The 1098971-nt window shown below is 47.8% G+C and overlaps 4 protein-coding genes across 11 annotated transcripts; 3 read left to right on the forward strand and 1 right to left on the reverse strand.

Moving 5' to 3' along the window:
- Positions 1-9101: 9101 nt before the first annotated feature.
- Positions 9102-156196, forward strand: DRC11 (dynein regulatory complex subunit 11; the record flags this gene model as incomplete). Its single annotated transcript, XM_080799646.1, has 19 exons — positions 9102-9219; positions 18525-18849; positions 22135-22254; positions 25560-25751; positions 27544-27615; positions 43051-43256; positions 75527-75611; positions 83698-83829; positions 92015-92090; positions 98772-98878; positions 99042-99143; positions 106718-106785; positions 109252-109334; positions 116505-116612; positions 119872-120071; positions 133970-134056; positions 144208-144385; positions 150454-150692; positions 156068-156196. Exons 1-19 carry the CDS (start codon positions 9209-9211, stop codon positions 156194-156196), a joined length of 2520 nt encoding a protein of 839 aa, XP_080655772.1. The 5' UTR covers positions 9102-9208.
- Positions 156197-188186: 31990 nt separating this feature from the next.
- On the forward strand, positions 188187-250704 carry ASB18 (ankyrin repeat and SOCS box containing 18; the record flags this gene model as incomplete). Of its 3 annotated transcripts, XM_080799172.1 has the most annotated exons (6): positions 188218-188422; positions 207804-207926; positions 211279-211546; positions 231219-231723; positions 248532-248645; positions 249363-250704. In XM_080799172.1, 6 exons carry the CDS (start codon positions 188218-188220, stop codon positions 249546-249548), a joined length of 1401 nt encoding a protein of 466 aa, XP_080655298.1. In that variant the 3' UTR covers positions 249549-250704. The 3 variants fall into 3 exon arrangements, with proteins under 3 accessions (XP_080655296.1, XP_080655297.1, XP_080655298.1); XM_080799170.1 differs by lacking the exon at positions 207804-207926 and having other exon boundaries at positions 188187-188422; XM_080799171.1 differs by lacking the exon at positions 207804-207926 and having other exon boundaries at positions 188187-188422; positions 249969-250704.
- Positions 250705-268163: 17459 nt separating this feature from the next.
- On the forward strand, positions 268164-270256 carry GBX2 (gastrulation brain homeobox 2; the record flags this gene model as incomplete). Of its 2 annotated transcripts, none has more annotated exons than XM_080799600.1 (2): positions 268164-268686; positions 269733-270256. In XM_080799600.1, the coding sequence occupies 2 exons, from the start codon at positions 268164-268166 to the stop codon at positions 270254-270256; spliced, it is 1047 nt and encodes a 348-aa protein (XP_080655726.1). The 2 variants fall into 2 exon arrangements, with proteins under 2 accessions (XP_080655726.1, XP_080655727.1); XM_080799601.1 differs by having other exon boundaries at positions 268164-268694; positions 269692-269820.
- Positions 270257-302436: 32180 nt separating this feature from the next.
- AGAP1 (ArfGAP with GTPase domain, ankyrin repeat and PH domain 1) lies at positions 302437-809817 on the reverse strand (the record flags this gene model as incomplete). 5 transcript variants are annotated; one of them, XM_080798888.1, is made up of 19 exons in its annotated part: positions 302437-304610; positions 306180-306435; positions 361036-361258; positions 369667-369757; positions 372881-373035; positions 390310-390387; positions 424060-424221; positions 454263-454421; positions 473232-473400; positions 493214-493318; positions 554566-554658; positions 561051-561206; positions 562581-562708; positions 603065-603199; positions 608150-608291; positions 611107-611192; positions 632738-632825; positions 639836-639894; positions 809655-809817. In XM_080798888.1, the coding sequence occupies 19 exons, from the start codon at positions 809815-809817 to the stop codon at positions 304407-304409; spliced, it is 2652 nt and encodes an 883-aa protein (XP_080655014.1). In that variant the 3' UTR covers positions 302437-304406. The 5 variants fall into 5 exon arrangements, with proteins under 5 accessions (XP_080655014.1, XP_080655015.1, XP_080655011.1 ...); XM_080798889.1 differs by lacking the exon at positions 454263-454421; XM_080798885.1 differs by lacking the exon at positions 390310-390387.
- Positions 809818-1098971: the final 289154 nt, after the last annotated feature.

Consider the following 1098971-nt stretch of genomic DNA (forward strand, 5'->3'; position numbering starts at 1 on the left):
TTCACTCAAAATGTATACAGGAAATTTTCCTTTATAAGGGAAAAAGTAATCTTTGGGGATCAGACAGGCAGTGGTTGGGAGAAAGACACAGGATCGGATTAGGAAGGTCACAAAGGAGCTCCCAGGAGTCTGCTCCTCGATATCTTGATCTCCGTACTTATTACATGAGTATTTCCAGATGGAGAAAATTCACTGAGCTGTGTGCTTAAGAGCCGCACCCTCGTCTGCACTTGCTATAATAAAAAGTATTTTAAAGGTTGTAGCTCTTACTATGTTTATCCGCATTTCACGTGTTAGGAGAGCTAAAAAGTTTGAAAGAGTGTCCTTAGCTTAGAAAAGCAGATATAAACAACTTCCGGGATGGCTTTAATGTTGCAGCTCAGCACATGGCATCAACAGGAGACACTGGGTATGGTTGGGACAGATGACACCATCCTGGTGTCCTGCCCAGGTACAGGGCAAAACCTCTTCTCAGAAGTAGTGCACTTCCAGGGAGAAGATATAAATAGACAAGGACAAGCCGAGAGACAGCCAGAAGACCAAGAGAGGATGAAATGTGCATGTAAAAATCGTACTAGCCTTCTGCCTGATTTTTTTAAAACAGCGATTCTATTTCTATTAAGTCTAGCAGTGAACTGCGATAAATGAAGAGATTGACTAAATATTTTCTCTTCTGTTCAACCACATCTTACTGATGCAGTTGGGGCCACTGGCAATTTGAGATTCTAAATGCCTCTCATTAACGTATCACTTTGTTTTACGAACAATGCAGCTGTTACTTGCAATTAGCTTTCCACCCTGGGCACCGAGAACTATTGTTTTATTAGAAGCATTGTGAAAATCACACAAGAGGAGGGAAACGGTTTGAGAGTTAAACAGAAGCAAAACAAAACAAAACAAAACCAATTGCACAGACACGTGCTACTTATTTAGAAGGATTATCAAAATACAGGGAGACAGTCCTTTCGGAGGCAGTTTTAAGACCAAATTTATCAATGGCCTGTGGAAATCATGTTCATTTTAAAAGACAGCAGGTGTTCAAACAATGAGAAGTGACCTCCTTTGCACCTGGGTTACAAAAGCTGCCTCAGTGTTTGTGAGAAAAAAAACAGGATAATAATAATAATAATATAAAAAAAAAACATCCTGTCTTTGGCTAGTTCCTTTCTATTTTTTTCTCACACTGGACAGTCTTATTTATAGATAATAAAATAGCTTATAAGAAACACACGCACACACACTCATTTCCCAGTGGAAGTGATGTTTATTTGACGTAAAAGAGCTTTGCTATTTGTATCGTCTATTATCTTCGGAATTCCATCCAGAATATAATGCTTGGATTACTAATATCCATTTTAAATCTGTTTACTAGCATGGGCTCAACACAATCCATCCAATAAGACTCATTTCCAGTCTGATATCCTTTGCTATGTTATTGTAATATACTGGAGAGAAGCCAAGATTCACAGTCCACGGTTTTGCTGTTTGGGCAAGCGGACTTCAGCCGTTGGAGCCGGGTTTGTAACTAATACTATCACGAAGCCAATATCTATGCTATGAGCGCTCCACCAGGCAACCACAGATCTTTGACATCTGGGATTTCTCCCAAGATCACTGAATAACTGCTAATTGAGATGTGGATTTCGACCAGACACCTTGGCAACCCCAGGGGCTTAAGGGATTAGCTGCTACATAACAGCAGGTGGGTTCTAACTTGTGCCAAGTGCCCTACATCCATTATTCATTTAATTCTTACCGTCATCCTTTGAGGCAGATAGAACTGTCCCTGCTATAGATTATAATACGTCACCAACACTGGAGCCTGGTCAGGAGGAGTCAAGAGTCTGAATGTTGGGTCTTGGGACACCAAGGGTCTGCCAGTGGTACTGTCATAACTACAAATGAATGAAATGAATATTCTATTCATTTCCAGTATACACGTGTGAATGTGACAAGCTTAGCACGTCAGCATTTGCTTTCGTGCAGACGGAACATCGGACATAAAAGATGGTATGTCACAGCAGAAGTTTTCATAACTGACATTTAAAAATACACCTCTTGAGCAGAATGACATTTTATACATAGAAGCATCAGAAAGATTTATTACATCGAAGGGGAGAGAAGGCCTGCAAATTCGACTTGAACCTGACTCCTTCCCCTTTTAGCTGTGTTGCCTTCACATTCTGCAGTCCTGGGGGCTTACCTGGACACCTATGGGAGCAGAGTCAGACTCTGGGGGGTCCTGTCCCAGAGCTGGGAAGTCCCATCGAACGGCAGCGGGCTCAGTCAAGTCAGACAGCCTCACTGGCAGCCTCCTCACAAGCCAGGTAAACTCATCTTTGGAGGACTCGACTCCTCTATGGCATCACGGAGGAAGTGAGAAATGCCAACAATGCTCAAGCACTGAGTTTCCAGAAACATGTTTCATGAACTGGATCTCCTGAACGCTGAGTACACGACAACGTACCACCCAGGTGTCTGGCACATGGCAATTGCATACCATTCCAGGAGTCACACCGTATGCTCTGAGTGATGGGCAGGGGGGAGGGAGGGTTGTGAAAAGCCTGATTCTGCAAATGGTCGAAGGCAAGAAGAGACACCCGTGACCCTGGACATGTGTGCTGGGCAGGAAGCCAGGGATGGGCTGTCTTCCCTCGGACACTTGCCAAGACTTACCAAGAGTGTGCACTGTGCCAACTCCACCTGATCTGGTAAAGGCCAAATGCCACCATCCTGAGTCGCAGGTAGGGTCCCAATTGCCGTGAGAGCAGAGGGAGAGGACTGGAACCAGGAAGGGAAAGCAGGATGGGGCTTTGAAGGGCTATCCATGCACAATGGGGGATGGGGGACAGCCACTTCTAGACCAGGGTTTAACAGTCAAGAGCATTTGGCTAAGGAGTACAACTCGCAGTTCTTTCTTTTCATGTACCCTAAAAATGAGCTCATCCCCCCTAACTCACAGCAGCTTCTGTGTCCCGGTTATCTCTTTTGAGCTGCTCTCCTGTCTCCTCTTCCTCACGCAGCTTCACCAGCCGTCCAACATATATGCCATTTGAAGTGTGCAGTTTGGTAGCACTAACTGTATTCACAATGCTCTGTGACCATCAGCACAATTTCCAAAATTTTTCATCACCCCAACTAGAAACTCCACAACCATTCAGCAATAACACCCCATGCCCTCCTTCCCCTAGCCCCCAGTAACCTCTCAAATCCACTGCCATCTCTATAAATTTGCCTCAAGACATAGTTCATACTAAGTGACACCACACAGTATTTGTCCTTTGTTATCTGGTCTATTTCACTCAGCCTAAGGCCTTTCTGGTTTCCACTGTGTTGTAGCAGGGGTCGGCATGTCGTTCCTTCACATGCCTGAGAGTTATTCCACAATCCACAATATGCTCACTCCCCGTTCTGTGTATCCACACCCCTGTACTCCCTGACTTTTAGGGTCTCTGTGTCCCATGATCATGTCAGCTCTCCTGCTCAGCCAAACCTCGGCAGCTCTGGTTGAGGGTGGGGGAGCACGTACCCCTAGCCCCAGTCTGGGATGACAAACCTGTTCCCAGGTCAGACAAAAGCATTGATTCTCGAATGAGTGTATCCCCACACTTTTGCTCTTATGCCTCTCCCCATGTTGATTCCTTTGCCTGGAATGTTCTCCTTCTATTTCCTCAGGCCACAGCCCCACTCATTCTCAGCATGGCCAGCTCAGATGCCATCTGCTGTGTAATACGTTCCCCTTTCCCAAGAGCCCTTCAGCCCTCACAGTTCCAAACTCACAGACAACTTGACGCTGTGGCATTGGGCCACCTCTGACCTTGCTCTCCTCTGCTCTACTCTTTGAAGACAGAATTCATATCAGAATCATCTTTTTCTATTGCACAGTGTCGAGTGCTGGGCTTTGTATAGAACCAGCACCAATAAGCCTTCGCCCAAATGATTTCATACGTATCAAGACTGGTGGGAAGATGGACTTCCCCAGAGACCCGGCAGTCGGATTAGGAGACTGTGTAAAAAGACATTTACATCTAAAGTGGAATAAAACATCAATTACTAGGACAAAACACAGTAACTATGCAAAAGGTACTGATCAGTCTAGAGGAAATTACTGGAAAGTGAGTTTGAATAATGATTTGGGCCTCAGATGTCTAGCAGAACACGGAGTGTGGTCACTAAACAAAATGAACGTAGTATTTTCAGAGTGGCCGGTGACTCTGGGAAGAAAAGAAGGTCAGGTACTGGTCCAGCAAACCTCACATGGATCCAGAACAGACCGTTAAAATGATTTGTGAGTTCTCAGAAAAGGAAGCAGAGACAAGGGTCATTCTGGGTTCTCTAAAAAACAAGGCAGAGTAGATGAGCCTAATCTTAAATTCTGTCACTAGCCTCGTACCTGGGGACAACGCTGTCCGTACCACAGAGCCTCCTACCAGCAACGAGCTTGACCAAACCCTCGTCCCACGGGATTGCTGAGACACACCGGCCAGATGGCAGCAGAGTGGGGCAGGTGTCTAACTTGTCAGCTGATGGAAATTCAGACACACTTCCCATGCTGTGCTAGGGCTCCCAGGCTTTCTTGTAGAGAACATTCCGTCCGGGAACTGGTTGGCTCCGGGGTCTCAGCAGAAGACAGTGGAGGAAGAAAGAGAGTTCTGGTCGACCCACCTCAGCCAACAGTGTGATGCTGATGAAGGGGAGGTTCTGTTTCATGGGGTTATGGCGGAAGGACACTGAGGACAGTGTGACAGAGACCATGATGGCAGGGGAGCCTAAAGAACTTGAGGGAGATTGCCCTGTAATCAGAGAGACCAGGCCAGGGGTGCGGAGGCTTAAACATTTATGAGGCTGCTCTGCTAAAAGAAGGTTGTTCTGCTTGGCCTAGAGCCTTGATGCAAAAGAGTAACAGTGATCTCTACAGAACCAGAATGGACTTTTGAGAGGGGGCATGTGGTCCCAATCCTTGCCGGTGTGTGGGCAGCGAAGAGGAGCTCAAGGGATAGGAATGTCCTGGGGCTGAAGCACCTGACCCGGTCGCGTGGATGGTGTCTGGGGGCTCTTGCAGACCTCCCATTCCTCCAAGAAATGAGCCTGTGATAAGGAAGCCTGAGCTCCTCTGGATGGTTATCGCCCCTATTCCTTGCAGGCAGAATGCAGCGAGATCCATCATCTTTTTCGGCCGCACCATGGGGACACTTGTGCTTTGCTCAGAACAAACATCAGCAAATATTTGCCTGAGTGACTGCATATGGGACAAGATACATTTTCCCAGAGACCTGGCAGTCCAATCATGAAGCTGCATAAATTATCGAATACCGAGGACAAAGTCACTTTCTATCTCCCTGTTTGGACAACATTGATTTTTTTTTTTTTTCTTAAAGGAGAAATGATTTGAGAACCACTGTTTTTAATAGCATTCGTCTCATAGAATGCAATTTTTTAAAAAGATATTAAGATAGTTTTTACTCCCAACAAAATGATAATAGTCCCAGGTATAGTCTTCAAAGTGAGATAATCGGGTGGTTTGAATGCCAACTCCACTGTCTCCTGGAGTGTGGCCTTAGACATAGCCTCCCTCAGTCTCAGCTTCCACATGTGTAAAATAGGGATGAAAATATTGCCCACCTCATAATGTTAATAGGCCAGCTTTGTGTATGAATATGGGTCCAGTCACACAGAGTCCCTGGCACAGAGTAAGTAGCCAATAAGTAGATCACCTTAGCACCTGCAAAGCTCATGGGACATAATCGGAGAAATCTCTATTTGTTCTCCTGTTCTGTAGACTTTGGGAGACCTTGCTGCACTGTCTTCCCACAACTGAGCACTTGTTCATCCTTTGAACGTGACTTAACATCTTTTGATTGCTGGATTGCACCTTCAATTGATTTATTTTCTTTTTTTTAAAGATTTTATTTATTTATTTGACAGAGATCACAAGTAGGTAGAGAGGCAGGCAGCGAGAGAGGGGTCGAAGCAGGCTCCCCACCCAGCAGGGAGCCCGATGCGGGGCTCAATCCCAGGACCCTGAGATCATGACCTGAGCCAAAGGCAAAGGCTTAACCCAGTGAGCCACTCAGGTGCCCCTGATTTATTTTCTAGAAGAGCTCGAGTTACGGCTTTTCCTGAATGTCCCCTACACAACTGGCCATATTGCCTGATTCCAGGCTGGTGGAGCCCTGTTTTGGTTCTTTTATCCACTTCTCTCTCTCTCTCATAATGCAGGTAAACCCTGATTTCTCGAAGACGATAATAATGTTCACATTTCCCAGCTGGTCTTGTGCTATCTTGAGATGTCCCAGAGCGAGGTTGTAATGTCTGGCATCACTGCAGACATTTTATGACCATGAGGGAAATCATCCAACATCTTAAGGATGACAACACCAAAAGACCAAACGACCACCAAAGAAGGATGATGTCACTGAGCCTTTGGAATAACCAGTCCAAAATTGTCTCACCTCTATTCTTGGAAGGGAGATTCTAAATCCTTATTGTTCAAGCCATCAGACATTGGGTTACTTGTGTTTGAAAACATGCCAATTTATGCATGAGTGCTGTATTTCCAGAGGGCTTTCATATTTGGGAATATTAACTTCAGTGAGTAGAAATATCTTGGGTCACATTTTTCTCCAAAATCTTTGCAAATGTTGCTATCATTTCATCTGATGTTGAAAGCTACCATGCAGATATCTGAGGCCACCAGATCCCCCTACCACTTCTCCCTGAAGTTCAATCACACATCCAGGAGATCTTTGGTGTTGGTTGCTCTATACCAGTTTTTCCTGGAACACAGTGAGAACTTTTGATCTGCAGATTTGGTTCTCTTCTTTCAGAGGCATTTCCTTACAGCTTTGAAAAAAAAATAATATTAGAGGACTCTTTTTTTTTTTTTTTTTTTTTAGGAATATCAACTAACCCCTTTCTAATTGCTCAAATGATGGAGTCTTTTTCCTCTACATTCACTGTAGTTGATCCAAGCTTTTCCTGTAAGTCAGTAATTCAGGTGAATTGCGCCCCAGTCTGCTTTTTGGTCTTTCTACTTTGGTTTCTCTATTGGCTATTTTTTATTTTCATTTGCTTGCCTTAGCTGTATCATCTCCCTCTTCTCATTGTGCTGTTTTATCTTTTTTCCCAACACTTAGTCTATTAGGTTGGTGTTCTTATTAATTTATTCTATAACATGGGACAAAAGTGAAGAATTTTCTTTTATTTGGTTACGTTTTCTTGGAGACTAAGTTCTTCAATTGTCTCACCCATGCCATAATTCTTTTTTTTAATGTTATTTTATTTGATAGAGAGAGTGTGCACGAGCGAGCTGGGATAGGGAGAGGCAGAAGCAGAGGGAGAAGCAGATTCCCCATGGGAGCCCAACTTGAGGCTCAATCTCAGGACCCTGAGATCATGACCTGAGCTGAAGGCAGATGCTTACCTGACTGAGCCACCCAGGCATCCCTCTTTTGTTCTTGTTATTTGGTTTTTCCCCCCTTGCGTTGTTACTAATGTCTTAGATAATGGATTTGTTGCTTCTATCTTATTTATATTTAACATGGGTTGCTCTTTGTGAATCTTCTGTTCAAATATAATGTGAGCAAATTCTCCTTGACTGCTTTCTCACTATATCTGAATTCGTTTGAAAGTTGGAAGATGACATTTTTATCTACTTTCCTGTGACCTGGATACACACTGAGGATTAGGACTGAGCCCCTGGATGTGTGCAGGTCCTGGGCTCTGCTTGCTCCAGAGGTTCTGCTCAACTTCCCGACCCTTATTAGGAGCCCACCCTGCCTCTGTGACAACTGTCCTTGGACTTTGAACCTTTGCCTCTGTACAGTGCAAAGTCCTAGAAAGTGGCAAGCCCTAGTGATTTTTCCTAGCTCTGGTTATGTCCTGTAGGCAGCAGGGGCTGTTTTCTCTAGAGATAGTTTTGTCTCACCTGGATTTCCCCAGGTAGCTTGCTTCTGTGCCCGCATTCTCATCTCACTTTGCAGATTCATGTCTTCTTTGTATCAAAAAGCGTTAGTGAGAAATCTTAGTATTTTTGTCTACTTGGTTTTCTTCCCTTATGGGGATTTTTGGGCAACAGGGATGAGATTCAGATTCCATTCTCCATGGCAGACATCTATTTCACTGAGTACAGTTTTTTGAAGTTGATGGCGCTAAGTTGTACTTAATTTTTTTGTTTAGTTGTTCTTTTCTTTTGTTGTTGTTATTCCCAATTTTTGCTCTTCTTTTGTTCATTTCATGTGTGAGAGAGGTTCTGTCATCCAGATCACCCTGCCATTTTTATGTGGATGCCTTTTCCATGCTCTTTCAACTGTATTGGTCCTGAATGTATTCCTGTAGGAATTGAAGGTTATAAAATTTGCAAATAAATCTCAATAGTTACAAAAGACGAAGAAAGAAGGGCAGTGAAAGCAGACACTCATAGCGACCTGCTAATAACTAGCATCCACATGGCATTTTTCCATTTACAACTCTCTAGCTCCTCATTTCACTTTCACTTCGCCCCAGAAGGGCAGGATTGCTTCTACCCTGTATCACCAGACCCTAAGCCTGCGCTTTCCCCGGAGAGAAGCCCAGTCAAGTTCTGAACAAATGAATGACTGCTATCCCATGCTACAGATGGGAAGACAGAGGCTACAATCAAGGCCCTTGTCCAAGACCACATTTTGAAAGGCACTTGACAAGGGGGCAAACAGGGAAGCGGGAATACGGTGTGGAGGACGGCGAGCCGGCGGAAAGGACCCGGGCTGGATCCCGGGGACTGGCGTCCGGGAGGGTCCACAGAGAGATCAGCCCCTCATCCTGGGAGCTCCCGTCCGCTGGAAGCAGCTCCTTTCCGCAAGACCTGCATCCCGCCGCGCCGCTCTTCGGTTACCACGGAAACCAGCCCAGAGCGCAAGCGCGTGGAGCTCAGGAGGGCGTGTCCCCTGCTAGGGGAGAGCCGGCACTGCGCAGGCGTAGCGTCTCGGTTGCTAGGTTCCGCCTCGCGTCCCGCCGAGGAAGGTTCCCGAACCTATCTGTGCTAGCGCGCTATCGCATTTTCCTGCCCAAAGTGGAGGATAGCCCCCACCGCGACCCCGTCCTCCAGAAGGACCTCTCCGTGGACGCCCGTGGCTGTGTCCCTGTGTCCCGACGCCTCCTGCCGGCCGCCCTTCGGAGAGAGACGGAAGAGCTTCCAGGCGGGCAAGGGAAAGAGAGAAAGTAGTCAGCCATGTCGAACGCGTAAGTGATGGGCGGCGGGCTTATAGACCTGGGCCGGACGTCTTCAGGCGGAAAGATGGCTTGCTCTGCTTCTCTCCCTTCTTTTCTTCTCTCCTCTCCCCTCCTTTTCATGTGTTAGCAAATGAAGACGGGCCCAGGGTAGAGTATTAGGTTCTTGTGGACAAGGAACGCCATACGTCTGGGTCTCCCTCCCCCCGTCGCACTGCCTTCTCGCTCCGTGGAGATAAGGTCCAGAGAGCCCGTGGCTTATGCCCTGGCTGCTGTCATTTTGAAACAGTAGCACCTTCAAGACATTCTGTACATCGCCTGCTTTTTTGTTCGCCTTTCTCAGTTATCCGTGGATTGCTTGGTAGAAACACCCAGGTCCCATATTAAATCAAGAAGGAGCTTGAGGAAGCTTTATGGTACCACTCTGCTTTTCGCAAGGAATCACAGTCGGGTGGTAGGGGTACCGGGAAGAGTATGTACCCAGCCCTGAGCTGCTCCCCCAGCACTTGTGCAGCGGCGTATTTCTCTGGTCTTCATCGGGACCATTTCGGACGTGTTACGGTGCTGAGTCTGCCGGCACTGTGCTGAGTGTGTGAAATATGGCAGCACATGTGATCCTCACAACACCCAATAACGCAGGACCTGTATATGGTGTTATTCCCATTGCAGAGCAGAGGAATCAGGAACAGAGAGGCTAAAGGGTTCATTCCGGGCAAGCAGAGGGTGCCCTCCCAGGCATTCTACCTCCAGCTGCAGGCATGCTCTTACTAACCATATTTATAGGTGAGGAAATGAGGGTAGAGAGATCGAGGGCTTGCAGAGATGTTGCAGGTGGAGAAGATCGGGATTTCAGTTTGGGGCATATTGAGTTTGACGTGCCTGTTGGAGATCAAGTAGGTGGTTGAATATTCAAGCCTTGAGGTCAGAAGAGAGATCTGTGTATGAAATATAAACTCAACAGGTGTTGGTATGTAGATGGGCTTTATTAACAGGGCATGAGTGTAGACAGAGAAGGGGTCATCCAGTGGTAAGAGCAGACACCAGCAAAAGGATTGAAGGTGGGATCCCTGAGGAGGAAGCAAAATCGAGGTGTTTAGGTGAACAGGAAATAATGTTTCTGGGAGGAGGGAGTGACAGACTCAAACGCTGCTGAGACAGGTCAGAAGAGAACCGAAGTGGGCCATCCATTTAGCAAGGAAGGGTCCCATGGTTCCCTTGACCCTCGTGGGGGATGGAGTAAGAAGGTTGCCGAGAATGGGAGGGAACGGGAGGACAGTGAGCATAGCCAAGTTTTTAAAGGAGTTTTGCTATACCTGATGGAGGGAAGCAGGGCCAGGAGACAGATTTTTTTTTTTTTTTTTAAGACAGGAGGCGATGGCATGTTACTTTGCTAAAGGAAGGTGTGAGGAAGAGGAGGGAGTAGTGGGGTGATGTTGCCAGTGGGGGCATGAGCCCCAGCAGGTAGCTGGAGGTCTTGGCTTCAAGGAAGGAGCTGAGTTGTTTATCACAGGGAACTGGGGAGGGAGGAGTCTGTCCGTAAATAGTATTCATGGGTAGACACCTTGTGGGGTCCTGGAAAAGTAGTGCAGGGGGTAGACGATGGTGACAGTGAGGGGCAGTGGTGATGCCACCTGATTAAATGAGGTAAAAGGTGGGGGAGGGGCAGGGAGAATGATCTAGAAGTGGCAGTGAGGAGCAAGGATCTTGACCCCCCCTCCAATCCCCACAGCGGTCGGAGGTTTCTGGCAGAAAAGGAGCCTCTCCTGTGAGGGCTGCAGGGAAGGACAGCTGGGCCTCTCCCTTAAGCAAGAAGGCCAAGGGAATATTCTGGAAAGAGGACAAACAGCCACATAGTATTGGAAGAATCTGAAGATTTATCCTGTATAAAATATCTAGGGGAGAATTCCCATTTTGCAAGATTTAGATTTTTCGTCCAAGCACGTTGTATGTCTGAATGCTCCAGTCTTCCCTTCCCCCACCCTCCCAGCTACAGAAATCTGCCAAGCTATGTAAATAACAGTCTGGCCATTTTCAGCTGTCATATTCCGTCTTCTCCACCCACAATCCTCCTGACTTCAAAATCTGTAACACTTTTTGGTCATATGCCCAAGTCTGAAATCAATCCTGTGCTTAAAAAAATATATTCTAAGTAGTCCCATGGATAAAATACCACCTTCTCTTTACAAGGTATATTTAAAATTTCAAGAACACTTTCACATCGGTTATCCCATCCCATAGTAACCCCTTCAGGTGTCCAGAGGGGTGTCCCTGTGCAGATTTTCCCTGTGCGGAAGTGGAAGGTGCAGGGAGGCTGTGGCCAGCCTGAGACCCACTAGGTCAGGAGACAGCTTCTGATTCTAACCTTACGGCCCTTTGCCTTTAAAACCCTCCTGGCCAGACGAAAGGGAAATAAAAATAAAAACGCATGGATACTGGGGTCTCATTCACAATGGCCAGGAGGTAGAAGCGGCCCCCATGCCCGTCAGGGGCGTGCCTGGACCACTTCAAGAAGCAGCGAGGTCCGGGTGCCAGCCTCCGCACATGCGCACTTTGCAAACATTGTGCAAGCGCCACCCACTGTGTGGGTCCATTTATGTGAAATGCCTGCGGCAGTTACAGTAATGGTGACCGGGGGCTGGGGGGAAAGGGGACAGGGGTTCCTCTCGGGAAGATGAAAGTGTCTTCGAGTTAGATGCGGTCGTTGTGAATATACTAAAACCCATTGATGGGTGCCCTTTGAAAGTATAAACTTGAACATGAATTATATCTCAGTGATGTTCTTATTTGGAAAGAAAAAAAAAAAAAAACATCCTGTGGCATCCCAGGTCTCACTTAACGTTCCTGGGCACCATCTCCGCGGAAAGATGCAGGGACCGTGGGGCAGCATGGCGGGGGGGGGGGGGGGCGGTGGTGGTGGGAGGGAGAGTGGTTCCAGGCTGGCCAGTGGCTGCTGGCAGTGAAGAGAGTGGTGGGACTGTGGCCAGTGGGTGCCCAGGACAGCAGGGAACGTGGAAGGCAGGGACACCGAGGTCAGTGTCCAGAGGACAGGGCGATGATGCTAGTGGGTCGGCTCACGTGGCTGCCTCATGCTTCCTATCACCCAATGACCAGTGCCTGGTCGCTCCAGCAACGCTCTCCAGAAAAGCACCAGGTGAGGAAGGAAGAGGCTGCCGCCCAAAGGCAGGACATGGAAGGCTCAGGCTGCCAGGAGAATCCTCAGCCCAGAGTTCCAGGGGTGGGTCAGCTCAGCCATGGCCCTGGAGGGGTTTCTGCTTCTTTGACCCTGGGTGGAAGCCAATGAGTGCACTGAGGTAGGGCAGCAAGGCTTCCCTGGGCTGGGTCTGTCCCAGAGTGGAGTCTGGGCATTCCTAAATTCTGGGCATGTGGAGTCTGGGCATTCCTAAATTCTGGGCATGCTCCATCCATCAGTGTGGGTGTGGTCACCCCTGGTGGAAGCATCCTCTACCCAACATCCCTTGCTCACAATGGGTGTGGGTCTTTGTAAGATTCAGGTCACCCCACCTGCACCCCAAGGGGCAGCCTCCCCGGGGTCTTGCACAACCTTAGTGCTTACTGGTGTATTCAGTGCTTTGAAGTCTGATAAATGCCCCTTATTTTTCATTACTGATCCCACCCCCTCATTTGGAAGTTATGACTAGATTTATTTATTTGGGAATATTTTATATTCCCAAATTCTCAGTGGTGTTAAATCTGCATGTCAATCCAAGAGTCTGCTTTCTTTTCATCTTGTGTTTCCAGCCTTCTGCCTGGTCCTATCCTCCACAGCTAGCCTTCTAGAATTTTCTTCAGTTACCTCTTGTGTGGCTCCCACCATATTCATTCTTAGATGTTTAATCAGTACTGGGAAAGGGAATTTGTTTTTCCTTTTTCTTATTTTTCTCTGCATTCAATATTTGTGGCTTTTATCGATGGCTTGCAACTTTGCTGCCCAGCTGACTTCTTATATTTTGTTTTATCAAGTTCCTTGGATATTGCAACTGTGTCATTTACAAGCAGTTTCTTAAATCTTTTGTATGAATCCCTTTTCTGTCTGCTTCATCTTTTTTCACTCCTGTCTTTTAGATTTCTAGTGTGTCTCCTGAAAATATTTTTGGTCTCTGGCATTCAGCGTTTTTGAAGGGCTGACGACATCTGTTTTTTGGGGTATCTGGATGGTCTTCTTAATCAGGCATATGCCATAAATTAAATTTATTGAGAATTTTCTTGGCATCCTGTGGAAATAATCTTCGGCTTTGTACTGTTCTGTTGCTGTATTTAGCTCAGCTTGTCTCCATGCTGAACTCTCGCAGATTCCTGGGATGACCCCTCCCTGGTCAGAGGGAACCATGCTTTTGATCTGGCGCTGAGTCCTGTTTGCTAAGTGGAATTTCAGATCCCAGTTCTAAACAAAATTAGCCTATAATTTTCTTCTGTAATGCTGTCCTGACAGGTTTCGGCCACAAAACAAACCACATGGTTTGCTGTTTTATGTAACATTGGTTGGGCAGCTGGTCAGGTCAGGGGACCCCTGGGTGTGCCGCCCCCCTCCGCTGCTCCAAGTCTGGGCTTTGGTCATCTAGGAACGTGTTCCGCGTCTCGACACCCTTCCCAGCTTTACCTCCCCCAGAGCAGGTGCTTGATAAGGCAGCCTTCATCGTCCGCTCAGTTTCTGCCTCCACCTCTCCTATCCTGTTTGCCTCATTTTTTAAGGCCACCTGATGCTGGGACCAGGCAGAAGCTGCTACTATTACTATTCTAGGATGGGGTTGTTTCTAATAAATTGTCATTTATTCTGCAAGGAGGGGCAAGTCCTGTGCTAAGTGGAATCAAACTGCCCCTGAAAACGTTCTCGCTTCATAAAACCATCTGGCAGAACGTTCTTTCGTTAGCAATGGTTTTTAAAGATGTCCAAGTTTGGAGATATCTGACTCTCGCACCTCCAGGGGGGGCATGCCTGAGGCAGTATTCAGTATCCAAACTCAGGGGCGGGCTGCAGGGAAAAAGTGTATTTCCAACCGTAAATCTTGGCCCATCACAACTTTGCCACCTGCTTCATCACCCTCATTTGCATTCATCCTGAATAATGGGGACCACAGAGGGACTCAGACTATGAGCTCTGGACGTGGGTCAGCTTTGCTGTGCCTCCGTTGGCTCGTCTGTAAACTGCAGTGATGGAAGCACCTGCCTGATGGGGGCTGTTAGGTTTATGTGAGCTGAGGCCTGTAAAGCATTTAGGACAGTGACCAGCATTATGAACTTCTGAGCTCTTTTACATCATCATCGTCGTCATCATCATCATCGTTGTCATCATCTGAACCTGAAAGACTCTTCACACACCAAGAGAAGCTTCTACCTTTTGGCCAAGAAGATGAGTCTCTCATCTCTGTTCCAGGAACATAGAAATGAGACATGTAAAAAAATTATTTTTTAATGTTTTATTTAAAAATTTTATTTTTAGGGGCTCCTGGGTGGCTCAGTAGGTTAAGCATCCAACTCTGGATTTTGGCTCAGGTCATGATCTCAGTGTGCTGGGGTGGAGCCCTGTGTGGGGCTCTGAGCTCAGTGGGGAGTCTGCTTGACTCCCTCTCCCACTGTCCCTCCCCCTGCTGGAACACACACTCGCTGAAATAAATCTCTCTCTTTCTCTGAAATACATAAATAAATCTTTTTTAAAGTTTTTATTTGTTCTTTTAAGTTTGTATTAATTGACAACATACTACTATGTATTTGTTATACTTAATAGTGGAATAGTACATTTTAAAATAAAATGAAAATATTTTAAATTTAAAAACTAAAGAATCAGAAAATTTTTAATGCAAGTTGAAACTCTCTGGACCAGGAACAGCGTGGGAGCACACAGCAGTGAGCAGGCATGAGAAGGAGGCCTCGTCAGGCACTGGCACAGTGCTCTGGGATCACTGCTCCTACGGGGCCTGGCTCCAAACCAGCCTGGAGGGCTGCACTGGACCTCCATGAATCCGGGTGGGATTGCCCTTCCCAGCAGGACAGAGGTGGAGGGCACATGCCTACAGCCTGCCCTAGGCTGTGGGTGATAAGACAGCAGCTTCTCAGCTAGAAGGCAAGTTAAGGAACTCATAGACACTCAGTGTATTTAAAGAACCCCCATAAATTAATAGAAAAACAATCCAGTGGGAAAATAAGCAAAATAAATGGATAAATAACTTGAGAACAGAACTTACGCACAACCCATATGCAGGTGGTTCACCTCATTTGCAACCAGGCAAACGGACATTCAAATATTCACATTAAATTTCTCACCCATCATCTTTTTTTTCTTCTATTTCTTTTCAGTGTTCCAGAATTCATTGTTTTGCACCACACCCAGGGTTCCATGCAATACGTGCCCTCCATAATACCCACCACCAGGCTCACCCAACCTCCCACCCCCCCTTACCTCCAAAACCCTCAGTTTATTTCTCAGAGTCCACAGTCTCTCATAGTTTGTCTCCCCCTCCGATTTTCCCCAATTCACTTCTCTCCATCTCCCAATGTCCTCCGTGCTATTCCTTATGCTCCACAAGTAAGTGAAACCATATGATAATTGACTCTTTTTTTTACTTATTTCACTCAGCATAATCTGCTCCAGTCCCATCCATGCTGATACAAAAGTTGGGTGTTTATCCTTTCTGATGGAGGCATAATACTCCATAGTATATACGGACCATATCTTCTTTATCCATTCGTCCGTTGAAGGGCATCTTGGTTCTTTCCACAAGTTGGCGACTATGGCCATTGCTGCTATAAACATTGGGGTACAGATGGCCCTTCTTTTCACTATATCTATATCTTTGGGGTAAATACCCAGTAGTGCAATTGCAGGGTCATAGGGAAGCTCTATTTTTAATTTCTTAAGGACTCTCCACACTGTTTTCCAAAGTGGCTGCACCAACTTGCATTCCCACCAACAGTGTAAGAGGGTTCCCCCTTCTCCACATCCTCTCCGACACGTTGTTTCCTGTCTTGTTAGTTTTGGCCATTCTAACTGGTATAAGGTGGTATCTCAATGTGGTTTCGATTTAAATCTCCCTGATGACTAATGAATGAACATTTTTTCATGTGTCTGTTAGCCATTTGTATGTCTTCATTGGAGAAGTGTCTGTTCTTGTCTTCTGCCCATTTTTTGACACGATTATCTGTTTTGTGTGTGTTGAGTTTGAGGAGGTCTTTATAGATCTTGGATATCAGCCCTTTGTCTGTACTGTCATTTCTGAATATCTTCTCCCATTCCAAGGGTTGCTCTTTGTTTTCTTGACTGTTTCCTTGGCTGTGCAGAAGCTTTTGATCCCATTGTATTGGCAAGAGTTACAATTAAGTATTTTCTGGTCATGGTGGTGTTCTTTTATTTTTGTTCAAGGAAGAGGTGGTGGTACAGTGCTGAATAATGGTTCCGAGCTTAGAATCCCATAGACTGGGTTCAGACACTAGGGAGCAGACCACCTCCTCCCACCTCAGTGAGAGTGACGGGAGCCCCATTCATGGAGCGCGGCCAGGGTCACAGTGTGTGGTCAGCTGCAGGAAGTGATGTTGGCCATTTCTCAGAGGGAAGTGCGGAGCATGAGTAAGGAAGGGCAGGTAGTGGGACCAGAGCAAAGAACCTAGCAGAGATGCCTGCTAATGACGTTGGGAAGGTCAGTGAGGGACTCCCAGTAAAACATGGTGGATTGAATGAGCAATTTTCTTCCCTGCTCTTCCTGAATCACCTCCAACATGGCAACAGGAGATGTCAAAGGCTATAAACACATGAGGGCTAAGGGAACATTAGAGCATTTTCCAGAAGATACCATGAAAACATAGAAGGAGGGAAAGCAGGTGAGATGAGGGCGAGGAGGCAGGCCAGAGAATGTGGGACCTGAGGGCCAGCAGAGGGGGAGCGAGGAAAAGCCCACCTTCTAGCAGAACCCTGGGAAGAGAGGAGGCAAGGTCTGGTCCTTCTGAGGTGGGGCTAAAGGTGGTAGGTAGACCGCAGAGAGCAGGTGCCCCTGTGCTGGCAGAAGAGGCTCGTGCAGGCAGCCTGGCCCTGGGGATGCCACACACAGCTGAGCATGGGGTTGGGAGGTCAGGGTGACAGCAAAGAGGAAGGGAGAGCCCTCACTCCTGACTCACTGGCTCCATTCAGGCAGAGAATGAGCCCCCTGGCCAGCACGGGAAAGACCTAATGGGTTGTGGGTTTCCCCCTCATCCCAGGGTAAGGGCCAGGTTCTTGCCCACCGTCTCACCCCTGGGAGAGATAACAAGCCTCTTTCCGGACACACTGAGCTTTCCATTAGCTTTTCATCTGGTTCTTGGATATAAAGAGAGCAAAAAATTACCCAAAATGTCAACCAAAAAAAAGTCTGCCTTGGATGTGTTGGTCAGGGTCCAGTCTGGAAAAGGATGGCACACTCAGCAGGATGGTTAAGAAAGGGACTGGCAGAAGAGATGGGGACAGAGTCTCGAGGAACCAATAAGGGTCCTGAGGCAAGCAACACAGAGCGGCCACTACCTTGAGCCTTTGGTAGAAGGAGGCTCCCAACCATGTGCTAACTGGCCAGGGAGCAGTGGGGTAGGACATACCTGCATCCCATTCTCCTCCCGCCCTCCAGCTCCCTGTCTGCTGCTTCCACTGACTCAGATGAGGACAAGGAGCCTGCTCAGGCAGTCTTGAGTCCCAGGCCAGCCGCCTCTCACTTCTTATGTCCCTCATTATGGGTCTCAAGTTCATGGTTGTTGCTTAGAGCTGTTAGTCATTCGCTCTCCATCACAGGGACTAGTCCGCTGTGAATACACTGCAGTTTATCTATTCATTCTTTCATTCATAAACAGTTGGGTTATCTCCTTGTTTGGACTCTTATAAAGAAACACTATTGTGTTCATTCTCAATACAGATTTACAAGAGTTTCTCTGGGGAATGATTGTTCGTTCATAGGGGCTGCCTGTGTTTGACTTTACGAGGTGGTGCAGAATTCCTTTCCAACGTGGTCTTTCCACCTCTTAGCCCACCAGCTGTATGTATGGATAGGTCAGTGGGAAATTCGGACTCACAGCTTCTTAGTCTCTGCAATGGGTGTAATAATGCTGGTTTTGCAGGTACAGTGAGGAATTAGTCTTATCATTGAGGTGAAAGGATTTTTAAGTTATGCATTTGATAATGGTAACAGTGGTCTTGTCTGAAAATCACTTGCACCTCGAAACAGGACATAAATGGTCTGAAGGGAACTACACACCATGTTCCTGGTTCACATTTGTTTTGTTATTCCGGATGCCCATTTCATATGGCTCACAAAAGAATTTTCACTTATTCTCTTGTCTTCCACCAGAATGTATAACAAGATGTGGCATCAGACCCAAGAAACCCTCAATTCTTTGCTTGATAAAGAGTCTCAGCACATGATGGAATCCCAAAGCAATCAAATTTTCATCTTCCAAATGTTAGCCACCTTCTACATAAAATACGTGCAGATCTTCAGAAACTTGGAGGATGTTTATGACCAGATTGTCCACCCGCAGAAGCGAATACTGATCCGAAAAATCCTGGATGGAGTGATGGGTCGCCTCCTGGAACTGAAGAATGAAATGGTTGAATTGGAATTAACAGAGTTTCATTATTTTGATGACATCCTACAGGACCTAAAGTTGGCTCCTGTAAGTACTCAGCTTCTTCTCTTATCTGTTTCTTGTTGCTTTAAATCAGCCATGTAGGCCTGTAACCAATTTTCTACAGACTTTCTAGACATCTATGCTGGTTGTTGTATGAAAAGTTGAAGCATTGCCCTTCAGCTGGGCCATACCACCCTGGACAAGGACTGGGTTCCTGTAGCTTTGGGTACAGACAAATCTTCACACCACCCTTGGGTCCACTGGACACTGAAGTTGTTGTCTTCCTTGTCTCCATGGGTCTGCCCGGGTCTGTTAACTGGAGTGGGCCAACTCTTCCATAAATATCCTGAGACACAAACCCTCCCAATTTCCAGTCCCGCTGCCCCTACTTCTGTTTCCAAAGGAGATCTCCCTCTGGCCTCTGTTTCTCATCATCTTCTTCAGGATGAGCAGCCGATGGGTGGCCATTTCCTTCTTCCCAGGTGCTTGTGTCTCCTCCTGTGCTTTGGGTCTTTGGTGATGCGGGGATTTTTGGCAATAGGCCTTCGAGCCTCAGACAAGAAAGAAGGGCATCCTCCCTGTCTCTGATGCCCTGGAGCCATGAGCATTCTGCCTCACTGCTGTCCTCCCAACCTTCACCACCAAACACCCGCTGCCAGACTCCTTGGGCAAGTCTGCCAGCAGCCAGTGGACAGACAGCTCACTTCAGGGCCACGGTCCTGTGAGCTCAGTCTTCATTTTGAAAGGAACATTTCCCTAAAATAAAATTGAAAGGAGACAGTGTTCAATTTTCTACCTGGCATTTAACACCTCTTTCTTTTGAAAATAGTCAAGAGTCTATAAAGGTTATGTTTGTTTCTGAAATAGACTTTCCTAGCATTATTACGGCCCTTCGTTGGAATGGACTCTAAAGAATAACTAGAAGGACTGGAAATGTTGAAGATCCCTCTGAAACTTTAATGTTTATTGCCATTCATTTATAAGGGTGTGGATTAAAGCACCAGGATTTTTCAGTTAGGTGTATTTGACTCACCCGGGTGAGTCTACCATGAACACCTGAGGATAAACATGAAATCAAGTCATTAAATCATATCCCTAAATTGAATTAATAAATCAGTATTAAATGTGTTAACTTAATACCAAGAATATTAAATAATCTCGAAGCTGGGGAATAAGAAATTTATGAAACTTCTGTGGTGGGCTCCTTCAGATTGTCTGGTTCACCTGGTTCATCTTTTCAAAGACCGTGAACACTGAAAGGGGTGACGAATGAGGGATATTGTCCAGGAAGCCTTCCCGGTAGGAGACTCTCAACTGTGTTTCCCCCCATTTCTGGAGGGTGCATGGTGAGCCACATGACGACACGGGGGTCCAGGTGGTTAGGGGGCACGTCCAACAGCAACAGCTTGGACCCCAGGAGCTAGTGCCGGGCCAGGGAGACACGTGTGCCATCTCTGGGAGTTCCTACGTGGCTTAGCTCTGCACCCCTGTGTCTCAGCCCCCATGCCCGCCACCTGCACAGTGCACAGCTCTCTGTGCAACATGGCTCCCGAGTCCAGCCACAGCTGGTCAGCTCAGGAATGGGTACTGGTGGCGGCACCAGGCGAGCCTTCCTTCTGAGGTTCTGAAACCGAGACAGACCAGTTTCTGCCTCAGAGTCTGAACCGTGGGCTCCCAGATTTGTGAGTAGTTGGAGCCTTCGTTCTCAGATGCTCGGAAGAATGAAAAAGGCTGCTCCTGAGAGTGAAAGAGGGAGAGAGACAGAACAAAACAGATTCACCGAGAGGAGCAGAAGGAAATGCCGAGTCCTGGAGGTTTCTTCATCCCTGGACACATCCCTGCTGCTGACGGACTCTCCGCTGTGCTCCTGCCCTGGGTCCAAGAAGTCATCATTGTCCCCTGTGGCCAAACTAACCGGAAGAGTGTTTCTGCAGCCTGCCACATGAGGAGCCTCCCTAACAGGTCCCTGATGTGGAGAGACGTGTCAGGGAGAGAGGGAGTTTCTCGCCACAAGAAGTGTCCTTGATTCCGCCCTATAGAGGATGGGAAATCCCAGGATATCTGAGGTGGACGTACAGGGTGGCGTGGACGGAGGCCACTGATATGTGTCTGCGCTCTCTTCATTCTCAATGGCTGTATTTCCTGCCCCTCAAAATCTTAACTAGTGCATCAGGGGGAGCCGTGGCACGAAAATGTTGTCTTAAAAGTTGGAAAAGTACAGCACGTTAACATACTTGGTAATAAATGAAATCTCAACCTGAATAAAAGTGGAATCTTTCTCTTCTGACTGCCCTCCATTCACAGGTCTCTCTCACTCAGTGAACCACGGGAACTCACCCCAAAACTCCATTAGTCTAAAAGGTTTGGTTTTCAAAAACAGTTGCCACCTGGTATGGATACCATCTCACCAAGTCCTAAAAAAGACACCCCTTTATGTTATAATGCTTCTTTAAGGGAAGGCCTGTTCAAAATCCCCTGGATGAGGAGAAGGTGTGGAGAGTCACCCCCAAATGGGAAGAAGGGAGCTGAACCTGAGGACCAGAACCTTAGCTTTGCTGGGCCAGTTAGTCTACCAGAAGGCACCCAGGAGTGTCTGAGAGTCTAGGGCAGTGTTTCTCGATGGGGATGGCCACAGGCCCATCCCATACCCCTGAAAAACTCTTCTGCACTCCTGATTGTTGAACTTGGGCTGGGAAATATTCGTGTGACCTCCACTAACTGAAATATTTGGTAATATGCATAAATGAGAAACAGGAGTTTATATTGATTGCATGAAAATACAAGTTTCCTAGTAAAGCAAATGAACTTTACCAGTAATTTTTATAATCTCAGGTAATGTAGACAAAAATAAAAACACATTATTAGGAAAATAATTGTGATCACTTACATGCAAATAATGATGCTAATGATAAATTATGAAGTTGAATTCAAAGGCCTCTGCATCACAATGCTTTGCTATCTTAATTTGCGTTATTATTTTAGGTAGGCTGAGATGATATTATATTTCTTTAAAGGCCTTCATTAAGTTATCATTAGTTAATTGAGGATTAACTGATGTGAGTTCTCAAGTTTTACTGTAATGATTAAAATAAGGGCCATGGTGATGGTTTTTCCATGTGGTTCTGTGTCTCCTTAACAGTGATGAATTCTCTTGATGCCACTGGCCTCATCACCTCTTAAATCAGGATGGGAGGTAAAGCGTGTCCCTTTAGTGTGCAGTCCTTACTGTAGAGTTTAGACAGATCTGAGTTCTGGAATTGTGACAAAGGTGACAGTTGTGACCCACTGTGACAAAATTGTGCCCTTTGGCTTATTCTTTCTCTCCTCTAGCAACAATTAGATATTCCCATTCCCAAGTATTTTTTGAAAGAGAAGCTGGAAGTCATCAAAGGAAGAGAGAAAATCCTTGCTCAGATATTAGCCGACATTGGACTAGATATTCCCGATAAGGTTTGTACATCATTTTTATAAACATCCTTCCATAATTGATAAAACCTTTTTCTATGCATCCTGATTGTGTGGGAGACAGATTATTTCCAGTGGGAGGAAAGCGGCACCCGCCCCTCTTGCTATTCCATATGTGTAGGAAGTTGCTTCCCTTGGGGGTATATTTTTGATGACGCACGACCATTATATTTCTAGAACTTAGAAACAGAGATTGAAACCTAACGCTTTGTTGGTTCAGTCAGCATCTCTGAGACAGAGTTGATTTATCAGTTCAGCTTGAGTTCTCATCTCACACCCCTAACCTAAAGTCAGAAGTGGAATGTTATCTCGTGAAATCATTAAGTGTTAAGATAACCTACCCGTCAGTCATTCCCTTCCAGACTTTTCTGCACAACACTGCTGCACCCACCTTGTGGCAAGTCCGCTTGAGCATTTCGGTGGTCCTCGCTGCCTCCCGCACATCAGTGCTCCACGGCCCTGGCTGGTCGTGGCCCATGCAGGGAGGTGGCAGTTGCCATCCAAGCTGGGACGATTCCGAGTGAAGCGGTCACTGTAACTCCCCAGTAACTCCCCAGTGCCCAGGGCAAAGCAGCACATGTGAGCTTCCTACAGACAGGTCCCACTGAGTGTTGTCAACCTGGATCCTAGTGCCAAGGAAAATTACAAGCGCAACCAGAAGGGCAGTGGGGCAGGAACAGGATGTGCCCTGTCTGCCCGCCTTGGGACACACGAGGGTGGGCACACGGTACGCAGCGCTCTGCGCTCTCTCAGCTGTGGGCATGCTTCATGCTGCATAGAGGGCTCGCTCTTCTCCCTACAGCCCAGCCTGTCAAAATGGTACTCATTCTGCAGAGCGCGACTTGATGCAGCGTCCCTCCAGCAACCTGCACTGACCCAGCTAACTTAGGACAGTCTCTCCCTCCTCTACCTCTCCCCTAACTGACTGAGCCTCCCGCTGTATTCCATTCCTGAAGTCAGTCCAGGGCTGTTTCGAGTAGGGGTCATCTCACTGTCCCCCACCTGCTGGTGACTTCAGTCCATGCATCATTCGGAAGGAGGCACTCAGCCCTTCACCCAGCTCCCCCAAGGAATCCCCTGGCACAGAACGTTGACAAGCAGGGCAGAATTTACAGAGAATTTTATTGGGGAAGTGGAGGGTGGAGATGACATTGTACACACTATGGTCAAACCCTAAAAATTCCTCTTGGCCGTTTCTCCTTTCTGCTGTCCCTCTTTGCTGGGGCAGGGTCAGCGGCGAGAAACCTTCTTTCTCAGCAGCCAGCCCTAGCTGGCTCCGCTAAGTAGAGCCGTCCATCTCCCTCCCAGCCCCGACTTCTGGTGGGCCCAATGTTGGCAACACACCGGGCTCTGGGCAATAGCCCTTGACATCTATGTGCCTTTCTCATACCCTTCAGTGCCTCATGACACCCCATTTTCACCTCAAGCTGCTTATTTCTTGAAGACATATGCAATATATAGCCCAAAAAGAATTTTGAGAGGCAACTATTATCGTCTAGTCCTACAACTCTAGTGTTAGTGTTTACTCTTGGGTCTTCCATAAATGTTCAAAAATCTTTGTTGTATTAAGCAGACCACTCAAACCCTCAGAAGTCTTCAGTAAGGGCTGTAATGATTTTCAGAGTGACCTTGTCCGGTTCAATGCCGCCATGATATTCGTTCTGCTCTAACCTGCTCAGTGCATTCTTGGAAATGTGCGTTCACTGCAAATTTGAGGTGATGAGATCTCACCGAAAACCGAACTCTGAAGAACTGTTATGTGAAACAGCCCCCTCGAAGGGAACCAGGGTTCCACACCGAGGATTAGCGGATGCTCTTTTGGGAAGAGGGTCAGTCTTGGCACAGATTGGCTCCACCCCTTACTAACTGTGGCAGCTCATGTCAATTCTATTTCTTCGGTTAGCCTCAGTCTTCTTAACTCTTGACTGGTCAGAAGAATACCGACCTTGGGGTTGCTTTGTGCATTTGCCAAGATTATCTATGAAAAGCCTTTGGCTTCTGTAGGGTTTCAGTAAATGCCCCTTCCCTCTCCCTGCTCCTTCCTGGACACTATCCCCCCACACCCACCCCCACAGACAAGAGATCATCGTGGCAAACAGGGGCTTTGGGGATGAACCGGAGCACCCCACACTTGGGACTTCAGTGTCTGGCACCATGGCCTGATAAAGGGGCTACCCCGCCCTCTGAGACCTTGGCAAGGATTCAGCCCATGATCAGGAGTTTTCTGATTCTGAAGGCCTCTCTCTTCTGCCTCTGTCCCTGTATGAGGCTGCACCCAAGCCAAGCCATATCCCCAGCTTCTCCCTCACTCCAAAGGCCATAGAGGGCCCCCTGAATCCACTCAGAGCTCTCACAGGGCTCCAGATGCCCCAGCAACCTTGCTCTTGGCTCTCCTCAGGAAACCACACAGTCTCACACCTGGCTTTGTCTCCCCCTAGACCACCTGATTCCCCCAAGGCAGCATTTTACCACCCGAGCCCTGGTGTTTCTCCAATTATAATCTTCCCATCCCATTTGGATGTTTTGAAATGCAAATTCGTAAGGACTAGAAGACATTTCACACATAATTGAATACTCCTAGAATGATTTTAACCTCACTCGTGATTACTAGATCATCCTGTAACGGATTTTGATGTCAGCATTTTACTTCATATGATTTTTAAATTTTAAGTTCTCGTATTAAAGATATGCTTTTAATTTATATGTTTCTACTACTAAGTTAATAAAACATGAAGAGCAATTTTGAGGTTTATTGAATTCATTTTATTGGCATTCCTGGTATAATTTCCTGCCAACCTAAAATATTATGGAACTAATTGGTATTTTGTTCGGAATGGAAGAGGAATGCTTATGGGGTTTCTTAAATAGGGAACCAGAGCCTGAGCACGGCAGGTTATCAAAATTCACATAATTGGGGGCTCCTGGGTGGCTCAGTGGGTTAAAGCCTCTGCCTTCAGCTTAGGTCATGATCCCAGGGTCCTGGGATTGAGCCCCACATTGGGCTCTCCACTCAGTGGGGAGCCTGCTTCCTCCTCTCTCTCTCTCTCTGCCTGCCTCTCTGCCTACTTGTGATCTCTGTCTGTCAAATAAATAAAACCTTTAAAAAAGAAAAAAGAAAAATTCACATAATTGATAAGTGAGATAGTTAGTATTAAACCCCCATCAGACTCTCAATCAACAGCTTGGGAACTCTTAGCAAGCTTGTGTTAGAAGTAAGCACATGATGTATCTGGGACCAACTGACAGAGTTAACCTGTTTAAACATTGATTTAACTTTAAAGTTTTCACAGAAATACACTGCAAAGAGTATCCCCCTAGAAGAGGCTGTTAAACTAATCCAGATCGCTGAGCGAGCACGGCAAGGTCGCCTAAGAGCGATGTTCATGAAGCAGATCTTCCTCCAAGAATACAGAGCTAAGCAAGGCAGGATACTTGGCGAGAAAGTCATCGACACGGGAGCCGCTGCACTGCAGATTCAGAAGGTGTGCGTGGTGCTCGGGGAGCTGGGGACAGGTGTCTTGACACAGCCAGAGACACACCCCAGGGTCAGGGGGGAGCTCAGAAAGCCCAAGTCACAAAATCCTACCTTTAATAGAGCTGGATTTTAAATTCCAGAGAGATTTTTTTTTATCTTGCCCTGGAGAGACCATTAACTAAGCTTGGTCATGTTTTTTTAGATTTTATTATAAATTGGTATAAAATGCAGGGCATCTCGTTCAAATATTTTTAAAGGTCATTGATAATTGTAGGAAAGAATGTGGCAGAAAATTCATTGAGGGTTTATATCCTCAATGTGCATTCACACATAGACGTAATCACAGAAAGGGAGCAAGGGTCCACACTTGCTGGCCGGAGCTGGTGTGTGCTATTCATAATGCCAGTGACCGTCACTAAGCACCAGGATATCGATGTTGCCTTTAGAAGTGGGCCTGAGGTTTCCTCCCCAGATGAGCACCATGGGTTTGCACCTTATCTCGTCCCAAATGGAGGCTAAGGTCGCTTGCAGGAAAATGTAGAAGCTGGCATGTAGGACAAATGAGAATGAGAAGAGAGAGAAGGAAGTCACCAGGAGGACACAGACCCCAGCGAGAGAGTCAGGACCCCATCCCTGCTGGGGTCTGAATGGGGGTGGAGGGCAGAGAATGGAGGGACCCATAACAGACTGTTTCCTTTCAAGTTTCTATGAAGATAGGAAGTTGTAAACAAGCATCTGAGTTCAGAGCTGAGCTGTTATCAGTCTTGGACATGACCATGTTCTATTTCCCCACATTTGAGTGAAAATTTTTCTTTTAAAACTATAAAGTGCCCCCCTTAGATCTAACCCTACACTCCTGAAATCTGGAAGTTTCTCTTGAAGAAACCCAGGTAGGGGACTGTCCCTAATCAAAATTACAAGTCAGGGGCGCCTGGGTGGCTCAGTGGGTTAAGCCTCTGCCTTCGGCTCGGGTCATGATCTCAGGGTCCTAGGATGGAGCCCCGCGTCGGGCTCTCTGCTCAGCAGGGAGCCTGCTTCCTCCTCTCTCTCTGCCTGCCTCTCTGCCTACTTGTGATCTCTGTCTGTCAAATAAATAAATAAAATCTTTAAAAAAAAAATTACAAGTCATTTCTTCTCTCACAGCCTCATCCACCATTACTGACATAAAACATTGCGCACATTTGAGATGGATGACATCATGATTCGATAGACATATATATTACAAAGTAATGATCACCGTAAGCATAATTAAAACATCTCACATCACATAATTACCCGTTTCTATAGTGAGAACACTCAAGACCAGCTGTCTTAGCAGCTTTCAAGGACACAACATTGTGTTGGTTACAGTCACCCTGCTGTACGTAGGGAACTCATTCATCTGAAAACTGAAAGTTTATATCTTTTGGCCACTTTCACACGTTTTCCTCACCCTCCAGCCCCTGGTGATCCCGAATCTACTCTGTTTATAGAATTCGGTATTTTAGATTCCATAGCTAAGGGAGATGATGTAGTAGTTGTCATTCTCTATGACTTTTTTCACTTAGCACGCTGCCCTCCAAATTCATGCATGTTGTCACAAATGTCAGGATTTCCTTCTTTTTTTTTTTGGCTGAATGATATTCTGCTTTGTTTATATACCACATTTATTATCCATCAACTGACCGGTTGTTCCCATGTCATCTCTGTTGTCAGTAATGCTGGGATGAACGTAAAGGTGTAGATTATCTCTTCAAGACAGTGATTATACCATTTATTTCTTTGATGTATTGGACAAGTAACCATTTCTTTCCTTTTAGGTTTGGCGAGGTTTTAATCAATGCCAGAAAACCAAGAAACAGAGAGAAGAGGAGATGATATTCCTGGGGATGGTAAGTCCTCCTGCAGACAGGATATGCATAGAGGTTTCTTTTTTTTTTTTTTTTTTGATTTTTTTTTATTTATTTATTTGACAGACAGAGATTACAAGTAGGCAGAGAGGCAGGCAGAGAGAGAGGAGGAAGCAGGCTCTCCAGTGAGCAGAGAGCCCGATGCGGGGCTCAATCCCAGAACCCTGGGATCATGACCTGAGCCGAAGGCAGAGGCTTTAACCCACTGAGCCACCCAGGCGCCCCGCATAGAGGTTTCTTTAAGACGTGTGTCTTCCTCAGCATCTGTAGCCAAGAGCATGGGTTTGCCCTGAGATGGGTGTTTTCACGGGATCTCCATGGTGATTGCCAAATCAGAGCTGAAAGGGTCCGTATTAGTCATTTGTTGCCTTGTGACAATATTACCACCATTTACCAGCTCACACACACTCATCACCTCAGCTGCTGTGGGTCGGGGTCTGGGCTTAGCAGAATGGTCTGCTCAGGATCTCGCAAGTCTGAGGGCCGGGTGTCACTGGGGGCCCAGCAGGGCAGAAGCCACTTCCAGGCTTGTGTGCTTGTTGGCAGGACTTAGCTCTTCGTGGGCTGCAGATTGAAGGCCTGTTTCTTGCTAGTTGCTCGCTGGAGACGGACCCCAGCTCCATGTCGGGTGGGCCTTTCCATGTGGTCACTTGCTTCACCAGAGCTAGCAAGGGAGAGAGGGGACACCTACAATCTCATGCAATGACCACAGAAGTGGCATGCATCACCACTGGGTGATGGGTTAGAAGCAAGCGTGATGCACACCAGGAGGTGGGGGTCATTAGGGGACCAGTTTAGAGTCCCCATCTGTGCAAAAGACTTTTCTACATTATCTGCATCATCAAGCCAAAGACCTCTGAGGAGGTCTCGTTTGTCCTCTGCCTGAGCCCCTCCTGCAGGTAGAGCCCCTGCTTCCCAGGCCTGCCCATTCTGTTCCATTCTAGAAGCGTCTTCCTTTCATTCAGCACCCAAGGCTGCTGGCCGATGGGTGCCACAGCTTGGCTGTGGTTCTGTCCCCTGTGGCAACTCAGAACGTGTCTGCTTCCCCTGTCACCTGATGAGCCTTCAAGGATTTGAAGGCAGCTCTCAAACCCTCCATGCCAGCTCTTCTCAGAGCCAGTTACCACCACAGACAGTGACCAATCTGGCGAGTTTTGCTTCCTGACCTGCTCGCTGTCCTTGAAAGGATATTACAACTGAAAGCCTGTTAACAGCATTGAGTTGGTGCACTGGAATGATCTACATTATTCGGGGCTCCCTGTTTCATGCCAGGAGAAAAACACTGCCCTGATAATATTGGTAAACACTGTGACCTAGTCTTTGAAAATGCTGATCAGGAACCAAGCTCTGGTGAGGTTAAAAGAAGAAATAAAAACACAAATATACTCTATATAACCACAGATACCAATACATTAAAAAAAAAACAAAAACTTGTTAGTATCATGAGTGACCATGGTCACAAATTAGAAAATACTGAACAGAGAAGATTATCTAGGGAAGTCTAAATATCAAAACAGATCAAAGAGATAAAATATCTCAATAAAACGATCACCACAGCGAACGATGGAAAGGTCTCCCGAGTGCCGGGGTTTGTTTCAGTCCGGTGAGAGCCAGAGGCCAGGAGGAGTTGGACGCACAGGACAGTTACTGGGACAGAGAGGCCGGGGGAGTTCCGCGGGGACACGGGTGACCAGGCAGGGGTGAGGGAGAAGGGTGAGTGGGAAGAGCCAGCACAGCAACACATTTCCAAAACAGAGGCCAACACCATCCAAAACAGAGGCCAACAACCATCTTTAAGTACCTATGCTAATGAAAGAAAAATAAACCAGGCATGGGGATGCCCAGTCTGGGAAAGGACCCAGGGATGAAGGTTGCATGGGGACCACTCACAGGGTTTAAGTGCGCACCCACCCACTGGAGACAGTTTGTCTCATCACACACGTTAAAACACTTATACCTGTTTGCTCAGAAATCCCCACCCTTTGCAACTTCTTTGCTGAAAAAAAAAGAAGAAGAAAGTGAGCAAAGTTTACAATATATAAATATTCACATTAGGGTAGTTTTACAGTCATAGACTGGTGTCCAGAAACAGTTCACACAGTTAAAACAGCCCATTGGGTATGTTCAGGAGTGATGTTTAAGGTTTCTCTGTGTGGCGCAAAGTGTATGAGTGTGAACACGTGATCCTAAAGTTATGCTTTTACTTATTTTTACATTTCTCTGTCTTCAACATATATCTTATGTCTAAAAAATTACAGATAAAATATGTGTTCAGAATTTTGTCAGAGGGGAAAAAAGATAGGAATCATGGTTTAAGCAATTTGTAGCACTTTTCACTGAAACTTTGTGTAAGAGACGCTGAGCTCTAGGGAACAAACTGAGGGCCGCTGGGGCGGGGGTCCCTGGGTGACCGGCATTCAGGAGGGCACGGGAAGGAATGAGCACTGGGTGTTAGACGCAACTGATGAATCACGAAATTCTTCCCCAGAAACTAACTTTTAAAAAAACTTTAAAATTAAATAATATCAATTCGTAATACCTTTTCCCAATTCTGTGTAGTTCTTATCAAATGTATATCTCAATAGGACAAAAATCAGGATTTAAGATTTTCCTTTCTATTTGTAAGTTAATATGCAGAGAATACTGTAAGTGAAAAAAAATGTGATTTGTACTTTTTTAACCAGTGTAGGGTTGTGGGTGTCGTTATATTAGTCTTTTCTTCCTCTGTGGGAGTTATATTTGCTCACATTGCACTCCCACATCTCACTGTTAGAGGAGAGAAATCGAGTGGTCACCGGGGTGTGACTGAGCAGGAGCAGGGAGGCAGGCAGCTCCGCTGATCTGTGATCAGTCATAAACACGTCCGCTGACGCTGTGTTTCCATCAGGTCTTCGGGTATGAAAATATTTAGATTTTCTGTCCTGAGATTTTAGATTTAAATACATTAGAAGATCTTCTCAGTGATATTGTTAAATATAGAAAAACTATAATTCAGTCCCGCATTCAGGATGTAACTGTGTAACTTGCGTCAATTTGATGACGGCACGTTCTAAATAACAAATGGCGTGGTGAGTACACTTCGTCTGGGAATGTCTTATGTCTCCCTCCGGCCCCACATCCTGGACCGCCCCACCTCCAGCTGTGGCCTCTGTGCACCACCTCTGTTGTCAGCACAGAATTAAAAATGTGAATTATTTTGCTCGAGGAAGGAATTCAGCTCTGGGTTCCAGACACTCGGAAGAGCATAGTCTCCCCGTGAAGGGGTGTGGGACCACTGCACGTGCTTAGAAAGTCTCAGTTGTGACGTCCCGCCTTTATTGTCCAAAAAACTATGGTAAATCGTACCTGAGTATGCCTTACATGATTTGAGAAACACCTTGATCTTGATCACCTACGTTCTTGATTTCCCTTTGATCTTTGAATTTAAAAGATAAGTCAACGTTTATTTTTGGAATTGAGACCCCTGGGGACCAGAACCCATCCTGCACCGTGTTTGTTGCTGGGTCACGCTGCAAGAGCCACGTGGGCAAGCAGTCTCTGCCTGCTGTCGCAGATTTTATCTTTATATTTATATTTACTTATTTATAAATACATATAAATATAATAAATATTATACATATAAATGTAATTATATATATTTATATAGTACATATAAATATAAATGTATATGTATAAATAAATATATATGTAAATATATACATACTTTTTTTTTTTTTAAGTAGGCTCCAAGCCCAGTGCAAAGCCTAATGCAGGGTTTGAACTCATGACCTTCATGAGATCAAGACCTGAGCTGAAATCAAGAGTCGGACGCTTAACTGACTGAACCATCCAGGCGCCCTGGAGATTTTTAGGATTTAACACATTCGCTGGATGGAATATTATTTAGTCATAAAAAGAAGGAAATGCTGGGGAGTCAGTTAAGTGTCTGCCTTCGGCTCAGGTCATAATCCCAGGGTCCTGGGATTGAGCCCAACGTTGGGCTACCTGCTCATCGGGAAGTTTGCTTCTCCCTCACCCTCTGCATCTCCCTCCTGCTTCTGTACTCTCTCTCTGTCAAATAAGTAAAATCTTAAGAAAAGAAAGAAAGAAAGAAAGAAATCCTGCTGCATGTTGTAGCAGGGACGAACTTTGAGGACATTATGTTAAGTAAAATAAGCACTCACAAAAAGAGAAGTACTGTGTGATTCACTTATCTGAGGCACCTAGTGTCATCAGACTCAGGAACAGAATAGAACAGTGGCTGCCAGGGGCTGAGGGAGGGAGAGGAAGCAAATGCCGCCCAGTGGGCATGGAGTTTCAGTTTTGTAAAATTTCAGAGTTTTAGAGATCTGTGTCCCAACAAGGTGAATGAATACCCTTAACACTACAGAACTGTATCTCCAAAAATGGCTACAGTGATAAAATTTCGTTATGGCCTTTTTAACCACGATTTTAAAAATTGTTTTAATTGTCCGGGACATTGAAATGTATACTGAAATGGTTCTATAAGAATCATGAATCACTAGTGGTCATAAAATAACAAGTTAAAAATTAAATGAGATACTGCATTTCCTTGAATCCTGATGTTATCAGTTGTAAGATGCATCATGATTTTTACGTGCTTTTAAAGAAAGCAAATATTGTCGAATAAGCCAAAACACAACCTTGATGATAAGACACATCCATCCCTGATTTCAGTTACGTTTAACCAGGAAAACTAGTTTACTATGCAAAACTATGCATCTTAGAATTGGTGAGATAGGGTAAGTTCTTTCTATCTTATAAGCAAACAAAAAAAGTTTTTTCAAATTGTAATTATTGACAAGAGTAGGAGGAGACACTCTTTCTCCTACACCATGAGTTAAAACAACTCAGCCTTTCTAAAAGACCCTGAGCACGGTGCCCCAAGTTCATTAACATATTTAAATCCCTTTGCCCCCATGCTCTATTTCTGTATTAAGGAAATCATCAGAAGTAGAGATTTATGTGCATGGAAATCTCCTTAAAAAGTGTTCTTTTTAAGAATAATTTTTAATTAAATATAAATTTAATTTAAAATTTAATTTAAAATTTAAAATTTTAATTTATTTTTAAAATATTAAATATTAAATTTTAAATATTAATTAAATTTTTTATTTTAATTTAATTAATAATAATGTATAATATAATTATAACAATAATTAATATAATAAATAAATTAAATAATAAAATAAATTTAATGATTTGATTTAATTAAAATTTGATTAAAATTAAATATTAAAAAGTGCCTTTTTAATAATGAAAAATTGGGAATAAAACCCATCGGAGTAGGGATGTAAGTCCCCAACTTCTGGTGGACCTACATTGATGCCACAGTATGTCACCATGGAAAAGCATGTTCGTGACTAATTTTTTATGACATGAAAATGCGCTAAGTGAAAATTCAAGGTGTAGAATTATACATAGAATATGATTTCAACTAAATATATTCACACATCTATGCACATGCTAAAGAAAGAAAAGATACCACATTCGAATAGCGCTCTTTTTTAATGTGGGGACTTCAGAAGATTTTTTCTGTATTTGTATATTCCAATATGCGTAAATTTTACTGCATTAACTGGGAGAACATATACATTTAAAATGAAAGCAAATGGCTGTAGAATCATATCATTTTTTTTTTCCTCCTGAGATCTCCAGACCATTTGGTGCCTACGGATGGGGAGATAGACAATGACACAAATGTGTTTCTCTGTCCCACCCTTTGGGGCACACAGGCGCAAGATGTCATGATCAACACAATGATTAACTCCACCTTTCTATTTTCAACACTAAACTAGCAGTCAGAAGATTCAATCTAAGATCATCTAAGTTTGACACGTAATTTTACATTAGTAGTTTGATTTAAAAATTTCCTTTCCGGGACATCTGGGTGGCTCAGTGGGTTGGGCCTCTGCCTTCGGCTCAGGTCGTGGTCTTGGGCTCCTGGGATTGAGCCCCACATCAGGCTCTCTGCTAGGCAGGGAGCCTGCTTCCCTTTCTCTCTCTGCCTGCTTGTGATCTCTCTCTCTCTGTCAAATAAATAAAATCTTTTAAAAAAAAATTCCTTTCCATCTAATTCAGCATGCATTTACTGAACATCTCCTGAGTGTAGCATTCCAGAAACCTGGGAATGGCCCAGCACTCTTTTTCATCCTGAAGTCTTAATTGCTTACACTGATAGCACACAAAGATAGAATTACACGTTTATTACTATAATTTTTCTGTTTTACTTTGGAGTTTGCATCTGCTCAGCTCAAATCAAAGAAGTCTGTATTAATTTTTCAGCATTATAGGGTTTTGGATACTATAAAGAGACCAACTTGTCTGTTTCATGTTAAATGTGACTTTCTTCAGTTTGCCTTTCTTTTCAAGTACATCTCCTCCTGCTAGTGTGTGTTCTACTGAAACTTTACACCATTGAGAAATATATGGATTCAATTCTTAGAAGAATGGTATCTTCTGTTCTCTGGCTGATAACCATGAAAATCCATTATCCCAACTCCAAGAAATGTTTTCAATTGAATCTATTTCCCACTCTGTCACTAATGAAGATATTGTCCACTCATTTTAAAATTTCACTTTTCCATTATTTCATTTTGTTACATCATGCCAATGAATAAACCATTGACTTATCTGATCAAAACAGTATTTGTATGTTTTGGGAAGCTTGGCCTGTTTCCAGGTATTTAGTAACTGAAACCAGAATTAGAACAAGAGATATCATTATGTCTTCCATTCCTGACCAAACGTTTTCTTTCCCATTGTCATACAAATTATTTTTTTGATATTGCCGTTTGAAATATTTATATTCTGAAATCTACAGAGAAAATAAATAGCGCTCTAAAAATTCATGTGCAGTTATTTTAATTGGCAGAGCCAATGGAGTGGATCGAGTGGAAGGAAACTTAATGAATGTAATACATTTCCTTCTGTGGATCTCTTTGAAATAATTTGTCCTATGGTCATGCCCATCATATATTTTGTGTTACCCTGGAGCTAGCAGTGTTTTCATTATAAGAAAGAACACTGGGGGACACTTATTAAAGAGGAGGAACTGTCACTTTGAAATGAGTCAATGAAAGCCTCGAAGCACCATAAAACCCTGCTTACCTTCAGATTCTAAAATCAAACAAGCTATATTATCGATTATTTTGGTCAGTATGGTCTTTCTGATTAACAAATAACCCAAAGTTGGAGCTTGGGCACCCACAGAATTCTCAAAAGGCAGGTCCATCAAAGGATCCCCTTGGGAAGGCGGTGCTTCCGGCGCCCTCTGCAGTCATGGGCTCTTTGGGAACTATTGTCAAAGCCAAAATGCATCAAGAACCAAAGTGAAGGGCCCCTCACAGTCACACTTTAGTTTCAACTGAAACCCATGTCATCCCACATGGTCGTGTGTATCATTCATTATAGTTGGCTTCAAATGATGTTTGTTTCTAGAAATAAATTTATTCCCCAAAACACGGATTTGCCATTCTATCTGGGGTTCTCTTTTACTTTGTTTTAGTTTTATTTTACTTTCTAAAGGCAAAAGAGCTGTTCCCTGTCTCTGGGGGAGGCATCCTCTTAGAAATGAGTGCAAGTCTTCAGGCACCAGCTCTGAAGGGTTTCGTCCACCATGATGATGAAGACCCAGGCATATGGCATCGCCAGCTGGGAATGGGCACCCAGGTTTACAACGGGGCACATGGCGGGGGGGCAGGTAGAGCAACATACTTACCCTCCCTCCGAGCCTCACTTTCTTCTTCTGTAAGAGCAGGATGCTGCTATCTATTTCACAAAGCTATTAGAAGGGCTTCAAGAGAGTTTAGAGGTAAAGGGCCTATCCAGGAGCTTGGAATACCATATGCCTTTAGGGAATCGTGGCCAACATTGATCCTTTTGGAAAACTGTAGTACAGTGTCATAGTAACTGAATCACGAAAAAGTGTGATAACTCTCATCTGGAATGAAACACAATGTGTTCCAAAATAAGTCATTTCATAAAAGACACATGCCACCAATTCCCAAATATAAACTCTCTTGCCTTTGTTATTTGCTGCTCAGATTTATGAAGTTGAAATTAGTCTGTTAAAAGTAGGATCTCAAAAAGCAGTGGATTTGGGGCAGCCCACAGGGTCTGGGTCTAATCCGCAGCCACCTGAGATAGCTGCGGGGGGAGAATTCTGAGGATCCCAAAGACAGCATGTGCCGCCCACATGCCACCCACACTATGTGTGTTGCCCCAGAAAAAAGTTAGGAAACCAGGAAAGGCAGTGACTTTAGTAGAGGGGTGCATGAAGGGCTCTTAGGCTGAGCAGGGTGATCAGAGCTTGAGGGAGGACACCATTTTCTATTAAATGGGATTTTACAGTCTAGCTACTTGGGCACTTTTAGTTTGATGTTGTTACTATTGTGATTCTGCTTTACTCTTGGCCTGGGTCCCCAGATTATCAGAAGTTACATGACAAAAAGAATTCTCTTCTTACCCTCCCTTTGTCGTCTGATCCCAGGGTTTCTTTACCTACATCCTGGGGTAGGACATTCGTCCTCATCTATCTTAGATTAGGGCCCATTACGCAGTCTGTTAATGCAGCAGGTAGAGCAGTTAGGACCATGAACGCTGGAGCCCTCCTGCCCGTGTTCAGATCCTGCTTCTCCTCTTTCCTAGCTGGGGGAATTTGGGTGGTGACTTGACTTCTGGGCGCCGCAGTTTCCACATGCGTAAAACGGAGATGGTTGTGGCACCTGACTCCTAGATACGTGTTCATTCCTAAAGAAATTGCTATCTGTCAAGCATTTAAAATAGCCTCTGGCACATTCACAATGAGTGCCAGGGGACCGTTAGCGGTTGCTTTTCTTCAAATGGTTTAATATCATGGGTTTAGAGGTTCACATCATTCATGATTCAAAAATGCTTACAAATTGCCAATTTTTTTTAACTTATTTAAGTTAGCTAAGACCGAAAGAGTTAATGTCACCATGTTGGCAAAAGATGGAAAGACAGGCTCTGTCCTACACTGTTGCGGGTAGAGAAAAACCTCTAACACCTCTGCAGGGCACATGAGCAATATATCTATCAAAATTACAAATGCACGGTTTCTAAACTATATGGTCTATATTACCCCTAAAAAAACCATTTTCAGACAAAAGTGGGTTAAGGCAGAAGAAACCTATCAGTGGAGAGACACAGCCGAGCTTAGAGGGTCAGAGCAGAGATGCCAGAAATAGACCCGGTGAGCCAAAGCCCCAGTCTGCCCTGCAGGGCTGTGTGACACAGGCAAGGTCACGGGGCTGTGTGACCCTCCAGTACTTCCACTTCCTTCCCTATAAAATGAAGATAAGAATGCCACCTACTAAACACACACACACACACACACACACACAAAACACACACACAAAAACAAGGCCATTAGGAGGAATAAATTAGTTAATATTTGTCAATCACTTAAAATCGGGCCTCCTGACCTAGAAGGGCCATCATCCAAGTTTACTTAAAAATAAGTTTATTTTAAAAAAATATTTCAAGAGAGTAAGACACCAAAGTAGCCGATGAGGGTGCTATCACTAATCAATAATAAACTCAACTTACCCATTCTGGCCCTGCTCCTCGCTTAGCAGATCTTCAAATGACTAAATTTTTAGAAGCTAGGCTTGTGGGCTAAATATATATATATATATATATATATATATATATATAAAATTTAATAGTTTTGCACCAACTTAAATTGTGACATCCTAAAATGAGGACCCACCGTCATCACCAGGAGCAGAGAGCCCAAAAAAACCACTGGCTGGGGCTCTGCGTAGTTTTTTCCCACTTCTCCTGCCAGGTTCATCTTTATAAGTAGGTGTGTTTGTATAAATGCAGACACATAAATATAGATGTGTTCCTCTAAACGAAATGATGTAACAAAATGGCTTATTTTCATGCACTGAGGAACACCACACGCACCATCTTGCAATGGACCAGCCGAAGAGCAGCCCCCCTCCGCTGCGTGAGGCGTGCATTCCATGAGCAAAATTAGAGCAGGAAGCATGTGGCGGGAGTGGGGGGCCCCCTGAGCCTGCCTCTCGCGGCTTCCTAATGAACAGCGGCACACGCTGTGTTCGGGAGATGCTGGAGCTAATCAATCTGTGCATAGATTTCCCGGGACGGCCACTTGCTTGGAATAGACTCTTTCCCTTCCTCTCCCTGCTCCAACTTGGCCACCATGAGGAAGCAAAAGCTACCAAGACAATGAGCTTCTGGAGAACGATGCCAGCCTTAAATCCCTCTTCTGCAAGTGTATCTGTGACTGATAAATCGAACGGATTTTCATGTGGACAAATGTCCATTTTATCTGACTAATTTGAACAAGGATTTTTAAAGACAAAGCCCATCAAACATTAGATAAGCATTTTAAGGTAATGGACCGTGGAGTCCTATTTCCCCACAAACCGGGAAGCATCATCAGACGTCCTATTTTTACAGCAACATCAATTATTAATATGTATATTTTTGCTGACAGAGGACCTTGCTATAAACATAGGTTTCGCTATCCCGTTCCGGGTCATTAACCGTGGAAAGCTTGTAAATATAATGGTTTATTCACATGGGAAGCCTTCATTAAGATGCATTATTCTACAGCTGATGTATTTCAATGTATAGTGTATTATCATGTTCTCTATTTCCCTTTAATATTCGTAATTTATTTTTAAATGAGTTGCTGTTTACGCGGTGAGTTAACAAATTTGAATTCCATATGACCAAAGTTGCTAACGAGGAAAAGATGTTTTAGCCCAAAGGAAAAGCTGCTCATTAACATAGGACCTAAATATATTATAACCTTTAAATTCAGAAGCAACTAGAGAAAGAAGCTACAAATGACCCCAAATGTATTTTTGTCAGAGACAGTCTATATCAAGAAACACGCATGAATACACACATATTAACAGCACAGCGTGGTGTAATAGGAGAAACACAGAACGGAAGGACTCAGGGAACCTTACTGCCAGCTTCTTCATTAACGTAGAATGACTTGGGAGAGCCACTTAGGCACGAACCTCAGTGTCCTCATCTGTTCAATGGGATAGTCGTGGTCCTCATTTCTACTTCCAAAATGGATGGAACATCAGTAAGGAAATGCAGAGGAAGAATGCAGAGGACAGAGCATGCACCACGAGAGTTCTTAAAAAAATCTAGTGAGAGCTGAGAGATTTCTCTGCTCCCCTTGCTAGGTGTTAGGAAGCACTAAGAAGTGCTAGGAAGTTGGTAGGATGCTCCATCGTGTTATAGAGCTATTGCCAAGACCCAAATCAGGGTCACCTACACATTGCTTCATTTTCAGGGGACAAAAGGGAGAAAGACCAGCTACAATGTAGTTTGTACGTGTCCATCTATGAAAGAAATCTGCTGTAAATTACCATAAAAACAATGCTATTAGGGGTAAAGCAATACCATATGATTGATTGATAGAGTAGAGAATCAACATTAATGCAAGACTCCAAAACAATTTTGCACATTCATTACAGACAAAGAAATTTGGATCATTTGTAGTAGAGAGCCATTTTAATATCTTCATGAAAACAATGAACTTTAAAATAGTCATTGCAGAGATCAGATAAAAATTCATCCGTGATTAAAAACTCCCATTCCGTAAGGTTAAAATGTAAACACTAGGAATAAAAAAAATGACCTGAAACATATCAGAATTGGTACTTTTTAAAATGATTAAATAAAGGAAATTTCTATTTTGGCACAAGATATATAATACAGTCATGCCTTGAGCAACTGCATAGAGAGTGAATTTAGATCACTTGTTGTGAACGTTGTTCTTTAAAGTCATTCTGTTATTTTCATTCTAGATTCACTTCTGAAGCAGTTTTAACATTTTTTTCTGCCATAAAAGTTGTATATCTTCGTTATATTAAACTCAGACAACTGGATTAGTTCTTTAGACTTTCTAATGCATATTTTTAAATAGTATATATATAATTTTTTTCATCTTTTTCACAGACTTCGTGTTGTTAAGTGGGTGCTATGTTCTAATGGCATCTCGATTGCAGTTTCTAGTTGAGAAATCACTCCCAGAGGGTCATAGGTATCTCTTCGAGATTGTGCCGGGGTGTGGGGCTGTACATGCATACTTGTTAGAATTACCCATTTCATCCATTTTGAATTTATTTTAGTATATGGTGTCAATTGAGTCTTTAACAATATCTTTTTTCCTGCTAATTTGTTTAAATGTATGATTTTGTTAATGTCCTTTGTAAATGAGGCAAAATTTTGTCCTATACTTGAATTTTGTCTTGGATTTGTTTCAGAGCTTTTGAGATGAACTTTAAAGTTCTTCTCTTATCCCTGAAATTTTCCTGGAACAGTCACTCCTAGCGCTTCTGGGTTCACATGCTTAGACGTTGGTGCACCTGACGTTATGGTGACAGTCGCCGTAACAGCAGGAAATGCACAGATGGGTCACTCAGTGCCAGGCTCTGTAGCAGGACCACACAGAGAGGGTTCCCCTCAGTCTTCACAGTCTGCTGCTGTACTCATTAAAGAGGAGGAAACTGAGCCTCACCAGTGTCGATGTCTTTTACAAAATCACCCAAAATTGTAAAATCCGGTGACTTTACAGAATCACCTGAGCCCCAGCTCGCACCCAGGCTGTTGTCCCAAACCCTGGAGCAGCGTGGCTTTGAGTCAGATAAAGCTGGGGTTGTTTCCTGCCTCTTCCATTTTCCAGCTGTGTGAATTTGGGAAAGCTAATTAGCCTCTCTGGTTAATTTCTTTGTCTTCTACAAATGCCTGCCTGGCCGGATTATTGTAAAGATTGAGGGATTACTTCCATAGAGTGAGAGTGCACTCAGAAGCAAGGGATTCCTGCATCTTCTGCGATTTTTCTATGAAACAGCCCCTCCTCCTCTGTCTCCTCCTCTCCGCTCTCCCTCTCCGGCTCCTCTCCCCTCTCCCCTCCTCCCTCTCCCCCTTCTCCTTCGTTGTCAATCTCTGCCACAACTATTCAACATTGTCCTTGGAGTGTGAAAGCAGCCACAGAAAGTATGCAAATGAATCGGCTTGGCCATGATCCAGTATAACTTTATTTACAAAAACATGCATGTGGGTCAGGTTTGACCTGTGGGCTACAGGTTACTAAACCCTACCCTGGATAATTACCAGAATCACCTAAAGGAAATTCCAAAACTACTAGTTTCTTCCTGCTTCCTCACTGCCAGGATGAAACTGGGAATCTGTTTTTTAAGCCCTCCAGAATTTTGAAGGGGGGCAGAATTTGGAAAAAATTACTCACCAGTGTACTTGAGGGTACGTTACCTCTTAAAAAAAAAAAAAAAATTCCCCAAACAAAATGACTACTAAAAACAAGAAGAGAGCAAAAATAAAATAAGAAAGAATTCTGGGAAAATAAAAAGCATGCCCCCAAAGGCAAAACAATAACCCCCCATAAAATGTTAAATAAATGCAAATAATAAGTGGACATCACTGAAAACCAAATGAGTTCTGGAAGATAAAGTTCAAGAACCTCCTATAACAGTGCAAATAGATCAAGGGGAGAAGGACCATAGATGAGGAAAGTCAGAGCTGTGGGAGATTAATCCGGTGGCTTGCCGTTTTAGCTAATATTTGTTGCAGAGAGAGAAATGGGGGGAAAAGAAATAACAGAAGGGACATTTTCAGAGTGGAAGACATAATCTTCAATATTGAGTGGACCCGCCAAAGGGGGACTAGGGTGAGTGAGGACCTGCCCACAGCTAGTCGGATTTCAATAAACGTTCAGAGCTCAGAGTATAAAGCAGAAGGGAGAAGAGCTTATCCACAAGGAACAACAGTGTCCAACAAACCGGTCACTGCGGGCTCTGCTTCCTAAAGTCCCCTCCAGGGAAGCTGCCATACGCCATTCAGGTGGGAGGGGCCCAAGGAAACATCTCTGAAGGGCAAGTACTTGGAAGGTTTACGGCTGCATGTGTCCACCCTGAAGGTTACCCTCATGGGCATGCTTCAGCAAAAGGAAAATGGAACACAAGAAAGACAAAGAGTAAACAGAAATCAGAACAACTTAGAGTTAAATTTAAAAAGCATTTGCTAATTTCCATGGTGTAAATATTCCCATCGTAGCCCATTCAAGCTACTAACGGGAATAACACAGTTGGGAAGATACACATTCTAGCATACCATTATATAGTATTTTCACCATAGAGATACAACGGACATCAATAATGTCAAGAACATAGATGATACAGTACTACCCAGCAAAATAATTAGGAAGCGATGAGTTTTGAGTATTGGGAACTTTGTATTATAATTTGCTTCATAAGTTACTATGATTAAGCATTTTAGAATGGCTATATTTAACAACCAGCTTGCCATATTCCAGAAAATGTGTCAGTTGGCTCTCATGAGCTATCATGGGCTGGTTGCAGCAGTGACTATGCCCTTTATTTGCCGGATGGCCTAGGCTAACTTTGAACTGCTCAGAGCTCAAATCCTTTATCCGTGAAGGAAACAGACCTTCATCTTGCTGAGGGAGGATACCAGGTACCTCTGTCCCGTACATGTTTTCCTTCTCCAAGTCTGTTTTAGTTTGAAATTTCCATCCAAACCCATGCTGGAAGGTCTAGGTTATCTGACATTGTTTGCCACTATGTTTTATGTTACTCTTCTCTTGCCAACTCCAGTTCTTTAGAAATTCTAGAGAACAAGAATTATGTCTCAAAATGATTAGGGTGGTTTTGTTTTGTTTTGTTGTTTTTTGTTTTTGTTTTTGTTTTTTAAGTAGGCCCTCCACCCAATGTGGGGTTTGAACTCACGACCCTGAGATCAGGAATCGTGATTTTGTATTTCTCTTAAGATGGTAGGTGACATAGACCAGCACTGAGCATTTGATTGGTGCTTAATAGCCAGACATCTGTTGACTTGCTAATCAGCAGATTTTGAAGTAGAACAGTCTAAAAAAAGGATGTAATATTGGGGTGAATGTCTGGAGTCAGCTGAGAATTTCCTACTTGGGAGGTTTTTAACAATAGAACAGATGTTTGCAGAGTCGATTTGGGGATAGTTTTTCTTGAAATCAGAGCACCCAAACTTTTCACCGGTCTTGCTTCATGTTCTTTCTTCCTCTATATGCTTTGTTTTCCCGTGAACCAAGAAGATTTGGAAACACTTTCAGGAGTTTGAACTGTATTTTCTTAGTTATGCCTTTTTCAAGCTAACTTCAACCCCCCAGATTCTGGGAATTGGTATGACGCGATCCCCATCTTTCCTTTCCATAGTGGTGAATCATTTCTTCAGATTTTCCTGCCACACCTGATTCTTTCGTTCCGTGTATTTCTCGCAGGCCTTGATAAGATAGCATCAAAGATATTGGCATACTTCGTTAGCATCTGATGCCCTTCACCAGCACAATAATCTTTATGATCTCAACCTTTTTGCTTGTGTTTTCAGAATCCACCTCCTCTGTTTAACGAAGTCAGTGCTACAATAATCCAGGCTGAGAAGGTGAGCTCCCTGAGGAATGAGACTCAGGTAAAGCATGAGGAGAACTACAGGAAAGCCTTGGTTACAATCAAGAATGACCTGAAATTAATAGAGGGTCCAGACATCAAGGAGAACCTTCAAGACCAGATCCGACATTGGTTCATTGAATGCAGGTAAACGTGAGCCACACAGACATATATCCTGATGGCTCTTCTGCAGGGGTTGAGGCTCTGGGATGTTTTCAAGTACAAAAACACGTCCATATAGATTCATGGAATTTTGGGCTTCCTTTTGAAGAGTGAAATGTCAAGGCTAAGAATTCAGGAGCTAATTTTTTTTTTTTAATGAGATTGCTTTTTGTGCTGGTGCTTGGTTTTTTAAAATAAGGTCCTTATAATGGGGCACCTGGGTGGCTCAGTCATTTAAGCATCTGACTCTTGATTTCAGCTAAGTTCATGATGTTGGGGTCATGGGATTGAGCTCTGTGTTGGGCTTCACACTGGGCATGGCCTGCTCTAGATACCCTCTCTTCCTCTCCCTCTACCCCTCCCACCCCCACTTGCACATGTGTGCTCTCTCTCTCATATATATATATATATATATGTGTGTATATATATATATATATGATTGAAAATATTCATTTAAATAAATGAACAAATAATAAGGTCCACATAATGCTCCTATAATCACATGGACTTGAACATCACAGGTGGATTTCATGGGCCAGATCTGTCGGGAAGCCAAGGGGTCCAGGCACAAGTAGTTTCTGCTGCCCTGCCCTCCAGGGTCTGGCCAACCTCTCTACTTGGGTGACCCTTGAGATTCTCAATCACAGCTCCACTCTGTCAGAATTCTCTGAGACAGCTGCTTAACCTGTGACCTGACAGGGAGGCCCTGGGCCTCCTTGAAATGGGTGGATGGGTGGGTGGTTGGGTAGCAGTTCTGGGGACAAGGCCCCAGGCCTCCCCACAGAAGTGTCTTCTTGATTGAAATGTTATATGATTTAAAGGTATAGGTTTTAAGAGAAGCACACACAGCAGCACAGACACCTGGGGAACACAGAAATCTTCACACAGTGGAACAAACACTTTGTAGAAAACCTAGTTAGAGCAGTTTTAAAATCTATTTTATTTCGAGAGGGGGAGAAAATGAGGGCAGGTTGTAGTGATCAGTCCTGGGAGCCATGGAGGCCAGACTTGGCCATCTGTTTCCTTTAATGGGCACCACGCTGCTTCCCATTGGGTCCAAGATGCTCAGACCCCTGCTTTGATTAGCTCATCAGAACCAGAGAATTGATCTGTCTGCAGCAGAAAATCAAACTTCATCTCAAAAAATGACATTAAAAGATATTCATATCCATGGTAAGCAGCCTCAGAGATGACCTCTGGTAACTTCACCCTTTGCTCCTCATAATGTCCTCCCCTTGAGTGGAATCTGGACCTAAAATTTTCCTTCTGAAGGAAAAGCAATGGCAGAAGGGATAGGGATGGAGTGTCACTGCCTTCTGGCCCCCCTCTCTAGCCCTCTCTCTTGCTCTGTCTCTCACTGCTCTGAGAAAAGCCAGTTGTGAGCTGACCAGGGGAGAGGCCCATGAAGGAAGGAAACAAAGGCCTCGCTCCAGGGAAGAACTAACTTCTGCTCACAGCCATGGGATGACCTTGGACGTAGATTCTCCCCCAGGCGAGCCTTCAGATGAGACTGGAACCCCGGCTGATGCTTGGTCTGCAGCCTGCTGGGAGATCTTGAGGCAGGGACCCCCAGCACAGCCACACCTGGTCCCTCCCCACAGAAACAGTGACTACATAAACATTTGCTGTTTCCATCATGAAGTTCTGAGGTAATGTGTTAGGCAGCGATAGATAGTATGTATCAGTTACTTTTATAATGATTTAGAGACATTTCAGCCATCATAAATCCTCTTGTAGTAACCTTGTATGGGATCCCAATAACACTGAAGTTTTATAACAAACTTGATGAATGTTTGATATAGCAATTAATTGCTTTCAATTGGGGATTTCTGTCCTTTGTTGTACAAATACAATTTTAAAATACTGATGATTTTTAAAAATTCAAAATTGCTTAAACTGCTAAGCTTTTCTTCTGATATCTTATTTGTCAAGGATATGTTATAGTAAAACGGGACGTTTTCAGTGAAAAGATACTTATAGTGAAAAGTGAATTAAGCTATTAACAGAAAGGGAGGCATATATGTCCACATACATCCTCCTTTTTCCATCACGTTCCTTCCTCTCCCCATTCTGGTGGTGGTTTCATGGGTATAGGGAGTCAGAACTTACCAATCTGTATACTTCATGTGTCTATATATCAATTATACATCAATAAAGCTGTTAAAAATGTAATGGTGTTGTATCAGCAAGGATATCAGTATTTTTAGCTCTTAAAAGGAGCATGTTTTTCTGTTATCCAAATGTCAAAACCCAGTCTTCCCTTCGCTAACCTTGTCCTTGGACTACCCAGTCTCCTGCTCACAATCTAAGGAAAACTTAGCTTTGTCCGTTGTAGGTAACTCAGTGTCTTCTGATTTGAAATAGTCTCTTTCAGGTGACCTATTTTGAGTATATTCGGAGTCCATTCAAATGCCTATCAGGAATGTTGGACCACTTTTCTTCCCCTATGGCATCTGACGACAAAGGGAGGTTAAATCCTAACCTCACCAGTTGGGGGCTGGACCAAGAGTGAATGACGTCTGGGCACATGCTGTTGTCCCTGCCTTGGCCAGTCGCGCAGGCGTGAAAGTGTAGTTATCTGGTCCAACACAGGGTGGCCAGCCTCCCTGGTCCTTGGAGGGCTTCCTTCCACAGCCTGTGATTTCTGCCACATGCCCCAGTCACTGTGTACCCACAATCCTGGCCTCTTATTTCCAAGCACACACACCTTCACTGAGATGCCAGTTCCCTCAGAAACCCCACATCCCCCAGGAACTCCACATCCCCCAGGAGCACAGCCTCAGGGCATGGACAGGCTCCTTCCAACCCTCATCCACCAATACGCCCCCTCCTCACCACCATCCGAACCCTACCATCCCCGTCCAGCAAGCTGCACGCCCAGGAAGACAAGCACAACCCAGATGTCCCTAGATTTTCTTCAGCCACTCTGGGGGTTCAACTGGGATCTCAGCATTCACCCCCTCCTTCATCAAAATCCCTAGAGGGTGAGGCTCAAGGACACCATCGGTGTCCGCACTCATCCACCTTCTCTGACGTCCTCCCACCCCTTTCTGCCTCACTAACTTCTTGTTCAAGTTGAGACTCTTTAGGGTCCCTGAGGAGTCTCCCTCCGGAATTCCTCCCTGTCTCGTGCTTGAGTTCTGACTAGCCCTGAGCCCACCATTCCTGCCCCTGGAAGTTTGCATAATGATTAAGAGCAGAGGCTGGAGATCGCTGTGTAGCCTTGGGCAAGTCGTGTGGCTTCTCTGGGGGTCAGTTTCCTCATCTGTGCTATGAGGACCAGACTCACCCCTACTCCATGGGGTTGCTAAGAAACGCAGGACACTTAGACTTGTACACCAGGCCATGACTGTTTCTACCGGGCAGTAGCCACCTGCTCGCTCAAATGCCCCTCCCCCAGTCACGCAGCAAGCCCCAGGGATGAGCCTGGTGCTGAGAAGTGTTGTGCATTCCACAAGTAAGCAGTTATTCATGCAAGCCACGGTTCTGCAGCATTCCACTCTTATCCAATTACATGATTGTGTCCAGAGGAAATATACCTGGGGTGATTTTGTACAATCGTGGACATTTAGGTAGAAAGGCATAGTTTCAAAAGAATAGAGTCTTCTGATGAAATCACATAGGTTTATAATAAAATTCATTTTTACAGTGAGAAGGCTATGCCCCACGTTCAGCACCCTCAGTTGCCAGGACCTTCCCTCCCCTCCTCTCAGGACTGTGGGGAATACGTTTACACAAATACGTCTACTATAAATGAAACGATGCTTTATGTTTTAAGGTCCGATTTAGTGCTAGGCGGCAAAACCAAGTTGAAAGCACTGTGTACAATTATAACCCCAAATAAGCTGAAATCTATAAAATATATGTACATACGCACATACATTCATACACATATTTAACTTATTAAATGTATGTTTGTATATGCATGGAAAATTTCTGGAATGATAACACTGGAAACTGTTAGCATGGCTACGTCTAGGGGCTCGTGTGGTAATGTTACTTTTTATTTTATATTCTGTGCTATTGGAAGTCCTTTTTAATAAGTATTATTTTTATAATAAAAAGCCTCATGAAAAATATACTAAAAAGCAAAGAAAGAGAGCAATCAATTTGGGATAATTCAAAATAAATATTGAGAATTTTAAAACCCTAATTTTCAAAAGTAGGTTAATGCAATGCTTGCATAATACTCTTGGAAATCATCCTTTGATAAAAGAATTGGGAGACATGAGGCTGGCAGGAAATGTGAGTTGTGTTCCAGAAGGTTCACGGAGGACTTGGCGGGCCCTGGTGTCATCCTAGGAGGGGAACTTCCATTGTTCCAGGAGTTGTGGGCTCCTTTGGAGACCCAGCCCTCACTGGCTGGTCCCTTGAGAATTTTTCATCCTGATGCCACTGACCTGATGGTTTGGAGGCTGAGTTAGAGCAGCTCCCACGGGCGTGCTGGGCATCATTCACAAAAACATAAAGATTCCTCTTTTTTTAAGTGATGTAAGATCAAGAGCAAATTTATTTTCATAATTGGGTTACACTTACCCGATTTCCTTTGATAAAAATCCTTTTCCTGGCTTTTTTAAATCAAAGACAAATAAAAAGCAAATACTGTCTTTTGAAACCTGAAACATGATCAGTCCTCGGGCTAAATTCCAATAGGACACATGATGACAACTCGGAAAAGTTGCCAGAAGTAACAATTAATATAGGCTCCCACAATTTAGAATACGTATGCTGAGCTTGTTTAATCAGTACTTACAGCTGCCAAATTATACTCGTTTTGTATAATTTATACAAATGTATAATGTATAATTAATGTATAATGTATAATTAATGTATAATGTTTTGTAAGTCAATTTTTAAATTACTTTAAAGGAATCCTGGTTTGCCAACGTTAAAAGTAGCACTTGCTTATATAGAAAATGCACGAAACAGGGAAGAGTGTGGAGAGGAAAATTAAAATCATTCCTGACCTCAGCACGCTGAAGTCGCTACTGTAGAAGATCTTGGTAAATTTCCTCCTGTCTTTTTTCTCTCACATATGTATTTCATTTCACTTTTATGACTTTTTTAAATTTTTCTAAAGTTAACCCTGGGTTCTCCCATGTCCTTAAAATATTTTCCAGAAGGTGTTTTTAATGATTGCTTAGCATTCTACAGCATGGGTTTACTAGTGACTGAGTTACTTACTTTTTAACCTTTTGTCAAGTTGATAAAAGAAAAATGTTCTTGGTAATCTTTCCATTTGCACCTGTCTTATTATTGGGGGAGGGGGCGTTGTGGGGAGTGTGAAACTCTTTTGGGTTTTGCCAGTCTGGCATCTCCTCTGTGAACCACCCTGTCCTCTATGTTTCACTCTGTGATGTCATCTTTTTAAGTGATTTCTAAAATGGAGTCATCTATGTTACTGAGACTAAAGCTGTTTTGGACACATTATTATAATTATGACTTCTCAGTTATCATTTGCCTTTGATTTTTTAGCTGGCCGCTAAGAAAACTAGAAAGAGAAAGGAAGAAAGACACAGAAGGAGAGAAATCACATAGCCGTTAAGAACCCATTGCCCACTTTCTGTGCCCTGGGAGCCTCTGAGCCCCACCCTGGCCACCTGGACCAGGAAGTCACCACACCTGCCACCTGCGGTTGTTGAGAGTGGCTAATGAGATGGCGCAGATGAAACACCTGGGCCCCATCAGTTTCTCTTTGAGGTTATGAATTGCATATGTATTTTCCTATTTTAAATGAGATTTTTCTCCAAATATCATTTCCTGTTATTATTTGTTGTATATTTTACTTACTTATATATTTTTTTATTATAGAGGTACAGTTGACATAAAATGTCATATCAGTTTCAGTTGTTCAACATAGGGACTCAACAAGTTGGTACATTACACAACACTCATCATGACTGTAGTCCCCACCCGTCCCCACCCATCCCCACCTGACGTTATTACAATATTACTGTGTTCTCCGGGCTGTGAGTTCTAATCTTAATTTTTTTTTTACTTTTGTATTTTATATATATATATATATATATATATATATATATATATATTTGCACCATCAGCTATGTGAACTCTCAGGTAATTTCTAATAGTCCTTTAGTTGATTCCTTTGGATTTTCTTGAATATGCAGTCATGGTAAAAATGTGGCTGATTCTCTCTCCCTGTTCCTGGAGTTACTCTTCCGGCTCCTTCCATCTGGGGAGGCTCCAGGCTGACATTCCCTCCTGTGGTGTGTTTCCCTTCACTTCACACTTCATTCACACCAGTTGCCAAGAATCTTCTGGATAATGAGGCAGTTGCGTTTCTTGGTCCTTTGTAAAAGCTGAACTATTCAGAATAGCTGTTTTTGTCAAATATTGCAAACATGATTTCAGCTGGTGGGCGCTTCACTTGTTCATCAAGGAAGCACCAGCTCCATCCACCCAACCTTCAGTACCTCCTCACACCCCTGGGACCCTGCTCAAATGCGGTCTCCCGCTGCCCTAGCTCACCACTGGCCTCCATTGTAGTTAGAAACACTTGCTGACTGGATACATTCGGTGTGTATTCATCTAAAATCATAATAATAATGGAGACTAACATTTATTGAGTGTTCATTCAGTCCCAGAAATTCCAAGTGCTTTACACATTAATTTAAACTGTGCATTAATTTGCTATTGCTCCTGTAACAAATGACACAAACTTGGTGGTTTCAACCAATAGAAATTTATTTTCCCCCAGTTCTGGAAGTTGGAAATGTGCAGTCAAGGGTGTCATCAGGGCGGTTTGCCCCCCACCCCACCCCCCCCACACCGTCTCCCAGCAGCTCTAAGGGAGAGTCTGCTTCTCTCCTCTTGCAGCTTCCAGAAGGGGCTGGCATCCCTTGGCTCGTGGTTGCATCCCTTCAGTCTCCGCTCTTCTGTGTGTCCCTAATCTCTCTGTGCTCCTCTCTTGGGGGGACTCCTATGATTGCTTTTAGTGCCCACCCAGATAACCCATGATAATCCCCCTGTCTCGTGATCCTTAATTTAACCCCATTTACAAAGACCCTATTTCCATATAAGAGAACATTTACAGGCTCCAGGGGTTAGGACCCAGCACTTCGGGGAGCCACTATTCAGCAGACCCCACCACTCAACAGCTCTGAGACAACGCACTCTTCTCCTTTCCACGGTAGCATTCTCGATGAAGGACAGAACCACACAAGTTTGTTCTAGAACAGTGCTTTACTCTAGACCTGCGCTGTCCCGTCAGCCTTTCTGTTCTGTCCAGCGGAGTAACCTAAGCCACATGTGGCTTTTGAACACTTGCAAGGTAATTAGGGAGGGTCTGAATGGTTAATCTTATTTTATTCTAATAAATTTAGATTGAAGTTGAGATAGCCACATGTCACAAGTGACTACCATGTTGGAGAGCACTATCATGGGGACACTTGTCTTCAGAAAATATCTTGCTACAATTGCTATGTCTCCTGGCTTGGGATCCGTCATAAACTGTCATTGATGTTTCAAAATCCATCAGTAAGCTTTATTTTAAAGTGTCATCAAGGGTCTCAGAAGAGCCCCCCTCCAGCCCCTCAGGGTTGTGAGAACCCTGAACCTCAGGGAAGCTGCCTGCTCACAGCCAGCCCTCAAGGGGGACTGTGGGCTCCGACCACCAAAGAACCGGCCTTCACGGGCATCAGGCCACCTGAAAACCAGGGCTGACCCCAGCCTTCAGTCCTTGCAAATTACAAATTGTCCTGTGACGGAGCATTGCCACTTCTCGATATGTGGCAACTAGGTCCAAAGTGCAGCTCACCCTTCAGTACAGAGTGTAACACCCCAGATAGAGGGCTAGCTCTAGGATCGGCCCAGTGGCACTTCTCGGATTTTAGCCAACTCCTTTTAATCCACATACCCTTAAGGAATCTGCAAGAGATGTAAATTACGTAGCCTTATTCCATTTTTTAAGCCAACACACAGTCCAGAGGGATGATCAAGAGGAAAGGCTTGGGATGATTTTGGTCCTCAGTGGGGTGGACATGGCTGGGAATGTAGTGGACAGAGCCACTGTCTCTAATCTTACTGTGTGATCATATTCATGATGAATATATACTTTATAAATCAAACACACAGAAGGGAGTAGAGGTTGTAGACCCAGGCAACGTGGTTTCAGCTCCCAGCTCTGGGACTTATAGACAGTGTGACCTTGAGCCAGTTACGTAACCTCTCTGGGTCTCCATTTCCTCATCTTAAAAAGAGAATCTTAATAACATCTAACTCACAGGTAGGATAAAATCGATTAATTCATATAAAATCCTTGGAGACATGTGTGTGTCACGTGTTACACCCTCCATAATTATATCAAGCATAGAGAAAGGCCATCATTTTCTAGACACAAAATTTGCAGTTTCCATTCCCGGGTGTGGGAAATTTATAATCCCAGCTGTGAGCATCTTTTTGAAATGCTGCATTGGAAATCTCCATAAAGAGGGACTGGCTGGTGGTGGAGCAGGGAGAGGCAGGGCTGCCAGGGCTGGGGGTGGGGAAAAAAGTTGAGGGGATAATAACAGGGCAGGCAAGCAAGAATTAGACAGCACGGAATGTGCTTCAGATCCCCAGGGCAGAGCAGTGACATGTCTACAGATCACCAGCAAATGTGCATTCTTTCTGGAAGAGGTCTTGGAATGCTTTGTTTGGGTGGCGGGAGCTTTGTTTGTTTGCTTGTTTCATTTTTAAAGTTAAGATATCATTGAAATGCAGAAAAATTTGTCCTTTTGTGCACCGTTTTGCAAGTTAAGCTTTGTCGCTTTAAGGTGTGTGGACCCAAGGAGACTCTTCTCTTGCTCTCCCAGTTTATGGCAATCCGGGCTCCAGGAACTCAAACTGGAGGAGATTCTAAAACTGGGATGACCATGCTCACTGGCCAGCAGAGCCCTGGGCCATGAGCAGAAATTCACTGAGGGTGAGTGGTTTGGATGGAGGCAGAACGCCCATTCCCTGCTGGCATGGGAAAGTGGAGGGCTGTCCAGGTCTCGCCCCGATCTGGTCTTTAGTGGTCCCCTTCTGGATGTCCTAAGCCCTCGGGGCCATACCAGCTTCCACCAAGATTCATTCCTTCAGACGAGGTCTGTTTGTCTCAGCCTCTGTGGCCCTCCACTCTCCTACAGAAGAAACTGCCCCAGGAGCTTCCCACGGGTGCTCTTCTGGGATCCCAGGGCTCCCAGGGCTTAGAAAGTCTGCACCAGTGGTGCTCTCAGGGCCCGTGGTTCAGGAGAGGCAGGGCTGGAAATCATATTCAGGTCTCTGGATTTCAAAAACCATGATGATCCCACACCCCTAAGTGTGTTTCCTTGTTCTGAGCCTTCCAGAAGCAGAAACCTTGTCCTGCATGCAGTGTCATCCTGCAGGAAAAGCTGGCAGTTATGGGAGTCCACGGGGCTCATTCCATACCACCTGGAAACCCAGGGCTTTCCTTTCTGATGCCTTCTCTTTCCCCTCCTCCTAGACATCTGCACAGTGAGCATGGCAATGGTCCTGTGTAGGGAGAAGGCGGGAGAGGCGCCGTGGGATTCTGGGGACCTGGCGTGCCCCACTTATCTTACAGATTTCAGAGTGGGTTCAGAGAAGCGAGAAATTGGTTAAAACCTAAGTATTTACTTACAGAACTGAAACCCGGCGGCGTGAAGACTTGCAAAAACACAAACGTCTTATAAAACCAGAACTGGTTTCAGGGCAGGGTTCAGAACTGGGGTTTCCAAGGATTTTTCAAGACATCAAGAAGAAATCACTAGAAAGTACATGGCAGACACCGTCTGGGTAGTAGGGCCCACAGCTGGTTCTTTCCTTTATACTTATAACCCTCCCCGGAGTTTCCTGCATAGAGCAGGAATAACTTCCAGAATGGACTATAGAAGGGAAAGGGTTTGTCACACCCAGGGAGGTGAGTGAGGAGCTCTTTATTTCAAATTCTATCATCAGAAAATCAGCACAGCTGAGGTCTGGAGAGGAGACGTGAACACATGTAGGTTGCTCAGACCAGGAGGTGAGTAACATTTCTGCCATCTGTTTTGGTGGAAAATACATCCGGGTGAGCTCAGGACTTAAGAAGAAGTGGGACGAGAAATTAAGTGCCCGGCACTACCAAGCGAGGCCTCGGGGACAGGTGCACCCCCTGCGTGAAATCACGTGCACTGTGCCAGCCGTCACGCTAAATCAGCCAGGTGCCAAGTCCTGCTAAAAGACAGGCCCTGAGGCTCTTTTGCGAATGCAGTGGACAGACACCCTTTCTGTGGGCTGGGGATGACTCCGGTTTATAGCCCCAGCTCCCACTGCACCCTCCGCTCCGCCGTGCTTCTGTGTCTGTCCCACGAGACCACAAGCTTTTGAGGGGTTGGGACAGTGATGTCTTGCTCTGGTCCTTTCCCAGCCAAGCACAGGGCCTGGGATTTAGCAGATGGAATACGTGAGTCGAGCTGAGCTCATGGGCAGGGAATACCCGAAGGTCTAACTAAATATTGTCACTAATATCGGGCCATACTGCGGGGGGGCTCATACTGGAGGCTGCGTCAGAATTAGCTGGAAAGCCTTTTGAAACACAGGTTGCTGGACCTCATCCTCAGAAGGACTTGGGTGGGAACTGAGAGCCTGCATTTTTTTTTTTAAGTTTTAATCACCTCCTAGTCTTTTTACTTTATTACTCTGTGTGTGTGTGTGCATGCGCGTGCGTGCGCACGCTAAAAACCCTTAAGATAGGATCTACCCTCTTCGCTAACGTTTAAGTATACAATGCAGCATTGTTAACTGTAAGCATACAGCTAGACCTACAAGAAGTGCTGGTCCATAGACCCGAACTTTGTACACTTTGACTAATAGCCACCCCATTCCTCCCTACTCCCCTCCCCTGACAACCACCATTCAACGCTCACAGGAGTTCCCTTCACCTGTGACACCAGCTGTGTGCGTTTTCCACACGTGGAGCACTTTTTCTCACCACCAGCCAGGTCCCCCATAGCTCAGCACAGCTTAGACGTGACCCGAAGACCACACCGGACCCCAAAGACCGAGGGCCGGGTCCTACAAGACCACTTCTGCTGCAGATGTCCGTCATGGGTCTCGGGCTGTCCCTTGTACTTCTAATTGATTTGCTATAAGTTGGGGTTCCCAGGATTCCTGCCTTGGGTTCAATGATCTGCTAAAAGGAGTCACAGAACTCAGGGAAACACATGTACCGGTCTACAATGAAAGGAGACAGGTGACCATCTGAATGGAAGAGATGCGGAGGGCAAGGTGTGGGGGAGGGGAGGCCCCCAGCCCCCAAGCGTGTTCACCAACCTGGAATATCTCCAAACCCCATGCTTTGGGGATGTTCACGGAGGCTTCATCATGTAGGCATGACTGATCATTAACTCAGTTTCCATCCTTTCTCTGCTTTCTGGGGAGCAGAGAGTGGGACTGAAATTTCCAAGCTTTGCATGGCCGTCTTCCTCAGGGCGAGCCCCCTATTCAGCCACCCACCAGACATCGTTTCAGTGGAACAAAAGACGCTCCTATCACCCAGGATTTACAAGCCCCTGTGTGAGGAAGTGGGGTCAAAGAATAATTACTAGAACAAAGGATGGTCCTGGTGCTCTGATCACTCAGGAAATGACAAGGGTTTTAGGAGTCTGTACAAGGAACTAAGGGCAGAGACATTTTATATATATATAATATAGATATATATATATATATACACACACACACACACATATATATATTTCTATTATTTTAGCGTGCCCCACACACACATTGGACCTTAGTATATCCTTTTTGAGAAATGTCTTTTCAGTTCCTTTGCCCATTTTTTAATCAGTTTTTTTTTTATATTGGGTTTTTGGAGTTCCTCATTTATTTTAGATGTCAACCCTTTGTCAGATATATGGCTCGCAAATATTTTCTCCCATTTTATCGGTTGCATTTTCATGTTGTTGACCGTTTCCTTTGCTGTACAAAAGCTTTTTAGTTTAATACGATCCCACTTGTCTAGTTTTGCTTTTGTTGCCTGTGTTTTTGCTGTAGACTTTGAGTTTCTAACGAGCTCCGGGTGATGTTGAAGTCCCTGCCCCAGGACTGTACTTAGACTAGCCCTGGGCCCAAGTTATGGCCACACTGGTCACCCCGTCTAGAGAAGGGGACTATATAGGAAATCACCTGAAGGAGGGGCAGAGCACTACTGAAAAAATTAAAACCAATATTATCCCTGGAAAGTGAAAGCCCACAAGTCTACAGACTGAGGTCACTAACTTCGAAAGCCAGATGACTTTGGAGCCATCCACTTTCCAGGCTGAGTGTTCCTTGGATAGAGAGCCCTTTGGTTTGATTTAGCTCACTCTTACTTTCTATGTCCTATGGTGACATGTGTCAACATGCATGTGTTGTTTCGGATAGAAATCATCCTGACTTCGTGCTTCACAAATCCGTATTTGCCACTTAACCAAGCAAGGTCAGAGAATCTTCAGAATTAACCTTTATGCCCTAAAGCTGCCCTTTTCTAGAATTCATTCTGCTGCTGTCTGTAACCGATTATTTATTTTTAAAAGTGGCACCTAAGAAATGAGTTGAGAGCATATGCATCTGTTTTGCTAACTTACACTTTTGCTCCTATGACTACCCTCTGAGGCTTCCTGGAGTCTTGGGATAGACAAGAGAATGCCTGACTCATTAAATGAGGAAGGGTTGGCAGGTGAACAACGCTGGGGTTTTGAAGTAGGAGTGCGTGGACAGAAACGGGTGGCTGCCTATTTGAATGGGAAATCTCGGCTTTCCTTCCTAGAGTGCTTTGCTCTTGCCTAGGTATCCATTTCTCTTTACAAAAAAATATTTAAGCCAGGAAAGTGAAAGTAAGCTGTATATGTCATCTTCTCAACTGAAGAGTAATCAAAATAGTAAATTACGTGATCACTAATAAATTGTTTCTTTTGCTCAAATAAGAATGGGCAGAGGGGGACGCATGGGTGGCTCAGTTGGTTAAGCGGCTGCCTTCGGCTCAGGTCGTGATCCCAGGGTCCTGGGATTGAGCCCCGCACCGGGCTCCTTGCTCAGCAGGGAGCCTGCTTCTCTCTCTGCCTCTGCCTGCCACTCTGCCTGCTTGTGCGCTCGTGCTCTCTCTCTCTCTCTCTGACAAATAAATAAATTTAAAAAAAAAATGGGCAGAGGGTGGGGCAGGGAGCTTCCCATAGGATTCAAGCATGAGCAAAGGTATTACTTTCGAATCAAGAAGGAAGTTTCCATCTTGAGTGATAACTACTTATAATATCCACTAATAAGTGGAAACATCAATGAGTAAATCAGATTCTGATGTGCCACTATGAAACTGCCTTGCTTTGCACACTCCTTTTTCCTCCTCTCCTTTGAGAAATGGTGAACCCCTCAGTTTCCTAAGGAGGGCGATGGTAATTAAGTCCATGTGCAGCCAATTGCCTTTATTGAGTGTAAGTGAATTTATAGGCAGCAAGTGACACTTCTGGAGGCTTCTGTGCAGTGGCACAAGCTGCTTTCTTTAGAACATGGGAGAAATTTATGAGCCTGCTGACATTAATGGAGGTAGCCGGATGACTTGGGGGGGGTGGGCGGCCGGAAGCCCCTCCATCCATATATTTTTCATACTTGATGAAACACAGATAAATCTCTGTCCTGGGAGTCTGAAATGGTGGGACCCATTGAAGCCCAGTGTCAGACCTCAAGGGAAATATTTATCATTTTAGTAGTTCTGCTTTCTAAATCACTGCAAACTCTGGGGCTGGTCATTTTTGTGTTTGTGCAAGACTTTTTGACAATATGCATAAATTTTTAATAGGCCTTCACTTTACCAAGGGTTCTGTACCTCACATTCGCTAACTGAAAGATATAATAAGGCACGGGTGTTTTTCTCCTTAAGCTTCCTCCATAAAAGCATATAAAGTCAGATGGCTACATCAAATATATTTTTATAAGAAAGTAACATTAATCATGGAGTAGATTCTGTAAGAAACTAACATTGCCTTTCCCTTCCCACTTCCGTCACATATAAATCATAGAGTTTCTAAAGCTGAAAGGAACTTTAGAAATGGTCTAAGAGGCACACCATACTTATTTTATAACAACTGAAGGCATAAACCTAGTTCAGCTACACCGAGTGGCTGAGGAAAGAGAAGAGGTCCCACTGTGATGGAGTACGTTGCTGGGCCACACAGCTAACCGGTGCAACAGCCTGGCTTCCTTCATTTCCAGGAAACTACTATCTTTGCGATGCCTCTAGCCACCAGATGCTGCTTTACTGCGTCTAAAGCTTTATTTTACGTTTTTATTACTGGAACCTCAACTGACCGTTGCTTCCCGTCACCATCAGCTCAGTCCGCGTGGGTCCCGAAGGTTCTGGAGTTGCTCTGGGTCAGGTTCTGCGTGGACAAGTCCCTGAAACTTGCCAAGCCTCGGTTTTCTCTGAAAACCACTGACAACAATAAGAGTACCTACCTCGCAGGACTGTTGGAAGCAGTACACAAGACGATGGTATCAAGTTCCAGGCACATAGGTGTTAATGACTACACTACTGTGGAAGGTTCTTTACAACTCATTTTGCTACTTTTACCAGATCTGGTTATCCAGAAATAACACTGCATTTTCCATGACTAGAGGTTGTCACCTATAGTGAAAGATTAGGGTACGGGAAAGATTAGCAGCAGCCAACATGGGGAACAAACCTGTCAGCTGGGGGCCGAGGACATCGCCCTTTCCCGCTGGAAAGGCCATCAGACTTGAAGTAGTCTCCCCTGGTTCCGTGAAATCATCATCTTTGTCCAGCACATGCCCCATCTTGAGGCTGACTTTTACATCATAGAGTGCAATCATCTGAAACAAGAGGGAAAAAAAATCCTGGACAGGAAGAGCTGATAGAAGCTACCCCAGCGGGCTCCCTGCCCCCCTGTTCTATCCCACCTTCGACAGCCAGAGGCACAGGACCCAGGCCTGCCTTTCCGAACCTTCTCTGTCTCCCTGACAATCTCATCTGGGCACATGGTTTCCATCCCATCCAGGCTTCATTGACTCGCAAATGTGAGTCCTCAGCCCCAAGAGACATGGAGATACGGGTATCCAGGGGACCTCCTAGGCTCCACATGTCCAGACACTTGTTCCCTCAAAGCTGCGCCCACACAGCCTTCCCCATCCCAGCAGATGGAGAACCCACCCTGCCAGTTTCTTAGCTGTGACCGTGACACCTCTCCTCTCTGCCCAGCTTCTAGTCCATCAGAAAATTCCATTGGCTTTGCTTTCAGAATATGCCCCAAACCCACCCCCTTTTCAGGCCTCCATCTTCACTGCCACTGAGTCTGGTGTGTGCCACACCAGCCCCAACCTAGACTGCATGGCCTCCTAACTCATCCCTGAAATCCCCCTTGCCCCCCCCAGATCTGTTTCAGCATGACAGCATTCACCGTCTACTGCTGCTAATGGATCACTCCTGCTCACAAACTTAGAGGCTGGAAACCACACCCACTGAGGGTCTCACCACCACAGTGGATCAGGAGTCTAGGCTTGGCTGGATCCTCTGTGCAGGGGCCCACAAGGCTGCAGACAGGGTCTCATCAGCGTTCAAGCCCTGTGGCTGCCAGCAGCGCGCATTTCCTCGTGGGCTGCCGTTCTAGGAGCCTCGGTGCTTCCTGGCCGTTGGCTAGAGTCACCCCCAGGTCCTGGCTAGGTGGGTCTCCTGATCTGGCAGCGGGCCCCGTCAGTGCAAGCAAGGGAGAGAGTCTGGGAGCAAGGTGGCAATTACAACCTCATAGAACAATCAGAGAAGTGACATCCGGTCGCCATGCTTGCTGTGTTCTGTTGGTTACAAGCCAGCCACCAAGTCGCACCCACACTCAAGGGGAAGGAAACACACAGTGGCATGAACACAGGCACTGCGTACAGTCTGTTCACCACAGAGAGGAAGAAACATCCTTTAAAAGCCTCAGGCGGGTCATGACCCAGCAGCAGCTTCCTTTGCACTCCTGGCCTCACTATCCTGCGGCATTGACCCCAACCCACAGCTCCCAGATGCCCAGATCAGACCACAGACACCTCCCTCCCCAGAGCAGGTGCTGTGAGGACTCTACCGGAGCCCCCGCCCCAGGAATTCTCACTCCCAGACCTGTCCCAGCAGGATCTGGAAGAAAGGAAGTTAGAGGCATGCAATTATGGTGCTGATTCCTCATTCTGTAGGATTTTTTTAAAAATCACATGTGATTTTCTTCTTGTTGTCCATCTCCAACCTGTTTGTGTTTTGTCTTTTGTCTCTGGCTCAGTTGTTATTTCAAAGAGTACTTTTAGATTTCCAAGTGGCTTGAAATCAGACCGCAAGTGTCTGTTCCCACAAACATAAACAATTAAATGATAGGAAAATTCAATATTATGTATACCCATAAAAGCAATATGATCATCTCAGTTCATTCAGAGAAACCATTTCATAGCATCAATACCTACTTCTTATTTTAAAATTTTAAAATGGAAAGAAGGATTAATTCCTGGCATAATGAAGTGTGGGCTGAATAAAAACAAAGACCTTTGTATCTTCTGTTTATTGTCTTCTCCCAGTGCCTAGAACAGTGTCTGGCACATAGTAGATCCTCAATAAATAAGCTCCAAATCAGTGAATAAATAAGTAAATGAATGAATGAACCATCCAGTATTCTTTAAAACAAAAGAAAGCCCTGCACTTAATGAAGAAACACTGTAGGCGTTCCCATGAAAGGAAAGGACCATATGGATGACTTTTGCCCCTAATAATAATCTGTGCCATCATAGAAATTGTTTTCAGTAGGATGACATGAGAAAGAAATGAGAATAAATATTTTAAAGAAAGTAACAAAATGTATTTTTTTAAATCGGTGATAGACTAAAGAGGAAAGAAAAATCTGTGAAAATTTAAGAAGTCCATAAATGTTAAAAGGATGGAACGAAATGAGACTTGAATAAATGGCCAAAGAGGCCCCATTCCTGGTTAAATGAAAGAAAGAGGACACGTCTGCTCTAGGTGATTTATAGAGAGACCGCTATTCCAATTAAAATCCAACAGGATTATTTATTGAACTTGAAAACATAATCATTGAAACCATTAGGATTAACACACAAAGAGAAGAACAACGGGAAGGACAAACGACGTTGTGTTTCCAAGTACATTATAAAGAAAAATAAGATAAATCTATTATACTGATACAAAAGCATAAAAACTTAGATTAGTAGAGCCAAGCAGAGAGCCCAGGCACTGACAAAGAGATGGAGATAAATAGTGTATGATAAGTTAAATAAAAAGTCATAGGAATACAAACAACATAGTTTGGATAACATAATTGGATAACATAATTGGATTGATTTAATTATTAAGGTCAAGAAGGAATAGAAAGCGGGATGGAGAATTTAGCCCTCCTAGAGACAGGTCACAATTTTCTAACAGAAACAAAAATAGTGTCAAAAGTGGACTGATTCTACTGTACAATTCACAAAGTCTGTATAAATCCACCCCCAAAATGAGACAGAAAAGGAAACCAACCAAATACGACATTTGTTTTTATTGGAATTTATTTTAGCTTATTGTTTTATTTAATTATCAACGTAATTCCCATATGCTATAGCAAGGAGAACAATACTAAAACATACAGGGAAGAGCTTCTTGGCCTTCCTCCCTCCAACCCCACAGCTGTGCATGACCCCAGCTGCACTGCGCTGTGTCCCTGTTCACTGGTCTCCACACACCTGCAGACAGAAACACACACCCGTGAGGCTCTCTTCCTCCCTCTTCCCTCTATAACATGTATCACTTCCCAGCCTGTTCTTTCTCCTTGATATTCTACCATTAACATCCCCGCTATTCCTATAGAGCAGATTAGTCTTTGTGAGGGCTGAATTTATTCATCCATGCAAGTGTTTACGAAGTGCCCGCAGTGAACAGGTAAAGAAGAACAGATGAAGTCGGGTCCAGAAGCTGAGTCCCACCACGAGGCTTTACCATAGTTATAGAACCATTCCCCAGTGGGCGATTATTTGTGGGATTTTATTACAGATTTCATTATTTACAGTTTTTGCTAGTACAAATGGCACATTACAGAGTACCTCTGCTTTCATTTCTGAGAAGAGTCATAACAGAGGAACTGTTGGGGCAAACAACGTGGGAAGTGTTTAGAGCACACACGACAGCAATAGTAGTAGGAATCCCTTACCTAAGGGATCATGCAAACATAGCGAGTGATTGTGATGAGCAGGGGCGCCCTGGGCATCCAGGCAGAAGTCCAAGCTGGAACTCAGGCTCTTCCCATAAGGAACCATTTGCCTTAGGATAAGTCACTTAAACCCTCGAGTTTCCAAATGTCCTCCTTTGCAAAATGGAGAGAAATGCTCATCTCACAGAATTTCTGTAAGGATGAAGTGAGAAAGTACCTTGGGAAAGGCATGTGTGAAAATGCATTGTAAACATTCGTGCAACAAGCGTATGAGCTGTTAGAATTTCTGCTACATGAGTGGATCCAAGAAATGAGGAGACACACATGCATAAGCAAAGTGTCAACCTCACTAGCAGCCAAAGAAACTCAAATTCACATCTGGCTTCCGTTTTACACTCAAACGGGTCACAACCCATCAAGGCAATATGATGAAGGCATCAGAGGAAGGAGAGAGCTAACCTATTGGTGCAACCGGTGAACGATTCACCAGAGAAGCCAGTTGGAGAGGGGGGTTCCCCATGGGAGGAGCGGCCAGAGTCAGGGTCGGGTCTCTTTTCTCGGCTCTTTACCCAGGGCTTTCTATCAGCAGCAGGTCTCTGGAGATCTTCAGGAGAACCAACATACAGCCAGGAGGGGAGCGCGCCCCATGCCCTGGGGTAATCTCATGGATAAAATTTAGCATGTGGAAATATTTAAAAGAATATTTGTAAGATCTGTCAGTACACATCCTGTGGTTATTTCAGGTATGGAAATAATCACCCAAATGTCCTGGAACAGAACAGAAGCTGAGACAATAGCTCATTGATCACATTTTCTCAATACACTGGGCTCCCGGCGGACAGATCTTTTTTCATTTCCTGGTGCGGGAAGATGGAGGCACGTGGCATGTTTGGGTGTGAATTCTCTTCTTTTGGGGTGTGACCAAGGGGCTTTTCCCAGTGCATTGCCATCACCCCTGTCCTCCCCACTGCCATCACACTGCTTGCCCGCCAGGGGTGGGGGGTTATACCGAATTGTAACTCTTCCATTGAAGATAAGGAAACACGGGCATCCTGTGGGAAGCCTCTGACTTGGTTGGTCAGAGTTGGTGCTAACTGCACCAACAGGGTTGGTGCATTTAGCAGGAGATGCCCAAGTGAAACGTGAACTTGGGTGACCTGAACTTGGTTGGATCAGGGCATGGGAGCTCCAGATGGGCCAGGTCGGCCCTTCGGCATCCAAAAGGCAGTTCTGTGCCCCAGTTCCAGCCCCTTGCCTCCAGACTCTGGCACCCTGGTGGAAACAAATTTCAGGCACAATAAGGAAAGGACAATACCATTGCCTGAGCAATCCAGATACCAGGAAAACGCTATTTGTACAAAGTGAGATATAGGATACTTCCCACCTCCCACTGTGGAAATGGAGAGTGGGCAGGAAGGGCCACTGGTCTCTGGGCAGAATGGCAGCTTGGGTCTCATGTGCCTCAGGCTGGAGCTCCTCTTAGCCATATCTGTAGGGCCCCAGACAGAGACTGGAAGAGAAATCACCAACAAGGATTTGGGTGGGGGTGGGGGAGAACCAAGTGAGAACAAGTTAGGACCAAACAGTGGGATCGTTTGACACCTATGAAACCTACACGGAAGCTCAGTCAGGGGAGAGCAGGCGTGATGGGTGCAGACCTCACTTAGTAGCCGAGAGGTTGGAGGCCGTTTCCCTAAATAACTGATCGTGCAATACAGAGTCAAGAACCAGACTGACAGAAGAAGCTGGAAGGAAGGTCAGACCACCACAGCTGTCCAACTCTGGAACAACTAGAATGTATCATCCCCTAGAAGATTAATTCTCTGGCAGGGATGGTGACCTGGTGGCTCCTCAGCTTCCTTCTTTTGTACTATTCCTGGAGTAGTCCAGATTGAGAGCTATGCAGGTGTCATTTGTTTTTGAAAACTGTAAGACAGTCCTTAGAGCTTGATCCATAATATATTCACCTCCAATGTTGGTGTTCAAATCTTTCTAAGTACTTTTAAGGAGAGGATTCAATGTATCACCTAAAAAAAAGACTGTCTTTTGGAAATCAGATTTAATTTAATACAAATTAAATTTTGTCCCAAGAAGCTGAATTCTTGCTTTAAAATAAATGTGACCCCCATGGAATGTGCCAGCATTTGCGTGCGGGTGACTCGATGCTAAGATTCAGAAATACCTGACGAATCCAATCTTCTCAAGCTCCGTATCCAGTTCTCAAGCTTCATGTTCTCAGACAGTTTCCCCCTTTCTTGCTCCTCCTTTTCCGTCTTGTTCTGTAGACTTGGTGAACCGAGGGAGACATCCCATGCACCGTCCAGGCCATCCTTCATGCCGCCACGGGCCGAGTTCCATTTTCTGCATCACTTGCTCCATTAGGTGGTCTGGCGCCGGTTGGAAGCCCCCACTTTTACCTTGCCTGTTGCAGCAACTGGAGGACAAATGTTGGGGTGGGTGTGGGGTGTCTGGGAAGGGCGGTGCAGGGCAAGCCATGCATTAACTTGGCATGTCATCATTCTGAAATGATGAAATTTCAGAACAATCAAATGCCTTTGGGATCAAGGTTCAAAGTATAATTGAGGGAAAGCCATGATTTCCATAATGATGCACAGAGGCAGCGTGTCTAACACAATCCTTTTGCAGAGACTGTTGTGTTAACATTTAAGGAGAGAAGATCCCCGCGTCTATTAAAGGAATTTCCAAACTGCAAAGAGAAACCAAAGTAATTACCCAAAAAATCACTGTTCTTCTCCACCCCACATAGACCTACCTCAGCAAGGCCTTCGGCTATCAGATGGGAGAACACATATTTTATTTAGCCGAAAACTTTATTTTATGCAAGAAAGTCAGGAAAGGGGCACTTGGGTGGCTCAGTGGGTTAAAGCCTCTGCTTTCGGCTCGGGTCATGATCCCAGGATCCTGGATCGAGCCCCGCATCAGGCTTTCTGCTCAGCAGTGAGCCTGCTTCCCCCTCTCTCTCTACCTGCCTCTCTGCCTACTTGTGATCTCTCTCTGTCAAATAAATAAATAAAATATTTTTAAAAAGAGAGAGAGAGAGTCAGGAAAGACCTTAGATAGGATGACGTGGGAGCGTGTGCTGTCTCTGCTGGTGAGCATGTCTCTGAGGAGGGAGAATCCAGGTAGACCGAGGAGCGGCTAAAAGTGGGAGAAAGGTGCTGGAGGTCCAGCCAGGGAGATGGCAGGGGACTCTTACAGAGGCCATTGCAGGTGGAGGAACGATGTCATTTAATGTCCAAAACAGGCTACTTAAGAAGGCAAGGGGGTGCATTGTTAATTGCATAATGAATGAGGCCTGTAAGCAGGGACAGAGGATAACCTAGTTATACGGACATTGGTTTCACTTGTAGCGGGAGAGTTGGCAGACTTGTGAGCAGGAACAGAGCATGATAGGGCTTCTGTTTTCAAAGGATCGCTCTGGCTGCTTTGAGGAGTATGTTAGGAACTGGAGCTGTGGGGGCTTCTTACTGGGATCCAGTACTTTGTAGGAAGGCATTAGAGATGGTGGTGGAGGGACCAGCACAAGCAGTAAGACGTGGTCAGACGGCAGGTGTGATCAGAAGGTGGAGCCAGCAGGATGGGCAGATGGATTGGACAGAGATATGAAAGAGGAGAGCATGTGAGCAGGAGTCTAGGCTTTTGCCTCTGGAACGACTAGAAGAGTTCCCATTTTCTTAAACAGGGAAATGTGAGAGGAGGAGGAGATTGGGGGGACAAAATGAGAACAAGGGTTGAGTCTGGGCCATCGGAGCCTGAAGAACTCACTGCATTTTGGAGGGGGTACTGGGCAGGCAGCTGAATGTAGGTCTGTGGCCCAGGGGACAGACAAGCAGGAGACTGGGCATTGGGAGAGGTGAAGCCCGCAGTGCTGTTTGAAGCCACAAAACCAGATGAGACCCTGATGGGTGTGCACAGAAAAGAACCTAAGGATGGAGTCCTGGGTCTCACAACACCTACAAGTGGGAAGACGAGGAGGCCCTGGTCCAGCAGGCTAAGCAGGTGGTCAGTGGAGGCAGGAGAGCATGGAGGGAATCCAATTAGCACTTCATTTCAGAAAGAAGGGACAATGGAGGGCTCAAATATTGATTATAGGCCATCCAATCTAAGCTCCTTCTATGTGAGGCAGAGGAGGGGTTGCCTAAAAAGCCAGAGGAGAGATGAGAGAGGTAGGAGGAAGCCAAGAAAGAAAACCTTCCAGAAAAGAGAATTAGGCCATCTAAGAGATCCAGAGAGAGTGGAATGGAATTGTAAAACATCTGCAGAAATCATCAACAGCAAACTCATTGCCAAACTCATGGATTAGCTTCCTAGGGTGACGGTAACAAGGACCACAGCCTGGGCTGCTGAAACAGTGGGAATTCCCTCCCTCCCAAGATGGGGCTCCAAGTCCAAGAGCTCCATGGTGACAGCTGGGTTATTCCTTGCACGAGCTATGAGGGAAAACTGTTCCAGGCCTCTCTCCTTGGTGTATGGACAGCTGTCTTCTCCCTGTGTCCTCACATGGTCCTCCCTCTGTATGTGTCTGCCCTGGGGTCCGAATTTCTCCATTTTATAAAGACACTAGTCATACTGGATTTGAGCCCACCCTACTCCATCCAGTATGACCTCCTCTTAACCAATGCTATGCACAATGGCCTGATTTCCAAGTAAGACCACATTCTGAGGTCCTGGGAGTTAGGACCAGTTTGGCCCATCTTGGAGAGCAATGGTCCTATCCCCCAGTGAAGAGAGGGGACCAGCCGTCTCTGCCTGATTGCAGCTCCCCACTCTCCTCTGCTCAGGACACATTTAGGCAATCAGGAACAGAGTCCTGGGGAGGGGTGGGCAGGAGAATTTTCCATCATTTTGCAATTCCACTTGTTTGAATAGCCAGTGTTCCCACCCTGTGTCAACCCTAAACACAGCGGCAGGATTTCCCGACAGGGACCTGGATGGGCACTAGTGGTGTCCAGACCCTGTGGGTGGTGGGAGTACACCATGTCTGTGCCCAACTGAATGGACTGCTGCCACCCCTGGTGATGCAGGGACCATGAAGAAGGTGAAGACAGGAATGACATGCCCGTAGGGGGAGCAGAGTCCAGCAGAAACCAGATATGTTGTTTCCACTTGTAATCTTTCCTGACACCGTGTCATTGGAGCTCCTCAGTTACTCCCCGAGAAGTTCCCAGATGGGCCTGTCACCTGCAGCTGATGCTGTCAGCCCCCAGCTGTTTCTGCCAGGAACACGGTGGGAGCCAAAATGATATTCTCTCCCATCGTCCCCAAGTCGAAGCCATCTGTCTGCCGCAGGGCTTACAGCTCACAGAGCGCTGAGCCCAGAATGCTAAAACACTCCTCACCTCACAACTTTCCTGATGGTGAGCAGTGGGACAGAGCGAGCATGTCCAGCTCTGAGCACCCTGACTCGGGTGCCATTGCCATTGCACATAACCAAAAATGTGAAACCCAGCAGCCAAGGAAACATAAAACAAAACTCAAGACCTGTGTTCTCATGGCATGCTCTAGGTGACCAGGTCACAGGAACAGGGCTAAGGAGAGAAGCCCAGTCAGGGCAAACCTGGGGTGCACTTGGGATCTCCCAAAGCAGGGAAGCAACAACAGCTCTGGGGACAGAGGTCTTCTCACTGAGGGAGGGAGAACATGGGGTGGAGTGAGCACAGGGAAGCACATATGTGTGTGTGTGCATGTGTGCATGTATATGTGTGTGCGTGCATACCTGTGTGTGTGTGTGCAAGTATGCATGCACGCATGTGTGTGCACATGTGGGGGAGTGAAACAAATCTATCAGGCTACACAGTCATTTCTAGACATAAATTTCAAATCTCTTTAAATACATATAAATATATCTCTTAAATGTGTGCCCTACAACACTTTTTGTGTTATTTAAGGTCAAGACATTCCATTTCAGATTATCAGGAACTATTTAATGTGACTTAAAAAACTAAATATGTTCTTTTATCTGTTAAGAATAAATATAGGGGCGCCTGGGTGGCTCAGTGGGTTAAGCCGCTGCCTTTGGCTCAGGTCATGATCCCAGGGTCCTGGGATCGAGTGCCACATTGGGCTCCTTGCTCAGTGGGGAGCCTGCTTCTCTCTCTGCCTCTCCCTGCCACTCTTACTGCTTGTGTGCGTGCTCTCTCTCTCTCTCTGACAAATAAAAATATTTTTTAAAAATTTTTAAAAAGAATAAATATATTTAATATTATTTTTGCAAAAAAAGTACTATGAACAATGTAATATTTTTAAATCTTACTATGACAATGGATGTGTAATCTGATTAAGAATTCTACTTTAGGGAACTTAAGCATACAGGATGGAGAAGCATCTTTCATGCCAGTGGGCCTCAAAAAAGAGCTGGGGTAGCAATTCTCATATCAGACAAATTAGATTTTAAACTAAAGACTGTAGTCAGAGATAAAGAAGGACACTGCATCATTCTTAAAGGGTCTATCCACCAAGAAGATTTAACAATTATAAATATTTATGCCCCCAATACGGGAGCAGCCAACTACATAAGACAATTGTTAATCAAGATAAAGAGTCATATTGATATGAAGACATTAATAGTAGGGGATCTTAACACGCCACTCTCAGTAATAGATCATCCAAGCAGAAAATCAATAAAGAAGAGCATTGAATGACACATTGGACCAGATGGACCTCATAGATATATACAGAACAATCCACCCTAAAATGACAGAATACTCATTCTTCTTGAGTGCACATGGAACTTTCTCCAGAATAGACCACATACTGGGTCATAAATCAGGGCTGATCTAATACCAAAACATTGAGATTATTCCCTGCATATTCTCAGACCACAATGGTTTGAAACTGGAACTCAACCACAAGAAAAAGTTTGGAAGAATTCAAACACCTGAAAACTAAAGACCACCTTGCTTAAGAATGTTTGGATCAACCAGGGAATCAAAGAGGAACTTAAACAATTCATGGAAACCAATGAGAATGAATACACTTTGGTCCAAAACCTATGGTATACAGCAAAGGCGGTCCTAAGGGGGAAATACATAGCCATCCAAGCCTCCCTCAAAAAAAACCCCTGAAAAATCCAGAATACACCAGCTCTCTTTACACCTTAAAGAACTGGAGAATCAACAACAAATTAAGCTAACCCCACACACAAGAAGGGAAATAATCAAGATTAGAGCAGAGATCAATGAGATAGAAATGAGCTACAGTAGAACACATCAATGAAACTGGAAGCTGGTTTTTTGAAACAATCAATAAGATCGATAAACCACTGGCCAAACTAATCCAAAAGAAAAGAGAGAGGACCCAAATTAATAAAATAATGAATGAAAAAGGAGAGATCATGACTAACACCAAGAAAATAGGAACAATAATCAGAAATTATTTTCAACAGTTATAAGCCAATAAGTTAAGCAACCTAGACAAAATGGATGCATTCCTGGAAACCTATAAACTTCCAAAACTGAATCAGGAAGAAATTGACAACCTGAATATACCAGTATCTAGTAACGAGATTGAAGCAGTGATCAAAAACCTCCCAAAAGACAAGAGCCCAGGACCTGATGGATTCCCTGGAAAATTCTACTAAACATTCAAAGAAGAAATAATACCTATTCTCCTGAAGCTGTTTCAAAAAATAAAAACAGAAGGAAAACTTCCAGACTCTTTATAGGAAGCCGACATTATCTGATCCCCAAACTAGGGGCTCCTTGGCAAAGGAGCACCACCAAACTAGGCAAAGACCCCACCAAAAAGGAGAATTTCCAACCAATATCCCTGATGAATATGGATGCTAAGATTCTCAACAAGATCCTAGCTAATAGGATCCAACAGTTCGTTAAAAAGTTTATCCACCATGACCAGGTGGGATTTATCCATGGGATGCAAGGGTGGTTCAACATTCGCAAATCAATCAATGTGATAGAACAAATCAATAAGAGAAGAGAGAAGAATCACATGGTCTTCTCAATTGATGCAGAAAAAGCATTTGACAAGATACAGCATCTGTTCCTGATTAAAACGATTCAAAGTATAAGGATAGAGGAAACATTCCTCAACTTCATAAAATCTAACTATGAAAAACCCACAGCGAATATCATCCTCAATGGGGAAAAGCTAACAGCCTTCCCTTTGAGATCAGGAACATGACAAGGATGCCCACTCCTGCCACTATGTTCAACATAGTACTAGAAGTCCTAGCAACAGCAATCAGACAACAAAAAGAAATAAAAAGTATTCAATAGTATTTGCAATGAAGAAGTCAAATGCTCTGTCTTCACAGATGACATGATACTTTATAAGGAAAACCCAAAGTCTCCACCCCCAAACTACTAGAACTCATACAGCAATTCTAGTAATGTGGCAGGATACAAAATCAGTGTACAGAAATCAGTTGCTTTCTTATACACTAACAATGAAAATATAGAAAGGGAAATTAGAGAATCGATTCCATTTACTATAGCACCAGGAACCATAAGAAACCTGGGAATAAACCTAACCAAAGACGCAAAGGATCCATACTCGAGGAACTACAGAACACTTATGAAAGAAATTGAAGAAGACACAAAAATATGGAAGACCATTCTGTGATCATGGATCGGAAGAATAAACCTTGTTAAAATTTCTATCCTGCCTAGAGCAATCTATACTTTCAATGCCATCCTGATCAAAATTCCACTGGCGTTTTTCAAAGAGCTGGAACAAACAATCCTAAAATTTGTATAGAACCAGAAGAGACCCCACATTGCTAAGGAAGTGTTGAAAAAGAAAAACAAAACTGGGGACATCACCTTGCCTATTTCAAGCTTTAATACAAAGCTATGATCACCAACACAGCATGGTACTGGCAGAAAAACCGACACATAGATCAGTGGAACAGAGTAGAGGGCCCAGATATGGACCCTCAACTCTATGGCAAATAAACTGCAACAAAGCAGGAAAAAATATACAGTGGAAAAAAGACAGTCTCTTCAATAAATGGTGCTGGGAAAATTGGACAGCTCCATGTAGAAGAATGAAACTCGACCATTCTCTTACGCCATACACAAAGACAAACTCGAAATGAATAAAAGACCTCAATGTGAGGCAGGAATCTATCAAAATCCTAGAGGAGAACATAGGCAGTAATCTTTTTGACATTGGCCACAGCAATTTCTTTCAAGATATGTCTCCAAAGGCAAAGGAAACAAAAGCAAAAATGAACTTTTGGGACTTCATCAAGATCAAAAGCTTCTGCACAGCAAAGGAAACAGTCAACAAAACAAAGAGGCAACCCGTGGAATGGGAGAAGATATTCGCAAGTGACACTACAGACAAAGGCCTGATCTCCAAGATCTATAAAGACCTCCTCAAACTCAACACACACAAAACAGATAATCATGTCAAAAAATGGGCAGAAGACATGAACAGACACCTCTCCAATGAAGACATGCAAATGGCTAACAGACACATGAAAAAGTGTTCATCATCATTAGCCATCAGGGAAATTCAAATCAAAACCACAATGAGATAACACCTTACACCTGTTAGAATGGCAAAAATTAACAAGACAGGAAACAACATGTGTTGGAGAGGATGTAGAGAAAGGGGAACCCTCTTACACTGTTGGTGGGAATGCAAGTTGGTGCAGCCACTTTGGAAAACAGTGTGGAGATTCCTTGAGAAATTAAAAGTAGAGCTTCCCTATGACCCTGCAATTGCACTACTGGGTATTTACGCCAAAGATACTGATGTAGTGAAAAGAAGGGCCACCTGTACCCCAGTGTTCATAGCAGCAATGGCCACAGTCGCCAAACTGTGGAAGGAACCAAGATGCCCTTCAACAGATGAATGGATAAGGAAGATGTGGTCCATATATACTGTAGAGTATTATGCCTCCATCAGAAAGGATGAATACCCAACTTTTGTATCAACATGGATGGGACTGGAAGAGATTATGCTGAGTGAAATAAGTCAAGAAGAGAGTCAATTATCATATGGTTTCGCTTATTTGTGGAGCATAAGAAATAACACAGAGGACATGGGGAGCTGGAGAGGAGAAGGGAGTTGGGGGAAATAGGAGGGGGAGATGAACCATGAGAGACTGTGGACTCTGAGAAACAATCTGAGGGTTTTGGAGGAGAGAGGGGTGGGAGGTTGGGTGAGCCTGGTTGTGGTATTATGGAGGGCATGTATTGCATGGAGCCCTGGGTGTGGTGCATAAAACAATGAGTGCTGGAACACTAAAAAGAAATAAAATTAAATTAAGTGAAAAAAAAAAAAAAGAATTCTACTTTAGGGGCGCTCAGTCATTAAGTGTCTGCCTTCAGCTCAGGTCATAATGCCAGGGTCCTGGGATCAAGTCCCACATCAGGCTCTCTGCTCAGCAGGGAGTCTGCTTCTCCCTCTCCCACTCCCCCTGCTTGTGTTCTCTCTCTTGCTGTGTCTCTCTGTCAAATAAATAAATAAAATCTTTTTTTTTAACGTTTAAAAAATTTTTTTAGATATAAAAAATTTTTAAAAAGAATTCTACTTTAGAAATGGCACATGTAAATTCTTTTGGGCTCTAGTTTATATAAGTTTCCAGGTTTGTTCTGTGTCCTCAAGAACACTCAAGCTTTAAAGTGTAGAAATAAAATTAGTGGAGCTGCCTGTAAAGGTGACCATCAGGGGAATGATCAAGTGGGTGCACAGAACAGAGAATGCTAGAGCTTTTAGTCCAGGTGTATTCACAGTTCTTATCCAAGACCCATCAAGGCCAAGTGACACACAGAACAAGACAGATGGTGGTCAGGCAGTTTAATAGGCATTGAAATTAGAGTCTTATGGACAAGAAGTGTCTGAGGTCACCTACACATACCAGCCATGTGATGGTGGAAGGTGAGGGCATCCAGGCAAGGGCTGACATTTTAATACCTTCAGATGACTCTTTCCCATCACTGCATCCAGAATCTAGTTGGTACTAATTGGGTGTTTGTTGATTGACTATATGAAGGGAGGAAGCATGGATGGATGGATGGGTGGGTGGATGGGTGGATGGGTGGATGGACAGAGGTAGATGGTAAATGAGTGTAGGAGGCCACCGAAGTACCTCCAATGATGGCAACTCCATTGACAGAATTACACATTTAGTGTGTGATCTCCTCTGTCGTCCTTGTCCTTACATTTCTCCACACATGCCCCATTGTGTTCAGTTCCTTTCAAAGCAAAGCTGAGGTGCTGAGTCATGTTCCTACTGAATGAGCCCACAGGAAAGGTCAAGAGACCTGAGATATTTTGTCCAGACAATGATGTGACTATTTTAAAATGTTTTCAGAGTAATCCCACAGGAACAATGGGGCCCCAGCAAGCAGAGCATGCTTCTCAGCAAGCTGTGACCCCTACTTAGAATCATTATGGTCCTCACTACTAGGCATCTTCTTTAAAAAACAGTTTCATTTAACAATATCCTTGAGGACACAGTAAAAAATAATTGTAGTAAGACTTGAACCTTGACTACACAGCTTTTCATATGCTATGTGACGAAATCAGGGGTGCAGCCTTGGGAAGCTCATGGAAATATGGTGGCCATGAAGAAGCCAACCTGTGAGGTCATTTGCCTGCAGCTGAACCAGCCACTATCCACTGAACATCATTTTTAATCTAGAAAACAACTGACAAACTTTGACTTTTGAGAGACTTTTTCTCAAAAATGAACCAAATGAGCCTGAAAAAAAGCTCTGACCTAACAAAAATTAAAATTTTGGAAATCTCGTAATCACCTCTGTGAGCCTGAGAGCTTCCCATTACTTAGAGTTTCGGTTTTGAGACCAGTGGAGTTATGGATGAGTGTGATTTTGATATGAGGAGATGTGTCAAATGTGAGGACAGATTTTCTTCCCAAACTTCAACCGAAACAGAACAGGTGGCAGAATGGATACAAAAGCACGTATGAGCACACGCCTACCCTCCATCAAACCAGACATTGAAAAGATTTCAAAGATGCAGAACAGGAACACTCTTCTCACTATTTTTTTGTTGTTGTTGTTTTGGAACATATACTAAAAATGTCACTTATGTGAACATATAATGAGTTTATTATTGTTATTGTTAAGTGAATGTAAAATGTGTATTTTAGAATTTCCTGGTTTTAATATTTATTACAGTAAATAGCAATAACTATAACTCATATAAACAAAAGTTCCTTGAGATATTCAAAAATTGTCAAGAATATAAAGGGCTCCAAAGGTCAAAAGTTTGAGAACTTATAATCTAATCCTTAGATTTTCTACCTCAGTGGATTTGCGGAACTTAGAAATTGTAACTACACATGCCTCCTGAAATTCCTCAATATTAAATTGCAAAGTCTGCTTTTTAAAATGTAGAAATTGTACGGTGACACACACAAAAAATTACTATTTGGAACTCATACAAAATGGAGCCTTAGCCTTATGGAAACCTAAAGCTAGTCTGTGTATTTCATGCATTATTACTAAATTTGTCTTCCGAACAACCCCATCCTTCTGTTTAGTTTCAAAATTCTGTGTTTATCCTAAATTTTAAACAGGAAGAAGTGATTTGTGCTTCTGTCTTCATTCCTAATTCAAGCACAGAGTACCTTAATAATTTAAAAAAAAGAAGAAGAAGAAAAGTACAATCTGTTCTAAAGAGAGGTGTGTCAAAGATAAACTCAAAATAGATAAAAGATCTCAACCTGAGGCAGGAATCCATCAGAATCCTAGAGGAGAACATAGGCAGTAACCTCTTCGACATCAGCCACAGCAACTTCTTTCAAGATATGTCTCCAAAGGCAAAGGAAACAAAAGCAAAAATGAACTTTTGGGACTTCATCAAGATCAAAAGCTTCTGCACAGCAAAGGAAACAGTCAACAAAACAAAGAGGCAACCCGTGGAATGGGAGAAGATATTCGCAAGTGACACTACAGACAAAGGCCTGATCTCCAAGATCTATAAAGACCTCCTCAAACTCAACACACACAAAACAGATAATCATGTCAAAAAATGGGCAGAAGACATGAACAGACACCTCTCCAATGAAGGCATGCAAATGGCTAACAGACACATGAAAAAGTGTTCATCATCATTAGCCATCAGGGAAATTCAAATCAAAACCACAATGAGATAACACCTTACACCTGTTAGAATGGCAAAAATTAACAAGACAGGAAACAACATGTGTTGGAGAGGATGTAGAGAAAGGGGAACCCTCTTACACTGTTGGTGGGAATGCAAGTTGGTGCAGCCACTTTGGAAAACAGTGTGGAGATTCCTTGAGAAATTAAAAGTAGAGCTTCCCTATGACCCTGCAATTGCACTACTGGGTATTTACGCCAAAGATACTGATGTAGTGAAAAGAAGGGCCACCTGTACCCCAGTGTTCATAGCAGCAATGGCCACAGTCGCCAAACTGTGGAAGGAACCAAGATGCCCTTCAACAGATGAATGGATAAAGATGTGGTCTATGTATACAAGGAATATTACTCAGCCATCAGAAAGGATGAATACCCAACTTTTGTATCAACATGGATGAGATTAGAAGAGATTATGCTGAGTGAAATAAGTCAAGCAGAGAGAGTCAATTATCATATGGTTTCACTTATTTGTGGAATAACACGGAGGACATGGGGAGCTGGAGAGGAGAAGGGAGTTGGGGGAAATTGGAGGGGGAGAGGAACCATGAGAGACTGTGGACTCTGAGAAACAATCTGAGGGTTTTGGAGGGAAGGGGGAGTGGGAGGTTGGGTGAGCCTGGTGGTGGGTATTATGGAGGGCATGTATTGCATGGAGTCCTGGGTATGGTGCATAAACAATGAATTCTGGAACACTGAAAAGAAATTTTTTAAAAATCTAAAAAAAAAAAAAAAAAGGGAGAGAGAGGTGTGCCTATTTTGGAACAAAAATCACCCGGAGGAAGCAGACCTCCAGGGATATGGCCGGGTCTGCTGTTCCTTCAAGGCAGAGTATCTGGCTGCAAGGGGTAGGGAGCTTCCATCCTAAGAACTGTCCCCCATTTCAGTGAGCAGAGCCAGCCAGTGGGAAGTATAACAGAGAGGATGGGGTTCATTCCTACTTAATTTCCCTCTTTTTCTTCCTCAGGAACTTAACTGGCACATTTCCTGAATACCCTAATGTGGAAGAAGGAGGGTCGACCATTATCTTTTCCAACAAGACCCCACAACAGGTATAGAGATGCTTGAGAAAGAAAACACAAATCCATTGTAACCCCATTTCTTTAAACTGTAACCTGAATGGGTTCATAGTGTCATTAGGTTTGGGTTATTTTCCTGCAAATATTTACATGGAAATATCTCAATGTTTCATCAATTGTGGACTTCTAAATGTATTTCAAAGTGAAATCACTCTTCCTACTATCTTACCTTTGAAAGAGACATGACAACACACCGGGCTTACTTTCTTGGTAAGTTCTGAGCAGCTTGATTTCAAGGGCCCTTTATGTTCTGGTCCCTGCTTGCCTCCTGGTGTCATCTGCTGTTCCCTCATCCCCATCTTCCTGCCATGAGCCCCAGTGGTCCACTGGCCCACCCTCCCTGTGCCCTGTCACTACACCTTCAGTGCCTTTGTGCACGTCATGCTCTCTCCTCATCCCAGGTTGGCCTTCTGCCATTTGTCCCCCGCTTCACTCCTGCTCACTTGTCAAGAGTCAACTCTTTACCATATTGATGCTCTTTCAGAGAAACATCTCTGCAGATGCATTAGTGGCATGAAATTGACATGTAACTCTGCTTTAGAAGAGCCTCAATAAACTAGAAATAGAAAAACTGATCCTAACCTCAGGGTACTTATCATAGAAACCAAAAGAAAGTTGGCATCGTGCTCAACAGCAGAGTGCTAGAAGCATTGCTGTTAAAAGTGAAACTCACTCATATACTCAAGCTAATATACTGGACCACATAAAACTCAAATGGCAAAAAATATCATAACTGGAATTAAAATCATATGATAAACTGGAGAAAATATTTGCAATATAGATGATAATGGCTATCTTTCATATATAAAGAGTTCTTATGAAATAAGAAAAATCTAAACACTTCAATAGAAAAGAAGGCAAAAAAATGTGAACTTATTTTTCAAAACTTGAAAACTCACAATCAAAGAAACTCAAATATAAAATAATGTTACTATATCTCTTTTCACCTATAGGATTGGTAAAAATTTTAAATCATGATAATCGTAGGAGTTGGTGAGCATGTGGAAAAAAGTCACTCCCATACATTGTGGCTGGATACATAAATACATAAATTAGCATGACCTATTTGAAGGACATGGACCAAGTATCCTTCATCAGATGTTTAATGTGTCTACTCTTTGACCCATAAATGCTATTTAAGGAATTTATAGGAAGCAAATAATAAGACAAGTTGCCATAGACCGGAGACAATAAATTTTTTCCATAGGGGGCCAAATACTAAGTATTTGAGGCAGTGGAACACACATTCTCTGGCACAACTACTCAACTCTGCTATTCTAGCATGAAAGTGGACACAGGCAGGAGGTAATTAATGGATATGGCTGTGTTCCCATAAAGCTTTATTTAGAAATTGTCCAACAGGCCAGATTTGGCCCATGCAATATGATTTGCTGACCTGTGCCATAAACTGAAACAGCTGTTTGTGGCCACACCGTTCATCACACAGACGCAGAGAGCAGCTACTGTTCATGAGGAGGGAACTAGTTAGGGGGCATAAAGCATTCCACAATCAGAGTTTCTCCACCTCAGCACTACTGTCCCCACAGTCAGCCTCCCATCCCCCTGTGCTCCCCCGAGGGATCCGTTAGTGTCAGAGGGTCATGCTCTTCCCCCACCTCCTGTCAGAAGCTGACACCAGCTCCTCAGCCCTCGTTCCAGCCTCTGACAGACTCCTGTCCTCCTCAGAAGTCAAGTGACCACACACTCTACACCCTACTGTTTGGGGGTTCATCAAGTCCTGCCTTGAGTAACTAACCTTTTGACCTGGTGTTATTTCCCTTTGTTACCTGGTGAGGTCTTGTCCCTGTAGCTAAATTGTCAGGCCCAAATTGTGTCTTGAAATCCCACAGCCAGGGACCAAATGTGTTTCGTGTCAGTTTAGAAAGGTAATGATTACAGGATTAAACATATTGATCCAATGTCTACATTGTATACAAGAAACATTCAAAAGGAGGGTTCATGTAGACTAAAAACAAAAGAAGATGAAGACATCTGGTTAATATGTTAAAATAAGGCAAATAAGGCCAAAAAGCATGACTTGTAAAGACAGGAGAAGAAGAGTTGAGACAGGGTAGAGGTGATGGACTATAGTCCCGCCACCTGCTGGGTCTGCAGCCTCAGGGGGCTCCTCCCCCATGCGCCTCCTCCCTGGGCTGATGTAACAATTAGGTGGGGTCACCCGTGGAGTGTACCTGCAGCCGGACACATAGACATCTCCACAGGAGCTCATGATAATTATCACTGAGCAGAGACAGAGGATGAAGAGACAGACAAAGCATAATCATTAGAGCATGTGCATGAAGAGTCCACTTTGTATTTGTGAAAAAACAAGCAATACAAACACTTTCTGCAAAGTGAGCATAATCACATTGACACCAATGCTCCCAAAGAAGACCGAATACAAATAGAGTCGCAGATGAGTCTTCCTTACAAGTATTCATGCAAAAATTCAAACTGAAATATTAGCACACCGCAACCAGCAGCACATTAAGGAAGCAGAACACCACAATCAAGCGGCATCTATTCCAGAATGCAAGAATGGCTGCTGTTGAGGATTTCTGTGAATACAATGCATCCTATAAAGAGATTCAAAAGGGAAAACCCTGAGTGCATCTCTGTGGAGGCTGATGGAGCCTTTTGCAGATTCAACATCCATTCTTGATTTTAAAAAGTAAAGCAAAAAAAATTAGAATATAGGGATACTTCTTCAATTCGATAAAGTAGTTCTTAGTTCAAGATCTAATATTATGCTTAATGAAATGCACTAGAAGCAATTCCACCAATGTCATGAAAGTCACAAGGATGGCCATGAAAAGTCCACCAATGTCATGAAAAGTGCAAGGATTTCCCTAGGAGCTATTGAACACCACTGAACATGAAAAAGAATGTAGAGGTATAGAAATTGGAACAGAAGAGGTAAAATGATCACTTTTCAGGTATGCCCTACACTTAGAAAAGCAAAGAGAATAAATTGAAAATTAAACAGTGTGAGAAGGAATACAGGGAGTTACAGAGAGCAAAAGCTTTGGTGTGTACAAACAGCGGCTCAATAGAAAATACCACAAAACTGTCCATTTACAACAGCACTAACAACACAAAGATAAAGCAGCCAGGAGCAAGCTTAACAATAAAGGTGTGTTCTCTGTGAAGAAAAGTTTTAAAAAGTATGAGGGATGCAAATGGAAAGAGGGAAAGGCATACTGTGTCCTTGGGTAGGGATCCTCCACATTGTAATACATCACCTCTCCCAAACATCATCACACGTGTGATATGATCTAAACAAAAATACCAATGGCATTATGTTGAGGGCAGGGGCAGGCCACATAGAAGGTGAGCAGCCTAATTCTAAACTTGAAGTGAAAGTAAATAGCCAAGAATAACCAGTAAAATTCTGAATGTAATTACACAGTGTAAGGAGAAGCGAGTAGTATGGAGCCTTGCTATTAAGATCCCATTGTCTCAGGCAAGTAAATAGAAAGACACATTAGTGGAAAAGAATAGAAAGTCAAGAAATATACCCAAATACATAGGCCAGTTTAGTACATAATAAAGATGGCATCACGCCTTTCTTGAGTAAGGGGGAAATTTTAACAAATGAGATTAGAAAAACCAGGTTCTCGTCTGGAAAAAAGAAAATTAAATCTCCATTTCTTTATCCTTCACCCGAGAATGATTCCAGATGGACCAAAGATTTAAATGCCAAACAAAATAAAAACACAAAAGTATTCGAAGAGGTCAAGGAAGAAATGTTATCACCTCAAGAGTGGGAAAGATGTTTCTACCTCTGTTGCACAACCCAGGGATCATAGAAGAAAAAAAAATGAAAGTTTAAATGACACACACAAAAATTTTCTAACCTGCATGGCAAAACAGACCCCAAGTGAAGTCAAATGACAGATGACACAGTAGGATAATTACTTGTAATGAGGACCACACATAAGAGATCATTTTTCTCATATATAAAGAGCCCCTACAGCTCTATTAAAAAAAGATCAGTAACCCAATATTTTAAAAAGCCAAAGGATATGAACAGACGTTTCTTGGAAAAGAAAATGTAAATGGATTTGAAACATAATAAAGGGTGTTCAACATATAAAGAGATGATCAACCCCACACATATAACAGAAATGCAACAGACAAAATTGATAAATTGAACCTCATCAAAATTAAAAACTTTTGCACTTCAAAAGATGCTGTCAAGAAAATGCAAAGACAAAAGCATATTGGGGGAAGATATTGGAAAACAAATACCCGATAAGGGGTTTGTATCCAGGATAAACAAAAAACTCTTGCATCTCAATAAGAAGACAATTCAATCAAAAAATGAGCAAAAGTCTTGAATAGATAATTCACAAAGGATCATATATGAATAGCTAATTAGCACATGAAAAGATGCTTGACATCATTAGTCTTAGGAAGATAAAACTTAAAACTGCAGTAAGACCATTTCATTCCCACTAGGATGGCCATAATCAAGAAGACAGACAGTAACAAAGTTTGAGGGTGTAGAGGAAAAGGAACACTCCTGTGGTGCTGGGAGGAATGCAAAATGGTACAGCTGCTTTGGGAAATGCTTGTCCATTTCTTAAAAGTTAAATATGAACGTACCAAATGAGCCATCAGTCCACTATTGATACTCTATCCAGGAGAAATGAAAATAGGTCCACACGAAGAAGTTTGTATGAGAATATAGGAGCATTGTTCATAATAGCCAAAAATTTGGAACAGCCTAAATATCAGGTGATGACTGGATAGGCAAACTGTGGTGCGTCTGGCAATAGAATGTTATTTAGATTTCCTACAAAAAAAGGAAACACCAATCGAGATTCGCTACAACATAGGTAGACTCAACCGTGATGCAGAGGGAAAGGAACCAGACCTAAGAGACCACACATTATACAATTCCATTCACAGGAAACGTCCAAACAAAATGAATAGAGGTGGGGAGGAGATTAGCAGGGGCCTGGCAAAGGAGGAAGGAAAAGGAAAGAGACTGACAGTGGACATGAGAAGTCATCCTAGGGTGATGGAGATGTTCCAAAACTGACTATGGTGATGGTTGCACGACTAGGTAAGTGTACTTAAAATGATTGACTCGGACCCTTGGAATGGATGGACGTAGGCCATGTAAAATATGTCTCAATAAAATTGTAATATATTATATTATTATAAAACAAAATGGATCTGGCCTTCAGACCCCACAGTTTGCCAAAAATATGGTGGCTTACTTAATAGAGCAATAAGTGCTCTTCTCACTTTGGGAGATTTTGCTGTAGCTAAAGTACATGAGCAAAACAAATTCAGCACTGGCATCTTAAAAAAAAAAAAAACCAAAACAATGACAACGACAGACCATTTCTTCAGCCATTCAGTTGGCAAACATAACATACTGTGTCACACTGTGTCAGAGCATATGGGGAAACTGGCACCCACCCGCATGGCTGGCAGAGGTGTGAATTGGCACAGCCCGATGGAGGCAGTTGGACAGTATTACAAATATACATACATATCCTTGATCCAGCACTTCTGCTTTTAGCAATTTATCCTGCCAATATGCTCATACACCTGCAAAATGGTATTTCCAGGCATTTATGTATGCAGCATTACTAGTAACAGCAGACGATTGGAAACAACCTAATTCCATCGGCAGGGGAAGGGCCAGATCGTCTACAGAACACCAGTAAAAACAGAGCAAGGAAGCTCTTTATGTACCACTAAGAAAGCCAGGGACATGAATAGGAGGAAAACGCACAACAGGGGCTGTGTGTACGAGACACTGACATTGGAACAAAATGACCCATCTATATTTACAGTGTGTATCTGGGTGTATATATGTACATATTTGTGTACTTTGGAAGATTTTGCTGGAGTTGAAAATCAAGAGCAAAACAAATTCAACATTGGCTAAAAAAGAGACAAATTCCAATCACATACCATTTTCAAACGTGTGATGGGGAACATAATACAGCAGTGTGTGTGTGTGTGTGTGTGTGTGTGCATGTGTATTTGCATATAGCTGTATAAAATGTCTCTGGAAGCAGATCCCGCTGGCTGGCTCACAGGATGGGAATGGAAGGTTTCCGGACTTGATCTTTTGTAAGTTTTGAATTGTGGACCATGTGAATGTATTTATCAAAGTATTAAATTAATAAACTAAGTGAGGAGATAGAGGAAGTAAATATACAATGGAGAAGGATTTACAAGATGCACTGAATTGTGTGTTCCACAAATAAGGATTCCTCCTCCTTGTAGCTGCTCAGTTTATACATCAGGTCCTTTTTCAAAAACTGTCTGTACATTTTCTGAAAGCTTCCAAACTTCCAAGGACCAAAAATATGCTCACGCTTCCTAAGTGCTCCAAACATAAAAGTTCTGAGCAACCACGATTTGGCTCCATGCGTTAACGTGAGCCTGATCCCCAAGGATAACAATGCCACTTGGACAAAGGACTTTTAATTCCACCTAAAGACACGCTTTTTATTACCAAATAATGTGCACAACACATACATCACCTCTTATGCTCCCCAGCACCATTATCCTGAGCCTCACCCCACCAAGAGCTTCATGGGAGCCTAGGGGATAGGTTGGCCTCTGGATAGTGGGAAGGGGGCACATGTCCAATGACTGTAGTGGTGGTGTTTTTTTTAAGTCCAGGTGGGACCAGAATATCCTGATTTGTTCATGGTAAATTGTCTTTTATACTCTTTAAAGTGTGAACTAAACTCCTAAGAATAGCATAGGTATAAATATCAAAAACATAATACTATAAAATAAACTTCAGCACTGTAGTAAATCATTAATAAGGCATAAACAAGTAGACTGGATCCCAGGAGGATGGTTTAGTACAATCTAGTAGACGTGAGTGATACTAGCCCTTTTGTTTAATTGCATACCTTGCTCTCCAGAGGTAACCACTGCACTGAATTTGGTGTTTGTCATTCCCTCGTATTTCTTTGTACTTTGCCTATGTGCATATATGTCCTGAAACTGTAGAGTGTTATTCTTTTATTTAACCATGTGCATTTTGTACAATAGAATAAACTTATGTATGTTGTTCAGCATCTTGCCTCTTTTCTTTCTACGTTGTGAAATTCATCCTGGTTAGCCCCTGTTTTAATCCCAGCTCAGCACTCACCTGCTGCATGTCCTTGGCCATGAGACTGACCTCTTTGTGCCCTGTTCTCTTATCGATAAAACAGACTGGTAACAGCTCGCATCCCTAGGCTGCATTTAGCAGTAAATGAGTTCATCTTTGTGCAGCTCTTAGAACCGTGCTTGGCTTATCATAAGACCAATGGTTGGAAGTACTGACCTGATTTTAAAAAATGAAACTAGGATACTAAGTCCCAGAGATGTTACGCCACTTACCTTGGTCACATGGCCAGCAACGTGTCCTAGGGTCTACACAGCCTCATGTCTCCCAGAAGTCGCTCTCTGCCACAGCAAGCGGGACCTCAGCAAACATCTGTTGTATAGAACAGATTATATCATTTTTTACAAACCCTTACTAATTCTCCAATCCGAGGTGAACTGAAAAGTGGGATTTTTGTCACTGTAGGAAATACAAATTAAATCACAGAGGAAAGAAACCAACTCTGAGAAGAGAGGCATGATCATTTATGGGAAGGCAAAGTAACTGCAAGAGCAATTATCAGGCAGAGTTCGGACAGGAAACTCAGGGCGTCCTGAACTCAGGGGAAGAGGTGTGGGGGTGGGGCCTGGCCCCCTGGCTGCAGCAGAGACCCTGAGGAAGCCGTGAGCTCCCTCATGTTCATGGGATCCCTGGTGACCAGAGCAGCTCTGAATTGGGGGGTGGGGGACTGGGTTCAGAAAGGTCCATCCTCCCACTCATCTGCCCCCTGCCCCAAGATCCGACTGCTGTCTCACTGATGAATCCAACCAGAGGCAGGCAGCAGCCAGTGATGTCCCCACAAAGGTCGACCTCAGACCCAGAGCAAGACAGAGAAGGAGCACAAATACTTCTTCCAGACAGGGAAAGCAGTCCTTGTCTTGATGGGGCTCCATGAAATCATGATGCTTATTTTTTGTTGCTTGCCAGGTTACTGAAGATATTATTGCAAACCAAAAAGAAGAGGAGAAAAACAAAAAGAAGAAAAAGAATAAGAAGGCCAAGAAACCCAAGAAACCTAAAAAAGAAAAGGAAAAGAAAGGAACAAAGGAAAAAAACAAGGTAAGGAATTTGGAATTTTAAAAGAAATTTTCTTTAAAGTGGCTTTTTTGCTTTGAACCAGTGACATGATCTCCAATCTCCTGAGACTGCAGTAGTTCATTTCCTAGGAAACTGTTCTACCAACTGTTTTTCAATTTTTTTTATGTTGTTTGATCACCAGTCATCATCCTCTCTATGACTTATAATAAATACCTATTAAGATAAAGGTGGTTTCAGTGTCTTTGATACTTTGTGTTATTCACATAAGTTATAGCTTTGAATTTTTATTCCTCAAAATAAATGATTCCCCCTCGTCTTTCCTCAAGGTAGAAACCAGGCGACCACTGCAAAGTCAAAATAATCCCTACTTTAACCAAAGTGTGTTTGTTCAAACTTTTTACTTCAGGTTGACATAGTGGTTGCATTTTATTGGAAGTTTTCATTTCTTACTACCCAAAAGAAATCAGATTTCAAACAGTGTCACTTTGGCCCATTCCTCGTGTTCCGGGAGGTGAGTTCAGGACGGAAATAGGATAGGCTGCTTTGTCAAGGACAAGTGATTGGACCAAGGAGTCAGAAATTGTGAGGAGGGGGAAAAGGAGGATGGTGGATACACAATGACAATACCCAAACTCCAGACCTTACAGGAAAAGAGAGTGATATTAATTGTGGACTTTTCATAGATGGCTTTTATGATATTGAGGTATATTCCCTCTATCTCTACCCTGTGGAGAGTTTTAATCAAGAAAGGATGCTGTACTTTCTCAAATGCTTTTTCTGCATCTGTTGAGAGGATCATATGGTTCTTGTCCTTTGTTTTATTTATGTGATGTATCACAATGATTGGTCTACAAATGTTGAAATCCCACTTGGTCGTGGTGAATAATCCTTCTAATGTACAATTGTATCCTATTGGCCAGTAGCTTGGTGAGAATTTTGGCATCCATGTTCATCAGGGATATTGGTCTGTAATTCTCCTTTTTGGTGGGCTCTTTGTCTGGTGTTGGGATCAAAGTAATGCTGGCCTCACAGAACAAGTTTGGAAGTTTTCCTTCCATTTCTGTTTTTTGAAATAACTTCAGAAAAATAAGTATTATTTCTCTAAATGTTTGGTAGAATTCCCCCTGGGAAGCCATCTGGCCCTGGTCTCTTGCCTGTTGGGAGATTTTTTTTTTTAATATTTTATTTATTCTTTTTTTTTTTAAGATCTTATGTATTTATTTGACAGACAAGTAGGCCGAGAAGCAGGCAGAGAGAGAGAGGAGGAGGCAGGCTCCCCGTTGAGCAGAAAGCCTGATTCGGGCTCGATCCTAGGACCCTGGGATCATGACCTGAGCCAAAGGCAGAGGCTTTGACCCACTGAGCCACCCAGCGCCCCTCGTTGGGAGATTTTTGATGACTGCTTCAGTTTCCTTGTTGGTTATGTGTCTGTACAGGTTTTCCATTTCTTTCTGTTTCAGTTTTGGTCATTTACAAGTTTCTGGGAATGCATCCATTTCTTCCAGATTGCCTCATCTTTTGGCATATAGTTGATCATAATATGTTCTTAAAATTGTTTGTGTTTCCTTGGTGTTGGTTGGTTGTGATCTCTCTTCTTTCATTCATAATTTTATTAATTTGGGTCTTTTCTCTTTTGTTTTTGGTAAGTCTGGCTGGAAGTTTATTGATATTGTTAGTTCTTTCAAAGAACCAGCTCCTAGTTTCATTAATCTGTTCTATTGTCCTTTTGGTTTCTATTTCATTGATTTCTGCTCTAATCGTTATTTCTCTTTTCCTGCTTGGTTTAGGCTTTATTTGCTGTTCTTTCTCCAGCTCCTTTAGGTGTAACCTTAGTTTGTGTATTTGAGACTTTTCTAATTTTTTGAGAAAGGCTTATATTGCTATGTGCTTCCTTCCTTTGCTGCATCCCAATGGTATTGAACAGCTGTGTCTTCATTTTCATTTGTTTTGATGGATTTTTTAGTTCTTTAATTTCCTTGTTGATCCATTCATTCCTTAAGAAGATGCTCTTTATCTTCCAAGTATTTGAGTTCCTTCCAAATTTCCCCTTGTGACTGAGTTCAAGTTTCAAAGCCTTGTAGTCTGAAAATATGCATGGAATAATCCCAGTCTTTTGGTACTAGTTGAGGCCTAATTTGTGCCAGTATGTGATCAATTCTGGAGAATGTTCCATGTGCACTTGAGAAGAATGTGTATTCTATTGCTTTAGGATGGAATGCTCTGTATATATCTGAAGTCTATCTGGTCCAGTGTGTCATTCAAAGCCCTTGTTGCCTTGTTGATCTTCTGCTTAGATGATCTATCCATTGCTGTGAGCAAGGTGTTAAAGTCCCCTATTATTATTGTGTTATTATCAATATGTTTCTTTAATTTTGTTATTAATTGGTTTATATATTTGGCTGCTCCCAAGTTAGGAGCATAAATATTTATAATTGTTAGATCTTCTTGTTGAATAGACTCTTTAAGTATGATATAGTGTGTCCCTCTATATCCCTTACTAAATTCTTTGATTTAAAGTCTAATTTTCTGATATAAGGATTGCTACCCCAGCTTTCTTTTGATGTCCATTAACAAGATAAATGGTTCTCCACCCCCTCATTTTCAATCTGGAGGTGTGTTTGGGTCTAAAATGAGTCACTTATCCATCGACAGATGAATGGATAAAGAAGATGTGGTATATATATATACAATGGAATATTACTCAGCTATCAGAAAGGATGAATACGTACCATTTACATCAATGCGGATGGATCTAGAGAGTATTATGCTAAGCAAAATAAGTCAATCAGAGAAAGACAATTATCATATAGTTTCACTTATATGTGGAATATGAGAAACACTGCAGAGGATCATAGGGGAAGGAAGGGAAAACTGAATGCGAAGTCAGCAGGCAGGGAGAAAAACCATGAGAGACTCTTAACTATAGGAAACAAACTGAGGGTTGCTGGAGGGAAGGGTTAAGGGGGATGAGGTCAGTGGGTGATGGGCATTGAGGAGAGCATGTGATGTGATGAGCACTGGGTGTTACAGGCAACTGATGAATTATTGAACTCTACACCTAAAACTTATGTTGTACTATAGGTTGGCTAATTGAATTTAAATTTTAAAAAATACCTGAACTCCACACAAATGCAACATTTTTCATTTATGAAAGACAACATTTTGTTAAAAATTCCTTGCATGACTGCAGCCACCCAGCTGGAGGCAAGTTGCCCCTTTTGCAAGGCTCATATTCTGCACCATGATCAGCAGAAATCATCCAACTGCCCCCATCTGTCTTTGTCCCTCTCCTTCACCGTGTTCCGTTGCTGTGAACAAAAGAAGAGAGACCTCTCACGACTCACAACCCACTCCACTGTAGTCCCCAACTCAGTCCCCCGCCGCTCATTATTTTGTGCTGACTCCTCACCTAATTCCTCCACAGGAATTGTTCCGAGTCTAAAGGAGCTGCTCCATGCAAAGTCACACCACCCACCCAGGCAGCTGCATCCAAGGATAGCCATGTTTGGGTACAAATACCCAGCCCCCACACTGGGACATCTCTGAAGCATTCTCCTAGCTCCTGGGCTCCCTGTGGGGTCAGCTGACATCTCACATCCAGTTGCATCACAACTCACTTGCATCAGCTTCTCTGCCCATTGCTGCTTCTCTCCCTCCATCCCTGTGGGTGGTGTTCCCAGTAAACCACCTGCACAGCCTCCATCTTAGTGTTTCCATGGAACCCATCCTACAAGACCACCTGTTGCCCTATTGCTCTGCTTGTGCCCCAAATCTTCTAACTTGTTGCAGGAAAAAATAAGAAGAGAGCTTACTTCTTAGTTAATTTTTAAAGCCCTCCTCTCACTCTGCAAGATAATTTTGAAGCTGTGCCAAAGAATAAGGACAATTGGAAGAATTTCAATTTTATTCTAAGCCTTCTCTTCCTCTAAATATGCATTAGGGAGTTTGACACTTGCTAATTAAAAATTCACTGTTAATGAAGCTTGTTCCATAAAAATTCTGAAATTATCGGCTATACAATCTGGTCTTTGTTGAGTGAAGGTATTTTATTAACTAGCTATTAAAGAGTCATTTAATGATGAACAGTTTAAGACAAAAAGAGAAGTTTGAGTACATCAGCATTTATGAAGTAGTTGCAAATGAAGGGCAAAATCCTTCACAGTTACTTAGAACTGAATTTATTCTTGATAGGTACACATCCACACAGTAACAACATGATCATAAATGGTAATCTTTAATGAAATCGATATATTTACATTATATTGCTACTCATATTTGAGGTCAGATTATCTCTTTTATTAACTCTTAAAAATCTTATTTTGGAATCAATCCCAAGGCGTCTAGGAGCATTCTCGAGACAAGCTATTCAAAATCTTTGTATGAGAATTGAAAAAGCATCTATTATTCATCCTGGGAAAGGGTAAGGTGGAGGAGAGAGGAAACTAATTTTGTTTAGCTTGCGTAACTGACTCACCCCTACTGTTTCACTGCAGCACAGCTGTGGGATTATCCGTCAGGTATTTTTATAAATTTGGTCATTTCTCAATCACTAGTCCATATATAGTCAGAAAACTTGGTAAAGACCTCCTATTAAAAACAAAAAACTGAGGATTATCTGAATATTTCCACTCACCTCCATAAATGGAAAATAGACTCTTTTCAAAATATCATAGGAGTACAACTTTCGTCAGTCCACAAGATGGCTACAAATGAGCCTAAGTGGCCCCAGAGGGGCTGTTGACATGGGTCTGGTGGTAGGTAGATCTGAAGACTGGACAGGGACCAGGAACTACAGGAAGGATTCCAGGCAATTGCTGAACCAGAGAACCAGAAAGCAACTTCAGAGCAAGGATGACAGACTCTAGGGAGGGAGTGTGATATGGGGCTGGGAAAGCTTGGAACAGCCATGGTTGTTATGGAAGAACCTGCTGGAGGAGACAAGAGTCATCCCAGGGGTAGTGACTTGAGCAAACCTGAGTTGTGTGAGTTGTAGTCTAAGGTTTGTGGTTTGTGGCTATGGTTGGGATGGCCTGTGGGTGAGGGAGTAACCAAGACAGGGAAACCATTAGGTCCAGGCTTAGATGGGAAGCAGGGTTAGTACAAGTCTATGTCTCACCCAAGGACAAGTGTGGGCCAGCGGCCAAAGCCCCTCAGAAGTTTGCATCCACGCATATGGGAGGATGCATTTAAAGCCAAACATCATTCATGAGGTTGAGAGCAAAGCAAGTGAGTTCTGTTCACCTTGTTGATTTTTTCTGAAAATAATGAAGAAGGAAAGGTACATCCAGCTAGTGGTATGAACATCTGGGCTCATAGGGAACAGCAGAGTAACACTCTTCTCTAGTCACAAAGACCCATGGTCATGCTTTTATGACTTCACCTCCCACCTCAACCCCTTCCTAGGGTCACCTCCATCTGAATAAATGTGTCTTGGAGTGATCTGCCCAAAACCTCTCTCCCTCTGACCCTAGTGCAGCAGGAGAGAGCTCCCCTTAGACACTCTGTTATTCAGGACTCAGGATTAATGAGTGTCCCTATAGAATCTTGAGACATTTGAGCCTGAAGGTAACTGGAAGGAAGTTTAAGGGTGAGAACTTGTAGGTTTCAGTGTCCCTGCTTTGATTTACAATTTACTGTGGGGCTGACAGTAGGAGAAAAGAGAGGGTCAAAGTAAAATAAAATAAAGTATAGTAAAATAACTATGGGGTGCCTGGGTGGCTCAGTCAGTTGGGCATCTGACTCTTGATTTCAGCTCAGGTCATAATCTCAAGGTCACAAAATTGAGCCCCGGGTCAGGCTCTGCACTCAGGGAAGTCTGCTTAAGATCCTCTCTCTCCCTCTCTCACTGCCCCCCTTCCCTTCCACCCAGCTCACATGCATTTGCTCTCTCTGTACAAAAATTAAAATAAAATCAAATAAAATAACAGTGGCTGGTAGTCTTACATTCATTTGACCATTTCAACAAAAAACTTTGCGAGCAATTTAACATTGGAAGCATGAAAGTCTTCAGTTTCATGTCCAGATCCATCCAATGACCCTGTATACAGAGATGCTGAAGGACAGAAGCCAAGAGATTGGTCTAGGGGTTTTCATCTTCAGAGCTAATAAAGGGAAAACATAAAAGCACCGTAAACACCTTCAACGATGGGCTTTACAAGAATTAATCTTTTCACCCCTAGACAAGAAAAGGAATGTCTATCTTGTACCTTATACAAAAATTAACTCAACAAGGATCATAGACTCACATGTAAAACCATAAAACCTTCAGGTAGAAAAAGGAGGAAAAATATCTTCAGGATGTAGGGCTCTGCACACAGTTCTTCAACTTGACAACCAAAAGTGTAAATAGAAGTGAAAGATTGATAAATTGGACATCATTGTAATAAAAGAAAACTTTAGCTCTGGGAAGAGGATGAAAAGACAATCTACAAACTGGGAGAAAATGTTTGCAAGCTATAGATCTAGCAAAGGGACTTGCATCCAGAATATATAAAGAATTCTCAAAATTCAACAACAACAAAAAATTGTCTTTCTTTTGGATCTTTAGTTTGCTAACCATCTCTAAAACTGTTAAGGATCGCAGGTAAGGAGATCTGTGTTAAGACTATGTGATAGAGGGGAATGCTAGTGTCAGGAGGACATTCTCTGCAAACCAATAGCCATCTTTGCAAATGTGCTTTCAGTATCAAAGTTAACGCCTAACAAGTCAGCTATGTGGACCTCTCGTTGGCTTCAGGAGCCAGAAAAGGAGCACTGTGCAATCCACCCTTACAATCCGTTTCTCTTTGTTATTTTTCAAGCCATATGTTAAACCATTTGGAACTATTTTAAATGAATTTTACCTGGCCAGAACATAAGATCATGTGAATACGGAAGAGTCCTCTACATTCTAACTTCATACTGAATCCTGGGAAGAGCCTAGCACCCACATATAGCATCGTTAGCTTTAAAAGCTTCTGTTTGTCCATGGGGCCACCCAGCCTTTCTGTGATCCCAGTGCCCCTTCTCCAGCAGCCTGGCCCAAGGAGGTGCTCCACACTGAACCACTGAGCCAACCACGCTCTTATAGTATTTTAGGGGACTTCAAACGAAACTTTGTACTACTTCACAAAGATGGAGATGTGAGTGTTGTAAATTTCCAGATGCTGTTATCAGGAATAAGGATGTCATCATGGAAACATCCGTACTGAGCATCTTCTGTGTCCACTGAGGGGCAGCGAGAGGGGAAGATAAGAGGAAGTGAGAAGCTGCTGATCTCCAGAGGAGACAGACACCCTTAACCTAGGAAACAGAGAACCCAAGGATAGACTGCCTGAAATTGTATGTAAAGTTTTATGTGCAAATGCATTCCTCTGGGAAGAAAGTATGTGAGTTTTCTTTACGTTTCCTTCTATCTGAAATGTTCGAAAACCACTACTTCCAGAAAGGAGCAGCACTCCAAATTCCGAAAAGGCATGAGTAACTTTTTTTTGTTTTTAGTAGCTTTGATTCTTAATCTCAATGAATGGAGAGAAAAGTGTGAGCAGAGAAGTAAAATGACATTCTAAATGCAAGCTTGAAAACAGGAGGCTTTGTTTGTTTTTTGCAACGAGCTATCACTTTTTTTGATGCATTTTTATTTTAAAATATAGTTAATAGTAATGAGAGCTCCTGGGCCGATTTCACTTCTGGATCTGGAAATGAAGTATAATTTCACTCCTAGTTGAGTGGGAGATGATCAGCCTCTTCCAAATCACAGTAATCCCACCCCCACCCCAAGGACACAGACCCTAAGGGAACCATCAGATTATCTGAAAGCCACTGAGTGACCAATCTGACATTTGAACTTACAAGCTGCTGGAGGGCAGCGGGAGGACTCAAGCTGGGAATCAGCTTTCAGAGCAAAGAAAGAACCAGAACATCAGACAACAGACCAGACTCAGGGCTTGGGGTACCCTGGGAGAGGTGACTGAAATAGGGGCACCTCAGTGAGCCTGCAGGCGGAGTTAAGTTTCTAGAACCATCAATGCCCTGGTTGGTGGACACCACACTCCCTGCTCAGACTGGCCAGCAGGGAAACTGCCCAGGGGGTGGGCAAGTTCATAAACCAGGAAAGAGCCTGTGTGTCTTACGATAGCCCTGTCGTCAGGATGTTCGCCGTGTACTGTCTCGTCCGAACAGATGCGGTAGCCCTGTAATTAACAGAAATCTCATTCTTCTTCAACAGGAAGAAGATGAGGGCTGGAAAATGTCACCAAGTGTTTTCCTTCCCACGATGGAGGAAGGAAATAACGTGTACAAAGGTTGGTTTAGAAGACCATGCAGGCCCCCCGGGGAGTTGCCCCGCCCGCCCAGCATGACCCCTGGCCCCACACCCAACCCGTGAGGGCCAGAATTAGGTGCTCAGTAGGGAGAGGCTGAAAACACGAAGCTCATGGCCCAGACCTTCTGTCCATCTCTATTTTAAAATTCCTTTGAGTCGCCTAAAGGCATAGGGTTGGTAAAAGGACCAGATATGAATAGTACGAGAACACAATCGAACCCTCCATTCTGTTTTCAAACTGTAGGACTTCAGCTGAACATTCTCTTGCTGGGAATGAAAGGAGTTGGCCTAGATTGTTTAAATTAAGAAAATCAATACCAGATGTACAATAAGATATTCTAATCCTGTCAGACAAAGACAGGTGCCCGCAGACTACACAGAGTTCTTTTGTCCATTGTTCAGCGTAATTAGCATAGTAGCTAGGATGTGAGGGGAGCTGCAAGTGTAGGAATTGGTCTTTCAGACATTTCTATTACAGTTTACAGCTCCTCTGACTTCACTCCACCCTCAGGATGAATCTCAACACTGAATGACGGGCCACGATGACCCCGGGCATTGGTCTTCTTTGGTAATTGCTAAAAAATGCAATAGGAACATGGAGTAGAATATTTCCAAACGTCAGTCACACATGGGCTTCCTCCCTGACTCTGGTCTTATCTGGACAGCACTGGTACTGTTAATTACTTAACATATTTTTTCATTGACTCATGGTTTTTACCCCAATAAACTGAGCTTCACCCTTAGCCACAAGATCCATGTCGTTTCAGGTCTGAGATGCTAGTTGTATGAAAGAAAAACATCCATGCTCCACCTGAAATTCTTTCACTTTCCACTAATGGCGAGTGTCCCACCCCGCACGCGGTGGGGGGTGTGGGGGAACAGGGGACATCACCAGGACTGGCAGCTGTTTTAACTGGGGAGGAAGGAGGTCAAAGCAGTAACCTCACGTTATTAGATACCCAAAGCTTTGTGTTTTCCATGCTCATCTCATTTGATCTTCACGACAATGGCAAGAACTGACCCAGTGACCCCTCTATTGGCAGGTACTGTTAGAACACATGCTGCCACTCAAGTCTGAAAAGTCGAATCTTTTTTTAACATTTTATTTAAATTCAAGTTAGTTAGCATATAGTGTATTATTAATTTCGGGGATAGAGTTTAGGGATTCATCAGTTGCACCCTTGCTCATCACATCACGTGTCCTCCTTAATACCCAACCCCCAGTGACTCCATCCCCCCACCCACCTCCCCTCTAGCCACCCTCAGTTTGTTCTCTGTGGTTAAGAGTCTCTTATAGTTCTTCTCCTTCTCTGGTTTCGTCTTATTTTATTTTTCCCTCCTTTCCCCTATGTTCATCTGTTTTGTTTCTTAAATTCCACATGTGAGTGAGATCATGTGGTATTTGTCTTTCTCCAACTGACTTATTCTGCTCAGCATAACACCCTCTAATTCCATCCACATTACTGCCAATGGTAAGAGTTCATCCTTTTTGATGGCTGAGTAATACTCCATCATATATCTATACTACATCTTCTTTATCCATTTGATGGACATTGGGCTCTTTCTATAGCTTAGCAACTGTGGACCTTGCTGCTATGAACATTGGGGTACAGGGGCCTCAAATCATTATAAAGCAATCACTATCAGACATATTCACACCCTTATGTCTTCGTCTTCATTCAACAACCTCTGTGTCCAGTGTGCCAGGTGCAAGGCAACCATGGAGATACAAAGATGGCGCCCACCATCAACCTATCACAACATACAGGGTATGGCAGATGTGGATGGGATGGGACAGGGGCACAAGTTGAGTGGCTTGTGCAAATTAGGCTGGCAGCAACAACACCCAAGGGTCAGCTAGGAGCCACATGCATCCCGCGGCAAGGTCACCGGTATGCCATGGATGCCACCAGAACCCAGGTGTGTTTGCAACATGACCAACCTCTTGTTCACACGCTTTATGCCACATTTCTTTTGCTCCTTACCAACACCCTCATAGCTCCATATGCTACACATCAATCACCAACTTCCAAGGTCGTTGTTTGCACCTTCTAACACATCAGGTCACTGGCCTGTTCATGTTCTGTTGAAGTCCTCCCTCGGGCAACAGTTTTGCTCAGTGTGTGGAGGGCCTGGCTCCCTCTGAGATAACTATCAGGAGAGAATAAGGGGAAAGACAGGAAGGTGAGAGACAGCCAGGCCTTCCTCTGCCATTATAGGAAGTCAGGGGCTCCCATCTCAAACTCATAAATCAAGAAGTAGCAGTGTGAGCACGTGACAAGGGTATAACAACAGAGACACAGCTCAGAGAGTTCTCAGAAAGCTAGACTGCTTCACACTGCCCTCCCACCCTCTTCTTGTGGGCTCCATGCTCTTCCACCAGCAAGCTAGTCAGTCCCACCTCAGAGACCTGGTGCTGTCCATTCCCCTTGCCTGGAATGCTAGTCCCTGCAGGCCTTCCCCAAGACCTTTGTGGGCTGTCTCCAGCCTCACCCTGTGCCCACCCTGCTTTACTCACCTCCATCTGATGGGGATGGGGGTGTTCCTTGCTTCCCCATGGGGAGGGACGTGGTCCCAGACAACAAGGCCCCCCACTGTCTGCCTACTCTGCGAACAGTGCCTGCTCCACAATCAGACTCCATCAAGTCATGAATTAAACTTATGCATACATCAGATTTGCAGATAAATCTGAAATTATTCCTCACAATTTTAAATGAATAAATGAATGAAAACAGGAATGAATGCCTTTGGGCAATTTCTCTGGAAGGTTGAATTAGACAGTTTTTTGTTATAATCCCTTCCATATTATCAGACTCAGTCTAAAACAATGTGCGTGTATTATTTTGATAAAAGCAAAAATTAACTTGGGGGAAATCTGACGTTCCCGTGGGAAACCAAGGCTTGCGACCTGCTGACCCACTCGGGAAAGCTCTTGAGACTTTCCACACCGTTTGTGTAATATGTTTCCATTACGCTGTTTGTAGAATATCTGTTTCCATTAAGGCTTTAAAAAAAGACAGGCTGTGGTCACTTGGGAGCAGGAAGCGTGAAGGACCATTTTCCTAGTTGGGTTTGTGGCGTTTCCTGTGCTATCTGCCAGGTCTCTGGTCTTTTAAAGAAATTAAATGTCTTCATCTAGAAATCTTTTCTCAAAAATCAAAGGTTTTCCTTTTCAAACAAGACATTAGCATTTTAATCACCCCCCTACGTGAGAAACTGCCCTGGCCAGCTTTTCACACTCTGGGGATGAAAGCTCCTGGGGCAGTTGTTAGTGCTTTGAGGACCCTGAAAAGCTTCCTGCATTTGTAAATGTCCATGAAATTCTTGAAGGGATTGAGAGGTGCCCTGTGCCGAAGTGTCATGAGAAAAGCAAAATTTCCGCGCAAAACCAGGACCATTCCAAAGGGCGGTCGAGGTAAAATCAGCAAAGGCCACTAAGTACCTCTTTATTCGCAAGACACAGTTACAACCGCAGAATGAGAATTTGCTGCGAGGTGCTTTTACATAAATAATTGCCTCGTGTTCCTTCCTGTTCAATAGTCTGCGTCCCTTTCTTTAGGAAATGCACCACTTCCAGATTTTAGCAAGTCTGTCTAGTGAGAAATCAAAGTAGCTTCCTCGCCTCAGCAAAGCAATCTTGCTTTAAAAATATCTTAATAGAAACAGGTGAGCTTTGCTGTGGGAGATTTAATGATCGTGTAAGGGGGACATCTGGGAAACAAGAGTTACTGGTAAATAGCATGTTTTAACACGTTTAAACCCTTCATAGTGTTTTCAAGGGGGAAGAGCTTACAATTTCAAACACAGAAGAAAAATCATAGTTTTCATACATTTTAAAGTTTTCCACAATTTAAGTTCATGTGCATTTCAGAAAAGGCACTCTGAAAGGACAGTTACCTTCAAATAAGGGAAACGTAAACTACTTAGTTCTTCATTAAGTGAACACGCACCTTACCGACCAACCACAAAATCCACCTGCTAGGGGATTCAGAGCCAAGAATAAACTGAATTAATGACTTAAAACATATTTTACATCAATGGGCTGACATAGGCAATTTATGCAATGCAGTATTTTTCATTACCTGACTGTAAAACACGGGATGGGCTTCTCTAGCTGGCACTCAGTCACAGGAGTGATTATTTAAAATAATAAAAATTCAGCTCCTAGCTTTCTAGCAATTTCCTGTGTGCCCACTCCTGTCAGAAGTGGCCTCCATCCCGTCTGTTTTGGGTCTTCTCCCTCTTGGTCTTCATGGAGATGTGAACTCTCTTCCAGGCTGGTCACCTGCCCCTCCCAGGTGATGACATCCTCACCTCTGGGGTCATCCACAGAGGCAGCCATCTAGGAGACAGGTGCCAAACCCAGTCCCAGCCCCATCATCCCTTGCCATCATCTCTGCCACAAAGACAGGGCCACCTGTCACGTGGCCACCCCAATGGGGAAAGACACATGGGTGAATAGACTTTATGAAAATTGTACCATGTTTGTCACTTAGTTCCTGTCTATTTCTTGTAAGTCTACAGTAGCCACCCCAGAAGAAACTGGGTCCTTTCATCATCCTCATTTTCCAAAATCTGTCCCCCTAGATTTGCATCACCATAGGCTGTGACGATGGCAGAGACCCTGACTAGTGCAGCAACTGGCAGAGCACTGCCCAGCCACTACCCCCACCCCGCCCTTGATTCTCTGACAGGAAGCCGAGGGAGGCTGAGAGCCCTCACTGGACCCGAATTCCAAATAGGCTCCTTTCTGGCCAACACTCTGTTCCACAGGACGGCTGGGAGTGAGGTGGGCCTGCCTGACCTGTGTGTGGTAACACCTTGTGGTGACCATTTCCATTTCTGGAAATTTCCATGCCAGCCACCAGGAACATTATAGGGTCTTCAGCCTGGGGCTTCCACACTTTTGGAGAACTGGAGCTGCATTTCAACGGCCCATCATCCTATAGTTTTCCGGTCCACAGGGTCCTGACTGATGACCTTGAGATGGCACATTCACTGGTCCTCAGGTACCCATTACCTCCTTTTTGTTGACAAGAAAATGTCTGCTCTGGGCACAGCTGTCCTGCAGAGCCCCCTCCCCCTCAGGAAGTAGGAATTGTCAATCAGGGGGATGAAGACCATAAGACCAAAGCAGATAACCAGTAGGACAGGGGTTCCACCTGACCCCAAGCGTGGGCTGCATCCCTGGGCAGGTATCAGATAGCCAAAGCCCTTGGGACAATTTTTTGTGCCCATTGGCCAACCTTGAGTCATGCATCAGAATCTATGCTGACCATCTCTCCAGGATCTGCAACTTTTCCTGGGTCACGCCACATCTTGTCCTTTCTTTGGTCTCTGGTCTCTTTTGCTGACCCCAGACCCCTGTGATTGATTTGCAGATTTGACCCTCCCTACTCATTTGTTTGCCCAGGTGTCTCTCTAAGTACCTTCTCCATTCTGTCTTCATGGTTGACACCACTTGCTCTCCAGAGCACCCAGACATATGTTTCTGTCTGTGACTATGACTGTCCCTCCCTTCTCAGTCAGCTGCATCGGGGGACACACTCCCGGCCAGTCTCAGGATCACTCTGCTATGCCCATAGGGAAGGTCCTGGTTGAGAAACCTTTGCCTATTCATTCACATGCTCAATGCCATCCAGCCCTGCACTGTCCCCCTTCTTCCCAAGTGGAGCCATCATCAGACAGGTGGGGGGAGGCCTCTGTCCGGTCCCTGTGACCCTCCATTGCCTCCCCAACTTGAAGAGCATCATTGTCCTAAGGATGAGCTCCCAGTGGTGTAGCCAAGCTGGGTGGTGATTGCAGGTTGAGTTCTGGCAAGTTTCCATCACATTCTGAACACACATTCTGGGAAAAGATCTCATTTCCCAGACTGACAAGTCTCTTTTTCCATAGGACACCACCCCATGTCCCAGTGCCAGGATCCAGCTGAGCTGTACCTTGGCACACATTTGGAATTCCCCCCCTGAGAAATGAGCTATAGTTCAATTTTTTCCAGTGATACAAAATTATCCTTATTTCCTCTAAGGTCATATTTGTCTAACCATCCTCTTCACTGCCAGGGCCAGGCAAAAGGGAAATGCAAAACATGTATGATTTCAAACACATCCAAAAAGTAATTTAAAAATATAGCTGTCCGGGGGAAGTCATGGGTGCTTGTATGTTCAGTGTTGTCTTTTAACAAGGGGCTGGGGTCAGTTGCTGAGGGATTCAGCTAGCAATAAAACCTTCCACATTTAGTGAATTGTTTGAAAACTGAAAGTAATATGAAACATATTACAAAAATAGTCATCCCACATCTGTCTAATTATATAATCCCACGATTAATGTATTATTTTTTACATGGCTATAATCATTAGAAGAATACTACTTGTATCATACTTTTTATTTCATGTTTATTTTCATGTTAGCAGTTTTGTTCTTCATTTTTTTAGATATTATACAAGTACATTTTCCCATTTGGGAAGTTGGTGGGGGGAGGAAGCACATGGGTGTCATCACTCTGCCATCAATAATCGCTTGAGTATTTAATCTGAACTTACATTCTGTGCAATAGAATAGAATATTAGACTTGTGTTTTTTATTGCAATCATAGTTTTTGTTCATCCTCATCTTGAAAAAAAATAATCATTTTCCTTTTCCTGATCCTTCCGGACCACAGACCTGTGGAAGAATAAAGATGAGTCGTGGAATTTCCCCCAGAACTATGACCCGGAACTGATCAAACAGGAGAAACGGAAGGAACTGGAGTCAGAGATCAGAGTGCAGGTAACACCACACTTTGCACAGACAGTCATCAGCAGCCACCATTGGGCTTCTTCACCATTTCCCATCCACGACCGACCCAGAGCTTCAGCTATTTTTAAGCTTCACAAAGAAAACACGAGACACACAAAGTCACTCAAAAGTGGTGTGTTTTGTACTCATCTAGGTGGATGAGCTAATGCGACAGGAACTAAAAAACTTGAAACTGGCTGTGGACAGAGAAAAGGAGTATCCCGTCAAAGCAGGAAAGAAGAAAGGAGGTAAAAAGGTGAGTAGCAAGTAAGCATGGGAGGGATGAGGGAGATGCAGATTTGAATCACGAGCAGGAGCGCCACCCGGGCGCCTGGTGCTGAGTCCGGGGTGCTGCCTGGCACACCGGCCCGACCCAGGCTGCTGCGCAGGGAAACACCTTCCTTGGAGGGACGTGCATTGTTCCACCATGCAGTCCTCAGGGACATGGGTTTATAAACGGGAGACATCCAACAGTCTGAGAGTAACCTGCCCCACGCGTCCTCACTGCAGATTCGCATTACCCAGGTCCCGCAGATCGGATGAGGACCATCAGGGGAGCCAGTGATGTGCCCGAATGTCTGCCCCTCTCTCCCTGTGGGAAGATCTGTAAGGGCCGCCCATGGCAATGAGCCAGTTCTTTGTGAGTAATGGTTCAGATGAATTGAATTTTAAATTGCCACCAATCTCTCTCACAGTGTTTTGGAGTAGCCAATTAGATCCCAATATTCAAAGTTCATTTACTGGGCTCTGTGAGAGAATAGAAAATATATAGATCCCTGCCTCCAGTTCCTGGCACAGAGCTCCCGAATCTCTTGTAAATCCTTACATCATGAGAGCACTTGGAGCATATCTGGGTGGGCTCCTGGATGGCTCTTGTCTAGGGCCCAGTCACCAGGAAGACGAAAGCATGATTATTAGAAGCTTAGAATTTTCAGCCCTACTCCCCATCCTCCAGCAAGGGGAGAAGGGCTGGAAAGGGGGTTAATAACTGATTGTGCCTGTGTGAGGAAGCCTCCATGAAATCCTGATAATGTCAGGAGGGTGAACACATGCATGAACAAGGAAGCAGATTGTCCCGACTCCACGGGGACAGAAGCTCCTGCACTCAGGACTCTCCCAGAACTCGCCCAAAGTACCACTCTGTCTGGCTGTTGTCTGTAACCTTTATCACATCCTTTAATAAACTGGTAAACATGAAGTGTTTCCCTCAGTTCTGTGAAACACTGTAACAAAGTAATTGAACTCAAAGAAGGGGTCATGGGAACCTCAGGTTTACAACCACTGGGTCAGAAACACGGGTGACAACACGGACTTGTGATTGGCACCTGACATGGGGGATGAGGGAGTAGTCATGTGGGATGGGCCCTCAGCCTGTGGGATCTGGTGCTATTTTCTAAGTAGGTAGTATCAGAATGGAGTCAAATTGTAGGACAGCCGATGTTGCTTGGTAGGGGAAACCCACCCATGCACATCTGGTGTCAGAAGTATTGTGTATGTGGTAGTCACATGGGAGCAAAGGAGACACACAGGAGGAAAGAACTACTTTTCCTACCCTAGACCCCTACTTCCACTTTCATTCCAGAGCCAGCCCTGCCATTGAGGCCAGAATCCTCCAAGGAGAGGCCAGACTTCTCTTCTCTGGCAGTGTCAGCATGTGGATAGGCAATCTTTGCCCCTTTGATGGCTTTCTTGCAGATCCATGGCTGATCAACCCTTCTTGCAGTTCTGTACTCTCTTAGAGCTTTTCATACATCCAACTACGTGAGTGTCTATTCAGCCAGTCCCCTTAGGATGATGCTATCCTGATCCATTTTATATTGAGTTTAACTCTGACTTTTCAGTTCAACACCTGAGTGTCCTTGATAGCCCTCCTTGAGGATACATCACTGAAGCCTAATGAGAGTGGTCTGCAGGTTATTCTCTCACCAGTAGGTGAGGACACTTATGGATGACACCATTGACTCTATTAATGTCTGCACAGGTACATGAAAACATGATGTTTTGATGATTGAACATGGCAGTTAAGCCAAACAAAAGGGGAAATGAAGGCAGGAAGTGGATGTACCCCTCTGGCTGAAAATAGTTTTTCTCCTTTTACCCAGCAAGTATCATTGTGCAGGCCTAACATCAGACTGGGCTTCCTCACCCTCTTACATGACTGCCACTTCTCATTCCTTACAGTCTGGTGTGTGCCTGTTCCATGTCATAACTCAGGATGTCACAGGGAGGAGTCACTGTGAATTTCCCTCTTAGAATTAAGCTGGTTTAACATGCAGTGGGTATGCCTGAGCACACCCCAATAGATTGATGGTAATTGTGTAACTATGGAGTTTTGAGTGTCCCAAATTCCAATCCAATAACATAAACTTTGGAGACATAATGTGGTTTATTTTGTTAACTGAAATGTAATTAACTATACCAAATCCCATCCTCAGAAAGACCGTTAGCAGAAGGGGAGTAGTTTACCTTGTACGTAGAAAAGGAGGGAAAGGACTCAGAGGGATAGAGTTAGGCGGTATTAAGCCATCATCTTCCAGAGAAACTGACTTGATCAGAGATTTTACAGCAGCCTGAGTTTTCCTTTCAAAATACAAATCTGATCTTATCATTCCATGCTAAACCTGTTCCATGGCATTTTAATCCTCTGAGAACAAAGATGACCATCTTCAGCCAGGCTTACAAGGGCATGTCTGACCTGGCCAGTGCCTTCTTCCCCAAGCTCTTCACCCACTCTCCCTTCCCAGCTACACTTCAGCACCCTGACCTTCCTCTTTGTTCTCCAAACCCACTGTGCTCCTTCCCACCACAGGGCCTTTGCACATACTGTTCTCCCTCAAGAACTATCTTTACTCCCATGCCCCCAATCCCTAGCCTTGTTAACTCCTACTCATCCCTCAGGTCTCAGGGGAGCCTTCTGAGCCATCCATAGTAGGTCTGCTTTCTTTGTATATACATGGCATGTGTACTAGGTCTTCCTGATGCTTTATCAGAGTTTTAATGTTATATTTACTAGTGAGATCATTTTATTGGTATCTTCTTTCCTGAACCTACTGGAGGACTATAAGTGCAGGCACTGTATGATTGTCTTTTTTGCTTGTTCACCATTGTACCCCTTTCTGGCCCAAAGCAAGTCCTTAATACATATATCAAATAAATTAGTCAAATCTAGTTCCCATGAAGATTGATCCCTATAAGCTAACTATGTGCCTCAGGATATCACATTATAGCATCAGCAGCAATCCACAATATCCAGCCACCTCCCTTGTTGATTCCTTATTCACCAGGCAACCTTCATATGAGTTATTATAGTTTCATGTTGATTTTTCTATGAGATGGAGGTGTCCAGAGTCTGATTCTCTTAGCAATTGTATGTCTCATTCTAAATTCATATATTTACATCGCAGTCTATCCCACATTCTTCTGCTATTTGTAGATCCAAAATTAGGCTTGGGGGACAGACTATCTGTATTATTTTTTTTTCATTCAATAAATATTTATTGAGCACTGTATGCCAGGTATATTTCAAGGCATTCAGAGTACAGAAGAGAACAAGACAAGTCAAAGCTTCTGTACTGGCAAAGGCAAGTTTCCAGATCTGCAGGGCTGGATCACTCTGGATGTGCTGTCGTCTCCATGATGACATCACTGGGTGAGGTCCTACCTCTCAGAGGCCCTCTGTTTCCTAAGTTCCTCTCCTGCCATAATCACAGAAGTTTTAAGGATATTGGAGTTCTTGGAAAAGCTAGGAAGTTCCTTAAGGGTAAAATCCTTGGCTGACTCTATTTTTTGCATTCCCAAGTGTAGCATTTATAAGTAGAAAAGGGAGGAATGCCATATTTAGAAATAAATTGAAAATCTACTTTTAAAAGAAACAAATGAACATTCTACAACTGAAAATTCTAGCAGAAATTAAAAACTCCCTGAACTGGTTAACAATAGCATGGATATAGCAGAATACAGGTTGAGTTTAAAGACCAACCAATAGGAAATCTAAACTGAAGCATAAAAAGAAGAAGAATCTAAACAACAGAAGGAGAATAAGAGACATTTGAGACATGGTCAGTAGTTGCACTATATGTCTACTTGCAGTCCCCCAGAAAAGAAGAATGGGAAAAGAGCAATATATGAAAAAGTAATGTCCATGAATTTTCCCAATCAGATGAAATGCATGAAGCCACAAATTCAGGAGCCTTAATGAGGTCCAATATGACAAAACAAAGAAAATCACATCTCAACACATCATAGTCAAAATGCTGAAAGTCGAAGATAAGAGGCAAAATCTTACTAGCTTTTGTTCTGTTTTGTTTTGTTTTGTTTTGTTTTAAGACACATTTCCGGGACGCCTGGGTGGCTGTCAGTTAGGCCACTGCCTTCAGCTCAGGTCATGATCCCAGGATCCTGGGATCGAGTCCTGCATCGATCTCCTTGCTCAGCAGGGAGCCTGCTTCCCTTCCTCTCTCTCTTCCTGCCTCTCTGCCTACTTGTGCACTCACTCACTCTCTCTCTCTGACAAATAAATAAATAAATAAAATCTAAAAAAAAAAAACAAAACAAAACACATTTCCTTCAAGGAAACAAAAATAAAAATAAGAATTACTGCTGACTTTCCCAACAGAAACTATGGAGCCAAAAGGCAATGAATGGCTTCTTAAGAGATTGGAAAAAATTAGCTATCAACCTAGAACTCTGGACCCAGAGAAAATATCCTCCAAAAATGGAATGAAATAGAGATGCTCCCAGACAAACAAAATCTTAGAGAACTTATCAGTGGCAGATCCACAATATGAAAATAGTAAAAGGATATTTTTCAGGTTAAAGGAAAATGATCCCAAATGGAAACAAAGAAGCGTAAGAAGGAATGATCAGCTGTTGAAAATATAAAAGACTACTTTTAGAATATTCTGTTTTTTAAGGCAGAAATAGTAACAAAGTCTTAGGTATTTATAATGTAAAAATAAAATATGTGACAACAGCAATCGATAAGGTAAGTAGGGGTGAATGGACTTGTAAGGTTATTGTGTCATTTGGGGCACCATAAAGTGCTAACTTAAGATAAGTTGTAATAAGTTAGTAATATATTTTGTAATTCTCTAAATGGTACTAAAATATATAACAAAAAGTAATAGTGAACATAAAGTGAGAAAAAAAAAATACTTGATTGATTAGAAAGAATACAGGAAAGGAAAAGGAAAAGAAAAAAAGAACAGATTGCACAAACAGAAAAAAGATATGGCAATGATAGAATTAAACTTAACTATTGGTGCAGGATTAGATGCAGAGATCAAAAGAACAGAGAACACACAACCGAGAAGTAAGCCAACACGAATATTCCTGACTGACTTTTGATAGAAGTACAAAAATTCAAGGAAGAATAACCTTTACAATACATGGGGTTGGAACAATTAGATATCCCCAGACAGAAAAATGAACTTTTACCTAAGTCTCGTACATTGTACAAAAACTAACTCAAACTGGATCATACACTTAAATGGAAAATGTATTATTAAAATATAGGAGAACATCTTTGGGATCTAAGACAAGGCAAAGTTCTTAGGAAAAAAACACCAAAAGCAGAATTCATAGAAGGAAAATTTGGACTTGATCAAAATTAGAAACTTCTCCATGAAAGATTCTATTGAGAGCATAAGAAGACAAACTAAAGACTAGGAGAAAATATTTGCAAACAACATTATCTGAGGAAGAGCTAGTAACACAGAGCATACAAAGAACTCTCAAAACTCTGTAGTTAAAAAAACAATTGATTAGAAAATGAGCAAAAGCCCAGCATCAGGCTCTCTGCTCAGCAGGGAGCCTGCCTCCCCCGCCCCCCGCCGCCCCGCCTCTCTCTGCCTGCCTCTCTGCCTACTTGTGATCTCTGTCTGTCAAATAAATAAATAAAATCTTTTTTAAAAAAAGAAAGAAAGAAAATGAGCAAAAGACACAAGGAGGCACTTCCCTGAGTGGCTATGCAGAGGGTAAATGAGCACAGGAAACGATGCCCCTAGCCATGAGGGAAATGCAAATTAAAATCACAATGAGAACTTTAAAAAAAAAAAAAAATCACAATGAGAAATCACCACACACTTATTAGGGTGGCAATACCGATTGCTTGAGAGGGTGGGGAGGAACTAGATCGCCCATGCTTTACTGGTGGGAATGTGGAATGCTATGGGCACTCTGAAAAGCAATTTCACCCTTTGATTGCAAACCAAATATGCAACTACTATACAGCCCAGCAATTGCACTCATGGGCATTTATCCCAGAAAACCAGACATCCTCTCTCTCTCTCTCTCTCACCCTCCCCCTTAATTCATAACTCAAAACTGAATTCATGGCACCTTAACTCATAATAACTCAAAACTGAAAACAGCAATAAAAAAGAACAACCATTAATACATACAATGACTGGTCAAATTTCCCAAGAATTACGAAGAGTGAGAAGCTAAAAGATACATACTTGGTGATTTTTGTTGACACACCATTCTCAAAAGCACAACATTACAGAAATGGAAGGGAGATTCATGGTTTCTGGGAGTTAAAGATGGGGTGTCCATGGCAGGGAAGTGAGTCGATCAAGAAAGGGCCACCTGAGGAATCCTGGTGGAAAAAAATGTTCTGTATCTTGACAGTTCCAATGTCCTTATAAGGATAGTTCTAAGATATTACCATTGAGAGAAACCTGGTAAAAGTTATGCAAGATCTCTGTATTATTTCTTATGACTACACGTGAATCTACCATTTTCTCAAAATAAAAATTTTAATGTGTAAAAACCTGAAAATCATGATGTATCGCTATGTGCAACCACATAAGTGACCCTTGTAATCATAACATTGGCTGAAAGGAGCCAGATATAGGGAGTTTGCATTGCATGATTCCATGTAGACCAACAGGCAGTGTGACTCCACTGTGAAGTCAGAGGAACCGCTACCCACAGACTGGAGAGCAGCATGAGAGATAGGCCAGGGGTGAAGGGACCATGTTCTAGATATTTGAACTGGGCACTGGTTATATGGTTATATGTAAAAATTAAATGCAAAAGTCAATCATCCCAGATATAAGTATATTCACTGAGCATAAATTATACTGAAATGAAATTAATGAGTGAGCGAGGACATGGACATGGAGGAATGAAAGATGCTGAGATAGTAAGAAAGTGCCTAAGAGTCAGTTTACGTGATGGAGAGCAGGGTTGGCCTGAGGAAGTCCGAGAAAGAAGATGAGCCAGGAAAGGAAGAGCACCAGGCTGGAAAAATACCATCCACCATGGTGAACTTTAATGTCATCCTGGGTGCAAAGGGGAGGTACTGATGGATGCTTTAAACAGAGTGGTGAAGCGATCAGCAGCAGTGTTTTTTAGAAAGATTGCATTCCAAGCACTTTCCTCCGGCTGTCACAGTGATCAGAATGCAGATCCCTCTGGGAACCAGATCTGGGCTGGATGCTAACAGGGCATACGATTGGGTGTCAAAGACCAGCACAGCCTGATGGCCTGGGCACATGGTGCTCTCATCCTTTGTAGATGAGAGTCCACAAGAAGAGAGCCAGGATGCTCAGTGCCTGTTGGCAGCCAGGCCCCATGCAGGCTTCACAGGGATGACCTCACTCTCTACTCACTCAGGGACATGCCCACATAAGCAACCTGCTGTTTCCCAGGCCAAGCCCTCCATCCAAGAAAATGCAGCCATCACATGCCCAGTGTGCACAATGGACATTCCCATCCCATTCCTTAACACCATTACCAAAAACAGCCGCCCTACCTAAATTCTAGAGCTTATTTGCTCACTTGTTTTTACTAAATTGCTGGCTATTGCCATTTTTTTTTTTCCAGAAAAAGAAAGGGAAGAAAGGCAAAAAAGGGAAAAGAGGAAAGAAGGACAAAGACCTGACAGCAGACAGGTGAGGTGTGCTCTAGACTTGTGCTGCACATGGAGGGCTCCCCCCACCCCCAGAGCAGAGGGTAGGTCACAGCCAAAGTCCTCGGCCCCAGTCTGGGAATAGCACCCCTCTCTGCCCACCACACCTCCTCCACCCTGGGAGTGCTGGGCAGCTCTGCCGTCCTATATAAAGAGTGGCCTCCTATCCTGCAAAGATGCATGCCAAAGGATGAACACAGGAGTCACCTCTGAAATCATGTGACATTTTTTTAAGTTTTAAAGTTCATGGGGTTCTTTTTTTAAAGATTTTATTTATTTATTGAGAGAAAGAGAAAGAGAATGCTTAAGCACAGGGAGGGGAGGGGGAGAGAGAGAGAGAATCCCAAGCAGACTCTGTGCCAAGTGTGGAGCCCAATGTGGGTCTCAATCCCATGACCCTGAGATCATAATCTGAACTGAAATCAAGAAGTGGATGTTTACCTGACCGTACCACCCAAGCACCCCAAAATTTGTGGAGGGTCTTAAGAAGTTGTTCAAAAAGCAGCAACCTGATCCAACTTTGGAGGAGTACGGACCCTCCTGGAGGGCAGAGATAGTCCCCATTTTCTGCCCTGTCCTGGGCCCGGCCCCCTGAGGCACTTCACAAGTGCTCATTGACGGGAAGGATGGTGTCTTTGCTCTTTGAGGGGCATTTCCATTGCCTTGAGCTCCACTGGCCAAACTCTGATACTCATGAATCATTTTCAGTGCTTGTTCTTTAAGCTAAAGTGGCCCTTCCATGCTTTAACATTGGAAATAAATAGGACCCGGGTCTTCAAATATTTTCAAGGAATGTATTAGAATCTAAAAAGCAAAATAAACAAAATAAAACAGGTGCAGGAAACAAGCTAGTGGTCACCAGCTGGGGGAGGCCTGGGGAAGAGGTGAAATAGGGGAAGGGGATCAAAACACACAAACTTCTTATAAAATAAATAAGTCATGGGGATGTAATATACAGCATAGGGAATATAGTCAATAATATTGTAATAACTTCATATTGTGACAGAGGGGACTAGACATCATGGGGATCAGTCTGTAATGTATAAAAATATTGAATCATTATGATACACATCTGAAACTGATAGGATATTGTATGTCAATTATACTTCAATTAAATAAGTAAATAAGAATAAAATAAAATACAGTCTCTAATAAGTGAATGTCAGAAATCATTCTGAAGGTATACCTTTCTTCCCATGGGTTTTGTTAATGGAGACCACGTATTGTGCCCCAGTTCGGGAGTATTTCCTAGTCATCCCCTGGCTAGCAGGGGTACATTCCCAAACTCTGCTTGAGAGTTGTATGCATATATTGTATGTTTATATTAAATCAGTATTCTAGTTAGAAACCTACAGTTGGTACTTTCTTGCCGGTCAGATACTGTTATCCCAAATCCCATTACAATTAAAACCTCCTTAATTTGCTGCAGAATTTTAAATGCTATTTTAATTTAAACACTATTTTAAACATATTTGAAAGAATACAATTCCAGTCAATCAAAGACTGGGGTCATTTAATTAACATTTATCTCAATGGTATTTGGCTTAAATATAACTGATATTCTTGATCCTACTAATCTGGATCATAGAACAAAGAACTGGTTAAATATAGTTATTTTTACAATCCTTCATTCTAAAGACTGGGTAGAACTAAAGCATAAGGCCCCTAGAAATGAAAAGGGAATAGACAAAACATCTCAAAGGATTAAACTCAATATTTGAGCTTGACCTATCTAAATTCCTACAAGCCAAGCCCCAGTTAATTTCACTGGGAGTTTCATTCATTAAGCGGGATACTGTCTTGATTTTTTCCTCAATTAGTATAAATTACCAGTGTGCTGGCTGTATGCCCAAGGCCCCCTTAGGGGAGTGGTTTGGACATCTGTAAACACTATGGAGAAGTATAACATCCTCCAGAAAAATCATCACACTCACTGCATTAGACATTTTGTCTTTCGTAGTAGAATTAGTTCCCCTGTAAGACTTTGTTCTTTATAGATATTTCTTCTGAACTACTATGCTATTGGGTTAAAAGGAAACATCAATTCACAAAGGATTAATGATCTACTACGGCTTGCAGATGCTAACTGAATATATAATCGTGGGCCCATTGCGCTGCTATTACTGGGCAATTTCTAATTCATATCAGTGCCATCACAAGGACTAATGACAGGGCAGGCTGTAGGAGCTATACCTGGTCTCAGATGCCCACGGATATAATTCTTATTAATGGGAAACGTCAGACGTACACGTGGATGAGCAAAAGTATTGTTTTTAAAGCCTAGAATGTCCCCCAAATGGTAGAAACGCTTCCAAAAATCGACTTATTTGCATACATACCAATGTGCTTAGAAATAGATCTGGTGGAAGTTCTCTGCATATGTGGCGATTAACGGAAATGCTGGTTTTATGTGTCTGCTCATGGAATAGCTGGTCTGCTTTATCACCAGGACCATTGAGTCTCTATATAAGGAACTGGTGGAAGAAGGGCTGCTGATCCAGGCTCTGAAAGTTAACCTCTCTGATTACATCGGTAAGGCTCAGCAAAATTAACACATGTACGTCCCGCCTATGTCATTCCTTGGGTTTTGAAGTCCCAACAGCTGGAAAGAGGTTTCATTTGTGTTGTTGTCCAAAGCAGAACCTGGCCCATAGTGGCTCGTAGTAGATTTTTGTTGGACTGAATGGATTTGAATTCAGTCTGTGCTGTGAACTCACAGGTCCAGCTCTCTCCCCAAATGTGGTAGAGGCAGGGTTTTGAGCCTATTAGCCATGTTCCTTGGGGCATTCTGTCTAGCATAAGCTAAATTGAGGAAATGAAGAAGTGTTCATACTTTCAGGTTTGAACAAATGCCCCAAGGGAGCAGCCCCTGGAACTTGAACAACACACAGTTCTCACAAGAGGAATTCCCTCCAGAAAGGGTCACCACAGAAGTAGCTGGGAAGAAGGAGGGGGGGACATCTGCTATCATTATCTCCAACAAATGTTTTCTCTCAATTTTTAAAAAACAAACGATGACCTGAAAACACACTCAAAGCTTAAAACTCTTCTTAATCCCAGCACCCCAATGCAGGTATAATGTTCACTTTCTCACATCTGCCATGAGCCAAGACATTCTCCCGCATAACCGCAAAAGAATAATCACACACATTACTACAATGTTCTTACTTAATACCTAGTAAGCAATCAACTGCCCCAATTGTCCTAATAATATTCTTTATACAATTTTGTCTTTCTGAATCCAAAATCCAATCAAGGACCTTGGCTGTAGTGTTCAAATCTGTTTAGTCATCTTTCATGCCTTTAATCTAGAACAACTTCCAACCCAACGTCTCTCACCCCATCACATTGTCAGAGCCCGAGCTGTCGCACAGACTGTCCTTCTCAGAAGTGGTTTGACAGTTTGCTCTTAACTTGATTCGGGTTAAATGTTTCTGGAAAGTAGACTATGTAGCTGATGTTATGTCCTTCTCAGTATTTAACACTGGGGGCACGTGTGTCCCATCACTGGGGATGTTAAGTATCATCACTGGCTAAGGTGCTGTTCCCCAGACTTCTCCACTGTTAAGCTTCACTCTCTGCTTCCTAGTTAATGAAAAACCGGGGGTTGAGGGGAATTATTCCAGGCTCTGGAGATTCCGTTCCCAGCCGGCTTAAAGGTTTTATCCTCCACTGAGGCTCTTTGCCTGCATCGATTCCTACTAGGGTAGCTGTAAAATGGGAGGATCTATTTCTATCATCCCTTCTATGTCTAGTAGGTACCATTTTTCTAGAAAGAAGTGTCCTCCCCACCCTCTTTTTTAATGTGCTGTGGTATCAGTGTAGAAACATGGAATCTTTCTTTATCATTGTATTATATTACACACTGACCTAATTTTGGCCTGTAGGAACAAGAAGGCATTTCCCTCTGATCAAAAAATAGTTATTTTAACGCCTTTGAAATAGATCCATAGTTCCTTAGGGCCTTGGGAACATTTGTATTTCCTAACAGTATAAGAATTTTACCAGGACATATACTGGAATGTATATTGGGTTTCTATTTATTTAATGTGCTTCTTGTTCAACTACCAAAGAGTTTTCTCCTGGATTCCCTTGATTTGGCTCTGTTAATTCTGTTCTTATGGAAACATGACATTGTTAACAGAACACTGCTCCTTTCCTTGTGGTTGGGATCTCTGACTTCTCCTTGTCTCTCTTTTCCTTTGACATCCTGTATTTTTGCTCATCACTGAATTTCTAGTGTTTAGACGTGCCTGGCACAAGGTGGAGTCTCCAAAAATAAACTGATGGATATATTTCTCATCTTCTGTTTGATTTCTTACCTATCTTGGACTTTGCATTGATCTGTCAGTTTCCAGGCAGCATCTTTATGACACCTAAGGCCAAAGTGAATGCAGTCAGACCTCACATGAAAATAACCCAGTCGTGGGGTGCCTGGGTGGCTCAGTGGGTTAAAAGCCTCTGCCTTCAGCTCGTTTCATGATCCCAGGGTCCTGGGATCGAGCCCCGCATCGGGCTTTCTGCTCATCAGGGAGCCTGCTTCCCCCTCTCTCTCTGCCTGCCTCTCTGTCTACTTGTGATCTCTCTCTCTGTCAAATAAATAAATAAAATCTTTTAAAAAATAAAGAAAAGAAAATGACCCAGTCGAATGAATAGACATTTCTCCAAAGAAGACATCCAGATGGCCAACAGACACATGAAAAGATGTTCAACATCACTTATCATCAGGGAAATGCAAATCACAGCCATGATGAGATACCACCTCACACCTGTCAGAATAGCTAAAATTAACAACACAAGAAACAACAGATGGTGATGAAGATGTGAAGAAAGGGAAAACCTCTTGCACTGTGGGTGGGAATGCAAACTGGTACAGCCACTCTGGAAAACAGTATGGGGTTTCCTCTAAAGTTAAAAATAGAACTACCCTACAACCCAGCAATTACACTACTAGGTGTTTACCCAAAGGCTACAAAAATACAGATCTGGAGGGTCTGTATACATGCACCCTGATGTTTATAACAGCTTATCAACATTAGCCAAACTATAGAAAGAGCCCAAGTTCCATTAACTGATGAATGGACAAAGATGTAGTCTATATACAGTGGAATGTAACTTAGCCATCAAAAAGAATGAAATCTTGCCATTTGCAATGACATGGATAGAGCTAGAGAGTATTATGCTAAGTGAAATAAGTCAGAGAAAGACAAATACTGTATGATTTCACTCATATGTGGAATTTAAAAAGCAGAACAGATGAACAGATGGAAGTGGGGAGAAAAGGAAAAAAAGAGAAACCGTAAGAGACTCTCAAAGATACAGAACAAACAGGGTTGCTGGAGGAGAGGCGGGTGAGGGAAGGGCTAGATGGGAGATGGGAGAGCATTTGATGTAATGAGAGCTGGGTCTTGTATGTAAGCGAGGAATCACCAAATTCTACTCCAGAAACCAACATTGCCCTGCGTGTTAACTAACTAGAACTTAAATTTAAAAATCGAAAGAAAAAAGAAAAAGAAAAAGAAAACGACCTAGTCTAAAACAAAATCAGTCAAACTGCCATGAGGGCGTTTCCGTGTTTTCCTTATTTTTTTCCCAGTTAAGTTCCTTAGCTTGAAAGATGACAGTGGATCATCCCAAATCCCTACATAAAAATTGGCAGAGCAGCCAGATAGCAAAAACAGAAACCTACGGACAACATTTACACCAAAACTAAATGATAGGGTCTCCCCTGAAATCCCAAAGTACAAGCCACTGGGGACACAAAGCAGAGGAACACCAAAACGACCAGCAGGCATTCACAGGGAGGTAGACTGGACCAAGACAGCAGCTGCAGCCAGAACCAGGAGAGGCGTGACCACCTCAGAAAAGCACACCACTGTGCTTTTAGTTCTTCTGGAAACGGCAGAAGAGGGGGCTCTGTGACATTTAAAAAGCTACCCTGTGCCAAACTTTCTTCTAAAAGTAGAGAAATACTGTCTCACATGAAATGAAGCAATGGAAACATCCAAGATCAAAGCCCACGCAACGTTTCTATCAAAAAGAAAGAATAAGGGGCGCCTGGGTGGCTCAGTGGGTTAAGCCTCTGCCTTCGGCTCAGGTCATGATCTCAGGGTCCTGGGATCGAGTCCCGCATCGGGCTCTCTGCTTGGCAGGGAGCCTGCTTCCTCCTCTCTCTCTCTGCCTGCCTCTCTGCCTACTTGTGATCTCGCTCTGTCAAATAAATAAATAAAATCTTTAAAAAAAAAAAAAAGAAAGAATAAGGAACAAATTAACATCACAAAAAGACATATAAATGGAACCTACTCATTCAAGCAAGCTAACATAACGCACGAGAATTATAGAAGAAATGAAAGAATACATAGAATGGAAATTAGAAAAACTCAGAAATGAGTGGACAAAACTCAAGGAATATTAGAAATAAAGAGAAAAATCACTTTGGAAAATAAATTATAATGAATCAAAGAATGAATAAATAATACCTTAAGAGAAATAAAATGTGAAAGGCAGAATGTCCCCTCCCCCACCCCTCGCCTTCTGAAGGAGGCTTGTCCTTTATGTGATCCTTCTGTGCCTCAGTTTCCACAATTAGGGGAACAGTCACAGCACCCGCCTCATTAAATCACTGGAAATAGTGAGGTAGGAGATGGGTCATCCAGAACATGTACCGCCATTGCTGCTGGTGGCATTCTGCCCCGGCTTTGGCACGCTGGAAGGTGGGGGGAGGGAGAGGGGCTGCAAATCAGAGGGCTTGTGACTTCGTGGTGTCTCTAGGGGCCTCCCCCCCACCAATCCACATTACAGAAGCATGAGTGCAGGGCTACTGCCTAAGGCCAAAATACAGAGAGAACAGACACAAATTAATATTCTGCTAAACTATCCTGCCCCACCCATGTTTCAGTCCCCGTGCCTTTGGGGGAACACTGACCCGAGGCCAGAGCTGGTGTTTCCCACACTCCCCTTGGTGTTCAGAGCCTGCTCTACAGAGGAGAAAACTCAATATCTTAGTATGACTTACACGTCTGCACACATGAAACCCCCTGAGCTTCGGAATAGCTGATACCCGCCATGTCCTGCACAATCTTGGCTGAGCTCTCCCAACATGGAGTCGACCTAGAGCGGTTTCTCTGCTGACCTCGTCCTGGAAGCCAGGCAGCCAGTGTCCAACATACAGTTTATGAACCAGTCCTTACTCCTGACCCATCACCATGTAACACGCATGACCATCCTCACCGCTGGGAGACGGTGCGTGTGCAGCCCTGGTGGAGTAGGGGTGGCAGGGCATCCCTGCACTTCGGGGGAAGGGGTCAGGAGAAGCAAACACTGACAGCAACGTCTGCCCTTAGACCTCCCCCCTGGTCCCCGAGGAACGTGTTTGAGAAGTTAGGACTTACTATACAGTGCTCTCCATACTCTCTTTAATGCTGTGTCGGGGGTAGACTGGAACATTAGAGGCTGATCCCATCCTTATTTCTCGAATTTTTTTTTATTTCTCATTTTTTTTAACTGCTTTCATGTCCCCGTGGTCTTCCATTATTTTACTCCTTCTGTACCAGTTTGCTAGCGCTGCTGGAACAGGTGTCACAAACACTCCCTCACAGTCCGGAGGCCAGAAGTCCAAGATCGGAGTGTCGGCAAGGTGGTCTCTTCTGAGGGCCTGAAGGAGAAGCTGTTGCTTTGCCCTAGCCTCTCTGCACACCCCCCTCCCCTGCCACAGCCCCGAGTCTCTCTTGCTTGACTGCCAGCCCTCCTGCTTGGCTACCCTGCTGTCCCTGCGCTCCTATGACCTCATCATATCACCCCTCATCTTGTCCCCTGGAGGTTTGTTGCAGCCTCTGGTATTCTGCTGCATCTCCTTGTCCCTGTGTCCATCTTCACACCTGTGTGCACATGGCCCTTTTTATAAAGGACACTAGTCAGATTGCACTGGGACCTACCCTAATGACCTCAACTTCACTAGTCATATCTGCAACGGCCCTATTTCCAAACAAGGTCACATACTGCGATATTGGGGATCTGCCTTTCACATAAGCATTGTAAGGAAACCCAGTCCGACCGGTAAGACGTTCCTTGTTCCTTTTCCATCCACTGTTACAGGCTTTCTTGCCCGTGTTCATGCTTTGTACTTAAATGCCTTTTCATCCACCATCTCCTTCCCTCTCTGGCAGAAGACCTGGGATCTGTGCAGTGAATCCTGAAGTTTCTAAGCTCTGCCTGAGCAGGTGGGAAGAGTTTAGGGCATCCACGCCAGGAACAGCAAAACACAGAAGCATGCTTTCAGGATGAGTCCCAAAGCCTGGCAAGCAGCAGGGGCTGGTGGTGTCCTTCGTTCCATCAGAAGCAACACCCACTAATTCAACTTAATATGATGTGTCTAAATGAAATCTGTTAGGTTCTAGAAAATATGGTGCATCTGGGTATTAATATGGATTTATTTAAGCAGGAAAATTGGGGTCACTTTCAGATCACCTCTAATGTCATGTTTATAGCAATAAGCACTGGATTTAATGGTGGCTACAAGATCTCTTCCTGCTCTAGTGAAGGCGAAATTAACCACTCTCCTATTTATGACCTGCTCATTAAAAAGCGCGGGGATCGGAAGCCGCAATGGAAGCTTTCACTATCACTCACTCTCTCCACCAATACCCATTGTCCTTGCCAAGGACTTTTTATTTTCACATGGAAGCTTTGAAAGCCTGCCCTCCACAACAAAACAGCGAGCATTATCTGGTCTCTAATTCTAATTTTCTTAGCATTCGAAAATGCTTTAAAGCTTTTCTCAGTTCACGTACACGTAAGGGCATTCTGTCAGACATATGTATAGAACATCGAAACTCTGCAAGACCCATACTTCTTATAGAAAGAAAAAGTAAAAAAAAAAAAAAAATGATCAAGATTCCGTGACTCAGGCATTGAATATTTTCCCTTCAGATTCCGGTACAAATCAAGAGAGAACTGTCTGAGCATATAAAAGGTCCGTCCTCGTGACAAATGGAGACAGGCAAACTAATTTTCTTGGTGACCTTATCTAAATTAGTTAGAAAATAACATTTCAGATTTATGACTAGTTACAATTAAGACCTTTGATGCCTTCTAATTAAACCTGTAAAGATTTATTTCTATATTATTCCTTTGGTAATCCTTTGAAAATGATAAAAATGTAAATGAATATGACCCGCAAAAGGAGATGTTTCTATTTATCCTAAATTAGACTCATATCCTTCCTTTCAAATGATTGCATTTTAGGTTCAGATTTACCCTGCTCCAGTACAAATTCCACATTGATCTTACATAATTTGTGTTTAAAGTTTATGCTCATGTTAGACATCATCACTTGGAATAGAAATATAAACGAAATAAAGCCTAGCATATTTTAGTCTACTATATACGTCCTTCATTTTAGAACTTTGTTCCGCTTCGTGTATTTGAGAGTCCAAGGTCAGTTTGGGAAATCCTAGGAGGTTAGTGTCCTACTCAACGAATGCCCCATCACAGTACCCTGGAGAGCAGCATGTTCAGGAATGGGTGGGTTTTCTCAGGCCTTGGTCTGAGAGAAGAGGTGTTCTCCATGACTCCCAGCAACACCATTGTATTTGCTCAGACATGTTGACCGTGTATTCTGTGTTAGTTTCGCAGGTACCCAGATCACGCCACTCAGACCAGCACAGTCTGCATTGACTTACCCTCTGGTTCTGTTCCCCCCAGGAGAGTACAGTTACCTGGGGACCACACTTCGCCAGGTATCCATAGAGCCCATGCCTTCCCTCCTGGACGTCAGACAGCTTATCGCCCTCTACGGGATCTTGCCACTAGGTAAAGACTCCACACACCCTGTTGTGCATTTCCTTTTGTTTTTTTTTTTTTTTTTTTGGATTTTATTTATTTGACAGAGAGAGACACAGCAAGAGGGAACCCAAGCAGGAGGAGTGAAGAGGGAGAAGCAGGAAGCCCCATGCAGAGCTCAATCCCAGGACCCTGGGATCATGATCTGAGCTGAAGGCAGACACTTAAGGACTGAGCCACCCAGGCGCCCCCGTTGCACATCTCCTAGAGGCAGCAGTGAACTGCTTGCTGCCTTGGCAGCATCTTCCTGGTTGAACTCTTCATGCTGACCACTCTGAGGGAGAGTAGTTCTATTGTGACCTTGATCCCGGAGAGCACAGGAAGGACCTACACGGGGGGCACGTGTGCGCCACTTCTGAGCGCCTGCTTAACATTCTGGGCTGAAGGTCCCGTCAGCAATCAAGCACCTGCGATTAAAATTAATCAAATTAGACAAAGGGCTAATGTTAGGCTTGCCTTTTACACACAGGTTTCTGTTACTAGGTCCTTAACAAAGCCGGCCTTTCATGAACCAGTGAAAGTGTGTTTCATGAATCTAAAGGATCAAGGCTCTGCCGGTTTTCACTGATATCCACTCTTAACTGCTAAGTGAGATGCGATCGTGGTTGTTCAGGCCAACGGACCAGAGTTCTGCAGTGTGGCGACAGGTGCAGGAAGGGCGGGGCCCTCTGTCGCAGAGCTCTCTGCTGCTCTCCTTCTCTCTTATCATTTTAACAACCTTTTTATGGGTATGACTTCAGTCATCTGGGCTGGACTCTGATGACAATTCTGAAAGAGAAATCGTGTTTTGTTTGCTTAACTGGCTTTAAAATTATATGAGAATAGTTTGGGCACTTACAATATTGTTCCACTTTGACTTAGACCTACGGGCCAAAAATGGTCCCTTCCTCTTTTAATTTCATGTCGGAAGTAGTAAGTGCAATTGGGGGTCAATATCAATTTTATATATACAAAACATATCATAAATATAAGTGTATGATACTTCGGGGGTCAACAAAATAAATATGCAATATTTATGAGGCCCATGCAAATGAAACAATGAGCCCTCAACGCTCATCACAGTGAGATGGAAAACAGTCGAGCTGAGAGCACCAAGACCCAGCATGTTGTTAATGGAACTCCTAAGACATCATCGAGGGGGCAGTATGTTTGATCCTTGACTCCAGGATACAAAACGATGGATGTCATTTCCAAGCTGGCTTAAAAGCCTCAGAAGAAGGATACTCGGGGAGCATCCCACCTGAATCCTTCTCTTGTCGATGAGGAACCTGAAGTCCCTCCAGGCTGCTGACCTCCCTGGGTCCCAGAACCAGCAGGCATTTCTTCTCGGGACCTGTGTGTGTGTGTGTGTGTGTGTGTGTGCAAGGCACAAACCAGCCAGACAGACAAGGACATTCACAGATCTGCCTTCAGGTGCTTCCTTTAAATTTCATAAATCTAAAATCATATCCAATGACAACAGGAACTGAGTTTGCTGGCACTGTGTTCGGGTCCCAGCCAACTTGGCCACTCCGCAGAGGGCCTCAAGGACACGCCGTGAGACCATTCTGTACCCTGGCCAGGCAGCAGAAGCATCCACTGGCCTCCAGAACCCCAAGAACCTCAGCTGGGGCTCCCAGGACAAGGCGTGAGCTTTCCGAGCCCCCCGGGCAGATAAGGGAGCACCCAGGACGCATCTGGTCAGCGTTCACCCGCACATGCTCCCAGAAATGTGACCGCCCCCCACCGAATGTGGAGGGAGAAGAGGGAGGAGGGCGCTCAGCCAGCACCCTTGGCAAATCTGCAACGTCAGCTGCCTTCCAGGGACCCCTAAAGCTGGCACCAGTCTACCTCCCCAGCCCCTTGCTGTCCCCCTGCTATATCACTAGCAAGAATTACCTGCCACTCCCCAGCACCTGTCTGACCTCCCTCTCCAGGCCCACAGTCACTGTGCCCCCTCGCCCAGCATCTTCTAAGGATCCCTGTGTCTACAGGGTCCAGTTCTGCTGCTCCCAACTCTCCCAGAAGTCCAGTCTGAGGCCCCCATCCCCCTCCATGGCTCGCACAGATCTCAGCACTATTTGTCTCCCGTTCTGGTCACGTCTGCTCAGGTTCAGCTCCCGTCCCAGCCATAAACTCTCGACAGTAAGTCCTGAGTCTTCCCCACCCACCCCCCGCCAGGGCCATGAATGCACCAGCCCCCAATACCAGGTGCTGCACGGACCACCCGGTGAATGGCGTCCCTCTCCGATCGTGAGCAACAGAATCACCTTTACCGTATTACATTACTGTACTCCTCACTGACCACAAATAAAGCACGTCTGTGTCATTGCATTTTAAACAGAACTTGCTCAAAACCGGCTTCCAAGATTATGTTAGGTAACCATAAAAATTATTCCTGATTATTTGATAAATTCTTTGTATCTTTTCACTTACACAAGAAGAAAAAGCACAATAATAATCGGAATTTGGATATATATATTCCAGTTAATCAAAAAGTGCCCAGTGGCTGCCCAAAGCAAAGTCACATGATAGGAGATGTTTTGATCACAGCACTTTCCAGGATTTCATTTCATAATTACTTCATGCCGGCGTGCACTCCACTTGTGTTCAGGATGACGGAAGATGCTGGAGGCCAAGTCCCGCTCAGGCCTGAGAAAATGGACAGTGTGGCCGACCTCCGAGTGTCCACATGGTAACTCCAGGCCCTTCATCAACAGGCTGGAACCAAGAACAGATCAAGGAAGTCTGGCCCCTACACCTGCCTCTTGCTTCTCCCTTTTCCCTCCTGAGAACCACTAAGGAACATTCCCAGCCCCCCTCCCCGGCTGTGGCTGCGTGTCCACATTCCTTTTCCTAAGCTTTGAAAGACTGTAGCGCCACTGCCGACAAGCAGAGAAACCACCCCCGCCCGGAAAAAAAAAAAACGCCAGAAGTAAGTTATTGCAGAAATGCTCTTTAGAATGATAAGTTTGGGGGAAAATCTAGGGAAAGGGGCAGCAGGGAAGGCATGTGCAGAATAAGCAGAGTGGTTTGTGGCCCCCACCTCTAGCCCTGACATACAAAATCAAAGGTGTCACTGGCCAACTCAGACTGGGGATGTGCCTCCAGTTAGAAATGCTTTGGACACATTCATCACTGTTGCAGAAACTGGGGTCACACGCTGGAGGAACAGCCTTGAGGGATGCTCTTTTCAGTGCCACTTAGCTTCTCCGCACAATTTTAGAGCCTCTGCCTCTACGTCTTACAGGTTCTGCAACGGTGCACGAGAAGGCTCCTTTGGTGAAATCCCTGCTGCTGGCGGGGCCATCAGGGGTAGGGAAGAAAATGCTGGTCCACGCCATCTGCACCGAAACAGGAGCCAACCTCTTCAACCTGTCCGCAGCCAACATTGCGGGGAAGTACCCTGGCAAAAACGGCCTGCAGATGATGCTGCACGTGGTGGTCAAGGTACTGGTTGCATTTCTTGTTCAGATTACATGTTCAGATCCTGCCATTAACCTCCCCATGCCCATGAGCGCGGACCCTTGCGGATGATTTCCGTAGGCTGACACGCCCATCTCTCTTATACTCCCCCATCGCATCCTGCTATAAATCACTTCAACTTTGCAGCTGGCTGAGCATCCAACAGGTAGAAACAGCATCTTCCTTTAACATAAATAACCCCTATTGTCCTGTCCAGATCAGCCTCCTCCTGCCGCAGGAATCCTCCCTGAAATGCCCCCACATGTCCCTGAAATCGAAAGCCACAATTTCTACCTCCAGCCCCCCTTCCTTTGGTAACAGTGTCAGCCACTTGCTTTGGGGGGGGGGGAACAGTTGTTCTTTCACACATGGCATGAGTTGCCAAGGTATATGGTTCCTTGGGCATGTCTGCTCCTCACACAGATGATCCCGAGGAGCCTGCGGGAAGCTAAGCTGACCACAGGGGGTTCCATGCTCCATGATCTCTGGGCTGGAGGACAGGATACCCTAAAAGATCCATACACCACGCAGTCCCAAGATCTTAGAAGAGTTCTTCACCTCCCTGTGTCTCTGTCTTATACCAGCAAAATGAAGCAGTCAGACCAAATGATACTGTCATCCCTAAAAGCAAAGGTTCTCTGATATCGTTTAGAAATGGGTAATGACGGTAATAGACAGGCGTTGATAGGTAGATGGGGAGATGATAGATGGGGAGATGATATATTCACAAATGGATTACCAAGTTTTCAAGCATTTTATTACAGAATATTCATATTTAATATTAAAACTGGACAGATTTGATTTTTATTTCATTGAGTACCTGAAGGTTGTCTTTATGCTGTTCAATTCACTTTTAGTTACTAGAATGCCGGATCAACCAGCTTTTACCGCCTAGCGAGGACACCCCCACACCTGGGGTGCGGTGTCACTTGTGCATCCACTCTCGGGGGGCTCTGGGGCTTATATGCAAGCAATTGCCCATAGAAATGGTTCTTTTTCCACATGACGTTGACCGCTGGAGTGATTTTGTTCTCTTAGCCTCCTGGTCCCTACCCTTGTGGCGGGTCGGGACATTTCCCATTCTCCTTTCCCCCGCTGCTCGCCCTGCAGGAATCCCTAGAGAGAGAATCTTGAAGACCTGGGAGGTGGGAGGGGAGGAAGGTGGGCGGGGAGTAAAGACCACCGGGCTGTTTAATAGAGCCCTCCCCTCGTAGGGACCACCTGTGTCACCTCTTTACGGGGCTGTTGCATGGTCGCAGCGGCCCTGTGAAGAGCCCATCCTCATCCCATTTACAGATAAAGACAATGCGGCTCTGACAAGTTCAGTAACTTGCCCAAGGCCACGAAGAGCATATGGCTGAGCTGGGGTTCAAACCCAGCTCCTTCTCCTCTTCACCCTCCTGCACCATTTTTATCAAGGCAAACCTTGTAAAGGTGAAATGCATAGATCTTGAGGATGCATCTAAAGTGCAAGCTTTGAAAAATGTACACAACCATGTGGCCACGACTTTCATGGGTTTTTTGGTCCTCGTTTAACTTCTTTGAAATATCTGTTCAAGTCATTTGCCTACTTTTTACTGCATGGTTGGTCTTGTGATTTGCAAGCGTTCTTTGTATATTTTGGTTACAAGATCTTTGCCAGACGTACGTATTGCAAATATTGTCTCTTGTTCTATGACCTGCTTGTTCATTTTCTAATTTTTTTAAGTTTCAGTAATTTTTTATTATGTTATGAGTCACCATACAGCACATCATTAGTTTTTGATGTAGTGTTCCATGATTCAATGTTTGCGTACAACACCCAGTGCTCCATGCAATCCATGCCCTCCTTAATACTCACCACCAGGCTCACCCATCACCCCATCACCCTCCCCTCTAAAACCCTCAGTTTGTTAACCGGAGTCCACAGTCTCTCAGGAGAAGGAAGGAAAAAGATGAAGGTGCGGGGGTGGAATCAGAGGGCGAGATGAACCATTTTCTAATTTTTTTGTCATTTACTTGTCCCATCTCTTAGTGCCACAAGGTGTGGAAACCTCCCACCGTAATCATAGAATTCCGAATTTCTCCCTTTCATTCTGTCAGTTTGTACCTCACAGATGTCGAAGCACCGTTAGGAGATGTGTCCACATTTTGGATTGGTGCGACCTCCTGTTTGGTTATTTTATTGTTAAGAAATGTCCCTTTTTGGCTCTGGCAATACTTCTTGTCCTGAGGTCCACCTCACTTAATACTCATGGAGCTCTCTTGATAACTCTTCTATTTTCAATGTCTTTAGAGTTAAAATGCATTTCTTGTGGGCAGCACGTAGTTGAGTCCTGCTTTCTTCTTCACCCTGACAACACAGGCCATTCAATTGGAGCCTTTGCTCCATTTACACTAAATGCAGTCATCGTCCGGCGGTGTTAGGTCCGCCATTTTGCTGTTTGTTCTCCGTTGTCCCATCTCTTCTTTTATTCTTCTGTTTGTCCTTTCCTGTCTTCTGTTGGGTTAACTCAGCACTTTTTATTACTTTATTTGGATTCCTTTATTGTCTTTTTAGCAGTGCCTCTTTCTTCCTTTCCAGGGATTGCTCTACGGACTACAATAGTCATTTTTAACTTAGCACCGTGTATGCAGAGTTTGTATTGTACTATTTTACATAAAATGTGAGAACAATATAATCCATTTGTTATCCCGTGTCCTTCATGTTTTTATCATACATTTTACATCTAGAAATGTTATAAACACAATAGAGTGGTACCATTTTTGCATTATTTATATTAAATAGTCATGTGTCTTTTAAAGAAATTAAATGGTGGAGGGGGGTGGGGATTTAGCATTTTACACTCATCTCCATATTCACTCTTTTTAGTGATCTCCGTTCCCTTCCACCCATCCAGGTTCCCACGTGGTATCATTTCCCTTGTAGCCGAAGGACTTCTTCAGCATTTTTTTCAGTGCTGGTCTGGTGGCAACAAGTATTTTTTAGCTTTGTTTTGATTTATTTTTAAATGCCTTTATAGCACTTCCATTTTTAAAGGCATGTTTCGCTGGATATAGAATTCCAGGTTATATTTTTCTTTAAGCACTTTAAAGATGTGATTCCATCTATCTTCTTACCTCCGTATTTCTGATAAAAAGTTATCAGAAATTTGAACTGTTGATCTTGTGTGTGCATGTGTCATTACTCTCTGAATGTTGCAAGTATTTTTCTTTATTTTGTTTTTCCTCAGCTTGACTATGAGGTACTGGGTGTTTTTTGTTTTTTCTCTGGACTTAAACTGCTTGTGGCTCACTGTGACCATCAAATCCATAAATACATGTTTTATACCAAATTTTGGAAACTTGGGCCACCACTTCCTCAAATATTCTTTCTGCCCCATTCTCTGTCCTCTCCTTTGGGTGCTCTCGTCGCACATGTATTTGACTGCTTGATGTTGTCCCATGAGTCCTTCACGTCTTGTTCTCTCTAGTTGCCACATCAGATAATTACTGTTAGTCTGTACTCAAGTCTGTACTCTGTATTTTCTTCTTTCTACCGTTGCCAATCTGATATTAAGCCTACCTCGTGGATTTCTTTTGTATTTCTGACATTTTGCTTTTCAGTTATGGGATTTGACTTTGCTTATTTTTATAGATTTTTATTTCTCTCTTGCAGTTCTCCATCTATTCATTCAATATGACTATCTTTTCCTTTAAGTCAACTTAAGAGTTGCTTTACAGTTCTAGTCTGCAAATTCCAACACTGGGTCATCTTGGAGTCACTCTCTATTTGATTGTTTTCCTTGACTGTGGGTCACATTTTCCTGTTTATTCATATCGTTAATTACTCTTATTTGCATATTAGACATTGTGGATGATATGTTGTTGATATTCCAGGCATGCTGGGCTTTGTTCTGACAGGCAGTTATATTACTGGCTGATCAGCTTGAGCTTTTGCAAAGGTTTTGTTTTCTGTTTTGTTATTGTGGGTCTATTTTGGTTTTGCCCTTAGTCTAAGGTGAATCTCTAAGTCCTAGAACATCATCTTCACTTTAATGAAACTTAAATGGAAAGCCTGAGGAGTTTAACAAGAGCCTTTAACTTGGCAAAGGCTAAGGTGTGTGCTTAGTTCTAATTTTCTGGCTATTGCTCTCCACTGAGCTTCTCGGAATCTTCCAGCACGCAAGCACATTTCTGAGGCTAGCCAAGGATTTGAACACGAGTTGGAATTTAAAGCCCAGTAGCCTGGCTTGTGGCCTCAGGGGCTCACCCACCAAGCCCCAAGCACTAAGTGCTTCAGAGGAAAAGTAAAAAAAACCTACCCTCTTGCTTCCCCCTGCCACCCCGAATAAACACCTAATTTTGTTGACATTGTCAAGTAACAGACAGAAGCACATAAATATTGGCATTTCATAAGCATCCATATATACCAGATCCTTTTCTAGCACGTCTCTGTGTAAATTAACTCATTCCGTCCTCACAACAACCTTAGGAGGGAAGCACTGTCATTATCCCCATTTTACTGATGAGGAAACTGAGGCATTAAAGAAGTTTTCCCTGGGAGAGGTGCTGCCGTGTGAGCCCACACAGTCTGGGTCCAGAGCCACCGGGTGTCATCACTACACTATTCTGCCTCTGATTGAAATAGGACTAGTTGAAGTGAGCCTCTTCTCCCTCCTACCACATGGCTCCCTTGCTCCTGGTATGACCCCAGGAGAGAGCCAATGGCATGAGCATGATGTGCTCTCTCTCAAGAAGTTATTGTTTCCACTGCTGAGAGTTTATCTTGATATCAAGTAAGCTATCTTTGCATTTATTAGAATCATTGCATTCTGACATCATGTGGGCCCCAAAATGCTGAACATCCAATTTTCAAAATGTGGAAGAGTGTCTTTATCCACTGAGGCCCCTCCATGTCTGAGTGCCTGACACCTGCCTCATTAAGCCTCACGTTCACCGTGTGTATAACCGATGAATGAAAGACGTAAAGGTCTCGGGAGGGGGCGTCATTCAATTAGAAGCCACGTGCGGTGGGCCACTGTGTCCTGGCATGATTGACAGAGCCGCTATCTGCATTGCAAAGAAGTATTTGCTTTCAATTAACCAGAGAAAAGCAGGAAGTGATGCCTGTGCCGGAAAATCAAGGGCAGGAAGCCATAGTGCATTCCTGTGTTACGTGAGCCGTGGAGCGGGCTGCGCCTGGCACGCGGCAGAATCCGATCTTCGGCATTTGCAGGAGAAGGTGAACTATAACAGAAGGGCCTGTTACTCATCACATCTCCTTATAAAGAATTCCTATCTCTGAATTAATCTCCAGGAAGACAAGAATGCAACTCTTAGGAAACCGCTCCTAACCACCCTTCTGGTGGGTGGCACCGCAGGCTTCACCTGGCGCACTCTGCTCACCGGGAAACACCGCAGAAACGAGCCTTGGATTTGTTTCCATGGCCTCCAATTCCAGTCCATTCTCTGATCGTTATTTTTGGTGGGTTCCTTTGCTTTACACACAATAATGCTAATAGATTAACAGTTTGGGTAAGGGAGTTCCCTGAAGAAACAAGTTTACTGTACAAATAAGCAACTGTTGTCTCAAATTCCCTCTTATACTAAAAGTGTACGTGGAAAAGAATACACATCTATCTAGCGGGGAAATATTAGAAATATATCTAACAATTAAGAAATGTGATAAACGATTAGTATTGAATACATATTTTGTAGAAAGTTATTGAGAAGGGGGCGCCTGAGTGGCACCATTTGTTAAGCATCTGACTCTTGGTTTCAGTTCAGGTCGAAGATCTCACGACTTCAGGGTCATGAGATCAAGCCCTGCACTGGGTTCCACGCTCAATGTAGGCTCTGCTTAAGATTCACTCTCCCGGAACACCTCAGTGGCTCAGTCGGTTAAGCATCAGCCTCCAGCTCAGGTCATGGTCCCAGAGTCTTGGGATGGAGTCCCACATTGAGCTTCTTTCTTGCAAGGAGCCTGCTTCTTCCTCATCCCTCCCTCTCTCCTTCTCCCTGCTTGTGTGCTTGCTCGCTCGCTCTCTGTCAAATAAATAAATAAAATCTTTAAAAAAAAAATTCACTCTTCCTCTCCCTCTGCCCCTCTCCTCCCCCGCACTCTTGTTCTCCCTCTAAAAGAAATAAATCTCAAAAAGAAAGAAAAAAAGGAAGGAAGGAAGAAAAAAAGAAAGGAAGGAGTTATCAAGGCAAGGCACCAGCCTCCTTGGGTCTTCATGACAGTAAATCAGGATGGAAAAGCAGGAAGGATTCTCATCTTGCCTGGAGTCTGACACGTGAGAAGGAGTTTTATACACACTTTCCTTTTCAACCGCACCAGTCCCAGATGAGGCGGGAATTAAAGTCTCCATTCTGCAGACAAGAAAAGTGAGGCTCAGAGTGCTTAATTTGACCAAAACTACAAAAAAACAAAGAGGCTGGCATCTGGACTTTAGCCCATATCTGACCCCAGAGATGTCACGTGGCTCCAGACAGGCTGCTGGGGAAAGGAAGCCTCCGTCATGCCCAGCCTGTGGCTGCCGTGCCCTCACAGTGAGTGACCCAAGGGCAAGGACATTCTTGGGTCAAAGTGTCAGCTGGGGACACTTCAGCATGAGTAGGTGAGGAACTGGAAGCTACCACATGCTGTTGGCCCCCTGGTGGATTTCCACGACTTCTGGATTCCCTCTTGTGCAGGAAACTGTTCTCCTGAACCTTTAGTCCTCCCACAAGAAGGCCGAGAGGAGGCCCGCAGAGCCAGGAAGGCAGACCAGGCAGAGAACTCCTGTCTCATGCTCTGGGTCTTGAGAGAGATGTTTTCTTCTCCCTGTGGTCCTTGAGCCCTCCCTCTCCTCCAGCAAGAGCCAGACCTGGAGGGAGGATGCCCCCCCACACCCAGTGGGGATGGGTCTAGACCATGTGGCCCATACTGGCCTACACGTCTGGACAAAAAGAAGTTATGATGCTGTTGGTGCCTTGGCATCACCCGCCAGGGTCTTCTCGTTGGGCTCAGAGCCAACAGCCTTCGGGCCACGTGCCAATAGATCTTGCCCAGATGTGCTGGTACAAACAGCTGGTCCAGGAGTCAGGTGATGGAGAGCCCAGCCAATTATGTTTCTATAGCTCATGGAAATCTATACTCTCAGTTAATAACCCAAACAGAGACATTGTGGTTGTTTGTGGGTGGTTTTTTGCAAACACACAGATGTGTAATAAATATAATAATTATGGGAGTCACCTTTACAAGATGGAATTCAATCAGGATAAAGCAAACACATACCACATCTGACCCCCAAACCACAGAGCTACTCCCGTGAAAGAAGGGAGGAGTGGGGAAGACGGGATGGACACAGAATTTAGGAGCTCTGGTGAAGCACCAGGGATGAAAATAAGAGAAGAGAGGGACTGGTGACCCTAAGTCCCAAATGGGTTTGCCATCTGAGGCCAGGTCACTGTTCACTGTGTCATGGAGATGGTTTCGGGTTGAGGAAGGGAACACCCATGGACTTCAGAATGGGTTTTTTTTTTTATTTGGGGGGCGGGGTGTGGGGTTTTGTTTTGGGTTTTTTTCATCTTTTTTTAGCACGGACTTTATATTTTAGAGCACTGTTAGGTTCACAGCCAAAATGAGCGGAAGCTACAGAACATCTCCACATGCCCATGGAAGGCTGAGTGGACTCCGCAGGGAGGGCGGGCCCTGGACCGTGGGTGCCCCAAGCGTTGTCTGTCAGCAAGGATGTGCAGACATTCTGTGGGCTATAAATCACCGTAAATACCATGTCCATCCGCTCTTGTTCCCTGGAACGCTAATGGGGGTGGGCTAGGACCAGGGTCAATCCACAGGTATTAAAGGATTGTTAACCAATTTGAAAACACCTAAAGCAGGGAAGGCCTTGGGTGTGGCTAGATTGTGCCATGGGAAGTTGAGGATGGCCGTGCACGCAGGCATTAACCCCTTTGCTGCTCAGAGTCGGCTCAGAGGGCAGTTTTGTGTGACGCCATTAGCCCTAGTATGGCTGAGAGCGAGCTGGGGAGGAGAAGGGCTCCATAGGGAAGTCCAGGTGATTTGTAAGCCTGGTGCCTGCCAGCATGCAGACACCTACCCCTTGAATACAGCCTAGCAATCAGCAATGACGTCAATGTCTTTCTGTGGCCAGCACAGACCCAATTCCCCTTATGGCATCTGCCACAGTCTATCAATTGGACCTGTATGTTGGCTCCCTCCTGGTCCTCTCCTCTGCCTCAGTTTACCTTCCTTTCCATACAGGGTCAGCCCACCTGGGCTCCTGACCCTTTAGCACACCTCTGTGCTTCTTTTGAGTATCATTTATGGTTTTCCCAGCTAATACCCAGTGAGGACTTGAAGTAATTTCTGCAATCTCATAAAAGTTAATGCAGGGAAATTGAAATTTTAAATATTTTTAAATAGTGGAAATACAGAACAAAATGTGCTCACATTTTAAGTACTTAAATGGAATCCAAGTGACTCCAGTCTGGGAACATGAGCCTCCCCTCTCCCCAAGTAACCCACACCTCTCCAACTCCTCCCCAGCATGGTAGCAGCTCACCACTGGCTGCCTCCTTTTGTCCAGCACCACCCATTCAGACAGAGAAACTACTACACATTCTATGCAGGCAGGGACCATGTCTCTCAGTCCCCAGACACTCCTGTCTCCCAACACTGAGCTTGATACATCACAGCTTGATCTCACCACAGCAAATGGTTGGATGGATGGATGGATGGATGGATAAGTAGGTAGATGTGTGGATGGTACAGGGGTAGATAAATGTATGAATAGACAAAGGAAGGATAAATAGAAGGATGGGTGGGTAGATGGATGGTTGGACAGTGGATGGATGTTGGTTGGATGGATGAAAGGAAGGATCGGTGGGTAGATGTGTGGTTGGGTGGTTGAGCAGGTGGTCCTTTTCTGTTTGGTAAACTGAGACTCAACGATTGGGGGGAAAAATAGCTCGTTTTTCATCAGTTTCTCTAAGGCAAGCAAAGTAGGACATTTTCAGAGAGAACTTTCAAAGCTTCCAGGAGTCATTTGGACAAATCATATTGGTAATTCAAGCACGCCAAACACAAACAATTTTCATTGTGGAACCATCATATCGTAACCCAAGAGAATCTCATTCTGACGGTGAATGTTTGACAGTGTTTCTTTAGAGATTGCAAAAGATCAAAGCCATCAAACTCACGTAGAAGATGCCTTTAATTGATCACTAGAGCTCCCCAAAATTTGAAAAAACACTCGGTGGTGGAAGTCCCATCTTCATTCCAGAACGGACCAAAAACTGAAACCCTGAAGTTAAATGTGATAGGACTAAAGAGCCCTCTACTGGCAGCTGAAGCAAACTGCCCGGCGGAACTTCTGAAAAGTTCAATTATGAATTAATTACATCTAATTGCCCAGGACCTCAAACTATCTGTGGGTAATTTAAATGAAGGCTTTTCATTGCTAAATGAAAAACAAAAGAGCAGAGGATACCATTTTTCATTAACAAATTGGCAGAGTTTTTTATTGTTAATACTTGTTAAGGAGAGGCGTGTAGAAAAACAGATCCTCTTCTCCACGGCTGGAGAGGGTGTAAGCAGAGACTCTCCAGGAAGACAGGTTGACAATGCGGGTGAAAACGTGAACAACACAAGCCTTGAGACCCAGCAGCTATGGGTGTGGCCTCGTTCTAAGGAAAGCACCTGTCATGTGTCCTCCAAACTCATCGAACCACTGTTTAATTTCGTAAGAAGGCAGAAACCTCCCAAAGGTTCAAAAACAGTAGGGTCGATCAATAAATTATGGAACTTCATGTTAAAATGATGTTGGAGAAATAAATTTCACACTGGGTAAGCCAGAAGGTATTGTAGGAACAATGTGAGGAACAATCTGATTTGATTGAGGAACGATCTCATTTTGGCAAATACGCACATCGAAGATGGTCTGTAAAGACAGGAAATGTTTGATGAGTGACTTGAATGGAGGAGGCAAAGAGTGTTGTCTCTGTGTCTGAATATGTATTCCAAAAATTTTGTTAATGAATACTGCTCTTGCAATAACAATAAGAACCAAAATTCCAATAATTTCCATGTTTTCAAAGCTTAGTCTATCTGCCCTTTGTGTTTCTAACTATCTGTTGTCTCATAGACGTGTAGCCTGCTCCCTGGAGGAGGACAGCCCTTCTCCTTCTGAGGTCATCCTCTCCTGACTCCCCTCCCATTCCGTGCCACCCCTGGTCTCCGTGTACCCCCCCCATCCTTCTGAAAGAATGTTCCCTGTCTCAGTCTCTGACCATTCACATCTCAGCCCCAGTCACTCGGCTTACTGTCCCTTCCATGCCATGCCAATGCCAGCAGTGACCTCCAGAATGCCAGACCTTCAGGCCAGTGCTGGCCATGGTTGCCCATGCTGCCTGCCTGGATCTCTGACCTCCCTGGGCTTAGGGGACAGCTCTCTCTTCTGTGCCCTTTGTTCTCTCTGGTGCTGCTCTTACCCCCATAGCCTGAGCCCTCCTGCTCCATCGGCGTCTTCACCCCGACCCCATTCCATAGTCCACACTGGGCTCCTCCACTCTCTTCCTTCACTGTGAGCCCCTGCCATCCAGTCCCACATGCCCACCAAACACATTCCCAGTTCCCCAGGAACAGCTGTCCAGCCTGTCATGCCTTACACACCCGCCAGAGGGATTTTTCTAGAACACAACTAGGATCAAAGTTCTTGATTCAAGTCCCTTACAGACCCTCCACAGCTTCCAGGATAAAAGCAAGCTCCGTAGCATGGTGACAGCCTCCATGGTGCCTTTGTGACCCCCATGCATCCCCATGAGGGCACACTTAGCCCTGTGCGCTGGCTCCTGTCCCCAGCATGGCCAGTGCGTCCCCCTCTTCAGCTCTGTGATCTTCTAGAGACCACTAGAAGTTCAGTCTGCTCTAAACTTTGTCTGCAATCGCCATTCCTGGTGGCCTGCCTGACCCACTTTTCCCTCCTTCTGTCATTAGTGGTCCTTGCTGACACCCCATTTTCCTTGGGACCCCCTCACAAGCTTCCCTCCCTGCCCATGGACAGGGCCTTGAGGGCAGGGACCCCAGCACCAAGCACAGTACCTAGCACATCAGAGTTCCTCCAGAGGCACTAATGAAGGAACACGTGAGAACAGCTCTCCTTCCACATTCAGAGCCAAAAACAGTAAAGCCAATCTATCCCTCCCACGGCAACCCATCGACTATTTGAAAACAGCTCCCTTGCCGCCTTGAATCTTCTTTTCTCCAAGGAAAAGTCTCATCCCCTAGATGGTTCCTGGTGGGAGAGGCTGTCGGCATGGGAGGACCCAGGTTCCATTCTCCCTTCACTGTCCAGAGCTGAGCGCCGTCACCAGGTGTCCTCGGGCTAGATCGCCACTGTGGAAGGTCAGGAAAATGGAAAATGCACACCCGGCAGGACAAGACAGTAACGGTTTTAGAGTTCTTCTGTCTAGAATGGCAGGGGACAGAGAAGGAAATGTGTTAATGAGATGCTTTTGACCAGACATCTTGTCTACCATGGTGACATGGCAATGTGACCCCTGGTTAATAGAAGGGCCTGGGGGCGTCAGGCAGAGCCAGGTCTGACTCCAGGTTCCAACATTTCTCCAGTGCTGATGGGCATGTTACCCTCCACTCAGTGACCTCGTGTATAAAGCGGGGGAAGCTGGGACATGCTTGGCACAGGATGGGTCACATGGCCAGTGAGGATAGCAGTGAAGTCGTGGAGATCAAGGATCTTTGCCCACAATTATTCCTTGTATTGTTATTGTCAAACACTCGCTGGGGAAATGTCTTCTTCATTTGATAAGTACTGAGCCCTACCAAACCATGTCGCCACCAAGGTCCTCAATGCAGCCCCGTGGGCCCCCAAAGCAGGTGAACGGTCCAGTCAAAGCCATTCCTTCACAGATGCAGGTGCACGCTTACAGGAAGCGTGGAATTCCCCCACCAGCCCAACGGCGCAGATAAGTTCACAGGACAATTGTGGGCGGGCATGTTCAATGCAATGCCACAAACAAAACAATTTTAAACCAGGTACTGGAAGTGAAACTGCTGGTCTCGAAATTGTCCCAGCTAAGAAGACTCCTGCATTTCGGGACCATTGAGGTGGCTTACTTCGTTAGAAGCAGAAGGAGAAAAGTCCCACAGCAATTCTCGGTGCTCGCATCTGTAGTTCCCATTAAGAAAAGTGGGCTGTGGAAAAGCTGCTGCTTGCCTAGTGGACACGGGAGGGGGGAGGCCCGCTGCCCCAGCGAGCACACGATTTAGCCAAAGACGGGAGTCGACGGTTTATGTGGAAACTGTTCCGCTGCAGCTTTCTGTTCCAAAGCTACGATTTTTCCAAGGGAGTAAAAAGAATAAGGTTTTGCCTTTGTCATTATAAAGTGTCTCTTTTCTAAGAAGCTTAAAACCCAGCATCTCATTTTCTTATTTTCTTTGGGGGCTGGAAGTAGGGAAGCTTTGGACTTAAAATAGCTTTTAGCAGAACAATGCTCCCGTGGGCCCCGCCCTCTGCAGCAGGCCAGGGGCATTGTAAAGTAGAGGGGCGACAAGGAGCTCAGAGAATGGACAGCTGGGGAGGGGGCCCCAGGGTCTGGCTTGGGTACAGGAGGGAACCCATGGACATGGCCGTGCTTCCAGCCAACTCTGCAGCCTGCTTCTACCACTCTCCAGCTGTGTGAACTTGGACAAGGTCCCCTTGCTCTTTCAGCTAAGTTTCGCCATTTGTAAAATCTGGATGAGCAGAGAGGCACCTGCCTTCTAGGGCCATGGCATGAACGAGTTGTCCTCTAGCGGCCAGAGTGTGGACACCATGCCGCGTCAGCGTTGGCCCCAATGGTGCGTGTGCTGCCATGGGTGATGCGTGTGGCCCCGGCCAGGCCCACGGCTGCTCACTGACTCACCATGAAGGTCACACCCACCACACCCCCCAGGAGCTGGGATGACAATGTACAATTCTGGATTCTTAAACTCTATGGCTCTGTGTGTAAAAATTAAGGCCTACCAAACAGGGGTCGGCTGGTCTGCTTCTGTCCAAAAGTGCTGGTGAGCGTGGGGCTGTGAAGGCTCACGGCCCGGGACTCAGACTGGCACCAGGATCAGGTTCCTGTCTTTATGCAGGCGTGATCTGCTCGCCGTGGCTCCTGATGCTGCAGGAACAGACACGGCCACGTGCGCCTCGTGACTTTTCCGTCATTTACTACATGCCTGTCTTGGTTAAAACTCACGCCAGCTGCCTTAATGATGTTTTAAGATATATAAAAATAGGAGTACATAAGGCTCTATTTGCCATGGCTGGAGACAGCTTTTATCTGGTCACGGTTTTGCACAAAGCACAGATTGTTGCAAAAATACCCAAACTTTGCTATCGTGGGGGCGCTTTGAAGAGATTGTTCAGTGAGTGGCAATTATTCCCAGGCCCACGGTAAGTAAGGCCCAGCGCTGGCGCAAAGCCCTGCCCGCCATGGAGGGGCTCAGAGCCACCTTCCAGGCAAAACCTCGGGCACAAAGGCACAGCCGCGCAGCGGCGAACAAATGGCCTCACGGGGGCCCCTTGTGCTGAAACAGCTTTTCTCACGATGAGCGAGTCTGAATGAACCTGGGAGCAGCAAGTAGGCTGTCATTAAACCCGAGGCCCAAATGCCCATTGGTTTGCCGCAGAATACAGCTGGTTTATTTCAAGCCGAACCGATTCAAGGCTCCAGGTCCTAGGGAAGAACGGCCAGTGCCGGCGTGTGGTGCCCCCATCCTGCTGTGCAGGAGGGGTGCGGTCCTGCCCTGGAGCCTTTCTGGGCACCCCCACCCCTGAGAGCCATCTTGGGGAGCCATCGGGTCCTGCTGTCTGTCAGGGTCCAAGAGAGAAATGCATTTACAGCCCAGGCTCTGCTTCTCCTTGCAGGTGGCCCGAGAGCTCCAGCCCTCCGTGGTGTGGATAGGAGACACAGAAAAAACCTTCTACAAGAAAGTCCCCAGCGCAGAAAAGATGGTGAGGGATTCTCGATCTTTCTCCATTTGGCCTTTTCTTTCCCCTCCCCTCAGGGGACCCTTACCAAGGACTGTCTCCACTTTTCAAGAACGTCTTCTTTAAGGGAGGAAGGGAATGAAGGGGCAGCTGTCTTTCTCTGCCCTCTGCATGTCTGTATTTGAAAAACTTCAGTGGACTGATTTTATGAGGAATAATTAGGGAAAAAAATGAAAGAAAGTATGGAAGGAAGGGGGAGGAGGAGCTTTGGACCCAAACATGTGACTCAGAGGTAAGAAACAATTCAGAGAATTTTCCTTGGTTAAAGCAAATGGTACACACAGGAGTTATTATTAGGATTTCCTATTGTTCATAATAATAAATAGCAAAGGCTTGAAATTTATGAACAAAGACCTTCGACAGAACTGCTAAGTGCCAGCGTTTGGGGCCCCCGGGGAGCGCGCTCTCAACTGCTTCCTTCCTTCGTTTCTCTCCTTTAGAAGGCCCCCCTCCCCCGAACTTCCCCCCACAAATCACCAGCGAATTTCCCACAAGTTAAAAAAAATTTGCAGATACACATGATTGTTATTCCACATCAATTTGCACCAAAGCAAATAGTGGTTAACTGTGAATTTCTGATTAAATTCATAAGGATTTTAATCACTTTCAATCCTTATGTATTATACATCATTTTCAGCAGGTAGAGATGATTTGGATAAAGAATGAAAGCTCCATCTTTTCTTCCCCAAATGAGCCTTGATTGCCCTGTCATTTCAGAAACTCTTAAGAGGACTCATTCATTATTAAATCCGGGAATCTGAGATTTCACTCCCTCTGCTGGCCGAGTCGCTACATTGACGAAAGTCCCTCCCCCCCCACCCCATAGGAACACATGAAGGCGGGTGTTACTATGAGCCCGATCAGAAATCTAAAGAGACAAAGAGACGTGCGGGCGTGTGTAATCCAAGGTGCCCCACACCCAACGTCATCAGAAACCTTGCCTGGGGAGTAGGAGACGTGGTTTCGGGGCTCATTGTGCCGTTCACCTGAGCTGGCTGTGTATCTGAGCGAGTAACTTAACCTCTCTGAGCATCCACTTCCTTAATGACTTAATTAACGGTTTCCAGAGAGCACAGCCTCCAGCTCAGCCCCCCCCCCACCCCGCATTCTCTGCTATGCCTGCCCTCAGGCTCTGGCTGCTCATCTGCACTCCCCGCCCCAAGTCTGTGGGGAACAAGGTGAATCCAAAATGCTCATTTGTAAGAGAGCCAGAGAAGCCCTGGGGGAGGGCTGATGGTGGGGAATGAAACGCCTGCAGGTCGGCAGACATCTCCCACAGAGGGAGCTCTGGTGCAGAGCAGGCAGCTGGCAAAGGAGAGACACGCAGGGTGTCTCCAGGCCTCCTGCCTAAACTGGCCCCACTGTTGCTGATCCCAAGAGACTCAGCCCAAGCTCGGATTCCCAAAAAAATAGCCACAGACTATTGTTATTCCGGTAAGAAATGAAGGCCTTTGGTGGCAGAGTCTTTGCAGGGGAGCAGTCGGACCTTTATTCTCTCCAGCTCTGCATTGCAGCAGTCTGCCATCCCTCAGGGGAATGAACGGTGCTGAACCACGTGAATCACACCCCTAGGTAATTCCAGGACGCCTGAGGGGCAACAAACAGAAGTGGTCCTTGGGTTCCCAAACGTCCTGAGCCATCCCAGGCACAGACAGAGCTGTAGGAGGCATGAATACCCCATCTGGCAGGAGAGCATGGCAGCGGGGGTAGTGGGGTGGGGAGGGGATCACTGTGTGTGTTCTCCAGCTGTACATGGGAGCAGGTGTCCCCACTCAGCCCCAAGTCCTGGGCCTGCCCCTCAGGCTGCCCCTGCTTCCTTCCTAGAGAGCTGGGGCCAGGCCTGGATCACCTCAGCCCTTTGTCCCCACACCCAGCCTCTGACTTAGGCTGTTACCAAGTCCCCCAGCCACCAGGGCCCGAGCTGCTGGAGCATTCTCCACCTGCCTTCTGAAGCTGGCCACCAAAAGCCAAGGGCATCCACAGGTGACAGGAACCCGGGAGGCATCACAACCAGCTTCTCATTGCTCACTCGACCATCCCTGGGCAAAGCCTACAGCCTTCCTTCTGCCATGGTCCATCCTCTGTCCCAAAGGCTCCACGATCCCAAAGACACTGAGGCACAGAGAAGGAAGTCCACCTGCAAAGAAACCAGGAGGCTGCCAAGCTCACCACCGACAGCTACAATAGACAGCCCCCTCATGACTGCCGCCCGGATCAGAGGGATTCCAGAATCTCCCCTTGAAAAAAAAAGTCTCGCTCACAGTGACTCACTGCCCCTTTGATGCCTCAACATTTAGGTTAAGTCTCCCAAGGTCGTGAAATGTATGAGGAGCACCCCGTCACGAGCAGCAAAGCAGGGAAGAAGTCCAGCCTGGGCATGATGGCTACTGAGCCTGGCTCAGCCTGGGAAGCTGAACTCTCTGGGGCAGGGACCGCAGGCCCAACACCTAGGACAGCTGTGAACAAGAGGAAGAGGGTCCCAGGGGCACAACTCTTATGTCAGGGAGGCTTCCAGCAACTCTGGGAAGGAAGCGGTCTTCCCCTGTTTTGCATAAGATGACAAAGGCTCCAACGGAGCCACAGCATGTTGGGGATAGTGCTGGCACCCAGAAACACGTTTGTCTGAACACAGAGGCCAGGCCTTTCTCCCCATCTGGACGGTGCTCCCAGCTGGGATGCCACTGAGTGCCAGGCATTCTCCCCTCCCTCGAGCTTCCCCCCACCATGTGGACACCCAGGTCCCTCCTCCACATCTCCCCAGCCCACATGCCACTCCAGACCACAGCCTGAAAACTGCCTGTGGGGTCCTCTGGTCTTAGAGACGAGGTGCCCTGCTCCAGAATTCCAGCACTCCTGCCCACACCTTCGTCCTCCCCCGTTGTCCTCAACAGCCCGGAAAATCCTTCACCTCTAGACTTTTGGGAATGTCTGAGCTCCCAGCAAGCCCCTCCCTCCCTGCCACGAGCAGCCCCCTTCTCTCCTCCTCCTCCTGGGAGCAGAGCCCTCCTCTCCACTGGGTGCAGCTCACACTGCCAGGCAGTTGTTTGTGGACAAGGGGAAGGCAGTAAAGAATGAGACCAGACAGGCTGCAGCTGCATTTTCCGCACCATTACCCTTCGTCCCCCATCTAGCAGGAGCCTTCCCGACATCGCGGTGGGCCTCCGTGAGGGAAGCTTGTGCTTTGTTGGAGCCGGCCGCAGCAGGGTTTTGGGGAGCTGACTACAGAACGGCAAATGGAAATTGCCGTGTGGATACTAAGCAATAATTTGAAACTGCCCATGGGAATGCGGCCATGCGGGGGCTGGCAGGACCGGACATCGAGGCCGTGGCTGTGGATGTTGCCAGGTGACTGTGGGGACGTTGGCTGGCATGATGGATAGGCGCCAGGGTCTCGTGCATAATGGACAGGCCTCTGAACTGGAACAGGGGTGGCCCGGGTGCAGGGGAGTGCTGATTGAATGGACTTACCTTTCATTTTCGCCCCCTCCTAATGGGACTACACCACACTGTCAGCAAGGGTGTCACTCTTGCTGCGGCCCGGGATCAACATTTGCTATCAGAAACAGGCTAATGAAGTTCAGGGGTGCCTGCCATTTCCAGATGTGCATGTAGCAAGATCATCTGCCTTGGAACAGGCAGCCAGCCCCACCGTCACCATGGCAACCAGGCTGCTGGGGATGGGCTCAGACCACACAAGCAAGTCTCTCACCCCACAAAGTGGCAGTTTCCAGCTTCACTGGGGCCCTGGGATCTGTCCTCCTTCCACCAGCCTCTGGGCAGCTGCCACATCCTGTACCTGGCACGTCCCAGTCACCCCTGCCACCTGCTTTATTCTCCATCAAGCTTCTTAAAAGACCAGTCTATTCTCATTGTCCCCACTCACTCCTCAACCCACCACCGTCTGTTTTTTGCTTTCCAACTCCATAGAAACTGCTCTCAGAAAGTTTTTCTTTGACATCCATTTTGCCAACAAACACTTCGGTTCCATTGTTCTTTATGCCATGTTCCAGGTGGTTAAATTCCACATTTTGTAAAACTCTGTCTCCCCTTAACTTCCACAGCCCTGGCCTCCTAATACCCCACCAACACTTTTTTCTGTGTCTCCTCCTTCTGTGTCTTCTGTCTCCTCGAGTTTCCATCCCAGGCCCCTGGCCTATTTCTCTCATCTTGCCTTTCTTGGGCACCATCTCATGGCTTGAAAAATCATGCCCAAACCAATGACAGCCCCACCCCATCCCTAGCCCGGTGCTCTCCCCTGAGGCTCAGATCCAAGCATCCATGGGAAACCTCCCATGGAGTCTGCAAAGCCTGCCCAATCCCTCCTCCCTCATGACCCACTACCCAAAGTGCTGCTGCTCCTGCATTTTCAAAAGATTGGTTTTATTTAAAACAACCATGCTTCAGGGGCGCCTGAGTGGCTCAGGGGATTAAAATAAACATGCTTCATAAGAGGGCTTTGGATTCGCTCTGGTAAAATGAACCCTGAATATCACCAAACTCTCCGAGCCTCAGAGAAGTGCAGTGGTTTATTTCCTGGCACAGGTATAGATATTCTTATGAGGTCTCTTCCTCCAGAATCTCAGCAGAGGGCTTTCTTCATCAATATGGGGCCCAAAGGCAGTTTCTCAGAACTAAGTAGATGAAAAATCATCATTTAATATAACAGAAACTGATGGGAGCTTGTTACACAGTCATTTTGCACTCTGTTGGCAAATTGCTAGTTTCCGCCACATTGCAAAGTCTCCAGTTTGTCTGTCTCTGCCCTTTAAACACCTTGCTCTCCAGTAGAGCTGACTTGGCACTGGTTCCACCCACACTTGTATTTCAAAATAAGACACCAATTATCCCTTAATAAGCACTTTGTCAGACAGACACATTAGGCCATGCAATCCTCACAGCATCCCTATAAGTTGGGCTCTGTGATTATCCCCATTTCTCAGATTTAGGGACTAAGGCTCAGAGAAGTTGAGCCATCTGCTCAAGGTCACGAAGCTGTTAAGAGCAGAGCCAAGACTGTGATCAAATACGTCTGAATCAAAAGCTGTGCATTTAGCTATTTGCCATGTCATCTGCCTATTATGATGGAGTTTCTTCCTTGGGTGTTTGTTTGTTTCTTTGTTTGTTTGTTTTTGGTGGAGAGGGGAGGGAGTTTGCACATAGCCTGGCCCCCAGGTTAAGTTCAGCATCAAAGTTAAGCCCCAACAAACACCCCTCCCTGTCCCAGGACAGCCCAGAGGCTAGGTATGAACTTTGTCGGCAGGTTTCTGCAGAGACCTGGGGTGGGGATTAAGGAGCAGCCCCTTCGTGAGCAGATCCTGATTCTCATTGTCAGAGCTGTCCATTTCTAGGATTCCAGGAAGTCTCATTCCATCATCCCTGTCCTGTGCTTTCCCCTTTTAAGCTCTTCTGTTCTCCTGGGTGGAATCATGCAGGGCCATTGCTTCCTCCTGGAGGGGCTGGAGCAGGCTCTGGATTCCTGTGGGTGCAGGCAGAGATGATAGGAAGATGCCTGGTGGTCTGGCCTCAGGCCCAGCCTCTAGGATTTATTTTGCTGTAAAAATTCCATCTCTTTCTCTGCTATGTATTACATTATAAAAAGTCTCCTCTAAACTGAATCCAACAACATAAAAAAAAAGATTATGCACCATGACCAAGTGGGATTTACCCTAGGTTTAACATCCAAAAATCAATTAATGTAATATACTATTATATCATTGGAAGAAAAGACAAAAACCATATCATCTCAATACATGCAGAAAAAGATTTGACAAAATCCAGCACCCCTTCATAATAGAAAATCAATGACATAGGGAAAAAAAAGAACTTCCTCCACGCGATAAAGAGCAACTACAAAAAATCCACAGCTAACATCATATTTAATGGCAAAAGAATGTATGCTTTTCCCTTAACATCACCTTTTCTCCCCAGTATTATATTGGAGGGTCTCACCCGGGCAATTAGGGGGAAAAAATGAAATAAAAGGTATCCACATTAGAAAAGAAGAGGTAAAACTATCTCTATTTGTAGATGGCATGATCTTATATATAGAAAATCCTAAGGAATCCACTAAAAACCATTAGGACTAATAAACAAGTTCAGCAAGTTTGCAAGACATAAGATCAATACATAAAAAGCAATGTATTTCTATACACATGCAATGAAAAATCAAAAATTAAAATTAAGAAATCACAGGGCACCTGGGTGGCTCAGGCATTAAGCCTTCGGCTCAGGTCATGATCTCAGGGTCCTGGGATCGAGTCCCGCATCAGGCTCCCTGCTCGGCGGGGAGCCTGCTTCTCCCACTCCTACTCCCCCTGCTTGTGTTCCCTCTCCCTCTCTCTCTCTCTCTCTCTTTAAAAAAAAAAAAAATTTAAGAAATCATTTATAATAACATCAAAAAATAAAATATTAGGAATAAATTTAACAAAGGAAGTACAAGATTTCGACCCTGAAAACTACAAAAATGTTGAAAAATTAAGGACGACCTAGATAAATGGAAAGATATATCAAGTTTATGGACTGAAAACCTTAATATTGTTAAGACAACAAGAATTCCCAAACTGACCTGCAGATTCAATGCAATTCCCATCACAGTGCCATCTGACTTACTGGAAGAAGTTGACAAGCTGATCCTAAAATCCATATGGGAATTCAAGGGACCTTCAAAAGCCAAAACAATCTTGAAGAAGAAGAACAGAGTTAAAGTGCTGACACTTCCCAGTGTCAAAACTTACCATAAAGCTGTACCAAGCAGGACAGTGTGGTGCTGGCATTAGAAGAGACATATAGACTAGCAGGATAGAATTCAGAGTCCAAAAAGAAACCCTTACATTTACAATCAATTGACTTTTTGAACAAGGTGCCAAGACAATTCAATGGAGGGAGTATAGTTTTTCAAGAAATGGTGCTGGGACAATTCCATAGCCATGTGCAAAAGAATAAAGTTGGATCCCTACCTCACACAGTATTCAAAAACCAAACCCCAATACATCAAAGACCTACAAGGAAGAGCTAAAACTCTAAAACTTGTAGAAGAATATAGAAGCATAAATCTCTGTGACCTTTAAGCAATGATACCTTAGATATGACACTGAAAATATGAACAACAAAAGAAAAAATAAGTTACACCTCATCAAAGCTAAAAACTTTTTTGCAGTAAAGGATAGCATCAAGAAAGTGGAAAGGCGACCCACAGCATGGAAGAAAGTACTTGCAAATCATTGATCTGACAAGGGACTTGTGTCTAGAACATATAAAGAACTCTTACAACTCAATAATAAAAAGACAAATGACCCGATTTTAAAAAGTGGACAAAGGAGTTGAAGAAGTTAAGAAATGGCTGATAAACGCATGAAAAGATGCTCAATGTCATCAACCATCAGAAAGACACAAATTGAAACCCCAATGAGATACCCCTTTACATCCATAAGGGTAGTTAAATTTTTTTAAAAAAGGAAAGAGAAAGAGAACAGAAGAACACATAATAACAAGTGTTCACAGGATGTAGGGAGATGTAAACCTCAGCCACTTAGGAAAGAAGTCTGACATTTCCTCAAAAGGTTAAACATAAAATAACTATATGATCTAACAACTCAATTCCTGTGTTTGTGCGCCCAAGTAAAACGTTCATAGCAGCATGATTCACAAGAGCCCAAAGGTAGAAAAAACCCAGACACCCATCAACAGATGGTGGGATGCATAAAATATGGCCTATCGGACAATGGCTGTCACGTGGCAAGTAATGAAGGCTGCAAGTATGAATGCTTCCACAACATAGGCAAATCCCAAAGATACTATACAAAGTGAAGGAAACCACAGACACACACGCACACCATATATCGGATGGTCTCATTTCTCTGAAATATCCAGAATATACAAATCTGTAGAGACACAGAGTGAATAACTGGCTGTCTCAGTCTGGAGGAAGGGGGTTAGGGTGGGAGCATTCAGTGACTGCTACAGGGAGGTCTTTTGGGAATGATGAAAATGATGGCAACGTTTGCACAACTCTGTGAATATACTGAAAACCACTCAATTATACAGTTTAAATAGATGAATCATATAGTATGTGAATTCTACCTCAATAAAGCTGATATGGATACATCATATCTATATATATATCTACATATCTATATATATATAATAATAAAATATAACAATACAATAATAATAAATACATATTTTAGTTCTCCTTTGTAAACCTCCACTGAGATAGGCCCTTACCCAGGAAGGGGAATGGGGGTGGGGGGGGACATGCAAGCCCCTGGCAATCCCCTCTGAGAGGGAGGGGACCCCAGCAGAGCAGAGGGAGGAGTGTGAGTCTGGGAGTCATCTTGCTCATCGACTCTGGGACTCAAGACATCACTCAGCCTCTCTGGGCCCAAGGTTCTCATGTCTGAGTGAGGGGAGGACTGTTCCCTCCCGGGGAGGTCCTGAGAACTCCGTGGGAAGTCCATGTCATGGAGAGAGAATTACCTGGAATCCAGTAGGCTCTCACCAGCTCCTACTTACTAGGATTATTCAGCTGGAAGATGCATAACCAGCCTGGACATAAGAAGTGGCAAGTGCATGGTCGACATCGGAGAGATCCAGCTTCCTGCCTTGTCCTCGGACAGCAACCGAAGCCCCCGGCCTTGTGCCTTGCTGGGGCCAGACCTCCCCATGTTTCTGCAGCTTCCGATTAGGCTTTCCTCCTAACATCCCTGCGGCCTCCAGGCGCCTGTTCTTTCCCACCCAGCCTGCCTCCTGCACCTTGTCAATGCAGACGTGGAATGGGGCCTTCTCACTGGTCAAAAGGAAGGAAAAAGAAGAATGCCAACCACTGCTGCGAGCAGGCACCGCCAACAGCCTCATGATGCGGAACAGTCACCCCCGGGCTGTGCAGCTCCCCTGGGGCGCCCCTGCCCTCCAGGGTGCTTGGTCACACCTGACTTCCCCCTCCACTATGCAGGACAGTTGGTGGGCCCATCTCTGACTCCCAGGTCTGCTGGGCCCACCCAGGGCCTCCCACGGAACAGGGTTTCACAGCAAGTGAGCATCCCTGTCCCAGGGGCCCCGAAAACCATCCCCAGCACTGTCACTGCACCGGCCAGCTGTGGCCCCAATACCCTGCCATTCACTGTTATTCCTGAGCACAGGCTTATCAAACACCCGCTTTCCCCCCAGGGTCACAGGCCCTTCCTGCCTGCAGGGCTGTCCCTGGGCTGGGTTGTGCAGGGACACACAGGGACACCCGGACCAGGCAACAGGGGCCAGTCCCTGCAGGGTGGTCACAGCAAAATCAGGCCTGCTCTGCTCTGTGAAAGCCATGCGCTGGCTTCTGTCACTCCTGCTCAACACTCAGATTCTAATTGGCTCAATCACCCCGGAGCCAAGTGGGAGCAAAAACAGCCGAACCTGCTCGGGGCTCCTCTGCGGAGGCTCTCTCCATCACCCCAACCGTCCTCCTCCTCCCCACGCTTCCTCCTCATGCGGCTGTGCCAGTGGAGGCTAATTGAAAGCTGGTGCGTCGCCATGGCAACGTGGCCAAATCTGACCCCCATGGGCTGGAAGTCATCCTCCCTGGGGTCCCTCGCATCTTGCTCCTCTCCCTCATTAGTGTTGAGACTTTACTAAAATAATACAGGTTCAAACTCTTCCCAAACTGCTTCAGAGACAGAAGCGTCACTCTCTTTTGTAACCAGGTACTTTCCAGACAGGAGATCCAGACCTTCGGAGGCTCGCAGTCAGGGCTGGCAGCAAAGGCAGCTTTGGGGTCACCCTCAGAACGGTTCAGAGGAACGCGGATCGCCACGGCCGAGCGCCTCGCTCCAGCCAGCTTCCTTCCACTGGGAAACCTGCCCTGCTTCCCATTCCGAGGGCAAAGGTGCTAGAAAGATCAGTCAGGTGCTTCCTCCTTCCTTCCCCTTTACCAAATCCGAGTGCTGGAGGTGGAAGAAAGGAAGAGACTGCAACCACCCAGAACAGGATGAACTCTGAGAATCGTGTCTGTCGGGGCTTTGAGGTTCACTCGGACAAATGCGTGCCCCGGGGCATTCCGAGAGTAAGTGTTCTTCCGTCCTGAAATCTTTTTTCTGCATGTGAGTTCATGTTCCCCTTCTCCCTCTTTCTCCCAGATGGAACCTAAACGCCTCAAAAAACAGCTTCCAAAAATCCTGAAACTCCTGAAACCGGATGACAGGATTCTGATTGTGGGGACAACACAGCGCCCTTTCGATGCTGAGCTTCAATCTTTTTGCAAAGTTTACCAAAAAATTATTTTGGTTCCCAGACCAGACTATGCTTCAAGATTCGGCAAGTACCCCAGCCCCTTCCTGTGTGGGGTGGTGGAGGGTGGGCCGGGTGGTGTCAGGCATGTGGCGCCGGCGCTGGAACCCCGGGAACACAGCCATGACCGGACAGTGGTGGAGGAAGACCCTGTGTGCTGGAGGAGGCTCCCAGATGGGGGCAGAACCTGGGCCGTAAATACAAACGACCAGGTCGTGAGAGCAAAGAGTGTCTGTCTGTCCTGTTGTCACATCGTTCTTGTTACAGGACAGAAGGACAGAAGGACAGAAGGAAACTGGACAGGGATTATTATTTGGGGCCCTGAAGGTGACGAGAGTTGTTGCAGGTGCTGATTTTTCTTGCAACAGGTGGATTAGGGTGAGTTGCCTTAGACCCACGGTGATGGTGTCTCCCTCAGAGAGCACCCCTCTTTCCACAGGATGATTTGTTTTAGTTTCCCAGTCTCAAAGTATTCGTCCAGGAGAGCGTTGACTTACTTAAAATAACCATGAACAGTAACAGCGCGCCTCTGGAGTTTTTGCCCCTTGAACAGACAAATTCAAAATCTCCTTCTTTTGAAATGTATTTTTAAGTGGAACTGACACTAAAAAAGTGATTTTGGAGGTGGTGCAATGAAACTGTAGAGAGCCACAAGGTACAAGCCCTGAGGAGACGTGGTTCTGAATCCAGGCTCTGCCCCGGATAGCTGGACGACCTGGACAGCTCAGAGGACCTTCTGAGCCTCCACTGTTTGCTCTGTATAGAGGACCCTTTAGTCCCCAGGGCTGTCGTGACCCTTATGTGAGGTGGGCAGCAGAACCCTCAGCGCTGTACCAGGCCCTGGGAGAGCCCAGGGGTGCGCACAAGATGGCAGCCATGGTTATGGAGGAGAGTGTGACCAGGCCATGAGTGGCCACGGTGGTATGGGAGTAGTTTCTATTATCTGTGTCTGTCGAGCAAACCACCCCAGTGGCTTCAAACAACTGATTATTCCATCTCATGATTCAGAGGGTTCACGGGCTCAACCGGCAAGTTCTCTTTCAAGTTCCTCAGGATGTTGCTGTCAGGGGTCTGTTTGGGCTTCATCTGAAGACTCGACAGGGCCAGACATACGTGGTTGTTCACGCCCACGACTGGAGTTGATGCTAGATGCTCAGCTGGGACTGCCAGCCAGACAGCCTACACCTGGCCTCTCCACGTGTCTTTGCCCTGCACAGTGGTTGGGTCTCACAAGAGAGCATCCCGAGAGCAAACGTTTCAAAAGGTCCAGGCAGAAGCTGGAGAGATTCCTGTGGCCCAGCCTCAGACATCACATAAAGTCCCTTTCACCAAACTCCACGGGTCAAGAGCAAGTCCCAGGCCAGCCCAGATTCAAGGGCAGTGGACCAAACAAGGATCTGAATACCACAGGGCAGCTCAGGGAGGGGTCATCTTTACCTCTTGTGGTGGTGATGGCAGATTTGGTATAGAGACGGTGATGGTGGATTCAGTGTGGCAAAGGGCAGTGATGGTGGTGGCAGCCTGGTGCCAGGGAACAGGAAGGTGGTCGCATGAGCAGCGGTGGGGGCAGCAATGCTGGTATGGACAGGAAGGTGCTCCCGGTGCAGTAGGGGTGGAGGTGAGACAGCCTATGGTAGCAGTTAACATGAATAAGATAATGAAAATGACCAGGTCAGACTTGGTTTCTAGGCAGCCTTCTCCAGTCACAACAGCACCCCCAAAACCCTTTCTGCTTCATCTTATCTTCATCTTAAGCTCCTGGCCCATGTTATCTGCTAGAGAACCACCAGCCACTCCATGTGCAGTGCAAGCTCCTTTCTGTCTTGATAAGCTGTGATCCTGGCTTCACAAATCCATGTCATACACAAAGTACGGGAGGACGTCATTCCCAATTATTCCTCCTCCATTCTAGGGGCTTCTTCATCCCCTGGAGCCTCTGGGACATCCACTGGGTCCTTTGTAATCAGCCAGCATCAAAGGAAAAGAGAGAAGACAGGAGAGAGTATCTTCCTCACAGGAGATTTCAGGGGCAAGACCCAGAAGGGCCAACTGTTGTTTCACTCCCGTTGCCTTGGCCAGAATGACTCCCATGGCCTCACTGGAGTTCAAGGCAGCAGGGCTGCGCAGTCCCACCAAGGAAGGGCTCGGCACGGGGCTCAGTGGATGCCAGCCATCTCCCCCTCCTCCTGGAGTCCACACAGAGCATCCCCCTCTCCCGGCTTTCTCTCTCTCATTTCTGTTGGTAGATTTCCTCTCACGATCCCAGGGTTTAATTTTGTTTGGGGTTTTTTGTGGTAGATATGTATTTTGAGCTCTCTTAATGGAATAAGTTATGGTGTTATTAATTTTGCGGGAACAGAGCATCATTCTTGACTTTGGATTGAATAGTTTCTATTATTTGACAAAACCACAGGCCCTTTAAAAATGAAGCTATTGATGTATAACAAGGACAGTTGTGTTGTTTTGCTAAAATGACAGGCATCTGTAAAGACACAGATCACATTACAGATTCCAACCTGAATCTCCCTATGGCGGCATCACAGGGGAGGAAGGAGAAAGCATCCCCTCACCTGTGGGCAGATGATAAACCTGCAGGCAGGGGTTTGCTTGGGCCCAGGGCTCTGTCCACTACACCACATGCTTCTCACATATGTCTTCCATGGTGGCGGATTTGTTCAGGTCGCCATTCTTGCTGACGTCACAATGCTGTCCAGCATTTCCTCCAGTGACCTTGAAGTTGTCATAGCCACGGTAGCTGGGACATCCGTCTTAAAGAAAGACTGTTCCTGTCTTTGCAGTGATCAAAAATGGTCTCTTCCAGCCTATAAAGCATGGGATGCAAATCCATAACCTGGGCCTCTGCCTGGCCATCTATCTACCAGCAGCAGAGTGAGGGAGGTGTTGGGGAACGTTTACCTTCCCACGTCTCAAATCCCTCCAGGCAGGGTGGGGGAGTAACAGCTGTGAAGGGAAGGGTGGGTCAGCCTGAGGAAGCACAATCCTTAAGGTTTACCAAATAGAATTCAATATCTACCTTCTTTCCCCAAATCAAGCTGTTTCCTTCAAAATGTCTGCAAAAAAAATCCACCCGCAAGGTTGATTAATGCCTCATCTAGTCCCCAGAAATCCCTCTGGGCCTCCTCTCCCCACATTCCTAATGCTTCCTGCTCTCGCTTCTCTTCCTAGGGGTCTGTTTCACTAATAACCCAATTTATCATAGACCTCCACCTCAGACCCAGTGTCTGGTCGGATGAGTTCAGTCCACATCTTCTGATTTTTCTAGAATTCTAGACTTCAGAGGCCAGAAGCTCATCCAAATCCTATTATCACTTCCTGGGCTTTTGTAAAATCACAAATAACAAATGAATTTTAAGATACTATGTCATCTCAAGAACACAGTTGGGAGCCAGGACAGAATCCATTTGGAACATCAAAAGCAGGAAAGGAGATTCAAAGACCATGTTCTTTTCAGTCTAAAGAAGGGAAAGAGAATGCAGATTAGTCTGAAGAAGTGAGGAGTCTGTGCATCCGAGTAAAACACAGCACTCGGTCTGGAGAGCCCCTCAGCTCCCTTCACCACACTCCATTCACTGATCCCGTCCTCCCCCACACACCCACAGCCAGCCCCTATTCTGTTGTGCTCTCGTCCTCTCCACCTGCACTGCTGGGCCAAAGACTGGGAAGCTTGGGCTCCAGAGCTCACGGTGGGCTTCCCACCTCCATGGCCCCCACCCCAGGCTGTGACTCACTCTGCTCCTGACCCCCGTCCTAACCCCACCACGGGTGGATTTGTAGAAGCAGTAGAAGCTGTTCTTTTAAATGCAAGTCTAGTTCATCAAATACGAGAAGTCAAAGTGATTCTCTTTCTCATTCTCTGGATCTTGAGGAAACTGTGGGCAAGTGGCCAAGCCCCGCTGTAGCTGTGGCTGCCTCCACAGCTTCCCTTACTGTGCCTCTATTAACAAACAGTGAGCTTTGGGGGGAAATCAATGATGTGTGTATTATGAGGACCCTTGGCCAAAACTCTACTTAAGTGTCAAGTACCATACATTTTAAAGAATCAACAGCGTGTTCCCACATACTTGCTAAACCAGAATAATTGTAGTTTTTTGCTCTGTTTCTAAAGAATCTTTACTTATAGAGAGACCTCTTGTGTTGGGAGGCTGGGTGGCTGTGACTGTTGCAGTTTAGCAGAGAGGCAGGGATGGGAGCTGGGCATTGGTTTCTGGGAGCCCTCGCCCTCCCTGTTTGCTTACCCACTGGTTCACGTCCACACCGTGGGGAAGAAGTTTGCCTGGGAAAACAATTGGGTCCTCAGCTGGGGGACCTGTGCCCTGTGCTTCAGCATTAAGCGAGCTCCCTTCTCAGCTTCCAGAGTGACCATGCAGACCTGGACATACTGTCTTACGGGGTTATAAATCTGGGCTGGGGCACATTAGATCCCAAGGGATAATGTTGCCTGGTCATTGTTCTTATTTCTCCCGTGGGTTATATTTTCTAATTTCTAATTCGACCTCAGTTATGTCCAGGTTGTACAGATATATTCTTAGACATATTCTGTATTTGTGCTTTAATGAGAATTAAGAAACTTTGATACAAAATGGAATTACTAATGATAATTACAAGAACAACAGTGACACAGCTACAAGAAAGTAAACTGTCCGCCATATGCTAGATCAGTGCTCTTCTGACCCCTTTCTCTACATTCTTGTATTTGTCACAGCAGCCTGAGAAGCAGATCTTTCTACTCGCATTTTATAGGTAACCCTAAGGTGAATTCAAGCTCAAACACACCCACCAAGAAAGTAGCGGAGTAGATGTGGGGGGTTAGATGTTGCTTTAGTTCTGTTTGGTGGCCCACGTGGCCCTTGATACATAACCTTACACAGAGACACAGTATGGCCCAGGGTAATATGCCTGCCAGGAACTCGGCTCACCACAAGGCCAAGGACCACTCCCTCCCATCACTCTGGTGGAGGTGGATTGTTAAAATGACTCATGACACCAAAATCTCACTCTGTGATGTGGCTCATAGACACATGGGGGTCATCCTATTCCTTTTCATTTTATCAAGTATTTGTGGATCAATGTATTTGGATGAGCTAGTCATTTAACAGATCCAACAGTGCCAGATTATATAATAATGGTCATTTTAAAAAAAATGTTTCAAATAACCCTCGAAGAAGGTCAAAATGTTTGAGAAACATTTGGCCAGATCCTCCCGGCACTCCAGCACTGAGAAGAGCTAGGAGACAGGTGGCCTTGGCAAACTCTCACCTTTCTCACTGTCTAGTTACAACGAAACAAGCCACTGTGACTCTCACGTACTTCCCTCTCTGTGGAATGCATGCAATTCCCTGAATTTAGTATTATTACAAATGCTGTGTGAGAGTCTATTCTCTCTTAAGTTCAGTAATTCCGTAATTCATTTTCACAACATCCCTGTGTTCTAAGAGAAATCTCTCTGTCACCCCAGGTCCCACTAACCCGGAGAACCACCGAGCACCCACCCAAGGGATTTCAGTAAACCGCTGCCTATTTACAATTGTTGGGGGGCAAGGGGAGAATAAGGGTCAAACTGCACCTGAAGGGAACTGAGCCTGCTGAGGATGAATGGAAATTAGAATCTGAATTCCAATTCCACATATAAAAATAATGCACAAAATCTTTATAAGTTAAAAAAAAGTCAAACTCCTACTCAAAAATACTTTGCAAAATATAATTTTGGAGAGTATTTGAGAACTTTGCAGAGATTCCATATGTACCCTATCTGAATTTCCAATTTTGAAAGATTTTGAACATCTTTGAAGATACCACACTAAAACTATATTGAATGTGGTTTCATTTTTTCTTGTTTTGTGGGTCTAGGACCTCAGGTCCAACAATATGCAAGTCTTAGGGTTGAAATCATTCAGAGGGAAAAAAGTATTGAGTTCTGTGGCTTTCGATCATTTGAATTACAATTAAAATGGAGTGTTCCTCCTGCCCATTGCTTTCTTGATGACATGCAACTTTGTACCAAGAACAAGATAATATTGCTTTCCCTGTGGTGACCCTTGTTCTCTGTGTCTTTTCCACCATCTTGGATGCAACAGTTTTGTGGAAACAGATCATTCAACGCAACGGAGGCATCATTACCAATGCCTTGAATATAAGTTGCCTGGCAAAGATCACCGATGGTTTCACCCAGGGACACATAGTCGAGGTGGTTAAAGGTGTGCTCACAGACCGCAGAATCCGGCAGCAAACATACAAACCGCTCACGGCAGTGGAGTTTATCGCAATGCTAACCAGCATGAGTCCCGTGTACCAGGAGGAAGAGGAGAGCTTTAAGGTAAACAGAACACCTATATGGTCAGGTCTTCGCCACAGACACTTGTCACATAACCTCCTCCCTCTGGTTCCTGAGTTTCATGAATTTGTCATATACAATGAATTTTGGAAACCTGAAATTTTTAGATCACAAATTCTTTCCAGCCTTGCTGGTAAAACATGTCTTCCAAGATTTAGGAAAAATTGTGGCCTGTGATCTTATAAATTAACAGCCAAATTGCAGAATTAAATAGTAGTTTTGAGGGGTGCCTGGGTGGCTCAGTGGGTTAAAGCCTCTGCCTTCAGCTCAGGTCATGATCCCAGAGTCCTGGGATGGAGCCCCACATCGGGCTCTCTGCTCAGCAGGAAGCCTGCTTCCCCCCACCCTCTGCCTGCCTCTCTGCCTACTTGTGATCTCTGTCTGTCAAATAAATAAATAAAATCCTTAAAATAAATAAATAGTAGTTTTGAAACCACTGGATTCAAACACACACATCCACACACACACAAGCACACACGCACACACACACACACACACACCATACATACACATATGCACACCTTCCCCTTGGGTCACTGGATTTTACTTGATATTTCATGTCATGGAACAAGTTGTGCAGAAAGAAAACCATTCTCTAAATAGCGCATTTCAAGCCCGTGATGGTTTTGTCCCAGATTTGCTGTGGCATGCTTCATTTTTCAGTGCATTTGCAGTAGGGAATCACAAGAGGACTCACCAAAGTTTTATTTTCTAATTTTTCTATTACAATCTGTGATATTCATAGAATTTTTTAGATCTAGAGGAAACTGAGAACCAGCTCTTCCAAATCCCTCTCTTACAGGAGGAAAAGAAGTTGCAGAAAGCTATGTGCCTTATCCAAGCAAATCACCATGAAAACCTAGATGCCCAGGCCAACAGGCACACCTCACACTCCTTTTAATCAAAATGAATATGGCGGTGTTCACTTTCTGGACCTGGAGGCAGTTTCCTTGTCCAACTGAGAAAACGAGAGGAAAATTATATCCATGCAATTATACCCACCACAACATTGGCCATGCAATCATCAGAAAAAGTATCAGAATTCTCATCTAAGCCTTGTGCATCTGGAAGCCTGCTTAAGATTAGGAAAGTTTCCCTCTGCAATGTATCACTTTCCACCAACTCTAAAAACCATGTTTCCCTCCTGCTTTGCTGCTGATATTTCAGTACAAGTTGGAAAAGAGTCACAATACTGATCTCCCACAAAAATTAGCATAAAGACTGGCAAACTTTTCCATAAAGGGCCAGAGAGCAAATATTTTCTGCTTTGAGAGCTCCGCAGTCTCTGTCACAACTATTCAATGTTGTATCATAGTACAAAGGCATTCATACACAGTATGTAAATGAATGGGCGTGGCTGGGTTCTAATAAAACTTTATTTGCAAAAACAGCCAGCAGGCCAGATTTGGACCATCAGCTATAGTTTTGCTTAAAAGGGTCTAACAAAACAGCAAAGAAATATTTCCAACTCCAAGCTGGAGTTTTTGCCAAGGATTTGAATTAATGTTCTTGCTAGCTGTTTAAACCTTGTTGGAATTAATTGCAAATATTTACCCTCTTCTTGTGATATAACCTATTCTTTTCCTATTTTTCTTCCTTTTGTAAAATAATCATTTTCCTCCTCATTCTGAGGAGCTAGGTTTGGGGTAGTAAAACCTATGCTTTCTCTTAGCTGGGTTTTTAACTTTCCGAAGTGATTTGTGTAAGCTTTTCTGTTCTAGGTACTGGAGGTCTAGTAACTAACTGATCACGCTATTCAAGAGAAGGAAATGCTACCATTGTATAACCTGAGATGAAAACACATATGCTTCTCACTTCCATTCTTGGCCTATTTGATCACTTTATTCTTTTTTTTTCTTTTTTTTTTTTTTAGCAAACTAAATCATTTTTCCACCATCACTGCCAGCCCCCTCCCCCATCAATTTCTGCTTCTTATTGTAGCTGAAGAGCTTGGTACAGCACTCGGCCCCAAATAGATGTTCAATAAACATTTTTAGTGGCAAATTTATAGAGCAGATGGATAGATGGGCTGACACTTGACGCTGGTGAATAATGTGATACTGCGGCTGAAGTTGCTTGTGCTCATTCCATTCATTTCTGCTCTGAGAAATTGGACCTAACTGTGCTCTGACAATGTGCAGACTAGGATCTTGCAGATTCTCCAAACACATAGTACCCTGCTTCGTGGACATGATGGAGAAAATATTTAAGGATAATGGTAATAATCATAATGATGTTAGCTAATACTTAGTGACTACTTCTCTGCCAGGTGCTGTTGTAACTCATTTAGACCTTATAGTCTCCCTATTTTACAAATGGAAATGGAGTCATAGACAGGTATGGTAGGCAGAATAATGGCCCTCCAATGATGTCTACATCCCAGTCCCTAGAATCTATAAATATGTTTGGTCACACGGCAAAAGGAGTTAAGGTTACAGATGGAGTAAATTTGTTAATCTACTGAACCTAAAACAGATTATCCTTATTTATACTGGTGAGTCCAACATAACGATAAAAAGTAGAAGAGGGAATCAGAAGAGAGAACCAGAAAGTTAGCACATGGGAAGGACCCATTGTTACCCCAAGTAGCCCCGTGTTGCTAGCTTGAAGGTGAAGGAGGGGCCGCAAGCCAGGAGAGCTGGTGGTCTCAGGAAAGTGCAAAAGATGAGGGAGTGGATTCTCCCCTGGAGTTCCAGAAAGGATGACAACCTGCAGACACCAAGATTTTAGCCCAATGAGATCCATTTTGGACTTTCGAACTTCAGGACCAAAGGACAATGAATTTTTTTTTTTTTTACGTCACTAAGTTCATGGTAATTTGCTACAGCCGAAAAAAAAGGGGGGAGAGGCAAAGTGACTTGCTCCTAGTCACACAGCTAAAAGAAAACAGAGCTGAAATTCAAACCATAGTCTTGAGGCAATTTTATTACCCATATTCTATACTGTGTCTCAGTAAATTAGGAGTTCATCACCTTGCACTGAAAACAGAGCCAAAGTGAAAAGAAAGATGAGAATAATCCCCAAGTGCCAGAAACAAAGATAAATCTCAAACACAGGGACAACCATGTGCCTGGCATGCAGCATAGAGAAAAGTCAAGACTAGGAAACAAGAAAGAGACTGGGGCCATAGAGGATGAAGAGGCAATACCTGCTGCCTCTGTGATGAGTTCTGTGGTATGTCAACATCACCAAGGAGCATTCACTTCAAAGCATCACTACAAGATGTGCTTCTGCATCTGGCTTTAAAGGACTGTGTAGAAGCAGTACCAAGGAACAGAGAAATAATGAGAGAGATAAAGAACAAAACAGAGCCTCCTACTTAAAAGGAACCTGAAAATAAAAATTCCAAAACATGTTAGGAAACCGAGTGCCTAGTACAAACTGAAAAAGGTGTTTAAATTAATATAATTCATTCAGATGTTGGAAGAAATAAATGAAGGTGTCCTTTCGATAGAGATGTACACTAAGTGTTGAAACAAAGACAGCCAGAAATGGAATAAGAAGAAATAATTATGGGAAAAATCACAAAAGAAAGCTTAGAAACTAAAAATACAATAATTTGAAATGGCAAAAATAAAAGCGTTATGAACTCTAGACTAGGCATTGTCGAAGAGCAGATTTATGGACTGGAGGATACTCCCTCTGGAGACAGCACAGAAAAACCAAAAAGATAAAATCCATAAACTGCAATTAAGAACCTTTGAAGACATTGACACCTAACTTATAGAAGCTCTAGAAGAAAAGAACTGAAGAAATATCAGAGGAGCAATTATTTGAAGAAATATTTGCTGAAAATTTTCTTGAATTAAAGACATGAGTTCTTAGATTAAAAATGAACACCAAGTGACCAGCAGAAAAAATTTTAAAAATCCACACAAACATACATTACTGTGAGTCTTGGAATAAGATAACAAGCCAGTCTTCAAACATGCCAGATGGCCTACAAAGAAACAATGGGGAGGTACTGCAGTTCTTTGACAGAAATCTGTTCCAGAAGACAGCGCAATCATTTCTGCAAAGTGCTGAGGAACAGTAACTGTGTGCCTAACATTTATCCCCAGCTAAACTAGCACCCAAGAGACAGGAGACAGTAAAGACACTTTAAGACTTAAAAGACTGAGATAGCCTTCCACTCAGAGCAATTTAGAAATAACCAGTAAAACTGAAGAAGCTCAGGGCGCCTGGGTGGCTCAGTGGGTTAAAGCCTCTGCCTTCCACTCAGGTCATGATCCCAGCATCCTGGGATCGAGCCCCGCATTGGGCTCTCTGCTCGGCAGGGAGCCTGCTTTCCCCTCTCTCTCTGCCTGCCTCTCTACCTACTTGTGATCTCTGTCTGTCAAATAAATAAATAAAATCTTAAAAAAAAAAAAAAACACTGAAGAAGCTCATGTCCTACCCCACCTCCAGGAATTCTACTTCTATGTATATGTCCTAGAGAAGTTGCTTCATAAGTATACAAGGAGATACATACAAATTCCCAACAAAAAGTTGGAAATGACCTATATGTCCATTAGTAGGAGAATTGATAAACAACTTGTAGTGCAGTCATTCAGTGAAATATTTTACTACTATAAAGTTTATAAACTAAAATGTTTCTCAACTTTCATATGAAAAGTGAAGGTTGAGGAAAATGCATTCACAGGGCCAGCTGGAACCACGAGGTGCTCTGTTGGTATATCAGCTCCAGTATTTCTGCTATGTTTTCAACAGTCTCCCTCCCAGTGTTTGTGTGGTCTCCCATGGCTCCCACGTGGCCACCAGTCCAACTTCTGATGCCCACGTGTGAACCACAGAGGGTCATTCACATTACCAAGAAAGCCCACGCCCTCGGGATAGAGTAGGATCCCCAGAATGATAGGTGATGTTGAAAGGAAGAGCTGCTGGTTAGATTTGGTCTGTGATTCTCTGAAACTGTTAACTCCTTGAGGTGGAAATTTCAAGTTGTGTCAAAATACAGGTTGGAAAACTCCCTGAAAAAAGAATTTGTATTAAATATACATTAAATGTCCAAAGTTTGATGGCTGTTTGCCCCTTCCTTCTTAGCAAGCTTTCCTTTATTTTTAAGAATATTCTAGTGAATGCATGCCATTTTTTAAATTTTATTTTTTCAGTGTTCCAAGATTCATTGTTTATGTACCACACCCAGTGCCCCATGCAATACATGCCCTCCTTAATACCCACCACCAGTCTCACCTAACCCCCCACCCTCTCTCCCCTCCAAAACACTGTTTGTTTCTCAGTATCCACAGTCTCTCATGGTTCATCTCTCCTCCTGATTTCCCCCCAATTCACTTTTCCTTTCCTTCTCCTGAATGTGTGCCATTTTGATATTTTCCTAAACATCTGTTCTGTTTCAGGACTGGTATGCCAAAACCCCCATGGGTAAAAAGCGAGCCTTGGCACTAATGGGAGGGAACACTGAAAAAGAAAAGGACAAAGGGAAAAAGAAGGAAAAGAAAGGAAAAAAGGAGAAGAAGAAAAAGTAATGCCTTTCTGATGAACCATCCTTGAGTGTCTCAGGGATGGAGGTGGACCTGACCCGCCAGGGAGAAGGCTCAACATTGCCTGTCTAAAGAAGACCCTGGCTGATGCCCCGAGCTCATCTGCCCCTGCATTCACTCACGTCTGTAGGAGGCTGCACACCAAGTTTGATGTCCATCACTTTTGTTTCTAGAGCTCTTAATTGTTTCTCAGTTTGTGTGAAGTTTGTGTGTAACCAAAATCCACTCTGCACACAGTCTTTCCACTTCAACAGTACTAGTTGACAAATTCACAATGTGATAGTTAGAAAATACTCTAATTTGACAACTAGTAAGTAATTTGAGTCTGTCACCAGCACTCCGGCTTTTTATTAATCCATATATACTGTGTATTATCTTACACATATTTTAATACATTAATTCTTTGCTCTATTAATCTATTTTATATAATGGAATAAAAACTGTTGTCTTTGAACCAACTCAGTAATTTGGTTGCTGGAGCCAAAAAAGATGTTTAAAATTGGTGAGTTTAGGGGCACCTGGGTGGCTTTGTCAGTTGAGCATCCAACACTTGATCTCAGTTCAGGTTCTGACCTCAAGGTTGTGAGTTCAAGCTCCATGTTGGGCTCCACGTTGGGCGTAATGAATGACTGACTTTGAAGATGGAGGAACCTAAGCCCAGGGTCACACAGTGGACATCTGGGACAGCAGGACTAAAATCATCCTCCCTCCCAGACTGGTGCTCTTGAGAAGTGTAGGAACATGAGCAGGCCGATGGCTAGAGGAAAAGTACTACATAAACATATGGTAGGTGTGGAAATGAGGAAGCCTGAATGAAGAAGCAAGAAAAGTTAAATAAGAACAAGACTAAAGAACAGAAAAATAATGCTCAAAAGATAAATTTAAATTTTGTATGAAGATGAAAGTTTGTTTGGTGGAAGACGGTAAGTAACCTGTTTCTAAGTTGCAGTGGGAATGCCAGCAGAAGAAGCAGACTGAATTTATTTGAAATTTAATTTATTTAAAGATTTATTTATTCATTTTAGAGAGAAAGCAAGTTGGCACAAGCAGGGAGAGGGGGAGAGGGAGAGGGAGAATCTCAAGCGGACTCCGCACTGAGCTCGGAGTCTGACATGGGGCTGATCCCATGACCTTGAGATCATGACCTGAGCTGAAACCAAGAGTCAGAGGCTCAACCGACTATAGCACCTAGGTGCCCCAGATTTTAACTGAATTTCATCTGGAATTTAGGAATACCCTATCTGACAGTTTTGGTCACAGAATAGAAGGTTGGAGAATCTCCCTCTCTGAAGACCAAGCTATCTCTCTGGGTTTTTCTGGGTTCCTGGTAGGTTACCTCTTCAATGCCCTGTATTTCTGGGAGTCTTCTGGTCCCCAGCATGCCCCCCCGCAACCCCACAGCTGGTGTCTGCATGGGAGACAGGCCCAGATTAGGACAGAGACAGCCACAGGTCTGTGTGTTGGGGACTGCTTTGCATACACCATAAGGCAGTCTCCTAAGTCTGCATTCATAAATGACCTCAGCTTTCCAACTGGCCTGCTGCAGACTTGCCTCCTCTTCCCGAAGGAACTATTGTTTCCGCAGACGGCGGGCCTGCCCCACACTACCCACTTCAGACTGCATCTGGCCAAGGCCCAAAGTGGCTTGACAGATGGGCAGACTTCCCACCCCGACCTCAGAGAGCAGTTCAACTTCCATGTGTCCTAGACGGTGGCACCAAGACCCTTCCAGTCACCTAGCATGGGAACCAGATTGTTGGTTATGACCCAAGAAGGGACTTGAAGGCTCTAGCATTTGATGCTCATTACAAAAGAGTAGAATCTGTCTGCACCATCACAAAGGGAAAATCATGAGAATGGTAAAGAAATAGTGTTAACATTTTATGAGTAGACAAGACCACAAACTTGGTCTTTGACAAGCCCACTTGGCCAGAACTCCTACAAATTTGTGTTGATAAGGCTTAATACACAATAATTAAATGGCAAAAGCGTAACACATACACGTGCGTTCCAGCAGCGCCCATCCAGGAGGACAGCCCACAAGAACCAAAATGGGGGTCCAGGTCTGTGCTCTCCCACAGCAGTAGCCAACAGGCTTACGCAGCTACAAAACACTCAAAATGTAGCTGGTCCAACTGAGGAACCGGATTTCTTTCACGCTGATTTAAAAAGCCTCGTGTGGCTAGGGTGACTATGTATTCAACAGTCCAGCTTCAGAGTAATTGGTAAGGATAGCCCAACTACCTCCCCGATGTCCCCTGCTCTTTCTCATGGCACACTCACACTGAGATGGGATCTTTTGTGGTCACACGGTCTCCTCCTAAACTATGGCCTCCTGCCTCTCACAGCACTAGATTTTCCCTTGATTTCCCCATGGTTTGATCCAGGCAGCTCCGCCTCCAGGTTCCCGAGAACAACGCTATCTCCCACCCCAGCAAGGTCCACCCCCTCGTAGGAGTCCCCCGGCTCTGCACAAGTGGCCCCCCGTGGGAGCCTGGCGTGCCGTAGCCCAGCACAGGTGGTATTCATACCACGCCTCCTGCTTCGGATGCGTGGCAAGAGATGTGTACATTTGTGTGGCATGCTCACGCATACGTATACTGCACTGTTTTTACCCACACAATTATATAATCACAGACTTATTGTTTTACCCCCTCCTGGCTCCTTTCACTGAATAATATGCCTTGGGTATTGTTTTATATCTGCACATGCAGACTGGCCTCATTTTATGTCAGTTACATACTGCCCCACTTTATGGACACAGCAAAATTTAGATGGATGGATAGATCAAATATAGCATAATTACTTATTCATACAGCATCACCAGTCTCCTACAGACATTTAGGTTATGTCCACCCTTTTGCTGTTCCATCAGTGCCTAATGAATACCTTTATACATTCTTCTTTCTCGATGTGTATGGGAGAAGAAAATCCATGGGATAAATTTTTAGAAGAGATATTACCAAATCAAATTAGCTGCACGTTTATATTTGAGTCGCTCTCGCCAGATTGCCCTTGGAAGAGGTGCCCAGGGGTGCCTGGGTGGCTCAGTTGGTTAAGCATCTACCTTCAGCTCAGGTCATGATCAAGCCCCATGTCAGGCTCCCTGCTCAGCAGGGACCTGCTTCTCACTCTGCTTCTGTCCCTCCCCCGCCCCCGCTCCTGCTTGTTCTCTCTCTCTCTCTCTCTCTGTGTGTGTCTTTCTCTCAAATAAATAAAATCGAAAGGAAGGAATGGAGGGAGGGAGGGGAGAGGGGAAGGAGGAAGGGAGAAAGATAAAAAGAAAAAGAAAAAGGTACCTAGCGCACCTGTCCCACGGGATGGTGCCCATTATGTTATCATCCACCGGGCAGGTTACAAAACTGGGCACCTGCCCAGTGGATAACAAGCTATGATCCTGCCAGTGGTCAGTGTAAAACTCCCAAGTCCCTGGGAAAGGTGATGCAGCAATGAGCAACCTCCTATTTCTAACCAACAGAGACGTGGGAGAAACGACGTGAGGAAAGAGAAATGGGAGGTGTGTGCAGTGGAGGGCGGAGGGGCTGGCGGAAAGAAGAGCCATAGGCTCTTCTAGGGAGTTCTGCTGGGGCCTGAGCTATTCCTGGGCCATTATGTGACATTTAGCTCCTCTTCAGTGTGTTCTTAAGTGAAGGGGACAGTAATTAATGTCATTAACCCTCATTACAGGAGCGTTCTATGGAATGGGATCTGATTAAAGTGGAATGAAATCTCTTGGTGGCTCTGCACTCAGCCTGCCCTGAGGAATGAGCGGGTTTCAGGTTCAGAAGCCTGATTACATGGCATTCCCTAAAAGGCGTCCCCAAGACCATTGGGGCTTACACAAACACCTCCGTCTGGAACTAGCAAGTTTAGAACCCTCTCGTGCTTTGGGGAGGCTCTTAAGCCCACGTCCACATGGAACACAAGAGCAGTCACGGAGGTAGGCGTCACAGGGCTATTTCACAAAAGTGACACTATTTTCAGCCACTAATGACACTAGGGGACCCAAACCTCTGAGAGAAGTGGCTTCCGATGTCCTTGAAGTCCAGACTTGAAGAGACACATGGGGTGATTCTAAAGACAGCGGAGGAAGTAAGAGATGGTGGACTTGGAACGAAGCGAGCAGCCACCTGGGCAGTGAGATTTGGAAAACCACAAGGATCTTGGCCCAGAGCAGTGGCTCCCAGCCCCCGAAATCCCTCCATTAGAATCACCTGTGGATGCACAGTCCTGGAACAATTCCATTTCATTAGAATTCACAGCCACAGCAAAGCAGCGCTTCTTTGCTCATCTTTCAAGTCTTGCACTAAGCGCCTGCTATGTGCAGCACCAGGATACAACCTGAGCGAGCTGCTTTGCAGTTGAGTGGGGGAAGAGACTGAGTAAAATGGATGTGCAATGAACGTGCAAGGCCAGAAAGCACAATGCGGGTGCGTGACCGAGAACCTGGGCACATCTCCAGGATTGGGCTTGCCGCTGTCTGGCCTCATCCCTGCAGGGACCCCTCTCACATGGAGAATCTGAGACTCCAGGTGGAAGTGGAAGGTCTGTCTGATGCTTTAGCTCTTCCCAGTAGCTGCTCTCTGTGGCTATGTAATTACCTAAGACAGTGTGTTTCGGGGTATTGGCACATGGGATGCACTCAGTAGGGTTTGCTGCCCTGTGGCTGTTCAGGAGTCTGCTTCTCCCAACGGACTTTGGGAAGGGAAATGGGAGTCCAGGGGTCGGGATGGGGGAGTGCATTCTGGCCTCCCCCACACTCTGATTTGTTGTCAGATTGCCGTCTTCTTGCCTGAAGCAACAAGCCTAGTTCCTCCATGTGGCAGCCAGGCGCAGTCCCACTCTTTCTTTTGGCCTGGGGATTACAGTCTTGGAAGTCAAATCCTTGCAGTCAATTCTAGTGGTTTAGAGCAAAGGCCCTGGCAGACCCCAGGGCAGAGTCTCATCCCAGCTCTCTACCGGCCATGCACTCTCCGAGTGCCCCGTGGGCATGCATTCAGTTTCTGCCTCACTGGGCTGCCGAGAGAGGAAACCCAGCTGTGCCCGATGCACCTGCCACGGGGCCCGGCACCACTGGTGTTCTCGGTGAACATCGCTTGCTTTTTGGTTGCTTCAGATGCCCCAGATAGATCCCGCCCAGCAGAGCAGATGCTCTAACGGAGATCTCTACCTTTGTGAGATGATAGTGCTGTGCTGTGACAAAAGAGGGCTAGGGAAGGGAAGCTCCTACCTTCTCAGGGCCGGGGTGAAATAAAGGGTCAGGTGAGAAGCCTGGGACTCTCTGCAGGGTCCCCCCACCACCCTCCATCTCCAAGCCTTTCATGCAACCCTGTTTTCCTTATTGGGGGCCGGTTTGGGGGTCTGGTAGACCTCCGTGCTTTGCCTCCTGGATACCCCAGCTCCATCTCCAGAGTCCTTGGCCGGCCTTGCTCTATCCAACCTTTCCTGAGGCTCCCCACAGCCTGCCGGGGAAGGGGTGTGGCTTCTTGGGAAGCAGCACAGGCCGGGCTGGGCTGGGCTGGGTCCAAATTCACAAACCAGCTGAGTGACCTTGGGCCAGGCCAGCCACACACATACCTACATATACACAGCACATGTACACACTACATGCAAACACACGACACACAAACACACACAGCTCATGACACACAGACATTTGAACACAAACGCACATAGAGACATAAACACACATATCAACACATACACACAAACATGCACGTACCCCCCACAAACCACATACACCACCCACGCACATGCACATACACACTACACACACACCTCCCGCAAGCGTGCATTTCCTCCACAGGGCTGAGGGCACCACACCTCCCAGATCCTCACGCTTCACCCTGGGCTGCAGCAGGGACCGGAAGCAGCAAATGGGGAGATCCCCAGGCAGGTAGTCCTGGCCCCAGAGGGGTGGGGGTGGTGAGCTTACACGGAGTGAGTCTGCCATGAAAACATCCGCTTCCTACTCTTCACAACAGGAAAGGCTGAGCAGACCCCCCACAGCTCCCACTCAGCTGCACCTGGAGCAGGGAGTGGCAGGAAGGTCCCTCGGCTGCAGGCATGGACGGTCACCTGCCGGAAGTGTATCTCCACCGAAAACCAGAACCAGTCGTCCCCACTTCACCAGCAGGGCTCAGAGAGGTTAATAGTCTTCCCAAAGTCACAGTGCTCCTCCCCAATACCACAAGACCAAGCTTGTGACTCAGAAGTAGGATGGTAACTGCATACAGGGTGATCTGGGACCCATCCTGTGGGACCCTGGGTGCCATGTGTGTTTCCTTATGCATAAAAGACAGGGATGAGCTCCATAAGAGATAAGGATCCTTCTAGCTCTAAGTTCCTACTGCCCTTAGGACAGAAGCAGCCCAGAGACAGGGATCTGTAAAACCTTCACCTGTGATAGTGATCAGGGACACCTGTGATAAGAGGCCCATGGCCCAGTTCACCACACCTCCTCCAGATGCACCCTGGAGAAGGCACCCAAAATATCACAACATAATGTCCTTGGCATATATACAGTAAATGGCACCAGAGAGCCAAGGTTTTTATCCTAAAGATGCAAGACCCAGTGCTTATGAATTAGGTAAACAGTTAGAGCTCAGAGCTGCTCGCCCCAAAGCATCCTCAGGTGTAGAAAGCCGTCTTGATCTCCCCATGCCGCTCCACAACCTTCCCAAACATGGTGTGGCCAGTCCTTTGGGTCGTCACCCCTCTGGAGTGGGTGTCATGGCACCAAACAGTGGCTTTATCTTCCTTATCCCTGCTCACTGCCAAGGTTGCTCACCTTCTTATGTGTTTAGGGACCCATCTGGATCTACTCTTTTGTGCAATGCCTGATAAGTCTCTTGCCTGTTTCTCTGCTGAGTTGTCTATCTTTTCTTTAACCAGCTTTAGAGTTCTTTCTACGTTCTAGAAAGAAGCCGTTTGCAGGTACGTGGGCTGCAAATATCATCTTCCACTCTCCTTCTTACCCTTTCACTGCCTTCATGGGGTCTTGATGAACAGTTCTTAATGTGAATGTAACTAAACGTATCAATTTTTTCTTTGTGGCTACACATTTTTGTGTCCTATGCAACAGCTAGTTGATTCTATGTGTTCTTTGCAATAGCTAGTTGATTCTTTGTGTCTTATGCAACACCTAGTCGATTCTTCGCATACATTGCTACAGTCTTTCTGTCCCATTTATGTCTCATTGCCACCATATTATAATTTACTTGTTCTGACACACGTGTAGTAACTCACGTTTTGAGAGTTAAACCAGCCTTTCATTGTCAAGTAAAAGGTTGCATTTGAAGTGTGTTTTTATAATAATTGTATTATCTTTGTTAATATTTTTGCATAGAATATTTCCAGCTATGTTCTTAAATAAAACTGCTCTATAATTTTCTTCTCTCACAATGTTCTTATTGGCTTTTCATATCAAGACCTCTTTAAATCAGTAGGAAAGGATTCTTTCTTTTTCGATCTGTAAGAATTTGTGCAAAATTACCTTTCAATCTTCTTTAAAAAGTTTTGGTAGCATTACAGGCAAACTGAGTTTCCTCGTGGGAAGGATTTCAGTTTCCAACTTAACTTCTTAAAGTATTATAAAGCAATTCAGAATCTCTTTCTTCTTGTGTCAGTTTGGTAAGTTGTATATTTTAAGGAATTCACTTAATTTATCTAAACATTCACATTTATTGGCATAGAGTTGTTCCCAGTACCCTCTAACAATCCTTAAAATCTGTAGGACCTGATGTAGAATACTGATGTTGGTTATTTATGCCTTTTCTCCTTTTCCTTGGCTTATCTCTGCAGGGCTTCATCATTTTCAAGGAGTCGGCTTCTGTAATGTTTTAATTATATTAATTTCTGAGTCTATCTTTACCACTTCTTCCTTTCCACACTTCTTAGGGGTTAATTTGCTCTTCTTTTTCTAATGAAGACAGTTATCTCATTGATTTTTAGCCTTTTTTCCTTTAAGTATAAACTTGTAGAGCTACAAATTTCCCTCTGAAAATCTCCCTTGGTATTTGCCATGTTTAAAAAAACAACAACAACAACAACAACAAAAAAAAAAAAACAGCTCCAAGGATGAACTATGATCAGGGTGATGCATTTTAGGGTGCCTGCACATACATACAGAATGAGAAAAGCAGGGGCCTCCAGGAAGTGGGGTACACGAATGCTTATTTTCCTTGTCATTTGCAGTTTTTCCCAGACTTTTCCCATGTAGTGCATACCACAATTAATTAACTAATGCATTTGCAGTTAATTAACTAATGCACTTGCAATTAGTATAAAATATTTTTTAAAACATTAGGATGAGCAAGTGTAAATTAAAATAAATGAGATCAAAATCTAAAAATGGAGGCTCAGACCTCTATCTTGCTCTACATTTAAAAGATTTAGTAAAGCAGATTCTATACCATCTCTACCCTGTTGTCAACTTGAATTACAATTTTTGTGCTAAAAACCTTATTTCTGTGTATGTCCTTAGGGAGCTCATCTGGAATCCTATGGTATGTTTTTAAAAAGCAGATGACAGGGACGTCTGGGTGGCACAGCTGGTTCAGCATTAGACTCTTGGTTTCTGCTCAGGTCTGACACAGGGTCTTAGGATCAAGCCCCACATCGAGCCCCATACAGGGCTCCAAGCTCAGTGGGGAGTCTGCTTGGGTATTCTCTCTCTCCCTCTCCCTTTACCCCTCCTCCTGCACTCTCTCTTGTTCCTAAATAAATTAGTTAATCTCTTAAAATAAATAAAAATCAGATCACATTGAACAACACAAAGTGTGAGTTTTAAGGAGTTGACTGATGATGAAAAATAAAATGGGAAATAAGCATGGTTTACCCAGCTACTTAGAGGCCCAGGAAGTAAGGGGCAGAAGCACCTTACAGTATCCACAGAGTAGAAATTCTAGAAGAGAAGAAATAGACACAGGGAGGCTACATAGTTTACTGGTGACCCTCACCTGCATCCCCACTGTCCCCTCCAGGCCTGGCTTGGCATTATGTCGCACTCCAAGACCTGTGGTTGGGTGTCCAAGCATGAATTGGCCTCAAAAAAGAGACCCAGGCGGCCAAAGGGGAGCATCAGTAACCATCCCCATACACACATCTCTACCCACCTGCCAACCCTGCAGTCCCGCTGGTCTTCCTCATTCCTTTTCTCCTCTGTGCTCTCTTGACTCTGAGTCCAGTAGCCTTATATCTGCTAAACTGTGGCCACTGTCACCTGACACAGCAGCCCTTGGGCCTCGGGGACCCCTAGGAAAGTGGCAATATTGGATCAAAGCAGAACGAGCTCTGCTCTGGTCTGGAGAAATGTGAATGATGTGGGAAAGATGGATAACAAGCTCATCCTTGACAAGAAGGCTGGGAGGGAGGGCCAGCCAGGAAGCCCGTGCAAGGCACCTACTCTGAGCGCTCTGACCTGGGACAGGGAGAAACTGAGGAGCAACACTTCACCCTAGGTAGGAAGTAGCATGCACCACTTCCAACCCATCCTCCGTGGGATGTGGCGCTTCACCCCACCAGCCAGGCTCCAGTGTTTATGAGGCTCAGAGGGTGGGGAGCTCTCATTATGCTTCAGTCCGGCAGCTCCAGGCCTGTGCAGAAGCTGATACCAGCCCAACACCTAGATCTCCCCGCGGTACACAGCATGTAGGGGTAGGGGACCATGCTCAGCAGCCCGACCCACAGGAGTCCTGGGGGACTCCCAGGGCCCTCTGAACACAGTACATCATCCTCACAGGTGAGTCAGTGCTTAATTAAACATCCAAAGAAAGGATGACATCCTCCTTCTTGAAAGGCAGATTTTACTCCACATGGGAATTAATTGATCCCGCATGAATTCTGCAACTGGTAGATCAGCTGATGGGGAACGTTACCTTTATATAAAACAGTCAGTCTCCCACTTCAAAGTGTTCTGTAAGGTAAATGCAATTACATCCTCCCCAACAAGACATCCAAAATACCCACGTTTAGCTTTTGTGTGTGTATTTATTCTAAGCACAATGCCCACGTCCTGTGACATTAGTATTTCTCCTCACATCATTGAAAATATGAGTACCTTGGAACTAGTTGGAGCAAATTATAATGCACCCAGCCAGGGCCTTTTGTTACACAGCTCTTCAAAGGGGGGTTTGCATGCACCTCTGAAAGCTGTGGGTCCACTGGAGTTCATTTGAGAACACTCTTACCCAAGTCGGCCTTGCAAATTATTTCTGCCCTATGCAGAGTTTTTATGTTCCTCGTGGCATCAAGTGACTTTGGATCTTGCATAATACATATGCACACATACACAAGGGAAGGCTTATGGTGCCATCGGATGAAATAATGCTTATGGAAATGAGCTGATGGAAAATGGAATGACTGAGGTTTTGTGTTTGTCCCTGGAGTGTGGTGGTGCCATGTTCAGTGGGTAGAGAACTTCGGGACTGTCGGGGCACAGTTTGCTCCTAGAGAGGCTGACCTATGCCATCTTCCAAATGCTCACAATCTGAAGATGGTCTTGGTGAAGCCTATCCCTAGTTTTTCTCCTTTTTCCAGGAAGGGAAGGAATAATAGGTCTTCTTGAGCTCAAATGATACAGAGATGACCCCAGGAAGACAGGATTCTGCTGCTACTTTGGGCCTGGCTTCCTAGGCTGGGCTCTCCACCCAGGCCCTCAGTCCTGTAAGGAAGATGACACAGGCTCTCTCCCACCAATCACAGATTAACCTGGAACAGCCACCCCTGCACTGGCAGCACCAGAGAGCTGACCACCCCTGCAGAGATGGGACCAACTCTTCTCACTCACATGGCTCCCCAATGACCAAGGACATCCAATGTTGTCTCTATGCAGAGACAATGGGCATTCCAGTCACCTGCCTCAGGGCCTCCATGTTTGAGGAAAATGGAAATGTTCTCATTTCTCAACCAGCACACTGAGAGTTTGATGAAGAGGTAGACCAGTTGGTCACCAGCCCAAGGGCCCAGCTGAAGGGGACCCTGAAGCAATACTGTGATCACAGTGCCCTCAAGTGGAGATTTGTAAGCACTGCCCTAGCTCAAGGGGCAAGAGGCTTGCACTAACCAGCCTCCTCCTTTACCCCTCCCCGGATGGTGCTCTACCTTCCCACAAGCAGTTATGACTGGCGCAGCATAGGGTAGAGAGGGGATGCCAGAGATGGGTGCTCAGAGTGGCTCTTCTTGGGATAGATGAAGCAGGAAATCCTTAGCACCAAGAATCCAGGAAGAGATGAATCATCTTAATGTCCCCTCTTGAGTCCTGAACACCTTAAGGGACCACATGCTTCATGTAAGCAGTACTGCATGCCCAAGGCAGGAGGAGGACAAGACTCACCTCTGAAAACCAACACTTCTGATGGTCAAGGTCAGTCCCCCATCTCCACAAAGATGGGCCACTTTATTAGAGGGGCATGTGTCATAATGGTGGAGAGAATGGGGTGCGGGTTGAGATGGGGTTATGCTGTGAAGAAGGGGGTATTACTATTTCAACATCTATGATAATTTACACACAGAGTCACAGTCCCAAGTTAAGTTAAGTTAATATCTCCCAATATTTCAAGAGATGAATATTAACCGGACAGGCTTAATATTCAAACAGATTTAGAAGGAATACCGAAGAATAGAAAACTTGGCATCTGCTCCTTCTCCTCTCTCCTTATCAAACCTAGGATTGGATGGCACTTCTTCAGAGCCAAATAACTGTGTTCGCCCATGATTTTCTTTTTGTCTGGGCCATTACGTTGGAATACGACCCAGGCATTTACCTTCTCACACCACCGTCATTGCCAAATGCAGACACATGTGCACACATCTCAGCTGACATATATAGTTCGGAAGTGCTAAATCCTAGTGATTTCCATCAGGTGTGGAGGGAAGAGCTAAGGCCCCTATAACAGGAGCATTTGTCAAAGCCTTCCTCCAGGTTGCCTCGATGAATCCCTACAAAATGGATGTTGTCTTGGTGATAAGAAGGGAGCCAAACCAGGAGAGTGGGAAAGATATTAGTACATTGGGACGAATAAACCTTCTTAAAAGTCGGCTACTTGGAGACACATTGGGGACCCCACAGTGCTTTCACCCACCATGTGACACCCAGTGTCATGCTGGCATTATTAGGTTAATAAACTCTCCTAAGATTTCTACCCGCACATCATCCCTGGAGCCCAGGGCCTGCCTTCTGTGAAGGGAGACCTGTGGGGTGTTGGCAGCTGAAACTAGAGGCTGGTGTCTTATGGCTGCCTCCAGGGTTCCTTAGGGTGGCTAGAGGTCAAAAAAATGTCCTCAGATCCTCCCCACCAGATCCCATCTCTTCCTAGCATCCCTGGGATTTTAGGGAACACAGATAGTAAGGTGGGGAGAAGGCCCATTGCACAAAACAGATGCCTGTTAAGTAGGGAGAGTTCATAGCTGACTATGTTTATGCAATAGCAAGCAGACCACCCGGGAGGGGAAGGGAAGGGAAGGATGGCGGGTTATCGAAGTCACCCAAAAGGTAGAGGAGGAATGATCCAGGTTGGTCTTAAGGGACTTGCACAGCATCAGTGCATGAGAGGGCTCCCAGTGTAATCCAGTGCAGCTGCTGTCTGTACATGGTCACCAGCAGCCAGGGCCTCCTACAATGGCCTGCACCACTGCGTCCCTGAGCGGAACCTATTCATGCTGAATGCGCACTTGAGTCTCCCATGAATCTGGTGGATACGCAGATTCTTTACCCGCAGGTCAGGAATGGGGTCCAAGATTCTGCATCTATGATGAGCTCTCAGATGATGCCGATACCGCTTGTCTCCAAAAATGGTATTAGAAATACATCATCTTGGGCTCCACCCCAGACCTACTAAATCAGAATCTGCAGTTTTTTACAACCCAGGTGACTCAAAGGCACATGAAGTTTTCAGCGTTAGTAGATATTGCCAGTTTTCCAAAGTGGTGATTCAAATTTACACTTGACCAGCAAAGTATCTGAGTTTCGTGCACTCCCTACTCTTACCCCCACTAGGATTGTGTGTGTGTTTGTGTGTGTGTGTGTGTTGTTGTTGTTGTTGTTGTTGTCATTGTTTTGAGCCATTCTGATGCCTTGCTATTTGCCGTATTCTTTTTTTTTTAACCTTGTATTCGTCCATCTGGGCTGTTACAACAAAGATACCATAGATTCAGTGGCTTATAAACAACACCCTTATGAACAAAGGCCCCACCTCCCAATACCATCACATTGCAGGGGTGGGGGCGGGTGTAGATTTCAACATAGGAATTCTGGGGGGGACACAGACTTACAGTCTATGGCCAACCCCAGTTGGTAGATTATTATAAACAACTTCACCAAGAACGCAAAAGGATTGCCAAGGTTCTCCAAGATCTTCTTCTGCATTAATTGAGGCCATCACAGGGCCTTCTAAGGAAGTGGACAAAAGGGCTCCAGCCCCTGCAGGACTGATAAATACACAGCCCTCATAAACCTCTGCTCTTGCTCCAAGTCTGTCTAAGGACAGTTTCCCCGCTTTTCAGAGAACAACAGTGAGGACGACACCCACACTACCGTATCATATTCTTTCTCTAATGTATTCTCCACCTTATGTGTCCTCCTTCTGCAATCTCTCTTTTGCTCAGGTAACCAGATACGTGTTAGAGCTTTGACTGCAAACACATTTGCATGGCTCCACTTTCAAATTAAAATATGTTCGAGACCCTACACACCATGCTTGCAGACAGTTGTGTTTTTCCCTTTCTCCCTAAACATCTGCAAATCTCAGAGAGAAAAGACCCAGTTCCTAGAAGGTTCCCCCATTGGTGCAACCTGCCCAGAAGTGTTTCCTCATCTACTAAGTCAAATGCTGATGCTGGCCAGGTTTGTCGCAGGTCCTTGGTGACTTTACAGGCACCATGAGCATCAGGATGGGTGGGAGCCACCCTTGGATGGACCAAATGCCCATCTTAAAAGGAGTAGGAGTAAAGTCTGACAGCTCAGCCCTCTCTTTTATTTTATTAGCCTTTTTACTTTGAGATAATTGTAGATTCACGTGCAGTTGTAATAAACAATAGGGACAGATCCTGTAGAACCTCCACCAGGTCCTCCCCCCCGTGGCAACGTCCTGTAAAATGACAGTACAATGCACCATGTCACAATAAGAACACTGACAAAGGCACAGTCTACTGTTCTGATTCAGATTTCTCCCGCTTCACTTGTAGTCGTCCGTGTGTGTAGTTCTATGCAATTTTTTTTCACATTCATGTTGCTGCACCCATCACCACACTCAGGACCCAGAGCTTTTCCATCGCGACCAACCCTCGGGTTGCCCCAGCCCTCTCCCCACTGCCCCTTCCATCCCTCAACCCTGGCAACAAAGAATCAACAACTACGTTACTACTTGTGTCAACAGTTCATTCCTTTTTATTGCTGAGTAGTGCTCCGTGGTGCGGATGTGACACAGCTTGCTTACCACGCACCTGTTTAAGGACACTGGGGTTATTCTATTTGGAGTTATTACCTCACACACACACCCCAAAAAAGTGCTGCCATGAATATTTGTGCACAGGTCTTGGTGTGAACATAAGTTTTCACTTCTCTGGGATAAACGCCCCAGGAATGACACCTCTGGGTCTGTGAAAATGTCATGTTTAGGTTTTTTTTTTTAAGATTTTATTTATTTATTTGACAGACTGATCCCAAGTAGGCAGAGTCAGGCACAAAGAGAGGAGGAAGCAGGCTCCCTGCTGCACAGAGAGCCCAATGCGGGGTTCGATCCCAAGACCCTGGAATCATGACCTGAGCCGAAGGCAGAGGCTTTAACCCACTGAGCCACCCAGGTGCCCCTCATGTTTAGTTTTATAGGAAATTGTCATTCTGTTTCCCAGAGTGGCTGCATCGTATTAAATTCTCAGCAGCGATGGCCGAGGGATCCAGCTTCTTTGCAACCCCGCCAGCATTTGGTGTTGTCACTATTTCTTACTTGAGCCCTCCTGATACACAAGCAGCGATATTGCGTGGTCATTATAATTTGCGTTTCCCTGATGGCTAACGATGTTGAGCCTCTTTTCCTGGGCTTATTGGCCATCTGCATCTCCTCTTCAGGGAAATGTCTGTTCGCGTCTTTTGCCCGCTTTCCCTCCTTTTAACTAAATTTAATTAACTAAAAAACTCAGTGCTGCTTTTAGAGGAATAGAAATCACGCATCTCTGCCAGGAAAAAAAAAAAATCGGGAGATGTGCATCCTCAAACATTCACAGAAAGACCTGCAGAAACAGCCTTTAGAATAAGCTGCACTTATTGGAAAACTATTGTCAAGAAGAGCATCCAAACACACAGGCCAAAACCTCAGTTGTTTCTGCCCGATTTCTGAAGGCTCTGAAAGACTGTTTCTATACAATGCTCTTCAACAGATTAACGTCTGTACTTATCTGTAGGGGGGCGGGTGTGTGCATAACATGACTAATGTGTCCTGGTGGCTCCATTAGGATGTGGTCCTAATCCTAATACCCAGTGCTGACTCCAACACACGGTGCTATCAGCAGCTATTAAGACTCTATTTTGGTAGAAATGGACATTCAGGAATTCCTGGCTTACAATTTCCCAGACTACACTCATTTCTTCTCTGCTCTATGTTGCAGCATTTTAGAAGACACCTGGGTGTTTGAGAAAGTAAACAGATTGGAATTTCTTTGTTTGAGAGAAGCCCCAGCTCCGGGGAAAGGAACTTCTGCAGCTGCTCTGAGCAGGGGTAAGAGCCCACGGTGAAAAGAAGAAACAAGACGGGCTTCTGGCATGTCCACACCCGTGTTCACAATATTCATGAGATACTCATGATATTCATGAGAGCTGAGTGACGGAAGTAACCCAAGTGTCCGCCAACAGATAAGTGGATAAACAAAATGCAGTCTATCTATACAGCGGAATATTATTCAGCCTTACAAAGGAAGGAAATTCTGTCCCGTGCTACAATATGGATGAGGCTTGGGGACCTTATACTAAGTGAAATAAGCCAATCACAAACAAGCAAATACGATTCCACTCATATGAGATCCTAGCGTAGTCAAAGTCACATAGGCAGCAAGTAGGAAGGTGGTCACCAGGGGCTGGGGATGGGGGGCAGAGGGAGCTAGGGTTTACTGGGTACAGAGCTTCTGTCTAGCAGGATGTAAGAAGTTCTGGAAAGGGATGGTGGGGGGGTGTTGCAGAACAGTGAGAATATACTGAAACCCACTGAACCATACACTTCAAATTAGTTAAAATGGCAAATTTTATACTATGTATATTTTACCATATTTTTTTAATGGGCTATTTCCTTTCAGACACACTTTAATCTGCTCTTCTTGGTCACAGCCTTATGTCGATTCCCCAAACCTCCAGGAAAGAGCGAAGTGTAACCATCTGGCAACGATGTCTCATTACCTTGCGAAGCAAAGACTGTCATCCTATTTGCCAGCACCTGGGTCCAGCTCGATTAGATCCACTTGGCAACACTCCTCTGGCCTCCAGAGCAGCAGGAAACGCTGGTTTTGGAGCAGGGACTTAACAGAAATTCAGGGCTTATTGGCAGAGTAGATGTTCGCTGATTGTTTTATCTTAACCAGACCTGGTGGACACTGTGTTGGGGGGTGGGAGGTAGGAACCTTGCTCAGACATCAAGGGGCTTCCAAACTACATTGGACCCTAGAGATGATTTCAACCAAGCCCACCTGGGGAAGCAGACCACACATCACACCAGGAAGGGACGGACCCAGGCCACCACCCCATGTCCTACAGCCAAACTTGGATATTTTGGGCAGTTTGATACACTGTCCCCCCCCAACCCCAGTGAGGTTGTCACTACAGTCCAAGAACTCTGGGAAGACAGCACCTGGATCTCTTACCTACGGCCGCCCAAGGATAAGTACAGAGCACTGTCATGCACATGAGCTATGAGCTAAGTAGATCCCCTCTCCCCTGCAAGGAAGGGGAGAGGCTCCTGTGCTCCCAAAGGTCCCGATACGCCCACTGTACACAGACGGCGCCACCTTCATGCCTCACTGAACAAAGTTCACAGAACCATAAAGGAACATTCGCTGAGCCCTTGTCATGGGCCAGTGTTGTTCACGTATCAGAACCAGAAAGTACTACATTCCTCCCATTTTATGGAGGAGACAACGAAGGCACAGAAAAATCAGTTAACTGCCCAAGGCACGTGGCTGGTAAACTGTGAACCTGGACTGGCTCCAAAGACTAAGATGGCAAGGGGGTCCGACCCCGTCTCAAGCTGATTTAAATCCCAGGTCCTTGGGGTTCCAGCTTTATAGCCAACCCCACTCCTCCCTCAGACAGACAGACAGCATCCTCCTGGCTGTGCCCCATCACCACCCCAAAAGCCTCTCCTGCCAGGCTTTGGTGCTGAACGTTCTGAGCCTGGGTGTTAGCAGCCATCGGCCAGTAACAGGCCAGTTAGAAGACTGACCGCTGGCCACTGCTGCCCCCTGCTGGGAAGCCTGGACTCAGCAGCTACGTCCCTGCAGCTGTGGGCAGGTGGGCGGGTGGCAGGGGATAGAGGGTCATCTGTCCCCACTGTTGGCCCAAGGCCTGCCAGGGAATGGGTGAAGGAGCTGTGAGTGGATCACAAAGCACCCTGAAGACATTTTCCCCAGCTCCCCACTGAGGCCTGCCCCTCTCTAGGACCCTGGACGGGAACTCTCATTCATCTTAGAGAAGGGTTTCTACCCCACGTACCCTCCATCTTCCACATCTACCCAGACCCCCAGTTCCTGCCATCTCCTCCACAGCCAATGCTCCGGTCCACGCCATCAACTCCCCCCTGAAATGCTGCAGTGAGTTCCCACCTGTGCCCTGGGTTCTACCCTTGTCCCTACAGCCGGCCCTGTGCTCAGCTGGGAGGCAGGGAGTCACCGCCCTGCGCCAGACCCTCCAGGCACCTCCCATCCCTCTCAGCAGAGCAGCCCACAGTCTTACAATGACCATCAAGCCCTTCCGGGACTTAGCCCCCATTCTCTCTCTCCTGACACTGCTCCTCGCACACACTTAGCATGTTCCTTGCTCAAGGACCTTCGCACCTGCTGTTTCACTGCCCTGGGACGCTCTCCCCTCCGCTGTCTGCAAGACTCTTTCTCCCCCACGCTCCCTCTGCATTGCTCAATGTCACCTCATCAGAGGAGCTCTCCTAACCACCCACAGCAAACAGAAACCAACCTTGACACCCACGCTTCCTGCCCTGTGATTTTCCTCCAGGGCACTCTGCACCCTCGGTCTCCCGGACGGTGGACACTCAGCGAGGGTCAGGACCTTGCTGCTTTGGTTGGTGGCTATGCCCCCATGCCCAGGGCTGGACCAGAAGATCCCTGGTGGAGTTAATGAATTGATCAGTCAGTCCTGATCACTTCTTTACCCTCCATCCTGGCCCTGCTGCTACCCCAGTATCCCGACCACAAAGCCCTCCCCTCCCTCTCTCCGAACCATGCTCTGCTCACTCACACCTCCTCCAGGAAGTCCTCAGAATAAATCCAAAAATCACATGAAGCTTTCTTCCTATGAATTCCTTCAATTACATATCATCTCTTCCCACTTTCCCTTTGGCATAGTCCACTAAAAACATTCTCTAGATTTAGGACTAGTTGTCTAACTGTCCTGCCAACATGTTGTAAGACCCAGGGAGGAGAAACTGTGTGGTTTTATGGTCCCCACCCTCTTCCAGGATCAGGAACAGAGAAGGCATTGAGCGTAGACTCTTGCAAGCTGACAACTCTTTATTTTGCCCTGACCTCCACACGTGGGTGGTCCCAAACTCAGGGGTGATGGACTCCCACTCAGGGAGAGCTATCCTCAGCAACCAGTGGTCCAGATCCCTGCAACCCCAGACCATCTGGCAAGACACCCAGGGAGAGAGCGCCCTCTTCTTTCCCGGCACACACTTCTCCCCGCAGTGGTAGAACTGGTGAGACAATGGGATTCCCCCTGCATGACGGATTAACCCCCTGGCCCATCAGTCTGCAGGGAAAAGCAACAAATGGGCGGAACCGCAAGTTCTCGCATGCACCTTTATATGAAACCAATGTCCCCTCCTTTCTGTGTTCGCTCTCTGATTCCACCCAACTTTCCCTTCAGGGAGTCTTAAGCATCCATAGAAGTTCAATGGTACTGCTCATCAAACCCCACCCCTCACCCCTCCACCCCCGCCAAGCTGGGTGTGGACGTCCCCTCCCTGATGGAAAGATGTCCTAGATGAGCTTCACTGGTGCCTGAAAATTCTTCTTGATGATCCCGGGCTTTTAATTTCCTCTGGACATGGAGGCCCCAGACCCTTCTGTACCACACTCTGGCTGGACCCTGCCATGCTCTCCTCCAGCGCCCTCGCCAGCTGCAGATGTTGGAGGAGTGGAGAGAGGGCCGCTAAGAACACAGTCGGTATCCTAGAATGGCAACCTTTCAGAGAAGGTCAAAATCAGCCAAGATGGCAAAGGGCAAGCCCAATTTAGAAGATAAGATACCTGGGGAATGGCTGTAAACCTTCAGGACTCTATGATGGGAAGTACAGATAATTCTGGATTGTTGACTTGTGCTCACTTCCCCTCCGCCCTCCTCCCCTCTCGCCACCAACGGAGAGGGGGCTTCAAGCCAGAATACATTTGAATGGCAAAATAATTTATGCTTAATTAGGGTGCTGGATTTAAAATTAGAAGTTTAAATGCATAATCACATGGATTGTTTAATCTCATTGTTTTGCCACTCATTAGCTACTCTTTTTAGATGTCTCTGACACCGGGGCCTGCCCCCTATTCCGAGGCTCCCCTTCATCTCCTTCCTACAAACTATGCCAAATTAACCTGCCCAAAGCCCCACTCTGGTCATTTAAATACTTAAAGAGCTGCTCATTAACAGCCAATCCTTGGCACTTAAGGCCCTGCATGCTGACTGATGTCCTTTTCCTGTGACACCATACCCACACACACTTCCACCCCTGCCGGCCTGGTCTACACACCTAGTCGTCCCTCCACATCCCTTTGCTCACTCTCCTCCTCCATAGATCTGGCTATCTACCAAAAGCCTCCCCATTTCATAAGAATCCATTCAAATGCCACCTGCCTGTATGTTCTGATGATTACAGCAAAAAGTCATCTCCCCACCATTACCGGTCAGGCTGATCAAGTTCCATATCATGCCTTCTATCTAGCTGGTCCCAGAACCAGGATCCTTGCTCTACAAGCCTTTCTGTAGCCTAAAATAGGGGTTCCCTGAGCCAATGATCTTGGACTAAAGATTACCGAGGGAGAGACCATGTCCCTCCTTAAACCATCCTGACAGATGAGAGAAGTATAAGACATGATGAGCTCAAGCAGTCTGTTTCCTTCTCTGGTGCAGCCACTTTGGAAAACAGTGTGGAGATTCCTTAAGAAATTAAAAATAGAGGGGCACCTGGGTGGCTCAGTGGGTTAAAGCCTCTGCTTTCGGCTCAGTTCATGATCCCAGGGTCCTGGGATCGAGCCCCACATCGGGCTCTCTGCTCAGCAGGGAGTCTGCTTCCTCCTCTCTCTCTGCCTGCCTCTCTGCCTACTTGTGATCTCTGTCTGTCAAATAAATAAATAAAATCCTTAAAAAAAAAAAGAAAGAAATTAAAAATAGAGCTTCCCTATGACCCTGCAATTGCACTACTGGGTATTTACCCCAAAGATACAGATATAGTGAAAAGAAGGGCCATCTGTACCTCAATGTTCATGGCAGCAATGGCCATGGTCGCCAAACTGTGGAAAGAACCAAGATGCCCTTCAACGGACAAATGGATAAGGAAGATATGGTCCACATACACTATGGAGTATTATGCCTCCATCGGAAAGGATGAATACCCAACTTTTGTATCAACATGGACGGGACTGGAAGAGATTATGCTGAGTGAAATAAGTCAAGCAGAGAGAGTCAATTATCATATGATTTCACTTATTGGTGGAGCCTAAGAAATAACACAGAGGACATGGGGAGATGGAGAGGAGAAGGGAGTTGAGGGAAATCGGAGGGGGAGATGAACTATGAGAGACTGTGGACTCTGAAAAAACTAGCTGAGGGTTTTGAAGGGGCGGGGTTGTGGGAAGGTGGGTGAGCCTGGCGGTGGGTATTATGGAGGGCACGTATTACATGGAGCACTGGGTGTGGTGCATAAACAATGAATTCTGTTACACGGAAAAGAAATTTTAAAAATTAAAAATTAAAAAAAGAAAAGAAAAAACTAAAAGACAACCTAAAAAAAAAAATCACGGGCAATGCCATCCACCAACTTTCCCTTTGCACCTGATCAACCTCTTCCATTAACCACAACAGATATTTCTAATTTCCACTGCTGTGTCCACACTCCCTCCCCCATCTCTCACCCCTCTCTCAGGCACAGACTCTCACTCTTAATTCACCCAAAGACAAGACACCATTAGACCTCTTCCCATAAAAATCTGGACTCTGGGCACAAACCTACTTGTCTCTGGGGCATCTATCCCATCCTCCCTCCCCAGCATCAGGAATTTCCTGTCCTTCTGCAGCAGAGTCTTATATCACTTCTGTCACCAGCCCCAACTCAGGCCCCTCACCAGCCCCTCCGCTCTGTCACCAGCCCTAACTCTATCAATTACTTCCCCTTCCCAGAGAATTTTCGACATTTCTCTATATATAATGTTTTACCTGCTAGAATATAAAATGCTCAAGTCTCTGCATCTCACAATTACAGGTCCATCCCTAGGAAGGTTAATTTTACGTGTCAGCTGGTTTGGGCCCAGATATCTAGTGAAATATCACTCCCGGGTGTGTCTCTGATGGTGTTTTCAGAGAAGATCAGCACTGGAATCCAAAGACTGGGGAAAGACTGCACTCCACAGTGTGAGTGGGCTTCACCCACTCCGTTGAAGACCTCATAAAGCACAAAGGCACCGAAGGGAGAAGCTATTGTCTTTGGCAGAGTGGCTGAGCTGGGATGTTGACCTTCCCCCACCATCAATCTGTAATTTGCCACAACGGTTCTCCTGGCTCTTGGGACTTCAAACAGACCAGAAACACACCACCAGCCTTCCTGGGTCTCCAGTTTGCCAACCACAGATTGTGGGTCTTTTCAGTCTCCATAATCATGCAAGTCAATGCAAGCCAATTCCCTGCACCAAATCTAGAGGGCTAATGGGATAACTGGAATGTGTCATGGTACGAGGCTAGGGTGCCCTCAAGCTTCCATCTTGAAAAGTAGATGGACTGGCCTGTGGGTCTTTCTATTTGGGGTCCAGGGGCCAGAGGTCTTCTCCCCTGAGCAGGACTTGGTGGTAGCATTTTCCTCTTGTCTTCTGTTGATCAACCCCCTTCTAACTGATTCCTTCTTGGATGTATGGATTCATCCAGTCATTTCAGAGCTGAATCTTGCTGGCCGGAAAACCATTCTTCCTCTTTACATTTTTATACAAACTCTATCTATTATGTATTCTCTTCTGAAAGAAATAGATACTCATTATACAAAAAAAAAAAAAAGGAATTAAGTGAGCAGAATAAAATACGTTCTTTAACTAAATGCGTGTTTTTGTAAATATTGGTCCACCATGTGCATTGTTTTGAAACAAGATTTTCACTAACAATAAACTGTAAACAAATTTCCGTGCCATTGAATATCCTACCACCACAGCATTGTTCTGGCTTCGTACAATGCCACTGAATCAACGTGCCATAATTTACTTAGCAAATTCCCTATTGCTGGATATTTGGGTTGTTTCCAATTTGCAGAGGTTCACCAAGTAGACCTTCCCAAAGAAAAATCCCACTGCAGAAATGGCTCACAATCCTCCCAGTGACAGTATTTCAGCTTCAACAATTTTGAGATCTAATATCCACGGAGGACCGTTTCTCCACCATTTCCCCTGCTCCGTTGGTCTGTTAATTCCCACACTGTCCCACACTTCTAATCACTGTCCCTGGGTACCTTCTAGGGAAGCTCTTGTCTTTCACTTGCTCCTCAAAGTGTCCTAAACTAGCACACATGTGTATTCTTTCCTTTTAAAAAAAATAGCTTTTTCAGCATGATTACAAAAGTAATCGTTTCATTGCGGAAAACAGAAAATACAGATAAAAATCTAAAATACTCATTTAGAGATAACCACTGTTAGTATTTGAAATCTGTCCTTCCACTCTTTCCCTAAGCATAATATCATACAGACTTTAGCAAAAACAGAATCACACTATACATTCTGACCTCCAGAAATTTTATACTAACCAGAAGTGTTTGTAAATGCCCCTTTTCTTATATTCACCTCAACACACAAATAAACGTTTTTGAAACTTTGTCAGTTTAATGTCTTGTTTTAATTTGCATTGTTCTGAATGTTTGTGAAGTTTAACATTACTTTAAGCAATTTATTGGCATGTTAACTGATTTTTTATGAAAAATCTGTAAATATTCTTGGCCCTTTTTTTTTGCCATTGGAGATTTGGAGTTGTGTTTATTGACTACTAAGAAGTCCTTTACATACGAAGGTTTGATCATCTTTCATATTTCTCACAAGTGCTCTGCCGATTTGCTTTTAGGGCTTTTGATACTTGAAAGTTTAAACTTGTTTGGGCAAATCTGTCTTCTTTCAGATTCTGCCCTTATTTTAATATTTAAAGAGATCTTTTTCATCCCAAAGTAATGGAAGTATGCATCTATAGTCTCCTTTAATGGTTAGATGGTTTTATTTTCCTTATTTAAATTTTAGGAGCACCTGGGTGGCCCAATCAGTAAAGCATCTGCCTTTGGCTCAGGTCATGATCCTGGGGTCCTGGGATCAAGCTCCATGTTGGGTTCCCTGCTCAGCAGGGATTCTGCTTCTCCCTCTCCTCCCTGTTCATGCACTCTCTCTCTCTCTCTCTCATGGTCTTTCTCTCTCTCAAATAAACAAATAAATAAAATCTTTTTAAAAATAAATAAATAAAGTTTTAAATCATCTGGGATTTCTTTTGGTGTATAATATGACAAATTTGATATTTTATTTTTCCAATTATCTCAGCTCTATTTATTGAAACCCTTCCTTGCCGGTGACTTAAATGCCTGATTGCATATTCTAAACCTTTCTGGTTCTGTTTCTGAACTTTCTAGTCTCTTCCATTGATTTTCCTTCCTTCTTCTGCCACAACCACGCTTTACAAATCACTGTAGTTTCTTGGACATTGGAATGAATTTATTTTTCCAGGATTCCCTCCTCCACACCTTGCCCAATTTTCTAACTTTGCCAGAATATATAAATAAGCTATTAATTTCTTAAATTTCTTTTCAGTGTTCCAGAATTCATTGTTTATGCACCACACCCAGTGCTCCATGCAATACGTGCCCTCCTTGATACCCACCACCAGGCTCACCCAACTTCCCACCCCCCCCTTCAAAACCCTCAGATTATTAATTTTTTCATTTGGGAAGGGAAATTGGCCAGCTTACTGAACACTTTTGGAAGTTCAAATGAATATTTTTGTCAGTTGGTTCACTTGGGTTTTCCAAAGAGCTGCATCATGTGCAGATAATAATTGATCATTCTGATTTATCTAAAGATACTTATTGCTCTTATTCCTTTTTCTGCTCATCACACTGGCTAAAATGTCACGAGGAGTACAGAATACAGTCAAAGGTCCCCTTGGCTTCATGCTTCCATATGCAAAACTTGATCTTCTATCTCGCTCCTGGCCTCCCTCTCATCTCCTGTCTTTTCCCTTGGGAACACTTTATTATATCTTTAGGAAAAAGATGGCTCTATGGCTCAGCCCCTTCTGGATTCTCTATGGGTCTGCCTATCTGAGAGGGTTCGCTCTGATCTCTCTGCTTCCTGGGAAGGGTCAGTCCTAGTCGGGTGTGGGTGGGGAAAGGAGTGTCAGAGCTGCCAGTGACTGTGCATCTCGCCTAATTCATGGATTGCTAGCCAGCTTCTCTGGCTTCAGATCTGAAGCCACCTTCTTCAGTTGGCTTTATCGTAATGAAGCTGACATTTTGAGCTGCATCTGTTTGATGCCTCCTTTCGATTGATCCCAAACTGAGACAGGGAAGAAGGGATGATAGTGAGCTTTCCTGTTTTGTTCTTGATCTTAGTAAAAATATCTCTGTTTCAGCATTAAATATGAAGTTAGTTGTTACTTTTAGAAAGATAACCTCTATCATGTAAGAGAACATCCTTTAATTCTAGCTTACTAGATGTTTTAATAAGAAATAAGAAATAAATATGTGGTGCCTGGCTGTCTCAGTCGATAGAGCATGTGACTCTTGATGTCAGGGTCCTGAGTTCAAGCCCCACACTGGGTGTAGAAATTACTTAAAATAAATAAATAAATAAATAAATAAATAAATAAATAAGGTGTGGTTTTTTTTTAAGAAATGGGTGTTAGATGCCATTGAATGTTATTTTAGCATCTAGTGAGATAACTATATTGTTTCTCCTTCTCACTATATTGTGAGATAAAACATACTAGTAGGTTATTTAAAGTTAAATTTTGCAATCCTACAATAAACACTACGTGGTCACATGTATTATTCTTTCAGCAGACTGGTGGATTTGATTTGTCAATATTTTATATGGCTTTTTATAATTGTATTTGTAATTGATGTTGGTCTACCTCTGTTTGTTGTTCCTGCTATGATTGCTATTATGTTTGTTGTGTTTTATTGGAGCCTTTTATGAATATTTCTTTGACAGAATTTTTTAGTTTCATCAACAAAATTGATGTATTTTGGTTTTCTGCCTTTTCCTTATTTCATTTTTATTTCTTTTCTTTTTCCTGAAAAATCACTCATTTCATTAAGACTTTCAGATGAGTTAAAATATATTTTTCCTGAAGATTGAAAACTATGTCCTTTATTTAGAGATAGCTTTTTTTCCCTAAGATTATGTATTTGTGCTTGTTCTCTTAGTATTTTATTAATCTTGCTAGAGGTTTTTTTTATATTTTCTTTTCAAAATATTGAGTTCTTAAATTATCTTGACTATTTTTCTATCCATTCTGTGTCATTCTTATCTAAATCTATTAGTCCTACATTCTTGCTTTCTTGGTTTTACCTTTATATTGCTGTTTAGGTGAATGCCTAGTTCCTCTATTTCCCCTCTTTCTTGTTTCATAATAAAAACACTGAAGGCTATGAATGTTCTTCTGAGGATGGCTTTGGCCATCTCTGGTAAATTTTGCTATACCTTGCCCTTGTTGTCATTCCTCTGAAACAATTTCTTATCACTGATTTATCTTAACCTCTAAGCTCCTCATTAAAAAAATGTTTTCATTTGTTTTTATACCCAAGTGCTTTGATGATCTTTGCTTGTCCAAAAGATATTGTTAAATTCTCAATTTATACATTTGTGGTCAGAGAATATAAATATATTTCTCTGGAAATTTATTAATACTTTCCGTATGGCTTTGGATATAAACAAATGTCTATGTATCAATAAACATTGCAGGGACATCTGAAAAGACTATGTGTTGTCCATTTGCATACTGCAAAGTGCAACATGTATTTATTTGTTATATAATAGTGGACCACCCAGGACATTGGGCAGTGTTCTACTGGTTACTGTCCAGTCTCATCTTGGATTAGAAGTGTTTATTTTCACACCACAATTCCATCACAAGTCTCTTCTCCACTTTTCCACTAGGCTGCCTACATTTTTCTAATTGATTTACAGGGGCTCTCTTTTCAGTAGGATTTTGAGCATTCAGACTAGTAAGAGTGAGTTTCCCACAAGTGTTAAGTCAATGAGAGGGAGAGGAAACAACTGGACAATCTTGGAAACACCAAAAATCATCCAAACCAGATGTTGATTACCTGACAAGTTGACCTTTGAAACACTGTGTCTAGAAGATGAACTAAGGAACCCTCAGCCCTGAATCAGTCTCCATGGAGCTTCCTGGTATTTGAAATGGAAAGTCCAGTTCTTCATCTGTCTTGGGGCAGTGGGGGTTGGATACTGTCAACCATACTCCACCTCTCCTAGACCATTCATATTTTCATTTCAAAATATGAAGAAACTCTCACCAAAAGCTCTTCAGAATATTTGTCTTGTATCTATTTCAGCTGCCCTTTTCTTTGAAACATTCTATGACTATCTTTTTTATATTATGAAGTACAAGATGCATACGGAAAAGTTCACATACAGACAACATAACAGTCCAAAGAATTATCCCAAACACCCCTGTAACCATCAAGCAGTTCAAGAAGTAAAACACTGCCTGAAATTCCTCTATGTCCCTTCCTGCTCACTACCTCCTCTTTCTCTTGAAAAAGTCATCAGTGTCTTGACTTCCATCCCTATAGTTTACCTTTGCCTATTTTTAAATTTTAGGCAAATTGTGTCCTATGGCATTTATTCTTTTGTGTCTGGCAACTTTCATTTATTCAACATTGTATTTGTGAGAGTCAAGCCCTTATTGCAAGTAACTGTGGTATATTCCTCCTTGTTGCTCTATCTTTACCCCCTGTGGGAATATACCACAGTTTATCTAACCATTCTACTGTTGATGACATTTGGATTGTTCCTAGTTTGAAATGGCCAATATGGGGCCCCTTTCTGAAACACACATGACTGTCCTACTGAGAAGCCAATGGGTCCCCTGCCTGCATCAGGAATGGAATGTGACATGAGATGCTGGTGTTCTGGACACATGTGATTCTCAGGGCCCCTCTCTGAACCTGCTGAGGAGGCAATATCAGTCCCATATTCATTCCAGGGCTCCTCTCTGCATTTCCTTTCAGTCATGCCCACAGTGAGCTGGTCGGCTCTTTCTCAATCTTGCCTGCTCTATTTCTCAGAGGAATTGCTCAGAATTTTTGTCATGGTGATGCAGTCTGCTCTAAGTTCAACCACTGACATAGATTTTCTCCATTTTTCTCCTTTTCCTTTATTGCTAAGATTATCTGAATTAGGAGGAGTTAAAATTTGAAAGCAGATTGCTGCCCTCAAACTGTTCTTCTGCACCCGCAAAGTGACTGCACTGTCTGCTTTCCATCAGGTTGATTTCCACATTTACTTTTCAGAAGGCAAACTTCTCACCTCCCATCACCGTGCTTGATGGATGCATCACTGTCATTTGGTCAATGACAGTGATACACGTAATTAGCTGTTAATACGCTTAAGAAGCCATGACCCTGGTGGTCCAGTCTCAACACAATGTCTGGCTTAAGGGAACACCATCCACAAACCAAAGATTCCTTCTTTCTTTGTCCACTTCCTGCATACGTGACAGTTGCTCATAGACCTTTTTCTCCCAAAGTTCCCCAAATACTCTCGGTGCATGCCTTGCCCTTGTGTCTTTCTCCTTCCTCCCATTGTTTCCTCATCTTTTCTCACAAGACTCCATCTCAAAAAAGACAAAATAAATGAAAGGAAGGATGAGGAAGAAACAGACTACAGGAGAGCAGAATGGGATCTGCAGGGAGGAGTCAGACAACTGAGAAGCTCGACCTGGAGTTTTAAGGAGCACACTTAGACTGTACTTATTTGCATCTTATCTTTGCCACTTAGCAATAGTGTGACTTTGTCACTTAGCAGCTTTGCCACTTAAAAAGCAAATTGTCTCACTTACTCAGTTTCTCCCTCTGCCCAGTGGCAATAATGATAGCACCACTTTGCAAGATTGTTACCAGGAGAAAACGAGTTTATGTATGCAATACCTTTAGAAGAGTGCCTGGTGTGTGTCACGAACCATATAATCAATATGTAGTATATCATATCTTATGCTCCCAGCACATGGAGAAGAGCCTGCCATACACTAGGGCTCAAAACGTATTCATTGAATGAAACTCATTTGTTATTTTGTCTTTGAGGGTTTCATTAATGGAAATGTCTGCATCTCCAGTTGTACAACTCCATCCTTGTGCCATCACAAATCATGCCCCAATAGAAGAAAAAAAAGAAAAAGAAAAACCTTGCAAAAGTTGTAAATGGCTTTCATCACATTTCATTTGTGCCCACATCCCATTGCGTTGTTTCAAGCCTCCAAAAATATAAAAGGAATGAAAGGGGCTTCTGTTTTCTCCTTGCACAAAGAGCTGCCTATAAAGACCACATCACAATGCCACTTCACAAAGTGGTTCCCCATGGCCTAGGAGGTTGATGGGCAAGTCAGTCCAGCCACACAACGGTAAATACATTCACACAAATGTCCTGGTTGAAACCATCAGGGCTGAAAGCCTATGAGAGACCCATTAAAAAGGGATTTAGAGGAAACTTCAGCCAAATTAAAAAGCTTCTGACCACAGGGAGAAGCATCTGTGTTGCTGGAGTGGGGTAGTGGTAGACTCTGGAAACCAGGCTGCAGGATCCAGAGAGAGGACAGAATGGTGAGAGAGAGGAGTACGGCCTGGGAAGGGAACCCCAGGGCAACCCTGAGCTGGGAAGGTCCAAGACTGGATTCAAAGGTGAGGTATGAACCACTGGGGCCTCCTAGTGGGAACCTATAGGTCAAAGGAGTAGTTCTCTAGAACCTCAGGAAATAGCAGGGGCATTTCAGGCTCAAAGAAGAAATCAGAAGTGGATTCACTTCATGGTCACTTCGAGTTAATCTGGATATGCCCAGTGCTTATCCCTTACCCTGAGGTCACAATGCGGTCTGAGTATTTGGGACTGGCCATTTCTCCCAGATCATGACCCTCTGCTGGCAACTGACTCTCACTGATGGTGCTGAGACTAAATTAGAACCACACTGGACCCTTTTATTCAATAAGCATTGTTATTTTGCTCCAAAATAATTCAAAACCAAAAATACTGATTCTTTTTTTCTTTAAAGCTCTGTGTCTGGCAGTGTCTGAAGGCATGCCAGTGGGCTCTGCACAGCTCCACCAACTTCTGTACCAGCCTGACCTAATTTGGATGCAAGCTCAAATGACATAAAAAAAAAAAAACCTCTAGATAATGTTTGTGCTTTTCCGTGAGGATCTGTGTTATTAGTTCTCAACTAAACACATTTGTAAACAAATTGACATAAGTCACATACAATATATCACTGAAAATATGTGAATTATGGTACCCTCTGATGATTATTTAAACATTAAGATAGAACAGTGAAACAACCTTTATCTCATTCAGAGAAAGCCAGTATCTGTCTACCGTTGATTGCTTAAATACGTTCTGCACCTTTCAAGGACAATCACTGAAGGAGGTAGTCATATATAAGATTTCCAAGAAGTTGGGGGGAGTGTTAGTGCTGGGCTCTCCTTTCTCTTCAAATAACAGTCAGGTTGTTGGGCACTGAGGCAGGGTGGACAGTAGAGGGGGTGGTTCACATGGGCTAATCAAAAAAAGGAAAGATAAAGAAATAGAGATTAAAAGATTTCACATTGAAATAAAGAAATTCATGTTGCCTTAAATATAATTTGTGTTAGTTACATTTCAATTCCTAATTTATACATAGCAGGGTTGATAAAGAATTACATTATAACAAAATTAGCCAGAATAATTAGCATAGTATATGTGCTACTGATTAAACACCCAGCAGATAGCTTGGTAATTAAGATCAGTGAGTGCCATATTTTGAGGCTTTGTCATCTTATTATCTGCCTAACAAGTGCTTCATCTTTACCTCCCTTCTGATTTAAAGTTTGATAGCAATCTCAATAATTCTTGGGTTTTTTCTTCAAATTACCTTACCCAAATTCCAATAATTTTCCTTTGGCCACTACCCTCCCTCTCTTTGCATTTACACAAATGGTGCTTGTGCTGTTATGTTTCCTTCTAAACATAAGACATTTGATACTGCCAAGCATTTGGACCTGGAAATTCAGGTTCAAAAATCTCTCCTGTCAAAATTCATAATTCTTTGGCCGAAGGAAGAATCAGAGGGCAACTACCCTCTCGACAAGTTGGTCAGACATCTGAACTGAAGACTGATCCATTGAGTTAAGATCTCAAAAACCTATTTCCAGGGCACCTGGGTGGCTCAGTGGATTAAGCCTCTGCCTTTGGTTCAGGTCGTGATCTCAGGGTCCTGGGATTGAGGCCCGCATCGGACTCTCTGCTCAGCAGGGAGCCTGCTTTCCCATCTCTCTCTGCCTGCCTCTCTGCCTACTTGCGATCTCTCTCTGTCAAATGAATAAATTAAAGTCTTTAATAAAATTTTTTTTTTTAAAAAACCCATTTCCAAGATTCCCAGAATGTTTCCAGCAAGGTCCATTTTCAGTTCCTGTGACACTGGAAGGCAGTCCATTAAGGGGTACTGGCCACTTGCTCATTGATGACCCCAGCCCACCATGCCACTGCTCCTTCTTCAAAGACTCTGGGGTGGCTGCTGTCCAAGCAACATAGAGTGGGATTTTATCATGGAAGGCAAGAGTTCAAGGGCCAAAGACCAGAAGGCTTGGGGAGATCATCCACATTATTTATGACATTCTTGTGCTGCGTCTCTAGACTAAACCAGGACATTGCCATGATTTTAAAGGTAGACTGAATACATCAACCAGGAACACGATGAGCTGCAGGTCAACAAAAACTCGTGAGCAGTGCTTCAGGAATAAAGACAGGAAGTCTGGTGGTTGGCCGCCCAGAGCTAAAGCAAAGGTCCAGAAATGTCATTGAGAAGCCATCTCTCCCCCTCCTTCTATTCCATTCTCCTCAGTATGTTGATCCTTCACTCTTGACTGTCACCTCATGGCTATAATATGGTTGCCACATCTCCACACATCATGTCAATGTTCAAGAAAAGAAGGAAAGTGGACCACTGGGTAATACTTCCCCTTTCAATCACTTTCACGAAAAAAATCTCACTTTTGCTGAAAGAGGGCATTGCTCAACAGTACCTATGAGAGTTCTCTTTTAAAATGCTGTCCCCTTATCTCCTTCCTCCACTTACCAACATGTCTACTGCCCCATCCCTAGAATAATCTTAATTGGCGACCTTCAGGAAGCTTGATTCTCATGGCCCTTTGAAGAAAAGGGCCGCCAGCCAATGGCCCTCCCCAGCAGCTGAAAGACGAGCCGGGTTTGTTCTATTTAAAGCAACGCCCACAGTGCCCTGCGCGCCACAGCTGCTACCTTTGGACTCAGTTGAGAAGTTTGGTCGATGCACAAACAGCATGACGATGTCCAACTCTGATCGCCTTCCGGATTACCCGCTCCACTCAGATTTAGTGAGGAGATTAAAGTCTGCCCTGGACGCCAAGGATGAGGAGAGGGTGACCCACTTGATCTGCACGGAAGTGGGGCACGTGGACGCCGTGATAGAACTGGACAATGATGACTGGATGAAGGACCCTGCGGCTCAGCTGCCAGTTGGTGCTCTCGTAGGTAACCAGCGTGTGTCTGACACCGAATTCCCCATGATGAGGGGTGGGCCGTTCCTGGAGGTGGAAGGGTGAATGGGTGAAAACGGCACATGCTGGAGGCTTGCCCGTCTGGTTCTTGTTTATATATGTACACACTTGGCTGCATGCACCATGTGTGTTGCTATGCAACCCCTGGTACCTGCTACAAACAATTTAAACAGAGGACAAGCACTCCTGGGGTCGCCGTCCTCCCACACACCTGTTTCCATTTCTCCACTTTTTCTGCATGTGTAGATTTCCCCCCTCCCTTATAGCCATGCCTGCAATGTAATTTTGTGTTCTGCTCTGTTGAGTTAATATATCTAAAGTATTTTCCATGATGCTACATAGTCTTCTTAATTTCAATCACCTATTGAGGTGATTAATCACAAAATACTTAAACCGAATGCCAACAAGAAAGGAATATTTGTTTACATTTTTACTACCATAATTAATGCCATAATTAGCATCTTTATCAGCCTTCGTATGGTGTTTTTTTTTCCTATTCAGGTAATATCCTTTTTTTAATAATTTATTTTTTTATTGTGTTATGTTAGTCACCATACATCATTAGAGTTTGATGTAGTGTTCCATGATTCATTGTTTACCTGTAACACATCAAGTAATAGCCTTAAAATAAATTCCTAGGAGCAGAATTACAAGGGCAAGAAAACAAGGACAGAAAAGTTAACAAACTGCTTTCTAAAAGGGTTTCTGTTTCCTCCGACAGTGAGAGTGTGTGTCTCACCACATCCTGAACATTGCTGGTGGTGAATATATTTATCCTTGAGCCAGCAACTGAAAAAGCGTGCAGGTCCTTGTCCTCTGCCTGCCCACCCGTCCTTCTGGTACAGCTCAGGACAAAGTCTTAGCCACAGGGCTTTCTTTTTCTTTGTAGACCTGTACACATGGGACGTGTCTATTCAGGGACGCAATCTCTTCCCATTTCTTTTCTTTTCTTTTTTTTTTTTTTTTGGTCATTTTGCAGAACTTCTTTGTATAAAAAATGGAACTATTTGCCCTGGTGCAAGATTTCCTTTCTTTTTTTATTGTGTTATGTTAGTCACCATACAGTACGTCATTAGTTTTTGATGTAGTGTTCCATAATTCATTGTTTGCATATAATACCCAGGGCTCCCTGCAGTCTGTGCCCTCCTTAATACCCACCACTAGGCTCACCCATCATTCCACCCCTCTCCCCTCGAAAACCCTCAGTTTGTTTCTCGGAGTCCACAGTCCCTCATGGTTTGTTTCCCCCTCTGATTCCCCCACTTCAGTTTTCCCTTCATTCTCCTAATGTCCTCCGTGCTATTCCTTATGCTGCACATATGAGGCCTGTGTTCTAGCTTGTCAGAGGTGCTAGGGCCCTACAAGGTGTACAGAGGGCTCAGTCAACCCACTAGACTGAGTCCTGTCATACATGCCTGCATGCACACACATGTACACCTGCACACACACACACACATGCACACACTCACACATACACACATGCTCCCACAAGCAGAAAATATATCAAAAAGGAGTGTGCACGGGACATTGGTACTAGCCAGTGGGGCTTTCATGTGATGAAGAGGGAGAATCCAGATCAGTCTGGATGGGGGTGACAATCCCTCTGCTCCCCCATGGCATGGGTGTACCCCCTTGGCTGCCTTTCACTGGGGAGTTAAATGAGCTGCATTAGGCTATAGGGAGAAAACATCTCCCGCTTCTTCTTTTCCTTGGTTTTCCTAATATCTGTGGCCATAATCAGGGTGAGGGCCCAGGAGCCACAAGCCCAAAGAACAACACGCCTCTGTTCTGATCTTAGCTTCACGTAGACAGGCACTGCGGTCTCACCAAGCCAGTACCCGGGATGCTGCCCAGTGCAGGAGATTGCCCTGGCGTGTGAGGAGGAAACTCGGTCATCATAAACTGCAATTTCGCCTGCAGCACTGAGCTCTATATTTTGCATTTGCCACCCTCCCTACCTCACCCTGCCTGCCTTGTGCCCATCTATGAAGCTGACCTTCTGACCTGCGTCACCTGCCTTATGCACTCTGACCCCTGTTGGATGCAGCAAATGAAATGACTTCATCCTTGTGCCTAAAGCTCAGCTCCTGGCTGACAGCTCTCACCTCCCATCTTGCCCCTTCAGACACAGGGATGAGGGTTCCTGCTTTGTCTATGCCATGCCTGGTTGCCGTCCCTGAACCCCGCCTACATTTGTTACACCCCGTGGTCATGCCCTCTGTTTTCTGCTATGCTTAAAAGCAAGTCCCCCCTCAACATCCCCTTTTACAAAGCCATCGATGCTGGTTGGGGATGTGTGTATTTGGAACCCGCAATTTAAAATATCATTCTTTTCATATTACTAATTGCCCTGCCCCATCTTCACTGTCCCCCAACCACCACAACTCTGCTGGACACTTGAAAGCAGTGACATTTGTTTTAAGAGAGTTTCGTTCCTTCCCACGATGAACCCATCACATCCTAAATCATATATGTATATACTTCTCCCTGCCGAAGTGCACCATTTAGAAAGGAAAGAACAATTCGTTGATGATGACATGTTTTAAGGGCTTGGGTTACTTCAGGGTTATTTTCATGTTAGGGTGATCATACCCTGAATGATTAAGGCACATCTTATTACCAGTGACTCTATTATAGGGAAAGAGGGCTGGCCTTGAATCCAAGGCAGAGCATGCAGTGTGCTCAGTCTTGTGTTCTAGGCATGCTGCTCCGGGCATGATGTGAAAGCAGTATTTGAAGGAAACAAGAAAGGGGAGGAGAGCCTAATTAGAAGGTGACTAGAGACAGTTTCTAGGTGAGAGATGACAAGGGTCTCAACCAAGAGAGCAGGATAAACACAAAGATCAGTGACAAAGAGGAGAACTGCATGAGTTGGTCCATGGGAAGGTCTTGGTGACAAGTAGAGGCTGGTGCTACCCATGGAGACCGAAAACAGAGGGACCTAACTGTGACAGTGTTCTGAGCCCCTACTGTGTGCCTGGCAACATGGAGAGTGGAGAACACAAACAAGAGTGATATGAGGGATGACTCCCAGGCTCACAGCCCAGGCACATCAGCCCCAAGCGGTCATCAGGGGTCTGGAGAAGCTCCCGCCGTGGAGCGGGATATTCAAGAAGGGAACTTGGGCTCTGACACCAATGAGCTGTGTGACCTTAGGAAAGTCTCTTTCCCTTTCTGGGCCAGTGACCTGAGATTCAGTGAGGGCTTCCCAAACAGAGGTCCATAATGGAATGAACTTGGGAGATGATTCCTGCAGAATCATACACTTGGAGTTTGGCACAATGGCATATTAAAGGCTTGGTGTGGTTTTGTCACCAGGGGAATTGGTAGTTTGTAGGTGGGTGCTTTTTGGGAAACACCGGCTTGGATCAATGTTGAGGTCCCATCCATGTCTGTGCTTCTCTGAGGCGATGATCCCAAAGATTCATTGCCACAGCCTGCAGTGAAGCATGAGTTCCTTTCTGCTGAGTGTGAGAGCAAATGAGCTCTTTCTCAAGGCAACTTTGAGTCCTTGAGGACTATCCTTGGCAGGAACAAGAGCTGTTTGGATTTAAATATACATGTGAGGCCTTTAGAAGGCTTGAAGAGTGGTCAGAACTTATGGCAATATGCTGAAATATAGCCCATACTGAAAATGGATACTGTGAAGAACTTACTCTCCTCCAGGGGAGAAATGTGAAGATGGGGAATGGGGCTGGGCCAGCGAGGACCAGCACTTGGAATGTCCACTCAGGCCAGGAGAGGCAGGAGCCAAGATGCATGTTGGTAAATGCATTTAGGGGAGAGGAAGAAAGTTTCCATCCCAAGAACAACCCTGGTTGACAGGTTTTTTTTTTTTTTTAATTTTATTTATTTGACAGAGAGAAATCAGAGCTAGGCAGAGAGGCAGACAGAGAGAGGGGGAAGCAGGCTCCCGCTGAGCAGAGAGCCCGATGCGGGGCTCGATCCCAGGACCCTGAGACCATGACCTGAGCCGAAGGCAGAGGCCTAAACCACTGAGCCACCCAGGCGCCCCTGGTTGACAGGTTTTTGAGTCTAGTTCCAAAGACAATGATTTTCAAAAATAAGAAAAAGAAAAGTCACCATTCTCTCTCATGTGCTTGTCACTATGAACACACAAGGACCTTATCTGTCAGTGAAATCCCCATGTTCATCGCACTAGGAACTTACTATTCCACCAAAGGGAACACAAAACAATAATAATAATTTATTCCAATGCATCATGTCAGCATCACAATAAAAGCATAAAGAAAAGGAGGCACCAGCTAAGAAAATGGTGGGAGGAGCTTTTTCTGGAGAAATCTCCCCAGGTGTAGATGCCCCCCCTTGATGAGGACTGAGGTCAGAGGAACTTGAAATTTTAGCCCTAACAGAACATGGGACAAAGCGCAGCATGTGTCCTCCATACACAGTTGGCAGACAGGCAGGGGAAAGGTCATTGGCTGGGATTTCCCTAAAGATACTATTCACATGTCCCCTGCAAGGATGGACTGGGATGGGCCAGGAATGGGGCATTCCCCCGACCTGTGTGTGTGTGTGTGTGTGTGTGTATGATAAGGTGGACAGGACCAAGCACACAGCTGTCCAATAATCAACTCCCCCATCTATGCCATCCACCCCATTCCAATAGGAACCTCCCCACCAGGGCTGCACCCAAATTCTGAGGCACGTGAGGACCTCCTCTGCTCACCTAGGCCACCCCTTCCTTCCAGACCCTGCTCAGTGGATGGCCTCCACTAGAGGACTGTCCCTGTTCACCTGGCCCACAGACTCTCCTCCTCCATAAAGACATAATGGCCTCAGCCTCCATTAGTTACTGAAACACATGGCCTTGCTGGGCTAATTGCCATACCCACCAGATATTTAAAACTTAAAAACAACTCCTTGAAGGTGAGATCCTTATTGAACACTTATTGGTACCCAGAGCCTAGCACAGGGTCTTTGCCCTGAGAAGGAGCTCAAAGTCTGTGTGTGCTGCCTGGCACGGATAGTCTAAGCTCCTTTGCTGACATGACAGATTGCCTTCCCATGGATACTACTGGAGTTAGCCTTTCTGTAAAGAAATATTTAATTCTACTTTTGGCTAATATTTTAATATTAGTGATGATTGCATCATTTGTCCTCGCATCTTTCAATGCCTATCAGCTCACTAACCACCAAGAACATGGAAAGGGAGAAAGGATGGCTGGGGGAGGGGTGGTGAGACCCTTCTTGCCCCCAAATGCATCAACTGTACAATTTGGTAACTGGTGTAATCAAACTACTTAAGAAACAACTGATTACTAATTGCTATTATTAAGGATGTCAGCATTCCATGATTTTGCTGCTGATATATTATATACAAGTCAAGATGCTACTTGAATTCTTGATTGAAACAGAAAACTAGAGACATTATGTTGTGTTTGGGGTAATGGTATTTAAGCATCTGGAGGCAAGTTAAAGAAATACTAATTGGGTTTTTATTAAGAGATCGCACCCAGCAGCATGTATACACTTGGGGAGTGATTGTGGGGAGTGTGTGATAGGCATATGCATAAACGTCAAAACGGGGTCTGTTTGTGCAATGCAACTTCTCACCCAGCTAGCACCCCTGTAGGCTTGACACTGAGTCCACCATCACTTTGGGTCACACCTGCCACCCCTTCCCTGTGCATGGAGGAGAACATCACCCAGGACAAACCCAACAGTCAAATGTCAGTGAAATGAGCACAGCTCCTCCCTTGTAGGACTCAGATTTGAACTAATGACAGAAGCACGTATGTTGCTGGTGGCTCTGAGAATGGTGTATTGGGGACGGCAAGAAACTAACAGTGAGATGACCCAGTTCTTGCCTTGGCTCCACCACTGTCTCCATGGCCTTGAACTTGTCAGTCCATCTCTCTGAATCTTAATATCCTCACTTTAAGAACATGGGGTTGGTTGGCTCATCTCTCAGGGTCTTTATAAATTGTGCTAACTAAGGTTTTGAGACCAATGACTTGTGTTTATGGAGGCCATTAACAAAACCCCGTTGCCTTCGGAAGTCTGGAGCATCCTAACAGAGCCCTGTGTAGACCCCGTCCCACATGCAAAAGAATGGCTAACTCCACAATGGGAGAAAGAAGGTATCTCCTGGAGGGCGCTGGGAGACTGATTTATGAACTTGAATGCACCAAATAAGCAGTGGCTTGGCACAAGTCCAGCCTGTTCTAATCTTTAGGGCTAATACGTCCCCAAACCAGAACATGTTAGAACTGGAACCAACCCTAAGTGGAGGCAAAGAGAGAGCAATCACAGGTATCAAGGACCTTCATTAAGTACGTATTTCCCAAGGGCTATTGACTTTCCTGCTTACCCAGCTGAGGAAAAAGGGGCTCTAAGAGGGTATGTTACTCACCCGAGGCCTCACAGCCGATGAAAAGTATAAATCCAACACTCTTCCCAGCATTCCATGATGCCTGTAGTTCACCCATCTTACAGCTGCATTTTACAGATGGAGACACTGAGGCTCACATCTGTTTCTCCACTGGTCAACAACCAGTTAGCAGCAGTGTGTAAACAAGGTATGTTTCCTGAGTTTTAGTCAAGGGCTCTTGATACGTACCCACCGAGACGCATTTTTCAGCAAGATCCATGAACAAATTTCCCCACTGAAGCTGCATACAGCCCTTTTACTTTACCTTACACACACATATACTCATGCCCACACACATCAATAGCATGGAGTCTCTGGCTTCAAATAATTCAAGTAAGAGTATTAAGAAAAAACATGGATGAATAAATGGGGTCCTTGGCTGCCAAATAAAACAGAAATGGAAAGCAGGAGGTCAGCAGTGACAGGGAAGGATAGAGAGGGAAGCACTCCGCCATCTCGGCTGTACACCCTGAGCAGACGATGTGGGGGCAGGGAGACCCTGCTCGAAGCAAAATGAAATTAAACCTTTCTAAGTACTTATAAATCAGCACCTAATGACACTATCCCACCACCAGCCGGAGCATTGCTCTTATTACTTTGATTCACAAGCCAGGAAAAGATCCGGAATTATGCACAAATTATTGTCCCATCTTCTTAATTAACACTGATTGCAAAATTCTTGCTAAAGTCCTTGCTAACAGACTCAATTATGCGCTGCCTGAATTGATTCACCCAGATCAAGTGGAATTTATTAGAAATACACTTTCCTACAATAACATCAGATTATCTTTGAATATAGTTAAATTATTTAGGAATAAAATGGCTCTAGCCTTTGCTTTAGATACAGAAAAATATCTCCCACCACCTAGAATAAAGATATTTCTTTTCTTTCAACCAGATACACACCCTAGGCTCTCTTCTTCCCCAGAAGCAGGTTGAGTCACTGTGATGAGATGAGATGCATGCCTTAGAGCTAATGGTCCAGCTTCAGAGCATATGGGGCAGGAAGAAAAATCCTACAGGGTCACATCTCAGCTCCCCCCAGTATGAATTGTCACTGCCTGTGGAACACGGTAAAATTGCAATTAGACTAAATCAAGATATTTTCAGAATCAAAATTGAGAAACAGGCTAATAAAGAAATAATGTATGCTGATGACATACTTCTATTAGCATCACTCCCAAGCACACTGGAGAGTTTTGAAAGAACAAAAAGAAATGAGGATGATAGGAAAGAGGCTTTTCTCCTTCCCAGGAGGATGGCGGTTCCTGCAATGGTGAGCTCTGTTCAGGAAAAACATTCCTAAGGCACTAATTGGAAGTGGCAAATGACTACCTGTAGCTTGGTTCTACTTCTCCATCTCATTGCCTATTATCTTCCAGTACTGAATTCAGCAACTGGATATGAACGGGGACTGGGTTTGTCCTATTCACCATATCGTGGCACACAGTAGGTACATAATAAATATTAACAGACCACATAACATATGGGGGACACTAAAATTCTCTTGGGCTGGTCCTTGATAGATGGATATGTTCTCAACAAGCTGTAATCAAAAGCAAGGGAATCCAAATAGAGGGAGCAGATTGAGAAAAAGTGAAGCATGCTGGGGCACAACACCCTGTGCAATGAAGAGTGACCTGCCTGAAAATGAGACTGTGTAAATCAGAGTAGGGGGAGAAAATTGAGGCAAGTAAGTTGGGATAGATAGCACAAAGTGAGACCACAAATTCTAGACGAGGGTTTACACTTATCTTGGAAAGGCAGTGAGGATCCATTCAGCAATAGAATGAGATCTTCTAATAGGAAAGATGGCAGTGGAGAGACTGGGGCCAAGGAGGTGCCTCCTTCTCTATTAATTGAATCCCTAAAACAATAAAACTCACCCACCACCCTTGAAGTTAGAATTGGCTTTGTTGTAGTCAACAATGGGCTTAACAGAAGAGGGTCTATGAATTTGAAAATAGATCAACAGAAAGTATCCAACCTGAAGAACAGCAAGTAAAACGATAGAAAAGAAAATGAACAGAGACTGTGGGACAATTTAGAAGATCTAATATCCAAATGGAGTCCAAGAAAGAGAGAAGGAAGATAATGGAGCAGAAGAAATATTTAGAAATAGATTCCAAGCATTTCCCAAATTTGATGAAAGACATAAATTTACAGATTCAAGAAGTTCAGCAAACCAGAAGAGAGATGTAAGTGAGGAAAATATGTCAAATGTGTGCCAGGGTACCTGGATGCTCTGCTGAGTGTTGTTGAGTTGAGCTTGCCTTGAGAATAGAGAGCAGGTTCACTCGAGTGAGGAGTGGGAAAGGCACACAGAGAGAAGGGTGCAATGACAGTTTCCTATTTGAAGGTGCCTGTCTCTCCCCTCCCACAAACCTGCAGTGGCTCCCTACTGCCTACAGCAAAGGTCAAGAAATTATGGCCCCAGTCCTGGCTGCTAGTTTTTACAAGTAAGGTTTGATTGGCCATGCTCATTCATTTACATATTATCAATGACTACTTTCATTCTATCATGGCATAGCTGAATTTGCCACAGGGACCATATGACCTACAAAACCTAAAATGTTTGCTCTCTGGCACTTTGCAGAAAAAGTCTAGTGACCTCTGTCCAATACCTTCTAGTTCAAATTTTATAGCAAGTGTTCAAGGGCCTGAAAGATGTGCCAGGAGCTAACTTACCCTTAAGCACTTCTGCCAGCATCCTTTCACCTGACCTGTACCCCGGTGAGTGATGGAAAATAGCACTAGTCAGAGCACAGTGAGAGGCAGATGACACTCTGCTAAGTGTTTGCCATGGAAATTGACAGTGAGTTTTAAAAATATTGACAGCAACTTGACAATTAATACGACAGTGTGTGATTACCAGACTTTTTTCCATTATATTTTTTCTTGTAATTAATTTTAATTGTACTTTAAAAAAGAATCAACCCATGGCAAATTGAGACCAAAAAAAAAAAAAAAAATCCCAGGTGCTTAACTAGTGGCTAGAAACTCTGGTTAAAACCATTCCCTAGGGGAGCCTGGGTGGCTCAGCCGATGAAGTGCCCACCTTTGGTTCAGGTCATGATCCTGGGGGCCTGGGATCGAACCCACATCAGGCTCCTTGCATAGCAGGAAGCCTGTTCTTCCTCTGCCTGCTGTTCCCCCTGCTGGTGCTTGCTCTCTGTCTCTCTCACTCGCTTGCTCTCTCTGTGTCAAATAAATAAAATCTTTTTTAAAAATACCCCAATGACACTATCAATCCCTTACACCCTTCTTGGCTCTTGAGCAGGCCATCTCTCTGCTCTCCTGTCTTCACCTGCTCTAATAACACATCACTCCCCGATCCTTCCAGGTGGTCCAAGAGACTCGGGCTCACAGTCTGATGCTGAGGGGAGTTTGCCTCACAGGATATTTGCAGGGCATGAACACCTGTGAAAAGAGGGAGAAAATCAGACTGGCAGAGGAGAAGTTGATCTATGACACAGGAGGCACAGTGCCATGTGTGGCCAACCCTAGGGGACCTCTGGAGCGGAGACCCTTCTCACAGTTTTCCCACATCAGGTCAAGATGTCAGGACCTCTCCACACACCTAAGAGGTCATGGGATCTGGCTCCCTTGAGAGGTGTATTCTGGAGTAAGGCAGCTCTCTACAGCTGAGACAAACCCCGAAGGAGTTGCATCAGGGTAACAAGTCCTCCCTAAGAGTAGGGTCTGGGCAGCCCCTCTCCATGTCCACCAAAGGTCTAGTCCCTGCCACTCACCTATGTTCTGACTTCCTGGGCCTGCTGGATGCTGCTTTTCTTTACTACCTACAAGCTTTCCTCTGCCTGACCCCCCTTCCAGACGGCACTCATGGCCCCATGCAATGCAGCTCTGAGGCTACACCTTGCCTCTTGCTCAGCCAAAAATAATAGGGTACAGTTGCTCATCCCCACTATAGGTCAAGGAAAGGAAACAGACACCCTCCAAGGGACATGAGCTAGCCTTGTACCTCAACCCCCTCTGTGCTTTGCTCAGATGCCTCCTGTGGAGAAAGTCTGTCCCATCCCTACTTCCCATCACTATAATGCTCTGTTTGTTGCATTCTCCCCATCGGACCTGCACCTGTCATTGGCAGTGATCTCATCCCACTCACTAGTTACTGGTTGCCTCATCTATCTCTCCCACAAAGTGCAACACTTCCTACAGGCAAGGGCTTCTACTCTTTGCCTCTGTAGGCTGCTAGGCTGCTAGCACCTGAAAAATCCCCCATATGTATCAGCTCAACATGGAATATTTCCAAATTGCACAGAAATGTACCCTTCTATCTGCAAATTAAGAAGCAACAGTTTCACCAAAGTTTTCCAAAATTTGACTTTTAAAAAAATCTTATTTTAACTCGCCTTTGAAATTAGTAAAATTATATATTATATATGTCTGTAATAGTCATTTTCATTTCTTTTAATGCCTTTTTCCTATCTTTCTGTTGGAAGCCCAAAGTTCTCATTTTTTACCAACTAAAACATGAGTGAAGCCAACTTTAAATCCATCAGACAAAACTGGCCCCACTCTGCTCCATGCCGAGCTGCAAAGCAACCGAGCAAGCCCACCAGGAGCCCCCCTTCTTCAACCGCAGGATCAGCCAAGTTCTCGTATCTAGAAGGGATATGAAGGGTGACAGGACATAACGATCAGATCAAAGCAACTTCAAGAGAGAAGTATTTCGCTCTCAGTGTGAGATTCATAGAAAACAATCAGTCTTAACATGCAATTTGTCTCAAGAGGCAGGAGCTGCAATTTTATCATGTAATTAAATCCCCATGACAGTCGTAAAGAAACGTTGTCACCTTTATCAGGGAAAGCTTCGATAATATGTTTTCCAGCAATGTCCCCTGAGTCTATAAATGTCCTTCCAGGGCTATTTACTCTTGGCTGTGCGTGTTCAGGATCTGGCGGCCCTGTTTCACACTCTACCACAGTGGATATGCAGCCCTCAAGGGCACCTTTGGTTCAGAGCTTCCAAAAAAGCTCTCTTAGGCTCTGGATGAAAGCAGCACTTGACCTTTGGATAAGATTGCATTCATAATGAGAAGGGACTCTGTTGTTTTGCATGATCTGAGTTGGGCTGGGTAGCCATGTCGGCAAAATAGGTTAGCGAGGTGTTCCCACTGCAAACTGCCCCCCCCGCCATATTGTGTTCTTCCACATGATGGGAATGAGATTTCTTAATAATGTGAAATCAGTACAGACAATTTAAGTCATTATTAATAGATACACTTGATCTGAGGAAGTAAAATGTTTTAATGTTTTGTTAAATGAGGTGTGCTGTGCTAACATTGTTATTCAGAGAAAAGGTTGAGATATTTTAACATTTTTTATATTAATGTCTGTGTGACTAACTCTGGTACATGGGTGAATGTGTCCTGGAGCTCTGGAAAGCAGAGCCTTACACACCCGCCTAGCTTATTATTCTAAAAACTTTTTTTTTATTATTTGAAAAAGCTACGGGGAGTGGGGATGAAGGAGGAGTGACCCTTAGAAATTAAATGGGACAGTGGGGACCAAAACAAGATAAAATGATTTACAGTGAAAGTGCTTTCACAGTAAGATCTTAGCACTTGGCCAAGCGGTAGTAATGTGAACATCTAGGGTCTGATCGAATTTCATACACGGCCATTTAGAGAAACAATTCGTGTAGGAAGTATGAACCAACCAGGCTAACGATACATATTCACATATTTGAGAAAGTGCTCAGAATCTCACAATGTCCACCTGGGGAATGACTTGCTGTCTTAACTTATCCATTTACTTGGACACTTGACCCCAGAAGGAAGCAGACATTTGCCCAATGGCCCAGGAAAAAATCCACACATTTGGCTCTCTCCAAGAACACAAAGAAATAGCAGGGAGTGAAAATCTACTTCGTGGCCTGAACACATGGAAAGTCTCTGTCCTGAAGAAAAAACAGTCTGACCCTGTAATAAAACCCACATTTCAAGCTCAACTAGATTTTTCCACTGAGTACCGGCAGAGCTCATCCTCAGACGCTTCTGAGCAAAAGAGCATCATTCATCAGTTCAATGGCGGAATACAAAGATCCTGACATCACTCGAGAAGAAGAACTACCATTCATCCAAACGGTACCATTTGTATATCTCATAATTTTAAGGCGGATTTTTACTTTTCCATCTTATCTGATTCCGAGGCCAAAACTCCCTCTCATGAGCTACTGGCCCTTCAGTTTTTGTGTCTCCTATGGATAAAACGTGTTTATGATTCAAATCCAAAAAATAGTCTTTGCAAAGTTATATTCAAGACCAGTTGACTACGTGGGCAATTGTTAGAGAGATTTAGTTCATTCACTGAGTTGTCCGGATAGAAGCTGGGTATCCATCCCTATTTGGATTTTTGTCCTTCTTTTCCCAAGATTACTCCAATAAAAGGCCACCACAGTCAAATCTGTGTAGTTCTCTGAAATGGTCCACAGATACAAACGAAGTTCTTCCATCAGATAGGTACCATTTGATAGTTCCTCTAAAGAACCAAAACTATTAAGCATACTGATTTGGAGAAGGTTCTTTTCATCAGAGTCCCCTTCTTTCAAGAAGGACACGGTATTTGTTCAGACGAATTTCCTGGACCATGTCTCTGGAGGAGAAGCTGGAACTGGCCGGGCCTGAGAATGCATGGAACCACAATGAAGGAGAAAGGAGGGGAGGAGGGACTTCAGTGGTTGCACCAGAGACAGAGGAAGTGCAGATGGAGGAGAGAGGTGGGGTAAGACTGCACATGGTGCCGAACCCTTCATACCTTCAGGATAGTCGCCAAACTCCCTACGTGATGTTGGTAGTGGATATAAAAGCAAACACACCAGACCAAAAAACTCAGGAACCAATGTTGTGCCCCAGTGTGGGGGCAGGGCAGAGCATACACAGTCTGAGCAGACAGGAAGTCAAGAAAAACATGAGGAGGCAAAGCAGAGGTGCTGCCAGCGTCCCAGGGAGGAAGGGAACTCAAACTGACACCTGAATGACACAAGTTACTCTGGACCAAGACGCTCTCTGAATGGTTTAAAATACCGTCAGATAATCTGCAGTGTTTATGTCACCTAGCACCATTAACCTCTGGCCCTAAAATCGAGAAAAAAAATTCTGGTACCACAAACGGGAGCCCCCAGCAGCATGCAACGGTCTCAGCCATGTGACCCAGAGGACAGTGGGATCCTATGTGGCTAGGGTTTTAAGGTCACCTTGGGGCATCAGTTGAATCAGCCCATTGCTCTGGCCTGTTGAGATCTTTTGCGATTGTGATTGTCATGATCCATGTCACTCATCAACTGGATATCCACCTTTCCATATGCCATGTAAATCATCCATAAGCATATATTGTACAGGATCAGAGGAAAACCTTGTCTACACATTAGAAGCCCCTGTGGTGGTGGTGAGGGTATCTAACAGACCTGATGCCCACGCTGCATTCCCCACCCCGTGACACCAGGACCTCTCAGGTGAGATCCAGACATCTGTATCTTTTTAATGTCCCCAGGTGGTTCCATTTGACAGCCAAGATTTGAACCCCTGCTCGGCATATGCCATGTGTATTACTTCTCAAGTTGCAGTTTTTTAGCAAGACTTTCCTAAAAGAAGACCCATATTTTTTTTTCCACCTTCTCTAAAAGGTTTCCAGGAAACTTACCACTGCAGGTGACTATACCCCATGCCTACATCCCCCTACATATTAATGAATGACTCCATGTCACAAAGAAAAATTCTTTTATCCACCATGACTTGTTCTAGTGACCCACAGAGCTCCAAGTATCCCCACTCCCTTTTCTAAATGTTCCCAAACCATCCTTTTCATCCTTCTTAGGGATCTCGCCCAGCACTGATGTCAATTTAGACTTTGAGGGATCAAATTCTTTATTTATTTGAAAACTAAAACTCTGGTCTTTCTGGTCCTTCTGTTTTATCACAATTCTTCAAGGATTTTAATAATTGCTCAGCAACATTATATACAAATTCACTCTTGGAAGGAATTGAGTTTTCACATGGACTAAAATAGGCAGAGAAGATAAGGTCTGAGTTGTATCTTAAAGCTTACGCATTGGCTCTGACTAAGCTGAGAAGGGTGAAGACAATAAAAATAAAATTAAAATAGCCCAACCCACGCAAGGTATGGATGGAGAGAACTGTTGTACCATGGGCAAGAAGGAGCCCAGTGTTGGATCAGGAAACAGTGCTGTTCACCTGTCACCAAAGGACATCATTCAGCTGGTGGGAAGGAGGACTAAAAAACTCCTCTATGTTAGGGTCCTGTGGTCACTGCTCTTTCTTGTGTGATCCTTGGGGGCAGGATTCTTGTATTTTTTGTCTCTGTATCCCCAAAACCTAACCACACACCCTAGAGCATAATAACCCATGAATGCTTATTGAATGAATAGAGGAACGACTGAATTGGTTTTTAAGTGTTTGTAGAGTTTTTTGTTTTTTGTTTTATTTTGTTTTTTAACGTAATGACCACATATGGCTATTATTGCTCTTTAAAAAAACAAAAACAAAAACAAGACGCCTCCGTCATGCTCCTGAAGTAATCTACATGTCCTACTTGTAAAATCAATGCTGTCTCCCGTGGGCTATTTTTAAAGCTCTCACAAAGAACCGTGTCTGAAGTCAGGCTTGGATACTTAGGGCGCTGTTGACAAATATAATGCATGGAAAGCTAAATTTAACTCGGAACACAGGCCAGAATGGCTCTTATCCCAGGCCTCACCTCCAGTTTTCCCACCCCTTCTAAAAATAACCCACGACAAAATACATCAGGAACAAAGGAATTCTCTGGTTTAAAGTGAAGTCCGAGTTGGATCATATTATAGTTGTGTATGAGTAAGTCCTTCCGAAATGAACCTAATCACAATCAGTCTGAGAAAAATAACATGGCAAAATGGCTAAGCTTATAGAAATGAAAAATCCAAAGAACAAATAGAGTAACTGCCTAGTGTATGAATGAAGTGGGGAGAGTGGTTGGCTTTATGCTAGTGTACAACTGATACGGGATATGGTCTATGTAGTGTTGCCTTTTGTCATTTTCTGTACGCACAAGCCTCTTACGGCCGATAGAGGCTGTGCGTCCCTTGCAAACGTGGTTATATTCTTTACCACTACCCTGTCCATAGCACCCAGCAGTGTTTCAGGCACACGGGAGGGGTCTTGAAAAAAATCTTGGCTGTTCCACTGATGACACTGATTCTCTCTTTGCCACTGCTGATGGAGACAAGGGAGGTAAAATTTAAAATATGTGAAACGACTTTTTAAAGGACCCTCATGGATCCATTTTCATGGATTGGGAGAACCAATATTGTTAAAAATGTCCATACCACCCAAAGCAATCTACAGATTGAATGCAATTCCTATACCAACATTATTTACAGAACTAAAAGAAAAAAATAGCCAAAGCCATCTTAAAAAGAAGAACAAAGCTGAAGTGGAGGTACCACAATCCCAGATTTCAAGATACACTAGAAAACTGTAGTAATCAAAACAGTATGGTAGTGGCACAAAGATAGACACATAGTTCAATAGGATGGAATAGAGTCCAAAAATAAACCCATATTTATATGGTTGATTAATCTGTGAATATCCAGTGGGAAAGAGACATTCTCCACCAAATGGTGCTGGTAAAACTGGACAGCAACATGCAGAAGAAGGAAACTGGACCACCTTCTTATACCATACACAAAAATAAACTCAAAATGAAATAAAGACCTAAATGTGAGACCTGAAACCATAAAATTCCAAGAAGAAAACATAAGCAGTAATTTCTCTGATATCAACCGTAGAAACATTTTTCTAGTTATGTCTCTTTTGGCAAGGGAAACAAAAGCAAGATTAAACTATTGAGATTACACCAAAATAAAAAGCTTCTGCACAGCAAAGGAAACCATCAACAGGCGAAAGGGCAGCCTACTGAATGGGAGAAGATATTTGCAAATGATATATCCGATAAGGGATAAATATCCAAAATATATAAAGAACTTCTATAACTCAACACCAAAATGACCATAATAATAATCCAACTAAAAATGAGCAGAGGACCTCAATAGACATTTTTTCAAAGATGACATACAGATGGCCACCAAACACATGAAAAGATGCTCAACAAGCACGCTTACCATGATGAGCACTGAGAAATTCATAGAATTATTGAATCATTCTATTGTGCCCTGGAAACTAATATAATGTCATGTGTTAATTATACTGGAATATGAAAATAAAGAGCCTCCATGAAGCATTCAATAGACAGACCTATGAAATTTGGTAAAGCATTTTGACATGTGGGGAAAGGTAGGGTGTACACTGAAGCTCACAGATCTGAGGCAGAACAACAGCTCCAGCATCTGAGTCCCTGTCCTTGGCCAGCCATGGGGCTAGTTTACCACCTAAATTCCCTAAGGGAAAAAGGTAGCAGATGGCCAAGAACAAGAGGAATTTCAGTGCACTTGAGCAAATTTCAAAGAGATCAATCCATTCGTTCTTTCACCATCTCCACTGAAGACCAGTTGAGGACCACAGTGACAACACTGTGCTAGGTACTAAGAACCCCCATGCAGATGAAGAAGCAGATGTTCATGGTCCAGTGGGGGGGCAGAGACAAGAGCAGCAATCAACAGTGAGCCAGGTACCATGGACAGAGTGCCAGAACAGACAACAGGACTAGCCATGGAAGTGAAGGGAATCTAAGCTGAGCATTGAAGAATGGCCAGCCAGGTGGCAAGGGGACCACCAGAATGCCAGGTACAGGGGACAGCATGTACATACACTTGGAGGCCTGAGACACCATACACCATCAGAGAACTACCAATCCCCGTGCTAAAATGTGTCATGGGCAACGGCAGTAGTGAGGGCTAGGTAGGAAGTCCTTGTGCTCACAGTCAGGTGTTTGAGTGCTGACAATCTCAGGATTGAGAAGCCTTGAGCAAGTTACCTGGACCTCAGAGTCCTGGTTTTCTCTTCTGCAAATGGCATCAAGGCTGCCCACCTATGGGGGCCCCGGACAGAAAGCCATGTGCTGGGGACATTTGGGTAGAAAGAGCCTCCTCCTGCAACTCACCTTGAGCCCTGAGAGCTAAACTCCGTGGACCCTTCGGCACCCTCTGTACTGAGCCTCGGCCCAGACATCAGACAACCACAGTGAGGACCATTAACCTGCAGCCCCATGGCAGCTGGCTCAGGCTGTGACCAAGTCTCTCCTACCTGCACACTGTGTGTCACCAGCTTTGGGGACACCGTCAACACTGTTTATCTGCCTGCATGAAGGCATCACAGTGACCAGACAGATGAGCACATCTCCCTCTTCTCAGCAACCCCACAGCCCTCTTCAGCAGAGGAGATCTGAGTTCTACCACGTGAGGGAAACTCCAGGCCTTGGGTCAGTCCATGCATGTACATTTATGCCTGCAAATCAGCTCTATAACCAGGGTAGAACCATATCTGTATTAAATGATTAATGCAGGTGATTTCACCTTCACCCTTTACCTCTTCTAAGGAAGATCAAGGGTACTCTGCTGGGCCTGCTGTTGTTGTGGAAAGTCTTGGTGAATTACTGTTCAAAACAAAGAGTGGGAGTGGGCGTGCTTAGAAGAACAGAAGGAGTCAAGGGGCGCTTTGAGGTACAAAGATCAAGAGACAGGAACATGGGGGAAGAGGGTGCTTAAGAAGTTTGGCTGTGACCAAGCCTGCGTTTCCCCTATGACCCCTATTCCTTGAGTTCAAGTCTTTCTTCCTGTCGTCTCTGTCATTTCTTTGACTGCAACACCATAAAGCAACAGGATCCCACGGGGGTGTGTCCGATCCCACGGATGCGTGTCCAACACTGGAGCTGCGTGGATGGTGGCTGCTGTTCTTTCCCCTCCCTCAGCATCTCTGTGCATCACTGTCCCAGGCACGTGCTCCACCATGTCCCCTTTGGACCATCCAAGCAGCCCCTTCCCTGGGCCTCCGTCTGCCCTCTAGCCTCCAGCCACACATCTTTTATCATCATTGACACGGACATAGCAAAGAATGCTATAGCCCAACCACGGTGGCCCATCCCAACTTCCTAGTGGGAGAAAAACAAGAACTGGGAAAAAAAGATGTAAGAATGTGTATTACCCACATTATGAGAAAAAAATGATTTTATTAATTTTTAGACAATAAAATAAAGCCCTGCACTAAACTGTAGCAAATAACTAGTAAGTTGCTAATAAAAAGCTGCTCCCATTCATTTCAGAAACAGAGACTGTGGCATTTCTATGGGCCTTTGGAGATGAGTTCTCAACAACTGAAAGAAATTCACAAGCCACCAGGGGTCCAAGATGATGCCTTTGGGAATCCGTGGTCTACCTTATGGAGCCTCCCACCCAGGGACACTTGGGGACAGCCTGGTCATTTGCAGCATCCAGCTGGGGCTCCTTATACATGCTCAGGGCTCACACAGCCTTCAGAACACACGTCCGCCCACCCTTGTCCACAGCAGCAAAGAAAGCGATAGGCCAACAACAAGAAGACAACCTACAGAGCAGGAAAAGGAGCTCCGCCCATCATCGGGTGCCTGCCCTCCTGTGGAGAGCTGTTTTGGAGATAAACAGATGTATCTGTCTCTGGAAGTCAAATCTATATAATCACAAGGGGGTGGCTGAGCACTCGGGCATGTCAGTGGTCACACGACGCTGGTCATATCAAGTAACCATGATCACATCGGAGCCCGCAGGAGTTATAAATACACCAGCACCGAGCCCCGGCTGGATGACAATTGAGTAATGACAATAGAAATAGCTCACGCTCCATAAGACCATCTTTCGCCTTCCTGGAGAGCTTTTCTGAAACCAAGGGCATTGCAATGGAGAGATGGCCAGAGCCAGTTAGAGGAGAACTTCAAATCTTTCAGAAGATGGAAAAAGAGCCTCAAGCGAGAGCTGGGTCCCCAGTGCTCCAGTACCATGCTGCCTTGGTCACAGGAGATCTGAGCCGTCTGCAGCAGCTCATGAACCGCTCCTTCCAGGATGCCAACGTGGTGTTTGAGATCAAGAAGGATGAGATGGAGTGGCAGGTGGCATCCCCAGCCACATTTGGACTGTCAGGTATGCTTTCTCCTTTAAAGCTCAGCTGTGTACATTTAAGGAGCTACTAACTCTCCTCCAGACGAGGAACTCTAGGGTGCAGACTGCTCACTTTGGCGCTGCATTTAACACACGCAAGTGAGGGACGTCTATAAATGAAATTTGGTTGGCACAATGTCTTAGATGATGAGATGTAAGAAATCAAATTGGAAAGGCCAAAATGTGGGTGAGAAGTACCCATCTGATGCTGGAAGGTGCCTCTCATCTTTAAAAGACAGTCTTGGTTTGGGAGCTGATCTGCCAGTGCCTGGGTCTGGCAGCCAGGGAGGCAGGTCCCCTGGCACACAGCTCTGCTCCAGGTCCTTCTATGAACCTGTGAACACCACAGCTACAGCGGGGTGGCTGGGGCACAGCCAGCAACAACAGAGGGAGAGCCCTCAGCAGGTGCTCCTCCCAGAACCCAGGAGAGCCTGAGAATGGGGGAGGGAGGGGAAGAAATCAGAGGTCCCTAAGTCATATATCTGAGGGCATTCTTGCAGCCTGAACACCACTATGTGCTGGGTCTGCACGAGACCCTCCCATGGAGAGAGACACTCTCCATTTGCCCACCCGGGCTGAGGAGACTTGCTGATCAGCAGGCTTCAGCCAGGGTATTCTCAGCTGGCACTCTGCTTTGAGCATCCTTCCCCCTCCGCCCGGGGTCTCCAGACACAAGACATTTCCAAAAGGGTTCATGTGTTGGAAGCCACTGCAGCCCAGCCAGACCAAAAGGATGTGAGACTCTATGGTCAGTGGGTCAGTGGCCACTGTCCCATGTCCCATGTGCCTTACTTGTGGGTTCAGGCAGGCAGAGAATGCAGAAGATCAGCTTCCAAAGAACAGACACCATCCCGTTTATACCCCACCCAGGGAGAAGGAAATAAACCCCAAATTGTCAAAGGGCTAAGCAGCTCAGTGCAAACAGTGAGGCAGCATGGGCTTCAGGGAAGGCAAGGGCAGCCGCAGTCTGGGTCACACCACCCCCCAGCTCAGGGGGGTCCTGGAGCCCTTCCGGGCCTCCCCTCCTTCATCTGCCCCAGACAGGGGCATGCATTCCTCCCAGGAGCTGGGTGGTGATTCGGCCAAGAATGCCAACTGCTTGCACACTCAATCAATGTCATTTTTTTTTAATCCCATGCCTCCCAGCCCTGGACACACCCACCCACCCTCAAATGTTGCGGTTTCAAATAAGCATTCGTGTTAACCCGTGGTCTGAGTCGAAGGGCTCCTTCCTTTCTTCTGCCTTACTCTTTCCACCCCGTGCCTTCTGCTGGTTTTCCACGGCACACCCGAGCCACAGAAACTTAGGGCATCCCAGCCACCAAGGCGATAAACTGTTGCCGTGGAAGGGGCCACCCTGAGAGCCGGGGCTGGTCTCTGGCCTCATGTGGACTGCGAAGAGAGGGCGGGTGGCCCTGGGGACGGCCGCATCCCCTGCTCTTTTCCGCTTACCCACTCCGCTTACCCACTCTGCAGCTCACCCAAGCCGCAGAAATGACCAAACATGGCTTGGGAACAGCGCCCTCTCCCATATGAGGACTTGCTGGTAGCCAGTTACTGCTCCCCCTGAAGGGGGCCATGGGGAAGGGGGTAACACTAGCCTGCTCACAGTGCTTGTCCCCCAGCACCTCAGTACATCCAGGAATGCTGGCTTCCTCTAGTTCGCAATCCAAGGAGAGCGTTGGCTTGAGGAGGGATGAACTACATGGGGAGAATCCTATGTCCTTGTTCCTCCTGGTGCCAGAACCTGGACCAGGGAGTGGGAGTGGAGATTACAGGCACCGGATGCAAGCTTTCTGATCCACACAGCTGCCCCAGAAGTCAGGTTTTCCTGAAAGCCTTGTGGAAGCTTATCACCATCTCCCAGGACCTGGACAGGGGTGCTGACCCCACACCGAGCCAAAGGTCCACACGAGATCCCTTCCATCAGTCCACAGGAAGTCTCAGGAATCCAGGGTGGGTGAACAGGGCTGCCAGGGTGGGCAGAGTTGGGCTGGGAACTTGGTGTGACCTGGAGAATGGAGTACCCCCTTCCTAGACGCCCACCAGCCCACCCAGTGAGTAGACTTCCTAGCTCAGGAAAATGAGTACAATCAAAACCAGGAGCTGGCCTCTGGCCACCATCACCCACTGCCAGGACAATAGGCCCCACATCCCCCAGTGAGTGGGCAACAGCCCGCAGGCTTGGCCTTGGGGACCCAGAGAAGGCTGGAACTCCGCACTACATACAGGTAGGTAATTATGAGTGGTCTTTCAAAACTGGCTCAGCATGGGTCCCAGGAAGGAGGTGGCCTCTGAAAAGGGTCTCCTCTGCAGCTCATTACAGCCATGATATCGATTCTTCCATCATTATCAGAAGGCATCCCTGCCATGTGAAATCCTGTCCCTTGAAGTGCATTCACCGGGGACCGCTTCCCCCATTTCCACGAGCGCTCCTGGCCGCTAACAACCTTCCACGGGCCTTTTGAAAGCCCAAAGTTTTCAGACAAGTACAATGTATAGCACCCGCTTCATTCATCCACCAAGAAAGAGCAACCCTATACACACGCACACACACACACAACCCTAAAGAGCGCAAAGAAACAAACCAGAATTGTGCTGAATGTGGACACCACATCAAAGGGAGCCTCTGAAACCCAGCACTTCCAAGAGGACTAAACTTTGTAAGGCCTTTCCTTAAGCAACCTTGGCTCCGCAGGTCAGTTTGTTCTGTCTGCTGTCTTCTCCTGTTAATGACAAAGGGGTAAGTTTGGGGTTCAGTGAGAGAGAGCTGGATTCCAGAAAAATCCACAGCTCACTCTCCTGCTTCAAGCTGTCCCAAATTCAGAGCCTGGAAAATGTGAATTCCTGGCTTACATCCTCCCACCAGCCACCCACTGGGTCAGCCCTTCACTCCTCAAATCCTAGCCCAGGCCCCCGTCACCCCCGTATTTGGCAAGACCCTCTTGCTTCTCGATACCCTCCATTCCCTCTGGCTCGGTTGTGGCCCTATCCTGGCCCTATCCGTCTCTATTTTAATCCACCTTCCTCCGCACCACCTCTCCTGGGCCTCGCGACTCTCCTTCCAACTTCCCTGCGCTGGTTTTCCCTCAAGAGCTCTCTCTGCCCCTGTCTGCCTTTGTCCTCCCACCTCCGTTTCCCTAAGGTAGGAAATATCCACCCCATCCCAGCCCTCTGGGTCTTTATATGCCTCTCTTTGGTCTATATGTATCTTTATTTATCTACACGCCTGCCTGGTGGCTAATTCTAAGAAATGGTTTCACCCTACATCGTCCACAGTGGACACTGCCCCCTCCCCACTCCCCCCATTCACTTTACCTCTCCTCTCCCACAGGCCTCTGGACCCTAGAGTACAAGCGCGAGCTCACCACCCCCCTGTGCATCGCGGCGGCCCGCGGCCACACCGCCTGCGTGCGCCACCTGCTCAGCCGCGGTGCAGACCCCGACGCCAGCCCGGGCGGCCAGGGAGCCCTGCACGAGGCCTGCCTAGGAGGCCACACGGCCTGCGCCCAGCTGCTGCTGCAGCACGGCGCCGACCCCGACCTGCTCAGCGCCGAGGGCCTAACGCCCCTGCACCTCTGCCTCACCGCCGCCTCGCTCGGGTAAGGACGCGCGGCCGGGCAGGGCCCCAGACCGCGGCTGCAGACCCGGAGCCGACCTGGGCCGGGCCTCCAGAAGCCGGCCACGCCCCTCCGTCCCCGGCCCCGCCTCCGAGCTCCCACCGCCCCTAGATCCGGCCCCAGCCCCAAGCCTGGACCCTGCACCTAGCCTCAGCCTATGCCCCAGGACCCGGGCACACCCCGCGTCCTCACCCTACCTGGAATCCGGACCCGGGCCGCTGTCCCCGCTCCGGGGCCCAGCCAGCCACCCCCACCTCCGGACTCCGCCCCCAGACCCTGTGCCCCCCTTCCCCCACACCGCAGCAGAACCTAACTGATCCCGGGCCCGGCCACGGGCCTCAGACACCCCCTGCGCCCTGACCCCAGACCGCGACCCGCCCTTGGTCCCTACCCTTGCACCCACCACCCTACCCAGACCCTGAACCCCAGACCCCAGACCCCTCACCGACCTGAGCTCCTACCCCAGCTCCTGACTCGCGACTCAGACGGAACCCCTAAGACCCCAGACCCAGACCCTGCCACGCCCCAGAGAGTACTGGGTTCTCCTCCGGGCCCAGAGCCCGGGACCCCGGACCCCGGACCCCTATGCCCCGGCCCCCTGAACCCAGATCCCCCGGCCCCCGGCCCCCGGCCCCCGGGCGGGTATAATTAGCGCTTGATTGCGAGCGCGAGGCGGGAGGCCCCACACCGAGGTAATGAGCGCCGTGATCACAGGCCTGCAGACGCCGGCGCTGAAGAATGCTAAAAGGCCACTGGCGGGGTTGGAGGCTGAAAAATTAGGGTTTTTAATGATAATTTTATGCAGAATAATTGTCACAGTGTGACATAAATGGTTAGCTCCTCGGGCGGGGCTTCGGAGTCCCACAGGAAGCCGAGCTGTGCTCCGCATTTGCAGGGGCACCTCGGCCCGGAGCCCACCGCCCGCCCAGGCGCCGGGGTTCGGCGAGTCCCGCAGCTGCCCGTCGGGCCCCGCGGCTGAGCCTGCAGGGCGTCGGTCCCCGCGGGGCCCGCGAGGGCCCGGGAGAGGCCGCGGGGGGCCACGGCGTCGGAGCGCAGGAATTAGGCTTGGGTTTCTGAGCTTGCATTTTGTCATCTTGACACTTCTTTAGTCAAAATGTTCTCGTCCCTGCCCTCGGGCTTATCATTTCTTCTCTCATTTCTTCTCTCGCCGGGGTGAGGATTGAATAAAATCACCGCGGTCAGAGCAGGCGCGGAGGGCTATGACCGAAGCAGGGGCACCACCTCCCAGGATCACTGGAGAGGAGAACAGGGACAGAGAGGTACCAGGACCGCCGGGTCTTCGGAGCGGCTGAAGGAAGCCGGATTCCAACAACACATTTTTTTAAGTAGCTTGACTCAGGTGTGGTCAGAATACAGTAAACTGCGCGTTTTAAATGTGCGATCTGCTTCATGCGGACCTACATATGCATCCATGGAACTGTCCCCACAATCAAGATAGCGCACGCACCGGTCCCCATCCCAAGGTTCCCTGCCCCCTGCTCTCTTCCATCCCCCCACTGATCTGCTTTCGGTCACTATATTTTAGTCTGAATTTGCCAGACTTTTGTATTTTGTCCCATCTCTTTCATGCAACCTAATTACCTCGAGATTCATCATGCGGTTTCATGGATCCATGATTCACTCCTGTTCCTAGCTCAGTTGGTGTTCCGCGGTATGGGAACACCACCACGTGTTTATCCATTCCTACACTGAAAGACACTGGATTGTTTCCAGTCTGGGGCTATTATAAATACAGCCGCTATGAACACTTGTATGCCAGCCTTTGTACAGGCGTATGCTTTCCTTTCTTCTGGCTGTAGACTTGGGATTGGAACGGCTGGCCCCTATGCTATGATGTAATTAAAAGAGAACCTTTTAAGAAACGGCCAAACTGGTTTCCAAAATGGCTGTGCCACATTACATTCCCACCAACGGTGTCCTGGTTGTTTCATACCCTCACTAGTCCTTGGCATGGTCACCCTTTAATTGTGGACATCCTAAAAGGTGTGTTGAAGTATACTATTGTAGTTTTGATTTGAAATTCCCTAATGACAAGTGATTTGAGCATCTTTTCATGTGCCTATTTGAGTTCCATAGATCTGCTTTAATGAGGCACCTCTTGACCCCTTGTGCCCATGTTTTTAAATTGGGTTGTCTTCTTAAATTTTGAGATTTCTTTGTATATGCTGGCTGCAAGTTCCTCACCAGACATGTAATTGGTTAATCTTATCTTCTGATCCATGGGTTATATTTTCTTCTCTTAAAAGTGTGTTTTGAAGAACAGCAGTTCATAATGTTGGTGGAATCCAGCTTATCAATTTTTTTCTTTTAGGGATTATCTTAGGTTATTACATCAAAAAAAAAAATCTTTCCCTAACCCAGGATCACAAACATTTCCTCTTGCATTTTCCTCTACAAATGTAATTATTGTATATTTTACATTTAAGTCTGTGACCCATGTTTAGTTAATTTCTGGATATGATGTGAGGTATGGATTGAAGCTTTTTTCTCTGCATGTGGATGTCCGATTGTTCCAGCACCATTTGGCAAAAAGCCTTTCCTTTCCCCACTGAATTGCCTTTGTACTTTCATCTAAAAGCAACTGGCTATACATACCTGTGGGTTTCTTCCTGGACTCTCTTCTCATGTGCACACAGGACAGGACGAGGTCTGACTGTTTCAGTTGGTAAAGACCCAAAGAGTCACCCTTAAATCCAGATCATTTATCACTTATAGAAACAGTGAAGAGAGGAATAGCCAAAGGTGCCAGTGCCTCCTCCCACATATCAGGAGGGACAACACCTAAAGGAAAGGAGCCAGATAATTAGCAGTGTGAGTTATAGGATATCCAGTTGCTGAGCAGCCAACTGTAGACTTCAGCTGAATGGTGCTATAGCCTGAAGCTTTGTTCTCAGGAGGCAAGGCAGGAAGTCCCAAACCTCACCAGAACCCAAAAGATAATGAAAAACTCTCGTGATAGTGAAGCAAGTGGACACTGGCCCTACAGCAGCACTTTACAAGCTTCCCATCCATAAAGATCACCGAGTGTCCTGCCAAGACTTACATCAGCAGTGGGTCAAGACTTTTGCTTCCATGGACTGTATGGATACATGCAAGGTTTCCAGGACTCCACGGCAGAGCCTTCCTTATATTTATATTATATTTCATTGATCTACTTGTCAGTGTCAACACCGATACCCCATTGTATTGACTATTATAGCTCTAGATCTTGAGGTCACGTAGTAGAAGTTCTCAGACACTTTTCATTTTCAAAGTTGTTTGGCTATCATAGCTCTTTGCATTTCCATACAAATTTTATTTTATTTTATTTAAGTTATTTATTTATTTGACAGAGTGAGAGAGGGAACACAGCAGGGGGAGTAGGAGAGGGAGAAACAGGCTCCCCCAACCTCCCCATTCCACCCACCCCCCCCAACCCTCCAGGCAGAGAGCCAGATGCTGAGCTCATTCCCAGGACCCTGGGATCATGACCTGAGCCCAAGGCAGACGCTGAGCCACCCAGGTGCCCCTCCATATACATTTTAAAACCAGTTTGTCAATTTGTATAAAAAAGGCTGCAGAGTTTTCACTGGGATTGTTATGAATCTATGGATCAATCTATGAATTTGGGGAGAATTGATATAACAAACATAATAAATCTCCCCATTTCCTTTTCTAAGATTTTATTTATTTATTTGACAGACAGAAATCACAAGTAGGCAGAGAGGCAGGCAGAGAAGGGGTGGGGGGAAGCAGGCTCCCTGCTGAGCAGAGAGCCCAATGCAGGGCTTGATCCCGGGACCCTGAGATCATGACCTGAGGTTCAACCCACTGAGCTACCCAGGTGCCCCAAGCTCTCCATTTCTTTAGTTCTTTAATTTCTCTCTGCTGCTTCTTAGTTTTCAGCATATGAAGCTGCCACATTTTTGTCAGATTTCTCCTTAAATTTTTTTTTAATTTTTTGGTGCTTCATAAATGGTATTTTTTAATTTAAATTTTTATCATACATAGCTATCATATAAAATAATAATTTATTTTTTGCATATTGATCTTGTATCTTGCAACCTTGCTAAACTCACTAATTGTTCTTGTAACTTGTTGGAAATTCCTTAAGATTTCTATGTGGGCGGCCATGTAATCTTTGAATGAACAGAGTTTTATTTCTTTTTCTGTTGATGCATTTTATTCCTTTTTCTGGTTTTATCGCATTGTCTAAAACCTCCAGTGCAATGATGAATAGAAGTGGTAAAGAGCAGAAAATTTTTCTTATTCCTGATCTTAGAGGAAAGCATTAAGTCTTTCCCCATTAAGTATGATATTAGATGTTGGATTTTGTAGATGAACTTCTTCAGATGACAGAGTTCCCTTCTATTTCTAGCTTCCTGAGCATTTCTATTATGAATGGATATTGGATTTTTTAAATGCCTTTTCTGCACATTTAGAGATGATTATATGGTGTGTTTTTTCAGTCTGTTAATAGAATGATTCACAGTGATTGTTTTCCAAATGTTAAACCAACCTTGCCTTCTTGAGATAAACTACACTCAATCATGAGCGTTATCCTTTTTAATAAATTCTTGGGTTTGATTAAATGGAAAAAAAAAACTTAATCTGTATCTATGTTCATGAAAGATATTTGTCCATAATTTTGTGGTAATCTCTTTATCTGGTCTTGATGTCAGAGTGACGCTGGCCTCAAAAATGAGTTGAAAAGTGTCTCTTCCTTATCTTTTTTCTGGTATAAAATTGTTAACTTCTTTCTTTTTTTTTTTTTTAAGATTTTATTTATTTATTTGACAGACAGAGATCACAAGTGGGCAGAGAGGCAGGGGGGAGGTGGGGCGGAAGCAGGCTCCCCGCGGAGCAGAGAGCCCTATGCGGGGCTGGATCCCAGGACCCTGAGATCATGACCTGAGCTGATGGCAGAGGCTTTAACCCACTGAGCCACCCAGGTGCCCCTTGTTACTTCTTTCTTAAATGTTTAGTAGAATTCATCAGTGAAGCTACCTGGGCCTGGAGTTTTCTTTGTAAGTTTTCTTTTTAACTATTAATTCAATTTCTTTAATAGCTTTACTGTTACTCAAAATATTTCTTGCCTTTTGAGTGAGCTTTGATAGTTTGTATCTTTCAAGAGATTTAACCCTTTCATCAACATTGCTGAATTTATTGGCATAAGTTGTTCCTTATTATCCTCTTAATCTATAGAATCTATAGTAATATCATCACTCTCATTAATGATATTGGAATTCATTATATTGTTTCTTTTATTTTCTACCCTGATCAGTCTTGCTTTTGATTTCATTGGTTGGTTGGTTGGTTTTACTGTGTTCTATATCACTACCTTTTCCTATGGTCTTTGTTACCCTCCATTCTTTAATTATCTTGAATTTCATTTGCTCTCCTTTTTCTAATTTCTGAAAATAGAAACTAATGTCATTGATATGACAATTTTTTTAATTTTCTAATATAGGCTTTTGGTGCTGTACATGTCCCATATGTATTACTTTAGCTAAATCCCACAAATTTTAATGTCGTATTTTCACTTTCAATTAGTCTTAAATTCTTTCTAATTTCTCCTTTTTTTCTTTGAATCATAATTATTTAGAAGTGCATTATTTAGTTTTCAAATACTTGGTTATTTTCCAGATATCTATAGTATTGATTTCTAATTTAATTCCATGTGATTAAAGAACTTACTTTATATCACTTTAGTACTTTTAAATTTGAGTCTTCTTTTATTATCCAAAATATATTTGGTCTTAGCAAATGTTCCATGTACACCAGAAAGGAATTTGTATTCCGCAGTTTGGGGGGAAGTATTCTACAAATGTCAACTGAGTCAAGTTGCCTAATAGTGTTAAGTCTTCCTTATCCTTACTGATATTCTGCTCACTTTATTTTACAAGATATGGAAAAAGAGGTGTTGAAATCTCTGACTACAATCATGGATTTGTCTATTTCTCTCTACAGTTCTATCAGCTTTTGCTTCAAATCTTTTGAAACTTTGTTATTAGGTTCATAGATATTTAGCAGTTATGCACTCTTAAAGAAATGACCTCTATCATTATGAAACGATACCCTTTTTTTTAGATTTTATTTAAATTTAAGTTAGTTAACATATAGTGTATTATTGGGTTCAGGTGATTCATCAGTTGCATATGGCACGTAATATTCTTTGCTCTAAAATCTACTTAGTCTTGGGGTGCCTGGGTGGCTCAGTGGGTTAAGCATCCAATTCTGCTCAGTTCTGATCTCAGGACTGTGAAATCAAGCCCCATGTTGGGTTCTGCCCTTGGTGTGGACTCTGCTTGAGATTCTCTCTCCTTCTCCCTTTGTCTCTCCCCACCCTGTGCTCTCTCACTTTCTCTCTCTCAAATAAATAACCTTTTAAAAATAAAATAAAGTAACTAAAAAATAAAGTCTGCTTTGTTTCATATTAAAATATCTAGTTTGATGTTAATATAGATTGCTTCTGAACAGTGTTTTCATTAGTATATCTTTTAACATTTAGCATTCTCTACTGCTCCATAACAGATCACCACAGGGGCACCTGTGTGGTTCAAACATTTAAGCCCCCAACTCTGGATTTCAGCTCAGGTCTTAATCTCAGGGTCATGAGGTCAAGCCCCATGTTGGGCTTGGATTCTAATTAAAAAAAAAAAAAAATCACCACAAACTTAGAGACTTGAAGCAACACACATTTATTATCTCAAAATTTCTATGGCTGAAAAGTTTGGGAATGGCTGAGTTGGGTTCTGTACTTCAGAGTCACTCACAAGACTCCAATCAAGATGTCATCAAGGCCTAGGGTCTCATCTGGAGAATCAACCGGAAAAGAATCTGCTACCGAACTCATAAGGTCATCAGCAGAATTCAGTTCCTCAGGGACTGTGGAATGAAGGCCTCAGGGTTTTTTTTAAAGGGTTTTACTTATTTATTTTAGAGAATGCTTGGGATGGGGGATAGAGGGAGAGAGAGAAAGAAATTGAAGCAGATTCCACATTGAGCAAGGAGCCCAACACCGGGCTCCATCTCACAATCCCCATCAGAACCTGAGAAGAAACCCAAAGTCCAGTGCTTAACCGACTGTGCCCCCCCAGGTGCCCCTGAAGGTCTTAGTTTCTTGCTGAGAGTTGATTGGAGGCCAACCTCAGTTTGTGTCTTTATTTTTAAAGTGGATTTCTTGTAGGCAGCTTATAGTTGGATCTTTCTTTAAATCTAGTCTGATAGTCTCTGCCTTTTAATTGGATGCTTAAATCATTTACATCTAATGTGATTTTGACATGGCTAGGTTCAAATCAAACATCTTGCTATTTTTTTCTTTGTTCCTTTTATCTTCTTTTTTTCTATCTTCTTCCATATTAATTGAGGATTTGGGGGGTGGGGGCACCTGAGTGTCTCAGTGAGTTTAACATCTGTCTTTGTCTCAGGTCATCATCCTGGGGTCCTGGGATTGAGTTCCACATTGGACTCCCTGCTTAGTGGGGAGTCTGCTTCTCCCTCTGCCTTCTGTCTCTCTTTCCTGCTCATGCTCTCTCTCTTTCTCTCTCTCAAATAAATAAATAAATAAAATCTTTTTTTTTTTTTAAAGGTGAGGATTTTTTGTGATTCCAATTTATCTCCAGTTTTGGCTTATCCTATACAACATTTTGTTGTGTTATTTTAGTAGTTGCTTTGGTTTATAGGATACATCTTTGCTTTATCAGTCTGCTAACAAGTAATACCATACTACTTCACATATAGTACAAAGTATACTTCCATTTCTCTCCTCCTAGCCTTTGTGCTATTGGTATCACACATTTTACTTCTACATACAGCTCCCACAATAAGTTGCTAGTTTTTGTTCGACTAGTCAACAATTTTTAAATATATTGAAATAATAAGAAAAAAGTGTTTATGCTTACCCAGGGAGTTCCTATTTCCAGCTTCCTTCATCCTTTTGTATAGATCAAAGATTTCATCTAGTATCATTTTCTTTCTGCCTGAAGGACTTTTTTTTTTTTTTAATATTTTATTTATTTATTTATTTGACAGACAGAGATCACAAGCAGGCAGAGAGGCAGGCAGAGAGGCAGGCAGAGAGAGAGGAGGAAGCAGGCTCCCTGCTGAGCAGAGAGCCCGATGCGGGACTCGATCCCAGGACCCTGGGATCATGACCTGAGCCGAAAGCAGAGGCTTTAACCCACTGAGCCACCCAGGTTCCCATGCCTGAAGGACTTTTAAAAATTTTTTTAGAGTGAAGATATGCTGGTGATGAATCCTTTCAGTGTCTGTGTGTTTGAAAACATCTTTATTTCACCTGAGTGTTTGAAAGATACTTTCTTAGGTAGAGAACTCTGAGTTGGCAGAGTTTTTTTTTTCTTTCAGTGTTTTAGACAGCTCCATTATCTTTAAACTTGCATTTTTCAATGAGAAATCTGTCTTCTTTATCTTTGTTCTTCTGTAATAATGTCCTTTTTCCTAGCTTAAATCTTTTCTCCTTATCATTGATTTAAGCAATTTGATAATAATGTGTTTTGAAGTTCATGTTTCTTATCCTTAAGATTCAGTGAGTTTCTTGGATCTATGGGCTTATACTTTTCATCAAATTTGGGAAAATTTTGTCAATTATTTCTTCACATTTTTTCTGTACGATCCCCTCCTCCCTTTCAGGGACTCCAATTACAGGTATGTGACACCATTTGAGGTTGCACAGCTTACCCATGCTTTGTTCACTTTTTTTCTTCTGTACTTATCTTTTGTTCTAAAATACCTGATCTACCATTATTCCCATCCAGTATATTTTTCATCTCAGTCATGGTTTTCAACTTTAGAAGTCCAATGTTAGGTTTCTTTTATTATCTTCCCCCACATTTACTTAATATGCTCTGTCCTTCCTCTACCTTCTCAAATATATGGAAACCATTGTAGTAACTGTTTTACCTATCTACTAAGTCTATCATCTAGGTCAGTTTTAATTGACTGAGGGGTTTTTTTTCCTTTTTTTTTTCTTTCTTTCCTTTCCTTTTTTTTTTTTTTCCTTTTATTTCACTAGGTGCTGGATATTTTTGTATCCCTATCAATATTCTTGATCTCTGCTCTGGAATGTAAAGTTACTTGGAAATACTTTATAATCTTTTTGGGTCTTGATCAGAGCAGTATTTAATCTAAGGTTAATTTTTCCCCACTACTGAGACAACACCCTTCTTCGTACTCCAATCCATGCCCCATTATTTATGAGATTTTATGCTCCAGTTGTTGAGAACAGGCACTATTCCTGAACCCGTACATGCTATGGGCACAATTTCCTCTAACCCTTTCGGGGTGGGGGTGCTATTTCCCCAGTCATGAGCAGTTCCCTCACACACATACACTAACCAGTAATTGAACGCATATTCAAGGGGACCCTCTGCAAAGTTTTTTTCTCTGTGAAGACACCCCTGCCCAGTACTTTGCCTTGCAAATGCCACCTGCCTTGGCCTCCCCAGACTCCTAGGTCCCGCTCCTCAATTCAGAGAGTCCCCTGAACTCTGTCTAGGATCTCTTCATGGAGCCCCCGTCTGGGAGCCCAGAGGTCCTTTGAGAGGTCAAGCAGTTCCATGTTTGCCAATCACGTTGGTAAGTTCAAACCTTGTGATCCATTTCTGTCCTCAGCTGTAGGCATTCTCCACTTTCTAGTTCAACTTTAGGGGAAGCTGGGTGAGAGGCATTTGGAAATTCTCTTTGCTATCTTTGCAACTCTTCTATAAATCTAAAATAGTTTTAAACTAAAAAGAGTTTTTAAAACCAAGTTGGCTTCACACTCTAGGCTCCAACCTCCCATTTTACAATATTAGAAAAATACTGCTCTTTACTAAGAAAGGAGATAGAAACATCTACTCAGAGTACAAATTATTGTGAATCCCTTCAACAGCTCTTCCAATAAGCCAACAAGCTCACATTTGGATATCATAAAGAGCTGAGATGTACGCAGACCACCAGAGCTATACACTGTGTGATAGAAACTAATTTCCTTTCTTGAGTTGGTTTTTCAGGAATCATACAGGTCCAGAACATGGTTTAATAAGGACTTTTTTAAATGCTTTTGAATTAATGGGGAGCTTTTTAAATCTCCTTTCTTTTGTCTTCATTTCTCCTCCTTTTCTTCTTCTCATTTGTCTTCTGCCTCTACGTGTCTCTCAATGTGAATCTTTCCCCCTGGTGCTTTCATTTGACAGTCCTGACTTATTTAAATCCTGGTTAGTGGGGGAAAGTTTGAGATAAGTGATGAATATCCCAGAAGTTCAGGCTGAACTATGCAACAGCTGACTTAGAATCCCTTCAATATCCATGATTATAATGGGAAATGCTGGTGGATTCCATTGAACACCTCTACAATAACATAACCAACTACCTTGAAGGATAAAAAGGTAATAGATGTCGGAAAGGGCTTGGGGTTTCGACCACAGCTTTTCAGCTCTAAAGAGTTCCCCTAAAGTTAGACTCCGAGGAGGTCTGTCTTCAGGTAGTATAAACATATTATCACTTTGACAAGAAAGAGCTACTTTCTCCAGAATCTTTTATACATAGTAGATTTTAGGTCATCCTTAATTTTTTTACCTTACAGTAGAGAGGGGGTCGTTGACCTACATACAGAGCCATTTCATTTTCTTACTCTTGATGACAATGGTCTCCACACCTAGGGACCCACTTCTGCTCCAACCCCTTTTAGTCAGCAATTCACCATGGGTGCAAGACTTTAAAACCTTTGAGTCTCTGAGTTCCTGGGATTAAAAAAGAAAAATTATCTGTGCTTCCTTCCAACCAGCAAGCTTCAGAATTCAGAATTCAACACACAAAAAGGGATATCGAAGCTTTAATCTAGGAGCCTTTTGAAGAGATTTTCCCAAAAAGAAAAGTTCCAGTAAAGTTACTCTCTTCACGTTAGTAGCCTGCATGTCAGCCTCGCCCTATTTATTATCAGGCTCTTCTCCTTGACCCTTTTTAAAATTCTGAAATAATTAAAATGAGAAAAGAATTAGTGGAGTCCTGATTCTTTTTTTCATGTAAAGTTATCTGGACTTAAATAGAAGTGAGGAGGACTCTCTTCCTGCATGAACATACTAGTAAAAAGCATGCATGTTAACTTTTTCTGTCCCAGCTGGATTAATTTGACTTAATAAAATATAATTAATAAGCCAGAGTTAGACCTCTGGAAGCAGCTAATTACCTTAAAAATCACTGAGGAAAATCACTGGACAATGCTTTTCTGGTTCAGACCAGACAGGCTGAAATCCGAGCAGAGAAAAAAAGGGTATTAGGTTTCCTGAGACAAGAAAGGCACTCTCTGGTCAGGTTCAAGCATGGATAACTGTTCAAAGTCCCCACAACAACCCCAAAGTCTCCACCGAATAACAGAAGAGTTACCTGCCTAAGGAGCCAGGCTTTCAGGCACTGATACATAATCCAGAAAACTGTCCACACTTCCCACACCCTAAATGAGTGAGTGATTTTTTTTGAGGGGAGAAAACATGGCCTGATCCAACAGGTGTTTGAGGCATCAGAAGGGTATTAAAGAGTAAGGTGTCAGGAAGGGGTTGCCCCCATCAGGTGATTTGATTATTTGCAGAACTTCACACATTCCTGAGCACTTGCAAGGGTCTTAATTCCCATAGTCCTCCAGCAGACCTGAAGGCATGGTTATCCCCAGTCTGCAGATCAGGAAACTGAGCCTCTTCAAGGACCCATGTTTTGCTAGTAAGGTGGCACACGGTGGAAACTGCCAAAAGCCAAGTGTTGTAAGATAGGCCAATGCTGAAAGATCACCTCTCCCTTGTTCACCTAAGTTCTTTTCAAAAAACTCTGTATCTAGTCACCACCTCTCAGACACGATCTATCCCAGGTTTACACCCCTTCCCACCAACCCGGGATGGCCTCTCAGGCAGATTTGTCAGCTTTCTGGTCACTTGCCAAGTCCTATTTGAACATCTATAACTCATCGTCAGGAAGGAAAAGAGGCAATGCAGGCCAAACCAAACCTTTACCCTCGGGGTACAAGCCTTGATCAGACACTTCCAAAAAGTTGTATAAATGGCCAATAAGCCAATGAAAAGGTGCTCAACATCATTAGCCATCTGGGAAATGCAAATTGAGGCCACGAGGAAAAATTCACTGTTTCACACCCATTAGAATGGCTAAGATCAAAAACACGGAGAAATACTGAACATCAGGAAAAATTCAGAACGACCACAACTCATGTACACTGTTGTTGGGAGTGTGTAATAACATAATCTCTTCCAAAAATGTTGGCCATTTCTATACATTAAATATACATTAAATATTAACTACACACCTGCCAGCAATTCTACTTCTAGATATTTCTCCAAGAGAAATCAGAAAATATGCCCTCAAGAAGACTTACACAAAGATGTTTATAGCAGGGCGTTGGTTAGGCATCTGCCTTCAGCTCAGGTCATGATCCCGAGGTCCTGGGATCGAGTCCTACATTGGGCTCCCTGCTCCGTGGGGATCCTGCTTCCCCCTCTCCCTCTGCTACTCCCCCTGCTCAAGCTCTCTCTCTCTCAAATAAATAAATTAAATCTTTAAAAAATAAATGTCCATAGCAGCTTGATTCATAATAGCCAAAAAACAGAAAAACCCAAATGTCCATCACTCTCAATAGAAGAAGGAATTTGAAAAGTGTGGCATATCCATACAATTAAATATGACTCTGAAATAAAAATGGATGTTACTCATGCATGCAACAATAGGGATGAAGGTCACAGACATTACGCTGAGCAAAAGACGTCAGACACCAAAAAGGAGAAAATTCTAGAAAAGACAAAACTAAATCATGAGAGAAACCAGAAGAGTGGTTGTCTATGGGGGTGATGACTGACACGTAACAAACACAAGGGAACTTCTTGGATGATAGAAACATTCGACATCTTGATTTGGATGTTACTTACACAAGTGTATTCCTTTGTCAAAATTTATACAACAGTAGTCTTTTTTTTAAATATTTTATTTATTTATTTGACAGAGAGAGAGATCACAAGTAGGCAGAAAGGCAGGCAGGAAGCAAGCTCCCTGCTGAACAGAGAGCCCGATGCGGGGCCTGATCCCAGAACCCTGAGATCATGACCTGGGCCGAAGGCAGAGGCCTTAACCCACTGAGCCACCCAGGCGCCCCTATACAACAGTAGTCTTAAGACCAGTGCATTCCTCTGTCTGCAAAGTTTCCCTCACCTTAAAAATCCATACATACATGCATTCAAGCATGCATACATACATAAAACTTTTCTCTCATCCAATTCAAAGCCCCCCCACCTTATCCCTATACCTGCTTTAAAAGGGAGTCAAGTCTTGTTTTCTTCTTTTGTTCATTCTTCATTTTGTTCATCATTCTGATGATTCTGGGTCTTCCTCTTCATCCAGTGTATTGGGAGTAGAGAGGGGCTGACTATTTCTTGTTGAGGAAGGGACACTAGTGAAGCTTCTAGAAAGTCAGGTACTACTTCAGGGGCAAGTGAAGCAGAATTCTCAGTTTGTCCCTTAAGTCATTTCCCAGTTCGCCAAAATGCAGGGTTTCACTTGCAATCTGGGGAGACTCTGCCCAAAATATCATCACCAGCCACAACCATCGATCACTTCAGGAAAAATGTAAGTGATGGCCATTGCTCCGAGAGAAACCATAAGGATGGAAATGGCCGGCCGATTTCTCTCTCAATCTTCCCCCTACCCTGACGGATTTGTCCATGCCCATCAGCCATTTCAATTGTAAACACGTATGCTTGTTTAGTCTTCACAGCTTAGCATCCCTGAAGAAAGAGAAAGAGAAGAAACCACAGAACAGAAAGGGGCGGGTGGCAGGTCCCCAAAGGAGAGCCTCAGCAGAAGGTCCAGGGAAATAAAGTGGAACTGCTCCTCCATCAAAGTCTTAAGGCAGTGACTTCCCCGTCCTTCATTCAGAGCCAGCTGGGGAGTCTATCCACAGGAGGGAAACTTCTTGCAATGGCTTCATTAGAAAACACGGCTGTATTTTCCTCTCAGTCACTCCCCCATGCCCCCTGCCTCCCATAGGCTGGCACTTGCCCAGGGCTCAGATGGTGGCTTCCAGCCCCCACCTGGGGACCCAGCCTTGGGGCTCCAGCCACCTTGCCCCAGGGACCCGTCCCCAGCCCATCACTGGGCATGTCAGCTCTGAAAAGGAAACATAGTAGCAACGATGATCCAACAAGACTGGTTCATAACACTCACTGTGCACATCAACCAGTGTGAAACCCCCTCTGCCTGTCAGGGGGACTGGACAACAGTCATGGCAGGAGAACAGGGAAGGGCAGTCAGGCTTGTCCAAGGACCCTGGCGACCTCCGGCCATAGGAAACACTGCTCAGGAGACAGATGATTAACATGCGAACAAAAGAGCTGTATCTGTTTCCCCGAGAGAAAGATTAAGTGAGGTTTCTGGATCTTGAGTTTCACCTGGTTTTGAACAGTTCCTTCTCCCTGTTTGTTGCATTGTTCTCTCAGTACCAGTTTTGGGTGGTTGCTGGGTCATGCTATTATCCAGGGAGAGCTGGGGTTCCCTTCCCAAGCACGATGTGCTGGCTGTGGGCTCGCCGCCATCTCCCACGTAACCCTTGAGATCCTTGCCCAAACCTCGAAAACTGAGTCCAGCTGGGAAGAATGAGTTCTTGCGTGCAGAGTTGCTGGCACGACTGGGTGAGAAGAAGGCTGCTGTCACCTGCCCCGTAGCACCAAGTCCCCAAGGCTGGTGACCTCCCCTGCTTTGTCCTGTCTTCTGGGTCCTGCCACGAGTCTTTCCAGAAATGCTTGGATGTGCTTAGACAAGACACACTTCTCCCTGTGTGTTCAGTTGCAGTACTGAACACAGCACAGACGGTGTTCCCGCTTACTGAGTGAATGAGCGAACGCACGAAACACTGGCAGAAAAGTCCAGAAATAACTTATGGAAAATGCCTTGCACTCCTGGCTCGGAGTAACAGACAATACCAGTGGGAAGAGGCAGCAGGTGGGTGACATGACTGAGAGCTTTGGAGCCAGAGGAGGAAGTCCTTGGCTGTATGGCCTTATGCAAGTCACTGGTCTTTTAAGCCTCAATTTTCCCACCTGCAAATTCCGCCCACGGTGTAGATTTGTTGCAAAACCGCAGACAACATTTTTTAAAAATAAATTTAAAAATCAAGTACTGGGGACCTCTCCGCTCGGGTCCAGAAGCTGTATCCCACTGCTGAGGACTTTGTGGAAACCAAGTAATGAGGAGGAGGGAGGATGAAAGAAGGAAAGCCTTGAGCAGGCATCGTCTCACGGGGTGCAGGGAGGCTTGGCAGGTGGTGTCAAGGGAATGAGGAAACAGCAGAAAAGCCCGGGGTGAAGGATTGGTGTGGGCTTCCACACCTGGAAGGGAACCAGGCGGGGCCTCGGGAAGATGCGGGAAAGTAGATGGGAGCCATGTGTGGGATGTGGGCTCAGAGCCCTACTTCCCCACTTAGAAATAAGTTAAAATGACACTGATTCAATAGCCCTTGATGGGCTCATCTCTATTAACTCCTGCTTTTTGGCTCAAGTAACTTTTTCTGTGTACTATGAACCTCGGGCCCTTGTAACAGCCTGTCACCACGATCATTATCAAGGATGGCGAAGAGGGATGGGGGTTGTTAGTGTTTGCCCCAGCTGCTTTGGATCAGAGGCTGCTCAGACGCACAGTGTCTCCTTAATCCCTGTAAGACAGAGACAAGTCGTTCTGACATGTTTCCATGGAAATGTAGCCTTGGTCCTGACAGTGACCGTTGGACACTGACCCCAGGCCTTCCTGACTTGCCTGCCTATCAGGATAGCAGGAAACCTACTCACAAAACCTGCCTCCAAGGAAAGGACTTGGCCAAAGCTGAGTTGCCCACACAGTTGTGCAAAAGCTTGGGTGGGGCTTTCCTCCCTGGGCTATTTCTTCTTCTGCTGGAGAACTTGACACCTACAAGGTCAGGTCTAGGAGGTCCCCAAGACAGTTATCACTTACCACTCTGCTTATCACCACCCCTGCCTGCCTTCAGGCTCGCCTTCTCGTGAGTACTTCCATACATACTCTCTATGAAGCACAGCTTGGACCTGGACAGAGCCATGGAAACTTTGAGCTCATTCTGGGAACCTGGAAAGCTCAGCTGACATTCTTAGAATCTAGGAACTGTTGCAACAGCCGGCAGGGGACGGGTCTGTTATTATCAGCCTCTCTTGCTCCCTTCTCAAACTGTAACTCTGATTCATTATGGAAATTTTGAAAATATAGGCAAACAAGAAGGAAATCAGAATACCCCTCACCCCATCAGCCATAGGTAAACACACATCAGCCTACTTCCAGGCTTGCTTGCTATCGATGCCTATACATCTCTGCTTTAAAAAAACAAACAAACAAACAAAAAAAAAACCACAAGACTGCGCAGTGCTGTTTTGTACCTAATCTTTTCACATAACCACTGCAAATAGCTTTCCGTGTCATTAAACAGGCTCCCACACCTTCAGTTTTGATGACTGCCCAGTGTGCGCCAGCTAGATCTGCCTCAGTCAATTGTTTGTGTTGTTTCTCTCGTGCCTGTGGTCTGCAAGTTACATCATTACCTGTTCGAAGGAAGTGCCAAGGTTTAGCCAATTAGAAGCTCTTCATTAAAAACGAAAAAGGGCACCTGCAGCCCTCCAGAGGGTGGGCCAGTGCCCTCGTTCTTCAGGGTACCCTTGTTGCAAATAGCAAGCTGGCCCTCCGCCAGGGAAGCCCTGGATGGGGGAAACAGGCCCCGCTGTATTTCCCAGCGGACCTCTTTGGAGAAGCTAGGCTGCTTTAAAAAAAAAAAAAAATAGTAAAAGAAAATGTTTTGTGATTGTTTGTGAGCACACACAGGCTCAGCGACAAAATGAGACAGAACCCTTGATTTCTCACCTCCTGCTGCACTGTTCAAAATGTTCAAAATGCCTCCCAGAGAGGCAAGGAGGAAGCAAATGTGAAACACTGATTGTGAAATTTGCATCCTCTCTTAGCTGGTTATTGTCCCAAAGGACATTTCACATCAAACTGTACTTGCTTGTAAAGATTTTTTCCCCCAAGACAAACCACTTCTCCAGATACTGCTGTCGGGAGGCTAGAGAACTAGAGAGACAGAATTAAAAATTACTCAGGGACCCGGGGTAGAGACATGAATGGGATGGAAGGACAGAAGCCACTTCCAGCCTGGAAACCCTCGATGGGGGATCTCGTTCGGAGCCCCAGCCAGGTAAATAACAGGAAAAAGAGCCACCACAGAAAGGAGAGCTGAAAGACGGTCATTAAGCAGATGCATTGGTGCGATGTGTTGAATTTCAGGGAATACCCACGGCGGGTTAGCTCTGCTGTGGGCACTGAGGCACAGACACCAATAAAACCCCATTTCTACACTCAGGGAGCCACCCGTCTTAAGAGAGGAGTCAGACGTTGAAACGTGGTGTGATAAATGCAATTCCCCGGGCATTTCACGTATGTGGTATATGATGACAACACAGGGGGGTAACCCTCTGCCGGTCGCACTGGGAAGGCATCGCAGATGAAGAGGAGGGGAAGTGAGGAATGTGTGCACCACCCCCAGGAAGGAGCGCATGCAGAAGGCATGAGGGCACGACACAGCAGGTGTGTTCTAAGAACCGCACCTGGCCAGGCAGGGTTGAGACACAGGCTGGAGCTCCAGGAATTAAAGCCGCAAGGCCAGCGGAAGCTGGGTCAGACCGCGTCCTGTGTCTGAGGGGGAAACGAGCATGGGCTCCATGCAGCGGGCAGGAGGAGCCCTCGGGGTTTCAGCTGGCACATGGCTGAGTCACACTGGAGAGGCTCTTTCTGGGTGGTATGGAGCTTGTTCTATTAGAGCAGGGGGCAGAGTAGGAGTCCGCGGCTAAAGCTCAGGCTAGAAATGATGTGGGCCTCCACACAGGGCGGTGACAGTAGGAGCGGAAGGAGGAAGCGTTTCCGGTGATGATGAATGAGTAGGAGTCCATGAGGCTAAGTGACCAGGTGAAATGCGGGGCAGCCAGGTGACAAGGAAAAGGCAAAGAGCCAGTAACTTCCAGACCAAGACAGGGAGGCAGAAGAGGGTTAAATCTGGGGGCAGACGATGGAGAGGGAACTCCCTTCCCCAGGCATATGCGGAAAGGACAGAACAATCGTTGCAGAAACAGATCCCAGTGGCAGTCAGGATGGACTCGTGGACAGAAAGCAGGATGGGTGGCCACTCCTGAGAGAGCCAGAGCTCAGAATAAAGCAGGAACAGAGGGCGGACGGAGAGGACACAAGAAACAGAGAGGGAGCAGAGGCTCACGAGCCACATTTGGCGTGGGGGATGGCCACGTCCCCTCAGTTCCAGGGGCTGGGATGCTGAGAAGAGTGACCACAGTGCCCCCGAGGAAAGAAGGAGGCCAGGAAGGGCTGAGAGATGAGGGGCCTACAACCCAAGTCTGAGCAGGGAGGAGATGAGAAGGGGACTGACAGGCATGGACGAGCTAGAGAGGCCGAAAGCTCCATGGGCAAGGCAAACACATTCACGGCTTGTCCAGACGGTGACCCAGGAGCATGGGTTTACAGTGGGACTGGTGTTTTAGGAGTGCCCACAGAGGACAAGGGCCAGCCCCATGGTGGAGGGGCTGTGCGACTGGCCTCCTGCTTTCAGCCGATAGTTTCCCACCGGGGTCCGAGGCCCAAGGCCCAGCATGACCCTGGCCCAGTCAGCAGCCTGCCATCTGCCCTTAGGTAGGTGTGTGGCCTTCTCCCAGGTGCCAAGAGGCTCTGAGGAAGCCGCTGTCCCAAGAGGCACTGGTGTTTGAGGAAGAGGACACTTTGGGATCAGCTGATGGACTGGGAGGCAGCAGAGGGCTCCCACCTCTGGGGGAGACCACAGTGTCCCAAAGGAATCTAGGACCCCCTCCCCCTCAGGAGACCACTGGGGTCTGTACCCAGATGGGCCCAGCCAAGATTCACAGTCTCCAAGGAAAGTCCGATTGAAACAAAGGGATCCCCCCAGTTAGGGTTGGCTACGTGCTCTACTCCTTTTTCCAGTACTGTCTGAGGACACCCCAAAACCAATCCGTGTCAGTGCCTTGAAGGATGCATAGAGTCCCTCTGTGGGAGCAAGGCAAGCCTTGCCTCACACGATCACCAAAGACGAACAGTTTACAGCAGAGGCTGAGAAAGAGCCTGATGGTCTAAAGGACCCTCGTTAGAACCAGGACTCCCAGGCCCTCTGTGATTGGCAGCTATGACAAAGAGCCCAGGTAACTAGTGCTTCGAGCACTGCCATTTGAACCACATTACCTTCCCAAGCAGCACCAAGCAGTTACAAATTCCTCATAAGGTCCTACTCTGCACATGGCTTCTTAGGAAACCTTCCAGCTACCTCCACCACTTGTAAGCCCCAGGGTCGGCCAGACTCTCACTTCCTCCCCTCAGCTCAGTCTGACCTCCCAGAGCCTGGGTAGGGAAATGCTGAGCTCAGAGCCGCCCCTGCTTTCCACGGAGCCAACCTGCCCCAGGAGTAGAGGAGTGGAGGAGTGAAAGGGCAGCGGCGATCAGGGAGCATCGGGCCGCGGGGGTGGGGGTCCGCCGGCTGGGGCCCTAGAGGGGGTCGCGCGCCCTGGCCTCGCGGTGACCCGCCTTGGCCTCCCCACAGGTGCGCGCAGGCGCTGCTGGAGCACGGCGCCTCGGTGCACAGCCCGGGCGGCGCGGGCGGGGACACGCCGCTGCACGTGGCGGCGCAGCGCGGCCTGGACGAGCACGCGTGCCTCTACCTGCGCTGCGGCGCGCGCGTGGACACGAGGAACGGGCGAGGCGAGACGCCCCTGAGCGCGGCGTGCGGCGCGGCGAGGCGGCCCGACGAGCACGCGCGCCGCCTGCGCCTGTGCGCGCTCCTGCTGCGGCGCGGGGCGGCGGCGGACGCGCGCGACGAGGACGAGCGCAGCCCGCTGCACAAGGCCTGCGGCCACGCGTGCCCGGGGCTGGCGCGCCTCCTGCTGCGACACGGCGCTGACGCGGGCGCGCTCGACTACGGCGGGGCCTCGCCGCTGGCCCGCGCGCTGCAGACTGCCGCCTGCGCTCCTGAGCCCGGCCCGCAGCGCACGGTGCAGACGCTGCTCAACCACGGCTCCCCAGCGGTGTGGCCCGACGCCTTCCCCAAGGTAAGAGGGCCCCGGCCTGCAGCTGAGGGCTCGCTGCGCCTGCGAACTTGTCGGGATTGCAGCTTCTGATTCCCCGGGTGCGGGAGGTAGGGGAATGCAGCTCTCCCTGGTTCCCCGGTGAGGCGGGGGCTGCTGGACTTGGGGCCACACTTGGAAGGGCAGGTGTCCCTAGGCCAGTCCCTAGAAAATTAAGTTGCCTGGGCGCCTGGCTGGCTCCTTGGGTGGAGCCTGCAACTCTTAATCCCCAGGTTGTGAATAAGCTTCACGTTGGGTGCAGAGCCAACTTAAATATAATTGTTTTTAAATAAACTGGGGACGCAGGACACTTAGTTGGACGGCGCCCTCGTGGCTCAAAATGTTTTGGCAACTTATCTAATTGGTAAACAATGAAAGTCCGTCCAGTGTTTGATATAAAACGAAAGACCCAATCTGGCTACCTACCTTAGTAATGACTTGAATGAAAGCACTTGACACGTCCGCAAATATCTGACATTCAGTCCACACCACACTCCTGCGAAATACGCCAGGCACGTGACCCAGGCCCATGAAGTTCTCCCACCTGGGTTTCAGCCAGGTGACATGCCCTGTTCAGGGTTAGGGCTGTGTTGGGGTCTCAGCCCCAAGTTGCAGACTTGACTCTGAAGCAGCCTGTCACTTTTTCCACCTATCAGATCTACCCTGAAATGACAAAGATAAAGGGTAAGGATTGCCCATTAGAGAAAGCACTTAGAAGATGGAAAATATTTCCGAAAGGAAGGTCCCCCAAATATTGGTTGGAATAAGGGTTTGTCCTCCTAAAAAGACTCCATTGAAAGGAAGTCATTCCATTAGGTATAAATTGAGAGTGTTCGACTTAAAAATTATCCCCAGACTCACTGATCACATGCAGGAGACATACTTTGGCTGGGTATGTTTTGAACAAATAGCTGAAAAGCTTCTACTTTAAAAGGACAGCACTCTGGATGGTCTGAAATAGTGAAATCCACACATCTCTCTCAAATGCCAACTTTGCCTTGTAGATGCATTCAGAGTAACGCTTGTGTCTATTAAAACATAGGTGAAAGGAGGGAAAATCCACCCACACAACTCCCCTGCTGTGTCCTTACCTCATCAGCACTGTGACAAGGTTCTTCCACTACCTCTCACAGTATCTTTGAATTGTTCTCCATGGCACTCCACTAATGTAGAATTTCAATATGGCAGGCTCTTGAAAGGGAGCACCAGCATTTCCATATTCTGTACCATTTACCTTTCATAGTCATCATTTACATTGCAATGTGTCCCCGTATTAGCGATCTTAGTTCATCAGCCGATGCAATGGGAACAGAACATCCCTGCTGCCCCTCCGGCTCACACCATGTTTGCATTAAACCAAGAAGCTCACTTCACCCTTCCTGGCATGAAACTGCATAAAGAAGGAATGAGAAACAAACAGAACAAAATAAATATCCTTACGCATAGGCCAAAAGTGAAAAATATTTGGGGCAAGTTCTTTAAAAGAGAAAAAAGTCAATATAGTTCAGTAGTGACGAGTCATAATCCTTTGTTAGCCTGGGAGTCATGCGATCTGAGTGATCTCTGTAGGTTTCCAAGTCCTGGGCGCAGCCTCACGGACATCATCCCTGGGGACAGGACCTCCAGCACCTGAACTCTGTCTTCAGAGCTCTAAGAACTACCCTGCCTTCACTTCGAGATGCAGGAGAAGGCACAATGTCTCCCACCTGGGACCCCAAGGGCCCCCTCCTGGGATTCCCCCATGCTTCACCAGCCACACGAGACTAGTGCATGGCCACTGGGGGGGGGGGGCGTGGGGGGCAAGCTGCAGGCAGTGTTGAACTCAGAGGCCGTTATACAGCATCAACCAAGAAGCCATGAAAAGCACTTGGCTCCTAAAAGTGACAATGGATCTCTCAGCCATTTCACACCACCTGGGAAGGGACTGGAGCTTTCCTGAGAAAGCTTAACACTTGGAGGTGTTCACAAAAAAGCATTGCCACCTTGTCTCCCCCCACCCCCACCCCCCAGTGAGCACAGTGGCACAGGGCAATTCCTCCATCAGTGTTTGTGGAATGAATGAAGTGAACTCCAGCAACTCCAGGGCCAGTACCCCACGGGTTAGATCTTTGGAAAGGGCGATGTGACTTCTTTGCACCGAGATCCCCCACACCTCTAGGGTGCACCCCACGGAGGAATGCCGATGGGGTCCACAGCCATCGGCCCCTGGCGCTCAGGTCTGGAGCGGGTTTCAAAGGGGAACACACTGACCGCCACACTGGGAATCCTGTAAACAGATGCAGGTGGCCGCGTTTGTTCTTGCCTTGCCCAGGACAAACACGGCAAAGTCTGGAAATCAGGCAGCAGCCCGTCCCTCCCCCCAGGCCCCTGCAAGTGGTCCACCAGGGAAGGGGTCTAATCACCATGCAGGGCATCAAAGGGACAGACCCGACTGCTCAGCAGACTCGTGGAGTGCGCAGCAAACACTGAACCGAGCCACAAAGACGCTCTGCCGGCAAGACTCAGCGCCGTGGCGGGGCGTACACAGAGGCACCGGGGAATGTCACAGAGCACGCCGTCCGTGGGCAACAGCCGTGCTTTAAATAGATGTAAAGAGACACCCACGGAGCTCAGAATTACTGAGGCAAAGGTTTCACAGCGAGCTTATGACATAAATCACAGCTCCCCCATGCCCAGACAAAGGCACCGTCGCCGCGGCGGGCGGACTCGGAGCATCCATCGGAGCCGTGCGCAGTGCTCTGCCCCGAAAATCAAAGTGGTGTCACAGCTTGGGAAGCAAGCATGTTGACAGTGCCAGGCCTTTCTGCCCGGCTGCCCGCTAGTTAACACTGGAGTCAGACGTTGGGGCGCGAGGGCAGGCGCAGGCGCGGTGGCAGGTTGCTGCCGGGTTTGAATCCTGGAAGCTGTCCGCATAGGTGGGGGCTGGCCTGCAGGAGAGCAGGCGGGAGGGTGGGGTGACACACACCTGCGGATCCAAATTTGTTTTGCAACTGTCACTGGTGGATAGTGGGTCAGATGCTTGGTCTGGAATGTGGGTTTTGCTCACATCTCTTGCCCCTTGTGCCCCTGTGCTGGGCCGTCTAAATCATCCAGACTCGGCCCAGGAGTGCCGGCTGTGCAGGGACAGCAGCAGCAATAAGCCATCTCCACCAAGCCGCACACACAGGCTGTTTCCCCCCGGCACTTGCTTACTCGTTCAGCAGACGCTTCTCAGAATGCCTGTGCTCAGTGCTGGAGTTCGTGTTGGATGGCAGTTCACGTGTGTCCCGCCCTAGTGGAGCTGCCAGTCACCTGAGTGGAGAACAGCCTTGACTCAGACCACCACGTGCTCAGTGTGAAGTTGCCATGGCCAGAGAACTTGCTCAAACAAGACTCTGTGTGCCAAATGGGGGCCTGAGCTGGCTGACGCAGAGGGCAGGGTGAGAGGATCCCCTGGGCATGTGTAGAGTGAGCCCAGACCTGAAGGCTGAAGACTCAGCTGTGTGAAGAAAGGAAGGGCCATTCCCGGCAGCATATGCAAGAGTCCTGGGGCAGAAAGAGCACTGTAGTAGGGGCAGTTGAAAGATGACCCAGGAGCTAGAAGGAAGCGGTAAGAGGGGGCGAGAGGCAGGGGTTTCAGGGATTAAGAGTTTTAGCCTTTGTCTTAAGAGCAGTGGGAATGTATTACATCATTTGAAGCAGAAGTGACATAATCAAATGAGCATGGGGTTGATTTTTCTGCAGAAGTATAGAGAACATGGGGCGGCAGGGGATGGGTGGGAAAGCACACGCTGCTGTGGCAATCCAGGTGAGGCCTGCAGATAGCTTCCGCAAGGGGAAACAAAGGTTGGCGGTGAGAAGGACAGATTCTAGAAACATCTGCAGAGCTCTGGCCTTGCCTCACCTTCCCAGCGCTGACCATGCTGGAAGGATGGACCCCAAGTTTTTGCGTTTGCGTTTTACCTAAGTACAGAACAAGGTGAAGTGACTTCACGGTTCTCCAACCTCCCAAGCTTTTCAGGGGGTAGAATCCCGGGGTGGTAGTAGTCACAAACCAGACTCCATTTCTGTTCTCCAGCGAGCAAGCAGCCTATGCGCCCCTCCCCCTGGGAGGAGGGAGGTGAGCTCCCGTAAATGGCGCACCTCTGTTTCTCTTGCTCTTGTTTTATTTCTCCATCTGCATATAGAGCAAGGCGCCTGTGTGGTTTTTTTCCCCTTAATTTTCTTTCTGCCGCCTCATTAGCCGAGGAGAGTGCGCGTGGACCCTAATGACACCAAGATGTCAGAGGAGTGTAACTGCCGCGTCTCTGCAGACAGCACAGAGGCGGCGGCGGAGATCTTTAAACTGTGTTGGCATAAAAATAATGGAAGCAGCCAGCTGCCTGGCAAACGTGAGGGGGCACAGTGCCGGGGGATGGGGGAGGGCCTGGGAGCCCCAGAGAGGTGGAACTGAGGAGAGACAGGAAATGAATTCCCAGAGACAGGCAATAAGACTTGGTCACAGTCTGTGACCCAGGGAGGAGGGGCCCCAGGGAGGGGGGCATGTCTGCTGAGGGAGGGCAGCTCTTGGGGGGGGGGGCAGTGTGGGAGAGGCCTTTCCTGTCACGTGCAATCACTGGGGACCATTTAATAGTTTGCAGAGACAAGGGAGAGGGCCAAGGGCAGGGACAGTGGCCGGGTAAGGCAATCAGGGGAAGGTCCGAAGAAGCAGGAATGGCTTGGGAGACTAGATCTGGAGGGATCCAATGTGAACTGTTCCTCTTCATGGTGTGGTTTCCTCCCAGTGCAGAAGGGGGACAATTGAAATCAGAGGCTGCCGCACCCCAGAAAATAGCACGTTAGTGGTGACTCGTGGAAGCCGGAAATAGCCACACGTTGGGGGCATCCTGTGCGGTGGCGAAGGGATAAGGCTGGGCGAGGCTCGGGTGGGGAGATGCTTGCCTGGTTGGCTCTCCCTCTGTCTCTCTTCTACTCTAAAGCCCGCTTATGTCTGACTTTGAAACAGTAGGGGATTGGGACAAAAAAACAAGTTTCAAGCAGGGAAGGGCCCAGAGATGCTCATTCTTCCAGCAGTAAGGTGATTACGGGCTTTTGAAGGGCAGCCGTTCCTGTCTTCGTACTGACATAGCTGCAAAGACAGGCAAGAGGAGGGAAGGAAGACGGGAAGGGAGGGGGCCGCAAAGCAGATCCTCGGCCTCAACACGATGACCTCATGTCTGAGTCAGGGAGCTCCCGCTCCTGTGCTGCACCACCCCGAGTTTTCAGGCAATCAGGCAGTCGCAGCAAAAATATTCTGGAAGTCGAACAGGCATTAGGGGATGTCTTTGGAGATACAGTGCATTCTAGGAGATGCAGCGAAGTGCAGAGGTAGAAACTGAGGAACCCGGGTTGTATAGCAATCTGAGAGCTCTGCTGGGAAGAGGGTAGGAGAAGAGGCCTCCCGGTGGGCGTGGGGCGCAGTCACCAGGTGAATGTAGAAGCAGAAGGAGGCTGGGCACCGTCCTCGTGAACCTACCTCTGCTCAGGCCCTCCACAGGCCCCCATGGTGGAATGAGAATGGCACCACGGACTTCCCCTGCATGTTAACAGACCTCGTGTCTGATCTTGCCTTAATCGAAGATGAATAGGGAGATAAATAAATGGATCCATGATGGGGAAAGGGAGCAGAAAAACAAAAAATGGGGACAGCATCCACAGAATAGAAAGGAGACCCATACCCCTTATCAGAAGATCCAGAAGAAAGTCTGAGAAACTGTGCGCCGTGGGTGCTCTCATCTACAGAGTGCAAGAAGACATAGCCTCTACGTCCCTAAAAACAGAGCCTGTGATGGGGACAAGGCAGAGGAATAACATGAAAAGGAAGATGGAGGAGACAAGGTCATATGGGGGAGGGTGGCGAGTATATGAAGGGAAGCAGAAAACAGAACAGAGGGGCACCTGGGTGACTCACGGGGTTAAAGCCTCTGCCTTCGGCTCAGGTCATGATCCCAGGGTCCTGGGATCGAGCCCCGCATTGGGCTCTCTGCTCAAGCGGGGAGCCTGCTTCCTCCTCTCTCTCTCTGCCTGCCTCTGCCTACTTGTGATCTCTGTCTGTCAAATAAATAAACAAAATCTTTAAAAAAAAAAAAAGAAAGAAAGAAAAGAAAAGAAAACAGTACAGATTCATAAAAGAAACAGAGCCTGTGATTTAAGTGAGGGAGCTGGGCTGGTGGCACATGTGGCTTCAGATCCCTTCCCTGGTGTCCCCTGGGGTCTACTCGACTTGTTGAGGGGGTGAGGGCAGCACAGCTAGAACTTTTAAGCTGAGCTCAGAGTCCCAGGCCAGCTGGCTTCTGACCGGCTTCAGCAAAAGATGACACCATGGAAAACTAGGCGTGGAGGGAAAAAGAAGCTAAGGTGTTTCTCCTCTTTCTCTGCCTTGGTAGCTTTGCCAGCAGCACCTGCGTCCCCAAGGTTCTGGTACCCCAACGGCTCCTCCTCATGGTCACAGCCCCCACTGGGCAGCCCCTGACTTGGTTCCAGACTCCACTGTATCTCATATAACAAGAAATGTAGAAGCAAGGCAGGCTTGGGGACTGGTTATTTCTGTGTCCCTGCGAAGCCATCAAGGAATCAGATTTGTCCAACCTCAGTGAGTCAGCTTTGTCCTCAAAATAGCTTTTGTGATAAGATGGCATCCAGCAACAACTGGGCCAGCCAGCTTCATATCCAGTTGCTTTTCTCTGGAAGCCCTGAGGAGGTCTTCCCATGTTTCACTGGTCCAGGCTGACTTAAACATGCACTTTCCCAAACCAGTGATGACAAGGAGAATGGAGTTACTGAGACTGAATCATACTAATCCTTTGGACTGTTGGAAAATCAACCACTGTGTGTTCACTACTAATATTAAAACCTCTTCCTAAGTGCAAAGGAAAAAAACAAAATGAAGAAATAGAAGAAAAAGTGGTCATGAAGAGCGGAGTGTAGAGAGCCAACCTACAGAAAAGTGATATTACTGAAGAAGAGCCTAGAGCAAATGGATCAGAAATAGTAATCAAAGACATAATAGAAGAAAACTTAGCTGCACTAGAAGTCTTAAGTCCTAGAAGTTGAATGGATACTCTCTGCAAATCAGTGATGGGAGACACTCTCCTTTTATTTTTAATTTCTTTTCTTTAGGATTTTAATTTTAAGTACTCTCTATGCCCAACATGGGGCTTGAATTTACAACCCTGAGATCAAGGGTCTCATGCTCTACTGGCAGAGCCAGCAAGGCATCCTTGGAGACACATTCCTATATACATTCTAACAGAAGTAGTCTTAAAAAGCATGGAAAATATCTTGCCAAGTATGTGAGCAGAAAACAGTTACTCATAAAGGAATAAAACTCAGGCTGGACTCTGATTTCTCTGCTGCTGTAGTATCATGAGACAAGAAAATATCATTTTCAGGCTTTTAAAGAAAAAGTTTGGATGCATACCCCTGGGGATGAAAATACATTATATGTTTATGAAAATTAATAAATTAATTTAAAAATTTGATTATGTTAATATGGATAAGTAGTAGTAATGAAGGTTTCAGTATACTTGTAATTAGATTTTAATCCTATGGATTCATTTTACTTGCTCTCCAAATAAATCCTCTAATGGAAAAAAAAAGTTTGGATGCTAGAATTTTAGACTCATCCAAGATGGTTTTCATTTTGATGGCAAAAGTAAAACGCTTTTAGATATCAGGGGCTCATAAGATATGCCTTCCTAATGCATCAAAAAAATACTTCTATTTATTTGATTATTTAGCCAACAAATATTTATTGAGTACCAGCCATGTGTCAGCAACATATAAGGTGCTTTGGATATATGAGTAGACAGTTCAAGGGGGAAGACGTATTCTTGCCTTCGTGGGGCTAACAGTCTAATGGGAAGACAGTCTTTAAACCACAAGCATAATGAACGGGCCAATAAAATGACAAGGACTAGAGAGAGAGAAAGCAAGGGAAAAGGTGAGCAGTTGCAGTTGTACGTGCAGTAGCTAGGGTGGGTGGCTTTGAGTCAAGACTTGAGAGAGGTGAGGATATGGGCGTTGCAAGTATTACAGGGGAAGGGGCCAGCCGACCAGCAGCCAAAATGCAGTCTGAGATTAGAGTGGGCCTGACCTGAGAATGAGGTGACCAGTGTGGCTGATGGTGGAGAGAACCAGTGACAGTAGGAGATGAGACCAGAGGGAGAGGAGAGGCTCAGATTGTATGGGGCACTTATAGGGCACTGTCATGACTTTGGCCATGGAGGGCTTTGAGCAGAGTGGCAGGACCTGATAACATTTGATGGGGACCCTCTGCCCTCTGTGCTGAGGAAATACGTCAGGAGGAGGAGTGCAGAAAGTGGAGGGACAAGTTAGGGGACTGTTGCCAGGATCCATGTGAGGGGTGCTGGCGGCACGTGGGAGGGAGGCACTCTGATTCTGGCTGTATTTTGGAGGCGAAGCCACCAGGATATCTTGGTGGATTGAATGTGCAATGTGAGAGAAAGAGAGGGGTCAAAGATGACTCTAAGGCATTCAGCCCGAGAGACTGGTTAGATGGGTTTGCCATCAGCTGAAGTGGGAAGATTGTGGGTAGAGTAATTAACAGAATTCGGGTTGTTTTGATACCAAGGAAGCAGTTGGCTGTTCCAGTCCAGAGTTTGAGGGAAGGATTTGACTGACCTAGAGATACAACTTTTGAGCGCCAATGGCATGTGGGTGGAATTTATTTATTTCTAGTCAAGTATAATCAACACCTAGTGTTATATCAGTCTCAGATATACGATACAGTGATTCCACAATTCTGTACATTCCTCAGTGCTCATCATGATGAATGAGTCCCCTTCACCTACTTCACCCATCCCCCTTCACAGCCCCTATGGTAACCACCAGTTTGTTCTCTATAGTTAAGAGTCTGGGGTTTTTTGGTTTGTTTCTTTTCTTCTTTCTTTCTTTCTTTGTTTCTTCAGTTCCACATGTAAGTGGGATCATAGGGCATGTGTCCTTCTCTGACTGACTTGTTTCACTTAGCATCATACTCTCTAGCCCCATGTCGTTGCAAAGGGCAAGACTTCAGTCTTTTTTATGGCTGAGCGACATTCCATTATGTGTACGTACTACACCTTCTTTACATATGGATGGGATTTAAAGCCAGGAAACTGGATGGGATCACCAGGAAGTGAGAATGCACAGAAGAAGAAGAGGAACAAGGGCTGAATGCAGAGACATTCCAACATTAAGAAGAAGGAGAGATGAGAAGACAGCCAAGGAAACAGGAGGGGCCAATGAGGGAGGTGGAATGAGAGCAAGGCTTCCTGGAAACCAGGTAAAGAATGTATCATAGAGGAGGACCTGACTGACCGTGTCAGACGTGGTCAACACAGCACAAGGCGAGGTAGAGCACTGGCCACAGGATGCAGCAGCCCCAGCCCGTCAATACGCTTAACAAGGGCAGGTTGTCTCAAGTGCCCAGGGCTGAAGGCCCGTGGGGTGAAAGTACACCAATTGCCAAAGAGATGAGGTTACAGGGAGTGCCTGAGTGGCTCAATTGTTAAGCATCTGCCTTCAGCTCGGGTCGTGATCCCAGGGTCCTGGGATCGAGTCCCATATCGGGATCTCAGCTCTAGGGGGAGTCTGCTTCTCCTTCTGCTCCTCCACTCATTCTCTCAATCCCTCTCTCTCTCAAATAAATAACTAAAATCTTTAAAAAATTGTTGTCCTATTTTAAAAAAGAGAGACAGATGAGGTGAAAGACTATCTCAGGGTTGGGAAACTCAAGTTCGTAGATTCCCACAACTCCACCTCCTAACCGTCTCTCAGGATCATCCTCTTCTCTCCATCCTGACTGCTACCAACTGAGTTTTGGCCACCACCATCTCTCCTAGCCTGTGGAAATGTCCCCTAAGCTGCACTCCGACCCTCCAATATGGCCCCGGGAAACTGTTCTCTACATTGTAGCCATGGTGATGCTTGTGAAATTAAAATCTCTTCCTGTTACTCCCCAACTCGCAGTCCCCCAGGGCTCCCTTGTGTCCTTAGGGTCATGTCCAGCCTCATCACAGTGGTTGGCGCTACTCCTGCCCATGCCCTGCCTTCATCCCCAGACTCTGGTTCACGCTCCCCACATCAAGCTCCTCACCCGGCCAACATTTCAGCTCCCCCTCACCTCCCAGGTTTGGTCACTGTTTTCTCTACCTGGAACACTCTTGTCCTCAGAACTCTCCATACTTTTGTAACTCCTCCTCCTTAGCAGGTCTTAACTGACCAACCAACTCACCACCCACAGCAAATCCAGGTCTCACCTAGGTACCATGTCTAGTACCTTGTGATTCCCCTCTATGGTACTGTGGCACCTGTTTTCTATTGTTGCTGTGTTTTTTCTTTTATTTGAGATTATAAAAGTCTGTGAGGGCAGAGCTTGCCTCTGTATCATGCAGACATAACACAATCCCCAGCTTCTAGCAGGAGTTTGGTAAGTATCTAGAACGAATGGCTTCATGGACAGGAGGTGAACATACAACCCAGTGAAATAGAAACACCTTCAGTAATTGAAACGCAGGGTGTAAAACTAAACACTAATATCAAAAATTATTTCTGGAAGATATACGTAACATAAAATATCTTGTAATAATCATAATCTGGGACTAAAACTCCAGATCTTATTAAGAAAGGAGAAGAATTGGGGCGCCTGGATGGCTCAGTCAGTTAAGTGTCTGCCTTCGGCTCAGGTCCTGATCTCAGGGTCTTGAGATGGAGCCCTACATCAGGCTCCCTGCTCAGCGGTGAGTCTGCTTCTCCCTCTCCCTCTTCTTCTCCCCACCCCTTGCTCTCTCTGTCTCTGTCTCAAATAAATGAATAATTTTTTTAAAAAAAAGGAGAATTGGTTATGAGAGGAATGAGAGAGTAGGGATAATGGCACATCTAGAACACAAAAGATACAATTTTGATGTTTAGAAAATATAGGCCATTATTTATTTTGAAGGTAACACTAGTAGAATTTTAAATAGGATACATACTTCCAAAATATAAAAATAAACACAAGCGAAATATAAATCTGTATAAAAGAAAATCAGACAACAAGAGAAGCAAGCATAAAAAATCATAAAGAATAAAATGAGGGGAACCTGGGTGGCTCAGTCGGTTGACTGTGTGCCTTCGGCTCAGGTCATGATCCCAGAATCCTGGGATTGAGCCCCGTGTTGGGCTCCCTGCTCAGGGAAGTCTGCCGCTCCCTCTCTCTCTGCCTCTCCCCCAGCTCATGCTCTCTCTCTCTCAAATAAATAAAATCTTTTAAACATGTTTTTAAAAAGAATAAAGTGAAACAGAAGTAAACCCAAATAGATTATTTATAACAATAAATATAAATTTCTTAAACTGCCCTATTACCAATACAGGGACTCTCAAACACTTTCAAACAAAATGAATTTTAAAAAGGCTAAAATTAAAGAGCGGGCAGAGGTACTTTGTAGCAAAAAATAAAAGAAAAAGAAAATGACGGATCGATATCAATATGCAACATAGAATTCCTGGGAGAGACACAGATATATATATGGTTCACAGTGAAGATGTAACCATTAGGAACCTATCTACCAAAGAAACATTATGTTAAAATGGAGAAACTAAATGAAAAATAATAATCCGAGATGATTTTTAGTTCGCATCTGTCTTTCACGCATCAAGTGGGCAAAGTAGAAGCTTCAAATGGTAAATGAGAAAAGTGCATGTTGAATTTTGAATGCTGCAAACAGAATACAACTTCTGGTACTCCAAAAGCAGGCATTGTTTAAAGCCATAATACAATAGGCCAGAAAATTAATACCAAACAGCTAATTTTTAAAAAATAACCTTTTGAAAATTGCATGGCAAACCTCTAAATAACTACCACATCAATAGTTACATCATTGCAGAATATTTAAGAAAGATAGAACACTGTGCCTCCAAAGGTATGGCTATGACCACACCTATGTTCAAAGGAAAATCCGCACCATTTTGAAAGTTGCTTATATTATGACTCAAGGGGGAAAATGTTACTAAACTAGCTGAGCGGTCAATCCAAGGAGTCAGAAAGAAACAGACAAAGGAATTAATAACAATAAACACAATAATTGATGGGTTAGAGTATTTTAAAAGAGAATGGGTCAACAAAAGCCAATAGGGGATTCCCTGAAAAAAAAACAAATTAGCAAAATTCCAGTAAGACTAAATAAGGAATAACACTGGAAATACAATTATTTCATCACTATATGAATATATATATATTCATTTCAAATGAAGAAGGATGCTTATTTCTAGAGGTAGTGGGGTTATCTCCCATCCAGATTTGCTCCCCACCTGCACGGACACATTGACAAGGCTCTGGGCCCTCTGCCTTCCTGGGTTTCACCAGTACAGTCTCCCAGCAGACAGACAGAGGAGGGTGAGGTCAGAGGATATCTCCGATTGGACCCCCCTCTGCCGTAGGCTGGATGCATGTCCCCAATCTAAGACCACTACTCCTTTTTTTTTTTTTTAAGATTTTTTTGTTTATTTATTTGACAAGAGAGAGAGAGATCACAAGTAGGCAGGCAGAGAGAGGGGGGGAAGCAGGCTCCCTGCCACGCAGAGAGCCCCATGCGGGGCTCAATCCCAGGACCCTGAGATCATGACTTGAGCTGAAGGCAGAGGCTTAACCCTCTGAGCCACCCAGGCGCCCGAGGACCATTACTCCTGATACACAGCCCACCCGACTCTCTACCCTTCAGGCCCAGAGGCAGAAAGGGCTGTGTTTCCAACTCCATATTAGTGAGCTGTCCCTTGACTTCCCCTGTACTCACACGGAGCTAAATAGCCGCTGTACTGATAAAATTAAATAATAAAATAAAAAATCAATAAAAAATTTTAAAATTCCTCCCAGAAAGATACTGTATCAACATGTCATCTATTTCCTATACACGTGCAATGCTAAATTTCTTTAAAATGAAGATTGTTGAGCACCTGGGTGGCTCAGTTGGTTAAGCAACTGCCTTCGGCTCAGGTCATGATCCCAGAGTCCCGGGATCAAGTCTGGCATTGGGCTCCCAGCTCCATGGGGAGTCTGCTTCTCCCTCTGACCTTCTTCTCTCTCATGTTCTCTCTCACTCTCTCTCAAATAAATAAAATCTTTAAAAAAAAACAAATAAAATAAAATGAAGATTGTTCCATTTGCAACAACACGGATGGAGCTAGAGAGTAAAATGCTAAGGGAAATAAGTCAGAGAAAGACATACCATATGATCTCACTCATATGTGGACTTTAAGAAACAAGACAAATGAGCAAAGAAGAAAAGAGACAGAAACAAACTCTTAACTATAGAGAGCGAACTGCTGGTTACTAGAAGGGAGGTGGGGGGGATGGGTGAAGTAGGTGAAGGGGACCAAGAGTGCACTCATCGTGATGAGCATTGAGCATAGAATTGTTGACTCATCACACTATATACCTGAAGCTAATATAACACTGTATGTTAACTACACTGGAATTAATTTTTTAAAAAATAAATAAAATGAAATGATTGTTTCCCGGGAAAGTGTACATTAACAAACTTGATTCAAGAAAAAAGCAAGGAGCACCTGGCTGGCTCAGTCCAGTGGAGCATGCAACTGTTGATCTTGGGATTGTGAGTTCAAACCCCATGTTGAGTGCAGAGATTACTTAAAAATCAAATCTTTGAAAAAGAAAAAGAAGAAGAGGAAGAAGAAGAAATCAAAACAATGTATACCAATAGCCATGGAAGAGAAAGTGATAATATTTTGATACTACCTGCAGCTTAAGGCTAGGCTTAGACAATGTTAAATACAAGATCTGTTATGTCTTCTCAATTCCAATAAGTATGTACTTTTAAAATCTTCCAGGAGTTAAAAAGATAGGAATTTTCTAAATTGACTAAGTTGGCATAAACTCACATCAAAATCTGACAAAAGAAGCTAAAAAAGCTGAAATGACAAACCATATTTAGTTCTTAAATACAGAAATCTTAGCAAATTGAATCTGCCATTTTATGCAGAATAGCCAAACAGGGTCTGTTCCATGAAGACAAAAATGGGTCAGTATTGGAAAATCTTGTATCAACTTCGTTAGAAAAAGGCAAAAAATACATCCTTAAATGTGTAGTAATTTAGAAATAGAGAGCTACTTCCTTCACTGAGAACAGATTATCTATCTGATACTAATATCCAAGGTTATTATAGTGAAACTTTAGAGATAATCTTGTTAAAATTAGGAATAAGATAATGATGCCTCAGTATTGTTATTTAACATTGAACTTTAGGGGTGCCTACGTGGTTCATTTGGTTAAGCATCTGACTCTTGGTTTTGGCTCAGATCATGATCTCAGGGTTGTGAGATGGAACCCTTGGTCAGGCTCTAAGCTCAGCGGGGAATCTGTTTAAAGATTCTCTCCCACTACCCCTCTCCCTGCCCACACATGTGTTTAACCTCTCTCTCTCTTTCATAAATAAATAAATCTTTAACATTGAACTTTAAAGCTCTGGTCAATGTAATAAGACAAGAAAAATAAATGTGAAATATTTATACCGAGAGGAGAAAATACTATTATTTGCAAAAATGAATGACTAAGATATAACCTTAATAAAGCGTATATGCAAATCAATGGGGAAAATGAACTTACTATAGAAAAACTGAGCAAAAGACGTAACTTAGCAATTTATAAAGGAAGAGAAATGGTCAACCAAAATGTAAATATTCCATACTTTATTTATCAAATTTAAATAATTAATGAGATGACTTGGATAGGGGAGAAAGAGACACTCTCATACTCATTTCTTCAAAAAGTGTGATAATTTACACACTTACAATTAGACAGTATGTGCTAAAACCTCTAAAATGTGCATACTCCTTGACCCTACATTTCTACTTCTAGGAATTCAGTGTCAGAAGGGGACAGACTTATCTTGTGATCTAAATAAGAATGGTTGGAGGCAGAAAGAGAAAAAATGATACTCAAGAGTGTTCATTGTTTATAACATCCATTTACAATAATCACCTCATTGAATATATTACAATATATTCATAAAATATATGGCCCCTGAAATGATGTTGAAGTGCTTATTTATAATTTCTGAATTGATCACAATTGACGTTGAGTAGACAAAAATCAAGTTTCAAAATAATAGGCACAGTATTACTCCACTTTTACTGTATATATTCATTTTTTGTCTAAATGCATAAAACATTAGTATATACAAAATGCTAATAGTGCTTATCTCTAAACAAAAAGATATTAATTTCCTGTTTTGTTTTAATATATTTAAAAGGGGTTTCATATGTGAAGGAAGCTCGGCAAGTTGTGAATGGAGCAACCATACTGAGTGATTCAGGTCTGTCTTCTATTTGACCTTGTTCACAGAGCCCCAGTGAGCTCAGCTGTTGGTCCTGCCTGTTAATTGTCTGCTGTAGATATTTGGTGCCTGATTGTAAGAAAATTGCTTAACTTCAGTTTTCTCAGTGAAGAAATACTAATTTTACAACACTTGGTAAATCGTAAACCTCAAAAACAGAGGAGTATGAAGTTGTCCTACCCCTTCCCAAAATCAAATCTGAATTTGATCAATCTTCCCAATCCAACTACGAATTTACAAAAAGCAGACGAAGAGCGTCATGTTCCCAAACCCTACATGAATACCAGGAACAAAATTCGAGCACCGAGAAACTCTTCTAGACAGATAACCCAGTTTCTTCAACAAATAAATAACATGACACAAAAATGGGAGATCTGATAATACATCATATCAACCAGTCTCAATCCTGTTGGGTTCTTTATTTATTCTTTATTTATTTGGGTTCTTATTCAAACAATTTTTTTTCATACAATGGCATTTAAGAGAAATTTGTGAATTTAAACACTGGCCATATATCTGAAGATGCTAAGAAACTTGTTAATTTCTCAGGTCTTATAATGATGTCGTATTTCTCCTACAGTGTCCTATAGGAGTCACACTGAAATATTTACAGACGAAAATACAGGATCCATTGCAATGGCTTTAAAATAATACTAGGGGAGATGACGGGCACGTGGATGGGGTGGGACGAGGCATGGGTTGATGGTGGGTACATGGAGGTCATCATACCACTGGGTCTACTTTTGTGCTCACTGACATTCACCATCACAAGAAATGTATTTTTTAAAAAAGCAAACAGTGTTCTCATCTTTATGATAAAACTGATGAACCTGAATTGTAAAAAAGCAAACAGTGTTCTCATCTTTATGATAAAACTGATGAACCTGAATTGTAAAATTTACTAATAAGAAAAAAGGAATCCTTTGCCAGTGGGGACGAAAAATAAAATAGAAAGGCCAAGTCAGGAGGAAATTCAACAACAAAGACGTTCTTCTCCCTCATTGTCCTGATATATAAGAAAGTTGAGATAAGAAATCACGAACATCATCCTTGGACCAAACTCCTCCCACCACCCCCAGCAGAACCTCCCTCCTTTGCTCTGAGCAACAATGTAGAGGTCAGGAGAGCCCACGGAGCCATGGGCATGCCACTCCTGGGCACAAGGATGAGCAAGCCATTCCCAAGCCCAGACTTGGGACATGCAGCTCTCCTAGCGCTAAGACAGCACCCCCACCAGAACGCTGCCTTGGGCTTGTTGGGAACCCTGCTGTCCTCTTACCATGAGGGCTCTTGTTTCCCATGTGGCTAAGGCATAGTGAGGTCCCACAGCCAGGAAGTGACAGAAGGGAGACCCAAACACACTGCCCTGTCAGCTAGCCCTGTCCCCCACCTGGACCCAAAACCCAGTCAACGTGAACTTGGTCTCCCACCACTTCCAACAGGTGCTGAAGACCTGTGCACCGGCCCCCACGGTTATTGAGACTCTTTTCAACGCCTACCCTCAGCTCCGTGTGTCAGAGTCCTGGAGGGAAGTGATTCCTGAGGAAGTATTTCAGGTAAGGGAGCGGCCCTTCCTTCCCCCTCAGTACAAGAGCCCTGAACTTCTGCTCCCTCCCCCCACCATGTGCACTTGGGCACTTAACCAGTGAAGCATAAGGCATCTGAAGAAGGATGGAGAAAGGGAGAGTGTGGAAGCGTAGCTGAGCATTGCTGGTTTTCTTTGGGAGGAATCACGAAGCCAAGAGCTCTTATTTCATTTGGGGTGCTGTTGGCTGCAAGGAACGGAAACCCAACACACCCAGCTGGACTTGAGTAACCCCCCCAGTGAAGGGGGGCACACAGAGCCACCTGAATCCACAGGCTCTACTCTGTGTGTCCTCCTTCTCCCTGTGAGAGCTTAGATGTGGCCTAGGCAGCGGCAGGCACCACATATGTACCCAACAGAGTCCACCGTCACTGTCGCTAAAGAAAGAGTGAGGGTGTTTTTCCCCAGAAGCCTCTAGAAGATATCCCTTCATGTCTCATTGACTTGAGTTCCGTGCACATGGCTCAACAGCAAATGCACTATGCAGGGGGCAGAGATGGGGGGAGCAGAGCAGGATGTGAGGAGATTATCTGTGTTACCCATCCTACCACCCAAAACAGACTTTCCCCTCAGGAACTGCACCACCAAAAAGTGCATACACCTCGTGGTGGAGGGCATGGCTCCCGTGGGGTCTTCTGGCTGTCAGGTCCGTGTACTTGGGTTTATGTTCCATCTGCCTTCCTTCCAGATGCACCAGGCCTTCTACCAGTCCCTCTTGGCCTTGGCCCACACCCCACGTTGTCTGCAGCATCTTTGCCGCTGTGCCATTCGGAAATTATTCGGCAAAAAGTGCTTTCACCTCGTGCCCCTGTTACCCTTGCCAAAGTCCCTGCAAAATTACCTCCTTCTGGAACCAGAGGGTGTTTTGCACTGAAAAGCAGAGTGTTGGGACTGAGGCTGTAGTTCGCACTGCTGCCCTCAGTGGAGGTGGTATGTTGAGGAGAGCACCACGGGGAAGGGGGCAGACCCGGGTGGCACTACCCACATCCCCCCTGTGGATGCACCGGCCTCCCTGAGCTTCATGCTCACTTGGAAATGGAATGGGTCCTAAAAGGCCTTTCTGCCTCTCAGGGTTGCTTTTGGGGATCAAGTCTGCAAATATCATTGTATTTGTATCGGAAAGTACTTCTCAACAGAAGCTGAACTAAAAAGTATACACACATCCCCAGCAGTGCATTAACAGACTGCCTGCCTCACAGGGGCGTCCCACCTGGAGCCTGACCACCTAGAAAGGCCCTGTCCCCAACACATGACAGGTGTATCTATTGAGAGAGGACACCTGTTTCCGCAACAGGAGTGCCCTTCTGGAGCCCACTGGTGCTTCCCAGCACATTACAGCCCAGAACTCCCTAAAGGACGTCGGAGGGGTGGCAAGCCCAGCTTTGTGATCGCATGTGAGTCTTCTGATGCCCTCGCCAAACCCCAGTGGCCAGCAGCCCAGGAAGCCAGATGCCAGGGACAGACGGGTTGCTAGAGGTTGCCATCAGCCCAGCCTGAGCATCACATAGCAAGAGAGATGTTCTAAGGGTCAAGGGCTATATGAACCATCTCTTTCGTTTTCTGTATTCTGGTGCTTTGATATCCGGGGCCTGGCTGACCTTGGAGGGACTGCTCCTCCCAGAGTCCGCCAGTTCCAGAGACAGCATACAACTTACCCCAAGCGTGCTTTCCAAATGCAAACCGACCACTCCAGAGCTCACATACACACCCCCAACCACCCCTTCTACTGGGCTGTCACACTCTGGGCTACCTTCCACCTGTCCTAACTGTCCCAGGGCCAGGTGCCAGAGAGATAGGGACAGCCCTTATTTATATCCCAGAGCCTGCTGAAGCTATTCAGACCTGCTGGTCCCAAGCCTGTCTATCCTGCCTGGCCCATTCCATCCATGAAAACCACGACAAAGGCTTCTGTCCACATCCCCTCCCCCAACTGCCTGAGCAACCCTAGTGTGTCCCCATGTGACCCCCCCCATGGTATGATGTGCCCCTTCTCTTGGGAATGATGAGTAATAAACTGTCTTTTCAATGGCAATTGTCTCTTGATCTCTTGGCCTTACTAGATCTCAAATTTTCTATTAATATGCCATATTTTTTTAGAGAGAGCATGAGTAGGGGAGGGGAAGAGGGAGAGAGAGAATCTTAACCAGGCCCCACCTTCAGTGCAGAGCCCAGCACAAGGCTCGATCGCATGACCCTGAAACTATGACCTAAGCTGAAACCAAGAGTTGGATTCTTAACTGCCTGAGCCACCCAGGCGCCCCACTCACATCCCTAAGACAGACACTCACTGAACCCAGAAAAGGCCTGTGTGTGCCTGACTTCAGGACTCCTCACACAGCACCCCCCCCAACCCAGGCAGGTGGCAGCGTGCAGGAAGGTATGGGGCATGAAGGAGGACCAGAGATCCGTCCTCCTCCTGGAGGGGAAGGTCCCCACGCTTCAACAACTAGAAGAAGAAAGAGCTGGACAGCATGGGGGCAGACCGGGAGGACCTTGGCTTCCAGACCAGGGATTCTGAACTAGAGAAGCCACAAGGATCCATGGAGCAGGTGAGCAGATGTGGTCACAGTGGGACTCCGGGGAGATGGCTTTGCCCTGGAAAGGCAGGCAGCACACTGTGGGACAGGTGGGAGCCCACAGTGACCACCCCAGAACTGGGGCTGTCCCACCGGAGCAAGAATAGTTACTTAACCGAAACCAGATGTGATTTGCTCAGCTGGAAGGTGTATCTGCATCCTTCTTGCTGGGTCGGGATTCTGTGAGAGATCTGCAGGAAGGCAGGGCTTCTCCAGCTCTGAAAGGATGTTGTCGAATTGCAGATCTTGATGATGGAGGTCTGGGCAGTGGGGGGAGAGGGGGGATTAGGGGGAGGTGGTGGGGAGTGTGGATCACCATCGTGGGTGACACCCCTGCTCCTGGTGGCTGTCCCCACTGAGTGCAGAGAGCACAAAGCCCCAGGTCCAGAGCCGGCTCAGAGTAGAAATTCGATAAATGGTTCCTTCTGTTATTATGATTGCATTATTTTTAGCAGAAAATGGCCCGAGAAAGGGATAAAAAGGGAAAAGGCGAAGTCATGTTATTTATAAGAACAAGCAGGAAGGACAAGAGTACAGGGTAAGAAACACAACCACTGCGCCGCCCCACCCCCCAAGCCCTGTCCTCATCAGATTTGCAAATGAGAAGCCGAGCAAACAGGCTGTCCTTACCGGACAGGATCTCCAGCCGCCCTCTCCATACCACCCACTGTAGAAAACAATCCGGTCGTATTTCTGAAATGCACTAACATTTACAGAGTTTTAGAGTCCTGAAACAAAGCAGAACCCCTTCAAACATACTGACCTTACATTTCTAAACTGATAAATGATGATCAGTTATTAGGTTTCCCCACATTACAGCTTAAAATGACAACAGGATTCACAGAAGGAACCCCGGATGGCTCCCCAGAGCTGCCTGGAGGAAATTCTTCCTTCTTCACTGTTTTCTCCTCCAAGAACTTCTTTGAACATGTAGATGTTCCCAAAAGAGCTAATCCCTAAAGTTCCTGGGGTTTAATTTTTGAGGGGTGGGGGGGCACCTGGGTGGCTCGGTCATTTAAGTGTCTGCGGTTGGCTCAGATCATGATCCCAGGGTCCTGGGATTGAGCCCTGCATGGGGCTCCCTGCTCAGCGGGGAGCCTGCTTCTCCCTGTCCCTCTGCCTGCTGCTCCCCCTGCTCATGCTCTCTCTCTCTCAATAAATAAATACAATCTTTAAAGAAAAAAAAGTCCTTGGGTTTAATTACTCACCGATTGAGTCCTTTGCTCATTGCTTTAACCCATCCTGACTGAGCCTGCCCACCTTGGGGCTGAGGGCCCATCCTCAACAAGACAGGCTCACAGGATCCTCCTCCTCCTTGGACAGCTCAGAGCCAAGCAAAGAAGACCCACTCGTCAGCCAGGCTGCTGGACAGAACTGGCACGTGGTGGGGTGGGCTGTGGAGAGGAAGGGTCCCCTTCTCGGCCACCCTCCCTCTGGCTTCGGCTCTACAGCATATGAGAGATGCTGATTTATTCCCAGGGCAGGTGGGAGTTCAGGCATCTCCCCATCCCTCCCTCTCCCCACTGTGCCCTACACACCATCATGGAACTTCCACGATAAGCACCCTAACCCCACTCCACCAGCCAGTCCCATACTCAGTCAACCCACACCCATGCAAAACAGGAACCTAGCGACGCTCTCCCGAGTTCTCCAGCTCATCAGGAACCCGACATCACGAGAAAAGGCAGAAAATCAACTGGCCCTAGAAATTCATTCAAATCCCTGGCCATCCACAAGTGCTAAATACCACTCCCGAATGATGGTCATGGCTGTATGGGACAAAGACGGCTTGTGTGATTGGGGCTACCTTAATCATCAGATGGCATGAAAGTCACTCACAGTTTTGCAGAATGCAATTACTGCTAGCAATTTGCTTTGTTTGGCCAAAAATAAAATACCTGTCAAAAATGTGTTGTTTGCAGACACCTGGGTGGCTCAGTCAGTTAAGTGTCTGTCTTCGGCTCCAGTCATGATCCCTGGGGACTGAGTCCCGCATCCCATCCCTGCTCATCATTCAGGAGGGAGCAAGCCTGCTTCCCCCTCTGCCTGCTGCTCCCCCTGCTTGTGCTCTCTCTCTCTCTGACAAATAAATAAAACCTGCATTTAAAAAAAAAAAAAACTTGTTTTGATGACTCTCTAGTGTGAGCTACAGGTATTCGGAAGTTGTGGAATCAAGGAGACTTGCATAATTCTACATAGAAAAGAAAGAGAGAAATGGAGGAGAGGGAGGACAGGACTAAGAGGAGGGAGGGTGGGAGAGAGGTAAGCTAGGTGAAATAAATATCCAAAAAGACATTCTACTTTACTTTTTTAAGTTTTTTTTTAAGTAATCTCTACACCCAACAATGGGGCTCAAATGCATGACCCCAAGATCAAGAGTCGCATGCTCTCCTGACTGAGCCAGCCAGGCGCCCCAAGACATTCTACTTTAAAGCTAGAATTATCCTGGCTGACTTCTCTTCCAGTGAACAAAATGTACCCTGGTATTTTTTTTTTTATTAAAGGATCTAAAAATGTTTTCCATTCTTAAGCGGTTCCTATGGACATCATTACTTTTCTCTTTGAGTATATTACATAAACTCAATTCCATAAGACCTAAATTGTTTTTTTTAACTTCATATTTAGCTTTTAATGATGGATTCACATGGTTCAAAAATCAGATGGTAACAAAAGACTAAATGCTGTTTCCACTAAAAAAAGATAACAGAGGAATAGTTTCCTTCCGCTTTTATTGAGTGTCTTTGGTGGTACTACTTGTCATCCAACCCCTGAGAATTCAAAAATACACAAGTGAGGTTCTCCAGCAGCAGTGGTCCTGATGAGGTCCGCCTCCCTGCACCCCTGGCCATGTCCTACCCAGGGCAAACCATCCACAGCACAGCGGGTTGGTTAGACGTCATCCACAGTCCATGGGCAGTCAGTACTTGGACACAGCACCCTGGGACGTGTTATGCCTAAAATTCTGAACATGACATTGGGTTGGTCTTTGACTATCTTTGTGTCTGCTTAATGTTAAGTTACATGATAATCACCAATGCAGCATGTTTTCAAGAAAATCAACACCACTGACTCCTTAGGAAGAAGCATTTGCTAATCCCAGTAACTATATATAATTGCCACATTTCTAATCTCTGAAATAACCCTTTAGACACACATTGATGGAGCAGGCTGTTGAACTTTTGCAAAGGACACTTAACCCTCTACAAAAATGGTGTAAAATATAGGCTTGGAGAATGAGCTGGTCTGCTCCAGTGACCGGTCCTGATGCGGGCCAGCTGAGGGGAAGCTTAATCACTGTAATCGCAGATATTATTAGCTTGCCAAGTGCTTTTCATCTCTTAAGGGCTGCCCAAGGACCAAGTGATAAACCAGGAATATTGCACCTTTTATCCCATTATTTCAAGAATGAATCATTCCTTACTCAAATTTTTGATGTGCCCTTGGGGATAGTCAGAAACCCCAAATTATCAACTGTGATCAATACCGCATCTTACTTGTGGATTTAAGTCTACTTTTCAGACCCCAGGATTTTGTCTTCAAACTGTCAACATCGTTCTATTTTAAAACAAAAACTAATTTCACTGAATTGCTAAAACAAGCCTGGGGTTACTACTAGAGCCCTGCAGAGGGTTCCAAGGATTGAAACGCATTCTCATAGAATCCTGCAGGTGGCGCCATAAGCAAACGGTCTTACCCACGTCCACCAACCCGCTCTCCCCAGAATTAAAAACAAGAAAACGAGATTTTAGTTCACAGGAAAAAGGGGAGGAGAATATAGAAAAGCTACAGAATTGTGACGTATCATATAGAATTGCGCTACCATCATAAAAAATTCAGTAATTAAAATATTGATTATGGAATTGCCTACTTCCTTTGTATTAAATATGCACGTTTTATAGGCACTGTGTTTATAAATAAATATATTTTAAGATGACTCTTTTATGATGCCGTAATGACAGACAGTCCTCATTTGTGTGTTAAACGTGTTCTTTAACAAAATTATACATTCACCATGGCAATGGGACTAGCCCGGCTTCCAGCCTCCATCTAATCTAACAGAATGGTATTTCTGCAGTCCTAACACTCTGCTTAATCACGCCAATAAAAAGAGTAGATTTCTTTGTAATGCAATTTGTAAGCAATAAACATGATTGAGAATGCAGTATTTGCTGTCGACTATGTTTAATGCAGGGTTTTAATTTGGTGTGTAATTATTCATTTAGTAGGCACTTTTTCCATTCACATGTCTTTGCCCTGTTCTAGAGAAAGTTGGTAAGTTTGCAGAACATTGGGGATGCAGGGTTTCCACGTACACTATGCAAACCAGAGTTGGATGCAGATGTTATAGAAAAAGAATAATTTTTTTTTATCTGCTAAAGACAGGAGGTCACATTAACTGGTAATACAGACACATAAAAATGTGATTATGGGTTCTAAACAGAACGCAGTAGGCTCCTAGTTAACACAATGAGATTTCTAGGAAGTGATGCATAAATTCTTCAAAAATGACACATTTCTCACGTTTCATTCCAATTAAATTACTGAGGCAGCTAACAGCGATGAGCGCAAAGTACGGGGGTAAAATGAGGGTTTCTTCTTGTAACTGTATCACTGTGGAAGTATATTTTTATGAGAAGCAGTTAATATTAAGCTATTATTTTTCAACTGTGCTGGAAGGGATGTCTCGAGCCTTCCTTGCCGAGCTCTCCCCAGAAGAGTCTGCTCCTTTGTTTCTTGGGTGCACTAATAGGAAGAGAGAATTGCTGGGGCCCGCCCCCGCCCTCCTCTCTGGAGTCAAAGGGGCCAGCCAGGAAAGGGGTCCCGGGTGTCCGTCCCCAGGGTCGGGCCCAACCGCCGCCCAGAGGCCTGTGGCCGCGAGACTCCAAGGTGCACAGCGCCCCACTCGCTCCCGGTGGCGCCGGGCTGGGGGCGAGCAGCAGGGCCGGGCACCCCACCCGAGATCCGCCAGCGCTTGGGGCTTTACCCCCGGAGGGCTCCTCATGCCTCCGGGGTCCTGAGCGTCCCGCGGCCGCGCGGGGGGTTGTCGCCCAATATTGGGGGTCTCGAAGGCGGGCCAGGGAGCGCGGAGGGCCAGGGAGCGCGGAGGTCCAGCTCACCGGGCGGTGGGGTTCGGAACTGCTCCCCGGTGAAGGAGAACAGAGGGGCGCGGGGCCGCCCAGGGGAGGAGGAGGCGGGAGGGGACGTCGGAAGACAAAAGGATGTGCAGCTTTGAATTCAAAAAGATGTTTTTGAAAGCCTAGTCCTGGGGTTTGAAAGGCGCACCGAGGACAGCCGCGGAGCGATCCCAATCAGAAATGCGATTTGAAGTCCTAATGAACTTGATTGCGTGAACATTTATAATCCCCCATGGCCCTAAATGAAATCAGATATAATCAGAAGATACAGGGAAGGGAGTGTTTACAGCCGACGCCGGGCGGCTGCGGGACGGGGAGATGCGGCCCCGGTATTGATGTCGAAAATGATGGATAACGCGGGAATGGCAAATATACTATTTGTCTAATGGCTCGGCAATTAAATTCCCCTGTAAATGACCCATGCCTCATTTCATCCTAATCTATGGAATTTTGATTGAATTCGTCAGCTCTAATTGAAAAATACTGCACTTTAATGTCTGCATTGCAGTTTCAGGACGAGAGTGGTTTTAATGAGACAGTGCCCCCCTGACCCGGGAATATTTGAGACTTTTATTCGGAATTTAAAGCCAGAAGATTGCTCAACTGAGCGCTGCGATTTCCTTTCCTGTATCCACGTCCATCTATCTCCAGACGCGATTTAATAAACGCACTTGGGGATAAATGCGCCCGCGACCTTCGCGCCCCTGTGGCATCCAAGGAGAGGCCCCTCCCTGGGACGGGAGCGAGCGGGGACCCGGGGGCGATACAGAGGCCGCAGGCGCAAACGGGGGCGCTCAGAGGAGCTGCTGCTCTCTGGGGGTTGGGGGGCAGGTACCCCGCCCCTGCTCTGGTCCCCGGGCCCAATCGCGGACCCAGGCCTCCGCCTTCCTGGGCCAAACCCAGGCGTCACCCCCGGAGGAGGTGGCCCAGCTGCCTGCGACCTGAGCACCCCAAGAGGGGGCCGGCCCCCCGACACGCTTTATATGCAAATAGCGAGGCGAAGCCATCCCTGAGAAATTAGCTACTTGCTGAAGCATATTTACTAGATTGAAATGAGTTAAAGAGAAACATTTTAAGTCGTTTAAAGGAGATAATTGGGCCACATTAAAACTGGAGATGTTTGTTCCTTCCCAAAAAAAAAAAAAAAAAAGGCGGGGGGGGCGGTAAAAGCGCCCCCAGCACACACACCCGAAACGAGGACTCGGGGCCCCTGCTGCTCAGAGACCAGAAGTGCGGGAGTGCGCGGGACCCCAGCCTGCGGGGACCTTGCCCGGACTCCCCTCCAGACCGAGAAGCCACAGCAGGCCTCCCTGGCTCCGAGGGACCGATCCCGACCGCGGCCCGCAGGGGGCGCCCTCGAGCCAGGGTCCTGCGGCGAAAACGGAGCCCGGCAGAGGAAAGGGGAGGTCAGACCTTGGTCCTGGTCGCGCACCCGCGTCGGTCCCCCAGCTTCGTCCACCCTAGTACCCCAGCCACGTTCAAAACTCTCACAGTGGGATCGCGATGGGAGCCCTGGGGACATGGAGTTTGGGGGGAAGCAAGAGGGCAAAGTGCAAGGGTTGCCTATCCCCTCCCCCAAAGAGTTGGGGATCTAAGGTTGGTTTGTTAAGTTAACAGAATTTACAGAGCTTTTATTTAAAATAAAATAATCTAAAATGACATAGAGGCCATCTTCCCAGAAAGATAGTGCCGTATGCCCTTCTGATGCTCAATTTGGTAACGAGGGCCCACTGCCAGGAAAGCTCCCAGGGCCAGGAACTGCCTCTGCGCCTGTCGCAGTGCATGTTGCAGTGCATGCAGAGGGTCTGACACTGAACCGACCTGGGAGCGGTGCTTTGGAACCTCCAACCCACCCCCCACCCCCAGTAGTCGCGCATGTTCAATACTACCCTGCAGCCTGTTCCATGGGTGGCCTATGGTTTGTCTTTAAATGCTCGAGAATCTTGTGCTCAGAGGCTGCCCTCAAACCATACTCTCCCTCTGAGCGCGCAGGCCTGCGCCCCAGGCTGCCTCACATCCACACAGCACTCTGCGAGGCCTCTGGCGCAATGCAGCTACCCTACTACGCCACCATTCCGGGCCAGGCCCCCTGCCAAGGAATGCCACGCGATCTAATTCGGTTCCGCGACAAACCGTGGCGGAAGCACTATATTAATGACCCCCGTTTTAGAAACGCAGTCCGGCCGCTGGTGGGAGAGAGCCGGGGTCCCCCGCCCATTACGCAGGTGGGGCAACAGAGGCCGCGGTGTGCTGGGCCGTGGACGCGTCCATGCGGGTCAGGCCCAGATGTCAGAGGGCTTCTTATCCAGCCACTTCCTGGATGAGGCTGCTCAGGATGAGTCAGAGTCAGGAAAACTGGGGTTGTAAAGACAGCCGGGGTGGGGTTCCTATTATCACATCCAAAATCGGATCATATTTCCTAGCACTTTGTGTGTCTAAATTTTTCCCCTCGTTTGTGACAAAGGCTTATCTTGTGCTCTAGATGTTTATAATGAAAAGAAAAGAAAGAAAAATGCATTTTTTCTTATGCAGTTGTAGGCATGGGGAAAAAAAATAGACGTATCAGCCCTTCTTATCCCCCGAGAAGGGGAGCCTGGGATCCACCAACTCCCCCTGCACAGCGAAACCCAGGTTCCAAAGCAGATGCCATTACTTCCATGGCCCATAGGGGGCGATGTGGATCCCTGAGCGCTCTGCACACCCACGTCGCTTTTCAGGCTGTTACTCCTTTGGAAACTGTGAAGCCTCAAATAAAAATGTTTCCTGCCATTCCCTCATTAATTTATTAAAATACATAATAACACATTTGAGCTCTGTTTACAGATAGGAAATAGCCCTGTTACTTCATTAAATTGAAAATGTGTAATATGAAATTTGTGTTGCAAAATACAAGTATTCAGTTCATTACATTTTAAAGTATAAATTTCCAAATAACATTCAATAATACGAATAACTGAATTGGAATGTTTTTTGGGTTAGAATGAAGCTGAACTTTTAAGTCTCTCATTTCTTAAGTCTCCTAAGGTTTTTCTTGGGTTTTGGTGGTGGTGGTGGTGGGTGTTTGTTGCAATCTATTTTTTTAAAGGTTTTATTTATTTACTAGACAGAGATCACAAGTAGGCAGAGAGGCAGGCAGAGAGAGAGAGAGAGGAGGCAGCAGGCTCCCCATGGAGCAGAGAGCCCGATGTGGGGCTCCATCCCAGGCCCCTGGGATCATGACCTGAGCCAAAGACAGAGGCTTTAACCCACTGAGCCACACAGGTGCCCCTGTTTGTTGCAATTTAAGTGGGTCTGAGAGAAACTCAGAACAGGGGAAAATTATAAGAAGCAAAAGATAAGCTAGGAGTATCACATCACAATAACAAACAGATTCTAAAATAGTCATCTCAAAAACAAAATATAATGACTAGAAGGAGCGGGCATGGTGAGCAAGGGCGGGGGAGGGGAAGTCCCTGAATTCAGTGGATGCATCAAATTGGTCACATGATGTCAATCACCCTCCCTCTCTGAGCTACCATGATCAATTTCTGCTGGTTCTGAAGCTTACCGTTTATTATTGTCCCAGATTTTGGAGAACAGAAGGTTTGTCCAGGTGGAGACGAGCAGGATTGCTTCTGGCTTTGGCTCTCATTTCCCAGCAGAACCTAGTTTTTCACCCATTCCCCAGGGGAAGGAGAGCCTGAGGCAGAGGGCTGCAGGAGGCCCGCTCCCCACACCCTGTCCCTGCCCCACTGTCATTTCTGTCACCACTCTGGACGGCTGCTCTGCTGTGGGCTGGTTTGAACAGGCATCAGACACCCATAAGGGCCCCTAGAAGCAGCCTCCGAAGCCCTCTCTTGGTGGTCGGTGGAAATATCCTTGCAGGCAGCCGTCACCCTCAGTGTGGACATTCACGTGAATAACTTCCCTTCGAAGCGTGTTTCAAAATCGCTGTGCAGAATAAACACTAGATAGTAAGGTATGAACAACAGGCTTTCTTTAACTCCCTGCTGGAAGGAAGGAGGAAAGGAGGGGAGGAAGGAAAGAGGGAGGAAAGAAAGGAGGAAGGAAAGAAGGAGGGAGGGAAAGAAAGAAAGAGGGAGGCAAGGAAAGAGGGAGGGATGGAAGGAAGGAGGGAGGGAGGGAGGGAACGGAAGGCAGGCACCCTCAACACACACACACACACACACACAGGCAACATGCCCCACAAAAAGAAATATTTTCATTTCCTGCAAAACCCAGAAGTGTCCCCTAGGACAGTATGGAGACAGCATTCGAGTTTTTCTTGATTTTTCCTTCTGGGCCTGAAGGCACTCCTCTCTCCTCATTTCCCTTTTCTCCTGTGGGATGTACACGTGCTCTAGCAGGTTGGGCCCTGGCAGAAAATCCTTCAGGAGGTTGCCGTTTGCTCTCTATCCTTGCTCTTGGCTCCTTCTTTCCCTAAAGTTCCGGGACTTCAGGATACACCCACAGGGGAGATCACTGCCGGCAGCAAAGTCAGGCAATTCAGTTCCCCTGTATTTTTTCAGATGACAAGTGGGGGAAATTCCAAGATTCTTCTGTTTCCAAGGTCTGGCAGGTGAGTATCTCCAATTATTTCTGCAATCACCACCACCAAGGGGCTGTATATTTAGGGAACCCGAGGCAGCAGGGACAATTGAGAGGCCTGCAAACAAGGGTGCTCTCGCTCCTCTACCACTGCAAGCTTCTCCGGGCAGTAGCAGAGGGAAGAAAGACAGTGAGTGTGTATATGTAACTAGAGAACGGTGTTGGTTTGTCCTGGCCTGGCAAATACAGGTGCCTGCTGACATTTTCACTTCTCAAGCCTCACTGAAGGAAATCGGCTCTCTCTCTTTTGGCCAGTGGCCTACAGCTAACCTCAGGTCAGCGAGCAAAGGGGATAGATAGGTGAGTCAAAGAGGGTGGAGAGGAGTGTTAAGTCCTGTGGCCAGTCTCCACTGACTGCCCTCCTCACTGACTCTGGTGCTCAACATCTTTTTCACCCCTCAAATGAGAGTCAAAGATCTACACTGGGCTCTTCGTCCAATGTGGAATGTAATGATCCCAGTCGCTTTGGAGCAAGCACGTTTTTTTTCCCTGGTTCTGTAAGCTGGATGTTCTCTTGTTAGTCAAGTGCCCCTGTCTGCTTTTTTAGAAGGGACTGGCATCTATTGTGAGCTCCCTCCAATTGTGGGCTAATAGAAGGGCTCTTCCCAGCCCCCAAGAGCACAGGTCCCTTCCACCCTCTCCTTGGGAAAGCCTGACATTTAAGGTGGCACTCCTTGAGTTGCTGTCCCTACTAGTCACAACTGTCCTTCTGGGAAACCTTAGCAGAGCTAGGTTGGTCAGGTACACATGCAGTCACCTGGAGTTTTTCCAGATGAGGTTAAAGCTAAGTGCAATTTTACAAAGACATCCCCCCCCCACCTCCCGCAGAAATCCACAAGAGGAACAGAAGCCATTCTCATGCTCCCTCCCCAGTTAGCCAACTACTCTCCCCTGCGTTTACACCCAAGGCCTCGCCCCTGTCTGGTGACCTCCTCTCTAGGTGCTGTTTTCCAATCGGAAGGGGCGGGAACGCAAGCAAGCGCGGGCTCCGCTTTGCAAGTAGTTCTCGAAGGAGGGGAAACGGAGTTCCGCCTCCCAGCGATGGCCGCTTTTTGTTCGGTGCCCGCAGAAGTTAGAGTTGCAGCACCGCCCCTGATGTGCGTAACTGTTGACCCAAACATTCTGGTTCCCTCCAGGGTGGTTTCGAAAGGGTTAAGTGGATGAAGTAGAGGTAAACCGCGTCTTTTTTAAAAGACATACCACCTCCGGGGTGCGGGGGGGAGGTCTGGGCTGTCGAGGGGAGGCGGCAGGGGCCCTGCTTCGCGAGGACCTGGGGTTCTCCCCATCGCCAGCCATTGGGGGACGCGCGCGAGTCCTTGGCCGGCTTCTCCCCGACACGCGGTCCCCTCTCCCGAGCTGGGAGCTCGCGGGGTGCACCGCTGAGCCCGACGCTTCCGACTTCAGCCATCCATCGTACACCAGCTGTGTCCAGCCCCGGACCTTCCAAGGGAAAGCGGACGGGCCGGGCCGCGGGCACCGAAGCTGCCCCTGGCGTCCCAGGGGGCCTGCTCGCCAGGCGGTCCCCGAAGCCCCCGTCCCGCCTGCGCCCCTCCTCACCCCTCTGTGCCCTCTGCCCGCCTCCCAGGCCGCCCGGTTCGCGGCCCCGGGATTAGCATATCTGTGAAGTCCCGCAAACAATGCCCGCTGTGCGGGGAGATGAAAGTCGGGCGCCCGGTGGCTGGGGGTCGTTTGAAGTCCCCGAAAGGTGGGGCCGCGGGAATCCGAGGGGGCAGATGGGAGGAGATAGAGCCAGGTGAGAAACGCCGTGCGGCCATGCGCCTCCCTCCCCAGCGACCCAGGGCCAGGGTTTCGCAGACCGCACGGCCTCCCGGGCCCCCGGAGCAGCCAGCCCCGGACCCCACCCAAGTGGACGCTCGTCCTGTGCGGCCCCGCACGAGCCCTCGCAGTCCTTGTCGTCCGCGCCTCAGTTTCCGTGCCCCAACTGCAGCCCTGGGACACGGTTCGCCCCGGCCTCCGCCGGACGCTGGGAACCCCGGAGCGGCCGGCCTCAATCCCTGCCGAGGATCCCCCTTCCCCCACCCTCCCCAGGACTGTGTGCTCCCGGGGCGATTAGCGTTGTGCGCGGGCGCGGGGCTTCCCGGGCCATCCAGTACCCCCAGTGGTCACTCACTCCCCACTCCAACCTGTGGGGCTATTCCCAAAAGCAACTAGGACCCCCGCCTGCGCCCTCGGACGCCTAGGCCCGGGGTCTGAAGCCGAGCCCAGGATGGAGTGACAGGTCAGCGCGTCCAGGCCCGCAGATCCCAGGCTTCCCGGCGGTGCAGAACCCTCACCCGGCCGCTAGATCCTACGAGGGCAGGGCACGGCTCGCAGATCACGAGCTCGTGGCTCCGTCTGTTACTGCGCACCGGGGTGGGGAGGGCGGCACAGGTGTTAAGGGTCAGGTTCCCCAGCCTTCGGGCCTGCGGGGAACACTTTCCAACTCCCCCAAGAAAACACACACACACACACACACACACACACACACACACACACAGTCTCCCCCCTTTTACGTTTCTGGTTTGCAGGTTTGTTTCTGCTACTCTGAGGGTGGGGGACAAAAAGCAAAACTTTCTACATAAGAATGTCGCAGCACACACAGTCCCGCAAAGTGTTTCTTCTTCAGGGCGCTTTAGAAAAACCCCCTGTCCTGCTTTCTGCATGGTCAAGGAGGAGAATAATGAAACCAAAGACTTTCATTTTATAAACCACTTGATCTTTGCTTGGGAAACTCTATTAATTGAATGGGTTTGCCTTTTTTGCCAGTCCCCTTTATCATTATTTATGGGCTTTAAATTGTTTAAAGTTCCCTTGACGTTCAATTTACAAGTTTGGGGACTTTTTTTGTTCTGCCTTTTGTCCTGGAGAAAGACATCGTGTTGGAAGCGCTTTGAAAAGCCAAACAGGAGAGGTTGGCAATGAAAGGGAAGCAGGCGAGATCCCTTTTAATTCCGTCCTGTTAGTGAATGGCTCTTTTACATAATTGCAGGAGCTATTTCAAAGCCAGCCAAGGGCTGACTTCACTTAGAACCACATGGAGTCTATTTTGGGCTTTCAGATTTAAAAAAAAAAAAAAAAAAGGGCTGAATAAAATAGTTAAAAAAGATGAGGCTTCAATGCTTTCTGCTACTTGCAAATTGGTGTGTCTGATGGGGAATTTTACACAAGCACCCCTTTGTAAGTGCGTCTTGGGCTTGGGAGGGACTGTTGTGGGTTTGCTGGGTGTGAATCCCAATTGCCCTTCCATAAATAAAACCCATCCCAAGCTATTTCCCAACGATTGCCAGGAGCAAGAGCCGCTGCCATGACCGAATGATCAGGCCACTCAAAGTCTCTATAAATAAAAACAACACGGTTGCCAGAGAAACCAGCCTCTCTCCCGGGACTGGGTGGCGGGCGGGAGCACCCGGCCCGCTGGGTCTGCGGGTGTCTCCGCACCCACGGAGACCTGGGGCGCCCACGGAGCCCCTTCTCCTCCACCGCCCGCGACCTCCACCCTGGCGGCGGTTTGTAAAAGGCGCGGTTCGCCGTGCTTCCTCCTCCGGGCTGGACTCCACCGGCCGACGCAAGTTTGCTACATGAATATTCATTTACTTGTGCGTTTAGCATTTTATGCTCAGCCTCCATACACCTGCACGCGAACGTTGACTGGGACAGCCCCGAAGCGTGGAGACAACTTAATTACCATCACTTTTACTGACGTCTGAGGTTTTAAGTGGCTTAATACGGTCTTGACACCAGCTTGGCATCGGCCGAGGAAAGTGCGTAAGGGGTGGGCCAGCTTCATCCCGGCGGGAGTCTTCCTGAGAGGGGAAAAAAAAAAAAGTTCGCGGAAGTTAACTAGAGTTGGAGCACCCAGATGTGCTTGCGGTTGTGTCCTTCCTTTTTCCGAATCCGAGGGAGCGCGCGCGGGGGGTGGGGGGTGGGGGGGTACCTCTGAAGGCAAAGTTGCAAAGATCTGTGCTAGGTGGTTTTCCTGCGCAGCTTGGGCCGAGCCGAGTCACCCCAAGGGTTCTGCAGTTTGAGGCAGGTCCGAGGCAAGCAGGTAGGAATCCGAAGGATGGATAAGCCCTGTACCTGTCGCTCGCTACCCATAAATCTCTCGGAGGAGAGGAGGAAGAACTCTAGGGGCTTTTATTTTCCGCAGTCCCCGCGCTCTGAACGCTTTGCAGGTAGCTGAGGTGCCCCGAATGAATCTTGTTAATCATCGGCGAAACACAAGAATCCTTTTATGATGCGAACAGTCGTTTTCTGAGCAGTTAAGCATTAGATGAGAAAATATGACCGCATTGCATTCGAGAAAAAGCACACTAGTAAATAAAATTCATATTGATGAGAATTCTCTGAACTCACTAATAAAAGAAGATTAGTATTATAACCCCCGCAGTCAATACTTTCCACAGCAATTTATGGATGCAAATAATATGCCATCAAATTATTTCAAGTGTAGCTATAATTCAGCGCACCTAAATCTTCTTGCTGAACTTTAAATGTAGAATTATCACCAAAATAATCAAAGGAATCCCTGTCTCTCCGAGGGTAATCAGGCGACGGAAGTCCCTAGAACAATATTTTTACTGCGAAATAGTAAAGTGGATGGCAAATCTGCTCGGGTAAAATGAGTAACAGCTTACACACACGCCAGTGTCAAGCCGCGAAGAGACCCGGCTGTAGCAACGTAAATCAAGCAAGAAGTCGAACATTTTTTCTTAGTATTCAAAAAACAAGGTAACCATACCAGAGACTCTGTGCCTGTAACTATCCCATAATGAGAGGGAGTATTTATTATGCTCATAAAGAAATCAGCCTTTTGCCCTGGGCTTCGATCCCCCCCCCTTCCTTTGCTTCTTTTGTAGGAGTGGAGAAAGAGGGATAGAGCTTAGAGACCCCACAGACACCTCCTGCCCCGCGGATTCCACCGATTCCCCCTCACGCCGCCTAAGCCACCTCGGGGTCTGGGCGTGTAGGGAGTGCAGGCGGTACAGTCAGCGGCGTCCTAATGAATTCCTTTCAAACCGCCTGCCGCCGGAGCCATCTATTACTGCCGCCTGGAGTGGGGAAACGCGCTCGAGACGTCTTTGTCCGGGTGGCGGTGGGGCGCGAGGGGGGGGGGAGGAGGCGAGCGGGAGGAGGGCGGCTGGCTGCGGGGCGGGCGAGTTTTCCCAGCGCTCAGGGGCGCCGGGATGCACCCTCCTTTCTTTCCTCCAGGGCCCTTTGGGTGGGCAGTGGGTTCCTGGCCAGACCCATGGCTGAAGAGGTGCTCTCGAATTAAGACGTCCCCCTGGGGGCCTTGGAGTTAGAGCGGGAGAAAGAAGAGCGAGAAAGAAGAGCTTCAAGGAATAGGGTCGATAAATTCATAAAGATCGATTTATCTTTATCTCCCAATTAAATGTGCTTGTAAGTGATACATAACACACGTCCAACACGGGCCAACTCCCCAACCACTAGCTCCTCGGCGTGAGCTGATTTTTAATGACTGGAATAACAATGCCCTTCTCTCCTCTCCTCGCGAGCCAGGTGCTCCTCGGCCGCTCCGGGCGAGCGTCTAAACCCGGGAAGTTGGAGCCGAGGCCCTGGAGGCGCGTGGAAGCCCCGCGCGCACTGGCGCGCACTGCACGGGCAGCCCTGGCCACGAATTCCGTTTTTTAAGAGAAATTCGAGCACTGCAAGTTTCTGGTTTTGTCATAGAGAAGGGGATAAGCACCTCCCTAGCCCCCACTTTCTCCCCGCCTGTTCCCTTGTTCCCAAATTCTGGGATTTTACCATTGTCGAGGCAGGGGAAACATCTTGAGGGAATCCGCTCCATCCTGCAGTAGGCAAAGGGGAACCGCGCGCCCTCGAGTCCTCGCTCAGGAAACCGGGTGGCGGCGCCGGGGTGAGCGCTCCCTCGGTTCTCAACGTGCTTAATTAGCGCCTATTTACAAAACGCAGCTTTTATTTGAGCAAACATCATAAAGCTTTCATCAGGATAATCTCACGTTATACAATCTGGAGGCACAGCAACTCCCCCTTCCTCCCCGAGGATGGAGCAGATAAAGGACTCGCTTTATTATCATAATTATCGTGGCTGTTATTTTGGTGCGCGCAGGCAAAGTGTGTAAATAGGTGCGATGATTAAGAATGTCATGAAAAATGAGAAGGGATCGCTCACAGGAGGGCCCAGGACGGGATGGGGGGACCAGCAACCTCCCCGCCCCGCCCGGGAGCGCGGGGGGCGCAGCGAGGAACCCGGCCCGCTCCAGCCGGTGGCGGGGGCCTTCCAGCTCCCGACCAGCGCCCTGGGGGCGGATGTGAAGGGGCAAGATCTTGCTCCCAACTCTGGGAACCTCTTCTGGAGCACGGGCGCAGCAGCGGCACCCAACACTAGGGAGAGCCGCGGACAGGTTTGTTCCAGGGCATTTGAGGAAGAAATAGAACGCCCCTGGCCCAGCCGCAGTAGGTCCCAACCGCGGAAGCTGCCCTGGGAGGCGGCCTCGACAAGGCTGTCGGGCCGCGGGGTTCGAGCTTTGGAGCTTTGGAGCCCACAGTCCTTTTCAAGTTTGCGCGGCGCCGGCCGGGCGCGCAGGTCCCGGCTCTAGGGCCCGCGCGCTTAGCCGGTGGCGCCCGCAGCCGGCTACCGGCCAGCCCTGGTGGAAGGGGCGGAGCCCCGTTTTCGCTCCGCCCCCTCCCGGCGCAGCCAATAGGCGGTGGCGCCTGGCCCCACGTGAGGTAAGCCCGGCCGGGCAGCAGGCAAAATGTGAATGAGAAAGAGGAGCGCGATTTAAAGGTGCTGGCGGCGCCCGCGGAAGACAAGTGCGCCAGCTTCGCGCGCTCCCCAGCGGCCCGCGGGAGGCGACGGACTGCGGATCCGACAGACGGACGCACCGACGGCTGAGAGCCGGGGCCAAGGGTGGCAGACGAGACTCGCGCGGGCTCCGAAGGGCAAGCGGCGGGCAGCGGCTCCAGCGAGCCCGCGGAGCCCGGGTGCCCTCTCCACTCCGGGGCGCACGGCCTCACCCCGCGTACCGCCCGCACGCGCTCCCGCCGGGCATGCAACCCGCTCAGGACTGAGGGTCGGCGGCGCCTGCTTTCAGGGTTCCGCTCGGCCCCTGCCCAGCGCACCCGGCTGTGCTCCCAGCGCCCGGGGGGCTTCCTGGCGGCGGCGCGGCGCGGGGACTTTTCGCCTCTCGCTGGCCTCTCCCGAGCGCGTCTATGAGCGCAGCGTTCCCGCCGTCGCTGATGATGATGCAGCGCCCGCTGGGGAGTAGTACCGCCTTCAGCATAGACTCGCTGATCGGCAGCCCGCCGCAGCCCAGCCCCGGCCATTTCGTCTACACCGGCTACCCCATGTTTATGCCCTACCGGCCGGTGGTGCTGCCGCCGCCGCCGCCGCCGCCACCCGCGCTGCCCCAGGCCGCGCTGCAGCCCGCGCTGCCGCCCGCGCACCCTCACCACCAGATCCCCAGCCTGCCCACCGGTTTCTGCTCCAGCTTGGCGCAGGGCATGGCGCTCACCTCCACGCTCATGGCTACGCTGCCTGGAGGCTTCTCTGCGTCTCCCCAGCACCAGGAGGCGGCGGCCGCCCGCAAGTTCGCGCCGCAGCCGCTGCCGGGTGGCGGCAACTTCGACAAGGCGGAGGCGCTGCAAGCCGACACTGAGGACGGCAAAGGCTTCCTGGCCAAGGAGGGCTCGTTGCTTGCCTTCTCCGCGGCCGAAGCTGTGCAGGCGTCGCTCGGTGAGTCGGCGGCGCGCGCGACCCCGGCGCGGGGGCGGGAGGGGGCGGGGGCGGGGGCGAGCCAGCTCCGGGTTCCCGCTGGGGCCGAGGGGGCGAGGCCGAGCCCCCTCCCGACACCCCGCCCCGGCTTCCCCCTCCCGAGCTGCAGGAGGACGCGGCTGAGCTGTGCTGCGAGGCCTCCGGGGGGCATTTAGAGCCGAGCAACAAGCTAGGGGGTGGGGTGGCATTTAGCTCCCGGGGCCAGCTACTGCGCGGGGCGGCTGACCTGGCTGGCGGCGAGTTTAGAGGAGTCTAACCACCTCCTCCTGCGAGCCGTGACCTGGGGTCCGGGATAGGTTTCAGCCTTTAGGGGTGGCGGGTTGGGCTATGTGTCTCAGTAGTGCGTGTGCGGAGGGGGGCGCCGTTAGGGGGGACTCCCCCAGACCTATTAAACCCCTTTACTGGGCTTGCCCGGGAGAAGCAGATTCCTGGGAGGCTGTGCGTCTGCCGGTGTGTTGTGGTGTCTGGTGGGAAGTTCTCCTAAGGCTTCAAAACTTCCCTTTTGCCAACATTATCTGTCAAAAAAACAAACAAACAAACAAAAAAAACAACACAGGGATCTATACCTCCCTGTGTCCCCACTTGGAGTGCGATGTAATTGAGGCTCACTAAATTTTCACTGCTGGGGGGGGCAAGATGGATCATGAATTTCCTCTTCCGTCCTCACCCAGCCCCCACCCTAGGGACAAAGAGGATGCTCTCTTGGGCCTCAGGCCTCCTGTTACTTCTGCCTTAAGCTGCCGGAGGCTGGGAGGGTGCAGACGTGGCCTGGGGCCCCTTGAGTGATGGTTCTGGGCAAAGGGCCGTCGTCTGTCCTGTCTTCTTTCCTCCTTTGAGCTTTCTCACGCCCCCCCCTCCTCTGCCCCTCAAAGGCCAGGAAATCACAATGTGTTAATGTCATAGAAAGACAATCCGCTAAGGGGGGAAAAGGCCCAAGTGACGGTGGGAAGGGGAAAGGAAGGCCAGTGTGCGAAATGTAATAAAACGCCGTTTGGTTTTGCTTTCAGTCGGGGCTGTCAGAGGGCAAGGGAAAGACGAGTCAAAGCTGGAAGACGACCCGAAGGGCAAGGAGGAGAGTTTCTCGCTGGAGAGTGATCTGGACTACAGCTCGGATGACAATCTGACTGGCCAGGCGGCTCACAAGGAAGAAGACCCCGGCCACGCGCTGGAGGAGACCCCGCCAAGCGGCGGCGCGGCGGGCAGCACCACGTCCACGGGCAAGAACCGGCGGCGGCGGACTGCCTTCACCAGTGAGCAGCTGCTCGAGCTGGAGAAGGAGTTCCACTGCAAAAAGTACCTCTCGTTGACCGAGCGCTCGCAGATCGCCCATGCCCTCAAACTCAGCGAGGTGCAAGTGAAAATCTGGTTCCAGAACCGCCGGGCCAAGTGGAAACGCGTCAAGGCCGGCAATGCCAATTCCAAGACAGGGGAGCCCTCCAGGAACCCCAAGATCGTCGTCCCCATCCCCGTCCACGTCAGCAGGTTCGCCATAAGAAGTCAGCATCAGCAGCTGGAGCAGGCCCGGCCCTGAGGATCCAGGGAGAACCCGGGGCCTGGACCACCGCAGAGAAGCCACAGCTCTGGAGGGAACCGCGGTGGCCTCTGCCATGTTTGAAGCAAAACTCAAAGTCACCCCCACCCAACTTTGGACACCCCAAGCACATTGAGAGTATATTCATTAAAAAGGCTTAAAAGACTGCTTTTGAAGGGGCTACAGCTACACCTGAAGACACACTAAATATTTATTATACTATCCTACTTTGTACATAGATATCTATATAAACTGGATCTCAGCTGCAGTATTTTGAAAGTTATAGGACCAAACTACCCAGTAATATTCTCCACTCACATTCCAGAAGAAAACAAACCCTCTGCTGTAATCTTCCACGCATAGCAGCCTCCTTTCCATACTTTTCCAAAGGTAAACACGACACTCCAGAACAAACCATGGGGTTTACGCTCATTTTTGGTTCTATCTTGGTTTTCGGGTTTTTTTGTTTATTTGTTTTTTTGTGGGTTTTTTTTTTTTTTTTTAGTTGACTGAAAAGCAGATGTTTTGGGGGCAGCCGGGAGATTTGCTTTGCTTTGGTTTTGCCTGGCTTTCTTTCCTGGGGTTGCACATCCTATCTGAGCCATGTTTGAAGCACGTCTCCGTTGTGTTTAATTTATTTCAATGTAGCTTCTTTTCTTATAAGTTATGACATTTAAACAATCGCAGTCTTGTGAATAATAAAAAGGAGAGAGAGAAGGGGGAAAAAAAGACCAATCTCTGGGTCTCATAAGTGTGTCCAGATGTGACTGTTTCGAGGGCACTGCCAGGCTATGGCCAGGTGGCTGGTCTGGGGCCAGTACTGGATAAAAGTCCCCTGTCCTGGTCTCTGCAGGCTGGCTGGACACGAGCCACCTTGCACCTTACTACCAGGTTTTTAAGTGGAGAGCGAGAGCTCTAGTTGGGTTTTAAATTTAAGGGAGCCTCCTTTTCATCCTAGAAAGCTGACTTCTTCCCTTTTGCCTGCTCTAATCAATACCTAGGAGGCTGGCAAACTTCGGCCAGAGGAGGCGGCGGGCTCCCGGAGGAGGGAAAGCGAACGCGGGTATTGGTGGCTTTTCACAGACTCCTGATGCTCTAAACCGACCACTGCCAGGGAGGAAACGCGTTTTCTTACCAACATCCCCGGTCGGAAAAGGAGCGGTGCTCGCGCCCCAAACTGGGGCAGGCGCCCATAAATCAGGCTCCGGGCGTTATCTGGTGACGGGAGCAGAAATCCACCCAACCGAGCTGGGCTTCCCGGCAGCGCTCAGCTCCGGGAAGTGCGGTGAGCGTCCGCAGGCCGCGCACCTCCCTCTCCAGGCGGGGTCGGAGGGGCGGGCCCGGACTACCGCCCCACCCCGAGGGCTCTGGGGCGGTCGGCTGCACAAAAAGGGTCCCGGAGAGGAGCGCAGACGGGGTGGCGGCTGGGTCCGCAGGGGTACTTGAGAGCTGGGCAGCTCCCCGCCTGGGCCGGACGGCTCACAGGGCGCGGGAAGGGCGCACCCCGGCCCCCCCAGGCCCACCGCCCCCAGCCCCGGGCACCGCGCCCCCGAGCCCAGCCCTGGACGCCCGCTCCCTTCCCGACCCCGAAGCGCCAGGACAGGCCCCCCGGAGATTGTCGCGAACGGGCCCGGGGCTCTCCAGGGGCTTGGATAGGGCGAGCGAGACGGAGCGCGGCCCGCTGACCTGCGGCCTCAAGGGCGAAGAGAAAGAAGCCAGAGGCTTCGCCAACCTCGGCCTTCGGCGTGGGGAGCAGGCTCCCAAGCAACCGCGCGCGGTACCCACCACTGATCGCAACCCTGGGAGGGGAGAAACGGCGCCCTCGGTCAATACTAGTATTGACCTAAAGTACTCCGCTTACAACCCGTCACCTCCCCGCCGAGGAGGGCCGTGGGGTGCGGCCTCCGTCGACACTTCAGGCACAAGGTGAGGGACGGAGGCGACCGAGTCAGCGTTTCCCGCCGTGTTCCCAAGATTTCCAGCCGCGGAAAATGGCCCAGACTTGGTTTTCGAGCACAATACAGCGGAGCGGCCGGTCCTCGGAGGACCTCAGCCGGCTCTGCGGAGCGCGGAGAGTTTAGGGGATCCTTGCAGTCCCCCCCCCACCCCGCCCCGCCAAGAGCCCTGGGGCCCGCGGTGGAGGCTGCGCCGGGGTCCTTCCCTGCCCTCGCGCCGGGTCAGCTAGGCCCGGCCGCTCCCCCTGATCCTGCCAGCGGCCAGCTGGTGCGCGCACCCTGATCACCCGCTGGCGTCACCTGCTCAGGCAGGTTTCCCCCCGCCACTCGCCTCCCCGCACATTCGAGGCCAGCGGAGACGCCGCCCCCACCATGACCCATTCCCCCACCCCCACCCCGCACACCTGAGCCAGTCAGTCCGGGGGCGGGATGGATAGGCGCCCCCGACGAACGGTGGCTGGTGGTGTAGAGTCCCAGCCGAAGGAGCGGCGGCCTCCCGGGCGGGGGCGCCCCCACTCGGCACTCCGGGCCTGCGGGAAGAACCCTGGGTATCGAGAGCGGGGTACCCGAGTCAGATTCTGGAGCGCCCCCGCTTCCCGTGTACCTTTACACCCTAACAGGTGTAACTCCCACCCATCTTCTCTGAAAGCCCGTGGTAGGTACAGAAAGCACAGAGGGACCCAGAGCCTTGGCTACGCGAACCTCTCGGGAAAACGAAGCTCCCTAGAAACTGGGGGCCACCTCCGGGAATCCCCACCCCGGTGGGGCAGGGGAACAAAGCTGCCTGGCCCTTCCCAGCTGTGAGATCCTCGCCCTTCTGAAGCACGAGAAGAGGGGCCGGAGCTCCCCCAGCCTGGGGACGTGGAGCCCCTCTGCTCTCTCGGGAAGCTGCGGCCCCGCCTCCCAACCCCCAATGCCGGGGCGCCCCCGAGAGCCTGGTGCGGAGGCCGAGGCCCGAGAGACAGGCCGAGGGGAGGAAGATAAACAAGCAGCGCTTGATGGCCGCTGTCATCATGGCCGTCATCATGGCTTTCATTTGGCTGCCTAATGAGTCACATCACAGGCAGAGAGAAAAATTGTCAATCGCCCGGGCCCTAATGAATTTTTTTGCAAATTGTAATCAAGCCAGGCCGTCTCAGCTGGCTGATTAATGAGACCCACGAGGCTCGGCCAGCACCTCAGCTTTTTATTCCATCCCGTCCTCCCTGCACTAAATTAACAGCAACTTGTCTGAGCTTCAAATTAACTCCCAATGATTAATTCTGATGGGGGGGCCTGAAGAATAGCTTGTTCTAATAGGCTCTGGCCTGAGATGCTGTTGGAAATTAATACACTTCCCCTTTGGCTGCCGGCTTTAATCCAAGGTTGGGTTTTGACATCACTATATTTGTTGTTACAATAAATTCCACTTACATCTGCAGATCAAATAATTACGCTTGGGAGCTCCCGGCCCAGCGCCCCCAGCCATCCGCTAGAGCCCCCGGGGGCTGCCAGCACCCCTTGTGCACCAAGCTGGGCAAGGGTCTGTAGTGGGGAGGGTGAGGGAACATCAACCCTACCGGGGACCCTCTGCCCTAGATCCCAGGGGAGTTGGGCAACCCTCCCCCGCCTTTTGGAGAACCAAGCGTCCTTTGAAAACACATCTACACTTCCTTGAGCAGAGCCCTCATGGGACTGGTCTTGCCCCCAGGCAACCTCTCCCACTCTCCCTGCGGGGCTGGGGATATCCTTGGGGCGGCCTGGGCCACGAGTGCTTGGATCCTCCCCAACCCCGTCCACGAGGGAATTCTTGAGAGTTAGCACGTGCCTCCACATTCAGCTTTTGCCTCCTAGTCTTCAGCCCCCTGGGTCATCCTTTCACAGGAGATTTGCAACTAACTGAGGGTGGGGGCCCTCCAGGTCTGGTGTGCCTTCCAAGATCATCCAGAGTCTCTGGCTGAGCCTGTGGCCGGCCTGAGCACCTGCATTCCAAGACCGAGGTTTCTCTCAGGGTCAAAGCCCGTTTAGCCCCGTGTCTGTTTGAGCTTAATTGGCTTAATCATTTCAGCTGTGCCTGCCTAACCTAGCAGAGGGCTCCTGCAACTGCTCCCTCTCCCCAGTCCTGTCCCAAATGGAGTTGTCCACTGTCCCCCTCCTGGCAGGGGCATCTGCATACGCTGGAAGTCAGGAGGGTCACTCCGGTGGACCTCAGGATCTGGTCACCACCTTCACTGATCCTGGGCCTTCTCAGATCTCATCCGCTGCCTGGGGAAAGCTGGAGGTGGCTTCCTGAGGCCCAGCCGTGGAATCTACCTCGACTGGCTCTCCTCTTGCCTGCAGGATACTGGAGTGACCACGCAGCCAAGTGGCCTGCCCACACCCAGCCTCCCTGGGAAGGAGGCTTCTGTAGGCGCATGCCTGTTTCTGTCCCCGGAGACCCCCGCCTCCGCTCCAGCGGGCGGTACGAGCAGGCGGCCTGCTTGGGACCTCTGCAAGGCATGGCTTCCTGGAAGGCCCTGACGCCAGGGACAGAGCCTCTTTCTCCCGAAGCTCGGCACCTGGGCTATCGGGGAGCCAGGCTCTGGGGTCGAGGGGGAAGCTGCGGTCTGGGGTCTACCAGAAGCGGCCCGGGCGAAGGGAGGAGGCATTAATCTTCATTTTGGGCCCTTATGGTGTAAACAGGAGAAATATGATCCTGGCAACCTAACATGAATGCAAATCACACCGTCAGAGTAATAAAGCACCTGAAACCCCGACACACAAAAGCAACACCATATGTATGAAGACAACCTGCATAAATTATAAATTACATCATAAAATTGATTGCCTATTTGAATAGTTCAGAAGTGAGAGACCTAAGCTGACTTCCGCCCTCCGTGGCTTTGGAGGAAGGTCAGGGAGAGCACTCCCCCCGACTGGCCTCAGACCGGGGTCACTGCGCCCAGAGTCTCCTGCCAGCGCTGTGGCCCAGCCTAGTGGCGCCAGGGGTGGGAAGCACACTTTACACCCTGTGCCCTGTGCGCACTGCCAGCTCCGGGCCACAAGGAGGGGACAGGCCCACAACCATGGACGCCCTGCTAGGGGCGGGTCACCGGCCAGTCTGGGTCCCAGAAACCCGGGGCACGTGCTGCTGCTGCTACCTTCCCTGACGCTGCTCAGATTTCTAGCTCGGACCCAAAGGTCCCTGCAAAGGCCTCCCTCCCCACAGAGTGGGCTCTGGGGCAAGCACGGGTGTGAGTGCTTGGAGTTGTGGGACTCCCTGCTAGGTCTCAACCTGCCTTGCCATGATTTTCTGTCTTTCTGGATCCCCAACGGCCAAGAGACCCCAGCGCACTGGAGGAACCAAAAACACCATTCAGAGGTGCCCATGGAAGTTGAGAGCCCACTGTGCACTCAAGTCTGGCCTCGGCGCTTCTCCAACTCGCCAACCCTACCTTCCACCGCCAGAAGCCCTTTCGAGGGCCTGGGCCTCTGTGCTCCAACCTGTTTCTACCCCACTGCCTGGAGGCCCAGAGTCTGGTCTCTGGCCCCCACCCTGCACCCCCATACTCCGTGTCCCCACATCGCCTTTGGCCTCTGAGATCTCCCCACACAGCCCAGACCTCCACGATAGGCATCACCCCCACTTCGTCTCTGGGATGACCCACCCCCCTCCCCAGATCCATGTCCAGCCCCGCCGGACCTCATCTGGCCTTTGAGCTATCCCCGAGTATGGACTCTGGGCTGTTCCCTCCTTTCCGATCCCACAGTCCACCACCAACACTCCCACCTCCACCAGTGCGCGGGCCCTGGCCTACCCGTGCCCACCGCGCTCTTCCTGGAACAGGCCCCCATCGACATCCCCGTGTCCACCACGGAGCTGCGCAATGCGCTGGGGTAGGGAAGGGAAAGCGGAGGCCGGGGCTCAGGGCAAGGTCGTCAGACCGCGAGGAAAGCCTGTTCTCCCCGAAACCATCGAGCGCCCCCTGGGCCCCAAAGGGGAGAGGAGCAGATCTGGGCGCCCCGGGGCTCCCGCAGCTCAGAACTCCATGGAGGCAAGGAGGCCGTTGGTTGGTGCGGCAGCCCATCCGGGGCGCGATTCTCACTCTCGACCCTTGCTGGGGTAACTCTCCCGGGCCCTGCGCCCAGTATTGCGAGCCCTGCCTAAAGGCCCCCCAACCCCCCCAAGGCTAGAGGCAGCGGCCTGGTGTCCAGGCCAAGGCCTGCAGCAGGGCCTGGCCTTGGAAGCGGACGTCACGCCGGGTGCCCACCCTCCCTCCTCCACCCGCCTCCATCCCCTGATTTCCCGCCACCGGATCCCTTGGGGCCTTTGTCGTGCTGGTCTGTCTCTGGTGTGGCCGCGCGTCCTCTTAAAGGGCCCGGCCCCCCAGCTCGGTCTCCGCGGCCGCCGAACGACAAAGGATGAAATGGGATTACACCAACCCAATCCCATTAAGCCTCCCTCCCCCACCCTCACCCCTCCACCCCCCAACCCGGCCCTCCCGCGGGACTCCTGCCGGCTCAGATCCCCTGCCCGTTCCTTCTCTCCCCGCCCCCAGCCCGACTTCTACCCAAGCACCTGGACTGGCAACCCAAGTGGGCTGAGTGCCTGGGGGTTTGGAAGCGGCCGCTTGACCCCAGGGTGGGAGCGCGGTCCTCTCTTTGAATGACAAAAACTGAGCCCTGCCACACCTCGGAAGGAAACAAGCGGTGGAGGGGGGTGACCCCATCAGGCCTTGGACTGGCCTCCCTCAAGCAGGGTCAGTCCAGCGCAGGCATCTGAACCCAAGCTGGGTGGTTCAGCCTGGAAGCTTCCAGGACACCCCTCCCACCGCGCCAGCCAAGGTCGCTGGGGCCTGGAGTGCATGTAGAATCAGAAGGGCAGGAGCTTCCTGCTGCTGCTTAAGGCTTTCCGGGGCGCTCTCGGATCTCACAGTCACTGGGGGAGGCAGCCCTGGCTGCAGAGGTAGTGGCGAGACCACTAGAAGAGCCTCCAGCTGGGTGGTCTATCCTGGACCACTGCCACACCTGATCTCTGTGTCTGCACAAGACTTGGGTGCCGAGGACCGGACCACTGGCCCCCCGGTCCTGGGGAGGTAGAGCCATGGGCCTGCTGGGGAAGAGGTGAGAGACGGAGGGCGCTGGAGGGAGAGGGATTCCGGACAGCACTCCTGCTGGTGGATCTGGGGTGGCGGGGCGGGTTCTGGGGGCGCTTTGGGCCTGTTTCAAGTTTTCCTTTCTCTTCACAGAGTCCAGCATCTGGAATTGGCTAGATCTTGGGGGGAGAGGGAGCACAGAACATGGCAAAGGGCCCAGGAAGGGGTGGGGAGGGGCTGATCCTTGTAGAGACTCCCCTTAGCTAGACTCGAACAAACCAGTCCAGCCATCTGAACCACTTTTTCTTCGCGGGATGACCAGCACAGGGTGGAAGCTTCAAGATGTCTTGCTTTCTGGGAGGTTGATGATGTAACACAGAGGAGGGGAACAGTAACGTCTGGCCATGGTAGCAGCCCACAGAGGGCCTGGAACACAGCCTCAAACTCAGACTGCCTTGGGCTCCAGTCCTTGGGCAGTGAACTCTCAGACCTCAGCAGGCTGCCTCCTCTGTTAACCCGTGAAGACCATCTCAACCCCTTGTGGGGATACCTTAGCGCCCCCCCTCAAGTCGGGAGCCCTCTAGGGAGGGGGCAGTGTGGCTGTCCACGGGAGTCCTGCTCTGTCTCGTTCTTAGTCTTCAGCAGGACGCTGGCAGGGGAGGTCTCAGTGGTTTGTAAATCAAGACTAATGACGTGAAGTCTGGTTTCAGAAGGGCCTTCATCATTCCTAATATGTGCAGTTACTCATTTGCACAGATACCCATCTCCCTCCAGAGGTGTCTGGAGGGATTATTTAGAAAGCTGGTAGGAGCCCAAGCATTGACAAAGGCAGAACGCAAACGCGGAGGTGTCACCATCCTAGGTCAGCAAATCTCCGGGTTGTGTACCCTCTGGCTAGACTCTGTTTCCAGTAACGTGGGGCTCTGTGCAGTCCAGAGTGCCGACCTTCATGGGATCATCTGAAACATGCGAAGCAGTGCTTCCACATGTAGGCTTGTGATTTTTGCTCTTAGACTTTAGAGGATCAATCATTTTTTAAAATGTTTATCCGTAGTTTTGAAGTGAGTTCCTATTTTCCACGAACATGGCTGGAATTTGCTTGCCAATAATTTCCATATTTCAGCATTTTGAAAGCTACAAATTTGCCAGAAAAGAATGATAATCGCCCATCTTTAAACGAGAAATTGTTAATTTGGGATTTATAAAGGACTTTCCTTAATGAATAATAGTGAAGACAGATTTGTCTTCCTGCCTCATTTTGCAAAGTCACATTTGTAAAGTCAGGAGATTTCCATTCTTTCCACTAATTACTCTCTCCCTCCAGAAGGCAGTTCTGCCGTGAAGAGGAGGCCGTCTGGGGATGAGATGAGGGGACCATAGTAGTGGCCCGGGTTCCTGAGAGCGGGAGGCTTCCCTCTCCCTGCGCTGGCAACACCTGTATGCAGAACCCCTCCCCCACCAATGGTCTGTCGTTGGTGGCATGCCAGTCCTTGTGGTGGTGTAGGACTGTCCCACAAACGTCAAAGGTGTGACCCATCATGTGACCTCTGAAAGTGCCCTCAAGGAGAGGGGAACTGTCCCTGGTTGAGAACATTTCTGTTGGCACCGGGCTAGGCATGGGAGACGGGACAGGACACTGCCAGACACACCCTTGGGCCCTCAGAGCCAGGGTAAGACAGCAACTTTGATCGTGGGAGACCAGTGGGCCCTGAGGCTAAAGGCAGGCCCTCATCCCCAGTGAGCACAGATAAGAAGGGGACATAGGCTCGGGGAGCCTGAGCAGAGGCCATGGGGAGAGAGGCCACTCACCCCAGCCCCTCTCCCAGCTCCCCGGGCAGTGAGTCTGTGCAGGGCAGCTCCGGGCACCCCCGGAATCCGCGCAGCAGGGCTTGTGTCCAAGCCTCTCCCAGACTCACTGCCTAGAATTCAGTGCCCTCAGGGGTCACCCAGTTCCTCCACACAGATGTCCCCTGGGCTCCAGCGTCCTTGCTCCGGATAAGTCATGTCCTACTTGGGAAGCTGTAGCAGTGATGTCACCCCCCTGAGCTGAGTGGCTGGGCTGGCTACCGTGGAAACACAGTTCTCAGGGCCCCTGGGCTATGAGCTGACAATGAACCCACCTAGGGGGCAGTCTCTCTCTTTTCAGAGACAACTCCCGCTCTGCCAAGGTTGAGATGCACCTCATCCGTTCAGCATCCCACTTCCTTGGGCTTAGGACCACAAGGCCCTCGGTGTGTCTTGGGGACACGAGGGCCTCCGTGGTGTCCTGCCCTGGGCATCCTGGAGCTCTTGGGGGCTGTGCTGGCCCAGGTCCCCACCTGGTCACTTGGGTCTTTGGAAAGCTTTCTCAGGATGAATGAACAATACCAAGACCAACGGTAATACTGATGACAATGGTCCTTCCACCGCACGCTACCCTGCTCCAGCCACCTGACAGCCAGGTAAATGGTGGCGTTTACAGCCTAAGTTGGAGACGTTTAACCAAGTCCTTGGTGAGGTCACAGCCCACAGATTCGGAGCAATTCAGCCCATGAGACCTGGAGTTGGCCAACCTCCCCCGGCATCTCCACAGCCTCCACTGGAGGAATTGGGTGATGCTTTCAGGAAATGTTCTCATTGACATGATTTCTTCCTGACAGGGTTGCCTTGGTCTTGAAATAAAGATTTAGTAAAAGATGACCCCATGTGTCCCCCACCCCAGCCCTTAGGTCAGATCTACCCTCCCCCACCCCCAGACTCTCCCTCCAGGCAGGAGAATCCCCAGATGCTTCACCCTGCTCCTCCCTCAACTCTGTGCAGAAAACATGGGAGGACGCTGGAGTCAGCTGGAGACCAGCCTGTGGCTGGGGAGAGGACGGAATTTCAAAGCTGCCAGGGCTCCCCAGGTGAATTGATTACCTCGGTACAGTCCCAACCAGAGTCCCAGAAGACTTATCTGAAAGTGAGCCAATGATTCCAACATACATCTGGAAAAAGAAAAAGACGAATGTGGCTGGGGAATTTTTAAAGAGAAGCGTAATGAGGAGGTCACTTGCTCTAATAAGAGCCAACAACTGACGTCCATGGGTGATGGGCCCTCCTCTGAGCACCTGAAATTCGTTAATTACTTGAATCCTCACAGCAACCCGATGAGGTAGGTATTATGTTTAACCATAAGAAATGGCATGTAGGGTCGCCTGGGTGGCTCAGTGGGTTAAAGCCTCTGCCTTCGGCTCGGGTCGTGATCTCAGGGTCCTAGGATCGAGCCCCGTGTCGGGCTCCCTGCTCACTGGGGAGCCTGCTTCCCTTCCTCTCTCTCTCTGCCTGCCTCTCTGCCTACTTGTGATCTCTGTCAAATAAATAAATAAAATCTTAAAAAAAAATGTCTGGTAACGTCCAGCCTCTTGGACCTCCAAAGGGGCAATTTTGTATTATTGTCACCCACATTTTGAAGATGGCAAAACCATGGCACAGAGAGGTGAAGTATGGTCCCAAGTTCACGCAGCTAGCCATCAGTAGATTGAGAAATTATATCCAGTCAGACGGGATGCAGGGTTAGTGCTCCTGGGATTACATTATATAATTGACAGACTAGCTACTCAGAAATAGACTCGAATATATGAAGATTGAATCTGCGATAAAGAAAGCTCCACAAATCTGTGGAAATGAAGAATTATTGCATATGTAGTATTTGCTAAAACTGGCTAATTGGGGAAAAAGACAGAAAAGGTCCTCACCTCCCACCTTACTGTGGATCAATTACAGATGGATTACAGAATTCAGTGTATAAAAGAAAACCTTCAGAACCTAGAAAAGAGGATTAGCTAAATAATTATCTGCTGAGTGGGGAGGACACAAGGAAAGAAGAGCAAAGCTGTCTACGTAAAAAACGGAAGCTCCTGTTCATTAAAAAGATCATAAAAAAATTAAAAATATCAGGAGCAACTGGGAAGAATACTTGTCAAAAACATGTTTCCACATGAATGACTAGAATAAAAGGGAAAGGAAGGTGGGAAGGGGCGTGGATGGGCCTTTCATAGAAGGTGAAAAGCAAACTCATTGATCCCACAAATATTTATGGGGACACGTTACTTGTCAGACACTGTTCTGGTCTTGGGATGTAGCTGGCATTCCAGGGGGTGAGAGTGACATTAAACAAACCAATGAATGAATGTCATATAATACCAGGCATTACACAGACAAGTAGGTGATAGGAAGGGAAACAAGGCTAGATAAAGAGGCAGGGGTGAGAGGTGCTATTGTAGAGAAGAAGGTCAGGACAACCTTGTTGATAAGGTGACAGTGGGTAGCTCCCTGAAAGCAGAAGGGAGCAAGAAATGCACAGATCTGGGGGAAGAACATTCCAGGCAGAGGGACCAGCAATGAGACAACTGTGCCTGGAGCAGACTGGCGAGGAGGAGAGTGGTGGGTGGGACCCTGGGGTCACAGAGGTAGTAGTCTAGCATCCTGATCATGGAAGGCTTTGGAGATTCTGGAAAGAAGTTTGGATTTTCTGTCAAGTGATGCAGGAAGCCACTGGAGGGGTTTGGGCAGAGCAATGCATACTTTTTTTCTTTAATTGCTAATAAATGTATAAAATTGGCCAAAATCAAGCATGTCTGGGTGGCTCTGTTGGTTAAGCATCTGCCTTTGGCTCAGGTCATGATCTCAGGGTTCTGGGATCAAGCCCCACACTGGGTTCCCTGCTCAACAGGTAGTCTGCTTCTCCCTCTCCCTCTGCCTCTAGCCTCCACCCACAGCTTGTGTTGTCTCTCTCAAATAAATAAATAAATAAATAAAATCTTAAAAAAAATAAAATTGGTCAAACTCAAGGAGATATAAAATAAGACTAAAGTGAAATAACACTTTAATCCTTTAACAAAGTTTATAATATAAAAATAATATAAGAATTTATGATATAAAAAGTTAGTAAGACCAGACACTGATACATGGGGTGTATCAGACACTGATACAGTGAAGTGGCCCTCATTCATGGCTGGAGGAAGCACATCCATTCAATAACTAATGACTGAGTAGCCACCATAAACCAGTCTTCAAGGAGCCAGAGAGGTGGTTGTGGACAAGAGGGACAAGGGATCCAGGTTCAGGAGGCAGGGCAAATTTTTCTCTCAGTCTATTTTAAATTTGTTAAGCAATAAACTTTGCTATCAAAAAATGAATAAGAAAACCACTATTACTACTTTTAGTCAGCATTGTAACTAGAGGTCCTAACCAAAGCAGTAAGATAAGAAAAATTAAAAGGCATAAGAATGAAGAGGGGCAAATGAAAGTATACATTTAAAAACAAAATATAAGGTAATTGGGAAAATTACAAAATTTTCTTGAGAGACATTAAAGAATATAAAAATAAATGGAGAGAGGCACGATGATTGTGGATGGAAAGATTCAGTGTCATAAATGTGTTAATTATTCCCAAACCAGTTCATAAGATTCAAAATAATTCCTATCAAAACTGTAGGACTGGGGTGCCTGGGTGGCTGAGTGGGTTAAAGCCTCTGCTTTTGGCTCAGGTCATGATCCCAGGGTCCTGGGATCGAGCCCCACATTGGGATCTCTGCTCAGCAGGGAGCCTCGCCCCACCCCCACCGCGTGCCTCTCTGCCTACTTGTGATCTCTGTCAAATAAATAAATAAAATCTTAAAAAAAAAAACAAAACAAAGAAACGAAAAAAATGTAGGAGGATTTTTTTAAGAACTTGGGTTAAGAATAGCTATGATACACCCGAAGAAGAAAATGGGCAGAGTGGAGAGGTGTATCCTCTAAGATATCAAGTCTTATAGGGGCACTTGTGTGGCTCAGTGGGTTAAGCCTCTTCCTTTGGCTCAGGTCATGATCCTGGGATTGAGTCCGGTATCTGGCTCTCTGCTCAGCGGGAAGCCTGCTTCCCCCTCTCTCTCTGCTTGCCACTCCGCCTACTTGTGATCTCTCTCTCTGTCAAATGAATAAATAAAATCTTTTTTTAAAAAGTCTTATAAAGTTCTGGTAATTAAGAAAATGTAAGTATTACCACAGGAATAGACCAGTTGAATAGCGAAACAGAACTGAAAGCCCAGTGCATATAATACCCTATGTATTCATGAAAACTTGATTTATCACAGTTTTATTTTGTTATTTTTATTTTTTCTAAGATTTTTAAATTTATTTGACAGAGGGAGATAGCCAGAGAGGGAAGACAAGCAGAGGGAGTGAGAGAGGGAGTCGCAAACTCCCTGCTGAGCACGGAGGCTGATGTGGGGCTCAATCCCAGGACCCAGGGTCATGACCTGAGCCAAAGGCAGATGCTTAACTGACTGAGCCATGCAGGCACCCCATCACAGATTTTTAAATAAATAGTGTTGAAGCAATTGATTATCTCTCCAGAAAAAAAGTTCCCTCATACACCACACACGCAAATTAAAAATAGTGTGAAGATACTGATGTAAAAGACAAAATTTAAAAAAAAAATTAGAATAGGGGCACCTAAGTGGCTCAGTCAGTTAAGCATCTGACTCTTGATCTCCGCTCAGGTCTTGTCTCAGAGTCATGAGTTCAAGTACCACTTTATTTATTTTTCTGAGATTTTATTTATATGTCAGAGAGAGAGAGAGAGAGAGACAGAGAGCACAAGCAGGGGGAGCAGAAGGCAGAAGGAGAGGGGGAAGCAGGCTCCCCACTGAGCAAGGACCCCAATGTGGGCCTTGATTCCCGGACCCTGGGATCATGACCTGAGCTGAAGGCAGCCACTTAATGGACAGAGCCACCCAGGTGTCCCTCAGGCTCCACTTAAAAAAAAAAAAAAAAAAAAAAAAGCAAATATGGGAGAATTGCTGTTTTCTAAAAGATTTCTTCAACAGGTTTCAAAATGCACTGCTCATCAAATGAGAGCATTTTTTAAAAGCCATTAACTAGAAGAAAATCTTTGTAAGGAACTGGTATAAAGAACAATAAAAGAGTTGCTACTAGTGAAAAAGGAACAGATTAATCAGTAAGAAATAAGAAAAGTACATATTTCATAGATGAGAAATATGATTGGCAAGTACATTTATGAGTATATGCTCAATCTAATTTGTAACCAGAGAAATTTAATTAAGGCCACTATGAAATATCATTTGACATCTATCTAATTGCAAAAATTTAAAAACCTGATGATACCAAGTGGTAGCAAAGGTGTGGAGACCTGGAACCCTCATATACAGATGGTGGGAATGTAAATTCATACAACCATGTTGGAAAATGATTTGTCTCTCATACTGTGAAGTCAAACACGCACACAGCCACATGGTGATTTTACTTTAAGGTATTTATTCTAGTACACTGGTGCATATGAAGACTTTCTAAGGAGTAATGAGAAACTGACGGTTTTGAGGAAACCTATTTAAGCAAATTTCCAAATGTCCTCCTTTCTACCCATTCTGCTCTCACCACAACACCCTCTTCCATTCTCCCTCCACTATGTCTAATCTTAGGTGCATCACCCCAGGTTGTAAAGAATATTCTAGACTGTCAGCCAAAGGTGCAATGAGAGATTCTGTTGTCAACGTTGTAAAAGAGAATGACTAGTGATTGTCTATAAAGTTCCTGCCAGTTGTTTCAATTTATTGTCTTCAAAGACACAGAGGAGAACCAATCCAGTGATTAGCTGGTACATTATTAAAAATAATGTTTAACAAGTAGAGAAATAGGGTCATGGGAAGTTAAAATAAGTTAAAAATTCGTGTTATAAACATATATGCATGGCAGAGAAGTGCAGTAAGGTGACCAGTGAATTATCTTTTAGGATATAAGTATTAGGATTACATTTTGTGGGGCGGACGACTAGAAGGACAACTTCAAGGGATAAAAGGGGGAGCAAGAAGAGATTTCTGAGCTTCAAAGACCTTAGTCATGTAATTTTAAATGGGATGGTGAGTGATGGAAAACTGCTATGGTGTTTGCACTCTACTGGACACAGTTCTAGTTTAACCTATTTTTTTGTTGAAGTATAATTAACATACACTGTTATATTAGTTTCCAATGTATAATACAGCAGTTCTACTCCACAGTTCTATGCATTCCTCAGTTATCGCCAACATAGTCACCACTTGCATCGGGAATAACTTTTTTTTTTTTGGACAGATTTTTTTTTTAAGTGGTTTAGCTTGAAAAGCTGTAAGAGCTAACTCCAAAATGAGACAAAGAACAATGTATTTGTTAGCCATTCACCATCGGATTAGATATATTCCTTCTTTGTCTCTTTGACAAAATTCCTTATTTTTGCTATTTTCCTTATAAAATAGGAATGATGTTCAGGATAATGCACTTGGAACACAATGAAATAAAACTGCTTTATCTAAAAAATACTGCCATTATTATTTTAAAATGTTAATATTTGAGATGTACCAAAGTTATATCCTTTCCAACTCTGAAATTTACGATAAAAAGTTGGCATTTCAACTTTAAAAAGTGGAAGAGGCAGAGTGCCTGGGTGGCTTCGTGGGCTAAGCATCTGCCTTTGGCTCAGGTTATGATCTCAGGGGCCTGTGATTGAGCCCTGAGTCAGGCTCCCCGCTGGGCCAGGAGTCTGCTTCTCCTTTTCCCTCTGTCCCTCCCCACCACTCGTGCTCACTCTTTCTCTCTCCCCCAAATAAATAAAACCTTAAAAAAGAAATGGAAAAGGATACGTAATTCTTCAAATTCTTTTAGAGAGTAAGGGAGGGAAAACTTGGAGACCACAGACCTGCAGGAACTCCCAAACATCTGTGCTGGAGAAGTGCATGAAAACATTCTATTTTTTAAAAAGATACTATTTATTTAATTGACAGACAGAGATCACAAGTAGGCAGAGAGGCAGGCAGCGAGAGAGGAGGAAGTAGGCTCCCTGCTGAGCAGAGAGCCCGATGCGATGTGGGGATCGATCCCAGGACCCTGGGATCATGACCTGCCTGCATGAAAACATTCTTGGCAGCCTGCTTGGTGACTGGAAAAACCGGAACCTCAAATCAGGAAGAGAATGAATAAACAAAGTGTGGTCCATTCACATGCTGGAACAGTACAAATGGATGAACTGCAGTGACACACAGCCTAGATAAATCCTAGAAAATCAGTTGAGTGGAAAAAATTAGGATTTCAGATTTATAAATCTCAGAAATGAACAAAACCAACGTGCTATATGACTTAAAGTATTTTTTTAAAGCAAGGGAAAGATTGGCACAAAATTCAAGAGAGTGGTTATCTCCGTTGGAGGCCCTGGGATGGTGGGTTTCTTTATTACTCGCTTTTATAACTGATTAACATCTACTCCATTTCACTATCACACCTTGTCTAACTACAAATGTTCCCCAACTTTTACTTTGAAAATCTTCAAACATAGAGAAAAGTGAAAAGAACAGCGAGTGAAGATCTGTACACCCTTTGCCTACACTATATAATGGTCAATTTATTTTTATTATTTATGGCAGTTGAATCACTCTAAACCTCTGGGCATCTTCTGAGAATAAAGACACTGGCCCCCTTGACTCAAACCATCACTAGCCTGAGAAGACTAACAGGAATTCTCCAACAGTATCTAATGTCCAGCCTGCGTTTGGATTTCCTCAACCATCTCACTCTCTCTCTTTTTTTTTTTTTCTAAGATTTTGTTTATTTGAGAGAGAGCACCAGGACCCTTGACCATGACCTGAGCCAAAAGCAGACACCCCATCAACGGATCCACCCGGGCGCCCCCTTCTCACATTAGATAGCTTCGTGAAAGACCAGCATCTGGTCAATTTCATAAACTGCACCTGGTTGTTATAGATTTTGGTCTCTCTTACCCTACAATTACACACCTGACACTGACTTTTTTTTGGAAAAGATTTATTTGTTTACTTGAGAGAGAGACAGAGAGCACAAATGTGAGGGGCAGAGGGAGAAGGAGGGAGAATCTCAAGCAGGTTCCATGCAAGCACAGAACCCGACATGGGGCTTGATCTCACCACCCTGATCACAGCCTGAGCCAAAATCCAGTCAGATGCTCGACTGACTGAGCCACCCAGGCACACCCTGACGTTGACTTTTTGAAAGCCTTCAGGTAAATATTGTTGCAAAATGCCTTCCTAACTAGAGCTGTCCAAATAGTGTTTCTTTCTCTGTCCTATGTGTTTCCTCTAGGTAATTAAAGTCCTTAGGGCATGGGATGGCCCTAAGAAAAGAAAAACAATGCATTTTACTATATAAGAGTTTTTCATTTTTATGTATCAAATCTGTCCATTTTTCTAAGCTTTTGGTTTCTATATCCCAGTGAGACAAGGCTTTTCCAGGATTATAAAAATATTCCATACATTTCTAGTATTCTTGTACCTTCTGTGTTTACATTTTGCTTCAGTCTATTTGGAATTTATTTTTGCATTTAGGGGGGTAAGAGTTGAAGTATACTTGCCCCTAAAAGCATAGCCAGTTGTCCCTCCTCATTTGTTAAATGGTTCATCTTTTCCACTGATGCAAAGTGCTACTTTTATCATATTCTAAATTCCCATCTGCTTCTGATCCATTTCCTAGAACCTGGATATAACTCTGATCTCTTTGTTACAGGACAAGGAACAGAACAGGAGAGGGAACAGCACGTGCAAAGATGGGAAAGCCATCAGATGGCATATTCGAGAAAGAGCGAGGCTGTGGGAGGGCAGCTTGTGGAGGACAGGTCGGAGGAGGAGAGGGGCAAGATCACATGGGACTTTTGCAGGACAAGGTGAGCAACCAGATTTTTATCCTAGGGATGCTAGAAGCTGTCAGCATTGAGAGCACAAGTTTCAGGAACTGACTTTCATTTTAAAAGGGTTGTTTTGGCTTCCGATGGAGATTCAACAAAGGGAGCAGCACAAGAAGCAAGAAGAGCAGCTTGGGGCTATGGGAGTAACCTGGCGCTTGGATTCCGGTGCCGGGCTGGAGAGAGTGAGAGGTAGTCAGTGCTAGGGTGTACCTTTGGAGATGACAGATCAGACTGATATATAGAGAGGTCGCTGATGGTTCCTGTACATGTGGGCAAGAGGTACTGGCAAAAATGAGATGGTACTTATTCAGACAGGGCAGATGCAGGAGGGCTCTATTGGGAAGGAATAATGTTTTGTTTGGGGAAGTGTACTTGAGGTGACTGTTGGGTATCAGAGGCACTATTGTTGCCCAGCCCAACACCTATTCCTCTATTTTCTCATTCCCACCCACAGAACAGAGGCTGGGAAAGAGAGGTACCATATTTGCTCTTGCAATGTCTCTGCATATGGCCAATGAGACTGTCATAAAGGGAAAATTAGCTGGAGGATGGTGGAAAATCTGGAAATGTCTTTGTTTTCCTGATCAAAAGGATAGATGTGGATTTTGCCATCTCTTTATCCCATGGATGTGAATGCAATGTCTGGAGTTGTGGCAGCCATGTTGCTAACAATAATAGCATGAAAGAACCTGATTTTTTTCCCAAGAATTTATTTATTGATTTGACAGAGTGAGAGAGGGAACACAAGCAGGGGGAGAGGGAGAGGGAGAAGCAGGCTTCCTGGTGAGCAGGGAGCCTGGTACGGGGCTCGATTCCTGGACCCTGGGATCATGACCTGATCCGAAGGCAGACGCTTAACGACTGAGCCACCCAGGTGCCCCCTGATTTTTTTTTTATAACATTGCTGAGCCTCAGCACCAGCCCTAGACTGTCTGCCTCAAAATATTTTATGTGATACAGTTAAACCTCTGTAATGTTTAAGGGGTAGTGTCCTTAAGCCTCTGTTACTATTGTTTGTAGCCTAAAGCATTCCTAACTATACACCATCGAAGTATCTACTTAGCATTGGATAGACAAGTCTAGAACTCAGGAGAGAGGGAAGGCTAGAGGTAAATTTGGAAGTCAGGGGCAAATATTGAAAACCTTGGGCCTAGATGAGATCATTTAGGGAGGTCGTGTAGGTACAGAATAGCTCAAGGCCTGAATCCTGGGATTCCCAATATTTGGAAGTGAAAAAAGGAGGAGGAGCAGGCAGCAAAGATGACCAAGAGGGACCAGAGAGTGTGTTGTGTGTGTGTATGTGTGCACACACACGCACACACCTCTGCTTCGGGAGTCACATGTTGCACGTATGTGCACTGCTCTGTAGCATGAATTTTTGCTCAGCATATATCCTAGAGATCTTCCCTTGTCAGGACCTGTCTTATTCTTTTTTTAAAAAAATATTTTATTTATTTATTTAACAGAGAGAGACAGAGAGACAGAGAGAGAGATCACAAGTAGGCAGAGAGACAGGCAGAGAGAGGGGGAAGCAGGCTCCCTGCTGAGCAGAGAGCCCGATGTGGGGCTCAATCCCAGGACCCGGGAATCATGACCTGAGCTGAAGGCAGAGGTTTAACCCACTGAGCCACCCAGGCGTCCCTACCTTATTCTTTTAACGGCCAGTTATTAGTCTATCACATGGAAATTCCGTAATTGACATGTCATTCATTTAATAAGGATCCCTCCTATTGCTTATACATGTAATTGGTAAAAGAAAAAATAATGGAATTGCTATGATTAGCTAACCAATTGGAGAAAAATATAACTTTCACAAACGGAAGAGGGATGAAAAGTTGAACTGTAACGAAGTACCAGAAAACAACAGGAGTGTACTAGGGAAATGCCCTCCACGTTCACATGTCATTAGGAGAAAGATAAATGCTCCAAAAGAAAAGTGAGGAGAGAGCACGCAGAGGGAACACCACCAAAATACCAGGGGTCATTAAACATAAAAAAATCGCAACCCAGTAGTCTTGAAATGCAGAAAAACCAAGAGATCCTCATTTTTGCCTTTAAAACAGAAAAAACTTAAATAAAGTGTTAGTCCTGGTGTTGGTGAAGTGCCAGGAACCAGGCAGCCTCCTTCCTGGCTGGTGAGTGTTTAAATCATATTAGCTATTTTTTTTTTGACATGAAAAGTTGTTCATGCTCATTTAAGTTTAAAGAAGTAGGTTATCGTGACAATTAAGGGCTCTGTGTGATTATTGATTGGATCTTGGATGAGAGGAAAATCAGCTATAAAAGACATTATTGGGACAATTGAAGAGATTTGAATATGGACTGCATATTATATCATATCAATGGTAACTATCTGGGGAGTGATAATGGTCTTGTAGTTACGACAGGGAAAGTCCTTGTGCTTATTTATTTAAGGGTGAAAAATCATGATGTTGGTAATTTACTTTCAAATGGCTCCGCCTAGTGTGTGTGCTCATTGTCATCTGTATGTCGTCTGTATCGTCTGTGTATCATCGATCTGAAGATCCCCACGATGTGAAAATGTGAGTAACTGGTGACTGCAGATGAGGTTTCTCAGAGTGTTTCCTGGAATACTCCATTGTTTCACTTTTCTGTTGGCTTGAAACCTTCAAAACCAATATTTGAAGGCAGAAGGGAAGAGTAGGCTACGGAATAGTTTGAAGAACGTTATTTTATGTTTTGGAGATTTATTTGTTTGAGAGAGGTGGGGAGAGGCAGAATCTTAAGTGGGCTCCACACACAGCACGGAGTCTGACGTGGGACTGGATCTCATGACCCTGAGATCATGACCTGAGTCGAAATCCAGAGTCGGATGCTCAACTGACTGAGCCACCCAGCCGCCCATATTTTATGTGTTTTTTTTTTTTAAGGTTTTATTTATTTATTTGACAGAGAGAGAGAGAGAGATCACAAGTAGGCAGAGAGGCAGGGGGGAGAGAGGGGGGAAGCAGGCTCCCTGCTGAGCAGAGAGCCCGATGCGGGGCTCGATCCCAGGACCCTGAGATCATGACCTGAGCAGAAGGCAGAGGCTTAACCCCCTGAGCCACCCAGGTGCCCCCCTATTTTATGTTTTAAATAAAAGGACACATATATATGAATTTAGAAGGCTGAAAGATACACGTTCAAGTGGGGAGTGACTATCCGGAGTGGGCGGGTCCTAATTGTTCATTTCATTTTCTTTATTTTAAAAATAGCTAAAGGAATCATCAGTGTTCAGATGAATCAGAAAATTCGAACAGGCAGAGAACAAGTTAAAATCAAGATTAATCTCCACGAGAACTCCTGGCAGCACTTGCTGCATGTTCTTCTGGAGGGTCTCTGTGTATATATGTTTATTTTGTTTATTTCTTTTTTTCCCTTTGTTTTTTTGTTTTTTTCTTTTATTATTTTTTTGTTTTTTTAAATATATATGTTTACATATATGTAATTCTACATATTTTCCTGCCAAGAAAGGACTCACACTATCTGTCTGATAACTGTCAGATAACTTGCTTCTCCCTCTGCTGTATAAACATCTTTCCATCTCAGATAACATTTTTTTGCCTGCATATGGATTAGGGGGAATTTTAACGTTATGTCCAATGTTGCTTATTTGGATGTTCCAAATTTTCTGTGACAATAATGATGAGTTTTAATACTTACTATGAGCTTCTTTTTTTTTTTTAAAGATTTTATTTATTTTTTTGACAGACAGAGATCACAAGTAGACAGAGAGGCAGGCAGAGAGAGAGGAAGAAGCAGGCTCCCCACTGAGCAGAGAGCCCGATGCGGGGCTCGATCCCAGGACACTGGGATCATGACCTGAGCCGAAGGCAGAGGCTTTAACCCACTGAGCCACCCAGGTGCCCCTTACTATGAGCTTCTTGAGGACCAAGCATGGTTCTCAGTTCTTTCCATGTATTATTAACTCATTAAGTCTTCACAAATGACACCCATTTTACAGATGAGCGCTCGGAGGGCCTTGAAGCCCAGGTTGTCTGGGAGCACAGCCCCCACCTTCACTAGCCCAGTACTTGGCCGTGGCAATGAGCGTGGCATTCTCCCGTTCAAAGGTCTCGTTATCTCTTCTACACCCAGTGGCTCAGGTGCTGGAAGGAGCTGCAGCCCCGATCTCTGGGGAACTCTGTGTCCAGCCAATTGTTTGTTTTCGGGAAGTCGTTTTCCTGAGCGATGTTGGGTAAAGTCAAGGTGAATGCCACAGAACGAAAGTGACCAAATCTCTGTGCATTTTGAAAGTCCACATAACCAGGGCACAGGTCCCGGGCCAGTTGCCCCAGCCTGGTGCAGAGTCACCTGGACAAACCGCCAGGAGCGGGCAGCTGCTCTGGGGCCTGATCTGTTGAGTGTTTCATGAGAGAAGGCCCTGCACATACACGCATCACCCACTTCCTCAGCCAACAGCAGGGCGATGCCAAGTTCCCATCGTCCCTGCTAGTGTGTGTATGTGTGTGCGTGTGTGCGTGTGAATGTCTGTGTTCTCTGTACGTATGTGGGTCTCTGGTGTGCATGTGGGGGTGTATAGTGTATGGTGTGTGTGGCGTATGTGTGTGCGTGGTGTGTATGTGTGAAGGTATGTATGTCTGATATGTGTGTGGTATGTATATGCGGTATATGCAGTTGCGGTGTGTGTAGTGTGTGCATGTGATGTGTGTGTGGTGTGTGTGGTATGTGGTGTGTGTGTCAAGATGTGTGTGTATCTGTGATATGTTGTGTGTCTGGGATGTGTGTGTGTCTGGTGTGTGTCTGTGGTCTGTGTGGTATGTGTGTATATGTGTGTCTGGGGTGTGTGTGTCTGTGGAATGTGTGTGGGTCTGTGTCTGGTGTATAGTGTGTGTTTCTACAATGTGTGTGGAGTGTGTGTGTGTTTGTCATGTGTGTGTAGTGTGTGTAGTGTGTGTGTGTCTTGAGCATGTGTGCATGTCTGGTGTGTATGTGTCTGTGGTATGTCTGGTGTGTATGTGTGTGTGTGGGGTGTGTCTTGAAGGTGTGTGTGTGTGTGTATCTGGTGTGTGTCTGTTCGTCTGTGCGGTGTGTTTGTGTGTCTGGGCTGTGTGTGTGTGTGTGTGTGTGTCTGGTGTGTGTCCACCTGTCTGTGGGGTGTTGTGTGTGTGTCTGGGGTGTGTGTGTGTGTGTCTGGTGTGTGTCTATCCGTATGTGGGGTGTGTTTGTGTGTCTGGGGTGTATGTGTGTGTTGGGTGTGGTGTGTGTCTGGTGTGTGTCCATCTGTCTGTGGGGTGTGTTTGTGTGTCTGGTGTGTGTCTGTCCACTTGTAGGGTGTGGTGGTGTATGTGTGTGTGTGTCTGTCTGTGGGGTGTGTTTGTGTGTCCAGTGTGTGTGTGTGTGTGTGTGTGTGTGTGTCTGGGGTGTGTGGCAAATGGGTGTGTGTGGGTACTGTGCTGTCTCGTGCAGTAATGAGGTTCGTGTCCCTCCAGCTTTGCAAATAAACAGATCGTGAACGTGTGCGGAGCTAGCGAGTGGCCAGTGCCACATGCAGATAAATAAGGGCTAATTGCCCACAGTGTCTCTGGGTGTCAGGCACGGTTATTGGGCCACATTTATGGGCCAATTAGGCGCCTTACTGGACACGTGCGGTGATAAATTGTGGCTCAGCGGCTTCTGGGAACATGCTGGGGACATGGGGCCACTGGAGCTCTGTCTCACTACTGGCATGCCTGGCAAGTGAGGTTTTTGTCCCCATTCAGGCCATGGCAGGGGACAGGCTGGGACCCATCGGGGCGTCTCTGGGGGAGTGAGCTCTGGATATTGACCCCCAGATCAGGCCCACCTGCCATGACGGGGTCCCACCCGAGGGCCTTGGGACGGCTGTGGGGCTGCGACAGGCCTGGTAGGGATGGTCCCGACGGGCCCCGGGCGTCCAGCGAGGACACTCCTCAGACATTTCACGGTGACGACGAGGCTTGGTTTCCCAAAAGGAACACTGTTGGTGCAAGTGGACCCTGGGTGACCCAGTGTCCTGGGCCGTGCAGGCCATGGAGGGGCTGGAGTTTGTTCTTTTCCTCACACATGCCTTGGGTCAGTGGTATGTGGTGGGGCCGATATCCCAGACCCAGGCAGACCCAGGGCCCTGGAACCGAGGGAGGCACAGAAGGGGGCTGACCTTTCCCACAGAGAAATGCACTGTGAAGGTCAGGGAGGGTCCCAAGAGCCAGTGCAGGGAGGCCTGACTGAGCTGGGGTTAGGGTGGGGAGACGTCTCTCAGAGGGACGTTTCATCTGAGACCCCAAAGATGAGAAGGAGCTAGCCACAAACAGCGGGGTCTTCCCAGGGGGAGGCAAAAGTAGATAAAGGTCTGGAGCAGGAGAGGCCAGGACACGGGGCGTGGCTGGAGCTGACCACGAGGGGCAGAGGGGCAGGAGAAGCAGGGGAGGGACAGGAGAGCAGAGCAAGCGGACGGCCAGGACCACCTTTAGGACTGCGGACTTGCTGTCAGAAGTGGGGAGCCGGGGGACACCTGGATGGCTCAGGTGGTTAAGCATTGAACTCTTAATTTTGGCTTGGGTGATGATCTCAAGGTCATGGGATCCAGTGCCACATAGGGCTCCGTGCTCAGGCATATATTTAATCAATTAACCAACCATTTCTCCGATTTTAGTATGAACAAGAAATACGGAGAAAATGTGGACAGGAACTCCCCAGGGAGGCAGCACTGCAAACATTTTGGATTTTTTCCCCCTCAATATGAAATAAGGATAAAAAATAACTTTTAAGACAGCTTATAGAAATTCTTTATTAATAGAATCTTATGTATATTCTGTATCCTAATTTTTAATTTCCATGCTATCACTTTCCTATGTGATAAACACATTTGAAATGACTCCGCTTTCCGTTTATGGAGGTACCTGGATTTATTTCACTATTACTCTCCTGTTAGACTTTGGGCTTGTTCCCCAAACTTTGTTGTTATAAATACCGTAGTTGTGAACATCTCTCACACAAATGTTCAAGTAGCCACGTTACTCCTCAGGCAGATTCCGAGGCATCAAATTCATTCAAGTCACCAACGTATGTTTACGGGATGGAGGTGTTGTTTAGGCCCTGGGCTCCTGGGCCAAAGGGAAGGTTCTCAGGGCATTCTCCACGATTCCACAGGGCTTTGCAGAAACGCTGGTTGACTTCGTTTCCCCCAGTGGCGCGTTCTTGTCAGTCCCCCTAGGGCTGGGCCAGCACTGAGTACGGTCGCTTTCCAAGATCTCAGCTGTAAACCCTGAAGCTTCCGTCTTGCCTTTGTTACCTGGCCGGTCTGACAGAATGCCTCAGGGCCTGGATGGACCCTCTGAGGTCGACTGGGGAGCGCTGGACGGAAGGTGGGGGCAGTCATGGGTGGGGCTGACAGCCCACTGGACATGTCTCTGGGGGAGCCGCTGTTCTGGGTTATTGACGGAGGGCGTTTTGGGGACCCACATGGTGGATGGGCTGAGACCGCATCCTGCCTGACACCCGCTCTCCCCCTCTTCCTTACCACCAGACCCTCCCTGCCCTGAGCTGCCACGTTCTCCAGTCTCCTTCGCAGCCCCGAGTGACCTCATCCAGTGTGGCCAAGGATGGGGGCGGTCAGTGGAGCCGCAAGTGGGGCTTCGGGCAACACTGAATGGGAGAGGCCTGCCCGCTGCCTCTCCCCTTGCCTTTCCTCTCCTTCCTGCGTGGGATGCTGAAGCCGGCGGTGGAGAACCTCACATGGGTGCCCGGAGGTAACACACCCACGGACCGAGGTTGACCAGCTGGCTGGAGGAGGCTGGGCCCGGGAGGCCCTCCAGGTGTCCGTGCCTGCCCTGGCTTGCTGCCCAGTCCCTTACGTCATTTAAGGCACACGTGACCAGATCCAAGAGAACCAACATGCGTGTAAGTGGAACGGATTCCTCCTCAAGTACTTTCTTTGTCCTCCTTTTGCTCTGAGTCCCCTGTAAGACAAGGAGCCTTCGTCACATTTTGCTCATGGCCTGCTGGCTGCTGTGGGAGCACGTTGCTGAGGCCTGTGTGACCTCGTGTGGCCGGTGGGATGCTGTGGCCCCCCGGGCCGTGAGACAATCTCTGCAGCAAATGTCAGTACGGATGTGTCGTGGGATCGTAGGGCTTTATGTTTACTGCCCTGCAAGAGTGATGAGGGAGCAGACATCTGCCCGTCTGCAGAGAGAAGCATCTGGAAGGTGTCACCAAACTGCTGACTGGTGATGTCTCGGTGGTGGCAGTTGGGTGCTTTAATTTTCTGAGTTTGGGGGTAAAGATACGGTGTATTTTGTGTGAGAAAAATGTGATGCTACTCATAATGAGAGAGTATTGATAAAGGCATTCTGGAAGGGTTTTCTTTCCTATTCCTTATCACACATCTGGGGCAGTGTGGTCCAGCGCAAAGACACTTGACAAGCCTCTGTAACTTCCGGGCCTCGCCAATCCCTGCCTGGAGCCACGGCCCCTTGCAGTGGCTTGGGGATGAACAAGTGGGGAGATGCTCCTCATGGTCCCGATGCCGTGACCACAGCACGTGTGTGCCCGTTTCCTTCCACACGTGAGAGGTGGTGGGAGCCCAGTGCCTCTCTTCTCTATGCACCTCTCCTCTCTGACTGACCTCGCCTGAGCACACACATCCAATTAGTCGTGACGAATGGCCAACACGCCCCACCCCCAAGCCCCCACAAAACCTCCACAGAAGCAGTGTAGACATATTTTCATTTCTTTATTAGAAAGAGGCCTCTACACCATAGCCACCTCTCTCCTTTACTTTACACATTTTTCTTTTTCTCTTTTTTCCCCCCTTAGAATACTGTACAGCTGACACAAAAAATCCCAATGCAGGAAAATACAAACTGGCATATTTAATCAAAACAAAATCATATGAGATAACAAGCAAAGTGAAATGTCTGTCAATGGTTTTAATTACAGTACAAACAACATAAATAAAGCATCATTGAGTCATTGTGAAACGAACTTGCTGAATGAGGTAATAGAAAGACAACCAAAAAAAAAAAAAAAACCCAAAAAACAAAAAAAACCCAAAGAAACCAAACCCATCTCTGGATAAACCCCGGGCCGCTCTTCCATCTTCTATACATCACTATTTACAGAAACAGAAAAATGTGCGGAGAGGTGGGCAGAGACTCGGCCTTCCCTGTTCCCTGCAAGAGATGCCTCTTGGTTGCCACCTTTGACCCGCTCAGGCTCCTGTTCAGAAACACATGCGTGGCCCTATAAGAACCCCATTCAAGGTCATGGGCAGGAGTGAGGGGCTGTCTGGGAGCAGGAAGCACTCTCAGAACCCAAGTGGCCGTGCCTGGGCCTGGAGTGGCCAACTCCTCCAGTCCTTCCTGGGGCAGCCAGCTCAGGGGTCCCAAGGCTTTGTGCAGTGCCCTTGGTCAGGGCCACACGGCATCCTCCCCAGCACATGGGTCCTCAGACCGGGACAGGGGTTGCAACCTCAAGAGTTTGATATGTTTTAGACAAAAGCCCAGCTGGAGGAGGGAAACTGTGATGTTTTTCAGGGTTTGGAGAAGGCAGGACTTCTAACCTCGAGATGTATGTGCCATAAAGCAGTTTCTAAACATACCCATCACCCATGCACTGTGGAACAGCCCGATCCCCACTCAGGTCCACCCCTGCGCCCTGGGGCAGGACGGGGAGGGCGTGCTGTGCTCCTATGAGTGGTCAGTGAGGACTCACTCCCCGCTCTGGCTCCAGCTCATGCACCCTTGGTCCCCTCTGTCCTCCGACCCTCGAGGAGCCCAGGTGGGATGACCCTTTCCCCCAGGCCACTCAGTGGAATGTCAGCTGATGAGCTGGGTGCAGTGGTCATCAGCTGGGCTGCCCCAGGGTCTTTGAAAGAGGCCTGTCACTCAGGCTTTCTACATCTGGATGCTAGACCAGGGGTGGAAAGCCCGGCGACATCCTCCAACAAGCCTGGACGCTCCCCATCTTACTCGTGGGACCACCGACGGTGTGGGCTTCTGGGGGTTGGTGCCACAGCCTGTTACTCGTGTTTGGGCCAGCTCAGATATTTGCTTCCCAGGCCATCGTGGACACTGCCTGGCACGGGGAGATCAGGGCACACTCTGGTTTGGGGGCAGCTGCTCCCAACACCTGGTTGTTCGTTTGGAAGATCCCCCAAAGCTCTTACGTGTAGTATCGCTGTCCTTCACCTGTGTCTCAAGATGGACAGACACGGGATCCCCACTGACCGTGAATTCTAGACTAGACCTCACTTGACTTTGACAGGCAAGTCTCTGTCGTATGGCTCCATCCTGACCCTCAGGGGGCGTTCTCTGTAGAAGCCACACACCAGGTCCAAATAAAACACAAGCCCTGAGCTGACCTCGTGCACCCCGACGAAGGCAGCTTGCCCTGCACAGACCCCGCAGCTGCCAGGAGCCGGGGGACACCTGGACAAACCCTAGTTTGTCTGCTTGGCAGGGACGGCTCATGGCGGGTTGCTGCTGGGCACACCTTCCGCACCCTATCTGCCTCTGGGCACCACGGGGTCTTTAGGTGGGACGAGGGCCTCGGACGAGGGCGTTTTTACCAAGCAGGAGCAAGCCCCAGCACCAGATGCTACCATCCAGGAGCAGAAACAGCCGCCCAGAAATGAAATGCAGGAAGAAGAGGCTTTCAAATCTGCCATCCTCAGCCCTGGCCCTGGGAGGCTGTTACCCACACTGGTGAAACGGAATGATTTCTAGAACTTGGGTGCTTTAAAAATCGCAAACTGAAAACCAGACTTTATGGTCTTATGGAATCCCATGCTGAGGAAACGTTCTCCACTTTCCACTCCTGACCCACACTGAGAAGCTGGAACTGTAAAGAAGTGTCAGTCTGTGCTCAAAAAGCAGCAGACATCCAAAATCAAATGGGGAATCCATTAATATTACTCAAAAAAATCTCCATAAGGACAACCTTTCTTCTAGAAGGGGAAGAACACCCATGTTTTTGAAATAGGAGTTCTAAGCTGTCACCTGTCCCTTCTTCCTGTAGAGGGTCCTGTGCGGGCCTGCTGACCCCGAGCGGCAGGGAGGCACTCTCCTCTCCAGTGGCCTGGCCCATCCAGCTTCCAAGGGTCACTTCGGGTCGCAGTGGAAATAAAAGCTTGACGCCATTCCTGTCTGCTCGAGGGACTAACCCACTCCCCCTTATCTCTCCTGCGTAAATGGAAGCAATTCAACGTTTTGACTGAAAGGTGACCTGAGATGCTTGAACCATGAAGGGCCCACCAGGGTGCAGGGTACAGAGTGGGGTGGGGGCCAAGCCCCCCACCTTGGGCCAGGCGGGGAGCCAGACCCCTGCTCCTGTGAGCCACACACCTGGGGGGCCTGGCCAGGCCGCAGCATGGGCGGGGCCCACACCGAAGCCTCAATGACCCCAGGGCTTCCAGAAGAAAGCCACTTAGGAATCCAAGAAAAAGCAACATTGTCGATAATGGCCCAAAGTGAAAAATCTAAGTCTGGATGCGAAAGGCCCTTATTTAGCTTTTTGGTGAAGGATGAGGGTGAAAATCACTTGAAGACAGGACTTCACAATGTGTGAAGCCCACGTTTGAGGAGGCAGTTAGAAATAAATTATATTTCCTGGGAAAGAAAGATGTGTATCTTCAGCACATTTCTATTTGAATTCCTTCCTGACTGCTTTTCAATTTGTTTGCTTGAAGGACATAAATACAATCCAGGGGAGTTCTAAAAAGTCATGCCGACCTTGTGGGGCGCATGAGGGATGGAAATAGAGCAGGGGGGGGAGGGGCAAACAGCCCATGGAGGGGTAATGGATTTGCTTTCCAATTATCTTTGCCTTTTGAGAAGTTCTGGAGCCCGGATCATACTTATTCGTAGAGGCTCTACATTGCTACAAGGCTTCTGAACCTCCCTAGATGGGAATGTGGATTTCTTATTTCCAGAACATTCTAAATGCCAGGAGAAAACGATGGCAGAGCTGGAGTCGTGGTGACCTGGGTCACCCTGGAGCACAGTTCGGGCTGGGGTCCGGGTAGGACCCAAGGCCCCCCTCGAGGGGAAGTTACGTTCACCAGCTGCAGGCACAAGATCAGCTGAACGCCAGCCTCAAGAGGGAGAGCAGCTCCGGTGAGGTGCCCGCTCACCGTGCAAGTGTCCAAGTGACACACGAGAGGCCCCAGGGCCTTGACCTCTGCCAGCCAGGGTGCTCTTCGGCAAGATCTGAGGGCCAAGTGTGGACAGCAGCCTCCTGGTGGCTTCTGAAGGGAAGCCTGGAGGCCTGTCTGAGCCAACAACACAGCACGGCGTCAGAGAGAAGGGGTCACCTTGGGCCTCAAGGGATCTTGGTGAATGCGTGAGGGTAAGACTCAACCTTTACTTTGCCTCTGGAAAAGCAAAATCAGACCACGAAGCCAGGAGGATAAACATCAGGAAGTGAGCACTGGAGCTCACCCTTTGGGGCAGGGGCTCACAGAGAGCCTCGCTCATCCTCTGGCTCGGCCTAGGGGAGGGGGACTGGCGAACATGCTATCATGGGCTCCTCAGGGCATGGCTGGAGAAAGCGAGCACCTCCAACCTGGGAGCCGCTCTCTATGTGGGTGAGCAGGCTTTGATGCCATCAGCATCTCTGTTCTTCCCGAACACTCCCATTTCCTGAGCTTCCAACCCCTGGCCGGGTGTCTGGCCGGCAGTGATCACATTGCTTGGAAACCAACGGGTCACCGGATCCTGAAGGCCACCCCCCACCCAGTTTCACCGCTAAGCAAAGAGCGCCCCAAAGCTGGGGACCTGGCCAGGGTCACCCAGGACGGGCAGCGAAGCCGGGTGAAGCCGGGTCTGCTCAGCCCTACGGCTGTCCTTCTCATCACTGGGCCCTGTTCTCCCCTCATGAAGTCAGTGACTGCTCCCTTGCAGATGGAGAGGATGACTCTGGAAGGGTGCAGAGGTTACAAAACTGGGGAAGACTGATCCCGAGGCCAGATGGCAGAGGCTGGGTAGATGGCTTCAGGCCAGACAAAACTTCAGAAGACAGGCAGAAGAGCAAGGCCCTGCCTCGGTGCCTGGGGTCACGGGTAGAGAATGGGTTCCTTTTAGGGTTCCGGTCAAGAGTAATCTGCAAGAGCCCTCGAGAGCCCTGGGAGCAGCAAGGACCCCCTGCCTTCCCCTGCTCTCCGGGATAATCACACACAGCGTGCTCTTCCTGGGAGACATAGAACTGTGCCGGCTCATGGGGCCAAAGACTTATGAACATGTCACTCACCCTTGACCTGCTCATCTCCTGGGACAACAGGGGACAGAGGGGCCGGGGCCCCATGACTAGGGCTCTGGCCTTGGCAGGCCATCCTCCTACCCAGTTCTGGAAGTCTGCTCTCAAGGGACCAGAATCGAGGCTCCTTCCTCTGCAGAGTTTCTGGCCAGATGGGGAAGCTACCCTTCCCGGTGACCACGTGCACCTGTGCCTACCCCGGCAGGTGGTTTCAAGTTCGGGGAAATTTACTTCTGGATAGAACAGGCTATGGGGATGATGTGGTACTGTCTTCTCATCACTGTCACTTCACAAAACTTCCATGGGAATAGAAAGTGACAACTCGATCCCCTTCCTGAACTGGTCATTTCTAACACCAGCCCTTGTGGCTTTTTGCCTCCCCGCCTCAGTGTTAGCAAGGTTTTGAGATGGGCATGAGAGCACTGTCAGTGAAGAAAGGCCTTTTGGTGTGACGCTGAAATACAAGATTAGCCACCAGCCACCTTTTTTTTCGAGGAAAACCCTTGAAACCCACCACTGCCTCCCCTCTGCTGCCAAAACTCAGGCTCAGGAAAGCTGGCTGCCTCCCAGCGCAGATCAACAAAATAGCAGAAGAGGGGTCAAGTTTTCTGAGAAGGGATCAGTGAAGTCCCTGTGCCTGAGAGAGGGAAGGGAGGAAAAAACAAACAAAACAAAACAAACCAATCTGGCATTCAGGTCGTGAAAGGCTAAGTGAAAAAAAGAAGTCATTTGGGAAAATATTATATTATAAACACATATAATAATATGTACACACTCATATATACCTCAAAGGGAAGCCTGACAAGGAATTCCGTTTCTTTTCAAAACAAGGCTTCGCTATATGAATAGAGCATTCCTATAGTGGGAGTTAACTACAATGAAATAATTTAAGAATTTCATTTATGCTGTATCTGCGTTCACTACATAAAGTCTATGCTAGAAGCTAGGCTGTGCAGAGGCGAACGCGTACAGCTGCATCAGAACAGTGACGCGTTCTTCAAAAATAGGCAACGACATTTTTTTTTCTATTCACATTTAAAATAACTACACAGTGATGAAACACAGAATTAAAAATTGTGGGGGGTGGGGTGGGGTGGGGGGTAGAATTAGGGACCTGTTGTCAAGGCTCCCAGCCTCTTGGCTTCCACACCTGCTGTTTGCGGAGCCCGCTGGCTTCCACGCAATGGAATCAAGGTTACACATGTCCATGAAACACTGACCCACATATAAATTCTGTGTAAAGCTTTATTTTTTCCCCACCTACTTAAATTTTTTTTCTTAAAAAGTGAAAGAAGAGAAAAAACTCTTACAAAATAGGTTTATCACAGAAGAGCAAGAGACCTGCCTGGAGGCTGTGGGCAGATGTGGCTGGGTGGACGTGGCCCTGCTCCTGGGCAACACCGGACCCAGGGTCACCTGCCAGGGGGACAGCCCTCTTCTCACTCACTCGGACTTGCTAAAGGGTTCCAGGCACAGCCACCCCTTCGCTTTTAACCTAAGGTGTGGTGATCTGATTTTTTACTGTTTGGCCATCACGCTGAAGGCAGCTAAGTCGGAAGTCGCCCCACACCTTGGGGATGGCAGGTTAGGTGCCAAAGTAAAGGAAACGGAGGGTCTAGCCACCCAGTGAAGTGCCAGCAATGCCCGCCAGTCAGCCGGTCATGGCCTGCCTCTGCCCAGCACCCGGGGCCGGGACTCAGAAACTCATCCCTGGCTTCCCCACGGCCCCCTCCTCTGGGTTGGCAGAAGTGGTATCAGATCTAAACAATGAGAAATCACACGCCTCCCCTCCCTTTCTCTCATAGGCATCTAAGTGTCTTCTTTTTTTCTTTCTCGATTTTAATAAACAAATTTTACCACCATCGTCTTCTGATAGTTTCCTTTTTAAAAGCTGTCGATCACATTAATGGAAGTGTTTGCTGCTGGGAGTGCTTTCCGTGTACAACGATCTGTAACCCTCTTATCTCAACTAGTTGCACGTTATTAGTTCACATCCAGTTCAATTTATAAATTAACAGAGGTGCCATTTGTCTGAACAAAAATCAATGCATATTTATGAACTTCTTTTATTCAAATAGATTTTCACAATCTTAGCTACAGACATGACACAGAAGCCTGTGTGACACTCAGGAGTGGCCCGGCAGTGACTGAGACCCAAGACATCCACCTTGGCAAAAGGAAGTAAAATCTCTTAGATTTATAGAAAGAAGCCTTTTGTGCCTTTACCGAGTTTACTACATGGCCTCGAAATGTTATTATTAGCTTGAATTCGTGATTTCCTTTCGAATTTCCAACTTACTCTTATTTATTTTTTCCATTTTGTTTTTGCACCAAGGAGACTCCAGTCAAATAATACTCAGCAACTGATTTCCTCTCTTTGGACTGAAAAATTAAACAGATACTAAATTATGACAGTGAATTTAGAAAGGAGGGCTCCAAGGGCTCGAAAGAACATGTCTGGGATAATACGATGCTTCTGAGAAGTATTGCAATCACATCGTGGCAATCATCGAAGCGTGCTGCGTAACTACCTCCCCAGCTAATATGCTTTCTTCTCGGTGATGACTAATCATGTTCTATTAAACAGCGGTAATGCTGGAAGAACCCAACTATGCAAGTGTAATGAAGCCAGTATTCTCCCTGGACAGATTAGCTACAACTGATTTGACACATACCATCATAGGGGCTTCAAACCTGACAAACTCTGCTTGCTTCTGATTTATGCCGTCAAGCTCCTCGGAGAGGAGATGAAATCCGAGTGTTCCGTTTGGTAGAGGTGAAGTGTACTGATGTGCTTAACTGCCGGTTAAGGAGAGTTACCCTTCTCCTTTCTCCTCGCCTCCCCTCCCCCTCTCGTCCCTGTCCCTTGTGCTGCGCTCTGGGTCTCCAGGCCGCCAGACAGGGGTTGGGGGGGGGGTCCCTTGCTGTGTGCTACTGTCAATAAACCGAGGCCCGCCGGTAGCTCCTGCTTGTCGCTAGGGGAGTTTATGAAAAGGACTCCGTTCGGCAGCCTCCTGGCCTCCTCTTCGCCCCGCAAGGACGGTCAGGTTTTGTGATTTTGCGTGGGGTGAGGGCAGGTGGGCAGGTGGCAGGCGACCAGCGGGAACAGAGTGGGGACGCGACGGGACTCACATGTCGTGACTTCTGAGAGAGGGCGCAAGGCTGCAGGCGCCCGGGTGCGGCGGGCAGGGGGCGCGCGGTCCTCAGATGATGGTGGGCACCCTCCCGCTGCTGCTGTTCCGGTTATTGTTCTTCCGGGACAGGTTGGGGGTGGCCATGAGCACGAAGCGCTCGTCAGGACAGCCGTACTGCAGCAGCACGTCGATGCACTCCTGGCTGGAGGCCTGGCGCGCGTAGGCCAGTGCTGTGTTCCCGTGGGCATCCCGGGCCATGACGTCCACCCCGTACTGTAGAGGCAACAGAGGGCCGTTAGGTCATGGGGGGGAGCTCAGCTGGTGCAGGGACACAGACCCCTGGGATGGGCTACACATGAGCTGGAGGGGAGCCGCATGGCCAGGTGCCACACCTCGCCCCTCTGCGTGCTCTTTGAAAGAAGGTACTTTTTGGGGCGCCTGGGGGCTCAGTAGGTGAAGCATCAGCCTTTGGCTCAGGTAATGATCCCAGGGTCCTAGGATCCAGCCCCGAGTCAGGCTCCCTGCTCAGCGGGGAGTCTGCTTCTCCCTCTCCCTCTGCCTGCTGCTCCCCCTTGCTTGTGCGCATACTCTCTCTCTAATAAATAAAATCTTTAAAAAAAATGTGCTTTTTATTTTTAAGGTTTTATTTGTCAGAGAGCGAGGAAGAGCGAATGAGCACAAACAGGGAGAGAGCAGCAGGCAGAGGGAAACGCAGGCTTCCCACTGAGCAGGGAACCTGATGTGGGACTCGAACCCAGGACCCTGGGATCATGAACCGAGCTGAAGGCTCAGAGGCTTCACCAACTGAGCCACCCAGGCGCCCTAATAATGTGCTTTTTACAAGGAAAAGCCCCTCCTTTGTGTGGCAGACCAAGGATCATTCTCATGTTGCTATTTCTATTCTGACTTTGCAACTGTAAAAACAAAAAATAATCACTTCTTAATCTTGGAGATGATTCCTTTCCATTGTAGGAAACACATATGTAATACACAAGAGCACAGAAAGTCAGCTCGTACCGCACTGCACTATTTAGTCTGACCGTGGGCAAGTGTTTTCCTCCACGCCGGCCAGGGACCTCTTGGTAGCAGTTTTCCTCCACCTTCCACGGGACCCGCAATGGCCAAGCCCCGAAGCAAGCTGCCCCCGTAGGGTGTGGGCTTCTTTGAAGCAGCCCCCCACCCCATGGCCCAGGCAGTGCCCTGCTCTGCATGTTGTCCCATCCCTGTCCCCATTCAGACTTTATGGCAAATGCTTCCATTGATATTTAAAAAATAATAGATATTTTAAAAATATTTAGATATTTAAAAATAAAATATAAATGAATATAAATAAAATAAAATAAAATAAAAATTTAGATATTTAAAAAAATAGTAGAAGTTAGCCAGAACAGTCCAGAAGAAGCCCTTTGCTAAAGTCCTACTGTATTAAACACCAAACTTTGGGTCCAGTATTTTTGTGTCTGGAAAAGGGAAAGCCACCTAAACTAGCTGTGTCCTTGCTTTCCACCCTGCTCTGAAGTAAAGATGCTAGGAGTCTGTCATAAAAGGAACAAGAGGGACACCTCCAGCCACACTCCACCCAGAGGGGTCACGAGAAATGCGAACTCTGCAGACACCCTGACCCATGGCAGGTGGAGTGTGTCCTGCTCACCTCCTCCCTTTGCTCCCTCAGTCCTCCAGGGGTGTCCTCAGGCAAGGGAGCCTGAGAGCTGCGGGCCTCCACACCGAAATCCCCCATGCCTTGTCCACACTGCTTCCCACCTTGAGACCTGTAACGTTCTGCCCCAACCATGCCTGCAGAGCAGAACATGGTGCCCCCTGCGCGGCACCCGGGCGACCTACCCAAATCAGGAGCTGTGCCAGGACCACGTTCCCCTTCCGGCACGCCAGGTGCAGTGCTGTGCGGCCATCCCCCTCTCCGCAGGTCTCATTCACCTCCTCCCGGGAGCCGTGGGCCAGCAGCAGGATGACGGCCCGCAGGTCCTCGTCGGCGGTGGCCCGCAGCAGGTGCTGGCCCAGGGACAGCTCCGTGCAGGGTAGCGGCGCCAGGAAGAGCTTCTGCTCGTACTTGGCTCGGATCCACCGTTCTTTCTCTTCCCTGCAAGAGCCACCACACGGGCGCGGTCACTGCCAGGAAGGACAACCAAGGCTGAAACGCCTCTCTGCTCCAGCACCTAGGTGGTCTGGTGGCCTCAGGGTGGAAATGCAATAGCAGGAGACAGGTGCCTCCACAGAGCCACAAGGAAGCCCCTGGAGGGACAGGCCCCTGTTTCCCAGACAGCATCAGCACCACCTGGAAATGTGCTAGAAACGCAGATCCCCAGGCTCCGCCCCAGGCCTCCTTGAATCAGAACCTCTGGGGAGGGGAGTTCTGATGCCTGCAGGTGCGCACAGAGGCCCATGGTCTTGAGCTCTCACGTGGTTTCTTTTGGTTTTAGCCCAGAAGCCTGAGGAACCACCTTCCTGCCCAAGACTCCATGCATGCCAGGGCAGCCTGGAGGCCCCCTCTACTGTAAGCAATGACAGCTTTTAGTTGGGATTAGAGGATCCTGCTGGAATTGAGGGCCAGGGAACAGGATGGCCAGGGGGCTCCCCAACCTGGGTGTGACCTTGAACTCTTAGCCCCTAACTTGGAGCCTGGGAAGGGAGTGTGTGAACTCCCCCGGGGTCTCCCAGTGCTTCGGTTAAGGAACATCTTGTTACAGACCCACGTGTGAAACCACAGAGACCCCAATGGAGAGGTCTGGCAAAGACAAGCAAACTAATGCAGTAACGATTTGATTTTGTAACCTCTCTGGAGACCTGGGGAAGGCTGAAGTGGAGAGTGTCAAGGTGTTAGAGGGCCCAGCCCGGGAGACAAGGCAGGGGGCCCAAGGCCAGAGCTGAGCTAGGGGTGCAGGAGGGGATGATACAAGGAGGAGAGGGGAAGGGCCTGGGGTCACAGATGCAACGAGCTGCAGTGGGAGTCCCTCCTCCAGGAGCTCTGGCCCTCTGGGAACTTGGCTGGGCGGGGGGGTCGGGACCCAAGCAGGACAGGATGCTGCCTATGACATCTGGAAGGAGGGCTGAGCGTAAGAGGGCAGGGGGAGAATGGGAAGAGAAAGTAGAGAGAAAAAGGAAGAAACCAACTGCAAGGTGTGTTCATGGGTTTTGGTTTCTCAAAACGGGGTGCAAGAGACACTTTTCAGTGTCACGGCCCTGCAGCCTTGCCTGGGGCGAAGAGGAAAGGCTGGAGACTGAAGGGGGATTTCACAAATAGCTCTGGAGGTTGGCGAGTGGGGGGGGGGCGCCAGTCTTCGGGGGTGGCGAGCATGTGGGGTGGGCGCAGACAGGGTGCGGCTAGCCAGACAGAGGCTTTTCCACGAGGACGATGAGAGGTGAAAGGACAGCCCTGCAGAGCAGAGTGACTGTCGTTCCTGAGACTTAACACACTGCTTCACCGCTGCCCCCTCCTACAACCCAGCATTTCCTCCCAGAGAAGGATCAGGGTACATAGCTACACACCACACAGAGAATCACTTAGGACCTCCGTGATACTCTAGAAAGAAAACTCATTAACCATGACATTTTTTCTTCCGAAGTACAGAAGAAAGGCCTTGTTTACACCTTTTACCCATGTTTACATTGCTCCTAGTGATCTAGTGTCGGGTTAGCCCTAATCTGTTTTTAAATACTTAGGCAAACAAATTCTTCCAGGAGTAAATCTGGATTAGTTTTGCTTCACTTCCTGGTACATGCGAGTGACCCCAGAGTGACCCCCGACCCTTTTCATGCAGAGATTTCCAGGACAAACACTTGGCTACAGCTGAGAACCCACCACACACCCCACCCGGGATGCAGCCGGGTACCCAGTCCCCACTTGGGACAAAATACAAGCACAAAAGCTCTAGGCAGGAGAAAGAAAGAACACTGCAAACAAATCATGTCTCTCATGGTATTAAAAAAACCCTTATTTAAAATGTATTTAACATACGTTGATGCATTTCATAAATCACCAAAGAGAAGAAGCAAAACGTGAATGCAATGAAAAGGGACAGTGGTGAAGGATGTGTCCAGATTTTCAAGCTCCAATTTGCTAACTCTCGTTTTTGGGGGTAGGCATTAAAATCAGAGCTGTTTTATTCTGCTCTGGTGGATTTTAATGCGCATTGCCAAATCACCCAGGGATAAAACAGAGAACTGAACACGGTAACTATCATCCTCACTATAATTATCCAATTCTCTTTTTAATATTCGGATGCCCCAGGCGAAGGATTGAGGACAGCCTGCAGCTTCTGAGTCCTGTCTGGCGGCTGGCGCGTTCTCCCAGGGAAGTGAGGGTGACTTTCCGGCTGGGGGTTGGGTCACCCCCACAAACAAGTTTGTCTGGGTTCACGGCAATCGACACATGTGTCAATGACTGTCCTGTTTATTAAACTGTTCCTTACTTTTCAAAGTCGGTGCTGTTTATGTCACAAAGGCGGGTCCAGATTTTAGGGGGCTGAACACTATTTTGGGAGCTTCTTCAGGAGAAAGACTGTAATGTTAGGTATGTGAAATTAGGAACAAGGTCTTGGAGAGGGTTCCTGCAAGGGAAGGCCCAAGGCCTGAGCTCTTCTCAGCTGGTCCACCTGCAACCCTGCAGAGCTGGAGGGAGGTGACTGATCCCAACAGGGATTCTGAACCTCCACCAACTCAGAGACAGAAAACAGGCTTGCTATGGGGGCTGTCCCCAAAGGACTACTGCAAGGACTTGGTGGGGACTGCCTCTTCTAGCAACATTCCACCTGGTGCCCCTAGAGCTGTCTTAACATGTGGCTTTTGTCGTGGGGGGAACTAGGGCTCTTCACCAAGACTTCTTTGCTGTTTATAAACAGAAGCTTCCCATGCTGGCTCCCACACCCTGAAGGACCTCAGGGTGTCAGTGTTCTAGTACCAGGAGGGGACAGAAAGCTAAGGGAGGCCACTGGGCTTCATGCCTGCCCCAGGTGCACGCACTCCAGCTGGTAGGAGCAGAGAGCACTGACAAGGGCACGTGGGTCTTGCTAATTCAAGAAGCCCTATTCATGCGCAAGCACTTGCCTTTATCCTGAACCCATGTCCCCTGGTCACCACGCACCCTGGCAACCGAGGGGGTAACCTTCACCCTTTGTGCTTTCCACAGTGGCCAAGGGCAGGAGAAAAGAACCGCCAGGGGCTACAAGGCCTGGTTTTTGGCCATGGAGACACGGCATCTGAGTGCCTGCTTGGTTTCTCCTCCTTGTGGTGTTGACTGCCACACCTTCAGGGACACCTTGGGCCCTGTCTTCCTCATCTTTAAAGTGGGCACAGTGATGTCTGCAGCAGGCAGGGCGGTCTCGGGGCCAAGGTCACCATGTTTGGAGGGCGAGCTGGCCATTGGCGCTGTCATGATGGAATCGAATGACGTCTCTAATGACGCACCACCGCTCTCGAGCACCTGTGACCTCACCTGGAGGGGTGACGTGTGGGACAAAGAGCAGTCCATGGCACAGGGGTCCGTGGGGGTCAAACGCCTGCTGGATGCTTTAGGTTTCTAAGTCCGGGCTGTCAATGCACTGGGGAGGGCAAAGCGAGGGCCCCAGGCCAGGGGCCCTGACAAACCCAATGGCACCCTGTGGTTTCCCCCCCACACCCTAACTTGGGGCAGAGGGGCTTGGGACACTGGGCGAGGGGTGCCCGGCTAATATGAAGGACGCTGTGGCTGTCATGGTATCTGGGGCCAAGTGAGGTTAGCCCCAGCCCACAGCCCTGAGATGTCTGACGTCTTCCTGGGTGCTACGGCCTGAACTGCATGCCCCCAAATGCATATACCGAAGTCCTAACCCAGATGTGTCTGCATTTGGAGACCAGGCCTCTAAGGAGGTCACTGGGGTTCAGTGAATCATACTCCCCTACTCCAGTGGGGCTGGTGTCCTTTAAGGACGAGGAAGAGACACAGGGATCTCTGTCCATGTGATGGCACCGTCTGCAAGCCAGGAAGAGCTCTCACCGGAAAACAACCCTGGGATCTTGACCTTGACCTTGCGGCCCCCCGAGCTGTGAGAAAATACATCTCTGTTGTTATAGCCACCTGCTCTGTGGCCTTCTGTTCAGGCAGCCCAGGCCGACTAACATCCTGGATGACCATGGCCTCCATCACTGTCATCTGGTTCCTGTGCCCACAGTTACCACGTGAAAGATGGACACTCTGCTAATGACTCCTTTGCTACAAGAATATTCTGTCTAAAACCATTTATCCCAAGAAACCAGGACGCCAAAGCACAAATACGCTAATTGTTACTCTGATGTCCCAATCTTACTTCTGGGATCCCCCGCTTGTCTTGGCCGAGCCTTTCATTCTCCCCAAGGAAGGCCAGTTCAAGAGCGGCGTAGCTGGCAGTAGATCACTTCACCTCATTCCAATCCCCCGGAGGCCCGCAGCTCACAGTCTCCGTTAGCTAATGAGCTAAAAAATGACTTATTGGCATGGCCGGCCGTCAGCAGAAAGAAGGAGGCCCAGCTCCTCATTTGAGCCCCGTGCTGACACACCTTTAAATAAATCAACTGCACAGGAGTGAGAGAAAATGAGAGAACGGGCAACTCATCAGAAGAGAGACACTAACCCGATCCCCAAAAATAAAAAGAAAAGATACAACTGGAGGTGCAGCAGTCAACACCTTCCTCTCTTCTTGCCTGAAATGAAACCCCTTTCTGAGGGGGCCTGCTACGTCCTCCTGTCTGGGGGCCAGGAAACCGCCCAGTGTGTGAGCCCAGCTGTGGGCTGGCCAGGTACTGAGCCCAGGATCTGGGGATCAGAGGCTAGGATGGGATGGGCTCTGGTCCAGTGGCCCGACAGACAAGGTATTGCCACACTTGACCTTGACGTGGCCAAGGCTCCAGGTGCCCCCACAAAGACATCCCCAGGACACGTTGCCCCTGCAGCCTGCCTCTGTAGTGCCTGGCGGATGGAAACAGCCGACCGCACCAGTGAGGGCCACCGGGCGCGACAGAAAATGGATGGCCCCCAAGTCCCGGGAGCACTGGTTGTGGTGAGGGTAAGGGTGAGGATGAGGATGACGATGACAACGATGACGACAGAAACCGGCTTTCTGGAGAATTCCCAGTCATGCCGGGCTCGTGTTACATGTTTTCACAAAAGAGCTACATATCAAACACTGAGCAAAACGCACGTGTGATGGCAGAGTCATTTTGAGAAATCATGACAAAAAGGAAAGGCTGTTTCCTGAAAAGCTTCGGGGAAAAAAGAGATGGGTCGGTTTTGTCCCAAGTTTCAGAAGGGGGGGGAAGGGCGGCTGGGCTGCGAAGACCCAGGGAGCCCAGACTCATCCGGGCAGGACGGGCCGTGGCAAGGCTCCCACACCAGGCCAGGCCTTCAAGATGGGCTTGAGGCACCCGCTCGGGCCGGGACCTGGGTTGGGCCATAGCCAATCTCTGTGGCCTGGACAGGGACCGGGTGGAGCAGGCAGAAGGGCTTTCCAGCCTGCGCGGACCCTGTGAACAAGCCGGACGCTGGCGCCATCTCACCAGTGTGGCACCAGTCACTCCTGGGGCCTGTGAATAAGTGCTGGGTAACGTACAGGCGGCCACGGGGGCAGCTACCTCGGTGGATGACAGAATCCAGGCCAGAGTCAAGAAAAGATGGCCAAGAAGGGGGTGGGGCAGGGACAGAAATAAGCACTTAGGCTTGCGGAACAAAACGCGCAGGGTCAGGGCAGTAGGAAGTAGGGCTTTATTGCGGGGTCTGTGGCCAGGACCCAGGGCTGGGGACACTCAACATGTGTGGGCTACACTGGGCTCCGTCTGGGGTTATGGGGTCCAGTCGTGGAGTGAGGGCCACCGTGCCGGGTGCTGGCAGACCCCTGCATTGTTCAGCTCTGGGGCTGACATGAAGGTCACTGATAAGCCAGAGGAGAGTGGGATGGAAGTGTCTAGAAGCGAAGAAGGCCGGCAGGGCAAGACACGGATGGTGCTGATGAGTATGATGGCAAAGACATCGACTGTGAAGGTCACCTGTCCTCGGCAACGGCAGGGGTGTCCTTGGAAGGGCTGGGTATCCCCAGCACCTGGAGTCGCCCAGTACCGGGCTGGCGCCTTTCCAGCCCCGTGAGTAGAAGCGCAGCTGCGGGGGGCGTCCTGTCTGAATCCGCTGGGGTGCCGCCCTCCACTGCTGTGCAACAGGCCCTGAGCCCCTCACCGTCTCTCCACCATTGTTTACAAGTCTGCATGAGCCAGGCTTTCAGTGATTGGCCTGTGTACACGTGCTTATACACTAGGCAAGAGTCACAACTCAAATGGCTTGACTCTGTCACCCAGACCAGGAGTGTGACCGTGCAGGTCACAGCTGCTGTGTGCTAAGTACCTCTGATGTGTCAGCCATTGGGCTGAGCTTTTCATAAATTATCTGATTTCACTCTGACGACACCTGATGACGTATGTGGGTCTTACCCTGTTTTGAAAGGGAAAAAGGTGAGCCACAGAGCAGTGAAGACAGCTGCTCTGGGTCCCCCCACCTGTGAGAGCCAAGCAGCTGACCCAGGGGTCACTGCCTGAGCGCCTCCTCCGGGCCCCGATGCCTCCCAAATGAGGGTCAGTGCCTGGGCAGCGGGCTTCCGGCTGGGCCTCTCTTTGGCCATCTCAACACCCGCTTCCTCTCCTCAGGGAAGGGGTAGGTAACGAGTCATGTCACCCAACAGGGCAGCGTGAGCCACATGCTGGTGTCTAAGTGTCATCGAAGTAAAACAGTGAGTTCTGCTCAGCTTCTCTAGACGCCCCACACCCAGGCCCAGTGTGCAGCTGCCACACGCAGCGGGTGGCTGCGGCCCTGGACGGTGCACATGATCTAGAACATTCCCTCTGCTGCTTGCAAAGTGCCCTTCTAGACAAGCTGTCCTTTCTTCCCTCCCATTTTTTTCCTGTACCAAAACTATTTGCCATTAAAAATATAGAATGAAGAGAAAGGAAACCACAGAGAGGTGAGAAGAGTGAGTGCAAAGCCAACACCACAGATGCCAGGACCCGCGAGAGGAGTGCGGTGAGGTGAGCAACACTGGGCGGCAGGGCGCCCAGCAGCTGTGTCCCAGAGGGGCCATCGGTCACTGTCAGCGAACAGCAGAGTGCAGGGCAGGTCTCACGGGCCTGTGGGGGGACCCGGAGAGTGAGGAAGAGCCAAGCTAGCCACCGTCCTCAGAGAGTGTCCTCTTGAGGCAGTGCCCCTGTCTCTGATCCTGACACAGCCACATGTAACTGCCATCGGCTGCACTTTAAGTCTGGCAGGAGGGGCTCAGCAGGCTGCCAAGGGGGAATGAGGTTAATGGGTTGGATTCCCAGAAAAAGCAGTTTTTAGCAAATAACCTCAAAGCTTCTGATTGGCTCTTGGCACTGTTCTGTGGCACTCCAGGAGGCGAGTCACGTGGGGCACAGACACTGGCACGGTGACCAGCTTACTCAGCTGGGTCCTCGAGGACCCGTGACCCTTGGAGGATCTGGCCCCAGCCTTCCACTCCATATGAGCGAGACTTTCCCTGGGCGCCTCTATGCGACGCAGAGCAGCAGTGGCCTTTCCCTAAAGCCCCCTCCATGTCAAGTCTAATGTGTTCATTTTTATGGGACCCCCTCCCCCCCAACGTTAAAAGGCCAAGAACTTTTTTGGGGGGCCTGTCACTTGTCACATTGTTCTTTTCGGAAACATCTCTCTTCCGCCTTCATGGGCTGGGAGAGGATTTGTCAACACTGATTTTAAAGAAGATTCTGGAGCAGAGAATATGGGAGTGAAGGGCTATCCTTAGCGGCGAGGAGGAGACGCGCTCGGCTTCCACAGAGTCGGTGACAGTGACGGGAGAGGGAAGACAGGGCTAGCTAGCAGCAAGGAATTTCCAAAGTGTTTTTCTGCCTCAAGCAAAGCAGGAACTGGGAGGGAGGCACGGAAGGGGGGCTGGAACAATATGTTAGGAAAACAGGGGGCTTCCTCTCTCTGCAGGGGCAGACCCCGGCCCGCTGCAGGCCGAGCACTGAGCACTTGGCTGCCCCTGGCATGCATGCCTTCTCCCCCGGCCGCGTTGCTAAGGGAGGGCGGCCAACAAAGACCGATGGATATTTATTCCTTAATTACCGAAAGCTTTTAAGAAACTGGCCACTGTAAATCCCGCATGCAGAGAGCAGGAGGCAATGGACAAGGATTTATGCTCATGGGGCAAAGACAAAATAAATATCCCGCCTGACTTCTGATCAATATTATGAGTGTTTTTGCCAACCTGCAGGGTGTTTTATGAGCTTGGAGGTACAGAACAGAATCATTATTAATTAAATAAAGTCAACTGTATTAGGCTTATTACTTCTGTGAGTCCTAGGTAAGTGTGCCCAGCTGCAGGTGTTGGAGGCGGGTGGCTGGGCAGGCGGCGGGGGGGCGGGGGGGCAGGTGCAACCCTGGGCAGCCCAGGAGGTGGGAGCACGTGCTCAGGGGCACTGCCTGCCTGGTGCACACTGGCTCCCGCCCCCTTCCACCCAGAAGGCAGTGGATGAGAGCTCTAGTCACCACAAGCAGAGCGGAGTCCCACACCCACATCTCAGTACAGGGTTCAGGCTGAGTCCTGGGGCCCTGGTGGCTTTGCTGTCATTAGCACTGGGCACCTCCCAGCACCTGGCCAGGCTGAGCAGAAGTATGCTCTGGGCTACAAGCAACAGAGCAGATACAACACCATTCCTCTCAAGTTTTGGGACGACCTGCAGGGATCCTCCTTGAAAATTTCAAAGTAGACATAAAGGAGATGTCAGGCCGGGTCACAAGCTCAGGTTGACCTGGGGAGGGGAAAACATTCACCTGATTCTGGACCAGACCCAGGTCAATCCTTACAACCTACTGGTTGTCTACGACAGGCCAGACAGTCACAAAGAACAGACCTGGGCGTCTCTGGGAGGGCGTCCTTCACCAGGCAGCTACCCTCTCCTGGGCCTCCATTCCCTCTCTGGAGAGGCTGGGTGATTTAAAGACCTACCGACTCTGAAGCTGAAGTTCCCATGAGACCATGGGAACATTGGCTTGAGAAGATAAAGGCGGGTATTAACCTCACTGTGCTGGGAGAGCCCTGCACGGCTGGGCCAGACGTTCACCCAGGGCTTCCTCCTCCCCCTGGGTCCACTGGAAGGCAGGCCTCACCTGGCTTCCCATTTGGACAACACATGGCACCCCTGGCAGCCACTCCCCTGGAGCTTTTAACCATCCATCTGGGGCCCAGCACACTCCCACTCCCTTGCAGCAGCCGCTTTGAGGCCTCTCTGGGTCCACAACCTGCAGATGCCATATTGCTGGCAGTGAAGGTGGGATCCCTGGCCCAGGCTGCGGCCCTCCAAGAGTGGCCTGAACTGCCTTCTCAGGCTTCATTCGTGGGAAATTAATCCCAGAATGGGAGAATCTGCTCATGTTTACTTTCTGGGCCCTGGAATCACAGCATGGACCCCAGGGCCCACCCCTCTCCAACCTTTAAGTGCCTACTTAAAAGGCGACCAGTTAGAGAGGTGGGTGTGACTGGAAGGGGAGGTGGGCCTGTCTTCCCAGAGCCCTGGACAGAGCTGGGCCAGTTGGCTGGGGCTGGTCCTGGAGAGGGGAGAGCAGGCACGAGGGCAGGTAGTCGGGGGCGGGGGGGAGACACTGAGGGCAGCTCAGAGCACATCTGACTTTCAAGAAAATCCTTCTGAAAACCTGGAATATTATGAGAGAAAGTCAGAATGCCCAGACTGTTCCAGAAGTAGTCACACTATTTTTATTTTCAGGATTTCCCTCCATTTTCTCATCTATTATAAAACAACCCATCAAAACATGGGAAGTTAAAGGAAAAACCACCTCAACTCGCAAATTCTTACTATCTCTGTGCTCCTGTGCCATGTTCCACTCCCAGACATATTCTCTTGTTGGAGTTTTAGCAGACACCTTTATTATTCTGTGCAAAGCTAGTTTGACAAATTCAGTTTGTGAATTAATTTGCACATTGAGTGCGTGTTTTCACATTGTAATCATGGCTCAGCAACGGTAGCCATGCACACAATGGACGTTTTCCGTACTTCAACATGAGAAAAAATGTGAACAACTGTTTTAGAGCATAAATCCCGATAAATCTGTGCCAAGTGAGAGGGAGCCTGAGCCAGTCAGGTGAGGCGGTCCTCGATCCTGCATAATGTGGCATGAAACGGGATGCGCCTCGGCAGCCCTTGCGGTAGCCCTGGTGGTAGGACCCCCATCACAGCGAATTAAGTTCACCATAACAGTGGCTGATGGGATCCGCTTTGGAACATATCGCATCATAAACAGATAAGGGAAGAGAAATGGCCCTTTTCCTCCGCTTGGAATACTGTGAAATGGATAGAAGCCTCTGCTGTGTGTGCCCCAGTGCCCTTTAAACACCAGGGAGCAGAAATTCCGGGGCTGTTCGTAAATGCAAAGCCAAGGGACAGGATTGAGTAATTGCACAGGGCCAAGCATGACCTGGTGGCTTCTCCAAGACCTGTCCGCTAAGTGGTCGTTAACCACAGAGAGAGACAGGCAGGCCGCAGGTTACAGGCTGGAGACACACTGGCCACATGTGCCGAGCTCTGAGCAGGTTTCCAGTAAAAATGGCCAAGTGGCTTTAAGAACGGCAGCCTCTTAAAGACCTAAGACTAATGATTTTGAACAATGAAAAGTCTTCTTAATGTAGTTTTCCTCTTAATTTGGGCGCAGCGGGGGGGGGGAGGGGGGAGGTGGGGATTGTAATAGTCATGTGTTTTCTCAATGGCCACACAAACAAAACAATAATAACAAGAACAGAACAGATTTTACAAGGGAAAATGCACTCCAGAGGGTATGCAAATGGAAAAGGCATGCAAGATGAGTTTGCATGTTAATTTTCTTCAAAATACGAAAACATAAAAACGTGCCGAAAGATCCAAACCGGATCAGCTGCCGGCTTGACTGACACAGTCAGGACAGCGGGGCTGGTCTGCCCGAGACCCTTCACACCAGCCAACATGGACTCCATGCCAGTGTCACTGGCAACTCAAAATCTGTTGAAGACTAGATGTCCCTCTCAGAGAAAACCCAACAGATAGGTAATGGCTGTTTTTTCTTTTTCAACTGATCTTAAATACTGCAAATATTAGACCCAATCTACATCCCCACTGGGTACTATTTTTTTCCGAGTTTGGTCACGTGTGAGTGTAGAGGTGATCTTGGGAATGAATCACTGCAGCGTATACGTGAATTCTCTAATGTAAGGAAAACATGATCCTTTAACAAGCTAAAGTTAATTCTTTCATAAAAATCACCAAACATCTATCTACCTAATTGGATCAGGAAGCAGAAACTGGTCAGATGTTTTATTTTCCACAACTGACACAGTGTTTAACACGCCCAATGTCATTGTCTTTGATGATGCAACATGAAAATTCTGCCTGCTTTTTCTTGGAAAGCGAATCCTGGAACAGTGGTACAGAGAAGATGCCAGGGCTTTCCTACCCAGGCTGACTTCGTGGGGGTGCAAATCTGTAGACACACGGGCCCTTGTCCCAGAAGGGGTCCATGCTTGGTTTAACATTACGCCGTTTTGAAATTTCTGACGGTTCCTGAACAAAGGCCCTGCAAATTCTCTAGTTGCTCCTGGATAGTCTAGTTGCTTTAGATTGATTGATTGATTGATTTCAGAGAGCGCGAGAGAGAATGAGTGTGTGAACAGGGAGAGGGAGAGAGAATCTGAAGCAAACTATGCTCAGAGCAGAACCAGCATGGGACTCGATCCCACGACCATGAGATCATGACCTGAGTAGAAACCAAGAGCTGGACACTTAACTGACTGAGCCACCAGGGTGCCCCCTGGATAGTCCAGTTGCCTTAAAGTATCAGCTGGTGAGGCAGCTGGGTGGCTCAGTTGGTTAAGTGTCTGCCTTCAGCTCATGGTCCCAGGGTCCCTGCTCACTGGGGAGTCTGCTTCTCCCTCTCCCTCTGCCCCTCGCCCTGCTCGTATGCTCTCTATCTCAAGTAAATAAATAAAGCCTTAAAAAAAAATAAAGTATCAGTTGGCGGCAAAGCCATCTCCAGTCCACTGAGAAGTGACAAGACGTGAACCATGTAAAATGGAGCTTGCATAAAGCTAAACTCATGCATTTGTAGGGCACTTCCTTTTCTGAGGTTACGTCCTTCCTATCTTCTGGATGTTAACATCCTCTTACGAAATGATGGTGACAACAACCAATTTATTATGTGTCTTTAATATGACAAAGGTAGGAACCAGATACCCTGCATCTTAACTGGAGAGCCCTGGTCCACCAGCCTCTCTGCAGAGAGCCTTGGCCAAGGAGGGCCTGCTCACTGACGCCACGGTGGAGAATGGGGAGCCCTGTGCTCCTGTGAGCATGCCCTCTCCCTCTGTCCTCATGCAGTAGGATGTCGGAGGCCTCTAGGAAAAAGAAGTTCTATGAGACAGCCAACCCTCACTATTTAAATGAGTCAACAATCCAGAATCTGGGAAAATAGCAAGGCAGTTCTTCAAAAGGTTAAAGACAGTGTTACCACATGACCCAGCAAGGCCACTTCTGGGTATATTGGCAGAAAAACTGAAAGAGGAACACTGAAGAGTCATTTGAACACCCATGTTCACAACAGCATTGTTCACAACAGTCAAAATATGGAAGCAACCTGAGTGTCCATCAGCAGACGAATGACTAAGCATGATGGGGTCTATCTGTACAATGGAATATAATTCAGCCATAAAAGGGGATGGAATTCTGTCCCACACTACAGCACGGATGAATGCGGAGCTGAGCAAAAGAAGCCCGTCACAGAAAGACAAAGACCACACGAGTCCTGGAGGAGTCTCAAACTCAGAGACAAAAGGTGGAATGGTGGCACCGGGGTAGGGGGAGGGGGACGGGGAGTTCGTGTTTAATGGGGTCAGAGTTTCAGTTTGGGAAGTTTGTGAAACTTCTGGAGATGATGGGGATGACGGCTGTGCAACAACGTGGACATGCTTAATGCCACCGAAGTGGACACTAAAAATTGATTAAATGGTAAATTTTATATCTATTTTGTTTCACTTAAAAAATATTCCAGAACCTGAGTGCTGTCTTGTGTCCCCCAGACACCACTGTGTGAGACTCAGCTTGTGTCCCTTTATCATGACGGCCCCCCATTCGACCCAAGCACTTCATATCCACGTAACATTACCGACAGTAATCGGTCCATACTCCGTTTCCCCCAGTGATCCCCAACACCCGCGAGAGCTGAATGTTTCCTCCAGCCAGAAGTCATTTCGTGAGGCCACATCTGATCCCTATCCTCCATCTCCTTTACTCTGTCCTCCTGAACTCTGCACCCCCTTCTGGTCTTTAATTACATGGGGATTCTTGAGGAGTCCAAGCAGTCTGGACTGTACACTGTTCCCCAATCTCGTTTTGTCTGATTCGATTCGGGTCACTTATTTGTGATGAGGACACTAGACACGTGCCCACTGCTCCCCCCATCACATCAGGAGGTAAAGACTGGGGGGTGCTCCAACTACCGAGTCTGGGCACAGGTGAAACAGTGGTTCCCAGACCTGTCCTCTATCCAGAACCTTCCCCCCTTTATAACTAACAAGTGGCCTGGCCTGACCCCTCAAGACGCTGCCCCTCTGGTTCCTCAAGATGTTTCCCCAAAGCTCTGATGCCCGTAGAGTCCGCTGGTACATCCTTGAAGGCAAGACAGAGACTTTCTAGCTCTGTCTCTAATTATTAGTTGGCATTTTCTGTAAAGAAGAGCTGCCCCCCAAACATCTCCTTTTGGGGGTATCACAGACCCACAGGCTTTAAAAAAGTCCCTGTGTCCTAGGATTTCCGACTGCCATTCTCCTGACGCTTACGCGCTGCTCCAGGGCTGGCCACAGGGAACCTCCTGGAGCTATCCCTGTTCTGTACGACAAGCCCCCCTCAGACCCTGACAACGTCGTGCTTCCTGGCACGGCAGTGTGTCCCAGACCGACTTGTACTCTCCCACATCTGGGATGAGCCATTTCCCTAAGGAATCCTCATCCTGTTACTGAAGCTGCCATTTATTTTGCTGTATTTACTTTACTTACATGTTGAGATTCATACGTAGTTTAAGGACATAATGTGGGGAGACCCCATATGTCTGAGCTAGCAACCCCCCACGGTACCATCTTGGGAAACTACAGTCCAGTCTAACAACAGGACACACTTTGACAGTGATACCATCCAGCCATCTGGTTGGGGTTGCCCCAGTTTTATGTGGTGTCATCTGTGTCTGTGGTGTGTCTGCTTAGTTCCAGGCCATCCTATCCGATTCCTGTGACACGTTGCTGCACCCCTCACGGTCAAGACAGACAACATTCCCACTGCTGGGGTTCCTCTCGCAGACCCTTCTAAAACCACACCCCCCTCCCCATTCTCTCCCTTCCTCCCCATCGGCAACCACTAATCTGTTCTCTAACTCCATCATTTCCAGAATGCTCCATAAATGGACTCATACAGTATGTGATCTCTGGGGATGTGCTGTTTTTACTCAACGTAACTCTGGAGTCTCCTCTGGGCTCTTGTGTGCATTAATGGTCCACAACTTCCTGCGGCTGAACTGCGTTCCGTGGTGTGGATGGACCACAGTGTGTACAACCATCCCACTGAGGGACATCTGCGCCATGACAAATAAAGCTGCCATGGGTATTAGGAAAAGGTTTTTGTGTGAACTTAAGTCAAACTGTTTTCCAGAGTAGGAGCTACGAGTTTTTTGCTTTGTTTTTTTGTTTTTTAAAATATTTTATTTATTTATTTGTTAGAGAGAGAGAGATTGGGAGCATGAGCAGGGGGAGTAGCAGGCAGAGGCAGAGGGGGAGAAGCAGGCTCCCCACCGAGCAAGGAGCCCGATGTAAGGCTTGATCCCAGGACCCTGGAACCACAACCTGAGCTAAAGGCAGACCGAGCCACTCAGGTGTCCCACAGAAGCTATAGGTTTTTAAAAACATTATTTGATAAAACTAAATTCCATTATGAGAAAGGAATGGAGAGAGCCCTTGTGACTGAGAGGAATGCAGCATTGCCTGCGTGTGAACGAGAGCACGGCCTGCTGGGTGATCTGGGGCCACTGCCACCTCGGTCCTCATTCCTCCAAAATTCCTGGACACAAAGGCACAGACAATTCCAGGCTTCTTTCTGAAAGCAGATAAGACCTAAGACCAAGTGCAGGTATGCAACTGTGTGTGTGTGGAAGGCGTGGCTAAAGACACAGGGTACGGGGTGGGAACTGTGTTTACAACACACTTACACGTGAGGACTGCCGTTTACAAGTCAGGCTGGCACAGACGAGGGCAGCCCCATCGCTGCTGGGTTTTGACAGGAAAAAAAGTGATGAACACAAAATCTGGACAACTGAAAACAGAAGGGCCTCCCACACCTCACTGTCCTGCGGTCGTGGCCAAAACAGGGGCCTCGCGCCGGACTGCCAAAGCCGTGTTTGCTTTTCTACACCTTTCTTCCGTTCCTTCCCCCGTCTCTTCAGGGCACATTTGGAAATTATTTAAAAAGATAAAATGCCTCTAATCTGTTACCAATTAGAAGACACATGTGAATATTATTTTCTAATTTGTGACTCTCGAGTGTGTGTCTGAAACACCAGAGAGAAGTAATTGAAATAATTATGTCTGCTCCTGAATATTTCTATTATGTTCCTGAAATAAGAGGGTAGATGTGTCCTCTTTGCATGATGTGCCCGAGGGTTGAATGTATCAATAAGAACATCAAAGCCCTGGTTGTGAACGACCACAAAACTGCCATTTCCAGCCAACCCATCGGTGGCCTGAGCAGCTGGAGCGGCGGAGGGGGCAGAGGGGGACTGGCAAACAGGTCAGCAGACAGCTCCAGCCAGCGGTCTTTGTGGACAGCTCGAGAGGAGCGCAAGTATGCAGAGAGGCGGTGGGCTTCCTTGTGAGCACGGGCTCTTCCCTGCAACTCCACTGGTCCCAAACTTCCCTATCCCAGTGATAATTGGCAGCCGGAGGGCTGTGCTGTACGAGGCATAAGCCTGATTTATAACATGAGCGGTGTGCACTTTTTTTTTTTAAACCTAGTTAGAGTGCGACTTGAGTGACTAACTCCTGAAAATTGGTAATTTCTTGGTGGTTAACAGTAGAAAGTCCACCAATGACAGGCGAGGCCTGCTAATAAATTTATAGGGCGTTCTATGCCAATTAGACCTCGTCAGCCATTCAAAAGGCAGGGATGCCAATCAGGTCATCATTCCACAAATGCACTCTTTATTGCTGACATTCTTGCAATTCAATCCCCCATTTATATGTTTGAAAAGCGGCATATTAATGCTGACTGTACAGGAATCTGTAATTTCCAGAGAGCTTTTCTGGTTAAACCACCTCCCTCTTCTTCTGTGTAACTTCTCTTTGTTCTAGAGGGGTAAACAGGGACCTGAGAGGGCCACAAGATCCAAACAGAACAAGATTCCACACTTTGGGTTTCCTCATCAGGCACCGGCCAGCAAGGAACCTTCTGGATTACTGGTACAGCTACCTTCAGTGAGGCACCATGTCCTCCTCTGCCAGGCCCCGAGTCCCGGGATGTGCTCATCTCCGTCACAGAGCCGGAAGAAAGCATCTCGGCCTGAGCAGAGCCGGCGTCCTGGCAGCGGTGAGACCCAGAGGCGCAGAGGTAGTATCGCCCTTTCTGGAGGAGATGCACAGACCTGCCCAGTGAAAGAGTGGTCATTTGCTCTCTGCATTAAAGCAACTGACTAGAGGAAATTTAATTTTATATGTTTTCTTTGGGGGAAAAAAAATCACAAAAGAAGTACATGATCTTTAAGAAAAAGTCAACTGTGAAGACATGGGACAATGTGGACTTGGGCGTTACCACCCATGTGAGTGGTCTGCCTTCCACCCTTGCCTCCTGGTGTTTCCAGCTCTGTACCGTACCCCGAGTGCGGTCCCCATCCCCCTGCTTTGCAGCCATTTCTCCAACTGACGGATGTCGACATCCCTTCCACCTCTGTACTTCGAAACATGTAATTCTTTTTTTCTCTTAGTTGGGAGTTCTTTGAATTTGATTTGATTACCACCATCATCCAATGCCCTATTAAGCATTCATTCTTTCAAGAAATATCAATTGAACGCTCACTAGGAGTTAGGTTCTGGGCTACAGGGTGAACAGAGGCCGATGGATAAGTAAATACAGCACAATGGGGAGAGAGCTGTCCTTGCCGTAGCTGCTGCTCTCATTTCATGGGAACAAAACAAACGGAGTGAGACAGAGAATCCTTCTCCTCTGGGTTTTTATTACACAGACAGCCCTGGACCTAGTTTACAAAATTTCAAGTGTAGCTAACCCAGATGAGAAAAATATACTATTTCCTGTAGATTAAGAACACATAATGGGAGTGCCTGGCTGGCTCAGTCGGTGGAGTGTGCGACTCCTGATTTCAGGGTTGTGAGTTCGAGCCCCAGCCTGGGTGTAGAGATTACTTAAAACTAAAGCCTTAAACACACACACACACACACACACACACACACACACACACTGCACTGGTCAGTGCTGGCGCATCTCCAATTTGCAGGCAGAGTGACTACAACAAATATTTAAGTTCACAGAGGCATCAACCTCAAGATACACTGACCATCCACTAACTTAATAGCACCAGGCAGACTTTATGGAAATGCCAGCCAACCGACAGGGGTACCAGAGCGTCTCATGTTTCAGGATGGTGGTCATAAGGAGGCGGTACCAGACCCAAACCCCACAAGTAGGCCCTTGCATTTGCTAGCAGAGCTGGAGTCTTGTACTTTTTCTTCAGGGTGCACAGAAACTCCTTCAGAGCATGGCAGGAGAAAACTCCCTTCTTTGCTAATTCAAAGGGAAAGTGCTTAAGGACTCCCGACAAGGTTAATAAAGGACACCACCATCCAAGGACAGCTGATACCCTGTGTGGGAACCAAGATGGGCAACACAGACACAAGGACCATTCTGAGAACCCACAAATGCAGGAAGACTTCTCTGACCCTAAACTCTTACCTGCCTACAAATAGGTCTTCCATCACAGAGAACTCAGCTGTGGGAGATCTCTGTCCCAAGAGACATATCCACCAGGGAAGGTGAAACCCTTAGCCCCTGAGAGGCCGGAAGTTGGCCCTGCACCCAAACTCTGTCCCGGGCTCTCAGGTCTCCCACTATTTTCCCAAGGGTCCCTTGATCCTTTCTACACATCAGCGGCTCTCCTAGGAGCGGCCTTTCTCCCCTTCCCTTCCCCTGTGAGGATAGCATATAACCTCTCAAACCTCCCCATCCCTTTGGTATTCAGTTCTCTCTCTGATGCCCCCCCCATGCATTAAAATTAAAAATCAATAAACTTGTGGGGTGCCTGGATGGGCTTGGTCAGTTAAGCGCCTGATTCTTTTTTTTTTTTTTTCACAGACAAGTTTTTATTACTTTGTCCTGCATATAGAACCCATGAGGCGTCTGATTCTTGATTTTAGCTCAGGTGGTGATCTCAGGGTCCTGAGATCAAGCTCCGTGTCTGGCTTTGCAATGGGCATGGAGTCTGCTAAGGATTCTCTCCCCCTCCCTCTGTCTCTCGGAAAAAAAAAATCAGTAAACTTGTATGGTTTTTCTCCTCTTTATCTGTTGTCAATCTAATTCACAGCACTCCTTCACCTCCCCCACCCCCTAGCCACTGGACCTAGGAGAGTGGAAAAGTACCCCCACCCCCCACCCTTGGTCCCATGTTTAGTGGAGCAGCGCTCTCAGAGACCTGGCAAGGTTGGGACTGGGACCCAGGAGAGGGAACACTGCTAGAGGTCCACGAGTGACCGACAGGGGTGAGGTTCAAAATGAAAGGACAGTAGCAGCGCTCCCCAGCTTTCTGGAAATGACCGTCATGGAGTCTCTCCTGCCCCAGCAGGGAGTCTTGTCAGCCCAGTACATCAACAAACTGGACAACCAGGACTTTGTGACCTGTCCCTCAGGCCAGGGACACTAGGCATGTCTCGTTTGCCTTCCCTAAGCGTGGCCTGTGCTTGCTGCTGACATTGAATCTGACTTGCTGTGTCTGGTGACCTTCCTTATGGGAATGCTGACCAGCTCAAGGTCTCCCCACGCTTCTGAGCACGCAGGGGTCTTGAGCACAGAAGATGGTTGTCATGCCCTCCCCGGCACGGGTGGCTGGCCTCTCACCTCCCAGGGCCCGTTCTAGAGTCCTAGATAACGATTAATCCATCTCACTTAACTGAGGCCAACTTGCCCTCAGTGTGGCCCAGTGGGGGCAAAGAAAACGACCGTCTCTGGTGATCTAACAGGTCTGCCCCTGTAACCGGCCTTCACCAACTAGCCACAGCAACACACACACACACACACACACACACACACAGAAAAAGGCTTTTTAAAAAGCCCGTGATCATGTTATCAACAACCTCCAGGAGGATCCTTGTCCCTAACATCAAACCGGCCCAGGTGGGTGCAGGCCATAAGGCGGCCAATCCTGGAGACCCATGCTCTGCCATCTTGCCTGGTACTGCAACCATCGCTTGCAGCAGGCTCTCTCAGGAAAGACTCGAAGGAAGATTCTGGTAGATTCCTGATGGTGGCAAGCAGGATGTGCTAAGACAGGAAAGGGGCGAGCTCCTGAAAGATGAGGTTCTCTTTCCTTGGGGAGGGGGTGGGGGTGTAGGGCTCTTTCAGTGAACACAGGACGACCCCCACCTGGGGCTCGGGCTCCCTGGCTCCCACCCCGGCCCCTCACAGCACTGAATGCCCCGCCCCCTGATGGGTTCCATAATGAGAAGTGCTGTCAATCACAGCTCCATTAGCCTGGACAGACTTTCACTTCCTGAAACAATTTATTGGATCCCCAGAAGCAAACGGGCCTTCTTCCTTTTCAGCTCTGCTTTTAGGGAGCTATTCAGAGGGGGTGTGTGTCCCTTCTGTTCCTGCTGAGCGGCCTTTGTTTTCCTTCATTTACTCATGAAAACAGTTTCCTGACTTTACCCAGCCTCCTCTCTCCCGGTTTCCGAGTGTTTGCCAAAACTGTGTCCCCCACTGCTCGGCTGCTGCACAAAACCCACCAGCTGTTTCCAGCTACTGAACCAGGGAGGGAGCTGCGGATTTTATTTGCAGATGTTTGCAGGGAGGCAGGGTGGGAGGCGGAGGAGGGGAGGGGAGAAGCACACCCTTGAAGAAATTGAATTCAGGTGAAGAAATACAGAAGTGGGGCAGAAGGGGGATAGGCCAAGATGCCCTCTTTGGAGCAAGTCCTGGGTCTGGCCTTTCCTGCAGTCCCACCTTTCCGGCCAAGAATTTAATCAGCTCTACAGAAAATCCTTAAAGATGCCCCAGCTAAAAGGCATTTTCAGCTTCTCTAAGATTTTTTGGACGGTCTTCACATTTATAAGATCTATGGAATGAGCTCATGGTTTAACTGTGATACATTCTCAACTATTTGGAAAACCCCATGCAACTTATAAGAGATGTGCAGGCCAACACGCTTTAGGGTCTGTATATCTCTTAGTCGCTGAATAGAAAAAGATTATCCAAAATTACATAAAATAATATTTTCCTCTCCAGCTCTTCTTAGAGAATAACACACACCATGCAACCACACTTGAGCAATAAGGCAATACCCTTTAAGCATAAATCAGCTTAACTCTTAACCTGGGGAAACAGACTGAAGAAGGCAGAGTTATGTCTCGCCTTCTGAGAATTTCACGTCAATAGCAAATGGGGGCTGGGGGGGGGACAGACTTTAGGGCCTCAGAGATCTGAGCAGGGTAAAATTATGCAGCCACGTAAGAAATAATATCTATTAGGCTAATTGAATCACCGAATACTTTACAGATGAATTAGAATTTAGAATCCAATTATTTCCAACATTCAGACTGTCAGAGCCTGTTTTTAAGCAGGAGGGAGAAAGGGGAAGATTAGGGCAGGTTTTCAAGACTCAGCGAATGGAATGGACTCTCTCCGGCTCCGAGGCTGCAATGAGAGCAGAGAAATGACAACAGTGATCAGGGTTTTTGCCATCACCCCGCCCCACCGGGCGCAGTGAACCCAAGGGCAGGACATGGGATTTGTTACCCCTGACGGACAGCCATTGTCCAGGCCAGGAGCCCTCCTTGAGGGCTGGCAGGCCTTCACAAAGGAAGGCGGCTAGGCTACATCCTACGGTGGCCCATGGAGCTGGGCCACTCCGAGTCCTGGAAAACCACAGGGTGCCCTCAGGGGCCACGGCAGGAGCCTGGTCACGGCCTGGGTCTGCCTACCCCTCCTCCAGCTGCTTCCCCTTGGCTCTCTTTATGGGAGCATTTCTCTTCAGGGGCAGTAAAGGCTGCCAGGGTAGAAGGCCCTCCGAGATAAGAAGGAAACAGTCAATGCAAAGCCTTTCAGGCCTCTGGGCTCTACAAGAGCTGGTTCTCCCACCTGGGATGGGGTCTGCTGTTCCATGTGTGGGGAAACTGAGGCCCGAGGTGAGCATTACAGACCCTGCAGCTAGTGTGTGTAAGCAGCCCTGTATAGCATTCCTCTGCAAACAGATCCACCTACCAGCTTGGAGGTGGTGGCAGGAGTTCCTAGAGGAATACAAGAGTTCTGATTTGTACTTCAGTGTTCCGAAAGGAAAGAATCAGATACTTCTGCCTTCCTTCCATTCCTAGGGCTGGTTCAGGCAGTAGTGGAATTGGACAAACAACAATTCTTACGATGGATATCTGAAGTTATTGCTGGGACTGAGACAGATTTGGTCCAGGGTTTGCAATTACTTGAATCCAAAGAGGTTCCTCTAGAAAAAAATGAATCAAAAATAATTTTTTTTTTGAAGAGAGAAATTTGCAGAAGACCTTTGCATTATGGCTGTTTTGCAATTCTCAAGAATTGCAAAATTCACCCATGTTCCCAGTAGCAGAGTGGGAACGTTAGGGAGGAACCTCCGCTTGTAATTCATTCCAGAACAATCTTTACAGCGTGAAATGAATGCATGTACTGTGCATTTAAATTTTAATATGCCAGCGGGTCACGGGGCTTGCCGTCAGGACGGAACACACTTGTTTAAGGACTGTGTGGACCCCGCCTACTCAGGAAGGCACGACTAAAGCCTCTGTTGGAGCCATTACCCGCTGGGGCCTCCCCAGCCCCATTCCCTGGCAGGAGGGAAATTTGGTGTTTACAGGCCATGGGGGTTTTATGATGGGGGTGCTTCCTGTCCGGCTGAACAGACAGGTCCAACCCTACAGACTTTGTGAGTTCTCCTGCACATTTTCTTCCACCTGGCACACAATAGGTCCTTATTATCCCTTTAATTACTAAGCTGGACCGCCCTGCTCCCTCCCGACTAGAACCTTTGTGTGTGGTGTGTGTGTGTGTGCGTGCACGCATTCACATTTGTCTCTTTGATTCATTTAATTGAGGGCAGGGCATTGGATAGGATCTCAGAAGAGGCATTCCTTGTTCTAGGATGATTTATTACAGCTCTTGAAAACACCTGTTCATCAATTTATCCTTTTGTACAAAACTCAGACTTACTAACCAGTTGCTTAAAAAAGATCTTCCTACGTAATATATTAAGTTAAAAAAACCTCACATGATTATTAGAAAAGGAAGTCTATTAAAGAATAAGCATAAAAAAGCCTCCCACATCTGGGGGATTGTTTCTCTATATATGTACACAAACACACACACACGATTATGTGGAATTCCAGCGACTATTTCTTAGTAATGGGTATTCTTACGTAGGAAAAGTTAAGCTGGAAACTGCTTGAAAATTAACAGGCTCTCCAAAGCAATGGGAGAATCACCTGCATCACGGAGGCATCCATTTCGATGGGTACAGACCAAAAAAGTCACTTCCTTAGGATATAACCAAAATAACCCTTTCCTCTTGCTTCCAGGGCAAAAGTCAGCCATATCGAAACACTGGAGACCAGAAGTGATCATCAGTGCTGCCTTCCTCCCCAGGCCGGTCTAAGCGGAAGGTGAGGCCCAGGTTGCTTTCACTCTGAGAGCTTCCCAAGCCAGTCACCACTGCGGGTCAGCTCTCTGCCCCGACAGGTCCTTTAGGAGATGTCTTCTTTTTGGGAGGAGATAGAGCAATGTTTTTCCCACCCCTAATCCTGCCTGGGTGCTTAGGAAGAGCTCTCCCTCCCGGAGAGATCACATGGGCAGCAGCCTGGAAGCAGGACCTGGTCGGTGAGCTACCGCCACACGCCTAATTAATGACCCTGCTGGTCGCAGCTGGAAGAGCTGAGCTGGGGGTGATTAATTAAATTAGCTGGCAGAGGAAATTACAGTGGAAAAGCCAAAGTTTGATTGCTCCATAATTAACCGCAGTGCAAATAATATCTGCATCTATAACTTCCAGCGATGAGATCAGAAGCCAATTGAATTTGGCACTGATTGAAGCTGTAAATATCCTGTGGCGAGAAATGATAGGTTTGTTCTAGAGGGAAAACTTACAGAAATGGACATCTAGCAAATGTGATCAGGGGAAAAGGGCACTAGCAGAAACTGCAGGAAGGAAGCCTTACCTTTCAAGCTGCCTCTTTCCAACATGAAAACAACCCACTTTTTCTGTATCTCTTTTGGATTAGTGACGAGGTGTGCTACCCTATACATCCTGTCTCTACATTTCAGATTTGACTTCCCATGCGTGGAACCCAGCTTAGGGTTCCATTTCCCTGCCTTCTTCCAGGGATTAAAACACAATTCTATAGTAATTTCATAGGCCGATATATGGGGACCACTTTCATCTCCCCTAGAAAAGGAATATTCTATGTAGACCATCGAATATGAGAGCTAATGCTGCTTTTCTGGATAATGACATTTTTTTCTTCTTTGTAAAAATTTCGTGTTCAAAATATGGTTTCATTAGCAATAGAATTCTACTTAAAAAAAAAAAAAGTATTTTATACAGATAATTGCCTGGTAAAACCCTGCAGAACTTCAGGCAGATGGAAACACTGTATTTTCTACTAATCACATATTTTTAAGTAAGTTATTCCAAAGTGGAAGGCATGCATCTCTACTAAAGAGGCTTTGACTAATGGCTTGGTGGCTTTTGACCAAGAGCTGTGGCATCTGCCTGGCGACTGGTCAACATTTTATCCCACTCTAGACACCCAAAAGCTTGCAGTTAAATGGAGGGAACAGAGCAAGTGGCAACATTTTAAATACAGTATAGTTCAGAGATCTATCCCTGGGCATTTTTCATTTGAGCTTCATAACCATCTAGTAGGTAAATAGGTCAAGTAGTGTTGTTGTTGTTGTTGCTATTATTTTCTTAAGAGACCACACATGCACGAGCACGGGAGAGGCAGAGGGAGAGAGAATCTTAAGCAGGCTCCACGAATAGCCTGACGGGATAGATCTTACAATTCTGACATCGTGACCTGAGCCAAAATCAAGAGTCAGACCCTTAACCAACTGAGCCACCCAGGTGTCCCTCTCTCTCTCTCTCTCTTTTTTTTTTTTAAGAAGAAAGTCAAGGTAGTCAACAGTATGGAAGAATTTGACCCAGCTCTCCTGCCTGATGCCCTTGTTCTAGCCTAAGATGCTCCTTGTCCTGATTCTGCATGGTCTTCCCTGCAACAGATGGCTCCCTCTGTACCCCAGACTGAGATATGTCCACAAGCACCATATCTCGGTGGAGAAAAACCTGCAGAAGGCCGTGTCTGTGGTGGGGGACTGATGATGTGGGCTCCACTACCTCGAGAGGACAGGAGAATGTGGCAGACAGACGAAGTCTCCCCAAAGATGTCCATATCTTCATTCCCACGAATACACCAGCCCACATGGTGATCCCACTGGGAGGCAGGGGGATCACAGAGGACAGGGGGATCAGGGCCACAAGGCAGGGGGCTGGGGTGGCCTCCACAAGCAAATGGACTCCCTGGGAGCCTCTACAAGGAACAGAGCCATGTCGACCCATGGACTTCTGGCTTCCAGACTTGCAAGATAATAAAGCTGTTACTTTAAGCCACTGAGCTTGTGGTAATTTATCCCAGCAGTGGTGGGAATCTGATTCTCATGCTGTTAGGAGGAGAGGGCATGGATGAACCATGTAGAGAGTGTAGGCTGGCTGGCCTCGGCAAGCTCGCTCAGAGTGCGGCCCATTGGACTTGACATTGGGCAGCAGGAGGCCTCGTGAAACCCTCTGCCTTTGACCTGGGGATTCCACAGGCCCCCAGTCTTGTCTGGCCACAAGCTGCCCTCATTTGCCCCCTGCTGCCCCTACTGCCCGAGTAAGAAGGGTTCTGGACCCTCACAGAGTCTAGACTGGAGACGTGATGAGAGAGGTGGTGCGACCCTGTCTCCCTGCCTCTTGTCGGGAAACCGGTCTTCAGAAGTGGCTCTCGTCTCTGCTCATCTTCCCAGCAGAGGCTCAACTGTCTTTGTTTCCAATTCTCCTTCCAAGAATGTTTGCAGAGGGAGCTCCTTGCACCACAGAGAGTCTCCCTCAGAGCCTAGGCCAGTGTGCTCTCTGTCCATCACTGGGTTCTTTGAGATCAGGGCTCAGCTCTGGCATGCCCAGATGTCCCTCGCCCCGTCCCATCACCCTATGGGGACCAGGCAGGGAGGGCTGGGGAACCACACAAGTGCTGATATTTTAGCTACAGATTTTGCTAAGCTTTTGTCTCGGACGCAAGAGTTTTATGTGTTTGATGGGCTCTATGGAGTGGACTTGCCCTAGTTCGAACAATTTCAGACCCAAAGCACTCTATCTCCAGCTACTCCCTGCCCTGGAAGCCAGTCTTCAGGAACCGGGAAACCCATGTTCGTGTGTCCCACTCGGCCTCTCTTCCATACCGCTGCACAGCCGCTCCCTGTCCCACCAGCTTTCTGTCTGCCGTTCCCTGCTCTCCTCGGTGAGGCCTCCCTGGACTTTTCCATTCCCCTCTGCCTGCTTCAGTGTTTCCATGCATCACATCATCAAACAATGGTTTTAAGGAGGAAGATGCAGAAGGAGAGGGAGAGAAAGAATCTTTAGTTGGCTTGACATCCGGTGCAGAGCCGCATGTGGGGCTCGATCCCACCACCCTGAGACCATGACCTGAGCCGAAACTGATTTGGATGCTCAGCTGACTGAGCACCCGCTGTGCCCCTCATCAAACAATTTTGAGTGCGTCTGTCTCCCTTCTGGGCTGTCAGACTCTGGAGGACTGGCATGGTGTCCCTGGGTGGGGGGTACAGATCAGGCTGCTGCCGTGTCATCCCCTCATGAGGACAGGACTGGAACCTCACTGCTCAAGCCCTGGGGTCACCATATGCAGCCAGACCTCCCACTGGAAAGAAGTGCAGGGCTGGGGGTGAGGAAGGAAAGGCGGGGGGTGTTGTCACTCATTTGAGCACACAGGATGAGGAGTGCCCCAGGTGGAGAGAAGGACATAATCAGGCCAAGGGCAGGAGATGGGGCCAGAGCCTCTACAGAGCCTGGCTAAGTACACAGCTCCACAGCGACAAGGGGGGCTGGCGGGCTGAATGCATCTAGTCCATAAAAGCACCAAGTCACAGGAACCAAAATGTAGGTACCTGTCTGGTATCAGGCGAGGCCATGAAGTTGTTCAAGGTGTCATGTAGTGGTCACACTTCTCCAGGGAGGTTATCCTTGGAAAGGTGAAAGGGCCCAATAAAATGCACTGCCCCAGGATACAGAGTGGGTGGCTTCTGCTGGAATGGAATCCTCTGGCCAGCTGGAGCCATGGCAAGTCTCATGGTCAACTTCATGTATCAAGGTGTCCACGCTGTGGCACCCACGATTTCATCGACCACCTGCCTACGAGTTGCCTTGAACAGTTAACATCATCTCTAACCAGCTGCTGTTAAGTAGTGGAGATGATCCTCGACAGGCGCCCCATCCACCGGGCCTCAGGCTTGGGGGCAAACACCTGCAGTTTTCTGGAGAGACAACTATGCCCCATGCCCTGGGCATTAATGTGTGCTTGAGTTTCCAGCCTGTGGGCCTGCCCTATGGCTTTGCCAGCTCTCCTAACTGTAGGAGCCAACTTCTTAAAACAGAGCTTTCTTTCTGTTTCTCTTTCTCTCTGCACAGGCATGTGCACTGGGAGCTCCGTGTCTGGCTGACCGACAGAGCAGGTCAGTGAGCCCATGAGCGGCCTGGCCAGGGTGCAGCTATAGAATCACGAGCCTGGAGGCAGTATGTGGAACGGCTTCAGGAGACGAGCGGCATCAGGTGAATGGGTGGCAAGGATGGGTGCTTGGTGCCCAGGCACCCAACAGGGCGAAGCAGTGACCCTGTTCCATCCCCCGACAGGTGCACAGCCTGGGTCCAGACTCCTCCTAGATGGGTCCTCCTAGGAAGCCATAGGGGAGGACCAGTCATAAGCCTCGGAGGTGCAGACACAGGGCGCGCCCCAAGCCAAGTGATAGGGTCCTCCTTTTCTCCGAATACACATCAAATTCTTTTTTTTTTTTTAAGTTCATTTATTTTTTTAGTAATCCCAGCATGGGGCTCATACTCATGACCCCAAAATCAAGAGTCGCGTGTTCCGACGGTGCCAGCCAGGTGCCCCGATAAATTTCGGATCCTGAACCACTCACCCCGATATAAGCTTTCAAGCCTAAAGCCCACGGTGGCATCTTCATGATGCTTCGGACATTTGCACGGCTGCTCCTGGGGGTCAAGGCCCTGCCAGGAGCTGTCAGAAATAGAGGTGCTTCTGAGAGGCTGGGGAGAGCCTGTGACAGGCCTGCCGCAGGGCCCAAGGACAGGACCTCAGGCCATTTCCAGTCCTGGAGAGGCCCCCAGCAGATTCCACATTTACCCGAAAGGCTTTGAAAACCAGGGATAAGAGGTCCTGCCGCCTCCTTGCCTCCTCGCAGGTGGGAATACGAATACGGGTCACTGTTATGACTGCAGCAGGGGACCCCTTTGTGGCCTCACCCTCATTGATGCTGCCTCTTTGTCTTGTGTTTTCTTAATAAGCCGGTGCCCCCTGGGGTGGGGGCGGGTATTAAGTCTTTTGTTTCCCTCACAGCTTTATTGAGGTATAGTTTACATACCATTACATTCACCTGTTTTAAAGATACAATTCAACTATTGTTAGTAAACCTAGAGAGCTGTGTGACTAGCCCTGCTCTTCGGTTTGAGAACATCTCTGTTTCCCCCAGAAGATGCTTCACGTCCCCCTGCAGCCAGTCCTCCATCCCATACCCTGGACCCACGCCACCTCTCATCCGCCTTCTGTCTCCGCAGCCTTGCCTCTTTTGGGTGTCTCACAGAAATGGAATCATGTGCTACATGGGTCTTTTCTCTCTGGCTCCTTCCATGAGGACTCGTCTTTATGTTCATGCCACAGAGGACAGTAAATAAAAATAGGAATTGTAAATGGAAAACACAGCTGAGAAATGGGTTGCATCAAAGTCATTTGTGGTCACTGCTCAACTAATTTACGTTTCATAAACCTTATACAGGTGTATTTTGGCTTAGTGTGTTTCAGAAACACCTACTGCATTTAGGGGCTGGGTCTGGTGTAGGCTGTTGTTTAGTAAGAGCAAATGGACTCTTTTGATATTTAAAATGAATCCCCAAGTTTATGCTTTTGGAAATTAGGAATAGCCTGTGTGGTGCCAGAAAGAAACTGATCGTGAACATTCCAGAGTGCAGGATGGGAAGGAACACCTCAGTGTCTTTACATGTGAACTCCCTGAGGCAGTTGCCCCATTCCGAGGTATTAGTGGATTCCATGGAGAATTAGGAAGTCATTCCTGTACCGCATCTTAGTCTACACTAACTCACACCAGAGAAATGTCCAAGTCTTCTGTAGCTGATTACAAATGGGGAGAGGGAGAAGACAGGTTCACAGACTCTCCAAGCTACAGGGGCTCCTTGGTGGTCTTCTCCTCAACACCCCCCTTTGCAAAGTGACACAGAATGAACTGACCTGCACTGATTTGTGCCCAAGCGGGCCAAGAATCTGCAGATTCTCACCAGAAATCTGGGGTTTCCACGCCGTCCAGCTGCTCCCTCTCATCAGCTGGTATGGGAGTACTGGTTTGGAAGGACTTACTATCAAGGACATCAGGGCAAACCTCTAATGAAAACTGTCACTAGATCTTTAATGAGAAGGAGGATCGTCCATTCTAAAGGACTGTCTGGAAGTCAAAAATCATGGGCTCTCTGTTCCCAGGGAAGTCTATAACCTTCTCCACAATCTCTCTCTGCCTTTCTCGAGCACGGCCCTGAGTTACTCTGGGAAGCTGGTGGCTTTGATTTTCCTGGAATTGAGTCATTAGGTACTTGCAACACCAAGTGTGTGTTTGGGAAAAGGGCCGGGGTTTGGCGGTGATGGTCCTCAGGGGCAAACAGGAGGGAGGGAGGCTCTGCTGGCCCAGGAGAGCTGTGGCCACATAGGCTTCACATCTGGGCAGGTGGCGTTGACACAGGTCTTGAAAGAAGCTGCGGTGTTGACATACATACACACTGCTTACTGGCCCAGGTCATATGAAGGGGTTTCACACACTCCTAGAGCACAGACATTCTCCTCCCTGGAGTATATTCAAGGACACGAGGTTGGGGAAGGCTGACAGACTTGTCCAAAGCCACACAGCTCCTGAGCGAGGAGGCAGCATTCTGATCCAGGCACTTTGCAGAGGAAGAATTCTGGCTAACCCTTGCCCTCATTGCACTGCTCCCATCGATTTATCCAGAGAGAGCAGTTACAGCTGCTAGGAAATTTCAAATGTGACGGAACTCACATTGTACATCTGGATTGTGCTGGCAGAGATGTGGTGATGGTGAGAAATTTGAGGGGAAAACGATGAGACGGTTCTTGGAGAGAAGAAACCAGTTTTTGGGCAATGGAAATTGTCAGGTTATAGATTTTTTTTCCTCTTGTGGGTCGGTATTCATTCCCTCCTAGAGATGGCCAAGGACACCCATGTGAAGAAAAATCATCATGGCCATGAGCACCGACATTTAGGGACAATTCTCAGCTCTCAACAACAATGGAGAATTCCAAACTGTGGCTTGGCTTTTTGAGCTGAGAACTCCGACTGTGTGCCCGCCTCACAGAGCTGTAACCCCCAGGCCTTCTCTGTGGAGAGCTTGGGGTAGACCCCACCGGGCCAGCAGCAAAGAGCTCTGCTGTGACGTTCAGAACCACGGCCCCCATCCCGTGTCAGTTTTTCTTCCTAATTTTGTTATTAACACTCTCACCTTTAATTGATCTCTTTCAGACTAATAAGCTGGTGTGGCCTCATGAGGCCATTAGAAGTCAGTCAGCAGCAGGCAAGGGGGCGTGTCCTGTTTTGTGCACACTGGCTCACAAGCTCCCTGGCCCACTGCAGAGCCCCATGTGTTTGCTGAGCTGGTGTTCCCCATGCAAACAGAACTCACGCTGGGGTTTGGATTACACGACTCCAGTGCAGGTCTGGAAGGCCACTGCTAAACCACCCTGGGACGTACACACCCACGTGGTCAGGCCTGGCCATCCCAGCCTTACCCATGGCTGGGCCAGCAAAGTCCCGCAGGCAGCCTCAGCCTGACCTTGTGCAGGGACAGTCCCTCCTGCAGAGGCCAGGGTGGGAGGGTCTCAGCGAGCAGCCATATGGACCCATGTTTGGGTTCTGACTAGTGCATGCCTGTGTGGGGAAGCACAGGCCCCTCCTGCAGTCCCAAGGCAAACCCTGGGGGATACTTGAGAAATCCCGCATGTTGACCTTGAGTGACTCTCTCATCTTCTGGACACATTCTGTGGGGAGAAGGCCATTGAGGTCAAAGGAGGAAGCCATGCTGCCTCGAGCCAGATGGCTGGGGTGACCCTGCCTGGTCTTCCCCGTGCGGGCAACGCCTTGTGCTCTGCAAACGCTTACTATTTGCCGTGGAAACGTGATTTTTTTCAAGCTTCACTTAAAACTTGAGAGCCTGCTGCCTTTTCTTCTTCTTGCCACTTAAAATGGATGGCGTATTTTTTTTTTTTTAAATCTCACAGCTTTATTGAGATGCAGTCCCTATACCACATGATTCACCCATTAAAAGTGTACAATTCAATGTTTTTCACATTTTCACAGTTATGTGACCACCAGCACAATCAAGTTTGGCCCACTGTCATCACCCCAAAAAGTGATCGCACTCCTGTCAGCAGGACTGCCCATCTCCCTCTGCATTCCCTTGGACCTGGCCCTGGCCACCAGCAGCCCACTGTCTGTCTCTACAGAGCTGCCCTATTCTGGGTGTTCCATACAAACAGAAGCTGACAATATTCCGCTTAGCATAGTGTTTTCAAGGTCATTTGTGTTGTAGTGAGAATCAGTACATTGCTCTTTTTAGGGCTGAGAAACAGCCCATTGTGTGGACAGTCCACACGGTTCCTAGGCTGATGGATGTTTGGTTCGTGTCCACTTCTGGACCACTGTGAACAATGCTGCTATGAACACTGGCGAACAAGTTTTTGTGTGGATGCATGTTTTCGTTTCTCTTGTGTATATGCCTAGGGGTGGAAGTCCTGGGTCCTGTGGGAACTCCGTGTTTACACTGAACCTTTTGAGGCACTCATAATGCTACTGACACTCCTCACCTGCCAACAGTCCTTCAGAATCAGTCTATGTAAATATGGCTCATTCTCATGATTAATCATGCGGGTGGCAGACTTGGTGCTCTGGATACCACCCCTCACCATCCGCTCTGCCCCCCAAATGCAGCCCATGGCAACAAAAAGAGAACAGCCAGGTTCTCCTATAAGAACGGAAACGAACAGGGCACCTGGGTGGCTCAGTGGGTTAAGCCTCTGCCTTCGGCTCAGGTCGTGATCTCGGGGTCCTGGGATCGAGCCCCACATCGGGCTCTCTGCTCTGCGGGGAGCCTCTCTCTCTGCCTGCCTCTCTGCCTACTCATGATCTCTATCAAGTGAATAAATAATAAAAATCTTTAAAAAAAAAAAAAAGAACGGAAACGAAGACCTAGGGAGGGCCCACTTCATGGCTGCGCAGCTCAAATCCAAGTATCACACCCCCTGCCCCCAAGTTTCACGCTCCCCAGCTTTACCACTCCTAGCATTGAGCACAGCCAGGGATGCCAGGGCCCCATGGGCAGGGGAGACAGCTATCTGAGGTGCTGCCTAGACAGCTGATAGCATGACACCCTGCTCACACCCAGAACCTGGACATTTAGAGAAGGACCTGAGCTTAGGATGCCCGTCCCACGTTCCCGCCTGGCTCTTCCCCCGCACCTTTTAAAATAACCACTTAGAGTTGACCATGAGCAAAGTTAGCGAGCTTAGCCCCAAACAACTTTCATAACAGGTGCTTGCTACCCTGCTGTCTATCTCCCGCTGCCTTGTGACCTGGGTCAGAAAACTGTCCTTCCCCACCGCCCCCCCCCATTCCTGGGCTCTATAAGTAAGAATACATCCTAGGCTCTACTTCCTTTGTTGGGGTACACTGGAACTGTGCCTTCAATCAAAATGACCTAAGGTTTTCATTTCCCCAAAATGGAAGCTGGGATGCTGAGGGAGCCACCAACCAATTCTGTGTGAGGGTCTCATGCCTCCTCACTCAGCAAGCCATAATCTGCACATTCCTAATTTAGTACGCCAGCTACGGGCCTTTGGACAGAGCAGGCAAGTGCACCCTTGGGTAGTACCAATCTCACACTGTCTGAGAAGCATGGTCATCTACATGATGCCCATGCTAATAATATAACCCCAGTCCTTCTAATAAGGCTTCGGTCTTTTACAAGAAAGTCAAAATTAGCAATCTGGGGTACATTCTAATCTGTAAGATGCTTTTAATTTAACATAGTGTGACTACCCCTCTGTGTGACTATATTTTTAGTGGCATCATTTTTAAAGGCTTCAAAATGCTTCACGGTATATACTCTGTACTATAATCATGTATGCATTTTATATAATTGATACCTTATTTGTATACTAAATAAATAATGTAATCACCTATTTGGAATCCTGCTTTATTTAAAATTTTTAACTTTGCAACAATGATGCAATGAATACCTTTGCAATGAAATCTTTTCTTAGAGCCTCATCATTTAGAATAAATGCTAGAAGTACTGCTAGGTCAAAAAGCATGTCGTTTTGAAGGCTGTTTATACACATTGCTAAGTTCCTTCCAGGAAGATTCTGGTAATTTTGCCAATTTTTACTGCCACCAGTGTGTGTGTGGGGGTAATGGACATGGGCACATTTCCAGGAAACCCTGGGTAACATTAAGCACTATTATTTTAAAAAACATAAGTATCTTTTTTACCTGTTAAGTTGTCACACGTTGATTTGAAGCTAATTATTTGATTTCGGTGAGAGCCACCCATCTTAGAGGACCGCATGCAACCTGCCCTTCCCTTTGCTGGCCCAGACAGCCTTAGACCAGTGACAATGATCTGGAACATCCATGCCCCGGGGGTGGTCCCTGCTTCTCTGGCTTCTGTGACCACACCGGAACATCTCTCGAAGTTCCTGAGTCTCGTCTCAAAGGTTCGGAACACTCAGGCTGCAAAGGATGAGGAGGACGTCTCTCTCTAAGGGACAGGAGGACGTCTCTCTAAGGGACAAGGCTGACTCCCCAGAACCAAAGAGGAAATGTCACTTTATTCTCTTCTTCAGATATGTGGCCACTTGTAGTCTTAGCCACAGAACTGAGCACACAGTAACATTATGTCATAATAACTGAATTGTCTTTTCAGAAATATTCTTCTTGTCTGTCCCAAAGTGGTTGGGTCAGTACTGGGTATTATAATAGTTGCAGATGTAATGTGTTTATGACTCATTCAGGATGCTGCAGTAAACAGGAAGTGTGTATTACTATCATTTTTAAATAAGCTTGTTGAACCAGATCCCAACATATCTGAACTCCTAGAATTTTTTCCCCCTTTCCTAACGAGAGCTAGTAGGTAATAATTACCTAGAATTCTGACCTTTATTTACAAGTTTTGGTATTACATATATTTCTGCACTACTTCTATTTCTCACTTACTTCTCAAAATCTTCCCTTGTGGCAGGTATTGTAATTATCCCCACTTTGCAGACAGGGTGACTGAGACACAAACAGCCCAGGATACACGACAAATCAGTATAAACTAAGAGTCTGACCTGAGTCTGTCCTTGAACCTCAGCACCAGAACCAGATCCACTTACAGTGCACCTGACATACACTTAGCTCTTAGGTCATAGTGATTCAAAATTCATAAAATGGGAAAAACAATGGCTGATGAGAAACTATATTCTAGATATTTCTTTGAAAAAAACAAGGAGTGCAAAAAAATATACCTGTGATAGAACCTTAACACTTTTCAATACTTTTGAGGGACAGAAGTCAGTCAGAAAAACAGTACATACCATATAATACTATTTATGTAAATTTCTAGAAGAGGCAAAACTAATCTGTCCTGATAGAGATCAAACCCATGACTGCCTAACACAGAGATTAGCTGGAAGGGGAACGAGAGTGAACTTCCTGGGATGACAGAGGGGTACTGACAGGAGTGTGAGTTACACAGGTGTGTGTGCTTGTTAAAACTGGTGGAATGGCATTTATGTTCAGCAGAGATACTGGCCTGTCCTCTCCCTGTGGTGTCTTTATCTGGTTTGGGGATCAGGGTGATATTGGCCTCATGAAACGAATTTGGAAGTTTCCTTCCTCTTTTACTTTTTGGAATAGTTTGAGAAGAACAGGTACTGACTTGTCTTTAAATGTCTGGTCGAATTTGCCTGTGAAGCCATCTGGTCCTGGACTTTTGTTTGTTGGGGGTTTTTGATTACCGATTCAATCTCCTTGCCGGTTATGGGTCTGTTCAAATTTTCTACTTCTTCCTGCTTCAGTTTTGGTAGTTTATGTGTCTAGGAATTTAACCATTTCTTCTAGGTTGTTCCAATTTGTTGGTAACATAATAGGTTTAGAGAGAATATACCTCAACATCCTGAAGATCATATATGAAAAACCCACAGTGAACATCATACTCAATGGGGAGAAATGGAGAGCTTTTCCCTCTAAGGTCAGAAACAAGACAAACATGTTCACGTTCACCACTTCTATTCAACAGTACTGGAAGTCCTAGTCACAGCAATCAGACAACAACAAGAAATAAAAGGCATTCAAATTGGTAAAGAAAAAGTAAAGCTCTATTTGCAGACGACATGGTATTAGATATATAGAAAGCCATAAGGACTCCACCAAAAAACTATTAGAATTGGTAAGTCAATTCAGTAAAGCTGAAGAATACAAAATCAATATGCAGACATCTGTTGCATTCCTATCCACTGATAACAAAGCTGCAGAAAGTAAATTAAGAAAACAATCCTATCTGTAATTGTATCAAACCAAAAATATCTAGGAATCAGCTTAACCAGAGAGGTGAAAGATCCATACTCTGAAAACTATAAAACACTGATGAAATAAATTCAAGATGATGTAAAGAAATGGAAAGATATTCCATGCTCATTGGTTGGAAGAACAAGTATTATTAAAATGTCTATACTACCCAAAGCAATCTATAGATTTAATGCAATCCCTATCAAAACACTAAGAGCATTTTTCACAGAACTAGAACAAACAATCCTAAAACTTCCACGGAACCACAAAAGATCCCGAATAGCCAAAGCAATCTTGAAAAAGAAAAACAAAGCTGAAGGCATCAAGATTCTGGACTTCAAGTGGTATTACAAAGCTGTAGAGATCAAGACAGTATGGTACTGGTAAAAACAGACACAGATCAATGGAACAGAACAGAAAGCCCAGAAATAAACTCACAATTATATGATTAATTATCTTTGACAAAGCAGGGAAGAATATCGAAGAGAAAAATGTTTCTTCAACAAACGGTTTGGGAAAACTGGACAGCTACATGCAGAAGATGAAACTGGGCCATTTCCTTACACCATATACAAAAATAAATTCAAAATGGATTAAATCTAAAGGTGAGACCTGAAACCATAAAAATCCTAGAAGAGAGCACAGGCAGAAATGTCTCTGACATTGGCTATAGCAACATTTTTCTACATATGTTTCCTGACGCAAGGGACACAAAAGCAAAAACAAACTATTATGATTTCATCAAAATAAAAAGCTTCTGCACAGCAAAGGAAACAATCAACACAACTAAAAGGCAACCTACTGAATGTTTGTATTCAGTAGTTTGTATTGCAGGAGAAAATATTTGCAAATACCTTAACAGATTAAAGGGTTAATATCCAAAATATATAAAGAACTTACACAACACAATAAAACCAAATAACCTAATTAAGAATGAACAGACAGTTCTCCAAAGAAGACATCCAGATGATCAACAGACACATGAGAAGATGCTCATTCATCATTAGAGAAATGCAAATCACAGCCATGATGAGCTATCACCTCATACTTGTCAGCATGGTTAAAATCCTCAACACAAAAAACAAGTGTTGGCAAAGATGTATAGAAAAAAGAACTCTTTCTTGTGCACTGTTGGTGGGAATGTAAATGGGTGCAGACTCAGTGGAAAAGGACCCTCCAGGTCCTCAAAATGTTAGAATTAGAGCTACCCTATGATCCAGTAATGGCATTATTGGGTGTTTACCACAAAAATACAGAAACACTAATTCAAAGGGATACACGCACCCCCATGTTTACTACAGCATTATTTACAATAGCCAAGGTATGAAGGCAGACCAAGTGTCCACTGATAGACGAATGGGGATAAAAAAGATGTTGTAGGTACGTGTGTACACACACACACACACGCATACACACCCCCCAGGAATAGTATTCAGCCATGAAAAAGAATAAAATTTTGCCATTTGCTATAACATGGATGGAGCTAAAGTATATTATGCTAAGTAAAATGAATTAGAGAAAGAAATCTATCAGATGATTTCACTCATGTGGAATTAAAGAAATAGAAGCACATAGGAAAAAAAGAGAGAGAAAGAGGAGCAGATCAAGAAACAGACTCTTAACTCTAGAGAACACACTGATGGGGACCAGAGTGGAGGGGGGAAAACAGGTGATGGGGATGAAGCAGGACACCTGTCCTGATGAGCACCGGGTGATGTATGGAGGGGCCAAATCGCTCTATCGCACACCTAAAACTAATCTAGCACTGTATGGAATTTAAATTAATTTTACAAATGAAAAAAACCCAGTGGGACTGATCACATACCCAAAATGTGTCCAATGCACTGTGTGTAAAGTTTACCTCAAAATAAATTTTTAAAAATTACCCCTCCCCTGTCTTACTAAATAAATAATCTAACAATTCCAGGAGTTCATAATTCACCTCAACAACTGCCAAAGGAGTCTTCTGGGGGAGTCTCTGGTTTCTACTTGGACTTTTAGAATAAGGCACTCATAATTCTGGCCTTTGCATGCTCGCATCAGCCCACACGTCAAAGCTTCTTGTAGTCCCTACTTTGGTGAATGGATCTGCACTGTGGTCGGCCTCCATGAGCTTGGGAGGGTGGTCATTCAATGGTGCTGAAGAAGGCAGAGAGAACCCCCTGCCCCAGGGGAGAATGCAACCCTGAGACCTCAAGTCCTTCCTTGGATCAGGGAAACAACCTAGGAGAGTGGGGTTTTTCAGGACACACAGCCAAGCCATGCCCCCCCACCCCGACCCGAGGTGCTGAACAGTGACATGGACGTTGCTGGACACACACCCACCACAGGTCAGCCATTCCACAGAATCTCAGCAGAAGACACACGGGGAAAAGCCCCAGCAACTTGAAAGTTCATATTTAAGGGCAAAAAGAGTATTGCCGCTGATGAGTTCGAGGGACAGTTTCAGGGCTTTGGAGGGCTAGTCCCACTGCTGGGACGGGAGCCCCAGGGCTCTCGATAAACAGGCAACCCAGCTGCTCATGGCAGGGCTCTCAAACTCAACCTGAGGCAACTGTCAAAGATCCCCGTTCTAGAAGGATTAGTGAGACGAACCGTTCCAGCAACAATTGGACCCACTGCCTGCCCTGGGGAACAGGACTTCACTGTCAATATGGACGTTAAAAGGGCTCCTTTTCCACTCACTCTGCAGCCCCTGCGGGCCTCCCTTCGCTCACCACCTAGCTGCCCATGGGCTGGCCAGACACCGTTCCCATTCTTGAGAGCCCGCCCGTGCATGAGCAACATGTCAGCAAAGGTTTCCAGGCTGTCGGCGAACAGAACATTTAGGGTAGTTTCCTTTGATGGCTGCTTCACAGTCAGATGAAAACCAGCCGCAAGGGGAGTGCACTTCAGAAATAAAGCGCAGCCAGTGGATGGCAGGGTAACAAGCAGGCGCAACAATAGGGTGGCCGGCGCCGGAGGCAGCGAGCCGAGGCTCCTAACTCAAAGCCCACTCGTGTGCTCCCTGCGCCCAGATGAGTGATTCAGCCTCACCCAGCTCGACAGTTTCCAAACCACACGTGCAGACATCAGGACAGAGCCTTTCCAACACCGCCAAAGCCAGGAGCTTTTCCAGAAGCCTGTGATTAAGTTGGAATGTCTGTGTCTGTCTCACCTGCACGTTACCCACCTGGATGGGGTAGACCGCCTGATGGTGGGTCTGCAAAGGACGCCACTGAGGCAAAGCAAAGCGCTGCTGGCTTTACCTGTGGGCCTCTGGATGAGGGTTGGTGCTCGGGCCGGAGCCGCTGTCTGCTCCCTGTGTTGAGTGAGCTCCCTGGCCACCCCGAGGGACACATGGGGTCACCGCTTGGCTGGCTCTCAGGCCCTCCCCACGGGGACCCGCTCAGTGGGTTTTAGGTGAGGGTAAGTGTCTGAAGGGATGCTGGGAGTTTTAGGAACAGGTGTAATTAGCATTCACAGACGAGGGCAGGCAAGGCCCAGGACTGGGGTCCAGCTGTCCTGTTCTGTAGCTGCACAGCACACCCCTTCACCCACATGAGCTTCCCCAGGGCTTGGGGAGAGCCAGGAAAAGCAGCCCAGCAGCCCTCCACCAGCAGCTGCCTCTCAGGGCTCTGCACGGGCCAAGCTCACAGCAACATGGAAGATGGGTCAGGGCCTCTGTGCTCCGCTGGCATCTTCCTGCTCCAGGAAGCCGCGACGAAGTTCCCAGCTCACAGACGCCAAGCCTGAGCTTTTCACAAAGCTACGTACTGCCCCCATCCCCTTTCAAGCTGCTGATGAAAGCTTCCACAACAGAGGAGAAAAGCCATTATGCTTGTTATCTTGGTATTATCTTTAAAATAAAATTCAGAAAGCACCTTTCCTGATCAAGAGACACTGAGAGACTGCCCTGTCGGGAATTGGTGCTCCTTAAAGCACAGCAACAATACTGTCTGGGTCCTGGGAGTAGACGTATCGCCTTCCAGAAGCTTCTCCTGGCAGCTGACGTATCACCTTCCAGAAATTTCTCCTGGCATCCAGAAGGGCCTCCCAGCCTTCCCTTAACTCCAACCCTCCAGGCGGCTTTTTCACATAAGGACCTGCTGCCCAGAAGACAGTCATGCATGCTGGGGTGCGCATCAGAGCAAAATCACTATTTTCAATAAGCATCACAAAATATTCCTCTTTTCTTCTCTTTGCTCCTACAAAGTGCTCAACAGACCGGTACCCCTGCCCTAAAGCAGACATGGCATCCAAGCAACAGGAAGGCTGTAAGCTTCCTAAAGCTGACCTGTGGTTCTTCACCCTGAGGAAGGTGGGTACAACCCACCATGCCTCGGGGGGAATCAAAACCCAGTGTATTGAGATGCCGACTTTCGAGAGAAACTGGCTGCGTCTCAGTGTTTGCTACGCCTGAAAAATGAAATATAAATTTCAGACACTGTGTTTCTGGCCCCGCATTCTCCATGGCACTCAGATGGCATTACGGTCACCAAGCCCAGAAAAGCTGTGCCATATGGCAGTGCAGGCTTGGGAAGTGACGAGCCCCCTGGCCCGAGCTGCCTGCTCGGTACGGGTGGGGCGAGAGGCACAGGCACCGATACGCTGCCTCTGATGTCCCATGTCCTGCAGACCCCGGCGGCTGCTGTGCCACATCTCACTGCTGTCCGGCATTACACGCAGCAGCCTTCAGTTGCCGGCCCAGGAGCCTAGCAGCAAAGCACTGAGGTGTAGAGCACAGGCTGTAGGTTCCCGGCCCTGGACTCCATGTCACCGAGTACCTGCTGTGTGACCTTCATGTCCTCAGCCGTACCATGGGGACAGAGCCTGCCCGCCTTCCAAGAGCTGCTAGAGACCTCAGTAGCAGGGGCCCCCAAAGTGTGCAGGCTGTGGGTGGCCTGTACATGTGGCCTTTTTAGCCTCAATGGATCTCCCTATTCCTGGAGGCTGCAGGTCGTGTAGGGAATGCCTGGCTTGCCCACCTACTTGGGCAAGTTCTCTTGGCGGCCCCAGGCCTTTGGGACTTGTTCGGCTTATTTCTGGCCTTGATGTCTTCGGTGTGCTGGACATAAGAGGGGTGGTGTCAGAGGCCAAGGGGGAATCAAGCCCACCCTTGAAGTCACCTTGCTTTGGGTCACAGGATATTCCATTGGGAAGACCTCACATAAACCCAGTGACCATGGAAGAAGCAGTGGCCTTCATGAATCACCGCACTTCCATGGCCATTGCCAAACATGTGGGCTGACAGGGGGCACTTTAGATCTTCTTCCAACTGTAGGACATCATATGACTTCACAGAACATTCTGGACCTTCCTGACTTGTGCTTTTCTGCTCAGCTCTTGGTGCCTTGCCATCTTGGAAACCATTTTCTCAGTATAACCATGATTACATTTCAATCCCTTACTGCTCCCTTCCTGGTGGCAGAGATGTGTGTCCCCTTGGCAATGATGTCACCTGGAAAGGGTGCTCTGCTTTGTCCCAACTGAGTCTAAGAAGAGGCACCCTCACTTCGTATGGGCGCAGCCGTCACCTTTACCATGATGGCTGGTGACGTCATCCTCAGATGCTGCCTCACAACATGGCCCAGCCACTGGCTTTTGTCGCACTTTGGAAAACAGGGTCAATCCCAGGAGATGAAGAAAAACTCGCACATGCTTTGTCAAGATGAAACATGATTGTTAAAGAACAGTCTTGGACAGGAACGTAACAAGGAAATGAGAACTTTGAAATCAAGAGTAAGTTTTTGGAACTATACGGTTACTTATGACAGAAAATGACATAACATCCCACCTTTCTTCCTGATGCAAAGTTTACTCTTGATTATGCATTTAGGCAACTGTACTGTTTATCTGTACTCATACTGCAGTACCCTTCAGTCTTGCGTTATGGTAGCCCCATGGGGTGCTGTTCCCACTAGATTAGAGCCCCTGGATAGGACCTGGATCCCAGTCCCAGAAACACTGCTTCATACGCAAGTCTCAAGATACCCTATGCCTTACACCTCTCTAAGCTGTCTCCTAGCTTTTAAATGAGTTTGCATTCTACACAGCTCTAAGTCGCTGGGGCACATGACTCTGCTTCATCACCTTCTCCAAGGACTGGTGTTCACACTATTTTGCATATATCTTCCATCAGACAGATACTCCCTGGGGCCACTGGCCAGCCATTTACTTCCAGTTCCTTTTTAGTGATCATGCATCATAGTCCTAACTTTAGTTTTTTGGGGAAGAAAACCCATAGGCTCTCAAATATTTATTGAGCATCTACTGTGGTTCCTTTGGAACTTTATGGAGTATACAATTATCCTCGTTTCACCTAATGCATTTACAAAGGTACAGTTTGGCATTCTAGAATGAAAACGCGTTCCTCTTTTTGAGTTCATCCACTGCCCACACCAAGAAGCAACCTCCTGCGAGAGGTCCTGGCTCCCCAGAGGCTTCTGCTGGAGTCTGTGGAAGTGTGTAGGCAGCCTGTGAGGGGAGGGCTGGTTCTGTTCATCAGAGCAGCACGTGTTTACTTCATGGTTGGCTCTACTGTGTTCCTCCGTCAGGGCGCTGTAGTAACTCTGGGCAAAGTGACTCCTCCTACCCGGGCACTGGCATCGCAGGGCCCCAGTCCCATAACCTACCCCACAGTCTATTCCAAATGTCTCCCAGCTGAAAACCACTGGAGTGGTGGGAAGGCATGGCTCACGGCTGTGGTCCTTTGTTGACAGAATTCCACACTTGCAAGTCATGCACCCAACTTTTCTTAGGGGCCCTGGATGGTTAAGTCCATGAGCTAACTCTGCTCCAAGTCTGGGTTAGATTACATGCAAGACATTTTGCCTGCCTGGGGGTCCTCTTCTCTGATTCCAAACAAGTATCTTCCAAGCTCATTGAGATCATGAGGATCCATGTGAAAACACACAGGGTGGCACTTGGGGGTTGTCAAGGAGAAAGTCATGAGTAAGTAACCATGATTATGTATTTGCCCCCCAGGGTCATTTGTATTAGATCATGCACATTAGAGATGCTTTCCATATGAGCGAGTCCCTAAGACTGAGTGCTGTGTATTCCAGAAATGTTCGTCTTCTGGATCTCAGGTCGATGAAAGTTTGTAGAAATTACAAATGACATTTAATTATTTGAGGCTTTACTAGCACTGCCCCTGCTGTTCCTACTCCCTGGGACCACAGCCAGTTTCTTGGGGAAATCAGGGCTCTGCAGAAGGGGAGGCTCGCTCTGTCTGCTGGTTTTGGAGGTGTGGCCCAGAGATCCTGCTCTGAAGCCACAACAGGACGGCCACGGCTGGGCCAGGGCCGTGCTGGGCAGGCTGTGGCACTACCCTGCCCTCTTCCTGTGCAACTTTTACCTTTACTATCATGACATCGATCCATCAGGGGCTTGTGACTTGTTACCTTGTTTGTTCTGCTTGTTAGTTAATGGCCTTGGCCATTGTCCCATGGCCCAGGGAAGGACACTCTGAAGGACGTCGGTGTGTTGTGTGGATTCCGTGCCACAATGGCAGGCTGTGCCTGGGGCCTCGCACAGGTCCTCCGAAGGCCCTGGTAGGGATGATCACCAATTCAGACTCGATTGGCATGTCCTTCTTCCTGGTCTCATCCTCGTCTGGTCTATCCTTCCAAGTACAGGGAGCTCTGGCTAGAGTGGAACCACCGGTCAAAGCATCACACTGGAAAAACTCCTCCACTGTCTCCCCACACCGGACGAGGGGCAGACGGGCTGGCCGGGCCAACCTTTCCCCACCACACATGCCTCTGCACCTTTGCCCAGAATGTTCTCTCTTTGCAGAATGTCTTGCCTCACCTTTCTCCTTGGAAATTCCTCGGTTTTTTTAAGTTGACATCATTTGTATGTCATAAAATCCACCCTTTAAATGTGTACAATTCAGTGGTGTTTAGGATATTTACAAAGTTGTACAACCATTCCCACCACGGAAATCCAGGTCATTTTCAGTATCCCCAAAAGAAAGCCAGTCCCTAGGCCTCACTGCCCTGCCTCGCCCAGCCCCCAGCAGGCACTTGTCTACTTTGTCTCCATGGATTTGCCTATTCTGGACATTCTGTATAAACAGAATTGTATAACATGTGGTCTCTTGTGTCTGGCTCCTTCCACTCAGCATTTTGTTCTCCAGGTTCACACAAATTGCAGCATACATGGTACTTTATTCCTTTTTTATGTCTGAATAACATTCCATTGTATGGATAGACCCTATTTTACGTATTGATTAATCAGTTGATGGGCGTTTTGTTTTCACTTTTTGGCTATTATGAATAGTGCTTCTGTGAACACGTAAGTGTAAATTTTTGTATGGGCATGTGTTTTCATTTCTCTTAAGTATATACCTAGGAGGAGAATTGCTTGGTCACATGGTAACTCTATGTTTCACTTTTTGAGAAAATGCCAGGCTGTTTTCCAAGGCGCTCTGTGATCTACTATTTCCACCAACAGTGTAGGAACGTTCTAGTTTCTCCACATCCTTGCCAACACCCACCACTGTCCATCTTCTGGATTACAGCCATGCTAGTGGGTGTAAAGTAGTCTCTCAATATGGGCTTCATTTCCATTTCCCTAGTACGTAATGATGCTTGGCATCTTTTTATGTGTTTGCATCTTGCTTAGAAAAATGTCTTTTCAGAGTCTGCACATTTAAAACCTGGATTATTTGTCTTCTTATTGTTGAGCTGTGAACATTGTTTATATGATCTGGACACTAGATCATTAAATATACAGTTTTTATATATTATCACCCATTCTGTGTGTTGTTTTTTTTTCATAGTTTTTTTTTTTTTTTTTTTAAGATTTTATTTGTCAGAGAGAGAAAGAGCGCATGCATGCACAAGCAGGGGGAGTGGCAGGCAGAGGGAGAAGCAGGCTCTTTGCTCAGCAGGACTTGATCCCAGGGCCCTGGGATCATGACCTGAGCCAAAGGCAGATGCTTAACCAACTGAGCCACCCAGTGTTGCCTTTGCACTTGCTTGGTATTGTCCTTTGAAGCAATGAGATTTTTAATTTCCATGAAGTCCAATCTCTTTTTCTTTATGTTCCTTGTGCTCTAGATGTCGTATCTAGGAAGCCATTGCCAAATTTAAGGTCACAAATATTTACCCATGTTTTCTTCTAAAAGTATTATAATAAAGTTTCAGTCTTTATACTTAAGGTCTTTGATTCCTTTGGAGCTAACTTTTATATATGGCATATAAAGAGAGGGGTCCAACTTCATTCTTTTGCATCTGGATACCTGTTGAAAAGACTGTTCCCCCCACACCCACTGAATTGTTTTGTCATCATTGTTGAAAATCAATTGACCATAGATGTATGGGGTATTACATAACTCTCAACTCTGTTCTATTGATCTCTAAGTCTATTCTTATGCCAATATCACACAGCCTTAGATTATTATACTCTTGTAGTTAGTTTTATGTGTGGGTCCTCCAACTTAGTTATTCTTTTTCAAGATTGTTTTGCCTATCTGGGGATGGGGGTCTCTTACATTTCCATATAAGATTTCCATATAAGATCAGCTTGTCCATTTCTGTAAAACAAGAAAAAAAGCAGCTGAGATTGTGAAAGACCAACTTTGTGTTGAATCTGCATGTCAATTTGAGAAGTACTGATATCTTTACAATATTAAGTCTTCCAGTCCATGAACACGGGATGTCCTGTCAATTATTTAGGTCTTCTTTAATCTCTTCCAATGATGTTTTGTGACTGTCAGTACACAGGTTAATGTATTTCTAAGTATATTATTTTTGATGCTATACTAAATGGAATTTTGTTCTTAAATTTTATTTTGGATTGTTCACTGCAAGTATATAGAAATACAATTGAGTTTTGTACCTGATTCTGTACCCTTCAATTTTGTTGAACTCACTTATTAGCTCTAATAATTCATTGTGGATTCTGGCAGACTTCTGATATACAGATCATCTCATCTGCCAAGAGAGATACTTTAACTTCTAATTTGGATGATTTTCGTTTCTTTTTCTGGCCTAATTCCTTGGCTTGAACCTCCAGTACAATGTTGAATAGAAGTGATGACAGCAGACATCCTTGCTTTGTTCCTGATCTTAGAGGGAGAGCCTTTGGTATGTTACCATTCAGCAGGTGTTAGCTGTGGGCTTTTTACAGATGCAGGCTGACTATCCTTTTATTCCCAGTTTGCTGAGTGTTTGTATCATGAAAGGGTGCTGAATTTTGTCAGATTTATTTTCTGCATTTCCTGAGATGATTGTGTACTGTCCTTTATTCTATTAATGTAGTGTTTTACATGGACTGATTTTTGGGTGTTGAGCCAACCTTGCATTCCTGGGGACAATGACATTTGATCATAGCGTATAAACCTCTTGTACTGGGGCAAGACAAAGAGATGTACTCTGTGGATGGCAGCAGCTGCTGGGTTGGCATCCTGGATATGTCAGGCCATACAACTGTCTGGTAAACAAAGAGGACAGACACCTGCGTCTCAAGAAATGAGGGATGAAGTCCAGGGACTTAGGCTGAGATAGGGAGTGGACTCCAGGAAGGGCTGTGAACACTTGTCTATGCAGCCTGGTGTGAACCAGTGCTTCTCAAATTCTAATAAGCATAAGAATCATGTAGAAGGTTAAAGCATATTGCTGGGCCCCTCCCTAGAAATGCCAACTGGGTAGGTGTGGGGTAGGGCCAAAAACATACACCTCTAGGTGATGCTGATGCTCAGTAAAACCACTTTACAGGTATAAAGTGAAATAAACAAAACCACATCATCCACATCAGTAGACCCTTGCCAGCATCTGAGATGGCACAGACCACTTGTCTCTCTCACTGTTAGCCTGAAGGACCCATGTACACAGCTGATTTTGTCTTCCAGATAAAAAGGAGCCCAGGACGGGTGCCTGAATGGCTCAGTCAGTTGACAGTCTGGATCTTGATTTTTGGCTCAGGTCATGATCTCAGGGTCCTCAGATTGAGCATCATGTTGGGGTCCGTGCTCAGTGGGGCATCTGCTTGAGATCTCCCTCTTACCCTCTCCATCTGCCTGTCCCCCCCACTCTCTCTCTCTCCAATAAATAAATCTTAAAAAAAAAAAAAAAGAACACAGGAAACTTCATAAATATTGTTTCAACATTAAATCTACATGATCAAGTGGGTGGAAATAATGGGTAGTTTCCTATTAAAAAAGAGAACATACCCTGTTTTTTGTTTTAAATAAAAAATCTCAGAAAATGCTGGTCATGGAACCCAAACTAGAAATCTTCTAGCCTGCCTGTGCATTTCATCATGCAGATAATAAATGCACAGGCAGGCTAGAAGATTGTAAGGCTTTCTGGAAATGGAAGCTGAATGTTCTCAACACACAATGCTGTGTCAGGGTCATGGACAGAGGGAGCCCCAGGCAGAAGGATGTAGTTACATGAAATGTCGGGGCTCGATCCACACATCTGTGGTGGCTGATCCAGATACTTAGAGCTTTCAAGATTAGCACCGACTACAGAAAATGAAGACTTTAGAATCATGACTAAATGACTTAAAAGATCAGGTTTGCCCCATGAATGCAAACAGAAATGAATGATGCTTTATCATACTTCAGTTACTATGAGTGAGGCCACTGGATTTCATGAGTGGAGAGATATGGTGGCTATGTGATCTTACATATTATCACTTTACACTGGTAATATATATACACAGAGACACCATGCTAACGAGAGAGCTGGGGCCTTGGGGAGGAGGGGGAGGGGACACTGCATCTCTAAATGCCACAGGATTTAGCCACATGGATTTAGCTACTGGATTTAGCCACATGAGGCTGAGTGACCAAGGACAGGAGCAACAGAAGGACCAAGAGTGGGTTCCAGGAGTGTGATCCTGAATTCACGTGATCCAGCCCATAGTCCTGTGTGGGATCCCAGAGAAACGACACAAGAACCTTAGGTTCACACTCTTCTTGCTTGGAAAATGGGGATCGTCCTGTGTCATAGGACAGCTCCGTGCTAAGGAAAAGCTCACAGCACCGAGCAGAAAGTTCCCCAGAAGAGAGAAAGTTTCTGGTGCAAAAGACTCAAAACAACACTGGAAGAAAAGACGCTTTGGAAAATGTTCTACCATCATAGGAATAAAAACAGAGGCAGCTATTGTAGAAAGAATTCATGGGCCCATTGTTTGGAATGTCTTCCATGATAGGTACTTCAAGCCCCAAGAGGTTAATCTTAGCGTGACATTCCCTTATATACACTCAAAACGAGCCAGAGGCCCAGGCGTGCGCAGGACCCCCAGAGGCTGCCAGCGCTGGCCACTGGCTTGCATTTACATCTACCGGTGGCAATAAAAATTCTTAGAAATAAAAAAAACTCCTTAATTGTCTCCATCGCTCCATTTCAGAGAGTAAACGAGAGGGATTTTCAACTCAAGACAGCTTCCCGGTAGCCACACTGGCTCCCAGGACACATTCAGTCTCCTGCAGGATCAAACAAACCCTGGGGTTTGCGGGCAGCGGGCGGCCACAATACACCAGAGCACTACATTGTCCGTCTGGTTCAAAGGCAAATGGAAGGTACAGTTCTCTTGTAAAAAGCAGATCCCATTTTACTGAACCGTAAGGAGAGAATCTTCTTAAATCCGCTTTCTTACAATTGGAGCGAGTCTGTTAACGAGCGCTTAATCGGAGACCACTACAGCTGAACAGAAATTCCCGCCAAGCTCCCTGACCGCGGTTTATCAGATGAACCACCGAATCTGTTGTCAACTGTAATCTACAGGCATTATTTCTGAGCCAGTGTTAACGTACTTCTCATTTGCACATTTTTCTAATTGGCTTCATATTTATAGTGGGATATTTCTGATCCGGGAAGAGCCCCGGTAAACCAAGCATATTTCACCATGTACTGGGGAGGACGAGCCGGTCATGGGGGGGCGCTCAGTGAGTTATGGTTCCTGCAGTCTGGTTCCAAGCCAGCCTGCAAGGAGACGTCGCTGAAATATCTGAAGTAGAATTTGAGGTCCCCAAGCAGCTGTTGGGTCTGCAGGGCCGCAGCCGTGTAAACTTTATCGGCAGTAAACGTCAGTTCTCCACGCAGACGGCGTGCATATAAGCCAGTTCTGCCTCTGTCCCCATGCGCTCGGGAGCCAGTCCCCGACTGGACGGGGAGGGTGGCCGCTGTGCCGGCTAGGGCCGGGGCACGCCCGCTGACAGGCACACCACGATGACAGAAATTCACTTTGAGTTGCAATTAGTGGCACTGTCATTTTCGGGGGCTCCTGCCAATTAATTAAGCCTGTCAAACAGAAAAACCACAGTGCTCACATGATAATTTATATTGGAAGAGACCAGCGGCTTCCTCCACACACAGGATTCTCCCTCAGAGCGCTAAAATAAACGACAGAAAATAAATAAAATAAAACAACAATAAAGCATGTGTGCGTGGGGGGGGGGGTGGGTGTGGGTGCTCTGCACGGGGAAGAAGAAAGTTAAGCTGTCCTTGTTGTAATTGTTAACTCTGATCGCCGGAGTAGGAGACAGGCTGATTAAAACTCCAAGCGAGCCCCCAGCTCCTGAACCCTCTGCGTCCGTCCGGGATGATAGAATCAGAGGAGTTTATTCATACCATTAAGCCCCAGAGAACTTAATTGAAAGAAGAGCACAGCCCGGACCTTGACAAGCGGGAGGTCACAGTAATTGCTGCCGGACATATTTAACATTAAGATAATCAGGCCATTAATTACCCTTTGGATCATTAAATCAGCCAGTTGCAAAATGAAATTTCTGCCTCTATTACTCACTTGAGAGACCACAGGGGTGGCCTTTAATTTATCAGTGAGCTTGAGATACAAAGGCTGGGGCTGGGGGAGGGCAGGCGGGGAGGGGGCTGCGAGGTGGCGGCGGCGGCGGGGGCAGGGCATCAATCCGCCATGCTTGGTGATCGTGGCAAATTAACTAGGTAAGATAACCTCCGCTTCCAAAGGCAGAAGCTGGGGGTATGTAAATAGATGAGGGCAGACAGGGAGATCAGAGTCTGCACACCACTTAGCAGGATAATAAAGGAAATCATCCTTGATTATCAGTGCTAATTTGGACACTGCCGGTAGCTTGTTATGCGTGTTCTGAGTAGCATTTAATTAATTCAATTGCTTGTTAATGAGGGAAGTGACATGTGGGGAGCAGATGCCACCCAACTGCAGATGGGTTCTGGTCATCAGTGCAAAGTCCTTCCCCATCCCCCCCACCCGATTCCTCCCCCTGCCCATTTTTTTTTTTTAAAGAAAGAAAATAGGAAAAGGTGTCAAGCATAGAGGAACACTCAAAAGAGACAAAACACTGACCTCAGCGGGCCAAGAACTGTTGAAAAATAATAAGATGAGATAATCCTGGGGCTGTGTGGGTACTCATGTTCCCTGAGGCCACATTTGGAACAGTGCATCTTTATGCCAGAAATTTGAGCCCGAGATTACTATATTGTGATCTTATGATCAAACCTAACGAGACAAAGACGTGGCCAAGTGGTACTGCTTTTAATATCTCAGAGTTAGCGGTAGGGATCCAATTATTTTCAGTTTGGATACATTTCCCCTTTATCAATATCTCCATGTGCATAAATAAGATGAAAGTGGCGATCCCAAATCAAAAAGGACCGGAACTCGTGTCACTGGGCAGACTTGCTCCATCTGGAAGTACGCGGCCAGTCTCTCCCACGCAGATTTCTGACGTCCGGCCCCAAATCTTCCTCTCGAAGGTGGCATCTTTTTATAGGTTAAAGACAAGAGAGGAGTTTGGACGTGCAGGTGACAATGACAGAAAGAAAAAGAACGCTTAAAGAGGCAGAAGAGTGTATCCTAAATCAGCAACTCGGCTCCCTTCCAAGTGGGATCAGAAGGAAGGGGGATTTCGGTGGGGTTTAGAGCTTCTCCCAAGGGCTCTCTGACAGAATGGAAAACACACGTCCAGGCTCCTTTGATTTCTGAGACCAAATCGGCTGGCTCCCAGACCACCGTGGAAATAGGCTACCTGCCCTGAAACGCCAGCAGTGAGGGATCCCTGCAGACCCTTACGGACCCGACGCCTATACATGGAGACCTAAAGGTGGGAGAGGGGAAGACGAAGTAGGTGGCCAAGTACAGTCTGACTTCTGCCAAGAGGAACATGGACTGGAGGGCTCCTCTTGGTCCTGGGAGGAAATGAGGGTCACCGCAGGCAATCCTAAAAGATTCTAAAGTGAAACAGCGACAGGAATGGAGAACAATGCACCACAGTGACACAGAGAGTAGCCCTCCAAACACCCCCACGGGGCCGAGGAGGGAAAGAGGTCTGAGGTTTGCCCAGACGACTTCACGGTGCAAATGTGCAGCCCCGATTTCATGCACGAATAAGCGAGCAACCCCCGGCCCTGAGGCAGCAGGAGCACCTGGCATGTGGGTTCCACGCGGCCCCATTCCCGTGTCCCCCCATCCGCTCACTCATTTGTTCATTTGATCAAGAAACATGCTCTTCCCAATTTGGGTGCCTCTGCCTCCGACTGCACTACTCCTTGATGTGAAAGGGGCCACAACGAGCTCCGGGACTTGGCCTGACGGTTCCATGTGTCCTAATGTGGGAGCCAGGGCCCTGCCTGGTTGCTCCAGGCCCCACGTCCAAGTGCACACAACACATTGCACGGAGCGACCCGCACACTCGCGTACTACGTGTCATGAAGCCCTTGCACACTCATGTGCTATGTATCATGAAGCCCTCACACCCCAGCCCACTGCTCCTGCGTTAGTTCCTAGGATCTAGCAAATCCCATCCGCTGTCACCACGGCTCTCCTGCTTCAGCATCCCCATTTAAAATCAATATTTTAAGTGTGTGCTTAAATGGCATCAATAGCAATTAGAGAGGGGGATTCTGATTCCACCCCAACTGTAGTTAACTGTTGTACCATCGATATCCTCTACCGGGCTCCTTTCTCTGAATTAAACCTCCATCACTGTAAGGGGATGAAGGGCATCCTCTCCCCTCCTGCGACAATAAATTTAATATCGAATGCACTGGAAAAAAATGGCAGTTGTTGCAGAATCCATCCAAAAAGATTTTTTTTCTTCCTGGGAGTAATTAAAAGATGCTTTTCTTGACTAATGATTCCCCGGTTTAGGAATGGGAAGTCAATATTGCTTCACTGCCGTCAGCTTCGATTGATCATGACGCTGCTCAAGTTTGAACGGCAGTTCTCAGGGCAGCTGAGAATCACTGGAACCAATTATGAGCCGTCCGAAGCTGCCCTAATCAGGGGTGCAGGGACAACAAGCAGAAGGCCAGCCAGCTGGTCAAAGGCGCCTGTTTTCCTAACTCACCCGCGGGCCTGGGTGACACCAATGAGAGGTGGTTTCAGGGGACTGGATGTTTCTTTGGAGGAAGACCGCTGTGCTGCACCTCTCTACGGTCGTGTGTGTGTGTTTGGGGGAGGAACGGCGCATTTCTAATTATATTCCACTGTCAGAATGAATCTCCTGCACAAGATGGAATGGACCGAGCTTCTCGGGAAAACAGCTGGGCCCTTTTCCAAAGAATTAGCCTGGATATATTGCACTTGGCCCTTCCTTGGATAGAAATAAAAATTTATTAAAATATTTCCTTTTAGTATTACCTTAGGGCCACATTAAAAGACCCCTCCAGCTGTTTGTACTAACAATCCTAGATTCTGCAGAGAGACCAGAGGGAGTGGTTGGGAGTGGGGGCATCTGTCCTTGTCTCAGAGAGGCAGGATCCAGGCTGCCTGTCCATTCTCACGTTGCAGACTGAATTCCACGTGGAAATTCTAGCCCAAACTTTGGAGTTCTTCATTTCTGTTCGAGGAGACTGCATGAGGTAGTGAAGACGGTGGGTGTCTGAATTATTGCTGTGCTATTATGCTGAGTTGTTTCTTTTTATTTTTGACAGAGCATTTATGGCTTTCATAGGATCCACCAGGACCACAGCCTTCCAACGGGCCTCCCTGCCTCATCTTATCCCTTCCAGCAATGCCGCTGGCTGCCTCTAGTCCTCTTGGGAACAGGCGGATCACACGTGAACACACAAACCCCAGAGTCACTATTATAATACACCCCTGGCTCAAAGGCTCAGCCAGGCCTTTGCTCTCTTTTGGCCTTACCAGCCCCTACCCCTCCTCATTTACCTGAAGGTCCCACCCCATGGCTGGTGACTCCCCAGTTTCCACACTCTCCTGTGGGCCGGACTTGGCCTGGGCCACGCCCACCCCTGCACGCCACAACACCCAGGCCTGGACATCACCCCACATTTTCAAGTCCAGCTCAGACATTGTATGGCCAGTGACACCTCCCCAGAGCACAGTGGTTTTAAGAACTTCCCATGCGTGAATTCTCCAGAGTCCTAGCACCCTCAGCTGTGGCCCGGAGAACATTCATCAACATTCATCAATCGCTGTGGGGCAATAATCACCATGTATCACTTCTTATCTACGAGAAAGTGCTCAGTGACTGTTTGCTGAATATTAATTTAAAAACGAAACTGCCAGACAGAATAACTAAAGGCACAAGGAAACATTCAGTTCTCAAAGACGTTCATGTTCTTTGGAACTGCCGTGTAACCCAGCATCACCGTCACCACAGCCTTTGCGGGGGGAGGTGGTGGGGTGGGGGGAGGGGAGAGCACTGCCACTTGGGACAGCCCCTTAGGACAGCGAATGGGACCCACAGAGAGCTGGGACTTCGCTGCGATCACCCCATTTGTGGGAAAGGAAGCCCCTGATAATGCTGGAGAGAAGAGAAAGTCATGCACTCAAGAACTCAGATCAAATACACAGGTTAGAAGAGTCAAGTGCCTGCACGTACAAAACCCTCACTTAGGAATGAAGATGAGATTCTTATAAAATATTTACCAGTTAAAAATATCAACCCCTGTCTTGGTTGCCTAAACACTCTAAATGGTGGCTAATTATGACAGATGGAAAAACAAACTTTTGTCCAATTCTGGAAACTAAAAATAATATATATGCTTCTTTTACACATAAAACAGTAAGACGCAGGAGTAATTGTTTTTCCTAACAATTTCAAAGTTCTCTGCACTCCTATGTGAAACTCGATCCAATTTCTAATCTTATTTCATTGTTAGGCCTACATGTCCTCCGAGGAAACTACATCTATGAAAAAACAGATATTAATATGCAAATTCGTCTTTTAAGAATGCTCCTCACTGATGGTCTGTTAATTCCTACGTTCTTGATCAAGATCCAGAGTTTAAAGGAGCCTATCATTCCTTCAGTTTGCAGGAAAGCTGCCTACATGGGTACTGCGTGGTTGAGCTTGCCCAGTAAATGGAGGCGACGACGCCAGGCTGGCTCTGGACGCTCCTGCTCCCCTTGCCCCTGCCCCACAGGACACTGTACGAGAAGAGTAGGTTCCTAACACACCAACTTCATTCTCTAAAGTGAACCGAAGGTGGCACCACAAATTCATTTTTCAGCATTCATGAAAAAAAAAAATCCACCGACTCCTCATACAGGATCATGGCTTAGAGGCCGAAACCAACTTCTTAGGCATCACATGGGGCCCGAATGCAGATGGCTGTGTGGACTCTCACGCTGTCTCATCACCAGCAAAACAAGCCAGAGGAATTTAAAAAGTGCTAATGACCCTTTCTCCCTTCACCTCTAGACACACACACACACACACACACACACACACACACACACGAAGTCAAAGCGTAAAGTGAGTACTGCCCCCCACAAAGGAAGTGGGGGATGTGACCATGAGTGCCTCCTCCTGGGGGCAGCTGCAGAGACCCGATGGCCCACTCTGCCTCTGTGAAGCAGGCTTTCTCGGAAGACATGCCATTTTATCACCTCTTAGGTACATTAAATATGTATGTGTACTCAAAAACGGTTTATAATAGCTGTAAATGAAAAATGAGAAAATAAATGGGCTCAAAATAAATGCGTTTTTTACACTGGGTAACAATTAACGTTAATGAGGAGTCACCATACATTACGCCATACTTGGCTGATTAACTGTGTTGGAAATATATTTTAGAAAATAAAATATATTGTGTTACTGTAAACTGGCTTGCTGTGGGTCTGTGGGGGTGGGGAGGGAAACCAACTGAGGAGATGCTTATCAAAGACAGAAGAATCACAAAATTAAAGAATCAAAAATTCATAATTAGTGTTCACAGCACAGCTTACTCCTATTAGAAATGTATTAATTAAAGTGATATATTCATAAGGTTGGAAGCTTAATACATTTCTAAGAGGGGGAGAGGAATCCCCAAGGTCTAAAAACAAACATAAAAAATTAAGGAGTCTGAATTATCCATGCCTGCTGAAAACCAATTTTAAAAACAGACGTTTCTGTGGCCCGGCCCCTCAGCATTCCTAACAGGTCGCCAGGGGGCTGTGGGAGGGCTGTCATGAAGGTCGCTTCCCGAGGTTGAACTGCCGGCAGAAGGACCCAGAGCCACACAGCTGCCCATGTCCCTACCTTGTGGAATCCAGTGAGGGCTTCGTCCGCCCCTGGCTGCTCTCTTCCCAGACGCTGTTGGCCAGCTCGTTCCCAATGGATGACATCACCTTAATAAGCTCGATGGGCCAGTCGTCGAGGTCCAGAGACCGGACTCGAGAAAGGTGGGTGCCCAGGTTCCGGTGGATCCCTGAGCACTCGATGCACATGAGGGCTCCCAAGTTCAAACTGGCCCAGTTCGGATCTGTGGGAAGAGGACCATCAGACCATCATCACTCATTCAAACTGCCCTCAGCATCTCAGGAACAAAAAGGCCTGTTACCGGACTTCACATCCGGTGTGAAGGGATGTTCACATCCCTCCCTAGAATCATGGGGTCCATGCCAGTCCTCCATGCTGATTCAGGCATTTTGAAAGGTTTGACATGTTGGGGATGCCTTTAAAAAAACCTGGCTTCAGCCAAAGCGCAGGATTTCCCACATGACGAAGAGGTGCAGGCACTGGGTTGGACACAGAGATGTACATTTTAACACCTCCAGAGCAACCCCCTCGAGAGCACCAATGCACATGGGAAAGAACTGTATGTGACCTGGCATCCACGGGGGACGGCTGCTCACAGAGGGAGAGTGAGGGAATGCTCAAGAGGACTTCCAAAGCTACAGTGTCCTTCGTAACCAGCCATTCCTGCAACTCTAGGCACATCCGAGTTTTCATTAGTCATAGGATGGACATGTTTGCAAATTTCAAAGACAAAGGCAGGCATGCTACCATGAAGACACGGTTTTCAGTGATCTTATGTAAGGGCAACCATTGGAAGAACTCCCACCATCTATCACGGCTGGCAAGATGGCGGGCAGGGTCTGCTGGTTAGGTCATGACCCAGCTGGATCAACCCTGACCTGAAGAATGAATGGTGATGCTTTAGGCTGTGATAACACACCAAGGAGAACAAATGAGTTTAGAGAACACCACTGGATCCCTTGAGCTGGATCATTCCCTGTATGAAAGTGGCTGGCAGCTCTGAAGATGTTGGACTCAAGCCCAAGGTTGGCTTCGTGCTAGAATCTGCAGCTGATTTGTGAAGACAGGGCTCACCTGGACAGTCAATGGCTTTAACTACCAACAGATGCAAGGAAGGCTTAAATCATCCAGGGACAATCAAGATTTACTCCAGGTACACCTGAGTCAACAAAAAACCAGGAATGGCCTTGTGCTAATTCATCAGAAATCAGCCAGCCATTTCTTTCATATCTAATACAAACTCTGGGAGGTGGGAATGGATACCATGGGGGGATACGGGAGAAGAGAGGTCTATGCCTCAGAGATGTTCTGGCTGGGAAAAGGAGACATATGTCCCAAATAATAATAATAATGAAATAAACGGAATAAGGAAACGCAGACTACATGCTGAAGAGTAGAGTCGGAGGAATAAACGCACAGGCGGCGTGGAAGGAAGAGGTCAGCCGTAGCAGGTGCCGGAGGGTAGGCTACATGGTGGAGGGCTGGCCTGGGCCCTGTGGGGTGATGAGAGAAGAGGGTGGGGTGGTGAACAGTTTGTGGAACACCCCCGCTGTGCCCCTTCATAGCCCAACTCCTGCAATGGCCACCTCTGAGTCTGCACCTCTCAATCCCAGCCTGGCCCACCACCCCCAACTTCCCCTTGGAGCCGGGCAGCCAATGTCATCAGGTCGGGCAAGATCAGGACGGTGTTCAGCCATCATTTTACTTGACCTCTGGAAACTTCTTCTTAGAACACTGCCTTTAGATGGCTTTTTGGTCAATGCCATCTCTGGATTTTTCTAGCACCTGTCTGGCTCCCCAACTTGATTTCCTTCCCAATTCTTCCACCTGTACCTGCCCCTTATTTCAGGAGGCTCTGCAGGCTCATCTCTTGATTCTATACGCTCTTCCAAGCAAACTCTACCTAACCTGTGGATCCCAGTACGATCCAACTGCTAACAACTATCCACAGACACCACCTACCTCAGGAGTGAACACGGATATGCTTCTCCTGTAATGCCCACCATACATTTGCACTTGGAAATCTTGCAAGTACCTCCCTGTTGACATTTTGCCCTTGAACATCGTCTCCTCCAAGGAACAGCTCCATCCCAGCCAATGGCACAGGTTCACCCAGTTATTCAAGCCGGAATTCTGGGAATCGAGCCTGATCCTTCCATCACCCCCCAGCCCATCACCAAGTACTTCAGTCTTGATGTTCATCTCCTCCTTGTCTCCAGCGCTCCTGCCCTGGTGCATGCCACCATCACCACCAGGACGCAGCGGCCTCCCATCTGCGTTCCTCCCAGCCTGTGTTCCACATGTTGGCCTGCGGCCTCCTCAGTGCATCTGACCATATCCTGCCCCTTCTCAACTGGCCTTCTGGCCTTCAGATCCGACCCACAGTCCCGACCAGCAGGATCAGAAATGAGCCTGTCTTTGTGCGCATGTCTCTCAGGAGCCCTTCAGTTGCCTGCCCCCCACGCATTGCGCCCCTATGTGCGGCCACTGTCTCTTCCTGCTGGCCTCAGCACACAGCTTGCTTCCTCATGGGAGCCTTCCAGCTGCTCCTGGGAGACCTTCACACACATGTGCCTCATGTTGCAAAACCCATCCTGTGTCAGGCAGAGCCGGGGGCACCAAACTCTTTGTGTTCACGACTCTGCAGAGCCCGCCTCAGGGAGCCAGTTTCAGGCAAAGGAGGGAATGGCCCAACTAGAGCAGAGGCCCCCTCCCCAGGGCTGGCGGGAGGTGGGGCCCATGCACTAGGATGCCACGTGGCCCAGGTGCCCACCTCCACCCATCATGGTGCACAGCGGGTGAAAGCTCTACATGCTGTCCCCGCTGCCCCTGTGCCACTCACTTGGACTGTGGAAAGATCCCCTCAGTAGGCGCCAAGCTCCACCCACCTCTGCAACCATTCTGAGTTACCCCATGGGCATAGGACCCCAATGACCCCAACCCCTGGTTTGGAACTCCATATAGTGCCGCCTTGGCCCCTCCTTCTCCAAGCTTCCGAAACCAGCCTGGTGTGGTATCCCCTGGAGGAGGATGGCACATGCAGGACACATTTCAAAGACTGCATGCAGATCTCCATGGAAATCAGAAATACTGAGAGCGGTCGGGGGAGCTGGTGTGGGGAGGTGAAGCGTTGCTGTGACCTTCCATCACCTCAGGAAGACCAGTGGCTACAGGGACATGGCCACTGGGGCCGCAAGGCGTCGTGGGGGTGATAGCCTCACCTCTGCCCCAACAGGTGAGAAGGTGTTGACAGCTGTCAGCATCCCCACATTGCCAGGGACACTGCTGAGTCACACACCTCACTCCCACCAGGATGCTTCGGGGCGCTGCAGCCTGGGCTGCCACATCAGGCCTACAGGCGAGTCCAGCACGGCCTTAAAGCTCTGGATTATCTGCAGTGTCTCAGGTCAGTGACCCCACCAGCCTGGCGGCACAAGCCCTCCTGCCCATCTGCCCCTTGAAGTGTCTTCTGTGCTGTAGGCCTCGCTTGGGAAACGAAGCTAATGATGCCCATTCCCCGAGGGGCCTGTCCTGAGGGTTAAGCAGAGGGCTTCGATTCCATGGGGCAGACCAACAGGGAACAGACAGGAAAAACATACCAGGTGTCAGGGAGTGTGTGTTATGAGAAAACCCGGCTAGGGAAAGAGTGAGATGGACCCATGTGTGTCATTTCAACCCAGTGGTGGTTGAGGGAGGCTTCTCTGAGGGAACATGTGGGCAAAGCCCCAAGGATGTCTTTACACATATAACTGCATAATTTGTTTGTAATTTAAAAATATATAGTTTTATAATTTGCAGTTTCTTTTTATGCCTATTGGAAAAAGCAAGCAACAGAAGTGAGAGGCTGATGTGCTCCCACTACGGGTTTTGCTGGGATGTCTAGAGACTGGGGAAGGGAGAGGGGAGTAGAGTCCCCTCCTGTGTGCAGGTCCGGGGTCCATAAAGATACATAAGACAGGGTCCCAGACGTCCAGTGGGACACCGGCAAAGCTGCTCCCAACATCACTACAACACGGCGGGAGGAGTTCATGCCCCTAATTTCCATCGAGGGCAGCGGGGACCAGCTAGGAGACAGGGATCAGCTCTGCCCAGGAAGAGGAGGAGGGCATCGTGGACAAGGGGTCTTGGAGTGGTGGAAAGTCCGCATCGCCTCTACGGGTCTGTCCATGCAGGTCAGGCCCACTGGCAACCACCATGCCAGGGCTCCAAGCTCTTGGGTTCTCAAGGGCTCTGGAGGATGGACTTTCCCGAACATGTTCCTGGTGGAGAGTTGGCAACAGGTGCCCTGAACGAAGACTCCCACCGTCTGATTGGTCTGGGCCATGTTCCTTATCTTTATGGTAGGATTTCCCAGAAGCATGGATGTCTGAAGGCTGCAGCTCCTCGAGGGACAGCTGTTATGGTTCTCCAAACTCACTGCAGCACTGCCTCCCTCCACCGATGGGCCCCCTGAACTAAGGAAGCTCACAGCCTGGTCTGGGGTTTACCAGGTGTAGACAGGCGGCTCCCAGCAGTCTGGCACATTCTCAGGAAGAACGATGGGTGGGTGGGTGGGTGGGGGGGTCCAACAGCTCCAAATCCCACACGTCATGGAAATGGTCAAGCCCTACTCCCCCCAGCCCCAGGGGGACACAACTGAACTGGGAAGGGGGTGTTCACAAGCCAGTGGAATCATCCAGAGAGGCGTCTGTGGCACCTGGAGCCCAGGGTTCCTCCCATATGATCCCTGGACACAGGACCATGAAGCAAAGGGCCTTGCTCTCAGGTGGACAGAAAGCCAATGGGGGGGGGGGCACACCTTCAAGTCCCCCTCAAGCCTCTCTAAAGATCCCTTTAAAATGATAACAGTAATGGGCTCATTTAAAGACAGGTGTCAAGTACAAAGGACAAGGAAAGAAAATCTTTGGAACTACCACCCACTTCAATCACAGTCAACTTTTTTTTTTATCTGTGCATATTTACGTGGAAGAAATGCACCACAAGACTCTGTCTTGCTTCTGTTCATTGAGTAATCTACCTACACACTTTCTATGAAAAATAACTCTTGGGGTTGGAACTCTTCCTTTATCAGCTAATTCCATCATGGCTGAGAGAGCAGCCACTCTCCCCTAACTTGATCCTCTCTCCGCAGAGAACACCAAGCTATCTGGGACCCCAAAAAGTCATTTTTTTATTCCCAATGTCTCCTTTCTCAAAAAACCAAACCAAACCAAACCAAAACCAGAAAACAAATAAAAAGAGAAAGACCTTTAATCAGTAAGAAGGACCAAAAACTGGACCCAGTTCCCAGGACCTGCAGGCAGAGGGCAGGACACGGTTTCCTGTGTTTTGGCTTCAACAGCAAAGCAGGGAAGCCTCGATCTCACTGGAACCCAAGGAAGCATCCCCCATGTTTGTGGCCTGGCAAGCCACCCCCTCCTGCCAGAACCCTCTAGAAGCATGAGGGATGACCTCCCAGCTGGGATGCTCGGGGCTGCAGAGATGTCCTGTGCCCTCCCTGGGAAGATGCAGGCAGGACCAGGTCCCTGGGTAAAACCAGGCTCTCTGGAGCCCTGCAGAAAGCAGCAACCTCTTCTTGACCCCGTTTTTTCTTCAACACCCAGAAACCAGAGCCTCTCCTCACATTTAATGTTTGACCATTTCATGTTTGACCAATGTAAATGACCTTACATTTAAAGTTTGACACACTGACAAATGTGTGCGTGTACTTGCACACACCGAAATATAGGCTACTCAACATCCAATTTCCTAAGACACAGGTGCCCACTCTACAACAATTAGACGACCCACATCACCACATCCTACCACTTCCAGAAAGAGGTGGGGTCCGCGTCCTGGAGTGCATCCTTACAGATCTTTTCTGCCTAAATTCCTGAAATGATTCACTACGGTCTCCTTGACTTACTGCCTAAGTTCTTTGTCATTTCCAATGCATTATAAAGTTTCTCCATCTCAATTAATGTGTATTTTTTTACATAACTTTATTAATTCTTACCATCACTCTTTAAGGTTGCACATGTTACTTCACTGAGCAGACGTCACCATGAATGGTTCTTCAAGTTTTGCACATTGGGGGTGCTCTGGTTCTTTACTCTGCCAACAGCACAGTGATTTACACCTGTGAAGCGACATTTCTACGCCCTTTTGCGAATTTGCATGGGCTTGGTCACCGGAGGACACGGCTGGAGTGTAGGGTGTCCACCTGCCTGAGGCTTGTTAGGTACACTGCCAAAGTGCTCAGGGAGCTTTTACAGGTCACCATCAGTGTGTGGGTGGGACCCTTCCCAGCACTTTCTCCAAAACTGGGTATCTTGATTTAAAAACAAAAAGCCTTTGCTAAAGTGTCCCCTTCTGGTGTCCTTGATCTCTGTGCCCCCATCTTATTCTCTGAAAAATACAGTAGGGAGGCAAGGAGCTCCGCTTACTCTTTCTGTGGCCCAGGATATAGAACTCGATACATAACTCCCCCCTCAGACTCCCGTCTCCTCCCCTGTAACTGGGGCTGACCGCAGCACCAACATTCACAGTCATGAGAACTGAAAGAGACAGCGCACTGGTGGGTTTGGCACAGGCCTCAAGGAGACAGAGTGTTTAAGGAATGGGAGCTCGTGATCTCTTTTTTCTCTGGACTTGTCACCCTTGGCCCTTTCCCGCTCCCTTCATCCCTGCTTATCTGCTTAGGAGCCTCCCTTCCCCACTGCTCCACGCCCCCGAACCCACACCTCAGCACTCGAGCAACCCACCTGCTCCCAGAAGGGACTCTTGACCTCCAGTGTGGCTCGTACCACGAAGCGTGTGAGCCACGGAATCGTCCCTAAGGGACTCCAGCTTTATGGTGGAAACAGTCGTAGGTGCTTCTCCTGACGGCTTTAAAAATTCTTACTTTAACAACTTTCTGATAAAAACACACTTAATAAGTACTCTCTTATAACTTCTTTCACGACACATTTTGAAAGTAAAATTTAAAACTTTAAACAAAAGAAGATACTTTAGAGAAGTTTGTCAAGACACCTGAAGAAGAGACCCATTCCCTCCCCTGGGGACCACAGACATGGGCCTGGTGACCCTTCCTGTTCCTGCCCTGCAGCACAGTGGCTGCTCAGAGGGTTTCCCCACTTCCCTTTCATCTAACAACCTGAGTTAGTGCCTACCTCCTCCTGTTTACGTGACCATCCCTGAGGGCAGCCTCCTCCTCCCTTTACCGCTCTATTCCAGTCTACAGGAGATGGGATGGCCAGGCACAGCTCAGAATTCATCTCACTCCTGCTCTAAAGGAGTCCCAGTGTTTACAGATGAAGATAAAGGCTCTAACGTTCTCCACTTAGCATCCTCACCTCCCCCTACTCCAGCGTCCTCACCTCCCCCAACTCCAGCATCCTCACTTCCCCCCACTCCACTGTCCTCACCTCCCCACCACTTAGCACCTACACCTACCCCCACTCCAGCATCCTTATCTCCCTGCCACTTAGCATCCTCAACTCCAACCCACTTAGCATCCTCACCTCCCCCAACTTAACATCCTCACTTCCAACCTACTTAGCATCCTCACCTCCCACATTCCAGCATCCTCACCTCCCCCCACTTGGCATCATCACCTCCAACCCACTTAGCATCCTTACCTTCAACACACTTAGCATCCTCACCCTCCACCCACTCCATTATGCTCACCTCCCCCCATTTAGCATCCTCACATGCCCCCACTCCAGCATCCTCACCTTTCCTCACTTAGCATCTTCACCTTCCTTGGCTCCAACCAGCCTCCAACCTGAGCAGCAGGTGCATGTCCTACTGCTTCCCTGACGCCATGACCCCTCCAGCCACCTGTTCAGATCCCATGAGCTTCCAATGCCCTTCGAAACACTAACTTCTGCAGAAAGTCTGCCTGAGTTGCTGTGTGCCCTGTAACAGCCCTTCTCCATGGTGGCAGGTTCTGTGGTCTCTGGGTCCTGCCTCGCCCACTGGGCTCGGGCTCCAGGACGTCCAGGACCACATCACATGCCTCTGATTCCCAGGTGACACTGAGCCTGGGGCCAGTGACTTTCACCTGGTCTCAACTGGATCTCCCTCTTGTCAAAACCTTGTATTCTGTGCTGGACAGCAGGAAGCACAAAGTAAAACTGGGTCACTCCAAGGCACGAAGCAATCAAAATGAAGTCTATCAGTTCAATCAGAGGCTTTAGAGTACAGTAACTTTCACATTAAAAAAAAAAAAGAAACACCTTTTGATGCCAAAATCTAGAACATATTATTTTGAAATTAAAAAAAACCAACCCCAGAAATCTCTGGGCAAGAATTAACAATTGTGCTGCATTTTTATGAAAAAGAAACAAGCATATGATCACTGATGGAGCAAAAGGTTAATTTCTGGATATGGCACCGAATCTGGGCACACAGCCGAACCCCTGGCTGGCCTGACCATTGCTCATCAGGAAGCCTGAGGCAGAAGGCAAACCTAGGCTTGAGTGCAGGTACCGTGTTCAAATAAAATCCAAACACGAGTATTTCAGTTCTTTAAAAGTCATCACGTCACATCATAAACTTTATACGCCAAAGGACTGACGTGGGTCCACTGTGCCCTGGGTGTCACCAGACCGCCCCGCCTCCTGTGTGCCTTCCCCCGCCCAGACTTACTCTGGGTCTCGCAGTCCACGCAGTGGGAGTTCCCGCGGATGTTTCGTATCGACTGCAAGGCCATGGCCTCACTCTGGCTCGTCAGTCGGGACTGGGCATAGAGGAAAAAAAGGCAAGAGGTGAGAAGCCCGGGATACACTGGCACAGCCCCTGGCAACATCGGGGCAAAGCCAAATTGTGTGTCAGCAGATTTAGGATGAGGACGGTCTGAAGCAGCAGCTCTTCTTCTGAGGTCTTTGGGGAAAAGCATGACCGCCAGAGAACGCTGTGTGCCCTGCGTTAAGACCTGTCAGACGAGGGGACTCTGCTAGGAATGAGGACAGAGGTAAGTTCTGGATCATTCGTGAGTGAACACAGACCAACCACCACCTGGGGGATGGAAGTGGTTAGCATGCCCTGTTGGGTCTGCTTGCTCTGAAGATGGAAGAAGGGGAAAGAATCTGCTTATGAGCCATGGGTCAGGGCTTAATCAGCACCACGAGACACATCTCATGATTCCTCAGCAGGAAACCACGTCCACACCACACTTCATGCCTTAGAGATGCACTTTTCACATTAACAGTATCTCAGTTGCTCTAGCAACAAAGTCACTAAGGAGGGTGGAGGGCAAGGAGGGGCACTGGTTCTTAAACTGATACTTAACCCTCTTCTCTCTACAAGTTAAAGAAATACCCAAGGGAGACAAGCACAACTTAAGAATTTATAAGCTTTGATGTGATCATCCATGCTTCAGTTTTAGCAACACTATGATATCTATTCTTCTAACCTGTTTTCAAAAGCACACCTGTATGCATACATGTACTTTAAAAAAAAGGCCAGCCTGTATTGCTTTGGAACCTGTGCTTTTAGCCTAAAGACACGGGGTCACTTCTCAGTGCCACCCTGCGTTCTCCCACGTCATCATTTTGAGTGGCTGCATCTCATGCCACTTATAAGAATTTCTTTCTGAAGTTTTCTTTGGTGGACATTTAGGTGGTTTCCAATTTTTCTCCACTGTAAATAGTGCTGTAAAGAACTCACTTATTGCTAAAATTTTGCCTGCATTCGTCATTACTTACTGATGGCAAATTTTTGGAAGCAGAGGTGCTAGGTACAAGGGTATGTACTATTTTTAAGCTAACTTTATTATTATTATTTTTTAAGTAAACCCATGCCCAATATGGGGCTCGAACTCATGACCCCAAGATCAAAAGTTGCAGGCTCTACTGACTGAGCCAGCTGGGCACCCCAGGACAGGTACTGTTTCTAAAGGCTAACAATGTGTATATTTAATAATGGTTAAACACAACAAGTATCAGAGGATACTTAAAATAAGCTGGATTTTTATGTCAGAATTCACAAATTGAATCATCTCATGTCAAACTGATGTGGAACAACCGACTGCTTACTAACATAAATTATAATTTATTTGTATCTATTATCTAATCAGCATAACTGCATTATTAAGATTTTTTTCCCTTTGGTTGGATACCCCAGTATCCAAAGTGTACTTAACAATTTATGTTGGCTTCTGGAGTATGTGCATACAAAGGGATGTGTCTGTCTGTCTGTCTACCTGTCTGACTTTTATAGCATATGTATGTCCATGCCTGCATTATCCACAAGCAGCCAAAATTCCTTAGACCTCATACTCATTTGAGTCTGTATTTTTCCTGCAGCTTTTCCTTGGATAGGACTTCCATGCTGTAGACTTTGACACCTACTCAGCAAACACCCAGGGGAACAGGTATGAGTCTGTCTTCCCTGGTGCTCATGAGTCCTCCTAGGGAGAGCGCTGGTAGACAGAGTGAAAGGGACAGCATTGTAGGCAGGTGTTTGTGTCATGCCCAGAGTGATGCTGTCTGTTCTCCCAAAGAGCTGGGAAGAGTCTGGCAAGGGCGTGACATGGAAACAGGAGACAGGAGATGTAGATCTTCCTGAATCTGGAGGGGGTGGCATGGATTCAAGTCTGATGTAAAATACCGTGATCATGTACAAGATTTGGAGGATGTGTTTGTCTGTTTGACCACATGCTCTCCCCACTCCTGTTCTGAAACTAGAGTCTCATGCGTTGTGTGTGATATGTGTCGTCAATCTCCGTCCATGAGGAGATCCAGAAGCTTCCTTGCATTTGCTTCAGAAGCCCCATCTGTGGATGTGAGTCATAAAGCCAAGGTTCTCGGAAAGGAAAGGCAGTGATCCTCCCCACCCTGCTATAAAACATCTTTAAAGAAGAGAAGCAAATTACATTATAATAACAATGGCTGTGGTCTGGTTTATCCTAGTTAAAGAGGGTAATAAGGTAAGACACTCCACCTTTCTGAAAGACAGACTCCCTTCTTAAGCTGAGCAGGGATCTGCTGGCAGAGGTTTCTTCAAATGGTCACAAATGGAGGGGGCAGGTCGGTGGGCAATGCTCTTTCTCTCCTTTTCTGGTTGATCACAGTTTAAAAAATCAAAATGTTCTTCGAGACTTTACAATGTCCCAGAAAAGGGGTTGAGAACATCTACCCTACTGAAGCAATGACTGAGAAAAAAGCCATAATGGGAACATCCCCGGCAATGGTCTAGAAAACGCAACTTACAGTTTTTTCTTTTGTTTTGTTTTTTCTGGCTAAACAACTGCAAAGAATCACCTCTGATGACTGAATAAAGCACACAGCGGGCTTCATCAGCAGAGTTTACAGAATGGACGCTGTCCACCACCCCCCACCTCCCGCCTGATGCCCTGCAGACTCATCTATGTACCTCTCGTTTTCCTTTACTTCCGTAGCAAGAGTCAGTGTTCTAACTTGACATGGGTTTGAATTTTGTGCATTTGTGAGAAGAGAACAGTGCATCTTTTAAGTCTCCCTCTCCTCTCCTGAGTATATTCTGCCTAAAACAAAGTAAATGTCGATGCATAAGCCACAAGAGTTTAAAAGATCTCATCACCCACCACGAAAAGGTCAATGCTTTCTTTTTGGGATTAGTTGAGAGAGTCAAGATGTAAAATGGGATGTTCTGCCACAGGAACATGGCCAGGCTAGGATACTCATACTTGATACGTATCGACACAAAGTGTTTTTTCATTCTTTTCAATTATTTAGCTTTTCACTCAGGAAGAATAAGTGGCTTCTGTCAATCACACACATCATATGATGCTTCCCCTCCCTTGGGCATTCCTCCAGGCCTCCACTTCCCTTTAACGATCAGTGGCTCTTGATTTCGGGGGGCAGCCTGCTAAGGGTCTTACCTTATTCTTGCTGCTCTCACATGACTGTAAGCTGGCTAGGATCTGGCTCTCGATGGCTTGGACCCACGCATCTCGCTCTTCATATGTGGTGGCTTCAAAGTGCCACGTCTGGCCAGTGAGGGACACAATGATAAACTCAAAGTTTTCTTCTTGTTCTGAAACACAGAGTGGTGGGGATGAAGAGTTTAGCTTTCATGAGATCGCAGCCCCTCTGCCCGTCCTCGGTCATAAAAGTGCCTTTGGGTTCAATCGCGCCTGCATGGGGCTGGCGGCACACACAGGACGGCCCGACTACACAGCGGAGATCTGAATCCACAGACCTCCAAACACGCAAGATTTGGTTCCTAAAGCCAGCATGGTTTAGCTGGGTTTCAATCAGTGCTCGGGGGATGAGGAAAAATGAAAATCAGTGTGTGATGTCCGTGTCTCTGTGTTGGGCACAGAGGAAGCCACTCAGGAAAATAACACGGTCACTCACTGCACCATTGAGAGATCTGTGGGGGTGAAAATTCAGTTAATGTCATTAATCTCAGGGTAGAGTCTTGATTTCTCTCAGGCACCGGCGTGAAGATCCACAGACTGACCAACGGCAAACAGGGACACCTGGGGGTTTCTGCTTTTTATCAGCAGGAGACCCGTTTCAGTGAGGAAGGCTTTCATTCCATTGTCTTCCGCCTGGAAATTGAGTGGGACTCTAGGTGATTTAAGGTGACATCACGGCTGCGACTGGGGTGACCATCTGCACAGGGAAGGGTGGGACCTGCAATCAAATCATGCTCTACCACTTGCCATGGTGGACGGATTCTTGACTCCTCCGAGGCTCACTTCCATACCCTTAACCTGGGGGGAAAGGCCGCCCACTCCACAGTGTTACATATTGGCTCAGTGACATGCGCCATTGAGGCTGACACAGCCTGGGCCACGGGAGACCCTCTGTTCCTGTCTAGCCCTGCTACTGCCACAGAGACAGAAGGGGCACCACATAAAAGCAGCATGATGAGTTACCAACAACCATGGAGAGATCTCAAGCTCGAGTTTTAGTCACAACGTCTCATATGAGCTGTAGTTTGCAGGCACTGGACTGTGAAGCAGCTCTGTTACAATCGCCCCGTGAGCAGCTGTTAGTCATACTGAGAACCACTGAGACCTGCCGAGCAGATCACTGCCTAGGTGACCACTGTCACCTGCATGTAGGCACATCTACCACACCAAGCCCAGATCTTCCACACTCCCGGCTCCGGAGCAGCCCTCCCAGCCCCTGACCTCCAGCCCCTGACCTTCGCCCAGCTCCCTGCTGCGCAGGTTAGTCCTGCCCTTCTCGAGGCTGTTCTCCCAGAGCCCTGCCTCCCCGGAATCCCTCAGCCCCGAGACGAGGAGGCTATCCTGCACATCATGTCCTTGCCTGCTTCCCTGTCTCAGGAGAGGAGCAGCCTCGGCCACTGTGGTGGACGGACCCCTCCCATCCGATCCCAGAAACTGCAACGTTCTTAACGCACAGCCAGCTCTGGGCAACCACTCTCCTAAAGGAGCTCGACCTGTCTTGGAAACAAGGCTACGCCACAGCGTCTCTACCATTCTGATGATAACAGTATTGTGCTCCATGTAAAGTCACTATTTTAGAACTTAGTCCCCCGAGGAGCTGGAACCAACTCTGAATAGCACTGGAAGGAGGGCAGGTGGGTATGTCCACGGGCCAAACCACTGCTGAAGGCCTTCTACAAATGCACCTGGTCTCAGGTAACACGACTGACATCTGTCTGACAAGAGGGTCCAGTGCTCCCACCGGCTTCTCAAAGACTTCTCAAAGACTCAAAGGTCTATGACAATCCTGGCATTGTTCAAAGCTCCTGTGATGCAGTGCATTGTGGGATGCAGGTGCCGAGTGCAGGTCAGGCATGGCCCTGGCTGAACTGAAGGCCCTCCCACCAAAAGGGGCCAAAAGATGGGCTTCCTGTGGAGAAGACTGGCAGAGCTCGGGGAAAGGGCTGAAGGGTATGCCCCTTCGGGGGCAAGGGCAAGGGCAGGGCCTCTGGAAGGCACCGAGGGACGCAGGGGTCTGGGTTGGGGGTGTCTTATGCTTGCCTGCTGGGTATGTGAGCATGCCACACTTCCTAACTCTCTATGACTTGAGTTCTGGAGACGGTGATTAAAGAGTTCAGAAGTGAGGGGGCATCAGAAATTCTACCCCAATCTACCGTGCTCTTGAGCTGGAGAACAAATGACCCCTGTGTTTACACAGAAGAGAGAAGTGCATCTGCTATGGAACAGGGTGGAGTGGGGAGGAAGGCAGGGGGTCTGTTCCCCCTCCACCCCGGGATGCCCTTGGACACTTACAGCCTTGTTGGGATTTTCATCTTAAAAACTAGTTGTGGGGGCGCCTGGGTGGCTCAGTCGGCTGAGTGTCCAACTCTTCATTTGGGCTGGGGTCATGATCTTGGGGTCCTGGGATCGAGCCCCTTGTCAGGCCTGGCTCAGTGTGGAGTCTGTTTGGGATTCTCTCTCTGCCTCTCCCTCTCTCTAAATGAGTAACTAAAATCTTAAAACAACAACAACAAAAACAAACCCAAAACCTCGCTGTGACTTTCAAATAGGTCTCCCATGACTGACCCATAACTGTATCTTGCAATTACTGGCTGAGATACTACATCTGTGGATTCTTAAAGGTCTAGCTTTTTGATCCACAGGGTTTAATGTCCTAACACTACAAATTGCAATCTCTTCTACACTGAATTCTGTAAGATAGTACTCTGAATTCATGTACTTTATGCAAAACCACCCCAGTGAACTGGTAGGCGAGATAAGAAAGAACAACTTAAGTCATAGTCAGGCCACTGGGAAAAACTTGCTAATTCACGGTGCAATGTGACAACTGTTGATTACATCTACCCAATAGGCTCACACTTGTCTTAATCTGTGAAATTCAAATGCACCTCAAAAGATCCCCCTGATTAGGATTTTTTGAACCTATCAGGGGAAAAATATTATAACCATTAGTTTCTCAGTTAAATTTATCCATCACTGGTCTGCCATAAAGCTTTCTAGCCAGAATCACTGGCTACCTCCACTGGAACTAAGGGAAAGAACTGAACTTGCTTTCCACTGATGACAGCTCAGGTGTGTGACTGCCGGGCTCCGCGAGGGGGACAAGGGTTCAGGCACACAGGAGACATCATCTAGGGGGCACCAGTGTATGCATAACCTCAGATGATTCAGCACAAAGCAGTGAGAACACTGATGGGTGTCTGTGGTGCAGGGGCACGCACTGATGGGGTCTGTGGAGCAGGGGCACACACTGATGGGGGCCTGTGGTGCTGGGACACACACTACTGATGGGGGTCTGTGGTGCAGGGACACTAATACTTTTTGTTTTGTTCTAGCTGTTATGGAGATTTCTCCACTGAAACACTCGTCATAGCTTGCGTAAAGACCAGACTTTCAGATTCAACTGCTGGAGTAGAGTCTGGCTTTGTCCCATTAATTATGTAAACAGAACTTACCTGTGTATGCCAAATCTACTTGTGGGAATAAACATAGTTAAGCGTTTACAGGAATGTCAGACTTCATTTCTTGCAAATCTCCAAATGGAACTCTTGCTACATCTCCTCTGGGGCTCTTCCATCACTTCCAAAGTCAATCCCACCACTTGTCTTCCCCAGCTACTTACACTGGACACAAGTTTCCTTTTCTAGCATATTCTATACCACCCAACATTCCTGTTTGTACTTGCAGAAGATTCTCTCCTTGTCGGAGCTATCTGCAGATGAACAGCCAACTTTGGGACGTCATACCCTTGAGAAGTTAATCCCCTGTTGTGTGTCTTCTTCAGAGGGAGCCTGGAGGAAATTCAGCTCTCAGAGATGACCTGTAGGCCCTTTCTACTTGCTACGGGAGGGACGCAGGACAGTTTTTCAACTTTTTTGTAACAGATGGCTTTGAGCAGTAGCCAGGCCTCTGTCTGGAGACTCCCAAGGCTGGCGTCAGGCTTCTGGAGAATGAGTGTTACACTCAACTAGCAATGTCTGCCCTAGAGGAAGGGGGGGCTGCCGCTCAGCACGCTGGCCATTGCTTTGCCAGGCTCAGGATTTTCTTTCTAGCTTATAAATCACAGCTTCTTCTCCTCCTCCCCGGCCCTCCTTTGCCGACCACCGGTGAATATATACCCCAGGTTTAGTTCATGGCTTCCCCACCCCCTCACCACTTCTGAGGGTTCATTTCCTTCCAAAACGTAGACAGTCACTTCTGATATATGTGGACAATTCTCAGATCTGTAGCTCCGACCCCCAGATCCAATCATTTGTGGAATTTAAAAAATGCCCACAGATACTCTTTAAATATTTTCTCCTCACATCAAATTACCATGCATGAAACCAAGCTGCCATAACCCTTCAAAATCACCCAGATTCCACCTTCTCCTCTCTTCCCATGGCCATCTCATTAGTTACAGCATTGTTTACCGAACTCCCTGCTCTGTAGGGTTCTCTGCATCCCCTACTTCTGGCCCTCAGCTGACTGCTTCTCTGGCTCTGGCTTGGAGTTTACCATGTGACGACTGTATGCCACGCTCCTCCCAGGGGAGCACCAGCCTGGGCATGGTTTCCACACACTCTCCTAACCATACTGCCCTGAAATATGGTGGACAGACATGTGCAGTGCTTCTCCACAAAACGTACTTGTTATCGTACCGACGGCCCAATCTCCTAGCCTATCCTCTCTCCCCCTCCCCAAAGCCCCAGGAATTCAGACACCAGAACAGTGAGCACTGACAGCTAAATGCTATAAGTAAGCACCACCCTAAGGGGCAAACACCTTTGGTGGCATGACAAACAAGGTGGTCATAATAAGGTGGGAGAGAGAACCTCGAGTGACTCCCCCCGACCTGACCAAGCAATCAGGATGGGAAGGGGACATGGGCCCTGTCTTTGTAGAGCCTCCTTGGCTCCTGGCATCTCCTTGCAAGGAAAGCATTCTACAAAGATTGACCACATGTGAACTCAATACCAAAGACACTAAACACAAAGGAAACAGGACAGTAAATTTAGATCCAAAGGATTACAGATACCTAATTTAAAGTAACTATGCTTGAAATGTATAAACACAAAAAATGGAACCCTAAATTTTCAGGCAAAAGGAGACCACGAAAATTGATCAGGCAGATCAGAAAAAAGGAGAGTTTTTTTTGGAAATTCAAATAATAACTGTTAACAACCCCCCCCCCCCCAGGACAGGATGAAGGAGGAGCTGCAAGGGGATGGGGTGGGGGAGTGAAGAGCCGGACGACAGAGGGACTAACAGAGGACACAGTGAGGCCGCTGTGAAACAGAAATGACGGGGCATGTGGAAGGTGGGATGCGTATCTGACCACCGGGTAAATGGTGGGTGCCTCATGGGACTGTGAATGATAGGGGGCTCTAAACCTGGGAAAACAGCATCAACCAGGAAGGATCGCAGCCATGAAAAACCACACCAGAAGCTTATGAAACCATGGAAAACTAAAGACAAAAAAGGGTCCATAATAACACAAAGCAAGAAAAGGCAGACTGCTCTTAAAAAAATGGCAGCGGAATGGATGACGGATTATCTCAAGAGCAACAACCAAAACTGCAAGACAGAGGGATAATACCCTTGAGTCCTGGAAGAAAATAACGTCGGTTAAGGCGTGGGAGCCCGGAAAACCTTCTCTGAAGAAGAGTGGAACATATTTTATGTGGAAAAAAGAAAAACAGTAGAAAGAGTCTATTACCAAGACTCGCTGAAGGAGCTGCTAACAAATACGCTTTAGAAGTGTCTAGAAAACAAGCCAGCGCCAGGGAAGGACTGGTGAGCAGCTGAACAGATAGAGATGTAGATGCATCTAAGCAAAAACTGTGTCAGATACTACTTCTGAGAATAAAGTCTCATTTCAAAGTACCCGAGACAGGCTGGCAGGGAGAGGACACTGGAACCAATGTGTTATCGGGTGGCGCACTCATCTGTAAGGGCGTGAAGGACGAGCATTAGGCACACATGATAGAGTACCAGGGTCAGTCTCTACAAAAAAAAAGAAGTAAAAGATGCACCTTCCAAATCAGAAGGGGGAAACACTTAAATAAGAAAAAGATATATGACCAAAATCTATAATCGAACCAGGACTAGAAGGGAACCCCGTTAGTTGGACAAAAAGTACCTATCAAACCCATAGCATCATTATTCTTAATGACGAACAGAAGCAATCACTTCCTATAGTTAAAGGGTACTCAAAGCAAAGATGCTCACTGTAACAGCAATGGTTCAACCCTGGGGCCAAGATATACCAGAGAATAGAAGACCTAAACACTGGAAAGAAAAAAAATCATGGATTGCAGGACTGTTTACATAGGAAACCACAAGTAATTTAGATTTATGAAAAATAAGAACAACCGTTAGTAAATGGACGGTATGTAAGACCAATACGAAGAAATATCAGTTGCATTTCTGTACATTAGAAAAAACCAAATCATATGTAAATATATCTGTTTACAAATATGTATTTCCTTCCATCTGTGATAGGGAAAGATACAAAGAACCGTGAATAAGCCGATTTGACTTTGTTGTTAAAGTAACTACACAAAGGATCACTGGAACCTGTGGTCATTGCTAACAGGTGGTGAAGGGCAGAGCCCACCCTGCATTTCGAGGTGATGGACAAACCAGAGTATGCAAGCGGCCAGAGAGGGTTTCACGCCTCGTCTCCTGGGAGCTGAGACCCTCGCTGGGTCTGCTAATTGTAATGAAACACCAATAAGAATCAGCAAAGCACAGAGCAAATGGATGCACGACATCCTCTGACCCAGCCTGGCAGACACGGGCTCTTGAGGAGAGGTGTGAGACTGGCAAGGTTACCAGAAGTGTCTAGAAAACAAGGGTCGCCCCAACAACCCTGGAAAGCACAAGTTTCATGACCCAACAAAGAACCACCGGTGCAAATGCTCGAGACTCCAATTTTTCTGGGACACTGTGCTTTACCCAGGGGAAGGCCTGGGCATGACTGCCAACCTGGAAAGGCACACAGTCACAGAAATAATGAAGCCACGAATGAGGACAAAGTGTGGTGTCATGGTAAGTGTGGTCACTGTGACATCTGTGTGTATGTGCTGTTTCTAAGGTGTCTGGAAGCGCGCACTGAGGCCCAGCGGTCACAGGACAGGTGGGAGCGTCAGGACTGGTCCCCGACGGGACTCACTCTAAGCCGAAGCTCAATATGCTGTCAAATACTGACAAAGCTTCTTTGGGGGAAGTTTTCTCTTTTACCCCAACTGCTGGGCCTTGATGTGGCAGAAGATGGGCCCTCCAGTCTCACCCATACAGTCCCAGCAACAGCTCTCAACAGATGCTGCTGCCTTTGGCGCTGGGCTGGCCTTTGCCAGGTGGGCCACACTGATGGGGCTCCTTGCTGGACTGCCAACAGAAACCTTGGGGCTAGCTGCAGGAGAGGGGTCCAGCTCGTGTGGAGAAGGTGGATGGAACTCTGGCACTGTCCCAGGAAAGAGGCACCCCCAGTGGGGGTGACACTCTGAGCCTTCTTTTGGATTCTGGGCCCTGGTGAAGATGTCTTTATAAGGAGCTGGGCAGCGGGGATGCCTTGCTCCCCAAATAAGGGGTCTACTTGCTGTCCTCACAGGGGTCCCAGCTGATGCTTACGGCATCACATGCTTCCCCAGATACTAATGTCTTTATGTGGCTTTATTTTTGGTGGTGGTGGTGGGGTAATATGTTAACAGAGATAGTTAGAATTTCAGAAATGAATTATATCTGCCATATGGCTTTTCTCTGCCTCCCTAGATTAAAACAAAATAAGAACAAGGATTACAGAGCAATTGCATTTTTAATCACACTACATATAATTTCTATGAAGGGATACTTTGTTTCTTTGCAACGAAACTGCACGGAATAATAAATACAAAATGCGGTACTGTCGGGCTCTAGTTCTGTGTCAGGAAAAATACCAAGACCTTATCGCCATCATCTCATTACCTTTAATTATCTTTCTTTCTTTAAAGTGGCTAGTAGTGCTCTTTGTTTTTTGAAAACAAACATTTAAAGGAAAGGAACTCTCGGTGTGTGTCCAGTGGGAGCTGGAAGGGTCTCCCCTCTTCCCAGTGACCTTTCTGCTCCTTTTCCTTGTTACCTATGTCAGACAAGCAAGGTGTGCCAACTTTTAAAAGGAGTTTCCCCAAAATCTCTACCCAGCTTGTCACTAGCGTCGATTCTTTTAAGCTCGTCCCGTCGGAGAATGCCAGGGGACAGGATGACACACATCCGCCCAGCTGTTGTCACGGCTCCTGGGACGTGATGCCGTGGGTGTGTCAGTCATAAGCTGGAGACTGTCCAGCTGCCATCGTCAGTGATCAGTTAGCACCAGGAGGAGGGACAGTCCCATCTATACCAGGATTATCAGAGCATGTGACAGTCTAGGCTGCTGTGCTCTGTTCTGGGGGTGGGTGGCACGTGTGTCAAGTTTCCTTCTCCAGGTTTTCATAACTGGGCTGGGGCCACAGATCTCCTTCTTCTCTTACTGGGGACCTGTCGAGATATGTCCCACAGATGCAGGTGCCTTGGCCCCTCCAAGCCGAGGCCCACCCCCACCCCACCCGGGGGAGGTAAGACGGCTGCCGACCAGCAAAGTGGAGTGATGGGATGCGCCGGATGCCCTCCAGGTTCCCCTCTAGCCAGCTGTAGCCACCTGTTTCCAAACTCAATCCTGATTCATCCTGGGGACAGAAGACTTGGCTCTGGTGGGAGACACCAGCACACTAACCAGCCATCCTACTAGGATCAACGCCTAGTAAATCTCTCGATTTAATCCTTGCTTAATAGCAGTGACTGTTTACACTCATTAATAGCAGATTTTTGGACATTTTCCCTTCTTCTGTATGGATGAACATGAATTTCTATCTGGCAATACGGCCTTATTCAAATCACCGATGGATGAGCAGGATTCCATCCCATAATGAAGTGGCACGGTGATATTTTAGTTATACGCAACTAGATAAAAAATGATAAAAACAGTAATTGGCAGCGTGAGGCCAATCAGTCAGAAAGACAGACTGAACATTACTCTTCACTGTCACCCTCATTTAAAATGTGAAGAGTGTGCACGTGGATCCCAGGAACATACACTTGCTATTATTCCTTTCACTAATACAAACTGACTCCTCGTGACAACTACAGCGGCTTATATTTAATTCATCCTGTAGAAATAGAACTCAGGTTGCCAGAAGGCCTGCTGGTGCGGACGTCACGAGTGGGCTTCTCTGTGTCAGACACACGTGTCACCAGTAATCTTTGGTCCGCGGCCCCTGGGCGGGGATATCAGAGTGGCGCATATCCGCTGCTGGGGATGAAGAACTGTGTTGTCTCGCGACGAGACATTCCAGGGCTGAGCTGCTAAATAAAGTTTTGTGATTGGGCTCGCAGGGATTTGAACAGTTTTCCGTGTTTAACAGTTAGCTGCGGAGAGGTCCACTATAATAGTATTTTAGCGCCATGAACCTGTCGAAATCAACCTGCCCAATTATTCCAAACGACATTAATAACACCGGATATTACACTAATTGCGTCCAGTTTCTATGCAGACGAGGCCCCGTGGGGCTAATTTTGCCTCCTCAGGGGCAAGCAACTCAGCCATCAGACTGATTTCACGAGGAATCCCTCCTCATTACACAAGTCTAGGCTGTCAAACTTTTTTTTTTTTTAAAGGTTAATGGGCCAATCAGTCATCAATTATTTTTGCGGACTCCTAGCAGACAAAGGGTTAAAGGACTTAAAGCAGCTGCAACTGTTCTACATTTGGAAGCTGTTTCCAACAGGAGACCGCCTGGACCAGGGGTACATTTTGGGTGATCGGGTAGAAGGGGAGAAGAGCCAGACAGATGCGAGCCTGTCTCCAGGGGTAGGTCTGAGCAACAGAGCAACTGCACTGTATTCTTGCAAAGGCCCAGGTGACCTGGTTCCCTATGCCCAGGGGACACACAACTGCTTGAAACTGTGAGATGCAGGTTTGACACGAGCAAGGACATCTCTTCTGAGTTTAGAAGGGCTCAGCGTGTCTGTCGCTGTCTTCACTGGCAGGATGGGGCACCTGAGTCCATTCTCCTGAGCACCTCTAATAAGCTGGAACCCAGCCCCCCAAGCTCAGCGCTATCCGTGAGGCTAAGCGTCCTTCCTGACATAGGTCATGACAAACCCGTGATGAGAATGTGTTCTCTCTACTCTGCAGGGATGAGCTGCTCTGCACCAAGGGACAGGTCTCCTTGAAGAGGTGGCCAAGGGAGGAGTCCAGGATCCACAGAACCCGAGGGTTCCCAGCTGCTCACCATTTAAAAGTGATCTGACTGTGAAATAGCCAAGACCTGCAGTCAAACAGCGGTCTTCTCCACTCCAGTCTTCTGTTGATCAAGAATTAGGACTTTTGTTTTAGGATCTATCACAGTACCCGGATTAACAGGTTAATAGTCACTTCAACGTTTGGCTCAGTCATTTTATTTTTTCTCATTACCAAGTGAGCATAGCAATCAGTTTCTCCCAGTTTCTGCCTGAAACTCTACATCGTCTTTTCTTCACGTCCTTCCAATTTTGTGGTCCTCTCTGGGAACGAGCTTCCCTCTCCTGCCCTTCCTGCTCTGCCACCTGCCAACTGGGAGCCCATCCCACCCTTTGATCTCAGCTTCAAGCATGAGGGAGGCACGAGGCTGGCCTGGGATGACAGAGGCGTGCTGTCCCTCCCTTTCTTTTGCCAGAAAAGACATCCATAATGGATCCTGAAGAGCCTGATGCAGCCTCAGAATCCTTCCTAACGCAACTTTGCACACAGCCATTGTCAGCTGGTCCAAGTTGGAAACAGGGAGGGGATGCATTTGCCGTTCTGCCCCCTCTTCGGGTCTACCACAATCTACACACGGCGAGATCACTCGTGGTTATGTCGTACGCAGCCCCAGGCTTTTATGTTAATTTTTTGAGCCATGCATTTTGTAAAATACTAAGATATTTCTGCTTTCAAAGCATATATCATATAGGCACATGTTCTAGATCTTTTACTTCATTACGAAAACCGCATGTGTTTAAGGTTTCAGCCAAACCCACCATAATATAAAAAGTCAGTTTCTATTTATTTTCATTATTTCTCCCATTTTCATAGGACACAATAAATGTGAAGGAAAGCCTAAAGAATATGGTCTAGGGTTGTGCAGAACCAAGACCTATGGCCACTAAATAATACATAGAAAAACACTCCCTCCTCCTGCTCCAGAAGTTAATTTTAAGCAGAAAAGAAAAAAAAAAAAAAACCACCATTATTTCTGCTCATTATGAACACACTCAGTTTGTGGTATTTAGGTAAATATTTTTGCAAACTCTGAATTAGGTAAATATCTTTGTTTAGCCCAGAGTCCAACAGAGGTGTTGTACTGTGGCTTAATTTAGGACATGAGCAGAATTAATTCTTCGAAGAAGCGAGTCTCCAGGGGGAGGTCACAAAGTTAGGGATGTTAACCGCTGTTGTCATGGGAAGATTCTCTTATTTTCCAAACACATTAGAGGGAGCCGGGAGCAGTCTGAGAGCTGGGCACCATGAAACTCTGTTCTATCAGCTTTGGCTTCCAAAGCCATGGGGTGCCAGGCATTTCTTAAATTAGGGAAAGTACCTAAGACAAAGCTCCTGAAAAAATATAAACAGATCCCAAACTGCGACACTTCAGGATGGAGAAGACAGATGTTTGGGCATCTTCCTGGCACCTGCTTATGGCCGAGGCACTGCAGGAAAGGCTGAGCCCCAAGCTCTTGGTTTAGAAAGAGAAAGGGAGCCCAGAGGTATCTGTTTTGATTTATGTGGTTCCTAAGCAGTGCTCTGCGCATTTATCATTTGTTACTCATTCTAGTTGATGTTTGTCACTTTCCAGGGTCCCCAATCTCCTGGTGGAAGGCGTGTGTGGGCTCTGCTGTGCTGGGCGGGCCCTGTAATTGCCCCTGGGGCTGCCCCTAGCTACTGCTGGCTGTGGGGCTGGTTGACAGTGTCTTGGTCACCCTTTGAAAAGCCGATGGCTGGAAAACAAGTACCCTCACTTCTCTCCCCTAAAAGTCAATTCTGGAGTTACTCTCTATGAAAGGGTCTCCAATCTTAATTTATCTGCAGGAGTTCTTAATCTGTGCCATTCATCACTGACCAGCGTCTACCTTGGCCGATTCTGCCCTCAACTAATACACTCAACAGGCCTAGAAAATGGTGCCATGGATACTCTCCATGGACTGTGTTCTTGGAGTGATCTGCCTATTAAATAAATCTAAGAATTTTACCATGACCCCTGTGGTCACCCCGACCGTGGGCCCAGCTCTGCAGTCAAGTCATTTCTTCTCCAGTCATCCTTCCAAGTAGGTTTCATTTTGTTCATTCTGGGGGAAGAAAACAAGGCAGGGGGAGGACAGACCCAGAAAGTCATCGTAACCCACACAGTTGGGAAGTGGCAGAACTGGGATCTGCTCAGGCGTGTCTGTTCCCAAAGCCAAATTTCTGTGTTTGATGACTGCTCTGAGGATGACCGTGAAGGGGGAGGGGTAGTTTTCAAGGTCTGGAAAAAACGAGGTTTGATTTTAAATCCCCCCTCACACTTTCAGGGACACATCTCTTGCTGAATCTCTGCTCCTTGCCATTTCCATGTTTCTCAAGCTCTGAGTTTTCCTTGATGACGGGACCGGCAGTGCTCTGGCACAAGGCATGGACAATAGCAGCAGGTGTGGACGCTGAGCGACCTTCCTCTGGATATGTTAGTGTGCCGTCTCCACAGCCTGCAGACGGGGGACCGAGGTGCCGTGGAGACTCCGGAACTGGACCCCATCTGGCTCAGGAGTTGGAGCTGAATAAGCACCGTCTACACCACTGCTCACAAATACGCAGTGTGCGGAACCTCCAATAGAGCATCACCGTGGCGCTGCAGGCGTCCGAAGGACTCACAGTGGCAAGCCCTATGTCCGGGTGTTGAAGGCAGCCTCAGGCGATGAGCCCGGAGATCAGGGCTGAATGCAGACACCAAAGGACACAACAGGTCACAACCGCAGCAGCAGAGCAGCCTCGTTCCCCTCCCTGTGGTGAGGGCCGTCCATGGAGGTCACAGCCCGAGCAGGGAGTCTGTGCCTCTCTGCTCGAGCCTCTACCTGCCCAACACCTGTAATGGAGCCCACGGGTTCAGGCTGTGGCTCTGATCTCAGGGCCCAGCCCAGTGGCCACCTGCCAGGGTGCTTTCTGGGGGCACATGACTGTCCCTCCCCACACCTCGTTTCTCCTTTTGGGAAATGTGGAGGATATGAGCCTCCCCCTTGGGCTTCCTGGGAATCCCAGGGCAGGATGCCAGGAAAATGCTCAGTGCTGCAGTCCGTTGTGGCTCCTGTTGAATCCCGGAGACAGTGAAGCCTTTCCTGATCCCCTCCACCGTGTCCAGCTTCACTCTCCACTAACCTGCAGGGCACCCCATGCCTCCTCTGGAATGAATATTCCCTCACTCCATGCCAGAGTCTTTGTCCAACATCCCTTGTCTGACTGCAAGCCCTTCCCCCTTCCCTCTGCCCCAGACCTGCACAGGACAGGGACCTGAGACCCGGCAAGCTCGTCACTATCTCAGCCGCGAGTGCATAAGCATGAGCTGGTCATCTGTTTGCCTCGACCTGAAGGAGACAGATATTTCAGCACCACAACCGGGGGCATCAGGTGCTAGAGAGGGACTGTCCTGGCTGTCTGGTGCAGGAGGGACACAGATGGAGGTCCGAGGCAAGTTGCCGTGCTGGCTGGTGCTCTCCAAATGGCTTGTATCCCTCTATGTGGGGCCCGTTCGTGACCACGTGCCAGAGACCTCAGGGTCCCTCTGTTTGGCCCGCTGTGGTGCGGGGAGGCCGTGCAAACAGGTTTCACAGACCCGTCTCTGTGCAAGTCCCAGATCCACAGAAATGTACCCTGAGATGGGATTGAACAGAGACTCAGGCTAATATTGAACCTGGCTGGGACCTGGGTGTGAGCATCACCTACACTACAAAGTGGCTTGTTCAGCTCACAAAATGAGGGTGGGCCTGGCACCCCAAGAAACACCCCTTGTGCCCCAGCACATCTCTCCTTTACCCATTTATGCTTTATCACGTCCTGGAAGAGTCCTTCTGTTCCATCTTACAGGGGATGATAATCCCACCTGTCTCTGGGTGGGCAGAGGAAGACAGCGCAGGGACCCTGTGTGGCCCTACTCTGGGGTGCTGCTGCTCACACAGATCCCACAGGCCTTCCTTCTACATCCCCTTGACACAGCACCCACTTTCTGCTCAGCCCTCTCTATTCTTCCTCCGAAAGACGCCGACCTCGGACCTGAACATTCCCGAGTCTGGCTTCAGCTGCCTGATGTGGATGTGGTTCTCCCTTGGGCTCGGAGGCAGTGACGAACTGGAGAATCCCATCATCAACAGATCTTCCATCCCATTTCACAAACCTCTGAGATGGCAAAATGAAAGTTCGTTCTTGTTGAAGGAACTGAAATTTCACCAACCTTGGCAGAGTTGAATTTTTATAAAGTAACAGAGATGTAAAAATGAGTCTAATATACATATACAGAAACATCAGGTTTCCATTTCGGTTTCTGAGTTAACTAACCCTGATGGACAGAAAAAAGTAGAAAAGAGCACATTTTTGTTTGTTTTCTAGTCTTGGGTATTTCCGTCATCGGTTCTGGGTAATCTGTCTTATCTGCTCCCATCATCTATTTATTGACCTGTTCCATGAGGATCCAGGAGTAGGTCCTGGAGTTGAGGTGTCTGGGCATGCATTCTGCCTCTAGAACTCCAATTTCCCGTCCCCAACAGGATACGTACCGGCAGGGTACCATGTAGATTTGCTGAAATAATGCAGGCCAGGGGTCAGGAATGAGTGGACACAGGAGAAAAAGGGTTTTAGAATGAGATTACCAGGTCCAAATTCCAGTCCTGCCTGTCTCCCGCCAACCTGAGTCTCCAGGCAAGCCCAAAACACCTGAGCTGCACTCCCTGAATCTGGAAAGGGGGATGCAGGTGCCCCATCCCAGGTCATGCTGAGGCCTGCTCAGAGGTGTGGATGTGCTCCTCGTATGGTGCCTGGCTCACAGTGCGTGCCCTTCCCTAACTCCCAAAACTCAGTTTCCAACTCTCTCCCCGGGGATCTTGGGAGTCAACTCTCCTTCTGGTGTTTTGGAGGGTACCTCTGAATACATTATACAAAGAGACCAGTTTAAAAAATACTCCATCTGGGAAGGGTACACTTAGCAGATCACTCAAGGCCTCAGGTGATAACCAACCTTAGAATGTTCAGGGTATGAATTTTCATAAAGGATCATCTTACAGAGAGAGAATATATGATGACATCACACAGCAAAAGACTGGAGGTCAGAAAGGCATTTTGAGAATTTATATAATTACACGAATTCAGGAAAACATGACTAAAAGTGGTATGAAATGAGATGGTGTGCTTACAGAATTAATCTTAAACCCAAACAAAGTAAAGGAAGAACAGTCATGTCACTTAATTGAAGATTCACAGATGTAACTCCACGCCAAATGGAAATGAGAGAAAATGGGAGGGAGGATTGGTTTGGTGGTCATTATTTACTCCAGTACCCCTGGGAATGCCTGCAGCGGCTGCTGGCAGTTGACCGAGGGCCTGGAGATGCAGCCTCATCTGGTGTTTGGACTCCTGGGAGCTGCACACATCACTGTCTGTCCCCAGCCAGGACAGCCAGGCAGGGCAGACGCCACAGATTACCTGGTCTGTCAACGTGAGAAGCTCCCACTTCTGCACATCATCACACCTGTTGGGGGCTACAGCCCACCAGTGTCTCCAGGAAGGGCCGACAGCAAGTCCCAGGGGGAACTGTCTGTCCACCTCCTCGCTGTCCCCCCAACTTTATATATGACCACATGGAAAACCAGACGTGCCTTTTTTTTTTTTTTTAAAGGCCAGGAGTCAATAAACAAATTTGTCATGACAAATGCATACACACACAAAAGAAAAACAAATCTGAAAAGGACACAGGGAAAAGAAATGATATGCAGCCTAAGTTGAAAAACTAACACTAAAAAAATAGTGAACGAGTATATTTAACACCCTTAAAAATAAGACAAAAAATCATACTGCGTGTGACTGCTCGTAAAATTCTATTATTTTTCCCTCTCATTTCGTCTTTCTTGAATGAATGCTTTGAAAGAAGATACCAAGGGGGGGTCAAGCCCCACTGGTACCCTAACAGACGACAATTTCCCCTTGAGGAATGAAAAAAAAATTATGATTAAAAAAATAGGTCTTTAACAAGCCATCGTGAAAATGTAGTTTTGTTTTCCAGATTCATTTTTTTTTTTTTCTGGCTGAGAGCAGGGCTTTCAGCAGCAAGACAGGAGTAATTGTGGAAGGAAGAAAAAGAGGATGGTGATATAAATCAGCAAAGGTTAATGATCGGGATGTGAAGAGAGGGACTTGTTTACAGAAATAGCGTGCAATTTAAAATTTACAAGAGATTTAATGCCACTGCTTGGCAATCGCTAAAATCAACAGCCCAGAAAACAGTGACATTAAGAAAAATATTACAGTTATAATCATCCCCAAATAAGTCAATTAGTGTTAGGGCACGAGCTTACGATTACTTGACCCATTTGGCTTGCACTTAAGTGAAAAAAAATGTCCCCCTATTATACCAAGATCGCTGGATTGTGACCTATTTTGCATCGTACGCATCGTACACCACCCTCCCGCACAAGTGCTTGGGCGGACGGTGGTTTTCCTTTGCCTGGCATCAAAATAATCCTGACCCTTGACATTTGTAATCATAAAAAAAAAGGCAATTTATAATTGTGTTGTTCAAATGAAGGTGGGAAAAATTCAATCTGCTATTATACAAAAGCAGTGGCGGCTGTCTCCAGTGGAGAAAGCAACGCAAGTCAATTTGTGAACTTTGGCACCAGACGACCTTTAGAAACACAACAATATACTGAATTTACAAGCAATAGCAGCCCATGCAAATGACCCGGGCCGGGCCGCCTCTGGATTAGAGCCGCACAGAGCATTATGGAGTATGCGTCCACAAAACAAATTAAGACTGTGACTTAAATGTCACGGCACACTATTGTATTTGGCTACAGATCATTACACCTGATACTCACACTTTTAAAAACTGTAATAACTTGGGAAATATTACATTGAGTGCCCGCATGTATAAAGGGAAAGAAAAAAGAGGAGAAAATAGGTTTCTGAAGTAATTTAAACATCGCTACTCTAGGACTGAAGCGAAAGGTCAAAATTTAAGTAAGCTGAAAGGAACACGAATGGCAAAACCAGGCACACGGACGGGAGATGGAGAGACGGCGGGGATGAGTCCGCGAACACAACGAGGGGGCATGCGGCTCCGGGCGGCGCGCGGTGTTACCTTCAGTGTTGGTGCTGCTGCTGCTGTAAATATTTCGCAGGCTACCAACACGGTTTAGTTTCCAAGCCTTGCGTTTGGCTGCATCCCGAGAGCAAGGGGAGGGAGGGGGGAAAGAGAGGAAACAAAAAGGAAAAGAAAACAAATGAAAAGGGGAGAAAAGAAATGTCAAAGCAGCTTGTGACGTCAGCCCTGGGCTGGCGCATCCTGGGAGGCAGGCGGGCGTTGGGCCTCACACCCGCCACTCACCCCTGCTGCCCCCCCCTCCCCTGCAGAGCTCAGGAGCAGGCAGGGGTGGGCTAGCCAGTGTCATTAGGTTTGTACAAAATCAAACAACCAGGCAAGGAAGTCCGTGCATCCTTTTCACCCTGCTGGGCTGGACACGTGGCTCCTCCAAACGATGCCACGCTGGCCTTCTCCTTGGCGACGAATGGCGTCTCTTGAAGGAGCTATGATGCCAGCAGCCATTAGCCCTTTCATCTGGCAAAACACTGGGAGCATGTCAAACCAAGAGCCCCTAGCGGTTAGCAGTTCGCATGTATGCTGCAGAAGGGAGGTCTACAGCACCCAGAGCTACCCACAGAGAAGCTGTCTCTCCCCACACCTATTTTGATCTGGACAGTAGCCTGCACCAGCAAAACCACTAGCATCTTGCGGTCATCAAAGGGTGAAGTCTCTTCTCCTTCCTATGGGGGCTGCTGGAGGCTCTGAATGGAGCTCCAAGGAACCCAAAAAAGCATGCGCCTCAAGCTCTCAGCTCGCCCACAAAAGCATCCCAGGTTAAAAAAAAAAAAAGACAAATAGTGAGTTACCCACAGAAAAATCCTGGTTTGGGAGGGAAATGCAGAACGAATTTAACAGTGTGTGCGGTGTCCTGGGAGGTAGGTGGGAGGGGGCCCCAGCCTTCTCAGACACTTTTCCGGGGACACATTCTCAACTCACCAACCCCCTGGCCCACCAACCATATACTCGGGCCAGCAGACACCTGTGGCAGAGGGGCTGGTTCCCACCAGCCCTTCAGAGGAGACAGCCACAAACTGCGAGGAGTTCCCAAAGTAGGACACACCGGACCGGCCCTCTCTCTCCACCACCACAGCCAGGAAAAGAAAGTGGTCCAACCTGCTGGTAGGGCCTCTTCTGGAAAACCGTTCACTGTGGGTAGGGAAGAAGCGCTCGCTCATCTGGGAAGGCAGGTGTTTGCATTGCCACAGGGTGTCTGCAGCACACTGTGGGAACCAGGCCAACCCTGAGACCAGGGCAGGCTGGCCGGGAGTCCCTCACACCCCACTGCATTCCTGACTTAGGACAGGTGGGCTCTTCTGGCCCGCTGTCAGGTCCAAGGCTCAATCTCAAAGGGTGCATGCAGTTCTGGTGGCCAGCATGTGACCCATGGTGATGACCAGGTCCTCACGAGTAGCTGCACCGTGGACCTGAATCTCCAGCACTTCTGTGGTACTGGACTTATTTGGAGAGCGCAAAGTAAGCTATGTGTAAGAAATAGGGATGTTTCAGGAAGCAAGTGTAACTCTGAAACACATACTGTATGTTCAGGACGCAAATTCTGTGTTCCTGATGAAAACAAAAACCGAGCTGTAACTTAGCTGTCACCCGATCTAAAACGAGAAAAGAGTAAGCCATAACTAAACCTCAGAATGACTTCGCAGCTTGAAAACCGACAATTAACAAGAACTGTAATCTCCAAAGTCATGGTGACCCAGACTACCTCCTGCAATAGATGGTCTGGATGTAATCTTGTGTGCCTGGAGGAGCTCCCTTTGTCTCCACACCCCCAAGGCTATCAACTACCTACAAGGGGTCTGTCCCAGGGGTGAGCACACCCGGCAAAGAGAGTTAGCCACTGCCACCTGGCAGCACAAATGCCCCGACTTCTGGACCAAGCCAGTCAGTTTTCCGATGTTTACTTTAGAAATGTTCATGGGGATATGGACATTGGGGAGGGTATGTGCTATGATGAGTGCTGTGAAATGTGTAAACCTGGCGATTCACAGACCTGTACCCCTGGGGATAAAAATATATTATATGTTTATTAAAATAAATAAAAAATAAAAAATTAAAATAAATAAATAAATAAATAAATAAAATTAAAAAAAAAAAAAAAAGAAATGTTCAATGAATGTTTATCCGCGTCCTCAGGTAGAACAGGTGCTTTCGTAGAATTAATTGTCTGTTTAATTATTTCAACAGACGAAGTTGTGGTGTCTTGGCCCATGTTTCACAAGTTCCAGAAAGTAGTAATTGCAAAAGAGGCTACACTCCTCAGTGTAAAACCTACCTCTTTCTCAAACATTTACATATAAATAGGCCTAGTCTGGGCTGGGCACCCCTCTGGAGGGGAGGGATGCTCAGCACAAACCTCTTCCCTTGCCTGCTTTATACCCTGCATTTTTCATGCTCCCATCTTCCATTATCATACGGATGTAGAAGCAGGAAGTGAGCTCGCAGTCTGGTTTTCTATTAACCTATTGATGAAATAATCAATTTTAATGTGTAAAATGTCATGCCTTTTTCTTCCCCTTAAACAAATGGACTTTTTCTGGAGGATACCAAGGTCCTGATCCGTGCATTTGTCTCCTGGGGCATTGATTGCTCTGGGTCCACTTGTTTCGAAGCTTCTCAAAGAGAAAATACAATCATATTATCATTGATAAAAATCTCCAGGTGTGCACACTGCTGCTGCCTGGACGTCTTTCTAAAGGAAATGGAGACACTGCCCTGAGCAGACGCAGGAGCATGGCAGCGCACCTGCTGCTGGCTGGGCACCCTGTACCATGCCACCCCATGCCGTGCCACTGCACACCATGCCACCCCATGCCATGCTACAACCACACCCTCTGGGGATACTTGAGGGCTTCCCGTGGACTAGTTCAAATCTCTAAATGTTCTGGGTTATCTTTATTTTAATGAGGAAATTTATTTATTTATTTTTTTAATTTTCAGGGGTACAGCTTCTTCCACTTAAACACAGGCTAACTTACTTTAATTTTGTCACTTGTGTTCCTTCTCACAAAACTACTGTTTTAGTGTCAGAGTCTCACATTACTGGACAGAAGGGTGGCAGGGTGTGAGCTGCTGTGGGTATTTCCATTCTGCTGCTGGGTTCACTGGATATGCAAGCCTCTTCTCTAAAGGGTTTTCAGTGCCTTTCGTGGCTGTTTAAACGGCACGATGTCCCCGCACAGTCTTAAATGTCGAGAACACAAATGCAAACCTCAAAGGACACACAACCCTCCAACATGTAATTTCAGAAGCAATGCAAACTAAAGGTCAGCCTGAATGTAGATAGTAAGATTGACCTCTTCTCAGTTTAGCCTGCAAATTAAATGGGACGTTCTGAACCCCAGCTTGGGTCAGCAGGAAGAGTCAGCAGGGCCTGGGGAAAGGACGCCAATGGCAGGGCAGCATTCTCCCCACAATGGCATCAAAACGTGAACTATGAGCTCACGGCGAATACCAGATTGTTACATGAATGCCCCATCAAGAGGCGGTACGTGGGACACATGGCTGATGGTTAAGAATTATGACAGAGAAGGTCATAGAACTCATCATTATACGGGTTGGAAAGTGTTTCCTAAGGTTGAAAAGATCAAAATTTTTAAAAAGACATGGTAAGAGAGTAGGGACTCATCCTCTGAACTCTAAGACAGAAAGCTTCCTGCCTTTTAGTAACAGTGGCATTGTCATCTTCACCCTACGATGAACGAAGAGCCCCCTGGCATAGGAGCACTGAAGAAGCACTGATTCACATTAGCAGAGTGAGTTTATAAGGTAATCTTCGAATTACAAAGAAAGACAAAGAGGGGTGACTGCAGGATCTATGGTACCCAAGTCCTAAGGCTGACAAGTGTATGAGCGTATGCGCCCTGGACGTTGAGGAACATGGCCCTTCCAGAAAGCTGCCCCACAGAGATCCACATTCAGAGCGACTGGTCTTCTTCAGTAGCATGTGCCACATTGCCAGGTGGGGTGGCTGTGACCCAGCTCATCTGGGTCTCAAATGCTCCTTATCCTGAGTCCTACATCTAAAGAAGGGAGGCGGGCATTAACTTCAGTTCACAGAATATTCCTTTAAGGTAAGGTCTGATAGTTATAAATGATGAATTCTGTGTCCAGGAGTCCGAAATGAGATATGACACAATACACTCAACTCATAATTACTAACAGACAGTCACAATCTTTTCAAAGGAGAGCGAGCGAGGGCGAAAATGTGCAAATTAGGGCTTTCTACTAAGTTAGAGTTGCTGGAATCATTTAGAGTTAACAACTCCCAGTTATGACACATCTCCCGATTTTTGCAAGCTATACCTTTTCATAGGAGTTCACACGATGATCACGAGGGACTTACAAATTTTATTTTAAAGAAAAATTTGTTATTTTGTTTCTGTAAGCAAAGAAAAAAAAATTCCTGTTTTTTTTTTTTTTTTTTTAACTACAGCATGTGAACAAAAAGCTGAGAACTGATAACACGCAGATTTCCAGCAGGAGAATTTCGGACTGACTCTTTACACGGGGAATAAAAATACTCCTTAGTCTGTTGGCATGCTCAAACGAGCAGGGTTTTCTCCTAAAGTCTTCCTCCATCATTGTACCAGGACACCACAGACTTATATTAATGTCACCTATGGTCTCCTTCTGACAGCGCTCTTTGCTGATTAGATAAATATTCCTCAGATAGCTGATTAAAAAATGATGCAGCCGTGAGCTTGTATGTCCAAGCCCTGTCAGCCATGTTGGATGTCCAAGTGCACATGAATTACATCCCTGGCGTGAACCGAAGAGGGCCGGTTAAATGAGGCACGCTGTAGCCCTCAGAATCAATTATGAGAACGAATAGGATCTTTTTACCTACATGGAGGAAGGGGCTGGGACGGAGAAGGTGTGTCACTCATTTCTAAGAATGTCTTGTCTCCAAACGAAACAAATAACCCCCTGCATTCATACGAGGGACTGTAAGCTTGTAGTACTCACAGAAGCCAAATGATAACCTTGTCAGACAGCACCGCTCCCAGTCCACACCAGACGTGTATTTATTTATTTTTAAAGAGGCCATTGGTATAAATGCCACTTGTGCAGAGGGGAGTGCCTCTGCTGCTCAGAGCCTTCTGGGACCGGGACGCTGGATAAAGAGCCCCCCCCAGGAGCCCCCGCGGGCAGCCGTGGGTCTGGCTGGGGTTCTGTGCCACTTCCAGTTTCACACGCCCAGCACCCTGTGATCTTTTGTTGGTGGCGATTTCATTGTGAGGTTAGAGATCGTAGATTTCTTTTGTCCTGGCCATTTAAATGTTCATTTGCTCAACAAGACTGCAAATGTTCTGTTCTCCTATAAAAAGGCAGCGTTTTTTTTTTTTTTTTTTTTTCCTACAAGATGCAACCCCGAAGATTCCTACGCGCTGGGAACTCACTCCTTGAGCTGCGAACGGGCTTGACATAACGGTTGCTTCCTAGAGGCTGCCACACAGAGAAGTAGTCATGTTGAAACGTCCATTAAAAGGGCCTTTGAGAGGATTAAACAAAACCAGAGGCCAAGCAAATATAGGACGTCCATTCAGGAAGCAAAAGAACTTCATCGTTGCCAGTTTCTAGCAAGATGGGAGCTAGCTAATCAGGAGCTTCAGAACGCAGAAGATAAAACACCCAACTAAAGAAAACCCTGAAATTAAGTCACTGACCCTTAATTATAAAATTTTAATTCAATTTCCAATAACTCCTAATGGCTTTCTTTACAGCAAATACAATTTCCGTAGCGGTGGCTTCTTTAACGCTGCTAGGAGAGGCAAGCCGCCGAGGGCTTCTGCATAGTGGTTAATGCAGATGCACACAGAAAATACCATTAACCCCAGAAAACAGCGAAAATAAAAACTAAGCGAAAGCTCCGGGATACACCATAAAACCAGAAGTTCCAATTAGGTGGAGAGCTGGCTTTCCTCATGGCCTAGAAACACACTGCGTTACAGGGCAAGGGTTCAAGGGCACCCAAAATTAATTGGGTATTTCAGTACGATGCCAAGAGGATGACTTTTAACAGGGACTAGAATTAAATAAGAGCCGAAGTTGAGCACAATTTCGTGATAAATCTGGCTGTAGATCTTGGGTTTGGCACGGTCTCAGAGGGAGAGTGGAAACATGTCAGTGCATGGTATTAACTTCTTTCCCTGTCTTCATGGAGCAGCTATTCATTTTGAGGAGGAAAGGCTTTTTTGGGGGGGGAGAGTGGGGGTGACTTGTAAGGATCATATGGACAAGGAGGCCCCGCTTCACTCTCCTCTGGATGATTGTCGAGTTAATGCGCAGTGCTGGGTCTCCAGCTTTCTCTAGGTCTAGTTACTCTGGGAATGGCACTTCATGTTACAGGGCTGGATACTTGGCATTCCAAACAGGAACAAGAAGCAAACCAGATTCTCACTTAGGACAAAATGAGGTGCAAATGAGTTTTTGCCAAGATCAATGATGTGTGTGCGGAATACACCTTTTGTGAGATGGGTTCAACTGTGTTCATGTAGTCAAGTGTGATGGGGCAAGGGTTCTGTCCCAGCTGCATCTCCCGGCCCCTCTCCGAGGGCCAGCCCCAGACGGCCAGCTCAGGGCTTGGGGAAGTGGGTGGCATGAGAAGGGCCAGCCACACTGGGAGGGAGGGGGAGGCTGGGCAGCGGGCTGCCTGAGAGGCTTACCAAGGGAAGGAGTGATAATGGGAAACATTCATCCCCCCCACCTCCTACCCCTGCTTTCCTTTCTTCTTCATTTTTTCATCCCAATCTCCTCCAAGAGAATGTACCACAGGCTTTTCTTTGGATTTTTTTTTTTAACATAAATTCTTTCTCAACAATTCCAGAAAAAATAGTTTTTTAATAAAACCTTGAATTGCGCTATCATATTTCAAAGGCGATGACCAGTTAAAGCAACTAATCAAAGGCGTAATTATTTGATGACGGCTGCCTGCGCCCCTTGCAGGGCTGTAATTGAGGGGCTGTGATCACTGGACCACCAGCTTCCACCATGGCGGATGCCGCATTTGATCTGCCATCTTTGTAGCTGACTTCCTACACCTGCCTGAGTGAAACAGGACACTTCTTCAGGGCTATTTCGCCCGTCACAGTCCCCACAGGCATGGCTATGTGAATCTGAGAAGACTAGCAAAAATATCTTCTAGGAAACATTTGTAACCTTTGGCATTTCAGGAGAATTTCCCCGGAAATTCCTAACAGAATTCTGATCTGTAGCTTCAGAAACCACGGAAGCTGTGAGATAGGCGGGTATGTGTTTAGTCGATGGGGTACAAAGAGCAGAGTGACAGACAGAAGAATTCTAAACTTTTGATTCTTCTTGCTACCATGGACATGCATGTCTCGAAACACTAACACGTTGCTTTCTGCAAAACTGCTTTGGCCGCACAGAACTCTGTGGCTCTGCAGCTTGCCCCCTGGCTACTGTGAGTGAACAAACAAGGTCACGATTATCTCAGGAGGGCCCAGGAGAGAGCTGTACTCACACAGCAGAGTAACAATAAAGGTCTCATTGCTTTCTCTAAGAATGATCTAAATACATCCACTTTACTCAGCCTCAAGCAAGAACATACGGGAACACTGCTTCAATATTATTGCAGGAGCAAAGTTAGCTTCACAGCAGTTTTAATAATAAGAATAAACCATGAGCCATCCCATTGTCCTCTTCAAAGTTCTTACCCATATGTGTGCATAATTACCCCACTTACAGGTATGACTTCTACAGAGACCTGTATTACTTTCAAATGCAAGGTGTTAGGTTACCATAGTTTTCAAAATCATTCTTTTTAACAGCTGCATCATGGAGTCAGCGTGGCATAGTCACAACTGTTCCTTATCGTTAAGTATTTAGTTACTTCCAGCTTCGTGTTACTAAAAACACTATTTTCTCTTTGACTTAATATGGATAGAGATGGTCACATATAGAATTATTTACAGATATGGGTACAGACATGGTAGGACACACACACTGGTCTCTCTTCTCTGCCATGCCTGAGGACAGAGCCAAAGAGAAATGACACCAGTCACAACAAGCAAATCTAGCCCACGGATCTCGGTCTCCAATGCTATTCTCCAACAAAAAGAACCAGGGCTCCTCGGGGAAGTGGCTCATTCTAGCACTGGGTCAGGAAATGCACAAATGAGCCCAGGGCATTATATGGTCCTAGGAAGTTAAGGAAGTGCTAAGGCAAACAAGCGTAATTGCTGGGGCATGGGGCAGGTGACAAGAGGGACAGGAGCCAACAGGAAGGACTTCCAGTAGCCAGAGCTGGAACAATTTGAGCACAAAATAAGCAAAGTGGTACTGGATTATAACCTAAAGTATAGAAGAAATAGCCAAGAGTCGATGCAAATGTAAAGAAGTAATTGAATAAATAAATGGGGAGAAGAGACAAAGCTTCCATGTAGAAGAATCCCAAATAATTTATGTTGTTACCAAACCCTAGAGGAAGAAGAGCCTAACTCCCCAATTCTCAGGGATGTCTGACCAAGAGGCTTCCTCCCCAGGAGCACAGTGTGGAAGTGGGAGGGTGGGGCGGGTAACTTCACAGAGTGGCAGCCGACAAACACAACCTCAAGCCAGCGATCAAGGTCATATACGCCAGTGGGAGTATGACCCTTGAGAAGGGCGTGACAAATACAGCACACACACACACACACACACACAAAGATCCTATTTACTTATTTTGAGAGAGAGAGAGGAAGAGGAAAAGAGAGGGAGGGAGAGGGACAAGGAGAATTTGTACCAAGTACAGAGCCTGATGTAGGGCTCGGTCTCATGACCAGAGATCACAACCTGAGCAAAAATCAAGAGTGGGATGCTTAACCAACTGAGTCACCCAGGTGCCACCCCCACCAAACAGCACTTTACCTCTGTGTTCTTCCTCCTCAAAACCACAGCCCCAGACTAATCCTAAGAAAGACATTAGATGAATTCCAGCAGTAGGGGATCCTACAGTATGCCTGACCAGCACGCCTCAAAACTGTCAAGGTCATCCACAACAAGAAAAGTCTGAGAAAATGTCGCAGCCCCATGTGTCATGTGGTATCCTGGCAGGCATCTTGGAGCAGAGATAGCACGTAAAAACCTTGGAAATCCAAAAAAAGTACAGACTTCAGTTAATAAGAATGTACCAATGTTGGCTCATGAATATGCCATACTAATTAAAGATGTGAATAACGAGGGAACTCATGTGTGCACATGTGCATGTGTGGAGGTCATTTGGGAATTACTTGCAGTAGCTCCTCAATTTTTCTAAAAGTCTTCTCTAGAAACTAAAACTTTTCTAGAAAATAAAGTCTATTAAAAATTCTATAATAAGCATCTTTGGGCAGGAGTATGGATATTTTTCTCCTGATCATTTTAATTGTTTCTTCAGAAGGAAAGGCCAAGAGTAACATTAGCCAGGGAAAGGATTACTCTACTGCTTGGAGTGTGTACAGAGGAAACTATTATCTCATTGTCAGGTATCACTTATTCTCACTAAACCAACGTTTACAAATTAAAGACAATTTGAAATCTTCATGTGGCATGAGCAGTACATGTCACACATGCTCTGGAAATTATTATTCTTCTTCTTTTTTTAAAGATTTTATTTATTTGAGGAGGGGGGAGAGAGAGTACAAGCAGGGGGAGCAGCAGAGGGAGAAGCAGGCTTCCTGCTGAGCAGGGAGCCCAACTCCGGGTTCGATCCCAGGACCCCAGGATCATGACCTGAGCTAAAGGCAGTGCTTAACACACTGAGCCACCCAGGAGCCCCCACTCTGGAAACTCTTAACTTGAAATCCTGCTCCACCCAGTGGTTGTGCTGAGATGGGCTGTTTAATTTCTGATCATGAACATGAGTTTCAGGGTACGTTTGTGAACTAATGCTCTCAGAGGCAGCAATTCAATTAAGGCCAGCTCTTACGGATACTAAAATCTCCTTGTACGTCATCTGACATTATAGACCTTGAAATTATGTTTTTTCCCCTTTAGTGAATTACAACATATATTTAACAAAGGTGTACCAAGTCTGAACAATCCTCCAGTCAATCTTCAGAATTAACTTGTAAGAGTCAGAAAATGAGTTCGACCCACTGAGAGAAAATGTTTGCTCCCATGCTGAATTTAGATCTTTGCTTGTAATCAGCACAAGAAACTCACCTTTTTAACTAAAAGTGGAAGAGCTTAATAAAATTAAAGACCAGAGTCATGCTAAGCTGGTTTTGTGAAATTCAGAAAGGCATAGCTGTGGGAAGTTATCTGCTCTGAAAGGTCTGAGCTCAGAGTCCCAAGTGTCAGGGGACCAAACCAGCACCTTTTCTTACACAGAGAAATACTGATAAAGTTATGTAGGCAAAACAGTGTGTAATCACAAGTGCATCTACAAAATATTGTCCCAAATGATATATTTTACTTGGGTACAAGATATGAGGCACAACTGGTCCTTCTCACTGAGGCGCATTTCATATAGAAAAACCCTAAACTGCAAGATAAAGGAATCCTAGGGTGGCTCATTCCATACAAGTACTAAGCTCGTGGCCTTATCGTTTTTAACCATCAGTTTCATGAATGCGTACGGAACACAGGAATCTGTACCACATACGCATTATTTGGGGGTTTTCTTTTATTATTTATTTTTTTCTAATTCTTTCTGGGAAGAAAAGTGGTATTTTACAGAGCATGCAGGACATGCAAACTGCTAAGAAAATAGTATCAGGATGGCAACGGACTGTTCCCTTCATAGAGATGCAGTCACAGGCTGTGGTAGGATTCACTGGGTCAGTGGCCCAACTAGCTGGCATAGTGAATGTGTGCCCCTCCTCAGGGGTGCAGGGACAAGGCAAGGTAATGTACAAGAGAGAATGGGAGTGAGGCAGGAACGCTGATGCTCAGGCCACCCCATGTGGCAGAGGCACAGGGTGGCCAAGGGGTGATTCAGAGCAGAGTGCCACAGTACCCTTCCTCCTCCATCCCAGGGCTGCCACAAGACATGAAGGGGACCTGGCACCAAGAGGGGCACAAAGTCTGCCTCGGTGCATGCCGCCGTCCTCCCCTTACTGCGTGCACAAGATCGAGACCACGCAAAGTGTAAGATGCACAGAAAGAAAAGCTCAAACAGCATGACAGACACGAGGGAGGGAAATACTGGTTGGAGTGTTATCTGAATAATTCCTGGTGACCTTCTGTATTAGTTCTCAGAGCCTCCACTATTTTCTCCCAGTGAGCCACTCATCCAGGGAGGATGGGAGGATGCATGGAGTTCTGCTCTCAAAGGTGAAGGAGAAAAAGATGAAATTCTTTTTCTCCAAGAAACTCTTTAACAAGAGCAAGGAACTCCCTCGTGGCGGTGGGGGTGGGTGTGCACACACCGTGTCTCACACACACGTTGAGGAAGGTGGCAAGGAAGGGCGGCAGAGAGGGATCTCAGCAGATGGGACAGGACTGCTACAATCCACGGGGAGACCAGAACCTTCTGACTGAGTGGGCTGGGAGTGTTCCAGTTACAAAGTACAGAGGTTTTTACTAGTTATCTTGGAAAATGACTACACTGGGGAAGCTGGAGAAGTTCTCCAAATTACTTCTTCTTAAACAATAAATTGGACAACTTAATGGTATCAGCAGGTGACAAACCACTAACCACATATTGGTTATCTTGATGTTGATATTGACGTTATCTTGATGTTGATGCTACAGGAACTGAAGGAACAAGACGCAGTCACATCCCTCACAAAAATGTACCACCAAGGAAAAAAATACAGATTCGTCTTAAGATGGTATGGAAGTATTTTTGAAAGTTGTAGAAATACAATTCAGAATGATTTCTAAAATTATAGTATTTTTAAAAGTCTTGGGGCACCTGTGTGGCTCAACTGGTTAAACACCCAACTCTTGGTTTTGGCTCAGGTCCCAATCTCAGGGCTGTGAGACTGAGTCCCATGTCAGGCTCTGTGCTCAGCGTGGAGTCTGCTTAAGATTCTCTCTCTGTCCCTCTGCCCTTCTCGCTTGTGCTCTCTAACATAAATAAATAAATAAATCTTAAAAAAAAATGTCTTCACTAGGAGCACCTGGGTGGCTCAGTCAGTTCAGGGTCCAACTGTTGATATTGGCTCAGGTCTTTATCTCAGGGTTGTGGGCTTGAGCCCAGCATCAGGCTCTGCACCGGGTGTGGAACCTGCTTGGGGCTCTTTGTACCCCTCCCTCTGCCCCACCCCCCAACTCATGCTCTTTTCCTCTCTTAAAAAAAAAAAAAGTCTTCTCTAAAGTCTTCACACATACGTGCATATGTGTACACACACACACACACACACACACTCCTCCACTCCTGGCTGAGGAGAGCTCCAACAGAATAACCAAGTAGGGTCTTGATGATACATAAATAAACTAAGTGATTTTTCCCTCTTCCACATTTAGCTAGTGGTAGAAATATATTTTCTGATAGACTAAACTTGAATGAAAAAGCAAAAAAAAAAAAAAAAGGCAAAGATCTCTCTTAGTAGCCCCCATTTTACAAACTTTGCAGGCCTTTTCTGATGGCCATGATCTGTCAACATTCTAGAACGACTCTGCTTTCCATGAACCACAGTATCAGCATCTACTGCCTTCTGCCTGGGCAGGCACACACGTGGACCAAAGGCACTGGCATCTCCAGAGGGTCAGTTACCTGCCGGCCTGGGGCTGTGGTGCCATCCTCCGTCCTCCCTCTGGATGAACTGGGCTCTGGAGCGGGCAGCCAAAGGGCTCCATCACCCATTCACCCTGACATCAAGGACTTAGGTGTGAGCAAGAATACTGCCATCTCACTTCTCTAATCAAGATGGCAGACATTTAAATTAAAAGGTAACAATATTTTAAATAAAACACCCACTGGGAGGCAAAAGAAAAATGCCCCCCACCCCGCCCCGACCAATCTCACAGCTGCAGCAGAAAGGAACCGTGTGTCAAAGCCTAGCTTTGGGAAATCAGGAGAGGAACATCGGAAACCTAGCTACCGCTTGTCTATCTAGTGACGGGGACCAGCAAGAGGACAGGTGGGAGGAAGGGGCCCGTGAGCTGCTCAGCTGGCAGCAGCCGGAGCTGTGCGCAGTGGATGACTGAGCGAGGACGGCTGGCTGCTAATCGTTGATTGAATAATGAAACTGAAACAACTGATAAAAGGTTTCAATCTTGAGAAAAATGATTTATCGTTTTTCAGTTTACTGGCACCGCTATTTGTGTGACAAACGGCTGGAAAGCCCCCAGTTAATCTCCGCACCCCGCCAGGCCCGTGCGGCAGCAGCTTCAGCTCGCGCAGCCAGATAATCAGCAAGAGCTAATGACACCGCCACGCGGAGGCTGTGAGGGCGACACGCCAGTGTTTTATCAAGGCCCATCTCTGAGTCCATTTGCAGAATGGAGTTTTTGGGCGAGGGGCAAGAGAGAGAAGAGAACAGGGAGAGAAAGAGTGAAGCACAACGAGAACAAAGATGAATAAGCCAAGCGGGGAGAGCAGGGTCCTGACACAGAGACACAGAATCCTGGGCAGCAGGAGAGCAGAAGGGCTTCCCATTGGCTTGGGACAGCTTACAGTTTTGCTCAACAGTGACATCTGACCAGCAGCATCCAAGCGTCCTGTGGAGGCTTGTGCCCTCCTATGGTGCGGGGCTGCGGCACAGGCCTCCCGTCCAAGATGCACAGAGCCTGCAGCTTCTTGAAGCAGATCTTCTGTCCTTGGCCCCCAACCCTGCCCCACCGTGGGAGGGTGGTAGTTAGCATGGCTTTTAGGTAAATTAAAGATTTTACTGAGAAACAACACTGAAAATAATATACTTCTTTCTATGGCATCATATGCTGAGTATAATTTTGATTCTGAGTATCATTTAGTTTTGATTAAAATCAAATCCATTCAATATACTCTCTCTCCCTGAGAAATTCACAGAACATGGAAACCAACACAACTTGGTCTTTTGAACCCTCTACTCTCGCTTAATGCCTGTCTCATCAGGTCGCGGGGGTGGGGGGAGTCGGGATTAAAGAAGATAATGCACAGAGTGCAATTAGTGCATAGTTTGGCAAAGAGTAAATAATAAATATTAAATGTAATGAAGATGATTTATTTTTCAAGTTTCAACATGGAAAGAAGCAAGCCTCCATGGAGTATATGCATCTGTCCATCAGCAAGTTCCAGAAGAACATGAGCAGCAGCACAGAAAGACGACATTATCTCCTTCCACTATCACACAGCAATGAAAAAGTTGGGAACATCCCTGTGTGTAACTAGCTTGCAGGAACACATATAAACACATGTGTGGAAATATGCTAAATGCAAAGGATTCAAGCAGGGGTAAGCATTCTCTAAGAAGCCTTGAAAGGATAAAATGAAAGCACACAGTTACCAAAAAAAGACACATAAGGAAAGTGTGCTGTCTGATTTCAGGTGATCTGTAATGTGAGCTGTAATTCTGGCCTGGAGCTCTTTGGGAATTAGGGGCCAGGGACCATGAGGCAGATGTCTGCCCCAGAGCAGTCCCAGGACTGCAGCTTTCCAGAGCTGAACAAACACTCAAGACCTCTGTGACCCTAGGAATGTTCTGGGTTTTCACATGGGTGAAATTCCACATGCTCACTCAGTCTTTTCCAAATTAGCAGTGAGGAGGTTTCAGGACATCCCACACACTGTCGGATAAGCAATTAAAACGCTGTACTCCCAAGGTGCCTGGCTGGCTCAGTTGGTGGAGCGAGACTCTTGATCTCGGGGTTGTGAGTTCAAGCCCCATGGTGGGTGCAGAGATTATTTAAAAAGATCTTAAAACAACAACAACAACAACAACAACAACAAACCCAACACTATCTTCTTTGGTTTGAACATTTCCCAAAATGTGTTCCAGAACAGAATAATGGTCCTGAGGACTAACTACGGTTTAGATGGGTATGGCCACACCCACCTGGTATCACCATTTAAATAAAGACTTTGTTTTCCTTCTTTTAAATGGAGGGTTTCCGAGCACATCTGCCGACTAAAACTCCCAACAGGGAAACAGACTATGCGATGTTCTCCCAACTTTTTCCTTCAGAGCATCTTGCTGGATTCATTATCCAAAACACAAACTTTTGGGTTTATATCACATAAAACCAACTTGTACGGAAGAAATACTTTGGAAAACCCTCCAGTATGTCCATGTGGGCCCACGGAGGTACCCTTCCTCCTCTTCCACTGTATCAACATACATCAGTGCACAGTGCCAGGCTTTCGGGGACACCAGCAAATATGCAGGGGCACAGGACACAGGACAAGCGGCCCCAGTCAATCCAGCAGTATAGCAAAAGGAGGAAAAAGCAATGTGTTGCCCTGTCCTCGCCACAAAGGGTCGGCCTTCTCAGTTGCACAGCTCTGACGTGGGGGCGTCCTAGACCCCCTGCTGCCAGTGCTGAGGGAAAACAACCCCACTGGGGTCTCGAAGGTGCAGAGTCCGTGTTCAAGTCATTGATAGGCCGTACATATAAAAACCCACGCCTCAATATTAAGTTGTTTTTCTTCACCTTTAATGCACTTTTACCACTATTTTAATTAGGGAATTTCCAATTTTTTTTTTCAATTTGTTTTTTGTGGGTTCTTTTTTGGGGGGGGGTGGTTTCCAATGTTAATGGCAGTCACGACAGTGCAGAGTCTCCAGTTCACCTCTGTGGCTGGGTAGGCTCCCTGGAGGAGGCAGAGGAAGGCATATGGCCTTCATTTGGAGATCAACTGTGAGAGGCTGGGAGGAGTCGGTGCAGTGGGGTCCTGTGGCAACATGCCTCTTCTGCCTGGAAACCATTTCTGTCCCGCTCATGGGGCAGCAAGAGGGGCCGCTCTCTTTCGCTGCCCACCACTCGAGGGGAGAATGGTAGCAGGCAGGAGGTCTGGGTGTTGAAGAAGCAGCTTCAACATTTTGGTCAATGCTCTTTCAAGGATGATCTCTGATTGCTACTGTCCATGACACTGAAAGTAGCACAATTTAACGAATGACCCCTTAAGTCAGAACAACAGGGCCCCTTGGCCCTTTCTCGGGTGAGTCAGCATCATCTTCAGACACACGGGAGTACTCTGGCTCCCGAGAGTAATACTGTGGTATGCACAAACCGGCTCCCGAGAAGGAATGGGGGGAGGGTTCTGTCCTGTGGACTCAGGATAGAGCTCTGTGACTCGGACAGCAGGGGCATGGCACGGTCCCCTCATTTCACAGCTAAGAGCACTGCCGTGGGAGGGACAAGGAGCTCACCCAGGCCATCCCGCCAGCAAGAGGTAGAGCCGAATTCAAACCCAGCACGCATGGTTCCTGAGCCCGAATTCCTAAGTGGCTTCTATCTGCCTGGTCCCACGACTTTCACCCTCCCCAGCCTCTCTTCATGCACAGCCACCTGCCTGCCCGGATCCACCATGTCCTTGGCAAAAAAACCAAATGCCACAGGTGAGCAGAGTGTAGCTATAGCCGAAGAAGAGAAGGATCTGGATGCTTGCCATGACGCGTTTTGCTTTCGTGGACAGTGAGAGTCTAAGCATATTTTTAAAGTTTGATTCTGTGGAGAATATTTACTTTTTTTCCCCCCTGACTCACAGTCTAGTAAGACATTATAGGGGACAATCACAAGTAAAAGGAACACTTTGCAAAATCGGGGCGATGAGCAGAAATAAAGCCCTTGTAAGAAATAATTCAGCAAAAGAGAAATTTCTTCTTCTTCATTAGAATAAGGGATCACAGAGTGAAATGCCTTAATTACTCATGAAGCAAGATAACCTTATGTGATTGCCTTCATCTTAAGAGCACTAGAAAGGAGAATATTCACTATTAAGGGCTCATGTCTTCCTCCCACTGTTGGAAAACTCCCAATGCCATTCTCCCAACTCTGAAAATAATTCTACACAGAATAAAATACTCAAGAACTTCTTCTGTATTTCTTCTTCTTTAGCATGCAGAAAAATGATCATTTTTCTCAAGCATCCCTTTGTATTCAGTGGGTCTCTGGAGCACCCTTAAAGGCGGTACAAGTTCTGGATGCCCAGTGCTGCTCGGAAAGGGTAAATCCCATAATATTGGAATACAAATGTATGTGGGGAAGAGGCTAGAGGATACTGAAATATTTTTATATTGACTCTTCTACTAAGAAATGGAGAAATAAACATATAACAACTCTAAAAATAAAATGAAATTATTTTTCCTGTTATTTTACCACTAAAAAAATCACGATACTGAAATCAAGGTAAAAGTCAGCAATACAGCAGAACATAAATATGTGCAGAGGTCACTAGACTGACTAGGGACAAGTGCTGAGTTTGTTGAGGCCCCTGTAACTCCAGCGGGAATATGACCCCTCTGCCAGGAACACACGGACCCTACCTGCTCCCAGCCTCGCCTCCTCTGTCAGGTCTCTGCTCCTAGGTCTCCTCAGGGAGCCTTCCCGGCCCCTTCGCCCACCTCAGAAAATAACCTTGCCCTCCCCCGGGGGTTGTGAGTCCTCCTGCTCTGCGTCATCTCATTCCACTGCACTGACCACAACCTGACATAGCATGTATTTATTTACTACCCGTGGCGATTTTTCCATAATGGGAGCAGCAATGTTTGAGGTTCACACACTCTTCTAGAACCTTGCCACACTCCAAGCAAGAGACAGAGTCTACTTCCCTATCTGGAACCTAGGTGGGACTCTGTGACCATGTTGACAGTTTACAGGAGAAGTAACACTGTGTCCCCTGAGGCTCGGGCGCAGAGGGAGACATGGCTTCCTCTTGGCTACATGGCTCTCCTATGGTACTTGGCCATTGTGTCAGGAGGAAGCCCCGGCCATGTGGAGAGCTCATGTGCACATGTTTTGGCCGACAGACCTGTGAAGGTCCTCATAGGAACCAATAAGTAGCTGACAACCATTCCAGAGATTTCCAGCCTCTGGACTTGGTCTTCTAAGTGAGGCCCTAGACACTGGAGCAGAGACAAGCCATCCTAGTGGGCCCTTGTCCTAATACCTGAGCCACAGAGGCTGCCCTGGAGGGCTGGCACTGCACCTGCTGGCCTGGGTGGCTGGAAGGAGGGGCAGGCAGAGTGGAGAGGGAGGGACGAGGGCTTTCCAAGGGGGCTGACTTGTCCTGAAAACAGCAGCTTCTATTCTAATACTTTGGTTCACAGAACAGATAGCAGTATTTGAGCTTTTACAGAGAGAAACATACAACCATGGAGCCCATAGCAACCGGCCGCATTCCTTCGTCAGCCTGGCCGGAAGTTTTTAACGACGCACAGGCAAAATGCACAGGAACTAGGAGGGCGCCAGTGCCCAGACCCACGTTGTCTTGAAAATGAAGTGACGGGTACCAGAGACCAGAACTTGAGTCCTGGGAAGTGCTGTGAGGAGGACAGGGCAGTGGTGGCCGGGACACCTGACCCAGCACATGGGTTCTGCTGCAGCGAGATGATTGGCAAAGGCGAATGGCTGTGGTCACTAATTCGGAAGGGAAGTGGAAAAGCTCATCTTGGTCAAAGTAGAGTCAGAAGAAGTGAGGAATAATCATCTCTTGTCTTTAAGGTTTCATGAACCCACCAGGTCGCTCACTACTGGGAAGTTGCAGAGGGCACGCTGGTGTCTGAGCGACCACAGTGAGCAATGCCTGTGCCCAGGACAGGCAGGTGTGTGGATACAGGAGCACACACCCTGGAGACGCCGGCCTACAGCTCTGAGTCTGTGTGGTCAGGGGGAGCCCGTGGGCTCAGGATGGTGGGTGGTGTGACCCACCCAAGCAGATGTGGGGAGTCCATCAACACTCCCAAACCAATGAAAGGAGCTTTGAACTAAAAAACATTTAGAGCTTTTTAAAAAGGAAAACGGAAAAGATTCAAACACATCTTTAAGTCATATATATTTAGCTTTGTAATTAAGAGGGAGACAAAAATTGATTCATTCAACTGTGGGAGGTCCTTCAAGTCCATAGTACAGATGAGGAAAGAAAGGAAAGGCAGCGAGCAATGTAAGGAAAGAGGGAATCCGGACACTCTTCAAAAAGCTAAATGCACTCTTCCATAAACGCTATAAAAAAAGCGAGAAGAGGGGCACCTGGGTGGCTCAGTGGGTTAAAGCCTCTGCTTTTGGCTCGGGTCATGATACCAGGGTCCTGGGATCGAGCCCCACATCGGGCTCTCTGCTCAGCGGGGAGCCTGCTTCTCCCTCTCTCTCTGCCTGCCTCTCTGCCTACTTGTGATCTCTGTCTGTCAAATAAATAAATAAAATCATAAAAAAAAAAAAGCGAGAAGAGGGACCAGCTATTTTATGCCAATGTTCACTGCGACATTACACGATAGCCTAAAGTGGAAACAGTTCAAGTGTCCATCAGCAGGTTACCATGTAAGCCAAACGTGGTCTGTGCACACAGTGGAATATGACTCGATATTAAAAAGGAAGGGAGCACTGACACATGTGTGCATGGTGAGCCCTGGAGACAGGCAAAGTGTGAGGAGCCTGTCACGAAGGACAAATGCTAAATGATCCCATTTACAGACCGTGTCCAGCACGGGCAGATCCACAGAGCCGAAAAGTAGGCTAGAGGTCACCCTGGGCCAGAGAAAGGGGTGACAATAAAGATCTGAAAATCAGCAGCGGTGATGGTTGGGCAACACTATGAAAGTGACCGATGTCAATGAACCCTAAGCTTATAGGAGCAAATTTTGTGATATGTATTTCCTCATGATACACAGAAAGTTAAAAAATTAACAAAACACAAGGCAAGAAAATAAGAAAGTAAAGGAGAAAAAGATGCCTACTGAGGTATAGATCAGAAAAAATGGAAAGAAAAAATGAGAAAAAAAGCAAGAAAAATCCCAGATAAAGGAAGTTCGAGAAAGAAAGAGTAAAATGAGAACAGAAGCAAGAATGAGGAAAATGGGAGGAGGAGCTGGAAGCAAAGGACGGAGCCCAACCTCACCTGCCCATGGAGTAGCCCTGACTGGATGGAGCCCCTTCCAGCCCTGGTCCCCTGGCAGCATCTCAGCTGTGGGTCCAGCTTCCCCCCTGTGGCCCCTAGGTCCCACCCCCGTGTGGCCCCAGCATCCCCAGAGCCCCAAGTCTCTCCTAATGCATGCTTCCTTTCCCAGCTTGCTTCCCTGGAAATTGCCTGCAAATGGCCTTGCAGGGGTAAATGCCCTTCCTTGATGCAGACCTTGATTGCTTATGGAATGTTCCATCCCAGTCACACAATGTACTCATTGATTTTGACAGTGTGGAGGGGGGAATCAGAATACTTTGAGGTTTGGGAAAAAAGTGACACCAAGAACTAGATTTGGCTTATAAATGAATGGCTTCAAATCATGTCTTAGAGTTCTTTAAGAAAGGAACTTGGGACAAAGAATCCTCTTGGGTGAACTAATCTGATCGGTTGTGATCAGAAATAGAAGGTGACAAGTTACTGACACCAGCAACATATTCATCTTCAAATGTTCAAAATTTAAGAAGACCAATGGCTCTTTACCACCATTCTGGAACCATGCATGGTTTGGAGGAGATGATGGCTAGGGCTGGCTTCATTTCCTCCCCTCCATGAGTGCTCATGGTGGCAGGGTGGGGGTGGGGGTTCTATGCCGCTCGAAACAAAACAGCCAAACCATGTCCATGTCCCTTCCCATTCCCGCTGGCAGAACTGGGAAGGATGCTGTCAACACCTGTCTTCAGCACTCCCTGAGAGCCAATGACAGACAGTACAACTTACATTCACTGTTATGAGTTGTTTAAGAAAATGGTCCCAAACCACCAACCACTAGATGAATCCTTCCCTCCCTCCTTCTGGTATCCTAGCTTTAAGAGACTGATCTCCCAACACTGTGAGGAACCAATGTTTGTCAGGAGGGTGGGGCAGATTTCAAGAAAGCAGTTGGTCTTTAATTGTTTACATCAATTGATTGGCCTGTTCAGGGTAAATCACATATTAATTACAAGAGCTATTCTGCATTCACAGATGAAACTGTATGAGTTTATTGACTCTTTTTCTTTAAATGCAAACACTAGACTCACTTTTTCAGGTAAAATTACAGGCTGAAAGGAGATCATCATACCGTATGCCGTGCTCTTCTAAAGTTATGGTCTTTAAAACTTGCATTATTTGCTAACTGCGGATTTGGCACTTTCCAGTTGTTATAAAAACACATTTTATCAACCTGTTGAAATGTAGCAATGGGTAAGATGACAAAAGTCTTTAAGGGCTTGAATAGTAACTTATCAAAATCAAGGAATATCCTTTTGAAAGCCTATTATAAAATCCTTTATTTTACATGAACTTATGCCTTAGGAAAGGTCCTAGATAAGCCACAGTTTGGAGTGTGGATGTGAATAAGAGATTCCCATGGGGGCTGAGAGGCTACAAACAAGGCTGAATTGCCCACACCATGCAAAGGTCAACAGTCGGGGGCAATTCTGGCTATCAGTGATGGTCAACTTTGGTTTTCTGTTTTGAGGTTTTCTCTTTTCAAGAATCATCACTCAATGTGCACTGAGAGAAAATATTTTATTTTCACGAAACTGAGAAAGGAAAAAACCCTCTATTTGTGCACGTGCACAGAGAACAAGGAGTTAGGGATTCTGGTAAGTTCTCCTAGGGCTGTTTAGTAACCTTGCTACAGAGATGCATGGCTTCTGCAGAGAGCCACTGAAGAGGAAAATTATTCCCACCTGCAGAAAGCAAGAAAGCTCTAAATGAAAACCAAGAAAAAGAACAAAGCTACCTATTTACCCAATTAAGAAGAGTCAAGTCAGGTTACTGAGGGACCCCGTGGCAAAATGGCATAGTTCCCATTTCCAGTGTCAGTTATGTGAATGGCTAGAGGTAGGCTCAGGACTGATTTCTAGAAACATCTACTAACAACTCCCCCCTTCCCCTCCACTGGGCTTTGGTATGTCCAACTCCTCGGTCTCACACACATGTTTAAAAAGAACTTTGACGTTTTCCTATCTGATGATTCTGAGACCATCTACAAACTAAGAACCTGAATTCAGAGGATAACACAGGGAAGCAAAAATCCTGGTTCATAACCGTGGTCTCTTAGGCATATTATCATTTGCTTAACTGTGTTAGCTTCATAATGGACAATATCAAGTGATCATTCTGGTAGGAAAAATCCCATCCTTTCAAATATCACTAGGCTTCGAGATCAATAATGGGAAGTACACAACTGCATAAACCCCGAGCTAACAGCTCTCTTGGGCATCAAGCAGCAGAGCGTGCCTAAGCCGACTGTGGCGCCACGGGTGCCACAGTGACCTACGACGAGGTGGTCAACTGCAGGACAAACCCACCATCTATTTTCCTGCGGACACAGATCTCTCTAGGTAATTAATGCCTTCTGACCAGGACGGAAGCTCACTGGCGGAGACCCCCTCAGAGCCGGGAGCCGCATCCCCCGGACTGTCCTGGGAGCCCACACACGGTGGCCATGCACTCTAACCCACCCTCCACGCTCAACATGTGTGCTTGGCGGCAAAGGACGTGGAATATCTTAAATATTATCAAACGTCGTATCATTAAACAGAAATTAGACAGAAACAAGGGAAGCCCAAGGATTGCCTGGGAGTTCAGATGCTCTAAATGGCTAATACGTCCATTTTTCACCTGAAGCCCTCTCCAAATGCAGTTTTGCTATTAAGCAAAACCCAAAGAAAGGTAATCAATTCCAACTAAAAAGCACTTATCCTGGGATGATGGTGTGCAAGGCACTTCAAACCCCTGGCTGCCTGCCAAAACCCAGACAACAGCCATCAATGTTTCTGACTCTCCGAGAGCGCAGGGGCCATGCATAATTGACTAGAAGATGGGCTAAAACTGTGCCCAATCAGTGTGTGATCAAAAACGCGTGGAATATTCAGCACCACTTGATTACACGGAGGCCTGTCCTTTCTCTCTCCTCATGAAATCTCTTCAAGGTCCAGAGTACTGTAATAAGATCATTACTGTCAAGCGCTACGAATCGCAGGCAATGAGTCTTGGGATAGGAAGTCATACTTCACAAGCTCCCCTGGTCTCCCTCTCTCTCTCTTTTTGTATTTTCCTGCGCGCAGGGACGGCACGGCGACGAGGTGGCGGATAATGATCACATCACTGTGTGGCAACTAGAAAGGCACTTTTAAGGCAAAAGCAGAGAGAAATCAGCTTAAGAGAAACTAAAACATTTTCCCTTTTGCTTTTTCCCCCTTAAAAAAATTAAATAGAATTAAACTGTGTGCAGCTGTCGCTCTTCATGAACTCTGATGTAATGTCATTGAATTTAACCATTTGAGAGATTTTCATATTGCAGCCGAGCCCATTACCCCACAGACATATGGCCAATTTCCTCCATGTCCTGAGTACAAAGGAAGCCCTTGGTAAGTTGTGTGTGTGTGAGTGGCGGTGCCTGCCGTGGGGCTCATGGGGTCTCCCTCTTTCATGGGTGATGACACCCTGAGCTTGGAGCCTGGAGCCTACCGCATGGCTCCGATGGAAAGGGATGCCACTGGAAAGCAGAAGGGCACTGGCGAAGCTTCCTCAGGCAATAGTTTATCTCAAGACCACACCTGCTCTGGAGCTTCTCTAACATGACCCAATGACACGGGAGCGTGCCGCGATCACCCCGCAAGCATGTGAGGCAGACATCTGATGAATACCTGAATCCAGCAAGGTGGGGTTCAAGCAAATGGTGGGGGGGCTTCGTCCAGGGTTTCTCTCTGCCCTCCATCTTCAAACTTATCCTTATCCCCTTATCCCCCCCCAAAAGGTATCATCTTCAGAAAAAACATAAAAACAGGGATTTGTTGTGTCCGTGTTAGGGAGTTAAACATCCCTAAGTTTTAGAAAGTTTCAAGACTGATCTCCCCTTGTCACAGACAGGAGACAGCCTGTCTTCGAGTCCTGCATGTTCCAACTATTTGCAGAGCAGCTGAAGCAGTGATTCCCAAATTTCCCTGGAAGGTACCAGAGTGTGCATGCACACATGAGAGAGTGTTTGCCAAGAAGCTGTGCCACCACAGGGTCCTGAGGAAAGATGCTGAGGTCAAGAGTGGCAAAGGAATCACTGCTTCCGAGTTTTTTAAAAGATTTATTTTTTATTTTAGAGAAAGTGTATGCACACGAGTAGGAGGAGGGGCAGAATGAGTGGGGGTGGGGGGAAGCCGACCCCCCAGTGAATGCAGAGCCCAACGTGGAGCTTGATCCCAGGACCCTAAGATCTCAATCTGAGCTGAAACCAAGAGTCAGGCTTAACTGACTGAGCCACCAGGCACCCCGCTGCTTCTGAGTTCTTAAAAGGCCACAGTGGGGAGTGGCAGGCATGGCCCTGCCCTGTGCTCCTCCTCACGCCAAGCCCCTGAGATCATTGCCAGGTGGACAGTGCAGGTGGACAGCACGAAGCCTGGAGGCCAGAGGCAGACCTCAGATTCACATCATCTGCACATCTTGGCCAATTAGTTCACTGAACCTCGTCCTTCACCTGTGAAAACGGGAGACAACCTTCTACTACCCACTCCCCCCAAGACCACCAGGTTGTCTACAGGCTGCAATGGGGGCACACATTCAAGAGTGGGCACTGAATCAATCCTGGCTTCCTTCCCTTACGCTTCATGACATATCCTAGCAAGGGACCCAAGGCCCTGGGGAGGAAGATGTGGGGAAAACAGGCTTGGTTTGCGTGATTGAGTCCACAGAGTGTCTTCTTCCTTTAGTGGCACAGGAGGGCACACTGCAGCCCACAGAAATAGGAATTTACCAGGTTGTATGACCTTAATGTTTATGTCCTTCCAAAATTCATCCGTTGAAGCCTATGGTGCTGGAGATGGAGATAGCAGGAGGTGACCAGGGTTGGTGTGGAGAGGGCGGGCCCTCACGGTGCACTTAGTGGCCTCACAAGAAGCGGGAGTGAGCACATGGAGGAAAGGCCATGCGGACACGTGGGAAGGCGGCTTCTGCAAGCTGGGAATCTAATTCTTGCTGAGAACCAGACAGACCTCGCCCTGCTCTTAGACTCGCAGCCCCCAGAACTGGGAGAAATGGATTTCCGCCATCTAAACTGCCCATCTGTGGGTCTGTCATGGCCCCAGCCGCCTGAGACATAAGGTGTATGCGGATTTGATTTTACTTCCCATTTATCAAGTTGTTTCTACACAGACCCGGTTCTGCATCCGGTCACCATCTTTATTATGTTGTTTTACATCCTTAGGAACGAAGGTCCCTCGACCTGCGTGTTTCATGCCTGCCGGCGCTGCAAGGGAGCTGCGGCATCCTCAGCTAGAACCTCCCAGGGGCCAGTCTGCCCTGGAATCACCCAGGTGGAAGCATCTGAGGCCCCTGTGAGGCCGAGGCAGATTCAGACACATCACATGTTTCTTCAGAGCATTACAGTGTCAACTTGCCTCTGGTACCTTTTGTGACAAAAGTCATGTAGCAAATTAGAAGTATAAAAAGTGGCCACGCAAGCGGAATGGCCAGGAAGGCCCCAGCGGAACTGCACTGGCTCTGCCCCTCCCAGCTTGGGGGCCGTGGTCAAGCACAATGCTCACAGTGGGGGGGTCTCTGTGTCGTCGCAGAGTTAAGCGATAACTGAGGATCCTAACAGCTTTGACTTTCTGAGAACGTCAAGAAAAGGACTCTGAGGGATAAACTTCAGGTGACTCAGTGTCCCAGATGAGGCAGCATTCCAGGAGGAAATGTGCCGCCTCATAGTCTGTCGATGAACCCTGGAGGCTGTGGGCAGCTCTTGCCAACCAAGCCCCACTGCAGAGCAGTACCCCTAACTTGAGGGAAAACAAGGGCCACTGAGGTCTGTCCCATCCCCGTCCTTTGGGAAAGGCACCTTCAAAGGAGTCCACATTTCTCACAGGTGAGCCCATGCCTGCTTGTGGACGGCAGGAAACCCTGGGGCCCCCAAGCTGACTTAGAACAAGATTACCACCATTCCCTTCTTGTACTCCCCGACTTTCTGCAGCACCAGAGACTTCCTTCTCCACGTAACAGGCCACGAACGAGCAGCTCACTTCCTCTGCAGAGCCTCCTGTGGGGACCCCAAGGGGCCGAGGGGCCTTGCTTGGTGGCCGCGGCCCGTTTACGGATGTGGGCGCTGCATCAGATGGTGGGCATCCTGAAGGCAGGGGTTGCCTCCGTCACTGTGACAGCCAAGCAGGTGACCAATGCACTTCCAGGGAACTCAATCTAACTCTCTAGTTTGTGTGTACTTGAAAAAAAGATAATATCAAAAACCCTTCTGTTGTTGTCGGTGCCTCATGACTGGGAGCCTCTGTTCTGGCTCCTCCTGCTGTGTTCGACTCATCTTTGTTTATTTCTGACCCGCCGATTCCCACAAAGGAGCTGTGGGCGCCTGCAGCTCGAGCACGCTGGGAGGATGGGACCCTGCAGGAGAGCTTTGGAGTCCACGGTGCCCCATCTATCATGTCCACGTCTAGAGTAAACCCTGAGCTGCACAAATCCAGCAAGTCTGTTCTCGTGGGAGCTGGGGTTACGATCTGAGAACTCTCTTTGGAAAAAAGACCTGGTTGGTGGGGAGTAGTGAGTCCATCCGAAAACGTGGTGTCTCCTCTGACTTCTAGATCAAGGGTGAAGAAACCCAGCCCCCTGGCTCCCTTCTCTGAGTGGCTATACTTGAGGAGTATCTTCCAGGAAAAGCTTGAATTACTGGTTTTCCAATTCACTCTGATTAACTGCTCAAAGATTCAGATGCACTAACTAGTTTAATAACAAGGGAGTTCAATTATGAAGTCCTTATTGTTACAAAACATGGCTGGTGATTATGGAGGCTTCTTGTTTCCTCTCTTTTGACGCAAGGCAGCTGCCAAAATTAGAACAAGGAGCAGACCCGAGGGATGCTGCTGGAATGTTCTTGAAGATTAAAAGGAGGGAATCCAAGGTGATGTGTGCTAGTAATGCCTGCACGGGTTTCATAAACCTTCCCCCCTCCCTCTCCAGCCACCTCCAAATATGAAATTAAACGAGAAAACCACACAGACGGGAAACAAACCGTGAAGGCAGTTCCTTGGCCCTGACCCCATGCTGGCCTCATACGTCATCATGAGCAACATGGCGTGTTACCTGGTGTGTCGGCTGTGGCCAAGGAGAGAGGAAGGACAAGAACATCATGGTGGTATGACACTTCCATAACAAACGAAACAAACTGCCCCTCCCCCGCCCAATCTTCATATGGAAAATCCCCCAATGACCCAGTGATGCCCAAACTGCAGGACAGTCAACACAACCCAATGGATGCCGAGGAACGGAGCTTCAATGCTCCCAGGTCTCGCCTTCTTGTAACCCTAAGTGCAGGAACAAGACTGGACGATGCATGTGTAGGGTTATTTCCTCTCCAGACTGCCTTCCCAAACCTCACCTCATGTATAAAACATTTTTTTCCTGAGGTAAAAGATTCACTAATGGATTGGGCATAGCAACCGCTGTTGTGTCAGTCGGAGCTAAGTGAAGGTGAAGACGAAACTCCATTTTCGCCAAATTCAGTCCCCCGCGCTGGTGTTTTAAGGTGTAAATGGAGGTCATCTCTTGTGTATGTCTTGGCTCCAAGTTAAGGCTCTAACAGCCTCTCGGGGGAGAGAGAAGCGGAGCCTTAACTTCTCGTGTCTCCCCTGGAGCCAAACGAGTGGTCCTTCCTTTGTGCAGGATACTTGATACTTGAGAGGATAAAATGATGCGCCATGTCAGGTTCTTCGGGGCGAGAGGGGAGGAAAGCTCCATCCAAGCTGACCTCTGCAATTTGGACTTAATGGAATTTGGAAACAGGCTGAGCCCTTGCCTCTGATTGCTTACTGAGTGCAGCTGGGTTGGGCAATTCTTTTCTTTTTCTCTTATCCTAATGGAGAGAGGCCGTTTGTGACTTTCCTCCACAAGATAATATTTCAATATCCATCCAGGATCAACCATTCGATGGTTCTATAAAGACCCAGAGTGAACAACCAAGGGATCAGAATGAGAAGGATAAAACAAATTCCCTTCTGAGACCTTTGGAACAAAGCACTGTGAACCCAAGGTGGCGGGGGGTGGGGGGAACACAACAGGATTTCTGCATACCCTCTCCTATAATAAGACTCGGTAAATCCAGACTGGCTCTGCATTTTTAAAGAAAGATCTTTGCTACACAACTTCTAGATGTTATGATCCATATAAAAGTCAGTATCTTTACATAGAATCTGAGAAATATCAAGGAAGCTACTCTGTCTGCCCCACTCCTAGATTCAAAAGCCGCTCCACATACCTCAAAGACTTGCTTTTTGCCTGGTGGAAAGAGTTTGAGGCAGAGAATCAAGAGAAAGTTCTGTCACCTACCAGCAACCTGACCCTGGACAAGAAAGCCACTTAACCTCTCTCTACTTCCACCTTTTCACTGGGGAAACAGGGAAATTAACACTCGATGCAAACTTGCATGAATGTTGTCGAACTAACGAGAACCACCAGAGTTAGGACCACAGAGAATGCAGGGCTCTTTGTTTCATTTCTGCAGCAGTAAGCTCACTACTGGACCCTGGGTAAGAAGATGCCCAGAGAGTATGGCAATTCAGAGACAATGCCAAAATACGGCAAGTCCTGAAAGACCTGCATCATTCCCACTGCCCAGGGGTTTCCAGGCACACGCCCCTCAACTCGGTTCTGGAAACAAATCCAGGGCCCTGAGTGTCAGCACCTTTCCAGAGCTGAACTCCCCTCCAGCCAGTGCTGTGGCCACCACAGGGGGCAAGGTGCCCTGCCTCTTACAAAGTTTGCCTTCTAATATCTGAACCCAAACCCATCTCCTTGAAGCGTCCACCCATTGGTCCCAAAGAAACCCACCTGGGCCACCCAGGACAGGCTGAGTTCACACGCCCCCAGGCTCCTCCTGTCCTTCCCTACAGCTCTTCTAGGTACTTCAAAGATTCCCTCCATGTCATGGGCTTCAGTTCTCATGCCTGTGCTTCTTGCCCACATCTGAATTGATCTTCACTGGTCTATCATCATCATAGTGTACAGAGCCCAGATCTGAACACATGACATTTTCCTAGATGCAATTCATCCTGAACAAATCAAATCCAATTTAAAATCAAGATCACCAATATTTTAATATCCAATATTCTCAAGAGTCTATTAAGTAGGAGTACAAGTAGAAATGGGATACGCAAATTTCTTTTTTTTAAAAACGTAATGACCACCTGCACCTTTTTTATGGTACGGCTAGAAGACGTTGGCTTCTACGAGGCTTGTTCTTCTCAAAGTTAAACTCAGTGAGAAAGTGTCCTACTCTTGCCCAAAGTTAGCAGCCTCAGATCTGAGCCCTGGGAGCAACGAGGCATCCACTACCTTGCTGGGGCACTCTGCTTTCAACGGTACATGAGGTCACTCTCACAAAGTCAGAGCTCATGGCCCCGGCTTGCATCTCATACCTCTCCACAGCACAAGGACAGGGTTGGATTATTTTTAATTTCCGACTGGTTTTTCTCCCCCCCTACAGGTTCTTTTTTTATTTTAGACAGAGAGAGAGAGAGAGAGAGAGAGAGAGAGAGAGAATATGCAAGCAAGTGGGGGGAGAGGCAGAGGGAGAGAGAGAATCCTGAAGCAGACTCCCCACTAAGCGTAGAGCCCAACTCAGGGCTCGATCTGAGGACTCTCAGATCATGACCTGAGCTGCAATCAAGAGTTGGCTGCTTAACCAACTGAGCCACCCAGGAGCCCCTAGTTTTTGACTCTGTAAGTGATACTAATAGTTCTAGATAAGTCCAGTGACTGGCTTGATCATCCAAACACCTCCAGCGCTCACACATAAATGCACACACCTGATCAAGTTATGACATCAGAACTCAAAATGTTTATAAATTTAAGGAATTATTTTATGTTATATGTATAAAGATCACAGTCTCTGCTTCTATAATTTACTAGTTTCACTCCATTCATTTAAAGTTATACATATAAGCAAATGACTGTCCAGCTTAAGTTAGGCCATAGAGCATTCTGCCATTGGGTGTAGAGTTTATCACCGCTCTGCAGCGTCAGAGAACTAGGACAATGACTGTGACTACTGGTCCAGCGAGAAACTGGCTGGTTGGGATGTCCTTATTTCTGTCAGGTACACCAAGAGCCCCCATGTGGACAGTGTTTCTGGCTTTTGAAGCAGCGCAGATACTGAGAATGTTATACTGTTAGCTCATACTTTCTGGACAAACATGGCACCAAGGTAAGAAATATCTGCCACCAGAATCTTGGTGCTTGGCTGAGCATCTAGGGCTCCTGTGTGGGGCTTGGCTGAGCGTTTTTAGGGCTCCTGTGTGGGGCACCTGGCTGAGGAATGGTTCGGAGGTGCACTCAGGAAGCTCTGGCTCTGACCATGCCCCTCAGCTGGGCTTGGGCCAGGCACCCAGAAAACAATGGTGGCTAGCACACACCTCTGCCCTCTTGCAGGGCTTCTGGCCCAGTGCACTTAGTCAAGGGTCAGAGGCACAGACTTCCCCAGGGATTTCTCAGAGACATGGTCAAAGGCATGAGCACTGCTTTGCTTCTGCTGCTTTATCTCTACCTTCTTGCTGTCTCTGCCTTGGAGGTTGACCCGTGTGGCTGGTGCCCTTTGGCTTCTGCTTGGATTTAGTCAAAGAAGGGGTCAGGCAGAATCACAGTCAGGGAATGGGATGAAGTTAGGGCGGTCTCCCTGGGTCCCTCACCCTCCGGGGCACCACAGGCTAGATAGGTCCCTCTGTTGAAGGTCATAGCTCCTAACCTTGCCCAAACAGCTCTCTGTCTGGGTCTTGATAACTGACCCCTCTGTTGCCTGTTACACTCTTGGGGTTCTGCACCATCCCATAGCTCTTCCCACACCTCTGCAGACAGTCCCATGGTAAACTCCCCTCAATGACCCAGCTTGAGGGTGCTATGTTTTCTCCCAGAACCCTGACTAAAGTAGCTTTCAATGGAATTTTATTTGTCTTATACTCTGAAGACGTTTGAATCTAGTCATTTGTTCCAGCAGGTCATGTCAAAAACGATATAACTCAACTACTTTTCAAACACCTTCTAGAGAACGTTTGATATCTACAATTTCAACTTTTCACTATGAGGTCAGTCAACAAAGAATACAGTGGAAACAACCAGTCACAGAACTGGTTGATGAACATATAGAAGAGGAAAATATAGAACAGGAAAGAGAAACATAAAAATTTTCTTACAATTAAAATTAAACAATATCCTCTAAAAATAAAACAACTAGCTTTAATTTCAAGAACAGATGTTTAGACAGTTTATGCTCTTTACTTAAAGGAGCTAATAGCTATCAAGACTATTACAAAATATTTTGTATCATTAAATCTAAAATGACCTCAATTCTCAATTGTAGGTTGCCTTATGACTTGAGATGTTAAAACATGAAAAAAAAAGTGTACTTTAGAAATAATGAAATATAGGGCCTCTCACAAAAATGACTCATTTACCATCTTGTACGTAACCTTTCCTAGGAAAAATGATACCTTTTCTTTTTTTCTTTTTATAGAGAATCTGTTGCCTTATTTCCTACTGGAAAGATGTCATGGCCGTTGGTATTACAGACACAATAATCTGTGAACTAGGAAGTGAGGGGCAGCTTCCCTTCTGATCACTGGTGTTGAATTTCTGAACACACGTCAACCATTACTCATCATCCACGCTTGAGGTACTGTGGCAATTTCTAATCTGGGTGTTTCTATGGTGCCTGGGAGTCCATCTTTCCGTCTGCGTCACCACCGCAGCAGTTAGGCCCTTTAATGAAAGGGTCCAAGGTTGTTTTTACATTGAGGATCTGTCTCAGCCTCATTATACACTATTGCTCAGCATAGGATACGATCCCAGTAACTCAGGAAATGGGCTGGGAGCTTCTCAGGTGTCCACCAAACTCATGGACACGTCTCAAACCTCTCTTGAGTCATGCCTGGCTGACTGGGATGCTAGTTTGAAGCCGCAGTCCTATTACACACGCAACCACTGATTTACCTGAAGGCTGTATCTTACTGACACAGTTGTCACTCTGTCAGGAGGTGGGTAGGATATAAGCAGAAAGTGTGAAATATGTGTAATGGTGTAATGTACTTATAGGTGGACCTGATCATCGGTTTCTACCAAGTGGTGTTTCTGAAAAAAGTTGTCCAATAGAAACACGACATACCCAGTAAGATGATTATCTGTGACATGGACAGGAAGACTTTTCCTACAGCAAACCGTCCTCTCCCCTGGGGTACATGGGGTGAATGTCACCCAGACTGATGAGGCTCCAGGCTTCTTCTTGGTTTTACCCCCAACCTCCCGTTCCGGCAGGGCATGGCCACCGGTGCACCTCTACAGCCGGATGCTCTTTGTTAAAGCGGTGTTTGAAAGTCTCAGCAATGCTGGGCATCTGTAGCTCATTCCTTTCAACTGGGAAGGTCAGAAATGTCTAGGTGGGTGCTCTGATCCATAATCATGATTTTTCACCACTCCTGATATAATAGAATCATCCTTATTTATCATAATGGGAGAAAATCAGTTTTTACTGACTACACCTGTTAACAGGCAGCCTATGGGAGGCAATAGGGCAAGAGATGTGAAGAAGAAGCGCTCTCAGACTCTTCCCTGCTCGGCCACCATGAGAACCCCGGCAAGCCACTGGAAACTCTGAACTCCGAGTTCTCAGATGCATAAAAACATGCCACAACTCAACTCACAGAATCACGTGAACAACAAACCCCCTACACACACCATCAACTCTGTTCCTTCCTTGCTAATGTATGCATTGTGGGCTTCCAGGCTCATGGCCGGATACTAGGAGGGAAGAAGGCACTTTTTCCAACACTGCAAACTGTAGTTCTGAACAATCAAGTAGAGGATTCGGGAAAAGCATGGCAGAAACAGAGGAAGAGAAAGCATATAAAGTTATAAAAGTATTTCCGACGCCCGTGTGGAACGCGTGTCGAAAACAGACTCTTACTACTGATGGTGTCACAGACAACAATTCATGTTAAACAATGACGCTACGAAATTTTTATCTTCCTTTGACGTATTTCTTCAGTTTGTTGACTACAACTGCATTAATTTCACTCTCATAACGCGGGTGTGTGTGTGTGTGTGTGTGTGTGTGTGTGTACACATGGCACATCTCCACTTTGCATCTGTGAAATAAAAAAATGTAAATCCATCTGAAGGAGTGACTTCAGAAAGATCACATCTGGCCATCACTGAGAATAAAAACTAAGGGCTCAACAAGTAAAAGGAGAACCAAGACAAACCATGACAAACTGTGACAACTGGAATATTAATAGAGCACACAAAACAAAAAGAACGGACAGACACTCATAGAAGAAGCATTTATCATAATGTGTTGCTGAAAGCCAGGATTGGAGTAGCCGTCTTATAAGAATTAAGACCAGCCAATACTAGAAAACACTTCTGGAGTAGGAAAGGGAACTGTCTTTGTTAGAATAAAATAATATGGCACCCCTCCCAGTTGGAGTACAGGGTGCAGAGGCTGGGCCAGACCCAGAACCTGACCAGGCGGGTGACAGGGAAACCAGGTTTACCGTCTACCAGATGATGACTGCCAGAGAGCAAGAGAGTTGATCTGGTGGAATGATCTCGAGACTCAGTCAGTGACGAGGCAGCTCCAAGGGCCCCTCTGGGGCAGCCTGGCACACAGAATGCACGTGTGGTGACCAGCATCGCTGTGCATGTGCGGTCCAAAGGGTATGGGACTTCCCCAGCTTGAGAAATAAAAACTAATTTCCAGGAATGCAGACTCTCACCCTGAGCTCCCCGGGAAACCTTACCTTCAGCGGTGCCAGAGAGCCCATCAGCTTTGAAGTTGCTGGTACTTTTCTTCCTTCGGTGCTTCTTTCTGTTCGCGTGAGGGGAGGGGGGTGGGTCGAGCTTGGGGCTGGTGGTGCTGGAGATACTTGGACTGGAGCACACGGAGTCACCCAGCCCTGTGTCTGCCATGGGACCGGAAAAGGCAAAAGAATGCAAAAGTTAACACTTATAAAGCCAGCTTAGCAGAAATACAAAAGCAATATTCCTCCAACATCCTACCAGGTCCCACAAGTACTATGTTAGGTGAGCTCACTGGACTGGAGGCCCCAAAGCATGCAGTATTAAAAGTTCATGGGGCTGTTTCCTCTAATGTGCCACCTCCCATTAAAAAAAAAAAGACTTTATTTCTGGATCACTGTAGGCTATGAATTTAAAATCCTCCACTTTGCATGGCTGAGGTTCTGGAAAAAGCAAAGTGAGAAGTCCATGCTTTTTACTAGTTTATTTCTCTTGTCCCATAATTACTCTGATCCATTAGGAGAGAAATCAAGATGTCTGCGGACGCATACGAAAGTGTCCTGGGGGTGGCTCGGCCTCTGTGCATGCACACAGGGGAGAGGGAGTTCCGATTAGCTCACTCCCACCCTCAATGTCACGTACAACCGCAGCATGGGTTTATTATTAGTGAAAAACGGCATGCCATCTCTCTCGCCACAGCAGACCTGCCAATTTTTGATTCTCTGACTCTTCGGGACCTACCCTGTGTCAGGCACATTGACAGATAATGGAACTGTCCCAATGTCCCAATGACCGTTCCCCCATCCCTACCCTTGAGGAGCTGAAGCCTCACCATGGAGGCAGATGAGAACGGGCAAGGACGACCGGCCTCTGCGATGGCAGGGCTGGCCTTTTGCTCCTTCACTCTGCCCCTTGGGCAACCACTCAATTCAATGCACCATTTTCATTCCCAACTGTGCATCCTAATTCTTTGGTCACTCCACAGCTGTAATGCTCTCTCCCAGATGAATGTTTCTCATCCCTGCACTCGGAGGTCTGCCAGTTGTCTGGCTCTAACCAGCATGCCTGTCCCCCAGCACAGCTGTAGATGCCCTTTCCCCTGTTTGATGCTGAGCATGGAGTATCGGCACCATTCCCAGCAAGCTTCCCCGGGTCCCTCCCATCACCTGGTACTTCTTTCTTAAGGCACACACCCATGTTTCTTTGCAAGATGTTAAGAACATACACTTGAGTTACATGTGGTCAAGTAACAGCTGCCACCACATGGGGTGGCTCTATGTCTGCGCCCTCTAGTCCTTTCTGAGACTCTTTCCCTCTGTCTGCCCTGTAACAGCACACGGCCTTGAATGCAACGGCCAAGGCGTCCTGGTGCCTCATGTGGCTGTCACGTCCCCCTGCACGTCATTGATCCTTCACCACTGCCTTGCCCGCTCGTGCTGAGCACACAACCTGGTACCTCCACCTACACGTCACCAGGGAAGACATTAACCTGGGAGGAGTCCAAACAAAGCTCCAGCTTGCAGACGCAGCAACACTGAGCTGGAAGCGCTGGTGAGCACCGGCACGACAAGACCCGGGGACATCACGTCGTGTGCACGTCCCGCTCACAGATCCTTGGACTCGCCCAGGAAGAAAGTGCCGAATGCTCTTGTCAAACACCTCACTGAAGGCCTACACGGCCGCCCCACTGACACACATTTTTGACAATTTTTGAATAATAAAGGGAAATCCACTTCATGTTTTCTCTCCTTAATGAGCTACCCTGTTTAGTCTACACACACACACAAAGCAATTCTCCAACAGCCTAATTTAGGATCCAACTGGGAGGTCACTTCAACTCCCTGAAATACTAGTCATAATTCACCCTCCTGGGGAACAAAATGACATGTGTTGGTGTCCAGGAATCTCCCTCCATTCCAGATGCAGAAAACTGTTACTAAAGTCACTAACAGGGACTTGGTGATTTCATTCCCAAGTTTTCTGGGCATCTTGGAATATTTGTAATTCGGGGAGAAATCTCTGATTCACCTAAAGAAGTGGCTGAGGGGCATCCTGGGGCAGCAGTGACACCCGCCTTCCCCTGAGGGACCCTGAGCAGTCTCTCCAGCCTTCTTTTCCATGGACACCTTCCACACCAGCACATCCTTTCTTTCACCTGTGGCTCCAGCGTTCCACTGAGCCACTGGCTCCCAACTGGAAACCCCTGCCCAGGGACACCTGGTCATATCCACAGATGTTTCTGGTTATCAGACTGAGACAGGTGAAGGTGTATAGGCATAGAGCAGGTAGAAGCCAGAGATGCTAAAAAATGTCCCAGGACACACAGGACAGCTCCCACCACTGAAAACTGACTGGTCTAAAATGGCAACAGGGAGAGACCCGCAGGATCTGAATTGCTCTGTTCCTCGTCACCGGCTCAGTCTCCTGGTCTGTCCGTGCAAACCCCCTCACAACAATGAAACTCTTGGAACACTCGCTTTACCTGCTTTGAGTTGGCTCCCCCACCCAGGTGATGGCACTGGCATCCCACCCCCAGGAAGCACACAGGTGGGGACAGGTTTTCTTCCTCACTAGGCACTGCTTGCAGACCAGTCCCCCTCCAGCCCCACCCCGTGAAGCAATCCCCCCATCCCCCCGAGCCTGCTCACACCCACTGACCCCTGGCATCTGCTCCTTCTTCGCTCCCTGTTTTAGCAGCAGCTCACCCCACCCTCACTCAGGAGTCACAACGTCCAGCTCCTCCTAGGTGCTCACTTCAGCATCCTGGCTTCTTAGGCCTCTGCCTCGCTATGCTCCCTCCTTCCCTCTGGCCCTCATGGTCCTGACTCAGGCCCGCCACGGGAAGCCAGCTTCACTGGGTCTCATTTTTTGTCTCCCAGGTCACTTACACCAGGACCCACACTCTGAGGGTTAATCTAGCAGAACTCTTCGCCTTCTACCCTTCCTGATCACTCATCCAACTTGACTGCTAACTTCCACCCCCCACCTGCTTGGCGCCTGCGCTCAGGCCCTGCTGGAGGGACACCCTCATTCCCACTGGGGCTGGACCACTGGCCTGCCCTTCCATCTATTACGTTCCCAGAGTAAAGCTGCTCCCCGCTCTCCAACAGGCTGTATCACACTCCCTCCATTCTCCCCAAATGCCCCACACCTCACTCCATCCCCCACAAAGACATCACCTTTCATTTTGCTGAAGACAAAAACAAAACAAAACAAACAAACCAAAAAACCCAACCAAACCGAAAAAGCAGCCATCAGAAGAGAGCATCCTCCTTCCTGTCCTTGGTTCTCATAGACTCGGGGCCTCCTCGCTCTGGGAGCTGGCTCCCATCCACTTCTGCTCCTGGAGTGACTTTGCCCCAGCCTTTCATACCCTCTCTGGCCTGCATCAAACGTCCTGTATCACTGCACTGCCTCCTGTTTCTAACAAAAACCTCCGTGACCCCGTGCCCTTCCCCAGCCACCACCTGATTTCTGATCCTCTTTGAAACAGAGCCCCCAGAGCCTCTCCCCTCTTTGCTGCTTGTGTCTGGTCAAGGCTGACCCCACTCCCATCAAGCTTGCCCCAAGGCAGCCGCTGCCCTGCCTTCACGGTGGCCACCAGCGCTATCACAGCCCCCTCAGTGAACAAGCCCCAGTGGGCTTGCGCAGGTCTTGGCAGCACCCCACACAGCTCATAGCCCCCACCTTTGTGGACAACCCGGAGTGAACTGGATGCCCATCAGATCACAGGGAAACTAGGAAGGTGTGGGTTTTAGAACCCAAAGGAGAGGCCCCCAGAGAGGCCTTCCCCACTCTGGCCGCTGTCCACGGCTGCCTGGCATCCAGTCCCACTGCCTCGCTTGGCAGGTGGTGTTCCCTACGTGGAATGTTCCGTTACCCAGTTGTTTGTGTCCTGGCGACGAACGCCTTCCTGGCAAGATGTGAGCCTTACGGAGGCAGGGACTTGCTTCGGCCTCTTCACCAGGATGCAGCCTGGCACAGATTTGGGATGAAAATGGGAATTGCGTGCATATTTGTGGAATTAAGTTTTATAAGGAGCTGAGGTCCCTTTGAGGGGCACTCACACAGGTGGATGGTGCTTTCTGCTAAATAACAGAGAAGCACTTGGTGACTTCCTGGTAAAATACGGGCACGCAAGTTTCCAGCCATCTGGGTCCTGTTTCAAGGTAAGCTTCTAACTCTGTGAATGAGTCTACTCACACTGAGAGTAAGAAAGCCTTACATACGCCACGTACGCTGCATGAGCATGGCGTGCTGCATGAGCCAGCTCTGGCCAGGCACCTGAGGTTCAGCACCAAGAAAAGGGCAAAATCCCTGCATCACAGAGCCGATTTCTATGAGTGAAGGAATGCCTATCTAATTTCTTGCTCAATGTCTTCATGAAGAACTCTTTTTCTAGGGCCATGTTATTGGAACAGAGAGGGAAGGGGGGGGGCAGAGAGGGCACACCTGCTGCACGCAGGTCACTGTATGCTCACGCAAGCGCCCCCACACGTAGACGGAAGTAAGGTGAGGCGCCATCTGTATGCCACCTTCCTGGGTAGAGCAGGCCAACCGGCTAGCCCTGTAGGCCCCCTTGAGAAACAGAAATGTGACTTGGGACAACTGGTTGGGCCATGAGGACTCAGAGAATGAGTGTGTGAGGGTGACAGGAAGACAAAGTACCACTGAGTTAGAAGGCCCTGGGGTGGGGTGGGGTTGGGGAGAAATAGAACACAGGAGCCCTCACCTGGCCACTGGAGGGAGGGAAGGAGACAAGCTTTAAGATGACACAGGGTTGTCATAATGAAAAGAGAAAAGCAGGATCAGCATTTGTAAGCCCCATAAATTCTATTTCAGACAAGAAGGAAGATGAATAAAGTAACTGATGGGCACAAAACACTTTGGAATCCATGAGTACTTCCCACCTGCTGCCTGATTGGTAGTGTACCAGGTAGTGGGCCCAGGTCCCACAGAGAGGACCATCCTTGCCCAGGTTTAGAGGTGACGAGCTGGGGCGGTGACTCTCGAGATCACTCTGCAGGTGAAAGTGGAGCCCATCTTTCTTGTCTCCTCCCGGTCCCATGTCTATGTGTCTGTGCCCCCACACCTCTGCCTCCCCCCAGCAATTTACTTCCACAGGCAGCAGCACTGTGGCCACCTAGAGGCTGGAAGTCTACAGCAGAGGGGCTAAGGCTGGGGAGGGAGTGGGACGGGAACATAAGTATCTGGAAACACCAGATGCTCCAGGCCACCCACGGTCAGTGGGAGCAGGGAGAGCTCAGGAGTGCATGGCGGGGCGAGGGGGCTGTGTGTACGGGGACCGGGCAGCCTGGCTGTGGGAGGGGCCTGCTATGGCATAGGGGAACCCACCTCTCGAGGGAGCCTTGGGACCCTTGGTCAGGGGTCGGTCAGGGGGGCTGTGGCAGGAGACACGACTCTGGCCAGCAGGGCTATTCTGGAGGCTAGGGGTTGGTGGGGCAGAGAGAGCCACATTTGGAGTTAGCTGGGTCCTGAGCTGCTGTATTAATGTCCCTGGCTTCCAGATCTTGAGAACCCCCTTTTCAGAGGAGTTGTTTAAATTCCCCTGGTTTAAAATATGAGCAATCAAAATGTACTAGGCTTCCATTCTGTGCTTTTCCATTTCCGATGACTCCTCTTGCCTGACAAGGTATCCCTCAAAGTGAAGAGGCCCGGAAAGCCCAGCCCCAGACACAGTAAATGAGCTCCAGCCGCAGCCCACGGGACGCAATCCGCTCCTCCTGACTGAATACAAATAATGCATTTTATTTTGTATCAATTACGGGGCGCTGGGATAGCCGGCGACCATCGACAGAGCTAAGTACGGGAGGGTGGACGCGAAGAGAAGAAAGGCATGCCAAATTAAAAAAGCAAGTGCCTCATTACTCCACATCGAACCCGACTTTGACGGAGGGACTTGGAGTCCCCTGGGTGTGCGACGCCGAGCCGGCATGGGCTGGTCCGCTGCCGTCCCGTGCGCTCAGTGTCAGCCATTAGTTCTTCCCAATCGGGCATCAATGTTCAACGCACACCCCAAAAAATATATAATATGAGCAATAATGATAACAATCTGCAGTCTCTCCAGGCTCCGGTACGTGAAGTATGAGTCAAAGACGCGCCTCACTTTTCACTCGGAGAGCTGACAAGCATGACCAGAGGGGAATAAAATAACATTCCGCTCGCATAAATATCAAGCAGCCTGCTTGAGACGGATGGCCAGGAATGTATTCTTAGCTATCATTCCGGCAGACAGGCCCAAGGACACTCATAACTTATTTTACAATCATTTAGTTTCAGCTCAAGTGGAAAACGTGACAACTTATCTCTGCTGACAAGATGCCATATCGAAACCTTACAATTAACTCTCCTCCGATTATCTGCCCAGCCGATCATTAGCTGGGCCATTTCTGATGAACTGTTGCAGGGAGCTTGCCTTGGCGGGAGCCGTCACTGCCAGGTGTGTAGATAGGTTTTTGATATCCCGGCTGATATTCAAATACTTGGGGCTCTATGCATGTGACTCTCACGGCTCGGCTGCTCCCAAGTCTCTGGAAACACATCTGCTGGGGGAGACATCCTTCAGCTCCACGCTGGAAAGGGGTGGTGACCCCCGCCCTGCCCCCCGCAACCGTATGTACTGCTCTTCCTGCGGCGGCGGCTGGGCTGGCCGTCCCTGCACACATCCCCAGTCCCCACCAGGTCAGAGGTCAGGCCCTTCCCAGGCACTGGAGGGAGCTTGACCTCCCACCACTCTTCTTTAGTGGGCCTGGTTTGGAGAGAGGGGACATCAAGAAGTTGCTGCTGGAAGCCACCCACATGACCAGAGGAGCTGCTAATGGTCCCCAGGGCTGGCTGGCTGTTAATTTCCAGTGTGTCAAAGACAGATACGAAAACCTTCAAATGCATGCTCATAGGAAGTACACATCTATACAAAAACAAAGGAAGCAGGAAAAAGGAGAAGGACAGGTGTGTGCACACCAACCCTCCCTGTCTCTTTTCACATACTCCCTATCTCACTCATTTGGCAGTATGAAGTAGCATATATTCCTAAAAATCCTTTTTTGGGGGGGTATTGAAAGAATACAAAATGATCAAAGACAGGGCTATTTGTCCGTGCTGGGTTGGGGGCAGGGGGCATCAGGTGAGAGCTAAGACCTTCTAAAAACCCAAGATGAGGTCACGTAGGAGCCAGTGAATTAAAACACATTTCCTTCGAGACAAGGCCAACCATATAAAGCTCATTTGGATCTTTAAGAAGGGCTCTGTTCTTTCTGAAGCTCAGAGAGATGTGCGGGCTGGTAAATAAAGAACAGGCCACCTCTGCCATCCAAGGAAATCACAACATCCCGGCCTCTGTTAAAAGGTGAGTGTGAAGTGAAGTTCAAAACCTCGCCCCTTCTCATAGTCCTTTTGACGGGAGCTTTCAACAGGAGGAGGTTTACTTGAATCCCAATCTCTGAAGATGTTTCAGAGACTGGTATATTGTCCGGTTCCCTTTGCCGCTCACGGCGCTCACACAGAGGTACACGGTGTCAGAAGAAGGGGCAGCAGGGACACGATGGGGGTTCGAGGAAGATGACAGGTGTTGGGGGAAGGAAGAGACACCACAGTGTTAGACTGAGTTACAAAGTGGGGAGGAAAGGAATACAATAGGAGGGGCCAGAATGGAGAGAAAATGTAGGGGAGAACCATCTCCTACCCGGGCCATGTTCAGTCGCACCAAGATGTCTCTGTAAATAAACTAAAGTATTGGAATTGATCTTCATTTATGTGAAGCCCTTACTGAAACACGTCTGTGACAGCCTTAAAAATAGTGGCACGAATGCTGATCAGTAATCAGGGTGCAGGATTTTTTTTTTTTTTTTTGAGGTGATGGAAATGTTCTAAAGAGGACTGTGGTGATGGTTGCACATCTCTGTGAATCCACTAAAACTTCCGAATTGTATACTTTGAGTGAATGAAGCATATTGCTATGTGAGTTTTATCTCAATAAAGCTGTTAAAAAGAAAAAAGAGAGAGAGAGAAAAAGGGGGGATGGTCATTGTGTTAAATGCTACGAAGCAATCAAATAAGGAAGATCAAGTCAACATCATAGTCTAGCAAGATGCAGGGAGGGTATCAGAGTGAGGGTAAGGAAGGGGCCTAGGGATCCATGGGACTGACGGTCTGGTCCTCCAGCCATGTGCCAGGACCTGGCTGTATGCTTCGGGTGAATGGCAGACCCCGGAATGTTTCATCCTTCTCCAAGGGAGCTGTCCCAATCTCCCCTACCTCCTGCAGAGCACAGCATATGACTGCAGCCAGAACGGCCTTGTTCCTCTCAGGTCTCTCTAGTTTTCCCTCAAGCTGGATGGCCAGCTTCCATTGAATACCATGACCTGATCTCAGGGGATGAAAAGTAGAACGTGTTGTAGTCCAGTGAGGCCAACAGCCTGAGAAAGTCAATGTGGGAATATGCTGGGAAGGAACATATTAGGGAATGCAAGTCAGTATTTTACACTTGAGGATCAAAAATCAAATTGTTCTCTAGTTGATTTTTAGCTGAATTAATCCAGCATACTCGGAAAAATGCAAAGGTGCTTGGAGCAAGGCTGTTAAGTAGAAATGAAATCATTTCAAGAGATGTCTGTTTCTTTCCAGCCTTCTCTATTTTTACATAATCAGCCACAACCATTTCTCAAGTTTGGTGCTTATAAGTAAGCAGTAACTGACAAAGAGACCCTGGTTCACATGCGAGGCTCCACTGGCTGGGCAGACTGGGGAAGAACTGGGCATGTCTGAGAAGAAAACTCAATTAGAGAAGTTAATTAAATGTCTGTTCCCTCTCTGATAATGTAAATTTCCCATTTTAGGAATTTAGCTGTTTCTATTAAAAGTCACATGGAGTCAAATTACCAACTGCTGCACAAGAAAGCATCCTGTCTGATGCAGGAATAGCTGGCTTTCTAGGTAGGCGGAGCGCCTCTGTCCAGGGTCCTAAACACATTCAACCAGAGCATTCTGGTTCAAGGAAATACACCACAATAAGGCTGCTTCTTCATGACACATCCTTGTTCTTAACCTGCTGACATCATGTGATTTGAAGAAATAGGGAGCTAGTGTCCTCAGCTTTAAGAAAACCTGATACACAGACACCCAGACTGAAAAAAGAGGTCATTTGGTTGTGACATATCCTACTGCTCCAGGGTCAATTACAGGTTACAAACAAACAAACAAAAAACATCAGAAAGAACAGAATATGTCTCTCACTTTGCTTAATTATTTCTCCTGCTAGGATGGACTTCAAAATCTTGACCAATGCCAACACTTCTGCATATATTTTTGAATATTTAGAATTATGGCTTTAGGATAATTTTCGAGGTGTTGGCTAAAGAAAATAAGCATTTGTGGGGCTCTGGATACATGCTGCTCAACCATTTTTGGAAGCTCTGTGCCTGTCTCGCCAGCAGAGTGTGAGGTCATCCAACTAACCAAGTCCTTGAAGCCACTTACTGACCGCTGGCCAATTTGCACTTCAGCTCCTCCCCTGCCCATTTCCATGAAACAGCCCCTGGTCCTCTGAATGGCCTACATCACTTGGCGTAAGATGGAAACATTGAGGGCAGGGAGAGAACCACGATGTGTTCCACAAAGAGGAACCAGCCCAGCTGTACAATCAGAAAGGCCGTTCAAAATCCTAGCTGTCCACTTGGGGGAATTCATGTCCATTAGCCTCAATTTCTTCACAGGATAACTGGGCAAAACAGCCGTCCTGAACATCCGCTCTTGGCCTGCCATGCCTCAACGTGCTCCCCATCTTGGCCGACAGCAACGGCACCCTCCTGCTGCTCAGGCCTGTGGCCCTGGGCTGCCTGACTCCCCCCTTCCTCTCACATCTACCCCTATCCATGAGGACAGAACCATATACGGCTTCAGCCATATGCTCAGTGTGGTGGCAGGCCAGCTGCCAGACAGACACGCAGAATGGCTCACCAGCATCCAGCTCTCTTCTAGAGTTGGAACAATGCAAGTACACAAAACACAGCTCCTGTCCTAAACAGCTTACATTCTAATGCAAAAATATTACCAGCAGACATACAGAACACACAGGCATTCACAGCACTGGAGGAAGGACGGTGCAAGCTATAGACAGACACGAAGCACTAAGGGCGGAGTGTGGATCTTGAACACTGTGCACACAAGGCCACAAAGGGTGGTGGAGTTTTCTAAGACAATAATCATCCAGTAAGTCAAAACTGAGGACTCTCAACACCAAAATTCTCACATGACTGATACCATAACATTAGAAACATAGGGGGAAATGCTGGTAACTATTAGAATGGATCCTGGGAGATTGACTTTGAGATATGCCTCGACTACAGCTAGACAGACCACAGCGCTGTTGACAGGCTGCTCGAGGGCTCCTCAGTAGTGGGACTGCATGCACCAGATGACCTTCACCATGACCTCCCAGCCCCTCTTTGCACTTCCTCTCAACACAGGGCTCCTATCACCGCCTTCCTTCCCAGTGCTGTGATTTTGTCTGTGGGTGTTTCTCGTACATGGTAGTGTCCCTCCAGTAGGCACCAACCAGCAAAAATCGGTGCTCAATAAAAAGGTCTTTGAAAAACAGAGGGATTCAAGACTTAACTGGCAGCACAAAGAACATAAACATGAGTAATTTTTTTTTTTAAATGCCAGGGGAAACAAACATCCAGTATATCTAGAATTGTACATTTAAGACCCAGAGACTTTAAATATTATTTAAACGCCAACTGAAAAACCTGTAGTAAATATCTGCACAGTTTTGAGCATTTTGCAAAATAAATTATTACCACACAAAGATAATAAATTATATTTTTTAAAAAAGATCTCAATTTCCTCCAGGCATCCCATGTAACATTCATTTTGTTGTTTCAAGTCAATCGTGGTTATTTTTGTTTTGAATGAAATTAAATGCTAATTTGCAGTCAGAGAAATTACGTCATTAAAAATAGTATTTGAAAAACTTACTGTTCCATGTGATTTCACTATTCTCTCCTAAGCTGCGGGACAGGCAGCTTGATTATGAAAAGGGACCCTTGAGCTTCCCAAGTCTTTATTGCTGGTGGGTGGCATGCCCCCATCACAGGAGCCAGAGAGAGTGCTGTGGTGTCAGGTGCCTCAAACAAAAGCCGGGCCACTTGAAAGAGGCCCTGCCAGCCTCTGAAACTCCATTCCCTTCCGCCACACCTGGGCCCTAACAATAGCCCCAGTCAGTGGGCTTGAGGTTGCTGAGTGGGACTCCCTCGCTCCCTGAGCCACTTGGCCAGTGAGGGAAACTCCAAACGGTTGGGTTCCATGGGTAACCCACCCATAGAAAACCCTGGAGCTGATGGAGGGCAACCTGCAACCACTGGGGACACAGGTGACGCGGCTCAGTGCGGAGAGAAGCAAGACCTTGACTACCTATTCAGGGAGCATGTGCATGGATGTGTGCAGACCCCAGATAGTCACCGATTCAACAAACTACTACCCAGTGCCTGCTTCGCGGGGTGTACTGTTCCAGGCCCTGGGGAAAGAGCAGTGAAGGAAACAGAAAAGTATGGTGGTGCAGTTAACAGTGCAGAGCCCTAACAGACTAATCCAACTGTAATCCCATGTGGCTATGGACTGATTCGTGCGGATGCTGAAGATACCTAAATTTGCATCACGAGCTGCCTTGGGTACCTGCTCTGTAACTGAATAACCTTTTAACAAAATAAACATTTGGGGGAAAAATATAGAAACACCCCTCCCCTAATATTCAAATGTGAAGATCTGGGCCATGAATTTTTTTTTTTTTTTTTTTTTTTTTGTTGATAAGGGTAAAATGAGTCCTTTAACAGCTACTGAAAAGAGAATATTTCTCTTTCCTGCTGTTCTAGAATTTTGCTAACCTGCTGCTAATGACTAATGACTGCGCTACATATTTTATGTAGATTCCAAGGCTGGGGTTGATCTCTAACTCTTCTGCCGGCAAACTAGATATTATCAACCCACTCATGTTTCTAACTAGTGGCAGGTGAGCAGTGGCCACACACTCATTTAAATAAGGAAGTTGAGACAGTAAGGTCATCTGTTCATTGAGCACTGGAATCAATCGGGTGTGACATTAATGAGAAGATTAGGTTAATGACTTCTTACTTTTGACACACTATTAAAACACTGTATTTAAAATATTTACTGGGTCACAAATAGGCAGCAGGTCCAGATGGCAAACAAGTAGATCAGAGTGGGCTCTCTGGTTTTCATTCAAGATTAGAAGTCAGGATTCCTCCTTGTTGCAAAGGAGCCTGATGGTTTCCTGCATTTGGCAAGCTTTAAGTTCTAGGGATGCAAACACAGCCCAGTCCACGAAGGGGCTAGTGTGCTGGTGAAGTGTGATGCATCTCCAGGCCAAGATTCTGATCATGTAACAGAAGAGGATACCATGGATTTGGGGCTAGCATAAAACCAGTGATTCCCATGGGTACTACTCGTGAGAAATCAAGGCTGCCCCAAGCTTAACTAGGGTGACATTCATCCTGCTTTGCTTGGGACAATCCCCGTTTATGCCAGTTTCCCACCATAAGTATTAACACATGGGCACCTCAACCTTTTTACAGATTTTATGTATTTATTTATTTATTTGAGCTCGCGTGCGAGAGAGCACACACACGCATGAGCAGGGGAAGAGCAGGGGGGTGGTGAAGAACCTCAAGTGGACTCTGTGCTTTGTCTGGAGCGTGATGTGGGGGCTCGATCCCATGACCCTGAGATCGTGACCTGAGCCGTCCATGGGCACCCCAATCTTTTTTTTTTTTTTTAAAGATTTTATTTATTTATTTGATAGACAGAGATCACAAGTAGGCAGAGAGGCAGGCAGAGAGATCGGGGAAGCAGGCTCCCTGCTGAGCAGAGCGCCCGATGTGGGGCTTGATCCCAGGATGCTGGGATCGTGACCTGAGCCAAAGGCAGAGGCTTTAACCCACTGAGCCACCCAGGCGCCCCTGGGCACCCCAATCTTAATCCCACTCTGCGATCCTTTCCAAGAATGAGAAAAAGAACAAAGCTCAAGAAAATCTAATGATTATGATGATTAAGAATTGGGTACCTAAGAGGTTGTGTGAAAATGGGACAGCACCTCTGCAAACCTGCCCTTTATTTCTGTGTTCCATGCAGCTGGGAGTCATGACAACCTTGCGTCAATCTCAAATCAAGAATCCCCCCGGACTGCTAAGTATAGGAAAAGTTTGTAACATGACAGATAATTTTAACCTGACTGAAAATCTGTCAAATTTTATACTCAGGATAACTGTCTCTGCCAATAACCCCATGGATAAAGATACCACGAGTAATATCTTCGTTCAGAACCGCAGCCAAGACATCATTTCATTTCTGAAGCACAGTTTAAAGTACAGCCTTTTTCAATAGATGATAATATTGGTCAAGTGAGTGGCTCTTATTTTGTCTTCTCCACAAAAATGACAAATCGCTGTCATCTCTAAAATTAATGATGGTGTGTAAAAACTAAGATTAAGCTTGCTTCTGACAAGAAGCAGTTAATAATGCAGCATTAAGCCTAGAACATTCTTTCGAAGAAAAGAACAGATGTCACTGATACTACAATGGTTTTATCATGTTACTTCCAGCACTGTCTTAGAACTTGGGCTTTCTCCTGGCAAAAATAAAATAAAATGCAACACGATAAAATAAAGTGTTTAGACATTCTGAGTAGGATCTGCTCTGAGTTTAAAGCATTTTCTTTATTGTGGCTAAAAATTTTGTCAATATGGTTCAATCAGACACTATGGTTGATCTTTGGGGAAATTGCTGTAAAATAAAATGAAAGATAAGATTGTGTTCCCAAACATAATAACTGACATTTTTCTCCTTTTCCTTAAGCAGAAGGCCAGCCCCCTGTGGCCGATGGAAGGGTCAGTGGAGGGTGCAGCAGCCCCAGCTCGAGAAGTGGAATCTGCCGCCAGCTATTCATCAAAGAATCGCTCATTCCCATTCTTCCCTACTGCTGCCTTTTATCCCCTGGGGTGAGGTTAAAAGAAGCAACTACCCACCAGCCTCCCCAACCAGGATGTGGGCCTCCTCCCTGCCTCCAAGGCTCTACCCGCCCCTTTCCTGAGGAATACATTTCTTTTCCTCTTCTCCCCCCACTTCTGCAGAAGGTTCCGGGAGATCCACAATTTTCTCCTGAATACACTCTTGCCAGTTGCCCCTGCCCACACACCCTGGCACAGCCCGCCGTCCAGAAGTGGCTGGGACCAGCTGTCTCTAGTCTTTGAGATTCTATGGCTCACAGGCTTCGGGAGACTCTGAGTGGCCCCCAGGAAGTGGGGACTTCCAGGTTGTCTGGGCATGAAATGGAAAGGGTCTCTCAATCCCCATGTATGCAGACCCCAGCATCCGCCCCACTTCCACAGTCTCAAACTCTGGCTCCCACTGGCTTTTATCAGTAAACACTCCCCTCTCCATTCACAGTGGCCAAGGGCTCTCAGGAGTGGCCCCATTGCTACTTCTAGTGCCTCTCTGACTCCCTGGTTCCAGCCATAGAAAAGGAAGAATGGATCTATGTATTTTCTTCTTTGAAATTCGAGTTCATTTGCTCATTCTAGATCCAGGGGCACTTCTTCACAGGGGAAATGGTCTCCCTCTTTCCAGCACACCTTGTCATTCAGCTCCAGCTGAGGCCCTGACCTTTGGAGGTGTGGCTACCTGAAGGACAAGGATACTCCACAGGCTTGGAGGGATAGCCTGGCTGGGGCTGTGCATGCAGCTAGGGTGACTACAGAGATTTTGCTCTTATTTTATGAGACTGAGAGGGAAACAGAAAAAAGGAGATGCTGGTATTAGTGAAGAGAGCACGCACGTACAAGCTTCATGCAAAATGGGCACAAAAATGGAATTCACTAGGCACGCTCAAAGTAACAAGTCTAGATAGCCTTGGCTACATGGGGGATTTAAGAGGAGCTGCTCAATTGTGAAGAAAGAGAACAAAATGATGACATGGAGACAGCATGCAGAAGAAGAGGCTGAGATGAGGTGTAATTAGGACTCTCACAGTATTTTCTAGCTCCTCTGGGAAAGCATGGCCCTTTGTGAAGTGTTACAGCTATGACTCTTACAAATCCAACTTCAGTACACATTTGCAGGAAGAAATTGAAAAGTGAGATCACACACAGAAGTAGGAGTCTGATTCTATCTGACTTCACATCTGGTACTTCTCAGAACAGGCCTACTTGTTCAAGGCGTGCTTTCTGGCCGAGACAGGACGAGGCTGGCAAGAGCACGATTCAGAGCCTTGCCCTCTGTCTAGGCAGACAAGGACATTCACGGACTATGAAACCCTGTAATTTCTTCAATATAATTAAACTCGAGGCTGAGGCACATCCTACTGAAGCCAATCCATGTTTGCAAACAATTCTGCTTACTGCTGGAACTACATCTGCCCTCCAGGGTATGGGGCAGGCTCTGCAGAGCGTCACCAGGATTGGACCAGTTGCTCTGCATTCGGTTGGGTCTTTCTGTATCTCTAATTTTCTTCACTGTGCGGCAAGGGGCAGGATGGGGGCAAGGACGCAGGTGTCTTGGCTCTCCCACGACTGCCACCCAGTGCCCCAAATGCCTACCTCCAGCTCTTCTGCCCTCCATAGCCAGGCAAGGACCACTTTCTATGACCACAGAGAAAGACTCGCTGCTCTTGGTTTTTGGATAAATTATGGTTTCGAACTGACTATACCTACTGACAAGTAGAAAGATTTGCAAATGTTTACCTCCTACTTTGTGTTTTCTAACTGTAGAATTCCTAGTTGAGATAATTTTATTTAACATATTTTTCCATAAATAGTATGTATTTATTGCTGAAGGATGAAAAGAGAAAAGGGAAAAACATTTATGATCTTGGAGATATCTGTAGTCTTCCCATCCAGCTGGTTTTTTTACACACATGCATGCAGGTGGGCATGCAGTCGGCCTGGCCCCACCCACAGCTCGGGTTTCCACCTGTGTGTCACATCTGCATTACACATGATCCCTCCCAGCTATGTGACCCTGGGAAAATTATTCAAACTCTCTAAGACTCTGTTTTTTCATTTAAAAACGGGGATAACAATACCACCTCACAGAGCTGTACAGTAAATTTAATGAGCAATATAAAAAAATCACCCAATCCAGGACAACCACATGGCAAATAATAACATTTGGCTGTTCATTCCATTACATAAAACCTGAGTGGAAGTTCACTGGGCGGATACTGACTGAGGCGGCAGACCCTGTTTGAGGCCTGGGAAACAGACCTGTGAACTTGGCAGAGTCCTTCCCCTCACATTCTGGTGGTGGAAGATAACAAATTAAGCAGTAAAGGAAGAAATCACAAAGGTGATTAGGGGTACAGAGAAAGTAAGGCAGGGAAGAGGAGTGGGGGCACTTTTAGGTGGGGGTCACCAGGGTCTCATGGATAAAATGGTCTCTGGTGGGACATGAAGGGTACAGCTGGGGTAGACTGCATGAGAGCAAGGCTCAACCACCTCCATAGGACAAGGACACGTAGGAATGTCTGTCCAGAGACAGTGACCTTTTCATGGCCGTGCACTGTCTCCTCGCAGGGGTTTACCATGATTTCTTTATCCAGTCCCTCACTGCTGGTCATAGAGGTTGTTTCAAATTTATGAACTGTTCTTAGACAGAATGGAAAGTTAACGTATTTACAGCTAAAGTCACTTACAATATAATCCAACTTTGGAAATGAAGAACACAGACACAGCTAGAAGGGTGTATACCCTCAAATTGAAAACTTACTGTAGGGAGTTTGTTCTTAAAGCAAAAAGCTTCTCTGCCTTTTCAACTTTTCTCAACTATGATTGTTTTATATTGAAGGAAAAATACAGTTATTATTGTAAAAATTAATGAAGGGAAATGGTAGTTAGCCACTTGCCAGAATGAAGGGATGTGGTAGTTAGCCACGTGCCAGAGGGAAGGCAGCAGGCTTCCCAGGATGGGGTGACAGGTGCATAACTGACACCAGCGTGACACCATGTTCTAGCCACAGGACAGATGTCACATCCATTTACTGGTAGCGCTTTCATACTAGTGCATCTACTATCCATTTATCTAGAAATCAAAGAATCTTTTAAACATGAAATAGACTATTGGTAACACAATTTTAAGGGAAAAAAGGACTAGCGTATGAAATAATTTCTTTTTTTAAACAATTACTTGTTTAGGAACTGGTATTAACGTGATCTGATTGCTAACACTGTGGATTACAGCTTGCCTGTGACCCCAGAAGAAAGCCGTGTATAAAAACCAGGTGCTGGCTCAGGTAATAACCCACACCTTGACTTCTGTAGATGGTATCATACGATGATAATTTTTCTAGAATGCGTGCTCTGGATGGATGTTGTTGCCGTACAAATCTCATCTGGGGGCCTGACCCGCGTGTCTGGTGGGCGCTGCCACTGTCTTCTGATTGATTGGGGCTGACGTGCCCCCAGACTTCAATTTCCCTCTGCACCCCCACCATAAAGGCATCTTGCGTGGAGATGCTGAGGTGCTGAGGTAGTGCTTCTGGACACAGGATTTCCTGGACATTTTGATGTCAAAGGAAAGCAGTTACGAGATTTCTGTGGGCTGGTTTTGGGGAGCAGAGATGCTTAGTTGACTTTTCACACCAATGCAAAGCTGGATATGAAATGAGAGTCAACAGCTGGTTGAATGCTGAATTTCTGATCTTGGAAAAACAAGCTCGACGTTTTGAAGCACATTAGGTAATTCTGTTTCTCATTACACTATACAAAGAAAATACTTCTAAAGTAGTAATGCTTATCTCAGTTACAATTCGAGATTTGATTATGAGTTCAGCTGGGGACTACTTATTTACAAACACTGTGAGAAAGGGAGGGCCCATCTGAAAACTGACAAGGCTGTGGCAGACCAGCCAGCACATGAGAGGAGAACTCCTGAACCATGCCAGATGGCAAGCCGGGGTGGGGTAACCGCATGCCACGTTCACTGACGATGTCTGTCCCCACAATGGATCTCAAATGCAATTACAATTATTTTCCTGTAAATAAGATACATTTTAAGAAACTCTGCAATAAACATAGAAACATTTCCCTGCAACTGTAGTAAGATTTTTAAAACCCCACTGCAGAAATAATGTAGCAATTAAAATAACATTTATAACTACGTATGTTTAAAATGTTTCTTCATATAAAAGAATAAAATTTTAGGTCATTTAAAATAACCATCTGTTTCCTCACGATATAAAATTTTTAGTATCATTGTATAATTAATATTAATATCACTTTCTGTTAATAATCTTTTCTGTCAGATAATAAAGCAAAGATGTAACAAAAGATATATATTCATTGAAAAGAAGTTTAAGAATGAAAACCACAGCAATATACAAAACCTAAAGGTGGAAATACAGAGGGTTTGAGGATGGCACTGATCAACCACTACACAGCGGCCAACTGTATCTATCATCTACCTATCTACCATCTATCTCCCTACTTACTACCTACTCATCTCATCCTTCCACCTTTCCACTCAGTCTATCCTCTATCTATCTATCTCTCTATGCCTCTATCTATCTATCATCACCCTGTCTACCTATCTCAACCATCTACCCACCCACTTGCCCACCAGTCCATCTGTCCATCCGTCTGTCCGTCCGTCCGTCCATCCATCCATCCAGCCATCCACTCTATCTACCTGATCCATCTCCTTCCAAACAACTCACAATTACTTATATTTTTGTAGTCACTCCTCCACTCTTACTTCCACTCCTTTTTTTCTTCTTGGTACCTAAAATGTTTAAAGCCCTTTTAGGTCTTTCCATTTTTGCATGTCCTTATACATTCTACAGTAAGGAACATGGAAGACACTGAAAAAGATCTGATCAAATTTTATTCTAATAATGAACAAAGTCACCAGGAAGACAGTATCACTGACGTTTCTTAAACTAACTGATTCATAGGATGAGAACCTGAGCAAAACACAGAAATACAAAATAAATATTTTCCTGGCTCAAGGGTGATAAAAAAAACCATGAAAAACAGTCCTAGACTGCTTAAAAATATACAGTGTTAGAAAATCAGATGTTTTAATGTGGCAAACAAAAGATCACTGAAAGTTTTCTTTCTATTTGGAGTAACAGCATATATATTTGACTAATCTTTTTATACTGCTCTATCTATAGATGATTGGATACTGGGGTAGTAAATGATTCTATCTTTAAAAACAAAACCCTAAAACTGAAAGTTGGCAACTAAAACAGCAGGGACCAATCAACAAAAATATTAAAACACTAAATAATTTCACAGAAATTTTAGGAAGCTTTAAAATTTTAACAACACATTGTTACAGAGTTGAGGCCAATGTGAAATGATGTTACTAAAAATACCCAGGGGATGAGAAGTGCAAGTCTCAGTGTCAATTCCGGCAGAGACTTCTAGACTTCCTGGAGAATCGTGACCTGCCTGGACTTGGGTGTCCCCTCTCCTAGCACACCTCTGCCCAACCTCTCCATATGTGAGATGAGGACCCATGCTGGCTAGACAGGCAGCTTGTAAAGTCACATCACTCTCCTCCTGAAAACCACAGGGGCGCCCAGCTGCTCAGGGTCAATGCCAAACCTTCTAGGATTCTTGACTTATCCTTCATGACAGAACTTGAACTCTCCTTCCAACCTCAATGCCTCATACCCCGCTCTTCCCCTTTGTCATTCAACAGTGCTCCATGATGCCTTGTACCGCTTTTGCCTTTGCACACACTCTTCCTTCTGCACTGGGTGCACACACGTCCTCCAGCCTACTGGTTCTTACCAGCATTTAAGGTCCAATGAATCAATCTGCCTTCCTTGGGGCCACCTCCAAATACAAATAGGGCACTGCCCCACATGGTAAAGTGCTTGTTGTGTATTTGCTGAAAGAATGAATGAACGAATGCGTAATTTGCTTTCACAGTTTCTGTTGGAAAAATACTTAATAATTTACATATTTACTGCAGACCTGATTTCGGAACCAAACATGCATGTCTTAGCCACCCTCTACCCCCAATCTACTTCTCACCACTTGACAAAGCCTATTTCAATGTGTTCACTCAACGATACCCCATCTCTTTTCCCTTCCCCTCCACAGACCAGGAATTTTGTGTGGATCCCTGATCTCCCACCAGGGGAGGGGAAGCAGCTGGAGCAATGTAAGTGGTCAATAAGTATTTGTGAAATACATGAAATTAAATAGAAAATTTAATAATTGCTGTGAAGTACACCTAATCTAGATTATTCCTCCTTAATTTAGTACTGACTCTGCTTGTGATTCCAGAAAGGGTTGAGATAATTAAAGGCAGGAAACTCAGTTGTAAACTCTAACCGGTAACTAACTCTGAAAACATGCACAACGTGCTTCCGACAGCCCGCTGTGAACGTCCCCTGCTGGCACATGGCTAAGTCCTGGCAATATACTCTGTCCTAGCTGAGGGGCACCAGTTCTGCTAGTAAATAGTTTTTGGAGCACCATGCCAAGCATTTTGTTTAAGAAGAGAAATCTTTAAAACTCAATGAATTTTATCATGGGATGGGCAGAGGCCTTAACCAGCCAGCCCATCATGCTGCCGCATTGCATGGGGCGTGTTCTTTCCTGGCGTGTTCTGGTGCCTGTCCACGTGTGCTCATTCAAGGATCATGAGCGAGACCAGCAGTCTGGGGAGAAGACACTGGGACGGCATGCAGGGCATGGCCTCTGGCACTCAAGGATGGAGACAGTAAGACTCTGAAGACTCTCTCCTTGTGTAGTTACTTTCTTGCAAGAGAAGACAAACAAGAAAACAAGAAGGGATGACTTCACACAATCCCACACAGTGACTGGCCAGAAAGTGGCTGGGGCAGGGAGACAAAGAGGCAGGCACACGGTGTAAGCTAGGTCCCAAGAAAGCCAAGAGGAGAAGGCAGTCTGGGCAGGCTTGGAGGGGAAACAGAGGAGCCACTGGGGGTGATGCGGACACACAGAAGCTCACCCAGCTCTGAGCAGAGCAGCGGACAGGAGCCAAGGACAAGGAGACGGGAGGGGCAGGTGGGACATGGGATAAAGAAACATCAGGGGCCAGACCAGCTGGGGCCTTGTCAGCCAGAAATAAAACATCAGGAACACAGCCCATGCGCAGAGGGGAAGCCACCGCAGTGTCATGTGGGGGGCGTGGCAAGCTGATTCATGTTTGTTTTTTTAGAAGATGAGTCTGGCCAACCTCTTGGAATCAACAACACACGGTGGGGGAAGAAACAGGGCTGACAAGGCAGAGCTGTAGTGGGAACCATGGGCAAGAGAGGCAGCTTGGCGGGCAGCCAGGTGTGCACTCAGGAGGAGAGTGCAAAGAACCAGCCATACGAGTTGATTCAGTGAGGTAAGGGTACGAGAAACTGTGTGTGGCCTGAGCTCCTGGGAGGATGAGATGGTGGACGGCAGACTGAAGTCTCCTTTGGAAATGCTAAGTGTGATCGGGTCAACAGCCCTTCAAGTAGGTGGCTGATTACACGTGCTCAATGGAAGAGAGCGTGGTCCAGCGGGGTGTAAGAACTCGGGTGCCTCCGTGTCTAGAGAGATGGACAGGACCACTCGGGGGACGGGGGGGGGGCATAAGGTGAGGAGAGAAGACTATGTTTGGAGCAACATCAAGGATCTGAGGTCTGAAAGAGAAGGTGATGATTCTGAGACACAGCCAAGAAAACAGCAGGAAAACGCAGAGAATGCGTCATGGGGGAAGCCAAGAAAAGAGCTTCCAGCAAGGAGATTATGAAGGGAACCAAGGAGTTGGCAGGGGGAAGGTCTGGCCACGGGTGAGAACAGTGTTTCAGAAGGGCTGGGACAGAGGACGACCGGGACAGGTCAGAGAGAAAGTGGCCGGGGAGTAACTGGGGACAGGGAGTATGGAAAGCTGTCCTGGGCAAGTGTGCTCAGAAGGAGAGCAGACCAAGGTCTGGGAGCTGCTGAGGGCCGTGGCCAGCACCAGGAGGAGAGCTGTCAGGGCAGGTGTGCAGGCTCCTAGGCAGGATCTGATGACTGGGGAGAGCCGGGGGCACAGGAAGGAGACAGGATGAACCTAGGAACAGAGTCATTTGGACGTGCAGAACTGATGGGTACAGAGGTGGAAGGGAGGACGCTGGCCAAGGACAGGGACAGCTCGTCCCTTGTGCAAGCAGGAAGCAGAGCAGCCGTGGGCACTGTAGGTAAAGCGGGGATGGGCCTGAGCATGGAGCTGCGGCAGGTGCAGCAGGGGTGAGTCTGAGCATGGGGAGTGAGTGAGCACCTCCCCCTATTTCCTTGGTAAAAGTAAAAGAGAGTCATCAGGTGAATAAGAAAGTAGAAGATGCAAGAAGAAAAAGTTGGAGCCAATCATTTCGAAGTATGCTGTGTCGGGTTACCTGATGCTATTTGTGTCAAAACTGTCACAACAATCCTTCCCGCACTGTGGAGTCAGTGCCCCGAGATCAACAGGCTCATCTACAGAATAAGGCTCATGTTTCTCATCAGAGCCATGGTTCATGCACACTGTTCACAACCCCCTTGAGGAGTGGATCTCAACCTTGGATGCACGTTCGAAACACCTGGGGAACATTCTGGTGCTCAGGTTCAGCCCTGGCCAGAGGAACCGTGGTGCCAGCCCTCAAACCTGGGAACTGGGATTTCTAAAAAGCATCCTGAAGCCTAAGATGTGCAGCCAGGTTTGTGAGGTTCCCATTCTCCCATTTCTCAGTCCCTATCTAATGTAGGTTTCTGGAAAGGGGGCCCCACGACAGAACCTGAGGGGAGGTGAGCACAGAACGTGGTCCAAGGCCTCCCATTCTCTCAGGACAAAGCTATGTCAGTGAGCACCATCTAGGGCTGATCGCCCCACTGCAGCCCTGTACAGTCGGCTCACTGAACCTGAATTTGGGCCATCAGCCCTGTTTCATTTTGTGGTTTCTAGATCGGAGGGGTACCAGTGTGATGCCTGCGATGTTGTCCACACATCCTCACACAGGCGGCACACAGGACTGCCAACAGCCAAGGCCATCCTATGCTTGCTGGGGCCTTCCCTTCCCCGCAGTCCAGCCCAGCTGCGTGGGGATCATTCTAGGTCCTCATCTTGGGGGGCCCTTATGCCCAGCAAGCAGCAAGTGTTTGCTGGATGCCAGGGAACATCAGAGCTGGTGAGGGCAGCAAGACTGAGTAGAAGTGACAACCTCCGTCTTCTGCCTGGAGGTAAGCTCAAAGTCTCAAAGTTAAAGGGACGAGACACTTCCTGGGGCTGGCTGCAGGAATTCCCTCCAGAAAGGAGGCAGGCAAGCTTCCATCTCTCCAGGGAGGATTATTTAATTCACGAGGGACTGATGGCTGGAAGAAAGGACCAGAGACCTGAAGTTGTCTTGTCTAGATTAGGATTTGTCAACCTTGGTATTAATGACATTTTTGGGTGGGATCACTTCTTGGGATGGGGGGGCTATCCTGTGGTGCTGAATTTAGCAGCTTCTCTGCTACTAGAAATCAGAAGCACACCCCTCTGACCCTTAGCTGTGACAACCCCAAATGTCTCCAGACATGGCCAAATATCCCCAGGGTATGGGGAGAGGGGAAAAATTACCCCTCGTTGAGAACCAGTGGTCCAGAAGAAGATACTGAGGGCCAGAGAGGGCTAAGAGACTCGCGGCAGGTATTAACAGCAACTGACAACAGTATCCCTCTCTGCCATCCGTTTAAAATGATTTCTAGACTTCTGCTAGGCAAAATGAGAGCTGCTGGCCTTCAAGCATGAAATCCACGGCTCCCTGTTCTGATATTGGGGGCAGTGTTTTCTCTGGTCAGCACCTGCTGCTAGAAATAGCTGGCAGGAAGGAACTAAGGAGATAAAGTACAAAGTAACAGCGTTTTGATTGAGAGGAGAAAAAAAAATACACCTTTCCCCCCCTGTGGCCAGTTACCCCAGGAAGCTTCTGCTTTCTCCTTGGCCACATGCAGAGAAAGGAAAGCAGGCTCTGAGCACAGAGGGAACTGGGGTCATCCCTTTAATTAGGCCGACCAGCCCAATGAGGGGAGCAGACCTCAGCCGCTGAGACGGGGTGTCCAGCTTTGAGAGATGAGAGCCCACGGGCCCTTTAACACTGCGCTGAGCTGAAGGTTGATGACAAACCCCAGGGAATGGTTTTTGAATGCCAGCCAGGATCGGGGAGGAACTGATGATAAAGGGAAAAGTTCAGGAGAAACCAGAGAAGGGAAAACGTTATTTTCTTTAAAAGCAAGCTTTATAAAGATAAACAACTTTCACGATACAATGTTTTAATATTAAGCATTCATGTTCCCTTTAAAAAAATGGGAAAGGGGGAAACTGTAAGCTTCTGCATCAGAAAGACCTGGGTTTGAATTTTGGCTAATTATTAAGAGTCTTGGGTTTCTCAGCCTTTTTGAACCTCAGTTATCAAATAGCAACAGTGATTCTCAGAAAATGAACATTAGATGTCAAGCTCTGGATACAGAGAGGCCGCTGACTACAAAGGCAGTCCCCACCTTAACCTTCTCCTTTCCTCCCTCACAAAAATCCTCCTACAAATGAAGTCTCGTGGTTGGAGCGGCTGTGTCACACTACCACCACCTGCTGGCGACACGCCAAAATTGTCAGCATACTATCCAAGGAGAGGAAAAAAGTGCTCAGACTGTAAACATCCCGGCACCCAGTCCCAGCACCCTCTCTGACCATCCCTGGACCAGCCCCCTGGGAAGGGAAAGACAGAGGGAAGTGTGGGACACACAACCAGCAGGGCTGAAATGTGTGTGTCTAGCCTCTATCATTAAAACAGCCATGCAAAAAAAAAACAAAACAGTTCAAACTATTTAAAGGTTTAAAAAGCTTAAAGGCTTCAGATTCAGGATCAGTGGTCCAATAGCAGATTCTGGTAGATTCCAATAGGAGGACGCAGGATTAAACTGTTGGAAGGAGATGCACAAGCGCACATGCACACACATATGCACTTTCACGAAGAAAGCTGAGTGCAGTGTGTGCACAATGACGAGGCTGCCTGCTGGCCGGGCGTAGAGGCAGGCTGACGAAGGGTCGAAGAGAAATGCTTTAGAGTCACTGAAAGCAATGCAGTATTCACAGTGATGGCCAGCCAGGGCAGCAAAGATGAACTGTTGGAACGGAGCAATCGGAGTGGGGGGAGGGGTACAGCCAGCAGAACAACCTGACAGCCGAGGGGTGGGAGGCAGGGCTGCCGCGGCGACACCAACAGTTGAGACCCAAGGCTGGCACTGGTGAGAGACGGGGTGGCAGGCCTGCCTGGCTTGCTGCCAAACTCAGGAACACACTCAGACACACACGCGGGGGGTCCACTGGCATAGGTGTGTGATGCATCTCGAAATGCATTTAGCCTCAGAGCAAGATATGACAAGAAAGTGTGTACAAACGACCCCCTGGTGTCCCCTGCTACACCCTCAGTAATGCAAACTCTAGGATAAGGCTTCTAGAGAAAATGACCTATAAAGAAAATGATTAATAAAAAAAAAAATCACAGGCTCCTGATAAGACTCACGAAAACTCTCAGCCAATAGTTGTTGCAGAGATAATTGTCCTGAATCTATCAATAAAGCTAAGCTGCCCCTTCATTGACTGCAAACAACAATTTCTTTCACCCAGGATTATAAGTTGGTGTTCACAGGCTCACTGCTGCCATTACGGTGATAAACAGTTTAAACCACAACAGGGTCTGACATGTAGATCAATTCTGGGTCCATAAAGAATCTACACAAGAGGTTGCAGGACAGGAATTTACAGCCACCAGTTTTTATTCCCTCTTGCTGCAAAAATTACTTCTGTCAAACACTTAGGAGAGTGAGGAAAAATGTAAAAAAATTAATTTTTCATGTACTACGGGAACAGCCTCTTCCAATGCCGAAGCTGAAGATGAATATGTTTCTGCATTTAAAAAATTATGCCAAGCAGCATGTGGCGCTTCGCCGAAGAGGGACCCAATCCTCTGTGCTGCTCGAGAGCCAGCAGACAGCAATTTGAAACCCCGAACTGAGCTGTCTGGATTTCCTCTAAGGGCAGATGCGGGTCTCATGTTAGCAACGCCAAATTATATTAGACATTTAATTTTAAACCTCAGGTACTTAATGTAAAACCTTACAACAGTAATAGTCATAAAGCAGTGGGGCATTCCATTTCACAGAATGGATTCTTCTTCTCCTCCCCCCTTAATTTAACCAGAACCTCCTGTTTTGTAGTTTTGCACACTACAAAGTAATCTATCTAATTAGGAGTTGCTCACAGCTGCTTAAAAGAGAGAAACCCCTCAGGGTACCTGTGCATACAGAGGGGGAGCCTTTCAGAAGTTATCTGGAGCCAAAGTCTTAATTTAGTTGTGGACGAGGGGGCAGAGAAAAATTGAGTCCTGATGTTGTTATTATTACGTTTTATAATAAAGTGTATGACAATGGGAAGGCAAATTCACCAATTCAGGGGCATTTGGATTCAAAAGCAGCTTAGCTTCCCCTGTCCCTGCTGCTAGCACTGTGTAAGCTTTTATGATTCTGACATCCAAACCAGATACCTGGCCCGGGCAGGGGGGAATAAAATGATTAAAAAAAAGAGAGTGGGATTTGTATCAACTGCAACTTGAAAAGAAAAAAGCATGTCAGAAAGCTCTTAATCATGTTTGTTTCTTTGGTGATTATTTTCCAACACGGCAGGGAATGTTGATGCTCAAGTTGAGGTCTGGAAATCCATTCATAAACACGTTTTCTTGGAAGTTGCCTGTCAGACCTGATGCCCTGATGTTCATTAAAAATTGCTCTGGGTTTGGGGACCTGATGGATCATGGACGGCAGGGGTGGTGCTAAGCAGCAAGAAGCCAGGATGTTACTCTCACCGCAGGTGGGGACAGGGCTTTTTAATGCCCAGGTGGACCAGAGTACCCAGGGATCCCAGGAACATGAGGCTCCCACCGGGCAGGTCTTGGCGGAGCCTGGGTGGCTGCATTTCTAGCGAACTCCCAGGCACTGCCTGATCCCAGAGCCATGGTTCTCAAACGTCAGCATGCGACACCGTTCCATGTAGGGTTTGTTAACACACAGGTTGCTGGGGCTCAGCCCTGAGCCTCGGAGTCAGTGGGTCTGGGAAGAGACTAGGAATGTGCACCTGTAACCAACTTCCAGGGGCGGTGACTGCTGCTGTTCGTCTGGGAAGTACATCTCAAGAATACCGACATGTTCTCAGGTTTGCACCCCAGCCCCTCCCAGAGGGTGACTTTGGACAAGCAATATGGTCCCACATCTCCCTACCCACCAAGTGGAGCTAACATCAGTGTCTACTTCCTGAAGATCAAATGAGATCAGCCACATGAAGACCTCCATAAATATCAGCTCTCATTATCATTACCACTGTTGTTTCCCTTTTCAACTGTATGTTGGTTGTGACATGCCATCAACCCTCAGAAAATAAAAGAATCAGGAAGGATCGAGGAAAACTGCAAGAATCCTCCTTCTGTGCAGTGCTCTGCTGCCTTTCCAGATCTTTGCTATATAAGTGATGCCAGCTCTAAGCCTTAAAATTAAGATGCTAATTAATGATGCCATTCTGACCTCTTCTTGTCCAGTCTGCACCCATCTCCCCTTGCACGCTCCCAATAGCCCCTTCATGTCACGTCCACTCCCTGGTGGTTGCATTTCCCTTTTTCCTTCTCCCTGAGCCCTTGTCCAAATTGCCCCTACGCTTATAATAACTTCCTCTTGTGGTTTGGCACCAAAAAACCCCCCATTCGAGTCTGTAAGCATTGCTCAAGTTGGATTCTCTTTCAGTTTTCCTTGATGGACTGTCCATCCTTCAACTACCTGCACAATCTCAGCCCAGGCTTTCCCACAGGTTCTCTGTGTCCCATGGCACAGGGCTGACAAAGGGCGGGACTGGAGCTCCTCGTGTGTCATGTTCGGGGCTCAGGCCCTGTGGCGTCAGGGAGTCTAATGAGTTTTACCGAGCGTGCTACACGAAGAATGGACACTCAAGGGTGTCAACAGATGAGAAATCACTTTGTAAATATAAAAACACCATTTGTATGTAGGCAAGCACCATCTCTTACAGGAACTTTATAAATGTGTGTGTAGAGACCAATGCCATCTCTTTCTGTGCAATGCCACTTCCAACCAAACTGATGGTCTGGAAATAAGAGAGTCCCAAACTCTGGTGCTGGGGAGTGCCTGTGGCACACATGCCTAGCTGGGCGCAAAGAGGGGTGGGGTGGGGGGTCGGTCAGTCTTTATCAAAGAGATAAGTGTGCAGCAGGAAGGCTTACACAGAACAGATTTAGACGAATATGCCACTTCCCATGCCTTTTCTAGAAAATATTCTTTTTTTTAAAGTAGACTCCACCCCCAGCATGGAGCCCAATGCAGGGCTGGCACTCATGAGCCTGAGAACAAGACCTAAGATGAGATCAAAAGTCAGACGCTTAACCCACTGAGCCACCCAGGCGCCCCTATAAAACATTCTGAGTAGAGGGGAGGCAAAGATTGGGGGTAAGGTCTTTCTTAAGAACCTGCTCTTTTGTTCCCCCCTTCTTCCCAAATATAATTCCCATAGCACATAAGGAGAACTCCAATGCTGTTGCCCTCCTCAGGCCATGGTGGTGGATCCACAGTGCAGTGGGAGGAGGAAAGTTCTAGAAGGCCCCCGCTTGACCAGGAGGGACCAAGGCAGTGTGCACAGCAGGCTCCGGAAACATCTGCGCAGAAAGGCGGCCACAGGCCAACCGTGGCTGGCCAGCGATACTGAAAGAGCACCTTGATGATGCAGTAATTATGTGAACTGCTTGCTCACCGTAATGACAGCAGCAGACACTCGGCGACAGAGGCCACCCCGGACCAGGTGCTGTGTTCACACCCAAACCACACAAGGAGGGAAGCACACCCATGCTTTGGACCAGACAGGCTTGTGGCCGCTGCGCGGGGGGTTCAGGTGCTGACCCAGCACAGGCCCTTCCAGGGCAGGCGACAGAGGTGAATACTCAGATGTCATTTTCCAAGGGACTAAACTCCAGGTGCTTTGTCTCAGTGAGTCAGAACCTGCTTTCCTGGGGTCCTTGGGCATCGCAGGACCTGAGACAATGGGCGTAAAGCCCTAACGAGGCGGAAGGGGACACCGGTTGCCAAAGCATCCACCTCTGGGTGGGGAAGGGGCCCCAGAGGCGGGTGCGTGCCGGGCACAGGGGCCATGCTCTGTTCACACACGCCATGCCACCCGCCCTTCCAGACACGCACTGTCATGGCATCCCTGGGTGCGGCCTTGATGGACTCCACTTCTCTGCAACCAGTCCGGAGCTGTCCTTACTGCAAGCCCTCACTTGGCAGGGTCAGCCAGAGAGATGGAAGCAACTAGAAATAAGGACGATGTTTACCCACACCAAACGTCCTGCTGCAGCAGCTGGTGGGTCTACAGGGAAGACCTGATGCTGAATCTTTTAATTAGAACAAATTATGCTAAAATTACTTTAAACCCCTGTCTGATAGACGACATACAACAGTGGGAATTCCGTTAAATACCGGTGAGCGGGCTGTAGACAGAACGCCACAGGCAAAGCGCACTGCTGCAAAGCCAGGCGGCCTTGATAGCACATCAGTCACGATTCCGCCCAGACATCAGGGCGGCTTCTGACGTCCACATGCATCTCCCAAAAGGCTGCCCACACTCATCAGAAAAAAAGAGGTGACAGGGAACTCTCCAAATTTAGAAGGTGCATCAGGAATTTTGGAAAACTAATAAGGAGAATGAATTCTGTGTTTTCCTTTGATGAAAAAAGCAAACACACCCCACGCCTGACAATGGAACATGAGGAGCGCTACTCGAAGTATGGGTGTGGGGTCTCACGGGAAACTGTGACTGGGACACTGGCTATGATTATTTCTCGCCTCCTTGTCACGGGACCGTGTGTGTGCAGCCTCGCTTTCCAAACCTGGCAGGCAATCTGCTCCTCCCTGATAGGACCACATGGGAGGATGTGAATGAAACCTTTGTCAAGGACCAAATGCTCTGCAGATGAAAGGTGACACGCGCCCGGCTCAAGAAGCTGCCCCATAGGGCCTGCACACAGAGTGAGCGCGGACGGCCAGGGAGCCACATCCGGCCCCTGGCTCACACCGAGGACCGTGAGGGGGGCGCAGGTCCGGGGGGCTGCGCCCTCTCTTACCACTGCTGATGGCTGAGTTTGCAATGACCGTAGCCTCACTCCACTGGTCGGCACTGGAGACAGAGTAGGAGCGCTGCTGCATGCCGTCCGGCCGGCTGCCGAAGGAGCCCAGGCTGATGCCGCTGGCCATCTGAGACCCAGATGCACTAGTGACATTCCCTAGGAATAAACAAGTCAGGTGAACACCACCTCGGACTGCAGACCCCAGAAGCCAGCACGAGTCAGTCGAGATGCCCATGTGGTTGCTTGGTACCGAGAGCAGCTGGCGTCCTGCCTACATGAAAGATGGACGCATCCTACAGAACAATATTCAAGAGGAAAACAAGGGTGGAGCAGATCGTAGGGAGCCTGCTGGCGCACTGCCAAGGAACCTAACCACGCAACACAATCCTAAACACAAAGATGCCGACGCGACATATCTCTAGGTGGGGCAGAGGTGAAGACAGAAGACCCACTTTTGGGGAAAGCCTCAGTCCCAGCAAGACGAACCCTACAGGAGCCCCCACTGTGTCCACGTATTGATGGAAGGGAAAGTGACCACAAATGGCAGCCAACTTTCACAGTGAAGCTCTATTTTATGGTCAACATGAATCGAAGTTCCTAGACAAGACATTGGAGGACATGCACTCTTAACCCAGGTTAGCTCACTCTTACCCCGAAGAGGCCCAGCAGAGGAAAGAAAGACAGCCTTCGCCGCTGCTCAGCACATGGGGCGGTGATGGAACGGTCCCATTGTGTGTGGGATGATAGCAATCAGGAGCTCAACATCAGAACGAGTGATCCCCTGGTCATATCAACTATAAACTCAAAATCATGACTCAGTGCCTTTCTCTAAAGTGCGGCCATCCTACCGTCTGTGAGTAAATTCATGTGTTGGATGCAGATCTTCAGAGAGATCAGGTTTGTTTTGTTTTAGACTTTCCTGCTTATTTTAGTTTAGAACCAATCAAGTTCAAATTGTTTTAATAGAAGGCTCTCATAGCACAAGATTTTAAGTGCATAGACCAGGTTCGTAGTTCCCAAATCTGGCCAATTACCAGAACTGCCCATGGAACTTTTAAAAAACAGAGGCTTCAAAATATTTGTATTTTGATTCCGAAGGCCTAGGGCTGGGGCTGGAGAGAAGGCACATTTCCTACAGAACTCTGGTGGTCCCGGTGAGCCATCAAGAGGTGGGAACTGGGGCTCTGCTACCGACAACCGACTGGACTGTGATCCCAAGATCATTTACTGAAATGCCTACGTGAGCCATGCAACAAACAAGTGGTCCACAGAGATGAGATGCTTCAAAAAATATATTTCTACCTTAAAATGGGATACCGATTTCATGCTATTATCTGAACCGGGCACACTCTGAATGTCACAGAGGAAAACTATTCCCAGGCTGCTCTACCCACTTCCAGAAGAAAGCTGAAAGCAACATCTCAGGACCTGGAGCATGGGCGGACCCAGACCCTCCTGAGTGCGGTTCTCAGACCAGTGCTCGGCCAGGAGCTGGTTAGGAATGCAGACTCCCAGGCCCTGCCCTACCTCCTGCTGTTTCAGACGCTCCTCTGGAAACGTGGGCGCACATGACATCCTGGGGGCACCTGCTGAAGCTCAGATACCCAGAAATCACTATGAACACGATACCAACAACTGGAGCTCTTTGCCACCTCAGACGCCTGCTGTCAAAGGTGCTCTCAGGCAGCACGCAGGACTGTAGGTCAGGAGCCCGCTCTTGGGTCCCTGTCTGGCTGCAGGGTCTGAGCCAGTTTAGCCATTTCCCTCCTACCATGGAGGTGCTGATTTTTGGGCCAACTCAGGCCCTCCAATCCTGTAAGCACACATCGTGATTGACGCTGCTGGCTAGGATTCCTGCACCCACTCGGGGGCCAATCCCCATGGCAGACTGGGGAGAAGGGCCGGGCGTCTGGCAGCTCAGACACAGAGGAGCAGCTCATGGTCAGTGGGGGTGGCAATCAGGGACAGACCACATGCTCCTTCGGGGCTCAGACCCACAGCAGGGCACCATCTGGGGGGGCGGATGAGGTGTTCCCATTGGGCAGCGCAGTGTGGGTCTCCCCCTGCAGCCTATGTCCATATAGGTCTCTGCTGGCCACCTTCCCACAATCCCTTTTTTCTGCCCTGCTCTCCTAGGAGGGCACCCATTTAGGCTGCAACCACTAGCTTCCTATTGGGCTCAACCAGTGGGGAGCAGATATGGGAGAGGGATGAGATGGACAGTCACCTGGGGCTGTCTGTCCCTGAGACTTGCTGGGGCACCCCTCCCCTTGCCCCACTGATATCTGTGTCACTTCCACCCGCCCTGGTGCCCATACCTTCAGACCCTGGGCCTGCTCTTTCCTGGGAGGATCCTCATCTCACACACCTACACTCAGAACCACGTTCAGGACAAACCCCACCCACCCTAAGACCTCAAAAACATTTCTACTTTCATCACATGAATTCTCGGCAGATAGGGGCCTGAGGACACTGCTAATACTTTTATGGTAGGGCAAAGAAAAAGCTGGAAAGAGGACAGAGAGGACCATGAGAAGATCCACACAAGTTGTGACCTCACCGCTGAGCCAGCAACCCCCTGACCCAAAGCCTAACTGCCCGTGGGCACACCTACCGTTTGGCAAAAACGTTGAGGAGATGATTCTTTCCTCCCTGTGCGGCCCAATCACACCAGTGACAAGTCGTGATCAAGTGTGCACTCTGTCCATAAAACCTCTTCTTACACCAGCCCGAGGCACACAAGGTCAAGGCTCACAAGTACCCAAACACCTTCACTGTCTGTCTTTGAGCCAATGATGCCAGGATGGCACTTAAGCCCGCAGTGTGGCTTCCCTTCCGGGGAGTGGCTCCCAGATGACAACCAGCCTAAAAACCTCCTGACACGCTTCCCTTGAAAGGCAGAGTTTCCCAAGTGCACCTGTCCCTGCCTACACACAGCGGAAGCCCTAGGGTATCCACTCGCAACAGTGCAGCCCGCTTGGTCTCAACTTGGACAGGAACATGTGCAGTGTCCTAACGGGGGTATCCGACAAAGAGCTCGTCTTAGGTTAACAAACTCTTCGTGTCCAGGCCAAATAGCCACTGTGGAAGGAGAAGAGTAAGTTCCCTGAAATGTACACACTGTAGGAAACCCATGTGACGGAGCTGGCCACGTGTCTGCAGTGGGTCCCCCGGTCCTCAAGCTTCCAGCTGTTTGTCAAGCGAACTTTGAAGCATAGCAAGTTCAACGTATAAAGCTGCTGGGGAGCAGCTCTGGGGTTTGGCTCCTGAGGGGATCCTCAAGGAATCCCACTGGGACCTGTGAAGAACCTTCCGGCAAGACTGTGTGCTCCTGGTGTGTGACTGCTGACTCAGTGCAAGACCCAAAGCAGGTGGGCAGAGCTCTTCAGGAAGCCCGACCTCAGGGCCCTGCAGTGTGTGAGGCTCTCCTCGCAACCACACCAACCCCCCCACTGTGGATTCAAGAGACACTACGTGACCGAGTTCTGGCCACATGAATGTGGGTAAGACTTGTGGCCTGGAGTCTGGGTTGAGCTCATAGATGCATTTTTCCTGAGTACACGACGACTTCTTTTTTAAGGCAGAATCTGGGAGAGATCTTCTAAAAATCTGTGGTTTCTGGCATTAATTGAAAAAATGAAGAGCATCTGGCAGCATTTGGCTTGTGCCTGTGCTCTCCAAATGGCCAGTGCGGCAGCCAGAGAACACACCTGCCTGCCCAGTCCTCATCTTTGCTAACCGCGAGTCACAAAATCTTTCAAAAATTGACTGAAGAACAATCTTGTTTCAGAAGTAAAACGTTTCTGATTTTCTCCCAAGAGAGCAAATCTCTCGTATATACTCAATTTTAAATGTCAGTTAAAATTTTTCTAAATATCGGGACGCCTGGGTGGCTCAGTTGGTTAAGCAGCTGCCTTCGGCTCAGGTCATGATCCCAGCGTCCTGGGATCGAGTCCCACATCGGGCTCCTTGCTCGGCAGGGAACCTGCTTCTCCCTCTGCCTCTGCCTGCCACTCTGTCTACTTGTGCTCACTCTCGCTCCTCTCTGTCTCTCTGACAAATAAATAAATAAAAAAAAAAAATTTTTTTCTAAATATCAAACAATAAAAGATCAACTAACTATGATGTAAGAAAAAAATTACGAAGGGCTAAAAATCCTGTTTTTGCCATATAGCTTGGGGACCAACACAGACATGCCCTTGCCTTTAAAGGTAAACACATAAAGACACAGGTTTTGACTTTGAGGCAAAACAGTGCTCCATGGCCCCATGGAAGTAGTCTCAGTGGCTCGCTGTGGCCCGTGGAGCATCTCACTCCCCGCGGGAGCAGTCCTGGGCCAGTGGTTACCCTCTGAGGCATTTCGACGTGCTCTGAGTGAAACCATTAGTCAAAGAAACCAGTTACCCCAAATGTTTCATGAATATCTTAAATAACTCTACAGATCTAATTATGGTATTTTATGTCAATTTCTGATGCTTACTTTTACACACACACACACACACACACACACACACACACACACACCCCATCCAAAAAAGGCTAATGCATAATTTCATCTGTATTTCTGAAAAAAATGTCACGAATTGGCACCAGTCAAGCAACACCAGCCCCTACTTCTAGACTGTACGCATGCACACCCAGCAGAGTCTGCCCTACGTGTGACCACACTGCGATCTTCTCACCACTTCCGAAAATACCTCTAAAGCAAGTAAGAGAGGTGCTAAGCTTAAACTCACTTTATTTCCTAAGTTCTCTAGGCCTACATCTTCAAGTGAATGGTAATTCATTTCACATTAACATATTATTAATTAAGGCTGAGGATCTGGGGTTCTCATCTGTGAAAGAAGCCCACAGCTGATCTATTCCTGGTAGTCAAGGATGGAAGACCAAGACCATAGAGATACATGGAGGGGACCCGGACACTATTCTCAACGTAGTTGGGGTCAGCCTCAAATGCAGAGCAGCTCTGAGCGGCTGTGCTTAGGCAGAGGGGCCTCTCTGGGCGTCAGACTGAATGGCTCCAGCAGGTACTCATCCTAACACACATCTGTCTTGCTGCAGAATTTCATTCGTGTGGCTGAGAACCAAGATATGACACTCAGGTCTATCTGACTGGACAAGCCCATGTGTGTCCAAAACACAAGGCCGAGGAATACAGGAGCCATAGAAAGGTCTGAGGGGCAGGAAGAACAGCCCCTGGAAGGGTGTGGGAGAGACTTTACAGAACGCTGCAGATTTATTTTAGATTTTGGAAATGGAGACCCCCCCTCTCCAAAAAAGTGTGGAAAGAGGGATCTCACGCAATCCCAGGACTACCCAAACTCTCTTCTGACTCACCTGGTGTCCAATATGAGCCTCTCTCCCCAGATTCCTGTTTTCCTTTTCACCTCAGTCCGATGGAAGTCACACAGATGTGCCTAACACTTGTGCCAGAAATCCTGTACAAGAATGCTCGCAGTGGTGTTCTCGGAACAGCCCCGAACCAGCAAAGACGGACATCTCCCCACCACAGGCGCCCCATGGTATGTCCATACGGTGGAACACCACAAGCAGGAAGGACAGATGCTGACATGGCCACAACAGGACGAACTTCACAGACAGGATGTGTGGAGAAGACCAACCCGAGCACCAATGGCTGTGACCCCACCCAACAGTTCACCATCCACAAGCAACCGGTCCTAGGAGTGAGCGATGGGATAGCAACCACCCTCAGGCGCGTGTGTATACGGACAGTGGGGACAGGCGGGGGCTGGCGGCCACCTGCTGCTTCCCAATCTGAGGACGGGCCACCTGCACCCTTAGCACTTTCTCTGTGTGTGTTCTATGGATATAACGTATCTCACCCCCCAAAAAAGCTAAAAATGGGTCATCTGAAGAGTTTGTGGATACAGAGGTCAGGTCAGCAAGTGTGAGAGACAGAGTTGGGGATGGGGGAGAGGAGATGGAGGCACTAATATGAAGTCTCAAAGAGGGGCCCAGCCCTTCACAGTGAGAGCTGCTGCTTCCATAGCAAGGGAGTCACGAAAAGACCTATTTGTTGTTTGTCTCAGTATCTTTTCCCCAAATATCGGGGTATACACAGTCGACTACCTGGCCCGTTCTGAACTCAGACAGAGTGCTTCCTCCAACACCCCATCGCCGGATCAGCTGGCTGCTGGCCTTGATTAGCAGGGGGCGGCTACATTACCATGCTAATCCATAGAGTCTCAGCGCCATCTCCTTGATATGGATATGTGTATGCTTACGGGCCGCCCTGATTAGCCCAGCTTCTATGTGTCAAAAGCGCCAGATTCTTCCCAAAGAATAATTTTAGCTTTACTTATATCCCTAAAGTGTAAGAGTTGATTTGAAAAGGTACTTACCTCCACCATATGCTATTTTTCTTAAAACAATTTGCATTTCAAAGCGACTATGGCATTTATATCTGAATGAATATCAGTATGTTGCCTGAACTGATCTCAAACGAGCATGAAAAAGATGCTGGTTTTCTATTGAACACGACTGTTTTCATCCACCAAATGCCATCAAAGACAGAATGCCTCTTTTAAGCTATAGGCTTATTACATAAAAAATAGCTTGCTCTGATTTTTAAAAATACACTCTGAAATAAGGCTTTTCATAGCATTCAAATAAAGGTTCATCAACAATTATTTCTTGTAAAATACAAAATTTTGCTCACTGCACTTTCCGTTTTAGTTCATCTTCACAAACACAGCTTGGCCTTCTCAAAGGCTTAAAGTGGAAAAGGAATATTTGGCATTTGAATTACTGGTAAAGTAGCTTGTAAAAGAGCAGCAGTGCTTGCCAGTGGGTTAGAGACCCCAAAGTTTCCTGTGCCTTGAGTGAGGGGGGCATGACGCAGAGAGGGGTCTACAAGGGTCCCAGTACAACGCAGACATTGGTATCTACCGTGGGATTTTATACCTTTTTAAAAACAAATCGTAATTACAGCATAGGATTCATAGGAGCTTTCCCTGACCCTCGGAGGCCTCACACTGAGAAACAGAGATCGGTTTTGGGGGTCGATTCTCATTCCTACCTGGCCTCCGATGTGAGAGGAGTCTGGGGTGTGAGGCCGCCTTGCAGACCTCCGGAGCACAGCCCCCGCTGAGCACAAGCAAGAGGGCCAGTTTGCTGGAATCGGAGCAGGGCGACCGAGGCTACTGTAATGGCCACACCACTTCAAAATAGGCCTTTGCCATCTGTTCGTCCTCCAATTATAAACCCAAAAAGAAATATAATTCACAACACTACCATAAAAAGTGAGATACGGATGATTTAAGTGCCTATGAGCAGGGCCGTTCGCTGCACTATTTGCATTGGAAATCTGCCCTCCTTTTTGGCATCCAGGACTTGAGGCTAAGAGGATTTTTTCCAAGGACACATTCAGTATCTTAAAGACGTAGGCGTCTGGGATTCTGCATTGTTATAAACTGACACTTGTTTTGTTAGAGTGCATTCAACACATCCACTACTGAGATGGGAATCGCGGTGCACCTCGCCCATATGTGCTAACCAGAGAGGAGAGAACGTGTGGAGCCCAGACCCGGCGGTCACAGTGGATGTGTCTGCTACTACCTACAACAGTGTGGCCACAACCAGGACTACAGTCCTGGGACCAGTTCCCACCTATTTCCTAAAACGCAGAAATAGCTCATTTTGTTTGGATTTCTCCTTGTTCTGATTATGATGTCCAAGGAAAAAAACACTGAATCGTTCTTGTTGTACAAATGTCTTTAAAACTTACCTTGCACGAATGCTGTCAATTAGAAGACTTCCAGAATCTCATGTAACAGATCAACTCATTATTGAACATGAGCATCGATTCTTCTTTGTGATGGCCACAGGAATGATGTAATTTTATATTACACTTCTTTCTTATGGCTTCTAACCCTCTTCACGTGTTGTTCCATTATCTTCATAATAACTTTAGATATATGACGTCTTGCTGATTTAAGGCAGACAATTCATACTGCTATTTTCTTACTTCTGGATAACTTCATTTCCAATTTCTCATTAGAGTAAACAAAACTGCAAAGGACATCTTCTATTAAGACTCTTCCTTAGGATAAAATCTCGGGAGAATCATTACTCAGTCCAATAGTATTAACATCTTTCTGACTTGTGGCATATATTGCTGATTTTCTGAGGCCATTGGCCAAAAGATGATGGAACCTGGGCATCTTGAAAACAATTCAGTTCATGATTTGTAAAATGGATATAACATTAATGATGATGACAATAATATGCCCCATGTGGCTGATTAATATAAACATCAAATTGCATAAAGCACTTTGTAAACCGCAAAGCCTCTGCGGATATAAGCTGTTGTTAATTTCACCAATGGTGAGTTTTCCTTTTCTCTCTAGTTTATTTTTTACTAAAAGCTTAAAATGCCAATAATGCTAATTTTGTTTGCCTTTAAAATCTAAAAGGTCTGAATGTCATCCTTACGTCTTTCTTGTGCCGGGGTCTCCTCGTGTGTCCCTTGCTCACATCTGCATTTGGCTATTACAGTTGTCCTCACAATGCATGAGCCGACATGCATGCTCTCGAAGGGATCCTGAGCAGCTGCTGTACGGACCTGGGCAGTGCTTAGTGCTGGGACAGCGTGACGACACTCCTACCACTCCAGGTCTTCCAGAGTTTCTAAAGGATTACGACCAGGTCCGCCCAAGCCGTCAGAGGCACAATTTATAAAGGGAAAGAAGAAATGAAACCATGGGCCTGGGACATGGTGCTAACAGTGGATGAATGGTACAACCAGATGTGCAGAAAGGAAGAGGAGCTAGAGAAGCTCACGTGCCACGGCCAGGCCACCACTGCATCCTGGAGATGGATATAAATCTGGTGTTCGGGACAATTCAAGATGAAAATATTAAGCATATGAGAAGGGAGGCGCTCACTTTAAGGGATTATATTTAGCAATCAGTCCAAATATATTTACTCCAAAGACAAAGTCCATGTCTTCCCAGTTCTCTGGCGCCACACTCATCACTGTGAAAACAATGCCCGCGTTTTCTTGCCCACTTTTATCGGAGGCAGGAACACCTGCTACTACAGACTCTGAGGTGTTTACTCACATAGTACATACATCGGGCTCGCCTGCCTACTGCCCATTACTCGTATGGACTACGTGAACGAGTTTATAGCAATGCAGTGATAACAAAGTATAAGTAACATTGCACAAAAGGAAAATAAAACTAAGGATTTTCTTTTAAGGGATGCCTACGGGGCTCAGTCGGTGAAGCATCTGCCTTTGGCTCAGGTCATGATCTCAAGGTCTTGGGATCGAGTCCTGTGTTGGGCTCCCTGCTCAGTAAGGAGTCTGCTTCTCCCTCTCCCTCTACAGCTCCCCAGGCTTGTGCCCTCTCTCTCCTCCTCTGACCAATAAATAAATAATATCTAAGCAACAAAATATGATTACAGTATTCACACAGTCATGTTTTGTAACACATAAAGCCCAAGATGTCTGTCTTCTCCTCTATTTTTTGTAATTTGGTACTATACTCCTAACAACTACATCGAACATTGAGTTTCTTCTTCTGCATTTGATGACAGTTCTGTCTTGAAAATGTTCTTTCTCCTTTATATGATATACACAATAGGTGTTTTGCCCAAAATCCATTTTGAGAGCAGGTTTCTCTGGCTGTCAGTACATTCATTATCCCCTTCAGGGAGGAGACTGCGGCGGTCATGTGGGCCTATGCTCAGAAGTGCTCACTTCTTTCCCTCTGTTCTGGTCCTACGAGGTCAGCTCTTATAGAGAAATCATGGCTGTGGTGTGGATGTGGGCCTTTTACCACTCCCCAGAATATTCCAGAAAGACAAATGTTCTCTTAACAAGTGGTAACTACCAAACACCAGGCCACAAGGTTCGGATATGGTGAACGTCATGACTACTCTGAAAACACCCCTGCCTGAGTGGGAGTGGGCACGCAGCAAAGAAGCCAATCATGGGCTTGGCTCGATCACAGAATGGCTCTTTCCCCAAACCCCAGACAGCACTCAGCCACCCTCCTGAAGGTTGAGGTCCTTCTCAGGGCCCCTCTCTCCTCCAGCTCTTCCCATGCCGACCATTTGCTGGTCCTGAAAGCATCACAGGAGCAGCTAAAACACTACTCTTCACCAAGCATGCACATTTCTGAAAGGGGGAACAAAGTTTCTAAAGCAACTTTTATTTACTTATGGGAATATCTGTCCCCATAGTGAAAGATAGCTCAGTATCCTGAGTGTTTTAAATGAAAATCTTCAAGATCAAGGTGTTTTTGTCAGTCCTCACAGAAAAGAACACCCCACTTAGGGTTCAAATAATTGAAGGAGGTTTCCTTAAACTGGAAAGCATGCTTCTGATTTATCCCTGAATTCCTCCCCAATGGTCCTGCCCATGGAGTGCTGCATCGAAAGAAAGCAAACAGTGCTTAGCCTCAATGGTCATCCCTTATACTTCTCCTGGGCAGCGATGCTCAGTAGTATTACTTAATGATAAAATAATTGTGAGGTCACGAAACTAGGAGAGGGTAACAAAGAAAAGGAAGTAATGGTCTCCACCTCAAAGAGCTTACAGTTTCAGGATGGAAACAACAGAACAGAAATCTGCCTAAACCTCAGTGGTAGAAACATCTAAACACAGAAACAGCTATAAGAATGTGTTTCTCACAAAAGCTGAAGATGTCGCAACTCTTCTGAAGAGTAGTAACTTTAGTGTCTCTTTTAGTTACAGAGGTATCACACTTCTTGATGTTTTGGGTCTGAAAGAAATGCCCCAAAATGTTTCTTCCTTTCCCTAAAAATAATGAGTTATTAAAAAGCCATCAAATCTACTCCAAGTAAACCCTGGTTTGTGGAAGCAGATTATCATGGGATACTGATTTTTGGATTATTTTTTAGCAAAATAATTCTCAACCAGTAAGGCTTTTATTTGCAAGCGTTCTACCGAGTGGCTAGATCAGTGTTTAGCAAAAGGACCTGATTTATGAATCAGATTAATGTGGCAAACAAAGTCCAAAGTGTGCGAGAGAAAGGGGTGACTGAGGCAGAAACACAGCAAAAAGCAAAGTCGGGGTAGGGGGGAGGTCCCCTCCCTCGTGGGAGGCCCACGACCCAGGAGACACACATGAGCCGTGCGGTTCCCTCTGTGCCCAGAGCAGACTCTGGAGTTATTAAAATGTTTTCTAGACCATTTGAAACTAAACAAAGAAAAACTTTGTTTCTAGGAGACAACGGATCTAGTTCTGATGTTGCGTTATTTATTTATTTATTTTTTCATAGCTATTACGACTGTAACAGCAGCTTAGCGGCTCGGCGTCTGCAGTGTGAGCAGTTTTGATAAACAGCCTCTGCGGGCCACACAACGGGGATAATGTATCCTTAAGTACCGCCAATGAGCTGCCATTCTGCACAGCCAATTACTTCTGTGCGTCTGTCACTCAAAGGAAAAATGGCTGAGCCCATTAGATCAAACCTTTGTCACTGTTCCTAATGCACTCTTAGGCCTCATTAATCTCCGGGAGCAGCAACAGAGCCGCCGGTGTCTCATTGCCTCCCCCGAACAGGCCCACGTGAAGCCTCTCATCTCTCCCCCAAGTGCACCGCGTTAATCAAGCTCTCCTTATTACCCCAGTCCCTGTCACGGCGGAGAGCGCGCTCCCTCTTAAATGCTCTCATTATGACCCATCTTTAGAGCCGGCTAAGTGGAAAAAAAGAGAGAGGGAGAGAGGGAGAAAGAGGACGGGAGAGAAAGAGGAGAGGAAAAAGCAAGTCCGATCACATTAATATTCATGACAATAATTAGTATTCTAGGTCACTGAATATTCATGCTATTAGTTTGGTTTTTTATGGGTTTGCTGGATGTCCTGATTACTGAAGTGTGGAGGAAAACAGCATGGTTGAGACTTTAGATGTCAACGGCAGTTCAATACTCAAAACACATCGAGATCCCCGCCCCCACCCCCGAAAAATCAGCCTCAACCCTCCCGGAGGCTTTAATATTTTGAAACCGCTGGGGGCCTGAAGCGCAGAGAGGGAGGGAGAGGAGGGGGCAAGGTTTCCTGCTACAAAGGCCTACACATTGCTCTGCTGAGGATAAAAACACAGTCACCGTTCCAAATACCCAACAAAGACACACTTTTGGGACAGGGAGGTATCTGGCATCTCAGACCAAAACGGGGCAGTGTGGGAATAAAGAGTCGGGGGGACATGGCCTAGGAGCCCGGTGCCCACGGAGATCCGTCTGGTCCCGCAGAGCTCGGCTCCCACCACAACAGAGGGAATGCTGTTGGGGGTGGGGCATGGGTTTAGTGTGTCTGACCCATGAGGGCTGCGCACAGGAGACAGAAACAACAGTGCCCGGCATGGGAAAAATCCATGCAAAATTTCTGTCCCCTTGTTTCCTTTTCTTCACCAGTGACAAGCACAACAAATACGATGGATTCCTGATGGAATCTGGAGACTGGCCCTGGGCTGCTGGACTTTGCAAAGGCGCACTCCCAAGAGTGAGGTAGGTACGTTGGCCCACGGCAGCAATGAAAAAACCGGTGTTCATCTGCATAAGGTCCTAAGAAGGGGAAGGTGGGATTCAAGGTAGGGTTTCTGCCTCTCAAGGCCCTTTTGTGGACCACTACGTTTTCCTGTTGTTACTTCAGTGTCAGAATAATGTTCAGACCTGACACAACTCAGTATTCCACTGTGGGTGGATACGATTCTACCAAACCAGCCTGGCTGACAACTCCTGTCAGAAGATACTGTGAGACATCTGACTGTCTTCTCTGGAAGTATGCCTGAAATTACAGTCGGATGGATTCTCTAAAACATGGCTTCTGAATGGAATGGTGATGTGGGTTCCAAGCCAAAAAGCACCAGGAAAGGCAGATACTGCCATGGACATCCTGAGTAAGTGACCTTGGAAGAAGAGGGAGATGTGATCAGGAAGGGGGAATTTAACCAGGCCTGAATAAATATCTCCTGGATTCCTCTTCTTCCTCCTCTTTCTTACTGGAGTAGATGCTTAAGTAAATTTTTCAAAAAGTAATTTGTTTCTGTATCCTTGTATATCATCTAAAAATTTTTTTCTTCCTCCATACTTGATTGATAGTAGTTTGGCCCTGCATAGACTTCTAGGTTCAAAATGACTTGTCCTTAGAAAGGCATTCTTCCATTGCCTTTTAGCATGTGGTGTTTGCTCTGAAGTCCACAGGCCGGAAGAATTCCCTCTCGGTAGGTAAGCATGCTCTCTTCCTGCCTGGGATGCTTTCTGGGAATCTGTCTGTGTTTGCAGAGTCTCCTCTCCCCTGAACTTGACACTCAGCTCTTCAGATGGAAGACACTAACATGTCCTTCAACACCTCTAGTGTGCTTTCTGCTGTCACAGATACAATCACCAACAGTATCCTTGGCTGTGGTCTTCACAGCACTGAACCTATCTACTGAATTTAAAATATAAAATTTTTTTTTCTTTTTGTAATCAATTTTTCTTTAATTTTCAAGGACTCTTTATCCCCAGGTTTTTCATGTAAACTTTGTTTCATTTTATGAAGACAATAATAATTAGCATCTTAAGTCTTCCTTCTTCCCCACCTCTCACTCTCTTGTAGAATCAGTTGCAGTTTATCTTGGTTCCTCTCATTTTTAGTGTTGGTTTCCACAAATGTCTTGGCAGTGTATTTGTGAACATGTGCCCACCAGTCCATCAGGCAGAGGCAGGGGCTGGCCCTGCAGCCTTTGGAAGGCGTGTGGCCCAAGCTGACTGGGAGGTTCACTTTAGATCAACCGTGCAGGGCTCGTGGGCAGGCTGGTGTGCGTCAGTGACGTCCCTCATGGCAAGACTGCCTTTCCTTGTCAGTTCTTTCTGTCTCTGTGTGTGGATGTCTGAGCTCCCCAAGCCATTCCCTTCTCTTTGAAGCATCAGTGTCCCCATCGGATTGGAGGTGGGGACACTGATGGCAGGCTCCTCTTGAATGTGTCCCTCTGCCCGCCATGCCTGCCCTCCCCAGCTGCCCCATGGAGTGTGGGGCCTCCCCACCTTCACTGCGGCTCTTCTGCTCTGTGTAACTTGTGGGCCCCAAAGGGAGACCCAGGCTCAGTTATCAGTACACAAGGCAGCTACTTGGATGTGTTTTTCCTCCCCTTCCCTAAGCCCTGGTCAAAATGTGACATGAAGATCATCACATTTCCAGCATTTTGATGTTTGAAATGCAGCCAACATTCCAAGACTGGTGAAGCATTTCCCAATACTAGGAATAACATAAGACCACCCCACAACCAGTGATTTTCTATCCAGTTGCCCCCTCATCCCTTGAGCATTGATCATCAACTTCAATGGTCTTATCTGTTTATTTTCTGACTCCTCCGCTCCCACCAGAGTGCAAGGCCTCTGAAGGGAGGATCTCGTACTGCCCATGAAACTCCAAAGCACTATTCAGGGCTGGGCATACATGCAGCTGACCCAGTAATGACGGTACACGAGCAGTACAGGAAGGAAAGCAGTAAGGTATCCCGAAGTCAACACAGACATACAATTAGGCATTATCATATCTGAAATGTGAGATGCATTAGGATCATATACTAGAAAATCAAGAGAAACATTGGAATAAATACTCCCACTAACATAGAGTTCAATACAATGACTGGATATAAAAAACATAATGACTATGAGCTTTCTTATTTCTATTTTTTTTTAAAGATTTTATTTATTTATTTGACAGACAGAGATCACAAGTAGGCAGAGAGGCAGGCAGAGAGAGGTGGGGGGGAAGCAGGCTCCCTGTTTAAGCAGAGAGCCCAATGCGGGACTCGATCCCAGAACCCTGGGATCATGACCTGAGCTGAAAGCAGAGGCTTTAACCCACTGAGCTACCCAGGCACCCCAAGCTTTCTTATTTCTTGCAAAGTAGATGAGATAACAGACAGCCCCCTTCTCTTCCAGCCCCTCTCCGCAAAAAAATTAGCTTCACGTTTCATCAAAAATTATAAACTAACAGAACGGATCAACATGATACATCTAAATGAAGAAAAGTGTTAACATTTTACTGAGGGATATATATTAGGTTCGAATAAATTGGGCAAGACTTGTGTTCCATGACAAGAAACTCAATATAGTAGAGATGTCAGTTCCTCCCCAATTAACTGATAGATTAAAAGCACTGTCAATGAGTCACAATGCGATTATTTTTCAAGGAAAGGAGAAGGTTTCAAGTTACTCTTAAGTTTATTGGAAAAAATAAATGAGTGGCAACAGCCAAGAACACCAGTAAAATCAAAGAGTAATATACTGCCAGATATAAATTGAATCATAAATCTAAGAAACTGTGGTAAATCCATACATGGTAACACAATGGTAACAGTAGGTCAACTGAAAGATTCCCAAGCCCAGAAGCACAGTGATTTTGATTAAATGAGTTCGTTGTATAATAAAGGTGACACACAGAGTCATAAGTAAACATTTCGACAGAGAAAAGACAATTAGTTATCTATTTGAAAAAGCAGTTTAATTAGATTTCCTATTGTGTATAATTGATGCAAGCAAATTAAAGGTGGATTCAAGTCTAAATATTCTTAAGAAAGAAACAATAATAAAACTGCAAAACTCAAATATATATTCATGAATTGTGATCTGTTTTCAGGATTATTATTAAAGGGTTTCTAAGTATCTAAAGCAGAAATTGCAGAACTTAGACTCATAATTTGATTATATGTATATATTCTTGATTATATTAAAAAGGGGAAAACCTCTATATGTAAATAAGACCATAAAATTTAAAAAGCAAATAATAAACTGAAGAAATACCTACAGAACATATTATACAGCATAAATAACCTTAACATGTAAAGAATTCTTATATACTAGTAAGAAAAAGATAAACACCAAATACAAAAACGGGAAAAGATACATCTAAACAATTGTGACGTAAGAAATACCTGTGATCATCAAGCATGCGATGGTCAACTTTAGTGTTAACTGAAGAAATCCAAATAAACAAAGCATGAGGTATTTTTAGTATAGATTCCAAAAATGATAACAGCAATGCTAGCAAGCATGTGTGGGTGAAATGGATACTCGCTTTAGAGATGGAAGGGTACTTGTGTAACAAAACCTTTCTAGAAATTACTTTGGAAATGCATACCAAGATCTTGGTATATAACCACTGACTGAGTCACTTCACTTACGGACATTTGTCCTAAGACAGTAACAAATGGTATACACAAGGATTTGGGTACATGCATGTTATCACGTCTACACAAGTGAAAAAGTTACAAGAAGGGAAGGCACAAAACATTGCTCTAGTCCAGTAATTGAGATAAGAAAACAAATAAAAAGGAAAAGCATAAAAAGAAACAAACATCTCCATGTTAACTTGGACCTCTAGAACAAAACAGCAGAAATCAAATGACCTGAGAAAGAAGAATACAGTTAAGTAGCATGCTAAGTTCTTTGGCAAACAGCCCTAAAATAGCTGAAATAATACCTATTTTTAGGTCAAAGTCTGCCACTTAAAATAACATCAACATACTTCAAGTTACAATTGTTCTTCACGTGAGAAAGCACCTGTGAACAAGGGGACAGAGGGCCACCAGCTGATGAGGTCACCTGCATGCAGAGACAAGGAAGCCACGTCCCTGAGCACCGCTGTGACCACGAGGCACTTTCTTTCCCCAAAGTGGTACTGTGCTCCTGTGACGTCACAGCCCCACTTCCATGTCCCTACTTGTGATCTGAGGAAGAGTAAACATCAAGCAGGCTCCCTTTAAGAGGAATTAACTTGGCTAAGGGTTGGAAGAACATGCCGTCATCAGCTGGATGTGGGAGCAGGGAAAGGGATTCTGTGCACCGCCCCAAACCCTCCTATCCACCCAATGCCAGGGCATTCGAGAGAAAGAAACAGGTGCTAAAGGAATGCTCCTTTAGCCGAGGCACAGGACATGAGCCACTCCACGCATATGATAAGGTTACAAGGCATTTTGTATTTTCTGTTTACCAAACATTACATTTTCCTGAGGAAAACAAGGGGCAGTTCAGCACCAAAGTCTTGAGTTCAAGTCAAAGTTCAAAGTCAAAGTTCAAGTCAAAGACTTGAACACAAGTCTCAAGATTAAAAAAACTCTAAATTCCAAACATTATGTATCTAAAACTCCTTCAAATCACTGAGGCTCTTCCCTCATCCTTGTGCCTGGTAGATTCCCATCCTTTTTTTACACTCTGCACAGGCGCCCCCCAAGCCCTGAGCCTTGGTCCACCTCCTCGGGTAAACTGAACCCATCACCCCAGACCTTCAGGCCCCTGTGTACTTGCACCGTGGCCTGCCTCAGAGCCCTGCCTTTACCTGTCTGCTGGTCTTTCTTCCCCACCAGAGCCCAAGATTCTCAACAGCAGAAATGAGTCTTAATCTTCTGTGTTCCCAGAGCCCGGCACCATGCCTGGCATCCATAGATATGCCATAAATGTTTGTTCACGTGACTAAAATGGGTGGGTTTGGCATGGTGGGTTAGAAGAAGTGGAAAATGAGCTCATTTTAAGGTGATGGCCTCAGGTGTAAGTTCTGGAGATCGATGTCTCCACATGCACAGCATACACAGTTCCTGGCGTAGGACAGGCGCTCACTAAATATTTTTTGAAAAAGCTAATAAACGCAAAGTAGTGAAGACATCATCTTTTCATTTAATACAGAATCCCTCCTTCCACCATGGGTACTTATTTCCTCTCTTCTCATCCCAGAGTTAGCACACCATCTGGAAAAGGGAAACTTCAGGTATGTCTTGGAAGGAAGGTCAGCAGGTCCTAAGAGACCTTACCACCATTTTGGAATGAACTGATGTCTCCCTAGCAGAAAGCCCTATTTCTTTGGATTTTTAATAACAGCTGATGTTTGAATTGTACTTTATGAGTTTCCCAAAACTTTCATATGTATTATCTTACCTGCCATCACATTTCTGTGATGCAGACAGGCCAGGCGAGATCGACCTAATATGGTGGTAAAACTTTACCGAGTTAGCGGTCCAGCGCCACTTGGTATCACACAGTAGAGGCCCAATGGACCCCAGTTCTGGCCCCTTTCTACTACCTTGCTTTCACCAACCAACGCCGTGTATACCACAGAACTGTGGGGTCAGCATGATCCGTCTTTCAAAGCCCCTGACACCTCAGAAGGAGAAAAATGCAGCGAAGACATATGCCAGAAAGTCCCAAAGAACAGTTAATTTATTTTGAAAAGACTGGATGTATGTCAAAGAGAAAAAAGGGACTTTTTGCTGGAGAAAACAAACCCATGTGTTAAAGTGTGTTAGAAGGAGGACTCAGGCCTTTTCTCTGATAAGTAATCACTGGAAGGTCAAAGCCAGAAGGCAACCATTTGCAAAGACTCACAAAAATGAACCATGACATTCTGAATGGCCTGCAACTGCACATAATGGCCAGGAATCTCTAAACACATCTAGATTTGAGAAACACTTCCTCTGATCCTGAATTAAAGACCAAATCTCCTTTCAAAAGAGAATAAAGAAAATTAAAGTTGTGTAAAAGAATGACATAAAACTTACAATATAAAGCCGAGAGAATCGAAAGTTGAGGTCCAATAGTTCCCTTTCAATCTTGTTCCAAACAGCTCTTCCACTTTCTTCCACTTAGTCACTACAAATACACACCAGCCCTTCATACTTTCACAGCTCATTTACATACTTTAGAAGGCCCTTAAATCCTCAACCATATGCAAAACTCTACTTCCAACTAGACATCTCTGGGAAAACCTCGTGGTTTGGTTTGTGAGACTGTGACTCAAGATGGTGCCATGTGCTGGCTGGCAATCCGGAACCACAGGCGTAGGGAAGATGACCATCCACAGAAGAGAAGAGGTTTCTAAACCTTAAAGTACAATGTTCATGGTTCTAACCTCACGTCACCTCTAAGCCTCCACACTGTCCCGCGACCAGCGGCACCTACCACTGGGTTCTTGTGCAGGTCTGCCACGAGCTTACCTGAATTTGGTGAGATGTGTAAACTGCTCATGTCCTTGGACAAGCCGTTGGTTTTAGGGCTGGAGATGGGCGCGCAGGCCGACGTGGCTCGGGGTGGCCTCTTCCCTGGGACTTTCACAGTGGTTCTCAGAAGATCAATCTCTTTACCATGAACATTCTGCATGTAATCCTGTTCAAAATGTTAAACATCCAAGAGAGATTAAAAAGAAGACCTCGTACAATCTAGGACACAAGGTTCTATCAGACACCATAAGTTATAATCCTATGACCCCTTCCACTGTGGCAAGCACTTTAAAAATAATGAGGTTTTGATCTGTCTAGTATGGTGGCATCATCATTATACTGAAATCACAGCCTCTGTGTCCTGAACTAACCCAGACCCTGGAAATACAAGGAGACACAGGAAATGCTTCTACTCGGGGGATGACAGACCAGCTGGAGAAAATAAGTATCCATACGAAATCATGTTTTTTAAACTGCTGCTTATTACATGGCACACTAGGACCCCAGACTCTTTGACTAAGTTTCAGGTAAAATTCCATGCAGTAGGAAACTATTTTGTAACAACTGTTCAGTCTCAGATGGCAACACCACTAAACGCCTAGACAAGAATGAAGCTCTCTGGTGGGAGCTCAGGAGAAAACTAAGTAAAAGGTCAAGGATTTCACTAAGGACCAGGACAATGTCTGAGAGGTTGGTGGTATGGTGCTGAGAAAACACAGAGCTCATGGATGGATGTGTAATAGCTGGATGTTGAAAAAGAAAGAACATTGAGTTAAGTCTGGTACTCAAGCATTTTGTTTCTCCAAGTGATTCGATGTATCCAGAAAAAGTTATCTTGCCATTCTTTCCATGCTGGAGGTGAATGACCAGGAGCTAACAGGGAAACAGAGGGAAGTCTAGGTGGATAGTGATGGTCTCTGTGAAGGTCACCTGACAACATTTCAGTGTGGAGTAAAGTACCACCCAAGAACTGGTTGCTGGGTGGGGGAATGGGAGCGGAAAATGAGAGCCAGGGAGAGAGGCTTACTGGTGAATTAGCAATTACTGGACCTCCACGTGCAAAGAATGTTCAAAAGGCTACACAAGGCTGGAGCCAGGAGGAATACGGGAGCAAAGACCAGCAGAGAAAGGATCCAGAGTTGCACCAAAGGGGGTCAGAAACAGACCAGCTCTTCAGTGGGAGTGGGGAGGCTAGGCCTCTGTCAGCAGTCACCACCCAGAGAGATACAGTGGGACCCACAGATTTGCTGTCAGCCATGGGAGCCAGGAGCAGAGGCCCTGAGGCAACCTGACCCTGCAGGACAGGCTGGCTGGCATTCGCCTCCGCCATCTTGACAGACCCAAGACTCCACCTGGAAGTCAAGCTGCTTGGGAAACTCCCCAAAATATAATTAACCATGAGAGAGCTATGTTTTGAAAAAACACATGGAACCTCATGAACGAGCTCAGGGTGTCGAGGGTGGTGAACAAAAAGCAGAAAGGAAGTGATCCGTGGTTAGTCTAGGGCTGAGGGTCAAGGTCATCCACCAAAAAAAAAAAAAAAGGTTGTTCTTAAACATCTTTAACTTACTTCCATTAATATCCACTGAAAATAGGCCAACCTAAGCTTCAACACCGAAGTTAAAGGCTTGTACATAATGAATTCATTCTCGCACAGTTACTCTTTCAAAAATATCAACTTGCTATAACTTTCTTCTTTAATGCCAATTCTTAACAAATTAAAATACAATAACAGGAGTGTAATTGAGCATTTATTGCTTATGGGCTCTAAAATGAGGCTAATCAGATAGTGACTAAAGCCTCAGCATGGGCTCTTTTAATAGGCATGTTTTAACATACAATAACCAGGATATTTTATTTAAAATTATTATAGAAATGTACCAAGTGTCTGCTTTTTGGATTACAATGCAGCAAGGGAACACATTTATCTTTGGCTCAGCATGGGCCAGGGAATCTGTTTTCTCGCTTGAGTTAGGCACCGAAACTTCAGAGGAGCTAGATGTAAAAAAAAAAACACAAACCAGGATATAAACTTGGCAATTCTTACAGTGCAAGCCACTAACATTTTTACAAACCTTACAAAACGCATTTCCTAATCCACAGAAGCCCTTCAATGTGGTGCTTCGGAAACAGTGGAATGCAAAGGCGCGCGTCTGTGGCTTCAAGTTTCCCCCAAGAGAAACGATGCTGAGTTTTCTGTTTTTGAAAGAACCCAGCCTTTTCATCTCGCCCCAGCTTGGTACTTGAGGAATTAAAGCTAGAACCACTAACCAATGTCGCCTCCTCAGAAGTGGGACATCCGGCCCTACGGGTCTGAGGTAGGGGCCTCACTGAGTGAAGCAAAGACAGCAAGCTTGATTTTGATATGCAAATGTTACAGATACTACCCTTCTCCTGTTCCTTGTAGAAAATGCTGATCGATGATAAAAGGGGAAAAAACCCTTTAACAAGGCATGAGGGTAATTCAAAGCCAAGTAGTTTTAAACAGCACTTAACAAGTCCCCGGGGCCCACTCAAGAGCCAGGCCCCCCAGAGGTGCTATCTCCTGCCCCTCAACAGCTTGAAAAAGTAGTAATTGCAAACCTATTTGCATTTTTCTTCTCAAGTTGTCCATGCTCATCGCGCGGATTATTTTCTCCAAGCAGGCGCTGGAGCAAAGGGACCCGTTGCCGAACGTGCGGTGAGCTCAGGAACGGAGCACTGCGGCCCCCCGCAAGCCCACTCCTGCACCTTTGCCATCCCTTGTTTTTTACCTCTCGCTCCTAATTATGTTGCATCTATTGCCGTACACTTAATTAGCTGCATTAATGTGATTTCTTTTCACATAGTCAAGCAATTAAGAGCTATGATTGAGTTTCATTCAATTAGCCTCAACAAACATGCTAATTGATGTCCCAGATGCAAATGAGGTGCAATGAGAGAAACCTGCTAGCAATTGAGAGCCGTGTCAGAGACCCACAGCTTCCAGCTTGCTGACAGAAGCATGGTTTAACGCGGCTCCAGCCTTCTGGGGGGCTGCCTTCAGAGAGGGCCGTGGAGTCATTAGTGCCGTGGTGGACGGCATCTCTCCGGACTCGGAGAATTAATTGATTTGCGGCTGACAATCTTGTCCTCCAATCTCATGGTCATGCGTTACCAGGACCTGGAGGTCATCGACTGGCTAATGCGGTGCTCCGGCGGGGAGAGTAAGCCCTCATCCAAACACGGCATGAGGCTGCCGGAACCCAGGTGTTTTCCCCAAAACCGCAGGGGGAAAGGTGTGGAGGTCTTGGCCTGGCGATCTCAGAGCCCTCTCCGTGCGTGATGGACTATACAGTTCTCAGTAAATGGTGAGTTCATCTTAGTCAGCTCTGGGGCATCTGGCGTTGGACTTAAGCTCAAAATACAGCAATCCATCAATAGTCCCTAAAAATACTCTTACTATATTGATTCTCACTGCCTCCCATCCCGACGTTACCTTTGGCTGTCTGCTGAAAGATGGGTTTGCTTGATGTGTTCATGGGGTTACCAAAAGCAGTTAACAAGATCTTAAAGCCAACTCCAAATGTAGAAATGGTATGGTTGGCATCTCGGAATGAGAGCATCTGAATCAAACACATGGCTTTGAGACTATCTTCAAGGACAGATAATGCAATTAACACCACTGTGATTTTAACACAGATTTTTTTATACAGTATGGAGACCCTTCATCTTCATAATTAAATGATGGAAAAAAATCACAAATTTTGTTCCCATTATGTTTTCCCAGTAAGTTCTGGTTTCTAATTGTACATAAATGCCTAGAAATTTAATATATTAACATGTAATATAGCTTGTCTCGGTGAGATAATTGTTAGCACAAACTATTCCTTACTGTGGCCAATATACTGAATTTTTCCTCTTTGCATGACCTAGCTTGGCAGTCCTCAAAGTGTGGTCCCTGATACACTATCCGGGGGTTCACAGGTTCAGGACTATCTTTAAAATATCCCAAGACACTGTTCGCCTCTTCTAGAGCTGAAATTTGTTTTTCTGGTGACTAAAACTGCTGGTTCTGGACCATAAACCCAGGCAGCAGAACCAAACTGCACTAGTCCCTCTTGTCAGTATTCATTGCCATGTTCTCTAAATAAAAACAAACAGAAAGTTTCACTTAAGAATGTTCTTGAGGCACCTGGGTGGCTCAGTGGGTTAAGCATCTGCCTCTGGCTCAGGTCATAATCCTGGGGTCCTGGGATCAAGCCCAGTGTCAGTCTCCCTCTCCCTGCCGCTTCCCCTGCTGCTGCTGCTTCTCTCTCTGTGTCAAATTAAAAAAAAAAAAAAAAAAAAAAAGCAGCTATTGATTCTTAAACATTTCAACCCTGAGGTACATACACATCTTAATTTTCTGGGTAATGACAGGGCAAGTGCGCCTGAGCATTGGTGCCACACATGGAAGGGGACGGGTGTCCCACAGAAATATACTTCTGCAGTTGTCTGAGGTTCGAGCTGAACTAGCCGCTTTTTTGGTGGGACCTATTTTTACTTGAAAGAATGACTATGTCAGACATTATATGACTATTCAACCTTGGGCTTTTGGCAGCTATTTTCTTGAAATGAACAGCATGACCACTGCAGGGAAAAGAGTGGACAGTATCTGTGGCTGGTGTATAACCCGAGTTTCCAGTGAGGATGAGAATCTTGGCAACTTGCATCTCTCACCGTGAGCTTGACACTTTCCAAATACTGACGCTCTTTCCCGACAAGACGGGCGGTGATATACATCCAAACAGTTTCTGGATATTATATGATGAAAAGTGTCTCCATTTGGAAAGCTGCATATCTCAGTTAAACAATTTTTTTTCAATTAGTTATTTGAGAGAGAGAGAGAGAGAGAGACCACGCACACACACATACACACACACAGCCAGAGATGCAGAGGGAGAGGGTGAGGGAGAAGGAAAGGAGAGAATCTCAAGCACACTCCCTGCTGAGCATGGGACTCTCGATCTCACAAACCTGAGATCAAGACCTAAGGTGAAATCAAGAGTCAGATGCTTAACTGAATGAGCCACCCAGGCATCCCTAAGCAATGTTTTTGAAATGACCCATGCACAGTGTCACACAGAAGGTCATTCAACCAGCAAGACAGTTCAATGGATCTTCACTGAGCAGAGAAGGAAACAGTGAGTGATACTGTTTTGGATTCCCTGTTGCATTCCTCAGCAACTGTCACATGTTGCATATGGATGGATTATCCTAGAAGAACATCGACAATGTTCTGAATGGCTATGAAAGTACCTCCCTCTATAAGGTGAGGTTCTTGATACACTTTAATTAAAACAACGTATCGTAGCTGACTGAAGGCAAAAGGCAGGTATAACAATCCAGCTCTCTTTCATTAAGCCAGCTACCAACGAAATTTGGAAACAGTAAGACTGTCCTACTGTTCTCAAGATTTCCTTTTGTTGTGGAAAATGTGTTTTCCATAAAAATGTTATTTATGTAATAATATCACAGATGGGTGGTTTATTATTCTTTTAAATAAATTATGTGAGTATTTAAACATTTTCTTAGTTTTGATTTCTAACGTGCTTAGTATCAATTAGGTATAATCCAAAGATATGGTGCCTGGCTGGTTCAGTGGGAGGACTGTGTGACTCTTGATCTCATGATCGTGAGTTTGAGCCCTCACTCTGGGTGTAGAGTTGACTTAAATAAAAAAAACTTGAAAAAAAAAAAAGATATAACCCTCAGAAACAAAAGGCCTTTGGGATTCCTCAGTTATTTTTAATAAAGTAAAGGAGTCTTGAGGCCCAAAGGTTAAGAACCACTTGCCCAGTTCAATATTCACAAAACAGCCAAGAGCTACGAGTGTGCAAGAGCTTCACACACACAACTGGGGGAAGGGAATGAGAGCCGGGCTTCTGCAGAGATGCCAGAAATGTTCTTCAGATTTGTTTGTCTTTTCCTGAAGGAAAGGATTGACTCATTCTTCCGATTTTCACTGTACTTCATGAATGTCCAGGTTCAAAGAGGAACTGTAGTTTGTATAAGTTCTATTTTTAAAAAATCCTTACTTCAGGGTTCAGAAAAAAAAAAAATGTAAGAGAAGCCATTGTTAAATGCACTGCTATTCCCAACTCCATTTAATACTATTTTCAAAGGAAACTAATCTATAAAGACACACATAATACCATCCATTCAAAGAGACCTAAGCAAATGTTCAAGTCCAACATTTCTGAATAATAAACAATAGGCTCATATACAGTCACAGGAGCGGACGAAACCGATAGCCTAAAAATACTATGAAAATATCGTAAAACTAGGAGGAATCTTCTGGCCATGTCCTTTCAGATCATATAACTCAAAGAAGACAATTTCTCCTTCTCTCCAAAGGGCCAGTCACAATAGCAAGGTAGGAGGCAGCTTCAAAGTGGAAAACCCTAGGAGAGATGATTTTTGTTTCCCCAGACAGCCAACAGAATTGCAGGGTTTCGCTTTTGGACCTGCCTTTGAAAGGACCATTCGACCAACGTTGGCTTGTAAGTACACGCCAACGTGACGCGTGGCCACCCCAGGAAGAAGGTACCTGGTGCCCGGGACAAATGCAACAGTTATGACAGCAGATTCTTTAGTGGGCCCTGTGATCATGGAAGACCCAGCAGAAGGGAAGGCTGGGGAAGCGTCACGGGGGCTCAGGGGCAGCGTGCTTCATGCACCATGGACAGCTCCCACACACAGCCAGGGCCAACCTCTAGAGGCCCCTCCGTCAGCTAGCATCTGACACGTGTGGGCTGAAGTCCAACATCAGCCCTGGGGGATAGGTTATTATAATATAAATCAAAACAGCAGAAAACTCCAAATTGAATTATGAATATACCTATTGCTTCCTGATTGTATCTGTCTTGATTGACCTAGTATATTGAGCTTTACACTGCAAGAAAGATTTTCCTCATTTTAGGTTCAAATTGAATATTACCCAGTTGTAACCCATGCGTGCTCAAACCCAGCCTACACAAAATGAATGTGTCGGGTATGAAAATGGCTTCCTGTCTTCCCAGTCACTGTAGGCCTCTTCCGAAGGCAAGCATGAGTGAAATTTCACTGCAATGAACTTCAAGGAGCCGGCACCGTTCCTTGGCTATGAGTACTTTAATAATTAATTATGGCTTGAAACAACTGGACCAGCAGTTATATCTGGGAAGTTTTGAGTGAGATAGGAATGTTCAGCCTAGCGGTATTAGATCTGAAGCTCTTTAAAACTTCAGATTTCTTGGGGTGAATTTGCTAGAACACATAGCTCTTCAAAAAGCAGATTTTTAAGACAGAGAGCACACACAGTCTGTCCTCGGGGGGGCGCTAATGATCACTACACCTTTTCTTCTGCCATTTAACCCAGTGCAGGACAGAAATCTCCCACATTCACTGTTGTCCACCAGAACACTGAAGGATTTCTCCCTATACTGAACGCTCACCACACCTGTGTTTTTTTCTGACACATTGCTTTTCTAGGAGTAATTCTGTTCCCCTGATGCCACTGCTTCATGTCCGTTAGCATTCTAATTTCCTCAACTAAAGAAGTCTGCAGGGGACAAAGTCAGCTTCCTTCAGGCCAGAGAATGGCCTCTGGGACAATGCCTGGGATCCAGCCTTGGGGTCTGGGGAGTTGTACACTCGGGGCACACTACTTAATCATTCCTGGTCCCCATTTCCACATCTTTAAGATAGGGAGATGAACAGTTCCCGCCTCATGGGACAGTTCTGAGGATGGACGGAGATCATTGGCGAACTATTTAAGAGAATGCTACAGCCCTCCCCAAACGACACCTCTCCTTACTGCTGTCCAGTCAACATACTGAAATCTTTGGCCTCCGATCTGACGTGATCATTCCCTGAGCTCAAGGTGTTGTTACCACTTGAGGTAATAATCCTGACATGATAAGGCATGAGGGGTGACCTGTGAAGCGACTTTTCATTTCCCAGCTCAGGAAAAAAGAAACTCTGTCCTCTGCAGACATCTGCTATGTTTCACTTTTTATTTTTCTCCCCCTCCACTTTCCTTTCTTTCTTTTCTCTCTCTCTCTCTCTCTTTTTTTTTTTTTTTTTGGTGGGGGAGGCATGTATATGGTAGTCAGACATTTTTATTGCAAAATGCCGTCTGGAAAAGATGCAAAACAAAACTGCTAAAATGCAAGGGAGAAAAATACGGGGGGAAAAACAAAAGGCCCCCTTCCCTTTGCTTATTGAGTTCAAAGGCATAACATGCAGCACCCTGCAGCAAATGGGAAGCTACACTAATTTTAAAGCCATAAAACGCTACCCAGTGCCCCGCGGGGCAGGCCTACGCTGGAGCTAGTGGCACCTAAATAAGACACGGTTCATTTACTCCGCAGCTTAGCCTAATGTAATCATCAGCGGATTTTCGCCTAGAGTTGTAACAGGCAGAGAGCCGATGCGGCCGAGGTGGCACTCCCAGCCATCGAGGGGGCTGCCGCTAGATTGCTGTTGATTAGAAAATTTTTCAGTTTTGACAAGCACTTAATGAACATAAATCGCCACCTTGATTGGTTTCCATTTGGGGCCACAGGCACACCTGAGAAGAGGCAGGCCCTCCACCCCTCTCTTCCTTGCAAGACCTTCGCAACAAGCCAGTAACCGGGTTATGAGCTACAGAAGAAAATATTTATAAAATATCATAATGGAATTCAATCTCTTGGTAGAAGAGAAAGAATATTTCTCGTGACCCCCCACGTCCATCCTCTACCGCAGAGAGTTCTCCTCTGTAGTGACTTACTGTCAGAGAAGAAAACCAATGGGTTTGATTTATTTACCTTTTTGCAAGAATTCTGGCTACAGTTAGGAACACTAAAAAGACCAAAAATGGAAAACAAAATGATACAGACTGGGTCAAAGGATGAACTACCATGCTGTGTCCCAATAAGACAATGTCCTATTGACTCTAAAAGCTTGAAGACTCAAATCTGCAAGCTACACAGTTAAATCTGCATATTTACAGAAACACACGAATACACATATATTATTATTTCTTTAATTTAGAAAAGGCGGCAGATGGATTTTTCTCAATGTAGAAAAAAATAGGTTAGGTAGAATCTAGGATATTTGGTGGTTTAGTTTTTACAGAAACATGAAGACTTCTCTTGGTCTGGTCACGCCCTACTTACACACTGTGTGATCAACGTGAAGATAACTTGTACCACAGCGAGCAGGCATTCTGGTCATTTTATTTGAAAATCTAAACACTTTACAAACCCTGAGCGTTCTATAAAATAAGTAAGAGTTTCCTCAGGCAGAAATAAGACTTTGAAAAAGCATCTAACTTTTTTTGTGTATGTGTAAACAGTATGAGTTTTTCAGTAGTCATTTTTTCTAACAAAAATTGTAATTATTTCCCCAAAAGTATTTATACTTATTTTGGCAGGATCATTCCATGGGTCTGACAGCACTGATATTCACCACACTGTCTGAAACTGGGTGAATGTCAGAGACAGCTCCTGGGCTGCCCCAAGCACAGACAGGGCAGCCTACCCAGCGCTCCCAGGGCTTCTGACAAGGCTAGGGGCAGCCCACAGGAACAGGGCTGGGTGGCTGCTCTCATACCACCTGGGTTCCTCCATGACTGGTTCTGCTCAGGACTGCGCCCAGCCAATTCCCCAGTGGGCCCTGGTTAAGGTTGGGTATCTCTATATTTCTTGCATGTTGTAGCTTGGACAATAAAGCTTCCAAGCAGCATCTGCACGCCCACATCTGCAGTAGCATGAGTCACAGCAGCCAAGAGGAGGAAGCGATTCAAATGTCCATCCACAGGGGAATGGATAAACTAACTGTGGTAAAGACACAGAACAGAGTATGATTCAACCCATGCTACAACATGGCCGGACCTCAAGGACATTACGCTGAATGAAATAAGTAAGTCACAAAAAGACAAATACTATGTGACTCCACTAATATGAGGAACTTAGAGTAGACAAATTCACAGGGACAGAAAGTACAATGATGCTGCCCAGGGGTTGCAGGGAATGGGATGGGGACTTAGTGTTTAATGGGACAATCCCAGTTCTGCCAGATGAAAAGCTTCTGGAGAGTGGCTGCCAACAGTGAGAATACACTTCATGTCACTGAAATGTACACTTAAAAATGGTTAAGATGTTCAGTCTTATATTGTGTGTGTTTTACCACAGTTAAAAAGACAAAAACGAAATCCTGTGCTCCTCTCCCACCCTGGACTTTTCCTGCAGTCTCCTCTTTGAGTGGAACCTTAATACAGCTGGGACATATTTCAGTGTTAAAGCGTAAGGAGGTGGCTTCCTCTGCTTATGATTTTGGGAACTGCAGGCCTGCTGGTATGAGGACAGCCCAAGAACATGGACAAATCATGCCTCACTCTTTGTTCGGCAAGACCACGCTGATGGGAAGGACATGCAGCTGACAGGACCCTGGAGGTCTCTGCCCAAGCCCGTGGGAGATGCAGGCTGCAGGATACACTCGAACAGAGCATCAGTGGACACAGCAAGGGAAGGGCATGCACGGCAGGTACACCCCAAGAGGCCAGGCAGAGGAAACCCCACAGAGACATGCCGTTCTCAAGACTGCAGGGGAAGGACGAGCAGAGTTGGTGTGGCAAGGAGGAGGAATAGGAGAGGGTGTTCCTGGTGGAAGCAATTGCATGTGTTTGGGCCTGGAGGCCAGAGAACACGGCAGGTGCGAGCAGCTGGAAGGAAAGTCCGGCCTGGAGGGACGCGGTGGGTCAGAGGCAGTGTGTGCTGCGACACCCAGAAAGACTTGGCGGGTCCTGTGAAGGGGTGAGGGCTCCATCTTAAGCAGAGTGGGGATCTTCTTCATCACTGACGCATTTAAAAGAGTCAAGTGGAGAGAAGTAACAAGAGTATAAGAAGTACATGGTGAAGGGGAGAACTGCCCTTCTCCGCACCACAGACAGCGGCTGAATTTTGAAAAACCTGCGGCAGGGTGCTCCGGTGGCTAAACGGAGCAAACAGGCCTGAGGTCCGGGAGAGGGGGGTTTGGGGATATCACTTCTTGCCAATGGGACTTCCATTGTGAGGCCCTGCTGGATGAATTCCCAGGGACCACAGAAGGTGGAGACCAATGCTAGGGCAGAAGACAAGAAGCCCACAGAGCAACCAGAATCACGGACCTGAAAGGGGCTCGGTGATCCCCAAAGTGGGCCGCCAAGTCCTGGTATACACGGGGCTCCATTCCAGCCACCATGGTGCAGAAGGGCCCCGCCAGGCCCAAAGTCATGAGTGCGGGTCCCCCCTGTGCATCAGAAGCAATCAGCACAGGATGCTGATGGAATCTGTCAGAAATGAAGGAAGGAAGGAATTTTAAGGACAGAGGTAAGGATGTGCGGGAGACCACAGAGATCCACAGTGACTTCTTTCTCTACCTAAGACAACGGAGATGGGAGTTCTGTACATGTGTGCACAGATGGCCTATGTTCTCACATGACTATGCAGGGGCATGTTCTTAATTTACTCTCACATCCATGGTTTGTGGCAAGCTGTCTGAATGCCTCTCCTGGGAAGGGGCAGAGCATCAAGTGTGACTAGAAGCAAGCAAGATCTGGATGTGGGGATCCTGGAGGGGCTGCTCCCACCATGGACCTGGGAAACCACTCTGGTGGGACAACCGGACAGCGGTTATTCCCGGGGCAGGCCGAGGAGACGCTCAGACTCAGGAATACAATTTCTACCCCAACCTCGGCAAAGCCCCCCATATTCCCCTACACAGTCCCCATCCCAACAAACTCGGGGTTCTTCTGCTGCCCCATGATAAAGAGTGATAAAGCCGGCCACTCTAGGAACTCCCATGGTTTTCAAACCCATTCTCCCATCTGAAACAGAACAGAAAGGTTCACTTGTAGCCAGAGTTCCAGATCTCTGCTCCTCAGTATTGACTTATTTTCCTGATCTACTTTAAAAGGGATTATTTGTGGGTTTCAGCAGTGTTTTAAGATTTTATGGCCTTTGTATAAGACTGTGTACGTGTGTGTTCTCCCCCACCCAACACAAGTGGATCTGCACTCAGGGAGGTCTAGATGTGCAACGTGGTTCATTTCTTCCACCCCAATCCCACTGGAATTCTCAGAGTAGAGGCAGGATCGTCCCCTGTGAGGATCCCAGCCCAGACAGGAGCCCATGACTTGACTGCATGTGACCCACAGGAGCTGGCCAGGGTGCCTAGCCTACGCTAGTCCTGGGCAAACAGTGGGAAACAGGGCAAGGTCCTTGCTAGATAGGGCGGTACAGAGATACTGGAAGGCACCAGGAGAAGAGCTGGTCTGCCATGCGATCAGGGAGGACTTCTCGTGGAAGAAGGCCATGCAGGTCTACCAGCAGGATGGACTGCAGACTGGAATTAGAAGCAGCCAGGCTGGAAAAGAACCTACAGACCAGAGGAGGAGAGTCTGCAACACTGTGGCTTATAAAGGGGAAGCAAGATCAAATAACTGTTCATCATAAAACTAATTATGCTCCTGCAGTAGCATGTCAGACAGGACACGTCTGACATTATTCTGCTCAGTAAGAAGGGGGTCCTGAAATCTCAGGGTCCTCTGTCATCCCATGACTCAAAACATTCGACATCTAGAAATCTGGGCTTTGAAGTTACCTGCGTAGTCATCTAGATTCAAGCTAGTCCGACTTCTGCAATGTTTTAGGGAAACCAATGAAGAGTTTCTCTGGGTATAACTCAGTAATCACTACCTGAAGAAATCTGAGGTCTATCTTAGCAGGTGTGCAAAACTCACTGAAGGGACTGATCACGGATTCACAGTGAATCATCACCGAAAAGGTCCTGATCTTATGTGAGGATTGTGTGTACCTTAAATGATGATTACCAGCAGTGGTTATGGGCAAGAGTTGTTCTCCCAACAGAAGTATCTTCCTTTCTTCCCGATGTTATTGTTTTTTTTTAGATAAATAGCCACTCAGGGCATCATCCCAGATCTTTTCTTCATTTTTGCATTGGTAGAGGGGTGGATTTTCTGATTTTGCACCTGAAAATTGACTGAAATCAGCATTCTGATAGGACGGTTCAGAGAGTCCAAGTTTGACTCTACCAGCTTGGGAAAAAACAAGCAAATGCCAGTGGCACCCAGAGCAGAGCTGCTCTGCATCAGGAGCTTCTCCGCCACCCAGGAAGGAGGTGCCGTGGGAAGGAGGAGTCCAGCTCTGCAGGTCAGGGAAGGACAGAGCCACGGCTGCTTTCAAGTTGGGCCATGTGCACTGAAAGGGAAAGAAATCCAAGAACGAGGTTTTCTACAGTGTGAGCAATCTGAGCCCATGCCAGGCAGGTGGGCTGTGCCCAACCGCCCCACGTCCTCACGAGGACGCCAGGAAAGGTCTCCTGGCCAGGGCCCCATGAAGTCGCAGGCCCAACCATGCGGCCACGAGCTCCAGCTCAGGAAGCCCAGCACACACACCTCTTTTAGCCATGCCCTTGATGGTGCTCTCTCGACACAAAGATGAATTGGTGGGGACACTGGACTGTGAAGCCCCCAGGTCCGAGTTCTTTCTCATTATCCCCTCCCTTTTTCCATCAAGGTGCTCCCTGCGGCTCAGAGTTAAGTCCAAAGAACACACCACCCTCCATCCCCTGACAGTGACCCAGTGAGGTGTCATCAATGAGACACTCAGACCTACCTCCCCCAAGAACGTGACACAGGGAGGGCTTTTTAAAGGTCATCTAGACGTACAAATTCTCTGAGAAACAGAAACCCGGACCACAGAGCAGCCTCAGAAGTCTGCCCACATACTTTGATCATGCTAGGGCTGTGCTTACAGAATGCCAAGTGGAGAGGGAGGAGAGGCTCAGCTGGTCAGCACCAGAGTGCGGGTGACTCGCTTATCCCTGGAGCCCTGGGCCTTGCGGGTGTTGGCACTGAGAGGTCCTGTGTCCTGGGCTAACCAGTGCGACCAGCCCACCAGAGCAGCCCCAAACCCAAAGCAGCTTCATTATGTTGCCTGAGCCTGCCACCTGTTACCTAAATTGGGTTACAGGTTTACCTTCCTTATAAACAGCATCTTGAGAAAGAGGCAGCAAGTGAACTGGGTGACCCTGGACCCCAGGTTTCACCGTCCCATGTGACTAATGACCCTGCCCAGCAGCCCCAATCTGAGGAGAGGCTTTTCCTCACAAGTCCAATGGACTCCATCAGCCTCTGTTTTACAGAGGTGCAAGAGAAGCCTCTGAAGTGAACACATGATCCTCAGACCTCCCACCCGAAGGATTCTCTCAGATTTCCAGAGTGGACACCGTCCAGCCCATTGCTCAGTGTCCACTGTTAAGATGCATTCCCCAGAAGGAATGCTGCAGACTGCGGATGTGTGCCGATGCCTGGGTTCCAGCTTGTGTTTAAAAGGCGGTACGGCCCCCAGGCCTATGGTGGGGCAGCTGCTGCCATGCTCGGGAAGCGTGCATCCTCTCAGCTGCTCCCACATCCTGGCCGGTGCCTCTCCACCACTACCCAGCTGCCCTGCTGGCAGCCAGTGTGGTGACCACCCATCCTGAGGAACAGCTAGGGCTGAGACTGTCACTTCTTCCTCCTGTTCCGCTGCGACAGTGCAGGGGGCTGGGACCTGTCTGCTGGAGGCCGGCCCTGCTGGCATCTCCTGAGCCTCTAGAGCTGGGCTGACACGGGCAAGGAGCACATGGGGAGTACATCTGGGGTCGGGAGGCACTGCCACCATCAACGTTCAGGAAACCTTCTCAGTCTGGGTTAGGGTGGTCAGTCTCTTCGCTCTTTCCTCCTGGTTTCCAGAGAGACTGTCTCTTCCTATGATCTGCCACACATGGCAGTTCCACCCCTGCTTACAGACAGCCACTCTCTCCTCCATGAGAAAAACGTGTAAGGGTTCCAGTAGTAGGAGACATGGCCAGGGTAACAGGCTTCCTTCCACAACTTCTCTCTAGTGCAGGGAGAGCCTGCATCTATTGACGACAGAGCAAGGCCAAGCTGCGTGTCACAGCCATCGAGGACGGCTGGTCCCTAACTCATCTGCGCCTGTGCTTGGTGCTCAGGATGAACTACGGATGCTGGTGGGGATGAAGCCACCAACCTGGGAAGAATGAAGCCTCAGAAGAAGACAGGGCTGGGAAAGGATGGGAGGGAAGGAAGAGGGATCGGGAGCAATAGGACCAGTGGGAACTGACACGCTGGGGCTATCATCCAGCGGAGGTCCTCCAAGTTCTGAGAGGCAGGCTGTCCTTGGAGGCCAGCTTTGGGAGTGTCCCTGGTAGCCAACCCATTCCAAGCATGTGGCGAGCCTGCCGGCCTCAGGCCAACCCTACTGTGTGCTGCAAAGCCGGGTCCCTCAGCTCACGCCTAGCAGCCTGCTTCTGAAGCCGCCATTTCAAAGTGCGTGGCACTCCGCTGGGAGCCCGGAGCCCGGAGCCCGGAGCCCGGCCCGCCGCTGCGGCCACAAACCGACGGTCTGGGTTGTCGAGAGGCTGTTTTCAATCACAGCAATGTACACAAAACGTATGCTTGGGATTGAAATTTGGGGTTTGTGTCTGAAGGACGATCATTTACACAAACATGGCCACAGACACCTGTGTAATAAGAAAAACGTACTGTTCTCTCAAAGGATCACAATTCATCTCTCCGGGAGACCTTCTTTACTTTGAGTGCATCCAAGGAAGACATTTAAAAACTTCCAAGATTTTTTTTTGGTGGCAAATTTAGGAAATGGTCAGTCTTCTGCTTCCATAGCGCCCAAGGTAAGCTAAAGCCGGAATCTGCTGCTGCTCCAGCATCTTTTCCAAGCAAAGGTCTCAGGAGATCTGCATTGCCAGGGGGCTGCAGGAGCCAAGGCATCGATTCAGCAAGAGCGGGGAAGGGAGAGGCTTTTGGGGGCAGCACGCTCTATACCTGTTCTGACACACTCTTGCCCTGGCCTGTCTGTCCAGGAGTGCTTGCTGGGGAGCTCAGCTGGGAATCCCATTTGGCTAATGAACACCGGAGGCATCTGGATCAGCCTCCTGGACGGGGCCCTCCGATACTGGTGGCATTCTGCTAGTGGCCGATACTCCCAGGCAATCTTAACTTTGAATGAAATAATTAAGGGCCCTCGTAATGCCAGCCTATTTCCTTCTAAACTTGACTCGATCCCTTACTCTGCCCTATGTGCAAGAACCGGGCTGAGCTCCCTGGGTTCAGTATGATCACCAAGCTGAAGGTGGCTGGTGGAGGAATCAGGGTCCAGCCTGAGGGGGACCATGAGCAGCACATACATGCACAAGAAATTCACGTTTGTGCTCATGATGAGAGCCACATGACAACACTGGTTTCGAAGGGGCTGCTCTGTGGCTCTGCCTAGTATCTGTTCCAATCCTACATGTTTTGTGCCTTCTCAAGCACTGCATGCTCAATCCTGCAGTGCTCACCCCGTTACAGAATCATTACATTATTAGACTCCCATCCTCAGAAAAGTACACCAGGTTCCTTTTTGGTAAATACACTATCTAATCATTGAAAATTAGTGGTAGGCACCAGCAGCTGGCCCCGTTACTCCACTACTGAGATACAGTTAGTCTTTGTGGAAAACTATCTACAAATACCAGATTATTTAGCCAGGTTTATTTCCCTTCACTCCCTGGAGAGACACGGGCTGTGGGCTATGCTATTTCGGATCACTGCAGATGGCCATTAAAAGTGATGACCAACAGTAATGAAACCCAAAGCCACTAACCTGGGCGGATTTCCCCAGTATTTAAGCACTCACAACAAATGCACCCTCATGGACTTCCAGCCATAACACAGCCCAGAGACCACCAGGAAGTGGGTGTCACAGTGCAATCAGTTTAACTGATATCACTGGGTTCTATCACCATTTGAAATTTCCTGGACTAAAACAACTGGGACAGTCTTCATGGTATAGAATTTTAAGACATAAATTTGCAACACATTTGCATGCTTCTGGATTTATCATTAAAACAAATCTGGACTCTGCCCATGGGCATCCCTTTGACAAGTCTTCCCATTTGAGCCAAAGAATGCCAGACTAACTCTGTGGCTGGGGATCTGCAGCTCTCTATCTTGGAAGAGAACATGTACCTGGACCTCACTTCTTCTCCAAAATTCCATCCAAAGCTTGGTTGTGGAAATAAAGTCAAAGGAAGATTATAGTGAAGGCCACGCCACCTCTCAGTGCTCTGGTAATTAAAATCTATCCCTAGACCACACTACTCCTTTGCAGGGGGAGGGGGGGTACCTGCTTCAGTAATTTCAGTTCCCAGGAGACTGGCATTCACTGAACTGCACTTTACAATGATATTGGCTGTTGCCTGCCATATAATTATATAGCAAAGCCCCGCTGTGCTCCTTTTTCTGTGCTCTGACAATGTCCATGCATGTGTGTGCAAATGCACGTGTGTGTGTAAAGGAACTGGGAAGCACTGAGGGGCATCACAAGAAGAAACTCATGTGGGAGAATTTTTGAATTTTAAATTAAATTTTTTAGATTTTATTTGTTTATTTGACAGAGAGAGAGAGATATCACAAGTAGGCAGAGAGGCAGGCAGAGAGAGGGGGAAGCAGGCTCCCTGCTAAGCAGAGAGCCCGATGCGGGGCTCGATCCCAGGACCCTGAGATCATGACCTGAGCTGTAGGCAGAGGCTTAACCCACTGAGCCACTCAGGTGCCCCGTGGGAGAATTTTTGAAGAACTGATTGTGATTCTATTAATTGAGGGGCTGGAACAGGAAGTAAGTAGGCATTATCTTTCCTACAGGAACTTTCTGGGACATACTGACGTTCATGCCTTTTCCCCTTGGCAAGAAGAAGCAGAAGTCTCTCCGATCAAGCCTGGGCTTCACAGATGAGCGTAAGGTGGCCCGAAATGCTCATCAGTCGGACCCCACTTCTTCCTGGTCAGTGAGTTTTAGAGCATGAAGAGTATTTTGATTACACTTCTCTCTCTAAATAACACAAAGCAACTGGGTCAATAATCCGAACTGTGCTCCCTGACATGGTCTTAAGAAGAAGAGGAAGAGGACATGAGCCAGTGAGACAGCAGCGACAGGGCAGCACTGGGAAGAGAACACAGCGATGAGCCCACACTGCTTTGGTGTTCTGACGGAGGCTCAGAGTGGGCTGCAGGTGACGCAGGAATGGCCACACGCAGGCTTCTTAGAGAAGCGACCTGACTCTATTCCCAAATCAGCCAAAATAAATCAAGCACAGAGGAGTTTCCTCAGTACAATAAGTACTGACATCTCAGGAGTCTACTTACTGGTAAAGCATGGGAGGCATTCCCATCAACGTGAGAATAAGTCAGGGACACTTAACAAAACGCCTGTTTCATAACATGGTTCTGAAGGGGAAAGCCACTGCTGGAGGACTCGGAGAAGAAGGGTGATAATTCACCCCAGGAAGCAAACGAAACAGTAAGGGTACCACTTGTTACCTATTATATTGGAAAATGACAGATATGTTATTCTGAAGGTGAATGTTCATGGCAATACAGGTATAAGCCCTCTGGTATGTTGCTGGTGGAGAAAAACTGATACACTCTTTCCAAGAATCCGGCAACATACACCCAAAGCCATGAGAGCATCAGCACTCTTCAACTCCGGAAGTGACTGCTAGGAAATGGTCCCAGGGAAATGGATAAGGGCACAGGGATGTCAACAGAGGACACTGATTAGTTACTTAAAACATTAAAAATAATTCAAAGTAAATTTATTTGCCAAATGTCCATTTTGGAGACATCGTTACACCAATCAGGGCATATCTGCACCATGACTGTCATGCTACTGTCAATAATGGTAGCACACAAGCATATTCACGGGCACAGGCACGGCACGTGATCTGTCATCATCTACGGAAATGGGCACAGACAAAGCGTATGGGGTGACCACATGCTCGTGGGAGGAAAAAGCACCGATGCTCAGAAATGGCTGGGAGCACATGCCCCAAAATGCCAGCAGTCCTGTTCCCCAGGAGGTATTGTGGGAACGATTTTAATTTTCTTTAGTATTCTTGTGTGTAACTTCTTGTTCGTAACTGTAATTTTTGAAGTATTTAGACATCTTTAGGGGCGCCTGGGTGGCTCAGTGGGTTAAAGCCTCTGCCTTCGGCTCGGGTAATGATGCCAGGATCTTGGGATCGAGCCCCGCATTGGGCTCTCTGCTCAGCAGGAAGCCTGCTTCCTCCTCTCTCTCTGCCTACTTGTGATCTCTGTCAAATAAATAAATAAAATCTTTAAAAAAATATTTAGACATCTTTAAATTAAAAGTTTACCATAGTGATACAATCAGCTGAGCAGCTACCACTATATATTCTGATCTACACATCTATCTACATCAAGATCTATAAATACCTAGCAAGACTCACGGAATATGTTGTTAGAGAACTGTCATTACACCCCATTTTCAGATTTTATCAGGCTTCCTAAGACAACTCAGGATGAGTAGAATGTCCTCCACATTTTCCCCCCAAAATAAAATTAAGTCTGCCTTTTAATCTTTCTTCTATAAATCACCAACATATCTCATTTTATTATCACATGCAGAAAAGCTCTTACCTTACAAACAGATTTGTGTTCTTATCTGACGATAAAACCTGAGTCATGAACTACATTTAACTTTCCTGTTTTTCTCAGCTGCTCAGAGCAGAGTGCTGGGTTCTGATGCAATTGTTCAGATTTTGTTCTAGATTCTCAGGTATATGCTCACTTTTTTCTCTCTCCTGCTACCTGCTCTTATCTTTTCATTTTCACTGAAATTTTTACTTTATCTGTCCCCTTTATTGTTAAGTCCTTGCAGAATTAGAGAACCAGACAGGGAGGGGAAGGGAGAGACACATTGTCTGATGGAGAGTGAGGAGCGAATGAGTTACCTCATGATGGAGCAGGAGACCCAAGACTACTTTAACTTCAGAGACAAGAGTCCTGATGCTTAGGACCCCCACCCCCGCCACACACACAGTGTGCGAGCTGAACTCCAGGCCTGCCACCTGCACCAAGGGGCCACACTCACATGTAAACTTGGATGGTAGGTCAGCACGCCGTTGTCACACAGGGTGACGTATTTCTTTTTCCACTCCTTGTTCAGCGATTTGCCGCTCCGCTTCAGCAACATGCCCTAGAAGGAAAAAGGAGCCAAATATTCATTCATAAACACAAATTATAAAGTCTGACGTAAGTTTTCTTAAAAAGTAGGCACTAATTTAAGAAATTTTAAACATTCATTTTTCTCTTGTCATCATAAAATGGAAATGACACTTATTTTTAGCTTGGTAATTCAGCTTTTCTCCTCTACTTTGTGAATGACACGTATGTTCAACCAATTTCCCTGTGTGTGTGTAGATCTTAACTGTGTGACGCTACTGGGGGCTGATGTGCCGCTGGTTCAACAAATGCAATTCACCAGCTGCCACGATGCACTGTGCACCTTTCCTTTACCCGAGCAAGCACCCTGGAACCAAAGGTATAATGCTTTAAAAAAGGAAACCCAAATTTCTCTTTCTAAAAATCACATATTAATTGAATTCTGAAATTTCTGGTATTTACAAATAAGAGCATTTTACTTTACAGTTTTTCATTCCAGATTTTTAATTTACTAAACATGAAATTCCATTTGTAAATTTAGTACAGCATCTAATAGACAAACCATGGCTAACATAATCCGTCTTGAATGGAACCATATTTGGGCCTCTTGAAAACCACCCAGCATTTGAAGCCAGGCCTCCCTTGACAACTGATGGGAGCTCACTCCTGCCTGAACTCCCCATTCCCAGCAAACCTCCCACGTGGTCTCCAGGCTTTTCTGGGGTGAAAACCCATGGCCAGCACTGAGCTCAGCCTTGACTTGGGGGGTTCTTTCCCTGGGGCAGCTCCACACCCTCTCAGGTCAGATGATCTCAACTTGAGCTTCTACCTCTGAAATCTTCAGCCCCTGACCTCGTGGAACAAGGGAAAGTGAAGCATCTCCTGGCTTGCTCTTACTCTCACTGCCCATTTAGAAACTCACAGCATGGTAAGGATGACTGAGAAGGCACAAGAAGAATGCTAGTTGGTGTACCCAGGCCGAGGCCAAAGCGAAATTCTGAGCGTGAGAAAGAGTCTTCCAGAAGAAGAGGTGCCCATGAGTGTCCTTGCAAATTTGTACCAGCTTTGCCCGACCTCCTAATTCTGCTGTCCCCCATGAACCACAATATAAGGTAAGATCAAGGAAGCACTTTTATGGGATAATTAGGTTCAAGTTCCAACAATACTGCTTTCTACACCAATTTTCACAAGTATAATGGATGACGAGCCAGCTGGGAAGCCTGACTACCCCTAAAACATTGTTTCTGGGGGAAAATATTTCTAAGTTTGAAGAAACTCACAAGTGAACCTTCAGAAGGTCATCCCTCTGCACGTTCTTATTATTTGAAGAAAACACACAGCATCGCTCCACTCAGCATACCTTGATTTCCTAGAATCTAAGAAAAACCAATCTAAACCAAATATGGTGCAGAGACCAACAAAGAGAGGCAGGCCCTAAGGAAAATGCTGGTTACAAACCCAGGTGATTCGAGGCCCCCCTGCAGAGTAAGAATTAGGGAGAGGGGCAGTCACTGCTGGTGATTCGACAGTAAATAAGCATTCACTTAAAATCATTACATTTCCCTCTCTGGCAGATTTCTAAGATTTTTAAACTTAGCTTAACAAAACTTCACAGACGTTCTCCTGTGGGTTCCCATTTTTCCACCATCCGTTTCAGATGGAATTCCAACAATACCAGGGGCCGGGGGTCACCTCAGTGTCACTGGTAGCAGGAAGCTGCTCCAGGCTTCAGAAAGCTTTGTCCATCTGCACTCAGACAAAAATGCAGGCTGCACACCCCCACCCCCCCAAGCCCCAGGGCTCCGTGCAGATGATCGACACAGCTCCTGGTTAGATTACGGGTACTTTCACGAGCAAATCCTATATGTACAATTATCCTCTCCCCAGTGGGGGCTGCCAGGACTTACTCCTAAGGGGATAGAGGGGAACAGTCCAACTAGGAGGCAACGAGAGGAGATGACATTGTCAGGGAACTAAATTTGGCTGACTTATCTTGATGCTGGGAAAGCTGAATGTCCAAATCTTTACAATCTTAAATAAATCCTATGGTTCACCTTACAGGATAATCTCTGATAACAACCAATGCTGTACAAGTCAGCAGGTCTGAAGAACACCCCGGTGTCCTAGGGGCCATGCCTCTGCCCTCTGGGCCAGGCCCCTGCTGGGTTCATTACCCGACCCCCAAGATTTCTGTGCTGTTAGAGCTGCTCGGCCGCCCTGGTCCCTGCCTCAGCGCAGCACCCAAGTTGGGGCCCGCCAGCCGCACCCGCCACTCTGTGACTGATAGCAAGAGCCCACTCTGAGAGGCGTCATGAGGAGACGCGTGCTGCCCTGATGAGCAGCCGAGGCAGCTGCAAGGTGAAGTTCTGTAATCAGAAGCTCAATCAGATGACGAACGACAAGACTCAGCAAATAGCTTCTGCGGACTGAAAACGTGTTCTTTTTTAGTTTCTTTTTCTTTTTTTGCTGAAGTTCACTCCAAACACTGATTTTTCATAGTATTTGTATGAAGTGGGAATCAGGGAGTTTCAGAGTCTAAAAAGACCCCAGAGCTTAAACCACTCAGCCCCGAATCTGTGAGACCAGTATTTATTTTACGATTTGTGCCCAGAGTCCCCTAGTCCTGCCTGGGCAGCCGTGTGCCAGGGAGCCCATGGGTCCAGATGGTCAGAGCTATGGGAGCAGTGCTCTGCTGTCTGAGGGGGGATGGATAATCCTGGTTCGTAATTCTGGAGTCACACAGAAAGAGGAGGCCCCCTCCAATGTGCCTTCACTTGGAGGAACCGTAGAGCCACTGCAAAGCCCCAGGGAGACATCCCGTCACATGGCTACATATCAGGAGCCCCTTCTTAGTCCCAGACTCTTCCAGAAGCATAATGTTCCAATTGCTCTGCCACGGTGGGCCCCCCCCCATGAACAGAGTGTCCCCCAACATGCCCAAGAAGGAGAGCGAACCCACGGTGCCCCTTTGGGACAGACTTTGATCACTGCAGTGAGAAGCCTAGGGTCCTGGCAGCCCCTCCCTGCATCAGACCGAGCCCCTGTACTTCAACTACAATGCTTCTGGCATCCCGAACTTATACATTGTCTACTTAAGTACCAAGAAAATGGAAAATCTAAAACCAGTTCATATTCAACTTTTAAAGGACATGAAGTCATGGTCCCACACGCCAGAGGATAAAGAGGCCAGAAGGCTCTCTGCTAGAGACACACATGGGCGGGCAGTTCCCATCAGCGGGTGCAAATGGCCCTTATGATTCTAAGTCTCTTTGATTCTGTGTTACCCAGGGCAAAACTGTACGGGAGGATGTCACAGCACATACTTGGTCTATCTTTCAGATGCCACTTCTGTATACTCGAAAACAATCTATTGCGTAAGACTGCTTCTCACTGACCCGCTATCAGTGTGGACATCACTGCAGTTAGTGTTTTCTTTAACTCTTATGTGGCTTATGCATCTATTTACAAAATATACTATTTCAAAACAATATTGCTCTAAAACAATATTGTCACTGCTCTAAGAGCGTGACACATACTAACCCAGAGAAAGCTCACAACCCAATGTAAGCAGTTACTATGATTATCCCCATTCTACAGATGAGGCCACTGAGGCAGAGAGTTTATGTAACTCTCTACATGCTGCACCGCCAGCATGGCAGCTGGTCTCTAGGGATGGCTCCCCGTGCACCCTGGCTCTGGGGATTCATGCCCCTGTGGAAATTATTCCACGTGGACTTGGAGATACCTGCGGCTCACTTGAACCAACAGAAGCAGTGGAAGGGATGTGAGCTACACAGGGTTTAAATGTTAAGAAATCTTGGCAGGTTCTGTGCTTTGGGGAGGTCTGAAAGAGAAGCCACGCTGTGCTCTGTGGTCCTGAAATCAGTAAGTCTTGTGGTAGGTTGTATGCAATGATAGGTAAGAAACAGAATCAACACGCTATGCCGCTGTAGTAAAATCCATAAACATGTGCCCGTGGCTCGGCACCAGGCAGCTGGCCGAGGCTGCAGGGCTGCAGGAATGGAACAGTTGTGGATGCAGGCAAGAAGGACACGGAGGAAGACGCTACCTGAGTATGGACAAAGGGTGGCCCAGCCGGGCAGCGGCACAGCCATCAACCAACACGCGGTCTGCAGGAACGTGAGGCAGAGCCAGTTGGCCTGGGAAGCCCGGGACCTGGAGGGGAGATTTTCGAGCAGAAGGCTCACCATGCTACTGGCTCTGATGAGCTGAGGGGGGAGGGAGAGTCAAGGGTGTTCAGTCTTCAGCAGGATTAGAGAAAATATTGCCAATTTAAACACCAACATGAGAAAAATCGTTTCTCATTCCTCGCTTCTCCTGCCAGCAGAAAACTCAGGGTAAGAACTGGCCTCAGAACAAAGATCTAATCCAGGGAGGCCAGGGGATGTGATCTCAGAATGAAGACCCAGCAAGGTTGTGGCAGTTGGACCCTCATCTTGAGAACACAAAGATTTAAGGCAGGGCCTCACAGACCCTTCCAATTAGAGAGCACGTGTGGACCACAGACAAGGACCTGTGGGGTGGCTTTTGTCTAACGGAATAAATTACAATCTGATACAAAGGATACCCACAAGGGTTTTAAAGGAATTGTACCGTGCTGGACTAAAAGGCACAGCGCAAGTCTAAAATGAAAAGAGGCCCCTGACCCTCCAACTACGACCAGCAGGAAGCAGGAAGAGAGCCACACAGTTGCAAAACCAGGCCATTTCTTAAGGAAAAGGAAGGTTGGCTGAGACAGCAGAGCTCCGGGCCCAGGAAGGTGTCCCTGGGGAGAGAACACCCCCTCCCACCGTGCCCTGGGCAGGGTGAGTAGCAACAGGTGCCTGGCTGGGTTCGGAGCTGCTATGGACCACTATCTGTTACAGGCCCCCTCTTTCTCCTCCTTTTGGGCTGAAGGGTTTTGCCCCATGTGTGCAAGTGTGTGTGTTAGGTGAATTGTCTCCTCCTGGTCTTCAGATGGCAAGGATCACACCCAAGGAGACACATCCACACGTACCCAATACAGATGACAGTCTCGGACTTCAAGCCTGAACTAGATGCCACCAGGGCATGAGATTTTGAGAATCTGAGGGCAGGGGGAGGGTGCTTTGCACGTGGGAGGGCAGATCAAAGTAGCTAGTCTCCTAAGATTACCCTCAAAAAAATCTCCTGTGTGGTCCTCAGGGGACTTCTGACTTGATTTGCCCGCAGAATGTGGCAGAAATGATGCCGGGCCTACTCTAGCTGAGGCCTCAAGAGTCTGGCCACTCCTGTTTTTATGCCACTGGGAGCCCTGAGTGGCCTCGTGAGAATTCCACCTCTCCATCTGGGGAGAGGGTGAAGAGGGACACCCCAAGGCTATGTGGAGGACAGCCCCGGTGCCAGCTACAGGATGGCCACTGAGCTGCTGGCTCGATGCCCAGGCATCTGAGCCACGTCTGTTGAGGCACCAAAGATGGTAGTGAAGGAAGGATCCCGGCTGCCCCAGCCCTAGAAGGTCTCTGTGGGGCAGAGATGTCCCCATGATGCCTGGCCGAAATGCCTGACCCTCAGACCTAAGAGAAATAATACAATGTTTATGGTTTTAAACCACTGTGATTTGGGGTAATTGCCAGCAACAGGTAAGCCACGCAGCAGGAAGAGCCAGGGCGACAGTCTATACCTGTAACCCCAACACCAGGCCGCCTCCCCGTGAATCAGTTTGCCCTCCAGACTGATTTGAAAGCTTTGATGTCTGTCACCTGTTTGCATAGTAAGAAACGGAAGGGCTTTGTGACCTCTCCAGTGTTCCTCTGATCTTACTTGGAAATGGCACATGTTGATCTAATTGCTACCACCTAGTTAATTTACTGGCGCATCAGAAAGACTGTGATTTTAATGATCTACAACCAGAAGACCAGAATTTCAAGCAGGCACTTCCTGCTTTTTTTGCTCAAGGAACTTTCACTGTGGTGGAGCAAAGGGTAGAATTGTCTTTTGGCTGCAATCTCTTTATTAGTCGTGTGCATTCGTGTGCCGAGTCCCAAGAGGTCATGGAAAGCCAAAAGCAATGTTAAGTGTACAAGCTTTAAATAACTCACAAAGTTAATGTAACAAATGTAAGTGCTATCTGAACTTCATCATTCAGCGCTTGCTGCAGCCCCGAGCTGTGATGAAACACCACTCATAAATTTATATTAAAACTCTGCTCGATCGCAATTATTTACCAACAAAGATTTACTGACTGCATTAGAGACTGGGGGTCTTAACCAGGCCCATCAGTCTTTGTTTTGGGTTTGAGGGACGGAAGGCGATGTTGCCTGTCAGCACGGAGTTCACTGCAACACAGGGGGACGTTTAATGGCCAGGGCCTCTGCAGCAAGGGGGCACCAGCCAGTGGCAGGCTGCTCCATGTGAAGATCAGACCACCTTGGCTCCCAAGGGAGCATTTCTCATCAGCTCGGACGGCGGCTGGGGGCTGTGCATACATGGGACTGGACGGAAGGGGGAGCACTGGACGGAAGGGGGAGCACACACCAGATCTCACGGTGACAGTAACTGAATGGCCCCGCTGCCCTGGCAGTGGTGCCAACAGCTTCCTCATTACCAAGTTTAAGAACACAAGTTTAAACATATCCACACAAGCTCAGAAAGGTTCAATGTGTCTAAACTTTTTTTTTTTTTTTAAAGTGAAGTCTGAGTACTTCTTTGGTTCCTGTAATAAAACACCTGCTACGGTTCCTCCGTGTTTTATGATTCACATTCTTCAGTTTGTAACAAATTCTCATTATAGCAGTTAAAGATTTCTATGTTTCTCTAAAGCATTGTAGAGAAATGCTGGCATCTTTTTTTTTTTAATTTTAAAGATTTTATTTATTTATTTGACAGACAGAGATCACAAGTAGGCAGAGAGGCAGGCAGAGAGATAGAGGGGGAAGCAGGCTTCCCACCGAGCAGAGAGCCCAATGCGGGGCTCGATCCCAGGACCCCGGGATCATGACCCGAGCCAAAGGCAGGAGCTTTAACCCACTAAGCCATCCACGCACCATGCCCCTTTGAAAAGATTTTATTTATTTAAATGCTGGCATCTTTAACAGAGATCCAAAGAGTATAAACTCCAATCAGTCTTCACATTTATATTTATTATTTTTATTCTAATCAAGATTTTTCCTAGGACATGTATTAAACTTGTGGTTTACTTAAAATAATCGTAATCAGCATCATCATCCACCTAGAGGGGTGCCTGGCTGGCTTGGCTGGTAGAGCATGCAACTCTAGATCTTGGGGTCATGAGATCAAGCGCTCCATGAGGATGTTGACAAAAACAAACAAACAAACAAAAACCCCAAAACAAAAAAGCACCTAAAAAAACATGTTTATGTGGGTGTTAGGTGACAGAATCTCATCATCAGAAATTGGGGAACGCAAAGGGGTGGTACCAGGAGCAGGGACAATCTTTTCCCATGTCACAGGCTCCCTGCCATCCCTAACGATATTCAGCTCTTCTAAAATGAAAACTTACCCATCCTGCCCCTGCTCTCCCCTCATGCTAAGCCCTCCCCTGCAAATAACAAATGCACGCTTCCCAAGAGTGCACCTGGACTCAGATGAGCGGTAAGCAACACACTGCAACACCTCCTATGGGGGTCAAATCTGCACAGGCCTCACCCCCACGGTCCTCCATTACTGACACATAATGTCCCATCCAGTGCACTTGAATCTGGACTTTTGGTGCTGGGAATCCCACCAGACCGGGGCTGGCCAAGTCTGGTCTAAGGGCCAAATCTAACCTTTGGCCCTTTTGCCTCTTGTAAGTAAGGTCTAATGGGAGCACAGCTACTCTTGCACATCAGTGCTGCTGCCTTCACCCTGCACTGGCCAAGCTCAGTTGTTGCTGGAAAGCTCAAAGCACTTGCTATCTGGCCCTTTACAGAAAACGGGTGTGGAGCCAGCTCCAGGATACGGAATTGTGCAAAAACAGCCAGCAGCCATCAGTTTTACTTGAAAGTGCAAATTCTATTCTTTCTCCCTGGAATGTCCTCCTCACATCCTCCCCTTCCTCCCTGCCATCCTGGTGAACAGCCCCTACCCTTTAGCCCTGAGCCTCAGGGTCATGGGCTCTGGGCTTCCATAACCTCTCCTGAAACAAGCATCATCCAGACCTTTAGATACTGGCTGTCAGGAGCTGAATTATGTCCTCCTCAAATTCGAATGTGGAAATCCTAACCCCCATGCCTCACAATATGACTGCATGTGCAGACACATCTTTAAAGAGGGAAGTAAGGTTAAATGGGGCTGTGAGACAGGCCCTCTTCCAATCTGACTGGGTATCCTTGTGAGAAGAGGGAATGAGGACATAGGCAAGCACAGAGACAAGGCTACGGGGAGACAAAGAGAAGGCACCATCCCCACGCCAAGGAGACAGACCTCCAAAGAAAACCGCCCTAAGGACACCTTGATCTTGGATTCTGGCCTCCAGAACTGTGAGGAAATAAAGCTGCTGTCTGAGGCACCCGGGCTGTGGCACCTTGTCTTGGCAGCCCTGGTAGGTGAATACCGTGGCATGTGAGCACACACCCAGGCTGGGAGCTGCTGCAGGACAGAGAATTGCTCTTCTCCGTCAGCAGAAGGCACAGTGCCCCGCAGGTCCCTGGTCACACCTGTCCCTACAGCGGTTACCTCCCCACTCAGGGAGTCTTGCTTCTCAGTCCCAACTGGATGTCCTTCCCTGAGAATCTATATCAGGCACCTCAAATGCCCAGTCCCCAAGTGGTCACATGGGTTATCTCCCTCTGTGACTGGGAAATTCTGTGGGGGGCTGGGTTATCCATGCTGGCGTGGGCTCCCAGATTCTCTTGTCAGTACCTTGTGCACGGTTAGTCCCGATAATAATTACTCCATTACTCCGTTCCTCATTCTAAAATATCTCCAGATATGCAAGCAATCCATCAAAAACCTAAAACCAAAAACTAAAACATGGGGAAAGAGTAACATCTTGCACTCAATTAAAATGCCATTGAGTCAAATCTGGATGCGTGAACCCCATGTTACACGGTTTAAGAGAAAAAAAAAGTGACAAAAATGACAAGACTACAGACACACCGTGGGGTCAGAGCAGCTTGTCGTTCAAGGTTCACAAAACACTCTTAAGTGAAAGCAGTAAATCAATAACATAAACATTCACCATGTGCAAGAAAATAATCCCAATTAACTGGTTTCCCCAGATCCTCCTCAAACGGAAAACTTGCAGCAAATTCACCAACATGATGCTTGGATGTAAGCTTCGGCAGAAGGAGCTGGACCAATTTGAGCTCAGCACATGTGAGCTCGGCCGCAATTATACCATCTTAACTTTCTTCCCAGTTTAAAGTGTTTCCATAGAAACAACAGGGAGCCCGCACGTGCCCCCCCCAGTTAACTGAATTCTTTTTTTTTTTTTTTTAAAGTAATATTTGTCTCCGTCTCCCTCCTCCAGAGGATCTATTATACCACAAATGGAGGCTTTTCTCCCAGCTTGTTCTGTGCCGGGAGGGAGTGGGGGAGGGGGTTGAGGAGCCAATTCTGGATCTTTAACCAGCTCCCTCGTGGCCCCCTCCCCTTGCTGGTTAGTAATATTTCTGTTATTCTGCCAGGCTGTAGGGTACAAAGGGTTACACTTTAATTGAGCTGTCAGCATCTCCAACAATCCTAGAAAGCCCCGATTATGCACGGCAGGGTTAGTGCCACACTTGTTATTGTGGATGCCCTATTTGCGAAACCCAAACCTGCGCCACACACAGGTCAGCTCACCCGCGCGACCTTGCTGTCATTAGCCGCGTCTATTCCTACCTCACTGCTGAGAAAATCACACGGCGCGGGCTTCAAAGCGCCGGCCGGGACTGGATTCGACCAGGAGCTAATCACCCACAAATCCAGCTCAAATGGCAATAATTGGCTAAACCGGTCCCCTCTCCAGAGCTCAGCAGTAATTTGGGATAATAAAGAAAGGAATTATTCAGCTAACTGCCCCGAAATGTATGCTTTGTGACCGACACACTTCACATTTTAATAATGATGGACACAGAATCCGATTTAACACCGTGTCCACTGAGTAACAAGACCAAGAACAATGACGGCGAAGGGAGAAAAGTTTGTTGGGTTTCTCTCCCCTTTAGGCACCATGTTGGCAGGGAGGAAGGCTGCGGAGATTTCCACTTCATGTTGGGTCTGGCTGGAATTATTAAGTCCCAACGAGAATGGATGATTTCTAAACCTGCGTGGAAAAAACCCACTGAAGCCTCTCTGTGTTGCGCCACTTATGAGAAAACACTTCCTTTGGCCAAACACAAGCAGAGGACGCTAAGAAAGAAATGTTTTCCACCTGGACCAACAGATCTCATCTTGATTTTTCCAGTTAATAATATCTCTTGATCACCTCGTTTTTTTCTTGCCTTTCGTTCTACCCCTTCCTGTCACTGGGTTTTCAGCAGCAGGGGTGACAATATCTGTACTTAACAGCTGTGGGGTGACACCCCTGCAGGCGAGCCCTGACACAGACTGGGGTGCGGGCTCCTCCTTGGCGGTGGCCTCTCCTCCTGCCCTGGCCAGCCCTGGGGGCCAGCATGCCACCATCTGCAAAGGGCTCTGCGCAGCTGGGAGGGTCCTCCTTTAGCTTTAGCTACATGAAATGAACCTGAACTCAATTGCTTGCCCAGGGAGCCAGTGTGTCCCAGTGTCCAGGCGGTCAGAGAGAGGCCAGGGGTGGAGGGGTCCCATCCCCTCCTGCCAGGGTGGGCAGGCATTGCACAAAACCGGGCCCCTACACTGTGACACAGGGACAAAGCAGAGAGGAACTCCTGTACAAGCAATAATAAGAAACCTGCGGCTGCTTCTTTGTTCAGGTAAATGACCCCTGAGCCCACAGTCACTGCAAACACCACACAGCCCCCCCCCCCCCCACTGTTCACTAAAGTGCCTCCGGGCACCATGCTTGTGCACTCAAGTGGGATCGAGTAAGAGTCCAAAGCTCAAGTAAGCTATGGAGAAGATTTCATGTCTACAGAAGCTATTTGGAAGTCCTCTGCACGGGAGCCCTGTCTTTTCTCCTCCACCAACACCTGGAAATATGTTCTCCTTGGGAATGCACCTGTTCTCACTCCTGTTTCTGGCCCTTGCTCACCCACTTGACTCTCTAAGGCTGCCACTCTTGGAGCTCATTTCTCTACCGGTTATACTCCTGCCCTAGAAAATCTCACCACACTGCAGACAGCACTGGTTGGTGCCCCACAGGGAGACTGATCTCAACCTGCTGACACCTTGAGCCCAGAACTCCCCACCAGCACACTCTCCCATGTGCCCGAGTGCCCCCTGAGCCCAGAGCACCTGCCTCATGCTGCCTCCCCACCTCCTCCTTGGTGCTGCCCCAGCCACTTTTGTGCCCCCACAAGCCCCATATGACACCTGCAGATTCCACCGGGGGTCAGTTCTGACATGTGCTGCCCTGAGGGTAACTATACGCCCACTTCGGAAAGCTCAGTTAGAGGAGGAGTTCTTATATTGGTTACATGTTGAGATGAATATATTTTGCATACTTGCTGACATAACAAATTAAAATTAATTTCACTTCTTTTCTTCCCCTAATGTGGCTACCAAAAGAAAATTAGAGTTGAAACTGGACCGGTGGATCCCATTCTGTTTCTGTCTGATGATGCTGTGCAGGCTGTACCAAGCCCCTGCCCCATCTGGCTCCCCAGCCTCCGCCTCACCAGCTGAGCAACGGCAGAGACCATTCTTATCTTGCCTGTTTCTGTTTCCTATAACCTGGCAAAGAATAAATGATCCCCAAATGCCTGCTCAATGAATGAACGAAGCAGCGGAGCAGTTACAACCACGGCCATGAATGAGAAAGGCTTCCAGGGAGAGTAAGTAACTGAGCTGGGCAACAAGATCAGTGGGGAGCGAAACCCAACTCTGATCTGTGTCATCTGGAGGGCTCCAGTCCTATTGTTGTAACCACACGTGTGTGCCTCATGCTACGTGTTAAAACTGATTTGAATGATGCTCATACAGAGATCTCAGCAGAGACCAAATCAACACAAACAGTCTTACTGCACATATTGTAAATGCAAACCGCTACTCTGGATATGGGGGGACATTTACAGAGAAACGCTACCCAGGACCTGGCCCTCAGGATTGCTCTATCTCTTACAGAAATGAAGGTGTGGGCAGAGGAAGGCAGTTCAAGCCTGGAATAGTTTCTACTAGAGAAATCCAAGGAGGGAACGATCACTCACCTTCTCCCTGGTTAGGACAAGAAAAAGGTTGGTGCAAACAGCCAAGTTTCAACGTGAGGCCAGTATTTAAACAAGCATGGCAAACACCTGGCAGATGGGCTCCCACTCCCCTCCCCTGAACTGACAGCAGAGAGTACTTGCTGTGAAGAGCCTCAGAAGCTTTCTCAACACAGCCCACAGCTAGCCTCTACTATACGTGAGAGCCGGCACAGAAAATGAGTCCCACGGCAGTCCCTGATCTACAAACATACCACAGGCATCTGACCAGCATAAAGCCTTCCGTCTGCTGGCACTACTGACCCAGGGATGATAGCGATGACTACCACTACTGCCACTTCATTTCTTGGAAATTGAATACCATCACACTCATTAAAAAAAAAAGAGAGACTGTGTTTCTGGAAAAACAAAGCAGATCTAGTCAGTGTCCTGTTTTGGGGCTGTGTGTACATAGGGGGCTGTCACTGAACACCCAGGACACCAGGGTCTCTGGTGGTCTAAAGACACTACAATCATTTCTTTATTTTCTCTCTCTTTAAAGATTTTATTTATTTATTTATTTAATTTTTTTTTTGAGAGAGTATGTGCAAGCGGTGGGGAGGGGCAAAGGGAGAGAGAGAATCTCAAGTGACTCCCCGCTGAGAGCAGAGGCCAATGCAGGGCTCGATCTCAATCATGACCTGAGCCAAAGTCAAGAGTCAGATGCTTAACTGACTGAGTCACCCAGGTGCTCTGTAGTCTGGGCTGAAGGGGGAACCCGTGCTTTTGGTCTTTTTACCTGAAGGGCTAAGTTCAAACAAAGATTAGGGCAAGGTTCCCAACGGTCCTGTGCCTTGCAAAAGGTACGTTTTAAGTTGTGTTATGGCAAAGATGTCAGGTAGAAGTTTTCTATGGATTCCAGCATCTTCCCCCACCATTTTCATTTGAGGAAATGTCAGGTTACTGGAAATTGTGATAAAATGGATATGGACACATGTGCTTATGAATACAGATATGCATAAAGAAGGTAAAGGGTCATCCTTAGAATCATTCCCTTGGCGAATAAGAACTGGTGTTCCTACCAGTCCACCAGCTGCCCCCAGGGGACAGCAGTGGGTCTTTTCACAGATAACAACCAGCTGGCATGTCCGCATATATCTGGAACCAAGGAGAGAGAAGACAGCCATCAGCTTGCATGCCCCAAGTCATAGGCAGAGGTTACCCTGCCGATTATACGCAGTATATGTGGGTGACAGATGTGATGCTAAATGTGGGGCAGCTTAGATGTGTTTTCTAGCTAACATCCTCCACGACTGTCTTCTCTTCAACTTAGAGACCCTGAGAAAGACAGGATTGTTGTTGCCATCAACAAGGAACGCATTCCCAGATTATGGAGTAACATCAAATGATGCCTAGGACATCTTATCGCTATAAAATGTCTGGATAAAATTTCTCAGCAGTGGTCAAAAACGCAGCTATGGAAATGAGCACAAAAAACGAATGACACCTTATTTCACTCAAGTCCACAAATGGGAAAATTTAAAATAAAAAAGGGGATGAAGTTGTGTTCAACAAATCTGATTCATCACATTAAAAAAAATTACTGGTCCCACTATAGAAGTTGATTGTTAATCAGGACAATTTAATGATGAAACACTGCAAACATTGTGTCAGCAAGTTAAAAATGGCCTTGTTGTTTCAATATAAGAATCACTTAGTATATACTATATACAAAGTGTTGTATTTCATGCCCCATTTACTGTAACATATTAGTGGGTTCAGTCATCAAGTAACAATTGTTTCCTTGAGGGGTTCAGATATTGGGGAGGGGGTCTGCAGTGGGAGAAGAGCCCTTGGAGCTGCAGATAGCTACACACATGGACAGAGATTTGGTACTGTTCCTTTTGTAGGCCCATCAACAATATTAAATAACCGCATATCTACATTTTAGCAAATAATACAATCTTTAGTAAATACTTTTTTTTAAGTGCAACTAATTGAAATGCTATCAGACATGTTGATTTTCATTTAATTTTTAAGACTATTCAAAAAAAAGACTGGCTAGCCGAGCCTTCCTGCAATTACCTGATTGATTCGCTTCACTATTAAAATGTTGCAAATATTTATTAGAAAAAAACAGACTGCAACAAGCACCACCTCTCTGCAAAGCTAAAACACGTCCAGTCTTTAATTATAAACTGTCTGGACTCTCAGTCACTTCTTAGGTTAAAAAAGAAAATTCAAAATCGGGAATAAGACAGATACTTTGCCTGTTGGGATTCTCATTTATTTAACACTATCCTACATATTGCTAATATTTATCAATGGTGGGAGATAAGGTACAAGGAGACAGTAGGGACTAGACACCTGTACAATCAGAAAATGCTAAGGGTAAGGGGTAAGGGGAAATAAAGTAATTGCACTCCATGCTTTCAAGTCAGTTAAGACGAGGTTATGGGAACGTGTCTACATAGGCAATGACTTCCAGCAGAGCTCAGAACTATGCTTTCCTTCTTGCCTCCAGTGCCAGGATGCTCAGAGATCAGATGTTAGTTTCTGAGTGCAGGTTTTCTGGCATAATGCCTTTTCCTTTGTTGCCTGGCACTTAACTCTCCATTGTTTTAATGAGTATCTGGGTTTCTTTCAGCATAAGGGACCAGTTGAAAGGAGGAGAAGGAGGAGGAGAAGAAAAACAATGCAGAGGCAGGCTGAGCCCCTCAGCTGAGCATGACTCAGGGCCTGAGAAAGCAATTAGGACGCTGGTTGGAGAGGGGAAGCTGACCTGTGTGGCTGGTGATTCCAGCCCAGTGCCTTCCCAAGAGCCGTCCACAGCAGCCACACGACCTCTGCTCAGTGGTGGTGGACGGCGTCAGTGCGCAGGCAAGACCTGCGCTGTCCTAGAACCTGAGCTGTTTGTGACTTCTTGCTGCCCAAAGAGGCGACGCTCCGGGGCGGAGGCATTTCAGGCCTTTGAACTGCTTACAGGGCTGTGAAGGGCAGCAACAGCTTTTCAGACAATAGTTGAGAACTTGTTCAGCAAAGCTTGGGTTTTTTTCCTTCAAAGGTTGAAATTTGTTCTACAGATAAAAGTAATGCCTTTGGGGAAAATAACTCTAAGGCATTTGTGACAAATGCAAGTCTCTCCAAGCGTCAACCTACTATTGTGTCAGGGTACAGTCAGCTATGGAAATAGAGTGGAAACGGGAAGCCAGAACTTAAAAAAAAAAAAAAAAATACTGCTCAGAAAAAAAAAAAAATCAGAAACTAGAATAGGCTGTTCCTATCTGAAAGCTTGGCAGACCCCAAGAAGTTTGTATTTCCAGGTCATGTGCTCCCACTTTGAAAGAGGGGAGAACAAAAAAGAGGGGGTTTGTAGATTTCAGGATGCAGGCTCTAATAGAAAAGGTAACAGCCATTCTTCCCCAGGAACACAGAATGGTTCCCTGGCCTTGGCAAATAATTCCTCCTGTTTAACTTCTTTTAAAACTTCTCATGGGTGGACAGGGAGTTAATAAAAGAAACAATATGTATAAGAAAATGCAAGGTGCCCAGAGTACGGCTAATGGAATTTGATACTGGCTTTAATTTTAATGAAGAAAGTTGCCAGTAGCAACAAAACTGTCAGCAGCCGCCGAGCACCATTAATAAAGACGGAGACGACATTAGTGCCCGGCATCAGTACAAAAGGTTCCCCTCGCTTCATGCTGTGCTAAATTGGCTGCCCAATTTTTCTTAAGTGTCCATTCTATTTAGAAGACAATTTATTAATTTTTGCCATTCATTGTCAGTTGACAGGCCATCATTTTGTAGCCCGAATTTTAGATGAAAACTAATTGAAAAGACTGGCAGTATTTATGAGGGGTATTATTTGTCAATTACAGCGGCAAATACTCCTTGCTACCACCAACTTTGATGCCCCTGTTCTCTGGGTGTGAGCACTGTTGCTGTTGGCATTAAAATATGAGTGAGTCTCTCCCGGCTCATCAGCTCATCAATTTCATAGGCATGGAAGGAAACCACCTTCCATGTTATATGGACCTTTCATGGTAGATGGATACATTATAACATTTGACAAAGGGGAAGTACACATCGTGTAATGAGCACATATAATTGTGAACACAAAATATAATTCATTGTGAAATAATTTCTATTCATTACTTGGTAGCATCTCTGGGGTACGAGTCTTAAGAACTCCTTGAAAGGCCCATTTTCTAAATTTTGTATAGTTTTAAAATAATTTCCTTCTAAATTACTCTATCTTAAATAAAATCAAGTAGATGGATATATTCTGAGTGTCATTCTACCAACTTGAGGGCTCGATGTTTTCTGAAAAAGACACAACAAGCCTTATCTTTTAGAAGGAAAAACACTTTTTGTTGCTGAAAAGCCCTCTAGAACTTTGCAGCTATGAAGTTAGATAAACAGGTTTCACCAAAAATGTTATGTTCATATTCTACAGCAGTATCTTTCCATTTCTGAACTGCTACCAAAATGCTGGATGACATGTGTTTGAGCCAGTGAACAATTACGTGCTTACCAGCTGAAGAAAGAGTCAATGAATTATAATCTTTTCTGCCCTACTAAGTTTCCTTTCCATAGTCATGTTGATGATAGAATTTATTTAAAGTTTCAATGTATACAAAGTTAAAGGTCTTAGCAATGAAGAGACACACTTGTCCAAAATGGCAAAGCTAAAAGAAATGCCTGGACAGCCATGGTGCCTTGTCAGTGAAGATTCCGAGATCACTCAGGCAGCAGTGGCAACCGCAGCTACACTCACCTAATGCATTCAAACAGTCTAACAAAAAACATGCACAGGGGCACAGATCAAAAGGCGTGTTTTAGGAGTAACTTCGGCACTTCTGGGTTTTTCAGTGCTTTTAACTGGAAAACCTGTCTTTATACTCAATTGATTCCCAAATGACTTCTGTGCTGAATTCCTGGAAATCAGTTACAGACATACATAGAAAACGCTTGTCTATTCATCTTTCCTTATCACTAACTGACCTTGTGTTTGCTACTATCTGAAAGCTGGCTGGCAAACCGACATTGTGCTCTTCTGTGTCCTTCGTGTGTGGTGCACACATGGAGAAACGCAAGGTCTGTATGTGATGTGTAACACACTCAAGTGTTTGTTTGTGTCTACTCTTGTTGTTTCTGGTTTAAAAGAAATGTCTGTAAGGAGGATGCATGGTCCTCAGTGAATGTACTCTGGGCAACCTAGGAGGGTGGGGGACAGATGGGAGAAGGACACTGTGTCTTAAGGTCTCCTTGTGATGTTCGGGAAGGCTCCAAAGAGCAGCAACCCAGGAATGTAGCACCTCTCCCGTGAGCTACTGAGTGCTGAGTCAGAATCTGGGGAGCTCCCAATGAGGGCATGCCACTGCGAATACCTGGCTCCTATATACATCTGGGCCCATTAAATAAGGTACAGCTAAGCTTGGGTATCTCTCTGTTTACCTACAGCCATGTCCTCTCAGGCACTGCCATCTCTGAGGATATGCCCCACCAGACTGCAGAAACCAAGTGGATTCTCAGATGTCAGAGCTCACGGCATGAGCCGACCCTTTGCAAACGGTCTTTAGGGTTCAGGTGTAAGCAAGCAGCATTACCTGATGATTTGAGGTTTTAATGGTAACTCTGGGCAAGGGACATTTTTTGGTGGCTGTCCTGCACCCTACCCTGAATTCACATGGCTGTAGGTATCCAACTTTGCATGTGAACTTAACCTTTTCTTATCTTGGCCTCTGTACTCTGGGCCAACATGAGGCCTTACATCAAGGTCTTCACCTTGCCACTGCCCATCTCATCCCCAAAGTCATAGAGACTGGGTCAGCATTAGACTGCAAGGTAGTCCACGTGGGGCTGTTCACAACTAGAGAGTCATTTCTGGAACTTCTGCTTGGGTCTACTGCTGGCTTAGATGTGGAAAGGGTATAAAACCACAGGTACCCGGGTTTCGCACACGGAGCATGTGCAGGGCCCAAATCAAAAAAGATCAGAGAGCCAAGAGGTGCCTCGTGTTGCCATTATTTGGGGTTGGCCTTCCACATCATTGAGTCAGTAAACCCCTTCCTTGTGGACACCAGGTAAGATGCATTTTCTTAGACACACAATCCAAATAATTCTGGGTGAGCCAATGGGGAGCCAAACAAACCTAAGAGGAGCTACAGCCTCAGGAAGGCTAAATTAAGATGAAAATTTTCAATGTCTGGTACTTCTGATATAAGGACGACTTCCTGGGAACAAGCAGCCTCTAACCATCGAGAGACCCCCAAAGGGTAAAGAACTCCATGTCTCTCTCTATGGCATGATGATCAAGAAGTCTCCTCCCTACCCAGATGCCTGATCGCCCATTTACAACACCACATCTCCAGTTCAACTGGGCATCCTGAGACCTGAATTGAGAGAGGAGGCTCAACTCTCCCGGTGGCCCCAGCACTTTGGAGGCAAGAGAATGGGGTACAAGTAGACATGTACTCACAAATACAGAAACTCGCAGTTCAGGGCAATGAATCTAAAGGAAAAGAAGACTGAGACTCTATTTATATCTAAATCCGGAATCACTCTATTTTTAATTTAGTATAACTCAACTTAAAGGCTTCAAAAACATACCTAAGATAAAATAAGCTTAGAATTAGGTTTGAAAACTGATGAATCCATAACTGATTTAATAACTATGTCTAAAAAATACTGTGCTATTTAAATAAAGAGTAGGAAAGAGAATTTAGAATTTCAGGTGATATCTACTTTTGAATCAAACATATTAACGACTGAATCTGAAATGCCTGCCACACTACCCTTAATTCCTTGACACATCCAAGCCACTGTTTTGCCGGAAGACCTTTTGCAACCTGTCTGCAAGCTGGCCAGACCTCCCATCACCCCTCCCTTGTGCCATCCCAACAAAGAGCCACATGAGCGTCAAGCATGTCAACTATCCACGTGGCTGGCCTGAGAACATCGCAAAGGACAACCTTCATCTTTTTTTCCTTTAAAGACCTTTCTGCTTTTCCTTCACATGGTTGGAAAGGTTCCATTAGTCACCCTAGTTTAAAAAAAGGAAGGTTGAGATTTTGGAAGTGATGACCATGGAAAGCAAAGATCGAAAGTCAGGACCTCCTCTGAGCCACCCAATCCCACTGAGCACATCCCAAAGGGAGAACTGACCACCAGGGCTCCTGCCTTGGAAGTGACCTATACTCTCAGGGATGCTTCACAGAATACTGGCTCCAAAAATAAGGATGTCTGAAGACTTGTTTCTTGTCATTTGTTTCATTAACTTATAGATGGGGAAAAAAAGGGGAAAAAGTAGAGCAGGGGGGAAACCAGCCATTTTTGAGACCCTACCACGAGACTGCCCATCATTCCACCAGGTCAACGGAGGACGCAGATGAAGCTCGGACAGGGGATGGGACTTCCCTAAATCATGGCCACCAGGTGGAAGCGGCAGGACCAGGTGCCAGGCTGGCGGGTTCAAAGCCCTTGTTGCCACCAGTCCCTAGGCCACACTACATCCCAGTTGGCTGGCCAAGGAGCCTGTCACCCTGCACAGACTACAGCAGTTTAAGGCAGAAGAAGGAGTCAGTTGGTTCGTCTCTGTGAGGATGGGCAGAGCAGCTAGCTGGGAGGTGACATCCCTAGGGCGGCCCAGCTGACCCCACTGGGAACAGGCCTCACGTGCCATGAGGGGATGCGAGCGGGGCAAGACGTGCAGGAGCTCTCTGCTTTGCACCGTGCAGTCTGCATGGGGCCAACAGAAGGACCATGGCTTGGCCCCTATACACAGTGCTCTTGATCTGTTGGACAGGAGCAAGGAACTGGGTCTACACTGTCCCAGCGGTGATAGCAGGTGACAGGGCTGGCCACTGTTTTACACACCGGGTGTCCTGGAGGGGACCCTAAGAACTCTGGTCAACAAGGCAGCGCCACTTTCTCCAGCAGAGCAATCTGGATTCCACATCTTGGTTTTCATCATTCCACAAGTACACACCAAATGCCTTTTGCTTCTTCCACAGAATGCCCAGAACTGACAAATTCACTGTTACCTGCTTCACTTAAAAGATGGGTCATGAGGTGTGACTCCAGGAGAGCAGCCAGCATCTCTATACCAGGAGCTGATGAACAGAGTCTGTGTTTACCAGGAAACATCTGCTGAGAATGGTCTTTCCCAAACGAATTCTGAGGAAAGTGTATTTCTAACCAAACCCAACAGGAACCACCTACCATCTTTTCCCCGTTGAATTAACCATGCATCAGTCTGCGGGTTTCTCGTCTTCCTTCCCACAAAAGGGAACTCGTTTGTTCTATAAATTTCAGCACTTGTAAATGCACTTATCATACTTTACTCCCTAAATGAGGTTGAATAATATATTCAATCTGATTAAATTTTCATTAACGTTCAAAATCATTACTCAGTCATATTGTCTGGTAAAACATTCTGGCTTCTCAGTCCCCAAATAACTGCCACATGGTCTCAAGAAGTGATACCTGGTTCTGCTAACAGGTAAAAACAGCCTTGTCGCCTTCATCATCTACAAGGGACAGCAAGTGCACATGGAAAGAAAGGTCATACCCTCTCACCTGCCACATCCCTGGGGTGTCAGGGGACTTATCTGTATCTGTCTGGGGATCAATCAGAAAGAAACTATAATCACAAGAAAGCTGGTACTGTAAGCCCTGAGTTTATCCAACTCAGTTTATCATCAGCAGTAAGGGGGTCACAGTCTTGTTGCATGAAAAATTCCTCACTTAACCTGTCCAAACCCAAGATTTCTAATCTTCAAACAGAGGAGGCAGAGGTATCCTTCTCTGTGCAATCTGCAGAATGCAGTGAAGACAAGACAGATCCCCTTCCAGTCTCTGATTTGAATGCCTTCCGTGTTTACCGCTGCTCGTAAGCCAAACGCACAAAGTTCCAATAAATGGGATTAAAAAAAAAGGGCTCCTCAAAGAAAGAGGGCAAATTCTCATTGATTTCCTTCCTTTGTGGCATGAATTGCCAGGCTATAGAAATTAAGGGGTCTTTTGTAAGTTGCCCAACTTTCTGGCGAGCACTCCATTCTTCCAGCTCTACCTTCTTTAACCTCTTTGTTGGGAGGTGTCAAAGGTCTATCAGAGATGTGCCCAAGTCGGCAGAGCGGCGGCAGCCTGCGAGCTATCAGCCGATCTGGAGGCCACCTCCGCCGGCCTCCCCCCACTAATTCATCATGGCCGGGACAGCTGGGCTGATTGCGGCCCCGCCAGCACAATGCAGCCCGCTGGCCACCCGCGGCCCCGGCCGGGGGAGGGCGGGCGGCACGGGCGGCCGCGGCCCGAGATAAGTGCGGGCTGTCAGTGCAAGGACAAAGAAGGGCAGGCCCTGGGGAGAGAAAGGAGATTAAAAAAAATATTCCTCGCAACTGCTTTATCTGATGAGGGTTATGGCTAATTAATTATAAACTCAATTACCTAACCCTTACTTCAGCAGTCTCTACTCATTAAGAGATAAAACTTGACTGACGGCTAACTTCGGCTTGCACACAGTTGTGCCCGGCAGCCCTGCGCCCGTGGGCACCCCCGCCAGCGCCCCACTCCCCACCAGCACCGCCCAAGGCACCCACCCCTGCCCCTGCGTGTGGGCGGCTGCCCCAATGTGGGGGGGTCCCTTTCTGGCACTGCACCCTGGCAGGACACAGCGGCCCCACACACACAGACAAGACCCAGCGGAGGTGAGGCGCGTGCCTTGTCGCAGCTCCCCCCAGCCCCACGGCATTTTGAGCGGATCCTTCCATGTGGATGCAAACACCAGGGAACAGGCTGCAGGGGGGCCCGCCTCTTCCTGGCGCCAGCTCCCCACGGGAGGAGGGGAGGAAGGAGCACGCAGGCAGGGAATATTTTTAAATACAAATTTCCATTTCCCCTCGAAATTCTGGACAGGCCTGACCTCCTTTCTCAGTTCCTAGCACCTTGTTGCAGAGCCAGCGGCAGCCCACAGGACTGTCTCATCAATAGGCTCTATTCAGCGAAGGCTGTTAATCTCTCTCGCCCTCTCCGCTTTGCCCCTTTAATGTATTTTCATGTCTATAAGTTCTTTTAATAAGCTGGGAGGGTCCGGGAGAGAAATACTCCAGGTTTCCTTACTGCTCGTCGCCAAAACTGCCTCTGGCGTAGTACGGGCGAGATGCGCCGGGTGTGCGTCCAAACACCCGGCTTCCTCCTCGTCCAACCAGGAGGCCGCCGGGACCCCCAGCTTGCATCTCAGTACAATTATTTTTATGCAGCACTCGGGAAGCGCCTCCCATCCCCGCCCTCCTCTGGTCACGTGCTCCTACACTTGGCCTTCTCTGGGCAGCCTCCCAGGTGGCTCCTGGCACAGGCATTGGCATGGACTGTCTGGGTTCAGAGCCCCATGCACGGAGAAGAACCAGGGCCCATCTGGCCAACACAGCCCAGGAGCCCCTGGGTCAGCTGTGTCAGGGAGGAGAGGGACACAGAGCCCAGTGAAGGAGGCTGTGTGGAGCAGAAGACCCCGGGTCAGGGTCCAGCACCACCAGCAAGCCGCTAAACACCCCCAGGCAGGTCAGTCACCCCTGCCCACAGCAGACCACGAGCCCCCACATGGACGCAGACCTGCAAGGCTCATGGAGCCTCAGGAATGGGCTTGACAGGAGTGGCTGGGGAGGGCCCGACCTGGCAGTACATCGGAGTGTGCCCAGTGCAGGATGGTGTGGGGCCCACCGTGCAAGGAGAGCGAGGTGAGGGTGGTCACGGACAAGCGTACTCAGCCACGCTGTCACGAGTACACGGTGGCTATCCTGACCTACCCCAAAGGGCTTCTTTGCCAAACCCTCCCTGCCCACAGCCTCCAGTAAAGGAAAACCTCACCATCATTTTTCAAATGAGGTCTCTGGAATGAAAGCTGCCGGAACGAGTCCCCTACCCGTGTGCTGATGTGTAACGTGGGGAGGTGTACACAGAGCCCACGAAGCACAGGTGCTAGGGGCCCACGGAAGCAGGTCACTGCTCCCAGGCAGGTGATTACTTTTAGAACATGAGAAATGTCACTCTATTTTAAGTGTGATTATAAGACAGGCAGCAGTGAACAACTCATGGCTGTTGATGTTTCTATAGTACTTAAATAAAACGCAGAATTTCTCACGTCTGTGTCTGAATTGCTTTCTGTGCAGGTGAGAAGGCGTGGCTCTTCCTCTGTTGAGTCTCCACTCCTTTGGCTCATGTGCAGCCACCGGTGTTTTCCCCGGGGTCATTATACTCCCACCATGCTTGTGTCCTCCGTGTCCCGATTAGGGGCAGCAGATGGCAGGGGTCCCTACAGGCCAGGGCTGTGGTGGCAGGGAAGCCTGGGTGTTCTCAGGGCATTAGCTTGTCTTCCTTTCTCCTCCAAGCCCTCTACTGAAGGGGACCATAAGGGAGAAGTGAAGGCAGGGCAGGAAAGGTGCACACTAGCAGGTGACTGGGTACACTGGGTGCCAAGAACACATCTTCTCCCCCCACCTGAGGGGCAGGGAGTGGGCTGGAGCGAGAGGCAGGAAAGACCACCTGTCCAGGAGGAGAGTGGTGGGTAGGGATCAGGTAGGGATGGACGCTCCAAGCCCAAGAGGTAACAAGCTACAGCCGTTGGTCCCCTATCCCCACCCCCCCAGCCTGGAACAGAACACGCAAAGGAAGGCTTCATTTCAGTATATTCACGGAAATATCCACCGCCATGTGCTGAAAACCTGCTGCCCACGGGTGATGGCATGTGCAGACCTACGTCACAGGAGGAAAGCCCATTAATGCAAAACGTAATGTCAGCTTGTTTACATCATCGATGCCACTTCAATGGAGGAATCACTTTTAAATCTGATTGGAAACGATGAATACTTAGAGAGACATTCAGAAAAAAATCGGTTAATTATAGTCGTGTGTGTGGTCATAATTGGCCCTTGTTGGCCAATAGAAGGAAGACATTTGCAACTTTTCCCAGGAAATTATATTCTAAATCCTTCACGAGGTGGACCTCGTCCTTTTTCTGAGAAAACTTGATGGCAGTCTTTAGTATTCACTGGCATAATTAGGACTGCAGTTAATTTCATTAAATTCTCTTGCTGCTAAATGAAGCAGATTATGAGACATCTTTTACTGCAAGGCGTGAAATTATGGCCTGTCAGCTGCCAATGGTGGGGTGAAACTAATGAATTACAGGGTAAATAACACCAGAATTAACCAGCCAATTTAACATAGCACCATGGAACAAAGTCATTTTTACTTAGAGCTTTAAGGAACAACATGGCCAGGGTACCCCTAAACCACACACATGAAGGAGGGGTTTCGGTCCATGAAGACCCCAAGCCCTAAGGGGCAGTTGGGGGACGAGGAGAAATCAACCACCCACACTACTAAAAACCCTCTCCAAAACCGGAAAAGCATTAAGAGAGAAATGTTTCCAAATATTTACAAGAAGGGACGAAAAGTGCAATCAATTACCGAGATGCGACTGTGAGTTCCTACTCTGTTTGTCAGAAGACCGGTGAAACTTTATCTGCTCTCGGTGTGTGATCGTGCGTCTGTACACACAGTTGGGGCAGAGGTGTAAGAGCTTTGAGAAGAGCACCTTAGAAGTGGACTACATTATCAGTATTACGATCTCATCATGGTCATCACAATCAATGGACAATTATGTCCACTATGAATGACTTTTCCCTTTTGCTAAATCCAAATCTTTTTTGAGACAATGATTATTTTCCTCCTTTTCTTAACCACGTTCTGATATGGCACAGACAGGGTACCAGCTTCAGGATAAGAATGCAGCTATGTACCCATGAGTCGGACTTTGCCCACCATTCATCTACCAAGTGCAGACTCTGTCCCTGGTGCGGTGCTGGGGGGACGGGGTGGACATACAGCAACAGCCACTCTGAGAGGTGAACACACAGTGCTGATCTTACAGGACTGACGAGAAATTGTTTTAGGTCAAAGGTTTTAACACTCCCTCCCCACTGCACTGACCATACTATGAAACTGTAAGACCTTACTATCCTGGGATGAGAACTAGCTTTTGAGGCTCCTGGTGAAGTCCAACTTCTTATACTGACCAGTAAAACATATGCTGGGACCAAAGTGACTTTGCGGGATTTTGCCCTACTTGGTAGAAGAAACACAAGACAGAGCCCCAGGGAGGCATGGCTCAGGCTGCCCTCTGAGATGAGGTGCCATGGGGCAGTCACAGTGTTCCAGGGTCATCCGTCTTGGCCAACAACACAGAATGGCACATCTCAGGATCTGGAAACAGAACTGCAATGGTAGAAATGGTTCCTTTAATGGGCTAGCTGTGCTACTTCAGTTCGGAGTATTCAAAAATATTGAAAATGTTTTTTGTTTGATAAAATAACAAATTAAAGCTGCTATGGTTAGAATAGTTTTACAGTAAATCTGATTCACTTAAACCCTGCCGTATCTCTTCACAGATGCAAGGTGCCATGGAGAGTGGACTTTAAGCTAATGTATGAAGAGGCTCATGCCGCGTATGAGCTTAATACAGCAACGCGCACAGTGTAACCCCACCTCCACTGTGACTCATTGTCCTTCTGGACAAAACTGAAAGCCTGAGTTGTGTGAATGGAAAGACAGCTCTGAATTTTGGGATTGTGTAAAAAACCAGAACGGCACCCCTGTGAGCAAACAAAAGATGATCATGTTTTTTGGTTCCAGCTTCCTTTGAAAAGCACTTATTTTTTTTCTGAATGGAATCCTCTTTTCACTCGATCTCAGCCAAAACCAAAAGGCCGAGAAACTATCTGAACTCTTTTCTTCTTTGGTTTCCAATTCTGTGAACAGAACCACATCACCCTTCTGGGCACCTGGTCTCACAAGATGCTCCTTATTTCCACACAAGACTCACGGTGCCACTGAGGTCTGGGGCACTGATCGGCCTGATGGGTTTGCCGCCTGCAGGATAGTCTCCTCTCATTTGGCTCCACATGGTCAGCTTGGGGAATACCAACTGGTCTGTGGTTCTCGGGTTCTGGGGAGGCTAGAGCCCACTGGGAAGCAGTGGGATTCCTTCTAAGAAAGAGATACATCAACTCCTATGTTCCATCTGGGTTTCAGGGGGTCTATGCACTTCAGGCTAAGAACCTACAAATGGCTGCCTTCAAAACCTTTTCCCTCTGAGTTCTAGACCCAAATCTCCAACCATCCAATAAAGTGTTTAAGACGATGCCTCTTTAAACTCAGCCAGAAACTCGTCTATCTATCTATCTATGCTCAATAAAACATGGTTAAGTGTGAAGGAAAGTTGAGGTTGAGCATATAGTAAAATGAAGGTTTCTGGCAAAGAGGAGGGGACATCTAGTCTCGACAGAGCTAGTGTGGTGGGGTTGCCCCAGGGGGTTGACGGCTCACTAAGAGGACTGCCAGGACTGTGGCTGTGGTTTATTACAGGGCAAAGATGCAGAGCAGTCAGCAAAGGGAGAAGGAGCACAGGGAGACATCCAAGGGAAACAGGCACAAGCTTCCAGGCATCCTGGAGCACCCTGAATTTTCCCAGCAACGGTCTGTGAGGACATGTATGAAATCTGTCTACCAGGGACGCTTGTCAGACACTCAGCGCCAGGGACCTTGCTGGGGGCTGGTCCTGTAGGCACCCTCTGCCTGGCACGTACCCGAATTCCAGCTTCCCAGGAGGAGAGCAGAAGTTCAGCCTCAACCATGCTGTGTGCACATGGTGTAGGCACAGCAAGCCACTCTTGTCAGTCCTGAGGATGCTGGGAAGCCGCCAAAGCGCCCAGACTATAGCCAAGGGCCACCTCCCAAGCAGGCTTTCCCAAGGGTTAGCAGTCAGATTGAAAAGTGGGCCGGACATGCTGACCGTCCAGGAATGAGTGGGGAAGGACAACACGAAACTCCAAGATCCCAGGTTCCTGACTTGGGCAACTCCATGGATGTTGCTGATAGGAAAGATACAAAGACGAGCAAGCTCAGGAACAGAGGCATGAGAAGAGAAGGTCCATGGTAGATCAGCAGGGCCAGAGGTAACCCACGGCTAAGAACAGGGCATCCTTGGCAAGCTCCCCAAGCTTTTCCCACATGCCATTTTCCTGTTCACAAGTGTCAGGCATAGCCTGATTTTCTGCATCTAAGACTGTAAACACGTGCATTCAGAAGTGGGCACCGAGCCTGTTTTGGCTTCAGGTGAACACATCCTAAATGTGGTCTGAACTACACTGATGACAGAATTAGCCTCATGGCCTGATCTGACTCAGGATGTGGCTGGGGTCTGGGGGAAGGATCTTCCTGCTGGCCCCCTTCCCAAGATCTGGGGACAGCCTCACTCTTAATCCCAAACATGCCTGGTTCTTGGGCTGAAGCTCCAGCCTGATGCACATTTTCTTTCCTGGTCTGGTAGCCTGCCTGGCCTAAAGCAGGGCCCATGGCGTGCAAGTTTCTTGTCAATCATTCAGTAACAGCAGCTAGGCTAGGTCCCCACTAGGTCCTGGGGATACCCCAAACAATATGCTGTAATTGGTGTCCAAACAAGAAGCACAGTCTGGAGGTAGACGCAGGAAGACCAGGAGCTGTCAACACGCAGTGTGACAAGTGCTATGGTATTTGTGTGCAGAGGGCCACCTAGGGAATTGAGGGATGGGGCACAAAAAAGGGCTTCTCCCGGCCATGGAGAAGCAGGCTGGGTGGAGGAGTGGTGGTCAGCACTGAGGCAGCACACAGGATGGGACGGAGCCGGGGCCAGAAGGCAGAGACAGGGCAAGCGATCTCATGCTGTGTTAGACACCAGATCCTTGGGAAGGTGGGGAGGACCTGCAGGTGAGAAAGCTTGGGGGCTGTTTCCACCCTACAGCAGTGTTTCCATTAGCCCCTACAAGTGCTTACCATCTCTTGGAATAGTTGCCAACATTTGAAAAGGGCAAGATTTAATATGCCAACCCAGATTCCTGGCTTCCCTTAAACACTAGGGCCATCTGGAAAAATGGATCACAAAATAGGGGGTATGAGAGTGACTGCTGCTCCCACAGTAGGAGCTGCCCTCCCTGTGAACCAAACGCCCAAGCCTACCCCCAGAATGTACTCAACCAAAGTGCATCTATCCGGCCCCTATAACGTACTGTGTTTGCAACTCCCACATTAAATATTTTTATTTGTTGGACCACAGACAACCCAAGTCCAAGCTGTCCACTGACATCCTGGGGTCAAGTGGAAAAGTCGTGTAGGAAATAGAATTTATGGGATCAGGAAGAGCTCCAAAGGCTGTGGATCCTGGAGCAGGCAGGCTTAAAACAGAGGTATCCAATTCAGGGCAGACAGCTGCCAAGGGCTGGGAGGCCAGCGATGATGGGGTGCACTGGGAAGACAGAGCACCCAGAGATGGGCAGCACAGGCTCTGGGAGGGATTTGGACAGGGAGGAGGAGCAACACCAGGGCAGAGAGTCACAGGAGGAGGAGAGCTGATGCCGCTGTCACATGCTGGAGAGGTCGGGCCTCAGGAGGAAGGAGAACAAGCATCCTTTTCTGGTAAGGGGACTGTCACCCACTGGCCCCGGCAATACCGCTTCCACGTAGGAGAGTGGGGAGTGAACAGCATTTCTGAAATGTTCTCAAGGAGAGGTCAGGAGAGACAATCTGGGGAGGGATGGGAGATAAGGGGCAGGGAGAGGCTGGGAGGGGTGGGCAAACGCTGGACCCACCACTTGGACTCTGAAGGGCTCCACGGGGAAAAGTGAGAAAGGGCAGAACAGGACAGCGAACACCTCCATTTAGCTTTGAACACCCACATCCCTGATTTTACATGAAACTTCATATGTAAGATGAAAACATTTTCAGTTTACTGAATTGACAGTGTAGGAAAACCCTGACCCACTGGGAGGCGTGCACCCAGAAGACTGAGTCTTCATAGATTCCTCCCAAAGGATCTCTTTTAAAAAGAGCATCTTTGAATCCACTGGAATACAAAAGGACCAACTAAACTGAAACACAGTAACCCAAATATAAAAACGTACCTGTGATAGGTAAACAATACAGCCCTTCAATAACACTTTCAGAGCTGGCGGCTGACCTGCCAATCTGCCAAAGACTGAGAGTACAAGGGACCCAGTCAAACTATCTGTGACAGCTATATGTCCGTGGGGACCAAGTCATAGGCTCTGCTCTCACTACCGTGGGTCGCCGCCAACATCTGAGTGAAATGCTAATTTCCTCAGAGCCTGGCAGACATAACGATGAACCCTCCCTTTCCCCGACCCACACTGTTGGGTCCCCGAAAACTACCTGCAGAGCACTCATTAAGAACTCGGGCTGCTGAGCACCTAGTGTGTGCTCTGCAACTAAGCAATCATTCCAAGCACTATTGGGCTGCAGCAGCCGGTGAGGAGGCAGACCTCCTTGCTCTCCCATAGGCAGGCTCCGCTCTTGAACTCTGACGTAAAGAACAGAAAGGAAGGGCCACCTTGGTGGCTCAGGCTATACATCCAACTCCTGGGTTCCTGCTCAGGTCATGACCTTGGTGCCGTGGCATCAGGGCTCATGTCAGAGTCCACACTCAGCAAAGAGTCTGCTTGAGATTCTCTCTCTCTCTGCCCCATTCCCTGCCTGTGTGGGTGGTCTACAAACAAACAAAACCTTAAAAAACAAAAAATCCAGAAGGAAAGCCAAAACCTGGAGACCGTGGAGGAGGCCCAACCATCAGGCAGGCTCCCGCTTCCAGAGAGAGGAACCCCTCCCCGTGAGGGGTAACTTGTAGAAGGAGATACACCTTGTCCGCCATCCTTGTGGAATGGGGACTGCAAGATTTCCTTTAAATACGGAGACGCTTCCTAACGCGGGGCTCGGAGTTCTTCGTCTCACTGATGGGAGCACAGGTGAGACCACAGGTAAGGGCACCTGGGGCTCTGGGGGGAAGGGAGAGGGCCGCGGGTATACGAATGGGGATGGGACACAGCGAGGGGCGAGGAATGACCAGGGTGAGGCTGGGAGAAGGGATGCATGCCTGAAATAATTTATTCTTCCAGCAATGAGGGAAGTCAACAGAAATTCACAGCTGTGAGGGAGACACTGGCCGCCATACCCCGACGCCTCACACGTGGTACGTGCTTCATACACACTGGTAATTATTCATCAACCGCTAAACGGTATGCGAGGAACTACTTAAAGACCCGTGCATGTCTATTCAAGAGGTTCAGAACGAGACCCCTGGTAACTCTTCTGAGCAGAAATGCACGACAGTTCAATACTGCATTACTGTCACACTTTCATCAAGAACTTCTAGACTCCTTTTCCTCTTCTTCACCAGTCAGGCGGCTTTAAAGTATTGTCTACACTTGCTGTCCTGCACCTTCCCTCCTGCTCACTATTCAACAGCCTGTAAACTAGCTTCCTCTCATCGCGTCATGGATGGCACTGATGACCTTGTCACCCCCCTCAACAGACAGCTTCCTGTCCCCGCCCTATCCTCCCTGTCTGCAAAAGCCGAGTTCTGTTTTCCTTTGACCACACAGCTGCTTAGATTTTCTCCCACTTCTCTGCTCCTGTTTCCCAGTTTGGGCTCTCCCTCACTTGCCCATTCTTACAACCCTCGTGTTTCTCAGATGCTACCCCAGCCCTCTGCTCTCGTTCTGTGCAATCCCTCCAAATGGTATCCTCTCACGTCTACACTAATGGTCCCCAAACATGAACCTTCAGCCCAGGATTCCCCCGGCTGTAAGAACATCCACCAGAAGGCTTGCTAGGCTGTTCTGTAGGCCCTTCAGACCCAGGATGTCTAAACCACGCGACACTCGTGACTTCTTCTGGGGTCCCATCTCTCAGTCTTCTCTCATATGGTGACTGGACCATCTTCTCTGATGCGAATCAAGCCAGAAATCTCAACACCATCCTTCTCCCTCTTTCTCTCTCATCTTCACACCTATCAACCGCTGCCATAAAATCTCCCAGATTCGTCCCCTTCCCTCTACACCTGTAGCCACCGCCTTTAGGAGCCCTCTCTAGGCTCCACCAGACTTACCTGGATCACTGCTCTGCCTGCTTTCTACCTGGGCTCCTGCTCCCTCTGATCAGCCTTCAACCTGCAGCTAGAAGGGCACTGCTGAAGGACATCATACTGGAATATGGCTAATGAAACCCAGGCCCATGAATGCTGAGTTGTGACCCATCATTTGCAAGACTTCTAAAGGGAGGAGTTAAAAAAGGAGTCAAGAGGGAGACCAGAAAAGAGAGGGGGAGGCTTCCAACTCTTTCTGGGCCAAGGGGAAAGGAGGGTGGAGGACCAGCATTGTTTTCTCCCTCCCTGCATAAATGTCACTGTGCTTACGTCTCTAAACCATTTCTTTTCTTAAATGGATGCACAATGGCTGAAGCCAGTGGACAGTGGCGATTCATCATAGAAGACTGACCATCAACAGGTGAGTCACCCTACTCTCAGGGGAGTACGGGGAGTCTGCTCCATGCTTCTCTAACTGTAAATCCACAAGGAGAGAGACTGACCCCAAGGGCTGCAGGGAGATCACGAATTCCCCAGAGATCACAATGTGGTCTGATTCTAAATATTCCTCTCAAATGTTTTGAGTAAACAGCTAATATACTCTTAGCTGGAAAATTATTTTGCTCATAAATTATTTCAGATTTTAATTTTCCCCTTTTCTGGTTATGCTGCCTCCCTTCATTGACTTTCTCATTTTAAAAAGAAGTTCATAATTCTTTCTAAGTTTCTCTCATCCTGTGTTGGTGACATCTATTTCCGAGTGGAAATCAAGCTACAAAAATGTCTTTCAAATGATGATAATCTGCAAATAAGGAACGATTTCATGTGTGAAAGCACAAATACCCCTTTTGCTAGGAATCCCAGACAGGAGGCAACAAGCAGCCTTCAGGTTTCCCTGAAGTGGTTCTTAATGGGGTAGGATGGCTGTGAAAACTGATTAGCAACGAACCTCCTCCCCACAAGCCCCCTCACAAAGCCCGGGCATCGCACTGATGGAGTGTACCGTGTGTCTGTATGTACAAAGAGCCGCACACAGATACATCTCCAAGATCGAAAACCACCGGTCCAAGCACTTTTCCAAGTCCCTTGTGCACTATTTAAATGGAAAAGAACTACGGTGTGTTCTCACTTTATTCCAAACTCATCCTATTGTTTGTAAGCTTTTTCTACACAAGATTGCTTCATGCTAAGTGTAGATTAAGGTCCCTGGGGAGAGGAATACCCATGTGGACATCCTCTGGAACCCAGACCGGTATCATGTTCAATACCCAGCACCGGGAATTTCTTCATTAAGAACCGTCAACAATGTGGCGTGTTGTTGTGGGTAAATCCCATATTCACCAGAGGCAGCTTCAAGACCCCTTTCTATTTCAAACGTACATTCCTAGGTTGCAAAATGTATCCAGAAAGTCTTAGAAACTGGATTTCTACTATAAATCCAAAAAATGGTATCTATTTCAATTTATGCTTTAAAAACCAAGTCTTTAATCAATTAAGTTCCGAGAGAAAAGGCTTTCTGTTCATCATCTGCAGTGAACACTGGAAAGCTAAGGACAGTGCGTGTCAAATACAGAAGCAAAGTGAATGTTCCCTTCTGGGTTCCCCGGGACTTCCTGTTATAGCAGCAGGGAGAGTGACCAAGACAAGCGTCTTTCCTGCTAGGTTGTGAGTTCGAGTCCCTTTTTTGGTAACTAGTGATGGTAGCTAACACACACAGCCAGCAAATGCCACCTGAAATTATCTGTAATTTATGCAATCATTTTGTAATATTTTGGAGCCAACTATTGTGAATTAAGTTTTCTAAGCTTAACTTCTCCATGGGAAAACTCCATGGGAAGAAATGCAAGAATGACTACTTCAGAAAGCATGACTCCCATTCTTCCTCCTAATATACTGAAAGGTTGCAGCAAATAGTTTTTCACTTTTAACAAAATTACTTTGTAGGTGTAATCGTTACCAGCGGCGGCCTATTCTTTTGTCAGTGGTACCATTTAAAGACACTCATCAAATGTCTTGGCTGTCCGTGAAACATGTTTACAGCTTTGTAAAATAACTTTGCCCCTCTATCCTACCCCTCCCCTGAAGCTTGTACTCTTCAGCTTCCATCTTTATGCTCGCTTAAAGTTTTTTCATTTCAAATTAAAAGTAATAAATTCACTGTGTAGAAAGAAGACTCTCCTCCCCCACGTAATTACTATACTCTAATAAAGTTGAGTATATGGTGTTTACACGTATTTACTTTTATATGAATGCAGAGATGACAAGGATGGCTACCTGTTCTTTCCAGATCTATCACTTGGGCCACCTGCTGTACACAGATTACCTATTCTCTTTCTAACATACCCAATAACCCTGCAAGGGGGAGGTATCCTGTCATTCCCATTCTACAGAGGAGTTAACTCTGTAGGTTCAGAGAGGGTGGGGGTTGTCTGCCTGAGGAGCTGGGGTACGGGGTCTCCCTGCAAGCCTGGATCTTGGCACCTCCAGAGCAACAGTGTCAAGGCTCATGCCAGCACTGTGTACTTTAATTCTTTGTACTGAACATTCTCACTCTGCAAACCCTTACTAGGGCTGCTGCTCCCTCTTCTTCTTCTTTTTTAATGTAATGCTGTTACCGTATTTAACTTGAGCTATTCTCAAAACCCTTGAACCCACTTTCCATCCACCTGCCTGGTTCATGACCTCCAGCTTTACACCAGCATTCTGAAATACTGGCAGAGGTAACCTTAAAAATAAATGGTCACTGGTACAACACATTTCTTCCCTTGTTTTTCTGTTTACAACTCTCTTGCCTTGGTTCTATTTTTCTGTCCCTTAACTCTAACCAAGGAGGTAACTGCAGAGAAAACCCCAAGGGGCTAGATTCTTCTGGAGCTGTTAGGATGCAAACAGGCCCGACATCCCAGCGAGGCAGGGGGCTGCCTTCATCCTCTCCCTGTAAAGTCGATGAGCCCTGAACTGCTGGAGTCAGCCATCTAAACTGGTTAATTTTAAATGCCTGCTCTTAAAAACATGCTGTGCATCCGTGGAGTCTGAAACTGGGAAAAATGCAAGGAAGGGGGAAAAACGTGATGGACAACAGATTTCAAATTTCTGGCCAGGCACCTTGCTGCCTGTGGGCTACATGTTTACTCTGCTACTCTGACACGAAGTATCACCGGTTTTGATACGAGTTTTCTGAGGGACCACTTCCGTGGGACTCCTCCCCTGTTGCATCCCCACTGGCATCCCCCGAGTCCCTGTCCCTTGGGGCCCCTCTGCTGTGTAGCTCCAATGTACCAATGACTCAAGAAGTGCACTTTTGATCAGCATCCCTTTACCAAAGAATTAAGGTAACAGGAAATTTACAATCAAATCTGTAGCATCAAAAGTTTGCTTTGTTGGGAAAGCGGCTGAAGGGCTTTAGAGGCTTGCTGTTCAGTTTACTCTTTTGATGGCTTTGCCGCTATGTAAATCAATTTGTTAATGTTCCTTACAAAATGCATGAGCCAGTTATACTGACAAACACACAAAGCTCATTCGTAATTAGCAGTTAATTAGTAAGAAGGAACAGATGCTGTTAGAGTTTCAGCAGGCGAACAGGTTCTGTAAACAATGCTTATAAATCTAAATGAATTTATTAACCACAATACAACTGTCAACATTTTGTTGGCAACCATACAAAATATGGCGGAATCCCCAAAATGTCTTTACAATGTATTCATAATCGCGGTGACAGCCAGGGCCTCTCCAGTCACCGGCTGGCTCTTCTCAGCCACTCTTCCTTTGTCTCCCTGAAATGTGGTGGCTCAGTCATTCCTTTCCACCTTAATTGTCTATACGCGCTGATGAGTAAACCACATGAACACTGTATGTGGTGTAAACTTTCTGCATTTTCGACATGCCAGCAGCAGCAGAAGCCAAGGACCCACAGTCCTCGGGGAACTCCCTGTCTGTCAGGAGAGCCTGATACGCACTCTCCACTGTCTCCCCAAGAGAAAGTTGATCCAATGCGCCAGGCAACTTAATAAAGGAACAAAGTGCTAAGAGGGATGGGGTGGGAGTGGGTGGGGGTATCCACGCTTCAGATAAACACGGAAGTTTTCAAAGGAGAGGGGCTTTATGCGAGGCATCTTACAGATGCCAAGTTTAGGCGATGGAGAAAGGCAAAGGAGGAGCCATGCTAGGAGCTCAAGACCCTCTCTGTGGAAGGTGGAGAGGCCTGCCTAAAACCAGATCAGGGCTGGGTGGAGGAGAGGGGCTCTGGACACCTTGGAGCAGGCAGGGAGGAGACATGGAAGATTCTAAGCTAAATGGTGACAGGATCAAATTGGCATTTTCTGAAAGCAAGCTCTGGCTTCAGTGTGGGACTCCAGTGCAGGGGGGGCCATGGCAGTCAGGCTGTCTCCCCAGGGAGTCTGTCCTGTAAGCCGGGAGGACAGAGCAGAGTGAATGGGGAGAAGGTAGGGAGGCCACATGAAGCATTCCCTGTTGATGTGTTAAGAATGGTCACGGCTGGCTGGGGCAAGGGGGTGGGGCCACGGTGACACCAAGATCTTAAGTGATCTTCTCCATGGAGCTTCTGGGAGTTTGGCCACAGTGAATGAATCAAAGGCTCTCATGCAATTATGTAAACGGTTTTGAAAGTGTCGTGACTCAGGAGTCTGTCCTGCTTGCTTCAAGTGATTTCCATGGGGCGCCTTATAGAGACACGGCACCCTGTCCTGTGGCAGAACCTCAGCTCCTGCTAAGGAGCTCCTTCCCTAAGAGTGACGCCTCCCCCACCAGCCTGTTTGCTCGGCCGGTGGCTGTCTGATTTCAGAGACTTCCCTTCTCAGGGGACCTTTCCTTTACATTTTCTTTCCTATCCTCTCATGGAGACCTCTTTCTTAATAGTCTGCTAAAGGCATAACTGGTGAAAATGAATTCCAACCCCAGTAGACAGTGCCCTCCCGAACTGACACTCCACATAAGGCAGGTGTGGAATTAAGAGTTGTTGTGATGGGGGCACCTGGGTGGCTCAGTGGGTTAGGCCTCTGCCCTCGGCTCAGGTCATGGTCTCAGTGTCCTGGGATCGAGCCCCACATCGGGCTCCCTGCTCAGTGGGGAGCCTGCTTCCCCCTCTCTCTCTGCCTGCCTACCTCTCTGCCTGCTTGTGATCTCTGTCTGTCAAATAAAAAAAAAAAAAAAAAAAGAGTTGTTTTGATGGTGTGACCTGGGAGAAATGTGGGAACTCCGCGGTGCTCCCTGTCTGGGTGCCGCTCAGCTAGGTCAACCAGCCCTGCAATTAGGAGGGTGAAATCGGAAGTCAACACCAAGTGTGGATCCAACATGCAAAGACCTTACCACGCTTACCAGGCCATTAGGATGGTGTTTGCAAAAAAATGTGAGTTATGCCAACAGAGGGCCATGAAACCACTGTTGTGAGCTGCTACCAGTCCTTTTCATAAAGCAGGACAGAAGGGAACAAACACGAGTACAATGCACCTAAAACCATTATTTCACAAAACTTTCACTTATACATACATGTGTGCATATATATCCTGATACAGTCACACAGAAGAACTGTTTCTTTTTTTTTTTTTTTAAGATTTTATTTATTTATTTGACAGAGAGTGAGAGAGATCACAAGTAGGCAGAGAGGCAGGCAGAGAGAGAGGAGGAAGCAGGCTCCCTGCCAAGCAGAGAGCCCAATACGGGGCTCAATCCCAGGTCCCTGGGATCATGACCTGAGCGCAAGGCAGAGGCTTTAACCCACTGAGCCACTCAGGCGCCTCCAGAAGAACTGTTTCTTAGTAGGTATTGTGGTCAACGAAGTCTGAAACATCTGGTAAAAAGAGGGCTAGCTTTGTGGTGGCTTTTGTAACTATAAGAACGTAGGAACATGGCCAAAATGAGCTTATACAGTTACCTGCTCTAATTATATTCTGGAATGTTGAATGCACATAAAAATGTGATGTGAGAATCAAGTCACAAATTCCCTCTGAGAGGGAACTCATTTGACAATGTAAAGGGATGTGGTGCCAGCAGGGCCCCTTCCATAGCTCCTCCAGCACCTGCCTTCCCAGGAAACCTGGCCATCAATCAGCTCCAGCGCACCGTGGTGCTCGGCCTTCAGGGCTGTGGCCCTAGCTCTTGAGACCACAGGCCTTTCTGCCTAGCCCCTGAGACAAGGCCTTCATGGGACCATGGGGCACAGGTAGTCACCTCCCTATGCAAGGCCAATCTCCCCTCTGCCTAGACACTCCTATGTTTGTTCAGCCACCAGACTCCTAGAGACCAGGTTTCTGCGGACTCTGCCCAAATATCACTTCAGCCAAGGTGTGGAGACTCTGGAAGGCCAAAGCCACAGGGGCTGTGTCCGGATCATGGCCCCAAGAGGGACCCAGAAGACCCCAGCTTCACACATCTCTGTCATCTTGGCCACTTCGCACAGCATGAGCCCACAATGCTGGTCCCCCGGGTGCCTGACCCGGCACTTATGACCTGGGGGACCTTGGGCAAGTGACATCGCCTCATACAGGTACCTCGGGGCTCTATAAGACCACATGACAGAAATAAACTGGCTCCAGCACCAGGGCTACAGCAAGTTCTCCATAAGCACTGGTGAGGAGTGCGACCTCTAGCTCTCTCACTTTCTCCTCATTTTAGCCCCTTGCAAACTGACCGCCTTCCTCATCACTGGCACCTCCCAGTCCTTGGGGACAGAAGGAAGGGATGGGGCAGCACTGGCTTCACTCCCCAAGGTCACCCACAAACCGTTCCTCCTCCATTCCCCTAGAAGAGCCGTGCTCCTGCCAGATTTTGAAGCTTAGTTCAAAACCTGCAGAAGTAACCTGAGGGAGTACGGCACGGATCCCGCCAAAGGGACAGAAGACAAAGTTCCCGAGGCACTGAAAGTTTACAGAACATGAAAACGGTGACATTCGGATCAGCAGAAAATGGCTCAACTTCTCAATCGATGAAAGCTTAAGTAGCTGAAAGCATCAAGCAGCCCAACAGTAAAAGGATGCAGTTCTAGAACTTGGGGGGACAGAAGACCTTTAAAACCTAATTAATAAAGGAGGAAAAAAAGATTAAGAAGGTCTGACTCTAAAATTTTGGAAAAACTTGTCCATGTCAAAAATTATTGTAAATAAAACTGAAGCCAAAAGGTAAATGAGGAAAATGTGTAATGTATCTAGAGCAAATGGCTAATGTGCCTACTGAATAGTGAATTAACAGGCCAATGATGAGAACACCAGTAGAAAAATGAGCTAACAATTGAACACGTACTTCACACACAAACAATACAAGTAGCCAATAAAAATAATTTTTAGAACTGATAATAAAGGAAGTGTGTATTTTTTAAACAGGAAAACATAATTCTAAAAAGCTCCATAAAACTCGTTAAGATTTAAAAACACATACATAAAATACCCAAATGTAGAAAAGAGTATGTAGAAACATTGCTTGTAAAAGAGCGAATTTTTTTTTCTTCTGGAGAACAATTTGGAAATGTATCTAAAAGATTTAAAATTCTTATGCCCTTTGGCTAAGCAAGACTATGGTTGGAGATTTATGCTAGGGAAGTTGGAGAGAAAGTGGGAACGGGATCTGGCTGGCTGCCTGATGTCCTTGCATTCCATCTGCTGTCCCATAACAGGAACCAGGGGTGTGAATGGATCTACGGAGAATGTGCCTCAAAGATGCCTCCGAGGCTCAAAGGCTGGAAACCAGAAGCAGGTTCCAAATGGCCCATACAGCGTGCTCTCATTTTATAAATATACTTAAAGACACATCAGTTACTCTTCCAACTATTCATTCAAGAAATGTTTACTGAGCATCTACTATGGTATTAACCATCACCAAGAGTCAAGATTCCTTCCCTCATGGGGCCCAGAGCAGATGGGACCAACTAGGGTGACATAGGTGCTCTGTGGGGGTCAGGTGATAGGAAGGAATCTGCAGAAGCATGGGGGATGGGGAGCAAGGGGACGTTTGGGGATTGGGGTGGGCAGGATGGAAAAAGGTTCCAGAGACCATGAACTAGATAGAACAGGAGTCCGAAATAATGTGGTAATCACTCTCAGCACAAGACTTAGCATCATGGGTGACTGTTTTTTCTTTTTGTCCACGTATATTTTCTAATTTTGATACAATGAGCATGTATTACTTTCGGGGTTTTTTGTAGTTTGCTAAACAATTCCATCCAGCCCCTCCAGAGCCACCCCATCCTAGCCATCTGTGGCTCCTCCCCATGCTCAGGGGAGCCTCTTCTCCACCTCCCTCCCCAGGTATCAAGTCTTCCTTGTAGCTCCAAGTCCTGACCTGCAACCCCCCGACACTTCCTGGTCTCCCTCAGTCTTGCAGGCTCACACAGAGCTCCTGCTGACACCCCCACCCTGGCTGCAGGCCAAGGGTCCTTCTACAGTGCTGCCCTAGCTGAGACTCCCTGTACTCAGCAGCCTGCCTACTAAATGCAGCAATTCTTCCACCCACTCTCCAAAGACACCTGCTCTTAGCTCTCTTGTTCCTTTCCACTCAGTTCCCCAGCCCGCTGGCACCCCAGCCTCATGACCTTGCAACCACATCCATGCCTCAAGAATTGGATGTAACACTGTCTCAGCCCAAGAAGATCCTCCCTTTTGGGGAGGGGCAACTCCCCATACTACACTCATGAGAAAGTGGGGAGAGCCAGCTTCCCCAAGGCTCAGATAGACTTGGTCTGCACATGGTTACTCTGGACAATGAACACAGAAGCCAAGTGGCAACTGGTTACTCCCCCAGCTGTTAGTTACCAATGTTGACAATAACACGAGACAGGGAGAATTATTACTCATAAGAACTTCTGCACATTCCTAAATGCTTATTAATTAGAATTAAGTTTAGAATGCCTACAATATATAACTTATAAAATGTTTCATCTATTCTAAACATAACACGATAAAGTACTTGTAAGAATTACCCATGCTTCTGAGCAATTATGTAATCAAGAGTTGATGATTTTGAGGGTGCATTTACATACAGTGTATACTGGCTGAAATGTATGCAAGAATTCTAACCTCTAAAGAAAAGACTAACAAAACGCTACCGGCAAACCAAACAAGTCCAACATCCCAGTGAAAGGGGCACCTCGATACTGACGGCCAGGAACACTACAGGCTAATTATTAGAAAGGAGAGTAGAAGTGATCAAGAGAATGAGAAGGCAAGCCACAGGCTGGGAGAAAGTACTCTATGTCAGACACTTCTGGTAAAGGAATGTCATCTAAAATGTAAAAAAAAAATTTTTTTTACAAAAAAAATTACCCTGGTGGGGCTGCAGCATGGTACGGGCATGTGGGAAGGCCGGCTGGAAGTTTCTAACTAAACTAAAATTATTCATACTATGCAATCTATCAACCACACCCTGGTATTGACTCAAATGAGTGATAACTTACATCCACACCCCAGGCTGCACACAAATGCTTATCAAAGCAGCTTTACTCAAGGTTCCAAAACTTGGAAGCAACCACAATGTCCTTCAATAGATGAATAGATAAACAGACTGTGTTATGTCCAGGCAAAGCAATAGTATTTGGCACTAAAAAGAAATGAGCTTTCAAGCCATAAAGACCTAGAGGAACCTTAAATGCATATTACTAAGTGAAAGAAGCAACTTTGAAAAAGCAACGTGCTTTATGATTCCAACTATATGACACATAGTTCTGGAAAAGGCAAGAAGTATAGTTAGTCACTATAAAAAGGTCAGTGGTTTCCAGCAGTGGGGAAGGAGAGATGAGCAGACAGAGCACAGAGGATTTTCAGGGCAGTGAAACCATTCAGTAGGATCCTGTAACAACAGACACATGTCACCGTACACTTGTCCAAACTCAAAGAACGTGCACACGAAGGGAGACCCTAAAAGAAACTGTGAGCTGTGGGTGGTAACGGTGGGCCAGCCAGTACAGGCGTGTACTGCTGTGGCAGGACTTTCTGTCCTTTCTGCTTATCTTGCTGCGAATCTAAAACCATCCTAGGAAGCGGAGGAGGAGGAAGGAAAGGAGGCCAGGGCCAATCAAGTTAAAGCCGGGCTGTGAGCCCCCACCAGGTCGAATCAGCACGAGGAGCATCCAAGAGGTACCAGCACCCCCATGAGTCCTGCGGCAGGTCCCTGGGCCTCGACACATCCTGTCATTGGATGCGACGCCAGCCTCATACGAATGCCTTGGGACTCACCTGCTGGGGACACCTGGTGCCATTATCACTTCCCACTGACATCTCATCAAGTCCCCAGCCCTTTGGGGTTGTGGTTGGGACTGAGAGTAAGAGCTGCCCACTGGATTCACAGAGGGGTGTGTCTGGAATCTGACAGCTGGCAAACGATGAAAACGCCCAAGGAAGAAATGATCTGTGGGCACACTGCTGAACTGCTGTGAGATGACTGGTACAGGACAGCTTGTGAAGACAGGGGAAACACCCGCAGGCTTGCCTGGGACCTCACCCTGGCCCAACACAGTTCCCCAGAAGGAAGCCTTAGTCCCCCTGACTTCCAAAGCATCTGGGGAGGAATGTCCATCTTTCTGAACAGTCACCTTCCCTGTTCTGCGCTACCCTGAGGAGAGGAGACTATTGTAGGCTTTCCAAATTACGGGACGTTCACTGAAAGGAATCCTTCGAGAGGAAGACAACAAGCATGTCTGCTGTCTTGATGCCCTTCCAGGCAGAGGTCTCCTGGCCTCGCTCTGACTGGGCCTGATGGCATGTGTTTCCCCACAAGGATTACTCACGTGCAGAGAAAAGTCAATGCACTAAAGAACTAAGCGGCCTGGCTCGATACAACTCGTTTACTGAGCAAACCAAACCGCCCAGGCCACCAAAATGGCCCAAGTCCAGTCCCACCCACCGGACATCATAACGGAAAGCTCCAGAGCCGAGGTCTCTTCCGTCCGCATCTTCCATGGGCCTCCCCACTCGGTTCTCTCTGCTCTCTCCTGGGTGGAGCCATGACGTCCCTTCTTTGCAAATTCCTGCCTCGGCTCCCTGCCTCTGTCTTCAGCAATGGTGCTCTGCCTGCCGTCCAGACTGTGCATTACCCACTCTGAGCCCTTCCTGCTGTTTCCAGAGAGTGTCCAGGTAGCAGTCTGTCACCATAAACTTGTCATTTCCCACAGCCCCTTCCTCCTCCCCCAGCACACAATTCCTCTCCACTACATGATGTTCACGCTGCCCCTCCCTCCACTCCCCTCCCAGCAGAGCGGGTCCCAGCCCTCTTGTCACATGTCCCACACCCTCAGGTCCTCCTACCCACTGCACTGCAAACTCTGGAGGCCCAAAGGAGCCTCCTGTCCTTCCTGCACCTGCCGTACAGCCCAGCACACAGCAGCTACCCAGCAAGGCAAGGACAGAAGTCATCATCATGCTTCAGCACCAAACCCTCATGTGGTTGGATTTCCCCCCAAAGAAAAGGAGGCCCAAATTACATACAGGGTCTGAAAATTAAAAAGCATTTATCAACATTAAAAAAAAAAATCTCTTTATGATAAAAAAGCTAATGTCATGATTCATCTTTGAGGAAGGGTAGGAAAACCACCGTGCTGGCCCACCTGGAACATGAACAAGTTCTCACGGGCAATCAAGCACTTGCTCGGCTAACAAGAGATCAGATGTCCAGTCATGGCCCTTTCCTGCTCAGAGTTCTTACGCGAGTTAGAACTTGGTTAAACACAGCACAGTATGTCCATCCTAAAAGACTTCTGCCTTTCGAAATCAAGGTGACAGACTGCCCATGCTGCCTGTGATATAAAGGACATGAAGAAAATTAATCCTTGACCAATAAAATGGAATTCTGATGAAGGTCACAAGTGGCCCAGCTCCCCCGCTTCAGGAAATAAAATGCACAATAACCAGGCTAGGAACAGGGGTGACAGACGGTGGTCCTCCCCAGGCCCTACAGACAATACTGGCCAAGGATGGCCAGGCTCTGGGGAGCAAGCCCTGTGGCACAATGAGCTCAGGCTCCAGAGAATGTCCTGACGCCATTCCCCACGCCCCACTCCCTGTCCCAGACATTGAAACACTATGGGAACAAAAGAAAGACTGCCTTACAGTGGCCTCTTCACACCAGTCCATGAGACTGCCTCTGGACACACTGACACCTGATCTCAAAACTGAGGATCAGGGCCTTGGAGTAATGGAGTCCCAAGAGATGTGTCTTGCAAACGAGGACACATGCTCCACCATTTCTTGGAGGCTCCAGTGCCAGGAAGAACAGCAAAGCTATTGAGTCCTGAAAAAAGGTACCTGTTATCCTGGCCTGGCCCAGCCCTGGTCAGCTGTTCCTCACCCGGTTACACCCGTGAAACACGTGGACCTGACAGTCCTGGGATGCTCTTTGGGAAACCTGCTTAGGGTGAGCAGAAGCTCCCAGAATTCTCTCCTTGACCTTTCACCACTCCACTCTTAAGGCAACACATGCCAAAAGAAACTCACCCCCGAATCCTACCATGAACCAAACCCACCAGCTCCAGACGTATTATCAGCTAAGGCACACACTCCACTGAGCCTCCCGGGTCCTTCCAGAACAAACCTGACTCCTGGGAAGTCACACAATGCCTAAGCCCAAGTAACACCATTTCCAAACTATATGACACTGAGTAAGTGGCTTCACTCCTCTGAGCACTCATTCTGTTTATAAAATGGGAATTATGCTATCATTCTTATAAGGTGGTTGTAAGAATGGAGACCTTTTTCCCACTCAATAAATATTTACCAAGTGCCTACTGGTCTAGAGACGTGGAAATCCTGACCATGTGATGCCAATGTTGCACTTGGCCAGCCCACCGATGGGTAAGCCCCAGGGCCTGGCATAGGGAACAGCACCGGCGGGTTCTTATCTCATCATTCTCGAAGTGTTTCCACTTCTGGCAAATCTGGTGCCTGAGAAGGTACCTGAGTTATGCCCATTGCTTTCCAGAACCCCAAGAGCAAACCAGAAAACGCTTGTCTCCCAAAAAGCAAAACTCAGGAAGGTTATCCGCACTGACCTTTCTTTGGGATATTTGTCACAATCCTGCCAAAACGCCCCACACCCTACCATCGGGACCCACAGCGGCCCAGGCAAGCATTGGTCCTGGGGAAGCCTCCTGCCCTCAGCAGGAATCTCCCAGAGCCTACCTGCTCCAAACCTCCAGCATTTTCAACTCCTGCAGCTTCTCTTTATGGCCTCTCCTTCCACACACACTAGCAGTCCCCCAGCTGGCCCTCTCCTGGCACGGGACACAGACACTGCTGAATACCGCCCAACCATTCCTGAGACTTACTCTTTGCAAGGATTCGGACATATCTTTTAGTACACAGGCAAATGATCTTTAAGGGAAATCCTCCATGACAAACCTTGGAAGGGTAATTCAGAGCCTCTGACAGAATATAGTGACGGACTTATTCTCAAAGCCGGCAGCTGGTATGACACCCACTCTTTATAGCTCACAGAGAGCAGGACAGGGGGTCATGACTCTGGATACTCCATTCTCACCCTTCCTTTGAGGGGCTGTGGCAAAGCATCATGGCAAACTAGAGAACTTTTAAAAGTCATTGATAAGGTTCATTAATGTATCAAAATGTCACTTACTCAGTGTGAACCATTAAAAATTATTAGTACAAGTATTAGTAGAAACAGTCATTAAAGTGCAGAAATATCATGGAGAAATATTCATCACCTTGGAGCTTCACTGCCAGCCCTCACTTCCTGCTTCCAAACTCTCAGTCCTGCATGGCAGGAGATGCAGCCTATGGTCTACACCCAGGGTGCTCAGGTGAGAGCCCCAGTAAACAAGCAAGGCGAGCTTCAGTGGAACACCAACTTGGCTCAAATATTTGGAGACAATCAGCAATTTAACTAACAGAAAACATATTCCAGCATAAGATACCCTTACAAAGCAGAAAATAAATAAAAAAATACAAAATAAAATATTTAGAGCTATGTCCTTCCAACCTCTCAAGGGGATGCATTTCCTCTCCTCTACAATTTGGGGAGAAGCACAACTCAAGACTACAAAATTGCCCAAGGTTGTGAAACCCCCCCAATGGCCCACTTTAGGATCAGTGATAGGACCTGGTACTGAATTCTCCAACAAGGGAACCAACCATCCATACCACCTGAAAACTGAAAGCAGGCTGATCTAACTCCATCAAGGCTGGGGGCATTGGGGAAGGAGGGTTAGAAAACCATTGCTTCTGGGGTTAAGCTAAATTTGGGTCATTTTTAAATAATCAGTGGAGGAAAGTGACACAGACAGGTACCTTCCCAGGAGCCTTTGTGAAGTAACTTGCAAGACAGCTAGTTCTATGAGAAAAACCTTTAAAATAAGGCAGAGGGGAGTGAAGCAATGGGTAGGGAATTAGAACTAAAACCGCAGTGTATGAGGATGAGGCTGGGAATGTACCTGTTAGCCTTGGTCAAGTACCATGTGTGCCCAAGCAGCATCTGCTGGCAGAGATAGCACTGCGTCTTATGGGCTCTGACTAAACCATGAGAATGAGGAAAATGCCAGCCACCCCATTTTGGGCACCGAGAAGGAATGTGTCTAGAGCACAGAGCACACAGAGTATTCCTTCTCTGTCCACTGAAGTCAACAACTAGCCAGATAGCTCTTTCATCAAAGGGCCTGCTCGACGGGAGCCCCATTTCGCATGTGTCTTCTGTTCCTGTGTGAAGCTAAATTTGGGATGCCTTTTATTTCAGGATAAACACGGCTTTTTACTGCCATAACTTTGTACTTTTTAATAGAGATAAGGCTAAATGCAAACATTTTCCACTTTTCCTAACTGAATATAAATTTTTACTGTACATTTTTAAGAGCAGACACCGAAATGAACCAACTACTTTGAATTTAACAAGAGCATAATGATATTTATACAGGTAGGAGATGGCGGGAGGAGGGCAACAGAAAATATAAGAGACTGGCCTAAAACTGAGGTCATGACGTTTCCAAAAAGTCTTCGAGGTTCCCGCTTGGGCCACACACACAGCCGAAAGATGAGAAATGTGTTCTTCACGAAAATGGGGCCAGCGTGCTGGTAGCTGCCCAAATGGGAGTCAGTTTCTTCTTTCAAAAATCCAAAAGGACAACAGTTTCTGCCTACTCACAGAAGCAGCAGAAATATGTGTGTGAATCCCAATGTTCTTTCCTGTCCGTCAGCCAGCAGCAGGGGAGGGGCCGACCCCACGCAGGGAGCGGTCCCCGAAGCTCCCCCTGCCAGCCTGGGGTTCACAGTGCTCCTTTCGGACCCACACTCAGTCTCGACAGGAGAAACAGGTCTCATTCTCTTCTAATATCATTTCCAGGAGCAATCTGTCCTTCTCTACAAATGGTCTTTTGTATGGCTATTCTTGCTGAATTGCAAACAATAAGACTTTCATAAATCAAGCCTGCCAAATCTGCTCCACTGTTGATAATAAAATGAGGGCTTCCATTAGGAAAAAGAAAAAAAAATCAGAGAAACCTCCTCAAACACAAGACATAAAAACACACTTCCTTGTTGCTGAAATTATCCAGTCCCACGAACGCACGCACTGGCTACCTTGATGAGTGCACATAAAACAACAATATGCTGGTTGTAGTTAAGGCAGATATTTTTTGGTTCTGCAAATATGAATGTTAGCAGTCTGATGTAAGGACGTATCTAATCTAAGTGTGAAAAATATTTTTATTGCTCTGGGAACAGTCACTGTTAACTGAATGCAACAACAAAAAGGAGGAAAAAAAGAGCATGCAGACCCAAGGGAATTACCAAATCAATTAACAAGTAATTCAGGAACTAATTTCTATATTGCCTCTTAGCACAAAATTGTATCTTTAATTTCTCCTGCAATAAGCATCTCTATGATGGTCCTAACACACACTGCCGCTGTAAATGAGTTTACAAGGATCTCTTTTTGATTGGCTATACAACATTATTTCTTCACAGTTCAATGCTACTGTAGCCAAGTGCTCTGAAATATTTAATTATACTGGTAGCTACCAGTTACCAATTTGCGAGACCCACAGTGAGTACAGTACATTTTAAAGAACTAGTAATCAACTAATTAAAACCACAGTGAATTCCAGATACTCCAATTACAAACAACTGCTGTGGAATACACTTAGAGGGTTTCTGAAATGGGGGAAGGAGCTCTGGAGGGGGAGGCCTGGCTGTGCCGTAGAGCACGGGTGCCACCAACCGAAGACCTCTCAGCGTGGGCGTTGTTTGCAGCAGTGTCTGGGTGTTGCCCGTGCCTGAATTTTTACTATAACCAGGAAGTCATGCTGGAGGCTCAGCGGCAGCATGTTCTGGAAAGAGGCAAACATGGGTTTGAATCCTGTCTTTGCTTGTTCCTGGCTTTATGAAATCGTGTGCCTGAGCCCTAGCTTTCTCATCTGTAAAATGTAAAAGAGAGCACACAGAGTCTCAGGGGGTTGATGGGGCCTCAGTGAGGCCATGGGGTAGAGAAATGTCCCCCAAATGATTTATCCACCCCTAGGAACCAGATCCTTCCAAATTCAGTAATTTTTATTTATTTTCTTCCTCACTTTCATAATAGCTGGATCAAATAGTACGAAGCTTAGAGGTTCCACTTGGGAAAAAATGGCCACTCACTTTACAACCAAGATAGATGTATACATTATTTATTTCTATGTATTTTTTTAAGCCCAAGGGAGAAGAAAACGCCCAGGATATGGGTGTGAATAGTGGAAGGAGCAATGGAGTGAGCATCAGAGAAGATGGGACCTGGATCCCATCACATCAGGTGCAACCCTGGGCAAGTCACATCACCTTTCCGGGGTTCAGTTTCTCCATGTGCAAAATGCGATCTCCAGCTTTAGAAACAGCGCGTTTGCTATGCCAGGGCTGCCTCAAGTTCAGCCCAAGCACCAGCAGAGCATGGTGTTTGGGCAAAAACGGGACGCTCAGAGGGAAAAACAACAAAACAAAACCCTCTTAGGGTTGATTCATGGAATTTCTATATATTAACGTATCACATACACATATAAGTATATAATACATACGTACAGGTGTACCCATGTACACATTCTCCATTCTCTAAGATAAATTATTTAAGAAAAACGGGTGAAATCTTAAGCAGAACTTTAATTTTCATTAAAAAAAAAAAAAATCTGAGACCAAACCCAAGAGACCCTGGTTTGCAAACGAATCTCTGTGAAGCTTCCCTCCTGCTTTACACCAACCTGACACAGCACCCAGGCCACAGCAGTGCTCTGAGCATTCATTGCTCTTAGGGTCTGCCAAGAACCTACAATGTGCCCACCCTTCAAGGCTCACAGCCTCTGGTTCCCCCTGAGTTTGCAAACTGCCTCTCCCTTCTCACCAGGTCCACTCACACTCCCAATGCTCCAGCTACTCTGTAGCCCTGGGGCTCCTCCTCAAATCTCCCATCCCTGCCTCAGGGCTCCTCCTCACCCCACCCCCCCTTTAGACTCTGCCTCATCTCCAACCCCCTCTAACACCCCTCAGGCCTCCTCCCCACACCCCATCCAGGCTCCTCCTCCCTTCCTCCACCTACCCCACCCAGGACCCTTCAGCTCCTCCTCAAAGGCCCAATAAGTTTCAAAATTATCTTCACTTGCCCCTTCCCTCCAACACTGGAGGGAGGAAAGAAGCACTCACTTGACTGTTCTTAGATGGTAAATCAATGTAAGATTAAAAAAAGAAATACAATTGCTAAAGGGGAGGGGGGTTGGGGGATGGGGTGACTGGGCATTAAGGAGGGCACTTGATGCAATGAGCACAGGGTGTTGTATGAAACTGATGAACCACAGCATTCTGCCCCTGAGACTAATAATATACTATATGTTAGTTAAATCCAATTTAAATAAAAATTTTAAAAATAGAAATTAAGAAAGAAAAAAGAACACTGGGACAATCTTAGTGGTCCTTTCAGGCTGTAAAATATTTTTGCATTGTAGATACTACTAAAAGGCCAGTAAGTATTTAAAAGTACTAGTGCACATGTAACTACTGCTCTTGAAATTTCCTTGAATAGGAGAGGCATTTCGTGGTATTTAGACTTCTAATTCACTCAGTATAAAGGAAGGGAAATTCAGCTTTGCTCTACCTACACACACACACACACACACACACACACACACACACAGATGCGCACACGGCACCCAGGGCATTTTATTCAAGACAATGCAACAATTTTATTCAAGACAATTTATCAGAAGGAAATTGTCTTCATTTTTTAAAACCTACTTACTGAATACAACTTATATCATTAAAAATATTTTTACAGACTATCAGCATAGTTTCTAAGTATTTCCCCCAAGATATTCATCAATTCATTGTCATCAAAGGGAAAAATAATCCCTTCCAACAGAGAAACCAAGCAGATCCCACTTGAACCAAATGGCCACAGTCAAAGCTACCAACGGTAAGATACACCACTACCATGTGCCCCCTGCTGAGGGCACCAAGAAGAACAGAACAGCCCTGTGGTTCTCCAGCCCCAAATGCATCACCTCAACCCGGGCACCAACAGCAGGCAGTGTACACCAAGGGGCACCCCGTTCTGCAGGGTTCCTGCAGCATTCCTCAAACATCATCAAAGTCACAGGGGGTAAGACAGACCACAGAGCAGTCTCAGGGTGGAGGTGACCAAGGGGACGAAGTGACCCCCATGCATGCAGGGACCCTGGGCTGCACTGGGAGATGGAGTTGGAATGAGGTTTATGGCTGAGGTATTGTGGCTGCCATCGCTGCGCCGATCTCGAGGGAGCAGCTGGTGTTGCGGGGGAGCTGGGCATGGGGCACTGGAGCTCTCGCTGGCTCTGCAGCTTTTGCAAAATTATTTCACAAGAAATATTAAAGAGAGTCAAAAATACTAAAGCTCTTCTTTAAGCCCCACCTCATGTCTTGTGTTCCTGTTCATCCAATTTTAAGCTAAATATACAATTATTTTCATGTCCTGATTATAAATAGTTTTATGCTTTCATTTCCTGTTTTATAAACACTTTTCACACCTCTAAATAGTCTCCAGAATGAAAGTTTTAGAGGTTACCTATCCTAGCACTATTTAATGGTAACTATTGAGAGATATGAATTGAGTGCCATTGTATTGCCTGTAAGATGATTGTTACTGTATATTGTTTCTGTTTCTTTCTGATCTACTACTTTTAGGGTCTCTCTTTGCTTAGAGGACCCCTTTCAATATTTCCTGTAGAGCTGGTTTGGTGTTTGCAAATTCTTTCAGCTTTTGTTTGTCCTGGAAGCTCTTTATCTCTCCTTCTATTTTCAATGCCTAGCACTATTTAATGACCATCACTAATTTAATTCCTTGCTTGTTGGACATCAGTAGTTCTCAGGATTTTGATATTATAAATAATTCTGCTATGAACATTTCTGTATACTTAAAAAATTTTCCCCTTTGTCTTGGTTAATTATTCCTTTGGGGTAAATTTATAGCAGAGAGATTAATGGGGAAAAGTGAGTAAAATTTTTTATACCCTCCAAGAACACCAGGCCAACTTTTAGTGACATAGCGATTCATTTCTAGAACTTTCTTTTTAAACTAACTTTTGCCAAAAGGATTTTATCATGCTTTGTTAGTTACAAACCTAAGTATAAAATGGTTTCTAATTGTTTTAAGTTTCCAATACTTTTTAGACATCCAGAAGAAAAACCAAATATCCACCCATGTTTATTTGCTTCCTGTATTTTTTCATTTCCAAACCACCTCTTCTAGGTCACTTATAGCCCCAGCAGTATATCTATGCAGCAGATATATTTATATATTTCCATAAAACTTAATGTATATTAAAAACAATATGAATCATTTTTCCAAAATAACTTTGAGAACACATATACTCCTGTTTTTAGCACTAATCACAATCACAAAGGCTCTGGCTGATACAGAATGAAGAATGGGGTAAAAATCTGGCAATTATAAAAACAGCCCACTGTTTTCTAAAATTTGCAGGTTTGACATGAAACAATTCTTATAAACAAAGTTACACAGTGAAGATATTTACTTAAATGGAACTTCTAATATACGAATATTGAAAAGTAGCAGAGAAGTTTTAGAAGAAACCAGTTTTCACAAATGATTTTGGTCACGGACGATGGTTTGATTCTTTGGCGGTTAAAAAATGTACCTCTTCTCTTTTACCTAAATACAGTATTCTAAGTACATGAAATAGAGTTCAGTGTAAAGAACACCAAATTAAAATTTATTCCATTTTTCAAAATATAACACTACTCCATCTATGACCACTGCTTGCCTCCCTACTTGACATGGCAGGGGAGGAGCTCTGCCAGGGAGCACCCCTCCGGGAGCGTGAGAGCACATGGCAGTGGGTGGGGGGATATGGATGCATGAAGGAAGCACGTGCTGATGAGCGTCAGACAAAATGGCAGTAGGATCCCAAGACTTGATGGAATGTCCCGGGAAGGGGGAAGGGGAAAGACACCACACCTATTTGAGGACAAGGTAAGATTTTTCTGGAACAGAAGGCATTTGACTTGGGCCCCAAAGACAGGAAGATTATGACAAGCACAGATTAAAGGGACCAGTATCAGCCAGAGCTAGGAGCCACGCATGCCCCATGTGGCCAGATCAGGTCAAAATCTCTCATGAGACAGCCCTGGCCATCTGGCCAACCTCCGGGCTGTGAGGCACACTGCCACGTGGGTACCACGGTCAGTTCGGGTGCCAGACAGCACAGGGTTGTTGAGGATGACCCCACAGGACACCTGGAACCCCATGAGGAGAGGACACCATTTACATGATTTTTGATCTGGTGTGGAAAAGATGGCCATTGTAAGCACGGATAAAATCGGGGAATGGGGCATGGAAGACTTTTCTAGAAACACACTAAGACTCTTCCATTTGAATCCCAGCTCTGACACTGGTTAGTGTGGGAACCTCATCTCCTGGAGGACTTAATCCCACTGAACCCTGGATTTCCCATCTCCCATTGGCAGAAGCTGTGCCCTAGCTTGACAGGTCGTTGGATTGAAGCATATAATAGTAACCGATGCACAACAGGCACCGAGGAAAGGGGGACCAGCACTGCTATGATAAATATAACACAATCACCATCTGGTTCATTGTGCAGACTTTTTAAGCAGACGGAAATGTGAGCAAGTAAGTACAGTGGGGTGTAGGTCTCCCTGAATTGGGGAAGACAAGGTTTGGGAAGGCCCTGAGGAGTTAGTAGTATTTTTTTTTTTTTAATGTGTCTCTTTTGCCAGTCTACAAACATACTTATGCTATTAGGTACTTCATAAAAGGGTCTAACTAGGAACATATTTCCCATGCCCGAGCCCTTCCCATGCCCGTTTTATACAATTTCACTAAATATCTACACATGTTATTATAGCATCAGCTTTGATACCAAGGGTTTAAAGACCTGGCCATCAGTAAGTCAGTTGGAAATAAGTCCCCTTGTGAGATGCAGGAAAGGAAAGGATGTTTTTCTACTCAAAATTATCTGATAAAAGCATCACTGCCTGGGGGCACCTGGGTGGCTCAGTTGGTTAAACGTCTGCCTTCAGCTCACGTCATGATCCCAGGGTCCTGGGATCAAGTCCTGCATCAGGCTCTCTGTTCATCAGGGAGCCTGCTTCTCCCTTTGCTGCTCCCCCTGCTTGTGCTCTCTCTCTCTCTCAAATAAAATCTTAAAAAAAAAAAAAAAAAAAAGACCCAAAGCATCATGGTCTGACGTCTTTCCTGAGACAGGGACTGGAAAGACTCACAAGGTCACCTTCTCTAGAATTTCGGGCTAAAGGCTCTGGAGCAAGCACCAGGTACGAGCCCGCTGAGGGCAGAGGGCCTGCACAGGGGCCACGGAGCACCCGGGATGCCCGGGGCACAAGTAAAGCTGGTAAAGCTGGGGGCCCATCTCCGTTTTTTGGAAATGGGTCTGGTCCAGCAGCCAAACGCCCCAGAGTTCCACTGTTGCTGTTTTTATGTAGAACATAGATTTCTAACAGCCAGTGTGATTCTTCCTGCAGGAGGAGAGGCACTCACTTTCCTCCATTGGGAACAGCTTGATGGAGCAGAAGTGAAATGAGGTTGTGATATGCTATGATTTTCTCAGGCGTCTTGGTAGACTTTGGTTTGCAGGTAGTATCTGCAAAGTTGTGGCCCATGACTGCAGCCTTATGGCCCCTCATCACCTTCACGGTGAGGTCTCTGTGCTCCTGCCACACCTCTCCTTCAATAATGACATGTGTTCTCTGGATGTCTTCTCCTCTACCTGCAATAAACTGATAAAACACTGCACTGTGCCTTTACCGCAGTGACAGGTTAGGTAATTTGTGGACACAATGGATTTTTTTTTTTTTTTTTGCTTTTGCTTTTCTGGAAGGCCAGAAGGGAAGACGTGTGCAGGATGAACCCCAGGACTGTAGGCACTTGCTGAATAAACACGCTTTTCCCGGCCATTCCAGCCACAGGCCTGACATGTGCCCACAGTCCTGAGGAGCCACCTTTGCATGGGAAAGGGCCCACTGAAATCATAGATTATTACAGCTTTTCATTTTAGAACGGACCTGAAGGGTCTCCATTGCCTTAACTTATAAAATGTGCTGCACAGAGACGGCACTTCAGGCTTCGTGAAAGGATGTGTTCCCACAAGGCTTACTTCAAATTCTCACTTTATTGCAACTTAGGAGGATTTAGGTCAAAACCTTCAAATCACAATATTTTGACTACTGTATGTGTATTAACCAGTACATGGAGTTCTTTCGAACTCCCAAAGTAGGTTCTTTCAATTCTCAAACATGTGCACAGGAACACAGTGGCCTTAACTTGTAAGGTCCGGAAGGCCTAAGGCAGAAGACTGTCACAGGAGAGACGGCTGCGGGTGTCCCTTATGGTCACACACACACTCGACCTTGTGCCCCAGCTCTGTTATTAATCAGTACCACGTTACAGGCTGAATTACGTGCCCCTCAAATCCAGATGCTGGAGCCCTCACTCCCAGTGTGACCATACTTGGAGACAGGGCCTGTAAAGAAGTAATTAAGGTGAACTGAGGTCAGAAGGGCAGGGCCCTCCTCCAAGATGACTGGTGGTGGGGAAGAGAGGAACAGACGCCAGGACCCATTCCACCGAGAAGCCATGTAAGGGCTGAGTGGGAAGGCAGCCACACCAAGCCAGGGGGAGTCCTCATCGGAAACTGCTCCTGCTAACGCCTTGAGCCTAGACTTCCAGTCTCTAGAAACCAGTGTTGCTGAAGGCCCTGGTCTGCGATTCTGTTAGGGCAGCTCTTGCCGATGGATGTGCTGTGTGACGCTGGGCAAGCTACCTTTTCCTTGAACCCTCCCTTCCTCATCTGCTAAATGGGAGACAGTCTCTGGGCGCATAAACAGGAAGTGTTGGCAACTGCTGATACTCTGAGGGATTGTAATTACCCCTAGGGGATAAAGCAGCAGGAGGGAAGAAACCCTCGGATTAGGGAGAACAGTGGCCAAGGGCTGCTCTCCAAAGGAAAGGCTGCTCTGGTCCTCAGAAACACTGCCCTGCAGGCGCTGTCACTTGGGGTGGGGGAGCCCTGAGCTCTAGACTGTCCTCAGTCTCATACCCCCAAACTGCCACGTTGTGGAGAAATGGCACGGCGCCCCTCGCCGCCCCCGCCCCGCCCCCGGCTGACTCTGGGAAACCAACAACCCTCCCGACACCCCCTCAAGGCCGGCCAGACCCTTTGGCCACGGGACACCCCACCCTTTCCAGGCTGCCCTCCTCACACCCTCTTTCAGCACCAGTCCTTCCCACCACTCTTCTCATTCTGTCCCCCTTCTGCCTCGGACAGCCGCCTCAGTCTGTCCCCCACCTCCACTTCCCTCTCCCTGCTCACCCCACACCTTTCCAGCTCAGGAGAATATACCGTTCCTCAGCTCCTGGGGCTCCCAGGATCCCTGCCACACAGCTCCATTCCAACATTTGTCCCCCCCAGTCCTGGAGGACACAAGGTGGGGTCTGGGTCCTGGCTAGCTCATAGACTCTTCTGAGCTCTAGCAGGGTACCCAGAGCACTTCTGTGCAGGAAGAGCACATGACCGTTCCAAGCTGATCGTGTCTGATAGGAAATAACACCCGGGAAAAAAACCATCTTGATTCATCTGGACAAAAATAAACTCTGGTGATTCATGCCAGTGCTGGCTTTGGGGAACTTTCCTCTATTTGTGCATCAGCTTGCGCTGCTGAGCTCGTGGGGAATTGGGCTTCACCATCACTGCTGAACTTTTCAAGAAAATAAACAACATTTTGCTGAAATGAATCACTTAGTCAGTTATTATCCCAGCTCCTGGATTATGGATCCACAGAGGACACATCATGTCTGCACGGCAGTTTACCGTGTACCAAGCACCTGAGTGCACACACCGCTCTGTGTCACCGCCCTGCAGCCCCGGGGACCAAGGGGAGTCGCATTTTAAATTAATTCGCAGATTTATATTTAAATGATGGGTTCTGTATTTCAGTTAACATAATCTTTTTAGGCATTTTTGTTTAGACCACCCTGTCGTCCACCCATGCAGCCAAAGGGGTCTGGGGGTGGCGGGGTGTGTGTCCTCTTTCGTCCAAGATGGACAGCGGTCAATTCCTACCCAGGCATCCAGAGAGTCTGAGTGGTTTTTCCAATGACAGTCTGATATTTGAGGAGTCAAATTAAAAGCATGTGATGCACCCACCTGACCCATTAAATTAATAATTGTAATTGGCTGAGTCTGTCGTGAACCAGGCCAGATGCAACACTCTCAGGGAGTTGTTCACCCAAGTGAGGTAAATTAGCTTTCAGGGCACTGGGGTCCACGTTAGTAAATTATCTGCTTCTGGGGAACTAAATGGGCCCCCGATGCCCGGGCAGAGCTGATTTGCCACATGGGTGAACAGCGGATTCTCAGGGCCGCCTCTCGCTCACCTTGGTCCCTCTGTGGTCAGGCCTGACAGGAGCCGCCGTGCTGACGCCTTGCAGACACCACGCACATGGCGGGATGGACCTGGGTGGCTTCTGCTGCGCTCCCGGGAGGAAGAGTGGGGCCACTCTCTCTCTCTCTTCCAAACCCCCCAGAAGTTTCAGCCCACTCTTCAATTCTGCTTCCTGCACAAGAGCACTGGCCGGCAGCTGACCGACCAACTGTGACCGGTGTCAAACTTGGAGATGTTAAAGTAAGCGTCATTAGGTGGCTTTTATTCTGCCAGCGCCACACAATCCACCCCCTCAGGCCGATCCCAGGTACCAGACAACATGGGTCAGTGGCGCAGCAGGCTGGCCAAAAGGATTAACTCCAGAGGTGCCTTTCACTTAATTGACAATTGCTTCTTTCTACTCAGCTGAGAATCAAAACCGCGCACGGCTTCAAACGGTTCCTAGGCCTGGTGGTGGAGTGCTACCGGAAAGTTCCATGCAGGTTGCCCCTTCCACTGAGAGCTTGGGGAGGATTTCCTGGTGGCTTCAGGTGGCTGTTGAAAAGTGCTCTCCTCCCGAGGAGACCATGATATCCAGCTTCAAGGTCAAAATTAAGACTTAAAGTCAGGTGTTTGGAGGACATTTCATGGCTTTGATGTATCCCTGGGGCACCCATCCCAAACCTGTGTTGACCTCGGCCTGCGGCGCTACCTCGCACACCCACACACCGGGAAAGTGCTCAGCTGGACACACAGTGCGAGGACCAATGGCCTGGCAACTCCTGTGTGAGCAGGACAGCGGCTGCCAGGCACAGGCTGCCCACACATGCCTCTCTGCCTGCCTCTCCTCAAAGTCCACAGAGACCAGTTTCTCTCAAAATATCCAGTTGATGAAACAGATTTAAAACACACACACACACACACAACTTCTGAAAGCAGGAAGTAGATGTTTTGCCCATAAATCTCTAAAAGTTCATGTTGAGGCCTGATGGCACTTGGAGCTTGAAAACGCAAACCAGCAGGCAAGGGATCCCGAGAGATGACTGAGACAGGCCCAAGGGGGCCCGCCTGAGGGGTCTGCACTGACGGACAGGGGTCTCTGCCGCAGACTGACCTTAAGGGTGCCCATCCACCTCCAGAGCCTCTCGTTCCTGACCAGCCCCAGGAGGCCCACCGCCCCCCCCAGGGCCACGGCGCACGCGCGAAGGTGGGTAATGCTGGGTAGACACCGCTGGCCTGTCTCAAGGGGGAACACCAGACTCCCACATGGAAGTATGATGAAGCAAAAACACTGTTTCTTACTCTCTTTCACTCTTCAAAGTCCTGCAGGAGACAACATACTCTCTCCAAGTATTTAGTGAGCAGCTCGCATGTTTGCCTCACCAAGTGAAACATGTATTCTCAATGACGGAAGCGTGATAAGACAAGCCAACCAAGATTTCAAAGATTCAAAAACACCCCAGTGCTTGTTAGGAAGCGGGAGGCGAGGTGAGGCCATCAGGTCTGTTTCTGCAGTGTGAGCGCGGCAGGGGCGGGAGGAGGCCGGGCTCTGGCCGGGAGTCTGCCGGGAAGGGGAGAGGCCAGGGCTGAGGCTGTGTATCCGTACTATAATATAGAGATTAAAAAATGCCAAAGGGAAAGAAAGAAAGGAGAGCACACAGCTGCCGTCCCCCAAACAGACCTCCCATCTGCCACCCACGATTTGCATGTCACCTTCTCCGGGCTCATTTGTACTTCATTAACTGCCATTGACTTAACAAGATTTATGCAAATGACACCATAGGAGCTCCCTAACTCCCACTGCAATCAAGTGATTATGTATGTACAACTCTCCACAGCAATGAAAAATTAATACGTGACAAGCCCACTCGCCGCTGAGCTGGGCCTCTGGCTTTTTATTTTTCTTGCTTTGCTTTTTAATTTTTATTCGAACAGACCTTATCTTATTAGTTAAAAAAAAAAAAAAGAAGGAAAAATAGAACCCTCTGACCCAATTCTCCTCTAAGGTCCCAGAAAGGACAAAAAAAGAAATGGGTGCAGGTCCGAAAAATGAAGTTATTTTGCAGAAAATCAGTCATACTCTTGATGAGGAATCTTTAACTGGGGGGAAAGGGGAAGAGATGAAACCCTTGTCTAGCATGCTCCAGCTAGCTCCCACACTGGGGGAAGAGGCCTCTGTTCTCAAAATGAACGAGCTGCAGAATGTGAGCAAAGTGTGGTTAAAATAATCCACTGGAACACATTCAATCTGGACAAATGTGAGTCTAGTGGCAGAGCGTGGTGAAGACCACCTTACTCGTACCCTAAACCAGCTGCTACAAGATTCCTATGTGGAGTGGGAAGAAAGAGTCTGCGATGATCAAAAATACTGACTAGTCCTAAACCCGTCACCATCACCAGCCCCATGGGGTCACTGAGATTCCAGGACGGTTTCTTTGCTGTGGGGTGACTGGCCTAGGAGCCGGGATATGGGGCTCCCATGCCCAGACCAAGTCTTGAACATGGCTGTGTGGCAAGGCCAAGGGCCTGCACTGGGGAGAAGGGTGGGGTAGCAAATGAAACCATGGCAGGGCAAAGGAAGACCTTCCACGCCTGGAGCATGTGAGCGTGGTGGCGTGGTCCCCAGACAAACGTGGGGACTGTCTTGGAAGTTTCTTCTACATAGGTGGAAGGTATCTGTCTGAGGTCAGGGCTCACCTGTTTTACTTAAAACACGTAACTTTGCTTTCTGAGCTTTCCGAAGGCTTTCCCCCAACCAGCCGTGGAGAAAGCACAGACAATGGGGCGAGGGGCTGGCGTCTGGATCCTGGCTCCATCACTTCCCTAAGTGGCCTGGTCGGGAGTGCTCACCCTGCCCGGGGTTTCATTTAAAGCAAGGATAGTACACCCACAACTGTGGCGGTGTAGGGGGTTCAAGGGGACGCTATATGAGCACTTAACCAGTATTAAGGACTCATCTAACTGTTCGTTCCCTCGATAAGAGGTCTGGCGAACATCTAGAAAGAACATGCCAGCCCCTGGCTCCTTCCTCTGCAGTCCTGCTCATTTCCGCTGGCTGAAGTCACTGTGCGGGAAGGGTTAGGAATTCAGATGGTCTCTAATGATCTCGGATCCTTTACAAACACAGCACACACAGGCATGTGAGATAAATCTGTAGGACCGGCTATAAACCCACATCAGTCCCTGTGACCCAAAGACAGGCTCCAACAAAGGTGCCCTGAGCATGACTAACTGGAAAATCCAGTTTTGCTGGAATTTTAAAAAATTCTCTTTGGAATCTCCATATCCCGGTGTTTCAAGGGGCTCTGATTATCATCCAGGGCCCATTTCACAGATGAGGAATCTGAGGCCTGGAAGGTTCTACCACAGGGGGACTCTGATCTGACAGGTGTGTACTTCTAGGAAGGAGCTGCCCTGGGCAGCCATGAGGGACAAGGATCTGAGCACGCTCTTGAACCATGACTCATCAGGAAATCAGACCATGATTTAGATTTCGACGACATTATTTAGAACATTCACAACTGAAAGGCTTCCAAAGACTGGATAATACTCATTTTACGCTTGGTGGTCAACTCCAATTGGCACACAGATTGAAAACCTAGTCTGTACGGCGGGCCCCCTCTGCAGATGAGCAGGGTACAAATTGAGTGAAGGTTCCAATTACGCCAGGGGCCTGCCCAGCCCGTGTGGAGGGTGGCACCCCCCAATAGACAAGAAGCGTGAATCAAGGAAATGGTCGAGAGTTAAGTTTTAATATTCCCCAAAGGAAAAGTCCCAGGACCCATTTTTTGAATGAGAGAAAAGGAGTTAAATGATATGAAAAGGAGTTTCATAATTCTACGTGGAACAGAATCAACAGAAAAATCACACATTAAAATCACCTCCCGTAGAGAGCTCAATGTCTAAATAAAAGCATACAAAGAAAAGAATAAGCAACGACGTGTGTGGACCTTGACAGTAACAAAACCATTTTAGAGCGTGAAGACACTGCCCGCCAGCAAAGGGGAGGGAAGAGGATTTTTCTCAATGGCGCCTGGAGCCTGACTACACATTTGTAGCCTGGGAACAGAATGTTTCCAGAGTCCCTGCTCAGGCCCTATCCGACCTGTTCCCACCCGTCTACGCTGAGGATGCCTGGCCCCCAGCTAACACGGCCTTCCTGCTTGTTTCAGAAGGTGAAGTTGTATTTGTGCACTGACTTCCGCACTCTGGAGGGGTGGCCGGAGCCAACCGGAGCTGCAGAAGGGCATAGGAAATGGGGTGCCCGCGGAAGAGGCTGGCAAAGAGCAATCCCCCAGAGGAACAAAGTGGTTACAGCCATGTTCATAAGAGGAAGAGCTATTCTCCTGCCTGCAGATTTTTTTTTCCCCTCTCTCAAGCAGAATGCACTCTAAATCAATTGGACTTCTTTCACAAAGTAAAAGATGCTATTACCAGGAGCCACAGTGCTGGGTCGAAGTCTTTATTTTTATTTTCTCTGGAACTATAATAGCAAAATATGTCACATGAATTTCCATTTTACTTGAGACATAAAGTAATTTGGTACCCGGTTTCTGGGCTAATGAAAACCTATTCCAGGCTAGCGACATAGGCCAAAACAAATGCTTGAATTCAAGTCCTGTTGTGTAATGAGGAAGTTTAATTAAGGCCCCACATTACAGCTGTAAATGTTCCTTTATATAATAAGGTCTAAATGAAACTGAACCTAATCAAAGTTACAATTCCTTCATTAGCAAATTACAAACAAGAGCGCGCAGCTGACACACCGGCTATGATTATCACAACTAATTGCCTCGTTGTTACAAACCAGCCTGAAACAGTGTTCAGATGTCCGTCTGCGAGAGCAAATTAGGGCCACATCGGGCTATTCCTGTGATCACAAGGGGCTCTTGTACGGCGATCTGATTTACCCCTGTCGACTGGCGGCCCGCGGCCCAATCAAAGCCGAGCTACAAAGGCAGCCTTTGAAGCCAGCTCAGCCTCGAAACACACTCCATATGCAGCGGGCAGACTGCACTTCATTAGATCTGTTGTCACATTTTCCCTCTTCTTATTCTAATGATCCTATTTTAATACACACAGGAACCTCTTCTAATTGATGTCAAGTGAGTGACTTCTACATTCATCAACAGAACACATCAAACAAACCTTGGCGCACGAGCCGGCATCATAGCAAGGAGAGCCGAGGTGTGTCTCCAGCTCCAGGAAGGGAAAAAAGGGGGAAGCGGCGTACCTGTTTAATTGGGATGGCTCGACCGCTCCCGATGCTGTCCGCGCGGCTCTCCAGGCCTTTTTTCTCTTTGTCTGGGTCACTCCCTTTCCGAGACTGCAAAGCAAAAATAAAGTTAGCATCTGGGTAAGGGCTGTGGCTCGCGGATCTGCAGGCCTGCCCTTCCCCGGACGGTTTCTTCGCTCCCGCACCCAGAAGCCATGGACAACGCAGGCGCAAGCACACACACGCCCAAGAAGCAGGCTGTTGAGTATTTCGCTTCCACCAACCCATCATTTTACAGAGAATTCTCCAAACTTTGCCCCTTACTTTTCCTCCACAAAATTCTCTTTTAATTCTTTTTTACAGAGCTCAAAATTCAATCAGTAGAAACCAATGGACCGTATAGGAAAGTAACGCCCAACAGGAAAGTGCTTTCTGGGGCTGCAGCTAATGCAGCTGAGGAGAAAAGGCCTCTTTGCGGCTTGTTGGGGGAACCTACCACATGAACGTGTATGTTGAGTTAATGTCTGAAGGAGGATTTTGAAATTCTACGAACGACGGAGTGGAGCAATTTAATAGTGCACTCTTCATTCATATCAAGGTGCCGTGAACTTTTATTTTTTTTTTTTTAACTGCTTCTGGACGGTTAGAAAGCAGCAAAGTCCAACTAGTGTTACCACCACACCACAAAAAATAACAAAGGGGAAACAAAGTTGAAGACCTCTTTTTTGACAACACATCAGTACTTGGGGAAAAATGAGTAGCTCTGTCTAAGTTTGCAGAACCGTCTCCTGGGCGGCATTGTTGACACTGTGTGACCTGCTTGGGAGTGGGCAGGTGGCCCCGTGCCGCTCAGGGAAGCCACAACCCTGAGCGCAGGCGACTTCGGGAAGTGGAAGGAGCACCACAGCTCAGTCTCCATCTCTGGATGGCATGAGGAAGTGTGAGCACAATGATTTTCTGACAGATTTATTTTATTATGAGAGAAAGATCTGAAACTCGTCCTCCTTAATAACTGTGCTGACAAGTGACAACTTCACTCCATTACTTTTCAATGGGAACATTACTCACGCAATATTGAAAATGGAGAAATATTTTCACGTGCTTTTCAAATCTGAGATGATATATGAAATGAACAGACTTCGTGGTGTCCGGTGCTGCAGCGAAGAGCTAATGAAATCCAGCTTCAAAGGGGTGTGAGAGCAGCCAGTTATTTTTTCTAATATTAAAAGGGGCAGTGTCACCGGGTGTGAGAAAACTCCCTAGGATGTAAACTCAGATGTGGCACTTTGAAGAGCAAGTGTGCTCATTAGGAAACAGGCCTCTTTGATGACTGTGGAAGCCGACATTTACTGAACACCTACTATGTGCTAGGCACTGTGTGCTTTTTTTCTTTAAGGTGGTAGAAAAGCCTGGAATGAAGTAACAGGAAGTGAAAAAGCAACAAACTGAAAGTTGCAGAAAAACGTAAGGCGGAGTTTGTCCATTTGGGCTGGGAGGAAATAGGAAATACTGATTCCTTGTCATGAATTTCAGCTACAGGCTAGGGGCTCACTCTTCTCTTTAATTAATTCTTTAATTAGTAATGTTCAGTTAGAGCTATGAAATGGCCCTCAAGTCTCCTTTTGCTGTGCACTTGAGGTTCCCATTTGTAAAAGAAGATTCAAAGCTCCTGATGATAATATTAAAAAAAAAATTTTTTTTTTAAATCAACAGAGCTCATTAATGGGACTCCGGGAGTTTGATGAATTCCAAATTTCCAAATTTGAAAATCCACCTTCATTATTCTCTGTTAACCAGAATAATTAACAAAACAAACATAAAAAAAATTAACATCTTCCTCAAGGCAGCACATCTGCCCCCCCCTAGTCCCTCTGTGCTCCAAGCCGGATGCCCGGATTCCAGGGGAGCAGGCTGCCAGAGAACCCATCTCTGTCCGATCACACACGCTGCTGTGAATGACCCCGGAAATTAGGAAGACTTCACCACCAAAGTGGTACAGAGATTCCCGATGACTCTAAGGCTCTGACCAGCTGCTGGGCAGAAGGGTCTGCTGCAGCCCCGCCCCACGATTACTCCCCCCGCCCCAAGCTGCGTGGCTGCCAAAGCAACGGGCACCCAACAACTGTGCCGAGACGGATCCCTGGGCGCACAAGCATCTGCAGGGAGCTCTCCCGAGTCTGCTGCTGGCCCAGAGATTGCGTGGCCACAGCACACGCTTCTGCTCGCATTGAAACGGCTCCGTGAAATCCTCCCGTATAAAGAGGTTCTGGGCTCCAGCTGCGCGTATCACAAGTGACAGTGTGCAGGGACCAGCCAGACACGCACAAGTGGAAGCTAAGAAGGGTCGACCATGCTCGGCACAGGGGTCAGCGGCGAGCCCGTGGAGAGACCGTCACCCTCGCCAGCTCCGAATGTGAAGAAAGAAAGGCTAAAGATAGTCTCGTCATCACCTCCTTCTTTGCACAAATATTTACCTTTCCTCATGTGACGCAAGAAGCCATGGAGGGACAACCCATCAACTACCTGCGTCCAGGGACAGGAAGCAATGTTGCCAGGAGCCCGCGCTATCACACAGAAGCCTGCTTTCCCCCTTCAACCCAGTGAGCCTTTGACTAGGACACACTGTGACAAGACCCACGCTCCCCTCCACAGCAGACAAAACACACACGCTGCTGTTTGCACCATCAACTTCGCTGCCCCGTTTTTATAGTGGGTTTCTAGGGATCTTTTCACAGTGTGCTTCCTGGGTATGCTGGGCACCGTTTACTGGTGTCAGTGGGCAGGATGGGGAGCTTTTAGAAGGATCAGGTGAGGACACTGTTATTTTAAAGTATGAAAAGCAGCAAGGCAGTGCCGGTGATGGACATGTACTAGAGCGAGTTTCAGATGTGCAGATGGATGATAAACACCAAATTCAAGATGATGCTGATCCTCCAGCAGGGAGCTGGGCAGGCGTATATCTAGGAGGCACATCTGCAAGGCTTCAACTTTTACCCAAGATGTGCCATTTCTTAGTCATGGCAGGCGCGGCAAAATGTGTGCGTTTGATGAGCCCCATGTAAGTATGTGCCTATGTTTTTTATTCCTGCCTCTGCATAAAAATATTTTCTAATAAAACATTTTAACCACATGTACATTAGGACAACTAAATTAATTGTCCTAAGAACCCACTTTGGTTTTGGTTACAAAACCAAAAACGGAATGGACATAGCCTTTTAAAATTTTTCTCAAAACAATGATTTTTTTCAAAGAAATGAGCAAAATAAGATATAACTAAGCTTTTGATTAATTCCTACTACAAATATAACAATTTGCTACTAGGGGAGCAATCTGAAGTTTACTGTAATTTGTTAAGAGTGCATATGATTTTTGTCTAAAAACGTGTGTATATGCAAATAAACATCTGGGACTGCAAAATGTGAGCCCAGAGTGGTACATTACAGGTCTACTTTATAAAATTTATAAGCGTGGTATTTGAAAAATGATGTGTGTACTACTTAATTAACTCTGGCCTCTTTATGATGGTCTAATAAATAAGGTGGCTAGCGCTCCTTCATCTGGGTGGTACAGCCGCAGTCTACATGGAATTTTACTCACTAAGATTGTTCAGCCGAGGGCACATGTGTCCTCCTACTAGATGCTTTTGAATAAATACACGTTTCCCCAATTTAAGCCAATAATTACCAACAACTGCCAAGGATGAAGAGTCTATGAATTTTACATATTTAAGAGTAGGTGCAAACTGGTAATAACAAGAATTTAGTTTCTTAATTGCTACAATTTCAAAACTAATTTGCCTCTTCTCATTCCTTGAATGACACTGACATCTAGTGGAGTTCCTATTTCTAAGATCTTGAACTTAAAAATACCCACAAGTCACCATCACTACCACCACCGTTTTGTTCAACATCAACACTTGGGTCATGCCCTGGGATTTTAACCTTTTTCCTTAAATGCCATGGTATAAATCCACTGCAGTGTTTGCTTCCTTCATAACCCCAAATTTCTATTCCCTTTAAGAACTGCTGTACGGCTGGACTCAATTTCTAAAATGGTTTACTCTCCAGCTGTTTTCCAACATTGAAAGGGAAAGAGAGTAAGGAGTGATCATGTACAGGTTTACAGGGAGGCTTTTCCACTATTAGACACATTAATTATGACATAATTAATGGAGATTTTCAGTAACTGTAAGGATGAGTTTTTACTGTCTCCGCACCTGCCCAGCCCAGTCTGGGCTGCTGGAGGCCCTGGCCTCTTCTTGGATGTCTGCGCACTGCATGCACACTCGTGCTTGGCCTGGAGAAGGAGGGGAAGGCCTTATGCCTCACTTCTGTTCTCCTCCGGCCCCTCCTTCTTCTCCAAAAACACTTTGTCTTGAATGTGGGTTGACTCTGGCAAGAAATATTCCTGACAGACAGGAAAACCAGTCTCCGCAGACAGTAGTGGGGAAGGAAATATTTATTAACAGAGTTCTTAATATTTTTGATTCTTCCTGGCTTAAAGTTTCTCCTTTGTATGCAACCTGGGTTGTCATGGTTACCTAGTGGGCAGGGTCCATGATAATGTTTTCTGGCACATTCCAATTCCAGAGGCACTCTTTAAAGAGTAGGAATGGGTATATGCTACAGCTGTCTTTCCAAACAGCCCTATTTTTAAAGAGACTTCCTGGCTTCTCACCTCTTCCTTAGAATGGAAACCAAAGCTGATGACCAGTACACGCAGCCCCTGGAAAGTGTGGTGAGCCTACATGTTCTTTCTTCCCCGGCCTGGGTGTTGCCAAGTGCTGCCAGTGTTGGGCGCACTGGGAACTGCTGTTAATTCTTGGTGTGTGAAACATTTCACAAGAAAGCCTCTTATATCACAGAGGAGTTTATAACCAAATCACGCATTCCCCTGCATCTTGTAGAAGGCTGAACACCTCCCTCCCAGTGGGTCACACAGTCCTACTACTGCTTTTGCTTATTAGCACTGTCATAATTCTTTTCACAGCTGCAAGGGTGGAGACACAAAATTGAAATCCATGCCACTAAGACCCCTCACCCCACGGGAGATTCTTCCAGCAGCACTACTCGCAGAGAATGCTGCCATTCCCGGCCCAGGGAGGCTAAGCAGGGACCCTAGGAGGCTGGGGTCTGGGTCTGGTCTGTCTGCTCCTTACTCTGCACCCACAGCAACAGCGTCCATCAGAACCGACGTGGCAGAGGGCAGGCAGCAAAGGAAAGGGGACGGTCTGTCGGCAGCAGATCTTGGCAATTACAACTCTCCAATAGGAAGACTGCCTCAAACATGGTAGGAAAGGCATGGGTGTCTACCAGGCTTGGCAGCCGCATGCAACATCAGAAATGCTGTTTCTGAATAAGGCAACAGGTCAGCTGAGGCTCCCAGTCACCCCTGCAGAGCTCCCCTTAGTTCAAGACAGGAAATCCTGGACTCATCTGCATCTAAGTCAGTGGTAATCACCCAAAAGGAGAAGTCCAATGGTTTAAAACAGGGCACCACATGACTCTGTGCTGTACTACTGACCTGGGCTTGTACGATACTTAGCAGCCACCTCAGGTGCTACCCATGACTCTACCTGGTTCCCAGTTTTAACAACTAAGAATTTCTCCAGAAACTGCCAGGTGTCCCCAGGGAGCAAAAGCACTGGTTGAAAGGATATACTTGTGATGCACACGCCTGATCTCGGGAGGGAAAACGTTCTTCTGAGGTCAAACGACTCCAGTCACAGGCCAGCAGTTCTGCCTGCAGCTCTGGGCTCAGCTGCGGAGCCTCTCATGATTGATTGGTTATGTCTGCTGAGTGCATGGGAAGGGATGTAGTGGGAGTGCTTTTGCCTCCTCGCTAGTTTAGGGGTTTTCTCTGTGTCCCCATTGCCCAAGGGAGCTTTTAAAAACTGCACATGCCTGGGGCCCACCTACAGATTCTGAGTTCATAAACCTAAGCCCACGGAGATGATCCTCAGGCTTACAATGCTCCACAAATGACTCTGAGGAAAAGTCCAGTGGAGAGCCTCCTGTCGAGGAGCCTCTGAGAAACACTGAAGCCTCCTGGTGACGAAGCCACCCCCACCTCCCCACCCCGTGATAAATCCTCAGAAGCCCCAGCCCGAGAAGGAGGGGTTCCATACACCGAAGTTGCTGATGCATCCCACAGGGAAGGTTAGAGGCCCACGTCTGGGGATTCTGGTGCAGTTTTGTCATCTCATACCCAGAGTGACAAGTCTGTCCCTAGAGACCGGGACAACCACGAGATAATAAATACCTTCGTACAGCCCCTCACTCTTCATTTTGACACATGTATCTGAACTCCTTGCACACAGAGAAATTCACGTTTTCCTCAGTGCCCAAACCCTTGCTTCTTGTAATTTTGTTAGACCTCCAAAGAAATCAGTGGTAGTCTTGTTAACTGAGTCTGGATTCTACAAGTAACACTAAACCATCCAGCAACTAATTGATGCATAGTGATTGAAGTTCTTCACTCAAGCTTCTGGGGCAGACACTCACGGTGAAGAGATTGGAGCGGCGCTTGGACTGCTTCCGGACAGGTGTTGGTGTGTTGGCAGTGGGAGGGACATCGATTCGAAGTTCCTTCTGGCTGGTGCTTGGCGTCGACGGGACGGAGGAGGAGTAGTCGCTTAAGCTCCCGCCTCCATTACTTGTCTGAAACAATGGAAAATGAAGGTTTTACTAATGACATGCTCCAGGAACCTAATGTCACCACCTTTGCAGGGTCGTACGCCACAAGTTAGCAAGTTACACTGAAGAGAGGCCTGCATGACAGGTGGGGTAGCTTCTCTGACTCAGCTAGTTGTTTAGCATCGAGTAGAACATGGCCTCATTGTAGACTATACCAATCATCTCATAAAGTACTTTTTCCTTAGAAAAGTGACTTGAGAAAGAGAGGTCTCTGTTATTTGATTCGAAAATGGGAAGGGGGATTAAAATGTAAAATTATGTTCTATTTCCTCTGAAAGATGCAGGGATTGGCTGAACTAAATGGGCCCTAAGACTCCATGGCTCTAGACCAGATGCAGAAAAAGTGCTCTTTGTCTTGACAGAACCCAATGCACACTCTGAAAATCTGAATACTTTCAAAGACATTTAAAGATTCACAGAAAATGAGATGCCTACAGTGGAGACATCCACATCCTTGAGTCTACCTTCATAGGCCCCTACTGTAAATCCATCACTTACTGACTTCCCCAGGGAAAATGGAAGTGGCATACCAAACCCACTCACTGTAGCCTTTTAAAAAAGTCCAAATATAACGCCTGCCCAAGAAATATTAGTTAAAAACACACACAGGCAAACCAAGTCAATGGTTTCCTTAGCAGATTATGGGTTTGGTTCTTCAAAGTGAAAATTACTTTGTTTGCTTCCAAATAATTAATTTTTTTAAAAGATTTTATTTATTTATTTGACAGAGATCACAAGTAGGCAGAGGCAGGCATAGAGAAAGGGGAGGAAGCAGGCTCCCCACGGAGCAGAGAGCCTGACGCAGGGCTTGATCCCAGGACTCTGGGATCATGACCTGAGCTGAAGGCAGAGGCTTTAGCCCACTGAGCCACCCAGGCGCCCCCCAAGTAACTGATTTGCCAGAATGTTACTCTGGAAAGATGTAACCTAAGGGAGATGGTAATTATAGTTGAGGTGTGCTACCAAATTTAAGCATATGGTGAGATTAGCCACTGAGGTTTACCCGCAATTGTTCAACCCATGAGCAGGCCAGAACCAGGACCAACGCAGGGTAATTTAAATCAAAAGCAAAAAGCGCAACGCACACCTGGAGCCTCTGCCCAAACCAGCATGCCTCACAACACAGGCAGCATGAAGATGGAAACACTGAAGAATGATTCCCATAAAATCCACTTGGCCACAGCAGTTTCTCAAGGAAATGTGCAGTCAATTACCAACATGCTGTTATTTATAAAGTGGAAAAGGAAAAAAAAAAAGAAATCCAGCTCAGAACTGGCTAACAGTACCCTTGGGACTGGCCCACTCCCCGGTTCTGCTGTGCCTTTCCACCCCACGTACCTGGCTTATGTGCACAGCGGACACCTGTGCCGAACAGACGGATGAGTGGCTGGGGGAGTTGGGCAGCGACTTGCAGGGCCCGATGGACAGCTGCTGCTTCTTCCTCGTGGCCACAATCTTCTGGGCAACTAGTGGATGGGAGACAAAAGGAATTCATGTGAGGCTGGTTTCCAAATACAGGGAATGTGGCAGAGACCACCAGCTGTCCCCCACGATCCACTACTTCCTTCCTCTGCAGTAACAGAGCTCCCACCTCTGGGCTGGGCACAGGACCACTAGAATAAAGATAGCATTTCCCAGAGCCTCCTCCTCCTTGTTCTCCTGCAACCTGGCTAAGTGCAGCCACATAGGCAAGCGCTGGCCAGGGGGATGACCGTCGAGAGGGCTCATGCGGCAGCTTCCAGGAATTTTCCTTGAGAGGACTGCCCTTGGCTCATTTTTTCCTTCCACCTTTTCCCTTCTTGCTGCTGAAAATGTACAGATGTAAGCTGTAGCCTCTGCAGCCGTATTAGGGACAGAAGCCACACGTAGTGGGGCACAAGACAGAAAGAGCTGGCCCTCCGGCTCCAGCCTCGGCAGCCCTGCCTAGACCACCTAAGCAGCCTTGACCATCAAACAAAACAATCAAAAATACACACCTGTCCTGTTCAAATTATTCTAATGTTATGATTTTTTTTCCTGTTACTTGCAGCAAAAATAATCCTAAATGAGACAAGGTAACTTAACTAACCTCTCCCCCTTGAAAATCAAAAATCTATTTTTTGCATAGCCTAAAGAATCACTCTTAACTTTATAAGCTACTGCATAGAATTATAGCCAAGGACATGTAATTATATCAAAGACTTTATTTAAATACATTACTACACACATTGGAAGTTTATCTTAATCAATACAAATCTAAATTCAACCAGCCATAACTTCTCTTGGCAAATGGGCTCGCTGATAAAGCATGCTGCCTTTAATTGGAAAGGAAGTCCACAATAAGAAAACTCTTCCCACACCAATAGGTGTCACTGCAGAAGAACTGCAGCTTTTGTTTGAATAGATGTGTGTCTTTGGGGACAAGCTGTAATGAAGTTCAATGGTGTTCAATCCTTGTCTCAGTCCCGAGAGCTGCTATTTTTAAAGATGCCTGTGCCAAGGAACACACCGTCATCCCCAGCGACAGGCTGTTAACACTAAAGAGGCACACACAGTATCCATAGTTCCTTTTCCAAATGAACAAAATTTTAATAGGGAACTGGTTTGTCCACAGCTTATGGCTTTCCTATAAATGAATGATCGTGTAAATATGATGAAGCGAAAATGCAGGGTGTAAAAAATGGCTCTCAGAGATGAAGCAGCAGCTTCATTAGTTACATCCCGCCTCCAATGGGCCTCTTATCCCGAAAGGATGATATCAATTAATTTATCTTCCCGCAGTGTATTGATCACAAGCTTCATCAGCTAATCATGTTTAAATTACAGAGGAATATCGCAGCATTCTGTCATTTCAAAACCATTGGCGTATCGATCTGGGGTCTTTGAAGACGTATATCAGAACATTTTAAAAATCATTATGTGAACTCAGAAATAAAATCTAAGCTCAGCTTCCAAAAGCTGCACAACATGGGTCATGCAGGTGAAGTGAATTCCAAAGACCAAAAGTCACAACTGTCAGGGTGACTGCCAATGTACTTCTTTTTTTTTCTGAGGAGGTAGCGAAAGGGGGTTTTGATGAGCAGTGCAGGGGCATTTTTGTTTTACTCCCAGCCTCAGAGCCGCTATTCCACAGGATGACCACGCAGGCTAGAATCTTCAAGCTTGCAGAGAACACACAGAGCCCGAACGGAATGCAGCTAGGCTGTCCAGAGAGCTCTCTAAGTGTTTTCTACATGAAGGGAAGATCTGAGAAACTTTCCAGGACAAGCCAAATGTGTTATAAAATCCTCATTTTGGGGTGCCTGGATGGCTCAGTCGGCTAAGTGTCTGCTTTTGACTCAGGTCATGATCTCAGGGTCCTAGGATCAAGCCCTGCATCAGGCTCTTTGCTCAGCGGGGAGCCTGCTCCCCCCTCTCTCTCTGCCTGCCTCTCTGCCTACGTGAGATCTCTCTGTGTCAAATAAATAAAATCTTTTAAAAAATAAAATAAAATCCTCATTTTATGAAACTCCAAGTGCAAATGAGCATTCCGTTCCACCTCTTCTGGTTGGAGGCTGGAGGGAGTGAGCTCATGGCCAAAAAGAACGTTTTTACACCGAGGCTTCTCCCCAAGCGATAGACAGCTGTACGAAGCATGTGGTGCCTGTTAAGTACTAAAATTCTTCTAATTGTTCTACCACATTATTTACATACACCAAAGTGACAACTTCTGTAGCATCTTATTTTTACTTTACTAGAACTTTTATTCATATTCATTCCATTTTCCCATCTCCCCCATAACTTTTGTCTTCCTGCCTCGATAAACAATTGGCAAAAGGAAATGATTTATAGATATTGTGTTCTAAAATATATAGACTGCTAGGCTCTGTGCTGGGCATGGAGTCTGCTTAAGATGCTCTCCCTCTCCCTCTGCCACTCACCCTGGTCACATTCCCTCTCTCAAATAAAAGATATAAATAATCTTCAAAACAAATGAACAAAAAAATTAGACTGCTTTAGAGCCGTAGGATAACCCATAAAAGTTGGGGAAAACTTAATGATGAGCAATGAAAGCATGTGACTCAAGAATAAGAATAGAAAGACAGGAAGGAGAAGGCAAAGTGACTATCTAGGAATGTGTGGCCATCCTCCCCGCCAGAGTGAAAACCAGTGTCTCCCCTCCAGTTAAGTGCCACCGCTGCTACTTGCTGAATGCCCCAACAACGTGACCTGAGAGGTGGAGTCTCTGTGTACCTCACTTCAACACCTTCCAAGGTGAATTGTTCAGGTGTGCAAAGGCTAGTGTGACCACTGTCTGCTGAGATACTGCCATGGTCCATGCTAAAGCAAGTGAACTTATAGGAGCCAGACCCAGGGTAGCTAGGATGGAGGGAGGGAGGGAAGGAAAGGAGAAAGAGATGGAAGAAGGGAGGGAAGGAGGAAGGGAGGGAGGGAGGGAGGGATGGAGGGATGGAGGGAGAGAGGGATGGACAGATAGTGGGACAGATGGATGAGTCTCCCTCCCCAACAAGTCACAGGCAGTGGGATGCCAGAGGGAGGAACTGTTCTCCTGAGCTACAATCATTAACTACTCATGATGTTTACAACACTGGAATGTTAACAGACTTAAAACATCAGTATTACCCCAGATTATAGGAGCTGGGCAGTTTTTAACTATCAAGTTTTTGTCTACATTTGCTCATTCAACAAGTGAAGCATCTTACATGTCTTTTTTTTTTTTTTTTAAAGATTATTTCTTTATTTGACAGAGATCACAAGTAGGCAGAGAGGCAGGCAGAAAGAGAGGGGGAAGCAGACTCCCTGCGGAGCAGAGAGCCCAATACGGGGCTCGATCCCAGCACCCTGGGATCATGACCTGAGCCGAAGGCAGAGGCTTTAACCCACTGAGCCACCCAGGAGCCCCTCTTACATGTCTTAAATAAATACATGGATGTGAATAAATGAATAACACAAACACAATCACTTGAGCTAAGAATCTGGAATCATTATCATCGGGAGGTGCTGTTTTCTCAGTTTTGGTGACATGAACTATACCGAAGTCTTAAATGCTGTCATCACCATATACGGAAATGTTTGCTCTTCTACCCAACACTGCTAACCAATTTCATTAGTGTCCATATATTTTGTACTAATGCTCCATGCTGTTTTAAAAGGCACTTCCTCCATAATTGGGAAATTTTATTTGGATAACAGATAAAAGATCTATCTATAATCAGGGCATAAGGGACTTCTAGGCGGCTGGTGGTGGCCCCTACTTGATGTAAGTGATGACTCTGAGATGATTTTTTAAACCACACTCAATTATACTTTCATATACTTATTTACATCCTTTCATTAAAAAGAAGTTTATTATTTACTTATTTATTTTTAAAGATCTTATTTATTTATTTGACAGAGAGAAAAGAAGACAGTGAGAGAGGGAACACAAATGGGAATGAGAGAGGGAGAAGCAGGCTTCCCACTGAGCAGGAAGACTGACGCGGGGGCTCAATCCTAGGACCCTGGGATCATGACCTGAGCCAAAGGCAGATGCTTAAAATCTGAGCCCCCCAGGTATCCCTAAAAAGAAGTTTATTCAAAAACTTCAGCAACAAGGGAAGTGAGTTGTACATTTCCTTGCTCCACAAACAAGATTTCCTACTGTAAACAGCCCCCTTTAATTAGTGATAAAAATAAGATTCTCTGATCATTCCCAAATAAGACTTCATTAAACCCTGGCGTGATGCCCAATTTCTGCTCTGACCTTATTTTTTAAATCATTTGCACTGAACAAGGGAAAGAACACGTCTGGTTACAGTGGGAGTCAGGCCTGCCTCTCCTGCCTCCCCCGGGTCTGCACCCTCCTTGTTGTTGTGGCTTACATCTGGGCCACACAGTCCCATCTAGTAAGTCACTTCACCCGCACAGCTCCCAGTGCCACAGACGAGGTCGACAGAGCAGACATGGCACTGGGGGCAGAAGTAGGATTCAAGTGCCATCAGTGTTGCTCTGCCACGGGGGCAACAATGTCACGTGGCAACAGAACAGATTTCCCCACCAGCCTCCCCATAAGATTCTACCTCTTCCAGAACAGAGACTATGTATCCTTTTTGCTTTGTACCCTCACTTTCTCCATGATCTTCACATTCTATCTGGGTAACAGGTAAGAGAGGCAGCTTGGTGACTGGCGCCCAGGAGATGCTCAGCCAACACTGGTACCGTCCATCTGTTGGCCAACCTCCGTTTCCAGTCAGCCCTCTACCAGCAGGGGACTCTCTGGACTGTTCCTCTGTTCTCCTGACCACTGCAACCTGACTCCATCTCCACCCCCTGGGTGGAGCCTGCCACTGCCAAGGCCACTGGTGACTGACTAGAGGCCACCATCTCACTTGACCTCTGGGCAGCATTTGGCATGGTTGATGGTTCCCTCCTTTCCTGATTCATTTGTGCTTCCCTGACACTGACTTCCAGTTGCCTCCTCTAGCCAAAACGTCTGGTGCTCAGTCTCCTGCACTGGCTCTTTATGTCTGGGTGCTTCCAAACAGCCCTCCTCAGCTTCCCTTTACCTCCGTGCCCTCCACCTAGGCAGTCTCCTCCACCTCGACGCCAATGGCTCCCAGATCTATAGGACAGCCTTGCTCTGAACCCTTCTGCATTCCAGAACCACATACCTCCCCTGGGATGTACTTCAGAGTCTATGTGGTCCAAGTGAGCCTCAACCTCCTGCCACCTAACTCCATGACGGGACACCCCCCACCCCCAACAGCGATGGACACAGGGGATATAGGTGACTGATCCTATGACCAGAATCTCAAATTTCTCTGCATGGCCACTGCCTTGGTCCAAGACCTCACCCTCCGTGGCTGGTTCCTGAACTGGCTTCCAAAGCAGTCCTGTCCACCACAGCCCCCAAAGCCCATTCCGCTGCAGGCCAGTTCCCCCACAGCGCCATTCTGTTCACAGTTCTTTCGCGGCTCCCAGCAGACACACATCACACCTGCAGCTCCACAGTGAAACGGACCATCCACTCCTAGAATCTCCTTCCACAAAGAGACTCCCACCGCCCAAGCACTCCTGGCCTCTTTACCAGCGCCCCCATAAAGGCACCGGACCACACGGGGAGACCTGTCCTGCAACAGGCTGTCCCTTCTCAACCCTGCAGTGGGACCCTGCATGCTCGGAGCTCTGGGGGCAGGGGGCGGGGAGGGGGCAGCGCACTGCCTAGAACCTGGGAGCGAGGCTGTCTGACTCTGGTTTCCGAAGGGGAAGCCCAGACAAGCTTCAGTTCGCAGCACAGCTTTACCGACAGAAAGCAGGAGTTCGGTCTTCCAGGGGCCCGAGTCCCTCGTCTTATTTTTGAATTGGTTCAGAACCCCGGAGAGGGCAGGGATCCCTTCCGAACCCCACGCTGCGGCCCCCCCCAGCCTCGGGGCCCGGCCACGGCCAGCCTGCCACACAGGTCAGCGGCGCGGTCGTTCTGAAGCCCGGAGTGCGGGGTCACCGAGGACCAGAGCGCAGCCCTGTCACCCTCCCACCCTGTCCCGGAAGCCACGCCCGGAGCCCCACCTCCGCTCACCGCCCGGATCCTCAGGGGAGGCCCCACACCCTGGTTCCCTCAGCTGCCAGGGTGGCTTACCGCGGAGCCGCCTCACGCCGCACTGGCACGCCGCGGCGCGCGCAGGGGGCAACATGCACGCACGCGCTCGGGGCAGCGTGGAAAGGCTGCGGTTCTGCGTTCCTACAGCGCCCGGCGTGCAGTCACTCAAGAGATGACGACGTACTCAACACCCCCAAGCCCGACGTGTGACGGTTCATGGGGGCCCGGCCTCCTGCCAGGGGCGGGGGGCTGCCTCTAAGCGGCTGTTCGCAAGGCGCCGCCTGGCTTCCGCAACATCTGAAATTAAGCTTTTTGGTTTCATTAAGGATTATGACATTTTTGGCATAGTCCAATAAACAATAGTAAATTTAATCAGCGAAGTATCTTCTCTGGTTTAAATGATTTGCTTGAATTAATCAGTTAGCGAGAACTTTTGACGTGGCACCTGTGAGGCAGCAGAGGCAGAGCCAGAAGCAGGAGAGGAGAGAAGGATGACCTGGTCAACGAGCTCGCACCCCAAGAGCGCCAGCTTGTCCACCAGAGACCACTGGGCCGCTGCTGGAACTGCTCAAAGGCTCCCTGGGCAGCCCTCCTCCCCTCGTGATTTGCTCAGATGCCCCGCATGGGTCCTGGGAGACCAGGCTCCAAGGTGGCCTGTCCCTTCACCTCTCCTCACCCCCACCCCCTGCACAGTGCAAGAGAGGTAACTAACGGACAGATTGTGCAATGTCTTGCTATTCAGTATTCCATATTATTACATCCTTTACAATGTCAACTTCTACCTTAGCACAACTGTGTACACGGACAGCCTCTTCCAGGGTAAGTGGGGCTCTGGGGTGAGCCCCGCACACTCAGGCTGTGCTGGGGAGCAGAGGACTGGCAGGGAGCAGGGAGAAGCCAAGGACAGCACTCTGAGAGCACATCGATCTGACACTGAAGAGCCACAATTAGATGCCAAGTGGTCATTTAGTGTGAACTGAGCCAAATCTGAGGAAGATGATTTTTTAGCTACTGCAGAAAACTGTATGCAGCACGTGGAGGCCAAGAATGTGGGGTCGGGGAGGAATGAAAGGATGGAAAGCCCAGCCCGTTAAGTAATGTGAGACAGGAATGTAAGTATGAATAAATCTAATAAAATAGTATTTAAAATGTTTATAACAGACACACTTGTAAAAATCAACTAGCGTGAGACTCTAATTTTACTCCACGGAAGTATGTTAAAAGTACCAACAGAGGACAAGGCCATGCATGCATCACCTGTCTTGGGTGTTGCCCCTGAAGGTGCTGTCTGGGGCACCTCTCACCCAACGGCTCCTCCACTGGAACCATGGGGAGAACTCCCATAAATAACGGAAGCCACCAGGGGTTGTAAATCTTCCAGTAACAAATAAAAGATCTTCTAATGTCTCAACTCAGTTTTAAATTACAGTTCAGTGATCATTAAACTATCTTATTAAGAAGAAATTAATTACCAAATTATCTATGTAGTTCTGAATTTGTGACTTCGTTAGGAATGACAAGCAATCTGAGGTGGGATTTTCCTCACCACGAGTATCTTAGTGAGCCAATGTGAAAGGAGGCATATTCGGCACTGCTGGAACCCCAAGCCCCATCTATTAGATTTGTTTTTATACTATCAGTTTTGGATATAGAGGGAACAATGCCAGAAAAACAGGTAAAATAAAGAGAGAGAGTGAGTGAGGACAGATGTGTTCATAAAGGTCTCTCAGGTTGTCTGATGCTTGGTGACATTAGTGAACCAGAGGGATCCATGGCCTGGCCTGGGACCTACACACCTGTGGAGATCCCGCCAACTGGAAAGTATGGTTTGCTCACCTTCTGGGACAATGGGTCAATTCCGCAGAGTTCTAAACCATTCTGGAAGTACTGGATGCCAAGCTTCATTTACCTTCCTAGGACTGCTGTGTGCCTGACATGCAGCGAGTCCTGGGCAGGTGGGCACACGAGTGAACAGATGAAGCCGCAGAGCAGATAGGGAGGTCAGGAGAGGAGGAAATGGGAGAGGCAGCTTAAAATGGCAACTGGAAACACATTTTTAAGGCTCTCGTATGCAAAGAGGGGCGGCCAGTGTGGGCTTGATCCTTGAGGCAATGGGGGCCGACAAAACCACTCACAGACTGGTGTGAGGACCTCGGCTTTGGAAGGACACCTGGTGTGGAATGGGAGCTGCAGGTCCTCTCCATCTGGATGGGGAGAGAGTGTGGGGTGGGGGTGCAGGCGGCAAGGGGCTATACTGGAGCCGCTGTGGCCTTGATGCCGGAGCCAGGCTCTCACAGCTTGGAGAAGCACCTGGACCTTCTGTTTTGAGACTTGTCTCTAGAACTGCCGCTCTTCCTTTGTGCTTGATAAATACTCCCACAGGGGATAGAATTCTGGGCTGACCATTCATCATTTTACAGTTCAAAGCTACCAGAAGGCGTTCTTCTGAAGAGATCGAGCCTCAGTGATGGGATTCAGGTAAACTTCCACAGTTTAAAAATGTTCCAAGCAGATTTGGATACTTGAACCAGGCTAAGCTATGGTTCCCAAAACCAGAGTATGTTGATTCTCTTGAGAGAGACAGTCTGGACCCGGTTCCTATTCTCTGAAATACATTAGATCTTCCCAGGAGCACAGTGACTCACAAGGGGAAGCTCCTTATCCTGGATCTAGTGAGGTTCTCGCCTTCTCTGCCACAACCTGTGACCTCACCCCGCTGCTGTCCGAAGTGGACATCCCAGCCCCACCGTTGCCACCAATGCTACGTTTATCATTCTATAAACAGGCCTGGCTCATTTTCACATTTCTACAAAACAAACCATAAACCACCAGTACAGTTTCCTAATTATGACAAATATTAATAAAAAAGGAAAGGTACCCTGTAACTTAACATCATAAAGATAACTTAGGGGTGAGTACAAAGGCAATGTTCTTCTATGCATCTGCTTTCTGCAGAAAACCAGACAAACTTTGGACAAAAATCGAGGGAGTCCTCTGAAGAGAGGGTGGGGGGGGGGGCGCAGCGAGATCCTCTGATGACTTACCTTATGCGTACCTAAGCACAAACCATAATATTTCTATTATATTAAAACAACAACAACAACAACAAAAACCACCTCAAATCCAAAACAGGCCCTGGTTGAAAAGCCAAGCTAGCTTTTGTCTCTTCTGGGGACGCTCTCAAGTTTTCCACAAACTAATGAAGTCTGAATTCTTAATCTGAGATTCAGTGCTTGTCTGTATTCTTTTTATCTCGTTGTATTAAAACAAATTTATCTTCATTTATGTCGCAATTACCTATTAGGGTTGTTAATTTGCTGGAAATGAAGCTATTGTTTAATTGCTCCTATTAATCGGGGGATTTAAATGCCGACTGTAATAAACAGTTACCTTCAGGACGGAGCAAAGTCATGGCTGCCGACATTAATTTCAGAACGAGGGGAAATTTCTACCATGTCCAAGGCAGCTGGATTTCCCATTTCACAGAAAGTGAAAGAACATAAAATTTAGAGAAACCCATGCTGAAATAAATGTGGTCTATTTGGTGTTTTTTATACACACTCCTAATTTTCACATAAAGTTAGTATCTGTGACCAAGGGGGGACATTAAATTCCCCTGCAGGAAATGCACGCTCTACCCTTGTCTCGTCACAATTGCCCCTTAAAGTCGAGTCCCAACTGCAGTTGCCAACAGGAACATGGGTCCCACAGTCGCTGCGGACACTGGGTTAGTGGTTGATGGGAACCACAGTGCTGACCACTTGCTGGTTCTAGGCTCCGAAGGGCACAAGGTCCCCAGGTCCACAGAACCACATACATACATGTCTCTGAAAAATAAGGGTCAATATATCCCAACACCGTATCGTCAAGTGTTTTTTGGCTGGTACTGCCCACAGCCTGTGTGAGTGTGGGGCTGCTGGGGCTCAAAGCTGCTGCTATCAGCATCTCTCCCACAGGAGAAAAGGCAGGCACTGCAAACAGCACGGCCTGGTGTCCCCCGCAGGACTGCATCTCAGGCTCCAGTCTGCCCCCTGCGCCAACAGGACAGGAGGTCACTCCCTGACCTTCTGGGGGACCCTCCAGCTGCTCTGCCTTCCCCTCGCCATGCACCGTCTGGTCTTCCCTTGGCTCCACACTCGCAGCCACGTTCTCTCCAACTGGCAGACCCTACCAGCACCCTGTTGGAGACCTTCACCGCGTTATCCCTCCTGACTGTGCCGGCCGCTGGCTGGTTTTCCTCGTTGTGTACGTTCCCAGTTTAAGTATTCTCCAGGTCTGCACTAAGCTTAGGGATACAATGTGTATACATCCAAGTCCCTCTCCAGTTGGAAGGATCTCCTCTGTGTCTCTGACTGCTGGCCAGGACATAAGGTTTAGAAAGGACACCATCACACCCAGCATTAGTGCATGCCCAGAGAAGCAGGGCACCAGGCTGGGCCAGGCTCGGGCTCCTGAAAGCCCCAACCACCCACAGTATACTTGTGCCTGCCAAGCCACTTAGCTCGTAAGGGCCCCCTGGCTCTCCAAACAGGAATGGGCACCAAGAACCTGAGTGGGGACTTTCACGAGGAAACGGGAGGAAGGAGGCATCCCAGCTCTGCCCCCCACTTTCCCCACCACAGGTGAGGGTGGAATAAAACCCACAAGGTATGTGTGACCCAGAGGGTGCAACATGGACACCAAGGGCCCCCGAAACACTCCTGGTCATGCCCGAGTGCTGCTCACTCTATGTCCACTACATGGGGTTGGCCGCTTTTACTGTCCCTGTGTTGGGGAAGCGTCCTCATCAGGCACCCCTACTCACTCCCTGCTTATTCTTTCATGACGTCATGGAGTGGCTGGTGTGGGCCAGGCAAGCCACTGGACAAGAGGAGAGCATGAGAAGCTGCTGTCCCCACCACTGCAAGTGGTGAGCAAGCAGCCAGGATGTCCAGCACAGCTTCTGCCCTCTGTCAGAGCGTCCCGTGGAGGAGACAAGTCAGGCCACTTCCCATGACATTTTATTAGGGTGTCAAGAAGCCATGCTCATCAGTCTTGGCCTAGAACCCCCAAGCTCCTCACTCCTCATCAGAACCCAGCAAGATGTCTGGGAACTGGTACACCAGGTCCGTGACCAGCTGTGGGAGCATGAATAGCTTCAAAGAAAGGCACGTGTTTATGGTGGAAACGTAAGTTGGGATAATTCTCAAAGGGAAATACTGAGAAATTACAAATCTTGAGGGAACACTGAAGAAGCCTTAAAAATGGGAAGCACTTGGAAAAGATGGCAAGGGAGGCATGAAACATGAGCAGTGTCGTGCCCGAGGAGTGGGCGGTCAACAGCACACAACGAGCACACCTTCCAACGCACCCGAGTCCGGCTGCGTTGGTCTCCAGGGTCTCCGCTCTGCTCCGAGCCAGGAGAAGGTGGGCGGTCCGAGTGTGTATAAGCCGGGGGCAGCGGGATGCTGGGTAGCAGGAGCTGGTCCCTCTGGCAGGGGTGGGGGCTGGGATGCCAGCTGGTCCCCTAGACCTGGGCACAGAGGACGTCTTGTTCAGGAGCTCGCTGGCTCAGAAGTCAGAACACCGCTCTTGTCTTAACAGGCTGCCATACACTGACAAGGCCGGGCAGCACTGTACTTGGGGTCCACCTAGCATTCAGTACCATTATTCCACATAACTGAATAAATACTCAGTAGCTGGGAGAGCTAAAAAGGAGCTACTGCGGCTTACGTTAATCTGAAAGGGAGACAAGATGTGCGGAAAGCAGAAATTAAAGACCTTACAAAGAGGGACACTTTCTGTACTGGGTCCCTAGGCTATTCCCACCAAGACCTGGGTTAACATGGAGCTAGATACAGATCCTGAGTAGCAAACGGTCCAAATGCTGCAATTAAACCCCGGGCACATCCGTTCAAAAGGCCAAGAGATGATTAACTTTCTCCCTCACTTCTTCTCAAGTTGGATGCAAATCAGCGTCTTTCAAGACGAGGCACGTGACTATCCCAATAAATGGGCAACACAACTAGGATGGCAGGCGGGATCTGCAAGATGAATGGCTTAAACAAAGAGGGGAAAAATGAGCCTGTCACTTCTTCTCAACTCATCAAGCTGTCTTGCGGAGAAAGTTGATGATTCCAGAGAAGAAATGTCTCTGACACCCCCTGAAGGTGAAAGCTCATCCTGCCTGGATTCTTCCCCATGCCTGGCGAGGCTCTGCGCCCTTTCTGCCATGCCCTGGGACTCGACCTCTGCATTGCTTTTGCTTGGAAGGTGAATCACGGATGGTGGAACCTACTAACCGGGCTCATGAGTGGGGTGACAGACACGCTCCAGGTGAGTGCGCGGATGCACGGGGACACCACAGGATGCATGGACCCACAAACACAGAACTGACGAAGGATCTTCAAACATGGAAATGGGGAAGGCACCTCAAAGAAATGACAGATGCATAAAACTGATTATGCTAAGTTATTCAGACCAAAGAAATTGCACAAAAATTTAAAGTAGGATGAGATAGGATCAGCGAGGAACAGACAGAAAGGGCCCCAAACAAGAAGATGGGTGAGCTGTCAGGTTCTGAAACCAGGGCACCCGACACAGATAAGGTGAGGGGTCATCACTGGGTTTCCTTTTTTTTTTTTTTTTAATAGACTTTGATTAATAACTGGTTGAGCCCAATTCACTGGGTCTAATTTGCTTCCTATTTGAAGATATACGTTTAAGGAAAAAAGGAGCTTAGACATTTCTCTAATCTCCCCGTTTGCCACAAGCACATTCTCCTTCAGAGATCTTTTAACTTTTGAGAAAAATGGACTTATCTATCACAACTGAAGCTGTTTTCCTATTTCCAGAAATAATTATCCTTACAACAATCTCCATAAAAAAGACATTTCCCTCTTAAAGTGGGAGAGAAGATGTCTTGGCTGGGACCGGAGAAAATTATTCCTCTCCCCTGGCTCCGTTAATAATGAGCCAGCGGTGGTGGCCCCAGTGCGAGAGGCCTTCAAACAAGTGACAGTGACACACAGGCTGAATTATACAATGTAGTGTGATGCAATTAGGAAGAAGGATGACATGACAAAACAGATTTCCACTTGGTCTTCAATGGGGCTCCGTGCATTAAGTCATTGTAACGCTCTCCCCGCCGCCCATCAATTATTATTATGTAACCAGTAACATCCAGAAACCCACCCTTTCAAACGTGCAAGGTTCCTCTGGGCAGGTCTTGCCTTGTGGGATATTATGGCACTACAAGACATTGTGGTTCTGTGCACTCAAGGGCCCGAGTGAAGAAATGATGTAATAATTCCATTTCATCAACACCGAACTCTGGAGAATTTTTTCCCATAGACCGTGGTTACTGAAGAGTTAAGTATATTGTGTAGAGAAACTTTCTGTAAGCTTTTTTTTTTCTTTAACAAGAAATGAAGTTTATCAATTGCCATTGTAATTACTCACAGCACCTCAGGTAATTAAAAAGGATCTAAATCTAATTTTATTTACATTTAGAATACCGGAGGTCATCGCCAATCAAGATTTCACGTTTGTGACTAATAACGTTTAAGTGTTAATTAGAGTCCAGTGGAGAATACGGATTGATTTTGAATTTGTAATCTGCTGTGATTTAGTGACGGTGGGGAAGTCAAGCTCCCCGATCTGTTATCGCCAGTTTCTACGAATTATGGAAATTATTAAAAGAATCATGAGTGCATTTTAATTCAAGAAAGCCTCATCTAAAAAAAAAAAAATTAGAGCTCCCAATAATAGTGCACACTTCCACCTGTGAGTGGGAAAGTACTTGACGTGAGATTTTAGTTTCCCGGTATCCATTTTAATGTAAAATATCCACAATAAGATTTTAAATGGAAGAACTGTTTTGATTTTTCCTCCTAAATTTTTATAATGGACATTTTTAAACCTGTGCAAAAAGTTGCAAGAATGAGTCAGTACCCGCTGACACACCACTAGGTTTCTTGACAACATGTTGTTGTTAGAGCGGCTTTATCACATACCCATCCATCCACCTATCCATCTTATCTTCTGATCCATTTCTAATCCACTGAAGACATCAGTTCCCTTCACCTGATACATTTCAGCATGTGCATAATTAACTCATTAACTGTTCAAGGTTCTTTTCCAGATTAAATGTACACACCATAAAATGCAAAAGTCTTAGCTGTACCGTTCTGCTGGGAGTTTTGACTGGAACTGTCATGGAACCTGTATCACCATGAAGATTCTGAAGTTTCCAGCCCCACAAGGGAGCTCCCTTGTGCCCCTCACCTTAAGCAGTCCTTCACTCTTCTCTGAATCCACCCTTCCGGGTTTTTTGGCCATCAGTTAGTTCTGCCTTTCGTAGAACTTGATGTAAATGGAATCCTCGACTTCCTGGCTCTTCACTCAGTCCTGTCTTGTAGATACGTCCACAATCACAAGTCTGCAAACTAACTTCATCACGGATGCACCACAATCCTAGAGTCCTAAGGGAGGGACATTACCAAGTCTTCTTCTCATCCTAGTGGAACACAACAGACCTTCACTGCCTTCCACAGATCCCCAGAGAAGATGGGGATCTCCTAACACAGAGAACATGACACCAAATTATCATCAACTTCTCTGGTCCTGCTAGGGATGAGAAAGGGACTCAGTACCCATTATTTTTAGAAAAGCCAATCTATTTCTAAATCTGTTTGACCCGGGGTATATGCATTAGCTATAGACAAAAGGTTATAAAATGACCCTTTAGATCGTAAGTTCAAAGCCCTTTCTGCTTTACTCAAAAGTACTGTGTTAGCTCACCCTCAGAACACATCATCTTTCCCTCACAAAAACGAGAGGCGTGCTGTCCTGGATACATCACGGCTCAAACTCACAAAGGAAAATGGCATCAGAAAAACCCACGGTGGACACATCGGAAGACAAGTCAGAGAATCACAGACTCAGCTCTCAGCAACCAGCAGGTCACAAAAAGTTACCATCTGTATCCCAAAAGTCTAAGAGAGAGATTACCAACTCACACGAGTGACGGCAGTCCCGGCTGAGCACAGTCCCCTCCCATCTGTTTGACGGCAGAGGGAGGCACGGAACCCACCCTGAAGAACGGAAGCAAAAGGCTCCCCTACTTCGTAGCCCGGCACCAGTTTATCTTAGGGTCAAAAAACTATGAAAATGCAATCTGCAACACTGCTGCTTCCATACCATTTAAAGAGAAAGGAAGCGACTGTGACTTCTACTTATTAAAGAAGGTCGATTCTCCTCTGGGGTCTCAAGTTCCTCCACTGATCTGCTACACCTCACATTTTATCTGATAACAAGAAATCTGTTTACAGACAAGCTTTTCGAGTGAAGCTCTTGGGAATTCAGTCTAAGGGGGAAAAAAAACCCAACATGGATAGATAAAAAGAACTCAAATGTGTACAAGTTAATAAATCATTAATATCTATCTCAGGAATTAAGGACACTAATTTAAAAGGAATGTTCTCTCTTCACTGCAGACACTCAAAATACACCTGTGTAAGAGACGCCTGGTAAAAGACAAATTTCTGCCCAGGAGATTTACTATGCTAAATTAACACGTGAAAGGAAGTTGAGAAAATCTGGGTATTCAGTACCTTCCTCCCAAAAACATATAATGCAAATGAGAAAATATATTAGTATTGTCTTTAAAACAGATTTGTCTTTTGACGTGCAAAAATACATCAAAAAAGAGGAGGGGAAATATAAGATGTATAGTAGCTAAAAAAAGCTACCCTGCCAACGTATCACAGGTGCACCCAGCAGCGGCTTTGATTCATGTGCACATGAATCAGAAGGGGACACTCTCACGGCTCTGCACCTTGACCTGGTGTCTGTCCACGAGGCCACCCTGCCCATCCCCGGGGCTCTCCTGGGCTTCAGCTGGGCCCTCAAGAGACAGCCAGTCCTGCCATCCAGTCACGTGCCTTCCAACGTCAAATCCACACATGACAGCTGGACAGCTGACAGTCCAAGGAATCTCATCGCATCCCTGGGTCTAGAAAGTAAGGAGAGCATTGCAGTGGCTACGATTCATGAACAGGTAGCTGGCGGCCTCCTTGATTGTGCAAAAGAAAGGCCAGAACGCGTCATAAATTAAAGGCATTCTGTCAGAGAAAGAGACATCTGATAAGATTAATTTGCATCCCATGAGCAAACTGGTGACGGGAACAGTAATTTGCTGTTCTTTTATTTTCAAAGCCGCTGCCATTGGCTGTGCAGTGGACTCTAAGGGGCACTGTGTGCTACCTGTCCTAAGCAAGCTGGCAGGTGCCTGAGCACCACTAACGCAGGAACTAACAAGTGTCCACCGGAAAGATGTCTGCATTCAGAAAGCATGATTTAGTCTCCTGTAAAGACTCAACTCTGCATTTGAGACTTTCTGGCCTTTCTACGCATTTAGCTGTCATAACATCTATAACTCAGCCCAGAAAAGGCATCATAGAGCGTTTATTATAAATCTTACAGAACATATAAGGCCCCTTTGCACTTTAATCATTTGCTAACAGTTACAATAAGATTGTATTAAAAATTTAAACTGCCCTACTTAAGCAATTTACCTTCAAATGGCCATTTCCAGGGAATGAATCCAAGGGATATGAATGTCAAACCCTTGGTCAGATTTATTGCGCCAAAGAATATTTCTCCTGATACAGCTCTGATGAGTGAAGGCTAATGACTTTAGTTTTATTACTTTTTAAGCACTTAATGGGAAAATTTAGACATTTTCACAAGACTGAGCTTAAACAAGAATGGTGCATTTAAAAGTGGCAGGCAGGGAAGCTCTGTGAGATTACTTTGGACATCCCCCGATTTAATACAATCAGAGGAAATTTTAAGGCAATGACTAATAGCACAGACTTGCCTCTACCGTTATTAGTATGGGCCTTTTTTTTTCCCTCCCTACCATCTTAAATATTTCAGAGAATATTTAGCAAAGAGTTAGCCATAGAGAATTTTATTATTATACATGTAAAATTTTAAAGCCATTTAAAAAACTCCACGGTATTTAATTTTTTTTTCCACACTTATAACCACTTACACCATAGGGAGGTCACAAAGGAAATGCCATAATTATCTCTGTGTAATTACCCACGCCCTGGCAAGGAGCAACTGTTTCTACCACCAACCATACTGTCAGCAGGAAAATTATCTTTAAAATGTTCAGATGCATAGCTAAAAGTTTTCCTTTACTTGAAGTAATTTTTCCTCCTAACTTAAGCCCACAGCTGTGATCCCTCAGATTTCAATTAATGCCGAAGCAGTAATCCTATCAATCACCAAGGACTATAAATTTCTTATCTTTCTCATTAGCTACACCGTTGCACAGCTTAAATATAAACATACCTTGCCACAGGACTGTAAATTATTCGGCGCGAGCAACTCTCCCCACCGTCAGAAGGGGTAGGAATGATTTGAGCAAATCCGCGGTGTACTTGCTATACTAAAGCTGATTTACACTTCTCAAAAAAAATAAAAAACCACCAAGAGTCACACCGACAGCGGATCTCTTTGAGTTTGCTTATTTGGCTTAAAACTGGTAATGACCTGTCTTTATTAGTATTACTAAGTTTTATGTGCAAAATCCAATTTTCTGTGGAAATATATTTTTTGCTGCATCTGCCAATAATATCTTTTGCGGTTACCTGTAGCTATTAATTTTTGTAGGCCTAAATTCTTCAACTTACTTTGAAAGCTGTTAAAACACACACACACACACCACCACCACCACCACCACCACCACCACCATCTTCTTGAAATAAAATCGAGCACAACTGTACCAAGAAACGGCAGGCGAGGGGGTTGGGACAGACAGCCCCCAGAGGCACCTGCTACCTTCTTTCTCTCAACACCTTTATTCTGAGCCTCACGGAACAGCCGTATCAAGTTTTCCCTAATGAGACTGCGCAGTTCAATCCTTAATGAAATACCGACGATGCAAGTATTTTTCCATAACGGTGGGAACTTTATGAACCATACGCTCAGAGAAGAGTTGGTGAGGATTTCGCTCCAGAGGCGAAGCTGGGTGGAGGTCGACACTCCAGTAGCTGACTGCGCCTTGGCCCTGGGCTTCCAGCTTCCTATCACGTCCACTTTATGCCTAATCGAATTAATTGTATCTTTCAAACTAAAATTGACGTGGCACATTAACTCCGCACCTTCCGCCTGCAAGGCTCCCAGGCAGATCGCCTCACCTGGAGGAAGCCCCCGGCGGGCGCTCTGGCCGGGCCAGTGCTGCCACCTAGCGGCCCCCGAGCAGCTCCGGCTCAGGCGCGCTTGAAAACCACAGGGAAGCCAGAGTTCTGACAGGGTCAAGGGCAGCCGGTAATGCTCCTTAAAGAGCTTCAGGAGAACAAGCTAGGACGAGGAATATTTATCTCATGCGGCACAAAGAGTAAACCGTATTAATCAGCTTTCGGATTACAAACACCCCAAAGGAAGCTGTGGCAAAAAGCCAAGCCAAAAACGAAAACCCCAACTCTGACAGGTAGCTCTGCCGGCGGGTGAATTACATTTCAGCTAAGCCCTTACTCAAAAAACCCCAGCTGCTCGATGTTTCTGTAAGGATTTCCTCTCCCGAGTTCTCTCGCGACAATTTACCAAGTTCCTGAGGACTCTTTGCTAATGACTCCATTCGGATTCTCGAATTTATTGACCCCTTAACAAAGGTGTTGAGAGCAACAGGGAGGGACACGGGTGTCCAGATACCTCAGTCCCCAACTCCGCTCTGCAACTGATGGCCTGGACCTCTGGAGACAGACTGAGCCATTCTGTGACTCAGTTTCCTCATCTGTATATGCCACATCAGAAAGACCACCATGGTGTCAGGGGAGACAGTGTGGGGCTGGGGCCATGGGTTCCAGTCTGGACACGGTTCCCACTCCCATGGGGATGCCACTCAGATCATGATCATCACTAAGCTTGCTGAGCCCCTAATTCCGTTGTCAGGACCTGCTCTAGGCATAACCAACTCACGGCAGGTGCCCTGTTGTCCCCTCATTTACTGAGGACACAGCACCTTGCCCAGTTCCAGGGTGGAGAGGTGGGGCAGCAGTGGGCAGGCCGCCCTGTGTTTGGGGTTTCCAGCTAAGAGCTAAACGAGGGAGGAAAGAGCCCTTTCTGAGAAAATGGCACTGGAGCTGAGGGAAAGCAAGGGCCCCAGGGAAGGAGAGGAGCCCGGATGCAGATTCCACACAGACTGGGGTCTCCACGCCCAGCACAACGGGGAGTCTGAAAAGACACCAGGAGGGCCTCTAATTACACATGAATTTAAAAAGCCCCTCTGCGGGCACCTGGGTGGCTCAGTCGGTGAAGCAACTGCCTTTGGTTCAGGTCATGATCCTGGAGTCCCAGGATCAAGTCCCCTATCAGGCTCCCTGCTCAGTGGGGAGTCTGCTTCTCTTTTTGACCCTCCCCCGCTCATGCTCTTTCTCTCTCTCAAAAAAAAAAAAAAAAAAAATTTTTTAAAAATCCCCCTGGCCACACTGGGAGGACTGGGGGACAGACACCTGCAAAGTATACAGACTGGTGGGAGCCCTGGTGCAGGGTGGATGGGGCCACTCGAGACATGTGACCACACAGCCACGCAGTTACACCAACACACTTTGATGACCAGAGGGCACAGGGAGGAAGGCAGAGAGGGGAGTCAGAACGTGCCTCAGCTGTCTGAGTATCGGGTACATGGAAGGGCCACATGCTGAGCCAGAAGCGCCTCAGATACCCACGGGATGCCAAGTGGACAGTGGACGAGTCAGTGTCAAGCTCAGCTGGCGGGGACCCAGACGCCTGTCACACAGCCACGCGATGCTGGCTGGGTCAGCGCGGACAGAGGACAGAGCCAGGAGGATCCGTGGAAAGCCCTGCCCCCAAGCCCCTGCTGCGTTAGGAACATTTTTAACCATAGGGTAAAATGTAGTAATACGACTGAACAGCCAAGCTACATGCCCACCATCGACATCCGACACACGCAAGTATTTCGCCTTATTTGTTTTAACTGAATGAACTAAGTCAGAGATGTCATTACCCCCAGCCCTGAACATTCCAACATGGACCTTCTCAAAAGGACGGGTGTCTACACAGCCATGACGCCGCTGGCGACCTTCGGGAAGGGTCTGTGTCTGCCGTTGCATGTGGAAGCGTCTCGGGCCAGCGAGGTGACCTGCGGCGGAGGAGCACTGCTGGGCAGCTACGGAAGGGGAGTCAGGAAACAGCAGCCACGGCAGGGCAGCCATGGAAGGGGAACTACAGAGCGACCACGGCAGGGCAGCCACAGCAGGGGAAAAAAAACGACAGAGCAGCCACGGCAGGGTGCGGTCAGGGGTCGGAGCCAGCGGCTGAGGAATCACCAGCTCAGGGCACAGTGGAGCTGGAGGAGGACACTGGGGAGTGTCCCGTCTGAAACAGCGGCTTCTGCGTGTCCCCAAAGATGGGAGCAAGGGTATCTGCTGATGAGGAAGAGGGGGCTGGGGGCTCAAGGATGGGCAGAACTCTCACAGCAGTGTTTCTGGATTGTTCCACATCTGCCTTCTCCCATGTGAAGAGCTCAGGAAATCTGTCTTCACTTCCTTGTTTCTCTGCAGGGTCCGGGCCATCCTCCCCTCCCAGAGAGCAGCTCACCATCACAACCAGTCACAACCAGGCGTGGAGACCACTGTAGGAGGCGCCAGCAACTCGCCTAGGCCTCTAAGCAGGAAAGGCATTATGTGAGTGCTGATCTAGGCCACAGAGAGACTGGGGGTAGGACGCCCTGCCTGGATTCAGAAGGCGGGTTGGAAGCAAGACCATCACCGCCACGGGGTTTACAAACCAGCCCCCCGTTAGTCCCCTTCTTCTCCAATCATATCTGTGCAGAAGTCCCCATATGCCAAACGCTGTGACCCAGATTTCAAAACAGATCCACTCCCTGCTCCTGCAGAGCTCATGAAAGTGAAATCAGCTCTCAGGAGGATCTCGAGTCCAGTATGTGCTCAAAACAAAACGAAACTCAGTCTCCTGAGGGTCCAGAGCCCCATGTTCATACTTTTCCAAGTAACTCAGAAAACACTGTAGGAGAACCTTTAATGGACCAGAGTTAGCAGACGCACGCAGCAATCCCAGGCACTGGGAAACCTGAAAGCCTGAAGAGAATCCAGAGGCGGTCTTCAAATTGGGTCGTATGTCTGTATGACATGCAAGGACAGACAGCACCTCCTTGAAGAAAATTAATGTCCCAAATTCCTAAATTCATTTCTAAAAGTTTTCTGTCTTTGAGATACTTCTAGGAGACTAATTTCTTGATTGATCACACCCATGTACAATTTCAGCCCAAACCGTGGCTCACCCATCATCCCAGGTCCCCAGGGAAATCCAGGATGCACCAAGTACAGCCAGTGGGTTGAAGATCTGGCTGGAGCAGACCACCTTGAACTCTTGTTCTTAGAAAGCAGGGTGACAAAGCCCTGCTGGCTCGGGAACTAGGAAGTATTTGCCCCTTGGAGGACGGAGGAACCCGGGTGCTGGTGGCGGATGGAGGACAGCCTTCCTGAACTTTCCATGGTGGCTTATCCTGTCCTGAAGATGCTGCTTTTCTTGTTCCAGAGTAAAGAACGTCATGACACCCATGGTTTTTAAAGAATGGTCTTTACTCTTCTCCCAGTAAAACTGTATCTTTGTTGGTTTAAAATGCACTCATGACTGTTAATGTCAGGCATCAGGACACCAAACAAAGGGGACATGGATGCCAGTCTCCTCCCACTGAGGGGGACCGGGCAGCTCCATGCCTGGTGGTGGAGGAGGACAACTGGGGCGGGGCTATCTGTGTGTGGGCTCCCACACCCTGACCTCCCTCGTTTGTCCCACGAGGCTGCTGGCAGAGGACACAGCCTTCTCTGCCCCCACCCCCCCCAAAGCACTAACATAGGACCATCGCATCCCCACTACCTGAACCTCCCCTCTGCCTTTCCCAGAATTAAATTTAATTCCTTTAATGAAAGGAATCCTTTCCATGAGAAAACCAGTCGGGCTCTCGGAAGCTCTGCGTCTTCCCACACATGAACCGTGGCCTCCTCCGGGTGCTGGTGGCTTTGCTCCCAGGGCCCAAGGACCAGCCGGGAGACATGAGGAAGGGGCGCGAAGGACTGTCCCACGGCTCCGTCACCTCCCAGGTTTCTCTCCCTCGGCACCCACATCTCACGAGTCTTGCTTTTCCACAGGATGAAAAGTGGTTATAATTACTTTCGAGCTACACCTGTTTTCTACGGTGAAACTGTACTGAAAACACCAGCAGAAGCGCACAACTGGAATGAAAGCACCGCCATAAAGATAAAGGCGGCCGTTGCAGCGAAGGGAACTGGGAGCAGCCTAGCAGCTACTTTAATTACTGCATTTAAAGCGGCTCTATCTCAGAGCAGTGGCGTTATTTCCACTTTCAATGCTTCGTTTCTCAGTCCTCGGTGGCTCCACCATCAGCGGCTCTCAGGCTGCACACCTCACGGCTCTGGGTTGGGTTCCTATGTTCCCACTGGCCTACCTGCCATGCGCGGACCGGGAGCGGGCGCTGGAGCAACACGCGGCTGGGGGGGGGGGCGCCCACCCTGCACACGCTGCCCCTGTCTGCAGCACCACTCACCCTGGACCAGCCTGTCCCCATCTCCACAAGCACTCCGGCCCTCTCCCCGGTTGGTGGTGGTGGCGGTGGGCAGGGGGAGGGAGGAATGGGGTAACACCACAGACTCTCAGGACGGCTGCATTTCTGTTCTACAGGTTTTTCAGACGTGGGTTCCTCATTAGACATATGCCATATTCTGCTGGGGGGTGGGAGGGACACACGTGCATAGTATCTCCAGAAAAGCTAGCTATGCTTTGAATGTTCTTCTTGAGACTTAACGCAGTAAGTTCACGGACCTGGATACTTCATGGCAAGGTCGCCTATCAGCGTGAGCCAGACTAAGGACGCCAGGTTTTGCTCGAGGACTAACAGGTTAACTAGTCTGTCAACGCTGCTTATTTTTGCTAAGAGCCCCCAGAAACAGAGCTTGGTGGAACTGACCAGCAGGTGAGATAAATATTTACCTTCAAGCGGGAAAAAAAAACACCTCTCTGCGGCATTTTGGTAATATTTCCAGGACATTTTGGCGGGGGGGGGTGGGTGTGGAGATACAAGAAAAGAAACCAGGGTCAGTACTCATTTAGTACCCGGCCATCTCAGGGAATGGCACTGGGGAGAACGGGATTCGCCATCCACTTTACGGGTCCTGGGGAGCCATTCCGAATGCGGCAGTCAGGCTGGAATTGATACTGAGTTAACCTGCTTCCGGAACACGCGGGGGGAAAGCTGGTTACAAACAGTGCTTTCTGTCCTACCTCCGCCCTCGGTGCGGAGCTGACCGAGGGCGGCCTCTGCCCGTCTGCTCCCGGCTCCTCCTTCAGTCTATGCCAAGCGGATGGATCTCCTGATGGACAGCTTCTGCTCAGAATCATGCCACCTTTCCAGGCCTTCCGCTACTTTATGACAAGCAGGCATTTTCTTTCCAAGTCCTTGAAGCAAGGGACAGCTGTATTTCGGTTATTATGGGCATCCCTAGAAGAAGTGGAAAGGGGAAGGCATCCCGATTTCACAGCTGGGAAAACCGAGGAAGTGAGCTGCTGACCCGTCACGCAAGCAAAGCTCCAGATGGAGCCTGGCTCTGCCGCTGCCCCTACCTTTGTCCAGGGGCACCCAGGGCGATAGCTTCTCGGGGACTGACTCAGCAAAAAATGAGATTTCGTTCCCACATCCGCTGACTTCACGTGCCTCGGGGCAGACGGCTACTCCGTCACAGCTGTCTCTCCAGAATTAAAATAGGAAGTTCATTAAGAGGAACTGAAGGGTCTCAGTGAGTCACGTGCTTAGCAATGGCTCAGCTTGTCTTGTCACTGGCAAAGTTACAAGAAACATCTGGGCCTTGGGATGGTCTCTGACTTCAACTACCTTCTCAATACAACAGCTAAATAATCCCGCCTGAGCTTTGTGGTTTGTCTTTAACACCTTGGATATGGGCTTCATCTCCCATGGCCCTGGTTTTGAAACCGGGAAGGCTGAATGATAAAATACAAGACAGAGTAAAGCTCAAATGGGAACGTGTTCTGACTCTAAGACTCATATGCGGATGTTTTCCTAATGGTCCACAGAGCCTGCCACACCAGCTGCACTAATTTAAACATGTATTTTCTGATCTGAAAAGGCTAGCTGGGGCAGAGTCTGGGGCTAGGCGCTGGGGAGGCTGCTGGGCAGCGTATGGCTGGTCCTTGCTCCAGCTGGTCAGTGCCGGGTGGACCTGGGCACTGGACAGGAGTCCGGTATCATGCGGCAAGCAGGCTGATGGACACACTGTACTCAGCAAACACCTGCCTTGGGGCTCAGCCTGATCCCCGCTACTTGCTGCTGCAAGGCAGAAACCCCACAGTTTCTTGCCCCTTAATTACATCTCCCATGTCACTGACATGAGTCTGGATCCGTCTGGAGCTGCTGCCAAGGGACACGTGGCGGCCTGGGACCAGGTCTCAGTGAAGGGCATCACGGAGAGGCTGCACAGAGAAGAAACCCAGGGAACAGCAGGCGCCCTGAGTCATGAAATGAAACAGGTGGGTCCAGAGTCACAGAATGAAAGGGTGCGTGTGAGTCCAGGCCACTAGGTGAAGGCAGCATGGGAACTGAACTTGGCCTCTGGATTCAGAAAGAAAGGTCACCGATGAGCATGGCGAGATGGGAGGGTGGAGTGGCATGAGGAGTGGGGAGCAGGAACCACGGAGACCCCTGGCCACACGAGGGGTGACAGACCCAGATGAGGGTACTGGAGCTGCAGTAAACAGCCAGCGGGTGGGCTGCCCACGTCCCTGGCCTGAGCTCCCTGGGGCGGGGACCAGATGCAGGCTTTCCCCCCACCTCCCTGTTGTCAGTGAGCACACAGCCATCCACTCCCCTGGGTCGAGGGCAGCTGCCTTGGAAAGCCGCTCATGTGGTCCTGTGACTGTGGTCACCAAGGCTGCAGTCACAGGGCCGGCCCGTGGGCTCCTGGTGATGCACCTGCTACAGGTGTGCACAGGTACAGCTGGGGGGTCAGCTCCTGGAGCCCAGGGCAGCCATGCAGCCCCTCAAGCCCACACCTTGGGCAGAGCTGAGATGCATTTCTCCCCCTGAGCTTTCACCCGTTCCCTCCTGGGTCACCTTGCCTCCTTCCATCTGTGGTAGCTTCAGGGGGCTGCTGGAGCCAGGTCCCACAGGCTGGAGGAGACATTCTGGTCCAGGGCTGAGGACCAAGTCCAGACCTGGATCGCCGGCTGAAATTGAGGTGCTGGCAAGGCTGTGCTCCCTCCAGACGCTTGAGGCAAGAACCTACTGCCTGTCTCACCCGGTTTCCGGGGGCCAGGACACCCCAATCCTCATGTCCCCACCTTCACAGGGTGCTCTCTCTGTAGGCAGCCACATCTCTGCCTCCCTCCTGCAAGGCCCAGCCCGGTAACCCAGGGCCACCCCCTCATCGGAAGACCCTTAACCACATCTGCAAGTCCCTGGTTCTTGCTTCAGGACCGTTCGCAGGCTCCAGGGACGAGGCTGTGCTAGTTGCAAGGGGGCGGGGTGGGGGGACACACGGCTTATTCAGCCCCCAACACCGCTTCAGGCCACGGCTCCAACACTAATATCCTCACACTAGCTGATGACCTACCAAAGCTGTTCTTTTAAACCAAATCTACCAGCTTTTCTAAGTAGTTTTAATACAAATCTGAAATGATTCTGAGTGTTTTAAGATTTGCCCTTCAATTTAAGCCTCAATTTTATTTTTAAATCTTGTATTTTAAAGGACTTTATATTTGGACAAATGAATACATGAGATTTAGAAATGGATCTTTACAGAATCTGGCCTAGTTCTGTTCATCTACCAGAAAAGGGCGTGGGGCAAAAAGGGCCTATCTGGTCCATTGTAAATTTTGTCTAACATACATATTTAATGGTATCAATTCTTTCTTTCCCATGAGGAATCTACACCAAAGAGATGGACCCTGAGGTCTTCAGGCCAGTGACTTCCGGTGGTCAAGTCTACCCAGAGCCGGCCTGTAGCCCCCAGGTCACTGGTGACGAGGGATAGGAGAGGTGGCCCATGCACACGGTGGGGAGAGGCAGAGGCCTACCCAGGAGTATGTCCCTGTGCACCCGGGACTCTGGGTGGGAAGGTCCCAGCAGACCACACCCAATCCAAAAGGTATGAATCTAAGACGCTCTCAGCAGCTAGAGGGCATTTCTGCCACCCCACAGGCACTCAAGGGTTAGAACCGATCTGGGGAAGGGGAGTCTCGGGACCAGCCTTCCGGCTCTGGGACTGGTAAATCCAGGCTAGCACATGCAAGTTTCCAAAAGGAATGCAGTGAGGTCATAAAAACGGAGGCTTTAGCGGAAATGAAATAACACAGTAACTATTCTTAGGTCTTTTTAAAGCAGGCTATTTAAAAGGACATAGAATAAAGTCCCAGTTCCATTTGAAAAGTATTGAAAGTCGACTCAACATTCAATAAAATGTTTATTCCTAGGCAGTGGGATCACGGATGATTTTAATTGGCTCCTTTATGGTTTTCTGTATTTTTTTAAAGATTTTATTTATTTTAAAGAAAAAAAGAAAGCACGCTCATATGTGTGCAAGTGGAGGGAGGGGCAGAGGGAGAGAGGATCCCGGGCAGACTTCCTGCTGAGCTCGCAGAGCCCAACGCAGGGCTCCATCTCAGGACCCTGAGATCACACATGACCCAAGCCAAAATCAAGAGTCGGACACTTAACCCACTGTGCCACCAAGGTGCCCTAGTTTTCTGTATTTTAATAAACAGGTGTTATTCTGATGAGAAAAACTAAACACCTTTAAGTACACGTAAATAGATAACGTATAAAATATACATCAATGTGTATTTTAACAGAAACAGACATGAACCATAATTCTGAAAAGCAAAATCCATTCCAAGGATGTGATGCTATTTTAGCGGCTGAGGGCAATGCCCTCCTGCCTCTCCGGGCTGGTCCCCTGCCGCAGCAAACAAGCTCCCTCCCCACCTCCGTCCCTGACCAGCTCGGGAAGCCTGGGAACAGACCTTCTGCTTGGGCTTCCGCACCGTCACCTGACCCGGGGAGCAGTGGCACGTGGAGCTGCCCGTATTCATCTGATCGGTCTTTTTCAACTGTCCCTCCCTCCGGAGCCATCGGATTTTACAGCAGTCATGTTCACTGTGTATTATGCTGAAAGATTTCCTTTACATATCAGTTCATTTCAAGGGCTTCCTAATTGTTTCCATGCTGCACAGGCTCATGAGCTGGGAGAGCTACCTGCTTGCGTTTCTTTAATCACCATTTGGGAACACAGCCTGTCTAGGACAAAGCACAAAACAAAGGCATGGAGCTCCCCGGCTCTCCCCCTAACACCAACCCTAAGGGACCAGCAGGAGCAGCCCAAGGAGCCTGGGGAAGGGGAAGGCCCAGCAACAGACCCATCACCAGCAAGTTTTTATTTCCTGGGAATTTTCCCTCACCCTTCTGACTGACTAGATTCGTGGGGCTATGTGCTGAGGTCTGTGATCAGGGACATATTTAGGAAAGCAATGGTTTTCAAACTGGACTGCAGGAGCAGGCTTTCCCTGTTCTTAAAAAAAGAAAAATTCATCCTGCAGCCCTGGTGAGTAAGGGCTCCCCCACAGCGGTGGGCAGCCACCTCACTTCGGGGCTGGGGTCCCTTCCCGCGGGTCCTGAGCACCCACTGCCGTGGAAGGGCTGAATGCAGACCACTAAGCGCAGCCGAAGCACCCAGAACCCGGGCCAGTGCTCCACCTACGTGTGCCCCCAGCATTTGCATCTTCAGGGGCTGGGCAAACACCTTTCTCACAGTCTGTGAGAGCCACCCCCCAACGGCGGACGCTGCTCTTCACCCGATGGATGGAATTGCCCTGCGCGCCTCAGTCCTCCTGGTGCTCACGGGGTTCTGCCCGTGCTGACACCATTCCCGGGGCTGGAAACTGTAGCGCTCCTGAACTAGATGTTACTTCCTTGCTGATTCTGAATGCTCCAGCTGTACGTAATCCAAAAAAAAAGAAACCATCTGTACGGAAAGACTGTGACTTGACAGGTTCCTCACCTGAGGCACCGGAAGTAGAGTAAGGCCCCCTGGCCACATCAAGAAACTGAAAATGTCACGATCTGAGGCTCAGTCAGTGGCACATGTGACTCTCGATCTCGGGGGTGTAAGTTTCAGCCCTGTGTTAGGTGTAGAAATTACTTAAAATCTTTAAAAAAAAAAAAAGTCATGATCTGAAATGTTGTAATTTCTACTGGAATTTATGTAGTGGGAGAAAATAAAGGGTAAAAGCAAAAAAAATAAATCAATGGAAAACAGTAGAAAAGCCCTCAACCTTAGGAAAACAGAGAAGGAGAAAAAAAATCCAAACTCCAGAAACGGGACTCTTCTCTCTATGTGCCCCTAGCCCAGTGCTGGGAGCCCGGAGACACCACAGATGCGAGCCTTCTGAAGGGTCCTCTGCGCCTTCACCTCCGCACCCTCCACAGGGCAGCACTCCCAGGGCCACAGCTCGCCTCTATGAGAATTGTACATTTCCTCAAACTGTTCAACTCCCTTCCCTCTGCCCAGGGGCAACAGCCTGATTCCACCACTGACCTCCACATCAACACCGGACTACAGGAAGAACCCTCAGTGTCCCTGCAGGGAGAGGTGAGGGCCAGGCAGAGAGGCTGATGGCAGAGGCTCCACCCCAGCCCTGAATGGCCACCTGCTCAGCCCCGGCGTCGGAGACACCTTGGCTGTCATCAGACCAGCAAAACTTGGTGAATTCTAAGAGTATGATGTACTACATAATAAGTCTGTTTATTACTATATGCCAGCTTAAAAAAGCATACCTTTTGTTACTTTTTCTTTGAATCTTCTCTAAAGTTACACACAAGGCAAAAAGCAAGAAGGGATGTGAGTCCCTGTCACCACAGAATGTATCATTTCATCTTTATTTTGTCCTCCTCCCCATCCCCATGACGAAACTTTACTTCTGTGTTCTTGTACTGCTGATCCAGTAACTTCGCACACTTTATGGAGTGTATCTTATTACAGGTCTAAATGATCTCTTAAACTACTATGTTAGTTTTATTATGTCTGTATTCTCCATAGTGACAGCAAAAGGGAAAAATGCGCCGGCCAGAATCATCCTCACACGCTCTTTTGATGCCCCCTAGTGGCTTCTCACTAAATTACAAAACCAAGTGGTTGAAAGCAAAGGTTTCCTTTATGCCGTATTTCCAAAGAATCTCAGAGACCTCGTTAGAGATCCAACATTCCAACATTCCACCATTCTCCTGGAAGAAGAGCAGGTGCGCAGATGAGCGTTGAGTCCACAGCTAATCAGAAATGATTCATATGTTGAATACAGCGTCACGTTTAACCCCAAACCCCTCAGTGGCAGCCTGGCTTAATTTTATTAAGAGAATTCTAACTTACAGGAGCATTTTCATTCACTACTGGATTTTAAAACGCAGTCCATGGCTTTCAACATTTCCAGACAAAGGTACGACCGTGCAGCTCCTGCTCTGTGACCAAGCGTGCTCTCTGGCGGGCTGGCCTGGGCTGGGCTGGAAAGCAAACCCCGAGCTAGCCGGGGTCTCACACCCTTCCAGACTCGACATTCCACAAGTCTGTAGTTCAGGCGAGAAAGGAATTTAAATGCAAGAGACACCCCGGTATGTCATTTAATAGAGATCTTTGTGCAGGAACGGGAGTTAACTTCCTAAGCATCCAAGTGACTGCAACACCGCTTTTCTTATGGTTTACGCACAAAGTAAAATGGGAGGAAGCTTCCTGAAATTCCAAAAATCACCTACAGAAATGCTCCTCGAACTGCGGCCGCTCCGGCAGCTCGGCGGGCGATGAATCACAGCGCCCCCTGCAGGCGCATCGCGCACAAGGGAGAGCTGCAGCGCGCCTCAAGGGGGCGCCACCTCCCAGCTGGGGGGAAGGGACGCTGGGGTGCTGTCCACCCAGCGCCACTCGCGGCACCAGGCCTGATCGCGCAGCAGCCAGCCAGCCGTCCCCCACCGAACTCTTTTCCAGTTCTCTCTTCCTTTAGACAGGTCTGCCCCCCGCTCCCCCCCGGCATCCGGAGCTGTGGCTGAACACAGCCTGGAAAAACGTGGCCACCACGCCGTTACTGACACTGGGGCTCCCCCTTCCTGGGCAGAGACCCCTGTGCCTGAGAGCCCACTCAGGACATGCGGGTGGGGGGGTGGGGAAAATGCACGCCTGTGCTTTAGGTCTTTGATTTTCAGAGACTTTGTGCGCTTCCCAGATTTTGACATTCCTAACAGGAAATAAATGCAATAGGATTTTTACATCCACCAAAGGGGAGACGTGCGTTGAGCGTCAGGACCCCACTGCGGAGGGACTGTCCCCAGCCGCAGCAGAGGCCCCGTGACCAGGGCGGAGAGCAGGGGTGGGGGGGGGTGTGTGGGGCATGGCCCCTCTCTGGAACTGCTTCTGTTTCCAGGGTCCCTTGAGCCCTCCAGAGCACCGACATGACCTGGAGCTCTGGGGAGGTCCAAAAGCCAGGAGCCACCGCTTCCCAACCACTGCAGGGGTCTGCCTCGGAGGCGACACAAGGCAGCACGCTGGTGGCACCATGAGTCAGAAGGGATGGATGAAGTGCAAGGAAACCCCACTTCAAGGTCATGGCTACACACGGAACTGGGGACGGTCTCTGGGCCGTTGCCCTATGGCGAGCTGGGGTGCTCCAGCTGTGCAGAATCTACCAGAAGCACCAAGGCCACATCTGCAAGAGCAGCCAGGCCCACCTGCTCCCACGTGCCACCCAACACACCAGACCTTGGCCCACCCGAGGCACTGACTGCCATCTCTTAACAAAATGCCTGACTATGGACGACGAGCTTATTTTTATATTAACAGGTAGAAAATAATACTTGAAACAAATTAAAGAATTATTATTTTCTCTTTATACATGATGAAGTTTTTAAACTGAAAATATCCAGTGTGACCAGGATACAGAAAAAGGACACCCACTGGAGAACTGAGGGCAGGAATGACCCCAAAGAATGCCTACAGGTCGAGGACCAAAAGCCATGAGGTCACGCGAGCCATGGAGCCTTCAGTCTCCCCTCCAGGGCTGTCTCCTAAAGAAAGAATTAAGGATGGAGACAAATATTTAGGTAAAGAGCCATCCACTCAGGCACTGATCCTAAAACAAACACATAACTGGGGGGATCCCCTCAATGTCTAATAGAGGATTGAGCCAAAAAAGTATTTCTAGTCACTCAAGGGGATGCAATGCAAAAATGAGGAAATACATGGTAGAGAAAGTACTGATGTGAAAAAGTGGTTGTGCCATGTCACAGGGCCGGATAATGGACACAGCCACACAGCCCACACCTTAACAGTAACAGCCAGTGGGGGGTGGTGTGATGGGTGGTTTCTACGTTTGTATTTCACATCCATCCTTTAAAAATCATCTCTTTAGGGGCGCCTGGCTGGCTCCTTTGGTTATGTGTCCAACTCCTGGTTTCAGCTCAGGTTGTGATCTCAGGGTCCTGGGATCGAGCCCTGCATCAGGCTCTGTACTCAGCAGGGACTCTGCTTGGGATTCTCTCTCCATCTCTCTCCACCCTTCCCACCCCCAGGCGCACTCTCTCTCTCTCAAATTAGCAAACTTCTTTACTTCTTTAAACTTCTTTAGCCTATCTCACACAATCCCATTTCGTCATCAGCAGTTTCTACAGTCTCTTTCTTTAGACAAACAAGTGTGTGATCCACACCCCTCACAGCTGCCTTCTCCCTAAATCAGGGAAGATCCATCCAGCCGTTCAGGGGGTCATCTTCTCTTCAGAGAACTTCCAGTGACTCTGCACTAACCCTACAAGCCAATGCCAGATCTCAGAGCCTGTCTCCAGGGATGCCCAGTGTCTGCTCCGAGCTGGACCCCCACACGCTCCTGGCCAGCCCCCCACTGCTGAGAAGCGCTCAAAAACATCAGTTTCCATAGGGGAAAGCTATACTTTCTGGTGTTAACGACTTTCACGACTTCCCTCCTTGGAGGGTTACTCCTCCTTGTCTCTGACGAACTGACCTTAATAGTGCTGCTAACCCCTGTCAACGGTGGACAGTATTCGGTGAGGGGGAGGCCATAAGAATCTGGCTATGTCTGTATTCTCTAGGGGGAAAATGTTATAAACAGAAGACTTCAAACTGGGTTGAAAACACCAGCCATGAAGTATAACAATTTCTGACTATCCTACTTAAGGAATATTTTCATATTGTGTTGATCAGAGGCTGGGGAGGGTTAAGTAGGTCAAAAAGGACATCACCATTTAATCATTTTAAAAACATTAAGAAGAGCAGAATGGCGTGGCATTATGAACAGATTATGAACAAAAATAAAAGCCATTTGTCTGCATTAATGATACATCAAGCTAATTCAAGCTGGCTCAAGTCATTAACAGAATCCTGGGGCAGGCCCAGCTACAATGCCACGGCACAGGGAAGTATGAGCACACCGTCTTCTGTGTCGCTGATAACATTAATTCTATGAGCAGAAGACAGGAGTCTTCACATGAAAATCAGAACAGAGCATAGTGTGTTTACTGATCTCATGTCGGTGGGGTGGGCATTAGAGCAGCTTCTATAGGAACAGGCCAGCCGTGGTGCCCACCCACGGTCGCAGTAAGGGAAGCGCGTCAGGAAACCTTTCCGACTCGGGGTAAGAAACTTACATAGACGGTCACAGTCTCTCCTAACAGAACAGTCTACAAAACTGTGAAACAGAAGACTATTCAATGTCCCCTGTTGTTTGTGATAACAGCAACCTTGGTATCAGGATTTTAAGATGACTTCTTTGGATATTATTCTGGAAAGAGTAAAAAATGTCAGGGTCCTCTCTGCCCCACCAGACACTAGTTTAAGAACTACCCATTTTCACACCTGACTCTGAGTTGTCAGGGCCGGGAGCTGCAGTCTCAAAGTCTGAATCACACCCACCACTGAGATATTCCCCTAGCTGAATGCTTTCACCTGTGTCGGTGACAGCAAGCAGATCGGCTCACATCCAAAGGACTTAGACCCTCATAAATGTCCAGATTTGGGGGCCACTGAACAGTTCAATGGAGAGAGAAACTCTCAAAAGGGGAAATTTCTACACAGAGAGACTCCAAACAAGAAACAAGCTGATTTCATGCTTGTGTCCAATTCATATTAATATCTTAAGAAAAACTTGGATTATGTCAGGGTCATCACTTTCAACAAATTCTCACATGAATCCTGACAATGTTCATGTACAGCCTGGCTGTCAGTCCCACCTCAACACGTCCCCCATTTGTCAACTGTGCTTCGAACACTGGGCGGCAGGGCGGCCACCAGAGGGCCGGCTCATCTGTAACACGCTTTCAACTCCAACCAACTTTTTTTTTCCCCCCTAAAAAATATCAACTCAAGAGGGCTTTTTTTTTTTTTTCTTTTGGTTTTGGTTTTGGTTTTGAGCCTCTGAAAATATGGCTTACTACAGCTAATGCTGATATTTTAGCTTTGGTATTAATTCACTATTTCATTTTGTGATCTAACCCTGCTCATAGAGAAAGTTTCTCCGGTTTAAGAAGTTCACTGAATTTAAAGATGCACACACAAAGGGCACCAACAACATCATGTTTTATTAAAAACAACCAAGGTGAACCATGCATGCACTCTCCCATCCACACACAAACCAGACTACAGGGCACAGAAAGACCCGCCCAGACCCCCACCTTCTTGCTCCCTGCACGCACTCCCTCCCTCCCCACCCACGGGCTCAACCCAGTCTACTTACTGTCAACACCGGATAGGTATCTTTTCAATTTAATGAGAGGCAACAAACAATGGTTCTTTCATGGTTCTCTCGGAGGCAACGTGCAAATTCTAATTTCTGCAGGAACCGACCAGGTTAGAAGCTGCCCAGTGGTGACAGCCACTGACACTGGTGTTTAATGACAACCACAGAGTGGCCGCCAAACCGGGGCCAAGCCCATCTTACACGACTCACCAACAGCGGTCAAAGGAGCCTTTCTCCTACTTCTGCCACACGGAGGCAACTTGCTTGTGTCATCCTTGTTCTTAGAAGTTTTAAAATATTAACCAAATAAAGTGTAATTTAAGCATAATGAAGTCTGTTTGCCCCGTCATAACATAAAGTATCCATCTGCCCATGAAATCTTGAATGTACAACCTTTCAGTGCAAAGAGGAGCGGGGAGTGAGCACACACCACGCCAAGGGCAGTGGGGGGGGGGTGGGGACATGGGGATGGTGATGGGCACAGGCATATGGAGAAAACCGTGCACAGAAAGGACACGCAGGCTGGATGCTGGCTGTAAAAAGGGCCTATTAAGATCTACCATCGTCCATTAGAAACCCGTAAACTGTGACATAAATATTAGTCATTATTACAAATGATAAAAAAAATAAATTGATACTAAATGACTCCACTGGCTATATATACATATATATATGCATATATATGAGATGCCCAATGTACACATATATATGGCTTGCTTTTCAATGCGGAAAATCTTATTTTTGAAAGAACTCCTTTGAAAAAAGAATTACACAAACATAAAAACAAATGACAGGCTCCAGTCTCCTCCCTAACACAATAAAGAGAAAAACAGCAGCAACAAAACAAATAATAAAATAGGCCACCCCAACAATGAAAATTAAGCTGGTTTCGAGAAAGCACAGAAGAGGCCTAATTGCTGTATCCTTTAACAGCACAAACAAAGACCGCGGCGTCAGCAAAACGGAAAGGAATAGGGTGACGCAGCACTCAGGGCCAAAACCCCTGGAGACTGCTCCCATTTAATGATGCTCTAACACAAGCAATTAGGTTGTACAAACCGGGCTCATTAATACAGCTACTCTTGTGCGGGACGTGGTCGTAATTAGGACCAAGCAGCTGCAGAATTTCATGTGAAATGGGATGCTTTGTACATTAGGATATCAGTCCTTGCAAGTGAAGGACAGAAAGCAAACTGAGGCTCCCCCACATACCACAGAGCTCTGGGGCACTCACACAGCCTCTCCAGGCTCAGCCCTGACAGCACAGGGCATCCACATGTGGGTGAGCCATCGCAGGTTGGGGGACACTAGGCATGGCTTCTATGCAGGTGCTTTCCAGAATGTGAACCACAGCACACATGTAAAGAGCTGGCATGGCCATGCTAAGAGACTGCCGCGGATCCTCCTCGAATAGGCCCACACCCGCACTGCAGGACACTGCACCAAGTATATGATCACCAGGAAGCCCAGACAGCAGCCACCAGTGCACAGAACCCTGCTGAGGCGACCGGCCAGCCTCCCCACCCTCAAGCACCTCAAACCGAACGGTCTCTTTTTAATGGAAGTAATGTAGAACATCTATCTTAGGGTGAGCGGTCTTCCACGGGAGATCAATCAACCACCCAGGTACTCTCAACAACACAGAACAGACCCAGCCATCTCGGGGAGGGTCAGGGAGACAGACAGTGTCATGTAATTGATTTACATCTTGCTTATACGGATCCCAACCGGGTCTGAACAATTACTGTCAGAGCGAAATGCTGTATACAGTTTTCCTACCATCCTATGAAAACAAGCTTAAGACAAGAAATTAAAGCTTGCTCTAATGCCTAATAGGATGTTTTCAGTTCGGATTTAACAAGTGATGACAGTTTTAGAGTTTATGTGTAAGAGTATTACATTCTGTAAAAAAACAGCTGGTGTCAGGATGCATAACAGGAATGACCTGTATATAAAACACTGCTGTTTTACAATACAAGTATTTATCCGCTCATTTTAGGAGAGGGAGGGAGGGAGAGAGAAAAAAGTCATAAAGGAGCTTGGATAAGGGAAAATTAAATATTTTGTACCACCATCAGGTTTTACTCATTCCACATGAAAGGGAAACCGCTTTTCTTTATATATCAGATATCTTTAAAACATCACACACCAGTCAGATAACGTAATTTTTAAAAATTATAAAATATACCTCCCCAAACACTTAGGGGGTCTATTGGTTCTACTTCACAAAACGTCAAAATACACCAAAAAACTGCTTCTACATCATGCTGAGTTTGAAAAAGAGAACTGCACTATGACCCAAATCACTACGCTCCTCGTATACCCATTGTACAATCACTGCCATCAAAACAAAATAGGCCATAAACAGGGACACTCCGTGTAGGCTGAGAAATCTAAGCGTGTTTGGAAAGAGAGGAGAATTCATCATTTTCAGAACCCAACCTCAAGGAACTAAAACTCCAAATGTCCCTTCAGGAACATGGGGAGTCAGTGTCCCCTTTCCTCTCAAGATAGCACACACAAACGGTCCAAGGGGCCCTCCAACCACTTCCACACGTGGCTCTTCACTACCCTTCAGCATGGGTTGGCCTAGGGGAAGGATTTATTCCTGTCACTAAGTTATATTCATTTTAGGTTGTCCCTACCTCGGCTGAAACATCCCATCACCAATACGACCCCCCTTTCCCTACCCAGACACTCAACTAAAGTGGCAGGAAACATGTGCTCACCGCAAGAGATTCTCCCACTTGGCTGGTTCCTTCAGAGAGCGAGAGGACCTTCTCTTGAATAAAAATCTTAGCACCAGACAAACAATATCTGCAGAGAGTGAACATCATTTTTCTGTAATCCTGGCCTTCAGGAATCCAGGCCAAGAGAACAAATAACCAGGGACTTTTGAAAAATTTCATGCCAACCACGGACATCACCGTTATAATGTTAAAACTACAAAAGCCTGAAGCTAATCTCGTAGACATGACCGGCGGTGACCAGAGCTGCACAGAACTGGACAGACGGAGAAACATGGCAGGTGGGGGGCCATACGCAGCCCTGGCTGCCTCAATCCCCTGGTCCAGCCTGTGGGGCCCGGAGCTCCCTGCAGGGCTCTTCTGCGAATCCAGCCAGAGAGACAGACAGACAAACAGATGGGTAACCACGCCCATATGAGGCCCGGTAGCCCAGATGCAGAACTGGGGAGTATGTGATTTCTCAGCAGGTGAATCTTATTTATAGGAACACCCTCGTGGAGGCCAGACATTCTGCTTCATGAGCCACACGGACTCAGCTAGGAACAGGATCAACGATGATCCAGCACCACTGTGAGCAGGTGACAGAAGGCAGCCTGGTCCTTCACAACCTGCCCTCCACCCTTGGGGAAGGGGCAAGCTTCCATCTCTGGGCACTAGCCCTCCACTTCGCCGAGGCAGGGGCCCTCCCCCTGTACCATCCCCTCTTCTCGACCCCAAACCAGAGACTCAGTGTAAGCAAGGCCACTGCTTGGGTGAGGGCATCCACCCACCGAACAGCCTCTGGACACCCCCGGGGCTGACGGAGACCCTGTGTCCTGGACTCCTTCCCAAGAGCCGTGTGAGAACTACACCCTGGAAAGAAAAGTAAGCATTCTCTTTCTCCATTAATTTCACAATTTGTCTTCCAGTTTCAGGATACTAAGAACTCCAAGTTAAAGAACAAAGACTATAGTCCCTGGCATCTTAAAAAATAAACTCAGGGAGCCAGTCGACCAGTAAGCCTGGTGGGTGGGGGCAGGGGCAAGGGTGGGGCATCTGGCTGGTCTAAGAGCCAGGCCTATGTCCTCCTTTCAGGAGTAAGTTAAATGTTACGTAGAAACCACATGCTCATTCTTTGTCTTTCTATAATGCGAAGATACAAAAAGCACATAAACAAAAGCAAGTCCTAAGGCATAAAGGAAGCCAGAAAAGTCCACTGAGAAATCTGAATGACCTGAGTCTGTGAGCGGGTGGGGAGCCCGCTGTGCACCCTTGTCCAGGCTCCCCCAGGGGACCAGGCAGGACCCACATCACCGCGGCTTTAATGACAGAACGGTTAAGGCTCTGGGCTCCTGGTCCCAAGACAGGCACGCCATCCAGACCCGATGCCTCTGGTTAAGTTCCGTAATTTTTCTGAGCCTTGATTTCTTTAAACTCTAAACATTATGAGGTTTCTTTTCTCCTTAAGGATTTAAATGGATTGTTACTGTTCATGGCTTCTAAATACTGAGCATAGTCCCCACTTGGTCAGCAATGACTTTTATCACAGATAAAACAATTACAGAGCTCATGATTTCACAAAATGATATAATCCTCCTACGGAACATGCAGAGTAAGCCCTAATTTTATTTTTAAAACTTATCTTCATATAAATAGAAATATTTTAAAGACAAAATCATAATAGTCACAGAAACCGTAGTACCATGAGTATTATTTCCTTTTCTGACTTTGTACAGTTCAAATATTTAACAGCAATGCAGTATTTCTAAAATAAGAAGTAACAAAATGTATTGGAAATCTCCTGGCCCTGTGAAAACTCAGGTGCTTTGTCAAACCGCAGCAGGAGAAGCCCTGGGAGAGGATACAGTAACGCTGTTTGGAAAGGTCCTCCCTCTTCTCCCCTCGCTGGTGCTTTCCCTCATACACAGCGGGGGCAGGGCAGGGAAGCACGGGACCTGGGCATCCCCTACTGTGGACCAACTCTTACGATTATTACACGTATGAGCTCATTTATTGATGAACAGTTCATGCCTGCGATAAATGCACACGTAAAGCAATCACTGTGGAGAATCAGCTCATTCACGAGATAAAATTCCTAAAACCGCCAGCAGGGGTGGGCAAGCTGCTGCAGAGGGCCAGGGAGGAACTATTTTGGGCCTGGTGGGGCGACATGCACCGGCCTCTGCGGCAACCAGAGCAGCCCACCCACGCGCCCGAGGGGACACAGACACAGGTGGTTGGCCAGCAGCGGCCTGTGCGCCCCCGTCTGGCGGCCGTCATCTGCGGTAACCCCATAAGGTTTGGGCTGCCTGCCCCGCGGGGCGCCCCCTCCCCACCCCCGGAAACCCCTGAGCCTCCGCGCACGGCTCTTCACAGGTGAACACGCAAGCTGCCCTAAGCACGAGAGGTGCCGTAAGTACGGCCCGCACGGGCCATCACGGGCTCCAGCAGGGAGGGGGATGGCGAGGAGGGTTGTAAATGCGTGCCAAAAGAGGAAGGCCCTCGTGCTGTTCCTCAGCAGGACACCGCTGCTTCAGAACAGGCGCTGGGGAGGCGGGGAGGACCCAGAGGGCACATGGGCTGAGAAGGGGGGGGAGGACGGGCCACTGTGCAGGGAAGGAGGCTGTGAGCTGAGAATGGGACCAGCTCTTGTGGAAAAGGGAAGAAAATGCAAGGTTTGGAGAGGACCCAATCTATGAAATGTCCTAAAAATGGTCCAAGTATGGGATTTCTCCAATTCCATCTGAAAACTCATCTGGACATTTAGAAGAAGGGCATATATTGCCTGGTTTGGGGAGGTCGGAGATGCAGGCATGTAATTACTGCTTGCCCTGGCAGAAACATGTCTTTGTCGGGGTCTGGGCCAGCAAGACCGGGATGATCGGCAGCTCGGGTGGTCTGCTCTGCCACCACAGAGGTCAGCCAGATGGGGGGCCAGGGGGACGGCCTGGCAGTGACTCCCCACAACTCCCCGTGGACATCAGGACCCTCTGAAGGGAGTACTGTCCCTTCAGGCCTAGGGACTCACCTTCCCCCAGACCTTCCCGACCCCTCCAGACCAGAGACCATTCCTCCCTCCCAACACTTCCCTCTCTCCCACCACCTCCCCCATGTCCTCATCCATCCCCTCCCTCTTCCCAGCCCGCCACTTTGATCTTGTACAAGACTGTCTCTGCCCTGTAAAAGCCCTGTGCTTCTCCAGGAGGGCTTCCACTCTGCTGCCTGGCCGTTCTGGGGGTGGGTGATCACTAATGAATTCAGCAACAAAGAAACAATTCCTAAATTGTGGTGCTGGCTCTCAGCCATGAGTCTTAAATGTGGCGTTAGTGTTGGGTTTTTTTTGGCCCAAACTGGACTGTCTTTTGGTTTATTCTCCCCAAAGCCTAACAGCAAATATTTTAGACTGTTTTTAGAGATGTGCTGGGGTTAAGAATGAGCAGGTATGGTGGAGAAGAAATGGCAAATGCGTACATGTGACCCACCACGTGCAGAAGTAAGCGTGGGCGGTGTCGCACCCCGTGCACAGAAAGTCCCATCATGAGCATGCCACATAAGATTCCCTGTGGACCACCACATGCCGCTGAGCACTACCTCGGCACAGAGGGGCCCCCGGATTTGCACCAAGGCCCGCGTGCCCGCCGATGGGACCCCGCACCGTGGGAAGGGGACTCGGCTGTGCCGGGAGCACTCACCATCCTGAAAGACCCGCTCCACATTCAGCCCGTACGTGGCGCACGTCTCATAGTAGGTACAGCGCTTCAGGTCGCTGGACAGCTTCCGCGCCCTGGCGTCGTCAATGACCCGTGGGTTAGTGGAACTTATGGCATCTGGAACAGACAGCAACACGGTGACCGTAAGCAGCCCCGCTTACTTCCTGCCACTTCAAGTCTCCAAGTAGCTCAAAACCTGTGCCCTGCTTCCAGGGAGGTAATGTGTTTAAGAACCGGAGTTTTCAGAACCTGGTTTATCCTCCAGGTAATGATCTCAAACATTCAGCAGAGTCATCATTTGTAAACACGTATTTCAGAGGATCCCGCTTCTGAAACGGAGATAAACAGATGCCCGGAAAGGAGGAGTTAGGAGTTAAACGTGGCTCTGGAGGAGAATACTTTAAAAAGGAGAAAAGAACACCTATGCTCGCTCTTGGCAGGTGGCGTCTGGTGCACACAGCACCCTGCTCACTGCCTTCCAGCAGCACCACTCTGCAGGTGTAAACACATACCCGTTCAGTCCGTGCCCACAGAGCTGCCCTTGGGCATCTGGTCCTGTTCCAGGCTCAGGGATGCCCAGCGAGCGAGACAAAACTCGGCACTCCCACAGAGGGGCTACCAGGTTGGCCGGGGGAGAGTCAGAGAACAAGACAGGGACGTGAATAGCTGTGAATGCAGTGTGGCCGCAAGACCCGAGTCAGGCAGGCAGGACACGGATGGTCAGTGGGCTCAGTGTGGATGTTCAGGGCAGCCTGCAGGAAGGAGGTAAAGGCCAACCAGCCACTACTGGGGGCAGGGTGGGGGGGAGAAGGGGGAGAGCCTGGGGCAGGGGGCAACCAAGCACCTGGTGTGTTTACGGGAGGCTGAGGCAGGAGTGGAAGTGAAGAGGCTGGTGGAGGGCCCCAAGCACTGGGCTGCGAACCACCTGAGGTCTTAACAGAGCCAGTCCTGGGTGTACCCATTTCCTGCAGGATCTGTACACAGATGGGGACGTTTTGAGTAGCAAACAGGTGTGGGGCATCTGCCACCAGTTCCCTAAACAAAGAAAAACCAGCCTTCTTTAGCTCAAGTGTCCGAGATGCCTCGACCCCATCCCATCATGCTTTCTCGTGCTTGGCACACGCCAACAGAGAAAGGCCAAGCTGTTAGGAGCGAGGTGTGAGACAACAGTCACTTTTCAGGGACTTTTTTGTCCTGTGACGTTTTCTTCATAGGCTTGAGGGTCCTGCACAACGGAAAATGCCAACGGCTCTTGAAACAAAGATCCACCGACAGGCTTTTCTCCACTGGTCAAAGGAAGAGCAGCAGCACAGCAGAAATCAGGGAGATGGCAACCACTTTTTAAATTGTGTTTGGGGCGCCTGGGTGGCTCAGTGGGTTAAGCCTCTGCCTTCGGCTCAGATCATGATCCCAGGGTCCTGGGATCGAGCCCCGCATCAGGCTCTGCTCAGCAGGGAGCCTGCTCCCCCCGCCCTCTCTGCCTGCCTCTTTGCCTGCTTGTGATCTCTGTCTATCAAATAAATAAATAAGATCTTTAAAAATAAATAAATAAATAAATAAATAAATAGTGTTTGTTTTTGGGCTCAGGACATGCATGTGACATTTACTTTTGTAAGTATGAAAAAGTGGCATCTTGAGGGAATAATTTATTCATTTTTCCCCCATTTTTCTCTTGCTTCCTGTTTTATTTTTATCTCATGGTATATGCCTGACCTGACAGTTTCCCATAGAGAAATCAAGACTAACTCTGATTCAGGCCTCTTTCTCTGACAATGGCCTGTGCCACCTCAATAAATGTTCTAGAACACTCCCTGGTAAGGTCCCCTACAGGGATTTCTTCAAACACCACCCCATCCTGTCTTCTTGTCTTCCAGACTAATAAATCTGACCTGGATTTCACAACACTTAAGGAAAAGAAGTATTTTTTAAAGGTGCATGCATCTTTTAAGAAAACGGTAGTTTTCAGGTCAAAATCTGTAATTTTTCAATGCTCTGGTGTAATGTGGAAAACACATGCCATAGAGTCAATCCAGCTTATCCTGACCTGGGGTCCCCAATAGTCCCGCAGCCCAGCTTCCTCAGCAAGAGGCCTGCCCCACTGTCTCATCTGGACTTCCCAGGGGCAGCAACACATCTCCTCCGTGGCCATGTTGCACCCGTACCACACATCAGTCAGGGCTATACCAGCCCCATCTCTCATACCACCTGTAACCCTGCACCTGTTCACAGCTTGGGCCCCTCCCTTAAATCGGTATCATCTGCAGCCTTTAAAACAGAATGAGCTTAACAAACATCACGTAACCGCCTCATTCACAAGTGTCCTGTCCACTTGTGGACCCTCACGCAGCTCCCTGACTGTACCCGGAGAGAACACACAGTCTCGCAGAGACACTCCTCCCGCCCTTAGATAAGGCCTCCAACTCCAAACACCTAGCGTGGGGGAAAGCTCAGGGTCCCCCATCTATGACCTGACCCACCTTTCACCTCCAGCATCCCACGAAGCCCACACAAAAGTACCAGGCAGGGGTGCCTGGGTGGCTCAGTGGGTTAAAGCCTCTGCCTTCGGCTCGGGTCATGATCCCAGGGTCTTGGGATCGAGCCCCATGTCGGGCTCTCTGCTCGGCAGGGAGCCTGCTTCCTCCTCTCTCTCTCTCTCTGACTGCTTCTCTGCCTACTTGTGATTTCTGACTGTCAAATAAATAAATAAAATCTTAAAAAAAAAAAAAAAGTACCAGGCATACGCAGGCTTCACAGAAAGCAAGGCTGCAAGCAGTGAACAAATACCTAAGAGCAGAACCCTCTAGAAGCCTACAGTCACTCTACCCTCTTGCCACAGGGGTTTCTAGGGCACTCTGGAAATGAGAGGTCTGACCAAGAGGACCCCTCAGGTGAGGAATGTCCCTACTTGGTAACATGTCCTGTTCATTCGGGATGGGGCAGTGCTGACATATGAACAAAGCCCCACAGACAAATGTGAACGTGAGGAGACTGCCAGCATCCACCCTCCACCCACGCTCCCTGGCTCAGGTGCTCACTCGCCTGAGGCCTTTCCACACAAATGCTGAGGAGACCAGTAGGAAGAAAAAGGGGTGGGTTCTTCCCCTCGGGGACCACACTGGGGCTTCCCCGGAGTCTTATGGAGCCTTCCACAGGCTTCCTCTATAAACACGTGGGCCATCCTGGGGGGAGGCATGGTTCTGCCTTCCCACAGCTGTGGTAGGACACGGAGAGCAACGCTCATCTCCAGGGAAGGGAACAGAGAGGCGCGCTTCTAGAACCCCAGCCAGGACCTAGTAAAGCTGTCTGTCGGGATCTAACAAAGAGAACGAAGTGACCGCTTGTAGTACATTCATTCACGTGCCCTCGGGTGCCTCAGGGGCCTCACAGGAGCTCCTGCACTGCACCCCAGCCAGAGCCCGGGCAGGCAGCAGTCCAGGTCACGGAGACAGGACGCTCTGATGCCAGGGCTGGCCAGCCCCCACCCCCAGGACCAGACACTCCACCCTCTACTACCGAAACCACAGTTGTCTAAGACGACAAGACCCCAAGTGGATCACGTATCGCCTCCCTGCTCAGACCGAGGAAGTCCCTGCACCCAGCACAGTAAGTCCACAGAAAAAAGGCCTTGTGAGTCTAAGATTCAAAGCCCTGAACTCAGCCGCCGAGGGGACTGTTGCACCCCGTGTCTGACTTTGCTCAGAAATGCCCTGGGCTGGCCCGCAGGACTCGCTCCAGCCTCAGGGCAGCTCTCAGCAGACCTGCTGGAGATCCTGCCACCCACCACAAAACACAGATTTTTCAAGAGGCCCCATTCCAATAGGCCGGTTCGGTGAATTAGAGCAAGAACCCAGGGCTTCCCAAGGGCCCGCCCTGGTTTCCCGGGGGCCACTAGAGGGCGCCCTGGGCATAAAGAACCTCTTTCCCATCTGGTTGTAGGTGGAATCCACCTGCCACTAGCTCCCAGGCTTCAGTCCTGAGACCCCTGGCCATTACACGTTCCCTAAAAGAGGGTGGGGGTGCTCCCCACGACAACCCGACTCGAACATTTTATATCTAGCACACGGAGATGATGCTTTCCGTGGATCACATGCCACTTCCGTTCTCATGAGACACACCGGCCCACGCTGGGGCTGGTCCACGCGGCTCCGTGGCAGGGCAGCTGCTTCCTCACCTGAGCTCCCTTTTGGCACAGGAGACCCCGCACCATGCACACAGCTGGCCGTCTGTCCCTGTTGCCCCATAGCCAGTTTCTCGTTTAGAAAAGTCTCACATCAGGGCATGGAAAGGCAGACCAGATGTGGACGCTCTAAAGGAATTGACAGACATAGCACATGAACAGCGACAACAACAAAATGAAGGCATAATCCAGTTTGTCTTGACATGATCATTTTTAAGTTACCCGTGCTGCTGACCAAGCAGCTTTAAAGTCAACCTGCATCTGATTTTTAAAAACATTCTATGTGGCCTTAAGATCCAGACGGTGGACATCAGTCCATCAGTAAATCTGATCGAGAACAAGGACACTTCAGGGCTGTCACTTTGCAAGAGACCAAGTGTTAAGTGGCCTAGCGGAAGACAAGAAATGCACTCTTACAGGTAATTCCAGACACTGAGGTACCTGCCAGGTGAAAAATTACACAAAGATCATAACACATTAACAAAGAGAGCAAAATAAAACAAAACTCTGCTGCGTATAAGAAATCAGTAGTATTTTAAAGATGTACCAAAAGTTAAAATCAATACGCTTTTAAATTGCTTATCCACTATCTGACATACCCAAAAGAATTAAGAGATCCCACGACAAGAAAATAGATTTTGTTTTCTTGAGAGCACTTGGAGAGGATTTTGCTCTGAAGGTGCTGACTGAGTGATTTCTCCATAGAATCAAATCAGGAAATGGGACAATTTCAGTTTCCTGGATTCTCACAGAAAAAGCCTTCAGGAGGAAATTATTTCTTCTTTACACCATTTTCAAATTCCTCCACGCCAAAACCACAGGCCCTGAGTCCACTCACTGTTCAACTGCCGGGGTCCTTCACCCCCAAGCTGCACGCGGGCGGCACTCACCCTGGGTCCCCACCAGAACCAGAGGGATCTCGCTCGTGTTCCGATAGTTGGCCATCCGACTGTAGTAGTGGTAAACGGTCTGGAAGCTTATCTCATCCTCTAAGCTGAAGACAAATATCACAGCGTCCACCCACATGGCAAACTAGGGAGAAAAGAGGGCAGAGAGAAGGGAAGCTGAGTGACAAGGCTGTCTGTCGGAGAGGAAGGGTGGGGACGGCGTCTTTGTGAGGACAGGGTGCGTGGCGAGCACTCCCCTCACGCGGGCCAAGTCCAATGGATGCCTGACTTCGGCTGTAACACATGGCTGTGGTGTCACTAACATCCTCCTCGTGACACATCTGGAAGGGGACCTTCGCCCCCTTCCCACCCAGGCCACCCTGGGCTCCCAGAAACACAACCTGCACGTGCTTGCCATTGGGCACGTCTACCCTCTGCCCCCGATCCAGCCAGCCACATCCCACAAACACAAGGCAAACCCAGGCTCACAGAAGAGCCTCCCCAAATCGGAAGACAGGTGCTGACAGTGATGCTGGAGCTTTGTTTCATACCAACTCCCTTCCGCAGGACCCCCAGGAGCCTGGCTGGACCCCTCTGAAATGGGGGGGGTTCCTCTCCGGGCTCCCGTGGCCTCTCAGAAATCCTCTACCCAGGCTGTGGCCCACTCCTTCTCACAAGAAGAGGTCTTTCTACTGAAAATATCAGCTGCCACTGAATCCTTTTTTTTTTTTTTTTTAAGTAATCTCTACACCCAACGTGGGGCTCAAACTCACAACTCCAAGATCAATAGTCGTGTGTTCCACCAAATGAGCCAGCCAGGCGCCCCTGCCAGTGAATTCTGAAAGCCCCCTCTGAGGATATGATAAACCATGGTTAGAGAAATACACAAAGCTAATCAAGAAAATGAGCAAAAATCAGGGAAAAACATTAAAATCCCCTAACAGCCTGACTCTTGCCATTTTGTTCCTGTTTTACCTGCATCCAGGTGAAGCCTCCATCACATCTACTTAGGGCAAGTGATTACAGCCAGGCATGTACTGGCCCACTCAGTACTTAAACCACTCGTAAGGTTGGAGCCTAGTGAACAGGGGCCCTGGATGCTCAGCCCCCCAGCGTCACACATGGTTGCAACAGCAGAATCCAGAGCAGGCCAATTTGCCACCTAAGATCCTCCTCTTTCCACATGAAAATGAAAAATAATATTAATCCTGTTTACTTTCTCTGTGAAGCCACAGTTCCTAGGTAAGCTTTTACCGGCCTAGGCATCAGCTCTGATACATCTGGGGGAATTTTTTTGTGGGGTAAGCTCTGACTTGCAACAGAAAAGTGATTCCGTTGTAAGTGAAAATTCTACATGATAAAATTTAAATAAAGACGAAGTCCAAAAGATAACAGCAGAATTAAATGAGACCAGGATCTTGTTAAGAATGAATCCTGGGACAGGCCTGATGCCCCTGCAAAGGGCCCAGGACCCAGGGGGCCAGGGGCTTCTCCTTTTCCCTTTCTCCACCTCGAGGTATGCTTTCCCTTTCTCTTCTGAGAGTGCAGTGAAGCTTCCCTACACGCACGAGCACAAGCGCCCGGAGAGCTCTCGTGGTCCTCCAGGACCGGAGCAAGGCTGTGTGAGCCCCCATGCAGAGGAAAAGCAAGCCACATCCCACTCTCCCGTGGTCATGGCCGGGCTGCCCCAGCACCTAGGAGGTGGTGAGCACTCCATAACCAGCCCTCACCCATCCCAGTGGCTGCTCCCACCAACTGCTACACACAAAAAGCCGGTGAACCAGCAGGTTTTCCACAAACCTAAGAGGACACTAGTAGCCACAAAGAAGCCTTACAATCCTGTTCATGAAGCTGTTCTCTTAGGTGAGGTGCATGAACTATTCTGGAACAATGAAAACAAAGATCAGGCTTCCACGTGCCTGAGAAGGGTAACGGGAAAACAGATATGCCCCGCAGCCCCAGATATTCAAACACACTCTGCCTAATTTTGTACAAAATCCTGTCCCTAATTTTGAAAGGCTTTTTGCTGATATCCCCCCATGGCAGAAATCTTTAACTAGGGCACGCTCCTGGGCTAAAGAAGGCTTCTGAGCTAAAGAAGGCTCCTGAACAAAGTACAGCTAGAAGAAAGGACTGGTCAACACAGTCTCATGGCCAGAGGCCAAGACAGAGATCTCCGGGGGGTCCTGGTTCCATCCCCCGGTCTGTGCCCCTCCAGCACGTCCACCCCGGCCAAGATGTCATGGCATCAGGGTCCTCCGTGAAGACAGGACTCCTAAGAGCATGCTCCCTGGGGTCGTCTCAAGGATGACAGAAGCGAACCCACACAGGGCAGGCGTTTGCTCGCTGCTGACTGGATTCAGGTCGTAATATGTGCTTGGCTAGTAAATTATTACATAAGTAAAATAATAAACTGGAGATTGAGTAAACACCAAGGAAAAGTTTTCCACATCAAAGCTTTTTGATTTCCAGGACGCCCAGCCTCGAGGGAACCTCCAAGGAAACCACACCATACCGCACACTGGTTTTCAGTAGGGTTAACCTGCACCAAGAAGGCCGGAAAGCAGCATGGCAGCCCCCACTGGATTTCCAGACTTTAGACCAGCAACTTTCTCAATCATCCTGCTGCTCTAGGGAATAAACCACAGACAGAGAATGGTAGAGGACTATGGACATTTCCAGATGTCACATCAACAGTCGACAAATCAGTGCAAATTCTGCTGTTCCTTCCATCTTAAAAACACAAAGTGAAAACCAGCCACACAGACCTAACCTCCCTCCAGGATTGCGTCTGAAGGAGCAACAGAATTAGTTTATTAGACAGAACGTGTTCATGGGGTCTCTAGTCACCTTTCTTGCACACACCTGACGGATTTCTAGAGCCACCTGTTGAACCAGAACCTTAAACAAGGGAGCAAAGGAGAGAGGCTGCTTACCATTTTTTTGCTTGTAGTACTCACCTGCGCCTCTGGGGGGCCCCCTTCATCTCTAATCAGCAGCAGGTAGCTCTGTCCATCAACAACGATCTCTTTCTTGAACCTGCCACCTGCCACACACAAAACATCTCGTTACAGAGGAAAGACAGGGTGTGAGGACGGCAAACAGACGTGGGCTTCGCTTGTGGAAAAATACACCCTAGGCTGTCGCTCGGGAGGCAACTCTCAGTATTTAGGACCAGCAACCACTGGATTTTAAAAGTACTGAACTCAGATTTTAAGTATTTGTCATTAAGGACCCATGTCCACAGCCTCCCAGGCAATGCCGGGGTCACCCGTGGCTGAGAAGGGAAGCATTTGATTGTTGGCTTTGTTTGTAAATTCGGGAATTCGCTCTCCCTGGGAACACATTGATGCAGAGTTCAGAAACAGCACAGGAATTAGCATTCTCTTGTTGGGTTCGCAAAACTGAAACGAATTTTTCATGTTCAACAGGTACCTAATCTACAACATTTTGATAAATTCAAGGGCTGAGAACCTGTATTCTCCTCAAGAGAAACCCAGTTTTTTGAAAGGAAAACACAGAACATCATGGGAATGGTGTTTCCGTATTCACGGGGCACGAGCACGGGGAGGACGCTCGACTAGCACACACGTGTTAGACAGAACTACGGATGGCCTCTCGTACAAGTCGAGACAGAGTGGGGCAGCTGGCTGGCGAGGGGGGGGTTAGAGAGCACACCGTGTTAGCAAGAAACCACCAGGGACCCTGCTGGGATGCTGTGTGTGTCTGTGTGTGCGCGCGCACGCGCGCGCACACAGGAAGGGGGGCTGGCCCTCCTCATCTCGGCCCTGCACACGCCTAGCTGGGGAGGGACATGCAACTGTCCTGTGCACCTCCTCGTAGCACCCCGGACCACCCCACCAGGCTTCTCCTGGACGTGGGAAGGATGTCCACTTCTGGTTCCCTCGGCCACCTCCAAAGACAAAGCACTTTCAAGATTCTGGGCTTTGAGTCCTCACCAGGGTTCTGAATTGTTTCTGAGAAAGGAATGCATCAGCACCTGCTCTCATTCTGTCCTCGGCACAGATGCCTTCCAGAAACACCACCTGAGCCCCAGACGACCACTCCCCAGAGAACCACGAGGGCAGAGCGTCCCCACCAGCGCCGGAGGATGCAAGTGGGCCCTCTGTCTCCCGGGGCCTCCCCAACAGCTCCGGACAGGCACCTGCTATGCGCACGGTGGCAGGCCAGCCGGGGGACCAACCTTTTGAAGCGGGCCCGCATCTGTACACACGCAGATGCACGCCCCTGCTCTCCTCTCCTTCCTGGGCCCGCAAAACACACGCGCTCTATCTGCTGTTCAGTCTGCTCAATAACAAAAACCGAAGACAACTCTCCAACATTCCAACAGCACAGACCAATGCTCCTTCTGCACCCCCCCGACCCCCGCAAGGCCACCATCAAAGACTGCGGGCAGAGCACAGAGACCGGCATGTTTGCTTGCTGGATCCAGACAAGCTCGGCCCACTTTCTGCACTAGTAGGAAGATGGGCAGATGATCTATGGTCCCTGAATCACGGACTCCGTGTAAGGAGAAAAGTACAGCACCCTGTCCCTGCTGGGCTGCCATGATTGTAAAATGAGCTAGGAAACCCTGGGCGCCCAGCAGAGTCCCCATGCCCCCATGGGGACACAGCCACAAGACGCCAAGGCCAGGCCGGCACTCTGTGCGGATCCCGGGGCCACAACACGCCACCACAGGGACTTCGCTGTCCTTATTCAACTCTCTCTACCCCAGTGTTCCCTGCTATAAAATGGGGCCCCTGCCCCACCCAAAGGGCAGCAACCACTCGCAAGGATTACTAGTGCTATTCAAAATTTCTGCCAAAAGTTATCACTTGCTTTTACAAAAGATACACTTAGTGTATAAGCCTCCTTATATTGCTATTGCAACAGCAATCAGGATCACTTCCGAATTTTTTAAAACCTTTAAAAAAGAGAGATGCTTGGGGCGCCTGGGTGGCTCAGTGGGTTAAGCCTCTGCCTTCAGCTCACGTCATGGTCCCGGGGTCCTGGGATCGAGCCCCGCATGGGGCTATCTGCTCAGCAGGGAGCCTGCTCCCTTCCCCGCTCTCTGCCAGCCTCTCTGCCTACTTGTGATCTCTCTGTCAAATAAATAAATAAAATCTTTAAAAAAAAGAGAGAGAGATATGCTGGAAACCTTCTATGTCTTGGCGAGAATGAATCGAATTCAACTTCTCATGAAAAACCAATGTCAGATGGGAAATCTATTCTTTACTTGGGGAAAAACCTTTCCCCTCACATCCTGTTTGTAGAGATCTGATGGGTCACACTGAGGGGGACAAGGGAAAAGCCACGGGAATCTGTGTACAAGCTCACGATTCCTCCCCGTGGGTCGATCTCAGCACTGAGTGAGGGTGACAGCCACTACAGAGAAGCCGAGGGAGCACAGTACTTCAGATCACGTCCGTCGAGAGATCTGATGTGGAACTTAGAGCTCTCACGTTGCAAGAAATACTGGTGCTGAGTGATTTCAAGGCAGTTCACATGTCACATCCGCTGTGCCCTCCGGTGGCAGGGACCGGTCTGGGCAGCACCTCACAAATGTCCTTTCAGCAACACAGTCCTGCCTGTGCTCAGGAGAACGGAGGGAAGGGCTGAGGTCTGGGGCCCTCTGAGGCTGTGGGAACCCTGCTGGTCCAGCAGGTATTTTAAAAACCCCAGTAATCATTAAGTGCTCCTCAATCTGTTAAGTTGCTAATTATCACATCCTAAAAGAGCAATGTTAATTTCGTGCAGTGGCCCACCATTACCTCTGTTATGGGCGGAACTGGGTCCCTTCCACCCCAAATTCATGTGCTGAGGTTTTCATGCCCAATACATCAGAAAAGGATCTTATGTGCTAATAAATTCACTGCAGATGTGATTAGTTAAGATGAGCTCATACTAGCGTAGGATGGGCCCCTTATCCAGGGACTGGAGTCCCTGGACAAGGGAAATTTTGATGAAGATGGATGCAGGAGCTTTATACGCCAAGAAACACCGAAGATGCCCCCAAACCATGAGAAGCCTGAGAGAGGCCTGGAAAAGATCCTCCCCCACAGGCTCAGGGGGAATCAGCCCTACCCACGCCGAGACCTCTGACTTCTGGCCTCGGGAATGGTGGGAGAATCAATCTGCATTGTTTGGAGCGCCCCCTGTTGGTAGCCCTCAGTTACAGCAGCCCGAGCAAACTAATACACTGGTACCCAGTCTGGGTCCTCAAGACCCTCCTAGAACGAGCTCACATGCGCGCGCACACACACACACACACGCATGCACTTTCTCTCTCTCCACCTAGCTTATCCCCAGAACATTTCGAAACCTCCTTTACTCTCTCCATCCTGACTGTCTGTATCTGTTAAATCATCCAGGCTTCTGCAGGAGTTTCCTGGCTGCCTCACACCAGCCCTCGGCCGCAGGCCCGCCCCCATGGCAATCCACAATCTGCAAGATCCGCACCACGGTGCAGGTCTGACCCAGAGCCCCCGCCCTTCTTCGTCGCCCTGGGACCCTGAGTCCCTGCCAGCTGGCCCAGGAGCTCCCTGATGCGCCAGCACCAGAGGGCACACAAGCCTGCCCTGGGCACAATGGCCACACACACCCGATTCCTCACCAGTCCGGGTGGCCTCCAAGCAGGAGGTGAGCGAGCAATGGAGCCTGTCCCTGGGGCCACCCGAGCTCCCAAACCAGCATCATTGCTCCCCTCCCCGTCCAGAGAGCAAAAGCCCGGTGGGCAGGCGTCAGCACCCAGCCCTCCAGGAAAAGGATGGTGTAGGGCTGAGCACCTCCACCTCGCATGTCTTACCCACAGACTGTTGGATGAATTTAACCACCATTCTTTCACTTTCTTCCTTTCCAGCATATTTGTGGAGTCTTACTGGCAAGTTCTGCTTCCAGATGGTTCAATCACAGTATTCAACTCAAGGAAGGTTAGCAATGACCTCTTTTCTTACTCCTCTACAATCTCCAGCTCTGTAACCTCAGCAAAGGATCCAGACCTAATTTACATCACCTCTAAAAGGAGGGGTAAGCCTTTCTCCCACCGCTGAACGCCTCTCCCAATTCTAAAATCACTTTACATTTCCCCTCAAGGTATATAATTACCATGTCTTTTCAATATCTTACAATTACTAATATTAGACACCTGTAATTGGCTTATGTGATTTTTCTGGTACTATACACATAACAGGTAAAAAATTAAATACACCTATGGATTTGCCAAGAACCCCAAAGATTTAATAATTAGATAAAATTTGGCCAGGTACTGAAGCATCCAGGGTGTGACAAGAAAGAAATTAAGAAGAGTTATATCTAAATTAACTCCACTGACCACCAGCAGGCTCCACTGGAATGGGGCTGCTGGGTCCTGAAGAAACATGGTCTGGCACGTAAATAAAATACGACTTTAAAACTCGTTTTCTGCAGTTTAGAAATGCAAAGGGGAGAGCCTCAGGAGGACAGCCTGTGAAGCGCCAAGCTGGCCTGGCTTCAGTGGGGGCCATGGCTCATGACTTCAAAGCAAGCGTCCAGTCCATCTTGAGCATTAGGTCTTTGCATACCTGAGATTTAAGAGGACACCACCAAACTCTGCATCCAACCACACTTTTCATGTAGGGTTTTTTTGATGCCTATTTTATAATCCAATTTCCAATGGTTTTCCTGCAGGTCTATTCTCCCCGACTTTGTGTTCCTAGCACACAGTGCCCAGTCTTCACCGTGGCCAACATGTAAATTTGTTACATGAATGGCATTCAACCTTCTGTGCCAGCTATTATTACATAATATTAAATTACTTCTGGAATGATTTTACTTTTAGAAAGTGTCCCCACACCTGACCTCGTCTTGGAAACCGTCAGCACTGGCTGGCCCAGCACACCTGTGTACAGGGGTGCGGTGGGCACAGCAGGCAGGGCTGTGCCGACCCCAGGGCCATAGGGCCCACATGCAGCTGCAGGCCCGCTGGCTCGACCCTAGCACCAGGGCCCAGAATGACATCCCTGTGGGAATGGAAAATGGATGTCCCTCTCAGCTTATGTCAGTTCCTTCCAAAGACACGCTGAGGCCAGCAGAGGGGAACAGCATCACACTCGGCGCTCAGCAGACAGACAGATAGGCTGCTCTGCTGCCTGAACTCAGCCTCACGTGCAACTTCTAGTTCAGCCAAAGGCAAGTTTTCCAGCTTCCCAGGAAACTCCCCTATTGACCTTTGTGTGCACTTGAGCTTGCATTCTGAAGGGAGTCAAAGTCTCCATTTCTCCCCCAAAACGGGTAAAAGGCGGACCTGGGTGCGCCTAACAAGGACAGGGATGCTGACATGCAGGTGTTGTGAACGGCACACCAGGAAGGATAAGGCAGTTCTGGTTTCTAAAGAGCTTCCAGAAAGACTGGAGAATGTCTCTGACCATCCAACCGTAATCAGACCCTCTAAAGGTGCCGAGGTTACTATCCTGAGTCTCGGTCTCATTCTTGGGAACCAGTTCTAAAGTCGGGATGCTGGGTTAAGTAGAATAAGTGCGTTCCTTGTCATAGCTCACAGTCGGTGGGATCAACCCGCTGTGGACGGCGATCCTCACACAGAGGGCTAAGCATTCATCTGTGTTGTCATTCTGCTTTAAGGGGGAAAAAAAGCAAATTAATTTTCCTTTTAAAAAAAAGCATTCTTGGGAGTGAGCACTGCAACAGATGTTTGACATTTCTGTTTCTATCGTTTTGGCGAATAGGACTGAAAGCTACTAATATGTCGTTAACATTTCTCTGAGCAAGAGAAGGCAAGGCCAATAACAGACCTAGAACCCTCAAGAGCTCACAAAGCGCTGTCCTCCCCACGTGCTCTCTGCTGTTGCTCACGACACCGGGTGAGGCAAACATCGTCACCGACATCCCCATCTCCTGGGGAGGAAGAGAAGGTCAGGCGCTGACCGAAACCCCCTTGCCAGCACGCCGCAGGAAGGAGACCCAAACCCAGATGTGCCCACGGATCCCTGCCCGCCTTTCTCTCTGCTGGGACAGGTGCACGCAACGCCGCCCTGTCCACAGATGAGCCTCACAGCCTTCGGGGAAGTTCCCAGCACCCACGGGGCTGACTGAGAACCCAGCCTCTTCCTTGCTCTGCTCACAGCTCCAAAATCATCACTAAAAAGAAACCTGCTTATCATTTTGTTTCCTTTTTTTTTTTAACTGTGGATTTTCATCTTTACTTTTTCATGCTCTGACAAAGGATGAAAATTATATTTGAGTTTCAATTTGGATTTGTACAGCATATTATTTCCTTTTTCTGTAAGAGGGGAGGGGCACTGTCCTAGCAGCTGATGAAGCTGTGGCTGGGCCCGCTGCTTCCCTTGGGGGCAAGCTGGCCATGGGACTGGGCAGCGATCACGAGCCGTGGCTCAGGTGAGGACACGCATCAGGGACTGAGCCTCCTACGCTCCCTGCACAATGCTGGCCATGAGAACCCTTCTAACATTTGCCCAAAATGTTCTTCTCCACATAACCACTAGATAAAACGGAGTATCTGCAAATGTTATTGTTTCCTATTTAAGGCAAGTGGAATGAGAGGGATACATTGAAAAAAAACTATGAATTCATTTCTCCCTAGGAGAATATAAAAAAATTAATTGTGAATGTGCCAGAAACTTTTGAATTTTGCCCTTTTGAGTCTGACAAAAATACCAAAGTCGGTAACTTATTAATAAGGAGGTTTTGGAGAAGTTCTGTATTGTGACATTTAAAAGGAATTTTGGACCACATACTATTTTTTTCACTGGGAAAAAAGTCCCATCGGTAATGTATTAGTTTACAAATTTAACAGAGTCAGATTTCATCTCCTTTGCCAATTTTTTTAAAAACTTACATTGTTTAAAAAAAAAGAAAAAAACCACCCAACCGGAACAGTAACAACTGTAAGACTGTACCAGCAAAGAGGATTAATGTGCAGCAACCTCGAAGTGCTCCCACGGGTGAAGCACTCAGGGTTACGACTCGGTGAGATGAGGGTTCAACATGCTATTTTCTCCAGCAGCCCGAGAACTCTAATGAGTTCACTTCACCCAGATCTAAGTAAAATAACAAAGATCGGGAGAGAAGTCAAAGTTCCAGGTTAAGATGGCAGATATGAACTTCACTATAATTCAATTTCCTTTCCTTTATTCCTAATAAAACAAAGGAGGGAAAGTAAACAGCAGGAGGAAGAAAATTGATCATCCACTGAGAAAAGGAATTAAGCTTCACAGACTAAATCCTCAAACACAGTGGGCTTTGGATAAAAAGAAGACTCCAGGACTGGACGGGGCCCCTAATCGCACCCCCTGGGGTTAACAACGGCCCCCAAAGGGCGAAGGGAAAGAGGGTAAAGGCAGCAGAGCCTTATCCTCGACCCTCTGGAAGCAAAGAAAATGCCAGACTGGGGAATGACAGTCTGTATTCCAACCCCCACCCCATAAGTGAAGGGAACCCCATACTTGGGCATTCGCAAATTCACAGGAGAAACAGAGCCCAGCCTGTGACAAAAAGCAGATCCCTGTGGTTTGGAGGCAGTTCCCTCAGAGGGCAGAGGACAGGGATGGGTAGGGCATGATGATGCATTTGGACTGTCATTCTCCAGGAAAAGAACATCCAGCCTCAGGTCCTGTGGCCCAAGCACGTCCCTGCAGGGAATCTGCATGCATGACTGGGGGCTGGAGAACGGCAGTGTGAGCGGAGCAGTCCAGCCCTCTGCTCCAGGACACTCAAGACCGGGGTTATCGCCTGCTGCAGGAAACCAGATGGCAGGGGGCTCTCCACACCCTGTACCGGACTTGGGATGAGTGAGAGGAGCCTCCTTGGTGGCCCCAGCCAGTGTTGGTGGCCGACCCCGGAGGGACCCCAGAGCAGAGTCAAGACAGCAGCAGTCTTATCAGAGAGAAGGTGTGGGCAAATGCCCAAAGAGGAGGTGTGCTGCAGAGAAATGGTGAGGACACCGCGTGCTGATGCGGCGGCAAGAGGCAAGAAGGGAGAGAGGAAGGGAGCACAAAGAATACAGGAGCCAACGGAGAAGAAAACAAAACTCAAAAAGCAGAAGGAAATCCCTTACAAGCGCTTCCATCTCTAATGCAATTTAAGAACAGGCTTTCCAAACAACAAGAATGCCAGCGATGAGAATCTCAAATAGGAGATGAAGTGCAAACCCCGAAAAAGGAGAACCACGGCGACCTTCTGGAACAAATGAGTAAAATCTGAAAAACAGGAACAGAAGAGACAGTGCTCCAAGCTGAGAGTCTGACACAGAGGGACGGCTTGAAACAAACAGCGGGTGAGATCAGAAACATGGAGACAAACCCGAGGCAGGAGTGAGTGGACAGGACGACAGGTGAGCCTGATGGGGCGGGGGGTAAACAGGGTCGCTGACAACAAACTCCCCTGAAAAACGACAAGCCTTTTGAGAGAGAAAATACAAAGGAATTTTCCAGAAATGCAGAGAGATCTGAATCTGCAGATCAAAAGACTACACGATGTGCCAGGGAACAGTGACACACACTCTCAACCACTTTAAAGGAGAGAAAACACAGGCCCTGGTGGAAACTGCTCCCACCAGCAACGGTGGGGTTTCTTATCAGGCAGGAGGGTTTCGAAGCTACTCAAAAGAACTTTCCTCCAGTGAGGCTTAAGGCTTTTAAAAATAGTTGATTCGAGCATTTTTAATACAGATAATTGGTTTGGTGAGTGAATCATAGGTGACAATGAACCAAGTAAGTGATGCACTAAATGAGACCAAGAACCCGTGGATTTGGCCACGTCGGGTAAACTCCTACATAAACGCAGAAACCCACCTTTTGGAATGTTAGCAGAGTGGCGGCTTTGAACTTGACTTTTGAAAACCCTTGTCCTGTGAGTGTCTGCACCTGAAATCCAGCCACAGTCTATGCAGACAAGTACCTGGCTACAGGACGTGCCCCACGTTCTCAAGGCCGACAAGCCGGGCACGTGTATGGGGGCAGCTTTCTGTGTGATGTCGGTCAGTGGGGCAACAGTAATCGGTTCACACGCTGCCTTGGGGATGTCATGGTGCGTTTAGGGCTTACCACGACTCGGGGGGCCCCTGTCTGAACAATTCCATGGAAGGAGAGCAGCTCTTTGATTAATGCAACATGAAGTTATGAAAGTCCGGCCATTCCTTTTACTTCCACACTTGTGGACCTATTTCGTGGAAGGGTACCTTGAAATAGCAAACAGGCTGATACATACATATATATATATATATGTTTTGTTTCTTTTTTTTAAGTGTCACTCATGCAGTTCAGGTTTCCTGACATCCAGCCAACAAAACCAAAGCCAGCTGGACAGAAAGGCAGACATAACACTGGAACCCAAGAGCCTCAGGCCCTGTTCCCAAAAGAGCTTTGGGGCTGCCTCTCCGGAGCACTGACCATGGCCCGTGGAGAGCACTGTGATGTCCCAGACGACTGCCGGAGGAAACGGCTGCTCAAACAGAAGCTGGAAAACGAAACATCCGAGGAAGTGGCTTGTTGCTCAATAGTCAGGATTTCTTCACATCTTAGTGAGGAATATGCAAACCAGCAGTTTAATACATAAATCCTACTGGAAGTTCTCTCCTCCAAATCATTTTTTTTCTATTAAATATTTTATTTGTTTGAGAGACAGAGAGAGAGAGAGAGCACGCGTGCACAAGCAGGCAGAGCGGCAGGCAGAGTGGAAAGTGGCTCCCCGCTGAGCAGGGAGCCCAATGCGGGACTTGATCCCAGGATTCTGGGATCATGACCTGAGCCCAAGGAAGATGCTTAACCTTCTGAGCCACCCAGGTGCCCCCAAATCATCTCTTTTTAAAAACTAAAATAAACCAAGCAACTCTGGGCAGGTATGTAGGCTGATTTATCCAAGCCAATCTCCAATTTTCAACGTCCACTGATAGACCCAATATCACACTCATTAAGTTTCGTGAGTGTCCCCCACCCCCCAAAAATTGCTTCAAATACTATTATCCCCCCCAAAATTATCTCTAATAGAGCAACTGCAAAGAATAACATATCCTCTGTGTTGTCATCAATGCCAGCAGGCAGGCAGGCAGGGAGGCCACAGAGCCCAAAGGTATCCAGGGGTCCCCCCTGAAATAAGGGGAATGCCGTCCAGAAAGAGACCTCTGCATGCGAATGGCTTCCCATCCAGGCCTCTCAGTGTGGGTCCCACCTCTGGGATCAGGAGCCAAGGCTTCCTCATGCTTCTATACACTCAGGATTTTCCTGTTAACACTGTTCTGCAAAGCTAGAACCCAAAGCCTCAAAGCTCACTTAAACTCTCCCACAGAACTCAGTATTCTCCCTAATAACTTGGCAGCTGTTCCAGGGCTCAAGACCCCTGTAGTCAGCAGCAGAGCCCAGCACTCAGACCGCATGACCGCCCAAGGTCCTCCCAAGTGCCTGGAGCCCAGCTGATGATCTGTCAAGTTATGATTCTGAGTGGTGGTGCTTCCAGGCAGCAGTGAAGGGAAAGAGACACAGCCCCGCCTGCCAAGGGTCAATCCTGGGCTCACACCCACCAACATCAACCCTGGGTTCACACCCACCAATGTCAATCCTGGGCTCACACCCACCAACGTAAATCCTGGGCTCACACCCACCAACATCAACCCCGGGCCCAAACCTCAATGGTATCTGTGCCTCCTGGTGCATTCATTTCCTCATGTGAAAACTCAGGTAATCACAGCACCTGACTCAAGTGACCAAGGTGAGCAGGCAGGAGCTGGCCCACATCAGCTCCCCGTCAGGTTCTGAAACGTCACAAGCGCCTGGCAGAAATCAGCTAGAGACTGCTACGTTATAAGGATGATTTTGCAATTTCCAAATGCAAATTCACACTTAGCGGGAGAGTCTCCACCTGCAAAGGCAGTGACATGGGAGCACATCCAGGAGGACACAACAAGAAAGCAAAAAATACTGCCCCCATTCCTACACAAAAACCAAGAGTTTGCCTAATATTCGGTCCTAATTCCCCATGTTCTGGAAGATCCAGGAGACCAAGTCAAAACAGCTCATGGAAAAAAAAAAAAAAAACCAGCTCATGAAATAGTAAGGCTTCCACAGTGCTTCTGAAACCGCTCCACGGAGAAGGTTCTCTAAGTCTCTGCTAACAGCCTCTCCATACTTACCCAAGCCCGAGGTGTGCGCCTCATCACCAGCCAGGCTTCCACACCAGTAAAGGGGTAGAGTGCATCTGATCTGCACTCCGGTGACACCATCTGGCTCTTCCCAGCACAGGCAAGAGAGCTGCTACCTGTGAGCCTTTCCCAAGTGTTTCCTGCCAATTCGGCACTGAGGGTCTGCCTAACCGTGGCCTTCCGAACCACCATTCACGTGTTTGGCAAGCCCTGCCCCGTACCACGCAGAGTGCTGGTGCTGGCAACAGAGGGAACAGAGGGAAGCTCTGCCCGAATGCAGCTTGTTTTCAAGGGCAGCGGACAGGACAAGAAGAGCCAGGCCTGGTGTCGAACGGGGCGGCAGGGATGGGGAGGGTACCGAGAGTAGGTGCAGAACCTGCCCCCAGAACCCACTGAGCAGATTGGGGGGGGGGCAGTTCCAGAACTGCATTCTTGAGGAAACAGTCATATAACGCTGGCCCCCCTCAGTAAAATCTGATTCACAGGCAAATCAGTGAACTGTTTATTGAAAACATTCCAGTGCCCACGGCGGTTGCTGGACTTGAACATTCCAGCACCTACTGCTGTCCCTGAAATAACTTGTGTGGTGAACTTAATGAAATATACTTAGTCTCGGACTAGTTTATTTGGGGGAAAAGAATACACTTATGGTTGTTTTATTTAGTATTCTGCACATTTATTTTAAGCACCAAAAAAGGTAAACTTACAAAGAGCTTTACAAACTGGGGTCCAAGAACCTGGCTCGCCCAGAATACTGAAACAAGGCTTCCCTGACCAGTGACACTACCTGCGCCTGACCCGGGTGTTGGGGCCAGAGCACCAGAATGGTAGTGGGCGTGCGACCACAAGCTCCAAACAGAAGCCGGACGCTGGGTTACTCAATTACTGGCACACTGGCGAGTGGTCCCTCAGTCCCCAGATTCATGGTTCTCAACTAGCGCAATCCACATGAAAGTAAATTTCCATTAAAAAAATAATCTGTTGCACAAACTCTATTTTTAAATACGCAAACTTAGAATCAAATATGGAAAAAGTAATGGCTTTCAGAAATGCTCACTCATGGGGCGCCTGGGTGGCTCAGGCCAGCTAAGTGACCAGCTCTTGATTTCAGCGCAGTCATGAACTCAGTGTCACCGGATAGAGCCCCACATCGGGCTCCAAGCTGAGTGGGTAGCCCTGCTTGAGGTTCTCTCTCTCCCTCTGTTTCTCTACCCCAACTCACTCCCACTCTCTCTCTCTCTCAAAAAATAAATAAATAAAACAACTGCTCACTCACTATTCCCTGAGTGTAAATCAGGTATCTGCTTCAAGAAATTAAAAAAGGCTGCTCACTGTTAGATCCAACCCTATGGAGAAACCAAAAAATCCTATCCATTTTAACGAGCTGATGTTGTTTCTACACACTGTAGTGTGGGGTCTGCGAACTGTCACTAAAGGACCAAGTAATGAGTAGTTTAGGCACCATGGGCCATATTCTTCTTTCTCCCTGGGTGCCTCTTGGTCGGTTTATTTACTTTTACAAATGTTTAAAAATGCAGTGACTCTTCCAGCTTGTGGGCAGTCACAGCCCGAGCGGGGCAGGCGCTGCTGGACCCAGTCTCCCCTTTGACATTTCTCATGCCAATGCCTGCACATTACGGTTTTCCACCTTCCCTCTGGAGACTCGCTGTAACTGTTTCAGTCCTGTGGAAACAGTGTATTTACTTTACTGGAAGGAATCCAGGTTTTGTCTCCAGGTCTCTATCCCCATCCTAAAGGGAGCTTTGGTCAGTGAGCACACCTGAGGGGAGCAGAGAGCGTGAGCTGCACAGCTCCAAGCCTGCAAAGTGCTGGCAGGAGACAGGACTGCCCCTGGGGTGTCCTCACGGGTGTGTGTGTGTGTGTGTGTGTGTGTATGTGTGGTGTGTGTGTGCGCACATGAGCATGCATGCCTGTGTGTCACTGCCTCTCCAGCTAAACCTGACCCTGCACACGGCGCAGGAAGCTCCTGCATCTGGAACATTCTGGAACTAGATCAGCTTGCATTGCTCCCTAGTGCATGGCGGGCGCCTGCCCAAGCTGGAGGGCACGCCAGGGCACAGGGCCCGGACAGCCCAAACACACTCTGCGGCCAGGGTTTCTCAGAACTAAAGAGCAGCCAGCACCCCTGACGGGGCTGTAGAGGGCGTGGAGGTCAACAGGTTCCTGCAGTTCCTTCTGTCGGGATGTGAATCCATTCCAACCTCCAGAGGTTGTCCGAGGACTCCTCCCTGTCCCCATCCTGTCAGAGGCCGGACCCCCCCCCAACTCCTGTCAGAGCATGTCTACATTAGCCATCCCCCTGCCCCAACAAAGCCTCTTTCTTCCCTGGACTGCAAGGAAGACGCACGGAGCAGCTGGCCCGCACCCCTGCCACGCTACGTGGTTACACGACACGTGGTTTTGCACAGTTCGTCCACATGTCCCCCATGTCCCCCCACACCAGTCCAGGCCCACTCCCCACCCCCCCAACCCCGGGGACAGAGACAAGAGCACGCTGCAAGCCGGTCAAGTCTGTGCGCCAAGCCCCCCAACCCCGCTCTCTCCACGCCATCCACTTCTCAAGCAGCCCTCAAAGAGCAAGTGCTGTTTTCTTCTTTTGTCCCTGATGTTATTTTTTAAAAATAAGCAAAACAGCTTTGGAAAAAATGGGTCTCAGGAAAAGGGTAACAAATGCCAGCCACACATGCTGCTCCACGGGGCTGTGTGAGCAGAAGACAGGCCTCTGCTGCCTACTCATCACACTTCATATTCCGCCCAGACTAGACCCTTCCTCAGAGTCTCTCAACACACTGCCTCCAGGAAGCCACCCAGGATGCACGAAACACGATACTGAGGTTGACTCTGGCTTTTACTTCTGGCCTGGGTCAGTCACCAGAGAATTCACATGAACGCTATGAAACCGTCATCTGTAGGATCAGTGGTAGATCTGCACGGTCCACACGTGTGCAAGCATGCTCACACACATAGAGGATTGGGCGAGCCTTCTCATCCGGTGAGACTGGTGCGGCTACTACCTGTGGACGTCCTGCCCCCAGGCTGGAGACAGGGGACTCCCACACGGTCACATGACCTCTGCCCCTAGGCTGGAGAGACAGGGGACTCCTGCACAGTCACAGACCCGGGCACTCTCATTTGACCACAGGTTCTCCCATGTAGTTTTACCACTTGGCCTATTTCACTTCTACTAACTTTGACCTCCCTCATCACCAAGTCCTGGTCCTCGAAGTCCATGACCCCAAAGGGGAGTTGGCACTTGGAGTTCTTGGTCCAGTAAGCATGGTGTCCCAGGAGGTAACATTTTCTGCAGACGATGTCAACCGCTGCATCTCTTACCAGCCATACCTGCCAGGTAAGCTCCATCATTCAAATGATACCCAGCTTCCTCCAGAATGTCAGTCTCTCCACCTTGACCCACAGCCACGCAGAGAGTTTCTCCTAACCCCTGCCTTCCTCCCTGCACCCTCCCCTCTGCACCAGGCATGGCGTGACCCTCACCCTCTCCTCTCTTCACCCCAAGGCTGGCTTCAACCCAGTATTTCTTCCTTTCTGTGCTGCCTTCCACAGAAAACCTCTCACCTAGCGAAGGCATGGTCACATGTATCTGAGGTCTCCCACGTCCTAGAACCAGTAAAACAGCCTGAGCAGGAGGAAGGGGTGGTGAGTTAAGACAACAGTGAGGAGGGGGATGCAGAAAAAGTTTTGTGAACTGATACTTTAAGATCCAAACAAATGCATAACATTCCGAAGTTTGCTGTCCTTCAAGAAGGAAAACATGCCTGAGAAGCCCAAGGTCCACAGCCAAAGCAGGGCCGTGGAAGTCAGAGCCACTTGGCAGCAGCAGCACAGGGGCGAGTTCAAATGGTACCCAGGGCACTGCCAGGGCGGGTCCTCAGGGCGCAAGGCCAGACAGCGGGTCTGCATGTCACGGAACAGCTCTGCATTACGAGCCCCCATCAGTGACGATATAGAAGAGCATGAGACTCCAGCCAGGCAACCAGACGGATGTCTGATCTTCTGCTGGAGCTACAGAAACGGCCAACTCTCCTCCCCATCTCCCGGGAACACGAAGGATCACCAATGAAATGCCTGCCACCAAGTGGGGAGACCTCGATGAGCACAAAGCCCACTGTGGTAAGAAATGGGACAGACCATTCCTCGGGAGCTTACGTGGATGAGCAGGGTTTCCTAGAGTGGAATCCCTCCTCTTAGCTGCTCCCCACACACGAGTTACATAAATCCTTGCTTTTCTATGTAAACTCCTTGAAGGTGGTCACCTAGAGTCTAGGCTGACACAATGCATGTGTACCCTGTGGTTTCCAGATCAGAGCAGGCCGCTGCAGGGCCAGTGGTGGATGGCTCTACTGCCATTCAGACTGCCTGAGATGGGAGCCAGGTGCCAGCAAGATGACAGAATCAAGGCCAGAGACAGGGACAGATGCAGCAACAGACCAGGGGACTCTCCAATGACCACTTTTCCATTTGCAATACAGAGGTCGCGCATTTGAAGCTCTAAAACACACCTTTGGTATTAAAATTTCTCCAGGAAAAAATGACCTATAATTCCAAAGGTGAAACTTTCGGGACCCTCATCTCCTTTTTCCTATTAAAGAAATGGTTTTGTAGCAACGTGTGATGTCCGAAGAGGTCTTGGGAAAGCAACAGCTGTGTCAACAGCATGCACCGTGCTATTTGGGGGCTCTGTGTCACGTGGCCAGAGTGGGCATTTGTGGGCTGCAGGGGGAAACTGGCACTCTTCCTGGTAGAAGCCAGCAAGCCCTCCTCCGAGTGCTCACAGAGCCTCCTTCGGCCAGGTGTAAATCACGGCCTTGAACTAGAGTTATCTCAACAGAAGGTTCTTCTCTTTTCTGGAAGGTACCCGGCTCTCAGTACGCCCTCGGTTTCTTGTTGACCTAATTGCAACAACATGGGAAGATGCGTTCTGAGTTCCAAACGACCAACTCAAAAACACATTCTGTCCTGCCAGCTCTATCAATGCCAAAAACATGACGACCTCCTCATTCTTACTTTACAGCCTTCTTTTCCTTGTTCAAAACAAAGTAGAACGTGCTCTTTCATGGTTTCTTTGTGGCTCTAGGGATAATTTCAGGATCGCTCCCCTATTCTGGGCAGTATCACCTGGCCCTCTACGTGGCTTACGTAGGAGAGGACAGAGTGAAGGGCAGGGGAGGAAGCGAGAAGTCAGTGATGTCTCCATGGCCAGAGGCGGATTTGAAAGGATTTGAGAATGTGAAAAAGACCGGACTTGTGCCTGATCTATTAAACCAAACTACCAGCAGGCTGCTCGTAATCTCAAGGTTTGCAGATAATCCTCATTAAAAAATTATCATGTACTCATAATCACCCAGTTACAAGTAACATGGCAAAATTATGTTAAAACACTTAAAAGGCTGGATTTCAAAACTACTCAACTTTTATTAGAGTTTACAGATTTTTTTTCATCGGGACTTTAAACAGCACAAGAGGACGTGTTTAGAAATAAGCCCTAACATCTGTTGAGCAGTGGTAGCTGACAAAAAATTTTTTTAAGTTTATTTGATTTGGAAAGGGTTTCAGGGGCTGACAGCTCAAATGCACTTCATGTGTCCCAAAAAATATGGCTGAGTGTTTACCACATGGTTTGTTTCTAAGCAACTAAGCAAACATTCATTAAAAAAAAATATTTCAGACCCATGTGCTCCTGAGAACCACCTCCCACCCCAAGACAGACGTATTTGCTGGGAAACAGCTGCTGGCGGTGCCGACGGCAAGACCAGGGGAGGGATAGCCAGCCTGCAGGGACCTCACTGCCAGCAGGCCCTCGCTCCTGCCAGGAGCCGTGACCACAGAACTCTCCACCCACATGGGACAGCGGCAGCCAGGAACGGGGCAGCCTGGCACCTTTCTCCCTGTTTTGTTCCCATAGTTCCTTGGAAAATTAGCTAAGAGCAGTTAGTTTTATAATCACAGGAGAAAAGGTCTGTGGACATTCTTAAGCTCACCTCCACTGACTGTAAAATCTTCCCCTCAATCCACGGGACAGTGGAGTCTCGTCCTGGGGAGCCCATGGGCCCTTGCCCTGCACTACCACCATGGCGGCTACCCGGTATGAGCTCCTCCAGGCTCCAGATCCTTCCACTCGAGCTCTCTGCACAGTTCAGCAAGGCCCACAGCATGAAAGAGAAGAGGAAGAACACAGGGATGTCACAGAGAAAGGGTCTCGGGGGCACTGAGCCCCTTCTAAAGCTTGAAGTCTCTCGACGACACCACAGTCCACCACTTCCCAGTCCTCGAGGGGCACCACGTCTCAGGGCAGGTGTCCATCATGTTCCCGCGGAGACTTGACAGCCGTGTTTCCTTTCTTTTCTCTTTTTCTTGATTTTGAGGGGGAGAGACTGAAAACCCAAGAGGCGGTCCCAGGGTTTGCGGTTGGGGGGGTGGGAGGGTGCACCGTGAACGTGAAGCGTGCACATGAGGTGTACACTCAGACGACATGGTCGACATCGTTCACAATTCTAATGAGCGCCATTAACGGGGCAAGGATTGCTCTGCTTCTCCTTACGGACAGTGAGTGACAGCTGTGAAATCCCCACCAGAGGTGTGAAGGTCACCAGGAGTGAGCACCTCCAGCGACAGCAGGGTGGCTCACGGTTCCTCCCACCCCCGCAGGGAACGGACAACCATGCCAGGTGCAGCTTCTGCTTCAAAACCAGGTATGCATCACACATGGAGCAGCGCTGGTGGGGGGATTCCCTCCCGTGACAGAGAAGCTCGTGATGTGACCTCATCTGGAAACAGGGTCTTTGCAGAGGTGACAAAGATGAGGTCAGATGAGAGCAGGTTGGGCCCAAATCCAGGGACCACCGGCCCCGTGAGAAGAGTGCCATCGGACACGGACACAAGGCCACTGGAAGAACGCCGCATGAGAACAGAGGCTTGGAACAGACTGGTGGTCAGAGCCTCCAAGAGGAATGCACCCAGTCAACACTGTCCTGTTGCGCTTAGGTCTCCAGCATGGCGACAGCACGCCGTCTGTGGTCACTTGCTATGACAGCCCTAGAACTCTGACACGCATGCACACACATACAACTGAATGGGTATTTGCACAGAAATTTCACTCCTCAGATGACTTGGACGGAATCACTGGCTCCCCTCTGAGTTACCCACTTTTGCATTGCTCATTTACTCATTAAAAAACACACATAATATTTAAATCCATCCCTCATTTAAACTGCACCTTTAAAATCACTGGAATCGTGTCTGTCAACCCTCTGCTACAGGACTATCCGTGAGAACCTATCAGCCATTTCAAAACACAGCAGCTGTTCTCCTCAGAGACCCAGCTACAACCCATCTGATGAAAAGTACATTTGGCCAACAGTCCGGGTCATCCCGCACCAGTTTCTGCAGAAGAGAGAACTCTCCTGCAAAGAGAAAGCTGTCCCCACTGACAATGGCCAGCAATGTGAAGGTCGCACGGCAGTGGGTCAGAGTGGCACTAAGGGACATTCGCATGCTAAGGAAACCAAGAAAAAACCCTGAGAGGACAGGAGAGCTCCGCCAAGCCATGCACACTGGCTGATTTCACGGCCACTGGCAGCAGCAAGCCGGTGCCTGAAGTCACTGCCACGCGCGGCCGGGGGCAGCCGGTCACTCCAACAGCTGCAGGAGGGAAGGAGGATGAGTTAGAAGAAGTGAAGGGCCGCACAGCTCACGGGACTTGCCCTCCCCCCAGGGTGGCACTGGAGACATCCGTCCTCAGCTTGCTGCCCCCTAACCCGACCCTCTGTCTCTGCGAGTACTCGAAGGTGGGGCTGATCTGTGATCAGCTTCTTGTGCCACCCACACGGGCACACAAACCTGGGCAGAGATTCGGTATTCTCCAAATCCAGAACATTCTGGATGGAAGGCTTCTCAATGAAGTAAGCGTATTTAATACGTCAATGTCATTCACATTCGACAACAACCAAGATCACTTTCCAGCTGCAGGGTCCCTGGCAGAGTTCCAGTTCCAGAAAGAACTCCAGTGTGGCCGGACAGTGAGAAAGCGAGGCTTCCGTCATTCATGCCCTTTCAGAAACAAACTGATTCTCCTGCTGCTATGAGACTCGCCCAGGCCAGGAGACAGGAAGTGGGAGTCAGCGCCCCGGCCTCCCCACGAGGCAAGGACGTGGCCACCTGCCTGGTTCCAGGAAGGCGGGAGCGGACAGCCCCTGGGAAGCAAAGATTGCGGGGGAGGGGGTAGGGGGTTCCCAAACACACAGCGGCACCTGCCCACAGGAAGTTCCTTCTGCAGCCAGAGGCCCCGATGCACGTCCACTCAGTCACACCTGGGGGCCCTACCCTGAACTGAGTCACACATGAGAAGACAGGCAGGTGGCCTGTCCCTAGAAGTAGAGAGAAAGGATCGTGGATGGTCTTTCCCCTGATCCAGGACACCTTGGGCACAAGCCCCACTGTGGGGAATGAGACTTCGCAGATGAGGAAAGGGATGTCCTTTGGTGTGCTCATGCATGCTTCTACCCTATAAAATAGTGTATTTTTAAAACTATATGCAGTGCCATGAAATTTCAATAGAGTAAAATGTGTTAAACAATCAAAGAAGGGGGTTTCAGCAGAGACCACCGTTTGAGTCATCCCACTAAGTATAATTTTTATCTGAAGTATGAACATTCAAGAAAAATGCCTTCATGCTCGTCAAAATATCAAAATATTGAAAAGAAACCACAGCCCCAAATGTGCTGGAACAGACCAAAAACAGCACATGGGAAAACAGCAAAAGCCACATAACAACAACACAGCACCGTGTGGGGAAGAACCGGTGTCCGTGACTCAGGGGCTCCCACATCGACTACACTGGACGCCGAACTGAGCGCAGGAGGAGCCCAAGCACTAGCAGAAAACCAGGGGCCTATCACCAGCAACCCCTGAGAATGCGTGCAGATTCACTCCAAGAGGCGATCGTGGGCAGTCAGGTTAGCCCGGCCCTCAACACCTGGCCTCATCAACAATCCCTAACCCCAACAAAGATGCAGAAAGCCCAAGAAAAGAGCTCAGGCTCCCTCAGTGGAATCCAAAGGACTATGGCTAAAATCCACGCTCAGACACCGAGGAACAGACGCAACACCAGCACAGCCCAGGCACAGGTCCCAGCCCAGGGAAGACGTCACAAAGACCCAGGACCTTCTCTCCCCAAGCCCCTGTCCAGATGGTGCTTTTCCTAGCATCTGTATACATTCTCCATCCATCAGATACGCGGGCTTCTCTTCAATTCCCAGCTAGAAGCCTGTGCGTCTGATCTCCCTACACCCTCATGTCCATGTGGATAACGAAAAAGCAGGCCTTTCCCTGAGGTGACCACCATGAGGCTTTGAGGGCAGGGTTGCAAGACCCTGCAGAATGATGGCCGAGCCCCCAGAGAGCCCCAGAACGCCAGCCTTCCGTGCTCTTCGGAATGGTTACACGGTCTCCAGGACAAGAGTTAAATACTAGAACAGGTGTTACAGGGAACATGAGAAGCTACTCAGGACTGCTGCTAAGAACACATCTAAGGGACAAAACAGGGTGAAATGTGTAACTTAAACAAAAGGATAAAATGAAACAGAATCAATGGCACACAGAACGAGGAGGGAGGGAACACTACAGTGCGAAGTCGAGCCTGTCCTCTCTCTTCAAACAAGACAAGCGCTGCCATGAAGGAAACGTATAGTTACCTGCATCCATATCTGCAAAGAATGGAACAGCCAGTAAGAAAAAGAAGGAACCAGAAATTCAGTGTCTCAGAGTTGGATTGTAAAAGGTTACATGGAGAGAAAATATCATTCAGAAAGCCGCCTGTGAACTCTACATTGATTAAAGACACAGGGACTGCATGGCTTCCTGCCGCTACCATAATTTCACTTAAAGCAAAAAATAAAATATGAATATGTTAACTGAAGAAGCAAAAGCCTAATGGCAAAAGAAATCTCTTACTCTCATGCAAAATGATCCTTACATGTTCATAATACAATATACGGGGGGATGTACTCAAACATGTAGTGGTCATGTGAGAGGCTCTGATCCAGGACCAGGTAACAGTATGTACAAGTTACGGATAAACTCAATACCCAGATCAGAGGAATGTCCGAGCAGTATTTAAAGGGGGCGGCACCGGACTGACATTTGAAACACCAGGACTATTATGTAAGAAATAAATTCAACAGCATTTCAAGACTCAACTCTACCATTCTAAATGCCAAAGTAAGTATAATCGGTTAGCTAAAAACACTATGGAAGAAACAACATACCTAAAGATCTTTACTGCTTGGTATTTTACTCTTTTTCGACATGTGATGATGCATCATCGTCACGATTCAGAGTATGCTACAGGAAAATCTAATAAACTAAACGCTCTGGAGCTTGAGACAGCCTGGCAGACAGCATACCTTCGGGAGACTCCTCCTGGACGTACGTGCCGGTCAGATACCGGTGCACCAGGGCCGACTTGCCGCTAGCCAAATTACCCACGATGCCCTGAAACACAGAATCGGACGACCGTTCATTATCATTCCATCACTCTATTTGTCAATCTGCAAACATAGAGAGGTGAGCATGTACAGTAAGTCAAAGCCTGATCACACCCAAGCATCGGCAGGAAGTACCAAACCTGGCTCGTCAAAATCTCCTGAAGTCAAAGGGGTTCCTGAGCCCAGCTCCCTGCCTCCTGTCCTCACCGGTCTCGCAGGCTCTGAGCCTGTCAGCGACGTCTGAGCACACGCTGGTTGTGGTCGTGCTGGCACCGCGGGCAGCGGCACCACCGGCAGTGCGCACAGCGAGTCAGCCCATCGACACTGACCGCACACCCTCACCATCCTGAGCAAGGTCCGCGGGGTTCCATGGGGCCCGGTGCAGTCTGGACTCGTATGGGAATGAGAAGGGTGTTCTGGAATGTTCCACCAAGACTACGGCGTTGGTCCCAGAGCACAGAGAGAGATCAACTAAAAAGAGCCCCATGGAGGAAGAACCCCAGGGGCTGCAGGGGCTGGGAGCGGGGCGGGGAGGAGAGGGGGAAGTCTGCTTCCCTGGAGCATGGGTCCGGGCGGCGGGACTGGGACATAGGGCAGGGAGGGGCCTACAGTGGAGGCGGCAAAGGTGTCCGGACTGGGTTAAAATGCCCATCAAGAGTTAGGAGGACCAAGGCTCCAGCCAGAACTAGCCGTATCTTACTCCCAGCGGGCAGTGTCGCCTGTGCAGCGCCTTCTTCGGGAAAAGCTCTCTTACCACAGCCCTGACACGTGGACCTGAGGTTGGCTGGACCCTCCCAGCGGGGGACCCTTGAAAACCTTCCTTCGCCTATGCCAGGGACCTCACGCCCTCCACCTCCTCTGCAAGCCGCCCAGCGAGAACCCCCTTCTGCTTATTTACCTTTCCCTTCCCCACCAGAACTTTCCTCTCTGCACTTAAGATGCCCAAATCAATTCTTTAAGAAAAACAAAACAAGAGACCTGCCTCTGGATGCAAGTCCCCTCCTATGACAGCCAGGTCCCCTTCTCAGCAGAGCCAGGCTCTCAGCCATGCTCGTGCTCTCCCAGGCCTGTCCTTGACCCCTAAGATCTCAAGTGTTGAGCCAAGGGCTGCAAGGACGCTGCCCCTGAGGTCAGCAAGGACTACGTTTCTCAGAGCACTGGCCTTTCTCTTGCTCCTGACCGAGCCCACCACCAGAAGCTGGAGGTGAGCTGTGCTTTCTTCAAACTTTCTGCCCTGGGCTTCCTCCCTGAACTTCCTCTTGGCCCACACGGGATCCTTGCAGATCTCCTAGTTTCTTCTAGATGCTTGACCCCCAGTGTGCCTGGCCACGTCCCTCCTACCCTCAATAAGCTACTGAGCCCAAATCTCATTCTCCAGCCACCACCAGGAGAACCACTCAGTTCTCCGTGTGCACCCCCACACCATCCCTGCTGGTACTCAGACCCCAGCATGCCCAGACTTCATCACTCCCCCCAGTTTGTTCATCCATCTCTGTGGCCACACCCCACCCTGCCTCTCAAACCAGAAACATGGAAGTCATCCCAGATTCTCACCCTTCCCAGCCATGGAGCCCCTGTACTTGGGAGTACCTTCCTCATACTCCCTGGGAGTACTCCTGGGGCAGGCCTGCTGTCCACTGGATCACAAGGGCAGATGTTAGCTGGCCTCTCTGCCTACGGGCTCCCCTCCTCACCCCTGGAGTACCAGAGAGACTCCTAGAAACTGCCTCATCCTGAGACCTTGCTGTCTCCAGACACCTGGACCTTTTCGCATCCATCACTTCCTGAAATGCTGCTCCTGCTCACAGGTCAGCAAGCAGTTCAGATGCCACCTCTGAGAAGCCTTCCTAACGCACAGCCCCAACTGGGCACCTCTCCTCAAACCCCGCTTCGTGCCCCCCTCACGACGCTGTCTCCAGACCTTTATCTTACCAGTATTGCTGTATGGGTCTGACCAGCGATGCTGACAAGTCTCAATGGGCAGGGTGGGGGTCACCTTGTCTCTGGGTCCCAGTGTCACCCCAGCAGGGACAGCCTCCCACCAACCCTGGCCACGCTAAAGAGCCAACGCGTGAACGACCAAGCACAAGTACAAACAGAGAGGCTTTGCTGCGGAGGCACAACGCCAGGCGACGTGGACAGATCCTAAATAAAGCCGTCTCCCTTCCCGGGGGGACTCATGTCTTCCTTTTACCTGCGGCCTCTATAATCTGAGTTTCTACCTATTAATTATTCTTTTGCTCCAGGGCACCTGCTGTTTGTCAGCTTCATGCTGAGAAAATCCAAACCAGTATGCCACAGAATTAAATTTTTAATTAAGATTAGAGCTTCTTTCCCGAGGAGGAAAATGCTAAGACTCCAGCACTGTTTGGCCTGTGTATCTGTGTGGGCAGCGTCCCTTCCGCACACACCGATGCTCTGCAGAGAAGCGGGCCTTCAGGAGGAGAGTCCTGGGGGTGGCGGGGGAAGGCCTGTGCTCCGGTCTGCACGGCCGCCTCATAGACCGTCTTATATTCAGCCCCACAGGCCTTATGCTAATCTCAAAGACCGGCAGAAACTACCAGCCAGCTGGAAGGAGGAATAAAATAAGGCAAGGAAACACTCTTTAGGCTGTAAAGCTCCACGGGACCCGTGAGAGCTACTGGGTATAAAAAGGAGAGAATGGAACCAGCCCGTCCATCGTCTACCAGCTTCGTGGGAGGATGCGTGGGAGCGGAGTCGGGAAAATCACACATGGGCCTGCCAACGTTTGGTGGCCAGAGGCAGTCACCGTCCCCGGATCGCAGGCCGTGTCCTCGGGGTGAGGCCGAGAAGCGTCAGGGCCCCTGCTCACATCCTCACGTCACACGGTGGAAAGGAGTGCCCTCTCCTCTCAGACTGCTTTCCCTGTCGTCCTCACCTCACCACTTACCTGCTATGCATGCAGTCTGCTGAAAAGAAAGCCAAGGCTGTCTGTAAAAATCCCAGTGAACTCAGTGAAAACCCACACGTGGGCTGTGACCCGAGGCTCCCCCTATAGGCAGGACGTGGAGGGTGGCTCTGCTCGCCCAGACACCAGCACCGAGCACCCGCCGCCCGAGAGTGGCGTCCGGGTCCAAGAGCCACTGGTCACCGATGATCTCATCATGGCACGCCTTCAGAAAACATAAGGCATGGTCCCACCACTCTCGAAAGAACGCAAACGCCGAGATTTCTCCTCTGACAGATTCCAGAAGATTTACCGCAAACATAAAGAGTCCACTTGAGGCTTGGGATTATGTCATGCTTCCACTACATTTGCGACAGAGTCAGGGATTCCGAAGGCACTGACCTAAGGGGCCACCTGTCTCGGGGGTGGGGTGTCAAACAATGGCAGCTCACAGGCTGTCTCGTAACAAAGGAGCACTTTCTGGAGAGCTGAGAAGTCCTCGGCGCTGAAGGGGGACCTGCTGGGGCAGCCAGGGAGGAAGAGCCACCCGCCCTTCCACGGTCAGGGGGTCCATCCATCCACACGCAGTTCAGGGCCATGACACACAGCTTCCTCCACACAAATGTGGAATCACATTTCCACATCCACGGGACGTGGCCGACCCTTCAGCACGTGTGCCAACCTCAAGACCATTACGTTTGGGGAACACAAATCCATGCCACCTCTTCGTGGACTTACCTCCCACCCCTCTGAGCATTCCTCCAGGAAATGACACACTTCTGAAATACCCGCAGAAGACCAGTGTTCAGTAGTGAGCATCCTCAGTCACGGCTGGTCCGCACATGTGGCTGGTGGCGGAACCCCGACAAACGACCAAGTTTGGGTCCGAATCACAGGGTTGGATACTCAACCGTCATAAACTGGAATACCGTCAGAAGGGGAGCCCCTGGCCTCCTGGGGCTCGTTCAAATTCAGTTCATTAAACTTAAATGAAAGTTTCATACTCAGCTCCTTGGCCGCACTGGCCGCCCTTCAAGCGCTCGGCGGCCGCGTGGGGCCAGCAGCTGGCGGCCTGGGCGGCAAAACAGAGGAGGCTCCCCGGGCGCAGGAAGCCCTGCCAGCAGTGCCGACGCAGGAACGCCAGGCACAGGTTCAAGTCCCAGCTCTGCCACTCGCTGACTGCGGCTTGCGGGGGAGTTCCCAGGACGCTGAGGGTACTTCCTCCTCCTGAAACGGGGGTAACAGCAGGACGTGGCTCACGGGCAGCGGAAGTGAGGTGCTCCTGTGACACACTCACAACCCGCCGTGCACAGTGGCCGTGGTCCATGGCCTCATCAGAACACCGCGCCCGCTGTTCTGCTCCGACAGCAGGACAGAAAGGCGCCTCAGCGGTTTGAGTTTGAGGCCTCATCTGCAACCAGTAAATCTTCCGCAAAGCTCCTAGTAACAGTGTTGCCAACTCTGTAGCATTCATTCAACAGGCATTTCCTTTTTTTTTAAATTATGTCACCATACAGTACGTAATTAGTTTTTGATGTAGTGTTCCGGGATTCATTGTCTGCATGTAACACCCAGCACTCCATGCAATCTGTACTCTCCTTAATACCCATCACCAGACTCACCCATCACCCTCCCCTCTGAAACCCTCAGTTTGTTTCCCAGAGTTCAGAGTCTCTCATGCTTTGTCTCCCCCTCCGATTTCTTCCTCTTCCTTTTTCCCTTCCTTTTTCCAATGTCCTTCACGCTATTCCTTATGCTGCACAAGTAAGTGAAACCATATAATGGACTTTCTCTGCTTGACTTATTTCACTCAGCATAATCTCCTCCAGGCTGTCTATGTTGATGCAAAAGCTGGGTATTCATCCTTTCTGATGGCCGAGTAATATTTCATTGTGTGTATGGACCACATCTTCTTTATCCCTTCTCAACAGGCATTTCCTGAAGGTTCCCGCCTGACAGAATCAATCCTGTGCCAGGACAGCAGTCACAAAACACGAAGGAAAGAAGTGGCTGTCTTGAGGCCAGTCGTGCAGAACCCCGGCTTCGGGCAGGGCCACGGGACCAGAAGACCCCATATCTCCCGTGAGGAATGGACCTCCGGCAATGCTGCAGGGAAAGGTCAGGATTCTGGCAGGGAAAGGTCAGGATTCTGGCAGGGAAAGGTCAGGGTTCTGGCAAGAAGGGCGAGGAGAAACTGGAAGGAAGCCCCGACAAGACGCGCGGTGAGGGCAGTGGGATGGGCACGTCAGACGGGACAGGAGGGCCTGCTGACCACACCTGCAGATCCCAGAGTCCCTCCCCATGTCATCCTTTATTTCTTAGGTTTAAAAACATGTTTTTTCTGGTGACCAAAGTCACATATATTCTCTTCAAAGCTGGACATTCCTTGTGGCTCCACCTCCTCTTCCCAGAGGTGAGAAACCTAAAGTCTGGCCCCTACCCCGGGTCACCCACAAAACACCACAGAGGCTGCAGCTGGGGGTGGGGGCGGGGAGGGCTACTGGCAGACAGGCCAGAGAGGCTAACAGCAACACGAACCTCTGGAGAAGGGGCTCATGCAGGGGAAAGGCTGTGTACGCACAGAGACAGGCGAGGGGCTGGGGAGAACCGAGCAGGCCTGTGTGCAAGTCACTGGTGGAAGGAAACAAGGGCGGCCTGTCTGCCTGCGTCCTACGGTCAGGGCGCGCCACCGGAGGAGCCCAAAACACACACACGCCACACACAAGTATACATACAAATATGCACACACATGCACATAATGTACACACATGTACATGTACACACACGCCACACACAAGTATACATACAAATATGCACACACATGCACATAATGTACACACATGTATACAAACAATGCACACACGCCACACATATGCACGTGCACACGTACACACGTATACAAACAATGCACACACGCCACACGCAAGTGTGCACACACATGTACAGATGCCACACATAGGTGCACACGTGTAAACACACGTGTGCACACACATGTATGCACATCACACACAAGTATACACACCACAGACATACACACATATACACACATAAATATATATACGTATGCACCACACATACACACACCATATACAAGCACACCTACACAGACATAAATATACACACATGTATGTGCATATATAAATGTATAAATGTAAGCATACACACACCACAAATACACACCTACTTATGCATATAAATGCACACATATGCAGTGTATATGCATAAACATGCATATACACATACACGTGTATACATGTAAACACGCACATCAAATATACACATTTTGCATGTAAATATATACACGTACACATATATGCACAGCACACACATACATATAAGCACATATCTCACACACAGATGCACACATAAATACATACACATACATGTAAATGTGTGTACATGCATATGCACGTAAATACACATATATACATTTCTCCCAAATGCCACTGACATCATGACAAAGAACACGCTTACTTAAAAGTCATACTGGTCCCTTCCTTCCGCCCTAAGCCAGGGGACATGCAGTGGAGATGTGCTCAAGGGTGTGGTTGCAATAGACCCAAATCATTTTTTATATAAGGCAATTTGAAGCTTTAAATAATCTCACTGGAAGAGTATTTAAACTTTTTAATAAAAATGAAATCTTTTATGTTATTACTTTGTACCGTGCTAAGTGACCAGTCACGTTTTTTAAATGATGAATTCCAAAGCTTGACAGCTCATCACAGAAACCTTCCATGGCATCCTGGCAAAGGATAAAGCCAGACACATCTGTGCGTGTGTATGTGACTCTGTCTCTCTTCCACACAAGCGCACAGACACGAGAGAGAAAATGGCAATGGACCCTGCCTGGCATGAACAGGGCCATGCTGGTGGGCTGGCTGGCGTGGCCATCCTGGGCATACTCAGGGCTCCGGTCCCAAACTGTCAGCTACACCTAGTCCTTCCCAGGGATACACCCAGGTATGCCCCAAGCCAAGGCCCCAGGGACAGCCGGGCCCTCTCGAATGCAGGGCTGGGCGTGTGCGCAGGCCACCTCCCACCCCGTACAGAGGCCTGCCTCCTGCAGGGAAGGAACCACAACCACAGAGGCCAGAAGAACCACTCACCACTTTGAGCTCCGGCACAGATCGACTTAACGTCCATTCCTGGCTATTCACAAAGGCATCTGTAAAACAGGACGTAAAGCAAAGTCAGACACCACAACTCACTTCAGTGCAGTCAGAACGCCCCAGAGTGCCACTTCCCAGACCAGGAACACACCAAGGATGGTGGAGACCACCCCCCTCTCATGCTCCTCCTACCCCATTCCTATCCCAAGTCTGGGTCTGTCTCCTAAACCAGGACATACACTCTGTCCAACAACACCAAGGGGCCTCGGGAACTCCACTTGTTCCCACCTCAGACATTCCCGCCTGAGCCCCACCAGCCCGCATTGTCCAGGGGGTGAGCTAAGACCCTCGTGATCCTGCACATTCGCAGGCAGGACAACCAAGGAGGCCCCTGGCTTCCCGGGAACTGACCCCATAGCTATCAGTCAACTTCTGGTCTCTCAGTTTGTCACTAAGAGCGTCTCATCTGAAATCCACCAACAAAGTCGCAGAGAGAATGAGTTTTGAAAATCCCAATGTTTCCCATACAACAGCCACTTATGGTTCAGGAGACTTAGTGGAGCTCTGACGCTCACACACACATGATACACTGAAGATGCAGTCAGGACCAGAAGACCTGCCAGAAAGGTGGGGGAGGGGGCGCCCAGCCACCTTGAGGTGCTCTGCAGAGCCCAGCCCCATTCCAGCCAGCAGGCTCGTGGTGCCCGCCCTTCCCGGACGGCCATCTCTGCCCCTCACCTCATATGTGTGGGTCAGGTGGGCCCACCCAATTCAGATGACCCCATGACCCAATTCCCCACACTTCCCGCTCACCCCTTCTCATCAGGGAGACCCCACAACACCGCCAGTACTGGGCACTTAGGAACAGACGGAGCCGAGCTCACAAAGACGTGGCCGCCTGCTCCCACCACAACCAGCCCAGGGCCAACACTTCTCATTCCAAATGGGATTACCTTCCTATCTCTTTCCCACAAATTCAGAAATTTCATCACTTTGCGTTATGTCCAAGAAGAAGTGAAGTGATTCACAAAAGTTAAGGAATGCCCATCATTTACAAAGAAATGCATGATGTTCTAGATCACAGGGGCAGGAATGGAAGCAAAGGGCACGACCATGCAGTTCCACCGGGACCATCGCGAGGAAGGATGAGAAATGTGTCTGAAGGAAGCAAGGTGAGCACGATCCACGGGGACACAGAAATGAGCTCCTGGGCCCTGCAGAGGGGCATGGGAGGTGCTCAGCACAGAGGATTCCGCTGCTTAGGACGGGTTAGGGGTTTGGGAGAAGACAGAAGGCCGTTAGCAGCTGGGGCAGAGGCACAGCTGATGCGGACACGTCCGGTCACCTCGAAACCTTGGCTGCAGAAGGGACTGGTGCGGAACGTCAAAGAGTCTGTGCTCTGGGGAGCCGAGAGGCTGGCTGACGGGTGGAGCTGGTGGGCAGAGTGGCGTCGGCAGGAACACAGGAAGAAAGACCTTAGTGAAAGCAAAGACCGAGAGCAGCTTCTGCCCCCCCACTGAAGCCAGCAGACTGGGGGCTGTCGGGCGCACCCGCTCTTCGGTGAGCCCAGCAGCCCCTGCTTTGCCACAGATATGATGTCACCTGTAAACAGGTAAACAGGGACGCCGTCAGCAGGGAGCCTGAGCCCCGGTAGGAACGGGGCAATGGTAACAAACATCCTTCCAAGTGAACGGCATTGCAAATTAAGTCGCCAAAACACTTATTTTCTGTCACCAATGGCTCTCTTGGTGAAAAAATGGGAACGTGGCCTTATTATGATCTGCAGGGTGACCCCAGTGACCCAGGGAAGTCAGATACTGCATCGCTTCCACCAGGAATTTTGGGTTTTGGCTTACCTGTATTTTTTTTTAAAGATTTTACTTACTCATTTGTCAGAGAGAGAGAGAGCATGCGAGCACAAGCAGGGGGAGCAGCAGGCAGAGGAAGAGTGAGAAGCAGGCTCCCCGCAGAGGAGGGAGCCTGATAAGGCACTTGCAGGATCATGACTTGAGCCAAAGGCAGACGCTTAACCCACGGAGCCCCCCAGGCGTTCCAAATCAATCAACTGGTCATCAGTTTTAACAGTCTCTTTAGGCAATAAAATAAAAGAAAGGGGGTCTGTGGCCAGACTGTTTTCCCAAGTGGGGGAGGCGGCTTGAGACTTGTGCATATGGATACTATTACCCAGGTTCATTCCCATCTTGGTCTCCCGTCCTCCTGAGTATAGAGGTCACTGAATGGTTAGCCTGCCCATGGACAGTGGCTTTGGGGCTGGAGCATGGAGAATGCTGGTCCTGGCACTGCCTGGGTGCCTGCGATCCGCCTGGCGCCCTTATGGGGACCAGTGCCCGTGGCACTGTAGTCAGCCCTCCTCAGCACCCCTAAACTCCTGCTCGTCCTTCTGAGGGCGAGTAGGACTCCGGACTTCCCAGCTCTGAGCCCATGCTGCTGGTGTGGTGGAACGTGGGGATCACACAGACACTGAGTTGAAAGTCCCCTGCCTCCCCCTCCTCCAGGGAGGCCCCCCTCCTTTAAGGAAAGCGCACAGAGGCCAGCGGTGCCCCAGGACCTGCGTCCATCTAGCTTCCTCCTCCTGAGGTACCGGGCTGGCCCACCAGGTCTGCTGACCTGCAGGCTGAGTCCAACTCCAGCTCAGACAACATGGAAATGTAAACAAAAGGCTCCATCCACACGGCAGAGAAAGGAGCCCTCATTTGTAGCTGCCCTGCTCTCTTGGTCCCAACAGCAGCCTGCCTCGATGGCCTGGCCGCAGCTCCGGATTACAGCACAACAGCACACACCCCACTGGGGCTGAAACACACAGACAGATGGACCCTCTCCAGGCGATGCACGAGGACCCTCTCCAGGCGATGCACGAAGACCCTCAGTGGGTCTCAGGAGAGCATCCTCAGCAGTTGCCCACACCCCTGCCCCAGGCATCCCAAAGTCCTTCCTTGTTCTTTTGGAGGAAACACAGCTACAGAAAACTCAATCTCAGAGAAAAGCTCCTCTCCCCAGAGTACAAGCTGGTTTTCTAAGAAAAGCACTAGAGAAAAGCAAAGGGACCGGGAGGCTGTTTTTCCAGAACCCTCCCTTCCAGGGCACCTCCGGCCACACACTGAGACAAGACTCTGGACCCCAAGGGAGGCAAACACCCACTAATGCTGACAGGTAGGAGGACAGACCTAAGGTCGAGGCCTGGGAGTACAGGAAGAAACAAGAAGAAAACAAAAGCGAGGCTCTCCAATTTAATTTTATTTTTACTCTAAGAAGAACAGTATGTTTCCCTTGCCTTGATGATCTTGGAATTCGTTGTGACTCCTAATTCCCTTCATTCTCCGCTTGCTACTAACACTAACTGAGGAACTTGGCTCTAGGTTTGCCCTCAAAAATACTCATGTGTGAACCGCAAGTGTACCCAGGAAATTTAAGGCCCTCATTACACGACACACAAAAAACATGCTCTAGCCTGTAAGCCAGAAATGTTCCTTTTTGGCAACCCCCCACCCCCGCCACGTGCCAAAGAGCAGAAGTGGAGGCATGACGGGACATGGACAGGTAGGTGGGGGTACACCGATCATCTACCTCCCAGTGGTGGGACCGCACATGAAGACAGACCCAGCAAACACACGGAAGCACAGGAATGCCATATGAGACGTCAGAAAACCTGTTTCTGCCTTCATGCCCTTGTATTCTCTATCATTCCAGCACGACTCGTCCACGCTCTTGATGTATTAAAGGCAGAAATTCAAGTCTTGAAACTGACAGAATTTTCAGAACTAGCTGAAAATTACATCTTGTCCTTCAGCATTAACCTCCGAGTTAATTTAAATGCAGGGCATGAGTGAAGATGGTCACAGACCACATTAACCTCTTGGTTCCAGCAACAACCAGGAATGCCAGGGGTAAGATCGACCAATGAAAGGACCTCTTTGTTATGTCCCCTTTCTGCCTGGCCTGCACAACCAGGTATACTCTGACATCAGAAAAGCATCAAGGGGCACCTGTGTGGCTCAGGGGGTTAAAGCTTCTGCCTTCGGCTCAGGTCATGATCCCAGGACCCTGGATTGAGCCCCCCATAGCATTGGGCTCTCTGCTCAGCAGGGAGCCTGCTTCCCCCTCTCTCTGCCTGCCTCGCTGCCTCCTTGTGATCTCTGTCTGCCAAATAAATAAATAAATGAATTAAAAAAAAAAAAAAGAAAGAAAGAAAAGCACTGAGCTGGAGAGTGACTTCCTTCCTGCTGAAAATGAGCACTCTCTGAGAATAAACACTCAAATCCACTGGCGTAACAGTAAATCTCAGTTAAAATAATTAAGGATAATCTTATTAGCATATCCGGTGGGGGAGGCTAAAGTTAAAAAGGGATGTATTTTGTCTTCTCCTGGTCCTCTTACCCCCTCACCCCTGCCATTGACTCGATATACTCTCACCCCGAACACCAGTGGGAAAGACTTCCCAGGAGCACAGAAATTATGAGTACAAGCACATGTCTTCTTTACAAAATGCAATTAAATTTCTTTGCTATCCAGGCAAACAGTGCAATTTTCCCATCACAACTAATTTGGTTTGGAGACAAATAATTTCAGTAATTTAAAAAAAAAAAAAAAAAAAAAAGAAAGAAAGAAAATTGCCCAGAGTACATGTGACTTCAGCATAGTCTGTTGAATGAGTAGAAATAAGTCCATACATACATACAGAATGGAGCACACAGAGAAAACAGAGGAGAGAGCTGCATTCGTGTTTTGTGACCAAGCACGTGACCCTGAAGATGGTCTCCAGAGCATGCACAACCCCTGTGCTTGGTAAACACCACAGCAGTTGGTGGCTGGGTTCTCCCTGCTCCAAGGAGCACCAAGCAAAGGTCACATCCACACCAGCAGATTCTAAATCCCTCCCTCTTTCCTTTCTGTGTTCCTCCAAGTCTACGCCCCACCACACTTTGTCTCAGACCCCTCAGCCCAGACTAATCCTAGTAAGAAATTCAGGATCTTGACAAGAAATACAAGTTGGTGAGGATGCGGAGAAAGGGGAACCGTTCATGCACTGTTGCTGGGAATGTGCACTGATGCAGCTTCTGTTCCTCGAAGGTTCCTCGAAAAATCAAAAATAAAAATACTATATGATCCAGTAATTCCACTACAGGTTATTTCCCCAACGAAAATGAAAACACTAATTCAAAAGGACACATGCACCCCTATGGTTACTGTGGCGTTATTTACAAGAGCCAAGTCAGGGACACAACCCAAGTCGTGAGGAACTCAGTGCCAGAGCCTCAGAGTCCTGGCTGGTGGCGGCCTTGACCTTGGGTGACTTTCTGAGTCTGACCCTCAGTGTCCTCACTGGTAAAATGGAAGTATTTCCCTCCCATGGATTCCACGAGGACCTGCAGCCGTGACGGAGTCTGTGCCTAGCGACAGGCCAGACTACCTGCAGCGGGAACCCCCCAGCTGCCTTTGGAGGTGTGATGAAGAACATTCGGGTGTCCCCTTTCTGGTGTAGACACATGCTACCTGCCCTGGGCCCACAAGGGACAGTGAGCCACAGGGGAGCCCGAAGTGACATGTGGCTAAAAAAGCACTTGGCAAGCAACCACACCCCAGTTCTCCTAGGGCAAAGAAACCCGTAAGGCTCAAGTGAGTAAAACCAGCTAAAAGTATCATCAGTTGGTTTTAATCTCAGTTTATATTATGTTGAACGAGGTGTAACTGCTGTTTTGTAGGTCAAAGGTGGCTGAAAGACAACAGTTTCCTATGGTTCAACCTACAGCACATGAGAATGCAAAGGCAAAAATCATATCCACATGGAGTGATTACTAATATAGAGCAGGAATGCTGCAGAATTCTAAAATCCTGAAAATACCTCTAATCAAAGGAACAGAGCAAGAGGACTAATAGGCTTAAACCAAGAAGAGCTCTTCCAGGGGACTAGAACGGCGACAAGGCCCCACCTCCCGGATCCCCACCTCCCCAGATTCTGGCTACCCAAGGACCAGGGAGGCCAGCCCAGCTTCCACTGAGGCTCCAGCTCCTCTCCTGGCCCTGAGCCCTTCCTCGGGGCTCAAAGCCTGCAGCCAGAGGCTCACCGGCGATCTCATTAGACAGCCGCATCTCACTCCCTCATCTCTCACTGCATTAAACCCCCATCCTTTGGCTGGTGGGCTCAATCCCCAGCAGAGCCATGGACTCTGATTTCTTCTTCCTAATTGCCAACCAGAAGCACAGCATGCGGCCACAATTAGAACGACTTTACAGTCTCTCCTCCCCTCTGCGATCCCATTTGGCTCCAGTGACCACAAATATAGGTTCCAAGCAAAACTCGTGAAATTATATACAAGGGTAAAAAAAAGGAAGCTGAAATTGCAGGTGAAAATTTTAAAACAATGCATTATCTCAGGGACTGAGATGCTTATTTAAAAACCTTAAATTTCACAAGGATTTTATTAAAAAAACAAAACAACTATTCTTTTTAGCAAGAGAAAAGTGAAGGAACATGCACACATAATCCCAAAATATAAACGGAAGCAATGGGGAAAAGCAGGCGCACCCACAGGGAACGGGCCCCATGGCTCCTACTGCAGCCTCATTCCTGTGCTGAGAAAGGAAATGCACATCCTTAATAAAATAAGGAAATCCATTTCAACGCAGCAGGAGAGTGCCCCACTGCAAACTGGTTAACACGTTGATGAGTCGCAAAAGGAGGATTTAAAGCGCACAGGCACCACCTGCCACTGTGTGACTTTGTTTCTCATTTGGAAATCTTTGGATCTCAATAATAAATGGAATAAAGCATAAGCCGCCGGGATACCAGACTCACGTCAGGGGTCCCTGGAAGTCCACGTTGCTTCTCAGTGGCCTCAAAGATCCACACACAAGACAGTCCCCTCCACCCCCACCACCGTCCCCATTCCTAAGCCCCTCCCAATGCGAGATGACAAGCAGGGACCCCAAGATGCCCCAATCCCACCACCAGACTCACACCAGCAATGCAACCCCCAGCATCTCCCCCGAGGGGCCCCGACAGGACCCAGAACCCTTTGCTGCACTGCTCGGAGTGAGCTGGACCCTTTCCTCTCTCCCCTAAGGAGCCCCCAAGGCAAAATGCTGCCTGCCCAGATGAACTCTGGGGAATCCGCAAGGTTCTCACTTTCCAGAGGATGATGGCTCCCTTCCCTACACTGTCCTCAATGGTGTTCCTGAGTGGCTGCCACGCACCTGGTTCCCAAACCCCAGGAACACCAGTGCCGCGGCAGGAGTGGGAACAACAGCTTGAAACACTGTATCCGACAATCAGAAAAGGAGAGGCTGTGGGGATCTGGGGATGAGAAAGCAGAGAAAGAAGTCTACTTTCCTTCTTCTAACAGGGAAAGAGATGGCCACCTAGAGCCTCAAGGACAGCAGGAGAACCAGCTAGGAAGGGCTCCTCGGTGCGGCTCCAGGCCTTTGAAGACCTGCTTTTCCTTCCGAAGGACACCCGTTTCCCTGCTCCGGCTGCCTCCCATGGTTTATTTGTGAACAAGAACAGCTGTCTCTCTGCGACAGCACTGGGCCCCCATCTCTTGTTAACCTGAGACACAGAACACAAGAATGCCACACACACAGAAACGGGTCCCCAAGCCTCTCAACACGGACGTCCCCAGAAGAACCACCCATGCGCGGGCCCCGGAAATACCTGCGGCTGCTCCCTTGCCTTTTCTGGAAAAACATCACACCCTGGGTTTGCTGACTTCACCAGGGTCTCACGTCCAGCTCTAACTCCCCAACCACGACAGCGTTGGGGCAAGTTTAAACAGCATCACTGGGAGCGAGATGTTTGCAGGACGAGCAGGCCTCACAAGGCCTTGTCTGTTCCCCCGTCTGCGGAGAAGGAAGGGTATTCCTTGCAGGTGGTTAAGGCACCGTCCAGAAAACAGAAACAGCTTCCAAAGCTGGGCTCTGAATTTCGCCAACCCCTGTGGTAGCAGAACGCAACCGGGACGTGGCTGTCCACCTTTCAGAGCCTATTTCGCAGCTGTAAAGAGGAAATTCTGGCCTGGAAATGCTCCAGGGATTTTAAAAAGAAGGAGAGACTCAACTAAGTATTTGGGGATCCTCTTTAACCAGTGGGAATTCAAAAGGGTCACAAAACTTTCAGGAAAAAAAAATACCTCCAACTTCTAGTATCTATCAGGCAGCAAGCCAAACTGTTATGAAAAGTCAGCCTCAATCTCCCCAGCTACACCAGCCGCTGCCACCCCAAACCTTCTCTTCCATTTCAGGCTTTCTACACCAAGACAACCCCAAACCAAAGACTCTGCCCAAGTCTGTAGGAGGTCTCCTGGTCTTGCTTGCCCTGGGCCCCAACCCACTGGACTCCGCCTGTCCCCCTCCCGGGCAGTAAAACCACAGGCCAAGGAGACCTCCAGTTTGAGTGTGGGGCTCTCTGGGACACCTTGCTGAACCAGACATTTTTTCTTGTTTCATTCCCATGCGAACCAGGGGTCAGAGCCTGTTGGATGCCCACAGGGGTCCAGGCTGCCAACACCTGCCGCACGGCCCCCAGACCAGCCGCAGGCACAGGCCTCCCTCCAACTCCTCTCTATGGCCAGGGCCGCCCCAGGGTCTCAGCACAGGGAGGCCTCAAACGGGCCTTCGGGAGGACTGGTGGCTGGCTGGGCCTCAGGGAACAGCTTCTGTTACGTGGAAGGTTAATGAGGACTTGAAGTGTACGGCTGGTGAGATGAAGAGTTCAGAAAAGAGTAATGACACCCACTGCACAGGGTTGCGGCGGGAAGCATCCCTGACAGAGGGACCCTAAGGACCCTTGGGCCCCGGCAAACATACCAGCCACGGCCAAGGACACACAGTCTCGTGCAGGGGCAACTGGCACTTCTAAGCAGCAGCAGAACCTCGTCTCTCAGACCAGTCAGGACCTCAGATTTTATGAGACTTAAAACTATGAAAAGATATTTTAAGGATTCTTCAAAACATTTTAACACCTAAAATGAACCTGCACGGTCCTTAAAAAGGAAGATGTTGAAATAAGGACATTTTTTTAAAATATTCTCTTTTAAAGATTTTATTTATTTATTTGACAGAGACAGAGATCACAAGTAGGCAGAGAGGCAGGCAGAGAGAGAAGGGGAAGCGGGCTCTCCACTGAGCAGAGAGCCTGATGCAGGGCTCGATCCCAGGACCCTGAGATCATGACCTGAGCCGAAGGCAGAGGCTTAACCCACTGAGCCACCCAGGCGCCCAGAAATAAGGACATTTTATGAAATGATAGGAGTCAGAAATTACGAGATAAAACAGAATTGGTAGGTTACATTCACAGACGTTTTTCTGAGATTGTTCACAGCTGTTCGTCTTACAGAGGTTTCTGTGGACCCAAGTATGACAAGGGACTCTCCACACTCGGCTTAGGTGCCGGAGGGCGGCAACAACCATGGTCTGTGGAAGTTAAGACAAAGCTGAAATAAGCAAAGCTGCCCCTGGTTAAATCAAATGCTGAGGAAACAGGAGGACAGGCCCCAAGACTGTTAACTCGTATGCAGAATTCTTACGCCAAGTGGTCTGAATTCGGTAAAGAATTGTACACAGTAACATTTTAAAATTCATGGTGCTCGTGGTATTTATAACAAGGGACAGCTTGATGACAGAGGACAATGAACCCAGAAGCTAACAGAGGAGGAGCCATCAGACTTCACCGGCCAGGGGACTGCCGGCAGCAGAGCGGGGGGCTGGGGTCCTGCTGCCCCAGAGCAGGGAGAAAGGTGCAGAGGGGCTGCTCCGTCTGTCACCACTGCCCACAGAGACACGTCACTCCCTCTGGGGCTACAAGGAGTCCCACGAGTTAGCCCGCTTCTGCGGCAGCTCCGTGGGGATGAACTCCCGGAGCAGAGCTAGGGGGACGGCTCAGCTGCGGGGATGCTCTGCACCCCAGAGCTGGGCAATTTCAGCAAGTCATTTAGGTTCTTTGGGCCTCAATCCCATTGCCAGGGGCCCCTCTGGCTGTCGCACCCTGGAGTCTTCTCTTCCAGGAACAGCCGTCCATGCAGGCACACAGCTGTGCACACTCGGGGCTGTCCCCAGCTGCTCTCCCTGACATGGGCCCACACTGAACCCCAGGGAAGCTTGACAGACCCCCCGATCCTTCACGCAGCCTCATCATGGCCTTTGGCTAAAATAACCCTCCACTTAATTTTGATAAAACCAAGTCAAAACAAACTGAGAAAAAAAAAAAAGGAAGTATCGTTTTGTAGGGTGGGGACAGGGCTCATCTGGAGAGTCCACCTGACTGATTCCTCCCCCAACAGGGACTCCATCTGCAGCCCACGTATAGGGAATGCACAGCGAGGTCCCAAAGCCACGACCCGGTCTGTGGCTGCTTTACACGTCAGCTCGTGATGCCCACCAATGGAATTGGGGTCCCGGCAGCACGTGGGCTGTGCCAGCAGCAAGCATGGGTCCACCACTCCTCTCCGCAGGCTTGGTCCCAGCCTCTCATCCAGGACCACTCTGGCAGCCACGGAACATGGAAGCCCGAGGGTTACCTCCCTCATCATACTCAATGCCCACCGAGCAGTCCACGACCCCATGGGACTCCTGGGTCCCCCTCAGTCACTGACGATCGGGGTCAGTACAGGTCATGGGCCAGAATTACAAACTGGAAAACAAAACAGGTGTGCCAACTCCCTCCTCACTGTCACGGGAGTGCTCACCACTGCGCTGCCCATCCTGGGCCCCAGGGCACACTCCTTCTCGACCCTCTTCAGTTCTCAACAGAAAGCAACAAGAGCACAAAGTCCACACAGAGGGGCTGGTGACAGTCACGGGCATCATCGGCATCTCGGGCTGACGCTGCCATGTGGCGTCTACAAGCGTCCACCTCACTCCACTCAGGAAGCCTCCTGGGAAGGACAGTCGCTACCCTGCTTTTTGGCTTAGTCCCCAGGCTCAGTGCTCATACAGTCCTATGCACACAGGCGCTCTCCTGGGGCCACCTGCTCGAGTCACGGCCCACCTCTTACCCCCTTCCCCCAGCACGGTGCCCCCAGCACACCTGACCCGGCGCCCCACACGGCTCCCCGATCATTGCTCTAATGGCCTCACCCCCATAAACCACTATACCCTGGACCCACCCTGGCTGTGCATGGAGAAGTCCCACGACAGATTAAGTAGAACACACCGAGCGTAAAAACTGGGCTGCAGAACACGTCACCTGAGCCCATGGACAATTACCAGGTCCTTAACGAGCTCAACAGCAGGCAAACAGTCCCAAGGAAGGCTCCCTGGAGTTCTAGCCAGAGACCTTACAGCAGGGGTGTCTCTTAGGGGCAGGGGCAGGGGAGGCAGGCGTAATCTCTCTCAATGATTTGGGTCCTGTTTTCATTCTCACCGAGGGCGCATATTATTTCTGTAGTAAGAAAAGGCAGATATACCTTATCCCGAGAACCTCCTTTGTATGCCTCCAAAAACTACAGTGTCAGACGTCAACCCTCTTGCTGATCAAGGAGGCAAACCAGGGAGGCTTCAAAGGTCAGCCTGAGTGTCCTGGCATCACAGAGCATAATTAAGAACGGAACATAAGGAGAAGGTTCCTGTTGTTTCTGATTCTTAGTCCTCAGACTATGAATGTCAGAGATTCTTACCCGGTAATGAAGTCAAAAGGTCCACACCATGCAGGTGAAACTGGGAACAAGGAATGAGTCCCCACGCTTCCTGGTGCCGACGAACTCCTAGTAATGTGTCCCAAGTCTGAGATATGTCTGCTGTCTCATCACATCAGGATTCAACCAGGTGCACAGAATCAGGCTGCCTAATCTTTCTATTCCTTATTCTTTACACTACTGACCTTAAAGCTAAACAGACAGTTACCTACACTCCAATATCAGACAGCAATCTGATCTCTTCCACCTTTGATGAAATGTCTGATATGTTTTTGCAAAATAAGCAGACATCCAAACTCTCATGTTTTCCAAAAGGAAAAGCCATTAATTACCACCTGCTAGGGAGCAACTCATAGGACCTGCTCTTACTGGAAAGGAACCAAGAATATTCCTGGTAAATAGACAATCTTACATGTGTGAGTAAGAAACCTAATTAAGGGACGCCTGGGTGGCTCAGTAGGTTAAGCATCTGCCTTCGGCTCGGGTCAAGATCTCAGGGTTCCGGGGTCAAGCCCTGCATTGGGCTCCCTGCTCAGCAGGGACTCTGCTTCTCCTTCTGCCCCTCCTCCTGCTCATGCTCTCTCTCTCTCTCTCTCTCTCTCTCTCACTTGCTCACTCTCTAATAAATAAAATCTTTAAAAAAAAAAAAGCTAACTACAATTATTCTCAGCTTGGGAGGAAAGCAAGTACTACTTCTAATGGGATTTTAAGGAGTGTTCAGCAGTATCTTCTCATGACCATATGGGCGCCACCCTGCCCTTCCATCCCCCCCAGCACCTGGCTGTCCATGGAGTACTGGAGGCTGGCCACTCCAACCGGAGACCCCTCCAGGGACTGCCCAGGAGTGAAGAGAGTGGTGGAGCCCTAGGACGTGACCCATGAAGGGCACCCAGATTGGTCATGGGTATAAATGCGTGGTCCCTAACTAGGGACAACTCTGAGAACTGTCCCAGCTCCAGGGTCCCACTCTGCCCACCTCTTCACAGTGCCAGAACCCCTCCGATAGCTGCATTGCAGCCCAACGCCACCATCCTCCCAAGAGCGGGACTCAGGAAACATCCTGCATGCCACTCTCCTTCCCAAGCCAGTTTCCAGAGCAGTTGACCTCCCACAAGGGCTGTATCCCGTGGGGAACGCTGCAGATCGTACACAGAGCTCCCACCAGGAAGGTCCTCACACCACGAAGGGAGGAGATGAGTCTGACAGTTAACGGCACCTCCCCGGATCACAGCACCCTGCTGGCTTCCTGATGTAGCTGCACACGACACACACTATGCCCTTCCTGACTCATTCATTCACCCAGGGTTCCTGCAGGCAGGCCCCATGCCAAGATTGAGGGAGGTACCCAACACCAGCTCCAAGCTGATGCCACCCTCGGGGAGCATCAGGCCAGAGTAGATGACCAACAAGGCCACAAAGAAGTCTGGGAGGACAGACCATGAGGATGCCAGGCAGGAATACAAGAGACCTTGGGAAAGGGTACGTGGGAGAAGCTGGCTGGGGGCAGGCTGGTCATAAGGCTTCTCTGAGGGGCTGGGCACACTCAGGAGGGCAGTGAGGCGGGTGATAAAGGAGAACAGGATAAAGAGCAGACTGATATTACATGGTTGGCGTAGAGAGATTAGATTGTACCACGGTGGCAGTGGAAGTCACCTGATGGCTTTAAAGTCAGAAGATGACATAAGCCACACATTCTGGCTGATGTGCGAGACCCGGCCATAGCGGGCAGGCCGGAAGGCCCCTGCGTCTGCGGACCCAGGGGGTGGAGGTATGGAAGGAGGAAAGCAGACAGGAGAGGAGTGAAGGGGGAGAGCGTGGGGGGCAGGGGAAGGGAAGGGGTAGGAGAAGATCAGCTCTCCCAGAACCGCAGGGGGCTGGGCAGGGTGCACTGAGGGACCAGATAAGAGAGAAGGCCTGGTGTCCAGCTGATGGAGTAGAGGGAAGGTAGACACTAAGCTCTGACACGGGGAGAGGTTAGAGGAATAGTAGTGAGGGTGAGGGGGATCTAGCTGCGGTATCTACACCTACCTATGATGGTCACTGGCCATGCAGGGGCTGCTTCCCGTGAAGCCTGCCAAGGAGGCCCCCTCAGTTTCTGGCTTAGAAGACAAAGCCCCTTGGATGGATATACAAAATCAAAGCCAATATGCAAATCTGGTGTCTGAACTCATTCTGTTTAACCGATTTACAGCCTCTGAATACAACTTTATGGTTTTTGGTAATTTGGTCTCTCTTACAACTAGGTATCATGACGGCATGCAAGTCTCTGAAAAGCTTCCTGAGACGATGTGCATTTGTTTGTAGTGGGAAATTTATTTTTGCATCCCCGCCTTGCCTCGAGCCTCCTGGAGGTCATCAGCCACTGTCCCTAAGCCTGGTGAGTGCTTCATCCCCATGGGTGAATGGGGGGCAGAGTAGGGAAGGGGCCCCATGGAGGCCACACAGAGAAGGGGGAGGAAGGGGACTCTGCATTGGGGATCCCAAAGCAACAGGTAACTGTTCCTGAGTCTTCCCTTGGCATCTACCGTGTAGCACCTGCCCACAACTGACTGTGGTGATCTGACCATTTTAGACCCAATGTTGCTCTATGGTGGGGGGAGGGAGGAGGAGGAGGGGAACCAAAGCCAGCCACAGACTCCTCCATGTCTCAACAGAATGCTGACACATCTCGAATAACGATCTTTAATTTGAGGTTGTAATCAGATTTTCAAGATGCGTTCAATTTACTCTTGTTTACTGTAATGGAAATGGGTAGAAATTCCTGCCTTGGGAGTCAGTCATGGGCCAGCGCTGGCCTTTGAAAAGGCATACCTCTCTCTCCTCCTTGGATCAGCAGCAGCCAGGTCTCTGCCGAGACCCTGGCCCTTCTCCCGGGGGGTCGGCGGTGGGGGGGTGGGGTGCAGCAGAGCAGCCCACAGCCTGGCCCCCTCAGAAAGGGGAACACTCACTTTGGCCCTGCCTGGTCCGGGCAGTGGGACCTGGGGCGGGGGGGGATCTTCTAATTTGTTTATTAGAAGTTAGAACCCCAGGGCTCTAACTCTCGAATCTGAGCCCTCTGAGATCCCAAGCTCACAGCCTAATCAGAGGAAAACCAGCAGCAAGTGATTTCCAAGAAGGCTTCTGGCATATTTAAAATAGCAGCCTCTACTCCAAGCCAAACCCTCGGGCTCAGACTCAGAAGTGTTTACATGGCTGAATTTAGAACTCTCAAAATAAAACCATCGGTTTGGACTTCTCAGACCCAATCTCACTACTGGACTGAAGGGAAGGGCTTCAGTCAGCAGCTAAGAATACACCACACTTTGCTTCTTGGTTATCACTTTTATTTTCCACTAAGCCTGCGCCTAAAATGTCCCAAGAGAGTACTATCAAATGTTCCGGTTTGGGTTCTGCCTCTGGAACAAAACAAGCCTGAGGCTGAGAAGGAGGGAGGGGAGGGCATGTGGGACAGGCCCCCTCCTGCACTAGCCTGCAGCCCCAGGAGCCCACCTGGAAGGGGTCTTTAAAAAGCCAGGTACTGTTTTTTCCTTCAAAAGGGTAGGGATTAAGGTTGGGAAGTGGGAGGGTCAAGGTTCCTTCCAGCTTTAACTTTCCAGGCTGTTTGTTTTAGACATGGGTACTGAAGTCCCCTGAGCAGGAAAGGTGAAGCCACTGCATTGGCTCTGGGTGTGGGTCGGGCAGCAAGACGCCTCCTCACCCAAGGATGAGATAACAGAAGCACCTTGGGGCCCATCAGTGACGGGGAGAAGGGATGCGTGTTGCGTGTCAATATTGCCAGAAAGCCAGTGAGGAAGGAAACCGAGGGGTCTCCTGTCACCCACACATTAACAAAGTCATCATGCTCCTCAAACACATGCAGCACGAGATCCATCCACCATCACATAAAAGTAGTCCAAGGGAAACAAGCAGAAGCAGTATTTTTAAAAACACTGTATACCAAATAAAATACCTAAGAAGAAAATTCACTAAGGAGATGAAAGACCTGTATTCTGAAATTTATGACATTGATGAAAGAAACTGAAGACGAAACAATAAGCAGAAAGATATTCCATGGATTGGAAGAATCAGTGTTTTTAAAACATCCACACTACCAAAGCAATCTACAGATTGAATGTAATCCTATCAAAATGCCAATAGTATTTTTCACAGAAATAGAACAATAACCCTAAAATTTAACAACAGCAAACATTCCAAATAGCCAAAGCCATCCTGAGAAAGGAGGAGGAAGCCTTAAGTACCACAATCCTCAAGTCCAAGGTGTGCTACAAAGCTACAGTCATCAAAACAGTATGTACTGGCACAAAAGCAGACACACAGACCAGTGGGACAGAACCGAGAGCTCAGAAATAAACCCAAGCCTATATGGTCAATTACCATACGACATAAAGACATGATTATACGGCGGAGAAAAGATAGTCTCTCTCCAGTAAATGGTGCTGGGAAAACTGGACAGCTACACGCAAAAGAATGAAACCGGACCACTTTCTTACACCACATGCAAAAATAAACTCAAAATGGATTAAAGACCTAAATGTGAGACCTGAAACCATAAGAACCTTAAAAGACAACACAGGCAATAATCTCTTGGACACTGACCTTAGCAAGGTATTTATGGCTGTCTCCTCAGGCAAAGAAAACAAAAGCAAAAATAAACTACTGGGATTACATCAACATAAAAAGCTTTGCATAGGGAAGGAAACCATCAACAAAACTAAAAGGCAACCTCCTGAAAGGAAGAAGGTATTTACAAACGACATAGCCAGTAAGGGGTGAGTATACAGAACATACAAAGAACTTACACAACTCGACACCAGAAAAACAAATAACCTGATTAAAAATGGGCAGAGGACCTGAATAAATATTTCCCCAAAGAAGACATACAGAAATGGCCACCAGACATGTGGAAAGATGCTCCACATCACTCATCAGAGAAATGCAAGTCAAAGCCACAATGAGGCATCATCTCACACCTGTCAGAATGGCTAGAATCAACAACACCAGAAACAACACATGTTGGCAAGCACATGGGGAAAAGCAGCCTTCACACCCTGGTGGTGGGGATGGACACTGGGGCAGCCACTGTGGAAACAATATGCAGATTCTCAAAAAATTAAAAATTAAATTAAAAACAGAAATGCCATATGACCCAGTAATTCTAACCCTACTGGGTATTTCCCCAAAGAAAATGAAAACGTTAACTCAAAAGGACACACACACCCCTCTGTTTATGGCACCGTTATTTACAATAGCCAAGACATGGATGCAACCCAAGTCCACACATGTCTGTATTCTTTCTCTCTTGCTCTCACACACACACACTGGAATATTACTCAACCATAAAAAAAGAATGAGATACTGCTGTCTGCTTCAATATGGATGGACCCTGGAACCGTTATATTAAACAAATCATAAAAGACAAATACCATATGACTTCACTTAGGTGTGAAATCTAAACAAAAACAAAAACAAAAACAGACAGGGGCGCCTGGGTGGCTCAGTCAGTCGAGTGTCTGACTCTTGATTTTGGCTCAGGTCATGATCTCAGGGCTGTGAGATGGAGCCCCGTGTTGGGCTCCATGTCGCAATTTTCTCTCTCCCTCTCCCTCTGCTCCTCGCCACCCATGGGCACACACTTGTTTGTTCATGCTCTCTCTCAAATAAAATCTTTAAAAAACAAACACAAAACAAAAACAGACTCACAAGCACAGAGAACTGGCGGTGGCCGGAGGGGACAGAGGTAGTGGGATGGATGGAGGGAAAAGGATTAAGAGGTACAAACTTCCAGGTATAAGTCACAGGGATGAAAAGTACAGCACAGGGAACACAGTAATAGTGTGACGATGTCACACGGTCACATGGTAACTACACTCATCACGGCAAGTCCTGAGTAACATATAGACTCCTCCAACCTCTATGTTGTAAGCTTGAAACTAACAACACTGTACGTCAACCCTACTTTAACAAAAAACCAAAGCACTGTAAGTACCACTTCATGTCCATAAGTGTTCAGGAACAGTTCCGAAAACACAGTATCCAGCCTGACAGTCCCCGCTCCAAGAACCCCTGGCAGGGAGGGCAACGGGTGAGCTCACGGCCCACCTGCTTGGACTGCAGCAGCCCAGCCCACCAGCCCCTTCTCCGGCAGCGCCCACGGCCACACGGGACAACCTGTCACCAGTCGTGCTGGCTCCAGGACTGCTCTGCAAAGCACAGGTCCCGGGACCATGAAATGTGACCAGTCCCTCCCCGGGTCTGAGAGGGAGGCAGCAGGCTGGGCAAGATCCTAGTGAGGCCCGCCAACAGGAGGTCTCGGAGGACGACCGCAGGTGGGGAGGGCAACAGCGAAACAGAGCCAAGCGCTTGGGAACCTGCACGGGACGAACCCAGTGCCCCGATGCCCGACTCCCAGGGACACACCCCAATGTCCCGCACTCGCCTGTCTGCCTGCCCCTCCCTGAGGTCCCAAAGAAAGCGGTCCTGGAGACACGCGGCAGTCTGCTCGTGTCCACACGTGGGTCATGGTGCCGATGCGGGTGTACGACGTTTGGCTATCTGCATAAGGCTTTCAGGTTCTGTTGCATGTGATTCCCCCTTTGGAAAAAAAAAGATTTATTTGTTCATTTTGAGAGGCGGGGTGTGGCGGGAAGGGTCAGAGGGACAGAGAGAATCTCAAGCAGACTCCATGCTGAGCACAGAGGCCAACATGGGGCTTGATCTCATGACCCTGAGATCATGACCTGAGCGGGCACCGAGAGTTGGACGCTCACCAACTGGGCCACCCCGGCGGCCTGACATTCACTCCTGTGCCATAAACTCGAGATCTTAGTTTAAGAATGGATAGGCAAAGCCTTCAAACTTGAACGGGTCTACAAAAAGACAAACACCCTCCTGAGGGGCTCTGCATGTCTGTATGTGCATGTGTCTGGCTGTGTCAGGAGAAGGGGGTGGGCAAGGCCGTCAGCTGCAGTGGGGCAGAGACAAGCTGGGGACCACAGCACGGGATTGGAACCAGGTCCTACCAGTGCGTGCTCTCCACCCGCAGCAAGACCCGCAGATGGCCACAGTGAGTGTGAAAGGAGCACAGATTCACCCAGGCAGCGGACCACGCAGCTGAGTGGAGAAGGTGAGTGTATGGCCACCGAGTCCCAGACCGCAGTCAAGGGAGCTGGTCACCTCTCCTGGTGCCGTGGCTCCAGGTCAGCCTGGCGTATAGACAAGCAGTACCTCTAGAGCCTGACGCAGCAGGTGATGGAGAAGGGCTCTTAGCAGAGCCTCTGGGACCCCGCAGCCTCTCTTCCCACTTGCTCACCTTTCTCAGCAAGGCCTAAAGGGGACACTCTGCGGAAGAACTATCAGAACAAATGCTCCCGATGAGGGAGGACAAGGGCCAGAGTGCTAACAGAAGCCATACTGGGCACCAGAACCAGTCTAAATGGACGTCACCTGCTGCCACACAAACACAAGGCCCGGGGGAGGCCAGACTTTGTCCTCAGCGCCTCTCTGAGGACTGGAAGAGGCCACCTGGGTCCCTTTGCCCCAGCCCGTGGAGGGCCAGAAGACACGCCTGGGACCAGCCATCATACAACACGAGGCGAACAGGCCCCAGGGCCCCTCCAGAGCTACAGATTCCAGAGCGGCTCCCGGACCAAACGCCTCCACACACTGGCACTCAGACTCGGACCCCCATGCCAGCCCACCACCCCAGGCTCAGCCCGACTCTTCCCTCACAGCCCCACCAAAGCTGCCCAGTTTCCTAATATTTGAGCCCCCGTCCATTGACAGTGCACATGTTCTCCATCTTATGCATGTATCTCTTGACCACTCTTTAGTCTTGAAGGGTGAGGGAGCAGCCACAGTGTCTGCTCCCTGTGCGCTCATCTCTTCCTCTTCAACCCAAAAGGCCTCTCGCTAGGGTTTCTCACAGGCGTTTCACGTCATAGTCAACAGTCAAGCTCAGTGCACCGTGCGGATAGTCCCCAAGGCACGGGGCTGCAGAAACCAGTGTGGTCAGCAGAGACCGTGGTTGCTAGTGACGTGCGGCCCAATCCCCTCTCGGGGGCTGGCCAGCCGTGGCTCCCAGGCAGCGAGCGATCACGGGGTCAACAGCCAACCCACTCACAAGCGCTCTGTGTCCGCAGACCTGGTGTCTGTCACTCTCAGCACAGTGCTCACCACACTGCATCAGAAAGCACTTCATCACACAACAGGCTTTGTGTCCGATGGGTCCACCCAGCTGCAGCCTCACAGACGTGTCCCAAGCATGCTGGAGGTGCGCAGGGCTGAGCTATGATGCCCAGTAAGTTAGGTCTGTCAGAGGCATTTTCGACTTATGCCGTTTTCAACTTACAATGGGTTTATCAGCACCTCACCCCATGTTAAGCCCAGGAAGTTCTGTCCACAGAGAGTCAGAACACCACCTTGGGAGCGACATGGGTCCAGTGACACCACCTGGGTCATGAGACTGGAAAACCTAAATACTATTAGATAACGTGGAATGCTCCAAATGATCTTTATTACAAACTACCCCACCCAACAAACCTGGTAACACCTCCTACCAGTGCTTACTACTCTGAAGGCTGCAAGTCACTGCCAAGAGGACGATCAGCCACTGACGTGGGATGGGGGCTTCTTCCTTCAGGGGCCGCAGCCGACGTGCTCCGGGGAACAGGGTAAGGGAAGGCACTGCTAGGGACAGCTTTCTGGAATCAGCACGTCCTCGGCTTGGATCAGGAACTCCATGAACCCATATGCTGTGAAGAACAGTGAATCTTCTAGTGACATGAATAAGGAAAGGCAGCGGGGAGATGACACCCAAGACAAATGAGGACTGCTCTCCCGGCTTAGGGTTTGAGGGTCTGATGGTCAGTAATTTGAAAAGCAGCAGTTAAAACTGCAGATCATGAGAAATACAGGGTGACTTACTGAAAACGAACTGCAAGGGGGACTTACACTCGCGCTAGTGCAGGGAGGACACCCGTCCCACCGGGGCAGAGGCACACCTCCCAGCCCATGTAAATCTAAGCACAGCCGCCTAGTTGGTATTTTCTATCCCTGGAGCTTCTGCAAAAGCTCTCAGAGGCAGCAACTGTAAAGCAAAGCTGACACGGCTGAGCTGCATGGCTCAGGGGGTGTCCTCGCTCCCCTCGAGCCTTCCTGAGAAGCAGCCAGGTGGGGAGCGAGCCCCTCACGTGTGTGAGGCAGACAGAGCTCAGGCCGCCACGTGACGCGTCGGGGCTGGGCGTGAGCCTGAGTGCTGCAGCCAAGACGAAACCTCACCCACCGACTCACACTGCTCTCCCCACACGGCACCTTAGCATCTCCCACCATGCGTGGAACATTCCTTCCCGCCAGCATCGTGGCATCACTCACACCCCCGAGTCGGAGCACCAGGAGGAAGCGCGCAAGAAGGAAACACCATGATGTCATGCTCGGACATCCCCCACTGCCCTGGTGCCCAATGGCATCCATACCTCGGGGGCTCAACAGGCCCAACACGTGCTTGGGAAGAGCTAACTGGAGGGGAACTTGGAGGGGGCAGCTGCTGGGGAGACAGAGGAGGTGTGGGAAGCAGACTACTTCTGGCTGGCAGGCAGGACTCTTACCCCAACCCAGATGAACCAGCAGAACAAAGTGGGAGCCACACTGGGGGCCAGGTGAAGGCCGGGCAAGAGGACCAAGAAAATACAGACAAATCTCCCTTGGAGTTTGGGAGGAACCACTTTCTGAGAGAACACCAGATACAAAATCATAAAAATCCTACAGTCTGAAGGGAACTCCTGACCTTAAAACTGGGAAGAGGCTTTAAGACCACCCACTCTAAGCCCCCAGACAACAAACACAGCACCCCTTCCAACATTCCCAGACTCGCCTGGGCTTGGACACCTCCAGTCACAGGAACTTTCCACATAAGAAGGCAGCCCGTTCCACAGTGTGAGGGCTTCTGAGAAGTGACTGCCTACTTTTGAGGCAAAATCCCTTTCCCTGAGAGTTTCCCTCATCGGCGCTAACTGCTGGGCCCTTCTTATGTCTGCTTCTCAAATACTGGCAGAAAAGTCTCCAGGCTCCCGGGCTTCTCTTTCAAACTAAAAATTTCTAGTGTCTTCAATGAACTCAGCTTCCAGAATCTTCCATGAACCAGATCAAGAAAGCAGATTCAGCAGCTGCTCTTGAATGCAAGAGAGATCAGACTCTCCGAAGGTGGGGATTCTAGTTTGGGAACTAAACGAATCAGAAGAACAAGCTCCAAGTCCCAGGGAGCCATCGAGGAGCTTGCTGCATGGCGCAGAAGGAGACAGAAGCAGCCTCACTCCGGGTCTCACACACAGCAGGAACTGTGCCTGTCTATAAGGTAGTGGGACGTAAGCTGCAGGAAAGCAAGTCACAGGTAAGCATCCCTAAGTCCAGAATCCTGTTTCACATAATTCACAGGTCTCTGGTTGTTTTAAAGCTCTTGCTAAGCTAAGTGAGCAGGAAGGTACAAAGTGGATAAATGCTACTGTTCCCCACCCCCATCCACAGAAGAAGTAGCATCTGAGGGATTCTGATCCGGGGTAGGAACCGGAGAGAATGTGAGCTGCCCCAGAAAGGCTGGCGGCATGGTCCAGGGACTCCTCTCTCTCGAGTGGGTCAGCAGGATCTCGGAAAGCAGCCCGGCCAATGACAGGCACAGAGGGAGCACAAGACTCCCTCTGATGACCAACCAGCCAAACAAGTGAGCATCCACTCAATGAATGTGTGTCCCATGGGTCCCACTCAAAGACAACCCACTGAACAAAGGGAACAGTCCTGCATGCCCCCAGAGATGCCTGACTCACTGGGTCATGCGAAGTCTTGGACCTGCTATCACACCAGAAATAGATTCTGCGTTCAGTACGATCCCCGACAAGGGACTGTGTAGGAAAGTGACCCTCACTTTCCCTTTCACTCCTGCCAATTGAAATGCACCTCTCAAAATTATCTGCATTTGTTAGATAAGGACAAGCCAAAGGATCCCTTCACAAGCCTCCCACTGGGGCAGCCCCATTCGGAATGAGTGAGCAGGAGTCCACTTTCCAACCCAGGAAAGCTGATTTCTCCATAAGCTCTGAGCCTTGAGATCCATCGATGATGTTAGGATGGAAAGCCAACTACAAAAACAGAAGTAACAAGAGATTATGAGAAAACCAACCAAATGAATGGGGACTAACATATGTTTAATTGTAGAGGCCTCGACGTTAATTCCTACTTAATGGGAGAAGAGAAAACTGATGTGAATGCCTCCATCAACTGAAAAACCGAAAGAGAAACAGAATTTCAAGCCGTCACCTACAAACAAGCACAGCCGACTCGGATTTGAGCTGAACAAAACCCAGAGCAAAACGATGGCGGGCAGATGGTCCTTCTCTCAAAATGATGCAAAGACAATAATCTCCCTTCTTTTTGCTAATCTGTTGACCTTAATCCCAATTCTGTTCGTCACCTGGGGAGAGACCGCAGCTGGATGTACTTTGTCTCAATCGCTGTCCTTAATAAATAAAACCTTTACTTTTCATTATTTTACTCATTGTGATGTCATTTTAAATTAATGATTTTCAAATCATTACAGAGAAAAATAGCAGCCTAAAGGAGATTTCCTATCAAAAACAAACAACTTATGCTAAAAATAAAACAAAATAAACCAACTCATTGTGGAAGCTGTAACATCCTTTCTTATGCTTGAGGCTGGTGCTAATCATATAGATTAGAGGAAGGAATGACTTCTTAGATGTTAACTACAGAAATCCCAACCAGCTTGCTGGCAGGAAATCTTCTCTTTTCCGGTTGTCAAACTCCTAGTGACCCTGCAACACCCCAATCATTTTATCCCTCTGTGAGGTCTTCATTAACTCCTTCTCCTGCTCAAGGACATCTGCTCCCTTTTTTGTGTCCCCAGACCTCTCATTAATTCCTCCCACAAACATTTATTAAAAGTCCAAGAGCCAAGAACAGCACTCTGAACTCTGTAGTAAGAAGAGGACTAATACAGGCTTCATGCCCAGGAGGGAGAAGTGGCAAGTATGTAGACGAGGTTATTGTTACATATTGGGATTAGCAGTACTCTAACGGAGGTATGGTGTAGAGAGAAATATAGTCCTACCTTCCCCTAAACAGTGATTCCTTAGAACTTTCCCATCCCCCAAAAGACTACCAGGCCTCCAAAAGCAGGCGCAATGCCTGACTTAGCTCTAGCTCCCTACTCCTGCTCAGAACACACCACAGAAACTCCATAAACATCTGTCCATGCAACAGGAAAACAATTAAACTAAAAAAAAGGTTAAATACTATCAGTGCTTTATAGTTGAGTTTTATGTTTCCAAACAAAAGGTATTTGTTAATTGTATAACCGACCAGATTTTGCTGCAATGGGCCAGACTAGGCTTAAACTGTTGAGGCTTCTTTGGCAGACAGACATACTTGGAGAACATGCCTTTGATAGCATGACATTCAGGACCCCGGCTGACATAAAGGAAGGTGCTAACAGGTGAGTCTGCTGACACCGGGGGCTCCACATTGAGAACATTAACATAGCAAGACACAGTCCAAGCCTTCAGCAGGTGCCTAGAACATCCCTGGCTGACCTTCGTGGGGGCAGCTCTGCCCGGATGCCAAGTGGATTGCTTGTTCTCCAGGAAAGCAATTCGACCTTATAACAAAAACAGTGAAGGTTCTCCTAAACCACTATCTAGAGTCATTTATAAAAAGCAGGTGATTTCTCAAATACGCAGTACATAATTAGTTTATGTTTCAAATGAGCAACTGAATTATACTGCTCCTTTAAAACTATGTATGTCCTTTTCAGCACAAATCAAGTGAAAAAATTTTCACTTATTTCAGTAATTTTATTTCATTTAATTACTGCTTCCTCTCTTTCTCCACTGAAGGCTTGTTTGTTTGTTTTTTTAAACTATAAAACAGTCTATCAAGCTGCACAAGTTGAGTGATACACATCAAGGGAATCAGGAATTAAAGAACAAAGCCACTCATAAAAACACGCTGTCAGAAATCAGTTGTAAATTACTAATCTGAAAAGCTATCCTCAGCCAGGGCTGTCCGTGATCACTTTATTGCGGTCATCAATCCTCATGGACAGCAACAGAACACCCCAAAGACACTGGCAGCCCAGCCCAGCGCTGGCACTGCCTGCAGCTGCTTACAGGGAGGACTGGCCAGCAGCAGGGGGCGGGATGCAAAGAGCATGCGCCAGGAAGGGACACCCTACAGTGCAATTCATCACTTATTATTCGATCTTTTTTTGCATTAAATTATACTTATGTCAACAGACTGCCCTGGTATGGGGCTGGCAGGTAATAGGAAACTGCCCTTGATCTGACACAGGGTCGCTCTGAAACCTTCTGGGTCTCCTGATGGTTATGAACCTAAAAGAGAGGAATCGGCCATGGGTCTCTGGGAGGCGGGTGTGTAACAGTCAGAGGAAGAGAAAAGCCACAATAGGGATTAGAAAGTACAAGAGAACCATCCTACAAAAGTAGGTGCTCCAATCCTTTCATCCTAATGCCTTAAGAATACAGGAAAACCATAGGCATGTGATGTGTGAGCCTGTGTGTGTTTCGGAAGACCAACCATCTTCCTTCCCTACCACTAGCCTAGGTGCCTTGTCTAAGAGGAAGCAGATAATTCTAACTAAAGGAACCTAAGAGTTACTTTGTCTTTTAAAGTTATTTTCCCAGAGCCAACTGACAACCTAACAGCTGAGTCTAACAAAAGGAAAACGTGCCCCGATGACAAGGGTCCTCTAATTTCCTTCATACTTGAAAGGACTTCAAATTTTAATACACTGTGGCCCAAGATTTAAAGAAAGATAGAGATGCTGTTCATGATGTGTACTGCATTTCAGTTCCAGGATCATTTATCCGTAGTCCTGAAATCCAAAATGGGCTAAAGATGGAAGCTTTACTCACAAAAGCTTAGCAGACTCTAATGGTAAACATATTTATCACACCGAATGGGAGTGTCTCCAGCTCTAGGGCCATTGTTAGTGTCTGAATGCAGGACGCCTTCGCTATACACGCTACACGCAGTGTTCTGTAACACACGGCATTTGACCTTCCTAAAATCCAAATGTTCTAAGTCTTGCAAACCTGCCTGGCCCCAGAGTTTCGTCAAGGCTCTGTGCACCTGTGCTCGGACACTTCCAGGAAAATGGAGCCGGAGTTCCACTGCGTCGGAATGTTATCTCAGAGCATTTTACCCTAAATTCAAAACCTCATTTAAACAGCAGCTAACTCTGAACAATTTACATCAGAAGCAGCAAATATGTAGAAAGTAGAACAGCATAATAAAGGGGCTGCACCTTTACCGTAAGATCCACTGACCTTACCAAACCTCGAGAACACAGACACTGCTCCAGGCCTTTTAGCCAAAGGCAGGTGAGAACTGTGGCTTTTTTCTGTGATTACCTCAAACTTCAGAGTCAAGTGAGAACCTGGAATTGGGACTATGTGTGCTGTGACCTAGCTCATTCACAGTCTGTTCTTCCATACAACCCACAGTGCTGGCTAATGTCTCAGACCAAAGTAATTCCACCCTGAGAAGGGTTGGCCACGAGGAACAAACAAACCAAGCAAACCAAGCGCTACTATAATTGTTACTGTTTTAATCTTACACTGCCCTAGAGGGAAAAATTCCAACACAATTTACACCTCTACTTTCCAAAGGCATCCATCGCTCTGACCGGATCACCAAGACCCAAACCCCAATACTTTTAACTGGAATCAATAGGGACCACAAGGAAATGCATTCATTCTAAATGGTGTGTTCATTTCTACTCCCCTCCCCACCAACCATGGGTACTTGTCTGGAACGCAGGCAGCTAATTACTATTTTCAGCAAGCCCAGGAGAACAAAGATGCAAGCCTGCTATTATAGGTAGAACTTGACCCTACAGATTTGAACCTCCACTGAATGCAAGTAAGGGCAAGAGCAGCTTCACAGCAACCAACTTAAACAAAATAACTCACACCATTTTTAAGAATCTGAAGAGCGTGCAGGAAGGGAGGGGATAGTGGCCGGAGTCAAACACAATCCCTTCTAGAACATTCCAGGGCAGGTTAGCCACAGGATGTGCACAGCAAGTTCAACTAACACAAGCCTGGCAACAGATAACTTTATGTTACAACCTCACCTATAAAAAGAAAATTCAGATTTAAACTCTACTGCATATGCAAGTGCTTAATTTCAACTATTTTCTATTGCATTTTGAGGGTCATCAGAAGCATCTTACAACATGACATCACTGATCTTCAGTTTCCTTTAAAGATACTTGAGCAAGCTCAGGTTTGCACTGGCTGTTTGCATACTTACCCCAGGCAGTCAGCTGACCTGTGAAGTCCACTAGGGAGGACTATTCTCTCCAGGGGGGTTGAGTTACCAGCTGACACTCTCTAATTAAAAACCCACACTGCAGAGCCTCAACTCCCTTCATCTCCACCAGTAGCAGTGTTTGGGAATCAGCACCAAGGATGTTACTAATGATTTCTCAGTGGTGAAGTACACGGGGACAGTATCTTTAGCCATCCCCCTCCACCTGCAATGCGAGCACAGTGTAACAATCCAGCCCCTCCACTCACCCCTCTCTTTTCCCTTTAGGGTGATGACCCCACATGGGGAGAGAAGGGGATCTGGGTTTTCTAACTTCTGGAGGAGCCTAACCTCCAAACACCAGCGGATTACCTAATTCTTGCAAGAGAATACTGTCACATCTGCCTCCAAAACCTTCCCTGTGAGGTCCCTCTTGGGAGGGTACAAGGCAACAGGGAAGTAAAGTTTCTGAACAGGCTGTCTGTGGGGGGTGGGGGGGTTATTTTCCTACCAGTATGGTACAATACATCACTAGCGAACAGAATCCTGACCCAGACTTGCTCTCCTGCTAAGATTCCAAAAGCTGTGGGGAGAGGCCCATCTTCCTGCCCCCTGGGATGAAGCATCCTTAGCAGGAATGCAACAGGTGAGAGTCGCCAAGTCAGGGAGACCACACCACAGCACTGGCAGATGGCAGCGCCCACAGAGAGACCAGGCGTGGGGGGGTGGGGGGCGTGGAGATTAATCAAAACAAACGCTGCTGCTCCTGGCCAGGCAGCACCACCTGCGCGGCAGCCCACAGGTTCCCCAGTCTCCCCGCTCCGCATAAGGAGAAACACGCTGCATGGCAAGGTGATCTGTCCCCAGACAGGCTCATGATGGCTGAGGAGACAGACTCCGAAGGGTGCCACCAGACACAGCTGGAGACAGGGCAGCCAAGAACCTCCCGACTGCAGTAGCAAGTTCACATCCGGCGTGGCCACCTGCCGACTGGTGGCCCGGGAAGGCAGGTCTCTTGGCTACTTCCAAGTCCCAGGGGACTCTACTGAGCAGCCGCTGCAGAACCAGGCCAGTTCCCACCACTGCCCTCACCTCCCTCGACGCGCTGCCCACCTCTGCGCGGGGACCCGTCGATGCTCTCAGCGCTGGACGAGTGCGCCTCGGCTGGGGCTCGCCGCAGGCTGCTGAAGTAGCCGCGGGGTCGCGAGGAGCCACTCCTGGGAGAGGGCCCGCCGCCGGGCGCGCCATCTCTGCGCGCGAAAATGCCGCTGAAGAAGCGCAGCAGCCGGTGCTCGGAAGCGGCGCCGGGGCCCGCGGCCGCCGCCCGAGCGCGCTCCAGCCGCTGCAGGTCGCTGTTGTCCAGCGTGCGGTTCTTGCTCTTACTGCGCTCCCAGCGCTCCAGGTCCGAGAGCGCATCGTTCTTGCTGAGCACCTCGCCCACGTCCAAGGTGTTGCGCTTCTCCGAGGCGGACTGCGCGGGGGCCGCGGGCTCCACCGCTGTCAAGGGGTCGGCCGCGGCCTCGCCACCCGGTGCCCAGGCCAGACTCCCGGAGCTGCTGTGGCGCCTCCCTCGGCCCAGGGCTCGACTCTGCGATGTCTCGGGACCGCTCCAGTGCCTGAAGCTGAGGCTCCGTCGCAGGGGTGCGGCCCGGACCCCCTCCACGTCGGGGCTGCCGGGCGCGGGCGAGTTGGGCCCCTCCTCCACGGTTGGGGGGCCGCCGGCCAGGTCCGCGGGCTCGAGGCCGCGTGCACAAGGCCGGAGCCGCCCGAGCTCCAGCTGCCCCGTACTGCGGGTGCGGAAGGTGCGGAAGTCCCAGGCGCGCGGCCGGCGGCCCTCGGGGTCCTCAGCGCCCGCAGTCTCCTCCTCGGCCTCCTCCACCAGCCGCCCGGGCGCGTCCGGGGAGCGCGTGGGCCGGGGCCTCCGAGCCGGCCGCGGGTCGGGGCCGCCGGGGACCGGCGCGGCCAGCTGGTCGCCGGGGACCGGCGCGGCCAGCTGGTCCTTCCTGACCATGGTCACGGAGATACGGTAGACGGTCTTCCTGGGGGGTGTCCCGCGCGGCATCGCATCCGCGGGCGGAGACGCGGGCTCGCCGCTGCCGTCCAGCAGGTACATGTCGCCCGGGGCCGCGGCCACCGCGCCGCCCGCCGGGGCCCCGCCGCATCCAGCGCGCCGCAGGCCAGGACGCGCGGTCGGGCGGTCGCGGGGCGAGGCGGGAGAACGGGCACGCCCGCAGTGGGCCCACGCCCCCCACTGGCCGTGAGGGCTGTGCTCAGGCTGCGGGGACGGCACCGCTGGCGCCCGCCGGCCCGTGCGCGGCGCGGCCCGAGTGCGGGGGTCCGGGCCCGGGGCGCCGAGCCATGGGCCGGCGGGGCGGGTGGGCGGAGCGGCGGGCGATCAGGCGCGGAGACGGTCTCGCCGGCAGGTGCGGCCGGGGCGCGCGGAGCCCGGGGCGGGCGGCGGCGCCCGCGGCTTCATTGTCTACGGCGCGGGGCCCGCTCGCATCTTCAGGCCTTTTCTGCACAGTTCGGCAGCTCCGCAGCCTCCGCCACTCCCTGAGCTGGGACTCGCGGGCAGCTGCGCCGGCCGCGGCCGAGGGGCGGGCGGGCGGCGGTTTAAAATGGAAATGCGCGCCGGGGCGGGGCGGGGCGGGCGGGGGCCGACGTGCAGGGACCGCGGGCCGCGCGCCCAGCCCGGCGGCCGAGTCCCGGGAGCGCGGCGGCGGCGGCGGCGGCAGCGGGAGCGCGGCCTGGCGGGCAGGCAGAAGCGCCGGGCTGGATCGCCGCCGCGCGGACTGGAGCCTCCGGGGGGGGCCAGCCTGGCACCTGGCCTGAACCCTACCCCTCCACTCCACTTGGCCTGCAAAACTAAATCTGGGCCTTGTCTCACCTATTTATTTGGAGCTCTGAAGAGGATGCAACTCAAACAATGACTTCTTTAAAAAGCAAGGTGTCTCAGGTACTTGTTACCCCCTCACAAGTGTACTCGGTACTACACTTGTGCTTGGGAGGGACGAGGACGGCAGCTTCCCTGTGACGGTGCTGCTCACACCATGGCCCTCCAGCAAAGGTCAGGCAGTTCCACTCCTAAAATGCTGTTTTGGGAATATTATCCCTAGGTGTGGGAAAAGGCCCCTGATAGTAACAGACAGGAGAACACAGTGGTTCAGAGCAGGAGGAAGGAAGACTTGCCTGTCCAAGCCTGTCCACTTCCATCTCAGATTTTACACGTGGAAGATGGTGGTGGAGAAAATTAGACCCAAACTCTGAGTAGAGGACTGAAACAGCTAAGATACCATGTGCCAAGCTGAGCTTGTCTTCCATCAAATTTCCCCCACCCACTACCCCTTGGATCTCCAGATCCTGTTTCTTGACAGGATTTGTTGTGGCACAATATTCTCACATAGTTGATCAACCTGTTAGTTCTTTTTTTTTTTTTTTAAGATTTTATTTATTTATTTGACAGAGAGAGAGAGAGAGTGTGTGAAAGAGGGAACACAAGCAGAGGGAGTGGGAGAGGGAGAAGCCGGCTTCCCGCAGAGCAGAGAGCCCGATGCAGGGCTCGATCCCAGGACCCTGGGACCATGACCTGAGCGGAAGGCAAATGCTTAACAACTGAGCCACTGAGGCGCCCCATCAACCTGTTAGTTCTTGATGATGTCCTCAACATAGGGGTTTCCGTTTGGTGGCTTAGAAGCTTCCATAGGAAAGTGTCATAAATGTCATGAATCAACTGTCTAATCAGTCTGGATGCTCACACAGGCTTCTCTAGGCCTGGAAATGCCAAAGACGCATGAGAAGCTATTTAGAGGGAAAGCATCATTCTGGGATTCTGTGACTGTTCGCAAGTCCTGCTTTCCCCTCCTTTCAGCAAATACCGTGCTCACAGAACAGAAGGAGACACAAAGATGAATGGCGAGGTGTCTGAAGGAGGAGGTTATGACTCAGGAAATCTGGATTTTTACCTTGAAGGGAAATTAAGTATTCAGATTTAATGGGACAGATCAGAAAGCTTTCTAGGTGAAGCCATTTTTTTTAAAAGATTTTATTTATTTATTTGACAGACAGAGATCACAAGCAGGCAGAGAGGGAGGCAGAGAGAGGAAGGGAAGCAGGCTCCCTGCCAAGCAGAGAACCTGATGAGGGGCTCGATCCCAGGACCCTGAGATCATGACCTGAGCCGAAGGCAGAGGTTTTAACCCACTGAGCCACCCAGGTGCCCCGATGCCATTTCTTTTTAAGATGATACTTTAAAGCAGAGGATTTTTAGAGCAGGGAAACCCTCTAAATGGCACCATAATGGTGGACATGTGTCCTTATACATTTGCCCAGACACACAGAATGCACAACACCAAGCGTGAACCCTACGGGAAACTCTGGACTCTGGGTGATAACAATATGCCAACATCAATCTATCGATCATAACAAATATACCACTCTGGAGGGAATGTCGGTAGTGGACGGTAGTGGAGGACACTATGCGTGTGTAGGAGCAGGAGGTATAAGGAAACCATCTGTACCTTCTGCTCAGTACTGCCGTTCACCTAAAACTGCTCTAAAAAATAAAGTCCATTAAAAAAAAAAAAAAGAAGTTTAAAACGCATTTGACCACACCCAGTGGCTGCATCTGGACATGACTGCCACAATCATGGGGTCATGTGTCCACCTACTCCTGGGCCTCAAGGGTTCAAGAGCAGTGCCTCTAATGTGTCCTCAAGTGCAATGTTAGGGAACCCCAGGACGGATCAGTCTTACCTTCAGTTTGGATAAAAAACTCACTTGGATAAGACCCAAGAACCAGCTGTTTCCAGAGTGGGAGATGGAGAGTAATGAGCTATCAGAATGAGGTTCCCAGAGCCCATCAGGTTATGTGGATGCGTAGGGCTCAGAGAGGGTGGGTGCTTTCCCCAAGACTACATAGTTCACTGCTGAGAACTCGGCCTGGGGTCACATTGCCTATGCCCATCCCCATGCCACAGTAGTAATTTTTGTCTTCGTAAGCATCAGCATTTGCTTTGATGACCGTGAAGAGAGAGAAATGTATGAATATTACTGAGCCTGGAACTAATCAAATGTTAATGATACAACATCTAGCAAGTTTCCATTACTCATTCACTTCTCTATTTATTCATTTACTCTTCAAATCTATGTTGGATCCCTACTGCACAGCACTCAGTGAGAAGGCAGAGTTTCTGTCCTCAAAGAACTCACAGAGTTGTGAAACAATGGTGTTTTCAAGGCCTGTGATTTAACATAAAGAAGGGGAGGGAGGTGAGAGGACCCGTCTGTCTGTCTACAGGGTGAGCACCAGAAGCACTGGGTGGGGTCTATGGTTTCATTCCTGCAGCTGTGCAGACAGAAAGGTCAAGCTGGCTTCAAGTGGAGACAATGGACTTCGCCATGCAGAGTGGCATCAGAACCCAGGGCTCGTATCTTAGCCTGGGATCCATTCTCACTTTTTAAGACAAAGGCAACCTTCAAATATTGCGATGAAGTTTACTATGAAATTAGTCAGCCCGTAATTAAGACATAGATCTTGCTTGTTATCTGAGTCAAAGGTATAAAGAAACATAGCATTCCTTAAGGGCTCGAATCTTGAACTGCTGGCATCTTCCCACTCCTGCCGGTTGGGTTGTCTGTAATCCAGCCCAGGGTTTGCATTTTGCCATGGGAGGATGCAGGCTGCAGAGTAGAAGATTCCATTTGATCCACCTTAGATGCCTCGGAATCTCAGACGGTGTTGAACGAGGGAAGCTCTTCCAGCCACAGCGGAGAGGTTCACTACCCCTCAGTGCTTTCCCCTCCCAAGCACGCATTTCTTTTCCACACCGAGATCGCAATGCTCCAACACTGGGCCTTACAGTTTAGGCTGAAAGACGGGGAGAGGACTCTCCCCGCTGCCCTGGATACATGGGCTCGTCCAGTGCACAGAACCGGAGGCTCAGACAGATCTTGTCACTCCAAAATCTAAATCCCCTTTCACGCAGCCCTACCTGCCTTTTAAAAATAGAAGTCATTCTATATACGTCCAGGTGCACTATGCTTTTTCTGCTGCTTTTGAACCTAACCCCTCTTGATAATCATTTCTTAAATTTTTCTGTGCCTTCGAATATATCACCATTTTGGCTTATTAAAAAAAAAAAAGGCAAGCCTGTGGTTGATCTCACTGCTCCATCAAAAGCAAATAACGGAGGCAGGAAAAGGCTCAGCACTGTAGGGGCTCCAGTGCTGATGGAAAGGGCTGCAGAGTGGTCCAGGAGTGGGGGACAGCCCTACCTACCCTCCATTCCATCGCCTCCTGCAGTTGGCTTTCCTCACCCATTCTGGGTTTATGGGATCATCTAGCCACCCTCCTGCGACTTCCCTGTCCTGGGCCATTTCTAGCTATCTATAAATTACACATCCTCCATGAGAATATTATTTCTCAAGTGTTACTAGAGCTGGTAAGCCCTATTGAAAGGAAATCTCTGGTAGTCAGCAGAGCCATCTGCTACACAAGGAGACTTTCCCAGTAACAGAACTTGCCCGCCAGTGATCACATTTACAGGACCTTAGCAGAACCGTGTGTGGGGGCCACTGCCACAGGCCAACCACTGAACCTGCAAGGTTCTGCACACCTACCTGGGGGGCAACAAAGCACCTCCCCCAGTGCATGGGGCCCTTAAAAGGCTATTTTCTGGCAGCGGGTTGACTGAAAGATAGATAGAAGCAAAAATAAAGGCATTTGTGCTAAACCAACATTGTCCTGGATTTACCTTTCAGCATGAGCCTCCAGTCTTATCACTACAGGAGCAATGCTGTCTGATCTAAGACCCACCAGGATGTCCAGTTTCTGCAGATAGACGACTCTGTGACCAACCCTGCCTGGGCTGAATTCATTAGGGACCCCGTTTCCCTCAGTTTATAAGCTGAAAGTTAAAAGAGGAGCCATGAAAGAGACAAGGACTTGATGAGTCACAGAGGGAGCAGTGTGCTGGGTCCCTAAGGCCAGGACATTTCTGACCCAAGGGGAGAAAGAGGTCCCCTGAGCACCTGAGCACCTATATTCTCCCTTGAGGACCAGTAATGCCCCCATTGCCAAGAGAACCTTTCACAGTCCTACATGTCTGTACACACGGACATTGAAGGGCAGTACCTGGGCTCCAGACTCCTCAATTTTAAATTTTATTTTTTTTAAAGATTTTATTTATTTATTTGAGAGAGAGAGAGAGAATGAGAGAGAGAGCATGAGAGGAGAGAGGTCAGCGGGAGAAACAGACTCCCCATGGAGCTGGGAGCCTGGCGTGGGACTCGATCCCCGGACTCCAGGATCATGACCTGAACCGAAGGCAGTTGCTTAACCAACTGAGCCACCCAGGCGCCCCAGACTCCTCAATTTTAAAAGGAGGCCCCACAGTGTTCTCTCAGTGGGCAACAGCAGCAGGCCCCAGACAGAAGGAGTCAGAGGAAAAAGTTCAGCAACTACTTATCAAAACCAATTTTGGTGAGATTTTACATGAAGGAAAGGGCTTTTTTAGTCCATGTCCCATCTAAAGGCATCCCCTGATCGGAGAATCAGGAGGTTTTGTACAAGGAGGCCAGGAGTGGGCACCTCTGTGGGAAGGGGAGCAAAGGAGGCATGAGAGAACACTCCCCCAACCCCTGATCCATGATGCCCCAAGTCCAGCTTAGTGTTCTGCCAACAAAGGGCTTCTCCAGGCAGCCCCCTGCCGACTCTGGATGACAGAGGAGTAGAACAAGCAGCGGAAGCACACCTGTGTGGGGCCATGGCACAGAGCCTGGCCCTCAGCTTGCCAAGGAGTCTGCGAGGTGCATCAGAAACGTGGACCCTGGCAGTCGGGGGCCTCAACAGGACAGCAAGAGCCCCCGCTGCTCACCCACTTTCCGCCCTCCAGCAGGCATCCATCTGCCCAGGGATGGGGCGACGGGGAGCTGAGGAGCCTGACAAGTGTCCTAGATGACCAATGTCCAGCAGAAAGTGTTACATGTGAGGGGAAGGAGGGGGGAAAGAAGAAGGCGGAAGATGATTATTTCTAGGGGAAAGATTAAAGAAAAAAAAAAAAAAGCTTCAAGAAGGAGGTGAAATTGGGCTTTTGGCCGGGGAGGGTGGGCAGCCCCAGCGCCACGGATGCTCTGGGCTGGGTCCTCCTTTGCTGATGGTCCGTCCTGCTCATCGGAGGATGTTGAGCAGTACCCCGGGGCCTCTCCCTAGCCGTGCCAGAATGCCCCTCCCCAAGTCAGGACCATCCAAACAGCAGGCAAATATTGCCTCGGGTCTCCTGCAGAGCAAAATGTCACCGGCAGAGAACCAGGCCAGGCAGGTGCACAGAAAGAAGGAAGGAGTGGCTCCTGTGTCCTGACAACTTTTCATTTTATTATTTTATTGATGCAACCACCCTCTCTAGCCTCTACATGTAAAACTAAAAAGCTCTAGATGGTCCCTCTATAACAAAAAGAAGCAGTCATTTCCAGTAACCCTTCCAAAATTGGAAAAACAGCAATAGTTCCAGATGAGGCCACTACCAGTCCTCATTCTGTGACAGACAAGCCATCAATTACAGTTAGTTTAAATCAGTGAGTATCACAGACATGATTAAAATGCTGGAAAGAGGAAAAAAACCTCAGTTTTGCCAGTGTTAAGTATTTAAAATCTCAAACAATGCTGTGTTGTTTTTCATCCTAAGTACGGTGCTTGAAGACTTTGGGTCATGAGAAGCATGCAGAGAAGGCAGGCCAGCACTGACCAGGTACCCCCAGAGCACCTGAACACTATGATCTCAGGGAAGCTCACTGGCTGGCCCTCCAGGGACCTCCCAACATGAGCCCCTGCCCACCCGTGTGCACAGGGCTGGAGCTGCCTTAGGACACTGTCCCCTCCCCTCCCTTGTTCCTTCTGCACTGGGTCAGGCTGGCGTTATTCACACACAGACTGCATCTTCGGAAAATGAGAACTCGTTTATATTACCACAAGCCAGAACGAGAAGAAACCTTAATCCAACCCATTTTTCAAATAAAGACGTCTACTCCATGGGGAACAGGGGAGAAATTCCTCCCCACACTCTGGTACTGTGAGCCAAGAGGGAGCGTATGAAACCAAGCTGAAAACTCACATCCACTTACATAGGCCAAGTAGAAAAAGTCCTGATTTTTAGAAATATGCCAATAAGACTCCCTTGCGAGTAGATTCTCACTCCCAAACAAAGGAAAAGGTCAGACATTTCTTGGTGGTCTTTCTTGCTAAATGCCAGGCAAAGGTGACTTCAGATAAAATTAAAACCAAATGTGTTAAGCGTCACTTTGCAGAAACAAATGCGAACACCACATTTCGTGGTCCGTGGCACAACCACGGCCTCTGCAAGTGACGGTCACCCTTGAGGTGCCAGGCGCTGGCCGAGCCCAGAGCTCCCTGGGGGACGTTCCCACTTTCCTGTCTGGCCTTCAGCGCTCTGGGGAGACACAGCTGAGGAATCAGAAGGACTTAATCAAGGGTAAAACACAACTGTGCAGCTGTCCAAGGGACAGCTGCAGAGAAGCTCCGGAATTCGTGAGGAGAAGAACCAAGGAATTCCTACCGATTACCTAATCTTCCCCATCTCCGACGGTGCACAGGACCAGGCCTGTCTGGTAGCATTTTCCTCTGCAGGCTCCACTGGCAGACATTCTTCTAATACTAAGATCGGCACTAGCATCTTCCTACAGACCTTACAACCACAACACAGGGAACCATCTGATACGGACCTCACCCCCACCCCCGAACGGCCCCCCAGAGTTCAGACAAATACCACGAGCTGTCAAAGGACAGTGGCTTCAGTCTGTCTGACAACTTGCAGTTGTTTACCGAGTCTGTCTGTACTGACAACCCCCTCCCCTCAACAAGGATTCGTGAAGCCCACGACCTCCATGAAAATAAAATATCCCATCTGCAAATCATGCCCTGGGAACTTCTGGCTACACCATTAAAGGCTCAAGAAGAGCCTATTTGGGCAGTTATCACTTCTGTGTCCCATTTGGGATTTGTCTGCTGAGATCTTTTCTCTGTGCCTGGGGGACCCAAAGGTTTGATGTATTTCTCTCTAAATGTGGAAAACAACATGGCTAAGAAGCCTGCTCATGGCCCAGACACACTCCCCCTGGTCAGCAGCGGTAGCCACATGACCACCCTCCTGCCTCTATTAGCCAGTATGTCCCCGGCTCGGCCTTCCCGGGGGCAGAGGACAAACATACCACTTGGGGCGGAAGTGGTGGCAGCCCCCTTGCTAGTTACAATTTGCATAAGAGCTCCTGAGAAAGCGGAGAAGTGGGTCACGGGGACCCGTTCTGACACAGTAAGATGAAATAAAGCATCCGTGTCCTCTCATCTGCTTGCCACGCACGGCTCGTCAGCAAGCAGCCTGCAGGGAGCAGGGGTGAGGACATCCTGTGCCAGGAAGATGCAGGCATGGGGGCCAGAGAGCCCAGGCTGCCCCGGAGCTGCCTCCCTGGGCTAAGATGTATGCCATGCTAGGTGCACATCCTTGAAATCACCACCTGCTCCAGAATCTTCCATGAGACAAAGCGGAGGGATGAGAAACAACACTGCCACAGTCAAACAACTTGTAGGGCTCCAGCATCGTCTCTGCTCTTGGGAGTGTTCCTGAAGATGGCGATGTGGCTGGTTACCAACACAAAACTTGTCAAATCTGGAAAAGGAGGTTCACCCAGCTACAGACCTGAGTGTGAGTGGATCAAAGGCAGCCCCCCAAAGACTCCAAACTACAAAGTCCTAGCGCCAGCTAAGACATCACCAGGTGGCCTGGCAGGGAATGCATACACAGAATGGGGATGTCCATGCCGTGCCCCAGGGCCCCTTTTCTTCCTGTTGCTACCTCCCAGATGCTCCAAAAAAGGTGCCTAGGGGTAGAGCATCCCTGTGGAGAGCCAGGCCACACTGTCTCTTGAATGCACGTGGTCTTTCTCTTCACTAGCTCCTGGGGCTTCCTTCCAAGGTTACGCCCTTAAATTACCCAGGTCTGTGACAACCCACAATCTTAGCCTCCAAATGTCTCCTACCGGGCCGCAAGCCTCCAAACAGCTGTCCTCTTTCTAGCACATCCACTCCTGCTCTCTGCAGGCTCACGTGACATGTCCAGTCCTTTCCAATCTGTAGGCCCTACTCTATCCAGCCAAGGCCAAGGCATACCCCTTGTCCTCACCCCCTGCTGCTCTGCTGGCCCCTGATGCCTCTGTGACCCCCACCTAGGCCCACCCCAAAGGTGGCTCCATCCAAACTCAAGTCCGCTGGACCCATGCTCAAGCGTGGGAGCGCTGAGTCTGCATCTCGGGGCCCCACTAGGCAGATGCTCACACGGCTGGAGGCGGGGGGCGTGGGCTGGACACCAGCACCCTGCAGGCCCTCCCTGCAGCACTGGTTCCCCCACACGCTCATCCCAACTCTCCTAGCCTGCAGCCCTGCCCTGAGAACCTAGGGGGACCACACCACAGAGCTGCCGCACTCCGGGCCTCCCAGCCACGCTCACCTCTCCTGCTCAGAGCTGGCAAGCAGACCGTGGGCCATCCATCACATTCATCCAGCCAGCACAGAAAATACCGAATTATCTCCCACTTAATAACAGACAGAAACAAAAGCCTATCCTCCCTCTGTGTGCCCTCCGGCCCCCTCCTAAGCTCCTCCCATTTCCTGAAGAGCACACTCTCCTTCCTCCCTTTATATCCTCCTCATCCCTCCCCAGAGTCCCAGAGCTAGCAGACAGCCAGCCTCTCTGCTGTGATGGAATCTTCGGGCCACAGTTCCGCTCAGAGACTCCCTGTCACCGGCAGAACAGAATGCCCACTCCCCCGCACGCCAGGCCCTGGATGGCCCACCGCCACCCCTGCTATGCAGAGCAGCTAAGGGGCTGAGCTCTGAGGCCAGAATGATGCAAAGCCTGTGTGACTTCGGGAAAGGGATCTCAAGTCTCTGAGCCAGTTTCACTTGGCAGTAAGGCCGTGATGACAGGGTAGATGTGACAATCAAATGTGACGATGTATATGAAGCATGTGTCCCAGTGCTTAACAAACATGTGCTGCCTGCTGCCTCCCAAGACCCTTCATTCCAACAGAGCCAACTCCTGTCCAGTCCTGACCACACCATACCCCATCTCCCCACAGCCTCCCGCTGGGTCTAGTATGGTAGGTCCTACTCACAGCTGGGGCCTGGGCCTCCCCGCTCCCGCAGGGGCACACCTGGGCCACCCCTTCTCGGTATCAGTCCCCCTGCTGTGTCCTGATGCGTTGTGCCCTTTACATAACCAGCTTCCCCAGAAGACTGGGGGTGGGGGGGAACACGGGACAGGACCAGCATCTTTATCTCCCAGCCCCAGGCATTATCAGTGTTCTGCTTAATAAATGCTGACAGGTGGGTAACTTTACCAATCCAGGCGGCTGATTCAAGGTTAATTATGGAGGGGAGCAGTTGCGCCTCGCTCATGTTGCAAGTAATAGCAGAGGTCGGCTGACGCCCCCGTTTACACTGCTACACCACACAGCAGCCCCCACCCCCGAGAAGTTTATCTACAAGGTCTCCAGTGGTTAAGGAAAGACACGGAGAGGAGGGCGATTCACTTCTTCCCCTGGCCACAAAAATCCTGCAGTGCAGCTGATCCTGGGTGGCTGCCCCCGGCAAGATCGTGCCCCTCCTTCCAGGACTCGAAGCCATGCTTGGGGGTGGGGAGTTTCCAGACTGTGACTACCTAGGGAAGCAGCGGCTTCACTTGGGAACTGGTCAGAAGGGAAGGGTTTGGATCCTCCAGGAAGCCCTCCAAGGCCCCTCTCCTCCCCCTCGAGTCTGGGCCATGCTAACTGTGCGAAAGCAGCAGCCATCCCAGGATGAGGAAGGCCAGCAGGGTGGCCAAGGTTCAGCTAGCCAGGGCTACCTGCAGGGTACTGGGCCTTTACTGACACAGAAGGAAATGCAAGCCATTGATCTCGGTGCTTAGATACTCACTGAAAACCAGAACACTAGAGGGGCGCCTGGTGGGCTCAGTGCTTCAGTCAGCTAAGTGTCTGCCTTCAGCTCAGGTGATGATCCCAGGGTCCTGGGATTGAGCCCCACATCAGGCTCCCTGCTCAGAGGGGAGTCTGCTTGTCCCTCCCCCTGTTCACGTGAGCTCCCTCTCCCTCTCTCAAATAAATAAATAAAAACATTCAAAAGAAAAAAAAAAAAACCAGAACGCTTGAAATAACTTAGAACTACTGAAAAGGAAGATGATCGTGGGCCTACCCAGAGTCAATGCAAAGACCTAAGGGCCTGGACCCTGGCATGTGGCACTTGAGAAGTTTTCAAAATCCTGGCTTTCGTGTTTCCAAGGGCACCTTCAGGGAAGCTATCAGGAGCTGCGGTGGGACCCTGTGCAGGGCATGCACTCTGGGAAGTCACCCACAAGAGTGGCTACATTTGTGTGTGCAAATACCACCACACTGGACCGACTGTCCAAGAATTTCCAGAGAAGCGACAGCTGGCATCGGATGCTTCTGGGTGGGGAAAAAGTGACACTGGCCAACAGGATGTTTGCACAAAAGGACTTTTCCTCCAGAAGAATGCTCCAGGAAGTCAGGAGTCGTATGCAAGGAAATGTAACGCTTGAGATGGCCGTTTACCCAAGTAAGCTGCCGAGACTCCCCACTGCTGCACACAACGGCTCTAGAATGTTCCACCATCCAAAGGATGCCGCTGAATGCCAAGGCAAGGGGATAAACATGGGGCCTGAGCTGCTCACACCACCTGCGCACCACGCAGGTCACCTGGGTCCACACTTGGCCTGCCCGGCCAGAGACAGCCTCCCTCCTGAGAAACAATGTACAAAATGGCCACGCTTTGCCAGCCGGGCACGCAACACACCTTCAACTCTCCTACGAGCTTCGGAGCGAAATAGAACAGAAGTGATTTACAGTGACTGAGAACTCGAAGGCCCAAAAAAGCCTAGCTATGCAGGGCTACCACCGACCAGAGAGGGTTGGCCTTGGCTTAAAGGGCACCAGGCCATCAGCAGCCCCACCGTGACCCCAGAACTTTTAGCACTTCTGTTAGACTCCCCAGAAGCTTGCTCACCCTGACCCTCCCTCTGCAGCCCAGGGTCCCCCCTCGGTGGGCCTCAAGGCTCAGCCAGACCAACCCTCAGCTCCCCCTTTCCAGCCCTGGCCAAGGCCAGGCCTGAGGAGGGCATGCCAAGGCCAGGCTCAGCTGAAGGGCCTTCAGGGAGTAATTCACTTAATTCAGTTTCTATTCTCCAGTGTTCCTATAAGGTAGGTATTATTATTAGACATCTTTTACAGATACAGAAAGTTTTCATCACAGACGGTAGAAAAGGCATCCTGGACCTGAGGGTAAGACCTGGGGCTAGACTGGAGCCCAGCGCTGCCCAGGGACGCTCAGAAAAGCACCAACTCCATGCAAGGCGAATGGCTGACAGCAGCCCCCCAACCCCGCCCCCCAGGCCTCCGACCCACAGCCCCCCATGTGGCCTGCCTCCAAGGAGGGCCCAGCCAGGTCTCTGGATATGCAGAGGGAGGCCACAGAGGCAGAGTGCCAGGAATAAAACTGTGAAAGAGCTTTGCTGGAGAATGTCGGGGGCATGTCCTTCCGCTCTGCTTGTGGGGGGAGGGAGAAAAGGGGGAAGACAAAGGAGAGCAAAGTGTAAAATGTTTTGGGACCAGGCAGGCAGAAATGCTAGTTAAAATACACACACACACACACACACACACACACACACCCCTCACCCTGCTTCCGAGGGATAGGGCACCGGAAGCTCAAGGCACACCAGACCAGGCTACAACAGGCTCCTTTTTTACCTGGATCTCAAGGACAGCTACCAGTCCTGAGGTTAGTATTATCCCCAAATCCCACCCTGGAAACATGAGTAAACCCTCAGCTTTCCCCTCAGCCCCCATCCCTGGCTTTAACTTGGCTTCCGCTTCCCCCGCCAGCCGAGACTCGAGGGCAGCCCTGGCAGAAACACCGGCATGGCTCCAAATCACAACGTCTACTTCCCAGCCCATCTGCTGGGCCCGTCTCTGCCTGCGAGCCCTCTCCAGGTTTCCCACCCAGTGCCCCCAGCGCCCTCTCAACCCTCCCCCTCCTGCCCTTGATCCTGACCCTGGAAGGTCGCAGGGAAGTCGGCCAACTGTGGACCTCTCCTCCCTAAAGCGGAAATACTCACTTATAAATAAGCCATAAATTCTCACCATCAGACACATTCCGGATATAATTAGATCAGTCCAAAGGCCAGGGTGCTTGGAAAACTGAGCATTGCTCAGAAGACATGCAGACCTTAGAAGGTCTGTCAACTCAGTACCTCCACATGTAGCATCAGCACCATTATTTCTAAAGCAAAACCTCGTCACTTCTAGTACCAAAAGACATTCTGCTAATAGACAAGGTGTGCACAAATAAGCAAAAACATTTTTTAAAGGGGGTAAAAGTGTACAAGAGAAATTTCCATAAATGTTTCATTGGCCACCAAGGTTTTAATGACCTTGACTATCAAGACAAATATTTCAAAGTTCATAGTCTGCTCTCGCTGCCGTAACAAAGTCTCACAGACTGGGGGGTTTAAGCAACAGGCATTTATTTTCTCCAAGTTCTAGGGGGTAGAAGTCTGAAGTCAAGGTATCAAGAGGGCTGACTTCTTCCGGGGCCTCTCTCTAGCTTGTAGACGGTGTCTCCCCCCGAGTCTTCACACGGTGGTGACTTCGTGCCTATGTCCTAATGTCCTCTTATAAGGACGCCAGTCACACTAGATCAGGGCCCATCCAAGTGACTTGATTTTTCCTGACTTCTTTAAAGACCCTGTCTCCAAACAGTCTCTAATGTGCTGTGGGGGAGGGGGCTAGGGCTTGGACATACAGATTCTGGGAAAGCACCATTCAGCTCATGATAGCACCTTCATGATTAGCAAACAGCAATTCTTAAAGGGGAGCATTTGGTGTGTAACAGTCACATCTGGATCTACAAAAGACCCCCCCCCCCCAGTAAATCTCAAAGCTGCCCCATCATCAATAGGCCTTGCAGGGTGCAGCTCAACTCCAGGGCTGCCCAGCACCCCAACTGGAAGAACAGTTACGAGACCCGAGAAGCTCAGGACTGGGAGGCCAGCTCTGCTTCGAGGGTGCCAATGACCAAGTACGGCCCCTCCAACTGACAGCAGCAGGGATGCCTCCACTCAGCCTCTGCCACCCTCTCGTAGAAACCAGGAATCAACCACACACGTGTGAGGTGGGCTCAGTTTGGGTTTCCACCTTTCACTGGAATACCTTACTGGATTCACCTAAAACCAGGCGTGTCTTGTGCAACCATTAAACCGTCATCCTCATATGTGGTCAGCAATGTTGACTGGAGGGCTCTAGCAGAAGCTGAACCCGACGCTCCCATTTCCTTAATGCCATTACATTAAACCACATTATTAACATACACAAGTCACGATTTTAGGCTTGAAACTCTCTTGTTTTTTCTTTTTCTTTTAAATGGAGCTCTAGAAACAAGGATATGATGACTGCCCTACAAAGAAGGTGTGTCTTTGTCATTCAGACCTGAATGTCCGTTTCCATGGTGGTAATAAGACACCCAGATAAATGAAAGCAATATTCTGTCCTGCATGGTATCCTCACTAGCAGTCATTAGCAGGAGCGTCCCCCCAGGCCAGTGGGAACAGGGGCTGCAGTCTTGGGTCACGCTGGGGTCTTAATGAACGACTCCTTCATCTTCGCAGGGAAGAAGACATGCCAGGCACCTGCCTTCCTGGAACAGGATGCTTTCTTCACTTGCCCAGCAAAGTGTGTGCAGCCCTGCTGGTCACTTACTGGAAGTATCCAAGCTCCAAGGGCCTTGTCTCACTCTGCATTGGCCCCACCCCCTTCCTTAAATCTCCAGATCAAAGACTAGGATCTTTTCCCAACAGATACCCCCATGGCCTGTAGGACAGAGCCTCACTGGGGCAGGAAAAAAAAGGAGCTTAGAAATTTCCACTGAACAAACTCAAGCATGAATAAAGCATACTTTTTGAAATGTATCACACACACACACACACACACACACACGTATGTACTCATACATATGTGTATGAGTATGTATACTTATATTTATGTATGCTACATGGTAATGTGTATTACCATATGTACATATGATATGACACACATACGTCCATATGATAATGCAGATGACTTCCCCACAAACTGGGGAATCCTGCTTCAAGGAGACCAGGGACAACAACACAAGAACCACGTGCTCTGGCTTCTCAGACAGGCCACTCTGCCGAGCACCAGATGCACACACAGCCCTCCCCTGAGAAACACTCTAGCTGTTACTAGTTGATCAGATAAAAGCACTCAGGACTGTCCCATTACCTCCACCAGCTTTCCCTTTGGAAACTGGGGGCGGGGAGTATGATAGTGGTGAAATAAAGGGAAAAGGACAAAAGTAACAGAGAAGTGAGACATCAAGGCTGGGAGAGATATGATGCCATGATTCCCCAAGAGATCCCCGGGCATCATTAGGATTACCATTCCTAGAAACAAATTCAGGGCAGGTCACTTTCCGGTCTTCTGTCTGTCATGGTTTCCACCTACAGGTTATTAATACACACCATGAAGAAACCATACACAACGCGTGACAGCCAAGTATGATCTCCCAGTGGAATAAAGCGCTTTACAGAACGAAAATGGAGGCAGTGACCCTTCTATCTTCCAGCTTCTGTACACTTAATTAATTCCATGTTCGCGATTCCAGCATGAATAAATTTTCAAAGCGTATGTCTGCTTTTAAATCTACGCTGACCTTGTATGGAATGCACAAATGTTTCTGCTAACACAAAACTAAAAAAAAAACAAACCTGGGGATCACTCTGGGTACTATAATTAATATTCCTTATTCATGAAATAGCTTTGTTTGAAATTATATGATTCAATCAGAAAGTCATTTTCTTTCCAAGTTTGCTGGGCTTCCTATATGAATACAAATCACAGTGACAAAGACACAACATACGGACTGAAAATGCACTGCTCACTCCTTATAAATGTTTCAACTTGCTCCCGATAAAGCGGCGAGCAGCAGCTCGGAGACTCAGAATATGCTGGATATTTTTATTCTAATTTTCTTAAGACCATTTGCCGCTGTGAAAATATAGCAGAGACCCATGATGGAGACTTTTCAGAGGAAATTACCATCAAGCACTGCCCTGTGGGAAGGAAGGAGAAGGGAAGGTCCTCAGAAAGCCCCGGGGGTTAAGATGAGAGCACATCACCTTCAGGACTGGCTGGGGGCACGACTGACTACCAATATCCAGCTCGCGTCACTTGTTATGTGTCACTGTCCTGAGATCACTTCCTCTCTGCTAAACCCATGCATGGAGGCCCAAGGATGACCTTCAGTTGGGTGAGCCACTCTTTATTCCGGTCTCCACACTGGGACAGTGACGTACCTATTAAAATCCTTCTTCTCATCCCATCAGCAGCAGTGTACGTGATGTGGTTTATGGTGTCCCTTTTCAATCGTCATGTATTAAAATATTCAATTGGAAAATCTGTTTCCTTCATCTTACCATGTAGCTACAAAGTTAAGCAACCCCAGCTGTCCAGGAAATGCCACCGCAATGATCACATTATTGGGCAGAGAAGAATCATGTGGGGCTCCTGTCAACCATTTCATATGCTACACACAGAGGCCCAGGGAAGAAGCAGCAGCAGCAGAAGGAACAAGAGCTCACATGACATTAAATATACGTTATGAATAAAAGCCATCCTCGCATCCAGACTGAAATTTGCAGCTAGAGAATACGGATTCTACCCTTCTCCCAGTAACTGTTAGGACTTCTCTTCATTCTTGCTCTGTATTTTCTAATTCGACTTGTGTTGCTGAGGTGCCCGGGGTGGCTCAGTTAGGTGTCTGACTCCATCAGTTAGGTGTCAAGAGTTCGAGCCCGGTCCTGGGCTCCATGATAAAAATTAAAAAAAGAAAACTCACTTACATTGTTTTTTACAAGGAAGGTTACTTCTAATTTTTAAACTTGGATTTAGGCTGGCTTTTCAACAATTCTGTTTATGCTCTGAACACAATATAAATGACTTAAAAAGCTATCCCTCTGTTCTGCTCATAGTGACCACCTTTCAAATCCTTCTTGGAAAGTTTCTCCTTTACTACTGAATCCATCCAATAACATGCAAAGTTGGAACGGATCACATAGAAGAAACCAGTGAATCTATACCCCTTTTCCTTAAGTAACAAAGCAAGAGGGTGACCCATGCAGCAGCTGGGTCCGATTTCCTTCTTGCAGAGGAGGGAAGGGCTTCAAGGGGTCAAGGAGTTGCCCAGGGCCGGAGAGCTCGTACATGGACAGTGAGGGAGATGGACCCAGGCTCTGCTCCTCCTCAGTGCTGTGCTGCCATCCCACACTTGTTACGGGTGGAGGAATTGGGGTCTTTCCTGCTCTGATCCATCCACCGCACTCCATGAGGCCTATGAAATGACACTGGGGATCTCTGGCATTGCCATGAGTGCCCCTCCCCCAACCCCAAGTAGAACACTGTTCCCTTCAGTTGTGATCGGTGTTGTCACCCCACAGACGCCTGATCAGCTCATTTGCTGATGGCAGTTCCTCAAGGCTGGGTGAGAGTAGGAGACAGGGAGTCTCAGGGACACAGGGACTCAGGGGAGGGCCTGAGGCTGGGAGGCAGAACCTCAGCCTGGGTTAGACAGAGGCTGGAGCGTGACCAGTGGCCTGAGTGGTGCCCTTGATAACCGTGGAAGCAGGGCCCAGCCACAGGGGTCAGGTGCGCTGCTTCCAGGAGGCAAGCTTGAAGAGCGTCTATCTGGGAACTCACCAAGACCCTCTCCTCTGCCATCTGGAAAGCGGGTCAGGTCAGCGAGTCTCTTGCCCAGTCAAGGTGTGAATGTCAGCCGATCGCCTTCAGTATGGGGTACAGTTAGCATCACTCTGTATCTCTTTCCCAGTAAAATAACCATTAAAAAATCAAGTTCAAAAAATAAACATGGTTCGCTAAACCTTAATCATTTCATCCTAGAAGACACCTGGTGTGATGTGAGACTGATTTTTGTCAAAATAAGACATTTTCAGAAACAGTATCTTGCCTTTAAACACCCGCCCATCCCTGTAGGCTGTTTTATATCCTCTCTGGAACAAGACAGGGTAAAAATATAAACCAACCCATCAATCACTGTGAAAATCTCTATTTATTTAGCCTAGATTCCTAGAAGCATAATTCCCAGGTCACGGTGTAGGAACCTTTCATTGATTCAACATTTCCAAACTGCTTTCTAGAAAAGGTATATGATTTCAACTCCATCACTGGGAGCGTGGGGGGTTCAACGCTTCCCACCCCTGCACCCTTGCCCACCAACACACAAGCTTCTTCTGGTAACAGCCCATCTGATGCCCACAATAAGACCATAGAAATGGGCATTTCTATGTCATTGTCATCAGTGATTTTAATGTTTGCTTATTTGCTCAAATAACAACATCTCAGATTAGCTGGGTTTTGTGCATTCCATTCATCTATAACATTCACTGCAAATATGTTGTCCTTAATTTGTCAAAATGGGGATCAGAGTCCATCAAAAAGAAAGAATTTTAAGAATATTGCTGATATGAAGAACCAGGGCACAGTATCCTCAGTGGTAGCAAATCTCTCTCCTGTTAGCATTACCCATCCAGTGGTTTCCATCTTGTGTTGGCTGGGGCACATGCTAGAATAAAGTTTTTCTAGACTTTTAGATGCAGCTGAAGCTAAGCTCACAGATTTGCAATTTGTAGAAACCATGCTTTTTTCTACTTTGAAAATTGGTACTTGTTTTCACATTGAGTTTTCCATGTGCTATTTGCCAGGTGTTCCTCAGAGCAGCAGGGTGGAGGGGTGGAGGGCGATTGCATGTGCAAGAACCCCCAGGACCTCAGAAGGCACCGCTGGCTGCGTGCTTCAGTATGAGTGTGCAGATTTTATGTTCCTTCTCCTCTGATGGATCATCAGTGCCTGGAGGTGCCATGGAGAACAGCTAGCCTGGGATGGATGGATGGATGGATGGATGGATGGATGGGTGGGCCAGCCAATGGGACATGGGGAAAGAGGGGAAAGAGCAGGGGAGGTGTTGTGTGTGGGGGGCAGAAATGAGTGAATGAATGAACTCACAAACCCACCCAGTTCCCAGGGCAGCAAGGGACTCCCTCCCAATGTCTTCACTCCCCCAAGATCTGATCCATGCTTATTTTCAGCTTTTTCATCCAAAGATCATGCTCCAATCAAAAAGACATTTTTCTGATTGCCTACCACCACGGTCATTCACTTTGATTTACTGAATTCTGTTGCTTCAGAAACTCCATAAATTAACCCAAGCTCGAAATTAAAAAGCCACTACTTTGATATAAGAGGCACTCCAGAATAAATAACAAGAGAACTAGCCCATGATCTAATGGAAGGGCTGAAGTATTTCTAATTGATTTCCTTTTCATCAACCCATGATGCCTCGTGACACATGATGCACTGCATGGTACCCTTTGAAATCATGGAACTTCTAGGCAGTGTTCCTTGGCATGTGGTCCCCGGACCAGGAGCGTCTGCAAATACATGGCACCAATGTTAGAAATGCAGAGTCTTGGGCGCCTGGGTGGCTCAGTTGGTTGAGTGTCTAGCTGTTGGGTTTTGGCTCAGGTCGTGATCTCAGGATCCAGAGATCAAGCCCCGCATCAGACTCTGAGCTCAGAAGGGAGTTTGCTTGAAGATTCTCTCTCCCTGCCCTTCCCCCACTCTTGTGCACAGGCACTCTCTCTTTTTCTCAAATAAATAAATCTTAAAAAAAATTTTTTTAAAGAAATGCAGAGTCTTGGGCCCCACCCCAGACTCCCTGAATCAGAATGTCTAAGGGCAGAATGTCTAAGACCCAGGAATTTGCTTCAAAAAGCCTCCCCCAGATCCCTCTCATGCATCTTTACACAAGTGTGCAAAAGCACCACACTAGGTCACAGAGTGTTGATGTCTTTTCCAACATTTCAGATGTAACAGATTACATTTTAGATAAACAATCGACTCAAATGTCTTAAAATGACTGATTTAGTAAAAAGCCAAATGTTCTCTTTTCCCCACCCTCCCTCCCTCATTTCCCTCATTTTTGGAAGAATGGCACACCATTTGAAGGATCATTAAAATAACACATTTTAAAAAGACATATAAAAGTGTGAGAGGCTTTTAAAGTGTGACAAAGTCAAGGATGGAATAATGGAAAAATTAGAACTTTGGAAGCAGAGACAGAACTGCACCCAAAAGGTCACTGGTACTTAAGTTTGTCATAGAAAAATAAAATTTCTCTGCTAGACTCACTCTCTGGTTTAGGAAAAACTGACACTTGCCCCACCAAGTCCTCCAGGAGCTCTCTGCCCAGTGACCACACTTACCTCCTCCCGGGGTAGGAGGCTACCTCCTCCAGGGAGCCCTCTGTCCATCTCCCTAAACAACAATACAACTAAATTCCAATACATAAGCAGCACAGGGGTTTTAAGTAAACCTTCTAAAAATGTTTCACTACCCTCCTTTGGGACTCTCACAAAAGGCACACTGTCCCTTGTGTCCTCTAAGACCCCATCAGAGGAGCCACTGCACTGACCTGGTGTCAGCAGGGTGACCAGGGCTGGGACCAACAGTAACACCAGGAAAGTTGATGCAGGTCAGGTGCTCAGAGCAACTCAGGCACAGGCCGTGTGACTGTTACACCCACTGGCATTCAGTCCCTGGCAACTTACAGAGTGGGTACCTCTACTCTCTAACTTTTTCAGACAACCGGCTAGAGGCTTAGAAGGGGTCATCCAAATTGCACAGCGGAGCAGGAGGGGAGGGACAGGAATCTGAACTCAGGTCAGACTGGCTGCAAACCCCTGGCTCCTGATGGAGGCGATGGAAAACACAAACCAGGAGGGGAGGAGGAGGGCTACAGGCACAGGCCAGCACGTCCCTCCCCGACCTCAGCTTCTTAGGCTGTGGCTGAGTTCACAATGCAAATGGAAAACTTGTCTTTCCGGGGAGGAACCTCGCCACCAAGGGAGGGAGAAGGAACCGCACCCACTGACCTTGCAGCGTCACTCAAGGCACTTTAATTCAGGCAAGTTTCAAACCATCCCCTGAGACTCTCCATGGGTCCTGCCTCTGCGCATCTCCCTGTGAAGAGGGACAGGGCCACCCCCTGATGGCCCATCCCTGGGCGATGCTGAGAAGGGGGACACTAGCACAGTTTCAGTACCCACCCCAGACAAAACAGAGCAAAAGGAGAGAAAACAATGTGAAGATCACCGCCCTGGGACCGGGGCCTGCAGAGCAGGTGGAGAGGCGGGTGGCTGGGGTGACCCCGAAGTTGCAGGAAGACAGAAACAGATGGAAGCGGCGGACACCACGGACACATGGCCAAAGCCTCCCCCGTACCGGCCCACAACCGTGTGGGATTTTCAAAGAATAATGTGGGAGCAATTGTCCTCAAGATAAGAAGTCACCCCAGTACTCCTGACCTTTTTTACTCATACTGGGTGGGGGGCATTAACTGAATGGCAACAATCTACTCTAATCCAGACTGAGGGGGCCTGAGGGGGAAGTGAGTGGCCATGTGGTCCACGATGGGGGGCAGGGAGATGCCAGCTGCCCACTGCCACACTGTCAGGTCCTGGACCACAAAACAACGATGAGATCGGACGGAGCCCTGGAAGAACTTCATTCCAGATGTCAGAGTCCACTCCACGAACAGCAAGATCTCTTTTGCAGACCACTACGACCGGATTCCTCCACTGAGGAGCTCCATAAAGCAGGTTCAGAGGCCTCTTGTGACAGCAGACACATCCCTATCACTCAGGGGGCCTCAGGTAGGTATTTGCTCCCTGCTCGGCAAGTCACTTAGACACTTTAATGGCAGACAGACTGCGAAGGGTTGTCAAGGTGATAATTATTCTCATTCACACGCAGTTGTGACCAAACCATCAGCCAGCGCCTCACAACGCAAACACACATCCACCCTTCGTGCTGCCAGGTGACTCGCACCATGCGGACGCTGGCCCTGGGCTGACCGTCCAGGACAGATGGACTCACGCCCCGCAGTTCCTCGTATGTTAGCTGAATCTTTCTCGCTGAGCATCTCGGCACAGTTTTGTGAGCCCGCCTTTTATTTTACGCACAGCTCACAGTATTCGCTTTTAATGCTACCATGCAGGGCTGGCGGCAGTGCACCCATCTCAGATGGGGAGTCCCGCCCCAGCCAGCGGCGCCCCCCACACAGCAGTCTGCTCTGCCGAAGTCCCTCTGCAAAGACAGAACAGTGACACACTATCAAGAAAGTATCCCCATGCAAGTCAATCCATCTGAAACCTCAATCAACAGGTCCCGGGGCACTGATGGGTGCGACAGCACGTGGCAGGACCTCGGCAACCCACTCTGCAGAGCTGCGTTTCGGGTCATGGGTCAAACCCCAGGGCCCCTTCAGCCAACCTCTTCTCCAAGACTGCCTTGCGTGCTGGGGGTCTGACCCAGCTTAGCCTCACGCTCATTCATGGACAGCTGAACGACTCCCTCCCAGGGGAGAGACTACCGCCGGTCCCCAGCTCAGGGGGTTCAGGCTCTGTGAGCAGCCCATGAATTCCAGAGCCGAGAATGATCACGCGTTCCCCTCCCATAACCGGGGGCGCTCCTCTGTGCCTGCAGGGTGTAGACTCCTTGGAGCCACCTGAGTAAGCACCAGCATGTCCAAGAGATGAACGTCAACAGCCAACGCTCAGAAGTCCCCAGGGGTACACACACACATCCGTGAGCATGCCACATGACCGTAAGGGAAAGAGAACGCACTGGACGCGTGCTGTGTCCTCATCTCGCTCCTCCTCGGTATTATCTCATGCGGAAGAAATCTAACTGGGTTCCAGGATTTCTGCTCCCAGCCTCTCATCTTGCCTCCAAGGATTCCCTCCAGTCCTCCCCAACCACCTGCAGTGGAAGCAGCTCAAAGAGCCCCGGGACGCCTGCAAGGCCCACTCTGCACGGCTTAACAGGCTCCCCATTTCCAGAACGTGAACCCTGCTCTGCAGCCCGGCACCCCCCACGTTGTGGCCAGGGAGCCACCTCCCTGTCCTTTCCACACCTCCTGTAGCACAGGCACGAAACCAGGCATCACACCCCGGAGCTCTGTCTTCTGCCAGCTCTGATTAGATGATGGGCTCTCCCTCGGGGGAGGATCACAGGGCGCAGAAGGGCCAAATGCGCAGCTGGCTCTGCTACCAGGGACCCTACTCAAGAGACAGTATAGGGGGGAGAGAAGCCATGTTTGCCAAAGTCTATGTCTAAGATATGCTTCAATGGTGTGCTTCTCACTTTCTGGCTTCCTGTCCAAAGTCAGGGAAATAGGATTGTGCTCAGACGGATCCACATGATGACCTGATCTCCTGGGACCCCTGCAGATGGAGATGGTCGATTCCCAGCGCACCCCCAGGGAAGATGTTTTGGGTCTTACTCGGTAACCCCAAACAGGTAGATCTCCTTTACACCACACACAGAGTTAGCTTCTTCCATTTCTTCCATGTCACGATGATCACTCTTCCCTGAATTAAAAGACAGTTCAGAGAAAATCACGAATGTCCTCTTTACTTTCCGAGACCCCGTGTGTTCATGGGCATCCTCTCCCCAGGCCTCCGTTCCCTCCCCTGCAGCTGGAAGGCAGAGGAAGAAGACGGTTACTGAAATCGCTCCCCAGCCCTCCTGAGGGAATCTGCTGCAAAGCCAAACTGATCCCGACTCGTATTTTCTTCCTTTTAAAAGCAAGAATTACGTCTGTGCTTCCTCATAAACACAGCTCTCCACCACCATGTGACTTCTGAAGCCAAAGGAACAATGATTCACCTCCCAGTGAATCAGCCGAGCGGAGGCCAGGGCTCTCCTGCCCTCACCGGCGGGCCTGCCTTCCGACAGCTGGCCCCTGGGGATGCCTTTGCCAGCGGCTGCTGGGACACATGGAGGGTGGGGAGGGCAAGTTCAAGCATGACTGTGCACTGAATTCCTGGAAAAACCAAGGCTCGAATCCTGACCCAGATGCCTCCGGGGTGTGCCAAGGCTCTCCTGGAGAACCCCGGGGACGGTCCGTCCAGCGAAACGCAGAAGGCTCTTCTGATCTTGAAGCCAGGCTTTCCCTCCTAGGCCAGAATCTCTTCCGTGATGCCAGTGGTCACAGCCCCGGGAAGGCACATGCAGAAAGGCCTCAGCCACGTTTCCTTGTAAATCCTCCCCACCAAATGCCCCAGACCTCAGGGAAGAAAGAAACGCACACCTGAGAAAGAGACCCCACCGTAGCAAGCAGCCAGCAGGTCCTGGAACGGGAGTCCCTGGTGCTGGGATGGCTGAGCTGGGTGGGGAGACGCGCACCTCAGACACGGGTGCTCTGGGACCCTCTGGGAAGCAATGTGGAAACACAGGGCAGTGGATGATGGCAGAAATAGCCAGTCAGTAGTGAGCAACCCACTGCTCGTGGAAAGGAAGGGAAGACAGAAACGCAGGCAGAAGCAAGGCGGAGAGGACCCTGGGCCACCGCGGAGATGCTGAGCCTGAAGGCTAAGTTGCCCAGAAGAACACACTAGCCATCGTTTCTAAGCAGCATTTTAGGAGCCATCCCTGCACCCAGATCCAGGTCAGAGCAGGATGTGGGGAAAGGAAGAAAGGAACACAGGTAAACTGTGAGACTGGTGAGATCAGACTGGGTGGGCGTGGGGGATCTTCTTTACTGATTACTTCCTACACGGTGGTAATGTAGCAAAGCTGTCTGCGGAATAAAATACGTATTTTTTACACGGAGAAGAGGATGTCACTCAAAGGCTGAGTGAGAAAAGTGAATCCTCTAGTCAGACAGAGGATAAGCAGTTCTCTGAGGGACGCCACCCGGCCGGCAGCCCCATGGGGAGGAAAAGAGCCCCACGACAGACCCGGAGAAACACCGACACAGCAGCTCAGCACCTCGACTTTCTGACATTTACCACGTGCTGCTGGAAGGATAAGGATGGCATTCTGTGCACGCACACATGCATACATGCACATGCGCACACGCAGGGTTTCTTGTCTAATTTTAAGTTTCCCTAAAATACAACCACAACACATTTAAAAAAATGCACATTTGGGGGACATACCCATACTTATGCATAGTTTGACTTGTCTACATTTGAGGGTAAGATTAGAGACTATTTTTTAAAGTTCAGAAATGCCGTGATACGTTGTTTTGGGTAACGTACAGGTCTGCCCCATTGCATTTCTGTAACTGGCTGGTGGGCAAGGACATGTGCTCTGGCTGATTTATGGGAAATGCCTTCCAGTCCTGACCGGAATGAAACTCCCAGGGAGAAAAGCACTCTTGCAGGCGCAGGCAACAGGCTCGTCGTCATTACACAAATGCCAGGCCTGAGACCGTGTGATCAGACCCAAGAACAAGCAGAGGTAGACGGGGAGGCTTCATCACCTGTCTCGACCCCCAGAAGAACAGCCCAGGACTCCGCTCTCCTGTCTCCCAGCGCAACAAACTTCCGGCACGTTCACCTTCCTTGGGAAAGGAAAGAATGTACCTCCCACCACTCCTTCTCAGGCCAGCTGACCAAAGGGAAGTTCAAAGGGCGTGCCCTGAAAGATCTTTAGAATTTACCTCCAAGCCATTCTCCATGATAGGGGACAGACATGGTGGCTGGTACCAGAGCCTGCCAGTTCCAGGCTTCCTCTGCAGTCCTGCCCAATTAGACAGCTTAATTACAGACCCGCCCTGCTTATGGACTAGAGCCGCTGGGAGATGACGGGGAAACGCGACTCCTTACTGGCCTCTAATTAGGCTGAGCCTGTCAGTCCACGGGTAGGGAAAATGATACTTGGGAGTTTTAGGATTTCTTTGCTTCTGGGCCCTGAGACGGTGACTTGCGATCTGGGAGGTAACTCCCGGTGCATTCATTTTCTGGAAGACATCCTTCTGCCTGGGTAGGGCTGGCCTCTCCCGACCCTTGAACTTCTGAGGGGAGGAATACCACCTTCCCTTCTGGCCTGGGGCCATAATGGCCATTAGGCACCATTTTTCCTTCTTAACTGCACAGTAAACCAGTCAGAATCCTGGGAGATGGGCCAGCTTGGATCAAACAGAAGGCAGGAAATGTGACAGATATCTCGGGCTCATACAGCACACTGTCCATGTTTCACCTGGGAATCCAGCAGAGACAGCAGGTCCCTGAGTGGTATGGCTGTCCACAATCGCCCACCTCAGTCAGGGGGACGGCACCAGTGAGTGACGGTGTTGGCACACCTCAGGAGGAAAGAGGGAAGTGCCTGTGAACGGGGCACCGGAAGTTCGTGGCCCTAGAGGCTGATGAACACATCCCACAGGGACACCAAACACCCGAGGAGATCCTCATGTCAAGGAAAACTGCAAGTGATTTTTGAGCAACCCTGGGTCCCTGAACCTTGTAAGGGACCCATCACAGCTACACAGATGCCAATTTCCTGAAAGGGAAACTCTCTATTCCTGACATTACCAGGTCCTGAATATTTCAACACCTGACAAATGATCCCCCCCCCCCAAAAGTCCTAGAACAGTTTAACCTGCCCTGAAAGCGGTTTGGTTTTGTTCTGTTATCTCCCCACAGCTCTTATCAGCAGCAATGAACAGACCGGCAACAGGGGTCAAACATGCTATTTTGGGCTTGGGAGACACAGCAGCACAACAGGCCCCGCTCCATCATGCTCTGAAAGTGAGAGAGACTCTCTCGGGTTCCTCCTCAAACGACACACACCTCCTATCTGCCCAGACACACAGACGGCGGAACCAGTGAAGGCCTGGAGCACTGCGGGGATGGGGGCACACCCCACCGCACATGAGGTCATCCCACCACGCTGCCACATCTGCCTCACCGCCCAGGGGTTGCTGAGCAACTGGTCCAGCCGGGGAAACAAATTCCTCCCTCGGCCTCCTCGTCCCCTGCCCACCCTGGAAACTCTGGGATTCCCCGGGGCTCCATGTCAGGCCCACTTCTCAGGCTACACAATCCTCCTGGATGAGTTCATCCGCCCCCAAGGCTTGCCCCAGTCCCTAGATAACCTCAGAATGCTCCTGCTCAGATCTGAGCCTCGGACGGCCCCTGGCCCAACAGCCTTCTGGAAGAACCCCACTCAGCCACCCCCACAGGCACGCCACACTCAACAATGGCATGGCCAAAGCAGAACACTCCCCAGACCCACCCCCGAACCTGAGAGCCACCTGGGGTCACCCATCCAGCCCTGAGCCTCACTCCCAGCCCAAATCCTACCAACCACCATGGTCCCAGGCCAGGAGGGAAGGTGCTGTTCCTCCAACCTCCCTCTGATCTCTCCAGACTGACCCCCTTCCTTCACCTCCATGGCTCTTCATAGGACAATGGTTTCCTAACAAGCCATTCTGCCCCACAGGGGACACTGGACTGGACTGCCTAGAGACGTGTTTGGTTGTCACCACTGAGGAGGGGTTCCTGCTGGCCTCTGATGGGTCTGGCAGCCAGGGAGGCTGCCACATATCCCAACAAGACACAGAACAGCCCCCTCAACAAAGAATTATCCTGCTCAAAATGTCTATTATACCCAAGTTGAGAAACCCTGTTTGAGGCCAACATCATCCCTCTCTTGGATTATGAGCTTCCTGGCTGGTCTCCCCCTCCCCACCCCACCCCCACCCCCATCTCTCCTTCCCCCCCGGCCTGTGCTCTACAGGGGAGCCAGGATACACATTTGACTCCAAGACCCAGACAATCACCAGGTTCTTCTTCCCCCAATCCCGGAGAGCAAAGCCAATGACTCACGAGCTCCCCATCACGGACAGCTACTATCAATACTGTGCTCCTTTTCTCTTCCATCTTTTATCTGTGTATGCATAGACCATTTTTTTTATTTGTAATTTTTTTAACCAAATTGAGATAATAATTAACCTACCATCTTATAACTCGTTTTCAATTTAACAAAGTGATGTTAGCATTTTCCCACATCATTCTGATGTTTATCTCTACATTCTTCACAATTTTTTTCCTGGGGACACGCTCCAGTTTTCCTCTCGGTTGGAGCCAATGTTTATGAGACACCTACCACGTGCAGGGCATCAGACCAGACTAAGACAGGACCCTCCAGGGGCTCCCATTCCCGGAGCCACAACCGTGACAGTGTCACACTCACCTGCCAAGGTTGCAACATCTTGGGGCTGAACATGGTTATCTAGTCTAACTTCTGTTTTACAGCCAAGGACACCTGGCCCAGAGAAGCAGGAGGGACACAACCAGGCCATAGGGCTGGCGTGTGACACCACCAGCTGCATCTGTACTTCCTGGCCACACCTCTGGAACATGGCATTACTTCACCTTCCCAGCTGTACAGGTCTGAAAATGCTGCCTGCTGGCCTAGAGCACCTGGCTTCCCGTTCCTTCGAACCATAGTTACATTCTGAGAGACCAGGAGGTGCTGGGCACCTTCCAACCCTATCAGGCAGATCTAACCCTCAGTGTACAGATAAAGAAACTGAGGTCAAGGACAACCGCCAAACAACACGGGCACACAGTAAATCAGGTGGTGTTTTAGCTCCCAGCCCCACCCTGGTAGTGGAAGCCACAGAAATCCCTGGTCTAAGAGTCCTGGAGGCTGGAAGTCCCAGACCAAGGTGTGGGCAGGGTCAGTTCCTTCTGAAGCTGTGAAGGCGACTCTGGTGGCCCGTTGGCCATCTTTGGGGTTCCTCTGCCTTCATCATCACATGGTGTTCTCCCAGGGGCATGTCTGTCTCCAAATTAGGACCCACCCAACTCCAGTATCACCTCATCTCAACTAACGACATCTGCAATGAAGCCTCTTCTACAAAAGATCACATTCTGAGGCTGTGGGGGTCAGGACTTCAGCATATGGATTCCATGGGGACATAACTCAGCCCATCACAAGTAGTGTGATAAGGATTCGGTGAGGCTGACTCACCACTAAGCCAGCAGAGTTCTGGGATTCTGATGTGGAGGGTCCCACAGGCTAGAGGAGGGGGCGCTTGGGCCTCCAGAAGGGGAAAGTTTGAACCTGCCACTTGGTTCTGCACACGTCCTCTTACACCCCCAACATTTACCCAGAGGGCTCACAACTGCCCATGCACTGCCCTTCCCACAGCCACAACCCTGTCCTCAATCAACGAGCTTTCCCTTCCTCTTCCTTCTCTGAGTCCAGCAGCCCCACAGCAACTCGGTGAGGACTATGTTTATCTTTTAGTAGTCACCGCCAAAGGCACAGGGCATGGGACACTACGCCGTTCCCTGCATGAGGCCAAAGTCCTGGAAAGACGCCCACAAGACGCATTCACTGAAGGAAAGAAAACCACAGCTGAGTGGGACAGAGCCTTGACCAGCCTCATTCCCCAGAATCCTGTTCTCCGGAAGATGAGATTTTAAAGCATGGAAAGGAAAAAAAAAACTGTCCTACCCAGTACAACATCCTTCAACTGTCCCCACCTCACATAAGCCCACATCCCCCCCAGGGCGGTGGCTCCCAGGGCACAGCTCTGGTGGAGGGAGGGGCGGAGTTCTGCAAAAGGCCCCGCGGACAGTGCTGTCACTTGGACTAAAAAAGCCACTGATCGGGTTGATTCTTTCCAAAACTAAAATCAAAGTGCATCCTTCCTTCGATCTTCTTGTTTCTCTGAGCCTTAAACCACCTTTGCCAAAGAATTTAAATAATCTCAGAAACAGGCATTTTCTGAATGACGGATGAAAGAATTCATCCACCTTACAAACCTGAGAACTATCAAATATTCAGGGCAACCTGTTTTTCCAGGCGGGTCTACAGGCAAATCCCGTGAAGCAGAGAAAAGGAGAAATGGAAGGGATACCAGCAGCATGCTCCGGGAGCTTGTGTGAGCACAGCGCATTCACGGAAGTGTATCACTTCCTTCCCAAAATCATTGTGGGTAGGTATTCGGGTAGCTACTGTCTTTCCTTTCACAGACAAGGAGGCAGAGAATCAGAAAGGTGTAACAACTCACCGAATGCCACACAGCTGGGCTACGAGGTCAAGGCTCAAACTCTGGACACCTGTTACTTACACCTCAGGTGCCTCTTGACCACCAGGTCCTGGGGCAGAAGGTTGCACAAGGTTCCCCGGCAGGGAACAAACGTTCACACTTCTGAGGGCAAGCTGGTCCCCGAGCTGAGGAAGGGCCACAGAAAAACCACGCAGGTCTGAGATCACACAGCTGACCGCCACCAGACAGTTCAAACGGTCAAACAATTCCAACACTACCAAAGGATATTATTTTGATGCACACAAAACCCAGAATTCTATGCTTCAGCTGCACAAGTGAAAGTGGGAGTGTGCGGAAATCGGAGAGGAAAGCCTCACTCTGAGCGGGCTTGCTGAGGAAGGGCTTGCTGACACTTGCAAAGACACCAGAAAGATGCCCAGCACTGCCCCCCACCCCTCCACCCGACCCCAGAAGGTTCGGCCTTCCTCTGACCATCCACAGTGTCACGGACACAGCTGGTCACAGCACAAGGTGGTGCAACTGATTAGGGATGGGACGAGGTCACAGCCTGAGATGCTCAATTTTGACACAAGACCGAACTTTCTGATGGACGATGTCTGGGCTCTGGTTCCCGTGGGAAGCCGGGAAGGCGCTGTTTCTGGAGAGATCAAGACTGGCTGAGGATGCCCTGGGGGCCTTTCCAAGGCTGAGTTCTATTGTTTCCGCAACACCACAGGCAGGGTCCACAATTACTATGGTGGTGGTATTGCTGCCGCTGTGGTTAAAACTCCCAAGGCTGGGGAGGGGAAATGGGACCCTACAGGCCAGTGACCCTGTCTGGCATGGAGCTGGCTTGGAGCGGTGCACTTGCAAACTCAGGCACGGATTGGCAAACACAGACAATAAATTATTACCAGTGCCGAAAAGAAGAAATTTGAGAGATCCACGATTGTGGGACAAGCCAGTGAAAAGCCCTACCATCTGTCTTAAAGCCACAGCTGCTGCCTTCCGTCAGCATCCAGCCCACGCGCGAGGGTCCCCCCTGCTCGAGGATTCCGGAAACTCAGGGCACCCAGCTGCACCTCCGCGTGGGGGGGGGGCCCTCCAGCAAAGCGACACTTGGGAGACCCCCCAAGCTCCCCCACTGTGAGGGGCTAAGACGCCACAGTGGGCTCTGGTTTTGCAGGACACTGGGCTGTCCATCCCGCACAGGAAGGGCCAGCCAGGTCAGCCACTGCAGCCCCTTCCACTTCCCAGCCACCAAGCTCCTGCACCGAGCACTAAGACAACCATCAATCTCAAGAGGAACAGCAAGGTGACAGGGCACGTATTATAACACACACCAACATGCCATCAGGCTCTGCCTGCGTGTATCCCGCCTGACCGGACATTGTTCCAACAGAGGAGAGAGCCTCGACCCCCTAGAGAGAAGCCCAAGGTGACAAGGAAGGTTCTCGGCTGCAAGCACCTGCCCGATTCCAGCTCAGGAAACCAGCTGGGTGACACATAGCCACCAGCCCCTGGGGTGTCCCTGGCCGGCCAGCACCCCACCCAGAGTTCCCAGGGCTGCAGGCAGCACGAGGAGCAGAGGGAATCCTGGGGGCTCCAGAGTCCACAGGCCTCTGCCCTGACCATTCCCCCTCAGCCGCAGCATGGCCAGTGGGCGCCGGGGCAGCAGCCAGGCAGTCTCCCTGGAATACGGCTCCAGAGAGAAGAGCCAGCATCCGAAAGCCGCTGTGTTAATTCACCTGACGACACTGACCTGCCAGGAGGCTTAGCTCTCGGCTGGCAGGCAACACAGTCTCAGTCTGCAAAGGAACTCGATGTGGCCTTCAACCATCAGCGACAGAGAACCCTCAACCATCAGCGACAGAGAACCCTCAACCATCAGTGACCGAGAACCCTCAACCATCAGCGACAGAGAACCCTCAACCATCAGTGACCGAGAACCCTCAACCATCGGTGACTGAGAACCCTCAACCATCGGTGACAGAGAACCCTCAACCATCAGCGACAGAGAACCCTCAACCATCAGTGACCAAGAACCCTCAACCATCAGCGACCGAGAACCCTCAACCATTGGTGACAGAGAACCCTCAACCATCAGTGGCTTCAGCAAAACTGAGAGGTATTTCTTTGTCATGTCTCCAGGGGGGCTGTCCCACATGGCTGGTGGCTCCAAAAGCCCAGACCTGTCTCCGTGCCGATGTGACTGTCACTGTCGTGGTCCAATACACACGCAGGCAACAGAGGGGAAAAATGGGGGAGGGGGGATAGGGCAAAGGGACCCACCCATTCTTTTGTAATGAGATTTACCAAAAGCGGCCACATAATAACTCTACACCTACCAGCATAAGAGGCTTATTCTGGACAACCCAGCGGAGGACCAGTCCTGACAACAACCAACACCTCATTAGCATTTCCCATGTGCCACCTGCACGTCCAAGCATTTGCCCGTGCACCCCTGAACTTCCACGACAACCACGTTTCATAGACATGCCCTCCCCGCCGCTCCAGCGGAGGACACCAAGGGAGAGGCTGCGTCACCTCACCAGGCCCCTGCAGACACCAGCACAGGGAGGCTGGCACTGGGGGGGTTACGGTAAGCCGGGGAAGACGGCTGCCCCTCCTGGGAGGAAGAGGCACGGGGGACATGCGTCCCCAAGACGGGTGCTCTGTGAGCTGGGCAGGGCGCACCAGCCACAACCAAGACCCCACGGCTTGCTCCTGGGGCACAGGCCCCCTCTTGACCAACAGTTTCCCTGGGGGGTGAACCCCCCACCCTGGCTCACCCTTCACCCTGCCTCAGTGTGGCTACTTCCCACAGCCTGGCCCATCCGCCATCCCTCCTCATGCCAGGCTCCATGCATGGCTTCTCCCTTCACACCCTCAGGGAACCGTTCTGCAGCCCCAGGACCTGACAGCGCCGGCATCACCCAGCTGGCAGTTTACACGTTAGAGGGAAAACACTCAGAGGGTTTCCGCGTGTTTACCCGCAGGAGCAGTGAACCCTGACGATGGGGCCACCCTTTGGTGGACGGCTCCTCCAGCGTGGGGGGCACCCCCCAGCTCGGCACTGCCAACACATTTGCATATGAAGGAGCGAGGCTGGAGGGCCTGTCAAAATATTTTTTGACAGGCCAGAGACGCGTTTTATGACACGATTCTCAGTTAGCAGGGAATGTGTTCACAATATGTTTCCGCAATCTGCCGGTCTCTCTGCGGCGGGCTCTTTGTTTTGATCAGGCTGTGTGCGGGCTGTCACTCTGTCACTCGAGCTCGTCCGTTATGCAGACCCCGCTCCGGGCTGGGGCGGCACACGGGCCGTGGTCCCAGCCATCGGAGAAGGGCAGACACGCAGGCAGGGGGCACAGCATTGCCATGGCGGCGGCGAGGGAAGGTGGCCACATGGGAGGAAGGACAAACGCACCCCCACCTCCGCTGGTGGGAGCCTAAATAAGGCCCCGCCAACACCGGACAAGCACCATTACCGGACCTGGGGGCGGAGGAAGCCAGAGCATCCCACTCACTCTCCGTCAACTTCAGACCACGCAGAGGACGGTTTGCTGGACTGCACGGCTCTGGACACTCAGGCTGCTGGGCTCCCAAACCCCCTCTCAAACACCAATCAATCAATCAATAGAGAGAAATGTTTAGGAGAAATTTCACCAAAATATTAACAAGGATGTATGACAAGACTCCGAGTTTTGAAAGAAGTAACTTTTCTTTCAGTTTTATTTGGCACAAAACCCTTCTATACTTCTCTGTTTTAAAATTTTGCATTAATGTATTATAACACTAATGGGACAAACAGGTGCAATGAAATATTCCACATAAAGTGACAAAATGGTGAATGCTTCAGAAGATGATACCTTGATCAATGGAGTGTTGTTAACAATCTTCCCAGGGTCATTTTCTGCCTTCCATGATGTCCCTCATGTCCGTTATCAGTGACGATCACCTCATTGGACACTTGGTCCCCATGCCTCAAGACACTCCCCCTGCGTGTCTGTCCCATCCTCCTTCTCCTCCTGGTCTAGGAGGTCTGGCCATGGCCAAAGCATCCAAACTGGCCTTGCCTTCCCGGCTCCCCAAGTCAGGTCACACTGTACCTCACCTGAGAGCCGTTCCTCCAGTGCCTCCTTCCCTCCTTCCCTCGGACACCCTGCCCTTGAAGGCCTTTGGGCCCATTCACCTGCAGGCCGGTCCAGGAGTCCATGCACAGTACTCCCCCTTTCCACCCCTGCTGCGAGCCCCTGAGGCTGCTGCCCTGGGATGCTTTCCTCTGTCCACCCCAAAGAACTCACCCAGCTCAGTCCGGGCCCTGACTCACTCACAAGGGTCTTGTGCTCCCTACTGCTCCAGACACATTCCTGCCTGGTGCCGGGGGAGACTCACCCACAAGTGAGTGGGGGGTGAGGCCACTGTCCTGAGCCATTCAAGGACATGAGGTACCTCCCTGGCTCACCTCCTCCCTCTTCTCCAGCAAGCATGCCATTCCTTTCCCAAGTTCACTACCGGTGACCCTCCTCTTACCCCACTGGAGGAGATTCCAGGGCATACGTTTCTAGTTCCGAACGCATCCTCATCTCCCTTTGGCCAGAATTCCAAAAAAAAGGTAACTTCATGTATGTAAGTAATAGGTGTTCACTGAGGAAAAGTATATATATTTGATACAAAAAAATTTAAAAAGGGAAAAAAGACCCATAAAACCTACCATCACTACCACTCATTTTCTGGTGTACATCCTTCTGGATTTCTATATATGCACAAGATGCTTTTTAAAAAGAATGGCAACGGGGAGCCTGGGTGGCTTAGTCGGGTAAGCGGCCGACTCTCGGTTTTGGCTCTTGTCAGGGTTTTAGGGTTGTGGGATCAGTCCCACGTCAGGCCCTGTGCTCAGCAGGGAGTCTGCTTGAGAGTCTCTTCCTCTCCCTCTGCCCCTCCCCAACACACGCGCTCACTGTCTCTCTAATAAAATAAATAAAATCTTAAAAAAAAAAAAATGGTGGCACTCGCCAAGTGCCAGACGTGACACCACAGGCCCTACCTGGGTCTCCCCGCGGAGCCAGCAAACAAACCTCCAAGGGAGTGCGTGCATGCTGTATTCAGTGACTTCTGCCCGCTGCACAAAAGAAAGACATCTGCCCACACACATTTTCCCAAGTTTTCACTCTTATAAAATGCAGCAACAGACACCTGTGCTTTCTGCGGACAACTATCTTGGCCAGTGTTCTGCTTTGCTTTAGCACCTCTCTCCACGCAGAGTTTCTCAGTCAAACGTGTGAACATTTCTGAAACACGGGTCACAGGCTGTCCCAGGGCCTTCTAGATGGGCTGGCCAACACCTACACCTACCAACAGTGTGACCATGTCCGAAGTTATTTTATTTCAATCTTCTGTTAGACACCACGTTAAACCACGATCACAACAGAAAGTCCTAGGGAAACTAACCACAACCATCCCGTCTTTGAGATTCCACTTTCTGCTTCTGGTCTAACACATCACAGCCAACCGGGTGTTTGGCAAATTGTGTGAAGGAGGACTGAACATTCACATGCCCTGATTTACATAGTCAGTTCATAATCCCCTGATCAGTGGACACTTTTAACGAATTAAAATCTGGTGATTTGGAATTGCAAAAATAGCTATTCTACTGGGTTAATAACAGTGCCTTTCCAAGCACAGTTTTTGTCTCTCTTTCAGACAATCAGGCTTACGATTCCCCTTCTCCCAAATACACAGAGCCAGCCCTGACCCCAGGCACACGGCACACCTGCAACTTTCCTCCAGCTGCCCCAGCTAGGTTCTAAACCACCTCGGCACGCAGGTCATCACACAACGCACCCTGTGCTCCCTGCTGCAAGAGAAGCAACTGTACCAGAGCCTGAGACCTGAGATGTCTGGACAGTATCCCGACAGGCAGCCCAGGTCTCCGAGGTTTGCTGCTACATTTAGAGATCTCAAGGTGATGGAGGAAGAGAGTAGCACCCCAAGTCTCGACCCAGCACCTGGAGCAATCCTCAGAGCCCTCCCATCAAATGTGCCCACAACAGTCGTGGGGGTTACAGCCTAATCTGCTGGGCAGGATGTGGGTCCCCCTCGGCAACTCTCAACATACTGACACAAGCAATCATGATTCTAACGCAGGAGCACACACACAGGCTTCACAGCATAAGCATACACAGCAAGGAAGTATTTTTAAATATGTAAAATAAAAATTTTAACTCTTTAAAGAGATATTTAGCTATGAAATAATTAAGGTTCTAAATGGAATACTCTATAGCGGGTAAAATAAAAAAAAACAGAATATGCAATAACACAGTTTCTTTCATTCAAAGTGCAAAAGGGCATCTTCAGCATGTTACGTCTGTAGGGTCTTACATCCCGTACGCACAGAATACCAGATGCTGTTTGAGGCCACACGCATCACAGTTTGAAGAGATGTAGGTGGTAGGGACACAGCCACCATCAACAGTGTGGCAGATCAGCAATGGCCCTTCCAGTGTCTGTAACTTCAGAAACATAAACACACACCCTTTGCACAGAAAGCAAAGATGGTAAAATCTGAAATCAGGGAAATATACAGTAACACTCAACATGGTCTTCTCTCTGGATTTGAGTATTTCAATCATTTAACACTTTTTTTTAACAAGATTTTATTTATTTAAGAGAGAGAGAGAGTGTATGTGCTGTGAGCACAAGCAGGGAGAGCAGCAGAGGTAGAGGGAGAAGCACGCTTCCCGCTGAGCAGACACCCCAATGCAGGACTCGATCCCAGGACCCTGAGATCATGATCTGAGCTGAAGGCAGACACTTATTCCACTGAGCCACCGAAGTGCCCCTCATTTAACATTTTCAAAAATGACAACATGAGGCTCTCTCAACAGTGAAAAAGTTTCTTTTCAGTGAAGCCTCACTTGGGACGCAGGCTGCAGAGGGGCTGGCCGTATTTCGGTACTCTTCTGTTAGTAATTAGTGGTCAGAGATTCCCCCCGAGGCCCTGCTTATGGACACACTCGGTGTGATCTAACTTATCCATGAGGCAGCTTGCACTGGAATCATCTTTAAAACGGAAACAAAATTTTCCTCTTGGGTACTATACCTTATTAAATATGACCTTTTGTCATATTACAAATACTAAGTAAGCGTTTCACAAATATTGAGAAACACTACAATACTAAAAAGAATTAAAAAAAAAAAAACCTGGAACAGGAAAGGAAAGAATGACCCAGGCTGTCAGAAAGCAGAGATGTGTCATTCATTCAGAGAAAATGTCTTGAGTTATTGGGGGCGGCAGGGGGAAAAAGCCCAAAGTCAGAAAATACACCCTAGATATGTGATTGAGAGGCATCCAGAAGTGCAAGCTCATAGCCCTCCAACACTGCATTCTAGCCTTCCATTTGTGTGCAGCCGTGCTGGGAGGCACACGCGCACCAGTGTGGGAGCCGGCAGCACATGGACAGGAGCGCAAAGTGCACTGACCAAGGGGCAAGACAAAGGTCTTGACTCAGGACAGCTCCCCACACCCTGAAAGCCTGAAACAGCAACTTTCAATGCCACCATGTGCAGAACAAATGGAGTCTAATAACCCACCATTTCCAAATTAGCTCATGTTCTGTCCCCAAAACATATTTTGCTAATGTTTACACAAGTTGGCATGAAGCAAAGCAAATCTTGCTCCAGAGGCTGCCACCCATAGATTTCTGGGTCGTGCACAGACCACTGAACAAGCATCCATCCCCAGAGCGGTCCATCAGCACGGATGCACCGTTTCTGCAGCTCAGTGGAAGTTCCAACGGAAAGGAGAGGCCCACATCAGAGCTGTGGTGGCCTGGAGAATACAGGGCAATCAGGAAAATGAGCGCAGCCCTAGAATACACTCACATAACCGACAGCATCACTGCTCACACCCTATTACCCCATTCCGTCCCTCCAGGGTGCAGGTGGGGGGTGGGAGGTGCCAGGAGCATGAGTTCCAGCCCACCAAGACCTACGCCCTCCCAGGTCCTATACCCCCTGACCAGCAGAACAGACTAGAAACATCACAGTTTACAAACTACAAGGATGAGCCGGTGTGTGTATGTGTGTAAGAGATGTGTGCATTTGCTGAAAACTCACCATACAACAGGGGCTGGCCCATGTAAGTGCTCAATAAACATTATGGTCCAATTGACTCATGAGACCTGTGTAAGTGGCTTGCTTCTGTCCTGGCCAGGGGCTCCTGGGGTTACAGGACTGGTTTTCAAAACTGACACTGACCCTAAGTCAATGAATCACAGTGACTAGACTACCAGAGTTCAGTTAAAGAAAGCAGGGCAAGGACCAACACTGTCCTCTCCTACAACTGTCTTCAGATCACACTCACCTGGCTTTGTAGCATGAGTCCAGGAACAAGGCGTGTGGGGGCACACAGATGAGAGGAGAGGGCCCGTCTTCACGAGGGTCAGGGGCCCCTGGCGGAGGAGGATGCCACAGACCACTGACTGGACAGAAAGTACAAGAGATCCTTTACTAGCTCATGCCAGAGTCTAAACCACAGTCAACACTCTAGAAAGCCAGCAAGAGGGCCGGGGTGGCCTGCAGACACGGACCATTCCAGAAAGTTCCTTTCTCAAGGCTGGGAAGATCATGAAAAGAAGTATCAGCTATTAACCAGGGCTCTTTTACTAAATCTTATTCTGTGCAGCAAACAAAACAAAACAAAACAAAACAAAAACAACAACACAACAACCACCAAGAATGTCTAATCATTTTGGATGGCCGTCTATGTGTGACCTATTCACCACACACCAAGGGAAGGTGAAGGCATTCTAGGGTGGTAAACAGGATTTAATGCTGGACAGCAGCAGACTCAACACTCGATAGGATGTGTAGTTATTTTTTTAAGATTTTATTTATTTGAGAGAGAAAGTGCGTGCGCGTGCGAGAGAGAGCATGAGCAGGGGCCGGGGAGAGGGTGACTGAAGATGCCCCGCTGAGCAGAGAGCCTGACGGGGGACTCAATCCCAGGACCTGGAGATCATGACCTAAGCCAAAGGCAGATGCTTAGCTGACTGAGCCATCCAGGCACCCCAGGATATGTAGTTTAAATAATGCTTCATCTGCTCCAAGAAAAGGGGCAGAGTCTGTAAGAGGCACCAGGGAATGTCCCCAGAGTAGACCACCATTCCTAGGGGTGGACGGGCACGTGTGCAGCACCCTCCCTATCCACATGGTCCCAGCCGTCCCTGGTGGTCCCAGCCGTGCTCCCTCCTCCTACACCGGGACAGCTCGGAAGGAACAGCTTCCATCTTCAGACACTTGGGCCACAAGCCCATGGCAAAGAGCAAGCACTCCACTTCCAAACACAGACACAGCGAATGACCCGCCCTCCTGTCAGAGACCAGAGGGGTCACAGGCATGAAGTCAGAGATGCCTCAAAAGGCACAGAGGGCAGGAGGCCTTCCCTGGTTTCCAGGAAACCACACCAGAGACATGATGGATCCCTAAGGAGTCGAAGGGCTCCCCGGATTCAGACATAAGAATCTGGGGAGCCCAGAGTCAGGATGGCAAGAAAGACTGCAGTGACGGTGTTCACTTGCTGCGTACCTGGCACTGCCCTACACATTCACGTCACTGATTCTCCCCCACCCCCACTGTGAGCAGGAAGGACTAGAACATGCCTGTTTTACTGACAGAGGAAAAAACTGAGGCACAAAGAAATTAAGCAACTTTCCAAAGTCACCCAGCCAATTAGGGAATCCAGTGGAGATTCAAATGGGGCCCCTGGGCTCCAGAACTCACAATGACCCCCACACCTCTTCATCTCTCCATCAGTGAGGAGCAGTACCAACAACTTGTCACCCATAAAGGTCGAAGAGCTACAGTTCAAGAATCACCTACCACCAGTGAGAGGACAGTGGAGAAAAATGCAAGCTTCGTTCACCTGCACACCTATCAAACATGGATAAAACACCTGCTGGGGGCTGGCCCCTCACCTGCGGGCTGGGGCCGCAGCCCTGCACAGCCCTGGTGCTCTCAGACTCCGCGCAGTGAGCAGAGAGGGCAACGCCTGCAGCAGGGGCTAGTGCCGCACTCCACAGACAGACAGGAGGCAGGTGAGGGAGAAGGGCTGTGGCTGGTGCGTTGGCCCTGAGGCCTCTCCAGTGAGCCCTGAGTAAAGCCTGAAAAAAGAGGGGGGCTAAACCCCGAGGGTACTGGGTGGAGGCTGTCCAGTAAAAAGTAACAGTACACAATGCTAATGGGCAGAAGAGTGACTCTGCGTATTGAAGGAACAGCAGGATGTCTAGCAAAGCCAAGAGCAGCAGATGGGGGCAGGGAAGCCAGAGGGCTGGGGGTGGGGGCAGGGGAGCCAGAGGGCTGGGGGTGGGGGGAAGGGAGCCAGAGGGCTATGTGGGCACCTCGACTCCAGGAAGAGGTTCTGTTCAGAGGTGATCACACCTGACTTGGGTTCTGAGAGCTGTCTCTCCCACCCCGGCTGCTGTGTGAAGCCCAGGGTCCGTGGGGGGGGGGGGGGGGTCAGGGGAAGTGGCCAGAAGGTGTAGCCAGGACCCACTGGGGCGATGCTGCCGTCTGAGGCCGGGACTCCAAGAGCGGGTTCCCGGAAGGTGAGGGATCTCGGTGTGAAGAGTGGCACGGCTTCAGATGGGGTGAAGGAGGTCTCCAGGCGGCCAAGGGCAGGCGCTGCAGAGGCGCAAGAAGGCAGTACCCCTCAGGGAGCGCAAATACAACAAAGTTCTCCTGGACACATGTCACCAAAGGCAGCCAGGCCATATCAGAAGGGCCCGGCAGGCACCCAGACTCAGGAAAACCAAGGCCCGTGCTCAGGGCACACATTCTGGACAGAGCCACACAAAGCGCAATAGCACAGGGGGACTCGCCCGCGTCCAAACGCTGACCAGAGACATGGGTTAAGGGTACACCAAGCAAGATGCCTGAGGACAAGTCCCTGTGCGGCTGGCATCTCTCTCCCGCTGCTGCTGGAACACTCATCACCAACCAGCAGCTCACAACACGGATGTCCTATCTCACACCCACAATCAGTTGTGCCTAAAATCACTGTGTCCACAGGGCTGTGCTCCTTCTGGAGGTTCTGGGGAGAAGCCATTTCCCTGTCTTTTCGAGCTTCCAGGGAAGAAGCCGATTTCTTGGCTCCTGGCTCTACCCCTCAGCCCAGTTCCTTCCCCACGTCGCCTCCCGAGAACTCTGACGCTCAGGCCTCCCTCTTACAAAGTCCCTTGTGATGACACAGGGCCCACCTGGCTAACCCAGGCTAATCTCCCATCCAAAGGGCCATTTCATCACACCTGCAAAGTCCTTTTACCATGCAAGGTCACATATTCGCAGGGTTTGGGGATCAGGATGTGGACATCCCTGGGGGCCATTTTTCTACCATATTTACACCCCCAGGTTTTGGTTTTTGGTTTTGTTTTGGTGAATAGTAAATGAAATTACACATGCCATTTAACCACAGCCTGATAAAATGTACGTATTACTATCTAGAGCTTAATAATATTAATAGACACTATCAAAATTAAGTCTTCCAATTTTAAACATTTATAGTATGTTGTCTAAATACAAGCTTAATGATGGATCTTTTTAATGAAAACAAAGAAAAAATAATTAAAGCCCCTTTACTCCATAAATCCTAACCTTGAAGCTTGTTAATTTGTGCCTGAGTCATGCCTCCAAATTTTTGCAGCAATGTAAAATGGGTCTATAGGAAATTCAAAGTTAAAAAAGGAAAAGCGCTTCAGGGAGCCAATTAAGCTGGACAGATCGGGCGTAAATGGTAAGAACAGACCAGGTGCCCCACAACAATGTGTCGGCTCCCCAGAGCAGGGGTGGGACCCGCAAAAGCCAGTGCTCTGGATAATCACCCACAAAAACCTACTGAAAATTGTCAGCCCCTGTGGCTCAGTAACGATAACAAAGAAATCCTCAGTATCCTATCAATCTGGAGCCTGAGTCTCAACCAGAACACAGTCAAAAGCCACAGATACTAATACATACAATGGGTTTACAAATCGAAACTGCAGTAACAAAAAACCAAAAAACAAAGCAACACAAAACAGAAAAGGTAGCAGCAAAACCTGCAGGCATCCTGAAGACCGAATTCATACAACCCTTCAAGATGCACACGTGCAGTCAAAACTGTGAGCCTTCCGGATGCTGGTTTTCTCAAAGTTAGACAAGTCACATGTGCTGGATGCTCCGTGAAATGTTAGTTACTTAACCCAGGGAACCGGACTCCCTCTGCCCACCCGCCGCCCACACCCCCTCCAGAGACTCAGGCTCCCAAATCAGTCTTAGTACTTCTACCCAAAAGGAAGTTCACGCATATCCTAAAACCACTCGCTGTGTTCACTTAGATAAATTAAAAAAAAAAAAAAATCTGTTTTGGGAGAGTTTAAAAAATAAGCAAACCCCTTGAAGGTAAAATATGTTTCTACCCAAAACCTTGAGCCAGGTCACGAGTCAGAGATGATCACCCGAGAGCAAATGTTCTGAACAACTAAGCAGCAGCAGCCAGCAGCACACTCCAGATTCATGATTTCAACCACTATCCTACCTTCCTCTGAAACTCCAGTGCCGCAAAACCGTACAAAGAGTAACTTGCTGTGCTCTAGACAGAAAAAAACTGAATTCTCCGGACATCTAAACCTTGTTCCTACAAATCATTGTTTTGACTGCCCTTGCTCACTGACTCCCACGTATCTGTTCTGGGTTTTAGGAATATTTTTTTCCCCACATTATAATTAATCCTTAAAATTAAAAGTCACAATCCCCTGGTAAGGCCACTTCAGCATGCCAAAAAATGAAAGCAAATGTCTCCCTTCTGCACTGCAAATTCATAAAATGTGAGTCCTGCCCAATCCCTGGAGAACTCGTGTGACTTTGACTTTTTAAATCACTCGAAGTTAAAAAAAAAAAAAAAATTACACATTCACACTTGTTCATTTTACAATCATCTCTAGGGAAGTTAATGGCATTTAAAAATTACACAACATATCCCCCCTCACTTCAAAGATGCAACAAAAAGGGCATCTTTCCCAAGCTTTTGTTAAACTGCAAAGTGGATTTTTTTTAATTGTATATTCAAAAAAAAATTTTTTTTCTTTACTGTCAATCTTACGAATCTGTTCAGGGCAAGCACATTTCTTAAAGGTCTCCACGGAGTGATGTCACACGGACCACAGCTGGGCAGGATGAGACCCCACGTGGGGCCGGGCCAATAAACGGATGAGGTCTGCTATACACTCCACACCACGTGTTTTATTTAATGGGCTGAACGAATCCAGGGGTAAGGACCAGCAGGCAGAAGTGGAACCTGCTAGGTCAAAGGCTACATACACTTTCAAGGCTTTCATTACATTGTGTCAAATGTAATATAAAAGGGACTGTGCCAATTTACATTCCTTCCACGAAAGGTAAACAGTATGGCCTGAATGTGTGTCCCCAAAATTTGTCAGCTGAAAACTAACCTATTAGGTGTTCTTAGGAGGTGGGGCCTTTGGGAGGTGATGAGGTCATGACAGCAGACCCTCATGAACAGGATGAATGCCCTTCTAAGACAGGTCCAAGAGCCCCCCTCACCTCCTTCTGCCACGTGAGACACAGCAAGCCATCTGCTACCTGGGAGATGGCCATCACCGGACCACGCCAGTGCCCTGTCCTCCATTTCCAATCTCCACAACCCTGAGATCTGAACTTTTATTGTTTTTAACCACCCAGCCAGTGGTGTTTTGTCATCACTACCGAAGCAGACCAGACAGAGACCCAGGTCCATACGCCGTTGCGGACACAGAGTCTTTCCCTGTTTTAATATTCTACTTTGGGTTTAAAAAAAAAAAAATCACCTCATCATTTAAATTGTTCCTTAGTAAAGCTAATAAATATGCTTACATACTATTTGTTCCTTGATTTATTTTGATGAATCTGTGCCCATTCCTTTCATTGGGGAACTTCTTTTTCTTACTGCTTTATAAGAACTCTTTGCATATAAAAGACAACCCTTTGCCATATGTTGTAAATATTTTGTTTCTTATTTGCCTTTTAATTTTAGTTAAAGTGTCTCTGTCCTGTTCAGACAGCACTCGCTTGCTCAGATGCTGTCAAGGCAAACTGATTTTATTCTCTGCCGTTGACGACCATCCCAAGCATATCAGACTTTCAAGCCTTGTTTTTGAGGAAAGGATTCTGTCTTTGGAATAGCAATAGGCAAAAAGAGAAAAACAATAATTTGACCTAGTTTCACAATAACCCGGCTCCCCAAGAGAGGCAGAATGCATAGTTATTCTGTGAAGTCAGGAGACCACAGCACAGCTGACCCTGCTGCCTGAGAATACTTTCTCTTGGCATAAAAAATAGGGCCACAATGGCTCAGGGAAGAGAGTAATGCCAAATGTACATCTGATCCACGTTTATGGATAAATTTAGGAAAAATGTAATAAATTCTTCGCCTAGAAACACTAGAGAGATAATCCTTTGAAAAAATATCTTGGGCTGTGAGTAAAGAATGGGATCCCTCCAATTTTAGGTCATTTTCGATCATTCCAATTTTAACAGTCTGGCAGGCTCCTCTGTGGGGTCAGCTACAAGACAGTCCAAGGGAGAGCAGAAAGAGGCAGATGCTGCTGTCAGATGCCCCACAGAGACTGCTTCTCTGACTCCCAGTCACGTGGCCCTGCACAAGCTGAGCCCGGTCACCACTGCCCACAGCTGGACTGTGGAGGGACCACACCTGCCGCTGACCAAATGGAGCCGCAGAAGCTCCATGTCACCCCCTCATCACCTTCACACAAGATGCCACGATCACTTGCATTTTACCAAACAACCCACAGAAAACCATTCATCTCGCACAGCACTGTTCGTCTGAGCACACAACCCACAGGCAGACGCTGACTTGGCCTTGGTTGTTTGGAGGTTGTTCCTAGGGTTACGGAGGCCGAGGGCCTGAATGTGTTGTAAGACTATCACATGTGGCACGTGCTCTAAGTAGAGAAAACATCTCAGCTAAACAATGAACAGCCACAAAATCAAATTTATTCCTAAGAGGCAGAGAAAATGGAAAAAGCACCTCGTGGTACCCGATGTTTTGTTGTATTTTGCACAGAAGAACTCGTGGTGAGTACTAAGGCAGCAGATCCAGCCTCCTCCCCAACCACGCGGATGCTTATGTCTGCCTGCGTCTGCCCCTGTGCCTGGCACGTCCCAAATCCTATGCCAGGCTGCACAGGGGTGGGGTGGGGAGGCCCAGGCTCCTACAGGGACCCTCAGCACTCCCAAAGGGAAGCTGATGGAACACCTTGCACCAGAAAGCCTTCGGTATCAAGACTTCTCTCTGCTCACAGACTTTGTAAGTCCCTAACCCCACACTTCGTGCTTCTTACATTCCCTATCCACACAGCAGCTGCAACAGCCCCCTTCCATGCCCTCAAATCCGTCCCTTCCACCACAGGACCTTTGCACACACTGCCCCCCCTTGGGATGACACACACTCCTCCCCCAACTAAGACCTCAGAAAAGAGCAGCAGTTCACTAAGGTCTCCCATGTCTGCAGAAGCCCATCCTGATCCCACTTCTGGCACACGTACCCCACACTAGCCACCTCCCATCTGAGCAGCACTGACCACACTGTTAACTTTATGATTACTAGGGTGACTATGGCCAGTGCTCCCTTCCCCTCTGGACTCCAAGGACCCCTAAGCCTGAAGACCCTGTTTGCTTGCTTGCCAGCACCACCAGGGTGTCTACCCAGTATGTCTACAGGTGTTCAACACATACCTGAAGAAAGAATAAAGGAGCTGACATCAACGAAGGAAATCTAGGGGCTTTTCACAACCATCTGGGCAGAACACACATCCATGTGTGTTTGGGTGTAAATCTACATGTACATTTTTTTAACCGTAGGAAGAAAATCCTTGCACAGATTTTGTTTCATCCATAAATTCCCAAATGACAAAGAACTCTTGTGGGCCACTGCTGGCCAGGTGTCACCTCAGCTCCCTGCACAGCAGATGGGCAAGAACACCCGCCGACTGCCCAGCGTGGTGATATGCTAATTACCGCTAATTACTGCCTCTCCTCACCACTGCCCGAGGAGCGACCGTCCTATGGGGAGGGATGTGCCAATTAGGCACATTCACAAAGGAATATTCTTAAATGATTGCCAGTTTAAATACTTCTTTTAACTTATCGGTAGATCACCTGGAGTAATAACCAATAAAGTGGCTCCCTTCATCTGTGATATATTTTCATTTTTCCTTTTCCCTATTCTAGTGGTTTTTAAGGGAGAGCAGGAGAAAAGGGAATGTCCACCAGCAAGAATGTTTTAAGGTTTGGCTAAAAATTCTTTCCCTAGCCTTTCTTCTCCTGCAGAGGAACGTGGTGATGTTAGTTTCTGAATCCCCAGTTTCTATTCAAATAGATGTAACACTTCTCATTAAAGGAAGCAGAAAGGTTTGGGGGACGGCGCTTCTAATATACGCACCGAACGGAAACAGGTTGAGGTTACAAGGCAAGACCCATTTTCTTGTAAACTGCCAAATTACGAAGCGCTTGTATTCCTGAGGCTGTCTGCCCCAGACTCTCAGGTGAACGAACAGTAAACGTAAAGCTATTTCAAAACCACTGTAGTTTACCTGCTCACAGCGCCTTGGGAAACAGGGCCCCCGCTCCACAGAACGGCCCAACAAGAACAGCACCCCTGGCAGGGCGCAGAGCACGGAAAACTGGGAAGGTGAAAGACCACGGAGCCCTGAGCGAGCAGTCTCGCGTGGGGGCAGAAACTGGAATCCAGAGACACTGGTTTATCCGTCCACAGGAGCACAGAGCTGGGGGGCAGGACGAGCCCAAGGAAGTGACGGGTAGGCACTGTTGAGGGTGCATCTGGGGAGAATCACCAGGCCAGACCCCCAACCCCCACTGCCTCTAGCCTGCCACCCCTCCACCCCACAAAGTGCCCCTGGATATGGCGGCTGAGAACTCCCAAATTCTGTCCACCGGCGCCCACAACTCTTCTACGCTGGTTCCGCAGATGGCGGGTTCTCAAGAGTCGGAGGGAAACCCACACAGAGTTGTTCTCGTTTCCCTTAGCCCCTGAATGTGATTAGTTCTTAAGTGTGTATTTGTCAGTTTGAATAAGCACAAAGGCAAAGACCGATTCATAGATCATCTGGAGGGGTCTGGGCACTCAAGGCATTGCCCCTGAGATCTCATTACTAGAGGCAGGAGCCCCGGCTGACATGAATTATTCACTGCAGCCCTGGCCCTCTGATTATGCACAGGCATTGCCCACAAAAAGGTGCATCTGAGCCCCACTTTAAACAGGCTACTACTGTCCAGAGGCACCAGCTCTGAGAGGAGGAAAAGGTGCAATCAATTAACACGCACACTGAAGTCCCACGGAGATGAGAAGCGAGGACTGGGATTAAATTCTCCCAAGCCTCCCTCCCAGCACAGCAAACCCGCCCAACGCAGCTCCTGCGGCCGCCCGGAAGGCTTCACTATGCCAAGGGGAAGTAGGAAACAATAAGCAATTTGGGAAACAAAATCCTGAAATTACGCTTGGATTATGATTATAATTAGAAAGTCAAGCATGTCTGATGGTTCTCCAGTGAGTCGGCAGGCTGCAGAGCAGAATAATTTTACATAATTATCAACATCAACACTGATGGAGGGCAAGGGAGGTCCCTGGTACTGGGGTTTCTGACCAGCAGGCCTAAAACGCAGTCCCAGACTCTGAAGGACAGACCCACAGGCACATAAACATGTTACAGAACAGCAACTGTGTGTTCCAAAGCTGGGACAGAAGAGGGAAGCATTTCTTTGTCTACTGTGTACACATATTTATGTGAAACTCCTACAAAGGTACAAAATTCAAATCACATTTATAATTGATGAATGCTCTTCTTTTTTTTTTTTAAGATTTTATTTATTTGACACAGAGAGAGAGCACAAGCAGGGGGAACAGGAGAGGGAGAAGAACACTCCACCCTGAGCAGGGAGCCCAACACGGGGCTCGATCCCAGGACCCCAGGACCCCAGGATCATGACCTGAGCTGAAGGTTGACGTTTAACCGACTGAGCCACCCAGGCATCCCTGATGAATGCTATTTAAAGAAATGAAGACAGGGGCTCGTGGTGGTTCAGTGGGTTAGGCGTCTGTCTTAGGCTCAGGTCATGATCTTAGAGTCCTGGGACTGAGCCCCAAGTCAGGCTCCCTGCTCAGCGGGGAGTCTGCTTCTCCCTCTCCCTGCTTGTGGTCTCTCTCTCTCTCACACACACTCTACCTCAAATAAATAATAAAAAAAGTAAGACCTTCAAACCAAATCACGATTCTAGCGAGAGCTCAGACTATATCTTTTAGTCTCACTGTAATTTCTACAGGGCTGCTCTTTACCACAGGCTCAAGCCCCTATTCATCATCACGGTGACTCAACAAGCTTGGGACCCCCATCCAGAGACCACAGAGAGGGCTTCTGCAGCTGATCCGTATTCCAGGCCTGAGCACCCCAGTCATGCACACACACAGGCATGGTAAGTCTTGGCTTCAAACCTGCCACCCACACCCCCACATCAAGAAAGAAAACCAACAAAAATAAGACGAGAAAGGACAAGAAACCACCAAGCCTTCTGTAATAAGCACCCTTCAAAGCGACCAAGCTCTGTGCTATGTTACTTCTGTACCCAGTGTGACCACTGCTTCCTGTCTCTGGGGTCTCCTGAAGCTATTCTTACTATGTTATATACAATTATATTACTAATATTGTTACTACTACTACTTCTATTACTACTACTACTACTACTACACTATATCGCTACTACTTCTATTATTATTACTACTACTACTAGTACTACTATGTAAGTAATGAGGGGTGGAGGGGGAGGGGCAAGGGGGTTTCCTGGAAAGTAGAGAAAGCTGAGGCTGGATGCCCCAGAGTGGGTTCTGCCAGGTCAAACCTTCGCTTACATTCTAGCATCCCCTTCAGTCATGTCCCTGGCCTCCTCCAGACCTCCAACAGACTGACTTCCAGGTGTCCTATCAGTTACAGCTCATGGAAAACTGCTCTTGGTCTGTGACCGTGGAGGAGCCATCTAACCATGTAACCTCTCTGAGCGTGGTGGCCCCCCACGTCCTCCCCACTGATCAGAGGGCAGGGCCAGCCCCCCTGAGGGAGGGCAGTGGGAGGCCCAGCCCCACTGTGGGGGTCGGGAGTGCCTGCTGTGTGGGGCAGCGGCTACTGCTGCTGCAGACCCAGGGCCAGGCCACCTCTCCCCGAGCATCCCTGGGGCCCTGGCCTGAGACAGCTCCTCCATCTGAGGACCACACCCAATGCAAGCCTTGCCAGGTCCTCCCAGCTGGGAACTCCGATCAGCAGCAGCTCTGTTTCCAGAGCCAGATTACAAAAGGAAAAAACACACACCATGGAATTTTACAGAATACCGCCAGCCAGCTCTGGTTCCGAAGGTCCCCAGCATGCCTGGCCAGTGCTCCTTTCCCCAGCACAATGAGGAGGCACCAGAGGTGCACCAGGCAGAAGAGTACCACTGGGGCTCCACAGGGGATGTTCCCAACCCGGCGGCCATGACGTCCAAAGTGTGCGTGAGCAGGGGCACCTCAGTGGCACGGTCAGCTAACCGGCCGACTCGGATTTCAGCTCATCCTGAGATCAAGCCCCGAGTCTGGCTCTGCACTCAGCCGGGAGTCTACTTGAGATTCTCTCTCCCTTTCCTCACCCCTGCCCCCTATGCTCGCGCTCTCTAAAATAAATCAGTAACTCAAAAACAAACAAAACAAACACAGTACAAGTGGGCAAACTAAGAGCTACACAGTCCAGGGGCAGGAGTCCAGGCCTGACCCACCCGCCCACCCTGTAGGCCAGGGCATCCCTCAGACTACAGGCCCGGCCAACTCTTCTCGGCTCCCCTGCATCTGGGACACAGCAGCATTCACGCAACCCATTTCTACATCAGGCTGAGAAGATGTGGGTGCACTTTTGGTCTAATATATTTTCAACAGATCAGTAATTATCTTGGTGGGACACAACATCCAGATATTATCTATCCTTTTAAAACTCTAAGATGCTAATAAAAACTCAAAGAATGTTCCCAGGACAGTGTCTCAGGGCTTGAGGCCCCAAACCTCCAGCTACACAGCCATCTCCTCTCCCTGCTGCTCCCCCATCTCCAGGAAGACGCCTTGGAGCTGGATCTTCAGAGTTCTGGGGGGGCCCAAATCGACCCCCGATGGTGTGCCAGCTGAAGGAAGCCTCTGAGTCCAGCCCTTCGGGTGGCAGGGGGAGCAAAGGCTGAGAGGGGCCCCAAGCCATCCTCATTCCCCTCGACATCCAGCAGGCCCTCCTCCTGCCCTGGGCGCTGCGTGCTATTCCTGAGGGAGCACTGAAAGGAGACCGCACAGGCAGCAGTGAGACCACCGCACAGCTAGCCACGTGGCATGAGTGAGCAGGAGCTGGTGAAGCAAGCACTGGGGATCTGCTGGAGTAACTGAAGCCAAGTGTCGACTGGCTTCATCATGCACTGGTCTTCTATACAGTCTCCCACCTCCCCCACCTAAGACCCTCCCCTGCATGGTTTGGGGACAGCCCAGGGTCTGGGGAGAGTTGGTTCCAGGCTTGGAGCCATGGGAACTCACTTTGGTGCCAGCTCTGCGATTTGGGGACCTGGGAAAGCCCCTCACCCACCTGACCCATTTTCTTATCCACAGAATGTAAACAGGATTTCATACCCACTCGTCCTTCCTCCCAGCTTCAGTGGACAAATGAGATAATGCATGTGAAACGGGCTTGTAAACAATGATCATCTGAGGTCAGAAGTGCTGCTCCTCGCGCTCAAGCTCCATGGAACAGGGACTGCTTCTGCCGTTATTCCCCAAAGACGGTTCTCGTGTGGCCCCTTTGGTGATACATAGGGGTCAGAGTGATGCCCCATTACCATAATTTTTTTTTTTTTTAAACAGCTCATTCTGGATGCAACACTAGGCATCAGGAAGCTGCACCCCATTGATGGCTCGATTGAAGTAGGTCTTGGTCTCTGAACCACGTACTGAGAGTCACTCTCCAGATCCCAGAGAGGATGGACAGCTCCGGGGTGAACTGTGTTCGTCTGGGGCAAACCACTTTTGCTTTTGTTGAAAAACGACACACTTCCAAGTTCTGAGCCTCCGGCAGCCTGCTCTCCTGCCTCCTGCACCAGATTCACCGAGAGGCTGAAAGAGGCCATGAGTAGAACAGCGGTAAATACATCTGGATAACACCGAGACTGACAGACACAGCAAGTAAGCAACTGACCCCAGTTGACCTTGGGGAGCACTCATCAATATTTACTAGCCTCCAAAGAATCCTCTGCATACATAGACACATATCTGCTTGTTTTGTTTTCATCATAAAACGCATGCTTATGAAAGTCTATAAAATTCTCAAAACTAGAAGAAAAAAAATCTAATTGGAGGAGGCGAACTCATTTTGTGTCTGCAGAGCTCTTGATGGGCCAACCCGGAGACCAACCAAGCAGCAGGAGGAGGATATGCGTGCCCGTTACCATGGCAACTCGGGGGCACAGAGGGTGTGTGCTGCCTCCAGGAGCTCTTCAGATCCACAGCAGAAATTCTAGAGTCATCAACTAATTGCCGGTTGGGAAGAAATGTTGCACAACAAAAATGTGCCGACCAGGCAGAGCTGGCCATTTTTGGAAAGCAGTGTCTTCAGACACTTCCAATTTCTGATGTAGAGACTAAAATTTTGAAATTTCTGTAAATGTGCTTCCATTTCTTAAAGGCTGCTTCCCTTATGTTCTCCCTTGGGGTGTCTTGTTTTACTTGTTAGGTGTCCATATTTCACAACACGGCAAGGAGAAAATGGCTGATACTGATAAAAATGATAGGACTCTCAATGATGCAGTGCTACCTTTAAAAAGGTTAAAAACAGATACTAGGATAAGACCACATGTGGTGAAATTCAGTGCCCATGGGTGTGAGCTAGAGCCTGGCCATCCCCATCTGTAAAACAGGGGTGGTGATAATACCGGTATTTTTTTAAATATTTTATTTATTTGAGCGAAAAAGAGAGAGCACAAGCAGGGGGAGCAGCAGATAGATGGAGAGGGAAAAGCAGACTCCCCACTGAGCAGGGAGCCCAATGTGGGGCTGGATCCCAACACCCTGGGATCATGACCTGAGCTGAAGGCAGACGCTTAACAGGCTGAGCCACCCAGGCGTCCCTGATAACACCCATACTATTAAAGGCGATGTATGTGAAATGCATATAGCACAGAACATGGAAAGCACTTGATGTTAGCCCTGCCTATTAAGTTTTATTGTTATCATAGTTTTAAATATTATTTGCCAGAGGAAATAAAAACGTGCAACTGACACAAAAAAATGGCATAAAGAATAAAGTGACAATATTCCTTCTACATACACAACTAGAGAAGGAATGGCAAATCTGAACAAAAACATTTTTTAATTTCATTACAGATGCCAAATTATACCTTTGGAGGTCGCCTCAATTCTGAGGCTAATGATTCTATGTATCTTAAGGGAAAAGAGTGAGCAAATGAAATGCATAGATATGGCGCTTTTAACAAGACCCACCTGACATGTAAGTTTTGTAATCTACATTTTTAGATGAGGGATCTACTAATAGTAAACCTTCCAAAAACAACAGAAAAAGCAAGATGGGGAACGAGCACTGGAAGGGGGCCCTGATCTCATGAATGCCAGAAGAAACCAGAGTAACACCTGCCCACAGATGGGTGTACATGCATGCGCGTGCTACTCCCACACGTGCGTGCGCACCACCACATGCACACGCGCACTACCACACTCCCCACGACCAACCGCATCTCACTCAGAGATGGGAAACCAGTGCAATGCATCTCTTTCTGACAAAATGGGGTTAAACTAAACTGATTCACTACCTAGCAAGAATCCTAGTGCTCAAATCCCCCCTGAAATCCTTTATAGCCGCGGCACCTGCAAGCAGGACTTTGTAGATATGGGATAACACTTCACATGCGTGCAGACACACTGTGGGGAGGAAAAGATACTTTAGTTCTTAAAAACAAAAAATCACTGCAAGTTTCATACTTATAGAATCTAACATGTTTTAATCCACGTGAGGCGGTATCTGAGAAAAACTGCCTTCCCTGGGGTAGACTACAAAGACAGTCTGGAAGCCTTCCATCTATGACTCACACACCAACCCAAGCCCCCAAAGTGCTTGATCTTTACTCCATGCGGTAAATTACCCAACGCATTCGGCCAGAGTCCCATGAAGCAGGGCTTGGGACACACTGGGGCCCAAACAGACGAAGACCCCGTCCTCGGGAGCGTACAGTCCTCCAGCGGAGAACAGCTCAAAAACAACGTAATAATGAGCATGTTCAATGTTGGTGACTGCTTGGGAAAGGAAGAAGAGAAGAAAAGCTATGGGGAGGACAGAAGACTCCTCACAGCAGTGCACGGCGGGTGGGGGGGGGGGGGCAGCCAACCAAGCACTGGAAGGAAGTGAAAACCAGAGAGAAAGGGCACTCCAAGCAGACAGCACAGCGGTCCGCTGGAGAAAGAGCCCACGTTCTCCAAGGACGACTCGGTACTAGGTCTGGGGCCTAACTGGAAAAATGCAGGCACTGCTCGGGGAGATGGGAAAAGCAGAGACAGGGCAGGTGGTGCAGAACTGAGGTGGGAAGGGGGCGAGGCGGGAGGGGCGGGTCCGAGGCAGGTGGGGCAGGCAGGTGGGGAGGGGCGGGGCAAGGTGGGGCAGGTAGGGCAGGTGGGGCTGGTGGGGCGGGAGGCGGGGGACTCGCGCTTCAGGCTGATGTGGCTGCAGATCACCACAAGCAGAGCGGCATTAAGACTGGAGAAAGGTTACTTGGTGCAGTCCCTCAGAGGCAGCCCCTGGAGTCTCGCACATTGATAGTTGCACGGGGAAGCATGGCGATGTTCCCGTCAGGGGGGATAAAGAGAAGCCACAACCACCCACTTTATTGGGTCCTCCCCACTGGCTCTGCTGCCAACTGACCTACAGAACAGTCCCATTCTCACCAGTTTCTGCACATAGGACAAGCGACTTGACTCCACATTTGGTGAATGAATAACCACTAAGGGCCCGGGAGCTCCCTGAAGGCTGTTTATATTCAGGTTACAACAGTTTATTGCAGCTGCAATGTGCACCTAATCCCTATTCATCCTTAAAGAAAACTGTCCTACTTTCAAAGGACAGTTTAACCCCCACCTGGAAACAGGAGTTCCTCGAATCAGTTACACAGAATGATCATTCTCACTGTCATAGCTCACCGTGGTCTCTGCAGGCTCCATGCCCTGGGTACAGGCACTGCCTTGCCCGAGATCCTGAAGCACCTTCCCAGCCTGACCACAAAAGCAGGTGTGAGTGCACAGGCTCTGCCAGTCACCAGCCAGGTGCTCTCTCTGAACATCCTCAACATTGGTCCCTTTCCACGCAGAGGAAGAGCTCCTAAGCGTTCTGGCCCAAGCAGACACTGGGGTCATCAAAGGGAGAAATGCAGGAGTAGGTTCACAAGGAACCCTCAGGTTTCCCCCTCTATTCTGGTTTCATGGAGATAAAACTGACATGTAACAAAAGTTTAAGGTTTATAACGTGATGATCAGAGACACATACACACTGGAAAATGACCCCAACCATGAGCTTAGTTAACACCTTCACTCCCTCACATGATTACCTTTTTTGTACTTAGAATATTTTAGATCTACACTCTTAACAACTTTCAAGTATAGAATAAGTGTTGTTAATTACAGTCACCATGGGGCACATTAGATCCCCAGAACTTACTCATCTCATCACCTCATCACAGAACTTACTCATCTCATCACCTTTGATCCACAGCTCCCCGTCCCCGCCCCCAAAAACCAGCAGCCACCACTTTTCTTTTTCTACAAGTCCGGTTTTTGAATCCACACATCAGTGGAATCAGTGGAATTGTCTCTGACTTATTTCACTTAGCACAATGCCTTCAAAGCCCATCCATGTTTTCACATAAGGCAGAACTTCCTTATTTTTTTATGGCTGGATAACATTCCATTATGTGTACATACATGCCCCATTTCCTTTCATCTGCCCATGGACATTCAGGTTGTTTCTATATGTGGACTACTGTAAATAATGCTGCAGTGCACATGGGGATCCTGTTTCCATTTCCTTTAGGTATATATTCAGAAGTAGAACTGCTGGATCATATGGTAGTTCTGTTTTTTAAATTTTTTGAGGAACCTCCACACTGGTTTCCATAATGGCTGCACCATCTACAAAACTAGGACAGGAAGAAGAAAACAGAGGGTAACTTACTCCAGCCCACACACCCTTGGCAGCTAAAAATATATACCTGCACGGGCTCTGTCAGCATATGTGCAAGGGATCAGCTGCAGTAAACCAGGATGTCTTCTAGAAGCAGCTAGCAGTTTCCATCTTGGCTTCAAGTAAGTTTTCCACAAATAAAAGCAGAGGAAGAATTTCAAACGGATTTAGGACAAGTATCTAAAGGCATCTCAGTAAATGCACTTTTACCTGCTCAGAGGAAAACAATGAGCTCATCTGTATATACAACCACAAGGGGAAATATCAACAGAAGGAAGACAGACTCCCGCCGGCTCACTGCACCAGCCAAATATTTAAAGCAGCTGAGCCCATCCACAGCCCCAAATATTTGGATCACTGAACCAAGAATTCATTTTTCACATGCTTTTAAAATAAAGGCACTTAATCTGGTGCACACAGCAAGTGAGAAGAGAACGGGGACCTCGTTCATCCCTCTGCTCACAAATGAGAAATGACCAATTACTCCTCTCTCCCCAGGGATTTGGGGCTCATAAGTGAGGAACAACTCTCTAGGAATACTGAGGGTCCTCTGATCAGTCTCTCCCATCCACTCCGGACCACTGGACCCACCTGCCTCAAGCACTGCATAATTCCGGGTGAGGCAGAGGGCTCCTGCTCTCGTGTCTACAATGGTGACAATCTCCTAAAGCCCCCACTATCTGCCTGGGCCTCTGACCAAATTACCAGGGTGTGCCTCCCATATCTTTACTGATGGATTCACCTGTGCAAGGTTCTCTCTGCTCAAAAACAAGGTCCCCGGCTGCCCAATCTGAGTTTCCTCCAACTCTGCTTTTTAAACATGATGCCTTGATCTTAATGGGCAATGCACGGGCACTGAAGACTGATACTGAACTGAACTGAACTGAACTGAAGATCGATACTCTCTGAGAAGTACCCAAATGGGGCAGCCTAAAAGGTCTGCAGCAGACTCAGCCTCAGCCACCTTCAGGGGTTATGTGCATTCTCACTTGGAGTAAATATCTTAAAGAACTAAAGGCTGTGCTGTGGGCACAGTAGAGGGATCTGGAAACTAAGACACCCCAAACACACAGAGCCCGGGCCCCCCTCTGACTACCGCAAGTCACACCCAGAGGCTGGCTTATTTGTGCAAAAGCACCTCATCTGTCACATTTAAATTAAAGTGGTTCCTTAGGTTATTGCCTGTGGTTTAGTCATCCTGAACTTGTAGTTGGATTATGCAAGAGTGATGAGTGTAAGAAGGTAAGATCTCATTCTGCACACTATGTTAAGTAACCATAAAACAACAGTACCAGCCCGGGGTGGGGCAAGGAGCACAGGAACCTTTCCCAGTAAGCTTTCCTTACTTGATGTAGTGCTTGGAACTGATGTTCAGGGGTTCGGAGCTCTCGTCCCAGGAGACGGAGGAATCACCCCACAAGTTGGAAAGCAGGAAGAGCCAAAAGAGCAGTCATCCAATGAGGGCCCACTGGGTGTTCAGGGTGCATGGCTGGGAGGTGTCCTTGTGTGTGGATTGTTCATGGGGTGGTGCCGGGGGTCACGGCCCAGGACAAAGTGCTTCATGGGCCCAAGGACAAAGTGAACCTCACCCTCATCTCTGGGAGCTGTGTTTGTTCCAAGAGGGCAGGCAGTCCTAGGACACACAGCCATGCTGTGCCCCACTGCTCTGCTGGGCTGGTGGTGGGGCATGACGATGACCAGGAGTGGCCCCTGGCCTTGAGGCCTGGTTTCAGGAGGAGCATCACTCCAAATGGAAGACCTCTGGCTCTGGAGTCTGGAACCCTGATCCTTGTCCCACCTGGTTCCCTCGATCTGCTGTACAATTCAGCTTGAACCACTATGACAAAATTCCACAGAGAGAAATTCATGTCTCAGAGTTCTGGAAACTGGAAATCCAAGACCAAGGTCCTGCTGCTTCTGTTCCTGAGGAGAGCTCCTCCGTGGCTTGCAGACAGCGCCTTTTTGCTGGGTCCTTGTGTGGAGGAGAGAGGGAGACAGCAAGGCCTCTGATAACCTCTTCGCTGGGCACCACTCCTGTCATACAGGTTCTATCCTCAGGACCTAATGCCATCATGGGGGGAGTTAGGGCTCCCACGTATGAATTTGGGGGATCCAATTCACTGCACACCACTAACCTGAGCAGACGTCACTGGTTTTCCGGTCTCTAGGACTGGGATGAGGAGAGAAGCAATGGAGTCAGTTCCCAAGGTTCCCCTGAGATCTAATATTCTATGATTCCAAATATCATTATACAATACATACTTATACAATCCCATTGTAAACAGCTGTATACATGGTCTCCCTGATGCCCCCTCCTAGGTCCCTGGCTTCCAGTCAGAAACACAGACCTTCTCCTGGGACTCCTCAAAATTCCAGAGCCCAACAGCCATCTGAACACCGTCCCCAACTCTGCCTTCCATATGAGCACCTGTGCTGAGTTCTGACTTCCCGTTCAATTCCCTACAGACCGGAGGTGCTCACGGGATTCATGCACAGCTGTGTGCTACTTGCACTTGGTGTGAGATCAGAATAGAGGCTGTGCTTGTCGGTAATTTCCAAGGAAGCACGGCATCACTCCCGTCGAGAGCACAGCGCCCTTCCGGGCAAACCACTGCACTCACACGACCACTTCCAAGAACACAACCTCGTAAGCCTGAGAAATGCCTGAGCCCAATGGACAATGTATGCAGAGCAGCATGCCGTTGCTTCCTTCTGAAAAGAAAATATTCTGACCTTGTAATTCTGCATAGTATTCTAATAACCCATCTCAGTTTATGTTACTTATTCTTAAATGGTCCTTAGCCAGGCAAATAAAGGTATAGATTTTTAATTTTCAAAACAAAACAAAACAAAACCCCAGAAACCTTCCAAAACAGACTTTGGCCCCTCCTGTTGCTGTCAATGGCTAGATTTCGTCAATTTCACAGAAATCATCAGTTACAAGTCTCTCTCTACGGTACCAACAGCGTCCACAGCGAGATGGATTTACACTGTCCCCAAGCAGGATGGGCTCTTTCCTGTTTATACGTCTCACTCCCTCCATCTACTGGTGGCTGCTGAAAAGGAGTCCCCAAAAAGTCCAGGCTTAAGTTTTAAAATAATGGGCACTGACAAATCCACAAAGCATTGCTTCACTTAGTTACAAGTGACAGCACAATTTGGAATGCTATGCTTCCTTTAAAAACTGAAACCATATGAGCAAATTAAGGCAACAGTGGTCCCATGTGTAGGAGCAAGCTGAATTCTAGACTTTGGTAATATGTCCTGAGAATGTACTGCAGCATTCACATAGGACACGGGGTGCCATGGGTTAATATTCCCATGCTAGATGACCCCTCCCCCCCCACCCTCCCTCCCAAGAAATCTCTGGTTTCCCATCCACTTCCTGCTTCCCCTGGGTACAGAGCTGCCCTTTTGCCCCTCTTCCAAGCACTTCTTCGAGGCTGCCCCTCATTCTCTGAGACTCCTTTTCTGGGAACATCCGAGTGAGCTCTCCTCTGGGCTCCACACACATCTCACTGGGGCCGTCCCTCACCCCCCAGGAGCTTCGGGCAAATAGGTGTGCCTCTTCCTCCTTGTAAGTGCTCCAAAGCTGGGGTCATGCTTCCAGCCACCTCCTTTGGACAGAGTGAGACAAAATTTCTTTAAAATTATTTTAATGGGGGCATCTGGGTGGCTCAGACGACTGGTTGGGCATCTGCCTTCGGCTCAGGCCATGATCTCCAGTCCCAGGATGGAGTTCCACGCTGGGCCCCCGGCTGGCTCAGCACGGATCCTGCTTCTCCTTCTCCCTCTGCCTCTCCCCCTGCATGTGTGCTCTCTCTCTCTCAAATCAATAAATAAAATCTTAAAAAAAATTATTTTAATGTTCTTATAATTGTGTTTATATCATAAGAAATAATGATCGGGAAAACACACACCATATTCCCAATTCTTTACAAAAACAAAAGTGCTGTATCTCCTGAGATGCCAATAATGGTGCCTGACCCACAGAGGTGCTCCACATGTCAGCTAAAGGAAGAAGTAACACGGACGTGAAAAAATACAACCATTTAAGAAATCGGGATGGTAGACAGACCAGAAAGTTATTCCAGGTCTCATGGAGCAGGAGAGGGACAGAGGAAGACAGACCGTGGCTGATTCCAGTTTTCTCTTTCAGGTTTAATCACAAAAATAATATTCAAATAGGAAGAACATCGGAATGCAATTTTGCTGAGAACAGCCAGTATCCGAGTGAGCGTCATCACCAGAAGGGGGCAGCATCTTAAAGACAATGGAGAAGCTTGCTCTCCAGGCTCTCCAGCAGGAAGCTCAGATATTAAAAGCCCCTTTGAGAACTAAAATTACACCAAATTGCATTTAAGTATCTCAATCTCCAAATCTCCACTTCCCTTATATTACCTGAAAAAGAAAAAATTTCTTACTGCACGTGAACCTACCATTAAAATAAAATTGTAATTAACATAACACATGTATCTATGATATAAACTGACCTAGTGGCTCACTCTTTTCCTTATGTAACAGCACTCCCCTATGTTACTTGAATACATATTTTTTGAAAACCTCAGAGCCAAAACACCGGGTCTATATATATTTAAGCATATGTCTGCATGTACAGAAAAATATGTTATAAATACATCTGTGAGACATCGTTTGCTTAGAGTAAAAGTCTCCAAAATATTTCTTAGCAAAGTTCATCAGAAACATGTAAAATGTAAACCAAGAAGGAAAAATGTGATCAAAAACAAACATACTTCTCCCCCTGCACCCAGAGAAGTTTAATAAACTCATTCCATTTCATTCTAAAACTAAAACAGATTTTGAAATCTGTCGGTCTCCGTGTGGTCAGTCTCATATCGGGGCCTCTTTGGAGGAACTTGTGGGGAACAAGGTCCATCCCTGCACAAGGAGGGTCCACAGTCATCCACCCATCGCTTCTATGAGCTGCACGACAGAATCTTCTGGAAGGCTCTATGAACACAGCTGGCCTGACAGTGCTCAAGAAACACAGGTAACCCCAAGTCACCCACTGGTTGGGGGTGGCTGACGTCAGTACAGAACTACAGACCTACAACCTGCACCCACTGCCTGCCAGCCATCAGGCCAGGTGAAGAGGCACCTGAAACTTGTTCTAGAAGCTCAGTGGCCAGGTGAAGAGACACCTGAAACTTGTTCTAGAAGCTCAGTGGCCCTGGAGGTCACCCTCCTCACCTCCTCAACCCCCGGTGGCCACAGTCCCCAGACCTTTTCATCTGATCATTCACTGACTGGCACAGACAGCCTGCTTCTCCTTATACTGAGTGACCACGTGCCTTCTTGGGATCCCAGTACCCCCGGGAGAGTGCGGGAGTTAGACCCCCTTCTATTTCCCAGCAGGTCCCCTCTTCTCCAGGAAAACAGCCCACCTAGTACCTTCAGCCCTGAGAGGCCATGGTTTTCTAGCCACTACCTCCCTAAACAACCTCCACCAAACTCAGCCTTCTCATCGGACCCCTGAAAGGCACCAAGGCTTGCATGTCCCTGACTCAGCTCTGCGATGATGACCAGGGTTCGGCATCCTTCCTGGGCATGAAATACCTGGAAACTAGAGGCCTGCTGGCAATCACTTGCACCCAACAGGGGGCAGGGCCTTGCACGGGTTCATTCTGGAGCCCTGCGTCACCAGCCATAAACTCACCATGGTCCTTGCTCTGAAACTATCAGCCTAAAACCAGCCTCTGCTAGAGCCCAGCATAGGAAGACAGGGTCTTCAGAGCAAAGGCCCTCACAGTCAGTGAAGAGGTTTCAAGGCCTCTCCCCCATTGTGCTCATTCTAGAAGCTATGGTCTATCTCCTGGTCTTCAGGAGTGCAGTGTGCAGGTTAAATGCCCCATCCCAGCGGTCAGAGCTATGCAGATGAACGTCTGCTCCTTTGCTGCGGGACAGGAATGACACACACGGCTCCCAGCCACCTCAACGACCCGCCCTGGACACAGCTCCCTGTCCTGCTTGGCCTGGGCTCCTTGGGATCACAAATGTTCCATTGAAAGCCACCTCTGATTTGCGGCAGTGCATGAGGCTGTGTACGTGGCACAGTAAACGGGGTATAGCAAACGGGGCACACCACTCCTCTGGAGCCACATCCACCAAGAAAAGGAGGGACTCCCTGAGCCCAGACCCATCAGCCTTTAGTGCAGGCCGTGGCCAAGATGACGTGCTATTTCCTATCAGCTCCATCACACAGTCACTCTTTCAATCTGTTGCAGAATTCTAGAAAACTGCCTGATCCTACCAGAAAGGAGTCCCCTGGACAGGCTGTGGCTGGGGATGGAAGAGAAGCATAGTGGTGACCTAAGAGGGACGCCTCCCTCAGGCCCAGCCGCCTCTCCCACACTGCCTTCCCACGGCCCGAGCAGAAATGACAGCCCTGGTGGGGAGGCGGTCTGCTCCCTTTGCATCTCATCCCAAAACACAGATGAAAGGTGCTTCCCAAATTCACTTTTGGCTTCCTGGCCAGGCTCGGCTTTGCTGACACTCCTCTCCTTGATCACCAGTCTCGTCTTTTCACCAGCAGCCTCCTGCCCATCTTGCCCACAGTCCTTCATCACTGGCTTCAGCACCCGACCCGCCCGCCAGGGACTCAGGGCTCCTCCTTTATCACTAGGATGCGCAAATGCCCAGGGAGCTCCAGGCCCTGGAGACACTGAATTCAGGAAAGCATGAAGGATGAACACCAGGGGGTTAATAATCTCTCTTGGTGCAGAGAGATTACGGTTGCTTTCTGTTTATGTTTTTATGATAAGAAAAATTAAAATAACTAGTTTTAAAAATTCAAACCTTTAAAAAGTTCCCTTGAACTAACGTGGGGGAGGACAGCACGTTAGAGAGAAAGAAAGAAAAGATGCTTCCTAATCCCCATCCCCCAATAAATCCCTAGGGCCACACCTCTTTCTTCACCTGGACTCCCCAGAATTCAGTGGTCCCTCCTCAGGAGCGTGCCACCTGGACCCGACCTCTCCTTCCTGGCCATATGGAGCAGCACAAACACCAAGATGACCATCGCTTCCTCCCATCATCTTCACTCCAGAAAAATACGAAATATAAAGACAGCTTTCCCAAAGGGCACATGATACCATGAGCTGGCCTGGTCCTCGTACCTGTGAAGAGCCAAGAGCTACCCTCTGAAAACTTGAGCTGGGGGACACCTGGGTGGCTCAGTCGGTTAAGCCACTGCCTTCAGCCCAGGTCATGATCCCAGGTTCCTGGGATCAAGTCCTGCATCGGGCTCCTTGCTTAGCAGGGAGCCTGCTTCTCTCTGCCTCTGCCTGCCACTTTGCCTGCTTGTGCGCTCTCTCTCTCTCCCCCTGACAAATAAATAAAATCTTAAAAAAAAAAAAAAAAAAAAAAAAAAAACTTGAGCTGGAGTGAGAATTTGAAACTCAGCCGTTGAAAGAAAGGTGTCTCTCAAAGTCTCAACACGTCCCTCAGCCTTCCAGAGCCCTTGAGGGCCCCACCCAAGAGGGGCTCGGAAAGGGCATTTCCCAGGCCTCTTGGAGAAAGGGGCCCTTGGAAAATCTTGCAGAGATACTACTGTGGACTGAATGTGTCCCACACAAAACTCCTATGTTGGAAATCAAACCCCCAGGGCAATGGTGTTAGGAGGTGGGGCCCGTAGGGGGCAATCACGTACCACATGGGGAGCCCTGGTGACCGGATCAGAGACCCAAGAAGACTCCTGGCCTTTGTGCCCTGTTGAGGGCACAGCGAGAAAGCAGCCACCCTGAGCCAGGAAGCTGACCCTCACCAGACCCCACACCTGCCGGTACCTTCCTCTCGGCCTCCAGAACCGTTTGAGATATTCTATAAGCTGCACAGTGTGGTATTTGTATGACAGCAACCCTGATCCACTGAGACAAATATACTCAAGGTAAGAGAAACACAGCCATATTTCAGTGAAGAACAGCAAGAAATCCAAACTGCTGACTACCTAGGGGCTAGTTAAAATTCTGAAATAAGGTAGGAAAATGGGCCACGGAGGACCCTCCTGCTGGAAGAGTCTTTCAAGGGTCCCATCAGTAATGACAATCCCCAGCAGCTCTGTTCAGGGAGCCCAGCTGCATTCACAGAGCCTGTCACAGAGCCTGTCACAGAGCCTCAACTTAGTAATGACACAGTGGGCTTGATCTATAATTCACACTAACGACCTCCGAGGAAAAGGTGGATTAAAAAAGAAACAGAAAAATAACACCTTATGTCACTCTCTGAATTTAAGGAAATCCGGAAATTTTCCCAAGGAGGACTTTAGGTATTTGAATGAACAGGGTATATCCTAATATATTCCAGTAGCCTGGCTGCTGCAATTGAATAATTTCTGAGCTCTACTACAAGCCAATGATTATTTTCACTAGGATTTCACTCCCCGGAGGCCAGGCATGACCACGTGTGTCGGCTGGAGTGAGCCATGGGTTCTACCATGGCCGAGGTTCCTGCCTGTCAGCATCGAGGACTGAGAAGGGGCGGAGTGAAGGGTAGTGGGATCGCATTACATGAAGGATGGGGTACAAGGGCCTTGATTGTAGGGAAGTGCCAGAAGGGAAGAAAGCCTAGGTTTTCCCTTCATTCAGTATTTCATCCACAAGGAATTCTGAGCACTACCCCCATAATCATTTGCATTTAGCGTAGCTGAATAAAATCCTCCGAGCAGAACACTGGGCTCCATACACTGGGCAGCTGCGGGGTGAGCGGGAGGACCCGGCGTAGATGGACACAGCGGCCTCGGGCGGGTTCCTGTACCTTCCGCAGCCTCCAGCCCTCTCTTCTCTTCCGTGACACCGTCTTGGGGGAGTTAGGACTGCCAGATAAAGGAAATGACACCCTTCCAGTCCTCTGAAGAACGTCGGGCAGCGGTGAGCTCAGAACCTCAGCTGTGTCTACACCTACGATCATTCCAAGAAAGACGCAGCATGGAGAGAAAGCTTCTGTCCCTCATTTTCTTCCCCTCCGGCTGCCGGTGATGGGGATGCTTTCCTCCTTTCCCACCTGCTGGTGCCTTGTAGATGGCTCTGTGCATACCGAGGAGGTAAGAGGTATCTGCTCACTTTAACAAGCGAAAAACGTACTCCTATTATTACCATCAGGTTTCTATTTGGGTAGAACCTTCTCCCTACAAGTTGCTCAGAAATTATTCAAGCCAATGACTCATCCATCCATTCACAAAAGAATTTGGTTAGCATTTGCTCATTAAACTGCACGAGAATTAACTGATGCCGGAGCCCAGATGAGTCTGTGCATCTGTTTTCCCAGGATGGCCCCACCCCGAACCCGCCACCACCACCCCGGTCGTTCTCTGGTCTTGATCCAATCACTGCTCACACACACGTGAGCTCTATCACGGGAGGCCTCCAAGCTGCACAGGGTGACACTGGGCGTCATATGGGAACACAGCCACGGAGCGCGTGCCCCAGAAACCCCCGGAAGCCTGGGCCTCCAGCCAAGCCCCCGGCCCCCTTTCCTGCTGGGGACAGGGAGGACAGGGTAAGCCAGTCTCGCCTCCTAGTGGTCTGTTGTGTTCATGTAACAAAACTGAACCCTGAAGAACAACGAGAGCATCGCAGGGGGGTCTCCACAGGGACAACATGAATCCTAGCGGCTGTGAGGCCGGGACTCGGGGGGCACTCGGGTCTCACCAAGAGGCCTCGGCAGGGAAGGGCCAGTGTGCGGCAGAGTCTGGGTCCAGCCCGTCATCCACACATTTCACGGCGGACACCAGCCTAGGCGCCACACAGCAGCAGCCCTCTGCTGTCCTGTCCCCCCCCACAGCGGGCCCTCCGCGTCCCACAGCACAGCCTCGTCACCTCCTCTTCCGCCCCAGGCCAGCACCCACAGGGCCCCGCAGCTGGGCCTGCCATCCAGGGTCTGCCTGCCGCCTTCCCGACCCGAGTCCACACACGTCTGTGGGTCAGCCTGGCACGTGCTGAGCCCCACGACCGTCAGTCTCTCTTCCAGGTGACATGCCCATAAGGTGGCCTGAGGGCTTACCACACCCCAGCTCGTGGGGCGTGTCTGTGCGAGGCACCCACGCCAGCACGCTGACTCAGACAGCGCCCGCAGTCTGCTAAAATCCCGGCATGCGCTCTTCTCCCGGTGTTTCTGCTCAGAACCACCCTTGCCCGACAGGTGTGTGACCAGCAGCTGAGACTAGCTATGACTGCAAGGCCCCCGCCCCAGCCCCATGTCTCATCTGTGCACCGGGAGCTGCCATTCGAGGAGCACGGATTTAGCCAACTCTTCCACACAGCTGTGGGGTCCGCACCCCGTATGCACAGGTCTCCAGACATCTCCAAGGAAACAGGAAGTGGGGCAATGGCTTTGTTTTGGGCACGCACACACAGGGACTGACCCCGCAGCATAAATTCCAACCTGGGGGGCACCAATAAGCAGAAACTGTGTGTATGTGACAGACCTGCACATGGCTGAGCTTCTAGAAAGGAAATCGTGTATTTAGTAAAAATGGATTCACATTTCTGTGGGATCTTTTTAGGTCCATCCTCCAAACCCACCTACGACTATTAACATAGTTCTATGAATCTCACACCCCATCCATTAAAAACACGGACGACCTCCCTGCTTCGTGATCCAGTTCTGTGTAACTCTTGGGTCAGAGCCTAAGGCTTACATGCCAGCACCCGTGCGCACCCCAAGTCCAATCTCACTGGGCGCCAGCTTCTTAAGAAAACCTTCCATACCCACAGGGTGGTCATCAGGATCGGATCACGGAACAGTGTCTGCAAACGTGCTGTGTGAACTGGCACATGTGGGAACACAAGTTACACGTAGGGCCGTTCGCCCAAACCGCGTGGGGCCATGCTCTCCCATCCGGGGCAAAGGACCTGCTGCTCAGAGAGATGCTGCCTCGCACCCAGAGGCCAATGCAAGGGTTCTCTCCTGATTTCTTCCCTTGTCCCCACAGGTGAGCTGTTTGGTTTTCTTCACTGCTGCCCCTGCTGGCACTTACTGAAAGACCACCGGCAAAACAGCAGAGGCCAGAGGAGCCAAAAAGAAGGGACCACAAAGACAAAAGAAAGCTATCAATTAACAAAGCCATCCTAGACAAATGACCCACCCAAATGACGCTCATACTTGAGGACGCCCGGACATGTGGCCACACAAATCCCTTTACAAAACAAATATCACATAGTCTAAGAGTGAAGGACCCTTGGGTTCGTGTGTTTGGATTTTCTTTCCAGCACAATTCAGTGTTCTACTAGTTCCGATGTACAAGGTGCTGATCCAAGACTTCCACACAGCACCCCGAGGCCTCTGGGTTCGTCTGACACTGCCTCAGAGACCTCCAGACAGTGAGGAAATCCACCTGTTGCCTCCAGGGGGACCGACAGAGAAGCCACCATGACGGAGGTAAAACAAAATAAGGGAACAGCTCAACCCTACAGCAGGCAAGTGACCCGGATTTCTATATTCTCACTACTGAATATAAAAAAAGAAAAAATGGGGAAAAGTTTGGGAGTGCCTCCAAGAGTTAAACGTAGACTTCCCACAGGGCCGGGGACTCAGCGCCGATGCACACATCGGGAAGAGAGGAGAACAGACAACGTGAGGACAGACACACACGCTCATGTTCACAGAGGCACGCATCCTAACAGCCAGAAAGCACCTGAACGTCCAACAGCAGACTAGGGGGACAGACAGAGCACGTGCAGGCACAGGGTGGTGTCAGGACTCGGTCCTGAAAAGGAGCAGAAGAGTCCCAACACACGACACACGCGAGGATGTGGAGGGACCTGGGAACCTCGGAAACGTCAGGCCGAGTGAAAGCAGACAGACCCGCGTCCACGTGCGGGAGGACTGCATTCCTGCAAAACGTCCAGAACGGGTAAGGCCGAGGAGATAGGCGGTTGCCGGGGCCAGGGGCGGGGAGAGGGGGTGACAGCTAAGAGCTGATGGATGCGGGGTTTCCAGGGGGGCTGGAGTTGCTCTGGAGCAACACGGCATGCCCTCCGGTGGACCCACTGCCCCTGAAGTGCTCACGTTAAAACGGCAAATTTGACATCCCACCAGTCCCGCATCCATCATTTACCGGATGGCGACAACAGAAGGGCCACCCCAGCCACCGCGAGGCGGCCCTGGGCCGGACAGGGTCCCCAGAGCGCTGTGCCAGAAGAACGCTCTTCACGGGAAGAGGTTCGCAGCCACGGGGCGCAAGGTCCTCCCACAGGAGGCATCAGCCCAGAAGCCAGCCTCCCAGCATGGACAATGGCTGTTTCAGGACTGCGGCCCCAGAACGCTCCTTGTGTGGCCGCACAGTAAGACCTTCAGATACTTCTCGCACGCAGAAAACAGAGCCCAGCTCACCGGAAGCCAGCTGGTCCTAACAGAGGACGCCCTTCAGGGCCGAGGCCCTCGCTGCGCACACAGGCCCCGGGCGGGGGATGGGGGGAGGCGGCACTGAGGTTGTTCCCCTCGGTCGACGAGCCGGGAGCAGAAGCATGGCACTGTGACAAGAGGGGGGAAAGCTGCTTCATGGTGACAATCTCACTTCCTGATTTTCTTCCCAAGATTATTAAACTGAATACCTTTTAACTTCGGCCAGTACTAATACAGCCCCTCTAACACTCTGTTAAAGGAAGCAGAAATAAATTACATATCTGTATCTACACATAGAGGCATTGTAGAAACAGCTGTTAGAGACATAGATACAAATACACGGTAAGTGTATAACTGTGACCCTAGACACTGAAAACTGACTGGGCTTTAACACCAGTACTTTTAAAAATACAGGACTAGCCTCTTTTAAACTGGGGCAAAAATACACGTAACATGATGTCTGCCATTCTAACCATTTTTAAGCGTGCAGATCAGTGGCAGTAAGTACATTCACGTGTTGTGCTCACTATCCTCAATCCCACCATGACTTCTCACCAAGACACCAGGAGTAATAAGGGGCAAGGGCCTGAGTGTTCCCGGGTTAGAGGATGCAGGCGGAGGGGGGTCCCAGGACCGGGGCTCCTCGTGCTGGGGCCCTTGGAGCTCCAGTCAACAGGGATGACCAGCCTGAAGTCCCCACTACGGCAGCAGCTGGGACGGCCTCAGGTGCAGGCCAGGTGCCCCTGCAGACGCTACCTGCCCTTTCCTCTGCCCCAGGAGCCTCCCCTAAACAGCCCTATCCACACCAGGCCTGTGTTTGGTTTTTTCAATCAGCACAAAGACAGTCTATCAGGTCCCAAGCCCGTAGACATGAGGCTTTTGTGCAGGGCTGAAAGAGGGATTACATTTCAGGAATAGCTAACCTCCTCTCCCTCCTGGAGGAGGCAGCCGACATGGCTGTGTTGAATGCACTTTTTGTTTCTGGCTCAATCAGCGAGCAGAATGCTCCAAGTTAACGGGCCCCACAAAAACAACCGGGGGTGGGGGTAAGGGGGTGGCAAGTCGCCTTCCTGCCCACCAGCCACGCTCTGGGCAGCAAGGACTCAGGGCCACCACTGAGCCCAGGGAGCGGTGTGGGAGCCATGGACTTCTCTACTAACACAGGAGTCTGCTGACACTCAGCAACAGGCTGAATACCTTTTAACTTCGGCATAGCTTCTAGCAAAGGCTCTGGGCAGAGGGACACAAGAACGGGACCAAATCAAAACTCCAAGGCCACGCTGTACGACACAGAGGCTACCAGCCACAGGTGGCTTCTGGACAAATGCGGTATGGCTGGTGCAAACCGGGGCAGATGTGCAGTGAGCAAGCCACGTGCACTGTATGCCAGAGGCTCAGGACCAAAAAAGAATATAACATGCCTCCTTACTGCATTCCATGCACTCGCCAAGCAGAAGGGTCACCAATACAGCAGATATGCTGGCTTAAACAGAATGTATTGGTAAAATTAATTTCAGTGGTTTCTTTTACATCTTTATATGGCTCCTGGAGAATTTTAAAGGGCTTGTGTGGCTCACATTCTGTTTCCACTGGACAGCTCTGCTAAGTGACCTCAAGAAAGTCCCAACTCTGACAATACTGTATCTTTCCTTGGGGGAGATGTGGAAGTGGAGCTCGACATTCAGGCCAGAGTTGGGAGATGGGGCCAGTGGAAGGAAGGCAGGAAGCAGGACTGACCAGACGGAGAGCCCAGGGGACAGCCCAGCCCCACAAGGAGTCCTGGAGTGCTGCACTAGTGGGAACACCTCCGTGAGCATCCCCCAGGACAGGCTGAGACGGCGGGACCTTCGGGCCTGAGTGGTACGTGCATGTGGCACAGGGTGGGACAGAAGGCTCACTTCTGTGGGTGTCCTCTAAAGGAATATCGGTGAAATGGGAAAAACTCAATTTTCCCCTCCTTCTATGTAGGAAATAACGCAGATTTTCCCTACTATGTCTTTCTTCCGTGTGTGTCTCCTTTACCTTCACAGAGAAGACTTCAATTCTGACACTTCTGGTCACCAAACGTGTGGAGGTTTTTCCCCATACCAAGTAATTCTCTGTGATACCAGCTGGGTGTCTACAGTTTAACTCGATTCTGATCTACCTGGAGACAGCGTCAGATCCCAAGTTAAGGGCTCAGTCCCCCCAGAATGCCTGCCTGCACACACACACACACAAACACCACACACATACACAGAACCATGCATACAACTGTGCACACACAACACACACCATTCACACACACATATACACATACAACCATGCACGCACGCACACAATCGTGCACACTCCACACATACACACCACATGCACCATGCACACACGCACACACATGCACACAGGCACGCACACATACTTCAGACACCAGCAGTGAGCCCACGCTGTCACCTGGGCTTCACCTGGGCCCCCACCACCCCTCCTCAGGTTTGATTAATTTGCTAGAGTGGCTCACAGAACTCAGAGAAACACTTACCTTTTCCAGTTTATTAAAGGATGTGACAAAGGATACACATGAACAGCCAGACGACAGACACACAAGGCAAGGTCACGGAGGGTCTGGAGCATAGGAGCTTCTGTCTCAGTGGAGCTTGGGGGATGGTGTCACCCTCCTGGTGTGTCTATATATTCACGAGCCTGGAAGCTCTCTGAACCTTGCACTACTGGGATTTTATGGAGGGCTCGTTACAAAAGACGACTGATTAATGCATTGGCCACTGGCGACTGATCCAATCTCCAAGCCCCTCTCCCCTCTCCCGAGGTGGGGTAGAGGGGACTGGAAGTTCCAACCCTCCAGTCATAGCTGGTTCTCCTGGCAAGCTAATGAGAAACCTATTTCCAATCATCTGAATGACCATGTGCATATTTCTTACAAATCTCAGTGTCACAGTCAGACTCACAGGAGCTGCCCCTGACGGCACCTCTTTGAGGGGAAGGTGGGAGGAACAGTGGCAAGGGGTACAACCCGAAATGTCAGCTTGCCCCAGCCACCAGAGAGGAAAGAAACAGAGAAAGAGGTGAAGTGAAACACGTCACAAGTGTCCTTCCTTCCTGCTGACAGCACCTGCCTGAGCGGCGAGGTAGGCCCAGGCTGTGCATGCGGCTGCTCACCTTCCAGTTCACTCTTCCAAACCCCCCGTTTCCCGCATCCGACAGAGCTGGCACGGGCAGGCTGTGAGCCCCCAGACGGCGCACAGGAGGAGCGAGCAAGCCTTCTGGCCTCCTTCAGCCTCTTCCTCTTTTGCAAGCCTTTGCTGGTTTTCCATGGGCTTTGCTTTACACAATCCTTTTCCGAAACCATTTCGTACCTAAGCACCCAGCCACACTCCCATGTGGCCTGCAACCCTGCCCTGCTGAGCCCATCCTAACCCTCTTCCTGGGGACCTAGCTCACTGCCAGCGTCGGCCAGCAGGCTCATTCTCCAGGATGGCTTCTTGTGGATCCCCACGACAGTGTCCCCCTGGCCACCTGCCCAGCACCTCCCCCTGGCATCACCGTCAGCAAGAGCCACAGCCCGAGGCAAGAGCAGGGAAGCTAGATCCCCGAGGCCCCAGCGGCTGCCCAGACAACTGCCTCTGGGGAGACACTTCCCCCACCCCTGGTCTCAGCCACCACGGAGGACAGCATGGGCCAAGAGTAACAGCCAGAGAGTTTGGGTCCCTCAGACAAAGGAAGGGCATCCAAGAAAGCCATGTGCCTCATAAAAAATGCCACCATTCTACAGCTGCTTCTCTTTCGAAGACAACAGAAAGAAGGGAATGTATTATCTGATGTGGACAGGGGATCATTCAAGAAACAGACTTGCCCCACAATCTCAGGAACGAGGTAGCTGGTATTTAATAGAAAGAAGAAGGACACAAAGGACACCAGACACAGAAAGACACTTAAGATAACATACATGTGGAAAGGAAAAGTAGAAAAAGACCTTTGCAATGAAGAAAACTTCCGTAACAGTAAATATGCAAGCTTGCGCATTTCCACGTCTCCCGAAGGCGGCTCCATCTCGCAGGGCAGAGGGACACAGCTAAGGCCTGGCAGCACAGGTCTGAGGACCACGAGGGTTGAGAACCTCAGCATCCGCCGCACAGAGCAAGCTGCTTGCCAACGCAGAGAGGTGACAGGGACAACGAGGTGGACTCTGATCGTTTATCATCATACTGGTCCTTAAAAGGCTCAGCCTTGACTATGCTTCCTTGGGTTTGCCTCCCAACTTCAGGCATCATCTCCCACGTTCGTGATTCCTGCCACCGCCAAGTTCCACCTGTTACACACCCACTCTTTCAGGAACTTTAAATCTTTCACACCTGAGATCTACCCTAAGTACTAATCACTCACAAACTCCAACGTTTGATGTCTTTCTAACATGCATGACAATACAAACACAGATCCCTGGGCGAGCACCGCACGAACACCAGCATAGGGAACAATGATACCACGCTACATCTTATTCATCTCCTGAGCAGAATAGCTCAGAAGTTGAGATCCTACACCAAAGATCTCAGAAAATATTCAAAGTCAGTCATCCAACCTTGTTTGATGTCACTCTTCCTTCTTGCTGCCCCTTCCCTCCTGGCGGACTTGGCTTGCCACTGCTCCAAACGTGTCTCCTCAGAAAGCAACAGACCTTCCCCAACTCAAGCCACGGGCACGGGCCTTCGGGAAGCATCGTGCCAAAACAGTCCTAACAGGAGAATTCTTCACCTTCTCAAAAGCCTGATGAGAACTTTCAAATCCAGAAAACCACAGTGCTCAGTGGTGGGAAGGTCTAAGGAGATCTGAAGGCATCATCTGATAACTATTAGAAGGAGAAACCACGCTGTCATAGAGGTTCTTTAAAAGGGGCTGTCATTTATTTTCTCTATCAGATGATGCATCTTAACTAATTACATTTTGTGAAACAGTTTATGTGTTTAGCAAAGCAAAAAACAAAACAAAACAAAACTGCACGACACATACAATTAAGTCGGTCCATTCGTGTCATTCCATTGAAGGAAAGGAACATGTCTGGTTTTTCTCATGCCCACGGCAGGGAGTGGAGAGCGAAGAGGTGTTTTGAGAATGACTCCCCAACGGTAGAGCTGGCAGTCACGTTCCAGAAGAACAGGAAAGAGTCCATGCAGCCCTGAATTCTTTAGGTCTGGGAATGCATTCATGCGAACGCTGAACCCAGCTTGGGCTGAGTGCCACTAAGCAGACTACAACTTGGAAGGGACATCCCTGCAGACACCAGACCTCTGAGGTCGGGCCCAGACCCTCATGCGAATCAGTGTGCAGGACCCCAAGCTACTCGGGCCCTCTCTTCATGAGGAGCCGACAGACATTTGAGACTTGGTGAAGCCAGGGGCGAGTTAGGAGGAGAGGTGGTGCCAGGAATGGGGGAAAGCAGAACAGAGCACCAAGCGGCCAGATGACCCTGCCCAGAGCCCAGCCTCCAGCCTCTGGGCTGGCCCGTCCCAGCGATGAGGCACGGGGAGAATGGGATTGCGGAAACTCACATTTCATGTGTCCACGGCGATCTTGACCAGCCATACCAACCTGACTCTCGTGATTCACTGAAGCCCTTTCCTCCTAAAACCCCCGCCAAGCCCACCCATGCCAAGGACCAGTGGCCAGGCTGCCCACACCCTTCCACACCCACCTGTGGAGACTGTGGTCCTCAAGGGCCTCACTGTTGTCTCCAAACATCCATATCCCCACTGTACTTGTAACTGTAATTACATCACTTAATTAAATATTACACTCATCGATGCAATGGACATTTTAATAAGAGTAAGTATAATTACATCATTTGATTAAACATTACACAGACTGATTATAAGAATTTAAGTAAGAGGGCTTTTTCCTATGAAAATTAAGCTGAATGTTTTAGGAAGACTTGAAGACAAACTGCTTTAAAAAGAAAGAAAGGAAGGAAGGTTTAAGAAAGTACGAGCAAGACAACCTGCAGGACAGGAGGGGAAGGCAAAGGTCTAGCAGCAGCCGGCACGTGGTTTCTTATTTATTTGCACGTATCTGTTCCTGTTCCAAAAGGAGGTCAGCCAGAACGTCTGCTCACGGCTCCCAACACCCAGTCGGGGAGGCGCTGCAGGGCCAGGCTTTGGTCTGGTGTGCTTCTAGCATATATTCAGCACACAGTAGGTCCTTGTTCGTGGGGTAATGCCAAGGACTGATACCTGTGACAGTCTGGCTCTGGAGAGGAAGCTGCGTAGCACTTCAAAGGCTGAGAGATGACTTGTGGCCAAGGGGATGGGAAAGGATGTCACTGTTTCCCCCCAAGAGATGAAATCCAGGCTGCAGCAAGGTGCAGACAAGGGGGCATGAGGCATACATGGGAGGGAACACAGCAGCACGTTCCGGGGTGCTGGGACCGTGGGGCCTACGGTGCAGAGCAGGGAGGGAAGTCAGAGGGCAGGAAGGGATCTGCTGATCCCTGGGCAGCACCCCCGTCTCCGGGAGAACTGTCCCAGCCTGCGTGCAGCAAGCAGCACCCAGGTCCTGGGGTCACACGGCCACACAGGTGGCACTGTAATGGAGACGCTGACACCTGCAGGGGAGGCCTCAGGGCCACTGTCCCCACAGGTGTTGTGGGGCTGCACTGTCAGGGGCACACACCTGGTGATGCTAAGCCAAAGCGATTTACAGACGATGCCCTGAATGCTGCTCCGAGAATGGCAGAACTATGAAAGGCTGAGTTCCCCCACACACTGCAGACAGCTGTGAGGAAGGGCCAGGTGACACCAGGAGGAGGAGGCAGAACCTGGACCCACAGGGAAAGCAGAGAAGCATCCAAGCGCGACCTCCCCCACCCCCAAACCAGCGGTTCTCAGGGATGCTGTGTGGTTAATGTCTTTTCCCTGCAGCTGTTGAACAAAGTGCAGTGAAGTTCAAAGGCAAACAGAGGCTGAGCCCACACCAGCGTTAGCGCAGAGAGTAGACCACGGACCTCTGGGCTGCCAGGCCTCGAGGAGAGGTCACTTTTCCTTTACCAAGTGCTGACACCACCCCAGGGCCCTATTCGCCTCTTGAAGCCAACCCAGCCTTCTATCTTCTAAAAAAGCTCTTTAGAACAAAAATTCACAACTCCCTGTGACACAGAAAGGGTTGCTCCAAGTAAAATAAATACTGGAGAAGAGCCCAGGAAATTGGCTTATATACAAAGAAAGTTCAGGTAGCTAATACTTTAACCTGAGTCAGACAAACACTGGTCAACAGAACATTGCAATGCCGGCCATGTCCCTTATCCACACAGTCCAATGTGGCAGCCACCAGCAACACTTGGCCACGGGACTGTAAAAATGTGGCCAGTGCCACTGAGGAACTCAAGTTCTCGTTCACTTCATATTTAAAGAGTTCCATGTGACCAGAGGCCACCATACTGGAGCATGCAGGGCTAGTTAGAGACATATTTTAAAATATTTTACCATAAACATAAGACACATAAGATTTCCTTAGTAATGCTGCTTTGCCAGGTACTATCCTAACCATCAACAAGCATTATCACACTTAATCCTGATAAAAATGTTATCAGAGCACTGCCCTTATCCCCACTTTAGCGAAGAAGAATCTAAGGTTCAGTGAACCTGGCAACAATCTCTGAACTTAAGAGAACTACAAGATACCCCAACAAAATTAACCCTGAGAACTAGTGTCTAACATAATGGCCAGAAATCAGCACTTAATAATCAGTGGCCGTAAAACCACCACCAAACTCACCTAAGAAAATTATCAAAAGAATTTTCAGTTAGTGAGTCATTTCTTTCTCTAAATCTTCTTTCTCTAAATCTTTGCAAAGTAATAATGATAGGGTATGCTACATAGAACGTGCTTCTTAAAGCACAAAAAGGACCCCCAAGTTTGTGTGGTAAGACTTTGTCTTTCTCAGGAAGGGGCTTTCTCAGACACTCTTACAATGATAGTCTGACTCTGACATTCCTCTTGACCAGGAAGAGGAAGGCCAGCCTTAATGGAGAGGCTCTGCCTTGGAAAAAAAATGTCCCATCCCCACCCAGGCTGCATACACAGATGGCTTTCAAATGGGGCTGGGGCTGATAAGCCTGACAGCTGCCTGTTGGGAGACCAATGCACCTTCTCCACCAGGATGAACTGCACGGATCACTTCCCAGGACAAACAATGGACAAGCATCACCCCCCCCACCCCCACCACCAGGAGGAGCACTGTGCAAACAGCACCCATCACTCCCCAGGACGAGCACTGAACGAACAGCACCCACCATTCCCCGAAGACGAGCACTCGGCAAACAGCACAGATCACCCCCCAGGATAAGCACTGGACAGACGGCACCGATCACCCCCCCAGGACGAGCACTGGACAGACGGCACCGATCACCGCCCCCCCAGGACGACCACTGCGCAAACGGCACCCATCACCCTCCAGAACAAGCACTGGAAGAAACTGCTCCCGCAAGAACACAAATACCACCAACCCTTCTACTCGGGCTCAGCCTTGCAATAAAGCAAAGGCTCAGTGGAAGGGGAGTCTGCAGACTCGTTCTAGACAAAATGAAAATGGTTCCCCACTGGCTTTCTCTTCAAAAACCGAAACACTTCAAAGACATGGAAACAAGGAAGGGAAGGGACAAAGCCCTGAAAGAGACGAGGGGAGGAGGACCAGTTCTCTCTGTATCTTCAATCGTGGGCAGGCACACCACTTCCCCCTGAGATACGCAGTTCTGGTTTTAATATTTAATTCTACAAGCTCCTTAAACCTACACTTACTAGATTAAGGAGGCACGGGTCCTAGAGATGATCGTGTCCATTTGGGGGTATTGATTGGCAGTGGGAATTCCGGACACAGGCAGCCCAAGCAGTAAGTGCTGTACATGACTCACTCTCTGAACCAGTGCCAAGAGAAGACCAGCACCTTCTGTGACCCACAAGCCGGGGGGAGACTGGCCCAGGTGGGAGTGTGGGCCCAGCACACACCTGCTGCCCACGTCCAACCCTCCCGCGCCCTCCCTTGTCTCAGTCACCTGTATATGTGCACCCAGCTTGCTCCCAGACTGTTCTCATGCAGGGGGAAAGGCAGAACTTTGGGTTCAGAAGCCTGACACACCAGCTTCTCTTTCCATCTGTCCTTATTGCATGTGGGCCCCAACAGTCGAGCCTCAGTTTCCCCACCTGTAAAGCTGAGTAACAAGCCTACTTTGCAAGGCCGCTGTGCAGCACACATAAAGGGATGCCTGGCCTCCCACAAGCATCCGGAAGTGGTGGTGTTTAGTGCTCTAAGAGCCTTTGTCACAGTGCAAGGTCCCCTGAATAACGGGCCCCAGAGACGTCCACCTCTTAGTCCCTGGAACGTATGGGAATGTCACTTCACATGGCAAAGGGACTTCGCAGGTCTGATTAAGTATCTTAACTCAGTCTGGGTTATCCAGGTGGGCCCAACGTTATTGCCAACGTCCCTACTCAAGAGCAGCAGGAGAGCCCAGGTCAAAGAAAGGGCTGTGGGACCACAGAGGGACAAAGATGGACTGGAAGATGTGACACAGCTGGCTCTGAAGGCAGAGGAAGGGGCGTGGGAGCTTCCTGGAAAAGACAAGGGAACAGCAGCCCCGTTAGAGCCTCTAGAAGGAATGCAGCCTTGAGGACACATTTAAAGACTTCCAACCTCAAGAACTCCTCAAGAATAAACATGAGTGGTTTGAAGTCACTGTGTGCCATAACTGGGTACAGCAGCCATCAGAAACACACGCACAATGGTCTTCCACTCGTGCTCTGCTCAGCAATCAGGGGGACCCACATCCTCTTCGAGCCCAACACACATACAGAACATCTCTATCCTGCATCAGAGCCACAGCTCTGCCTCTAGATAACACTCAACCAGCACAGACTCACTGGTGCCCATCACGTGCCAAGTTCTAGCAGCTTTGGACGCACCTTAACCTTGCCAGTGAGCCTCAGCCTCCTTCTCAACAGGGAGAGTACTACTTCGATGGGTTCCTGTGTCCACAGACCCAGAGGATGGGGGATGAGTGCTAAGCACGCTGCCGGCCACCCGCTCGGAGTCCAAAACATGTGGGCTGCCCGTGGATCTGTCTCCGCCGCTCTGCCCTCACCCTTGACAAAGGCCCACTCAGGGATGAATGCCGCACAGGCCCCAGCCGGACAATATGCTGCCTGCAGGCAGCCTTCTCAGGATGCCATTGGGGGCCCTGCTGGCCCCAGAGCCATCACAACGAGGTCCGTACGGACGCCCGCAGACTCAGGGCACCAAAGAAGGAACGGCACTGGCGAGGTCATCCACCCCATCTGCCCACACGCCGCGGGACAACCTCCCAGAGGGCATCTACCCGGCCCTCCTCGAACGTCAGCAAGCATGCTGGCCCTGAAGCAACCTTCAGAGGTTTCTCCACTCTGGCCTGTGGCTCCCTTCTCACCCGACCCCAGATCTCCGGTGAGACTTCAGATAGTTTGACACTCCCACAACACAGTGCTGGACTTTTCAGCAAGCAGGTGATGCACAGTATCTCTGAGAGTCCCCCGGGGGTCTGCCAGCCAAGGACGTCCACCCTCCACACACACGACTCAGGAGCAGAGCGAGTGGGCACCAGGCGGGCAACCACCTGAACAGGAGACGCAGAGACAAGTAGCCCAGCGCCTTCCCACTGACAAGCCTGCCCTCTCTTCCCTGCAACAAAGAGCTCACCAACCCTCATCCAATGGCACACACAGGATCTATGCGTTTCTCCATTCATCAAGGTTCTTCTCAAAAGAAGGATCCGGTAACCAATACTGAGCTCAACTTATGCTCGCCCCCCCACGCTTGAGCAATCCATTCCAAAGTCTGCAAATGGCCCTGAAGTGCCCCCAAAGACCCTGGGGCGGAGGGTCCGCACGGTCAGCTGCGCACTGCAGGATCCACGTAGTAGGCAGACCAACAGTCGCTGTAAAATCCTTTCTGTTTCTGTGTTTGAAAATCGTAATAATAAAACGTTGCAATAAATAGTTCATCACAGAACATCCTTTGAAAGTTTATAAATAGCAGTAACATGAAAAGCTTTGGTATTTATAGCTCCCGATGGCCTTTTAAGAACATTTTCATCAGAAATAACTAAGAAAAGTGTGTAATAACATTCGAATACCCGACTGTCTGGTTAGCTCCTTCGAAGAATCGCCTTCCGCAGGTCACACCACTGAGCACACGGGGTGGCAGGAGCTCTGCACCTACAGGCACGACACTGTGAGAGACGGCGAAACACACGGGCCTTTTCAAAGGATCCCCTTCGTTCCCTTTAACCAAATCCACCCCCCCACCCCCCACCCCCGGCAAAGCTCAGCAGGGTTCTTCCACCCGGGCTTAAAATGCCAGCAGGGGGCTGAGGCCAGGCCCCAGGAGAGGACCCAGACACCTGCTCTCAAGGCTGCTCACAGCAGGCAGGCCCTCGCCATGTCACATGCGTGACCAGTGCATGAACCTGAAGTTTAGCAGTGGCCCCTGAAGAGGAGGCATTCTCAAAAGTACCAACACTTGCACAGAATTTACAGAAAGCTGGTCTCAGGTACTGGGTCTGAGCAAATGGATGAAAATCCTCCACCACCAGAGGCACCAGGAAGCCTCCCTGGCCTACTACTGTATGTCAGGCAAGATCAATTTCTGTGGAAAACAAAGCTCCATAATAATAACAGCATCCCCCAGAGTCTGACTGCTCCAAAGCAAGGCTCAAGGCTGTAACTGAAACCTGATTCATCCGTCCAAGGAAAGCATCACATGAGGTCACATCTTGGTCATTAGTAGCTGGACCACTTTAAGATTCAATGAATACAGGCCAGGGTCAAGATCATAAATAGATTTTAAAAGGTTGTGTGGGCTGAAAAAAACATGCAGGATGAAAGGTAATTGCCAAGAGGAAGACCTACTGACTTCTCCAGAGGTCATTTCCTCCCAGCAGAGACCTACAGACCAGGAGCTAACACACACTCTCTCCCGTGAAGAAGCGTGGGCTTGGAAACCAGAGAGTCCTACTGATCTCCCAGGTTCTCTTTCTGGCCATGGGACCTAAGCAAGGTGCCAGCCGGCCCCAGCCTCAGTTTCCTGATCTGTGACAGGGACACTACCACCTCCTTCCCAGGGGCTGTAATAAGGACACTGAAGCAGCTGGCCCCGTGCTCAACACACAGCAGACACTTGATGCTGGCCTCCTGCTCTCTCTCTCTCTCCCTTCCCAACCCACGGCAAAATAAATTAAAATGAAGAGAATATGACAAAGTCCTCAAATTTGCCAAGAAATCAGAAAAAAAAAAAAAAAGCCAAGAAATCAGAAAAAAAAAAAACTACCCCACCAAGAATAGGATAATTTTACTATAACATTCCGATTCCCCAGGGATCTAATGGATACAGAGTATCCTAAAACTACAACTTCCTGTCCGATTGTAAAAATAGAGCAATGTTTGCCGAAGACCCTGGATCCAATTAACACACCAATTTCCTCCCCAGAAGGAGCTGGTGCATCTGAGCTTGTGGCCTTGAGGAGGAAACGGGGGCTGATCAGCAGGGCTCAGGAAGCTGGGCTGGGGGTGGGGGGCACTGCCGTCACCGGAGGGGGAGTTGAGGCAAGTGTGGGCTGCAGTCACAGCCCAAAGCTGACGGCACCACGGCCGATTCACGACGGGGTATCGGGGAAGGCAACAGACCCAGACACAGAAGGAAAGGGACAGGACACGGCCACCCTGCGGCACTGGGACGAGTGGCTCTATGGCCGTCAGGGTCGGGGGCCGGGGCCCAGCAGTCGAGGGCAGTTGGCAGAGGGCCGGTTGGGGGCCCCAAGGCCTACACGCTGGGAAGTACACTGGAGGGGTGAGGCAGGCCCTGTACTGCATGCACTTACATATCTCCACAGCAGCCCCAGAGGTGAGCACCTGGTCTGTTGCCATCCCCATTTCACAGATGGGGGCGCCGTGCACCGGGATGGCTCAAGGTCAGCGGGCTGCAGAGCAGCAGAGCCAGGACGAAAATCCAAGTGGTCTGGCTCCTGAGGCTTCGCTCTTGGTTAAGGATTGAGGATCTTCACAACCGAAGCTACAGGGAGCTTCTCTGGGAGGAGGGTTTTAAGGAAAAGGGGATGAAAGACAGCCCCGGGTCTGACGATGAGAAGGCCCCTGAAAAGCTCCAGGCACACGGAGGGAAGGCAGATGGCTGGGAGCTGCAGGGTGGACTTCAGGGTTTAAGGGTGGGGTATAGCTGGAAGCCCAGATGGGGACATGTGGTGGGGCGCGGGGAGGCAGCAGGAACAACACCCCCTGCTCCAGAATGCACAAAAAGAAGCAGCCTTAACCACCCCCCCCGACCCCCATTAGCGATCAGCAGTACAACAAATGCCTAGCATCCCTTCCTCATTCCTCAACCCCAGAGCGGCAAAAAATACACTCATACCCTATAATCACTTGATTACAGGCCATAATATGCTCTGCTTTGACTACACTGCTTGCTTATTATGGTATGAGAAGAAAAGAATCGTTTCAACGGTGCCTAATGTAACAGACGAATCAAGGAATTGCTTCCACTCATGGGGAATGGCCTTAAAAGTTAACCACCCACTCCCCTCAAGATCACTTAAGACCATCCTTTACGTGCAAAACATAACATCATACACACCTCAATCTCTAAGCTCAAACATCTCTCATCTTTAGTTGAGAGTTCTGTATGTCCAACCCTTTCGACCATGTCACGGTATTAGCTAGTTTGTTTAGGAAAGAAAATCCCTCAAGCTAGCCCGGGAAGGAGCCATAAACGTGAGCTACAATTAAAAGCCTTGTGTTTTACAAAACACGACAAAAGTCAAACTTGGGAGGACATAGAGGAAGTTATGTTTCAACTTGACTGAAGTCGGTGGCTTTCCTCCGCAAACAGAAGCAGCTTAGGCTCAAATCTGTCAACAGTTTTTAAATCAAAGGCCTGTTTCTGCCTTAAATGCTAAGTCAATTACGGTACTAATCCAAAAAAGGTATCTAATGAGCCTCTATTTAAACTCAGATATTTTTTCCAAATACTGAATTAGCTATTTAATCCTCTCAACATCCCCACCCCAGAGGCAGAAGGCTGCGGCCTGGAGAAGACTGGCCTGGGGCCGGGAGGAGGTGGGCCCATCATCAGGGTGGGGCCAGGCAGGCCCCTCCAAGCCCTGCCCCCCCAGCTTAGCAGCCAGAGGAAGCACAGGGAAAGGAGGCACCTGGTTACACACCTGAACCATCTGGGAGGGATTCTGGAAAATTCCAACATGTTAGGGAAACGCTCTAGCTGCCACGACCGCCCCAGCCCCCAAAGCAGCAGAAGGGCTCTGTAAACCCTCCCTGTCCTCCTGCACACGGCCTGGCCACCCTCCAACAGCACAGCTTCTAAAGGTCACCGGTTTGTCGGTGGTTTGGAATTCAGGGCACACAGCACTGGCAACGGTGGCCAGGTCCACGGCCAGCCCACTGAGGCCCCTGTGGCCCGCGATGAGGCAGGAGCTCTGCTCATGCAAGAGGAACAGACTCGAGGAGGCGGCGCCATGGCAAGACCGGTAACTGCAGCACAACGCAACGGCTCCAGATCCAGACACAGGCGTGCCGGCTCCTGGCTCCCCACTCCCAGCTGCGGGGCCGCCCCCCCTTCCGTGGGCCTTCTCCACGTGGCCCAGATGTCACAGCGGCGGCATGTGCCCTTCTCCCAACACGCAAGCCTGGGTCTGCACAGACAGAGCAGTCTGCTTTTTGTAATGACCTCTCAATAGAACACAAGGCCTTGAAGAGTGGGCTGAGCGCCTAGCAGCGCCCCGGCCCTGCAGGAGCGTCACCTGGTCTAGCCAAGAACGCACACCTGAAATCTGAAGCACCTGAGAAGCCACGTGTGTTCATTACCCACAGCTCCTAAACTCAGAGGCTTAAAACAACAACTTAGGATCTTTCACTTCTGGAGGTCAGAAGCCCAATGGGGGAGGGACGGCTGCATTCCCTTCTGAAGGCTCCAGGGGGATGACACACTCCCTGGCTTTTCCAACAGCTTGTAGGGGCCACACATACTCTGGCTTGTAGCCCCTTCTCCAAAGCCAGCAGCATCACATCTGATGTGATCATTCTTCCAAAGTTACATCTCTCCCTTAGATTCTCCTCTTCTACAATTAAGGACCCTTGTGATAATACTGGGCCGATGAGATAATCCAAGAGAATGCTCCCAACTCAAGGTTCTTAACCATAATCACACCTACAGAGTCCCTTGTACCGTGTAAGGTAATAGAATCCCAGGTTCTGATGATCGGGCCATGGACATCTTTGGAGGTCACTATTTTGCCTACCACAATAGTGAAAGATGGTGCCAATCAAAAAATGCATTTCAGGGGCGCCTGGGCGGCACAGTCGGTTGAGTGTCCAACTCTTGGTTTTGGCCAGGTCGTGATCTTGGGGTCGTGGGATCGAGCCCCACATGGGGCTCCAAGCTCAGCAGGGAATCTACTTGGGATTCTCTCTCCCTATCCCCCTTTCCTCTCCCCACCATGCTCTCTCTCTCTAAAGAATAAATAAATCTTTTAAAAATAAACAAATAAAAGTGTATTTTAACATAAGTGCAAGGAGAGTCCCTATGTCACTGCTTACAACTGGGGAAAACAAGCCAAGTACTGAACAAAAGTCCCAGTAAACACATGATGGCACAGCCATACAAGGGAATGACCCAGGCCCCCTTAAAAAGAGAGATCTGGGGGTGCCTGGGTGGCTCAGTGGGTTAAAGCCTCTGCCTTCGGCTCAGGTCATGATCCCAGGGTCCTGGGATCGAGCCCGCATTGGGCTCTCTGCTCAGCGGGGAGCCTGCTTCCCTCTCTCTCTGCCTGCCTCTCTGCCTCCTTGTGATCTGTCTGTCAAGTAAATAAATAAAATCTTTAAAAAAAAAAGAGAGAGATCTGAACACACCGATGTAGAGAGACATCCAAACACACTGGGAAGGGAAAATGTGAAGAATTACCCTGTATCTCACACCACATACAAAAATTAACTCAAAACAGATTGCCGACCTAAGTGTAACAGGAGAGGCTTACAAGAAAACAGGAGTAAATCTTCATGACCTGAAATTAGGCAGTGATTTCTCAAACAGGACACCAAGAGTCCACACAACCAAATAAAAAACAGGTAAACTGGACTTCCTTAAACACTTCTGTACATCAAAGAACACCATCATGAGAAGACAAGCCATGGAACGGGAGAATATATGTGCAAATCATATGTCTCCTAATAGCAGTCTCGTAATCCACAATATACAAAGAACTTTTACAGCTCAATAAAAAGACAAATAATCCAATTAAAATATGGGCAAAAGATCTAAATAGGCATTTCTCTTAAGAAGGTATATAAACGGCCACTAAGTACATGAAAAAATGCTCAACACCACTAGACATCAGGGAAACAAAAATCAAAACCGCAATGAGATACCACTTCATACCCACTAAGACAGCTGTAATCAAAAAGATAATAAGTATTAGCAAGGATGTAGAGAAATGTGGACCCTTAAACACAGCAGTGAGAACTGATTCCCAACAACCAAAATGCGGAAACAACCCAGCATCCATCCATGAATGAATATTTTAACAAATGTGAGCTCTATGTGAATTTGGTCTTAAGAAGGGACTGACACAGGCTATACCACAGATGAACCTTGAACACACGTTGCTACATGAAAGAAGCCGGCCACAACAGACCACATACTCTATTCTATTTATGGTTCTATTTATACAAAATGTCCAGAATAAGCAAATTCACAGAGACAGAAATTAAATTAAAGGCTGCTGGGGCCTGGGAGGGGGGAGAAATTGAGAGCATCTGCTAACAGGTACAGAGCTCTCTTTGGGGTGACAAAAATGTTCTGGAATTAGTGGTGGTGTTGAATCTCAAGTGCTCAAGCGTACACTTTAAGGGGCCCATTTTATGGTATGCAAATTATATTTCAATAAAATTGTTTTAAAATAATTATATATTAAATTCCATGGGCACAGAGAATTTGTGCAACAACCTCCAAGAAACATCACGCTGCTTCCCCCCGGGGACCAGGATGAGGACTATCCTTCACTGCTCCATCATCTGTGTTCTTTCGTTTTCTCTACAGTGATTTAAAATCCGCTCAGAGAGCAGTGCTTAGAGCAAGAGGCACTCCCAGCATCCTCATCAAGCCACCAGCACACAGCCTGCGCCCACTGGTCCAAGGTCACGCTCACTGCAAAGCCTGCACTTGTGACCACAGAGAAGCACAAGACGCAAACTAAGACACAACCCCTTCCAGACAGTCTGAGGACACTCACAAACCCCCATAATCGTATTCTCATGAATTCTAAGCTGGCAAATAATTATAAGAAACCTCAATGAAATGTGTAATAAACTTCTTTTTCCTAATTACAAACAGACCCGTCTGAGGCTACAGTAATGATTTCCCAGAGCCCATCTGTATACACTCGACTTCTACCCACAGCACCTTGGGGCCCCTCAAAAAGTCAATTTGTACAGTATATTTATGGTCGAGAGCGTAATTGCATTATTATAAATTACAGCAGTTCAAAGATGTTGCATCTTTCCAATCAAATCTTTCAAGGCTGCATCCTCTGTGAGGAATGCGGTCCTGAGCCCATCATCACATTGTTCCTATGGGAAAACCAGCGGACGCTTCCTGGAACTCAGTGTGAGGGAAAGTGGACTGGAATCTCCGGGGTGCTCTTATTTCTCCTGAGGGCAAAGGCTGGAGGGTAGCTGGGTTACAGCAGAAAGAGAAAGGAAGTTGGTGGAGATGTAAGAACATTCTGGAAGGGCTCTGAGTAGTTTTAAAGGCTTGAGAGGCTGGATTTCAACATGTACAATTTTCCTGGGCATGCTTCATTCTCAGAACCCATCACATGCATTAGAAGTACCACGAGAGGGAAACTGAGGCACAGACACACCGAGGCTCACAGAGAACAAAAGCCCGTCAGAGATAAATGGTAGGCATGTTTTCGTGGTTAACAAGGAAGAGGTGACAGGATTTTCAGGGAGAAAAAGTGGTTTAAAATAAGGAGAAAAGTAGTGGCTAAATTCACTGTACACAGATATGCAACAAAGACAACACAGAATCAGATGAGAAAGAAGTCATGAAATAGGGGAATAAAGCAATGTGTGTGTGAAAGAGCCCATGTACACAAAAGTGTGGTGCTTCCCATGATGGGAGGCCACAGCATGGGAGGGGGGTCCACCTCCTGGGGGCATTGCTCCACACACACCCCCAGGCTCTCTCACAAACACACACACACACAGGATCACACACAAGCTCACACACACAAAGGCACACACACACTCACACACACACACATCCCCAGGCTCTCTCTGTCTCTCTCTCTCACACACACACACACACACACACACACACACACATCCACACACAGGCCCCACGGCCTCCAAGGACCTGAATAATGACCACTGTGCACATTTACTGCGTGGCCTCCGTGGACAGAGCCACACCCTGTCTGTGCAGGGAAGGACGCATCCCTCCACCTGCAGCTGCTGTGGGCTCCACCGTTCTCCTCCCGCTTGGAGGCTCATGAGCACAGAGCCCATGGACAGACAGGTGACGTGGGGACTTGGCCCAGCAGCTCGGCCTCCACAGCACAGCCCCGTCTATCACCCAAACCTGTCACCTTATAAGCAGGTGAGCTCATGACTGAAAGCTCATTCACACAAGGAAGGGCCCACGGAAGCACTAACGCAGACCTCAAATCTCAGTGCAGCATCAGTGGTTACCTGCACATCACAACTCCCACACCCACAGCCCCAGGGCACGCGTGCGTACACACACACACACACACACACACACACACGCACATGGCCTCACAGCTGCTCTGGGGACCAGGCAGGTCATGCACTCCAGTCTCCCTAACTGAACTGCAGTCCTGTGCGAGTCTAAGAAGTTTCCGTGCCTCAGTTTCTCCATCTGGGCAGCAGGGAACGTTCCGGCATGGGGGCGTCGTAGGCACCTTCTGGTGGAGCCCTTAGCGCTCCTGGCACAGAGGAAAGGCCGAGGAACGGGGCACACGGACCCCACCACCAGCCCCAACACTTCTTGGTTCTCACAAGCCAGAGTCTCTGGAATGAGGTCAGATTCACTCCTTTCCCTGAATCAAAATGACCCCGAGCCTCCGCCTGTGCCCCATCCTGCTGAGTCTCTTGCTCTCGGAGCTCCCTCACGGGCCTTGCCGACTGCAGTACTCGAGCAAGGCTGTGCAGCCCCAGCAGCAAATCACCACTCGGAAGGACAGCTTCCCAGGGGAAGAGGTGCTTGTGAACTGCAAGGAAGGAGTTGGGGGCTGGGAGGGCGTGTGCGGCCCCGTGGCAGGTGTCACGGACCCCTCCTGGCCAGGCCCCCGTGGGCACCGTGCCCGACAGGCTCCGTTCTGAAAGCCAGCAGGAAGGAGACCAGCAGCGGGGTCCTTCCCACCGGAGCCCTGGCAGCTGGGAAAACCAGGACCGCCTTACTTGCCTCCATGTCCTATCTCCAGGAAGCCAGCAGCCACGACCGAGCCTGCTGAATGCTCAGGGTGGTCGGGCCCAAACTAATACAGCCCTCGGTCCCAGCCTGACTTCTACACTCCCGGTGCAAAAGCAGGGGACCACACAAGCTTGCAGCAGGAGTTCAGCCGAGACAAACTTCCAGAAACACGCTCACACGGGGGTCAGCACACATCGGCACGGGGCAAGCGCATCATGAGGCCTGCCTCACTGCCACTTCTAGGCCACGGCTCAACAGCATGACCAAGTGGGTTTCTAGAGTCATGGTCCTGTGGCCCGGCAGACAAAGCGCAGCTCACTGCACTTCCTAAGGCAGCTGGGTCCATCAGCGTCCTCGTCATGTTCGTTTATACGTTCGTTTACTGAAACACACACCTGCACACATGGAGGGAGGGACACAGAAGCATTAAAAGCAAAGCCTCTGGGGCACCTGGGTGGCTCAGTGGGTTAAAGCCTCTGCCTTCAGCTCAGGTCATGATCCCAGGGTCCTGGGATCGAGCCCCGCGTCGGGCTCTCTGCTCGGCGGGAGCCTGCTTCCTCCTCTCTCTCTGCCTGCCTCTCTGCCTGCTTGTGATCTCTGTCAAATAAATAAATAAAATCTTAAAAAAAAAAAAAAACAAAAACAAAGGCTTCTCCCACTGAACCCTGTTGGAAGCTCTGGACTCCCTCCCTCCCCAGGCAGGGGTCACTCAGGGCCTGGGCACCCAGGGGCAGTCTGAGCAGGGAAAGCGTGCAGGATTTGGCATCCGTGGCCTCACCACTAAACCCCCTCCCGGGGTCATGTCACCCCAGACTCCCATGTGGCCCTCCCACAGGAGGGATGAGCCACTGCCAGAGCCACTGCCTGAGCTATGGCCCACCCTGCAAGGCCCGGGTGCGGGTGGCGGGGCCCCACTGGCTTGGGCTGTGGAGGCTGCAGCCCTCCTGTCTCATCTGGGGCCCCCAGAGCAGCAGCTGAGTCCTCAAATGCAGAAGGCAGGTGCGGGCCAAGGACAGGGGGACCTTGGGCATCGCAGCTCCTGTGACACCAGCCTCACAGTCGGCAGCTCTGAGGAAGGGGCAGCTCCTCTGCTGGTCAGCAGGCAGGGGGCAGGTGTGGTCCCCAGCGGGCGCCCTGCACCACACACACTTCAGTCTCAGTCCCCTGCCTCCTCTCAGGGCAACTCTGCAGCCTCTCCCCCCACTCCACAGCTCCCCCACCAGCAGCTCTCAGCTGGCGCACAACTGAACCAGAGGACAGAGGGAGGCAGGCCTGGGAGGCCTGCTCTCAGTCTCCGTGGCCTTACCCACATGGTACACCCACAGAGCGGGTGCCCAAACACCCAACAACCAAGCCATCATCCAACCAATCCTACATCCTGACGGAAGCCGCAGGAGCGTCAGTCACCAGCCACAAGCCTCAGACAACCAGCATGTGGCCTGCCAAGTGCCTTGCAACCTCAGACACCCAGAGCTAGGTGGGGACCCCGGTTCTCTTCCCCCAGCACTTCAGCGGACTGTGGCTTCACTCAGGAGTGAAGCTGCCAAGATCAAAGCAGAAGTTCACACGTTTGGGTCGCTCCCTCCTATCCGGCCAAAAGCAATCTGATGAAAAGGCCCCAGGACAGACCTGCCTGTACACAGCCCAGCCTCTGAACACAGCTATCCCTCCTGCTATCCAGCTGGGGGTGCAGGGGGTGGTGGGCACTGTGCAGAAACCTCCTTCACTTGCAGAGGCAAGCCCCCTGCCCCCGTCCCACCTGGGACACCCCTGTACAGCAGGAGGTCCTGACACTCAGCAGACCCAGGACACCACAAGCGAGGTCTCCCCGAGCATGTAGCCAGGCTTCAGATGCTCAAGTGGGGACTGCTTTTACTCAGAGACTGGAAATGCAGACCAATGGGCACAAGTGGACAGTCAGCTGGGTCCTCGGGGCTGTGTCACCAACGATTCTCAGCTGAGCAGACCCACAGTGCCTGCGGGGAGACCCACAGAGCAGGACGGCTGGCAGTCTGCATCACTGAGGGATGGGCACAGGCAAAAGAGTGCTAGTACAGAGCAGGCGAGGCCCTGGCTCCTTTAAGGAGAAATACTTTCCTCATTAACCCAAATTCTTAAGGAAATGATCCATCTGAGAAAAGAATCCCAGAGCCCTGGAAGTTCTGCCTAGGGGCACCAGACCTTCCCCCCCCCCCACCCCTACCCCAACCCCCAGCCTACCCCAGGGCAACCCCGGGGTTCTGAAATGCTAAGACACCTAGTGCTCACACCACGGGAAACTACCTCCCTGGACCTCCCTACAACTTTACTGGCCGGAAAGAAAGTTTGTTTGGCAAACTCAAAAAATGGTTCCAAATGGCATCAAGACTTTTATGAGGCCCTGGGAACCTCCAACCACAGGCGTGTCAGTGGAACTCTCTTCCCTCCTTCCCCGAAGCTGAAGGCCTCCCTGGTGGTCTCCCGTGAGGCACGGGGAACAGAGGCCCGGGTTAGCTTCTGGTTAGCGGGCTATGATGGGCAGCCTGGTCCTCCCAATTTGCTTTCCTTACCAGCAAGGTCCACACGTTCCCCGGGCACTCCCAGGACCGTGCCCCTCTCCCACCCCAGGGGATGTAATCAGGAGCCCCGGTTGCAAGCAGACTTCCCACATAAGAAACCCAAACAAACCATGAGGGCTGCTAAGCACGCCACACTCTGCTTTGGTATAAACACACAGGCAGACCCACGCTAATTAAAATGAGATGCTCAAGTTCAGGGTTCCTAATCACCTGCCAGATTGATGTACTGTCTCACAGGCTCCCTCCTCCTCGTCTTCCTCCTCCTGCAAAGCCTACCTTGCAATCCACCTTTCTACTTTTGGAAAATCGCTTTCTCTGGAGGCCTTCTGCAGGTCTCCTGCCGTGACTGGACTGAATGTTTGCCACCAGTAAGCTTCCATGAATTCCTGGCCAGAGGTATCAAGAGAAAAAAAGCCTTTTTGTCTACCCCAGTAACAGGCCCCCAGGGCAAGTGGGACTGGGCTGCAGGATAGACGGTAGCTCTCTGATCCCCAAGCTGCACTTCTTTCTCACATCCAGTGATCACAGTTGAGACATTTTCAAGGCAATTCTACTGCAGAGCACAGGGCGAGCCACGCAGGAACATCGAATATGCTGAAAGACGCCCTGGAAGGCTCTGCCACCTGCAGTCCCCACCACATCTGCTGGAGGTCCTCCCAGATCCAAAGCCCTGGGAGGCATCCTAGTGTGGCTCCAGATATAAACTGCTGGCCGCCATCTCACACACAGATCCCACTGCCACCAAATGTCCCCGCCAAACAGGGCAGGGAGATGTGCTCATACACCAAGGCTCAACCAGTCCTTTTAAAGCCAATGACAATGACAATGATGACGAAGATGGTGACTGTTAACAGCAGTAATCATTTATGAACTACTTACCACGTACCAGCGTTCTAGATTCTGTTTCTCTTAACCAATCCTAACAATACCACAAGACAAGCATTAATGCTACCTGCTGATAAAATTTAACTGGGGCTCAGAGAAACTACACAACTGGGGGATGTCACACTCACGCCCATATAAACTCTGTGTGTCTGTGCGTGTACGCACGTGCACACTTAGGAGCAAAGTGGGCCCTGCCGCTCCATACTACCACCTGTGTCCGCAGAAGGGCCCTCGCTGAGAAGCTGGCTCACGGCCCCTCACTTTGGGCACTACATTCCGCAGCTGCATTCCTGCAACTCCACTTTCCAGACTGCAGACACTGCCCTCTCCAGCTGCCCCCATCACCACGAACCCTCCTTGTCTCCTCTGCCCCCATTCTCAGAGCCCAAGCCTCCCTGCACCCACAGCAGCTCTGCCTGCCTCAGTCACACCTGTCTCCGACCTCCGGCAGGTCCTGGCCCCGGCCCACCACCCCTGCAGCTGGAGGAGCTGCTCCCACCCCATATCCCGGCTGCCTGGCAAACACAAGCTGCTCCGCTGATGCTTCTGGTGCGCAAATGACTCACCGAATGAAGGAACAGTGGAAGCATGCCACACTTTCCGGAAAGCCCATTCCCCAGGGTTCTGCACTGTCTCCAAGGAACCAATGGTTCTATTTGACCAGGCGACTCCACTGGTCTTTGGGCCTCCAACAACAGCAAGCATTAAACACACAATGAAATCCCATTTGCATTATAAGTACACCAGGGAAGCATTCCAAGCCTGGTTTCCTAAACTATTTCCAGTTATAAAATGTCCCTTGATAAATTTCTTGGCTCCAACTTCTCTCTTCTCTCTGCAGTAACTGTGTTTCTCAGTGCCAGCAACACACAGAACGTCAAGTGGGTCTAAGTGGAGCCTCCCAGATGCGTGTGGCCAGAAGGGAGGTTAAAAGCCAAGCAGACAGTCCTCAAACTCATCCCTGTCACGCCTCCCCAAGTCCTGCTCAAGTGGGTATCAGTAGCCAGATTTAAACCAGTCATGCCGTACCTCCACACTAGGTTCTCCAGGAAGACTTGCAGACTTCCTGCATCTTTTTATTTTTATTTTTTTAAAGATTTTATTTATTTATTTGACAGACAGAGATCACAAGTAGGCAGAGAGGCAGGCAGAGAGAGAGGAGGAAGTAGGCTCCCCACCGAGCAGAGAGCCCAATGCGGGGCTCGATCCCAGAACCCTGGGATCATGACCTGAGCTGAAGGCAGAGGCTTTAACCCACTGAGCCACCCAGGCGCCCCTTCCTGTACCTTTTTAGAAGCTGGCAGAATAAACCAGGAGAAGAGTGCACGGGAGGTCCTCCCCCTCCCCAAAGCCCGCACTCAGGGCTGGAGGAAGTGCAGCAGCTACCCTGCTCTCTGCATCACCCCAAGTGCAGGGTGCCTCTGCGAGTCCTGATCAAAGGACCCGCCCCCTCCCCTCCAGGACCTACTGGCCAAGGGAAGAGCAGAAGTGAGCCCCCCCCCAACATTCGAGAGAAAACTCTCAGGGTTTGACCTTATCTCTCTCCTGAGATGCCCCACTCAGAAACCATTGGTAAATGCCCTCCAAGACTGTGCCTAGGAAAGAAAATCAGTCTCACATAGGGGCCCCAGAAGCTGTCTGGCTCCTCTCCCTTCAGCTACTCAAAATCAGTGGGGAGATGGGAGGTCTGGAAGCTTCATTCCCAGGAGGCAGGAAAGAAGGAAATAGGGCTCCCGAGAGAGAGAAGGCAGAACAGAGCCTGACCCTACCGGGTGGTCTCAGCTGCCCTGGAGGGGGCCAGTGGGGCCCGATGCTGTCAGCCTGGTGCGTGGAGCACCAGCGGCTAAGTCCCATCCCGCTGAGCCTGCCACTTCCCTCTGACATACGCTCACTTTTAGGAAACACTGTTTTATCAGCAGACTCAAAGAGCTCACACTTCAGATCCACAGAGGGATCAAGGTTCTCCCTCCCATTGCAGCATCCTGTCTACAGCTCCCGCCGCTCAGGCGCTGGACCCAGGGCGGTGGGCCCTAGAGCCCTGCGGAGCCCGCAACAGCACCAAGGCAGACACACAGGGCACTCACTGAGCTGGTGGCCGGGGCCGCTGTGTGGGGGAGCCCGTGCACTGGCATTCTCCGGCAGCTCCCACCAGCGCCCACGGAGAGACAGAGCCCCATCAGGAGCAGAGAAGCCACTTCGCCCTCTCGGCTGACCTCTGCGGGACGGATGATGGGGGAGAAGCCACGGGCAGCAAAGGGCTTCAGTTTTAGAGAGGGCTCCAAGGGAAAAGCAGGGAAGAAGACGGGAGACTCCGGCTTCAGGTGGGAACATGGGCACAGAGTCTGACCAGGCAGGGCTGCCTGGAGCACCGTGAGCACCAAGAGCCTTGGGCCAACCTTCCACTTGCACAGGCTGGGAGTGTGCGGGCCTGCGGGGGCGATACAGCCCCCCCTCCCTGCCCAGGCCCCACCTGCTCCCCGCTGGCATCCCTGAAGACCCACAGCTCTGCTCTCACGTCTACCCAGAGGTGGACATGGAGCAGGTCACTAAAGCACCAATGCCACCAGAGGCCCCCCATAATTCACCTGACACCACGAGGACACACACAGGACATTCATCATTTCACACACAACAGATCACAGAAGAGTGAGCCGAGTCCACAGGAGTCCACAACAGTCGAGGGCCAATCCTCCTGCATTGTGGAGGTCCTGCATTGCCGAAGAGGTCAGCTCTGGTCACCTGAGATACTGACAGCCCTGCAGGGCCTGCACCCGGGCAACACCGGCCTTCCTGTTCGCTCCAGCGGCTGTTTGAGAGCCTTAGAAGCTATAGCCAAGGAGAGGTGCCACTGTGGGAGCCACCATACCCAGGTGACTTCATGAGGCTGAGCTCGCCACGAATGTACTGTATACAGTGACTGCAGAGCACTGTCGGCACAGAGGCTCCAAGACGCGGCCCTAGCACATGTCCGGGGTTGACAACAGGCTTTCCCCGGAGGGTGGCCGCCGGTCCCCCCAGCAGGTGGCAGCCCAGGGTGCAGTCAGGAATCCCTCCACAGTGCCATCTCACACCACAATCTCAAAAATGTATGTTTTCCGTGAGCTGGCGACAGGCTCCTAGAGATGAGGTGCCCTTTCTCCTTCAGGGGTCCCCCTCTGCACAGCCTCACGGCTAATGTGGCAGCAGCAGGCAGACCACGGGCTGACGACTACAGATGGCCCACCTTCTCACTCTGCTTCCGCAAACCGCTTGCTTTCCTTCCACTGGCAGGATTTTCCGTAACTTTCTTTAATCTGTTTGAGATTCACAGCAGCATCTAAATAAAACTTTCTCATTCTGCCAAGAGGCTGAAGAACACACGGGTGAAGCAAGCTCCTGGGTGAGGTGGAACACAGCGAGAGGTCTCCAGCCAGCAAGGCGTCGTTTGGGTCCCCATGAGAGCCCTCTCGCGGGGTGGGAGCCAAGGACCAGTGCGGGGAGAGGGCAAGCTGTCACCATCACCCCCAAGGATCACCCTCCAATCCCCACATAAGCTCCCACCCCATCATCGCCATCAACTGCTAAATAACCCCAGTCTTGGACAGAAACCAAAGTCATCTTGGAAGGGCCTCAGCCCTGTTTCCCAACAGAGCCCCGGGACAGATGCGCAGACCCCAGGCATGCTTCTGGAACCATGATTCCTTCTCCTGATAGAAAGCCAAGCATCACCAGGAGTTCAAGCTGGCTAACTGAAACCCAGGTTACTTCCAGACTGTAGCCTCCACTTTGCTTATCCCCTCTGACCCTGAAAAGAGATTTTTAAGCATCTCATTTCCATTTCACAGGATAATCGAGGCCCTAAAGAAGCAAGATGGCTCCCATCAGGGTGGGGTGGGGGCCTGCTGGGCACTCAGCCGGGGCATTCCCTGCAGCTCCAAGCTTGGCTCAGGACAACATTCACACACGATGGCAAGAAGTCAGCTGAGGTCTGGGAGACAGCTGTCCCCACACCTCCAGATTCCTGCCCTTTGGGCCCCTCTGTCACAGACAGACCATTAGAGCCCAGTGTGGAAATCACCGCAGAGAGAAAGTGAATACTGTGCTGAATCTTCAAGAATGAGGAGGGTCCGGCCAAGACCTTGCAGGTGGGGAGAGGGGTGTCCATTAGGTGGACAGGACCCCACAAAAGCCTGGAGTAAGAACCACACTTAGCATAAAGCAGTATTTCTAAACCTGTATCTCATTATTACACAACCTAAAAAGCCTTTTCAGAATTCTTCTCATCATCTCCCCTGTGAAACTTGAGAAGCAGAGATACAATGAACACCTGTTTGTGTCCTGTGGCTTTTGAGGGCCGCACACCCTTGCAGCATTTGGGATTTTTTCCCCTCTCAGGAACGGATTTTCACCCCTACTGAGAAGGCTGGGTGTAAAGGGGTTACAAACAGCATCAAGCAGGGGATGTGCTCTGCCAACTGGGGGACACCTGCCGTCTGCAGCCCACCCTGTCTTCCAGGGTCAGGAGGTGTCCCCTGGGCCCTGCCCTGCAGCAGAAGCCCCACCTCTCCCAGGCTCTGTGTCCGACAAGGAGGCAGCAAGTGCCAACCAATGCTCGGTGCTGTGGTAGATAACAGGGTGTGTCAATGAGGGTCCCCAGCCTCAAGGGCTTTGGACACCAACAGAGCAGAAACAGCTCAGCACTGTCCATCTTAAAGCGATCTCTTGACAGGGCCAGGAGAAGAGTTGATCATGGTAGGAGCCATCAGGGCCAGCGTCCCAGGGGGCCTGGAACTGGCACGCACTGCTTTCCCCCAACAGAATCTGCACGCACAGTTGAGGGGGGAAGAGTGCAGCTGACGACAGGGACGCACCCCCACTACAGCCCAACACCCCCCATCTTTGGGAGTAAATGGCCTCAGGACACAGTTACTGGGTCTGACTCAGTCTGACCGGGTGCTGGGAGCAGAAGCAGAACACCCCATCTCCTATTGCCCCTGCTTCATTATCCGTGGTTGCAAGAGACCAAGACAGGTTTCAATTCTGTCTCCAGTTTCCTCTAAATAAACCTCGAACTCAGATTTCTTGCGCTGGCGCTGCGACACAGTCACCAGGATGGAGTGTTTCTCCCAAACCTCAGCCTTGCGACCATCGTCCCTTCCCTGCAAAAGCAAAACGCTCAGACTCGCTGTGTGGTCGCATGAAACTGTGATCACAGACGCCGTTCTCAAATGCGTGCACTATTCTCAACGTGGGAAGGAGAAGAGAGTCAAAATGACCTTAACCGACAGCACTGTGACCAATAAGCCCTTTGAACCCGGGTGGGTCACTGGGGTCAGCTTTGGGAACGCCCACATCGCGGAGAACACAGAATCATAATTCCCCTAATAGACGGTGATCTATACAACAAAATGGCAATAACCCAAGGAAGAGAGGAAATGGTCTGATTCAAATCCATGGGGTGCAAAAGATACGTCTGTATGTTGAAGAGACTGCTTGTGTCATTAGAATATCGTTTAACTCAAGCCAAAATTTAAAAACTGAACTACAAAGAACTTCCATGCACAGAATACAGGGCCATTGAGGAGAAGGTAACGTGACCCTGGCTGGGCCAGACTCACCCACAGGAAACAGAGCGATTCTGAAACCTGACACGAAAGGTTTATAAAGTCGACCTTCCAACAGGAAGACAGATTTTCCCCTTTAATCAACTGGAAATTCAAGTTTGACAGTTATAGCATGTGAGGGCCTTAAGCAAAAGGCTTCACATCATAACGTGCTCTAGGCATCTCAATGGGGGTGGGTTCAGCAGGCCCCCCACCCTCCCCAGGCCAGGCACACACCACCCCACCCCGGTGGCCAACAGGATGAAACTCACAGGGAAAGGGCTCACGTGCTCACCCTCAGCTTTGAGAGCTTGACTTCCAGTTAACAAAAGTGTATTTCCAGCCACAATGACTCTGGGAAGGGTCCTATTTCTTCCCCATGGACGCCGGTCAAGCCCCAAAGAGCATCCTTTCCTTCTGAGCTTACATAATAGAAACGACACACAGATCCATCTAGAGAGGAAACTGTTTCTGTGGAACCCACAGGGTAGCACAAAGCCCATCAGGTTCGGGGACATTCTTCACAAAAGCAAACTGCAGCTTCCTATGTCCCTCTGGCAGCCTCCCTCTGTCCTGCCCACCATGCCTGATGGGCCACTGGTCAGACAGCTGGCCTGCAGACCTCTGCCACTCGCTCCCGTCACGCTCCTGGGACTGGCGGCACCCACATCTGAGCAGTCAGTCATCTCTCATACAGATGGCCATTCAAGGTCAAATGTCTGGTAAGCACTGAGCACACTCAAGGGTAAGCCTCATCAAAAGACACCCCCAGTCACCAGGCATTCAAACATTCTTCCTGGAATGGGGGAGAGGGAAGCAACAGGGCAGCCAGAGCACAAGGAAAGGGCATGACCAGAGCTAGAGGCAGATACACAAACAGTCGCATCTGTGGCAGCAGGCAAAAGCAGATGCCAGGCCCTGGTGGGACGTCACCTTAGACCTGTCCCACGATGTTCTTCCTGAGCCGGTGTTTCCGGAGGGCACACACCATCACTGGATATCCCGAAGTGCACCCTGCTAGCACAGGTGAGGGCTTCGGAGGGGCTTTCCCGAACACCACCCAGCTCCCGCCGCTGTTCCCACAAAGGTGTGAAGCCTGAGCTCACTGCCAGTTCTCCAGGCTGAGGTCCCAGCTATGAATGCTCTGTCAGGGCCGTCAGCAAGAAAATGAATTAACAGGAAGTGGAAAAGGAACTAGAGAAGCCCAATAGGATCTAATCAGAAAAATAGCTTTCTGCCTTCACCGGAGAATTCTTTCTCTTCCCAGGAGCATCCATCCACCTGAAAAGTACTCCAGAAACTCCTAGAAAAAGATCCAGAAAATGGAGTCCCTATCTTCTCTTGCTCAATCTATTTGGAAACAAGATGTCAAATTGTACCAACTGAGCCTACACCCAGGAGGAAGCCCCTCCCAGGGCGGGCGGGAGGGCGGGGGTGGATCTCCAAGGGAGGAGGTAGACAGGAATCTGGGTGCACCCAGAGCCCAGTCTTGGAGCAGAGACTGGCCAGCCTTCCCCCAGGGTGGCTGTGTTCTGTGCCTTCTACTGTAACATGGTCTGGACCCTCTGGAGCTGGCTGGTAGTTAAGACATAGATACTTTGTTTCTAAAGCAAGAAAAATGACCTTTCCAAGCAGGGATGCTCCAGGAAGCCTCCCAGGGGAGGCAAAGCCAGGGAGACACTTCACACTTGAAGGACAGGTCAGAAAGGACAGGACAGAGGGTAAACTTGAAAGGGAAACCAACAGGAGGGCAGCCTAGGGCTAGGCCAGCCCTGGAGAAGCTTCCTGCTGGCAGGGTGTGGCTCCATCCCAGACTTAACCTGCTGGGCAGAGCTCCAGCAGACACAGAGATCCCAGAGGGACAGAGCTGCTAGTGCCTTCAAGCTGTCAGACCCCAGGGTGCAGCTCCAGGTCTGCGTGAGGCCCTGAAAACAACCCCAGGCAGCTAGTCTGAAGCTCAGTTCAACAATCTTCCTCCAACTTGTCCCCTAGACGCTCTAGGGGCCCTTCATTGCCTGGTTAAGATGCAAAGCCAGTAATCCTTCCCAGACTCAGGGACAGGGAATGTCGCCAGGCCGACTGAACAATGTCCTATTGAGCATGCTCTGCAAGAGTGGACACTTAATAGCAATGAGCAGATACCTTCTATCCTACAGAATACCTACACTGTAATTAGCCCAGCTCAGTCACCTCCCCACTCGGAACCTGCAGGCGACACTGAGCCCCTTTGGCTGCAATGACAGCCAGCCCTCCTTCTCAGGGCCCAGCCTACCCCTAGAACTTGCCACAGGCTCACTCCATGTGGGAAGGGGCCAGACAATCCCCAGAGAAGGACAGTACCACTAATGACCCATCCGTCCCAAAGAAAGCCCAGCCTTCAGCCAACAGGGGCATAGCTCCAAATCCCAAAACTGAAGGACAAAACCCCAGCTGCAGTTTGGTGCCCCCTATTCTGGTGGTCCAGCTCCCAGAGGTAAATAAAAATTCAGACTTTCAAGAAGGCTATGAGGCCATTCATAGGACAACTGGGAGCCGTAAACAGGGCCCGAGAATTAGGGGTGGTACTGGCGGAATGCTCCACGGCCCTGGGTTACTGAGAATTCTTTCCTTGTTTCTCAGGATACACAGGCAGCAGCATCTGGTGCCGAAGTACCCTAAAGCAGCCTCCAACGGCTCAGTGAGACATACCAGATGGACATTCACGGAGACAAAGGCAAGTAAGGTGAATCCATCAAACTGGTTTTTCCAAAAGCCTGAAAGAAAATCAACTTTCTGGGATGCCTGGGTGGCTCAGTTGGTTAAGCGGCTGCCTTCGGCTTAGGTCATGATCCCAGCATCCTGGGATCGAGTCCCACATCGGGTTCCTTGCTCGGCAGGGAGCCTGCTTCTCCATCTGCCTGTGCTCGCTCACTCACGCTCGCTCGCTCTCTCTCTCTCTGACAAACAAATAAAAAAAAAAAAGAAAGAAAATCAACTTTCTTTTTAGGATCATCTCATGTAAAATATATACATTTTATAATCATTTCTAACAACCTGCATGGACACATTAAACTTCTGTGTTAGTTAGTATCAGGGAGGGGAGGGGGGTTCAAGGATCGAGGTCTCTTCTGACATCGTGTGATTGTTTTCAACAGTGAAAGACGAGATTTTACTCTTCAGGGATGGAGGCTGGGGACTGCTAGTCTCTTCTGATCTGATAGAGGAGCTGCCTGAAACCGCAGGAGGAAATGAGCTGTACAGATTGCTTCCTCTTCATCTACGGACTCACTTGTGCTCCCCATGTCCACACAAGGAAGACTCCCTGAAGGCCAAGGCCGCGACCTGGGCCTGGCACTGGGCCTTGTGCTCAGGATGGGTCCCTGCACTCTGGCTTCAAGTGCCTGACCTCAGGACCCCTGACAAGCAGCCCACAGGGCCCTGCTGTTTGAACTGCACTCCGCTCCCTGGGTCCCGCTCTACAGACCAATTATGTGTGAATGTGAAAGACACAGAGCTCGCCCACAGCTGAAGCTCGAAGAGCAGTCACCCTGCCGCCACGGAGAACAGCAACCTCCTCCCCAGGACAGATTGATGGCTCCTGGTCTCCGTCCTTTATCCACCCGAAATGCCACAGGGCATCCAGCGTCAGCAAGAAAAAAACAATGCATCCATTAGAAAGAGGAAGACAGTTGGTCACGCTGCTCGATGCACAGAATGGACTTCTCCATGACGGAGCAGGAACGAAGGAGCCGCAGCTGCCCGCTACTGCAACTCGGGAACAAACGTAATGGCTGCAGCGCCACATGCACATAAATCCTGTTTACATAAAGCTTACAAGGACAGACAACACCAACGCGCTATTTTAGGCTACATCTATTACACGGTAATACTGTCAATGAATGACAGGAACAGTGAAGAGAATGCTGAGGACAGTAGTTACTGGGGGAGGAGGGAGGACGATGGGTCAGTGGAGAAGGGGGCGTGTGTTTCTTCAAGTCAGTGGGAGTGCAGGCATCCGTGTTAGCAGCCCTCAAGCAGACAGGCTTCATGTTCATTCATGTTTGCGTGAGGTCGGTCTGGACCGACCTGATGCAGGACCCTGTCCCACAGTTACTGTTAAACGTGGTAACTGTGCTCAACTGTTTAAGTGAGAGATTCGAAAAAAAAATTTCCAGAATATTCCAAAGAAAAATTACCTATAATTACTTTTGGTATCTATACTCCTTAAAAACAATAAACAAAAAACAATATCCATGAGTATGTATTACCTTTTTTTTTTTTTAATTAATACTCTTCAAACCTATGTCCGTCTAGACTGTTCAAGGAACTGAGTAATCACATAAAGAATCATGCTGGGTTAAAAAAAAAAAAAAAAAAAAGAAGGCTGCAAACATCCTTCCAGGTCTGCAACTTTTTTATTCCATCCTTCTGAAATACCAGAAGTCATTTCTTTCTCCATGAGGTTACGTGGCCACCCCGAGCTGCCTCCTCACTTAGGCCATCCCTTTCTCTAGGAGCAGCTCCAGTCTCTCCCGTGTGTTTAATCCCTTCATAATGGCTTCCGCATCCCATTTTAATCCATCGCAGACTTGCTTACAGTCTACTCTCTTAGACACTGTAAGAAGATTTTGTAGAGATTTTCCCCCATCTTCTCTTTCCCTCCAAAGAGAAGCTTTCTGAAGTCTTTAAACACATCATTTGCTTTCCTGATAACCAGTCTCTTTTCTTTTTGAGCTTATTTAATAAAAATAACACTCTCTCCTCACCACAGACGTAGAGAAGAACTAGGATGAGAACCAGTGTCCTCCCCCCTCCCCGTGCCAATCACCTGGCCCACCCCACTCCGGAGGATGCTGTGGGAGGAAGCAGAACCCACCGGGGGCCTGGCAGCCTGAGCGGAGACCCAGGAGGCCTGAGGTGGATCCCCCAGGTGCAGGCACTAGCTGCTTCCTTGTCCCAGACCAAAAAAGGGCTTCGTTTCTGATGCCCAAAACCCTGGCGGAAAGGAAACCTACGTTCCCCTAGTAGCTCTTCATTCTCCTTCCACATCCACAGTCTCTCCTAGCCCCAACACGGGCCTCCATACTAACATGTTTGCCCCAGGGGCCCCCCCGCAACCCCTCACACCAGCATCTTGCAGGGTCTCTCCTCAGAAACAAATGAGGAGTGTCTTCAGGGAGAAGTGAGGATAGGACGCATCTCCTTGGCTTCTGCCCCCTAGCACCGGCACCTGGGGTCTCTGGCCTGTGACATCTCACACCCGGGTCTCCACCCTCCCACGCGACAGGGGAAAACTCGGGAAGGAGGGTAGAGAGAAAACCTACAAAAGCAGGTGCAACATGAGAAATAACCACTCATGGCAGCACGGCACCCTAAAAATGACCAAGAACAGGAGGCAGGAGAGACCAGCATCATTTACTCTAATCGGGCCAGGAGCCCCTTGACAGGTCGCCCCAGGGAGGGACGAGATCCATCTCCCATCCCCACATCTCAAGAGTTAGCATGGGGTTAAATATAAAAATCCCTAAAAATCATCTCCTGGCCCAGCTGAAGAAGATTCCAAAGCACTGCTCCTGCTCTGAGCCCCTCATGTCATCTCCTACACAGACGATTGAATGCAGCCCCAATTTCAGCCCCAGAAGGGAACATTCCCAACCCCAAGAGAAGGTGCACACAGAGTACGCTACTCGATGAAGTCAGATGTTTGCACCCCAAGCACTGCCGTGCTGCAGGCATCCTTGCAGACCCACAGGGATCCCTACTGGCCAGCGGGGAAAGGAGGGGCACACACCGGTTGGCTGTGCTCTCTTACAGCGTCCGGAACTCTGTGTGTAAAAAACACAGATGATGCTTTGCTACCAACAAAAAATAAACAATTTAAAACTTGCATTTTAAAAAGTGGCTGAGACAAGACAAGGTTTTCTTTCTGCCACCCGTCCAGGAAAAAATGGCTTAAAGTAACAGTAACAGTTTTCTACTTATTTTAATGGTGTTAAAATACTACAATCAACTAATGATAAATTTAAAAGGGGCGCCTGGGTGGCTCGGTCAGTAAAGCACATGCCTTCAGCTCAGGTCATGATCTCCAGGTCCTGGGACTGAGCCCCACGCTGGCTTTGTGCTGAGCACGAAGTCTGCTTCTCCTTCTTCTGCCCCACCCCACCTCGTGCTTGCACACATGCATTCTCTCTCCCTCTCTCAAATAAATATAATCTTTTTTAAAAAATTAACTAAATGAATAAATAAAAACATCTTCCCCTTGTTTTTTCCCAGGGTAATCCAATTCTTCCCCACTGATATTTCAGGCCCTCCTCCAGAGCACCAAATCCTATGCTGGACGACAGACTTCAAAACTGTCCTCAAAGAGGAAAAGGCATCCAGAGGAGGGAACTCTGAGGAAAAGCTGGGAAGGGGAGCAGACTCTGGGACCAAATAATAATGCTAATCATAAAAGACGCTCCTTTTTTTTCTTTTTTAAAGATTTTATTTATTTATTTGACAGAGAGAGAGCAGGAGCACACAAGGAGGGGGAGCAACAGAGAGAGAGGGAGAAGCAGGCTCCTCACTGAGCAAAGAGTCAGATGAGGGGCTCGATCCCAGGACCCTGAGATCATGACCCGAGCCAAAGACAGAGGCTTAACCCGCTGAGCTCTGCGGGTGCCCTGGATGCTCCTTTTTCTTCAACAGCACCACCACTGGCGCAATATGCCTCAGCGGAAAACTGAGCTTGCCGCTGCCTGGGGAACTCGAGATGTTACATCATCCGTCAGTAACACCCATCTGTATCACCACGAACACTCAAAGCCTCCAAATAAGCCTCTAACCTTATTTTCTTTTCAACAAAATGACAATATGGATTAGACTTCACAGTTGTTCTCTGAATTTATCCCGAGAAAAGCAGGGCATACACGGAGATTTTGCAAGCATTTTGAATGTGCAACAATTATGAGCACACCAGGCATATTAGCTGCTGCAGAAAATATGAATGGAGAGTTGACATGAAGCCACTTAGTGCGGCTGGTACAAAACATTAGAAGAAAGGCTTCAAACCTGGTCTTTAGGGAAAAGCATGACAGCTTTACTGATGATGGAGGCCCAAAGTCTAAAATGAGGCTGACTTAATACTGCACCAAAAAAATGGAGGGCAGGAGAAAAACAAAAAAATGCAAGTGACTTCCAGCATGTGTCCCCCCAGATCACTCACTGACTCGGGCCTTAAAACACCCCCACCCCGCTGTCAAAATATCCCAATTGTTGAGATAACTACGGACAGGATTCAGAGCTCAATCATCTGAACTTGAAAGCTCCTACAGGTTCAACAATAGTCATCTTTAAAGTGATCATTAGAATCAAAGTGACAGTTTTCATTCAGAGAGCTGCAAGCCCCTAAGACTGCTATTGGGCGTGGGGCGGGGAGGGGGGGGTGGTGTCTGCGGAACCAGTAGGGGGCTGTGACTGGCTCAGTAGCAGCTACCCAAGGGCCGCTGAAGGCCACCCACCCACTGCCTGCTGCTCACTCACCCTACATGGGGCCTCTTTATCCATTCACATTGCTCTCAGAACGTGCACAGCTCTCTCTGCTCCTAAAATGGTCCTAAAATGCCTCAAGGCCCCTCCTTCTCAGGGCTCCGCCCAGAGCTCCCACCATCCCCGCAGGAGGTCTCCATCCTCCCCCGCTCCCCTCCTCCAGGTCTGCGGTCAGACGTGCTCTCTCAGCCACGCCTCCTTCCGGGACTCCACTGCACCCTCACGCCATCCTTTGCAGACCCCCACTATTCCCTGCTGCGTTCTGGTCCTTATCCTGTAAATTGCACCATATAATGTACTCATCTCAGTCTCTCGTCTATCTCCTCCACCTATTCCAAATGGGACTGGCTCCAGGAACGGCAGTTTGTACCTGTCCCCTTTACGGCTAGATCCCCAGTGCCGGGCACGGGGTCAGCACAGGGAGCCACTCGACAGGGACCTGCTAAACTGTGAAGGAGTGAGTACACAAACACACAAAGGAACCATTTGGGCTCCCAAAGCTGCCCACCTGTCAAAGAAGCAAGGTGCTATGCAGAGGTGGGGGGAAGGACAACAGGGAGGAAAACAGTCACTACAACCTAAGAAAATCCGACACGCTCTCTAAACCAGGGCCCCAGTTAAAAATACGTCTATGTGGGGGCACCTGGGTGGCTCGGTTTAGGCATCGATCCTCCCTTTCAGCTCAGGTCATGATCTCAGGGAGATGGAGCCCCGCATCAGGCTCCAGGCTCCACAGGGAGTCTGCTTGGGATTCTCTCTCTCTGCCATTCTCCCCACTCGTGTGTGTGCTCTCTCCAAAACACATAAATCAATCTTTATATATATTTATCTGTGAAACTTGGGTGAGACTCTCCTCCCAGATGGAGCTCCGCCCGTGCTGTTCACATGTGCCACCAATCTACACAGTGCAGGGGACCAAGAGGACCAGACACAGTGCCAGTACCTGCGGGACATGCACTCACACACCCACACCCATGTGCATGCACTCTCACACAAGCACAGCTACGCACACAGACCCATGCCCACATGCGTGCACATTCACACACACACAGCTATGCACAAACATGCCCACGTGTGTGCATGTTCACACACGCACACAGCTATGCACACACAAACATGCCCACATGTGTGCACGTTCACACACGCACACAGCTAGGCACATACAAACATGTCCACGTGCATACACGTTCACACACGCACACAGCTATGCACAAATATGCCCACATGTATGCACACTCACACACTCACAGCTATGCACACACACCCATGCCCACAGGCATGCACATTCACATATGCACACAGCTATGCACAAACACGCCCATACCTGAACCACAAACCACACAGCAGAAGCATGCACAGGTACATACACACACACGCGCGCGCACGCACACTGGGCTCCATATAATCATGCTGCGATGACAGAGGGCCACGAAGAAGGCAACCAACTCCCATGGGAAGCTAAAGGGAGACAGTTTTCATGGAAAAACTGGACATCTGGATGCATTGATCTGTCCTTGAAAGATTATTGGACTTCCACTAATGGAAATGGAAATTTTTTGTTCTTGATGAAAAAACACCAGAGCAAGGGGAAATGCAATGCAATTTAGCAATATAAGCTCTAAAAGATGAAGCACTTTCAGGGACAAGCAAGGGTTAGAAGCCAAGGCCTAAGTCCTACACAGCAAGCCAGAATGGCCTCTATGGCCAAACCCTGGAGGGCTCCAAAGACCAGTCAGCCAGCCAGCCAGCCAGGGCCCTGAGCTCCAAACACATGTGCCCCCACTCAGAGAAAGTTCTGGACAGTGGACCACTGCCTGTGGAAGCATGCAAGGGCCGGCCAGGGCAACATTCCCCCGCACCATGCTGGCCTCACACTGGACTGTCAGAACTCAGAGCTCACTGTGCACACAAGCTCACTAATCAGGCAGACCAACCTTTGCTAAAGGCTGCAGACATTCAAGCTCCAGAGAGGGCAGCCTTTGCACAGGCCGTCCCCAGGGCTGCTCTGTGCCTGGGCCCCACACGGAAGGCTGCAGAGCTCTGCCTGCCTTTGTAGTGACAGCCTAGAGGGGGACCAGGCAGCTGTGACCTCCACTCACACACAGTTCCACCTCTTCCTGACCACACTTCTCCCTGAAAGTTCCTCCCAAGCATGCTCTGGGGACAGGGAGTTGCACTGGGGGTGTCCGCCCAGGCCCCCTGCGGGGTGCTCCTGCAGGGACCAGGCATGACAGCAGGAGGCTCAGCTCCTGGAGGCGGGGACGTTCACGGGGGGGGGGGGGGGGGGGGGGGGGTGTGTCTTTCTCCATCTGCAGATACACCAGCAGAATTACAGGGGAGGAGGTTGGGGAACCAGACAGAAGGCATCTGCCGGAAACAAGCATCCCTATGTTCATCGCTCAAGAATGGGGTTTGCTTCCCACTGTTGCCAGGGTTTCTCCACACTATTTTGGAGAAAAGGTCAATGCTGTGAACAATAACTCACCCAAGGAACCCTGAACAGGGCAGAATGAGGTTGAAAGCAAATGCCCAACCATTTGAGAGAGAGAGAAAGCTGCCACCTTCCTGGGCACTTATCTACAAAGGCTTCCCAGGAATTACTATGCTGATACTTCCCAACACAGCTCAAGACACACTACCACTATCCCACTATCACTGGACCAAGAAACTGAGCCACGGGGTGTCACTGAGATATAAGGAAACTCTCTGTAGTAGACATACATTACAATGAACCCAAGTAAAAAATTATACATGAATGTATGTGTATAAATAAACTAGTCATCTGGTTAAGTTTCATTTATCTGAAAAGGTAAACTTGGGTTATGGAGACAAAAACCTCAGCCCAACAAGGAACGGAGGAGTGGCCGAGGGGGAAGGAGCAGACAGGCAGATCTCACGGTTCCCACGAGGGAGAAAAACCCCAACCGATTTTGCACTGGCCTCCCAATGCCATTTTCCCAGCGTTCCTTTTCATTAGCACAAAGGACAAAAGAACAAAGACCCAAAAAATAGAATAAAGCCTGGCTGATGATTTCAAAAATTGGAATAGGATGCTTGCCATGTGTTTAATCTGAGCCAGAGTGTAATTCTGCTCGACATTCCAAGCAAAATCTTTGTTTTGACCCTTAGCACAAAATGCCACCCAGTTTCTAATTATCTGACATGCTTCTATACAATTTTAATTATCATATAGTAAACTAATGAGTAATGGATGTACACATTTCCCTAAGACTGTTCTCCACTAGTCTAATCCAGAAAAAAATTAGTCATTAAGCTTCCTTACATAATTTCCCATAAAATCTGCTTGATTTCCTGCCTACCACAAACATCTGGATCTTCATTAATTCTAAAAAGCAAAAAGTCAAAACCTCTTTCACCAGAAGGTGGCTGACTGTGGTTTTTAATAAACTTGACCATGTTTTATTTTTAATGGACTACCAGTAGATTGAAAAAACTTTTTTGGAACAAAACATCCACAGCAGGGCCCATTATCCTACATATCTCTGATGCTCATGAACCTGGTCGTGGTTTGCTCTGCAGCCCTTCACTTACCAGACTGGCACCACACATAAGGTTTGGGAGGGGGGGTCCTTTCTACGATCAGGAGCAAAGCAAACCATGTTTTTGTTTGTTTCAAACACCACCATGCCCAGTCAGAAGCACCAAGGACACAGACCAAAGAGCAAACCGTGTGCTTGCCAAGTTAGAAGAGCCGCCCAGTGAAAGGGAGCCCACAGCCACCACTCACCTGCTCCAGGAGGAAGCAGACAGCACGTGGGCCATGCCTCACATGGTAAGAGACAGCGGGTACACTAAGGGAAGGGTATTTGGTTTTCTTCTTACCTGTTTTAAAACATTAACTGCTGTCCTTTTTTTTTACTTGAAGCACTCAAAAAGTTCTAAAAAGAAATCTAGTTTGGGGGGGTGCCTGGGTGGCTCAGTGTGTTAGGCAGCTGCCTTCACCTCAGGTCAGGCTCCCAGGATCCTGGGATCCAGCCTCCTATCAGGCTCCCTGCTCAGCAAGGAGCCTGCTTCTCCCTCTCCCTCTGCCTGCTGCTCCCCTTGCTTGTGCTCGCTTGTTCTCTATCAAATAAATAAATAAAATCTTTTAAAAAAAAAAAAGAAATCTAGTTTTGGATGAGTCCATTCCAATCCATCCATGATTAAATATCACACACAGCTGTAAGATACATAATCAATTAAAAGGTGAGGATGGGGAAATGACAGTGTAACAAAGATGAAGTAGCAAAAAAACGGAAACACCATTGAGCATGCCCACATGTGAACCTTCACAGAACAGAAAGGTGGGAAAACAGGACCCGCCCCCGCCCCAAGTAACCACGGTTGCCTGTAGATGGAATAATTACAGGCAAGTTTTTCCCCTTCGTTACACTGTCCCACATTTTCTATATCGAGCAGGTAATAGGTTAGTGACCAGAACAAGAGTCGAATTTATTCCCGGCAAATGCCACTTCTTGGGATCAACTCTACCTTTTCTTCTGTCTTTTCTTTTTCCTGTTTAAAATCTAAAGCCTAAACAGGCATCTGCCAGTTGTCCAGGCTAGTGGGGGCACCCATCCTGCAGGGCTGGGGGTCCTGCCTGCAGTGTAGGAGCAAAGCCGGACAGAGAACCCCAGTCTCCCAATCCCCTCATCCCCCAAGGGACGCTACATGAAGAAGGCACAAGTCATGACCGCATTTCCAGGCAGACAGTGGCAGGTGACATGGGACAGGGTCAGTCACAAGTCACAGGATTCACAAAGAGTGTCCAAGGGATAGGACAGGCCACACCAAGGCCAAAAGGCAGGTTGTGTCCCCACCAGCAAGGAGTGGGACAGGAGCAGCCGGCGGTTGGAAATGCCATGCAGGGGAGAAGCAGCAAGGCTCCTTGGTGGTGGTGAGCAGGGGCGAGGCTGGCTGCACGAGGGGCGGGGAGCCCGGCCGTGAAGGATGCCCACAGACAGTAATCTGGACAGGAGAATGGGCTGGGGTTCCAAACTCAGCGTCCCTGTACTGAGTCAAGATCTCTGGTGCCCACACATCAGTCAGCCTGTACCAAATGCCCCAAATCACTACCCAGGTCCTCACAGTCTAACTGTACTTTCTAAACTGTAACCTAAGTTAGCAGATGGCACCAGACAGCGCGAGACTCAGCAGGGCCCAAGCCCCAGCCTGAGGGGAGAGCTGAGCCCCAGTGACAACAAGCACGCTCCCTATTCTGCCGGGTAGAAGTGTGACCCACAGGAGCTTCAGAAACAGAGTGGGGGACTGTTGTGATACCCAGAAAAAGGCCCCCTCCCCAGCAGAGACGTGCACGTCAGAATCCCCAGATCCCGTGACTGTTACCATGACCAAGGGGGCTTCACAGGTGTGAGTTAAGGATCTTGTTCTAGAGTGTCCAGATGGGCTCAAGGCAACCATGAGGGTCCTAACAATTTGGCAAAGGGAAGCAGGGGAGAGAGGTGTTATGTGGATGGAAGAAGAGGTCAGAAAGAGCCTGGGGGAAAGCCACCCTGCTGCCCTCAAGGCCGGTGGACAGGGGTGCGCTAGAAATGGCAGGGAGAGGCGGTGGAGGGTGGGGGGAGGGCAGGTGGTCCCTCCCATGGCGCCTCCAGAAGGAGCACAGCCCTGCCAACACCTTCACTTTAGAACACATACCCTCCAGAACCGCAAGAGAATACATGGTGTGCCCCAAGTTGGGGGCAGTTTGCTATAGCAGCAGCAGGGAACTGACCCCAAGGTCATGGCAACCTGGTGAGCACAATCTAATGGCAGATTTCGTCTGGCAGGAGCCAAACCAACAGCACAAGGACACCCTCACTAAGGGACGCGGACAAGCCAAGACCTGGCAGCACTCACTCAGTTCAGGAACCTGCCAATAATTTGGCCCGAATCTCATGTACCTGCCTCTCGTGGGCCCCTTGTGGCACCACGGTGAGGCGGGCACTTGGCTAGCACCCGTTCTTCAACAGAAACTCCAGGCTTCCAGCTCTGTCAGCTTCCGTGGCCAGTGTCTACACACAGGGGCGGGGCACCCTGGGCCTTCTCCACGCCCGGGCACCGAGTCCTGCCTCCCCACCACAGGGATCCCAAAGCCACACTGAGACTTAAGACTTGGCAAGGACCTAATACGCCCCACCTCGACTCCCCTAGCCCTGGAAGACAAGCATCCTGACCCAGCCCCATCTCTCAGGGAGGCGCACACGGCCTGGACCCAGACTCCGTGCTGTCACAGTGGCCAGCCCTCCGCAAAGGCTCAGGAGGGCAGGCAGGCCCGGGCCGAGTGCTGCCCGCCCTGCTGCCATCTCCTCCACAGCCCCACCTCCCACCCCGATGCTGCCAACAGCCCCAACTCACAGGCCAGGCTGCGGGAAGGAAAGGATGACCGTCCCAAAGGTTTCCATGCATGTGTGTATGCCTTACAACGTCCTGAGGGGACCCGCCCAGCTGGGGACAGATTAACAAAGGAACAAAAACACGCAGGACGCTGATGTCCGCTACTCCCACGCGCTCTCAGGCTCCACAGGCTCCACAGCTGAGCTCCTCTAGCCCAAGCCCTGTGGCTTCTGTACCAGCTCCCTGAAGCTGTCTGGTCCAAGGCTGGCAGTGCACCTCCCTCCCTCACCTCAAGGACACCTGACACAGGTCACAGCAGCTCCTGCCCATTCAATCTCCACCCACAGGCTCAGGGGTCAGGGGGCCTGGGCACCTGGACACCAACCCAGCCTTCTCCATCCCCCCACCCCACCCCAGAAGGGCCTCACGCGAGGTTCGTATGCTCTGAGTTTCTTAATCCCTACAATGACACGATAATGTGGATTTTGTGGCTTATTCGTAGAGGTAGCCAACATACACGGAACTCTTGGTACCCAGGAGATGCCCACTAACCGCAGCCACGACCACCATCGGCACAGAACCACCTCTGGCACACACTACACCAGTACCAGCTCCCTGGAGAGGACTCAAACAAAGCACTTCCCGCAACAGAAGGAATCCGTGCTCTGGCTATGAAAAGGCAACACAGGGCTTTCTGGCAGCGTGGCCTGATAATGCCACCAGCAGCAGAGCAGAGGTCTGGAGCCACTCCCCACATGGAGTTCAGACTCCCAGGCAAGAGAACTTGGTGTGGTGCAGCCCTCGGCCAAAACGGCCCTGCAGACGAGGAAGGAAAGAGAAAGTCACACGCCACAGCCAGACGGTGATGGGAAGCATTCATCTCACCCCAGCACGCTGCACATCCACGCTCCCCAAGAAAGGTAGCCACACGCATCCTTCCAAAGCCGCCGCGTGCAGGACGCCGGCCAGGCCGCAGGTGCTGGGAAGCCCGTATCTTCTGCCGACTCTCTCGGCCATCACTCCTCGGCAGCCTCTGGGGAAGGTTCCCCTTCCCCAGAGCTGTGGGCATGTCCCTACCTCACCCTCCAATGCCACACCTGAAGTCAGCCACAAGTCCATAATCCATATTCCTTTTTTTAAGACTTTATTCATCTATTATTTATCAGAGAAAGAGAGTGTGTGTGCGCACAGGAGTAGGGGGAGGGGGAGAGAGAAATCTGACTCGGATGCCACACTGAGCACAGAGCCTAACACAGGGCTCCATTCCACAACCGTGAGATCCTGACCTAAGCAGAAACCAAGAGTCGGACACTTAACCGACTGAGCCCCCCTCCGTCTCCCTCATAATCAGTATTCTTATGAAGCCTAAGAAACTGAAGGCTGGGCTGGAGGGGGAGAGGGAGGCAGGGTGAGGGACCCCGAGTGTGCGATGGAGGTCCACCCCCCACCCTGGGGCTTGCAGGGTGGAAGGACTAACTCCCCCAGCAGCCACCACCTCCCCCTCAACGCGATGCCTGGCGGGCGGAGGGGTAAATTGGTACCAACTTTCCAGAGTCCATGCAACATTATTTTTATTGAAGAAAATTTTGGCAGAGCAGTTACCCACCTAGGGCAACATCACAAAGAAGTATTCAACGCAGCTATTATGAAAATATCCTGTATTGTGTTGTTCAGAATACTGAAAAGCCAGAAGGAGCTTCAATGTCCAACAAAGTGGCCATCTATGAAATATCCACGTGTTGGCAAGGATGACAGAAGCAATTTGGTCAAGACGCGCCAGGAGGACCATCACATCTGAAAACGTCCTAAGAGCCTCAGTCCAAAGACGCGACTGGAAGCAAGCAAACCACACCCAAAATGACAAATGCAAAACCTATACACGGCATCTTGCAATGCTAGGTTTGGGGTTTTTCTGTTTCTACTTGAATAATCCTACGATAAACACACAAATGTCTAATCATAATGTCTAATCATAAATGTCTAAAGTAAGAGTCTGTTTAAAAGTAACAGGATGGCTATTTTTCAGGCATTTTCCTGCTTATTAATAATGTCCTCACTGAGGTCCACTTGGACACACAAACCACACGTCCACACTGGGACCAATGCCCGGCCAGTGGCCTGCTAGACGAGCCGAGTCCTGCTGTGGCCACACGCCGCCACCCAGGTCCCTCTTCCCCTTCTCAGCCACGGCCCATCCCTGCCCATCACTGTGGCACGAAGAACAAAACACGAAGCCAACACAGAAGAATTACCGTTTCACTTTCACAAGATGCAGTCTCAGGAAGGCTCCACGTTTGACCATTATTTCCACTCCAGGAAGAAAACAAGAGACCACCCCCGGCCCACAAGAGAGATACGGCCCAGAAGGACCCAGCCACCACGGCGGCCCCGCTGCCTCACTCCATCAACAGAAGTGCCTGCATAATGTTTTGGACAAATGCTGCCAGCACTCACCCACTTTCACCTACGATTTGAGAGAAAAAACAGTGTTTCTTTAACATTTAGGCTCATTATGCATCAAAACTATTCTCAACCTAAAGAAACAACACGTGCCTCAGATTTCCAACCTGAGGATGGTGACGGCCTTTCCCACTCATTCCTACTGTTCACACCCACCTCTGCACCTGCTTCTGATTTTCATTTACGCACAACAATCTCAAAAAGGTCCTACCGCTTGTTTTTTTTGGGGGGAGGGGTTTCTTTGTATTAATTCATTCCTTGTTACCCTCACTTATCCACAAGAGGCTTTTCTTAACATAAACCATTTTGTGTAACAGGATTACAAGAGGAATGTTCTATATTTTCAAATGATTTTCTTGCTGAAAAAATTAAAATCTAACTCACAGGCTCCAAGTAAACAGAGATGGATTATCAGCAAAGGCAACAGCCACACCGAGGCCTGCCCTGGGAGGAGGCATCTGGGCCGCACCAAATGCCTTCCCATAGGGCTGCTCCGCGGACGCTCATCATAGCTGGTCCACAGGTTTGCATCAACCACGAGAACCCACATGTGCCTGGATTCACCTGGCTGAGTGGCCCTGCCTTTGAAAAAGAGCCATATGACCATTAGCTCTCACTCCGTCTACCCATCTCATAGACCAGTCCTCTCCGTCTTGTTATGGAGACGTTTGCTTCTAATCACATCAGCATCTCAAGCTTCAAAGGAGGTGTGGACATAAAATACAAATTTAACATGAAACAACAACCTACCAAAAAGGGGGAAAGTAAACTTAAGTGATCAATCTCAATTTTCTTTGCTCAATTTCAAGCCTGCCCCACTCACTCACTTTAAGAAATTTAGCCCTGACATTTTAGGGTGATATTCACATTCTGCAGACTCAGGAAAAAACGATGCATTTTAAAGCTCTTATTTTTTAATGAAAAATCCTACTTTGCAACTGAGACATTGTACCTAGAATCTGTACGCAGCACCAGTTTATCTAGAACTTAATATCTAGTTAGCCAGCTGATCCTTACAGAATGCCTCCCCTCATTCTGTGGGGTCCAAGGAGGTTGCTAAGGAAAGGGAAAGGCGACATGCAGCCCACTGTCTTGTTCCCTCTGATCCGTGTTACCTCCTGCACTCAGGGAGCAGGAACCTCTCCAATTACAACCTTCTGTTTTCCTACTTTATGCACCGAGAACATTTACGGGAAAGCAAGGTGTGTACTGCCAACCAGTCCCTTGGGAGGGGCCTCTGGAATGGGGGGGGGGGACGGGCACGTCCACTGGGACCTGGTTAGAACCACAGTGGAACTGGCTTCTAAAAGAAAGACATTTGATGGGGCACCTGGGTGGCTCAGTGGGTTAAAGCCTCTGCCTTCAGCTCAGGTCATGATCCCAGGGTCCTGGGATCGAGCCCCGCATCGGGCTCAGTGGGAAGCCTGCTTCCCTTCCTCTCTCTCTGCCTGCCTCTCTGCCTACTTGTGATCTCTGTCTGTCAAATAAATAAATAAAATCTTTAAAAAAAAAAAAAAAAAAAAAAAAGAAAGACATTTGGAGCAACTGTCCACCCGCACCCTCTCCTGTCTTGATTCTCGGCTGGAAGGCTCAAAACTTTCCACCAGGTCAGAGCCTCCTACAAACGTATAGTTTCACTCCCACGCACACAACACTGCAGCTTCCTCACCGCATCCCAGTGCAGCCCACTGGCTCCGGGCGGGACCTGCAATCAGACCCAGTGTCAGTGGGTATCGCTGGGTTCAGGGTCTGCTGCACGTGCTCCAGGGACCCGATTCCAGACAGATGCCACATGACAAGGGTGCCCCCACGATGACTGGGGGAACGAGGCGAAGCAGGAGGACACACTACATGGCGTCTCTATGGTGCTGAGCCCCATGCTCGGAGATGGTTCCCTCTCAGAGCTTTTCACCCCTTTCAACACTTACCACACAATGCAGAGGACGTGGGTGGCATCATCCCCCTGGACAGAGGGGAAGCAGAGCCCAATCCTACAATCTGCTGAGGTCACAAGTGGCCAATGGGGCATTCAAACCACCACCTCCCCATCTCAACCGGCAGCTCCTTCCCTGCGGACACCCAGTCCAGCGGGCTCCATGACCGGAAAAACACCGGCTGTTACCTCCATGGACGGCATCAAACACTTCTCAAAACTGGCTTCACAGGGAATAGGACTAGGGGCAGGGGAGCACAGCAGACAGCTCCTATCCTTGAGTGGGAACCAGGCCACCTCTCCCAAGAGCTGGCTGCAGCAAGGGGTATCTGCCATGGGTCTGAGTCTTGTCCTCTGCACGGAACCATCCGGCTTAGAGGAAACTGCTCCCTTCCCCTTGAAATGCCCCAGAGGTGGGCAAGGCCTAGACCAGCATAAAGAAAGCTTTTCTCCCTGAGAGCTTCCCAACAAGCAAACAGAATGAATGACAGAGTCACAAACTACCATTCTGCAACCTCTAAGCATTACCGGATCCAGGCCGGGACCACCGGCGGCAGCTACCATCAACAGTAAGACAACCAGAAGGTCCGTTCCTTCTGATGAAGCCCAGCTACCACCCAGGAAATAGTCTACCAAGCATACCAGAAGGGGCACCAAAATAAGCCTCTAAAACCCCCAATTTATGGGGAAACAGAAGGCAAGGGAGCATGTAAGTGACTCCAAGTGGATGCAGTTAAAAAAAAAAAAAAATCCAGACTAAGGAAACACCACAAAACACACAACCCAGCTTTGCAAACATATCACATGGGAAGAAAGGAAAGCTGGCCATGGGACCCACGCATTAAGAGACCTAGAAGATCAGCCCAGTTGCACTGTGTAGACATTCAATGGATCCTGATTCAAACAAGGTGAAAGACAAAAATTATGGTACTCCAATTTCCAACTGGACATGAATGGGATATTCAGTGATATTAAGGAACTATTATTTTTTTGTAGATTTATTTATCTATCCGAGGGGGACAGAGAGAGAAAGGCAGACAAGCAGACTCCCCACTGAGCGCAGAGCCTGACACGGGGCTCAATCCCAGGACCCTGAGATCATGGCCTGAGCCGACACCAAAAGTCAGATGCTTAACCGACTGAGCCAGCCAGACACCCCAGGAACTGTTCCTTTGTTAAGCGTAACAATGGTTAATATGGTTGTGTAGGCACACACATGTGTGTCTGTTTTAAGTTCTCATCTTTAGAGACAAGTACTAAAACATTTACAGGTGAAATGATAGGGCGTCTTGGACTTGCTTGAAAATAACATTAATTGATGGCAGGGCATACAGAGGAAGTGAGACCAGCCATGGGCTGGTAACTACTGAAGCTCCCTGAGGGTACCCAGGAGGTGACTACAGTAGTCTACACATTCTTCATATGTTTGAATTGTTTCGTTAAGTTTTAGAAAATAACACCTCAAAGGCACCTGACTAGCTGAGTCTGTTAAGCTTCCGACTCTTTGATTTCAGCTCAGGTCTTGATCTCAGGGCTGCGAGTTCAAGCCCCAGCGTGGAGCTTAAAATACATACATACAGACATAAAATAAAACTGCAAAAGGTTCACTTTAGACTTTCTTCTAACTTCATTCATACATACATAACACACAAAACACACACACACACACAATTCTATATTTTCTATGTGTATCATTACACCTTCGGGGGGTAGTCAACTATCATTCAATACCCTTGGTCTCAAGGTTCCACATCTATAAACTGGCAATTATATCTGTCTCTGAGTTGCTGTGAGGATTAGACCAATTAATAAATATAAGCTGATTAACATGATTCATGTCACATAATCTGCAAATTGTACTCATTAACAGTGCCGGTTTCCAACACATCAAGGTTTGGGCTCTGACGATCCCCCCGCCCTGAACGGGGTAGGGCCCCGTGTCTCCACGGCTGGACAAGGACCAGGGTGGAGGACCCCTCACTGCAGGAGCCACATGCACGAAGAAGGGCCATCGCACCAGCCTGGAAACCAAGTTAACCTAAGGATTACGGTTACACTGGCTCTGCCAGTGTCTGTCAAGACTGAAGTTTCATTGTTTTGAGGATTTAAAAACTGAATAATCACTCAACTTTTTTCTTGGTTTGGTGTGGGTTGTTTTCCTACTCAACACTTGAAACCTTATGTGCTCTTCTTCTCATTGCACAACAGCAGAAAACGCCAGCCTGAGACATTCTAGAAGCCTAGTATCCCTCCCAAAGGCTAACTGTGGGGACAGCTGACACGGGCTGACCTGCACCTTCCACCCTCACATCTGTGTCGGGACTCGGAGATCAAAGTCAATTCCGGGGAGCCAGTGCCGGCAGGGCGGACTCACAAGGAGTCTTCAGAACGAAACTGAATGGGCACGGGACGTGGGCTGATAGCCGATTTTATTTCTGCCATCTTTAAAGCTCATGATCAAAATCCCTTTTGTAAAACCATTCAAAAATCACCGTCAACTCCGTCTGCCCAAAGCTGTGGAGACTCAAGACTGTGTTCAATCAATCACCTGATGACCACCATTCCCGCCTGGATGATGGAACATGGCCACAGAAGAAACTGACCATGGTAACAGAATGTGGCAGGGCAGTGGTCTTCAGGCAGAGGAAGATGGCCAACCCTCCCCTTTGCATTTGGATTTTGGTTCTGGGCCACACATGAGGCTGGAGCCACAGGGTTAGGGCCGCACTTGAAGCTGGGAGCTGGGAGCCGGAAGCCGGGAACAAGGAGCCAGGAGCCGAGGCCTGGCTGAGCCTGCAGCAGCTCCCCTCCCAACTGGGCGGCACAGCTCCTGTGACAGGTGCCCTGAAGTCAGGCCTCACCCCAGACCACTTCACTTCCACTTTTCTGTAAGACAAATTTTAACCAAATTTCCTAATTTTTTCATAATTTGTTTTATATTTTTAAATATAATAATTTGTTTTATATTTTTTATTTTTAAAACATTGTTCTGATCTAAACACACATTCTTTCAAATTTTCATAATGTAATACCCTAATGTCTCTTATGCTTTCCCAGTAAAAATAGAATCTCTACAAGTTCAATTAAAATACAATTATGATAAATATGGAAAATACAGATATCAGCTAAATACAATTAAATATATGAAGTAAATAAAGATATTATAAAACAAATAAAGATATCATAAGAAGAAATCACAATAAAGATGGAAAGTAAGTAGTAGTCTGGTTCGGGTCCAGAAATTCACTGTTGCCTGGATCCATTCACTTTGGAAGTCCATGCCTGAATGACCCACCAGCATGGACAGGACAGGACACGGCCTGCAGCCCCAGCCCCAATCTGCATGAATAATGACGCACCTGTCAGCCCCAGGTGACCTGGGGAAGGCGGGGGCAGGGAAGGACACTGTTACGGACTAAACTGTGCAAACCCCCCCCCCCCAATTCCTATGTTGAAGCCCAAACCAACAGTGTGGTTGTACCTGCAGGCAGTGCCTTCAAGGAGGCAGCCAAGGCTAAGCAAAGTCATAAGGGTCCTAAGTGTGAGGCTCTAATCCAGTAGGACCGGTATCCTCCTAAGAGGAGACAGTCACCAGGCATGCACACACACAGGAGAGGCCACAAGGGGACACAAGAAGGTGTCTGTCCACAGGTCAAGGAGAGAGACCTCAGAAAAATCCAAACCAGTCACCATTTCAATATCAGACTTCCAGCCTCTAGGACTGAGACAGTAAACGTCTGTTGCTCGGGCCGGCCGGTCTGCGACAGGACAACCCTGCAGACAGATCCAGAACCCAAGCCCTGCCCACACCCCACAGCAACCCCAGCCAGTCAGATCTCACCCCGCAGGATGCTGGATACGTCTGCCGGCAACTGCCCATCACAGCACCTGCCTGGCCAACTGCTGGGTCAATCACATTAGAGGGCGAATCCCACCGTGGAGACCCAGCTGGTGGAGGGCAGCCCTGCTCAGGCTGAGCGTCCACACTGGTGATCCCCAGTAGAGGTGAGCTGAAGTCTCCCAGGGGAGCCAAACAAATGCGCACCCACCAGACAGACATCTGTCCACACATGCCCGGATGCAACCGGCCTGGTTGGAGGAGGACCGGTCAGGGAGAGCTGCAACATGAGCCACACGCCCGGGCGCCAAGCACTCACACTCACGTCCTCCGAAGAAAGCAGGAAGACGCTGAGGCTCGGAACTTAAAAAGACCGCCCCAAGGCACACAGCTAGAAAGCAGCAGCAGCAGCAGCAGACGTCCTGAGACCTGCCCTTCGACCCTGCACGGACCGCCCCTCCACCAGCAGTTATGAGACAGGGAAGCAGAAAACAGCATAAGGAAGGTTCGAACAACAAACTCCCAAGTTTGGGAGCTGAAAAGGGAACACGGCATCTCTGGTTTGTGCGGGGAGCAGAGACCACCACTCAGGAAAGGCCTTCCTTCCACGGGACATTCAGTGCTGCCCAGTGTGCCCAGAAACGGGGGAGTGGGGGGGGGGGGGACTGAGGGATGGGAAAACATGCGGCGACAGCAGTGATGTCTGGAGAGGAAAGAAGCGCGGCCAAGTGTGCACACACGGAAACCCCGCAGTCGTCCCAAGCAGCAGCACAAATCATGCCCCATCACCTGTCACAGTCCATGGGACCCGTGGTCCACGAAGCCCACACGCAGCCCAGCAACATTTCCCCACGTCCCGCAGGCACCTCCGCTCTCAAAAGTACCTCACTTCCACTAAGGCTTAAAAAGCAACGCGGTCCACCGCATCTTCCCAGTTCCCTGTAGGTTTAATGTCTGTCCTTCAGATGTGCAAGGAGTCACTCGAAATGTCTGAAGCCGCTGGTAAGTTTGCCTGTGATGTCCGTACATCTTAAAGATGAGCACCTGTGTCAGAAGTCACCAACAAACCCATCACATTCTCTTCTGAAGCCACAAAGTGTCCAGCTCAACAGAGCTTCTGAAACGGAAGTACAAGGAAGTGGTCGACTTCAGCAGAGACCTGAAATCACATTGCTACGTGTGACTAGCATCTCGCCACTGACATGGCGTGCCATTCTCCCAGCTCTTGGAGACAGCTTCCCCACAGGCCATCGGGACCATCCCCGTGGGGTTGTCACTCCAGGCGGCCAAGGGGTGGCTGATGCTCTCCAAGAACAGGAGGCCCGGGTGGTGGCCAAGAAGAAAACAGCAGTGTCTCCACGACACAGGACTTGTGCCTCCTCCCTGGACCCCATTGGTGGGCTTGGCTCGGTCCAGCCCCAGGGCTGGCTCTCCGGCTGGCCTCCCACGTGGATGCACCCCCACAGCCTTCTGGGAAATGCCACGTGTGCCTGCAGGACCTACAACGGGATTCTGATATTTTCAACCTCGACCCGAACAGATTAACTTAGCATTCACCCCCCAGCCAAGATTAAAGAATAAGCATTTTCTATTCTAAAAAGCAAAGACTATCTGCTTAGGGCAAAGACTGCTGAAATTTAAGAACTTTTTTTTTTTAGTGCCCTAAATTCTGCGATTCTCAAAATGGCAGCCACAGCTACCTCAAATTCCCGGAGGCACCACCTCGCCGACTCCTTACCATGACGGGGGCCTCTTCTCTGGGATAACCGGATGCCAGAACATACATGTCACACAGTGGGCATGCACCTTGCTGGTAGCCATGGACTCGGTCAAGGGAAAGGCCTCTGAGGTCCTTCTGTTGGCAGGTGGTCAGGCTAGAGCTCTCGCCACCCAGCAGGCCCTGGATGACCACAGGTCCAGGCCCGATGAGCACAGTCCCAGAGCTCTCTGAGCCCACACTGGGGAAGGACAGGCGATCCCACAATTAGACAAAGTGCACAGGCCACACGTGGGCACTGGGGTCAGGGACCTTCTGAATGACCTTGGGGGAGCAGCGGCACAGGACCTGAGGGGTGAAGGATGTGGACTGCCAGGGAGTCTGAGGAGGATGGGGTGGCCCCCAGGGAACTGCTAAGGGGCAAGACCAGGCAGGCCTGTGGCAAAGGGCCCTGGGGGCTAAACAAAGTAACTCCTTTTTCTTTATTTACCCCATGACTTGCTCTCAGCAGGGTTAGGTGTGAGGTCAAGGAATCCTGACTTCCTTCTGAACGCCACTGAACCATTAGAGGCTTTTAAGCAGGGCAGGGCCTGGCCAGATTTGTTTTGGAACCTATTTCTGGGTGAGCCAAGCTGTCAAACGCAAATTACCACATCAACATCCTTGGACAACGAGCACAGATGCACAGACAAGCCAGCAAGCACCGCACCGAGGGGAGACTTGATGGGACGGCCTGCGCTTAATCACGTCAACAGAGACCCACGTTTGTCACACACACACGCACACCCACCGTGCAGGGGAAAGCACATGTCGGGCTGACCATAAAACATCTCAGCAGAATCCCAGGGGTGATCACACTGCCAAACCTGGGAAGCCTGAAGATCATTATTCTGTTGGAAGAGCCCAACATTCTCTAGAAGGCTGACCATGGGGGCGCTGCACACTGTGGGAGCTTTTGGCTTTTTAAGGAAGAAAGGCCTGAAGACTGGCCCCTCCAGGACGGCACGTGTGTGTGGTGGAGACGGCAAGGGGAGGGCTGATGGGCCAGCACACCGCAGCTCAGCAGCAATCCCCCCCTCCCCACCGCCCACGCGACACAGCCACAGGAACACCAGGAGGGAGAAAACAACACCCCACACACCTCCAAACTACACAAGCTCTGACTGTCTGGGGTCGGGAAAACGCCAGCAGCAAAGCCACATCGGGACTAGAGAAGCATCGACGGGCCCAGCAAACTGCAGACAGCCAAACCCGACGACAGCTGGCCAGAGGAGCGTCCCCAAGTGGGACCAGGAGCACCCACCTCGACCACCGCAGCCGACAAGTCCCTCAGCAGAGGGACCCAGGCCGGCCAGGACCCCTCACTCCTGCTAACAGGATAGCACGTTCTTCTAAGAACATCCAAAAGCACTTCCTAACGTTCTCACTCATGTATGTTCGTTTCCTGGAAAGGGAGGCAAAGGGCAGGCTCTCTGGCTGGCCCGAAGTTTGCGGCTCTCCGGGGACATGGGAGCCGCTGAGCACGGCAGGCAGGACCTCCGTTGAGGCCTGCGATGGCCCCGTCCGGAGGTCTATCCTGCAGTGAGCACCACGGCATGTCTCACTGGGGAAAGCAAGGTGGGAATGCAGAAGGACGTGCGTGGGTTATATTCTTTTTCTATGTCCAGGAAACCACTTCTCATCCTCGGGATGCGCCTCCAAAAGTTAAAAAAACAGACACCCCAGAACCCCAGCTGAGATAATATCTGGCTCTCCGGTGTTCTGTTGATGTGGCATCAGCGCAGGAAGTGATGTGGACACCCCATCATCTCCCCTCCCCTCACTGAACCCCGCCATGAGCACTTCCGTAGAACTCCGCCGGAGCAAATCCACTCTTTGAGGAAATCACACAGGGTTTTCTCCCCACCCCGTAAATAAAGGAACTAAGCTCTCCAGAAGGTGGAGTTGTCAAAAAGACTTCCAAATAAAGGTTTCCAGGTTTACTCTTGGCCAGAGAACAAGTGAGCGATCTCCCTGAGCCAGGCAAAGGTTAATCAGAGAGGTTGGTTAAGACTGTCCTGGGCTCAGGCTGCCAGGCACTTAGTCATAAAGAGCAGGGTGGGATTTGCCTACTCCAGCATTGGAGGGGGGATGGGAGAGAGACATCCCCACAGGGAGTCGGTTTCCTAGAAAACTCTGGGGAGAAGGAGCCAACAGAGGCTCCCATTTACTTCCAACTTCCCTGTCAGTCCTCCTCATTGAGAAGTCTTTGATCCTGGTGAGATCCCGGTGAGCACACAGGTACACACACCTGCGGCTGTCCCCCGACGTAAGGCTTGGTCAGCACAGGGCCCTGCACGCAGAGCAGACGCTGGAGGGAACCACAGAGGGGTAGCAGGCCGGGCTGCAGGACGGCCACCAGATGCCAAAGTCGTGACAATTAAAAATTTCCCTGCACAGTGCAAAACTGCCCCATCCCCCCATTAAAAACCACCGATCTTGGCCAAACACTTGGAGTTACAGGCAGGGAAACTGAGGCCAGGGGTCACAAAGCAATGCAGAGGATGGAAGCCTGACTACCGATGTCTGCCTACCACCTTCTGCCCACCTCATCTCAGTGCCTGCGCCTCGTGCCGGCTGCGGAGGACCTGCAAGGCAGCTCTTGACGTTGCCCGGACGGTCCCAGAAGCACCCAATATGTAACCAGACGTTACCCAGAAGCACCCAAATGGGTCTGGTTTTTACAAACACGAATGTGTGTGATCACAGCCTCTCTCCCTTGGGCATATTCACCCGGTTCCCACTTCACCTCTACCCCCATCTCAGCCTCACCCCTACACCCCCCGTTAGTACAAGATAGCTCACAGTCCATGAGACACGGATGGCACGTGCTCTTTTTAGAAGACTTTATTTATTTATTAGAGAGAGAGAGCACAAGAGGAGGGAGCAGCAGGCAGAGAAGCAGGCTCCCTGCTGAGCCAGGAGCCCAATGCACGACTTGATCCCAGGACCCTGGGATCATGACCTGAGCCAAAGGCAGATGCTTCACCGAATGAGCCCCCCAGGTGCCCTCCTCCTTCTGCAGGACAGGTGCCACCCCCAAGCCGTCCCCGCCAGGAGCCTGCAGAGCCTCGGCCCCAAGTGGAGACTCTCACACTGCTGGCAGGAGTGAAAAACCAAACGGCTGACTTGGAAAAGTTGGGCAGATACACACCCACCCCATGTCCCAGGCACAACATTCCTAGGTATTTACCAAGAGAGCACGTGGCCGCATGAAGAACCACATGCTCACGGCACTTTATCTGCACAAACCAAACCCATGAACACGGCGATCAGTGTCCATCAACAGGATTAACCGTGGTAGAGCCACACAATAGAATACTAGTCAGCAGTGAAAAAGAACACACTGCCGATACACCCAGCAAGCAGAATGACCTCAGAATCACCACAGGGAGTGGATGAAGCTAGAAAAGAAAGGGGCTTTGCTGCACTATTTCATTTCTATTAAATTCCAGAAAACAAAAACTAATCCACAGTGACAGAAAGCACATCAGTGCAAGCAGATGGGGGGCAGCAGGAGGGCTGGAGAGAGAGCAAGAGCACATGTGCATGGGCAGAGGGCAACAGAAGCACAAGCAGACGCCCCGCTGAGCATGGGAGCCTGCTTGGGGCTCGATCTCACACCCCCGAGATCCTGACCTGAGCCAAAGTCAAGCGCGGGACACTTACCCAACTGAGCCACCCAGGCGCCCACCAGCTTTAACTTTAACAGGAACTGCCCACAGCATCCCCTCACACGAGGGCACAGGCCGTGCGCACGGTGCAGACAGCGCGGACGGTGCAGGTGGGAACTCCCAGTTAGCAGCGCCGCACGCCTGCAAACCATGACAACGCCAGCAAGAAAAGGGGGGCCTGGGCCTGCAGCCCCAGGCAGGGCACTGTGGTCAGCTCCCCGTGGTCAGCTCCCTGCACAGGACGGGGTCAGGACCAGAACAGGGTTAAGAATCCAGACCAGCACCAAAGGCTGACGATAGGAATGCTGTGGCCAGAGCCCCGGACAGGAATCAGAGAACCCCATCCCGGAAAGCCAACCACTGCACAACCCGGGAGAGTCTGCGCTGGCCCCCCAGCCCAGGACCCAGTGGGAAAGAGGGCCTGTGCCCGGGACCCATCCAGCCCATGCCTGTAGTGAAAAGTAAACCCTGTGCCAAGCTTCCCAAATGGAAAACTGGCTCCGCTCCCCCATGAATGCAGCACCAGGAGAGCGCCTCGATTCGACCTCCCGGCTCAGCACCTCACTTTGTGTGACCTCAGGCAAATCCCTTTGATTCCCAGGGTATCAATTTCTCCCTATTATGCTAATTATAGCCCAGAGGAAAAGTAACTTCTATTTATATGTGTTAAAAATTAACTGCTTGCTAGCATCTCCATTATTAAAATGTCACATAATTCGTGTGGCTTCGGTTTAAGAGCTATACTTCCAACCAACCCCGATTAAAGGTGCTGCAGACTTTCTGGACTTGGGTGCCTTTTCAATGGCACGCCATCTGGAAGTTGTCCCTGTCCCAGACCACAGACCTGCCACTGCAAGCAGCCAGCCTGCCACCGTGGCTCCTCGTTGTGCAGCCAACACCAGCACTCAGCATCCCCGCATCACCAAACCTCAGCGACGCAGTCAACAGGATCCGCAGCTGTTCTTTTCTTTATAACTTCAGCGACAGGTAAAACACTGGGTGTGGGTATGAGCTTCCAATCACCAACTAGAACCTGCAGGCCTCGGTCTGATGGGACAGGCTTCCTTTCTGTTTCACTAAAACATCATGACCGTGACTCCTGAGTCTGAACCCTAACTCTGCCAGCTCCAAGGTGTGGGTGGATTCAGGCAAGGGTTCAAACCCTAGATCTCAGGCTCCTGACCTGTCAAATGAGGGTCCTACCACCTCTGTCCTGGGGAAACCTGGATAAAAGGACAGAAAGCATGTTTAAGCCCTCACCATGGGGTCCCATGCACAGCACACATTCAGGAAACAGCTGGAGCGGTTATGGGTTGTACCAAGTGAAGAAAGGGAAGAAACTGGGAGGGAGGGTGTTCCTGAAATGTTTCGTAGAAATTTCTGGAATCTGGAGCAGGAGCAGCTGTCAGAGACGCCTCCAGGCAACAAACGGTGTCATTTACAAGGCAAACCTGCTGCCTGCCTGGCCGCGGGAGCAGAACTGTACCCCAGGCCCATGGGGGATGCCCCTGTACCAGCCTCTCCCTGGAGGTCGGCACAGCACAGGGAGATCTCAGGGAGCTGTTTCTGTTTTCTCTTCCTCAAAATGAACTCATAGCTAAGGTCTGGGATGGAACAACCTGGGAGGAGAACGTGGAGGCCCCTGGGCCAGTTGGCTGCAGCGCTGGGCCTGGAACACGGGAGCACTCCAAACCCGCCCCACAGATTCCCAGCAGCTGCTCCCTCTGGGGCTTTCCAGGTACAGAAGCTCAGCATGGAAAAGGTCATGACTGGTCACCAACAAATTCCCCAACGAAAGAGAGTCAGCCCTGCCCAAGTAGGACCTGGCTGCCTGGGGCTTTAGAGAGAAAGAATCAGCAGCTCCAGCTTCCCTCAGGCTCAGGGAAAAGGCCAGAAGCTAGCCTGAGATCACAGTGCTCGTAGAGAAACCATCAGGAAGACGGACTCTAGTTAACTCCATAAGCAGACGGCTGGGGTCTCGGTTTAACATGCTGTCCCTTCAGCCCCTTGCCCACCAGCCCTTGCCTCCCCAACTCTGCAGAGTGTGGAGGGAGGAACGCAGCACGGATGTGGGTCAGGGAAAACAAGCCTAAGCGTGAGGCCAACAGGAGTGGCCTGGAGGCTCAGTGGCCCTTCTCCTGGGGACGCAGCCTCTGACAGCCCCTCATCAGGAGTGGTCCCAGCAGCATATTTTCAAACCAACAAAGAAACTCTTGGTCAAATAAACTCAGGTTTCTGATTACAAGTCCTGTTTTTATGTCCAGAAAGCCCCAAAAAGGCAATACCATAGTCACTGTAGTTCAAGTCATGTTTTTCAAATATTGGAACCCAAGCTCCAAAAACCCCAGTATCTAACAGGAGTTATGTAACAAGAGCCAAGGTAACAGTAACCATGGAACATGGATCTTCCAAACACACGTTTTTGGAAAAGTTCACTGCAATTAGCTCTTACACGGTTATCTTCCTACAGAATTCTTAGGCAGGGACTGTTTACAGAAGCCACAGGTGGGTGCAGCAGGGTGAGGAACTGTTCTCTGGCGTGAGAAGGTGCAGACCCCCCCCACACAGATGGTCCACGCATGTCTCCACTGCCCACCCTTCTGGGAACAAATCACGGCCAAGGCTGCCGAGCTGCTTTTGGGATAAAACAGGGGAAAGCCATCCCCATGCATCCACAAACACACACACCAGAGACAGAAAGAGCAGGGGGGGGGATGACTGGGAGTCTGGAGAGGCAGATGGCCCTGGATCCCCGGGAAGCAGCATTTAAGATAAGGCCCCAGAAACAAGAGGCCTTTCAGTACTCAGGGGAAGCCAAGCTATAAGGAGAATTTGGGTTGCCTGTTATGGAAATGACCAGATGAACTGTACAGGCGAGTCTTTGGGGAACGTCCTCCTCCATGATAACTCATGAACGAGGCTGGATCGCACTTTCATATACTGTGCTGGAAGGGCCAAAGCATCCGTGTCCCACCGCAGAGGACATGTTCAAAAGCTAAGCTTTCCCACTTCGGGGGAAAAGCTTTCCCACATTGTGAGAAAGGAAGGAGTGGGGAGAGAGGGAAGTTTCTTCAGAAACTCAACCCCTCGCTGAGTGACAAAGAGGTGACAACCGAGACACATTCTGCCATAAATTCCCCTTAGCTCAAAGCCTGCTCGCGCGGAAGACAGGACTGCGACCAAGTGGAAATTAAAGCCCAAGCTCTGCCAGAGACTTTGGACACACAGTCCCGTTCAAACTGAAGTCTGGCAAAGAAACAAAGGCAGGTCCCTGAGCGAAGACTCTGGAAGTCCTGAGAAGGGGAGCGGAGAGTCCGACAGGCCGGCAGAAGCCCGAGAGGGCGCTGTGTGGCGAAGACCTGAGAGAGGATCCGGGAAGGAATCTGCTGACTCAGTAACCACCACCCCCCCTCCCCAGGCCTTCCGGTCCAGCCAGCTCTGGGCAGGATGCGGAGAGCACTGCAGGGGGCAGATGAGGAGGAGGCTGGGGACTCTACCACCCCACTGTGAAGTCACTGCTGGCTCAAGGACAACCCGGAAGACATGCCCCATTTGGGCCCAGTCTGGAGAACAGGAATTTGGGGCTAATCAGGTTCTATAATTAACACTGCAATTAACACTGCAGAGACAAGAATCACACTGTAATTCAGCTCCCCGTTCAGGGCCACGATGACTGCCATTCTGGAGGATGCTCCCTCAAACTCGTGAACCAGCGAGGTGACTGAGAGCTTAATTAGACTTCTAGGATCTGCCTTAAAATCTGCTGTATAAGTCATACACGTAACAGACGTGTTCATCACACCGGCTGCTTTCAACACATGCCCATTACGACGACAATGACACACCATCACCAGGGTAGACAGCTGCACACCTGCTGTTTACTGTCTCTGACTAAGTCTGGGGGACCAGAGTACTGCAGAGTGCTGGAGATTATCATCCACAAGGTTCTTCCGCACATGCCTGCCCACGCTCAGGTGTCAGAAGGACGCCTTCAAGAGATCCACCCGTGTCGGTGCTACTTTTTCCATGGACCACACACACGGGTTACACACACACACACGCAATATGTTTCCTTTCCTTTACTGGACACTGCTCTACTGAGTGGGATTTCATGCTGTGACTTTGTTGGAGGAGGAGAATTATGGATGAAACAATTCAACACAAGGCCCTAGGGCAATCTGGCCTCATCTGACCATCTCCTCCTCCCCCCACCCATCCCCACTTCTGCCAGACTTGGTCATTTTGGAGAATGAGGAGCAATGAAAGGGGCAGTTGTGGTGGTCACTTCAGAGACGGGGGGAACCCTGAGATCAAAGTTCAACCCCTTCTAAACTGAAGGACCAAAGGGACATGTGTGTCCCAAGACTTCCATGGCAAGTCACGAGGCAGGAGCCTGTCTTGGATCCCCAAGAGGTATCTGTCTGCTATAGGCCACACAGAGTCACCATGGCTGTCAGCCTCCATGACATCGTTCCCCTTCCAGGAAGCGATCACAATGTACCTTATTAAACAAGAAAATGCCCGTCTTCCATATCAACACATGGGCTACTCCTAAAACCAAAGTCCTCTGTGCCACCCCACCCCCAGAACTACCGAGGCCCGAAGAGGGGCTGCCCTCCCAAACACACACCCTGAAATGGGGAATTCAAGTCAGAATTCAGTCCAAGTTTCCTTCTGGGTTCACATCTGAACTAAATCAACAGTAACACAACAAAATGCTATCCTTCCAGACCCCAAATCAAACCAACTCCCCTGCAGAATGAGACCCCCTCACAAGCGACCCACACTCAGCCCGTGCGTTGCCCCTCTCTGCCGGCACTGCACCTCAAACCAGATGCCCTAACACCCTGACTGGCACCATTTCCAGTAATCCTTTGGATTCCAAGCCAAAATCGGATGAGCCTTGGAAAACTCTGCAATCTAGAGAAAACACTAGATAACAATCCTGGCTGGATGGGGAGATACGCAGCACTAAAGAGGAGAGAAGCAAGGCAAAGGGAACAGAACAGTTCCCTCTAAACATTCTTTCAACTCTTCCGTGTGTTTGACAATTTTCATCTCAAAACGCTGAGGAAAAGAAAGCCTCCTCAAGCTCAAGCTGTAGTTAATCTGCAAATTTTGTCTCTTAGTCACAAAATGCCTTGTTTGTATGACTCCCAGGCCCTAGACTAGTACACTGCTCCCTCCCTAAGCAGACCCAGAAGGGGGTGCCTGAGACCCCACAGGTGGGTGAGGGCTCCGTCCACTCAGACGTGCAGCTGCATCTTACCACACTCTGCTCAACACAACACACCCCAGCATCAATGCCAGCAAGTGGAGGGGTGCCGATCTCCCCAGACGAGAGTACGGTTGTACCACTCTACGTCTTTTATCTCTAAGCAGGCAATCTGCAAAACTCTGAGTGCACAGCAACCTGCGTCCCATCAGAAGGAGAAGGTGGAATTCTAGAAGAACACAGACTCTCAATTGGGACTCTGGAATTCTGAAGCACTTTCAGGACAAGCTGCACTCCCAGCACCTCCAGGCCTCCCTTGGCATGGGGGCAGGGCGGGGGGGGGGGGCGGCAACAAACCACATGCCACTGGGCATGATTTTAGCACCACTCTGGTGATGTCTCCTGGCCAGCTAGGAACTTAGGGAAAGAGTCTAGGGCTTGGGGAGTCTAAAGCAAGGGGGTGGGGGGAAGAAAGGAAAAGAAAAAACCTGTAGATTCAGACTGTGGACGAAAAGAGACAAGTAACTTTTATTCCCCAGCATGAGATGACCAGAAAGGCAAACATAGACTGAGAAACCCCAGTAAAACTGAAATTTTCTAAGTGAAAAAATGGAAACTGACTTTTCTGCATGAACACAGTGAGACATCTTTGGACAAAGATGAGAGTTTTCCAAGGCCTCCTGATAGATGACAGGGTCCCCTGTCAACAACCCCCCACGTCATTAGTCTTCTGCCTTCTAGGGCTCAAACAAGGCATCCTCCAGGAGCCCCCGGGCCTCTTCACAGCACCCTCGCTACCCTCAGCTCACTACACACCTGGCCCAAAGCACACACCTGTCCTGTTCACACCTGGCAAATGGCCCATTCACCTCTGTACTCCCAGCACCTGGCTCTACAAGTCTATGGATTCAAGCCATTAAGTGGGAACTACACACACCTAATAGACAGGTACAGCCACAGACTTGGGTAGAGAGCCCGATGTAAGTTCAGGTGTAGCTAGAGACGGATACATCAGTCAAGCATCCCGGGGTACGCCCTTAGCGCTGCCTGAAAAAGGCAGAGCTGGCCAGGAGACTCTGGCTAGACAAGCTAGACCTCAGGGGCCACCACAGTCCAGGGGCCGTGAGCAACAACTCAAACATGTAACCCCCCACCTGGGGCAGATTCAGCTCCTGGACAGATGCACACCAGCCAGACTCCGGAGGGACTCTTGTCTGCACGCCTCGGACACCCATTTAAAGTCTGCAGGGTAGGAAGAGGCCACAATACAACCCCGATGCCTGCCTCTTGGCCTGTTCCAGAGACAGGGTGACTCCCTGATCTACATATGCAAACCAGCCCCACAGGGACAGGGCCCTCTTCCACAAATCCCAGGTAACTGTCGCGCATGGCCAAGCACCCCCTGCCCAAACCCCAGGACATCCATAGTTGGAATCCCTTCAACAAACCTCAAGGATCGAACCTCAGTTCCCACGATCAGAGCTCAGTCTCTCATCTCCCCCACTCCATCCTGAGGCTCACAGGCCAGACTGGTGGCCTGCACCTCCCTGACCTCCCTGCGCCTCCCCTGGGGCCTGTCTGTGCTCCCACCTTCCCCCATAACAGCCTGGATGATGGTCCCAGTTTTGAGCCCTCCCCACCAGTCCCCACGACAGCAGCCACCAACACCTCCTCTAGCCTGCAGGGCCACAGCTGAGCATCACAGTGCTCCCCTCCCCAAACGGAAATCCATAATCAATAGTTTCCTGCTCCCCAATAAAAGTGCTCCTGACCTGCTCTCTGGGAGAGCAGAGGCTCTTCATCACCCAGGACTCCTCGAGTCTCTGTATGCTGAGGATCCATCCTGTTACCCACTAGCCGGAAAGCCCTCCACTGCCTGAGTCCCACCCAGCCTCCAAACTGGGTTAATCCCATTCCCTGCAAGGCAGCCCTGGCTCTCCCACGTAGCCTGGAACTACGGTGGCCCCTTACCTCAGTTTGTATTCCTGTGGCCTCCTGAGCTAGATCTAAGGTGTGCTGGCAGAAGGCCTCAGGTCCCGTACATCTGCCTACCCTCCCCCACCCCAGATTTTAAAAACTGCCCTTTGCCCCACTGTAGGTGCTTCATAAAACCTTGCCTATTGATTCTCACACTAGCTACTTCCCATGCTAAGCAGGGACAATAAACACGGCCCTCCCACCCCCATCCCTCAAAATAAACATTTACTTGTGTGAAGCCACTGGAGAAGCTCTCCCTGCACGCACACACCCTCCCACCCTCATGAGCTCCCAGGTTTGGCCCGATCAGTGTGGCCTTTGTCAGTGTGGCCCTTGTCGAGAGGATGGGCAGCTCCAGATCACCACAGAAGAAACAAAGAAAATAACCCCTTGAGAGTAACAGAGTTGGCAACACTTAACTTTTTTTCTTTCCTGTCTTGCACATAATTGCTACGAACAACAGAAACTGAGGAGTGCTAATATGTAACTATAAGACCACAGAACAGCTTAGGCCCAGAGTAGAAAATGAGTTTCCTTTCAAATGCCAACACAGATCCAAAGGTTACCTAACACCCAGGATGGGGGTGGTGAGATGGATTCTGGACTGGGCTGGGATCCTCCAGAACGAGTACCCCAACTGATTACTGATTTGCCAAGAGCCAGGGAGAGCCCAAAGGGGCCCATGCCGGCCTCAGGGGAACTGTGCCATCCACATTTTAAAGGAAAGTACTTCCTGGTGAAGGATTTCACTCACACAGCTTCCCTTTACAGAGCTGTAATTATTCATCTAACAAGGATTTAACAGTCCATAGAAAAATCCTAAAGTCTAAGACAGTGCCGGAAATTTATTAGCCACTTAAATATTTGTTTATGAACAAACAAGGCAGAGAATTAAAATCAAAGACAGAAGGCAGTCCCTAAGCCCCATGAACTGAACATTGAACAGCAATGAAAGGTCTCTTCAGACTGGTGCTGCCTACCCACCAGACAGACTGGTTTCATGGTTGGTTGTGTCCACACAGGTAACACCACACAGCACCCCACTCCTCGGCACCTGATAGGAACCAAAAGACCAGTACGGGAATGTGCTCAGTGGCGCTGTTCGTAGCAGCCAGAAACAGGAAACCATGCAAATGCCCATCAATGTGAGAACGCACAAATAAACAGAGGCAACCTCCTGTAACTAAACTCAACCCAGAGCCCAGACGGGTCCTGGCTGTGCCGACTGCCTTGTCTGTTCATCTGAACGCCGGTGATACACACGTGCTCCATCTGTGAAAACCTCCTCCCTGATGACTCGGGCATCCTTCTGTAATGATGCTCTAGGTGAAAAAAGAGCTCAGAAAAATTCAGGAGCTTGAATAGGTCCCAGTCCCAGCAATCCCAAACTCAAAATAGTAACACGTGGACAAGCAGAGACCCAGACGTGGTTGTTGAGCCTATAACTGAAACAATGCTCTTGTTCGTCTGAAATCAGGCTTACCAGCCTGCACTAATGGCAGCCGGGTCAGAACGGGAGAGGGAACCACGCCTGACTGCGGCACCCCAGGTCCTCAAGAACCACCATGAAGGGTAGGTCGGCAGGCTTCAGCCAAGCGCCCTCCCTGGAAGATAGGACTGCTCTCCCCTCACGGAAAAGGACAACTGGAAACACAGAGCTGAATCTCAGGGCCATCAGCTCTCTCCAAATCAATTTCATTTTCATTACAGAAACCAGGAAGTAACCAGCTCACCTGCAACACCAATCTTGCTGAAGGCCACCACCCGTCCTCACGCAGAGGGTACGCTTCTGGTCTTGCACTTCAGAGGTAAAAACTCTGCCAGGAACCTAAGGTGGGTCTTGTTTTGTGCAGGCATTGATTAAATAAAAAAATAAATAAATAAAAAAATTCTAACTTCTTCTTTTCGTCAATATTGTTGGTATGTCCCTGTCAACTAAAACTCTTCGAACTCAAACTAAATTGACTTCCGAAAGACGCTTTTCTCCCTTGAAGACTATTAATCTGGGAACATGGGAACAGTGGCTTCGGTGAGGCTGTGTCCTAAGCTGGAAATCAACATGGTTCTGTTTGCGGGAGCCTGTTGAATGTTGACATTTCTAAGACCAAACATAAATCAAACATGAACATGGCCGGTAATTATTTGAATTCTTCTCCCAGAACCATGAAAAGTGTTTCCCACCCTTAAAAAATGAAAAATAAAAAGCTGCTTCTAAACCACGATGCTAATGACAAGCAGACGGCATGAGCAGCTTTAAAGATGAGACAGTTGCTTGTGTAGAAACACTGTACAAATACTCCAACACTGCAGCCCAAAAAAAGACAATCCCCACCAAACAGCGGGAGAAGTGTGAAATTTGCAAATGAGGCCCTGGTTAAACAAAAACACCAATCTGTTCCCAGACAGCTCAGGGTGGCCACCTGTTCTGGGCTGGTGGCAAGTTCTGATTACCAGTGGAAGAAACCATATCTGAGGCCTGACAGCCCCCTCTTGGGCCCGGGTCCCCACCCTGGAGCCTATATTTAGCCTGCTCTTTATGGAAAATGTTCCGACCTCGCACACAAACTATTTGGCTGGTTATTCAAAGGGTCCATTAACAACCTCTTCTGTGGGGGTGGCACTGTTCTCCTTCCCTCACAACCCCCAGAGGCAACCAAGACACCACTTTCCGGCCTCGGGCAGTTGAGAGCAGGGGCCCAGGGAGGCTGGAGGGACCGGACTGGACCGGACCAGAACAACCCTGCCCCTGGGTGGGTCGTCACTGCATCTCGGGAAAGTCACTTCACTCGAAGCCTTGTGTACGGGCTTCCCATTCCACAAAGCAAGAACCCACAATCCCTCTCAGCCCCTCATAAGCACAGAACTCCTGGAAGAGGGGCCCACGGCGGCACACACAAAGCCTTGCCCTCATCCCCAGTCCCAAAATAACAGATGCTGCAGAGACTGCGGCTTAATTTCTGCAGAGGGCCTCCTCCTCGGAGAGAGGCACTTAACAAAGGGAAGGAATTATGCAGCTAAGCACCAGATCAGAACTCCGAACCCTGGATTTTAAAAATAACTAAGCCTGATCCGCTTTGCTAAACTCAATCACTTAAGCAAAGGACTCAGAGGATCTGCAGCGTAGAGAGGGGGGCGGGTGGGAGGTGGGGAAACGGTTTGTTTGAATGTTGAGAAACATGAGACAAGACCAAATCAGTAGTTAAAACAAGCTGGAGCGAGACTCAAAAACTATAAACACCTGCAGGGCACACAGGGGGTAAAAAAAAAAAAAAAAAAAGAAGGATGCAAACTAAGGGATTTTAGTCTTAACCAAATAAAAAGTCTGGTTTGGAAAACAAAAACAAAAAACAACAACCAAAAAAACCCAGAGGTGGTAGTGACGGGGCCCCAGGATTTGTTCTGAAGGTTCGTGCAGCTGCTCAAGCGGCTTCTCGGCTCTGAGTCACGTCCTTCAGGCTCCCCGTCAGCCCTCCCAGGCTGCTCATAACACGCCGCTTACCTCCTTCACGGAAAGGCTCTTCGAGCTCAACACTGGCGATAACAAAACGTCACCCTCGGACGAATCACCCTGCCACCTGAAGTTTGACGAGCCCCTTCTAAATGCACGGGGACTCCACGAAGCCACAGCAATCTCCAGAAGACTGGAAGAAAAGCGCACGTCACAGCAGAGGGGCCTCAAAGCGGGGGCAGCTCCCTACAGGATCCCCCGATCATGTCCACTCCCGTGTGACCGCCTCCCTCACGGGCACTCAGCATCGTGGATGTAGCCTGAACCAACGAGGTGGCCGAATCTTCCTTCAGGATATCAAGAAACCAGACCGTGATGATTGGGAGAACGGGCTAAATGCAATGGAGTGTGCATTATACTTGGAAAAGAGTGTGAATCAGTCACTACTGGAACTGCACAAACTGGCCACTGATAAAAATGACCCCCATCTGTGTGACTTCATTGAGACTCATTACCTGAATGAGCAGGTGAAATCCATCAAAGAATTGGGTGACCACATAACCAACCTGCGCAAGATGGGGGCCCCCGAATCTGGCATGGCAGAGTATCTCTTTGATAAGCACACCCTGGGAAACAGTGATAGTGAGAACTAAGCCTTAGGCTGTCTTCCCAGAGCCACCTGGTCCCTAAGGCCGTGCATGCATGTTGGGGTTACCTTTACCTTTTCTATAAGTTGTACCAAAACATCTACTTAACTTCTTTCATTTGTACCATTCCTTCAAATAAAGTAATTTGGTACCCAAAAAAAAAAAAAAAAAAACCGTTTGAACCCGTTTGACCTGGATTTAGATCCCTTCTCCATGATGCCTAAGTTCTGTGGCCTTGATGAACTCCCCAGCGGTCAGCCCTCACCTGTCACCCTCACCTGTCACCTGCACGTAAGAATGCGTGCCCACCACCGGGCCCAGAGAGGTCCTGCCCACCGGAGCTCCTCCACCCACAGCAACACTTCTCAGAGAGCGGTCCCTGGACCAGCAGCTCTGGCAGCCTCTGGAAACTCGTTCGAAAAACACATTCTTGGGCCCCACTCCAGACCTTCAGAGCTAGGAACTCGGGGGCTGGGGGCCAGCAGTCTGCTTCCCTCCATGTCATCCAACTGCACTTCAACTCAGGGAACCACGGCTCTCAGTGTCACAGTGAAGATACATCACATCAGTCTTCTCCGCTGGAAAGTCATCACACCCAACACAAAGGTACACCCTCACTGTGCAGAGCGCCTGGCGGAAAAGGGTTCTCAGATTCATCAAGCAGAGCCTTCTCTTCCCCTACACCCGCTAAAGAAGCCTCATTTCCACCCCAAACACATGGTGTTTAGTTTCCACCCAGGCTGAAACCCATCAGATCCAAAAGGTGCCCAGCCCTAACATCTGTACCCTCATGACAAGTTTCAAAACGCCCCCAACTTCTGCCAGGGGATAAACACTATTTATATTACCAATGAGGAGCAAAGAGACTCAAACTCCAGAGAAAAGGTTAGTCCCTCTGGCAAGTGAGCCAGTCAACAAACAATTCCTGGGCCTCTTCCAAGGGCCAGACATGACACACTGAATCTCTGAAGACATAAAAAAAAAAAAATGAACAGGACCTTATTTCTGCCCTCAGAAAGCTCCCAGTCCTGCAGGCTAGAGAGGAGCCGAAGGACACGGAGCGGACAGGCCGAAATTGTGCCTGGGAGAGGTACGGGAAGATGCTGCCGTCAGCCAGGCCAGAAAGGATGTCTGGACCGTGGAGGAGCTGGACGCCGGGAAGGTATGAACTTTAACCTGGAAGCAAGGAACGCCCAACTGAGAATTATTTCGAAGGAAGAAAGTGCAACATTTGTATCAATAACTAGAAGGCCCCATACCTGCACCCTCCGATGAAACCTGGAATATTACGAATTCAGGCGATACTGGCAAAGAAAAAGCATGCTCATCCATCGCAGGAAGAAGGTATTTGTTCCCTAGACACACACACATGCAACAACCAGATGGAAAAATTTCCTATATGAAAACCAACTCTTACAAGCTCTGCCACAGTGAGCAGCTTTACAGAGAACACAACACCCGCAGCTACCGGCAGCACTGTCAGACCCTTCCTGGCAGGGGAGAGGCAGGCTGTGGTGGGGACCGCAGCGCTTCCAGCCTGTGGAGACTGTGAATGACCAGGAGCTCTGCTCTGGCTCGTAAGGAGCTGTGGAGCCAGCACCCAGGTCAGTCCAGCCCGGGTCAACTCTGACATGTCTCCTCCATGTTCGGGACCTCAGCGGTGGCATCAAGATCCTGGGATCACCGCAGGATGAACTGAGACGATGCAGGGTAAGCACTTAGCACTCCACTGTCCGCAGATGCTCCACAGTGCAGCTGGATCACGGGATTAAGTGGCCCCTTACCCCACCTTCCCAGGTCCCCCGCTGCAGGGGCTCAGCCCAAGCACCCCTCCTCCCCACCCCATCGAAGTGCCCTTTCCAGAGATGCCAGGCAGAGCTCCCTGGCTAAGGACTGTGACTGCGCTCTCCCGCCTCTCTCTCCAGGAGAAGCTGCACAAACCACCAGTGGGGCTGGCAGGGAGCCTGATGCGCCACCTGGGGGAGGGGGGTGGTGTGGAGGCCTGAAAGCTGGTTGGGGGCTCAGCCACCGCCCCAGCAAGTGAGCCCGCTGTGCTGCTATTCCCACCACAGTGCGGCTGCTGGCACACTGAATTACACTGCGCAGTCGCCAACAGAGGCATGAGCCCTAAGAGCAGAGCAAGTTTATTTAACAAGAAAGGCAGCTGACTTCGTTTAACTCAGACCCATCCACCCCAGATAGACTTTTTAAAAGAGAACCAAAGGAGGGAACCAGACAAGCTGCCCACACCAGAAGCAGCGGATCCTGCCCCTGTGTCTGGGTCCGGAGAACATCCGTGCCATGCAGCTACGTTTCAGAGCATGCTACACCCCTGTGGGACACCCCAGAAATCCGACCAGGACAATCTGAAAACAGGAGGCAATGCTTCCTTAGAATCCAGAGATTTAGGAGAAAAAAATAAATCTCTCAAAGTCTGAAATAAAAATTTGAAAAAAAAAACACAACTTTTTGACAAGTTATTATTTTAAAACAAAAACAAAATCACATTTCCCATGCCTGCAAACAGGGTCCACAGACCCATTCTTATTTGGGACTCTCAGTAAACTCTTTCAAATAAGATAGACACAGTTCAGCCCATCACCAAGAGATTTTCCAATCCAGACCCACTTAGAACCACTCTGAAATGAGCTTTGAAAAGATGCTGGCCAAACAAGGCCACTCCTCACACCAACAGTAAAAATTCTTGAAAACACCAAAAAAACAGAAAAATTTTAAATAAATTACGGCACAGCCAAATGCCAGATTATTATTATTATTATTATTATTATTAAAGTAAGAAATTATATCTCCAAAATTTTCTATATCACTGAAAAGTGCTCACAATATGCTAACCGAGAAACTCTGTAAATAGGAATCCAACTTTGTACATGTACTCAAAGAAGCAGGGGAAGACGAGCTAGATGGCCTCTGAAATGCAGACTGTTTTCTGTTTGGTGGGACAAATGATCTTTAAACAACTATCTGCCCTGATGTGCACAGGTTTTCCTGATTGCAGATGGTTCTGTTTTAAAATTCAGAAAGACTTCTACTTGGCCGCTGTGTCATCCTGACTTGCAAGGTGCTAATGCTCTGGGCATGTGCCCACTTTCAGCCCTGGGCTCCTCCGAATGACGCTTGCAGTTTCTGGGCCCCACGGCCACACTCTTGGGTTCTGTATGAGTGAATAACCCATGTACTACACAATCACACAAAATTGCTTCTGCACAGTGTTCTTTTCATAGCAAAAATGTCCCCCTGCCACAATCGAGCAATCCTCTCAATTTCCAAAACATCAACGGTACAGACATAAATCACAACCGTATCTTAAAATTAGCACAGAGGGAGAGGACATTTCATTATCATGGATGAACTTACCTTTCGTTGGAAGGGGCAGTGTAAGGTGCTTTAGGAGGTGCAGATCTACGCTCTCTATTCAAATGACCCTCTGCTTCAGACCAGACTCGGAATGACCTCAGTCAAATGTTCAGGAGGTCATTATCCCTCCCTGAACCGCCATCCTTTACAACAGGAAGATAATGAAGCTGGCCCACATTTCTCACAGGGTTGGTACAGACACACAATGAGATGATGAATGCAAGAGTATTTCTGCTAAAGTTCTATACAAATGAAAGGAGATATCACTGCTGACAGTAAAGCAAAGAACAGAAACATATGAGAATGGTTCTTAAGCTTCATTAACAGCCACACACAACACAGACATTCCTTTTTCTAACAGAAAACTAATAGCATCATCAAAGCTCCAAATAGGATTCATATTCAGTGATTCTGAGTCTTATTAAAAATGACAAGGATTCCAGCCAAGAAAGGGCTTAACTTGTCACATGGTAAAGGCAGACATCGAGCTACCAAAAACCTTAATCTAGGAACCATATAACATCTTTTTTTAAGAGAGAAAGAAAAGAAAAGAAAAATGTAACCACAGCCTCTTGCTAGAAAGTGCTGGAGACCCCGGAGCTGGGCTTCCCGAATGAGAAATGAGAACGAGGCATCAGGAACCACACTCAACGAAAGGTCCCTGCACAGCCACGAGGTGTTCTCAGCCAAGGCATCAACACTTGTCACTAGCTTTCCAAGTGTTTCATCAGACTTCTATGGATACAGCCAGAGAGCTGCAAAGAGACAAGGGAAACAGGCACAGTGCCCCTTTCACTGACCACAACCGAGCCGGGGCCCAGGCCCTGGGGGAACCTTCGTGCAACATCACGCGGCCATCAGCAGATGCGTGCAGCTCCCACGGCCTCCCACAGGTCTCATCAGAGGTACACAGGGACTCTCCAGCTCTCAAGGAATCTGGAATCATCTTAAATTGCCAACAAGGCGGCCACGTGCTCTAACAGCCAGGTCCCACACAGGCTGCAGCACTGCTCGGATCCTCCCAGGGAACCAGCAGGTCCCCTGTGGATGCAGCTGGCCAATCGGCAGGCAGCCGGGCCGGGACGTGGTTCAAGTCCATGGTGCTGCCAAATGCCAAGAGGATCAGCACCACAGCATCCACCCTCCCCATCTAAACTGGCCAAGTGTCAAACCAAGACGCTCTGGGGTTAGTAGTTCGGACTGCATGATGCCAAAGCAAAGCCTTCCTGTGGCCGATGCCATCACAGATGGAGGGGAGCTGGGTGACTGCCTGTACCCAGGCTTTTGGACAAACTCCTGCCAGGCCTTGGAACATTCTCAATGTTCCTCAACAGCGGCCCCAGTGGCGTCTGGTTAGGACAGTCCGTAGCATGGCCCACCCACAGGCCTTGTACCACCTCTGGTCAACGGAGAGGAAAAACTGCTGACTGAGTGTTGGCTGGGGTGGAACACCACAGCCCACACTGACATCCCACCTTGTCCCCGCAGCGGATCTTGGTGGGGCCAACTGGAAAGACCAAGGAGGCAACTAGAAACCCACTAGCAGAGAGGTAAGAGCCACTCATAATCCCAAGAGAATACAGGCCCAAGAGAGGCGGAACTCTGCAGCACCTCTCCAGCAGGATCACAGCCTCGCTGGACAAGCTGGAAGGGGGTGGCCTCTGGCCTGTGAAAGTGAGACCCTGAGGCTGAGGGACCCCCTGTCCTCCTGGTAGGGAAGGCTCTACTTCTAATCTGGCCCCAGACTTTTGGTAGGAAACACTCTAAGGAAACGAGCCTTTGCACAGAGGCAGGTGGACAGGCACGAGGACACGACACAGCCTGCAGCCCGGGCTAGCCGTCTGCACAGGCTCCATGAAGCTGTCTCCATCGGGCTCCCTGAATCGGGCAAAGACGAGAAGGGGGCGGCCCTGCCCCGCCTAAGCACTCTGGTCTGGGCCCCCAGCCCAGCAGCTGCACTTCCCAAAACCTCTTCAACGTCTAGCAAGACGCCCAGCCCTGGCCTGGTAACCTGTCACGGGTCCGGTGGCACCAACCCCGCCAGCTGTCCCCGGGCATCGGCTGGGTCGGGTCAGTAGGGCGGCCCGGGACGCTGCAGCATCGAGCCACCTTCGCACAGGAGAGACTCCACTGCCCATGATCAAATTAACGCTGCCTGCCCATCTTCCCCGGCAGAGCTGGCGGCGCCCTCGGCCTCCCCCCTCCGCCGTCGCCCGGCCTTGCAGGACATGAAGCACCGCAAAGCTCCCTCCGCGGGGCAGCCGCGTGCCACGGCCCCGCGCGTGTGTACACACGCACGCACACACACGCGCGCGCGCGCACTCCGCCGCGCCGGGGGCGCCCGCTCCCCCGCGCTTTCCAGAAGCCCCGCGGCGGCCCGGCCCTCACCTTCGATGGCGATGACGTGCTCCCGGATCTGGTTCTGCAGCACCGGCTCCTCCACGCGCTCCAGCAGCTCGTAGATGGAGTATATGTTGGGGTGGACCGACTCGAAGCGCTGGATCTCGGCCCGGATGGCAGCCGAGTTGGCCAGCTGCTGCTGGTAGTTCATGGTGCAGGCGCCGCGCCCGGAGCCGCGCGCCCCCCGCCGCCGCCGCCGCCGCCGCCCCGCGCCCCGGGGCCCGCGGGCCGCCGAGCCCTGGGCGCCGCAGCCCCCGGGGAGCCGGGCCCGCCGGCGGCGGGCGGAGGAGGCGCGAGAAGAAAGGAGCGGGCGGAGCAGGCGCGGGGCCGGCCCGCGGACTCAGTTCATGGCCGGGACGCGCGGCCGGCGAGCGAGCGGGCCCCGGCGCCCCGGGTCAGCGGGCCCCCATGGAGCGCGCCGCGGCAGGCGCGGCCGGCCCCGGAGGAGCCTCGCTCGGGCGCCTTCCTGCGCCTCAGCCGCCTTCCACCCCTAGGCGCTGCCCCGCCGAGCAGCCATTAAAGCCAGGCAGCCGCCGCGCTCCGAGCGCCGGGGCCGAGGGCCGGCCCCCGGGCAGTGACCGCGCCGCTCTGGGCGCCCGGCCGCGGCGTGGGTCCGCGCGCTGCGTGCTGCGCCGTCCGGCGCGCCGGGGCCCCCGAGCCGCGCCTGCCGTGCGCCGCCCGCCGAGCCGGGACCGAGCCGCAGGCGCCGCGCAAGCCGCGGAGCCCGCTCCGAGCGCCGCCCGCCGCCTGCCCGGCCGGCCCCCTCCCCGGCACGCAGGGCTCCGGCCCACGTCGGCCCCGCCTCCGCCCGCGCCCCGCCCGCCCGCGCGCTCGCCGCCCTCCGGCCGCCGCCGCTGCGTCCTCCGCGGCGCTTCCCAGCGCGCCGGATCCCGGGGAATTGCGCCAGGCTCCGCCCGCGCCCGCCTCTGGGCTTCCTGGGACTTGTAGTCCGCGCCGCGTCGCGGCCCGCCCCGCCCGGGACCACGGGGAGGGGGCGCACGGCCCAGGTCAAGGTGCCGAGGGCGCTGGACAATCTCGCATCCCAGGCAGCCCTCCCTGTGGGCCCTGGAGCGGCCCCTTGCCCCCGCGCCTCGGGACCGGGAGGCGGGGAGCGACCTCCCCCCCCCCACTCGCGTTTTTGTTTGTTTCCCCGGGGCCGGCTGCAGGAGGCTCTGCGACTCGCCAGTGTCCCACGACCACACTTGGTCGGCCTCCCCCAACCCGCATTTTTTTTAACTTTTCGCCTCTTCCGAAAGTGACGTGAGTGCTTCCTCTTAAATGAAATTACCTCGCGAAGGCGAAAAGCCTCCTTAGCCGTGGGGGCGTGGAGTTCACACTCCACGAGTGAACTGAAGTTTAGACGGGGAAGCGAGGGGCGTTGGAATACCACGGAGGCTTCCTAGGCACCCTTTCCTTTAAAATCAAAAGGTTGAGGCGTAAATCAGACAGCTCATACACCGCCCGCTCGGAGGGGGCTCGAAGCCCCTTGCCTGTCAGCCCCCAGCCCGGCGTAAGCTCAGCCTCTGGACCCCGCGGAGCTGGACCGCACTGCAGCATCGGCCTCCGCGCGCAGACCGCGCTCCCCGCAGGTTCTAAGCAAGTGGATTGTTGCAGATGTGCGGAACACCAGGGCCGATGGATGGCCCCAAAGGGCCTGGTTTGTGCGCTGGCCGAGTCCCTGCCCCCACACTTACGAGGGGTCTTTTGGAAACAGATCCGCTGCCTAGGCATGCCTGAGCAAAGCCAACTGAGCCTTCACCGGGTTCACCTGCAGCCTGCGTGCGTATTTGTACCCTGATATCTAGCCTCACTGCGTTACCCTCCCTGGGCTCAAAATTCCCCCAGACAAACGTGCCGACCATCTTCAGCATTCTGAGCCTTTGCTCATGCCCTCCTCCCCATCCCCAAGTCCCAGCAGGGTTCTTGACACACTTAGAGTTCATTGCTCCATCTGTGATATGCCTCTGGCTTTACACTTATTGTAAGTAACTATAATAACTGAGATGCCGGCATGTGGCCTCATTTTACTTAACCTATCAGCAGGCCTTGGTCACTCCCTCTCCTGGAAATCCCTTCTTCTCCTGGCTGCTGGGATAACCTGCTCATCAGGCTTCCCTACTATCTTCCTGGCTTCTCAGTCCCTTTTGTGATTCCTGCTTACTTCCCTAACCTCTTAAATACGGAAGGTGGGAGTGGGGGATGTTCATTCTTGGGCCTCTTCTCTTTTCTATATGCAGTGATCTCTGTCTTTAGGCTTTGAATATCATATATGGTTAATGAACTTCAAATTCGTTTCTCCAACCCAGACCTCACCCCTGAATAATGAATTTATATCCAACTGCCTCAACATCTGTTGGATGCCCCCTGGCAATTTAAATCCAACATCCTCAAGCTGAACTCTTGCTATCCCCTCCCCCGGCTCCCCCTGAAATCATCTCCATCCCAGTTATGGGCAACTTCTGGCTTCTGTCTGCTCAGGCTAACAACTTGACACCTCTCATCTCATACCCCGAAGAGTGTCAACTTCACCTCCAACGGATCCAGAATCCCACTACTCACACCGCTCTGCCACCACTGCTGAGCCCTGATCATCTTGCCTCTGGGTTATTGCTAGGTGGTTGACCTGACCATTGATCTCCCTGCTTCTTACGGTATATTCTCAATAAGGCAGCTTTGGTGAACCTTTATAAAACCTAAGGTCTTTTGACACCTCGGCTCAAAACCCTCCGGTGACTCCCATCCCACTCAGAGTGAAATCTAGCTTACTCTGGCCTCTGAAGCCATATAGGCACCAGTTCAGAGTCTGAGCATTCCCACTACTTGTAAGATAACAAGTTAGCCTGCTGCAAGTTCACAGATGCTGCCAGAAGACATGAGACTCCTGGGTCAGAAACAAAGGACTTTATCCTTGACAGCAATAGCAGTAGGTAGAATATCAGCATTTTCATGCACCAGGTCAATAAGCCCCCATTCCCACAGGACCATGAGGTCCAGACCTCATGGACACATAATGGGTTGCCCTGCAGGAGAGGAATCCTGAGCTTAGAGAACCCCAACCTTTTATATGGGAAGGGTTCTCTCAGGAGGGAAACCCTATCTTAATTATCATGGACAGTAAGCATATCTGCCCTTAACTGTGAACAGGAAACACTATCTCCATCTCCCAAGGCTGTTTGCCCTACAAATGGTCTTAAAGAGATGGTTCAGAGCAGGGTACAAGCATGGCTCAGTGGGTTAGGCAGCTGGCTCTGGATTTTGGCTCAGGTTGTGTTCTCAGGGTCCTAGGATCGGGACTGAGTCCCATGTTGGGCTCCACGGTTGGTGAGGCGTCTCCTTGGGATTCTTTCTTTCCTTCTCCCTCTGCTCCTCCCCTGATTCACGTGCCCACATGGACTATCTTGCTTTCTCTCTAAAATTAATAAATAAATCTTAAAAAAAAAAAGATGGTTCAGAGCAAAGATAGTCCATGTCTCTGCCCACAGATGTGCAGAAGGATGAGAGACCAATGAAAGATGGTTTCTCCTCTTTAGCCACACTGTGGGGCCCCCCCATGCTGTCATGCCAGGCACAGCCCCCCTCTGGTGTTGTACTTGGTGCTTCCTCTGCCAGGACTGTGCTTCCCCAGCAACTATGCCCACCAATTCTGCCACTTCCTTCACATATTGATTCCAAATCCATCTTCTCAGGAAGGCCTTCCTGGACACCCCAAGATGGCATCCCTCCTGGGCACCTGGGTGGCTCAGTTGGTTAAGCATTCAACTCTTGATTTTGGCTCAGGTCATGATCTCAGGGCCATGAGATCGAGCCCCAAGTGGGCTCTGCACTGAGTGTGGAGTCTGCTTAAGATTCTCACTCTTTCCCTTTCCCTCTGTCCCCCTCCCCCACAACTCCTGCTTGTGCATATATTTGTGTGCTCTCCCTCTCTCTCTCCAAAAAGTAAAATAAAATGGCATCCCTCTTCATCAATACCTCACGTTTCACTTCCTTGCTGTGGCAAGAAGAGGGTACCCCCATCCGAACCCCTAAAATCTGTAAATATGTTCCCTTATGTGACAAAGGGCTCTCCAGATGTCATCAATTTAAGGACACTCAGAGGAGAAAATGTTCCTGTACCATCTGTGGGCATCCCATGTAATCACAAGCGTCCTCATAAGATGGAAGCAAGGAGGTCAGTGTCAGAGAAGGAGATGGGAGGACAGATGTGGGAGTCAGACAGAGAGAGAGAGAGGCTGGTAATACCTATGCATCACTGTCTTTGAAGGTGGAGGAAAGGGCTATGAGCCAAGGAATGTAGGTGGCCTCTAGAAGCTAGAAAGGCCAAGAAAATGGATCTTCTTCTAGATGTTTTGAAGGAACACAGCCTTATTGACCTGTTTCTGACTTGTAACCTCCAGAACTATAAGATCCTAAATTTGTGTTTATACCACTAAGTTCTAACAGCAGTAGGAAAAAAACCACACTTGCTTTGTTTTCTTCTTAGCACTTCTCTCTAAGACAATACATACTTTCCTTGTTTATCTTATGTATAGTCTGTGTCCTCCACTAGAACATAAGCTCCACAGAGGCCAGGATGTTTGTCTATTTTGTTCCCTATTCTACTCGCAGCTCCTACAAGAAGTGCTTGACATAATAGATACCCAGTCAATGCTTATGTAATGAATGACTTCCCAATTAGATTGTAATTTCCATGAAGACAGGACCACCTTCCTTCTGCTTGGTCATTGTAGGGGCAAGAAATATTCAATAAATTAATAAGTGAACAAACATCTCTCAAATAGTAAGACTTTTCTCTTGCCACGCCATGAATAGTAGGTATTCAATAAATGTTAGCGGCTTTGAAATTAAGTTTTTCTACCAACGTGAGACCCAGTGGCACTCCCCAGAAGGTTACTATAGATTCATCTTATGTGAATACAGCCAAGAATTCTGGCCATTTTTGGTATAGCTAGTCCTTCTAAGGATTTCAACGTATGAGTGAAAACCTCACTATGAGAGCAAGCTGGCCCTCCAAGTAGTGAGTTTTTCCCATGAGCCAAACAGTCAAGGGAAGATCTAAGCGTCACCCCATTCGTTCATTCATTAATTCTCTCATTTATTCATTCAACAAATTTTTTTTGTTTATCTACTCTATCCCGGCAGGGTGCTACATTCTAGGAACATGAAGATGAAAAAGATGATACCTGCCTTTCCTGAGCTTTCGTTCCAGGGGATTATCTGTAGAAGAGGGACTGTTTTTAGGGTTCACTATCTGAATCCAAGTCTGAGATCATGAACAGAGAGTGAGAATCGCTACAGATGAAGGCAGACTCGAAGACACACACACATGGACACAGGGGTCCCACACGAACACATTCAGCGGCTGAGTTAGAGTTGGGTGAATAATTCTGATAATGTTTAATTAAAAGTGTGAATTAAGGGCAGTTCTGCTAGTGCGTAGCCATAGATAGACATGTTCTCCTGTGGCACGGAGGTGTGATTTATGTGGTCTGTAGGAATAATTTCACAGCCATAACCTTAAACATCAAAATGCTCCCCATCCCCCAAACCTACAGAACTGCCCTTATACATAGCTACATAGCTATTCCACCTAAATTATCTCTAAGAAGTATTGTAGAAAATTCATGAAGCAGGGATGCCTGGGTGGCTCCATCGTTTAAGCGTCCTACTCTTGGTTTCAGTTCAGGTCATGATCTCAGGGTCCTGGGATTGAGCCCCGCGTCAGGCTCCCCACTCATTGATGAGTCTGCTAATCTCCCTCTCCCTCTGCCCCTATCCCTGTTCACATACTTTCTCTCTCTCTCTCTCTCTCTCTCTCTCTCTCTCATTCTCTCAAATAAATAAATAAATAAGAAAACTCATGAAGCATTATGTGTCTTTGGATTTTTTGTGTGCTCTATCCATTTGCCTGAGCTTGCATTGATTTCATTAGATTACACACATGTTTAAAGAGCTCTGAGATTTTTGTTTGACATGTGTATGGGCGGTAATATGACAGAGGTCAGTTCATCTCATGGGGTCATCTGCAGAAGGCAGTGGGTAGTTTTGGAAATTCAGTGTCTCCTAAAGGCTTTGGGTTCCTGGTGGAGGTGGGGAAGGGTCATACAGGGGTAGGAGAGAAGAGCAGGTGCCAGGAGGAGGGGGGAATTTGGAAAGTTGCCAAGATTAAATGTCCTTATCTTGCATTTGCCCCTGGGTGGACTTTCCCTTCTGGGAAATGACTTGACTGGGCTCTCCATGGCTGTTCACCTTTACCCCATGTAGCTCTCATTCTCCACCTGGCACGGTGGGCTAGACCAGGCACGTACATCTCTTAGTGATGGTGGTGGTTCATGAAAACTATCCCCAGGCGGCAAGTATATTTCAAGCATCTGCACTCCACATCTGCAGACATCCCTGTGGTCAAAGTAAGTCACAAAACTGAGCGGAGAGTAAGGGGAAGGAAGCGCTGCCCCTTGTAGTGGGATGACCCTGGGAAGTTGCAGTCAGGTGTGGGTAAATAACCCAGCTGCTGGGAGACAGCACACAGTCGGTTCCTACCCTGGTCTGTCACGCCATCCTTGGCCACGCAACCAAGCCAATCTGTTGAGTTTGTGTTCGCTGTTCAGTCTTTGGCTCCAGGAAGAAAGCAGTAACGTGTCCCAGGTGGTCATGAACATCGAACAAGATGTGTGTCTGATGCTTTGTCAATGGAAGAAGGGTATCTTTAAGCCTTGGTTTTCTTATCTGTAAAAGATCCGTTATATAACCTAAAACACAACTTTCCCAAGTTCATATGGCTACTAGAAGTGATGGAATCCAAATCTGTTTTACTCCACTTCTCTAAAGGAAGCATAGAGGGACAGCATCCCCGTTTTCTCTATGTGCAACTTCCCAGCCATCCAAACAGCAAAAGCAGTGATACAGGATGTCTGAGGGTGAGTCACGTAAAGCAAGACCACTTCTGCTTGTCTTTTCTTCCTCTTCAACCCTCTTCCCACTCCTTCCACTTGCCCTTGGCCACCATATTGGGAGAAAGCCTAAGCCACATGGAGAGGCCACATGTGAATAAAAGATCCTTCAGAAGATTCCCACTCCCCAGCTTCAAGTCTTCCTGCTGAGGCCTCAGATACGGTTCAGTGAGAAAACCCATCCCCTCTGTGCTTTGTCTGAATCCCTGACTCACAGAAACTCGGAAAGATAATAAATGATGATTGCTGTTCAAGCCACTACATTTTGTACTGTAGTAATAAGCACCGATGGAGAGATGATCCCTACACCCTGTGAAAATGCCTGAGAATTGTGGCATGTCTGTGAGAGCACATGTGTAAGACATTTTTATTTCTTGGTTCATCATTCATTGAGACTTTGCCCTGAATAAGGGACCCCCTGAAGGAGAGCCCAATTCCCCCATTGGTTCTGCTTATCTACTCCCCGCAGCTCTTACCCGATGGCCATGACCCCTCTTCTGAAGCAACATTATTAGTTTTCTACTGCTCCACAAACTTAGAGGCTTACACAACACAAATGTACCGTCCTCCAGTTCTGCAGGTGCAAAGCCCGCCACGGGTCCCACCACACTAAAACTGAGATGTCAGTGGCTGCGTTCATGTCCGTAGGATCATGTGGGGGGTCCTTTCTTGTATTTCCAGCCTCTCCAGGCTGCCTGCACGCTCCTTGGGCTTGCGGCCCCCTCCTGCATGTGCTTCAGAGTCAGCAACGGGGAGCTGAGTTCTTCTCTTGTCACATTGCCTGACTCTCTCTTTCACTGCTTTCTCTTGCTTTTTGGAACACTTGTGATTCTACTGATCCCACTTGGATAATCCAGGATAGTTTCCCCATTTCAAGGTCATCTTATTTGTAACCTCAATTCCCCCTGCAGTCTTCATACCTCACTGACGTGTTAGGTAACATATCCACAAGGTCTGGGCGTTAGGATATGGACAGCTTTGGAAAGGGGGTTCATTATTCTGCCTATGACATGTTAATAAACATAGTCCAGTATGCAGTGTGTAATATAGTGGTTTACTATTGGTATACTATTGGTTTACTATTTGGCGTTGTCATATATAGTAGCTGTTGCATTTGAACCTACACCTATAAGTAACCAGAAGAGCTTTCAAAAGGAATCCTCAGTTGTCAGAATCAGCCTTGCACCCACCCACACCACTCAATGCCAGGTATCTTTCTGGAACTCATGAGATTTGTGTAAGCTGGTGAGTCACCACCTGCTACTAACATATTCAGAATCCTACCACAGGACCCCATGACCCCCAAGCCAAGGTGGTGGAAAACAAAATAAAGATGAACACAACATTTTTTTTAAAAGGAATTATTGATATTAGAGTGAGAAAGAGAGAAATTGGGGAAGGGGGCTGAGGGAGAGGGAGAGAGAGACTCCAGCAGACTCCCCGCTGGGTATGGAGCCAGACGTGGGGCCTGATCCATTACTCTGAGATCATGATCCGAGCCAAAGAGTTGGACACCCAACCAACTGAGCCATCCCGGTGCCCCCAGATGAACACCGCTTTTAAGGACTCACGCCTTTATTTCTCTTACCCTGACATACTTAGGTCAGTGTGTAGTTATTCATAGGGTTAGAAGAATATCTACCTTGGGGCTCCTGGTTGGCACAGTCAGTGGAGCGTGTGACTCTTGATCTTGGGGTTTTGAGCGTGAGCCCCATGCCAGGCATGGAGTCTACTTAATAAATAAATGAAGTTATTTTTAAAGAGGAGCATTAGAAGTATGTCTCCCGCTTGTCAAAAGTAAACAAAGTGAGCAGCAGTATTACTTCCCTTAGGGTCATTAAAAAAAGATGTTCACGTGTAATGGAGAGCCCTAAAATTAATTTAATGAATGATATATGGATTTTATCCAGATTCTCAAAATCCCCCTGAAAGTGCAAATAGTTCCTACTTGAAATCCAAGTTTTATCGCTCCTGTGTCACTAAAATAAGGGTATGGTTGTTAAGGGCTCTTAGAAAGCTTTAGGGATAATGATGTGGGGCAAGAGTAAATCAGAGTTCAAGGTGATGGGGCAAATTAAAACTGTACACTGTACATTACTTTTCTCAAAACTTCCTTGGTCATAGCAATCAGGATCTCTCACCCTTGACCTTTTCCCTCGGGACCCTCCCTTGTCATGGGGGTTATTGCCCCTCACCTCAGCCGTCTTGAATTGTCAGAATGGAATTTTCTGAGCCATGATACTTTATGGTACTTGCTTTACTTCTTGGATCAAGACCAAGGGCACCAAAAAAAAAAAGTCCATCACTCTTATTTTCCTAAATTAAGGAGTAATTTTCACTCAGTGATGATTTCTATGGCTCGTGATTCTTCGATAGGTTGAGAAATCAATTCTATCGATGAAGAATAGGAGAGAACAGAACAGAATGTTGGTGTATCACAGGTAGTGGGGCTGAGTACTCTTTGGGGGTAATGATTATTCTGCAAACTTTTGTTATTGTGTAAAGGCAGAAAATAAGTAGCATTTCTCAGAGGACAAGCATGTAAGCAAAACGTCCACCCTGCCTTCCCCTTGGGTGTCTTTGCTAAGCACAACTATGCTGGAGTCCCTGTGTTGTGGCATCTTCCCATGGCGGCTGTAACAAATTACCACCAACGTGGTAGTGTAAGACAGCATCCGTTTATTCTCTTACAGATCGGAAAGACGGAACTCTGGAAGAGGTCTCACCGGCTAAAATCCAGGTGTCAGCCAGGCTGTGTTCCTTCTGGAGGCTTCTGGGAAGAATCTGTTTCCTTGCCTTTTCCAGCTGCAAGAGGCCTCTTGCCTTCCTTGGCTCATGGCCCCTTCCTCCCTCTCCAAAGCCAGCAATGTGGAGTGTCTTCTACCCACCTCTGACTCTCCTGCGTCCCTCGTACAAGGACTGTATGGTTACACTGGGCCCACTGGGGTGATCCAGCATAATCTCCCCAGCTCAGGATCCTTAATTTAGCCACACCTCCAAAACCCCTTCTGTTATGTGAGGCAGTCTTCACAGGTGCCAGGCATTGGGACACAGGCATCTCTGGGGCCTTTTTTCTGCTGACCTCTTAGCTGAAAATGCATGGAAACAGACATAGGCTTTGCACATTTCACTGAAATAATCATGGGATGGCCCTTGGATGTAGGGACATCAACACATAATTAGTGACGCGCTAATAAAAAGCCAACCTCTCTGGGGGAAACGGAAGCATTGTCAACATTTTCATCTAAAATTCAATTTGATGTTTTTAAATTTGTTCAGTAAAATATATAAACTTATGAAAGAAACCAGTTATACTGACATACAGTTTACAAGATATTTAACAGTTTATGGGAATATATGTGCTTCTTTATAAACACACTAATTAACAAGATAAAGCAGCCAGTCTAGTAACTACTATAACTTTGAATTACTGATAAACCTAAAGAATATTTTAAGATATTTGTATTATTTGAATGCTATAAGAAAATATCTGATTCCCCTTGGTGGCAAAATTTCAGATACTGCTAATTCTTCTGTGATTTTTTAGTTTATGTTCATGATGGAAGGTGATACTATATTTCACTTAGAGCTTAGTGAAATTAAGGATGTCAGTGCTTTCCTGTCCAAATTCACAGACCTCCCCTCTTCCTGGTTTCAGAACAGGACAGAGCAGGCAAGCCAGGGTGTCCAGCCTTGGCAGAGGGTTAAGTTTTCTTAGGCAAGAACTTTATTTTATTGTAATTATTTTATTTTATTATTTTATTTTTTGAGACAGGGTGGGTGAGGAGGGACAGAGGGAGAGGGAGAGAGAGACTCCCATGCAGGGTGCAGGGTGACCCCGAGATCATGACAGGAGCCGAAATCAAGAATCAGTCACTCAACTGACTGAGCTACCCAGGCATGCCTTTATTTTATTGTTTTTAAATTGTGGCCAAAAAAAAAAAAATAATAATCACAAAAAAACTTACCATCTTAACCATTTCTAAGTGTATAGTTGAGTGACATTAAGTGTAATCATATAGTTATGCACCCAATCTACAGAACTTTCTTGTTTTGTAAACTGGAATAACATACCCACTAAACAACACTTCCCACTCCCCCTCCCCCAGCCCCCAGCGACCACCTCTCTACTTTCCGTCTGTATGAATTTGACTGCTCTAAGTGGGATCATGCAGTATACGCCTTTCTGTGTCTGGCTTATTTCACCGAGCGTGATGTCCCCCCAGTCTACCCATGTGGTGGCACATGGCAGCATTTCCTTTCTTTTTAAGGCTAAGGAACATTACATTTTATTTATACATATAAATTAATATATATAAATTATTGATATAAATTTATATCAATATATTATTTATATTTATTGATATAAATTTATATCAATATATTATTTATATTTATTGATATAAATTTATATCAAGCCTGTTTAAATCACATTTGTTTATTCATTTCATCCTTTGACCTTTGACCTTCATCCTTTGACCGCTGCAAATAATGACGCTATGAACTTGGGTGCGCAAACATCTCCTGGAGACCCCCGCCCTCATTTCCTTTGGGTGTATTCATCCAGAAGCGGGATTGGTGGCCAAGCCAAGTCCTTGTAACAGCATGTCGAAGCAAAACTCAAGCCTGCTTCCCAGGGGTTGCAAGAGAAGTAATTGACAGTCTGCAGGCTGAAGTGTCACAGAATCGAGCTGTGCACCTCAGAGTCCCTTTCATGCACAGAGGAGAAAGTCCGCTTGGGTGAAGTTGATTCCCAAACTTCACTGCTTGTTAGAAGCGGACCCAGGAGCAGCACTGAGCCCGGGAAAGCCTCTAGGTCCCAGCCCCACACAGGGATGGGGATCAACAGGCTTTTGGACCCAGCAGGCTTTTGGAATCAGAGATCCCAGAGCGGAGGGGGGTGCTGGCCCCAGGGCAGAAGTCGCTGCTCAGTAGAAATGCCCCTGCCCCTTCCCTGATGGCCATGCAGCCACACGACAGTTGTCCTGGATGGGTTCCATGGCCCCAGCTGCTATGACTGCTTTCTGTTTCCCAGATGAAGGTAAAAGGCAAAGATACCTTATTCTCCTAGCAACGCCTTCAAGCCATCTTCCGCATGCCGCAGAAACACTGGTCTGTGTTCATGTCAGTTACCGGGGGTGTGAAAATGCATCTGCGCTTTGCACACTGACTTTAGATTTGCAGTGGTTTTTAAAGTGGGTGTTTATGGAGACCATGCTCACACAATCGTGTAAAGGATCTCTTCTGTGTATCATGTGCACAATGCATGGTAATTCAGAGTGTATGAATTTTTCTCTCATAAAACGGAAGATTAATTTGCTTATACACATTCTGTGCACAGATTAAATAGCTGGTTTTATACACATGGCTTTGGCTGATGAACAAATGAGACATTGAGAAATCAGATGCAAATGAGTAGTTTACAGACACTTTTGAAATTATATAATCGTCTCCCAGATCATGTGAAAACCGGGTAATGATTTAGAATGGATCTACTGAGGCAGCTAAAAGGACGGATTCTGTGATGTTTACCAACTGTATCTCTCTCATCACGCTCGCTGTGCATTTTTGAAAGCATCTTCACGGTTTTGGTTTGATAGATGACCTGCTACAGTATCTTCGGGGGTTTGGGGACACTTAGGATCTCATACACTGGGTAATCTGTTCCTCTCGGTGTGCCCTCTGAATGTATGTAAAACGACATCGACCAAAAAAGGATTGCTTTTCTGTTCTTCGATTTTCACTTAGTTTCCAAATATAAGTTCCGTTTAAATATTTATCAAATCGCCACTAAGTACTTGGCACGTTTGGGTGTTATCTCATTTAACCTTCTCAGACCTTGAGGGCTGGGTCAGGGGGCGGTGACACACCCAGAGTTAAAGACCCGATTTTCTGTGTTCTGAGTGTGAGCATGTGCGCCTTCCTTCCTGACCTCAGCGTCGGTCCGGATTTTAAAAACACAGCAGAATTCTCACCAGCATGATCACAGAGACATTTTCTGCAGGAGGAAGACGAGCCTGTTACAAAACCTGTCGGGATTGACAGGCACAGTTAGGAGGTTTTTCTCGCTCTGACCTTGCTCTCACATCTCACCGGGCATGTTTGGGGCCTGGGAGCGGTGGCTTTGCGAAGTCGCACCCCACCCGGCTCACCGCCCGGGCCGCAAGGATCCCTTCCCACTGTGTCACTGTGTGCCCTCTGTCACGCTGCCCAGAGCGTGAGCGCACACCACAAAGGAGGGGCTGGCCTGTGCCCGGCGGGGGTCCAGGGCACACCTGGTGTGCAGCACGCCAGCCAACTTTCCATGTATCTCCCGAGATTATAGGACTGCCTTTGGAAAAGAAGAGCAGCCATTTGTTTGACTCCCCTCTTCCTTTCCCGAGACCAGCAGTTGTCAAACGGTGTTCCTTGGAACCCCTGAGGAAGTCCACTGGCAGGGGTGGGAGGATGGTCTGAGTGCACTGGGTTATCCCACCCCCCTCCCCATTCTGGTTCCCTCCACATAAAAGCTCCACTTAATCTTCATAGATGAGGTTCCCCACTAGATTCACTTCGGGGGAGAGCTTAAGAAGCGAGAAGCACCAGCACAGGGCACCAACATGCTTTCTAAGGATTTAAATAGTTTCTGGGTCGTTGACACCTCTTCATTATCATCTGTGTGTGTCATCTGCTCGGGGCATTTTTGCTCCGCTCATCATGGAAGGACAGAACAAAGGGATGACTTGGGCAGAAAGGAATGGGTGAAGAACACTCCCCTTCTCTTTTCTTTTTAACATCACCCTCAGATTCTACTTTCTCTCCACCATTCCCTCCACTGACAGCGGAGAGGTGCTGGTGGAACACTAGGCTGCGGGTCTGCAAACTCTAGCCTATGGACGAGACCCCAGCCACAGCCGGTTTCTATGGGGCCTAGAAGATAAGAATCATGTTTACGTGTTAATGGCTTTTAAAAAGTCAAAAGAAGACTATTCTGTAAAGCATGCAGAAGTTATATAAATTTAAATTTCAAGTGTCTGAATAAAGTTTGTTTTTTTTTGAGATTTTACTTATTTATTTGACAGAGAGAGATCACAAGTAGGCAGAGAGGCAGGCAGAGAGAGAGGTGGAAACAGGCTCCCTGCTTGAGCAGAGAGCCTGATGCGGGGCTCGATCCGAGGACCCTGAGATCTTGACCTGAGCCGAAGGCAGAGGCTTTAACCCACTGAGCTACCCAGGCGCCCCTGAATAAAGTTTTATTAGAACACATCCATAGCCATTCATTCGCATGCTATCTATGGCCGCTTTCACACTCCAGAGATGAGTAGCTACGACAGAGACCTAAGGCCTGCAAAACCTATTTATGGTCGGGCCCTCTGCAGAAAGCGTTTGTGGACCCCCACATCACTTTTGGAGGGTTCTGCCTGGTTTTAGAGGGGTCTCCAGAAGGTATTCCCTTAATAGCAAACTTCTAATTGTAACAGAGGACAGAAAATCACAGGAAGGGTCTGGAATGGAAGTGATGGAGTCATTAATCTGCACTCGCTTGGAGTTTTGGATATTTCTATGGGGGAACCTATGGATATCCAAGGAAGGGCCAGCTGGGTACGTACAGAACTTTTGTTTTGATGCTGTCGTGAATACATAGAGATTTCATGAGTCTGCTAACAGCATACAGCAAACTTGGGCAGCTCATTTCTGAATTTTAGTAGCTATGTGCTACCAACCAGGTCTTTGAAGCAGTTGTATAACCAAGAGCATCAAGCAAAGCTGGACAGAGCTTGACGGTGACCTTGAATCCATCCAAGCCAACATTCACTGACCGGTTAATGTATACAGATGCAAAGCTTCTGCGCTTCCCAGAGAGGTAAAGAAAAAGGTACCATGGGGATATTGTGAGCCAGCCCTTGTCTCCGTTCTCCACGGCTGTTCAGCTTTGCCCCAAACCCACATCACCTATTCAGCAAAAAACATTCAGCTCTGAAAAGTACTAGAAATCACCCTCCATAGAAAGCAGTGCGCCAACAGTCTGGCTGTCTTTGGGCTTCTCGCTGCAGTCCAGTGGGACTCCTTCAGGAGCCGACCTGGAGATGAGGATGTGAGCCCAAGGAGTTGATCTGAGAGGTGATCCCAGGAAGCCCCGGAGGGGTGGGGGCTGGTGCTGGGAAGTGAGATGGGGAACGGGAGGAAGCCAGTGTAGACTGTGTTCCTAAGAAGGATGCTGCTATAGGCAACTGGGGTTCAGTCCACCTGGGTCCTCTGGGGGACTGCATTGGGTCACCCCAAAGGATGAGGAAGCTGGGATAGTTGTTCACCAATCCACAGACTAGGGGTTGTTCTCTGAGGCCCTGGTTCCCTGACATTTCAAACTTAGCACACTCCTGTGATCACAGAAACGCCTTGGGTTCCCATGGGGAAAAACCACCCGTGTGTTTTGGGTGGTGAGCCTAGGGGTGAGGGGGAAGGCACCAGCCACATTCTCCATACCCCTCTCCACACACTGGGTGAGGATCCTGGGAATCCCCACCTTGGTTCGTTTGCAGGGGTGTTTGGGTCCCTCTCAGTCTGCTGCTCGATGAGGCACCCCACTGGTCCTACCTCCATCCTTGTGGGGGGTCCCAAAAGGGGGAGACAGTCTCACAACCAGGAGGAGGTGCTGGGGCACAGGAAGTGGCAGCGATCCTGCCTCATCCAGGGGTGAGGGATGAGGGGCTCCATGAGCATAGCCACCCACTTCCTGTCACCAGAGTAAGTGACTTCCTCACCTGCGCTTCTGTTTCCCAACTTGAAAAACCTGGGATGGACAGAAGAACTGACGCCCCGAGGTTCTCAGACCCCCGGGAGCCTGAAATCCTAGGTTCTGACTCAGTAGGCTCAGGTAAGCCCTCAGATTCGTCACTAGAAGCCGCTGGACTCGTCTGCCCATCTCACGTGGAATAGCCAGGCTTTGTCCACAAAAAGTCTCTGGTGAACCAGCATGGTGTGGGGACAGGATCCAACAACGTACACAGCTTTTAGTGGGAACATATTTGTTGCTGCTCTTCCAATTCTTGCCATTGAATGTCTCTCTATAATGTTTTAGACCACAGCTCTGTTTTAGGAAAGTCACGGTATTTTTGAAAACCAAAGCAGCTTCTAGAAGGTTCTTAGCAATGAATTCAATCTGTGAGTCTTCTCCTCACAGGGCATTTCTCTGGGACTCCATACGTCCTTCCTGTGTCATTATCCCAAGCCACCCGCCTGGTTATCGAAAGCATCAAGTCGCTCCCAGTTTTATAGCATAGAATGCCCTAATCGGAGTGAGGTGGGCATTCTAGCCAATTCTCCCCCTCCCCCAGTCCCACCACCACCAGAGCTGGAATAGAACTTTTCAGTCCTTGACTTCTGGCAGCAACGCTGGCCCAGGGCAGTTCAGCCGCCTCCGACTCAACAGCCGACTGGATCCTGGCCCGGCTCGCTTTTGGCCAAACTGCTCTTCCTGGAGGTGGTAACCGGCTCCACCAGTCTTGTGCTCATGATTTCGGCAGGCCAGACCTGGGCACAGCACCTCCAGATGGCTCTTATTTATGGATGAGAAAACAGTGGCTTTAAGCTAACCTCCAGTCACCCGAAGGTCAATGGCAGAGATAGCAGTCGGACAAAATGTCTGGTCCAGGATGCTCTCCAGACAACCCCCAAATTGACCACAAACAGAACCTTGCATAGGTCAGCCCTCTTGGTTCAAGGTCCTGCTCTGCCATTGTTCACTGTGTGACTCCAGCGAACTTACTGTCGTCTTCAGGCCTTGGTTCCCTCATCTGTAAAACGGAACTACTAACATACCTACCTCATAGGTTATTAGCATTCCCTTTCTGGGAATTGAGCCTTTTAAAAAAGATTTTATTTATTCATAAGAGAGAAAGAGAGCACACAGGCAGAGGGAGAAGCAGACTCCCCTGCTGAGCTGGGAACCAGACATGGGGCTCGATCCCAGGACCCTGAGATCATGACCTGAATCAAAGGCAGATGCTCAATGATCTGAGCCACCCATGCACCCCTGGAAATTGACTTTACCCGCAATCTTATTAGAAATGGCAGTTGCTAATTTAAGGTACACATGTGAAATTACAACAATTTCTTATATTCTCAAACCCAGCATGTGTCTAACTGAGCTTAGGTTAAATATGCCATCTGCAATTTTATTTTATTTTGGGGATTGACACATTCATAAGCTCGGTGGGGGTAGCATAAAAATGGGGCCAATCAGCCAGTCAACAAATGTTTATTGAGTACCCACTCTGTGGGAGGCAGTGGGCCACGGATTTGGGACACGGTGGTAAACAAAACAGTCACTTCCTTCCCAGAGCTATCCAGGTGGTGGAAGGTAAGAAAATACTGTCTTGTGGCTGCTTAGCTCATTTCAAGTCTGTGCTCTGGTGGACCTGTGGTAAGTGACACTTCGCATCAGCTTCGGTGTCTCTGGATCCAAGGTTGGGCCAGATTTCCCTTTTCCTTTACTCCAGCTTCATGTGCTTATTACCCTGTAGCTCCTGAACTGGTCTTTGACCTTGGCCTTAACGGCCAATATGAGCTGAAGCCCCAGGGACAGGCTCGAGGAGCAGAATCTGGTCGAGTTTTGGCAAATGATAGCGTTGTTTGTTTTGAAGGGAGAGTAAATGTTTGCACACAAATAGAGTTAAAGAGTCTCAGACAACAGAAGGTCATTTTTTGAGGTTCTGTGGAAGAAATGGGGAGATAAGGAGAGGCCCAGTGATGGACAGTCTGGTCAAAAAGATAGAGAAAAACAACACGACTAATAGGGAAGTCTCGTTAAATTTTATTATAAGATGTTATTTAAAAAAATATGGCATTCTTTTCTTTCCATGGAAAATCAGTAAAATCTACATTACTTGCACATGTGTTAGACCCAGATATGGAGTTTTTATTTAGGATGGAAGGAGCGATGAGTCTGGGCGGGGAAGTGAGTGGCAACACTTGAAGTTTGCCCCCAGGCAGAGGGTGTGATAGGGTAAGAACAGGGGTTCTTAGTCCTGCCATGCCTGCTCTGTAGCCTTGGCCACTAGCTCTGGTCGTGGGGGCACCATGGGTCCGTTCCAGAAAAATCCTTATGAACCAAGTGTTACTCCATATGGGCTGTCTGGTGCTGACACCCGTGACGTGTCAGAGGTCAGCAGAGGACAAGATGTGGCAAATGGCACATTTGCAGGCACACTTCTCCATCTTATCTTGAAAGGAACAGGCCCTTCTGTGGAATGACGGGAGGGGAGAGGGACTGAAGTGGGCGCAGACTGGGCAAGGTGATGCAGTGTGGATTCATCTCTGTGATGCTTACTTAGTCTTTGACCTCAGCCTGAGCTCGTGCACCACCTGTTTCCAGGGTGCTAGTGGTGTCCCCAGGCCACACATGTTTTTAGAGGTCCTCTAAAGCAAATACACCTGTCTTCATGAAGCTACCCCAGCATGCCAGGGATGCTGAGAAGGTCCTGGTGGTGGTATCCGGTCAAAGTAAGGTTCCAAAAGATCGGTAGTGGGAGAACCTGAGAGCAGACGGTTTCCGGGCAGGTTCAGGTCTAGAATGTAATAGCCTCATTCCCAATTCACTGCAGCTGAGCTCACAGTCAATGATTATCATAGATTATAAACAAAAAAGTGGAATGACTTTCCAGTCTCGCTATGGAAATTGGAAAGCCTTCCCTTCTCCCCTGTTTTATTGACTTTACCCCAGACTCTTATAAGGTTGGAGCTCACATTCTGCTTCCACATGCCACACTCTGGCTTTTCTCCAGAGAAGTGGCTGGTATAACCACTTATCTCTGGATGGAGCTGGGCTCAGATGGTCCAGCAGCTCCCCTAGAGACAGGGCTACTCTTGCCAACGGATTTACATTCCCCCTAAATTCGTATGTTGAAGCCCTAACCTCCAGGGTAACTGTATTTGGAGTTAGGGTTTTTAGAAGGTAATTAAGGTTAAATGTAATTATAAGGATGGGGTCCTCATGCAATAGGATTGGTGGCCTTATAAGAAGAGGAAGTGTTCTATTTCTCTCTCTCCACCGTGTGAGGACACAGCAAGAGGGTGGCCATCTGTGAACCAACAAGATAGCTCTCACCAGAACCCAACCACGCTGCCCCCCTGATCTCAGACTTCCAGTTTCCAGAACTGGCAGAAATCGCTTTCTGTTTTCGTTAGCCATCCACCTGTGGTATTTTGGTATAGAAGCCCAGCTGACGAGGATTGCTAAGGCCTTCCTGGCTTTGTGCTTCCACCCTTGTCCCATCTGGAAAGCAATGTGGCGACACGTCACAAAAGTGTTTATGTCTGGGCACCTGGGTGGCTCCATCGTTAAGCCTCTGCCTTTGGCTCGGGTCATGATCCCAGGGTCCTGGGATCGAGCCCCGCCTCAGGCTCTCTGCTCAGTGGGGAGCCTGCTTCTCCCTCCCCCACTCCTCCTGCTTGCGTTCTCTCTCTCACTGTCTCTGTCTTTAAAAAAAAGTTTGTCTTTCGTGCTGTGATTTCAGTCCTGAACACTTTTAGGAAGTAATTTGATAGAAGGAAAGCACTGGATACGTGGGAGATGCTCTTTGGAGTCTCGTCTTTCGGGTTACCAAATAAGAAATATCCGGCAACGTGCCGCCACCCAAAAGAGGAACAGGAACAGGGTGTCAGCTCGGTGAAGTAAGGGACTTTCAGTCCACTGAAACTGTAAGTAGGAGTGCAGACATGTGGAAAATACATTTAACATTATATGTCTTAAAATGGCAAAATGGGGGGCGCCTGGGTGCTCTGTCGGTTCAGTGTCTGCCTACGGCTCAGGTCACGATCTCAGGGTCCTGGGACGGAGCCCTGAGTTGGACTCGCTGCTCAGCAGGGAACGTGATTCTCCCTCTTCCTCTGCCCCTCTGCTTGCCGGTGCTTGCTCTCAGGTCACTCTCGCTCCCTCCCGCTCCCTCTCCCTCCCTTTCAAATAAATAAATAAATCCTTAAAAAATAAAATGGGAAAATGTTATTCTGGGGGTTATGTTTTAATGAGAAATGTGAAAAGTATGTATCCAAGGTGGTGGTGGGGGGAGATAGGAGGAGAATCTGTCCAAATAAAAGGAGTGGACTCGGGGTGGTGGGATGTTAGAGAATGTGAGACATCTGAACACTTCCCCGCGTCGTGGAAGCTCCATTGTTCCTACAGAGAACAAAACAAGGCTTCTACTTGTCAGCTGACATCCCCAGCAGGGCCTGCCGCCAGCCTGTCTCCTCCAGGCTGCCATTCCAGACCCACGAGAGGCCTTCCGAGCCTCGGTCCCAGGGGCGCGGCGTGCTGCGAGCGACACCCGCTTGTCCCCGAACCGGGTCCTCCACCGTAGTGTGAACGGTCACGGCCGTCCCCAACAGCCCGCTCTGCGCCTCTGCATTAACTGGGCCGCTGGGTTCACCTCCGGGGGACAGAAGATCCTCCGGGCGGCCCGGAGCCAGGACCAACTTCCAAGCATTTCCACGGGCCGGCTGGTTCTCTTCCTGGGTTGTCGCACGATTTGCTCTTGAAGACCACATTCCCTGGAACCAGATCCTTCTCCGAGTCGGAGCTGGATCCTCTCACCAGGTATCCGGTAGCTGGAGTTAGGTGATACCTGGCCTGGCACGTTGGCGCTGAGGCATCAGCAACGGCGTCCTTTCGTTTCCATGGTGACGGACGGCGTCTGCTCCCGCATTCAGCGCCTGCGCGGCCCTGTACTCAGTCTCCAAACTCACTTCAGTCCCTTTGTCTACATTACCTGCGGGGTTACCTCCGCATGGGAATTAAATTTAGGCAAGACGTTGATGGCTGTTTTCCATTTATGCAGTGCCCTGAGCATTTTTTGAGACTAAATCCTTTCTAATATAAACAAATGAATGCTTAAGGTAAAAAAAAAAAACTCCGAAACAAAACAAAACAAAACAAAAAAACTCCAAAGCAAGAAAAGATCTAAAAAGAAAAAAATAAAACGATGCCCCCCCCCCACCCCAGTTCTATTCTTTGGGAGCAATTATGAGCAGGCTCCTGCGTCCCCTTGTGTCCGTGCCTATTTGTGTGTATGCAGAATCTGTGTGTATATTTTGTATATCTGAAAATAGAAAAAATCCCAGTTAGGATCATACCATGCACTGTTCTTGCCTTGCATTTTTCACTTAATTATGTATCTGGGGGATCTTAACTTATCAGCACATATATTTTTTAGTGGGTGCCCGTTATCTCTCTATACGACTGTAGCATGATCTATTGAAATAGACCATTTAACAAAAATTTGGATTTTTGTTTTGTTGTAACAAATAACACTGCAAGTGACCATTTTGTGAACATAACTTTGTATGCATCTCCAAGTTTATTTGCAGAGTAAATTCTTAATGATGGAAATACAGGGCCAAGGGGAACGTGCATTTGAAATTTAGATTTCTGCTGGCAAACTGCCTCCCAAGAGGTTTTTCTAGTTTATTCTTCTACCAACCATGTATGAACCCACCCAGAAATTCCACATTCTGGCTCATGATATGTGCAAACTTTTTAAAACTTTTAAAATTTTTACTGAGTTTTAATGGACACACATCACTGTGTAAGTCTAATGTGGACCACATAGGGGTTTAAATTACATGTATTGTGAAATGACTGCCACAGCAACTTTTAATTACCACATGTCATCTCATGTAGATAGAATAAAAAGAAAAAAAAAAAAGAAGGAAAGAAAAGAGATTCTCCTTGTGATGAGAACTCTTAGGACCTACTCCCTCTGTAGCTTTCCTGTCTATGGTAGGACATCGCTGGCCGCCATCATCGTGGTGTGCATTACATCCCTGGAGCCCATTTATCTTGTATCTGGAAGTATACCTCTTTTGACCACCTTCCTTCAATGCCCCCGTTCCTCCCTCCCCAACCCCGGTAACCACAATATGACCTCTTTTTCCATGACTTTGGTTGTTTCTGTTGTTTCAGATTCCACATTCGAGTGAGATCATAAAATATTTGTCTTCCTCTGTCTGACTTATCTCACTTAGCATACTGCCCTCAAGGTCCACCCGTGTTGTCACAAATGGCTGGATTTCCTTGTTTTTCGTGGCTGAATAACATCATAGTTTCTTTACCCATTCATCTGTTAGTGGACTCCTAATTTTGTTTCGCCGTCTTGGCTGTTGTAGATGATGCTGCAAGGAACGTGGGGGTGCAGTTATCTTTCCAAGCTAGCGTTTCCCTCTCCTTTGGGGACAGTCTCAGAAGTGGAATTGCTGTATCGTATCGTAGCTCTGTTTTTAATTTTTTTTTTTAAAGATTTTATTATTTATTTGAGAGACAGCGATCACAAGTAGGCAGAGAGGCAGGCAGAGAGAGAGGGAAGCAGGCTCCCTGCTGAGCAGAGATCCCAATGCGGGACTCGATCCTAGGACCCTGGGATCACGACCTGAGCCCAAGGCAGAGGCTTTAATCCACTCAGCCACCCAGGTGCCCCTGTTTTTAATTTTTTGAGGACCCTCCATACTGTTTTCCAGAGTGGCTGCACCAGTGTGCATTCCCACAAAGGTTCATTTTCTTCCACAACCTCGCCAACACCTGTTATTTCTTGTCTTTCATTTTAGCCATTCCTACAGGTGGGAGGTGTTATCTTTTTGTGGTTTTTGCAAACTTTAACGTTTTCATCAGTGATAGTTATAAAGTGGCCTCTTCCGTTATTTAACAGATGGTGTCATCATTATTTAATTTGGATTTCCTTAACTGTGAGTGAGGTTAAACATCTTTTCATATATTCTTTGGCCATTTATATCTTTGGTTCTGTGACATGCCTGGCCCCTGGCAAATTTTTCTGTTGGTATTTTTCTTATGATTTGATTAAGGAGATTAGCTCTTTATCTGCTTATGGGTTATAATCAGTTTCACACTATGAAACTGAGGTTATCTTTCATACAGAGAAAATGTTAACTCTTTACTTACGGATTTGAACCATTTTTATCTGGTATCTACGTTTTGAACCATTTTGAGACCCTCCTTCATTCCAACATTTTAAAATTTATGTTTATTTTTCTTCTAGTGCTTTAATAAGGTAAGTTGTAATGTTTAAACATTTGAATCATCTAGACAGCCTTGTTCAACAGTACTTTCTGCGATGACAGCTATGTTCTACGTTGTCTAGTCTGGTGGTCACCAGCCCCCTGCAGTTCTTTACCACTTTAAATGTGGCTAATATGAGAGAATAAAAGAGTCCTTACTTTTACTCAATTTCAAAAATATATTTATTTATTTATTTATTTATTTTAGACAGAGAGAGCAAGCATGTGTGGGCAGTGGAAGGTGGAGAGGGAGAAGGAGAGAATCTTAAGCAGACTCCCCGCTGAGCACCGAGCCCAACACGGGGCTCAAACCCAGGACCCTGAGATCATGACCCAAGCCAAGTTGGATGTTTAACCTACTGGGTCACCCAGGTGCCCCTAATTTTAATTAGTTTAGATTTAAATAGCCACACATGGCCAGTGGCTACTATTACAAACCATACATCTTGACTTCAGTGTTAAGATTGCCATAAGGATCGCTCCCCATCTTCCCCTAATGCCTAACCAGTTGTCCCCAATATCATCTACTGAACCTACCTTTTCCCCTTGATTTGAAATGTCACCCTTATCATATGCTGGATACCTGTGTGTATTGGAGTCTATTTTGGGACACTCCGCTGGCTCCATTTATTATACCGAACCTCTGTATCTGCAAAGAACTTTCAGAGAGCTTCTCTCCTTACAGTATCTCAGAGTGTAGGCTCACTCGGCAGAAGCGTCTATGTCCCAGCCTTAGCACAGTAGATGGTAATTCATTCCTTGGTATTTCCTACACTTTTATATCCCATTTCTAGTTTCACCCTAATAGTTAACATCTAATAGCTACGCTAACAGTGATGGCGGAGAACATAGCAAAAGAGTTGAAGGACTGCTGTGTCCTTTTAAGAACTAGAGTGCCTGTACCCACAAGGGCACACACAGCTAGTCCCAAGTTCTCGTGGGAAGCCAGCTCAGAGCAAATGGTGATGGGTGGGGGGTTAGCTTCTGCATGTCAGCTCTACATCTGGGGGCCCTCCCACCCCAAACAGCAGTCATTCCTCACCCATCTTGAGCCTCTCCCAAAGCTCTTGGTCGTGATGAGGGTCTGAATGCTGGCTCTCTTGTTGCACCCAAAGCATTAGCTCTTTCGAAGGCCTGTGCTCTGGCTCTTGCCCCAGGGGTCCGCCTCACAACCTCTTACTGCTGAGGTCACCATGACCTCAAAGGTTGCCTTCTTGGGTGGGTTCCCATAAAGTCAGCTATGTCAGGCTACCACTTGGCCCAAAGAAAACTGATGAATTTGTACCACCCCAATGTTGAGGGTCTGTGCAACTATGTGGTAGGTAGCCTCTCTCCTAGTCTGCCATTATAAGTGTTCTAGTCGGCTCCCCACATCAGGGCCCTCCCATGGGGAGCAGGTCACAGTTCTCCCACGCCCAGCCCTCTAAGCTCCAGCCCAGGGCAGCAGGGTGGCCATGAGTTTCTGTGGCTCAGTCCCCATCCAGGTGGGAGAAAAACACAGGCGGCAACACTGTAAGGAAGATTCTCTTGGAGCTTCTGGAGGTTGGAGGTTAGCACTCCCCCATTCCCACAGTTCAGCTGTTCTCTATTACCACAATTACCTCCCATATGCTCTAGTCTTTGCCTGGAGAGCCTGCTCATGGTATCAGGTTTAAGGAGCAGAGCCTATGTGGTCAACTCAGGATAAGTCCCATGGGCATATGTCTTGCAGGTCTGTGTGAGAACCTGAGGTTACCGTTGCCCTCAGGAATGGGACCCGCCCTGAAATCTAAGACAACAGTGAAGAAACAAGACAAAGTATGGGAACACCTCCTTCCACAGCTTTGGATCTTCCTTGATTTCCCTTCCCTTCTCCCCCTCTTCCTTTTAACATGTCCCAGCTCTCTTCTCAGAGCTCCTTCAGATCCTGTAGAGCCAAGTTCAAGGACAACGGTTAGGGGAGCAAAAAGGGAAATATAAAAGGTTGGCAGGTACTACAGCACACCATGCGGTTCTTTTGGATTTGGGTGCTGTTGGGGAGGTCTGTTCCCTCTCTGGCAGAAGCCAACCTCACACCGTGCACCCCAGAGCCCCTGGCGGGAGCCCTACCTGGCTGGCAGGTGCAGCTGGAAGAGTGCCAGCTGTGGAGGGCAGGTGCGGGTGGCAGATGTGCTGCCGTGCATAGCACTGCCGTAGGGTACCCCCATGGGAACAGGCAGAAATGGTGTCGCATTCAGATAAGAGGTATCTAATTAATAAGAATTTAAAGAAGACCAATTTGTGCTCCACAGAGCACAAATTCCACAGAACTGTGGCTACGTAGGGACCACACAGCCATCACGGGCCTAATTGCCCTTTATTGAAAAACCATAGAGCACAGTTGAGAGGCAGAAAAAAGGGCTTCGGGAAAGAGGTATCTTCTGGTTCCACGTTTGTTTTCCTCGATAGCTTGAGAACAGAGAAATAGTCCTCACGCATGAAAAACAAAAGCTTACTTTCCTCTCTGCCAATATTGAATTTTGAAAATCAGGTTGGAGGGCTTTTAGGCTTGTATTGAACTACCAGGACTACAAATCTATAACGGGAGCCAGGCTGTCGGTGCTGGACTCCCCACGCCTGGCTCCATTTCCACGTTTGTATATGTTTCAGAGTCCTCTCTCTTGGGGGGAACAATTGTTTTGTTTCCCCCACACCCCCAAGGAGTATGATAATGAGTTCCCAAATGAGTAGAGGCAGGTGGAGGGAAGAGCGTCAGGAGGGCGGTGGTTTCCAATCCCAGCCCTGGGTGCACCTTTGAGCCCTTTTGTGTTGGTTTCCTCCAGCTACTGAGACAAAGCACCCCTAACTGGGTGACGTAAGACAATCTAGATTCTTTGTCTCACAGTAGGGAGGCCAGAAGTCCCAAATCAAAGGTGTCAGCGGGGTTGTTTCCTCCTGGCAGCTCAAAGGTCAAAGCTTCCATGCCCCTCCCTAGCTCTGCCAGCAATCCTTGGCGTTCCTTGGCTTGTGGACATATCCCTCCCCCCACTTCTGTGTACAGGTGACCTTCTTCCTGTGTATGTCTCTGTGCCTCTTGTCCTCTTCTTGTAAGGACACCGGTCATGCTGGGTAAAGGATCTACCTACTCCAGTGTGACCTTAACCTAACTTACGTCTTAATGATGCCTTCGAAGATCCCCTTTGCAAACAAAGTCACATTCACAGGTAACTGAGGGTAAGGACTTCAACCTATCTTTTGTGGTAGTGGTGCTGGGGCCACAGTTCAACCCTCAACACGCTTTAACCCTGGCTTCTACTGTCTGGATATTTACTGTGAGCGTCATGAGGATGATTTCGTGCTAGGGGTGGCCATTAATGGCAGACTGATAGTTGTAATGAGTGTTTTTCATTTGGTCACAAAACCCCCAAACTGATGCATGAAAAACAAATGCAGAAGGCCACAGCTGGTAATGGAACTAGTAAGATCGATTTTTACCTCTTATCCACATATCATCAGTTCTTTCTAACCACTGGCCTTTGGGCTCATGAATGGTAGTACTGGGACCCTGGGTCTATTTAGCTCCTTCTGAGATATGAAATGAATTTCCCTGTGAACACACACCCTCGCTATGTTTGTTCTGAATTCTGGTTGCTGTCCTTCTGGGGCATTGTCACCAACACCATGCTGTTTCCTGTGCCAACACACCAACGGCTTTGTTCTTATCTTCGTTCCCTGGCAGCACTGACTCTGGGCTGTGTCCCCAGATAGGGTGTAATTTCCACCCATGTTTATGGAACATTCCGTTGATCCTGTGTCCTCCATCTAGCTCTCACTGTGTTCAGTTTGGGAACCTCAAACTGGCCAATCCTGGTGGTCACCCAGGAGGGACACACGAGCCAGTAGCCTTACCTCCAAGGTCACCTCTTCGTTCCGTTTGCACAACAGGGTCACAATTTTCCCACCTGGCCAAACTCTTTCAATGGCTGGACGTTTCGTTGAAAATTGCTGATGTTGGGGCACCTGGGTGGCTCAGTGGGTTAAGCCTCTGCCTTCGGCTCGGGTTGTGATCTCAGGGTCCTGGGATCAAGCCCCACATTGGGCTCTCTGCTCGGCGGGAAGCCTGCTTCTCCCCCTCTCTCTGCCTGCCCCTCTGTCTACTTGTGATCTCTCTCTCTGTCAAATAAATAAATAAAATCTTTAAAAGAAAAAAAAAAAGGGAAATTTCTGATGTTGAAGTCTTTAGGTCTTTTCCTGAAGAGATGCCACTGGCATTCTTCCGGGAGGTGAGGTCCCGCAGCCCCTGCCCGGGAGCTATCAGAGGAGGGGGCGCAGGGTGTCAGCATTCAGAACGTAAACACCTTAGCCTTCCTGTCCTCAGAGGTAGCCCTGCCCTCGAGCAAGCCGGCTCTAGACTGTAGCCAGTCTAGAGGCCAGCGGCCTCACTCCCTGGAGAGGGTCTACTTCCAGTTCGTGCAGGGGTGGAGAAAGCGCATTCCTCTCCTTGATGTAGCTCTAGACCACCCCCACTGACCCCACTACTGGATGTATCCTGTGCCTCGATTCCTAGACCTTCTGGGGATGCTGCTTCTTAGTTCTCAGCTCTCACTGCCTGGAGGTGTCTCAGCCTTGCTAGGTCCTGCTCACTCTTTGGTCTGCTCCCCAGTTCCAAACCTTACTGCTGTCCCTGAGACTTCCCTTACCCTTCCAAATACCCTTCCAGTGTTGCATGGCTCTATTTCCTTAAAGATTTTATTTATTTTTTAGAGAGAGAGAGAGAGAGAGAGAGAGCAGGGGGGAGGCAGAGGCAGAGGGAGAGAATCTCAAGCAGACTCTGCACTAAGTGGGGAGCCCGACGTGGGGTTCAATCCCACAACCTGGAGATCATGACCTGAGCCAAAATCAAGAGTAACTGCCTGGGCCACCCAGGTGCCCCTGCATGACTTTATTATAATATAATTAATCGACATTTATTTTGGATATTCAAATTGTTTCCATTTTGTTGTTAAAAAGAAGCTGCTTTGAACAGCTTTATACATATGTGTTTATGTAGCTCTTTGACTCTTTCTTAGAATAGATTCTTGTAAGAGAAATTGCTGCATACGCATATTTGCTATATATAATACATACATATCAAAAATTATGTGTCTATATGCTCATATATGTACTCACAAGCTCATATGTGAGTGTATATGTATATTCATAAGTATCATGCCCAAATGTGTTATATCTATATGTATTATATATACACCCACATGTATTTTCTATATTTATATACCATCTAATATAGGTTATATGATATATAATGCCAGAAAAGGTTTTGGTACTATCCAGGTTTGCTTTTCTCTCATTAACTTTAGGGTTTGGGGATCAGACTGCTTGCCTTCAGATCTCAGCTCTTCCACTCCTGGCCTGTGTAATCTCACCCAGCCTCTCCGTGCTTCAGTATCCTCATCTGTGAAATGGGACAATAGGTAGTCTTCCTTCTAGAGCAGTAGGGAAAACTCCCTACGGAAATACGGTAACATTCCTATAGGGTCCTGACATAACCCCCAGCGTAGGGCCAGGCCTCTGTAAGGGCCAGTGGCCTTTGCTTTCAGGGTCAGCCAAGGGTGCTCCCCTCCCTCCTGATTTCTGACGAATGGTAAAGTCAGACAATCAGCAGGCAGAGACCTTAATGTCACCTTTATTACTGACAAGGCCAGGTTCAAGATATGGCCTGCTAGCGTCCCGCCGGCAGGTGAGCCTGGGCACAGGCTGCAGAGGGAGAGAGCAAACCCGTGCTCAGTTGATACACTTTGCCCAGGTCTGGGTAGGGAGAGAGAGGAAGAGATAGACTCTTGGGGGCACAGACCCAGCAATGAAGGCCACAGAAATCTTGCCCTACTGTAGTGGGGTTGGCCAGGGGCCTGGAGTGTTCTGGGGAAACCTCTCTCGAAGGGCTGGAGGGGTGGCTTCCCTACTCCCAGCTTCGTATCTTTATTACCCACAGGACTTGCCTGGTGGGGCAGCCGTCCTCCAGGCCCCACATCTCCGAGGAGGACACCAGCCGTGTATCGGGCCAGGCCTGCATCCTGCTCCCCGTAGAACCAGGCTCTGCTCTTTAATGGATTGTCTTAGGGACTTGGAGCATAGTACCCTCTGCTCCCACATAGCTCAGAACTCAGTGGGAACACTGCCAAAGTTCAACCAGCTCAAGGTCACTGTTTTCCCCATGGCCACACACTCACTCTGTCTTCCGGTGCCCTGTCGCATCTGTCCAGCCATGCTGTTTGACACGGCCTGTCAGAGCGTCTGCGGTATGACCAAGGGACATCCTAAAGGTTCTCCAAAAATCCTCCTATGTGACTACGAACCCTGTCTTTGTTAAGAAGTTTCTGAGGATAAAATGAAACGAGAAGATTAGGTGCTCTTGCCAGTGACACTTCCAAGAAGTGGGAATCCAAAGGAATAAAACTTGGAATTAAAACTTTTTTTCTCCCTTGTGGGTTAAAAGTCAAAGAAGTTAAAGACCAGAAATCAAGCTCCCGTTTCTAATTCCTCTCTGGCTCAGCCAGACACATTCTGGATGGGAAGCGCCACGGATGGAGGCATCTTCGTGCAGCGGGGCTCTCTTCCACTGGGAAGGGCAAGAGTGGCAGAAGTGGAAACGTGGGAACGTGGGACAGTCACCTGGTGCATTAGCTTCTTGGGGCTGCTGTATCAAAATGCTACAAATCGAGGCACTTGAAACCACAGAAATCTATTCTCTTGCAGTGTTCAAGGCTAGGCCTTCAGAATCAAGATGTTGTCAGGGTTGGTTCCTTCTGCGAACTTGAAGGAGAAACCTTCCCATGCCTCTCCTAGCTCCTGGCGGCTGCTGGAAATCCTTGGCCTTCCTTGACCTATAGACACTTCCTCCCTCCCATCTCTGCCTCCATCTTCACATCGACTTCTCCGGGCTCTGCGTGTCCCATCTGTCTCTTGAAAGGACACTGTCATTGGATTTAGGGCACACCCTGATGATTTTTAACTAAAGACATCTACAAAAACCCTATTTCCAAATAAGGCAATATTCCGAGTTCTGGGTGTCCCGTTATACCTGGAGGGTCCATACAGCTCCCACACCTGTCCACTCAGAATCTCTGGGGTGAGATCCAGGCCTCAGGGCTTTCTCAGGGCTGCTCAGCTGATTCCAACATGCAGAAGGTTGCCCGTGTCTCTTGTGTGTGACTCTTTTAAATAATCCAAGAGCAAGGAGGACAGGAATAAGGGAGCACGCATGTCGTACCTACTGCCCAGCCTTGCTGTGACCTGGGCATGTGTGGAAGGAGACGGTCTTGCTTTCACCCCCTCCCCCAACAGGTGCCCATCAGGCTGTGTTGGTTGGCTCAAATCCTTGACCTCTGAGTTAAACTTGGGAGAAATATGTCATGGAAACATTCTTATGTAAGTGCTGTGTTCATCTCATCTGGGAAGAATCCACCTGCTCACATGTGACATGACACAGCTGCCTCCTTGCAGGACTTAGAACTTCATAGTCCCTAGTCCTTAGATGTCCCTAGTCCCATAGAGACCCATTCCCAGTCTTGTTGGATGCTTATGCCCATTCTGCACGAGGAGACCTCTGGGCTTGGTTGGTACTTTGAGCTCATGCTCTGAGCTTCTCCACTGGGAGTACTCCCTTTCCAGGGCCTGATGGTGAAGCGTCAGGTGCCCTGGGTGTCCCAATCTTCAGAGGCTCCTTGAGTTTCCAGCAACTTCAGCCATGTGCTGACTGGCTCCCTGTCCTTGGCTCAGGGGTGCTGGGTTACAACTGGTTGCTTAGTCTGAGTGCCTTTTCTTCTTCCCTTTCCTTGTGGCTTTTATTTTTCAAACATATTCCTCCACACAGACTTGTGAGGCTGTCAGAGTAAGAAGAAGGAAAGAAAAACAACCTTTGTAGGTCTGTGGCAACCCCCCGCTGCCCATCTCCTTACAACTCGCTTCCTGAGCTGGATCATTCTGCCATGAGACGAGCATTTCAGCCTGGCCTGGACTCCACCTTCACGGTCCTCCTGGCTCAGGGCATCTTGGCATCCTTGTTCCTGAGGTTTGTCTTCTCAGGGTAGGACGCACGGGGACCCCACCAACCGTGTCACCCTGAAATGCACCTGAGGAGGCCGCCTTGAGTGTTCCACACTGGTCTGAGTGAACTTCTCTTGAATCTGTTCAGATTTTCTCCAACCACCTGGAATGCACTCCTGCTGGTTTCCAGTTGATTTTACCGTTGACTCTGATGCTCTAAATATCTTCTTCCTTACCTCCTCCAGGAGGCCCGCCTGGCATAGCTCCTGAGAGGACAGATCTGCCAGATTTCACTAGACTCCATCACCATTTCTTTTTATTTCTTTATTTAGTTAGTTAATTTTTAGGATTTTATTTATTTATTTGACAGAGAGAGAGAGATAGATCACAAGTAGGCAGAGAGGCAGGCAGAGAGAGAGGGGGAAGCAGGTTCCCTGCTGAGCAGAGACCCCGATGTGGGGTTCGATCCCAGGACCCTGAGATCATGACCTGAGCCTAAGGCAGAGGCTTAACCCACTGAGCCCCCCAGGCGCCCCTTCATCACTATTTCTGATCTGTGAGCAACCAAGGTCACTATTTCCCCGTGAGAGCAGTTAGCTCTTTCCTGTTTATATCTGTCTCTCCTGGCCTTAGATCTCGATACTTATTCCTTCAGTATGGTTTTGGACATCTGCTAAAATCCTGCCCTTTCTCCTGCCTCTTAAAGAAAACTCTCTCTCTGGTTTAATCCTCTCAGTCTGCCTTATTTTATTTATATTTTTCCAGGGCTACTGTTCTGACTATAAGCCTAAAGCTCTTTTTTTTTTTTTTTTTAATGTCATTCTGATTTCCACTAGATTTTCTGAGCAAATGTGTTTCTTAGAGGCACTGGCATTTCTAGCTTTTGGGTTTACAACGGTTTCACTGAACTGTGTTTCTACTTTAACCCAAAATGACAGCTTTTGTTTCATGAGAGAGACTCCTATTTCTTTTTATTTGTTTTTAACTAAAAATCCACACCTCTTGCAGGTGAGTCTGCTCGGGTCCCTGAAGACTAAAACCCAGAGCGGGGCTTTGTAAGGAACCTATCTAGGGGCCCAGTGAGGAACCATATGATTAAAGATTCGTCCCTCCAGCTGCCTCCTTGACCATGCTTATGGGACGGAATCGGGCCGCCAGTCTCTCGTGGCCCATCTCCCCAGGCTTGTCACCCACATGAAAGCTAGACCTAACTGCCTGCAAAACTCAGCTGCCTCTCAGTTTAAAAGCAGAAAACGTTCTGCCTGCCAAAGTCAAGGTCAAGGTCGAGACTTAGCCTCACCTGTGATACTGGCATGCATGTTTAAATGTCAGCTGTGTCTGCATAGCTCAAGGTCAAGCCGTAGCAGCTGGCACCCCATAGCCTCCCACGCAGCTCATGCTTGGCTGACGCACCTACTCGGTCCCAGTGGCACCTGCCTTTGCTGAGGCCTGTGCTCTGCAGCCTCCTACCACCCCCCTGAGTTGGCTGAGGCTGGGAGCGTTTGCTAAGTTGTGGGTAGCTTGTGCTTGGGCAAGGTCAGGGCCTGCTGTCCTTCCTTTTGAAAAACAGAACTGCCCAAAACTGCAGTAACTCACTATGATCAAATCTCACTGGGGTGGTCTTGAGTCTGCTTGAAACTGTTAATATTCAAAATCTGCAAGGCCTGTCCTCCCTCTGGCCTCAAGTGACTTGCGACTTGCAACTCAAAAGGAACTCCTGGACCAGATCATGGCTTGGGCTGTAGAACAGCACCAGGTTGAGACCGCCCTGCTCAACCACAGGCAGAGACAAGGAACCATCCCTCCACCTATGTGGCCATGGCCTTGGAGCCCTTGGGGCTGGGAGGAGCAAATCGAACCTCTCCTTTTTGCTGTCAGAAGGAGGATGGGCTGGCTGTGCATGGTTCTCCTTTCCTGACCTCCCAATCCGCTCCTGGACTCCGACTTCCTTGAGAAAAGTAGGAGGTAGGACAAGGAGCCAGAATTATATACTTTGGAAATTCCTCTTGTGGAAACCAGTGTAGCAAGAGACAAACTTCTGCATGCTATTCCTATTGTATTAATGAGGAGGACTTGACTGCCTTTGGGAGTATTAGCGCTACGTTAGGGTCATTGCTGGTAAGTCTTGCGTTAGCTTGCATTACCTAGCAGGCATCACGCCCCGTGAGCACCGAAACCCCGTGACATCAGTCACCCTTACTGAAGTGTTAACTCAAATTATACACAGCTCTGTTACCTGAAATGCAATGACTTGTTGTGGACGGTGGAGTTCCAACATCAACAAAGTGTAATTTTAAAGATAAAATCAGCAGGATACAAGCATCTTAATTTATCTGAATATTTGCCAGTCATAACATTTGGAGAACTGGCGATTGGAATTAGGTCATTTTAATTTTATTTTGTGTTCTTGGCTTTATGAAGGGCAAAGGTGATTTACTTATTCGCAGTGGATGTGAGCTCTTATGTCTGTTTTAAATCATGGCAGTATGGGGGGAGCTCAAATAATGCATACCCCTGAGAAGTATCCGTGAGACCCCACGGATACGGGATGGACCGCGGGTTTCTGGAGGATTGGTTATGCTGCCATTTTTGTGACACTAGTTCCCTCTCCCATGTATTTACCTAAAGAAGGTGCTAAACTGGGATCAGAGGTATTAGTAGAAACTTATTATTTTCTAGAGATAGGTAGACAAAGATAGATAAAGAAATACAGATATAGACATACACATGTGTTACTATATTTCCATAAAATTCTAAAAAGTTTTTATTTTAATTCCAGTTAGTTAACATATAGTGCTATATTACTTTCGGGTATATAATATAGTGATTCATCACTTCCATTCAACACCCAGTGCTCATCACGACAGGTGCCCCGCCACCACCTCCCCTCTGGTAACCATCATTTTTTTCTCTACAGTTAAGAGTCTATTTCTTGATTTCTCTCTCTCTCTCTCTCTCTTTCTTATTTTTTCCATTTGCTTGTTTTGTTTTTTAAATTCCACATGTGAGTGAAATCATAGGACATTTGTCCTTCTCTGGCTGACTTATTTTGCTTAGCATTATGCTCTCCAGCTTCATCAAGTCCTTGCAAATGGTAAGATTTTATTCTTTTTGTGGCTGAGCAATATTCCTGTGTGTGTGTGCATGTGTGTACGCCACATCTTCTTTATCTGTTCATCAATCGATGGACACTTGGCTGCTTCCATATCTTGGCTCTGGTAAGCAATGCTGCTGTAGACATTGGGGAGCATGTACCCCTGATATTCTTTGGGCAAATACCCAGTAATGTGATTGCTGGATCATAGAATAGTTCTATTTTTCACTTTTTTTTGAGGAACTTCCATACTATTTTCCACAGTGGCTGCACTGGTTTGCATTCCCACCAATAGTGCATGAAGGGTTCCCCTTTCTCTGCATCCTTGTGAACACCTGTTGTTTCTTGTGTTTTTGATTTTGGCTATTCTGACAGATGTGAGGTGATCCCTCGTTGTAGTTTTGATTTGCATTTCCCTGTTGATAAGTGATGGTGGGCATCTGTTCACGTGTCTGTTGGCCATCTGGATGTCTTCTTTGGAGAAGTTCATATCTTCTGCCATTTTTTAGTTGGATTATTTGGGGATTTTTGGGAGTTGCATCCATTCTTTGTATGTGTTGGATACTAACCCTTTATCCGATATGTCCTTTGCAAATATCTTCTCCCATTCAGTAGGTTGTGTGTTCATATATTCCTTAGCTCTAGGTTGTCTGTTCATATATTCCTTAGCTCTGTCCTCTGAGAGAGCCTGGAAGCAGTGATACACCAGTAACAATGGGCACACCTGCTGCCCATATCTTGGTCTCTAATAAAAGGAACCAAGGGGAAGTGGTTGACCTCAGTGCTGGGGAAGGGAAAATGCAAGATGAACCTAGAACATATTGGGGTGCCCAAAAGTAGGGAAATACTAAAAAAAAGATGACAACCTGTCAAAAGAACACAGGAGTTGACCTGCAGGAACCCAGAGTGGCCAAAGCTGAAACGTTTGAGCAACAAAATAAATGATGATAGTATTGAATTCTAACATATAGAATAAAATAAAAAGCCACTATTATCTCGTACTGGTATATATAAATAATTGAGCAATAAGTAAGTAAATGGGGAAAGAAGAGACAGTGCTTCCTTAAAATAGAATTTCGATTGCTAAAAAAAGACAAAAAAAAAAAAAAAGAGGGAAATAAAGAATAACCATGAAGCAAACACCTCAGTAATAATTGTCTCAGACAAGATCCCTGATACTAAAGTTAGATGGAGAAAGCTTGAGAAGTAGGGTCTGCAGAGTCTCAAAGCATCTCCCCTGAGATTCTTATCTACTACCAAGAAGGGAAAGTTAGTAAATTTATGATGGAGAAACCCGGCAGACACCAACTTAACCGAAATGATCAAGGGAACTCTCATAATTAATAACATGTGTTGGCCTCATGAACTTCTCGGTAAGTTGCACTGAAAGGATGTAAAGTCCTTTTTGCCCTATTCTTGCTAAACATGCGCCTCCTTGCTCCAACCTTGAGGAAACATTGGACAAACCTTAACTGAGGAACATTGTACAAAACCACTGAGCAGCATCCTTCCAAAGTGTCAGAGTCATGAGAGATGGAAGACGAAGGAACTGTCTTAGACTGGAGACACTAACTGGAACCAATCGCTAAATGCAGTGTGGAATCCCAGATGGGACCTTGGACCAGAAAAGGGGTATTAGAGGAAAAATCAGTGAGATTCTCATAAGGTCTACAGTTTAGTTCATTTCCTGTTCTTGATTCAACTAAGGTTGTGTTAACAGGAGCTAGAAGCAGGGTATCCTATTTTCACAATTTCATTTTACATCTGAAATGAACTCAGTGAGTTTAAAAGGAAAACCTTTCTCTCCCCATGAGTTCAGGCAGGGACAGATCCAGATTTTGTGGAGTCTGTGGCTTATATGATTTCGGAGGGCCTCATTAAGAAGAAGAATACAAAATTATGAATATAAAATTAGATGCAAAAATGAGTGTTTGTAAAGAGTAAAGAAAGTGCAATCGATTTTTGATTGCAGATAATTTTGTAATTGAGCTGCTCTCATCCCACAAATGCTGACTTACAGAAAAGTGCTGCTCTCAGTGAGAACCTGGTTCACTTAGGCCATTTTGCTGTGCGGACAGCAACTCTGCACTGCCGTTTCACCTAGAACCCTCAGACTTTGTAAGGAGTTGATCCATCAGATACACAAAAACAGGATCCAGGATTTGGGGCAGATAAAATATCTATCTTTATACCCAGATGTGCCTACTGTTTCTACTACTGCCGCAGGTTAGTGCAACTTACACGGAAACTCTGATAAATTCTATTTATACAATTCTGTGCTAAAGAAAAAGCTGTGGCGAGGCACAGCTGTCTGTGAGGCATTGTGGATCTACTCCTGATGGGAGGGAGAGGGCTCCCCTGTTAGCAAGGCATCCACGAGAACTGAATTCTCAGCTTGTAATTTTATATACATAATGTTGGAAGGATGTAGCAGTCTAGCTCCTGCTTCTTATTTTAAAACTAGTGTTGCTCCTTTAGATACATCCTTGGGATGCTAAGAACCAAAGGATACCTTCATGCAAGGAAGCAGTCACTGGGGCAGTGCAACAGGGGAGTCACAGAGAGGGGGAGAGCATTACTCCTGACAGCCGTTCCCATGCTGGGGTGGCTAGAATTGTAACTATGCACAAAAGTAACCACAAACCAGATAAATATATCCACAAAAACGCCCACTAAATATATTATAGGAACTTCACTCTAACACCCCAACAGGAGGTAAAGGTGATGGAGGGGAAGGAGGGAAAGAGACAGAGAATCATAAGGAACTGTGGTTAAAACATCTCGCTTTTGCAAAGTTTTCAAAAACATATATGATTGTGTCAACGTATCACTTGGCCCTGCCCAGGGTCTTAGAAGGAGCCCCTGCAAACCAATGGCCCCAAAGCATAAACTCACGGACTTCAGCTGAGTCAGCCTCTGGCTGGCCCCCTCAGGAGACTATGGCTTTCTCCCACATTCCACTCTCATTCCCAAAGCAGCCCTTCCCAGGCGTTTGGCCAGCAAGGCTTTTCTGCCTCTGTTTCCCATCTCTTACTTTGCTAGTCCCACGTGATGGAGACCACCTTCTACTCTTTGGCCTCCTTTGTTCTTCTTTGCAAGACACCGTAGACAGGAATCCCCTCCGCATGGGAGCCAGAGACAGGGAGGAGACTGAGGGTGACCCTGCGGTAGGATTGCTTCTCTCCATTCGACACTGATAATTTAGTGTCAGTTATGGTCATAAGTTATTACTGGTGGTTAGTGTGTACTGGGTGCTGGGGGACTCCTGTGCGTCATCCCAAATATCCCTGGTGACTCTGGGAGACAGGCAAGAGTGCCGTTGAAATTATTCAACTTTGTTAGGGCACGAGCGACGGTCGATCAAAAACGGACTCGGCTCTGGTGATAAAGCAGGGAGGCCCACTGATGAGCCAGGCGTGAACCCTTTAGTTGTGGGAGAACGGGGGAGAGCCTGGGAGGATGGGCAGGAAGAGCTGACATGCAGAGTTCAGGCACATTGATGAGGACAGGGGCTAGTCACCCACAGGGACAGGAGTGGTTCAGCATCTTATGGCCTTCCTTATGCCAATAGCCATGGAGATACCAGCCCTGGAGATAGGAGCTGACATTGGCATTCTTTTACTGAGGAGAGAGAGGTTGAGGGAGGTCAAGTAACCTGTTCCGGCTCATGCAGTGGAAGGTGGTGGAGACAGGAGTCTGCCGAATCTCTTGGCACTGGCCCCAGAGACTCAAACGAAGGGTCCCCATCCTCCTGCTGGGTCATTTATTCTATCCCTTTAGGTTGCTGCTCGTGGACCTAGGAGCAGCTGGAGAGCTAATGCCATGACTTCAAGGAGCTGAAATACAGTGGGAGCCTCTTCCCGGGAACCATCTGGGCCCGGGAGTGGACATGGCACCTGGAGGGACTTTCTCACCAGAGGGACACTCCCCATAACCCCTCAGCTTCTGGGTCACTGAAGGCCAAACTAGACTTTATGTAATTGTTCAAAAACAAACAAACAAACAACAACAACAGAAACCACAGATATTCCAAGTGTGCCTGACAAAATTAGCAAGGAGAACCTCTTCAAGATGGTTCCGGTCAGTCTGAGAACACCTTCCCCCAAAGGCTCACCAGCATCGGTTACCTTCCAACTCTTCAGTCTTCAGTGATTAGGTGGGTGAGAAATGGAACAGCACTGTTGCTGTGACTAGCCTTTATTTACAAGTGATTTGAACACTTTTAGAGTAAATTGCAGGAAGGTAATTTGCTTATGTTTCTCAAAACTCTAAATGCCTGTACTCTTTTCCACATGAATTTCACTTACAGAAATGTATTGTTTATTCTAGCAAAAGAACACAGAAATTTAGAATAATAATAATATTCAGCAATTGCTGAATGTTTGCAACATGCCAGGAACTCTTCTCAGCGCTTTATGTTGTGATCTCATTTTATCCTCCCAACAGCTGGCTGGGAGGTACTATTTTTATTTCCATTACACAGATGAGAATATTGAGATAGAGATGAATTATCTTGCCCGCAAAACACAAAGCTAATTTATTGCAGCACGCACACAATCACAACATCGAGACACAACTTGCATAGCTCACAATTAGGGAACTGGTTAAATAAATTTTAGAGCAGTCACTCAAGGCAATACTGAACAGATGCTTGGAATATTACATAGATGCTTATTTACCTACTGATAAGGAAAGATGTTTAAGATACATACATCTCTATAGATACAGATATATATATATCTATATAGAGAGATAGATGTGTTTACTATATATAAATACATAATATGTACATATATTTGGTGCAAAAAATCAGGTGGCAAATAGTGTCAGCCCACATAGACAGAAAAAAGTTTTATTATAAATGTATCCTGTAGGAGTCTGCTTCTGTATGTATAGGCATTAACTACAAAGATACATAAGAATCCTATACAAGACACACACCCTACTTGTGGTTACTAATGGAGCGTAACTGTTGGGATGGAGGACGGAAGCCTTATTCTTCACTTCATATGCTTCCATAAAGTGTGATTTTATGAGGCGCCTGGGTGGCTCAGTGGGTTAAGCCTCCGCCTTCAGCTCAGGTCGTGATCTCAGGGTCCTGGAACTGAGCCCTACATCAGGCTCCCTGCTCAGCGGGGAGTCTGCTTCTCCCTCTCCCTCTGCCCCTCCTCCTGCTGGTGCTCTCTTGCTCTTCCGCAAAAAAATAAATAAATAAAATCTTAAAGAAAAAATGTTTGATTCTAAGAAACAAAACCATGAGTACTACTTCAGAAATTTAAAAACTACAAAATTATGTTTTTTAAAAAATATATTTTATTTATTTTTAATCCCAAGCAGACTCCACGCCCAGTCCAGAGCCCGATGTGGGCGGACCTGGATCCCATGACCCCGAGATCATGACCTGAGCCGAAACCAAGACTTGGCTGAGCCAACTTAACCGGCTGAGCCAACTTAACGGACTGAGCCACCAAAATCCCCCCAGATTATGTTTTAAATGGATATAATGGTCTCTTATCTCATGGCATTGTCCTAAGAATTAAATGGGATGGCAATAAAGGAGTGCAGCCTGTGCCCGACTCAGGGTTGTGTCTCCTGACTGCTAGTCCTGAATCCGATAGGACGCCTGGCACAGGGTGCACAGCACATCATAACTGATTGGAGAGAGGGGTTCAAGAGCCAGCCTTGTGCTGGAAGGCTCCATTCTGTTCTTTGAGCAGGGACCCTAACTGTTCAAAATGAAGCTTCTTTTTAATTAAAATGACAGAAGAACAACAGCATCTGGCTTGTGTAACTCAGGACTGCTACAAGGGTAAGCATGTCATAGAGAAAATAATCATAGATTTGGCCCTGAGAGTTGGGTTAACGCCTTAGCTCCGCGGCTCACAGGCGTGTGAGTCCAGAGACCAAGAACGAGTCTCGGGTTATCACGAAGGTCATTAGGTAATGCACCCCCGAAGGGATGCCTATTGTAAATTGTAAAACACTGCTCAGAAATTCCTGGGCTTCACTTGGTGTATGTAAAAGTATCACACAAAACAAAGCACTCAAACCCTGCAGTGTTGTTGCATGTATCAAAACCAAAACAAAATAAACTCAAAATAAACCTAATCCTTTTAACCATTTGGATTCTTTGCAGAAAGACGTGGGGAGGACTTCCGATTCTGCGTAGGGTGCAGGAAGGTGGAGAGAGGGCTGCGCGCTAAGAGCAAGAGAGGCGGCCACTGGCCTGGAATCTGGGGGGACTCTGGTGGCTCCACAGGCAGCTGGGTACCAGGTCTGGCTTATACGGGGCACAGAGCATGAGAAGGACTGGGTCCGCCTCCAAACAGCTGGAAGATTCCACCCAAACTTTTAATGAATTGTCAAGGCTGAATGTGGGCGCTTCTGAGAGCCCAGGAGCCCGGGGAGCGGCAGACACCAGGGGAGTTGGCACCCACGCCTGGCTCTGCTCCACGGACCTCAGCGATGCCTGGAGCACAGGAAAGACTGGGGTGCAGAGGGGTAGGGTGAAAACCCTCCTAAGGGCGTGGGCCTGGACGGGCAGCCGCAGCAGCCTTGACAGGAGACCCAGAGGCCCACCCAGGACCTGCTCATGTGGGAAACAGGAGTCTCAGGCTGTTGCAACCCTTGTTGCTCCCCAGGGCAGAATTCAAGACCCACTATATCTGGAGGAAGGGAACAGGAGAAAAAAGCCCTTTACGCCTGGGAAGAGGGTCCAGAAGCCCTCCTAGACTCAGAACCTAAGACATCTCCAGGGGGTTGGGGACACCTGAGTGGCTCAGTTGGTTAAGTGTCTGCCTCTGGCTCCGGTCATGATCCCGGAGTCCTGGGGTGGAGTCCTGTTTCGGGCTCCTTGCTCAGCAGGGAGCCGGCTTGTCCTTCTGCCTGCTGTTCCCCCTGCTTGGGCTCTCTCTCTCTCTGGCAAATAAGTAAATAAAATCTTAAGAAAAGAAGGAAGGAAGGAAGGAAGAAAGAAAGAAAAAAAGAGGGAAGGAAGGAAGGAAGGAAGAAAGAAACGAAAGAAAGGAACAAACGAATGAAAGAAATGAAGAAAGAAAGAAACAAATCTATCTATTTCTGGGGGGAAAATAGCCCAGATCCCGCAGAAAGCTGCACCCTCAGGGACCCAGGGACCCAGGGACCCAAGGCCTGCCTGAGTGTGAGGAAGAGAGAGGACAACCCAGCACTGGCCTCCCCCTCGCGGGCTCAAAAGTACTACGGAGGAATATCGCAGTCCTCACCGGGAGGGGGCAGGACAGAGGAGAGACCCCCTCTGTGCTCACCTCCCCCAGACAGCTTATCACTGCGGATGGAAACAGCAACCCTGAGAAACACTCTCTGGCCCCGTGGGGGCTTTGGAGTCTGGGCAGAGGGACGCCTGTGGCCAGCCCTCCCCACCCGCGGGGGTTTTAGACTTGTCCCCAACATACAGCAAGCTCTGTCATTTGTCCCCAAATGTCAACGTCTCTCTCTCTCTCTCAAATATAACCTGCATGTGCTTATGTAATGTGAATGGGCTATTTTGATGAAAGCTTTTGATAGAACAACCCAGCCAAGTCTCCTTTGCCAACAGGAATAGAAGTGACAGACTCTGATATTTCAAACCCTTTAAGGAAGAGGCCTGCGGCAGGCGGCTCCAGCCTCATGCCCTGTGCTGGCAGCCAACTAGCTTTCTGCAAACAAACGTCCTTCATGGAATTAGAAAATGCGCCCATGACCTCGAATTGTCATGTTTGCTTGTTTCATGTCAAGCTGGAAGGAAAGACCTTCTTTTTGCCCTTCTGCTGCCATTTTGTAACTCAGGGCTTGGCCAGCCATGCCTTGGAAGCCACAGAGTGTTGGAGGTGATCTGGGGGGCTCTGAGGGCTGGCCCTAGGAGGCGTGAAGCACGGCCCGGGTCCACTGGGCACGGAACTTGTCCTCCACCTTAGCTCTGGCTGGAGCCTGAAAAAGAGCGAGCGAGCGAGAGGGTGAGAGAGAGAGGGATTCCCCAGCACATGAGACATGCTCTGCCCTCAAAGGAAACAGGGGTCTCTTTCGCTCTCCCGGGGCCCAAGCTTTCTCTACCCTCCTCATTTTTCCTTACCTTGATGTCTACAGACTTTTAAGAACTTTACTATTATTATTATTTAAAAATAATGCTGGATCCTTCCTAACCACCTGGCAGGCTCAGAGTTCATGCTCAGCTCTTCTGGGTCTTTCTGTCTTTACTTTAACACGTCAGTTCTTCGGCAAACAGAAAAGTGAGCAGCGGGTTTTCCCATCAATAAGGCCATGGCGGAAAAAGGTGCTGGTGCTAATTTCTGACCTATATGTTGAAACCACATTTCCCACACTGTTTCGTGGAACTCTGGGAGGCGTTCATGGCTAGTCCACAGGCAGAGCTCCCGGTAGTAAGACAACAACAACAAAATTGGGGAAAAAATCGTGAATATTGATGATTCATTCAGAATGAATAGTAGCATTTAAGTTTTGCCATAAAGAAATCTGTTTAACATTGTTACATGAAGAGTTTTCCAAACTTATTCAACTCTAGGAAGAATCGTCTTTCAAAATTCCTGTTCGGTTTGACAAAGTCTGACTTGCTTTGAATAAATAGAAATAAATTTCTATGTGGGCCTACTCCCTTCTGAGCAGTATAAACACAAGGTTGGGTTGTGTTTGGTTGTGTTTGGGCTTGGGCTACAAGAAGAAATTCTAAGCCTCTATTCAAAGGCTTCCTAATGGCTCCCCCTTTTCTTCTAATGTGTCATTTGTTCTTTGGGCCCTAGATAGTTTCTTCCTTTGTTGGTTCATTGATTCACTCACTCGTTCATGCATTCATTCATTCATTCATTCATTCATCAATGGGCTAAGTAGTTAGGGAATCCAAAGCTTTCCCTTAGAGTCTTTGCCCTTAAGAAGCTATAATCTAGAGATGAAAGATGTGACAAATGGCTCCACTAAAAAGCAGAATATTAGGAATGGGATTAATTCATCAATTAATTAACCCAATGATGGGGTAAGTATTTACTGAGGGCTTACCACATACCCTCAAATGGAGGCACTGGGAAAATGTCAGTGGGCAAAGTCCCTACCCTCCTGGAATAAACACTCTGGTGGGGAGACAGAAAACAAGCAAGTAAGACACAGGTATGTCAGGCGACAGGTGTCGTGGAGAAAAGTAAAGTAGGGACAGGAGTGCCAGGTCGGGAGGGTGCGAGATTTGGGGTGGTCAGAAGAGGCTGCCCCGGGAGGTGATGGGGCAGACACGCAAAGGAGAAAAGGAGGGAGTGGTTCGCTCACGTGAAGATGTCCTAGTCAACATTAAAAAACTCTGAAGCCCCTCACTCATTTGCAGGGACGTATTCCTCTTTTATGGACTTTGTCCTTGTCACAGCTCTTGAGCTGAGATCAGCCGTGGACCCGGCTTTGCACTAAATCCCCCTCCTTGGCGATCATGAACCCCAAGCTGGCCTATATCCCGATTCCAAGCGTGTCCACTCATCAGCTCTTCTTTGTTGCTTAGCCTCTCACTAGGATGTCAGTTCTTACAGTTTTAGCTACCTTCTCAGCAGTGAACTTGTTGTTAAAATAGAATTTCCAGATGCTCTGCTTTTAGCCAAATGGGACATCCAATGGACACCACGCTCCTTCCTGTATCTCAAGCCACATTTGTTTTTGGTGACATATTGTTGTTGTAGGATGACTTAGGTGTAGGATGGAATCGGACCCATCCTCTGAAAGGCCACAACCTCAGCCATTCAGGATGTTAGTCCCAGGTGTTTAGTCTTCTCTTTCCCTCCTCCCTCCCCCAGATTACCTCCCAATTCTTTACAGAGACACCTGGGACCTCCAAATCCTGCCTAACTTAGCCATCAGTGTTTAAAGCAAGTTTGGAACTGCTCCCCTTGGGTTGGAAAAATGAGAATTTTTAATTAAATGATGATGGGCTCTTTAGGGCTGAACTTAAATTCTTTTTTTTTTGACAATTACACAATTATTTCCCCTATAAACATTGAAAGCTGCAAAAGGGTCATGAATGTACAAGGAAGCACTTCAAAGTCACAGTGGAAATTACTTTCTGGGCTGTGGTTTGATTTTCAATTGGGAATAGGACACACAGCTGAAGTAATGTCCCTTCTAACTTTGGAAGTTATTTTTATAAGTTCCAGGAAAGTCTTAGCGGGTCCTGGGCAAATTCTACTTTTCTCAGTTGTGTTCTCTACCAGGGGAGAGAGCCTGCTTCCTTGGTAAAGAGCCCGCCTCTTTGGATCGAGTCCCATCCTGTGAAGTCGGAGTGGCGTGAGTGTTGTTCTTGGCAAAGTCCAGCTTTTGTGCCCTTAACCACCGTGGTCTTTCCCTTGGGCCCCTTCCAACAGGATGGTGTGGGCATGCGGGTGCCAAATGACCCAGAAGCAGGCGGCGAGTGGCGTACAGAATGGAAAACTACCTTATATCCTGACATCCACCCAAACAGTGCCGCCGCTCCACAGGCACAGGGCTTGAAGAATGGCACAGGAAGAAAACCTGCTTACGTTCAGATCACGAACAGTGTGAATTCATTCTCACAGTTGAATTTTCTATATTTAGGGTCTTCCTTCATCACGGGAAACACCTGCGGGTCATTCATGCTCTGTCTCAAGGTGCTGATCTCTTTTTCCTCCAGAAATCAACACATCTAGGGGTTGATAAGCTATAACGGCATAAAAATAGTCTGACACTTGCAATCATTAAAATATGCTAACGGGGTGTAGAGGAGTTGCATTTGAGAGTTGGCACGTTAGCACATCATTTCCTACTGAATAAAAGCCCCTTCTGGAAATTTTGTATTTCATTATTGTATAAGTAATATATGATCACTGTTGAACTATGGAAGAGACACATAAACCAAGAAAAAAAGTGGGAAAAAGACTTGTTATCCCAACAGTAACAACATTTAATGATTCATGGCACATTCTTTTTAATTAAAAAAAAAAGATTTATTCATTTATTTTAGAGAGAGAGAGCACACGTGAGCAAGGGAGGGGTGGAGGGAGAGGGAAAGAATCTCAAGCAGACTCCGTGCTCAGCGTGGAGCCTGCTGTGGGGCTCAATCTCATGACCTTGAGATCATGACCTGAGCCAAAAATCAAGAGTTGGCAGCTTACCTGACTGAGCCACACAGGTGCCCCTATTTGCTATACATTCTTCTGGAATGTTCTCTATTTCATGTATGAATCAATTGTACGTACTATTTTATAATCTGCCTTTTTACAAGTCAATGCATCAAGAATAACTTTCTATACTGATTAATTAATTTCTGCAACTATGATTCTGATTCCAGTTCCAGCGTGTGGATTTTTTTCCTCCTCGTATCCAAGCGACTCTCTCACACCAGCCAGCGGTCCTACAGTTTGATTCAGTTCTGGAACTCTTCATCTGGAGATAGCTTCCGATCTCAGATCTCACAGGTTAGTGGCTCAGTGCCACAGGACTGCCCGCCTCCCCAGCCCTCTTCACACGCCAGTCATGAGTCCAAGTTGTGAACCTGTGCTTCTGATGGACTGGCTCCAGGGAGAAATGAACTTGCTAGAGCCGCTCACAGAATTCAGGGAAGCATCTCACTTACAAGTTTACTGGTTTATGAAAGAATATAACTGAGGAACAGCCAGATGGAAGAGATACACAAGGCAGGGTGAACAGGAGCCTCTCTGTGCTCCAAGTGCGCAACTTCCCCGCCGGAAGCTCTCCTAACCCCATTTTTCACGGTTTCACGGTTCTGCGGAGGGCTTCATTACTCGGACGACTGATTGACTATCAGGGATTGAACTCAATCTCAAACCCTCTTTCTTCCCAGGAGTGGGGAGGGGGGTATTAAATATTCCAAGTCTCTAATCTCAAGGTTGGTTCCCCTGGCAACCAGCCCCCATCCTAGGTGCTCTCCAAAAGCCACTTCATTAACATAATAAAAGACATCTTTCCTGCTCTCCTAAGAGGAAATTCCAAGGGTTTTAGGTGTTTTGTGCCAGGAACTGGATGCAGACCAAGCACATACCTCTTAGAAATCATAATCTCACAGTGCTGTGTACTTTTTAATGGCTGCATATCATTTCATCATATGCAGGTACCATAATTTATTTGATAGGTCTTAATTCCTGAATGATTAAGTAGCTTCTAGTCTCTCACAATTATTTCTGTGCAACAGCTATGCATGCTCATAATTTTCTTGCTTGTTTTGCATTTTAGGTGCACAGAATTGGATTGCTCCTGATCTCCAGCTCAGGGCACTGTATCTTCATTAATCCATTAGAAAAATTTTGTATTGTTTTATTTCCTTCTTCATTCCGTCCCAAATTTCGTTCTACTGCTCCTTCACAGATCTTACTTTTGAGTAATTTATGTGTGTCCTTCTGACCTATTTTCTAGACTTTTAGTTACACATATACATAATTTGGGGAAACATGTATTATCCTGTGTGTTTTAAAACTTGCATTTTTTTTAAGATTTTATTTATTTATTTGACAGAGAGAGAGAGAGAGAGATCACAAGTAGGCAGAGAGGCAGGCAGAGAGAGAAGAGGAAGCAGGCTCCCTGCTGAGCAGAAAGCCCCATGCGGGGCTCCATCCCAGGACCCTGGGATCATGACCTGAGCCGAAGGCAGAAGCTTTAACCCACTGAGCCACCCAGGCCCCAAACTTGCATTTCTTAATTTTCATTTAGCATTGCATGTTGAGTTTTTCCCCCTGCTGATGTGCACAGCTTCTGCTCCTCCCTTTCCATGTCTTTCCGCCCAGGGTCATCTTTCTTACCTGGGACAGATGGTTCCTACCTGCAGCACGGAGGGACACAGGAACAGTCACCCTCTCTGCACTCATTGTTTTAAAATGCTTTGCTTTCTGGGCTCTGGGTGGTGTAGTCCGTTATGTGGCCGACTCTGGATTTTGGCTTAGGTGGTGATCTCAGGGTCCTGGGATCAAGCCCCCTATAGGACTCTGCTCTCAGGGCAGAGTCTGCTTGAGACTTTCTCCCTCTTGCTCTGCCCCTCCCTCCCCCATCTCCTTAAAATAAATAAATATAATCTTAAAAAAATAAAATGCATTGTCTTCAAGTGCATCGAAATCATAATTTTCATTGAAGTCTTTCAGAGCTATGTCTTTTTTCTTTTTAAGAGACTTAGTTGAGGGGTGCCTGGGTAGCTCAGTTGGTTAAGTGTCCAACTCTTGATCTCAGCTCAGCTCTTGATCTCGGGGTTGTGAGTTCAAGCCCTGCCTTGGGCAGAGAGAGAATTGGCCCAAGCTAATATTGAAAGCAACACATAGGAGCTACCGAACAATGACAACAAAAATAGAAAACATTGCTTTATTTATGTCCCTGTGAACATTACTCTCGGATTGGTAAAGAAGTATAACATGTGATCCCTTTGCTCAGGGAGCACACACCTTCAGCAACGAGTCAGGAACCACACACAGGTGAAATTCACCCAGTCGAGCAAGTTGGTGTGAGTCAGGTGCGTGGTCCCGGAGGCAGAATCCGATCCTTACACTGGCTGCCTCCCCCCTGCATCTGGGAGGTCCCACAGAGCCGAAGAAACGTCACTCACATTAGCTCTGCACATTCCTGTGGACCAGACTCAGCTCTCCTCTTGATCCTGCTCCAGTCCTGTGGACCAGACGTACTTGCCGGGCTGGTAAGCCGGCCCCCGCCACGGAGGACAGAGGCCTCAGCCTCGTGGCATCCGCAAGCATCCCCCTGTTACCCTGTTTCCCTCCTACCCCCTGGGGTGAATGCTTTCCTCTCAGCATCAGAATCATCAGGGATGGTCCATCCTCTCTGCCCTCACTGGAGACTTTCACTGCGATGGCTGCCTTCCCAGCACCGACAGCTTCTCCCCTCTTCATATCCTGCCCTTGGCATCAGAGGAAGTGGAGCTGCGTTTGTTCCAAACGGACTCCTCCGCAACCCCTAAAGTGGAGTCCAGGCAGGCTGGGCTCCCTGACAACTGTGCTCTCCCTTCCCCCAGCTTCTGGGACACCCAGAGATGCTAGAGGAGGTATCTGCCATGCGGGGTCCCCGGGGGAGCGGAAGACCAGTCATCACCCCGGAGTCTTAGGCTTGGCGCAGCTGATCCATGCTCTGACTTAGGGCTGGCTTAGCTTCTAGATCACAAGACTGATTCTGGGGGAGTAAGCCAAAGATTCTGGGGGGGCAAGGGAGGAGGCCAAACTGTAAATGCAGCTTAATGCATAACATGCCAGGATTTAAACTTGGAGGGGGTGTGGCCTTCCATTTCTGCTGTGTGTCTACTAATATTGGGGTACAATATTGCTGGGTACAATCCACATGCTCTCTGACTGTATGGACATGGGACACCCATGCCAGCCTTCACTGGGATCCAGGCTTGTTAGCTAACAAGACAGAGCCAAAGGCCCGCTGTGGTTGCACCTGTCCAGGGAGTGATGGCAGGACAGAGCCTGCTGGGGAGAGAAAGTCCCGCTGGAGAGCTGGTCCCTGGCCGTGGGGCATGCAGGGCAGAGCAGACAGCCTTCCATGAGACAGAAGGTGGGCACTTTCCAGGCTGCCCAGAGGAGCTCACAACTGGGGAACAGGCATCGAGGCCCAGAATGGACCAGAGGTGCTAGGAGAGAGCTCACAGCAAACCATCTGCTTGCTCTGCTGGGCGGGAGACAGGCAAGGCACAGGGAGTGACCAAGGTTTGTCACGCATGATGGACACTGCCAGGTGTGTGAGTGGCCTGAAACGCCACCCTCGTGTTCCTGATGAGGCAGGAGGCGTGGGTACCGCGGCGATTCTCAAATGTGGTTTGTGAACCTTGGATGTTGAGCAGGTCCGACGGGGGGACCTCAGATGGGTCCCCACAGGCAAGTTACTGTTTGTGTCTTGCAGGCCAAGGAACACACACCCTGTTTTATGTATGACCTCACGATCTTACTAATGAGGTATTGGCAGCTTCTAAGATGAGCATTTATCAACTAAATCTCCTGTGTTACCAGCATGTGCTGAGATTCCTTTTGCTGGCTGAGAGGAAAACTGGTGGCCACGGGGTATTAGAAATTTCTACCAGACCCGTGTACGTGTGGGTTATCAAGATTCTTATTTGGGGGACAGCCATTCTGTTTTCTTCTTAAAATGTTCTTATCAGTACCTAATCCATGTGATCCTCAGCCAAGCGTAGTGATTAATTTTAGCTATTTTTAAAAAATCAGCTTTAAGCCTAATTTACATATGGCACAATGCTGTCTATTTTCTACTGTGCAATTTGATGAATTTCGGTAAATGCTTTATCCACACAACCACCTTCCCAACCACAATATAAGATCTTTTTTCTTTTTTTTAAAGATTTTTATTTATTTGAGAGAGAGAGAGAGAGTGAGCAAGAGCTGGGGGAGAGGGAGAAGGAGAGACAGACTCCCTACGGAGCAGGGAGCCCGATGCCCCCACAATGTGAGATCCATCCATCACTCAGTAGGTCCCACCGTACCCCTCTGTGGTTGATCTCCACCCCAACCCCCACACCTCCAGGTGACCCCTGGTCTGATGTCCATCACCCCTGGTTAGTTTCAGCGACTCTGGATTTCACATAAAGGGTATCCTCCAGTACACAGTGGGGCAGTCCAGCTTCTGGTGCTCAGCTCAGGCTCTTCTGCCTCTCAGAAGTTTATTCTCTCATTGCCGTAACAGCCATTGTCACTGTTTAATTATACCTTACAATTATCCTAGCGCTCTCCTAATACGTTTGGAAAGCTGTGGCCGGGTGGGGAGGCTCTCTGTGCGCTGATACTATTTCCTTAGTTCTTCTTTGGCGTTTTCCAACAATTTTAAACATGCCTGCACTGTGAGACGCGTGGCTCACCCCTACCCCCCATTGCTAAGGCAGACATGGTAACATTCCGCAAGTATTTATGAAATTGCGATGTTTAAGTAATTTGTAATTCACCAGGTGAGCATTCTAGAACGTCTCGGTTGTTCTCGTTTACAGGCTATTATTTTACACTGGAAAGTCGTGTCAGAGCACATAGTCTTCTCTTGTATGGGAATAATACTGACTTTTCTCTCACTTTCTGCATAGGTGGAAATGCTGCGGGAGTCCCTGTCCCCCTGGGGTGTTAGACTCGCACTCCTTCCCAGCCACCGAGAGCCTCCCCGTGGTGAGCTCGAGCAGCCCCGCAGCCCCTTTCCTCCAACTTTCACCTGGCCTCTGATCATTCTCTCTCCTGACTCAGGAGGCCCCTGATGGAGACCTAGACCTCTGTTTTTCATACTACGGGTCATGACTCTCCAGGGGGTCATGAAATCAGTTTGGAGGGTCATGATCTGCATTTTATTTATTTATTTATTTTTAAAGATTTTATTTCTTTATTCGAGAGAGAGTGAGAGAGAGAGAGCAGGGGTGGGCTGGGGAGGGGCAGAAGGAGAGGGAAAAGCAGACTCCCCAATGAGCAGGCTCCATCCCAGGACCCTGGGATGATCTGAATTTTAATACAATGAAACAGGTTAGAGGAAATATCGGAGTGCATTGTCCCAAGTAATAATAAATCCTGTTTTGCGTGTGAGTCAGGATGGAATCTGTGAACAGGAGGTCATTCGAGGCCTGTCTCAATGTGGCCTGGACGCCTCGGGTGGGGACAGACCGCACTGCTGGCAAGAGTGCCGTGGGCCTAGTGAGCTGGCGGGCCTCTGGGCCCCCTTCTGGCCTCCTTCCCCCCAGAAGCAGGACAGGAAGAACCTCTCGGTCTTCTCCTCTGCTCAGAGCTCCCTTCTTCCTCTGAGCATCCTCCCCAGGCCTCTGTGAGGCACCCATCTCCTCCTGCTGGTTGTTCAGACTTGGAGCATCTGAACCTAATTCCAGTGATCAAAGCTGAGCTCCAAACTCCTTCTGGGCCCCCTTCATGGACTTCAGAACCTCCCATGCAAACAAGGCTTCAGGACATCCCAGAGTCCCTGAATCTGACCCCAAAGGAGAGTCCCAAGTTATACCCAGACCACGGCCACCACGGAGTGTTGCAGGGGAGGGGTGCGGCCCGTGGGTGGCCCCGGGCATGTGGATTCTGCATGATCGGGGCCTGGCGGCCTCATCCTGCTCTCCGCAGACAGGGTACCCACCCTGCAGACGGAACACAGGCGGTGCCTCTGGTCTTGCAGGAGAACACCTCCCGCTGCCCATTAACAAGCACATTGTGTTTGGAGACATGTTTTCTTCCTGTTCAAAACGACGCGCTCTCTTAGGCCAGAGATGCTGCCCCTTTACCTTTCGTTTCCCGACCTCCTTGCAGCCGGCGCTGTCGGATAGAACTGGAAAGTCAATGTGAAATGTTCTTCTGTCCCACGCTGGACCGTTCTGTTCTCTCTTGAAAGTCTCCCCGGAGACTGACACTGCGATCGTCCGCAAGAACCCGAGTCTGCGTGAGCTCCTGCTCTTCCGGATGCCCTGAAAACACTCTTTTTTCTTTCTTTTTTATTTTTTTAAAATACAGCTGAACCTCCTATTTTGAAACTTGCCTTCCTATGAGGAAAACAGTTCAAATTTGTGCAACAATCCCCTGCTGGAGAGGTGGGCGTTGGGTGTTGGGTGGAGCCGAGGGAGGGAGGAGGTGTTAAAGCACTTGGATGGAAGGGCGGGGGAGGGTGGAACAGGATGCGTAGGCAAAATGAGGGGCCAGGGTGGTGGCTGGGTCTTCCCACTTAATTAGGTGACTAAGAGCACTGGCTTCGTGCAGCCCCAGCGCTTGGCTGTGGTGGGAACACAACGGGAGCATGAGGGCCCGACATGGAGGGCATCCTGTGCAGGCGCGAAGGGGACGAGGCAGTCACCACGAGGCCACTTGAGGTAGGGGAAGGGCCTGGATGTCCAGAGAGTAGGAGGCAGCTCTGCGTTCAGTTCCTGACTCACTGAATGACCTCGGCAGGTCCTTTCAGATCTTTGCGATCCAATATCCTCACCTGTAAAAGGGTTGGAGGAGGCAACCTGGCCTCCTCCGCTTCCGAGGCAGAGCAGTGAGGAACAAGGCACAGGTTCTGGGGCTCGGTACAGTTGGCCGAGGCTCGGCCGCGGCTTGGGTCAGGGGGGCGCTGCTGCAATTGTCCGGGCACAGTGTATGGGTGTGAACGGGGGTCTGACCTGCCCCTCGGCATCCTCAAATTCTCAAGAATTTGAGAGCAGTTAATGATACAGTTTTTCCAGTTCTCCCACAACTTAGGCAGTGAGGACATTTCTGAAAAGTGTCCTGAAGTGGGAGCAGTTAGGCCAAAGACTGTTCTACTGAGATTCGACACGGCCCATCTCACATATAGTCCTCAAAGCAGCCTTGGAAAAGTGACACGAAACTTGACCGTGGCCTGAAGAAGTGGTGTGTTATCAAGAATGGAGCCAAAGACAAGGTATGTTCAATATGGGCAGATGATATCATTCACAATCAAATGATACGCAAGGCCTGTGGGAAAACATTGATGTCAATACAGCTTCACAGAGCACACCTGGTCCCACCACCCTCTCTCCCACCTGATGTTCCAATTTTCTCCACAAGGGGCGAGCTAAGCTGGTCTCCAGCTCCTCATTCCTCAGACCTGCTGGGCAGCAGACTCACCAGGGAAACGTTCTCTTTTTTTAAAGACACTCACCAGAAGTGAATGCCATTTGGAAAAATGCATGTCCCAAACTAGAAAATCAATATAGCATTTTGGATGTTAGTCTGAAGTTGAAAGATGGTGAGACGAAATGTATTAAATGTTGACATAGTCTCACACGGGAATAAGGACAAGCACAGGGCTTCCTGGAGTAAGAGCTTCGAAGGTTATAAGGCATCTGTTTTCTTCAGTAATTTAGGAGCCCTGGAGGATTCCAGAAGCAAGGAGCCATACAGATCGTGTGAAATCACCTCACTGAGGGCCATGGTCTCAGGAAATGTCTTCACTGTGAGGTCCATGGGCTTCTTAGAAAACACCTGAAAAAAAGGAACTGTTGCTTTAAAAGCCCATAAACCATAGAGAGAAAAACAGATGCTTTTGCACAACTGCAATGGGGCTACTTGAAGAGCTTCGCCCAGAAGTAAACATATTGGTATATATGTTGTCTTAGCAGGGGCCACCATAATGGGACATCACAGACAGCGCAGCTTAAAACAACAGAAATTTCTCATGGTTCTGGAGGCTGGAAGTCCAAGGTCAAGGTGCTGGCAAGGTGGGTTCCAGTCCGAAGGCTCTTCTTTTAGATTCTGGGTAGCTGCCATCTTGCTGTATGTTCATGGGACCTCTTCCCTGTGCAGAAGTGGGGAGAGATCTAGAACTCTGGTATCTGACATTGCAACATGGGGACCCCCACCCTACCGGCCTCCTACAGACCCCTTTTCCAAATACCATCCCCCTGGAGGGTAGGGCTTCCATATATGAATTTCGGGATGGGGACACAAACGTTCAGGACATAACATATATGTTGTGTGTGTGTGTGTGTGTATATATATAGTATAAATATACAGACTTGCATACACGTTTCCTCTAAAGATAGCCATCTTTAGACTGTTGCCTTGAAAGCTGGCAGCCAGAAAAGCCAGGAACACCCAGCCAGTGTCCAGGCGCTGCCAGAGAGGAGCTGAATGGAACGGAAGGGACAGATCCCAGCAGGGAGCCTCCCCTAGCCTGGTTGTGGGACTTGGCAGGCACCATCTCCACGACCAGCTCCGTGGGGATCTAGGAGAGGGGGGTGATGGTACTGGCAAGACGATGCTCTTTCCATTTGTCCATGAGTTGACTATGGATGAGAACAGTCACCCAAACCATGAGACAGCCATCTGGGAGAGCGCTGACAATCACATTTAAACAACCAGAGCCATATATGGTAGCACAGGAGGAATTCGGAGAGGCTGTTTCTCACATGTGAATTCTGCTCAACCAGAGTCTTGCTCACTTCCTCCCCAACCCCCAGATACTTTGCCAGCCTCGGCCTGGCTTGCCTATCAGTTTCCCTTCAGAGGGAAAGAAGCGGCCTCCTCTTTAACCACCCAATTCTTCCTCCTCTTCCCACCCTTGGCTCCGGGAACAACTTCTCCATGACCTTCCCAGAAAACTCAGCCTTCCAGGAATCCGTTGACAGAGCACACAGCACGTCTTCCCTGTACCATCCAAACCACCTTGCCAATTCCTTCCAAACCACACTGAGAGTTTGAGGTCTTGAAGGTGAGGGGGAAATATAATTAGATCCTTCTTGGAGTCTGCTCAGCTGTGGAGAACCAGGCTGGGGGAGGCACAGCCTTGTTTACTGACTGCATCAGGCCCTGGGTCTCAGCCTTTGCCGAACGACCAAGCCAACGCAGTCGGAAAGTCCTTTCCTACATCCAGGGGCATTCTATAGTTGTGAAAATCAACAGTATGAAATTCATCGCGATGTGCGATTGCAAAGTGTCCCCTGTCAAGTATTAGGAGGAGAAAGAAACCAAAATTTATTGATCATGAAGTGATAGGTTTCTTTTAATATATTTTTTAATTTTCACAATAAGCCTGCGAATTAGATATTTGTTTTCCCATATTACAGGCAAGGAAGCTGAGCTTTATGGAGATTATGTAAATTGCCCAAAGCCACACAATTAAATGACAGCATAGGGAGTAAAACTTAGGTTTGTCTAGGGGGCACCTGGCTGGCTCAGTCATTGGGCATCTGCCTTTGGCACAGGTCATGATCCCAGGTCCTGGGATCAGGCCCCACATCAGGTTCCTTACTCAGTGGGAAGCCTGCTTCTCCCTCTCCAACTCCCCCCTGGCTGTATTTCCTCTCTCCTGTATCTCTCTCTGTTAAGTAAATAAATAAAATCTTAAAAAAAAAAAAAAAAAAACTTAGGTTTGTCTGACTTCTCTGCTTTTTTCATGTATTAAAGAGACATCCAACACATTGTACAGATCCAACTATATTTAATCATGATGCATCTCAGATGAAAACATCCTCTTTGATACCAGGAATTAAGCAGATTAATGGGGTCTCAGATCTCCCCTCCTTCACACCATGCAGTGGGTCCTTACCCAGCTTGAGAGCTGTGACCGATGTCTGTGCTCTTCCACGGTCCAGCGATCCTTTACCTACCCTCTCTGAAGTGATGTCCCCTGGCTCCTTCCCATCACTTCTGAAGCCAAGAAATCAGGCATTTACTGAGCTTTAAGAAAGAACTTTAAAAAGAAAAAAAGAGCACATGAAAAGATAATCAATGTCTTTAGTCATTGGGGAAATACACACCAAACCCACAATGTGGTATGATGTCACACCTACTAGGATGGCTTTGATCAAACACACAGAAAATAATAAGTATTAGCAAATATACAGAGATATTAGAACCTGTATACACTGTTGGTAGGAATGTGAAATAGTGCATCTACCTTGAAAAGTAGTCTGGGGGTTCCTCAAAATGTTAAACATTAGGGCGCCTGGGTGGCTCAGTTGTTAAGCATCTGCCTTTATCCCAGGTCATGATCCCAGAGTTCTGGGATTGAGCCCCACTCAGTGGAAAGCCTGTTTCTCCCTCTCCCACTCCCCCTGCTTGTGTTCCCTCTCTCGCTCTCTCTCTCTCAAATAAATAAATAAAATCTTAAAGCAAAACAAAACAAAACAAAGTTAAACATAGAGTGACCATGGGTCCCAGCAATTTTGCTCCTAGGTACATACTCAAGAGAAATAAAAACACACGTCCATACAACCTGTATGTGAATGTTCATAGGAGTTGAACTCATAGTAGCCAAAAAGTGAAAATAAACTAAATGTCCATCAGTGGATACACGAAATGCACTCTATCCATACACAGGAATGTTATTTGGCAGTAAAAGAGAATGAAGTGCTGACCTGTGCTGGTCCCTGGGTAACCCTAGAAAATGGAATGCTCGGTGTGAAAAGTTGGTCATAGAAGATACCATGTTGCATTATTCTGTTTACACGAAATGTCTGATACAGGTAAATCTATAGAGACAGGAACTGGATTAGCAGTTCCAGGGGTTAAGGGAGGGGAAGGGACTGCTGAGCACAGAATGTCTATTTCGGGTGGTGGATTATTTTAAAATTAGATGGTGGAGTTGGTTGCATGACATCATGCCTGTACTTACAGCCGTCGAATTGTACACTTGAATAGGTGATTTGTATGGCATGGGAAATACACATATATATCTGTTATTAAACAAAACAAAAACAAAAAAAGTGGAAAGAAGTAAGGAAGAAACAAAGATCAAAGGGCATTTCTACTTCCCGTACTTAAGGGCATGGATGGGGTCTGGTTCATTCAGGGAACTAGCCTACTAGTGGTTTCTGGAGGTTTCCAAGTGCCTTTTTGATACCATGTTTCTATTCGTCCTTCTGTCCTTCCTGGAGTACTCTTCCCACTCCTGCTTGGCAGACCATCCAGTCCATCCAGCCCTGCCCCTCCACGCCCACACTTCTCTGTGGTTTTCCTGGATGGGCCTGGCATCTTGCCTTACTCTGTTCTCTGAGTGCCTAAAGACTGTGCTCCTTTTGGACCGGTCACATGGCATCATGGTTCCTGGCTACCTGTCCTTCTTCCTGATGACCCTGTGAGCCTCCTGGAGGGCTTGAGACACTGTCCCAGTTTTCTCTGAGTACCCAGCAGTAGGCACAAGGCCTGGCAGACAGCAGGAATGGGGTTGATGTGTGTGGTGGGGCACTGTGCATGCCCACACAGGCACAAGTGGAATTCACCGAATTTCTTTTTAGCCAATTTCCTCCTTCCTGCTATATTCTGAACAAGCGATCAGGTATACTTGTTCCTATTGTGGTTGAAAAAACAAACAAAACAAAAACCAGACTTGAAATTTAGGCAACTGGAGACGTGGCCACCCCAGGGTCGAGAAAGACTGGCACATTCTGCAAGAAATTCAGAATGCCAAAAGGTCAAAGGCTATTACCGTAAAAATAGCAACCTCCCTCATGCAATCGGTCTGTGGTGGCTTGTGTATAATAAACAAAATAGATTAAATTTACTAATTTGCCAAGGCTGAGAAAGCTAGGTCAGAGTAGTAAATAATTTCAAGGAAGATAAATACCTGTTGCCTTGTTTCCAAATTAATTTGTTCACAATTTAGATGCATTTTATAGAAGTTCTTGAGAGTATTGATGGGAAATTCTGATTGTTAATTGATCAATGCTGGTCTTTCTCAATTACACCTTGTATTACTGAGGAATTTTGGCTGCAGAGCCCAGATAGTTGCATGAGCAGCTTAAGCAACAAAGGAAATTCACTTATAAGACACACACACACACACACACACACCCACACACACACACACGCACATCATCTTGGTAAATTTTTGGATTAAAAGCATCCTTTTTAACACCAGGAATGAAGTATACTCATAGGTCCTCAAGGTCTTCCTCCCCACACTTAACCTCTTTCGCCTGCCTTGCATCAGCCTCCCAGGGTCCTAAGCTATGAACTTGGATGCTCGCAGAGCGGCCATGCAGATGGACAACGTGGGGACAGGTAGTCCCCGCAGAAGGAAGGGGTCAGGGCTCAGGGCTCCAGCTCCTCCTTAACAGGGTTCACAGTCCCTCCTAAACACACAATGGTGTTTTTGCCCTCAGCTCTGTGTCCTTAAGATCTGTGTCCTTTGCTTCCCTAGAAATTTACAAATCCTTGCATTGCACTAAGGATTATTTTATGGGCAACATGTGGAAAAGTAGAGGTTCCTTGAGACACTGGAGGTTCAGGGTCTAGCTGGTGGGAATTGAGACCTCGGAACTGTTCACAATATCTGAAGTTGGCCTGCCCCTCCCAAGGTGGATTCATGCTGGAGTCAGGGGTTGGGAGGGATTCCTAGTCAGTAAGACAGAAGGAGGAGAAGGGAGACAGTTGACTGGTTCCGGATGTGCCTGGGGCTGGGTTCTTGGAACCCTGGGCTCCGAAGGGCTCGGAAGGGATCAGGAACCGTGCTCTCCTCTGAGGCCATCTGAGGAGGTAAGACATTGCCCCCGGAGCTGGAGTTTGGAGGAATGTGGGGCTAGAGAGTCCAAGGCTTGGCCTTCAACCTGTCCAGAGATGAGTAGGTGGTAGCGGCTGGTGGGAAGTAGATCGGCAGATCTCTATAGGCTCTCAGGCCCTGAGACCAGATGGAACTCAGACACAGGCCCAGGACCCAGCAGGGAACTTGAGTTTGAATTAGGAAACCAGGGTGCTGAAGGGGTGGTGGAGAAGTCTCCTGGGAGAGTGACAACAGTGCTGGCCCCCTCCTCCAGCAGGGTGAGGTTGCACGGGACCCTACTGGGACTGGCTCAGAAATGGAGGGCACAGGGGTGCTCAGCCGGTTGCAGGTTGGGCAGCTGGTTCCTTCTGTGGCTTCTGAGGTAGGTTATGGCAGAGGAAGAGAGAACTGGAGGATCTTCTGGGAGCTGGTAGATGTGAGGCAACTGCGGGCAGGGGCTGGTGGCTCAGAGTGGCAGAGAACACTCAGACCCAGGGTCTGGAGACATGGGCTCTCTGGACAGCTGTCCTGGGCACTCTCTGATCTGGAAGAGTGGCCCACCTCTGAGTGTGTGTCCTCACCTGTCAAATGGGAGAAACACTGACACCTGTGAGACTCAAGGTCCCATCCATCGAGCCTGGCCACAGAGCACTTGGCACATGGTATAGGCTTCTTTGTGATGCTGAACAAGCTATTCATCTGGTTGTCTCATAAAGGGGAAAGGGGACCTTTCCTTTCTTCTTCCCAGGGACATTGGCAGGTACCAGTATCTTAATACACATTAAGGTGCCTGGGCTATGACTATCTGTGACTGCCCCACATTCCTTTTCTCTGCCTTTCCCCATCTCCCTTGAAGTTAGGTTGTGGCTGGGTTCCAGCTTGTGGGATGTAGACCCAAGTTACAGGAGCCACCTGCAAGCCTGGGGTTCAGAACTTCTCTCTAGATCCTCCACTTCTGTCTCTTCCCCAGCCATGACCGCCTGCGAAGCCACCCAAGTAAATGGGCTGCCCAGCCAGCATTGGGAGGAATCAACCTTCACTGAGGGTGTATTTGTTACTAAAGCATAGCTGAGACAATCCTGACGAATTCATGTATTTCAAAATTCCTCAAGTGTTACCCTATTTCTTACCCCCAAGACCTCCCCCAAACAAGACATCATCTACTATAAAATGAAGACTGGAGAAAAGGCAAGGAGGTGAGAGCAGAAAAGGGAGCAGAGGAAAATCATGGAGTGACTTTCAGTATACACACACACACACACACACACACACACACACACACAGCCTCCGGGTTCTAGGACAGGAATCCTGGAAGTGTCGAGAGGGAGATTCTAAGTCGTGCACAGCCCAGGAGTGTGAACTTCCTGCCTGAGGACGAAAGAGACTAACTAGCTTGAAAATGAGAAACCAAGAACCAGCGGATCCTTCTCAAAATCCCAGTTTATTATTTCAGAGGGGATCTGCTGATAATTCTTAGGTTGCTGCTGGCCGGATGTGAAAGACAGGATGGGGAGAAAAAGGCCAGGGCTGGACGTCTGCCCTGAGACTGTCCTCTCAGTGCGGGAGAGCGCCGTAGGTACTTTCAGAAGGAAGATGGGCCAAGCCTGAAGACAGGGCTCGCACGGATCCTACTGGTCAAATAAGAACTTGGGAGACCATGAAATGTACCACCAGGCAGGACCGTCGGCAGGTGGCACGGTGCCTGTTCCTGCGAGCGGAGAGCTCCTCACCGTGCGCTCATCCTTCTGGGGAAGCAGCTCTGACCCTGGAAGGGAGGCCGCTGCCTGGAGGTCCCAGGGGGGCCCTGCAATTTAAGGAAGGCTCTCTGGGGGCCTGAGGAAGAAACTGGCTTAAAGGTGATGTTGCAGACAGTACACGGTGGGAACTACTCATGGAGAGGATGCAGATGATGTGAGACCTAAGTCAAAGCCAGGAGGCGGAGAATTCCTTGCAGTCATCTCCTTACCAAAGAGGGACCTGCTGCAGAGACTCGATACTCCCGTAGCCCAAGAACATCTGGACGCCAGGGGCCAGTCCTCTGCTCTGTCCCTGAAACACTAACAGGAAGCCGTTTGAGGGGCCCTTCCTGGAGTTTGAAGGCCAGAGGATAGTGGCCGCGTTTTTACAAACAAGACCACAAGACCTCCTTCACTAAGTCTTCGGATTCAGCTTAGCTTCGTGTAGATTTGAAATTAGTCTTTTCATAGAATAAAAGCAGCATGGAAAAAATAAAACAAAATGAAGACCTGAAACCGTTCCTGTAACATGTCATTGATGTGACCTCGGAGGGCTCACGGCCCCTGTCCAAAGGCTCGGTTTTCGTGGCCTGGCCAGCTTGGCATTTGGACAACGCTGAAGTGGCTTCTTGCTTACAGAGAACCCTTTGAGCGAGCCTGGCATGTCGGGAGGCTGTACAGCATCCTGACTTTCAGTGGCTATCTCTCTATGATTTAATGTTCCAGGCTACAGAATTGTTTCATACTTGTTTTCACATTTTAAAATTAATACCTTTAGAGGCACCTGGGTGGCTCAGTGGGTTAAGCCTCTGCCTTCGGCTCAGGTCATGATCTCAGGGTCCTGGGATCGAGCCCCGCATCAGGCTCTCTGCTCTGCAAGCAAGGAGCCTGCTTCTCCATCTCTCTCTGCCTGCCTCTCTGCCTACTGATCTCTCTTTGTCAAGTAAATAAATAAAATCTTAAAAAAAAAACACTTTAAAATTAATACCTTTAAATAAAATAAATCAGAGCAAACAAGCGTGTAACTTGAAAAGGAGAAGTCCTTCTCCCTGTCTTAAACAGAGTTCTATTCCTGAGACAGCTTTCCTTACAGAACTTCTCTTTAAGTTGAAGCGTGGAATAAAAGAGATCGCCATCAGTATTACTGGTTATATTCTTTAACAATCTGCCTTTTCAATTTGAAACTAGATTTTGAATCTGTTACATGAAGATATAGTTAAAAAGTTACCACATAGTATCCCATCCGATGAATGCATGTGGGAAGATACTGAACATCCCCATTACTTAAACACACCGTTTTCAGAATTTTCCAGTTGCGACCGCTTAGAGCTGCTGTAGACACTCATGTCAGCATCTTCTTCCACTTGCGGGCTTTATCGACAGGACACATTTCTGGGAGGAGAATTTCTGAGTCAAAGACTGTGTGCTCTAGAAGTGCTTAGAGATTTTGCTAAATTGTATTTCTAAAACAAAACACCAATTTATACCCCTGAGAAAGGCATGTCAATGCAATTTCTGTATTCATTCATCCAGGCAGGCACTCAGTCAATCAAATAATCAATCAGTGAGTCAACAAGGTATTTATGGAGTGGTCTCTTATTGCTGGACGGTCTGTGGATACCATGCTGAGGGAAACAGGTGACCTCTGCTTGGATGTGGCCACACTGTGGTAGGGAGAGAGATGGGAATCATCTTACTTACTTTGGTGGATGGAACTAGAGAAAGTGTGGGGGACCACGAATGCACAGAGTCATTGGTAACATCTCTGTTATGGGCAACCACTTCCGTTCCTTGTAGGAACCACCGTCTGGCACACAGGATCTTGATCTTTCAAACGCTAACGAAGAAACTCTCCGTGGTCTGTTTTTTTGCCCCTTCTTTTTTTTTTGCTTTGGTTCGTATTTATCCCCTCCGTTCTTTATCACTAGGCACCACTTAGCCGTTCATGTTTCTGCATCTCCTTCCTTATTAAATAGGACAAACTGTTGATGACCTGTATTCTCTTTTACTGTAAATCATGGTGCCTTTATCTTTATATGATGTTTAGACTTTGGCTTTAAATAAAATAAAAACATTATTATTTAAATAATTTAATTGTAGTAAAATATACGTAACATTAAATGCATCATCTTGAGCATTTTTACGTGTCTGGTTCAACAGTGCTGAGTGGATTCACATTGCTGTGCAACATCTGCAGAATGCTTCATCTCCCCAAACTGAAAATCCACCCTCACTGAGCAATGACGCCCCATTCCCTGTCCTCCTGCAACTCTTCTACTTCCTGCCTCTCTAAGTACCACTCCTCTATGTCCCTCATAGAGCGACGTCACACAGAATTTGTCTTTGTGTGACAGGCTTGTTTCACCTACCATAATGTCTTCAAAGGTCATCCATGCTGTAGCATGGGATGGGGTTTTCTTCCTTGTTAAGATGGAATAACGTTCCAACCTATGGATATATTACATTATTCTTTCACTGTCCATGGACACTTGGGTTGCTTCTACATTTTGCTTATTGGGAATAGGGCTGTTGTGAACACAGGTGTACAAATATCTCTTGGACACCCCACTTTCTGTTCTTTTGGGCGAATGCCCAGAAGTGGGGTTGCTGGTTCCTTCCGAAAGTCTATGTTTAATTCTTGAAGGAGATATGATATTCTTTTCTGTAGTGGTGGCACCATTTTACATTCCCATGACAGTGCACAGGGATTCCAATTTCTCCACATCCTTGCCAATATTTGTTCTTTTATGCTTTTCTTTGATAGCGGCCTTCCTAGTGGGCATGAGGTGGTCTCTCATTGTGGTTTTGATTTGCATTTCCCTAATGGGGATGTTCAGTATCTTCCCATATGCTTGTTGGCCATGAGTATGTCTTTGGAGAAAGTTCGACTCAAGACATTTGCCCATTTTTAAATTGGGTTCTTTGTTTTTTTGTTTTTATCCCTTTTTAAGATAAGAATATGCAGGAGCAAGTAGATGAATTCTGAAAGATGCCGTTGGAGCTTTTATTCTGAAATGATAGTCTTGACTCCAGGCCTTGGGCAACATTTGCAAATTCAGAAGAGTCATTTCTCCTACTCAAAGTTCAAGGAATTCAACACCCACAGAGTTGTTTTCAGATCGCTGGCCGTAGGCCAAAAGGGCCAGCAGCATGTTCCTCCAAGGGGTTTATAGATAGACGATGCCTCCTGCAGGGTCTCCTCCTGGTTGGGAGGCTGGGAGGAGACCACTGGGCCTGCCTGCTCGGGCTGGAGGGCAAGTAATTCTGGGAAAGGGACTCCTGATAAAGTGCTCCTTTGCTCCCCAGCTCCCCCATCTCCTGACACCCTCCTTCGCAACCCTGGTCCCTAATGTTCCCTGGCCTCATCTTCTCCCTCCTGCCCTTCTCAGGAGTCCTTAAGGGCAGTTTCTGCAAGGACTTCAAGGCTCCACACAGTGGTGTCCCTGAGCCTTGCTGTCCCCGCCCCCTTCCATGTCAGGGAGCTACTAGGGACGGGATCTGGTTTGACCGCTATGTTCCCGTGGTGGCAACCAGAGCAGCTAGGCTTCTCAGTTTTCACTTGGGGACCCTCTGGGTGTGATCCAAATCTGGAGGGGCATGGAGCTTTAGTTCATTATGAGAAAGAAACCTGACTACCAGCTGACCATGGGCACTCAGGGAGGGGCTGAGAGTGGGCTGGACCTCTGCTTGGGCTCGGGCCTCCCAACCCTGCCGATCCCCTTGAACCCCCAAGTCTGCGCTGCACCTCTCCACCTTCCCTTTCCTGTTTTTTTTTTTTTTTCCCCTCTGTTCCTGATGCCTCCCTGTTTGGTTCTCCAAGCTCGTGGGTCCCCAGAGGAGCCCTCACAATCCTTCAGGTTCTATAGCCAGAAATACTAGGGCAAGCAGCCCCTTTCCTTACAATTATTGGCCAGCGCTCTCAGCATAACTTTAAAGTCGTGAGTTAGGCCAACAAGATTTCTGTTCTGTTCTGATACCCCATTCTGGCTGGGCCGTTGGTGGACTGCAGGGCCCAGCAAAGCTTCCTCTCTGCTGCTCTCATAATCATACATAGTATTTAAATTGCCCTTTTAAGAGAGTACTTCACATACCTCACCCCAACCTGTGACTCTGGGAGGTGCAGATTATCTTTCTCATTTTACAGTTGAAGAAACTGGGACCCAATGAGATTAAGGGACTTGCTGGCACCAAATATAAAATGGGGGCCAGAGCCAGGATTTGAGACAAACATCCTATCTGTTCTGTTCAGTACGGGGACTTTCCAAATTCATCCTTCCTTCCCCCTGAGGGCATTTGTACCGATGAGAGTTTTGAACTTTGTCTTTAAGATCCAAAGGAAAGAATCTCAGAGATGGAACATTCCAGGCCCGAGACAGGTGGATGTTACCTGCGGGACCGGCTCAGACCTCTGGTACCCCAGGGAGTCCGCCAGGCACCACTCATCTGGTGCTGTCATTACAGGCAGTCACTTGGCCCGTTAAGACGACTTATTCAGGGCCGACCCCGTGTGGATTCTCAGACCAAGATTCCAGTCCACCTTCTAAATGGCTGATTGAACAGAAGCACACTTCCAGAGCAGAACTGGAAGATGGCTTTTCCATAGTGTGGCTCCCATTCTGGCAAAGTCCTGACATTCGTAAAGCTGTGTTGCTTTTCCGTAGGCTTGGTGAGGCGATGAGCTGTTCCACTCTGGGTGGTGCTGTGGGGTTCCTGGAATGCGGCGCTTTCAGTACGGAAGCTGGAAAGACCAGGGCAAATGGGTCTGGGTGGTCAGCCTGTGACAGAAACACAGCTCAAGCCCAGAGGGTCCTCACTTCCGAGACCCTGTTTTTCAGAGTCTGGGGTCCTTCGGAGAATTAGCTGACTTTAAATGGATTGTGGTGGCTCCTCACTCTGGAAGTATTTCTGTGTGTGAGAAATGTTTCCAATCAAACAAAGAACCGACCAAAAATAGATCGCAAGCTTGCTTGACTGTGAAGTTCAGATGGCAATTTGAAACAAACGCTCCCTTCTAACGGTTACAAAATGGTATGCGGTAGAACACGGTTCTCCCAAATTAATGTCCACTGGAACCCATGAGTGTGGCCTTCTTTGGAAATAGTCTTTGCAGATGTAACTGAGCTAAGATGAGGTTCTACTGGAAGAGCGAGTGCAGGTCCTAAACCCAACAGCAATGTTGTCCTCAACAGCAGGGAGGTTCAGACACAGAAAGCCAGCAGAGACGGACACCGTCTGAAGTGTGTACAAGCCAGGGACCACCAGGACTGCCAGCACCACCGGAAACCGGAAGAGGTGAGGAATGACCCTCCCCTCGAGCCTTTGGAGAGGGTGTGGTCCTGCTGACACCTTGACTTTGGGCTTTCCCCCTCCTGAACTGTGAGATCATGCATTCTTCCTGCTCTAAGTCACTCAGTGTGTGGTCATTTGTTATAGCGGCTGTGGGAAACTAACACAGATCAAGTCTTTTTTTTTTTTTTTAAGTGAAAAATTGCTTTGTGGGTAATTTGAAGAGGGACTCATAGCTGTTCCTAATAAGAAAATGTTCCTTGACATATTTGAGGTTTTCACATTCTCTTAGTGTATGCTTCCCTTTAGGATATACTCCTCACCCTTACAGATGCTCTCCATGACCGCGGCATGCGTTTCATGGGACTAATAGTTGCTTCCTTGTCTCTTCTTATTAATCATGGCATCTTCAAAGCCTAGCAATGGGTCTGGCCAAAGATTTATTCTTTCTTTTGTTTTGCAAGATTCACACACACATTATTCTCACACATCTGGGTGGCGGGTTTCACACAAAAATTTACACTTAGTAATATTTCTTGAATATATCAACGACTGTCAGAATGCAGGTTTTTTTCTTTCTCTTGAGCAATCTATGATCACAGAAGCATTATTTTAATCTTGTCTATGCCACGGAGGATAAATGACCTTATTTTAGGATACAGACTTACTTTGGATGCAGAAAATTGGAATTAAGATGCTAAGCTTTTCTAAAGACAGAGCCCAGCCCTAATATATTACACATATTTCTGCAGTGCTAGTTTGTATGAAATCCTGCTGGCTCAGACTTCCCACGGTTTGAAAAAGAACAACTCTGGACTGTTTAGGATATACATGAGGTCAAGATCACTTTTCCTTTAAAAAACATCTTGGTTATTTTCATGCTTAGAAGTTTCTGGCTTATCGTATTGGTGCAATCGCTACTCAATAACCACCTTCTCTTTGCCCCTCACATTAATTATTTCCATGTCTATACGTCACACTATAACCCGGTTTATTGGATCGGCTGAACTTCTACTCAGTGTCTTTCAGCAGAGTCTATACTTCCCTCAATCTCTTCCTGGTTTATCCTCATTCGATACAGTGGCTAGAAAGGTGAAATTCAGGATAAAGCGAACTTTTATTGTTTAGGAATGAAAAGGAAACAATGCAGAACTAGTGGTAACTTCCTTAAAAAGAAAGGAAAGTCTCTTTCTATTTTGACACCTAAACAGAGTTTTGTTACTTATTGCCCATGAAAGTAACTTGAACTCCGTTAGAAAACAATAACCAACCAACCTTGTTTAATAATGTTTGTTAGGAGATGTTCTTGGCAGGGGGCAGGGGGCAGGGATGGGAGTGGTATCAGCCAGGAATTCTTACTTCTATATCTGTATATTGCTTGAATTTTCTAAAGCAAGTCTATATTACTTTTGTGATCAGGAAAAGCAATAAAGAGAAATTATTTCCTTGAGGGTAAAAATGTTGGGAGGAAATGAATCCTTTTAGAAAACAATTTCTGGAAAGCTTTATGAAATTTCAGGTGAGCTTTTGTTGCTAGGGAGTTGCTAAGGAATGTCAAGTTTCTAATAGAAATCTACTGAGCAGTGATCCATGGGTGGAAGAAAATGCCATACTCCTTTCATGGGTAGAAGAACATTCTTTCCTTCTGATTGGAAATGACCTGGGCAAAGTTCATGGTTATTGCACCAGGAGAGAATGTCTACTTTGCCCTTTGGAAGGCCAGTGAGAAGGGTTAGTGCCAAAGGAGTGGAGAATAAACCAGAACTCATATGGGAACACATTCGGCAGAGCTCGATGCAAGGCAGACACTCGCATATCTCCCAGCTCACCACCAAAATGGAAAATTGTTGTGGGGTGGCTTCTGATAAGGATGGGAGGGATAGGGATGCATAAATGAACCAAAATATTCATACTCCACCAGCATAAGCTTTTTGTCATTGATCAGTTCTGATGTCACAAAGCCAGGTTTAGCCTTGGAGCACTGGGTTCAGGAAACAGAATTACAGAGATACATTTTACACAGATACATGTTAATCTATCTCTACATAATAGGGTTGGAGTTGGTTCATGACAGTTGAAGAGCACTGATGAACACACCAAGTTAAAATGAGACATTTTTATAATTTCAGTCATTGTTGGAGAAGGAGAAAAAACTAGACTATTTTGAACTTGGGGAAATTTTTCCTCAATTTTTCTGAGGGTTTCAGACACTGAGGTCATGGCCAATATCTACATCAAAGCCCACCTGCTACTTCATTTTGTGGGAGGGTCAGGCTTGCCTGACTGGGACACTAGTGAAGCCAGGAGGAGAGGGAATTGTGCTGGGGAAGGAGAGAGATTCTCACTCAAAGCATCACGGGAGAAAGCCAAGAATCAGATGATGGGGTGGCCAAGAACTTAAACTCCATTCATAGATATTGAGAGACAGTATTGAACTTGGAATAGTGACATCAAGGGTATAGGGGTTCAGCATGAGATCCAGGTCATAAAGAACAAGAAAGTAAGTCAGGGCGAGTGTCAGGATCTTCTTAGGATGCTCCTAGTTTTCCTGTTTTTGGCTGGTGTTTGTATCCTATATGAGCTGAGCAGACTTAATGTGAAAATAGAAGGAAGGAATAACTTTAGTACTTCCTAACTGGGGCTTGGCTACCAGTTATGTGGAACGGCTCTATGGGAAGATCTTAAATTTATAAGATTTTGTGCATAGACGCCCTCCTCTTTCTTTTTCCATTCTGCTGTGGCCCCTACCCATTGGCTGCTGCTCCAGAGAGACCTCCTAGCTCCCTTAGCTGATGGTTTCCATCGTGGTAAGGGACATACCAATGCCCAGACTTCCACCTTGGATGTGTCCAATGAGGATGGTTCTTCATGTGCCAAGGGTAGAAGGGGGAAGAAAATGAAGATGAGGAGAAGGGCCTTTCCCCACAGTTCAGCACCAGCTCTGTCAGGTGGTCCCTTGATGTGCAGAGGCTCATGGGGCTGGTTCCTGAAAGCAACTCTATCAACTCCCAGTCCAAATCATCCAAACCTAGGGGCTCAAGCCTCTTCAAAGGGCATGGGCTGCAGAAGGGAGCACAGACCCTATTACTCTTCCTGCTCTCTTATCTGCTTCTCCCCAAGCCCAAATCTTCCCTACAACCCCATTACTTCATGTGTTAGTTTCCTTGTGCTGCTGTAACTGATGTTCACAAACTCAGTGGTGTGAAGCAACACATGCTCTTTATCGGACAGTTCTACAGGTCAGAAATCCAAAATGCATCTCCCTGGCTAAAATCGAGGTGTTGGCAGAGGCTGTGATCCTTCTGAGGTCTCCAGGGGAGATCCGTCTTCTTGCTCCCTTCCAGCTCCTGGAGGCCCCGCCCCTTGGCTTGTGCCGGTCCTCACCTGTCTCCAAAGCCAGCGATGTCCCGTCACTTACTGTTCAGGTGGCATCACCCTGGACCGGACTCTCCTGCCTCCCTCTTTCATATTTAAGGATCCTGGTGATTATACTGGATGTACTCAGATAATCCAGGATAATCTTCCCATTTTAAGGTCAGCTGATAAGCAGTGTGAATTCCCCTTTGCTGTGTAATATAGCAATCCCAGGCACTAGGGATAAGATGTGGATATCTTCGGGGATGGTAATTCTGCCCACTACAGTATATAAAAGCCTCCAGGCATAATAGCAGATGCTGACAATTCCAGTGAAAATCACTACTGTCCACCAATATTCCCTATCCCAGCCAATATTCCCTATTCCGCTCATAGCTACACTTGTTATTATTACATAAAATGTGCTGTTCCTTCTGTCCACTTCTCTGCTGTGACAGCATTTCCTTTCCAGTGTGTAGTGGACTTGAGTCCTCGGAGTCAGCAAAGTCAAGGTCAAGAGCTATCAAACATTGACTCATAGACCCAGTCTGCTGGGAGAAACTGAACCAAGGAGTCTGTCTCTGCTAGCGGGGAACCCAGGATAGCCAGCGTGTTAGGTGCTGGCCCCCGTGCCTCCAGCCACATGGGGAAAGCTGCCCAGGATGAGAGGGCATGAGGCTGGGCAGCAGACACACTGAGATGACAGACATACGACCCGTGAACCTTGTTCCAGTGATTTCAGCTGTGCCCCACCTTTCCCACACTCGGACTGAACACCCCCTCCTCTGGTGACTCAAAACCATCACTCTTCCCCAAATACTCCCTTTGGCTGAACCTGGTAAGTGTGCCCAGCTCACAAGCACACTAATCTTCAGTAATACCACTGAGATGTAGAAATAAAGACTAGGGGTGTAAAAGGGGTGCGGGTTGGAGTTGCAGCCGAGAGAAACACACCAGCCGGGCGGTCTCAGGTTGTCTGTGTGTCTGAAATCCTCCAACCAGTAATGTTGTCTTCTGTCTCCCTTTCTTTCCAAATTCCAACCCCTGGCTTTCAGTTCATAAAGAACAACTCCAAACCTAGATAACAGTTATGTGCCAGAGGAAAAGGGAGCTGTACAAGATGGCATTGACCTACCCGGGCTGCCCCAAATGTGACTTCAGAAAATCCTCATTCTGGGGCTTGTCCCCCAAGCTGAGCAAGGTTCTGTAGGGTGAAGATGTCCCACGTGGGACACTGCATGTGAGGACCTAGCCCAGATGTGGTGGTATTTTGATGGCCATCTTTGAAATCGTAGAGCTGGAAAATTTCAAAATGAGGGAAATCAGGCAAGTCATGGGACAGTGGTAGGATGGGTGTTGGTTGTAGGAGAGCTTAGTGGAGTGAAAGCAGAGCTTTTATTAAGGGGCTGGAGGAAGGGTGCAGGGCCAGGAGATCACAGGGCCTCAGATATGTTCTTACCCCAGCTTGAGGCAGGGTGGGTGTAGATGGGGCAAAAGGGGAACCATTCCATGTTTCTTGCTCACACGGTCCTCTAGCTGGTGGTGTTCATTGGCCAAAAGTTTATGGATGTCTTTGACGCCTTGCCAAGTGGTGTGCAGGTGTTCCTAAAAACAATGGAGTCTCCCCAGTCTCTGGTTCATGCCTGACCTCATGACAACGCCTCATGGTAGGGAAGGTGTGGGGGCGGGGAGGCAACGTTCTGAGTAAAAGTGTGGTGCCACCAGGTCAGGTTCAAGAGCTGGCTGAGGGACAGGGCAGCAAGTGATAAAGCTGAAAAATATTTGCATGAAAGCAGTTGGAGGAAAGCAAAGTGGGGGGTCAACACGGCCATTTGGTCGAGACAGCAGTTTTGTTGATAGTGAAAGCCTACAATGTTTTGAGTGTTGGTAATTTTGTTCACCACAAAGATGGTTTTGCAACAGTTTCTTGGTTAATTTTTTCCAGATTTCTCTCCACATTCTATTTCCTTAACATTTCTAATTCACTTCCAGTGACTTCTTCCTCTGCAGATTAGCTGGAGCTGGGGAACACAAGGGATCTCAACCTTTTGCTTCAAGGGGTGGTAGCATCTGGAACTGGGGAGAATACAAATTCCACAGCTTGGAAAAGAGGATGTTGTTGACATGCTGAGTTGGGAGCAAAGCACCAAGAGGGTCTCTGAGAGCTGGTAGTAGAGATCGAGAACCCCAGAGCACAGGTCATCACAGGCTAGGTCTGAAGGTTAAAGGGTCAAGGTTGTATCTTTCCAAAATCATGGCTTTTGGAGATGTTACGTTCTGCCCCATGGGGAGCATCCCTGAGTCATAAGGTGGTGGAAAGGGTGCCTGACCGCTTCCAAATCCCAGGCCAGCGCAGGCTCACAGAGGTTTTCTCTGCTCTCTTTCTGCTTTCTGGGAAAAAGGCAGACAGGGGCTGATGAAAACCAAAAGGCATCCGCCAGTGGAGGTTTCCCGTAAATAGGAAGACCCGGCAATGGCCACGCTGTCCACAGCAATGTCCTCTCCTGCAAAGAGAAACATCCATTCTCCCCATCAGCTGATTGCAGGACCCTGCACCCCGTCTGGATGGCGTCAGTCACCGGTGTGAGCTAATCACACCAAATGCCGGTCGGGGCATGCAGAGGGGGGCCTTCTTCGGATGTTTTAGAGGCTTTCGGTTTTATTTACTTTGATTCTATGACTTCTAAGCAAACCCATTCCTCATACCTTCCCCAGGGTTGAGCGATATGTGCGAACACATCAGGGACACTGTGCAAACCATTTTGTGGCAAAGAACTTCTCATCGCAAAACAGGACCAGAGCTTGTAGAATGGTTGGACCCCCTAGGAGAGTGTTTTTTAATTTAAAAAGATACACATGCATGAGTCAAAGGTTTAGACAGAACTGAAGGATACGTAGTAAAGGTAGACTTCTTCTTCCTACCCCAAGACTTCAATTCTCCTTTCGGGGCGGGGGGATCCCTATTACTCCCCAGGGAGTAGTACACTGTTGCCTGCTTGTTTTTCCAGAAATTTCCTTGCACGTATTCACTTTTGAACGAACAACAGACGCCTTTCAGACAGTTGTTGCTGTTCTTCTCTTGAACCCTGGCCACGGTACCACGAGAGGGTCAGGGACCCCCTCGCTGCCATGCCGAGGAAGGAGACGTCCCCCTACCAGAGCCAGTCGAGGGGGTGGCTTCTCACAAGGGCAGAAGCCCTAAGCTAAGGGCCGGAGGGTTCACGGCTGAGTGTCCGCACACAGCGGAAGCCTGGCTTCCCTTCTGCTCTCTGAACGCATTGCAGTATTTTCATTTGTTGCCAGTGGCTGTCCCTTTCTGTTCAAAGGTATTATTAGATGATCAGCCAGATTGAAAGAGCGCTGTGCTAGCGACCGTCAGCTGCCACTGCCGTATCTGGGACACAAGCGGAGAGGCTTCCTCTCCCTCTGTGTCCCTCGGGAGGCCCTGGGCTCTCGGCGGAGTTTTCCTCGCGGGCTCATGGGCACGGTGCTAGCGGTCTGTCTCCTCAATGAATTTATGGCTCGGAAGCAGAGAAGGCTTCTGTGAGAGTGCATTGTGTTCCCCAAGCTTTCTTATTTTTATGACAGCTGTTCATGCAAAGATTAAAGTCCCAAGGAAGTTTGAAGAACCCCTCCTCCACCCCAATCAGGCCAGACCGAATGCTAGAATATGCTCTTATTTGTTGATTTTCCTCTTAACTCCGTGCAAGTCAGCTATGAATTATGTGTGCTGAGGGAAGCCCTGTTGATATATTTATACATATTGGTGCCTGGAAAGCCACGTCTTCACGGTATTTTATATATTTACAGAAAACAAACATATGGCTTGGCGGTGGTTGAATATAGATCATATCTCTATATTTCTACTTTATGTCTGTAGCTCGAACCATAGATTATTAAAATTGAAATAAATGGGGATACCACCTTTCACCTAGTAGACTCTAGTTCTCTGGTTCATTTTTAGGTGAGGGAAAAAAAAAAAACAGAGCTGGTGAGGGACTTGCGGGAAAGCTGGTTCTCCTTGGTTTTCTCCCTCCACCCACCCTAGCAAGATCCGTTCTCGGCTTTTCTCTACCCTCTCTGTGCCCCCAGAGACTAACCCCCATGGCTGCATCTCCAGGGGTCCCTTCTGGTTGGCTTTGATCAGTGGCATAAGATGAATGGGCAGGAAGAGAGACGGGTTGGGGTACTTCTTGCCACCCACCCACTGTCGGCTTTGACACCTCATCTCTGACCGTAGCTCTGACCTTTTGTGATGACAGCTCCCACCTCTGTGGTTCCAAGTCTCACCTGGTTCCCTTGTCCCTGGGGATGGTAGCCCTGGCCATTGTAACAGGGCTCTGGGTTCCCCATCATCCCTTGGGTGGTCCCCTAACCCTGCCCACACCTCTGGACAAGGCAGGGAGCTTTTCACTGGAGTCTCTTCATTTGAACTGTGTTTCCTGCCATCTTCAGAATTGAAGGTGTCCTGAATAGTGATGAGTCCTTAAGTGATCTAGTGTCATCATTACCATCATCTATCTTTTTATAGATGAGGTATCCAGGCAACAGGAAACAGGTGTCCTGAATCCCCATTGTTTTTTTTCTTACTTCCACATGTTGACTTAGGAGCATCCTTGCAGAGTAGCACAGTGCTTGGCACACAGATGTTAGTAAATATCTGTGGAATGAATGAATGGATGCATACCCAATCTGATTAATGTCTGCAGAAAAAGTGAGAAATTCTGAAAAATGCAACGTTGCCTAATATTTGAGCAAAATGAATTCATTTTGGTTTTCCTAAAATTGGAAAATAATGCTGATGAGCCGAAGTTTTGAGAGAGAGAGGTGTTCTAAGAAAGAGGAGAAACGCTACAATCTAACAGATATGTAACCTCATTTGTGCTCCAAGCTAGGGGAGCATGGCCAGCAGGTGAGAGGTATACACGAAGCAAACCAGAAATTGCTCTTCTGAGCAGGCTAACCACGAGCCACAGCGGAAGAGAGTCTGTGAGTCTGCGAGGGTCTTAGGAATCTTTTTGTTCTACTTCCTCATTTTATAGAAAGGAAGATGCAGTCTAGGGAAGTTAAGTGAGCATTGGGGGCTGCATACACTCCCGAAGAGGTCACATCTTAATCCCTGGAACCTGTGAATGTCACCTTACCTGGCAAAAGGCCCTTGGCAGATAGGATTGAGTTAAGGATCTAGGGGTGGTAATAGTATTCTGAAATACTTGAGCAGGCTCAAGGTCATCATGAGGTCCTTATACAAGGGAAGCAGGAGATCAGAGTCGGGAGGAGATGTGAGGACAGAGCGTGAGGCTGGAGCGACATGAGGAAGGGCCGTGAGCCAGGGAGTACAGGCGGCCCCTAGGAGCTGCAAGAGACAAGGAGATGGCTTCTCCTTGGAAGCTTCCAGAAGGAATGCGGCTCTGCTGAAACCCTGTGAAACCTTGACTTTGGCCCTCCAGAACTGCAACATAGTATAATAGTGTTGTTTTCAGCCACTAAGTTTGCAGCAATTTGTTACAGTATTGCCAAGGGCAGAATCCTGTCTCCTCCAGATTCGTATGTTAAAGAGTAAGACCTCCAGTGTGACTGTATTTGGAGATGCAATTTTTAGGAAGTAATTTAGGTTAAATGAGATCATAAAGGAGGGGCCCTGATCTGATAGGATGTGTCCTTATAACAAGAGACACCAGTGCACTCTTTCCCTCTCTCCCTCCTCCCCTCTCCATGCACCTTCAGAGAAAAGGCTATGGGAGGACAAAGTGGCCATCCACAGGTCAGGCAGAGGGCTCTCACCAGGAACCAAACTCTGCTGGACCTTACTCTTGGACTTCCAACTTCTGGAATGGTGAGAAGTCAAGGTCTATTGTTTAGGCCCCTGGGGTGTCTTGTCATGGTGGTCCTATCAGACCAATGCAGTTAGGTAGTGTAGGTGAGAAAGCTGGGGTCTTTCCTAAGCTCTACCCATCACTCATGAGCTCTGGGATAACGGGTAATCACATACCACCTCTGCACTCAGTTTCTCCACCTTTAATTCTTTTTTTTTTTTTTTTCATTTTATTTATTTGACAGAGAGAAATCACAACTAGGCAGAGAGGCAGGCAGAGAGAGAGGAGGAAGCAGGCTCCCTGCGGAGCAGTTAGCCTGATGCGGGGCTCGATCCCAGGACCCTGACATCATGACCTGAGCCGAAGGCAGAGGCTTTAACCCTCTGAGCCACCCAGGTGCCCCAGTTTCTCCACCTTTAAAATGGGGAGAATTACAATACAGGGCTTTGACTATTTCATCAGAAGGCACTAAGGGTTTAGTGCAATAAGTACATGTTCTTTTAAAATTGTATTGCATGGAGCACTGTGTGTTATAGGCAAACAATGAATCATGGAACACGACATCAAAAACTAATAACGTGCTGGGGCACCTGAGTGGCTCAGTGGGTTAAGGCCTCTGCCTTCAGCTCAGGTCATGATCCCAGAGTCCTGGGATCAAGCCCCGCATCGGGGTCTCTGCTCAGCGTGGAGTCTGCTTCCTCCTCTCTCTCTGCCTGCCTTTCTGCCTCCTTGTGATCTCTCTCTGTGTCAAATGAATAAATAAAATCTTTAAGAAAAAAAAAAAAAAGAAACTAATAACGTGCTGTATGGTGATTAATAAACATAATAAAATAAAATTGTATAGAGTGACACAGTTGTAAAGTGTAACATTTTCTTAATCTTGAGGCTGGGGTGGTGTGTTATCCTCAGCTGTCCAGCCAGGTACGTCCCAGCACCTGGATACTGCATCCATAAAAAGACAGATGATGCTAGACCACACAGGGACGTGTCACTATCCAGACTGTATATATGCAGCCTGCTCCTCTGATATCCACACCAGGTGGGGACACTCAAGGCCCCCAGGAAGAGCGTGGTCTCAGGCTCATTGGAGGAGGGCATGAACCCTTGTGACATGAAACCAGAGCTGCCATCTCAAGGTGCTGGCTCACTGAGGTCATGCTTTACGCAAGTCCCTAAACCATGACTTAGGACCCCAGCTATCTGAAGACAGATTTGGCCAACTAAAACAACTGGCCTGGTCGAAAGGGTTCTTGGTAGGAGAGCATTAGCCATAAAGTCATAGCAGTTTCTCCTTGGCTATATTATGGGATACCTAGAAAACTGGAGGGCACCAAAATGATCCAAGTCCTACAGGAACTCCAAAACAAATCATCACAGAGGCACAGATCGAAAAGAGAAGAAACGTTCCACAAATGGATCACAGACCATATGTAAGGCAAAACTCAAACAAAATAAGCCTGTTGTTGTGATTACATCAAAGTAACAGTTTATCCTTTTGGTCCAAAAAGTACACTGAACTTGCACAACTTGATAATTAAAAGATAAACCAAGTTGAAAATGGACAGTGGATCTGAATAGACATTTCTCCAACGAAGATATGCACATGGTCAGGAGCACAGGACAAGATGCTCAGCACCATCGGTGGAGATAGTGCTCTACCCCCTGAGGATGGCTGTAATAGAGGAGACGGATACAACAAATGTGGGGGAGATGTGAAGACATGGGGATGTTCATATATGGCTGGTGGGAATGTAAAATGGCGCAGCTACCGTGGAAAGCAGTTTTGCCCTTCCTGAAAATGTTACACGTAGAGTCACCGTATGATTCCACTCCTAACGTAAATACCCAAGAGAAGGAAACACATATGTCCACACAAAATTCTGTAAACACAAATGTTCACAACAGCATCATTCATAATAACCACTAAGTGGAAACAACCCCAAATGTCCATCAACTGATGAATGGATAAGCAGAACGTGGTCTAGCCATACACATTGTTTGGTAATAAAGAACAAAGTACTGACACACATGACAAGACAAATGAACCTTGAAAACAGGATGCTAAGTGAAAGAAGCCAGACACAAAAGACAACATGTTGTAGGATTCCATTTATATGAAATATCCAGAGTGGGCAAATCTATGGAGATGGAAAGGACATCAGCAGTTGCTAAAGGGCTGTGTGCTTCGGGGGTGGGGGGTAGTGGGGAGAATTTTTAATGGATACATGGCTTCTTTGGGGGATGATGGAAATGTTATTAAAATTGATTGTGGTGATGGTTGCACAACTATGAATACACTGAAGACCACTGAATGACACAATTTAATTGTACGGTATGTGATTTGTATCTCAGTTAAGTTGTTTAAAAAAAGTACACCATTGAGAACAGATTGGTGATTGCCAGAGGCAGGGGTGGGGGTGGGCAGAAGGGGTGAAGGAAGTAAAAAGTACAAAGTTTTGGTTATAAAATAAATATGTCACAAGATGTAACATACAGCATGGTGACCGCAGTTAATGATACTATACTGTATTTTTGAAAGTTGCTTAGAGAGTAGATCTTAAAAGTCCTTCACAAAGAAGAGAGTCTTTTTTTAACTATGTATAGTGATGGATGTTAGCCAGACTTATTGTGGTGATCACTTTGCAATACACACAAATATTGAATCACTATGTTACACACCCGAAATTAATGTTATATGTCAATTATACCTCAACAGAAACATTTAAAAATATGTAATTAGAACGGTGCATCATAAAGTGAGAAAAATATGTAAAAGTGAGATGAGAAGTTTGTAATGTTGGAGCACCTGTGTGGCTCAGTCAGTTAATCATCTGCCTTCAGCTCAGGTCTTGATCCCAGAGTCCTGGGATCAGGTCCCACATCGGGCTCCCTGCTCAGTGGGGAGGCTGCTTCTCTGTCTCCTCCCTGCTTATACTGGCTGTCGCTATCCCTATCTCTCTCTCTCGGTCAAATAAATAAATAAAATCTTGAAAAAAACCCGCAAATTCAAACTATATTGAGTCTTCACTTTAAATCTATGAGACCAGCAAAAATTAGGAAAATAGAAGCAGGATGACGTTAATTCTGGAACATGGGGCGTGGGGGCCCTTGCGCATTGGTGGTAGGAGTGTAGTTGGACATATCCTCGGTGGCGGGCCGTCTGGCGGATTCAGCTGATGGACTCCAGGTCTGTCATCAGTTCAGGGTTCATCAGTTGATGAACCTGGATTATTCCCAGTGTGACCAAGGAATCCTGCTTCTGGGTACACACACACACACACACACACACACACACACACACACACACAGAGTCTCACACGAACTGTATGTGTTTCTGTGTATGCACGTGCATGTGCGTGTGTGTATATGTATGTGTGTCTATGTCTGCTGGGTGTGGGGGGGATGGAAGCATCTGGAGCTCCCAACCCTTCGGGGATAGAGGTATAATGGGAGGGACACACACACACCATGATGCTCTGAGCAGTGCTTGGAAACAGCGGAGACGCTCGCTAAGCAGCATGGGTGTATCTCAAGCACTCGGAGCAGCAGGAGCAACAGAAGAGGCAGTCGGTCAAGGCAACCTTGTTTATAGAAGTCAAAATAGGGGTACGCACCAAGAAATACGCACTTTTCAAAGATACGTTTAAATTCAAAGATGTGTAGTCACCCATGGGCAAGGCTGCCTTGATGGGGTGGTTGGAACAGGAATGTAAAGGGAACAAATTAAATAAGTAAAATGAGACAAGGACATACTTTCAAAATTCTTAATAGGGTTCTGCTCTCCCTACGCCCCAGAAAAAGCTGGTGAAGCTGTTGTAAGGGCCACGTGCGGGTTCTAATTTCATGAGCTCAATGGCCCCTCAGGAGTTCTTCCCACAATGCAGGTTCCAGAACTTTGGAGGGCTTTTTTTTTTTTTTTCCCCATTTGGTTTGTGAACCAGGATTTGGAATTAACAGATTCACTTTGTGATGGCCCCAGCTCGAGTTGAGAAACTGAGTGAGACCACCTCAGACTCCCAGTTTCGGACCCTCCCTTTCCTTGACAGCTGCTGCGGGGTTTGGCGCTCGGCTTGGCTGGCAGATTCTCGGCGGGCAGATTCTCAGCCCCTCTCGCTCTGCTGGGATCGGCAGTGCGCTTTGTGCCCCGAGACCTGGCCTGGCCTGGCCCTGAATCTCGCTTTGTCCGGCGGGCGTGGTGTGAGCCCCCAGCACCTGTCCTGATGGTTTCGTTATGGCCACGATCCCAGCTTTGTGCTCACAGCTCCCGTGGTGGCCTCTGCGGGAGCCAAGACAGGGTGACCTCTCTTGTCATCTGGGCTTGGATTAAGAGCCTCCGCGGGCTCTGAGAGCCTCCAGGAGGTCCTCTGCCCCAGCGGATACCCTGGCCTCTTGGTTCGCAAGGCCTGAGGGAAAGTGCAAATCGGGGCTCCTCTAAGCGAGTGGCTCACACCATCGTGGCAGAAGAGCTATGGCCCACCGTTCGGTCATGCAGCCACGCAGCCGATCGGAAAGCGTAAGGGAACTCACAGAGCACGAAATGCAGTGTCCCCTCTCAGGGCTGCCAGGCCAGATGACGTGTTCCTAACAGTCACCACTTTATTTCTGAAGATGGAGCAGCATAACGCACGTCCCGGCATCGAGCCCCAACACCCCGAGAAACAGAGGCCTTTTCTTTCGCAGGCTGGTGACTTCATTATACATTCCCGGACCCCAGGAAGCCTCGGGGAAGCCTCTCTTCCGCCCGGCCTGGAACAATGGCTGGGAAATCAGAAAAGCAGTGTGAGCGGGCCCTGGACCAGATCAGGCGAGGGAATTAGGTGGGAGAGGGGGAGTCACATGTTGAAGCCCTGATTGCCACGCTGGTCATGTCCAGCCTCGACAGGGCACAAAAATGCCCTCTGTGTGCCCGACACAGCTGGGCTGGGGGCTGGTTCCCCTCCGCAGCTCCCCAGGGGAGAGGCTGAGAAAGAAAGCAGCAGGCTGGGCCCAGCAAGGTACAGGGGTAGGGGTCAGCTTCTACAGGCCCTGGAGTTTGGTTGACCTTGTTCTGGAAACTCTCAGAGACTCCCAATGTAAGGGGAGACCACAGCGTGCCCCATGTGGGATGGCTTATAGGGTTAGATCATGTCAAGGGCACACTAGTCCTTACTAAAATCAAAGGTAGGCATTAACAGACTTTTCCCAAGCGCCCTGCTCTGCGGACTGGGGGGTGGTTAGAAAATTAGGCTTAAACACAGTGGACACAATGTAACCATTGTTTATAAAACCAGTCCCTAGGGGCAGTTAAGTTAAGCATCAGTTAAGCATCTGTCAGTTAAGCATCTGCCTTAGGCTTGGGTCATGATCCCAGGGTCCTGCGATTGAGCCCCTCATCGGGCTGCTGCTCAGAGAAGAGCCTGCTTCTCCCTCTCCCTCTGCGTGCCGCTCTGCCTCTTTGTGCTCTCTCTCTCTGGCAAATACATAAATAAAATCTTTAAAAAAAAAAAAACCGAAGTAGTCCCTAATATCTGTGTAACACTGCTGTCTCATGTTCGGTCCACCTTCAGATTCCACCAGTTGTCCCAGTAAGTCCTCCCAGTTTTTTTTTTTTCTAATTCAGGGTCTGGTCCAGGGTCTCTCATCTCACCTGGCTGTCCTGCCTCTGTGAAGCCTTGAATCTGGAACTGCCCCTATCCTTTCCGGGTGTTTCACGACACCCACATGTGGCGAGGCGTGCAGGCCAGGTGTTCTGTAGAACGTCCCTCCGGCTGAGTTTGTCCTGGCACTAGGGCCTGGCCCCTCATTTGGGCAAGAGTGCTCTCTAAGCGATGCTTCACATCAGGGAGCCCCTGGTACCAGGTTCTTCAGCCCAGTGACATTTGCTCCGGTGGCTTTCACATCATGACGCCACCCCTCCCTCCCTGGATGGGCTTTTTGGTTGTTCCTGGTGTCCGGCTAGAGAAAGCGATGCTGCAGTGACCGTGACAAGGAGTGTGTTCCATGTCACAATGGTCAGAACAAATGTAATCAAGGAACGAGAGAAAAGAAAGAACAATGCGGGTAGGAGGGTCTGAGTGAAGGGGACCTAGGAGTGAAGCCTGGAGGACGGGCAGGTGGCTAACGTGGGGAGTGGACAGTGTTGGTGAAATGTATGATCGCTGTGGCGGTGGTGGGGAAAATGGGTTGGGGAGGCAGGGAGGTCGTTTCAGGCAGTGGAGGGCGTGGCGTGTTCAGACAGCCTGGGAAAGAGAGATTGAAGCCCTGAAGTCAAGCACTGGTGCAGGCAATGGAAAGAAATGCAAAGATTAATAAAAATGTAGGGGAAGGACTGATGCATGCTATGGCTAGGATGAACCCTGAGAGCCTGATGCTAAGTGAAAGGAGCCAGACACAAAAGGCTCTGACTGCATGATTCTTCTGCTATGGTCCGTCCAGAACAGGCGAGTCCTTGGAGACAGGACACGGATTCGAGGTTACCAGGGGCTGGGAGGAGGGCAGAATGGGGAGTGAGTCCTTAATGGGTACAGAGTGTTTTTCTGGTGTGATGAAATGTTGAGAACTAGAGGGAGGGGTTGGTTGCACAAGGCTGTGAATACACTAAGTGCCCCTGAATGGTACGCATCAAAATGGTTATGTGAATTTCACCTTCATAAAAAAATGTGGGCGATATAAAACATCAGGACACAGAACTCGATGGACCCTGTAGAGCGAGGCAGAGAAGAGAGAACTGGCTGTCTCCCAGCTTTCTGGTTCAGGTCCATGGGGGGAAGGGGATGCCATCACTGAAATAAGGCTTTCAAGAGAAGGAGCAGCTCAGAATAGAAGAAAATGATGTATCAGGATGTTTAAAAATCTTTGAGATGGTAAAATGTCACATACACACATCACCTTCCTCACGCAGAGGAAGGTGATGAAATCTTGTGCCCGTTATCCAAATTCAACAATGACCAGTCACGGCCAACAAAGCTGTTCCTGTACTTCCGTCCACCTCTCACTCTCATATAATTTTGAAATAAATCCCAGACATTGTATCCCATCCTCCATTAATAGCTCAGTAAGTCTCTCTAAAAGATGAAAAATTTTAAAAAATCAAAATATGAGTATTACAGTAAAAAAATTCACAATGATTCCTTAATATGATCACAGTCAACTACTGATCAAATTTCTGTTTCCTTATTTTTAAAGTTATTTATTTATTTGTTTTTTAAAGATTTGTTTATTTGAGAGAGAGAATGAGTGCGAGGAGCAGAAGGGAGGGAGAGAGAGTCTCAAGCTGATTCCATGTGACCACAAAACCTGACGTGGGGCTCGATCTCAAGACCCCAAGATCACGACCTGAGCCAAAACCAAGAATCAGACATTCAGCTGACTCTGCCACCCAGGTGTGGCTCCTTATTATTATTATTTTTTAATGTTTTCTTTGAGTCAGGATCCACGTAAGATCCGTACATTGCAGTTGAATACTGAGTCTTTCACATCTGTTTTTACTTATAGCTGTTTCCTACATCTCTCTCTCTCTCACTCTCTGTCTCTCTTTTCTTTACAATTTACATTTGGAAAACTAGACTGTTTGTCACACAGCATCTCCTGTGGTCTGCAATTTGCTGACTGTTTCCCTATGATGTCCCTACGATGTTCTTTTGTCTTCTGTATTTACTATAAAGTAATTGGTAGTTGGGTCAAGTTTTGATCAAATGGGAGTTCAGTTCTTTAACAGGTGATGATATATTCTCCCATCGGGAGTTGCATAATACCCAACTCTGTGTGTATGTGTGTGTGTGTGTGTGTATGTGTGCGCACATGTGTGTGTGTGTGTATGTGTGTGTGTGTGTGTGATGTTAATAGCTTTTGAGGATTAATGTCTAGTTAACGTGGACAACCAGCTCACCAATTTCTGACCCTCAGAAATGATAAGAAAACAGAGATGCCTTGGGGGGTCAGTTGGTTGAGCATCCTACTCTTGGTTCGGCTCAGGTCGTGATCTCATGGTGATGACATTGAGCTCATGGTGACGACATTGAGCCCTCATTGGGCTCCACGCTCAGCAAGGAATCTACTTGAGAATTTCTTCCTCTGCCCTTCTCTGCACCATCCCCACTGCTCACATGCATGCTGTCCCACTCTCTTTCTCTCTCAAATAAATAAATAAATCTTTAAAAAGGAGAAACTATGAGAAAATAAATGCTCAAATTTATTTTAAGCCATTAAGTTCTGGGACAATCTGTTACTACCAATAATAATTCAAGAAATACAGTGAGGTTTGAGTCCGTATTAAGAAACCCATTAATATAATCCATTATGTTAATGGGAATAAGGGTAAAAGTGTAAAAGTTATCTCCAAAGATGCCATAAAACAAAGCGTTTGACAAAAGGCAATATCCACTTAATAAAATCGGATTTCATGGATACTTTCTTAATAAAAATATTGTATCTCAGCCCCCAGACTAGCACCTTCCTTAATCAGAAAACATGTGAGGATTTCCCATTAAAGGGAACAATAAGACAAGTATGCCCTCTGTTTTCACTGTTATTTAACGACACTGCAATGACCAGTCCATGCATTTTGACAAGGGAAAACAATAAAAGGTATTTGTACTAGAAGGAAAAACTGAAACATTCTCTATTTGTAAAGGACATGCTTATATATATGGAAAACATGAAATAGCTGATGGCAAAGCCATAAAAAAGAGAACTTAGTTAAGTAGCCACTTACGAAATGAAAGTATATATATGTATATACAGTATATATTGTTGTATGTATCAATGTATACATTGTTTATATATATTATAGTTTTCCTCAGTGTATATATTGATATCTATCTATCTCAATCCCTTTATATAAAAATAAGACAAACGATATAATAGGAGAGAAAATCCAGCATGAGAGCAAAGAAGAAAATACAACAGCTAAATAAACTTAAGAAATGCCTCAAACCTGCCCGGAGAAAACTATAAAAGCTAAAACAGGAGCATAACTCAAACACATGGAGAGTCACACACGTGCTTGAACAGAAAATGATTTTACCTATTAGGTTATACAGGTCACATAATCCCAGCAAACATACCCACTGTTTTTGGTTTGTTTCTTTTACGGGAGTTGAACTGTTTGATCATAAAGTTCATCGGGAAGAACAAAGCAGCAAGAACAGTGAGAACGGGCTTTCCCAGGAAAAACATGAGTAGTGGGTTGAGGCCCCAGGAAAGGCTGGCATTCGAGAGGCTGGTGCAGGTGAGAGGTAGGGGATGAGGCCAGGGAGCTGGAGGGAGGGCTGGGGGAGGCCGAGGAGGACATGCTGGGAGGAAGGAGAGAACCTGAAGGAAACAAGAGCGTAGAGAGCAAGTTCACTAGAGGGACAAGATGCAGCCGCTGAGGTTCTGGACGTAGGATTATCTGGGTTTGGTGGTGGGTGTGACCAGCAGCTTGAAACCTGCATGCAGGAGGTGGAGGTGTGAATGAGATCACCAGAAGGCACTCATTCAGATGTGTTGGTGACTTTCCTCCTGGATGTCGCCGCGCACACATAGCGTCTATGCACGCACATTGCAAACAAAGGCGATCTTACTAAGCAGTGTTCTATCATCTACTTTTCCACTCAGCAATAGATTGTGAAACTCATGAAGTCATGCCGTAGTCATCTTTCTAAGTCTGACTTAACATGATAAGCATGTGAGTAAAGTGGACTGACTTAAATGGATTCATTCATTCATTCATCTAAATATTTAAGGAATGCTTCTGATGTGGCAGGCATTACTCTGGACGCTTGGGGTACACAGTGAACCAAAGAAAGACCCCTCCTTTGTGGATGTTCCATTCTAGACAGACAACAGACCCTGAACACAGCCATCAGGTGGATAGGTAGAAGGTGGCTGGTGTTATGGGAAGAAAAATCAGAGGGGGAAGGGCGGTGGGGAGAGGGTTGAGGTGGGTGACAGGGGTAGTTTTGGGAACAGGGATGGACAGGACTCATGGGAATGTGAGGTGTGAGCAGAACCTAGAAGGAAGGGCAGAGTGGGGTTGCTCTTCATGGAGAGAGGTAATGATGGAGGTGGGGGGACAGGGTAGGGCTTGGGGGAGACACAAAGATGACATTATTTCCATGTGTGGAGTCCAGGTCCCTGAGAGATGTAGGGGATATCTTGTGTGTGGAGGGGTTAGTGTGTGGGTCTAGAGCTCACAAGCAATGGTTGACCCGGAGAGAATGATTTGAACATTTTCACAAGATGATGCAAAGCAACGGTCCCCAAGCTTCAGTCCATGTGGGCTCCAACCCCGGAAATTCTGGGGTGGGGCCCAAGAACTGGCATTACTAACAGGCTCCTGGTTGATGCTGTTGCTCCAGGGGCCACACTTTGGGAACGACCAGGGTAGAGCAAAGGAAGCTGAGTTTGGAATTCTTAGGAGAAAGGAAAATGAATGAAGAGGGCCTTCGAAGAGAAGGACAAAGCTTCTGCTAGGTTGAGTGGCTTAGGCTCATGTTCTTCAATGACAATTGTAGCTGCTGGAAGGGACGCTCGAGTGGAACCTGCTGTAAAGCAGGAGCCAGTTCTTCATTTTGTAGGATGATAGGTTCCTCTGAGCACCAACTGCTTCCTATATCATCACAAAAAAAATTGATGCCCTGGAAGAAGGCCTTTAAGAACAGATTCAATCAGTATTTAATTATACCACATACAGACAGAACATAAAATATGAGGCAATGTAGCAGAAGCTATTAAATTCATAGCAGGTTAAAGATGTAATTCAGCAATGAGATACGACCACCCAAAGCAGAAATCATAAAAGCCAAATATTGGTAGGTTTTACTCTGCAGAAGAAGACTTTAGTATCCCATCCCCAAACACATCCTATTCAAAAATAAAAGGTGACCAATAAATTAAGAGAATTTCCAATCTATATATTTCCTGTATGTAATAAAGGGTCAACATTTTTACAAGATTAAGAAATTCTTTGAAGTCAGTAAGAAGAAGGCAAACACTACAGTAGACAAAAGGCAAGTAAATTTCTCAAAAGAATTAAAAATTGCCAATAAATATATGTTTATAAAGATTTTATTTATTTATTTATTCATTTGAGAGAGAGAGAGAGAGAGTGCAAGCAAGCAAGGGGAGGGGCAGAGGGAGAGAAAGAGAGAGAGAATCTCAAGCAGACTCCCCACTGAGCAGGGAGCCTGATGTGGAGCTCGATCTTAGGACTCTGAGATCATGACCTGAGCTGAGACCAAAAGTCGGATGCTCAACAGACTGAGTCACCCAGGAGCCCCGCCAATAAATTTTGTTTTTACCTTGTGTTAAATGTTTTACATTTTATTTTTTTAAAGTTTTTTTTTAACTTAAATTCAATGAATTAACATATAACGTATAATTTGTTTCAGGGGTACTGGTCTTATGTAATACCCAGTGCTCATTACAACACACACCCAATATTTTTTAAAGTACTTCTTTATTAATATTCTTAGGCATAGAATTAAAATAATAATCAGGGGCACCTGGGTGGCTCAGTTGGTGAAGCGGCTGCCTTGGGCTCAGGTTATGATCCCAGGGTCCTGGGATCGAGTCCGGCATTGGGCTCCTGCATTGGAGAGTCTGCTTCTCCCTCTCCCTCTGCCTGCTGCTCCCCCTGCTTGTGTTCTCTCTCTATCAAATAAATAAAACTTTTTTAGAAAAATAAAGTAGTAATCAAATTTTCACCTTTAAAAATTGACACAAGGTTTTGTTTTGTTTTGTTTTTGTTTTAAACCCAGTATTCTGATGGGAATTGGATGTTGTAGAATTTTCCTGAGGGAAACATTTTTAATTCTTCAAGGCTGCCATATGTTTACAATAGGAAAAAACTGGAAGTAAACTACATGTGCAATAATGGGAGATTGATTTTTATAAATTATGGGGCAGCCTTAAAATGGCCACGCTTATAATCCTGGAAAAGGATGGTATAGAAGAAAACAGGTTGGGGTAATGGGTGACTCCTCTCTTACCTGTTTGGTCTGCTGGTCCTGCAAGATGCAGCTCTGGGCAGTCACCTTTGACTTTCAGGAAGGATTAGCCTTTCCTTTGCTCTGATGGGAACCTGGACACTCATTTTAAGGGAGACCTGTTCACAGCAGACAACAATGATTTATTCATATTTCGGTTATTTGTAATGGACAGTGAACTTTCTCATTCCAGAGCTCGTGTCTTCTTTATTTCTCATAAATCTCCTCCCTCAGCCCCTCTGCACCCAGCACAGCCCTTGGTCCTAGGAAATTACTCAAGACGTACATGTTGAAGAACAAAGGAAAGAGGTCATGCTGCATTTTCGTAGCACAGAACATGGAAGCTGGGATCCCCAGGGTGGCCAGAGCTCACAGGCCCCACTCGAGGTCAGAATCAGTTGGATGCTTCCAAAAGAAATGATTCCCAAGCTCCACCTCATACGAAGTAGGGGCCAAGAAATCTGCATTTCTAAACTCCTCGTGCAGGTGTGGGTGATGATGTCAAACCAATTTAGGGTTAAGAGCTGCCTCGGAGAAGCCCTGGCCAGAGCAGGTGCTGAGCTGAGCTGGCTGGAGATGGGAGAAGCCAAAGCAAGCATTCGAAGGTGCATTGGGCGGCTGTTTGGATCTGCAGGAGGGGTACAGGTGGGCTTCTGGTAGATTCCGGCTGGGGGCTGCCTGCCCCATGATTCTAGAAGGAGGGTTTCGGGGAGGCAGGACTGTGGAAGCCAATTGGGATTTCTGCTAGAGTGGAGACATTGATGGGAGGTGGGTGGGTGGGTGGAGTCTGTCCATCCAGTCTCATGAACGAGCATGAGTGAGACAAGAGGAAACTGGTTTGTTTGGAAGCTGCAGGACCCAGAGTCAGGGCGGTAGACAGAAGGTCTGCCTGGTGGCACTTACATGACTCCACTCAAGTCTCACCTCATGGTGACCACCGTACCTAACGTGCCTTGGGTTTGCCTTTGGATTTCATGTAAGTGCCAATTTTAAATATAGCAGTTGCAAAGCTGACCTGGAACATAATCTCGGAATAATTAGTTCTACTTTACTGGAAAATTTTTATCCATTATCATGGGTTCGTCCGGTATAATCGAACAATTTGCTGCTGCAGAAGGTAAGTCACTTCTGGTAGTGGCTGTTCCCATCCCAGGGGCCCTGCTGCAGCCTCGAGTCCTGGGATATTAGGAGGAGCACAGGATGCCCCCAGCTGGGCCCATACTTTTGCGTGGGTGTGTCCTTCCTGGGGAGGGTGAGGGCCCGCCATGGCTTTCCTTTGTGCCTGACACCTAGACGTAAAAAAGTCCAATGATGTGGTCAAGCCTTGAAATAAGATGACTTACCATCTTTGGAGGAGAGAAGAGGATTTCTGCTCAGTTTGAATCTTGCCCAAGAAACCGCTGCATGCCCCTGAGCTGGGCTCTGGGGGAGCCCAGAAATGTGCCAATGAGAACCTTGCCAGAAGACGGGGCTTTCTGGAGTCTCTGGGTCTTGCTCCCTGAGGAGAGCAGCTCTGTGATGCTCAGTCTTTGATAGGAGCTGCCAACAAATGAGACCTGTAGACTCTGAATCAAGTTCAAATCCTAATAGACTGCCATTCAAGACCTCCTCTGCCCTGGCCTGGCCTTGCTCTAGAACCCTTCTCTCTCTCTCTCTGTCTGTGCCTTACACTACCCAGCAGGCAGGCCAGACAACCACTTTTCCCTAAGTGTGCTTTTCTACCCCTGGCCTTTGCACATGCTGGCCTGGCTCCCAGGGAACCCCTGTTCCACTCTGGCATTCCCAACCGTTCACGGCCCTATCCAAACATCAGCTCCTCCAAGCCATCAGCCTGTAACTTAGTAGCTGAACACAACCTCCCCATCCTCCAAACCCCTCTTGAATTCTGTTCCTCTTTCTCATCCCACTCTCCCAGAAGGAGCAGGGGCTCTCCTGCCTTTACTCTGGGACTGAGGTGTGCTCTCTGACAGCTCGGGCTCTGGAGGGGCTCCCCCAAAGCCTGATGGGAAAAGGAACTGCCATTTTTAAGATGGCGACACAGGACGAAGGGCAGAATGGTGAAGGGGTGGGCTTTGGTAAGCCTGGGCTCTTGAAAGGAAGGTTTGGAAATGCTTCCCGATTTTTACCAGGCCAACTATGAGACCTTGGGGATCGGTCTCCTGAGCACCGCCCACATAGGGAAGGACACAACTAGATCTCATTTCCCCTTTTTTATTTATAAACTTCTGAGCAGAGAGACAAACTGTTCATTCTAAACTATTCACACATTTATCAGCTTCCCTCTACTTCCCACTGGTGATGACTCTTGAAAATGTGATAATTTGCTTTTCTGGGAGCCCACATTTTGAGCTCAGGATGTGTTTAAACTGTGATACTGGAGCTCTCCGTGGTAACACTCTCTTCCTTGCTCGTGAAATGAGCAAGAACCTACATACATTAGTGAAATTCATTTTCTCTCGCTTCCATGCAGATTCTTACAGATTGAGTTTGCTGCTCCTTTCCTTTGCAAAAACGAAAGCCTACAACGGATGGTGAAGCCTTACATGTGCATCTGTTGCAGAGCTCCCCAGGTCTCAACAGTAGCTTCTGCTTCAACTCTTACCGTGCGTATTGACAGATGCTTATCCTTGTGGTGTTTCTAGATTTTTCTCTGCCACATGATAAAGCACGTTTTCCTTAGGCACTTTCCTTATTCTTATATCTTATATTCTTATATCACTTCATAAATGGTAAACACATAAGAATACCGTTATGAACACATCAGCCCTCTTGGCCGGCCTCATTTTCCAGAAGACGCACAAAGAGGAAGATGGTCCCTGGTGGGCCTGCTTGTCTCCTCCCTTACCGCGTCCTTACTGGGACACCTCAGTGGCTGTCTTAAGGACAAGCACCCACATGTGTCCATGCCTTGTCGTGGTGTCATCACCAGCATGCCAAGCTGAAACTTAGACATCCTTTGGTCCTTCTGTATGTCCTCTGTTGTCCATGTTCCCTAGAACTTTTTGGATGGACAGGACATGGGCATGGAGGCATCAGAGGTCTGGAGGAGGCCAGGGTGTTTCTGACTGTTGTACTAGTGGTGGCGTGACAGTTGCTCACATTCTGGATACATTTGAAGGTGGGGTGACAAGATTTTCTGGTGGATTGGATGAGAGGAGGGAGAGGAAAGAGGAATCAAGGGGGAGATGATTGCCTTGGCCTGATCCAACTGGTGGAAAGTTTGGCCCTCACAGCTGTGGACTAGCTGGGGGAGCCATGGGTATGAGGCCCTCGAATGAGTTCAGTGTGGACAGGCAAGCTTGAGGTGCTTAGGAGACAACCATGCAGAGATGAGGAGAAGGCTGTTTGGTCTATGTAGAAGGTGTATGCTCCAGGGATGAGACTGGGGCAGGACAAACACACTTAGGAGCCAGCTGGCCATTGGAATTGGCAATGGGAGGTCATCAGTGACCTTGACAAGGGTGAATTTGGTGGAGTGGTAAAGAGAAGATGTTGGTGGTATGGGGTGCAGAGAACATGGCAGGTGCAGACCAGGAGGCCTATGCATGGACAACTCTTCCTGAGAGCTTTGCTGCAAAGAGCAGGAAAATGGGTCTGGGTGGGGGAGATGGAAGGTGGAGAGGTCTTTGGACGTGTTTGGATGATTTCTAGCATTTTGGCTCCTGACCCTGCCCTGCCTGCTGCTGTTCCCTCCAGTGCCCCAGAATGGCTGGTGCCCACGGAAGCTCGACCGTGGACAGGTGTTAATGTGCATCCTTGGACTTAATGAGGCACCTCATTAAAGCTGACACAGCTAACCGTAATGATGCCTTGCGTCACAATTCAAAAATAACAACAGTGCACAACCCTTACCCAGTGCTTTGTCAGCTAATCAGCTCATCCTTAATGTGCCCCTTAATGGGGACTTACGCATCTCCTTCGTGAGGCAAGCACCGAGTTGAGGAAACACTGAGATCGGGTGACATGGAGGGGTCCCAGGTTTGCAAAGCCAGATCCTGGCCTTTCATTCCCAACTGCTGATGCCTCCTCAGGCCACGGAGTGGCCCCTGTTGCTGTTCTCCTTCTGGCTGTGTAGTCGAGAAGTTGTCCTTCTGGGGGAGGGAGTGGGGACGAGAAGGAGCTTCAACAGTCTGGGTGCACACAGTTGTGGGAGCTAGAGCCTAGGGCATGGTTGGAGCACATGAGGAATCTGGAAGACTTCTTCCAGTGTGTGTTTGAGAGTTGCAGTGCAATTCTGGGGTGTGAAATCTTTGCATATTCTCGTCCCGTGCGTCCCCCTCCCCATGCTTTCACACTTCCACCCCAGCCAACACTTCCTAATGAGACCAAAGGACGAGCTTGGGTGCTGGTTTTAAACATCCACATTTTCGCTATTTGATTTTAAAGCAAAGTGTTTTAAAGAACGTCTCTGGGTGGTTTCTCTGGGTGTTGGGGCTGTGAAGGGCAAGGTGCACCTGCTCTTCGGACCACCAAGCCCCTCTGTACTGTCGTTCTCCGTAGCTCGGGCCACAGGGCTGTGGTTCAAGAGGAATATGCCACTGCTTCCAGTGAGCCAAAAGCTCACTGCTCTCACTGGACAGCTCACTGGCTGCTGGATGGCAAGAGAAGGGGACGTTTGTGGAAGAAAGCGGATTCTTTCCCTTTTCTTCTGGGAGAACGCTTCCCTGAGCTAAGGAGAACTTTACTACTATTATTATCCTCCAGGTTCATCGTTAATGGCAAGTAATTACAGTCATACTTGTCTTGAAGATGGAGCTGAAAAACCCTTCTATTGCAAGTAAAAAGGGGCCTCCACCGCTCCCCGTGTTGCCCACAAGCCTTGGGGCTCCCTTCACCAAGAGGCCAGTGCTGCTTCAAAAACTCCCTGGAGAGGGAAGCTGAGACTCTCTGATCTTGGAGCAGACCCTGGCTTTGGCTGCCAGTGCTTGCTGCCACCCTGTGCAGCTGGAGTGGGTGTGGGGGGACTGCCTCCCCTGGTGTGTCTGGCCCGGCTGCAAGGGGGCCATTGGCTCTCCCAGCTTCCCTGCCCTGCTTGGCAGGTCCGGCTTGCTGTATTGTATATTTCCATGCTCTGATCTTAGGGCTGGAGTGGGGACACTTTCCAGCATCGGCTCTTCCCTGCCAGGTAGCCCTGGGAACCTTGCCTGCCGGTGAGCCTCAGGGGGTGGTAAGGGAGCTCCTCAGCAGAGCCCTGGGGCGTATGATTTCACCTTCTGAACAGACAGGTGAGACTAATGCATCAAGAACATCATTCTTAAGCAAGTAATGTCAAGCTTGCTACGCTCTTTCAGACTTTATGCTAAAATATCCCAACCAAGGTCAAACAAGGTCATCCCAGAAATGAAGTGATTCAAGCAGGAAAATTTATCAGAAATCCTGCTTCCCTCCCTCCCTCTGTCCTGTCCTCCCTCCCTTCTCACTCTTCCTCCTTTTCTTCCTTCCCTCCTCTTACATGGATATTTCCATGGACAGGTTATGTAGAAACCCATCTTTTGCATCCCAAAGAGAGAAGAAGGAAGTTAAAAGCAGACTTCTACCATCCTTGTAGCTTTTGTTCCAGAGTCTGGTAGAAAGCTTTAGAAGCTCCCCCACCCATGTATTGGAAGAGATCTTGGGGGTCTCTTGGAGGTCCCTGCAGGGCTCCCGGCTGGTTCACCTATGAGGCCTTGGCTCATCCATTCCCAGCCACCCAGTAATACCCTTTGTGACTCTCTGAGACACTCTGGGTCTCAGGCTTCTCCCAGCACTGAAGGTGCTTCAGGCAGATGTTTGGGTGGTGTGGCAGCTTCGGGATAGAGCGTGAAGTTGCACCTGACAGGGGATGGCGGGCAGAGAAAATCCTTTTACTGGTTTCTGTCTGTGATGCCGAGAAAGGTCTGTCTCACTGCACTGAGCACCACCGGTGTGACGGGGTCTCCCGAGAGGTGGCAGGGCCTGGTCGGGCAGATCGACTATGTCCGCATGTCGGGAGGAAACCTAGGTCTCGGGACATTTTAAGACACCAAAGAGGGTCCTGCTGCTGCCTCCCCAAGGCCATGGCTAAGGAGAGGCCACTCAAGTGATTCTCCCAGAACATAGAAGTCACTCCAGGTGACCAAGGTGGCTACTGTCCCCAGGCCAGAGAAGCATCTGTCGGTGCTAATGGCAGTCCCCTTGCTGTTCATTTCATTTCAAGCCCCCTCCCACAACCAGGACCCCACTGAAAAGACGCTGGAGAGAGGAATATAGCCAACTTCCTACCTTTGGTTGACAATTGGACAGAGACAAACCATCGACATCGCAGAGCCTTGGCCTCCAAAGGCAAATAAGAGTTTGCTCATTGAGTGGAAATATTCACAGTTATAAGTCCGGGAACCAAACAGGTGGAAAGCAGAGTATTTAAGTCTTATTATTCTCACTCCCCTCCCTAGGGAGTTTTCTGGCCCGTGGAAAACAGGCTGTGATGAAGATACAAAGATGATTTAGTCGGTGATTGATGAGATCGGGCGTCCGTCTCTCCATCAATCCTTCTGTAGCCGTTAGGTCTGATCCTGAGCATCAATGACCTGGAACAGGGACATCACGTCCCCTCTGCTGCTTTCCCACGGAGCCTCATAAATTCCGCATGTGGTGTTTATGACGCACCTCCAGCTTCTCTTACTGCTAAGGGCTTGTGTTCCCCATGGTGGGATGGTGAGGCAATCTTAGCGTCGGTCCCCTGGAACACTCGCTCTGTGGGGTGAGCAAGGACAGGATGGAAAGCTACAATTATCTGGGAGTGCTGGGTTGGAAGGCCTTCTCATTACATGACTCTGCAGGGTCCTCTGTGTGAATGTGTATCTTCAAGGGAGGGAGGTCCTAGAGGGCACGTCTCAAACTTACTTGCCTAAGTCACGGAAATCTTTTGGTGGAGAGCACCCCTGGGACTCACGTTCTCAGATACATATTCTGGGAAACGTTGCTGTCAATGGAATGATTCTTAGTGATCTTCTAGGCCAGTACTGTCCAAATAGCAGCATAATGTGAACCACAAAGGCAAGCCACAGCTGTGATTTTAATTTTTCAGGAGTCACATTAAAAAATAACACTAACTGGGTGAAATTAACTTTAATAATCTGCTCTATGCTATGCTATAAAATATGAAAGCGTGTATAAAAATATAAAACTCTTATGTGTATGTAACACATATACAATGACATACGACATACGACATACGATATATGTGACTCATATCAAGAATATTAACATTTCAAGGCGTAATCAATATAAAAGTAGTGATGTTTACATTTTTTTCTATCAAGCCATTAAAATCTTATATGCATCTGACTCTTGCAGCACATCTCAGACCCACTACCTTTCAAAGGTTCTGTAGCCTCATGGGGCTGGATATTGCCACATTGGACAGTGGCGCTCTACTCCCCTCAGCGACACTGTGGATACTCGGGTTCTCAGGCCCCACCCAGACCCAGATGTCCGCAAACTGGAAACTCCGTGTCTGGCACCCCGTAAGCTGTGGTTGAATAAGCCCCCCCCCCCCCCCAGCTTGCACTGTCCCGCGTGGTGGCTGCTAGCCTTACTGTAGCAAGTGAACATTTGAAATGTGGCCGGTGAGGTACACTCGACTTCGCCACCTGGTGTGAGGAAGTCATGTCGAATGTCGCATTCAATTTTTTTATTGAATTTTTATTTCGACATAGGGAGTTAACTAAATTGTATTATTATTAACATCAATCTTACGGGCTTCCTTTTACCTTTTTTTTTTTTTTAAACATGGCTTCTAGAAAATTTAAAACCACCTAAGTGTGTGGTTCTAGGTGATTCTGATGCACGTTGACATATGAGGACAGGTGCCCTAAAGCTTAGGGCTTGGAGAAACTTGAGAGATGGGAGAAAATCATTTCTAGGAGAAGGCGGCCACGTGCCACAGGCCAGGAAAACAAACTGATTACCTGAAGGGACCAGAAGCAGGTGGGATGGGAGCGTGACCTTTCCCTTTGATATGCTCTGGTATCGACTTCCTGTCCTTATGCTCCTATGAAGCTAAATAAAACTAACCCAGACCAAACAAATAGCCCTCGCTCCTCAAAGCCCCAAACCAACCAACCAACCAACAATCCCTGAATCCAGTTAACTAAAAAGAGCAAAAAGATCTGAAGCAGAGGATTCCAGGTCTGGGGACGGAGGTCTGCCGCACTTCGTTGAAAGAGGAGAGGAAGGAGAGAAGCTGCTTTCGTCTCTGCGTTCTACAGGCTCCAACTTACTCGGGAGGTGACCTACCTGCAGGGACCACTGTCGTGCTTCTGCCATGCAAATCGTTCCTCTTGCTTTAGAACAAATCCCTTTGGCGCCTATGTTGGATCAGGGCAACTTGGGGCAGTCTGATCCTCCCTGCCGGTCCATCATCACAGCCCCGAGCTTGAAAGGAGCAGCTTTGTTTGTCGTGTGCTTTTTATTTTTTCTTTCTGGCATCAGTGGGTGAAGGAAGTGAGGAGGCTGGTCTGCAGAATGCGTGCATGGCGGAGGGCAGAATCGTCGTCCCGGATGAGTTAAGTGCAGGAAATGGACAGATGGGATCAGATGCAGAAGGAAGCAGTGAACACTTGAGACCCGTGTTTTTGCCTCTACATGGTTCTCTCGGTCAGACGCAGACATTTCAAGAGCAAGTCTTTCAAGCTTTGGAAGAAAGAAACCCAGACTTCCGTAGCTGAGAACGTGTTCGGTGTACATCTGCCGAAGTCCAGATGGAGGTGCAGAGGTCCAGCCAGCCCAGGACAAGTTACTTATTTACTTATTTATTTATAAAAGATTTTATTTATTTATTTATTTACCTGAGAGAGAGACAGAGAGTGTGCACACATGAGCGGGGTAGGAGCAGAGAGAAAGGGAGAAAGGAGACTCCACACCAAGCTCCGAGCCTGGGGTCCTATGAGGGGCTCAATCCCACCACCCTGGGATCATGACCTGAGCCAAATTCAAGGGTCAAACACCCAGCAGTCTGGGCCATCCAGGTGCCCCAATGGCTGCCTATTTAGACCCGATGTTGTACCATCTTCTGGCTACCAACATTACATTGTCAAAGGATAGTAGATGGGGCCAAGCAGGCCCACTGTAGACCAGTTGTCCAAGTGTGGGTTCTGCGTCTACAAAGCTCAGTGGTGGGACAGACGTTCCCGGCTCCTCACCTGCACTATGGCAGGGCCTTCTTGGTTTGTGTTGTCTCAAACCACATATATTAGAGTTTTCCAGAGAAAGAGACCCAGTAGGATGTGTATTTATAAATTTATAAATCTATTTTAAGGAATCCGCTCATGTGATGATGGAGCCTGACAAGTCCACAGTCCTCGGGGTGGGCCGTCAGGCGAGGCTCAGAGCAGACGTTGACGTTCAAGTCCGGAGGCCATCTAGTGCAGAACTCCCTCTTATGCCCGGGAGGCCCACCTTTCTGTTCTATTCTGGCTTGCAGGGGATTGGAGGAGACCTGCCCAGTTTATGCAGGGTTGTCATCTTTGCTCAAAGTCCACCGATTAAATGTAAATCTCATCCCCAAACCCCAGAAACATCCAGGAACATGTTTGACTGCGTATCTGAGTGCCTGGTGGCCCAGCCAAGTTGCCATACAAACTTAACCACCACAGCATATGAGCTGGTGTAACACGAGAGGGGTTTTCTATATAGTGTCTAGTTTAATCCCTTGTGCTGGAGGGAAGGAGATTGGGAAGTGTTAAGATCCTGGCCTAAGGGCCCTTAGCTTGACCTCCCACGGCTCGTGTTCTGTCTGTGTAGGGAGGGTGCCTCTGGCAACCCAGCTCTCCTGACAAATATGGAACACCAGGGGAAGGTCGACCCCAGCTTTGCTTCCAAGCTGGGCTGAGGGCTTCTGTTGCAGAAGAAACAGTGAGAACCTTCTCCTACTTTCCAGAAAGCATGATGACCTCGGACCCTACTTTTTCAATCATAAACATTTCTCTACTTTAACACTGCGTCACCCTTCGGTGTCTGCCTCTGCTGCTGTTAGTTGGGGCCAGCTGGCCATGCGGGCCATCCTGCAGAACGGGGTGAGAAGCCTCTAGAACCGGTGAGCCGCTTCCTCTGGAGCCAGCGCCTGGTGACCCTGGGCAAGTTACCATACCTCGCTGTGCCTCTCTCTCCTCACACAAAAACGTACCCCTTCAGAGGGCTGGGTTGGGAGGAGTCTGTGCCTTCCTACCCGCTCAGTGTGGGAGCCCCTCTTGTTCCTGCCTTTGCCTCACCTTCTGGCCAAGGGCCCAGCACCGGCTGTAGTTGGGAGTCAGGTGGTAAGACACACCCACAATCACAGATCCCCCTGGTCCCTCAGGTGGTGGCAGCTGTGGCCTCGCAGCTCCTCTCCTCGGGGCCTGCGTCCTGGTTCTCCTATTACCCCTGGGAGTGGAGAGACCCGACCGGACCCGCTAGGTGCCCATTCATGCCCAGCCCAGTAGAGGCCCCGTGTGGAAGGTGTGGGTCAGAAGGCTCCTGGAGGCTGACATATTAGGATCGATTTGCCGTGTGGACCTGAGGGTCCAGAGGGCAAGAGGGTGTTCCCTTTATTCAATAGAGTGGAAACACACCAGGAAGGGTCTACTGGCATCTCGAGGGATTTGGAAGTAGGTTCACCCAGAGAGGCTCCCACAGAAGTGGGGTGAACGGAGTGGGATGGGGTCTTGGACACTTAACCGGCAAAGACAGGTGAAGATAAATTCAGTGACAGGTACCAAGGCCACGGTGACAAGCAGGAGGCATTGGCTGTGGGGGGATCTGTGCCTGTAATGACTCGATGGATGATGGTTTTCTTACAGGAGAATGAGATGGGCAGCCTACCAGGTGCTTGATTTCTATGATAAAACATTAGGGGGACACTTGTGTCCCCCAGAAAAACATGTAGAAGGCCTAACTCCCTGTATGGTCACTTGGGAATGTCACCTTATTTGAAAGTAGAGTCTTTGTAGGTAAAATCAAGTTAAGATGAGGTGACACTGAATTGGGGGCACCCCAAATCCAATGCCTGGTGTCCTTCTAAGAGGTAGCGATTTGGACACAGAGACGTGGGGGGGTTATGGTCCCAGGGAGGAAGGCCATGTGATGACTAAGGCAGAGATCACAGGGATGCTGCTAGCAGCCCAGGGCTGCTGATAACCACCAGGAGCCGGAGAAGTAAAGGAGGATTCCCTCCAGAGCCTTCCAAGGGAGTATGGCCCTGCCGACACCTTGACTTTGGACTTCCAGCCGCCAGAGCTGGGAGAGAAGAGACTCCTATAGTTGCAAGCCACCCAGTTTGTGGCCATTGTTAGGGCCTGAAGGAAGCCGAAGCCAAGTTAGGAGCTGGTAGCCAAAAACAGCTGTCTGCAGCTACATGGGGCAGGGCACCCTCGGAAGTTTCTAAATCCAAGTGTGCTCACAGTGGGTGTGGGTGTGTGGGTGTGCAAAGTACCCTGTTGTTACTTCCCCTGTCCCCTAATCCAGACATGGGAGAGATAGCCCTGAGAGCTGTCCGATCGCTGAGACGAGCTGTGCCTGGAGGACAGTAGAAGGGGCCCCGCGGGAGCACCCACTCTGCCACTGGGCCAGGCTGGGGTTCAGGTCCTGCCGCAGAGCCTCACTGCCACTGTGATGGGCTGCTGGTGGCTGCTCCTGGTTCCACCTTCTGCTGGCATGCAAGACTCCAGGCAAGACCCCTTGCCCCCCAGTGGTGGCCCAGGGGTGTCATGCCATGGGCCTCTCAGGGCAAGGCAGGGAAGGCGATGCCCCACCGGGTGAATCCCATCAGTGGAAGATGGGGCCAGGAGGCACGCTTTTGTCCCCTCTCCAGCTGGGACAGGCACTTGTGTCTAGAAAGTTGCCCACAACATGGAATGGGCTTTGGAAAGGCCTTGGCCTGGGGCCAGCTCCCTTGCCCACCGCGTCCCCGCTCAGTCTGTGCAGGGGGCCAGCTCTCTGAGCCCCATGAGCGCAATTTGCTGGCAGTGCCCATCCCCTGGGGTTGTTGGGGGCGGGGAGGGGTGGCGGGATACACCTGTGAGGCCTCTTCTATGGAGTGTTTGCAGGATGGACACACCATAGCTCTTCCCCCTCCTCCTTCCCTTGGGGATTCCCGTCCTCCTGCATAGGGAGTGTTGAGCCCTTCGAAGCTTCCCTTCCCCACACGCTCTTAGCCCTGGAAGGCAGTGCCACAGAAAAGCATTACATTAAATAAGCTGATCTCCTGCATTTGAAAATTAAGACTCTCACTAGCAGCTCTTCGGTCTTCTAAGATTGTCCACATCCCCTGTGACCAGCGATGACATCATGGCCAGTCGTCTCACCATCCCGATGCCCTACTCTCTCCTCCACCCACATCACACATCCCTGATGTAAGGTGTCAGTCAGCCAGCGACTCGGCCGTACCTGAGTCTCTGTGAGGAACCACGAAGCTTCAGTGTCCGCGTGCATTATCTCAGGGGAAGGTCTCTCCCCAGCAAACACTCTTCCACTCTCTGTCTTGGTTGGTATTCCATGCACCTGGGTGTTGTTCAAGGGGATGCCTCGTGGGACCTCATTACAGGTCTTTGTGTGGGAGAGCCCACCTTTGGTGAAACCAAGGCCACGGAAAAGAAGTCACCTAAATCAGGCTTACTGGAGACGCAGTACTCGTCTCAGCGCTGCCAAAGGAAATAATTGCTTTTGTTCCTTTGTTCCTGTTATTTTTCTACTGTCGACAGCATCAAAAGACAAAAACCAAACACAATCTACAAACCTAAGAAAAAAAATCCTCAAACCACCAGATGGGGGGATAACCCTTAGCATCCAGACAATGGGGCTTAGCTGCTGTACTGGTGGCAAGATGGGCAAAGAGAAGCAATTTTTACGGCTGAAGATTCTCTTAATATTTTGTTACATTCTTTATAGTTTGGGGAGGCAGGAGCCTTTACAGAGACCTACCTTTTCAATATACAAGGTGATCATAACGTAAAAATTAACTCTGACTTTATATCTACATGAATTTAGCTTTCCATTTATTATGGAAGTAATAAAAGACTCCGAAAAAATCAAGCTTGACATTTGATTAGAACATCCATCCAATTTCTTTAGCCATTACTCTATGTACAACGTGAGTCTACGTTTTTACTAATGCTTCAGAGAACTTCCTTGGCCAGCTCCCATTGCCTTTTTCCTTCCAATACCCTCAAGGTACCAGTCTTGGGGAAATGTTTGCATTCAGGGGGCAGAGTAATCTCTGCTTCCAGCGTGAGATGACATGATGTGGATGCTGAAAACGCAGAAGGTCTATATACAATTTCTGTGCAGTCGTGTGGTGAGGTTAAAAAAAAAAAATCTAAGGTTTGCCAGCTTCTCATTTTCCCCCTCACATTGAACCTCTGCTTTGCCAACGTGATGGTGTCGAGGTAGAAAAGAATAAAAGATGAGTAGGTCATGCTGCCAACTCCACCATTGGTGAATGCATCATTTGTTGGCATGTTTCCTCAGGAGACTGATGCATTGGCTTTGATCTCTCCATGTTATCTGGCTTCTTCTCTTTGGATCGAAGTTTCTCTCATTTGGCACTGTTGACATTTTGGGCTGCGTGATTCCGTGTGGTGGGGTGGTCCAGTGCATGACAGGAGGTTAGCAGCATCCCCAGCCTCTACCCCCCGATGCACCTTAGCATCTCCCTTCCCCCCATGGAGATAACCAAAAATGTCCCAGATGTTGCCAGATGTCCTTAGCCAGGGGAGAGGAGTCATGACCCACTGCTTTGGACTGTCATGGCTCACCTGCTCTTGGAAGCCACCTTCCGGTACCCTCCTCTGAGAGAAAGTACGTTTCAAGGACTGTAAGGTCAATTTAATGGCTCTTTTTTTGCAGGATTTTCATGGCAGAAATGGGGAGGAAGGACTGAGGGTAGAAGAAGGGTGGTATAATTCTCCTTTCCCCTTTGCTCCCTAGTCAGAACAGGCGTGACAAGACCCTTCTTGGGTGAAGCTCCCCTCTGTCTTCCAGGACTGAAAGGTCAAGGTGAAGCCAAGGTTGGAGAGGTAGGGCATGGAAAGAGGAGAAAGGGAGCCATGTTTTATTTCATGTCTGTAGCACCCCATAGTTTCTGGCACATGTTGGGTGGTCAGGGATTGGTCCATCCAATGAGCTTGAGTGAAAGTTGGTTAAGTTTCATCTGGAAGCCTTTCCCATGCAGCAGCAATGGCGTCCCTCCTGACCACTCATCGTGGCGTCCATCCTCATTGTGAGCAGAGAGGACTAGAGACATTGGGTTGAAATCATCCAGCAAGATTATGTCTTTGATATAATATGATAAAAATGTTCCATTCTTGCTAACTTTCTTCTCACTTACAGATGCTTCCATCATTCTCTTTGTTAATAATCACTGATGGCCTGATGGTTGGGTTCGATGGTTGTCTGGCTCACTGAAATCCACTGAGTTTTTCCCCGGACATTGCTGAGTACCCACTGGGCCCTCTTCCTCGTGGCATTGCAGCTCTGAGTGTCAATCAGGGATGCTGTTCAGGTGGGTGGGCTGCAGCTGTCCCTCCTGCAGTGAGGTGATGCTGTGGCATTTAAAGCATTATACTTAGCACAGAATTATTTTTTGTAAATATGCAGTAATTATCCAATTCAAGGGAGATTGCAAATGACTTCTTTGTGTATACTATGTTTGTGCATAGTAAGTATATACTACGCTGTGATGAAGAGAACACAGTCACATAATGCTGCAAATGCACATTCTTGATCTGGGCCAGGTGTGCGTCTGTTCACATTCGTCTTTAGATGGAGACTGTACGTGTACATCTCCACTGTTGACCTCTCTTCCGAGTTTCAGCCTTCAAACTTGACACGAGAATGTCCGACAGACATTTCCAACCTCTTATGTTTAAAACTGACTTCTGCATGCACTCCTCCAGCTTCCTCCTTTCTCAGCGTAAGGCAGCTTCAGACTCCCAGCTTCCCTGCCAGAGGACTGGGAAATCTTCCCTCCTCTCTTTCTGTTGCCCCCCACATCAAGGCATGAGGAATCCTATTGGCACTGGATTGGCTTCAGAATTTCTACAGAACCCGACCCCTCCCGGCACCCCCTTCTACTGCCCTGTCTTATGTTGTTGCTGTCTTTCTCCTCTATCACGGGACTGGTCTCCCTGATCCTATCCCTGTGTCCCTATTTCCTCCCTGGTCCCTAATCTTTTCTCCATGCAGTAGACAGAGTGATCCTTTTAAAATTAAATGTGAACAGGTCACTCTGCTCAAAAGCAATTTCCCTGGGATGGTTTCCCATCTGATTAGAATAGAAGCCCAGGGACGCCTGGGTGGCTCAGTGGGTTAAGCCAATGCCTTCAGCTTAGGTCATGATCCCAGGGTCCTGCGATGGAGCCCCACATCGGTCTCTCTGCTCAGCCGGGAGTCTGCTTCCCCCTCTCTCTGCCTGCTACTCTGCCTACTTGTGATCTCTCTCTCTCTGTCAAATAAGTAAATAAAATCTTAAAAAAAAAAAAAGAAAAAAGAATAGAAGCCCAAACTCTCACAGTGGCCTCCAAGACTTGCCATTACCTCCTGGCCTCATCGGCCCCATCCTCCCCATCACTTACAGCCTCGCTGGGTGCCTACTGTTCCTTGGCCATGCTTAGGTCCTCTGCACTTGTTCCTCTGTCTGAGATGCTCCTTCCCTGGTAACCCCACTCTAGGACCAGCCCTGCCAGTCTTTGTTCAGTTTGGCCCAGATAGTCACCCTATAGATGCCTAAAACTGCCAGTCCCCATACCTGCCCTGCACTCCCCTGTTCTGTAGTATTCAGTGTCTCCTAATGTTCAAGGTCTGTCTGTCCCCTAGAATGTGAGCCCCTCAACGGCAGGGATCTTCCTTCCTTCTGGTTCCTGATGCTTCACAGCACCAGCCCAGTCTGGCACACAGCAAGTGCCAAAAAGTGGTGGTTACATGAATGTACATGATTGAATTAATCTCGCATTTCTCCTTTCTCAGTTCCCACCTTTTCTTTTCCCTTATAGTTCCGGAAGCACTTCCCCATCTGTTCTGTTAGGTTACTGTTTGCTTTCTGCAACACACCATCTACTGTTTCCTATCCCTGCTAAGTGAAAATATGCAGTCATCTTATTCTCCACGTAGGCCTCTTTTTGATTTGAGATGATTCTTTTTTTATTTTTTTCTTTCTTTCAAGATAGCCTGCTTTGATTTTAAGGATGTAAAGTCCTTTTGAGTCATACTGAGAATATGGCCGAGTTTAAAATTGTGTGTGCTTCTACTCGCAGTAACTCTTTCCCTGGGCTCTTAAGTCTCATTGACTTACTCTGCCCTTTGGAACTGGCAATCTGTTTAGCCTCCCATTTTCTCCAGTCCGTTCCGGTGGTGCTGGAGTTCTTCCCTTTTTGTCCACCTCCCTGCCGAGGCTGCGGTTTAGATCTTCAGTGCTTCTCTCCTGGGTAGTTGTGTCTTCTTTTATGTGGTCTCCTTGCTTCGGCTCTGTCCTCCCTCCAAACTATGCACACACCAAGGCTTCTGTTCGACCTCCCCAAATCATAGCTCAGATCTTGTTCTTTCCTCTGCTCGAAACTTTCTTGGCAGTAAAATGAAACTCAGATTCCCCAGTTTGGTGGGCACCTGAGGGGGGTTTGCTTCTTTGAAGTCCTTTTGGGGTGTTCTGCTCTGTACATGCTGCCTCCTGTCGAGATGGGAGCTTGGCGGATCCCCCTGCACGTCCCCACTTTTGCTCCGTGTCCCCTCTGTCTGGGCTGCCTGGCATCCTAACTACGTGCATCTACCCTGGCTCCTCTGTTCCTGTCCCCTGCTCACCTTCTCAGTTCACCTGTGACTTCCTGATCTGAACACTTACCACACACTCCCTTTGTTCAGGTGTTTGTGCATGTGTCTTTTTGCTCCAAGACTGGTTCTTAGCTCACTGTCTCCATGTGCGAGGTGCATTGCACAGCCCAGGACTCAAAGAAAGATTTGTCAAGGGAGTGGTGCTCACATAACCCCTATAGGACCTTGATGCCCATGGGGATGCTATCTTCAGACCTAGGAGGGGCTCAGAGCTGTGGTTATGAGCGTGACTTTTACAGTTAGACAGACGAGTGTACCGGCGGTGTCACAAGCTGTGTGATCTTCTAAGAGTTACTTAACCTCTCTGAGCATCAGCTGCCTAAAAATAACCACTGCCTCCCAGAGTTCTTGTGATTTGAGGCAGGAAGGTCCTTAGCTCAGCACCTGACATGTGGCAAGTGTTCTGTGATGGCTAATGCTAATGTTACAATATCGCCCTTCCTTCTAAGCACAAGAACGGTCCAAGGCAATTGCCCCTGAGAACTGCTGCTTCCATGGGGAGCAGAGAACAAAGTGTAGCCAAGAGGCGGGCACCAGGCCACCTGCCAGGTTTCCTTACTGGCCCAGGGACCTCCTTGCCCTGGCTCTGCACGGTGCGCCGTCCCTGCCCGGATGACCACCTCTTCACCTGGCCTGGATCTATGAAGTCCCTCGGGAGCATCTGAAATTGAGGAGGGTAAACCCTGCCAGGCTGGGCACTCATGCAGGTGCCTCCCTGGGGAGCAGGCCAGCCCCTCCCCCATTCTGCTCTCCCAGGGCCCTGGCGGGCTGCAGCCACTGCCCCATGGGATGGGCTTGGAAGCTCCGTGGCTGCTCTCATTCGTCCCGGAGTCTCCTGATGACTCCACGTAGCCAGGAGCCCAGGCCAGCTCTGGAGACTTCTGTCTTTTCTGTGGTCATCTACAGTACATCGCTGCCTTCCCAGAGGTCCCCTTAAAGAAGCAAGTTTGCTCTCCTAAGACCAGGCATTGATTCACCAATAATATTACAATAAATCAAAGCAGGCTGTGGTCATGGTAACAAAGCTAGAAACTATTGTTCTTTTTATCTTATTTTTAGATGTTCTTAAATGCAGCACCATCCCTAATAAAAAGAAAAGCATTTACTTGAAATCAAACTCATAATGACTATCTGGAATGGGTAAAGTGCTCATAGAAATGATAGTCTGTTTCCCAAACTGTAATGTGGGTCTCATTTCCTGTTCTGCAGCAAGCCCTCCTCTCTCGCCTAGAACCCATGGACCAGAGAGTTTCTCTTGTCTGTCCTGCACGCAGGGTCTCCACTGGCCCTTCAGAAGCTGGATGCCCATTGCTTGGGAGCCGCCTGCCTGGGGTTTCTGAGTCACAGAACTTGGTGAGGTTTGAAGGATCAGTGACTCACCATCTTCGAGAACACAGCTTGATTGGGTTTCCTAACAGATGAAGGGAAGAGTGACAGTTTGTTGGAGGAAGGCTGAAGCTTGGTGATCAAGACTAAGATTAGGGAAAATGCTAGAAGGTGTGGGCAGGCCTTGAGAGGGGGGGCACCTGGACTTGGGTCGCTGTGCGCGGGTCGGGGTGGGGGTGGCTTTTCTCCGGAAGCCTCGGGGGAGCATCTGGGAGACCCACTCTCCCGCCCTATCTGGGGGTTCCGGGGGACGAGGGACACCCCAGGCAGGGTTACTACCAAAGCAGTATCCTTAGTGGGGAGCCTGGAGGTGGCAGGAGCATTCTGTGAGGGGGTAGTGAGGCTGGGGTGTGTGCTTTCAAAGGAATGAACGTTCCAGAAGGCAGAACGGAAAGGTCCCGAAGGAGGAGGAAGGTTGAGGGAGCAAGGACGGCGCTCAGGGATGGAGCTCAGGGCGGAGCTGGCTGGAGATGTCGGCGTTGGGGTGGTGGAGGCCAGGCTGGGCGGTTTGGCACACAGGCTGCTGGAAGGGATAGTGGGGTGCAGGCTTTCCCTGGAGCTCGGAGAGGATGGGAATTGAAACGTGGAGAAATAAGAGAGGAGGTTTGTATGACCTGGGTGTATGGTGGGCGGGGGGGGGGGGGGTAGCTCCTGGCAGATTGGGTGGTGCAAGGGGAGTTTGGTAAAGGGCCATTTACAGAGGTGTGGGAAGGACGGAGGGAGAGTGCCAGGGGGAGGGGCACCATCCCTGGACAGGTGTTAGAGAGCTGCTATCAGTCCCAGGGGGAAGGGACAGAGGATGGGAGTGGGATGGGAGCCTTTCCATGAGCTCAGCTCTTGGGTCATCCGGCGAGGTGGGCAGCCAGCCCGTGCTGACTCCATCCAAGGGAGCAGGTAGACTACCCCAGGCTCACTCTGTTTCTCCTTCCCACCTCCTGCCTGGGCTCCCCTTTGGCCCAGCCCCCTGGAATCCAAATGCCAATGCCCCCTGCCCCCCAGGGGGCCCATGCCTGCCAGCCTCCTGCGCCCAAGGGTGGGTCAAGGAAAGGAGAATGGATGGTGGAACACGCTGGGGGCTCGGCTAGCTGTTCTGGGGCGGCTGTCGTCAGCCATCCTGGGCCACATCCCCAGGTGTTTTGCTCAGAGACAGCTCTGCTTTACACTGCGGTCAGCCCTGCCTCCAGCTGCCTCGGCCCCGCTGCTCTGCCCAGAGGGGAGCTGGTGGGATGTGACACTCAGGAGGGCAGTGCTGGAGGCCCCACGGTCCCAGGGCCTGGGCTTCTATCCTGTGTCTGCCTAGCTGGCCAAGTGCCTCACGGCCCCAGGATACCAAACACATTCATTTCTCTGCCCCATTTCTGGGCTTCCCTTTGCAAAGGAAAATGTGAACGTGAGCCTGGGAAGATGAGACTGACAGGACAACCAATGCTTGTTTGGGAGGACAGTCTGCGTGGGCTGTGTGACCCGTGGGTGGAAGGGCTGGAGGAGCAGAGCGTTCATGTTCACGGCGTGCCTCGCCGGGCCACGTCCCGAATTTCTCCCCTCCAGGAAAGGAGACGGGCTTCTTACTGGGGAGGCAGCTATTCTGATATTTCTCTCTTTTTCGTTTCTTAATTAAAAAAGATTTCATTTATCTACATTTATTTATTTTATTTATTTTTATTTACATTTATTTATTTATTTATTTATTTCATTTATTTGCCAGAGAGAGAGAGAGTGCGAGAGCACAAGCTGGGGGAACAGCAGGCAGAGGCAGAGGGAGAAGCAGGCTCCCCGTTGAGCAAGGAGCCCAATGCAGGGGTCGATCCCAGGACCCGGGGATCATGACCCAAGCCAAAGGCAGATGCTTAGTGACTGAGCCACCCAGGTGTCCCTGATATTTCAAAATCTAACGTGTTCCTAGAAAAGTGATAAACAATTTTGTACTTTGATCTGCTTTTAAAGTGCGTTTGCTGAGGTTGCCCAGAAGTGCATTGATTAGATATAGATAATTTCTATTTCCAGAGAAGAAGTTCATCTTCAGATCCGGCCCAACCTGGGAAAAATGACATTCAGAAAGAAAACTCAGAAAAAAATGGGAAAACCGGGCACCTGGGTGGCTCAGTTTGTCAAGCACCTGCCTTCGGCTTAGGTCATGACCCCAGAGTCCCGAGATCGAGTCTTGCATCAGGTTCCCAGCTCCATGGGGAGTCTGCTTCTCCCTCTGACCTTCCCCCTCTCATGCTCTCTCTCTCACTTTCTCTCTCTCTCTTAAATAAATAAATCAAATCTTTAAAAAAAAATTGGAAAACCTGGGAAATAGGGTTTTGGGGAGAAATTTGCTTCTCTGTCATTGAGATGCTTCTTGGGATGCTGTCTTCCCCATGTATACACACAGTCGCACACACCCAGATCATGCTGCACATACCATACCCTGCCACACCGCAGCACACACACACCCCTACACCACATCATACACACCACACCGCACCACACATACCAAAACACGCCAACACATGCCACACCACAACACACACACTCCACACACATACTGTCATCCCCATACACACACCACACTGTACACACACCTACCTGTCCCACACACAGCAATAATACCACACCACAGCATACAGACACAACACAGCACATCCCCACACACATACCGCCAGCACCCCTCATCTCCATACCACAACACTTACACACCCCTACACTACAGCACACACATCACAACACACCAACACACACTGTACCATAACACGCACACTACACTACACACACACAGACACACACACATACATGCCATATGCCATACACACCACGCCACATGCACACACACTCCTCAATCCGGACACATAACACACACCCTGCACACCACCCGGCGTGGCACTTGAACAACCACCTCTCCTCGCTTCCCCTCCTCCCTTGAGTCAGACTGCCTGACAGGAAATGAGATTTTCAACAGAGAGGGGAATGATTTTCTCTTGTAGAGCGAAGATGATCACAGAGGAGGCTGGACGAGCTGGCCACCGATTGGACCCTCACAGTCGTCCCCACGACCCTGCCTAGATGATCCGTGGTGACAAAAGTATGAGCCAATGCTGTACTTGCTGATGGCTCATACAAAAGTATGAGCCAATGCTGTACTCGGTGATGGCTTCACCTTCCCTTCGTTCTCAGGTTCTGCAGCTGTGAGTGTGTGTTTGTGTGTGAGCATGTGAGCGAGGGTGTGTACACATGTGTGTTTGTGTGGGAACATGTGTGAGCATGAGAGTGAGGGTGTGTACACATGTATGTGTGGGAACATGTGTGAGCATACAAGTGAGAGTGCATATCCATGTGTTTATGTGGGAACACCTGTGAGTGTGAGCACTGTTTGTGTGGGGACACATGTGAGTGTGCTAGTGAGTGTGTGTACACATGTGTGTTTCTGTGGGTTGCATGAGTGTGTGAGTGAGAGTGTGTACACATGCATGTGCATGTGGGGACACGTGTGAGTGTGTGAGTGAGAGTGTGTCCACATGTGTGTTTGTGTGGGAATGTGTAGCCCAATGGCGGGGGTAGGGAGAAGCAGGAATCACACATGTGGGAGGGGAGCTGGGTAGAGTCAGGTCATAAATGATCTAGTTAAACTGCTTTCCAGGGATATGTTTTGAGTAAATTGCCTCAACCACATTCCTTTGAAAATCTGGGTTTCAAGGCTAAGAAGCAGCTTGATATCATTTCCACACTTAGAATCCTCCTGCACCCTCCAGCCCACACCCGGGTCTCTCCTGTTGTGACTCTTTGCTGCTCTGTTGGGCGTGGGAGCCGCAAAGCCCCGGCTACAAATCGTTCTTGTGGCCACAGGCATCCGGCACCATAGGAATTTCCAGTGGTTGCTGCTGGGAGTTTCAGGGGAAGAACAGAGAGGTCACCACCCACACGCCCACGGCTTTTTCTGCCCCTTGAGCTGGACTGGTGTGACAGGCTTAAGGAAAACCTCCTCCAGGGATCCTGAGTGACGAGAGCAGGGTAGGAGTCAGAAGAAAGGAAGGAGGGAGGGGGCAGGCTGGATGAGCATTTTACCAAGAGGATTGCCTGAGCCATTTCCAAGATGTGCTAATTCAGAATTTCCAGAAGTGGACCCCAGCACGGGTATTTCCAAGCAGTTCCCTAAGGGAGAGTGAGACAAACATTAAACTGTCTTGAGGTTTTGCTGGGTTTAATCCAGCTCACCAGGGGAGGGAAGTAGGGATTTGGGGCAAGAACGCCATCTTGAAAGATGGGATTTTATTGGCTTATGTTCTGTTTCTTTGGTCCTGGTGTGAGATGCTTCCTTCCACTCTTTGCCTCATTATGCTTATTCATTCTTTAGGTCCCATTTAATGCTTTCTTTCACCCCATTACCTGGGTCAGGTGTCCCTTCTGTTTAGTCCCATAGCAGCCTGATGTTTTTCTGTCATAGTCTCTAACCTACAGAGTTGTTATTTCTTGTTAACTTATCGATGGTTCTCATTAGATAATAAGAGGGCAAGGATAATGTTTTGTTTGCATTATATCTCTAGAACCTAGCAGACCAGTATTCAGTGAAGAGTTTTCTGGCAGGAAACCCTCTCTCCCCTCAAGGACAGAGCACTAGAAAGGAAGCAGATACAAGGAAACCAAGCGGGACAGGAAACATGGTTGACACCTGAAAGTCTTCCCTTATATCTAGGCTTTGACCCACAATAATACCACCATGATGTGTTATCGGTCAGCTATTTCTATAATAACGCTGTGTAAGGGACACCTGGGTGGCTCAGTCAGTTAGGCATTGGCCTTTGGCTCAGGTCATGATCCCAGGGTCCTGGGATCGAGTACCACATTGGGCTCCTTGCTCAGTGGGGAGACTGCTTCTTAAAAAAAATAATGCTGTGTAAGAAAGCAAACAGCAATCATTTACTCTTATGCTCATGGGTTCACTGCAGTGTGGCTGGGTCTCAGATTCAAGTCAGTTCTACATGTCTCATTCTGGCTCCCCAGTTGAATGGGTATTGGCTATCTGGGGTGTTCTCCCCTGGTAGATCAGAAGCCTCTAGAGACCATGCCAGTCTAGGAAAGAACATCTAAAGCCGTTGCTAGCATCATGTACCCTAAAATTCCATTGGCCAAACCCAATCTCAATGAAGTAGGGCAGTATATTCCATCCACAGTGTGAAGGGAAAGAATGAACATTTCCTAAATAACGGTTCCAACTACCAAATAACTTAATTCTTACAATCTTAAGATTTTTATAATTTCCTGCTGAGTAGGGATAACAGTAACAACATCTAACATTTTTTGAGTCCTTATTAATTATCAAACATAGTTCTGCACATACTGTATACATTTTCTCAGTAAATCCTCATAAAAATCCTCATAAAAAAAAGGACAATGTATGTGTAGCTTGCCTGAAATACACCACAGGAAGAAGTATGAACCCAACTTTCCAAGCCCCATGCACACCAACAGTCTCCTCTTCTTTCTTTTTCAAGTATGAGGTTGGGTAAAGCTTTCTTTTGTTGCCAGTGCTTTAATCTTGGGGCATATGATCTGGTGGAGGTTATGGTGGGAATGAGGGAGAAGGAAGTTCTAAGGGGAGACCTGGGGAGTCACTGAAGCACAGACAAAACTCAGAGACAAAGACAGGCTCTCCTGTTTCCTTACCTGTTCTTGAGCTAACCCAGAACCAACACGCATATTTCCAAATCAAGTAATGGCCAGTTACCAAGAATGTAGGATGTGACAGATGGCAGGTACCGGGATGTTTAGTCCAAGCTCCTCATTTTACAGATGAGGAACTGGAGTCTGAGCAAGAAGAAGTAACATGCCCAGGACATATGGCTCATTAATGGCAGGCCTAGATGGAAACTAGATTTGTAATTCCAAATGGAGTGCTTTGTCTTCCTCCTTGCTCTGTAGGAGCCACAAAGGTGGTATTGAGTACCACTGGCCTGGGAGCGTTTCCTGGCTAATTGATCATGACAGAACATTCAATTGATCCTAAAGAACCAGTCAAAGCATTTGCATAGTTAAGTTCAACAAAGCAAACAGACTGAAAATTTCAATTTACGGCTGCTTGCTTGGCATCCTGTAGGCACTGGCTTGATGAGTTTTACATAACATGCAGCCACCTGGCATTTGTATATTCCCACAAATTACTCAGTTGCAGTGATATAAATATTAACTGTCAGTTGACCTGTCCTATTTAACAGTGAAGAAATAGTTTACGGGGGGAAGTTATCTAGAAATGGGGCCTTCTTGTTAATATTTTTACATATATCACATTTGTTCTTTTCAGTAGCTGCTGTATTTATGGAGAGTGAGATGGTTGGGTTGCTTTGTGTTTTTGTTTTAAAGATTTATTTGAGAGAGAGAGAGAGAGCACGCGCATGAGTGGGGGAACAGAAAAGTGAGAGGGAGAAACTCTAACAGACACCCCCTCCCCTGCTGAACACAGAGCCCTATGCAGGACTCAATCTCATGACCCTGAGATCATGAACTGAGCCAAAATCAAGAGTCAGATGCTCAACGAACTGAGCCATCCAGGTGCTCCTGCTTGAATTGTGCTTTTTAAGGGCAAAGGAGGTATAGGGAATATAAAGGGAAGAAGTAAGCAAAGTTTTATACAGGTGGCAAGATTAAGGTTGCAGAAAAAAAAAATAGATGGTTAGAAAAGAAACATTTAAAAATAGCATTGAAATCATGTTAAAAAATTACTTCTAGCACAAATCAGTTTTATTAGATTAATAAAAACTTGTCCTGGAAAGCAGTTCTTCCTACTGTTTTCAGCTGTTCTGGAAACACTAGTGTGGTATTCTGATATTCTGGTCTAGAGTTCTGAACTGTATCCTGAGCAATGGGCAGAGGGCCTGGTACAGAATAATTTACCACCATACATTTGTTAAATGGGAGTTTCTTTTTCAGTTTAAAATGCAAAGATCACAACAGGACATCGGTTGCACCATGAAAACTAGAAAAAAACTAAATGAAGTAAAAAATAGTGTATTTTAAAAAATCATCAAAGAGCTGTGATGCAAAGAAATTCAAAAATTGAAGATAAAGACAAGTCGTTCCCAAGGGACGTGAGATCAGCAGACCCTCCTTTCTGAAGCAATTGCCAAGTCTGGGCAAGAGCAGACAGAGAAAATGTTCTGGGCTAAGAAGAAATCAGAGACATTTTAATGACCATGTGGATTGGTCATACGAATAGAAATCAGAAGACCCGAATCAGCAGGCTAATTCTCTTTGCTCACTTCTTACTCTCATGGGATTGCTGAATGCATGGTCTGCAGGAAGCTAAAGGGATGAGCTGGAGAGCAGTGAGTAGGTGGAGTGGGAGGGAGTGAGGAGGAGCAACACCACCTCCCCAAGAGAGGAGATAAGGTAGAAAAGTTTTGAAAAAATACTTAATTAACCCCAAAGAATATAGGAAAAGAAAAACAAAGGGATAGAATAGAAGGGACAACTAGAAAACAAGATGATAAACACAGTCATATCCATACTTGTACTAAATACATATAAATGAAACAATCTCAATGAAAGATAGAGATTGTCAGATTGGAGCAAAGTCAAGATCCATTTATATATACATTTTTAATACACACTTAAGATATGGACAGAGCTAAACTGAAAAATAACTATGGGAAAAGATGTACCATGTAATCACTAAGCATAAGAAAGCTAGAGTGACTATATGAATATTAAAGTCAATTTCAAGATCGTATCACCAGAAATAAAGAACATCATACAAGGATAAAAGGGACAATTTATTGGAAAGACATACTAATAAAAATGTGTGTTCATTTAATAACAGCTACAAAATACATAAAACAAAAATTGACCTAACTGTAAGGAAAAATAGATAAATCTTCAAAGATAGTTAAAGCTTTAAAACACCACTCTTAGTAAACTGATGGAAGTAGAAAAGTAGAAAAAGTCATTATGGATATAAAAGATTTGAACAACTCTATTAACCAACCTGACCCGGTTGACATTTACAGAATGCCACTTTTGACAACTTCAGAATAATCGTTCTTTTCAAATACAGATGCAACTCTCACCAAAATAAACTGTATGCTTAAACCACAAAGTAGGTTTCCATAAATATTTAAGGATTGAAGTAGGACAGAATATTCTCTGATAAAAGTGGAATTTAACTAGTTATTAATAATAAAAATAACTAAGATTCTTATAAATATTTGGAAATTCATCAATATGCTATTATAACCCATGGGCTAAAAAATAAATTATCATGGAAATTAAAAACATAAATTTATTTTCAAAAGAATAATAACGTAAATACATAAAAATTTATGGAATGCAACTAGAGAAGGATTAGAGGGAAATTTATAGCTTTAAATGTAAGGAAGAAGGAAGTTTAAAAATCAAATTTTAAGCATCATCTCCAGAAAGATTAGAAGTAGAAGCATTTTAAAACCAAAAAGAAAGAGAGCAACAGAAGTAGTAAGAGTAAAGACAGAAATCAGTGAAAGAGAAGACAGACTTGTGGTGGGGAAAACATGTAGAATGTCGAATCTTTGAAAATATTCATAAATAGATATACTGTGGCAAGATTGAGCATGAAAAGAAGGAGCAAAAACATAATGATCATGATTAGGAATGGAAAGGGAAAATTAGTACCAATCCTGACATTTATGGATAATAAGATATGATACTATATTTTTATAGATTTTATAAATAATAAATTTAACAGATTTAGGTGAAGTGGGAAAATTATTGAAAAGTATAGTTTAGGGGCGCCTGGGTGGCTCAGTGGGTTAAGCTGCTGCCTTCGGCTCAGGTCATGATCCCAGGGTCCTGGGATCGAGCCCCGCATCGGGCTCTCTGCTCAACAGGGAGCCTGCTTCTCCCCCTCTCTCTGCCTGCCTCTCTGCCTACTTGTAATCTCTGTCTGTCAAATAAATAAATAAAATCTTTAAAAAAAAAAAAAAAAAAGAAAAGTATAGTTTATCCAACCTGAAACAGAAAATACTGATTAGATGAATGAATGTTTAATGATATGCAGATGGGAGATTTTTCCAGAGTTTTGAACTAGCCCTTAGTGGTATAAAGCCCAGTGATTTACTTGATTCTCTCATGTTTTTACATGCTTCATGAAAAGGCTTATTTAATACTCCAGCCTTCCTAGTAACAGTTGTAGACCTGCAAGCTACATGTTTTTGAGCCTGGTCTTTATCTGTACGTTGCACAGTTTGGACATTGTCATATCCTTCTTTCTTCATTACTCCATAGATATGACCTGGTGGTTTATGTGAGATGCAGTGGGACTGCTTGAGGTTCTATAATATTCTTGGATCTGTAGTTTGGAGTCTTTCATTATTTTTGGAAAATTCTCAACTATTTTTCCTCAAATATTATTTTTGCCTTGTTTTTCTTTTTTTACCCTTCTAGGATAGCAATTATATGTATATAATACTACTTGATAACCTCCCACAATTCTTCAATGCTCTGTTGCTTTTATTTTCTTAACTTTTTCTCTCTGTGTGTCAGTTGAGTATTTTCTATTGTCCTGCCTTCAAATTTACTGATTCTTTCCTCAGCCTTATTATTAATAAGGTGTTGGTAGACCTCAGCCAAGTTAGGTCTACTGACCAGCTTGATGAAGACAATTTCTTCATTTCTATTACCATGGCTTTTTCTCTCCTGTTTCTAATATTTTAGTTTGGCTTTTATAGTTTTCACTTTTCTATTGAAATTCTCCATCTGTTCATACATGTCATCCACATTTTCTGCTAGAGTTTTGACTTACTAATCATATTTATTTTAAATTTCCTGTCTCATAGTACAGGTCATCTTTGAGTCTGGTTTTGTTGATTTCTTTGTCTTTTGGAATAGGCTTACTTCTTGCTTTTGTTTGTTTGTTTGCTTGTTTCAGAATTTTTGTGTTAATGTTAGACATCATGTATGAAAGAGTAGAGATTGAAGTAATGATATTATGTCTAAAGTAGACATACTTTTTCTTCTACACTGTCAGTGTGAGTTACTCCTGTCAGGAACTGAGCTGGGTTTGGGTTTTCTTGTTGTTGTGACTTTGTCCACTGCACCACCATCCTCACTGAATTCCTCTAGCATTACCTTATACTTATGGAGGGACCTGGGGTGTTGGAGGGCTTTTCTCAGTTTCTCAGCTCCTTATTTAGCTTTTGGTTTTGTCTGTGTGTGATGTGATTACAGACAGGGTTCTCTGTTTATATTCCTGCTCCTTTCCCTATGGGAGACTCTTGTTCTTATTTCTTGGTGCTTGTTAGCCTGGTGATTGGGGAGATTGGGTTCTCTGTTGACCTGGTCAAGACATAGGCTTAGGACAGACTTGTGCCAGTGTCTTTAGTCTGGTGCTTTCTAAGTGATGCTAAGTGATGCTGACACCATCCCTGTGGTGGTCACTCTCTACCTTATGTCTTGGTAGGAAGGGCCTTCAGTGATATTTGTATAGGACCCTGGGTCCAGCACTGTTTGCTTCCCCAGCCCAGTAGTATAGAGTTAACCCCCAGTGGGTCTTCTTTTTTTTTCTAATTTTTTTACATTAACATATAATGTATTATTTGTTTCAGGGGTACAGGTCTGTGATTCATCAGTCTTACACAATTCATGGCACTCACCATAGCACGTACTTTCTCCAATGTCCATCACCCAGCCACCCCATCCCTTTTACCCCCCTCCACTCCAGCAATCCTCAGTTTGTTTCCTGAGACCAAAAGTCTAAGTTTTGTCTCCCTCTCTGGTTTCATCTTGTTTCATTTTACCCTCCCTTCCCCTATGATCCTCTGTCTTGTTTCTCAAATTCCTCATATCTGTGAGATCATATAATTGTCCCTCTCTGACTGACTTATTTGGTAAACATCATACTCTCTAGTTCCATCCAACTTGGTCTTCTCTTATGCTCTGTAGGACATAGATTTGCTGTCCCTCTCCCAGAGGCTTAAGAATTTTGTTTCCAGTCGGGTAAGGTTCACGCAGGTTCACGTAGGGCTGCATGTCTTTCCTGCATCTGTGACTGCTCCATTCCTCCAGGTCTGCATCACTAAGGAAGCTATTTCCTGTCTCCTCCCCAGTCCCTGATCATTTTTGGTAAACATTTGCTGCAAGTCTGTGGAAAACAGCCTACTGGTGGGTGCAAATCCCCATGTGTCTGCTGAGGTCCTACATTCTCATCCCAGCCCATGTTCAACCTTTTGCTCTTCCTTATTACTGTAGCTGCATTTGTCTTGGCTGTTTGTAGGACTCAGCATCTCCTCCTCTCCTGCTGTGCTTCGTAGATGAGCACGTGATTGCACCCTACTTTGGACCTACCTACATTTCTTTGGATTTTAGGATACTTGGTTGCCCTGCAAGATCTCTGATAGGTCAAAGCATATTACAGTTTTACAGCTTATCCTGCTTTCTCTCATAATTAAGGTAGGAATGAGGAATGCTTTTTCCAGCTTTCTACATCCCAGATGGCAGGAGAACACCACTTCATTTTTCTCTATTCAACTTTAGTCTTCTTTTGGGATTTCCCTCTAAATATTTCCAAAGAAAATTTTGATTTCTTCCCAAATTTGATGCTTGGGGCTAATGGAGCTTCCAGAAGCAGCTTTAGTTTTGCAGGCCCTCTGAGTCTCTGTGAAGAGAGGCCCCAATGATTGAATTTAATTTAAATTTTTGAATTTGTAGCACATTTAACCTTATAATTAAAGGCCTTAGGATAACCTTAAATTTCTTTTATCCATAGGCCTGACCTATTTTATTGCCTCATTGTGACAAGATAGGATTATCAGATATCTGAAATTATCTTCTTTTCTGCCATTCCCCATATCATACAAATAGTCCTACTTTTCTTTTCTAAATATGTCCTGGAAATATAGATATTCAGGGAAACCTAGATCAAAATTAAGTACCCAGAAATCACAATCCAGCGAGACCTCATTGACCTAGGTACTCTAGAATTTCAAACCTATGGTTCATATTCCTCAGGAGAAAACTGCTTCTCCTTGTGATTTTCTCTGTGTGGTGTTTTCTCTGTTGTTATAGCACAGATTACCTCACTGTGTCTTCCAGCTGGGAGTACAAGAAGGGAATGCTGCCCAAGCACTCTTGTGAGCTTATGGCAGTCTCAAATCTTCTGATCCTCTCATAAACAGACTTTGATGAGCTTCACTGAAGTCTGAATTTAATAGCCACCGAGTCATTTCCAGAACTGACTATTTGGGGTGGCAATTAATTTGTGGTTAATTAACTTTGGTGTTAAGCTTAGTCTTGGCAATGACACTTGAAGTTTAAAGGGGGTGGGGAGGAAGAGGAGGAGGGCTTACCCAGACAAATGACAAAAACATAACTGGAAGACACAAAAGTAAATACGAAGAATTTATGTGGGAGTATTTTATACCACTACTTCTCTGCTAGAATGCTTCATTTAAGTTAATGCCCACAGTTAGAATAAAGTGGCAAAATAAGCTTCTTTTGTTTGTTTGTTTGGCTTTAATTAGCAGTATTATTAGAGCCAAGCACTGTTCTTCGTTAGGCAGCAAGAACCACTAATAACATCACTCATTGTTCTAGGTCCTCCTGTGTGGGGAGGGGGAGGGGGATGGATTTTTCAGTGCATGCATTCTCATCTGCATGGCTCATGGAGACCCCACAATGGCCTGGTAGTGCTAGACCAGGGATATGATCCAGGGCACAAAGAGAATGTGCAGCTCTCACCCCTAGCTCCAGCAGAGTGTGGAGGGAAAGGAGCCAGCTTTCAGACTTGATAAGATGATAGCCAAGCCATTTAAGGCTCAGAGGTCCCTCTACTCTCTCATCTGACATGGTGGGAAGTGAAGAGCCCCACAGTAGGAATGTTTTAGATGGCGGTTATAAAACTATGCCAGAGGCCGAATCGGGACTGTTACCAGGTTTTATAAATAAAGTTTTATTGGAACACAGCCATGCTCTTTTGCTTAGTGTTGTTGATAGAGATTATTATCACTAGAGAGATTGTATAGCACACAAAGAAAAAGTCTGCCGATTCCTATCCTAGATGACTAAGGCACCAACACGTTGTGATACAAACCCACCCAGAATGCAAGGTATATGTTGTCTTCGTTTTTAAGAGGAGAACGCATGGACGATAATTTGACTTTCAAGAAAAATGGCAGCCACTGGCCCCACCCAGAGCCCTGAGGGCACCATGCATGCGGTGTTTCCAGTGATAGTATTAAGCCATCAGGAAAATCAAGGAAAAAAAGTTCCCTTTTTCTTTCTTGGTTTAAGAATTTTTTTTTGGACAGGCTATTTGTTTTGATTCTTGCTGCTGTCACTTATACTTGCCTCTAAATGTCCTAATCCTTCTGTTAGAGGGCTAATTTGATCTTTTAAGAAAAAGAAAATAGGGGCGCCTGGGTGGCTCAGTGGGTTAAAGCCTCTGCCTTCGGCTCAGGTCATGATCTCAGGGTCCTGGGATCGAGCCCCGCATCGGGCTCTCTGCTCCGTAGGGAGCCTGCTTCCTCCTCTCTCTCTGCCTGCCTCTCTGCCTAGTTGTGATTTCTCTCTGTCAAATTAAAAAAAAAAAAATCCTATGGGGATTGTGTGTGAAGTAAGTGTGAAAGGTCCACTTCTAGCTCCTTTTTTCCAGGGCCCACCGTGAGGGCCAATGTGCCCATTCTCTCGTGCAGCTAGTACTAATGGAGGGACACTCTGCGTTTGTCCCTGTTCTCACTGCCTTGTGAGGGGCCTGTTATTTACCTGCTGCCTGGGTGTTTGATACAGACTCTGGAGCAGGCTCTGACGCGTGAATCCTGGGTCTGACCTGAGCATGTAAGTGAGGAGCCTGAATTTACCTGGAGGGCTTCCGTGGGGAAGGAGGAGTTGAAGTCCCTGAGACTCCATGGCCTATGTTGGAGATGTCCCCTAGTCACCTGAACTTCCTTGCCAGCACTCAGAGCCCAAGAGAAGCCAGTGGGACGGTACTAACCCTTCATTCTGGCTTCAAATATATCAGTGACCCATTGTATAAAACAAAGACTACCACCAGTCTGAGACCCCCTCTGTCCCCATCCCCAAAACTCTTGAGACTACAAGATTCTCAGGCTGGGTCAATTTTGCTCAGTCCTAGGCAGGACTCAGTAGTAACCCAGAAGTCAAGGCTGACCTAACTCCTCACAGGCCACATACCATAGACCTTCTCTATCAGTTTCCTTTAGGCCTGCCTGGATCCTTAAATCGTTACCGCTTTCTGGTTTTGGCAAAGCAAACAAACAAAACCTCCAGATTGCATTAGTGGTGTTGCATTTCCAAGAACACAAGGGATAAGTTAGAGGAGCATTACTTGAGCATCACCATCTGGCTACCTGGACAGTCCCATAAAGTGGCATAATCATGGCCCTTTCAATAATGTCCAGGCTCTGGTTCTCAATTCTGCATCTTCAGAAACTCCATCTCGCCCGTGCGCTGAGGCTGAGGTTTCCCAGGGCCACAGGTCTGCTTGTCTCCACGAGGTGGATGCTCATGTCTACCTGCAGCTCTGGTCATGGGCTGCAGATGCTAGTAGGTATGTGTGCTGATACACATGTACACCTGCAGACAGGTGTCAAGACCTTCTTGGTCCGTCACCTTTCTGGAGAAATGTGCCTGTGGAGTAAATGCTTGAAAAATCCAACCTCAAGGGAAGGTGGTTTCCTGGAGTACAGAGTCAACACAAATCTTAGGAATGGGTGGCCTCAGGGGTGGCCTGCCGGACAAGTCATTATGGTCTAATATGGCGCAAGCTTAGGCCCAGCAGGGATAGTGTTTTGATCCAGCTGCTGTAAGAAAGGACGACAGACCGAGTGGCTTACACAACAGAAATTTATTTTCTCACTGTTCTGGAGGCCGGAAGTCTGAGATCAAGGTGTCTGCACGGTCAGTTCCCTCTGAGGCCTCTCTCCTTGGCATGTAGATGACCGTCTCCTCTCTGTGTCTTCGTGTGGTTGTCCCTCTGTGTGTGCGTCTGTGTCCTGATCACCCCTTAAAGGGTATTTTGTGTGGGATTGGGACCCACCCAAATGACCTTATTTTAATTTTGTTACCTCGTTAAAGACCCTGGTTCCATGTATAGTCACATTCTGAGATAATGGGAGTTAGGACTTCAGCATATGAATTTTGAAGGGACAGAGTTTAGCCTGTCCAATGGTCAAATCTAGGAGGCCAGTAATGTTTGTTTCTAAGAGTCTCTATTTTTGCTTTTTTGTTATTGATTGGTTGATTGATTTTAGAGAGGGAGAGAAGGAAGGTAGGGTTAGGGGGAGAGAGAGAGTCTTAAGCAGGCTCCATGCCCAGCACAGAGCCCAACACAGGACTTGATCTCACAACACTGAGATCATGACTTGAGCCAAAACTAGGAGTTGGACACTCAACCGAATGAACCACCCAGGCATCCTGCTTTTTTTGTTTTTCAGTATTTCCACTACTGGCCCACCCTTTCTTTATACAAATAGGCTATGATACAAATTAGTATATTTCTGCTTGTTATGTGCCAGTCATGACCCAATCCTGCCTTCCTGAGATTTCTCTTGGTTATCTCTTGGATGTGCTCAAAATTTGCTGTTCCTTCCTACAGTTCCTTCCTACAGATGGCTAATCACACCCACCATGTGACAGTTTTATTACCTGAGCTTGGAGACAGGGTTTATGCCAAGTTCTTTGGGGTTTCTGTCCTCTCCTTGAATCACCCTTCCTAAACTGCCAACAGGTATGACTTTATTTCCAGAAAGTAAGACAAGGAACATAAAGAGTTATTGGGCTAGGGCCATGAGAATTACAGAAAGAAAAATTGGAACAAAGAAAACATCCACTTCTGGGTGATAGTATGGGGAGAAATGCAAAAATACCTTCGACAGCTTAGAATGGTGGCCTGACTCTAAGATGAAGTCTGATTGGGGATAATCGTGCAGCCTGGAACTTGCATTAGGATGAGTCTGTGGTAAAAAATACAAGGAGGAGACATGGCTTCACAGCAGGGAGGTGACACGTAGACTTTGGCTGGTGGTGTGTTTGCCGTGAGCCAACCATGGGTCAGCTCCCAAGAGCCGGTGTGAGCAAAGCCTGTGGGGGTAGTGCGTTGTCTAAGGGAGGGAGGAGACAGTCTCATTTTTCTTGGGACAGATCAGATTACTCTCAGGCTCAGTCTTTCCAACGTGGGCACCACACTGCAAAGGGGTGATAGCAAAATGGAATAATGCTTCTTGAAACTATCTATGTCCTGGGAGCAAGGGTAAAGGAACAAGGATGTTATAGAGAGAAGACTCGGTAAGGGAAGAGCATGTCATGCGCATCAGAGATTTGCAGTTCTGGCTCATTGGACATGGATGGGACTCCTTCTGTGTGGATACAATATGAACACCACCAGGCGGAACTTAAAGGGTATTTTGTGTTCTCCAATATAGTATCTAACAGATACATCAGGTTGGAAATGGTTAAGCAGAAACTGGGCTTAGAGAGAAATTTGGAAGAGGCATCATAGAGGGGATTCAATTATTGAGAATGAAAGAAAAGTCATAGTTTAAAAAAATAGGAAACACTATGGAAGACATAAGTCCAAAAATAACAATAACCACAACAAACATGAATGCATGAGTGCAACCATTAAAAGAGGTACAATTCAAATATATGTTGTTTACAAAGGTAAAACATGGGCTGACACAGAAAGACTGAAATTAAAGAGGTAGAAAAATACACCAGAGAAATATTAACAGAAAGAAAACCAGTGCTTATAGCTAGAAAGTAACAATATTAATATAAAAGTATATATACAATTTAAGATTACATTGATTTCTCTATTTCAATTTTCTGTATGACATTTGTCATTACCTGGTATTTTCTCTCCCCCTCTGTCCCATGCTAGACTATCAATCCCATGAGAACAGGGACCTTGTTTATTCTATTCATTGCTGAATCTTGAGTGCCTGGAGTGCTCTTAGATCACAGAAGATATCCAATAAATATCTGTTGAATGAAGCAATGACTTCTAAGACTTTTTTGAATACTGACATTCTAGGATAGAGGATGTGCAGATTCGCCTTGCTCCAGTTGCTTCTTAGTAAACCACCCCAATGCTTAGCAGCTGAAACACCAACTCATTATTAATATCGACTGTGGTTCTGTGGGTTGACGGGGATCAGCTGGGAAGTTCTCAAACAGGCCCTTTCATGAACTTGCAGCCTGCGTGGCTGGAGCTGGAACCCTTTAAAAGCTCAGCTCTACTGGAAATCCAAGATGGCGCACTCACATGGTGGGTCTTGATGCTGATTGTTAGCATCAGGCTCGCTGGGGCTCTCCATCAGAACGTCCTTATGGGGCCTCACCCTGTGGCTCAGGCTTCTTAGAGCGAGGTGGCTGGAATCCTTAAGAGGCAGGAAGTGGAGGCTGCCAGTCTCTTAAGATCTGAGCCCCAAAAATGAAATAACGCCATTTCTGTCACGATCTATTGATCAAGCAGTCACAGAGCAGCCTAGATTCAAGGGAGGGCATGTGGATCTCCACCTTGAGCGCCTTCTCAATGGAATACATGTCAGGAATTTGTGGTCATCTTTGATCTACCACAGATATCCCACTGAGGCAGACTTTGTTTTCATCTCTAGGAATGTCAGTACTTGATAGATACGATTTGCTGGGTCTGAGGCATATCTCTTCCCAGGGATGGAAAATTCCATCATGGAAAAAGAGGGCTATTCTAGAATCTCTGCAGGATGTGTGGGCTGGACGAGATGCCCTCTAGGACCTTTTTCCAGTGCTGACATTCTCAGATGGAAAGTTCAATGAACAGACCAGGGAGGAAGTCACAGTGACTCAGTTAAACATCAGAGGGCTGCGGGGTTCCCTGAGGGAGAGAGATTGAGGTTTGTCCCTAAAGATGACACACTTCCTTTTTCTCTCCCTTCACACTAGTTAAGCACTTTTGTCTAGAGTTGCCCGTCTGGAATTTAATGCCAAGGACAGTACTCAAAGCGACACGACACCTGTGCTGAGGACTGTAACACTTCAGAGAGGTGCAGAGTACACTGGGTGAATGCTGGTCCTCAGATAGCCCGCTGTGGACAGAGCTGCCCCTGTGACTCATGGTATTTTCCCCCTCAAAAGCAACTGTAAAAAAAAAAAAAAAAGTAATCGTGGTCTTCCCAATGCTTTGGGGGATGGTTAATTTGTAGATATAGGACCCATTTTGAAAATGGCTAGTTAATTTCTCTTGTTTGCTTACCACCTCTCAGAATTACTAGCAATGTGTCCTTAGGGAAGGAACTTGACATCTCCATGCCTTATTCTCTCATCTGAAGAGAAAAGAATTCTAGTATATACCTCCTAAGGTTGTGGGAATTCAACGAGCTGATAAACATATGCTAGGTGCTTCTTTAAGGAAATTTCAAGGTGGTGCTTAATAAATTCAAACTATTACAGTTTTTCCTTTAACACGCATTTTAAGGATTGCATAATAACTCACGACATGAATGTTCTATAAACCATTTTACCCATCTGTGAATTTTGTGTTCTTAGTCTTTGCCACTGTGAAAATGATATAAGGAATATCTTTATAGGTGGTAGGTAGGTGCCTACTACTTACACGAAATTCCTAGAAGTGGAATTTTGGGAGCACATTTTTCTACTGCACAATGAGATTGAGATGAAGTTCAAACTGATCAAGCCTGTGGGTGTTTGAGTCCAACAGAATTGGTGCCTCGATGTACATAGAAAAATCTATTCATCACTATCAACAAAACAGAAATCTACTGTGATTCCCAGTGAGACCCAGCTACCTTCTCCGTGCCACATGTGGGCTCCCTTCTTCCAGGCCCCGGGCACAGCTGGGGTTCGGGCTCTGCCTGGCAGCCTTCCAGTTGCCTGGACCCCACCAAGCATTTACATACCTCTCTGGCTCTCATGACACGCCTAGTTAGCACATTCCCTAAGCTTTCTAGGGGCTTTCCCTCTGCCCCCCTGCCAAATTTTGTGTGATTCTGGAGGGTGGGAGGCTTTCCTTGCCTTTTCCAGCTTGTGCCCACCTTCTAGCAGCAGCAGCATCAGACCTCAGCTTCTGCTGTCACCCTAAAATTCATTCACAGGATATGATTCATTCTCTCGCCTCAACCTCCCTCCCTTCTCCACCTCCCGTCCTGATCAGACTTTCCCTGGTGGCGGGAGGGGGCAGGTGCTGCATTATTGCATGGAGAGGTCAGTGGTCTCTTCCCACTCTTCCCAGAGGCTCTCTCTGCCATCCCCTGGCTTCCTATGATGCCAAATCCTATTTCCCCAGAAGCTTGTCTGTTGTGGGTTTTGCTTTCCAGAGACCCGGGAGCTTGCTCAGCTGTGGAGCTGCATCTGGGCTTCTGATCCATTTTCAGACTGTGTTCGTGCCAGCAGTTGCCCGGAATGGTTGATCAGTGGGGAGCCCAGGGAAGGCGAGCAGTAAGATCACCTGGTCAGCCTGAGCGGGGCTGGCAGGGGCTGAGCTGCTCAGCTCCGATCTTCTCTGTATGTGTAATAAAAACAGCGACAAGAGATACGACCGTATGCTTAGGTTACTGTTTGTATTACAAATAACAAAATTTATCAGTTTGTGGACGTGAAACCCAATAAGAAAAACAGTGAGAGTATGTATGCTTGCTTCAGGGAAATCTGTAATAGGAAGGGGTAGATCAAGGTTGTCTTTGGTGACAAGCAGGGCAGGATGAAGAGCATCTGTGTCTCTTCTTCATAATCCTTTCCACTTTCAACCTATGAAGTCGTTTACTTCTCCTCCTCCTCCCCCGCTTCCTCTTCCTTCTTCTTTCTCTCATAAATGTAAGCTCCTTAAGGCCAAAATATTTCCCCCACGAGTTCATCCTAAGGACTCGAAAGAATAGATGGTGTATGGCGGGTACTCAATCAACACTTGCAGAATGAATACATGTTGGTGGGTGAGGTTCTAGGAAACCCTCAAGTGATGTTGGTTAAAAGGCAACCAAACCCTCACCACCTGTCTGGTCCCATGAAGGTGCGGCTGACTCAAATGGGAAGTGGGACAGGAAGGCCAGGAAGTAAGTCTGTAGAGGAACCTTGATAGGAAATCGCCGCATACACAGCTACACGATTGGTTGCCCTACTGCATGAACTAAGCAAGCCATATTCCCCCAGAGAGGGTCTTCTCCTGAGCAGGGGCAGCGTGCAATGCACAGTTCCTCAAGCGTGGAGTAAGGCTTGACTTCTGCATCGTTGTTTTTGACCCCACAGGAAGGAATCCTCTGGATATTGTAAGATTATTTCGGTGGGAGGGTCAGAGGGCTCCTAACTCTGACTTGGTATACTTGGCTCTGAACTCAAACTCTGCCGGATTGAATCTCTTTTTAGAACCCTTCTGTGGAGTTTCGGTTTTCGGTAACGATAACTTTAAAATCGTACTAGCCAATTTATTTTTTTCAAAGCTGTCCTTCCGTATTGACTCCTGCTCTTTTCTTGCAATCGCCATCCGTCTTGCTGCTTTCGCGCCCGCATCTGATGCGGGTATTTGATGCCCATCTGCTAGGTTTCCCTTATGGCCGATTGCTCTGTTAGTTTTTAGATTTCAAGCTCATTTTCAGTGTCCTCCCACCTGCTTGTGGAATCCTTGGGATTTTCTATTTAACCCACCAGTGCCTCAACTGTGTTACTGTCCCTCCTCAATGTTTTTGTTTTTTCCACTAACTTCAGAGCTTCGAGATGCCTGTAACTACGAAACCAAACATCAAACCTACCATGGCCAGTTTTCATACGGCCACTGTGTTTTGTTAACGTAGGGCATGGTAGGAACCCCTTATGATGTACCAGATTGCCTACCATCTCTGTCCTGTGTCCCAGCTACTCTAAACCCAGGTGGGCCCATCACCCATAAGGTGACCTCTGTCTCCTGACAACATAGTGACACAGTGACATCTATCAGTTTGGTGCTTTATGTATGCTTAAGAACTTCCATAATAAGACTTTAAAAAAAAAAAAAAGTCCGCCAGACATTCTCTTCTCAGTTCTCAGCAGCCTAACGATAATTGGCTAAGGGCTCCAACATGGGATGGAAGCTCCACTGGGTTTAATTCCCAGCAACATAAGGTCACACTCTCCCGCTCCATGTTCAGGAGCAGAAGGAGCATCCCGGCTGGAATCCGCAGGCGCTGAGTCTGGGTACCGGTCTGGTTCCAAGAGCAGGTGCACACTTGAGCGGTGGCGGGGTGAGCTCGGTTTCAGTGAAACTGACGGCTGCCTTCCTCCACCTTCCCTGGCTGCAGGCTCCAAGTGGGGCCAGGATTCCGGCCCCAGGCATTTACTTGGGAGCTAATCCTAGCGAGCACCGGTGGAAAATAGAAAAATAAGCCAGGGACAGGAGGAGACCCGATAAAGAATGCATTATTCTTACCACGTGGAACCCTGGCCCGTAAAATGCTGGGGAGCTCTGGGCGACCCATGGACTTGACTCAGCCATCCCGAGACATGCATCCTTGGGTGCTGGGGTATTTACATTCCAACTGTCAGTCTTTTGTTGAGAGCTGCCCCCCTGGAGACTTGAATTCAGATGCAGCTGCTGGGTGGGAGGCCAGCAGGAGGCTCAAGGGCTGGGGAGGGGGCCCAGGCAGCACCAGCTACAGGGGCAGCATGCACCACACAGGACACTTAGCTGTCACGCGCTCCCTCCACCCTTCGGGACTACAGTGAACCCTGCGTGTCCTTGCAGCGTTCACACAGACCTTCGCCTCTTTCCCTGGAGATGGAATCTCCTGGTGTCAGTAGCCTCTCCCTCCAACCTCACCTCTTCTTTCAAGGGCATCCGTAGATTCCCAGAGAAGCGAAACTGAAAATGGAAGAAAATACGATGTCGTCTTCCGAGCTGCCCCAGACATCCACTATGCAATCTGGCTAAGTGAAAGGCAACAGAAGTGACTCATACTAACAAGCCTAATGGGGGGAAAAGTCTGTTGTAACCTCTGGCCTCAACCACGCTTATTTCTGGGAAGTCTGATTTCCTGGGAGCACCACTTTCTTGGGCTTTCCCGCAGCCTGAGAAAGCCATTAGAACTGTACGTCTGGTCTCCTGGTAGCCAAGAGATGACCTGGCCCCACGGTACACTGATGAATGTTTAAGCGCTGGCTCTAAGCCGGGAAAGAGCCAGAGCCTGATTTTTACCGTGTGCCCATTTCTGGGGTGTCAATGGTCCTACCGGGGCCGACTGATTTCAAGACACCACTGCTTGAACAACTGGCTTGCAAAATTCCGAACACTTGACTAATTGGCTCTTGTGAGCTTTCACCAGCTGGCTCTGGCTTATTAGGGCCACCGAGGACCACTCCTCTCCCCAGCCGCTGGAGTTCAAAGCCAGTCTCTGCAAATCCTGTCGGCAGCTTCAACAGCTCGAAGAGGAGCAGCCCCGCAGGGCCAGAGGGAAATGGTGCCTGATGCACACCCTCTGCTCAGGGAACCAGAGCCTTGCACCAACCCCGCAGAGACCCTTGCCGGCTCTGAAAACTGAGAAAGGGGAGACCACGAAAGCTGGAAAGACACCTGTCACTGACCAACAAAGACAACAATGCAGGAGTCGCAGCCACAGAGACGACTCTCATGAGGCCAGCGGGGAGGGTCATTGTGCGGACTGTTCTGCATTTATCCTTGGGGATGACACAGTCCCGTGTATGGAGGTGACTGAGCCTCGTTTTACTGCTTCCCCTGAGTGTCATAATCAAACCTGCCCTCTCCATGGGTCACCTTTTGCTTAACAGAAGCCAAGTTAGTTTTTTGAGCATCGCTCAGAGCCCAGCATTTGGGGGGACAGCTCGCAGAGCTGAAGATGAATGTCCATCTGCCAATGAGGGTGGGCTTTTGGAGCCCAGAAAACCAGGAAATTCAAATTCTTGAAAACGTCCCCTTCGACCTGAATTTAACCACAGGGTTTTAGTTGAGTGAGTTAACTAATTATATTAAAATAAGTTGACTGTCTAAATTGATGTTTTGCTAGAACTCTAGGAAAATGAAGGTTGAAAGGGACACCGAATTCGGAGATTTTTAAAAAAATACCTAAATTTATGGGGTGCCTGGGTGGCTCAGTGTGTTAAGCCTCTGCCTTGGGCTCAGCTCATGATCCCAGTGTCCTGGGATTGAGCCCCGCATCGGGCTCTCTGCTCAGCGGGGAGCCTGCTTCCCCCCATCTCTCTCTGCCTGCCTCTCTGCCTACTTGTGATCTCTCTCTCTGTCAAATAAATAAATAAAATTTTTAAAAAATACCTAAATTTAGGATAATTTGAGAAATCATTTTTGGAGATTAACCAGAAAAATGTTACAGTTAAAGAGCATTTTGTTTGTGGGAACTCAGGTATTTGTGCTACAAGACTGCATTTCTCCCCCATGTTAAAAGGACATGTCAGAGTATTGTATATTTCTGTTGTGTGCGGAAAGAGCCTACTGTCAGGCAGAACTCTTTTAAAAGCACAGTAGTTCCAAGTTCCAGGCTGATGAAAGATCTCTACCAATGAAGCAGACTTTCCCCTGTTGTTTTACTACTGCAGAGCTGAGGGATTATGGTTTTATTAGCAGGTTTCCACGCCAGAAACGAGCAAGTAGTCCTGTTCATTTGTTTATCTATGGTATAATATCTCAGTGTTTCAGACCGGAACAAAATAATATGGGACAATAAAGAGAAAGAAATAAATCCTCTTCACTTAGCCTACAAAATCCCCAGAGATGACAGTTGTGCTGTTGATAGCAAATGACACACAGACAAAGGGCATCATATGCAAATTTAGCTTGGGGTCTCCCTTAAATTGATCTATTTTTAAGTTGATTTTAAATGCATAAAGCCATCCCTTAAAAACACACGCCCCTCTTGCCTATGTGGTCTGCCTCATCAACTATCGCTAACAAATGGAACCTGTTATAGACGATTCAAAACAGTTAAAATCTTCTCTTAAAAAGCTCTGGAGCCTGCCTTCAAATATATGTGTATTTGCTTTCAGCAGACTATTGAGAGGGAGGGAGGATGGGGTTGGGGATGGGGTGGGGTATGGAGATGGGAGATGAAAGAAACTGAGTTATTGCAGGTTCGAGAAACAGATGCCCTGGGCATCTTGGAGGAAGGGTGCTTGGCAGTGGTGTGCAGTGGGCTGCTGGTGGCCATGTACACAGGACAGCCTGGTATGGAGGGATCAACTCTCTGAAACCAGATTCTGCTCCCAGGTGTTCTCTCTCCTCCCCCTCTCTCTCTCCCACCCTCTCTCTCTCTTTCAGCAGGTGTGGGACAAGGAGAAGGTCATGGTGAGATAAGTTTTAAAGGAAAAGTAATGGGGTGTGGGGAGGAGAAGAGACAGAGGCAGAATTTCCACCCAGCCTCACCGCTGGATGAGACCTGCTATCCCTGGTTGTCGCTGGACCCCTGCCCTGGCTTGTGACTGGTCCCCTGCTGCCATGCTTGTCCACTGTGATCCTCTTGCACACAGCGGCCAGAGAGAGCTGAAAACCCAGGGGACCCCTGTCGCTGCCCGTCCGGAGGGCTTTCCTGCTCTAGTTGGATGAGCTTGCGTGAGGTCCATCCTGGCCCCCAACTTCATCTCACCATACTCTCCCTGCAGTCACGCGGCCTCTTCTCTCCCAGGGCAGCCACAGCCATTGGTCCACCACCAAGTCCACAGCACCCAGCATGGGGTCTGGCACCCAGCAGGCATCGGGGTTATTGGCAGAATGATTTACTGAACGGAGACAGGGTTTCTACAGAGCAGGACACCAGGTAGGGTCTAGTTTGAAGGGAAAGACACTGATGCCAATCTTGAACAAAGCATTGGCCTTGGCCTTCAATTCTCACCCAAGCCAGCAAGGAAGGGCTCATCATCCCCACTACCATGCAGGGTAAGGAGGCTCAGAGAGACCCAGGGCTGCCCGAGCTTCTTGGTGAGTATGTGATACAGCCAAACTTCCTGCAGGGCGGACTTATCTCCCAATCTGACCTTGTTTCCAGTCTACCTAACTCACACTGAGTTTAGGGTAACTAAGGACTGCCCAAGTTCAATTGTAGGTCAGGCAGTGTGGAGGGCAGGGATCCAGGCTTCAGGTCCAGTGGCGGTGGCTGAGTCTGGGGGAGTTAATGAGAACACTTGTTTCTTGCACTTGTTTCTTGCACTCCTGATCCAACCTTCAAGACTCTTCAGGTTGTGACATGGGATGGGCTGCCTCCACAGCCTGTTTTCAGTGGGTCCCCTGGCTTGCAGAACAAAGTTTCAATGGAGGGGGTGAAATCCAAGATAGGATCAGTTTTAGCTCCTTCCAGAAGATAGCCATTTGAAATCTCTCTCGGCTTATGGGTGACCTTGAGAATCTGATGAAAGCTAAGAACTTCCTAGAGAAATCCACATAACCTTTCACACATAACACTAGCAGGGTCTTGGTTCCAAGGATCACCATCCTGAAATCTCCTGGAGGCCAAAGATTCAGACAGAGAATTCCCACCCTAGAAGGTCTTTTCCAGCAAGATAGGAGATGGGCTTATGCGTGGAAACCTCTCCATCAGAGCTCCCTCCCAAGGGGGCCCAAAAGATAAATTGTAAATAGTGTTAAGCTTGAAACAATTTCAATTTCTAGAGTAGAATTCGGAACAGCATTAAACATGTTTTCCTACTTTGGGAATGTACCACTTGGCTGCCAAACCAGAGATGGTGGTGGTGATCAGAGGTGCAGAATGGACATGGGTTATGTGCCTTCGGGCAGTAACCGGAACATTATGAACTGCGTGGTCTGGTCCATGTGGAACAGTGCCAAGAGTGCCCTACTGGTGCCAATTTCTGAGTGTATCCTTTGAAGTCGTTCCTTTCACTGATTTTGTGAATTCCTTCATTCTATCATTCGTGACCTCTGCCAGACTTGTGTCTCCAGGTGACTGCAAAGAGTCAGGGGAAGGGGAAAGGGACCTGGTGGCAGAGCCCGATTCTTGGGACCCTCTAGTTGTCATTCACAATGGAGGTATTATTTTCAAGACGTATCTAAGCCCCAATTTTCCATGTAGTGCCTGTTTCATAGTTTATACAGAGATGCCCTAGTAGGGGAGTTAATGAGAACACTTGTTTCTTTCACTTGTTTCTTGCACTCCTGATCCAACCTTCAAGACTCTTCAGGTTGTGACATGGGATGGGCTGCCAGTTTTGGGGAAATAGCCTCTTTTAAGGTAGTTATATAAATATAACTACTTACAGTTAAGGGGCTGGAGGAACTCAGTTTTGTGGTTATAGCTGAGGAGGAAGAGAGGGAAAGGAGATAGGAGTTCTGTTCACCCAGCGTGATCTCTGCCCATTTTGGGGGAACTTTGTTCATCTGTCTTCCATTCCATTTCTTGCTCCCCATGGGAGCCGCCATGACAGTGCTGTGTGACCCATTGCGGGCTGCGGTGGACGGGGTCTTAGGTATGCACCTGACTGAACACAGGCAAGAGAGCTTTGTGAGGTTTTGGATTTTCAATTAAAAAAAAAAAAGAAGTCAGCCTCCTTCGGGGGCCCAAAGTTCAGACCTGCTGTGGTGGTTTCGGCCATGTGGACTAAAGAAGCAAAGGAAGCTGAGTAGGGAGATGGGGGATGAAAGACCCCCAAGACTGCTGTCTCCACCCCAGACTCATTGGCTTCTGAAGTCTTGATGGATTCTTACTATTGAGCTCTTGAGAGACTCCAGGATTTTCTGAATATCCCCCCCCCTTTTTTCTTATACTACTTCGAGCTGGGTTTCTGTTATTTGCAACCCAAAGAGTTCTCACTGTTGAGATCTCAAGAGATTCAGAGGCAGGTCCATCCAGGGAGTAACCCCAGCCCAAGTGGAGGGGACTGTTACTCAGTCAGGGCTCAGGGCAGAGGGTCAGGCCTCCAAATCATTGAAGGTGGGACAGGAAAATTGGAGATGAAGTGTCCCACAGAGGATGCAAAAAGCAATGGGTCTGCCATCTTGCTTGGAAAGGAGGTTAGAAATCCTATCCCACATGTCTTGTCAGTGAGAGGAGCTTCAGCCCAGAGCACAGCCCATAGACTCCAGTGTTTCTGCTTTGGTTAGAAGAATGTCGAATTAAACACATTTCTTTTGTGAATCAACGCGTCCTTGTGTGATCTACATACCAGGAATCACATTGCTAGACATAAAGAATGGATGCAAAACCATGGGCTAAAATGTCTTCAATAAGTGCCTTTTGGATTCGTGGGGTTAGTTAAGGACTTGTTAAGAGAACTAGAGTTGATGATCACCTGAAAGACTTAGCTATGAAGATTGAAGGGATAAGAATGTTAAGTGGGCATAAGTTATAGGAGCAAATTCAAGCTCACATCAGGAAAAAGGAAAAACAGTTTCAAAGCATGGAAATATTTGTGGTCTCAGAAAAAAATGTAAAGTATGTCCAGCATCTGGCCATACCCAGTGGTCTTTTTCCTACAGGCATCATAGCCTTCCTTTCCCACAAGTTTATTTGAATGAGACCCAGAAGTGATGTGACAGGGGCAGGCTGCTCTTCAGGGGAAGATGACAGCTTTGCACATGCCCATCGTTTCCCTTCCTCCAAAGGGCACTTTCATCTTGGACATATAAAACTTGTAAGCTTGGAGAGAACTAAGAGGTCATCCAGTGTTCTTCAGCGAGGACTCCGGAATGGGTTTCCTTTGTTCCACAAGCCCCCCGAAGCTGTACATAAATGTTGTACATTATATTTATCTTGGGAGAAGGTCCATAGCTTTCAACTGGTTGTCCTAGGACGTGTGACCCCAAATGTGTGACCCCAAAGATCCACCATCCAAACCACTCTTTATAGATGCAGAGATGGAGGCCTAGGGAATGGAGAGTTTGGTGATGATCCTGTGGGTAGGAGATAGCAAAGCCTGGATGAGCAGTGAAACCTCCCAAGTCCCAGAACTCTCTTCCCCATTATTGTGCTTTGTAAAGAATCCATCCTAGGTTCTAAAGGACACTTAATTTGCTTCAAGGAAATGTGACATCTGTAAACCATGCTTTCCTTAACTGAGAATTAATGAATAAATAAGAGCTCTCCATCTTCCAGAAAATAAGAGGTTATTATAATGCTTCTGGTTATGACTTGTGTTAAAAAAAAATACTACCCACCAATGTTCTCAAAGGTCTGTGTAAATATTAACTCATTAATCTTCGTATTGGCTTCACCAGGCAGGATTATTTTTTTTTACTTGAGAATTACACTTTTTCTACTCCCATCAGATTTAAGGTTATCTCAAGAGTTAAAACTCATAAAGCAAAACAGTATACCTAGAAATGAATTTAAAAATCTATCTAATAGGAGGGAAAGGATCTTAGATGAATTATTTTCTATAATGGGGCATTGCATTTGGCATTAAGATTCCCAGTCACAAAGGCACAAAGGAAACATAGCTTTCATTTTTCATTCATGTGCCCAAGACAAACTAGTATTGATTCCATTTTGCCATCAAGGAAACACAGGAGCTTATTTAACATGTGTTCTCAGGTGAATATCTTGGCCTTGGTTTACCTGTTTACAGAACCAGGGCAGTAAAGGGGGATGCCCCCTTCCCAGAGAAAGCAGGATGCACTGTGATGAGAATATAGGAGGCTTCAGTAGCCCAATACCATGCAGATGAGCCCTCCAGAGAGGCGAGGGCAAGTGAGAAGGTTTGGAAAGATTGTTTTCAGCACTTCATACTGTTTCCATCTTTTGGAGTCTCCTGCAGAATTTGTCCTTCATCTGACTTCAGTTCCTCATGAACGCAGCTCCATTGGTGTGCCCACACTTTTAGATTCATATCTTGTCATGGTAGATGAATCCTCACTGAGATGACTTCTGGGTCTCCCCAGTTCTGTTGTCCAAATGCCATGACCCCCACTGCAACCCTATCATGTGTCTGTCACGGCATGGGAAGTCAAAGTAGGGTGTCTGATGGGCCATTGTGAAGGCTTCATGATGAAATAATTTAACGGCCAGGTTACTGATCAGGGCATTGGTACCCAACTACTCCCTCACTCCCTTTAATCTGTCATCCATTCTTGCAACTCTGCCTTTTCCAAGGTCACCAATGACCACAAGGTATGGTGGGGAAGTGTCCAACTGATCAATTAATTTTTACACAATTCATTTATCGTTTTTTGTAAATGTAAACATAACAAAGTTTTTTGAAAATATGTGAAAAATATTAAAAGAATATGGATAATTCTGAAGTCACTTAGAGGTGTAACAACCGTGGACGTATGTTGCTTCAATTTCCCTTCAAGAATGAACTTGCCGTTCAGCTACAAGAAGCATAGTTAGCTCCTGGCCTCCCGTGATTCGTGCCCTTAAGACCTGCCACAGAAACGGAGAAGAGGCCATTCCCTTTTTGGGTAGCCCTTTGCTAATGAGAAAGCAGGTCAGAATATTAGAACCTGGTAATTCCTGCTCAGTAAGACTCTTCTAATGTGCAGTCGTCACTCCAGAGCTCCCTTCTAGGTTGGCAGAGACCAGAAAACTCTCTCAAGTGTTGTTTTCCATGTTCCACAGGAAGGCCTGGGGACACACTTTTCACCAAGGCCATCCAGAATGTGCTGGTAAGAGGGACACCAGCATCACCCAGAAGTTTGAAGGAGGCTCTCCCACGTTGCCCCCATTCCAGTACGTCCACTCCCCTGAGCCTTTCAGTCCCTTCTTCCACCATCTGCCACGACAATCCAGGCATATCCTCTTTGTTCCACTTGGGCTGTTGGTTTCTCCTCGGAGCTGCCTTGGGCTGGGGCTAATAGTCAGAGAGACTATCACACAATCTGGCTCATTGACAGTGAGGTTTAGGGACTTTGGAGACCCTAAAGCAACAGATACCATGTGCCAGCACCAGACCACCAGAAACCAGATGGTCACGATGATCAAAACAACTGGCAAAATGGGATTGGCAGTGAGGGGTGTGAGTTGTGATGATAATTTAATAAAAGGTGGTATTCCAGGAGGAAAACAGATGAGCCTCCAACCGTGGTATTTCATATGTAAATTCAAAAGCAAGTGAGAATGGATGAGCCAGAGGCTGAGGGCAGTCATTCCAAATAAAGTCACAACTGTTACCCAGGTCCTAGACCCAAGTCAGGTTTCAGGCTGGAAACCCATTTGATTGAAAAGCTCCCCAGGTTCCCAGAACTAAAGGCCCCCCAACATTGTCCTAACTATATACAATGACGATACCCTCAGTCTCTCCCCAGAGGGAATATGGTCATTTACTCAAGTGCCTAGACACTGTGGAAAGGAGAATTCCAGGACTTTTTGAAGACTAGTATTAAAAGAATCTGTGTTGACCTCGTTAGTCAGAGACCCAAAGTGTCTCGTGGTCCCCTGCTGGAGTGAGGGCATTTGGAGACCATGTAAGTGGTATCCTGGTCAGAGGACACCTTAGCATGTGTCAAGTGGTTTGGTGAATCCATCTGGTGGCCATGTCCTTAGCTCCCTGTTATATAGTTAGGATCACTATATCTCATAAGTGGAAGAAGCCCCATATTGGTTCATTGGTTCATGAAAGGAGAGCTATCATAGCGGGGGTGGTTAAGTGGAAACTCTGAAACTGCCCCCTCCCCCACCAAAGATAACAAATAAAAAATAAGATTACAGGGGCACCTGGGTGGCTTAGTTAGTTAAGTGCCTGACTTCGACTCAGGTCATGATCCCAGGGTCCTGGGATTGGGTCCCATGTTGGGCTCTGCACTCAGCAAGGAATCTGCTTGTCTCTCTCCCTCTGCCCCTCCCCCGCTTGTGCACGCTCTCTCTTTCAAATAAATAAAATCTTAAAAAAAAAACACCCTAAGATTACAGCTTATGAAGGGAAGTAAGGAACAGTAGTGTATCATCAAAGACCTAAAATGCAGGGTCTTGGTCCCAACTATAATCACATTTAATTTGCCAGCTTGGCTCCTGCAGAGAGCAGGTAGACCTGAAGGGGAAGTCCTGCCCACTGCAGTTTCAAAGTCCCATGGCAGCAGCCGTGTGGGTGCTGGGATAGGAGAATTTATCATCGATTTGGTGACTGTAATCTAGCTCACTCAGGGAAGAGGCTCAGAAACCATTTATATTCACCTTTTATGGATAATAACACACATTCACAGATTTTCCAGGAGCTCTATTGGCCAGAGAGCTTTGGCTTCCTCTGAGCATCATGGACAATATCACCTTAACCCACTACATCAATGACAGTGTGCGACGATGAGCGAGAGGTGGCTGGTATGCTGGAGGCCTTGGCAAGGTGCATGTGCTCTACATGGTAAATGCTGCGAAGGTCGAGGGGCCTGTTACTTCAGGACAGGAGCTCAGTGGTCAAGGACCTGTTCACAATGCCTCCCAAAATAGAAGGCAAATTGCTACATCTCGTATCCTTTTCTGAAAAGAAAGAAAGGAAGGAAGGGAGGAGGGAAAGAAGGAAGGAAGGGAGGGAGGGAAGAAAGGACGCATCTATTAAGCTTCTTTTTGCTCTGGAGGCACCATATTCCACACCTAGAAACATCGCTTTGGTTTGTTCGCCTGGTGACACGGAAGGCTGTCAGCTTTGAGGAGCCTCAGAGCAGTCAGGAGAGGGACATCCCACCGCCTCCATAATCCCCACGACCCGGGTCCTTCAGAAGTGCCTGATCCACAAGCCTGACATTTTGCACAACATAGCATTTGCCCAGAAGGGTAGGAGGAAGGTGAGGACTGAGCCCATGAGGATGAGACCTGAGTGCTGAGATGGCACTCTGAGGGTGGGTGCCATCCCCCAGGATGTAGTAGAATCAGACTGTGGCCCAACAGTAAGATGACTATGTCCTGGAACCTAGGGCAAAGCAGGAATGCCCCCCTTACCCTGATTTCCAATGACCCACTGGAGACGTAGTGATCTCTATCCCTATAATTCTGGGCTCTACAGGGTAAGCTGTTCTGGCCCCCTAGATGGTTCACACTCTTGCCTGGGGACCCAGTGAGAGCCCCACTGAACCACAAGGGGTCCCTCCTAGTTTGAATTCCTTGTGTCCACAGGTCAACAAGCAAGAGGAGTCTTTTTTTTTTTTTAAGAGATTAATTTATTTGTTTGAGAGAGAATTTCACTCTCTTTGGAAGAGAGGCAGAAGGAGAGAGAGAGAATCTCAAGCAGACTCTGTGCTGAGCAGGGAGCCCGATGCGGGGCTCGATCTCATGACACTGAGATCAGGACCTGAGCCGAAATCAAGAGATGCTTAACTGACGGAGCCCCCTAGGCACCCCAAGAAGAGTGTTTATGTTGGCAGGAGCCATCACCCCAGACATATGGGGGAAGTGGGCGGGGGAGGGACATGTGTGGAACCCGATGATTTACCGAGACATCTTTTGGTGGTTCCTCAGACTAAAAAAATCTCAACTTCCAGTAAAGTTAACTTCTAAATGGATTAAAGAGTTTTTTAAAAATCAGATATAAAAAAAAACCTGTAAGAAATTGAAATGGATGACTGTAGAGAAGAAATAACTTTCTAAACTTAAAAGTGATAAAAGCAATCAACACATGTGTATAAATAAAAATGGGAAATTGTGAACGCAAGAAAAATGCAAAAATAAAAAGGCCAACAGCAGGCTGGAGGCAAATAGCTCTAACAAATACTAAACATTCATTTCCTCACATTGAGGCTGCAGGTAATATTTTATATTTTCCGTGTTTCTCTGGTGTGGCTATGTAATCCTTCTAAGAGGTCCATACATTTGTCTTAAAAAGAGAGGAAGAAAAACACAGCATTTTTTTTTCCTTTTCTGAAATACATAACACTTGCAGAATAGGCAGTTTAAAGGACTCTTGAGATAAAGGACTTCAGAAATCAGTATGCATATGCCTTTGAACTACATTAATGTTAAATTAAAGAACACAGGGGCGCCTGGGTGGCTCAGTCAGTTAAGTGTCTGCCTTTGGCTCAGGTCATGATCTTGGCATCCTGGGATCAAGCACCCTATTGGGCTTTGAGCTCAGTAGGGAGCCTGCTTTTCCTTCTGCCCCTCCCCCTGCTTGTACTCTCTCTCTCTCAAGTAAATAAAATCTTTAAAAAAAGGAGAAAAACTTAAAAAAAATTAAAAAGCCCAAAATTCAAGTTTTGAGTACTTTCTACTGTCCAGAAAGAAAGCACTGTTGTCATGCACACACATCGTGTCCAGGTTTCCCTCCCCTCTAAAAAAAACAACGCAGAGAAAACTCTGGATGGAGAAGCCGGGACATAAACGTTTCAAAAACTAAACGTGGGATTAGGATCTTCTTAGCCCTACGGCTAAACAGATGTTAACCAGCCAACAGACAGAAAGTAGAAATTTTGGTTTTGACAGTCGAACCCAAACAAAACCCCCATCCTTCCTTGCAGGGACAGCTCTGCGGCTTGTGAGACACAAAGGTTGTGGAGCAGAACTTAAAATTTCCATTTCTCTGTTTTCCCAGTTGTAATGAAGGGAGCGAGCTATTCCTCAAGGGTGCCTCGTTAATCGAATTCCCTACTAGGCTGACTTCAGGACGCGGGAAGCCCGGAGCTGGGATTAGCAGCGGGATGGCGTATGGTGTATGTGATTAAAATGATCCAGTCAGATCTGGAAGAATGTCATTATTCTCCTTAGTGTCACTCCGAGATGGGGAGGGTAACCATATGGTGCCCACCCCAGGACTGTCTTGATAGGTTCCGTCTGAACGATGACAAGGAACATCCAATGTAATAAAAATGTTGAAACTCACAGGAGACCCCGCAGGGCTCAGAGCCTTTGAGCTGAGAGCTGTGATTGCATGATTCTTGAAAAAGCAAGTTTGCTCGTGCTAATGATCCCAAGGGCTGTCTCCAAGGAAGGGAAGAATCTGCACTGTTGAAGCCCGGCCAACCCACTGGCTTGCAGAAGAAGACCACGTTCCTCCCCATCAGCTTGCTTCCGAGGCTTAGACGGCAAAGGGATTCTGCCAGTCTAGCAGCTCCTACTAAGTGTATGCCTGCCTTTCTCAGGCCTGTGCTGGTGTCCTGCTTGATGTGGCTAACAGGGAGGGGGCTGAAGGGAAACCGAATGCCTAGGGAACAAATAAATCTCTTGTTCCCTGATCAGCGTAAACTCCATCCCAATCTGCATTCTCACAAGCGACCAGCCTGCTTGGTCTGGTACTTCTCTGGAAGTCATCATCTCTCTTAGGTTAGGCGGTGCTCTGGTCCCATCATGATGATCACATGTGGTTATCAAAGTTGCTGGTCACATTCCAAGTCAGTATTTATTACGATGGTCTCCCAATGGAGATTTTTTCCAATTTCATGATTTCTTTGCATGTATTAGTTGGCATTGTACTGTTAGGAAATTTGTCTCTTCTCCCTTTGTTTGTATCCATCAGTATTTTGTCATTATTTGTTTTGATACTCGATTTGTCCCAGATTTGACCGGCTGTGTGCCTTCTAGGTGCTCCTATGTCCTTTGACACATGCCCATAATTCTTGGAGCAATCCTTATCTTCAGGTGCAACAATGTTTCACATTCTTCTTCAAGGTCTTTTCTGTCTTCAGACCCCAAACCAACCATTTATTTCTTCAAGAAACCCTGGTTTTCTTTATTGGGGAATGGTTTTTAGAAACCAAGATTGAAGTGATAGGTGCTTATTACCATTTGGTATCATTGAGTCTATGACCTCTCAGAAGACAAAGAAAAAGGAATATGTCAATATCTATCCATCTGTTTATCTATCTATCTATCCATCATCTATCTACCTATTTCTTTCCCTCCTCACTCCTTCCCTCCCTCCCTCCTGTCTTTAAAGCCTTGTGTTCATACCAATACATCACTTTGGGATCACTCTAATCTTTATTCTTTGTGTATTTTTAAAATATTTAATTTATTTATTTGAGAGAGAGAGAGAGCAGGGAGGGAGGGACAGAGGGAGAGGGAGACAGAGAGAATCTCAGGCAGACTCCCCGCTGAGCATGGAGCCCAGTGCAGAGCTCAATCTCATGACCCTGAGATCATGACCTGAGCCGAAATCAAGAGTCAGATGCATACCCAACTGAGCCATCCAGATGCCCCTTCTTTCCATATTTTTAATTTTCTTCTTGGACGCAATATCTGGCTCCCCTGATCCACAGTACACTTGCTTATTTCCTCAAAGCTAAAATACATGGTTTCAGAAATGCTAACCTATGCTACTGAGAAAACCAAACCTTATAGTTAGAGTTCAATTTCTGTTTATTGTTCTTTCTGTCTCTGGCATAAGGCACAGAGTCAAAATATTGTTTTGAAATGTTACTTGGGTTTGTTCTCTCTCCTGATCCTTCAGTGTGGTTATGCCATTCATTTGAAACCACATCATAAAGTTCATTTGTAAGGTAAGTTCCCTGTGCCCTTCACCACTAGCGCTGGTCTCGTTCTTACTGATTTTAAGTCTAGGAGACATTAGTGTGCTTCCAAAAGTCAGCACTAGACTCATGGGTACCCCCCCCTTCCTCATCCTTTCACCACATTATCTTGGGGAGACCAGTGCCATCAGTTTCTGGTTTATCTTTTTGCACAAGTGAACAGAAATATACAGAAATATTTTCTTATTCTTTCTTTTTTCCTACAAAGGCGGTAGCATACCTTAGTCCTCTTTTGCACTTGGCCTTTCTGTTTTTAACTTAATGTCTCCTGGGAATCCTCCATATCATTTGAGCTTTACCATCATTTGGACAGCTGCACAGTACTCTAGGCACCATGAGGATGCCCCATGGTTGTTCGTCCACTCTCTTAGGTGAGAATGACTGGATAGCCTCTGATTATAACTGTCGCTGCTGTGAATCACCTTGTCTTCATAGGTCAGATTACTAGATCACAGGACAAACACATATGCAGTGCTGCCAGATATTGTCAAATGCCTCTTGAAAAGGGTTGTATTAACTCATGTTCTCACCAGCAACACAGGAGAGAGCTTCACTGACAGAACGTGTTGTCAGGCTTCTGAATTTTTGCCAATCTGATAAGTGAGAAATGGAACCTCTCTGTTGTTTTAATTTACATTTCTCTTATTAGGAGTGAGAAGGAAGATATTTTCATGTTTCTTGGCCATTTTTATATCTTTTTGTGAATTGCTTGTATCTTTTGCCCATTTTTCTATTTTTTTGGTTATTTACCTCTCCATTTTAAAGAAATCTTTATATTGAAGATATTACCCTTTATCCCTAATAAGTATTTTGAATACATCCCCCAGATGTCACTGTCTTTTAGCTTTCCTTATGATGATTTTTTTTCCTGTACAAAAGCTTTTTAAAATATATCTTTATAGAGTCAAGTTGATCACTCCTTACTTTTATTGTTTTTCCCTTTGGGATCATAACCACAAGCCTTTCCTACCCTCAGGCTAAAGAGAATTCACCCCTGTTTGCACAGAGCATGTACACACCTTCACGTTTCCTCATTCAGACCCTTGGTGGCCTTGGACTTGATTTTTGCATATGGTGGGAGGTGTGGATCTAATTTTATCTTTTCCCAAATGGTTACCTAGTTGGCCTCGTGCCATTTATTGAAACATCTGTCTCCACTCTGCTGATTTGAAAGAATATCTTTACTATATACTAAGTTTCCATATGTACTTGGGTCTATTTTGGGATTTTTAAAATTCTATTCCACCTGCCTATCAATTCACTGCCTTACTTCTGGAGGCCTCCTAGGATGTTTTCCTGACAAGAAAAGCTGGAGCCCATCCTACATTTCCCTCCTCGGTCTCCCTTGCGTTCTTTCATGTTTCATTTTCCACACGGACATCAGCTTCAACTTTTTAACTTCACAAAACTACTTGTCGATATTTGTACTGGCATTTTGATGGATTCATAAATTAATGGGGTGAGAACTGAGGTCTCGGGGTTGAGTCACCTACTCTAACCTCATCTTCCCCGGCTTTCTCTGATACCCCGTGTCCAAATGCGTGGATCAGGTCCTTGGGAGGCAGACACTGAGACAGATTAGGAGTGTTCGAGGATCGTGGTGGCACAACGTCTGTGAAGGCGATTAAAAGTGGGGACGTAGCATTATCGGACGCAGGGAAGTCGGGGTGTCGGTGTACCAAGACATGTCATGACAGATCACCAACAGCAGTTTATGGGTGGATAAGTCAGAACTGAACGGTAGACATGTGGTATTTAGACACAAGGAAGAACCACTGGACAAGAGGAATGGAAAGTTGAATGGTGCTGTGTCCAGAGCAAGAGCCGGTGGGAAAGGAGTGGAGTGGGATTTGCTGCCTTTCACGAGCACTCTTCCTGAATTATTTCTCTTGTTTGGACCATAAGCGGGTTTTATTTTATTCAACAACAAATCAATGAATGACATAAATTCCAGATTACTAACAGTCCTCAGCAAACCCGTCATAGATAACCTACCAAGGCCTAAATGGCAGCTTGTTGGGACTCAGGTCAAAACAATGCAATGGAAAGCAGATGGTGACAAAGAGGGCAAATGAAGGCAACGGTTTAATTCAGAGGCTGGCTGAAACACCAGGAATGAGATTGATTCCGTGCATCAGCCTTCTACAGCGAGAGGGGGATTTGTCAGCCCGCATCAGCTGGCTCCTTAATTATATCCTTGCCCATCCAAGACCCATGGAGGTGTCAATCACCCTCATCCAGGACGTCATTCTGAGCCCAGAAAAACCTGTTCTTTTCTGGGAAGGCTCTTTCCAGTGTTGTCAGTGGACAAAACAAGCTGTTGAAGGGGGAAACGAACCATAGTTGTTCAAGCAGCTGTTTTGTTTATAATTGTTCTGCTTATTATGTTTTGAAGCAGATGGGTCATCTTGATGTCAGGTAGCTGTGGTCTCAGCATCCCTGAGGGGCTGGAAGTCAAGCAGTGTCGGTGGAGCTCGGCAGCTGCAGCTGGTGCCGTGGGAATCAGATGGTCCCAGCTGGGGCGGCAACCATCAGGCAGGGTTCTGAGTAACACAGAAAGACACCATGCTGGCCACAAGGGCTGTTTAATCACCATCTTCTGCCCTGGTAAGCATCCCTCTCCTTACAGCTGACCCCAGGAAGAATCAGCATCCAAAAGTTCATGCTGAACAGAGAGTGCCGATCGGGGGAACTCACCTGTCTCTACCTTCCCAATGTGCACCGTAGGTTTATTTCAAGCACCAGCATCCCTCAATTTGCCCTGACCTCCCAGAAGGCTGTTTGGAAAGCATTTGGCTTATTTTGCTTAGCATGATGTCCTTCAGGTTCATCCATGTTGTTGCAAATACCAGGACTTCCTCATTTTATGTTTTTAAAAGGAAATCACATACATTTGAAGTGTATGTGATTTGGTAAAGCTGTACATAGTGAAACACTCGCTAGAGTCAAGCTAATTAACACATCATTTCCTCCTGGAGTTACTGGTTATTTTCCATGTGTGGTGGGATCATTTGAAATCTACTCTCTTAGCAAATTTCTGATATTCAATACAGTATTAGCAACTTCAATCATATGTTGTACATTACATCTCTAGACCCATTCATCCTACATATCTGCCACTTTGAACCCTTTAACCAAGGATTTCTGTCTTTTTTAAAAAAATGATTTTATTTGTTTATTTTAGAGAGAGAGCATGAGAGTACAGGGAGGAACTGAGGGAGCAAGAGAGAGAGAGAGAGAATCTCAAGCATACTCTGTGCTGAGCACCCAGCCTGTCTCAGGGCTTGATCCCACAACCCTGAGACCACAACCTGAGCCAAAACCGAGAGTCAGAGGTTTAACCGACTGAGCCACATAGGCACCCCTGGAGAGTTCCATCTTTTAAAAGTCTGAATAATATTCTCCCCTAGAAAGAAATGTTTACATTAACAAAAGGTACAAACCAAAAACAAATGTCATGTACCTTTATGAACCAAACACAGTTGTCTAATACAGGAAGTGTCTGATAATCAAAGGAAAATTTCACAGACGATATACTGGAGAACACATATCATTTTCATGATTCAACAGATCAAACAGAAAAAATGATACAAGACCTGAGTAATACATTAGCAATAATTAGTAAGCATACAAATACATAATGGGCTTTAATGAGTTACCTTTATCAGGTTTTGCTGAACACCTGTTTTTTGCTCTATATTGGGAAATTAACAATGACTAAGACAAATGTTTCTAGCTTGCAGGGAGCTCCATTTGGCAAATCGGCAGGGCTGGCCACCTCTAAACCACAAGTGAGGCTGGGAATAGAGTTTGAGGCACTAATGGCCAGGGCCAGCTACATCATCCCGTGCCACATGAACACCCAAGAACTCTGTTCAAAGCACAAAAGAAAAGCTTTTCCTTTCTTCTGCGGGTTTTCTCTCTACCTGCCATGGTGGTTTTTATTTGCTATTTAATGTCGGAGATGCAGATGGACTCTCCCCAGGTTTCTCAGCCCTGCCCCTAGACTCAGTGCCTTGGTGCACCTGCTGTCTGCCCCCACCCATGCCCAGGTCCCCAGTTATAGTTGCTGTTGTCGGTGAAGAAGGTGGCTGAGAATGGGTGGTGGGTAGAGGAGAGGTAGAGGGGGTTGGAGCTGAGCTGAGGCTCTAGGACCCCAGTGCATATTCCATTGTCCCATGGCACATCACTCATAAAACATAAATTCAAAGAGAAAACTATTAAGAATTCTAAGACATTGGCCACAGAGACTTCAACTCCAGGTGGGGCCTCCTTCTGAAGGCACAGAGCCTAGGGGCCCAAGGTATCGGGCTGTTTCTGAAAAGGCAGTGTTAGCAATTCCTTAACACTATCTTGATATTTTCAACCCTAATTGTTTTATTTGCAAAGACAATGGAGAGGCAGGTGAAAGAGTAATTTCACCTAGAATATTTAATAGGAAATATGAATATGAGCATAATAAGGCTTTCCTATCTATGTCACATTTGGAAGACTCTTGCATCATTAAAAATGTATTACTGCTGATCTAAGAATGATTTTTAAGGAAAATTGATGTGTATTAACCTGTCCTTTCAACATCCCTGAAAATAACTTGAGCTATCTAATTCCCTCCTACAATTCTTGTGATTCCAGGATTCCAGGATTTTTTAAAATCTCATTTATTTTCCTGCCATTGCATCCCCAGTACCTAGGGAAGAACATGGAATACAGTGTTGGTAACTGTTTGTTGAGTGACTGCATGAATGTATTCGGAATGATCACTCGCGTTTTATAAGGTAACTTAATATTCCTTATAAGTAAAATCAATGCAGAAGGGCTGATGCCTCATAAGCCTCATTAGAAGGGTTTTCTCTCCCGTCATTTTGTAGTGGATGAATAGAATTTGTTTTTCAAGTTGCTTAAACATGGAATTTATTAGGAACTCTTGTTTATTTCCATTCTAGGTTGGGCTGAAAATGATACTTTTAAAAAAAAACATTTTATTTATTTATTTGATAGAAAACAATCACAAGTAGACAGAGAGGCAGGCGGGGGGAGGGGAAAGCAGGCTCCCTGATGAGCAGAGAGCCTGATGCGGGGTTCAATCCCAGGACCCTGAGATCATGACCTGAGCCGAAGGCAGAGGCTTCACCCACTGAGTCACCCAGACGTCCCTGAAAATGATACTTTTAATGGAAGTTTTGAAAAGTATCAAGTAAGGTATTCAGATGCTTATTCTGAAAGTCCCATCTGGGCTGAAGCTGAGACAGAGTTTGGAACTGGAGTCTACAGCCCAAGTACTTTCACATGAGCACCCAAATAGTCCTTCTTTGGGAGGCTGGTGAACAGTTGGCGAGGAAGAAATTGACCACATGCCCTTCTAGCATGGAGTCAGAGATCAATATAAACAAGAGACTGAGCTCCATTGGGAAGCCTGGAGATCTAACTATTAGACAAAAGCCAAAGAATGCCATTGTAACCAATATGTCCAGTTTCCACAAGCTTGGGGGTATAAAGTCACCCTTATAGTGAAACCCCAAAGGCTATGCCTGGGCTCTACTGTCCCTGTTGGGGCTAGTAAAGGGATCTTTCATCCTGAGGTCAGGTTAGTGCTTTCAGACTTGCATCAATGGAACTGGAATTTGGATATGCCCTTTGGCCAGAGTCCTCCCCTGGCCAGGATGCCAGTTATTCCAGACTTGCCCTTTCTCTCTTCATGGCTCACTGAAGATTATGTACCTGAAGGTGAGATGAATGAGCCTGGTACAGTCATTGTACTTGGGACAGAGAGATGCCCAAGGTTACCACAGAGTGAGGAGGACATGTCTCCCTCTGGGGCTATCTTATTAAGGGTATTGATAGTGGGGCGGGGGGCTCAAGATACTGAGACCCTCAGTCCCACAACCTGTAAGGAATTGATTCCTGTCAATGATCACATGAACACAGAAGGAGATCCTTCCCTACTGGAGATTTCTGATGAAACCCTGGCTCACACCATGGCAGCCTTGTTAGACGCTCAGCAGAAGACCCAGCTAAGCCGTGTCCAGAATCCTGACCTACAGAAACTGTGATATAGTAAATGCATATGGTTTTAGGCTGCTGAATGAAGGATAATTTGTTACACAGTAATGGATAACAAACAGAGGGCTTTAGTCCATCTTTGACCAAGAGCACCTAAACCCGGAATTCCCTGTATATATTGGGAGAAGATTACCAGATGCCTTCCACCTTAAAAATGTGAGGCCATGCCTGATTCCAACAAGCACTTTTTAAATACAACATGGAGTTAATCATTGACTATATAAGTAAGTATTCAGAGCAAAAATCCTTGTTATCATACTGGTGTTTTAGGAGCAAATGCAAAATATGAACAGGAAAAATCCTGCTAAGATGCTGTTAATCAGTCAAGCTTGGCATGTGTTCAAGTAAGGGAGAAAGCTTGCTCTACAGGCCAAGTGTGTGGACAAGAAACACAGTCCCTGTTTGTCAGCAAAGATGAAGAAATAAAGCAGGTTAGACTCTTAGAGGCTCCTGGCATCTGGACAACTCTGTGCTGTTTTTGGTTTTTTGATTTTTGGTTTTTGTGGCTTTTTTTTTTTTTTTGATTTTTGGTTTTTGGTTGTTGTTGTGGCTTTTTTTTTTTTTTTTTTTTTTTTGTGGAGCCCAATGAGGGGTTTGAACTCACAAATCTAAGATCAAGACCTGAGCTGAGATCAAGAACCAGATGCTAAACTGACTGAGCCACCCAGGTGCCCCCTGTACCATGGTTTTATCCTGAGTATACCTTTGTCTGGAAAACGTTCATCCCTTCTCTGAAATGTATACATTCCCCAGAAAAGCCTGGCTTCCCAAAAATTTTTTTAAAGAGATTAAAACACTACAATTTTCATGAAACATCCCAGATCAAAAAAAAAAAAAAATCTGTAACCCAGTTCCTAAAAATAACTTCTGATTTCAACATCAGAACTGTCATCTCAAAAGGCTTCATTCTTAGCAGGAATTAAAAATGAGAAAAGGTGAGCTCAGAAAACCAAAGCTTGGTTCTAGAAAAAAGTGGGCTATAATATGCATGGGGTAGCACTGGCCCGCAGGCGAAGGACGAGGGTTGTATAATGAACAGGCCCTTCACAGCAGAAACACACACAAAACGACTACATTTCCTCTACCAAAGAAGTACTTAATTGGCCCCAGATTTCTTTCTTACATACAGAAAAAGCCCTGGAAATAATCTGGAGCCCTTCCTGTGGTTCCATCAAATGCTCTTGCTCACTACGCTGTTCGCATGGGTTCTTGTCATTATCAATGGTCTGCGGGGAGGGGATTGGATCCTTTATCTACAAGTCCGAGAAGGAAATAGAGGCAAATGTGGAAGCATCAAGAACCCCTGTGAATATCTGAGAGGGGCCACAGACACTGTCTCCAAAGCATGCTCACGTAGGTTCGTGTTTTGCGATGATTTTTTCCCAAGTCCTCGCTCATTGTGAACTTCAGAGTATGGGAGTCTCAGAGCAGGAAAACTCCGTATTAGGGAAAGTCTTGCTCCTGGTTCACACCCACTCTCTAGGGTGGAAGTTTTGGGCTCTTAGGTTTATCGTAAGACCTAGGAACACATGCCCTTCCATGGCACTAGGCTTTTTTAGGTTTGGGCTAAAGAGCTACAGACTGGCTGGGGCTTGGCTTGTCAAGCCTGCAGTGAGAAGAAGACCTCCAGATTTTCCCAGATACCAGGCCCACCCCCCACCTCTCACCGCCCCTTTCCCCTGCCCCTTCCTCCCTCCGCGCCTCCCTTCAATCCTGCACCCCTTCCCCTTCTTTCCTTCCTTCGTTCCTTCCTGTTCCAACACATTTATTATGCAGATCAGCCTAGAAAGAGAAAATGCTGTTGTTTGTTTCATGATGGATGACACCATTCCATTTAATAACTATCATCATTGTAAATTAATAAATACACATCATGACCTCACAGATCACCTCCCATTTCACAGTTTGGCTTCTTACATTTAGGTCTGCGATTCATTCTGGTGGAAGGTCTGTGTCTAGATTCATTATTTCGCCTGTGAGGTCAGTTGTCCCAGCATCCTGGGTTGAAAAGACGAGCCTTTCTCCACTGAACTGCTTTTGCTCCTTTGTCAGAGATCAGTTGGTGACATGTATGTGGGTCTATTTCTGGGCATTCTGTTCTGCTCCAATGACCTATCTGTCTTTTCTTCCACTAATGCCACACTGTCTTGAGTACCATGGCTTTACAGTAAATTTTGAAGTCGGGTAATATCAGTCCTCCAACTTGGTTCTTCTTCTTCAGGACTGTGTTGGTTATTTTGAGTCTTTTCAATTTCTATATAAACTTTAGAACCTGTTTGTCCATCATCCACAGAATATTTTGCCCTTTATCAAAATTTTGCATATCCCTTATTGACTCTTTTCTCATCCAGTCCTTACCAAGATATTTGCAAAATGATGATTTTTTTTTTCAACCCACCTCTCCCTCACAGCTACCAGCTAGGTCTCAGCTTTTCACTATGAGCAAGACACCTCCTACCCATCTCTCTTCGAGGATCCATGTGGGATACCATATTGTATTTACTTATATGTCTCCTTAAGAGCCTCTTGGCTGACACATGGATAGTTCTGAGGAGTATTAGTCAAACAGTTACCACGAGTGGTCCATACTTATGGAGTAGGGGGTTTGTGCCTGCCACCCCCTCCTTGATAGAATATTTACACAACTACTTGGAACTCCTCTCCATGGGAGATTTGTCTATTCTCTCCCATTTGTTTATTTAATGAACCATTTATTTCCATCGGCATGGACTCATGGATATTTATTTTATATTGGGTTATAACCCAATATTACTATGTTTGATTGCTCAAATTATGCCAGCTTTGCTCATTGGGAGTGTTTAGAATTCTCATGGAAGAATTCAGGCTTTCTCAATAACAAGCCCATGTCAATAAGCTAAGACAAAGGGATCTAAAGGATTGGAAATGAAGGAAAGAAAATGCCTCGTATGTGCTCCATTCCTCTAGAATTTTAAGAAAAATGCATAAACAGATAATTGAATTTCCCATGCACTCAAAAGAGAGTAATGATTTTGGACAGTGACTCACAGGCCCAAAGAAGATTTGCTTCTTTGTAGATGCAACACTTCCGTACGGCAACTTGTGATAGCAAGTTCCCTGTGGCTGCCTGTAACCAAAATCTAACTTCCTCCAAGATTCTTTGTGTTTCTGTGGCTGGCCACTGAGGTCGTGTTGGGGTTGCGGCCACCCACGGTTTTTGCTTTGTAGTTCCTCTGGTGCACCAGGTTACGGCACAACACCTGCAGAATTTAATACTCACTGCTCAACCCACATTCTTTCCATCACCCAGGATTTTTAACATGAACCAAAGAATTCGGAGACACCTAGGAGGAAATGTTCCTAATAAATACCCAGCTGTACCAAAGTTAAGGAAGAAATATGACCTTAGGTAGTGTTCAGTGACACGAATGAAGAAAATGCTAGTAAAATAATGTCAGTATTCAATGTTGGTTTGCTTTTCCTGATCCTACCCACAGGCTCATCTGAGGGCCTGTCCTCCACATCTCTTGTGAGGTAGGGGACACAGCAGGCTTTCCTTCCTCGTTGGGAGAATGAGGAAAGAGTTGGTACGGATGGAGTAAGAATCTCTGCCCCAGATAACTCACTGACTAAGGAAACCAGGTGTACATGTTCTGGTTAGGGCTTCCTCCATCTTGCAAGGCAACACGAAAGGGAATGGAGTGGTTGAAACAGAAAACTAGGGGACAGGAATAGTGTTTTCCTCCAGTGGGATATCATCCAAGTCATATCATCTCTTTGGGTCTCAGTTTCTTCTTTTTTTCAAGAGTGAGAAAATATAGGGTACCTAGGTGGCTCAGTCAGTTAAGCGTCTGCCTTCGGCTTAGATCCTGATCCTAGGGTCCTGGAATCGAGCCCATATCGGGCTCCCTGCTCAGCAGAGAGCCTGCTTCTCCCTCCGCCTGCTGCTCCCCCTGCTTGTGCTCTGCTATCTCTCTGTCAAATAAATAAATAAGATCTTAAAAAAAAAGAATGAGAAGATACAGACCTTAGGATTCTATAAAATGAAGGCCCAGGCTCACATCTACAGAGGAATATAATCATTCTTATACTACCATGCTATTCATTCATTCATTCATTTACTTAATACATTTTGACTGTCAAAACTGGATTACAAGTCATTGGCATGCATGCGTAGACCTACGTTGGATGGTATGAAGAAATACTCTTGTTGTGGCTGATAGTACAAGATATACTGTTTATGAACTTGGTATCATATCCCCCTAACTGCCACTTCAGGGAGACACAGAATTATTCAAGTCCTGAGCAAAACTCCCAGAGGCTTAATTTTCAGGACTCTGGTTTCGCCTTGCTGATTTACCCAGCCCTGCCAAGAGATTTCCATTTCCAAGCTGAGTTTTTCCATTGTTATTTTAATACTGTTTTCATGCTCTTTATTTTTTTATTTATAAAGGCTTTTATTTTAACTTACAAACTGGAGTAGATAAGGGACCAGATAATAGCCACCTTGCTTTCATTTTCTTTGCGCCAAAGCAATTTACTGATGGGCTCATGTTCTTTCTGAAGGAAAAGTAAGGTGCTACATACCTTAGAAAGTTGACAGTAATTGACCATAAAAGCAGAGTGGATTATGGACAGACCTCATGGCAAAGAAAGACATCAGTTTTTTTGGAGCATGAGGCATCTTACAGACTACTAGAACCCCAGGCTTGACAGAGCCTTGGCAGTCCTCTAGCACAGAATTCCACTGGAGGCATGGGTCATCTTTCCCTTTTATACCATCTTAAAGGTGAGTCTTTTGTGAATGCCATTGGAAAGACCAGGTGGTCATTTAGCAGGTGTGTCCATTTACCAATGGCCAAAATTGGATTTGCATATGTAAGAAGAGGAATCCTGCAGCCCTTCTGGGTAGGACATTTAAGCAGAAATGTATTGAATGAATGAAGCTCTTATGAGCCCAGGCAGAATGGATTTATTACAAGGTGGCAGTAAGATTGAATACATGAAATGGATAAAGAGACTCTGAGAAGCGGACACACTTCATATATAGTTCCATTCACTGGTTAAGGGAGGAAGAGAAATTGTTATTTGCAAAATGATATTTTGATTTTTCTCAGAGTGCTCTGTCCCTTTAAAGTAAATGGAAAACAAAAGCAGGAGGTTGGAGGAAACAGGGTGAAAATGAAAAAAAAAAAGTATGGTTGAAAGAAGTCTTAAAGTAATGTTTAACCGGTTGAAAAAAATCTCATTTCTCAGTTTATAAAAGCAGAAAAGGAGATGGGCATAAGTAATGATGATAAATATAAATCTGCTAAGTGAAAATATGTTAATTATGGAAATTTATTTAGCCAAGAGAAGAAGAAAACTGAAAACAGAAAAGTCACCTTAAAAATAGTAGATGGAAGTGGGAAAGCAAAAATCAACTGGAAGATACGTCTGTAGCCCTTCAGGGACTTCTAAGCGGGCAAGACGTTTCAGCATCAAACATTTTATAAAAAGACATGAAAATAATGCTTATATTTCCTTTTCAGACCCAGAATGTAAACACAGGTTTCTTACCATAATAAAGATTAGTAACTTCCCTCTGAGTCTTCATGGTCCTGGACCAGAAGCTCAGAGAAGCTCATGGGGGTCCTATTACGGTTGGCAACCAAGAGATCGGGAGAAGCATGTGTCATGCCAGCTGTTGTCACCATTACCATGAACACTAACTCCTCTTTGTGAAATTTCAGGCAGGGCTCCCAGCTGCAAATACAGAGAAGGGGAGGAAAGGATCAAAGGGCAGGAGACTTCCATTACCTGAGCATCCAATTTGTGCCATTCACTGTGCTGAACATTTAGCCCACATTATCTCATTGAATCCTTACTTATGTCCTAATGGATGGCGATCATCACCTACATTTGGAAGATGTGGTATTTGAGGTTCAGGGAGGATTAAGAAATTTGCCCAAGGGTATGCAATTTGAATGTGGCAAGCTGGCATTTGAAACCATGGTAGAGGATAATATCATATCTATTATGGGCTGATTTTTGTCCTTTCAAAATTTCCATGTTGATGTCCTAACACCCAGTACCTCACAATGTGACAGTATTTGGAGATGGGGTCTTTCAGGGGCTAATGAAGTTACAATTGAGGCCACTGGAATGGGTCTTAACACAATCTGACTGGTGTCCTTATAAGAAAAGGACAACGTTTGGACACACAGAGATGCTGGGATGCCCATGCATAGAGGAAAGGCCATGCGGGGACATGGCGAGAAGGTGCCCAACTACATGCCAAGGGGAGAGGCTTCAGGAGAGCTACCGCTACCTTGATCTTGGAATTTAGCCTCCAGAACTGTGAGGAAGTAAGTGTCTGTTGTTGAAGCTCGAGCAAGATCATGCAATACCTGATGTAAAAGATGCTATCAACGGGTGTTGTTCAGGGTTCTATGGCTGTTGACTGAAAATGACTGGCAAAAGGTTGCAACTCTTGATTTTGGGATTGTGAGATCGAGCCCCACGTTGGGTGTAGAGATTATAAATAAATAAACTTAAAAGAAAAAGACACAAATGGTAACCAGCTAGTGCTCCATGAGGCACACGGATCTGCAGAGATCAGGGCTGTCCCAGGGTTGGAGAGAGACCGGGCATGATAAAATGCCCCTTGCCCCATCCCATCCCACTCTTAGCTTCAACGACAGCCTCTTATTTCATGGTGACACTAACCAGGAGAGAGACGTGCTCTAAAAAATGTTACATTACCTTAAGGTTCTGAGATCTGGAATGTGTTCATGCCAAGTTGGAAATACCTTTAATATTAAATTCTGTTGGTCGAAATAAAATGTTCTGATTCCATGGGATGAGACGAATCTACCTTGATTCGCAAATACGTGTCTTCATTACAATGGTATTTGGACACATAGAGGTGATGAAGGGGAAGTAACTATGTGGTTTTGGTGGTGAGAGGAAGCGAGAGTCGGGGTGGAGATGGGAGAGGGTTCTGTGAGGACTGTACGTAGTTTGGGGTGAAGCAGGGGGCTGGAAGAGACAGGGCTTCAGCCATCATGCCTTCCCGCCACTGATTTTCTGCCAATAGGATGGAACCAGCATGAAGACACCCGTCTTGCCTGCCTTTGCTGCATGGAGGGACCTCAAGTCCCGAAGAGCGTGGAGTTGTGGGAAACGCGGGCAGCCCTGGGGCAGGGAGGGTAGTGCTTTGCGGATAGGAGTGTCGGCATTGAAGACTGGATTCTGTTTTGAGGCATTACACCAAGACCAGAATAGAGAAGAACTACGCATTTTATAAATGTGAGATCTCTGTTTTTAATAAGACTGCACACTGATTTAAAATGAGATTAAGTGAGGCCGTTTCCAACCCATGAGTCTCGTAAGAGATGAGAGCAGATGACACTGACGGATGCCAGTGGGATTCAGCCACACAGACTGCCAGATCCGTGTGTCCTTGCCCAGGAGAGGACGTAGTTGATGGTCTGTCATCCCATAGGCTCGGGCTTGGGGTTTCTTCTCTAATAATTCTGACAGGTTACACTGATTCATCTTAAAGCGTCCGCTTACTCACTTAACAAATATAAATAGATTGTCTGCTGTGTGAGTCACTGTGGTTTGTACTGGGGCTTCAGCAGAAAGCAGGACAGCCAAGGAGACCACGTGACAAGGGATACGACGGGACACTGATGATTGCGAAATCTGTTTGTAGTATGACAGTGTTATGACCTGGTGAGAATGCGGAATTCGTCTTTGCAGAAAATTGCTCTTTGTTTAGGCAAAGAACCAAAATGGCCACAAAAAGTGAGGGTCCCTTTGGTTAGTTAGTCTCAGTGTGAAAGGTTTGGACAAAGAAGGGTGCAGATAATCTGCATTTGGGGAAACTGGGGTTCACAGGCAGGAGGAGTGGCCCTAGGACACAGGAAAGTAGAGGGACAGGGAAGGAGATGGTCACCCCAATAACACAACAGGACCTGGTTGTGGGAAATTTCCTTCTGTGAAAGATGGATTTTGTGCAGTGTTGGAGAAAGGGAGGAGGAAAGGAAGGAGGGAGGGAAGGAAAACAGGGAGGGAGGAGGGAAGGTGGAGGGAAGGTGGGGGGAAGGTGGGGGGGAGGTGGGGGGAGGGCAGAAGCAAACTCGGTGGAGCTGGAGGTGGGTCTGTGTGGAGACGGAGGGACAGTGCTCTGTGAAAAACAGGAGGCCATTTGGGGAAGACCAGGAAAGGCTGGAGCTCACGAGGAGACAGGGTGATGGCAGGTCAGTAGGTCAAGGTCCCAGTTAACCTGGCCATGGCAGGGAATAGGGATTGGAGGGCTGAGTTTCTGGTGCTCTCCGCCCAATTCCTGGTAGTGCCACCGCCAGCTCTGAATTTGGCACACGGCGGACGCTTGTCAGGTGGGTCCCACGGAGGCGGGAAGGATGTTGTGCTGGTCCAGCTGAAGAGGGTACAACCCAGGTCTCAACTCGGAGAGAAGGGGCCACTGAGACATTAACCACCACTGCTTGGCGTGGCTGCGTTGACCTCAGGCGGAAGAGGACAGCCAGTCATGGGAAGCCATGTGGGGACGTGCTGATGAGCCTGCGGGCCGTGTGGACCTTAGCTGGTCTCGGAGCCCAGGATGCAGAGGGTACAGGGGAAAGGTTGAGCAGATGAAAACTACAGGTGCCCAGCGAGGGGCAAGAAATGACAGGACACCGTGGGCTAAAGTGCGGAACAGACACTAAAGTAGGGACTCTGAGCGCTCTAGAAGCTGGTGTGGGAGCGGATCAGCCTGCAGCTCTCCGGCGGGCAGAGGGGATGCCCGTCCCAGGGATGTATGCTCTTGCCCGTCCTTTCCCCGAGGCCCCCGTGGAGGAGGGCTGAGGAAGGTCCCCAACAGCTCCCCCTGCTCCAGCGTGGAGAGGCCCGAGCCTGTGGGGAGGGGTCACGAGGACGAGGGACAGGTCCCAGCTACTGTTTCTGACTCAAATTTGGTGTGAGCGCCGATGTGCCCCGAGGGCTCTCTTACTTGCCAACTAGCCCTGAACTGGCTACTACCAGTCTCTTTTCCCTGGCCAGGCCCGTGTTCGGCTGAGCCTTTCAACCACGTGTCAGGTGGACACTGCCCACCTCACAGATGAAGAAGATGAGGCTGGGTGGTCACACAGGTGGCCCCATGCTGCTGTGATCCAAACTTGCTCTCCTCCCCTGTCCCCTTCCACGCCCTTCTGTGCCTCATCCCCTCCTGGACTCTGCACAGGGGTCTCTCCCGTGCCCTGAGGTCCATGCATTGCCTTCGCCTGGTTCCTCTCCCAGCTGTCTGGGGCACGGGTGGCTTCACCCCCAGGAGCAGTTTGTCACTCATTCATTTTGTGCTCCACACCCACTGGGGGGGCTTGTGGCGGGGCAGGGGTGGGCACTGAGTGGTACTTTCAAAAGGGACCAGCAAAGAGAGCCTGCTGGAGGCTTGTTTACAAGAAGTGGGCAGCATTCCAGGAAAGCGGCAAGGTGTGAGCTCCCCGGGGCTGGGGGAGGGGTCGATCCCAAGAACTGGCCATGGCTGTGGAGTGACCATCTGGCAGGAGCTGTGGTCTTGGCAAGGGAGCCACAGCCACGCCCCCCCACAGCCCAGCGGGGAGTGGCCAAGAGAGCTGACACCCTGTCCTCTCTCCACTCTCGCCCTTTGAACTCCTGCCAGTGCCTCCCGTGGGCCAAGCCATCAGCTTGGGAGGGCAAGCCCACTCTGCCCGCTAGAGCGCTGTGTAGGATGGAGACCAGGGTTGCCCCCGTGGGTGCCGTCGGAGAGTGCCAGCGCATGCCGCAAGGCCACATCATCTATCTATCTCGTTATTTCACGGCTTTAGTTAACCTCCGAAGTTAATCATGCATTTCATCTTATGGCTACAGAGTTTTACTCATAGCCTTACCAACATTACACATTGAACACTCTGTCTGCATATCTGAGGATTTCATAAGAGCATCTGTTCCATCCTGAAGGTGCTTCTTCTGCAATTTTCTCTTCCTATGGCACATAACCTCCCAAGCCTTGGAACGGTCTGGTGGTATTTACACTACCACCAGTAGCACAGTTACTGGCTTCTGGTAGTCTGTCTGTTACTGGTAGTTACTGGCTTTGGGCATTTATCTGTCTAGTCCAGTTTGTCCAGTAGAGTTGGAATGTGGGCCTCAAATGGAGCCCGCATACCTAGTGTAAAGTGTATTCGTAGCCACAGGAAAACTGTAAAAGAAACAGGTGATATTACTCTTAAATTCTATTCTATTTCACCCAGCGTATCCCACATATTGTCATTTCGGCATATGGTCAATGGCAAGGAGATGTTTGGCATTCTCTGTCACACCCCGTGTTGGAAACCTGCTGTGTCCGTGACAAGGATGGCACAGCCCGCCCTGGGCTCAGCGCACGCCACGTGCTCAGCAGCCCCAAGTGGCCAGTCATCTACACTCTGGTGGAGACAACCCAGGTCTATACCTCACCTGCTTTCCTGTCTCCAATGGTCATATTCTGGTCCTTATCTTGTCTCTGCTTAGGCTACTTCCCCAGAGTTCTCAGTCCCACCTGCTGCACAAAACTTGAACACAGACAACCTGTTTGGAAACTTGCAGGCGCAGCTTTGGCGTCCCTGGAACAACGATCCAACTGGCCGAGCCAGGGGGAAAACAGGGATTCTTCCCTCCCTGCACAGGGACAGCTGGTCTCCCTGCTCTCCATTGGGGGGCACTGGAGGGCATGGCTGGGTTCCAGTCCTGTCCCATCATCTGTGAGTGTGATGATCCTGGGCAAGTCACTTCCCCTCTCTTGAGTTGCAGTGTCTTAATCTGTAAAGTACAAAACCATATCCACTCATTATGGGTTTGGGGATAATTAATTGAATGGATATATTGAAAATGGCACACGGTGGTTCAAACTCAGCAAGCGGGGGTGGCTGGCCTGCTTTAGCGAGAAGCTGATCAGAGAATAAAAAAGGAAAAGTGCCGATGAGACCCATCGCTCACCTCTTCTGAGAAGTGCAGATCCTCTAGGTTAAGGTGATGACGTCAGGTAGGCTGGTCGGACAAAGAAAAGTTTCAGGGCTCAACATGGTGGAGCCACGTGGGAGAGCTGGCTTTGCGCCCTGATGGCTCACCAGCCTCATGACAGCTCTGGGGGCGTGATTACGAGCAGGAGCTATGAGCCAGATCTGGAGGCTCTGCTCCCAGAATGACAGGCCCAGAGGACGCCGCAGCAGAAGCCGGGAGAGAAAGTTGCAGGAACTGAGTCAGAAGCCCCCCGGGGTGGACAGTTGTCTGTTCCATCAGACACGTGCAGCTCTGAAATCTTGCTCCCAGTAATGCGACTCCTGCTGTGTTCCAGAGCCCATCCGAACGGCGCTCCAGAAGCTCGAGGTTGCCTTTCTGTGTCCCTCACTCAGCTAGACATAGGCCATGTGCCTTGTTAAAAAAAATGAAAGGACAATCATCTTTAAAACCAATCACCATTTATAAGGAGAAGTCAATTGGGTATGATTGGAACGACAGTTGTGATGACACCATGCATTCTTCTGCTTTTCACAATAAGACAAAGAGACATGAAATGTGGTTGGAAAGCACCAGTCAAGTAGTGACTTGCCCGCCCCCCCAAGCCTGGTGCAGCAAAGGAGACAAGGGGCCCCGGGGGCGGGGGAGGGGGAGGGAAGAGAGAGAGAGAATCACAAATACCCTCTAAGCCAATGGTGCTTTGTTTTTTCTCAAGGGGCAGGAATCCAACTTGAATTTACTTAAGTAAAGAAACATATTCTTTTAAGTGCACTTACTGGGGAGTCTGAAAGTCAGCTGACTTCAGAGGCTCAACCCTGCTGTCAGGCTGAGCTGGTTTCCTCTCTCTTTCTCCCTCTCCCATCTCTTGGCTCGTTTCCTTTGGCGATGGCGTCATTCCCAGGCCCGAGGTGGCCGATAGCACTGCCAGACAGAACAAGAATGGCTCTCCTTCCCAGGCTCCCTCTTGTGCACTAGACGACTCTGCCCCCCTGGCCTGATTACTGAGGCAGGAGAGGGAGGCCAGAGCCTTGAGGGGACCCAGAGGATCAGATGCCCCGTGCTGGGCTGGCAGCACATCTGTTTAGTGGAAGCATGTGACAGAATAAGGGAGAAACAGCTCTGTGACCAAAGGTGCGGTTGCCACAGGAAGAAAGGGAGGAGTGACGGCACCCCAGCTTCCCTGAGCCCCAGGTCGGAGGCCTGGGCACTGATCCTTAGGGTCCCCAGGGGGAGGTGAGGGGAAGCACAGTTTGAAAACCAGCCAAGAGCTCCCCTGCTCCCTCCTCCTCTGATATATTTTGCAAAAAAGAAAACTGAGACCAAAGAAGAGAAACAAAACACAGACAATCCTTATTATTTGAAGATGGTGATTTGCAAATTTGCCTACCTGGGAAAATTCTATTTGAAAGCCCCAAATAAGTGCTCCTGGTGCTTTTGCGGCCATGTGCAGACAGCAACAGTGCCTTGAGACGTCTGAGCCGCTCTGCTACCAATCTGCTCACGGGTAAGCTGGCACCAGGTGCCCCTCTGCCTTCCTGCTTCCATTCACGCTGGAGAAGTGTCCTCTTCATGTTCCATGAAGGGACACATTTTTCACAGTTTTGTGCTTTTGATTGGTGGTTTTGCTGTTGAAAGTGGCCCCAGTGTGCAGCGCTGAGCTGTTGTCTGGTGCTTGCTCTGGTGCAAGGAGGCTGCCATGTACCTTACAGAGAACACAAGAGCACAGCTCAGCGCAGGTCAGGCTGGAGTTACGGTGCTGTTCAACGCTAATGAAGCCACGTGTATATTAAATAAGGTGTCTTTAAATATAAATGCACCTAGGGCGCCTGGGTGGTTCAGTGGGTTAAGCCTCTGCCTTTGGCTCAGGTCATGATCCTGGGGTCCTGGGATCGAGTCCCGCATCAGGCTCTCTGCTCAGCGAGGACCCTGCTTCCCCCTCCCCCTCTTGACTGCCTCTCTGCCTACTTGTGATCTCTGTCCCTCTGTCAAATAAATAAATAAAATCTTTAAAAAAAAAAAAGGATAAATACACCTAAAACAAAGTCATGTATTGACTGGTTGATGAAATTTGTTGGAAAACGTAACCAGAGGCCAGCAGGAGCCTAACCATCTATTTCCCTAGGGGCAATGATACGGTCCTCACTGATCGTGCGTCTGCGGCCACTTTGTAGACGGTGAGTACTGTGAAGAATGAGAACGGACTGGAATCTCTCCAGGCCACCGGGAGTCACCATGTAAGTCAGTCCACTGCCTTCTCGTTCTGCCATATGCAATGGATGGAACTAGACACAGAGGGGAGGAGAAGATAAAGTCAAAATTTGAGAAAATTGGAAAAGAGAGAAGTTGAGCAAGCAAAATTATTGTCTGAGAAGTGAAGTTAGAGGTTCCAAGGCACGCTGGGCTTGTCGGCCCAAACACTTCCAACGGTCCTGAATGTGAGCATCAGATGTGTGTCTGGGGCCAAGACTCTTGTTAGCCCCAAATACCGTAATTGAGCCTTGTCTAAAAGCTGTGTGAGCCGGCCACAGTCTCAATAGGACTTAGTGACAAGTTCCTTATGATATGTTTACAAAAACACTTTTCAAGAATGTGAAGCTTCCGGTTTGCAACACGGCCTGCTCTAGAAAATTAAGAGGGCAGAGAGGATGTAAATACAAAACATAAAATGTAAGCTAAATATGCAGTTGTTCTCTATCTCTAAAAATACATTTCTGGGGGGTGTCTACATTTCTGGGGGGCGTCTGGGTGCTGAATCTTCAAGCATCCGCCTTTGGCTCACATCATGATCCCAGGGCCCTGGGATCATGCCCCGCATCTGCCTCCCTGCTCAGCGGGAAGCCTGCTTCTCCCTCTCCCTCTCCCCCTGCTTGTGTTCCCTCTCTCGCTGTCTCTCTCTCTGTCAAATAAATACAATCTTTAAAAAAAGTAGATTTCTGAGTCTGCTTAATAAAAGGCGCCAGGAACTTTCTCTCCTGTGGCATTCTGAGGTTTGCATTAGTGTTTATCCTTGAGTGAGAGCTGCTTGGTAAACTCAAGTGGGGGTAGGAGTTGTACAGAAACTGTGTTTGCTTCTATGCCTGGTGCGGAGAACTGCATTTATTAAATTCCAGTTGTAAATTCCGTGTGTCACAGCAGACTGAATTTACTCACCAAGCTGTCGCTGTGATTAAATCACAGATTTCACCTTCACCGATTCTGCCACATGTGACCCAGGAGTACATCAAACCTTCCATAAAAACCTCCCTGGGAGACTTCTTTTGACACGTAAATAAGTGAGTGATACTAGCAGACTAATATTGAGATAAAATTTACATGTTCAAAGCACTTTTCTTTCACACATATTCCACTGAATTCTCCGCTCTTTGAGACTATGACTCTGAGTTTGAATTTCAGTATCTAATGAACTCTCCTTTCTTTACCCCAAGAAGATTGTCTGCTTTTATTTTGAAACTTCAAAATTCCTTTTTTAAAACAAAAGTTCATTGACTTTGTTTTCTCAAGGAGTTCTGAGAGATTTGAATATGTGTGAATGGAAAAATTAGGAATTTAAAAGGTCTTCTGTGGCCTTAGCATGATCTAGTGATTTGGTGGATAGATTTACAATTTTCTGTTCACATACGTGCAACATCTGACGACCTTCACCATGACTGCTGGCGCATTTGTCCTTTGGGATTCACACCTGCTTCCCCTGAAGATGCTTGCAGGTTATCTCTGGAATTAGTGTCTAGTTCAATTCATCAGCCTCTTTCTTCTAAAGCAAATCTTGTTTTTTTTCCTATGATGGTCTCAGACTGACAAGCTTTCGGAAAAATGATGATGTTGCTGTTTTCAGCATTCAAGAGCAAGATTATGGAAGAGCCTCCAGCATCCCCCATGCGCCCATGGTGAAGATCATAAGGCTGGAGAGAGCATCTTGCCAGCACTGTTGGCTGGTGGCTCGGGTTATATTTCTTCCCTTATTTATATTTCTCTGTATTGTCAAACTTTTGTAAAACATGCAGATTTACTTTAAACATGAGAAATACATGTGCTTTGCTTTCTTTTTGGAATCTGTTCCAGGAATGCCAGCAACTCCTGCTTCTTCTGCCAGCCCCTGTCTTCCCCTCTTGTGAGCTTTCTGCTTGCACTCCTGTCCACACACCTATTTGGAGCCCCAGAGGACCTCTGGCTCATGGGGGGCTGCCCTCCCCTGGGGGTTGGCACCCTGACACCAGTGTGTTCACCTCTCCAACGGCTGTTGCAGTTCTGCTTTGTTTCAAGCATCACCCACCCACTTCCCAACCAGGTGCCATGCCCATATGGGTGCACCATATTTGTTGGCCGGGATAACCTTCCAGAACATTCCAGAACAATTAATGTATCTATTATCTCATGTAAGTTACGTGTGTGTGTGTGTGTGTGTGTGTGTGTGTAGAGCTATTTTGTCTTAGCAAATTTCAGGGACACAATACATTATTGTTACTTTTGTCACAATGTTGCAACTTAGATCTCCCAAACTTACTCATCTTGCATAACTAAAACTTTGCACCTACTTGACCAACATTTCCCTATCTCCTACCCTCTACTCCCTGGAAACCACCACCCTACTCTCTGTATGAGTTTGGCAATTTCAGATTCCATGTATAAGTAAGCTCATGTCAGTGAATGTTTATGAAGTGAACACACACGTGATAAGCACCAGGTCAATAAGAACATTTCTTGGCCCCAGAGGTCCTTTTGTGTACCCTCTCAAATGCTATTCCCTTCTTAATTCTCAAAGGTAACTACTATCCTGATTTCTTAAACCGTAGGTTTAGTTTGCCTATTTTTGCATTTCGTAGAAATGAAATCACAAACATCTTGTGTGTCTGCTTTTAGTCAATGATATTTCTTTTTTTAAAAGATTTTATTTATTTATTTGAGAGAGAGAGAGAGAGAGCAAGCATGAGTGGGGGAGAGGGAGAGGGAGAAACAGAACCCCTGCTGAGCAGGGAGCCCAATGTGGGGCTCAATCCCAGGACCCTGGGATCATGACCTGAGCTGAAGGCAGATGTCCAGCTGACTGAGCCATCCAGGTGCCCCTCAAAGATATGTTTCTGAGACCATTCATCCCAGTGCACCCAGGTCAGTTTGTTTTTATCACCGTATACTATTTAATTGTATTGTTATACTGTAATTTATTCATCTAGTCTATGTTTAATGGACATTTGGATTGTTACCCGTTTGTGACAATTGTGAGTAACACTGTCATAGAGATTCTTGAATATGTCTGTCTATGCACATATATATGCATTGTGTTGGTTTTAAATCTAGGGAAGGAAGTGCTAGATACGTTTAGAATTGCTAGATATAGCCAAAGAGATTTTGAAAAACAACCTGAGGGTTTTGAAGGGCCAGGGAGTGGGAGGTTGGGGGAACCAAAGAGATTTTTCAAAGCAGTTGTAGAATTTCTTTTTCTTTCTATCAATATATCAGAGTTCCTACCATTTCACATCCTGCTGTCACCAGCCTTGTCAATCTTTTTAATTTTACCTGTTCTGGAGAGTGTCCTGTGATAGCTCACTAAGGACTTCATTGCATTTCCCTGATGAATAATGAGAATAAACACTTATTTATGTTTATTGGTCACTTGGAGAATTTCTTTTGTTAAGGGCTTGTTAAAATTCTTGCCATCTTTCTTTTGGTTTGTCTGTCTTTTTCGTATTCATTTGTAGGAATACTTTCTATTTTCCGAGATAAAAGGTCTTTGTCACTTACATGTCTCGCAAATATTTTGTTTCACTCTGAGTTTCACTCTTTAAACCTCAGAACAATGTCACTTGTTGAATAAAACTCCTAATTAAAATGTAGTATGATTTATCAGCCTTCGCCTTTATGATGAATACTTCTTGGTTCTTGTTTGATACATCTTTGCAGTCTCAAGATCATGAAGATATTTCTTCTGGAAGTTTTACTGCTCATCTTTAATCCTTGAGACTGAAGTTGTGGTGGAGGAATGAGATTCACTTTGCTCCCTCTGAACGGCTAACTGACCCAGCACATTCAGTGAAGGACCCGAATTTCCCAATTGCCCTGTAGTGCTCTTTGCCATAAATCAAGTATCTTTCCATGTGTTTGTTTTCAGACTCTATGTGGTTCCATTTTCCTATGTAACTTTGACCCCATACTGGCTAGTAGTATTTATCTTCCAACTTTGTCCTCAGTCTTCAAGATCATCTTGTCTAGTCTTGGTCCTTGATAGTTACATATATATTTAAGAATACACTTGCCGGGGCACCTGGGTGGCTCAGTGGGTTAAAGCCTCTGCCTCCGGCTCAGGTCATGATCCCAGAGTTCTGGGATCGAGCCCCACATCAGGCTCTCTGCTCAGCGGGGAACCTGCTTCCTCCTCTCTCTCTGCCTGCCTCTCTGCCTACTTGCGATCTCTATCTGTCAAATAAATAAATAAAATCTTTAAAAAAAAAAAAAAAAAAAGAATACACTTGCCAATTTACACACATGTGCACACACACACATGCACTTATTAGACCTGTACATGGGATGGCATCGAATCTAGAGATCGATTTGAAGTAAACCAACATCATTATAACATTGACCTTTTTATTTTTATTTATTTATTTTAAAAAGATTTTATTTATTTATTTATTTGACAGACAGAGATCCCAAGTAGGCAGAGAGGCAGGCAGAGAGAGAAGGGGAAACAGGCTCCCCGCTGAGCAGAGAGCCCAATGTGGGACTCGATCCCAGGATTCTGGGATCATGACCAGAGCCAAAAGCAGAGGCTTTAACCCACTGAGCCACCCAGGTGCCCCTAACATTGAGCTTTTCAATAAATGGACATGGTATATCTCTCCATTGATTCAGGTTTTATTCCATTTTTCTCATTAATATTAATAACTCGCTTTTTAAAGGCCTTACACACCTTTGATAAGATCCATTCCCAGGTACTGGATAATTTTTGATGTTACTGAAAACGTTTTTTAGATTTAGTTTTCTAACTGTTGTTGACATGAAGAAATAAAACTGGCTGATAAAGATTGACCTTTTCTCAGTGACTCTGGTGTATTTGCTCATGAACCGTGACATTTAACCTAGCTTTTCTAAATAAGATCATGTTGTCAGCAAGCAAGAAAAGTTTTTATCTTCCTTTCCAATCCTTATGTCTTTTTGTTTCTCTAATTAACTGCCCTGGTTGGGACGGCCAGCGTGATGTCAACAGAAGAGACGCTGGTGGGGCGCCTCGATGGCTCAGTCAGTTAAGCTTCTGACTTTTGGTTTTGGTGCAGGTCATGATTGCAGGGTCGTGGGATCAAGCCCCATGTCGGGCTCCACGCTCAGCAGAGAGTCTGCTTGAAATTCTTTCTCCCTCTCCCTTTGTCCCTACCCCTGTTCATGCGCGCTCTCTCTCTCTCTCTCTCTCTCCTTTTCTCTCTTTCTCAAAAAATAAATTTAAAAAAGAGATGCTAGCTGGCATCCTTATCTTGTTCCTGGTCCAAAGGAGAAGTTTTCAACAATTTACATTGAACCATGAAGCTGAGAAGGGTTGTTTCCTTTTCTTTTCCTCTCTTGTGGGTAATCTTTTTCAAGTAAAGAAGGTTCCCTTCATTGTCAGGTTGGTGCCAACCTCTAACATGAGGAGTGTTGAATTTTGTCAAAGGCTCCTGCCGCCTCTTTTGAGATGGTTGTCTGATGATGCTCCTTTCTTCTGTTGATGCAGTAAAATACTGTGATGTATTTTAAAATGCGCTCTGTGAATAAATTTAACTTGATTATGACATATCAATCTTTTGAAAACCACTAGATCTGTTATGAAAAGAAAACATTTTTAAAAAGTGTTTTTCTATCTGCGCACTTGAGTAGGGCAGACCTGTAACATTCATTCTTTATCATGTCCTTGTCGGGCTTTGATATCAAGGGTAGGTTGGACCCATAAATGAGTTTTCCTATTTTCTGGAAGATTCTGTAAAACAGCAGTATTATTTCTTCCTTAAATGTTTGGGAGAATTCACTGGTGACACCGTCTGAGAATAAGTTTTCTTTGTGGTTGGAACAAAGAACTAGTTATATTTTCTGTATCTTCTGTTGATTTGGGTAGTTCCTTTCTCTCAAGAAATTTCAGTGTCTTTCAAAACTCTAAAACAAATTGACACAAAGAGAAAACAAGACTCTTAGTCAGCAGAAATGATAACATCCAGGGAACAATGGATTAGCTTGCAAGCACTGAGATGGGATAACTAGCAACCTGGAATTCTAAGCACATGGCTTAAGGGCAGATTAGATACTGCGAGGAAGGAATTAGCACACAGATGATAAATGATCAAAAACATGAAAAAAAGTTCTAAGAAACACAAAGAACACAGTATAAAAGGTCCTGCGTAAGTGCAGTCTCTTCAAATATGATAAACACCCCTTCAAAGCAAAGGCAAAGATATTTTCAGACCAACAAAATCTGAGAGAAAAGACGGTAGGCGGCCATGCACTAAGGGAGAGATAAAAGGCATCCTTACACTGTTAATGAAGTAAAGAGTCTACTCTCCTAACAGACAAGTTTTTTCGGTTTGTTGCTTCTAGAAGTAGCTGCATGTCACCTCCCCTGATGGCAGTGGAGGACGGTTCATTGTTGGCTGTCTGTCCTGGTGGGGGCTGGTCCTTTTCCTGTTCAGTTTTCCCGCTGGGGTGCAGTCTTCAGAGTCCCATTGAAAGCATAGTGTGTTTCTAAGGCCCTCCCTGCTGTTGGGTCCAGAACACCGATTTTATCCTCCAGATAAAGGCAGGAGAGACTGCCGGAAGCTCGTACTGAAGAGGAGGTCCCCCAGTTTGTCCTCTTGGAAAAGAGCAAATGTGCCCCGAATGCGGGGGTCACCTCTTTCAGTTTCATTCTTCTTCTGGATCTTCCTTGACAGAAATATTTTCTGTATTTTGTCCAACTTCCTTTAGTCTTACTAAGCGAGATGCTTGGCCTAAGACTATCTCATCGGAATACGACAGAAGATGAACTCTGCGAGTATATTTCAATCCATTTACACATAGGTAATTGGTATGTAATGTACGTAACTCTAATACATGTAAGTTTTCATGTATGTAAAATGTCATAGGTGATAGAGTAAATATATGAAGTAAACACATTACATTGTGTTTCTTATTTTTCACTGTTACTAAGATGCACCCTTAATAGTAAATATTCTCCTTGATGCATAATATGCCAGAGAACACATACACCATGCTTTTCCTATTCTCTGCTGACAATGGGCCCTTGAATGCCTCCAGCTCACTACCCCCATAAATAAGGCCATGATGAAATCTTCCTGCACGCTTCCTGATGCACCCAGGGATGGATTTCTTTGGGGTAATGTACGCAGGCACAGGATTTCTGCCTCAGAGGGTATGTTGTTGTCTAACTGGGCTGCATAATGTCCCATCATTTGGAATGGCTGGTCTACCTTCCCTGTAGTGATTTTTTAAGGGAATCATCTGAATCCATAATTGTAGCTTTTAGTTTGTGCTCATCTACAGTGGTAATTTCTTGAAGCTGTTTTAATTTGCATTTTTTAAAAGATTTTATTATTTATTTATTTATATATTTGAGAAAGAGTGAGAGCAAGCACAAGCAAGGGGAGTGGTAGGCAGAGGGAGAGGGAGAAGCAGGCTCCCTGCTGAGCAGGGAGTTCTACATGGGGCTCGATCCCAGGACCCTGAGATCGTGACCTAAGCCGAAGGCAGACGCTTAACCGACTGAGCCACCCATGTGTCCCTAATTTGAATGTTTCTGATTTGAACTAATGAATGTGGGCAATCATCGTATATGCTTGTTAAATTTTGAATGTTCCCCTAGTTTGCTTGTTCATACCCTTTTGCCATTCTGTTGGTTTTTGCCGCATTTTCCTGGTAGATTTGTAAGAATTCCTTGTATGTTCTACACGTCCATCCCTTGTCATTTTTAGATATTGCAATTCTGTGATCTATTAACATTGTCCACTGTATCCTTCTTTGAGTAGAAATATTTAATTTTAGTGTGCACAAATTTATTAATTTTGCCCTGTCACTTTGCCCTTGGAGTTTAGTTTCATATATACTTCCCTAACCCTAGTCCCCAAAATGTTCTACAACATTTTCTTCTAGTTACTTTACAATTTTACCTGCCACAGTTGGTTTTTAGCTTAAGTAGAGTCCACTTTCAGATGTGGTTTAGTGTAAGCATCCAATCTGATTTTTCTTCATAGAGTGAGCCTGTTTTCCCAAGACATCTGCTCGCTGATTTGCCCATTCTTCTTGGGCACGTGCGTTAAGGTGCCATAAATTCCCACAACACTCTGTTTCCTGAGCTCTCCCTTCCTTACTCCTCTGTTTGATTCTTCTAGGGTCCATGCCGCATTCTTATGACCTTGCAGTGCGTCTTAACACCTGGTAAGGGAAATCCCATTTTTTTTGGTAAGGTTTACTTACATGTTAGTGGACTTTTATTTTTTCACATAATTTTTAGTAAGTTTCCAAGTTTCTTAAAAAAAAAAAAGGACTGGAGTTGTTTTATTTTATTTTTTTAAGATTTATTTATTTATTTGACAGAGAGAGACACAGGGAGAGAGGGAACACAAACAGGGGGAGCGGGAGAGAGAAGCAGGCTTCCCGCTGAGCAGGGAGCCCGATGCGGGGCTTGATCCCAGGACCCTGGTATTATGACCTGAGCTGAAGGCAGATGCTGAACAACTGAGCCACCCAGGTGCCCTAGGACTGGAGTTTTGATTGGGTTGTATTAAATCTATGTACTAGCTGGGAGATCATTGCCACCTTCATAATATTCAATCATCTCTCCCCAAAGTAGGCAACATTTCTGTTTACCCAGATCATCTTGGATGCTTGTCATGATTTGGAAATTTCACGACAGAAACTTTGCATGTTACTGGTTAAGCTCATTTCTAAATTAAGCTAGTATCTGAATTTCTAAATACGTAAGAAGGTGTTTTTATGACAATTTTTGTTGTTATTGCTGATGCAGAACACTGACGTTGAAGGTGGATCATATCACCCAGAACTAGATGAATCATTGTTTTGAGTTTCAATACGTTGTGGTGCCGATCAGCTTTTCCAGGTAAACGACTGTTGAGTCTATAACTGATGACACTTTTATTTCTTCCTCTTCAATCCTTATACCCTTTATTCATTTTCTTTCCTTTTGCCATCCAGGACCTCTGACCGTATATTCCACAACCCCAGTAATAATGGGCATTCTTGTCTTGTAACTAATCTTAAAAGGAATGTGTTTAAGATTTCTCCATCAGGAGGAGAAGAATGGCTGCACGTGATTGGTATAAAGTTTTATCACATTATGGAAGTTCACCTCTTCTCCCAGTTTGCTAAGAAAAATTTTTTTCATTAATAGCTGTCGAGTATTACAAAATACTTCTCCTCGATCAGTTGAGATAATCACATGCTTTTTCTTCTTTAATCTGTTATCTTTCTATGTTACCGTCTGAAGCTAAACCCACAGCTATGTTGAATGGCTGAGTTTGGCCGAGTTCTTCCCTCAACAGAGACTTAGACATGCAGTTTGGTGAACCAGTCTAAACTGTTTTTATTTTACTGTTTCCAAGGTTACCACATTCAGCCTGTGCTCAGAAGAGTGCTCTCTGGGATGAGTTTTTGGTCCGACCCCGATATAATGCTCTTGAAATTCTCTTAACTATGGTCATTTTTTAAAAAGCTGTGTCATTATCTTTATCTCCCAGAGCATTTTAACAATTCTACTTACCACTGATCAGCAGGGGAAAAAAAAAATCAAAGAGGGAAATGATTAAGAGGGCCCATGCAAACTCCCTTTAGCCTCCCTTTGTCACAGTGCTGCTTCCAAAAGATGTGGTTCCCGGAGTGAATCTTCATGTTTATTTCTCATTTATCTGAACCTGCTTTACAAACCATTTCAAAACACCCTCACTGGTGTTACTCAGCCACTGGGACTAAAATGTGGGGTTCCTTTCTTCACAGTAGCTAAGATCTCCATGCGATTATACCCAAAACCAACCCCATATGGAGTTAGAAGTAAATTCGTGGCTTCTGAGATATGTTAAATCTCCTACAAGACTAAATTTACATCTAAAGAGTCATGAAAAGAAACTCTCTGTTTGGTTTTTAGTACCCAGGCCACTTCTTGTCATGTGTCTGTTGTCAGAGCTCTGTGCCGTTCTCATTATATTTCACTGTGTTCCCATTTTTAATTATCCTTTGTTGCAGAGTCTCATAAATACTGAGTTGCATTATTACACAGACTGAAGGCTGGCAGGTCACCCCATTTGTCTCTTGGAAAATGAGGGTATTTTGTGACCGTGGGAACAGCCTGTTCTCCAGAGAGACATCCTTCACTTCCGGCTAGAGGGTCGGTCTCTGTCTCTGTTGTGAAAGAAGGAGTCTCGTCCCCCCACCAGCCCATGTTTGGCGGGAAGCCTTCTTCTGTCACATTTGTTCCTGCTGTGGTTTTTGTGGTTTTTCAAAGAGAGCAGAAATGTTCAGCCATCCTGCTTTCCTCTTTTTCTGAAAACCCACTATTATCTCCTCGAGGACTGGCATTTTGTGAAATGTGTCTTTGAAAAGCACTCTGTGTTGTGAAATGCTTATACCCACTTCTGGAAAGATCCTTCTGTAACTTCTGCCATCAGGCACCGGGGAAAGTTGCTGTTCGTTCCACCGGCATGAGCTCCTTGCTGCTGCTCCTCACCAGTGGGCGCGCAGAGGGCTCTGGGGTTGCCTGGGAGCTCCCCCCGGACGGCCGGTGGATGGAAGCAGGGTCCTCCGTGGACCCACCAGCCTGGAGAGATCATTTCATTTTCCAGGCTCTTGACTTCATCCATAATAGGAAACTGGACTTGGTGAAATCCAAGGATCCTCCAGCTCTCAGTTTTCTAACTTCGTTTCCATCTTCTCGATGTTGCTTTGTTGGCTGTGGGACGCATTGTCTCATGGAGGAGGCAGGCTGTCCAAACTGAGTGCCTGTGACGGGCACCTCATGGTCACCCCTAAAGGGAGACGCTGAGGCTCTGGGGAATGGGGTTTAGGTCAACAGCAGAGGGTCCCGTGTAAATCCTTCTCTCTGGAGGCCACCCTGAGGAGATCCCGAGAAAGTTCCAGAAAAGCATTCTGTAATGGGGCAGAATAGCTTTTTGAGATGAATATTAAGGTTTTCCTCTCCCTCATACTTGCCCATTCAAGGCGAAGTCTGCTGTACAGCATGTAGGCCTCAGACCATGTTTGGGGCTGGGTGTCCTGGGGCTGGTTTCCAAACACCTTGGCGGTTGTGGAAATTGGGGTAGGTGTCCTCACATGAAGTCACACCATGTGCCTCTGGGGAAATGTGGAGAGAGGACTGTCCAGACCAGACGCGATTCCAGGAGCCTGGGGAGAGAGGACTGAGTTGTCCAGATGCAGCTGACTCCAGAGGGTGGGCTACTAGGGGACACAGGGCACATGGGTGCTGAGCCAGAGTTGGGCAGAGAAGACCCCTCAGGCCTGGGCAGCTGTAAGACATAGTGAGGCTGACTGCTATGACCTCACCCTCCATGGTGCTGGGGTCCTGAGGCCCCTTACATAGCTCCTGCCTACTTGAAAGTGCGGCCTGCCCCCTGTTTCGTCCACAGCTATTTCCGTCAGCCTGGAAGATGAACACTGGTTTATTTTAGCAAATGCCATGGAAAATTCTGAGGCTAGGAAGTGCAGGGATAGGCAGGGGCATGTGTGATCCACAAACACTGGGGTGAAGTGGCGAAGGTGGGAGATGGGGGGAGAGGGAAGAGACATCAGAAAGGCAGGGAAGGAGGGGGCAATACAGTGCCCTCTTAGGACATAACTGTTAGGACTGGTGGAATTCAGAAATGTCCCCGAAGGAGATGCTGAGCTTCCTCCAGAGGAGTTCCTGCAAGTTCCCCGCCACCCCACAGCCTGAAGGCATCCCTCCACAGCAGGACTGAGGGGAAGACAGGGCTGTGGGTCGAGAGCAGGAGGGTGGAGAGACCCCCAGGGAGGCTGTCATCCTTCACCAGCGCATCTCTGCTGGCATGAGGAGGGAGCCATGGTCTCAGCAGAAGCACAGCAGGCGGTGTATTTAAGTCAGGTATGTGACAGGTGGTGAAGCATGCGGTAGAGTGTGGACCATGGAACCAGACTGCCTGGGCTCAGACAGCATCCCCAGCTCACCAGGGGCTGGTGACTCAGCTTCTCCAGGACTCAGCTTGCTCACTGTAGGAAAGGAAGTGATGACTCAGGGCGCCTGGGTGGCTCAGTTGGTTAAACATCCAACTCTTGCTTTTGGCTCAGGTCTTGATCTCAGAGTTGTGAGATCAAGTCCCTTGTTAGGCTCTGTGCTCAGCAGGGATTCTGCTTGATAGTCTCTCTCTGTTTCCTCCCCCTTTGCCCTTCCCCTATCCTCTCTCTCTCTCTCTCTCAAATAAATAAATAAATAAAATCTTAAGAAAAAGAAGCAGTGAAGATTCATACAGTCATGATGGTTAATTTTACATGTCAACCTGGCTGGGCTGTCATGCTCAGATATTTGGTCAGACATTATTCTGGATGTTTTTGTGAGGGTGTTTTTTAGATGAACTTTACTTTTAAGTTGGTGGGTTTTGAATAAAGCAGATTGCCATCCATAATGCAGGTGGGCCTTATCCAATCAGTTGAAGGCCTTCATAGAGCAGAGACTGATTCTGCCAGTAGATGGCCCTGGGACTTGAGCTGCAGCTTTTTCCTGAGTTAGCCTGCTGGAACTACCCTATCAGAATGGAGACACACCAAGCCACCACAACCATGTGAGCCAATTCTTTAAAATAGAACTCTCTCAGGACACCTGGGTGGGTCAGTCAGTTAAGCAACTGCGTTCAGCTCGGGTCATGATCCCAAGTTTATGGCATCGAGTCCCACAACAGGCTCCTTGCTCAGCAGGGATCCTGCTTCTCCCTCTGCCTGCTGCTCTTCCTGCTTGTGCTGTCTCTCTCTTTCTGACAAATAAATAAATAAAATGTAACCAAAATTTTTAAAAAATAAAATAGAACTCTTCTCTCCCCATATATACACATCCTATTGGTTCGGTTTATCTGGAGATATCTGGAGAATACTGATGAATGCAATAGTAACACTCATCTCCTAGAGGGCTATCTGGTACACTTGGGTGAAGAGTATAGTGATGGGTTAGAGTAAGGTCAGTATACTTTTTTTTTTTTTTATAATTTTATTTATTTATTTGACAGAGGAAAGATCACAAGTAGGCAGAGAGGCAGGCAGAGAGAGAGAGAGGAGGAAGCAGGCTCCCTGCTGCGCAGAGAACCCAATGTGGGGCTCGATCCCAGGACCGTGAGATCATGACCTGAGCCGAAGGCAGAGGCTTTAACCCACTGAGCCACCCAGGCGCCCTAAGGTCAGTATACTTAAAAAAATCCTCAAAGAACAAAGGCCTAGACTGGTGGTTTCAGGGCTGGGGCAGGGGGGATGGGGAGAAACTGTACTGTTTGATGGGTACGGAGTTTCCTTCTGGGGTAATGAAAATGCTTTGGAACTAGAGAGAGGTGGTAGTTTTACAATATCGTGAATGCACAAAATGTCACTGAATTATTCACATTAAATGGTTAATTTCATGTTTTGTGAATTTCACTCCAACGTCAGAAAAACTATTCAGTGCTTTGGGAAAAACAAAACAAAACAAAACAAAACAATAGCCTAGTTTTAAAAAGGCAAAACCCTAGCCAAGTACGGCTTATGTCAGAAAAATAATATTTGTGTTAGGACTTGTCATCGGTTGAATCATGTCCCCAAAATAGATGTTGAAGTCCCAACCCCCAGCACCTGTGACCAGGAAATTAGTTGGAAATAGGGTCTTTGCAGATGGGCAATTTACAATGAGGTCATTAGGGTGGGCGCTACTGGTGGCTGTGTCCTTATCAAAAGGGGAAATGTAGACCCAGAGACAGATGTATACAAAGGATAGGTGATGTGAACGTATCTAAGGTCAAGGATTCCTGAGGCCATGAGAGGCTCAGAGAGTGTCCTGGATCAGGTCCCCCCTCACAGCCCCAGAAGGAACAAGCCCTATCAACACCATGATCTTGGACTTCGGGGCTCAGAACTGTGAGACACAATGTTTCTGCTGTGAAGCCACCCAGCTGCAGTGTTTTGTTAGGGAGACCCTGGACACTAACACAGCACCAGTGGCCTCTTGATGCCTCTGTTGGTGCCATCTAAGTTCTGCCACTCCCCAGGAGACTCCATGTCTGACGGGGCGGACAAACATGTCATCTTCCACCGCCTGGGGGCTGTGCGAGGAGCCTTGCTTCTGACCAGTAGGCTGTGGCAAAGGGGAGGGGGTGTCGTTTTCATAATTGGGTTACATAAAACTGTAGCTTCTGTTCTGCTAGCAGACCTTCTACCCCTTTCCAGGCTGCCCACGCTGATGTCGCGTGATGTCATGTCAGAGGAGTCCCATGGAGGTAAGGGCCACCTCCCTGGGACCGCCAGCAAGGAACTGAATCCCTCCCACAACCACGTGCACTTGGAAGCTGACCCTTCCCCAGTCTGCTGTCCGTTGCTCACTCCTCACTGATGCCTGGATTCTTGCCTGTCAGATGCCCTGGGCAGAAGACAGAGGACCCAGCACAGCTTTGCTCAGCTTTCTGACTCAAAGAAATCAGGATACATGAGTTGTCTCAAACCGTTAAGCTTTGGGGAAATTCGTTATGCGGCAATAGGTAGCCGATACACACTCCCTAGATCCCACTGACTTTCCTCCCCCAAAATCTGTGGGGTTCTGTCTCTCTAATCTCCACCAATATGTCATTGTGATTCAGGGGATGGCATGGCTCTCAGATTTCTCTCTTCTGTCCTGGAAAACTGCCTTCCCACCACCTGTCATCAAGCAAGACATGACGGTGTCCTCTGTGCGAAGAAGACCCTGGAGTTCAGAACTCATAAAAGAAGCACCACATTTCAGAATTAGAAGGAATTAAAGCTCCTCTAGCCCCACTTCCTTGTTGTATAAGGAGACACAAACAGGGACAATGGATTTTTCCCATCGTGCTGGCTAGTTGTTGTGCTGGTATAAAAGGCCAGGTTTCTGGATTCTGGTCCAGCCGGCCTTGAATTGCTATGTAGAATAAGAGGAAGGTTTTTCAGGGCAAGGTCTGGTTTGAAAGCCCACGTGGGAGCTTAGGCAGGGGCAGAAATAGGGCAGAAGGCTGGCATAATAGGTCTCGTCCTGCACTGTGCTCACTTAATCTTGTCAGCCCAAGAAGCCTAAACCACTGCATTACAGGACAGGCTGTCACCATCGTTCCCATCCACCTTTCCCAGACAGGCTGCTGGTTCGAGGGACTCCAGCTCAGAGACAGTGTTCAGCCACCCAAAGGCCCATCGCTGCAAACGGCAGTGTTTCTCCATCCTCGATATCTGCAGCTTCGTTTGTTTTATGGTTTTTACTGAAGGCTCCTAATGCTTCCACCAGTACCAACTCTCCCACACCCCATGGATTGTGTTTCCTTTTACTGTGATCCTACCACATTATGCAGCCAAGATCATTGGTGAGAAGTACAAGAAAGGACCGGATGTAGGTGACTTAAGTCTGCCTTGCACGGGACTCTGAACATCCGAAACTGAAGATCAGTAAGTGTGTAAGGGATGGCGTTAATTACCCATGTGTTTCTGGTCTTAGTGCTATTCATAGTAAAAGCCTGGCTTAGTGTACCTTCGGTTTTGGACTATAGGTCAGCGTGGCCCCAAACACTCTTGGTGGAGGAGTTTTGAGATGCTCCAGCTTGACCAGTCTGTAAAGTCGGTTCATATGGGGCTCATGCTGTTGCCAAAACTGGAATGCCTTCAAGCCCCCATGTGCCCATGCACTCGTTTGTTCACTGAGAAAATACTTATTGAGTAGAAGAGATAGATGCAACAATGCACACAATCAGACACGTTTTCAGGCCTCATGAACTTACAGTGAGCTGGGAAGACAGACATTAAGCACACTACAACACGCTGCAAACACAGGCCCAGGCGCTGCAGGAAACAGCAGTGGGAGGCACATGTGCAAAGGCCCTGTGGGAGGAGAGGAACGAGTAAGTATATGAGGATGAGATGTAGCTGTTTTTTTAGGGAGGAGAGGGAGAATGTCTGGACACACATCTGGGATACAAGAGGACTCTATTAAGGAATCCCATACATGTTTTTGGTTAGAAGTGACAGGCTTAACACATGCACTGATTGACCCTTCTTCCTGAAATACTACTGAATCAATTAAAAAAAGGAGTTTTAAAGAAAAATACAAGCCCGCAGAGATAGTGTGAAGGAGCGGGTGAGACTGTACCAGGGAGAGCAGGGGAGCAATCCCACTTACGCTGCTGCCCCAGGAGGCACCACAGCGAGGTTTGCATACAGGATGCCGACACTCCACACTTACTGCCCACTTGACCCCTGACACCTCCCTGGAGGGAATCAGGAGAACTCACTTTGAGGGCTCTGACCAGCCCAAGATGACCCCCTACCCCATATGAACATGGAGTCTCCCCAATGATGTGGCCCAGGCGGTCACCCGACAGCGGGGACTGACCCCTACGGTAACCCCACACATGCTCCCCGCCCCCACACACCCTGCTTCCGGTATGCTTTTTAGGGCCTGGCCCTGGAATATAAACTTATTGCCAGAGATCATGAGATAGTCTATGGAAACAGCTGTTTGGCATCTGGGGACTTTTTAACAAAGGCAGCGCCTGGCACTGCCCCCAGACTCCAACTTAATTGTCCCAGGGCGGGGTCGACACGATGTTTTTTTGTTTTTGTTGTTAACGAGTTGCTTTTAAACTCTCCAAATGATCCAATGTTCAGGAGGGCTTGAGAACAGCTGGTAGAGGATGGAATTAAGAGTCAGGACACCTGGATTTGAGTCCTCATCCCACCGGCTAACAGCCACGTGTATGGACGTGATCATACATGTGCATTTGTGTGTGTGTTTACATATATTCACACGGAAGGATGAGAGCATTAAAATCACCCAGGGCTGGCAAAAACACCAACAGCTGGCCTCCTCCCCAGAGACTCGAATGCAGAATCCAGAATCCAGAGAATCCCAAGAATCTTCCTTTCTGACAGGTCGCAAACAGGCTGTGGCTGCTGGTCTGGGGACCACATTTTGAGAATTGCTGCCGTAGAACTAAAGGTGCTGGTTGTGGGTTCAGGAGCAGAACTGCTGAGGTTTCCCAGGTTCTTTTGGTTTTCCATTCACTGGCTATGCGATCGTAGTAGTAGTATTTAAATCCCCTCACCTTCATTTCCTGTGTGTATACAGTTAGCATCCCAAGGCACCTGCTCCTCCGAAGGTGCCATCTGGAGATGAGAGGAGAGAGGTCGCAGGTGAGCTGAGAGCGGGCCCCGGGAAGGCTCCATACTCTTGGTGCATGCATCTCTCCAGCTCTTGGCTTCATGGGGGCCTATCAAATAAGGCGCATGCAGCCCCAAACTTCACAGGGCGGGAAGAGAAAGTGAGCTGATACCTTCAGAGCTTGGAAAATGACACGGTGCTGTGCAAATGTGTGCCCCCACTGATCTTGTTACTATGGCCCAAAAGCTGGGGCGATCTCAGTATTGCACTTAACGCACCTCGAATGCTTTTCCTGGGGGTTTGTTCAGTGCATCCTCAAGGGGGTGGACTTGTGTTAGTTGGACGACTGTGGGCAAATATACCCATGGCCACTCCGCCCTGCAGAGGTAAACGGAACAAATGAAGACCTTCCTTCCCAGGCCCATGGCAAAGATCCTGCCAGTTCTCATCCAAGTCTTTTTACAGTGAAATTTACTATCTAGAAAAATGTGCAGGTTTTAAAAAATTGTTATTACATTGGAGCTCTTGGAATGAAAATTAAAAATTAATTAGAAAAGCAGATGTTGTCCCACATTCCCTTTTCTGTTTGAAAGATTACCTAGCGTTCCTCCCATGTACGGTGGTCCGGAATGCCTACCTTACAATGGGAAATTCTGGGTCAAAATTTACAGTGTTCTCATAGGGAAAGTTTGCATTTTCTGATGAATGTGATGAAGCTATTGGAACTTCCTCTGCAGTACCTAGACATCTGAGTTCTTCAACAGATATACCCCAGGCCAGGCTCAACGGCAGGAGCTGGGGCTACCTAACCTCACCCTCTGGGGTCTGGGAGCCAGCCTCGCCAAGTGGGGAGAAACAGGCTGTGATGGAGACCCAGTACTCCCAAAGCCAAGTTGGGTGGGACCCAGAGAAGTCCTCCCAAGGGAGGTGAGGAGGTTCAAGGATGAGGCATGGGGAGCCACCAGGAGTAGAAGGGCAGGGACCTGCTCGCAGTGCCCCAATTAGCCCTGCCGTAAGCCAGGGTGCTGTATCTGGGGCAAGACCAATGCCATCACCTGACCCTGTGTGACAATTTACAGACACTTCCGTTGTTCTCACCCTCTCTGCACCTTTCCTGTGCTAGTCTATGTGCACACATGTTTTCCATCACTGCAAACATTCGTGTGCCCGCAACTGATGTTCTTTTCACTTACCCTATCTTTCCAGTAGCTCAGAGTTGGTTTAATTACAAATTTAATGACAGTGTCCGTTCTTCAGTGCATAGAGGTTATTTCGGCATTGCCACATTGTTGGATGCCTCTGTGTCCTAACCGTGGTACATCATTCTGCCTCCATACCTTCACTCATGCGTCCTCTGTTCCCTCGACCTTGCTGAGGTAGTGACCAAGAGGGAATATACCCTGTGCTTAAATCCTGGCTTTGCCACATCCTGGCGGAGTGCCTGTGGATGAGCCATTCCACTTCCCCAGGATTCATTTCTCCATCTGTAAAGTGGGAACAACAACACTATCTACTGTACAGCGTGGTGGCAAATGAAATGGATTAATAGGTCACTGCTTAGGAACATGCCCCGCATATAGGAAAACTAGATGGGTATTTAATTCTGTGTTCTTGTTTATCTTTCCATCTACAATGGACAAGTTCATAATGAAGGATGCACTGTGGGTTAGAACCCTTTGTCTACTTACCTGCTGGACCTTTAATTTTTTTTCTTCCATTTCCATGAGCTCTTTATAGAGTCTGGATATTTTCTGGCAGTATTATCTCAGCCTCCCTCATTCATATGATTTAAACTTTTTTTATTACCAAATCTCTTTTTAAGATTTATTTATTTTTTTATTTTAGAGAGAGAGAGAGCAGGTGTGAGTGGGGGGAGGGGTGAAGGAAGAGGGAGAGAGAATCCCAAATGGGCTCCCCGCTGAGTGCAGAGCCAGAGATGGGGCTGGACCTCAGGACCCTGAGACCATGACCTGAGTCAAGACCAAGAATTAGCTGCTCAACCAACGAGGCCAAGCCACCCAGGCGCCCCTATTACCACACCTTTCCAATGTCTGTGATTTTTTTCAAATTACATCAGAGCTCATAAACTAATCCTGCATTCAAAATCTAATATTAAAGTATGTCATTTAAGGCATGGTTTGATTTATTATTATAATTTATAATTTGATTTCAATATATAATGTTTATTTTCCAAATCAGTTACTATTGCATTCTTTATTTCATTTGTTATATGTAAGTACTATTCAGGAGAGCACTTAAAAATGTTAGAGGGGATGGAGTTTCTCTGGTTTAAATATAAATGGCTAATATTAAATATTATATTGGGGTCATAAACATGGATTGCAAGATTTCTTTAAGATTTATTGAGAATTTTTTTATGACCTTGGAAAAAATGTAATCACTTCCCATAAATATTATTTTGCGTCTTGAAAATAACTAACACTGTTATGCTGCGTTATGGTTTACAGAACCCTTCAGTATCTCTCATGATCCCCCAGACAACAATTTGAGGTGGTCGCTATTGTCTGAGTTTGGACAACGATGAGTTACAATCTCATTTGATAGTTACATTTCTGTCTACTTCCTTTGAATGTCTTATAAATTTTCCTTTGCATATTTTGTTGCCATGCTGTTCAGCAACATGAAATGAAATGTATTGAGCAACTACTTAGGCACATTATTGCATGAGTGATACACACACAGCTCATCTCATCCCATTCCACAGCTACTCCATGAGGTTGCAGCTGGTATTTCTGCCATTAGGTACAAAGAAAATGACTCAGAAAGAGATTGGTGCCTTCAGGCTTCTCTGGCTGACAGCAAGTCAGTGAAGAAGTCTGAGGACGTCCTATAATTCATTCATTAAAAATATAAGGTTTTGGGGCACCTGGGTGGCTCAGTGGGTTAAAGCCTCTGCCTTCGGGCTCAGGTCATGATCCCAGGGTTCTGGGATTGAGCCCCGCATTGGGCTCTCTGCTCAGCAGGGAGCCTGTTTCCTCCTCTCTCTCTCTGCCTGTCTCTCTGCCTGCTTGTGATCTCTGTCAAATAAATAAATAAAATCTTTAAAAAAATTTTTTTAAATAAGATTTTTTTAAATAAGATTTTTAAATAATTTAAAAAAAAATTTTTAAATAAGATTTAAGCATCCAACTCTTGATTTTGGCTTAGGTAGTGATCTCAGGGTCATGAGATCGAGCCCCACGTCAGGCTCCATGCTCAGCCGGGAGTCTGCTTGAGATTCTCTCTCTCTCCCTCTGTCCATGACCATCTCCCGCAAAAGGTACGTGCTCTCTAAAATAAATAAAATCTTAAAAAAAAATTCTAATAAAATCTCTCTAAAATAAAATCTTTTAAAAAAATGACAAGGTTTTTCAGAATGTATTTTCTTTTTTTTTTTTAAAGATTTTATTTATTTGACAGAGAGAGAGAGATCACAAGTAGGCAGAGAGGCAGACAGAGAAAGAGGGGTAAGCAGGCTCACTGCTGAGCAGAGAGCCCGATGGAGGGTTCGATCCCAGGACCCTGAGATCATGACCTGAGCCGAAGACAAAGGCTTAAACCACTGAGCCACCCAGATGCCCCCAGAATGTATTTTCTTAATAAATCTCCACTTTGTCCTATGTCAATATTAGATGTCTGCCTTCTCTTTGCTTTCCTGCTGTCTCTTTCCCATCACCTCTGGTCATTTTCTTGTGGGTCTGTCAGGTTTTTGTTGTTGTTGTTTATTTGTTTCTTTTCTTTTAATCTAATCTTATTAGAACATTTCTTTTTAATATGGGGATCTAGATTCATGGCTATCCACATTTTTATTTTAGTACATGAATGCATTCTAGAACAGAGCAGAATGCAGATTTCCAGGGCCTGGGAGAGGGGTGGAGAACAGAAGATGCTGCTCAAAGGGTGTGAATTTCCAGTTAGAATGTGAATAAGTTCTGGGATCAAAAGTGCAGCACGGTGATTGCAGTGAACAATACCAGATACATACTTGAAAGTTGTCATGAGAGTAGTTCTTAAATGTTCTCACACACACACACACACACACACACACAAAATTATGTGAGGTGTTATATGTGTTAACTGAACTTACATGGTAGCATTTTCAAATATTCATATGTGTATCAAATCACATTATACACTCTATGCTTATATAATTAATGTTATATGTCAAATATATCTCAATAGAGCTGGGGAAAAGAAATAAAAATAAATACATAAAATAAAAGACACCCTACAGAATTTTGTAGATTCTCACAAAATCTCATTGTAGAGATTTTGGAAAATACTATAAACCACCAATGAGCCTTCTAGCCAGACAGAATCATTCTAACACTTTGGTGTTAGTGACATATATGTATATAATTATAAATAGGTATTAAATACATAAAACATAAATATACATAATTTATATGCTGAATATAGTTTTCTCTTTTTTTTCCCTGCTTAACATTACCTCATGAACAGTTTCAGTGCCATTGAAAACAGATTTTGATGACTGCACAAAGGGATGAATTATCATTTCTCAATCATTCCCACCCTCTGACTTATTTACGTTTCCAATTTCTGCTTTTATAGATAAAGCTGAAATAAACAACCCTGAGTTTGAAGCTTTTATTGTATCTCTGATTGAGTCCCCCTGACAGATTCCTGGAAGCCGATCAGGAATATTCTCAAGGCTCTCATAGCATATTACTGAATCACTTCTCATAAGAAATGCACCACTTTATGATCCCATTCTCTGTGCATGAGGAAGCACCCTTCCCCCGAAACCCCTCCACCCCACCCTGCCAATGTATGAAAATATCCTAATTGTTTACTGCAAAATGGCGCCAAGTTCCAAACCGGGGAAGCCCAAGATCCCGGATCAACGCTGCTTCTGCTACTTAAAACCTGCAAGGCACCTAACCTCTCAGAGCTTCATTCTCATGATGGGCATATTTAACAGCCAAGCAAAAAAATAAAAAAATAAAATAAATAAATTAAAAAATTGCTGTTTCCCTCCCTGAGAAAGAGCAGAGGGAGGGAAGATTTAAGATCTATCTGGTTGTAGTTAGGCTACACAGATCTGGTTAACTCTTTGCAGAAGGCACTCTTCATTGGGTCCCACAGATATGGGGAGAACATGAGCAGACTTTTGGGGGGGTTCCATGAAGATTGCAAAATCTTGAAAACTACCTTTGTAAAATGCAGTCCCGTTACAGGATAAAAATACTGTTTCTCTCCAAACAACATTAGATGGTTGAGAGGCTACTGTGCATAGAAAACGGTGGGGACATCCTAAGGACAGGAGCCCCGGCCACTAAGCTCCGCTGCACATGAGCCATGGGCTCATCTCTTCTTTCCACGATGATCCTGGGAGGACCGTTCCGGAGACACAGACACCAAGGCCCAGCATCCGCGGCATAAGTGACCCTGTGTTGCTCCTAGCGCGGTGCGTGTGAGCAATCCTCTGCAGGGGCAGGGTCGGGGCAGCTGGGGCAGCTCTGGCTGGCTGAGGCGGAGCAGAGTTCAGGGACAGGCAAGGGGCAGCCCCCAGGGCTGGGTTGGGAAACGGGCTGCAAGGGACGGTGGGCTGCTCCAGGACCACAGCCACCATCTGCACACCATGTGGGCTGGCCACCACCCCACATGGGGCGGCCGTGGCAACCCAGGGCCTCGATGCAGCTGACACCCATCGCCACAACAAGGGTCCACATCCCTGCTTCCCGTGTCACCAATTCCCATGTCCACAGAGGAGATACACGCCCGACTGGTGGAGGCTGGTCACATTGACCATGCCCTTCTGCAAGGGATGCTGGGGAAGAAGGAGCTGGCATTTCCGGGTCAGCTTTCCACTAAAGATTCTCAAGGTGCAGCCTTCCTGAAAGGTAGATCTGGGTTTGGGAGTCTAGGAACCAAGAAGAAATGACAAATATTTAATTTCCTGACAAAATTAAAGAACACTTGATGAGTATCCTTACATGATATAATGATATAAGTATATCATCTAGTTGTGAGCTGAAATATTTAGGGGGACTTAAAGTCTTCAACTTTCGAATGATCTAGAAATGAGAGACAGATTGAGAGAAAGAGACACATAGGGTTGTGCACGCAGACACTGTGCGTTCTTTGCAACAGATCGAGTTCATTTGGCCCCGCCTTCAAGTCCAGGACGACTGACTTCTCCACCCTTTACGAATATAGATTGGTGAATATTTAATTTGTAATGTGCTACCCAGATCCAGTTTAAAACGGACTCCAGTTTTCCCAGTAGCTGCCGGTTTGTCCAAAGGTCACAACTACCCTTTTAGACACAATGTTCATCCCTTCAAAGGGTAAAAATCAAATGGAGACAAAATGTTTAATGCTTTAAAAAGCTGGGGTTTGGAAAGTAGTTTCAGTGAAGGAGATTTGTAGTTGTCCTGTCCTCCGAGCCCAGACAGCAGATCTGTGAGTGAGGGCCGTGGGGGAAGGGTAGTGGAAAAAAAAAATGGGGAGAAAATAATACACAGATCTTGGGATTCTCGGCCACTTCCCTGCTCATTAGTGCTCGTCGTGCTTTCTAGCTTGAATTGCTTCACATTTAGAGCAGAAAGAAAGGAGAACAGTTCCAAATGGGACTGTCCCTGGAGAATCTTGGACGAGGCTCCCCACCCAACCCAGCTCCCTGCAAAAGGCTCCCTTTTTCCTCTGTAGACTTCATTGTCCCCTGGGAGCCGATTGCACAACGGGGAATAGTTTCCTAAATATGTCTTAGAACATTTTGTAAAACAGCCTCTAGCTGGGTTTTTGACAGACAGTGGCTGTTTCTTCGGACAATGTGAGTGCCCAAATGTCTTGGAGAGTCCTTGCCATCTTTGTAAAAGCAGGAGCACAACGAGAAGATGCAAATGGCCACCTCTTCTCCAACATGAGCTGCAGAGTCTTTCCATGTCACAGTGGTGGCAGCCGATTGGCTACTGGGGCCCCCCCTTCATTACTACCGAACACATAATTGCTATACAATTAAAATGTAATTATGCTGTCAAAGAATAATCCCACAGTTACTCTAGCACACTGGTTTACGAAACTGGAGACGTATTTTTTAAAGAATTGTGAAAAGTTCCTTTTCACATGGCATTGCTAAATCCTGTAATAATTGGTGTCTTTCTGGGCATCTCTCCAAGAGCTTCTTAGCTGTCACATTTTAAGGTCAACTGTACAAATATTAGCTTATCATCTACTCAGGGCTTCTGAAAACATGATATTAGTTATCTGGAATGATCTAATTATTGCTTTGTTTGGAAAATAGATAATAAATTCTTTGTACTTCTGAGACATTGCACATACCGAGAGCTCTAAACCTTGTCATAATTCTTTAAGGATGAAGAATTACCAACTTTGCCTTCAGGCTCTGAAGAAAGAGAAATGGGAAAGAAGGGAGGGAGGGAGGGAGGGAGGGGGATGGAAGGGGGAAGGAAGGAGGAAAGAGGGAGGAAAGGAGGAAGGGAAAGGGAGAGAGGAGGAGAAGATGGAGGGAGGAGGAGGGTGGGGAAGGGAAGACACAGGGAAGGAAGGAAGGATGGAAAAGAAGGAAGGAGGGAAGGAGGGAGAGAAATTGGTTTTGCTCTCCAGGCTTCAGGGAGAGCTGGGACTTCCTGGAAGTGTTGAGAGCCTCCTGGGAGATGTACACTTGCTCTCTGCTCCCCCCAACCCCCTGCCCACCCCTTCTGTCTTCTCACCTGCCCTTCCTCCCGTTCTAGTCTTCAGTCTTCCCTTTTCTTCCTTTGCATTTCTCTTTTCCTTCCACGTTGCCTCCCATTAGCGCTGTTAGAAGGGCAGACACCAGGCTGAACTGGGAGCAGCCTCACATTTGAGTGCCTAGTAATGCCGCTGGACACAGAATGCCCTTCTTTATCAGTTTTCCAGGACCTGCACCCCGGATCGGCATCAGCACAGAGTGAAAAGTTGGCATTGTGAGCAGAGGTGATCTCCACAGTGGACAGCGAGCGTTCTCTGCACCACACGGTCTGCTTGTGCTGGGCCCTGCTGCCTGGGACTTGACCTCAAGCTGGTCCCTCCTAGAGGAGATGCCTGGCTCCTCCTTCCCTGTGACCCCGACCTAGACAGTGGATGGCAAGAATAGCCATAGGAGGGGGGAGTGATTATATTTCCATGGCCTGGTTTTACTGTTGTTTTAAAATAAAGTGCATATTCCCCAGAAAATGACATAGCATAAGGATGACTTAGATAATGATTAAAAATTTAAGTTCTTGTGTTCTTGTTTGTGCCTTCCCTAGAGATAAAAAACAAAAAGTCAGGGAAATCACCAGGGTAGGTCGAGCCTCTTTGCCCTCCTAAACACACCCAAGCTGCACTTCCTCTTGTCCTCCCCTGACAGCCTTCCCCACCCCAGGCTCAGCTTCAGATCTGTGCCATAGGGTATTTGCAATCAGATCATTCTAGAACATTCGATGTCATGCATTTAGTTGTGGGTAATTAGAACTGCTTCACTCACATGAAAAAGCAGGGTTTGCTTTGGTTTATTTCGTTGTATTTGCCAGGGAGCAGTGTCCCCTGAACATCTATTTTTCTTTCATAATGATCATTTCTTAAGCGTCAGGCATCTATAATTTTGTGCTAGAGAGAAATGAGGAATGATGAGTTTGAAGCGCTTTGCTGTGATATATTCTCAGTGGAAACGGAATTCGCTAAACCCCACCTCTTTGTCACAACCTCCGAGATTCCTTATCATCCAAATGCCATCTAAAAAAATCTCCATTGAATGTCTGGAGGTTTGAGCCTTCAAACCCTATGGAACTAGCAGATTTTCCCTGCTCAGATTCTTATATTGCAAGCAACAGACATAAAATGAATGTAGATTCGGGGAAAATGTGAGATTCTTGGGTTATAAGCAGGAGAAGTGACATTTGTTTGGATTAAGAGAAAGTGGGCTCCAGGATATGGGTCCGAGAGCTGAGCGAGGCGGTGCAGGATTGTCTCTTCTGCTGTGCCCTGTCCCCTCTAGGGCCCCGCCTTTCTCTTTGCTGACTGCTCTCTTTTGCCTCCCTGGCTCACCCAATGGAGTGTAGGCTCCCCTCACGGCTTTCCAAGGCGCCTTGCCCAATAGTCCCTGACCCACTGTACGGAGTTTCCCTTTAAATCCCCCAGGTGAAAATCTGGCCCAGCTGAGGTCCAGTGTCTGCCCTAGAGCCACGGGGGATGGCCAGGAGTGGGGAGTCGGTAGAGCAGAGAGGGTGTGCCGTGCTGGGAAGGAAGGGCTCTGGGCTGCCATGCAGGGAAGGAAGAATCCTGGTTAACTGAAAGTCAGCCACAGCATCACATGCACAGCATCTTGACCGAGCCCAGTGGTGTCGAAACAGCCCAACCACGTCCTCCCCTTCCCAGCGCACAGCCTTCCCCAGTGCGTGGCCCCTCTCCCTTCCTTTCTTTGTGGGCCCATGAGATCGAAACTGTCCTGTTTATTTCAGAGAGTCTCAAGGGAATTACACCCATAAAACTCTAAAACAAATAGGTGATGGCTTTGTTTCATGGATCTGAAAGCATCGATGTGTTTCTCTAAGGAGGAAAATGATGGCCAGGGGCAGCTGCTGTGTACCAGGGGCATGAGGATGGGGTGGGGGGTGGTTGGCCATCATATTAAATGTGGCCAGGAACCAATGGAGTCTGCTGGTCATGCGCAGTGAACATTCAGGACCAGACAGGAGCCTCAAATACCAGTGTGAGGGATAATTCATAGTAGTTTTCATTTAAAGAATGTGAACACTGAGTGGTAACACTGAGACAACCAAATTCAACTTCTCATAGAGAGAAAACCGAGCTCCATAGAGACCAGAATATAATGACTCTTTAAATCCTGGTTAAAAAATATATCTTTACATCATATTTAAAAAGCTGTAATAAATGTTTACAATCTTTTTTCAAAGACATGATAATATTTATAATCATCTCAGCCAAGTACTATGCTATGCGCCAAGTACTACGCTATGTGTTTTTCTTATGTTATCCTGAGTTTAATTCTCAAAAGAGCTCAAGACATAATCAATGCCATCTTGATTTTGCTGTTAAGGAAATCCACAAATCAGGGATCTCAGGTAAGCAGGTGAAAACTCACACTCGGGGCTCACCATTGGATCAAGTATAACAGCTGTCCAAACGGGCACACGTATTGGGCATCTCAGTGCCTCAGTTGGCTGAGTGATTGCCTTCAGCTCAGGTCATGATTCTGGAGTCCTGGGATCGAGCCTCGTGGCAGGATCCGGGCTCAGCAGGGATCCCCCTTCCCCTGTTTGTGCTCTCTCTGTGTCAAATAAATAAATAAAATCTTTTTAAAAATTTAAATAAAGCACACAGGCAAGAATCAGTGCAGCCAAATGCTGGACGATCTGTGTTTCTAAGAATGTTTTCTTAAAATGAACCTACACGTAATGGACAAGACAGGGCTGAATTCTTTTAGAAATATTCTGACCTTGGAAGGAAACATTTGCTATGAAATGGGAGCTGAAAGCATCCCTGATTTACTGACGTTGCAAAAAGGAAACCAAAAGGACAGCTGAGGTCAGCATGGGTTTCTGGAAGGATGGCTTTGCTAGCGCCAAGAACTGGACATTTGCTCAGAGATGGGACTAATGGTCCTTTCTGACGTGCTCTGAATGGAGAGGGGGTCTTCACTGAGACCCATCAGCCCAGAGACAAGAAACCCCTGAGGTGTGAAGTTCAGGGTCTGTGTTTTCAGGGATTGCTAAAGGGCTTGCTGGTCACAGGAGGCCATGTTCTTCTGAGTCTCTGGACACAGGGTCTTCTTAATTACATTGGCCAATGAATTCATTAAGTCTGGGGCCACAGGCTTGAGGTGTGTCCCTCGGGGATCTCTAGTTGATCAAGGACAAAGTGCTTTTGACTCTGAACACACAGCAAAGCCCAGTGGACACATTCAAAAGCCGGAGAGCCCACTGCAGGGCGAGGGGACTGCCGAGGCCTCCCCTCTTTCTTGCTCTGTGCGCCTGCTCCTGCCACCGTTACTGCCCTTACCTGCCTTGACTTCTTCTCTCAGCCGCCCTCCTCCCCACCAGCTTTCACCTAATACTTTCTGATCCTTCACGTCTCAGGTTATGTCTTCCCAGGAAACCTTGGCAGCCCCTCTGAGTAAACCTCCACTCACATTCAAGCAGGCTTCCTGCTTACACTCATCATATTACCCTGGTGACTACTTAGGGGATGATCTTGACCTTAGAGCATCACTTTTTCTAGGTATTATGTCCTCTTTCTTTGTTGCCTCTCCTGCAACCAGCATAGTACCTGGCACAAGGTAACTGTTCAAGAAGTTTGTTGAATTGTGTGAAGCCTCAGTAGCAGGGAGAGCGGCTGGAGGGGTAGGGTGGAAGGAAGCCTTTTGGGAAAAGCGGGCACTCCTGAAGCTGTGGGATCTTTAGGGTTTGCATAGTGCCAGAAGAGGACCTGCTCGCCCCCCCCCCCCCCGCCCCTGAGGAATTCAGGCGTGCCAGCCCACCTGTGGACATAGCGCCACCAGGTGACAAGGGCAGGAACACGTTTCCAAAGTCTTCAGCTTGCTTGCCTTAGAATGATATGATTCCTGATGTTTTGACTTTAAGGAAATGAATTATTTCATATATTTTGCATCTAGTTAAAATGCATCGATTTAAAGTCAACCAGAGAAAGACAATTATCATATGATCTCTCTGATATAAGGAATTTGAGAGGCAGGGTAGGGGGTTGTAGGGGTAGGGAAGGAAAAAATGAAACAAGATGGCATCAGGAGGGAGAAAAACATAAGAGACTCTTAATCTCACAAAACGAACTGAGGGTTGCTGGGGGGTGGGGGGTAGGGATAGGATGGTTGGGTTATGGACATTGGGGAGGGTATGGGCTATGGTGAGCGCTGTGAACTGTGTAAGCCTAAAGATTCACAGACCTGACCCCTGGGGCAAATAATACATTATATGTTAACGAAAATAATTTTTAAAAATGCATCGATTTAAAAATATTACGCTATTTCAAATTTGCATCATTTAAATTCACAGATGTGGTGTTATATTGGATTGTAAGCATAACACCAGAGGTGGTCTGAGAGCCCCTGACACCTGCGCTGGACTGGATAGCAGGGAGGGCCCCCTACAGCTGGAGTGCAGATCCTCCCCAGGGTCTGTCCGCCTGCACCTGCATTGGCCTTTGGGCTTTCATACTCGGGGGTGGCCACTTTCCCCCCGGATGCAGATTTCCACTCATGGTCAAGTAGTGGTATTTCTGTCAAAAAAATGCTGGATTTATGCCACAGCCAAGAAGCAGGACACCTCGTGTGTCTCAGCTTTCCCTTGGCTCCTCCTCGAAGCAGTTCAGCCCGGTTGGCATCAGCTAGAGATGGCTAATAACATGATCCGTCCATCCATTCAACCGCAGCCTCTGGGGCAAATTGGCCAGGAAGGATGATGATCAGAGCTCTCCAGGGTTGGTGGTAAATACCAAAAGGGAGGCGGACTCGCCTCGGGACAAGCTCCATCCACAACACCGCTCTCTGGTGTCTGAACCCAAGACAGATCCAAGCCCAAGCATACTTTCCCCTTGGACTAAACACAGAGATGCTTGAGAACTAGAACTCCACGAATTTAAGGAGGCGGGACTTTACATCAAGGTGTTTCTAGGTTAGGATTTTGAGGGTGGAGAAAAAGGGTGTTAGAGGTTGTTCAGGCTGAAACGGCATGTTTCTGGGTCCAATAAATGGAAGTTGGTCACACTGTCAGCAGCCCTGTAGCACGGTAGCAGAAAGTCGGTGGCAGCTCTGAACAAAGTTACATGATGAGCCTTCAGGAGACTGAGGACAAGATGTGGTTGGAACTTCAGATCCCTGTCCTGGTTTTTAGTCAGTTCCCAAGCACTGAACCTCTGAGTTCCATTTTCGGTGCCTGTAAAATGGGAATAACAATAGCAATCTACTTTGTGGGGTATTTTTATATGAGAAATGATTGTTAAGAATAACTCTGCTGGGTCAGACATGTAAAAGAATCGAATCTAGAATGCTTTGAAAATCTCACATCAAGATGGCAGAAGAGGCAAACCCCTCCACAGAGCTCTGAAAGATTTCAAAAAGAAAAAAAAAATACAAATAATCCAATAGAAAAATGGACAGTAAATAGGAACAGGCAACTAACAGAAGAAATGCAAATGGCCTTTCAGTTGCAGTAGATATTGTACAGTCTGCTGAGTGTTGTCAACAATGCTGTGTTGTGTGTTTGCAAGTTGCTAAGAGAGTAAATCTTAAAGGTTCTCCTTACAAGGAGAAAACCAATCGTAACTGTGTGAGGTGATGAACATTAACTGATTTTATTGTGGTGATGGCTTTGTAATACTTATGTATATCAAATCCTTATGTTGTACACCTTAAACTTAAACAATATGATATGTCAATTGTATCTCCATAAAACTGGAAAAATAAATAAACAAATTTAGGAAATTTGTAAAACCTACCAGCGACTAAAGAAATGCAAATTGCAGGGTTGAAACATTTGCTCTGCCAGGTCGAAAAGATCCGAGACTGATACCATCTGGTGTGGCAAGGGCAATGGGCAGTCATTGCTCCACACCAAATTGTGTGGATTGGGACCAGCTTTGCAAAGAGCAATATCAGATTGCATATTAAAATCCTAAGTTTCTCATCCTTTGATGTTAGAGTTCCACTTATAGGAGTTAATGTTAAGAAATGGTAGCATAAGCGCATAGAGGTATAGATAGATAGATAGATATTTAAAATAATATTTTGCCAGAAAGATGTCAAGAGGGAAAAAAAAATCCCTTGTACTGCTTCTCCAAATTCCATGAGTTATCAACCCCCAAATATGGATGCACATGAACTCAGGACTGGGAAATGTGTTTAAACTTCTTCCCTATTGCAATAAGGTGAACTTTATTTAGCAAAGCAAAATGTGAATTATAGCTTGACTTGACATCACTTTGAAAGTCCCACAAACTGTGGTAGAGTTTTTCATCTTTACAGTAAACTTTTTGGGCTGAAATAGAGCAAGTTTTGCCAAGAGTAGAAACTTGTGTCTGGGTACAAATTAGCCCCTGCTTGTTTTGTTATGGTGACCCCATGATTTAAGAAATTGTAAACTCATACCTTGGGAGAGCTAATGAGCTCCATGAAATGGCTGGATTACATTCAGGGAAAAGATACTGGCTGAGTTTCTGAGAATATCAGTAAAATTACTGAGCAAACGGATTTCTGTGCACTCTGCGGTCTGGCCAAATTTGGTGGTTTAAGAGATTCCACAAGAGGCAGGAAAGTGGTTCCATAGCCCAGTCTGTAAATGAAGAAGTAATGCAGCTCTTGGGTGCTTACTTTCTACTCCATAAAAGTGCTTTGGGATGTGTAAAGTCATAAATGTGTTTGATGTACAAACAGCACCGCACTGAAATATGTAAAGTGCAAATCCCTAGAATTGCTAAAAGAAATGATCAAGACACAATAATAATGGCAGACATGAAGGCACCAACTCAGACTTGGCCAGATGGAGACAAGAATTAAAATAAGGAAGGAAGAGGACCGCACATTACAATTAACATATTTATTTTAATAGACATGTATTGAATTTTGTACCCTGCAAATAGACACAAAGTTTTTTCCCCCCAAGTAACCATGGAATATTTACAGAAGTTGGTTATATATAGGCTAAAGGAAAACTTGATTACATACTCCAAAGTCAAAATTATGTAGGTCAGATTATTTAACCAAAAGACATTAAATCTAGAAACAGACCACAAATAAAAAGTGAAAAATGAAACTTAAGTACTAGGACATTCTGAAGGAACTCTTTCAAATAGTTTTGAGTCAAAGAGCAAATTAATTCATGTCAAAGTGGATTTACAAATGAATTAGAACAAATAATGACAATAAAATTCAGATTAAACTTGTATGTTGTCAATTTAAAGTCATAGCTCCATAATCCTTTACTAGTGGAGAAGAAAGATTAAAGAATTTAAGTATTCAACTCAAGAAGTTACAGAAAAATAAGCCCCCCCCAATCAGGTATTCATTATGACAAAGGAACATGATAAGGTAGAAATAAAATGGGTAGACATACTAAATAGAGCCAAGATCAGGTTCTTTGAAAAGACAAGCAAAATAGAAGCTTTCAAGAAGTGTGACCAAGGGGAAAAAAGAAAGAAATGAAAACCTATAGCCTTTGGATTTCAAAAAAGAGAATATACCCAGAGATAAAACAAACTAAAACTTTTAAGACAAATAACATGATTTTTGTCCCCATAGAAGAAAAGTTCTTAATAGTGACAAATAAGTAAATGTCTCTTAATAGGATACACCAAATGTGTTATAACCATTCCCCATACTACTGTGCTGCCATGAAAAAAAATGAGACAAGATTTTATGTTCTAACCTGGAAAAACTGTGTGTATATAGAATGCTTTAATTGGTGTAAAAAATGGTGGATACGCTTTGTCTTTGCTCCCATGTGTATTAAAGGTTCTGGAAGAATGCATCAGAAACTGAGGAACGGGAGGTATGTTGGATGTCCTGCACAGTGAGGACTAATCAGATGCAGACAGAGGATGGAGATCTTTACCATATACACTTTGATACTTTTAGCTCTTCAAAGTGAACGTATTACCTATTCAGCAAATTAGACAAATAATATCGCATGCATAATTTAAGCTCATAAATTTAGGAATCTGCATGTGGTCCATGTCTTTCCAATATATTTATAAGTTGCCAAAATTGATCTGAGAAGAGGTATCAAACCCAAATCAGCTGACATCTCAACCTCCTCTAGTTATGTATCCTTTTTACCCACTGTATCTACTTATAGACAGTGTTGTGCAAGTTCTCTCTTGGAAGATGTTACCAAAGCCTTCCCTTCATCTTTACCCCCCTGCCACTGCTCTGGGCTGTGGCACAGAACACTTCAGAACAGCCCTCTGACCAGGCTTCCCATGTCAGCCGCTCACCCTGGTCATAGTTTGGTGTCATTGCTAAGACCGGTGACTCTAGACACCGAGATGGGAGTTGCCTTACTGCCTCTGAGTCAATGTTATACCATCATTCCATTCTGCTCTGGTGGTTGGATGACATAATTAAGGTAATGTGTTTCCAAGAGAGCATATTGCGTACCCGATAAACGTTAACTCTTACTTCTGGAGCACTTGACTCCTTACTGTTGCAGACAAGGAGGTACATCGCTGAGTCTCACCTTCTAGAACAGGGTGGGGTGCTAATGGCCTCCCCCTATTGGCTCCTTCAGAGGACCCCTCAGCTTCTGTGTCCAGTCCCACTCTTCTCGGGGAGGTCCCAGACAACCACTGGTCATGTCTGTCCCCATGAGCCTCCTTTTGTGGGCAGCGCCTGTGGGTAGCAGGGGTCCAGTCTGTTCTGTATCGCAACGAGTTTCCCCACCCAGGTCTGTGTCCTCTCTTTTCTGTTCACGGATGTCACTCCTCAACAAACCTCTTAATCCTGTCCTCCTAACTCGCTCCCAGCATCTGCTTCTGGAAGAGCCCAACCTGAAGGCTTGCCAGTTCACTTTATCAGACCCCTCATGACTGCAACATAAAATCCAAAATTCAAAGGTTTGGTGTGAGGCTGCTGCCTCATTTCTTCCCCTACAAGTTCTACTCAACCTTCAGGAGAAACATCTCTCTCTGAAGTCTTCCCTGAGACCTCGAACAGACACCTCCTTCCAAGTCCTCGGATCCCTCCATTGTTCCTAGGGTTGCCTGGGGTGACAGGCAAAATCTAGGACTGTCATGAGCCATGGGGACACCTACCCATTGCTGTGCTGTAAATTCTGTGACAATCATTTGCCTTATTTTTCCCCAGGTACTCTACATCCCCAGCAATAGTGATGGAATTGTTGAATTTAAATGAGAAGTTTCATGAGATAAATTTCCCTCCTCTTTTAAAAACAGAATTATCCATTTAATAGAATAATAAATATATTAGTCAATACATTTCCCCATGTGACTGTAATAAATGGAACCATCCACATCCTTTAAATGCTCCATTATGCTGGGGGTGGGCTGGGTTGGGCATGCGTTTTCTTTTACATAGCCTATTGATTTAAAAAAAATCTGACATGAATCAGAATTCCCTCATATAAATACTGGTAATTATATTCACGAGGTCATCATACACAGCTCAAGGGAAAGCATGTAGGGAACATAGCCACACGTCAGTGTAGGGGTTGTCATTTCCAGGCTAATTAACACAGCCGAACACTGGGAAGGACACTTGGATTTCCAGTGTGTGAACAACATGGTAGGGACTGTCTGGAGGGAGGATCACATCGATCAAGTATGAAGGCAGCAATCAATGCGAACTCTGTGGCATGGCTTTAGCTGGATGATGGATGGGTTTCCCTTAATCGAATCTCTACAGACCTCTGAACTGAAAGGAGGGTGAGGAAGCAGAGTGATGTAATGAGACCAGCACCCAGCTCCACCTGCCCTGCTCTCCCAGCCGGCGAGCCCGATGTCCTTGCCTGTGACAAGCAGACTCGAGATCACCCACTTTGGTGGGTCCTTCAGAGGGTAAATGAGGCAATGGCATCTGGAAGGTATGTGGTGGAAGGCTGAGTCACAAGCCTAGGATTTGGGAATTGGATGGGTCTTGAACATCATAAACTCCAAGCTCCTGAGGTTGTAGGCGAGGGGACTGAACCCCAGATATGGCAAGAACTTTCTAAGCTGTTTCTGGAAGTGTAAGACTTAGGATTCATATCTTCAAACTTCTGTTCCTGAGCCTTCCATCACTTTCTTCCTTGTTAATGAGACCCCAAATGACAACGCTAAGAACTGACTTTGTCGCTGTTTATCCTGTGCCACGTGATTTTCACTCATTACCCTCATTAATTCTGCCAACAATCCTATGGAGCTGGTATTATTATTATCCTTTTATAGATGAGGAGACCCAGGATCAGAGAGTTTGGAAGCTTGCCTAAACTTGCAGCTAGTACATGGTGCTGTAGACCCAGGACCCAGCCCAGAAGGCTGCCCATGTCCATGACCCAGTCCCACCTCCCCACTATTTGCACCTCCAGGGGGCTCTGTGCACCAGCCAACCCTTAGCAGTAATGGGAACTCTGTCTCATTCTCCAAAGTACACAGTATAGTAGAGTTCATGCATAGAAATAAGAACAAATGGATTATGTCTCCAGAGAATGAATTTAAAAAGTGAATGTAACCAAATGTGTCTCTTTCAAATATATTTTTCTTTTATGTTAATAGTTTTCCTAGTTTTATGGCCCCAGAAAGAAAACAGAAGAATTAAAGATGTTATCCATACACATACCCACACATGTCTATGTTTTCCTCCTCACTCTTTTTTCTACTTTAAAAACATCTAACTTGTTCTGCCTTCAAAATATTTATGCTTTAATTAAAATGCCCTAAGGGGAAGTTGATTTTCATGGGACATCACTCTTCGCTAATCTTCAATTATATGTAGTTGCTGTAGTTACATCTGAATTAAGCAAGATCCATGATATGTAACTTTGCAGTATAGAATCTCTCCCCGACATGTGTGCACCCCCCATTCTGTTGGGAAGGTTCTAAGGCATTTCAGGGCTTCCTCGCTCACATCAGCTTCAAGAAAAGTTGGCTATTGTAATAAACATGAGCAAAACAAGGGGGTGGGTATCGAAGGGAAGATTTGGTCATTATAGTGGTCCTGTACTCCTGTGGTTATCACTGTGTCTTTTGGGAAGGTGTTGAATAGAGTAGTGACTCTGTAACAAAATCTATGAATTAGCAACTTAACTGGGTGCAACAAAAATTTTTGCCAAGGCGGAAGCAGGAGGGTGTTTCCCATTGTGTGACTTGGAACCTCTGTGAGGGGCATCTTTATAGCAAATGAGGATAAGACCACGAACAATTTTTAATTCTGTAGAGTGAGCGGTCATAAGGACAACAAACGCATGTCATATTGGCTTCTAAATTAAAAAAGAAAAACAATTCCCCCTTGACTTTTTTTTATCAGAGTAGACAATAATTATATGGAGAATATTGAAACACAAACCTTAAAAAGGAGGATTTCTCAAATATTGAAAAATATTAATTGTAAGTTAGAATCAAAAGTATAGCTGTTTTCCTTTTATGCTTAGAGCATATTTGTATTTTTAAATAAATATTCAGTAACAGAAATATTTGGAATATGTGTGTTTATAATTTGTTTTCTAAATATGTCTTGGGAGATTCTTAAGGATTTTCCCTAAAAAGTCATAGATCTTTTTTTAAAATATTTATTTATTTATTTGACTGGGGACTGGGGAGAGAGACAAACCATAAGAGACTCTTAATCTCAGGAAACAAACTTAGGTTTGCTGGGGGTGGCGGGTTAAGGATAGGGTGGCTGGGTGATGGACATTGGGGAGGGTATGTGCTATGGTGAGTGCTGCGAATTGTGCAAGACTGAAGATTCACAGACCTGTACCCCTGAAACAAATAATACATTATATGTTTAAAAAAAAAAAAAGGAAAAATTTATTTATTTATTTGAGAGAGAGAGAGTGGAAGAGTGCACACATGAGAGGGGGGGCAGAGGAAGAGTGAGAGAGAGAACCTGAAGCAGACTCCTTGCTGAGCGAGGAGCCTGATGTAGGGCTCAATCCCAGGACCCTGAGTTTATGACTTGAGCTGAAATCAAAAGTCAGTGCCCCTAAAAATCACAGATCTTGAGTGAGTCTGGATCTCATACTGTCCCTGCCCCATAGCTTTTCCTTCCACACAGAAAACTGGAGAGAAGAATGAACTAGGATTAAGGAGTGCCATCAACCCCAGCTCCCTGTTGGGCCATGTTCAGGATACCCCAAAAGGCAGGCTTCCTGACCCTTGCTGGGATCAGGAAGTCAAGCTCCCCAGAGGTCAGGATTTGCAGGAAGGTGGGTGCTGGTACTCAGAGTTGGAGGGGCTGCAGACAAAGCCCAACTCTGTCCTCCCCACCCCGGTTACATGTGTTCTTCCCCTTATGAAGCATAATGGTGACCTCAAGGTTCCTGTGGTGCACTGCTTTTATCCTTCTGTCCTAGAGATGCACACATGCAAACATTTTGAGAGAGAAATCGGGTCTCTGCCACACATCTGATTTGGATGATCAGTCAGACTTGTAAATATGTGTTTGTTTTGCAGCATTTTTCCTTTTGTGTTGCCCCAATTTCCTAATCTTTATGTCACTCCATTTGTCTTTCTCTCAAATGCTATTGCTATTATTAACTACAGATCATTTTGAAATGCATTCAAACTCTTCTCTCCCTTTGAGCTGTTTCCACCCCGTGAGAGCTCTGTCAATACTCATTGGTAATCGATGGTCAGGAGTCTGGACCCCTCAACAGGCCCTGACCATGTGTTTTTCTCTCACATTATCTGCTACCCAGGTGGACAATGTCTAACCTTATTAACAGAATATAAATCCCATTTTTTTAAGACTTATTTATTTGAGAGAAAGAGAGAGGGGGAGAGCACAAGCAGGGGGAGGGGCAAAGGGAGAGGGAGAGTGAACCTCAAGCAGACTCCCTGCTGAGCAGAGAGCCCTATGTGGGACCCTGAGATCATGGCCTGAGCTGAAACCAGAGTTGGAGGCTCAACCAACTGAGACACCAGGTGCCCCTAAATCCCATTTCTTGATTCGTTACTTCTCTCTAAACCACATCTAGTCCCTTCAGGAAGCAAGTTGTCTTTGTGCCCTTGAATTATCAGCCCAGTGACAAGGCTATGTTTCCCAACATCCCTAAGGCCCTGGCCCTGTCAGCAGCCCGAGAGGGGAGCTCCCTGGGACAAAATGTCCTCAAGGTTTTTGACCTCCCTACCATTCCACAGGAAACTTCACCAAGTGTGGCCAGGGGGGCTAAGACAGATGTCATCTGCTGTCCCTCCCAGATCCTACCTTCTGTTTGGGGCCCGGACACCAATAGATAGAAGCTCCTCCAGGCAATGTTATAACTGTGATGTCCTAAAACGGATCCATGGTGGCTATCCATTCTTCTTTCATCTGTTCCAGTGGCACTTCCAACAAATTTGGGGAAGAGGCCATGTGTGTCCTTTGCCCTGCTTGCCTCCCCACTTCCACTCAAGATCCCCAGCCACTGTGCCCCCCAGTCCTGCCTTCTCATATCCCAATCAATCCATCCCTCGCCTAACCACTTACTTCTGAGCTCAGACCCAGCAAAAGTCCCTTCCTTAGGATTTACACAGGGAGTAATGAAAGTGCTTTACAACAACACACAGAAGAAAGGGCAATAGCTCCCCACTCCCCCGGGCTGACGCTCAAGCTCTCCTCTGTTTGTTCGGTAAAGAAGACACTGTTGAAGAAGGAGCCCTGAGGACAGTAAATGACGGGACCTTCTCTGGGCTCCAGGCATGGTTGTAACTGCTTCAGTTCTGAGATCCAGCTGAATCTTGCCAACTCCTGGTACCCTGAAGAACGAGAGGGAGCTAGAATAACCATGCTGGGATATCAGGCAGAAGGAGAATAATAAGCAGAGGAAGAAGGTCTTGAACTTGGGCAGCTTGGCATCAACAGTGATGTTCTTAACGGTATAGACCCTTCCACTGCCCAGTCTGCTGTCTTCATTTCAGGGCCAGAAAAACAGGATCAGGCCCCGAGCAAGAGGCCAGGGTATGTGGGAAATGTCCTGGGTTGAGCACCCTGAGATGCTCTGGTATCTGCTGGGCCTTGGAGGCTTGCTACACACCAGCATGGCCAAGCACTCATACAAGGCTGTGAAGTGCTCCCCCCTGGAAAAGATTTGGAAGCAGAGCCACAGCAACAACCCCTGCGTGGTCCTGCACAACGAGGAGTATGATTTGACCACGTTTTTGGAAAAGCATCCTGCAGGGGGTGAAGTCTTAATGAGGACAAGCTGGAGGTGACGCCACTGAAAACTCAGAGAACCTACAGGAACCCTACAGACATCAGAGAATTGTCCCAAATATATATTCCTGTTCAAAACCTATGTCATTGTCCGAAACAAATGTCATCCCCAACGTATCCATCCAGGTGACAAAGGAAGACAATCTAGCCTGAGGAAACTCTTATTACCGCTCTTGGCTCTGATTCCATTTGGTGGGCCAATGGGTGACCTCCACCATCTTGGCGCAGATGGTCAGGATCAGTAGCCGCTGGTTGGAAGCCTGATGCTTTGCCTCCACGTGGCAGAAGACAGAATACATTCTCAGAAGCTTTTTCCACTTGGAACAAGGGGAAAAGAAAGCCAACCGTAAATACTTTGACTACTTGGACCAACAGAAAACGTCACCTGAAAAAAAATAATTTTTATGTGCTGACACCTCTTTCCTCCTACACAGAAGCAAACCAAAGCAAAAAGAACTGCTGTGTTCTTTCCACTCTTGTGATCACCAGGGGAAGTCCTCAAATTCATGACTACGATGTCCAGTCTGCCCTCTGATCTTCTGAACTGTCTTCTCCTTGCAGGTAGGCCACTGAGCCTGAGTGCTTTGTTCTTAACCTGTGCTGAACAAAAGTGGCCTCCAAGCCTCAGAAATTTCTTAAGTGGATATACAATAAACTGGAAAAAATAACCCATCTTTATCATCCCAGCCTGAGCGACTGGGCTTGGCCCTTGGTTGGGTTTCTCCTGGGGCTGACAGCTGTGAAGGACAAGGCTTAATGGGAACTCGGAATAAATGAAGCTGCTAAATCAAATATTCATCCTAAAGACTGTCCGGAAGTACTTAGTGCTTTTCTTCCAGTGTCTGCAATTCACTTGGCATGAGGAAAATTGGGACAGCTGAATGAGCTGGGATTTGGGGGTGGGGGGAGCAGGAAGGGAAGGGTTTTTCTCCATTTAGTTTATTCTCTGTGACCCAAGACAGTACAGCCTAGAGCCCATGACATTCACATGGGCCTCTGAGAAGAGCTTTAACAAACAGATCCTTTCTAACCACCTGTATGAAAGTCATTTTTGAGGCAATCAGGGAAATTCCAATATGAAAGGGATATGGGCTGATATCAAGGAATTGAGATTAATTATGCTAGTTTTGTGATTATGTAACAAAATGCTCACTTTTTTTTTAAAGATTTTATTTATTTATTTGACAGACAGAGATCGCAAGTAGGCAGAGAGGCAGGCAGAGAGAGAGAGGAGGAAGCAGGCTCCCTGCTGAAGCAGAGAGCCTGATGTGGGGCTCGATTCCAGGACCCTGGGATCATGAACTGAGCCGAAGGCAGAGGCTTTAACCCACTGAGCCACCCAGGTGCCCCCAAAATGCTCACACTTTAAAAAGAAATGCAGGTTGAAGGGGGTAAGGGAGAAATGATCCAATATGTAGAATTTGTGTTAAAATATTTCAGAAAGAAGGAGAGGAGGGAGGGAAACAGAAATGATGTGGCAATTTCTAGCTAATACTTGAATCTGAGTGGCAGGTATATGGGGTCATTGGAGAAATACTTTTGTCATGTTTGATAATTTTCGTTATAAAAACAAGCAGACCTTCAATATTCCTAAACTACAAGAATAAAAGAAAATGTGTCAGTTTTAAGAACGAGGCAAGCATAGAATAACAAGAAACAGGGATCTGGGATGAACATTTAGAACATAACAGATCATTGTTATAACAACCAAGAGGGAAGTCTTTGCCCTGAAATAAATTAATTTCCTTGAACAAAGGGAAGATTGATCAAGGGGTGGTTTTCTATTCTTAAAGAGATTTTTTTAAAAGGTGCATGATCTTTTAAACAAAAGCAGGATGGGGCAGAGGGTGAATAAGGTATATAATAAACCAAACACCATCACTGTTGGAAGAAATTAAAAAAAAAGAAATAGCACTTCAGGAGGCTGAACTAGCAATGGGGAAAACAAAAATGGAGAATATCTTTAAAAATGGTGCATTTATTAAGAAATAAGAAGAGCATGGATAAAAACAACAACACATTTTTTTCTCATTAGATTTCATGTTTTGACCTTGGCCACCAAAGCATCAGAAATGAGTATACCAGTCTGGGGCCTGTGAATGGCCAGTTGGCATGATCTGTCCTCACGTGGTCAAGGTCAGTGCCTCTCTCTGCTGACAGGATGCCATCCCAGCCCCCTCTGGTGGGTATCCCACTGAGGTCTGCCTCGGGCTCCCACTCAGTCCTTAGCCGGGGTGTCTGGCCCTGTGGCTGCCAGCAGGGTCATTTTGCCCACCCCCCAGCCACTATTCTGGGAAACTTCCCAGCCAAACGGCAGTGACCTCTGTGTGCCCCCATTGGTATGAACAGAAATTTCTTTTCTTTTTTTTTTTTTTTAAGACTTATTTATTTATTTGAGAGAGACAGAGACAAAGGGAGAGACAGAGAGAGTATAAGCAGGGGGAGAGGCAGAGGGAAAGGGAGAAACAGACTCTCCACTGAGCTGGGAGCCCATCATGGGGCTTGACTGCAGGACCTGGAGATCATGACCTGAGCCAAACGCAGATGTTTAACCATCTACGCCCTGAACAGAAATTTCTACCTGCCCTCCATAGCTGGGGGGAGAGGGGGCAGGTCACTGTGAGTCTCTTCCTAACCATGCGTTTTCCTCCCCACGTCCTTAAGCGGGGTGTGACATAAAAGCCTCTAAGCTTTTCACTATGTTTTAATGAAAATTTTACTAAAAAATGAAAAAAGCAACCCAATGCAGAGGGTCTTGTAGGCATAGAGGGTGCTAATTAATCATCAGCCCTAAATCACCTCTGAGTTAAGAACTTGCTGAGAAATAAGACTCTGAAGCCATAGAAATTGGGCTTTAAAACCAACAGAAGGACTTTCGTTGGAGAAATAAACTTTGTTGAAGAGCTCTGTTTGGACTTATGGCCCCCACTGGGCTTTTTGGCAGCTTCTCTTCCAGAGTGACTCACACGGAGGAGAGTTGAGGTCTGCAGAGCAAGGAGACTCACAGTGCCTGCCACATTACCCACCGGTGGCCCACCAGTCCCCTGCCTGGGGACCTGGAGGGTTGGGTAGCCTGACCTGCACCTGACCTCTGTGTGCTTACAGCAGCAGAGGGGAGCTGAATTCATCCACTGATCAACCACTGTGCCTGTCGCTAGTCTTAACATCAGAGAAGTCTTTGGGAGGTGGGAGTGAATGAGGATGAGGAAGGAGGCCAGTGGAGGCTCTCCCAGACTTTCCCTTCTGGAGAGAGAATTGGGAATCCTTCCCACAGTGGTCCCCAGGGCTATTCCTAACATTCTGATTCTCTCCCTCCTGGGCGCGTGGGAGGACTGCACTTGCCACGTGCAAGGCTGGCGTGACTGTCTTAGACCAAGGAGGCAGGAGCAGTGTGTGGCTTTCAGCTGGAAGCCTTTGAGAGTGTAAGTCTCACCATGTGATGGGCAACTCCTCACTCAGGGGAGTCTCGTCCAGCATCCTGGGTCCCTGAGGAAGCGCGGGGTGGAGGAGAGCAGCCTGCAACCTGTGATGATCATGCAGAGAGTGAGCCAGATGTAAACCCTGGTGGTTTTCAGCCTTGAGATCATGTACTTGTTTGTTACTCGATGTCATCCAGCTCACACTGACTGAAACAATCTTCCTTCCATGAAAATGGTAGATTTGAAGGCTCAATGCTCACCCCGTGCTTTGTGCTGTCAGCCTGCTGGACTCAACCGTCAGGCTCATGGTCAGCTGGGGGTTTGTGGCTGGACCCTTCAGGAGAGAAGAGCTAGCAGTGCCCTCCATCTTTACGAGGCCCCTTCCCCTAATTTCACTCCCTGCTCCTTTATGTATCTTCCAGGGACCCAGGGACCACCGGTGAGCTGTTCAGCCCCTTCCCCCAGGATGGTTCTGAAATGTGCAGCGCAGAACCTTGATCAGATTTGCCTCCTGCCATATTGCACCTGGGGCTGAAAATATACTCTCTGTTCCAGTAATAGTTTTACATGACATCCAGCCAGTTGTATGATACAGCTCACCAGAGGCTTTGCAAAGTGATCAAAGACTGTACAAAGTCTGCATCAAGATACTCCAAGGCTCAAAGCCAGCTCCACTTCCAAAACCATTCTAGGGACTTGTGTATCTAAAAGAAAGAGAGGCAGACAGAAGCAACATGAGAGAAAGTTCTTCTTGATTTCACTCGTGCCGGGAGCATTGCCTAAAACCATAATCTAGAGCTCTACACTCCTTTGAGAGCAATCTCCCATCAGAAAATCTGTCAGCTAGATGATGGGTCCTTTACCCCTCTCTGTAATATGTCCAGATTTTTCCCCATGTGACTTTGCAGTGCCTCCCAGTGGAATGTATGGGCAATAATCTATATCTGCAGTTGATTTAGAGCTTTGTCTCATGACTTGCTTTTGCTGGCCAGTGAGCACACAGGATGCTGACAGAGGCCTCAAGGGTGCCAGCATGGCTTGGGTTGGCTTCTGCACATCTGCCATGAAAGGCCCATGCCTAGTTGGCCACTTTCTCTAAGGACAACGAGGAGGTGAATCAGCAAGCCGGAGCTAAGTCCCCAGCCTGGAATCCAACCCAGCCTGGCCCAGCAGAGCCATAGCCTGCACACAAACACAGGAATGAGAAATACGATGTGAAGTTCTGGGCTTGTTTGTTAAGTGGCATTATTGCAGCAGTAGCTGCTTGATACAAAGAAAAGAAGTCCAATCCCCATTTTCTTCCATCTCCTAACATGTAAGATATCCTATATTCTTGAACACTGTAGGATACTGACTGATGACACTCCAATCTCCAGGTCTTAGATTTGAGTTCCTTTTTGCACATTCTAAGTATAGAAAGACTTTGTTTTTAAGATTTTAATTTTTTTAGAGAGAGAGAGCATATGTGAGCACACGGGAGCAGGGGGAGGAACAGAGGGAGAGAGAGAATCCGAAGCAGACTCCATGCTGAGCACAGAGCCTGACTCGGGGCTCTATCCTAGGACCCAGAGATCATGACCTGAGCCGAAATCAAGAGTCAGATGCCCAACTGACTGAGCCACCCAGGTGCCCCTAAAGTATAGAAAGACTTTTAATTTCCATCTCCCTCTGAGCCCCAAGCTGGTCCTGGGCACCGCACAGTGGGTGGGCTGTTGAGTGACAACGTCTTGGCCACCCTGGCTGCTACCACTGCATCTTGCTGTGGAATTGCTCTAGCCAGTAAAATGTAACTCCTACTGTTTAATTTATTTCTCCTTTTCAGCATTCATTTTGGCAGGACAACCACCCTCAGCAGATTTCTGAATCGTTGGCACCATCGAGGATTCTGATGTGCCTAGTGGCCCAGTGGGATCAATGCTTCTGCTCCCCCCAAACCTATTTCTGCTCAGCATTTAGCTCTGTGGACTGGAGGCCCAGTGTGGGAGCAGGTTGTGTCTGGACTTGCCTTTGCTCAGTTCCATCGCTTCCAGAAACTTCTATAACTGCTGCCCTAGGTCTCGGCAGGGCCCACATATTGGAAAAAGCTCCTGTCTTCTCTTTTTGTGTGTATCATTTGCTTTCACACAGAATACTTCACTTCCAGCCCTTCTGGTCATCAAGGGGATGGGACTTTTCCCCCCACCAAGCAATTCTGTGATGCCAACTCTGTGCCTAGAATTTATCCCCATTCTGATGCTCTGCTACAGGAGATAACCTCAGACCCTGCCAGTTCTGTCAGACTCTCCTACTTCAGGTACCACGGCAAGTAGTAGGTCCCCAAGTTACCCACAGCCTCTGTCTGATCTGGCTACAGGTTGGAGTTTCCCATGACCTCCTCTCCCCATGGATTAGACTGTTTGTTAGAAAAACTCATGGAACTCAGGAAAACACGTTTATCAATTTACTAAAGGATGCAGCAAAGATGAACAGACACACAGAGCAAGGTCGGGGAGGTCCCCGAGCTCAGGATCTTCTATCCCTGTCAAGTTGGAGAACCTTACCTCTTGGTACAGATGTATCCGCCAACCTGGAAGCTCTCCGAATCCCATACAATTGAGATTTTCTGGAGGCTTCCTCAGCTAGGCCTGTTGGATTATAAACTCCATTTCCAGCCCCTCTCCCTTCTCTGGAGCAAAAGGGGTTAGACTGAAAATCCCAAGATTCTCAGCATGGCTTGGTCTCTCTGGTGACCAGTCCCTATGCGGGAGCCCACCCAGAGTCACCTTATTAGAGCAAAGTCATCCCTATCACCCGGGAAATGACAAGGGATTGAGGAGTTCAATGTCGGGAACCAAAGTCAAAGACCAGATTTTAGAACAAAAGACGCTCCGGGTGCTCTTATTGCTTCGGAAATTGCAAGAGTTTACGTCGCTCCGTGCCAGGAATGGGGGGGTGGAGGTCAGGATCTATTTTCTAGATCCCAGTCTGGGACATCCCTCCAGATGTTCCTGCTGTGAGGCTCACATCAGGCTTATTTTGCCCTTCAGATTCATGTTAATGTCTTTCAACCTGACTTCTGTTTTGCTCTCCCACACAGGTCTTTGCGCAGGTGCCTCTCTTGAAAAACCCTCTGTGCCTTGTGTGTAAAATCATCTCTGATTTCCCAGATCCAGAATCACCACAGTCACATTTCTGGATCTCCAGAGCTCCGAGAGGTTAATTTAGTTCTCTGGGGTGGGGAGACAACACTACAGCTGGCTAAATCGGCCTTGACCTTAGATAAAGGTCAGACGTGATGAAGAGGGAAATAACAAATGTGTCTGAGTATAAACCCCGGCCTGGCTATAGAACTGGAGAAAACCAAAAAAAAAGTCCTTCGCTCTGATCTGAGCGGCCTGTGCCTGGCTTCTCTCCTTGGCTGGGGCTGCAAAGACTCACCCTTGGTCTGCGGTCCCTGCTGTGACCCACCTGGCCCTGGGGAGTCGGGTCAAGGTGATTGCAGAGCTCTGGGCCTGCTCCTCCTCACTCCCTGGCCGCTTCCTTGCCAGCTCTGCCCCTCGGCACACCGGGCTTCCTGAGTCTTCAAGCCACTGCCGGGTCCCAGCCAAGAGCTTCCCTCTCCCCACACACGAATTCTGGCCCCCAAACGCCAATCCTTGCCAGACACCTCTCCGATTTATCTGACTCCCAGATCCCAGACTACTTGAAGGTCAGACACAGGATTCAGGCAGAGAGACATAATAAATGAGCTTTTGTACTGGGAAAGCAGGGTGGGCCACGAATCAGCACTCTCGGGATAATGGCACCTAGAATGGTTTGGGTCCGCAGAGCAGACTGACTTAACCAAGACTTCCAGTAGGCAAAATAGGGCCTGAGTCCACGTGCTGAGCACAGGGACACAGGGACACAGGGACACAGGGGCAGACCACTGTACGGGCACAGAGAGGGAGACAAGAGCGTCCAGAAGGGCTGAGCCTCCCACGCAGTCTCTGGGAGAGAAGAGCCTTTGCAGATGAAATCACTTAAGATGAGGTCATCCTAGAGGCGGGTGGGCCCTTCATCCAAGGTGACCAGTGTCCTTACAAGAAGAGAAAAGACAGAGAGGAGCTTGAGAGAGTAGCCTGTGACGAGGAGACCGAAGTGGGAGGGATATGTCTCCAAGCCAAGCAGCGCCAAGGATCGCTGGCAGCACCAGAAGCTAAGAGAAAGGCCTGGAACAGATTCTCTCTGAGAGGCTTTGGAGAGTGCATGGCCCTCCTGACATCCTCATTTCAGACTTCTGGCCTCCAGATTTGGGTGAGAATACATTTCTGTTGTTTTAAACCACCCAGGTGTGGATGCTTTGTTATGGCACGCTTGGAAACTGAGACACGCATTCCAAACTTCACGGTTTAAACCCATCACACATAGCTTAGCTCATCCCACTCAGGGAGACATTGAACAAGAAGAGGCGGGGATGTCACTTGTCCAGCGGGATATTCATCTGTGCCCTAAAGGCACTAGCAGCTTCTGTTGTTCTAGGAGAGACTGACGGATCTGGGGAACCAAGCGGAGAGCTCACGCACTCGTGCATAGTGACACATGGAGGGTTTGATGGACGCTCACGGCGGTCCCAGGTGGGATGACGGGCTGCAGCTGCCTGCGTGAGTCTGCTGCTGCCATGACTCGCTGGTTAGATGCATTTGCGAATCAGAGAACCCCTGGAAGCCTCAGATGCCTCTTCTACACGCTGGGATGGTAAGAGTATCTGTGTTGGAGTTGGTGGTGTGAATTAGAGGAGGTACTCAGATCCAGTGGTTAGCAGGGTGTCCAGCGCATAAGAAGCATGCAGACATGAAACTCAGTGGCTGAGCCACCGTTAGGCATTAACTGTGGTCCTGGGAAAGTAACAGACGTGGGCGCACCATGTATAGCAGAGAAGCGTATGTAAGAATATAATATCTGATGAAAGTGACATTTTGACTCAATAAAGAGGGGAGTTCAAACAACTGTTGTGGGAAAACTAGGTGGTGATTTGGAATTTTGAAACTATTTATACTTAACTTTAAACCCTATGTTAGAACAAATTCTAGAATGATTCAAAACTTAAATATAAAAATTCAGACAAAGCAAGCCTATTTCTTGAGATTACAGTGTAAAAAAGGATTAAAAAAAAAAAAGTCCTTTTGACTACTTGAAAAAAACAAACCTGCCTAAAAAACTGAAAGAAAATCCTAAATTGAGGAACATCTAAGACATTATTGGTAAGCAAACAGCTAGTAATTACGTTAAATTCTCATATAAAGCAATTAAATACCATAATACCGATGAGTGGGCAAAAGGCAGGAAGAATTATGTGGTGACCATGGAAATGTGCCTCTCAGATCTCCAACTGTAGGGACCCTGATGACCAAGGGCCTGGTGGGCGCTCAAACCCGTCACCACATTCACACCTCAGCCATCTTCCTGTGGGCTGCTCTCAACCAGGCACCAAGGGCAGCAGGGTTATAAGAAGGCCATTCTTGGGGGAGGTGGGCTGCACCTAGCTGAAGACCTCTTCCAGAACTGTCCTTCCTTCCCGCTCTCCTTCACGTGGGGTCAAACACTCATCATGGTCTGCCGGCTTCCCTTATTCCCCCGCCCCAGCCAGCTTCCCTCGCAGGCCAGTGTCCTCGTGAGTCTCTGGCATGGCCAGTCTTGTCTTGGCACCCACCGCTCAGAAGATGCACATGACCAATTTTTTAAAACCACTGCTGGTGTAACGACAATTACCAAAAAATGTCCAACCCCTGTAGCACTCAAAGATCCCATTCAAGTTGGAATAAATAAAGAAATACCAGGATGAAAGGGTTATTTGTTTGTTTGTTTGTTTTGTTTTGTTTTCCTTTTAACTAGACCTCCCTAAGCTGGCCTTTTTCATGGAGCTAGCACGCTCTTATAGTACTGGGTGACAAACAATGGTTCAGAATTAGCACCGTGTACCAAGAATCTTAGAAAGAATCATCCTTTTGGATCTGGACTTCCATTTTGAGAAAACTCTCTTAAGGAATATAAATACTTATAAATAGATACTTAAAATATTCAACCTGTTTACTCATCCTAAAGAAACTAAGCAGCCATTCAACAATGTTGGCAATAAAATCGAAACCGATCAGGTAAGAATGCTCGGTGTGCGGGTCCTAGAGGCGCACTGATGAGTCACCCGCAAGCTCACGTGCCCTCCTGCTTGCGGGCTCCAGCTCCAGGCAGCTGTGAAGGTGAGAGCAGGGCTTTCTGGGGAATGGTCCTCCCCGCTGGAGTCCCTCCACCCCCGCCCCATCCCACCTCCCCCTTGACACGAGTCTCGAGTCTCGCATCCATCACTGTGGGAAGGCGGTCTTTTCTGATGGCGACTTGGGTTCCAGCGGTCTGGGACTCTTCCGGCCCCGCTTCTCTCTCCCTCCCTCACAGGCGTCTGCTCTGCCAGAGCTCAGGCTCTTCCTCACCTGCCGCTCTCCCCCTTTCTGCTCACAGCGCTTCCCCAGGAAGCTCTTGCGCATCTACTCCCATCTTGGCATCTGTTCCTCAGAGGACCTGAGCGGGGGCACACCATCCTTCCAGAGGATTCCACGGGAGACTTGTAGACTTGTACTGCACACCAGGGCTCTCCAGGGCTTCTGGCTTCTGGAGGAGATACCTGCTCCTGGGGGAAACAGCCAGGCCTCTGCGAAGTCAAGTACTGCCTCCAGTACTCCAACGCTGCCTCCAGAGCTCCGGGGCCCCTGCACCCAGGCCTTGGCAGGCAAAAGAGGAGTCCCCATCTTGGCAGGGGTCTGGTCACCAAGAGGGGGAAGAGTTGATTTGACAGAGTTGGTGGGCCTGGGGAGGGGGGAGTCCACGTGGAAGGTAAGGGACCCCCTCCAAGCATCTTGGTGCCCCGCGGGGACTATGATGGGTCACGTGAGGTAATCTGAGCCTGAGAAGAAGACACTAACCAGGGCATCAGCCTGCTGGAGAGACAGTCCAGGTCAGGGCACCAGGTCAGTCCCCAGCCCCACTGAGCTGATACCCGAAGGCAAGGGGAGCTTATCTCAGACAGTGGAGGAGGGAGAAGGGGGGCGTCAGTGGCAGCCTCCCCGGCAAGAGGCGCACCAGAAGCGGCTGGTCCACTTCTGGGTGATGCACGCTGAGGCTGATGCCCTGCGCAGGGAGGTCACGGGTGGGGGGACTGCTGCCTCTCCCTGCAACGGAGACCTGCCTCTCACAATAGCGTGGTGAGCGGCTCTCCTCCGGTTGTCAGCGACCTCAGACTCCACCTTCACTTCTGGAAGAGACCGCAGGCGTTCAGGGCTGCCCGACACAGTGAAGCGTGGAGGATGCTGGAGTCTGGACACTTCTGCCCGGCTCCAGGACCCCTCTGGCTTGGTGGCCGAGACCTCACCCGGGTTGCTTGGCCGCCTGCTGGCGCTCATCGTGCCCAATCCCACTTCTTCCCTCCTCCCTCTTCCCCAGAGCCTGGTTGCAGTACTCTTCCTGTATTCCAGACTCCATCAGGAGTCTGCCTCTTGCAGGACCCAAGCGGTACATGACGTAAGATCAATGAAGGATGGAACAAATGAAGGACAAAGCCGGTGCGCCAGACTGGGGACAGGCACTGTCTCTGGGAGACCCTTCAAAGCAATGCAATATTTATCAAATTTCTGTGATGGAGAAAACAAACTTAAAAAAAAAAAAACCAAACCCACAACCCCTAACATGCATTGAGTGAGTGCCTACCAGGCGCCAGGCATTATCCCGAGTGCTTTATATGAATTAACCCATTCATTTCCACACCATCTTTACAAGGCAGGTACTGTTGTCATTTCCATTTACAGATGGGAGGACAATGCTTTCAGAAGCTTCTACCACGTGTCCAGAGTCACGGAACTGACTTTCCCGTGCACCTACCGCACACCCTCCCCATGCAGCCGCGACTCCGGCCCCACTCTAGGTTGTAGCTCCGGGTTTGGCAAGCTTCATCTGGAAAGGGCCAGATCAAAAGCATTTCAGGCTGTGTGGGTCACGCATGATCCCTGTCACCTGTTCTTAGCTTTTTTTTTTTTTTTTTACACCCTTTAAAAAACATTGAAACACAAACGTTCTTAGCTTGTGGGCCGTACAAAACCAGTCCGGGGGGCAGATCTGGCCTGTGCTCCATGGTTTGCCAACCTCTGATTTAGCTTATATTTTTCTAGAAATAGACTTTTAAAATGAATTTTATTTATGTATTTTCTTTCTTCTTTAACTTTCTCCTAAGCAGTCATATCTGTGCAGTCGCAGGTTGGACACGCAGGTTGTATATGTTTTCAACACACACCCAAATAAATACATGCATCTAAATATAATAATATTCAGGGCCCCCTGGAAACCTCCTCTACTCCCTGTTTGCACACCCCCGCGCTTCGGATGATAATCTGATCGCTCTACCACCTGGCTGATGTAGGTGTTCCCCCTGCTTGCGGACCTGGAGCTGGGGAAAAGGCTTTATGCTGCAAAGGGAGTTTTGTGATTGATATATATCTTGGTTAAAAATGTAGGCCTTTTGGAGAGGCTTAATAGCTGTATCTCTGACCGGCATGTGGTTATTTAGCAACAGGAGGAGTCCAACTTCTAATCATGAACTGGTGGCCTGGTGGTCAGCGGGGGTCCTGATACCATGATCTACTCACCATGGTTCCAGCACCAAGATAACTGACACTCAGCCTCCTGCAGGCCACGAGTATGTTTGTGCACTCACCATGTCCCAGATGTTTGGTTAGTGCTGGGAACACAATGGTAAAACAGCAGGTGTGGCTGTGGCTCTGTCTTCATGAAGCAGGTGACCACAGGGAGACAGATATTCATCGCCATTCTATAAGAAACTGGGGAGAGTCTCGCTACTCAGTGGATGGAGCATGGAGTCATACATACTCCCGAAATGGAGCATTTACTTAAAGTGATGGGGATGCATTCTTGGGGAGGTGACATGTGTCCGAAGGTCTGAGGGTAAGCAAGACTCAGTCAAGGAAGGAAGGAGGGAAGAGGGTCTATGCAGGAGGACCGGTATGTGCAAAGGTCCTGGGGGGGATAGCCAGGGGGAGACATGAGGATGAAATTCAGGGGTGGAGGCAGAGAGGGTGCAGCAGCAGGGTGGACGTGGCCAGGGAGGCTGACAGCTCGAACCACAGAGTCAGAGGCCACGTCCAAGGTGTGTGCTTTTAGTCTGAAGGTGGGATACTATAGAAGTAATTCAAGTAGAGAAGGGACACAAGCATAGTTGTGTTTTCCAAGGATCCCTCAGGTGGGAGGACATGGGGGATTATGTTGGGTTAAGTGTGATAGTGGGCAGGTGGCAACGGTGTGACTTCATAATAACATTGTAATTGTCCACAGGAGGCCTAATGGAGGGCTGGAGAGAGGCAGGTTCGAGAGCTACTGGGCTAGGGGGAGGGACATAAAATTGATAGAACTGGATGAAAAATGGACACAGAGCTCAGAGTGAGGAGAGGGTCCCTAACAATCCTCAGGTGCCTGGGGGACATGCATTGAGAGGGGAACTTTTGGAAAGAAAAATTAAGAATTAATGTTAAGGTTTTCTTAAATGGAGAGCCAAGCCTCAAACACCCCAGCCCTCCTACCTGGCTTTCCTGGTCTTGCTCCAGCTGTGGCTCTATCTTTGGTCTCAGATGAGAATCTTTTCCTAGTCCAGATCCCAGCCCCAGCCCTGGAGTTTTTTGCTGCCCAGGACACGTTTTCCATAATCAGCCCGCGCATCCCTGCTAAGGTTCAACGTGCAGTCTGGTCCCTGGTGCTCAACTCAGCCCAGACATGCAGTCACAGAGCTGTGTCTACCACTCTGTGGCCCTCAGAGATGTGGGTCCACATTCACTGGGCCCCCCAGCTAAAATTTCAATGTGAGGGAGGGTGACTTTCACCCATGGTCAATGTCTTCATGAGAGAAGATACCCTCGGTAGTGGGGATGCTAAAATGTATTAACAGGTGCTTGCTTTCAGGACCTGGTTTATTTCAAGGCATAGATCCTTGAGGATCAGACCATCAGCATATACCAAGCAGCAGCTAATGGTGGGAGCAGTTGTTACAGTTGGCAGCAACACACTCCTGCACACACAATTTTGTGTGTGATAACCTATCTATCAACCAGACAGAGCGTGTCCATTTGCCAAGGATCGTTGCAACGGCCTGGGAAGCAATGCTTTTGTGCCTGTGTTTGTGGTGCTTCTCCCAGAGGAATTGATAGTCATTATGAGAAGGGCATGATGCCAAAACATCACTAATCTTCCCATGTGACCTTGGTGTCTTTGCTTTGCACTTGTGAGCTAGGACACCAGCACCAAGTGACAGAATGTTAATTTCTATGTAAGGGGTTAGATGTGGGATGCTTGCGAATCTTACTGTAAATCCTAGTAGGCACTTTATCGTGCGTGGTTTCCCATCCCTCATGGGGCCACTGGAAAAGGCTCCGTGGAAAGAGCATGAATTTTGATTCAGGCGCACCTGCTTCAGCACCTGGTGTTCCGGTGGCCTCGAGCAAGACCCTCATCCACTCTGAGTCTGCATCGCCGTCTGTCAGATGGGCCTCAGGCCACCTGCCTTGTAGCTTGTCAGAAAGACTAGAAACTCGGTTGGTGGAGACTCTTCCATTTCCTGCAGACTCATGACTGGTGGGTGGTGTATGGATCAGGGACAATCTTGGATGAACTAAAGAAGAAACTGGGAATATACTTTGGTGTGTGTGCACATGCACCTGTGTGTGTGTGTGTGTGTGTGTGTGTGTGTGTGTCTTCAGGAGGGTTGTGTTGGAGCAGTAGGCGTCAAGAACTGTAAGTTTTTCAGAAATGAATGTTTGCTCTTAGAATGAGTGTCTCAGGATAGGTACAAATATCTTAATAAAAAGTGACTCTGCTGGTTTTATTAACTTTTGGAGGAGGGGGACATATGTGAAGTAGTCGAAGGTCATTGCTGCTCTACACCTGATCTCCAGAAATTGATTTTCCCCCGAAAGACTGTATGTGGCTTGGCTGATGCCTGGGCACCCAGTAATTGGCTCTCCTGTTTTCTGAGTCTACTTCCTCACTTCCATTACACACAATTCCACTGACCTCTGGGTGGCTTCACCAAGAGACAAAAGTTACAAGCCAGAAGCAGCAGCTGGTCCCATGTGCCTGGAAGCCCCGTTATGTAACCCGACTTGCTTTCATCATTGCTTCAAATAGGGAAGATGCCCAAGTGGCATCTTGAAAGCGAACAAATATAGAACAAATTAGAATGAAGTAGCACATCATTAATTAAAGCGAACAGACTGGACTCTTGGAGATCAAAGTGCATGTAGCAGCTTTGAAATGGAAGAACCAGGAAGAATGAGCACAGCTGTGTCCAATCCACAGGATTAACTTTGAAAAGCAATGGTGTTGGGGCGCCTGGGTGGCTCAGTGGGTTAAGCCTCTGCCTTCGGCTCAGGTCATGATCTCAGGGTCCTGGGATCGAGTCCCACATCGGGCTCTCTGCTCAGCGGAGAGCCTACTTCCCCCCTCTCTCTGCCTGCCTCTCTGCCTGCTTGTTCTCTCTCTCTCTCTCTGTCAAATAAGTAAAGAAAAATCTTAAAAAGAAGAAGAAGAAGAGCAAAGCCATGGTGTTTATACCCCAGCTTCCCTCCTTGGGCTGCTGTGGTTCAGCTCGAGGGTCTGTTGCCCGGGAGACTGGGCAGGATGGCCGGAGGGTCGCCAGGGATGGGGCTGGAAATGCAGCACAGGAGAGAGAGGGCATGGTGGGGTGGAGAGGGGCCCTTTTCTAGTTCGTCTTTTTATTTTCCCTTGAAAGGGACTGAAAACCAGAATAGTAACATTCATGTGCAGCAGATATGACAATAAGCCTTGTTTATTTCTTTAATATCTTTATTGAGACAGTCACATCCCGAGGATAGTGCTCAGTTATCATCAGACTCTCCGATTGGAGGGGTCAGAAATGTGAGGTTCAGACACACTACTGGGGCTGGCAGATAACCAGCAGACCAGGAGGCATCCTATAGCAAGCCAGAAATGGTCAAACATGAGGTGGGTAGGGGCAGGAGTTTGGACAAAGGTAGTCATGGAGGTTTTTTGACACTTCAGTTTATGTGTCATTTTGGCTTGGCTATGATGCCCACCTGTTTGGCCAAATACTAGTCTAGATATTGCTGTGAAGGGGTTTTGTAGACGTGATTAAATTTTAAAACGAGTAGACTTTAAGCAAAGGAGATTACCCTCTGTAATATGGGTGGGCCTGATCCAATCAGTTGAAGGTCTTAAGAGCAAAAACTTTTCTCATAGGAAGAATTTTGTCTCAAGACTGTATTATCAAGATGCCTGGGTGGCTCAGTCAGTTAAACCTTTGCCTCAGGTTATGATCCCAGAGCCCTGGGATCAAGTCCCATATTGGGCTCCTTGCTCAGCGGGGAGCCTGCTTCTCCCTCTGCCTGCCGCTCCTTCTGCTTGTGCTCTCTTTCTCTCTGACAAGTAAATAAAATGCTTTAAAAAAAAAAAAAAGACTGTATTATTAAAAACGCTGCACATCCAGCCCTCTCCACCTGCTCTGTGGACTCTGAACTTGTCAGCCTGAGTTGTATAAGCCAATTCCTTAAAATAAGTGTTTCTCTAACCTTTTTGTTCTGTTCTTCTGCAGAACCCTGACTCACACAAGTGCAGACAGGTAAATGTTCCTGGAAATCAGGGCCAGAAACTCAGGTCAGGGGAGAAGGGCCATGAAGACACCTAGAGGACAAGGGAAGAAACTGGTCCCAGGAATGAGCCAAAAGTTCAAGACAACTTCACCCAGAGAGCCTTTCTCCCGTTGGGCAGGATCCGGGCCAACTCTGGAAAGTTGACTGGCCATTCCCACTGGGTAATGCCAGGGAGGCATGACAGCCACTCTCAGACACAATTACTGTCGGCCTGTGAGCTAATCAAACTCCGGCCCCAGGGGCCCTCCACCTTGCAGGAAAGCTCTGCCACTTACCCAGCCCCCACCACTAACTACTGAAGGCTCAGTCTTTCCTTCACTCACCTCTCAGAGGGCAAGAAGAACCCCCATCCCATCTGGCCACTTCACAGGCTTCTTAAAAGACATACATAAAAACATGGGCTGTATCGGTGCCTTTTTAAGCAAGAACAAATTAATCAGCAATATGCTTGGAATGATACAGCATGTTCACCATCATGAGCCACCAGGAAGGAGTGGGACCTTCTACGGCCAGAACTAGGAGGGCAGGGAAGGCCTCCTATGTAAGAGAGAAGTCACCGTGCAAAAACTTAATACTCAAATATGTATCTGGGTTTGTGAATTTGTTTACTGAGAGAAGCTGGGGGGCAGAGGGAGTTGGAGAAAGAATCGTAAGCAGGCTCCATGTCCAGTGTGGAGTCCGACGCAGGGCTCAATCCCACAACCCTGGGACCATGACCTGAGTCAAAATCAAAATGCTTAACTAACTGAGCCACACAGGCACCCCATTGTTTGCTTGTTTGTTTTAACAGCAGATAAATACATCAACATCCATCCTCATAAAACCTAAAAGTTAAGACCTTTGCACAAAGAAATTTTTTGCAGGATTCCCCCCATATAGTAAAGTCACCTAAAATAATTCCACTCACCAAAACTTGATTCATTGTCGAATTTTTCAGAAAGTGTTAAGCAATGGACATAGGAACTATCAAACAACCTAGAAATGCTATGAAAGCACACACCTTTAACATCGCTGCAACTTACATGATCAGTTTCCCAGTCAAGGGCTGATGGACTGGCCCCATGCTTCGGTGGGGAGGAGACCTCAGTCTCTTTCAAATGTTCTTGAGGGACATCCTGCAGCCCCTGCAGGACGGGGACAGTGCCTCCCTTGGGTGTGTGGGGGGCGTGTGTGGCTGAGACCTGTGGCCCCAGTAACTGTAAAGGAAATAACATGCTGGGATTCCTGGCTGCAGCCATGAGCCATCCACGGAAGACGGAGTTACGGAATTAGAGAAGGATGAAGCTGTCCTTGGAATCCAGAGGCCGGCAGTCTCAGCCCTCTGCCCTCGAGCAAGACTGCACTGCCCTTCACAGAGGCTAGTAGAGAGAGTTCTGTCTTCATTCACAAGGACCCTTTGGGGAATTAAATCCCACAGCCTTCCTTGGTAGCTGGTCACCCTTAAAAGTCTTCACTGCCACAAATTTCTTCAGATCTGACATGTGTTGAAATGTGAGTTCATAGGATCAAGGAATTCCCTCCTGTAATGGCTAGAGGGGTCCCAGGGGCCAGCTAGTCTTGCCTCAAATTTGACAAATTAGAGACAAAGACCCAAAGAGGCTCGAGAATGTTATAGAAATCACATGGCTAATTGGGGGCAGAGCAGAAGGTCTGCCAGATGATACTTCCTACCTGTTCTTCTGTGTCAGCTTCTGGTCGTGCTGATCTGATGGCTCCGAGCATTTATTTGGAGCCCGGGGTCACTCCTTCCGGCCAGTGCCTTCATACAGATGGAATGCACATCTGGGTGAGGCCCTGAGTGGCAAGGACATACTCACCAGTGTCTGGGTGGAACCACCCAGATGTCATCTTGAATCCTACGACGGTTTCCCCCATCCCACCCCTTGTCTCTTGCTTGCCACATCCTCCTGCCTGCCCCGTGGCCATCACAGGAGTGCAGGGGAATTCCCTCTGTGCTGCAGGTGTCCTGGGGAGGGGGGGTCCCGCAGTGGGCACCCCCTCCCCCTCACCACCCCTTGAGCTCTGTGCTCTTGGCTGGCCTGGGCCCCACAGATCATTCTGTGTCTCCTACTTCTCTTTGGGGAACACTTTTTTTTAAAAGAAACATTTTATTTATTTATTCGACACAGAGAGAGATCCAGAGAGTACAAGACAGGGGAATGGCAGAGGGAGAGGGAGAAGCAGACTTCCCGATGAGCAGAATGCCTGATGTGGGGCTCTATCGCAGGACCCTGGGACCATGACCTGAGCTGAAAGCAGATGCTTAACTGACTGAGGCACCCAGGCGTCCCAGGGAACAGTTTTACTCACATGAAAAGGAGGTTCATGTGAAGCTTAACAGTGGGTACCGTGATGTGGGACCCAGACTTCAAGAAGGGCACAAACCCACAAGTGAGGGGAGTTTCTCTTTGGAGAAGGGGAGAGAGGACATGGCGCTTGGGAGAAAGACGCTTTCTCCCGAAGCCTCCAGCATCATCTGCCTCCTCACCCACTTTCTAAGAATTGTGGTAAAATAGGGACAACTGGGTGGCTCAGTGGGTCAGGCGTCCGACTCTTGATCTCTCAGCTCAGGTCTTGATCTCAAGGTCGTGAGTTCAAGCTCCGCCCAGCGTGGAGCCTACTTTAAAAAAAAAAAAAAAAACTATGGTAAAATAAACACAACAGAAAATTTTACCTTCTTAACCACGTTTTGTTTTTTAAACTAAATTTCCCTTTGAAATACCTTTTTTTTTTTTTTAAGATTTTATTTATTTGTCTGACAGACAGAGATCACAAGTAGGCAGAGAGGCATGCAGAGAGAGGAAGAAGCAGGCTCTCCACTGAGCAGAGAGCCTGATTCGGGGCTCTATCCTAGGACTCTGGGATCATGACCTGAGCCGGAGGCAGAGGCTTTAACCCACTGACTCACCCAGGTGCCCCAACTATTAACCACCTTTTTAAAAGTTTATTTATTTAGGGGCGCCTGGGTGGCTCAGTCAGTGAAGTGTCTGCTTTCCGCTCAAGTCATGACCCCAGGGCCCTGGGATCGAGTCCCGCAAGGGGCTCCCTGCTCAGCAGGGAGTCTGGTTCTCTCTCTCCTTCTGCCCCTTCTCTTGCTTGTGCTCTCTCACTCTCTCTCCCTCTCTCCCCTTCTCTGTCAAATAAATAAAATCTTTTTTTTTAATTTTTTTTTTAAATTTATTTGATAGAGAGAGAGAGAGAGAGATCACAGGTAGGCAGAGAGGCAGGCAGAGAGAGAGAGAGGGGAGGAAGCAGGCTCCCTGCAGAGCAGAGAGCCTGATGCGGGGCTCGATCCCAGGACCCTGGGATCATGACCTGAGCCAAAGGCAGAGGCTTTAACCCACTGAGCCACCCAGGCGCCCCAAATAAATAAAATCTTAAAAAAGAAGTCTACTTATTTGTTTTTATTAATCTCTACACCCAACAAGGAATTCGAACTCACAACCCTGAGATCAAGGGTCACACCCTCTTCGGACTGAGCCAGCTGGGCGCCCCTTGTCTTAACCATTTTTAAGTGTACCTCTCAGTGGTACTAAGTACGTTCACACTGTATACACCACCTCTTCATCTAGCAAAACTGAAACTCTGTCCCCATTAAGCAGGAGTCCCCATTCCTTCCTCCCCTGGCCCCTGGCACGCATCATTCTGCTTTCCATCTCTATGAACGTTACTCCTCTAAGTAGGCTCATCCATGTTTCGACATGCCAGGATTTCCTTCCTTTGGAAGCTGAAAAATATTCCAGTAGGTGCCTCATTTTTTGACTTATTCATCCATTAGTGGATGCTTCCTCTTTTTGGCCATTGTGAATAATACTACGAACATGGGTGTACAAATATCCCTTCAAGTCCCTGCTTTCAATTATTTTGAGTGTCTATCACAAGAAGAATTGTTAGATCGTAGGGTAATTCTATTTTTAATTTTAAGAGAGAATTCCATCTTTTTTCCACAGCGTCTGTATCATTTTGCATTCCCATCAACAGTGCTCAGCCATTCCGATGCCAATGTGCTCTCCAACACTTGTTGTTTGCTTGTTTTACAACAGTAGCTAACCTGATGGGCATATGGTGGCATCTCACCGTGGTCTGGATTTGCATTTCCCTCTTACTGATGTTGAGCTCATCTCTCCACGTCCTTTTCAGCCACTTCTTTATCTTCCTTGTACATCCCTCACTTTTAAAATGAGGAGCTGGTGGGAGCTGAAGGGTCAGGTCAGTAGGGGCTCCCCATCCCATCACCCAATGGTGGCTGGGCGTCAGGCCTAGTCTGGGCTGCCCAAGGCCCTTGGATCTGGAGGGTCCTGGTTGGAGTGACATCCGTCCACTTTGCAACCTCTGCTTAGCATGCTGACTTCTGCTTTAGGAAGGAGCCAATGTGAGGGAAGCAATGGGCCTGCCCAATGTGTCCCTAGCACCTACAACAGTACCTGGTCCACAAGACACAGCCAGGAGCCAGTTTTGAACAAGTCAGCCTGGGTGTGACTCCAGTCCTTTGGTTCCCTAGCCATAGGGCCACAATGAGAGTAAACCCCCAAGAAGAGCATGCCTACCAAAGGCCCATGCATTTTGTTTCTTCATTCCTGTGATTATATTCCACAACATCTCCTAGGCCAACTTTCTCTCTCTTCTCTCTGTACCTGCTGTTTAGCCTCAAAAGTTCTGAACCTGTGATGTTAGAAGAAACACTTCTTTGCAGTTCTTTGGAAGATCCTGGTGTCTCCTTGTGTCTTTCATCCCTACAGCATCTTCGTTCACACCCTCCCCTTTACTGTGAGCCTCTCCGCCCATCCCCTAGACCAGTGGTTTGAGAACAACTGTGGAAAGACCTAGCTCATGCCCTCTCCTTAACATGGGTTAAGAAGGTGGGACCTGAGAATTGAGGTCATCTGAGAAGCCCACCCATTCTCTTTTTCACCTTGTGATCTTATATTTTCATATTTCTTCTCAGAGAATGGGCATCTACTGAACATGCCCCCACTGCAGGGAGCACCAAGTGTGGTTGCCTTGAAGACTCAGCTCTGGGTTTACTGCTGTTAAATCGGGCACAATCCAAGTGCCACCTTCTACCATCCTTGTGTTCAGAAATTTCATCTAGAGCTACTTTGTATGTGTGAGAAATTTCTCCCAAACTCTAAAACCTTAGAAACATCTCTTGGAGACAATCTGGCTGTAAGTTATCTTCCCTTAAAGAACAATGGGACCCGAACCTGCCTTGCAGTGTCACTGGATAAATGACAATAAGTCATGCACTTAGAGTATGTTAGTAGAATCTTGATAGAAACTTCTTATGCAAATAGAATTTTGATCCTTTGACAAGAACAATCCCTAAAATTGAACAGCACACTACAGTGTCATGGGGGCTTTCTCGAGCTTCCCATCACTTAATCTCCAAAGCAGCCCTGAGAGGCAGTGATTGGACCCCAGGAAGAGTGCTGAGGGCACATCATCGTGGGGTCACATGCCCTTCTGCGCAGGGCCACGTCCATCAGCACAATTGTAAGTGCTTCAAGCTGGTGTTCTGTCTTTCCCAAGATGTCTTGTATGGTGAAGCCTGAAGGAGCCTTTCCAATTTATAGCCAAAGGCCTCCAGTGCTCATCCATATCATCTCCCACTTCCCACCATATCCCAGCCAAGCTGGTTTGGTTTATTTGGGATTTTGTTCTGTTTTTCTTGCCCCTTCCCTCCTCCGCGTTCCACCTCATCTTGGGCAATCACAGTTTCCCCCCAGAGCCCCTCTCTGTCTGCTCACACTCACATCTCCTTGGGGGAACACAGAGGAGGACTCAGTTACTGACCCCGACCTACAGCATGAAGCCATGCAGCTCATCTTTTCTTGAGAGAAAACAGGAAAATCAATTTGATCATATGGCATTTGTTGACCGTTTGGATTCCTGGGGGAATATTTTAGGACATACGAGAAAGATAAATCTTTCACATCAAGAGTCTACAGTAGGGGAGCCTGGGTGGCTCAGTCAGTTGGGCATCTGCCTTCAGCTCAGGTCATGATCTCAGGGTCCTGGGATCGAGCCCCACAAATGGGCTCTCTGCTCAGTGGAGAGTCGGCTTCTCCCTCTTCCTCTGACCTTGACCCTGGCTCATACTCTGTCTCTGTCATTCTGATCTCTCTTTCAAATAAATAAATAAATAAATAAATATTTTTTTTTTTTTTTTTTTTTAAAGAGTCTACAGGAGATAGAGAGCTACTAGAAAAGAGCAAGGTGTTCTGGTCAGCTGCCTCTCTGGAGGAAAAGGCTGGAAGTGGATGGGTTTTCCAGTCCCAGGGTGTGGGCAGGCTGTAGTCAGGGTGGCAAGACCTCACATCTCTGCTCCTAAGAAGGCTCTGCTGTGCGTGTACTCACCTCCTTCCTCTTCCTCCTCCCTTCCCTGATGAGCATGAAGAATCTTTCCGATTCCGATCTGGCTCTTTCTTTCGACGTGTCCAGTGCCAATGGACGTCATGGAAAGAGCTATCCCGGTGGTCAGGGAGGCTGGCTGGAGCCTCTGCTGTGCGGACTGACCCATCTCTGAAGAAAGAACTAAGCTTCCTCCCATGGAAAGACCTCACATCTACACCGGGGCCAACCTGCTCTGTGGGATTGCCCCGATGTCTGGTCATTTCTGTGCTGTGAAGGACAGCAGCCAGTCTACGCTATTTTGAAGGCATGAAAACATTCAAAGACTTCTGCTGAAGACCCAAGCTGAGCCTGGGCTCTCCCTTCTGGGCTGTGGAAGTCAACAGAGGCTGAAGTGGTTCGTGGAATCTTGAAGGCCGTGTGCGCTCGCTCCCTCTCACCTCCCTGGAAGGTTTTCTTGCATAACAATTACGAGGCCCCTAGAATTTCTGAAGGGTTTTGAGAATTCCAGATAGCAGCCAAATGACTGAGAAGCAGGATAAACTCTAGATTAGTAACTGCAGAAAACCTAGGGAGCTTCCCAGAAGGAAGAAGGGGTTTTATTATATGTTTTCTTCTCAGACTCCCTCCTTCATTTGACCATGAAATTAAATCAGCCAAGGTGTTTTCTCTTAAATGAATAAAATAAGCTGACCTTAATAAATTGCACTGATACTAAGCACTCTTCACATTCTAGAGAGCATTAGACACGTTATGCCCCCCATCTTGCTCAGAGTAAGAGCCAAAGACTTCCACTGGACATAAAGACCTCACATAACTGCCCTCCACAGAGGTCCCCCAGTGCTCTGCTGCTGTCCTGGCCCCTGGCCTTCCTCTCCAGCCCCTAGTCTTCTGGGCCCTCTGACATATCGGCCACTCCCCTTGGGGCCTGTGCGCCTGCTTGTGCCCAGCTGGACCGCTCCTCCCATGCTCTCCGTGCCCAGAGCTTCCCCTCCAGGTCTCCTCAGGGATGCTTACTTACTCCAGAGTCCTCTCTGGCTCCTCCTGCCTCAGCCTCACCTCCATCACCAACCCTAACTGGGGACTCACTGTAGCCTCTGTCATCACAGGACGCACACGTGGTTGTACTCTTGGTTTGTTTGTTTTTGTCTGGTAGGATGGATGCCCAGGGAAAACGGGAGTTCATTCTGCTTGGGCTGCCTCCCCACACTTGAAACTGTTCTTATCCAAAGACGACACAGGGATGGCCACAGGTCCGTGACATCCCTCATTGTCAGAGAAATGCAAATCAAATCACAATGGGATGGATAGGATGGCTACTATCAAAACAGCAGGAAATCAGTGTGGGGGAGGATGTGGGAACCGGAACCTGGGCACTGTTTGCTGGTGGACATGTCAAGTGATGCAGTCACCACTGAAGACAGCCTGGCAAAAAAACTACTGTCTGACCCAGCGATCCCATTTCCGGGTACACATTCCAAAGGATTGAAAGAAGGGCCTCCAAGAGATATTTGCACACCAACTGTCACAACAGTGGTACGAAGGGGTGAAAGCAGCCCAAACACCTGTGGACAGATGAACAGATACACAAAATGTGTTCTATGTGAACAATGGGATATTACTTAGCCTTAAGAAGGAAGGAAGTCGGGGCGCCTGGGTGGCTCCGTGGGTTAAAGCCGCTGCCTTCAGCTCAGGTCATGATCCCAGCATCCTGGGATCGAGCCCCGCATCGGGCTCTCTGCTCAGCAGGGAGCCTGCTTCCTCCTCTCTCTCTCTCTGCCTGCCTCTCTACCTACTTGTGATCTCTGTCTGTCAAATAAAGAAATAAAATCTTAAAAAAAAAATTCCATAAAAAAAAAAAGAAGGAAGGAAATCCTTTTACATGCTGCCACACGGATGAAGCTTGGGGACATTAACCTAAGTCACAAAAAGACAAATGATACATGATCCCATTATAAGGGGAGAACTAAGTAGCAAGAATTCACCCCGACTTTGGATTCCCAGAGTGATGAACAGACCACCTGGATGGGTCCCTGGCCTCCTGGATGTGGGCGTGGTCTCTGACATGCACAGGTTGGCAGACTGTTCAGGTCATCCTCATGGCACTGCCAGGAAGAGCCAACCACTGTCCTATCCACCTATTCTGGGAGGACCTCGTCTAGAGAAGGTCTGCCCCAGGGAGCTGGCGGTCAGCAGCACAGTGCAGGAGCTCGTCTATCATCTGCTTTGTTATGAAGCAGAAGTGTGCAGAAGCAAACACGGCAGTTACAGCTGGGACCGAATCTTGAGGGCTTGGTGGTACCGCCCAGGGTGGGCTAGAGCAAAGTCCCTCGAGGCCTCTTGGAGCTGCTTCCAGAGCTCTCTGGAGAGAGAGCAGTCAGAATGTGGGGACCCCAGCTACCCCATGCAGAACCACAGAGGGTGACTTCAGGCACTCCCTGGCCAGGCGGGGCATCAAAGCCCCAAAGGACCCACAGCATCACCAAATGTTTGTGGCCACGAAGTGAAATCAAGCAGCTTCCCAGGAGCACTAAGGGGGTCTGCTAATTGCCCCACAAGGGCTGCCTTCTCCCGCCCCTTGGAGGGAGTCTAGACCAGATGTCCAAGGTGTCTTTGTTCTGAAAACGTTCTAGGACCAGAATGTCAGGACTTCCTGGGAGCAGGTGGGGAGGCCCAGCTAGGGACCCTTTCAGGCAGTTCAAGACTGGAGACTGTGTCCCAAAGCATTTCGCAGATTGGCTTGCGGGTCCCGGGACATGGGGATGAGGTGTGCGTGATTAACCTTTAAGCACTTGGTCTACTAGGAAATGGCTGGCAAGCAAGGGAGCCAAGAATGCAGCCAGGTCCTTCTTATGTGGAGTAGGACAGCATAGAAATGCACATTCTCCGGCCCTGCTCCAGACCTTCTGCATCAGATGCTCTCAGGAGGAGCCTCGAGGCCTGATTTAATCAACAAGCCCTCCAGGGGTTCTAATGTACTGTGAAGTCCGAGAGCTACTGCTCTGTCCCAGCCCCTGGTGGATTCTAAGGAGGCAATCACATCATCAGACAGGTGCTTGTAGGAGCACTCAGGGGACGGGGGAGGGTGAATGGGTGGGCGGGGCACAGAGTCTTGTCCCGATGAGATGTGAAATCCTTCAGCAGCATGGCTGGGCTCCTGTGCTCCGGGGCGCCCAGCAGCATTCACCGCTCCCTGGCGCCTTCCTTTCCACTCTTTCTTTATCGAGCTGTGTGGGCCATCGTCTCTGACATGGACCTTGCAGCCTGGGTCAGTCTCCAGAACTTGCCAGAAGCCAGGGCAGGGATGAGCAAATGCACTGGGCACCCCAAGTATTCAGAAGCCGGAAGGGAGATCATAGTGGGGCACACCTGCTGTGGTGGGCAGGGTGCTGGGCACTCGGCCTCCAGCTGCCCCATGCAGGAGAGACACGCATCATCCATGTCAGGGCTCTGTCTTAGGTGTTTCTGGAATCTCCAGGGAAGTTTAAATATCTTGAGGACACAGGTTCCGCATCCTCTTTTAATTGGCCTGGGGGCAGTCTGGGCGACAGAACGCTTAAAGCCACCCCCAGTGACCGTGATGTGCCTCCAGAGTTAATAACCACTTTCTGGGAGCCTGAAGTCCTGAACTTGGCTCTTGCAAAGCCTGGCCCTGCACCGGCCACCTCTCAAGGTGTGGGGACTTGTGGAAAATGGGGCTCTGTGGCCCCGTCCCACCCCAGGCCCGCTCAATGAGAACATCCCTTTCCGGTGACTTGTGTGCACTCGCAAGAGGAGGGTCACCAGCCAGCAGCTCAGATAACTGGGCTGCCTTTTTTAATCTGCTGGGGGCTTAAAGCCCATCCTGATGCCCAGGCCCCTCCCAGACAATTAAATCAGACTACAGGGTGGGAGCTGGAATTTCTAGGGGAGAAGTTCTCCAGGTGTTACTCATGGGCAGACACTTTTGAGAGCCTCTGGTCTAGGGTCCTCTTTCCCAAACTTGGGGCAGGGCCATGATTTGAGGGGCCCCTTGTTAGTAGGGAAAAAAGTGGTGTTAACCGTACCAAGGTATAAATTGTTTTCCTTTCTTCTATAATGTCTCTCTCTTGACCTGTCATGGTGTTTGTTATTTGCCATGAAATGTCACACTCCCTCGGGCACAGGGATAGCGGCAGGGTGAGCGCAGACTCCCAGAGGCACCCCGAGTCCTCCTCACTCCCGGGGGTAAGAGTGGTTCTGGTGTTGCCCAGCTGCCGGCCTCCCCCTCTGCCAGCCGCCGAAACAGGCTCCAAGCCCCAGCCAGGAGCGAGGACACTGTCTTCCCTTCCCACTGAGCCTTTGCCCCAGCCCACGGTTGACTCGGGGTTGGAGTGCTCTCTGCAGCCCAAACGGAGCCTTCACCGAGTCACCTGTTTGCCTTGATGTGGCATTTGCCTGTTTCGGCGACTGGTAGAATCTTTAGAATTCTCATGACAGGAGTACTTGGGATACCCTGTCAGTATCCCTCTGCCCGTGCCTGCTTCCCTGCCAAGGGCGTAGTGTGAATTACCTCCTGCCTGTTTGTACTGACCCTGACCTCTATAGTCTGAGTAGACCAGGGACAGGCTCACAGCAAGGCTGGGTAACCTGTCATCTGGTCACCACCTCACAACGTAGCTTCACGCACAAAGGACAAAACAGGGGAAATGGTGGTTTCTCAATCCAACAGGTTGCTTTTCCAGGAATGCCAACTGGATAGAGAAAGACACACACAAAGAAATGAGCTGAGTCGTGGTGATGATGTAGGGAGGGGCTTACTGCCTTGTGAGGAACCTCCCCCTCCCCGGTTCTTGGTTGGCATTCAGTTCAGCTGGAGGACTCGTAGAGCTATTGCTGGAGCCTAACACAATCCCGCCTCTTGGCAAGATGGCCCCGTGCTCCAGATCCCTGCCATTCTTACCTCCAAGGCTCTCCTTAACCTCTTCTGGTGTGACCTAAAAGAGGCTCTATATTGCAACCAGAAGGGAATCATTCCCATTTGACAGATGAGAAAACTGAGCTTCAGATTGGTTCAGGAATGGACCCAACATCCTAAAGGGAGACTGATGCCCAAACTCAGCATCATCCAGACAGCAACATCTGGAACGTCGGTCTTCGGTGGGGACAAAAGGAGAGGCCAAGTAGGGAAGGGGGTACTGAGCTTTCTGGGTGAATTGTGTTCTGCACCTCAGGCCAGGAAGCAGGAGGCGGTTTACTACCCCAGCCGCCCCCCTCCACAGGGAGCAATGCCTCAGCCCCGAGGGGCCCTGGGGGAGCCTTATAAGTAACCTGAGTCAAGGGCAGAAGAGCCTCCCCTGAACTGGTGAGAAGGAATCTACTTGTTCCTTTACTGCAATCACAAGAGGGACAGGGCAGCCCACAGGCTGAGACCGTATGTGCGAACACAGGCATCTGCACCCCAGGCAGGCTGACGGGAGGGATCCGGCCTCTCACCGGGGTCCCTCCCCTCATCACTCGGATGTTACGGGCTGTCTGTGGTTTATGCACACTGATGCCCAGGATCTTTTCAGAATTATTCATTCCCCGCCACTCTCACCCTGGGGTTTGGCAGGCGTTGCTTGGTTAGATTTTTAATAACATTCTTAGCAGTAAATGCTGTTGACCAGGCTTTACTCTGTAAGGGTGGGAAGTGATTAGTGGGATTTCTGACATGATGCCCTGAGGGCTTGTCTTAGGACAGGGTTTCTATCAGTTGCTGGAGTCTCCTGGCCCAGTGGGTAGAGCTAGTTCAAACGGAAGAGAAATCTTCCTTCCCGTCCCACCTGTCATCTCTGCGAGATGCTGGCTTGCCCTAACGGCTCACGCCAGGCCATGGGGCATTTGTTTATAATGCTCCTTGACTGAACCTGTCTTAGAAATCAGATTATGTGGAATATGGCTGAGGTTCACTGTTGTTCCAATAAACAGAAAGTACTCAGGCTACAAGGGATGACCTTTAAAAGATCAATGCCCTTGGGGAAATCAAGTTGCTGAATAAGGCCCCAAGGCCTTAAGAATTTGCCCTAAGAGGCCTTTGGGGATGAAGTGACAGTATTTTTTCTTGTCATAAGGCTCCAATTTCTAGGACAGAGGTCAAAGGATATGACTAAGTCAGGGGACAGCTCACCACTTTTTACTTTTCACTTCCCTCTGATAACTGGAGTTTCCTGCTCGGGAGCAGGCCATGGTGGGGGAGGGGGGTTGTCGCATAGGGCTGTACGAAGTAGCCTAATTTGACCTTGCCCTCCAGGGAGAAGGGCCGATGGGGCTCATCCCTCCAGGCCCCAGGTCAAGGACTTCCTTCAGAAGCACAAGAGATAAGTAGGTGAATGTCGCCAAGGTAGTCCTTACTCTTCCTTCGAGAATCACGGGCAAGCCCCCCATGAAAGACGGAGGGTCTGTGAGCAGTGGGGCTTCCCTGCTCTGATGGACATGAATATCCAGGGAATGGAGCTGCGCTTTCCCATTTACCCACCAGTCTCTTCTTGGCTGTGGTCTCAAGGGTAGTGTAAGATAATTGCTTAGTGAAGAACCTCTCCTTCCACCGCCCACTTCCTGGGTCTGGCCTATGGGAGCAAGCTGGTCAGTGTGGGGGGAGTTTGCACGGCATGGGCGGGGCTGAGGGCCATCCTGGAGAAAGGCTCACAGGGTGCCCTCCGCCAGGGACCAGACTAGCTTCCACCGGTAGGGCAGATGGGTGGGCTTTCCTACAGGCACCTGTGGGTGGGAGGGGCCCAAAAAGCCTGCGGGAAGGGGCTTCCTTGCAAGAGGGAAGGAGCTCCACAGAATGAGCTGGGTCAGGTAACCAAATCTTGCTGGTCAGGACGAGTGGGGATTCTGAGGACAGCATCCTTGGCTTAAACAATAGAAATGGAATGTTTCACAAGCTGCAATTTTAGAAGTCCAGAATCACAGTGTTGGTGGGGTTGGATCCTTCCATAGGTTGAGGGAGAAGCTGTTCGAAGCTTCTCTCCTTGACTTATAGGTGTCTGTCTTCATATGGACTTCCCTCTGCATGTGTGTCTCTGGGTCCAAATTTCCTTTTTTTTATGAGGACACTGGACACATTGGATTAGGAGCCCATGCTACTCCTGTATGACCTCAGCTTAACCAATTACCTTTGCAATGACCCCGTCTCCAAATAAGGTCACATTCTGAGGTCGCGGAAGTTAGGACTTCAATGGAAGCACCCAGTAACACATTGGAACACTGGCACAACAGAGTGTGGCCTCACTCCTCACTTGGAAAGGATGCATCTCACACCGCCCCAGCCTGCAGAGCCTCCAGCATCCCAGGAGTTCAGGAAACCATCAGGAGAGACCTCTGTACCCTGTGAAACTCAGAGGCCAGTACAGAGCAGGAAGCACCTGTCATGTCCTCAAAGTGGCCCTGACGGGTCCTGAGCCATGCAGGGAACTTGGTGCCAGAAACTGCAGGGAAAGCAGGGTGGCAGCAGGACCACACCCACCACAACCCTCAGCCCGGAAGCCGGAAGTGTTTCAGGTGTATGTGGGGGTCCCAGAGATGTCCAGCAGGTGGAGAGATCTTTGCATATGCAGAACGGAGCCAACCACCAGGATACTTACAGCATATGCCTCCCTCTCTTACCGATTTGCAAGATAATAAAGGTGTTTTCTATCTTGATTTGTCTTTGTAATCCTAGAAACCAGCCCAGCATCACAGCTTAATATATTTGTGGAGGATAAATGGGTGAACGGATGAGACGAGGTGTTTCGAACCTCTTGAAGGAAAATCAATTCATCAATTAATCATTCTATTAGACACTGTCTACCCATAGCTGTGCCGGGTGCTATGAAGAGCACCCAGAAATAGATGACATGGCCCATTAATTCGGTCATTGGCTCAGTAAACAATTTATTGAGTGCTTTCTCTCTGCCAAGAGCTCCATGGATGCTCAGGTTACGAAGATGGCACTCAGATTAGCCATCCTGAAAAAAAGCCCCAATAAGACTGGAACGAGGCATTCAGTGCCATGCTGACCTGTCCCAGAGGCCAGGCTACAAGTTTTGCAAAGGAGAAATTGAGGCTGTGACTCAAACCCACCAAGTCTTCAGGAAAGGAGAGCCCTGTGTTCTGCACCTGTCCAAGCAGACGTGCGGGGTGGGGGCACGGGAAATGGGATGGGAGTCGCCCAAGCTGTGGGATGGGGTGATGAGGTCAAAGAAGGAGGAACTTTCCTGTTAACAAGTGTTGGAAAATCATGGGAAATAGGAGAAGAGTCAATGGCATCTGATCCTACAGATCAGGTCTGGGCAAACCCTTTCCATAAAGGACAATATAGTAAATATTTTGGGCTTCGTGGGCCACATGTGGTCCCCATCCCAACTACTCAGCTCTGCTGTTGTGGGATGAGAAGAGCCATAGAAATTCATAAAGGAGTGATGTGGCTATGTTCCAATAAAACTTTATTTAGAGATGTTGAAATTTGATTTTGCATAGTTCTCATGTCATGGAATATTTTCTTTTGTTTTATTTTATTTTGTTTTATTTCTGTTGGGTCTGCTTTAACAGAATACCATTGGGTTGGGGTGGCTTGCAAACGATAGTAATGTATGTCACACTGTTCCAAGACACCCGCACACTGGGTCCAGGTACTTGGGGTCTCACCAGGCTCCTGTGCACATTCCATGTCTGGTGAGACCCCACTTCCTGGCTCATAGACAGCTGTCTTCTCACTGTGTCCTCACATGGCTCTCTGGGCTCTCTCTTTTTCTTCCTCTCAGTCTTGTTAAAATGTAATTGACGTATAAATTTGTATTACTTTCAAGTAAACGATGTAACACATTGACATAGGTATAGATTGCAAAGTGGCTACACAGTTTAGTGAAGATCTACTTCACGTGGTTACAATTTTTTTTTCTTGTGCTGAGAACTTTCAAGATCCACTCTCTTAGCAACTTTCCGATAGACAATACAAAATTGTAACTAGAGTCACAATGCTGTACATTACATCCCCAGGACTTATTTATAATATAACTGGAATTTTGTGTCTTTTGGATACCTTTGTCCATCCCTCCTGACCCCATCTACCACCACTCATGACCACCATTCTAGTCTTTTTCTATGAGTTTGGGTTTTTATTCTTAGATTCCACATATAAATGAGATCATATGGTATTTATTTTCCTCTGTCTGACTTATCTCACTTAGCACGATGCCCTCCAGACCTGTTCATATTGTCACTAAGGACAGGATTGCTTTCTTTATGACTGCATACTATTCCATCGTGGGGGGGGTCTCTGATAAGGGGCACTAATGCCATTCATGAGGCTCCACCCCCAGAACCTAATCACCTCCCAAAGGCCCTGCCACCAAGTACCACCGCATCGGGGAATGTGTTTCCACATATGAATTTTGGGGGCAACACAAGATTCAGTCTAGAGCACCAACCATTTAAAAACGTAAAGCCCATTCTTAGCTTGTGGACCATACAGAAACCAGTGGTCACCAGATTTAGCCCACAGGCCATAGTCTGCAACCACTGGCAAACACTGGTATTTCTCAGTGTGAAGGTTTCGGTGTGAAGCTGTAAACACTGACCAGTAAGGCTGAGGTGGGACCTGAGACTGGGGTCTCTAACAAGCCCTCCGGGGCATCCAGCATAGCCAGTGTCCCGCCTCCCTCTGAGAACCCCTGGAGTCGAGGCCCGAAGGGGACCGCAGAAGCATCTGGGCAAGGTGAACGGGCCCTGAAGGCACGGGGCCTGCTGGAGGGCCGATGGGCACTGGCATTTTCTGTGCAGAGGAGGGGGGGTGGGGGGAAGGATGGCCCCACCTTGAGTACAGGTGGAATGTTCCACAACGAGCATGTTTCCAGGCAAGCGTTGCCAGAGGCATAAACGTTTGCCAAAACCCAAGACGTGGTGTCTTTTCCTGATATGCATGTGCTGCCTTTAGCGTGGACGGTACTTGGCCATGTGAAATTGTGATTTATGACAAATATGTGTTTGGTCTTCATCCCCATTTTTGGCACAGAGCTCCTGAAACCCTTGGGATTTCCCAAGTGACAGGAGCTTCAAGGTATCTTTTGTCATGTTAGTGAAGTGTCTTTTGGAAAGCACCTAAGGGCGGGGCCGGTTGACAGAAGAACCAACCCTGCAGTTGGAGGGCTGGAACTTTCCATCCTAGGCCCTGACTCTGGAGAGGGGAGAGGGGCTGGAGGTCCAGTCAATCACCAATGGCCAGTGATTTAATCAACCCTATATAATGAGGCATCCATAAAAACAAAACAAAAGGACAGGATTCAGAGTGCTTCTGGGTTGAAGAACATGGAGTGCTGGGAACGAGGAAGCTCCATGCTTTTTCCCAGGTCTAGCCCCACGCGTCTCCTCCACCCTGACCGTTTCTAAGTTAGATCCTTTCATTTATTTTTATTTGTTTAAAGATTTATTTATTTATTTATTTATCTTTGAGAGAGAGAGAGAGAGAGAGAGAGAGAGGGATAGTGCGTGGGGAAGGGGCAGAAGTTGAGAATCTTCAAGCAGACTCCCTGCTGAGTGCGGAGCCGGGAGGTGGGACTTGATCTCAGGACCCATGAGATCATGACCTGAGTGGAAACCAGCCGATGGAGCCAGTCAGGTGCCCCGAGTTACATCCTTTTATAATAAACCGGTGATCTAGTAAGTTCTGTGAACCACTCTAGCAAATTCAATGCAACCAGAGGACCAGGTTGGGGGAACCACTGATTTATACCGTTAGTCAGAAGCCCAGCTGGCGACCTACACTTGCAGCTGGTGACCGAAACCCAAGGCTGTGGTGTTGGAGCCTCTGGTCTGCAGTGGGTAGAAACACATGCCACAGTCTGAGCATGCACCTGGCCTCTGGGGTGGGAAGGTGTGCGGGATGGAGGCAGGCTTGTAAGACTGAGCCCTCAATCTGCTGGTGTCCAAATTGCCCGTGGGTGTGGGGAAGCCCCCCGCCCCACACATGCGGGAACTGGGTCTAGCAACCCACAGAGCTAAGTATCCAGGGAGCCCTCTTTATAGCAAATGCAGGTGACAACGTGCCACATGTGTTGGGGATTGGGGCACGGTGAGGAGCATCAACCAACAGCTCTGAAGAGAGAAGTTTCCTGCTGAGGGTTGGGGAGGCAGGAGAATCCAGGCCCTGCTCGCCCATCACTATTTGCAAGGTTCCCTGAGCTGAGACAGCTGACAAGCCAGGCCAAGGCTCCCAGTGTGAGGGCAGAACTGGAGGCTTCCCCTGGGGGCATGCCCTGAGCTCTCATCACGCATGCGTCAGAAATGAAGCCTAAAACCTGTTGTCTTAGCAACAGCCAATGTGGATAATTTTGGCTTAATATATTTAATAGACATTTAGTAACAGTGAAAGCCTGGGATAAAACAAACACTTTACACAGTGGAGAAACCAGCTTGCTGTTCTGGGCACAGCAGGCCCAAATAATGAGTTTGTATTTTTAAAATAATATGAATAACAAGTGTTTTTTGTAGAAGAATGAAAATACAGAAAAGCAAGACTACAGCTTGTCCTGAAGGCCTGTCCCCAGAGGCTGGCCTCAGCACCTCCAGGTCCAGGCCCTGGCCCAATGCAAGTAGCCTGCTTGGGCTCCCAGCCCTCCCTCTCACGCACCCCTGCCCGTCGCTCCAGCCTGACCTTGGTGTGAGCTGGCATGGCCAGTGTGGACCTGGGTCTTCAGAACTTACGTCTCTTGTTTTATTTTTTTTTATTTTTATTTTTTTTAATTTGTTCCCATCTCCAGATACAATTTCTTCTGGCCAACTCCTTGAGTGCCCTGCCGGAGACACCAGCCCCTCTCCACTTGGAGGTCCAGCCGGTGGCCCTGCTTTCGGGTCTCATCCTCCCCACTGCACCCTGGGTGCTTCGTGGAAGACCCTGCCCAAGGCCTTGTCCAGGAGAAGACACTGGTTTTCTTAGCTCTGGATGGAGTGAGCTCTAGAATTCTCTGAGCTCCCACTCGCATACATTCTAGCAATTAGATATGCATTTGGAGAAGAAGCTACCCTTTAAATGCTAATATCCCCCCAAGGGTCAGGCTTCAAGGCTCTAGCAAACTGATTAATTCCAATATGCAAAGGTCTGTGGGGCTGCAGGAGCCAGCTCCAATGGAGGTGGAAGGAAGCTCACTGTGAAAAGCCAGAGGGCAGTTCAAGGGCACTTACACCTCTGGAGATGGCCCGGGCTTCCCCGTACCACCATGCTCTCCGCTGTGGTGGCTGCAGGCGTGGGAGATCTGTGTCTGCACCTGCCTGGCCACAGGGTCAGTTAGTGAGCTAGTTGGAGCTGAATTAAGGCAGGACTGCCCCCTCCTTCCCTCTCCCACCTCCCAGCTCCACAGCCTGGGGCAGAATCCTCTCCTTCCCACAGAGGTGGCACAGAAAGTGAAAACGCAGAGAAGTGCCTGGCGATGCGCCCTGGGCCTCTGCCCCCAGGGCTGCCCCTCCGCTGTGGTTCAGTATCTGGGGTTTTCCTGCCTGGTGTCTGGGCTCGGCTCCGTCTTGGTATTTCTGCAGCTGTGGTCGAAATGGCCAAAGGGGTGCGTCTTTATCGGAAGAGTGAACATTGGGAAGGAAAAACCGTCATTCTGGTTGGGGGTCTTTGTAATTCGGTTAGAATCAACACAGGTCTGCTGAGCGCTCACACTGCCAGATGCTGTCTGTGTGTCCCTCCGTCTGCACACCCCCCATCCGCCCCTCCTGGGCTGCTCCCTTCCCCTGGGTTCCCAACAGACCGCATCTTCTGTTTGGGGCGCTGACGGTGATATCACTCGGAAGCTGCTGGAGTCCACAAAGAAGGAAGTTCTTTCACATGCTCCCCGTTGCCAAGGCGACCACTTCCGTAGGATCCAAAACATTAATATCCCTCTCTGCTTCGCATCTGTTTTCTGGTTAGATTTTTTCCTGCAGTGACATCTAGTGACTACAGGGGGGAAAAAGCCCATGATTTATGCCTGGCCTTGAGGGTAATTTTAGAGGAAGAAAGTGCAGGTGACCCGGTGGCTGCGGACACCCCACACCCCCATACCACTGCCTCCCGCCACGGCACGGGGGCCCTTCCAGCCCCTGGGCGCCTGGGAGCCTGCGGTCTAAGGTGCAGCGCGGCACATGGCCAGGAACTGCTTCTGACATCGCTTTCACCACACAGAGCTCCTGCCGCTCCTCAGCTTGTGGACGGTAACCTGGCGTGGTCCGCGCAGATATTTTTATTTTGTGACTCATTTTGGACCTCAGATTGCCTCTTTCTAGCACTCAGCAGGAACCTGGACTTCCCCTTCCAGCTACCAATCCCTGCCCCTAGGGAGGAGGCGTACAGCCCGGAACAGCAAGTCAAGGTCGCAGGGATAAATTGCCACGTGGCGTGTACCGACGATGGTGATGCATGCAACCCTTGGCTGATCAGACCCCTCCAGTGACCTTGAGCCAGGCCGCAACGCAGACAGAATCTTCCCCATAGGCCTGCCTCTTGTCCAGGAGTCCCAGCCCAGTCACCTCTCATGGGGACCCAAGAGACACAGATGGCCAGTCCAGAATGAATTCAGGACTTGGAAGTCCCTTCTGTTTCTCGGGAGATCATGGGACCCACTTCCCGGGATCAGCCTGGTTTCCTTATTGTCCACCACGTGGGGGAGCCCACCAAGAGCCACTGTCCCTCATTCCTCCTGGTATTCTCACCCTTTGCGGGATGACTGCAGCTGTCCCAGCAAGAGGTACGCTCACTGGCTTTCCACACGAGAATCCGGATCTGTCGCGGAGGTGGGACCTACGGGGACACGGTAACGAATTCGGGGTAGAACCCGCAGGGATGGTGCATTGGATGTTTGGTGGGTGTGGGGTGGTGGTTGAGATATGTTGGTGACACATTGATTTCCATCTTGGGTGAACCAGTGGGGGTGGGGCTGTTTGCTGGACAGGAAGGCTAGGGAAGGAGCAGGTGGGAGGCAGGAAAAGAGAAGAGATTGATTTTGCCATGCAAACTTGAGGCACTTACGAAATGAAATGGAAAGGCAACTATCCCAAATGAAAATGTCACATAGCCAACTGGACACATGATCTTGAAACTCAGTGGGAAGGAATGGACCAGAGATGTCAGTATGGGTGTCAGTAGCATATCAATGGTTTTGAAAGCCTCGTGCAAGTTACCATGATAACTTACTCACCGGTCTGGACTTTGCACTCCTGCATCTATGGTGGGCCTGACTCTGTCTGGGTCAGGCCCTAGCAGGGCCAGACCGCATGCTCAAAGTGGGATAGTATGAGGAAGGTGTAACAAAGCAGCCATTTGAATAATAGCCCCAAAGAGATAGGGTCCTAATCCCTGGAACCTGCAAACGTTACTGTCTACGGCAAAGACTTTGCAGAGGTGAATAAGGGTCTTAAAATGGGGAGACTACTCCTAGATGGTCCTGGTGGGTCCTCAATGCAGTCACCAGTGTCCTTGTAAGAGAGAGGTAGAGGGAGACAGGACAGAGACTGGAAAAGGCAGTGCCATCCTCGAGGCAGACAGCAGGGGTGCTCAGCCTTCAGCCAGGGAGGGCTGGCCGATGCCCAAAGCTGGAAGAGGCAAGGGACAGATTCTTCCCTGAGCCTCCAGAGAGAGAGTGTCCCTGCAGACGCCTTGACCACAGCCCAGAGGCACTGCCTTTGGACTTCTGATGTTCCAAACTGTGAGACAATAGAGTGCTGCTTGGTGTGCCTAGGTTTGTGGTGATAGCTACTCAGCAGTAGGGATCTAAAGCAGGAAGGAGCTATTTACAAAGGTTTGGGCCCCATGTGTTTGGGGTGGTGGTGGATAACTGGGCCCAGAGCTGTATCCTGTACCCTGGGGCTAATCACAGCATGGGACCAGGGGAGGGAGCAGCTGCTAGAACTTGAAAGAAGGGGGACATGAAAAGATGTCTGTCCTGGGAGGAGCCATGACAGCCAACTGAGGGGACTGGCAGGGAAGGCTTCGGGGAGACAGATACCCCAACCTGTCCCCCTCCAACATCCTGCAGGGTGCCCTGTTAGCTGAGCCTTCAGGCCAGAACATCGGGTGCATCGGGTTAATGCTGTGTATGGGCCCAGAACAGGGGGAGCCCAGGACAGAGGGAGCGGGGTGGGGTGGACATGCCGGGAGAGAGCCCCCCGGCTCCTGACCAGCGAGGAGACCATCCAGGCGGCCCTGGGATGTCTGTTGGCCTGTCTGAGCCTCTGAAGTCCGGTCTTTCGGCACAGTGATCATGCTCACTGACCACAGAAGGGGTGTGCAGTGAACAGGTCAACATGCAATGCCCTTGACATATAGCAGTAAGTGCTCCAAAAAAGTCAAGTTAAAAAAAGCCTGGAGCCTCGAATCATAAATCATGTGAACACGTGTGGAACTCGACACAGCACAAGGAGGACAGGCAGCCCACAACGCTTGGTGAGGAGATGAGAGGCGACCTTTCCAGGAATTTGAAACATTCCGTGGAGATTCTACTTTGAAATAATTCACTGGGAAAATATCTGTTGGGTTCTTTATTGGGGAAGTTGTCTGTTGTCATGACATTGAATCGATTTAATGACTGACCAGGACGCAGGTGAGCCACCCCCTGTTCATGTGCATGCCCCTGCCCTGGCTTCCACTGACACTCAGACTCAGTCCCTGCCTGTGTGTGTGTGCTCCCCTGTCACACGGAGCTCCATTCGCCTCCCCTCTCCGTGATCACACCATCACCTCAGCATGGTGTGAATCAGAGACCCCACCGAAGATAAGGAATGAGGGAACTTCACATGATGTGCACATGGCCCTGGCCCCCTGGGCCGGCCTCCACTCCCCATGTGGGGCTGTGATATTGTGATTTGTAATAAAAAATATATAGTTGGTCTCCACCGGGTTCTGGCACAGAGCTGCTAAAACCCTTGGGGCTTCCTAAGTGATGAGAGTCCCAAAGGTGTCCTTTGTTAGGTCACTGAGGGGACTTCTAGAAAGCATCTAAGGGTGGGGGCTGGTTGCCAGGAGAACCCCTGTGTGACTACAGGGATGGAACTCAGTCCCACCCACTCCCACAAGAGGAGAGGCTGACCAAGTCACCAATGGCCAATGGTTTAATCAATCGTATCCATGTAATAAAGCCTCTATACAACCCCAAACAAGCAGAGTTTGGAGAGCTGCTGGGTTGTTGAACCCATGGAGATGTGGAAAGAATGGGGCTCTCAAAGAGCATGGAAGCTCTGTGTCCCCTCCCCATACACTGGCCTATGCATCTCCTCCATCTGACTGTTTTTGAATTATACCCTTTTATAATAAACTGGTGATCTAGTAAGTAAAAAGTTTCTCTGAGTTCTAAGAGCAAACCAGTGGAACTCAAGGATGGGGTTGTTGGAATCTGCAGTCTGTAGCCAGTTGGTGAGAAGCACAGGGGACACCCTGGGCTGACCACTGGCATCTGGAGTGCCGGGCAGATCTGTGGGACTGATCCCTCAACCTGTGGGACCTGACGGCATCCCCTAGACAGTGTGAAAACGAGTTGACTGGTAGGACACACAGGTGGTGTCTGAGCATTGCTCGCTGGTGCGGAAACTGCCCCTCCTACCACATCATGACTGGGTGCAGAATCCTTGAGTTGATGGATGCCCAAGACAGAAACCATTCAAACCATTCACAGAAATGTCTTCACATGAAATCCGGTAGCTCACTGCAGGAAACCCTTGCTGGTAATCCTAGCCAACACTGATCCAATAAAAGTAGGAGGGCTAAAGGCAAGAAATTCAGTGTCTGAAAAGTTTCTTGAAAGACAGATTAGGAACTCTGTGTGTATGTGTGCACATGTATGCTTGGTTGTGTCTGTGTGTGTATGTGCATGTGTTTGTATGTGTGTGTGTCTTTGTGTGCCTGTGTTTGCATGTGTCTGTATATATATGTGTGTGTGTGTATTTGTGGTTGTTTTGGTGATCAGGGAGTAACACATTTGTTTCTCCCTTGTTCTTCCTCTGGCAAGTAGGTAGTCCTTGGAGTGCAGTGTTGAGAAAAGAATCCCAAAACAAGATGAGAGGGAATGGGGTGGTGCTGTTGGCATGGAGTGAGAAGAACCAGCAAGCCAGCCACACATTCTGGAGCAAAACACAGAGGCAGGTCTGGGGAGAACTCAGCTCCCACATCCCACCACCAGCCCGCTAACCCAAAGGGGGGGACATTCATACACAGCTCTCAACTTCTATATTTATTGTTGATGAATGAATACATTGTGCCAATTTGAAGATCTAAGTTGGTTTATTGGATTTAATCCAAAAACCAAATTTGGATTCCTAATTAGTGGAAAGAGATCTTCTGGCTCTCTTATTGGAAGTTTAATTGGAGAGTTTATGTAAGGAAAGTTTTGAAAATGCATTTGGAATCTTTTCCAGCTGTTCTCCGGGTGCATGGTCTCTATCTTCATCTCAGATAAGTACATCCCCAGGAGTCAGGGTGACCAAGGCTCTTAGTTTCCTTTCTGGAGGCTCAAATACCTCTCTGCTCAGATTCTCTATAGAGAATCAGAAACAAGGAATACGTGCAGATCTGTATTTAGAATCAAGACTCAACTTGACCTCTGCAACAGGTACTCAGAATAACTATTAACCCAGAATCTTTCTTTCTAGAACATTCCAGAAAGTTCTCCCCTTCCCTCAAAAAAGACTAAGAAAGTACCAGAAGTCCATTTGGGAAGAGTGGAGAATTGAGATGTGGGTGTCAGGCACCATGGCTGAAGAAGGACTTGCCAGGCAGCCCCCAAGAACTATGCAGGGAAGCGGGGAACTGTTTCACAGAAATATTTAAGAAAATGCCCAAACTCAAGAATTTGCTCCTCCCTGAGAGCCACTCAGAGGCATACTGAGCCTTCAGTGGCTTGGACTGATGCGAAGGAGCAAATTGCTAAAATCTCAGGAATTTTTTGAGCCAGTTGTTAAGCATAGCTGTTATTAAAAACCAAAGCATATAAACTTAGAAATAAGCTGGATTTAAAAAGAAGTAATAAATATTCAAAACTCATCACTTCCTGTCTCTTTTACTAACCTCAGTGCTTTTTTCAGGCTATTTATGTCTATTGTGTGTGTGGCAGAAATCCTACAGAATGGTGGTGGTTTCCGTGCCTTTCTTCCCAACTCCGAAGTCAGTGATGTCATGTTGATAGCTTGCCATTGGCCGTGGCGGGACTGTTTACATCTTGGAAACCCACAAATGCTCATCAGGGCTTTTTCCTCCCGGAATCTGGTTGGTTAACATTGACCAGCTCACCACCGCTCAGAGTCCTTGCTATACAAGGGGAGTGAAGAAATGGACAGGATGATGAGTTTTGCAGCCCAGACAGGGGAAGGGTGCAGAAGAGAAAACACCCATGCACACACATGTGGACGTACACGCACATACTCCTTCCTCCGGCTGCAGGAAGGCCTTTGAGACAGATGGCTTGCACTGTGCTTATTCCTCGGCTACAGTGGAGAAGTCATTACTGGGCACAAGGACGGGCCCATGGGATGGCAGCCTGGGAAGCAGCTAGCACAGGTTCTTTCTCCCCAGAATTCTAAGCCCTCCATCTGCAGCGAGCTCAGTCTGGCAGACCTCCAGCTGGCGGTGGGGACCAAGGATGGACGGGAACAGGCCAAAGAGATGACACGTGCCCCGCCTGTCTGTGCCCCAGGGAAGTGCTCGCCTAGGGAGACCTGGATCTAGCGGCAAGGCTGTGTGCTGAGCCGAGGACTATTTTTAGTTGCTAATGGGGACACACCAGCCTGGGAAGAAAGCGGTGGCAGAAGCAATCCTCCAGAATGAAATGGGATGGAACTTTGAGGTCAGTAGGCATGTGACTTCAAATCCTGACATTTAAAGAACACGCGGGGGCAGAAATCCAGAACAGAGCCCCAGGGGAGGACTCAGCAGGCCTTCATGGAGTGGCGAGCCCCTGGGTCTGCCAGGTGATTTCAGAATGGAGTCAGGAAGGGACACACCGGAAGTGCTAAGATTTAAAAGATCAGGATCTGGGAGGGCATTTGGCCTCGTCTGCCTGATCTAAATACTTAGTTGTTCTTTGACCCAGCCATTGCCTGTGTGGATACACTCACACAGATGCTGACAATGACAGCTACGACCGACGGGGTCCTCATTAGGACAACTCTGCAATTGTGGGAAGAACGCTGTACAGTTGGGGCTCTAAATGTCTATAATGTGTTTTTGATAGGCTAGAGAAAGTGAAAGTACAAGCGAGTGACAAAGCAGATTTATATGGATAGAAGGTTCTGGAATGAAAAATACCTAAATGCCAGCAGTGGCTGCCTTTGGGATGTAAGATTAGAGCGACAGACTTTCATGTCTATTATGTACATTTTTGTATCATGCATGTGTCTTCTTTATTTACAAAAACATTAAAGAACAAGAGGTGGTAGCTTGTGTCCATTCACTCTTTGCTAGTTTGTCTGGTGTGCCTGGCCCAGGGGGGAGTCAGGTGGGACATGGTGCTCCATCCCCATGACCCTTGGCACAGATTCCCAGGCTCTGATGCTCAGAGCAGGCAGACCCACAGATAAATGGCACTGGTGAAGACCCATCCACCCCCAGCTGAGCTTTCTTTCTCTTTTAAAACCTGGTCCCTGCCCCCCAGAAACTTTAAATCTAATTTTTTTTTTTTTAATTAGGATGCTGGCACAACTTACCAGCTCCAAGAGACAAACTGGCCAGATAGAGGCTGCTGGAGGGACATTTTGCATTCCCTCTCCCCAGGGCAGGTGTGCCTTCTGCATGGTGATGTTGGAGCTATGCTCAGAAGATCCTGGTGCTGGCCAGAGAGGAGCAGAGCTGAGTCAAGGAGACTCCCGCATCCTAAAGCCTGCTTCTCCACTTTCACGCACATTTCTCACATACAGAAAAGAGTATTAATTAAGTCAACACAGCTGATCTCCACCCATGTAAATCACTGCATCTAGAAACGTATCCAACTATGGTGGAGGCTTGCCCTTGTGGGGGCAGAGGGAAGAGTATGCAGACACATGAAAGGTAGTGAGAATCTGGGCGCCTGGGTGGCTCAGTGGGTTAAGCGTCTGCCTTCAGCTCAGGTCATGATCCTAGGATCCTGGGATCGAGGTCTGCGTCAGACTTCTTGCTCAGCGGGGAGTCTGCTTCTCCCTCTGACCCTCCCCCCTTCCATGCTCACTCTCTCTCTCTCAAATAAACACATAAAATACTAAAATAATAATAATAATAATAAAGTAGTGAGACTCTAAGGATTAGAAGCATGGACTAAATCCAAGGTAAAGTTCCACCCATAAATGAACAAACCCTACCCTTCTATGAGGCAGATCTTAAAATCTCTTATCCTGTCTTCTGTCTTCAAGATTTAGAGGTTTATGGGGTTTATAAGGGAGATTATGCCCTGTTATAGCTACCTGGTCCCCACTGATGCATATATCTGGCTTATTTGTGGAGGGCTTCATGAAATGAAGTGGAATGTGTAACATGAACAAAACTTTCTAGAAAACAAAGTATAACTGGGAGGATTAGGTAGCCAGGGATACTGAGAATGAAAACTTCGAAACAAGTATGGATGAGACTTTAACTAGGATCACGGGGGAGCATGAGCTCCAGATGGCAGACGAAACACCTGCTTTCTCTATTTGCCTCCCCATATCTCATTTAAACAACAAGAAATATTTAAATAACAGAAGTAAGGGGTGCCTGGGTGGCTCAGTTGGTTAAGCATCTGCCTTCAGCTCAGGTCATGATCCTGGGGTCCTGGGACTGAGTCCCACATTGGGCTCCCTGCTCAGCGGGAAGCCTGCTTTTCCCTGTCCCTCTGCCCCTCCCCCAAATCCTGTGCTCTCTCTGTCTCTTTCTCAAATAAATAAATAAAATCTTTAAAAATAAATAACAGAAGCATTTAAAATTTAGTGATGAACTAATTAATTAATTTATTTATTTATTAGCAGGGGGTTATTTGTTTTATTCTGTCAACTTGCGTATTTGTTGAGAAAAGGCCAATTAAAAGTTAAGTAGAAGGATGGGAGAAGGAGGAGGCACTCCTAGCAGTGCTGGAGGACTGAGGTGGGAACCAGTATCAGATGAGGAGTTCTTGAAAATCTCTGAATGGTGCCCAGTAGACAGGATGGAAGTGCTAAAGGCTTGGTCAGAACCCACATGGCTCATAGCCTGGGAGGCTGCAGGAAGGGAGAAGAGACTGCTTTTTCAGGGACCACCCAAACTCAGGAGCAGACTGGGGCTGAGAGTTGGCAGCCAGGTTCCAGAAGAGCCCCAGGCCTCTGCTGCAGGCAGGTTTCCTGCAGGTCTGTGGTCCTCAAGAGAACATCACGGCCATAAAGGAGTGAGTGAGGTCCCATCCTGTCTCAAGCAGGTTCCCACTACCACATCAGCAGTGTGGAGGGGTCAAGGGCCAGGAGTCTTCGCACCGCAGGGAGAGCCCCTAACTTGGTGTTTCTAAAAGTGCCAACCTTGGACCACCACCACCAGCAGCAGCATGCCCTGGGAATGTGTTAGAAATGCAAATTCTCGGGCCCCACCCCAAACCCTCTGTATGAGAAACACAGCCAGCAGGATGCGGCAGACATTTTAATACCACCCCCCTCCCGACCCAAGCAATTCGATATACACCCACATACTCTGCTCCCAGGGTAAGTTCTCTCGTTCTCCACTGAAGAAAATCTGCAGTCCACTAGCCCCCTTTCTCATCCACCAGAACTACAGAGAATCCCTCAATTGGCCATATGCCACTTGCAGGCAAAGAAAAGCCCACTCCCAAAACACACAGCCCAATGGTGCACTCTGGGAATAGCCATGAGAATTAAAAAGAGAATTAAAAGAGTGGTCTTCATATCTGTGAAGGATTCTCCCAACAGCAGGCAATACTGATGAATCTAGATCTAGTAATCTAGTAAGTACAAGTCCATAGTCAAGATCCTAAGGCGTTGGAGGAAAGCCATGTGCCAGAAGGTGGCAAGCACAAGAAACAGTTAACACAAGGAGAGAAACAGAAAGAAAAAAAAAAAGTAACGATGATTATTTACAGAGTGAGAGGGTGTAAATGTAGATTGGTTGCTTCTCTGATCTTTCTAACCAATCAGTTATGTTTGGAATATATATTTTTTAAATTTTTTAAAAAGATTTTATTTATTTGACAGACAGAGATCACAAGTAGGCAGAGAGGCAGGCAGAGAGAGAGAGGAAGGGAAGCAGGCTCCCCGCTGAGCAGAGAGCCCAATGTGGGACTCAATCCCAGGACCCTGAGATCATGACCTGAGCCGAAGGCAGAGGCCTAACCCACTGAGCCACTCAGGCACCCTGGAATATATTTTAAAAGATGGGGGAAAGAAAAGAAAGAAAGAGAAGCCCTTTAGAAGCCTGAGTAATATCCCTGGAGAGTTTTGGGAACCAACACTACCGTCATTAAACAGGGATAGGCTGCTCTGAAAACAATCAACCCAACAAACAGTTCCTGGAAATAAAAAACAATAAACAACAAAACCCACTAATATTGAAACCAGAACCACAGTAGGAGGACTAGATAATGAAACGGACATCGCTGAAAAACAAATCAATGTTCCAGAACGCAGAACACAAAGTCACCTTAGAAAGAGGTAATGTCAGGATGAAGGAGCCGAAAGAGATTCGCAAGCCTGTCATTGGCAGTTACGCGGAGGGAGGGCTTTCTTACCCCACTTTAGATGCTCCCTGATCTTTAAAATCAGTTTAAAAAGAAGTATTTAGTTGTCGTTTGAATGATCTACAAAGGGCATGTGATAACTTGTCATTCTAGAAAAGCAGTAAGCCTCCGTTGACATCGCTGGAGCCTGTTTGTGAGAGCTGTTCGTGGGTTTGTGTGCCCACTGCTGCGATTAAAGGGTGTCCGCCAACAGCGAGGGAACTGTAGTCTGCACCAGCTTCAGTAAGGACGCATCATTATTTTGGTGGAGGAGCAAATAATTTTTTAAAGATTTAGTTACTTATTTTAGAGAGAGTGTGTGTGTGTGTGTGTGTAAGCAGGGGAAGGGACAGAGGCAGGGGGAGAGAGAATCTCAAGCAGATTCTGCTCTGAGCACAGAGCCCATTGTGGGGCTCGATCTCAGGACACTGAGGTCACGGCCAGAGCTGAAATCAAGAGTGGGACACCCAACCAACCGAGCAACCCAGGTGCCCCAAAGATAATTTTTAATTTTTTTTTTAAACAAAAGCACCAAATTATCTGGCAATGCAATCAGCATTGGAGACAATCCTGGGCCTCAAGTCTGCACACTCCTTTGCAACTGGTCCCTGACAGAAAAACCTTTCACCTTTTTGTTTACTGTGACCCCTGCATTATCTTCAAGGAGGGAAACACACCATCTTTTCTCTCGTCTGCCTTTCTGAATTCCCACTGCTGAAGGTCCCTTCTTTCCGAGCTCCGTGGCCATCACCACGTCACCCACTCCAGCAACAGGAGGTCTGTCCAGTCCTCCCTTGATCCCCTTCGCAGAGATGACACACAGATTTTCAGCTGCTGTGTTGTCAGCGCAGCTGATCCCAGCTCCTACCGGAAGACCCAGAGAAATCTGGTATTTCACACCGAAGGACCCACCCCATCTTTGCTTTGACATCTTCAACGCCGGAATGGGACAGAACAGATATCATTCGTATGGTAAACCCTAAGTCTCTAGTTCGCAGATGACTGGCTATGGAACATGAACTCAGAGGTGGCTCGCTTCGCACGGTGGCTTGCCCGTGAGTGCTGAGTGTGGTCTTTTGGTTGGGAGCTCACTGAGGGACCTAGAGAAGGCACTCCAGAAGAAGTTTGGTTGGGATGCCTCGTGTTCCTCATGCCCCTGGGAGGAGAGCTCATGGAGGGGTTCTGCTTCATAAGTAACCACAGCTCACGCACAAGCCAGGGCTTACTGTCGTTTGGGTTTTATGATGATTTTATGTCACCTGTCATCTCTTTGCCCTCTATGACTCTCAGTTTCCAAAGAGTTACCAGCTATGTTATTGCTGTGTAACAAACCACCCCAAAACTTAGTGGCTTAAGAAAGCAATCATGCGTTACTTCTTTTTTTCTTTATACAGATTTTTTTTTTTACAATTTATAGATTTTACAGATTCATTTATTTATTTTAGAAAATGAGAGAGAGAGAGAGAGAGAGCGAGAGTGAGCATGAGTGGGGAGGGCAGATGGAGAGGGAGAGAATCTCCAGCAGACCCCACACTGAGCCTGGAGCCTGCCATGGGGCTCAATCTCACAACCCTGAGATCATGACCTGAGCTAAAATCAAGAGTCAAATACTTACCCGACTCACCATCCAGGTGCCCCGTCATGTGTTACTTGCAAACCTGTGGTTTGCCTGGCCAGGCTCAGCTTGAGTGCACATTGGCAAGCTGGCTGGAGGCTAGCTTGGTCTAGGAAGGCCTCAGCTAAGAAGACTCAGCTCTGCTCCATGTGGAGCTCATTCTCCAGCTGGTTAACCCAGGCTTGTTCTCCCAGCGGAGGCAGGGATCCAAGAGAAGGCAGATGAGCACGAAACATCTTGAAGCCGAAGTTCAGACACTTCTGCCACATTCATTGGCTAAAGCAAGTCAAAGACCAGTCTGGACTCAAGGGATGAGGAAATACATGCCATCTCTCGAGGAAAAGAGGGCAAAGCCACATTGCAAAAGGCATGAGTACAGAAAGGAGTGGAAAATGGGGTCATTTTGGCAGTCTATTGAAAGTCAGTTGTGTTACCTTGCTGGTGTGCCCTGCAGTCCGAGCAAGGGCTTGTAGAAACGGGCCATCAATAGTCACACTAGTGGCCCATTTTGTGAACTGCATTTTGCTGTCGAGGTAGCGCTTGGTGTGCACAAAGTGAAATGCTGACAGGGGTCCTGAAGTCCCCTCTCTGGCGGTCTAGTACCCTTCCCTTTTTCTATCCCATCTGTCTTCTCTTTCCCTCCCTTCTCCCCAGAGAGCCTTGCTCACAAGACCGTGGAGATTTTAAGTTCTGGGAGCATCCTGGAAGGGCAGCGCCAAGCTTTCATGCTCCTGCCAAGAACAGGCTTGTTACGTCATTCGGCTTCTTCACACCAAGTATCTGCCGACAACACATTTCCCCCTTGCTCATGCTGACCACCTTTCATAAGATAACATAAGATCGCCCTAAATGACTCTGTCTGCCAAAGGTGAAGAGAGAAAGAAACAATAGAGGGAAGGGGAAAAAAACATTCCACCAGACTTACCATAAAAAAAAACAAAAATTGAGCTCTTTTTTCATCTGAGGATGAAAAGAAAGCCGATGACAGATGGGGGAACCTCTTCGGAAATGTTGAATCACTTCCACAAAGACAGACATTCCGGCAAATTCTCCCAGTGTTAAGATTCCAGCCATGTTTATTGGTGGTCAGCTGCAGATGTGCCCTCTTCTTTCTGGAAAAGAAAAAGCCAGCACAGCTTCCTCTCGAACCCCCCTGTCAGGGAAACAATGGTGCCCTTTGGTTCCGTTGGTTCTGTTCCTAGCCAAATGATGACGTCATCGAGGCATCTGATTCCCCCCCCTACATAAAAGAAGATTAATGGCGAAGACCACAAGAAGGACTATTGTTCTGCCAGCTTTGTTCAAATTGGTGGTTAAAATACTTTCTTTCACAAAACGCAACATTGCCCCAGAGGTAACAAAACCCCCTTCTTCTACGATGTGCCTTCCCTTCTCTGAGAGACCACACACAAGGGATGGAGCCATACCCACCATCAATACCCCTGATTGTCCTGAGGCTAGCTTCCCCACCATTAGCCTCAGCTGCCAGGGAATCAGAACTTCATAGGGAAGAGCCAAGGTGAAACAAACCTATTTGAGGTGGGGTCAGAAAAAAAATTCTATTTGTTAAATCCCAATCTCTTCAAGAAGGCTGGGGCTTGAAACCTAGAGTGTCAAGGCTGACCAGTAATCTACACTTCCGTCAGCTGGGTTTCATGCCCTCATTTTAAAGAGTGATGAATGAAGAGTCCAGATTGTGATTCCCATCCGTTATGACATTACCTGTCACGGAGCCTCTGGCATTCTCCCAGCCGTGAGCAGAGCCCCCTCTCCATTCGGTAGAGTCCCCGGGTCTCGCCGCTGTTTACAGGACTTTGATGAGGCTGGGAGAGCAGTGGGTCCCCGTGGGTGGCTGGCCCCCACGGACAGCCATATGCTCCAGCGTGAACAATAACTTCTTCAGGCCGTCGGACTCTTTGGTCCTTGGGCTGTTCCAAACATTAGCTCTGCAAAATGAATACAGGATGGTAGTGTTCCACTTGTAAATCGATTTGGCAAGGATATTACTGTTTACATAAACAATGGCAAGAAAGACCACCCCTGGCTTTGAAAAATCCTTTGGTCCAAATTGATTAAAAACTTTCTATTCTGAAACTCGAGGTTTCAAGTTCGGTGCCTGTGCTGTCCAGCAGTATTTTCCGGGCTGGTGGAAATACTCCTTCTGCGCTAGTCCCATGTGGCTACTGAGTACTTCGCCAAGTAGCTACCACAACCGAGGAACTGACTTTTCACTTTTACTTAATTTTAATTAGTTTGAATGTGGATAGTCATGTGTATCATCGAGATACCTTGTATAATTAGTTCTCTTATAAAACATGAAGGACACTTACATAACCAGCACGTGTGCTCCCAGGTGCTTGTGCAAGAGAAAGGAAACATACGAACACACAGAGAAATGCATTCAAATGTTCGTGGCGGATTTATTCATAATCTCCAGAAATTAGAAACAAGTCCGATGTCTGCCAACTGATGCAAGGAAAAACAAATTGTGATACGTCCATACAGTGAAATACTACCCAGAGATAAAAAGGAACACATTTCTGATACACAGTAGTGTTACACTAAAGGAAAGAAGACAGACTGTGTAATTATATCATCTGTTTATCTGGAAAAGGCAAAGTTCCAGTGATGGAGAGCAGTCAGGGGTTGTCTGAGGATGGAGGATGGGAGATGAGAGGCCAGGGAGACCCCCAAGAGGCACAGAGGTGCTTTCCAGGGTTGCAAACAGCCTGTATCTTGAATGTAACTGACCACACACAGTTGTTGCAAAACTCATTGTGCTGTACACTTAAGACAGGTGAGTTTTATAGGTGTGTAAGTCATATGCTGGTTTAAAAAACTTTCTACAGCTTTTCAAAGGAAAATTATGGAATTTGTGTACGATAGGTTCCTTGCTTCTCTACTGGCCTACTTAGGTGACTGCAGGAAACAGCACAGGGCAAGTCGCTGGTGGCTGCCTCAAGCCCAGTGGGGAACTTAAGGCCTCCGAGCTCTCTCCAGTCAGGATATGAAAGGATACACGTGATTTTTTATGGGACAACTTACACCCTTGGAATTGAGCTCCCATGAACGTGATGGGGAAGTCAAGCCAATGCTAGGCAGGACGCTTTCACGCGCCTGCCTCCAGCTCTGTGGAGACCCCAACCCAGAGGCAGAGACTAGCCCCCATGGGGGAACTGCCATGCCTGCTGGACCACAGCACAGAGACCAAGCCAGTGCCCAGAACATCCCTGCTTCTTGGGGGCCGGGAGTGACCGGCTCTGCTGTGAATGGTCACAGCCCCCAGCATCCTGAAGCCAGACAGGCAGTTTCATTACCAGGAGCAAGCTCCCTCTGAAGGATGGGGCTGAGGCACTGGTCTGCTGGCGAGGCACATTCGGAGCTGAAGGTGCAGGGAAGGTGTTGGATGTGAGCTGTGGAAACCGAGCACCGCGGGCATCCCCTTGGAAGGTGAATTCCTTATGCCTAGACTTACTTCCTAACCTGAGATGCTCTCTGGCCAAGAAGAGTGTCCTTACAGAAGCCAGCCTCCCTGGGAAGCTCCGGGACACGGGCTGCCAAGGGTACAGAAAGCGTGCGACGGAAACGTCCTACAAGAGTCCAAGACTTGATCTCATGCGTTTATCCCTGGTTCCCTGCTGAAACCCGATGGGGACGACAGGGGAGGTTTTTACTTTGACTGACTGCTCTGTCCTTTAGTCATGAATCTCTGAGGGCAAATGGAACAGAAGAGAAGAGCAAACAGAGAGAGTTGAACGCCGAAGAGCGCGGAGGCGGTGGGTAACTGACAAACGAACAGCCAAAAATCCTGGGGATCCTAAACCGGCTGCAGAGGAAACCAAGCATCCATGGAATCAGAGCCACAGAGCTCTGAAGAGGCCTCCTAAGAGGGCTGAGGGTGAACTGAACACCGGAGGATGGGATGGAAGTCAACCCCAGTATTGAGACCCCCCAAACCTCCTTCCCTGCCCCCGGCGGCTGGGTGACCCCTCCTCCCTCCAGCAGAAGACTGGTTAGTCTCCCAAGGATAGAGGACAGAGGCTGGGCTGGGGGAAGCAGCACCTGCCTGGTCCGCAGTCCCATCCCAAAGTCGCCCGGGGGAGTCGGAGGACACCTGTCCTGTTTCTGCATCTTCCAGAACCTCAGGCTTCCAGCCTCCAGGAAAGAGGCTGTTGGAGTCTGGGGATCTGAAGGAACATGAAAGTATCCCCCAAACTGAGTAGCTCACCCAGACCACCCCACGCAAACCCCACCCACCTACACAGCGGTCCCGTCAGCTTGCTGGAATACGCATGGAGACAGAAAGTTACAAGACATACATAAAGCTATCAGAATTCCTGGACGGACTGAAGAGCCAGTACTCCCAGGAGGGATGAAGATAACGCTTCAAAAGTAGTTTTAGAAAATGAATGTAAGAGAATAACAACCAAGACCTTGGGGGAAAGAGAGAGAGAGAGGGTAGAAAGTTAACACCTGATAAAAATTTTGAAACTAAAGTTGAAAAAAATTCCCAGAAAGCAAAGAGGTGAAATCAAGAGGGAAAAAGAAGAGAACATGATGTCACTGGCCTGAAGGGACCACGGTCCAAATAATGTGGATTCCAAAGGGGAGACAGGAAGGGAGGCTGGAGGGTCTCCCCATTCTGGAACTGAGGGACCGGACTTCCCACAAGAAAGGACGGCCAGCGCCCAGCTGGGTGGGCCTAGGTAGCCTGCATGAGCCACAGCGTCAAGGACATTCCAGAATACCGTGGACAAAAAGAACCCCATGCAGCTTTCAGAGAGCAGGCGACAGCTTTCTCACAGGGGATCCCAAACCAGAACACTTTAGGACTTGCCAAGAGCCACGCTGGGAGCTAGGGGACAACGCCCTTGAACCCGAGGAGAAGTGGTTTCCAACCTCGAATTCTCCCACCCTTCAGTCAGAGGAGAGAAAGAGACATTTTCAGATATTAAAGAATTCAGAAAAATTATTTTCTGCCAGGGCACAATGAAGATGTGCTCTGCTGAACTGAGGGAGGAAAGAAAGCACGAGAAGGTGTGAATCCGGGAAGGGGGTCCCCAGGAGAGGGACCAGGAGAGGATCCCAGGAGGCCAGCCATGTGGGGCCCAGAGAACAGCTTCAGGGGTAAGCTGAGGTTTGGGATGGCAGCACCAAAGCAGTGGTAGGAGAGGACAGCTGTGCTCCTCGGGGGTTGGGAGTAAATGAGAGTTGACTAGGCCCCAAGGCAGGCAAACCAAAACCAGACCATCAATAACCCAAGAAAAACATAACGATGTAGAAAAGGAAGCATTAGCATCATGTGTTACAGGCTTAGCACAGCAGGGGTCAAGGCTCTCCAGAGCAACAGCTGGGAGAACAATATTGTCCTTTAGGCACCAATAAACACACAAACTTATTTATTTATTCACTTAAAGGAATGGGCTTGTGTGGTTGAAGGGCTGGTGAGTCCAAAACCTGAAGAGCATTGGCTAGAAGCTTGGGCAGGAGCTGGTGCTGCAGTCTGGAGAGTGAATATCTGCTACCTCAGGGGAACCTCAGGCTTGCCTGCAAGTCCTTTCACCTGATTAAACAAGGCCCACCCACATCTTGGAGAATTTTCTCCTACTTAAAGGTGAGTGATTGTAGATGATGTTTACCGTTATAGCAATACGTACATTAGTGTTTGATTGGTTAACTGGGTACCACGTTCTGGCTGAGTTGATGCAATACTCACCATTGCAGTTGGGAATTGCTTTTATGTACTTCTATTAATGCAGATACTAGGTGTTGATCTCACCAAAGTAACTGCATCACCTCATTGAGCAGGTGGGAGGAGTGGACATGGCACATGTGTGCTGTAAACAAACCCGGTCAGTCCTCAACCACTGAGGAGAACCACCAGCTGACCACTGGGGTTAATAGATCCCAAGGGTACAGTGTGATTTCAGACCTGGAGGCGGACACCAAAAGAATCGGCTGCCGTTGGTGAGGGATGCTGTCCCTGGGAAGTAGGACATGGGGAGACAGGGAAGGGGACTGTATTATTTATAATAGGACTTGCAGAACAGCTGGATTTTTCAAGCTGTGGGCATGTGAGACTTTGATCATATAAGGACTATATAAAAAAAGAAAATGAACTGTAAGCCATGACCTAAGATCTTGCCCCCAGTTTCTCTAGATCCTAGTGTTCATTAGTCCGCTCTGCCTCTCTAGGGCAAGAGTGAGCTCCAGGTATGGTGACCTCTCAAGTGTTCTGAGTGTTTGACAGGTCAGCAGGCACCGCCCCCTCCAGCACCCCAGGGCTCGCTCTCTCCTTGGAGCCCTGCCCCTGGCAATTTCTGATTGCTAAGGAGGCTCACCCTCCAACCGGATGCAAATGGCCTGTTAGACACGCTCTGTGCCTTTATCCCAGGGTCTCTCCGGGAGGTCCGCTGGGATGAGAAAGAGCGGGACCTCCTTGCACTGGGATGAGCCATCCTACCCCAGGTTTCTCCTTTCACTTCTCGTCCTTTCTCTCCAGGCTATGAGCTGTGGGGGCCAGGCATCCCCCATTCAGGTGTTGGAGGGACCGGTGAAGCCCCTGTGATGAGGCCACTGTGCCTGTGGGCCTGACAGGCCACGGAGGCTCAGGAGGACAGTGACCTTGTTGGAGGAATTCAAGGGCGGGTCTTCCCGGATTCACTGTGAGCAACGTCAAGGCCCCCAAGGACTAACCATCGATCCAGGAGACATCATTCCGTAAGAGATCATGGAGACCTTCATTTCTGGAAGCCTTCTGTTAGAGTTGAGTTTAAAACATTGCCATAAATATGATCTAGTACCATCACCAGGCTGCCCTACACATTTGATGGCAGGCATCCCAATCACTGCAGGGTCCCCAGGACCCGGTGCAACGCCTGACCCACAGCAGGTGGTCTAGAAATGGTTTCGCATGAAGGCATGCACAACGCAAAGTGGGTTATTTCTCATTATGTCCTTCCAAGGAAGGTGACATCTGAGAAAAACAGGACTTCCCATTGGCACAACCCAAGTCCCAGCTGTGTTCAGTCCCCCCAAGCCCCAGACACTAGGAACAGAGAGGGGAAGAACCTTAAAAATACAGCAGGTGAGGCGGCCCCTGGGTGGCTCCGTCGGTGAAGCGTCTGGCTCAGGTCATAATCTCAGGGTCCTGGGATCGAGCCCCAGGACAGGCCCCATGCTTGGGGGAGGGGGTGGTCTCCTTCCCCCTTCTGCCCCTCCCCCACCCTGCTGCTCGCTTTCGCTCTCTCTCTTAAATAAATAAAAACCTTAAAAATAAATAAAATGCAGCACCTGTATACTCTCCTTCTCTGCCAGGAGCTGGAGAAAAATCAGTCAGGGAAAGAAATACTTGCGATGCCTCGTGATCCCGAGTCTCCCTGGCCCAGGGAGGGGGAAACGCCATCGTGGGCTTTTCTCGGTGAGAGTCGAGGGAGTGACTTGGGAGAGAAACGCCAGGGGCATCTAGGAGGGCAGGACAGGTTTGGAAGGGCGTGGCGCAGCGGGTGTGAATTGCGGCAAGCCTGAGTTTGGAGACCAGAGATGGCCGAGCTCCTGCGAATTCCTGCAGCCTCGCTAGGGCATCAGTGCGCCGGTGTGGGAGTGGGGCGCGCGGGTGAGCGCCGGGCGGGGATGCGCGGAAGGTGATGGTGAGAACGGCCTGAGCAGGGTCCGGGCGGGCCTGTGTGTCCGCGGTAAGGGAGGAGCATGGTGACAGCTCCTGTAGGAGAGGACCCCTACTTGAACCATCAGGACAAGCGTCCGGGCAGGTTGGGGGTGGGGAGTGGCGCCAAGATGGGGGCTCAAAGAAGAAGAGTCTGGGATCTGCGTGTGCTTGACCACAGGACCAGGAAGCCTAATGGGCTCATCTTTTAACCCAAACCACCAGCCAGACCACCTTGAAATTATGTCCCTAGTGGCTATCTGCAGGTGCCCGGAGAAGCCCACATACTGCTCTAATTGAGCCTTATTTTGGTTTTAACTTAATCCATTCTATTTTAGGTTCCTAAACCTCCTTAATTGTTTTTAAAGACTGATGCACAGCCTAAATCAAAATAAGGAACAAATATGCCAACCACCTCTTAGTTCAATGACCAAGTGTAGCCAAGTCCCAAATCATAAATTAGCCTAAAAACTAGTAACTATTTGTTATATATTGAATTTCTTTGGGACTTGAGCTAAACATAAAGCAGAGAAAATTGCTTTAATTTAAGAGACAGAGAAATGAACAGACCAGAGCTCATTTTTAAGATTATTTTTCAGAAATGGGGAGCTGGTGCCCCTCAACTGTAGGCCCACATGCTAATCCCTGTCTCTGATTGCCTTACTTGACCCTTTGGACTGGGAGGAGATGATGAAGTGAAGGATCTTGAGAAGAAAGATCTTCTGCATTATCTGGGTGGGCCCGAGGCAGTCACAGGGAATTTTATGAGAGGGAGGCAGGAGGTCAGGGTCAGATGTAGGAAGAGATGTGCTTGAAGATGGAGGGTGGGGCATGGAGCCCGGGAAAGCTGGCAGCCTCTCTGGCAGGTGAAAGCAAGGACAGATTCTGCCTAAAGCCCCCAGAAGGCGAGCAGCTCTGCTGACACCCTGATTTTAGCCCAGTGAGACCCATGTGCAGACTTCTGACCTCCAGAATGTAAGATAATACATTTGTGTTATTTTAAGCCACTGAATTTGTGGTACTATATTATGGCAGCAATAGGAAACTGCTTTGGACCCATATACCATTAGTATTAAAATACTAAACCTGAAAAGTTAGAAATCTCTGAACTGATCCTGAACTGAGCCTTAAGGTAGACCAAGGTTCCTCTCGGCCCACGTAGCTGGTGTATGATCTGGACTGCAAGGTACGAGAACATTCCATATGAGACTAGTCACAGTCTTAGGGGAGGGATTGTGGCTTACATGGAGGCCTTCTGCTCTCTCCAGGACCTGCAACGTGGGAGGGACCCAGGGCTCCAGGGGACCCACTCGTGATGGAGGTCCTTGGAGTCAGGTCGAGCCTGGGGCTCGCTGCTCCTCTCCTGAACCCAGCCCACCCTTTGCAGATTTGCAGGCTGGGGGGATTAGGACACAGAGATCTTTAGGGAGCTAGTACCCTGCTTACCGCAGGACTCTAGTGCCATGTTTTAAATAACTTTAATTCACTTTTTAAAATGTTCTCTCTAGTCTGCTTATTTCCCTGTCTCCCATTTTAGAACAATTTATTCCAGTTTGTGTTTAGCTTTAGTCCCAAAGAAATTCAATGTGTGACTAACGATTACCAGTTATTAAGCTAATTTTTCATTTGAGATTTGCAGGAATTGGAGGCTGTGGAGGTGTGAACACACTTTCTGTAGGAAGGCGAGGACGCCGGGCCTGCGGGTTTGGGGGAGCAGACACGGGAGGCCTTTCTCTGCAGAGAGCTCACTCTAAGCAGACCTCAAGCCTTTGAGGGAAGCCTGGGAAAGGAAGGCCTCATGCCCACACTCCTGGGATTTCAGGAGCTCAGGGTGTAAGGGCCTATTTAGTCAGAGCGATGCCTTGCGGTTAAACAGTGATTTTGTTGTTTATGCAGTAAAACTTAAACTGTCCCTGCCCCTCTTCCCCCCAGGGGGCTTACTTAAAAACAAGTCCCAGAAACCAGTCCCAGGTAACAAAGCCCAAATACAAGGGTGGGTCAGGCTAGGTGGAGGTTTCCAATCAGTGGGGGTGCATACTGTCTCCCTAGATACCAAGGAGTATGGACCCTGCCCTTTGGGTGGCTTTTGGGTGCCAATTGTGACCAAGGTGATAGGCTAGTTCAAATATCTACTATAGGGTAAATTGTAGTTCAATTGGTCACTTATGTGTGACCTAGCATGACTGTGTAGCTTTCTCTGTGTGTTACAATCTCATTGGCCACCTGTGCGTGGCCAGGCCCAACCACATGGCCTTTGCCCTTAAAAGCTAGTCTGTAAGGCAGAGAGAGGTCGCCTCCTTGCAAGGAGCGGCCCCAGCCGGTCAGTTTGATTCTTGATGCTTGGTGCGAAGTAAAGCTTTGCTTGACCTTTGCTTTGTATCAGTCTTGCTCCTTTAATTACGGACCCAACATACTGAGATAGTGATAGTAGCAGCTGTCAGCAACTTACAACCAAAAATAGATTCCTGTTCACGTAGGAGTATTGTCAACGTGGATGCTGTTTAGAACTGCCCACACATCGAAACAATAAAATCCAGACTGGCTTTTAGTCGGTTTTATTATTCTTTTCCAAGAACTTCAGACAATGCCATCCCCTCCCCTTATTGTCTGCTCCGGATAGACCCTCCCACTGCCTGTGGCTCCAGTTTAGACAAAGACACAAAGCAAGTAACACAAACCCCACCTTCAGGATCTGGTAAGGAGAAGGAATGTCTGCAAGCGACGCCGGCAGGCCGGGTGCGGACCCAGAGAGGGTCCCGCAGGACAAGCCAAGAGGGTCCTAGGCTTCATCCAGAATGGAAATCAAATGTGAGCCTGCAGGAGGTGAAAGCAGAGTTTATTGAGTAGAGAGAGAGAGAGAGACAGATGGAGCATCTGGGAGACTTGGAGAGGAGAGGAGCATGAGTCTCAACTTTTACTGAAGATGGTGGTCTGGTGTATGTGAAAACTCAGCATCCTGGAAGTGGCTAGAACAAAGATGAGGGCCTGGGTGCCATTCCTGGAGCCCAGGGTCTTGGCTTCAAGTTGTCTAGTGCCAGTGGTCTGAAATACACATAGGATGGCTTCCCCCGGTCTTTCCCACCCAGTCCTTCCTTAGATGTTACTGTTCTAGAGGAATCATAAACTCCTTGTCCCTTACAAGAAGTACCTGCTGTTGGCATTCTGAGGCATGTGCAGAATGGGGTGGGGGAGTGAAGGTCCTCACAAGAACAGAATCAGGGAAAGGAGCAAAAAGCAGATTTTCATGGAGTTCTTCAGTTTACCTCTTTCACAAGGAGTCCTGCTTCTTCCAAATGCCAGTCTTAAAAAACACTTTCCAAACCTCCCAGGCACAGAAACTTCCAAGGCCACAGCTCCATGGTGGTTAATATGTGCCCTTGTTGGGTTCATGGTCAAAGGAGCGAGACTGATACAAAGCAAAGGTCAAGCAAAGCTTTATTTCTCGCCAAGCATCAAGAATCAAATCGACGGGCCGGGGCCATCTCTTGCAAAGAGACAACCTCTCTCTGCCTTACAGACTAGCTTTTAAGGGCAAAGGCCATGTGGTTGGGCCTGGCCACGCACAGGTGGCCAATGAGATTGTAACACACAGAGAAAGCTACACAGTCATGCTAGGTCACACATAAGTGACCAATTGAACTACAATTTACCCTACAGTAGATATTTGAACTAGCCTATCACCTTGGTCACAATTGGCGCCCAAAAGGCGCCCAAAGGGCGGGGTCCATACTCCTTGGTATCTAGGGAGACAGTATGCACCCCCACTGATTGGATACCTCCACCTGGCCTGACCCACCCTTGTATTTGGGCTTTGTTACCTGGGACTGGTTTCTGGGACTTGTTTTTAAGTAAGGCCCCTGGGGAGAAGAGGGGCAGGGACAGTTTAAGTTTTACTGCATAAACAACAAAATCACTGTTTAACTGGATGGAGCTGCTCTGGCTAAATAGGCCCTAGGCCCTTACATTCCCCCCTTTTCTTTGGAGATTAGTCAAATCCTTGACTTTTAGCCAGTTCTATGCCCCCCCTTTTCTAGAAATAGTATGTCAAGCCTTCCTCTATTTTGCAATTGTCTATATCTCCCACCTATACTTTAACAATAGGATCAAAAATGAACTCAATGAACTCATTTTTTTTTTTTTTTTGAGTCTTAGCTTTAGTCCACGATTGGTGGAGTCCATCAGCAGCGGCATCCATCTCTGGGGGGCGTCTTCATCCTTGGCTCATTTGACGTGACCTGCGTGAATCCAGATCCCAACACCCTCAACTTCCACTGCCGTGGGGGTGGTCAGGATGACGGTAAACGGTCCCTTCCAGTGAGGCTCCAAGTTTCCCACTTGGTGGTGGCATATCCAAACCAAGTCCCCAAGTTGGTAAGGATGTGGTTCCACCTCTGTCTCCATCTCAGTGTGGGCAGTTCAGATCCTTGCATGGGTTCTTTTGAAGAAAGACTGTAATGCCTGCAGTGACTAGAGTACAGACTGGTCAGTCATTTCTGCTAGAGCAACCTCTTGTAGCTGAGGGCAGAGCGGGGGGTTCTTCTGAACATTATTTCAAATGGGGTCATCTTTTTTAAGTAGGGTGTACACCGTGCCATGAGGAGGGCAAAAGGAAGGAGATCCACCCATCCACTGCCAGTCTCCAGAATTAGCTTTGTCAAGGTCTCTTTAAGAGTCTGGTTCATTCTTTCTACTTGCCAGTAGGCACAATGTAGTTTCTAATTACTGCCCAGGGCCTTGGCCAATGCCTGTGAGACTGAACTCACAAATGCAGGGCCATTGTCTGACCCGATCGCGAGAGGTACCCAAACATCCAGTAGCTTTTTGGCTACCACTCCTGCTGTCTCATGTTTAGTGGAGAAAACCTCTACCCAGCCTGAAAAAGTATCCACAAAAACTAACATATACTTGTGCCCATATTTTCCCAGTTTCATCTCTGTAAAATCCATTTCCCAATAAATTCCTGGCTCTTGACCTCTTTCTCTCTTCCCTCTTCCCATTCTAGTTCTTCCCAAATTTACCGCCTGACATTGAGCACATCTATCTGTAAGGGCCTGTTTAGCCAGAGCGATTCCATCAGGTTAAACAATGACTTTGTTGTTTATACAGTAAACCTTAAACTGACCTGCCCCCTCCTCAGGGAACTTACTTAAAAACAAGTCCCAGAAACCAGTCCCAGGTAACAAAGCCCAAATACAAGGGTGGGTCAGGCCAGGTGGAAGTATCCAATCAGTGGGGGTGCATACTGTCTCCCTAGCTACCAAGGAGTATGGGCCCCACCCTTTGGGCGCCTTTTGGGCACCAATTGTGACCAAGGTGATAGGCTAGTTCAAATATCTACTATAGGGTAAATTGTAGTTCAATTGGTCACTTATGTGTGACCTAGCATGACTGTGTAGCTTTCTCTGTGTGTTACAATCTCATTGGCCACCTGTGCGTGGCCAGGCCCAACCACAAAGCCTTTGCCCTTAAAAGCTAGTCTGTAAGGCAGAGAGAGGAAGCCTCTTTGCAAGAGATGGCCCCGGCTGGTTGGTTTGATTCTTGATGCTTGGCGAGAAATAAAGCTTTGCTTGACCTTTGCTTTGTATCAGTCTCACTCCTTTGACCTTGGACCCAACACTATCAACCACATCCTGAACCATACGCCTTAATTTAGAAACCTAGAACTGCTTGCCCATAAGCTCCTTAAGCTTGCATGTCCCCAAATGAGTGCCCTGATGTATTTGGCTTACTAATTTCTTCCTAATCTTCGAGGAAGAATTAACTTTCCTGTTCTAGTCTTAGCCCAATCCCCTTTATAGTCTAATTTAGTCCATTTCTGTAAATATACTTGCATCCTTGACCAGGGAGGCCATGGCAGCAATTATGCAGAGGCAAGGGGGAACCCAGCCGCTACTGGATCTAATTTCTTGCTAAGATAGGCTATTGGCCTTTGCCAAGGCCCCAGAATCTGAGTCAAAACTCCTTTGGCCACCCCTGCCTTTTCATCCACATACAAGTGGAAGGGCTTGGTAACATCTGGGATGGCCAATGCTGGGGCATTCAGTAAGGCTGTTTGTTATTCCTGAAATGCTCCTTCTGCCTCAGCTGTCCACTCTATCATAGTGAGTCCTCCCCTAGCCAGTTCATAGAGAGGTTGTGCCATCTCCACGAACTTCGGTATCCACAGCCTGCAGTAGCCCACCATCCCAAGGAACTCCCTCATGGAGATCAAATCCTAAATAAGTGGCATGGCTCTGACAAAGCTGTGCTTTCTTTGCTGACACCTCATACCCTTTTTCCTGCAGAGTCTGTAAGAGAGCTCTCGCCCCCCGCAAGCATGGCCCATAGTCCTCAGCGGCTATTTCTGCTATTCCCACTAACTCAGTCAGATTCTTCCTCTCAAATCCTTCAATTTTCTGAAGTGTCCTCCTTATATCTGGGGCTGACTGACTGGCAAAAGCAAGATTGTCTAAATGAGCTATCGTGCAATTTCTCTGAAGTTTACCTCAAGTTGTCTAGCTTAGGTAAACAAACATTTTAAAACAATCAAATCTAGAATTTAACATCCATGAAGGTATGTTATTAAAACAATTTTTCTCTCTAAAATAACCCTCATTTCCAGAGATAGCCAGATCAGGACTAATTCATTTGAAAAACAAGTCCAGTTTTAACAAACTTGGCCTAATTATTTACATAAGCTCAGCAAGAACAGTAAGTGATCATATCAATCTTTTAGAATCTGCTTTGCTGGAACTTCTTATAAGGAATCTCTAGGTTGAACTTTAAGTAGCCTCTCTGGGCCAGAAGCCAAGCCACGTAATTGCCATTAGACATGCCTGCAATACCTGTCGATTTGGGTGAATTCTTCTTCCTGAGGTACCCAAAGTTTCCTGAGGTTTCTGCACCTGCCAGGAAGTGACATTCTTTCCTCACCTGGTGAGGCTGCTGGGAACTCTGTAAGCAAGATATTAGGCCAACAGTTCCAAAGGGTTTTATGGCTCCAGGTTTTATAAAGTCAACCTTAGTTCCTTTAAGCAGTCTGGTCATATCTGAGTCTTTTTCAAATATGACATTCCAGTCAAAGCTTTGTTAAAATAACCAGTGTTTCCAATGGTGTCCTGTTACAAGGAGAACAGATTCTTATTGAACTTATGCAAATGACCGATTGCCATGGAAGAAAGAATACTTGCTGAGACCTTGAGTTTCAGAGGGTTCAGATAGAGAGAAAGAGTTGAATGCCTTGATTTGTTTACAAATGAGTACTTTTACATCTCTGTAAGTTACAGATAACTTAAGAAAAAGTTTCCCTAGTCTGGAAGAGCAAACATTACAGAACCAGTAATGCTTAAAATAAGACAAAACATCAAGAGACACAACATCACAATCTTTCAGTTCATCTAGTCCCATGTTGCTAATTCTGGTTTAGTCTGAATGCAACTCTTACTTCTGGAAATTCTTACCCATTTCAGTTCCAGGATTTTAACATATCAAAGACCTGTATTTGTCCTGGAAGTCTCCCATATGAATTTCCTTTAAGGCGGAATTCATCTTACAAGAGAATTAAAACAATTACAAATGACAACAACTCAGAATAGATATGATTAAATATCAAATGATGACCCTTATCAAAACATTAAAACTTTAGGAAATGTATAGAACCTCTAGAGTAGTTACAGCATTTACGCAAATGTAACCCAAGGTTTATCATTGGTTTAGCAGTACTCCCTGAGTAACTTAGCATATCAAGGAATAGCCTTATGAGTCAGAGAGATCTCATTTACAAGTCTGGGCAGGCAAAGAGAAAACCATTTACATTTTCTTAGAAACACCTCAATCTCTAGTGAAGACTAAATATTAACCAATTGTGAACTGTTACAACAGAATTCTTAGAAGGCAAATTTATGAATCAGTTAAGCCCAAAACATGTTTACCAACAGATTTCAAAAGCACAAACCTAGTTCCAGCAACCAGTGCTCTAGCATTTTATCCCATTTGATTTAAAGTTTCAGGTTACCAAAGACTTTGAAAGCTACTTTAACAATTACCCATTAAAACCCTGAGACAGACTATTAACCATCAGTTCAGCCATCTCTTTGCTAACCAATTTTAACAAATAACATGAGCTTATTTGACCTTAAGTAAAAACTTTGAAGTTTCACATTTACTGCTGTTAACACAAAAGACATGGTCATCCTAATTAACCCAAGAAACTTAACTTAGTTCAAATACTGATTTACTTTCCACCTGGGCCCACTCCACTTCGAATGTTTACCTGAGACATGGGTGGGAAGATCCGGAGTGGGGGGGTGTTAGGTCCAGGGGGTGCTCTTCTTGTTTACCGACAGTGAAGAACAGAACAAAGTGCCGTCAGAAGGCAGAGAAAGCGTTCCCAGTTCTAGAGCTCATCAGCTCCAAGAGAGGAGCAGACACCATGCTTTCCCTCCAACAAGGGGGAGGGGCTAGGCCGTCCACATTGGGCCAGAGAGGGCAAGGGACTTCTCCGAAACAAAGGGAGTTTCGGCAGCTGCTTGGAAATATTCCTTAAAGTCTCTGTCTCGAGTTAGATTAACTACAGTTGGCTCCAGTTATAGTCAGCCATTAACACAAGAAGTGAGTAAGGGAGAAGCCCCACATCTTTTAGGAGGAATGGAGAGATAAAAGTCAGAGTCCTCTTACTCTCCGCTTGCCCCATTTCTTCAAACACAACAAACAACACAACAGACAACAAAAAGACAAGACAAAGACAACCACAGACCCAGCAGCCATTAACCAGAACCTGCTGCCGGTGGGGATTTTCTCGGTCCCCTAGAAATGCTCGCTGGTGGGATTTTCTCTGTCCCCTAGAAACGAGCAACACAACAGGCAACAAAAAGACAAGTCAAAGACAACCGCAGACCCAGAGGCTGGTGGAGATTTTCTCGGTCTCCTGCAACCACCTGCTGGTGGGGATTTTCTCGGTCCCCTGACCGCCTAGGGTGACTCGAACCCCCTGGCAATCTACCAGAAGAGGGATGGGGCATCCCTGCATCCATCCCTGGAGAGCAATGCTGCATCCAGCTTCTCCCTGGTGGGCCATACCCTGGAGCTCCGCAACCAGACAGACAGACCGGATCTCACAGAATAAAATCTGGAGATCTTACCTCTGGAAGCTTTTCCCAGAAATTCTGATGCTGGCTCAGTTCTCGTAGTTTAATCCCGGACGAGCCCCCAGTGTTGGGTCTGTAATTAAAGGAGCAAGACTGATACAAAGCGAAGGTCAAGCAAAGCTTTATTTCGCGCCAAGCATCAAGAATCAAACCAACCAGCCGGGGCCATCTCTTGCAAAGAGGCGACCTCTCTCTGCCTTACAGACTAGTTTTTAAGGGCAAAGGCTTTGTGGTTGGGCCTGGTCACGCACAGGTGGCCAATGAGATTGTAACACAGAGAGAAAGCTACACAGTCATGCTAGGTCACCAATTGAACTACAATTTGCCCTATAGTAGATATTTGAAGTAGCCTATCACCTTGGTCACAATTGGCATCCAAAAGGTGCCCAAAGGGCGGGGCCCATACTCCTTGGGAGACAGTATGCGCCCCCATTGATTGGATACCTCCACCTGGCCTGACCCACCCTTGTATTTGGGCTTTGTTACCTGGGACTGGTTTCCGGGACTTGTTTTTAAATAAGCCCCCTGGGGGGAAGAGGGGCAGGGACAGTTTAAGTTTTACTGCATAAACAACAAAATCACTGTTTAGCTGGATGGAGCTGCTCTGGCTAAATAGGCCCTTACAAGTAATAGAAAGCCTCAAATTGAATATTAATAACATGGTATTGCACATGTAAGTTACCATGGAGAAGCCCTGGTTTTGCTCCACGACTCTGGAACTGTGACTCCTCCACTCCGAGACACGAAACAAATGGAAAGGTGATGAGGAAGAACCAGGTTCTGGTTTATGCCCCTTCTCTCCTGCTTATTTTAGTTCCTACCAGCAGTTGTGTGTTGAATTTGAATAACTTGAAAATGTAACGTATTCTCTTCGCTTATTTTAAAACTAAAGAGTAGATCAAGATAATAAGATGTACAGAAGGGCTGTGATTTAGCAGTTGCCTGAACTGTGTCTTTTGTAGACACTTTGGTTTTATTAAAAGCTGCTTGTTGGTTACTGGACAATTATTGACATAAACTATTATTATCAGACTGTCACAAACATCTACTGCTAAGAGAATAGATCTTAAAAGTTCCTAAAAGTTCTCATCACAAGAAAAACTTTGTAACTAGGCGAGGTGTTGGATGGTAAGTTACCGTGTAATCATTTTGCAACATACGCACATGCCAAATCATGAGAGTGAACAGCCAAAACTCAGACCATGTTGTATGTCAATTGAGCCTCAATAAAACTGGAAGAAAATAAAAAAATAATAAGGTAAAAAAAATAAATATCGTATCAGACCATAACCACAGGATCAAAGTCTAAACCATTACGTAGATTTTAGAACTGTTGAAAAAAAAGAAGTGTGTGTATTTTCCCTTTTTTGTACCACAATACTTATTTTATTTTTATGATTTATTTTTACTGGTATGATTATATCTATGTATTTGAAACAAGAAAATTTTCACTGTTTGTGTTTCTTTTCTGGTCATTATTATCATTTGTTTCATTTTGAGGCAGGAAAACTGAACGGATTCTATTAAAAAAAAAAAGTCTTTTTTTCCCTTTGCTCCTCTTCCGGCTTCTATTCTTGCTAGCACCTGCGTGCCCACCCACTCTGCATGAGCCTTATAATGCAAGTAGCATATCCTCTCCCAATTCTTGGCCAAGAGATAACGATACCTTTGGAGGCTTCTAGCACAAGAGCTAAGGGCTAAGGGACGTGGTTATCAAAAATGTCTCCAAGACCTCTGCTCTAAACACCTTGACACCAAGACCCCTGGCTTCAGGGAATGAGTACAGATGGAGGACTCCAGGACCAAGTCTTTGTTCTGACCAGTTTCTAGATGTCTAAGAGGACATGGGCACCAGAGCAGAATCTCCAATAAAAACCCCAGACCCCAGGCAAAGATGAGACTCATGCGTTTTTCCTTTCTGGGTCTCCTAGATGCTCTGTCCACATCCCTCGCTCATTCCCTCTACATCTTCAATAAACTCCACTTTCACTTCCTGCTGGCTCATGTCTGATTTCCATCCGGCGTAAAGCCAAAGACCCTTTTGGCTAGTCTTTTAGGACCCCCCTCTCTGGGTCCTCAGACAGACCCCATCTACCTGCATTGATTTCATAATTATTATGAAAATTAATTTTGTCAAAAAAAAAGGGAGTTGTTGAAATGCAAACTGCTCTGGTGGTCAAATGCGGGTCCTCCCTGGGACTGCCCTACATCAGTATCCCCCAGGGTGCCTGTGACTCTCGGGATTAGACCCCTTATACCCTGTGGTGGATGGGTGCATGTTGGCTATAAGGAGAACCACTCTGAAAACCCCAGCTCATCATGGATCTGCTCAAGAAACAGAGCATCTGATGGAACTTGCTCTGGTTGTCCTACTACCTAGTGGCTTCAGGGCTCCTGGCTCCCATTACTACTTGATTTGGGGGCTATTATCTTTACAAGGGTGGAATTACCTGAGTACCTGAGGACGAAAGGGCACTGACTGCTTCTCCCCTTGACCTCAGGCTCAAAAAAACAATCAATTCTGCTGGCGGGGAGGCAGGGGGCAGGCGTGGGGTGTTGGTCTGGCCCTAATGGGATGGATTAAAGGAAATGACCCTAAGGTCCTTCCTGTGGGAAACCCCTGACTCTATATCCTCCTTTGCTTGAGGAGGAACCATCACTATCTGGACACAGAAGGGGAGATCTACTCCACAGCTGAAGGGAGCAGGCAGCTATGAGACAGCTCCCATGCTGGGCTGATTCAAGGCTTTGTACAACTCTGGCATTATTTGGTAATATTTGAGCAGGAAAATACTCAGGAAAGCTCGGATCCATTTCAGAAGTGCCAGGGGGCGCTATTACAGTCTGGGCATAAATGTCAGTGTGGCCTCATTTGTATTCTAGGCTGGCAAAGCTGGCAGCAAGGTGTGGGTCACAAATTGTGAAGCCAACCCCCAGGAGAGATGGGATCCCAGTAACGTCCACCTCTGAAGGACTGAGCTGCTTAAAGGAACTGATTAATGTAGCCATTTGCAGGCCACTTCTAGAGAAACTGCTACATCCAAGTATTAAGGAATTTTTGTCCCTTAAGTGCCACGGGGTTCTTGGTCACCAAGCTTCCAAGAATGAAGAGGTAGACCAGACCAAAACTGGCGGGCAGCAGAGCGAAGTTTATTGAACAAGAGTACCAAACTCCTGGGGGGGGGGGCAGGGGGCGGCCCAGAGTTTCTAAGTTTAGGGGTTTTGATAAGCTCTTTTGCAGAACTGTCTTAAGCAGTCAGGGTGTGCTGAGTCATGCCAATCAGAGCTTTGGTCACGTATCTGTCTACCTATTAGGTTAAAATCAGCATGCTGATGGTCTTTTTTTGCTGACATCTGGGGGCTTAGGTCTTAAGGGCTCCTTCGGTGATATTGACAAATGCTTTGTGGTTAATTGTCTAATTTTAGGACATTTTGCAGAAGTCATTGCTGCAGAACAGAATGTCAGTGTGGTCCTGTCTAAGCTGCAGCACAGAAGGTCAGTGCTGTTTGATCTTAGCTGTCCTGACTCCGTATTTTCTTGCTGGGGACCCAGGCCCTGACTCCCTAACTGTCCAACTCACTCCTAACACAAGCACTGGGCTAGATTTAAGCTGTAAACATGCTTGCTTTTCAAAAGAGACGCAAACATTTTGGATGCATCTAGACTGTATCCAGGAGAGTGTCGGCAGCAGGAGGGCTTCCTGGTGACAGGTTTTAAGAGATCAGAAACAAAGGAGGTACAAGGTGGAGAAGAGGAAAAACAGAGTAAATCCAACCCAGGGAAAGTGCAGGCTGAAAATCCAGCAAGTGGACATGGACCCATGGTTGCAGAGTCCCGGGACAATGGAAGAGGGAGAAGCTGTGGAAATGCATGCCAAAAGCACAACCTGGACTGGACCCCACATTGCCAGGACAGGGCTGGAGGCACTGTTGCACCCCAGCTCCTCTGGAGGTGCCAGCCTGCTGTGGTGCCAGCAGTGCCAGCCAACAGTCCCCCCTTCCCTCTATCAGCCTTCTGGCTCCCTACATTCCCTGCTATGTTCGCAGTCCCCACCTCCCCACAATGACCCCTCCCCAAACAAAAATTGTGCCGCTTCACAGCATCTCCCAGCAGGGAGGGCCACCCTGCTCCTGGCCCTTGGGCTCCCTCCTGGATGTCTCCGACCCCATGGACTCTGGGAGCAGAGGGGCAGAGCTGATGGGGGCCAGGGGAGGAAGGAGGTGCTCTCAGCAGGTGAATTGTGGGGGGTCTCTTAGCAGCTCTGGTGAAGCAGCAGGTGGAGAGGAGGAAGGCCCCCAACAGTTTGTCAAGTGTGCTTTGAATTTAATGCATAGCAGAAGACGACAATTAATGAAAGTAATTGGAAAGTAGGTGTCCCGTAATCACCCTAAGCAGTAATGAGGGAAACAAATAATGAGCGAAATTTAAAGTCCTGATGAATATGACAGATAACTAGATAGTCTGTCAAAAGATTCTGGTTTTGCTCATTAAAAACACTCTTTAATCTTGTTAAAAACCTGGAGGAACAAAACCAAATAGACCATATCTCTTGAAAGAAAAAAATACTTAGGCACCACCCACCCAGGCCTGGACTTCCCCAGGCTTGTGCTGACCTTTGACCCTGAGGTGCCACCTGTCACCCTGTGCTCTGGAATCTTCCAGGGACCTGGGCTCCCCAGAGACTCCTTCAGAGGGAAATTTTGGGTGTGGAAAGAGAAGTGAGAAAGGAAGAATGTAAGTGATGCGGGCTCCAGGGGAAATAAGGGAGACCATCAAAGTCACTCTGTGCTTTGTTTTGGATTCCTGGGGGAGAAGGAAGCTGCTTGGAGCAATTCATGACTTTAATAGACAAAGCAGTTACTAAGTTTTTTTTCCATGCCTAGGGAAATCGCTTTATTACCAATAACCAATCAGCAATCCAAATACACTGACTTCTATGTGAAGAGAAACCACCAAGTGTGAATTCCTAGTCCCCCTCGAGCCCTTGGGAAATCACAGGCATATTCTGTGATTTGGCTTAAGAACTTTTAAAACACCAGTCCTGATGCTACATGAAAACATGCAAGTGCCCTCAAATAGTCTTTATTAAAAATAAATGCATTAGTCAAAGTCTTACCAGACCTGCATCCCTTCAGACTCTGTGGGACAACGGTTCACACCTGTGAATCTTACTGACAGAGGGTGTTCTGGAGTAGAAAGAACACCAGTGTCATCCTGGTCCTAATGATCTTTAGCTTTGCGACTATAGAAACACATTCTATTTTCCAAGATGGCCCCAACAGTGTCCCCCAATCTGCATGCTCTTCTGTGGTGTGACCACGTCATGCTCCATCAAGAGGGGGAGCTAAGTCCCCTCTTCTGGAAGCCAGGCTGGTCTTGGTGACTGGTTGGACAATGGAAGGTGGTAGAAATGATGCTCTGGAATTTTTGAGGATCTTCTGGAAGACGTGCCTCTTCTGCCCGGGGCTCTCAGAGACTCACTTCTAGTAGTGCCTCTCTCTAAGAATCTGGCATCCGTGCTGCCAGAGGGGCTCATGTGAGCCCTCTGGCCCCAGGTCCAGCCAGGCTCCCAGCACAGGGCCAGCATCAATGGTGGCCATGGGAGGGCGCCATCTTGATCGTCAGCCCAGCAGGCCTCCAGGTGGCAGCAACCCCAGGAGAGACCCCCAAAATATAGCCACCCAGCTGAGCCACTAGGTTTTGACAAACAGATAATGGGAAGAGTGACCATGGGCTAGCCCTTCAGCTTTTTGGAACCTGTTTTTGCATCGGTTTAAAAGAGAAAGAAGATGGTCTCTTGGAGTAGCTGATCCGTAAGGCTTTTGTAAAGATCAAATAAGTGTTTCGAGATCTGTAAAGTACTGTAAGTTATACTGTTTTTGTTTATTGTTTCTTCCTTTCGCTACTTTTAATTTTATTAGTACTTCTTATTTTTTTTCATTTAAGAAATTCCCCCTCCGGTTACAAGAATAACACAAACTTGCCATAAAAATATGTCAAGTAGACGGAAGCTGCAGGAAGATAAAATCCTTTCACGGAGCTAGAACTACTGTTACCATTTTAGAATATTGGCCATCAATCTTTTTTTACAGCTATTCTAATATTCACATGAATAATACGTGGTAGATGCCCTTTTCTCTAACACAGTAATAATGATTAATTGGTGGGTTAATCAAAAAACTAAAAGGAGGAAGTCATAGAAAAATACATGTATAATTTAAATATTTTATTTTAATTAAAAAACCTATCATAAATAAAAATAGACACTGTTTTCATATGATGCCTTGGCTCTGACTGGAGTTTTAAGTCATCTTTCCTACATGAACTATACCCGGGTTGCATTTTTTAGGATGGACAGTTTTGTTTTCTGTGAAGTCAAGTGTGTCCTTAAGGATACCCAGGCAGGGACACCTGGGTGGCTCAGTTGGTTAAGCGGCTGCCTTCGGCTCAGGTCATGATCCCAGCGTCCTGGGATCGAGTCCCACATCAGGCTCCTTGCTCGGCAGGGAGCCTGCTTCTCTCTCTATCTCTGCCTGCCACTCTGTCTGCCTGTGTTCGCTCTCGCGCTCTCTCTCTCTCTGACAAATAAATAAATAAAATCTTAAAAAAAAAAAAAAAGGGTACACAGGCAAAATCTAAGTGTAGAATCCTCCTAAATGTTCCTCCCCCGCCCCACACCTTTACAATGATCTCACTAACACCTCATCACTGAATTCCATATGCCTTTTTAAGCAAATTGCTTTTATTTTACTTTCTAAAGTATTCTTCGATTTCCTAGGAACACAGTTTTGGTGGTCCTATTTCATTTGTTTACCTTAGTCATCATATTTCCTCTCTTTGTTGTAATTAAGCATACATAAATTGCTTAATTACAATATCAAATACAATAAGCAAGAACAGATTTGTCAACAAACAACACGTACTGGTCAAATTTAATTAAAGTTGAATAGCACAATTATTGAGCTTGAAGTCTATTCCCAATACTAGAGAAAACACTGCTTTCAGGCCCATAAAATATCCACAAAAGCATGTTTTAGACAAAAAGACTTCTTCTGTCTAAAAAAGAAGTCTTCATAAATTCTATAATAGAATATATTTTGAAATAATTAAAAAAAAACTAAAAAATCCCATGTGATTACAAACTAATTTTTCAAAATAAAGATCAGATTTCAAAGTAAGCATCCTTAAAAGAAGGAAATACTTAGAACCCAGTAATAATGAAAACAGTAAATGAAATGAAATGTGGGTTAATGTGTTTTGGAAAACAGAAAAATCAGTTCTTATAGAAAAATGATAAATGTGTTTATTACAAAATAGGAAACATTGCAAACAAGCAAGTTAAGCATTGTACCTGGAAAGTTAAAAAAGAACATCCGATCAAACACAAATCGAAAGGGAGGGGAGTCATAGAGATGATGCCAGATGTCTACAACAAAGACAAAGCTAGAAACAGGAGAATAGAAATAGAGATAATTAGTAACAAATAGTTGATTTTATGAAAAGAAAAACAAGAGAAACCTCTAGCGAGAATAATTAAGATAAAAGAGTAAAAATTGCAAATTATCTATATGGAGAGAGTGGGCAGATGGGAAACCACTGATTTTAAACTAAGAGAATATTGTGAACAACTACATTCTAATAAGGGTTAAGAGGTAAATTTCTGGGAAAGTGTAGAATGTGAAATTACACATGAGAAGCAGTAGAAAGCTTGAACAGAAGAATAAAAACGTGAAAACTTGAAATGGTCTTTAAAGACCAATCACTCCCTCAATAGGCCATAGGTTCGGTGGGCCAGTTAACCAAACTCTCAGGGAACAGAAAATTTCTATCTTGTATAAGTTATTCCAGAAAATAGAAAGCTGCTACATTAATTTTATCATGCTGTGTAACTTTTATTCTAAAATTGGCTAAGGTAGTACTGAAAACGGTATTTTATAGTCCTGTTCACTTCTGGACAATCATGCAAAAGTCTCAAGTAGTATGTTCGTCAACATAAACTAAGATATTTGTAGAGTTATATTCTGATTCAGTGAGGTTTGTCTAAGCACTGCAAGTAGAGTTTAGTATCAAAAAAATCAGGGGCACCTGGGTGGCTCATTCAGTTAAGGTAAGTCCAGTATGGCTTAAAGAAATACTGGTGGTGACCTGTAAGCCAATTATAAAAAACAAGCAGCACTGAATTGGAAGGGTTGATATAAAATTGCATTGTTTGCAGATGATATTGATGTAGGAAATATACTGGGGTCTTGAGTGGATGGCCAAGAAAGAATTCTTGAGACATCTTTGAAGCAAAAAGGTGGTTTTATTAAAACAAGGGGACAGGACCCTATTGGCAGAAGGAGCTGCCCTGGCATCATGAGGAGTGGCCCATTATAATCTTTCAAGTTAGGAGTGTATTAGGGACAGCATAAGTCTCCAAGGAACTTTGGAAGCAAGTTTTCTAGGACCCTGAGTTGTCTGGCTGCTGTTAGGAAAAAGTCTTCTATTATTGTCTAATAAAACCCAAGTCACGAGACCCCTCAGATGTATATTGGTGGCTCATATGCTTGGGGGGTGATTGCTGACATGTATCTTGGGGGGTTTAGAGATAAAGGAAGTTTCCAAAGGAATGTTTACATGTTAAAGTAGACTTACAGGATCCTAGGGGGTCCAGCTAAGGTTGCCTTTTGCCCTTGGCAAAGCGTTAACATCAAGGCAGCTGCGTTCCTACAGGAATGTCATTCTGCCTGTTTCAAGGACTTGTCAGTGGGCTGTAAGAAGTAAGGACATTTCATTTTTCCTTTCCCTTTGTTTCCCCTATCACTATGGTCCTATTGACAATGATGCTGCCCTTGAGACCTTTTATGGACCTTGGTCCCTAAGAACTACAAACTCTCATCACAAATGATCTCATGTCTGCCTCCTTAGAATAATGAAATACTTAGAACCCAGTAATAATGAAAACAGTGATGAAATGAAATGTGGGGAGGAGCTTTACTGAATAAGTTCCAGTTGGTAGACACAGAGGGCCTAATGTCATGAACCAAGCCCTACCCACCTTTTGGGACAGTCCACTTCCTTCCTTGTCCTTCTTCCTCCTCCTCCTCCTCCCTTTGACATACTGAGTCACCTCTGCACACATTGGAGATGAGCTCGGTTCTATACTGATAACTCGCCTCTCAGCAGTAGTCTGAATAAAATCTAGCTTGTTATTTTTAACGAGTCTGGGGAATAATTTCTCTTTGACTCTCTCTCTCTCTCTGTAAAACTAACTGTTTAGAAATAATGACTTTAGGAAGGTTTCTAGACTCCAAAACAAAGGATGAAAACAATGACACAGCTATACCAAACACTTTCCTTCTACGTGAGAACTCTATGAAAGAAAGCGTTCTAAAGAATATATATGGAAATTGAAACCGAAAAGGTGAGACTGTTCTTTGGAAGAGAATATATCCCTTTACAAATGCATCAATTCTCCCATTATTTTTCTGTAAATTCCAAGAAATTGCATTCAAATTTTCAGAAAGATTTTTTTTTTGTTTTAACCAGCTTCCTCACTTAATAATACATTTCCAATATATAGAAGAAGAGAGATTTACTATAGTGAAGGGAACCTTGACAGCCGTGTCCTACCAAATTAGCACAAAGACACAGTAATGTGGCAGGTGTGGTGTGGCACTGGCTTTGGGCACAGAGTGGCTGATGGGACACAGAGATCTCTTGCCCTGTAAACTGAGAACGTGATGTACGACAAAGATGGTTTCAATGGGGGGAAGACAGATGACTTAGTAGATAGCCCTGGGAGAAGTGGCATTACGTAGAGGAAAACAACAGTGGATCTTACATAACAGCCTACATAAAGGCATACCCTAGATGGATTGAAGCCCTAAATGTAGAAGGAGAAATTATAAAGTCAACTTAGGGAGAACACCTGGGTCCAGACATGATGGAATAATAATAGGGAATAGATTAACCCCACCACAACCTTAGAGAACCAAAAAACTGAACAGAATATGTGAAATAAAGGTTTGAACACTGGCCAACAGGAAACAGAATTGCAGTCCCTGGGAAAGGGGGAACACACTGGGTGACCCCAAGATCGCCCAGCCTATTTCCTGGACATGCTGAGACTCAGGCTTAGCCCCAAATCTCTGACACCTCTAAGCCAGGACACTCTTAGGTATTTACCCAAGGAGAATAGAAATGTGTTCATGCACAATCTTACAAGACTCCTAAACTAAGTTGAGCATTATTATTTATAATAAATTATAAATATATATATAAATATATATTATATATATTTATATATAAATATATATATTTATATATATTTATATATATAAATATATATATTTATATATATATTTATATATATAAATATAATAAAAAATGAATTGAAAGTTATAAAGTGTTATACCTGATTATTTATAATAATCCAATAACGTGAGACAACACAAAAATGTCCGATGCTAAGTGATTGGATAAACACATTGCAGAATGGATGATGGAGCACCACTCAGTAATTCAAAGAGGAAGAAGGAACCGACCTATGACAATATGAATGAATCTCAGCATAGTTACACTGAATGGAAGAGGCCAGATCTAAAAAAAGTACATACTTCTGCTGCCATTTGTAGAAAATTCTAGAAAATTCAAAATTATCTGTGGTGACAAAAAACAAATCAGTGATTTCTAAGCATAGGGGTGGGAGACAAAGGGATGGATTACAAAGGGTTGTAAGAAAATTTGGGGGAGTGGTAGACAGGTTCATTACCTTCACTGTGATTATTTAATAGGTGTGTGTATATTGCTGAATTTATCAAATTATATGTTTTAAATATGTGCAGTTTATTATACATCAATTACACCTCATTAAACCTATTTAGAAAAGGCAAAGAGACAAGATGGAATCTGGACCTAGGCAAAGAAAACCAAAATAGTACAAATACCAGGGGGAAGATTATGATTTGATATATTCAAATTAAAGATTTATGTTCACTAAAGTACTACGTAGACAATGTCAACTGGCAGATGAGACATTGGTTAAAGTCTTTGCAACATGTATGATTGGTATGGGAACAATATCATGAAATTAAGATTTTGTTTACTCTGAATAAACAAGAAGACAAAAAAAAAACCAACAGAACAATGGGTGTGAATATAAAACAACAGATTCGTACAAGGGGAAATCCCCTCCCTTCCGCTCTACCTCCTTCTCTAAAACAAACAAACAAACAAACAAACAAAAGAAAAAAAACCACAAAAAAACAAAAAAAACAAAAAACAAAGAACAACAACAAAACACCCCAAATTGAATTTAAATAGGATAAATTCCAATTCCTCAACCACACTAGTCACATTTCAGAGAGGGAGGAAGGGAAGCAGGCTCCCCTCTGAGCAGAAAGCCCAATGTAGGGCTTGATCCCAGGACCCTGGGATCGTGACCTAAGCCAAAGGCAGAGGCTTTAACCCACTGAGCCACCCAGGCACCCCCACACTAGTCACATTTCAAATGCTTCCCAGCCCCCTGCGGCCCGTAGCCATCACATGGGACAGCTCAGATTCTGAGCATTTCCATCACTGCAGAAATTCTCTGAATAGTGCTGGTTTGGAAGCTTCATCATTCGCCTCTTTCATATAGGTCTGTAATCTACCTACAAGATACTTGATTTTTTGTATATGGTGTAAGGGAGGGGTCAGTATGCATTGTTCTAGTTACATAGATATACAAATGATCCAGCACCAGTAAGACAAAAGCCATGACATCCATCCACTGTTGTGTCATGACAACTTTATCAGAGCCCTTCCTGGACTCTCTACTTTATTAGTTTGATCTATGTTTGTTTGCTGGTTTGGTCTGTAGTCTCATTTTATACCTATACTCTATAATCTTCATTCCTATAATTTCTTGATAAGCATTAATAACCAGGAGAGTATATTTCTCAAATTTATTATTCCCCTTCGAGATTTTTTGGCCACTTGCATTTCCATAAAACTTACAGTGACCTGGTCGATGTGCCCCCAAATGACCTGCTGATCTTTTGCCTGGGATTGCATTCAATCTATAGATGAATTTCAGTAGACCTGACCTCTTCACATGTTGGATCTTCCAATCCAAGAACACGTTTATAGTTTCATGCGGAGACAACTTGCAAATCTTTTGGTAGATATAGTTCCGTGTTGTTAAAGAAACAAAATTCATCTGAATAAATTTAAAGATCTAATCAGCTTTATCTGATGATTTATGAATCAGGTAGCATCCCATTTAGCAAGTAGGAAGGAAGTGATACATTAAATAGGAGGACTTTATAGGTGAAAAATAAAAAGAACGATTAACAAGAGAAAAGATTGCTTCAGACCTGGTCACCTTCCCTTAGGGGGAAGGGGAAGGGGTCTTATTAGGCGGATCGCCTCATCTTCTTTTGGGGGGTGGATAGGGCCCATGTGACTTATCTCATTAGCACTGGTCAGAAAATTCCCGACTGACCAGTTATGACTATATCTCTGGGGGGAATTGAAGCTACGGTTGGGTATTAAGCCCTGTTTTGGTATCTTGGCCCACGTGACTCCATTTTGGGCCTGTGGTTTCTTTTTAACAGTGTGCTTTATATTTTGATGCTATTATAAATTGCTTCATTTTTAATATTTCACATTGAACAAATTTGTTAGTTTTTTCAAAGAACCAATTTTTGACTATTGAGCCTTTTTATTGCCGGATTACGATTTTATTTCTTTCTGGTTTTATGTTTATTATTTCCTGTCTCCAAGTTATTTTTCTAACTTATCAAGATAGAAATATACATTATTGGGGCACCTGGGTGGCTCAGTGGATTAAAGCCTCTGCCTTCAGCTCAGGTCATGATCCCGGGGTCCTGGGATCGAGTCCCACATTGGGCACTCTGCTCAGTGGTGAGCCTGCTTCCCCCCTCTCACTCTGCCTGCCTCTCTGCCTACTTGTGATCTCTGTCTGTCAAATAAATAATTAAAAAAAAAAGAAATATACATTATTTTTTTTTTTACCTTTCTTCTTTCCTAATATATGTATTTTAGGTTATAAAGTTCCCTTGAAACATGGCTTCATTCTGCAATCCATAAGTTGTTTTTGTGTTTGGATCAAACGGTTTTAATGAGGAGTTTTGCGGGAGCGTCGAAAGACTAGGAAGTCGATGAGATCAGAAGTCCTTGGCTGGGTAAGGGTCTCCTGGGGCTCACAGTCACAGAGAGTAATCACATGTTTTATATGCAATTTTTTCTTATATCTTAGTTAAAAACATTTCCTACTTCTTCCTTGCCCCATACGTTAAATAGCAAAACAATGTTTGGGGCACCTGGGTGGCTCAGTTGGTTGAGTGTCTAACTCTTGATTTCAGCTCAGATCATGATCTCAGGATCAAGGGTTGGAGCCCCAAGTTGGGCTCCATGCTGGACATAGAGCCTCCTTGAGATTCTCTCTTTTCCCTCCCCCTCCACTTCTCCCCCAACCTCCCTCCCCATCAACCTGCATGTGGGCACACACTCTCTCTAAAAAGAGAGAAAGAAAGAAAGAAAAGAAAACAAAAGAAAAATTGTGCTCAATTTTCTTAAATTTGGTATTTTCTAGTTATTCTTTTATTTGTGGTTTTTGTCTGAAAGCTCCTATAGCCAGAGAATATTCCTACCTAATCCAATCCCTTGAAATGGATTGAGATACGTTTTATGGCTCAGTGTGTGGTCAGTTTAGATAAATGCTCCATTGCCCTTGAGAAAATGAATATTTGGCAGTGTGGCTGGAGTGATATACATATTAACAAACAACCTGCTTTATTAATTTTCATATATAAACTAGGTCATTTGTTAATTGCATTGTTCACTTCCTCTATATCCTTAGTGAATTTTTAGTCTGCCTTTCCTATCTCTTATTAAAAGAGGCAGGGAAAACCTCTATTATCATGGACTAATGTATTTCTCCTTTCAATCTGGTCTACTTTTGCTTCATATATACTGAGGCTGAATTCATTAGTAAAATGTCTATACATTTAAAATCCTTATGTCTTCCTGGACAAGGGACCCTTTTGTCAGTATGAAATATTCCTCTTTTTCTCTAATAATATTTCTTGCCTTAAACGTTCTATATTTCATAGCAATATAAACAACTAATTTTTGGTTAATGTTTTCATATATAAATATATATATTAGTTTTGAAAGGTAAAAGCATCAGGGGTTCCTGGGTGGTTCAGTCAGTTGAGTGTTTGCCTTTAGCTCGGGTCATGATCCCAGGTTCCTGGGATCGAGCCCTGCATCCGGCTCCATGCTTCCCCCTCTCCCACTTCTTGCGTTCCCTCTCTCGCTGTGTCTCTCTCTGTCAAATAAATAAAATCTTTAAGAAAAAAAAAAGAAAGGTAAAAACATCATTAATTAATACATTAGATTTGGGGAGATAAAAACATCTTTCAAAAAATATACCTTTTCATCTGTATAACACTGTGAAAGAATTGTAAGACCATACAAGGATGTGTAAAGCACAGAGGAGGAAATCCAGTCAATCATATGGTAATAACGTCGTATGGGGAAAGATGGTAACCAGACTTATGCTGGTGAGCATTTCGTAATGTCTACAAATGTTGAATCACGGTGTTGTACACCCGAAGCTAATATAATATTGCATGTCAACTCTAATAGGAAGATAAATTAATTTAAATAGATAAATTGCAAGACTATATACAACACTGTAAGTAGGGAGGAAAATAAAGCACAAGAACATATTTCAAACTTGGAACCAAAGGAGATGAAATGATTAGTTTCGGGGTGAAAAGTCTGGAGATAAACAGACCAGATTTTCCTCCCTGGTCCTTTTCCAATATGCCCGCGGATTCAGGAAAAGGAAGATTACAGTTGTTATAGCTGGTTTATTTCCACCAGGGGGAAGTATAGCATTGCAGATAAAGTAACATAATTTACTAAGCAGAGTCATGAAACTGCCAGGACTTGGAATGTTGTGTTTGCTGGTTTTGCTAAGAGCATGTAGGGAGAGAGTAATTGTAAGATTAAGTGGATGGGTCTTTCATGCTTCATTCTTATGCCACATGATAAGGATTAGGGGAACTCCTGCAGAGCGATTTGATAGAATTTGTGCTGTTTCTTCAGGAAAAGACATACTACGATTTTGGGGGAAAAAAAAAAGTATTGCCAGAAAACTCCCCATTATATTTTTCTCTTATATGTATCCTTTCCAATAATGTCGACAACTCTGATCAAGGCTGACTGACCTGTTACAAGAGTTGAATGATAATAATAGTGGATTTTACAAGTTAATGTAAACAATTTAGGATTTACCTAGCACCAGTCTATAACACACCATACAGAAAGCACCAACGTTAAAGGCTGAGCTAGTTAGTGCTACAGGAGATCTAAGGGATGAGGGGATAAAGCTCCCAAATGTGGGAGACAGACTCCAGAGTCTGGGATAATCACCAGGCAAGTCAGAAACAGGAGCGGCTGCAAGTAGGGGCCGGTGAGGGGCAGGCCTGGGGGAGCAGGGAGCCAGCATGGAGATTGCGAGCCTTGGGCGGGACCATGGTTTCACTGTTGGGAGCAGGGCTGGAGAGGTGGGTGCGAATATGGATGACCTTGAAGTCCAGGCCAAGGAGGAAGGATGTGACCAGACGTGGCTGGGAAGAAGTAGGGTCCAGCAGGGGTATGAGTGGGCTAGGACTGTGCACAATTGTTTCTGAGTCTCACCCAGAGAGCCAGGCTCAGTCAACACTTTCTCATGCTCACATCTGATCAAATAAGTCTCAACAACGGACAGGTCATGAATGCTCGTTCAGCTGACTTTCTCTGCCTTGTGAAACCCAAGTAAGTCTCAGCGCCCACATGGCCCAGTCCAGCCACCGGCGGTGTCCTTCAAGGACGCCAGCCACAGTGTGTCTGGGAAAGAGCATGCGAGGTCATAAATCTCACACACTCTGTCACTTCCTCTCTTCCTCTCTTCTTTTCTGTTCGCTCTGCAAACCCCAACACTTCTCAAACACCCACCCCAGCTGCCTTTCCGCTTTTCTTCCCTCCTGCCTTCGTCAGCTCCTTAAGCATCAGCTTGGTCTTTCTGCTTTCTCTTAGCTTCCCTCTGTGAGCATCACCAGCTTCTCCACAACCGATGGGACCTTGGATCTGGCTCAAGATGAGCATGTCATCTGCCCTGCAGCTGACACTATTCACATTTTTCATCGTCCTTCCTGGATTCTGTATTTTAAATGTAGAGCATCACCCATCTCAACAATTCTTTTATTTTCCCAGCACCATCCCTAATCTTTGGCAGTGGCCTCTCCTAAAATAGGAGCCAGGCATACACTAATGTTTTAGCTTTCCTCATCGCCAGTAGCTCTGTGACTTGTTTTAAGGGCACAGATTTTCTTCTGTACCTTTAGGCACCAGTGTCACCACTGGATGGCTCAGACGGCATTCCAATGGGAAATAATGACAACACGAAAATCACAGAAGTCCAGATGCAAAGGAAGAGCGATGTGGTCCGTGCAATTTTTTAAAAGGATGGATAGGATTGCTGTTGACAGTTAAAGTGTCCCTACCATATGACACCAGATCAAAGACAAGCTAGAATGCATTCTGCTTGCCAGCTTTGGAATTACAGAGCGCAAGTCTCAGTGATTTTTTTAATTTAAATTTTATTTTGTTTATGTTTGGGGAGGATCACTCTCACTTGGAGTGGGACTTCTATCTCTCTTTTCTATATCCTTTGTTTTTACTTCACATAATTTGAACACCAAAAGAGCACTGCATAGACAGCTTTGCCTTTGCAGCATAAAGGGGGTCATGGAGGCAGGTGAGAATGTGCCGGACAAAACCTAAAAAATCTGGAATCTGATCCCAATGATGACCCACGACATGTCTGGTTGGGTGGAGGCATGGGCTCTGCCCAGGTCATGGGGAACCCAGAGAAAGGCCAGTGAGGAGCACAGAGTAGGCACAGCAGCTCAGGTCCAAAGGCTATCTGGAAGCAGAAATCCTTCCTCTTCAGGGGTTCTTAGTGTTTTCGCTTAAAGCCTTCAGCTGATTGGAGGAGGCCCACCCACATTATGGATTGGAATCTGCTTTACTCAGAGTCTGCTGATTTAAATAGTAATCACATCCAAAAAGTACCTTCAGAACAACATTTGGATGAGTGTTTGAGCAAACATCTGGGTACCATAACCGAGCCAAGTTGACACATGGAACTAACTATCACACCAAGCAAGTCACTTTTTGGTACTTTTTAATTTAGCGAGTCACGTAGTCCCTGTCTGTTCATAGTTTTTGCTTTGGGAGGACATGAGTAAAGAAATGTGGGAAGGACCAGGAGGGTCAGGGCACTTTAAGATGAGCCTGCCCCCAGTCCCCAGCTATGGCCTGCTGGTACATTTCCCAGATTTCTAGTTCAAAAGGCTATAAAGGACCCATTTGCATTTTTATCCTGCATACCATAAAATCTCTGCCACCGCCAGAGAATAAAAGGCCAGTCTCAGTTTTATTAAGATTACAAATCTATGCTGGCGGCCTAGGCTGAGATGGTAGCCTCACCGTGAAATGCCTTTCTGTTACGGAGCTGGAAATGGGACTCGTGAGAGAAAGGCTGCCACGTAATTAACAGAGTTTTAGCATCTGAGCTCTCTCCGCAGGGCTTGGTGTCTAAGAAGTGCACAGTCGGCCAGCCCTGGGTTATCACTGCACGTCGTCTCACTCCTGCGGGCTAGAATTCTTCCCTGGAAATGGGAAGGCTTCATCTCACTGGACATTCCAGCAGATGAGGTTTACTTCTCCATGGACAGGCATATTGGCCACAATGTATAAAGGAAAGCTTTACAGAAATATATAAAAACAACTACTAGGTACCTCTTAAAGTATCCGAGATCTGGAACACTGACAACATCAAATGCTGATGAGGGCGTGAAGCAAGTGAAATGCTCCCGCATGGCTGGTGGGAAAGCAAAATGGCACGGCCACTTTGGAAGACAGTTTGAGAGTTTCTTACAAAACTACACATACTTTTCCAGTGTGATTTGGCAACAGTGCTCCTTCGTGTTTACTCAAAGGACTTGAAAACTTACATCCACACAAACACATGCACCCTGATGTTTACAGTAGCCTTATTCACAGCTGCAGAAACTTGGAAGCAACCAAGATGTCCTTCAGGAGGTGAATAGATATTACTCCACTCCGAAGAAATCGAGCATCAAGGTGTAAAAAGACCCAGAGGAAACTTCCATGCATGCTGCTGAGTGAAAGAAGCCAGTCTGAAAAGGCTGCACACTGTGTGATTCCAGCTAGGTGGCCTTCCAGAAAATGCACCGACTTCACCATTTTTAAGTGTACAGTTCACAGGCATGAAGTACATTCACCTTGTCCTGCAACCATCACCACCATCCTTCTCCACCCCCCTCCCCCGGCTTCACCCTGCAACATCTGTATCTACGAGTCTGACTACTCTAGGCACCTCATGGAAATGGCATCAGAGTATCGTTCTTTTGTGTCTGGCTTATTTCACCTAGCATAATATCTCCAAAGTTCTGTGGTGTAGCCGGTGTTAGAAATTCCTTCTTTTTAAAGACTGGGTAATATTCTCTTGCGTGTATATATCACACTGGGTTTATCCACTCTGCCTTTGATGAATGCTTCAGTTGTTTCCACATTTTGGCTATTGTGAATAATGTTGTTACAAGCAGGGTTGTACAAATATCTCTTCAAGGCCCTGCGTTCAGTTCGTCTGGGTATATGCCTAAAGGTAGAATGGCTGGTTCATATGATAATTCTATTTTTAATTTTTTGAGGAACTGCCATACTGTTTGTGGCAAGTGGCTTTGAACTATCCCGTGAAGGGGCGTTCCTCTGTAAAGCTGGACCCTAAGAGTCCTTCACTGGGAGGACAAAGCCCCCATCTCCTGTACTCTTGGAGTGTGATGCATGACAGTTGTCATTGTCAACTACAACTTCCACATTTCTACTTGGAGAAGAGGAAGAGGCTGTCCAGAAGTGGATTTGGGAATCCCTGGGGTCAATGAAGCTTCCATATCAAAGCTCATGGCACCTCTGTGTCACACCCCAGAAGATCCTCTTCTCCAGGACTCCTCATTGACTGAACCTCCTTTCTCTTGAAGTTCTTAGCCACATTGCTATGTGCTGCCAACCTCCTGATCATATATGTAAAGCTGCGATTTGAAATAACTGAAATCTGGGGCACCTGGGTGGCTCAGTTAGTTAAGCGTCTGCCTTTGGCTCAGGTCATGATCCCAGGGTCCTGGGATCGAGCCCTTCATCGGGATCCTTGTTCCACCAGGAGCCTTCTTCTCCCTCTGCCTCCCTCTCCCCCTGCTTGTACTCACACTCTCTCTCCCCACCCCTGCCAAATAAATAAATACAATTTTTAAGGGAATGACTGAAAGCTGGTGAAGTATGGGACTTCTGAGTATCGTGTGTCTGACTGTCCTGTAGCTAGGTTATGCTGTTGGAAAAAGTAATTATAATAACATAATAATTCATAAGTCATATATTGTCTATACATTTCTATCTTTTCATTTCAGCAAGACACACTAATTATGCCATTATAATCAATATTTTCATATAATCTGCATTTTATTGATAGTAATGACAAAGTAGACAAATGTTCTTGAGTCACTGGGGTTCTCAGATCTTTTTTTATTAGTTTGATTTCTAGGAAATTCCATCTGCTAAAGCCTAGCAATGGAAATTGTCAATAAAAGTCTTAAAGCGATACTTTACTTCAGGAATGTACTGGGAATTTACATGTTTTGTTCAGGCGTTGTCACAGGGCTTTATAAAATAGATAATCATTGTAGCATAAAACATTGCAAAATGTTCTAATCTGACCATATAATCTATCATGTCACTCATATTATTTCCACCACCCCTTCCAGCAATATCAAGTTTTATAGAGAAAGATAAAGAAGTCGTTTTGGTTCGTATGTGTTACATCGAGGACTCTGTGTGGGCAAATGAAAAGCGAAACAAATGGTCTGATATGGAAAATTGCTCCCCTGCTACCATATGCAAGTCCTCTGAGCACCTGCCTATCCAGGAATATTTCCAGAAGCACCGATAGGAACACAGGGAAGTAAGAAAATGGATGCTCAGGACTGTTGGAAATGATAGTTGGTGATAACAAGAGGCACTCGGATCCCTGCTTGTACAGGGGAGAACGTGACAGGGGATTTATCTTGGATTTTCGCTTCAGTGCTCACAGTGCTCCCTGCATTCACCGTCTGTGGCAGCTCATTTGCACAACCTACAAACTTACCCCGCTTCGGGATAAAGTCGCCTTTGGTCTCAAGGCCAAAGACTTACAGAGAAGCGATTCCCTGGGACCTGGGCGGCACTATTCCCAAGAAGAGATGTTTAGAACTTAGGGTCACTCTGTGCCAGAGCCAAGTGCGAGCATCCGAGCAAAAGGGGAGCCTGTGTGTTCTTCATTGTATTTATTGGGTTAGGAGAAGTGTTTGCTATAATTGCAACCCTCTACAGCTGGGAGTCCAGGAATGCCGCTCCCCTTGCCTCCTTCAGAGTCAGAATCCATCAGCAACTTTGCTAGAGAACCAGAGGGCTGGGATCTTAGTACTCTAGTTCCCAAGCAGAGACGGACTGAAAAAAAAATGGGCTTCCGGGGCCGGCAGGTGGCGCCTGCTGTGAGCCGGGAACCGAGGAGAAGCGCAGAGATGCAGCCTTCTTAGTGAGAAGGGGAAGGGGGCACCATCCAAACGACTGACTAGTGTGACTCTCTGCTGGACTCTGCCGTTCAGAGGCTGTTGACACCCTCGGGAGATTCCCAGCAGCATCTTGTGAGAGCAGCTACACCAGACCTGGCTCACTGCTATGCCCAAGACCGGCTCCAGTAGTAGGATTACCAGCCTGGGGTTCATTGAAGGAAAATGTCTTTGGGAAAAACGTTAGTCAGAAGGGAAGATAGGGAGCAAGTAGAGTGACCATCTTGGATGGCAGTAACTCAAGCACAGAAGTCCAAGAACTGTGGCCTGTCTCCTGCCCACAGTCTCCTGTGGGCAGGCGAGGTGTTGGGTGACCCCTCGTCGGAGGGGCTGGACAGCAGGTGGGTGGCGAGCCATCGCGCTCCCCACAGCAGCCCTGGGCGGCCATGCACGCGGGCTGCTCCCTCTGAAGTGAGTTTTCCCAGGACACAATTCTCCTTTCCCATCCGTATGTGCTGGTATCATCCACATCCCGTCCTTTAAGTAAAAAACACTTATCTTTGCCCAAACTTCAGCAAAGATTGGCTTAAACTTGATCGCCCATTGTTGAGGGCGGAGGAAACAACTGAATGATACTTGGTCCATATTTAGGTGACCATTTCAAGTAACTTGAAGTGCCCTGATTAGATCTTCTCCCGTTTATCGGTCCAGGGTCAAACCAAATAAAGAAAGAGAAAGTCAGAGAGCAGGCTAGTGCGAGGTCTGTTCCAGAGTTAACGATGGCCGGAAAATGGCTCAGTGAAGCGTCACAGTCACAGGAGGGCACAGAAGGACTGAGCCCTGGGCAGCCTCAGGGAGCAGGAATTCAGGCAGCGGAGCCTGGGACAGAGGTGTGGCCCCCAGCTCCTCCCTGCATGGTGGAAAGTCTCCCCTGCCCAGCCTATGCCTCTGGCAAGAGGTGAACTCCCTTGAGTCATGCTGGCTTTTCTCCTTGTGACCTGCCCTCTCTTTCTCATCAGAAGAGTGGCAAAGGCCAAACAGGAGGAATCTGAGAAGCAGTTTCCCTCCTTTTTTCCTTGTCAGACTCCAGGAGGAGCGGAAATCAGGATTGAAGAGGTCAGATGACTGTTTGTGACCTGTTGGCTGGCAACTCTTTTTTTTTTTTTAATTAAATTGTTTGGGTCTAGTATAGTAAATACACAGTGTTAGATTATATTCAGGTGTACAATACAGTGATTCAACACTTTCTTACATCCACGGGTGCTGATCACAAGTGCCCTCCTGAATCCCCATCACCGGTTTCATCCATTCCCATCCCCCACCTCCCTACTAGTCACCATCAGTGTGTTCTTGAGAGTTAAGAGTCTGTTTCTTGGTTTGTCTCTCTCTTTGGTTTCCTTTGCTTATTTGTTTTTGTTTTCAAAATTCCACATACGAATGAAATTGTATGGCATGTGTCTTTCTCTGACTGACTTATTTCACTTAGGATTATACTCTCTAGCTCCATTCATGTTGTTGCAAATGGCAAGATTTCATTCTTTTTTTACTGCTGAATAATATTCCATTATGTGTGTGTATACATATATATATATATATTCAATATATATATGTGCACACACACACACACACACTCACACACATATAGATACCACATTTTCTTTATCCATTCATCAGTCAATGGGAAACTTGGGCTGTGTCCATAGTTTGGCTATTGTCAATAATGCTGCCATAAACATCGGGGTGCATGTGTCCCTTCCAATTAATATTTTGTATTCTTTGGGTAAATACCTAGCATTGCAATTGCTGGATCATAAGGTAGTTCTATTTTTAACTTTCTGAGGACCCTCCATACTGTTTGCCCACAATGGCTGCACGAGTTTGCATTCCCAACAAAAGAGCACGAGGGTTCCCCTTTCTCTGCATCCTCGCCAACGCCTGTTGTTTCTTGTGGTGTTGATTTTTGCCATTCTGACAGGTGTGAGGCTGAAATCTCATGTGGTTTTGGTTTGTATTTCCCAGACAAAAAAATGATGTTGAACATCTTTTCATGGGTCTCTTGGCCATCTGTATTGCTTTTCTGGAGAAATATCTATTCATGTCTCCACCCCTTTTTAAAGTTGGATTGTGTTTTGGATGCTAAGTTGTTTAAGTTCTTTATATATTTTCAATACTAACCCTTTATCAGATATGTCATTTGCAGACATCTTCTCCCATTCAGCAGGTTGCTTTTTAGTTGTGCTGATGATTATTTCCTTCGCTGTGCAGAAGCTTTTTGTTCTGATGTAGTCCCAATAGTTTATTTTTCCTTTCATTTCCCTTGCTTCTGGAGACATCTCTAGAAAAACGCTGCTAGAGCTGATGTCAGAGAAATTGTTGCCTGTGCCTTCTGTGATTTTTATAGTTTCAGGTCTCACATTTAGGTCCTTAATCCATTTTGAATTTATATTTGGGTATGGTGTAAGAAAGTGGTCCGGCTTCATTCTTTTGCATGGAACTGTCTAGTTTTCCCAACACCATTGACTGAAGAGACTGTCTTTTACCCATTGCATATTCTTGCCTCCTTTGTCAAAGATTAATTGACCATATAACTGTGGGTTTATTTCTCAGCTTTCTATTTTATCCCATTGATCTGTGTGCCCATTTTTGTGCCAATCCCATACTGTTTTAAGTACTACAGCTTTGTAGTACAACTAGAAATCTGGAATTCTGCTACCTCCAGCTTTGTTTTTCTTTTTCAAGATTGTTTTGGCTATCCGGGGTCTTCTATGGGTCCATACAAATTTGGGGATTATTTACTCTAGCTCTGTGAAAACATTGTCGGTCTTTTGATAAGGATTGCCTTAAACCTGTAGATGGCTTTGTGTAGTATGGACATTTTAACATTGGACACGTAACATTTTATGTATTTTTTAACTTTTTTTCCTTTTTTAAGTTTTATTTAAATTCAATTAGCTAACATATAGTACCTCCTTAGTTTCAGATGTAGAGTTCAGTAATTCATCGGTGACATGTAACATTTCAATGTGGCACCTTCCCACTGCACACTTTTCCAGGGGATGGCCCTCCATGCCTATCTCCTGTGAGCTTTACCGAACCCCCTCCTCTTCCTCTGGTTTTCTTGTCTTCTGTGGCAACTGTAGGAACACACACTCACACGTGTACACAGCCTACATGTGTACACACGTGCACACACACAACACCATGCACACACCTATACGCACACATACCACACATGTGCACAATACACACCACATGCACGTGCAACACACATGTACACACAATTACATATAATACATGCACACAGACCACATATATACAAACCTCACATGGACCCGCAATTGCACACATACATGCACATATAATACCACACAAACACCTACACATGTACATATAATCACATACAGCACACACACACACTCATGCTCATACTCACACACATGTGTACACATACATGCAGAGATTCATATCCGTAACACGACACATACACACACATACACACATGTGCATCCAGGCGTGGATGTACGCACACACACATCTCAGAAGAACTGTAACTCAGAGATGGGACAGTCTCTAAAGGCAGCAGAAATGCTGAGTGTCTCTCCCCACAGAGGCAGCGCTCAGGGTCAGTGCAGGAGTACCGATCGACCTCTTCTCTTCCTCAGGCTCAGCCAGGCAGGGACCACAGGACAACTCCCTGTGCACCAGGGTCAACGGCCGCCTCACCCGATCACCCCTCTCCATTACACAAGCTGTGGTGAAACTCTGCCCAGACCTCTACTGTTCCTGGAGCTCAGGCTAACGCTTGGCTCCTTAGGACAGGGGTCTCCTTCCTGCACCGTTTGGTCTGTAGTCCTCAGAGCTCCAAGTCACCGGGTTGGAAATCACTGGCTCAATCCAACTCCTTCCTTGTGTGAGGGAGAGAAAGGAGGCTCAAGGAGGCAACATGTCTTCCTCAAGATTACCCCGTAAGCCAGTGGCAATGGCCACAGCTCACCAAGAATGGGCTAGGTCTGTCATCCCCAAACTACCCGTCGTGATCTAACAAAGCTCTCTGACCCGCCTTGGAAGAGTTAACCTTCTTCACATCTCTCAACAGGGTAAGCTACTCATAGCTTTCCTTTTGGGTGATGGCGCTCTCCCCAGGGACAGCGCCCACCCCCCCCCACCCCCCCGCCCCAGTGCTCAGGCAGGCCTGCCAGAGCCATCCTGATTCCTACAAATCACAGGGGCTTCTCGTCGACCCCAGCCCAGCCTCCCGCTGCTCCAACACACACACCATGGCCTCCGGCCTCACCCCAGACAAATGCACGGCTGTGTACCTCGCTTTCTTCAGGACTTGTCCCAATTTCATCTTATCAGAGAGGCCTTTGTGGACCACCCTTTACAGAAAGCCCGTCAGCAGGACAGAGTCCTGGATAAGGTCATATACTCAAAGGAGTGACTATGCCATCACCTGGTCACGTGATGTAACCTCGACCTAAGAGCAAATAGCCCCTGTTGGTCACAGTCCCCAGCGTTCCCTAGGAGGGGACTACACACAGCACGCACATCAGGGATGGGGAGGGGACTGGAATCTTGGGGACCACCTTAGAATTCTGTCCCACACACCGTCCTACCCATTCTTCTCTATTGCATTGCATTGGGATTCTTTTCAGTTCAATTCTTACCTGATTTCTGAGAGAAACTCCCGCTCACAGAATTGTGAACACCTCACAATCAAGTTTTAGAGGGTCCCCCGCTCTTTAACAATAGTTCATGTGGAGCCTAGGCAGACCCTCCCTTGAACCTGGTTTTGCAGAATGTGTTTACTCCACACCAGAAATGGCATGTTTGGAATGTCATTTCATTCTGTATTACCCACATCCCCCAGCTGCCAGCCCTGACAGAGATAGCTCTTAAGGGCTGCTCAAAGCTCTTATTTAAAACAAAACAAAACAAAACAAAACAAAACAACCGCATTTGCAGGAGCGACCATCCACAAATGTGGTAGCTGGTCCTCCCTGTTCATGGGGTGCCCCCTCTTCTGGGGTTGACCTTTAGTCCCCTTCACTGGTAGACACCCCAAGGGGGAGGAAGATGGGTAGAATCAAAGAGCTTTGGAAAACTTCCTTGTCCACTTTGATGTTTTGGAAATTCCATGATTAAAGAATACAAATTTCTTTTGTTTCTAGAGCGTGTAATTAATGAAGGATCACCAGGAGGCAGAACTGTGGGATTAAACCAACAAATCCCAAATCTAGGAAGCAGACCTATTTATTTATTCAGATGTGTGGTGCTTGGGACTTGGCTCCATGAACGCCAACACAGGAGGGGAAATCCTTCTCCCAGAAGATTTGCTTGTATTTTCAAACAAGACGAGGAAAGAAAAAGTCTACCTTCCTGCCACGGCTTCGTAGGCGTTCCTTTGATTCTTACCACCTGTCCCCAGCCCCACGTGATGGTGCCTCGTGACCTGCAGTGGACAGTCCAATGTATCCCAGCAGACCTCTGGAGAATGACCACCGGCTGCTTACGTCTGTGTCCGTCCCCGCGAGGAAGCCGTGTTTCTTCATTAGAGAAAAATGACCTCGCGTTGAAAGGCTATTCTACTGTTAATTACTGCCAAGTAAGTTTTACCAAAACAATGAGTAATGATTTTAGAAAGTGTAAGGGATTGTAAGGGAGTGATCATTACACATCCATAAAAGAATGACTTTTATTTGTCTAGATCAGGATTTCATAACAAAATAAAACTCTGATTCTCAGAATACCTGGGGATTGGGTGCTCTGGGTCATTTAGTTAATCAAAGCCAATCTAAATGTTTGCTTCAGGTCCCGTTGGCAAGAAGTTTTTCTAAAATGTAATGTTGGAAAAGAGAAAAAGAAAATGTGGTTAATTCTACGACTCTCATAAGTTCCTTGGACTGAACATAAGGCACTTTAAGGACTTTTGTGACCGATACGTTGTGAGATGTCGGCCCAGCTCATGGGGAGCCCTGCAGACTGTGGCACTCTGCGGTGCTCTGGCCAGGCCCGCGGATAGTTACCCTGTGTGCCGGCCACGGTGGCAAGGGCACCCGGCCCCAGGACACCCTGTCAGAACTTTTTCCCCCAAGGATTTGGGAGCAAGGCCAATAGCAAGGGTTCAGCTTCTCCCACAGCTGGAATTACTACACATGCACTTGGGAGTTGGGGACGACCGTTCTCAACATGGTGTGCCGAGGCACAGGGAGAGCCTGTCTGTTAAGGGAAAAGACGGAAATAAAGTGAGTGTGTTCACACAGGGAGTGTGTTCACTCTTATCTTGGCCCTGGCTCTGCCTCGGGCCCAGTTGCATTTCTGTTTTGGCTCCCATGAGTCTGCCCTCTAGCCCTAGAGGCGATGGCCCATTTCTGCGGCTGATGTTGCTAGCATCACAAAGAAACAAGGGCTTCCAGTCCCCAAAGCCCATCCTACTGACCATGCACCCCCCTAGCCTGGCCCTAGGTTTTGCTCGTCCATGCCTGTCCTTGGTTTCGCTCTGGTTCCACCATCTCCCATCATCCCTGCGTGAAACCATGATGCCACCTCCGACCTATCATTCTGCCCGCAGCTAATCAGATGCCAAGACCCACGGATTCCTCCTCCCTCAGTCTCTCTGCTTCTGCCAATTAAGAAACAAAACAAAACAAAACAAAACAAAACCTTTTCAACTTGAGATAATTGTACATTCTAATACAGTTATAAGAAATACTACACAAAGATCTATATCTTCCACCCAGTTTGCCGGAAGGGAGCATCTTGTCTGATAGAGTAGAACATCACAGCCAGGAGAGAGACACAGAGGAGACGGGGGATGGAGGCAGAGAGGGGCTGTGGTGACACAGCCACCAGCCAAGGAAGCCAGACCCCCCCTGAGGCTGGAAGAAACTAGGATTCTCCCCCAGAGTTTTCAGAAAGAGCCTGGCCCACCCGATGCCTTGAATTCCAACTGTTATTGCCTTGCAGAACCTTGGGAGATGAAAGCCTGGTATTTCAAGACACCTAGTTCAAGGTAAGATAAGAAAGGTCACCTAGTTTTTAACTTTTCTCCAAAATTTTGTATTGAAAATGTTCATGCTTATAGCAAAGTTGAAAGAATAATCTATACATTGATCCATCAATGAACAGTTTGCCCCACTTTTTCCTTCTCTGTGTGTCCACTGTAATGTGGCACGTTTTATATTCCTATGTGTGTCCATGTCTGCATCTGCAATCTCCCCCTTGAGCTACTTGACTATTTGGAATTTGCAAGCATTCTGATGCTTCACTCTTAAGTACTGAGAATG

This window comes from Martes martes (assembly GCF_963455335.1).
Source record: "Martes martes genome assembly, chromosome: 3".
Lineage (NCBI taxonomy): Eukaryota > Metazoa > Chordata > Mammalia > Carnivora > Mustelidae > Martes > Martes martes.